At 44.8% G+C, this 1,139,329-nt stretch overlaps 10 protein-coding genes and 1 non-coding gene across 34 annotated transcripts; 3 read left to right on the forward strand and 8 right to left on the reverse strand.

Annotated features, from left to right (window-relative positions):
- The first annotated feature begins 30,242 nt into the window (after positions 1 to 30,242).
- On the forward strand, positions 30,243 to 647,036 carry KALRN (kalirin RhoGEF kinase). Of its 22 annotated transcripts, none has more exons than XM_074364821.1 (60): positions 31,409 to 31,895; positions 206,056 to 206,130; positions 213,749 to 213,863; positions 237,334 to 237,526; positions 240,691 to 241,203; positions 269,528 to 269,650; positions 292,813 to 293,004; positions 296,653 to 296,784; positions 299,833 to 300,063; positions 315,574 to 315,696; positions 345,066 to 345,257; positions 355,891 to 356,099; positions 359,440 to 359,614; positions 372,322 to 372,517; positions 380,752 to 380,918; positions 388,443 to 388,562; positions 394,465 to 394,683; positions 397,875 to 398,024; positions 400,370 to 400,484; positions 403,985 to 404,100; positions 404,603 to 404,725; positions 410,612 to 410,794; positions 412,066 to 412,184; positions 415,026 to 415,092; positions 415,662 to 415,771; positions 429,684 to 429,753; positions 432,143 to 432,232; positions 436,845 to 436,937; positions 441,381 to 441,492; positions 443,291 to 443,481; positions 443,900 to 444,001; positions 445,282 to 445,424; positions 448,450 to 448,552; positions 517,399 to 517,645; positions 569,969 to 570,252; positions 571,462 to 571,566; positions 575,064 to 575,159; positions 585,075 to 585,205; positions 589,593 to 589,659; positions 591,128 to 591,231; positions 591,414 to 591,483; positions 591,812 to 591,898; positions 592,724 to 592,816; positions 593,597 to 593,647; positions 594,515 to 594,592; positions 597,738 to 597,923; positions 598,295 to 598,466; positions 602,034 to 602,272; positions 604,834 to 605,087; positions 608,623 to 608,746; positions 609,849 to 609,908; positions 623,554 to 623,581; positions 624,080 to 624,251; positions 625,425 to 625,546; positions 626,011 to 626,142; positions 628,039 to 628,203; positions 630,604 to 630,682; positions 636,247 to 636,447; positions 639,444 to 639,582; positions 640,157 to 647,036. In XM_074364821.1, the coding sequence occupies exons 1-60, from the start codon at positions 31,823 to 31,825 to the stop codon at positions 640,700 to 640,702; spliced, it is 8,967 nt and encodes a 2,988-aa protein (XP_074220922.1). In that variant the 5' UTR covers positions 31,409 to 31,822; the 3' UTR covers positions 640,703 to 647,036. The 22 variants fall into 22 exon arrangements, with proteins under 22 accessions (XP_074220901.1, XP_074220904.1, XP_074220906.1 ...); XM_074364820.1 differs by having other exon boundaries at positions 571,465 to 571,566; XM_074364789.1 differs by lacking the exons at positions 608,623 to 608,746; positions 609,849 to 609,908; positions 623,554 to 623,581; ... (6 more) ...; positions 639,444 to 639,582; positions 640,157 to 647,036 and adding an exon at positions 605,373 to 605,910 and having other exon boundaries at positions 31,412 to 31,895.
- LOC123613093 (U6 spliceosomal RNA) lies at positions 494,670 to 494,776 on the forward strand. The gene has a single exon (XR_006720444.1). It is a non-coding gene; the product is annotated as a U6 spliceosomal RNA (small nuclear RNA).
- Positions 647,037 to 648,815: 1,779 nt separating the features above from the next.
- Positions 648,816 to 674,493, forward strand: UMPS (uridine monophosphate synthetase). Of its 2 annotated transcripts, XM_074364831.1 has the most exons (7): positions 648,899 to 649,025; positions 659,504 to 659,609; positions 663,691 to 663,844; positions 665,741 to 666,412; positions 667,818 to 667,993; positions 669,544 to 669,658; positions 673,356 to 674,493. In XM_074364831.1, exons 2-7 carry the CDS (start codon positions 659,541 to 659,543, stop codon positions 673,523 to 673,525), a joined length of 1,356 nt encoding a protein of 451 aa, XP_074220932.1. In that variant the 5' UTR covers positions 648,899 to 649,025; positions 659,504 to 659,540; the 3' UTR covers positions 673,526 to 674,493. The 2 variants fall into 2 exon arrangements, with proteins under 2 accessions (XP_010969226.1, XP_074220932.1); XM_010970924.3 differs by lacking the exon at positions 659,504 to 659,609 and having other exon boundaries at positions 648,816 to 649,025.
- A 9,331-nt stretch (positions 674,494 to 683,824) lies between these two features.
- On the reverse strand, positions 683,825 to 789,189 carry ITGB5 (integrin subunit beta 5). The gene is made up of 15 exons (XM_074364825.1): positions 788,690 to 789,189; positions 778,662 to 778,747; positions 769,583 to 769,787; positions 758,819 to 759,068; positions 750,492 to 750,660; positions 731,983 to 732,144; positions 730,419 to 730,514; positions 728,946 to 729,035; positions 722,429 to 722,563; positions 713,564 to 713,993; positions 693,461 to 693,683; positions 689,985 to 690,088; positions 686,594 to 686,713; positions 685,112 to 685,278; positions 683,825 to 684,519 (listed from the first exon to the last, which is right to left on the reverse strand). The coding sequence occupies exons 1-15, from the start codon at positions 788,757 to 788,759 to the stop codon at positions 684,424 to 684,426; spliced, it is 2,403 nt and encodes an 800-aa protein (XP_074220926.1). The 5' UTR covers positions 788,760 to 789,189; the 3' UTR covers positions 683,825 to 684,423.
- Positions 789,190 to 801,609: 12,420 nt separating this feature from the next.
- On the reverse strand, positions 801,610 to 827,603 carry LOC123613398 (uncharacterized). The gene is made up of 11 exons (XM_074364912.1): positions 825,689 to 827,603; positions 821,044 to 821,166; positions 819,750 to 819,856; positions 816,319 to 816,374; positions 813,135 to 813,301; positions 809,450 to 809,575; positions 808,991 to 809,120; positions 808,099 to 808,136; positions 806,433 to 806,517; positions 804,075 to 804,453; positions 801,610 to 802,731 (listed from the first exon to the last, which is right to left on the reverse strand). The coding sequence occupies exons 1-10, from the start codon at positions 826,986 to 826,988 to the stop codon at positions 804,075 to 804,077; spliced, it is 2,511 nt and encodes an 836-aa protein (XP_074221013.1). The 5' UTR covers positions 826,989 to 827,603; the 3' UTR covers positions 801,610 to 802,731.
- A 3,127-nt stretch (positions 827,604 to 830,730) lies between these two features.
- LOC141578686 (uncharacterized) lies at positions 830,731 to 836,144 on the reverse strand. Its single transcript, XM_074370822.1, has 2 exons — positions 830,859 to 836,144; positions 830,731 to 830,808 (listed from the first exon to the last, which is right to left on the reverse strand). Exons 1-2 carry the CDS (start codon positions 836,121 to 836,123, stop codon positions 830,731 to 830,733), a joined length of 5,343 nt encoding a protein of 1,780 aa, XP_074226923.1. The 5' UTR covers positions 836,124 to 836,144.
- Positions 836,145 to 879,860: 43,716 nt separating this feature from the next.
- LOC141577884 (protein HEG homolog 1-like) lies at positions 879,861 to 887,054 on the reverse strand. The gene is made up of 3 exons (XM_074365160.1): positions 886,142 to 887,054; positions 883,048 to 883,222; positions 879,861 to 881,367 (listed from the first exon to the last, which is right to left on the reverse strand). Exons 1-3 carry the CDS (start codon positions 886,402 to 886,404, stop codon positions 881,218 to 881,220), a joined length of 588 nt encoding a protein of 195 aa, XP_074221261.1. The 5' UTR covers positions 886,405 to 887,054; the 3' UTR covers positions 879,861 to 881,217.
- An 8,051-nt stretch (positions 887,055 to 895,105) lies between these two features.
- Positions 895,106 to 927,921, reverse strand: LOC141577875 (mucin-13-like). The gene is made up of 12 exons (XM_074365086.1): positions 927,804 to 927,921; positions 919,260 to 919,958; positions 914,630 to 914,752; positions 913,334 to 913,440; positions 909,766 to 909,821; positions 906,588 to 906,754; positions 902,898 to 903,023; positions 902,439 to 902,568; positions 901,520 to 901,557; positions 899,854 to 899,938; positions 897,639 to 897,843; positions 895,106 to 896,089 (listed from the first exon to the last, which is right to left on the reverse strand). Exons 1-11 carry the CDS (start codon positions 927,853 to 927,855, stop codon positions 897,666 to 897,668), a joined length of 1,761 nt encoding a protein of 586 aa, XP_074221187.1. The 5' UTR covers positions 927,856 to 927,921; the 3' UTR covers positions 895,106 to 896,089; positions 897,639 to 897,665.
- A 35,042-nt stretch (positions 927,922 to 962,963) lies between these two features.
- Positions 962,964 to 970,157, reverse strand: LOC141577882 (protein HEG homolog 1-like). The gene is made up of 3 exons (XM_074365154.1): positions 969,245 to 970,157; positions 966,151 to 966,325; positions 962,964 to 964,470 (listed from the first exon to the last, which is right to left on the reverse strand). Exons 1-3 carry the CDS (start codon positions 969,505 to 969,507, stop codon positions 964,321 to 964,323), a joined length of 588 nt encoding a protein of 195 aa, XP_074221255.1. The 5' UTR covers positions 969,508 to 970,157; the 3' UTR covers positions 962,964 to 964,320.
- An 8,051-nt stretch (positions 970,158 to 978,208) lies between these two features.
- LOC105076114 (mucin-13-like) lies at positions 978,209 to 1,011,024 on the reverse strand. The gene is made up of 12 exons (XM_074365093.1): positions 1,010,907 to 1,011,024; positions 1,002,363 to 1,003,061; positions 997,733 to 997,855; positions 996,437 to 996,543; positions 992,869 to 992,924; positions 989,691 to 989,857; positions 986,001 to 986,126; positions 985,542 to 985,671; positions 984,623 to 984,660; positions 982,957 to 983,041; positions 980,742 to 980,946; positions 978,209 to 979,192 (listed from the first exon to the last, which is right to left on the reverse strand). Exons 1-11 carry the CDS (start codon positions 1,010,956 to 1,010,958, stop codon positions 980,769 to 980,771), a joined length of 1,761 nt encoding a protein of 586 aa, XP_074221194.1. The 5' UTR covers positions 1,010,959 to 1,011,024; the 3' UTR covers positions 978,209 to 979,192; positions 980,742 to 980,768.
- Positions 1,011,025 to 1,036,687: 25,663 nt separating this feature from the next.
- On the reverse strand, positions 1,036,688 to 1,119,457 carry LOC105072417 (protein HEG homolog 1). 2 transcript variants are annotated; one of them, XM_074364859.1, is made up of 18 exons: positions 1,119,080 to 1,119,445; positions 1,093,172 to 1,093,459; positions 1,091,214 to 1,091,513; positions 1,085,456 to 1,085,809; positions 1,084,023 to 1,084,376; positions 1,080,463 to 1,080,951; positions 1,078,422 to 1,079,777; positions 1,076,237 to 1,076,353; positions 1,075,480 to 1,075,599; positions 1,071,534 to 1,071,637; positions 1,068,767 to 1,068,825; positions 1,068,358 to 1,068,518; positions 1,064,196 to 1,064,330; positions 1,059,176 to 1,059,218; positions 1,059,006 to 1,059,043; positions 1,048,565 to 1,048,652; positions 1,044,495 to 1,044,669; positions 1,036,688 to 1,041,833 (listed from the first exon to the last, which is right to left on the reverse strand). In XM_074364859.1, exons 1-18 carry the CDS (start codon positions 1,119,264 to 1,119,266, stop codon positions 1,041,684 to 1,041,686), a joined length of 4,518 nt encoding a protein of 1,505 aa, XP_074220960.1. In that variant the 5' UTR covers positions 1,119,267 to 1,119,445; the 3' UTR covers positions 1,036,688 to 1,041,683. The 2 variants fall into 2 exon arrangements, with proteins under 2 accessions (XP_074220960.1, XP_074220969.1); XM_074364868.1 differs by lacking the exons at positions 1,036,688 to 1,041,833; positions 1,044,495 to 1,044,669 and having other exon boundaries at positions 1,048,565 to 1,056,015; positions 1,119,080 to 1,119,457.
- Positions 1,119,458 to 1,139,329: the final 19,872 nt, after the last annotated feature.

Here is a 1,139,329-nt window from a genome sequence, read left to right on the forward strand (position 1 = left end):
GGACACCTCCCAGAGCTGGGCTGCTTATCTCTTCAGCCTGCCCCACATACCTTCTCTGTATGATACTGCGGGTGTTACAGTCTCCACACTGGGAGGGGCCAGGGCTATTGTCCCACTTTGTAGATGGAGAGCTTAAAGTGTGGTGAGGTGAGCCTGGGTGGCTTGTTCTTCTGCAGCTGATTCAGATTCTAATGCCTTGCTGCTTTCTTGGCAGCACAAAGAAGAAACACTTAAAATAATTTTTTTCTGACTATAAAAGTGATACTGGTTTATTATGAAATTTGGAAAATAAAAGAAGTTGAGAGAAGATTTAAAAAGAACTTTATTCCTAAGTCCTGGAGCCAGCCACTGCCCACTGCCTGATGAAGTCGTGTAAATGGGTGAACCCTACCACCCGTGGGACAGGACTCTTCCAGTTCCCAGGAGCTGACACAGTAGTGCTGGTTGTCGTTGCTGTTTTTGCCTGATGTCACTCTCAACTATAAAATGACTGGACTTAATGAAACCCTCCCACCTTCCAAGGCTTACAAACTACAATGTTAACTGAAAAAGGCAGATTACAAAATTTATGTACAGTATGATCTCAATTGCATAGAAACATGCATAAAAATTGAGGAAGGAAATAGATAATTATGCCAACAGTGATATTAGTCCACGGAAGCTCCAGTGTGAGTGACGGACAGCTTTTTGGGGGGTTGGTAGCTTTTCAGCACCACCTAAACCCTCCCCTACAGAGAGTTTCCTATGCAATTTCCAGGCAGTTTCCTATGAATCATATTGCTGCTGTTTATACTCCTGGGAGAGGTCAAGGGGGGTCGGTGATCCCTCCATGCATAAACCCTACACCTTTGGAAGTAGCTGTCCTCCCTCGTCTCCTTTTCCCTGTGCCCACCCATGAAGCAGCAGTTTCTGCAGACTCCTATTTGTATTCGAGGCTGGCAGTGGGTTTTCCCAGCTCTCCTCTTGGGAACATGATTCTATTCTCTACATAAAAGCAAGGATGCAATTAAAGCTACGCATGAGAGAGCAATCAAGGGAACTAACAACTCCACATTACTGTGAAGAGGATGCCACTGAACGAGGGCAGTTTCTGCAGCAGACTCTTCCTACGGTTACCACAAATGCAGAAGAGCAGCTTCTGGTGGCTCTGAAGGCCCTCATAAGCAGAGCATTCCCTGCAGGTAGGAATCTGGCTCATCCCAGAGAGATGGGGATCTGCAGACAAAATACTTTGCCTTCTTCAGTGGCCTGGTCCAGGATCTTACCATGTTTCCTTTAGCCCTAACCTAAATCCCACCTGCTAAGTTTTCACCCCATATCTGCTTTCCTTGTTGAAGACAGGAAACATTGGCTCATTGTCCCCGTCTAACTCTCTGTAGCTCAATGCTGGGTTTCTTCTAAAGCATCTATGTCAGGCCCAGAAAATTAGAATAATACCAGGTTAAGAAACTAAGTCTAAGTGATACATTCAATAATTTAAGTCAACAAATATTTGTCTGAGTACTTACTATGTGCCAGGCAGGAAAGAAATAGACAAGGGACACAGACTGAACCAGAGGTTATTAGTGCGTGCTACGTTAGATGCTGTATTCAAGGGCCCCAAGTCCTCTGTCAGTTGTTAAAGTGAGCTCTGAAGGCAGATAGACTTGGGTTGAATCTACTTACTCTTTCTGTTACCTAAGCCAAACTGCTCACCTACCTGACTCTCAGTTTTATTACCCTAAAATGGGGATAATAGTATCTATTTCAGAGGTTGTAGAATAAATGAAATCATTTAAGCAAAGTACAACTTGTAATGGTGGACGTTGCTCTGTAAATGCTGCTCTTTCATACAGGTTTTATAATGATTTGGTGATGGGGACATCAGAGATATTGGGTGTAGTAGGAAATTGGTATTTATTTTTAAAAATGTGAATTTTAATATGTATTGTTCACTTTGTGGATCAGCTGTAATTCCAGATTGGCTTCCTGCAGACTCAGTTATGATCTATCTATTATTAATATGCCAACATTCATTCACCCAACAAGTATTTCTTATGTGTCTTTTATGGTATAGTCAATGTATGCTAGGGTAATAAAAACTGCCTTTAATGTAAACTTGGTGCAGACATGATCAGAAAGGGAAATCTGCTAGGAAGAAAATCTTGTATGGAAGGAGTTTCCAGGAAGCGGAAGATGGGCCCAGAGAAGCACAGATGCCGGCAGAGACACTTCTCCAACGCTGGCAGAAGCCCTCCTAACCAATGCTTGCCTGCAGAGGAGTCCTGGGAGCCTGGACTTGCCACTCATTCTTGAATTGCATTTATTCTGGGAACCAAGCAGAGTGCTGTGTCAATCTGCTAAGGAGGAGGCGGAATTATAAATAGGATGTGTGCTGAAAATAGGAAATAAGACGAAAGATGGTATTTGGGGCTTTCACGGCTTTACCCCCCTTAAGCAGAGAGGAAAGCCATCCAGTGTTGGTGGGGGCAAGAAATTCAGGAGTCATCGTTCCAAGAGAAGTGGAAGAAAGTCAGAAGTAAGAAAGTGATGAAAAGTGGAGAGGTGGGAAGAAGTGAGTGAGATGTGAACAGAGGGGTGGGAAGGTAAGCTGTCCTCCACGGGCAGATGAGATAAAATCAAAGAGAAAAACCTTGTGCTAGGACAAGGAGTGAAGATTTACCCAGCTGGAGAGAAACTTGAAATAACAAGATAGTAATCACACATGGCCAGAAAGAAGGATTGGGTAGGAAAAGAATTTAAAAACTTAAGCCATAAAATTAAATGGAAAGGCTGATATGATTATGAGATAAAAGACCAGACTTCATCATAGCATTCCCAGGTAGTACCATTTACCCTTCCCCCCAAAGCCCACCTTGACCCTCAGCCCTCAAGGTGAATGAATATCTTCAGAGGCATTAGTGAATCAATAATGGGATATTCTTTCATCAGGGGTGGGAAAGGGTGTTCTAGCTATGGTTAAGGGAGGCTGTAATGGAAAGAAGTCTTGGAATTGGAGTTGGGTCCCAGCATTGTCATTAACTGGACATATGACCTCAGACAAGTCACCTGACCTCTGTGAGCTGGGTTTGGATATAGACTCTACCATGAACTGCCTGTTTGACCTTAATCTATTCACTTCCCTTTTGTAGACTTCCTTTTCTTTATCCGTACAACGATGGATATTAAACTGTGTCTTAAAAGCTGCTGCCAGGTGTAAAATTCTACATTTTAATACTTGGATGAATGCTTAGGATGAGAGAGAATAATGACCCCCCTATTTTAATTCGATCTATAATAGGAAACCGCTCTCACAGAGACCATCCAGCTTAGATACTGGATGAATGGAGAGTCCTAAGTCCTGGTCTAGACAGAATAGGTCTCCTTTTTGTATTGCATAGATACATGCCTTCTCCCATCTCTCTCTGTAGATGTGCCAAGTGTGGATCTGTGCTGCTTGAGACAGGGGGCCCTGGCAGCGTTAGCCCATACAAGAGAGTTTTTAGCAATTACCCACCCAGGATCAGTTGGGCAGGAGGCTGCTGGAGAACATAGCATGGAGGTTTCTCAAGGAGGCCTTGGAGGAAACCATATAACGGCACTCTGCCAAAGAGATGAGAGAGACCTAGTTATCTTGCAAATAGAAGGTATGGAATGGCAGGTCTGGTTTTGCTTCATTTCCCCAAAATGATCTCTTTCTGAGGCCAAAACAAAGATTTGGGGAAGTTGTAGGTCAGGGGATACCAAAGTGCATCAATGTTGAGAAGTATTCTCTGAAGCAATATTGCCCAAGCTCATGAATCAGGAACAAATTTAGGAACATGGTGCATACTTTTACCTTACAAATCACATTATCAATTCACCTTGATACAATCACTTGTCCTCCCACTGCTCCCTATGCTAAGGTTGTTTCATTGGATACAGGTTCCTATGAAGATTATCTCAGCTGCCTCTAGAGATTCTGTTGCTTCTGCTCTGCCCTCTTGCTCATCTCTCCTCACCTCCCCACCTCCTCATAGGCACTAGTATGCAAAAGCTCACCCCCGTTAGACAGATAACTTTGAATCTTAATCAGCTTTTATTCGCTTGTCTAGGGAGTCCTTAAATAGCTCAAACCTTATAAATTTCTGACAATAGGTATGAATCCAGGTACTGGGTCACTGGGTCACTGTCTGGGATGTTTAAGCCTTGGATATTGGAAGTCCTGGCCTAGGAGACTTATCATATCATTTTATTATATCAAGGATTGTAAATGGGGATCCACATGTGGGGATACATGTAAGTCTTGGTCAGAAACCTTGGTAAGAAACCAAGACCATTACCAATAGGCAGAGTGTCCCCTCTGCTACAGGTGTTTTGTCAGTGCTGAAGTATATGTTTTGATAAACTGATTGACTACTGTAACCTCTTAGATGGTTGTGAACCCTTCTTAAGGGCAGACTGGTGGCCGGGTCAGACTGAGTATTGCTTAGAGTTAGAGCTTTATTTGAGTTTGGGCCTTGCTCTTCCAGCTGCTGTCCTGACAGGCAGCATCAGCATCGTCCGGGAGGGAGCTTGTCAGAAGAACAGAATCTCAGGCTCCATGTCAGACCTACTGGGTTAAAACTGCATCTGACAAGATTCCCAGGTGATTTGTATGCTCCTTAAAGGTTAAGAAGCTCCTTAACCTGGATTAGGGTGCTCCTTTAAGAAAGAATATAAATGTCTCTCCCAGAAGGTTACAACAGGCCAGTTACTTACAATGTAATGAGAACAATTTAAACAAGGTTACTTCTCATTTATCCCTTAGCTAAAATAAACCAGAATGGGAATTTTGTTTGAAAGGGGTGGAAAAAAATCACCAAACACCCAGGCTCTCACCCCTACTGTAACCTCAGCTTTAACCACAGGGATCTGACATATAGCAGGGCTCAACACATTTTTGTTTGTTTTTGTTATTTGGCTGAATAACTGATTTACAATAACAAAGGATATGTGGTTTTGTGGTTATCGCTATTTGCTATATGCTGCGTGTGGTAGGCAGAATAATGGATCCCAAAATGCCCAAGTCCTAATCCCTGGAAGCTGTGGATATGTTAACTTACGTGGCACTGACGATTTTATGATAGGGAGATATTCCTGGATTATCCAGGGGGACCCAATGAAACCATAAGGTTTCTGAAAAGTGGATGAGGGAAGCCAATGGGGAGGTCAGAGTCAGAGAAGGATATGTAAGAAAAATTAGACCTGTTGTTGGCTTTGAAGACGGAGGAAGAGGACCATGAGTCAAGGAATGTGGGTGATCTTTACATGCTGGAAAAGGCAAGGGAACGGTTCTCCTCTAGAGCCTCCAGAAAGGAATGCAGACCTGCAAAATCACATTTTGCCCAGTGATACCTGTGTTGGACTTCTTACCTACAGAACTATACAATAATTTATGTTGTTTTAAGCAAGTCTTTTAAATTTTTTACTATTCTAATGGATGTGTAATGGTATACCATTATGATTTAAATTAGCATGCAAATAATGATGTGGAGCATTTTATATATGCTTATTGGCCATTCATATACCTTCTTCCATGAAATATTGCTTCATATTTTTTGCCCCTTTTAAGATTGCATTGGTTGTATTTTTATTATTGAGTGGTAAGTGTTCTTTATATATTCTAAGTCCTTTGCCAGATACATGCATTAAAAGTTTTGTCTCACATTCTGCGGCATAACTCTTCATTTTTAAATTTGTCTTATTTTCTTATACCTTTCCATTTTTTAGACAGTGTCTTTCGAAGAGCAACATTTAAAAATTTTGATTAGGTCCAATTTATTAACTTTTTGTTTTATCTTTCGTGTATACTAAGAAATCTTTGCCAACTCGAAGGTTGCAAAGCTTTTCTCCTATGTTTTCTTTTAGAAATTGCATAGTTTAAGATTTTATACCACTTGTGTGTAACCTTAACTGCCTCTTTTGATCTCTGAGATCCTTGGGTCCATGGGTCTTCCCAGTAGAATCTCTTTTTATTTGTAATGGGAATAAACCTTAAGACTTAGCTGGAGTCCTTTGATTCCATCATCAGCCATTTGAGGTCAAGGCCACATAAACATATAGAAGAAAATTTAGAAATTTCACCGAGTGATAAAATTTCTCCTCTACTTAGGTACTACAATGTGCAATATGACTAGTTGTCCCATCTTGAGCCTAAATAAGATTGATATTCCTCGGAAAGAAAGTGGGCAGCAATGCCAGGAGCTGATTTGGCTAAAGGAAGAGGGAAGGTGTTTTTGCTCAGGCACCTGGCCTGGAGAGACATGGGGGATCAGGAGAGAGAAAGGTGTCTATTCTGGATATTTACGAGTAGAGTTCATGAGACTCAAGGAGAAACTGAAGGATATGATTTCACAACTGATGCTGGAAGCAGAAGAACACAAACAGAGATGCTACTTTGGCATCTAGGGGAAAAGTGTCTTCTTCTCCACTTCACATACACCCAGCATGGCTTTAACCAGAAAAGACTCTGGGAAGTACAGAGCATCTTTGGCACCATGGAAATTTGCAGTGCTGGGAGCTCCAAGAGCCACCAGCCTTGGCACAGACATTAGTGTGGTCACAGAAAAAAAAAGTGGGGACAGAGTTGAAAAACAAGAGAGAAGTTCTTGAGTGCATGAGAGACTCCCCTGGAGAACTCTCCAAAATGCGGGAGTAGAGGATTATTGCCAGTAACAAGACAGGAAAGGAGGAAAGGAGAGCTGGGTAAGCCTTGGGGACAGTCACAATGGAAATGACTGGCCCAAGGGGGTGCTACGGATTACTTACAGCTCTTAGGAAGGAGGATGGGAGAGGGCAGGCATAGCAAGTTTTCTGTCTGTTGCAGCCATAAACCAGGCTAAAAAGGGCAAGAGTTATCTGAACTGCCCTCCCTAGGAGGGTCATACATTCAGGATCTGACTCATGGATGACTATCCTTAATACTGATCTGTAGATGTTGGTTTCTCTAAGAGGGCTAAGAAAGTTCGACAATATTTTTTTTAAGTATTCTGGTTTAAAAGTATCTTCCCACAAATTATTTGGAAATTGCAAAGGCAAAAATGTACTTTATAATCTAGATATTTGTAAGCTACCCTTTAACCAATCATCACCACTAGTGGAACAACCTAATATTGTATATCTCCTGCTGGGATATATTATGATGTATGTAGCATCATCTATAAAGTATTCTTGCCCAAAGTGAATCTATTCAAGCTTTCAGGCCAGCATTGTCCAACAGAAATATAATATGAGCCACATGTTATTTTAAATTTTCTAGTAGCCACCAACAGACAACAACAACAACAAAAATATAAACTGGACTATGTCCAAATTAAAAACTTGTGTCATTAAAGGATACAATGGACAGAGTGAAAAGGCAGTCAGGGGTTGGACAAAATATTTGCAAGTCATATATCTGATAAGGGATTGATATCAAGAATATATAAAGAACTATAATGTAACAACAACAAAATATAACTAGATTAAAAAATAGGCAAAGGACTTGAAATATTCCTCCAAAGAATATATACAAATGGTCAATAAGCACATGAAACGATGCTCAGCATCACTAATCATTAGGGAAATGCATATCAAAAATGCAATGAGAAAAAAATGCAATGAGATCATACTTATTAGAATGGCTATTAACAAAAAAAAAGGAAATTAACAAATGTTGGTGAGGATGTGGAGAAATTGGAACTATTGCTGATGAGAATGAAAAATGGTGCAGCCTCTGTAGAAAACAAAATTAAACACAGAATTACCATATGATCCAGCAATCCCACTTCTGAGTAAATACCCCAAAAAATTGAAAGCAGGTACTCGAATACATATTTGTACACACAAGGTTCATAGCAGCATTATTCAATGTAGTCAAAAGGTAGAAGCAATTCAAATGGACATCAGTGGGTGAATGGATAAACAAAATGTGGTATATACGTAAAATGGAACATTATTCAGCCTTAAAAGGGAAAGAAATTCTGACACATGCTGCAACATGGATGAATCTTGAAGACATTATGTTAAGTGAAATAAGACAGACACAAAAGGACAAATGGTGTATGACGTCACTTATCTGAGGTGCCTGATGTAGTCAAATTGCATAGAGACAGAAAGCAGAATGGTGGTTGCCAGGGGCTGGGGGAAGGAGGAATGAGGAGTTGTTGTTTAATGGGTAGTTTCAGTTTGGGAAGATGAGAAAGTCCTAGAGATGGGTGGTGGTGATGGTTTCACCAACAAGGTGAACGTATTTGATGCCACTGAACGGTCCACTTAAAGATAGTTAAAATGGTATATGTGATGTTATGTATGTTTTACCACAATAAAAAGGCAACAAATGGCATTCTTGCAGCAATTGAGGATATTTGATGTTATAGAATTACTAATTTTTTAGGTGTAATGATGGTATCATGGTTATAAAGGACAATGTCCTTATTCTCAGGGGATGCATTCTGAAGTGTGTGGAGGATAAAAATGTCATGATATCTATGATTTATTTTCAAATGGTTCAAAATGATAAAAAAAAAAACAAGAAAAACCCCAAACATACACATGCACACATACCGTATATATAGATGAAGCAAATGTGGCAAAATGTTAGCTGTTGATGAAATAGGAGAAGCATATACAGGTATTCATTTTTTGTATTCTTATTATTTTTCCTGTGTGTTTGAAAACATTCAGAATAAACACGGGGGCAGGAGGAAGAAGGTGACTGGAGACCTCGGAAATGCCCAAATCCTATTCTCAAACAAGGAACATGATCTTCTCTCTCTTCCCCATAAAGTTTCTAAGGACAGTATATGCACAGGGAGCAATGACAAAGGAAAGTAGCTCTTCACTGAGCTTGTGTTTGAAAGCTACATGCCTCTCTCTCTATTAGGTGGCCTAGAGCACCTGGCAGAGGCCAGAGTCTTACCTGTGCCTCTTCTTCTGTTACCGAACGCTCACCCAAAGTAAAGCCAAACTACTGACACTGGGTTGTGGTGGTGGTGAGTGCAGCATTTATTGCAGGATTTAAGTGCAGCATTTAAGCCAGGAGTCCAGGTAGCTAGTGCTCAAAAGGCCCAGATTCCCCAGTGACTTTTAGGGAAAGGTTTTCAAAGACAGGGTGAGGGAGGGGGTTTGTGGGGTGTGTGATCAGCTCGTGGACATCCTTCTGACTGGTTAGTGGTAAGGTAATCAGGAGTTAACATTCTCAGCCTTCTGGTTCCAACAGGTCTGGGATCTACATCCTTGTGGGGATATAATTAACTTCTTCCACCTGGTAGGGGTTTCAGTATCTGCAAAACAGCTCAAAGGATATGGCTTAGAATACTATCTATAGCCCTTGAAGAGGAAATAGAGTTCCTTGACTTTGCTTAGTAGCTAAACTATTATTTTGTCTTGCTTGACTCTTTTCCTTTCTTTGTGTATTTTCTCACTTCTTGGACTGAATTTAATCTTTGGAACTTGGGGAAAGCCTAGGAGGCTAACATTTTTCAACACGCAAGAGACAGGCAGAGGACATGGGGTGGGTGAGGGGTCTATGGAACCAGGAAGCTTCCATAGGATCCTGCTCAGTTACACTTCCCCCAAGCACAAACTCAAGTTTGAAGACCTTTATGGGACAAGATCCCAAAGAGATGACTGCACCGCAGCAGGCATAGGAGACGAAAACTGTGAGCCAGACACCCTCTTCAGCAATGCGAAGGGAAGAGGAAGAAAGGAGAGTGGCAGAGAGAGTGCCGTCTTCCTTTACTAAGCCACGCCCACTCAGTGTGCCAAGATCTCTCCATCACATTGGCATGACATCTTCCTGAGGTACCGAGGTGAGGGCATGGGGAGAAGTGAAGACAGCTTGAGTTCCTTCTCTTCCCAGGGGTAAAGGGTTGATGGATGGAGGCTCTTAGTCAATATATTTTTTGTTGTTGTTATTGAAGTATAGTCAGTTCACAGTGTGTCAATTTCTGGTGCACAGCATAATGTTTCAAGCATACATGTACATACATATATTCCTTTTCATATTCTTTTTTCATTATAGGTTACTACAAGATATTGAATATAGTTCCCTGTGCTAAACAGTAGAAACTTGTTGTTTATCTATTTTATATATAATAATTAGTATCTGCAAATCTTGAATTCCCAATTCATCCCTTCCCACCCCCTTTCACCTATGGAAACTATAAGTTTGTTTTCTTTGTCTGTGAGTCTGTTTCTATTTTGTAAATATGTTCATTTGTGTCATTTTAAAATATTTTAGTCAATATCTGAAAGCCAGTCTTCCACCCCCATAAGTATCTCTAGCATCATGAATGGTGTGTAGGCCACTGTCTTTAGAGGAGTTGTGAAAAGGAGAAGTTCCAACTTGGAGAGGTCAGAATCGGGCAAAACAGTATTGTTGCTGCCTTCCCTGAAAGCTGTATCCAGCAACAAAGATGTCAAGCAGGAGAGGAGGCACTTTGAGTTAAAATGCTCAGGAACTTGGAGAGAAAATTAAAAGCACTAATAGTTACTTTTATTAAGGACCAAAGAATTACATGATGTCATGTTAGTAAAAGAGGTACAATTTATGTGGAGGAACCTCTACCCTGGCCCTTCCTAAAATGCTACCTTTTCTTCTCTTTAACTTATTTTTCCATAACCTGACAAAGGTTCAATTCATAGGTATAATTCAGGTTTTATAATTTGGAATACTGCGGAAAGAAAGTAACTGGGTTCTCTTTGGTATAAATTACTGACATTGTTACTCCCACTTTAGCCGCATTGATAAACGTTTTATAATATGGATAAACTCAGGGAAAGAGGAAGGGTAGCAGGTGAGATTTGGGGGAAAGGGAACAGAAAGTAATAATCTCTTGAAACAGAGCAGGGAAATTCTGACTTTCAACTTGACTGGATGTTGAATGATGGTCTTAAGTTGAACCACCATAAGTTGAGTCAGCTACAACTTTTCTTGCAGCTTCTCCCATACTCTGGTCTCTTGCTGCCAACTTCCTGAAACACTCAAACATCCTTGGCTCACAGTGAAAACTTCTTCCCTTGCTACCTCACTGTAAATTTTCTTAAATGTTTAGAAAAAAACCAATGCCTTTACTGAAGTGGTTGCTAGTTTCAGAGGCACATTTGCTTGCTTCGTCTGATCAAGTATTTGTCCACCCTGTGCTCCTATGACAACTATCACAGTGACCTAGCATCACGGGATGTGGCATGGTATGGGAGCGAGGCAGTCTTCAGTAGATATTTTAAGTACAGACTGCCCCCTGGATTCCCAGGCACCACTTCTGGTGGAGTATGGCTTCCCCTCACCTTCAGCTGTTGAGAGTCACTACTTGTAATGAGAAGTATTACTGATGTGGAGCCAGAAAAAAGGTTCTATATTCTCTGTCTCAGGGTGATGAGGAGGGGCGGTTCACCTGTGTCCTTGACTCGGTTATCTTCTTGGCCTGGGACTGTGGACTCAAGGTCCCACTCAGCCCACCTGGCACCTCAAAAATACCTGTTGCTCAGCAAGTAAGGGTACACTTAACTTCCTTCCAATTTGGTTTTCCCATCTGGAAATATGAAGCAAGTATGAGACCCAGTGAGGCAGACCCGTATCTCTCAGGTTTTATCATTTTCACTGTGCTCCAGACGTCTTCCGACTGCCAATACCTGCAAGTTGGTGCTTGAAGACTTTATCTGGAACCCTGGAAGGCCCAAGATGCATGGAAGCTCAGAAGTTCTGGAAAACTAACTGCCTTCCCCCATCCCCACACAGGAGGAGGGAACCAGTGAGTGATGGGAGATGATGTATAAATATCCCAGCAACCCCAGCCCTTGGGCAGGTTAATTCTGAAGTGTGTGTTTTACACTGTTTCCCTGCAGGCTTAAGCTATAGTTGTCCACTGTGTGGTTGGCTTAATAATTCACCTTTTATTGGCTGTCTTCCCCTTCCTGACTCACTTCCTCCCTCTCTTGCTTGTATTTCCTTGGATTAACTCCCAAACAAACTACTTGCTCTCAAATCCTTGTTTCAAAGCCAGCTTCTGGAGGACCCCAAATGAAGATGATTCTCTAGCATAAGTTAGCATCATGAAACACACATTTCTGAAGAGCCGCTGAAGGAGAGAGATGCCCCCTCCTCTTCCTATTCCTCTGTTATTATCTGAGGCAACGGGGCTGTACCCAGAGATCTGTGGGGTGTACTGCATGTGCCCTCCTCTGTGTAGAGCCTCGTCTTGTAATAACATGTTCACAGATGCTGGGGAGGCTCCTTGTTATAATGTAAATGTTCGATAAAGGAACACGTGTCACAGTGGAAAGAGAGTGGATCAAATGCTGCGCTGATGGTGAGTGAGAGGAGTGGTCTTTATTGAGAGTGGCCCCTGGATTCCCCCTACACTGTGTTCCCTGGTGTTCTGAGAGGTGCTTAATAGATGGAAACACAAAAATAAAGTTCCTATGGTCAAACGTTTGGGAATTGCTGAAACAAGCAGAGGCTATTTTATGGTAGGACTTCCCAGGACCTTTAACAAGACAAAGCACATTGTGATTCTCTGAGGGAGGGATCACAGATTTGGTGTTTTCCAGATCTCTCTGGCCATGGACTTTTTGAGGAAACATCTATTAACACCCCATTGAAGACAGTCTGGGAAGTGATATTAGAGAGACATATATTTTCCCTCTCCCACGTCTTTCAATCATGAGTGTTTTGAAATGAGTTCTGGCCTCCATCTGAGTGACTGAAATGTCTTCTCCCTTTTTTCTCATCTGTGAAGCTAGGCTTTAGAGAGGGGCTGTAACTCATTATATTTAAAGTACCATAATCATTATGAGACCCAGCAATTGCCTGGCCTTTGCAGTCTCCAGATTGCTTTTCCACACATTAATCCTCGTAACAACCCCAAAGGTGGAGCTTTTACATTCTTATTTAACAGGTGAGGAAACTAAAGTTCAGACGTTTTCCCAGGATCACTTGGTAGCACATCGTTTCAGGAAAACTGCTATTTGAAGCAAGCAACACAAGCGGTAGACTCATTTTCTCTACGTTGCCTGAATTTTGAGTAAAGATTCAACTAATATAGCAGACTTTTCGGTTTGAAAAGCTCATTGGACCAGGCCAAGAGAGAGAAAGATGAAAACGCATCAACTCTCAGAGCATGACATATGGGATTCTTTCAGATGGTGTGTGGGCTGGGTTTGAATTTTTGTGCTATCATTTACCAACTGTGTGGCTTTGGGTGAATTACTTAAACAATCTGAACCTCAGTTTCCTCATCTATAAAGCGGAGAGAATAATATTTCTCATGGGGGCTACTGTGAAGATGAAATTAGATCATGTACTTAAAGCTCTTCACATGGGAGGTGCCTGGCATGTAGTAGGAATGATAGAGAAAAGTTAACTATTACTAGTAGCGCAGTACCCATAACTTCATTTTTTCTGACATGAATTAATATTTTAACAAAAACCAGACATTATTTCTGTTGCTGCTTTACTAGAAACAGTGCTATTTTCTAATGACTTCTGGCAGTAGGGTTTTTTCTCCTCTTAAATTGTTTGTTTTTGGTTTTATTTTGTATAAAAATAAGACTCAGTGAGATAGGTCTTTGCAATTTTTTTCTCTCCAACTAAATAGCCCGTCAACACTCCTAAACACTCCACCTCAGCCTCTGAAAAAAAGGAAAAAAGGACAAGTTGAGAACATTTGGAACCACAGCTCAGAAACCTGAGTGTTTCCCATTTCAGCTTTTCCTGAAATATTTTGATGAAAAGCCTGTGCTGTGGTTTTAAATGGCATTGGGATACCCATCTTCTGTTCCTCCCCCTAAGCTCCTGAACATGATTTATATTTCCCTATTTTAAGTTAGTGCAGATTTATGAGACTTTAAACACCATAGTTGAAGTTATTGGAGGTTTAAAGGGATTAAGCAAGTCCGGCAGTACCTGGAGGTGTATAGGTTGTTGAAAAGATTTATCAGTATTTCCGTGTTAAAACTCACTTTTAAGGATTCTCATAGCCTGGGTCTGAATCTATTTATTTGGGCAGAGGAGTGAAATTTTGGGATTTCTCTCAGATGGGAAAAAGTCCATCCCTTTATTGCTTCTTGCTTTGTTTTGCGGGCTGTGCCTCTGCCGTTCACCTCCTCATCTCTCACGTCTAGCTTGCTCTTTCTTCTCTGGGGTTTCCCTTTCTTCTCTCTGGTCCTGTCTTCTCTCCAGCTGCTGAACTCTTGGTATTCCTCTGTGTTCGCGTATGCATAAGCTCAGCTCTAACACGTGAACCTAAGAGCAGCTGTGGGGAGCTGACACTCCAGGGTCGGGCTGCGAGGGTTGGGACTGCCTCGTGCCATGGGGGTGACAGATCCCTGTGTTTACAGCAGGGGGTGCAATGGCTCCGCGGCTGAGAGGGGCTGGCTGGAGGCTGGAGTTTCGAAATAAAATGTCCATTCAAGGCAAAGCATGTGAAATTCCCAGGCAGTTAGGTTTTAGAGAAGCCGTATTGAGTGACACTGAAAATAGGTTCAGGGGACAAAGTGGGCACACACTCTTTGTCATATTCTACCAGTGCTGGGAAGAGCCAGCGTTCTTCTCATTGCCAGTAATTATTCTCATCAGCCTCTGCTTCTTACCTCTCAGGTTTCTTCCAAGTCTTAGTTCTGCCTACCCTGTCAAATCAGTGTGGGTGCAGGGAACGTGAACTCATTTTAATATCAGTCTGAACCAGACATCACTGGAAAGGAAATCAGAGAAGCTCTTCCAAAGTCAAAGAAAAATAACTTTTGTTGAGTACATACTCTATGATTTCACTTACATGAAAGCCTAGAAAAGGCAAATCTAATCCATAGCGACAGAAGATTGGTGGTTGCCTGGGGCCAAAGTAAGGGAAGATTGACTGAGATGGGGCAGGCGAGGACTTTTGGGATGCTGGCGATGTGCTTTGTCTCAGTTAGGGTAATGGTATGTAAAATTGTAAAAACTCATTAAAATGTAGAATTTAAATGGGTGTAAATTATACCTTGATTTTTTAAAAATGTATCTGCTGTGCGTCCACACCCTTGTCACCTCTCTCAGCACAGATGATGGAAAGTTGAGTGTAAATCTTAAGAGTGCCCCCCCAGTCTTGGATGGTTGTTGAACCAGCCGAAGCTGTGTATCCATATAGGGCATGCGGATAATCTGAAGTAGTAGTTCAACACCTGATCAGTTATCACTGACTTTGGACTGCTCTCTGTGCCCTTACATTCCCTGAGTACAACCTGACTGACAGGGGCAGGAGGGAGCAGACAGCCAAGAAATGTGGTTGGGGAAGCCAGATTAAACAATTACCAGGGAGAGACAACCAAAGAGTGAATGACCACACGGATGATAAAGAATTGTTGACTCTGTAATGTGAGCCGTGCATTGTATAAAAGTGTAAAGGGATTCATGAGTTGGAGCAGATGCTCATTAGAAATCAAACTAACCACACCGAATGATCTTGGCATCTGGATAACAGGAGGTCTTCACCAACTCCATCTTTTTCACATCTCTAATGAAATTTTTGATATTGCTTAAGTCAGGCACAGTGCCCTATTCATTCTGGCTTCCAAATTTCCATTTTAAAGTTGGCCAGGCTCACCCAGAGGATGATGTAACTTGATCAAGGATGGAGTTAAGATTTAGGACATAATATTTTTGTCCCTGCTGTGTGACCTTCTGAAAAATCACTGTTTATTTGTTCACATATTCACTTATTTAATACAGTTATTGAACACCTGCGACAAATAAGGCTGTTGAAAAGACCCTGGGGATACATGACTCAAGGCTTCGCTTGCCTCATTGGTAAATGCTATTCAGGGATCCCTGCTCCATCCTACCACAGTGCTGATGGATGGCACGGGGAGCAGTGTGTGTGGTCAGGCTTTGAGAGCCGCAATGCTGTGCCTCCCTGATAAAGCTGCCCAGGAGCTACAACAAAAATAGGACTCCCTAACTTCTCTGGTCTCTATCTTTCCAAAGGGTAATTCTCGGGCAGGTAGAGCATCTTTGCCATAAAAAGTTCCATGGAAATAAAATTAAGCATTTTAGCTTGTTTGTTGGAAAAAAAATGCTCTTAAAAACCCTGTAAGGTGGTTTTTAAGTTAATTCCTTATTGCTTCAAAGCACAAATTCACATATAGTTATAAATTAACATTTGATCTAGTGCAGGCAGTAGACCAAGGCTTTTGTTCAGCCTTTCTCCCTGATTTGCAGTGTTCCCTGTCCTACTCACTCCATCCCTAAACAAAATTGGGAGGTCAACAGACACAAAATTGCTTTTCTTCTTGAAGTCCTTCTCACACTCATCTTTAAGTGTACAAGATCTGTTCCCTTTCAGCGCATCAAACCAACTCTCAGAAGAATCTGAGAGCATGGGATTCAAATTCTACTCTGTCCATTTATAATATGTGAACCCGGGGAAGTTCCCTAACCTTTCTGTGCCTTGGTTCCTTCATCTGGAAGTAGGAATAACAATATCTACTTCAAGTTGTTAGGAAATTTAAAAAAGATAATGGTATCTAGCCAATGGTAGAAAACCAACTGGTAGTTATTAAAGTCTAGCAAAAGTGAAGTCTGGAGAGAAGAGAAGAAGTCCATCATAGAGCAAGAAGTATTTCGCTGATTCTTGAAATGGAGGAACCAGGACTTTCAGCTTTTGTTGAGTTGGTAGCTACCATGGGGGTTAGGACCTTCAGATTATTAAACTCAGAAGAGCATATTACAATTGTCCCTTGGTATTTATAGGAGATTGGTTCCAGGACCCCTATGGACACCAAAATAAGGGAATGCTCAAGTCCCTTATATAAAATGGTGTAGTATTGACATTTAACCTATACACATCCCCCTGTATACTTTAAACCACTCTAAATTACTTATAATCCCTAATATAATGTAATTACAATGTAAATAGTTGTAAATACACTATAAATGTGATGTAAATACTTGCCAGCATGTGGCACAATTAAGTTTTGCTTTTTAGAACTTTCTGGATTTTTTTTTCTAAGTATTTTCAATCCGTAGTCAGTTGAATTCACAGATGCAGAACCCACAGATAGAGAGGGCTGACTATAAAGAAATATTTCCCTGCAATTCTTACTTTGTTTAGAATATTCATTCACACCTTGTTATAGGGATGACCCTTACTGTCATTTATGCTCCTCTTTTCTCATGCAGCCTCTTTTTTTTTTACACTTTGAAAATTTTTTTTTAATAACAAACTTAATCCTTGAATTTCCTGAGGATACAGAGGGCCGACTGTATCTATCTGGGACATTCTGAGAGGGGAAATAAGTCATCATAAGCCCTTGACCTAAGAGTGAGTTTTTCTCATTAATCTAATATCCAGCTATAGGAAGAATGCATATGGAACAATGATGGAAAAAAAAGTCATGTCCCCACTAGCTGCGATGGCTACATCAGCAGATGCCGCAGTCAGATTACCTCCACACTCCCCCAGGAAACGTTGACATCTCCTGGCCCTTTCCAAAGAAGGCCCTGTTCCACCCAAGAGGTCAAAATCAGTGTCACAAACTGGGCTGAGAACCTGAAGAGAGTCTGCCTGCTGATCCAAGAACAACAGACGACTTTAATCACGGCTCAGGCTGTGATTAAAGTTGGTTGGAATTCACAGCCGGCAGAACAATGACCACATTCATGAACTGAACTTCTGCTTACTCTCCTATTCCAAAGTTCTTCATCTTCCCTCTGCATGGACAGCCAGCTGTGCTGAGAGATTTGTGGTGTTAGCACCTGGAAGTGTTGGGTGGACTTGATTACTGTGTAATAAAATCTAACTTGAATGACTTGAAAATATAGTTAAAGGATGCAAACCTATTTGTAATTACTAGGAGCCCCCAAATAAAAACCCACTAGATTGTAGAGCTCCATGTGGGCAGTGACCATACTTGGTTTTTCTTTTTACTGCTTTATAACTAGTATCAAGCACAGAGCTTCTTGGGTAACCAACCATCTTCGCTTGCCTGGGACTCTCTGGCTTCAGCCCTAAAACATCCTGCATCTCAGGAAACCCCTCAGTCACAGGCAAACTGGGATTATTGGTCACTCTAGGCTTGGCACATAGTAGGTGCTCAAAAAATTTTCTTAAATGAGCAGCAGAAGTGTAACTGGAATTATAATGCAGTAAGTTGGATTAATTGCTGGGAATAGGAGTCTACCTTCAGCAGACACTGATTTGAGGTTGAGTTTGGTGAAACCACCATACTATTTTGATGGTATATAGGCCTGGTTTTGAGCTCTGAATACTGTCTCATTTCTTTTCCTTAGTTTGACTTAAGTTTATACATCCGGGTCATTCGTCAGCAATAGGCTGCACACTTTCAAATTGTCAAAATATGGTCAAAACATGACTGGGATTTCTAAAGTCTATTTTCCATATTTGGTAACTTTCCTACCCTATATACATAGAGGACAGGTGTTTTAATGTGATCCATTCTATGCAATTGGGAAGGGAGGAGCGATTCTCCAATCAAAGTAATTCAACCACCCTTTACTGAATGACTGCTCTGGGCACGGTGCAAGGTGCTGCAGGGCATTCAAAATGAGTTGAAAGGATCCTTGCCCTTAGCAGCCCTCCATCTGGGAGAGCTCCATATGTAAATATTTATGACAAGAAGCAGGCTTGATAGATGCATGCTACTTTAATGATTTTAATTGTGCCCTCTGTGACTATGGGAAAAGGAGATCAATCTTGAGACATTATGGAATGCCTTCTTAAGGAGGTGGGATTTAAGGTGGGCTTTGAAGAAAGTGCAGGACTTCAAAAACTGGCTAAGGAATGCGGAGAGTGACTCTCCAGGTAGAAGGAAGTGTATTAGTTGGGTTAGGCTACTCATTACCTAAATCTGTCTATAGGGCCTTAACCGAATGGAGGCACGTTATTCTCATTCAGTGAGAAGTCCAAGGCTGATGCAGCAGTTCCAAGGTGCCACCAGGGTCCCAGGCTCTTTTTCTCCTTCCTCTTCCTACCCTTAGCTTTGCTGTCTCATGCTTCCAAGATGGCTGTTCTACCTCAAGCCTCCTGTCCATGGACCAGGCAAGAAAAAGAAGAAAGGAAGGAAGGAAGGGAAGGAGGGTTGAGAAAGGAGAGAAGCATGTGGGAGGGGAAGTCAGGGGCCTGTGTGAGGAGGGCAAATACTTCCCCAAATCCCTAGCAGACTTTCTCTGAGTCATGTTTCATGACAAGCAACAGGTTACATGGTCACCCCTAGCTGCAAAGGAGCTGGGGAAGGTGAACATGCTAGCTGGACAGAGTGTCCTCCTGAATAATATTGCAGTTGTTTTAGTAAGGACAATGGATTTGGGGTAGTTAACCAGCAGTGTTTGTGCCTTTGAGCGGGAGTCTAGGAATGGGGACAGGGCAGGGATTGCTGGATAACTAAGGGGATGAAAAGTAGAATCTTGTGCCTGGAGTGGGGTGTGTGTGGGGTGGGGAGGGGCAGGACAAGATGTAGTGGGATGGCTTCATGGACTATGGGGAGGAATAATCTGAAGAAGATAAGATTGGAAAAATACAAGCCAAATGCAGGAGACGTGTGGCTCTCACAGGGCTCTTTAATTTCTTTGCAGAATCTCCCGAACAGCCTAGATGACTCTGTTTCATGTTTCATGGGGTAGAATTCACCCTTTACTCCCAGCCTTTTTCCTTCTCAGTCTCATGTTTCCAAGCACCTTGGATAGAAATATAAAAAATACCACTTTCAAACTTGTACCTTCATGTTAATATCAAAAGGAGATAATAGAAACATTTAAACCATTTCTTTCCCTAAACTCTCCTGTTATTCATATTTCAATTTCATGTTATTATTATTCATATATTATCTTGATCAATTCTCTTAATTCTGTTGGGCACCATACCATATCAAACTTTTCTCCCATGAAACAACTGATTTCAGTAATGTGCAAAATGCGATTTTAAAATACTAATCAGAAAAAAAAGTATGTAAAGAAATATAATGCTTATCAGAAATATAATACATATTTCCATATATAGATTTCTGATTAGTATTTAGCAATGCTAAAATTTTATCACACACACATATCCATATACATACACATATATATTTTCCATCTATAGGTGTCTTTTTGAGAGTTGGATTTGTTCTTCAGCTTTTCTTTTTTTAAGTCCTAACAGTGAACCTAACCCTAAACTTGCACTTAGCCCTAACCCTGAACCTAGCCCTGATAGTGTATGTAGCCCTGACTCTGAACCTAGCCCTAACCGTGAACATAGCCCTCACCTTGAACCTAGCCCTAAACCTGAAATTAGCCCTAACTCATCACCTAGCCCTAACCCTGCATATTGCCCTAACCCTGAAACTAGCCTTAACCCTGAATCTAGACCTAAATCTGAACCTAGCTCTAACCCTCAACCTAGCCCTAAACCTGAAACTAGCCCTAATCCTGAACATAGTCTTCACCTTGAAACTAACCCTAATCCTGCACCTAGCCTTAACCCTGGACCTAGCCCTAAACCTGAACTTAGCCATAAGCCTTCTCCTAGCCCTAACTCTGAAACTAGCCCTAACCCTTCACCTAGACCTAAACCTGCACCTAGGCCTAACACTGAACTTTGCACTAACCGTGAATGTTTCTTGTCCTAACCCTTAACCTAGCCCTAAACCTGAATCCAGCCCTAACAATGAACCGAGCTCTAACCCTGAAACTAGCCCTAAACCCGAACCCAGACCTAAACCTGAAACTAGGCCTAAAATGGACCTAGCTAGCCCTGCACCTAGCCCTAAACTTCAACCTAGCCTTAACCCTGAACCTAGCCCTCAACCTGAACCTAGCCCTAAGCCTGCATGTAGACATAACCCTACAATGGGACCTAAACATGCATCTAACCCTAAACCTGAACCAAGCCCTAACCTTGTACCTATCCCTGACCCTGAACCTAGCCCTAAACCTGAACCTACCCCTAACTGTGAACCTAGTCCTAAACCTCAACATAGCGGTAAACTAGAAACTAGCCCTAACAATGAACCTTGCCCTATCCTTCTTTTTTTTTTTTTTTTTCTTTTCTCTTTTTGGCATCATTTTATTTATTTATTTATTTTAACATTTTTTATTGATTGTTCGTCAGCTTTGAGATTTTTTTTGTGTCTTGGTGTGATCTTGCTTTGGTCATTCTCTAAGCTGTAGATCTGAATAGTTTTCCCATTGCTTGGCACTAGCCTTGGTTTCTTTCCAGATAATAGTTTCTGAAGATAACTTTAAGTGTAAAGAATAGTTGAAGAACCAGGAAGAGCTTACTAGTATTACAGGAAGTTATGATATTATTACTCTAAGTCAGGAGTCAGCAAACATTTTTTGTTAAGGCCAGGTAGTGATTATTTTTGACTTGCAGGCCATATGTCTCTGTCACAACTACTCAGCTCTGCTGTTGTAGCATAGACATTAAGTGAAAGAATGGGCATGGCTGCATTCCAATAAAGCTTTATTTACAAAATCCCTGCTTTAAGTGAACAGCAGGAACACTATTCTCCCTTTCTCTACCGCTCTCTTTCTCTATTTCATTGCCTTCTTATCAGCATCTTTCTTCCACCTTTGTCTTTATTCCACTCCCATCCTGACCCTTCTGTTTCTCATTCTCTTTTTCACATCTTGATTCCTTTCCTGTCTTGTCCCTTGCTATAAGACATATCCACGAGGGATGCTTGGCAGGTCCTCCTAGCCTCTGAGATGGCATCAGAGAGGAAACTTACTCTTCCTCGAGTCCACTTAGTGACACAGAGAGGCTCCTGGGCTGACTGCATTCTGAGTCTGGTCACTTTTTAAGCACATGTAATTCTTCTTGGGGAGCTTTAGATATACTTTGGTTTATTAGCTGTGGGATTTTTTTCTGGCTTCCTTTGGACCTGAATCTCTGAACTGTCGAAAGGAGGCTTTCTCTTAAAATGTCAGTGGAAAATGACATATGTTTGAATGTTCTTTTGTCTTTCTGAGTTCCCCCCTTCTCTTCAGGATAGGCAAGGCTGACAGAGGCATGGGTGTGGAGTGTATGAGGACAACTTCCTCAGGGTCTGGAGGAAATCCATCTTACTTTACCTGCTGCAGATTTCCTCATGCAGGCAGGTTTTTTGGCCACCACGTGCTTTCCCCAAAGACAGGATGAGAAGGAATGGGCTGCAGCTGCAGCAGGAAAGATTAAAAGTAGAGGTCAGGAAGAACTTTGGTTTTGTCACAACTGTATATTAAACCAGGCAAAGACCGGTGATGTTTTGGCGTTCCCTTGGAATTGTTAAAAGAACAGGACAGATTACTTCCTATGCTCACTCTAAACAGAAAATAGTGTGACAAAGGAAACAGCTTTGTGTTAGAAATTTCCTGTGCAGTATGGACTGAGGGCTGGGAATCAAGATTTGAGGCCCGAATATCTTCCACCAGCTTCCTCTGTGCAGACCAGTCCTCAGGATGCAGGCTGATCCCTGCAACAGGGAAGGCCACTTGCCCTTCCAGTTTCTGCGTGATGCTGATGGTTTTCCAGCTTCAGAGCTTTTTATCCCTCTCTTCTTCTTGTGGCTGTGTCTTTCAATTTTGCATAGCTAGCTCCATTTTGAAAAACAAAGTGAAATAAATATTTGGAAACTTGACTATCCTGTCTAAGCTATTGTCTTATTGTCTTTTTTCACTGCCTGAACTTCATGAACAGATGACTCAGCTCTGCTGCTTCCACTCTCAGTCCACACACTGGCTCCTGTCCTGTCTGCAGTTGGGTTTCGCACTCTGCTTTGCTCCCCCACCACATACTCTCTCCTAATATCGGGTTCCAGTCTCCTCTATCTTCTCAAAGGTGCCTTGAAATCTATCACTTACCCACACATCCTGTCTCCATGCCCCAGGTTTCGTTGGCCCTCACTCATCTGTGGAATCTGCCATTTTTGACTCCTGTCTGCCTCCTGACACCCTCTTGTCTCTCATGTCCATGGCCACCGTGCTCCTGTCACTTGTCGTCTGTTTTTTCTTTCAGGCCTTGACTACTCTTCTCTACCTCGCCTGGCAAAACCAGTTGACAAGCTGTTGCAGAAATTCAAGATTACAGAGCTAGAGCTGGGCTGAGATGGCCCTGGAGGAGAAAGTGGGCAACAGATGACAATTCAAAGGAAAACTTTGGCTTAATGACCATCTAGATGCTGGAAGTAGAAGAGATGAAGGAGCCAATCAAGTGTCTCAGGGTTCTAGTCTGGGTGAATGGAATAATGAAGTTAGGGAAGTCGGGAAGAGGTGCTGGTTCTAAGGCGAATTTGATTTGCGTGGAAAGCAGAACATACAAGTGGATAATATGTCTAAAGAGGATAGTTAATGGAAGTGGATAGAAAACCTTTTATCTCATTTGCTCTAGCTGCTCCAGCCAGCTCCTAGCTCCTTAATCAATATTTCCTGCTCCCACCCCTCCCAGGCTCTGCGCTGACAGTCCTAATTGCCGATTGGACATTTACCACCCAAATGCCCATCATCACTTCAGATCTTCAGGTAAGAAGTAATGTGTTACAGGGAAGCAGCATGGAAAGCTGGCCCAGGAGGCAGGAGTTCTAGGGTCTGCTATGTGACTTTGGGCAAGTCATTTTACTCTGTAGTTTTCTCAATGATGAAATGAGTGGTTAGATTAAGTAATATCCTACTTGATCGCTTTCCCATCTTTCCCTAGATGGATTTCTCCTCTAGATTTCCTTCTTCTGTTAGTCATGCCACTGTTCCCTCAGTTCCCTGGTGCTGGGAGGTATTTTGAACTCCAGTTTCCCACCCTTCCCTCTTTCCTGCCCACACCTGCTTCACTCCACATATAAGCCATCAACACATGCTACTGCTTTTCCTTCTCATTGATTTCTATAGCTTCCCGTTTCCTTCCCACAGCCACACCCTCCTTGAGGTGCCTACCACCACATTCCTTGATTATTTCTGTGAATTCCAAACTCCTCCACAGTCTTCTGGGCGCATCTGCCTTCCTAAACACTTCCATCTACTCTTATGTATCAGGCCTTCCTAAACACTTCCATCTACTCTTATGTATCAGGCCTTCCTAAACACTTCCATCTACTCTTATGTATCAGCCTGTCTCCTTCCTCCTTCCGTCTCCAAAGAGGGGTGGATGGAAGGGGGTGTTTGTCAAGATTATTTGAGAGATTTTTTCCTAAATACTTGTACCTGAACCTCTCTCCTCCTTCCTCCCCACTAAATTCTTATGCACCATGTGAAAACATTTCCCCTGGTCATGATCCTCTCTCTCTCTTCCGTTATTGTCAAGAATCCACATTATGAAAATTAAAATATTTATATATGCACTTTATAGTTCATAAAATTCCCAAATAATTCCCTCAAGATAACTGCTATTTCTTTGTAAGATGTCTAGCGTTACCCTATTCTTTTAAAAATTATTTTAAAAATAGCTTTATTGAGGTATGATTGACATTTGATAAATTGCATGTATTTAAAGAACACAATTTTACCAGTTTGACATAAGCATACACCCATGAAATCATTGTCACAATCAAGAACATGTCCGTCCCTTCCAAAGGCTTCCTTGTTCCTCTCCATAGTCCTAACTGCTTGCCCCTACTCTCCGAGTCTCCTGCTCCAGACATCTCCAGACAACCAGTGATCTGCTTTTCTATCAGTATAGGTTTGTTTTCTATCAGTACAGATTACTTTGCATTTTCTATAATTTTATATAAATAGAACAATTTAGTATGGGCTTTTTTTTGACTGTTATTCAATCAGCATAATTATTTTATCCATGTACTGTGGGTGTATCAATAATTCATTCTTTTTTATTACTGTGTAGTATTCTGTGTTATGAATATATTGTAATTTGTGTATCTCATCACTTGTTGATGAATTTTGGGATTGCTTCCTGTCTTGGGCAATTACAAACAAAGCTGCTTCATAGCATTTGTGTATGAGTCTTTGCACGGATATTTGCTTTTATTTCTCTTGGGAAAATATCCAGACTGGCTGGGCCATATCATAGGGGCATGTTTGACTATTTAAGAAAATACCAAACTGTTTTCTGAAGTGGTTGTACCATTTTACAATCCCACCAGAAGTGGAGGAGAATTCCCGCTAGTCCACATCTTCACTGACACTTGATATGAATAAGTCATTTTATTTTACTCTAATAGACTGTGGTATCTCATTGTAATTTTAATTTGCATTTCTCTAATGCCGAATGATGTTGAGCATCTTCTCCAGTGCTTATTTGCCATCCATACATCTGTAAGGTGAGTTCCTATTCAAATCTTTTGCCCAATTTAAAATAATTGGGTTTTCTTGTTTTGAAAGTTTGAGAGTCCTTCATATATTCTGGATATAGCCCTTCATCAGATATGTGACTCTCAAATATTTTCTCCTGATGACTTGCCTTTTCATTTTCTTACCAATGTCTTTTGAAGAGCAGAGCCTCTTAATTTTGACAAAGCCAAGTTTATCATTTTTTTCCTTTTAAGGATTATGCTTTTGGTGTCATATATGAGAAATCTTTCCCTACCAAGGTCACAAAGATTTTCTTCAATGTCTACTAGAAATTATATAGTTTTAGGTACACTTTTAGGTCTGTGATCCATTTTGAGTTAACTTTTGTATATAGTGTGAAATATTGATTCAAATTATCTCTTTTTTGTATATGGATATTGTGATAGGTACAATAATGCACTTCCCCAAGAATGTCTACATCCCAGTCCCCAGAATCTGCAATTATGTTAGGTTACATAGCAAATTACATGAGAATTAAGGTTTCAGGTGGAATTAAGGTCGCTAATCAGATGACCTTAAAATAGGGAGATTATCCTAGATTAATCTGGGTGGGCCCAGTATAATCACAAGGGCCCATAAAAGTCGGAGAGGGAGGCCAAAGAGAGAACTAGAGAGATGACAATGTGTGATGGACTAGGCCTGTAGGTGGTTTTGAAGATGGAGAAAGGAGGGTAAAAGCCAAAAAACACAGCTGGCTTCTGGAAGCTGGAAAAAGCAATGAAATGGATTCTCTCCTAGAGCCTCCAGAGAGAACATGGTCCTACTATCAGCTTCATTTTAGCACAGTGAGAACCATTTTGGACTTTTGACTTCCAGAACTAAGATAATAAAACTTATGTTGTTTTAAGCCACTAAGTTTGTGGTAATTTGTTATAGCAGCCGTAGAAAACTAATACAGGTTTTTAGTTTTTCAAGCACCAATTGTAAAGACTGTCTTTTTTATACTGAATTCCCTTTGATCTTTGTTGCAAAGCAATTGACAATATTGGGGGGAGGGTCCTGTTTCTGGACTCCATTGATCTATTGATCTGTCTTTATACCAGTACCACACTGTCTTGATAACTGTAACTTTAAAATAAGTCTTGAAATTGGGTAGTGTAAGTCCTCCAACTTTTTCCCTCTTTTTTAATTTGTTTTGGCTTTTCTAGATTCTTTGCATTGAATCAGTTTGTCAATATCTACAAAAAAACCTTCTGGAATCTTAATTGGGACTGCATCGAATCTGCTGATCAATTAGGAGAAAATAGATGTCAAATATTTTGAGTCTTCTGATCATGACACAGTATATCTCTCCATTTACTTAGGTCTTCTTTCATTTCTTTCAGCAATATATTGTAGTTTACAATGCATGGGTCTTGCATATCTTTTATCAGATTTAGTCTTCATATTTCATATTTTTTAAGCTAATATGGTGATGCTTTTTTAAACTTCCATTTACAATCTTAATTGCTAGTGTATAAAAATACAATTTATTTTTTATATTGATCTTACATCCTGAAATCTTGCTAAACACATTATTAGTTGTACTGGCATTTTGATGGATTTTTTAAATAGGCAATCATGTTGTCTATGAATAAAGACAGTTTTACCTCTTCCTCTTCAATTTGGATGCCTTTAATTTCTTTTTCTTACCTTATTGTACTAGCTAGAACATCCAGTACAATGTTGAACAGAAGTGAGAGTGGATATTTTGGCTTTGTTCTGATCTTAGGGAGGAAGCATTTAGTCTTTTGCCATTCAGTATAGTGTTTTTTTGTTGTTGTTGTTGAAGTATAGTCAGTTTACAATATTGTGTCAGTTTCTGGTGTATAGCTAATAGTTCAGTCATACATATAAATACATATATTCATTTTCATAGGTTTTTTGTAGATGCCGTTTATTAAGTTGAGGAAGTTCCTTCAATTCCTAGTTTGCTGAGAGTTTTGATCAGAAATAGACATTGTATTTTGTCAAATGCCTTTCCTGCTTTATTGAAATGATTGTATAGTTTTTCTTTTTAAATACGGTATATGAATTTTCTATGGATACCATAACAAAGCATCACAAATTAGGTGGCTTAAAAGAACAGAAATTTATTCTGTCCCAGTTCTGAGGGCCAGAAGTCTGAAATCAAGGTGTCAGCAGGGCCCTGTTCCCTCTGTGACTCTGGGTGGACTCCTTCCTTGTCCTGTCTTCTGGTGGTAGCCATCAATTCTTGGCCTTCCTTGACTCGCAGCTGCATCATTCTAATCTCTGCCTCCGTTGTCTCATGGTGTTTTCTCTGTGTCTCTGTGTTCACATAGAGTTTTTCTCTTCTTATAAGGACACTCATCACATTGGATTAGGGCTCACCCTAATGACCTTATGCAAACTTGATTTCATCTACAAAGACTTTATTTCCAAATAAGGTCATGTGCACAGGTACCTCAGATTAGGACTTTAACATCTTTCAGGGGGACACAATTTAATCCACAACATATGGTAAATTACATTGATAGATTTTCTTTCTTTTTTTTTCTTTGTACTTAAAAAAAAATTGAAGTATAGTTGATTTACGGTGTCATGTTAGCTTCTGGTGTACAGCATAGTGATTCAGTTTTATATATATGTTCTTTTTCATTATAGACTATTACAAGCTATTGAATATAGTTCTCTGTGCTATACAGTAGGACCTTGTTGTTTATCTATTTTGTATATAGTAGCTTGTTACATTGATAGGTTTTCAAATGTTGAATCAATCTTGCAACATTGGTATAAGACCACCCACTTGGTCATGTTATATTACCTGTTTTATATATTATTGGATTTGATTTGCTAAAATTATATTAAGAATTTTGCATCTATGCTTATGAAGGATGGTGGTCTGTAGTTTTGTTGTTTTCTCTTATATGGTCTTTGTTTAATTTTGGCATCACAGTAATGTTATAGAAATAGTTGGGAAATACTCTCTCTTTATTTTTTCTGGAAGAGAGTGTATGGAATTGGTATTATCTCATCCTTAAATGTTTCACAGAATTCACCATTCAAGCCATGTGGGTCTTGAGTTTTCTTTGTGGGAAGCTCTTAAGCTACAAATTTAATTTATTTAATTGATACATGATTATTTATCTATTTCTTCTTGAGTGAGCACTAGTAGTAGTTTGTGTCTTTCAAGGAATTTGTCCATTTTATGTAAGTTGTCAAATTTGTTGGCATAAAATTGTTCATAATATTCCCTTATTATTCTTTTTACCTATCTATAATGTATAGTGCTGTCACTTCTGACAGATTTCTGACACTAATTTGAGTCTTCTCTCTGTTTCCTTATTTCAGTCTGGCTAGAGGCTTATCAATTTTATTGATCTTATCAAAGAAACCACTTTTAGTTTCATTAGTTTTTCTCCTTTGTTTCTGTTATCTATTTCATTGCTTTCTGCTCAGATCTTTTAAATTTTCTACTCTTCTGCTTTGTATTTCATTTGCTCTTATGGTAGAACAGGAAATTATTGATTTGAGACTTTTTTTTTTCAAAATAGTTTTTTTGTACTATAAATTTCTAAGTACTGTTTTATCTCTAGTCCATATATTTTTATATGCTATGTTTTCATTTTTATTCACTTAAAAATTCTATTATCTCCTTTGGGTTCTTAATTGATCACAGGTAATTTAGAAGCACTTCTTTAGTTTTCAGGTGTTTGGGGGATTTTTCGTATATCTGTTGTTGATTTCTAATTTAATTCCATTGTGCTCAGAGAACACTGTATGATTTAAAAAAAACCTGAGGTATAATTTGCATATCACTTTGCATGATGTTAATCTTCTTATATATATCAAAACTTGTTTTATGGCTTAACATATAGTTTATCTTGTGCACTTGATACTTGTGCACTTGAAAAAATGTATATTTGTTGTTATTGAGTGGAGCATTCTATAAATATCAGTTATGTTGGTTGATAGTATTGTTCAAGTCTTCCCTATCCTTACTGTTGATTTGTTTCCTTGTTAATTATTGAGACAGATGTTAAAATCTCTGACTATAATTATTAATTTGCCTGTTTTTCCTTATTTTGTCCTATTAGTTTTGCTTCAAATATTTTGAAACTCTTAGACACAAAAACTTTTAGGATTGTTAGGTCCAATTGATGAACTGAAATGTCTCTATCTCTCGTAGCAGTCTTTGCTCTGAAATCTTTGATATTAATATAGCTATGTACATTTAAAATCTTAATAGAAATTGACAAATTTCCTCTTAAAGTCTGAGTCATTTCATAAGGTTTCCCCCATTCTGGTCCACACCTGTTGAGAATTTGATATGAACCTTTCTCTAAACTTGCAATATTTCTTCTGAATTTGGGATGAGCTAATGCTCTTGCCAGGCCTCTTGTTCTTTATGTGCACAATAGTGGCGGTTAATAGCGACTCTGTCTTCATGTGCACGTGTGGGAGTGCAGGGCAGGGTTTAGGCGTAGGGTTAAGGAGAAGGCAAAATTTAGAAAGGACAAATGAAAAATACTTTCATTGTCAGAGGAGGTGGTAAATAAGGGGCATCTGGCTGCTTTAAGGCAGTTGAAGCTATCAGACCAGATGAATTAGATCTCATGGCAGTGAACTTTGGATGTCAGAGTCTCTATTCATAATTTTTAAGAAATGAGGTCTGATAGATGTACCCAAGACTGAGGACAGACAACTGTACTTATTTTTCCATTGGTTAAAAAAAAATTGTGACATTCAGTAAAGAAAGTAAGGAGTACAGGGAACCAGAAAGGGTTCACTAAAAACTTATTTACTTCATCATATTTGCTGTTAGATCTGGAAAGGTCCCAGTTGCTTTGACTGGAAACAGGTGGAACCAAGTAGGTTACCAGAGACAAATAGATCCAGGAGATTCTAGCTGGTGGGTACCCATGTCATCAACTTTACACTAAGACCTGGTTTTCCTATTAGCCATGTTTTAACACATTAGGTGAGGCCACAGCCTCTCCATCTGTCTGGATGAGGCAGCAGCAACAGTCCTCAACACACCACGTTAAGTGCTCATGTCTAAAGAGCCTCTGTTTTGTAGGCTCGCAGTCACTGGGACTATAAACAGAATACTGGCTAATTATTGTTTAATTATTGCTTAAAAACCAATTGGCACAATACAATCACTGCATTAATTACCCCATACAGCATCTGCTTTCTTTTTAGAGGTCTTCCCCATTCCTCCCCATCCCCTCTCCCCACTTTAATTGAAATTCAGCTTGCTGTAACACCTCCTTTCTCCTGGCCAACTGGATCTCTCCATTCACACGAGGGAGAAGAACAAAACAGAGCAGCCCCTGGAGATTAGGGAGTTTTGACAGCTGTCCAAGAGGAGCGCTGAGATACGGGCCAAGTACCGAGGCAGGGCAGAGACAAATGAAAGACAGAAGAGAGTGAGGGAGGGAGGGAAAGATAGGCAGGGACACACCGCAAGAGGAATGACCTGGCGGTGTCACAGAGACAGGCAGAAATGTTTAAAGGGGCGCTGAAAAGGGTAAAAAGAAAAAAGCTTAAGAAAGAGAGAAACTAAGGTGAGTTGGTGAGGAAAATGCGAATGGCTCCGGAGAGGCCGGAGACAGGACAGACCTTGTCGCGAAGGAGGGGGAAAAAGTCCAGCCTCTAGGGACAGATCAGTCCAGCTCGGGGACAGGCAATTTGGGGGGGCGGGGGCGCACACACCTGGGAGTAGGGTGGGTGGAGGAGACGGCCACCAGGCCGCGAGCACCGGCAGCGCGAGGGGCGAGGCTGAGCGCGCGGGGCTGGGGCGTAGAGCCCTCTCGGCGAGCCCGGCGTGCGCCCAGCAGCCCGGGACTCGCCCGGCGGCCCCGCCCCCTCCCCGGCCGCCTCCTTCGCCGGGGCTTTTCCTGCGGGGTTCAGGAAGCCGGCCTAGCGTAACCGCGAACAATAGCTCGGGGCCCGAGCTTGGCTCCCGGAGAGACCGGCGCGGGGCGGCGCGGGAGAGAGGCGTCCGCGCCGCCGGGGGCTCTCGGCGAGCCCCCGGCCCGGGCCGGAGCTTCTGTTGAGCTCAGCGCTGCCCGGGTCATTGTTGGCCGGGACTGAGGAGCGGGAGCCGTGGGAGGAGCTGCGAGGCGGCGGCGCTGGCGGAGCCAGAGGGGGAGCTAGAGAGCGAGCGAGGGAGGGAGGCAGGGAGCGAGCGGGCGAGCGAGCGAGGGAGGGAGGAGGTAGAGAGACAGGGAGGGTGGGAGGGAGGAGGAAAAATAAAGAGGAGAGCCGAGCAGGGCTGAACAATAGAGACAGGCAGACGGGCGAGGAGGAGAGCCAGCTGCTTCTTCTAGGGGAGAGCGGGCGCCCAGGCAGCCCAGACCCCGGCCCCGGCCAGACCGCAGGCGGCCAGCGCCCCGGGGGAAGGGGGACCATGGGGGAGCCAGCGGCAGGCGCCCCCAGCCCGTCTCGCGCCTCCGCCTGAGGTAGCCTCGGCGTCCTCTGCCCCAGCCCCGCCGCCCCGGCCGCCCGCCCTCGAAGCCCGGTGTCCGCCGGGTTTGCGGCCGCGGCCGCGGCCGCTGCGTCCCGCGCCCTCCGCCCACCAGGCGCCAAGCAGCCCTTGGCCCCAGGCTTCGCCAGCCCCCGGCTGCCCGCGGACGCCCTCCCCCAGTCATGAACCCCCCGGAGGGGGCAGCGGAGGAAGGAGGAGCCGCCGACTCGGACGTGGACGCCTTTTTCCGGACAGGTAAGCTGGGCAGGGCGCGGGGGCCGGGGAGGGGGGCTGCTGCCCTGGACGCGGCGTCTTGGACAAGTTTGGGGAAGGAGGGCTGTTGCTGGGGTGTGCGTGTTGGGGGGCAGTCCCCCTCGTCGTCGGGGCTGGAGTTGCCGAGATTCTTGTTGTTATGGCAATACTGGTCGCGTTTGGGGGAGGAGTGGGGGCTGGGAGCTCGGCGCCCCTCGGCGTTCACCCCACTTGCAGGAGTCTGTGTTGGGGAGGCGGGAGGCGGTCCCCTCGGGCTGCCTTCTCCCGGAGCGCGGGGATGGGGCGATGTTGGATCACTTTGCAGCGTGCGGCTACCGGCGTCCCCCGCCCCTCCCTCGGCTCCCCCCTTCCCCCAGCCCCTGTCAGCCGGGCTCCGGCCGCCCTGCGCTGGCACCCTTTCTCGGGCCGGCGGCCCCGGGCTCTGCTGTGCAGAGGGGCAGCGGGGACCGGGAGTCGTGTAGGCTGCAGACTGACAGTCAGGAGCGGAGCGGACCGAGGACGGTCGTGCTTGGTGTGTGTGGGGAGCCAGCGCCTCAGACTTGAGAGGCAGACCTGGCTGGGAGGGCGGTGGGCGCCTGGGACCTCCTCCTTGTCCTCCTCTCCTCCAGTTTTGGGAACGGATGAGCTTTTTTTTTTTTTAAATAAGAATCACTCATTCCTGGAAGTGTGAGTTAGCGTCCCCCTCATACACACCCACTGAATCTTTGCTTGCCTGTGGTATGTGGAGCACCCCCCATATCTGTCTTTCCAGCTGTTCTCGGCTCCTGCCTCCTCCCAGACCCAGGTTCTAGAACTCCTCATGTTCCTTGGCTACACAGTCCCTTTCCCAGAGCGGACACCGACCACCCTCATCTCCCACCACCTGTGGCCCTGTTTCACTGATGACCAGGGATTCTCTATCTCCCCTTTACCTGTGGCTTTCACCAACTCGGTAGATAGAGCTCCCCATCTTCCATGTCTGGAACCATTTTGTCTGGAATTTTTGTCCCAAGGAATCCAGTAAGTTATGGGGACCCTGGGCATCTGCCCTCTTTCTGTGAGTTGGATCAGAGGACATGAACTGGTAGGGGTCGAGGACCAGGTTAGCTCTGAAGACTCCCAGCGCACCCATCTGCTTCCTAGCCTCATTGCCTTGTCCTGGAGGTCATCTAACGGAAGGGGTGGGGTGCTTTGTTGGGGAGACTTGTGGCTTTAGAAGTGACGTCTTGGTTGGCCATATGTTCATTTTCTAATTGGTCTGAAGAGAAAAGAGCAGGAGGACAGAAAAGAAGCTGAAGCCAGGGCCTGGAGAAAGCAAAGGGAGCCCTTGTTATCCTATCCTGCTTCCCAGGGCTCAGCCTTGCTTCTCCCTCTTCCTTTTTCCCAGACGTGTGGTCCAATATACACCCTGCGCCCCCCACCCCCAAACACACACACACACACACTCTCTCTCTCTCTCTCTCACACACACACACACACACTCTCTCTCTCTCTCTCTCTCTCTCTCTCTCTCTCTCTCTCTCTCTTTCTCTCTCTCTCTCTGCCTAGGAACCAAAGCATGGATTCTAAAGAGGTGCCTGCCCTGAGTTTATCACCTTAGTTTATAATCAAGGGGAGAGGTTCTGGGGGCTAAGAGATACCTGGAAACACTCACCAGCATGTCTTCCCTGACTTCCGCCCCCCCCCCCCCCCCACCTTGGCTCCCGTCTGGCACAAAAGTCTCCCTTTTCTTAGCTCTGGGGAAAACTCTTGAAGTGTGAGCTTTCCCACCTTCCCTTTCTGGACCCACTTTCATCTTTTGGCCTCCACTCCTCCTCTCTCTTTCCTACCATCCGAACACTGATTCCTGTGCATTCTCTGTCCCAGGCCCTTGGAGCAGATCTCACTTTCTGGAGGCTTGCTAATTTCTGATAAATGAATTCACACAGTGTTAATGGTGTTAATAGCCTCTAATGGTCCAATGTGTTACTTTTCCCAGGGCCTTTCAAAACACATCGTGGGGCTTACATTGTCTAGCTCTGGCTCAAATCACAGAGTAAATAGCAGACTGGGTCTGTCTCCTGTGGAATCCTGTTGGGGATATTCTCCTTCCTCCTCAGGCAGCCTTGTTGGTGAGGGGGAGGCTAGGTCTGATGTGCACTTAAAATCAGAGAAGGGTGAAATCTTCAGTACATAAGGCTGGAAATGACTGATGACCTGTAATAAGTTGTAAGAGGGGGTGCAGGCTGCCTGTGGTAGGGTCTGGGACCACCACCCACCCTGAATGGCCTTCTGTGCTCTACTTCCTGAACTTACCCCCTTCTAGTCTCTAGCTTGGGCTCTTGCTGGGGATTCTTAAGCCTGGAAAAGCCCGTATTTCCTAACTGTCTCCCTTCGGATTCCCCATCTTTATGGAACACAACACTACACCTGGTAGGCTGGACAAATGATAAATTGATGTAGTTGAACAACTGAGAAAGCTTTGAACACATTTTCAAAGATGCTAGTGCCAGGATTACCCCCTACTATCTGGTGGAAAATTTTACACACACAAAGACCAGATTGGCAATTGCATTGTCAAAACCCTGGCATACTCTGCCTCTAATTAGGCATGTTTCGAATAATTCTGTCATTTTGGTTCCTTACTTATCCTCTTCTGATTATTTTGGTATTTCAGATCTTTTGACCACTGATTAAGCTGGATTCCCTAAATCTTGCTTCCCCTGCATGCACATGGACAGACAGACAGACAGACAGACACACACACACACACACACACACACCCCAGACCATTATTTTTATAGATGTATCGTCTTGGAATTTTCTGGTCCAAGCCTGAGGAAGTGTGTCACAATAATTTTATTGATTATGGTTATGAGGCAGAGAAGGGGAAATATGGGAACCCAGAACTGGGACTAGAAATCAGTTGGAGTAGAAAACCAACCAGGACTTTTCAGTTCCTACTAGGAGCCTTCTGCTGTCCAGGGTGCTGTGGGATACAAAAGAAATATTCAAAGTCGTCTCTACCCGTGAAGAACTTTTAAAAGAGGATTTACAATTACTGCTCAATTATAGATTAATTAATTGCTGAACATTACGGTGCTATAAGATAAAAAGTTGGCAGAACTACAGAGGGTAGAACTGACAATAGCCCTTGAAGGGGAGATGGAGGTTGGGAGGAGAAGCGTAGGCAAAAGCCCAGGGAGGTAGAGGCATTGACTTTGAGTATCCCCAGGGGATGGAGGGTGAGGTGTAGGGTAGGGAGGAATGGGAAACTGGGTTGGGAGAGTAGGGCAAGGCCAGATAGGGAGAATCTTGGAAGCCTAAGAGATGAGTTTAGATTTGATTCAGGATTGGTAGGGAGTCATTTTAGGTTCTTGAGCAAGGGCACATCCTGAAGAAAGTGGTAGTTGGAAAGGTTAATCTGGGGGTCATATGACAGGTGAAGTGGAGAAGAGAGAAAGAATCCAGGGAGATGCAAAAGTGATCCAGAACTGATGGCAAGGGGCTTGGTCTGGGTTGATGGCAGAAAGAGGAAGTCAGGGACCACTCTGGGAGACTTTTCAAAGGCAGAAGTGTGGGAGTTTGTTGACAAACTAGTTGTAGGAGGGAAAGAAAATTATGCTCGGAAGGACACGGGAATAGCTGGGTTGAAAGCATAGATGACCAAGTGTCCTGAATGACGCACTCTGGTTTAAGACAGGAGCTGGTTTTGCAGCGCAGATAATGCTGTTAGCTTTGGACATGGAAAATTAGAAGTGATTGAGGAGCATCCAGGTGGAAGTGTTTTGCAGGTGATGTGGGACTTAGGAACACAGGCAGGGGGTGAGGGCTTGTGGTGAGGGCTTGGAAACCATCTGTAGCAAGGCTGGCTACAGCTGAAGTTTTGTGAACGCTTCAGTTCTCAGAGGGAGGGGGTGAAGGAAAGAGGAAAGGGCTAAAGTTAGACATTGGGGGAGAACCCTTATCTAGGAAGTGGCAGCAAAGGAGACTTGATCTCGGAGACCCCGGGGAGTTGGTGTGGGTTCTGATGTGATGACAGGCTGCAGACAGGTTGAACAGGAGGAGACTGGCTAAGTGTCACTGAATGTGATAAAAAGAAGGCCACCTGTGAGGTCTTGGAGCACATTATTTGAAGATGCATTCAGAGTAGGAACTTGGGGTGGTGGGTAGACACTGTTTACTTGCAGAATTTACCAGTGAAAGGAAAAAGAGATAGGGAGCTAGTCAGAAGGGATGTTAGTATCAAGAAAAGGAGTTTTTATTTTTTTGTCAAAGAGTCAGAGCAGGTTTGGAAGTGGAAGGGACAGAGCCTGTGGGCAGGGAGGACTAAGATGCAAGATTGATGGTTGAGTTAGATAGTTGCAGAGGTGGGACAAGAGCAGGTTCACTAAAAGAAGTAAATGCGTGGCTTTGATGAGTGGAGGAGAAGCCTCTTTCTTTAAAACTCAAAGGAAAAAAATGAAGGCGAAGTTTAATGAGACTGTTGTGGAAGTATCTTCTACCTCTGTCTTTCTGTTGAGCATTCAGAGTAGGAACTTGGGGTGGTCCTGTGAGTCTATAGACATCTCTAACTGGAGTGTTGGCTGTTACCTGAATTTTGGTCCTCCTCAAACTCAATTCTGCCTTTTCAAGTCCCTAAACCAGCCTCTCCTCTTGCCTTCCTTAATTCTGTAAGTGGCATCTTCCCTCTCCTAGTCGTGATATTTAAAACCTTGGTATTGTCTCCGAGGAATCTCTCTCTTCTAACAAACCTGACTGAATTATCTTTCATAGTTAGCTCATGGTATTCATCCACAGGGCCTCTGGCCTTGGCCAGGAGACCCAGCATGTGGCCCATGGACCCCTTTAGTGGCCTTCATTCTTGGTCCTGGGATCCTGCTCTCTCATGCCCACTCCAAATTGGCATTTGCAGACAGATCGCACTTTGTAGATTGTACTAATTTAATTGCACCTGGTTTATGAACCTACAGTGACTCCCTCCTTCAGGGTCAAGTCTGTACTTCACACAGACTCCAGCCAGGCTGCTCTTCTCACCAGCCAAGGGTGCTTTGACTCATGTTCTACTCCTGCACCCCCACTCTACGAATGCAACTCATTCTCCAAGGTGTGAGCCCCACATTCTTCTGGAAGCTTTCATAGCTCACCAGACCAGCTCTCTCCTCTGAATTGCTGAAACACTCACTTGTCTACACTCATTTTCTCACTTCAGCAGAGGTATTGTTTTTAGCCCTTTCATACAATGAAGTTATTTGTTCTTTAAGAGATCTTTTAAAAAGCTTGTGATTCGTCAAAGCCAAACCAAAACAAACCATCTCCCCCCAGTATAGATAAAGCAAACATGGCAAAATATAAGCAGTTGCTGAATCTAGGTGGTGATATATCGGTATTCACTGTACAGTTCTTTAAACTTTTCTCTCAGATGACAACCCCATTCCACCCATACAGGGACCTGGACATTATCAGGTCTAGACCATAGAGAAGGGAGATTTTGAGGTGACAACCTATGTTGGTGTACAGTTCTTTGGGTAACAATCCCCACTCTGTCTGTGCATTGCCAGGCACCTAAAAAGAGAAGGGTCTCTTGCCTCCTGAGCTCTCTTTTGCAGCAAAGGAAAACACCACTTTTTGATGTTGTGCTTAATGCTCCAGGATGTAAACATGGTGCTTAAGTCAGTGTTTACCTTTCTTTCTTGATTCTCCTCTACTTCCCCCATTATGATTTGGGCTTTTGGTCACATCATCTTCCAGGAACTTCTTGGGGAGTATTGAGAGGACTTTGTTGTTCTGAAGAGGGAATGCTGTTAATATTTCTAATATTGCATTTATTTGGCTATTTCTACCTTAAGTACTTTAGAACATATCAGTGACATCCAGGTGCACCTTCATAAGATTTGGGAGGCTTTCCTTTATCCTTGGGTCACCAGTCATCAATAACTCAATTACTAGCACATTCTGTCCAACTATATTTGATAATCCTTTGGGGAATGGAAGCGGTATTGGAATAAACTGAAGCTACGGAAAGAAATTAAGTGAGATGTAAAAAAAATATATTCCTGACTGTCGATATCAATAAAACCTGAGAACGGATGGACTAGAGGTCCTTTTTAGATGTTGGAGAATGAACGCTTTTACTTCTCCAAGTTCTTTCTGGTTTAGAACTTGGTAATTTATTTCTGACGGTAGGCAGTATGGTATAGTCTAGTGGTCTTAACTGGAGGCAGTTTTGTCCTCCAGGAAATATTTGGCAATGTCTGGAGAATTTTTTTGGTTGTCACAGCTCAGGGAAGGGGGTTGGTGCTGGCATCTAGTGCACAGAGGTCTAGGGTGCTTCTAAGCATCTTATAATGCACAAGACAGTAAAGAATTATCCAGCCCCCAAATGTTGGTGGTCTGAGGCTAAGAAATCCTGGTATAGCCAGAAGATCATGGGCTTTGGGTCAGACAGGCTCAGTAATAATCAGGGGCAGAATCTTGGGTAAATTATTTAATCTCTGTCATCCTCAGTCTTCTGCAAAGTGGGACCAAGAATGCTTGTTTCACAGGTTGAGAGGATTAAATAGGAAGAAAAAGGTGTAAAAAATATCTAGTGGTTTCTGACACACATTAGGAGCACAAGAAATCTTGGCTGTTCCTGTTGTGTTCATTTTTACCTGAATGCGATGGCACAGAGGCTGAGGGAATCTCCGAAGGGTAGTGCAGGGCTTTTGACGAGGAGTGGGAGAGGGCGCTGGAGAGGCATCACGTCGGAGTGCAGGAGCCTGGGTGGAATCAGAAGGCGAGGGTTTGGGCCTCAGCTCTTTTCCATTCTTTCATTTAATCATTTGTTTGACAAATATTTATTGAGTGCCTAGTGCAGCCGTGTACTCTGCTATGGGAGTGTATAAAATCATTGCAAGAAAGACTACAGAGCAGGAATATAATTACTATACCCCCCTCAGGGAGCACTTGGATTTAAGCGGGGAAGGAAGGGAGAAAAAGCCTGTGAAAGAGGCAGAGAAGATCACGCAAGGGAGCAAGAGGTGAACCCCCACCTTTGCTCTCTACTTATCTGAACGACTTGGGCAAATGAGTAACATCTGTGTAAGATGAGGATAACCTCCCCCGCTCCAAACACACACACTCCCCAGTTCCCTTACCAGGCTGTTGAGAGACTCAAATAAGATACTGAATGTGAAAGGTCTTTGTAAGTTGTACCATTCTATCCAAATATGTATAGATAGTTCCTTCCATATTGAACATTCTATTACTCTAAGTACCTCTTCTGACAAATATTATCTTGTTTAATCTGACCTCCATGGGACCTTTTCCAATCCTTCTCAATTTGGTTTCCCAAGGGGACTGGATGAGGCACCCTCCTTACAATAGATCAGGGCACTCTTGTTCTCTCCTCTTCCACAAAGGTGTAAAAATGCCAGCCCCCCAGGCCCTGGGCCACGTGTCCCCATGCCATCTGGAGGAGACCAGTGAGGATGGAGTTCTTGCTTCCGCTGAGCCTCAGGTGGGTACAGAGAACCAGTCCCTTCCTTCCTCTCTGCCTGCGTGCAGTTTAGACTTCTTCTGCCTCTCCTTTGAGTGTGAATGACTGGCAGCAGAATAACTAGGAAATGATTGGCAGCCATAGAGTTGTTGGATCAATAGAGCTGCTTGAAATCGTGTCTGCCGAAGAGTGAAGGAACAGAAAGAATTAGCTGAGAGGACAGAGGAATTAATTCAGGGAGGTAAAGAAGAAACTGTTGGAGAATTAGCATCATCTCCTCCCCTTCTGTCCCATAGTATTATTAGAAGGGAGCTAGAAGTTAGCTAGAAAACAGATAACGAGACATAGACAAGTAGGAGAGTGAAAAGTGACAAATGAATTGTTCTCAAGGAAGCCGTTCCTTCTTGAGCTGAGACTTGAAGGGTGGGTAAGATTTGGATGGGGAAGACAGAAAGTGTTGGAACAGTGTTAGAAAAATGTGCGACCATCCATGGCATATATAGAGCAGTAAGTGGTCCAGTTTATGTGGCTTAGAGGATGCAGGTGGAGGATCAATGGGAGATAAAACTCAGAAGGGGATGGGGACCAAGTTGATTGCTTCATTTATCAAACATTTATTGGACTTCTCGATAATATAGGGCTTTAAATGGCAGGCCAAAGAGTTTGGCCTTTCTGCAGTTTGCTTTCAGGAGCCACTAAACATTTCTGAATGGGGTGGTGACACGATCAGGAAGATAAATCTGGCAGCCCTGCAGAGGGTGGATTGCAAGGGGGGAGGAACTGCTGGCCAGGGCTGGACTGGAAGACGACTTGATAGGTTAGGAGCGTCTGAACTTGGGATGCCACAGTGGAAATAGGGAGGAGGGGGTGGATGTGAGGGAGTGTGTGGAATGTAGAGTCTGTAGGACTTTGTAAGTTGGATGGAGAGGTGTTAAGGAAGAGGCAGGACTCAAAGATTGCTCCAAAGCTTAGAGCCTGGGTGAGGATGGAAGTACCATAAATGAAAATCGGGAGTTAAGGAAGAGGAGGAGAGGCTGTGGGGAGGCAGGAGGAAAGAAAGGATTTGGGAATTTACTTTGGGGACATGTTGCTTTTCAGGTGTCAGTGAAATAGCTTAAGGAGGTGTTGATTCAGTAGGTGGATAATGAAGGGAGTCTGGTGCTTTGGAGGGAGGCCAGAGACGAAAATATAGATTTGGGAGATATCCATAAGAAGTTGTGGCTGGAGCTATCAGAATAGATGAGATAATAAATGAAATGCATACACAGACTTAAGGGCAGAGGGCCAAGGACAGAGCTGTAGACTCCAGTGAAGGGCTGGAGGGGAACCAGGAGAGAGCAGGGCTGGGAAGCGGTCGGATCATCAGCAGAGACTGTGCTGCAGAGAGACTGAGGGAGAAGGGGGCTGAGCACACCTCTGGGTTCTGGAAATTGGGAGATCACTGGTAACCTTTGAAATAACAGTTTGAATTGTGTATGGGAGGTGGAATTCGAATTTCAAGGGGAATAGGGAGTGAGTGGATGGGGAGGAAGTGGTGGGAGTGCATATAGATGACTCTTTGGAAAGGTTTGGCTGTGAAGGAAAGGTTAAAAATAGTAAGGTAGTTGGAGATGGGTAGCAGAGTTGAGGGGAGGCTTTTTTTAGGTAGAGAAGATATGTGAATACCTAGGGGTGGGTAGGAGGGAGAAGGCAGGCAAGGGGAAGGGAATGAATATTTAGAAAAGAGAGGAGCAATTGGAGGAGGAAGATCCTGGATAAGCCTGTAGGGGTGGATCTCAAGGTTAGCTTAGGGGTGAGCCTTGGGCTAGAGGAGGAGACTGGGGGAAGGCAGACTTCAGTAAAGTTTGGCTGAGGGCATAATGTGCTGATCAACAGCCCCAGCAGAGAGAGCGTCACCTGGCTTGAAGACTCAGGGGCTTGTGGTACCATGCTTGGGGAGGGTAGTGCAAGCTGAGGCCAGCTGTGAAATGGGTGAGCTGGGTTGGTGTGGCTCTGAAAGGCTTCTTTGGCAGAGAAGCTAGAAAGCAAGGCTGGGAGGTCCCAAAATAGCAATCTTTTTATAAGTGCTGGTGGCTTCTTTTTGCAGGCTGAGGTGGGATTTGCTCCAGGCTATAGTGGGGTCTACAGAATCACTTCCTACAGAGTGTGAGTCAGAAAAGCAAGTTGAGGGGTAGGTGGAGGGTGAGTGAGGATAGGACAGAAGGAGGACTCAGGCAGGAAGGTGTCAGGGCAGCCTCCTGAGAAGGGGTCCATGCCTGGCCACTGGGTGCTGTCTCCTGTCAGGGATGGACCTGCTCTTGAATTTCCAGTTTCTTTAATGCCTCTAGAAGTTCTAAAAGAAAGAGGAAGCGGAGTAGGGGTCTTGGAAGAACCTCTTGCCCATTTTTCTCCATGAAGAGGAACCCTTCATACCAGAGGGAAGATGCCAATGAGTACACTCATTCCTTTGTCCCCAAAGGGGCAAACCCAAGGACTGTCGTCAAGTGAGGAGTCTTACGTGGCCCTCTAGGGGGATGGGGAGTAGGAATCTAGGGGCTACTATTACCACAAGGTGGGCTTTAGGGGACTGGGTTTATATTTCCTGGAGTAGGAGGAGGTGGGAGTTTCCTGAGGTATGGCTCAGTTCCAGAATCATGGAGTCTTAGAACAGGAACTTACTGGCCATGTGACCTTGTGCAAGGTACAGCCTCTTTGAGCTTCAGTTTTCTCATGTCTAAAATGGGTAAAAAAAAAATCCTTACTTATCAGGATTGCTTGATGTTTGTAGATACATATTGTGATAGTTACATTCACGTTATAAATAGTAATAGAAATGGGATTATATTACTAGTAATAGAATAGTCATATTCTATTACTAGTATAACTGTATTACATATATAATCATATTACTAGTTGCATTTTACAAATTATGAAAATTATGCTTCAGTAGTTTCCTTCTTCCTCTCCCCTCCTCTGTGATGCCCTCCCCATCTTCCCTTCCTTCCTTCCTCCCTCCCTCCCCTCCTCTCCATCTTCTCTCCCTCCCTCCCTTCCTCCCTCCCTTCCTTCTGCATAGATAGGTAGGGGTATTATTTCTAAGCTTTCAGTTACAGTTATTCCAGAGCATGGCAGGCAGAGACTGGGAATGTGTCTAAACCCCCTGCCTTTTACACTCTTACCCTGCAGCCCAGGGACAATGGCCATCTATGGGGAATGGGGGTGGGGAACACAGGATTCAGTTGGCAGCTGGACAGTGGGCCTAGAGGGAGACCCAGGAGACTGGCAGATGGTTAATTGGATGTGACAAAAGGGGGCAGGGAGGAGGGGTCTGGGGCTCCTGGGGGATTCCTGTCTCTGACTTCTTACTGTCCTGGAAAGGAGATTGTGGGGAAAGGGAGGAGTATCTCTGGGAGCAGTTGGGGAAGAAGATTGGCAGGATTCCATGCTGGGTATGTGGCCTTGGAAGGACAGAATGCCATTAAGAATGATGCCTCAGCTTTAATTTGTGGGGGAGGTGCAAGATATTGTCTCTTCTCTGTACCCCAGTCCATTGGCACATAACAGGCTCAAATTCTTGGATATAAAAAGAATGCTTAACCAACTATTGGAACAGTGTAATTTTCTAGTCATTCTTCATGATCCTAACCACTGAATTTGACAGCTAAATATTGTGATTACTTTTGATGAGAACTGGACAAAGTCTGATCAGTTTCAGTAGGGCACTAGATTTCAGTGAGTGGATCTCTTCATTTATTCTTGCATTCATTCATTCGAGTGTCAAACACCAGCTGTGCACCTAATAAGTGCCAGGCACTGGGGCTACAAAAACAAGTTAGAAATCAAATCATCTTTCCCACATGGAGGGTAATGGTCTAGTGGGGTTGTCTGACACATAAACAAATGATTGCAAGGTAGTACAAGTGCCATAAAGAGGACTGCAGGCTGAACATTGAGAACATAGGGGAAGCATCAACAACCTCCCCGGATGGGTGTGGGGAGGATTCACTGAAGAGGGGATGCTTATGCCGAGCTAGATCAGGAGGTAGTGAAAATCAAGATGGACCACTGTTCAAGAAGCTTGGCAGTAAAAGTAAGGAGAATAATAAAATGACAATTGAAGAGGTATTTTTCTAAGTAATCTTCTGTTCTTTGATCATAGGTGTGATCTGTTTGTGAGCTTTCAGTGAGCTGTAGGCTTACGTGCAATTTTATACATGCAAATGATACTTCAATAAAAATTTTTAAAGGTTATCAAGTCCAGTGAAGTTTTTTTTTTTTTTCAAGAGAGAAAAATCTTTGAATGTTTGAAAAAATCATGAGAGGAGACAGTGATAGCTGCTGAAAGTGATAGAAAGTGGTACATATGTCGGTAGGGTACTAGGGTGGGCACTAGATTCCTCAAAAGTCAGAAAAGGATGAGATTCCCAGGCAAAGAGGTTACCTCTGGGATGGAGAGACACTTTTCCTCTATGGCTATGGGAAAAGACCAGGTGGTTTTCAGGTCAAGTGTACAGGTCAGATGTTAGAGCTCTTATTAAGCTTATTAAGAAGACTGACCTCAGTTTTCTCTGTGAATGGGAGCCACGGTCATCTGAAGAACTGAGAAGGTGCTGAGAGCCTGTGAAGAAAGGGGATGGATTGGATCCATTCTCTGAAGAGTGAGTGAGAATTGCATTAAAGAATGACCTGTCCATTTGAGTTCAGAATGGGCCAGGTGTGCAGACTTCTGCATTTTGCTCAGCCCTGGAGTCTCTGGAGTAGAGGTGAAAACAGGACTCTTGAGTCCTTGGGTAGTGACTTGGACAAGAGATGTCCAAGGTGGTGGACAGACTTGTTTGGACACTAGTCTCTTTCCAGAACCTTACTGAACATTGATGACTCCAAAGACTTTTGGAAGCCCTACCTTAGAAAATGGTCATGTCTGGTTTTCCCAAGTAGGCTGTACTCATCTTTTGTTTTGGACTTGTCTGTCTTCTTCCCAATATCCAATTCAATGCCTTGCAGATAATACTTGCTTGATTAGAATTTGTTGACTTAATTTTTTTTAAAAGAGCTGTTTATTGGTATGTAGGTCATTTGGGAGTTTTATAATGAATTGTTGTGCTACGGAAATGAATCTTTTTTGTGGACAAGCAATTCTACCTTAAACAAAAAGACCTATGAGATCAATATTTACTGTGGAATATAATGAACAATTCTTGTTGACTCTGGATTAATTAGAGGGGACCTTTTATTGCTTGCTTACAAATGTTCGTATATTTCATAGGCACTGGAAAACTAAAGAAGCATATAGGGAAGTTCAAACATACAGATGGACCAACTGATCGATACTGACTGAGTGTCTGCCGTGTGCCCAGTATTATGCCGGGTCCAGATACTAAGGGGGCTGCTAAAGATTGGTAACAAATGGTCCTTGTCCCTGAAGAGTTTATGGTCTTGTTTGGTTGTGGGGAGACTGATACAGGAAAAAATGGCTAACTGGAGGTCATTCAGAAAGGGAATTTCACTCATTCTTTGATTCATTTAATATGTATGTATTGTCTATAAGGTAAAAGATAATTTAAGTAGTAAATAAGGTTTCATTTAGAGAAATTTGATTTTCAGTATACTTTCATAAAACATTTATTTTTTTGTCCTAAAGTTATTTTTTATTATAAAAATAACGCTGGCTCACTATAGAGCATTTGGAAAATGAGATGAAGTATAAAGGATAGAAACACCACTGTAATCCCATCATCCAGAGAGAACCCCTGTTTGTTAATTTGAGAGCTTCTGGTCTTGTTTCCTGTGTGTGTACTCTTTCCCTTGATCCAGGTTTGCTTTTTGATCACTGAATTAAATTAAAAAACAAATGGGAGGCCAGACATTTTCCTAAATGAAGTCATTTTTCCCTAATTAGTTGAAATGTATGAAGGGGAGAGTATAGCTCAGTGGTAGAGCATATGCTTGCTACCACTAGTATGGTAGCATGTACAAGGTCCTGAGTTCAATCCCCAGTACCTCCATTAAAAATAAACAGATAATAAACCTAATTACACCCCCCAAAATAAAAAAAATTAAATATGTGATATATCAGTATATGCCTATCTATTGAACAAAGCCAATTCCACCTTTACGTGGGGATGATATAAGACAGAAGATCCGTTGGATGTTTGGAGGAGTAAAGGCATTGACACTTGCTGTTGTCAAAAATAGTCACACAGAAGTACAGGATCTGTGGTTAAAAGTAAATGCTCTCTCTCCCTCCACCTCCATAAAGTTGATAAACTCAACAGACGTATGTACCTGTTAAATATACAAGTGTGTGTTTATACAAATGCATGGCTTTCTTTCATATTTTAACGAAAAGAGAATTATGCTATATCTGTTATTCTGCAGTTTGCTTTTATCACTTTCTAACCATGGACGTTTTTCCATGTTAGGACATATGTTCCATCTCATTTGTTTTAAGAGTCGTGTTACATTCTGTCGTGTGAATGTGCCATTTTGTATTTAACCATACTCCTAATGATGGACATTTATAACCCACCTTTTCTGTGGACCAGTGTTTGTTCTGGGACATTATTTAGTCCAAAGTGTAGCATGAAAGGTTACCCATTACTGGATCATTTTCAAAGGTGACTGTGGGACAACTGCAGGATCAGGATATTTCTTCTGCTTTTATCCTCCAGAGAGAGGGAGAGAAGCCAGTCCTGGCTAACTTTCTGTATAATGTTTACGGACACTTTTTAAAATGACATTTAAATAAATGGTAGAGACCATTCTTGGCTTCTTTTGCTGTGTGCCTTTAAGTGACTTAGGAGGCAGATTTACAGTCACAATTAGCCAAAAAAAGCCACATGTGTTTTGTGGGCTTGAGTGAAAGTTAATTCCAATACCACAGGTATGGAAGTGCTTTAGGTTGTGTGCAAAAGCCATAGTCTGTGTTTGGCTAGAAGAATCCAAGGATGTGATTCGGGAGACCCTGGTTTCCAATTCTACCCACCACTGATTATCTCTGTGACTTGGCCAAGCCAGTTAAAAATGTCTGTTTTTACAGATGGGACCTGTCTTTCTTCATCTGAAGAGAGAGGTAAACACACTTGCCCTGCCATACCTTATAGGAATAGTAGACGATAAAGTCAGATAATAGAAGGAGAATGCTTTGGACAAATAAAATTGCTGACTCAATAAAAAGAGTTTTTGTCTGCCGGCTTTCTCCGGGGTCTCCCTCGGTTTTGAGTGTGGTTGAAAGCTGAGCTAGGGGACTCAGAGGGGAGTGACAGCCACACCACGTTTGAGGACTGTACATTTTTTCATGTCTGGTAAGAAATTGGCAGTACTAGAGATAGAGTGAAACGTTTCATGATACGTTCCATTTGCTTTTGGAAAAGAGACAAGTGTGTGAGTGTGGAAGAGTGGCTCATCTAACTGCCCAGGGCGGCTGAGGATTTCTCTCCGATGGGTGACACCGAAGCTTGGTTGCACATTACTTATCATCCAGACATGCAAAGACAATGTCGCTTTAAAATTTTTCTAATGTGGAGCTAATCTTCCTCCACCCCAACTTGGCTAGTTTATAGTATGCCACTTTCCCCCTACTCCCCGGATCAGCTTTTTTGGATGACTGTTTCTTTCAGGTAAATTTCTCAGTAGCTCGGATTTTCTCCTGTTCTCCCACTTCTCTGGGTCTGGGTGTGTAGAGGTGTACCTGTGAGCTTGTGGGGATAGCGGTGGGGGCAGGGGAGACGGGTGCCATGGCATAATGGTTGAATTCCCCCCTGGTCTTTGCTTCATAGGGGCTAGTCTGGTCTGATCTGATCCCTGTACTGGTGTCTGCAAAGGTGTGGCTAGATGTGTCTTGCTTTTGCGGGGTCTTGTGCTGATATCCAACACTAACATTCATGTCCTGACTATTTGCCTACGGGGTCAAGGTCCCTGTACTTGGCAGCCTCCTCATCCTAACCCCAGGCCTCTGCCTGGTCCCTGGCTCTCTGAGCATCTCTCAGTACCATCATCAGGGAATGAAGAAATATGTGGATCCCTAGCTCACTCAGTGCCAACTGTGAAAAGACAGAACCTCTACACCAGGCTCACCTAACTAATACCCACTGGGCAAGTGCTGTGTTTTCATACGGTCACCTCCGCAGGTGGTGTAAAGGAGGATGCTGAGACCCTGCTATCTGATCTCCTAGACTGAATTTTTGCCACATTCCCCTGATGCTTGAGGGTGACAGCTTCCCCTCCCTCCCTCCCTTCTGTGGCATCCTGAGTACTTTTTACCGCTGGTTTAAAGTGATCTCAACAGTCAACTCCACCCAGTTTGGATCTTGATATGTTCATGGGAACTTGAGAATTCAAGCTGTTTACTAAGAACAATCCTCTCCAGGATGTCAATAGTTGAACATGGGTGCTTTCTCTTTGTTTGCTACTGTAACTATCTTAAACTTCCCTGAGGCAAACGGTTGTTTCTGATAGAGGAAGGGGCAGGTTAATATGTATAAGGACATGCAAAAGAGAAAAATACATTATATTTAATTTAATTTATTTCTTTAACTAGCTATCCTAAATGTTACTTTTTTTAAGATCTTTTTTTTTTAAATTGAAATAGTTCACAATATTGTGTCAGTTTCTGATGTACAGCATAGTGATTCAGTTATACATGTACATATATATATTCCTTTTCATATTCTTTTTCATTATAGGTTACTATGAGATATTGAATATAGTTCCCTGTGCTATATAGTAGAAACTTGTTTGTCTATTTTATATATGGTAGTTAGTATTTGCAAATCTCAAACTCCCAATTTATCCCTTCCCACCTCCTTTCCCCCCGGGAAAGTGTAAGTTTGTTTTCTATGTCTATGAGTCTGTTTCTGTTTTGTAAATAAGTTCATTTGTGTCTTTCTTCTTCTTCTTCTTCTTCTTTTTTTTTTTTTACATTATGTTTTAAAAAGTGTTACCTTTGTTAAAACAATAATTTTGGGGAAAAAGAGTTTAGAAGTGGGGCTTCTAAGACTGCCTTCATTGGAATTCTATCTACATACTTGTATGTGTTTATGTGCATGTAAGCATGCCAGAGTGCAGTGTTGTTGATTCTCCCAGCAAGCATTTAGCAAGTATGCCTTACATCCCATGCATCGTGGTACAGAGGTAAGTATGGCACAGTCTCTGTCTTCAAGGAGCTCCCAGTTTTAGGAGGGTGATGGATTACTTACAGAGCTGCACTGTTGACTCCTGCATTTCTATCTGGTGAGTCTGACTGACGTTTGTGTTGGGGACCTCTAATGGCTCTGGTTTCCCTCTTACCTTGATAGGATCTGCTTTCTGAGTCTCTTCAGCCTTCTAAAATGACCAGTGCCAGTCAGTTTTGCTTTTTCCAAATAAAGCTGATTCCTTTACCACTAGCCTCGGTTTTCATGAACATGTACTCTATAGACAGGATACGTTAAATAAGATCAATTTAAATAGAAAATAAATAGAAAAAGGAAGTCCAGCTTGGGGCTGTCGCTCTGCTTCTTCTTTGGTGGAGTTGTTTGTTTGCTGTTGTTTTTAACCACAATTCTTCCACTTCTTTTAACACAGGGAGACATCTATGTTTTACATGCTGTTCTTACTCCAGGGCTCTGGGGCTCAAGTATCCTTAGTGCAGTGTTTCTCATTTGACCATGGAAAGTGGGAACTCTGTTCCCTGTGAAGGTGACAGAAACTGGGAGACTGGTAAACTGGACAGGCAAGGAAAGTACAGGGCAAAAATACAAAAGCAGGCAAATGATGGTGCCAGATAGTTGGGTTCAAGTGGAAAGAGCAGTGGGCTGGGTGTCAGGAGCCCAGCGTTGTGATCGGTAAAGTTGGTAAACCCCTTGCCCTCTCTGAGACAATGAGGGAGATGAGCTAGGTGGTCTTGAGTTCATCTCCCATCTCCAACATTCTGAGCTAACTGGACAGCAGTAAAGTCAGCAGGGAAGGAAACCAGGTGGGACGTGGTCTCAGGTTCTCTGAAGACTTTCTGTCCTTTCGAGGCCTTTGGTCTCAGCAGCTCTAGACTGCTTGGTCAGACCCCTGATGCCACAGCTTACAGGTGACCCCACATCCTTGCTTGGTGAGCACGGGCTCTAATTCTCTCGGGGAGAATCATCCTGATGGTCAGCAGTGGCTTCAAACTGTTCTGGCCCTTAGAATCTTTTGAAAGAAGGGACAGGTTTCTGGGATTTCTGGGCCTGTGTTGAAAAGGCTACACTTCTCAGCCTGTTCTTTTGGACCCCAAGTCTGTCATTAGGGATATGCTGAAACATCGTAGAGAACACCTTCACCAGGGCTCTGTCAGAGCTGCCCTGCTGGCTCTCAAGGCATGGGAAGACTAACTTGTTGATCTTCCTGCCAGCTTACGTCCTTGAACTCTTCTTTTGAGTCACAGAGAAAAGGTGGTGAAAGCAAACCAAAGTCTTCATTTCCTAGGGCATGTGCAAACCCAGTCCAACCACATCATCTTGAAAGGAGGTCACTGAACTGTTATCTTGGCTTTCTTCTACATTTTCTTCTACCCAGAATGCTGTCTCCTTTCCCTCACATTCTTTAGACCTTCAGAGGACTCATGTTTTGAGAGAGGGAAACATTAGTTTTTTAAAAAGTACATTAAAACATTCCAAGTATATGAATGACTACATTAGTGGAATTCAGGCACATAAACTGGGGAATGGAGAAGCGTATTTTGGCAGATGTGTTGGTGGTCATAGAGTAGGAAATGCTTGAATGGCATTTGGAAGATGCTCTCATTATCCAAAGTGACAGGGTACAGAGGGAATTCCTGCAGAGGGAGAAGAGTAGGCAAAGGCAGAGGGTTGTGCACATTCCTGGAGAATTAGAAGTTGTGGGCACTTTCACCAAGCCTAGCACCACAGAAATCACATTGGACTCATAGGAACATTTCACATGCTATTGTAGCATTCTACTTTAAAGGGGTTTAGCACTGCTGTATTCTTCAACCTCTTAAAATATTTTGAATACAGAACATCAACAGATTGACGACAGCCTAGACAATTAAATACCCAGAAGTCTTTTCCCATGAGGATAGTGACTGGGCACACCTGTGTGCAAATGTATGCCGCATGCACGTGTGTGACAGTGCTCATGCTTTGGATGCAAATGTGTGCTTCTTCCATCATACTGGGTTCTTGACACAGTATCATTTTTCAGCATTAAAATTCCCATTGCCTCCCAGAAGTGGTCCCTTTAGGATCCATTTCTGCTTGGCTCGGTGTGCACAAACATTCCAGTGGGATTGATTGCTTGTGTCAAATTAATTTTTTTCCTTCCCAGGGAGAGTGTTTGACATGTGCAAAGTGGGGAAATCCCAAGGCCTCTAGCCAAAGGCAAGCTCAGATAGACGAGTAAAGTCAGGCATGGGTCAAGAAGTGGTGTAGAGGACCCACAGAGCCTGCACCTGGATACTTAAGCCACCTTTCCCAGCATGCTTTGTGGCTGTTCCTAGGCAACAGGAAAACTCTAGGTTGGGTAGAGATGGCTGCTGGGAGAGGCTTGGGTCTTTTCAGCATTAGCTGTGGTACCATTTCCTCTTCTATGCCCCATCTTCCTGTTACTGCATTATTTAAAAGGTTGTAGAAGCCCCTAAAGGCAAATGGAGAACATGCTGTCATTCTCCACTCAACTGTGTGCAAGCTTCAGAGAGCTCTGGGGCAGCTTTCCTTTCTGCTGGAGTCCTGATGCTTCCCTGCACCTTTGGTGGACCCTAAGAATGTACCTCTCAGACCTTTCCTCGTAGGTAGCCCTTCGCCTCATAGTAGCAGCCAGACAGCCAGCTGTACCATGCTGTGCCTGATTCTATAAGCAGGCAGCGGGCCTGCAGACTGTCTTTCCCACGTTTGGAGCTGTTGACCTACTGACCTGTGTACAGTAGTGGGTTAGACTGTGCTGCTCACTGATGAACTAGTCTGTATCTTGGCAGGAGGAGCTATGTGACATGTATGGTAAAGTCTCCCTGAGAATGGTTATGTATTCTTTTCCTATAACCTGGCATTTTGATGTCCTGATGAGCATTTATTAAGTTAAACTTTGTGGGTTATGAATATCAGCTTTGTGGGTTATGAATATCAGCAGTTCAAGCCAAAGTTGCTCTAGTTTGTTGTCTATAGTCTAGTTGAATGTGGCTCTTTAATTAGTGGGGTTATGGCAAATATCTTAGCTCAACTCATTAACCTCAGGACCTTTGGAACTTTAAGAAGGCTGGTGAATTCCTCATCCCAAAGGGTAAAAAATGCTTAATTTCCATATTATTTGGTGTTAGAATTACCTTTAGAGGAGGGAGGTGGGATTTGAATTCTATTTGCCAAAAACTTTCACATAAGTTGGTAACAAATGATTTTTAGCATTTCCCAACAGACTCCATAAGGCATCAGTTCTAGAAGAGGCACACTTCTGGCTCGGTTATAAAATCTAATGCTCTGTTAATTCTCATAGTGTCTGATTGTGATGTCTGATTTTTGAGCCAGGACAGCCAGGCTGCTGGAGGGGTGCAGGGTTGACAGAAGTCTGCTGGTTGTTAGCCAGAATGTTTCCTCTGCCCTGCTGCTGCTGCCACCTGACATGTCTCTTGAATTTAAAAGGAGATTGCCTAATTTCTTCTCTCTACTCTGGCCCAGTTTCTTTCAGCCTTTCAATCTGTTCTACCTAGTTTGTTTAGAAGTATTTATTTGATTTGTTATGCACAGAGGTAGTTCTCTGAGACTTTTTTCAGACCACTCTTATTATTCCATCTAGTATTACACTAGGTGTTGAATAAGCATGTTTGTGATTTCCCCCTTAGGTTTCAGTTTTCCCCATGACAAAGACCAAAGCAGATCCCTAGATAAGGTCCTCTCTGACAGACCCATGGCCAAATGCGCTATCACACGCTGCCTCAGGTTTCCCAGGCCCTAGGGCCATGGACCTCCAGATTTGGCAAGACCTGATGGCAGAGGTGACACCATCAAATCCAACTCTAAGTCTCTTTAAAGTATAGCAGAAGGCCAGTCCTTTTAGGACTTGTTCAGCCACTCTGGTGGGTATCATTTTCTTTTTTTCCATGACAAGACTTTTCAAGTCTTATGCATTTAAATGGGCTGCCTCAGGTACACACTTTATTCATTCCTTCCAGGACCCTCAATATGTGCAATACTGAGGCTTTGTTCTTTGGGGCTTTTCCAGTTCTGGGCTGTTGGATTCAATTTGGTCACCCCATACATCAGCTTGGATGGAAGAGCCTTGTGAATTCCTGGAGAGCCTTTGTGGAGGTTAAGAACAAAGAAGGCAATTTATCTCTTCAAGTGTCAGGACTTTTAACCCTATGTTTTTCATTCTCTCCTTCAAGGCTGTTTGACCTTTCACAGCCCCCTGCCTTGCCTATAATGTGTATGCTGTGGTTGGAACTGCACATTCCAGGCACTGCTCAGCGCTTGAAATAAAATTTATATATGATTATCTTTTTTCAAGGGGGGAGAGTGGGAGGACTCCCCAAAAGTGTAATCAGTGGAATCTGGCCCTACTTTAGATGTCAGAAGAGACCTTCACAAGTCTTCTGGCTGCTGCAGTGTGATGCAAAGGCGTATGCCGCTGTCTGGAGTTGGGAGAGCTGCGTGCTGCCCTCAGCACTGTGCTGCACTCTTCTGTGACCTTAGGCAGGGCACTGCACCTAGCTAAGCCTGAATTTCTTCACTGGAAAGTGAAAGCGCCAAAAGGGGTGATTGCTGAGATTCTATCTCTAGGTCATTTGAAAAGTCTAAAAGATCTCCTTGAGAATATTCTTTGGTGCGGGCCCTCCTCTGCTTATCTCACCTCTGAGAAAATGCCAGTCCTATAAAGATTGCCTCAGGGGAGGAGCAGAGTACCTGTTTTCACACGTGACACATAAAATTCAGAATAAACTATCATTGGCTGATATGTGTCCCCAGCCATTAGAAATCCAGCAATGACAAACTCCCAGGCTTGCCAGTCTCTGGGGGAGACGTACAGGATAAATTCTGAGCCAGTTATAGTATCCTTAGTTCATAGATTTATAGGCGCCACCAAGCATTTATAGGCTTCCCAAGAAAGTGCAGTCGATAATTTTGGAGTGGCTATCATCTATATATAACAACTACTCTTAAAAGTGATTTGTTTCCTCTCCTGGTCTGTAAAGAGGATTTTTGAAGGGAGAAAAGTTTTGTTTGAATTTTCTTAGAGCCTCCAACTTCTTTAAATTGGATATTTGGCAAATCTTATTCCCCAGAGAGATCTGTCTTGGCTGGCCCTGCCAGATCTTTTCCCTCCCTAGTAGGGGGTTTTAACTTCCACTGATTTATCCTTTACCACCCTTGGCTTGGTGAAGAGCTGGACTGGAGGGCCATCCTCAGAGTGCCTCTCCCTCTGGAGAGTAAACCTCTAGGACCATATCCTATTCTTTTTCTTACAGCTGCCCCTTTTGTACCCCCTTTCTGCCACTCTGTCTTCAGATGTGAGTATTATTCTGGGAGCTGGGCTGAGGATGAGACACTGGGACAGAAGAAACACAAGTAAGGTTTAAAGGTCAAGAAGTTCTCAAAGTTTGTAGAATGACCAAGAGTCAGAACCAGAGAGGGTGGCCAGATTCAGGACAGCAAGGGGCCAGGGACAAGGAAGGTAGCTAAAGGCCAAGAAGCTGAAATGTGGAAGAGCAGCCATGGAAGGTAGTAAAAGATCCACTCAGCATCCAGGACACCTGCAGAAGCTGAAGGGGCAGCAGGAGAGAGGGAAACGGGTGTGAGTTCTCGCTACAGGAGGCCTCACTGAGGCCTTGCTTTGGCCCCGTGCCTGCATATGCAGGCGCCAGCTCCCAAGCAGGAGGAGCCCAGTGAGAGTGCCCAGCAGGGGCTAGTTCTTGATGTCCTCAGCTGCTGTCCCCATACCTCTCTCTCCGCCATGCCTGCTGCTCACGGATGTCCTCTTCGCTCAGTGAGCCTGCCAGCGTCCAGGCTCATTCTCTAACCCTGGGGTTACAAGGGGTTCAGATTCTCTGACAATGTTAAGGAAGTGAGACACTGGGCATCCAAGTTCCCCACAGAACATTATCCTTGAGCCCTAGAGGGTCTTCATATGTGTAAATTCCTCTTTCAGTTCATGGTAACAGAGCTACCAGTATGTCTTCCTCTGTCTCTTTGGCTGATGCCACATCTTTATGTTTCTGAGGCCTTGGTGGGGTTAACTCACTTTGAAAGGTGGGCCAGATGCTCTTTCTGGCCACAAATAAAACAGGTTGTGACCTGAAGAGGCCCATTTGTCTTCAAGCTTTTATTCTGTCAACATGGAAGGCCCTTACTGTTTTTTGATCCAAACTCTTTCAGTTACTTATTTATTTTTTCTTCCTCTCAAGCTTGAAGGTTTTGAAGTTACCCATCTCCCTATGGTGCCAGAGATCTTCAGCCTTATGGCCTGGCTGTGCACTGCAGGCTTCATAGCCTTGAGCTGCAATTGGGTTTTTCTGTGATTTCTTACTAGAATTGATCCACCCCAATTAAATCAATGAGCTTCCCTCTGGTTTCTGTCTTTGTATCCTTCACCTGTGGATTTAACATCTCCTTCATCCTTTTCCAAATTAGACCATCCATCCTCCAGGCTGAAGATGAAAGGGTCTAGATTTATTTATTTATTTTTTAAATATCTGGGTAAAAGTTTGAAATTTGGGAGTAGCTTCTTAGAATGTAATGTGAGAAATGTCACTCTGTGTCAGTTGTTGGTTCATCCCTGGTTGAATCCAGCTCTGGTTCCACTGGGTATGTGCTCCTCATAATCCACGTCCTTCTCCTCTCCTTCCAGAGATGTTCATTATATGAAAGAAACGGATTGTGTAGAGCAGAGATTCCCACAATTTCTCGGCTCACACTTCTTGAATGTCTCACTAATTTTTCTGTGGCTCCCTTAGGCCAAACAAACACTTCATAGATCTGTTCATTAAGTATTTAGGTCCACAAACTTAATAAGTGCTTATGTCCTAACAGTGCAATAGCCACTTGAAGAAGTAATACACATAAGTTGAAAGAAAAGTATTTTTATTTCATTCTTAAATAACCATGGTTACTTACTGCTGAGACGGATGTCCCTGTTGGGCACTGTGCAACTTCTCAGACCTTGGCATCAGTTTGGATATTACTTTCTTCATTTCCTGTTCTATATTTATTTTTGTGCTATGCTTGCTTTTTTCATAGCAACTGCCCCAAATCTAGTTTTGCAAAGATATGATGTCATCAAAAGGAATGGAGTGTGATTTAATGCTGCAACTGAGAACTGTCTTATGCTAGTAGCTGATGTGGTGTCTGACAGATGTCAAACATTAATGTAGTTCCCTCAGAAATGTAAACATCCCATGGAACCCCTATGAATTTGCTGTGGTGCCCCAGGGTACCTTGGGTGCATAGTTTGGGAACTGTGGGGATAGTGGCATAAATGTTGGGAAATCTTTTCTGGGGCTGATTTTAGTGCTTTTTATCTCCTCAGCCTCGTTGCCATTTCTCTAGGTTGCCAGATATCTTCTCCTGAGAATTCCTTTGCTTCCCGGTGGCCTTGGTTCTCAGGAGACTCTTCTTTTTCACTCTCTGTGAGCTTTACTGACCAATCTTGAGATGGATTGGTGCTTATTAGGGACTCCTTTCATGAGAAAGGGCTAGGCCTTGCTCCCTCAACATGAGATGAGGGGGAGGTGAATGCAGCACCAAGCAGCGGAGTTGGGGTGGGGCTGGAGGCTAGTAGTCAGGACCAGCTACATAATTTGCAGGGCCCAATGCAAAATGAAAATGTGAGGCTTCTTGTCCAAAAAGAGGGGAAAAGTGTTATTAAGGTGTTAGAATATGGAGCCTTTCCCTTTTCCCACAGTCTTTCTCTTAACCTGTCATGGTGTTTTAAATTTGCTGTTTATTGATATTCTCCCTTAGCATGGGATACTCAGGGGGGCCAGTGCAGACCCTTACAGGTGCCTGGCCCCCACCGAGCCTTGTGATTTGGTGCAAGTGGCCTCTGGATTGCTGGGATTAGCCAGCTGCAGGACTGAGCCCTGGCCAGGGGCAGAGAATTTGAGACAGGCATCTCCGCATCCCAAGGGCCCACTGCTTCAACCCAGACTGGACAGGAAACTTCCAAGGATATTGCAAGCACAGGGGCATGCTGGCTACCTGGATTGCTGGTGGGTGAGGTGCTTGCTCCTGCTGAGTTGCCCTCTGAGCGTGCTGTGGTGTGGCCAGCCCAGGGCAGGGATAGCTGCCATTCTGTGCCTTGAGACGTTGTGGGGTGTATATACTTGACCTTGACCCTGCCACCTCACTAGCTATATTTGTGTTGAGGCCTCTGCTAGGGGACAGGGATGGAGAGACTGGACAAGGTCTGGAGCCCCAGAGGGTGGAGGAGTGGGGACCTGAGTGTTCATCCTGGAGTGGCTAGAGGTAGACTGTGTGTAAGCCTCAGCCCCTACCCTCGGGCACATTCTCCATTTCCCCATTAGATTTCACTTACAAAACATATATTCAAAGATTAAATTATTATTATTTTTTTAAAAAATGAAGTATAGTTGATTTACAAAGTGTTATTTTCAGGTGTATAGCAAAGTGATTCAGTTATACATGTATATATTTTCTTTTTCATATTTTTTCTATTATGGTTTATTACAGGATGTTGAATATAGTTTCCTGTGCTATATAGTAGGACCTTGTTTGTCTATTTTATACGTAGTAGTTTGTATATGCTAATTCCAAGCTCCTAATTTATCCCTCCTCACCTTCCCCTTTGGTAACCATAAATTTGTTTTCTGTGTTTGTGAAACTGCTTCTGTTTTGTAAATAAGTTCATTTGTGTCATTTTTTTAGATTCCACATGTAAGTGATAAAATATTTGTCTTTCTCTGTCTGACTTACCTCACTTAGTATGATAATCTCTAGCCCCATCCATGTTGCTGCAAATGGCATTGTTTCATTCTTTTTTATGGCTCAGTAATATTCCATTATACATACATACATACACACACACACACACACACACACACACATATAATGCAGTATTACTAATGGAATATTACTATATTACATAGTCATGGTATATGTACGTGTGTGTGTGTGTGTGTGTGTGTGTGTGTGTGTGTGTATACACACACACACCATGACTTCTTGATCCAGTCATCTGTTGATGGACATTTAGATTGCTTCCATGTCTTGACTATTGTAAGTAGTACTGCTGTGAACATTGGGGAACATGTATCTTTTTAAATTAGAGTTTTCTCTGGATATATGCCCAAGAGTGGGATTGCTGGATCATATAGTAATTCTATTTTAAGCAATCTCCATTCTGTTTTCCATAGTGGCTGCCCCAAGTTACATTCCCACCAACAGTGTAGGAGGGTTCCCTTTTCTGCATGCTCTCTCCAGAATTTATTGTTTGTGGGCTTTTTAATAATGGCCATTCTGACTGGTGTGAGGTGATACCTCATTGTACTTTTGACTTCCCTGATAATTAGCGATATTGAGCATCTCAAAGTTTAAATTACTAAAAATTTTGGGACAGTGACCATAGAGCATTAAATCCCATGCACAGGGCCTTCTCAGTGTGGCATCCTGTGTGACTGCACACCCTGAAGCTGGCCCTGCTGATGGTGGGATTCCTGGGAGGGGTAACAAGTACCCAGCTGGAGCCACTGACCTCACCTGCCCCTGTCACAAACCATGCTGACTGCGCCTGAGATGCTGCAAGATGGATGGAAAAGAATGAGCCAGTAATTTTTGTGAGTGTCTCTTTCTCCAGGGAAGGCCTATAAGGCAGGTACGTACTGATCAAGCTGAATTCCTCAGTGGTTGAGGAATCAACTAATCTGTGGTTCATTGGTTGCACTGACATCTCTGGAAATATTTATAGCCAGTTTGTATCAAATGCCCACCATGTGTCAGGCATCATGCCAAGTGCTTTACCTGGAGGAACTCATTGAATGTTCCTAATAACCCCATTTTACAGATGAGGAAACTGAGGTCAATGACTTATTCAGCATCCCATGGTATGTAAATGATGGAGCCAAGTTATGAAGTCAGACAGTGTGGTGCTGGAGCCCACCTCTGAGCCAGAAGGCCATTCTCCTGGGTGTAATCCAGTTTGTTCATAGTAATGGTGCTTAAGTATATTTTTATTTCTTGATTCCCAATAAAATTTTTTGTTTGGTTCTACTAGTATTTCCAGACAAGGGCATTTATTTTTAATTTGAAAGTTTTCTTTCAAGTGAAATAGTCTGATTTTCTAAATACGCTTTCAAGAAAAGTGCATGGCTACATCTTTTTAAATCCCCCATTTTCGTCATCACATCATACTTTTTCAACATGGATGTTTCAGTAACAGAGCTGAAGCGGGAGGCTTGTTAGTCTCCCTTTGTTCCGAGTGCCATCCCTGCTGGCTGTCAAAAGGTGATTAGTGGCCAGAACCTGGAGGCAGCAGTGGAGCACCACTCACTTCACACGCAGCACCGAGGAAAGCGGAAGCACACTGCTTTCTGTGGGCATGAGTGCTCACTGTAAAGAAAGAGACCTTTTTTTTTTTTTTTTAGAACAACAGAAGGGTGATTATTTTACTTTCTAAGCACTTGCTACTCAGAGGGCATATTGTGAACCAGCGGCAGCAGCATCACCTGGGGCTTGTTAAAAATGCAAGATCTTAGGCCCCCTAGACTTGCTGAATCAGATTCTGCATATTTTAAAAAGCCTCATGTAATTCATTTACATATTAAAATTTGGGAAGTACCGTTTTAAGCTTGTGTGTGTGTGTGTTCGTGTTCGTGCGCGCACGTGTGCACACGCATGGGCATGCTTTTGTTTATTTCTGTGGAAAAAGACATCCTTATGTTAAACTCTGCCTTGGACTTGTATGGCCTTGGGTAGGTAACTGATCTCCTCTGAGCTTCAGTTTTTCTTTGTCAAATGAAGGAGTGAGACCAGGTAATTACTGTGGTCTGTCCTGGTTCTATGATTTTAGTAGGAATCTCTATGCAGCAGAGCTTTGTAGCAGTTTATTGCTTCTATTTGAAGCCGGCTTTGGGCATTTACACATTTTTAGCTCTGTCTGCTTTATCCTGTACTCAACTTCTAAAACCTGATTTTTCCCAGAATGTGACTTAAGACTATTGTATCCGAATCACTTGGGGACATTGTTAAAATGCAGATTTCTGGGCCCCAGCACAGACTTCCTCAAGTGGAGTCTCCGGGGGTGGGTCCTAGAAATACACATCTTTAACCTCTGTGTTCCAGTGTAGGTGTTAGCACTTCCCTGCTACTTTCCAAGTACAGAAGTCTTTACTGGTTCTCTCATTATTTTTCTCTCTCTCTTTTTTTAAACATCATACTCTTCCTTGGTGCCTTAGAAAAATGGAGACACAATGGAGGAAATTAGGATGTGGGGAAAGGGAGCTAATTTGGAGAGGGATGGCACTGACTTGTGGTGCAAGCAGGGGATCAAAATGCAGTTGTCTAGAATACACTGGAGGCTGTGGGGCTGAAAATATATGGAGAGAAGAGGGTTGAGCTGTGCATTTGGGAGCGCCTGATGTAGGGCTGGGACACTGAGGGATGGAAGGAGAAAGACTGCTGTGCATTTACGTGTGAGAAGGTGTTTCTGAACAAGTCAGTGGAGCCCTCCCAGGAGTGGGAGTGCCGGGGTGTGTGAGGAGAGAGCTCAGATGACCTCAGGGTTCGACTTCAAGGACAGCTCAGATGTAGAGGGTAGGAGGGAACGAGGAGTCCATGAGACATTGAAGGAGAGTTGGAGAGGCAGAAGGAGAGGCAGGTCAGTCTGTCTCCAGAAGGACTCATGCATTTGGAATGAGAGTTCAGAGTCTTTAACTGTCAGAGCTGCCAGATTATATGTGGTTTAAGAGGGCAATGGGGAGAGAAGCAGAGGAGGGGAGGGCAGTGGGGCCGGTGTTGGGGTCATGGCACTGCTGACACTTTCATGAGGGGTGAGCCACTGGGACACTCTGATAGTGGGCTTGTCCAGGGTGCAGAGGTGGTGACCTCACCTCCTCAGTTGGGGGTGGATATTTGCCCTTGGTGCCCACAGAGTGCTTACACGGTAGTGCCTATGAAGTTGCCAGCTTGGGAAGGAAGTGATGTGGGTGCAATGCAGGAAGATGGTTGGTAAAGACACAGATATTCTTGGCTAGTTGGCAAACATTGGGAGCAGCAAGCTGGAGGCAAACAGATGTCAGTATTTAGAACAAGATATTTGGACATCTTGGAAGCAAGAAAGCCCTTCTCTCTGCTCACTTCCAGGAGGGATTGGTAATTTTCTTCCTTGCTTGAACTTTGTTGGCTACTTAGCATAATTCAAACACACTGTAGCCGTATTTGGCAGATGGTCAACTTCTCCAGGGAGCTTGGATCATGGACACTATCAGGTCAATTCAACAAGCATTTGTCAATGGTGCACTGTATGTAAAGCACTGACTTTGGTGTAGCAAGAATGGAAAAAGCTTGGGCCAACCCTTCAGGAGTCATGATATAAACAAGATTGACATACAAATCTCTAATAAGGGACAGACTTACTTCTCTACATAGACTCAAGTTTTGGGGTGATGTTTTCCAGTCACTTTGATTGTCAAGGGAGCTACTGAGAAGCAACTGAAGATTTTTTTTTTTAAGTAAAGAAAAATATAGAAAAAACTCTAGTGTCATTAGCAAGACACAGAAGGCAGTTTTGGGCAAAGGGCAAGAGTTCAGTACGTTTTGACCAACACTTGTTAAATGACTGATATATGACGGCTTTGCATTAAGGATTGAGGGTACAGAGATAAATAAGACGTGGTTTTGGCCTTAAGGAGCTTGACATCTAGCGGGGGAGACAGCCAAGGAAACAGATAATTACAGCTCATCCTGACTCACCCTGCAGTTGGGTCATCACTGGATGCTAAAGAGGCACAGATGAGGATGTCAAACTCAAGAGATGATTTTGATTAAGCCTTAAAGAACAAGAAGGAGTTTAAACTGCTGAGAGGTGGTAAGAGCCTTTTAAAAAAATCAGTGAATGGAATGCTGTGATTCCTCTGGCAGCCCTTTAGAGGCGGGACAACAGTTTTGGTATTTAGAGGAATGTTAGGCACTCTAGGTCCTGAAAAGTAGGCAGGGCAGACTCGATGATGCCCTCTTCTCTGTACTCTTCTTCCTCCAATTCTCCCTTCATCATCTTCCTCCTTCATCAAAGAGGTTGGAAGCAGGAGAAGAAGCAACAGTAATGTCCTCCTTGTCACCCCCCACCACACATGCTGCCCACGTGGGGTGGGAGAGATCTTCAGATTTTTATGAGGGTGCCCAAAGGTGACATCTGATTAGGAACTGATTAGCTGGGCCCTGAGGAAGAGAATGTGGCATGGATACTAGGACTGTTTCTGATTTGGGGTCTGGATTCTCAGAAGTGACTTTCTATACCTGGGAATGACCCAGCCTTGCCTTGCCTTCCCACCTGGCACCATTTGAGCTGCATACACATTGTTTTCAGAACAAGAGTGACCAAGGCAAAGACCTGGAGCAAAATTTGCCGATTTCCTCCCTCTTAGCATGAGTACTCACACCAGGGGTGCCCCTGTCCATCTCTTCGGGAGCCTCCCCATCTTGACTCTCTTCCTTGAGTTGCTCACGGTGGACGTGGCAGTCCTGGGTCTTGTGCGTGCTGTGGAGGGTGGCTGCAGTGGGCTGTGGCTAAATTGGGGAGGTTGGTCTTTTCCATCAGGAAAGACTGGTTTGCACTAGATTTACACAGTGAAGGAGAACTTGAGTGAGAGAGATTTTTCATTTAAAAAGACTTTAAGGAGGAAAAGCACAGCAAGGAGCAGATAGCATAGTGCTGACAGGGGTGGTGCAGCATATGAACTCAAATTGGAATAATTCAGATGAGATTGGACTGGCCTTGTGTGAGGACAACATGCAACTCATGAAGAGTTCCATATTTTGTGGGGACACTTGGGGAGATTTGAATATATAGACTGGTTGTTAGATAATATTAAGAAATTATTGTTAATTTTGTTAGGTGTGATTAATAGAACGTGGATAAGAAAATGCCTTCATATTTATTTGTTTTTTTTTGGGGGGGGATTAGGTTTTTATTTATTTATTTATTTTTAACGGAGGTACTGGGGACTGAACCCGGGACCTTGTGCGTGCTAAACACGCACTCTGCCTCTGAGCTATACCCTTCCCCACAAATGCCTTCATAGTTAAAAGATGTTTATTATTCATGGGTGAAATGTCATGATATGTGTAATTCACTTAAAAAAGATTCTGTAAAAATTATGAGGCAATTACGGCAACAAGGTAATAATTGTTAAATTTAGATTGTGAGTATGTGGGGACTAGTCACACTATCCTTTTTAGTCTTTGATGTGATTAAAACATTTCATAACAAAACATTAAGAAAAAGACTGAAGGCCCCAGAGCCAGACTCCGTGCGCCCGAATCCTGGTGCGTGGCCTGAACCCCCTCTCTAAGGCGGGCGGGGTGGTGAAAGCACCTGCTGCATGGGGCTGTGTGAAGACTGGGTTGTGTGACACATAAAACGCTTAGGTTGGTGTCTGGCGCATAAACATTCAGTAACTGCTTTGTTATTATTACTGTTTTATTAAAAAGAAACCATCTCAAGAAATAGAGATGCTAAGCTTAGACTGGGACTGAGAGAGAACAATTTCCACAGAGGCCGAAGGAGATCCTGCCATTTGTGAGGACATCATGCTAAGTGAGGCAAGTCAGCTAGAGAAAGACAAAACTGTGTAGTGTCCCTTATATATGGAATCAAACTCATAGAAACAGAAAGTAGAAAAGTGGTGGCCAGGGGCTGGTGGGTGGGGAAAGTAGGGAGAGGCTGGCCACAGGGTACACGCTTCCTTTATACAGTGAATAAGGTCTGAGGACCTAATGTACATCATGGTGACTACAGGTAACAACACCCTATTGTATGATTGAAATTTGCTAAGAGAGTAGAACTTAAATGTCCTGATCAAAAAAAAAAAAAAAGAAGATAAATATATGAAGTGATGGATGTGCTCACTAGATGGGTCCTTTCACGATGTATATGTACATCAAATCGCCATGATGTACACTTTAAATATCTTACAATTTTACATGTCAATTATACCTCAATAAAGCCGAAATTTAAAAAAAAAATTCTCTAGAGGCCAAACAAAAGCATCCAACTTGGGTCACATTCCAGTTTGTGGTGAGTCCAGAGGGGCAGACGTGGAGTTGGATTCAGTGGGGATCCAGGATCCTGATGGCACCCTTGTCCATGGGAGGGTGGGCTGGATGTTGTCAGGGAGAGACACTGATGCAAGGGGCAATAAGGCCACCTCCAAGGGGAGATGTTGAGTCCCAGGTTGGGTAGAAGAGCTCATTGGACAGTGACATGAATGTTGTGCTGCTCACCCATGCACAGAACTGTGGATTTTTTAGCCTTTGTGATACATTTTTTTTTCTTTTCAAGTGGAACAGGAAATTTTGTAGGTAGGCATGAAGAAGGCTACAGAGAAAAGAGGCAACTCAGCTTCTTGTCTGGGAATTCAGCTGCACTGGAGAAACTCTGGAATGTGAGTTGCACAGTGTAGAGATTTTCAGAGTAAATCAACTGCTCAAAGATGGGACTAGAGAGAAAATGGGTTCATTAGGTAACATGAGTCAGGGCTCCAGCAGGAAACAGATGGCTCAGCCATTTTGGGTCATCTGAGGAAGGTTTAACGAAGGGGCTCTTCACATAGGTGTGGGCAGGGACTAGTAATGAAGAGGTTAGTTTCCCTAGAACCAACGGAATGAGGAAGGAGTGGTTACCAGAACTTGAGGACAGAGAATTCGTGTTGAGGGCTACCTCAGCAGGAGCCATGACTTGAGATCAGGGGACACAGCCAGCCAGCCCACCAAGGCCCCACAGGGAGGTCATGAAGAGGTACAGGATATCCCAGCCTCACTCTCCTTGCTGCTTCTGATCTTCTGCTAGGACTTCCCAATGGCTGAACTCAGCAGGATGCCAGAGGGCAAGAAAGCCCTGACGTAGTCTGCACTGGTCAGCCCCCCAGGGCTCAGAGCAGGCTGGAGAAGGATGGAGGCTGTTCCTAGAACAGGGTGCAGAGTGGTGGAGGGTGGAGGGGCAAACAGGGGACATCTTCATCTGGGCTACTAGGAGAATATGAGGCTTTTAGGGAAAAACTTTGTTTTTTCCAGCCTTGCTTTTAGTAACTTCCCCATTGCTAGTATGTAGAAGAGCCAGGTGATCTTGGCACCCGACTATGTAAGCATCAGTAGCTTTATGCAAACACCAGTTTCTAACGGTGTGCTATGAGCTGTGGTATGCAGGCTGGAAGCAGACTTTAAATCCTCAAATTGGAGACCCAGAAGAGATATTGGAGATAATTTAGCCCAACTGCTTCATTCCTATAGATAAGAAAACAGCATTTCTGAGAGGCAAAATGATTTCTTCATGGCAGAGCCAGAAAGGGGACACTCATATCCTGGCTCTCAGTGAAATGGTCTTCCCTCAAGAATCTATTTCTACTCTGACCTCAGACATGAAATTAGCACCTTTTTTCTCTTTCTACATTCCCTGACCTTGACTACTCAAGTTTACCACCCTCCCCTCCCCTCTCCTCCCCTCTGTGATAGGAAATTACATTGATGCAATGGTGGCCTCTAAGTGAGCTTTACACATAGTGGGTCCCCTGTCCTGAGGTCGGAACTGAAAGCTCACAGCCAGAGAGGGGTGGGTTTAGGGTACGAGTGAGTGGAAGGACCACATCCCTGGCTTCTGAGTCATACGGGGTCAGAGGTCCTTTCTGTCTCTCTGCCAGGTCGGCCTTCCCCTTGGGTGATATGGTTCTGGAAACCAGAAGTGAGGTGAATGGGAGGGCACTGCAGGCAGAAGGTACCTGTGGCTCACACATGCTTTTTTTGGAGAAATGCTGGGGCAGGTCAGCCGGCCAAGCCGTCCTGATGACCAGCGCTGGATCTTGTGTGGGCAAAGAACTCATGAGGCCTGAGTGGAGGGCCGCCAGAGAGCAGTCGGAGTCCGGCATGAATGTTAGGTGCGCACTTGGTCCTCTCCTCCCTTCCCAGCGCCTCCTCAACATGTGCACATGCTGATTGTATCCATGCCAACCATGCCTCGTGGTCCGCCTGCTTACTTGTTGCCTGTGCTGTTTTCTCTCTCTCATTTTGTTGCTTTCTCTTGTTTTCTAGAGAAGAACTGAACATCCTTAAATAACAGAGCAAATACACATTACACCCTCCATTTATTCAGGCTGAATGTTTATATTTTGTATTTCAGTTTCTAGGTTTGGAGATTAAATAAAAGAATCTGATGTTGTTTCTTTAATTTCCAAAGATAAAAAGAGCAAGAGGGCCCTCAAGTGACTTTCTCTCCACTGAAATTACCCCCATTTGCCCAATGTCATGGATCCCGGAACTGGATCATTACATTATCTCCAACTAATTATGACATATGAAGACACAGTCAAGAGGCTCCTCACATGGTCTCCTCCCCACCCACCCGCCTCCTGATGTCCCCATCAGGAGCATGTGTGAGGAAGCAGTGTGATCTGTGGTGTGGAAGGACCTCGGCCTGTGCCATGCCGTGGGGGTCGGACCTCCTGCTCTTGTCCTTCATGGCCTGGAAGCATGAGTGACACCAAGGGCAGCAGTCACCAGTCACCATTCCTGCTGTTTGTGACGCAACTTCCAGTGTTAGGGATGAGGCTGGGCATTTTCACAAATGTCTCATTTGATCTTTAAAACAACCTTTGTGCTTCCCATTTTAAAGATAAGGAAACAGAGACTAAGGGAGGCTAGGAATTTACCTAAAGTCATGCAGCTCCTAAGTGGCAGAGCTCGGATTTGAATTTAGAAATAGTCTGTCAGTCTACATCCGTAGTCTGTGTTCTTTGCTTTGCATTGCTATGTGCTACCAGTCTCATGCACTGCTCTGGGGGAACATAACTTTATGGAGACCTAGGAGGAGGAGGAGAAAGAAATACTGATGGAACAAAGTTAAAATGTCTAAGAGATTGGGGGTCTCCCAGAGCTGAGTCTATGTAGTGTGTGTCTATGTAGTGTGCGGCCCAGGGATGGTGCTGGAGAGTACACAGGATCTGCTGCTCCCCATTTATTTGTAGCAGAGAACAAGGCATAATTGAGAAAAAATGGGCAGTTTGGATTAGCAGGTATGTAGGATGAAGTAGGAAATCAAGCTAGAGGTATACTGGTGTTAAAGTGAGGGATTCCTTCATTGGGCACGGGGAGCCACTGCATATTGTTGGGTGAGGGAATGGCATGGTGGAGCTCCTTTGCTTTAAGAAAATAATAAATCATAATCATAATAATAACTTTACCAATGTTTAGAGTGGATTACAGTGTGGAATAGGGTAAGGGCTATAAAGAGGTAGATGCCACGTGCAGTTGAAGCTCAGAGGGGAGGGGGTGAGCTTTACTAGGGGGACTTAGGGAATGGTTTGTAGGAAGGGGGACATTTGACTTGGGCCTGGAAGGATGGATTTGGAAAGTCTGTAATGGGTCTGCCAAGGTATCAGCAGAGTAGGGACTGGAGGGCCTCTCATGTTAGGCTACTCTGCAAATGGGCTAGAGCAGCAGGCATGCATTTAGATACGACCTTGCTTGAAAAAGCAGTTACAGCGGCTTATTGAAATATATGAACTACAACAAGGTAAAATAAGGAAGTGATAAAGTAGAGGCAGAGGGAAAATTAAGGTAAGAAAAGTGAAAGGAAGGTAACACTGAGATTAGGACAGTTAGCTGGATGTGTCCCCTATTTTCTGGGGACGTGCTCCCCAAAGCTCATGGACAGAAACTGCTGTAAAAGACCGAGTGTGTGTGGAGCAAAGAGACTGTGATGAAGCAGTGGCAGCACACACCTCTCAGCCCTGTGGGCAGCACTGAGGAGAGCTGGACAAGGCTTTGTGTAGAGCAGACATGAAGGCTGCTTCAGGGATGGAGTGGTCAGACCCTGGTGGAGCCCAGAGGAGAAGAATCCCCTGGGGTCGTGGAGCAGGTAGGAAGAGAGAAATACAAGCAGCTGACTCCATCACCATGCTTGTGTTTGTGTGTGTGCGCGAGACCTTAGTGCCACTGTGATTGCTGAGAAACTTGGAGTCCTCAAGGTTTCTGCTCTGAGCACTGCTCCATGTTCTGTTGTAAGAGATCCAGGAAGCAGCCAGGTAATAGTTTCCAGGTTCTTGGAGAGCCTGCTGGAGGCTCTCTCTTTACTTACTTGAGAACATACCATCCTCAGGCTAGCCTCCAAGACTCAGCTCCTGCTGGAATCTTTGCTTGAAGGGCCTTTCCATTCTAGCCACGGTCTACTCATAGTCTCTCCATTTTGTGAGGCTCCAGAATTATTCCACTCCAGGTTGGGGAAGAGGTCTTCTGTGACATCACTGTTCCCATCTCTGATCTCCTTGAATACTTTCCAGGACTTGTCATCACAAACCTCCTTTCATTATTGCTATTGCACACGCCAGGTGTTTTCTCCTCACCTTGATGAATGTTTAGCTCCTGTAGGATGGCTGGGAACTTTTCTGAAGGTATTAGTGCCTATCCCTGTGTTGTTGGTGCAGTAGAAGTTAAGTAAATACAAGCTCGACCTTCCCTTCCTCCAGCATCTTGCCTTGTGTGTCAGCTTCAGGGGGTCTGTGCAGTGCAGGAAAGTGAATAAGTCAGGAGGTCTTGGTTTTAGGATTGATCTATCATTGGCTTGATCTGCCGCTTCTCCTTTCAAGATCTCAGTTTTCCTACCTGTAAAATGAGAGGGCTGCACTGAATTATAGCTAGGGTCCCTTCTACATATATAATTGTGTGAAATTGCCTTAATTAGGGTTATTTTCTGCTTTGTCTTGCTCTCTCTACACTTTGTGTGTGTGTGCTAATGTCTGTCCTTGAAGGGTTTCTATTTATGTTAAAACTCTGGACTCAGGAAGGTAGCATTTCCATGTGAAGGATGACCCAGTAGGGGAGGGAGGCAACCTTATGCTTGGTTGGATGATGTGGTGGGTAGGGTGTTCGCGCCTATTTAGCTGTGCTGGGATGCTTGGTGCTCTGAGCCAGTCAGATGTTACTTGGTGGTGACTTCTCTAATGGTGGTGTCTTTGTGGTTGCCAAGTTAGGCAAAAATCACCCATCATAAGTGTAACCACTGATTAGGCACTTTCCAGATGTCATCTTTAGTCCTCCCCAAACTCTGAAAGGTAGTTGTTACTCCTGTACTCTGAGAGAACAGGTTCAGAGAGGCTGAATGATTTGCCAGAAAAGTCTCAAGACCAGGATCTCTCCCAAGGCTGCTTGGCTCCAAGTGTGGGCTCTGCTCATCAGCGTTGACTTGCAAGTCAATTAAACCCAGAAGAAGAGAGCAGAAGACATCCATACCACAACCACATAGGAAAGCAAGTAACTCCCCTAGCCCACAAGGTGTCTCCTCTGTTAGAATTTCCCTCAGACATCGTCCTTGAGCCAGAGGGATTCCTGAAGGACCTCTTGAAGACCTTCCACAGCGTAAGTGATTTGTGGAATAAGACATATTTCTGTCCCAGACTCCAAGTTTCCTTCTTCTGAAAACGAAAGCTGAATGTTCTGCCACGGGCTGTTAAGACACTGGGGTGGGAAAAGATGTTGGCCAGGATTAATGTGGTGGAAGAAGAGCTATTTCTAAGTAGTGGGTATCAATTTTCTAAATACAACCCGGGGACATGTTACACTTCCTTCTACAAGTCCTTGTAAAGACAGCAGAGACAGCGGCTCAGTGCACCCTCTTCCTGGTCTTGTTCTGCTCCGATCTGCTCCCTGAATCTGTGCGCTCTCTCACCAACGCTTGAAAAGTCATCTCTTCCTGTTAGTGAAAGCAAATGTTTGCAGCTTCACTTAACAAGTCAATCAATGCCATTGATGCATTGACTACTGCTAATGAATTCCTGTTCTACTCATTAAAGAACCATGGAATAAAATAGAAGATGAGGACCCTGGCCTGGGGAAGTTCTGCCCATAGAGATTTCATGGAGGTAACAGTGAGGTTTCCCAGGAACCTGGGAATAATAGAAATGAAGCTGCCTCTGAGGGTTAAATTTAGGTCCATCCATCCATCCTACATGGATGTGATCCATCATCTGCAGCTGTGGACCAGGAGGTGTTCTGCAAATGTGTGAAGGAAAAGAATCCCTCAGTATGAGCTGGGAATAATCTCAGGGATGCTGGGCTGAAATATGACTGTAATCTAGTAATCTAAAGGCTAATTAATTGCACCAAAGTGCAGCTTGGGGAAACTGTGTACAGAAGTTGTTGGTCAGCTGAGACACTTCTGAAAGGCAAGTTAAAGTGGCAGAAGTTGATAGTGCCCATTTAGGCTCTGGCCACAGACAAGGGAACACTGGTTCTCCAGCAAGTCTAGCTTAATCTTGGGGTATATACACCACCCCATTGTGGTCTGCTGCCCTTGAGGCATGAATTATTCTGCAGACTCCTCTAGGCTTGCTTTTACATGCTCAGTAAACAAGTTTTGGATGCTGGTTTGGTTTCCCCAGTCCGACAGCCTACACAGACCATGCTGACCTGAGCACTCCAGGTCCCGTTGACAGTTGCATTTTGTTGTTGTTGGCACCCAATAAATGGAGCTTCTGGCCTATAGCTTTGGGAACTTGGTTAATGGGTCTTCATCAACAATGGATCTGCTCTCAAAGTGCTGACAAAGTCTAGTTTCAGAGTGTATCCCCTTTACCTTGACAGATTCATCAAAAACAGTATCATATATGGACTCTCTTAGAAGCAGTTAGTGACCCGTTACTGATAAAGCTAGGCTTGCTGCCTATTTCCATGCAAACTTTACCCAAGAACAGGCAACAATGACATTGGCACATGGAAGGGACTTCACAGTGTATTAAGTGACAGACAGGTCTAAGCAAACACTGCACAAGAAGATAGTAGAGTGACAGCTGAGCCCTGGGGGGTTGTAGAATAGAGGCAGCTAGAATCAGCCAACTTTTGAAAACGCGGTCTTTTAAAAGCTACATGTAGGTTGGGAGAAAGTCAAGAAAGGAACTGATCTCTTAGAGCTAGAGGGAAGGAAGCCATTGTTAGTGCTAGGTAAATTTTTTTGAGTGCTTAATATGCACAAACTACTGTACCAAGCTTTTTATAAGCATAATCTAAGTTGATCCCTAGAACTTCCCTTTGAAGTAGGTAAACGTTATTGCATCCATTTGACAAATGAGGATGTTGAGCTCTGAATTTACTCAGCTAGTGATTAGTAGAGCCAGGATTTGAACCTATGTGTATAGCCACTATATGACATTATAACAAGTTTTAGCAAGTGACATAACATAGAACTCTTTTGTTTCTGCCATCTGCAACAAAGCACTGACCTCAAGCCCAAAATGATAGTCAGTTTTAAGCTCCCATGATGCTGGAGATGTCTGTGGGGAGAAGTTGTTTTGCCTGTAGTTTTGAAGGAATGAATAGACTTGGATAAGCAGAAATGGGTGCTGAGAAAGTGTTGCACAGTCTCTTACCATGTGGCAGTCACGTTAGAAGCACTAGGACAGGCAGATGACATGGGTCACAGGGAACAGTAGGGCCAGTAGGAGATGCTGAATTCACTCAGGTTTGCATTTCTATGATCAGCTCCCTACTATATGCCCAACGTAGAGATGCAATAACAAAAATTAATTCAAAGGAATAGGTGAATCCAATCATATTCTCTTCTTTGTTTTAGAATTTTTGGTTCATAGCATCCAAATGGCTTTTCTATGGATATGTGCCTTGGGTTTATAAACGTGAAGTTCTGTGTATGGAATGGGCACTGCAGGTAAGTGAAGAAGGACCGGCCCATGGTGAACCTGACTGGTCAGGGTTTAACCAAATGCAGTGGACAATCTCCATGTTAGTCTAGCCATAAGCATTTTCTGTGAGTTGAATCTGAATTTTTCCTATTTTTAGGGATATGTAGGTTCTGGAGCCCACAATCGTAAGGTCCAGAGAATGGGGCTTAGGATTCATCTTATCAGGAGAGAGGAGGCTGAGAGACTGTCAAGAGGCAGATAGATCCCATCACACTGAAACTCAGTCGCCTCTCTTACATCAGCTCTTAGAACCTGAAAAGACCTTCCTATCGTTTCTCTGGATCAGCGGTTCTTTTTCTTGCTGGAAGAGTGTAGACCTGTAGAGTAGCTCGCCACTACTCCCTCCAACAGATCGTGTATAAGAATGTTAGATAAGGCCAGTTCTACTCTTCGTGCCTAGAGAGCTCCACTTTTACTTCTTAATTTGAAGGTGTGTCAGTTTATTTTTTCTCTTTGTTACTGGTCTGTAAGTCAACTCTCTGAAAAAGTGTTTCCCGTGTTGCATTATTCAATTAAAACATTTTTGCTATAATCCCTTGCTAATAATTTCTTGGAAATTTACATAAGTTACAGCCACAGAGTCTCTTTAATTCACATTCATATTTACTCTTTCAAACATTCTTATATGCATGCTTTGCTATTATAAGAAATGTCCTGTCTTTTTCTCTGAAAGGTCATGCTTGCTTATACGCTTAGTAGGCCTGTTCTTCATACGTATTTTGTTGACTTTCCTGGTTTGAAAGCGAGAATTCTCCCTGGATCCTTTCTTATGAATGGAGGCTACATGAGTACTCTGGCAGTTCTAGGACACAAGTGACTTGGTAATAAGAGGTTACACATTTTGGCTAGCAGCTCTACAATTTCACCCTTGAAATCCTTTAGGACTCCAGGTGGATGCCATATGGTCCTCGTGATTTATTTACACCTTATTTGTCAGTCAGGTTCCTGAGCAGTTAACTGCAGTTTCAATCCTAACCACTCTTGTCAATGGAGGAGGGCAAGTTGGGAAGGACTTTCTTTCTCAAGGATGCTTCTTGTACCAGGAGCATCACTGACTGGCCCCCCCTGACTCTCCATCTCATTGTCTCCCTTTGGTGGAACAAAATAACCTCTGATTGACCTTAACATTGATATTCCTGTTTTATCTTGGCTTGATTAAGTTCCTGGGTTGTTTTGTGTTTATATGCCAATTCTTCCTCCATGGCCTCTTTGAAATTTCTCCCTAGTCATGCAGGGATGCTTTCCTCTTCGAGGGTCTACTGTTGTGTTCCCTGTCCTTGCCCTGTCTATCCTGGAAATTCTAACACTGTATTTTAAAATAGCCTCCAGGTTTCTGTAGACTTGTGACTTAATAAACTCTTAAATCTCCCCTTTCCGATGTGTGTGCATCTCTCTGAAATTTGGCATTCGGGGCTTGGGGTACTGCTTGAGAAAGGCCCTGGAGGCAGGAGCAGGACGAGCTGGGCAAGGGAGGTACTGTGCATTCTACCAAGAGGCCCTTTGGCAATGCAGATGGGGAGCTGAGCGTGCCATCCAGGTCAGGGCAAGCCCAGTTCCTGAGACTTGTTCTGTGAGTCAGGATCTGTGCCCAGGATGTGCCAAGGCTGCCAGACTTGTGAATATACCCTCCTCTCTGCAGTGTGTCCTATGTGCAGGCTTCCCTTCCACACCCCAACTCCCAAAGGGCCAGAGGAGTGATTGACTGGAGCATCCCGGCCCAGCATGCTTCCTATTATGAGGGAGCATCTTTCCAGGACAGACAGACAGAATGGGCTAAAGTTGCAGTGGGAGAAACTGATTTTGGACACAGGGGAGAACTTCCAATGAGCTCGAGTGGGAGGCTCAAGGGGCAGGTGGAAGCACTCTGGAGATGTTGAGAATATCTGTGTGAGTGGAGAGGCAGAGACCCAGCTGAGGTGAGGGCAGTGTGGGAAAGGACCTCCTGAAGCTTCTGGGCTGAGGCTGCTGCTGGTCAGGATCACTTCTCTGCTCCAGCAGTAAGTGCCTGACTGGGGTTGTTAAGCTAATTGTTAAATTAGAGAGGCTGGAGAAGCAAATTGCTTCATGATGGGATTTCTCCATCGGTGTCCAAGGCTGATGTCATCCGTGTGTTCCTCCTCGATGGGGTGGGGCTAGGGGGAATGGTGGGCAGTCCCGACACACGTTTTAATAAACCTCCATCAGTGGCAACAAGCCCCTGCTTCTCTGGGAGGCCAGCATCTGCCATTGTGAGGAGTTCCCTGCCAGTTTTCTGTGCTTCTGTTTATTGTCTCCAATTCCTGAGCCTCCCTATGATGATATTTTAGATCTTCTTCTTAGGGATTGTAAGCTCAGGTGCCTAGAAGAGAGAGACTGTTATCCTGGAAGACAGAAATGAGCCAAGTGTAGATGGTGAGTGGAGACTCTCACTCAGGGAGCAGTAAGGAGTGTTGGGGACTGTGGCAAACTGGAGAGTGGTGCCTCCTCTACGGGGCAGCAGCTACTCAGCTCCAGCTGATTGATGCCATGTGGAAATGTGAGCTCCTTGTTGCCACATCTTGTTTCAAAGAGGGTTCAAATATGGTTTTTTTTTTTAATTTGTTTTGTTTTTTTATTAAACAGCCTGATTTTTAAATGTTGAAACTAATTCAATTAAAAGACCTTGCATTGGTAAAACAAAGTTCATTTCCAGGGTAAGTTTGGCTTGTGGCCCTCCAGTGTGCCACTTCTGGTCCAAACTGCTTGTCTTACAGATGAAGAAACTGAGATCCAGAAATGTTAAGCCTTTGGCCCAAGGTTACAGGGAGTCAAGTTTACTGCCTGGGGCTTGTAACTCCCATCTGACACTCTTCTGCTTCTTCGTTCTGTTTTGGGACCAAGCAGTCTCTATGCTGTGGCAGGCTGGCCAGAGGAGAGTAGAGCCGGATGGACATGATTGTGTGGTGCTTCATGCCACATTGTTGTTCTTGTGCTTTTGTGCGTCACTGGGGCTCAGATGCTCCAAGTGGGTTAGGGGAATTCAGGGTGCTTTTGCAGATGTGGGGGGGTGGGGAGGACTTAAGTTGCCCCCTGTTTTGCAGCCCTCACCCATGCCTGCTATCATTCCTACTCTTTCCCACAGGCACTGGCTTCCTTTCCCACAGATGCTGCACACACATGCACACACGGAGGCACTAGGGAAGCATCTGTATGCCACTTCCTGCCCACTGTCACTCAGGTGTACACCTTGGGATCATTTTAGACTGTCCCCGCTCTTCCTCTGGATTCCTCAGCTTGGAACCAGCTTTCCAGTGTTACTGCTTCTCTCCCAGTTCAGGAGTTGCACAACATTGGGACTGACTTTAGATCTGACTGCTCCCAACCCCTTCTCCCCATTACTGTCTGATAAATCTTCCCAAGCACAAACTTTGATTCCTATTCAGAGTGGCTCTACATTGCCCGTTGATAAAGTAACAACTCCTTAACTTGGCATCTCAGGCTTCAAAGCCCTATGATATTGCTGCCATAGTCATCAGTGTGGCCTAGTTGTGGATCCCAGCCACTTACCAGCTGTGCCAACTTGGGCAATTTTCTTGACTTCTCTGAGCATGTTTCCTTCTCTATAACAAGAGGGTTTCACACAGAATTGTTTGAAGAAATAAATGAACTCATGAATGTAAAACACTTAGCCTGACACCTACTGATTATTTAACTAAAGGTATTTATTCATGGACCTCTAGGCTCTGATCGCAGTATGACCTGTCCCATAGCCTTAGCTCCAGCTACTTTGAACTACTTGGTAATCCCAGTGCCTTGGCCCATTTTCTCATTCTCTAATATCCATCCTTTTTTGGTTTTGCTGTGTCTACTCTGTGGCATAGGTATTGTGTACGTGTCTCAGCTTCCTTCCTCCACTGCATGTTCTTTGAGGGCAGGGCCTGAGTATGACGCATCCTGTACCACAACAGCGCAAGAGATGCTCAGGAAATGTTTGTGGAATGGATAAACATTATCCTGGAACAGCTGTCTGGACTTGGGCTCCACATTAATTCATTAATTGATAATGTGTGTATTTATAATAGTTACATGAATATTTATTGAGTCCTACTGTGTTCAGGGATTCTGTTGTAAAAGAAACAGATACAGACTAGGCCTTCATGAATCCTGCAGTGTAACCAGGCAGTGGGCCAGTACAGAGGCCACTGAAGTCAGGGTGGAAGGCTGGGGGAAGGGCCAGTGCAGGGCTGTGTGGCAAGGCAGGTGCTGGATGCTATTGGTGCACACAGTGAGGGCATCCAGCACAGCCCTAGCCCTCCTGAGAGCTTCCTGGAAGAAGAGGTGTTTCACCTGAGACCAGAAGGATGAGTAGGACCTTGAGCCAGGTATATCATTTATTGTGATGAAACTGTCTTAAATCTCAGTTTTAAGAAAATCTTGCTTTGTTTTCATTCACTCACCAGCTCCTACATAAATACTTTTTGAGATCCAGGTTTTCTGAAGTGATCTGTAACCAAGGTGATGTAACAGGTTTAGGTTGCTGGGGACTGGGACAAGAGTTGTTGATTGTATTCAGATTTTAAGCAACACCCAAGCTGACAGCTGTGGCTGGAGAAGGAAAGTTTCTCCTTTCTTTAAGAGCTGGGTGGGAGATTATTCTCTTCTAATTGGGAAAAGATAATCATATACTTTCATGCTGTCAGGATGTGGAGATTCAGCAGCTCGGCCTATTCTGTTTTTGTTTGTTGCTTGCTTGTTTTGTGGCTTCAGCTGTGTGGATCCAGGGACAGGAAAGCTAGAAGCAGGAAATGGCTGAGGTGTTTGTCTGACCCTCCTGTTGGGTCCTCTGCTTGGGTTGGGGAGAAAGGCTATAGTAGCAGACATGGTCTGCAGCTGCGGAGGAAGCAGAGGAGATTTTTGCATGAAGAGGAGACGCAGGGATCTGGAACTGTGTGTAGGTCAGGAAACTTGACACCAGAGAGAGGAGGCCACAGAAGAAGATAAGGTTGTCTTTGTAGACCCAGTACAAAGGAAATGCACAAGAGGAAAGCAAGTGATTAAGAATCATTGTGATGGAATAATCAGAAAAATTATGAATTATACTTACATGTTCCTCTGAAATGGGCTACTTTTGGGCTTAATGCTTGCATCTGTTCTTTTTTAAATTTTATTTTAAAAAGCGTTATAAAACTGTGCTAATTTCTTTTCCACCACAGCTAACATTTAGGACTCAGAGTCCAAAGCATCTACTGCCACCTGGTGGCAGAGTACACCACCTGTGGGATTTGAAGTTGTTGGGGTTACACAGTGATTGAAAATAGATTCTGCTGCCAAAATATGGAATCATAAAATATTAGAGTTGTTGGAAATCTTAAAGATCACATAGTTTTGATTCTAATGAAATCCAATATCTTTTTAAAATAGAGTATTTTACTTGAATGCCTCCAATAACAGGGAGCTCATGATCTTGCCTGATAGACTGTTCTGTTGTCATTCATTCTATCAGAATGTTTCTTCTTTTTAAAAAAAATTTTAATAGGAAGAATTCCTTGAATTTACTTGCCCTACTTTTACCTCTCAAAAAACCCAAAATAAGTTTACTGTGTCATCTTCATTATAAGCCTTCAAATATTTGAAGGATTTTCTCTTGTTTTGAGGTTAAACAGTTGTGGTTCCTTCAATCTGTATTCTGAAGTCACGCTCTTCAGACTCCCCATAGACATTTCTTTTCTCTAGCTGCATTCTACTTTGCCGTTGTCCCTGCCTAATTGTGCTGTCAGGCTTCGATCCAACACAGTGCTGCAGACACGGTCAGCTGAGTGATCCCCGGTACTTGCAGGCTACCTGGACACTAGAATTTGCTTTTGCAGTCTTTCCACAATGCTGACACCTCTTAGGTTTGTGGTAACAGAAAGCTCAAGAATTTGTGTCCGTTCCCATATTTTTGAACTTTTTCTTTTAAAGCTAAAAGCAAGACTTTAAAACCAAAGCTGAATCACATAGCTTAACACAATACGTTCTGAATTTCAGATGTTACAGATAAAGCCAAAACCCTTTTTAACTTCATAGCTTAGTTTCTCCCTGGAGGTAGATCCTGCTAGCAGATGTTAGGGACCCTCCAGACCTTTTCCTCCATTTACATATATGTATGTCTGTATATACATCTCTAGAAATGTGTAAATTTCTCTTTGTGTGTGTGTATATGGCTCAGGTTATCAGGCTTTTCATATCATTTTGCACCTTTTTTTTTTCATGCAGTGACATGTCTTGAAAATCTTCTGTATAGTATTCCTCATTGTAGATATTTCATAACTGTCTTAGCAATTCTTCTGTTATTTCTGTTCTTTTACTTTTTTTTTTTTTTACCATTATAAACAATGCTGTAATGGACATTCATAAACAAGCATGCACATATATAAGTGTTTCTCTCGGGTAGATACAAAGGACTGGAATTGCTAAGTAAGTGATAGGTACATTTTTTATTTTAAAATGTAGATCTCAGGCATAAAGTTTGCCTCTGTTAATTTTGACCGAGTGTTCAAATCTGCTGAGATTAAATTTACATACTGATTTTGGTCATCTCTTATAATATTAAGGCCGCTATACCAGTTTTGTATTATCTATCCACACTATAAGCATATCTTTCATCTTGTCATCTTAGCAACTAGTTTTTTAAAAAAGTCAAACACAACAGACAAGGGAAGAGCTTTGTGGCTACCACCATTGGCCAGTATTCCACCTATAGCTCACTGTATTGTCCTAATAAACACTCTTTGGGTTCTGCAGTTTATCTACCATAATTCCACCCAACTCTACTCTCATCCTGTGCATTTTTAACTATCTTATCTACAAGGATATTTTGGAGGACATTTGCCAAAGGTATAGCAGAAATCCAGACACACTGTGTGGTGTTCTCCTGCTCACCCACCCTTGTGGGCCTGTCACGGAGGGAAATGAAGATGACATACATTGCCCAGGATGAGTGTCGTTTGAAGTAGATCTGGTAACACTTTAATGAGCAATGTTTTTATGTATCCCCATGGAAGAATGCATTCCATCTCCAAGACATTAGGAAAAAATAAACTGTTCTCACATTACTCTTCTTACCTACATGTTCCCAAACCAGTTGGTCTCCCAGCAAGACTCTGTCTGGTGGCGGAGACACAGCAGCCTTAATGATAAGCTCAGTGCCTAGGGTTATAGTTCCACTGTTACTCAAGCTACTTTAGCATATACAGAGATATATTCACATGAACATGCGCATTGACCCACAGCCATGGACATATGTTTTGTCCCTCTAGTTCTCGTGATGAGAGGACATTTTCCAAGTCACAGCTTTTATTAGTTTACTTTGCCTTATCTGGAAGAAGGGTAGAGATGATAGGGCAGATAATTTCCAACTCACTTTTATCTGGCTTTGAAATTCATAATACGATTTGCCACAGATGACCCTCAAAATGAAAGCGATGGTGGGACCAGAGTCCTGGAGTGGATGGGACTCTGAAAATCCTCCTCCTCTAGGATAGATGTGCAGTCACATCACTGCAAATGCATATGGTGGTGGTCCTCCAGAGTCCCCCTGCTCCCCAGGCTGGGATTTGGGAGCTATGTTGCCTTTCTGGAGGTGGCCAGGCTTGGACTTTTCATTGAGGAAAAGACCTCCGTTGCCTCATTTTTAGGGCATCCAGGATGGAAAACATAATCTCAAGTATCTGTGATGTAATCTCCAAGGGAAAAGTTGCGTTGGCTTTTTCTTACTATAAGTAGAAATTCTGTTTCCTTTTTTTCCTTCAGTGAGCCTGAGCTATCAAAGGCTCCTGGCAAAGTTACAGCTAAGTAGATCTCCAAAATCCCACAGCCAGCTTTATTTGCAGATTGGGATGGTGCTGGTGTCATTTCTGCTTCAGAGGAGAAAAATAGAAGGAACAACAAATACGCCTTTAACTCCTGATGTTTCTTTTTTCTTTTCCCTTAAGCAAATAAACAAAACAAACATAAAAAACATAGCGAGAAATGCGGAAGGGAAGAAATGATACAAGATGAGCTAACTGTTCCCAGTTTGCATCCTGCAATGTGTCTTTACCCTGGGATGAAGCACTATGCTAGGCACTCGGTGCCAATGGTAGGCAGATGTGGGGTGGGATACAAAAATGCACCAACTATGGTCTTTGTCCGTAGAAGTTTACAGTGTGATGAAGATTGTGTGCAGACGGCATGGATACAGTGAACTGACCAGTGTTTTTCTGGCAGGAGTTAGATTGATAGTACTTGGGTAAATAAACTACCCTTATAAAGAAGAATCCACCTTTTGTTTTTCGTAGGTCATGCAAAGCCACATTTATACTTTGAATACAGAGATAATGAACAGAATCTTAGGTTCAAGTCTTCTGTTGCTAGTTCAAGTTAAATAGACCCCTACTTGAGGCAAATCTGTATTTCCCTCTAAGAACCACTCCTTTCCTCTGGGACCTGGTGATCTCTTGCCTTGGGCAAGGCTACACCCATCCCCTCTTTTTTTCTTGAGTTACTGCTAGAAGGCAGAAATTACACTCTTCAGACTGTGCGTTCTTGGGGGAGACTCCTGGGTGTTCTGGTCCTTCATGTATTTCCAGGCTTAGTCCAGGATATGACACAGAGTCAGCACCTAATAAGTGCTTGTTGAATAAATGAAAGCTGCCTTCACCTATTCCTCATTCATTCATTCATCATTCACTGAATACATGTTTATCGAGTGCCTTCTCTGCCAGGCACTAGGGATATAGCAATGAATGGGATCCTGTTGAGGAGACAGCCATATAGACGACTGGAGTATAATTTGATATATAATGGATATCATGTGATACTGAGGAAGAACAGGATATGATGGGTACATATGCAGGGATGCCCAGCCCAGCTGGGTGGGGCGGGGAACTCCTTCTAGAGACTGACAGACTCAGCACAGATAGCTTAATGACAATGTTCCAAAGCATGGGAAGAGCATATGTGATGGACCAAAAAGGAAGAGCTAGAGAGCATGGAGAGTGAGGGCCAGACAGTTAATGATGATCATAAACACATATATAGTACTCACTGTGTGCCAGGTACTATTTTAAGCCCTTTTTGTTTGCTAACTTATTTAAATACTATTATTATCATCCTGATTCTGCAGGTAAGGAAACAAAGGCACAGGAGGTTAAGTAGCTTGAGCGAGCTCACACAGCCAGTCAGTGGTAGGAGGGGCATAGGAAGTCATGGTGGTGACACAGCACTTGAACCTATTTGGGGGTGGGGCTGATTTCCAGGGGGAATCCTGGCATCCTGCTGGACATGGATAGGCCCTGGTGGTAGCAGCCCGCTTGGTGGATACGTACTAAAGACTGCCAGGGCTTCTGGTATATCCTGATTGTCACGTCCGCCTTCATCAGGCAGTTGATGACACCTTCCCTTGCTGCTGTAGATGGTTTGTTGTGTCTTGTTGTCTGTGAACAGACTGCAGAGGAGAGTGTCTCCAGCTCCTAGAGAGAACGGACTTGGGACAACAAAGAACAGTTAAACCATAGGTGACCAGATTGCATCTCCACTTCAGTCTCTAAACAGGGAAGAGAAGGAGAAATGGTTTAAAGACATCTGCCCCCCAAACTGGACACCGTCTCCTGGTGCTAGGCCCCTGGATGTGATTGTCAGGACTATGGGTGGTGAGGGACGGGTGAGGAGGGAGAACATTTTGGTTGATTGCCCCTCAGTCTCTGGAGAGTGGGCCTGAAAGGGGCGGGGGTCTTAGTTCTGCTTTCTCTCTTCTGCTTTGGAAATGAGTGATCCACTGCGAGGCGTCAGTGTCCTCACAGGCCTTGCGCATTCCCTCCTCATGGCAAGGCACAACCCTCCCTCTGAACCCCTGCAGGCAGATCCTGCCCGAGGGGTGTCCTTGCAGCCCCCTCACAGCCTGCTGCCACTCGCTCAGGAAGAGCGCAGGAACTGCACATTGGTGTTTGGAAAAATTAATGCTTTCAAGATGAGTTCCACGCAGCCTTAGCATGTCTGTCTGTCTCTCTCTCACCCGCTGAAAGAAAAGAAGCATTCTTAGACAATTACTCCCCAAGGGAGCCCATGGACTGGCTTTGTTTATTGAGTGTTTTTAGTTACAACACGTGAAGTTCTAAGATTTTTTTTGGCTTTGGGTTTTTTTTTTTAAAACCCCTGGTTTTTGTTATGGGGATAGGGAAGATGAGTGAATTCCCAATTAACAGAGCACTTAAATGGTTTAAAATTGTGAAAAGTGTGTTCTTATGTGGGCACAAACTTGAGGCCCCAGGTTCAGGAACTTGGGAAGACCTGACAGATGGAACCCAGGCACAGGGCTTGCCTCAGGCAGCACTGTACCCAGATGTTCAAAGCTTTCCATCTGCAGCTCTTTGGGGCCACATCTCTACTGGTGAGTGGCTCCTTCCCTTCCTTGGACTCTCCATGTCTTCACTTTGTCTTCTGATGGACACAGCACTTATGACACAGCCACAATCAGCTGTCACCTCTCTTCTCCTCAGCCCCCTCCCACCCTCTTCAGTCCTTAGCTACTAAAATAACCAAACTTTCAGTAGAGACTGCAGATTTGAAAGTATCAGTGTTCGAGTCAGAGCCCACCGTTCGAGGGCAGGGATGGCAGACCTGCCAGCCCGTGTGTAACGGCTTTTCCAGCCTTATCTTGGCAGCCGTCACTAATTGACAGTGCTGCTCTTTCCGCATCCTTCCTGCCTGTGGCCTCAGGGCTGCCCCCCAGCCCTGCAGCCCCCCCCCCCCCCCCCCAGCAAAGTCTCAAAGATATTTATTAATACAAAGGGAAAGATAGTAGTTTTATTTAGCAGAAAGCTCTGGACAATCACTGCTCCTGGTTAGAGCTGGAACTTGAGATGAAACATAGTTGCCTTTTCTGACCAAAGCCACACAAGCTGTCTAAGTGGATGACAAGCGAATGGTCTGAGAAGAATTGGGTGGTACTGAGTGCTTGTTGAGTTCACGAAGCGCCCACCTAGTCCTCATGGTAAGCAAGGTGTGGAGCCAAGTGGGGGATGAACTGCCTCTGCCAGCCAGTGGACAGGCACACGAGTCTAGGGAGTTGGTTATGAGGACCTGTGGGTTCTCTGGAGACTCACATTCCAGATCCTGTGAGTGGGAAGTGGACAAGGAACTTGCTTTCCTAGCCCCGAAGGAGTACCTGTTTTCCAGAAAAGATCTGAGCTGCTACTTTAGTCAGGCTGCATAAATGCTTTGAAAATTACCAAAGTAACGAATGCTTATGGTAAAAAAGTGTAACGACAGAAAATTGTATAAAATACAGTTATCTAACTACCTACCCCGATTTCCCTAGGGATAACCACTGTTAACAGTTTGGTGTATATCTTACCAGAATTCCTTTTCTATGCATATTGAAATATATACTCATAGTGTCTATGTGTGTATTTATATTCCATATCTCCTCTCCCTGCCAAAATGGAATACTACAAATTATTTCGAATTATCTTGCAGATTGTATTCTCCCACCCAGTAATGTATCATGGACATCATTTTATGTCACTGTGTATAAAATTGCTTGTCCTTTTTAATGGTTTCAAAGTATAATATAGATTGTACCATATTTGTATCACAATTTATTTAACAGTCTTTTGTCATTGGATTTTTAGGTTATCTCCAGCTTTTTTTTTCTGTTGCAGAATACACTGAAACATTTGTGTAAGTGTGGCAGGTGAGAGTTTTATAAGTAGAATTGCTGGATTAAAGGCTATGCATTTCAGAAATGTTGCTAGGTACTGCCAAATCAGTCTCTAAAAATGTTATCTCAATATACTCTCCTGCCAGATTATATATATTTATTTTCCAATATGATAGGTAAAATATAGCATGCTGTTATGCTTTAATTTGCATTTCCCTGATTAGTGAAAGTTAGCATCTTTTTACCTTTTCTCAGTCTTTTGTGTTTCTTTTGTGAATTACCTGTTCATATTCTTGACTCACTTTTATACTGGGTTGTTTAGCTTTTTCTTAGTGTTTTTAGGAGCTCTTTGTAAATTAGAGGTATTAATTCTTTATGTGATGTTTCGATGCAGTGTAGTAAATATTTGTCTCCTAGATTATCTTTTAACATTTTTCTTGTTTTTGTAATTTTATATATTCTTTTTTCCCCTGAGGACTTAAAAAAATCCACAATTGTTAAAAAATTAATACAATATAAAAAGGTCCTTATATGACTTTATGCCTGTCTACTCAACCCCCTCCCCTATAGATAACTATCAGTGTTATTTTTTGTGAATTCTTCCAATGTGTTCTTTTTGAAAATAGAGGCAAATCTGAATCCACACTTATTTTACCACTTTCTTATCAAAAGCAAGTGAATGCTAACTTTATTGTTCTATGCCTTGCATTTTTAACCCAACAGTATGTCTGGACGGTCTTTTCATATCAATTTGCAGAAAGCCTTATCATTTTTAACAGCTGCAAAGTATTCCATTGTGTGAGCCTACCATACACAGTTCAGCGGGCTTCAGACTGCCTTGCTTATGTATGCCCTAAAAGGATATTGAAAACTATTTACGCCTGTCACAACATTTAAGTTGACATTGAACATTTGTCTTACCATAAGTTTAAGTGATTGCAAATAAAATATTTTCGAGCGTGTTGTATATTATATACAGACTTTAAATATATTCTTTTTATTTTGGGTTGGGGAGGTAATTAGTTTTATTTATTTTTTAATGGAGGTGCTGGGTATTGAACCCAGGACCTTGTGCATGCTAGGCATGGATTCTACCACTGAGCTGTACCCACCCCCCTAAATACATTTTCTTTAAAATCTTGGAGTTTCAAATTTAATGAATTGAAAAAGGCAGCTCTCACTGTCAAAGCAGGCAACCAAATCAGACATACTTACTTACTATCAGAGAAAGTCTGACTTCTTTTTAAAATTTAAGCATGCATGTTAATTAGATACCCGTGTAACAACCTTGTCTTCAGAATTCAAATCCCAAGATAGGTAGATAGGTAGATAAATAGATATGGTTCTGAGACTGGCCACACTTTTGTCTTCTAGGTGAAATAAGGTACAGTCCTTTTCAATACTTTCTTGTGCACTCATCCAATCTTGTGGCTTTAACTCTGTACTCAATGACTCCCTGTTTCATTTATCAGTTACACTGTGGTAAACCATTCCCAGTCTTTGTGGCTTAGAACAACAGTTTACCGTTTCTTGTGATTGCAAGGGTCGAGCACACGGTTCTGTTTCACGTGGTGTCTGCCGGGTTGCTGGGACGGCTGGAAGCTCCAAAGTGGACTCACTCACGTGGATGGCAGTGGGTGTGGGTGGGGCTGGACTAGCTGTGCTTCTCAGCCTGGGTCCTTGGTTCTCCTTCTTGTGGTCTTTCCATGTGGCTTGGGCTTCTCCCTGCATAGCAGCTAGACTCCAAGAATAGTTTTATTTATTCATGACCCCATCATCTTAAAATGTCTTTTAAAAAGTTAGTTGATATAATTCAAGGGTAAAAATTTGAAAGGTGTAAAAAGATACCACATGAAAAGTATTCCTTGCACTGCTATTGTCCCTCCCCTCTTCTCAGGTGATTGATATATCCCCCCCAGAGATTAAAAAAATGCATATATGAGCCAGTATGTTGAGCATTGTGTCTTGCTTAGGAAAACTTTTCCACCCTAAGACTATAAAAGTTTTTCTTCATGAAGTTTTATATATGTAGATATATATGTGTGTTTGTGTGTGTGTGTGTGTGTATGTGTGTGTATATATATATATATATTTTTTTTTTTTTTTAACATGGATGTCTAACTAGGATTTCCTATGTGCACACTGTGAGGCTGGGAGTGGGTGATAGACTTTTAGGGAAGCCAAATCATTGGTGTTTACTACATGGAAACTCCATCAGTGAACTCCTTAAAGTTTTCCATCTTGTCAGTACCCAGGGCCATCCACATGGTTCATGAGGGTGTAGTCAAAGGACTTTTTGTAATTGAATCTCTTTTTGAACTTTGCAACCTGTGTTAAGGCAGAGGGAGGAAGCTAGATGCCTGGGGCAGTTGGGCAAGTGAGATATACACGAGTCTGCCCCTTCCTGCAGGGCAGGTAGAGAGCTGGGGGATTTGGAGTTGTGACTTGTCCCTAACTCTGGACTTGACAAAAGCTGCTTGGCTTACAGTTGTGCTCACTGGCAAAGCTGACATTGTTTTTAACTGGCTTATCTGTCCACTTAGGTCCCATGAATTGAGAATCTCAACCTGGCACGAGCTTGTTTTCTACTGTATGAGAAGGCGCTAACTTTATGAAGCACCTACTGTGTTCGGTACAATGCTTAGTATTTTATATATAGTATTTTGTTTTTTCCTCATGCAGGCTGTTCAGATTTTGTAAGATCAACCTTATCTTCATCAGAAATGGAGATTTAGGGAAGTTAAGTGATTTACTTCAAGTTACTCAGTGAGTCAAAAAAAGATTTGGGATTTGAACCCAGTTGGTCTGATTCAGCTCAGGCCCTTTCCCAAAACCTAGAAGGCTTCAGATTAACAGTATAAACAGATCATAAAGAGATTAGCTGTAGGATTTATGGGAATCTGTTATTTTCAAGAACCATAAGCAGAATTCATTTGCTAAAAAGTAAAGTAATCATGGCAACTGATTCTTTTCTTTTTAAAAATAAGAGTCAAGGAAGAGAGAATTGAAGTTGGCTAGTGTGCAGCTACTCTGGTGTGTGTGTGTGTGTGTGTGTGTGTGTGTGTGTGTGTTGAGGGTGGGTGTCAGGGCATTCAGGTTAGTCAAATATTCTTATGTAATAATGGAACACACACAAATTATATGTTTCCCACACACCACCCCCCTCCGACAGAATACAGAAAAAAATTTTAGTTCTAGATATATGCTAGCCAAAATTTAGTATTTCTTTGATGGGCTCTTTTGGATCCTGTTGAACTTCACACTTATTATTATCAATCCCAGTCACTGTAGCCTGGTGCCTAATTTTCCTGGGCAGATATGCCGAAGGGGGTCTATTTAGAAAAGAAGACGTGGGATGAAGAGAGAAGGGAGAGAATTCTCCACAGCAGGGCTCCCCATGGGCTGAGGGAGGCACGAGGTTTCAGCTGTGGTGACTGACAACCTAAGTTTTCTGATTCTAAGTCAGTGAACTGTGGGAATTGAGAGATGGGAGGAACCGTGAAGGGGAACCAAACCACAAGGGGTGAATGGCTCGCCGACGTGAGGGGCCTTTAGGTCACCGAGTCACACTGCCTCCTTTGACAGGTGAAGAAACTGCTGCTCGTGGAGGAAAGAGGGTCCTCTTACTGGCCGTGAGGGAAGCAGAGGAGGCAATACCGGGCTCTCTGGATGGCTAGGCCTGTTGGGTCAGGTTCTGAGGTGTCCTCTTCCACAATTTATTCGGGTTTTTTTTTTTTTTCCTTCAAAAAGGACTGCTTTACAGTTTAGGTGCTTTGGAGAGGGCAACCAACCTGGTGGTCGTGTGCTGGTTAAGAAATGGGAGGTCAGGAGAGCAAGTGAGGGAGGCAGAGTCCCTTGAGTTGCCTTCAACAGGATGCTGGACAGGCGGACGCCTATGAAACTTACAGGAAGAGAGTCGTGGACCCTCCTTCTTGCCCCCCACGTACCCCCACCACTGCTTACCTAAGGCCTAGACTTCTGCTCCCCTTTTTGTGATTGAATAAATTGTCATTCCAGATCATAATTTGTACAAGTTAAGCTCTTTGACTTAAGAACATATACATATGTATATGTTAACTTAGCATTCCTGGTGGTGGTATTCCATTTCTCTTTTTAAAAAATTGATGTATAGTTGACATACAACATTGGATCAGTTTCAGGTGTACAACATAATGATTTGGCTGTATTGTGAAATGATCACAGCGATAAGTCTAATTAACATCTGTCACCATCTACAGTTAGAGATTGCTTTTTTTCTTAGATGAGAACTTTTAAGATCTGTTCTCCTAGCAACTTTCAAATATGCAATACAGTATTATTAACTATAGTCACCATGCTGTATGTTACATTCCCAGGACTTACCTATTGTATAACTGGAAGTTTGTACCTTTTGACCCACTTTACCTACTCCCTGCTGCCCACCTCCAGCAACCACCAGTTTGCTCTCTGTATCCATGAGCTTGGCTTTGTTTCTGTTCTGTTTTCCTTCCTTTGACTCTGAAGGCCATATCTTTTGCCAAAATGTAGTATTCCCCAAGGGTCTAAATATTAAGCTCTCATCATGAAAACCTTAGAGTGGATGAAATTAGCATACTTTTCATGGGCCCATGGGTGAGCTTTGACAAGGCAGAGCTAGAGGGGAAGGATCTGGCTTTTGGGGCATGGGGCAGGGGTGTTGGGGCACATACTGTTGTTGGAGATTCAGGGCAATGTTGGGGCTCTAGCAACTGGTGGGGAACAAATGAATGCTCAGGGGAGGGGCTGGGGAGGAACTGCATTTCTCCCATTTAACAATTTGGTTTAGAGCACAGTGTGGTGAAGGCTTGTGAGACGTCTTTGTGGGCTGGGGCTCCCCCAGCCAAGGGAGAGTTAAAGATGCCAGTGGAGGTCAGAGGTGAACAAGGACGAAAGTGACACAAAAGCCAGGGCATGGCGGGCTAATTAGCTCCCGCCTTTCCCTCCTGCTGCCCGGCCTGATATTTGAGGTGACATTTAAAGCCATTGTGCAGATGAACGCTTTCTGGAGCCTGTGGAGAGATGAGGCTGATTTTCAGCCTCTTGGTTGGCAGCTCCCAGCCCTCCGTCTGGGGCCCTCTCCTGGGCCCCCCTTTACCTTCCAGGAGACCCTCCTAGTTTTGGACCCAGGGTCCTCCTCCCTCCCGGACTCTGACAGTGTGTGGGGAAATGGGTTACACTCTAGAATTCAACCAAAATAGTTCAGTGAAGTAAGAGAGACGAGCAGGGACAGAAGCAGATGGATCACCGTTTCAGACTCACCTGGGAGCTCGTGAAAAATGCAGGCTCCGGGAGTGAGGCCTAGTGATCTGCATGGAAAACCAACCCTCTAAGGTGATTCTGCCGCCCATTAAATTTTGAGGACCTCTGAGCTAGAGAATGCATGAGGTTAGCTGGGAAAGCCCTCTTGGGAGAAGTGGACTTGAATTTCAGTGTGACAGGTGATACCTGTCCTAGGTGCTGTTCTCCTGGGGACACTGGGCTCTCACAGGACAGACTGGCCACTGTCCATCCCGTCCACGGGTGGTGTTACTGACAATATGTTACCAAAGGCCTCACTTCACCACTTGGGAGCTAACTGCCAAGGGGACAGAAGTGGTGTGGGAGGTGGCTGAGGATGGTGTCTGCCGGAGCGTGTGATAACATGTTGCAACTGAAGCACAGCTTGCGGGCAAAATGGCACCCTGGTGGAGCCCACTTCCTGGGGCGGGTGGCCGGGGTTCGTCTTCACTCTGGTACACAGACTGGCAACTCTGCCGCCTCCGTGTGGCCTCCACTGATCAGATAGCCCGACGTGTCCGAGGAGCCAGCCAGCTCTGCTGCGGGAACAGTGGTCACTGTCCTGGGAGATGAGTGGGAAAGATTTGGGACACGATTACTTCTCTCCTCCCTCCATGCTGCTTGCCTTCTGCTCCATACACTTGTGCTGCCTTTGTCTGATCGGGAACACAGTGTTTCTCCGTTGGGGCGGGCAGAGAGAGGGAGAAAGAACAGTGCCAAATAGGAAGAAGGAACAGCGACGAGAAGGGAACACATCTATGTTGTGCCACCAAGTAACCGGTGATCATCCAGATGGGCATCGGCCCTCTGGAATGGATGGGCTGTTGCTGGTCTGGAGATGCTCCTTGTCCCTGGAGAACAGGTCCCCATAGCCAGCCAGGTGGGTTGGAGGAACCACACCAACGGGAATGGCTGTGCTTGCTTTGACCACTATGAAAGAAGGAGCTGCTGCAGGAGTATTGTGTAAGACAAAACAACAACAACAACAACAAAAACCTAATAAAGCCCCTTCCTGGCCAATACCCCATCCATTCTAATTGCACTGCAGCTAAATGGCAACTCTGACAGTCTCTTGGAACATTTTATTCAACTTCTGAAGGGGCTGCATTGAAACTACGGCTTATGAGGCTCTGTAGGGGTTGGAGAAATGAGCAGTGGTGGGTTGGGGAGCTCCAAGGAGCCCAGCTTGATGGGTTGAAGCCAATCTTTAGTAAAATTGCTGGCTGAGTGGTTTCACTCTGGGCCTGACCCCACAGGTAATGCTTATATTCTTAGGTTCACAGAGTATGGGGGAAGTGCTTGCACCTGTATTATTTGTTAACATCTTTATTCCCTTTCTCTCTTTGAAAACGAGGCTGTGTGAAATGTTTGGCACTTGGTTACTAGAAGGAGGGGGAAAGGGCCAGCTTCCTTCTCCAGGCCCGAGAATGGGCTGTGCAATAGTAGTATTAGCCCCAGCAGAGTACTCGAGTTTACTCAGCATCTACACGGGCCCTGGGACTGTGCTCACAGTCAGATGCTCTTTCCAAAGCCCATCTCTGCCTAGGTCTCCTGCTTGGTGGGAGCCCTGGGTGCATCCCTCCCACCTCAGGTTTCTCCTGGCTTGGGTTAGAGCCATTTTGTCATTGTCATTTGGAGATGCTCTCCCTCGGCAGCCACAAGCCAGGAGCCAAAAATGAAAGGCTGTCGCTCGGTAAGAGACCACAGGCAGCCCTCTACTCACCCTGTGCTCATGGCTCGTCAGCACTGCCCTGGGGGTCCTGCCTTACTGCGAGGGCCCCCATCTCTCTATGAAACACACCACAGTTCCTCAGGAGTTAATCCAGGGCCCCAGAAACTCTTCAGGAGGAGACAGATGGCACATACTTCTCCCTCAGCCCAGCCAGTTACTAGGTACTTGACCATGAGCAACCTGTTGGAACATGGGCTTTCTCTTCTGTAAACTGGGAAAGCAAGTCCCATCCTCCAGACCTTGTAGGGCTGTTAAGAGGCCCAAGGGAGATGATGGATGTGGAAGTGCTTTGTGAGCTAAAAAGGACTGGCCACACCTGAATGATGGATCTTGTTATTCATGAAGGAAGTGGGAGGCTAAGGGTCAGTGCACTTCTCTCCAGACAGGGAGTAGGAGGGGTTTGCATTCTTGTGTTAACTACACACTGGAGTCTTGTCCATTTAAGGTAATAATAAAATAATACTAACAGAGCCTGTGAGGTAGTCTGTGGGCAGTGGTGTCTGCTCAGTCCCAATGCTGGCCTTTAAGAGGGAACCACGATGCAGTGGTGGGCTGGGCTGATGGACACTGTGGCTCTGCTCACTTTCCCTCTCTGAGCTCCTGCTCCTGGACATGCCTCCTCCTCAGCCTGAATTCTGTCAGAATCTGCAGCCTGTGTCATCTTGGAGGCCTAAGACCCCAGGAAGAGCTGACGCTGAGGGAGGCCTGCTCTCGCTGGAAGCCTGGGGTGCCAACATTTCTATTAGGACAGCGGGAAGGCACTGCAGGCATGACCTGGGCTGAAACAAGAGCTGTGATGAATGTGCACATGGCTCCCGGGTAGTTTTTAGGCTTGGAGTCCAAGGTTATTCCAGACCTGGGGTCTCCTTGGATTTCACTTCTGTGAACAGGACTTCTGGTCACCTGGTGGCACAGCCTCACCTCACCATGTCAGTGGCCAGCACCCTGTAAAATGGGTTCCCAGCAGGGCAAGGCCAAGATGCCCTGTCCTCCTTCTACAGGCCTTAGGCGGTGCCACAGGATGGAGGCCCCGGCAGTCCACTGCTCTTCCTGACTTGAAAACGAAACCATGTGGGGTGCCCAGACTCACTTGCCTGCTCACTCATTCAGTTAGTAAACACGCAAGCTCTTGCAAACTTCAAGATACTTCAGGGGATGCAACGATGATCACAGAGCTGATTTTGTCTTCATGGAGTTTATGGTCAAGTGAGGCAGTGGAGTCCTATTCAAAAGAGAAAGCGAAATGCAATATAGAGAGGGAGGCCAGGCAAGGCTGCCCGGTTCTGTGGCATTTGAGCTACACGTTGAAAAAATCAGAAGGATTTGGCCACGATGAAGTCGGGGAGGAAGGTAGACATGCCATGGGCAGGAAGAATGGGGCAAAGGTACTGAAGTGGGAAAGCATGGGATGTCAGGACGAGTGGGAACTGAGAATCTGGCGAGAGGAAGAGGGGTTGGAGGGAGAGGGGGAATGATCTCTTGAGCACTGCCATCCACCAAGTGCTGGACCAGAAATGTTAGGTTCTTCCTTTTCTTAGAGCCTCACAATAGCTCGCTGAGGCAAATGCTATTCTGTCTAGTTTGCAGAGGAAGAAGCTGGGGCTTAGCAGGGAAGTACTTGATCAAGGCAACTATGAAGTGGTAGCAGGATTTGCATCTATGACTATGTGACTCTGGAGCCCATGCTCTCTCCACTATAACCGAGGATCCACTAAGGGAGAAAGGGTCTTTTTCTGAGTTCAGCAGCCTTAGGCAGGGGTGGTTAAGGTCCCTGAAAGCAAAGCAGTGAGGCTCTGGCTCTTCTGGGCTGACCTCAGAGTCCAGGATGGCTGAGCTCCCAGCTTCCCACCCCTGTCCTGTTAGGGGAGCCACTGGTATCTGGTGTGGGAGACAGGGGAAGCCAGGATAGCAGGAGATCCAAAAATGAAATTCAAGACATGGCCTTGAGTGTGGATTTGTGTTCCCAAGACCACCTCTCCCCTTCCCTCTTTGTGAAAGCCCTCCCTGGCTGCCCTCCCCTGCAGCTCTGACCTCCCCTTGGGCCCATGCAGGCTTGGTCTGCACAAGGCGGCGGTGTTCTGCACTTGTTCCTTTGTTGCTGTGAAACAGGCTCCCAGCACAGTCAGCCTCTGTGTGGGAGGACTGGTGGCTGTCTTCACAGGCAGGCATTTGCTTAGAACAGGCTGCGTGCAAGCCCGGCGTCAAGTAATTCCGGCCTTATTGAGTCAGCGGTGGTGGGACGAGGCTCTGCTGAGGGGACTGGCTGTGAAGGATGAGTTCGGGGTGGGATGACGGACCGCTTCTGGGACCAGTGGTATCTTTGGTATCTCCGCTTGCTCCGGCTGCTGGATCGAGGTATTCCTGGGGGAGAGAGAATGAATATGAGAATGTGTGTTGCGTATGTGTGTGTGTGTGAAAGAGAAACAGAGGAGATATGCACACACAGATATATAGAGAGACAGAGATATACACACACACACACACACACACACACACAAAGACATAGCACAGAAGGGAGCAGAGAGCAAGAAGAAAGAGAAGAGGGAATGAAACGGAGGTGAATAGCCAACCTATGGGAAGTTAAAAAAGGCTGTTTTTCTGGGGACATTTGTGACCCAGTTGGGAATCAGGAGCACAGGGCCATTTGGGGATCATCTGTGTATCAGGGTTTCATTTCTTGTGGGGTTGATCACCAAGCTCAGTACTGTAGTCAAAGACAAGTTAAGCCCTGTCTTGCAGGGCTCTCGGTGGAACACTGAGCAGTGTAGCAAGGAGAGTGGTCCCTGTGCAAGAAGCTGGGGGCAAACAGATGCAGGTTCCCATCTCAGTTCTGCCACCACCAGCTCTGTGACCTTAGGCTGATTTATGTGACCTTTCTGAGCTCGTTTTCCCATCTGCTGGGGTTGTTGTGGAATTCTTAATTTAATTCATACCTGTAAAGCACATTAACATACTGTCTGGTGCATAGTAGGTGCTTTGTAAGTGTTCGTTTCCTCCTTACATGCCCCTCAGCATCATGAAGCTACAGCACCCATCCTGAGGACAGCTCCCTTTGTGGGTTATCTGTGGACAGAGCCAGCACAGAATTTGCAGTTAGTCAAAAGGGAAGGGGAAGTCAGTTTTATTCCCCAGGTTAATCTGACCTTAATACATTTCACCATGAAGTATTCATGTGATTTAAATCTCCTGGTAATGTGATACAAATCTAGACATGCCATTGTTAGGAAAAGCCACTGTTAACTTGGTTAATTGATTTTTTTTTCCCCACAATGTTGAGTGGTTTTTGTTTGTTTGTTTTTTAAAAAAGCTTTGGCTCCTTTAAGAGGTTTTGGCAAGAATGAGATCAAATCCCTGATGGAAAATGTGGCCCTGGGGAGGCCCCGCTGCACAGCCCAAGGTGTGCTTATCTTCACCGGGAATGGTTTTAGTTGTGCCAGGAGGTCAGTGCCAGGTGCAAGAGAGAGCTGCACATAGCAGGTGATCCCGGGCTGTTATCGGGGAGAAATCAAAGATGGAGGAAGCCAAACCAGCACATCTGAAAAGCAATCTCTCACTAGCACTGAGAAACAGGCCAGGGGGAGCCCAGACGTGAGATGAGAGTGTCAGGAAGAGAGCCAGAACTTTCTTACTGGTGAAGATCATAGACCAGTGGAGGGAGGAGACCACAGGTGTGAATCCCCCTTATCTGTGTGACCTCAGACAAGTTACTTAACCTCTCTGTGCCTCCTGCACTGTAGAAGGGAATGCTAATGATAATAGTAGCACCAACTCTGAGGGTTGCTGTAGGGGTTAAGTGAAAAGCTACAAGTGAAATACTTATCCCAGTGCCTGGCATAAAGAAAGTGCCCTTTAAATGTTAGTTTTCATTACCAAGGTACTTAATTCTCACTGTCTTACAGACATCTTAGGAAAGACAGAGCAAGTGGTATATAATAACAAGGAGTTGAGAAAAGTCCAATTAAGAGTTATTAGAGGCTTAGAGACAATTTATACTTACGTAAATTAAAACAAGATTCAAATTAACATATGATGCTAATTATAAAAAGAAACTAGATGTTAATGTATAAGTTATTAATAATAATGTGGTTTTATGCTTTAGAAAATGCTTGAATCCATGATTTACAAACTTAGGTTCAAGTTTTGGCGCCATTACTTTCTAAGTGCCCTTGAATAAATGGTTTACCCTCCAACTGACCCTCAGTTTGTTAATCTGAAAAATGGGAGTGTCAATGATAACAATACCTATATTATAGAATTTGAGGGAAATTTATAGTGTTAGTGCATGTAAAAGTGTCAGGCATCCTTAGAAATGTCAGGTTAATGACTTTATGGATTGATGGTTTAAACTTTCCCCCTTGGATAGTAAACGCTGGTTGCCAGAATCGTGTGTTCTTCCGTGCATGTTTTGTCACCACATATGGCTGTAATTGGAAAGTTTATGGTCTTTCATAAACAGTGTCTCTAGGGTTTTCTTTAATGTGAGGCTTTAGACGAGCTGCTTCTGACTGTGTAAGGCAACTTATTTCCAGGCTTTAGGAGGCTGGCTGTTGATTATGTTGCCCAGTTCTGGTTAATGGGTATCCCAGTATTACACAGGTAGCTGTGTGCATACCCACATCCATGTTCAAGCAACTTCTCTCTAGTAACTAATGTTAGCTAACATTGTGTAGACAACAGCATGCTTTAACGTGGCGTGCTAGACTGAGCTCGCTCATGGGAGATGCTCAGTAAATTTTTGTTGAATGAATGGATGAATGATGCACCTGTCCTCTGGGCAGTGAACAGAATTCTCTTGGCTCTCTCTTTAGTGTAGAGGAATTTAGCTCCCATCATCTGTTTTAGGATTTTGTGTCATTTCACCCTTATCATTGTCATGCTGCATGTCATTTTGAAAGTAACAGGCCTCAAGAAATTGAGGAGGGAATAAGCAATGAGAAGAAGTGGGAAATGATGAGGTTAGACCAGGAAATTGAAATAATCGACAAGCTGTGTGCCAGCCTGAGTCATTCTCTTGGCTGTGACTGGGGGATCAATGAATCTGTGACTTGACACACCTAGGAAAAGGGAGGAAACATTAGAGCAGAAATAAACTTTACTAAGCAGTGGCAGTGTATGCTTGGTGATTGCAGATGAGTCTTTTGTCTTCCCCCATCATGATTCATGAAGGGTAAGGATTTAAGAAAATAAAAGGATTGTTTTCTAAGGCTGTACTTAACTATAGTGAGGATTTATAAGAAAATGAACTGCCAGGTTGCTCAGACACAATTATTTTGATGATTTCTTTCATTAATAGCAGATGCTGTTTTTATGGTGTTTGTTACTGGGCGTTTGTCAGCTCTGCTGATTTTGCTCTGTGCTTTCGGATGGTGACTAAGGAGATGGTTCCTCTGGTGGGGACTACCCATTGAGACAGAAGTGCTGGTACAGGTAAGGAACGTGAGTGTGCATAGAAGAGAGGGGACGTAATGTTGTGTTCTGTTGTTGAGTGTTGGTAAGTCCCCGTGGATACGACAGATGAGGTAGGAGTTTACATTTCTTTGTTTAAATCTGATTTTTTTGGTAATGAAAAGGGAAGAGTGAAAAGACTGATGTTCTTTATTCATAGAACGTCAGGCAGTGTTTCCTAGCGTGTGGGGACAACCACTGCTGGTAGCATGTGAAATGATTTCAGGCAGTTACAGGTGTCCCTGGAGGGTTTCTTGCTGGTCGCTGCCTGGCACTGTCTGGAGCACAATCTGTTTTGTCCAGTGTCAGCTTCTACTGTGTTGTCCATTCCCTGCCCCACCACATCCAGTCAGGCCCTGAGCATCTCTCAGAGCTCCCCTTAATCCCACCTCCAGTCTCCCTTTTACCTGTCCACCAGCCCTATCTGGGCATCATCTCTGGCCCAGATATCTGCCTCCTCCAGCCCTACTGGTCCCTCAGTCTACTTTCTCTATCTCTAGAGCTCCTGTCCCATACCTCCTGTCACCCCATTCCCTGGGATTCCTTCCTCCTTCTCTAACCCATAGCCAAGACTTCATCCTTCTCACTGCTATGCCTGGGCTAATTTGGGCCCATGGATCCTGGGTCTCCTGCCCTGGGCCCACCCATCCCTGATTGTTAACTCTGAGTGTTTTCTCCTCTCAGGAGCCATGGTCTTTTCTTCTCTTTTTTCTGCCTTTTTATGTCACCTTGCCATTACCCCAGTTCACTAGTTTCTTTTAAAAACAATTTTAAGTAAAAGATGAAGTCGATTTGAAATGATATCAAGGAAATAACTGTAGGAGGTATGTGGATATGGTGAAATGGTAACAGAAGTACAAAAATGACTGATGTGTGGAAAATGTAAGTGATACGTTGCATTTACATCATAGGCTTTAGGCTACTGATTTCTTCTTGGTGCTTCGTCTGCATTCCTGTAGCTAACCACAAAGTGCTTTGGACTCTGAACCAGAAACCAACTGGTTCTCATTCCTGGGCATATACCAGAATTATCTGGGGCTCTTAGAAAGCATGACATCTGGTTCCTCCCTTCCCACCTCTCTGCCCACCCCCAGCCAAATAAACTGGAGTCTCTGGAAAGGGGGCTGGACATTTTCTAGGAGCTCTGCAGGTGATTCTAATGACAGCCCCAGGTGAGAAGTGCTCATTGTCATGCCTTCATGTGCATGCCAGAGAGTAAAGGCAAACATGACTCTTTAGCAAATAACAAAATAAATGAGAAAATCAGTCACTTCATGAGAGTAGTACATGTAGGAGTAAACAAAAGAATGTACTAAGGAACAAAATTTAAAGGAACACAATCCTTTGGATATAATTCATGTATTTCTCCAGAAACTTAAACTACAACCGTTTTCTATCACTACCTAAGTTGTGACTTTCCTTCGTATTTCTTTCAAATTTTTTCTCAGGAAAAAATTTTACCTGTGCCCCAAGATGTTGTCTGGCTCCAGCCCACCTTGGGTTTCTTGCTCTCCATCCTAGCTGCCCAGGGCTCTGGAGATGGGGTGGTGGTCTGTCACTGCAGATGTCAAAAACCTCTCCTTACTTGATTAGTATAACTCCAGTAGGAGAGCACTACCCATATTTGGCTATAATCAGAGAAAGAAAAGCCCCTTTCTCCCTTTGAGAAAATAGCTGGGCAGGGAGGACAGTGACTTTCCTCAGGCCTTTGTGGTGTTGGGCTCTTTTCTGGGCCAGGAATCTATTTGTTTCTCACTAAATTCACCTCTCCCTGCATGGCCATCCTCTATTGCCTCAGTTTTCAGATCTTCCAAACGTTCTATCCAAGCATTGACTATGCTCAGGTGCAGCGTGGGGTCAGGATGCAGCTGGCCTTCAGGGCCGGGGCTCTCGGGACCCTGATCTTTGGTCTCGGCCTTCTCATGCCTGCAGCCCCTGCTTTCCCATCACGGGCAGATGCCTCGTCTTTGGCTTGCTTGCTGCTCAGTTACCTGCCCAGCTCTGGCCCCTGACTGTGTCTGTCTGATTTGGTGTCTCTACTTAGTCCACTCCTAGCCTGCCACGGACTCTGGATATTCACCTTGGTCCGGCTTGTCCTGTTCTCGTTACCTATTGCGTATAAGTACCCAGCGTGATATGTAGCTTCTTTGTGACAGCTTTTATGACTTGTTCCTTCCTTTCTATGGTTGGCGGGGAGAAAGAAGAGCATAGCATGTGCATGAAAAGCCTGCAGGCTGGTTCTCCTGTGCTGAGAATTTTCTAACTAGAGGAGGTTAGGTTGTAATCACCTTCTGATTTGAGCTGAATATCCATATAATGTGACTTAAAGAAGTCACTTTAAGTTAGCTTTTTAAGCCACAAGTAGATATCTCTTATTCAGTTGGCTTTTGGCACAAGACCACTTTCCTAAAGGGAGCAGGCCTCTTATTCGATAAACAATTTAAACACAGCACCTGTTGAAATGCCATCCCAGGACAATTCCCTGTTGCTCCACACCAGAACCTCCTCAGCAACCTTCATATTTTCCTATGCTTCTGTTTGAGATGCCCTAAGCCTCCCCTTCTTACAGTTAATCCACATCCTTCCCTTTCCAAATCTTGTAATCCCTATGTCCTCCAGAAAAAGCTCCCCCAATTAATCATACCTGATTCTGTTCAGAGACATATGGGCACTTGAGGTGGAATGCCGGTGTTTTGTGATTCACAATGTGCTCCTGTGGGTGGCAGTAGGACGCGCCTTATCAGGAGGTGCGAGCCTTGAGGGAGTTAATATGCGTGACTGGTGCCTGGAGCAAATAAGTGCTCAGTAGGAGCATGCTGCCCTCTCAGATTTCTGTCGCTTTTAGGAGCTTAGTTTCTTCAGGAGGTTCTTCCCGAGAAGCACCTCCAGAAGCAACTAAGAGAGTAGAGCTTCCCTGAGGGCAGGTCCTTGTCCCATCATCCCTTTGTATTCTCACCCAGACCCCTAGTTCAAGTTGTATCCTATTAGGAAACCCAATAAATAGAGCTAACAGAGTATCTGAACTCTCCAGGGAATTCATAGACTGTGCTGACTATCACAGAATTGTTGGTGGCGGGAGAGGGGGAAGGGAAGAAAACTGCAATGATTTGACAGTTCCAATATCTTATCCCCCTTGGTCCTGACCATGTCTCTCTGAGAGAATTTACTTTAGTTCCCATTTCACAGATAGGAAATAGGGTCATAGAGGTTAAAGACTTTGCTAAAGTTGCAGAGCTGCGATAAGAAGAATCAAGATCCAGGACCCCTGACTCCTACCTGGGATGAGTTCTCTCCTCTACCTGCTGCTGTACAGGTGGGAAGATCCCCATCTTTCTCTCTGGCATACATGTTAAATGGGGGTATCTGCCCACCTCCTCTGTTGGCAGAAAGTAGAGTGTCTCGCCAGGATGTTTTGTCTGTGGTGTGAGATCACCAGCCAAGATATATCTAGGCCAAGTCCTGGGGGAAGGACACCGATAGCTGTTCTGTGAGGCCCCAGTGTGGTGTTTCTATCCAGTGGGGTGGAGGTGACTGTCATGTGAGAAAAGTAAAGCAAACACCTCCCTGGTCATGGCACAGCCTCCCAGCACCTGTTCTCCTGTTGTGGCGTTTTCAGTGATTGCTCAGAGCTGGGGGCCATTGGGGCAGCTGTGTCCCCGGATGTCAGAAAGCCAACTATGGATTCCCGGTGTAGGTGGGTTTGCTCTTCACCTTGTGGATGTAGGTGACGTGTTACCAAAGAAATTGTCAAAGCGATAAATAGTACTGTTATTATTAGTGGCAATAGTGACAGTATCTATTAAGGGCCCCAGGAGTAGTAGGGAGTATTTAGGAGTAGGAAGTAGGATTCTGCCCTCAGGGAAATTCAAACTCCTGAAAGATCAAGAACCAGCAATAACTTCTCTGAGTCTCTCTTGGCTCTTCTATCAAATGATGGATGAATTATAAGGAATATCCCTTCTAGGTGTAATATTCATGGTTCTACATGGACAATACCTGCAACACCTGCAAAGTAATACACCCACAACATATCTGTGTGATCCCACAAGGTATTATTTCATGTTGAAATGCTAGATGAGCGCCATGAATGCACAAGGGGGGAGACATAGTTGGGTCTGAAGGAAAGAGGAAATGCTCACTCATTCATCAAACATCTTCTGAGGACCCATTATATGCTGTGCCCTATTCAAGGCTCTAGGAATTCAATGCTGAAGAAGACAGTGTTTGTGTCTTCACAGGCTTTAAAGTTTAGTGGGGGAAATAGACAATAACAAATAACACAGTAAATAACACAGTGGCAGGTAGAATAAACAGAGAGAACTGACTTGAGCTTTAGCAGTGTTTAATGATGAGAATGGAAGGCAGAGAGTACAGACTGCCCGGAGCATCTGTGTCGTAAGAGTTAAGTTTAGAGAGAGAGGTTGGGGTCGCCTTGTGAAGATTCTTGCTTGCATATCAAGTTAAAGGCAAATATTGGCAGAGCAGTAGCATTTAATTTTTAAAAAATGTATTGAACAATTCCCATGTATGAGGCAGTAGGTCAGGTGCTGGGAATACAAAGACGTATAACGTGGTGTAACAAACTTCCCGCTTCCTTCATGCGAGGCATGATTTTGAGTCATCTACCCCAAAGTGATAGTGGAATTGATATTAGCTCAGGAAAGACAGTATAGGGGAAAATATGACTAGTGTAGGTTGGTTTTGGACAGTGTGGACTTGGGGAGACAGTATCCAAGGAAGAGAATTCCTAAGGGTAGGAGGAGGGCCAGGATACAGTAAATCCATGGCAGTAGAGGAGAAGGGCCATTTCCCATCTGCAGGAGACAGAGGAGTTTGGTGACAGAAGGCATTGGTGACTACTCACAGCATTGTTTCAGCAGCCTCGAGGAGGAGAAGACAGATTGTGGTGGGAGGCGGTGGTGAAGATGAGGCAGCAGCCAGCACATATTGTTTGTTTGAGAAATATGTCAGAAAATGCGAGGTAAAAATAGAATGGTGGTTGGTGGGACATTGGGGTCAAGTGGTGGTTTTGTTAAAGAAGGGAAGCCTGAGTGTGTTTGAGGCTGGGGAAGCAGGCTGATGCCAGAAGTTTGAAAATGATGAGCAGAAATGGGTTTATTAATCCATTCAGTAAATATTCACTGAGCACCAACAGTGTTCCAGGGACTGCACTGTTTGCTGGGGGTACAGCATGGATAAAGCATGAAGTCTTCATGGAGTCTGCATTCTGATGAGTGAGGCAGACAACAAGTAAGTCAAGCAACAGCTGAATCCGTAAGAAGAGCTTGTGGTAAGTGCTGTACGTGCAGCAATGACCTGGAGGAGGTAGGGGTGGGTTGACTAAAAAGTGCAGATGGAAGTGGAAGACTGGAGGAGGGAGAAATGCTTCCTCACTGGAAGGAAGGAAGAAGGGGGTGCTTTGAGTGCTATTTTTAAGTAGGAAAAAGGAAAAATGAGGAAATGCAGTTCAGATGGCCTTGATATTCTTAGCAAAAGAGTAGGCAACGTCATGGCTGAGACTGGAGAGGTGGGTAGTTCAAGACTTTGGATAGGTTCTCACCTGCTTCATTCAAGCCTCCAACAGCCCTGTGTGCAGGGCATGTTATTCTCATCATATAAGGGAGATAGCTGAGGGGACTCAACTAGAAAGTGTAGGGGCGAGAATAGGTCTATCACCTGGACACTCAGCCACTGAGTAGCTCAGAGGGGACCGCTGATGAGTGGAGCCTGTTGGTCCCTTCAAGAGATCAGTCCCTGCCCCACCCCCTTGTTCAAAACCCTTGACTGGTCCCTGTGGGAAACCCCTGGAGTGGAGATGACACCTGTGCAGGAACTGTGTTAAATACTGATAAATCAAGCCATCAGCACATGCTTACTGTTAAGCACACTGTCCTTGTGAGTATTTGGATTTTTAAGGATTTAGAGAGAGCAAGGGAAAAGGGCATTCGGGGTGAGAGAAAATGCAGTGCAAACACTCTAGTGATTCAGAGAAAAGGTGTAATCAGAGAAGGATGGGGCTTTATCAGATAAAAAGGACATTTACTGGTTCAAGAGATGGCGTAGAGTCAAATAAGATCAGTGGTGAGTAAGGAGAGGTTCTTTATATTTCATCCTCTTTGCCTCCATAATTGCACCCCCAGCAGAAGAAAAAAGAGACAGAGTTGGAAGAGACCTCTCATTTAAGAGAGGAAGAAACTGAGCCCAAAGAGATGATTTTACTTCCTAAAGTCATATAGTTAGTTGTTGCCTGAGCCTACATTTGAAGCAAGGATGCGAAAACTCCTAGTTGAGGCCTCTTTTCATCATAGTCCCCTGTAGTTTGAATTCAGCTGTGCCCCTTTAACATGCTCAGCAGCCCTGATAGAGTTATTGTATGTAGAAGAATGGACAGACTGGAGAATTCATGGATTTGAGAGGTATCTAGTTTGGATTTGGCTTTTTAAGGCTCTAGGAAAAATTTCTAAGAAGCCCAATAGCTGGGTTGTATTTCTTTCTCTATCCTCCCTTGTTATTATCATGAAAAATAAGCAGAGTGGAGTTGAAAGTGGCACCTCCTGGCTCTGCCTGTCCATTGCAGAATCATGCTCTAAAGAACCCAGCCCAGAGCGAAAGCAGAGGAGTGTCTTCTTTATAAACTCAGGCCAGGAGGAAGGACTGGCATGGGGCTTTTAATCTACATTCATGCCAAATGAAATCTGTTAGATGGGATAATGAGCTCCATATTTTACAGACTATTTTAAGCCTATCTCAAAATAAAGTACAGGGCTAGGGGTGGAGGAAGGACGTAAGTCTTGGAGACAAAATGCCATGGCTTACTCATCAGTGTTTTCATTTTAATGATCCCAACCCCAGTACAAGTCCCTCAGTGACACTGTAATGGAAACCACATTTTTTTTTTCCCTACTGGAAATTTCAGTATGAACACAGCCAAATGCTTCAAGGCATAATTAAGGTTACAAACTCCTATCCCCAGTAATACACAGACCTTTCACCCCAGGGGGCTCAGCTAGAGATGATGTGGTTGGAAAGCAGTTGAAATTATAGAGACATTTCTTCCGCCAATCTCTGGCTCACCACAGCTTCTTTTCTGGGCCTACCTCCCCCTCTCCCTGCCCGGTCCCTCCTCCCTGCCTTCCTCTTAACCGCTGCTTCATCCTTGGGAAGGAATAAACCAACACATAAATAAATAACCCCAGTATTGACTCCTTCCCTGCCACAAGAAGAGAATCTCAGACAGATACTGATGGCTCTGCAGGAGGCGGGACAGGGCTGGTAGAGGTAGCACATACATGGAATGTGGGGCAGCCAAGGGAGCCTGCCAGTAGGTGTGGGGTACTGGGAGGGGAAGGTGTATGTGTCATCAGTAGGTATGGGAGGAGGTGAGGAATGTTCTGCACATTACAGGTTGGAAAATCCACCTCATAGGAGGGTCTTGAGGACCTAAGAGAACAAGGTGGCCCCTTCTTCTGTGTCTGAGCATGATGGGTTGAGAGCTCTCTGTTTGCATCTCCTTTGCCTTGACAAGCTTTCTGAATCTACAAAGATCAAAGTTAAGAAACTTGGCATGGCCAAATGGATTACGTGGGCTTATTTTTTTCCCCCATCGTAACCACATCTGAACACCTGGAATGTATAAGATAGTGGGAGCCCTTAGTGTGTGTATACAATCGTCCCATCTTATCCAGTAGGGGAGGCTCTGGTTAGCACAGGAACAAAGGAAGGACTAGGATATTTTCCCCCTGGCTGCCTTGGTCCCATACTCTGCCCCTGACAATGGATGATTCTGGGAAAGACTATGATGAGACCCAGCTAGGTGCTCTGCTTGGCTCCTTAGAGACCATATCACTGCTCCATTTCTCTTCTTACTATCCCCATCACTAAACGGCAGATAGTCAAGTTCATAACGTCGCCTTCAGGAAGATGTTTTAATGAGTACATTCTCCATTCATCTGTCTAACAAGTATTAAATACCTCTCTGAGCCTCAGCTTCCTCATTTGAAGGATTAGGGTGATATCTGTCTGTGGTATTCATAAGAGCCATCCACTAAATATTTCCAGCTCTGCACCTTCCAGGCACATGGTAAGATTACACTTCCCTACATCTTTGGCCGTGTGACTTGCTTTGGCCAATGAAATGTGAGCAGAGTCAGGTGTTTCATTTCTAAATGGAAGCTTTAAAAGCTTTAAAAGTAAAATACTATTTACTTCATTCTTTCACTGTTTCAGCGATTGCAGGAACTATGTTGGGATAAAGACTCCATCAGCCTGGAACCCTGAGTAACTGTGAGCACAGCCCTCTGCTGAATTATTTTGAAGATGTAGTATGAGCAAGAAATAATTATTTTTTCTGTTAAGCTACTGACATTTTGAGATTCTTTGTATCCATAAGCCTATAAGTCTCTATTGATTGATAAATACTACCTTATATGGCTTTGTGGGGAATTAGACAAGATTGAAATCTATATGTAGTGCCTGCCACAAAGTAGGCATTCAAGAAATGGAGGATACTTTATTCTCACCATGAATATCATTGAGGGTGCTTTTGGCTGCAGGTAACTGAACCCAAACTCAAAATGGCTTAAACAATAAATAATTATCCTTCTCCTTTTTTACTACTTCTTTTCCTGCTTCTTAACAAGAAGTTCAGAAGTTGGGCCATTAAATCAGAGGCTCAATATCATGACCAGATTTTCTCTTATTTAGTCTGCTTGGGTTCATTAGATTTCTTACATCTATAGATTGTTGCATTTCATCAGTTTTGGAAAATTCTCAGCCATTATCTCTTTTCTTTCCTGTCTCTCCTTTCAGGATACCAATTGATTAAAATGGAAATTTCTTGAATTTGAATCCATTTTGAAGTTGATTGAAGGTGAAACTTCTCACTGTATCTTCTATATTTCTTATCATTCTATATTCTTCATATTTTTATCTCTCCATGATGCATCCTAGATAGTTTCTTCTGATTTCTATTCCATTTTATTAATTCTCTATTCAGCTGTGTCTAATCTGCAGTTAAATTTGTTCATTGACTTCTTAATTTCAAGTATATTTTTCAGTGCTAGAATCCCTACTTAATTCCTTTTCAAGTCACTTTAAAGTTTTCAGTTTAATAAAATATCTTTTAAACTTATCTTTTATTTTGAACATAGTAAGTATATTTGCTTTATAGTCTCTATTTGATAATTCCAATATCTGAAGTCCTTGTGGGTCTGTTTCTGTAGTCTGCTGTTTCTGATGGTTCTTGCTCATGCTGTTTTTTTCCTTATGCTATCTTCGATTGTTTTCTGGCTGTTATTTTTGAAAAAAGATTTTATGAGAATAATTTGAAGACTTAAATGCTAACTTTCTCCTGCGGTGATCATTCATTTTCTTTTGCCAGACTCCTAGGGATACTGTTAGTCCATTTCCACCTTAACCCACGTTCAATGCTTGAGGTTCCTTGGACCCAGATTACAGGCAGCTGTTTTACAAGTTTTCATGAGAGCTGGCTTGTTTCTAGATTGCCTTTACCTTGAAGGTGAAGTCCTCTGTCTAGGAGGAAGCCCAGTTTAAAGTGGGGTGTTATTTATCAGAGCTCCTTCCTTGGGCTGGCCCTGAGCTTTGATTTCTGCTCCCCTTGCCCATTCTGGCTGCCAGAAGAAGCACGGCTTAGTTTTGGCGCTATTTCTTGCAGATTGGCAAATGCTCTCAGGGCCAAAGCTGCATTGTGGTTTGAGCTAACTTCTTTGGAGTGTCACCTTCTCCTAGGTTTTGGCTTAATAACTTAGCTCTTTAATGCTTCTAAGAAGGTTTAAAAAACCCACAGACTTTTTTCAGTGGGAGGTTGGTCCTAGGTGCCCAGCCAGCCGTTGCAAGAAATGAAGGTCCCAGGACCCTATTTCTTTACATCCTTCTATTCCTTATAGTCCCAAGATAGCTGCCACAACTCTGCATGTCTCATGGAGAACTGAAAACACCTGAAAGAGCCTGTTTTTCTTGTATTCCTAAACAAGTTACTGGGAAAGGGATGTCATTTCCATGATTAGAGTAACATAATTAAGATTTACTCTATGGGGCTGGAAGTGTCTCTGCTTCCCCTGAAGCACACAGCTACTTGACTCCTGAACACAATCTAGGTACTATAAGCCAGGAAGAAGTAAATGGGTGCTCAGCAGGCAACCAGCAGTATCTGTCATACTCTGTGCTCAGCTTGAGTTAAGGATTAAGAAGTATAGTCATGTTTCTTGTGCCACTTGGGGACCTTTGTGCTCTGAATGATGCCGAAAAATGTAAAGCCAAACCCTAGTGGAAAGAATTCAGAAGTGTTAAGGGCATGTTCCTTGAAAACACCCTTTGTAACCTAAAAACTATAAAAATTTGAGATAGCCTACAATCAAAATGTAATATTTGTTCAAAGATATTAAAAAATAAAATTCTGTAGTAGAAAGAATGCCCTCATTGGAGATTTATTCACAAATTTAATCACACTACAAATTACTTTTATAAATGAATATCACATAACAACTAATGCATCTGATGGAGTCATATGGCTCCACTGGGCAAGTGGGGTCTGTCCAAGTGTTTCTGGCAGAAATGGGATGCAGCTTGTAGAACAGGGATCATATTAAGGTTTAAGAATCCTCACAGACCTTGGGAACATGGACATCACTTCCCCAGGAGGGCTGGAAGGCTGTCCCTGCTCTAATATACCTGCCCTCGTTACCTAGGAGCAGGGTTGGAGGGCATAGAAGTCAGATACAAGGGCACCAAAGACAGCCTTTCCTGCAGGCTGCTTGCTCCCTGCCTTTGAGGAACCAGATGGACTCCAGATCCTCTCTTTGGGACAAGAGGCCCCATAAGGAGGGACATTTACTCTCCTTGCCCTGTCTGGCCCCTCCATAGTTTCCACCTGAGGAGAGGAGGTCCAGTTCCTGAACCAGTGTCTCCCACAGGTTCAGGATCCATGTCCCCCTCCCTCTTTCTATGTCCTGTGTCTATGCCTTGACCTCATTGTAGACGTTTTCCTTACCAGTCCATTACGTACCACAGGTTGCTAGCTCTTGGAAGTCCCTCAAAGAAGATAACCCAAAGAAGGTGTGCCCAGCAGGCTGAAAGTGTGTGTGGGGTGATACTTTTGGTCATGGGCAGATGAATACAGCTGGGTTTCGGGGTGGTGGTTTCAAGAGGGGTGAAACTGAGTTGAAAGTGTACCTACTTGTAGGTTCGTTCCCTTCAATCACCTCCATGCTATTTCATCCTTAAGCGCTACCAGTTAAAGCTATTGATTTGCATGACTAGGCTCCCTTAAAAACCAAAGAAAAATCTAAAGCTTAATAAAGTTTGGAAGTGTTAAGCACCATGGCCAGGCTTACTTTGCTGATGGACTTGCCTTTTAGGCAGTATGCCGAATAGTTCAGTGTGAACAATAAATGATTCAGCTCTGCCACTCACTACTGCATAATGTTGGGCATGTCACTTAACCTCTCTAGGCCTCAGTTTCATCACTTATAAGATGCTGACAATATCAATATTTACCTCATTGGGTTACTGTATGAAGTGATGCTATGTATGTGAAAGCTCAATAAATGTTAGCTATTAATTCTTAACCCATATGGCCTAAAATTTAACTTTGGGATGAGAAGAGGATGGTAGAGTGGTCAAGGAGGGATCTGGGGCCTAACAGCTGAGGTAGGCAGGTTTTGAAGGGGTTGGGGAGACAGAATGTGCTGTGAGGGCTGAGTACTAGGCTCTGAGGGAGGGCAGTGGACAGCTGGGTATCAGGAAGGGAATCGAAGACCAGCCTCCATTTGCCTTGAAGTTTGGCCTGAGGCCCTGGGGGAAAACTTCAGCCCCAGGATGCCCTGTGCACCTTGTGTCTGGGATGTGTTTCCTGCAGGCGTGGAGTCATCCTTCAGTTGCTCCTTTTAAGACCCTGTCTCCTTACCTTGAGGCTACCTGCCAGGCGGCTAAGCTGGGCTGCCTCTGAGGGCCAGTTTCCCTGCTGTGTCCTGCTGGCTCAGCTGACTAGCTCAAGGTGCTTCCTGCCTCGCTGGAGCTCCTTCTCTATTAAGTAGATTAGGGGCTTGGATGTCCCAGCCCAGAATAATGGACACACTAATTGGCAGGCATTAGAAAGCTTCAGCATTGATAAATCTTCAGGCCCTGGGCAGTGTCTGCTGAAATCCAATCTTATCGACGACTTCTGGAGAGAAGGACCTGTGGGCAATGGTGAATGCCTATCTGAAGGAGAGAGGAAGGGACTGAGGCGGTGGGGTCCTCAGAGGTGTAGGAGGGGTAGAGTGGGCCTGGGCAGAAGCATTCAAAGGAGGAGGCAGGCAGAGGAAGGGTTTCCCATCTGTGAATAGAAAGGTGGTTATGGTGGGAGGGTATAGCTCAGTGGTAGAGTACATGCTTAGCATGCATGGGGTCCTGGGTTCTATCTCCAGTACCTCCATTAAAAAAATTATAAATAAACCCAATTACCTCTATCCCCAAACAAACATAATTTAAAAGAAAAAAAAGAAAGATGGCTATAGTCGTCTCTTCTCCTTTAGCACCTCACACAGAAGGATGAGGGACGAGGCCTGAGACAGCAGATTGGGGGAGAGGAGTGTAGCTTCAGTGTACACTGTGGCTACCATGGGCATTTGGGCATGTCCTAGCCGTTTCATCAGAGAGGCAAGCAGCCCAGTGGTCTTTGTTTGTATGATGGGTTTGAATGGGAGGAAGAAGAAGATGGATTCTGGAGAGGCCACATGTTCTTTTCCCCAGATGTTTGTCTTTAGCCAACCCTGTGAACTCATGTATGAGCAAATATTTTTAACATTTTTTTCAGTTGAAGTATTGTCAGTTTATAATGTGTCAGTTTCTGGTGTACAGCATAATAGTTCAGTCATTCATATACATACAGATATTTGTTTTCATGTTCTTTTCCATTATAGGTTACTACAAGATATTGAATATAGTTCCCTGTGCTATACAAAAGAAACTTGTTGTTTATGTTTTATTTATAGTAGTATCTGCAAATCTTGAACTCCCTATCAAATATCTGCAAGGATACTGTTATGAGAGTGAACAAGGCAGGCAGTCTTTGTCTTCATGGAAATTACATTGAAGGGAAAGGGTTATTTATTTGGAAAATGCCATGGGAGTGGAGAAGAGGAGAGAAGAATTCCAGCTGTGGACTTGGTCTTGAAAGGCCTTGAAGGATGGTTAGAAGCTGGACTTGTAGAGATGGAGGAGGGCAAGAGAGGAAAGTTGCAGAGTGGGAAGGTTCAGAGTTTGAGAGATAGTCTTCACGTGGAGGCAGGTATATGTGCTCATTACAAATGTGTGTACAGGGGCGGGGGTTGGGACAATGAGAGAAAGCTGGAAAGGCTGGCTGAGTGGGTTTTATGTTCCACATACTGGAGATTTAGGATTTTATTCAGTAGTTTATGGGCAGCTATTGGGAGATTTTGAGCAAGAAGAGTAACTCGATCAATCCTTTCCGTCCCTGGCTGAGGTCACTTAGTAGCACTGGTGTTAGGCAGGGCTTCAGGCCATGATTGCTTCAATATGTTCTCTTCCTGGCTTTCTCACAGGGGAGCAGTCGTCGTTTTATTTTTACCCACATCTCTGTTTTGGGTGTGCGTCAGATTAGCAGCTCTTTGCCTCCAGTTGGAAGAGAGCTTCTGTTCAAAGTGCTGCGTGGGTGGAGTCCTTCCACCACTGTCCAAGCCTTGCTGCCCCTCCTGAGTGTTGACCTTGGCTGGAGAGGGTGTGTCCCTTGATTTAATGCATTTGCTTCCCCTACTTTTTCAGCTCCTTCCCGGTGGTGCTTCCAAATGACCCAGGTTTCTGCAGGGAAGCTGAGCAGGGGCAGCCTGTGGGTTGGGTGTTAGCGAGGGGCAGCGACTAATAAGTGAATAGTCAGTGATCTGGGGAACTTAGATCTTTGCTTCAGCCAGATTTACTTCCATTTTATCATAAATACAAGCAGCTTCATAAATTTAAATTGGTTTCCAGAAACAGACCCTGGTTCCAGGAACAGTTCTCAGTGTGGAAGACAGGATTGTCAACAAAGATGAGTATGCATTTTTAAAGATAAGGTCTATTTACCAGGACATGGTCTACAAAGAAGCAAATTTGGTGGCTTAAAACTTCTCTTCTGTATCCAAATGAAGGAGGTAGTGCAGATTTATCTTCCAGTGACAGTGATGGTTTTAAATACCCTTTGGTGCAGTTGGTGTAGTTGGCCCAGATACTATATTCATAAGGGGAAGGCTGTGGCTGAATTGTTTGTTGGACAGATAATTTCTCTCTGGTCATGGTTGGAGACCACATCTTCCATTCCAGCTGGTAGTCTCTCAGGAGTTTTTTCTTAGCCATGCAAGACCCAGCAAAAATAGTATAGACAGATAACGAAAATCTAGACCTTCTGCTGGAAAAAGAACCCAGAGAATATGGCCTGTTGATAATGGTTGTGTTGCAATTTAAGTGTTTGGGGATGTTGATTGTTTGCCAAACTGTGTTCCTAGGTGCTAGGAACTGTCCTAGATGCTTATTTCATATCTCACAACAGTATTGTCCCTATTTTACAGATGAAGAAACTGAGGCTCAAAGAAGTTATGTGACTTGACGAAGTCATTCAGCTTATATAATGATGAGTCAGGATTCTAACATGGATTTTCTTATTCTAAACCTCATGTTCTTTCCACCCCTCATCTGGAAACTGTGATGAGAATACCTATACCATAAATGCCTAGAGGCAGAGTTAGATGTTTGACTATTGAGTGATGTCTTGGGGTCTCCTCTGGCCACCAAAGTATATTTGGCTATGACCTTCGGCCTTTTCTTGCTTTGAAGCAGAGCTACATCTCTCCCATTTGGTTAACATCTGCTCATTGCCAAGTGGACCCCTGGAGGCCTCTCTTACTCTATCTTCCAGCCCCTGGCCCCCTGCCGAATTTGGGAAGTGACAGATGGAAGATCAAGTGGCAGATGGAAGATCGTATTTCAGACATTGCAGGCTTCATTCTGATCTGCAGCAGCTCTGAGGGAGAGGAGGGGGCCCTGGCTGGTGTGTGGACAAGTGTGTTCTGTTGACCTGCTGCCCTGAGCTGTAGGTCTCTACTGGAAATTTCTTTTATGGAAAAGAAAAATAGTGGCGTTTTTCTCTTGAGCATTTGGAGGAAAGAGAATCAGAAAATTATTTGCTATTTAAATAACTAAAACATTTATTAAGAGTTATTTCTGGGGAAGGCAGAATTGGTGTCATGTGAAAGGTGCAAGGAAAGTGCTCCCTGCTCAAAAGCTCTTTGACCCTGGCAGTGCCTTGGCACCCAGAATGGTTCATTCATTCTTTGGGGCTAATATCAGTCAGCTAATCCTTTTATGAATGTGAAAATAATGCACCCTGGTGTTAATTTAAGATTCCTTGGCTCCGGAAGAAGTAGAGGAACTTGAAGGCGGTGTGTCTGTGTGTGTCTGTGTGTGTGGAGTGGGGTGGGCGGTGTCTAGAGTGGATGGAATGACTCAGACATGGTGGGAGATATTCTGGGATGGCTTCTTAGAGGAGAAAAGTATTTAACATGATGTGGTGGCAAAGAGGATTGGTCTTTCAGGAGCTGTGGATTGGGGCATTCACTAGGTTACTGAACGTATTTTTAGTTTCTCAGATAATGGAATTAGCTCTAGTAATACAAGGTACAAAGCCATTATTAACTTATAAGCCTGTATAGTTACTTTTCAGAAGTCCTTTTTGCTTTGGCATAGTAAATCTTTCTCACAGTGCCAAGGGTTTAAGAATTTTAGAAATGACATTTAATTAATGCAAAAGGTAAAATCCCTTTGGATTTCAAGCTGCTTTGGGAATCTGCTCTTTCTCCCTCCTCCCCCCAGGCTCATTCTCTCTGGTCCCATCCAGGAAGCCCCCCAGAGGGCGATGGCAGGCCAGGAGGTAGGCAGAGGCAGAGGCAGAGGAGTGTGCCGTCCCTGAGGGTGACTGCTGTACTTTCTGAGCCGAAGAGGAGACACTTCCATCTGTACCAGGGGCCAGATTTTGGGAGGCTGAGTGGTGAGCGCTCAGCTGGGGTCAGTACATAGGGACCACAGATGGCAAATGGCTCTGGCTGCCACTTGATGGAGGCTGTTCTTGGGGCCAAAGGGGTGGGAGTGGCTTAGACCATGTTCCCTGTGATGGAAACGGGGAATGCTTTTCTTGGTATCTAAGGAAGCTTTAGCTGAGCGAAGATTCTACCATCTCTGTGGGAGAGAGAATCTTGAGGAGATTGTGAAGACGTGTATAAATGTGAACAGTTTAAAAGTGCGACGTACACCTACACACAGTAACCCCCTGCCCCTGACATAGGTCCTAGATACTACTAAGTGTTCCTTACCTCTCTATATGGAAGTAATGGAAGCAATCACTTAGGTAGCATGTAAACACGTTAGGCAGTGAGACCGAAATAGACATTGAACTCTGATAAAAGTAAACAAACTTCATTTTTCATATTTGTATAATGATGATGTCTTTATTTCAGTATTTATTATATACCGAATTTGTCCTAGACATAGCAAATATGTCTTCTTATTTAATTGTCACAACAACACTGGGAGGTAGCTGTAATTCTTCACAGTTTATGAAGCACTTCCATCATCTCACTTGATTCTCCCAGTAATATATATTTCCCCACTATACAAGTGGGAAACAGCCAGAAGTAGTGATGTTGGAACTTGAACCTGGAGCTGTTTATTGCAACTGCAGTCTCCTTTTTACCATACCATAATGCCCGGTGCACCCCCACCCCTATTCTATAGAGGTTTCTCAGGATTCTGTGTCTGGGAGAGGTATCCGAGCAGCGTGAGCTTTAAGAATGTATGTAGGGTTGAGAGATTCCAGGTAAGAGGGAGCAGGGAGTGGAGACCAACTGGCAGGGCCCTGGGCCATGTGTCAGCGACACTGTAAATCATGGCACCGGCTCCCCACTAGGAGGGTGCTGGAAAGGAAAATCTCGCACTTTAGAGAAGAAGCATCTGCACATCTGTGAGCGGGCTGATGATATGAAGAGTCACTGACGAATGGGCAGAAGTTTTCAGACCCAAGAAGATATTAAAATAAATATTTAATTGGAACAAACTATGCTGTGAATCATTAAAACAAACATAAATCTCATGAATAAGGTTTCTCTTATTTCTCTGAATCTCAATGAAATATTTATTGAGGAAAATGAAGTCAGCTCCCTGCTTGGTGTGACTAAATGCCATTGCTGGCTTCGAGAGCAGCTTCAGGATCCATGCTGGATCACAAGGATGGGGAAGGAGGCAGGAATGCTTCCAGGCTGACACAGCATGAGAAGGGATCAGACTGCCCAGATCTGAGAACGCTGAAGCAGGTCTAGCCTTGTGTCTGGGAAAGAAAAGGGAATTTAATTTTTGGTCATTTAATGTTGATTTTGAAGTTTCTGGGGGTACTTTCTAATTTGGGGAATGGGGAGGATGAGCTTCCAAGTAAGTGCAGTGAATTTTCAGATGGCAAATCCTGAGATATCCTGTGAGGATGTCTAGAACTTAGAACTCTCTGATTCAGGTTAATGCCCTCGCAGGTGACACAGACGTACTATGCCATTCCGAGGCTGGATGTGCTCTGCCGTGCTAATGGTGTGCTTATTAGTGGTATAGATGGGAGAGCCTCATCAGTTCACCTGATCTCACCTAGGGTAGTCAAGGATGTTGGTCCATCTCCCCACAGAGGTCAGCTCCAACCACTGACTTCATTAGCAGAGGCCTCCCCCAAGGGTTATTAGAGCAGGGCTGGATATTTCAGAAGATGAATTTCAAGAGGCAGAACCAAAAGACCAAAAGGGTGGGTACATACCAAGGGTCTCTGGCCTCCCTGGACTGATTTTGGCTGCAGCTGTACCTCTGACAGGGTAGGTGGCCCTGACTCCTGGGTTCATGGTCTTTGGCAAGTAGACCTTGTGTGGGTCACAAGATAGATGTTTCCATGGGTGGTCTTGTCCAAAGTCAGGCTTGCTGCTCCAATTTCATTCTGGTTTTCTTCTTGCAATGCACAGGTGGCTTATGTCAGTCCTCATGAATGAAGGATGACTTTATTCCTCTCTCACAAACAGTGCTCTGGTTTGGGAGACAGCTTAGCCAGCATGTTGGGGGATTGTAGGTCACTTAGGACTGATTATATTGTTTTCCTTGGCCATAGACTTCCCATTTTCTAAATCTAGGGTGTGATTAACAGGATTGGCATGGAAGAGGAACCCCTATTTCAAGTGGAATTGCTGAATTCAACTAAATGTATATCCAGAATGAGCCACGTACCCAGCCCTGGGTTGGATACTCTAGAAGATACAGAAATGTTAACTGAGAAATTCTTGTCTTTGGAGAAACTTACAAGCTAGATAGGAAAATTAAACATATTTATTTATTTCACATGACTAGCTAACTGTTCATTCAACGTATATTACTTAGCACCTTCTCTTACCAGACCACAAAAGAAATCAGAAATGCTTTTACCCTCATGCTGCTTAAAAAGGCATGTTCATAATTTCATAATTATGCTGTAAAGTGGAGAGTGATACGAGTTTCAGGAAAATGCTCTCTGTGAAAGACTGTATTTGATGCAGGGGGTATAAACTATTCAGATCAGAGGATGCTATTCAGATCAGAGGATGGAGCCACCAGACAGAGGTTTTGACTGTTTACCTTGTTATACCCCTAGAACAGCCTAGCACAGTGCCTGGTACATGTAGATGCTACATACATACATACATACATACATACATACATACATACATACATACATAAATGTTGACTGACTGAATGAATTTTTTCTAGGCTAGAGAGATCAGAGAAAGCTGTATAGAAGAAGTCCAGCTTCAGTTAAATACTTATAACATGATAGAGCTTGGGTAGCATGGGGGAGGGCATTTCAGGTTTTTCAGGGGAAATCACTGCCACCTCCACAGCACTCTGATATTGATTCCTTTCGTGTTTATAAAATATTGTCAATGTCACTCATGAGCACTCAGCTGTTTCTTACTATCTTTATCGGACCATTAGGAAAGTGTTGACTCTGGGGCCTGTGGTACCCGGTTGTACGATAAAGTGTGAGAAAGTGATTTATTTCTACTTGAAGCATTTTTATAGTTTGGGGATGCCTTTGGAGCCCTGTTGAAAGAGGCTGTGGATTGGAATTCTCCATAAGGCCAATAATTATTGAATTTGCTTTGTTGTAAAACAAAGGATCTGCTTATTGGTGTCAGCTGTTGCAGATGCAGAGCGAGTTCTATCACTCTGAGCTCTCCTATCACAGACAGACCTGTTAGCAGACACTCAGGGAAGAAAACAGGACACTGTCAATGCACTGCTGCAGGGAATATGGACAGTTAGTGGCTTCAGATGTCACATAGCATCCTTCTCTCTCTGGTCTCCCAGTACAATCAGACATTTTAGTTATGACTTTAGAAAAGAGTCCCAGTGAAAGAATTCTGGGCTATTAGCTTTCCAAATGGTGAGATGAGTGGTGCCAAGGATTTGGCTGCAGTGGTTGTGATGGTAGTTCTGCAGGTGGTTGTGCTGAAGAGGAGGAAAAGTTCCTGGGTGTCATGGGGATGATTCGTTTCCTGGGCAGTGGGGCTGGGTATACCAACCAGCATGGCCTGCAGGGTGGGAGGACTCTTGGCTCCATCTGCTGCCACCATTGTGTCCTTCAGCAGGCTCTGAGGGTTGGATCTGCTCCTCTCTCTCCTGTCTGGGAGTGCATGAGGCTAGGCTACAGGATCCTTCTCAGGAGGCATCTTTATAACGATGTGCGTGACTTCTGAATGTACATGTTACACCTGAGGAGAGGGTCTGTGTTAGCATTGTAGGGACAAGTGGGGCATTCAGTGACATTTCAGCCAAATCTGTGCTCAGGCTGTTGAGGGGTGAACAACCCTAGTTCAGACTCTGGAATATAAGGAAGAGACATGGTCTCTACCTCACCCCCAACAGAAACAGTCTGCTTTACAGTTTCCAAAAAGCTTTCACATCTTATTTGTGAAATCCATATCACCCTTTTCCAGATGAGGACACTGAAGCTCAGACAAGTGAAGAGATTTGCCTAAGGTCACCTAGCCAGCAAGGAGAAGCCAAGGACCTTGAATCTAGGACCTCAGATGGCATGCCTCTTGCTTTGTTTTGTTATATCATGTTGTCAGTTCCAAATCACGAGGATAGAAAATTTGCATGACCTGACTAAAAATGCTGATATTGTGAAGAGGGAGGCAACAAGGTTAGAGATGGTGTGGTGAGTAAGCAGGAGTTCCAGGAGCAGGTGACCTTGAGCTGTCAGGCAAAGGACAGGAAGATATGGTTACGGTGGGCAGAGGGCTACGTGTGGCGTTCCTGGCAAGTTTGGCAGATATCGCTGTTTAGGTCCACTCTTCATTATTCCTGGACATGCCAGGGAGGCTGGGGGAGTCAAGGGCACTGAAGGCCTGAATAATTGAGATCAGAGGAAATGCAAATGCTCTTTTTAACTTATAACATAATCCCCCTTTCCTAGAAATGCTTTCAACACACTGCCCACAAACAGCAAAATACCTTGGAATGAATTTCTTCCAGTCCTTGTTCTCAATTCCCCTGTGAGCAGGAAAATACTTAAGAGGACAGAAGAGGAGATGTCAAGAATCTGGAGAACTCACACTTAGGCCAGCAGCCTGGTTGATTAGGCCTGGGATGCACTGAGGAGGTGTTTCCGCTTTGAGCAACGGTGGCTCCATGAGTTGGAGGCCCCATCTCGATTTGGACGAAAAGGGGTCGACTCTTGACCAGCTTGTACCACAAATGCCACAGCTCACCTCCTAACACTCCCTTCCTCCTCTAGGATGCCTTTTAGGGGCGTCTCTTCTGCCTTCATGGTTTACCTTGATGTTCACTATAGAAATGTCGAATAAAAGAGGATCATGGTTTTGGGAATTCCTGGCCAAGAATAAGGAGAGACTTCTTTGCTTTCGCCCGACCTCAAATTAATGATTCTGTTCTCTTTTTCATATGTCACAAGTGAAAATTTCTGAACTTGAAAAGACAGACATCAGAAGGATTTTTCAGCTAGTTCTCTTTACTTTTTACTCAAAAATTATGCTTAAAAGTAATCCAGTGTTACCCAAACTATTTTCTTAACCACTAATAGTGAGGTTTCTCTCCTTCAGTGTTTGAACTCTTTCAAAAATCTGAGCAAATATTTGAGAGCACTTTTCTGCTCCCCACCACTGCTCCATCTTAGGAGAGGTGGACAACAGAAGTTTTCAGTCTCAGGACATCACCTGCTCACTCCTCTCCTTTGAGGTGATTTATTTCCCTATTTTAAACTCAAGGCAGTGGACAGAGATGACATCCAGTCACAGCTCTCCCTTTCTCATTCTAGGACACAACACAAAGCTGCATCTTGCAAGAAGTTCTCATGGTGTGACACAGAATGTAAAGGCTATTCCCTTACTGTAACTTAGGTAGATTTTCTTGTGGAGATGGGTTGGCCCAAGCCCCGTTGTACCATGCTCCCCAAGTGATAGTTTCATCAAGTCCATATGTTCACAGATGAAGGAAGTGTGGTCATATGGCAAATAGCCAAGAAAGCTACTGACCCTTTCCACACGGTTGTCCAAGAGTGCCTGGCACATTCCACCCCTCTATTATTCCCATCAATTGTGAACAGATGGGCACGATACTCTTTAAGTCATAGTAAAGTGACTTATATTTGGCCATTATCCAAGTGAAATAAAAGAAGGTACTGTTGTCTGTCTGGCTCAGCTACAACGTAAGACTCATAAAATAATGACCCTGGTTCAATAATGACAGGCATCCAAGATTGCCAGGATAGGCACTTTTGTGGCGGCACTCAGAGACCACCATTCACGAATTTCAAATTGGTTACAGATTTGTGGGCTAGACTTGCCTTGTTGTTGGTGTCCTTTAATTTCTAACTCTGTAGCCTCTCCATATTGCATCAACTTATTAAATATCTGATAAGATTTTCCCATTTCAGTTTGATCTAGGTTGAGGTTATCTACCAATTCAGGAAGGTATCAGTTTACTTTAAATAGATGGTTCTAAGAATAATACATACGGACCCTAAAGGTTCCCTGACACACTTTTACACGCTGATTTTTCTGATTCTTCCTGCTTTAGTAAGGTTTCTGGGTCCTGTACGCCAGTACTCACTGTAGCAACTAGACTAATTTGCTCTTTCACATCATCGCCTTCGCGGTCTAACTGCAAACTCTCCTCTTCCAGGAAGTCTACTTTGCTTGACTCTATCCCCTTTTGACCACAGAGTTGTAGATTAGTAGACTCTTAGTTATGGATGACACCTTAGAGTCCATTGAGTCTAAGTTCCACTTGAGGCAGAAATTGCCTCTGGACGATCACTGAGTATTGATCCATCAGTGACAAGGCACTCACGACTCCACACTACAACTCACTGCAGTGTCGGGCAGATCTGTTAGCAAATCAATTTATGTAACTGAAATCTGCCTTTGTCTAATTTAGGCAAAATGATCTTAGATCAACCCTCTAGAGTCATACGGAGCTATATAATTTCATTTTTACTTGAAATCCTTCGGATAATTGAGGACAACAGTGATTATTGCCAGTCTATTTGGCAATGCTTTAGACTGGTTGATCCTTGTGGCTCCTTAATGTTACTTTTTTTCTTATGCTTCATTTACTTTATTACCCTTATTCCACAATCTTACAGGCTAAACCTCTCTATAATTTTGTGTCCCTTCAGGATTTATGCCTTTAAGGTGTACAATATGTTTTAGATTACTCAATTGTTTCTTTCATTCCTGTGTTCCCTCAAATTACTGGTTATTCAGTACCTTTGTGCAGGTCTGTGGTAAGTGCTAGGAAGACAGAAATGAGTAAGGCCAACTCTCTGCCCTCAAGAAGCACTTATGGATGTGTGTGCTCTGACTTTTCTCAAGTTGTTCATTGCACCTGTAGTCAGACTTATCAGTGGAATCAGACCAATGATCAGAGGAAGTTGGAAGGCTGGAATGTTAAGACAGATGCTACCAACTAATGCTATGTTTGTGTAACTGATGGCAGCTTCCCCACCCTCTCTCCATTTGTCACTTTCTGTACATTAAGGGATGTTTGTCCCTGAAAAAGAAGTGTTTCCTACAGAGATTATTTAGATAACAAACACTGACCAGGACAGAAGCCTGAGGTGAAACAAACTTTGGGACTGAGAATGGAAGTCCTGATTCTCATACCCTCTTTGCTGATTGGCCATTCAAAAATGGTAGTTTTACTTTTGCCTCCTTCAGAATGGAGATGTTCCCTCTGAGTTGACAGTACAGGGAAGCAGGAAAATCAAATGAAAATTTAAACCAAATGACAAGAAGTAGATGGTCCCTCAAAGAAGTGAGCTTGATGGAGGGGAGCATAGTGATCTAAGAACCATGTCTTTGTGTGGGTGGCTCTGGTATGGTGGAAGGTGTTCCCACATACCCCATTCAGATGCAGTTTCTGCCCTCTTCAACTGGTCCTGAAAGGCTCCAGGATCTAGAGTTACCTTGTGGATCTGACCCACCTGTGCCTGTTCCCTGTCCCCTCCCCAGCTCCCCAGTGCTAGCTGCCTTGTCAACTTGGTTACACCTCTGCACAGGGACAGAAGCAGCTTTTCAGTCCAGAAAAGCCATGGAGTTGTTCTTAGTGATTTGCATTTGTCATCTAGAGAGCCAGGTCAGAAACTATGTAAATTGAGAAATTGAGGGCTGTAGAATGCTGATAAGCAAGATTGTATACAGCTTCGTCCACCTGCTTATATGAGGATGTTTCTAAAAAAGTTCCTAAAATTCTCAGTCACTGTATTCAGGCAGCTTTTGTCTGAGTGAAGAAGTCAAGCTATAGTAGCTGAATTATATCTCAGCATCATTGTGGTGTGGAAAGCTTGTCCTGCCTATTAACAGACCCTAAAGGTCTCCTGTTTCTTCCTACTCTTGTCCTTTGCTCTGTAGAGGGTGGAGGACTTCCCACCATTGCTTCACTGCTCTGCCTTAAGTTTTCCATGCTTTAAGGGCCAGCTCAAGACCCTTCCACTCTTTGTTTGCACTTGCCATTTCACAGTGACTCCTCCTTAGACTTAATCCTGCATTTGGTGATCACCATAGATATGTTCTTTAAGGTTGGTATGTTCTGTAGGGTCAGGGAATATGTCTTGTCTTGGGCACATTTTCCCTGGTGGTGAAATGTGGGCAATGGCACCGAGAGAGTAGCTGGGGAGAAGGAAAGTGGTGATGGGCGGAGACCAGGGGAGGAAGGGATGAGGTGGAATTAGAGCTTGTTCTAAGAGAGGAATACAGATTGCAGTCATCACCTTCTATTATCCGTTTACTCTATCACCCACTGCAGGACATTTGGTCCTGTCCAAAACATTCATAAGACATTTGGTCCATGCTAAAAGATCCTTGACATTTGGTTCTATCCAAAACCATTTGACATGGACCGAATATGCTTATAGATGTTTTAGATAGGACCAAATTTCAAGGACCTTTTGGCATGGACCAAATGTCCTATGGACCAGGTGTCTTATAAACATTTTGGATAGGATCAAATGTCTGCTAATCCTATCACTGTGACCCTATGGGCAGGTCTCTTCTGTTTTTATCCCTTTAATACTAGCTTTCCCCTCCAAGGCCAAGGCCAAGGTCATCACTGTTGTTTGTTTTAATCTCATTTCATCTGTGAAAAAGTTTGAGTGGGTAAAGTGGGAAGAGGAAGGCAAATGACAACATTCCACATGATTTACCCTAGGCTCTGCCCCATCAAGGGAAAGCTTGTTAATTTTCTTTGTGACTTCCAGAATGTCTAGCTCAGTAACATAAAATATGTGGGTTTTTTTAAAACATTTTTTATTGATTTATAATCATTTTACAATGTTGTGTCAAATTCCAGTGTTCAGCACAATTTTTCAGTCGTTCATGGACATATACACACTCATTGTCACATTTTTTTCTCTGTGAGTTATCATAACATTTTGTGTATATTTCCCTGTGCTATACAGTGTAATCTTGTTTATCTATTCTACAATTTTGAAATCCCAGTCTATCTCTTCCCCCCCCCCCGCCCCCTTGGCAAACACAAGTTTATATTCTATGTCTGTGAGTCTATTTCTGTTTTGTATTTATGCTTTGTTTGTTTGTTTGTTTTAGATTCCACATATGAGCGATCTCATATGGTATTTTTCTTTCTCTTTCTGGCTTACTTTACTTAGAATGACATTCTCCAGGAGCATCCATGTTGCTGCAAATGGTGTTATGTTGTCGGTTTTTATGGCTGAGTAGTATTCCGTTGTATAAATATACCACTTCTTCTTTATCCAGTTATCTGTTGATGGACATTTAGGCTGTTTCCATGTTTTGGCTATTGTAAATAGTGCTGCTATGAACATTGGGGTGCAGGTGTCATCCTGAAGTAGGGTTCGTTCTGGATATATGCCCAAGAGCGGGATTCCTGGGTCATATGGTAAGTCTGTTCCTAGTCTTTTGAGGAATCTCCATACTGTTTTCCACAGTGGCTGCACCAAACTGCATTCCCACCAGCAGTGTAGGAGGGTTCCCTTTTCTCCACAGCCTCTCCAGCATTTGTCATTTGTGGATTTTTGAATGACGGCCATTCTGACTGGTGTGAGGTGATTCCTCATTGTAGTTTTGATTTGCATTTCTCTGATAATTAGTGATATTGAGCATTTTTTCATATGCCTATTGATCATTTGTATGTCTTCCTTGGAGAATTGCTTGTTTAGGTCTTCTGCCCATTTTTGGATTGGGTTGTTTATTTTTTTCTTATTGAGTCGTATGAGCTGCTTATATATTCTGGAGATCAAGCCTTTGTCGGTTTCATTTGCAAAAATTTTTTCCCATTCGGTAGGTTGTCTTTTTGTTTTACTTACGGTTTCCTTTGCTGTGCAGAAGCTTGTAAGTTTCATTAGGTCCCATTTGTTTATTCTTGCTTTTATTTCTTCTAGGAGAAAATTTTTGAGATGTATGTCAGATAATGTTTTGCCTATATTTTCCTCTAGGAGGTTTATTGTATCTTGTCTTATGTTTAAGTCTTTGATCCATTTTGAGTTTATTTTTGTATATGGTGTAAGGGAGTGTTCTAGCTTCATTGTTTTACATGCTGCTGTCCAGTTTTCCCAACACCATTTGCTGAAGAGACTGTCTTTATTCCATTGTATATTCTTGCCTCCTTTGTCAAAGATGAGTTGACCAAAAGTTTGTGGGTTCATTTCTGGGCTCTGTATTCTGTTCCATTGGTCTATATGTCTGTTTTTGTACCAATACCATGCTGTCTTGATGACTGTAACTCTATAGTGGTGTCTGAAGTCTGGGAGAGTTTTTATTCCTCCAGCCTCTTTCTTTCTCTTCAGTAATGCTTTGGCAATTCTGGGTCTTTGATGGTTCCATATAAATTTGATTATGATTTTTTCTAGTTCTGTGAAATATGTCCTGGGTAATTTGATAGGGATTGCATTAAATCTGTAGATTGCCTTGGGCAGTGTGACCATTTTAACAATATTGATTCTTCCAATCCAAGAGCATGGGATATCTTTCCATTTTTTAAAGTCTTCTATAATTTCCTTCATCAATGGTTTATAGTTTTCTGTGTATAATTCTTTCACCTCCTTGGTTAGATTTATTCCTAGATATTTTATTACTTTGGGTGCTATTTTAAAGGGTAAAATATGTGTTTTATAAATGTGTGTTGTTTGTTTGATAACTGGTTAATATTTGCCAAACCACAAACAAACAAATGAAATGAGTAATAACTCACTTATCTATTTATGGGGCAACCTTCACTGTTCCAGAAATAGAAATAACTTTATAGCAACAGTGTGACGAGAACTTATTGATTTATGATTGTGTGTAAATCATAGTTCCTGATTGGGTCATCTTCAATATTTCCTAGACGAGTGAGTAGAGAGAGGTGCAATGGCCTGCTGATACTTTAGTGATGTCCACCCATAAAGGAGGAAATAGTAAAATTCCTAGATATTTAATGTAGGGCAGACAACTCTCTGTATATCTCACTATGGACTGCAAGGGTTAGGTTGTTAACTCTGTTCAAGAAGTAAAATTGTTAGAATTTTTTTAAAAAATTGCTCAAAGACTGAAATAAAAATCAAATATCTGGAAACCTAGCTGGGGTACCTTATTTCCCAGTGATACTTTTAAAAATATTCTTTACCAGTGACACCAAGTGTTGATGAGGATATGGAACTCTTGGAACTTTCTTTGCTGATGGGAACGTATATTGGTGTAATCACTTTGAAAAAATTTTGTTTGTGTCTATTATGTATACCCCCATGATGCTACAGTTCTGCACCTGGATATACCCAACAGACATGAAGGTTTATCTTCATCAAGACATGTACAAGAATATTCATATCAGCTTTATTCATAGTAGCCCCAAACTGGAAACAATCAAAGCGTTTCTATCAACAGTAGAATGGATAAGTACATTGTTTCATATTGATTCAACAGAGTGTTATACAGCAATGAGAAGAAGCACACTGTTGGCTTATGAACAGCATAGAGGAATCTTACAAACAGAATGTTGAGGAAAAGAAGCCAGGTATAAAAGCATACATGTTATATTCTTTCATTTATATGTAGCTCAAAAACAAGCAAACCTTTTGTATGGGTAGAGGTTAGAATAATGGTTATTCTTGTTTGGAAGGGGAATGAGGGAACCTTCTGGGGGAGCTGTAAATGTTCTAAGTCTTGGTTTGGATGGTGGTTACATCAGTGTATAAATATGCAAAAATTTATCTAGTTCTTCCCTTAAGATTTGTACCCTTTACTGTATGCAAGTTATACTTTAAGGGAAAAAAAGAAAGAAAAAGAAAAATGAAGTATGATTGAAATATGATTCTCAGTAGTTTTCCCCCAGACTCCGATATCTTCTGTTTGCCTGCAGGTTAGCAAACAATGTTTTTCTGGCTCTTGCCCCTTAAGTTTCTTGTAAATTTTTACTTCTTACTCCTATTCTCAACTTGCTCTGGAAAGAGCTTGGCTCTGGGAGTCCAGAGGCCTTGGCTAGTCTCTCAATCCCACTTGCCAGCTGTTTACTTATGGGTAATCATCAGGGAAGTCTATGAAACAGGTGTCTCAGTCCCTTCTCCACCTTTAACCCATGGGGTTTGGTGAACAGAATGTTAGGTACAAGATGTCAAAAGACTCTGGGAAAAAATCAAATACCAAAGAGTAGTATTGTACTTGAGCTTGAGGAAACTGATAGCACCTACTGATTTGAATCGTATAAGGTACTGCTATCAAAGACCATGCTGTGATGTCAAACCATTGGGCAGTGATTTTTGAATCATTCTGGGGCTCAACCTAGCGCAGTCAGTAGCACATGAAGGTGCCTTGGGTATAGGAAAACATGGTGATCACAGAGCAGCCACTGTTGGCAGGCCTGCAGGGTCCTGGCGACATATTCGTATCAGAGGTTTAGGCTGATGGTTCTTTTCAAAGGGGAAGCCCTTGAACCCGTGTGGCCAACTGAACAGGGCTCTGCTTAGACAATCCAGCTCTAGTTCTGGCTCTTCTACAAGCAGCTGTGTAATACGAGGCAGTCACTTCACTTCCCCGGGACTTAGTTTTCTCATCTGTAAAGTGAGGGCCAGGTGATGTCTCAGGTCCCTCACGGCGCTCACTTCCTATGTGTCTTCCCCACATAGCCAGCTCTTACTTATTTCTGGATGTCTATTATGTGGTCATTTTTAAATCCTGAACTGGCTTCCTCTTTTCATGTGGTTGTTCTCTATTCTTCCTAGTCTTTGTGTTCAGGAAATGCAAATTCAGTTTTGAACAAGCAGGTTCTTCACAACTCTGCTGTGAAAAATCATATTGTCTCCCAACAAACAATGCCCATGATTCTGGATTATTAGCTTTTGATCAGTTTGGTTGTCCCGTGTCTCTTTCCACCATCAGTACGGATGACCACGTGCTGCCCAATGACACACCCTTCCCGTGTCCCTCCAGCCGCCCTCTACCTGTTGGAGCCTGGCCTAAGCGTGCCTGGGCAGATGGAACCGTGCATTGCTAATGCTCTGTTTTTGGCCACACATTCCTAAGGGTTGTGGTGGCAGCTCAATTAGTGCTTCCAGGGCCCAGGGTCTGGCACCCTAGCCAGTGAGAATGCTGGTGCGAGGAGGAGAAATGCAGGGAAATGCAGCCAGCCCTGGGGAGGTGAGCTCTGAGGCACAACACAACACCCTTGTGGGCTTCTTTCCCGGCCTGAGCTTTTTAAAGGCTGAATGAAAATGCAGAGCCAAGGAGGAAATATCTCATTCTTGTCTGGCCAGCCTGGGCAGAGGTCTTATTTTGCACGTGGCAGGACTTGGGGAAGGAGGAGGAGGGCTGATGGGGCCAGGAGAGGGTGACTTTGTGGTGTCTGGGAAGGAATCGCGCCCTGGTATTACTGCTCAGAGAACTGGGGAAAAGCCACGTGGCTCCTTTATTTTTCCTGTTTCCCCAGGACTGTTTCTGCAGGGATTTTTTTTTCCTGTCTCATGTTCCAAATTCTTTTGTTGGGGGTTCTGTGGGTCAGGGGCAGGAAACTAGGCCAGGATTTGGCTTCTGAAGACAATGTTTTTCTCTGGCAGCCCCCGCCTCTTCGGAGGACAGGCCTGGTTCCTGCTTCTGGGTATCTATAAACCCTTTCCTCTGAAGCCAGATCCCTCCTTGTCTCTGTGTCCTCCTCCCACTCTCTTATTTGGGCTAGGGGTTTGGTTTCTGAGGCCCCTTGAAGATTGTGGCATGACAGACACTACACTGACCACTGCCAGCTGAGGGGCTGCTCCCTTCCAAGCAGGCCCCCGAGGGGAACCGATGGCTGGGGCACCACCTGTGTTCAAACTCTGTAGGGTCCGCATTCTGGGAACTGTTTCCCAGTCCAGTGGGGCAGGGTCGTGTTGTTGTTTGTTTATTTAAACTATCCTTAATGGTGACAAAACTTTGTTCTTTGAATGCTAATTTGATTTTGGGAAACAGCCCAGCTTCATTTAAGGAAACTAGGGAAGAGGAAACCAAATCTGGGCAAGCTTGAGTGATCATGTTTTTATTTTAAACAAAAAAAGCAAGTTTGCTTATGAAGTAATGACGCAATTTGCTTTTTTTTTTTTTTTTTAAATGACAGTAAAGGCTGTTCTCAAGAGAAGACAAAAATGTTTGTAGCATCTGCTGGGTTAAGCTGAGAGCTCAAGGGGGCAGCTCCAAGGACAGCCCGCATTTCTCTGCTCTATTGGGGAGGCCATAGGGGTTGCCTGTGGGTCTGTGGGTCTGCCGAGTTGTAGGCTGTCTGCTCTGGGACAGCAGATCCGCTCCTGTGCCTTGTGGGGAGGAAGGTGTAAATGAGTTTTGGGCTTTTATTAAGTCCCCCTATAGGCTGAATTCAGATGTTGCTGAGGAGGGAGACACAATAAGGAAAGGTTCTGCATCAGGGAGTCTACCTGATGCGGAGAGCTCCCCTTGAGCCAGTGGCTCTGCCTGGAGCCAAAAGTTTGGGAGGGGGCAGGCATAGGTCCATGTGTTCCTAGTGTTACTCAAGAGTCCTTTGTCAAGGTGTTTTAGAGAGCTGTTCTTTCAAAGAGTTGGGGGTGTCAGAGCTGTAGTCAGGCTGTGAGCAGCCCTCTGGGAGCAGTCTGGTTCCCAAGGACTCAGGCTGTTTTTCAAGACAGTGACAGAAGATTCTGGGAGTGTTGAGATGGCTGCTGAAGAGAACTCTTGCCCAAGGCTGTGAATAGCCAGGAGGTCTCTCCTTGGTGGTGGGGCGGGGTCATTGATGATAAATGATGTCAGGGGCATACTAGACACATCAGTCCAGCTGCTGAGCTCAGAGTCAGCAAAGGGCCTGGTCTGGGGAAGGGAGGGAATTGATGATGACTTAGCAACTACTGTGTTCTAGGCATTTACATACATCATCACATGTAGGGTGGATATTGCAACCCCCATTTTACAGATGGGAAAACAGAGGCATAGATAGTGAAGTCACTTGCCTTGGCAGTGAGTGTCTCACTGCCTTCTTCCTTCTCAGTTGCCTGCACACTTATTCAATCTTTGCACTTAGCACATTGCACTATGATTATTTACCCATTCCTAGAGATTCTAATGGCATTGGTCTGGGACCAGGCTTTGGAGTTATTTAAAAGCTCCGCAGCTGATTTTAATGTGTGGCCAGGGCTGAGAACTACTGTTCTAGATTGTAGGTGTTTCATTTTTGTGTATCCCTGGGGCCTAAATCAGTGGTCCTCAAATTTGAATGTGCATCAGAATCACCTGAGGAGTTTGTTAAAACACAGGTTGCTGGGCCCATCCTCAGAATTTCTGATCCAGGAGGTATAGGGTGGGCCCAAGACTCTGCATTTCTAACAAGTTCCCAGGTGCTGCTGATGCTGCTGGTGTGAGGACCACACTCAGAGAGCCCCCGATCCCTTAGAACAAGAGCAGGCTGTCAGGAGATGCTGACTGATTTGGGCAAATCCCCAAATCACCCAAGAGTTTCAACCCTGGACTGCCTGGTCCATGTCATGCCTAGTCGTGACACTGGACTGACTCTCGGAGAGCGTGGGAGGACGCGTCAGGTGGGCCTGACATCTGCTTACCCTGGGAGGAGGGTAGAATTCATTAGTCTCCTCACAGTGAGAGACAATACCAGTTTCCCACCAGGAAACCCAGTGGCTGTTGGAGGCCCAGAAATTCTAGGTAGAGGTTTAAGGCAGTTAAGAGATCCTGGAATTCCAACCCAGGACACGGACTCCTGGTACAGGGTGTGACCTGGGAAAAGATGGTCACTGATGTGCATGTCCCAGAGTGTTTGTGACAATGGTGGTGACGTTGCTTTAAAGTTACACCTCGTTTGTGCTCCACAGGAAACCAGGGGCCTCTAGTGAGGAAAACATGGTTTAGTGAGGTCAGAGAGGGGGAGTGAGGTCCTGAGCCATCCTGGATGAGTAGGGGGTGGGCTTCATGGGGTGGAGCAGCTATGAGAGTTTGGGCAACTGGAAAGGATGTTTCAGGCCAAGCAGGAGTGGTGTGTTTAGAAGGGAGGAAGAGAGCTGTGCTGGGAAGGACAGCAGAGGACAGGGTGTGAGGAATCTCCATTCTCCTGGAGGACGTTCTTGAACACTTGGAGACTCGAGTCACCTGGTTTTGCTGAACAATGGGTAATTTTTTAAAAATCTACCCTAAAACAAATACTCACTTTAGCGCCTACAATGTGCACAACACTGTTTTAGATGCTGTGTGAAGCCTTCAGGACGATACTGACCAAATACAGGGTGTGATCTGTCAAATGATTAGTGCAGGCAGCAGGTCTTGAGGGGAGAAGAGTCCTGTGGGCAGTGTGCCCGGGGTGGCTGGGGGGAGGGTACGGCTGTTGGTCCTGGCAGGATGAGTGAGGGTGAGGTGTGCAGTGAGGATGGTGTGCGCAAGGTGGGGATGTAGCTCCCAGCATGTGAATAGCCCAGTCTGGGTGCAGTGGGTGCATGTGGGGAGCAGTGGTCAGGATGTGGATGAAGAGGGGAGATGAATGTAAGACACCTTGTCCTGGATTGTTGTGCCATCTCTTCTTCAAAGCATGAGGGCTGGGATCTCTGGGGACCGCCCCGAGGACCCCTGCCTTCTGGCAGTGGGGCCGCTGCTACTGACTACTTCTTTAAAGAGTTTCTCCAAGGAGTCCTCACAGGCAAAATTTTATATTGTTTTTACCTTTTCCAGAAGTATTAGTGTCTGGAAGGAGGAGAGGAAAACCCCTCCCCTTTTAGAGGTGGTAAAACTGAGATCCAGGGAAGGAAAAGGATAAAAATAGTTCTCTGGGGGTGGGCTGGTTGCAGGAGATGGCTGAGCTAGCCCTATGAATGGAATGATATCTGCTGAGGCAGGAAAGAAGACTTTCCCTGAATAGCACTGGGACATGGATGCTTGATCCTAAGTGTCTTCAGTGAAGTCTGTATCTTTGTGAGTCTGGAGAGGGAGTATAAGGAACAAAGGAGGTCAAAATAGCCCTGGCCAGAACGTAAGGCCCCGGACATCTCCCAGTGGTCCCAGTAGGCTGGTATCTCAAGCACCTGTCCTGGGTGCTCTGTCCTGGTGCTATGGTTTTGGGAGTCCCCTCCCATAATTCGTGCCACTTCCATCCTCCAGCAGCCTTCTCTCTGCCCTGATCCCACCTCTGGGCCCAGTGGGAGCTAAGCATTTAACCAGAGCTGCAAAATCCTGTGTCCTCACTGGATAGCCCATTAAACTCCAACTTAGCTGGTCTTTGGAGGCACCTACTCTTTTCCATTCCCCCAACAAAGCCATTCATGGCTCCACTCTAAAATCAGCAGACCAAAGGAGGGGTTGGGGAGGACATTGGTGCTCTACTCCACCAGCAGTATCACCCTTAAGTATTCATACTGAAGAGGAGTGTTCTGTTGCCTTGGTAACTTTCTTGCATAGGTTTTGGCACTGAGAATATCTAACAGATTTCAATGTTTCACACTCAATGGGCAGAGATGGAGGAGCAGGTCAAAGGGTAAATCTCAGTGATCAGGGCCAGGACCAACGATGAAAAGGGTGACTAAGACAGGATGTAAGAAACTGCTGAGCTCACAAAGGATTCAGTCCAGTCCTTCCCTCTCCTGTCTCCTCCCTTTCCACCTTTCCTTGTGTACCATCCTCATCTCCCCCATCTATGAAGTTCTGGGGACCTCTTGGTTTTCTTTGGGTGTCTCTCAGGCACCAGCATCAGCTGCAGGTGCCTGTCTGGGCAGAGTTCTGCTGGGAGCTGAAGGGCAGCAGTGAGTACAGAGGGAGGAACAGGCAAGGATGACATGTGACTCTACATCATGGCTTTGGTCCTCAGAGAGCTCTGCACTTGTAAGGGAGAGAGTGGTCTTCCCCTCCGTGGCACTTCTGGGAGGAAAGACCTTGGTGTGAGGGAGCCCAAGGTTGGGTATGGTGTTCTTGGATATTGTTCATCTACGTGTTTATCACGGTACATATAATACAGATGTGAAGCAACAGAAAGACTGCATCGCAAAGAAAATTGCTACAGCTTGGGCAAGGGTGAGGGGATCCAGGGAGGATGCTGGAGGCCCGCAGCAGGGGGAGTGGGGACGATGGCCTAGAGGAGAAAAGTCCTCTTGTGGCTGAGAAGAGCTCTCCTCTCACGTTCCATCCTTGGAACTGTTTCCTATGGAGATGCAGTCCCCTGTGTGAACGTCTCCTTGGATACCAGAGACCAGAATAACGAGGAGGCAGTGGGCCCTGGGGTTGACGGCACTCCTTTTAAGTCGTTCTCCGGAGAAAACATGCTGAATGGGTGCTTGCGTGTCAAAGTCAGGGTGTGTATGTCGACTAAGTGCTGCCTTCTGTGGCTGACTTCCCAGGGCATCATCCTTTGAGCCACACTTTGGCCAGCGCTTTTGGCTTCCTTTGTTACATCTGCAATTTGTTATGCACTGGCTGTGCGCTTGGCCCTGTGCAGAAAAGACTTTTCAGAACCATTCATTCCTGCTCTTCTGAGAACTTCAGGAAGTGGTCCCTCTGCCTTGTTGGGGACGGAGTAGTACAGAGGAGAAAGGAGAGCCTTGGGGCACAGTGATAAGGAATGTGAGAGTGGTCACACTAGGGTGCCTGGGGTGCCCTCACACGGGGCTTTCAAGGAAGGCGTGGGCCTAGCCTTCAATCTGCTGAGGACTGAGGTAGAACCCTGGGTTTTGGATGTTAGGAGATCATGGGTCATATTTGAAGGAACAGTTTCAGGTGAGTGGTGGGGGCACAAAGGAAGCCTTTCTGGGCGAAAAGGGAGAATTTCTACATCATCTGGAAGTGCTTCCTGGCTCTGACCCCAGTCTCTCCTGGTGCACCTTGATCCCTTTGATTTTACCTCCACAGGAGGTGGCGATAGCTTTTCTATGGTGCTTTGTGATGCGCTTTGGAGAGCTACAGCTGTCTCCTCCTCCACCCCAGTTCTCATATTGTACCCTCAAGGTCCCACACTTTCACGTGGTAATTCCACTTAGCAAGGGTATCTCTACTGTGACCTCTGTCATTTAGTGATCTGCGCTGATCCCTGGTGAAGCTGTGAAACTTGCTCTTCTAGGTCCTTTTGCCCTGTGGTCTCTAACTCACTTCAGTGGCCTCCCCAGCCTCCCCAAATAGGACCAGTGATCTCAACTCCAAAATGCCCCCCTCCTTTTCTCTAAAGCATCAAAACCCTTGCCACACACCTCATCCCTGAAGCTGATAAATTAATGCATATTTTGTTATTTATGGCGGGTAACAGCTCAATGGGTAATTCCTCATGGGAGAATTTGTTATTTAAAAGAAGCATGTTAAGCTAAAGAAATAAATCTCTAACGGTAGAATTTCATATGCTACTAACAGTCAGGTGGAGGTGATATTTTGAAGGCCCTGGGCTGCATTTATAGGAGAGCAGTCCATAGCCCCTCTGTGCTCTGTATCTGTCAGATCTTATCATAAGGATGGCACTCAGTTCAGGGTGCCCCAAATCCAGCTTCAGGGGAAACATGATCAACATTTGACAGGTAGAAGGGGAAACTGACTTATATTTTGTGCTATCCCAGAGAGTGTAAGTAGGCCTTCTGAGTAGATATTAATGAAAAAGCTGTTTCAGTGAGAACTGAGCAGTAACAGAAAGGCCTGCTCTAGGGTGGATGTGGAGGGAACTAACATTTAACTGATAACATCTATATGCCCTGCCCTGTGCCAGGCACTTGACGCTTGTCCTTTTTACTCTTCAAAGAGATTGCATAACTTTCCCATGTTCCCTGTGATGGTGCAACTGTGATTCTTACCCAGATTTTTCTGACTCCAAAATCTTATCCCTTGTCTCCATACCAAGATGCTGGATGAGGTCTCCTGTGATTCTCTGTCCCTGGCAGAGGTGGGAGATCCCTCACTAGAGCACAGAAGGGATTATTGCTTGGGGAGGGAAATGGATTCCATTCTTTTAGGATTGACTGTGATTGAGAGCCTCACTTGCTCTATTGACGGGAATAATTGAGTTGGCTCAGGGACTTTGTTTCCATTCTCCTGTGATTTCTCTTATCAGGACATACAGTTCCTAACTCACAGAGCAGTTGTCCTGTCTTCCCTGGGGGCTTAAGGAGCAGAGGAGGGCTCCCCTCACCCCACCCCCCAACCCCACCATGGTGGGTGGCCCCACTTACCCTCCCCCAACCTAAGGTTTCCTTTTCCTGAGTTTGTGATTCATGATTTTTTTCATTTGAATATCCTAGAGGTACCTTAGACAGAATGTCTAAAATGGAACCAATCAACTTCATCACCATCCTCCCCCAGTTTTATTTTTTTCTGGGCTTCTCTCATTATGAACATGGCACCATCATTCTGTTGGTCTGAAGTTTGGGTTAACTTTGTTCCATCTTCTCCCTCTTCCCATTCATCAAGACTTTTCTGTTCATCTTGAAACACTCAGGAATTAGTCCTTCCTTGTCATCTCCAGGGCCACCCCCTCGTTCAGACCCTCCTCATCTCATCCTGGCCCTCTAAGTGCTGCTGGTTGCCTTCACCTGACCTCCTCGTTAGCCTGTCTTTCCTGCTCAGGCCTAGTCAGAGGTTTCTCACCGCCTTCTTTCTGGTTAAGGATCAGCCAAGGCTCTCTAGGTTTGCCCAGCCCAGCTCTTTCCCAGCAGCTCTTTTCTAAGCACAGGAGCATATCTCCTGCTTTTTTCTCCCACATATGAGATTTTTTTCCTGTCGAATGTTCTCACCCCTTTCTCCTTCCCACCGTTCTCCTCCCTGGAATCCTCTAAGGCTCACATCCACACTCCTTCCTCCACGGAGCTCCTATGGCCACCAGCATCAGAAGCAGCAGGTCCCCCACTTAAACTGTACTGTGATTTACTTTTGTATGCCTTCTTTGGCACTTTCTGTAGCATTTCACTAATTGTCAGTTTTCACATTTTGTTTCCTTGGTTGCACATTAATTCAGGGTGAGGACTGTGTTATGTACCGTTTTCTTTTCAGTAGCATTTACAATGCAGAGTGTTGCTGGGGGTCTGCTTGGTTCTCATTCCTTCTGCTCACCACAGCCTCCTTTCCCTCACAGCCCCCAGGAATGTCCCCTTGTTAATCCTGGGGGTTTTCAAGCTGTCAGTCTCTGCCCGTGCTGCCTCCCCAGGTCTCCTCATGCCCCCCGTTCCTACCCCTGTACTAGCATTTTAGAGAGGCAATGTGAGCCAGGGGCAAGTGCACAGGCTGTGGAGCCAGGCGGATCTGGGTGTGAATCTTGAATCTGCTGCTTACTAGCTTTGTGGCTTTGAGCAAGTTACTCAACCTCCTGGAGGCTTGGCTTTTTCAATTCTGAAAACCCTTTATCATTAGGTGAAGGTATATAACAGGCCCTCAATAAACATCAGTCTCCCTCACTCCATCTTCAAATCTTTCCTCTTCCACACGGCCCTTCCTGAGTATTCCACCTCATACTCAGCTTTACCTCCACTGAAACCCTGTAGTATTTATAACAGCAAAGACTCAGGCATGTCAGAACTGGAAGGATTGCTTAGTTTAAGTCTCATTTTAAAGTTCAGGAGACTGAGGCTCAAAGACCTCAAGGGACTTGCTGCAGGCTGCCTGGAGCCCGTGGGGACCCAACCAGGTGCAGCTCTCAGACCCGGGACCCAGCAAGTGTCTGTTAGCGTGGTGTGGCCTCTGCATAGCCAGCATGATCCATGCCCTCCCTCAGCCCTGGGGCTGTCTCCGCCCCCACAGCATCCTGCACCATGCATCCTGAGCATGGAGGAGATGTTTAGCAAATACCTGTTGATGGACTGTTTTTGTGCATGTGTATCTCACTGCCCTGGTGGACTGTATGTTCCCCCTGCCCCGGCAGGAAACATGCCAGCCTTGATGCTGTTCTTTGTCCCTTTTTGGTATTCAGTACAGACCTGGTTTTAATAACTGAAGGTTAATTTCAGGCCCAAGAACAAGGGTTTTTGCAGCTGGGCAGGAGGTCCTCTCCGTGGTTCCTGGGGCTGTCTCCATAATATTCTGATGACCTCTGGCGAGTGTGATTCTGTGCAGTGTCCATTTGTGAGCGGCTCCCCGGCTGGAGCTTGTGTGTGTGCACCACTTGGCCTCCCACTCCCACTCCTCTGGTGTCCCCACCCTCCGCTGCTCCTGTCTCCTCCCCGCAACCACTCCCTGTGTGCTACTGCTGCTCTGCCTGCTCTGGCTAAGAATAAATCATCATGGTTGCATAGCAACACATTTGGTTTCCTTAACTCCTCCTTCTCCTCCCCTCCCTCAAAAGTGCCTCAGCTCTAAATTTAAGGTAGTGTGTCAGGAGACACCATTAACCCACAGATGCCTCTGAACTCCGGCGTTGTTCCCCAGATAGCTGCCAGCTTTATGAGGACGGAAGCTGACTGTTTTGCTAGCCTCTCTCCCCAGCACCTAGTAGGAGTGCTTGGCACTTAGTAGGAGCTAAGTAAATATCTACTGGATAGTGAATGAATGAATCATTTTCTCAGAATCCCTACAGTTGAGAGGTGCTTCTGGGACTCAGAAATTTTTTTATGGATTCTGGGATAGTCAGTGATTCACCTCTCTTGGCTGGATGCCCTCCTCCCTCTCTCCAGCCACCTAAGGAGCTGGTGTAGCAAGAGAAGGCACATATCTCCTCATATCTCACTGGCGTATAGATGGAGAATATGTTTTCCTCTCTTTCTTTTCTGGAAGCTGATGTTTCAGTCAATCCACATGGTTTATTGAGCCCAGTGGTGGGTTACCACAATATGCAGGTGGGCAGGGGAAGGGAGACCCAAGGAATGTCTGCTTTTGGGGGCCAAAGGGAGGGCTGTCCCTGGACCTAATGTGTTTATTTTTTCCTTCCTGGTTTAAAAAATGAATTGGATTTCACAACTGACTTTGAGGCCACCCTGTGTTCATCTCCTTCCAGACAGCCCCATGTAACATCCTGAACTGACTCCATGTCAGCGTCAAAAAGGGGTGGGAGGTTCAGGGTCCAGAGGGAGAATGAAAGTTCAGTCAGTGGCTCCTCTGGGGTCGTGGAAACAGGTTTGAAGAGGAGGTGGGGGAAGGGCTGCTGTTCAGCTAAAAATAGTAGCAGCAGCAGAAGCTAAGGGAGGGGCCAGAGGTTAGAAGCCAGGGCAGCTGCAGGTACACATTCTCATCAGAGATCTTGGAGCCCAGTGAAGGTCTTCCCTGCCCCTTGGGAGAGGGTTGCAGATGTTGCGTAATCTGTTTGTCCCCTGTGCCTGCTCGCAGTGGGCCGCCAGCGTCTCATCTCCTCTCCCTCCTCATCCTCCTGTTCACCGCACACACCGCCCATGCGTGCCTTCCTGCCCTCCCTCAGCAGCCCAACCGCATCTGCTCAGTAGACTTTCACAAACCAGTCCCTTGGTACTAAGTGTTCTCAGGCCTCTGTCCTCAGGGGTCTGTAGTCTGAGATGGCATTGTGGTCCCAGGGACCACCAGAAAAACAATCAGGAAACAACTATTAAATAAACAGAAAATAGATGAGATAACATGTTCCCATCCTGTGTGAGTTGAGGCCAGTGCTATTTGGGGGGGCCTTCTGGGTGCGTATTCTAGAAAGTCCTGGAGTTTCCTGCTTGAAAAAGGTGAGGATGAGCTAAGCTAGTGCCTTCCTAGGGCCAGGGCTCCACGGGAGAAACAAGCCCTCTTCCCACCAGCAAGAAGATGGAAGGGGGATGTTTCTGGCAGGAGTTTAAAGCTGGACCTTGGAGGAAATGTGCACTGGAGGTCAGGGGTCTGAGGAGACGAGTCAAGGCCATCTTCACATTTGCCACAGGCTCATTCTCATCTACTGAGTGAGTCGTTCATCCAGTGAACAAACATTTAAGGAACATCTGCTGAGTACTAAGTGTGGATGGGAGGGTATGCCACATCAGTGATATTTTCATCTTAGATGCACATTGAAATTATCTATGAGCCTGAAAAATACTGATGTTCAGGTTTTACCCCAGAACAATTACATTAAAAAAAAAAAATCTCTGGATCTAGGAGGCAGGCATGAGTATGTTTTTTTTGAGATTTCCCCAGGTGATCTGGCTGTGCAACCAGGATAGAAAAGCATCTAAGTGGCCTGAGGCTCCTTCCTGTAACAGCAGTCATTGCCACTTTTTGCCTTCTGAGTGACATGATGAAGATGGGACTTGCAGTGACTGAGGTACAGCCAGCCCTCCACGGCCAGTTCACACACACATTTACAGAGCAGCCATCATGGACCCAGCGATAGAGAGATGCAGTCAGGAACAACAGTACCTGCTGGAAATGTATTAATATAAGCACTCCATTTCCTTGAGTGTTTATCTGGTGAGCCACAGCCAGCTTTTCTTATGAATGGGATTTTCTGATGAATGGGATTTTCTGTGATTTGTCTTGTCTTATCCCTCCGTGGAAGAGAAACAGTGACTATATGTGGTGCATTTCATTTACGTGGAGATGAAACAGGTGGTGAAAAAGACACACACAAATAGGTGGAAGGCAGGCAAACAGGGAGGGATGCTAAGCGTACAAAATGTGCCTGTCAGGCAGGTCTTCACAAATGCACTATCAAGTTATCTAAATCATGATGAAGGAAAAGTACACAATATGCCTGTTTAATATTTGAATTACCAGTAGGATTTGAGCCCCTAGGAGGCACCTGTCCTGTGCTACACACAGTGAATGTGGCACTCAAAGAACATGCAATCTTGGGAATTAAAATTAGTATCAAAAATAGAGATTTTTAATTACTTAGTAATGTTTTATGACTGTAAGGTTATTGGAAACTTGGAGGAAAAGCTACAAAAGAGGCGCTACTCAAAGTGCAATCCATGGCCCAGCTCTGCCAACTGTTGGTCATCAGTCAGTAATAAGAAGTATGGAAATTGAAAGGAAGCATTTAGAAACTTTTATAGCAATTTGCCAGAGTAATTTTGTCTGTTGAATCTAAAAATTGAAAACACTAAACTGGGCCTTATATTTTGTTATTGTAATTACGTTTCTCAAGTAATTCATTTTTACTGTATTTTACCAAAGTACCAGTCTATGACATGTTGGGAAAAAAATGAAAAAATCAAACAAACCAAGCTAGTCCTTCAGTGCAGACAGTTTGAGAAGCACTGATTGGAGTGGCTGGAAATCTGAGATGTCATGGCAAGCTGAGAGGTGCCAGCAAGTGGGGAAGGACAGATTGTTCTGTCTGATGTTGAAAGGGGAGTAAGAGTGTGTCCTGAAGACCTAGACTTGCCTCACGCAGGAGACTCTAACACCACGAACATTTACTGAGTTTTTGGTAGATACTGGAGCTTTATATGCTCTTTGTCTGAATTAGTTTATTGACTCCTTTCGCAACCCAATGTGATAACAGTGCTTGTCTCCATCTCTGTTTTGCAGAGTCTTGAAGAGGGCAAATAATGTGCTCAGGCTGCCACAGCTGGTGAGTGGCAGACCTGCATTTTGAAGCCAGGTGTGTCAGACTCTGGAGCCTGATGGTTCACAACCCCCAGCCCAACTCCACATAGTTCCTCCAGGTGACAGGGAGTATGGGTCACAGACTCTGCCCATCCAGTTGTTCCACGATAGGAATGAGGAGAAGGCCCCACAGATTTAGATCACAGAGCTCAAGGTTATCCTTCCAGGAAAGTGCCCTACCTCCTAGGGAGGAGCAGGGTGTGGATGCTGATCTGACAGTTCTCTTCTCCTCAGTGCTCATTTCCAGAAGTTATTTCATTCAGTAGATAGATCCACCCTGGTTTGGACCTTTTATTAGTCTCTGAACTGTCCTGTCAGCAGCTTTTGCCACTTGTCATCTCATCTGTCCATTTATTTTTAAACTGTTAATTTTGAAATAATTTTAGATTCATAGGAAGTTGCAAAGAAGCATACAGGGAGGTCCTGTGCACCCTTCACCCAGCCTCCCCCACTGTTAACATCTTGTACAACTATAGTACAATATTAAAAGAAGGAAATCAACATTGGTATACTTCACAGACCCATCCATCTATTTTTTTGTCTATTAATTTTTAAAAAAGACTTATTGTTTAGAACAGTTTTAGGTTCACAGGAAAATTGAGAGGAAAGTACAGAGATTTCCCATTTACACTCTGCCCCCACCTATACCCGCCCTCTTCCACTATCAGCATCCCCGCCAGAGTGGTACCTTTGTGATAACTGATGAACCCACACTGACACATCATAATCACCCAAAGTCCAGAGTTTACATTAAGGTTGTTAACCTTAATGCAAATTAACTCTTAGTGGTGTACATTCTATGGGTTTAGACAAAAGTATAAAAAGTTATACCATTATACCATTATGTATCACACATAGTAGTTTCATTACCCTTAAAATCCCCTGTGCTCTGCCTGTTCTTCCCTCCCTCTCCCTAACCCCTGGCAACCCCTAATCTTTTTACTATCTCCATGATTTTGCCTTTTCCATAATGTCTTATAGCTGGAATCATACAATATGTAGCCTTTTCAGATTGGCTTCTTTCACTTAGTAATAGGCATTTAAAGTTCCTGCTTGTCTTTTCTTGGTTTGATAGCTCATTTCTTTTTAGCACTATATAATATTCCATTGTCTGGATGTACCACATTTTCTTTATCCATTCACCTACTGAAAGATACTTTGGCTGCTTCCAAGTTTTGGCAATGAAGAATAAAGCTGCTATAAACATCCATGTGCTGGTTTTTGTGTGGACATAAGTTTTCAGCTCCCTGGGGCAAACGCCCCAAAATATCATGCTTTAAGAGAGGCATCAACAAGCCACAGTGTACATGGAGGAGGGAGAAGGTGGATGGTTAGAAGCCGGGTCACATCCAGATTGTTCTTAGGGGCTAGTGTAAGCTTCTTGTGTGTAGATTCCATGTGTTATTTAGCTCTCCTGTCTTAGCACCTAAAGCAGTATGAGGCACGTAGTTGACTCTCAACAAGTGTTTTTGAATTGAGTGTTTAATTCAGAGCAGAAAATCTGTGTACAGATGGCTGTCTGTAATGTAATGGCTGTCTGTAATGTAATGGCTGTCTTCCATATTGGTGGGCCTCCAATGTGGAGGAAGAGGTAAATTTATCTGTGCCTCCCATTGCTCTTTAGGGCAGAGCTAGGATTAGTGAATGGGGGAAAAACATAAGGGGAGACATCTCAACTGGATTTATGGAAGAACTTGACCAAGAATGGGAGCAGTGCAGCAGGGAAGTAGGTAGTCGACTCCCCCACACTGGAAGAGTTTAGCAAGTAGCAGATCATCAGGGATGCAGTGGAAATGATTCCTGCATTTTTTTGATATTGGGCCAAGCGGCTTTAATGGAAATCTTTTCCGTTCCTTGTTTGTAAAATTCTAAGAACATGCAGGCACAGACAGAAATAGGACAGCTGGGTTGGGAAGGCAGACCAGTTTATGGGTAGAGGGTATTCATGGGATTTGAGGTGACAGCAAAACATTTTTATGGAAGAACACTTGTAGATTTTGAATTTTTTTTTTCTTTTTAAAAGGAAAGTCTCCCTCACCTTCTTTGGGTAACCTGTGGAATTTGCCCAAGACAACATCTGGAATTAACTGGGCAGATACTTGTCTTTTTTTAAAGCAGCATATGACAACACCAGTTCTAGAGAAAATTATGCAAGCTGTTTTTGTCATGTTAATCATTTATTGAAATTAAGGAGAAAATTATTGCAATTTCTATTCCAGGAAATGAAGCAGGCACTGAGTTAATCAGATTATTTCCAGGTGAAAAAGGAAATAAAGGTCAAGGTTCTTAAATTAGGCCATCTGAGAAGGTTATTATATATTCATATGTGATTATCCTGTAAGATATGAATTTAAATGATTTATGTTTTTATTTCATTTTAGCATCCAAGGAAGACACATAATCATCATGTCATGTTTTTAAAAACTCACAAAAAGAAAATTAATCTTATTATTATCTACTTTTTAAAGTAGGGAGTAGGGAAAGGAACTTTACATATTATCTCATCAGTTTTTCACAATGATTCTGACGAGTAGGCACTGTTGCTGTTTTACGGCTAAGGAAACTGAAGCTCAGAGCAAAGTAACTTGTTCTGGGACCCACATTTAGTGCAAAGTAGATTTGGGATTCAAAGCTGGGTCTGTTGGACTCCAAAGCCAGTGCTCTTTATGCTGTTTAGTGTCAGGGTCATATCATCTCTAGCAGAATCCACCCTGACCATGTTTATGAGTAGACTGCATAACTATGTGGTATATATTTCAGAGCCATAAGTGTCTGTTCCATCTGCAGGAAAGCCTGCCTAGACAGCACATTTCCATCATTGCTGATGACCCTTCTGCAATGGAGTTGGACAGAGGCATTCAGGCCATTGCTACACTTAACAGCTAATTGCCACAGTCCTGGCTCCTACCCATGTCCCCTCCCTGTTCCTCCCAATGCCTCCAGGATGCATGATCCTGAAGGTGTGAACACTGTTCTTGGGCTGGGGCACAGTTTCCAGCTTGCCTGCTGCCCAGTGTCTAAATCTTCATCTAATTTTTTTTTCAAGTCTTGGGATTATGTTCTCATTCTTATAAGCAGGCCTAGAGAACAGCCAGGAGACCTCATGGTACAGGAGACAAGCACTGTTGCTGAATGTGCCTGTGTGACTTGCTGGTCTTGTGGCTCTAAGGAGTCCCTTAGCTGGCAGAGCCTCAATTCTTTCACTAGCAAAAACGGGGTAGTAATAACCCTTTTTTTTTTTTTTTAAGGGTGAGACTAAGACTCAGGTGATAGTAGTATCTGGGAAAATGTAAACCATAGGTCTTGTACAAATGTAAGCCCAGCGGATGTAAGAGAATGATCGCATTCCCTGGAAAATCTTTCCTCCAGAAGGGGCGGAAGTCAGCGCACAGGAAAACATGAGCTCTTTCTGGCCAGCCAGGCTGTTTCACTAGAGCAGCTTGGTCTCTGTGCCCCCCTCTTTCTCCTGAATAGCATGACTGTGTTTCTTGGCTTGGATTATTGAGATAATTGCTCCCAATCTTCCCTTTCTGATGAGCATGAGCTGTTAGATGTGAGCGGCAGTCTCTGGCTGACACCTTCCAAAGATTCTGATTGGGCAGATTGTGTTCTGCTCAGCTTAATTTGCTTGCTGGCTATGTAAATACTAGGGTTGTTAATTTTCATTAGAGGATGTTAGCCAAGAAACATTGTATTTTTAAAAACCCATATATTAACATGGGGAAAAAAGTAAAAGTAAACCAAGCAAAATTTAACAATTTTGATGTCCTGAAAGCTTCCAATGAAGACTAAAAAGCCTCTAGTGTATGTTTTTTCAATAAATAAGACTGTTGTTTTCAGTTCTTTTTGAAAGTGGGACCTAGATCTTAAATGAATAAAAAATAAAATTTTCATTTGAGAACAGAATAATCTGAACAATTAGAAGTTGTCAATGTTGCTGTCATTTAATAGGTTTGGATTTATTTGCAAGACAGATTTATTTTCCTCCCACATAGACTTTATGCCTTAAATTTATTTTGTGTTTATATTTTCTCACTGTAAACTTTCTTTAACCAAAATATACATATGGTAAGTGCACAAATCATAAGCGTACAGCCCAATAAATTTTTACCCAGTGAGCACACCTGAGAAATCAGCATACAGGTCAAGAACCAGAACATCACCAGTACCCAGAACGCTGGCCCCAGGTGTCCTCTTCCATTCACTAGTCTCTCCTCTCAAGGGCAATCTCTAGGGTGACTTACAATACCATAGCTTAGTTGACCTCTCTTAAAACTTTATGTAACTGGAATCTTAAAGTATGTACTATTTTGTATCTGTCATCTTTTGTTCAACATGATATGTCAGAGATTAATCCACATTATGTGTAGCAACTGTCTGTCACTTTCATTTCGATGTAATATTCACCACATACCACGATTTGCTTACATGTTTTACTACATAAGGAATATGAGTTGTTTCCAGTTTGGGGCTATTTTGAATAAAGCTGCCATGAACACTTTTTTTTTAACATTTTTTATTGATTTATAATCATTTTACAATGTTGTGTCAAATTCCAGTGTTCAGCACAATTTTTCAGTCGTTCATGGACATATACACACTCATTGTCACATTTTTTTCTCTGTGAGTTATCATAACATTTTGTGTATATTTCCCTGTGTTGTACAGTGTAATCTTGCTTATCTATTCTACAATTTTGAAATCCCAGTCTTTCCCTTCCCACCCTCCACCCCCCTGGTAACCACAAGTCTGTATTCTCTGTCTGTGAGTCTATTTCTGTCCTGTATTTACGCTTTGTTTTTGTTTGTTTGTTTGTTTTTGTTTTTGTTTTTTGGATTCCACATATGAGCGATCTCATATGGTATTTTTCTTTCTCTTTCTGGCTTACTTTACTTAGAATGACATTCTCCAGGAGCATCCATGTTGCTGCAAATGGCATTATGTTGTCGGTTTTTATGGCTGAATAGTATTCCATTGTATAAATATACCACATCTTCTTTATCCAGTCACCTGTTGATGGACATTTAGGCTGTTTCCATGTTTTGGCTATTGTAAATAGTGCTGCTATGAACATTGGGGTGCAGGTGTCATCCTGAAGTGGATTTCCTTCTGGATACAAGCCCAGGAGTGGGATTCCTGGGTCATATGGTAAGTCTATCCCTAGTCTTTTGAGGAATCTCCACACTGTTTTCCATAGTGGCTGCACCAAACTGCATTCCCACCAGCAGTGTAGGAGGGTTCCCCTTTCTCCACAGCCTCTCCAGCATTTGTCATTTGTGGATTTTTGAATGACGGCCATTCTGACTGGTGTGAGGTGATTCCTCATTGTAGTTTTGATTTGCATTTCTCTGATAATTAGTGATATTGAGCATTTTTTCATGTGCTTTTTGATCATTTGTATGTCTTCCTTGGAGAATTGCTTGTTTAGGTCTTCTGCCCATTTTTGGATTGGGTTGTTTATTTTTTTCATGAACACTTTTGTAAAGGTCTGTTGATGAATGTATGTTCCCAGTATGGTGGAGTATATAACTAGGAGAGTAATTACTAAACTATAGAGGATGGGTATGTTTTGCTTTACTAAGTGCTACCAAATAATTTCCTAAAGCAGTTATAGCAATTCACATCTCCACCAGCAGGTAGGAGACTTCCAGTCACACCACATCTTAGCTAATGCTTGGTGTTATTTGTCTTTCCCATTTTAGCTCCTCTGGTAGGGATGTGGTAGTGCCACATTGTGGGTTTGTTTGTTTTTGTATTTCCTAGGTGATGAATGAAGTCAAGAACCTTTTCGTATGTTTATTGGCCATTTGGATGCTCTCTTTTATAAAGTGAATCTTCAGTTGTTTTTCCTAGTCTTTGCTATTGAATGATCTGCTTTTTTCTTACTGAGTTGTAGAAATTCTTTATATATTCTGGACATGATTTTTTTGTTGAATGTATGCATTATGAATATCTTCTTCCAGCTTCATGTTCTTTATGGTATATTTTGATGAAATACGTTATTCATTTTAATGTAGTCCAAGTGTTAATCTACCAATTTTTTTCTTTTACAGTTAGCACTTTTTGTGTCCTGTATAAAAAATTGTTGTCTATCCTAATTTTTTTTTTCTGGAAGCTTTATTGTTTTACTTTCCACATTTAGATTAGTAATCCATTTGGAAGTACTTTTTGTGTATAGTGAGGGGAAGATTCTTTTTTTCTTCTTCCTGTTTTGCCATCCAATTCACTTACAGTCTTTTGTTGAAAGACTGTTCTTTTCCTATAGCTCTGTAGTGTCACCTTTGTCATAAATCAAGTGACACACATATATATGTGGGTCTGTTTCCACGCATTAAAATTTGGAGGTTCCACCAAGTAATTGGTACTACTTTGAGTCTGATTTTATAGAATAAGTGGCTAGTGAGACTCTTGGCACAGGTATGGATGACTAAGGGAGGCTCAGGCAAGATGGGATGTCCAGAAAGTTCCCAGATATAAAACCAACCAACTCACAGACTGTATTTAGGTATACTTCTCCAAATTAAATAACTCTAATGGAATCATAGTATATGTTGGTTAATGCTCCTCTCTATTAGAAGATAGATATACCATCTTGGAAAGAAGAAAAAATGGAATTTATAGGAACGAAATACGTAGTTTCAAGTTAAATACAATTTCTCACAAGATTCAACTGACAATGATCATTACTTTATCTAATGCCAGTTGTCCTCATAATAAGGGAATGCTTTCTCTCAAAATAGGCTTAGCTGGTGCTTACTCTTGGGGTTCATCACATCTGCCTGATTGTTGTGCTCAGGAATTAGATACCCAGAGCCTCTAATTGCTTGCTTATTTTAATGACTCTGTGCAAGACCTTTTGTTTGTGTTCAGCTACTTCCAGTAAACTGAAAGCATTTAGATCCAAAGGCGGCTGGGTCTGGGTTGCTGCTGAGGAGGGTTTCCTCAGGTGGATGAGCAGCCCTTTCCAAGGGTCCAGCCCCACTCTCCGTCACTGGCAGATCCCCAGCCCATCCAGATAACACATCTCCTTTCCATCAGGGATACCCAGGGAGGTCGATGAAGTGAAATTCTCCTTCCTAGGGGACTTGAACCTGGTCCAACCACCTCTAATCTTAGAGAGTTACACCATACTGGTCTTCCCCTCTCCTGGGCGACTTAGAAGTCTGAGCTGCCATGAATGAGAAACATTGTTCTGCAAACAATGGAACAATAGCTTCTTTGTAAGCTTCCATTTGGTCAAGGAATACAGTTGAGCATCTTCTATGTACCAGCACTCAAAATTCATTCCCAGACCTTGAGGGCTTAGATTACTTCTGACTGTGTTAAATGATAGTTTCTGCTTAAACTTGGGGCCCAAGAAAAACCTTACTAATGCTTGACTGCCTGACCATAATTCTTATCCGTCGCTATTCCCTGCCAAGGCCAGACTTAGCTGAGTATTTGGTGATATGTCTCACCTGTGTATCCCTCTGTTGTACCCCTTTTGTACTTCCATTGTGACTTGAGCTCATCGGTGGCCTGTTAACCAGGATGATTCCAACCCAGATATCAGGTTTTCATACTAAGATCTAAACTGAGCACCTTCTGAAGCCCAGATTGTCCTACCCAAGTTGTTAGGTATCGTGAGATGCTGCTCTGCTGCCCCAAGATCTGCCATCCAGCTGGGGACAGAACAGTGCCCTTGCCAAGAGAGAATTAAACTTTTTCACATAATGCCGTCCACCTGTTGGGAACCTGGGTTCCCCCATGCCTGATGGCAAAAGGTGTACAACAGTGACGTGGAGTTAGGACTGTGGTTTATAATGTCTTCATAATTGTCATGTCTTACTTCAGTTAGCAGAGTCCAATCACCACAAGTCTTTATCATTCCAGATGTTGTATAGCTTTTCCCTCATCCATGCTCATTTTCTCTCTGTGTACACAGAATGGCTAGAGATTTTATTTTAGGCTCTTTAACTTCTGTTCCTTTAACATGGGCATTTAAAAAAGATTCTTCTGTTTTATTTTATTTATTTATTTATTTTACTGATCTTTGCACATTTTAAAAACCATTGTGAACCTGGAGATATTAGATATCATTAATCCAATCTTCTCATGACTAAATGATATTGTGAGATTTCTCTCCCTGGAGATATTTTTAAATGTCTTTTACAATCACAGGAAGTCAGAGCTGGAAAAGAACTGAGAACAGTGTGAGGCCAGCAGATGAGGAACTTGAGATTCTGGAGAGGTGATGGCTGGATCACACGAAGAGAGTGATAAGATCCCAGGTCTCTGGACTCCCCAGACTGGGGGTCTTTGTTTATGTAGACAAGGCCACTTCCAATTTTGCTTCATAATTGTTACCCAAAGACAGCTAGGAATTTCTCAGAGAATCTGTGAACGTGCTTGTCATGAAACATTAATCCATGCCAGGACTTAAAGTAACATAGATCTAGCCAAAATGTACCTTGGGCAAGAGCCATGAATCCCAGTGGGAGTGGGCTGGGGTAAGTAGTTATATTAATAAAACCTTTCCGCATGAACCGTATGAGTCAGATTCAATATATGCATACCGTCAAGAAGTTACACACAGAGGGAGTTTAATTTTAGTTCAAACAGATCACCCATTTGCATCTCCCTTCAGAAATAAAGGGGGTGGAAGTTGTTACGTCTTTCAAATTAGATTGATGGCTTTAAAAGGGAAAACAATCTGGAGGAGGGTCCTTTTCCTTGTGGACTGCTGCCTTGGGTGCCATCTACTTCCAGCGGGGCTTGGACTTCCTGGCCAGTAGAGGTGGACGTGGAGAGTGTGCCTTTTCTCCATGTTGCCTTAGCTGTGCTCAGGAAGCTCCACATCTGCCCCTTTCCTCTGTGAGTACTGCCCCAGGCTCTTTCCTGAGGCCTGTTGCTTCGGGCTGGTTGACAGCCAGGCAAAGGTGGCTGTGGCTGTGGGCCTATGGGAGCTTCCTGTGCTGGTTGGTGTACAGAATTTTCCTTAAGGAGAAGGGGAACCAAAGGAGTCAGCCATCGTCCTGCTCCTTTGAGCTCCCTTCTGCTCACATCTCTCCAGTAAGGCCTGCAGCAAGAAAAGAAGCTCAGGGATGGGCCTTGACGACTTCAGAAATAATTCTGCCGCCCACACTCTGGGCTTGTTCCTGCTCCATCCATGTTATCTCCACACCACCCTCTGCTTCTTGAGGTCCCAAGCATGGGAATCTGTGGGCAAATGAGGAGGATAGAGAAGGTGGGGGTGTATTACAGCCTCCCCTGGGCTTTGTGTCTGCTGACTGTGGGGACCCTAATGGAGCCTTCTGGGAGAAACAGCCCACCATTCCTGGGACATTCCCAGTCTAATGGGGAGATGATAATCACCTGTGTGGTGGCCGCCTGTGCAAAGCAGTGCCTGAGCTGGGGTCACTTTGTTACCTCCTGGGTGCCAGTGCCAGTCCTAGGGAAATGCAGCAGTGAGATGAAGCTGGATCTGAGCTGAGACAGGGATTCTGTCCTCTCTGGACAGGCTATTGTCCATGAGTGGCATTCATGTGTTGATTTGCAAAGTGCTCCTGAGCTCCTCTTTGGGGATTTTTGCCCGGAGGGTATCTCCATTCCTGGAATTCACTGAAAGCTCTCCCTGACTTGCCCTCTGCAACTCATCATGTTAATGGGAAGGGAGGGCTGGGGTTCAGCCAGGATGCCCCACCCCAGGCGCGTCAGGATGGCTGTATTGATTGCAGAGTCTGATGGAAGGTTATGGCCATGGATGGGGGTTCACTGATAGTGGAGGAATAAAGCTCTGGCCCCAGAGTCTGTCTTCTTAACTGGGCTCCCAGCCAGGGTTTCCTTGTCAATTTCCTACTCCCCTGAGGCCATCATGCACACCCAACTAGATCTGGCTTTCCTAACACCACTTAATCAACTACCCCCCCCCCCCCAGCTGCTTAGAAACCCTTAATGGGGGTCCTCTTGGCCTGGACGCAAGGCCCTATAGGATCAGGTGCACATCCACAAACAATTGCCTTTACAACCTTATCAATGAAGAAGCCTCGCCTTTGCAGCAAAGCCATTGTTTAGTCAGATGGAGCCCACTCACAGTCCTCTGAAAATTCCACCTTTGTTTGTATCTCTCTGCCTTTTCCCAGGTTGTCCCCGTGTCTTCTGCTTCTTCACCCGCTCATGTCCATTTCCTCCTTCAGTACCTGGCTCTTTGGCCTCCTCTGTTCATCTAAGCGTACAATTGCCCATTTCACTATTGTGTTCTAAGTCCCCAGAGGCCAGGAACCCCAGTAACCTGCAGTGTGAGGCTGGGTGTGATTTGAACACAGACTACTTCCTGGGTGAATAGGGAGAGATGGAGACTTGAAATAATGAACCCTCCATGGGCCACTTGGTATTATTTCCTTCTTGACCTAGTGTCCATACATCCATTTGCAGTGAGGTCTGGAATTGTTTAATGGGGCAGAGGAGATGGAGGCAGATGCCTCAGAAGTTCTTCAACAAAGCAGTGGTCAAGAGTAGGGTTGAAACGGAGAAGGTGCTAGAGGCAAAAACAAACAAACAAAAACAAAGAAAACAAGAAACTGGATTTAACACGCCTTGTTGATGGAAGGTGGGTGTACTGGGTTGAATTAAGTGTCTGCTGAAATTTGATGTCTACCCCAAACCTCAGAATATGAGCTTTTTTGGAAATAGGGCCTTTGCAGATGTAATTAGTTAGGGAGAGATGGGGTTGTACTAAAGCCAACAACTGGTGTTCTTGTAAGATGAGAGAGGGAGTTGTAGAGAGGAAGGCTGTATGAAGAAGCGGGCAGAGATGAGTGATGGAGCTACAGGCCCAGGGGTATCAAGGATTCCTGGGATACATCAGAAGCTGGGAAGAGCCAAGGATGGAATCTTCTATAGAGCCTTCAGACATTGATTCTGGACTTTTGGGCTGAACTGTGAAAGAATACATTTCTGTTGTTTTAAGCCATCCAGTTTGTGCTGATTTGCCTTGGCAGCCCTAGGAAAGGAATACAGTGGGGTTCAACATACATCTGGGGCGTATGTATCAGAAATTCAAGGGATCACATGCTTGGATGACAGATTATCTGTGTGTGTGTGCAGCACTGGGACCAACATTGTGATTCCATTTATGGTAAGAAGTTTGCACTTGTCATTTGTGATGCAGTTTTGCCAAGAACTACACAGTAACAAAGTCACTCTTGGAAGCCCTTAGTCACCTGAATGGAGGTGGTCTGTGAAGCATTTGGACATCTTGAGTGTGATGGGGAGCCATGGGCAGAGCCATCTCTATGAGGTACAGGAAGGAGAAGTCACACCAGGCAGGATCCCATGGTCTCATTTTCATGCAGAAGAAATCTGGTTAAAATGGTCATCAGGAATAGGGATGTCCTCTCTTCCTGTGTGCTGGGAAGAGGGCAGAGAGAAGGGTGATGGAGAGTGTGAAGAAGTGGATGGGATGTGGGTTTGCTTTGATGCAAGTGAAAAAAATAAAAAGAGGAAAAAAAGTGCTAGGCAACCCAAGTTGGCTTTTGCAATGAGTACCATGTAAAAGAACTGCCTTCTTTTTCTGGGCTACCAGGCAGCTCTGGCTGTCTGTCCCCAAAGCAGCGAGAATCCCACAAAGCAGAAGGCAGAAGGTGGGACAAGAGACAGCTCTGCTCTTGGAGGATGTCCTTAGGCATCATTGCAGAGCCTTCTCACATCCCCTTCTCAGTGTTAGAGGTGGTGAGGTGTCATGGGATGCATGCTGGAAGCCTGGCCTGGTTCTACTCATTGTCACTGTTCTCTCTGAGCAAGTCTGTCTCCCTCTTGGAGTCTTGGTCTTCCTCCTTTAATAGGATGCATATGACGTTGGTGTGAACATTGAGGAAGAACTTTGTGAACCTTAAGATACTAGGTAATATTGTGTCTTTGAGTCCTCCCCAGAACTGAGCAGGATGATATGGTGGATTCCTCATCCTATGGGGTTCTGGGGTCACTCACAGACTGTATGAAAGGTAATGCAGGTGGGGATTATGAAAAAGTTCTGGAGATGGTCATGTTGGTTGTACAACAATGTGAATGTACTTAATGCCACCAAACTGTATATTTTAAAACGGTTAAAATGCTAAACTTTACGTTATATTTATATTTTACCACAAACAAAAAATCACAAGCACCTTCCCCCCCAAAACAAAGTAATGCAGATATTAGACAAAGCTGATATTCAAGTAAATTTCACACTCTGGGTGTCATGGGTGATTATTGCAATTTGTGTTAAACACTCACTATTTACAATGATTGCGAGGAATTAGCCCTGTTTACTAGGACTCAATTAACACAATATATTATCCTTTCTTTGGGATGGCTTTAGAAGTTCCCTTGGGGGAGAGTAAGTTAGATCACAACGATTACATTGAAATGGACCGCAAACCGTGCTTACTAGCCTATGATCTGAGATCAGCTCGTTGGCTCTATCTCTGTCCCCAAGGTTCTGCTCCCTCCTCAGCACTACTCCTTCCTCTTTCTTCCTTCCCTTTGGCTCACTATTTACTTTTTATCCCATGGATGGGATAAAGGATGGACCTGGGTTTGCATCTGTGGCACAGATACATGCGAGTGTCATGTGGCCTCATGCACTTCACTAAAAATGTCCCGTGCTATCACAGACCCTGGTCCTCTGGCCCAGACTTTGCTCCTAGAAGTGAGAGCTATTGGCACACTTCCAAGAGCATTTCATTCTCCAGGCCTGTGGGCATTTACATCAAAGCCTCACAGCGTCACCTCCCAGTTTTCTCCTTTCTCAAGCCCTGAGTTGCTTCTGAAGGTCAGAACCACAGGCACCTCCTGATGGCCTCTCTGCTTCTCAGGAGGCCCCCACAGGCTGAAGGCCCAGAAAATCACTCAGAAAGGGGCTGAAAGATGGATATCATTTGGATTGAGAAATTGTTTCTTTTAGGCATCAAATAAAATGTTTAAAGTTTTGTGTTCAGATATTAGGACCAGTCCTGTGCCTCCTACAGTTCATCTCTGACAGTGACGAGAGCTCTGTTGAATGCAGGACTGCCTGTGGCGCTGGGCGATGTGCGTCGTGCACAGATGTCAGATGTCCTGGCTGCACATGTGTCTGTATTCAGGGCAGGTAGCCCATCTGCAAAGAGAGAGTGGGGTGAGAAAACTCAGTGCCTTCCTTTTGGGCTGCTTCTTGTTGAATTTTGCTCCACAGGTTGGAGGACAAGATCCAGTCCTCTTAACTAGGCCTTTAGAGTCTGGGTGGCCTGGATGCTCGCTGGAGCCTCGGAGGCTCCAAAACAAGGAGCTCACTGCCTCATGCAGTCACAGAGGCAGAAGTAAGAGCCAGTGTGAAGGTGTAGCAGTTGGAAGGAAATTGGAAATCAGCTCCTTGTGGTCCTTCACATTGAGATTCGCAAAGGAAAATGAGATGTCTCCTCATTGAAAGGTAAGAGTTTAAATTTATCTAAACTGAATATTATAGTCTGTTTTAGCTGTAGCAGCATATTTCCATAATGTATGTAAATTATATTTGAATTCTTGTGAATCCATGCTCTGAGGCAAAGCCAGACACCTAATCTTACTCCTGAGGCAGGGCCTTCAGAGCTGGAATACTGTTTAGTGCCCTCTGAGGGGACTATTATCAAAGTTTGTATGATGGCTAAAATTGTCTGTTAACTAGAGACACTGACTACAGTTTCATCCTTTTGCTCCTTAGCAGGATGGAGCCTCCTTCGTGCCCAAGATGCCCTTCCTCACTGCAGGTGATTCCAAAGGAGAGGAAGAAGCATGCCCTCCAAATACTACCAAAGGAGATAAGCGTGCCTAAGGATGAGCGCACCTTCGTGTGTGGGACGTGTCTGCTGCATAAACAATTCTTCATGAGTAAGAGAAGGTGCCTGACGGAGTGAACACCGGTGCCTCCTTCTCACACTCCAAACCCCCAGTCCCTGCTGCAGCTGTGTGCAAAATCACAGCATCCTCACCAGGACTGTACAGGGAACAAAGGCAAACCACCCACAGTCCCCTCCACTGTATTCAAAACACGTCATAAATAAGATGACATTTGAAGATGAGAAGGGTTTAAAAAAAAAAAAAAGCACTGGCATGACTGTATGAGTGCCTAAAAGTGGGTGTTGGCTAGAGATTTCATGTGCTCACCAGCCTGGGGTTTGGAAGCACTCTTAGCACACCTCTTTAGAGAGAAGATGTAAAGACATGAGCAATGGACGCATCCGTGAAGAGCAAGCAGCTCCTGCATGACTTGCCGATAGAGGGTTGACCACTGCCACAGAGGGGAGGGACCATGGATTCCATCATAGGACACTTGAACCATCTTTTGTGTTTCCAGAATCATTAAAAATAGAAAGGAACCACCATGTATGGAGTAGATGAAGTCTTCCAGAGAAGAGTGGCAAAGTATGTTTTGACAAATCACCTAGCAAGCGATGTGAAAGCAGTCTGGAGAACAATGCCCTCATCTAATGCTGCATCAGTGTGTGCCTCCTGTAGCCTAAATATGTTGATGACATTAAAATAGATTTTTGTTAGTGTTCTTTATAGATAGAAATAGAGAAAAATAGGTTCTTAGACACAGTGAAAAATAGGTTTGAGAATTGGTGCTGCATAAGGAGTAAAAAGAAATGATATAAAGGTAGAAGAAGAAATGTATAAATACTACCACAGGGCACTGAATTTTAGGGCCTTTACTCAGGGATTGGGAAAAATTGGGTAAGTTTATAAAAGACATTGAGAGGCCGTAGAAAGAAACTAGATAATGTAGAGGAATAATGTCCTTTTGGGAGTTTAAGACAAAACAAGTAAGTTTTCAAGAAAGGAGTATCTCAGGATCTTAAAGAACTATAAAGTGTAGTTCCATAGCTTAGAAAGATAACCCATTTCTGGGAACCCTTATCTCTATTCCAGACAGTGGGCATGTTCTGGGTCTGATCAGGAAGATCCTGAGACAATTTCAGAGGATTTCTGGCTGAAGAAAACATACTGATGACCATCCTGATGAGCTTGGGCCATTTAACATCAGAAGTCCCCACCCCTGGGCTGGGTGGCCCTTGGCCATGGTCCTCATATTTTAACCTCCAGGCTAGCTCTGGGCCAGCCTCCAATTCTGTGCCCCTCCTTCTGAGCTTCCCTGCACGCAGTCTTGCTCCTGGGTCACCTGACTGAATTGTAATACCTGAGGACTCGCTCCCATCTCTGCATGACCAAGCCTTGGCCACACCACTATTTCTGTTGATTTAGTTGCAACATCTGCCCCCTGCTGGGGTGGTCATAGCTTTTGTAGCTTACACATATCCAGCCTGAACCCAGTCTCTTCTGTTCTGAGGAGCAAGAAGCACTGTCTTTTGGATTCACGGCAGAACTCACACACTTACATGAGCAAAGTCAGTTTCCATATCTGTCACTGCATCCATATTGGAAGTGGCCTTGGTCCAGCTATTCCTTACCTCTGTTTCAGATAAACTCAGCTGGCAAGTAAAATCTTGGTGCTCTTCCTTCAACTTGTCAAGATGAAAATGAAGCGAAAAGACTTTATCGAGAAATGGAGAACCACATGGCTGGTCCTTGCTGCTGCATGAACCTTGGATCTTGAGCTCAAAGATGATAGTGTACATGGAGGTGGCACTGCTGCTACATTTGCCTGGCACACCTGTAAAATAGGCAGCATATTTCAGCCTTCAGTGTTAGGTTAGTTTTCCCAAATATAGACTGAAAAGATCCTCAGGTGTTTGATTCTAACATAGAACGAGGATTCTGTCCTGCAAATGCATCCTGCAGCATTGGGAAAGGGCCCAGTCTTCTGTGTCTCCTGCTTCAAATCTTCCATCTTCTAGAGGGTAGAGAAAGATGTGGGGTTTCCATCTTGAAATATGTGCCTTGAACAAGAATTGCTAACATGTAGAAAACTTGTCTTATTTTGAACAAGTTCTCAGTTTACGGAAGCCTATGGAAGTATCAAAATAAAGCATCAGAGGAAGCAATAATCTTAGAGGTCATTAACTAAGGGGATAACCTGCAAAATAAAGTTCTTTGTACCCCAAACTGCCTTTGATTAGTTTGGACTTTTATTTTCCATTCTTTCCCTCTTTTATATTTCTCTTCTAAAATTACGTGCTCTTTCATGATCTACTTAATATTGTGAAAAATGCTCAGTCCAGAAATTAAGATGGCTTTTCTTATTTGCACAATAAACAAGCAACAGTGGTGTGGTGAAGAGACCTTGGGTTCCCGTTCTGTCTTTGCTGCTAACCTGGCTAACCTTGGCCTTGTCAAGGCCTCTCTCTGGACCTCTCTTTTTATATATGTAAAATAAGAGTGCTCTCAAGAGTACCCTTCTGGCTCTAAAGTCCATCAACAGTGTATTGCTAAAGGTTGCTTCTGTTTAGGGATGTTTCTAGATTTCTCATAAACTGTCAGAAGAGCCAGAGTTCAGGAGGAATGGAAATTTGTGACTCCATTTGCAACAATTCTCAAAACTTGAAAATGTAAATGTAGGTAATTAATCTGTCATCATTGTCTGAATATATTATACTTAAAAATACTGTATTCTAAAATATAATCTTTAGAAAAACAAACCTGTTATGGGAGATAAATAATTGTTACTGCTTGTCTCACCCCATCATCACTGGCAGTGGTGATTCTCAACCCTGGCCATGCGTTTGCATCACCCAGAGACCCTTTACACATTCCAGTGCCTGCCCTCCCACCTCAGAAGTTCTGATCTCATAGGTTTGGTGTGGGCAGGTGCCAGTATTTTTAAGATCCAAGTTAAGAACCAGTGGCCTGCAAAATAAATTCAGTTCCTGAGGCTGGTGTATAAGGCCTCCCATGTGTGTAGCTACTTGCCTTCATGCTGACTCCCTGTGTCCTCTCCAGCATGCCATCACGTTTCACACGTGTCACTTCGCACTTCCACACCTTTGCATCTTTCATTATGGCCTGGAATGCCATCACCCTAAGAGGCCTAGTGTTTTTGATCCTTTCCCTGCAGTGTAGGTTTCCTTACTAGCATAGTTCCTATAAAACTTTGTAATGGCCTGCTTTACAGTCATCTTCCTGTATTGTGAATATTTTATCCATAATGTAAGTATTTATATTCATAAGTCTGATCGTCTTTCTCTCATGCCTAAAACCCCTCAGTGCCTTCCCGTGCTCTAGGAATACCTGCCCACCCCTCTTACTGTCGCCTGTAATACTCGACATAATCTGAACCGGCCTCTTTCTCAGACCCCATTTCCTCCCACTTCCCACCATTCACAGCCCTGCAGCCTTGCCAGTCTTCTGTTCTGAAAACACACCAAGCTTGTGCTCATCTCAGGGCCTTTGCATGTGTTCTTCCCTCTGCCTGAGCCATCTTCCCTCACCCTCTCATTTGCCACCTTCCCAACAATCAGGCCTTTGCTCAGATGTCACTTCCTTAAAGCAGCCTTTCTTGAGGACCAGAGCTAAAGTAGCATGCTCATGCTCTCATCCTACTGCTTTAATGGTCTTTTAGGACATGCGCTATCTGACATGATATTTGTATTTTGTACATAGATTTATTGAAAGCCTTCCATTATGGGAATGTAAGTTCTATGAAGATAAGAACTTCCCTGTCTAGTAAGGTCTCAGTAAACATTGATGGTTGGATGTTACTTGTTCCACCTTGGATAGTGCTGTGGCCGGCAAAGTAACTGGAAAGAAGGTGTTGGATACGTGGTTGATGAATGAACAGTTATAGGTCACAGTTGTTTCTCCCTAACAACCAGTGTGACCAGAGATCTCTAAATAACACTAATAAAAATTAGACTGACATACATATTCATGCTTTTTAATTTCTAGTTTAAAAAACAGGGGAAACAAATATTTTTCTTATTACAAGAAAATTAGGTTCCATCTCTCCATAACTTCAAGATCTTCATTTCTAGAACCTACACCAGTGGGCACTCCCTCTCTCCAGGGATCCAATCAGCCAGTAACAAAGGGAAAGAGGTTCCTCTGGGAATTAATTTCCCTCAAAGCCCCAAATTTAAACCGTGACTGCTGCTCTGAGCTAATAGGGGAGGAGAACATTTTTTTGAACATCTAAATTTGGTGGTTTCCAAATAGGTGATTGACGAGTAGAGACAGAGCTGGGCAGCAACAAGAGAGAACTGCAGGGACCTGTTCTGAGAATTTGGGTCCAGCACTCCCATGGCTCTTTCCCTGCAGTTTGCTCCTGACCTCTGGGCTCCTGTGAGGTCCTAGAGGAGGAGACTCTCGTTGCTGATGGTGGTGGTGACAGATGTCATTTCTTTTCCCCAGCCTGGCTCTTGCCATGGGATACCTAGAGGTGAAGAATAATTGGGAAGGTTGTCAGAAACTTTGAGAGCAAGTGTGGAAAAGCACTGGACTCCCTACAGAACACGAATCGGTCAGGTGTAATCTGAGGAGAAAGGGGTAGTAAGTCTGTTTTCCCACCTGTGAAATGAAGAGGTCAGGCTAGATGGTCTTTTGTGGCACCTCTGTTTTCACCTGCTCAGTCTATAAGAATTTGTGAGCATTTTGCTGTTGAAGTGATCAGCATCCAAACTAGGCAAAGGGTAATCCGGTTAGCCTTTTTGTCTGCACATATGCCAGGTCTTCTCTGTGTGAAATTCCATGACACCCTTTGTTCTGTGGAACAATAGCAAATTGAAGCAGTAAATCACCATTGTGTTGAGGTCTGATTGGGGTGATTTTGTCTTATGTAGTAGCCACTAGCACATGTGGCTATTAAAATGAAAATTATTTACAATTAAAATGAATTCAGCTTTTCAGTTACTTTAGCTACACCTCAAATTGTCAATAGCCACGTGTAGCCAGTGGGGACTGTCTTGCACAGATTATATATGTGGGTGTCCATCATCACAGAAAGTTCTATTGGATGATGGTGGTTTCAAGGGGACCCCTGCTAAGTTGTTAAAGTTGGAGAGCTGCTAAGACTCAACCATCTCTAAGGCTGAGTGATCCTGTGCCTTTGTTGGGAAGATCAGATTTCTGCCCTACCTCTGCTGTAAGTCTCCACCTTTGGAGGCTGAGGCTGGTGAAGAAGGACAAAAAACAACTGCAGGGAGTTCCTGTCTGTCTGAGGACACTCATTCATCTCAAGAAGTGCAGCAAGATTAAAAGGTGATAAGATGATACTGGAAAGCCCTTAGAAAAATTGAAGAGTTGCATGAGTATCAGGCATGATGATTGTTAAGGGAACACATTAGATACAAGTCAACTTGGTCCCATCCCCTCCTTGATTTCTATCCCTCCAAACCAATCGAAGTGAAGTTGGAGTTGAAGCAGTGGGGTTTAGTTGGAGTTGAAGCAGTGGGGTTTGGTTGCCGTTGACAACTGACTCTCTCTACCTTGTCTAAGCTTGGGAACCAGGTTAGAGAGAATGAGGGAGAGTTCAAGGAAAAGCATGGAGAGTTGGCTTCTGCTAAGGAGTGTTGTTTGCCTTGACTTTAAGGAAGCCGCCAGAGTGGTGGTGGGGGTTATGAAGGTGTGCCTAGATTAGAGTCTCAGGTTGGAAACCTAGAGGACACTCCCTAGGGAGAGGCTTAGAGGTACCGCCTTCTTTCCCAGGTGAAGAGTGAGCTTGTAGAAAAGGTGACTGTCTACCATCTCTGCATGTCTTTCTGCTTCTTCTCATGTCTTTTTATCAAGGTCTAAACTGTCACGACAACATAGTATGTTATATATTGTAGAAAAGGCACCGCTCTTGATGAATGTGGTAACTATGTTCACATGCCCTCAGGTTTGGGTTAGGTCTCAGTGGGCCGCTGATGGAAGAGGACTCTGGAAGTGATTTGGAGGGCAACCCTATCTGTCACCAATATCAACCCTGCCTCCAAACATGACACTGTGCTGGGAGCTATAGGAAACCAGTGACTGAGGCACAAACTCTGTCCTGGGTGGACAAACACCCAAACATAGGCACCTATATTCAGAATACATACTTAGAGACTACAGCTCTGCACGTTGACTCTTGAATGGAAAGTCATGGACTTGTATCCTATCTATTGACCGCATTATCTTGGGCTCTATTAGCCTCAGTTTACTCATGTGTAAAGTGGAAATGATAATGTCTTACCCAGAGATATGTTGTAGGAATGAATGATGAACATCTGTGTAAAGGACCAAGCAGAAGGCCTAGCACATTAAGTCACTGAACAAATTATTTCCATTCTCTCATGAGGGGTCAATGCTGTGATTTGGATGGGAGAGATGGAGCAATCATGGAGAGTCCATGCTTGGAGACTGAGAACCACTCCATTTCACTAAACATGTGGGCTCTCCGGGGTGTTTAAATGATAGAGTAGGCATAAGGGTGTGTGGGGTTACTGAGTCAGAGAGTCCCTTCCACAGGATAAGGGCTCATAGGTATGAAGGAGTCTATTTCTCTTCAATCTGGAGCCAGTGGTTGATGTTTTAGCAGCTGGAGCTTCTGCCCAGCTGTAGGCTCTAGTTGGGCAGGGGCTGATACTTGTGGACACTCTACAACTACCTGTGCAGTGGGATCCTGGGGATAGAGGGTCAGTACGGGTACTTTTTGGGGGGAGGAGAGGAGGATCGCCATGGCTCCCTGATGCCTCATGTTCAGTGAAAAGCTGCTCCAGTCAGTGGTATTGACTGGTCTTTGTTGGAGGTTTAATTCTCTTAGTTCAGTTTCCCATTTTACTGTGGAATGCCAGTGTATATTTGTGTGAGAGAGATGGGGGAGGAATTCTGACCAACAGTGGACTGACTTTCTTGTCAATAGGGGAGCAGGTAGGGGAGGAGTTGGGGGTGAGTCTCTCTGGATGCTCAGTTGGCCTGGATGTGTGTGTGGGGGTGCTTTGCTGGAGTGGGACTAAGGAAATTAGGATTAGAGTTTTTTCTACTTAAGGAACTAGATACAGAGGTGAGAACAGTCCTAATGTCGGACCAGTGTTCTGAGCACAAGAGGTGAATGCCTATCGTTGGGTATGAAGTGTAAGACGAGAGGAGGCTGGCTTGGATAAAATGCAACCAAAAAGCATTTCAGAGTTCCCTTCTCAGAAAACACTGTGACAAGCCTTGGTTAGCTGCCTAATTGCTATATAGATGTACTTGGGATGTGCAGTAAAAAACAAAAACGAACTATGACACAGAGACCTAGTCCATTACTCTTACCAGCCACATCAAGCTTCAGGATGTGCCTTTATCCCAGCCTCCATTCTGGCATCTCACAAACTGTTCTCTGTGATGGAAGATGTTGAACTCTCGGGAAGGAACTGTCCGTTTAGTAAACATCCATTGTTTGCCAGGGACAATACTGGGCACTTTGTTATGTCATTTTACTTTTCATAACATCCCCCTGATCTATGCATGTAAAATCCCAATTTTACAGATTAAGAAACTGAGACTCAAAAGTGTAAAGTGGCCTGTCCAGGGCCACACAGCTGGTGAAGAAGTCTTAATGCTTGGATTAGATTTCCAGATCTGACTTCAGCACCAGATCATGGAGAACCCCTAGATGTCAGGTTAAGAAGTTCGGAGTTCTTTAGAAGGCACTAGGGAGTTGTTGACTATAACCAACAGCTTGATATGTGAGAGAAGACATTTTCTTCCTGAGTACACACAGAGAAGTTGTACATTAGTAAAAGCAGTCTCTAAACCACTCCCATTTTATGAGCCCTTGTGAAACCCTTGGGCTCAGGTGTTTGTTATGTGGTCACAACTGTATTTGCTGTCTGGCTCCAGACTTGGGGTTTCCTGGAGCCTACAGAGTCTCAGGCCACGAGCCACATCGGCTGCTTTCCTGAAATACACTTTACAGTCTTCCTCAGTTCCCACATTCTTTATGCCCTCAAAGTGATGGATTTGTGGAGTATTCCTCTGTAAGGTGATTTGGGAAATTGGACCCCATACCACTTTATTCCGTGTTGCCCATTTGTTCACACTTCTGCCCACCATGGACACATGCTGTGGTGCCAGCTGTGCATCTCACATCTCCCTTTGTGTTGCTGCTGTTTTGGGGCTCAGGTTATGACACCTGTAATACTGTGAGTTCATTGAGGGAAGAGTCCTCACCTCACACACTTATTAATACCCTGTACCCTATCCTACAAGTGCCACACTTGTAGGATACACTGTGTAAATATATACTGAATGAAAGTGGTTTTGGGAAGAACCTTCTGAAAGAAGTCCTATGTAGAGGTGGCTTAGAACTGAAGGATTGCTTGCTGGATAGGTGAGTACTGCCGAGAAGAGGTGAGGGAAGTGTTCCCAGAGGCAAAGGGATGGAGTATCAGTTACTAATGCTGTGTAACAAAATACCCAAACCTTAGTGGCTTAAAACAACTGTTGATTTGCTTACAGTTTTATGGGTCAGCCATTTGGGTTGGGATCAGCAGGGCAATTCTGCTGGTCTCACCTGGGATCACTGATGTAGCTCTAGCTATTTGACAGCTTGCCTGGGGCTGAGTGGTCTAAGATGGCTTCACTCACAGGTCTGGCAGTTGGTGCTGCCTGTCAGCTGGGTGTCTCTCTCTGTTCATCTTGTGGCATCTCATTCACCAGAATAAAGGACTGTTTTCTTACATGATGGCAGGAGTGTTCTGAGAAGATGAGAGTGGAAGCTGTAAGACCTCTTGAAGTGACACAGTGTCTCTTCTGCTATGTTCTGGTTAAACCAGGTCTTGACTAGCCTATATCTGGGGAGTATGGAGGTAGAGCCACCTCTTAAGGGACAGAGAGACAGTCACGTTGCAAAGGAGCATGCACACATGGATGGGAGAACTTGATGTGACCAGCTTTGTAAACAATGTACCATAGAAGGACCTTTGTTTTTCTGACCCTCCTTGAAGTTTGAACTACATGTTCCCTGAGGAATTCCTGCATGTGGCAGAAATTAGAATTTGGATTCTCAGGCAGATGGTTTAATAGCTGCAAGCAGTTGCCGTCAGGGCCCCTGAATAAAATCATCTTTGTGGGGGTTCTGGGAAAGGTCCTAAGCATCCTCCCTGCAAACTTTGCACTACCTGATATGTTTTTGGACACTTAGTAAGGAGGACAGCTTGCTGGGGTAAGCAAAGCATGGGTTTGGGAATTGGACAGACCTCAGTTCAGCCAGCTCAGCTTTAGCACTTGCTGGCTGTGTGACTTTGAGTAGATTACTTGACTTCTCTGAATCTTATTTTCCTTATCCCTCATATGACTGTATCCATTTTGTGTGATTAATGTAAAATGTCATTCATTCAACAGTGGGTGATGATGTTCCAGGAATCATTAGACTCCATTCCAAGGGCAGAATGAGCTCAGGTTTCTCATTTAGAGCTCCTCAAGCTGGTCCCATCCCCACCCCGACACCCCTTCACCTTACCTGGACATACTGGGCAAAAGGTCAGGAGTTTCCACAGGTTGTCCTGTTCTTTCCGTCATAATTGCTGTGAGCAGAGAAGGTCAGAATGGGTCCACCTAGCTAATCCTGGTCCCCTGCAGAAAGGCCAGAGGAGGAAGTTTAAGAAAAACAGCCAGAAAGTCTGCTCTAGACAACAAGACATTCTGCTTGAGTACTGAATGGAACAGCCAGAAATAATGCACAGAGAATCAGTTCAGGTCACTGCCTAGGACAACAGAGTGGGATTTGGATGCAGAAGACCTGAACTCTGGGCCTTCTAGAGCAGAGGTTTGGGGTAAGCCTCTTAGCCTAGCTTTCCTTATCTGTAGAATCAGGAGATCAGATTTTGTTTTGCAAGTTTGTTGAGAATAGGAGAAGAAAAAGTTTGCCAAGAGCCTAGCAAGAGTTCCTAGAACATGGTAGGTACACAGTAAGTGATAGCATTGTGATATTCTTGACTCTCAACACTGTGCATTGGTGTTCTCTGCGTGCTGGGGCTGTGCCATCCACAGGAAGTGATGATTCCACACTTTGAATGACCTACCTCCTGGGATATGCTAGCAGCATTTCAAAAAAGTTGTATGTCACGTGAATTTTTAGAAGTTGAATTCTATTTCTTTATTGATGGATCTGATCACTGATTTCAGTTAGATGGAGTTTATTGGAAAGCAGATATCACAGGAATGAGTAGAGCTGCCACAATCAACTTCCACCCCCATTGTCATTCAAGCCAGGAAATTGGGTTTCATGAGGTTAAGGAGATAACTCGCCCAAGGTCACACAACAAGTGATAGAGCTGGGGAATCAGGCTGTCTGATCCAGATGGAAAAAAATAAAGGAAAAATGCATAGCAAGTAGACCATAAGGAAATGTAATTTAAAAAATAATGTTAATAAATGGCGGTGGGGAGAGGGTTGAGACTTTGGGTCATTTTATTTCCTATGTCTACCTTCTTTTTCAAGTTTCCTATGTACTACCTTTATAATGGCCAAAATAAATTTGATAAATAAAAGAAGTAAATTGGGAAAGAGAAAGACTGAGAGGGTGGAGCCCAAATGGTGGCCCATGTTTGATTATGGACGTGGGTGTCCCAGACTGGATGGAAGGGCATGTGGGAGATGAAAGGAAAACACAGTTAGGAGTGGACGCGAGCCCCTCTGTTAGGCTCTGAGGATGGGACTACCTTGAGTAAGCGGTGCTTTGGTTGATTTGAAGATTGTTGGGGGATGAGGGGAATGTAGGATCAACAAACCATTGAACTGAAGCTTCCTCTACCTTCTTTGTCTTTGCTGTGGCCTCCTGGCCCAGTGATAACTAGGGTAAGGTGGAGTAGGAGGGAAAGGGCCAAGGTTTCCTGTTGGTTTGGAGTGGCCACGTTTCAGGGCCAATGGGAGAGACCAGGGCAGGGCCTCAGAAGTCCCCAGCCGGGCAGAGATGAAGGTTCTGCAGGAACTTTGGAGAAACTACATAAAGCTCATTATTGATACTGTGAATGCCCACCATTCATCAGTGCCAAGGAGTCCCTGCCATTCCAGCAGACTTTCTGCATGGAAGTCTGGAGGTAGGACCTTCACAGCATTTGTCCCTTTTAGGGACAAGGCTTCCTTGCTTATCAGTTGCTGCCATTCCTGCCTCAGGTTTGTGTTGTCTCTCCTGAGCCCCTCAACCAGTAACTCCTCTGTCAGGCTCTTTCTTGGAGCCAGCTAGGCTCCTCCTCCACCCCCAGGATGTCAGGCCACTGGGCAAAGTGCCCAGAAGTCCAAAATCACAGGTGTCTCCCTTGGGAAGGTCACGAGCACAGGGTTCCCTTGGGGCCCCCTTACATGTGCTCTGTGCTGGGTCTCTGCCAGCTCCCCTCTCCCTGCAGAGCAGACCTGACCTGAGCAGGCCCCAGGCAGCAAAGTATATCTAGAGGGGGGCTTTCTCGCAAGAGAGAGGGAGGGGCAGCCTGCAGGTATGCTGGAGGTCTCCAGAGATGTGCTCTGGGGACAGAGTCTCGAGTGTGAATGCAGGACGTTGTTGAAGTCTGGTCCAGAGTTCAGGCTCTTGGCTTTTGCTCTCTGATCACATGAAGGACGGGTGGGGTGAACCACACCAGGACCCCCGTCTCACCTGATGACGTGGAGCTTTCTGGTGCCCTCTAGAGAATGGAGGCCTGTGCATTCCTTAGGCATTCTCCACCCCAGTCATCTTTACTATCTTCTGCCTCAGATCAAAGGGAGATAGACCTTACCTTAAATCTATTTCTAAGTGACAGTAACTCTCTAGAGGTTGGATGCACCTGTTTGAGGAATTTATCAGCATCTAGCTGTCAGCTTGTCTGCTTAGCCCTTACCAGGGGCCCTGAAAGAGAGCTACGAGCCCTGCTGTTCTTATTGCAGGGTAGGTATGGAGTGGCAGATCGTGGGACTTTCCACCAGGGTCCAGGGAAGGGTAGGAAGGCTCTGTGGTCCAGAACCAGAGGTGGGCATTGGCCCAGGAGGGTCCTGTGTGTGTGTGGCCTTGGCTGCAGGTGGAAGAGTTTGTGGTAAGGGTCTCACCCACAAGGCCTGGAGCCTGGAGAGTCTTGGCTTCCCTTGTCAGTCAGGGCTCTTCTTCCTTTATTGATTTAAGCTCTTAAAATCTTAGCAGGGAAGGTGTTGGGATGATGGCTCAGGTCCTGTGAACTGGTCACTATCTTGAGAAAACAGTGGAAGGATTTAACCCACAAAGGGGCTTTCTTTTCTGCCTGGTGAATCTGTGTGGGGACCTTGCATTGTCCTCCCAAGAGAAGAGGGCAGCTGGCAGGACCGATGCCCATGACCATTGGCCAGGCTGACTTCTGTTGCCATGAAAGTTGAGGGTGAGACAGGCTTCAGCTCTGTGCCTCCATGTGCCTTGTGCTGGTTACTGCGAGGCACGTGGAAGTTGTCTGCCCTCAAGATGCTTACAGGATATTTGGGATGTAAGACACGCAAACCTGGAGGCACTGAGCGCCCAGCACAGTCTGCACCCTGCTGAGTATCCAGGCCTGTTCTCTAGACCACCGTGGATGTGGCCACCTTGCTTATGTCTTTTAGATTTCAGGCTCTCTTCTTTAACTCTCTGCTCTGTATACACTCTTTGTGAATATCCTGTCAGTGTGTCAAAAGTTAAACTGAGCCCCTCTTCCCGAGATCCAGTGTCCCTCTTTCTCAAGACTTAAAACCTTGAATTTCTTCATGATTTTCTCTCTCCCATGGCTGCCTCATCTTAGTCTGCAGATCCAGTAGCTGTTATAACCTCTGGCCTGCAACCTTTCCTTTCCACTCATCCTCACCTTTTTACCTCATGCCTAGGTGCTTCACAAGCCTCCTGACTAGCCTTTCTGGTCCTGTTTTCTCCTTTCGAGGTTGCCTAGACCAATCTTCCTAAAATAGCAAATATCTTCAGTTGCTCTGAAGCAACTGACTTAACCCAGTGACTTAACCCAGGATCGTATCAAGATCATCTGGGGGAAGATCGTCGGATGATTGGGTAACCAGGGAACCCATCCTGAGGGAGGCCCTTGATAGTAGCAGTGAAGTGATTGTTTTTGTTATGCAGCCATCTCTATATAAATTACCCACACTGTGATACATTTATGGTGACTTGTAAAGTCTGGGGCTGGCTTCTCTCTGCCACTCAGCTGTGGCTGTGGCGCCTTTCCTCATTATCTGACTAGTGTATGCTCAGGATTTTGACTCTTGGGGTATTAGCTGGAGCCAAATACCCCTAAGAGGGTAAAGCAGCTGCTGGTGCCCAGAGTCAGGGCACTGCTCAGCCAAATGTGGTGGATCTGAACAGTGCAGGGGGACAAGCACGAGATGCCAGGGGTCCTGGGTGACCCAAGTTCAACCATCAGCTATATCACCTTGTCTTTAAGTTACTCCTGCAGTCTGGCCGCAGTTTCTTCTGATGTAAAACAAAGTCGAGTTCTGGATACCGCTGCTGTCCTGTCTTGTCAAGGGGATTTGGAAGGTGATTGCATTTTCTAACTTTATGTCAGTTTTCTCCTTGCCTCAAGCCAAAAAGGCATACTTGCGCCTTGGCTGAAAGGAATTATAGAGTGCTGGCATTAGGCAGGACCTGGAGATCATCTGATTCAAATTCCTACCTGATAGGCATGCATAATATTCAGAAAGCAGAGGAGACAGCAGATTGATTTCCTGTCAGACTCCCGGGGCAGAGAGGCCCATTGGGTCCCAAGGGCTCAGAGCACTTAGTAAAGATCACCTGACCTTCCTGAGAAGAGGCGGAGGCAGAGTCTGCTGTTAGAGGTGGACAGAATGCCCGGGTGGGCACCCTTGCAGGGGGCAGATGCACTACTTGGCTTCCTTTGTTCTCTCCCTCTGCCTTTCCATGGGACATGGGAGTCTGGGGGCCCTGCTCTGTACACATGGAGACCTTCCCTTGGGAAAGGCCAGCTGCCTCCTGTGCACTCAGGACGAGGACACTGCTTGGCAAGCATGGACTCGGGCAAAGCCCCCTGTTGCCTCCTGAAGCATTTTAGCCACAATGAAAATCCAGGCAACCTTGACCACAACCTGTGGTCTAGTAAAAATGTCAGGAATGACAGTTGGTTGCGAACAATGTTAGTGGGGGAGGGTCACAAGGAGTCAGTGAGAAGGTGCTTTGCAGTGCCGATGAGGAGCGGGTATGAAGTAAGTGGGAGGTAAATGTATTTTATGTATGTTTCTTCTTATCCTCTAGTTTCCCCTCAGTTTCCTAAGCCCTGTGTGTTGGAGAGCAGTCCCAATCTAATCAGGGTATCTGTGTCACAGGAGGACTTTTCCATAGCCACTTGGTCCAAGCCAGTTTGGACCACTGACATCTGCACCCGCTGGGGGGCTCTTTCCGAAGGCAGATCCTGGTCTCCACCTGGATGTGCAGGTCCCAGCAGTGGCGTCCAAGTGTTTACTTGAGATAAAAGCTGAGCTCAGTTTTTATATCCTTCTTGTCGGGTTCACAACCTATCTCTTTATTAAAAGTGTGATGTTTAAACAACACCAAGCAAGCAAGTAAAAGGGAGATAATTCTTTCAGAGCAAACATTTTAAAGAAACGAATGCCCAGGGTACATAGCTGTGTCCTCCTCATTAAGCCATCACTTCCTCTCCCTCAGTTTTCCCCCAGCTATAATTGTATATACACATTTTGATCAGGATGATGCTGGGTTTCTGCCTGGGGTCACTGACGTTCAGCCTTTCTTGGTTGCCTAGCTGTGTCTCTTCTCAGCTGCTGCCCTTGCTGTGGCCCTGCTCCACTAGGGCTGCTGTTTCTTACCTGCCCAGGGAGGCCACAGTGGCTTTGGGAAGGAGGGCCCTGGCTTCCCCCTTCCAGTATTCTTGAGCAGGTTGAGGCCCAGCCCTCCAGCTCCTACCTTAAAGGCCACACAGCCTTCCGTGATTTGGGAAACATCAACTCTCTGGTTCCCAGACTTTCTCTGCAGTTTACTCTTGTGCTTTAGCATTCCCATGCCCCAGCTTTCATCAGGAAAAGTGGGACAATCCATCCCTACCTTTTTATTCACCTAGAAAAGGAAGGAAGTGGGGCACAGGGAAGTGACCAGAAGGTCCTTGCTGGCTGTTCACCAAGACCCAAGTTGGAATCTTGGCCCCACTACTTAGGAGCTGTGTGACCTTCAGCAGGTCATAGAAACTCTCTAAGGACCAGCCTCCTCATCTGAAAATGGCAGGAGGAGATGCCCTACCTCAAAGGACTGATGTGAGGATTGAGTGCAGCAGCAGGAGAAAGCTCCAGCACGTTAGTTACTCAGTAAGTGCCACGGACCTTCCACTCCCTCCCCTGGTTCTCTTCCCCACGTGGCTCACTTCACTCCCTGGTCTCCTTGCTCTCAGCTCTGCTCCTCCCCCTCGACTGTATTTACACATTCCTCCGTCTCTCATCTCACTTCCTGCAATCAACAACACCGTTCACACTCTACATACATGTATCAATGACCCCAACTTACAAGTGGGCTATGTCTAAAAATTCATTCATAGGTCAGGTGTAAGGACCAATCTTGTGCTTTTATTAAAACAGCAGCAACAACAAAAGACATTTATGCGTAATGGTTAAACATTCCCAGGTTAAACCCAAAATAACTCACCACATATCATGCATTTGCAATGAAAAAAAAAAAGCAGAGGATAACATTGTTTTATAATGGAGGTACTGGGGGTTGAACCCAGGACCTCACGCATGCTAAACATGTGCTCTACCACTAAGCTATATCCTCCCCCTATGGCTTTAATAGTAAGCATAGCAAAAACCTCAGCAAAGGGGAGTCCTATATTTTTTTTTTTTCCTGGGAAGCTGCTTATGATCAAAAGCAGGTTAAGTTAAATTAGACGAAGAAGAGGTGGGCGGATGAAGCTTTTGTAGAGGCTCTGACATTGATTTTGGGGTGCTTTCATGGGCTTTAGAGTTGCTGGCTTTGGTTATTAGCTCTAATTTCTTTCAAACTGCATGTTTCTGCCTTTTTCCTGATACAGGTGTAAATCCCTGGCACTGATCTTGCTCTCATCGGCTGTGATTAGGATGATTTTTGGCTCAAAATGGAACAGAACAGGGAGGAAAAAGTAGAAGGCAGGGAGAAAGAAATCTTTCCCTGAGGTAGTTTGGAAAGAATTGGAAATAAAGAAGGGAGACAGTCCAGGATTTTACATACGTGCTGTGAAAATACAGTTTAGAGTGGAAAGTGATTCCTCCGACAGATATAGGAGAACAGCATCTTTTCTTTAATGTGGAAGAAAGGACCCTGTAGAGAAGAGAAACCAAGTCAGGAGGGAACATTCAGGAACAGGGTACAGTGACCTCGTGGCAGATCAGGGATGAGAATCTTGTTACCAACCTAAGTTTGGATGTTTCTGCACTGGCTGTTAGGAGCCCAGGAGTGCCTGTCTAGTGACTGTATCCTTTTGCAATAGGAAAAAATCAATCTGATGGAAATTATTTACAAGATAAAATTATCCTACAGGAATTAAACACAAATGTGGTTATTAGAAGATATTTATTGGTCAGAATTCAAAACAATAGGGTGGCAAATGTTGGGGGCTAGAGAGAGGGTGGTGTATTAGTTATCTATTTCTGGATAGTGGCTTAAAACAACACACAATTATCATCTTACAGTTTCTGTGGTCAGGAGTCCAGACATGACTCACTGGGTCCTCTGCCTCACAGTCTCTCATGAGGCTGTGATCGAGGTGTCATCAAGGTACCCATTAAACACTAACTCCCCATTCTCTCCTCCCCTAGTTCCTGGAAACCACCGTTCCACTTTCTTTCACTCTGAGTTTGACTGCTCTAGATATCGTATATAAGTAAAATCATACACTGTTTTTTATCCTTTTGTGACTGGCTTATTTTGCTTAGCATAATGTCCTCAAGATGCATCCGTGTTGTAGCATGTGTCAGAATTTCTTTTCTTTTTAGGGCAAAATAATATTCTAGCATGTATGTGCCACATTTTGTTTAGTTATTCATCTGTCGACGGACAGGGGTTGCTTCCATGTTTTAGCTATTGTGAATAAAGCTGCTATGAGCCTGCGTGTACCAATAGCTCTTTGAGACCTTGCTTTCAGTTCTTTTGGGTACATACCAAGGAGTGAAATTGCTGGACCATATGGTAATTCTATTTTTAATTTTTTGAGGAGCTGCCATACTGTTTACCACGGCAGCTACATCATTTTACATTCTCACCACCAGTGCACAAGGGTTTCAGTTTCTCCACAACCTTGCCAGCATGTTATTTTCTGTTTTTGTGGGATTTTTTTCCCTATTGTAGTCATCCTAATGAGTATGAGGTATTGATTTGTGTTTTGATTAGTGCTATAGTTTTGATTAGTGTTTCCCTAATGATACAGTGATATTGAGCATCTTTTCATGTCTTATTGGCCATTCGTATATCTTCTAAAAGTCTTCTTCATGTGTGATTACCTTTTATGGTAGGCTCTGGAGGGAGAGGACACGTCTCATCCATCACTGAATTGCACAGTGCCCCGCCAGAGCCTATTGCAAGTAGGTGCCCAGTTATTTACTGAATGAAATGCTGAGATCTCTAACTGCCTGCAGCTTCTGTCTTCATTAGGCAGGCGCTGAGGCTAAAAAACTTGTTTTTTTTCCCTAGGTATAAAAACCCTCTCACTGTCCCTTTAGAGAATCTCTCTCTCCCTCCAGACCACATTTCAACCATTTTAATGACTCATTCCTTTGACATAGATGTTTCTCTGGCCCTGCCTTATCCATGCTCCAGGCCTGAGAGTGCCAGATTCCTCCTCAGCGGGAGTTGTGAAAGAGGTGTCTGTGGTGAGAGTGTGGGAATAGTTGTTCTTCTGGGAGGGGGCTTGGCAGAAGAGGGGAAGGATGCCGGCAGAAACGGCTAGTGATTTGTTATATCGGTGGTTAGGATGTCTTCCTAAGAGGCACAGCAGCTGGAACATGCAGGACCATGTGCATTGTGCTGTCTTTAAGGACAAATTCATGTGGAACGGAGGCTCTGTATTACTCTCATCTCTCCTACCCTTAAGGAAATAAATATCTTATGTTTAGAGGTACCCAAGTAATCCTCCTATTAAGCGATACCCTCAAGAACATAGTGACAGGGAGACAGGCCTTCCACATCAGACCTGCTGAATTTAGTATCTAAATAGAGGCTTCTGTGGCACCCTGGTCACCCATCCATGCGTGGGATGTGGGCGAGAGGAGAGGCAGGGATCTTCAGTAGCTGTTCAGGCTCCACTTTATTAGCAAATGTTCCCAGTCCTCTGGTATGAAAGGGTATCTTCTTCCAGCTTCTGTTGCCCTGAAGATTTGGGTGCTGAGGGACGGGGGCAGAGGGAGGCAAGCATGGAAACCTGGCCATGAATGGAAGAGTAACAGGCCAGGAGAAACCCGGGGGTTTCTGAAGATACCTTTAGCGAGGCACATAGGGATTGATGGATAGATGAACTATAAATGGATCAATTGGAGCTCCGAGGTAGAGTGAAAAAAAAAAAGGGAATGGGCCAATTAACTCTTCATTGTGGGGGTAGATTTCTGTTGTAAGTGAGTTATTAGAGAATTACAAGTGGGAGGAATTCTTAAGATTTATATTTGAAGGGAGAAGAACCAAATGAGTTTGTTGAAGGGCAGTTGGGATGTTGGAGCAGAGGAATACTGGCGAAAACCCCGCAGTAGACACAGTTTCACCTGATTCCTGTTCCCAGTAGGGTAAGTAGCCTGGGGGTTTTAAACCCTGACTGCAAATGAAATTTTCCTAGGAAAGCATTAAAAAACAACAACAACAAAACCCATGTCCCCAGGCCCCACTCCAGAGAAATGAATGAGAATCTAGGGCCTGGAGCCCTGACATCATACTTTCATGTGCAGTCAGGGTTGAGCCCTCAGTGTTTAAAACAAATTTTAGGATACTTAAGAATCACCTGGGCACTTGTTTCAAATGTGGAATCCAGGACCCCACCCCAAAGACTCTGATTCAGTAGGTCTGGGGTGGAGCAAGAATCTGCCTCTTTTACTGGATCCCTAGATAAATTCATTCTGCAGTACGGATATGGGACTGGAGGATGTGGACCTTCAGGACAGTGAGCAAACAGTTCTGATGGGTCAGGGGTGGTGGAGGAGAAAAGCTCTGTAGGGAAAAAGACAGTTCTGAAAAGATTTCCCTTCAGAGTAAAAGCTGTTTTAGTTAGTATCATTATCCCTTCAGCATGGCTGATTCTGACAGAAATTGGTGTCTAGCGCTCAAATTAGTCACTTAATTACATTTACCTCCTGCTTCTCTTGTCTTGTGCCGGCACAGGCAGTGGGTTTGTCATCGAGGGTTTGGCAGAAGGAAGTACTTTGGGCAGGAAAGATGGCAGAGGCTGGAGCAGGGGTTTCAGAGGGGAGAGGTGTGTGCTCTATTACCTAGGGTCCAAAAATTCCGAAGGGCCTGAGCTGTACATGTTTGCAAGCTAACAAGTTAGTCTGAGTCAGAGACAAAGGACTTAATTACTCGTGGCAAACCGGTAGCATGAGCTTCAGCACATTTATGTTGGTGCCCCTTACCCCCACATCCCACAGGGACCCCGATGCCTGCTTCCCACACACAGCTCGGGAACCCTGACCCAGTCTTCTAAAGGGGCTGCAAGCAGATCTGCCCAGCCTTTGTACCAGAGGGAGACATTATCTTTGTTATACTGGTCAGCAAATAAATCTGCTCTCTGCCTCAGAGGAAAAAGGTAGCAAAAGTTATCAGGGCCTCTGCTCATAAAATGCAAAGAAATGCAGGACACATGGAGAGTCGTCCAACACCTGACACCTTGGCTCTTCTCAGGCTCCGTAAGATCTGGCTTGTAGCTGACTTTGGTCAGTGGAAGGCACTGGCAGGATACTGAATGGTGGGGGGAAAAAGAGGAGGCAGGAGTATCCCTCCCCTCCGCCCCCCTCTGATCACTGCATGTTCTGGGCAGAGGAAAGGAGGCTCACCTCTCCTGATTCCCCTTTCCATGGATGACTCTGGCTTCTGGTAATATCTGGGTATCCCCTCCATCCTGTTTGACTTCTTAGCTCTTCTATCATTTGGGTAACCAATTTCCTGCATTGAAGTCCCTCCATTTTTTTTTTTTTTTTTTGGTATATAGAGTTTATTCCAGAATTTCAAGAAGGTTTAATATAAAAGGTTTCAGCTAAAATTTAAGTTTACATATAATTTTAAAAAGTTAAACTTCAGTAAGCTATGAACACAAGAAAAATACTTCACTCTGCTAAAAGGCAGAATGAAAAAATGCATGCAGCTATATATGTGATGGTCAAAATAGAAGTATTCTCACCAGGGTCTGCAAGAATGAGACAAGGGTGCCCATTGTCATTGCTATTAGTGACTATGACTGTATGAAGAGAAATTTTTTTTAAAAAGCCTGTAAATATTTGAAGTGGAAGTTGCTCTATTTTTAATTCCTTGAGTGATTTTTGTTTATGTGTTTGGACCCTGAATGAAAGATTCTTTTAATATATTTTTTCTAATTTTTCTAAACATGTACCTCTCTTCACCCCCAAGCTCACTCCCACTGACTCTTCTACAAATAGAATCCAGTTTAACATTCATTCTGGAGTTGCTCTAAAGTGCAATTTCTGGCATTTCCAAAAGAAAGACCGAAAACTAAATGGAAAAATAGTAATCTTTAATAGTTACACCAGCCAGAGACAACCCCTCTTTAACCTTTGGTATATTTCCTTCCAGTCTTTATTTTTCCTTTTTTCTTTAACATATTTTCTCCATTTTTTTTAATGTGTTTTTCACATAGTTGAGCTCTCACAGTGTATCTATTTTTGCATCCTGTCTCTTTTAGCTTGACATTTTATCATAAGCATTTTCCCATTTCTTTTGAATTCTTCACAAGCACCACTTTTAACTTGTGACAGGAGCCAGAAAGGTAGAATTAGGGAGAATTCTGACATCTGAAATTCTGTCCTCCAAAAAGAGGATGCTGACTAGGGTTTGCATCTGCCTCTCCCAAACTAACTGTTTACTAGTGCCTCTGGTGCTAGTGGGAGAAGTGAGAGAAGAGATGATCTAGGAGCAGGGAGTGGGTGCGAAGCCAAGAGGTCACACATGAGGCAATTAGAAATAGGAGTGTGAAAAAAAATACCAGATGCTAGGTGGACTACTTTAAATTGTGAGTATAGTAAAAGAGCAGAGGAAGGAGAGGTCAGTATGAGCTGGACTGGTCCCCTAAAGTCTCTTCCTCTGATGCTATCAGAACAGTGAGTCAACATGGGCCAGGGTTCAGGTAGGGCTGGCGAAGAGGGAAGGAGCTCCGGGGGATGGAGGGTACAGATCAGGGACTATGGAGTCAGGCAGTCCAGTCCTGGCTCCATCATCTCTACTAGCTGTGTGATGATAGGCAATTTAGGAGCCTCCCTGGGCTCCAGTTTCTTGGTGGTGATGATAGTACTACCTACTTCTTGGGTTGAAAGGTATTATTCAAGAGTTATAACCTTATTTCTTCCCAGCAGGATTAACACTTTCCTCCAGGTGGGCATGGAAGTGAATAATCTCCATGTAAGCACATGCTGTTGGTTTTTACCTGTGATTAAAACTGCATCTTCATGTTACTGAAAGCGTAAATGGCCTGCTCTATAAGAAAGGGGGGAGGTTAATGAGTTGAGTTAGGAGATGTGTCTCCTGGTACAGCTGAACCCAGGGGACACTGAGCCTTCCCCCAGGGCCCCTTGTACACGGGGTACCACAGAGCCTGTGGGTTAGTGTTGCTTCTCAGATTTCAGCCCGGCCCTCTTCCCTTTGTGGGTGGGCCCTTATCATCTGTAGCTTCATGGGAAAAGAGTTATACACTGGGGGAAGTATATTTTCTCAAGATACATGTTTGAGGACCCTGAGCTGGTAAAACCTGCATGTCTGGAAGAGAAGAAGGTAGTGATGGTAGTGGGTAGGGGTGGAAGGTTGGGGAAGTGAGTGGCATGAGAAAATATGTATGTGGTTATTGCAAATTCTGCAAACTGCTGTAAATGGCTGTGGACCCCAAATACCTTTAGATTCTGTTTGCAAAGTTGGCTTGTTATTACTGCTAGAAGAGATGTGGGGAGAAGAATTAGTGAGAAGGTTAAGACTTAGGGAGAAACCGTTATCCGCACACTTGGAAGCTGTGAAAGAACTTTTACTGTCGCCCCACATTAATTACCGTCTCTCCTGGAGCTTAGCCAGACTGGTGAGGGGTTGCTTTCCAGACTTCCCAGGGCCTCATTCTCCCCCACACAGAGTCCCTCACCTTCCTCAAGAACCTCCTATGTGACATGGTCCTTGGGATGTTATAAACCAATAGGCTGCCCACTCCCCTGTTGTAAGGGTCAAACTGAAGGTGCATGTCCAAGTGCTTTGTCAGTGGTGGAGAGGGGGTTCCTGGGGAGTGAGCCTTGAACTTCTTAAAGCCCGAATAAAGTATGTTGCCATTTCCAGAACTTCTTCCTGAGGTCCCTGTGTAGGCAGGGTTGGAGGATGCAAGAAGTTTTTCCTTCTCCTCCCCAAAGGCCTTATAGAACTGCCCATCTTATCCAACCTGCTCTGAAAGGAGAAGGTCTTAAGATATGGAGCCTCAATGAATCACTGCCCTTGGGTGCTTATTCCTGGGCATGGAATTGGCTCCACAAGAGCCCCTCTCTTTGCTTCCACTCTCATCTACTGCTTGACTCCTTTGTTTGGATAACAATGAGGAGCCGAGTTTAGCAACGTGCGCGGGGTGCTTTGTCCATGCTTCTGCACAAAAGGACACCTGCTGAAGCCTGCAGAGTCCTACCTACCTGCCAGAAATCTAATTTCAGATACTTGCATCAAACTCACCTGCACTCAGTGCACTCCTGTGGTTGTTTTGGTTCTCATCAAATGTGCTCTTTTGCCTTGGGAGGAGGCAGATGTCCCCAGAGCCCAGAGGAAGGGAACTGGGGACCTTCCTTTCACTGCCAGCTTTGTCCTCAGGGCCTGGAACTCTCTCCCCAGCTGTCCACTCTGAATACTAGGAATACAAGGGAAAGGGGTAGAGGGTTTTCCCTGACTCCACTGGTCTTAGCCGAGAACTCCCAGAAGTGTCCCTCAGAGATACCTGCACAATGAACATGGTCCTTTCCCTTTCTGTGTGGTCTGAGTGGGCATCCTTGATTTCCTCATTTAATTCCTGGCCCAGGGGAGGTTGTGCACCTCAGGCTGAGGCAAGCTGCAGGTGGGGTCCTGCTCAGGGTCAATGGTCCAGTAAAGGTTTTAAAGGTTGTACATGAAGTGCTCTGAGAAAGGTGAGGTGCTCCTCCCACAGGGGTATTGCTGCTGTTATTGTTGATCAAACTGATAATAGTAATAATAATAAAACAGGCTGCTGTTGCCTGTTTCTGAGACCAGAGAGGTCCCAATCCCAGTTCATGGACTGAAGACAAGAGAGAAGGGCAGGGTGAGGGTGGGGGCAGCGGTGACAGCCAGGAATTTTCTATAAGCTCACATCAAAGAAATGCCTCAGCTGCTCACTCCCGTAGAGCTTTTTCTGGCTGTATTGAAGTTGACATTTATTTTTTTCACTTCTGAGGGCAGAAATACTTTCCTGTTCTCCTTGCCTGTTCATTTCTGAATCTTCATCTCATTTTCTTAATCATCTAAATCCATACACATATAAAACATATACATGTAAACATAACTATATAAATGTATGAAAAACTAAAATCATGCATGCTTTGTGATCTGCTTCTCAAAACCTAAAACAAGTTGTTTGTAAATATCTTTCAATTTCGTATTTCTACCAATTGTTTTTAATGGTTCAGTAGTATTCTATCATATGAACGCATCTTGATAATGACAACAAAACTACTATCTAACATTTATGGAATGATTTCTTGCTATATAGTTATATAGGAATATATCCAGTATTGTGCTAAATAATAATACCAGGAGGCAGTTACTATAATTATGCCCATTTACAGGTGAGGAAATGGAAGCTTAAGAAATTTAAGCAGTTTTCATAAGATCACGTGGTTGTCGAGTAGCAAAGCCAGGATTTACTCTAAGCATTCTGATTTCAGATCCTACGCACCTAGCAATTTTACTATGATACCATGATTTATTTAACTACCCTTTTATTGTTGGACATTTGGGATTATTTTAACTTAAAGTATAAACCCTTGTTCACTTATTTATTTTTTAAATTTTATTTTTATTGAAGTATGGTTGATTTACAGTGTTAGTTTTAGGTGTTCAACAAAGCCATTCAGTTACACATACACATATATATATATATTTTCAGATTCTTTTCCATTATAAATTATTAAAAGAAATTGAATGTAATTCTCTGTGCTATACAGTAGGTCCTTGCTGTTAATCTATTTTATATATAGCAATGTGTGTCTGTTAATCCCATACTCCTAATTTATTCCTCCCCTCAACCCCTTTGGTAACCATAATTTGTTTTCTATGTCCATTAGTCTATTCTGGATATAAACTCTTGTTTAATCTTCGCATACATCCATACTGATATTGCTGATTAGATTTGCCTTATATCATCCTAGTATCTTTGAAGAAAACAGTATCCTGCAAACTTGTAACACATTAAGCTTTTGACTTATATTCTGTTGTTATTTTTCATTTGGTTTCCTGAACATCCATGATGCTGGGGGAAGGGTCCCACCTTCTTCAGGTACTTTAATCAAGACCGGCCCTCTTGCTTACCCAGCCCTTGCCTCTGGCCTTGAAAAGCAAGCCTCGGGGGCTGGTTGTGAACAGACACCCAGGGTGACTTCTTCTTCTGTCCCCTCATTCGCTCGCAGCTTTCTTTCACTCAGTCTTGTCTCCTGGATTCCAGACTCTCTCAAACCATATCTCGACTTAGTCTCCACCCCCTGGCCCTCCCAGCTGTGGCGCTCTTCCAGCTATGGGTGATACCTCTCCTGACTGTTCTCTGCCGGGCTCCCTCTCTCCCCCAAGCCTGAGCATCTAGCAAGACCAGCGTGTGACGGCAGTCCACTCTAAATGCCATTTCCAGCCCCCAGCCCTCCAGCAGGTACCTGACAGTGTCCGGCTTATCCTCTGTTCTGACCCCATGCCCCTGCAATATTGTTCATAGGAAGAAATTTATCAGGAGTTGTCTTATCTTTTGTTCTTGCTATACAGTTTTTCTGGGACTGTTCCATCCATCTGCCAGCTAATTTTTTTCATTACCTCTCCAAAGATGCTCCCCTGCATGTCCCTCCAGCCCCCTGCAGCTACTTACCACTGTTTCCTACTGGAGTGCTCCCTACACCTGTCTTCTGGTTCATACACTGACTCAGTTTCATAAACTGTCCACAAAAAAAGACTACATTTATATAGAACCAGAGAAATGGACACATAACCATGAGGCATTATGTCTCTTTTTAGCTAGATTTCTTATTGTGGAATTAAAGGCTTTGTGCAACATGGAGGGAGCCGGTAGATTTTGGATGGCTGGGAGAGCTTTCCTTTGCTCAATCCTGAAGATAACCGAGCCTCAGGAACCGTCTCGAGTGTGGTACAGGTGAGAGCAGGCATGGATCCCGGACAAGCCTGGGTCTGATTCCACACTCCATGACCCGCTACGCATCTGTGCAACCACAGCTGATTCCGTAACTCCTTTAAGCCTGATTTCCTCATCTGAAAGGGGTTAATACATCCTTCACAAGTTTATTGTGAAGATTAGATTTCCAGAAAATGTATGTCAAGTCTTCTGGCTTCCCACAGCTTGCTACGCAGTAAGTGCTCAGTGTTTACTACATTAAAGGCTTCTGAGATGGGAGTGATCAAAGAAACAATTTGTGTTCTCTCTGTTCCAAAAGCTTCCCTGTGGGAAGGACAAGCCAAGAGTGGCCTGGGCTGGGCTACTAAGGGCTTCTCCTGGGGAGAGCCACAGCCCTAAAACAAAAGTTGTGCATGACCTTGGACCAGAAGTCCTTATTCTGGGTCCATGAGTGGGCTTTCCCATGGTCTATCCAGCTCCTATAATTGCATGGAAATGCTATGGTTGTTGTAAGTGACTGGGACAAAAGCTGTGGCTTTCATCAGATTCTCTAAGGGGTCATTGACTCCACAGAGACTAGGAATTGCTGCTTTTGAGGCACCTCTGGCTTCTGCATCCTCTTCCTCCATCAACAGTGGCTGTGGGCTACAGTGGGCAGGGCCTGGGAATGGGTCTCGGGGCCTCAGCTAGACTCTGGAAATCCATGGATCAGTGCTAGGAGAGAGTGAGGGACAAAGTGCCAGGGGTCAAGGCAAGGCAATGGGGCAGACTAAAGCCAGGAAAAGGCTTGAGAGGCCAGAGGCAGGGGGACTTGGAAGCCAAGTTCAGGCTGCCTGTGTGGTTGTGACCCTGATTCCCTGAATGGGGACCCAGGTAGTGTCTGGTGTTCACTCTCGCTGCTCCCGGGCTGGGCTTCTTCCCATTGCCCTTCTCTGCTTCCCTTGCACCAAGAGTCCTGCCTGGTAGCTGTTCAGAGCCCATTTCCCTTTCTCACACACCAGGCCCACCCTAGAAATGCAGACACATCAGTCCCAGTGCCATAGACCTCAGCCTCCTGGGGTCTTGCATCTAAGAGTTTTCTGGATTTGTGCTGAATGGCTCAAAGTCTGCCCTCCCTGGGATCTGTGGAGACCTGATGGGGCACCCACAGGAGTGACCAGCTGCTTTCTGTTTCCACTCTGGAGAGGGCAAAAAGAAACGTACAGATACTGTAATAAGAAGAATTGGTGTTTTGCATTTATTTATTTGAATATTTTTTATTAAGAACATACCATAGGCCAGGCATCATGCTAGATGCTGGGGAGACAATACTGAATGAGACACAGCCCTTTTTTCTTAAGGAGTGAAGGGTCTTGTGTGGCAGTCAGAACAGTGGCCAGGCAATTACCGTGCAGGGATAAAAGTGCTCTGCTGGAGGAGTACGCAGCCAGCCTGAGCAATGCCGAGCCTGTGTGGCAGCCTGCGGCGGGAGGTAATCGCAGACGTGCCAGAGAACTCCAAGATCTGCCCCTGCTGTTAGAGGGGTGAGGAGTGAGGGATATAGAGGGGATGACCCCTGAAAAGCATCCTCTAGTCTTGGATTTGGTTTTTTAGAACCTCTTTTGGGTGAACTTTGGGAGAGGGCGATGTGGGTTCTGTTGGTAAGAAGAGGTTCCTGATCTTTTTCAACCTTTTGTGATGCTTGCCAGTTTCCCCATGACCTCCCTTCTCCTTTGGCATTAATCTAAATTTTACAAGGGGAAAGGCTCATCATAAACAGGAAGGGTGGGGAGTTGCAGCAGTAGCAGCCACAGTCGGGCACACAGTGTGAGAAGAATGATCAATGGTATAATGAAAAAATACTGATTTGGGACTAGAAATCTGGATTCTGAATCTGATCCTGCCACTTAGAAGCTCTGGGACATTTGGCAAGCAACCTCTTTGAGAGTCCTATTCTTTTTCTACAAAAGTGGGACAGGTAACCATGCCTTTGAGAATTGCTGTGAGGAGTACATGAGAAAATGCATGTAAAAGTGACTCAGCATGTTCAAAGGAAGGGGACATATCTGTGAGCCTGAGAGGATTTTCTGAGCTTGGGGTAAATTTTTTTCACAGCCCTTCACACTTGAGAGAGCGGACAATCAAGAGGCCCCCTCACATTATTCCTCTTGGAAGGCTGTGAGTGTCTTTTTGATTTGGGAATCTGTATGTGTGGCACAGATACTGCAGGTTGGTGTACTTAACATTCATTCCAAAGACTTTCTTCCTTTTCTTCCTTTATTATAAATGGTGGAATACTTAAATTTCCAGTTTCCCTTGTCATTAGGAAAGACTATGTGACATGATTCTATGTATCTATTGATACATAGGCACAAGTCAGTGCTTATCTTCTTAAGCAAAGATAAAAACATCCAAAGGGAAAGCTGTTTGCTTTTCACCCTTCTCCCTTCCTGGAATGGGGACCTGATGCTAGGAGGTAATGCAGCCATCTTGTGACCAAGAGAAAAAAGCCATGTGCTAAGATGGTGGATCAAGAAGATAGACATCATTAAGGCAGCTCCAGATTGCCAGCTTCAGACTTCTTGTTGCTTGAGATATATAAGCACCTTACTTGTTTAAGCCATCATAGCAGGGCTTTTTGTTATTCTCAGCCAAACACACTTCTAACCAATGCAGAACTTTGAGGTCTGGGAAGTCCAGCGGAACTGGGGCTCAGAGGGTGGTGGAGACACTGTATGGTGCAGGCCATCCTTCATAGCAGGGAGAACAATGGCTTTCCTTGACTTCAGCTGGCTGAGCTCTGGGTCACTCCAGTGTCTTGGCAGTCCCCATGTACGACTGGAGCCTTGGATCTTTTCTCTTTTAACAGATATTGCTAGTTTTCAGAACTTTTCTCTTCCTGGAGAAGAATCCTTGGGGAATAACAGGAATTTAAAATGCCATCCTCATCAAAAAACACTTAGCGTCCTGGTGTATGGAGGCTCTGCTGGGTCTGCACAGGTTGATGCATGTGATTTCTGTTCTCCGGAAGCTCCTGGTGGGAGGGGAGAAGGGTTGAGCTGCCCTTAGGAACTCCAGATGTGAGGGAGAGTATCTCACATAAGCAGGTGATAGACTTGGGAATGTTTACTTTTTGAGAATATTTAAATTTTAGGGACATGTGAATTAGTTTAGCATACATTAAATCCATAAACACAGCCAAAGGAGAAGTCCAGTGATGTGGCTCCCATCTCAGGAAGAAGTGGCTTTGATTTGGGCTGGCTTGTCTTCTCTAGTTAGACTTGGGCTTTGGAGCTGTGACTAGGAGCTGCTGGAAATGAGGATCATCCACTCAGCAGGCTCGGGCCACGCAGGCATCTTCTGCCACACTTCCGCTCTCACTCCCTCCCCACTGCCTCCCTCCCTTCACCGGCAGGGGAAAAAGAAAACACGGTGTCTTCAGAGCTGGCTCAAGTTGAAGTGTGAAATCCCATGTGCTCAGTGTACTTCATTTACATGGAAGTTATTTAGAAAATTTAAATTAGAAAGAAGCCAGCATGAAGATCTAGAATTTTCTCTGTGTAGCAGCCACTCCATCCTATTCCATTAATGAGAGTTTGGGTAACCTAATTTTCTTTGAACCCTCCCACCGTCTCCTGGTCTCTCTACTTTTTTTCAGACCACGTTCTCACAGACCCATCCACCCTTCCCCTCTTCCCAAGCCTGCCCCCTCCACTTGTGCTATTTGTTTGTCTCTCCTGTGATTCTCTGAAAACAGATACATTTTGCTTTATCATTGTCTCTTCAAGACACGCCTGTCTTCCTCTCTGGTAAGAGAGTGAAGTGCACCACCCTTAATTCCTGAGACTCTTCTGGAGTCCTGGAACTCCCTGTGCTGCTGCGGTCCTGGGTGGCTGTCCTGCAGCTCCTGGCTGGCCCCGGCTCGTTCCTAGTGTGCCGTGCCAGCTGGCAGGCTGGGTCAGCAGCACTCTCCACTCTTAGCTTTTCTTGTTTCCTATACTCCCTGACATGTTCTGGTGGCAGCTCGAGTTGCATTAATGTTTTATATATGGTGGCCCCAGGAACCTTGGTTGCATTACTCAGGGGAAGTTTCCCATCCTCCCTTCTCCTCACTGCAGGCTCTGGGGCTGGAAAGATCATTTTATTTCCCAGAAACTTGGTGTTATCTGTCATCAAGTCTCCAATTAGCAGAAGCTCAGTGCAGCAGTTTGGGGGTGCCAGCCATCTCCCTGACCTGGGAGGGAGGGACAGCTCCCGGGGACAGCAACAGGCTGGCTCGTTATCCCTGAGCTGTCTGAAGCTTCAGATTAATCCATTCTCCTGGACTCTTCATTAGAGCCCTCTGGCCAAGACAGGTTCCTTTTGATTGTGCCCATTTGTCAGGACTAGAAATGAAGACCAAGGGAAGTCTTGTAGTGAGTTGAGGGCAGAGTCAAGTAAAGCTGCTTTCTTGGTTTTTGACCAAGTGCAGTGATGAGCCTCCTCTGTCATCCTCAGAAGATACTGGGAGCCCGCGATAGGCTGCTGCAGAAGGAGGTTGGAGGCACCCAGGCAGCAGCTCCTGCAGCTTTATATGCTGTGGCATGGGACAGTGTTCCCAAAGCAGGGTGAAAAAGAGAACGTAATAATAGAGTAATAACTAACAATGACCTCCTCTGTGCCAGGAACTACGAGAGGTGCTTTCCAGTCTCCAGCTGCCTAGCAATTTCGGCGTGAATCTCCCTATTTCACAGATGAGATTCTGAAGCTCAGTGACACTGTCACCCTCCAGACATAGCAAACAAGTGGCAGTTAGTCTTCCTCCCTTATATTCAGCATCCTGCTAGATCTGGGTATAACCTCTTCAAAAACTGGAATCTCCTTCAGACCCTCTGTCTTCAGTGTTTTTCTCTTCCTGGCTGTACCTGGGTTAGTTGGTCAACCTTACTGAGGTTTCTACTTAGGATTCTTTAATCCTTTAATAATAATTATTGTTTTGATGTTAAGCTTTTATGAGTCTTTCAATTCAGTTCTGGCAAACACACAGTTTCTTACACTCACTGAATATAAATCTAAATATAGACACGAGAGTCTGTATTAAAAAAATTTTTTTTTCAACCAAATCTGATAAGAAGCCAGGTTTGGGAACAACTGCTCTAGGCCACAAATAAAAGCACCGATTTCCTTATTTTTCACATGGGGATTATTTTCCACATGGGGAGTGTTTGTTTAAAAAGAAAAAAGTGATGCAGGGTGACTGCCCTTAACCACTCTGCAAGCGTCTAGCCTCCTTTCCCCAGATGTCAGATGGGCGCATGCTTGTCTAATTAAGATGCACTTTGATTACAGAAGGTAAACCGTGTGCAGTTGATCAAAGAAAATATTCCAGTCATTTCTCTTTGGCTTTGGAAAGCATCATGTGATTTTATCTTCTGCTTTGGATTATCTGTGCTACTGCATTAATGTGCTAACTGCAGGTTTGGGGGGAGTTTTTAAATTATTTTTTTAAATAATCCTTGTTTCAGAAGTTACCTCAAAGGGGTTTATGATGCCTCCCTAATCCCTTAGTTCAAAACTAAATCTCTAAGACCTTTCTTTCCACAGCTGTTCTCTCCATTGCCCCAGAGTTTAACTGCCACCTCTCCTAAAATAGTGTCGTGCTTTCTAACTGTTTCCTACCAGTTTATAAGGAGAGCTCTTTATGGAATTGTCAGAAAGCCTGAGCCATGTTGAGAGACCCATACATCTTCCTTCATTCCTTTGTGTCTTTCTAACATTTGCCTTTGCTTTTGTTAACTTTTTGTTTGCGAAGTCTGCCATCAGGTGCTTTTTCCTTCTAATTCTTATTCCTGAAATTTTAATAGGGCAACGGTGTTGTCTTGCCATACTGGTCCAAATAGAAAGGTGTAGTTAGTGATGGGAAATGCTTCCAAGGGGGAGTGAAAGCCCTGATTGTAGCATTTGTAGCATTTGCTGATTTCCATTGTGTAAATACTCCATCTATCTGTGGCAGATTTCACGCTACCAACCTGTTTAACAACCAGCTGGCAAAAACTGACGATTACTCTTGGCTCTTGGGAACCAGAACAGCAGGCTTCAGCACACCGCCAGGTGTATTTAGCTGGTGAAGGAAGCATCCTCGTCAGCATAGGTCTTAAATAAATGAAAATCGTTCTTACAGTCCAGGTTACCAGTTATGTGACCTTGGCTAAACCGTTCGATTTCTGTGAGTCTCAGTTTCCACATCTGTGAAATGACATAATGAGATCTATCTCAGGAAAGAATATGAGAGGATTTAATGAGGTGATTACTATAATTATAATTATACATATATAATGTTATATATTGGGTCTGGCATATGTTAGGTGTGAAGCTAATGATTATTCCCCCCTCTGGCAGGATGGAGACATGACGTTGGGAACAGAGGAAGATTTGAACTTTGCATCTAAGTGGAAACACTTGCTGGTGGTTGGCAATGCAGCTGGAGCTAGGCTGGGTGAAACAAGCCCAAGAATTTAGATTTGGGAGTCAGAACAATAATTTATGTTAAGATTGATCTCAGAAATTTACCTGGTACTGTCACCTGTGTTTGTCAGAGGCACAGGAATGGATAATCTTTCAGAAAGGAGAATGGAGAGCCTGGCTAACTACTAAGTCCTAAATAGTTCTCAGTCCTCCCAGGTTTCCCTTTTTCTGTGTTTATTGTTCTCCTCTTTGAAGTTCTCCCACAGTTTTTGTACCCACATCCCTGACATATCCTTATTGTTTTTGAAGGAGACCTGTCCACCCTTAACACATTACCACTAGACTTAAGATTCTGGAATAGAGATAGAAAGTAATTTCTTCAGTCTGCACAGTTTACCATCATGATATTTCACTCAAAATTATGTCAACAACGTCGGTGCTCTCTGCTAACTGATCAGCATAGATTGACTACAGTAATAACCTGCAAATATCGGGGGTAATGTAATAGAAACTTATTTCTTGCTCACATCACAGTCCATTCCAGATGTTCCACTTCTGCTGAGTGATTGCCATACCTTGGAGTCCTCTAATAGACTCTCTGCTTCCAGCCTTCAGAAGAGGGAAAGAGAGAGTGGAGGACACACATGGGGGACGATTTTGTGGGCCGGTCTTTGACATGGCATATAACACTTCTGCCCGCATTTCATTGCCTAGAGCTCAGTCACGTGACTGCTCTGAACTGCAAGGGAGGCAGGGAAATTTAAGGATTGTGTCATTCAGAGAAGAGCGGCTTGGTGAGCATCCAGCCAGTCTCTAGACCATCCTTAATGTGGCTTGATGGAAACAATTTTCACCATGGATATAGGACAACCTAGGGTACCATAGAGGACTTCTGGGGTTTTCTGGGTGGTGTGGCACACTGAGAAGTACAGCTCCATCTCCACAGTCAGAGATTTCATCTAAGTTGGATTTATAGTTGCTGGATTTACTGTATTACATGAGTTCCCGAACTTTCTAGGACTGAAGTGTTTTGCTGACTGTACCAGCTGGTTTCAAGTCAACACTTGAAGCTGATAATAATATTTGCTGTTGTGTTTATAATTACCATGTCATTAACAGTCAGTGGGGTGGAGAGTTTCTTGGGACTCGTCATTTTAATTTAGCCAGTTGTTATTGTTGACTGAAATGCTTCAGACAGTCTTTTATGGGTTGTTTTACTCTCTTGCTTACATGAAGAAAACTGACTTCCCACTTCAAATCAAGATTGGCATTGGCAATTCTGAAAGGATTGGTAGTGTCTGGCTGAGAGCTCAGGGACTGTGAGGCTAGCCTGGAAGAGGCAAACAGTCAGCAGTGAAATAGGTGGGATCCAGTGGAGCATCACAAAAGAAAGTTTTCTCCAGGCTAGCATCACCATCCACCATCCAAGATGCGGGAGGGAGACACTTGGGGAGTCCTGGAAGAGAATGTCACCAGAGTCCACAAGTGGTGAGAGGCCTTCGGGGTCCAGGGAGCCTGTGGTCCTACACTGGGGCCATCAGTCCATTCCTGGCAGGCCCCCAGACTGTGACTTGGGAGCACAGGGATTAAGACAGGATTAAGACACTTCCTTCCAGCCTGCACCAGGAGGGGGGGCCCGGCAAGGGATGAGCAAGGCCCTAATCACTCAGGTGGAGTGTCAGAGCATGATGCTAGCTGCAGGGTACTAACTACCCCACATGCGAGGGAAGTGAGGCACAAGCTCAGCAGTCTGGCTGTCCTCTGACTCCACAGAAACTTGGGCCCTGGAGGCCCATCCCAGACACATCAAACTGTGTGTCTGGGGCTGCACCAAAAATGATGGCTAGATCCCAACCCTAGAGGGACTGATGCTCCCAATGTGCCTTGATCCTGGGTACTCGGGCACTAGAGGAGAGATCCATATGGTATGAGACTTTGTGTACAGGCTTTGGAATGGAATAGACCTGAGTTCACATCCTGCTTTCATCCTTTCCTAACCCTATAACTTTGGATAAATTATTTGATTTTTCTAATCTTTAGTTTTCATCCATCAAATGTGGAAATAATATATAGCCCATAGGGTAGTTATGAGACTTTAACAACATCAGGTATGAAAGGCACTAAGGGAGTCAGCCCCTAGGTAGTAACCTTTAATCAGTGGTAGCAAACATTTACTGCAAAGTCCCACAAAAGCGGCAGAAACAAAATAACAGCTGGGCAGGGCTTGCAAAGTCAGGAGCTGAAATTTGGGCTCTTGTGCTGCTTGGTTTACAAAAGCCATGTTTTGTGAGGTACACTATGACCAAGCAGGGCGGAGGTGCCTTGGTGATGCTTGCTGATTTCACTAGCTGGGCTTCCACAGGGTGGCAACTGTGGGGTTGTGCACGTGCCTTCCCCCTCTGTTAGGTGTCTTTAAAATGGAAAATAGGACTGTTAAGTCAGCCCACACCCAAGCCACTCAAGCTCCTTTGGCATTTTCTTCTTCCCAGCTTGAGGGCCCACTGTAGCTCCTGGCCGCCTGCGGCATAATTATCACCCATTGTCTTCTAACACAGATCTAACTAGGAGCACAGAGATCCCCAAGAAGGTAGGAAGGGGCTTTTCTTTTACTGGCACTCAGCTCCCAATGGTTGGAAGTTTGAATGTAAATTGCTTTGACCTTGAGCTTCAAGTGGCTGTGAAGCCTTGAGGGCTGCCCACGCCTTGGAAAAGGCTGGCCTTCACTTTAAGACAAGCAGTGTGAATTAGGAAAGGTAAAGGACTTCTTCAGGGAGCTTGATGTTTAAAGTACTTATACAGAAATTTAAAGGGAGGGCAGTTTACTATATTAAAGCCAGCAGGAAGCGAGCTTGGGAACAGTAAAGATACAGAAAGGTTTTGGTTTTCTGCTTGGAAAAGCCTGTTTATCGTAAATGGAGATGGAGAAGGGAAGAAGGGTCAAACTGTCATCCTGCTTCCACTGTCTCCAGTCAAGAGGGTGTACTTCAGATTGGAAAAAGCAAAACAGATTATCCATTTAAGAACTGATGGCCAAGAAAGGTGAGGGCATAGTGGAAGTACCAAGATACTGCAGCAGTCATAGCCAAAATAACCACCATCAGTTGTCCGCCGACTCTGTGCCAGTGGGACTTTGGAGACATTGCCTCTGTATGAGGTTGGTGTAGGAGTCTCATCTTGCATATGAATCCACAAAGCACAGAGAAATTAAGCGTGCTGGGTTCCTAGAGCTAGGAGGCCCCAGACCCCACTGCTCTGTCCCCCTTCCCCACACTGCTTTGAGAATGCTCAGTATCTCAGTCCTGAAAGAATTGCATTAAATGCTAAAGGAACTTGCCTGTGTCATCACCAAGAAATCAATGTGTAAAGAGAGGAAATGCCTAGAACTTGAAAAAATGCAAATTAGCAGATTCAGGAAACCATAGACTTGAGAAGCTGATCTTATTACCTGGCAAAATTCTAGAATCCTAACTTTTGCACTAACTGGCTGTATAAGCTTGTGCAAATGACATAACTCCCCTGGGCTTTAGTTTCTTTGTCTGTAAAGTATGTGTTTATGTAACATTATCTTTAAGGTTCCTCGTAGTTCAAAGTGTTTTACCCTAGTAAGTTCCTTTAATATATTCTGACAATTTTAGTGTTTCAGCTCTAACTCCATCCAAAAGTGCATTTCCCCTTTTCATCAAATGCTCCAGCCTTTCTTCAAAGGGTAAAAGGTTAAGAGGATGGAGTTTGGAATGAAATAGTTACAGGCTCAAATCTTACTTCTACCAACTAGTTAGATGACCTCAAGCAAATCATGTAAAGCCTCTGTGCCTCAGTTTCCTTTCTGTAAAATGCTGCTCTTTTACACATCTCTATTTCTATTTCACTGAGTTGTTTGAGTTTTAAGTGAAATAATACATGTAAAACACTTAGTTTAATGCCTAGAATATAACGAGTACCCAGTAAATGCTAGTTCCCATATTTCATTGATTCTGAGATTCCCTTTTCCCCTCACATTCTGCCATCTCTGAAATGAGGATGCATCTTACAGTTTATATGTATGTAGTAGTTTAACTGCAACAGTTTTTTCTTGATGGTACATAAACTAATATTATAATTAATTAAATATGGTGTTTTCCCAGCATGATTCTTGAGGTTCTCACTTCCCCTCTGGGATGCCCCCTTCTCTAGCTTCTTGCCAGCCATTATCTCTCTACAGCAAACTAGAATTAGGCAGTGGAACAGCCGGGTAGGGGACAGCCTCAGGCATCATCTTGCCTGGCTTGTTCATTTTACTAGTGTTGAAATGAAGGCCAGAAAGGGGAAGAGATTTTGAAAAAGCCACAAGGTGAACTCAGGTCTTCAGATTCCTAGTCCAGTGTTCTTTCCCACGTCAGGAACATTATTAGCATGAAACAGTAGCACAATTGTGACTCAGTTGCTCTTTACATACCTGGGCCCAAGTTAGATCGGGGACACTTCCAAATCCACATTTGGATTTTGATGGAAAGATTTTAATCCTAGAAACCCCAAAGCTGAACAATGATTAGATTGTTGACTACTATTCCCATTTGCACAAACACAAAATCATAAAATTTTAGAGTGGAAGGCAAGATTTTTTTCCATGGGAGCTATAATGTCCTCACCTTTGCCTCAATTTGCAAGGCATGCTTTCTGTAGGCAGCTTATTTCCTCCTGGTTATTTTGTCTACAATTTCAGGAGCTGATAGCATGTGGGTGATTGTGTCTTAAATTGTGATTTGTTTCTGCAGTTTGGCTGCTTCCAGGTTTGTATAGCTAAACCCAGTGACAAATCAGTCACATAGTCCAGGCACTTCATTAATTCATTCATTCACTCCATCACCTAGCACTTACTGGACTCCTGTTACCTGCCAGTCACAGGATACACACATAATCTCAGTTAATTCTCACAACAGCCTTATGAGGTTGGTGTTACATGTTGCAGATGGGAAAACTAAGGCACAGTGATGCTAAGTAACATTTTGGGGAGTTGGACTTTGATGAATCCTCCATGTGAAAATGGGGCTAGGGTACTCCAAAGCAAAAGAGAACTCTGTTGTTGTAAGAAAAATGTCTTAAAATTGAAACTGCAAAATGAATTACTATACACTATAAGATGTAAACTAATTAAAAAATACACTCATAACCTATAGAAAAGAAATGGAATGTTCACTGAGTATCTTATTTGCTCTAAATATTAATTGCATCAATCACCTTAACTGAGCCAGCAGAACTCAGGGTAGCTCTATTTCTCACCTCATGTATAGTTAGAACTTCAGGTGTTGAAAATATCCAGGGAGGCCTGACTTTTTCCTGGCCTCTATAAGCAGCTAATCTCTCTCCCCTTTGGTCTCATTTTAATGAATGAAACTTTACATTAAAAAGAATGTCTTCATTGGAGGTTGTCATCCAGAAATTTCTAAAAATTCACTTTTTTTAAATTGGCAAAATGTTCTTAATCAGGCTTTTACTCAAAATTTTGAATAGAGCAGAACAAGTCAATCTTGTTTGCAAAGGGGCTTTTTCCTTGATAGAATGTTAACCCAGTCTTTTGAGGGACTCCTCACCTTGTGTGTTGGACTGTGGGCTTCCACAGCATTGGGCAGGCTGGCTTCTCATTGTAGAAGGCAGCCTGATTTCAGGTATGACCAGTCAGCATTTCATTGGCTTGATGGAGGGTGACTGGACGCTACAAAGTGAGCACAGATGCAGGTTCAAATTGCATCCTGAAAATGAGAGGTGAGCGAAGATTTTTTTTTCTCGCTAGAGAACCTGAGGACTTCCCTTCTCATTTAGACTACTTGGCCTTCTGCACAGCTACCTCCCAAAGTGACCAAGGCTCAAAGGCATCTGTGTGAAGCTTGGCAATTAGTAACTGAAGACTTGGTACCCACTGGAAAATTTGATCAAGTTTCAAAAATTAATAATCATACTTTTTGAAAAAAGAGGTAAGGAAATGGAAACTATGTGTTTCTTCCCTAGACTCATGTGCTTAGATCATTGAAGGCCATCTCTGTGGCTCTCCTGGATGGCTGATTTATGCTTCATGGACTCTGGGTCCTTGCTGGCTGAGCCCCTCACTGGTTGTATCTTGGGCTGTTCTTTCACTCATTCAGTCATTTGTTGTGGGTTATGGAGAACATTCTAAGTACATTCCAAGGGAGCTTTTGATACAGACTCTGCCCATAGGGAACTTAACCATTTGTAGGATAGCTATCCACCTAAATGATTAGCACTGTCAATAGAACTTTTCTGCAATGATGGGAAAGTTTTCTGTGTTTTCCAATACGATAGCTGTTAGCTACTTCAAATGTGACTGAGGAGCTGAATTTTTTATTTTGTTTAATTAATTGAAATTTAAGTAACCTCATGTAACTGGTAGTTACTGTGTTGGATAGCAAAGCTATAATTATCATCTTCTCATCCTTGCATTTTCATATGAATGTGTCTGTAATGGCGGTATTCTTCAAGCCATGTGATACGGAGCAGAGAATGCTTGAATTGGGTTTCTAGTCTCATCATGGGACCTTGGGTACCTTCCTCTCACTGGGTTCAGTTTCCCTCCCTGTAATTGAAGGACTAGCAGTCTGTAAGGACTTTCTAACTCTGGCATTCTACTTGGTTCTTCTTGGTTCTGGCCCCTGATGGGCTCTCTGGGAAAGAGGCTTCCTTTGTCACAGACCAGTGCTCTAAGGAAAAGGAAGATTGTTGCCTCTGTTCAACTCACCAGCATGGGCTGTTTGCAGAGCCACTGGGCACACTCAAGAGTTCTTTCTGAATGAGGGTCATGGGAGAGGGAGGTGAGAGGAAGTGATGCTTGATGCTTTACTCTGGGAGGCTGGGGAATATGTGAAGGGTGGAGGCCCTGGCCCCGTTCCTGGGATGGTGACCTACCTCTTTATGCATTCTCGAGGCTTAAAGGATAATATTCAGTTGTCAGAAGGGAAGGAGGTTGGAAGAGGTGATGAGACTCTCCTGGGGCTGGCATTTCATGAAGAACTGAGAGTGTCTCCCAGGTTTTGGTCTCAATGGGTATGCTGAGACAATTGCACATGTAGGAATTCAGGGATGTGCCTTTGGTTATTTTGACACAGTCCTCGTCCCACGTTGGGAATCATGTTCCCTGTGTTCCCCGAATGGGAATGGGAACATAGCCACACAGTCACCCCGCATCTAGTCCCATACTTGCCCTGCATACTAATGTCTGCCTGGAGTTCAGGGTTACAATTAGCACATTAATGTGCTGTACACCAGAGAAGTACAGGTAGACAGGGGATGAGCCAGGCTTTCTCTGATCATGGTTACCAAACCAGGGGGCTGCCTCTCTTCTGAGGCTGATGGTGATGGTTGCAGTGATGGGAGGGCTTTAGCTAGTGCCTAAAAGCATAGCCATGCTTCAAGACCAGAAAGGCTTAAAATCTGTAATTTCTTCCACACAAAGGCTGCAATACAGGCATGATAGCTAATACTTTACTTTTGTATGGGGCTTTGCAGTTTGGCAACTGCTTTATCTTGAATTTATTTAATCCTTACTAGGGTAATATTGAAATGTCCTTTTGAGGAAATTGAGTACAGAGAGGATGAGGAACCTCCTCAAAGTTGCTAAGTTGATGTTATGAGTTGAACCCAGATCATCTGACAACAAACCTGGTTTTCTTTCTGCCACCTCGTGGGGCCTAGGAGCTCTGTGAATGGCACAGTCAAGGAGTGCTGGGAGAGGACGTGTCATTAGGAGGTCCTTGTCATGTAGTGAATGAGGATTCCTGCAGACATCTGGCAAGAATATAGAGCACAATAAGATGTCAGGCTGGGGGTGATGGATTCAATCTCACCAACGTGCTGTTGGAGGGAAGCTGCTGGTTGCCTTCTCCCAAGCCTGTGGGCCTTTACTTCTTATGTGTGAGCCTACAATGGGACAGGGGCAGGAACCTCAGTCCCAGCTCTAGGAAGTGGCAGTGACACGAGTGGGGAGGATTCCCAATGAGGATGCTGCCTGCTTTCCTCTTCTGTGGCACTTCTCACTGAACAGCATGGGGCCACTGCTGGGTGTTAGAAATCTCATGGCTCTCATGCCTGGTCTGGGGAGGCTTCCTGGAGGAAGGGGGCCTGACAGCACAGGTCAGATCCTTTTGGGGCTTTGCTTCCTTTTCTGGGGGTTAATTCCAAGGAGCAAATTACAGAACATGCAAATAAAATGAAGGAGAGACATTGATCTCTCAGTCTCCATGCTCTTTATCTAAGAGGCAGAGGACTGTAAAATCCAGGCAAGAGGAAACAGAGGTGGTTTATTCCATATTTGAGTTTTGTTTGTTTCTTCGTATGGTCTTCATGTAACTATACAACTTGGAAACTTTAATACCTGTTCATTGAAGAAATTTTGAAAACTATGGAATAGTATAAAGAAGAAAATGAAATATCTTCGTAATACTCACAACCCGGAAATATATTGTATCCATATTTGGGATCATAACAAATTTGTATTTCTGAAGGTAAAAAAAAAACAATAGCTTAGCCTCAGCAATTTCATGTGATTCAACCTAACATATGTATAGCGCATGTATCATTAGTATCCTATTTCTTACTTTACATATTGTGAGCATTTTTCCATGAAATTATAAATTATTCAAAAATTAAAATTTTAATGGCTGTTTGGTATTCCGTTTAGAGCTATCTTAATTTTATCTAACTAGTCCCCTTCTGTTGGATATTTAGGCTGTTTGTAGTTTGGGACTACAATAAAAAGTGCTGCTTTGAAACTCCCTGTCCTCAAATATTTGCCCTCATTTTTCCTTGGTTCCTTAGGTGGACATCCAGAAGGGAAATTGAATTCCTAGATCATCGCTTTATGTGTAGCATCATTGACGTTCATATTACAGAACTGCCTTCTGGAGCGGGTGCGGCAATTTCACTTGCACTAGCAGGGATATGGGCAGAGAGGGCTAGCACTGAACTCTCGCCAACAGTAACCATTATAGCCTTTTCAAAGTCTTAGCAAATTTAATAGATTTTAAAACGTCTCATTGTTTAATTTGTATTTCCTTGATTACTAATTAGGTTGACCCCTTTTTCTTGTTTATTGCCATTTCTCCTTTTTTTGAAATGTATGTTTATATTCGTTGCCTGTTTTTCAGATAGGGAGTAGTAGTAATCCTTTGTCAGATTTGTTGTAAATATGTTTCCCACCTTGTCATTTACATTCTAAATTTTGTTTATACTCTGATGTATAGTTTAAAATTTTCCATAGACAAAACCGTAAATATTTTCCTTTCTTATTTCTTTCAATGCTTTCATGTCTAGAGAGTGCTTTCTCATTCAGGGATCTGTTAAATTCACCCATATTTTCTCTTAAGGTGCTTTTTTTGTATGTCATTTTTAAGATTTGTTTTTCTAATCTGTCTAAAATTTATTTTGGTGTATAGTATGAAGTTATGAGGGTTAACTTGATTTTTCTTTGCCAACTGGTTCATTTTCCAGTGCAATTTATTGAATAATTTGTCTTTTCCCCATTTCTTTAGATTTTTCCTTTATCTTATATTAGGTTCTTAAATATGTCAGATCTTTATTAGGTCTATGAATCAGGCTCCATTCATTTGTATGTTAATTCTTGTGTCTGTGCCACCTTTTAATAACTGCAGTTTAAAAATATATATTTTAATATCTAGTAGGGCAAGCCCAACCTATTATTCATCTTTTTTCCGAAACATGTTTAATTACTTTCATTCATTTATTCCTCCAAATGGAAGTCTAGTTGAAAATCCCTTTGGCACGTAATAGGTACTTAGAGATTCACTCAACAGATATCTGTTATACTATTTAGTTTTTTAATCCAAAACCATGTTGATTTTATTTTACTTGAAACTTCTGTAATATCTTGCCTTCCTGAGATAAAGCCTATTTGCATACATGGCAAATCTTTAAATGGCATTTAATGAAAAATTAATTTTCTTTTTACAGCTTATTTGGACTTCAGTTCTTTCAGTCATAAGACAACTTTATCTGTGATGAATGGTAGCCATTTTTTATTCACCATGGAATCACATCATAGAGTGGACAGCTGCTTAACGCAGTTGTCCTAAACTTTAAATAAGTTTGCTTTTACAATGCTTTTTGTAGATAGTGTCATAACCACAACCTAATTATTAAATGTTTAAAGTGCATGAATATTACATAAAGATCCTCTATATAAAAGATTAATATACAAAGGAGAGAATTTACTCTTAAAATAATAAGAAAAATTGGATAGTGAAAAACATTAAAGAAGTGTTAACCACATCAGTCATAATACCATTTTCTAGAGATAACCACCATGTACATCTGTGTATGTGGTTTTTAAACTCACATACAAACACCAGTATATATACGATTGGGATAAGGTTGTACATACTGTTTTACAATCTGGTTTTCCCGCTTAACCACACACCGTAACATTTCCCATGGCCTTAATTATTCTTGTACAGTGTCATATTTAATGGCTACATAGAGTGGGTAGACCATGGATAATTTTACCAATCACCTGTGGTTTAACATTTAGGTTTTGTGTGATTTTTCAATAATATAAAGCTGTAGTGAATATCATTACTCCCTACTTTAACATTATTCAAGTCCTCAAGCATATAAGCTGTGTTCTGAGTACATGTGCACATTCATCCATGGCCAAGGCAACCTCATGGCTCCCTGGTCACGGCCAGGACTCCTCTTCTTTAAGTAGCTGGAGAAGAGCAAAAAGAGCCATGTTTCCCTACCTCCTAGAGGTATTCTGCTCAGATTATTGGAGAAAATTATCAGTATTGGGGAATTAATGAGAAAAGAATGTCAGGGATCCTGGAATAGAAAACCTTAGCAATTTGGAGCCATCTATTCTATACGTAGGTGGATTGGGGGTCCGACCCACTGGGATTTGTATTCACCATTCTCCTGGCCTCCACATCTAGCTCTGCAACCTCTCTGGTCTTTCTTCCTCTGTGAACTTTCCATTCACAATGGCCTGACAGCTCAAGGCCAACTAAAGAAAAAGACCCACAGGGCACGGGCTCCCCTCTGGCCTCCTGTTTCTCCCTGCGGGCTTCTGGGGCTCTGAAGATTCTGCCCATGGGTAGATGTTAGGGCTACCTCATCACAGATGGTGGCCCTGCTGTTGGGATGTGTCTTCAGTAAGAGTGCTTCTCAGAAATGCCACCTGGCCACGTATATCTTTGTCTGGAACCCAGAGCAGTTGGGGAGAGGAGCCAGGAAAGAAGGGATGAGGCTAGCCAGCTACAGGCTGAACACATGGAGATTAGTATGGGAGGGGTGCCCAGGACCATAGTCCTCTGGACACAGGAGGAAGGGGCAAGCACTCAATCACAGCTGCTCCCTTTGGGGACAGCAGGCTTTCTTTTGCATCTGGGGAATGTGGCTTTGGGAGCAGGAGCATTTGAAGTGCTCGCCAAACAGCTCAGATTGGATAAGGGAGAGAAATAATACAAATTCAGAGCAACTACACACTTTACTACACAGTGAGTGTGAGCAGCATAGCTCACAGGTGTGTAGTGAGAAGGTGAAGAGGTGGTTATTAGCTGCCATTTTCTGAATTTTCTCCATTTACTTACTTGTTCTCTTATTCATTCATCTGTTCACATAATCAACACTCATTGAGCATCTACGATGTACTAGGCCCCATGCGAGGCTGCCAAGGTGAACAGGGAGGAAGGAAGGAGTGTTACATTGACTTAGCATCAGGTATGTGTCTGGTACCTTTAAATGGATTTTCTCCTTTAATCATCACCATAGCCTGTGAAGTAGGTATTTTTATCTCTGATGAGGAAACAGACCTAGAGAGGTTAAGTACTTTGTCTAAGGGCACACAGCTGATAAGTGCTAGAGCTGGGAGTCAGACTTAGTTCTGTCTGAATCCAGAGCCTGTGCTTTCCTCAGGGCTGTGAACCTCCTCTCAGGATGTGCCTGCGCTGGGAGAGCCACCATCTTCTGCAAGATGGCTTGTTGTGCAAATAGTGGCCAGGTTTGCCCCACTGTGGCTTCCTGACTAGGAACAGCTGAGAGTCTCCTTATCCTGCCACAATCCAGCCTCCAAGGGCTCTTAAGTAAGCTTGCAGACCCCCTGTGCTGGCTCTAATCCTGACCATAACCCCTCATGGATCTAGGGATGGTCTTGGGTCAAGTTGTCATCCCTCTGCCAGCTGGGGTCAGAGGCCAGGGGGAGTCTTCAATTAGTATGGTTTCCAGGAAAGACACTGTCTAGGCATTTGTAAAACTCACTTCGTGCTTAACCTCATCCCTTCTGGCCCTCAGTAACTCCGTTACAAGACAAAACCATCTCCAAGGCTTATCCTTAGAGTGTGGGATTCAGTGCACAGCCTTCACCTCCCACCATCTGCCTCAGGTTCCTTTTATCCAGGCTAAGGAATCTAAGTCATTTTTTCTTCTCTAGCTACTTTCCCTTACAGCCCAGCCACAGTACTGGGCTGTGAGTGAGGCAGATGCTGCGTGATAGGATCTAGTGGTTAGAACTCAGATTATAGTGTCTCATTCTGACTTTGCTTTAGACCAGAGGTTCTCTACCATTTAGGAAGCCTTTGACCCTTTCTATGAAAAAAAAAATCTCATGAAGACTAGAATTACACAATTCTCTTCTCATAAAAGTGGGCACATGTGGACATACACACAGTAACTTGCATGCAGCTTCATGAGGTTCAAGGCCTTTCCTACCACGCACATTTCTGAGGCAAGATTAGGAAGCCTGCTTTGGTTTAGCAGGTGCTCCTGGAATGTGCAGCTTAGTGTGTCCTCTGGTGAGCAGAGTTGAGTTTACCTGGGCAAGCCTTTGCAGACACCCCACCAGCTCCTTGTTTTCCATGTTCAGGGGAAGAATTCTAGCTTCATGAGATATTCAGGTTATCTTGTTTTCCTGTTTAGCACTTGACATGGTGATGCTTCTTTCTTAAGAAACAGCGGGCATCACGAATCAGACTCTTTCCTCGTCCTGGTCATTTCCTAGCTTATGCTGCCTCTTCATTATGCTAGGTCTGCAAGGGAAGCTTTGTTGCTTATCTCTGGCAAACATTAACTCATGTCTCTGTTACTGTGGCAAGGTCTGAGTAATGGGTGGGGGGAACTTAGCCACTCTTCTCTGTTCCCTGACCCCCACCAGAGAGACCTCAGTACGCACTGCTATCCTGTCCAGTCCAGGACCTTGCTGATGTTCCCATTACCCATTGCCTCTTTGCTAGTTACTGCTCCTTCACTTTTCAGACACTTTCTTAGACCTTGATTTTATCATCTCTTTGGGATTTTCTGAATATTTGTCCCTTGTATATACATCTATCACTGTGTTTCTTACCTGATATTAAAATTACATGTTGATATGTCTGATTCTCCCTCTAAACCAAAAGTCCTTTAAGGTCAGGAACTCTACATTTTTTATCATTGTACCCATAGCGACTGGGACTTGACTTGGCACATATAGGTGCTCAATATTTATTGAACTGAATTGTTTAGATACCCAAGGTAATAAGTTAAGAAGAGGTTTAAAAATTCCTTAAAACTCTAGGAATCTTTCCATGGCCAACTCATCCACTTCAGTTTATCCAAAAATCTAAACATAGTATTGGGGGACATAAGGAGTTCATGCTGTCTCACTTCCACGGGAGGGGTGTGTGTGTGCGTGCGTATGCGCATTCACACACGCACAGACCTTTCTTCCTTGGTTACTTCAATTATTTTAAAACAATACCAAAACAAGTCTCTTAAGTCTCTGTAGTAATCTCTCTCTGTCTCTGTCCTTCAACACTTTTTCATATTTATCTCCTTGATATATCTTAACATCTCTTTTGCCTCTGACTCTTTCTCATTTGATTCATATATCCTAAGTCTGAACAGCAGCCACTCTGAGTAGCAACTACACAACTAGCTCAGGACCAAGGACAGCAGCATGCATGGCCTTCAAGTGGGAGAAGGTGCTTTAGTTTGCTAAAGTTCACTCAGTAATATGACTTTTGGGTGTGGCCCTTCTCACCTGTCACGCTGGACTTGCGATTCTGCAAACCTGGTTATTACTTTGATCCTAGTTTTTCCATGCCTGTGGTGGACCTGTGTCCAATCTGTACCCAGTATTTCCCTGTGGCCTTGTTTCCACTGATGGGCATGGTATCTGAGACTAAGGCAGGAATGGCACAACTGTGGAATCAGAAAGCCTGAAGGTGGGAGCAGGGAGAAGCTCTGGGCTGGGGTGAGAGAGACTGCTCCAGGAGCTGCCCCAAGGATCTGCTCTGAGCTCTGCAATCAGCCATTGCTAGTTCACTGCAGCAACCCACACCTGAATTTCAGGCCATGGGATGGGGTAGGGGGGAGAGGTCTTGGGAAGGTGCTGGGTCATTTCATGTTTGGATGCCTGCCAGAGTGCCTTCCATAGTGACAGATGCCAAAGCTGGCTTTTCGAAGCAACAGTTTCATCTTTAACTAAAGTCATAATGTCCTGATTAAATTAAAATTAATTAAAATTAAAATACTACTGAGAAGCAGACTGGGGAAGAGGGAGAGAAATTGAGAGTGAGGGTCTCAAGGAGTGAAATTTTCGTATGTCTGAACTTCCATAGAACACACCTTCTGCCTCTGAGTACCTCTATAACCCTTTCAAAATAATAAAAGTATATACTGCTAATGTTTAGCAGTTGATTCATATTTATCATTGACTGATTCCACACTGGCTAATGTTCTCTGTTACTTTGTGGACCCATCCAAGAGTAATACTCAATGTAACGAAAAGAGGATAAATCTACTACTATCACCACCATCCATGAGGTATGAGTACTTGGACCTGATCAGTTGGCAAAGACTGTTAAAAAAAAGTGATCAGCAGATGTAGTCACTTTTGAAGTGTTCATTTCCTTCTGCCCAGAGCGCATTGAAGGATGTCAGCCTTTCTGGGAAGGACGGGAAGGAGGGAGTGTGTCTTGCAGCTGAGCTCACAGTTCAAGCTAATGTTAAAGCTTGTGAAGAATAAACAGAAATGGTTTGCTCATTAGCTGGGCTTAGAGAGGTGCTACTCACATGTTTAAAGTGCTAATTATTAGTGAGCTTTAATGGAGCTGATCTAGCAATGGTAAGTGTCACAAACTTCTGCCCTTCGAGAGTAGCCCATTAGCCAAGACCTTATATCTAATATTGAAACTGGCCACAGTTAAAGTTTGTGTGGAAGCGTGAGTGAGAGAAAGATGGAGATGGGGTAGAGATAGGCACAGAGAGGGACCAGGAGAGAGAGGCACAGCCATTATTAAGCAGATTTTGTATGGAAAGCACCATGGCACTGTGGATGAGTGAGATTTGGTTGCTCATTAAGTGCCAGCTCTGTGCCAGGCACTAGAGATACGGAGATAAGCATTCAGTCCCTGCCCTCAAGAGCTTAGAATCTAGAGAGCTTAGAATCCAGGTGCAGGGGTGGAGATGGCATGGCATTGAGGTACCTGCCATGTGACATACAGAGAAGGGAAACCAGGCTAGCCTGGGGTCAGGGAGGAGTTAGGAAGACACCCTGGGGAAGGGACACAGCTCACTATGGAGAAGGGCAGAAATGGTTATTATGACGAGTGAAGTTCAAATGCATGTCAGAGTTCAGAGAAGGTAGACACTGCATCCTTGTGAAAAGACGGCTCCATCTGGCTATCATCTCAAGCCCCTGGCTACTGCCTCACGCTGCATAAGGCCTCATCAGTTTGCTTGGAAAAGCTTGGTATTGAGCACTTGCCAGAAGAGGATCCCTTGTGTTTTTTTCCTCTCCCCCTTAGCATTGAAATCAGGTGAGCTGAAGTTTGTGAATGTCCTTCTCTCAGAAGTTACATGGCGTGGTGCCAGGAGGAGGAGGAGAGCCTGCCATGTTGTTGCTCCACTGTGGCTGCTGTCCAAGGGGAGAGAGGATGCTGCCTGCTGGTCTGACATTTGCAGGTGTCAGTGATGGAGGACGCTGCAGGGAGTTGGCCTCACTGGGGGCGATGGATCCCCAGGCTGGGGAGAGCCAGTGGATCCCCACTGGGCTGTGTGTCTGCTGCTGACCCAAAGCTGTCCAGTTTCTTTCTCTGCCAGGTTTATTCCTTCCATTCAGCATGTACTTGCTGCCTCAGTGGCAGTTATTTTAAGGAGATCTCCAAGGAATATATTTATAGTCCCTGGAGGAGTTTTCCAACAGGCAGTTTCCTTAATAGCTCATTAGCGTCTGTAAAGAGGAGACAAAATATTCACCTCCATTTCTGCCTGTGTGTGTGTATATGTGTCTTTCTCTCCAACTTTTTCTCTCTCACTCTTTACCCTTTTCCCTCTCAGCCTTGCCACCTCTCTCTCCTCTTGTGTTAATATAGAAAGGAGGGGAAGGAGAGAAGGGACAGATCACCGCCTCTTCACACTGATAGGTTCCCTCTCATCCTAGCTGCACTGTGTCTTTTCCCAAGGGCTCTGCCCTTCTAGTCCCCACACAGAAGGGGTCATGTCCTTAAGTCTCTTCCCTTTATGAGTCAGTTCCACACTGCATCTTCATGGGGACTTACACAAACTCTCAGCCTCCTTACTGGCCTGGCGGGCTCCCAGGAGGTACCTAGCAGATGAACATTCTTCCTGCCTTTCTTGGAACCTAGGGAGAAGATAAAAAGAGACCAAGTTCCAGTACCCCCTGCCCCCCTATTCCACCATCTACCATACAGGGGCCATGTGTCCCATCCCTTCCCACCCCCCCACCCCCCCGCAACCTGCTGTCTCTTTGAAGATAAAACAGAATGTGATATGGAGGTTGGGGTCAGCACCTGCTGGGTCCAGCTTTGTTTTAGAAGCACAGCTTTCCTTTGGGACCAGCCAGACTCTACCCAGCCCTGGCCCTGGCTGCAGCACAGCCCAGCTCTCTGAGCTTTGCAGGCACTTGCAGCCACAGCTTTACTGGTGCCTTCTCGGGAATCAACCCTGTTGAGATTGATCATGTTCAAAGTGAGATCACAGAGCCCAACCACCACCTCCAGGCCTCTCTTTCCATCACTCCCTAAGCCTGCTTTTCTGTTCTGTCAGTAAGCCCTCTCCGTCTCTAGCACACAGCTTGCTTGCCCCTCTCTCTCTGCCTTGGCACATGTTGCTTCCCACCAGAGCACCATCCTGTGGCCCTCCCCTAATTCAAAACCTGGTTCAAAGATCACCTCTTCGAGGAGCTGCCCTGATGAATTGCCACCAACTCACCACTCTTACTCTTTGTCTTCTTAGGACCTGTGCCTCCTCAGTTTCATTCAGTATTTCTGTAGTCTCTTGCATGACAGGCACTGTGCTAGGTGCTGGGGTAGAACAATGAGTAAGACATGGTCCCCACCTGCAGGGTGTCAGATCAATTAATGGGAAGCAGAATGAAAACACAGAAATGCCTTTCAGGAGTGAAAGAGTGCAGGTACAGTCAGGGGCAGCTCAGCTTGACGGGGAGGTCAGGGAACTGCACAGAGGAAATGATGGATTAGAGAAAGATTTAAGAGGTAGAACCAACGGAACAAAGTGACTGAATCAATATTTGCAATGTAGGAGAGGGACGACTAGGCTATGCCTCCTTTGCCTCCCAGGCTTCTATGTGGGTAACTCAGTGGATGATGGTACCAGTAATCAGGAGGGAAGGGATGCGGGGCAACCATGTTGGAGGCAGGTTCAGAACCTCAGAATCTTAAGTTGTTTTTGTATACAGTGTCTGGTAGCTTCCTGATGTCAAGGGAAGTGGGCACAAGGTATTAGGCTGGACATTCTCACAGGGCAAAAATTAAGTCTCCCCTCCCAGGGAGGGAATTACCTGAGATGAGCACTGTGCTCTCTTTAGAAATGGTGCTCCCTAGGGTGGGGGCACCTCTCCTTCCTCTGTTTCTCATCCAGCATTGCCCAGTGTTCAGGGCTTTGTACCTGTTGGTGGGAGTGCAGGTGCGAAAAAGAGGCATAAACCACCTGGCTGCTCTGTCCTCCAGGGCCATCTCAGAGATGGCATCTTGGCCTATAAATAAGATCAGTGATGGTATTTGTGGTACTGAGAGCAATTAGAGGAGGCAGAGGGCTCTGAAGGTTGGGACAGTGAGGAAGATTTGTGTAAAATTAAAATACTTGATCCATAAGAGAGTGATTTAAGTTACCAAAATTCTGACCAGTTTGGACAAGTGTTATTCATAAACGTCAAAAGATAAGACACGGCCCAGCCTCAGTGCCCTGAAGGCAGGTAGCCCTCCTGGATAGCCTTTTCATTCCAGAGCTGTGTTTGAGTTCTGGGTCACAGAGTAATGGCTGAATCTCTAGAATCCTGGACAGTGGTGAGGGGTCTTCCCGTGGCCGAGATGGGAGGGGTTGTGAGTGGCAGCACTGGACCAGATTTTAGAGGTTTCTGCTTAGACGAGGCTAAAGTTTGCTTTTATCTGTCTCTGCCTCTGAGGCAGCTCTGGGATAGAAAGACATGCTTTGGAGTGTAGCACTTCCCTAAACATAGTGTATATCATCACCTGGGCTTCTTGTTAAGGCACAGGCTCTGATTCCGTAGGTCTGGGGTGGCGCCTGGGATTCTGCATTTCTAGCAAGGTTCTAGCTGGTAGGTGATGCTTGTCACTTTAAGTAGCAAGGATTTAGAACTCACCTTTAGGAAGCCTTTCCTTTGAGCTCCCTTGCATTCTGTACAGGTGATGTCCTATCTCTGATAACAGTTCATCATCCTATCTGCACATCTGTTTCTGCCTGGAAGCCTCCTGGAAAGCAGGGTCCATTCCTTAGTTGTCAAAGTATCGCCAAAGCCCAACGTTAGGCCTAGCACATAATAGGTGTTCAATAAAGAATTGATGAACGAAAGAATCTGGAAATAGGAAACTGTCCAAATTACTCCCAAACCAAGGTTGGGCCTAATGAATTCTTGAAACTCTCAATTCTAAGCCAAATCTCTTTTGTCCAGCAGATCAGTCAGTGTTTCAGTGCCACCTTCATCAAGGCTCCCGTGCTGGACACCATAGGAGTGGAGTGGACAGAGGAGACAGAGACCTGAGCATTGAGAAATTTGCTGTCTCAGTGGTGAACCAGGGTTCAGGCCCATTTGATGCAACATTAGAATACTTACACAATAACTTCTAAATAAGTGCAAGTTGAGGGGGTGTGACTGAGAACCAAAAGGCGATAAAGAGCAATCCATGGGTACTGTGGCAGCTCGCACCTCCGAGTGCTCAACACTTACTTGTTTGTTTCTTTGCTTGTTGAAGTCAGGATTGCTTTCGGAAGGACATTAGCATGGATGAAGCACCCAGCTGCCCTGGGAGACTCACTGTCATCCCAGAGCCATAAAACCACGGACAGGGCCTGGGACACAGGGCTGGTCCTGCTCTTGCCATGTGGGGCCACAGAGGCTGGGATCCAGAGTGAGGATGATTGGCATTTTCCAGCATAGGAATGGTGACTAGAAAAATGTGAAGAGGAACAGGCAGCAGCCATATGAGCATAAGCCATTTGGAGCGAGGAGGAGGCAGGAGTAGGGCTTGGAGAAGACCCCTGCTGGAGATCCTGGGGAGACGCGGGGGTAATTTTTACCTCCCTAACAGAGTCAGAACATTTCAACTTTGCTAATTAACAGAACAGCAGGCTTGTAATTCAGACAGCAGCAGGACACGAATGAGGTGGGACTGGCACTGAATGCCAGCGAAGTATGCCTTGTCCTTAAGATAAAGCACAGCGTTCCTGTTGGGTGAGGTCCATGAGGGAGCCTTCTGGTTCTTTCCTACAGTAACCTCAAGGGCACAGGGGCTTTTATTTCTTCTCAGGGTTTCTTTAGAGACAGCAAGAGGCCTGGGGTTCACAGTCTAATAGTGCTATCAAATATACCTTGTATCAGAGAGAGTAGTTGCAGTTCAAGTCTGCCTCCTTCAAGGTATATATATCCCATAGGAGTTCTTCCATCACTAGTCTCCCATTTAGGTAAGTTGGGCTGTCTGCAGAATGGGCTGATGTGCCCTGAGCATTCCAATCCCTAAACTGATTCCTGGGAAAGAATGGTCTGGGAGGCCAGGGAAGAGTTGTTTTATCTTCCCAAAGTGCACTGAATTGTTTTAGGGAATTGGTTCTCAATACTTTCTTTCAAGGCATATTGATCTGATAATCTGAGGATCTTAAAGCCAATAAACATGAAGGAAAGGTTTAAAAAGTCTCAGAATATTAGAGCTGAGTGGTACTCTGGAGATCATCCACCCAGATCACCAGCACTTGGTGTGACAGATGAGGCCACTGACCTTGTGCAAGTCACTTTAGGAAGAGTTAGCATTTCATTCATTCATTTATTCTTTTATCAGATATTTATTGAACATTTACCTTGAGTCTGCCCAGACATGTACCTAATAGTGAAAACATGTTGCTATTTCATTGGTCCTGTTTGAGGTAGTATTCAATGAAGTTCCCCTTTATTATAGATTCAGACAGCTGGTTTCACAAGGGCCCTGGGGGAATTGATACATAGAATTTTTAGCCAGTGCAAATAGGTTTTCTATGCAAGGTCACCAACTTCTGAGCTGCTGGGCTAATTAGTTTAGCTCTGCTTGGCTTTACAGAATACATATATTGTTGAAAATTTATTTGTAATTCAATTTTTTGGCAAGTGAAAAACTAATTCAAACCACTAAGGCAGCTTTTATTTAAAGAGACCCTGGAGCAAATCCTTTTAGAACATGAAAAATAATGTTGCTGCTGTTGGAAATGATTATCCCCTGGTTAAAGATTTTGTAAATCTGGACACTTTAGGTTTTCTTCTGGTAGGCACACAACGTGGGAGATAGCTCAGCTGCTGTCTGAACTGGCTGGGGGAGGACTCTGGCCTGGGAAGAGGAAGCCCTGTGAATCTTAGTCCAGCCCACCCCAAGGTATTGATGTGTACTCTGGCAGATGATTGCGAGTGACTCGAACAAGCTGTTTCCCTTCTCTCAGATCTTGGAGTCTGGAGGGGAAGATAAAGAGGTGGAGCATGATGAGTGGAGTGTGCAGGATGAAAATCCAAGCTCTCTCTCTCTCTCTCCACAGGTAGGGGATGGAAGGGGGCAGGATGGGGAACCTTGTGCTTCTGATTTTGCAAATTCCAACCTCTTCCTTAATGTCTGGGGACTGTGTGGAATTAGAACCATCTCACAGACTTTAACATGGTAGGGGAGGAGAGAAAGAACAGTGGAAAAAAATTGGGCAGGAGTTTAGGAGAGAAGAGGGTTATGTGGATTCTTATTATACAGTAAAATCTCAATATAGGTCTTGCTATTTTTGAACTTGTAAATAATCTACAAAGACAGGACTGAAGTTTAACTTTTCTTATTAAACCTTTTTTTGTACAGAAATTAATACTGTATGTAGTGACATCAAGGAGGGTATTTTAACACTGATATATATTTCACATATGAAATTAAGCTATTTTGATGCAGAAGCATCATTCTACATGAGAAATTCAGTGTTAGAGATGGTCCTTGTCTAGTTGGTAAAGCCTGAGAAGACTCTTCCTTGCTAAGGAAGCTGAAACTTCTTATTGCATCATGATGAAAAAAATACCTGTGTATCTAGTTGTAATTTCTATAATAATTTATATTCATCCTAATTGGTTTCTACTAGTGAGGTTTAATAGCTTTTCTGTGTTGGAAGAGAAAGTCAGAGCAGAAAGATATGTAGAAACAAAGATAGAAAGTGCAACACAGTACTTATAGGCGGAGGGTATAGCTCAGTGGTAGAGTCTGTGCTTAGCGTGCCCAAGGTCCTGAGTTCAATCCCTGGTGCTTCCACTAAAAAATATATATGTAAATAAATAAACCTAATTACCACCCCCCAAAACAAACAGAAATAAATAAATAAAATGCAGGTGACAATGTGAAAAAAATTAAGAATTTGAAAAACAGTGCTTGTAGTTAGAACTCTCTTTCCTATAGTGTTTTTTTTTCTTCTGTTGCTCACTGTCTTCTTGGAGTGAACCTTGTGGCTGGTTACTTCAGCATCAGGGACTCTGAGCCAGCTTCTAAGGAGAAGCAACTGTGAATAAAAAGGCTCACTGTCTTCATTTAGTGAAAAATGAAAAAAGAGAAACAGATGAAGTGGTCAGAGGCACTTTCGAAATGTGTTTTGGGTTATGGTATGACCTCTGACCAAGGAAATGGGCATTCTGGGGACATTCCTCTTCTCCTCTTTGGTTGAGTGTGCAGCTTGCTTATTTCCCTTCCCTAGGCCAGTGATCTTAGTCCTGGGTTGTTGCCAAAATTCCCAATGATTTTCGATCCTTGAAATAGTCAATGTTTAGGGATTGAGATGGCCCAAGTGGGACCACCCTGCCCAGCACGTTTCTCCCCCTGTGGATGATCAGGCTAGGACCACAATGGAGTAAGCCAAGTGGAGAAAGGGGTGTCCATGGTCTCTGGTTCTGTCTCACTGAGCTGACACAGAACCGCCTCTCTTCCAGGGTCCCTCTGTGCCATGTCCCTATTGGTAGAACACAGCAGAGATTCCAGTGACAGCTCACAGGGCTCATAGAGTGGGCTGGATCTCCCTGAGAGTCCTTGTTGGGTACTCAGGGTAAATGACAGGGGTGCTGTGGGCTGGCCTGGGTTTTTTTTTCTGTGTGTGTGTGTGTGTGTGTGTGTGTGTGTGTGTGTGTACACTGAGTCCTCCCTACCCACACATCTCACAATGGGCTGGGTTGTCCTTTGCCTCCTGTGGCTACTGTTTCTCCAGTCATATTGTTATATTCCACTCTGTGTGAGCCCCAGGCTTCCACCTCCAACCCCCTAACAGAACTCAGTTGGACCCCAGAAAGGACTTTCCAACTGAGAAGTAAAATTTGGCAATGAGTTGCTGAAGAAGGGAGTATGTTCCTTCCCATGGGATAAGTGTAACTCACCCACTGTCCATTGTGGGCTGATGATGGTGACACTGGAGGGGAAGGAGATGGAGAAGGGTATGGTACTCAGCTTTGCTTCTCACCTGGCGATTTTTGCTTTTCCCATTTATAGAATGAAGACGAACAGTTGTTGTGCCACAAAGAAGAAAGGCAAAAAGAATTATTTAGGACATTGTGGCCCACCTTGATATTAACTAACCTATTCAACAGATATTTACTGAATGTCTACTGGGTGCCAGACACTGTGCTAGCACTAGAAGTGCAAAAAATAATTTTTTAAAAGCCCCTGTCTTCAGGTTCACAGCAGCAGGGATAATTGTTGCCTCTAAGGCATGGAGCTTTGTGTACATGGTGGGGGATGGCTTGGACTGTCCTCTCCTTGAAAGGGATCCGGAAGGCCACACCCCTGGTCACCCCTGTGGCGTGGCGTCACGTGGAGGTGTCTTTCTGTTGTGGAGCCTCTCCTGTTCTTGGGCTGGGCTGGAGGACCTGAACAAGGCATGACTTTCTGGCCCCGATGCAGTTGGAAAGCTGAGGGTGGGACCCAGGGCTTCAGCCATTGGGCCCTTTTCACCCTGACTCTTTCTGTTTTGTTCTCCAACAGGGTCTTTTCGGAATGATGGTTTGAAAGCTTCTGATGTCCTTCCCATCCTGAAGGAAAAAGTGGCCTTCGTGTCTGGTGAGTGTCTATTGAAGTTTCCTTTGTAATGGACCTAGAGAAGTTGTGTGTGTTTATGTATGTGTGCGTGCGTACGTGCATGTGTGCGGGCACTCACATCTCTGTGTGTTAGTGAGAGAGAGAGGGGTGGGGTGGCAGCGATGCTCAGGGCAGCTGCTTCCTCTCTCCAAAGGCAGGCAGAAAGGGAAGGGAGTGCTCTGGTCCCGGCTGGGTGTCGTGGAGGATGTTCATAACCACAAATGGAGGCCCCCCCAGAACCCCTTTCACACTCCGCACACAAATCCACCTCACCCCACCCCATTCTCCCAGGCCTGTCAGGCTCATAGGAGCTGCTGAGGCCCCTCTGAAAGATACTCCAGCTGGAGAGATCTGTCCTCTGCACACATTCCCAGAGGTTTTATTTGAGTTTGTCTCTGAGTGGGTTGTGGACAGGAGATTTAAATTTTTTCTGGCTCCTCCTTATCTCCCCTTCCAGCAAAGGGAACTCAGCTGAGTGTCTATTTATTTTTCTGAATAATATTCATTTCTTACTTCTCTCTCCAACTCATCCTGTGCACATGGTCCTTTTCATATCTAATTCAGAGGTCATCAAACTATAGCCTGTCTTTTGCTGCAGGTGAGCCACCTGTGTTTGTAAATAAAGTTTTATTGGAACATAGCCAAGTGCATTCATTTAATAGTACATTAGCTTCCTACTGCTGCTGTAATAAATTGCCACAACCTTGGTGGCTTACAACAACAGAAATACATTCTCTCACAGTCATGGAGGCTGGAAGTCCACTGTCAGTTTACTGGACTGAAATCAAGGTGTCAACAGGGCTGTGTTCCCTCCGGAGGCTCTAGGGGAGAATTTGTTTCTTTCCACTTCCAGCTTCTGGGAGCGGCCAGCATCCCTTGGCTTGTAGCTGCATCAATCCCATCTCTGCTTTCATGGTGGTATTGCCTTCTCCTCTCTGTCTGTGTTAAATCTCCTTCTGCCTCACCGTGGGGATACCTGTGACTACATTTAGGTCCCCCTTAGATATTCCAGGATATTCGTCCCAGTACAAGAGCCTTAACATAATCACTATCTGCAAAGACTCTTTTTCCAAAAAAGGGTAAAATTTACAGGTTCCAGGGATTAGGACTCGATATGTTTGGGGGCCATTATTCCACCCACTTCAAGTATTGTCAATGGCCACTTTGTTACTATAACAACAGAGTTGAGTAGTTTCAGCAGAGACCAGATGGCCGCAAGCCTAAATATTTACTGTCTGGCCTTTAAGAAAGAGTTTGGTGACCCCTGATGTAATTGAAGCCAAACTATAAGGTGCACAGCATCACTCTGCATGCTGGTTCTAGGGCATCATTATAGGCTTCCTGGATCAGAGTCTCTGTCAGGGGCTGGGGAATGACAATGTGAGTAGCGAAGGATCGCATTTTAAGAAACACACCCAAGTGCTTAACTTCTGTGGACCATGGACTGAGCCTTTGTTTCTGAATGATTCTGGGCATCTACAAGGAGTGGTGATGGAATCACAAGGAAAGAGCCTACACAGTCCCACAGTGCAGGGGTTCACTTTATAGGTACTACTGGCCTTGCTGATGGGCAACAGCTGAAACAGAGAGAAGGGAGAGAGAGGAGGGGGGTCTGGGGAAGGAGAAACCAAGCAGCAGTGTCTCCTACCTGACCAGAGGGAAGAGGCAAGACCACTGATTCAGGGTATAGGGGTAGGAGGTGTGGGCAGAGTATGTGATAAGAGTATGTAAGTCTTTGTAAGGTACTAAGTGCATTTCATAGCAACAGCAGCAGCAGCAGCAGCAGCAGTAACAGTAACAACATAGAGTTTTATTCTTTTTGTTGATGTTGGAGAGAGGAACTGGGAAGCTGCCTTTCTCCGTTAGTGTTACGTGCTTGTGTATCTTATGAGGTACTGAGCCCCTGTCACTGAATATGAAGAAGCACAGGCTGCTCCCTTGGCAGCAATCTCATTATGGGCAGAGGTGTAAGGCAGCCTCCAAAGCCTTTGTAAACATAGATCTGAGTGCTTGCTGAGTGTGTGGGAAGACCCTTTGTAGAAGTTCTGGGGCTGCTGAGCAGCACCAGACCTCTGACTTCTGCTGCTGCCCATGATCTGGGCTCCCAGGACATGGCCCACAGGTCTCCAGGAGCCCAATCAGATCTTTTCCTCTCCTTCTTTAATGCCTTAAGCCTTCTTAACCTGGTGACCTCCCTCTTCTCTGGGTGTCCTGCTAATTCTTCCATTTCTCTTATGTCTGTTGCTTCTTCTATCTATAGTGCCTTCCCCACACCTTCTGCCAGTTTGAGCCTTTCCTTTCCTTCCCACATCAGTTCCTACATTGCCTCCTCCAGGAGGCCTTCCTGGCTTTAATGCAGACCTTCTGAGCACCATCCTGTTCCACATCAGTTCAGGGCATATGAGTGCAGACACAGTATACTCTGACATGAGGACCCTTGCTTGATTATTCATGGTTTATTTTCTCTCACGTGAATGCCCTCAGAGCCCTGGGGCAGGGCCCAGCCAGCCCTAGAAAAGGGCTTCTCAAGTGGAGGGAGCTGTCCTAATGGAGCACAGAGCAGCGTTGTGCCAGGAAGGCAGTCAGGCATGAGGCAGGTAGACGCTTCCCAGAATAGAAGTAAGGAGATTGGGGGTAGCAGCTACACCCGTGTGCCGATGGGGGCCGAGTGGCTTGGGGTAGGTCTTATTCATCTGCACATGATGCTGGGAGCTTTGGGGCTTAGGGAACATTGTCCTTCTGTGCCTGGGAAGGACCCTGAGGGCGCCAGGGAGATGACTAGCTATGTCTAAAAAAACAAAAACAAAAGCAAAAAACAAACCATAAAAGGCTCTTGTGTCCTAAGCTTTTAGAAGACAGAACACAAAAATAAAACAAAATAAAGAAACCCAGAATTAAGTAATTCAGTCTTGCAGTTAACACTTCTTTCTGGGAGGAGGCACTGTGGGAAGTGGTGGGCAGAGAAACACAGTGCTGGCTGAGCCCCCTCCCTTGCTGGTGCCCCAGCGTGGCCAGGGTAGTGGGAATAGACATTTGGAATAATCCAGCCCAGCCCAGCCCAGCAGCCTCTGCGTGTAGGCGTGTGCACGTATGCAGGACAGGATCTGTGGCTGTGCTGGGGAGGGGGAGCCTCCATCATTCCCGCCCTGCCCCATCCTGCTCTCCCTTTCTTTGCCCTCTCCCCAGCTTCCTTCATGTGCTGTGCCTACCAGTTACAGCACCCATTGCCCCTTTTCACCCCTGTTGTCTCTGTGTGCGCTCACACCCTCCTTGTGGCCACCCCCTGCCGTCCCCTCTGCCACCTTATCTCCTATCAACAGCATGCCCTTTGTTCCCAGGGAAACTCCAGGCGGCTGTGGCACAATCTTTTATACTCTGGACCCGAGTCTCAGAGAGTGTTCCATAGAACAACAGTGGCATGAAATGATTTTCAAAAAATAAAAAGGGGTTGAGGGGGCATGTATAGCTCAGTAGCAGAGCGCATGCTTAGCATGCATGAGGTCCTGGCTTTAAACCCCAGTACTTCCATCAAGAAAACAAAAAGAAAAAGAGGTTCTACTCTCAAATAAGTTTGGAAAGTGCTGCCTATTATAGCCCCTTCTTGGAGATTTGCCATGTTTATTAAAGCGCATGCCCGTCAAGCACATGAAAGCATTTCCCAAATAACAGAACAACTCATTTCCTTAAAAATATGTGTATCCATTAACAACTTGCAGAGCTATAGTTACTTGGGCCAAATTGTGGGTGTGATTCTCTAGATGTGTTTTCTTGTCCTCCCAGACTACCCCAATCTGCTTGCCCTAACTGGAGCCTGACTCCCCCTGAAAAATGAAGCACTGTCCCCCTCCACCTCCATCAGGGAAGCCTTAACTTCTCCTGCTTTCGGGTTGCCTCCTCCCCAGCCCCGTCCTATCCTGTAGCTCCCAGCACCAAGCTTTGACTGAGTAGGCAAACTGCAGGTGCTAGATGAGCAAGGAGACAGCGCTTTTGAAGATCCTACCACCATCTCTATTGCCTTTTAAAAACTTGGCTCCTTTTGTCTCCCTGCATCTGGGTCCACTTCTATAACTGAGGGCTCTCATTCTTCACTTCTGCTTATCACCCTCTGGAACATCAGCACTCATGTCAATTATCAGTTAAATCCTACAGTTTCATTGCTCCTCAGCCTCTTTGGCACCAAAGTCTTCCATCTCCCGACTATGGTCATGCACATCTATGAACTTGACCCCTAGTATGTCTGTCTGTGGCCTCAGCCTCTTACCTTTGACCATTTCTCATGTTTCCCTACCAGTTGGGAGAGGATAGATATGAGATGAACCAAACAAATGCTGTTCCCTCTTCTCTGGAAACTCATAATCCAGCAGGCCATGTCCCACCCTCCCTGGGTCCTCCCCAGCTGTGTATCAGCTTTATTCTGCCTTTGCTCAAGGTAGAGCCTAGCATGGACACCATGGCCAGACCTTTCAATAGAGCTCTCACTCTGCCCCAATTCCTGCCCCGTACCCTTAAACCCACATCATACATAGTCCTGCTGTCCATTCTTGAGGGATGCTCTGCAACATTGGTCCACTCCTCCTTTCTCCCAGGACCTCAAGCTCACCCTGACCCACAACACTATTTCACCTAAAGAAATAATGTCCTGCAGGCAGGCTGAACTCTTCTCTTTCCATAATTTATCTTTGTTTCCTCCTCGCTCTGTGAGGTCTATCAGTCTGCTGCAGAGAAAGGGGCAGGACCCTCCCCTTGTACCTTCTCTGAAGCCTTGATCTGCCCATTGTCCCCACTCTTTCCAGCCTAATGATTCTCTTCTTCCATGCTCGTTCCTCCTCTTCTTCCTACAACTTGCAAGGTCACCTCCTTTCTGCAAAATACCTGGCTTGATCCTGCTGCGCCTCTGGACTCCTTATCCATACTTCCTGGAGGGAAGGGATTACACTTCCCCAGGCCTTGTCCCCTTACCTCCTCTCCCCTGCACTCTGGGATCTTCCACAGCCAAAACTTATGAAACTCCTGTCTCCCAGGGCAGAACTGGCTGCTGGGAAGGAGGGACAGTGCCAACAGCCCTTTCAACCTCTTAGTTGGCCTTTACCATCAGACCAGCCTTGGCTCCCCGTGTTTCCATAGTTCTACTCTTAAACTGTCCACAGAAGGTCAGGAGAAAGGCGACAGCTGCAGGTAAAATACCCAAGAGTGACAATCCTTCCGGTGAGGTCAAGGCTGGAGGGGAAGTTTGAGAGTGTGGGAGAAACTCCCAGCTTTGGAGAAACTCTCCACTTGATCCCTTCACTTCCCTTTCCTCGTGTGGAAGTCATCTGGGAGACAGGAACCACTTCCAAGATAGATGAGATGGGGCTGGTTATCTGTACATATAACCAGGGCTTGTGCTATGGAAGGTTTGGAGTTGGGGGCCGGGGCCCAACTCTGTGGTATATTTACACAAATCTGCCCTGGTTGGGGGCTGTAGGGAGGGGACAGTGGTGCTTCTTTTTCAGGGCCAAGTCTCTCAGTGGCCCTGATCTTTTTTGATCCTTTTCTCCTTGCAGTCTCCTTCTTTCTTCCTCAGGAGTAGGAATCCCTGGAATGGATTGGATTTTGTTTGTTAGGCCTCTGTTCTGTCTTGTGGTTTCTGGACCCCACAATTAGAAGGAAACATTATTTGTGAACTTATACTTGGGTGGGGGCCCTGGGAGGCACTGCTTTTCCTTGGGAAACGTCCTTCTTCAGAGGGCCAAGCTTTAAGTTTCTTTTCCAGTATTGGTGGTGGCCATGCCAACCCCTCCTCCCTCTTGCATTAGATCCCCTTGTGGTCCCTGCTCTGGGGGATGTTGGGCTGCAGCCTGAGGTGCATGCAGGATGGGGCATCTCTGATCTTGACATAGAGGTTTTCTTTGTGTTATAGCCAGTGCCCATAAGGAGACGTTTACTAACCTTAGCTTCGTCCTGGTCTAACCCTCCTGAGAAACTTGATCCTGCTTTCTAATCACAGCACCCATTAGTGAGTAATTTTTAAAATCTTAGAATAAATAGTGAATAGAAAATTTGAAAAATAGAGGAAAGAAAAAGCAACCACGTAAAATTTCAGCCTTCTGATAGCAAACAATGATCGTCATCTCAATATACTCCTTCTGGCTTGTTTTTTAACGTGATATTTAGAAAACATTTATAATTATAGTGTGTACACATGCATTTGCAGCGATTAAGACCTTGAGCATCCTTATTTCCAATAAAGATTCATTTGTTCCTTCAGCAGGAGTGACAGGTGGCACCTCAAGCAGGCAGGCAGGGTGGATCCTTGGCTGTGTAGAAAACACTTAGTGTCTTTTCTGTGAATCTAAAAACCTCCGAGTGAGGCTGTGGAGAAAACGGAACCCTCCTTCACTGCTGGTGGGACTGCAGTTTGGTGCAGCCACTGTGGAAAACAGTATGGAGATTCCTCAAAAGACTAGGAACAGACTTACCATATGACCCAGGAATCCTGCTCCTGGGCATATATCCAGAAGGAACCCTACTTCAGGATGACACCTGCACCCCAATGTTCATAGCAGCATTATTTACAATAGCCAAGACATGGAAACAGCCTAAATGTCCATCAACAGATGACTGGATAAAGAAGAAGTGGTATATTTATACAATGGAATACTACTCAGCCATAAAAACTGACAACATAATGCCATTTGCAGCAACATGGATGCTCCTGGAGAATGTCATTCTAAGTAAAGTAAGCCAAAAGAGAAAGAAAAATACCATATGAGATCGCTCATATGTGGAATCTAAAAAACAAAACAAAACAATACAAAACAAACAAAGCATAAATACAAAACAGAAATAGACTCACAGACATAGAATACAAACTTGTGGTTGCCAAGGGGGCGGGGGATGGGAAGAGATAGATTGGGATTTCAAAACTGTAAAATAGATAAACAAGATTATACCGTATAGCACAGGGAAATATATACAAGATCTTATGGTAGCTCACAGAGAAAAAAATGTGACAATGAATATATATATGTTCATGGATAACTGAAAAATTGTGCTCTACACTGGAATTTGACACAGCATTGTAAACTGATTATAAATCAATAAAAAATGTTTAAATAAATAAATAAATAAAAACCTCCGAGCAGTGACGTCCCGGGTGGTTGCTCGCAGGGCTTCTCACCATGGTAGTCAGTTAATCCTGAGCACTCCCCCTCACAGAGGTCTGCCAAGAGAAGTGAGCTGGAGATTGAATTTCCAAAGACCACAGCACTTTCAATGGCTTGTTTTCTCAATAAGAGCAGTTATCATCTCACATTTGTAGATAGTACTTTTCAAAGTGCTTCCTCATGTGCCATCTTAGGTCTTGCAGCAACCCTGTCATGTAGTCATCATTATGTTCATCTACACTTTGCAGATGAGGCATCAGAGAAGTCAAACGACTTGCTCAAGGTCACTCATGTTCCCCACATCCAAACCCCATACCCTGGCCTTAAGTGGTTACCAGAATTTCTCTAGGTACCTGATTTCTGCCTGTTTCATCCAGCAATCAGGTGAATTCTTTTTCCTCGGTGGCACACTTTCTGGCTGGTTTTCTTAAACTCCCTTCTCTTCCTCACTGTAGGGGGCCGTGATAAACGAGGTGGGCCCATCCTAACCTTCCCTGCTCGCAGCAATCATGACAGAATAAGACAGGAAGACCTGCGGAAACTTGTAACCTATCTGGCCAGCGTGCCAAGGTAAGGCGAAGGGGACGTCCTTCAGGGAGGGAGGGGGAAGCTGGACTGATGCAAGTGAGTTGGAATGAGCCTGCATCCCTGCCAGGGGCCCTGCTGTTTCTGCCCTTGGACTTGATTCTGATTATTCCTGGAACGTCATCACCCATTGTTCGCCTCATTCCCACCATTCCCATTGTTTCTGCTGGGATCATAGGAGTGGAGTGGGAGCTGAATGTGAGAACCATAGGCAGAGGTGAAGGTCCCAGGCTAAGAGGACCCAGGCAGGCCCTGGAAGAGGAGACAGTGTGGCCTGGGGAGGAGGGATGGGAAGCTGCTCTTTACCTCGGGGAAATGGAAATTCTGGCTGATTCCACTCTGGCTTGTGTAATGGATTTTTTCTAAAACCTCTGGCCTGTGAATATGTTTGTGGCTTTTGGAGTTTAGGGCAAATAACTCCACTTATATCATGCAAGAGGCAGCCTTCAGCTTAATCCAGGTCATGCATTTTCAACAGGGGTAATATTGCCTCCAAGGGAGATGAAATTTGATTCTTGGGGATAGCAAAAAAACCTTACTCTTCTATGTATTAAGCACAGCTATATACATAATACATAAACAGATATACAGTATATTCATGGTATTAAAATTTCATTGGGTGGGTGAATAAGGAAAAAAGTACAAAAAGTCCTTTTTGGGGTGAGAGGTGATGACTAAACAAATTTTGAGAAACACTGGTTTCTAAGTGTTTCCAGGTGGTGCTGGCCTCAGAGGGTAATGAGGGAGACATGCCAAGGACATGGTCTGTATCTTTTAAGGAGGACAAGGAGGAGAGGCCTTTGCCTAGTAGGGGAATCATAGAACGTGAGAGCCAGAAGATCCCTAAGAAGTCATATAGACAAATACACGTCATGTTCTGCTTAGGCAACAGGGTCTGTGGGAGTTAGAGTTGCTTATGGGGGTAGTGGTGGTCAGTGGCAGAGCCTGGCGCAGAACTCAACCCTCCTGACTCCAGCACTCTCCCCATCCTCACTGGCAACCAGTGAGATCTCTGTTCTCTGTCTCTTAGGGGGGTTGGAGCCTGTTAAGTGTTTGTTGTGGCAAAGGAGAAGTGGCTTTCAGAACCTTCATCATTCTCTGTGCACTTTACAAGAGAATTAGTAAATGGCAGAAAGGAGCTCTGCCTTTGCTGGGAGACCTTGGATAACTGTTGAACATGCCCATTAAGTTCTTGGAGCAGGTGTCAAGTGAGGCAAACACTGCATTTGGAAGAGCTTCGGGGGGAGACGATTGTTCAGGGGTTGGTGGGTGGTGATGGGCAGGTGGCAAAGAGGATTTAAGAGCAGTCGTCACATGCTTGGAAGGGTGTTGAAAAGAACAGGGAGACCTCAAGAGCTCCAAGCAGAAGGCTGTGAACAAATAGACATCGAATAGGGTTTTTTTTTTTTTCTTTATGGTATCCACAGGGAACCAGAAAAGATCTTAAGCTTCAATGAAAGTGATTTAGGTTATAGCCAAAGAAGAACTTCCAAACTGAATGCATGAGACATGGATGAAGAATAGAATAGAAGATTTTTTTTTCCCTTAGAGGTCTTTATATAGAAGAAATATTCCCATCTGTCTTGGAGGCAAGGAGATGGGTTAAATAACCCATGATTGATGTACTAATTTAGCAATTTAGTTATCTAAGGGTTAAGCAGTTTTAAAAGCAACTTCCCTAAGTATACTAGTAACAGGCATAAAACCAGACATTTTCTTAAGAAATTTACAGGAAAAGTTTTCATGGGGACCCATGACAGACTCTGAGTTCAGTTAGAGCCAGAAGAAATTTGAGATGCTGAGATATGAAGGGTATGTTTTTCTTTCTGGTAGGTTTATCACATCCCTGCAGCTAATGCACACTGATTTTTTTCTTTAGAAAAGAAGGTGAGAGAATTGGAAGAACACTTTTCTTAATTCTGACTTGTTAAGGAAAGATGGGACAAAACAGATTGGAAGCAATTAAAAAGGAAAGGGTTTCTGCTGGGTGAAGGGGAACAAAACTCAAGAGGGGTTGAAAGGAAGGTCATGAAAAAAGAGAAACAATATGTTATCATTGAAGGAGCGTACTAGATGCAGGCTCTCTGCTTCTCAGAGGGTGGTCACAAGCATTGCTTCCTGGGCTCTTGAGAACATAAAACGTTCTTCACAGTTTCTGGCAGGTGGGAGGCAACTTGTAGTGTCCTGGTGTGCCTACTGCCTCCCTCCCAAGGGGCCTGTGTTCACCAGGATTGTGTGTACCTGGCAGACTGAGGAGTTTACCAACTAGTCATGCCTACCCATCACTTCCTAATTCTGTTGGCCCCAAGATCACACATAATGACTGTTGAAAACAAAACCTGGAACGGAACTATCTAAAGACAGTGAAGTCTGGGGAGGAAGCTGAAGGACTCAGTGCATCAGTGTTTACCACTCTTCTGCTTAGCCATGGCTTTGGGAAAGAAGGGAAACTGTACAAATGAATAGCTAGACCAGGCAGGTGATATTGATGAGAAGAAATTATCTATTCAGGGTCATGGTCAAGTTGGCTGGAAAGACAGGAGCCTGTGGGCGTAGGTGGGCTCTCCAGTCTGGTGTAATCATTTGTGGGTGACATTTGACATTCATTTATTCAAGCATTTATTCATCATTTATTTATTTAACATGTATTTAAAGCCTCTATATGCAGGCAGATTTGGAATTCATGGTAAGCAAGAATAGACATTTTGAGAAAGTTAAGGAAAACCTGGGTATTACCCAGTGCCAAACCAGTGACTATAAAGAACAGCACAGTATATGACTGTGCTGGTAGCACAGGGGATGAACCAGCCAGCAGAAGACAAGGAAATAAGACCAGTAAGTGATGAAAGAAGATCCCAGAATCTAAAGAACCAGTCAGTTTGATGCCATTTTGGGCACTATTCTAGAACAGGTGATTAAACAGACAGTTGTGATAATTTATGAATTACCATACTGTACCCTTTATGAATATGAATGATAACGTTTTCTTTTCTGATAGGTTTGTCACATCCCTGTAGCTAAAGCACACTCATCTTTCCTTTAGAATAAAGGGATTGGAAGAACACTTTTCTTAATTCTGACTTATTAAGCGAAGATGGAACAAAAAACAGATGGGAAGCAATTTGAAAGGAAGGATGGGTGCTGCTGGGTGAAGGGGGACAAAATCCAAGAGGGGCTGGGAGGAAGGCTGGTTGTGTGAAATGAATGGGAGGAAATAGCCCCACTGTCCTGTGTGAAGGCCCGGCCACATCTGGACCACTACATTCAACCCTGCAACATTGAACCCTGCCAACCCCATTTAAGAGCTACATGGACCAGTTAGAGTATTGTAGGGGGAACAGCATATTGGGGGATCCACAAACTGTCTCTGCAGTTGAAGGACTGAAGGGTGTTTTCTGGCAGGAGTGAAAATGGAAGAAAAGTGATTCCTGACTTCAAGTATCAGGAGAGCCGCCCCAAAGAGGAGGGGACAAGCATGGCCTCTGTTGCATCAATGGGTAGAAGTTAGGGACTCAGGTGGGGAAAGAATCTGCCCAGGTGGGAGCTGTCCAGCAGTAATGCTGCTGCCTCTGGAGAAAGTGAGCTGTTGCTGAAGACTGTAGGAAGGATTCCTCCAGTGGGTTGGAGGCTGGATTAGATCATTTCTAAGAAGCTTCCCTGCCCTGAATTCTGTGTTTCTATGATATTGGGGGAAAATACATCATAAAATCTAGGACCTCAAAACAGTATTACCACCTGCACCAACATACACTCTCCTCAGGTTCCCTAAATAAGTTAAGGTATAGAATTTCGCTTCAGATCTTGTCTACATCTTAAAATCCTCAGAGAACTGCTTCCCAGTCCCTTTAGACTCTGAGTGGGAATTTTGAGGCATCACCTGGGCCAAATGTCATCCTGAGGTGTGACAGTTTGGAACACTACTAGTCACTCTTTTGGGATCCATCTCAGCCTGAGATGAGTCCTTTCCAGTTTCCCTTTTTTGCTCCTGATGAGTTTGAGTATCTATCTCCTGGGACTTCTCTAATGTTTCTGTTATCTTATTCTGAGGAATCATAGAATACTAGGGTAGGAAGATCTGCCTTAACGGTCTTCTAGTTCAACTTCCTAACAACTCCATTCATTCAATTCAATGAATATTTATTGAGTGCCTACTATGAGCCAGGACATGAATAGGGATCTTGGTGAATTCTTGTATTATCTTTTCTGTCATCAATCCTACACTTATCTAGATTTTTGGCCTCCTGCCCTGCTGTGTGCTTGCAATTACTTGTACGTGAAAGGAGTGGAAACGAAATACTCAGAATCAGTTGATGAATATCCCTAGAAATTGAGACACACATCGAAAATCTAGCCTGAGAGTAAACAATTGCCCAGGCATGGCTCACAGTGTGGATAATCTACCGACTGTGATTATTGGAAGTTGACCATATGCTTGGAATAGGAATTTCTAAGTATCTAGTAAAGAAACCCGTTATTTTTATTGCATTGAACTCTTCCTCTTCTTCATCATTGTTTTCTGCTTTGTCATGATCATCTTTCTACTGCTCCTAAGGGCACCAGTTGTTAACCCTTTGATATGCCTGCCACTTAACTCTGTTCTTAGCAGTGCCACTGAGGTGCTGAGTGTGCCAGAAAAGAAAGCAGGTGTCATACTGATGAGGGAAGATGACAAGAAATTAAGATGGGACATTCTGTAATGCTGATCAAACTAAGGTGCCAATATTCAAAGCTTATTGTTTAATAACATTTGCCCGTGTTCTACTGATTTCAGCAAGAGATAAATTGGGCTTATAGCCAGCACTGTCTATGTCAGCATCACCAGAAAATAGAATCAGAGAGAGCCAGAAAGACAGTAAAAGATGAGGTCAAAACTGCAAGGGTTTCCTCCCACTGTATTCAGCATGAGAGAACTCAAGCTATATAAACTGTCGTCACTGAATGTGTCTGTTGTAAGGACCTGCTGAGAGGTGTTGTTGGCATCTTGCCCTTTGCTCTAGGATCATCAATTAAAGGGAGATGTGGGGAGTAGTGATGGAAGGTCCGGAAGACAGGGCCAATGATGACATTTGCCTAAAGCTTATAGCTTTTCAGATCCGTTTTGTTGTTGTTGTTGCTTATGTTTAGAGGGCTTGTAATTTCTGTTATGGTTCCCACATTCTGTACAAATTTCTCAGCAATATCAGTTAATTGTCCTTATTGTTAGGTATATGCAGCACAAGCTCTGAATAGCAAATAGTGTCTTCTCTGCTGCTAAGGAACATAAAATCTAAATGTGAAGATTGTTGCAGGTGGGAAATGACTAAAACTCAGGTTTCCTCTGGCCAAGGCCGATGGTGTCTGTGGATGGGCAGGGCAGTGAAGGTGGGGGCAAGGGATACCTCAGACTTCCTCCCCTAGATTTTGTGTTCAGTTTTAAATGCCACTCATTTATGTTCATCTGTGGACTATTGTCAACTATTTTTCAGTCACTAAACTACACTAAAAGATGGAGTGAAAAAACAAAAGCACTTAAAACCATGGAAACTATTCAAAGAGATGAGTGAAAGACTGTCTGTAGTGGGAACCCTGAACATAAAGCCTAGAATGCTGGGGGTGGGCTCCGTTGTATTCTACAGTAGGTCATCCTGTTCCATTTCCTTGGGGCTGAGATGTTTCTTTCACTTAGTCACCTACCTGGTTCAATCTTGCATTGCTGTGGTGTCAGAAGCATGGTTCTGGTGGTAGGTAGCAGTCAGCTGATACACACTTTGAAGCTGTTCACTTCCCTGACCATGCCACTGCTGGACTTGGCATTTCTGTGTATGTGCTGGCAGAGTCCTTAATGGGGCAGAGGAGCCAAAGGGGCTTGTGGAAACCCTGTGAAAAGCAACTCTGTGTGTGTGTGTGTGTGTGTGTGTGTGTGTGTGTGTGTGTGTGTGTGTGTGTGTGTGTAGGGGTGAGAGCCAGCTGTGAGGCTTCAAATGCAGAGACAAGCGTATTTGATTCCCTGGAGAACAATAACCTGAACAATCAGAGGTGGAAACCATGTGCTCATGAAGTAACTATGAGAAGCAGCCCTGAGTATTCCAGGAATGCTTCCAGCAAATGCCCTTAGGTGATAAATCAAGGACCCAGCATCCGACAGAAGGATTCCTGATGGAGAAGGGGGTGTTGTTTTTTCTTCATGATCTTCAATATGACCCTCAGAGGGAGGTTTGCACATCGCCCCTGACTTGATGGGAGTGGAACTGTGGACTACTAGAGGAGAAAGAGTGGGCTCAATGACGAATACCGACCCTAGAAATTATGCATGGGGTTCCAACCCAGGAAGAATGGACGTCTGAACCCTCTCCTCTAGGAGGAGAAGTGTGTGTGCTAGCTGACAAATTTCCTTGCCTGTGGAACAGGCATAGAGACATGACCAGACACAACAGTAGTGAGGATTGCCTGAGAGCATGTGCGAGGTACCTAGCCTAGAACTTGGCACACAGCAGGGGCAGGCGGCAAGTGGCAGTTTCTTCCCCTTTCCTTGCTTAGAAGAGGGGACCTTGTTTTGTCACTTGTCCATTGTCTCTAGGACAGCTTTGTCAAAGGCGGGGTTGGGGTGTTGGTTAAGGTTAGAATTAGAGCTAGTAGGAATAGGAGTGATAGTAGTAAGATCAGTATCCCCTAACAGGCTTATAGTAAATACTGAAAAAAATTTTTTTAAATACTAAGTGAATGAATATATATGCCTAGTAGTGTGATAAAGTCTTGGCCTCTTTTTCAAATTATAAAACTCTTTCCTTATTATGGAAAATAAATGCAGAAAGTAGAAATAATTTTTTTAAAAAATAGAAATAATTTTAAAAAGCCACTTGTAACTCTACCCACTAGAAATAGAAACAATTAATATATTGACATTTTTCCTTCCTGTCTTTTTTCTTTGGAGATTTTTTAAAACATAGTTGAATCATATTATTTATTTAATTTTGCTTCTGTTTTATTCCACTCAACATTATACCCTAAGAATATTTACATAATGGTAAAAACTTTTTTTTGCATAATAGTGTGTCTTGGGATGCACCATATTTCAACCAACCTCTTTAATTAGACATCTGAGTCATTTCCAAAACTTCATTGCTGTAAATAACTCTCAGTAAACATCTTTGTGTCTAAACTTTTGTCTACATTTTAACGGTTTCTTTGGGATAGATTTGGGGCAATCATGGATTTTTTTTTTAAGGCTAGTGATATACATTGCTGCATTTCTTTCCAAATTTCCCAGTTTGTACTTCCAATATGCCTTGCCATAAACTTCCAAGCCTTTATATTTCTCCAAATTTATGTTTATATTCTCATCATTGCCCAAACCCCACTGTGCAAACAGTCTTAACACCATCATCAGGGACCCTAATTTAGGGTCATGTATTATGCACCTAACTAACCCTGATTCTGGATATGAAAAGTGGAAAGGAATTGGCCACAGGGACTGCCCCTTGGGGTCTCCCAGGTTAGGATTCCTTTTACTTTCCTAAGCTAATAGGCATCTTAACGGGGACCATTCATTACAGTTCGGATCTGATAAAAAAGTCTATAAAGACTTAATTGTTCTTTGCTCTTGGTGAATCTTTAGTTTTGCCTCTGGGTCTATTTCAGCTGCTTGGCTAGTTGCTCAGTTAGTTCCTGGCTTGGCCCAAAGTGATTGTTAACCTCTGCTCACCTGAACTGAGATCCTTATCTGCCTTCCACTGAGAAACTTGGGTCTTCCTGGAGTTTGTCTCTGGGCAGCAATGCTGAATGGGCCTCTAAAGCTTAGGTGGGGTCATTTATTTTCTTTTTAGGCTTCTGAAGTTTGTGGCTTACCAACAGCAGGCTGATTAGGAAGCTGATGTTTCTGGTCCCTCTCACATTAGGTAAACTTCAGCGTTTCAGGTGAAATAAGCCCCAGCGCATACAGAATTTCAAGAATTCATGCTGGGAAATCAAGATGATTTAAATTTAGTTCAGATTCATTTGGCTGGAATGTTGGAAATGGGAGCACTCCCTGAATATAGATGCTGGAGGGACAGTGTGGTGTTGAGGGAAAGGATTTATTTTTTCCTCGGCAGTTTCCAGATTTGGGGTGGTTTCTTTCTTCCCCGTTACATAATTGTTTGCAGCATGTTTTGTATTTCTCTCTTCACCTGTCATTGGTTAGGTTCTTTCATGTGCCCCTCACTAGTGTTTGGTGTATTTTTGAGCATGTATTGGATCCTTACACTTCATGTTACAATATTTCAGTTTTGTAGAGAGACTGCTTTTAGTACATACGTGTACTTCTGGCAGATTATGTATGCTGCCACCAAGTGGCGGAGTACCTCAGCTCAGCGGCCTGGAAGATACAGATGGGTTTGGTCAGAGGCTCCAAATGGTAATAGTCTACTCTCTCCTCATTAGACCTTAGATTTTTCCAGGCTTTACTTTTTAATTTTGTATTGAAACTTATGTAACCACTAAACAACAATTATTTTTCCTCAACCACAAAATGAGTTTAATATTATCTTTCTTAAGACAATTTTAGTAAATATTAAATAATGTTTGTGAAAATATTTAGCTGGAGTATGTAGTAATTGCCAGTTGAAATTTTATTGCCAGTGGAATTTTATAATGATGCTATTTTGGGGGAAAATGCTTAAATAATGCAGAATCTCTATACCAGTTCTTAACTTCCTTTTTTAAGATAAAATCCTTTAAAAAATTCTTTCCTATTGGTTTGTCTTTAGTGTTAGGTAGATCTGAAGTCACAGCACCCCAAACATACTTATCTCTTGGAATTTCTACTGTCTTCCTCACTGTTTGCATCAGTCACACACATTGAAGATAAAAGTCTTCATTTGTCTTTTCAAACCTTCCCTTTCAGATTCTGTTTTCTTTCTCTGAACGTGGAAAATGAGAACAAGAGAAACATTACTACCTAGGGCTTCTGGGGGCTGAGAGTATAACCCTGGTGAATACACTTACTTGTTGCCGAAAATTTCTGTACCAGTTTGCCACTGTAGCTTTTACTAAAAGAAGAAGGCTTTCCTCTCACCTGTTTCTCTCCATCTCATCTCTTCTTGGATTGCTTTAGATAAAAAGACTTATAAAGAATTTCTTTATGAAAAGAACAGCATCACCTGTGCAGAACAAAATAACTTGAAAAAAATTTGAAAAAGACTTTGAATCCAGAAAACTCATCATGTAGTGGTGATGGGTCCCATCTCTTCCACGAATTCCAGTTGTTCACAAGGTTTTCTCCCTGAGAGGTGACAAATCTCCTGAAGGCAAGGACAAGGAGTCTGGTTTGGCAGGAAGTTTGCAGAGCAGCACCTGCAAGTTGTCTGAATCTCCTTAGACTGGGATCTCCCTGAAGGGAAAGGGCAGTGTCTCACCTCCAGGGTCCTCGGAGCCAACGCCAGGCTCTCTCTTCAAGACACGAAGTCACTGAAGCCAGACCTAGGTCTCCTTGGGATGTTCACTTTCCTTTGTGAGGGGCTGTACCCATAGGGAATGCCCAGGCTGGATGGGTGGACTGGCTCTATGACAGAGGATGGAGCATGGAGGAGCATTGTGCGGGAGCTGGGAGTGGATGCTGTCTCACCAAGGAGAAGTGTTCCTGTTTCTAAATTGAGCAAGTATGACAGCCAGCCCGTTTCTCCTGGAACCTAGACAGAAGCACTTTGTGAGAGCCACCATGACTCAGCTAGGGCAGATGTTCTTCCGAATCATTTACTGACATCATCCAAGTGTGCATCCTGATTGTCCTCCTTCTTCCCCTTTCTGTCAGAGCCTCCCTCCTCCCCCTCCCCCTTACCTCATTCTGGATCAAGCAAGGACCAGCCTTGGTTTTGAGAGCTACTCAAAAACCTTAAAACCAGTCAATTTTCCCCCTTTTGTCTCAAACTATTTTGTGCAGTCCTGAGCTGGAATTTTATCTGTTACATTGACAGCAATTTTTGTGCCAGGTCTTGCACAGAAACTCTTTTTGGCCTGGTGCTCAAGGCAAGGTCTGACCCTAGTGCCAGGTCATGCTCCACCCTGATTCTCTGTCCTGAAAGAGAACGTCCTCTTATCCCTAGACTGGAGGCTGTTTTCCTTTGCAGGATACTCAGGCTTCAGAACTTATTTGCTGAAGATAAATTCCCTGTTTTGGACCTGGAGGAAGACAAGAACCATTCCCCCGACCGCAGCCCCGACTGGGATGGAATCCTCCATTAGGACACCTGCAAATTGGTCCAGATTGAATTCTGTGCATAGATGGGACAGTTGTTTAGTTCTTACATACCCACCAACTTAGAGAGAGGTCAAATAATCCTCTGGTTTTTTTCAGGCTACACTTGCAGACTATTGAGGGCAGTTCTTGCCCTCGGGAAAGCTTCAATCCAGTAGAAATTCCAGGACCCACTAGAGAAAACAAACTAAATGTTTTCCAAGCAGTTGTTAAATAAGTAAACCAATTCAATGGATGTCATCAGAGACAGTTAATTGAATGTATAACCTGAAGTGGATTTTAAAAGAACTAGCTGGATTAGCATCTGAGAGCTTGAGGCAGGAAGGGCTTATAGAAGTCAGCCAGGCCAACCCCTTCCCTTTAAAAAGGTGGAATTCTGTCCAGGGAGTGTAGTGAGCTGCCCAGGGCCATCCAGCTGGCCAGTAGTGTTGCTGGGGCCAGTCACTGCAACCAGACAAGGACAGGACCTGTGGGCCAGCAGGTGGCTCCCAGAGTAGCACACATTGGGGGCGGGGCCTCCCTGGGGTCTCCCGCAGGTAATTATCCCACTGACACACAGCTTTCAGAGCCTCTGAGCTGGCTGTGGGTGAGGGCGAGGACCTTTTTGAGCCCTTCCTGTTTAGTTTGAAGTTCCAAACCTGTCCCCCTTCCTTAGGTTTCTCTGCTGGCTTTCCATGACCTCCCTTGGCGCATTCAGGTTTATACCTGTGACTGAGCCCTCAGAGGGTTTTCCTCCATGGAAATCACTGGGACCCAGGCTGGTGGCAGAAGGAAGGAAGGCTGGCTTCTGAGTGAGGGCCACCTGCTCTAAGGGAGGCGGAGCCCCTGTGCTGGCAGAGCCCAGCAGGCTTGGCCCTGAGGGTAGCTGAGGACGTCTGTGGATGGGTTTATTTGGGCACCTGTGTGTGTGTGTGCGCGCGCGCGCGCGCGCGCGCGCGCTTGTGCGCACAGGCACATGGCCTCAGGCTTTCACGTAAGTGATTGTTACTTAAGGAGGAGGAGGAGGAGGAGGAGGAGGAGGAGGAGGGGAGGAGTGGAGGTGTGTGTGGCAGTTTGGACCAAAGATTGTTTCCTAGAGGAAATGTGTGGTTTATTAATGAGGATTCCACCTGCCCAGCCAGGAAACCGGAGCCCAGCTGGAGAGTGGGGGCATCCCCGGGAGAGAGCAAGGAGAGGTGAGGGTGTGGTGAGAGAAAGAGAAAGGTGGTGAGGACAACAGGGATGCAGCCAACAAAGAGGAGGCACTGCTCTGAGGGCGGAGCCAGCACACGCCACACCATTGCAGCCTCTCTTGGGTCAGCTGCCTTCCCTCTTCTCTGCCTCCCCATTTTGGAAAAGTGGCTTAAATGTTCCTGTGGCTTACAGTTGGGGTGACTGAGACACTGTGGTTAGACAGGTTATAGTCTTTGGAATGTGGATTCAATTTTTGGTCCGCTACTCACACATGTATGAGCAGTGATTATAATGACATATTTTTAAGTTAAAAAAGATGACTTAGTTTTTCACTCAGCCTGGGGAAGGGCTGTGTGGAGAGGTTGTGGTTTTTGGTTTCCGTTCGTTCTTTCTTTCCCTCGCTGCTTTGGTTTCCATTTCATTTCTGCTTCATGTTCTGAATACGCTAGAAGGAAGGAACCTACAGCTCTGTGAAGGAGGGTGGGAAATAGGAAAGGAGGCTGCGAAATAAGACAGGAGGTTGCTGTTGGGAAATGGATGTGTCAGTTTCCATCCCACGCCTCTGAACACACCCCTCTGCCACCTGCCCTCCGGCAGCCAGCCCCAGATTTCCAGAAGCAATGGTTCTGTCCTCCTCCTGAGTTTCCAAGCTCTTTTTCTCCTGAGATTAGCTCCTTCCAAGCACTCTGGCCCAGACCAGTCTGGCCTAGAAAGTGGTCGCCTCTTTTGGTGAATGGACGTTGTGTTTCAGAGGCCACGAGACTGTAAGGTAATGACCTGGTGGATTAACACACACCAGGGTTTATATGCAGCTGCCCAAGCTGGCCTCAGTGGGAAAATTCCTTTGGAAGGATGCATCCTTTTGCCTTGGTCCTGCTGTCACCCGGCCCATTTCTGGAACTCTCTTTGGGAGCTCCCTCCAACCTGTGGCATGCTCCTTTGACTCTCTGCAGGATGGCAGATCTTTGTGCTTCTCAGCTTTTTTGGTTCTTGGTTTTTAGAAAGTGTTTTGTTAAAAGATGGCATTGAGGACACGTCAGTATGTGGATGCAGAGGTCCTCCTGTGTTTTTTAGGCCACTGGACCTGTCACTTTGCGGCCACACTTCGGGATACAGGGAGTAAACTTGGGGTCTGAGTCTTCACCTCACCCTATCCAGGGATGAAAAAGAGAGTCAGCCACATCCCTGCCCCCGGCACAGTTGCAATCAGAGTCTTTTGTTTGTTTGTTTTTTCAAATAGCTTCATTTGGGTGGAATTAGTTAGCTGATTTCAAAGAGGTGGAAAACATAAACCTTTTTCATTTGAACTCCATTGCGAGGTCTCCCTGGGACTCTGTCTGGGCAGGAGTTGGTTTTGCTTCTGGTAAAGTTGAGGGTGGGGCATGAGCAACGGGGAGTTCCTAGACCTGGTACCTAGTAGCACTGGTAGTACCTCACCACGGCTGTGCAGCCAAATCACGGGGAACTTCTGAATACTACTGAGCCCAAACCCCAGACCCATTAGTCAGAGTCTCCTCACTTTACAGAGAGGGGATTGAGGCTTCAATTTAGGATAAATGATCACCTTTGGCCTTTGTCCCCCCAAGTCCTGGCATCACAGATCAGAGGTGCAGAGGCAAAAGATGAGTTGTTAAATGGGTAGAAAAGACACAAATTCTTTGGAATAATCATGACCTGGAAAAATGGACAGAACAAAGCAAAACAAAACAAAACAAAAAAACAAAAACAGAACCTCTGGATGGATTAACATAGATCCTGAAGTGGCCTTCATGGCAGCTGAATCACATCATGACAGGAAACCTGCTGATGGTGGACAGCTACCTGTGAGCCTGCCAAGAGAGGTACATGGGAGGCAGGGGGGGCTCCCCTCTCCTCCTTTCAGACATTTGGCCATTCAGGAGCCTGCCACATTGTGCAGGAAGAGCTTGAGGACTGTCTGGGTGACAGAACACTCAGACACAACATTCCTTGAGAATGGCTCATTTCTCGAGGAGGCACAGCCTCCTCCAGTGTTTTTACTGCTTCTGATTATACCAATGAGAAAGCTTAAAGCAGGTGCTAATGTGTCTTTAACACTTTTCTTTACACCTGCTGATTTCTGGTTGTTGAAGAAAGTGGGTGTAGTGTGGTTTGGGGCAGTCAGCATAGAGCCGCTATGACAGCAGCACTAAGGAGCAGAAAGCAGGTTAAGCCACATAGGTGTGGGGGACTGAAACAAAATCTGGGACTCTGCAGCCTGAGAATGGCAGGAGAACTCGGGCACAAACGGGCCAGGGGAACCGTTCTTTCATCGGAACTCCAAGGGCCTTTCTTGTTCCTCAAATTCTGAGTGGAGAATTCAGCTCATAAAGTGATTTCAGGGAGGCGTGGGTACAGCACAGTCCTGGGGAGAGTGTGAATTAGGTGACATCTTGGGGCTACTCTTCCTTCTGCCGTTTGCTGGTTTCTGTCTACTCGTGGTGAGCTGTCTGTGCACCGTGGTAGGACTGACCATCCAGGTCATCCTGCATTGCAGGTCCCACTTGCTCCTGTGGGGCCAGAGCTGTGTGTGGCAGGGAAGTCCTGTCTCAGCCTTCCCGTCCCCTGCCTACTCCTCAGTGGCCAGTCCAGCCCTCTACCCCAGTATTTAATTTGTCTCTTTCCCTGGACTACTTAGTGACTCAGTCTGCTTTGAAAGCTACTTCTGCTCCATCACAGTCCAAGTGCTGGGCCTTCTTGGGCTCCCACACTAGGATTCTGACACCCCACACTGCTGACACCCTGTTCCCTGCAACTAGCACCAACGAAACAGCCCCCAGCAGCACCCACTAAGCAGGATCCTTTGCTGCCCCCTCGCCTGATCTGCTGGCATGGTGCTCATTGCCAGTCTCTGCTCCCCCACCTGCCACCAGGAAGAATCAATGTTACATTTATTCTGACAGGTGTTTTGAGTGAGAATCTGCCAGATGTTCAGAGATATGGGGTGAACCTCAGGGGGGATCACAGAAGCTGGGGCAATGGAGTCAGGCTGTCTCTCTGCTGCCACAGCACAGTGCAACCATGAGTGAGATGGTCCTCACTCATTGGGAAGGGGCTTTGGTCCTCGACACAGGATACCCTGGGCCTTCAAACCAGATTACTTAACATCTGGAAGGACTTTTCTTCCTCCCAGTTTCAGAGTTCGCATGGCTTAATAGAAGACCTGAAGCGGGGAGATTGACACCTGGATGTCTGGCCCAAATGGCCAAAACACCTACCCAACTGTGAGGGAGGTCACTTCCCTGCTCTGGAACTTGTTGCCCTTGGCTCTGAAATGAAGGATTAGCATGAGTAAGCATTTAAGTTCCTTCAGGTTCAAGTGTCTCTCTGAGGCAAAGTAGCACAACAGATCCAGGAATCAAACAGACCGGATTCAAATATGATTTTACCTCTTTCTGGTGACTTGAGCAAGTTACTTAACCTCCCTGGGCTTCAGTTTCCTTAACTGTAGGGCAGGGTAAAAATAGCAGCTGCTTGTGAGTTTCATGTGAGGAATAAATAAGAAAATGCTTATAAAACCCTTAGCAGACATAGATTCTCATGTGCTCAATAAAATTAGCTTTTGTCATTAATATGTGTGTATGTCCTATTTTTATCAAAAACAGCTGCTCCAAGTTTCAGGAGTTTGGCTCTCATTTTCTATTTGTCTTCAGCTTAAGGTTTTGAGCTCCTCCAGATTTAGAGCCCAGATCTGACTGCTGGTCTCCTGCTTCCTTCCTGTCAGCCCCCACACAGCTTCTTCTCCACCTCAGGGCCTTTGCACAGACTGTTCCCTCTGCCTGCATTATTCTTTCTACAGTGTTCCCTTAACTAGCTCCTTCCCATAGTTTTGGTCTCTGCTTAAATGTCAGCTACTCACAGTGGCCTATTCTGACCACCTGATAAGTTGTTAAGACTTAGCGTGGTTTGCATTTATACTATTTATCTAGCTAATATCTTGTGTCCATCTCTCCCCCTAGAATGTAACCATGTTTCTGTCTTATCCACATCTGTATCCCTAGTGCCTAGCATCAGGCCAGCCACAAAGTAAGTGCTCAATAAATATTTGCTAGTTCAATAAATTAATGAATTAATAGGTAATATGGTATATTTATATGATACCATATTATTTATGAAGCCCCTTCATAACTAGGTTCCCATTTTGAAGCCATATAAATCTCTGTAAGGGATACAGAAGTTGATCAGACAGAGCCTGGCTGTAGTTACCCCACATATGACCTCTGTCACGTAGAGTAAGCACACGGTTATGGCAATGCATGGGAAGAGCGCTTATCCCAGAGGGGATGGAGTGGGATGGGGAGGGGTCTAACAGTAAGAGAGGACTTCCTGGAGGAAGAGGCATGTGAGTTGAGCATTGAAATATGAGTAGATGTTGTCTAGGCAAAGATGGAGTTGGGGTGGGCAAGCACAATGGCATAGGGGGATGAGAGGCTAAAGTCTAACACAAAACTGAAACTAGTAAAGAAGTTAATAGAGATGTGTATAAAATGTTGTTTGAGTGAGTAGGGAAGATCAGGGAAGACCCCAGGGAGAAGGTGGCATTTGAATCTGACCCCTTAGCCAGATGGTAATGGGAGTGGTTCACTGATGTGGCCAGGATGGAATCCAGAGGGGTGGTCTGGGCTTCAGTGAGCCAGGGACCTGGGGAGGAGCTGAGGGAGCAGGGATTGGGAGGAAGTGACACTTGGCTCCCTGAAGCCACACCCTGGTCTGAGGTTGTCATCTGTAGGCACGCTGCCCTGCTGCCCAGATCCCAGAGCAAGCCTTGGCTTGAGACACTGGTACCTTACCCCCTGCTCCCCAAGCTAAGGTCTTTGAGTCTTCTCATGTGACAGAAGAGGCAGATCCACAGGCCAGTGAGCAGACAGGTCACGTGAGTATGGGAATGAACTGGGAGTGGTTTAAAGAATGAAGAGTTTAAGCTTCCCCTGAAGGCACTTGAAAGCATTATAAACAATAGTAACAACTGTGCCTAATAAAACACTTTGGGGGCCTGGGTTCAATGGTGGGCTGCTAAACTGTAATCTCTGTTAGCATGGGGTACCACCAGGACAGCAGAGGGCCAGGAGTGACATGCTGATTCATTGGTTCCTCACCGCCCACCATAGAGGCCTTCTGCACCTGACCAATCAGACCCAGGACCATCGTCATAGAGTTCACAGCTCCGTGGGTCAGAGGATGACTCTGGGGCATCAGATGTGAGCAGGACCCACCAGGACCCAGAGAGACACCCAGAACTTGCCCAGAAGTTTAAATAAGGCTACCAGGTCAGGTGTATGATAAGAAGCAGGAACTCCATTAGTGATTTCATGGCAATTTAGAAGTACAGAGGGAGGCCGGGGAAGACAGCTCTCCAGTGGGCATCTGGTTAAGCACAGACAGCTACAATGGGGAGGGCAGCGGCCAGGCCCTTAAGGGAGAGTCTCCCTAGGCCAGCAGAGGAGGAGCTTGGTCTTTGCAAAAAGAACCAGAGAAATGCACTGCAAGGACAGAACTCCTCCCAAGCCAGGGCTTACAATAAATGACGCCACTCGAGGGAGCATGAGGCTATGGAGAGAGAAACCTGCTAACATTTTTGACCGACTTTTGTATAGCATAGCTGTTGGTTCACCTTGCAAACGTTGTTCTGACTGTATAGTTGTGTGTTACCTACTGTTTATTAATGCCTGTCCTCATCTGATTTAGACAAAGTGCGTTTCACTGAACTCTCACAAACCATACCTAAGAGAGTCAACGTGTTATTCGTAGATCACCTGGGGAGACTCCTGGGCCTCATCCCGGACTGATTTTTATCAGAATATCTAAAAGCTGCCCCCTAAATCATGACTCTAAAACAAGTGTCCTAGGTGATAATGAAAGTCAGTGAAGTCTGAGAAGCATCATCATAAAGAGGTGCAAATGCTGTTTTGAGGCAGCATGGGCTCGCTGAGTGAACCTCCCCCCCCCCCACCAAAGACATGTAATGCACAAAAGAGTAAACGCTGTAGAACTGTCTGATCAGTCATCTGGCCGCTCACTATACACTTATGTCCTGGGCCCGAGAGCTCCTGAGCGTCTATGAATCAGTTCACAGCTCAGTTGGAAGGGACTCTAATTTATCACAAAGGGTGAGAAGCTGGCTAAAGGGATCCAGGTCTCCAGCCCCTGTCTGGAAACGGGTGGGGCAGTGGCTGCGTTCTCCCTCTAAAGCAGGGAGCTTGGGGGAGGGCAAGGGTTGCTCACTCTCCTCTCCCTTCTTTAGTGGATTTGAAGGCCTGCTGCTTCAAATTTCACTTTTCTGTGTTCCCATCCTCACCATACACCATGCAAATTCTGCCCCTGAAAATTGAATTTGGGTTAAGAAATACCTTTCAAAGATAAATAACCTAAAGGGAAAAGGACAGCTGCCTGTTATAGTCTGGTGTAAGTTGGTTTGCTGTGGCTGCTCCCCATCTGATCACATGGAGTGAGAGGGAGAGAGGTCTGGGGGTCTGGAGGCTTGGGGAAGAGGTGGGCTGGGGAGCCTCTGTGAAGCTCCGGGTAGCCGAAGAGCAGTGTACAGACCCTTCTTGTTTGGGAGACAGGGCCAGGGGAGGGGGTGCACCAAATGCCACCTGTGATGATTTTGACACATCCTCCAGTCGTCTCAGAGACCAACTAGGAAGACTCTTTCCCTGCTCCACCCAATTCCTACCCCAGTCCCCACTGACACTGCCCTGACCAGTGGGTCCAAGGCCTCTTAGCTGCTAAATGCAATTGTTCTGACCTAAGTTAATGACCTCTCTGCAGCATTTGACACTGTAGTTCCTCCTTGAAATTCTCTCCTCCCTGATTTCTTTGACTTCACTCCTCTCCTGGTTCTATCTAACGTCTCTGCGTTTGTTCCTCAGGCTCATTTACTTTCTTCTCCCATCTCTTAAAATTGATATTCCCATCAGTTCTATCCCGGACTGAGAAGACTGTTCTTTTCATCGTACTTGTTCTCATTGGGCGATCTCATCCACTTCTGTGCATATCTGCTGCCACCATTCATACATTTATTCATTCAGAAAATGTTATTGAACACACCTACTATGTGCCAAGCATGATGATTCCCAAGTCAGAATTTGCAGCCCAAATTTCTCTTTTAATCTCCAAGCTGTATTTCAAATTGCCTTCAGAATTTCATATATATGTGAAATTTATGTATGTATGACTGTGGCTGTGTGTCTTGAGACAGGGATTCAGGTACAAATGATTCATGAAGGGCATTTTCTGTATGGAAAACTTAGAAGGGAGTTAGAGAAGCTGAGTAGGATGGGGTAGAACCGAGCAAGGATGTGGTCTCAGATAAAGTCTTGCTGGAGGCTGACTCGGGGAATGAGAAAGATCTGGAGCACAAGTCACACTTCAGAGTTAATCCACCTTGAGGTAGAGTGTCTGAGCTTTGGCACCCCTGGGTAGGGATATAGCTGCCCAAGCGTCTTCTGGAGAAGTGCACCCATCTGCCACGGGCTAGTCTCCAGAGACGATCTCAGGCATAAGCTGATTGCTGCAGCACTTATGGAACTGGGGACTGGGCCCAGTGGTCAATACAGGGGCCCTGCAAGGGACACCAGCAGCGCCCCCTACAGTGGCTAAGACTCACATAGTACAGATTACGCATCTGGCACCGTTACAAGTGCTTTATGTGTATTAACAAACTGAACCTTTAAAATAACCCTGGAATGTAGTTACTATTATTCACATAGTGAAAAAATTGAGGCGTAGAGGTGAAAAGTAACTTGCCTACGGTTCCTCAATAGGTAGATGATGGAGCCAGGATTCAGACCAAGGAATGCTGGTTCTGGATTCCATACCCTTAACTGCCTCCTCTCCTTCCTTGGTGTATCGAGGCTTAGCCCACACCCGGCACTGTAGGTGCTGGGAATCCAGCAGTGAAGTCAGTGCAAGCATCCCTGCCCTCATTAAGGTTACTTTCCTGTGATGGAAAATGGACAATAAATGAATAAGTTAAACGTATGATCCAAATAGTAATAAGTGCTCAGGAGACAAATCATTCAGGGAAGGGAGGGAGGGAGTACTAGGTGACAGCTGCAGGCTTGATGAGGAAGACTTCACTTGGGAGGCATCTTAGCAAAGATCCAAAGGAGGTGATTTCTCTGCTTCTGCTCTTGCTTCTCTGTCTGGCTGACCCCAATTTATTCTCTCTCTGCACAGCAGCAGGGTAATCTCTCCAAATCACCTGCCCGTGTTTTTCCCTAAATGGCACCCTTTAGTGATTCCTGATTGCCCTTAGGATCAATGCAGCACTCCTGCCGTGGTAAAAGGAAGGCGTGTTCTGATTGGAGGCCTGCTCCACTCCTGACTGTTATCTGCAAGGCTTGCTTCTAACATTGAGATGCCTGGGGCAGAAGTACAAACGGAAACCCATATACCCTGTGTCTAAATATTGAAAATTAATTTAGCGAGCTAACAAACTGTTAAATAAAACGTGTTCTACCCTTCTACCTTGACAGATATATCTTCAGAGCTACCTCAGAGGCCAATTGTGAATTCAGATTTGTTGGGCTCCTCTGAGTTCATGCTGGAACTTGGCAGGACAGGGAGACCTGTCTTCAGCCCTATGCGCTGCATCCTTTCTCTGCCCACCGTCCAGCTCTGTCGTCCACTACAGGGGCATCATGCCTGCTCATGGACACCCCAGTTCCCAAGTCCACATTTTAGCCGCATCTTTGTAAACAGCAGCTCTTTGCCACCCCGTAGGCTGAGGTGCTCACACTGGTGGTATTGCTTACCCGTGGGGGAATGGACTGGAGAGAGAGGCCCACATGGGTCTAGGAAGTAGGCTAAGGACTCTTTGAGCCAAGAATTTTAGGGTTTCAGCTACAAGGAGCTTGGTGTAGAAAGGGGGTGGGGGAAGCATGGACTCTGTGTGGCAAGTCTTCCAATTCCCTGGGGGGAGAGTATGTAAGAGGAAGGTCCAAGCCCAGAATAGGGCTCTCTAAGGCACTCAGACAGCACCCTCTCATCCCTCTCTGCCTCCTACCCACCTGCCTAAGCCAAAGTGAATTACTTGAACTTTCTGAATATGCCATGCCCTTTTGTTTCTGTGATTTTGTGATTTGGCAGACTGTAGAATGGAGGTCATACACTTGGATTCCCTGCCCTAATTTTCCCCATCTCCTATGAGCTCCCTAAACAAGTGCCCTCCTCACTGACCCTCACCCCCACACCCAGTCATGGACACACCGCACGTAGTGGCAACATGGTGAGGTGTAATGTGATACAATCCCCTGAGCGTGGGCTTTGGAGTCAGTGGTCCTGGTTTTGACTCTGTGCTAGGTACTTACTTACTGGTCATGTGACCTTGGGCAAATTCTGCACCTCAATTTTATCATCTCTTATATGGTGATAACCATGCCAAGTCATTGTGAGAATAAGTCATTGTGAGAATAACATGAAATAACATGTGTCGAGTGCCCAGTTCCTGGCACAGAATAAGCATGTGGTAAAAAGTTCTTTGCCCTCCCCTCGGTATGCTCCTTGCTTCAAGCCAAACCCAGAGAGCGCCTTGGGAGATTAGGCTGTTTTCGCAGAAAGATGCCAATCAGGGTATCTCTCAACATTCAGCCTCTGGGCCTGTTTCCCATCTCCTGGGTTAGTGAGATCGTCCTAGACAGTCTTAGTGCCTGATTTCTCTTTTAGTTGTCAGAAATCATTCATTAACAGTATGCAAGCTGTTACTGACCACATTCAGATGTTGGGAGAGTCAAACTCCAGCTCCTGGTCGCGACCCTGACTTTTTGTTGTTAGAGGCCAGGATTTCTCAGGTCAGCACAATTATGGTAACAGCGAGGGAGCCTGAGGAGCAGGTAAACAAGGAAGTCGGTCCTCTCTAAGGAAAAGCAAGACCCACAATAACTGTGCAGTGCCTGGCATAAGTGGCATGCAGCACATGTGAGTCAAGCTAAACAAAACTAAGCTCAGTGAGAAAAGTCACTAAATCCCAATAGAAAAACAGATAAAAGAAATGATCAGGTAAGTCACAGAAGAAATTCTTATGGGCCAATAAGCAATGGAGAGTAATCAAGGGAATGCAAATTTAAATGTAATGCAATATTTTCCTTAGAAAATTGGCAAAGATTTAAAAATTTGGTGACCAGTAGTGATGAGGATACAGTAAGAGGCAGGGTCCTCTCATGCATTGCTGATGGTCAAATAAGTTGATGTGCCCTTCTGTAAAGCAATCATGAAAATGATTAAATAAGCTATGGTATAGGTATAAGATGGACTGTGTGGCATTAACTATAACAGTTTCAAAGAAATTTTAGATAGGAGAAAACACTGTTAGAGTGAAAGGTAGAATGCTATACAGTATGAAAATTATATGCACAAAAAAGACTGGAAGGAAATAGGCCCGAGTATTATAAATCCCTACCATTTGTGCACCTTATATAGATTTTTGAATATTTTAACTTTTCTATAATTAGCAGGTATTTTCTTATAATGGGAAAGAAATTCTGCAATTTAAGAAGCAGTCACATTGCTTTCAGACACTAAGGTAGGAAGAATTATTTATGGGAGACGCTGGCCACTTGCTGACTCAGTAAGTGTCAGAGAAGAGGAGGTAACTCCTCTCCTTTGGGAGGCAGGATTTAAGGAGAAAGAAAAGGCTCAACCTTCCCTCTTGCAGAGTCTAATCCTTTGTATCAACAAGAAGAAATGGAAAGAGTGTCCTTACCTGGGGAGTTTGCTGTGTGACTGGGAGGCCTAACTAGGCTGCCTTATGCTTGAGATAGTCACACAGTCGTAGGAGAAAGTCTGTGACATCTCATCACTGGCTGAGATTTGAGAATGAAGCCTGAAATGGGATTTTGTTTCCTTTTGTAGCCTAAATCCCCCCACTGTGGTCTTAACCTCCAGTAGCTCCAAGCAATTGATAGGTGGTGGTGCAAGACTGTGGGGCATGCAACACGCACAGTGGTTTGGTTTAAGTGAGTACCATATGGGGAATAGGAAATTAATCCTAACACTCTAAGGAAATGCTATGACAGTATTTATATAAACATATGAATTAACTGAAGTCTATTTTGAGTTATAAAATAAACACATAGGTTATAACTGAGCTGTTATAACTGTTTTGACCTTCATTTTTTTCTTTTGATTCTTAGGAGTTATAAAGTCCAAGTGTTTAAATAAACTTTGCTACTTAGTAAGTTATATAGCAACACCTTGATTCACTTAGTCTGATTATTTTTTGGTTTTCAAATGGGTCACTGTCACTTCAGCTGGCCTTGATTTCGAGAGTGGTTTCCCCTCTCTTAACTTCCTGGAATGTGCCTCTTTATACCCTGACTCTTATCATGGAAGTACGTGGGACACCTGGATCCCATCACTGTTCTAATCAGTCCCACACTTAGTCATCTAAGTGTAAGAAGCATGACTCAGCAACCTGATGTTTTCAAAGTTGGCATACATTTTGAACTATAAGTAATACATCTTAAATACAGTGATGTTATCAATGCCTTGTGTACCATCTCTAATTAATTGATAGAATCAGCCTAGAGCCCTTTGTTGAAAAAGAGTCTTCGGCCCAGGTTGGGTTCCGTGGTAAAGTGTTCCAGTGGCTGCCATGGATGTGGGCCCAGGGAAGGACAGCAGTGATGCCAAGGACTTTCTGTCTCAGATCTGAGGGCAGCAGCATCCATGTCTTTAGAGAGCTTGCATTCAAATGGAGAAAAACAGAATTCATCCTAGGAACAAAAGAGGGAAACAAGAATGACAAGAAAATCAAACACGATGATGAATACCACCGCAGTAAATGTCTCAACAAATACATCGACTGCAGGGAAGGCTGAGTTATTTGCTAAGTGCTGGGAGATGGCAGATGCCCGTGGTCAGATGGGGTTCATCTAGAAAGGTTTTCTGAGGCAGTACATTCCAAATCAGATTGGAAGGCGGCCAGGGGACCTGGTGTGAAGTTGGGAGGCTGGTCCAGTTTAGAAGGAATGCAGGTTTCCAGATGCTTTGTGACTGCGCGCTCCACAGTCTCAGCTGCCCCATGGCGGTGCCTGACCTCTGACCTCCCCACAGTGAGGACGTGTGCAAACGTGGCTTCACCGTCATCATCGACATGCGGGGCTCCAAGTGGGACCTCATCAAGCCCCTCCTCAAGACGCTGCAGGAAGCCTTTCCAGCCGAGATCCATGTGGCCCTCATCATCAAGCCTGACAACTTCTGGCAGAAGCAGAAGACCAACTTTGGCAGCTCCAAGTTCATCTTTGAGGTGAGCCCGCCTTCTCTCTCAGCTCCCCTCCCTGCTCCCCTTCTGCCTCACTGCCACTTCTCTCCTGCGCTTCTCCATCTGCACCACCGGCCACAGCTGTCAGGGTCTGATGTTTCACTATTCCTTGGCCACTGTGGCCTTGCCAGTGAGAGTCTCAGAAGGAGATTGTCCCAAGGCAATCCTGTTACTATTGGTGAATGTAAATCAGAGCAATTGTTTTCAGAGAAGACTTGATAATTTGGGTCAAGTGCCTTAAAAAGAGTTTATAGCCTCTGATCTAGTGGTCCTCCTTCTAGGAAACTTTTTAGTATAAAAATTAAACAAAACAAAAAGCTGAAGAGCAAATTATAATTACAGCAAATGTCTACAAAGATGTCCATCACAGCGTTTTTTGCAATAATATACACACATATATCTACATATATTTACATATAGACATATATACACATATGTATAATTTGTATCCTAAGTATCCATTAATTTTGGTGACATTAATACGCAAATACTGTGAACCCATTAAAAGTCATATGAAGTCATATAATCATATAAATATGATTTTATAACCTGCCTTTTTAAAAACAATAATCATGCTAATTTTTCAATGACACCATGTGTCAATGACCATTCAATGACCACGTGTCACTGAAAAGCAAACATGATTATTGTTTTAAAAAAGGTAGGTTGTAAAACAGTATCAACAATATAATCTAAAATTTGTTCTTAAGTGTATAGTGTATGGAAAAGAAGGCTGATAAATACATGAAAATGTTAACAGTGCTTTGTCTGAGTTGGCTGGATTATGGGTGATTTTTGTTTTCTTCATATTTCTCTGTTTTCTTTTGAGAATTTGTATTCCTTTTACACTCAGAAAACATGTTGTTTTTTAACTAGATTTTTCTAGAGGCTATATATGTCCCCTGAGAGTTTTTAAAGACAACACATCAGATTAAATCAATGCTTTAGGAACCTTTGTTCCAGCCAAATTCGAGCTGTTCCCCTTTCTCGGAATTCTCGCCTCATCTCCGAGGGGACGGACCTCGTGTGCACGTGTGCACATTAGAAAGGCAGAGCTGCTCTTCATCTTGTGTCAACGTCCCATTCCAGATGCTTGTCCCCGGGGGCCGGGAGTGTCTGTGTGAGTGATGGTGGCTCCTATAGGCTGTGATTTGAGCTCAACACCCTGACCACCTCCTGACCACAGCAGTCCTCTGTGTAAATAACACCAGAAATTTGACTTGCTATAGAAAGAGTTAACTCTCATGCTCTCCCAGTACCCCTTCCCAACTCTAGGAATCCTGTAGGGAAGTAAATGCTTTGTATATTTTTGGTTTGTTTATACAGAAGCAGTGACAACAGGCCTTTAAATTTATTAGCTGAAGTGACTGGAAACAGTCTTTCCAGCAAGTCCTGAAACTGGCTTCAGCGTAGCTGCTCAGTACTTCCCATCTCCCTGCACCCCTTCACCGTAAGCTGAGCAAGCTTGTCTGCCTCCCAAGCAAGAAGAACAGGGGGTTTAGCTGGGCTTCTAACTTGGAAGAGTATTTATAAAGTAGTGTTTTACAAGTAACAGATGAAGTCCTTAGTGCAGACAGAGGCAGTTAGTGCTACAGAGATGAGAGTCTAGGCTTATTCAAGAGCAGATACTTAATAATTGGTGAACAGAATCACGGGAGACTTCCTGGAGGTGGTGAACTTTGAGCTGAATTGAAAGGAGAAGGGGCTCTAGAACAGTGCTCAGAGTTTAATGTATAGAGTCCCCTGGGGATCTTGTTAAATGCAGATCCTGACTCAGTAGGTGTAGATGGGACCTGAGATTCTGCATTTCTAATAAGCTCCCAGGTGGTACCAGTGCTGCTGGCTTGAGGACAGCAGTTTGACTAGCAGAGATGTAGATTAGCAGAGGTTTGTGTCAATGGCTGCACATTTTGGAGCTTTTTAAAACTACCATGCCCAAGCTGTAGCAGGGCTGGAGCACCAGTGTTTTTGTAAGCTTCCCCAGGAACCTTGATGAGCAGTCCAGTTTGAGAACCCTTGTTCCAAACACAGACAGCTCCTTCCTGTGTCTTTGGAATAAGATGGACGGGATAGGGAGACAAGGAGGAGATGCTCAGGCATCAGCAAGACAGAGGGAGACAAACTGCTTTTAAAGGTTCCAGGAAGGATGCAGCCTTCAGAGCATCCCGATGAGCGCTAACAGGGACTGAGCACGTGCTCCATGCCAGGGCCCCAGGTGCTTTACACATTGTCACATTTAATTCCAGCACAGCCCTAGGAGAAAAGCATTATTCTCTCCATTACACAGAGGAGGAGACTGAGGCTCTGAGAACTTAAGTAGCTCACCCAGTTCACATGACGAGTGACTGTAGGGCTGGACCCTGGGACCCGATATTTCTCTAGTAGCCTCTCTTTCTCCAGGGAGAGAATTGGCATATCCTATAGGAAGGAAAAGATGTTTCTTGGTAAATTGGGATGGTTGCCTGTGCTGTCATTTGCTGCTCTGTGTCCTGGAGACAGACATTCTCCACTCTGCTCTCCAAGAGCTTGTAGGGGGCTCAGGGAAAGCTGAGGGCCCAGACTCCCTGCCTCCAGCCCTGTCTGTTTCCCAGTCTCGCACCAGAGGACATCTGCTCATGGGGAGAGTCTCAGGGCAGGGCAAGGCCTGCCCAACCTGAGGCAGAAAGATCCACTCTGAGACCCACGCAGCCCAAGGACTGACGCACACGAATCCAACTGTGTTGACACCTTGGGTTTTAAAGCTGTTGAGAACTAGACCCCCAGGTACTCGGTCTATTCTTCCAGTGTCTCCTGCTTGTAGCATCTCAAGCCCTGTTGTGCTAGACTTGGAGGTGAGGAGGAGGAAGATGAGGACAGCAGGGACATAAAAGCAGTCTTCCTTTGAGTGGCAAATGGAGGGCAGGTGGAAAGGCTTTTTGACACAGTCAGCCAGTCAATTGAAACTGCTGACCTTGGCTAATTGTGGCTCCTGACCAGGGGGCTGCATGCTCTCCCACTCACTCTTTCCCAGGCAGGCTGTGGTCATTATATGTAGACTTAGCTTGGCCTTTCCCCTTGACTTTCTCTCTTCTACCTACGGCTGCCCTGGGGTCTTCCCCTGATTTGCCCCCACATCACTGAGTCTCCCTCTCTGTGTCTCTCCATCCCAGACGAGCATGGTGTCCGTGGAGGGCCTCACGAAGCTGGTGGACCCCTCCCAGCTGACGGAGGAGTTCGATGGCTCCCTGGACTACAACCACGAGGAATGGATCGAGCTACGGCTCTCCCTGGAGGAGTTCTTCAACAGCGCCGTGCACCTGCTCTCGCGCCTTGAGGATCTACAGGAGATGCTGGCCCGAAAGGAGTTCCCTGTGGACGTGGAGGGCTCGCGACGGCTCATCGACGAGCACACGCAGCTCAAGAAGAAGGTGCTGAAGGCCCCCGTGGAGGAGCTAGACCGCGAGGGGCAGCGGTTGCTGCAGTGCATACGCTGCAGCGACGGCTTTTCAGGGCGCAACTGCATCCCGGGCAGCGCTGACTTCCAGAGCCTGGTGCCCAAGATCACCAGCCTTCTGGACAAGCTGCACTCCACCCGGCAGCACCTGCACCAGATGTGGCACGTGCGCAAGCTCAAGCTGGACCAGTGCTTCCAGCTGCGGCTCTTCGAGCAGGATGCCGAGAAGGTAGGGGGGCATTGGCCAAACCCGAGTGGGAAACTGACAGAGGCTGCTAGTCCAACTTTCTGGTCAATGATAGTATGTTTGTGGAAAGCCTTTAAAAATGTGCCTACTGGTTTTGACTGGTATGCATTAACTCCAGTCTTATATTTGGCCAATGATCACTGACTTCTTAAAGCTCCCTTGTATAGTGTTTATTGGCGTATACACTTTTTTTTTTAATTGAAGGATAGTTGGCTTACAATGTTGTGTTAATTTCCAGTGTACAGCATAGTGATTCATATATATATATATATATATATATATATATATATATAGTCCTTTTCATGTTCTTTTCATTATAGGCTATTACAAGATATTGAATATAGTTCCCTGTACTATACAGTAGGACCTTGCTGTTTATCTATTTTATAGATAGTAGTTAGTATCTGCAAATCCCAAATTCCCAATTTATCCCTTCACGCCCCTTCTACCCTTATAACCACAAGTTTGTTTTCTATGTCTGTGAGTCTGTTTCTGTTTTGTAAATAAGTCCATTTGTGTCATTTTTTTTAAGATTCCACATATAAGTAATATCATATGGTATTTTTCTTTCTCTTTCTGGCTTACTTCACTTAATATGGTAATATTGCTAACTATTAGAGAAATGTCGCCTCACATCAATCAGAATGGCCATCGTTAAAAAGTCCACAAACAATAAATGCTGGAGGGGTGTGGAGAAAAGGGAACCTTCCTACACTGTTGGTGGGAATGTTGTTTGCTGCAGCCATTATGGAAAATAGTATGGAGATTCCTTAAAAAACTAAAAATAGACTTACCCTATGATCCAGCAGTTCCACTCCTGGGCAAATATCCGGAGAAAACTCTAATTCGAAAAATAGAGTGCCCCAATATTCATAGCAGCACTATTTACAGTAACCTAAACATAGAAGCAACCTAAATGTTCATCAACAGATAACTGGACTTGGAGATTGTGTAGGGTTTATTATGTGCCAGGTACTTTTCTCCGTGTACCATGTGTAGATTAACTCATTTCAATCTCTCAAGAGTCCTGTGAGGTGGGTGGATTATGATTATTCCATTTTACAGATGAAGAAACTGAGAGGCTAATTAACTTGGCCCATCTAGGAAGTGCAGCGTGGCTGCAGAGTCCATGCTTTTACACTGTTGGACACTGCCCCTCTCAGGGCAGGCCGTGAGTGGTTCAAGCCTTCGAGCTGGCTGAGCAATAGAAGTCACAGCACTGTGACCAGCCACAACAACATGACTTAGCGATTATTGTCCCGCAGTGCACTTGACTGTTGACGAAGCACTTTTACGTACAGAGTCTCATTTAATCTACACAGCCCTTTGGTCTTTTGAGGTGGGTGGTGGTGTCTCTGCTGATGTGGCAAAACCAGTGCTCTTTGATTTTGGGGGCTTCAGTGGCAGACTTGACCTAGCAGTCCAGCTCTCTTCTGTTTGAAGTCCAGGGCTCTTCCTGCCACACCACTTCTTTCTGGAGGTTTTTTCTCAGCTGCTGTGCACTTTCTCAAGCAAGACACCATTTTTCCTGCAGTGAATTTTCAAAGCTTTCCCCGTATCAGGGGGGATATGAGAAACTGAAAAAGGAAAATACCATACAGTGCCTCTTTGCTGAGGATGCAGAAGTATCTTCTCTAGTTTCTCTCCAAGCTAAAGAAGGGAGTTTACTGTTATTGCACTTCTGGAAGAGTGAAACGGGCTCTCCTAATAGTTTTCTGGGAATAACTTGTATTTGAATGCACAATACTATTTGTAGGAATACCATGACATCTCATGGTATCCTGTGAGTTTTATAGATGGTGTCTGATTTAATGGTTTTGTGTCTTTCAAGGGCCCATATTGAAAATGTCTCTAGCTATTTAAGTGATGAAATCAGGATATAAAACTATATAATTATGATCCCCTTTACATTAAGTGTGCCAACGTAGGCATAACTGGAAGAAAATTCACCACGGTGTTAATGGTTTTGATTTCTAGGGGCCAGGCTTTTGGTTGATTTTAATCTCTCTATATAAATTTTCTGTGCTTTCTAATCTTTTATAATTTGTAATCAGTTGAAAATCAATATGTATAATTTTAAAAGAGTGCATAGCCCGTTTCTACAACAGAACTATTGAACATCATTTAAGCCAGCATTTGAAAGAGACAAGTAAAGAAGTTTTTCTGTACAACCTTAGGAGTCGCAAGGTTTCCACTGGCCTTCTTGAGGGCTCTTTGCCCAGTTGCCAGACAGCCTGGGTCTGACCTGGCCTGGCCTGGATTTGGGGTTGTGGGCACTTGGACCACAGAAGCCTTATTTATTATATCCAAGTGAAGGGAGACACCAGATCAGCAGCCAGCTGCTCTGTAAAGTTAGAGGCAGGGACTTTGATTCCTGTGACCGATGTTGGAAAGGTCTGGAACATCTCCTTTTGACTTGAGGCTATTCTGCTTTGGGGCAGCAGGGGATCTGCTTTGCAGCCTGGACTGCATGCCAGTTTCAGTGAGCCAGGACAGAAGGGGTGGTAGGAGACTTAGGTCTGCCTAGATGTGTTTAGTGTTTGAGACACTTCACTGCATCCCTGAAGCTGAAGAATAAGGGAAGCCTGCAGGGGGCACAGACAGTGCCCATCTCCAAAACAAAACAGTATAACACACCTTAGTCCCAGCAGAGTCCAGGCAGGGAAGGCTGACCTTCTAGAGTCAGCCAAGTGCTAGTCCACCAAGCCGTAATCGCTGTCACACATATATGTTCTCAATTGCTGCTCACAGAATTGTATTGTATATTATTATTCCTATTCTATAGTTGAGGAAACGGAAGCTCAGAAGGATGAAGTGGCTTGACCAATCACACTGCTGGCTGGACAGAGCTAATATTTTGTCTGTCACCAAAGCCCACCCAGGCTCCTACCCAATAGCCCTGTTATCCCTCTGCTGCTAGGATCCAACTCATGCCACCACTGGCCACTGTCTGTTAGCCTGGGTCCCCTGGCCCATGATGACTACAGGGAAAACTCTCAAATCCCACCTTCTAATGCTTAGTCGACAGCAGGGGCTCATAACCTTTCTGTGCTCTGGACCCGTTTAGTCTGGTGAAGCCTATGGACAGCTTCTCAAAATAATATTTATAAACATACAAAAAATATATGGGCTTGGAAAATAATTATTGAAATACAGTTAATAAATTTTCAAAGTATAGCAACATATGTACTTCTTTAGGAACATGTTAAATAACAAGATGGACTTTAAGTCATGTAACTACTGTAATTTTGAAGTAGTCATGACCATGATATTTCAGGGCAACAACCCAGGTGTGCTTTGAAAATGTGTGAGTTTCTATTGATGTCAGAGGCCAAAGTATTGGTTAACATTAATGAAGTTTGTTGACTGTGTTCATAAGTGAAGAGAAAGCTGTATTTTAGTTAGAGGTTAGTGAAAATAAAGGCATTTTTTTTTCCCATCCAAATACAGCATCCCTGAATTCTGTGCACAGACTCTAAGTTAGGATCTGTGCTCATATCTTAAAAAGAAGTGTGTGTGTGTGTGTGTGTGTGTGTGTGTGTGTGTGTGTGTGTGTGTGTGTGTGTGTGTAGGAGAGACTATCAAAAACAAAACCGGGAGTGAAAGGACAACGGAGGAGGGCAGCCCAGGAATATTTCGATTTTGAGTCAGTGGTGAAAATGCCACTCAGGCCTGACCCATCTGCCACAGAAATGTGCTGGGTGAGGGGCAGGGGAGTAAAACAGTCCTTTTAAGATTAATTTAAAATATCTGTGCAGAACAGAGTGCCTCAGCCCTTGACTTATTTGGTGTTTTGGAAAGGGGGTGAGGAGGGTGGCGGTTTGGGTAAGAGTCGTGTGTGCAGATCCACATCTAAACAAGGGCCTGAGGAAATAGTTCCTGCATGAGCCATGTCTTAGCCTCCTTCTGGTGGGAGGCTTGTCGGAGGCCTCTAATTCCAGATCTGGGAAGCTCTTGGCAATTGGAGGAGTCTGGTGATCACCCAGCGTCTATTTTTGTATTTTATAAAGAAGTGGGCTCAGAAGCCTCCCCTCTGGCCCTGTGGGTGACAGCTTCTTTCCCAGGCCTTGAATAATGGGTGGTACTCCCCGTTCACCAGCTGGTCTTGGGAAGTGAAGTCACCCCTCACCACCTTCCCCGACCTCTAGGATGACCCCATGCACTCCCAGTCTTGGTGGTGGTGGGGAAGGAGCCACTCTCTCTCCCAATTAAACATTTTGGGAGGAGGGACTCTTTTCCAGAGATGATCCATAAAGCAGGCCACGCGTTCATTTAATAAACTGCTGTTGAGCAGCTGTCATGCGCCCAGAACAAGGCAGTTGGATAAAGATGAGTGAGCCAGAAGTTCTGTCTTGGAGCAGCAAGTTGTCATCACGTCCTGTTTTATATTACTTATGTCTGCTGTGTGCACCCCACCAACCTAGGCCCAGCCTCTGCGATTAGGGAGTTCTCAGAGATGGGGGCACTGCAGCTCAGGAATGACAGGAAAGCCTTAATGAGCAATTTGTGGGAGGGCTGGGTAATTCAGAGGTGATTTGAGTAACACACAGTGCATCTTGTTGGAAGATGAGCACCGCTGCCTGGGCCCTGTGCCCTCTGGTCTGTAACTAATGGGCCTGTCCTCCACTGTGTTCACAGAGCACCGGCCGGTCGCTCTCATTAGCGGGCGCAGACTGCGGCTCTCTTTGCAGCTGTGTCTTACAGCCGGTTGCCCCTTTCGCCACCCCCGCCCCAGCTGCAGTGGACCCTGTGTGATGAAGCTGTCTGCCCTGCAATCACATCCCATTACTGGAGAGAAGGGAGGCCTCTTCCCCATTAGGGAGCAGTTTGTGGTGTTAAGGGTCATTAAGTACTCGTTGTCAGTGTCCCCTTGGGAATGGGAAGGGTGGGTGCTGTTCACTGCCTATCCCCTTCCCCTTTCCTGGGTGCCTAGGGTACATCTGAGAATGGTAGAACTGGAAGAGACCTTGAGATCAAAAAGTTTACCTCCCACGCACTGTAGGAAACCCAGCCTTGTCATCCTGATGACAGCCACTGTGACCTCCTGATGCCCATCTATGTGCTGACGCCAGTCACAAGCATCAGAAAATACCAAAGCTGACGCACCATCTGCCTTCTGATCTGGGGAAGACCCACAACCTTCCAGTCTTTGTAGATAAGGGGAAGTTCTTAGAAGGGCTCTGGTGCATAACTAGTCTTAACTGATGGAGGAAACTTGGTCTACTTCGCTTCTGAATAAAGGAGGCTCTACTGCTGTCTACCTGGGAGGTCCATACTCTAATCTTGCCCAAAGCCATTCTGGAAAGGAGCATATTCCCACTTCTTGTGAGAGAATCCCCCAAAGAGAACACAGCTACCCAGTGGGGCTTCCAGTGCTGGAACTGGGTTTATTACTGGTTTATACAGCTTGTTGTGTCCTGTGTAAACCTGTGCTTGGGACACACCCAAGACAAGATCTTTATCCTCACACTCAGGAGGATATTTAGGTGCCCATCTCCTCTGTGACCATGGCATTTGCCCAAATGAGAACCCTTCATTTGCTTAGAGGAGACTGGCCTCAGTGGCTGCCCTCACCATGCCACCTGTGGGAAAGCTCCCTCTGGAGAACCTAATTTTAAATGCTTTCCTGCATATTCATCCTTGCATGGTGAAGTTCTGTTCACCCCCATGGGTGCCATGTCCATGCTGAGGCGGAGCTGCGTGAGTGGGGTTCAGATTGGTCCTGGAGTGCCACTTGCCACTTGGGATATAGGCCACATCTTTAACCTTTGACCCCCAATTATGTTCCCCCAAAAAACAAAGATGAATAATTTGTGCTAACTCAGCATCTTTTGATTTCTTTTCTGCTTCCACATGGCACTGTTCTCACATACAATATTTTCTCTTTGTGGAAATGTCTTTCAGTGGGAGTAGTAGGGTGGCAGGGCATGTGTGTGGTCATGGTGGTGGGGGAGGTGGTGGTGAAGAATAGGCTTGTAAGGGGACATTTCAGTGTCTCCAGGGTAGTTTGATGAAGGACCCCCCCTGCCCCCACCCAATGTGCCGGCCGTTCCTCCTCCTTTGAGACTTGCCGCACTACATTATGTCGAAGCCCCTTTAGAGCTCAACAATTCTGTAATAATCTTTGCCTTTTTGGTCTTCATTCTCCCCTGTATATCTACAGTTAGCTCGTCTCTCTTCAGGGTTGTCACCTTGGGTGATGATGGAAAATAAGAAATTTTTCTTAGCAGATAGGACCATAATCTGTTGAGTTCTTTTCCCTAAAAAAAATGCCCAAGCTGCTGCCCAGAGTTGTTAGAAGGCTTGAATGGGATGGTGTGTGTGGAGGTGCCGGCCCCATGCCTGGCCCAGCATCGCTGCTCCCTAGTCCTCGGCTTCCCTTCCTTCTCCCTGTGCTGTGTCAGCCATGATTCACTCCTCAGTCATCAGGCACCTGCAGAGACCTCGCAGAGTGTCATCGATGCTGTCTTCAAAATGAACTTGATCCAAATAATTTTCAGTGATCCCTAATGGAACAGAATCAATAATTGAGTTTTGAAAGAAGTTGGCAATTATGCTGTAGGTTCATGACCCTCCCCCACCGCCAAGATCACTAGATTGAGTGGTCCCCTTGAGTGAGGAGGACCCCAGGTCAAATTGCGGTCATATCTGATGGGTCAGGTTTGGGGGAGCTGCCACAGGGAAAGATCTCTGGAAAAACAGCGTCTGTCCTTGAAGCAGCCTCAGAGGAAAGCGGTTCTCCCCAGTGGGCTGTGATTGCCCCTCCCGATGCACCTTCTACATCTGAGACACTTATTACCTCCTGCCATGCATTATAGCTAAGAGCATAGTTGTCTAATTCTCTTACAAGCTTGCGGCCAGAAGCACTTCCTACTGTCCACCCAAGAAATATGTCTATGCATTTCAATATTCTTGGAGGTCTGTGCAAACAAAACAATGTTGCTTTCATCTTGATCACCCTGAGAAAATATTTATGGGGCCCTTTGGGTGAAGAGCATCATGATAGGCAGCAGGTCACTGCACTAAGGGTTTTGTGCTTATTGTGTTTTGCTGTTTGTATGTCCTGTTAATTCTATTAGCAATTCAGGACATCCCCAGGATGCCCTGTCACTGGGCAAGGTATCCATTGCTGTTTCCTGCCCTCTCCCTCTGAGATACAAACAGTTCTGATCACTCCCCAGGGCCCAGAGCAGGACCCAGAGTCTCACTCTGCCTGGGCTGACAAGAACTGGTGAGGCCCCTCCTCCCTGCCCCACACTTGGCCCACTGCCTCTTCTCTTCACCAGCTCTCCAAGCCCCACGCCCCTTGAGCCAGCAGTGTCATTTGTCAAACTGAAGTGCCATTGTAGTCATTATAATACGAAATATTTTTTTTGAGTGTCGGTTTTCAAAGTGTTCTCACACTCCTGACCTTAGAGATTTTCTGGCCTAGCCCTTCCTTTTACATAGAAAACTTTGACCCAGAGCAGAGACCCACCCAGAGTAACCCAGTCGGGAGTTCCTCATTTGGTCTGCCGTCTCCTTTTTGTGGCAGGCCTGGGGCATGCATGTGAGCATCATTTTAGGGATAGAAAGCTGAGATTTGGTGAGGTTGGGAGGTGTGCCTGGGATGGAGCCAGGTAGGTGGGCCCTCTGCTCTAAGTCTGCAGCTCCTGGCTGCCCCAACACACACACGCACGCACGCGTGCACACACACACACACCCCTTACTCTTACCCTGCAGGAGAAAGTGTGCAGATGCCAGCAACCTGGGAGGTGGCTAGAGGAGCTGGGGTGGAGTGGAGAGCAGTGGTCACCTGACTTGTGTCCTTACAGCTGCTGTGATAAAAGGGCAAACACTGGTCCGGCCTCTAGGGGGCGTGCCGACAAGTCTCTGATTCAATTGCCTGAGCCCTTGGTGTTGGGAGGGAGGCTTTCCAGAGCTGTGACCCTTCACGGAAAGGTCTTTACTGGGCAGTTTGTAATTTCTTGCTTTTTTCCAAGAAGGTCTCTGGTGCCCCCTTGCTCCTGCCCTCCCTCCTCCTCTTGGGGCCTAAACCATCTCCCCGCCACCGCCTGTTGACTGGGCTTAGGGCAAGGAAGTGTGTCGTGTCCCGCCCAACACAGGACACAGTGTCCTGTGTTATTTCCAGCCTGCTGGTCCTGGGAATCTCTACTTACTTTTTCTCATTTCCTCCCCTTGAACATTAGAAACATTAGATTCCAAAAATAATCCAAGTCACAATGTTCTGCAGGCTGCATGTGTGTTTTCTGCTGAAGCTGCTTTCTCCTCTGTACAGTCTTTCACCCTCTCCTTCCTTCCCTCTGCTGCGTGTCAGCCCAGTGTACGCTGAGGTCGCCAGGCCTGCAGGAGGAGTGTGGGTATAGGGAGCAGGGTGGGGGAACACTGGGCAAGGAGGCTGGGCACCTTCCCAGGTCTCTTATGAGGGCCAGAAAGGGCCGAGACCTGAATTATCATATGGATCAGTGGTGGCCTCTACTTGTGTGTGGACCCCATAGTGACCCCTTGGAACTGAGAACATGAACACTGTGTTAAGGGCACTTTCCAGAATTGAGGTTGTCATACTGACTCTGTCCACAGCAATTTAGGTGAGCTAGGAAAGGAAGATCCTGCTCAGAGACAGAAGTTGTATGAGGCACAGGGAAGTGACTGAGAACCATTCACTGACATTGAGTGTCCACAAACGTTGAGTGTCTGCTGTTTGTCAGGTCTTCTGCTAGGTGCTGAGGACCTGTCCCCATCCCAAGCACAGGATGGGAAAATAATGTGGGTAAGTGTAGGGAAAATCAGGTTTGGCATTGACGTGATTCCCCATCCTTGTAAGAAAAAGATGGCTAAGAAATAGAACCACTCTAGTGGTTAGAACCCAGTTAGGTACCAAGGTCTCTGTGACTTACAGGCAGGGGTTAGGGTTGGCGGTCTAGTGTGTGCGAGGGAGAGAGGGGGGAGGTGGTCAAAGAAAGAAAACATGTCAGCTCTACCCCAGTAGGGGAAGTGGTGGAAATGTCTAAAGTACCCTTTGTGAAGAATAAAAGACATACAAGTACAATTTATAAAGTGAAAAAACAAGGTGCATCTCTATTTAGGGTGGGGAAATTTTTCAAGATTTCTTTCCAGGCATCTTACTTCGAAGAACTCACTTTCCTTCCTTCCTTTCACCTTCCATCCTCCCCGCTGCTCCCCTTCTACTTCCTCGCCCGCCCGTTTGAGACCCCTCTTCTCCTCGCCCCCGCCCCTCCTCCAGCCCGCATCACCCCACCCTTCTGGAGCTTCCATTCTTTCAGGACTTGTTGCTTTGCTTCCCTTTTGTGGTCCCGCTTCCTTCCTTGGGTGGTTCCCCATTGTGGCTCAGGCCTCCCATGGAGGTCAGAGAGAGCACAGGCCCGAAGACCCAGCCTAAGGCTTCTAGAAAGGACACCAGCTTTGCAGTCATAGAGACGTGGGTTTGAATCCCAGCTTAGCTACTTGCTAGCTAACTAACTATCTGGGGTCAGTTTACCCTCCCTGAGCAGCTTCTTTATCTGTAAAACATAGATTTTAATACATGCCTTAGGATTGTTGAATGGATATAGAAAATGTCTAGAAAAAGCATCTAATGTGCTGGGAGCCCAATAAGTGCTCAACAGCTGGAAGTTTTGTGGAGACAGGCTTGAGCTGGACTATGTAGTCAGATGGGATTAGGAGTGGAAGGGAAGCACTGGGAGATTTTCCTGGGGAGGTGGGGTGAGAGTAGACAGTCATCTACAACAAGGGTGCTGGAGCAGACGGTGGGCAGCCTGTGCCAGCCGAGCATGGAGGTGAGGTAGGGACCTGGTGCCTGGAGAAACCAGTAGTCGGAAAGGGAAGGAGGGAGGGGTAAATTGGGAATTTGGGATTGGCAGATACAAACTACTATATACAGAATAGATAAACAACAGAGTCCTACTGTATAGCATAGGGAACTGTACTCAATAGCTTGTAATAACCTATAATGAAAAAAGAATATATATATGTATAACTGAATCACTATGCTATACACCTGAAATTAACACAACATTGTAAATCAATTATACTTCAATTCTAAAAAAAGAGAGAAAGGGAAATTAGAAGCATGTACCCAGGCTGGCAAGATATTAGAACACTGTTGCTGAAGACAAGCCAATTAAATAAGTGCTGGGTACCGTGCTGGGGACAGACAATTAGGAGGTGAGCTGGAGTCAGGCCTTCCCACCTTGGGGCAAAGGACACTAGCAAACAAATAGCTGCTGTATGGGGAAGGTTGACTGAAGTATCTGTCACTGCTGTGGGAGCAACAGAGGGGAAACATTTAGCCCAAGCTGGGGTGCAGGACAGGGAAGAACATGAGCAAAGGCATGGCAGCCCCAAAGGTACAGGGTGGGTTCTGGGAACATCCACTGTCAGGTGTGGCTGGCACTGTCTGGTGTGGCTGGAGCTCCCGCTGCATGGGGAGGAGCGGAGGAGGGTGGGATCCATGGCATGTGGATTACCAGGAGTCACAAGAGGGTGTCAGAAATCACGGCACTCCCTGAGCTACCAGGGACCATGAAGAAAGCTGGATTCTTGCCCTTTCTTGGTATAGAGAAAAAAAGGACGTTGGTTTCCTCCATGCAAATCAGGTGGACTGACTGGTCCTGCCTCAGAGTGGGCATTTGTTCTGTCCCAAAAGATTTCCCAGGGAGACCCCTTGTTATCAAGTGTCACAGGGAAGTGCAAACCAGAAGAGCCTAGAATGGAGAGTGAGACTGGTCTTGGGCATTCAGCCCCCATCATGACATCCTTCTCTGTGCTTTGCACAGTCTTGCCTTCTCACACCTTTGTTTACACCAACCTGCCTCCCAGTCTGCCTACTGAAACCCTCCTCTAGCTGAAGGTCCAGCTCAAATGCTGCTCTCCTCACTCTTCCCTGCTGGAGGTGGTCTTTCTTTCTCCTCTTTCCAGTCTTTATCCATCCCCCTCAAATTGGCCCTGTTCCAACCCAGTTATATTGCAAATTACTGGAGGTCAGGGTCAGTGTGGTAGATAACTTTGTGTTCCCCAGAGGCACACAGTGAGTGCCAAATGAAGAGTGGACCATGGCGCAGTCTGTACTCACTAGGCTGCCTGATGGAATAAAATTTTTGTACACGCTCTGAGCTGGCACAAGAGCACCACCTACTGCTGAGTGGTTTCAGGGGATGTCACTCCAATACTTTTCCTTAAAAACTGAGGTTTTAGTAAGTTTCATCTGGCAGTGGAGAGGGAGATTTGGAGGCAGGGAAACCGGTTCTGGTCCTTTTATACTAATCCAAATGTGAGCAGATAAGGTGATAGGTGGGGGTGGAAAGGAGAGGGGCAAACCCTAGAGATACTCTAAAGGAAAGAAAGTGGGACCTGGTGACTGATTGGATGTCAGAGAGGAAGGAGAGCTAAGGTCTTCATGTTAGGATGATGACAATAGAGCGGTGGTGGAAAGAAAGCCCAAAAACACTTTGGAAGGAAGATGAATAACTAAATTCAAAAGTTAATTTCTCTTAAGGCCCAGAAAAGTCAGAGAAGTGGTGGTAAAGGTTACTGAAAACATTACCAAGAGTTATCTGGTTATTGCATTTCTGCCTATTCTTAGGAACATTGGCACTGTCTAAACACAGGAATTTACTGTAGTCCTCTGAATAAGATTATTAAAGAAGTGGAGGGTGTTGAAGACTGGGCTCTTCATTCCATAAGCCTTTCCCGAGCTCCTGTGGGAAATGCTGTCCCAGGTGGGGTCTGGAAGCATCTAAGCATCTCCTGCTCCATGTTCCTGAGCCTGGCTCCCATGTGGTCCCCCACCTGCCTAGGCCCCATTGTTGAAGTTGCCGCTGGAACAGGGGAGAAAGGAAAAGGGAAGTGCTAGCTCTCTCAGCTCAAGGTCAACCCCACCTAGCATAGACCCCTCCTAGCACAGCACTGGCTCGCTGGTCAGTCAGAGAGGGACTCCTGAAGGGAGGGCCACCTCCTCCCTAGCCCACATGGAATTTTTTCCCCAGATGTGCAAGTAATTGCCACAGCTGACTTTAGGATGCGTGGGAAGACTCGATGAGACCATCCAACAGACACTTCATTTTTGTAGTAACAATAATGGCTACCATTTACTGAGTGCGTCTTGTATGCCAGGAACAAGCATTAGCTCATCTAGATTAACTTGCAAAGGGCCAGAGCTCAGTTTGTGCATAAATCTAGCTCTTGGATAAAGTTGGGCACTATTTTCTCAGCTTAAATTAAATAGGGTTTGACTTCTTCATTTCTACATTTTGGAAAGTGAGTGAACATTCCCTCACTCTGTTCCTGAAAATATTTTACCAGCATCTGTGGTTCAGATGGAAGGAATTTGGCTGCTCAGAGTCAATATCCCGGGGCCGCCCGGGCTGATTCCTGGCTTGGTTGGTCCTGTTTCTTGTCTGCTTGACTTGCTGGCTCCTGGAGGACCATTCCTTCCCCACAGTGGGGTAGTGTGTATATTGCCAGGGCTGCAGGAAATTCATTCCATCCAGGCAAGCAGACTGGAAATAAAATGCAAAAAATACCACATTATTCAAAGTCTGAAAATATTTATATTAATAATAGACTTGGTGAGACTTTTCATTACATCACTTCGATGAGGAGGGCAAGCCCGAGGAGAGTAGCCTTTAAAGGCCTAACAGGAGTGTGCTGATTTTCAAGGACAGTGTATGATTTTAGCATGAAGGGTTGCAGCCAAATTAGAAGGCAACTACTTTTGTGACTGCCAGCTTATTCTGTCAGAACCCAGGGGAAGTGGAAAAGAACCAGCCTGCATTCAGCATCTACCACATGTCATGCACTGTGCCTGGCACCTTTCATATGTTATCTTTATCTCCGCCTTTGTGTTTATCTTCTTCAATCCAGGCATTGAAGGGTTTGTAAGAAACAGGAGGGGAGGGGCAGAGAGGGAGGAGGAGGATGGGGAGGCAAGAGCCCCAGTTGGTGAGAAGTCTGTAATGTTCGTGTTGATTTTGTTTGGAGAGATCAGGGCTGGCTTGGACTCTTCTTTGCAATGACATAGATGACAGTGTATCTGTCAGTGCAGGCACCCAGTTCAGGGTGAAAAGAAAATTTGACCTTATTACTCTTCTTCCGTAGTTTCACTGCCACTGAATAAAGGCCCAGTTCTTCTGCTTTACGACCTGGGCCCCTCCCTCCCTTCTATCCCCCCTCCTCACTACCTCTCACTTCCTGCTCCAGAGCTCCTTGTACCCGCTCTCATTCCATGCTGCTTCAGGCCTCCCGGCCTTTGCTCAAGATGTTTCCTCTCATTCAGATACCCTTCCCATCTTTACCTTCCTCACGTGGCTAAATCCTGTTGTCTTTCCTGTATCATTCGGCTGTTGCCACCTTCTGGGAGCCCTCCATGCTTTTCCCTATCTCTACCTCTGACAAGCTGGACCAAGTAGTAGTCCTCTGCTATCAGCTCATTGTATACACTTTTCATAGTGCCTTTCACACTTAAAATTGACAGACTTTTGAATACACTTGTCTTCCTCACTGGACTCTGACCTCAGTCTTTCATCAGCAGTCCCTAATCCAATGTCTGGAGTACAGTGGGCACCCAGTAACTGAATAGAGCATCGTACTAAGCATCATGGGCATCTGACTGTTTATATCAGAAGGCTTTTGACTAGAAGAAACAGAAAACTGGACTCTGTTGCAGGGTTCCATCTTTTAATCCTTTTTGTCCCTTTCCCTTCTATTTTTTAAAGATGTTTATTATGGTTATGTTGAAAGTCTTGTCTGCTAACTCATAGCCTGATCATTTCTCGATTTGTTTCTATTGACTGCTTATTTATTTATTTTATTATTAGTCACTTTTTCCTGCGGCATATGTCTGGTCATTTACTAGTTATTATAGATGGTGTATTTTACAGACCCTTGATTAGGTTATCCTTCTCCAAATATTGTGAAGCTTTGTTCTGGGAAGCAGTTAAACTATAGATCTTGATCCCGTTGAGCCTTGGTTTAGGCTTTGCTGTGGCCAGTCTCCTTCCATCTTCTCATTAATCCTCAAGTGCAGCCCTGATTCTTAGGACGCTGTTCTTACTCTTACAGCCTGGTCTTCCTAGGGTCCCAACTGAGTGTCCAGAGTGTACAGCAAAGTCTCATCATACTGTTGGATTTAGAACCCCTAACATTCCCCCAGCACTGTGTGTCCCCTAACATTTTTCTGTTCAGCTCTCCACCTCCCAGACCTGTTCTCTTCTAGAGCTTCTGGAGTCTTACCTGGCCTATGCATAGCTTAGGATTTGGCCAAGGACCTGATGGAAGTTTTAGTGAAGACTTTTAGGGCTCCTTTCATAGCTCCCTCCTCTCTAACTTCCAGTCACCCTAATTGCAGCCACCTTACTAGCCCTGAGCACGAATCTCTTGTTTTTACACCATTAAAACTGCTGCTTTCAGGGGGAGGCGGGGATAGCTCAGTGGTAGAGAACATACCTAGCATGCATGAGATTCTGGGTTCCATCCCCAGTACCTCCATCATAAATAAATAAACCCACTTACCTCCCCTGCAAACAAACAAACAAACAAAAAGACTACTACTGTCTGCTCGGCTCCTGTTTCTCTGCTCCACAGTGTGGAAAACACCCTCAGGGAAGAAGCCAAGGTGACAATGGGGCTTACATTGTATGTTTCCCTTTTTTCAAGGATCATTGGCCTTTAACTAGTTTACATGTGGCAAAGTCTGATACCAGCTACCCCATCAAGAACAGACTGTAAGTCTCCACGTGAACTGTTTAAATAAAAATGCAAGAATATGAGAATCACCTGCAGGGCTCTGCTGAATCACATAGTGCCTGGGAAGAAAACATTTTAGATAGTTCTGAATGAAGGCTAGGTTTGTGAACTACTATAGTAGATACTTGAGCAGTGAGTTTGGAGGAAAGAGAAATCGGTATGAGCTCAGTTGGTCAAAGAAGGCATCGAGAGGAGGTGAGACTTCAGTTGCATTTTGAAGAATGAAAATAATTTGGATATTTGGATGTGGAGTATTTCAGGGAAGGAAAGATATGAGCTCACATATGAGTGTGGCAATGAGCATGTTATGATGTATTTACATGACAGTGAATAGAATACAGCAGGAAAGGATACTTGGTGTAGGACGGTGGTGTGAAATAATTGGGGAAAGGCAGATTAGAGTCAACTCGGGGTAGGGAGGAGGTAGGTGCCTTGAATGCCAGAGTATGGAGATTGGATTTTGCATTGTAGACAACAGTGGTAACAATAATTTTGTGGGGCTTTCTGGTTCGAGGGAATGACAGGGTGAAAGGGTGTATTAGAGCAGTGAGCCTGGCGGGGGCTGATGGCTTTGTAGAAGGAAGGAAACAGAGTCATGGAGACCAGTAAAAGGGAGCAGTTTGGCAGGAGGGGCTGAGTGGTGAGTAGCAGTAGCAGTGGAAAGTGGAGGGTATATTTCAGAGTGATTTGAGGGAAGAAAGAACAAATGGGCTCTGGGGGTTGGGGTGAAGACGTGGGAAGTCAAGGGAAGGTAACGGTTTTCATAGAGAAGACAGAGTAGTTTAAGATGCTGGTTGAACATTAAAGAGACACTCATATTGAATCTACAGGCACCACGTTACTAGGAATAACCTGAAATTCAGGTGTGCATTTGGGAGACAATTTGATGATGATTTAAAAGTGTGGACTTTGGAGTCATACAAATTTAGATTTGAGTTGTTAATATGCCATCCTGACTGTGTGACCTTGGCCAAGTTATTGAATCTCTCTGAATCGGTTTTTTCAACTAGAGGAAGGTGGTGATGATGGTATCTACTACCTTGTAGGGCTGTTATGAGGCATGAGATAATGTGTATAAAGCTCATTGTGCAGAGCCGGGCACATATTTATTCTTGTCAGTTATCAGGGAAGTTAAAGTCAGAGAGCACCCTGGAACAGAGGAAATTGGGTTCAGATGGACACTAGATTCTAAATTTATCTCTATCACTTACAAGCTGTGTGATCTTAGGCAATTTACTTCAGCTCTTTGTGCTGAGTTTTCACTATGTCTAAAGTGGAATTAACAATACCTTCTTTTTGCATGATTATAAGGAGCATGTGAGATAACCAGTGGAGACACTTGGCACAGGAAATACTATTTGTGTGGCTGAAATTGTGAGCCTGGATGGATTTTCAAATGAACAGAGCTGATGCATAAAAGGCAGAGGGCTGAGGGCTAAGACTGAGACTATCCCAGTAAAGGTGTGCGGGACAAGGAAGAAAGCCATGAAGGGGCAGCTAGAGCAGTGGGGGGCAAGTTTGGATGAATCAGTGTAGAATTGAAGGATTGGCGAACTTTTGAAATTGTAGTGTTCCTCTTGTTTTTGTCACACTGAGACTAGACATGGTGTGTCAAGGCAGAGAGCGTGAGTGTGTGGGAGCACTGCTTCTCCTGGGAGAATTAGTGTTGGGCAGGGACTTGTCAAAGCAGAAAGGGGATGCTGACCACGTCTGCAGCTGGATGGCCTGCCCCTGAAAATGACCTGGTGCACAAAGCCAGAGTGGGTAGAGTTTCTGAAAGGACTGCATTGGATTCTGATGCAATATCAAAGGAAGGATCAAGAACTCAGAAGGGAGGAGGCAGTTAGTTTTCATGGTGGGTGCAGACTTAGGAAAACAGTAAAGGTAGAACATGTCACAAGAGGTAATAGATGGAGGGAAAACAAAGGCATCAGGGGCAGAATATACTTCTGAAGGTTTGGGGATGATGGGAAGGGTAGACAGAATGAAGCTCTGAGCATTTTAGAAGGTGGAGCAACAGGGTTAAGAGCATCAACACTGAAACTAGGCCTCCTGGGTTTGAATCTCAGCTCTGCCACTTATTAGCTTTGTGGCTTTGGGCAAGTTAATTAACCTCTCTGTGCCTTGGTTTCCCCGTATGTAAAATGGAGGTGATAATATTGGGGGTTAATATGGGGGACATAATTATGAGAATATTAAGAGGATTAAATGAGTTAACATAAGTAAAGTGCTTAGAAAAGGGCCTGGAACATTGTGAGATTTCAGCAAATGTCAGTTGGTATTACTATTGTTACCATTATCTCTATGGCTGTCATTGAGAAAAGTTGAAAAGAGAAAGGAGAATGGAGAAAGGGAAGACAAGGAGAGAGACTGTGCACACAGAGTTTGGCTCTGCAGTACAGATGCCATACCTACCAAGAAGTCTTCTTCAACCCCACTAAGCATTCAGATGTAAAGACTGCTATGGGCCACCTTTGGTGCTATCTACTCAGGACGCTATAAGATGGGAGCTGTGGTTTCCCAGCAGGACAGTCCCTGCAGCAGTCCAACTCAGGTGCAGGGAGACAAGATCCATGGCCTTGTAGAAGCTGCCAGGCCTCAAAACCCATGCCCCACAGGAGCCAGTGTCTTTTGTAACAACTCTACTGCTGCAGCTTCCAGGATCCCTGCAATGCACACACCGGACACAAGAGTCACCTCCCTCAGGGAAGACCAAGGAATAGTGTCCCCATCAGGGATTTATAGTTCATTGATAGTCCTTCCAATCCAGAGATAGTTTACCAATCGAGAGTGTTTTTACCATTGGCAGCATAATTTAGTACCATGTTGGCACATACTCTCTGTATCTGTTTCCAGGGAAACAGGATTGGGGTGTGAACTGAAGGTTGGATTAGCATGCAGAAGGGGAAAGGGTTTTGTTAAGGGCTTGCTCACTGTGGGGCATTTGCCTGTTTAATAGAGAAACTGGGGCAGTTCTAGATGTGAGTAACGTTAGGATGTTAGATCTGAGATCTGGGAATTAAGGATTTAAGCAACATGCTAAGGAAACAAACAATAGCATGTCTCCAGGTCAGAGACACAGCTGGGCCAGTGAGACTGGTGTCCTGGCTGATTCCTGAGGCTACAGTGCTGAGGTCTCCCAGGGAACCAGGCTGAGCCATCCTCCCAGAGCAGCTGGATTTATAGTGAAAGATAAAAATGGCTTCCCTGTTACACAATATATAGAAGTATGCCAGCTGACTTCCAGAAGCCTAAAGGAAAACAGGCAGAGCCCCAAACACCTTCTCTCCCCCAGTAGAAATTTATTGACGATCTCTCATGCACAAGTCCCAACTACCTCTCCTGTCTCTAGACACCAGTGTAAAGATGGTCTTCCCCAACCTTGGACTCCCTATGGCCTGCAAGCCTTGCAGGGTATAGAAGAGGCGAGATGTCCAACTCCTTTCAGTGAGGAATTCTAGGAACCTAGAAACTTGGTCCAAATTTGAGGCTCCTTTATTTTTTCTCTCTTTACCCTGCTTTGGAAAAACATAAAAGCTCCATCCTGGTGGAGTGAAGAATTGAAAACAAGGGTTGAAGGGTCTTAAGAATCCTGAACCAGAACACACACATGGGGTCTATGTGTTGCCCTGTTTGCATGAGGACACGTGCCCAGGGTCAGTCAGAGTTCCTGTGAACTTTACAATTCTGCAATTGTAAAGTGGGAAATTTGCCCCTGGTTCCCACCCACTTCTCATTTTAGGGCCTCTTCCCTTACGTCTAGGAATCTCCGCCACTGCATTTTAAGATCTCATCCCTGGAACATGCTCACAAAAGGCCTTGCTTTCTTACTGAGCTGTTTCTGTATCTAGGATAAACTAACTCCAGGAGGAGTTGCAGGAATAATGCATTTTAATGGGAGTCTCTCCTGAGTGAAAAACTGTTAAGAGCCAAAAGGATTGAATCCCTAATAATGAAAGGGTTAGGGTGTAGCAGAGAGGATGGGGAAGGAGGGTTTGGCAGCAAGGCAGGATGGAGTGAGACCCATGGTCTGGCTACATTAGGAGGCCTGGAGGGCACCAGTGCCCTTGGGCATAATCCTGAGAGAGTGTGCGGGTCTCTGAGTCCTGTGTGGGCAAAGGCACCACAGGGCTCTGAGTGTGTGGAGGGTGGGGGCAGTGGGAGGATGCAGGGTGTCCCTGGTCTGTGCAGTGCCCTGTGGTCACCCTGGGGGAGTATCTCCAGGACGGGTGGGCTGTGAGTGTTTGTGTCCAAGCTGCAGGTGTGATTCCCATTAGCCCATGGTGATTTTGCAGTAAGGTGAACATAGTGCAATTTTAGATCCATACCTTTCATCTGTTTTGTGCTCTAAAACAGAACATTAGGGAAATATGTGTAGTAGAATATGCTCACTATATAAATCTTAAAATCTATCAAGGGTGTAGTACTTACCAAAGCATAAAGTCACTATCTTATTTGAATCTCACTTTTCTAAGGCTGAAATAGTGTAAATTGTTATCCCCATTTAGGTTTAGACCATTAACCTAACATGTTAAAGTTTATGCAGCAAAATCTGCACTAGGACCCAAGTCTCCTGATTTGAAGCCTCTGCCGTTTGCGCTATAACTGACATATAATGCTTTATTGTGGAATTGACTGCACACCAAGTTTCCAGATGTAGCAAGGCTCACTGGTGAGGAGGTTGTTAGTATTCTTTAGGGCACAGGCTTTTATGGATGGGTCACTGTAGTGTCCAGGCAGGGTACAGGGGACATAGGTGATATTGGAATGTGCATATTTAGTAACAAAAATCCATTGGTTGTCTTCTGTCCTCTCAATCAACTCATCATACCTGAATATGAGCAACTTTAAAACCAATATAATCTAAATTGCAGACAGTATAAAATAGTAACACTAGGTGGTAAGGTGGTTTCAAAGTTAAAACTCTAAATCAGATGCTGTTGCTAAATTTGGCAAATGAAGGAAAATAAGCCCAAGATCCTTATTTAATATCTTTGTTCTATAAAATAGTTTATGCTTCATTAAAAACAGAACAGAATGATAATAACCTTTTAGCTATCCCCGTCTTTAAAAGAAAAAGGGAAAAGATTTCTGTTTATTTTCCTAATTTTCATTTAAATAGATTCTTTTTATCATTTATTATATATTAAGAACCAGATTTTTATATTTTTACTGATTTTTAGCCAGGATAAAAAAAATTACTTAGCAAAAGATGAAAAAAAAAAAAAAAACAACAACCAAGTAGCTTCTATGGAACATCCATCTTCTTAATGAGACAAAACTATGTTGGTTTCCAAACAAAGAGATAAATTTTCATTATTTAGACATGAACTTTCCTCCTGAAGGAATTTTGTTGTTATATTGCATTTTGTTGAGCCTACCATTTGTAGCTTCTCAAAAGAAAAAAAAAAAAAGAGAGTTCAAAATGTTTGAAAACACTGTGGAGATATATTCTTTAGTTTTTCTGTTTTTATTTCAGATTTTTTGGGTCAGCCTAGTTCAAGTGTCTTGTGTCTTCCAGATACCCCAGCTCAAATAGATCAAATCATAAGATGTCCTAGCTGGAAGGGAGCTTAGAAAGGGTCAGCTTGTCTGGAGATTAGCAACTCCAGAGCCTGTGGCAAACTCGCTCATGCATTTCTTTCATTCACTAAGTATTTACTGAGAGAAGCAGAGTTGTTTGAATCAGCTGTCCCGGGCACTTGTGGGGCAGGCTGAGGAGGGCAGGAGGGGCTGGGTATTGGAGAATGAATGGCCCCATGTGAGGGACAGCATCTTACCACAGCTGGAGCCCCACAGTGCCCTGGTGGCTGCCTTCTAGGGGCCATCTGCTCTGTGGAGCCCAGGCAGAGGAGGTCCTACAGTCAAATGCAGGAGGTGGGCAGTGTCCCAAGAGCCTGGATCAATAGACACTTGGTGAATGTGCATTGGGCAGAATGAATGAAACCCATCCGGTGGGCTTCCCTTATCTCAACCTGTTTCCTGTCTGTAAATTGGGCCTGATGGAGGCAGTGAGATGACGCATGCCAAGGGACATTTTGAACTCTGAAGCAGCAGACAGATGTCAGGGCTGAGACTAAGAAGATGCCTTTCTCTGGCTATTGAAAACAATGCCAGTTTTCTCCCTGATATTCATTTTATTCAAAAGTTAGAAATGTGAGTTGTAGCAATGAATATGCATTCTGATCCAGGAGACTCAATAAAACTGTTTTTTATTTTGAATGAAAAAATACATTCCATAAGTTTCCAAATTGAGCGTAAACCAAGATGCTTACCTCCATTCTGGAAACTGCTGTCTCTTACAAATGAGGAGAAGCTCAGAAATGAAAAGACAGGCTCATGGGTAGTTAGTGACAGAGCCAGGTCCAGACCTAGCCTAGTCCTCATCCCACTTAACTGCACACACACACAGAGGCACACACATGCACGCACACACACACAAACACACACACATTCTTTCTCTGCAGCCATTTCCACCGCGTGCAACAGAAATGCTGGTGACCCTCGCAGACAGCTGGCTCACAATGGTGAGGGTCATATACAATTAGGCAGCAGATTCAAACCCAGAGAAGACTTGAGACGGTCCCTAGAAAACAGCCATGTTGGAGAGACCCTAGTTCCTGATATCACGTAGACTGTCTGGCCCTTAGCTCAGGTCTTTGTCTCTCTGCCCGAGATGAGTATCACCTCTTTGGAGCACAGCCTCCAGTCTCCAGCATAGCTGAACTTTCCCAGGAGGTGCGGCCACTGGAGACATACCATGTGCGTGCTCCAATGTGGAAGGCAGATCTGTCTGAATGGCCTGGGCACGGACCTCATCGTGTGAGAAGTGCATTCAAGGAGGCGTCAAGTTCCCCCAGTACTCTCCACTCTTGCCTGCCTGTTAACTCACTGTTGTCGTCCCTTTCCTCCCTAATTGGCCTGTGTTCAGCTCTCCTTGCTCTGTAGTCCAGCAGGGACCTGGCGCCGGGCAATCTAATCATTCTGGTGCTAGCACATAACTCTCTGCTTATTAGCATTTCTAAATAGTCATTTAACAGAAAATAGAGGGAAGGTCACTTCTAGGCCACTGGGATTGCCAAGAAAGTATAAAGAGTGAGCCACTCTTCATCACAAGTTCCAAGGACTTCAGGCATTTCAGATTTTCATTAACTTTATTGATTCTTTTGTCCACAAAGAAAAGAGATGAGAAATTATTTTAAAATGGAATTGAGAGGCAGAATTTTATAGAAGAAAAATTAGACGATAAGCTTCCTTTAGACTCCTGAGACACTAGTCTTCTTCCCTCCTTGTCTTTAATAATAAAAATTTTTAAAAGCCCTGACTGAATGCCTGTGGTGTGGGGTTGACTGTGACTGGAGGACCCAGGGTGGTGACCCAGCCTCCACAGGAGCCCCCAGCCTGGAACATCCTGTTACTCGAAAGTGAAGAGTGATCCTTTCCTCCTCTGTGTGTGTGTGTAGGTAGCCAGAGGTGATCTGGGTCATTCAAAAGGGAAAACCATCTCCAAATCACGCACATTTGCCTTGGGAAGGTGATGCGTTTATACTTAAGTGTGAGTTGTCATAGGCTCGATGTCTCTCTTGGGAAACCAGACATATAATTCTGCCCACAGCACACCTCTGCTTCCTAAGCTCTCCTAAGCCTCTCAAACTCAGCATCTAAAACGGAACCCGCTGTCTCCCCTCTTCCATCCCCTTTCTTACCTTCCTCTTGAGGAAGCATCCATAGGGTCACCTTCTCTTACAAGGACCCAGGGTGCTGTGCCAGACACCTGGCTGTTTTCCCTTTCTCTTTCTTGCCCTCTCTCCCTAACAGTTGTGAGTCCTCAGTCCCATTCCTAGTAGCTCTCATTCTGCCCCCTTGTCAGACTCCACAGCCACTCCCTACGTCCAGGTTTCCAGGTTCTCATCGTCGTTCCCCAAGGTTACTGTAATAGCCTCCTAATCATTTTCACTGCTCCATCTCATCTTTCCAGTCCATATACCACGCTATTCTCAAAGCTCATGTTATACTTCACTGCTCAGCTTACAAACCTCCACTGACATCTTGCTGCCCACAGTATATGGTCCAGGTTTCCTAAAGCTTGTGTCCAGGCCTCTCCATGCCCCCATCTCTTTCCTCAGCCTCACATCAGGTCCAGAAGCACAGCAGTGGTGCTTTCAGATCTTCGACACACTGGGCTGCCCCACAATTCTGCCCCTTTAATCTCCCGTTTGCCTGGAGCTCACATCCCACGCATCGCCACCTGGCTAATTACTTCCTGAGTCTAGGCTCAACTCAGGTGTCCCTTCCTCTGGGAAGCCCTGTCTGCTCTTCCCTGTCCCCACACCATCAAAAATGGGTGCTACCTTGGCCACATTGACCTTTATCTTGATAGATTTTGTCAGGTTGTGATTTTAACCAAGCCATATGTCAAGTAGTACTAACATTGTATCTGAGTCCATATTTGCTTTCCACACTGGTTTTAAGCCACTTAAACTCAAGAGCCACATATTAGTCATTTCTGGGACAATGCCTAGTATATACTGAGTTTCTGATAAAATTTGGTTAAATGTAATTGAAAAAGTAAATTCACTTTTCTGTTTAAAGGGGAAAAAAATGGAATGAGTCTGCAGTTCTGCCTCTAGGACAGCTGGCGTGATCTTTGCAGCTTCTCAGACTACACCTGTGCTCCGTTCCTCCCTACTCTGCAGCAGCTGCAGCCTTTACCCCATGCCAAACTATGGAGCATGAGTTCCACGCAGAGCAGTCCTCTTCTCCAAAGGTTTCACATCTTTCCTTGCTATATCTCTTGACTGCTCTGGGCAGAAAATTACAGAAGGTCCAACTTAAACAAGCTTGAATAATTAAGAGGATTTCTTGGCTCAGGTACTAAGAAGTCCAGAGATAAGGTGGAGATCAGGCAAGACATAATCAGGCCACTGCCTGTTTCCTGTTATTGTTTTAATTACACCTTTTCTCTGCCCATTGGCTTTACTCAAGCTGCCAGTGGAATGGCTGCAGCAATTTGAGGCTCAGGGGCACAATGACAGTATCTGAGGAAGAGAAGTCGAATCTAAAGATTACAGTTCTGTTTTCCCAGAAGCTTCCAGCAAACTTCCCTTCATTTTTTGTATATATTTGTGTGTGTGTGTAATATATATATTATTGAAGTATAGTCAGTTTACAGTGTTGTGTCAATTTCTGGTGTACAGCATAATGCTTCAGTCATACATGAACATACATGTATTCATTTTTATATTCTTTTTTACCATGTTACTACAAGATATTGAATATAGCTCCCTGTGCTATACAATATAAACCTGTTGTTTATCTTTTTTATATGTATTAGTTAGTATCTGCAAATCTCAAACTCTCAGTTTATCCCTTCTCACCCCCTTCCCCCTCGGTAACCATAAGTTTGTTTTCTATGTCTGAGTGTCTATTTCTGTTTTGTAAATAAGTTCATTTGTCTTTTTTTTTTCAGATTCCACAAGTGATATCATATGGTATTTTTCTTTTTCTTTCTGACTTACTTCACTTAGAGTGACATTCTCCAGGTTCATCCATGTTGCTGCAAATGGCATTATTTTATTCTTTTTTATGGATGAGTAGTATTCCATTGTATAAATATACCACAGCTTCTTTATCTAGTGATCTGTCAGTGGACATTTATGTTGGTTCCATGTCTTAGCTATTGTCAATAGTGCTGCTATGAACATTGGGTGCATGTATCTTTTTGAATTAAAGTTTCCTCTGGATATATGCCCAGGTGTGGGACTGCTGGATCATAGGATATGTTCATTTTTAGGCTTTTAAGGAATCTCCATACTGTTTTCCATAATGGCTGCACCAAACTACATTCCCACCAATAGTGTAGGAGGCTTCCCTTTTCTCCACAACCTCTCCAGAATTTATCATTTATGAACTTTTGAATGATGGCCATTCTGACTGGTGTGAGGCAATAATTCACTGCAGCTTTGATTTGCATTTCTCTGGTAATTAGCGATAGTGAGTATTTTTTCGTGTGCCTATTGGCCATTGTATGCTTTCATTGGAGAATTGCTTATTTAGGTCTTCTGCCCATTTTTGTATTGGGTTGTTTGGTTTTGTTTTTGTTTTTTTATCTTATTAAGTTGTATGAGCTGTTTATATATTCTGGAAATTAATCCCTTGTCAGTCTCATTACAGTTAGCTCATTTCCAATTATGATTTTCTTGTTTCTATAGCTTCCTGCTTCTTTTCTGTTTAGAGTAGACCTTTCAATATTTCTTTTAGTATTGCTGAATTCTTTTAGTTTTTGCTTGTCTGTGAAATTCTTTATCTCTCCTTCTATTCTAAAGGATAGCCTTGCTGGATAGAGTATCCTAGGTTGCAGCTTTTTCTCATTCAGGACTTTGAATATATCTTGCCATTCCCTTCTGGCCAGCAGTGTTTGTGTAGAGAAATCAGCTGAAAACCTTATGAGGGTTCCTTTTTAACTAACTCTTTGTTTTTCTCTTGCTGCCCTTAGAATCATTTCTTTATCTTTAACCTTGGCCATCTTAATGATAATATGTCTTGGTGTAGGTCTATTTGGGTTCTTCTTGTTGGGGACCCTCTGTGCTTCCTGTACTTGACTTGGATATCTGTTTGCTTCTTTAGGTTTGGAAAGTTTTCAGTCATGATTTCTTCAAATACTTTTTCAATCCCCTTTTTTCTTTCTTCTCCTTCTGGGACCCCTATTATGCATAGGTTAACACACTTTATATTACACTGTAGGTCCCTTATATTGCTTTCATTGGTTTTTACTTGCTTTTCTGTCTGTTGTTCTGATTGGGTGACTTCTGTTATCCTGTCTTCTAAGTCACTTATTCATTCCTCTGCATTATCTAGTCTGCTTTTGACTGCCTTTAGCTCAGCTTTTATTTCAGCCATTGAGTTTTCTGTTTTTATTTGACCCCTTTTTATAATTTCTATTTCCTTTTGATAGTATTCTCTGTCTCTATTCATAGTTTTTCTTATTTCCTTCTGTCCTTTTATCACCCCCTTTCTGAAGTCATGATCTAGTAGACTGTTGAGGTCTATCTCATTGTTCATGCTTTCAGGGGACTTTTCTTGTTCTTTTAATTGGGGTGGTTTCTCTGCTTCATAATTTTACTTATATTTCTCTGGCTCTTTGTATTTAGGAGTATCAGTTATCTACTGTGGTCTTGAAGGGCTGTTTTTATTTAAAGTGGGAGTGTTCCTGCGAAGACTCTGTGTATCTAATAGTTTTGTTGCAAGAGCTGTTCTTAGTATGGATGGTTGCCACATCTTTCTTCTGTGTGTGTTGGCTGTTATGCCTTTGATTCAGGGTGTGTTTGGTGCTGTGGGGATCAGAGCCTGCCCTGGCTGTTAAGCAGGGCCTCCTTTTTTGTTCTGTGGTTGTCACAGCCTTGACAGGGGCGAGGTCTGCTCCCCTGTTGCTGGAATAGAGGCTTCTAGACCCATTTCTGAGCTGTGGTGTATGGTAGCCATGGTTGGAGTGCTTCAGCTGTAAAGGAGGGTCACTGTGTATACCTCCGCAGGAGATGTCCACTGGAAAGTGCCCTCTGTGGTGTTGTCTGTCACTTGTTCTGCGGGCTTACAAAGTACTCTTTGATGATGCCAGCTTTGTCCCTGCCTTAGCTGCAGGAATGTCTCCCACAACCTCTGGTGTCTCTCAGGTTCTGGGACTCATGAACAACTGGTGCAGATCTGCCAATGTCAGGTGCTAGGATCCACCTTAGTGAATGTGCAGTCATACACCTGAATGCTTGGTGCACCACAGGTCATTGCAGGCCCCAGCACCGCCTCTGCATACAGTACACTTGTTGTAAATACCCATACTGGCCCCTGCCATGCACCAGAACTCTGCCCACTGCCTGTTTGTCTCAGACGCATGGGTCCACAAAGGATCCAGAGAGAGCAAAGCCACCCTCTCTGCCTGGGGCTGTAAACAAATCTCAGTTCTGCCTTTGAAGTTACAGGGCCATTGGGCATGGATTCAGCTCTTAGCCCCGCCTCCATGTAGCAGCAATGGCTATGACTGAGCCCCACCTCTGTTCTCTCGAAAACACACCAACAGTGGAGCCAAGCGTAGGCAGCAGATATGGTGTGGTTGCTTTGTGCCCCTCCCCACCATGCACATCAGCAGTGGTGCTTTTTTATAGGCGTCCCAGACAGTTCTGTTCCACATACACTCCTAGCCAGAGCTCACACTGCCCTCCAGTCCCCTGAGGTTGTCTCTGTGCATTGGGCCCTAGCCCTCTGCCCAGGCTCCACACTGATCTCCAGTAGCAAATCCCAGCTCGTCCCTGCCGGGGACCGCAGGGACTCTCCATGTCAGTTTCCCTTAGTTCTGTCTCCCAAATGGTTGCCACTTTCTCCTTGGAGTCTCAGAAGCTCTGCTTCTGTCCCTGCTGACCTCCAGGCTGGAGAGGTGGCATCCCAGCATGAGGGTGCCTTTCTTCCTGTGCCGCTCCCTCCCTGCAGGACTCCCTGCAGCAATTTTGTCTTTTTCTTTTTTCTTCTTTTTTTCTCTTACTGGATTTTGGGAGACTCTTCCTGTATTCTGAAGCAAGAGACACTCTACTGGAGTTCAGTAGGTGTTCTTTGTGATTCAGCGGGTTTGTAGATGTAATTCTTGGTGTCTTTGTGGGAGAAGGTGAGCTGTGAGTCTCTCTACTCCATCTTGGCAACCCCCCACCATGTTTTATTGTACTGAATTGGATAACATTCCTGTTTCTGAGATAGTCGCATTGGTCAGGAAATGCCATACACTTATTGGCTTAGATTTGATGTCCTGAGGAGGGATAACCCTTAAAGTGACCAGGCTCTCTTTTGGCAGAGGGGTACTGGTCAGCACCCCTTAAAGTGTGCGGGCCGCCTGGGAGAGAGGTAGATACCTGAAGGAGAACCAGGTGCAGAGCCAGGGGAGGAAAATGGCTCGGTGTCCACTGTGCCAGGAAGTATTTACCCTATCCTTAAAAGCCTCCTCTTCTGGTTCCTAATGCGTTACAGCAGAAACTTGGGAATTGTGAAGCTGTGGAATCACAAGAAAAGTTGATTCAGTTCAGAGTCAATTCAACAATGTGTGTAGTTGCGCAGCGTGAGTGGAGTAGGGGCATGTTAGGATACTCTGTTGCTTCTGACAAGGGTTTCTCTCTCCTGCTGGTGCACTAAAGAATAGATTAAGCCACCCCTCATCACCTATCCCTAAAGCACACATGGGGCCCTTTGATGCTTTATAGGAGATTTTAAAAGGAGAAGTAACTAGGGAGAGTGAACAGCTTGCTCCCCACTGCCCTTGGTTCTCTCACTCACCTTCTCTTTTCCCTTAGGCTCTGTAGAGAAACACAGAGGCTGACAGTGGGTCCTTATGCTAAGAAGGAGGGCTCTTCTGGGAAGTCAGGCTGTGGGCCACCCCCACCCTGGGCAGGATGACTGGCTCTCGCTGGGCATCAGCAATGGGGCTGTTTTTCTTCCAGTAGCTCTGAAAGATTCGCACTGTTGGACCCATAACCCTTCTGATTACTCTGTGCCTTCTTTCCCCCTCCAGATGTTCGACTGGATAAGCCACAACAAGGAGTTATTCCTCCAGAGCCATACGGAGATTGGAGTCAGCTACCAGCATGCCCTAGACCTCCAGACACAGCACAATCACTTCGCCATGAACTCCATGGTGAGTGGAGGGTCTGTTCTCTGGGGGCAGGGGAATGCTGAGGGAAACAGGCTTGGGGTGGGGAGGGCAGAAACAGACTTCCAACCGGACTTAAGAATGAGAAACTCTGAACACACAACCGGTTTGGCATCCCATTCTTCCGAATGGGACTGTGTGCAGGATGCGTGGCCAGCTGGCTGTCTCTACAGCAGTTTGTGGCCCCATTTCTGCCTCCACACCCCGCTTTGCCTGGGAAAGGAGTGTTCTGGGGTTGTAGAAGCCATTAGCTCCGTGCAAGACTAGAAGAAAGAGCACCAATTCCACTCCACTGACTTACCCAACTAGCATGTGTGAGTCACTGAGCTGGGACAGAGAGGGTCCTCAGTCTGTGGCACATTGGAAACAGTTCTGTGAACTGGGCTTCTTCACTAGAGAAGAGGAGCCTTACAGGACACACGGTTGCTGCCTTCCGCAATGCAAAGGGCTGCCTCAGAGAGAAGAGGGTAGTGTTGCTTGTGTTGGTCTGGGAGGCATAAATGTCCAGGGGATGGCTTGGGAGGTGGGCCGTACTGGAAGCCAGTGAGCTCCTGTGATGGGGAGGGTCCAGGCAGGTGCTGAGTTAAGAGAGGGCTATCTGCTATCTGGGTGGCCATGGGAAACTTACTTCTCTGTGCTCCAATTTCTTTATCTGTAAAGTGGAAATAATAATAGCTACTCTATAGGGTTGTTGTGAGATTCAATGTGTTAATTGTAAGGCTGTTGGAGATGTGCATGGTCCATTGTCCATTATCAGTAAATATTGGTGTTGTGATAGTGATGATGGTGGTGATACAGGAGTGTACTCCAGGTAACACCTTGATCCCTCATAAAACTATCACTTTGGGATACTGTTTTTCCCTTGTGGGCACCCCAGGACTTAGCAATCTTGTCAGGCCCTGGATCCCATTATATTTGAAATGCCTGCAGCCAAAGTATGCCTTGACGTCTCTCTCCCCTCTGCCAGCTCTTCCTGCTTGTACTACTGGTCCAAAAGAATATTTCCACCACTCCCCACATATCTGAACACCAAAGACCTCTTATCATTTCAGCTGGTGATGTTGGGAGGGGGCTGGTGTTAAGAAAACATAAACACAGAGGATCACAGAGGCCAGGAAGGAAGACAATTTCATTTTCTACCAAGTTGTTTTAACTGTGTTAATACACTGGACTTAATGTACTGAAGAAGAAATAATTTTGGCCTTCAGTTTTTAGTGTGTAGTTGGGGAGATAACTCAGACCATGATGGTGCAGCTTGATATGTGCAGTGACAGAGAATTGGTGCGTGAACTAAGAACCTTACAATCTCAGTAGTTTTAAACAATAGGGGTTTATTTCTTGCTCCTACCACGTGCCCATCACTGGCTGGTGGTGGGCTCTGCTCATCCCAGTCACTCAGGGACCCAGATGCTGCAGTGCGTCACTAGACAAGCATTTAGCCAAGCTCACGCCAGCTCTGAAACCTTCCACTTAGAAGTGACACATTTCATTACCCAACACCAGTCACACAGTCACATCTAACTTCATGGGTGGAGGTATATGGTCCTACCTCCACATACCGGAGAGGAGAGAGTGGATATTTGTGAGCAGCCCTAGTGATGAGCACAGGGAGCCACTGCAGGATATGAGGTAGAGATGAACGTCATGAGATTTGCATGGAAAGGTACCTCTAGCTGCAGAGTAGAGGGTTATGGGACAGGCAGAGAAAACATCAATGTTGGCTGTGTTATCAATTTTGGCTGCGACTCACAGCCTGTGTCTTCATCTGAATGTAAAGACTCATTCCCTTCCAACCAGTCTTCTATAATTAGCTCTCATCCTGGCTCCCTTTAGTCACAGAGGAGCAAAGCAATTGATCACAGGTGATTAAGAACGTGAAGTCAAATCTAGTCAGGTTTGATTAGCTGTGTGCCTTGTGGATTTCCCCTAGTGAATTTTACAAATTCTGTGCCAGAACCTTCATGTCACCCAACTGCCTAGCCCTAAGTCAGACAAACTCATTTTGTTAAGAAGCAAAGACAAACATAATTAGGGAGGTAAGTCTGCCACCAAGCCCCTCAAAACAATGAACTACAAAGTTAAATCGAAAGAGCCTTTGGCTTTGAATTAACTGCACCACTGCTCTTCTCTGTTAATATGGATAACTGAGAGTTAATGACACATCAAAAACCTTTCCTCTGACACATTTACTTTTGAAGTCTCCATTTTCAGGACAAAAAAAGAAAATGAGCGAAGAAATTTATTGAAGGGAAGCATCTTCTGGAGCTGGGAGAGAGGGAGGAAGAGATTTAACATCCAACAGCCAATTAGCATGTTCCAGCCCATCTTGTAGTCTCCCACTGCTCTGAGTGCCTGCAGCACTCGGAGGCCTGTTGAGCCTGATTAGGCTGGATCTCCTCTCTGGCTGCAGGCAGGGGAAGGGAAATCCCTGGGTTGTTCAGTCACATTGTCCAAACTGGTGCTTTATAAAGGTGGCCCGTGCCTTTGTTAACTGGGAGGTTTGCAAGTTTGTTATTAAAAGGAACTTCCACAAAGAGAGATGTCAGCATCCCAAACAGATGAAAGGAGGGAATTATAGACTCCTGTTCTCTGGCCTGAGTGATGGATGTTGCTGCCAAGAAACAGATGAATGAAGCAGCTACTGCTGGAGCCCAGTGACTGTAGGATGATCAGTTACTCAGGGGAAGTGAGAATGCGGATTGTTCTGTGAATTCACTGAGGCATTTCCTTTTGGGTTCTTGGAAATTACACACACCCATACATACGCCCACACGTGTGTCCACGAAAAGGTACATTTAGCATCTTTTGTTTCAGGCTACAGGTGAGTTCTTTGCTATTGAATCGTGTTTTACTGAAATAGGCCAGTGATTCCTTATCTTTCAGGGAGGTCACAGACGCCTTTGAAATCTAATTAAAGTTTTGGGTCCTTTCTCCAGAGAAATGTACATGGACAACTTTTTAAAGATAATTTCAGGGAATTCAAGAGAATCCTAAAGCCTATCAATCAACCTCCCCAATTTAAGAGACCAATAACCTCATGACTTCTTTATTCAGTCATTCCACAAATAATTAAGGATCAGACCATTGTGTTGGATGTTGGACCTAGTAGTGAACAAGAGAGCCAGTGTCCCACGGAGGTTGCAGTGGAGAGACAGATGTTAGTATATATGGCTATAAACCAACGAGTCTTATGTTGGGAGAATAAGGGATGCTCTGATAGATTATAATGAAAAGGGATCAATTTAAATGAGGGGAAGTCAGGTGCATTTTCCAGTCAATAATCACTATTGACTTAATGTTCATTGTTCATTCATTGTTAGTAATTAATGGTCTGTGAATTAAATTCTGTAATATACCAAACAAATTATAATTTAAAGAAGCCCTAGGTACATTGTTTTGTAAACGAAAAGCTTCTAGGTATAATTTATCTGGTTTTCAAGTTTTATTTTTGTGTTGCTAGTTTAATATGCCTGTAAAGACCTGGCTCCAACTGAGGTTACCATTACTGAGAAGTCATTGCATATCATTAAGTCCTGGAAGAAAAATCAGAAATTTTCTATATGTTATCTATGATTTGTACCAATAAAGGCTATCAGTTATTAACATGCCATGGGTGTGGGAGGAATGCCCCACTGAGTATGGTACATGAACAACTCTGAAAGAAAAAGGTTAAAATTGGTTGATCTTTAGCTTTTTGTCGTAACATGTTTTTTATACTTCTCACTGGAGAATCCTATTCTTTTGATCCTCAAAATAGTAATAGTAGTAATGATGATGATAATAATAATAATCATATCCACCTACTAAACACAGTAGTAAAATATTATCTGGCGGCTTATAGTGTCTCAGAAAGCTGTCCTTCCCAAGCAGTCGGGAGCTCTCTTGTTTCTTAACTCTGCCTTCTGTTGTGGAAGCCTTTTTCAAATTCTCCTTCCCCTGAGTGCGGCCTTCTCCTCTGTTGGGAGTGTGGGCAGATGGAAGGAGAGTCAGGCTGTAATCTGCAACAGAACAATCATGCAGCCACCTATGCTCTAGTCCTTCAAGAAAAAGACACTCACAGGAGTGCATACACATACAATGCAGCTTTATTTGCAGTTTTAATTAACTGCTTCTTTGGGGAAAAAAATAGACCGCTAATGGTTTCTGTCTAGAGTTTTAAAATATGAAATGATATTCGTTTTCTATTATTACAACTCTGAGGACTCACATTAGTGATAGCCATGTGCAGCTGGGCAGCAGGAAGCCCTTCAGCCATGGCGTGTTGCTAGCTGCCTTAATCCTGTTCATTTGCTCCCCAGAGGCACATACTGCCACTTGATGGTGTGCAAATCAGACCAATTGCAGCAAAGCCTGTGGTGCTCTCTCTTTGTTTTGAGGGAAAGTTACAAATAGTAGCACCAAGGAAAAAAATTACATCTGGTGCAAGAGAAATAGAGATTCTGAGCAGGTTTCCTGATCCCAGTTTGAGAAACCTTACTCTGGGGTGCTCTGTCATCTTGGCAGCCCTAAACTATGATTCTGCAAGCACTGCCCCATGCCCAAACAGGCAGCATTTCCTATAATACAGTGTTTCTAGATTTTGGTGAGAACACATGCTATTGTGATCTTTAATAGCCAGGATTTGACCCTGCCATAGCTGCAAAGCTTCTTAGTAGACATAGAAGCTGTGGGAAAAGAGAAGTGATCAGTTTGAGCTGGTATGTGTTAGTCTTTTTAGTACAATTCTTTTTCCAAAGAATCATGTAGTGGACTTACTAAGAATGCAGATTTCTTTTTGGCTTTCTCCCCAGTCCTAGCAAATCATAATCTCTGGGGGATGGCACCCCAGGAACCTCTATTTTTAACAAGATTCACGGGTGATTTACATGCATATTAAAGTTAGAGAACTGCTGTTCTATAGAGATGTATATGTATAAAATAGTCATGCCCGAAAATAAAGCATTGCAAGTTCTGAAAGATAGTCCACTTCCAGCATGACAGCATGAGGAGCTATGCAGACCCACTCTCCAGAGAAACTGGTGAATGTTATTTTAAAACAACAACCATTTAAATTCTCTAGAAATGGTCTTAAGTGCATACAGCAAATGATGAAACATTTATTCAAGAAAATTTACTAAAATTTGATTAGAACAATGATTCTGTGGTATTTGAGCCAAGACCCACTTTCTACCTCTCTCCTCCCCACTACCAGCTCGATGAGATGGAAACTCTACTCCAGACTGGTGCAACCAAGAACACAGGGTCCTCTTCCCCCTCAGCTCCCAGTTGAAGGACCACCTTCCCAGATAGGGCAGTTCCTATCCTGTTACAAACTACTTGTTACTGAAGTTAAGTTCTAGGTGAGTGTGGCCAAGGGGTGAGGATTCCTTCTTCTGCCTCGTCCCCACTCATGGAGCAGAGGCTATACAATGGGTGCAGCATTGCAGAGAATTCCCAGGTCCCAAATGCTGTTGCTCCAGCTTATAAGGCAGAGGTTTTATGCCAAGAAGACTTGAGACTACTCACCCACCTCCACTGAGTCTTTGGCTTCTCAACTGGAGGTGTCACTCAGGGGAGCCCCAGCTCCAGAGTCATGGCTCAGAGATTTTGTCTGGGAGTGGAATCAAACTATAAAACAGAGAGCTGCAAATCTTTTCCCAAAGCAACTGACTTTATTTGTAACACAGAGTAGAGAATTTCAAGCTAATAGCACTCTCAAAAATTCCCTTACGGAGGTTCTGGTGAGAGGTAACTGGGAGAAGATTGGTAAAGTTATTGAAGATATAGGATAAATGGTAGGTGGGCTAATTTGCCAGAGAGAACTGGAGAAAGAGACCTTCTGAGGCCAGAACAAATCTCAAGTACTGACCTTAGGATTATTCCTTCAAAGGAGCTTGGATTTATTGATTAGGTCTGTGGAGCAATTTATGCCCCAAGGCATTGCTGAAAGCAAAAGAATAATGAGCTGGCAATCAGTGAAATTTAACAGCAGGGTATGGTCAAGGAAGGAAGTTATCTAGTGAGGACTGTGGAGACCACTGCCATCCCAGAGTGAATGTGGGCATACCCAAGGCTGCACCCTCTAAGGAGCAACATCAGAGGTTTTCCATTGTGGGGACTGAAGTAGAAATAGACTTTACTAAAATAGTCCAGTTAGTCACTAGACAAATAAGCAGGCAAATAACAATAACAAGCCTCAGAAATAGGGGACCAGTACCCAGAGTTGCTACAATATATTATCTAAAATGTCCAGGTTCCATCAAGAAATTACAAGCTATGCAAAGAAACAAAAATGTATGATCTGGGTGAAAAACAAATGGATAAAAAGCACACACTGGAAAAAGCAAGCAGCATAAAATCCCTGTAAGAGCAACCAATGTCAGATTTAACAAAGATTTCAAAATATCCATTATAAATATGTTTTAACAAAACACAAAAGCTAAGGGAAACCACAATTGAAGAAGTAAAGGAAGGTATGATGACAGTGTCTCATCCAATGGAGAATATCAATAAAGGAATAGAAATTATTAAAAAAAAGTTGAAATTCTGGAGTTGGAAAACACTGTCACTGAAATGAAAACTTTACTAGAGGAGGTCAATAGTAAGTGAATTGGCAGAGGAAAGAATTAGCAACCTTGAAGACAGAGCAGTAGAAGTTACACAATCTGAAGAACAGAAAAAAACAAATAATGAGAAAAGATGAACAGAGCCTCAGAAAAATGTGGGGCATCATTAAATGTACCATCATCTGCATAATGGGAGTACTAGAAGGAGAGAATAGAAAGGAACAGAAAACATATTTTTTAAATTGTGATTGAAATCTTCCTAAATATGTTGAAAAATATTCATTTACACAGCCAGGAAGCTCAAGGAACTCAAAGTTGGATAAAGGAAAGAGATCTACAAACAGATTCATTGTAGTGAAAATACCAAAAGCTTAAAACAGGGAGAAAATCTTGAAAGCAAGGGAAAAATGATTTGTCACAAAGGAATTTTAATAAGAATAATAGCTGATTTCTTATCAGATACAGTGGAGTTCAGAAGGAAATGAAATAACATATTCAATGTGCTCAAAGGGAAAAACTGTCAACCAAGAAGCCTATATCCAGCAAAGCTATCCTTCAAGAATGAAAGTGAAATAAAGATATTTCCAGATAAACAAATACTGAGGAAGTGTGTTGCTAGCACACACACCTTATGAGAAATAATAAAGGAAGTTCTTTAGGATGAAAGCAAGTGACCCCAGACATCACTCTGAATTCATAAAAAGAGGCAAAGAGCACCATTAAAGGTAATTATGTTATTATAAAGGAAAATATAAGTGCAAATTTCCTCTTATTTAAACATCCATTTTATAAAATAATATGTATATAATGTATTATTGAGCCTATAACATATAGAAATTTAACATATTTTTCAGCAGCAGCACAAAAGAAGTGGGTCAGAGCAAAAGTGTGTTGGGCTAAGGAAATTACTCTGGGTGATAACTTGAACGCACAGGAACAAAAGAAAAGATCCAGAAATGATAAATAAGGAGGTTAATATAACAAGAGCTATAAACTTATGCTTTGCTTTCTTGTCTCAGCTTCTTTAAAATACACAAAATTATAAAAAGTGATCATCATAACAATCTAATGTTGGGTTTATAGATTTATAGATGTAATATATATAACAATAAATCACAAAAAGTGGGGTAAGATAATGAAGGTATACAGGAGTAACATTTTTTCATCTCACTGGAATTCAATTGGTATACATCTGAAGGTGATTCTGATAAGTTAAAATGTTCATGATAAGCCCTAGAGCAGCAGCTAAGAAAATAACTAAAAAATACATAGTGAAAAAATTAGTAAAGATATAAAAATGCTACATTATATTCACTTAATACCAAAGAAAACAGTATAAAAGGAATAGAAGTGTAAGGAAATACATATGACAGAAAAAAGTAAAATGGCAGACATAAATCCGATTATATCAATAATAACATTAAATATGAAAGGATTAAACAATCTAATCAAAGGTAGAGATTGTCAGACTAGATTTAAAAAAAAAAACAAGCTCCAACTATATATTGTCTACAGGAGCAACACTTTAGATTCAAAGCTTATAGTAGATTAGAAATAAAAGGATGGAAAATTTTGAAAATAGTGATCATAAACAAGCCCAGAGTGGTTATACTAATAATAGACTTTTAAATAGACTTTAAAACAAAAACATTTTATTGGAGAAAAAAGGGGAACATTTTGTAATGATAAAAGAATTATTCCATCAGGAAGATATGACAATTATAAACATATATGTACCTAACAACAGAGCACCAAAATTCATGAAGTAAAAACTGACAGAAATGATGGGAGAAATACCATTCAACAATAATAGTTAGAGGCTTCAATGCCCCACTTTAAATAATGGATAAAACAGCTAAGCAGAAGGTCAATAAGAAAACAGAAGACTTATATTAGGAAATAGAAGATTATAAACCAAATCAACCCAACAGACATCTATAGAACACTCCACCCAGCAACAGAAAACCAGACATTCTTCTCAAGGGCACATATAACATTGTCCAGAATAGATCATATATTAGCCATAAAACAAACCTCAGTAAATAAAAAGGCTAAAAATAATATAAAGAAAGTATGTTCTCTGACCACAATGTAATGAAATAAGAAATCAACAGGAGGAAATTTGGGAAGTTTACAAATATAGGAAAATTAAATAACACTCCTAAATATACAGTAGAGGAAAGAAGAAATAAAAAGAGAAATTAGAATATACTTTGAGATGAATGAAAATGAAGACATAGCATATCAAAACTTTTGGGCTGCAGCTAAAGCAATACTTAGAAATTTTTAGCTGTAAATACCTGTATTAAAAAAAGAAAAAAATCCCCCAAGTTAATAACTTAATCTTCTACCTTAAAGCACTGAAAAAATAAGAGCAAACTAAACTTAAAACAAGCACACGGAAGGAAATAATAAAGATCAGAATGGAAATTAACGAAATAAAGTACAGAAAAACAGTAGAGAAAAATTAGTGGAACCAAAAGCTGATTCTTTGAAAAGACTGACAAACTTTTAGCTAGAATGATTAAGAAAAAAAATTACTAGAATCAGAAATGGAAGAGAGGCCATTACTACCTACCTTACAGAAATAAAAAAGATTATAATGAATACTATAGATAATTGTATACCAATAAATTAGATAACTTAGGTGAAATGGACAAAAGCCCAGCCCAGATGGCTTCACCAGTGAATTCTATAAAGTGTTTAAGGAATTAATACTAGTTTTTCAGAAGCTTTTCCAAAAAAACAGAAAAGGAGAGAACACTCCCAACTCATTCTATGAGGCGAATATTACTCTGATAAGAAAATCTGAACAGAAACATCACACAAGTAAATAAAGCTACTGATCACTATTGCTTATGATATGGATGCAAAAATTTCCAACAAAATGCTAGCAACAAACCAAATCTAGCAACGTATAGAAAGGGTTATATATCACATCCAATTAGGAATTATCCTAGAATTGTGAGGTTGCTTGGTAAAATAAAAAACAAAAACCACATGATTATCACAAAAGATCCAGAAAACTATCTGACAAAATCCAATATCCTTTTATAATAAAAGCATTCAACAAATTAGAAACAGTAGAGAACTTTCTCAATCTGATTAAAGGCACCTATCAGAAGGGCACCTGTCAGCCGTGGGGAAAAACCCACAGCTAACACCATGCTTCACTGTGAAAGACAAGATACTTTCTTCTTAAGATCAGGAACAAGACAAGGATGTTTACTCTTGCCACTTCTAATTAATGTTGAAGGTTCTAGCCAGGGCAGTTTTTCAGGAAAAAGAAAAGGCACTCAGATTAGAAAGGAAGAAGTAAAACTACCTCTATTCTCAGATGTCATGGAATTGTCTATGGAAAATCCTAAGGCATTTACTATGAAACTATTAGAGCTAATAAATGAGTTCAGCTATTAGAGATAATAAATGAGTTCAGCAAGGTTCAGGATAAATAATCAATATATAAAAATCAATTGTATTTCTACACACTTACTATGAACTATCTGAAAATGAAATTAAGAAAACCACTCCATTTATAATAACGTCATAAAGAATAAAATACTTGAGAAAAATTTAACAAAAGAAGTGTAAAACTTGTACTCTGAAAATGTTGTTGAAAGAAATTAAAGATCTAAATAAAGGGGAAAACATCTCATATTCATGGAGTAGAAGACTTAAATATTGTTAAGATGGCAGTGCTCCCCCAAATCGATTTACAGATTCAGCACATGTCTCTCAGAATCCTGCCTGGCTTCTTTGTATAAGCTGGCAAGCAGAATTCTAAAATTCATTTGGAATTGCAAGGGACCCAGAATAACCAAAATAATCTTTAAAAAGAACAGAGTTGGAGGACTCATATTTCCTGACCTCAAAACTTACCGCAAAGCAACAGTGAGTAAGACAGTGTGGTACTGGCATAAGTATAGACATAAAGATCAATGGAAGAGAATTGATAGTCCATAAATAAACCCATATGTCTGTGGTCAACTGATTTTTGACAAGGACACCATGACCATTCAATGTGGAAAGAACTGTCTTTTCAACAAATAGCACTGGGGCAACTGGATATCCACATGCAAAAGAATGAAGTTGGATCCTAACCTCATACTGAAATTAAAATAAAAAATGAATAAATTAGACTTCATCAAAATTTTAAAAATTTGTGCTTTAAAATGTATAATCTAGAAAGTGAAAAGGCAACCCAAAGAATGGGAGAAAATACTGGCAAATCATTTATCTGATAGGAGACTTGTATCTAGGACCAAGAATATGTAAAGGAGAATAAAGAACGCTCAGAGCTCAATAACAAAAATACAAATAACCCAACTGAAAAATAGACAAAAAATCTGAATAGACATTTCTCCAAAGAAGATAATATAAATGGTCAATAAGTGCATGGAAAGATGCTTGGAAGTACATGAAAAGATGTTAGTCGTGAGGGACATTCAAATCAAAGCCACAATTAGCTACCTTTTCACATCCATTAGAATGGCTGTAATCAAAAAGTCAGATAATAACAAATCTTGGTGAGGATCTCGAGAAATCAGAACCCTCATACACTGCTTGAGGCAGTGTAACATGGCGTGGCCACTTTGGAATACAGTCTGGCAGTTCCTCAGACGGTTAAACATTGAGTTACCCTGTGACCCAGTTATTCAACTCCTATGTATATACTCAAGAGAAATGAAAACATATGTCCATACAGAATGTGTATACATTGTACACAAATGTTTATAGAAACATTAATAATAGCCAAAAGATGGAAATAACCCAAACGTCCATCAACTGATGAACAGCTGAACAGAATGTGGTATATACATGCAATAGGATATTATTTGGCCACAAAAAAGGAATGAAGTGCTGATACATGCTAGAACATGGACAAACCTTGAAAACCACTTTACAAAGTGAAAGAATCCAGTCATCAAAGACTACATGTTTATATGATTCCATTTATATGAAAAGTCTAGAATAGGCAAACTTACAGAGCCAGAAAGTGGTAGGCCTGGGATGGCTGGGAGATAGAGGAATAATAGGAAAGGAAAGGGAACAGGATTTCTTTGGATGATAAAATGTAAAAATGTGATGTTGGTTGTACATATCTGTATACTAAATACTATTATGCCTAAAATCATTGAGTTGTATATATTAAATTTAAATGTGAATTATATCTCAATAAAACTGTTAAGAAGAAGAGGGGGAGGAGGAGGAGAAGGAGAAAGAGGAGAAAAAGACAACTGGAGAGTGAATGTTTTGTAAATGGGTTCCCACTACCTTTAAGATATAATCTTCTTAAAGTCAAAGGGAACGACCATGGCAGAGCATGGACAGTCACCATGGTGGCGTTACCAAAGCTGAGTTGGGAGGATTTGGGTGTACTGCTTGACACTCTCTTGTTGGTGTATTCAACAAACTTTTGCTGTTGCATTCTCTTTGCCCTTTGCTAGACACTGAGAACAGCAAGATTCACAAGACACAAAGCTGTATTCAAGGAGCTTGTAGTTTAGCCATCCTTAAATTCATGTACCTAATGTGAAGAAAATTTTACCTACTAGGATATAAGCTCCTCAGGGTAGAGCTTTGTCTGTTTCATTCACATCCGTATCTCCAGGGCCTATAAAAATGCCTGGCACCTAATTGGTGTCTAATAAATGTTTGTTGAATGAATAAAGATGTTAAGTTTGCCACAGCATCTGTCACCAACCTGGAGCAGAGAGTGGGAGCAAGGACACAAAACTGGTAAGGCATGGCCTTTAGTTTTGAGGGAGGCCTGCAGGACGTCACTCCAACAGAAGCTGAACAGCCATTGGAAGGAAGGTGAAAGAGAGCAATGGTTTCCATCAGGGATGGGCCCGGGAACCAGGTTGCTTACAGGGTCCCCAGGTGATGCACAGTAAAGTCCAGGAACTACTGGACTGGATGATCTTTTAAGTTCCACCTGACCCTAAGCATCTTTGTTTCTGAAGTTCTTATCTTAAAGATGGAAGGACAGCCATTAAAAGGTGTCCTTCCTTGAACAGGATGAGTGTGATCCAGTGTTTGCTGTTAACACTGAGATTCCCTGAGGCAGGCCTTCTGAGGAAACCAGCACTTATAAAATACTGCGTGTATCACCAACCAGACCTATTCTTGCTAATCAAGTTGAACAGGATGCAGTGTTTATATCTCTACAAACAGCCTGGTGGGTGGAATTTCCCTTTTCTTCCAACTCAGTAGGAGGATTAGATTTATTTTCTGATCTGCTCAGGACCCATTTATTTTTCCTTGCTCTTGGCACCGTTGTCAGGATTAGACTTGTCCTAAGGAGAAAGGAGTGTGCTTTGAATTAAGCGCGGTGAAGCAGGTGCACGTGTGTAGGCAGCAGCCCTTCGTCCTGACTGCCCGCTAGAGTTACCTGAGGGGCTTTGGAAAACACCACATCTGGGCCGCACTGCCCTCAACTCTGATTTAGCTGTGCTGGGATGTAGCCCAGGAAACCTGGGTGAGATGGAGAGTCAGACTGAGAATCACTGGACCAGGCGAAGAAAATAAGCCAGCTGACATGAACCCTGGGGTCAAACTATGTAGCTATTGAATAATTAGCCTGTGGAGTTGGAGGACTTCCCTTCAAGTCAGGAGTATCCAGAGAGAAAGAGTGTCTGTCTTTACTCCCTGTTCCTTACTCCCTGCTCCAGCCTCTCTAGGTACCCTATTTACCTTTACTCACCAGTCTCTCATCAGCCACGTTTTGGGGGCTGGCTTCTATTCAAACCAGAAACCCAGGGAAGCTCCTTGGCACGGGCAAAAGATCACTCTGCATCACTCAGTATCACTCTCATATACAATGCTGGCTCCACTCACCTGCTGCCCAGTCCCCTGGCCAGGGTCCCTTCAGAAGGGCTTTTCTGAGATGACCTGCAGGGCTTGGCTGACCACTCAGATTTCTGACACTGGCCTGGTTCAGCTTTCTCTCCTGATCATTCACTTGCTCCAGGCCCCAGATTTCCCTCCTCTGCCCCACTGCTGGTTCTCTGCCCAACACCCCTGGCACTTCTTTTCTTGGGGCCATCTGTCAGCATGTCCCATGCCCTCAAGGTATTTGCTGTGCCCTCTGAGTGTTTACCCCCTGAGCCTGTAGCTCAGTTTACCTGCACACTTTAGCATACTCACATGCAGCCAGTGCCTGCTCCTTACCAGGTCTGCAGCTGCCAAGGAGTTAATTTGTCTGAAATTCTGCCAAAGCTGACTCGTGCTTCTTCTCTGTGATCTCCTGCAGCCAAATAAAAAGCATGAAATGGTCTGTGAAACCTAGCACGTCAGATGAGATAATGCACACGAAAGGGCTTAAGCTGTAAAGCACGACACAGTATGAAATGTGGATGGTAACAAGTAGCAGCAACGTTGCATGTGCCATTCTGGGGCATGGCTGGTAGCCAACCAGGAGCACCAGACGAGGGACAGAGACTGATCACAGGCAAGACGTTTACAAATCAGAAGATTCAAGAACTGAGAGGTCAGGACCAGATAGACAGATGAGAAGGGAGCAGTGCAACCACACAGGTCAGAGTTCATGACACAACTAGAGGCCCAGAAATGAGGAAGAGCTAAAGGATTTCCATCAGCAAGTACTTTCAGTTCCCTTCAAAGTATGCCCAGAATCTGGCCACTTGTTACCACCTCTGCTGCCACCGCCCTGATCCAAGCTGCCTCTGCTCCTGCTTGCACTGTTGTAGTGGCTCCTATCTGGTCCCCCTGCTTCCACCTTTGTTCCTTTACAGTCCATCCTCAACACAACAGCCCCAGCAATGCTGCCAAAAGTAAGGTACATCACATCATGTCACTTCTCTGCTCAAAATGCTTTAATGTCTTCTTTTCATTCTCAGCTGACGTCCCTTGCCATGGCTTACAAGACTCTACGTGGTCTGGACCCCAGTTACCCCTCCAATGTCATCCTCCACCACCTACTCATATGCTCCAGTCTCCCTGGGCTTCTTGCTATTTTTTGAATGCTCCAAGGTCATTCCTCATGGTCTTTGACCCTGCTGTTTCCTCTACCTGGAATCTCTCTCTGTTAGTTCTCTTACTTCATTCAGGGCTAAACTCAGGTGTCACCTTTGATTTTAGGGATCAGCCTGCCGTGACTTCTCTACCTTAATTTGCACTTCCCCAACCCTATCATGCTCTATCCTTTTCCAGCTATATTTTATATAGCACTGAAATAAGAAATATATAGTAGATAGTACTTTATTTTCTGTCTCTTCTACTAAAATGTAAGCTCCATGAGCATAGGAATTTGGTCTGTCTTGTTCCCAGCTTGCACAGTGCCTTACATTGCTGAATGAATGGTTGAATAAACAAATAAAATGGCAGATTGAAGTCTCCAACAATAAAGCAAGACATGAATTAGAGGGGCAAAGAGTTGCCTTAATCCTGAGCTTTTCTATGGTTCTTTGGAGACAGAGGCCTTCTCAGGGTGACTGGCCTTGGGTTTATAGGTTTATTCCTCCAAGAAGGGAAAAGACAAGAAAAGTCCACCTGCCAGGCCCTGCCCATTCCAATCTAAGCTGTTCTGGGAATTCCAAGGGCAAGTCAAGGTCCCCAGTGGGAAGGCTTCAGGATGAAGAAATTCTTATTGAATTCTCTCTCCAAGAGCCCTATTTCTCCGGGATATGAGTTTTTGAATCTTTGGGAGAAATTCCTCTCCGTCATCTCCCCTCTCTCTTGAGGGACTTCCTTGGCCAGCCCAACTGCTTTCACATCTATGGCAAAATAAAACATCATAGTGGGAAAAAGCATGAGCACTCGATGCTAACCCTGGCTCTGTGTTTCCTTCCTAGTTGTGAGATCATGGGCAAGTTATTTCAATTTTGTAGAGCTTTACCACCTCTTCTGTAGATGGAGGCTAGTGATAGTACCTATGCCAGGGATGTTGTGAGGATGAAATGTGATCATGGGTTTTAAACATAACATTTGGCATGATGCTATGCTTGGCAAATATTCAGCTCTTATCATTGTCAGGGTCCAGAGTGCTAGAAGAAGTAGTTCTCCTTGTTCGGGACAGCCTCTCACAGTTCCCATCTTCAGAGCTCTAAGCAGTTCGCAGGTTGTGCTGATGTCATGCACCAAGCTCTGAATAGCCAAGAGAACAGAGAAAGATGTGGGGGATAAACTACCAGTGAACATGTTTCCATGAAGTTTTATAGCCTCTGATTCCAACCTTTAAGGCAGCCTGAAATTACTGCAGCCTAACCCAGAAGAGCTGCATTGTTTCCACCTCTTTCCCTGCTGATGTCCCTGAATCTGATTCCAGCTGTACCCATCCCTCGCTGCCCTTTCAATCCCACAATAATGCCTCACACAAAGACGCTCACCCTTTTAAGGAAGTTTCACTCAGGGCTGAGAAAGGAAAGAGTAGGTTTCCTCTTTTACTTAAATCTGCTTCTGGGTCTCCTTGGCCCTCAGACATATGGCCAGGCGCTTGTTTTCATGGCTGCTTAATGGTTTGTGAAGCAATTACTGGAGGAAACATTGCTATAGCAAGCCAGGCGAGAGACAGAGGGATTCACGGGCCAATGTTATCTTTGTTGATCACCAGGGCTATTCCAACTCTTTTGCTCTCTCCTCCCGACAGTGACAGATGGCTTCCACATGGTTTGACCTACTGTTTTGCCAGCCCTGACCAGATAGTCATCCATCAGCTGCCCTATTTGGCCCCCTAGAGGGCACCCTGTGGTTTGAGGGAGACAGAAGTTCGAGGTTTCGTTGAGAGCTCACCACCTCTCATAGGTGTTGTAGTAGAGTTTCAAGCATGGACAGTTCTTATTCCAGATGTTACCATCCCAGTGTCCATATGTTTCGAGGTGGGATCAGCAGGTTTACATGGTAATGTTCAACTAATTAATCATAGGCTGATGTGTTAACAGCTTCAGGACCCAAAGTGGGTTTGATACTAGCAAAGATGTAAACAATACATATGGTATTATTAATCTGGAAAAAAAGAGATGAGGTTCAGCTTTTTCCATTGCTTTGGCATGAAGCCTCTGAAAGCTGTGCGGGAAAATATCCAAATACTTCTCCTCATGGCTATCTTTAAGTGTTACAAAACAAAACCTGAAATTAATATTACCTCTAGGACATGAGTAAAAGGTAGTTCAAGCAGAGGGGTCATGTAGATTAGGCTTCAGGAGACCTGGGTCTAGTCTCAGTTTGCCTTTTTGTTACTTTGAACATAATACTTGATTGATTTAATAGATTTTTTTTAAGCACCTACTAGGTGGATTCAAGAAATATCTGTGTTTTATTACTTTTTTTCTAACTATAAAATGAAATTGTTACATGGACTTGGCTTCTAGAAAACATTAAATAAAATGTGTTTATATTTCTCCCCTTATTGAAGCCTAATTTGCTCACTAAAACTTGCCTATTTTGCTTGTACCTAAATTGTGAAAAAAAGTGCTTTACCAAAGTAAAGAGATAAGGGGACATTTGAGTAATTACAACTTTCGTGGAATGTAACCTTACCAAATCTGTTAAAACTAAAGATACATCAAAATAATTCTTAAAACTAAAAAATATTTTAAATGCCAAATCTATTAAAATTAAAAATACCCTGCACCCCCTAGCATTACTTATAGAGAAAAACAAACAAACAAACAAAAACTAGAAACAACATTTGTGTCTCAATAAAGAGAAAGAATTTGACAGAAGTAGAAGTTTGAACATAAATTCCCCCTTTGCTCCATTACCCATAGCATTTGATGTTTTGATGTGTTAATTTCAGGGGGAGGGAAGGGGCTGGGGGATAAAATACTATATATTTCCTCTGTACAGTTTTAAGAGCATTTTCCCTTAATAGTAATATATATATAAATTATTTTTTAAAAAGCTTCTCTGTGCACAGGAGAACTGAGCTGAGAAAAAGACCCTAGTGAAAACTCCCCCGCACCAGGCAGATCTCATACAGAACAGCATGGAGTAATCTTTGGTGGGCTGCGCTAGTATGCATAATGGTTTTCTCAGCTAAAGCTATACTGTTTATATATTTTGTATTTCACATTTTGATTGAACATTCAGTTTTCATTTGACCCAAATGATTTTGCTGAGAACTTGGCCCTCGGTCAGTTATCTGCCCGACCTCCCTCCCTGGACTTCCGGATTTGGAGAGTCAAGCTCTCCAGGGCTTGTCTAGAGCACTGAGCCCCTTTCAGGAAAGTGGCCCATGTGTGGGGGTTGGACTCACTTTCTGTGATGCTCTGACAGATCACAACTTCCATCTTCATGATGAGAATTTAAAAGCTGCAGCCCTGTTGGGCAGAATGGAATTGAGAACCCTGTGCCCAGGACTCATTCCTTGTAGAGATGAGACAGCTCTTCAGGGACTCCCCTCTGCCTCTCTGGAGGTGAAGATGAAAAAGCCATCCCTGTCCGACAAAGTGATGGGTCTCCTCGCCTGGCCTGGGGAGGACGCTTCTGCCACCTTTGCAGTATGATCAGTGAAAAGGAGATGGGTCTGTCCCTTTATATGAGGATAGGACATTCCCACTTCTGAGTGCTCTGGGTGTGGCTAACACAAGTCAAGGTAGTGGAAATTCCTTAATAAGAATATCCCAAGAGACAAAGGCCTCTGTTTTCCGACTTAAGGTTGAAGGGGCATGGCTCCCAGAGCAAGTCGGCTGATTCGGAATCCTCTGATCTTTCCGGGTCAAGGAAAGACCTGTGGACAATTCAGAGCCCCAGACCCTTGAATCCTAGGGGAAGGGCATCTGCCAATAGAGAGGGTGCAGTTTGCAGGGCAGTGGCCTGACGGGCAGCTCGGACCACTTGGCCCGCTATGGGGCTGGGCCCACGGGGCAGGCTCCTGTGGAAGGGACTCTTCCTCAGGAATGGTAGGGGACCTTGTGGCATGCTCTCTGGGATGTATAATGAGACTCTGGACTCTGAAATATTTGCCTCTAAATGGAATAGTCGATAGATTTTTCTTTTGTTCTACTTTTTACTAATACTTTGACTGGGTTTGCCCTTAATTTGGAGAGTTAACACCTGTCTGCTGGAATTGGATGTGGGAAAACATAAGACATTCTTTGAGTTATCAGTTATATGCCAGACAACTGACTGGTTGCTTTATGTTATCTCATGTAACATACAGGAGGGAGTTTCTAATTTAGGGTGGGGACCTCTAACCAGAGGAATGTACAATCACCCCTGATTTTAGGAGTGAAATGAATGGGACTCAATACACATACTCAGAAACAATCTACTCTTCCAATCAGCCCCTGACACAGACCCTACGATTACAAAAATGATAGCTTGCATCAAATGACTATTTCTAGAAGAACCAGTATCTCTTTCAGAGTATACCACATAAGAAACTACACTTAAAGAGAAAATTTAGCTGAGATTTTGAGTGGAAGGTTATCATTATCTTGCAAGCAACTTTGTATGTTTTTGTAGCCAGTCAGGGCAGCGAGGAGCCAGGTTCAAAGTGAGAGCCTTTGGCAGGGCTGAAAACTTTCAAGATTCTGCCAAGCAGTTCTTTCAGCAGAATTACTCTATTCCATCGATTTTAGTTAATCACAGCAGGAGACAAGACCTCAAGAGAAGGGGCCGGCTGTCTCTCCTGTGATCTCCAATTAATGACTGCAGGAATGAAATGAGAAAATAGAAAATTTTGTGGGCACCAAAAGTGGGGGCAGATTGTAAGTATAAAAGGTTTTCAGTTAGCAAGATTTTGCTGGAATTTAGCTATTTTTCCCATTTATGACCAAAATGAGTGGAGGAGAGCCTTTGTGGGGAGATAGGATGGGAGATGCAACAGACCAGGCTGCAGGCACATGGCATACTGCAGGGTAGGTCGTGTTCATACCTTGGACTATGTGCTACTTTGTATAATGCCTAGTAACTGGCAGCACTGCTATAGTGCGGGCTTTAAATTAATAAAGCAGTTTTGAGATAAGGGTTTAAGAAGATACTCACTAAGCCAGAACTATTAGTCATGTTGTCAACTTCTGGCCTGGGAAGCTGGTTAGTCTAGGCAGCTGGGCTCAGGGGGAGGGGTTGCAGAGAAGAAGGGGAGGAGCGCAGCCGTCCCTTGGTCCCCCAGCTCCAGCTGTGGCCTTCACACGACAGGACGGAGAGCAGAGCCAGACTGAGGGCTGAGGCTTGGACAGCCGAGGCTGGGCTACCTGAACCCCCAGGGTGGGCCACACTACCCTCCCCAGACTTGCGCCTTGCAGCCTTCCCCTGCCAGCCCTTTAGCCAACAGAGCAGTTTTTTGAACGCATCAACCAGATCATGTTACTCTTCTGTATAAAGCCCTCCCATGGAATATGGGTACTTGAAAGCTTTATAGCCTCAGTTTATGCCCCACCTCCTCCATAGGAAAGAGTCTATGGAGGGGAGTAGATTTAGTTAGTATTCCCCAAGGCACTGAAGAGAAGACAGAATAAGCACCCTGTTTATTCAGACTCGCAACCTTTCTCTGTCCTTTGAAGTCATATGGGACCTTCTCTGCCATCCTCTCCTGTCGTTTGGTTTGTGACTCCAGTTTAAAATCTGTCTGCTTATTTGTCTCAAGTTCTAGGCTGGAGGAAAATGAAGACAATGATGATGAACTTGGGCAATGTGGCTTGCCTGCAGAGTTTTGTTGCTCTGCAAAGGGGCTGTAGAGAAAAATAATGAGCAGATTCATGAGTCAACATTATATTTATCCCTCTGTTGTGAGGAATACTGCCTCTACTTCTTGTGTGAAGCATAATCACTTGTTAGCTTTAGTAAGACATTTCTCTGCCCACTGATAAGCGAACACAAAGGCACTTATTGTGCTCGTCTCAATGTGAAATGTAAGCTGTGGTCTTTGTTTGTTTGTTTTTAGCTTAAGGGTTGAAGGGGGCCTTGGAGGACTGCCAATCTCACTACCCCATTCTGTGTAGGAAGCCCCTTCCCAGCATCGTTGCCCGTGGTTTCAGATCCCTTTCCTCTGCATCTTTATACACGAGTTGCCTCTGCCTCTATTGAAGCACTTACTTCATTGTGCTTTCAATTACAGTGATTTGAGGGCTTCTCTTAAGTCTCAGCTGTGAGTCCTTCAGCCAGGATTCCTGTCTCGTCTCTCTTTGATCTCCCACAGCCCCCAACACAGAGCCTGGCCCACTCTCCATAAATATTTGAATGAGTGACAAGGTGTTAACAGCCTCCAGAGGCAGCCACAGTTCGACGTCTCTAATAACTAGAAAGTTCTTCCTGTAAGTGAGCAGAAATTTGCCTCCCCAAGTTCCCTGTGGGAGAAAATTTAAACAGGCAGTGATGACAAAGGGTCAGGCGTCCGTAAGATGTACACGAGAGACCCTGGGGACAGGCCATGCCCTGCTCTTATTGCTGTTCTTGCTTCCTGTCTGGCCAAGGGACACAAGGAAGCCCTGCAACCCTAGAGAGATCTGGATAAATGTGTTTGGTGGGGAGAGGGGAGAGTTTCCAGGATTGAGTCCTGTCTGGAGGGATAGCTCTATCAGCTCTCTCATTGTCCCACCCGTATCCCCTTAGTCTGCCCTGAGGGTCATCTGCAGATAGTTCCCAAACACAACAACACTCCCTGCGTTTCTCTGCCTGTGGTCACTCTCTGACCTTGGGAGTGTGGTTGGCTTGTGTGGAGGTCAGGCTGGAAATGCCAGGGAGTAACTCCAGGAGGGACCTTCAACCATGAGCGATGGGACTTGGCACGTAAATACCCCACGTTCCTCATCTCCCAGTGGGATGGCTCGGAAGTGTGTTCTACATAGTCTCTCCAAAGGTTTCAGGAGGGGTGACCCCAAATGCTCACGGCAGTCACTCACTCGTGAACACATTCTTCCTTCATTTGCCCCCCTGCCCTTTCTGAGGTGCACACTCCCTCACTGTGCTTCCTGGTATCACCCAGATAAACAGGCTGCCCCAAATCCTTGTCTCAAGGTCTGCTCTGGGGGGAGCCCAAGAAGGAAATTTAGGAGAAATCCGAACGTTGGTCCCTTAGAAGACAGAACTATTTAAATTAGTATATGCCTCCCCCACCACGTTTTCTTTCCTTCTATTTCTAATTCAGAGTGGGTTTTTCTGTCAGTTCTATAAATAGAGTTTAATTTTAAGAAAAATCTGTGTTCTAACACAGAAAACCGGGCTGATAATGATTCCTAAATCTTTGAATGAGAGTTATTTCAAATAATAAGAGTTAGTAATATTCTAGTTCTATCAAGGAATGGTGCTACGTCAGAAAGATCTCAGGCCAGACTAAAGAAAGAGATTACGCGTGGGGGTCATTAGACAGCAGGGTGGATTTGTGTGTTCGAGCACTTCACTCAACCTTTTCAACTTCCACAGAGACCTTTTCAATGATGAGAGGCCTTATCAACCTGTTTCAGGTTTGGGATGAGGGGCTTGAGGTCAGGGACAGCAAAGATGAATGGGGAGCATGAAAGGAGAAGGAAAGGAAAATAAAGAGCCTTCATTAAGCTTACCCATTATTAATGAACTACCACTGAGCTAATAGAGCCAAGAGAAAACGCTGTTGCCGAAGAGTATTTATTATCACATGAGAAGATTTGTAACAAAGAACAAAGGTGTGCAAGCCACCTGCCGCCCTGGTCCTTCTTCAGACAGACATTGTGTGAGTCAGAAAAGTTCCCTGTTGGTGCCACGATATTACCTGATTGTTTTGACACCTCAGACAATTACTAGGAGGTAGCAGTTAAAAATAGCCATGCTCCCCATTGTCTGTGTTTGTGGGAGTTCTCTTTTATCTTGTTTCTTCCTGGGGAGTTTTCTGCCAGCCTAGTAGGGAGCAACACACATGGTCATGAATTTTTAATTGGCAATCAGAGATGGGAATGAATATATACAAAATACATGGTGAGAGGAGTCAGCAGGGCCAGGAGACCCCCACAGGTGCCTTTTTGGGGTCAGGTGAGGAAATATTCCCAAGTCAAGTAGGGATAAGGAAAGACCACAGACCTTATTTTTCGCATGCGTGTTGTGGCTTCACAAGCTCTCTTTATTTAAGCCCTGGCTGATGGCCAATGCCCGAGCTCTCTCGTTAGGGCAGATGGGGGCAGTGAGTGCCTGGCTTGGTGGTAGGAAGGTGGGTAGTTATAGGTGACATATATCCTTTGCCCTCTTTGATGAGCACTGTTGCCTTGTTGTGGTTGACAGTGCTGCCCTGGGTCCAGCTCACTCCTGACAGAGGTGCTTTTGCCTCCTCCCACTCTTGCTCCAGTCTGAGCCATTGCTTCCAGAGAGAAACTCTTGGAAGTACCATGCTGTCCCCTTGGCTTGACTTCATAAGATGATGGTGAGGGTTATTAAGGTAGTCCGTGTAAAGTGACTGCATTCATGGGCATTAAGAGTTGGCACAAAAACTGAGTTGGTCCCCAGAATGAAAGTTCTCAGTTACTGTACCTGCCATCCACTGTAACTTTACATTGCAGGCAAAGACCTCCTTTGGGCCCAAAATGGATGCGTTAGTGTGACCGATGCTAGCCTCTCTCAAACTTTTTGTTTTCGGTAGCCTCATCCCCCAAAGACTCCCCCCTGTCAAAGTGCTCCGGGGATGCCTTTTCAGCCCACCCCACTAAGCACTTGCTCTCCCTTGCTCCCCAGAACGCCTATGTCAACATCAACCGCATCATGTCCGTGGCATCCCGCCTCTCAGAGGCCGGCCACTACGCATCACAGCAAATCAAGCAGATTTCCACGCAGCTAGACCAGGAGTGGAAGAGCTTCGCGGCTGCTCTGGACGAGCGTAGCACCATCCTCGCCATGTCTGCAGTGTTCCATCAGAAGGCCGAGCAGGTGAGGCCAAGGGAGCAGCTGCGGCTGCTGGTGGTGGCAGGCGGAGGGACAGGGGAAGGGCGGGGTGAGAGTTCACACACTGAGGTTGAGTGCCCCTCTTCTCGTTCTGAAACACCGAAGACCCTGCTGAGTAGTTGTGACAGTAACCCGTGTTCTACCACTTCCATGCCCCTTTTGTATAAAAGAGACGTTGGTAACTCTGGGCGGCCTTATCTAACGTCCCAACAGGAAGGAACCCAGAGCTTGTGTACATTCTGCTTAGTAGTTTATTGGTGTGTGTGTGTGTGTGTGTGTGTGTGTGTGTGTTGACTGCTTAGTTTGCATCCTATGAGCATAGACCAAAGGGGTGAAAGTAAACTGATCATTGAGTGCTAAGAGCAGGGGGAAGCTAATTTTACATGAAGTACTTGCTGTGGATAATAATGATGTAATAATAATACAAGGGACAGAAATAATAATTATCTGTTGCCATATGCTTACTGACATTGGGCAGTGACATTACTAACTCGTTTTATAGAGAGGAGCAAGGAAGCTCAGAGAGATTAAGTGACCTACCTAAGATCCAGTGGCGTGTTGGAGCTGACTAACCAGCTTAAGGAGAGCCAGTTGTTAAATTTTCAAGAATTTTACAAGCTGGTTGTTAAACATAGATATTACTTTATATAAGTTTATAGTAAATATATCATATTAAAAATAAAGATAATAAATACTCAGAACATCATTTTCAATTATTTTGCTACATTTTATTATTTTCTGTGTTCTTGAGATTATTTCCATCTATTTGTGTCTATGGTGGAAATACACACTTGTGTGATACTGATCACCTCTTCCCGACTCCACATTTGGTGTTGTCGCATTGATAGCTTGAAATAGACCAAGGTAGAAGTTTTTACACCATGGAAATCATTAAGTTTTACAGACTAGGGCTTGATCTGATGTTTTATTGTTTGGTTGTCTAGAGTCTTGAGAAAATATTTTAAAATGCAGATTAAACTTTAAAATGTGTCCCTCCTATAGCTGTTACATCAAGAATAGCACACAAAATTAAGGAAATATTCTTTTGATATTCAAAAACTATCATTCCATTCAGCAAAGAAGTCACTTACAATCGCTGATGAATGAATAACGTTCTGACATAAGTCTCCAGGTACTTTTTCACTTTTGTGTTACACCTTAACGGAGTGAAAATGTCAGCAGCTTTTGTGTTGGAACTATATGTTTGTCATTTGGAAACAAAAGCATCTGTGAGAATCGGTTACATGGAGTTTATCATAAGAAGCATTCTATATGTTATTATTCTTTGTAAATTATGTGCTACGCACCTTTTATGTCAGTAAAATTTATAACACGTGTGTATATACATACACACATACACACATATATTCGTATATATGCTGCTTATTAAACATTTATTAATACACCGCTGAGAAAGTCACATATTCATCTATGGGCAGCTGGATTTCAACCCAGATGTGTCTAACATTAAAGCCTGTGGTCTTAACGTCTACATTTCTTTCTTTGTATGACATTTGGGTAGCTCACAGATAATACAGAGTCAGACACAAGGTCATACCTTTAATCTCTTCCTCTGTTACCAACCTAATGTGGAAGGCAGCCTGGGGTAATTGAAAGAGTCTAGGCTTTGATACTAGACACAGGTAAGTTCTAATTACTAACTCTTCGGCAAGTCACCTCACCATTCTGAGCTTGTTTCCTCATCTCTAACATGAGGATAACCATAAATCTTGCAGCACTGTTATAAGAATTAGAGATGGAGCACATAAGGTGCCGAGAATGTTTTTTAAATGGTTGACAGTACTACCGTAGGCATTTGTTCAACATACCTGTCCTGGTATCTTTGTATTTCCTTCACCTGTGTCTGTTTCCATCTGAGACCTTCCAGAGACTGAAATACTTGTGTCATAAGTCAAGAGCAGCCCTGCACATTGAGAGGGAGCTAGCCTTTCTTTTTCTTTTAAGATGATGATGGTCATGACTGATAGCAACTGACAGTGAGTGCATTCTTAGGACCACGACAATATTCACGTCAGATCTGCTGTTCTCTCTTCAATCCTATCACCTGCACACTTTGTTCAAGATTTCTCCAGATTGGCAAGGGAGACTCAGTGCTTCCCTCTGTGTCTCTCTGTCTGTCTCTCCTTGAGATGACCATTTTGTGGCATCTGCTATAGGACTCTTGTTGGAATACTACAGGGAAACCCCAAGGGCCTTGAAGAGGTGCTTCCTCCATGACTGACATAAATGTCAAGTTACTTTCCAGTTCCTTTGTAAAATGATTACTGATGGACCAAAGCAGCTTCTGAGATATTAGCAAGTACATGCAATCTAATACTGAGTGTCACCCAGCACTCTTCCAGAATTGTTAGGAGATGGCTTAATGGGATAAAAATCATACAGAATGAAAAATCGACTGTAACAGCTGACTGGCTAAGGACTGAAAGCAGACAATGATACCAAGACTAGAACTCAAGCAGTTGCAGAAATGCGGTACCCGAATTGGGAGTAACTGAAGGAGTCAACTTCTATTTGCTATTTCCTGACTTGGATTAGTTTGGATTAGAAGCAATTTTATTTGTATCTATTTTTTAATGCAATTATCAGGTATTACCAGTGCTTCAGGGAAACTCATAAACCACGCTTCTTTTTAGCTGGCAACAACACACACACACACACACCAAAGGATGGATTCAAGGCTATTTTTTCAGTGCATTTATTTAGGCAGCTCTTTATTGTCCTCAGATGGGCTGTTCTAGGCAATGAGATAAAAAGGTATTTAGGCAATTAATTTAAGTGGAGCTGTGCATCCAGGCAAGAGGAATCGCAGACAGCACCATTCCAGACTGTTGGGTGAAAGATTATTTGCATTTTAGAGGTGTATTTTCCACTCAGTAAATCTGAGTGATTTCAGTTAGCTCACCCTTTGTGCATGGAGACCCATCATCTTCCATAGTTGTTAATTTTAATTTTTAAATAATTTAATGTCTGTCAAGATCTATATCTATATATCATGTCCCAGGAGCCACTACAGGAATAGTACAGTCTGTCCCCCAAAGTTGCCCCTCCCCACCTCCACCGCTAGGGACTGAGCCAGCAGCAGGGATCCTGTTGAGGGTTAATCTTCATTCCCTGAGGGAATGGTCTCTGTGAGTTCCCTGGGGTGTCTGATGGGCCTGTATGAGGTGTTCTTTGCTCCTCTTCACAGCTTGATGTACACACTATAAAGTGCACGTGTGGAAACATCCCATTTCATTGCATCCTGTGAGTGTGCACAGGCCAAGAAGCTCTCATGTACACATGTAATGCAGTGAACTATTTGCATACCTATAGTTTATAGTCAGTGTGTGGATGTAACCTGTTGAACATACGCACACTCCCACCCCCAGCAGTTTCGTAATAGTCATCTTTGTTTGTGGAAACTACACTTCTTAAACAGGCATTGGGTCTGATTTCTTAATGGGGTTGGTGTTCTTAGAATTAAAGCAAAAGCTCCACCCTCTGCATTGGTCTCTAAGGCTCCCTGAGGTTCCAGTGCTTCTTCCGAGGGCATCTGACCATCTCCATGTAATCCGCCCATCGCCCTACCCTGGTGCTCCCACACTGACCCAGCTGACTGGCTTTTCCTTCCAGTTCCTGTCGGGAGTGGACGCCTGGTGTAAGATGTGCAGTGAAGGTGGCCTGCCGTCCGAGATGCAGGACCTGGAGCTGGCGATCCACCACCACCAGTCCTTGTATGAGCAGGTGACCCAGGCCTACACAGAGGTGAGAACCAAGGGGGTCCTGGCTGTGCATGGGTGGATGGGCGGCAGAACCGCTGGCCTGTGTGCTGTGAAATAGCCTGGGTCAGCCTAAAAAGAAGAGAGGCCGTTTCCTTTTGGAGACAGCACTAAGATCTTTCATCTGTGAATGATGGTGTCTCCAGCCAGGAAGCAAAAAGATGCGGCCATCAGCAGGTACTGCCTTGGTGAGCATGCATACACCTGCATCCCTACCCCCACAACATGCGAAGGTGGGACTCTCTCCTCTGAGGGAGGACTGTGAGGAAACAAGGTCGTGCTGCTCTGGAGTTGCTTTCTGGCTGGTGTACGGGCATGCACACACCAGTCCAACCACCCCTTTTATGAAGCAGCTCCTCAAAAAATACTAATTTTCTCAGAGGACAGCTCACTATGGGGTAGAGATAAGTGTTTGCAAGAGCGAGAAGCTGCTGTGAAAGTGAAGGACAGACTAAAAGGCTCTTCTGCTGAAAATTCAGCGGCAGGAAGCATGGCACAAGTTAAGAGGGGGGAAAACTTCCTTTCAAAGTAAAAGGAAAGGGGCATATAGCTGCATCTGTGTGGATAGACACAGGTAAGCAAGCTCGTTGAGTGGCGTGAACTCTGAGGGAGGGGCTGAGGGATGTGAGGAAGCTGGATGGGGGCGCGGCCACGATGGCGGAGTAGAAGGACGCTCGTAGCTCACCCTCTCCCACAAATACACCGAGAGACATCCACAGACCTACCCGCTCACTCAGAACACCTGCTCTAGAATCTACATTTTAATAAATATTGCCCCACTTGAGTCTGGTCGCATGTTGAAGTCGAAGAACCAATGCTTCTGGGTGAGAGAAAGAGTTTTTGCCAAGTCAAAACCCAAGTTTGAGTCCTAGCTCCGCACTTTCCTGCGTGACCTCGGGCAGGTCACTCAACCGCTGAAAGCCTCAATTTCTTCATCTGTAAAATGAAGGTGATAACACCTGCCTGTAGTTTTAAGGGCTGTAAAGATAATTCATATAATGCTCTTGGCCCAGTGCCTGAAGATAATAAGTACTAAAAAATGGTAATAGGTTTTGTCATTATAGGAAGCAGAGAGGAGGGTTTGTGAGCCAAATCTGATCTCATCAGCTCTGATGCACATGGCCCAAGGCTTTCTGAGGCCCCTTGCCTCTACCTGGGGGTCAAGACTCTCTAAATCTACTCTTTGTAAATACAAAAATAGAGCATACAAATGAGATTAATATTATACTTACATATTTCACACTTATGGAGTGTGAGTGTAATTATATAGAGAGACACAGTTTTTCTCCCACTTAATTCTCAGGCTCTAGCACTGCAGGACATTGACACTCCCTCCAAGCCCCCTTCAGAGGTCAGTGGGCTGTTCCTGCCTCCCCCACATGTAGACTGAGGCAGAGGAATGAAACTCGGGGTGACTTGGATTTGAAGACTTGGCCTTCCATCTCGAACCACCCTGCCCTGGACATAGCACAGTGCCCAAAGGCAGCATCTGCTCAGAATTCCCTGAAGAGAGCTCTCTCGGTTATGGCCACGGGATGTGCGTCTTCTTCACATCTCTGGAGGGCATTACTTCTGTGTTATTTGTGAGGTACTTCCTCTCCCCTTCCTTGGCAGGACAGCATGGGCAGCAGGCAGGGTGAGATGGGGTGGACAGAGGTAGTCACCTACACTGACTGTATTCCTCCAGCCAGGTTTCCTTTCCTGTTTCAGCTGTGTTCTCCACTGGTGCTCTTCTTACTCATACCCCAGCCCAACTCACACTTCTGTGGCTCTGTCAAGGGGGGAGTAACAGCTGCCTCTGTATTCCTGAACACCCACCCCCCAGCCAAGCTATTATCAAGATGTGCAGCTGGGGTGAAGGCAGGGTGTGAGCCCAGCAAATAGCTCCCCATTCATCATCACAAGGCTGGAGGTGGAAGCACACCTCCTTTCCTACTTGCTGGAAAGGAGACCATTCCAACTCCGAACCAACTTTTATTTCATTATTCACCAAATTAATTTGGGGTCTAAGTTTCCTATCAGTTCCCTAGACACCCCTGTTTTAAATTAGAAAGACACATGCTCTGCTGGATACTCTGCCAAGGACTAGAGAGCCACAGGTGTCAATCAAATGATGCCATTTTCTAGAGATATTGCCAGGATTCCAGTGAGGAATGACAGGGAATGTCACCCCCACCGGTTTCAGCACTGACGGTGAGTGTTGGGAAACCCAGGAGCATGGATGTTATGTTTATAATCTAAGGGTCCGTCCCTTACCCTGCATGTTCCGGAAAGACAGGGATGTTAACAATTTCAGGAGAAAAAAAAAAAAAGGTGGTTCTATTAAAGGAGAGCAAAACAAAGATAAATAGAAAAGAAAATGACAATGAAATGAAGAAGACAGGATAGAGACATGATGATGATGATAAGGGTTGAATTGGTACTCTGGTACCAATACTACATGCTGGGCCCTATCCTAAGAGCTCTGCATGTGTTAACTCGTTCAATCCTCACCACGACTCTGAGGTACGGACCATTACTGTCCCTATTTCACAGACAAGGAAACTGAGGCCTGAAGAGGTCAAGTAATATAACTCTTGCCTCTGGTCACATACCTAGAAGTTTAGAGGTAGGTCAAGGAAGGTAAAGAAGGAAGAGGGAGAGAGGTTTATGGTATCAATTTTATTTCTGAAATGAAATTCTGCTGCTGAGCTAGTCAGTGAGCCAGTCAGAATATTTATCAAGTATCAAATGTCAGGTACAGTCCTAGGTGTTGGGGAGAGATAAGGCAGGGTCAAGAGGCACTGATTTGAGGTCTCGTAGACCACTGGCTGCTGCTCCCGCAACTCCTCTCCCATAGGATCCAGGACTCTCCGCCCTCCCTAGGTGCAGGCTGGGGACCTGGCAGCTCTCGCTAGCACAGTCCTTGGTTGTCATGGGTCTAGATAGCACTGAGGTTCTCAGTCCTGATCAGGGACCCTCCACAGCCTCTCATGCCCTCTCTGTGCCCCTCACCCCTCTGCTCCCTTGACTTGACCTTCTTTCCCTCTTGCAGGTCAGCCAGGATGGCAAAGCGCTGCTGGATGTGCTGCAGCGTCCCCTAAGTCCTGGGAACTCCGAGTCCCTCACGGCCACAGCCAACTACTCCAAGGCAGTGCACCAGGTGCTGGACGTGGTGCACGAGGTGCTGCACCACCAGCGGCGGCTCGAGAGCATCTGGCAGCACCGCAAGGTGCGGCTCCACCAGCGGCTGCAGCTCTGCGTCTTCCAGCAAGATGTCCAGCAGGTGAGAGACCGCTTCCCTGCACCTGGCATCCGTCACAGGCAGGCAGACAGCTGGAGTCCCTGACCTAGGTGATGAGGCCTGGGAACGCCTGCATTGTGGAGGGAAGAGGGCAATTCAGTCCCACCTGCTCCCTCCCACCCCGCACCACCTGGACTTGTTTATGGATGCTTCTCACCTAAGCAGCTGTACAGACCAGGCTTTCTCACTCTCTGCTGTTGGGAAGGGGGACTCAATCTAAGAAATAGCAATTCCTTGTAATCACATGACATTGTTTTCTTTGGAAGAAGCTTGACCCTCCCTCAGTCATGAGCTTTCTGGACGACTCCAGTATCCGGGGAAGGGGGGATATCTTAGTGCTGCCAGGGCTGGACCACACATAGAGTGAGCTCACTTCTCAATCAGAGATACAGATGGCCTGTTAGAGTTGGGGTGTGATGGGGTACAGGGCCTGTGGGGAATTCTTTGGTGAGACAGGACTTGGGAAACCAGATTTAAAACATGGACTGTAGATAACTGTATATTCCATGATTAGGGATTATTTCTAGCCTAATCTGTTTTTGCATTGTTAGTACAGTCAGAGCTTTTTCCTTTACCACAAATCATAAAGAAATGGTTATGTTTCTAACTGTAAAAGGACAGCCTTGCCACAGTTGCCCTTTTGGATGAAATGACCCATTCTTTTCTCCTCATACTTCCTTTGTTTCCCTGGGGACCCTGGGAGCTTTTCTCTGAGGACTGATGAGCTAAGAGGGGAAGCTGGTTGGGAGCTGGAGACTGAACTTAAGATTGAGCATCACCTCCCTGCTAGTTCTCTGTGAGAGGCAGGGGTGGGGGCACTCGTGTTATCAGACTTTTCTGGCCACCACATAATTTCAAGATCATACATGTAAAATAACTCCAGATAAGAACATGGGCTCTGGAATCAGACAGCCTGAGTTTAAATACTGCTCTGTCAAGTCTTGGCCTGTGACCTTGGGCAAGTGACTTCACTCCTTGTGCTTCAGTTTCCTTACCCCTAAAATAGGACCCATCATGTACCTGTCTCATTGGACTAATGAGGTGTAAGCACAGCACCTGCCTACTGTGTAGGAGATCCTCCAGCAGTGTTATCTGGGTTTAGTCACATCCTCTTGAGTGGTACTCGGGTGTCCCCTGGTGCTTGTGCTGTTGGGAACCCAGCATGATTTTCCTGTCTCCACAACAGCAATTACTTCGTGGATCTGCTGAGTTCCATTTCATTCAGTGATAAAATCTCAGCACTGCCAGGGACGTGGAAGAGCATCCAGTCTAACCTACTATAGGGTCGTGGAAATTGAGGCCCAGAGATGTAAAGTAACATGGCCATAACCATGCAGCTAGTTAGTGGTAGTGCCGGGCCCAGAAGCTACATCTTCTGACTCCCAGTCCGGGTGTCCTACAGAAAAGCCACATGAGAGAGGAGCAGGCAGACAGAGGAGGAGAACGGAGAGACAGGGAGCACACATGCACACTTACATAGAGAGGGGACAGACAGACAGACACACACACACCCCAAAACAGACAGAGAGAGGGAGAGACAGAGACAGACAATGGGGGAAGGGAAAGAGAAGAGAGATTTAAGGACAGAATGCAGAGAAACAGACACACACCAGCTGGAAGGAGAAAGGGAAAGAGGAGGGTACGGGGATAGACAGAAGAGAAAGAGACAGGGCCTCCTGCTAACAGAGGGAGAGGGCAGAGTGAGCCTGCCTCTCCCCACCTGACTCCTTGTTTGCTGCCATTTCTGGGCATGGCCTTTGCCCAAATAGGAATACCTTGACCCAAAGCACAGTAGAGAAGTTGAAACCAAAGATAGACACTAGTGAAAAAAGATTCCATTTAAACATCTGCAGCTAAAATTGGCCTGACACATCATCTCTGTGTAGATGTCCCTTGGGTGCCAACAGGTGTACACTTAGCATTCTCTTCCCCCCTGGGCTTGAGGACAGTGGAAATAAGTCACCCTAAGGATCAAACTGGGACTTGGGTTCATTAAGCTGCAGAAGGACATAGACGGGCCCACCTGCCATTGATTGCTGGTGGAATAATTTTCGGTGCTATTGTTTTTCCAGTTTGGAGTGGGACAGTACTGACCAACAGCCAAAAGAGCTGTTGCCAACCTTTAACTTTCCGTTATTCTCTCCTAACTCCTGCGGCTTCCCAGGGGAGTAAAGGACTCCTTCCAAGACCAGGTAGAGCTGACTTTGTCGTGAGAAGAACAGGGAGTAGCTAGAGTCTTGATCTTTCTGGTATATGCAAACTCCATTCCATTTTTTCATAGCCAGAGTAAGTGTTTTGAGCACTCTACAGGCCCTCTTGTTCTGCCTCCCTTTCCTCTTCTTCCTCCTCTGTGTTGTGCAAGAATACATTGATAAAGTGTTTTTGAACAACTACTGTGTGCGAGGCCCTGTGCTAAGAACTTGAGATTGCTGGCCAGAGAGAAGACATCTACACTTGAGGATGTCTGGATGGCACATGGCTATCTGGGCTCAGGGACAAAGAGCGAGACAACAATGGGCTGGCGGAGTCAGAGCAGAGAAAGTTCCCTGCAGTTGGGGTGGGATTTGGACTGGTCCTTGGATTCAGGCAGAAGAGATGGGGATGGTGTTCCTGGGGAAGGCCAGGAAGCAAAGAATAAGTTATAGTAGCCAGAGGAAAGGGAGGAGGAGGAAGAGGAAATAAAACTGGGTGCTTGCTCTTGGCAGGAGTAATGGGAGGTCAGGCTGGAAGGGTTAGGAGTGGTCTTGGTGGTATGGGTGGGACGTGACCCATTGGAGGCTCCAATACTCTCTCTTAAAAGCAATGTGTTTTGCTTTGAAGTGATCCAAAGGTGAGCTAGGGAGGGGCAGTGATGACAGAATTTATCTGGCTCAGTGACTTAGCATTCTGAATGAACATATTAATATTAAAGTCCATAGTTCTTGTACTACAAATGAATCTCACCTGTTTCTATCAGGTTTTTCTAGAGCCTCATGGGGGAAAGTTATAGCTTTTACTGTCAGCTCTTGCCTGCCAAAGGATGTGTAAAAAGGATTCAAGAGTAATTTTTAAAACTCCAGATATTCAGTCCTTTACTAGCTATAGTGACTACAGCCCCTTAATTGTATTAAACCAGTTTGGGCATCATATACTCCAGTGGACAGCTTTGCATAGTAAAAGGTGAGCACTTTGGGTTACAAACAGCATGCTTAGAAAAAGGTGACTGGAATGATGATGGGTTGGGAAATGAACTCTTCCTGTAAGAAGGAAAGATTAAAGCATCCGAGAAGGAAAATGCTCAGGGTATAGTCTCAGATAGATGGGGGAACACACACAAAGGGGAGCCATCCTCAAAATCTGAAATGCTGACTAGTTAGTTCCTTGGTGGGTATGTTGGGGCGGAGATTCAAACATCAGAGGGATGGTTGGATTCCAACCCTGAGGTTTGGTTACTGGGATTAAATGTGTCTATAAAAGTTTTATTGTTCATAGCTCAGGATTCATCATCTTTGTGAGTAATTGAGCTTCTAATTCCTTTACTTATCTTTTCTTGTTTAATCATCCAACACTATGAAGCATGTGATAGTCTGGTGCCCACCTTACTGGTGAGGAAACTGAGTTTTAGAAAGGTTAAGTAAACTTGTGCAAGGTCACACAGCTAGTGGCAGAGGAAGGATTCCAACCCACGTTTGCCTCATCTCGAGGTCTATGCTCTTAGCCTTTCAGCTCTGCCCGGAGCACTATGCCAGGTGATGGGAATGCACAGAGACACAGCTCCTGCCCTTGAGGGGCTTATAAGTTAGTGCTGGAATGTCATTGCTCAAAGGGCCCCGAGAGAGAACGCGATCCCAAAGGATGAGACTTGCCCAAGATCATATAGCTGCTGACAGCTGAGATTCATCCCCAGCCTGCCTGTCCAGTAAGACCCACCCAGGCAGTCATACTCAGATCTGAACATTATTTTTCACCTGTTCCATCTTTATAAAGTTTGCCCTCTATGGTTATTTATCTCTAACACAGATTTCCCTAAAACAGGCACCACCCATTCTCATTTGTTTTTCACAACCGTGATTTTGTTAACTCAGCATTGCTGATGCCTTTCTTTGTAGGATATATCTTGAATAATATCCATTTGCCCAAGGTAATATTTAGTATTAAAGTTCTCAAGTAAGTTTTGCTGGTGATGATCTAATCATTAATAGACAAGTAGATAATAGATAATTCTTTGGGCAGGATGAGTGTCCAGAAAGAGAGAAGGGTTGAGGTGCAACTGAACTGGGGGAGGTAGAAAGGGGAGAAAGGGAGGGCTCTGCTTGTCAGGGTTGCTTCCTGGCTGGAGTGAAGATAGGGGAACTTTCCCATCTGCCGAACTGGGGGCACTCTATCCCTCTCCCTGTAGTAGGAAGCTGCTACTGAAGGGTCTGTTCCAGTCTTCTACAAGCACTCCCCAGCTAGAATTGGCAGGGCTGGGGAGTGAGCTTTAGAGGCTTGCCCCCAATGTGCTCAGACCCTCCTGCCTGGAAATTTCACAGACCCTTGGTACCCCTTTGTGCTCTCCACCTCACCTCCATTCCTCTCTGCCCTACTTTCTGCTTTCTCTTCCCTTCCCCATCATGGCCTTCTCCCTTGGTGCTTACTTTGAATTTATGAATGCAAACTCTGTTCTGACTGAGCATTGATCCTTCTGTGATGAGCACCTTCCCAGGAAGGACTTGAGTGCCTCCATCTGGCAGAGCTCGGAGGCTGATGGGTCCTGGAAGGCGCTGAAAGTCCCTCAGGAGTTACTGAGCCACAGGGCTTTGTTGATCCATAGTAATTTTAAACATCTTTAATACCCTCAATTCCTTTTTAATTATTATGTTAACAAGTGACAAGAGAGTCACCACCCAGGGTCACTGCTTTCTGATAACACCTGTGCTCAGCATGTCCTTGACCTCAACATGCTACTTCTGGAACCTTGAATACCAGGCTAAAGGATAAAAGGCTCACCCTTTATAACTAGTGGGGAGCTCCTGAAAGATTTTGAGCAGAGGAAACAGGTGATCAGAGTGGAGGTCTGCAGTAATTTCATGCCACTTGGTGGACTGGGTTGGAGTGGGCGGATCCTGAGGCCACAGTCACGGTGCAGCCATACAGCATGAACTCAGGTGATGAGGCAAGGGTAGACTGGAGAATATTTATGAAAAAAATCACTGGAAATTGCTTTACATTTTGTTTATAGGAAACAAGGGAGGTGTCATGTATGACTATGAAACCATATTTTTCAAATGTGGTCCTTGGACCTGTTAATGAACTGAACTCAGGTCTGCTTGTCCAACTCACAGCAAAGACAATCTACTGACATCAGGTTGTGGTGAAGGAAAGTACAGCATTTATTGCAGGGGGCAGCAAACAAGGAGAGCAGGAAGCTCATGCTCAAAAGACTCAAACTCCCTGATGCTTCCAAGAAAGGGTTTTTAAAGGCAACATTAGGGGTAGGGATAGCAGGATATGTGATCAGCTCATAGCCATTTTTCTGATTGGTGGGGAGATAACAGGGTGATGTTTGGTGGATCTCAGTCATCAACCTTCTGGTTCCAGCCAGTCTGGAGTCTACTTGCTTGTGGTCAGCATGTAGTCACCGTCCTGTGCTAGGTTGGTGAGGTTGGCAGTGGGGGTCTTAGTTTCTTCAGAGCAACTCAAAGATGCGTCAGATTGTTATCTGTATCCTTTCGGGAAGAACTAAGAGTCCTCTGACTCCATTGTTCTAATCATTAACTGCTTGAATCTGCTTTTTGGAATTCAGGGAAGGCCAAACAAGAACAGGGGACATGGAGGGGCCCTGGAAGGCCATGCAGGGGCCTGCTCATTGTCAGGCCCCTCTTTTCTTTGAAGCTCTTCAGTCCTGATGGGAACAGGGGCAGGACAAGAACAGGAATACAGTTTTGGATAGAGAGGTTAATCATAAACTTGGCGGGGAACTCGGTTTTAGGGAGACTCCATTTCAGGCCCCTGGCATTAAAATCATCTGGTCAGAGTAGGGGCTTGTTAAAAACAGATTGTCTGGCCTTATTCCACACTTTTCGATTCAGAATCTGTGGGTAAGATGGTGCTTATATTTTAAAAAGAACCCCAGGTGATTATTCTGAAGCATTCTGAAGTTTGAGAAGCACTGACTTGAGAGGTTCAGTCCTTAGTGATGAGAAGTGTGGTGACACCACAACAAGAATCAAAGGCACCAGGGTTAGGAGATTCTCTCAGGGAGGTGCCAAGGACAAGGACGTGTTCTACTCAGCTTAGCCTGTTGGGAAGGGACAGGTGTGGACTAACTGGGAGTGGGGGTGCGGTCTCTTAGCTGGCTTCCACTCAGCATCACATCCGTCAGGAGGAAGGACCATGGTTCTCAGGGGAGGAGGGTCTGTACACCTGCAAATGACTTTCAGCTGAGCCCTCTCAGAAGACTGATGGCTTTTCCTGCCATAGCAAGACATTTATTTTGATCATGCTTGTTTCAAAGAGTGGATAGAAAATGAATTGTGGGTAATTGGGCCTTTCAAGTGGCGCCTGCAGGCTTTCTGGTCACAGCCAATGGGGAGCAGAGGATGAGATTTCCCCCTTCAGAACTAATGCTCAGCGTGCTGAGCAAGGAGACAGAAATACTGATGTGATGGACTGTCCTGGGTGCTCTCACACATTGTGTGTACTTGAGCCTTTAACAGAACACAGTGTGTTGTTGACACCTGATGGCATGTAAACTCCCCTTCAGGGACCTGAAAATAACGGCTTTCTCCAGAGTAGGGAGGCCAGGGCTGGGGCGGGGGTGAGGGGGAGCACTCCTTTAGCTTACTTCAAATAATAAAGCGTCTCGCCTGTTTTATCATGGATCAAATTATGACACAGACTTAATAACATATTTCAAATAAGACAACTGATCAAAGAGAGCCAGAGGAGGGGATCAGAGAGTTGGGATTCTGATTTCACAACTACTTATAAAATATCTCCATTTCTTTGAACGGTTTTTGCCCTTAAGGAAGTTCTCAAATCAGATTGGTTGAGTTCATTGACTCGTTTATTCAGCAGGTGCTCTTTGAGACACAGCGACATACCAAACAAAGCCCCTGCCCACTGGGAGCTTACATTCAGGAGGTAGAGAGAAAACACTGCCACAAACAAACCAACATGTCGAGGCCCTAGAGTGAGAGCCAGTGACATCCGAGCAGAGAGCTGAATGAATAGGCCATGGGGTGTGTTTAAGTAGAGGTTCCAAGCATGTGAAATGAGGCCTACAAAGTCCTTGGGACCAGGGCAAGCTAGGTGCATTCATGAAAGCAGGAGAATGGCCCGAGTACCAGGTGAATAGAGAGGAGGGAAAGAGGGTAAGAAGTTTGAAGGAATGGACTGGGTCCAGATCAAATCAGGCCTTAAAAGCTATGGAGAGAATTTGAATTTTTTAAGTGTGGTGGGAAACAATTGCAGAGTTTTGATAAGAGGAGTGTCATGATTTGATCTATGTTTAAAGAAATGTTATGTTTAAAGATCTGGCTACCATGTGGATGGGTGTCAAGACTAAAAGGAGAAAGACCACTTGGAGGGCTGGTGGGCTGAGTAGGGACAGATGGTGGCTTGGACTAGGTGGTTGTGGCGGAAATCAGTGCACAGGAAAGAGCAAATAATGCAGACTCTCAGGCTTGCGGCTGAGCAGTTGGGTGAACTGTGGTGTCTTTGAGACAAGGAAGACCAGGAAAGGCGGGGAGTAGGGGCAGAAGGGAATAAAGAGTTCGTTTTAGGTATGTTTGAGATGCCCATTATATACCAAGTTGGAGAGGAAGAGTAGGCAGTTGGGTACAGGAGTCTCTATCTCAGGAGAGAAATGAAGGCTGGAACTGTGAATATGGAAATTACCAGCACATAGATGATATTTTAAGCCATGGAACGGGGTGAGATCGTGCACGGAGTAAGAGAAGAGTGAGAAGAGGTCCAGAACTGAGCCCTCAGACATTGCAAAATTTGGAGGCTGGGAAGATAAGGATTCAGAAAAGAAGATGACGGTGGAGATCAGTGAGCTGGGGGAATTCCCAGGGAGGATGGTGTCCGAGGACATCTGTTTGCAAAACATCTCCATTTTGTTTAATGAAAAAATGTTTCCAGAAAGGGAAGGCTCTCCCTCTTAAGTGGGGCTGAGCGAGGTAGGTATCTCTACAGGGTAGGAGGGCTGCAGTGGCCCAGGGAGGTCAGAGCCCAAGTGGGCTGAGGATGGCTTTGGTGGGAGGGCAGCCCAGCACTGGGGGTCCTCAAGGAAGGATGGTCCCGAGTGGAGTGAAGTGAGAGTCCTTATGCAGGGGAAGTCTGGTGTCAAAGGCTTATGCAAGTCCTTATGCAGGGTGTCGAAGCCCAAGCAAGGTGAATAGAACACCTATAGAGGATGGTGGCCCCGCATAGGTGCAGACACTGAGCAGGTCAAGGAGGCCATCTGTGAGGAGTGGGGGCTGTGGTGTGCAGTGTCACAGCCTGGGCAGAGGTAGGAGGGCATCCATGCACAGAGGGAAGCCCAGCCTAGAGGATCGGAGTCCAAGCAGGGTGAGGGGGTGTCCACATAGGGTAAGGTAAACTTACCCAGAGGAAGTTTATTAGAAGATGGTCTTGGAATCAACCCCTGAGGAAGGGAAGGGAAGAAGCAAGATTAGACAGAGGGTGACATTGAGCTACAATGTCATCTCAAGGGAATCCTTAGTCAGCCCTACTGGGTGTTCTGAAGAAGGTCCCAGGTTGTGGAATGAGGTCTGGGCCTTGGTATGCTGGGGTCCATCACTGGTCAATGTAAGAAGGGGCCTTGGGCAAAGCTACTTTCTTCAGTCAAGGGTAATAATCCCCAAAGGGGACTGACACCCGAGGGTTGTCTGCTTGCTGGTGGCACTATCAGCAGCGTGGTACAAAGTCCTTCATGGCACATCAGGCATCTACCACCTCCATGGTCTCAGACTGCCACCTCCATATACTTATTCATTACAAAGGAATAAGAGTGACTTTTCTAGAAAAAAATCTGGAAGACACTACCTTGACCAAGTGATCAATGTTAACATCACCAGTAATGGAACAAATTGAAACTATATCCCACCAGATAGAATGCAGTGGAAAGAACAAGAATCATTTCTGTATTTCTGATTCTAATCATGAAAAAATATCAGACAAACCCAAACTGAGGGACATTTTACAAAGTAATATGTCTGTAACTGTTAAAAGTGTCAAAGGCAGGAAAGACAAGGGAAGCCTGAAGAACTCTTCCAGAATAAAGGGACAGCTGAACATGACATGTGCCTCTGGACTGCATCCTTTTGCTCTAAAAGTCAGTGTCGGGACAGATGGCAAAACTCGAATAGGGTCTGGGAATCAGACAGTAGCACTGTTGCCAGAACTACTTGGGATTGAATACTAACTCCACTATTTGGTAGCTGTGTGAGCTCAGGCAAGTTAATTAACCTCTCTGAGACTCATTTTCTTCATCCAGACATGGGGATAATGACTCTCACCATCCCAGGGCTATGGTGAGGTAGCATAAATGAGATGATGGGTGGGTTCCCTGACCTAGTGCAAGACAAAGTGCAGACCCTCCACAGACAGTAGCCTCTTCTGAGGAGGGGAGCTGAGCTGCCTTACCCTCAATGTAATAAAATCATGAAATATTTTCTTTGGAAGGGGGTGTACGGAGATGGTCTTATCTGACATTATCATTTGGCAGTGAGGTCCAGAGGAGAAAGCACAGGCCTAGCTGGGCCACAACTGGTTAGGGGCAGAGCTGGGATGAGAACCCACTTCCTCTGTAAGTTATGGTGTCTTTAACTTAGAATGATCACAGTGGTGCCACATTTCAATGATGCTTTAAGAGCCTAAAACACTTTTATATGTAAATAGAGCTTAGACACCAACTTAAAACTTTGTTCTAAAGGTGGTTGCCTCTAAGTGCAGGGGCCTCCTGCACTGGGCTGGGTGATCCTTGAGGTCTTGCCCAATACTGAGATTCTATCATGTTAGAAGAATCCAAAAAAATCAGAGTCCCAGGACAGAAATCAGCTAGGCCTTTGATTTTCTCCCATTAACTTGTTTGCATTCATGGCCGCTGTTCAGAAAATATCAGTAGTTCTCTTCAAAAAATCTTTTCTCCCCAGCAGCTAGAAAGGACTGTCTCCTCCCTTGAAAAGTGCTCTGTCTTGATTGTATGCTGGTTGGAATAAACACAATTAGATGAGGAAGAAAGGGGGTGATTAGGGAATTATGCATAATGGCTGTTAGATTGGCTCCCAAATCCGGTTCAGGATGTGAGTGTCTCTCTTGGAAAAGGCTGCTCTGGGAAAGGACTAATTCTGGTTGAAAAGTTGGGGCATGAGAAAGGAGGAAGTGCTTTACAAGTTGTTTACAAGACTGCCTGCCTGCTATAGTGGCGAGGAGTCCCAGGCTGACCAGGGCTGCTGTTCCCAGTGACAGAGCAAAGAGTAGGCCTCTTGCTGGTAGAGCAAGACAGTAGGCCAGCCATATTTGCACTTGACAATTGACGGCTATATACGTTCATTGAGTAACTCGTGTGTGTTCAGTGCTGATGGTGATGCTGGGGGCAATGAGGGGTGAAAGGGTGGAATACAATAGTGGAAACCCCATACTTCTTCAGGAGCTAATCTCCTGCCAAGTGAGGCAGCGGAGAGGGTGGACACACAGAAAAAGAAGTAATGAGAAAGAGTTACAGTGGGCGTACAGAGCTGAAGACCTTCACCCCAAAGTCGTGTATTGGGGGATGAGTTTGAGTTGAGTTCAGTCCACTCTGTGCTGAAGACCAGGCTGTGTCCAGGAATCACAAGGAGGTCAGAGTCTCGTGAGAGATCAGCCTGTGGGCACTAATTGTGGTTTGAACAGAACCGAGAAGAGTGACACCCCTCTAGCTTGAGTGGGTTGTTAAAGAGAAAAGGCTTTCCAAAACTAGAGATTTTGAGATGGTGCTTAAAGGCTGAGTAAGAAGGAGCCTAGGAAGTTATTTAGAGGGAAGAAAGATAAGGACATTTCAAGTAAAGTTAAAAATAGCAAGAGCAAACTTCAGGAGGTGAGAAACAGCTTTTGGGGTGTCTAGGTGTGGGCCAGGAACTCATGGGGTGGGAGGTGGGGTTGGGGGGATGAGGCTAGTCACAGAGGACTTTGTGTTTCAGGTTAAGGGGTCCCTCGAAAACATCCCAGTGAAATGCCCCTTCAAGAATGCGTGGATTAATTCCATGTAAGCCTAAATTTGTGTTTTTGGGGTAGATTTCTTGTCCCTAATTTCTTTTTATTGTAGAACCCAGCTCTATGAACAATTTCTACTTTACTTTTAAACCTTAGTGTATAAAATTATTTCTTTGAAATTAAAGGTACATCTTGCCAGAATCAGATTGACAACTATCATTGGGTGCTACTTCCTACTCAGGTTCAGAGGCACACCTGTCATTTATTAAAACCAGAGTGTGAGTATGAAAATGGAAAGAAAACTTAAGAAAAAGTCTTAATTTTTGTGCTGTCCCTTGTAACTCACTTGCCTCTGCACCAGTGACAAGTTCCTCTTCCACGCAGTTATTCAAGCCTAACCCCTAGGGGGTCAGTCTTCTCCCTGCCTCTTCCTCACCCCATGCCCAGTCACCAAATCCTGCCCATTCTGTCTGCTAATCTCTCCGCAGACACTGCCACTGGCCTCACCTGAGCCACCATCGCCTCTTGTCAGGATTTCTGCCAGAACCTCCTGTTCCCCACCTCCGTGCTTGCCTTCCTCCAACTGATTCTCTGCAAAGCAGTCAGAGCAATAATTTTTAAATGCAGATCTAGTGATGTCCTTCTCCTTTCAGCCCTTCAGTGGCTTGGAGGCTGAACGCTGGAATCGGACTCCGCACACCAGGCTTGAGCGCCACCTGGTGCCTGCCCTCTCTGGGCGCGTTTCCTACTTAAGCCTACCCAAGCCAGGCTGGTCTTTTTAATTCCAAGCTTAGTTAAGTTCTCGTCTCTCTCAGACCTCGGCTAAACCTCACTTCTTCATAGTGAAATTCTCTTCTGTTGGCACTTGTCACCCTTGCAGTTATTGATGAACTGTGTGATTTCGTGTCTAGTGCTCATTACCCACCGAGCCTGCGCTCCTGGAGTCAGGACTGCACCTGCCTTGTTCAGTCTTGCACCTCGGGCTGTCCTAGTGCCTGGCGCTAGGCTGCAGTGAGACTAACACCTGCTTGAATATGTGGATAGTCATATCCCACATGTGCTCCTCTGCATCCTGAAGACCCCTCAGACAAAAAAAAAGGAAAACACCTCCTATTGTTGGAAACTTGAATACTAATTCAGAGCCATAAATAGGTATGAGTAACCATCATCCTGGACTATCCTGACTATAACTGATAACTGAGTATTTTTAATAAGATCTTGTGGATGAGATCAATTAAGTAGGAGGCAGCTAATAAGGGGTACCTCGATGGGTGCTTAGACTTTGGTAGGGTCCAGGGTAAGGCAGGAAACTCAATTTATTCTTCAACCAGTGATGTTCAGATTCTGAGACTCACTAGACTTAAATGCTGCACATTAATTTACGGTGTGTCATGTAATTGTCAGGCACTGATGGTGTCATTTCTCTGCCATGCAGTCCATGTAGGAAGCTAATCTCCCAGGATTGTACTCCCAGGGTTCAGAGACATCAAGGGTCAAGAGAGCTATGCTGGCTCTGAATGAACTATGTGAAACAAGATTGCCAGAAGTCATCATACATTGATTATGTTTATCTGTCCTCAGGTACTTTTTCAGTCTCAATGTATTGCTAAAGTAATTTTGTCACCAAGATCCAGGTCTAATAGCAGAAGATGGACTAAATGGAGGCCATATAACATCACAGGGCAGTCAAAGTAATGTTTAAACTAAGTAAAATTCTCTTAAATATGAAATAAATCAATTTTTAAGTTGTAAAGGTAGAGCTAATTAAGTAAACTAAGTGTCACTAACTGAAAACAAATGGACATTTTGAAGAAAGCAAAATGACTTTAAAAAGAAATAAACTGCTTTTTAAAAAAAAGTTTAAAAGTTGTGAATCACCCTCAGGGAGTATAAAAGCTAACCATTTGTGAGCTAGTGGATGAGAAACGTTTCTCTTTAACCAATTTGCTTTAGAATATTATTTAGAATATTTATTAAAGCTAGAGATAAAAATGAAATGGAATAAAATAAAATTCATGAATAAAGTGCCAGACAAGCAAGTCACATTTAACTGCTCAAAACAAAATAAAAAAAAAAAACAATCATAATCTGAAAATATTGCATAAATTTCAAAGCACTCATGAAAGGATCCAAGACAGCTCTTTTGTTTTAAAAATTATCTCCAAGCTTCAGTTCATTCTCAAAAAAGGAATTAATAAAAGTTAAAGTATGCATGAAAATGATAAAACGACACTATCCACAGTACACAATGCATGGGAAAGTTTGTGACTAGTTTTACCTTTGACCTTGCACCCTGACACTTGCCATCCCCTTTATAGTACAGAATTGTGGGGTCACAATGTGGCAAATTAAGTACAAATGCATTCTCCTGATTTTTTTGTTATTGAAATTTCACCATAAGTAATTCAAGAGAAAAGTTGGCTCTTCTTCCTTCAAAGAAAGCAATATTTAAAGTTCCTTTCAGTGTTGCCTTTCATTGTTTGCAAAAGGTAAAAATTCATTTCATTTTCTACTGCAATTTCTTTTTACAGATGTACCTCCAGAATATTTTTTAAATGGCCAGAATTTGTTATATAAAGTGTCTCAAATCTTTTTTAAATTGAAATATAGTTGATTTACAATATTGTGTTAGTTTTGGGTGTATAGCAAAATGATTCAGCTATATATATGTATTTTTCAGATTATTTTCCATTATAGATTATTAGAAGATATTGAATATAGTTCCCTGTGTTATATAGTAAATCCCTGTTAATAAAGTATTTGAAATCTTTACACTAATGTTTATATAAAGTAATTTTTTACAAAAGCCTTTTTTTCCCTTCACTTTAATAGACAATTACCTGACCTGGCTTTGTACTGTGCATGTTTGTTAAACCTCGTTTTGTATATATGTGTATACACACACACACACACACACACACATATGTATTTCTCTAATTAATACCATCTTGGTATGACTTTATGATACTGCCACTGAAGACTTTGAGAGCGTCCATACTTTGCACAGTTGCAGGCATTAATTTATTTCAAATGTCAGAGGAAGTGAAGCCAAAGGCTAGATTCTGTAGAACCAGAACTCCTGTGCCTACCGTCCATGGAATGATTTGATCTGTCTGCTTGCCACAGGGCAATCCATAGAAGAAACAAAGGAATGGATTAAAGCATTCTTTGAAACAGGGCTAGTTCATCTAAATTATTTTCCCAAAGGTCCTTCCAAAATCTGAGCAAACTAGTACCTCATTCATCAAATGTTTCGTTGAAGTTTAGTACAGTAGGAGCAGAGTGGGCTTAGTTGAGTTTTGGCAGGATCTGCAACAGGTGTGTCTGTACTGTAATTCTGATTTAATTGTGGCCATCTGATTTATTGAGTGCCAGCTCCTCAGAGCCCAGATGAACCGCTTCCCTTCTGCCCGGGAGGCATACATTTTGTTAGGTTGTGTGGGCAAATGCACAATGGACTAAATACTTTGATCCTCCCTACAGTTCAAGGCTTTTACCCTAGGGTTTCCAATTCCCCTGTCAAGTGCCCTCCAGGACCACATATTTTCTCCCCTCTTCAACATCTCCTCACTCATCTCTCCACTGCTCCAGTGACCAATTTGACAGCTTCTCTCAACTCCAAATGTCAAAATGTCTTATGACCAGATCACTAGATTTTAAGTCTGGAGAACAAAGAGAACTCTACTGCTACCCAGGAAAATCATAGCTACTAAAGACCTTACTTATCTGGTTGGTTGATGTTGATAGGAAGGAGGTGGAAAGGAGACAGAGAGGGCAGTTGTCTTGAGGATCAACTGTCTTGAGCATAGCTCCAGGGGAGACTGACTACTCTGGACTTTCTTTCCAAGATTAGGAAGAGTGTCCCAGGAGCACAAGGAGGCAGGACCCCCAGTACTGGTTTCCCCCTGCTATGAGCATTTTTATGGTGGAAGGAGGGCCAAGGAACTGCCCTGACCTGATACTGCCTAATTTCCTGGAAATGTGTCTGACCTTACATGGTTGGAACAAAGGTAGTGAGGGGGTTGAACTGTGCCTGATGGTCTGTGTAGCTTGTTTAAAATAATGGGCTAATTAAGGCTGAGAAAACTGAAAAAGTAATTAGGGGAGATTCTGGACATCAAAGAAGATAAGCTGAATGTTGTTAAGGGTGAGATTGTTATATTGCCAGTGACAGTAATGAAATCCCCTGTATCTGCTGTGGATTGGGCATTTCCACCTGACTGCTGCTTTCTGACTGTGTTGGGGACTTGAGGAGCCTAGCGGTCACACATATTGTCACTTGTCTTTCCTTCTGCCAAGAAGTCATTGTTTCTGTCTTCCCTCTCTGGCCAGGTGTTAGACTGGATTGAAAACCATGGCGAAGCCTTTCTCAGCAAACACACAGGGGTCGGGAAGTCTCTGCATCGAGCCCGGGCCCTGCAGAAGAGGCATGATGACTTTGAAGAGGTGGCTCAGGTGAGATGCTGTAGATGGCTGTGTGCTGTGCGCACGTGTGTGTGGAGCCGGGTATGGGAGACCAGGGTTATGGCTTTGGTGTTTGGTGGACGTGTTGGTTGGATAGCCCATGGCTATTGGACTGCCTTCCTACCTGATGCAAGGAGACTCTTGTCTGCTCTTGGATCGCCAGGTGAGTGTTAAGTAAACCCTCAGTTTATGGTCTTCAAAGAAAATCTTCCTGCCAGCATGCTTTGTCAATACCTTGCCCACAAGGTGGTGATGGCAGGAGAGATGCTGTTATTAGAACCATCAACAGGCCAAAGTTACTGCTTATGGTTATCGCTGCAGGCAAGTGGGAACTGAAAATTAACATGAGCTCCACTTGCAAAGCTGTGTACCTTCCAGGACCTGGAGGAAAATGGAACCTGTTCACCAAGCAATGCACCCACAAGGCTGAATGTGCCCAGAGAGTGTGCCTTTATGTCACTGGCAAAATATGTGGTCTGTCATTTGCACAATGTTTACCTTTTAGCTGAGCTGCATACCTGATCTAAAAAGGGCACCGTTTTCTAATTTTCACAAAGATGCTGTGTGAGAACTTAACCATTTGTCTTAATGATGGAGTGTTACAGGAGGGTTTCTGTCCTAAGCCTCTACCCTCCAAATTTTATCCGAACTCCCTTATATTCCTCTCAAGGAGTTTTCCAAATGGATCCTGCAAATCTTCATTTTCAAGATGAAATACTGCTGTCCAGTTATTTTGTCAGGTGTGATCAGTTGTAGTAGGAAATCAAACTCTTAAGAAGGCAGAGGAGGGGAACCTGGAAGGGCATCAGTGTGGAACAGAGAGGTGGCTGCTGCTGAAGTAGGGAGTCTGACAGAGCTTAGGTTTGCCACATCACAGCATTAGCCAGGGCTGGCTCTGGTCCCATTACATGGGCAGTCCTCAGTGTGGTGTCATGCTGGGCGCTGTCCAGAGCCCCAAACCTCACCCAGGAAGGTGACCAGCGCCAGACGGATGTGAGCTGTGGGTGTGAAAGGAGAGGGCCTGCCAAGGAAGGAACCTGCTGGAGGACGGGGTGTAGTGGGAACACATCCCATCTCCAGGGGAGCCACAAGTGATGCTGACAAGAGCCAGAAGGGCTGTGTCAGCAGTGACCTGAACCTGGGGAGGCGGGTGGATTAGACCCAACTTACAGAATAAAGAAAGCCTCACAGGGAACCTTTGTGTGCTGTTGGTGGGAATGTAAGATGGTGCAGCCACTGTGAAAAACAGGATGGCAGCTCCTCAAAAAGGTAAACATAGAATTACCACATGATTCAGTACATACCCAAAAGAATTAACAGAATGTGCAGAGGTATTTGTATACCCTTGATCAGGCAGCATTTTTCACAATAGCCAAAAGGTGGAAGCAACCGAAGTATTCATCAACAGATGAATAGATAAACCAAAAATGGTGTATGCAGATAGTGGGATATTATTCAGTCTTTAAAAGAAAGGAAATATGACATGATACAACATGGATGAACCTTGAAGATAATGCTATGTGAAATGTCAGTCACTAAAGGACAAATATCATATGAGTCCACTTATATAAAGTGCCTGAAATAGTCAAGTTCATGGAGACAGAAAGTAGAATGGTGGTTGCCAGGTGCTTGGTGGAAGGGGAGGAAGGAATGGGGAGTTATTATTTAATGGGTGCAGTTTCATTTTTGCAAGATAGAGAGTTCTGGAGATGGATGGGAGCAATGGTTGCACAACAGCGTGAATCTTAATAACACCACTGAACTTAAAAAGTTTTCTTTTAAATATATTTCACGACTACCACCATAAGAGCAAAAGGCCAAGCTTATAACCACACAAGGGCCTTCTGCAGAATGAGCTGGACTTTGCCAACATAATGCAGACCCAGGCTCAGTGTGCCTTTGGTGGACAGGATGTAGCACAGACCCAAAATATCTGGGTGACCAGGCATTCTGGTGCCTGTCCAGTCTGTTAGAGGACAAGGGGTGGGAGAGGGCCATCCGGACTCCCTGCCTGCTGAGACTGGACACTGTGGTACCTGGGATAACCTGTTGTTATAGAGCCATCCCGTATCTTTGGCTCCCCTGCCTTTTGGCTGTCCCGTGGCTCAGCTCTCTTCACTTGGGAAGGACATCCCCAGAGCCACCCACAGCCCTGATCCAGCCCACTCCTTGCTCTCTTCCTGTTGTAGCCTCATAGGCAATGCCAACCTTGGCTGAAGGCCCATGAGGGGGCTGCCATTTTTGTGTATTGTTACAACTGAGCAAGTGTCATGGCCACCCCAACTTCAACCCCGTTGCTCCCAGTTACTCCTCCACCTTCTAACTGGTGCCTGATATGCCCTTCATGTGGGACAATGCCTTTCATTTAGCACTGGAGACACATTAACTTAAATTCACATTGAAGAAAGGACGGACGCATTTTTGAGAGCTTATGGGTCTGTTATGTGTTTTGTCTCCCACCAATCCTGAGTGATAGACAGTATTACCCTCATTTTGTAGAAGAGAACACGAAGGCTCGGAAAGTTCTTCAGCACCCACGTCACCTGGTGGCTCTGCTAGGGTTTCGACCCAGGTCTGTCTCCAGACTCATGTTCTCAGCCTGACTCCATGCTGTCCCTCCTTACTGAGGTGTAGGAATGGGGTGTAAAGTTCATTTCTGAGTGCCAGTTTCCTCATGGAAAGTGGGAGCAAAGAGCAAGAACGGGGCAGGGGGTGGTGCTGTGGCCATCCCATTTCACACGCATTCCTTTTCCCTGGTCCCGCCAGTGAGTAATCTCTTGATAAAATCCGCTTCCCCCGCCTCTGCTTTCTGACAAGACTGTGTCTTTATGAGAGAGGAGAGAGGGTTCTACCTTCCAAAAGGCTCATGCTTTTAGGATTGGGTTTCCTCTGAAAAGGGCAGCAGCAGATGCAGGCCACAAATGTAGCACCTGAGTGAGGGGCTATGTGGTCACTGCATTGCCCTGGACATAGGCCTCTAGAGATGGGGCTTGTAGTTGGGAAATTAATCCTGTCTTGTTCCCTTGTCCCCAGGCTAGGGAAGGGAGTGGGCAGTGGAGCTGCCTAGCATCCTAGAACTGGGAGTCCACATAGGAAAACCAACTCTGACTGTGAGTAGCCACCTGCCTCAGCCCTGCTTTGCTCTGTGCAAGGTGACCATCACGCTCAGGTGGTGAGAGAGGGGGCGATCGGGCAGGAAAGGGTGCTCTCTCTCTTGCTTCTGTTCTCAGTTAGGTGAGAACCATGGGGAGGAGAGCAGTGAGTTTCATCAGGAAGTGGATCATTCTTGAGTTGGGCAGAGATCAGTGGCACAAAGTGAAAGTATTGGAACTTGTTCCTGGTTGTTGTGGGCTGCTAGGTATGAGATATGGTCAGGAAGGGCATCACACACAGTGAGAAGTAGGAGGCTGGGTGGGGGTCGCCTGTCAGCAGCGCGACAGAGGGTCATGATTCAGTGAAGGAGCCTCTGCCAGCTTCATGATTTTATGATTCTTTGACCTGAGACTGATGAGACAAGGGAATTCTAAGCTCCCATTCTGTGCTTTCAGATTTAAAAAATTGTTATGAATCAAAGCACGAAGAGAGCTGTTTCATTGGTAGCAGCTCCTGGAAATTTGCCCTTCTGCAGGGAAAAACAGAGAAATGCCTGCCCCTGGGGAGAGGTCAAGGGGCAGCATAAAGCCCCTGGACAAGCGCTTCTCTGTTCTAGGGACAGTGGGACACCTGTGATTCTCACCATTGGTTACCCTTTGGGGTAAAGACATTTAAGGCAGTCATGAAAATAAATACAAATGATATCTGTGAAAGCTGAATGTAGCAGTTCATCACCTGTTATTAAACTTTAACATCAGTTTTGTGTTGATTAGTTCTTGAACACGTTTTAAAAAAATTCTTCAACTACCATTTGAAGGGAATGAATTTAGTATTTATGAGTACTCCCTTCATCCTGCAGATGGCACTCTTTGAATAGTCTGCATAGAAGCGGAGCAGAGTGAGGAAAGGAGCCTCACTCATGAGAGCCTGACGGGCAGATGGTGAGGGGCCAGGGCCAGGGGATGCACCAAGGGTCTGTCTCTACAGGGCTTTCTAGTCTAAGCCGCTGAGATTGTCCCTGCTCAAATAGAAGAGCTGGGGGCCAGTGGGAACTCTTCCTGGTCTGGAGAGATACTTGACTCAAGTTACCTATAAACTGATCAATGACTCAGGCCATAGAGTAAATTCAATTAAAAAAAAAAAACTCACTTATTACATATATATATTTAAATATTCATACATGTGCTTTATTTTTTTGTTTGTTTGTTTTTATTTACTTTTTATTGAAGTATAGTCAGTTTATAATGTGTTAGTTTCTGGTGTGTAGCATAGTGATTCAGTTATACATATGTATGCCTTTTCATATTCTTTTTCATTATGAGCTATTACAAGGTATTGAATATAGTTCCCTGTGCTGTACAGTAGGACCTCGTGGTCTATTTTATATATAGTATTTAGTGTCTGTAACTCCTGAATTCCTAATTTATCACTTCTTACCCCCTACCTTTTTTCCTTCTGGTAACCATCAGCTTGTTCCCTTTGTTTGTGAGTCTGTTTCTGTTTTATAAATAAGATCATTTGTGTTTTTTTTTTTTAGATTCCACATACAAGTGATATCATGTGGTATTTTTCTTTCTCTTTCTGGCTTACTTCACTTAGTATGACAATCTCCATGTCCATCTATGTTACTGCAAATGGCATTATTTTATTCTTTTTTATGGCTAAGTAATATTCCATTACACACACACACACACACACACACACACACACACACACACACACACACACACACACCCCTTCTTTATCTAGTCATCTGTCCATCTGTCATTGGACATTTAGGTTGCTTCCATTGTCTTGGCTATTATAAATAGTACTGCTATGAGCACTGGGATGCACGTGTCTTTTCGAATTAGAGACTCCTCTGGATATATGCCCAAGAGTGGGATTGCTGGATCATATGGTAAGTCTATTTTTAGTTTTTTTTTTTTTAAGTTTCTTAAGAAATCTCCATACTGTCCACTATAATGGCTGCACCAGTTTACATCCCCACCAACAGTGTAGGAGGGTTCCTTTGTCTCGACACCCTCTCCAGCATTTATCGTTTGTGAACTTTTTAGTGATGGCCATTCTGACTGGTGTGAGGCGATACCTCATTGTAGTTTCGATTTGCATGTCTCTGATAATTAGCGATATTGAGCATTTTGTGTGTGTGCCTATTGACCATTTGTATATATACATGTATTTTGTATGTGTGTGTTGCATGTTAGGTATCACTGGGAGTATAAACAAGTTTAGGGATGGAGTTGCTGCCCATAAGAGTGTAGCTGTCAGGGCATGGATGTGTCCATATCTGCCCGGGAGGTAGACTGGGCAGTGGTACTGCCCTTTTGTCCTGAGATCCTTGCCACGACTCAGCAGGAAAGTAATCAGGGGCCTGCGGTTTAGATAGCAGCTGTGCCTGCTGTGTTAGCGGTCTGCTTTATAACCTCATTATCTGAAACGCCAGACTCTCTGTAAGCTAGTTTAGTCAAAAATTAGCAAGCATTTACATTCAAATATATATTATTTAAAATCTCAAAGCACCAAGTCACATTTAAGCAGCTAAGCATTAGTGTAACATTTTTGAAAGAACAGACCATTTAAAAAAAGATTTAAAGAAATACAAAAATACAGGCATCATTAAGTAGTCCATTCAATAATCTCTGGTTAGTTATTTCTCTATCTGACCCTCGCTTTTTTCTCAAACTTGAATAGAATACATTTTTTTTTTAAATCATCCTGAGTCTTGGAGTCAAAATAGGCAAGAATGGAAGGAAAACATTTCAGTGGACCTATCGGTGACCTTGCCCTGCAAAGATGCTCAAGGTGTAATCCACTAACCTACCAGAGTACTAAAGGAAGGTGGAACGGGATAATCCCTGGAGATGGGGAGGGTGTGCCCACAGAGTGACAGTTGCACTCAGTTTCCATGGCCTGTCAAGTCTTCGGTGGGCACCATGGAAAATTAAAGAGATGCACAGTTCTGTCTTGAGGAACTCACAATCCAGTGGAAAAACATACAGCAAACATATTCAAACTCTCTAAGTCCACAGTAAGAGAGGAGGCATAGTCTTTACTCTTTTCGTTTTCAAGGAGCACATCTAGTGAAACCAAGGTAAACCCTTAGTTCATTTAGTGATCCAGGAAACATGCCTGCCTGGCGGTGGTGTAGTGACCTTTGGAGTAAGTCCTGTCTTTCTTTTCACACCTGAGATGGTGACCAGTTATAGCAGCTGCAAATGCAAGCAGAAGGAGAAGGTGGGAGACCTTAAATAGATACTTTTTTGCACTCTAGTTTCTTAGAGAAGATGAGAGGTTCTTAGGCAGGATGGAAAAAAAGGAGTGAGGAAGAAAGCCAGGAAAATGCAGATAAATTAATGTCATGAAGCGGGCAAGTGGAAGAATGTGAAATGGCAGAGAAATGAGGGACAATTACCCTTTGGATCTTGCCTGGCACTCTTCCTGTTGGGGTGGACTCAGGACATTCCTTCCACAGAGCTCTGGAGAGAAGTTGCTGGCGTGAGCTCTTGGGACCACTGTCAGGAAGAAGAAAGATGTTTTATATGGTGGATAATTCCCAAACAAGGGTTTTGAAGGTCACTTTGTGTACACTTGATGTGGAAAATTGAGAGGGGATCAGAGCCAATATCCAAGATACAGAGAGCCTGCCAAAAACTTCTTATCAAGACTCTGAATGGTTCCCCCACTTTTGCTGCTTCCTGAGTGGAACAAATGGCATGCTCAGAAGAAACTGTGACTGCATTCCTAATGACTTTCAAGTTCTGGGTAGCAAACTGAAAGATTCAAAAGCACAGGTGGTGTTTTTTATCTCTTGTTCCGTGTGATGGGAGTGACTATGGAAGAGAAGGGAGGCTGAGAAACAAGTGGCTGCCTGTGTAGATGGTGTTTTTAAAAGTTTTCTGGACTATATCCTACGAAGCCAGGATGATGGGCTTCTGGCAAGGGGTAGAGTGCATCTTGTAAAGGTTGGGAAGGATGTGCTTTGGCAGAAAACCTTGTTGGTCTGTCTAGAAGGATTTAAGTGAATTTTAAAGTCAAAGGAGAAAATTATCCCAGTAAAGCCAAAACCAGATGTGTGAGGCACCACACAGGTGACACAGAAAGAAGCATCTTCTGAAGGAAATGCCCTGAGGTCAACTTAGGTTAAAAAAAAAATCAAGAATACAGATTGCAAGCAATATTTATAGCCTCCCTTATCTATATATCAACCAAAGGCATGTGTAACAAGTAAGGTCCTTAAACTTTAACACAAGAAGATAAAGATAATAAATATTCCTGAGACTTTAGGGTAGTGAGCTCATAAATAAAAAATGACAATCGAAGATTTTCTGTTTAAAGGACTCGTTTAATAGGAGAGTTGAGGGTATATCAGAAAGGCTCTCATCTATATGAGATCTACAAAACTGGGAGTAGTAAACAATATGGAGAAATATTAGAGATTAAAGGAGAGCAAAAAGAAGCCATGATGGTTACTGGAGAGGACTGTAGTCTGCTCCATCAGATAGAGGATATGGGAAATGCTATTCTGATATGATTTCAATTCTGGCTCAAGGAAAACTGCAGTGGTTATGAGAGTCCTCAGATTTCCTGGCATCTCTTAAAAATTGTGACGCTGTAAATAAAACATCAATAAGTTGATGAGAGCAAAGGGTTCTACAATGTAGAGAGTGAAGCCTTATAGGAAAGCTCAAAAGAGTATGGGTTATATCCAGACTCTCAAGAACCTTAACCTTTACATGGAAGGATTTAGACATTGCTCTTAGAGCAAAGAAGAGTTTTAAAGGCTTTTGAGTAATGATACAAATTAAAATATAACCTCTAAGCTGGAGAAATAAGAATTTCTTTGTATGCTGACTGTTTAGATTGCATATGGAATATTGTGCCTAATTCCTGAAAATACATTTTCTTCTTTTTCTTTTGAATTGTATACATTTATTTAGGAAAGCAGAGAAAAGCCTAAATTTAAATTAGGAATTGAAACAATTAAACATTTAGTATGGCTTAGTCTGTTCAGCTATGGCTATGATAAAATGCCCTAGAATGTGTGGCTTGTAAACAACAGAAATTTATTTCTCATAGTTCTAGAGGCTGGAAAGTCCAAGATCAATGTGCTGACAGTCTGCAGCAAAGAGAATTGAGCAGATCTGCAAGAAACTCTGTAGCCCCTGAAGAAAGAGACTTAGAGATTTCAGCTCATTTAGTTTCCATGGGGCTCAGCTATGCTCTGAAAATACATTTTCAAAAGGATATTGACAAACTAGGCTGTGATTGTTGGAATGCTGCCAGGAGAGTGAAGTTAAAGTAACTGGCTATGACCAGTTTTGAGTAAATAATTTTTTATGGAAGGCAGGGGTTGAGTTTGGTAGTTGAAGGCTTCCTGTAAAAGAGATAGGGTAGAAGGTACAGTGAAGCTAATTTTGGCTTAATTCAGGTATCATTTCTAACCCACAGTTGCTTTTTTATGAGCTGTCCAAAACCAGAATGAAATGTCTCCTGATGTAGTGTGCTTATCACTGGAGGTTTTCGAGTAGAGGCAATACTTTTGTCCTTAGGATATAAACATTCTCAGATTTTTCCCATCTTAGAAACAAACAAGCAAGCAAACAAAAAGAAACCAAGAGTACCTTTTCTGGACCCTACTTTCCTCTGTTCTTCCTTCCCTTGACAGCCCAGGTGTTTGAGAGAACATTTTATACATGCATCTCCACTTCCTCACCTCCTAGATGCCCTTCGACTTGAGCTTCTGTTGAGTTTCTGTTCTCTCTGACCAGCTGAGGTTAATCTTACCAAAGTCTCTTTTTGTTTGTTAAATCCAAAGGACATTTTTCAGATATTCATTGGTCTTTCTGAAGCATCTGACCTTTTGTCAGCCTTCTATGACACTTTGCTCTCTTGGTTTCCTTAATGTATTTCTGACTGGTCCTTCTTAGAGTTGTCTCCCTTTTCCCCAGGATTTTTTTCCTCAGACCTTCTCTTCTCACTTTATGCTGCCTGCATGATTTTATACTCTTTCATGACCTCAACTGCCACTGCCTACTCTGATGGCTCCCAAATCCATGTCTCATCTCTGATCTCACCCCTGTGCTTCCCATTCGAAAACCCACTGGCTTTCTAGACTCTTCCACTTTGATTTTTCAGAGGGTTTTCAAACCCAATGTGTCCAAAATTTATTTGACCATCTCCTACCCCTTTCAGGTGTCCTTTTCCTCCTGTATTGTGTAAGTGAAGGGTACCAACCACCCAGCTGCTCAAGCCAGCAACTTGGGAGTCATTCTTGATTCCTCCCTTGCTCTCACCTTTCATGAGTCTTTTGCAAAGATTACTGTTTCTATGTATTTAATAAGTCCCTCTCCTTCCATTTTCATTGCCTCTGCCCTAGATAGGAGTCTCATTATCTCTTGCTTTCAATATCCTCCTGTTTTCCTTGACTCTAGTCATGGTCTCCTTTACTCTGTGCCCACACTGCTACCAGAGTGGTTTTCCTAAAATGCACATCTCATCCTGCTACTCTGTTTGTTATAGAACTCATAGGTGTCTTCCCATTGGAATAAAGTTCAAATTCTTGATATTATGAACCTTTTATGAGCTGGCTATTGCCTTCTCTGGTTTTCCTTTTCAGCCCCACTCTGTATTCCTCCTGTCCCAGATTTTACCTAAATATGTCATGATCTCAAGTGTCAATGCTGTCTCCTTTTTAATCCTTCCTACATCTTTAACTTTGACTACTCCTGACCAACTTCTGTTCCTCTTTGAACACTCATCTCAAATATTACCACTTTTTCTGGTCACATCCCTGTCATGGAAGTTATCACACAGTGTCATAATCAATTTTATGCTGACCTCACTCCCCAGCTGTGACCTTCCTTAGAGCAGAAATTTTATCTTATTAGCCTTTTTATCCCAATGCCTGGTACAGTGAGCCTAACATGTAATTGGCACTTGAAAAATAAAGGAATGAATGGTATAGAGGGGATTCCTTTGTTGGGTGGATATCAAGCCAGGTGATGTCTGAGGTCCTTTGCAACTCTAAGAATGATAAATGGAAGAGAGGTGGATTGAATGAATATTCATTAAAAAATACAGGCCTCAGAAACATAAAACCCAGGACCTAATTGGTAGCCATCCTGATAGAACTAGTAGGATTACACTGAGCAAGAGTCAGCGTGGACAGCCCCAGTCCAGAATCCCACACTTGGCAAGAAGCATCTTTGGAGTCAAATTTTGAGTGAGTTATTTGGACTATTCTGTATTCTTTTAATTGAAGAAAAAAAAAAGCCTAACAGATTATTTCAGATGAAATTATTTCCTATAAATTGGTTCCATGGGAAACCAATTTTGACAAGAGGGCATGGTAATCCTTAGTACTCTGTCCATGTCACCAGCCCTGCTAAGTTTCCATGATTTTCTGACTGGGATAGTTAGCATCACACTATGCCTGACTGCTCAGGAGGCTCTAACTCTCTCCCTCTTTTGGCTGAAATGTGGTGAAGTTCTTTTTACCTTTCAAAAGTTCTCCCTTAGAGAGGTGAATAAGATTAGAGGTGAATAAAACTGGCCCTTTTCAAAGGGACCTTAAAGGCAACAACAAAACAAAAGGTAAATCAGACCAAATAAGTATACTGATTTTATGTTCAGTATATTGATTTTGTGTCCAAGACAACTCACCTAGTCATATTTTTTGTTCAGTCTGTCATGTTTGTTGATAGACATTTTTTCCTTCTCCCTGTTGAGGAGACCCTAACAACAGCAGTAATGATAAGAACAGTAACACTTACTGAGTACTTTCTATGTACCAGACACTCTTCACTTCATTCTCATAACATCCCATGAGTTAGGTACTGATATTCCCATTTACAGATAAGGAATCTAAGGCAAAGAGGTGAAATAATTAGCTCAGGTTGGCAGAGCTAGTAAATGGTGGAACTGGGATTCAAACCCCAGGAGTCTAGCTCCAGCGCCCAGGCTGTCAACCACCTTCCATGTTGTAGAGTCTCTTGATTCACAGAAACTTTGGATGTCTCTGGGATCAGGCCTGGCAGGGGCCTCAGTTCTACCCCAGAACCAGTTCCTAATTCTCTTCTATGCATGGCTCTGGGTGGTCCTTCAGACAGCCATGTGTTAGCACTGTGATCATACGACCGCTGAGTGGCACTCTTTCCCTCCTGTGTCTAAGATTTCCCTTGGACTCCAGGGTCACCTTCATGACCCTCTAAGACATCTTCATCTAAAATTTCTTTGTGACGTCAGGACTCTGGGAATCCTGTGACTGCCTGTCACCTTTCTTTACCTGTCCTTTGCCTTATCTGAAACATATGTACCCAGCTGGCTCTGCTGACTGTTAGAGCTTGGCCAGTTCAGCAGTTAACTTGACAGTTAATCGGTCTGGCCTGGAGCTTCGTTTCCATTTTCTAGCTCAAGGTGGTGGGCTACACTTGAACCAGCCCAGGAGATTATTTTGTCTCTTTCTTTTTACCTTTTGCTAAGGTCAGGCTATCATTAATGAAGCCTCCTTGTCTCCAAAACACATCCCCCTTGATAGCTCTACAAGCCTGTTTGAGCCATCCCTCTCAGTTCTAATTTCCCATCTATTTGGACATACGATATAGTGAAGAAAAATGTAGCATTTGCAGTCAGTCTGTTCTTTTATTGGCTTTGTGGCAATCACTTAATTGCCCTGAGCCTCAGTGTCCTCTCTAAAATGGGGGTGGTGACACCTCCCCTGAAGAGTGATGTAGGGGTTAGAAATAACACTTGGAATGTGCCTAATAGAGAAATTGGTTCATAAGAGATGCTTGATAAATGGTAGCCTCTGTGGCAGCAGTGGGGACCGTGGTCGTGGTGGTAGTGGATATATCTAAGCCTCACTCCCTTTCAGGATAAGTTATCAAGTACCATGCTGTCATCTCTCAAGACTCAGCTGGGTATGGTCTGCCTAACTAGGTTGGAAAGAGTAGGCTTGTCCTTCGAGATGGGCCAGGTGCCAAGGGGAAAGATCAGCTACAAGTACAGATAAGCTTGGCCCTTGGGTTAAGCATATGGAAGAGATGGCCATCCAATTTGACCAGTCGGAACCAAGGAAAGGCAATAGAGTAATGGCACATCCTGCCTCGGGGTGGTAGGTAGTGGGTACCCAACACTGGTCATCCAGGAGCCAATGTACTCAGAGACCCAAGGAGGAGGATGGGCAGTTTGCATTGGGAAGGCTGTTAACAGATAGCAGGCTCCAGTCACTGGGCTACAAATCAGGTAAAGTGAAGAAGAGTGTAGCATTTGCAGTCAATTGCTGGGGCACCAGGTAAGGAAGAGCTGGCTCTTAGGAACAAGACAAAAGTCTAATTATCAAATGTGGGCACCAGAGCAGGGCTGGATTAGCTGCCACTGGGACCTGATATGGAGAACCAGTCTATTGGTAGGATGTGTGATTCCATTTGATTTCTTTAATGGGATTGGAGATGAGCCTGCCATAGGATCTCAGAAAAGAAGGAAGGAGAGAGAGTCTGGGCACCAACTGAGAGTACTCTTCCTTCCAAAGCTTGCTCTGACACATGGTGCCTCTTTAGAGAGGTACCAAGTGTGTGACAACTAGTTTCACAAGGTAACAACATATTAACCTTGCACAGTGACAAAACACACCAATGGGAAGAATACAAAATTGCTGAATCTTAGAGAGCACTGACATGTTTTAGAAAGGGAACAAGGAAAGCTGTTCCAGAAGAAAGCTTTCTCGTCTGCCCGGTATTGATTCAGAAAGAAAACCATGTATTACCATGCCTTTCAATAATTAATTTCGACACAGGTCAACCTGCCCAAATTGACTTCCTTTCTCTTGCCTCCTTTCATTTCTGACACTGTGGGCTTTTGGAAGCTAGCACTGTCTAAGCTAAAACTAAGAGGGGGCACGTGAAAGATGTGTGCAAATTCCACAGTGAAAACATTTCTCCTGGATAAATATATTTTGAAAAGTATTTGTGAAGTTTTAAGCCTATGCAATAAAAATATATGAATAAGTAATAATAATAACTGCCATTTATTGAATATATACCTTTAGAAGAAATATCTCATTTAATCCTGGAGACATCTCTGTGGAGTATGTTTTAATATTACCCTCAATTTCCAGATGAAAAATCAGGCCTAGAGAGGAACATTCAAGTGCAGGAAATAGGCTTTGAAGCCAGGCAGTCTGACCCCAAAGCTCATGCCTCTAGCACATATGTACACAGAGTAACAGGAAAAACTGAACTTATTAAATTCTCATTTTGATTTTTTTCCAAACGAAGTGTCTATTTTATTATTTTTTAAATTTCTAAATACAAAACTACACATTTTTGATATAGAAGTGCAGATGAGCAAAAAGGAACAAAAATAATCCACCCAACTCGGTTGTCCAGCTGTCTTAACAGTTGCTAATACTTTGGTGTTTCTTCTTCCAGATGTTTCTCTATTTATATGTGTATGTATGTTGGTCACCAGCTTTTCTCACTTAATGGTATAGTCATAGTAATAGATACACATGTACAGTGGTTTTGGGTTTTGCTTTGTTTTATGTTTTTGCTGGTGAAGTCTTTAATGTTAAGACTTCTTACTCTTTCCCAGATTCTGGTAATTTATAATTATAGACTATTAAAAGCAGGTGGAGTTAGAAATGGATAAGGAGATGGAGATTAAGTATTGAAAACAGAGGACTGGATTTCAGCCAGGCATTCGAATCTTTTCCCAAGAGAAAGCTTCAGAGAATGGCAATTTACAAGCACCCTCCCAAGCCGCTCACTTCTTGTTGTAGGTGCATGTATATTAGAGGGCTGTGAGGGCCTTCTGAGCCCCTAAAACTGGCTGAAGTAGGGTGCATAGATGGTGATGGATGTGGTGGTGGTGGTGGGTGGATGGGAGTGCTTCAAAAAAGTCCCTTTGTACCCTCTTTCCTCCCCTTCTTCCTTCTCTCCTTCCTCTTCTTTTTCCTTCATGTCTGTCCCATCTTCTCTTGGGACATCCCTTCCTGAAATAGGGGCTCTAGTCAGGGTCCAAGGTGCAGCAGTTGGCTCTGATCCAAGTGTGATTTTGGGTGGGCATTGCTTTCCAGGACCCCTAAGAGCTCCATGAGGCAAGCACTCGCTTGATGTGGCATTCATGGTGATGGGAAGATCAACAATGTCTGGGTTGAAGGGTAAGGGGATTTTGAGGACTTGTGGGTGGAGGTGCCTCTGGGATAGGTGGTGAAAGTCAGCAACCAGCACCTAAGAGTGAAAGGGCTTCAGTGTATATACTATGAAAACCAAAAATCAGACATCCATCACCAACATGAACAGCCCACCAAGCAGTTATGTGTGTTTTTTCTCTGCCAATGAGCAACTGGAGGCATTTTTATGAACCAATTTTGTTTGGAATAAATTTTGAACAGGAGAAAAGCCCACTGCCAAGTTCTGACAGGAACAAAGCCTTACCTCTGAGTTACTCCACCTGGAAAGGCAGCCAAGTTTGGGGCACAGAGAGCTGAGCTCTTGTGGCCTCCTGTGATGCCAGGTGACATCCAAGCCTCATCAAGAGAGGTGCCTTCATTGGTTTGGGGATACATAAGGCAAATGCCCAGCCAGCCCAGCACACTGCCCTCTGGGTCTCAGTAGAGACTAGTACAGCTGTCCTAGTACATTCTAGGAGCCGACAGCATTAAATATTGGCAACGTCAGCTGTAATTACATAGCTCCATGGTGTTTCACACTGTGGGCTATTTTGTACAATATATCTGAGCTCCAGCAGTGCCAATTATGGACTGAAATAACTCTGGTGGACTTTAGTCCATCACATGCCTAGAATTTGAAAATAATTTTGAGAGAAGGGGGCAGTGAGTAAGGCTAGAAAGGGAGTGCCAAATCCATGTGATAGACATCTTTCAGTTTTCTTCTTCATGAGGCTTGGACTCTGCCTAATATTATGGACTTTTTAGTGTCTTGAGAGTTCACAAGATCAGTCTCATTTACTTAAAAAAATACAGATAAAGAAGAGAGGGTTATTTGGATGCAAAGCTTGGGTCTGACCCACCTGCTGTAGCTGTCACACCAATTAAAGTTTTACGAATTTATAGTGTTAGAAAAGTTTGAGGTTTTAGATTTACCGCCACCCCCCCCCCCACACACACACACAAGGAATTGCAGTCCACCATGGCTTCAGGTGGCCAGATGGTTTGGTACCAGATGACCTTGACGTGGTAATTTCCTAGATTCTCTCCTTCCTTACCCTATGCCTCACATGAAGACCATTTCAATAGTTAGAGCTATAGTCTCATCATCAACAAAATGAGAGTTATAAATTCTTCCTCCTTTTTTTCTTGTGAGAAGCAACAAGGTCCAGTGAGAAGGAAGGATAAGGGATTGGAACACCTGGGTAGGAGGCCCAGAGCTATTCCAGCTGTATGTGCAGATCACCTAACCTCACCAAACCTCCTTTCTACATCTACAAAACAAGAAACTGTTTATTCCATCATAGTTGAAGTAGGCATTAAATGAGATAATGTACTTAAAAGCACTTTAAGTCAAGAGCGCAGAGCAGATGTAAATTATCATCATTATTTTTGGAGGGATATAGTGACAGTGGATGAGATCATGTCTGGAACATGCTCAGAAAAGAGGAGCTAAAGATACAGAAAAGACTGATGATATTGCCCCATACCGGGTGTTTCCCACGAGAGAGAATGTGCTGACCAGTCTTTGAGTTTAACTGAACTCTTCACACCACAAACTGCTGACACTGTTTGAGGGCCAGATTCCCATGTGCAGCAGGATTAGCTGAGGAAACTTTCCACATTCTAAAGCTAAAGCTAGTGATTTAATGAGCCTCATTCTGATGTTTATATAAGTGTAGATCAGTGAGACTTTGGGGTCAAAAGTCAATTTTGGAAATGGAAATGGAAACAGCATGATGCTTTGTACAAACAGTGCTCTGACCACTTATCTTACACACCCTTCTACCCAGAGGGAACAGGAAACCCCTGCTGCCAGCAAACAGTGTTGCCCCAGTTCATGCCAAGCCCTTCCAGAGAGCCCTCGGGGTCTACGGTGACTTTGGGATCTACCTTTTTTGGGATTCTGTGAAGGTTTTCATGGCCTGCCAGACCCCGCCTCCTGGCCAGCTCACTCCTATTTATTGTGTTTCCATTCACATAACTCCATTGCTTAATTTCTCCTTTGTCGTGTTGAGGGTGGTTTTGTACTGAATTGCTTATGATTCTTGCCGAGGTTTTCGTGGCTGTGAGGATTCTGGGTAGAGTCTGTGGTCATGGAAGACACTTCTTGGCCTGCGAATATTAGGAACATTCAAGAACTCCAAATAGCGAGGTGAATGATGGGATGTGAGCCTGAACCTCATGACCTTTCCCTGCCTCATGGTCCAATCTCGAGCTGTTCGTTTTCTGCCCTTTCCCTTGGAGGCCGTATGCAGGGAGACTTTGATCTCCCATAGCATCTCTGCTCCAAGGAAATGCTCCAATGGGTGAGTCAATCTTCTAAGGAAAGGAAATACAAAGAACATGTTGTTCCCTCGTTGAAAGAGGGGTCCTGAGGTCTCAGAGGGCCCTGGGTCTTGGTCGACAGTCTGTGGTGAACAGTTCTTGGTGGATATATGGTGTCCCCTCTGTCTTAGACCAAATCTCTGAATGTGGCCCTGTTTGAGGAAAGTGTGCAGGTGGCCCCATTCTTCATTGAGCTCTCCTTTCTGTGTCTCTCCTGTCTCCCTCACACCTCTTACTGCCACTTCCATACTGTCTGGGGCTTGGCCCACAGTGCAGGCTAGAGCTGGGCTCTCTGCTCCTGAACTGTGCTTCTCTGAGGGCAGGTGGGCTGTTCTTCCTGAAGAGCCAATAACCACTTCTGCTCTACACCCTCAGTAAGCTTTCCATCTCCATTCCTGACTTGAAGGAGGAAACCCCAGGACCATCCCTCTCTCAGTTCCTCACCAAGATGCCTCACATCTTCCTGACTTGCCAATCTGGACCCTTGCCCAAGCCGCTCTTTTGCCTGACAGATTCCTCCTCTTTGTCTTCACATTTTAGACTTTGTAAAGTTGACTCAAAAATGTCCCTCCTTCTGAGAACTTCTCCAGGCCTATACATCTTAACTTGATCATTCATTACCTACTGTGCCCTCAGCATCATGTCATCACTTTGTATTACTGTTACACATCATTTTTTTCTCGTCCTTGGAGAATGAACTGTTCTACATCATTTAATTTCACAGAGAACCAAGACTGAACTCTAAGCTCTTCATGCTGAAACTTTTCAGATTTCATTTTTATTTATGTAAACTTTCTCAAATACAGTTTAAACTTTCCATGCCTTGTATACAGATCATTCTGAACATAATTCACCCTTTTTTGGATGCTCAGGGTACATGGCAATGCTCAGTAATTCCAGTCTGGAGTAGAGACACCTCCAGGGCCACTGCAGAGGCCAAGGTTTTCCTTTTCCTTGGTTGAGGGTCCCTCCCAGTACTGCAGTACCCTTCCAGGGCTGGCTTGCATTCAGAGGGGTCTAATCAGGGAGTACAGCCCTGTGGCTAAAAGCTGTGTTTCTCTTGGATGATGATGATGATGAGCTTAATGGCACACCTGGGGAAGGTGAGCTGTTTGTGACCTAGGCCTTCTAAAGCCACTGACACCCCAGTCGCGGAGCGCACCAGCAAGATTAGAAGAGGGAGGATGATTCTTCTAGATGTAGATGTCTCCTTTTATTCCTGTGATCTTTGCATCACTCCATCTTTATTTTGCTCATTTTCATTTAAAGGGTCCTAAGCATTTCAATCCACATCAGCTTGTCAGTTTTATACACGTAGGTACCCAAGGACTGGCCGCTACCTGTCACTCTGTGCTGCTGTCAGCTCCATGCCATGGACATTAGGGTTTAGATTTTTATATGATGCTGATAAAGAAGGCTTTCAACCAAACCACATGGCCCCATTCCAGACACAGGCTCTTGGGGTGTTGTCTGAGAGTCTGCCTCATTTTGAAGTGTTTTCAAATTTGACATGTCTCTTATTTTTGACTGCTGAGGGAGACAACTCAGGGTCCTGGGTAGTTGATGTTAGCATTGTGCCCAGAGGAAATAATTTCCAGGACTTCATAGGTGATTATTTTTAACTGGATCTTTTTTGCATATATGTGTCATATCAAAATCATGTTTCTTCTAAGCTATAATGAGCAGAGTCATAAAGTCCAAACTGAGAAAGCTGAAATCTCTGACTGGGGCTGCAGGGAGATTTTGCGTTTTTGTGTGATTGTATATTTCACAGTGGTTGGTCAGGCATTAGTGTCTTCAGGATCCCAGAACTAGGAAATGCATCCATCTCTAAGGTAAATACATTTATAATGAAATTTATTTGTATTTCGAAGTGTACTCAACTGACAGAAGTATATTAGATCTTTATCTTTTCCTTTAAAATTTCTTTTAAATCATATTTTTCAAATTCTGAAAGAGATTCCTGTTTGTTGTAATAACAAGTGAAACATTGCAAAGATATGTGTAAATAAAAATGCTAATTACTCCTCCACTCCCACTTCCCAATCCCTCCCTCCCAAGGCAATCACAGTTAGCTTGCCCATTTTCCTTCTTACACATACAAAAAAGAAGCAAACATATATAAATAGACAATTTTGTTTACTTTTTTGGAATCATTTCTAAAGAATGCCCTGCATATAATTTTTATACTTTGAGTGATTCTTCAACTTTTTCTGATTATAAAATTAATTCATGTTCACCATAGAACATTTGGAAACAAGGAAATAGTGGAAAAGAAAAATCATCCCTAGTATAACTTAGAGATAATTATACATAAACTATTAATATTTATTGGAAATTTTCCATTCAGCACAGCAGAATGCAAAGAATGTTTTGCTTGGAGTCAAATAAATGTGAATTCCACGTCAGCATCCACTATTCACCAGCTTTGTGAGCTTGCTTGAGTTATTTTACCTTTCCAAGCCTCAGTTTACTTACCTGTAACATAATGTAATAGCATAATCTACCACATGTAATAGTGTTTTTAAGTGGATCCAACACTGGCAGCCACCATTATCAGTAGCAGTTTTATTCCGATAGACAGATGGAAGGAAGGAAGGAAAGAAAGAAAGAGAAAGAAAGAGAGAAAGAAAGAAGGAAGGAAGAAAGGAAGGAAGGAAGGAAGGAAGGAAAGAAAGAAAGAAAACCATACTTCGATTTATCCTGACTTCCTCATTTAATTCTTGCATCGGGAACACTCCCTCAGATCCCTGCACAGTCTTCAGGACACACTGTAATGACCGCGTCATGTGGTTGGACCACAGTGTATGAACCGTTCCCCTATTATTGAACAACTTGGGTATGTCTAGTTTTCACTTTCATAAACCACAGTTCCTGTATTTTAATTACTAAGTGAAGTGTTAAGTGCATTACAGTCCTTAATTCTCCAAATTTTTCTGTTCTTCAGGAGCATTATTATTCATTCAAAGCCTGTAGGTAATTTAGGGCAAAAAACTAGACTTCTCTCACCTTAGGATTTCAGCCCAGGCTGTGAGCCCTGCCCTTAGATGAGTGGTTTCAACCTTAGATAGTGGCTGCAGTTATAGTTCCTTGGGGAGCTTTTAAAAAAAATATGCTGCCAGGGGAGAGGGTATAGCTCAGTGGTAAAGCACGTGCTTAGCATGGACGAGGTCCTAGGTTCAATCCCCAGTATCTTCATTTAAAAAATAAATGAGTAAACCTAATTACCCCTTTCCACTGCCCTGCAAAAACAAAAAACATGCTTCCAGATACTCCCCTTTCCCGCCCTTGGCCCATTCTGATTTTAGTAATCTTGGGTAGGGCCTGAGCACTGCTTTTCTCCCCTAAGCTCCTTTATCTGCCCCTCAATCCTGTACTATGAGAACCATATGATTAGTGATTTCTTAAGGCTTTCTCCATTTGAAGGATTATCAGGAAAGCACTGTAAGCTGAGAGAGTTGCATGGTCTCCTTCACTGGGGCTTATGGTCTCAAATAGTGTTTGTCAACTGGAAGCCAGTACACAGAACCGCCCCTGTATTGGTTTCCTGGGGCTGCAGTAGCAAAGTGCCACAAGCTGAGTGGCTTAAAACAACAGAAGTGTGTTGTCTTACATTTCTGGAGACTAGACGTCTGAGATCCAGTATTGGTAGGGTTAGTTCCTCCTGTGAGAGAGAATCTGTTTGCAGCCTCTCTCTCTGGGCTTCTGGGGTTTGCTGGCAGTCTTTGGTGCTCTTTTGTCTCACTCCAATCTTGACCTTCACGTCACATGGCACTCTCTGTGTGTCTGTATCTTCATGTGGCATCTTTTTATATGGCCACAAGTCATGCTGAATTATAGACCACCCAATTCCAGTATGACCTGATCTTAATTAAGTACACCTACATTGACACTATTTCCATAAAACATCACATTCTCAGGTTCTGGGGGCTAAGACTTCAGCATATCTTTTTGGAGGGACAGAACTCAACCCATAACAGCCCCCCACGTATAGAATTGTCCAGCCCAGAATGGTAATAGTGCTTCTGTTAAGAAGCCCTTTTCCATAGGATCCCAGCGAGGTTAGCTAAGGTAAGAATGGGGCCAGTAGGAGGGGTCCAGGGTCTGCGAAGGTGGAAAGTGAGCAGGAACAACATCTGTAAAGAGGGTCCAAGGCTGTGAGCTCCTGCAGATCCATGTTGATGTGGACAGGCAGCCCTGGACACTCAGGGCTGTATGTGACCACAAGAGGGGAAAGGACTCAGGAGCACTGTGCTAACTGGGGTGGAGGCAGAAGTGTGGACCAGCCCCTCTGCTCATTCACCCCATCACCCAGCCCCACTTCCCTGGATCAGGCGCACCTTTCTTGATCTGTCCTTTTCTGGATGGAACAGAAAAGAAAATTAAATCCACAAGCCTCAATATTTTCAACAGTGTTTTCAAGCCAACTGTCTTGTCTCTCTAAAGTCCTGTCTTTTCCCTCTCACACCCACTGCCTCCCACTGACAGCCAAACATAGAATATGGAAAACAGGAAAAGGAGCAACATTGCAGTTACTCTTTTGAGAGGACATCACTTTGGGTATATTCCCCCCACCCCACAACGGCTCTTGAATTGCCATCCCTGCAGCAGGTGGCCCTAATCGCCTTTGTTCCAGGAGACGCTGTCTCACCAACTGCTGTTTCTTTGGCTTTTAGAATTCCACGTGAGAATGAACTTCTACAGGGCCAGGCGACTGGGCAAATCCACATATCCACATCTGAAGGCTTAGGTCTGCCTTCTTCACTCCTAAAATACTTTTGTCCGCATTCTTCTGTCGTGGTTACATGTTCCCCATCATTATTTTTCCAGTGTGGGCTGAGTGAGGAGATGGAGGAAGGGGGAAGGGTGGCAGGGTAGAGACCGTGTTATCAAGTTCTGAGCGTGGCGGGTTGCTTCCCAGCAGCGATGTGGACGCCAGCTGGCTGCATCTGGGACTTGCTCAGTGGGAAGAGGATTAAATGCTTCCCTCTGCGGTCTTCAGAGCTTTGTGTTTGCATGGCAGTCTCCTGGTTTTGATCTCCTAATTGCTCAGCTCCCTAGGATCCTCCTCTCAGCCCCAGCTTGTAGGTCTGGGCCAACCTCTGGCTTCTAGGCCTCTTCCTATCTACACTGTCTTCTTTTTGTCCAGTTTAAGCATTAGGCCTGGCTTACACACAGCCCAGTCTCTGCCTTCAACTGCTCTCCATGCCCTGGAAGCATCAACAGGGAGGGTCAAGGAGAAAGTTCTTCTTTGCTTTGTGTCTCAGTCCCTTAGGGGTGGCCACATTTTCTGGAGCCTGGCTGGTCCTTTCTTACAAGCTGGACCTGGTATTTTCTGTCAAATCATATTTTGTCATCGGTATTGGCAACCTCTAGGATTGACAGTACACTTTTGTCCAAAAGAAGGTGTTGCATTTTATCATTATATTAAGTAGATAATATGCCAATAGTTAATTCTCATTATGTCTTTTGCTATCTTGCCTGAGAGTGCCTAGATATTCGGCTTCCAGCTTGCAGCTGAGGGGAAATACATCAAAGTTCCTTTGAGCATAACATGGAAATGAAGAGGGTTAGTGAAGATTAGAAGGAAAGAAAAGGAGTCAGTAAAGGAGAACACCCCAGCAAAGGACACCTGCTTTTCTTCTCTCAGAACTCTTCACTTAGGTACATTCTTAAACACATAAAAGTTAGACTGTAGGAAACAGAACTTTACTTAAAAAGTGTGGAGTTCTGAAATTGCACCATTTATCATTAATAGGAAAAGGTGTTGAAGCATTTTAGATGCAGAGAGGAAAATACTTTCCAGCAAGTAATGATGTGTATGAGAATGGGATGGGGTGATGATTGTATATGTAAATGTGATAAAGCCAGTGTTTAGGTTCCCAGAGATCAGCTCAGCACCCAGACTGTTTGTATTGGGGGGCTATCGGCATCTGCTACAGTTATTTTTTGTATCAGTCCCAATTAGTGGACTCCTGGCAGATTGGTACAATCTCTGATTTAACGAGTATCTGATTAGAACTAGTCATTAGTTACTCCTTGTTTGTACATACAACTTGCCCTATTAGAGGCAACTATTATTGTTTGTTCCCTTGCTCAGGACACCTAGGAAGATATATCCTTCCAGCAGATGTAATGTGGTGGGTTAACATGTCACTGATACCAACGAGTTTCTTCCTTTCCATCCTACTGCTTCCCACAAAGACCACTTTGCCATTGTCAGAGTCCAGCACTTCCTTCCCTGCAAGAGCCAGCAGACGGTGGGGGAATGTGTGCTTGATTCTGCAGGGTGAAAACTGAAAAAGCATTTTCTTGTATCACCCGAGTTAAAAATTTTGGTTGATTGTACATGACATGCTAGATCAGTACTGTATTTAAACATGCTCTGTGCTCAAAGTAAATTTCTTTATTTTGTCATGGGACTCTAACTCCCATTTACATGGAAAACACTAGGAGATAAGGTAAACATCTATTTCCAAGCCTTACTGCTGACAAGATGCTGGGCTGCAGAGTTTTTGGGTTGAGTACCTACTGAGAGCTGAGCACTGTACTGGCTAGGTACATTGGTAAAAAGTAGATATAAAAAAGATAAGTAAAGATAGGACTTCTTCCTTCTGGGAGAATTCAGTTCTCTCTGGAAGTCAATATGTACACATTGGAAGTGTGTTGCAAGCAAAAGGATAGCAGTTGCAAGTGAACAATTACAATGTCGTATTGAAAATCAGAGGCGTAAGAGTGAGTAAAGTAACAGAGAAGCAGAGGAGATGGAGATTTTACACTGAGTCTTAGAGAGGTAAATGGTTCAATGAAAAGAGCCTTGAGATTACAGTTAGAAATAGGGCTTTCCATTTTCTAGCTCTGTAACATTCCTCAAACAAGTTACTTAACCCCTCCTAAACTGTTTTCTCTTTTGTAAAATGAAATTAATAATGTCTATCTTATGACTGATCCCAAAGCTTAGAGGTAATATATATAAAGAGCCTAACACAGTGCCTAGCATACTGTACATACTTGGTAAACCGATACTGCCTTCTTTGACCCTTGGATTATTTAGAAGTGTGTTATTTAATTTCTAACTCATTGAGGATTTTTCAGAAGTATTTTTGTTATTGATTTGTAATTTAATTGCATTATGATCAGAGAAAATATTTATGTTCCAAAATATTTTTATCTTGAAAAATGTTCTGTGAGCACTTGAAAAGAATGTGCCTTCTGCTGTTGTTGGGTGGAGTGTTCTATAAATGTCAATTGGATTAAGTCAGTTGAGAGTGTTCAAATCTCCTATATCCTTAGTAATTTCTTGCCTACTTTTCTATTAATTATTGAGAGGAGGCATTATAGCTCTGACTCTAATTGTGGATTTGTCTATTTTTCCTTGCAGGTTTATCAGTTTTTGCTTCACATATTTTGAAGTTTTGTTATTAGGTACATAAATGTTTAGGATTATCATAACCTCTTGATGAATTGACCCCTTTATCATTATGAAATCACCTTATTTTTCCCTGGTAATACTATTTGCTCTAAAATCTCCTATGTCTGATATTAATATAGCTACTTCAGCTACTGTTGATTAGCGTTATCATACTATGTTTTTTCTATTCTTTTACTTTTAACCTATTTGTGTCTTTACATTTGCAGTGCATTCTTTATAGACAGCATATATTTGGGACCTGCCTTTTTAACCAATCTGACAGTCTCTGCCTTTTGATTGTGGTATTTAGACAATTTACATTTAATGTGATTATTGATGTATTTAGGTTTAAGTCTATCATCTTCCTTTTTTTTTTTTCTGATGGTTTCACCTATTCTTAATTACTTTTTCCTTTTTTGGATTGATCATTTTTTATGATTCTGTTTTATCTCCTTTGTTGAGTTATTAGTTATAACTATTTAGTTACTTTAATGGTTTCTTCAGGGTTTATAGTATTTGTCTTTAATTTATCAGTTTAATTCAAGTGATATTATCCACTTTACATACAGTACAAGAACTTTACAATTGTATATAATTGTCTCACTTCAGATTTGAACTTCTTGAGTCCTCTTATACACAGATATTTTTCAACAGTAAATACCACAGTACTACATGGTCTATGGTTGGTTGAATCTGTAGATGCAGAGGAACCTTAGGTATGGAGGGCTGAATATAAGTTATATGCAAATTAACTATCATGTTGTTCAAAGGTCAACTGTATTTCTGTTTTTTCCTTCCTGGCCTTTGTGCTGTTGTTGTCAAATGTTTTATTTATGTATCTGCTATAAACCCTACACTACATTGTTACCATTTTTGTTTAACCATTCAATCATCTTTTAAAGAGATTCAAATAATAAGAAAAGAAATATTATATATTTAACCATATAAGAGCACTTCAGTGTTCTTTATTCCTGTGTATGGATCTATATTTCCATCTGTTACCATTTTTCTGCTTCCTGAAGGACTTCTTTGAACATTTCTTGTCATGCAAATCTACTGGTGAAGAATTCTTTCAGCTTTTGTACACCTTAAAGTGTCTTTATTTCACCTTTGTTTTTGAAAAATATTTGTGCTGGGCGTAGAATTCTGGGTTGACAGGTTGGTTTGTTTGTTTGTTTTGGCTGAGGTTTTTGTTTGTTTTTTACTTGAAAGATGTTGCTACACTGTTTTCTCAGTAGCCTTATTTCTGATGAAAAGTCTGCTGTGATCCTTACCTTATTCCTTTGTGTATAATGTATCTTTTTCCCTTGGTCACTTTTAAGAATTCCTTTTCTTTTTTTCCACTGAATTTGATTTTTATGTGCCTTGATGTAGTTTTCCTCATGTTTCTTGTGTTGAGGACTTGTTGAGTTTCTTGGATCTGTGGCTTTATAGTTTTCACTTAGTTTGGAACTGTTTGGTCATTATTTCTTCAAATGTTTTTCCACCTCCCTCCCTCTCTTGGAGATTTCAATTACATGTATATTAGGCTTTTTAAAGTTGTCCCACAGTTCACTGATCTTTTTTTAATTCCTTTTTTCTGAGCATTTAATTAATTAACTTAAATTATAGTTGATTTACAATATTGTATTAATTTCAGGTATATAGCATAGTGATTCAGTTCTCAGCATTTTTTTTTTAGTAGTTTCTATTGCTGTGTTCTCAAGTTCAGTAATCTTCTGCAATATCTAACCTGCTATTTACCATCTAGCATATTTTTCATCTCTAGAAGTGCAAGGTCTTTTTTTTAATGTCTTCTATTTCTCTACTTAACTCTTTGAATATATTAAATAGTTAGAATAACTTTTTAATTCCTTGTCTGTTAATTTTAACACTGTATCAGTCATGGGTCAGTTATGATTGATTTTTGTTCAGATTGTAGGTTATGCTTTTTTGCTTCTTTGTATGCCTGATAATTTTTCACTTAGACACAAGACATTCTGAATTCTACCTTGTCAGTTGCTGGATATTTCTGTATTCCTACAAATATTTTGTATTCCTACAAATATCTTTAAGCTCTGTTCTGGGTCACTGTTACTTGAAAAGTTTGGTTCTTTCAGGTCTTTTAAGATTTGTTAGGTGAGACCAGAGAAGTGCCCAGTCTAGGGCTAATTATTTACCTCTGTTGAGGCAAGACTCAACTGAGTATTCTACCCAATATCCTGTGAATCATGAGGTTTTCCAGTCTGACTGGTAGAAAAAGGCATTGTTCCTTGCTCTGTGTGAGTACTGCATGCTGTTACATCTAATACTTTCAAGAGTTTCTTTTCCCAGTCTTGGGTAGTTTTCCTCAAACACAGATGGATCCTTTGAAGTTCTGCCCCAGATTGGGTAAGAAAGGAAGATGAGAGAGATTTATTTGTCAACTGTAAAGTACTTTTCAAATGGCAGGACCTTGATTTGCCTGCCATTCACTAATGTCAAGATCCAGAGATCAGTTTGTGCCTCCCTAATGCCTATGCTTCTGTGTCTTCTCTCTCTCTCTCTCTCTCTCTCTCTCTCTCTCTCTCTCTCTCTCTCTCTCTCTCTCTCTCTCTCTCCCTCTCTCCCCCCCTCCCTCCCTCTCCCTCCTTAATGCTTCTGTCCTTTTGCTGCTTTCCTCTCACTGCTTATTGGTTCCAACCATGACATCCTGGAAAAATAATCATCAGGAGGCGAGTTCTGTACTGGTCCTCTGGTAGTCATGTTCTCCCGTCCAAAGTGCCTCTTTTGAATTATAAAAGTGACTTTTGACCTCATCCTTCCTCATCCCCAGAGCGTAGTGCCAAGGGTGCTAACTTCATGTTGCCAAGGAAGTAAACTCTTGACACCAGAAGTGTTTTTATTCACTGTCTCTTCCACACTTTGCCTTTAAAAAGCCTGCCTCCTGTCCCTCTGCTTCAGACTGAAACCATAGCTGTATTGCTGAGATGCCAGTGTTATGGGACAAGTTGCCCTAGAGTGCTCTGTTTCTTCCCTGAAGAGAAGGCAGAAAGATAATGGGCCAAGGCTGCAGCCAGGAGAGTGGGAGGTATCCAGGGAGACCTCAGAGATATTGTGGATTTGGTTCCAGACCACTGTAATAAAGTAAATATTGCAAGAAAGCAAGTCACATGAATTTTTTATTTCCCAGTGCATATAAGTTATGTTTATACTATACTGTAGTCTGTTGAGTGTGCCATAGTATTATGCCTAGAAAAGCAATGTACAAACCTTAATTTAAAACACTTTATTGCTAAAATATGCAAACAATCATCTGAGCCTTCAGCAAGTCATAGTAGTAGCATCAAAGATCACTGACCACAGATCACCATAACAAAGATAATAATAATGAAAGAATTTAAAATATTGCAAGAATTACCAAAATTTGACACAGAGACACTTGAAATGAGCAAACGCTGTTGGAAAAACAGTATCAATAGACTTGCTCAAAGCAGGGTTGCCACAAACCTTCAATTTGTAACGAACACAATATCTGCAGAGAGCAGTAAAGTGAAGATGAGATTTTATGCTTGTTGACATAAAGGCTGAATTAACCAGGGCATTTTACCTGGTTGACGCATCTCTGGCTCAGGGCTCTGGCTACCACCAGCCCTGCTCAAAAGCCCCAGGGGCCAAGGGCTTGATGTCCCAGCGCTCATAACCTGTTTTGGGTTACATCAATTAGGAAATGTCAATAAGGCATCAAACCCAAGGTGGGCTCAACAGCCTCTTAGGTGTTCCACCCCAATGTGTTAGTGTTTGAGGGGTAACAAATACCACACGCTGGGTGACTTAAGCAGCAGAAATGTCTTATCTCACAGCTCTGGAGGCTGGAAGTCCAAGATCATGGTGTCAGCAGGGTTGGTTTTTTTCTGAGGGATATGAGGGAGAATCTATTCCATGCCACACTCCTAACTTCCAGTAGTTTGCTGGCAATCTTTGGCATTCCTTGGCTTGCAGATTCATCCCTCATCACCACCTTCGGTGTCACATGACATTCTCGCTGAGTGTGTCTGTCTCTTCACGTGGTGTTCTTTTTGTCAGGACAGCAGTCATACTGAATTATGGGCCCACCCTACTTCACTATGACTTGATCTTAACTAATTATATCTGCAATAACTGTTTGCAAATAAGGGTCCCATTGTAAGGTACTGGGGGTTAGGGCTTCAGCATGTGAATTTAGTGGGGGACACAATTCAACCTTTAACACCCAGGTCTTCAGGTCTGAAGAACTCCATGCAGACTGGAGGACACTTTAGACATAGGCCAAGTAAAGCACCATACAGTCATTGCTCCACAATTCCATTCCATTTCCCCTCACTGTGCTTTTGTTCTTGACTGCTCCTGCTGCCAGATTCACATCTTCACCAGTAACCACCTGCTCACCATTCTATAGGACATTGGGCCACTGTAGGGATATTAAGAAATATAATGTACACCTGAGTCACCAATTCTAACTCAAGGTCTATCAGGAGATCTTTTTAAAGGGAAACCTGCGTAGGAAAAGACGTATGCATGGCATGTATGTAATAACTGGCATATTTGTATTATAAAGGCAGTGACTGTCCTGATCAGCAATAATTATGAGTTGATTGCCTTTTTAAATGCTCTGGAGAATACAGACAGGGACAGGAAGAGAGTGTGTGTGAGAGTGAGTGTGTGCATGTGTGAATGTGCATGCGTGCAGTAGCTTAAGATAAACAAAATCACCAGACTCCTCCCCAACCTTCCTGCAAGCTTTAAGCCTTTGCTTGGCACCCAGAGAATAGCCTGCATCTCCTCACCCTGGCTGTGCCTGCTTCCTTCTGTCAGCTCCCTGAGTTGCTGACCCCCTTCCCCTCCAAAGAGATAGCTTTGTTCCAAAAGATAAACACCAGTAGTTACAAGGGACTGGAGGGGAAAGTCGAGCAATCTCCCAGTTAGCATTTCCCGGGTGTTCTCACATAGAAACCCAGCCCATCCCTGTGGATGAGGTATTTCTAGCTCTGGCAGATACAGCCTGAGATGTGAGGGCAATGATGGATTTTCCTAAGGGTGTGGGGCCGGGGCAGCTGGGGAGTGGGGATTCTCGTGTGTCTCCTCCCTTCTTTCCAGGGATGCCCCACCTCAGAGAAATCCCAGGGATGGAGGAGGCACCTAGCTAGTGCCCACTTGTGCTGAGCTGCCAGGCAGGCTGCTGGCTTGCTGAGAGGTGGCGGGTGAGCCGGGTGCTCAGCTCCTCTGTGCCAGCTCAGGGAGCTCTCGGCTCAGCGCCCACACCCTGCGCTCCAGCTCTGGACAGCCCTGGTGGGCTGGGGGAAGGCGTGAAGCTCGGTTCGTGACTGCAAGTTGACTCTCCCTCACTGTTGTTGCTGGCAGAATACATACACCAATGCAGACAAGCTCCTAGAAGCAGCAGAGCAGCTGGCTCAGACGGGGGAATGTGACCCGGAGGAGATCTACAAGGCAGCTCGACACCTGGAGGTGCGCATCCAAGACTTCGTGCGCAGGGTGGAGCAGCGGAAGCTTCTCCTGGACATGTCTGTCTCCTTCCACACACACACCAAAGAGGTAAGGGCATGTGGTGGAGGAGGGGCATTGGCTGGGCTGCTTCCTTCTTGCAAGGGTCAGGTCAGTTTTCTAGCCCCCAAGGTATGCCCGGGGTCCTGGATGGTCTGGGGGTTACCAGCCTCCTAAGGTTGATGATATTAACAGCTTGTTCCTGTATTTAGGTCTCGACCAATGTGAGGCAAAACTCCCTCCTCATCTCTAGTGAGGAGAGGGCTGATGAGGCAGGTGTTTGGGGAGTCTGCTAGGGCATTCAGTCTGCAGCTGGAGAAATTTGGGAATCCTTGGTATAGAAATAGTTGCCATAAGAGAAATCAATAGAGGATCAGAGACTCCCTTCCTACCCCACACTCAGTTTCTCTTGGTTGCTGTCTCCTGTCAGAAATCAGAGTCCAGCAGAACTTTGATCATCTTTGCTACCCGCAGGGAACATGCAGAGTTTCCCAATGTTTTCTGTATTTTTATTTATTTATTTTTAAAAGAAGATTAAATCTTCTTAATGCAGTCTGCCCCAGGGTGATATTGAAATGAGATGGTCCTCACCTTTTTCACTGTGGAGTGACAGCCAGTGAAGAAAGGGGGACTGGGGTGTCTTCCACGCAGGAGGAAGCTAGATGGGCTTAAATCTGGCCCCTGAATCATTCACAAAGTGGAGATCAGAGCCAGAGGATGAATCGCGTTACAATATTGACAGGGCAGAAGGGCCCAGAGAGAGGAGGAGGGTTGCAAACCTGGGGTTGCTTTTCATTTCTGATTAACACGGGCACTCTGAAACTGAGTAAGTGGCCAGTAAGGAGGCACGTTTAGCATCTTCTGTAATAACACCCTTGGCAGATGAACTCATTAGGTGTGTGCATGCTTGTGTTCCTCCAGGAATTCATTTTAATGGAGTATTAATTAAAGTTTGATTGCTGCTCACGAAGAAACATTAACCCTACTTAATTAAGTTGATTTTTGATATTTGAAATGCATTAGGAAGCCTGGTTGTTACTACTTCACAGGTTTTTCTGACACTTTGTGGGAATGAATGCAAATCGTTGCAGTGCCTATCAGAGAAAAGCATGAAAAGATAATGTTTTCTAAACAGATTCCCCAGGCAGATGAAGGGCTGGCAAGCCCCGTGAAGCTGGCTCTGCCTCCTCTCTGTGGGACCTATAACCACTCTCTGATGAGTGTCTGTAAAGCAAGGGGATTATCTTTAATCCACGTTTTCCTGCCTGGTTGTCTGCTTGCTTGTGGCTTACCTGATTCTTAATAATGGTCTCAGAAACCAAAGGCATGTGTATTCTCTTTTAATTATGAGCCTGTGGGTGAGAGAATGGAGCATGAATGAACAGGAGTCACGTTCCTTGTGAGGGCTATGGGGGTGTCAGTTGCCAAGGGAGGGGGTGGATGAGGTCAGTTTCCATGGAAGTCCCACTCCTGAGAGGGTGACTGTGGCTTCCAGGAACCCCCTCTAGCTACATATCCCCCCTTCTGTACTTGGAACTGGGAGGCTGGGATTCCAGTTCAGATCCTGCTGCTGGAGAACCATGGGAGCTTGTGCGAATCCTTGTGTCTCTGGCCCCGGGTTGCCTCATCTACAAAATTATGTGATTGGACTCAGTGGCTCTGAGGCCCCTTATGGTTCCAATGTGAATTCAAGTTCCCTTTCTTTCTCTTCTCCTCTTCTTCTGTATTTGATGTTGATAATAATTATTATTAATAATAATAGTAATTAAGCTTGAAGTAATTAAGCATTATTACTTAATTACAACTAACTAATCACCTACAGGTGATTTACCTAGCCTAAGATTTGGTTCATTGCAAGTATTCAGTGTATATTAAGTAGTACTTTTTTCTGAGTACTTAGTACTTGCTACACATGTATGTCATCTCATGTAATCCTCATGAGACTCTTATGATGTAGACTTTATTAAACGTGTTTTCAAATGGGGAAGGGAAGGCCCAGAAAAGAACTTGTCTAGGGTTCAGAGCCGCTCAGTGCTGCAGGGACTTGACCTGTCTTCCTGAATTCTGCTCTTGTGCTCTCATTTGCTACCCCACACTCTGTTCTCCTTTTCCCCTTTGTGTCTCCTCCTCTCCTCCACTCTCCTTCCTTCTGCTTACTCTTCTTTTTCCTCTTTACATTTTCAAACCCCAAAGCAGAGGCTTGATGGGGAGGGTAGCTTCAGCTGAGAAGAGTAAAGCATTGCCAGGGTTGGGGCTGTGGCAGATAGGAACAGTCAGGGATGCAGTTATCAACCATTCTTGTCCCAGATCTCTCCCAAACCTTGCTAAGCTTGGTCCAATTTAAATCTGACTCTTGTTTTCCCGCTGCGGCTCATATAACCATGTTTGCCTGAAATAGTACTGCAGGGAGCAGCATGATATTGAGGGCAGGTGAAGAAAGGGAGAGGGAACTGAAATGGATTTGGCCTCTGTTGTGTGCTGGACTATTTATCTATCTAATCAATAGCCATGAGAATAATTTGCCCAGTGTCTTGTAGCAAAGATGCAGTAAATGTAGGAATTGATCCCAAGTCTTTCTGACTCCAAAGCCCATGCCTTTTCTCATTTGCCTTTCATGTAAAGACTTTATATAAAGGCCAGGAAACAGAGACTTGGAAGAGTTTTCTCCACCAGGGAATTTATTCCAACTGGAGTTTGTCAGGAAGTAGCAAAATATCTTCTTTGGGACCCCCAAATATGAGAGAAATTAGGAGCCGTCCTGCCTTGATGCAGAGAGGTGTGTGATAGTGAGGCTTTTTCTTTCAAGAGATCTGCAACCCTCAGGTCTTTTTTTTCCAGGATGGAAAGAAAAGCATCATTCTGAGTGGCTGTCATGGAGAGGCTGTTCATGGGAGCCATCTAGCAGGACTTTATATCTGCACATTTTCTCTCAGTTACCTTCCCATCCCCAAACTAGTCTGTCTGAGGCCCCTTTTAGGCAGAGTAGAGAATAAGGCATGTGCACATATGTACACACTTATGCATTATGTACACATATACATGTATATGCATATGTATATTGCACATACACACAGATACATGTTTACCCACACGGTAAGTACAGCAAGCTCTTAGATGCCAGGGAGATCTGATTTCCAGATCTAGATCACTGGTCATGCTGTGTGCCTTTGAGAAAATTACTTAGTCTCTGTTACTTTGTGATAATTATGATGATGGTTATTACAAAATTGAGTAGTACAATACTAATACCTACTTTTTTTCCTAGTAGAAAACTCCCTCCCAAATTTTTCCTTAATGCTTCTCTAATATAGGCTTAATAAGGAACTTGAGGACTTAACTCAGGCATCACGTTCCCTTGAAATTCTTCCCTGGGGCTTCCAACTGCCCACCCAGATGAGACAGGAGCACAGTGTGCGTACCTCATCGAGGGATCCCACTGAGCCAAGTGGCACCTCCTCATCAAGCTGAAAGTGCTCATATGTAGAGAACACATGTAGATGTATGAATATAGATTCTACTGTATGTTTCTACTGCTGTGTCTGATACACAGTGATGGTGAGTAAATATTGAACAGGTTTACCTGACTGTGAGAGGCTGGTCATTTCTCCTTAAAAAAGAAAATTTAAAAAACCGAGGGGAGGGAAAAGCCCTTTCAATCACATCTTTTATCTACTCCAGTTCTTTGACTTTAGCTCTGCAGACAATATAAAGAAAGGAGGACAGGCGGGGAATCTGGATTGCCTGTGGGAGCTTTCCTCTAGAGCCTGTGTAGCGGGCAGAGACGGATTATCAGGTGGGCAGAAGTGAGCATCCTTGGATGGTCTAATAAAGAAGGAACTCCGTATCATTTAATACCTCTTAAGACGCACCACCTCTCAGACCTTGCTAAATGTGGGTCCTGTTTGATCCCATGTCTATTAACTCTTGACTCCTTCCTCTTGAGTCTATAGGCAAACTTCTGGCTTTTTACTCAAAGCAAGCTTAGTGGCCAAGTCTACAAGCCTGTGCGGGAACTGGAGTTGCTATGGACGTTTTCTCCTTTTACAGTAAATAGGGTGAATGGAAGGATGACCTTCTGCTCAGTTTCGCTCAAGTGGCCTTGGGTGGGGCTAGGGCTGATGGTAAACATTGTCACAGATCTTGTGGTAGCTCCCGTGCTTGTCGTGGCTCCTTCCTTCATTCATTCTCCCCTCCTTCTTTTTCTTTCTCCTTCCTACCTACCTACAGTTGCTTGCTGAGTTTTTGCATTTGTACCAAAGTGTAATAGTGTCATTGTATGATGTAATTTTGAAGGAATTAAAGTCCCCTTTATAGGAGATTTCTGAGTGGGAACTGAATATCCATCTTCATAAATGATATAAACTATACTTCCTATGACTCCCCAGGGTGAAGTTCATCATTTTACTTTTGCCCACTTCCTACATCAAAAGATTTACTCTAATTAGGATCAGAGAGGAAACAGAGGGAAGATAGGAAGAAGGTATCCTCCAGGCTCATTTTTTCAGCAGATTGAAAATTCTGCTTGATCCTGTTGGCCCTGCTTTGTGAATTTGTGGCGACTAAAGGAGCCTGGAGAGTTAAAACTTTCTAACCATTTTGTTACAGTGTTATTCATAACCTTGAATAATTAGCAACCATCTAAATATTCCATGTTAGGTGACTCATTAAACAAATCACAATCTATATAGTGAAATATTATGCAGTTGTTATAAATTGCATTGTCAGAGATCCTTAATGGCATGAGAAAGGGCTTGTGATATAATATATAAAAGATTGTATGTCCAGTAGGACCACACTTTGAATCACACGTATGGAATAAAGACTAGAAAGAAATATACAAAGAAGTTAAGAATGTTATGGGTGATTTAATTTTCCTTTGCATATAGTTTTGTTTTATAATTTTTTCTCAATGATACTTTCAGTAGAAAATCAGGAACAGTCCCAATAAATGTTATTTTATAGCAACAAAACTTTCATCCCTACTTAGAGAGAAGGGCCACATAATGAAGAGAAGTGACAAACATGCATTTGGGACCCTCTTATGCCTCCAGAACCTCAGCTATGAGTACAAATTGGCTGAACTTTCAAATACCTTCTTTTTTGCCTGGGGACAAGAGGACAGCTGGCTGTTTGCTAGTCTGGAGAGCCTGGGGAGGATGCAGGGGGAAGCATTTACCCAAATCCTCATTTTCTTTGTCCAAGGAAAAGGCATTTGTAGCAAGTGTCATCTGCTATGCAGAGATTGTCCAGATAGAATTCTCTCTCTATGCTGTGTTTCCATGGAAATGCTGCAATTGCTGGGTTTTCAAAATATCCATTTTTAGATATTTTTATAGTAATAATATGAGAGTCAAATTAACTAAGGAATGTGGCCAAGATAATCAACCTCAGCTCTTTATTAGGTAGTTTAGTTAAATGCCCATTTCCGTTTGTTTATAACCCTGCAAAATCATTCTTGCCTGCTATACCCTGCTCAAATAGGTACATACACATACACACACACACGCCCCACAAATGCCAGACACTCACATGTACACATGTTCCCCTGGCCACCCACTGTAGAACCAAAACTAAAGCAATCTTCCCAAGAGATGTTGGCCTTGAGAACAAAACTGCTTCATCCTCTATGTCAGTTGCCAAACTGTTATGGTGTTTATTTAAGAAATAAAAGCTAGTAGTAGGTGCTAAAGAAAAACAATCTCTTCAAAATGAGGGGGAAGTCGCTCACCCTGTGGAACTGGTGTTTCTTTCCACATCTCTAGGGGTCAGTCAACTGTGTCAGCACAGTAGCTGCCAGAACTGAATAAATGGCACAGCCAATCAGAAGGAGAAGGTGATGGAGTAAATTACCACTTTCCTTAACCACTCATCCCTAAGCCTCATTAGTTCTACAGACCCCCTAGTTCCTCCCTTCCTTGTCGTTCTCTTTCTGCCCTTTTCAATTGCCCTTTTCTCAGGTTGCCCCACTATGCAAGCAGGATGAGGTCTGGGCCCCCTGGACTCATTAGTTCAGTCTTAGAGCTAGCTTTATGGAGGGCATTCAAAGGACTGCTTTAACTCTACCCCTGCCAAGGTTCTAGAAATTCTCAAAATTGGCTCATTCTTTTGAATGTAGGCGTTTTTGGACACATTTCCGAGAGAAGGAATACATAAAGCCATCTCAGTGTATATATTAGCATGGACCAAGTAGTCATTGCCAAGCAGAGAGCAGAACCCTGAAAGAATGATCATGGTACAGGGGTGTTTGATCAAGAGGAGGGGTCTGGAAATGGCTGAAGCATGAGATTCTTTCTGGGGAGCAGGTGAGTTTGTGGCAAAGGTGCAGTGCTGTCCTGTTAGACTTTAGATAAGCAGAGGTAAAGAGGATTATCCTAGGTGAGAGAAATGGAAGTGGAGGACAGTGAGAGAAACCATGTGGTGGCTGCAGCCAAGCTGCCTGACTCACTCCATGATTCCACTTCATTCTGGTAACCGTTGGCTCATGGTAATTTGAAGTGCGAGGTGATTCTGACTCAGTCTCATCGGCTTCCTGATAATTAGTAAATTAATCATAGAAGCAGCTCTCCGATTTGGATTCCTTTCAAAGCAATCTAGGCATGCTCTTCAGGGATAAGTCAGATGGACACATACGTAGGAGACCTACAGGAAATTCTGGTAGTAGGAAAATTATAGCCTAAGGAATGGAATATGAGTCCTCAGAGTTTAGTGACACTGCTGTTTATGTCTGTTCACTTTTATGCTTCAGAGGTGCTTATTCAAAATTATGAACCTGCAGTTTAAGTTTGCTGCCACCAAGGGGCAACTGTGCGTGTGTGTATGTGTGCGTGCGTGCGGTTTGGGATTTCAAGGTTGTAAATGGTCTCTTAACTTGGTATCATAATTATCCTCAATCTGCTACAAAAGTCTCTGGACTTTGGGTGTCTTGGTATCAAAGCTGTGACTGCAGGTTTGCAGTTCGGAGAGTATCTCTGTTACTACCTCTTCTTTAGCTCAGCTTCTGAAGGGAAACCATGGCATGTTAGAGTTGGAGGGGATTTTAGAGACACGCTAGAGAAACCACGAACACACACATATGCATTCATGAACACAGACACACATGTGTGCACATACACTTTAAGTATGAAGTAATTGAAATAAGTAGTTTTCTCATGATCATAGAACTAGCCAGACAAAGACTGAGTCAAGAATTACTCCCAGTAAGTATCAATTCCATTCAAGAACTCTTTTCCCTCTGGGTTGTTTTGTTTTTGTTTTTACAGAAGGAAAAATAGAGAAAGATGTAGCTAACTCTTTGTCTCTGGTACTATAATCCCCTTCCGTATCTGAGTCCAGTTTCCTAGCAGTTTTACTTGGCATCTTATCCTCTTGAAGGTAGATGGGCCGCTTCCTTTGCTTACCAGGCTGCTGACCACTGAGCTGAGTGGCATCTAATGTCATATTTGATTGTTTATCTCTTAGCTGACTTTCTTCAACAGTAGGTTTTAACTCTACCTTAGACAAGAGTTTATTTAATAATAATATAGTAAATATATGACCAGAAATCTGAGAAATCAATTTCAACTCATTAATCAGAGAATATTTGGAGGGGAGGATGTATTTTTAAATGATACTGATTTCTGAGGTTAGTGTGTATCCTCAAAATATCCCTAATCTTTCTCTAGTCTTTTTGTTTGTAATGCTGACACATCATCTCGGGCAATGTTTGGTCTTTGACTGTCCCTGCAATTTAGCTGTGTGACCACCAGGCAGAGGGACTGTCCTGAGTTGTGGTGGATTTCCTCAAAAAGAAATGATGCTGACTTTCTTCCCTAGACCTACACCAGAGGTGTTCAAGTTCTTATTAAGGAGGGAAAAAAGGACCTCCAAGCTATGAAGCCGTTAAAATAGCTTAAGGATGGTACTGAGAATAAAATTGCCTTCAATAAAATCAAATCCTCAAGATCTCTCTAAGCCCCTTTCCTGTCTCTTATTCCTGTAGCACAAGTGCAGCCTCATCCTAATCAGGTGCCTGTCCTCCACTGACGCACTGAGTTTGTTTTTCTTCTCTTAAATGTCCTGCTCTCTGTCCACAATGTTCATCTCTCTCTCTCTTCATGTCTTCTTTTCTTTTATTTTTTTTAAAAGAAATATCTGAACTTTTCAATCTCTAGGCTTTCCTTAGATATTCCAGGACAAAGCTGCAGAAACAGAACACAGAGGCCCAGCTCATCATCCCATACTGAAGGACCAAACCCAGTATTGATCTTTTACCAATTTCAAAATGAAGGAGCACTTCAAACCTTCCCTCTGTCTTCTAGTGGGAACTGGAGATGGCTCGTATCAAAAATATCTTAAATATCATAATACTTAGCACTTTATGTAGCACTTATTAAATACCAGGCACTGTTTCTAAGTGATATACATATATCTGTGTGAGCATGTATGTGTGTGTACAGATAACCATATGCATATGTGTATATATATATATGTTTTTATAATTTACATAAATACTGAGTATATATACATATACACAAATACACACTTATATCTCACTTATTTGTGTGTGTATACACACAGACATAACACACACATATATATCAACTTATTAGTGATCTTTACAACTCTGGGGGGGTAAAAACTATTATTATTCCCACTTTACTGATAAGGAAAACTGAGGTGCAAAGACTGTAGGTTACTGACTCAAGGTTATATAGGTAACGTGGTAAAACTGCAGTTTGAAACTCTTAACCACTATGCTATATTGCTTCTCCATACGGTAATTTTTCAGGGAATTCATTATCTCATACCCAAGGGTTAAATACATTTGGAAAATGTCTTTGCTCTTTAGGCAAAATGACAGCCGGAAAGAATGAAGTAGCTTTAAGTTATAGTGACCAATATCCTGAACTTCCTAATTTCATACTGATTTGAAATAAATACATTCATACCTTTAAGAATATGAATCCCAGCTTATATGGTCTAGAAAACTTGTGTTTTACAACAAAAGGTTTATTTGTAAAGAAAGGAAACTGAACTAATTACAACCAGAAGCAAGCTGCTACATGACAGGGACACTGAATAATAACAATTTGTATTCCTCATAGCTATAATGACAATACTACAGTCTTATTAATAATCATGTATATTTATGTAAAGCATTGATAACGTAAATAATTTATTTCTCATAATTTTTGGAGTGAGCAGGGCAAATATTATTCTTCCCATTTTGTAGATTAGGAGACACAGGCTTAGAGAGGTTCTCATCTATCCAAAAAGAACATTTGTTAAAGCCCTTTATTTACTATCTCCAGGGCTTTTTAATCTTGTTAACCCAACCTCTTCTGCCGCATTTATGGCCTTTCCTGTCTAAAGAACAAAGAATGACTTGTCCAAAATCTGAAGACTATTTTTTGTCTCTCTTTATTGTCTCTTTTCTTACCTCTTTTTACAAAGGCTATACCATGATTTACTGTACTGAGAATCAGCAAGATGAAATAATATTCTTAAGGTGGATATTTATCCATGTTTGTAACATGGAGGACTTACAGAACGCTAGATCCAGAAGGTCACTAACCATTTTATGCTGTGCTTTCCCCAGCCTATGTTACATACGAAGTCTTGGTGAGCAAAGGGTATAGTGATTTACTCAGAGGCGCCACAGGTTATAGGAAGAGCACAATCCACATCTCCTGGCTTCTTCTACCAGATTTTTCCCCCTGGTGGAGCCATGAGCTTATCTTTCCTGCTGTCCAGGTGAAGATTCCTTGTTTCTAAGATAATGTCAGACTCATCTTTGCCTCCATCATTCATGAAAATGCCCACTGAGAGCAGTTAGAAGAGGAGCACTGTGGTAGGCCACTGGAGACCTATGTTCAATATGAGGAAGAGGTATCAATAAATGGATTTTTAGGAATTCAGCTCAATTCCTCATCATTTCCAGTGCTTGTTCCATTCAAAACACTATAATTAGCTCCTTTCAAGTTGTCTGACCAGTAATATCATCCTGACTACATTTCATCATCTTGAATATCGTGAGGGAAATGTTTCATATTTATATTGAAATTAAGCTATGTCTCTAGCATTCAACTTTCTAACCAACTGAGCAATCCTGAAAAGAATAAAATAATTTAGCCTAGCACATATTTACTTAATCTTCATTTGGTTCTTTTTGAGCATCACATTCTTTTTTGCATATTTGTAAAATCATGATAGGTTTCTAGGAACCAGCATGAGTGGTGCTTTCCAGTGGGAAATGCCTTGGACAGTATCTTGGATTAGATGCAAGCTAAGTCATAATATCCTGGTCTTGGGTCAGCTGCCTGAAGGAAGTGTGCAGAGCCCTACTTTATGAAAGATGAAATAAGATTTGTCCATCACCAGTTTCCTATTCTTCCCAGTCCCTCAAAGATGAGGCAGCTCCCAGCTCTAAGACCACAGTTTCCCTAAGCCACAGGGAAGTAAAGGTGAGGGTGGTTCTGTCCTTAGGGAATGCCAGCACTAAGGGAGTAGACTTAGCAGAGATGGATAATGAATCAAAATACAGAAATGCAAACTGACCCATCAGTGTGCTGATGAGCAAGACAGTCTGCTATCTCATTGACTGGTTGAGGGTCGGTTAGGTGACCTCAGTTCAGCACTCCTGCCCTTACCTCAGCCCTGGCCTCTCCCATCTGCCCTGAGTGACTCTCTGCTCTCTCCTCTGCAGTTGTGGACATGGATGGAAGACCTTCAGAAGGAGATGCTGGAGGATGTCTGTGCAGACTCTGTGGATGCGGTCCAGGAACTGATCAAGCAGTTCCAGCAGCAGCAGACCGCCACTCTGGATGCCACGCTCAACGTCATCAAGGAGGGCGAAGACCTTATCCAGCAGCTCAGGTCAGCGCCTCCCTCCCTGGGGGAGCCCAGCGAGGCCAGGTCAGCATGGGCGGTGCTTTCCAGAGGGAAATGCCTCGGACTAGACGCGAGATAAGTCATCATGTCCTGGTCTTGACTCAGCCACAGCCAGCTTTGTGGTCTTGTGTGAGCTTCAGTTTCTCCATCTGTCAGATATACAAATGCTTGCACCCAACTTGCATTTAGAATGAAATAGTAAATGGAAAAGCGCTAATGTTTCAAAGCATTATGTATGATTGAAGATGCTATTCAGCATCCAACAAGCAATACGAATACAACAAAAATTTAACAACATTCAATAGAAAATAAGCAGCATCTTCATTAAGAATTATGGCATATTTGGTCATGTGGAGAAATAGCCATTATGGAATGTCATGTTATTTGGCATCTGTTCTCAGGCTACTCTGAATTCCAGTGCTCCAGTCAGAAAAATGTAACCCCAAATGGTGCCTGTGGCCCCATGAAAATGTAGAGAGTGTGTGATGTTTTCTCCCTCTACTTTCCACCACCGACATACAACCTTTCCACCATTTCCTGCTGCCCAGAAAATAAAACTCTTTCTATATCATTCTAAACAAATACAGCTTAGAAGGACTCTTAGAAAACCCTGTCTGATGCCTTACATTCATTTAGAATCATCCACACCATTGCCTCCTTTCTCTTGGCATCAATGTCTGGTTTCCTGTCCCTGTCAAGGGCATCGGCTCCTCAGATAAAGTGTCATGAGGCCTTGAGCAAGCCCTCAGCAAGCAGCCCTGTGCCCAGGTGCTGTGTAAATAGGATTTGATGGGGCTAATGATGTCTGCCTGTGGGAGCTTGTTCCTATCCCCAGATCACTGAGCACCAGAACCTCTGCCAGCTCCGGACAGAAATAATCTCATCAACACGTCCCAGGACAGTCCTGAGGCTGGAGGGAATTACTTCAATTGGAGAGGGCTTTCCCCCACCCATACTAGTTGTCCAATTAAAAAGCAATGAGAACTTACCTTGGGATGGCCCTGGCATGTTTTCCTGTTAGATTAATCATTTCTATTCTGAACATGCAGTTGAGATTTTCTGAGTCCTCTTATTGCTTACTAACGAGACAGCCTCTTTCCCTTCTTCCCCCAATTCATCCTCATGAATATATAATACATGACAGTTGTGTCTGCCTATCTAGGAAACCCCACTGTTACTTGCTTCTGAAGAAAACTCCAAATGGTGGGCAGTCTAACCTTTCTGGGCCTCAGCTGCTTCGTCTGTGTCATTAAGGGGTTCACTCTAGGAGCCTGTCAGCTCGAGAATTTTGTGATGGCTTTGCCTTTCCCCTCCAGATAATTTACACAAACTTGTCTGGCCTCCCTGTGGGGCAGGGTCTGTGGAGATGCCACATGCTCTTACCCACTGCCGACCTTGCGCCACGCCTGAGGGCTGCAGGCTGCTCAGTGATAGTGAAGGCAATGAGATGGCTGATGCCTGTCCTGCAAGTTTAAGTTTCATGGATTTCACAGGGGACTATAGGCAAGTGACAAGAACCACTGCTGACTGTTCATTCTTCCCCAAGCCTGATGCTAGCCTCCCTGATATCAAGACCAGTCAAAGAAAAAGAGTGGATGATGCCTGGTGGACGTTGGCCGGATGCCTCACACACACCGGCGCACACATCTTCCTAGGCCTCCACGTCTCTTCCGCTACTCATCACCGAAGTACCTAAAGTCATTTTACATCATCTCTGCGATTCCTAGCCAGTGTGCCACTGACATAGGTGCTGTACAAAATGGCCAGAAATCCTCCTCTTTCTTCTGGAAGCTGTGATAGAGAAAGACAGAGGGGAGCCGTCAGAAAGAACAGTCATATCCTCCCAGCAGCAATATTCTCAACAGATGCAGAAGGCATAGTGTTGAGTGCAGCTCTCGTGTTCTTCTCGTGGTTGGGTGATTCTGCGCCATGGTGGGCTTTTGTGCCCGAATAGGCCAGGGTGAGGAGGTTGGGGTTGGAAGCTCCCTGGATGACAGAAGGAGAGATTGTGGACAACTGACCTTATGCTCCCTTCAGAATCAGTATGAGCTCAGATCCCATTGCTTCTGGATAAAGACCAGCTTCAAGGCCCTGGTTTTCAGAAAGGCTGCTGAGGAAAGCATTCAAAACTAAAGATTTTCCCCTGACCTCTGACTTCTTAAGTTATATAAGAAACCAAGACATCACAAGATAATGAATATGCCTGTTTATTTCAAGTTTCAGGGCTCTAGCTTACTCACTGAAGGCCCTGTGGAATCTAAACTTCTTCAACTCCACAGTTGTCCCATGATAATGGTCTCTTTGGAGGTGTCATCACCACCTCACTTGTCTGAGCAGATCACAGTGTTTATCTCTTGGTTGTCTCTATGACATGTCGCCTCCCCTTGCTAGTTTTGTTTAGATGCTCTCTGCTCAGAAAGCCCGCCCCTCCCGTCTACTTGGCTGGGTTCCTCTTTTTCTTCTAACTCCCAAATTAGAGCTCATCCTCTTTGAAACCTCTGTTGGTTGTCCAGCCTCTTGTGCCCTAGCTTCTACTCTCCCCAGTGGGACCTGTGCCCTAGTCAGCACTTGACATTTCGGTGTCCTTTCAGGATTAACATTCATTGGTACAGCATGTTCCTGGTCACAAAACATGTTCACAGACACTGTCTTATTGAACAGCAAACCGTGATGGGAGCAGGCTGGGGATTATTAAGTGCACTTTACAAGAGGCACCTGGGCCTCAGGGAGGTGACTTCCCAAGGTCACCAGCCCATATATGTCAGAGCAGGGACTTAATCCAGACTTACAGCCCCAGACCCCATGCTTTCCGAGCTACAGCTTAAAGGTAGTAACACAAGCCCAGAACTTTGGCATAGCATTATAAAGTGGATGAATAATTTTGGTAGCCATGATCTCATTTTATTTAAACAATAATCCTGTGAGGTAAAACTAGGAAGAGCTCCCCCCTCATATGCCTTTAATTTGTCTACTCTTATGTATTGTATTTGTGTTTGTGTGCATGTGTGTATTGAAACTGTACACATTAGACTACATATATGTGTGGAACCATCCCATTCCTCTAACATTTGTGGAATCCTTTCGCATGTATTCATTTGATATCTGTCACAATTCTGTCTGAAGAACAGGATAGCAGCTAGTCTTGGAGCTACTGTGCTGTGAACTCAAAGAGGATACGTGTATCTTTGGTTCACCTACTAAGCAGATGGTGCCAGGCTCACACTAGGAGTTTGATTAAGATCTGTCAATTATGAGTGACTTAACTAATTCACATCCCCCTTGCTCAGATGAGGAAGGCCCCCTGTTCCTCCATCACTTTTAACATGGCAAGGCCCCCTGCCTTCTTTCTCCTGCTCTGCCACAGGGACTCGGCTGTGTCCAACAACAAGACGCCCCACAGTAGCTCCATCAGCCACATCGAATCAGTCCTGCAGCAGCTCGATGATGCTCAGGTGCAGATGGAGGAGCTGTTCCACGAGCGGAAGATCAAACTGGACATCTTCCTGCAGCTGCGCATCTTTGAGCAGTATACCATTGAGGTAGAGGTGGGGCAGCATGTGGTGGGAAGACAGAGGGCAGGCTGCTTCCTGGCCGTGGGCGCTGCCCCAGGGACCTGGAAGGGACTATTGGGCGGGAGCCTAGGGGGGTGACAGGGGACTGTGCATCACAGATACATTTTTAGGAATCAGCAAATTCACATTCCACCATATTGTATTCCTTCCAGTCCCTCTCACCCCCACCGCCAAGCAGAGCCCCTCTGCTCGCTTCCTGTGTGGGATTACTCCATTGAGAAGGGTTTTGTTGGTATGCATTGGACTCTTCCTTGGTACTTTGGTTCCTGAAAGACCATGGAGCTGGCTGTTGGGTGGTTGTGGTAGAGTCGTTGGATTCTATAGCCTCGTGAGGAGGTAGGTGTTAAACTTAGGTGGTCTCCGCTGGTGACTGTAGATCAGGGATTAGACAAACTCACACAGCAGCCAGGAACTCAGGAGCCACAGGAAGGAAGACGTGTATCCTCAGTTTGCTTTCTGCTCGTTAAGAAAGTGAGCCACTTGAACGCCGTTTGCTGGTTCATCTCATTGACTCCTCAGTTCATTCTGGAAAGGTCAGAATCAGGTGTTCTGGTTATTTATGCTCCCTTTGTGATTGATACCTGTTAATATTGTCCACCCTGCATAATATCCACCTTTTATTATTTTCTGCTCTGACACAGGAACTAAAGCCAGACCAGTAGGGTTTCTGGGGTATGGAGAATATTTAATACCTATAGCGCATTGTCCTTTTCAGGGATAGCAAAGAGTTAAATTAAAAGCTCTGTCTTCTCTTTGCTCCTGACTAGTGTGGTATGAAGGAAAACCAATTCTCCATCTACCATTTGTTAAAACTTTACTTTGTGTTCCAACCATCTCCTCTGAGTTGGGACTTCTAGGGGCCTGGGATTGATTTCCCAGAAGTATCTGTTTTAAACTTCTGTGGAACTAGTTTGAAAGGAAAATTATTATTTTTTCAAATATTGAAAGCTCCAATATCCCCGTCCCAGTCCCATCCCCAGCCCCACGCAGGACCAGAAAATGGTCCTGGCAGGAGGTGCCCTCTCCTTCAGTCCTGAGACCAAAAATATTTATAATGAGAATCAGAAATATACAAGAAAAGCAGTGCTCAAGCAGTCCTTCCTACCCCTTACTCTCGTGTGAGCTTTCTCTTCCCCTCTACCCTGACTTCCCGGAAGCCACGGCAGTTTCTTGCTTAAAGATATCATGTTCTCAAAGGTGCTTTCTAGACAGTTTCTGAAACAAAGGAAAAGATATGCCTTTAAATCTTGATATTGATTATCCCTCCAACTCATTCCATAACTTTAAGTGAATTTATTTATACTGTTTATTTATAATTTACTTCGAATCTATACTCAAAAGCATTTCAGGTGGCAAACAGTATTAAAACATATATTGAAAGAACAATGGAAATGCCAGTGGAAAAGTAGAGATATTGGCATGTGGTGAGGAGTGACTGTGGGAAATTTCATAAAGGTGAGGTGACAAAGGTAATAAAGAAAGGAAAGAGGGGGTGGGAGTTATTATTCTTTGGTAATGGGGAGTGAGACGCAGAAATAAGCAGAGGTTAACGTTTGGTTGCAGCAGCAGTGGCCCCAGGCACTCCCACAGCCGTCCCTCGGCTCCATTTCACCCACCGAGAGTGACTACATCCCCGGGGGAAGTTACATTAGCAGGTGTGGGAATTCAGCTGTTGTATTCTTTATTGACTCTCCTGTCATTCCAGATCCACATCAAAAAATGCTTAAGGAGGAGGAAGTAACCTGAGGGTTTGGATGCTTAAGATGTATTCAATTAGATGGATGGAGTTTTGAGGTCAGGGTTGCTGGTTTAGTTCTGGAATAGATCAGTCAGCTTTACTTTGCCACTCGGACTGGACACCTGACATCAGCTGGGGCATCACTGTTTGCTTGCAGTGTGATTCTGGGAAAATCCATTTCCAGTCCAAAGCATACACACACACACATACACACACACACACACACACAAAGTCCTTTTTTTTTTTTTTTACAAAGGAAGTTGACTGTAAATCAAATAATTTAAAATTAGATCCTATTTAAACGTTGTGATGCGCTTGATATGTAAATTGTAGGATTTGCATTCTTCGGAGATTGTACTGTATAAAAATTCCCCTTCCCACCCTGAATACTAGACAAGTTGGACAGCTTGGTGTGCAGCAGAACAGAAGTAGGGAAGTACAATGAGGGTCTAACAAAATGAGGGAGATAAAAATAGTAAGTAGATCAAATGAGAGAGATAAAAACTTGGCTCTGCCCCCTCTGGTTTAGGCAGTGACACCCAGGTTTTAGAAGGAGTCTTGTTCCCCATTTCAAGTGTGGCCCAAAACTTGAGGAAATGCTGTAATTCATCTTAGATAGAAATGGAAATCCTGCCAGACCTATGGAAAGTTTCTCTTTCAAGTCAGACTGTCAGAAGTTATTTTTGAGGGTGAGGAGATTATTTCAAATACCAGCAAGTGTTTCACTGTGGAGATGAAGGGCAAACTTCTAGAGAAGATTCAGAGTGTGAAACTGAGGGTGGTTTCTGTAATGAGAGATGTGTCAGAGCTGACATAAGCCAGGGCAGAGGCTGTTACTGATCTACAGCAATGGTTTCCTTCCCCAAAGGAAGGCATTTGATGGACATACTCAGAATTCCTAGGGATTACTGAAACCCAGAGCAGGCCTGCTCCCCTGACGTCTGGGGAATCTGAGTGTGACTCCTTAACCATATCACTGATGGCTGGCATGGATGAATTAATTTTAAAATTAGGGTAACACATGAATTGCTGCACCAGTCTCCTTTTACTCAAGAATATGGCTCCCACAGTATACCTGGGGTAGGGTCAGGGGTACTTCCACTGAGGGTGAAACTTATCCCAAATGTATGAGGCAGATGTTCAGAAACCAGGACTACAGCTGCATTCCTGACATGCCTGAGGCTCCCTGGAGACTAGGCAAAGTGACCCATAGCAGAACATGATGTTCTCTAAAGTTTTTTTCCTGTAAGTTCAGCCTCCTTCTATGAAAAATATGTTACAGGAAACAGTTACGATAGAAGGGACACTTCACCAAATGCAAACAATGTTTATTTTGTGGTGTTAAGCATATAAGTAACTTTTTCTTGTTTTTGATGCCTCTGTGCATTTCACCTTTCCTACCATTAATCAGAATGATCAGAAAGAAATAAAAAATATTTTTAGAAGCAAGAACAAGATAGTGGTCTCTAAACTCTTGGTTGTATACTCTCAATAAAATATTTTTGAACTTGCAACCCCCTCTACCTGCGTCTATATTAGTTTATAAATTATACATATGTTCTGCTATCACTAATAATCTCAAAACTCACTGAGCCCTTAGGGTAAAGTTTCGCTTTTTCATTAGACGTTGTGGTTCCATATTTCAAATAGTCTCCTTGATAATTTTCAGTTATTTTTTGCTTCTGGTTTCCTGACAGATCTGACTGGATTGTCACTGTTTCTTTACCCCATAATGTGGTTGCCAAAGAGTTCAAAGTTCCCTTGTGCTTTCATGATTAGAATTATCTTCAAACTGCAGTTTCTTTGAGGAACCTTGTTAAGCCACATGTCCTTTTGTGAAGGTTAATTTAGTTAAAACTAGATAATAGGTAAGTTCATTTAGCTAGGCACATGAACAGAGCAATAATTTGAAGTATGCTGAAAGCAACTGGATGAATGAACCCCTCTGCATTGTGGTCTTTCCAGCGTCCCTGAGGAGCCCTCCCCTGCCACACCATTTGACATGTGGTCCGAGTGAGACTCCAGCATCAGTATACTAGTGAAAGTCCAGGGAAATATCATACCTTTTCTATTGTTTTGATCAGATATGTGTACAGGTCATATGTATATGTACACATACATATGCATATTTAAATACAGATAATTTTCCTCTCTGTTTTCAACAGTTAATCTTGGGCATCCCCTGAGGTGAGCATACAAAGGTTGGAGAGTACTAGAAATGACACCAAGAAAGCCACTCTGTGCAAGGGGCATTATGAAAAATGGGCTGCAGTTATGGTCTTTCTTTTAAATCTCTGACTCCATAATTACAATGAAAGTTTGCTTAATGCACCTGAAAATTAATCTGCATAATTAACCCAAGTAAGGAATGGAAGAGCCAACTATAAACCCATGGGGTTCATTTTAGGACCAGCTGGGGCCAGGCTGAGGCTTGGGGAAAATGGCCCTCAAGGAGGAAAATTCTGCCTGGATGAGAGAAGGCTGATTGTAGTTTACTGTGGTCTCAATTCTACAATTGGTTGTATGCAGAGACCCTTAGCATTTTATACATGAAAGAGATCCTTCAGGCAGCCTTTCACCTGATAGAAGTTCATCTCGTAAACATTTAACGAGCACCTACTATGTACCAAAAACTGTGTTGGGCATTGAGGATAAAACAATCCCTGCCATTAGGGGTCTAGTTGGGGAGAACCACAGCAACAAAATCATCCCATAATGTGATAATTCTATGGTAGAGAGAGACTCACAGTTTGATGAGAACACTGAGGCAGGAATGCTTAGCTTTGTCAGGCTGCCCACAGAAGGTTTCCCGATGAGACAACCCAGGGAAGAGGGGTCAAAGTTGGTGGCCAGGATTTGGCATTTCTGAAGGATGCCATATAGCCTCTCCCAGATTATCTCCAGAGCCCAGAAGCAGGGATAGGGTAGGGGTGGGATGTGGGGAGAGATGAGAAGTCAGGATCTCATTGTATTGAACCAAAATCTCCATCCTTCTACCCTTTGGTCCTAGTTCTGCTCTCTGGAAAAATGGAACAAATCTGCTCTTTCTTATTTGGCAGCTTTAAAAATATTTGAAAATGGTCATCATAGCCCTCTTTCCTTTATCTGAAAAATGTTGTGACGTGTAAGTTATTTCTACAGTCCCCTCTGACTCTAAAACTCCGGTAACTATTTCTCTTCATTGTCAGCCTTCTCTGTAGTACAAGTCTCCAATATATTCACCGCTTTCTGGGTGTGTTTTGACCTCTCCTGGTTGCCCCCTGCTGGCAGAACTCTAGTTAGCCACGCCCGGCTTCCACACACGCCCCTGGGAGCTGTGCATCCAGGATGCTGGTACTCTCCCAGCACAGCCCAAGGAGACAGGACCCTTTATGGTGACTCCATCACTTGCCCTGCTGAGGCTTGTGCTTCCTTAAAAGCCCCTGGGTTTCTTTGGTTTTTTTTTTCTTTCAAGGTAAGTGCTTCCAATACATTGACCTTTTTTTTTTTTAACTTAAATGCAAAATTTTTATATATTTTTCCTCTCAAATTTTACTTTGTTTTTGGACCCAGTTCTTCAGCCCATCAAAATGCATTTATTATTGCTATAAATATTTCAACAATTTGAAATATCGGCCAGGTCAGGCAGCGCCCTGTGGTGCTTCACTGAAAGTTCTCATTCAGTGACACAAAGCCATCAGCCTGCACAGGCATTCCTGCCAAGGGCCACATCATCTTGTGCAATTTCATAACCTTTTCCTCCGCAGATACAGTGTGAGGCTCTGCAGAGCCTTGCTGTTCTCCATGTTTGTAACATGCCTCCAATCCACCAACATAGTAACTCTACCAAGAAAGAAAATGAGACCTGTTTGAGATCAATCTTCATGAGTTTGTCCTGGGGTCCCTGTAGCTTTTTCTAAATGTACCCCCAGATCTTTTGTGAAGGAAATGCAGGATAAATACAAGTAAACCAAAATTCTCACAAAATATTTATTTGATAGTTTCTTCTAGACTTTTGTCTGATTGATTTCAGGATCATTGGGGGTTTCCTCTACCATATTCCTTTAAAAAATAAAAATAAAAGGGATTATTCACACAGCTTTAGTATTCCAACAAGTCACTTGTTTTTGGTAGGTCATCAAAGATCCCTGATGGAACTTTTCAGATCATCCTGTAATAGGGTGGGTAAGGAGCTGTGAGCCTGAAGTCAGGTTATGTTATCAAAGTTCAAATGCTATCTGCTTCTTGTTTCTGGTAAAGATGCAGGGAACTCGGTAGAAGGAAATGATGTAAGGTCCAGCACTGGGTGTTTAGCCTTCACAGGAGAAAACCCATTCTGAGCCTAAAGCATTGATAAGTTCTGGAATGGGTAAACAGTATATGTCATAGGAGCTCTTCAACAGAGGGGAGATCTTTTGAAAAGAATAGATTCCTACATGTCTCAAACTGATTAAGAGGCAAAAATACAGACAAGATAAACAGCCAAGATCCCCTCAAGATCAGTCATAATTATATCAAAGATCTCAGTTTTCATCATGATGATAATGAAAAAAAATAACATGAACTTGGTCATAAAAGTTGTGTTCAATTATCCAAATTATCTAATTGGAATAGAAATTCAGTAACTGAACAATTAGAACTCATCAGTTACAGTGTCGCAATATGTTCTTACATTTTTTTTTTGCCAGAAATCAAAAAACTAAGTGGATTTCTTTAGTGTTAAGTCCTTCTTTTCTAGAAAACTCTTGCAATATCCTCAAAGGTCTTCATATAGCTACGTAAATAAACAGTTTAACTCTTTAGAAGGTTATATACATTTCCAAAACAGATGAAATTCTATTATATACTTTTAAAATAATCTGTATTAGAATTCACTAAATCTCATCATTTAATAAGTTATGATTAACAGAAAAGAACACTTGACTAGACAAGAAAAACAAATGACTATGGTAATTTCTTTTAGTTTCACAGTGGTGACTTACACCAATATACATACTCACTATAGATAAAATGGCTCTTCCCATGCAATGGGACTGTCTCTTTAGCTGCCGTATGTCTTTCCCTATCAGCCAGCACTTGTAGATCAGTGAGAAAATTTAGCTTTCACTTTTCTCATCTTAATACAAATAATGACATTATGAAAGGGAAAGGTGTTCATTTGCAACTGACAGCTCATGTATTTCAGAGCATCTTACCACAATGAAATGCCTTGGATCCTTCCTCCTCACTGTTAATTGGAATGGAATTGGACCTTAATATACATAACATATGTAGTGTTTATACACACGCACATGTACACACAGTCACACACACCCTTTGCTGAGAAGCAGTATAGTACAGTTATTGAGTGTGCAGTATTTTGAGTTAGACTGTCTGGGTTTGAAACCTGTTTCACTGGCTATACTAATTGTGTGATTGTAAGCAAATTACTCCCTTAGTTTCCTCATCAGAGAAATAGGTATGAAAATAATAATTCCTAGTGCATAGGATTATTAAGGATTTAGCGAGTTAACACATAGAGCATTTTTAGCAAAGCTCCTAGCAATAAACACTTTAATACATTGTAGTCAGCATTATTATTATTAATGAAATACCTAAATATCTAAATAATATGTATGAATATACTATATATACATACACGTGTATATATAGATATGTATATATATTTGCTTCCAGATTTTAAGCAAACTTCCCATCTTACTCTCCCCCATTGTTTCTCTCTGAATTTGTTACCTAATCATCATTAGACGATCCCTGAGTGTTCATGTAACCGCTGTGAGAGCCATGGCATTTGCTCTTGTCATTCAGAAAACATGCCCACACAGAGGGCACTTACACTTCTCTTTGCTACAGCTTTTGTCCCAGTGTTTACACCCCAATGCCAGATTGCACATATGTCTCTTGTTCATGCCAAAGGCCCCTGGGGGACCAGAGAATTCTAGATAGGTTAACGTGGCCCTTTATACTGAGGATAAATACTCAATTTTTTAAAATTACTGAAGTCTTAAACAAAAATATCCTATTGGAGGAGAGCTGTGTTTTTTCGAAAGGCATTATATAAGGCTACAAACACAATTTATTGATCTGTTCAGGGAACATATGGTTAATTTAAAAGGGTCACATGAGATGAAGAAAATGGAGTTATCATATGTTTATGGGGGTTTTTTAGAGAAGAAAACAGGGGAAAGGTTAATCGGGCACTTCCTCAAGTGAGAAAAAAAGAAAGAAAGCTGTCCCCTGAAGTTTGTTCTTGGACCAGCTCTATGCATATGACACTGTGGTTGAGAGCACTGGACTTTGTAGTTGAATGCTCAGCTCTGCCACCACCAGCTCTGAGACCATGGGGTAAATGATCTGACCTCTCTGTGCCTTCATTTCCTCCTAGAGTTGCTATGAGGGTTAAATAAAAGGAAATCAAATGCTCAACACTGTTCCACGATAAATGCATGAAACAGGGTAAAATACCTTCTTTTAACCATGATCCTCATCTTTATCATGATCACCAGCACCTAAAAATGGTCTGAAGAGAAGGACCACACAGTGAGATTTCCAACTTTGCAGCTGATAATAAAGAGCTAAGTTGATGGGGGTAGACCATTAGAAGTGAGAAGAGAAGGGGCAGGTGAGTTTTGTTTCAGGCAGGTACACTTGGGGGTGAGGGGCAAAAGTGTTCTTTATAAAAACTACTGGGAAGGACCCAGAAAATGGGAGGAGACAGTGAAGAGGGCTCTTGAGAACCGAGCCCAAGGCGGCTGCTAAACTCTGTCCCTAGGGTCAGTTTTTGGCAGCAGAATACTGGACTGAATGAGTCTCATCTGGCAGCAAAGTCTTGGGCTTCTTTTTGAAGTGCTCCTCATTTCCCCCTGCCTCTTATCCTTTCTGAATTCCTGTTTAGCTCCTTCTCCGATTTCCCTTATGGCTGTGGCTCTAGAGTGGATAGTTGCTAGAATAGAAATACTGCCAGTGTATCTCTCAGAGAGGTCATGGTATCCTAACACTCCAATTAATTCAGAAGAGTGAGGCAGAGAGAGGCCACCTGAGCCAAGAGAGGAACTGAGTGAGCCCCGAGCTGAGATGGAGCTAACTGAGTGGAGGGAGAAAGCAAAATAGGTTGATTGAAGGCTAATGCCCTGTGGGTACTTTGTGTTCCATCTTTCGCTCATTTGGTTCAGGCCCTGGTTTCTGCCCAGAACAGATTCTTCCAGGTTTCTTTTCCAAATGGAGTTAGATCACCAGATTAATCCCCTAGGCAGGTTTTTCTTTTCATGGCCTTGTCTCTGTTTGCAAACTAGCCCATGTCACCTGTTATGAGATAAGCCAGAGAAAACGTCAGGGTCTGGGGGTTGTCATGAAGTTCTTCAAGCCAGAAGGTTGACTCTGAAGGACGGTGAGGACTTGAGCAGATCGGAAGGATGGATAAGGGTGTTTCCGGGCTGCTGGACTCGGGAAGGTGGCTGGAGAGGGCAGAGCTAACTCTCAGGGTCAGGGAGTAAAGGAGATGACTGATTCATGGAACAAAAGAGTGTGAGATGAAGTTGGAAAGCTAGGTTTGTTCATTAGCAGTAAAGTAAGCTTCAGGTTTGAAGACAAATTTTTTTCTTTAAAGAAAGAAAAAGAGCCCCCTCTATGTATGTGCCAGCCTTGTGCTCTGGAAAGAAGGTGGAGAGGAGGCTCCCAATGACAGAATATTCCTTTAGAAAACAGAAAATATTCAGGAAAGAAAATACTCAGGAAAGAAAATAATTCAAACTCTAGAAAAACATAAATCAGACTATTTCAAGACTCCAGGCATCAGTGCTTGAAGGAATTGGGAGGAGAGAGTCAGACATAGAGGAAGTAAAGAGCGTATAGGCTGAGGGAGGGCAGACTTGGAAGTCAGGCTGTTGCACTGAGTAGCTCCTTGAAATTCTCTTCAGGCTTCATGACAGGCTTGGACCCTTCAGCTTAACGGTATTGGGTGCTGCAGGTGGAGAAGCGGGCAGGAAGGAATAGGGAAACATTGGATGTAGAATCCTGGGCATATTTCACATTTGGTTTAGATCCAGATTCCCAAGACACCAGACCTCCAAGCCTCACTCCCCCAACTCAAGCACCTCCCCTTTGCTCTGCCCTAACCAGGACCCTGCACACTTGCTTTTCCATTCCACAGATTCAGGCCTGGGACCCCTGTGAGACCTTCCTGCAGCAAACAGCTTCTTCATAGACTCAGTTTCATGGAAGCAAAACAAAAACTCAAATTTAAAGGCAGACTGTTCCTTTCATACATGTTATCTTAGTTTTAGTCTTATTTCCCTCAGTTTGTACACATGGAAATGGACTAAAAATTTTGTTTGGTCTCTTTTCAACATATTATCTGATAAATGACTTATAGCCAACATATATTAAGAACTCTTATAAATCTATATCAAAAGATAACCTGATTTTTGAAAAATGAGGAAAAAAACACGACACTTTCTAAAAGTAGATACCAGTGGCCAGTAAGCATATGAAAATGTGCTCACCATCGTGAGTCATTAGGGAACTACAACCTAAAACCATACTAAGATAACACTTCACACCCACTAGCATGGCTAAAATTAAATAGACCAATAATACCAAATGATGGTGAGTAGCTGGAACTGTCATATGTTCCTGATGGGAATGTGAAATTCCTCTTGGGAACGTTAAATGTACACCTACCCTATGACCCTACAATTGCACTCCTAGGTGACTCTCAAGTGAAAACCTATGTCCGCAGAAAGACCTGTGTGAGAACTGTCACATCAGCCTTACTCATAATAGCCAAATCCTGGAAACAACCCAGGAGTTCATGAGCTGGAGAATGGATAAACAAGTCACTGTGCATCTGCTCAAGGGAACCGCACTTAGCAGTAGCAAGGAATGAACTGATACAATAAGAATGAATCTTAAATATAGTGTGTGGAACACAGAAAGCCAGACATGTAAGCGTCCATACTGTATGACTTCATTCGTATGGAATCCAAGAATCTGTGAGGATAGAAATCAGAAAGTGGTACCTGAGGTGGGAGGCAGGGGTGGGTGCAGGGGGCAGGACCTGACTGAAAAGGGGCGCAAGTAGACTGTCTAGGGTGATGGAAAGGCTCTGTATTTTGTTTTTGGTGATGGCTACCCTGGTATCTAAAATTGTCAAAACTTAATAGAACTGAATGCTTAAAATTTGTGTGTCTTATTGTATGTAAATTATACTTTAATGCAGGAAGGGAAAACACATTTATAAGCTCTGTCTACAAAAGCCTATTCATCCTATAAAGTGATCTCTTATAAATTATAAATTATCTCTCTTATTTTTCTCAGTTTAACTCCCTTCTCTAGTTAAAGAATGAAGTGCTTTTCAAAGCTGAGATACAACAAAAACCTGTTTGCCTGCCAATGCACAGGTCCCCAAGGACTCCCCACAATAAATGGATAGTAGGTTTTTGGGCAGAGCTCAGTGGATCCCTTTGTTGACCTGCAGAGAGGTGGGGGCATAAGGTGAGAACCCACAGCAGTGAAGGCAGATTTTTTCAGTTCCCCCATTTCTGCTTCAAAGAGAGCAACTATGCTTGCAATGGAGAAAAGTCTTACTGTTAGACAAAAAATGGAATCCCTTGACCCAGACGGCAGCCGCTCATGAGGGACCGCTTTCCCATCCCACCCCAGGACATATGGCCCCAGCACAGGATGGAACAGCGCCATCTCCTGGCTGCATCAAGCTGGTCTTTCCATCCCTTTGTCCCCTGCTACTACTCCCCTGGGGCCAGCAGTGTTTGGTAACTGGGAAGGTTATGCCACAGTTCAGCTGGAATGAGACCCAACATGGTGAAAATCACCAAGCTGGGGCCCTAGACCATGTGCTTAGGCTGCCTGGGCCATGCTGCCACTGCGCGATCTGGGCTGAGGCTTCCGTTGGGGTAGCGTGAATAACACCTGAAAACCACTTTAGAAAAGGTTTTATCTGATTCATGAATCAGGTGGAATTATTATCCAGTTCAGTACTTCTGAGTTCCTACTCTGTGGGTGATTGCAGCGACTGTAAAGGAAGTGTAGGATTCAGTCTCTGTTTGCAGGCACATATTTGAGAGCAAACAAGGTCAAGTCATGTGAGTGAGGGTGTAGAGCAGTAACCAATTAGCAAGCTCATATGAAGGCAAAGTTTCCCTTCATTACATGCTTCAGTCTTCATTAGGATCATTCATGCCTTTCAATAGAGTATAATCTGCTTGTATTTCTAGAAGCTACACATTTACACCTTGTTTAGTCACCACTTCCAGGTATTGGCCTTTGTAGTAGAGAGAATCCTGTATAACAGAATACGGGAACCAGATTGGAACCCCTGGGTTTGGTGTGTACCGGCTCTAACTGATTGTGTAACCTCAGGCCCTTCACCAGGCTTCTCCAGCCCTCTGTTTCTGTCTCTTGAAGAGCTAGACTCAGCGTTTAATTTCTAAGGACCTCTCCAATTATGAGACTTTTAGAACAATGGTTACAGTATGTATGGTGGACAAAGTCTTTGCAGTCTGGAGAAGAACCAAATTATGTTCTCAGGTCACGCCCCTTGTGAGCACAGTGAACTCTGGCCAAACCATTCCATCTGTGTGAGTGAGCGTCAGCTTCCTCTTGTGTGAGATGGACCTGGAGATCTCCACCCTGCCTGCCTCTCTAGGTTATTGTAGGGGTGGGATGAGATGGAGTGTGCAAAAACTTTCTAAACCATAATTCATCATATAAGTGTTTACTGCTGCTGTAGACATTGATGCACAGGGAGAACACTTTTAAAGGCATGCATACCTGGGTGCATGGTACCATTGCTTAAATGTGCTCTGGGGGTCAAAAAGGAGATGCAAAGCAGAGACAGATCTGAAAGTTGGATTAGTTAGTAAGGTTTGGAATCAGTGAGCTTCAACCTAGCAGCCTCTTGTGGACCAGCGAGCCTACACTGATGGTGGTTCTCTCACAGGTGACAGCAGAACTAGATGCCTGGAACGAGGACTTGCTTCGGCAGATGAATGACTTTAACACGGAGGATCTGACCCTGGCGGAGCAACGGCTGCAGCGCCACACGGAGCGGAAGCTGGCCATGAATAACATGACCTTTGAGGTCATCCAGCAGGGCCAGGATCTGCATCAGTACATCATGGAGGTTCAGGCCTCAGGTAGGCAACCTGTCCCAGGCTCATTCTTCCAATGGGGAGATGATGAAAACAAGAATACGACCCTGGCTCCAAAGAGCACTTCTGTTCCACTCATTTATTCTGTTCTCACAGGTACTGGAACAGAGGGTTTTGCCTCCATTTTAAAGAAAAACTGAAGCCTGGGAGCTAAAATTACTTGTCCAAGGTTGCCTGGTTAGGCTGTGGTAAAGATAGGAATAGGACCAGGATCTCCTGGTACTGTGGGATGTGGGGGAAAAACCAATGATGGAAATCAGCACAGATTCAAAAACATGGTGGTTGAAGAAACAAAGCCCAAGTGGGCTCCAAAAGCAGTCAGCCATCCTTGTGAACTGTATTCAAATGTGTAGATGTCGCTATTCCACCCTGCCCTGCCCCACCGCCCACACACACACACACATTTTCCTGCCTTGTCCTCCACCCTCAGGGCTAGCTCCTCATCTCCAGTTCATGCTTCTGAGTCTTCATTTTTCTTATCACTGGTCTGTGCGTGCATGTAAGAAAAGTGCTGATAAAATTTATGGCAAGGTCATATAATTTTATAACTTCTCAAAAAACACTGGCTGAGCTACCCAGACTTGACTTCTTTTCCTGCTCAGGATTTATTCACTATTTATCTAACAGAAGCCCTTACTGTTACACCTGCCACTTTCCAAAACAGCCTTTGATGTTAGAACTGGAGAGAGCCATAGCGGTCCACTTGTCCAGCTAGTCCAGAAAAAAGAAGTTGCCGGTCTGGGCACACACCAGTAGAGTTCTAGAAGTCAGATCTCCACATCCCCACCCACCCTGGGTCCTCCAGGAGGAGGCAGACAGGGGCTCAGGCCATCAACTCGTTAAAACATGATTGGTCCATGTCCCTGTAGATCATGAAGGACATTTAGAATCCTGAGATCGTCAGGCAGACCTTAGCAATCAAACTTGACTTTAGGGTACTATGTTTCTTTTAATGACCTGAGAGAATATATACCAGCATTCAGAGGAACTTCACTTCTCACCAGAGGAGAGACCATCTAGTAAATTCTATTTACTTTGGTCAGCATTATCTTTCCTTGAATTTTTATTTATGTTGTGAACAGACTGCAGCTGCCTGTGAGACCCAGGCCTGTTTACTGGGTATAGACCAGGCTCCACACAGCTCCTGGAAGGACCCTCCATTTACATCATAGTCTGTCTGGGGACTGTTTTCAAAACGACAATGCCCAGATATTCTGATTGAACACCTCTCAGTAGGACTTGGGTATCAGCAAAAGCTCCGCAGGTGATGCCCCCATGCAGCTAGGGCTGAGAACCACTGTTTTTCATTGCGATGGTTAAATCACAGCAGCTGATATCTATGAAATGCCCTCGGGCAGTGACTTCCAACCGCAGTGCCCAGATCAGCAACATCAGCATTACCTAAGAACTTGTTAGAAATGCAAGTTCAAGGGCCCATCCCTAGAACCTGCCACATCAGGATCTCCTGGGGGTGAGGCCCAAAAATCTGTAGTTCAGTAAGCCCTCCAGGTGATTCTGATGCACCTCCAATCTACCGACCCTGATCTAGGACCTACTCAAAGTGTGGGCCCTGGACCAGCAATGCCAGCATCACTTGAGAGCTGATTAGAAAGGCAGAATCCCAGACTTAGTGAGTCTGAATCTGCATTTTAACAAAATCTCCAGGTAAATCTTGTGCATGTTAAAGTTTGAGAAGTAGTGTTCTTGGCCATGGCTTGTACCTTTTCAAGGCCTTATTGGGGAAGGGAGAAACTGTGACTGAGAACCTTGTCTGGACTCAGGGTTTTACCCTACAGCTTGTCCTCATGATGCTCACGTTAGCTGGCTATCCAGCTAAGACTGGAAACCATGAGAGTGCAGACATGGTACCCAAAAAAGATGCTGTGCAGAGAAACCCTGCAGGGATGCTGATCCCTCATCCTTTCACATACTGATGTGTCTGGCAGGTGGAGAACCTCATCTGCCTGAAAACCTGCGGCACTTAGGACCAGGATGCCGGCAAGACCTTCGGCAAGCACATCTCTGTTTAAGTGCCAAGTACCCTTGGTAACAGAGCTGGCAGTCCTTGAAGACTGGCTGTGCTTGGCGGCCACCTTAACTGTGAGGGCTGAGTGGGTGAAAATACCCCAGGCAGATGGGCTGCTCACCCCCACAATATCCTGTTCTAGGAATGAGCTTTGTTAAAAGAGCCTTGATTGGCCTCTTCAGCCCTCTCTGCTAGGACTGGCTGTTCCCCTGCTCCTGCCTCAGCCAGCTGCTCAGGCTGACATAGCCCAGGAAGCCTCAAGGGACATGATTCCAGGGCCTCAGGGAAGCTCATTCTGCTGCCATATACCTTGGGCATCTATCTCATCTCTGGCTTGGAGGAAGGGACAGGGCAGTCACACCAGAGCTGGGGTTAGGGATTGGGGTTGGAGGTGGACCTAGAACGGGCCTTGCCCAGGACTTGAATGGCCAAGGAATACAGGACTTCAGAGACACAGGACTGAGGGAACAAATGTGCTGGGCATTTACTTTGTATGTCTAATGAACTATATTTGAACTAAAGGTAAAGTAACTGTTGTCTCAGAAAAAGGACAATTAACACAATCAAAAAGTTGGTTGGTATTTAGCCCTCCAAGCCAAATTAATTAAGGGCTCACGCTTTGATTTTTACAAACGTAGATGGAAGTAGGGAATTTCCTTATCTTTATTTTCAGGTATGAAGTTTTAGCATTCAGCCAGGTTCTCCTAAATCCATCTAATGTGCCAACAACCCTCACCAAAAGCAAAAGCCTTCACTTAAATCAACATCAGCCTTAGGAATAGTTGGCAAAATAGGAACAATTTCTTCACTTGCTCGTTGTTTAGTGTTACCTATTTGGGCCTCAAGTTGGGAAGTGGTAGGGTTTGCTGGAAAGAGTCAAATTGGGGAAAACATGCTGGCTGAATCCAAGGTCCAGTTGCATCACCAACAAGCAGACTGACTTTGGAAGTCCCTGTTCTTTCTCTTTAGACCTTAGTTTCTTCTGTCTAGTGTGGCCGATGGGCCTCCATTCCCCACGTCCCCTCCAATTCTCACCTTCCGTGATGCAGCCTCATTGCCCCCATTGGTTATGCCCCAGATCTTCTCCCTGCTGTGACTTGACCATATGACTGTTACACGTGACCTCAGGAAGAAGACAGAATCTGCGTTTCCTGTAGATATGTCACTTTTGTTGTTTCATCAAAGCATCAAGTTCTCTCTCTAAACAAGGTTTTTAAGTGAAAACTCTTTGGAGTCTGTGCCAATGATGTTTAAATTTTACTGTGCCTGGGGAGAACCCTGCCCCAGCATTTAAATAAATTCTTAAATTAGGTTGTGAGGCTCACTCTTCTCCTTAAACGTAGAGGTTAAGAGTACTGGTAGGAGAGCGAGAGACTTCCTGGGTTGGCATCATGGCCACACGTCTCACTACCTGGGTGTCCTTGAGCATGTTACCTCATGTCTCCAAGCCTCACCTTCCTCTGGAAAACAGCCATCATAGGAATTCTAACCATATGGAGTCATTGTGAGGGTGCAGTGGGGTAAAACCTGCGTGTGGTGAGAGTTCAGTAAAGCTTGTTACCTGCTGCACATTATCCTCGTGTTCTAGCTCATGCTGAGTTCTGCTGGGGTTATTTGTGTTCCCGTAGTTTCTCCAGCAGCGTGAGGGCAGGGTCCCTCCTTCCTTCTCTTTACATTCCCGGCATCCAGCAGAGTGGTTACGTCTTGATATTGATGTTTGCTGAATTAATCAAGGAGGAACATCAGTCCAGGGGGTACAGATATAGGGAAAAATAATGGGCCATAAATAATTGTACTGTGTCATAAAAGGAAAGAAAAGGCCCATATTTTTCCAAAGTGGAAGCTTCTCGGGAGTGAAGGAATATGGATCTGAGGGGAAGGTAAGAGGCGCTGATTAAAAATAAAAAAAACAAGACAAAAAACAAAGGTTCTCAGCCTGGCTGCATATTTGGAATCACCTGGAGAGCTTCTTAAACATACCAGTATCTGGGCCCCACCCCTCAGGGGTTCTTACTTAATTGGTCTGGAGTGGGCCCAGATTTTTTAAACTTCCCAAATGATTCTGATGTACCAGGGTTGAGGATACTGATCTAAAAACCTGATTAAAGGACTTTGTCATTTCTGAACTGGGTGTTATATTGAGGGAGTGACACAGAAAGAGGAGTGGGAAGCGGAGGAGAAAAGAGAAAAGAAGATGTTCTCTGTCTGAAGCAGACAGATTTTTGAAGAACACACAAACTGTTCAAAGACACGTTATAAGTACAAGCAGCAGAGGCAGGAGTACCTCACTGCTACCCTAGACCACAGCCACCTCTGTCCTTGAGGAAATTAAAGTGGTACCCTTGACCTGGCAGCAAAGGAAAGCAAAGTAACATTTTATTATTAACTGTGGACTTGAGCCCTAAGTAATGGCATTGCCGGGCATTCTGATACCAGAGTGTAGCATAAAGAATAACTCTGTCCCTGCATCGCTGACCATTGTACCCCCTACCCAGTGGGTTCCAGTCTTGGTTGCATGTTGGAATCACCCTGGGAGCTTTAAGACTTCCTGATGCCTGGATCCTACCCACAGAGATTCTGATGTTATTGGTCTGGGGTATGGCTAAGACATGGCAACTTTTTAAAGTTCTCTGGATGAATCTAATTTGAGCCAAGGTTGAGAGCACTGGTCTAACAGCATCCAAATCAGCATAACTTCTAATGATACACTTTGAGCAAGTTCATAAACACCTGATGGTAAGATTTTATATTTCCATTTTATATAAGCCATTCAACAGTCCCATCAGTAATCAACAAAGGATGTGTTATAATTTCCCCCAGGGAAAGGAAAAAGTGGGGACATGGATGTTTTACTAACTAGGCACTGTATATACCTTATCTCTTAGTCCTCACAACACTCATGAGGAGTCACTGTTGGGATTCCCATCTTACTCAGTCTCAGAGGGGATTCGGAGCCCAGAGACCCCCATTAACAGGCTGCAGAGCATGGACTCACACCCACATCTGTCCCTAAAGCTCTCAGGTGACCTGAGCTTTTCCTTAAAGAGACCCATGTGTTCACTAAACAGGTATTTTTAGGGGTGAGTCAAGCACTGTGTTAGGTCCTAAAGATGCAGAGATGCATAAAATACACCTGGCCCTGGCCCCAGGGAACCTGCATTCCTGTGAGAACATGGACTAGTTAGTAAGGAACCAACCTCAGTGGGGCTGTTCTGACACAGGACTGTGTATAGGACTTGTGGGGGCACATCAGAAAGAAACCTCAGTGCAGCTTTTTTAGAGAGATTGATGAACTATTTCATTATGAATCTATTTCACTCCTTGATGGTAAGAACACATCTTGCATCTCTGGAGACCCTGTAAGGAAGACAGTTAGGCCTCTGATTAGATTGAGGGCAGTAATGTCAACATAAGAAAACACTATTTGCTATTGATTGATGGCACTTACCAGGTGATGGGTATTAGCTGGGACTCATGCCAATGTGTTTGGGGGCACCAGAAGAGAGAGGTGAGTTTCTATTCTTCTTGGTGTGGCTGGAGTCACTCTTCATGTTTCTCCCACTCCATCCACAACATGATGAGTGGTGAAGGAGAGTTGTAGGCATCATCTTCATCCATTTTATTTCCTGTGTTCATCTCACATAAAAAATATCTATATATCAAGCAAGATAGCTGAAAATGAAGGGCTCAAGTCTCAGGGCTGGCAGGCAGCCCGCTCTGGATGATGTTCTAAGCAGGTGGCTGGCCCCTTTGATGAGTACCAGGCTTAGAGAGCCCATTTGCATGTCATGTGGCAGAGGTGAGCCCATGAGCTTCTCCTAGAAAGACACTTTGCCCAAGCCCATCATACCAAACACCAGAGATGCATGCAGAATGAAAATGAGCTGGGAAAAATCCACATTGTGGCAGGAAGCAGGGAAGAGCCTCTACTTCTGCAGGTGGATCTTAAATTACATTTTTAAAAAGTAAACATGGAGGTCTAGTGTCATTCCACGAAACCTAGCAATACAGAGGTAGAAATTTTTGTATTTTTTCTTATTTTTTTATTTCAGTCAAGGAGATGCTCTACCTCATCTCCTTGTTAATTAAAAACAGTAACTGGAGGAAGCTGACTGCCAAAAGAACAAGCCATTCTTTCCTGTGTCTTACAGATATTTCAGGAGCTGATCTTGGAATTATGAAACTGACAGAAAAAAATAAATGTGAAAAGATACTGAAATTATTACCATGTAACACCAGAAAAAAAATTTTACACTCTCCCATATTGTCCTTATGTAAAACACTATTTTTGCCTTGAGAAGTGAATTTCCCTTATCATGTACAGACTTTCCTTATTCGCCCCCACTGTATCAGGCAGGTGTGGTGGTGGGGGGTGATAAATTTCTGATGTTGTGAGTCACAGGGAGGAGGAAGTGTCCCAAAGGGGACTGATTTTTTATGTGGCCATACGTTGAGATTGTTGGTCTCCTCTGAGAGTGATCCCCATGGAAGTACACTACCCTTTGGTGCCCTTTGGAAGTATTTATCTTCTGGGCTTTTGAGTCTGAGCCCCATTGTTGGTTGAGACTCTATTCATCCGTATCCATAACTGCATTGGGCCATAGATTCCAGGATGTGGACCCAGGGAAAGGATCTGGACAGAACTAAGAATCAGCAGACCCAGGTGGAGTCAGGGATCAGAAGGAGGCAAGCAATCCAGAGTGAGGATTTTCCCGAAGCCAAGGCTGAAACAGAAATAGCTGGACAATAAGAATCAAGAAACAGTACGGGTTACAACTTGCATGAAGTTGGAGATAAATAGGAACCAAGAGGGCATGAATGTCAGAAGGCAAAAAGTTGAAAGTTTGGGTCAGAAAGCGGGCCAGCCCTGGAACTAAGGAGCAAAGCGTGTTTATTGTGATCTGTGACAGACGCCTCAGATGCATCATCTCATTTAATCCTCCCAACCAGCTCCTGAAGTAGGTAGCCTTTGAGGTAGAGAGAGACTTAAAGTCCTCTTGTACATATAAGGAAAGCGAAGTTGCTGGGGATTTAGGTAACTTGCCCAAGATCATGATTCTGACTCAGGGCCGGCTCCCCACTTTCCGTGTGGTCTATCACAGCTAAGTAAGGGATCACATTCAAGTCACTAGAGGACAGGCTAGAGGACCTAGATAACTACGCAGCACCTTCACTCTGTCTCAGAGTTTGTTAACAACCCTTCCTGAAGCAGAAATCTGTTGGAGGAAGGCTACTACAGGTGTGCTGGTGATAATGTGCGAATCGGAGCACTGGCTTGGAGCAGAGAGCGAATGTGTTTGCTGGGAGAGGTACACACAGGAAAAATAAGACAAGGAGGTGGGGAGGGGGTGAGCAAGGAATGGAGCCACAGCTTCTGCCTGGTGGGTATTGATTCGAGGCTCCCATCACAGGTCAGATGGTTGGCAGTTTATTAATCACACTGGCAGCCCTTGTCAGCGACTGGCTGGGCTTACTATGCTTTGAATCAGTAGAAGGATAAGCAAACTCTCCAGGTGAGGGCACAATTTCGTGTGATGGTTTTTCCAAATGGATAAGCACTCAGTACCCCTGTGACACTGCTGGGGTGTGGTTATCAGGTGTGTTTGCCTGTGTCTGAGAAACAATATAGAGAGCTAGCATGTATTTCTTAGAGTTGCTCTTTTAGGGGACCTAAACAGTTGGCTAATAAAATCACCACTGCCCAACTATTCTCTTGAGAGTTTACTTAACATCTAATGGTAAATTGCATCTGACCAGCTAAAAGAGAGGTGCCTTGGGCAGAAGTTCCTGAGACAGGGTCTTTTGGACTTTGTATTTCCCAATATGATGAAGAGGCTTGGTTGTGAATATTCTGGTATTGGCAGTCCCCTTGTGGGGACTGCCGTGTGCCGCCTTGTCTGGGGATGGACTCCAGAAAACCACCTCTTTGACCCCAGTTGATAATTAGGTAAGCAATCATCTGTTGAAGAGTTATTCCCTGGCAAAAGATGAGTTAATCCAAAAGAGATGGCATGGTTTGAGCATCCCAAACAAAGGCTTGTTATGGTGATTTGTCCGATTTCACAGAGGGATATGCAGAGGTTGAGAGCGTGCTGTCAGTGGCTATTTCTGGATTCCAGCTTTCATATGCATATTGGAAGAAATATAGTCTTTACTACCGGGTTTTTAATTGTTTACATTTTGTTTAAATCAGGAATTGAGTTAATCTGTGAAAAAGACATTGATCTGGCGGCCCAGGTGCAAGAGCTATTGGAGTTTCTCCACGAGAAGCAGCATGAATTGGAGCTTAACGCGGAGCAGACCCACAAGCGGCTGGAGCAGTGCCTTCAGCTACGGCACCTCCAGGCCGAAGTCAAACAGGTGAGCCTGGCCATCTAGCCCTCTGCCTTCAGCCTGGGCTTCCCAGCAGCTGAGTCTGACCTGAGCCTGTTCCTGGTACGGGGTAAGGCATACAGAGCCACAGGTATACCCGGAACTTAGGAAATAGGTAAGGTAAGGTGTGGTTGCATTTGTTTCTGAAAACTAGGCTGCTATCTATTGGCTCCGACAAACAGATCTAATGGTACAACGGCTCAGACTACACATGCATCATTTCTCTGCCTTATAACAATCTAAGGAGAGCATTCCAGTACTTTTCCAAGTTGTTCTTAGCCACTGAGTCCATTCTCTTCCTTTCTATCCTCAATCCTGCGCAGAGTTCATGGGAAATACAAAGCCCTTATCAATAAGCGTATGCAGGCTTTAGAGCCAGGCTGATTAATGTGGGGCACCTGTGTGCCTAGTACCGCACTTGAGATATAGACAGTATGTGGTAGCCATCGTTCAGTTCCCATCATTCTTTCAATGTGTGTATAGTTCTCATAAGAAAATGTTCTAGACTCATTAAAGCCACTTTTAAAAAGAGAAGAGTTCTTACCTGTATGAGACATGATACTATTTTACTAAAGAATATACCCTTACGGTTCCTAGGACTCTTTAGGAACATACATACAATGACCAATGGCACATTTTAAAAATACTACATATTTATATTTTGAACAGACTAAGTGGGAATCATTAGCATAATGAATGGGGATTTCCTATTTAGACAAAGTGGGATTGAAGAAATACAAATGTAATCATAATTCCATTTACTGAGTACCTGCCTTTTGTACCTATCTCTTAATCAGTCCTCACAACCATTCTCTGAAGCAGATATTACTGTCCTTACAGAGGAGGTCTCTGAAGCTTAGAGAAGTCACCAGACAAAGGTCACACTGAACTCAACATCACCCTCCATGGGTCCAGGACGGCTTCCTGGCAGGGCAGACTCCACAGCACTTCAGTGTTTACTCCTTCCGCTCCACACTTTCCCAAGCAACCCCATCCACCTGCTTCCTCTAAGCAGAGCCCCACCCAAAGTATCCTAAGCAGAGATACATCTTCCTCTTTTAAATGTTTTTTTCCTTATGTACAGTGACTGCTAGAGTTTTTACATTTGTCTATTAATTTAGCACAAGAAAAAAAGACATCATATTTTATTTATTTATTGCTCAGGCCCTTTTATTCAGGGTATTCCTTGCTGATGCTTCTCTTTTAGTTATTCTATATTATTTATTATAATATGCAAAATGATCTTCCCTACCCTCCTTCTTCTCCAATCAGTGCTCAGCCAGGGCCCGCCCTCTCTGTGCTGATGATCCGTCTTGAGCTCAGGTGAAATCACTGAGCCCCGGGCAAAGCCAGACCACTGCTGCTTTTCTGTTTAATTGCCCTGGGGTCACACCTGAGTCCCTGGAGAGACCTGTTATTCATGGGGACATGGGAGGAATCCTAGCTAGCCCAGTGCAGTGATGAGTATACAAATTCTGAACCTCTTGGCAGTAATGATAGTCTTTATTTTCATAGGAGAAGTACTTTCTTACGTGGGATCTCACTTAAGGAGAACAGGCCCATGGGGGACTGTGATATACATTTACTTTACAAATGAGGAAACTGAGGACCAGAGGATTAGTGCTCCCAGGGCCTCTTGACTAGTTAGCTCAAAGTTGAGCCCAGGCCTCATGAATCCAAGGTCCTACAGTTTGCCTCTGCTGGGCCCCTCTCCCACCCTGGAGTCCCGGGAGAAATAGAAAGAAGCCCTCCAGCAGAGTGCAGTCTGCTGCAGCACCGTGGCAGAGGGCCGGCGCCTGCCTGGTGAGTCAGTGGCTCCAGCAGGCCATGGGAGTTCTCCTCCATTCTCCTTTTTCACAGTCATCTGAATAAAATATCCAGATAACAGGGAAATTATTCCTAATTGACTTTGAAATGAAATATATGCCATTGCTTTTGTTCCTGGTGTTTTATTTTATTTATTTTTCGCTACAGCACTAATAATAGGGCCAGCTTCCTAATTATGTTTTTCTTGACTGAGATGAAAATGGAAATGAAATGAATTTTCATCCTCCAAGTATACATTTTGCACAGGATGGGGAGCTGGGACGATGAAAGGTAGTTTGTCAAGTGGGGAAGTGGATCATCCGTCCATGGATAACCCAGGCTTGACTAATATCTGTATACATTCCCATTAAGTGTTTCATGAACTGGAGGACAAAAAAAAAGTATTCGTCTGTGGGAGTGAGAACATTCCTTCTTCTCTCCATCATGGCAGGAATGATGCAAAGGGAGTTGTAGTTCAAATTGGGACTGGATGGCTCGGGTCAGCCTTTAGGAAACCCGTGAAGGCCTTTGCAAAGGACGGCGGCCCCTGGAGGCGCCGAGGTACTGCCTGCACGGTTAAGCCACCATGCCTCATTGGACAGACTTGTTTTCCTTGTCGACATGGGCTCTTTCTTTTGGGAGTCGTCTGATGCAGTTTCAGAGAAGGTGTTTGTGTTTGATGGACGTTGGTGGAGTGGGAAATATTGATTTGGAAGCTGTTGACACTTGGAAACAGGGAGTTAATTTAGATGTCAGTATTGATCAGTGGGGCTAAATTTAGACACTAGCTCCAGAGTTTCTCTTTTGAAGTTACTCTCAAAAAAAAAAAGGGAAGAAAGAAAGAATGAAAAGACCTTATTGAAATGCCATCAGTGGGGACAGGAAGGGAGAGGACAGCAATGTGTCATCATACAGCTCTGTCATTAGAGCTCATCACTTAAAGGTTTAGATTTGGCCTTCATACCCGTAAGTGTAGTTACGCCACTTCAGTTATATAAACTGAAGCTTTGAGGAATGATGATGTCACAGAAATTGGACTGAAAATTATTTTTAAGCATTTAGAGCAAATGAAACTGATTAATGCAAGTGGTTTTCTTTCTGAAGGGATTATACAGGACTTTGTATCTAAAATAAATGGCCTAACCCCTCCAGAGAAACACTGAGCCTTGAAGGGAAGCTGCTCTCCTGATTCCAGCTCATGGTATAGGGCCCTGGACCACCCAGGTGCTCCCTTTCTTCTAGAAAAATAGCTTAGACCATTCTCCAGACCCCACAGAATGCTCTGATTGCTTTCCAGGAAAATTGCTACTCTGGTAAGGATGACCTCACATTTATTAGATAATTCAGGAAGGTTTGAAAAACCTATTTAATGGGCATAAAACTAACTGAATTTCCATATGTATTCCTACAGAGCAATGCATTTAGCAGAAAATAGGCCGAAATGGATTTATAAGATGTTGGAGCTCTAAGCTATGGAGAAAGAAATCATGCTTATTTGTCTACTAAAGACATTGCCTTAAATTACCCCCATGGACCAAATACTGGCCAAAATTTGCATGTGATCAAGATGGGAATTTAAAACAAAGAAGAACATATTACCTTCTCATGTTCCTCTAGAGAATATGGTGTTTTGTTCTGTTCACTGTGCATAAAAGTTAGAAAGGAGCTGGAGTAGATCCAAAAGAGAGGCAGCCAAAGGGACAAGTACTATCCATTTGTTAACAAGACACACAGTCACAGCCTGTAAAACCATGAAGGATGAACATGTATAATCTCATAAACCGTGAATTTTTCAAACTAAGAAGCACTAGAAATGTGGCAGGCTCCCAGTTACTGTCTGAGGGGCTGATGGTTTTCCTGTGGCTGGAGTTTCAGAAACGACTGTGCCTTGTGATAAGTCATCTGCAGTAGCAGGAGTTAGAATCAGTGTCCCTCATAGCCTTATTGTCAGCATTACCTAGAGAACACAGCCTATGTGAGCAGCTGCCCTACCCTGCGAAGTCACAGGATCCAGCTTGCCCAGCTTCGATGGCATCATCATTGTGGACATTCACGTCCAGTTAATCACATCCATTCTTCTCCTAACACGGGATCATCTGAGCTTCCTTGGCCTGAGGATGCAATATATCTCCATCACTCAGTTCCCCCTCTCAGCTCTGACCAAGCTGAATTTGTAGCCTAGCTCCTAAGTCCCCAAGCAGCAAGGGTCTTCCAGACCCTCATTTCTACAGAGCCAAGTTTCTCTGTTATCCTGTGGTCACAGGACAGTCTCTGAATTTTGAAAGAAGTAAGGAATGTTAGGGCTCAACGTGACCTTCAAAGACCATGTAACCTATAGGTAAACTGGTGTCTAAGGTGGATGACCAACATAAAATGTTCGTTCTAAGGGTCACGTTTTGTGGTTTGCAAAATACTTTTATGTTAGTTATTTCATTTCATCTATACCCTGTGACTTACCATATGACAGATGAGAAAACTGAGCCTCAGAGAGATTAAATGACATTTCCAAAGTCACACAGCTCAAGATCAGTAGGACCAACATTTTCTCATTCTTGTTACAAAATTTCTTCTGCTGCCTTTCACTCACTTGGATGCTCACAGAAGAATAAATCACCAATTTTATGAACCAGGAAGATAAAGGATTACAGTAATAGAGTATTTTTTAGTAAAAAGAAAACTTATTGTTATTATGCAAAGCATAATTATTTAAAGAATGCTCAAGTAATCTTTTTTCTTATTTAATCTTTTTTAATTGAAGTGTAGTTAATTTACAATGTTGTGTTAATTTCTGGTATACAGCATAGTGATTCAGTTATGTTTTTATATATATAGATACAGGTATAGATATAAATACAGATTTCTTTTCATATTCTTTTTCCTTATAGGCCATTACAAGGTACTGAATATAGTTCCCTGTGCTATACAGTAGGACCTTGTTTATCTATTTTATATATAGTAGTTAGTATCTACAAATCTCAAACTCCCCATTTATCCCTTCCAACCCCCTTTCCTCCCTGGTAAACGTAAGTTTGTTTTCTATGTCTGTGAGTCTATTTCTGTTTTGTAAAAGCAGTAATAGAAAATTATACCAACAAGAGTTGTCATTGATCAGAGTACAAAGAAGGATGATAACAAAACAGCTAAAGTGTCTACATCACATCAGAATAAACCAATAAGGCTCTACAAATACTAGAATAAAAATCAATATTCTTAAACTTTCTCTTCTCATTGTGAGAGGTATAAGTGAAGAATCATAGCATTACCTACCTAGCTTTGCCTCAAAACTAAAACTCACCAGCACCACCGTCATCAGTCAGGCTTTGCATTTCACAGTATGTTGCATCAACCCTGGTACAGAAGGGAAGGCACTGTTACCCTACCTTTGCAAATGAAAAAGTTGCGGTTCAGAGGGGTTAAGTGTTTTTACCAGGTTGTAACAAAGCCACGTGTTCTGCCTTTCGATTTTGTGCTCTTTCTACACTGCCTCAGTTCAGCTTCTAGGACTGAGTCCAGGACTTCAACATGGGAGATTTGATTTTGGGAAGATGAAAATGCATGGGACTTTAATCATCAGCATCTGTCCCACCCCTGAAGCCAAGCCATTGATTAAATAAACTACCATACGTTTTTATCTTTCTAAAATCAAATCTCCCATGCTGAAGGCCTGGAATGCCTTTATAAACAGCATCTAGGAAATAAAAATGAACAAGAATATCAAGGTTATGGTATGATTTAATGAAAGATGGAGAGACTGAAACCTATAATATTTCTAAATGAACAACCTGTTAGATGGGGATCCCACAACCATAGCTCTAACTGATGTTTTCAGTTGGCTGAGACCAGAAAGGAAATATTCCAGCAAGACTCAGGAGGCCCAGAGGGAGTCAAATTGCCCCTCAAGCATTGATTTGTGATGCACATTGAGAAAATGTTTCTTTGACACCTTTAAATGAATCTTGAACCAAGCAAAATGCAGTGAATCATGGCAGAAGGACTTCCATAGTTCAAAACTATAAATTGTAAGCTCCATTTTCCAAAGATGAGAAGCGTTTAGGCATGCAATTCGTGTGTGCATGTCCCCAAACTTCCAGCCAGCTTTCAGAAATCAGTAGCAGCTCTAGTCAGCCAGCCACAGAACACCAGTGGCATCAGAGATTTCACACATACACTCTGAGCAGTTATTTCCTGCAACTAATTGCTTTACAGATTGGCATCTTATCCACAATCTGCCAGGCGGCCCATGAATTAACATCTCAATCCAAATAGCCCTGCTTCAGTGGGATTTATGTCCCGATGTTATCCGTGCACAATAGGGCATCAGTCATTTTCTGCCCAAGGAGGGAATTTGAGAAATACCTGTGAGGTTTATGAAATAGGAGACCAGGCTTAGTATTTTTCTAACTGTTTAAATGAAGAAGTTGAGAGAAGGAAAAAAATCTGAAACTATTTGAAACAGATTGTGGTGTCTTCTGCTTTGCCTTGAAGTAACAGATGGATGGTATTTACTGATCTCAAAATTTCAGAAGAATTTTTATTTCCTCTCCAAGCAAACTCTCAGATGCCTTAATAAAGCAAATATTTGGCAATTTTCTGATGATCAGACACAAGGTAGATTTTCAAGGTTTAATACTTCTGGTTGGATTATTTGCACTTGACTCTATTAGCTGGATAATTGCCACGTCTCCATTTCAGCCGAGACTGTCTAGACAGTGTCAGCTGTTTCTCCTTCTATTCTAATATTCCCTAGCTGAGTTTTCTTTCCCCTAGTACTAATTAAGGTCACCTAGAAATTTTACTCAGCCTAGCCATAGCCTCTAAATAATTTAAGTCAATTAGAACATACTCCCTCTTTCTAATGGTCCAGTGTGTAGACAATTCATACTATTTTGCTTGTTTTCCTTCTTCTCCCTTTGCGTTATTTAACCAATCAAAGCTCAAACCTGCCTACTCTTGACTATTTTGCAAGATGTAGGAGATTGGACCCACTGCTCAGTGTATTTTCCATAGGTAGTCGTTCACTCTTTTAAAAACATTACTACATACCTGTCGCACATGAGGTACTATGCTAGGAACTGGGTCAGATTAAAATATGACTAATATATCACTCTAGTCTTCTGGGAGTTTATGTTCTAAGGAGGTGGGAGGGAGGGAGAGAATGGTCAAAACAGAAGTCAAAATAACAGAATAAGGCAGGCTGTGGTGAGTGCCACAGAGGTGGTACATACAAAATGGTCTGGTTTTAGTGGATGATGAAGAGATTGTTTCTAATGGGAGTGGTTAGGTATGGGAGATTTCAAAAAGTTGTTGATATTTGACATGGGCCTTAAAAAAAAGAAAACGATACCAACAGATGGAATTTATTCATTTATACCTTACTATGTCCCAGAAGGAACTTCAGAAACATACATACAATGCAATCAGATAAAGTAATGTTTAAACTAAGTGGGTGAGGAAATGGACTGAGGAGTTATAAAGGTTGAAAAGAAAACATGATGCTGGGAATGAGGTTGGTACTTAAAATAAGTCTCTTGTGGCACAGGATGCAGGCATAATTAGGGAGATTTTAATTATCTAGACCCGTCCTGTCCTCTCTTCAACTGTGGGTAGAAGATAATGAGCTCTCTGGCTGAAGGATCCATCACAGAAGGTAGCAGCTCTGTGGAAGCTCCATTCACCTATGTTCTTGTCCTGACACCTGTGTTCTAGGTCCTGGGATGGATCCGCAATGGGGAGTCAATGCTCAACGCCAGCCTGGTGAACGCCAGCTCTTTGTCTGAAGCAGAGCAACTGCAGCGGGAGCATGAGCAGTTCCAACTGGCCATCGAGGTAACACCCAAATCCGGCTATACTGGCCTCCCTTCCCCTTTCTGCTCTGCACCTTAGGCAGGATGATTCCTCAAGATGTGGGCACTTCTTTATCTATTGAAGTCATCACTCTTTCTAGTGAAATGGGCCAGGTAGCCTCCCTGTCACCCAAGAATTGATGGAGAAGTAAATGCAGTGGTTCAGCACCCCAAGGAAGCCTGGTATTAGAAGACAAGTATTCACACTACTAATGTGGATCTTTCTTATTTATTTGTAACTTTAACCTTCAAGGCTTGCAGTGCATTGAGTTTTTATATGTTAACGGACTACTCACCATGTGAGAAATGGGAAACTAAAAGTTCAGAAGTCACTTCTACTTGAAGATCACTCAGAATTGAGGATAAACCACTGCAGAAGTTACTAGCAAATTAGGATTCCATTTTTAAACATTTAGTTTACATGTAATATTTAGGTTCTACTGTCAGATTCTGCCTTTTAACAAGAGCAGCGCGCATGGGAGCAGACGGCTCTAGGTAGTATGCATCACTGAACTCAGTTATTCAGTTGTGCTAATGAAAGTCATATTTAAGGATTAAACTGAAACCAGAAATTCACCAACCAAGACTTGTTTTAAAGGCTATTTTAAAATAAAACTCCACTTAATGATAGTCTGATATAAACTTTGTCTTGCTTTAAATAATACCTTTAATTATCCTTCCTGCTAGAATATTTCCTTCCCAAAGAGACTTGAGCTGATTGCTTTAGAGTGACATGGGGAAAAGAGTAGGAAATGGGACATGGGCACTATGTTAAAAATAAAATAAGTTCAGCACCAATGGGAAAAGAGATAAATTACTTGTTCATTACTTGTGGTTTAGTATGAAACTCAGCCTACTTCTGAGTGTGTAAGAAATGCAAAAGTATTGTTTTCTACCAGAAAAAATACAACAATGATTAAAGATTTAACTGTGTATACCAGTAAGTATATCTTTAATACAGTAATCCAACAGATTTCTAGCCATTTTAAACTAGTATTGATTGATTTCTACTAATCTTCCAAGAACTATCTCGTATGTGAAAACATTTAAACATTGTCACGAATGACATATTTCTATAAGATGCCTGATATATTCTTAGGAACCATTGCTAGAATTAGAGTCCTGTCTGAGATTTGAGATTTAAAAATAAACTATATACCACACACGCAGCATGGGCAAATCATTTTCTAAGGAAGAACTAACAGGAGGAGAGAAGTTTTATCATCGTCAGCTGTCTCTGCTGCATTTTATTGGCATGCCCAAATATGAGAGCGTTAAGATCTATTCCTCGTAAAGGAGAAATCAGGACTGGGGTTATACTCAAGAATCAGGCACACAGTGGCACGGCCCCATAGAGAGGCAGCACTGAAGAGAATGATGAAGGTTGGGCAGTCATACTAGAGGCAGGGCATGGAGCTGTGAGGGATGCTAGGCGGAGAGAACACAGCCCTTGGCTATACCGCCTCCTTGTTTATCTTGAATGTGAAGGTTTACCTGCTTTGTTCAGGTAATTAAATTTTCAGTCCCTTAATCAAACGTTGGGCAAGTAAAACCATGACATCCTTGAGCATCTCAATGAGCAAGTAGAAAATAGTGGGTAAATGCATTAGCAGTGCTGTTGAAATGACTGAGTTCCACGTGACTTGTATACAAGTGCAGTGTTTGTATTAATTTGCATTAGATGCTGTTGCATCCTTACAGAATGGAGGCTCACTAAGCATATACATGTCTGTTTAATTTCATGGGTGCAACTTGATCAAATATCCTTGAAATCGATGTTGAGATATAGACCCCTGTAGAATTTATGTCTGTGGGCTCAAGAGGACAGAACAGGTGGGATTTCTGGAAGATCTTGGGAGTGGAAGGTAGGCAGGGTCTGCAGCATGGCTAGAATATTGAAGAGAACAGAACCAGAATTTCAACATGTGTTCCTTCTCCAGGTGGCCTTGGCCTTCTCTCTAAATGTGTCAGTTTAGACCAGGTTCTACACTGGGGGGAAATAGGCCAGGGAGGATTTAAGCAAGTTGAAAGGACATCTAACTAGTCTGGTTTGATTTAACCCATTTTGGTGATGTTCCTGGAGGCCTTTACAGTGATCACTGATAAGGAACATAATTCGACATTTTGGGCCCTAAGAAAGAACCTTGGGCTCCAGAAGGGAAAATAAAAAGCTATGGGTAAGATGATCAGATAATTTATTGTTAAAACTGAGACACTTTTAAGAATGAAGGAGGGATTTATTAATAACTAAGCCAGAAAAATCAGCAAATGCTAGAACTGTCATGGGCAGACCAAGATGTTTGCTCACCCTTGCTTGGGTGACATCATGAGTCTGAAGGTTTTGGTTTCCCCAGAGAAGGTCAGAATGTTTATCTGAAGGAGCCTTGGTTTCAGAAAAACTTCTCCAGGGCCATTCAGAGTGGAGAGTAGTACCCAGCACTCAGAGACATGGCTTTTTCAGCAAACCCAGGTTATTACTTGTTAGTATCCGAGATGTTGTGGCTGATGTGTCTTCAAGGACTGTGAACATCATAAAGACAGGCTTGATTTTAAAATCCATTTTTATTTGAAATCCTCTTATGCATTTTAAGCATAAGCATTATGGCAGAAATAGTAGTTAAAACTGGATAATAAATTCAGTTGATTTGGTTCAGTTTTCTTCCATGTACTCCTACTAAATATGAACATCCTCAATAATCCGTGTCTCCAAGGTACAGCACTCAGTAGGATTAGATAATGGTAGAAATAAATGCAAAATAATGACTCAAGCTTAGTAAAGCAAAGATTATGTCATATGAAGAAGAGTCTACAGTTTAGGAAAGTAAAGGGAAGAAGGGGCTCCCAGGACTATTAGATAATAATGAGCTTCAGAATAAGGAAAAGGATTTATTATATAGCATGAATTGTAGGAAAACTAAAGTTACTCCTCCAGTCTCAGAGAAAAAGACATGGTAACGAGTTTAGGATGACAATTATATGCTGGTTTCATATACTGAGGAGAGGCCAGATAATTATCATAATGACTAATGTTCATTTGGCGAACCTTCCTCTTCATGAGAAATTGTAGATACCTTTCTAATTGCTAGAGGTAAAATGATGTGGTGTGAAAGAGTGGAAAGGACATAGATTTGGGAATAGGTCACACCTGGTTTTATCACCTCCTTGGTTGTACATTTTTGGGCAAGTCACTTAACCAGCCTGAACCTCAGTTTCTTAATCTGTGAAGTGGGAATAATAATATCCACCTTGTAGTAGTGTCATGAGAACTAGAAAAAAATATGCATAAGTACAGTGCTTTGCACGGAGTATACACCTGCTGGTTAAATGACAGCTGTTAAAGTGATTTTTTTTTAAACAGTCCTTGCCTTGAGAGTTTCACCATCTAAGTATAGAAAATCAGCCAACTGTTAGATGAGTGATATAGGCATTTAGAAGAGGGTCGTTTTTAGTGAGTCTCAGTCTGTCCAGAAGGGCTCTTTGAAGAAGGTTGGAACTGAGCTTTGTCTCCAAGGAAGACTGGAACACAGACAAGGAGAGACTATGGGGTGTTCCTTAAAGGCAGGGAGAATGAAGATGGCAAAGACAAGAAAGTGGTTCAATTGGTTTTGTAAGGAAGTTGTAGGTAATGATGTTATAGAAGTAATTGGGACCACAATGTGAGGGGCTTTTAATGAAATCCTCTAAAGTTTGGGCTTGATTTCATAGCAATGTGGGATCACTGAAAGCATCTAAATTGAGAGAGGGGAGTGATACTTGGAGCATAAAATTATAGTTTTAGCTATTGGAAAGGATGCTAGAAGTCACTTAATCTAAACACTTCCTGTTGCAGAGAATTAATCTGTCAGAAGTGTAAGGGATGAGTTTGGCGGGTTAGTAATAGAAAGTAAGAAGACTAGTTGGGTGACCACCACAGCAGTCTAGGTATGAAGTGAGAGCAGGACTGGGATTCGGGGTGAGGACAGCAGGCAAGGATGATGACATGATTGTAATCCTAGGTGGCAGTGAGGAGGGCACCATCAACAGAAGGCGGACTGCAGTGGGAAGACTTTTAGGGGGAAGAGGAGTTTAGTTTTATATGTGGAGCTTGAGCAGGGCTGTGGGAGAAAGGTGGAGGCTTTGGTTGGGCAGTAAAGCCACTTGCATTCATTGGTGACGTTTCCTCCTCTCTCTTGGAAGATCTTTCATTTGTACTAACAATGCATCTTTGTAAGTGACTGACATGGGGCAGACAGCTAGATCATCCAAATCAGTGCTACTGACCTGGGTGAGAGGTGTGGCAGGCAGCTCACCGTCACATCCAAAGGCAGTTAAAGATGAGGGTCAGTTGTTGGGCGAGAGATAGAGACTGGAGGGTCATTTACAAAGAGGAGATGATAGAAGCCAAGGGAATGGATGAGAACTCTGCAGTAGTGGACAGAAACCAAGAAAGGACCTTGGGGTACCTCTGCATTTAGGAGACAGTAAAAGAAATTGGTCCCAATATGTAAAACAGAAAGAAGCCAGAGACTTGTACTGGGTCATTTCTGCCTGTTAGTTTACCTTTTCTAGCTTCATCCAGAAATTAGGAACCCAGATGCTAATGTGGTCAATCAGGACTGAAGGCTGACTCAGGGGCAAAGCAAGGGAATGAGGGAGTCTAGGTTACTATAGGAGATCGTGTTAACATAGCGAATACTGAGGACAGATTCAGGAGCAGGGGAAGGGAAGCCAGGAGGTGGCTGATAGACTGGGAAGAAGGCATAGGACTGTGTAGACTGCCGACTTGGATAAGGGTGAAGGGGGAGGTAGGGGTGAAAAGAGGAAGGGTCGTACTCCCATACGGGGAGTGCTGAATGGAGTGGCCTGGAGAATGGCCCCAGTGCTGCTGCCCACGAGGGCAGAAATCATTCAGGAGTAATTTACTGGGCTGCTAGCTGCCCTTTTCCACTGCCGGCTAAGCTATACTCTCCTCCAAGTGCAAAAGCCAAATTAGCACTGGGCCATGGGGTTGAAATGATCCCAGCAGCTGAGGTGAGGATCATATTACCTCTTTAAAAAAAAAAGTCATATGGCTCATCCACATCAGTCCTTTATTTTAATAAATTTTAAGCCCATTTGGCTCTCTCCCTGCCACCCAGTTTTCCAGCCTGTTCTCTTCACCTTAATGTGAACTGAGAATGCAAACCACATTTAGCCTGAATCAAAAAATAAACTTTCTACAATATATATTATCATAAAGGCAAACTTAAATAATGTAATAATGCAGGGTTATGTGTTGAGCTGAATTATCTACTGTGCTGTTCTGCTCCCTTGGTGAGGTAACTAAGAGATGGTGTGAGATGCTACTCTTCTGCTTATTAACCTGCCAAATTTCTTCCTTCTACTGGAATCCTTTTAAAACTGATCATTCATGTTAAAATGATTGCATTATTGGCTGAGATTTGTTACATGGGGATGTTTTTTATGCTCTATGTTTATTTGCTCTGTAAAATGGGACTACAGCAGTAATCTCCTTTGAAAACGCACAACGAGTTAATTTATAATTAGATTTGCAAAGGAAATTTAACTAATGTATGAATCAATCGTGGAGCATATTTATACATAACTGCATTTCACTAGCACAGCAACTGAAATGTCTTTAAAACGCAGAGTGATGCAAGTAGGAGAGAAGGAGTGGGGGCAGAAATTAAGGACCTGAGCAATTAGTTAATGAAAATGCATGATATACTTTTTCTAAATATGCTTTTAAAACAATGATATATTGAATCATCATGACAGCATGTTTGAATCAGTCATTTAAAGCTTTTTAACTTTTCTGCATCTTTCCACTCACGCCTCACTCCACCCCCTCCCATACCACGCCTGGGTCATTCCCACGGACCTCTCTCTCCTCCCCTTGTGCCCAGTCCCTCTTTCATGCCACTTCCTTGCAGAAGACACACCAGAGCGCCCTGCAGGTGCAGCAGAAAGCTGAGGCACTGCTCCAGGCTGGCCACTACGATGCCGACGCCATCCGGGAATGCGCTGAGAAGGTGGCCCTCCACTGGCAGCAGCTCATGCTGAAGATGGAAGACCGGCTAAAACTGGTCAATGCCTCAGTGGCCTTTTACAAAACTTCTGAACAGGTGAGAGAGAGGGTTGTGGACTGTGTGGGGCTGAGACTGATGGAGGGCTATTTTCTGCCTCACACTGCAAATCTGCTGAATCTTCCTGGCAAGAAGCCAGTCCTCTGAGCCTTTGAGAGTAGAAGAATGATTTGTGGAGACACTGCAGTTTGCTTCCTTATAATCCTTTCCATTAGAGGAGTGGACCTTGTGATTTGTTTCTTATAAATTTCTCAAATTCATCATATTTAGGCATTGAAGTGGAAACTGGGTAGGTTTACACCGAATGCTAAATTTGAGTGGTGTACCAGTTAGCTGTTGCCACAATGGTGGTGTGTAACAAATCACCCCCCCCAAAACCAGTGGTATAAAACAATGAGAATTTATTTTTTGCTTAAGTATTTGGAGTTCAGCTGATCTTGGCTGAGTTTGGTAGAGCTAGGCTCCAAGCTGTAGACTGGGTCTAGATCTGTTTCCATGTCTGTTATCCTTCTTGATCAGCAGCTACTAAAGGCACATTTATAGTGAAAGGCAGGAGTGCAAGCATCCAAAATCTGCTGTGCAAGCACATTTCAAGTCTGCTTGTGTCACACGCTCTAGCCTCCTTTTGACGACAACTCACATGGCCAAGCCAGTATCAGTGAAACAGGGCAGCCTATGACTCCTATGAAGGTTGAGAGAGGAGAATGACAATTTGCTGAACATAATCTAATCTACCACAGTCAGGCGGTATGTACTGCTTGAAAAACACACAGCTCTTTTGCTCATGGGGTTCCCAGTTTGATGGAGGAAACAGCTCTCTGTCATTGGAGAACTATGAGCCTAAATGGTAGGATGGTGCAGCTGGGGGAGAAAAGGCAAAAGATACATACAGCAGGGCCATAAATATGCAACCCCATTACTAGTATTTCTGTACAGCAGTATGCACAAGGGCTAAGAGGATTTTTAAATGATTTGGGTGCTGTTAGGGAATTATCTTTATGAGATAGAGGTTTAAGATAGGAGTAATTTTATTCAGCATAAAATACTTTCCTCATTCAAATCAGTCCTTGATAGAAATTGATCAGAGAAACATTCTCCTCTGGGTGACTTACAGGGACCATGGGAAAGTCTATTTCGGAGCAAAGGTAACATGCCTGTTAGAGGGCCCTGCAGCCAGTGTTCATCTTACACCTTCTCTCAGACCTCCTTCCAGTAATTCAGAGAGATGATGCCTTTGATTCCACGGGAGAGGGAGCAGCAGACTAACATGACAGAGAGCTTCCCCAGTTGATGTATAAATTCAACACATCCCAGTCACATCCCAGCAAGCTTCTTTTTTATTTTAGAAATTGATATGCTGATTCTAAGATTTACATGGAAAAGCAAAGAACCTAGAATGACCAAAATAATCTTGAAAAGGAAGAACAAAGTTGGAGGAATTACACTACTTGATTTTAAGACTTATTCTAAAGCCGCGGTGATCAAGACAGAATGGTATTTGTGTAAGAATAGACACAGTGGAACAGGATAGAGGTTCCAGAAGTAGATCCACATATATATAGTCAGTTGATTTTTGACAAAGCAATCCAATAAGTGAAGTCGTTTCAACAAGTGGTGCTAAAGAAGTGAATATCCATATGAAAAAAAATGAGGCTCAATCCCTGCCTAACATCACATGTGGATTTTAATTTGAGATAGTTGAAGATGCTGAAGGGGACAAGGCACTAGATTAAGAGTCAGGAGGGGGAGGATATAACACAGTGATAGAGCACGTGCTTAGCATGCACGGGGTCCTGGGTTTGATCACCAGTACCTCTGTTAAGAAATACATAAATAAACCTAATTAGTTAGCACCCCCTGAAAAAAAAAGTAAAACAAAAATTTTTTTTTGAAAAGTCAAGAAATTTGACCTTGAACTGACCTTGCCAAAGGTCACTTTATCCCTCTAGATTTTTTATTCTTCACCTATTAAATTAGAGGACTAACACTGGATAATTTTTCCATTTCTTCTAGCTCCCAAACTGATTGGTTTTAAGTCCGATACTATCATGGGACAGATGTTAAGTACTCATTTTCTTAAAGTTTTTGTGTGTACATAATCTGTTTTTTCTGAAGATATCAGCCTCCTGCGTGTTTTCATGCCTTGCCACAAGAGCAGTGTGCGGTGCTAAAGAAACCAGCTAGAGTTCAGGGACAAGCCTTCTCACGACATAGGAAGCATGTTGGCTATGAGGGTGTTCTTCTTGGGACATCTTGCAGCTTATTTTTCAGCTCAGTTCATAACTCAGTAAGCATCCTAGCCAATGCCACCAAAAGGGATGACTTTCTCAGACAGAGGAGGCCAAGGATAGTTAGAGCTGCTCTCCTCTGCTGTCATGGCCAGGTATGTAATTACAGCCTATTAAAGGAAGGTATAGAGATTAGTTCCTATTTTCTGCATCCTTCCCTCGACTCTGACCCTAGGCTGCCCTGGGTATCCTACTGCCACACCTAACCTGACTTACCTTCCAAGCCTCCATTTGAAATGCTTTTAGCCTTTTGAGTATGTTTAGAGCTGAAAGACTTCTTAACCATCTTTTAGGTTAACCCAAATTTGTTATCCCTCTGAAGGAAATGTACATTTTGCAACAGCAGGCCTGGAGACATCATTGGCTTACAGCAGTACCTTGAAACACTTTGGCTGGGATATTTTTCTCCAGGGAGGGGAAAGTTAGCATTCTTTTGTAGCCTTTAAGTCATACAACATAGGCAACTTCCTTCTTTACCTCTGCTTAAAGCTACTTCCTTCAAATACTGATGGTTGAACAATCCAAGGGTCTTCTCCAAACCTCCTTTTCCTGTTCTACCTATCATAGAGGTTATAGCAATATCATATATATAAACACTTTGAACCCCCCCCAAATTACTAGTCTCTCTTCCTTTCTACCTCTGTATCCCATCCCTAGGTGATGTCATTAACCCCCATAGCTTCAGCCTTCAACCATCAACTGTCAGAAGATGATTCCAAAATCTGTATCTCAGTAGTAATTTGTCTCCCAAGCTCCAGACGCTGGATTCTTACCACCTCCTGGACTTCTCTTAGATGTCTCAGGGGCACTGCGTACCTAAGTTTACAAATTGAATTTCCAATGGAAAAACATCACTTGTGCAAGAACCTCTTGGCTAAAGGTCCTCATAAAATACTTCTTAAATGATTAATTTACTGAGTCTTTTCCTCTATGATTCATTAGGTCTGTAGTGTCCTGGAGAGCTTAGAACAAGAATACCGGAGAGATGAGGACTGGTGCGGTGGACGAGATAAACTGGGGCCAGCGGCAGAGATCGACCACGTCATTCCACTCATTAGTAAACATCTGGAGCAAAAGGAGGCCTTTCTTAAGGTCAGAGCACATTGTCATCCAAGGTCTGGGATTTTAGCCTTGTTTTTCATCTACTGTCTCCCTCTCTCCCCTCTCTTCACCTCCACCACCGCCACCACTACCACCATCACCTCCACATCCTCCTCCTTTCTGACTCTGTCTCTTTCTCTCTCTCTCCCTGCTTCATGTGGGCTTCCCATACCCCTGCTTTTTCTAGCTTATCTAAAAGGAGGCATTTGTAGAACAGATATTGGCTGGTTAATTTGAAAGGTTGAAAGGTTACACTTGAAACATTCTTTATTCCTCTCAGCACTTTTTGTATAATTAGGCAATTCAGATGCACCATTTCTGCTGGTGCTGTGTACAAATATCCTGATATCCCATTGATGTTAAATGAGAAAAATACACAATTTTACTCAGTTATGTTTTGACTATAAAAATATTTCTAATTGAAATAAATAAGCCTAGATAGAAAAGTATTAAAATACAACTTTTATAAATGGATGATGCAAAATTTAGGGCAGGAACTGAAGAAATAAATTTAGACATCTTACTTATCAATCTAGCAGTTATCGGTTACCAGTCAATATAACACTGTTTATTCTACTGGGTAGAGAGAGAAATACCTTATCTTGTTTGTTCTGTTTTTAAAGGACCCCTGGCTCCCCAGGGAGGAAGCACAGGCCTGCTCTGAACAGCTTTCAGCTGGTGTGGGACGGCCTCCTAAGCCTCTTTCCTCCTGCTTTGATCTTCTGTCTGACAGAGCCTTCTATGTTAAAATGTATTTAAAGGCTCCATTTACTCTCAGATTCCTTGCTTTCATGTTCTGCGTCCTCTCAGGTTACTGAAAGTACAAAAGAGAATTTTTGTACCCTGACATGTTGCCACTGATTTTCTACAATTCTGTAATTAACTAACTGCCTTTCTTTTATTAGGGATTTTCTCTACTTGACCACCTCTTTAAGTTTTATTTTCATTCTTTTTTTTAAGACAGCCTCCCCCTGCCCTTCTGCCATCTCTCTGGTATCTGCACCTGCATTTGATCAGAACCCTTAGTAATCAGCTCTTACTCATAAGATTAAATAGAAATTCTTCCATACAGGGCTTAAGATGATTTTAAAAGGCTTCCCTATTATAAAACAAAGTTTAAAATCAAAACAATTTAAGTAGAGCATATCAAAGATTTTCAATAGAGGTATAAAGGTGTTTCTTCTTAAAATTAAATATTTTTTGAAAGAAGGGGAAAAGAAAATGTTCTGGTCTGGTGTTTTCTGTATGTACCTTAAACCATAGCTGAGAAACTCCCTACTGTGGGAATGACGTGCCCAGTGGACAGAAGATCATCTCCATTTGTATACATTAGTTCCTCTATTTTGGATTCCTTAGCTTTGGACCACTTTCCAGCTGTTAAATTCTCTTCAGAGTGGATGGACCCACCAGCAGTCTTTTACTAGAGCATCCGGAAGCCATTATTGCTAATGCAACATTGAAAAGAATTTTTTACCATATAATTTGTATTATCAGATGCTAAGTGTAAAAAGGTTTAAAATTTAACAGTTTTCTTTAGAGATAATTCAGTTCTGAAAACTGTGGGTTAAAAATTAATGGACTAGCACGTATTACTTCTCCAATGGAGAAAAATTCTGCTTTTTAAAGAAATTCAGAAAAATGTATGGTCTTGAGGAAAAACTAGAAGTACTTTGTCAGTGGATCTAGGTTCTAGCCCTGACTTGCTTCGTGACTCCTGCCTTTGCTGGGCCTCGGCCTCCTCCCTGGGTCCAAGAACAAGGGACAGACCTACCCTTTTTGCCACCCGCTGCTGTTGTGAGTCTTAAGCGGTGGTCCAAGGGCTCTTACTCCTTTCCATGATAGATATTTCCCAGCAATAGGATGTTTATTAGCGTTTTGATGGACAGATAAGTTTTTAAAATGTGGATACCTTCCATTTAGATTTGGGACATATGGTTAACAGGTTTGTTTACTAAATTTGCTTTAAGTCTAAATTAAGCTAATGTTGAAGTGGCTTCCACCAGTGTTCATACATGAGACATTGTGGTGGCCGAGGGAAACCAGCCTGAGAGTGAACGTTAGTCAGACTGAATCAGCACGCAGTAGTCAAGGGGGCGCTGATCTGATTTTTGTCTGTGATGGAAAGGGGAGAGGCACAGGGCAAAGTTCTTCTTTACTCAGTACGAGAGTGAGTGAGCGTCCTGCATTGGAACTGGTCCGTGAACCAGAAGTGGGCCCCGGGCTCACCCACAGCTCCTGAAGCCTCATCACAGGCACCCCTTCTCCAGGGTCTTAGATCATATGCACCTGCTGGGCTGGGACTTAACGTGTGGCGCTTCACACCCTGTCTCTGTCAGGCCTGCACCCTGGCGCGGCGGAACGCTGAGGTGTTTCTCAAGTACATCCACAGGAACAACGTCAGCATGCCCAGCGCCGCCAGCCACACCAGAGGACCTGAGCAGCAAGTGAAAGGTCAGTCTGAGCCCCGCTGGCCTCGAGCCGCGTCGGCCGCCCAGACCAGCGGCTGTGTACCTGGTCTCCACGCCACCTCAGATTTCCCGGTCCTTCTGCCTGGAGAAGAGAAAGTGTGGTGTGGGATGTATGGGCAGTGGCGAGTCATGGGCAACTTTTTAACATGCATCAAGATTTGGAATGGAAACATGACGATAAAAATTTCCCCAAAGCTTTTCCATTTATCTTAGCATCTAGAGCAGCGCTAACAGAATTAATAGGACAAATATTAATAGAATAAATGGTCTACACAGCTTTACATGCCAGTATCATAGCCACTAGTCACATGTGGCTGTTGAGCATTTGGGATGTGCCTAGTGCAACTAAGGGACTATGACATAATAGCCAAATGTGGCTGACACTGAATAGCACAAGACTGAGGTATCTCACAGCCTGGGAATAAGGCAGGGACTGAGAATCATAAAACCACATTCTAATCCTGGGTTTATTACCTTCTGCCTAAGTTTTTAAAACTTCAGTTTTCTTTTTTAATTATTCTTAAATAATGAATTTATTTTTCACTATAACTTAATAACAGTTGCAAAATAGAGGGAAAGGTTTTCTTATTTAAAAATGAAAGACGATGTCTAGACTCTTGATGCTCAAAATGTGGTCCCCAGACCAGCAGCACTGGCATCACTTGGGAGCTTGCAAGAAACATAATCTCAGGCCCCACTTAAACCTACTGAATCAGAACCTGCATTTTGGCAGGAACTACCCCATCCAACCCCAACCAGGTGATTTTTGTGCACATAAAATTTAATTAAGTGCTGGCCTAGATAATCTCTAATATCTCTCTGAAGTCTATAAAGTCTATAATTGTATGGGGAAAAAGTCAGTAACCTTTAAAATTGCTCATTAGCTGACCACGTTAAGCTTAAATTATTATTGGTGGACTCACATACTCGAGACCTTGCAGAAATTAGCCTTTGAGTGGGTGAAGAATTTAACAAATGTCATCTTGACACAGCAGAGAAATGCAACCCCGGAGACAGAGGCTAGGGAGGGAAGTGACACTGACTTGGAGTGAGGAGTTCGGACAGTCTTGGAGAGCTGCGAGTGGACAATGGGAGGCTCTGATCTTGTTTAGGAAGGGCCTCTCTCCTGCTCAGAGAGCCCAGGAGGTGGGAAGATCAGAGGCCACTGGGAAGAATTAAACTTAGGAATCAAAGTTCCTTGCATAGGAGAGGGAAGCAGAATTCCTTTTCCAGATGTGCTGCCTTATTTATGGCTAAGAGGCTGGTATTATGTCACCTTCCCCTTCCTACATATTTTCAAAGCGTATGTTCTGATGTCCAAATGCAGGTGGCAGCTTGGGTGAGGCCAGCTGCCTGCTGAGAGTGCACGCCCCAGCTCCTCCCTGGTGTGCCAAGAGAGGTGACCACCCAGAGAGAGCAGGGTGTGCTACAGCTTCGTGGGGCCTGGACAGGGTTTACCCACAGGAAGCCTTTCAAGAAGGGGCAAAAGTAAAACCTGAGACTCATTAGGATTTTCACCTGAGCTGGGTTGATTCAGCCACCATAGAGGGACCTCAATAAACAAAGCTTGGACTAGGAGGAAAAAAGACTAGAGGAAACATAGGTTCCCACTGTCTGTGCCCAGTTGAAGCCTCCACCTGAGCAGGGACCTATAATCTCTCCTATATCCCTTTCCTTTTGCCTGTTGCCTGGGCCCAAAACCAATGCCACTTATTTTAAGTTTTTGTTACACGGGCAATTATTGCTATATAACGACCACAAAAATTCAGAGGCCAACAACTGTAAGCATTTGTTGTTCAGGTGACTGTGCATTGGCTGGGGACCAGCAGTCTTGGCTGGGCTTAGCAATGTGGTTCTGCTTGAGGCTACAGGTATGGCTGGCTTGGCTCCTTCACTGCAGGTTGGGTTCTTGTCTGCTCTGTGGAATTAATTCTGGGACCTTGCTTGAAGGGACAGCAGTTACCCAGGAGAACTTCTTATAGTGGTGATGGCAGAAGTACAAAGGGCAAGGTCACAAGCACAAGCACACTTCAAACCCCACCTGGGTCCTATCTATTAACAACCCGTGTGACAGAGCAAGTCACATGATGGGGTCCAAGGTCAGGGGTTAATGAGTACCCTTTGTCCCTTTGGGGAGAAATTAAAAAGTTACATGATAAGGGTGAATAATTGGGACCCATAAAAGCTCTCAGCCTAAGAGAGGAGAGACAGATTCTATCCTTAGAGAGTCAGACTTCCATGGGGCATGAAAGGTACACAAAATCAACAAAAAACTTCTAAGTACAAGCACTGCAGTTTGGGTTGGGTCCTATTCATAGAGCACAGTAACTTGTGCTTTCGAGCTCCGGTGACCTAGGAGACCAAAGTGGCTAAGAACTCGGGCTCTGAAGTCAAGCAGCTCCACCCTTTTCTGTCTGAATGACCCTGGGCAAGGTAACCATCTTCTCTAAGCCTCAGTTTCTTCGTCTGTAAAATGGAGATAACAGTAGTACATGCATCATGAGGTGCTGTGAAAATATGCACCTGCCACATAGTGAGCACTTAATAGACATTATTTTTCATAGCATCATTATTGTGTATTTTATTAGTATATAATGCACTTAACAGGAAGCAGAAGAAGACAAACAATACAAAGTAAATTTGATTGCTTCAAGCTTCGAACATACTGTTAAACCCTTAGGAAATCTGTCCATGCAGCTCCTAGAACAACAGGAGAAGTAGTGGGGATGATGACGCGCATAGCGCCTCCCATGGCCCACCGTGGGGCTACCGGCCGACATGCACATCCTCACACTCACTGTCATTAGAGGTAACATGAGGGACAGATTTTAGCTTGTTTTATGATCAGTTCTAAAACAACATGGAAATTTGGGCCTAGAGACATGACTCCGTGGTGACATGATTCTAACACAGCTTCCCTCTGCCCACAATTCGGAAGTGTTAAGATTGAGGTTCTGATGTTAGAGTGCTGAGCGCACGGCCTCTCGTACAGGGCAGAGAGTGTGGTCTGTGATGTGGGTCATCCATGCAGTCATCCCAGTCCTCAGCCCTCTGCTCCCTCCCTCCCTCTCTGAGAACCCCTCAGGAATGCCTGGGATCCCTGTCAGGTCCTTTCGCTCTCCGAGGCTACAGTTGAATTAGTTATTATTTTGGGAACCTACACTTCCCGAGGTCTCTTACCATCAAGGACTAGCTTTGGTGTGAAGAGAATCAGGGTCACTTTTAAGTCACCCTGGGGACATCCTCTTCCCCCTTTATTGATGGAACCTCATCACCAGGTCCTCTTCCCAGACCTCCTGATCGTCTCTCCCCTGGGAAATTCTCTCTGGACTGAGCGATTGCTCCCTTGCTTCTGGTGCCTGGATTAGTCCTGTGGGGAGGCTTGAAGGTCACAGTTATCTGGCACCTGGGATGTGGGGCTGAAGCGGTTGGTCAGATTTGTTCAGGGCCTTCCTGTGACCAGTGCCCGTCTCTGCCCTGCAGCCATCTTGAGTGAGCTCTTACAGAGGGAGAATCGTGTCCTGCACTTCTGGACCTTGAAGAAGCGGCGGTTAGACCAGTGCCAGCAATACGTGGTGTTTGAGAGAAGCGCTAAGCAGGTATGTTCAGAGCTTTCCCTACTTCGCCTCAGTTCTGGGGGCCATGCAGAGGCCCAGGTGACCAAGACTGGGGCAGTCCAGAAGAGGGTCAGAGCAGAGGCGGAGTAGAGATGGGAGGTGGGGATGAGGAGAGGGAAAAACAGGCTGTCACTGACCAGGCATTCAGCCTTCACCAAGCACTCTCTTCAGAGTTTGGTACCAGGAGTTGGGAGAAGATGCTGGGGGCAGATTGTTACTAACTCATGGGTGATACTGGGCCTGGCCTCGAAGATTCCCCATTAATGAACAAGACACTCTCTTTGCTGGTGGGATGTTCCAGGTCTAACAAGGGAGGGCTCATTCATAACATCAACTTCCAGACTAAGTACTGATGGAATCATGCCAGCATTTCCCAGATCCATCATGTTGTCCCAAATCACAAACCTTCACATCAGACCATTAGCATGTTTTCCTGCTAACAGCTGGCTTTCAGGGGCACTGAGTGGATTGTTTCCTCCCACAGGCGCTAGACTGGATCCAAGAAACAGGTGAATATTACCTCTCAACACATACCTCCACCGGAGAGACCACAGAGGAAACTCAGGAACTGCTGAAAGAATATGGGGAATTCAGGGTGCCTGCCAAGGTAGGAAGCATCCCAGAGCCTTCCCCACATCCACACAGCACTGCCCGGGCTGGTCAGTCTCACATTGTGGAAGGGAGAACAGCCTCTATATGCAGAAGGGCTTGACCACAGAGGCATGGGGGGAAGCACAGGTAGGATCATCTCCTTGGAAACCTCAACATCCAAAGAGCTGCAGCTGCTGGGCAGAGGCTCTGCAGGCAGGAAATCAGCTCCTGCATGCTGTGCTTCCAAACAGTGCTCATCTTCGTGCTTCACACTCTGGAATCTGCTGTGTTCTCTCAGACCAAATATGGCGAGGGAACGCATTTGTGTGAAATGCACATTGCTTGTGGGAAGATCTGCACCCAGCCGTGGATTCTTGGCATTTGAATGGCTTAGGACGTCCACCTTACGGGAAGGGCCAGTGGCCATGGGTGGGTTCACAAGGCAGGTGAGTTTAGTTCTGGAGCTGATGACTTCCATCTGGCCTCAGCCCTGCAGATGAGCCAGGCTGGGGTCTCTGGGGAGCAAAACACGCACTGGTGCACATACCACACACCCTCATGCCCCTGTTCACACTGAGGGGGACAATGCTGTCATGGGAGGAAATCTCCTTTTCATCTGTTCTCACAGCCAGGATTTGATCTGAGGATGCTTGGATTTGAATGAAATCTGATCTGTCTCAGTTCCCTCTTTGTAGCATCCTTGTCCCTCATGCTGGGCTCCCAGCCACAGAGGACCTTTCTTGGCATCACTGCCACGCATGACAGATGCTCTTCCCAGGGGGAGATCTGCTTTTGTGGGAATACCTGTCTTACCCAGAGATCCTCAGACACTACAGCAATAGTCCCTCTAGTTTGCTGCAACAAAATTAGGCCTTTAGCCTCATTCCAGAGCTAGTATTTCAGAAGTGCTTATCCACTTTGTGACTCCTACACTGTGAAGTTCTGGTAGTGGGGAACCTTCCCTGCATGCTCGCGAGCTTTTGGACCTCTTCACGCAATGTGAGAAGCTGTCAGTGCAGATAAGAGACCCATCTCACTACCAGCTAGAGCAAACAGCACTAGGAAGGTGGCAGATGCACAGAACCCTTTCCAAATCCAAGTGAAAATGGTTTTGAATCACCCACTTTGCATCTCTCTTTCCCTCTCCAATTAATGTCAACAATGACCCATGCATAGGCTGAATGGAATCAGGCCCACTGGTGTTCCTACTCACAAAGGATGGATCACAGCAGATACCCAGAGCTTCCTAGGATCAGACTCTGCCCTAACCAAAGAGGAAATGTGGAGAATCATTTAGTCAGTTTAACTTATCCTTCCTTTGCAATTCATCCATCCTCTTCCTGTCTTTCTCTTTTCTACTCACATTCTTACCACCATAATTGGGTTCCATGCTTTTCCCTTTCCTTCCTTCCAATCCTTCCTGCCCTTCACTGGTGTTCATCTTTAAGACACTCCTTTGGGCTATGACCACCTAGCTCAAGAACTTTAATGATTCTCCGGTGCCTTCAGGCTGACACTCAACAACTTCTACAACTGTGCCACCTTCCTGCCCCAGCTGTGTCTTCAGTTATTTGTTTGTGCAAATTTTATGCCCTCTGAGGGATCCAACATTTCCTTTCTTGTCTCTGTACCATTTCTTTTTCTCTGCCTAGAATACCCATCCCTTCCCTCTAGTTTTTACCTTTTAAAAAGATCCCACCTTTCTACCTCAGTGGCTCCTCCTGTGTGATCCTGCATACCTGCCAGGGTACCATCTGGCCTGGCTCTGTGCTGCAGCTGTGGTCGGTATAACCCTCAAGGCACCAGGCATGGACTGTCCTGTTCTCCCAGTGATCTCTGTGCAGTGTTGTCCCACAAGGACAAGAACTATGCTTTATTCACTTACCTAACAGTATCTTTTGCATTGAAGGGAGATTACAGATATTTGGGAACATAGGGGAAATAAGTTGTGGTAGGTTTCAACAACACTTCCTCCCCAAATCTCTTCTTAGTATGATTCTTTTCCTTTGGCTCTCTGTCTGTTCTCTCTCCCTCTTAACTATTTCCGTTAATGGGATGTCTGTCATCCTCCCAGCTATCATTTCCAAGTCTCAAGGCTATTTGTTATGAGAATATCTACAAGATAACAAACCCAGCTGGAGAGTTTCTGATGAAAAGCAATAACCTCGTGCCCCACCCAGTCCCACTTCCTCGAAGCAAATCTTTCTTAGCCAGCCATCTTTGGTTTTAGTCTTATGACCAATAAAGTGAATTTGAAATGAAAACCAAATTGACCTTAAACCATAAGACAGTAAGTATGGTGGACCTTATGAATGAGCAAGGCAATAAAGTATACTGAGTATATTAAAGTATTATACTCTGCTCCAAAGAAGTAGATCAAGTAGAAGAAACACTGAATATAAAAAGGTACTTTCTATATAGCAATGCACAAATGTAAGAATAAAAATGATAATACCTGAGGGTGGAATGGTTGGGTCATGTGCTGACTCTGTATTAACTTTCTGAGGAAATGCCAAACGGTTTCCCAAGGTGTGTACCCCATTTTACATTCCCCCTGCAGTGTATCAGAGTTCTGACTTCTCCACATCCTCTCCAGCGCGGGCTATCAGCTGTCTTTTTATATAGCCATGCTAGAGGGTGTTAAGTCGTATCTCACCGTGGTTTTTATTTACATTTCTCAGTGAGAGATGATGTTGAGAAAACACTTTTTTAAACTGATTATTTTCTCTCTGAAATTGAAAGAAGCTCTGATATAAATGGACTAAATACTTCTTAACAAAAGAGAATTAGGTGGTAATGAAAGTGACTGGAGCCTTAGCTGAACTAAATTATGTCTTGGAATTCAGATAGCCAGCAAAAGGGAACCCTGGGCTTGTCAGAGACACACTTTCTATGAGAAAAGTAGAGTCTAAGCAGTTCAGATAAAAGATGGACGTGTTTCTGTTTCTGTAGCTCCTGTGTGGTGGACATTTTTGAAAAGTTTACTTTTTCATGCTTGTATATTGACAAACTCTCTCCTGTGTGGAATGTATATGAAGATACATCTCAAGAAACTGTTCACTCACACAGGGAGCTCAATAAGTTATACCTAAAAAGAATGTGTCAGTACATACAAGGGTCATATCGGCAATGCAAGGCCAATTGGAAGATTATAATGAGATTATAAGAATAATATCAAAAAGGCTAAATTTTAAAGACTTAATGAGATATCCTGAAGACACCAGAAGGGCTTTTTACAAATTGCATTCAGAGTAAGGTTCTCTGATTAGGGGAAGATGGTGTCATATTTACTGATTGAAGGAAGGAGGAGAAAGAAAAAGAAAAACAGAACTACTGAACTCGTATTTATCACCTCTGTCTTTCCCAGCAGATACCATAGAATTCAAAATGAAAGGGCAAAATACACATTAGGGGACACAAGAAGCCCAAGATAAGTGAGATGTCAGCTCCAAATTTCCAGGCCCAAATGAATTATACCCTCCCTTTGCCCACAAGTTTGTGTCCATACTTCTGAATCTAACACACAAGCACGTCTGACCCCCCTTTATCTGTCTATATAAGTCACTCTTCCTGGTGGCAAGACTTGAGTTTCAAACTGGCTTAGGTTACGAAGGGGAAAAGCTATTGTATGGCTGTATGTGGGAATAAAGAAGACAGAAGGTATGCGGTAGGACCTCTCAGGAGCCCAGAAAAAGCTGAGTGACTCAGCCTCACGGGAAGAACAAGACACGTGGCATGGTCTCACCTCTGGAGTTGAGAACTGGGATGTCGCCCGGGACCAAGGGCAGTTCCAGCAGCCGCGTCACCTGGTCAGCTCATCGGAGGGGATCAGGGATACACGACCACCACCCATGACTTAGCTTCCCTTCTTCCCTAGCTTTGATGTTTCAGGATATAGTTTCCTCTGATAGGGCTGCTCTGGTAGGACTGCTGCCACCAATTGGCTTTTATAAAACTCCATCTCCTGTTCAAGTCTCCTTACCAAGAGCAGAGAATAAATATGTATTTCCAAGTCTTTTCTATAAAGCTGGATTTCTTGATTATAGCTACAAAGGTTTACCTCTGTTTTAAGTAAATAACAAACCTAAGAAAAATTGTTTTCAGAGAGGGAAAAAAGCCCTAAATGTGCTAAGATCGAAGTCCTTGGAACACCAGATATCTTTTATTAACCAATTCCCAATGCTATTATTCTTTGCCTTTTTGTGGTTAGGGAGGTGTTTCTCCTGTCCTCACACCCACCTTCTTTCCTTCACACCAAAGCTCCTTGCCTCCCAGCCCTGGGTACCAGCCCACTGTCCTGAGAGAGGAGAGGCTGAGATGTGTTGAGTGAGTTGCTGGAGAGCTAGAGCCCTGGCCGTGTGTCAGGTCAAGTCCTCTCCGCTTGCCTCCCGTCAGAAAGCACTCACATTCTTTGAGAGGATTAATCTCTCATGAGAGGGGCTGTAGATGAGCCTGGAAAGGTGAGGCATAAAGAAAGAGAGGCTCTTCTGTCTTTTCTACTGTTGCTCCGGTGATTTTTCTGCCTCAGATTCCCTCACTTATGCAGATTGTAGCATGATCCAAACCTTGGACCTACCTTCCCCTCATTCCAAAAGATAAAAGATTACTTCTTGGAATATTATTTAAATATTCTTTCCTTTCTCTTAAATTAAATCTATCAGGCTTTCTTGATAGGTTTTAGAGTTTCAAAACCCAAACTTAAGATGAAAGATGAGCAAGTGTTTGCTTGTTGGGACAACCTCTCCAGTTTAATATCTCACCCAGCGTGCGTCCTGCCTCCCCCCTGAGACCTTTCCTGCCCCTGTCAGCCCACCTTCGTTTTTTTCCGGTTTTAAAATTCTTGCGATGTTAACTATACATACTTCTCATTCCAATATTCAGTTACACAATGCCCTGAGTTATTTAACCACTCTGTGTGAAAATCTTGTCTCTATAGAGGTATAGACTGTCTGCAGAAAATGAAGACCTCTTTTTCTTCTTTTGTTTACCCCCCAAGGCTGTCCCCACATCTCTCTGCACAGTGCTGTAGACAGAGTAGGTGTTAAAGACACTCTTGTTAGAAATTAAACTAACCCAATAAATGTCAGGGCTCCACTCCATTAGCCCTGTAATGGATGCTAACTTCGTTAAGTCTCTCTCTCCCACTCTCCCTCTCCCTCCTCCCCACCTCTCTTTCTCTCTCTCTCATAGTAACTAAAGACAATATCTTGGTGGTGAAAGGAACAGACTTTACCCTTAAATCTGGTAGTTGGGTTTTTTTAGATCCTGGCATGCTAACTCACTGATGTCTAGAAAACCTGCTTCAGACCAGGACAGTGCAGGGAGAGAACGAGGAACTGTGGACCACAGGCAGACAGGCGCTATCACTTACAGGTTGTATGAAGTTGGACAAGCCCTAAGTCTCTAAGCCTCAGCGTTTTTCATCTGTGGTTCAGAGAGACCCCTCACCACCTCCCTCCACCTGCCTCCTAGGGATGCTTTAAGATTCAAATGGGGCTCGGATGTGACATGAACATACTCTGTAAACTGATAAAGTATTATATTAGTGTAAGAGGTTCTTACATCAATAGTCATACTGGCTAATACTTATTGCTTACTGAGTTCTTACTGTAAGCACCGTGTTCCAGACACACTCTACGTTGTCTGCTCTGGTAATGCTCATATCAACCCTACAATGTAGGTACTATTATGATCCCTATTTTTCAGATAAAGGAACTGGGGCACAGAGGGCTTAAGTAGTTTGCTCAGGATGTCCCAGCCAGTTAGTGACAGCACTGGGATATAAACCCAGGCAGTCTGGCTCTGAGGTATCTCTGGCTGCTGTGAGGAAGGAAAGAGGGGTGGGGTGAAGGGCCATGAGAGTAAATGTAATCTAGTAACTTACAACTATCTTTTGGGGCAGCAAACAAAGGAGAAGGTGAAGCTTCTGATTCAGCTGGCCGATAGCTTTGTGGAAAAGGGCCACATTCACGCTACAGAGATCAGGAAATGGGTGACCACGGTGGACAAGCATTACAGAGACTTCTCCTTGCGGATGGGGAAGTACCGGTACTCCCTGGAGAAAGCCCTAGGAGTCAACACAGAGGTAGGTGTGGGGGTTGCCCAGCTGGGACATCCTCCCTTCCCACTTCCCTCAGTACTGCTGCTCATCGCCATGGAGAGAAGCTGGGTTTGCAGAGGAATCTTCCCAGCTGTTGACCCCTAGAGCACTTGCCTTGTGTGGTTTTTCCCGTGGAGGGGCTGGATCTTACTGAGTCATTGGCCTCCGGCTCTCCATGACTGGTGCTATATATGTATATTGCAAAATTGGCTGGCCAGGGATGGGGCTATGGCTACAGAACTGAGTTTTTCTTTATGTAGAGTTAACTGTTGACTTTGAGGATTAAACCCTTTATCTTGGCTTCATCAGAACAGTCTTGCATCCAATTATGTTAATCAGCAAGTGATTAGAGTCCCCAGTATGTATAATGGTGCTCTTTCAAGAATAAGGGATGTAATTTGTGTAAAGTCTATTTGACATTTCAACTGAAAAGAAGTACTATTTGCCAGGAAGCAAGGGAAGACTGACTTTTAATCTCTTCTTTATAATAGGGGTCAGTAACCCATGAATTTAAGAACTAAATATAGGCTGGAAATTTAATCCTAGGATTTCTAATTCTTTAATTTAAATAGGCTCATACTCTGAAGCAGGGCAGACTAGAGAGTAGAGTGGTCAAACCACTACAATTGGGGGAATTAACGTTTCCCCAAGGCTTTAGCCTGTGAGACTTTTTTCCTAGAGGTTTTTATCCTATATAAATACCAAACAGTGTTGAAATAAGTAGGGAAGGGTAATTAGAAAATTCAGTAATTGTTCTATCATTTAGCTTTCTATTTCCAAAAGAAGTTGCTTGTTTTAATAAAAATATTTACTTTTATTTTTTCCCTTGGCAAATGAAAGTTTTCTTGTCTTTATATATCTGTTTCATAGCTGTTTTAACTGTTACTAAGCAATCTTGGACTAATTTAGATGTGTGTGTGTGTGTTTGTGTGTGTGTGTGTGTGTGTGTGTGTTTGTAGATACAATCAAGATCGAAATCCTTTGGGAAATATGACACTAATTATCAAATATGTTTGTATTTTTTTTCTTTGTTGTGGGTATTAGCCCTAAGCATTTGACCTGAGCATTTCATACTTTTCTTATTTGAAAAAAAAATTATCCCCTGAAGAAGAGTGGGTGGCAGTTAGTGGGATTCCCTGTTTTCTCATACTTCTCCATTATATCTTTCTGTTTTTCCCCTCCACCACCTCCCCCAACTCTGGTGAGTTGCTTCCCCTGAGCATCTCCAAGGTGACCTCTGCAATCTCTCTGTGTAGGATAACAAGGACCTGGAGCTGGACATCATCCCAGCAAGCCTTTCAGATCGTGAGGTCAAGCTCCGGGACGCCAACCACGAGGTCAATGAAGAGAAGCGGAAGTCAGCCCGGAAGAAAGAGTATGTCTTGGGGGCGGGGAGGGCATCTTCTCCCAACTGGCAGGCTCTTCTGACTGTGCTTGGCTTTCAGTGCCTCCCATCCCTTTAGTCAGCTTGCTGTGTCCTCGTGACCACCTACAGAGGTTGGAATGGACAGACGTGATGCTCCCACCCACATTTCACACTAGCCAAGGACTGTTAGGGCAAATGATGAACCATGTCAATGTCACAAACCATGTCTTGATCACTCTGCTTTCTTTATATTGGTGTTGCAAACTCACACATATCTAAGGATATGCAAGGGCTTTATGAAGAATATTTTGATAGATTCCTTTTGAATACTGCTGGGAAAAAAATAGTGTATCCTAAGATTAAGAAGTCCTCTGTAGTTGACTTTATCAAAACGAAGTAGGACCACAGGTCCCTTGAAGCTGAAGAAATTGAAGTTGGTCTGTGAAGTCAGAGCTAGTGTTTCATCTGGGAGGTGTATTAGTTTGTTAGCGCTGATACAACAGACTCTGACAAGCTGGGTGGCTTAAACGACAGAAATGTATTATCTCACAGACCTGGAGGCTGGAAGTCTGAAATCAAGGTGATGGCAGGGTTGGTTCCCTCTGAGGGCTGGGGGGGCAGGCTCTGTTCCAGGCCTTTCTCCTTGCCTTACAGATGGCTGTCTTCTTGTTCACATGTCTTTCTCCCTGAATATATGCCTGTGTCCAGATTCCACCCCCTACCCTTTAAGGACACCAGTCATTTTGGAATGGGGGCCCGCCCTCCTCCAGAATGACCTCCTCTTAACTGACTGCATCTGTAATGACTCTATTTCTAAATAAGGTCATATCTGAGGTACTGAGGGTTGGGATACAACATATGCATTTTAGGGGAGACACAGTTCAACTCATGACAGGGAGGGGAATGAGGAGATGACACTAGGCTGGATCTCCCTTCCAGGCTCTCTCCGCGACACCAAATAGCCAGAAGATGGTAAGGGGTAGGTAGAAAATAAAACAAAATGGGGTCGAGGGTACTAGAGCTAAATTATGAAGAAAAACAGGCAAAATTGCAGAAAGCAGATGAAGAAAAGGGAGAAGAAGGTAGAAGCATGCCACAACCCTAGGCAGTAAAATCAAAGACGACTTTGCAAAGCGTGTGGGATTACGTTCCTTCTGATCTTCCTTCTCTCCTTGTTTACCAAGCACTTACAGTGTCCTGGAAACTTTGCTTACAGGATCTTGTTTAATCCTTGCAGCAGCCCTGTGTGATCAGCTGTTTTATAAGTAAGGAGTCTGGGGCTTGGAGAAGCAAGTCCTACTTCTAGTAAACAGCAGTCGTAATTCAATTCCTATTTGTCTGACTTCAAAGCTCTTGCATTTTCCTCTCTGCCAATGGAGTAAGAATAGTAAGAGAGTGGCTCATTAACTCCTGCAAAAGGGATTTTTTTTAATTAATACTTTAATTTTAATAGAAAGGCCCCTGCTAAAACCAGGTATTGCTTTAAGGAAAATCCCACCAAGATAAAGGTTCAGGAAAAGATGCTGCTCGTTTTAATTTTTCTTATGAAATTTCTAACAGGACACCCTTTGGGGACAATCTTTCTCAAAAATGTTCATGTAATGAAGCGCCTTGGAAATAGGAATTCTCGTTATGAAGTACAATGAAAACTTGACATAGAAAGCCTAAGATAAATGTATAAATATATACTTTGTGCTAAATTAGAGATTATTGCATATCACATGCCAGCTAGGAAGCACCTTTTCTAATACAAATTTGTGAAAAAAAGAAAACAGAAATGAAAATGTAGGTACACTGTGATGAAGCCACGCGTCATTAGTTTAACACCCTCTAAGTACCTTGTGTTGTTTAGGGGCCCAAGGAGGAGGGAGCCCTCTTCTTGCACATGCACAGCACAGGCTCCTCTTTATGGGAGGCTGAAGAGCAGTCACTTGGCCTTGTTAGCATGTGCTGACACACACTCAATTTCATGCACAGCAGTTTGTGCAGTTTGTGATAAAAAATAGCCCCATTCAAAGCCAGAGGTCGGTGCACTATGGCCTACAGGCCAGATCTGGCCCACTACCTGTTTTATGTAGTCTTTAAGCTAAAAATTATTTTTTAAATATTTTTAAGGAGTTGAAAAATATCAAAAGAAGAAGATTTTGTGACATGAAAATTATCTAAAGTTATTTTCTATCCATAAACAGTTCTATTGGCCACACTGTTTTTTTAAACATATTGTCCGTGGCTCCCTCCACACACAACAGCAAAGCTGGGTGGTCGTGACAGAGAATGAATGGCCCACAAGTGTCTACTGTCTGACTCTTTACAGAAAAAACTTTGCTAATCCCCCGTCTCGGTGGTGGTGTCTTGCTTGGCCATCTGTTTCTGGCTTTGAAACCTGGTTTACCCTACAGTACCGTGAACTGTTTTGGTTTAATAAGTCAGCAGTTCTGCTGAACAGGAATGATCATTCTGGGAGCTGTAAGAGAAATGTGGGGACCTGAGATTCAAGCTGTCTAGTTGGTGGAAATGAGTGTGAGCAATGCTGCAAACTTGTGCCCCCATGCACACAAGCACACATGTGCCAGCAGAGAGTCACAACATGGTGGAACCGGGGTGGAGAAGGGGGAGAGCATGGAACCACTGAGCACAGACATGCTGAAGGGATACAGAGCAAATGATCAGAGACAGGGACTTGGAGGATAATACTCAGCAAGGAGTTGTGAGAAAGGAAGAAAGGTATATTGGTAAAGTAGAAAGATAGAGCGTCCAGGATGTCATGAATACTGGGAGCAGGGGGCTGTGAAGTTTGAAGGAAGGGAGATAGTACCTCTCTAACCGAAAAAGCCCATTGGTTCCTTCTAGATTCATCATGGCGGAGCTGCTCCAGACAGAGAAGGCTTACGTGAGGGACTTACACGAGTGCTTAGAGGTAAGTTTTACAGTAATCAGTCCTCAGCTGTGTTAGAAAACGATGTGCTTGCCACATCAAGTCCTGGAGAGGAGCTCAGTCCTCTCTGTCTTCTCCCAGAGCTTGGAGAATAAAAAGCCAACCAGAGGACATCTTTTTCCTAGAGTCAGTAATAATTGCATGGGAGTTTAAAGTGCTTTGGAAAAGAAAACTTTTCTCAGACTGGAACTAGACTCAGCAAAGAAAAGCATGTAAGACACTTGAATTCAAAATAAAAACCATGACACAGTCAGTGAACTTAAGTGGAGTCTGAAAGTCTGCATCCTCCCCCGACACACACATTTAATAGATGAAAAGGGTGTGGAGTTGTGCTCTTGCTGAAGTCCAGGATGGGAGTTTCCCCAGCAGCAGTTCAAGATGATGGGGCATTCAGGTTTTCCCCTTCCCCTTCTGCTCACTTACCATCGCACTTTTTACTCTCTGTATGTGTCCCCAGTCCGAGCCTTACCCCACAGGGTTGAAGCCCTGTTTGCTTCATGTGTGTTTCTGGGGCAGTGCTTGCCAGTGATGGGACTGTCGCTGTCTTACAGACCTACCTGTGGGAAATGACCAGTGGTGTGGAGGAGATCCCCGCTGGGATCCTTAATAAGGAGCATATCATCTTTGGCAACATCCAGGAGATCTACGATTTTCATAACAAGTAGGTTGGTGGAGGGTTTCAGTGGAGCACTCTTAGGGCCAAAAGTACCCAACAACACAGCTGCCCCACTAGTGGACCAAAGCTGGTTGGGAAGGCTCTCCCGGTCAAGTGTTGCTGGTTACATTTTCTAAGTCACTTGCTGTCAGACTTCTTTCTCACTCACCCTTCTTTCTCCACAGTAGTCCTAAATTCCTAGCGAAGGGTGAAGTCATGTATTCAGCAGTGTCCCTACCCTGATCTCCTAAGGGACCTAACATCTTTATACCCAATCAGAATGATAGCCAGGCTTTGAGGAAATAAAAGTAGCTTTTCCTCGTTGGAACTGTGGGGAATTCTGACAATAGAATTCATCCGAGGCTAACCGTTCCACCCTGTGGGCCTTAGGTTTCAAATTCCATTGAAGTTTTCTTTCAACCTATTTCCTCCATCCCCAACTACCTGATCATCCTCACCCTCAAGCAAAACAGCTACAGAGAGAGAGAGAGAGAATCAAAATACCTCATGGAACATATTTTTTGACAGCTTATAGGCTAGAGCATCCATCGACCCTGTATGTTTTGTTGAAATAAGTAGAATCATAAAGCCCTAAAACCTCACAACTCATTTCTTTCCAGCCCCTAACTTGATTTAAGTATCTTTCTACAGCATGTTAAACAACATATTCCGTCGTTAACAAAGGGTCAGCCAGAACATTGGTTGGTTAGTTATATAACCAGCTAATGGTACTCAGTTTCCAAAGTACAAAGAGAGGGAACCTCAAGACACAAGACATAACGTTGACATACAGCAGTCACCCCGCACTGTGCAGTGGCGCTTTCTGCAGGGAGGGAAATGGTCCACATCTGTGCTGTGCTCTACAGGAGCTGCTGGTCATGTGCGGCTGTTGGACACTTGAAGTGTGACTAGTGCTACTGAGAACTGAATTTTTGACTTTATTTAATGTAGATGGCAAGTGGCTGCCATGTCGGACAGCCCAGCTCTAGAAAATGAGACGTCAGCGTGGCCCTTTGCTAAGAATGACCAAGAGGCAAGTAAGAGTGGGTATAAAAGTATCTTGAGTTCTGAAAGGTCTGAATAAGGGGTGGAGAGTCACTCCTTTCTTATCAACTCCTGATAATTAATCCCCTGGAATGTCATCAGATGGCATTAGTGTAAAGGGAACATAGAATACATAGTTCCCATGACATATTAACCTTGTCAGATTATGAAGGCCTAGGGTGAAAATACCTTCTGACTCTCTGGAGTACTTAATCAAAGTTCCCAGTATTTCTTTTTTTAATCCAAATTTTAACACTTTCCATATGGTGTGTCTAGAAATCTCCAGACATAGAAATATTCTTTCCTCTTGCCTATATAGTAAGATCCCGTAAAGCCATTCTTGACCTTTGATCCCAAATTCTGTCAGCTGAGCCCAGCTTAGCATTATCCTGTCTCCTGCAGGGTATCTGGGAAGACGTGGGCCTGGAAAGCAGTAAATTACACTACTTTTCTTTTCTGATTTATGATCTCTAGGATTTAGTCAACAAGTCTCACTTTCCTCATATCCTTACCAAACTGACAAGGTATAAAAATAGAGATCGCTATGTGCACCTCCTCTGAGACCTGTTTTTGCCAGGTCGGTGTATAAGGGGAAAGACTGTTCATCTCAAAACTGACCAATTGTAACAAAATATCTAGCATAACCATGCTGTGTTCTGGTTTCATGATGTAATTCCAGTAAGCTACAGCAAGCAGTTTGGTAGTCTTTTAAATAGCTGAAAGTCTACCTACCAGCTACAAAATATATTTCTAAGAAACTCATAAAGTGAAAAAGTCAAGTTAAACCATGTGGAATGTTGCATTCTGTACAGGAGTAAATTCAGTGATGGAGAACACAGCTACTCAGCAAATGTTACCTATTTATAACATTATAAAGAAACAAGAAGAAAATAAAAACCAGCTTCTGAGCAACCAAAAGAGGTATCACAAAGATAAAGTTCTTATCTTTCCATAGAAATACCTTTCTATTCTTCCTAAAAGCCACTTTACCTGTTGGTTAGATCGTTTCCAAACCCATAGCAATTTAGAAACAGCAAATAAGAATCAAGACCTTGAGCAAGTAGTTTGATACCAGCAGCATAAAGTAAAATCTGGCAGGAAAGAAAACAGATAAACTGGGGGGAAAAAAAGAGGCAAAAGAATCCCCCAAATCGTAGTGGTCAAGGGCTATCCTGTGTTAGTGCAAACAATCCTTTGCCCCAGTATAGAGCCCAACACAGCCACCATATTACAGTAGAGCATAATCATATGTTAGTAATAACCCAGAATCATGGGCATATTCTGCATTAAAAAGCAAGGAACTCTGTAGTGCATTTAGAAAGCTATCCACCAAAAAACCCGTTTTAAATTATCCACAATTTAAGGGAACATCCAAGAAAATCAAGCTGCGTATTAACCATACAGGTTTTGGAGGACTAAGACTTTCCTCTTCTCATAACACATGTTTCTACTTATGCCACACACATTTTGATTAATGTAGAAAGCATAATACTTCTAAAATTTTTAATGAGGAAGAAATAAAATGGCAATTAAGCCAACTTTGAAAATGCAGAAACTGTCAATTCCATAAGAATCCACATCTTTCACTGCCTGGCAGTGAAAGTAAATAGACTTTAAGTAAATATTTGTTTGGTGGACAAATGGATAAATGGACTAAAAATAGAATTGCAACTTGCAGACTATGGCTAATGCCATTCAAGTTATAATTCAGTCTTTTGTTTATGAAAGTCTCAAGACATGAAAACCCATTAGGTAGTTTTTTTTCCCCATCATTACCAGAACCTTCTAGACCAGTAAAATAATTGAATGTCTAAATGAAGGAGTTTTCTGGGCACTTCTTAATGGGAAGACCAGACAGTGGTCCAAACACCTGTTTGCTCTTCAGGAATACTTTTCTGAAATAGTCACTTTTTTGCCTGAAAGGGTTCTTTTCGACCCCAGTTGTTTGCATCTTTTCAAAATTATGATCAAATGCTATCTAGCAGAGAAGCATACACCTCTCATTTCCAGTGCATCGCAAGAGGGAGGGAGGGAGGGGGTTCGGAGGCAGAGGGACTGACACTGACACTGCCTGTATAACCACACTAGCTGAGTCACTGGGAAATTAGTACCTAGACCAAGGGTGAATATGTTAAATATTTCCACTAGTTAGTATTGATCCTTTTAAATGGTGTCACTTTGAAAAATGACAATCAGTATTAGTTGTGTGTGTGTGATCTTTCTCTAGGCCCTTCATCTATATAGATTTTGAATGGAGAATTCCCAAGTACCATAATTTTTATAAAGAACAATTCAAAATGTAGAACTTACTACCTGTGAGTGGTGGTTTTAACACAGATTGGAGGTTTAAGTGGAATGATGCTTAGTTTAACCCTTCACTCTCCCCGTTTTCGTATTACATCTCTTCTCTGTAGAACTAAATGTAAAGATCATGAAACTTCTCTACTCAGAAACTACTTCCATTTCTATTACATCTTGCTACGCATTCCAGGATCACTCAGATGAGGCAGTATATTCCAGAAATAGATTCCCCCAAATGGTAATGGTTTCGTTAATTCTGTCTCCACACTTTGACTAACCTACAACTTGTAATTGGGAAAAATAATTGTTTTCAGTTTGCCTTGATTGTTAGATTGTAAGCACAGCTGTTCATTTTAAATGCTCATCACCTTCAGTTAAACCTGAACTTTACGTCTTCCTTTTCAGTTATTGGAGATACAGCCATGTGTGAGTCTGGGCAATAGCATTTTTATAAAATCTCTGCTGTCAGCGTTCAGGGTCTGCGGGACCATCAAGTATAAGCAGAGAGGCCAGCGATTTGCCCAACATGTGACATCCCCCCACCTAAAGATTAGGTGTAGATTCCAGGGGCTGGGCCTCCCCTCCCCCACTCTATAGACCGCCAGCTGCACTGCCAAATCTGGTTTGTCTGATTCATATCTAACCAGCTTCCATGTGGATACCCAAATTTGAGGCACACTTCACCCCATTTCTTCCATAGGTATGTCATCCAGGTCACACACCCTTGCAGTCACCTAAAGTGAGTCAGTTTTCAGCAAAGGTTGGAGAGGCAGGTGGGTGACCAACAGCCAGGGCTGGATATCCCTTCTGCATACTCCCTCCTCCAGGCCTGGCCAGAAGCTATTCAATTTGGCCTCAGCCACCACCCACGGCCCTCCCAGCCTTGTGTTCCCCAGGCCCGAGGCTCACAGATCAGGGCTTGAGTTATGTGAGGCTGAGCCTGGAGCACTGGTCAGGCCAGGGCAGCCCACCAGGGCACCAGGTGGCCGGGGTCAGCCAGAAGCAGAGGGTAGTGTGCAGCAGAGGGTGAAGACAAGTTGGGGGAAAGTGGTGGAAAATGTTGGGGAACAACTGAACAAGGCCCACACTTCCACAATCTTCCCAGAATTCCATCCTGGAGTCAGCCCTCTGCTGGTTTAGAGACAGAGCTGGTACCCAGTGAGGAATCTAACCCAGGCTCTGCCCTCTGAGTTCTGGGAATTAGTGAGGTACCTGTGGTAAGGGTGGAGGTGAGCACAAATGCAGTTCAAAGGAGCAAAGAAAATAGCCTCAGTTGACTTAACGGGAAGGCTTCCCAGAGGAGGGGGCATTTGAGATGGAATTTAAATAACAGAGCTGTCTCCATTGATGATGGAGGAGAGTTTGAACACAGGCATTCCCAGGGAGGGGTGTGGTGAAGTCTAGCCGGTAAGCTCAGAGACTACGAGAGGACTTTGTGAGTCTCAATCCTGGAGCAAGGGTTGGGGAGATCTGGCTGTCACACTCCCAGTTAGACTGTGTCTTCTCACATCTGTGTCTGTGATACTGAGGCACAGGAAGGCAGAGGTGGGGGGTGGAGATAGTCAGAATGGTAATGGAGGGGAGCGCGAAGGAAGGGAGGAGACAGACAGAGTGAGTGGGCAAGTGGGATAAAATACCTGGAGAGAGAGGTGAGAACAATGAGGTGGTGGAGGGGGAGGAAGAGATGGGGGAGAGAGGAAAGGAGATGGGAGAGGGGGCAGTACTGGAGGGAGGTTCTAGGTAGATAGAAGGGGGTCGGGAGACTAGAAAGAGAGAAAGGAGGAGGGACGGTTGAGGATAAGAGGGAAGGGGAGAAATGGATGAAGAACTAGACCTCCCTGGGTCTACCATCCTAATGCAGACAGGGGGATCAACAATGTGCTTTTCAAACATTTTTTTACCATGAACAGAAGAAAAAGGTTATACATTATGTCCTGATACGCACATGCTTGCATATTATATATAATAGGAAAATTAAGTTCTTCAAAATAAGACCCGCACTCTGTGTGGTGCACTCTGATAGTTTGAATTAGGCTCCATTTCTCCTTTTTTAATGCTGGTGTCCTCCCACTGAATTGATTTTACAACCCCTTGAAACGCAGTGGGTGGATCTGTTGCTGCCAGGTGAGGAGCTGGCTCCACCAAGTGGTGAGAACAGGATGTGCAGGCCACCGCCCCTCTGCGGGGCCACACTGCCAGGTGGTCGGTGGCTGCCTTCTCTGTCTCTGCTACTCCTTCCCACACACACACCTGGCTTTAAAATATGCATATTCTGTGCCTTCTATGCTTCATCCCCCTCTCCAAATGCCTTTGGTATTAGTTTTATCCCATTTACGGAAAAATTAGAGAATTACAATTTAAGTTTGGAAGAAAACCTTTAAAGAAAATCTCGTTCTAGTCTACTCCCTTGTTTCACAGAAACTGGAGCTTACAAAGGTTTGTGACCTGCCCAAACTGATTCACAGCGCAGCCGAAGAAGCCAAGTCTTCACAACTCCCTCTTAAATCACACTGTCATTTTCTTCATATTCAAGTGCCAAGCAACGAGGAGGGGGAAGACCTGTTGTGATTTTTCTTGGGCCCTAAAGCCACACGCTGAGGGATGACCCCTGTTGCAGGCCTTCCACAACCCACCAGAAGGGCCCTAGAAAATGCAGCTGTGATTTTGTTGCTGTTTGCTTTCTCAGGAAGCTGTCAACACTGTTGCTGGTTATAGATGTAGCAGGATAGAGTCTAAATGTGTCAAAGTCCTGTTCATTTTAGCTGTGTACACTGACTGCTTAGCATTCATGCCTACTTGCTAAACAGCACATCAATGGCTATGAATAACATTAAATGTGAGATTAATTATCTTTTACTTTAACATTGCACTTACATTTGTGCAATTCTTTTTGATTCATCTGCTAAACAAAATTAGAAAATATAAGCAAAATATATTCATCAGATAGCAGTGCCTCGAGGTGAGCTGCTGCTTGAGGTCGGGGGCTGAGGGTGGGGCATACGCTGAGTAGGAGGCCAGCCCTGCACACCTTTCCCCTTCATCTCTAGCCTAGGCTGAAGTTTCTGCCGTGAAATGAAGAGACAGACCCCAGTGATGGGCATGGCTCAGCCCAGGTGATCAAACTGTGCTGATTAAACACTTTTGTGAGCAATCTGGCACCCTCCCTGAGTGCGTATGCCTCTCTATTAGTTTAATAACTGCTCGGTGTGCTAACCAGCTGTCCTGGCCTGCAAGACAGAGCCTCTTCCCTGCTAGGCTCTGAAGCTGTCTGGTTACTAATGGGTCCCTTGGAAACGATCTCTTGCTCCACTAGTATGAAAGCATTGATGAAGGCAGTGACTTAGGCCTCCTGCAAATAGTGAGCCTGACATCTTTCTCCCCACTTAATTGATTTATGTCTCCTCACTGTTCTTCTTTCCCCCTTACCACAGCCCAGCCCGCTTCATTCCCCCTCTCACCAACAAGTATGCATGCACAAGAGCACAAGCACACAAGACCATCACCCTTATTCCCCTTTAAGTGCAAGCTGCACCCTTGACATAAAGGTCTGTCTTCTGGACCACATTGTGAGTTCCTCGGGGAAGGATACGCTTTTCCAGAAGCAGTAAGACTACAGGTCAAATTTACCTTTGGCAAGAGTAACAAAATCAAAATGACTCAGGGTGCCTTTGGAATGGAATGCTGTTTCCATAGTACTTAATGGCAAAGCTCACAAAGCTTTTCTAACAATAAATGCTAGAGGTTTCATTTCCTAGGATTCTATACAAAGCCAGAGGGAAGCATTTTCCTCATAAAGTAGCTGCATAACGTATTACATCACAATAATTTGATAGAGTAATGACATTGCTTAGATCTTGACATTTCTTTTTTTATTAAAGTGTAGTTGCTGTACAATGTTACATAAGCTACAGGTGTACAACATAATGATTCACAATTTTTAAAGGTTATGCTCCGCTTATAGTTAGTATAAAATATTGGTCGTATTTCCCGTGCTGTACAATATGTCCTTGTGGCTTATTTTATACCTGGTAGTTTGTACCTCTTAATCCCCTGCCCGATACTGCCCCTCCACCTTCCTTCTCCCTACTGGTGACCACTAGTTAGTGCTCTGTATCTGTGCGTCTTTCTTTTTGTTACACTTACCAGTTTGTTGTGTTTTTTAGACTCCACGTATAAGTGATGACATACAGGATTTGAATCCTGACATTTCTTTAAAAGCTTTATTCATTTCTGGAAGAGCCCCAGACATTCACACAAACACTTAAACTCCTTGCTGTGCTTGTTCTCCCGTGATACAATAATCACCGCAATGGTGGGGACTGAGGTGTTGCTACAGAACAGTGGAGGTGGAATATTCCATCATTTGTGGAGAGTGTTGGGCCCTCTTGTGCTTTAATTTAAACTCATCATGTCTATTTGAAGTAGGCAGAATGATACTGTCATCCTCATAAGCTTCAAATATAAAAGCAAAATAGAGTTTGATATCGCCACTTGCCTTCAACAAATACATCGAGATGATAGAGCACATCTTACTCAAAATTATGAATTGAGATGCCCAGCACAAGACAAGTAGCTTTTCTACTCCTTCGCTTTTTTTATAAAATGAAGTCATACGGAGTTGATATCGGGTCTGCCAACTGGGAGCACACTGGAATGGGGCATTTGCCTTCAAAAGCCGATCTGTGGGCTGGATGCATTAAAATTACCCAGGGAGCTTCGCTAAGCAGTACAGATGCTCAGATCTAAACCCCAGAGGGCAGTGCACAGCCAGGTCGTGGGCCCACTAACTAATGTTTTCCAAGAATTTTCCTTGAGGCAAAGTCTGATACTTCCCCCAAAAGTGTTCTCCTTGCAAAGAAGTTTGGGAAGCCCTGCACACTGTCTCTACCTCAGAGATTTATAGTGTGCCTCATCATATTACAGAATTTCAAAAGTCCTGCAGTACAGAAACCAGTTTAGCCCGGCATTTCCCAGACTTAAATGATAGGTGACCTTGAAATCCAATTTGTGTGTAATACCCAATCAAGATTTTCCCAGGATGTGGTTTAGGAAAAGGTAATCTATTACATATTTTCCACCAGGGGCTTGGTGGGGAGAGCTCCCTGGGAATAAGTCTCCAGGAGTGGAGTGGAGGAAGATTGGGAAGCACCAATTGGAAGAGCTAATGTTTACTAGTGCCTGCTGTATGCCAGGCACTGGGTTGTGTTCTTCACCTTCATGGATTTATTAAGTCCTCACAACAACCCCATGAGGTTATTTTAAAATGAGAAAAATGGGACTTTGGAGGAGCCCCTCACAGCTGTGACTAGGTGCTAATTCTGATTCTTTAACCTGTGCTTGGTTGTGGGAGGAAAGGAAAGTGAGTCCTGGGACCATAGTAGGGGGGCTAGTGGCATTTGCTCTTAAAACCTTCATTTTTTGGAAAGGCAGTAATTGTAGAAATGATATTCTATGGACTTAATTCATTTTAAAGTGCTTTCATTTCTTGAGAATTTCCAAAGAGAGCATCTTTCCATTGGTTTTTGATAGCTGCTGTCACGAAAAGTCAGGGTATTGCTCTATTTAAATCACCAAGATTTTAAATGAAATTGCTAGCACCATCTTCAGCATCAAGATCAATTATCAGCTTTGTGGGTATAATTACCACTGTCTGCTTAAAATTAACCTTAAGTGACCAGGCCACTGACCTTGGGTCATAAGTCAAGGAAAGAGAGAAGCTCTCTCTGAGTCATCACGGAGTCATTGCAACTTCAACAGCAAGAATACAGGCTTTTTTCCTCTCATTTATTTGAAAGACTCTTTACTTACATGTAATCTCAGCAACATAAATGTAAAAGATCCTGAAATTCTAACAACAATGCTTTTTCTTTTTGGCCCAGATTTCCTTTCTGTTTTTGAAAGTTAGGCTCTTTGATATTAAGATATATGTTATTACCTTTTTTTAAATTGAAGTATAGTCAGCTAGAATGTGTCAATTTCTAGTGTACAGCATAATGTTTCAGTCATATATATATATATTTGTCTTCATAAAGAATACAGTTTTATATCCTGTATGGAATGTCATGATTTAGGTTGTATCATTTATTTAATCGCCTTTAAAGGACTTTGAAGAGCATGTGTACTATGGGAGTCAGAGTGAGGGGATTGGAGTGCGAGGCTGAGAGTGGGGAAGTGGAGGTTTCTTACGAGCTGAGAGCATTTATCCTACATGCCCTGGACTCCAAATTCTCCTCTTTCTCTCTGCTTCCAAGTACTCTCTTCCTCCTGGTTCTCCTTTCTTTAAAGCAGTTCTTTTTCTTTCACAAGTCCTTGTCCTAGAAGAGCCCATCAGGTTTTCTTTCCCCACTTGCCAAGCCATTCCAGCCCCAACCCCAGGCCTGTTCAGTCCATCCTGGCTCAGAGCTGGAGTTCACCCATTGTCTTCATTGAGACTCACACTGAAGGGTAAGAAATGACCACATGAAGAGTACCTCAACACCTGAAAAACTACCTCTGAAGATTTTGTACATTATAGTATTTAGTGTTCCCATGGAAAAGAACCACATAATAAATGACTTCTAGAATTCAGTTCCAGAAATAAAAATTATAACATATCACAAATATATTAATATATCTATAGTAACATATTATATTTCATTATGTATATATGGTAATAAACCAGGTTGCTTCTCTTTACAACAACAGCAAAAAAAAAAGATGTTTTCTTTTTGGCTGTGAAAAAAGTTTGATCCTCAGTGATGGTATTAAATAAATTTTTTTTCTGTTTCTAATTTAGAAGTCATATTAAATACATGTGTGTCACCTGCAGTTCTTCTTAAAGTAGCAACAAATATGATACTTTATTGATTTTTGAGTGCTACATATTTGCTTTTCAAAAGCCCAAATAGCATTATAATCACTCCTTCCGTGATTCAGATCAGGATACTCTAAAATTCAGGGGAAAGATGATTATCATCAAATGGGTACCACTAGGAGTCTTCAAAATTTTTAGGTGACTTTTTCTTATTACTAAAGTCATACCCATTTATTGCAGAAAATTTAAGTGGTAGGTGGACAAAAATATGTATCCTCTGTGACCCCACCAGTCATTATTAGCATTTTGGCCTTCCAGATATGACTTGCCAAATACTTTTTAATTGCACATATGTATTTCTTTAAACCAAAACCAACATCTTTCTATGTCATTGAAGGGGGAACACAAGTAACACATACATACAGCCCATAACCGCTTGTAATTATAAGATACTGCCAGAATGCTTGGGCAACAGGAACCAGGGAGTGTACGTCAAATCAATAAAATGTATTTGTTCTAATGGTAGAGGTAAGTATTGGAATAATTCAGACCTGCTTCATATCCTTTAATTTTTGAATTAGTTTTTAAAATAAAAATTAAATAGAAAAGTGTAGGTTGATATCTGGCTCTCAAACGGAGTTCTAGTAACCTGAGGGCAGTCTTTCAAAAAAGAGACAAGGAGACACAGATACTGACGCCTGGAAGTTAAAGCACACAGCTGCCTGATGCGTATAAACATGGTAAAGGAGTCCGAGTTTAAACAGGCAGAACATTAACAGTGTCTGCGCACCGTCAAAGCTGATCTAGAAGACTGCAGCCAGGAACTGAGGCTTTGTGCTGGTCCCAGAGTGAGCTGTGGCAAAGCCACTCTGTGTATCCTGTCCCCAAACTTCCTGGGAGAGCCCTGCCCCCATGCAGTCTCTGGTTACATCCCACGGTCAGTAAACACTCCTATATCCTCCTCCCTACTGACCCACAGGTAGCATGAGCCAGAAATAAACTTGTTGTTTTATGCTTTAAAAAAAAAACAGGTATAGACTGAGAAAAGTCACTCATCACTATCGTCATCCACCCTGTTCCTTCACCTGGTTTCCTATGGTAATGACTTTTTTAAAAAAGTATATTTGAGTCATTTCCAACCCTCTTTTATTTCATGCAGTACTGCAGTGAATGCTTTTCTTTACATGTCATTTTGCACATGTGGAAGTCTATTTGCTCAACTCTTTTTTTATTGAGGTATAGTTGATGGACAGTGTTGTAAGTTTCAGGTCATAGTGATTCACAATTTTAAAGGTTATAATCCATTTATAGTTATGATAAAATACTGGCTATATTCCCTGTGTTGTACAATATATCCTTGTTGCTTACTTATTTTATACGTAGTAATTTGTACCTCTTAATCTCCTACTCTGATCTTGCCCCTCCCTCTCCCCACTGGTAACCACTAGTTTGTTCTCTATATCTGTGAGTCTGTTTCTTTTTTGTCATATTTACTACTTTGTTGTGTTTTTTAGACCCCACATACAGTAACATCATACAGTATTTGTCTTTCTCTGTCTTACTTATTTCACTTAGCATAATACCCTCGGAGTCAATCCACGTTGCAAATGGCAAAATTTTATTCTTTATGGCTGGGTAGTATATATATTATATATAAATAACACATCTTCTTTATCTTTTCACCTCTTGGACACTTAGGTTGCTTCCATATTTTGGCAATTGTAAATAATGCTGCTATGAACATTTGGGTGTATGTATCTTTTCAAATTAGTGTTTTCATTTTTTTTTTTTTTTGGATATATACTCAGGAGTGAAATTTCTGGATCATATGGTAGTTCTATTTTTAGTTTTTTGAGAAACTTCCATATTGTTTTCTACAGTAACTGCACCAATTTACATCCTCACCAACAGTGTACAAGGCCTCCCTTTTCTCCACATCCTTGCCAACATTAGTTATTTGTGTTCCTTTTGATGACGGCCATTCTGACTAATATGAGGTGATGACTCATTGTGATTTTAATTTGTATTTCTCTGATGATGATATTGAACATCTTTTCGTATGCCTGTTTGCCATCTGTATGTCTTCTTTGGAAAAATGCCTATTCAGGTCTTATGCCCATTTTTAAATTGGGTTGTGTGCTTTTTTGATGTCGAGTTGTGTAAGCTGTTTATATATGTTGAATAGTAAGCCCTTATCAATTACATCATTTGCAGATATTTTCTCCCATTCAGTAGGTTGTCTTTTCATTTTGGGTAATGACTTTTTTAAACACTTTATTCAAGTGTGATTGATGATTAAAAACCTACTTAATCTAATATCTACAACCTGATGAGTTTGGGCATAAGTATACACCCATGAAACCATCATCACCATCAAGACCATAGATGTATTTACCACCTCCCAAAGTGTTCTCCCCTATTATTGTTATATAAGAACACTTAACAGAAGATCTACCATCTTAGCAAATTTTAAGTATCCAATGCAGTAAGGTGTGTTATAGATATTAAGCTGTATAACAGATCTCCAGAACTCATCTTGCATTACTGAAGTTGTACACTTTGACCATTAGTTTCTCAGGCTGAAAATAAGAGTATATATTCCCGACTTAGACAAAAGGCAGAATGTTAGATACATTCTTCCACACCTTGCTTTTTTCACTTAACAGCCTGCCTGGAGATCTTCCATATGAAAACATAAAAAGTTTTGCCATTTTTACAGCTACATAACATATAGTTCTGTAGATGTGGCACATTTTTGTCATCTACAGACCATCTTTTGCTGTTATAAACAGTGCCACAATGAATCCACATGTGTATACTTCATCTTACACATGTGTGACTGCAAGTATAGGACATTATCCAAAATTAAAATTGCAGAGACAAAGATAAGTACATTTTTAATTTTGATAGATACTGTCAAATAGCCCTTTGCAAAGAGTATACTGTCTTCCGTCTCCATCAGAATGTTTCCCCACAGCCTCATTTTCTATTTGAAAAACTTTGTGTGATTTTTAAAAAGCAAATTCTATTCCAATGATTCTGGCTAATTTGGACTTATATTCTCTGAGCTCAGATCAGTTGCTTAATATATTAATTTGAAGTAGGTGTAGTCAACCCTTTCTTCTTTATTAACATAGAAAGGAGCCAGGATTCAGATAGCCACCCTGGCAGATAATTCAGTAGTAATTTAATTCAGCTTTGAAATGTATCATGACTTTTTCCCCATTAAATTTTCTTTCCTGACAATGTCTGCATTAGGAAACAGTAACTCATAGTTTTTACAAAGATTGGGTACTAGTGGAAGAAAGAAGCCAAGAATTGGAAAGAAGTCAGTGTAGGATTCAAATTTTTTACACTCACCTCTGGGATCATAGATGACATTTATTTTGTTCTTTTTGATACCTATATCCATATTTTTTTTAAATGTTACAATGTTCTCAAGATTACTTGTATAAAAAAAATTAGAGTCGTAGTTACCGTTAAAAGGAAATGCCCCTGCACGAGTATATCATTTCATTATTTTCATCCTGAGAAGTGTAAACCCTTGAGGAAAACATTATTAGTTTAAGTAGCACCAATTAATCAATTAATACAAATTTTAATGAAATGAGTTCCAACATATTTTAAAACTGCTCCTTACCACATATCACTTAGAGGGTGGAGAAGCCATGTGTAAATAATGGTGTTTGTAAGGTTAGGTTGGCCTCAGTGTAAGCCTCTGGCAGGGAGGGGTGTCAGCAGTACAGAGATGTCTGATTCGGCCTTTCTCTCCCGTTGCAGCATCTTCCTCAAAGAGCTGGAGAAGTACGAGCAGCTGCCTGAGGATGTGGGACACTGCTTTGTTACCTGGGTAACCAACCTGAACTTATTCTCCTCCCCCTGCCCCATGCTTTCCAGGAGTGCAGTTGGCACCAGATGACAGCACTATTTGGTGCCTGAGCTGGGGGTTGGGGTCCCTGACATGCTAACATAGGACCAGGGACTGGAGAGAGGGGCCATGTAGATCTGAAAGAAGCAGTCTGTACCCCTGAGGAGCAGAGCCCTCCTTGGGAAAGGTCCTTACATGTCATGTCCAAGCTCCACCTAAGCTCTCTAAGAACTTTCTAAAGTTGAGGTATCAGGAAACTGGAACAAGACCGCCACCCTTGGTAGAAGAACTACTCCAGCTCCATCCACGAGTTACTTTGTTTTGTTTTTAACAGGATGAGGATTAAGGAATTCAAACTTTAGAAATCCACCAAACCATTGGTCACATTTTCTTCCTTAATAGAGCCTCCTTGGGTATCTATCCTGTGACCTACAGGATATGTGTCTAGTCATTCTTTTTCTTGGTGCTGTTGTCATGGGCCAAGTAAATGGGCTGAATGTATCAGGTTCTAATTGTGCAAATGAAAACATTAGTCTCCATTAGCGTCTCCACACCACGTTTTTCTGAGTCCGTGTTCATGGTAGGAGGACCAACATCTCCAGATTGGTTCACCTAGTACAGTAAGTACAAGTAAACGTGGAAATCCTCCCCTAGGGTCAGGAGTTCCAATGTTCAATAATTATCTACTTAAAACTCCCACTCGTAATGGGCTAATTACTTTTTCAAATTCTTCCTGATTCAGAGAGTTTATGCTCTTAGCCCTATGGAATAGGCAGGACTATGATTATGTTTTAAATATTATAGATGGAAACATTTCAGATGAGCTAGGATGTTGGCTAGTCCATTGACGTGTAATAAATATCATAGTTTGTCCCACAACTCAAGACCTTTTCATGAAACCGTAAAATGTGCTTCCTGGCGTACTCTCATTTCTTAAGGAAGTCTCAGACTGCCGTCGTATTTTGTGTTAATACATTTCCTACCTCTAAATACATGAGCCCATGCATAGTTCACATAAATGCTGATAAATAAGTTATGATCCCTCGCACAGCCAACGTGGAGAAAAACTGAGATGGACTGTCAAATGAAGGGATTTTTTTTTTTTTGGTATCTTGTTTCATGCATTATGTGAATTTGCCTTACCATCAACCATAAGTATGATTTATCAGCATCTCTTAGGGATGATAAATGCCTCCCAGATAGTGTATAAACCCTAAGATTGATTTCATAAAACCTTTAGTGATTACATAAAATCTGCGCATTTTGCCAAGAATTATCCCAAAGTGACTTTCTTGAGTCTCATAATCTTAATGTATGAGTGTAGTGCAGGAGTAAAAGGTAGCAATAGAGTTGTTGGTAATGTATTGAACGGTAATGGTTATGACCAAGAAGCCTGAAGTCAGCTTGCCTGGGCTGTACCTCTTTCTAACTGTGGGACTTTAAAGTTCCTTAACTAGCTGATGCCACCACTTCACATCTGTAAAATGGGGATGATTATAATAGAACTTCACCTCATAAAATCCTCTAGGGATCAAATGAGTTAATATACATAAAGCACTTGGGAAAGTGCTGGCTAGATGAAACCTGCTATAATTAACACATATCTAGGCTGCCCTCAGAAGAGGATATCCCCAATGTTCTATACGCACCAAGATGGGCAGCATTTCACAAATGGGAAAAATACTTGATGGCCAAGATACACACAATGTTTCCAGTGGAAGGGGTGTGTGGCACTAACAAAGAGGATCTCAAGAGTAATAAGAAATGAATTTTCACCAAGTCAAGGTTCTTAACTTGAAGTAGCAGTCTGGTTAGGACTCATCGTTCAGACCCTGCCCCTGAGCTCCTTCCCCACCCCCACCCCCACCCTTCGTTGCTTCTGGGAAAGGGGGGATGGTGGCATAGTCGCTTGGCAGGACCTGCATACTGCCCGCAATGGAGACATTTGGAGCATGAGCAGATCTCCGTCTGAGATCCCGCTTCATTTTCATTCTTTGATTTTTGTTTGTAGAGCCAATGCTGTCATTTTTCAAGATAGGAAGCGTAATTGTAGGTAATCTAAAAAGGGGGAGAATCTCTCAATTTCTGTCTAGCTTCAGAATACGTTATGATATGTGGATTGGTTTGTCTAATTCTACCTTGCACAGACTAATATTACAATGAGCTCGCTTTCAGCCAGCTTCCCCACCCTCCCTGCCCCACTGATAGGAGGAAAGTATCCCAAAGTTTGTTGGGGGAGCATAGACTCGATGAGCCCAGAACATTTGCCACAGATAATCCTGCAGCACACAACATCTGGGGCTCAACTGCACAGTCAACGGGAGGGAGCAACTGATGGATACTTATCTATAATTGTCTTTGTTCTTTTTAGGCAGACAAATTTCAGATGTACGTCACCTACTGTAAAAACAAGCCTGATTCCAACCAGCTGATCCTGGAGCACGCAGGCACCTTCTTTGATGTAAGATGTGAAATTCCATTCTTGAGCCACTGATGAGCAGGTGGAAATGCTTCTCTACTTTGAGATAATGGGTCTTTAACTGTCCTTTGTCCCTCATTTTTCTTTACTGGCCACCCCAAGTCTCTCTCTCATAGATAAATACAACTTTTTTGTTTTTCTCCATGTTTTATCTTTTGTTTTACTCCATCCTATGCCAAGTGCTTTGGTTTCAAATAAGGCACATTGGACTCCATGTCTCCAGCCCAAGCCGAGCGAGCCATGCATGTCACGTGTAGAGGAGGCGTGCTGTGATACAGGTTCTGATTAAGGTGTTGCACTTCAACTACATATACAGCATCCTTAAATGCAAGGCTTCTCAGTGTGGGCTCAGCCCAGCCTCACCAGAATCACCGAGAACTTGTTAGAAATGCATATTTTGGACCCCACTCCAGATCTGTTGAATCAGAATCCCCAGGGCTGGAACCCAACCACCTGAGTTTTAAGAAGCCCTCCAGGTGATGCTGACACCCACTCAAGTTTGAGAATCCCTGCTCTAATGCAGTTGTTTCAAGCTTGGCTACGCATTGGAATCACCTGCGGAGCTTTGAAAAATACTGGTTCCTGGGCCCCATCCCTGATTCTGGTAAGATCAGCCTGGGCTTAGCCTGGGCGTTGAGGGTTTCACACATTTCTGGGTGAGAGGAACATGCAGCCAGGGTTGAGCACTTGTGCTGTAATGGAAGCCAAGAGAAGACTCAGAGCTGAGGTACCTCTTTTAATGTCTATCAGTCTGTCTTTCTGCCTACCTCATTCCTTCCTTACACATTTGACTGTCTACTGTGTGCAAGATAGTGTGCCAGGCCCCCTGGGGAATCGGACATTCGAACATGGCTCCCATACTCACGTTCACAAAATAAAGCTTCTCTGAGCATCTTTCTAGCCTGACACTGCTGTGGTAGAAATGATTCTACGAGTATCCTGTTGGCTAAGTGACAGAATGACACTTGACTGGGTGAAAGCCAGACAAAAAAAAGCAGACATGATTTTTTTTAATGGAGTATTATTATGGAAATGGTCCCAAACTGGAATTTGATAGAACAGAAAACCCAAGAAAAGTACTTCTCTCACGTGTTGGCCATCCTATTAGATGCCCTGTACCTTATTACCTTTGCTAAACAATGTATTTCTCTTATGATGCTTCTGGTTGATTATTTATCAACAGCATCCAGAAGGGTCTTTTTGAGGTTTTAAAGCACTGTGTGTGTCCTGTCTTCAACTTTGAATTTGTTTTGAGTGCATATGACCTGTGTTCTGAGTGTGCCTCTGACTCTTCTGCTTCCTTATCTTTGCTCACACAGCTCTCGCTGCCTAGAAAGGATTTGACCCCTCTGCCCGCACGTGTGCACACACGCACAGTCGCTCTTAGAATTCTTCCTATCCTTTAAAGGTCACACGTTGCTTCCTGCCTGAATCCTTGCATTTCTCTATGCTTGCAGTACGGTTTGTGCCTCTCCACAGCATCTGTAACAATTGCCTTTTGGCAGGTTAACAATGTACCTTTCTATGACCACACCTCCCCTGGCCCGTGGGCCCCTGGAGGTTGACTGGTGGTTTGCCTAGTTCATTTTGTCCATGTTACAGTGTCTGGTGTTAAACTGTATTTTCCTTTAGTCCTGCATTCCTCATATCCCTGTTTCTAGCCAATTTCTCAACTTTGACTTGTAAGTCAAATATGCCCCAGATTTCACACCCTACCCCCCATTTCCTGCATGCTGCCTGAGGAGCCTGTGTATTAGTTGGAAAGGCCAATGGAAGCCAGAAAACCGGCCCAATAGGAGTCCCTGGGGCGTGGCTGGGGGCTGAGGAGAGCAGCACACTCTCCGGATTGTTCCCGAAGCTTTCCAGAAAGCAGAGTCTGTGCGGCTTTTTCCCACTCCATCAGGTGGGTTTCCCTAAGCCCTGCCCTCAGAAACCATCTGCTCTAGGCCCACATCTATAAAAAATTAACCCTCAATAAAGAAAATCCCTTATTATCCATTATTGTAAAGAGAGCACAGAAAACTCAAGTCGCAGAAAGGCCCGCACATTCCCAGGACCCAGAATTTTCTACTCCGGATGTGGGAGCTGTGAGGCTGTGTGATTTGTAACTTGGCTGGGGGGACCCAGGCACGGGAGGCAGCCCCTCCCTGCTCTACACAGGAAGCGCACCCAGAGCTGGGCATCTGGTCAGAGAGAGAAGCTGACCAGAGGCGTGTGACTGCCTGTCCTCTCCTGCCAAAGGCCCCCCGATAAACTCACAATGCTCACTTGCCCGAAGAGGGTCCAGCCACCAGCTGTTTTGCCCATTTTCCTTGAACAAGTCCTGCTGTAACGACACACCTCTGGGGAAGAGGCACGTGAGTGAGAAAATTGCTACTTTCTGGGATGGTTGGCGGGAAGTGGAATTTTTTGTTTTATTTCCGGTTGTTTGGCTTCCTTCACAACCACGTAGCAAGTCCTATCTTGTCTAGCTTTAAAATGTTTCCTGTAATCCTTCCAATGTTTTGTTCTCACTAATCTCAGTTTATGGCAAGCCCCCACATTACACACCTGGAGATATAGATATGTATTATACACAAATGTAAAGGGTACATTTTATTTTAGTATATTCACAGACACGTGCGGCCGTCCCCACAGTCAACTTTAGAACATTTTCATCACTTCCAAAAGCAACCCCACACCCTTTAGCTATCACCCCTCCACCGAGCCCTCTGACCTACTCCCCGAGCCCTAAGCAACCGACAGTCTATTTTCTATCTCTGTAGATTTTCCTATTCTGGGTATTTCATTAAAAAATGGTATGATGTAATGTGTGTTCTTTTGTGACCTTTTTTGTGGTGTCTTTCACTCAACGTAAAGTATTCAAGGTGTGTCTGTGTTATAGCATGTCTCGGTACTTTGTTCATTTTTATGGTCAAGTAATATTTCATTGTATGAATATAATGCATTTTGTTTTTTCATTCATCAATTGATGAACATTTGAATTGTGTCTGTCTTTTCATTGTTATTAATAATACTGCTATGATCATTTTATACAAGTTTTTATGTGGACATGTGTGTTGGTTTCTCTCAGGTATGTACGTGGGAGTGGAATCCCTGGATCGCGTGGGGACTCTGTGTTTACACACTCGGGCTTTTGCAGCGATCTCCTAACTGGTCTTTCTGTGTCTGTTCCCCAGTCTCCACCCTCTGTGTTGCTATTAGGCCTGCATTCATCTATCTGAAGCATTGCTTTCACCATGGTTTTTCTTCTTTTTAAGATCTGCAGTACTTTATCATTGAGAAGCTCACCATCAAATCCTAATTCATTCCTCTAGCTCGATTCCATCGGTGGCCTACATACATCTTGCTTGTCTAACTGTAGTTTCACTTTTTCTAGAATCTCAATGTGCGTTCTCTTTAAATGATAATGAGGTCTTTGGAGGATAAGGAGGACCATGTGCTCAGGCATAGTCCTCATTGTCCTCTGAAGACACAGTGATTATTTCCCATGTATTTTGGTTTATACGTCTTCCCTTTATAGAGTGCCACTCCTCCGACTTTCACTTCACCAACCTCTACCTGTCCTTTAAACCCTAGCTGAAGGCTTTGTCTTGGCTAAAACTTCAGTGACCACTCCCAGGCCCAGTGATTTCTCCCTGTTCTCGCTGGCTGTAACCAGTGAGGATACCTTCTCTTGTCTCTCATTGCTCTCTATTTTGTGTGTGTTGAGGGTGGTTGAAAGTCTCAGCCAGCTAGAATATAAGGTTCTTGAGGGAAGGAACTAAAATGTACCCTTCACTAACCTTCACAACACCCAGACCTTGGGGCATGGAAGGTCATTTTGGAGGACGACAGAGAGTGGACTGGGGTGAGGGCCTAGAGGCACAAACAACGGTTGGAGGCCAAGATCTTAGCCTGGGAATGAATGATGTGAGTATTGTTGGTGAAACTGGAAAGGAAGGACTTACACCAGGGAAAACAACTGGACATGACTCCATGGTTTCCAGCTCAAGAGACCTGAAGGATGAGAGAGGTCATTGCAGGGAGAAAGTGATAAGGAATAAAGTGGAGACTCCAAGTTGGGAATGTGTGGAATTTGAAGCGAGGAGGGTTGGTACAAGAGATTTGCTCTTGTGCAGCTTTAAGAAGGAGGCTGTGGACACATACAGAGGTGGCAGCCATCGGAATAGACACCCGTGCCTCCCTCCCCCTCCCTGCATTCCCTTCTCTTTTGTCCCCCTCTTATTCCCTCCGTTCTGGGCTTATTTCCCTTCATCCCCACTTCTTCACCTCTCTTCCACCCTTCTGCCTGTATTTACAGTTTCACTTCCTTTTTCTACTTTTATCTTCCTCCATTTCTTTTTGATTCCATTTTTCTTTCACAAATCTACTTTCTTTCCCTAACGTTTCTCCCTTTTTCCCACCTCTCCTTTTTTTTCTATTTCTGTATGCATCTTTATATCTCTTGTTCCTCTTTTACCCTCCTTTCCCCATCAAAGAACAGTCTGCCCTTTTTCTTTTCTCTTCTCTCCTTACCCCACCCACCTCCTCCCAGAGCACAGTTGTACACATGTCCCTCTGTGTCTAACGGGGCCTGTTTTCATCCCTGTAGGAGATACAGCAGCGGCATGGTCTGGCCAACTCCATCTCTTCCTACCTGATTAAGCCTGTCCAGAGGATAACCAAGTACCAGCTGCTACTGAAGGTACCTCCCCTCCCCTCCCCTCCCCTCCTTGTCACCCCGACCACGCTGCTGACCAGGCCCAGGGATGGGAAAGCTTCACCTCAAGACCTTTCCTCTACCAGGAGCAGAACTTCAGAGATGAGCCCACTCTGGCTCTCCTGGCTCCAGACTGCATGTTCTATTCTGTGACATTCCAGATGCTTTTGGGGGGGAGGAGGGGGTGTGGGAGAAGAGGAGAAATGAGAGCAGGAGTGATTGTAACTATTTTTACATGCACTCATCACTGCACAGCTTTTAGTGAATGCCACCCCAGGCACTGGCTGGTCCCTCCCTGAAGCCTCTCCTGTCCTTCTGTTTTGGGCACATCCTCCTGATGGTCCCTACTACTGACAGGATCCAGGGTTGAGGTCTTAGAGGCAGTGCCAGGCCACACGGGCAGTGGGGGCCCAGGGCAACACCTACCATTGCCTTGATCTCTGTGTTTGTCAAGACTATGGGGTTTTTGAGAAGATATAGTTGAAAGTCCAATTAAAACACAGTGACACTTTTATATCTGTTGGATCCCATATGTTAGGGTTTCTTCTGGTGCCAACTAAGAGATGTGGATTTTCTCCAAAATCTTTTCTTTAAAAGTCAAATAATCAAATTATGCAAAACACTAAGTAATTTGGGCTGATTCTTCTCACAGGAGGATACAGTGACACTCTGAAAATGACATTTTCCCACAGAAAGCCTGGGAAATTGATCAGAGGCAGTTGTATAACCCTTTTCTATATTCATTCTTAACTTATAAGGGTGGAGTTTTCCCTCCGTTTGAATAGTGTGCAGGTCACTCCTCAAATGCAAAGAATAAAAGGAAGGTGAGAGGCATGTCACAGGAAGTATATAGTTCCAGGGAAATCTGATGAAATGCAGCTCATGTTTAGAGATGCTTGCTCAACCTCACGTATTCTAGCTGCTTCACTAAACCTGAAACCAGTCTAGTTTCAAATCTAGGTTCTAGTCATGCTGGAGTGCGCCCACCTTTCCTGTCTTTGGGGTCTTCCTGGCTCAGCACTTCTGGTTGCATGATGAGGAGAGTAGGGGCAGCAGTGAGCCTGTGCCCTGGCCTCTCTTCTCCTCCTAGGTCAGGGCTGGGCTGTGCACCATCCTTCCCCTCCCTCCTCCTCCAAACCATCTCCTTCCTTGTCTCCAGGAAGAGAGCTGGGTTTCATGTGCAGGCATTCCAGTCTCCCAACCCTGCAGAAATGACTTAGAGAATCAGCACACGGCATGGCCTTTATTGAGGACTAGTGTTAGAGATAATGACGTGTAGAACATCACGGCCATTTGGACAGAACCATTTTGGAAGATGCCATCATGTTTGTTTTTGAAGTTTCTTACATGAAGACTCCTAGAAATTCTCCTAAGATCTCAGAGCTGGGCATGGGGAGTTCTCTCCTGAAAAACCAGTGTGTTTCCTGCCTTTAAATGACAAGAGCTTGAGGTCCTCCTTTGCCTTTGACTGTTAGATGGCTAGCACCCAGTTCTGTGGTTGCTTACAGGAGCTCCTCCTTAGCCCAGATTTCCCTGTGTAACATCCCCTCCTTCCCTAACCCACTTAATGCATGACACTTCTAAATCATTTTTCTTGTATCAGATTTTTTTTTGTAGTTTTCAAATTTAAGCATCCCAAAGCCTTTTTAGAAATTGGTGGGGTTGTGAATTAAAAAAAAACAAAACTAACCTGACTCATCCATCCATACTTCCAGTGTCTTAAACCAATCAAGATGCAGTTCTAATGGGGGGGGGAGGGGGCGCTATAGCTCAGTGACTGAGGGCCTGCCTAGCATGCACAAGGTCCTGAGCTCAATCCCCAGTACTTCCATCAATCAATCAATAAACCTAATTACCTGCCCCCTCCAAAAGGGAAAAAAAGATGCAGTTCTAAGAGAAATACAGCTTTTCCCCTCTCCCTATTAATTCCATAACACTGAGGTTCCTAGGATTAATTCTGTGGCATGGACAAGGAAGGGAAGTGGAGGCTGGATAGGCTGCCCTGTTTTGCTGTAGGCAGATGGAGGGGTGGGCTCTGGGTCTTCATTTGTAACTTCTTGTTTTAGGATGAGAGGACCATGCAGGTCACTGAAAAGGGAAAAAATTAAGTAGTAGGAATTTATTGTAGAGAGGTTATAAAATTATTGGGGATAAAAGCCTTAATAAGATACTTTTGACCCCTTTTAAGTGTGCTTGTAGCAGAACGGCTGCTGAGTAAAAGAAAAATGTTTTGCTGAGCTTTTACTATACATAAATAATATACGATTTATTTTCTCATTAAAGTCAGTTTTATTCCAAGTAAATTGATATTTAATTATCAGTATTCTCTGGAGTTCCTCCCTTTAGGTGTTGCAGGAACATAAAAACTTTAGGAGTGTTCAATATTCTCTGTGTAAATCTGCTTTGGCGGTCCTTGTGGAGTCTAAATTAAATGTGGAGCCGCCTTCTTATCATAAACCATAGCAGGAATCCAAGGAGACCTCATTGGTTTTGGTGGTTGATTGGTGGACTTGCCAAATTTCTTTGGGAGGTTAAACTAGTTGGTGTTTTCTATTGCACACTGAAGCATATTTCTTATTTCTGTCTTATTTTTATGCCTAGAAGTTCCTTTGATGATGTATGAGAACAGATTGGGAGGGCTAAAATTAGGAAAGAGGTGGGGAGAATCAGAGAACTTCAGATTAGCAAAAGTAAATGCAACTTTCTGAACAGTGATGCTATTATACTAACCAGAACCAAGGACAGGGCTGAGGACTGATCATGTCTTCCTCCCAAACATGAGCTCTGGGCAGTTCACCTCTTCTTTGATCACTCAAAGCTCCCTTCTTCATACAGGAATGTCTCCAAGATAATACAAAGGATTGAATTTTCTTATCAGATGCGCACTAATTAGGTATCTTACAAAGTATAAAGCTTTAGTAATAGTTTCAAAGATACAAATAATCTTAAGCAGGGGTAAAACAGAGAGAAATCCAGAACTGCCAATTGTTCCAAGTCCTTTCTTACAGCATCAGGATGTGCTATGGCCCAGATTCACGTACATGCTTCTAAATGATATATATTGCGTCCTGTCACTTACCCTGAAGAGAGTAATATTGGTCATGAAATGTAATCAGTTTTTACCTAGGGAGTTACATAGCTTATGTGATACTTTCCCAAGGAGCCATGGATTCCAGGTTTGTCTACCATAAGAAGTCCTAGTCAGGCCACATATATCCTGCTAAAAGCATTCCTTAAATACTCTTCTGCCTGCAAGTGCCATCAGTTTGTCAGGAGGTCTATCATGAATATGTTTATAAGGTTTGATCTTGTCAACATCTTTCTTTCCTGGAAGTGCGTCCCCACCCATCCACCCAATTCCTGCCTTCCCTCCCTTCCCCCTGAGAAGAAGAGAGTATGGATTGTAGATCTGTGACTTAACTATTTCCTTCCCAGTGTCAAAGTGAGCAAGATACAATAACTCTGATAGGAAGAGATGAAAGCTAGCATTCCGCTGGTTTGGGCAAAATCATTCCAGGGTAGTCTATGGTTACTGAAATAGTTGGAAACAATTTTACTTTACTCCATCAACCAGACATTACGTATCTCTTATGGAGATGGTAATGACCTAGTCTCTAATGAGGAAGTAAGAGAGGGCATGCTCCAGGAAGTCTCAACATGGTGGAGGACATGAGGGAGACAGGTTGGCATGGTGGATGGATTTGGACTCAAGAGACCTAGATTCAAGCCCCTATATGGCCTCCAATGAATTCTATAGCCTGGGGGAAATCTCTATCCTTGATCAGTGTCCTCGTCTGACAATAGTAAGACTAGTCCATAATCCCATCTATTGGCCCCAGGTTAAGAATTCCTGGTCCATATGATCTAAAAATCTTTTATAACTCTGAAAGGCTATAAACCTATAATGTCTGTAACCCCTGGTTGCTCCCAGTGTGGTGGAAGTCAGCATTCAGGCAGAAGAAGTGTGTAAATAAAAGTGGTGCTGGCAGTAGGTGAGCGATATGTGAGAGCTGTGTGTCCTTTGCACACTCATTGTCTCTTCTTTATGATCATACAGTACTGCATCTCTGTTCATGTGTTTTGCCAGGAGTATTCCCTTCTCTAGGAGGTCAGGGGAATGACAGAGAAGGCCTGGTGGCTGACTTCTAGTGCCAGCTATTTGGAAGTTAGGTTGAATTGAGTTAGTTTGGATTAGATTGAGTTGAGGAAGCTTAGTGTGGGGAAAAAAATTGTGGTTGAATTCTTTGGATATAACCCCTCAACCCCACCCTACTTTCCTTATAGCTCAGAGGGGACATTTCAGAGAATGAAGATGGTGTCTTAACTCCTTGAGGAATCGGTATATAATTGCCTTGAGGGTTTAGTTGGTGGGAGGGTGGGGACACTGAGGGAAGTGGTTCTAATGGTGTCTGGACTTTTTTTTCTCAGGAACTTTTAACCTGCTGTGAAGAAGGGAAAGGGGAGCTCAAGGATGGCCTGGAGGTGATGCTCAGTGTCCCCAAGAAAGCCAATGATGCCATGCACGTCAGCATGCTGGAAGGTAGCTGTCCTCCCAGTCTCCCGGGGGAGCCTCCTTCTTTCCTAAGACCACGGAGCTTGTGTCGCGGGAGGGAAGTGGCGTAAAGGCAGGCCAGGGGCAAAGCTGGAAGAGAGGAGAAATGGCAAGTTGTTATGTAGGTCTTTGGGAGGTGAGAATTGATCCACAGGGGTCAGCTGGGCTAACACCTGCCTCCAGGTAGGACCCGGCCTAAGCCGTGTAGGTGTGTGGACAACTTGCTGCCTGGGAGGCAGAGTAGGACAGGCCATCGTCGTTGCTATAGGGGTGCTAGAGCCCTGACCCACAGCGGTCCCGTTCCTCTGAATCACATTTGCATGGCATTTGTCATCAGAATAAGTAGAAATCCTGTGCACACACACAGACCCACTGTCTTCAGCCTTATGGCCTTCTCTTTTTTTATAGTAATGAAATATACATGACATAAGGTTTACCATTCTAAGCGTTTTTAAGTGTACAGTTCAGTGACATTAAGTACATTCATGTTGGTGTGCGACTGCCCTCATGCCCTTCCTCGCAGGTGAGAAAAGTCCAGCCAGATAAACGTGATAGGACTTTGCCAAAGCACTTTCAGTCGCTGGTACCATGTTCTTGGGACCCAGAAACCTATTGGAGCGAGACTCCAATAAAGTACTCTTAACACCACAAAACAGAGCAGATACGGGCAGAGCCGGCATCCTGGGGTAGAAGCTGTTAGATGAGTTACTCCTCAACATCCCAGTCTGGGCTGGCAAACAGGTGTTAGGGATGCAAGTCTACTCTGTTGTACTTAGTAAACTGGTGGGGGATTTTCTCTTTTCTGGGTTCCACATCCCCCATCACCCTCCCTACCCACCCCCACGCCATCTGAAAGACTTGGTCTGATCCCAGTACTTCCTGGGCCACCCTTAGCACAGGAAGCCCCACTTCTCCACACACAGGAGCCCTGATTACCTTCCCCAGACTGAGCACTGATCCACTGAACGTGTTCCTGGGGTCACAGTTTCTCTACCTTCTTCTTTTCTGTTTGCACCTGCTCCCCACCCCGACTGCTGCGTGGCTGCCTGCATAAATACCCTCCTCCTCCAGCCTGTCCCTGACCTGTATATCCAATCTAGCTACTCCAAGTATGATCTGTGGACCAGCAGCAGCAGCACCTGGGAGCCTGTCAGAAGTGTGAATTCATTGGCTCCATCCCACCCCTACTGAATCCTGATCTCTTACGGGTTGAGAAATGGATAGGAATCTGTGTTTTTGTAGGCGATCCAGGTGGTTCTTATGCACGCTGAAGTTTTAGAACCTCTGTTAAAGGTTTAAAATGGTATAAATATAAACTGTTGAGACTTGTGCACCCCACTGTACAGAGGCAATCAAAGGGAAGATCTTAGGAGTGGGGTATAAGAAATGAAGCGACGACAAAGAGAGTGGAGTCAAGGGCACTCAGGCAGTGTTTGTCCTCAGCCTCACTTTGAGCTCCAAGTCAGGGACAGTGGGAGCTGTGGAGGAAAAAGAGATGGGGTTTATACCATTATAGGAGGTCCCTGGCTAATAGCGGGGCTGGGGGAAGGCTGCCTAGGAGTTTTGCAGGAGATCCCACTGATACTGTTCTGTAGAGGAGACCTGGTTCAGGAAGGTGGGTCTGACCCCAGTTCTGCAGAGCCGTGTCCTCAGGTGTTCAGAAGTTGCAGGAATCAGCCCAAGAGAAAAGTGCTGTGGGGGCGGAGGTTCTCACAGTCGGGGCGTGGAGCGTGGCACCCACACATGGCTCGAGAAACTCCACAGGCTGGGAATGCGTGTTTTTCAGGGTTCGACGAGAACCTGGACGTGCAGGGGGAGCTGATTCTGCAGGATGCCTTTCAAGTGTGGGACCCGAAGTCGCTGATCCGGAAGGGGCGGGAGCGACACCTGTTCCTCTTTGAGATCTCCTTGGTTTTTAGCAAGGAGATCAAAGACTCTTCAGGACACACGAAATATGTTTACAAGAACAAGCTACTGGTAGGTGGGGCAGGTGGGGTCAGATGAGTCTCCCCATTTGCATAGCGCCCTTGGGCAGGAAGGGATCTCGGACACTCAGCTCATCTCTCCCCTGGTGCCACACCAAAACCATCCTGGACAAGTGCAAATGCATCCTAGCTGGAAAGCCCCCACTTCTGCATCTTAGAGGTCACTGTTCTTCCTGCTGGCTTTTGGCGCCTCCCTCTTCACCTTCCCTCCCTGCTGCCTGCTCATCAGGCGTGCCTGTAGGTCCTTTCATCCCGGGTAGAGGAACAGAATATGCGGTCTGTTTAAGTTTGATTGACAGAGCCCCTCCCTCGGTCCTCTCCTCTCTGTTGCCTTTCCCTCCCCACCCCAGCCCTAAGTCTCCCCACCGCCCTCCCCTCCCCCGCCTCTCACAGGCATTTCCTGTCTACAGACCTCAGAACTGGGTGTGACCGAACACGTCGAGGGCGATCCCTGCAAGTTCGCCTTGTGGTCTGGGCGCACCCCCTCCTCAGACAATAAAACAGTGCTGAAAGTAAGTACTGCTCTCTGCTGGGCACCAGGTCGGGTTTGGGGTAGCCTGAAGGGGGCAGAGGGATGTGGGCGTGTTACACCTACAAGCTGGGGCCTGGATACTCCACTAAGCCCCTGCGCCTCTCTCGGGAAGGGCAGCCTCATTGAGAAGCAAATTCTATCATGAAAGTAGACTGAAATCTCAAAGACGAATGGTCCCCTAAGTCCAGGCCTCTTTGGAGCATGGAGGGAAGAAGGCGGGGAGTGGCCTCAATAGACCCACTTCAATATGTTCTGCCCATGTGTCCCCTTCAAATGGCAAGGACAACGGTTGACCCTTTAGCAAAAGGCACCTTGATTTGCTCCACATTCAACATTTTTTTCCTGCACATCTTATCTACATATAAGATATCCTGCTCAGTGCCGTGAGGAATGACCGTGAATCAGATATGGACCCAGTCCTCTGGGAACGTACATTCTGTAAGCTCTAGTATATCGTACTAGCATGGGAACTAGGCTGTGAGAGGAGTGTTGAGAAAGGGTCTTAGGGAGTCGCCTCAGCTTTCCAGGGTGCATGTAGCCTGGGAACTGAGTCCGCACGGCTGGTACTGTTAGTGTTGCTCAGGAGAGACGCTGCAAACGGAGCACCCACCGGTCGTTTGCTTATCAGGGAAGAGCCCGTCTCCAAGAAGAAGATGGGCCAGCCCTGACCAGGCTTCACGCTTGATCACTCTGAGTTGCCGGCATAGCTGCTACCTGACATGAGGTAGAATTACCTGGCAAAAATCCCATGAAGACAAATGAAATATTCATGGAAAGGTAGCAATCCCTTCAGTTCACAGGTTTACCAGGCTGAAAACCGAGGACTGGCTGAATCAGTACAAGCCTGGGCAGCCTTATAGGTGTTGAACATCCTGACGTATATTCAGTTATACTAGTTGGTAAATGGCTGCTGCCTTCAAATGCCCCCTTGCTGCCCCTCCTGTACTTCCCAGGCCTCCCGCAAATCTAGTAACTGAAGTGTTAATCCTCGGCCCAGTGAGGGCAGATACTGACTGGTTATTAAATACTTTGAAGATCACCCTTATAAGTCTGCATTGAGTATTGAGGTCATAGCCCTCTTCTAGGAGTTGGAGAAGCATGTCCCTGGATTGAAGAGTCAGAAGTATAAGAGAAATAAACTCCTCAAACATTTGGTGTCCTTGACGATGATGGCTTAAGCCTGCAAGTGGAGGGTTGAGAACTGTTTGTGTGGATTGGAGCAGAGTGGGGTTCTCATGCCTTCTCCCTGTGGCACTCCAGGCCTCCAACATAGAAACCAAGCAGGAATGGATCAAGAACATACGAGAGGTGATTCAAGAGAGGATCATTCACCTGAAAGGAGCTTTAAAGGAGCCAATTCAGCTCCCCAAAACACCAGCCAAACAGAGGAACAATAGTAAGAGGTAACCAGCGTCTCTGCCCCCAGCACGGCCTCTCGTGCTTCCGGGAGCGGGAATGAAGTGGGAGTGGGGGGAACCTTTGCTTTGCTTCCATGGGGCACTGTGCTATGCAGTGGCACTCAGCTCCGTGACACCCCACTCAGTTCCACCTAGAAGAGTTACCTTCTCTTTAAGCATCTCACCCGTTGCTGTCAGTTAAATTCAGCAGGGTTTCACTGAGCACCTCTTTTCCAGTAGATGCTCTGTTAGGTGCTACAGGAAGATAAAAGGAAGTGTAAGATGAGTCCATTCCCTTGAGAACCATCTGACTGTCAGGTCCCACACATGGAATAGTTAGGCAGGACGAACCAGTAAATGCTGCAAGAATCAAGGAGAGTGGACTTTGGATGAGCACTAGAGTGAGGTGTCTGGGGAAGGCTTTGGGAAGGAGGTGGGCAGTGAGTGGAGAGCCAAAGGACTGCAGTGTAGGAGGTGGGGGGTATGGTGGGGCTATCCCTGCAGCTCTTACTATACCCCCCACCCCCCTGCAGATTCCTCACCTTCATTCATCTGACATAGGCAATGTGATTGGGCAGAAGAGGACTTATTTTTTATATCTTCATCTCTCTGGGCCCTGCTGAATCCCAGTTTTCCTTAGACCAGTGGATGACTGCTTAAGTATTTCTCAAGTCTTCATGTGACAGTCACTTACAATGACTCTTTTGGAGGTCGCTTCAAAATAAAGCATACAAAACTTCAAGAAAAAAACTAAAGAAAAACAGTTCTGAGGTGATGGATGTTGGTGATAGCAGGCTGTCCTCTCATCTCCTATTCATGAATGGAATAAATGCAGAAGATGTAGTTGACATTCAGGACACAGGCTTGAGAACCACCAAGGGAGGTGGAGGCCAAAAGAAGGGTGTGGCTAAAAGAGAGATTCCTCCATGGGGAGAAGCCCCAAGACCAGTATGGCCAGGGTAAGGTCCCCTCTCAGTGCTGGAAGCAAAAATGATGACTGTATTGGGGAGGAGTTATTTTGATTTCAGTTACCTATGTCCAGAGTCCAGGTAAGGGGCAGATTTAGTTCAGCACTAGAGACAGACCCTGCTGTAGGAAGCCCCTACTTCAGTAAAGAAGACAGAATGGAAGCAGTTTTAAGGAACTAAAGGCCCGGGACCCTGCTGGGAAGATATTCAGGTGAGGGTGGCTAGGGTTACCCTCTGAAAGAGCCCCTCTCTCCTACAGTAGGGGAGTTTGAGCATCTCTAGATCATGGGATGGGCATACCTTGGAAATGCTCGCACCTTTTCTTGGTCATTGTCCTGTGATGAGAGGGTGAGAAACCTTGGCAGACTCTGCAGAGAACAGCCAGGCATTGTGTTGTTTCATTGGTTTGGCTCCCTGCATATGGGGACAGAGTTTACGGAGGAGTGGATTGGCTTAGGGAATACTACCTACACTCCTGGATGGGCTCCCCAGATCCCCCAGAACTGGCTTCATCTGGAGTGGACCAGAAGGGCCTGCAATGGGCCAGAATAGTGGGAAGCAGAAAGTACAGCCAACTCTCAACTATCTACAAATGGGGGAGGAGGGGGAGGAGCAGTGGTCCAGATATCTAAAACAACAGATGATCTAAAAGTCCTTTATTTTTGGTTTTGAAATGCATCACATAATTTCTTTTTACAGCAGATTTTCCTTCCTACGAATGTGTGGCTTATATTATTAAAATAAGCTGACATTTCCCAAGCCCACATATGGTGATGAGAGAGCAGTTGACTTAAAAGTGTTTTAAGTGGAGAAAACACTTTTTAGGACTAGTAGACCCTGTGTACATACATACACATCGTATGTGTGCCCACATGCACGCACGTGTCCGCATACACTCACACGCCAGATTGTGATTGTTTAGACTCTGAGGCGGCTTCAGTGTATGGATATACTGCCCATGTGGTAGTACTCTCAGGCAGCCAGTCCCCATTTCCCTACTGCCGTACGTCTCCACAGGCAGTATCGGGGTGTGACTTTCACAAAGACCTCCATAGGAAGAGCTGCCATTTCCTGTGCTGACTTATGCAACCCCAGGCCCCCATCTCCAGTTTTCTCTGACACAGACTGTTCAGCCTTCACCAGTTCCCAGGCATCTAATCCCCCTTGGCCCGGGCTTTGAGTTCAGTGTAGGATTGGGACCCAGATCTAAAGCTGGGGAGTTAAGAGAGCATGAGCATGGGACAGCTATATGGCCCAGGGGCCCAGGAAGGGGTCCAAATGCCAGGAGTGTCCTTGGGAGACTGTCTTCTCAGAAGCACAGGAACACAGCTGGCTCACGAGCTGCTGTAGAATCTGTGACTGTCTCCCTGTCTTTAAGAAGATGCCTTGGCCTTCTGTGTTAATAAGTTGTCATTGTAAATCATCACGAGCTCAACAGGACCCACCAAAGTGAAGGCAACAAACTCCTCCTCCATACCCAGGAGTTGAGGGTCCAGCATGAGGACAATCCCAAAGGATAATCTCCTCTAAAGAAAGTAGCCCACCCCATTTTCTTGAGCAAAAGAAACACAAGTCAGACAAGTGTATTATCAGTTCTGTTTTTTTAATCAGCCAGCTATAAGCCACCCGCCATCCTGTTTCAGCATGCAGAAAAACTATTTGAATACTCTGAACTCCGGGATTATTGGAGAGGACCCAGGCAGCAGGATAGAAGCCTAGGTTCTAAGCAGGACATACTTCTTCCTGCTGCCAATTACAGACCCATTCCTAGTAAAAATAAATAAAGAATTGTTCCACCTGCACCGTGGGCCAGAGGAGTTATGGACAAGGAGTCATTTTGTGTCCAGTTATCAACATAGTGATTATGTATTTGCTAAGTGCAGGAGGTGACGTCACTGAAAATCACATGGGGCTGCTTCCTTTAGTGGGATAATTTTAGACAAATCCCTGCTAGAAAGTGCTAAGGCTCTGCTCTGCCAGCCCAGCTGGAAATGCTTGTGTGCTCTAAACCCACAGTGGTTCCCCCCACCCCCACCCCTGTTGTTTTTCTCTTCTTCCTGCAGGGATGGAGTGGAGGATGTTGACAGCCAGGGGGATGGAAGCAGCCAGCCAGACACCATCTCCATTGCCTCTAGGACCTCTCAGAACACAGTGGACAGTGACAAGGTAGGACAGTGCCCCAACCTTCCTCCCCGCAAGACTTCTTGTTGGCTTAACCGCCCCTGGAGAGTTACCCCCCGAGGAGTTTCTCTCACGGTGGAGCCTGACCTCAGGAGCCAGGGGTCTCTCTGTGCTGGCCAAAGGGAAAGAGCAGGGCTGGAGGAGGTATATCATGGTATGGAGATCTTGTCTGAGGGGACAGAAGACTGAGGCAGCCGGCCAGACCTCTCACGTTGTGACAGTTGAGCAGAATCGGTGCAGGTGAAGAGTGAGTCTGGGTCTCCTCTCTCCTGAGATGCCGCACCGGGGCTGCTCTGTCTTCTGGGAGGCTAGAACTCAGGGAGCGAAGTCTGAGATAGTTTCCTGAGACTTTAGTGGCTGTGATTGGCTCATCTCAAAGTTAGACCAAAAGCAGTGATGTGGGAAATGGCCGCAGAGATGCTGATTGGAAGGGGCTGCCTATCTGAAGGGGTCCCGTGGAAATGATGCCTCCCTCTGGCCGGAGAATTGTGGCTCCATTTCCAAGGGGGAAAGGACCTGGAAGTGGTGTTTGAAGCAGTGTAGAGGGGTGTAGTAGTCTCGTGAGAAAACCTGGTCACTTGCTCTCTTACATTTTGGAGCAAGTAAGCAAAAGTTAGGAGCTCTGATGGGTCGAAAGAAAGGAAACTAGCCAAGACTCAGTGTATTTGCTCAAGCAAGGGGAGGGCTCCAGCGGTCTGAATGTGCAGCAGGGGCAGCGGAAGATTCTGTCTCCGACCCTAATCTCATTTGCTTCCCTCAGGGTTGGAAGAGTATGAGGTGACCTTTGGCTGCATCCTAATGATTTCATTAATAAAAGTGGATTTTCAAAGACGATTTAGCCCTAGTTTATCTAGACCTAGTATTTGGGCATTAGTCCTTCAGCCCCAGGCAACAGGCTGTATCCTTGCTTCATTTTAGTTTTCTAAATTATGGGCATTATTAAAAAATAAACTGTATTCATTAGGATTTTTCCTCATTTTTTTTTCTTACTGGGGAAAAAAAAAGACCTTGTCCCCAAACCTCCTAAGATCACGGTGCTAAATCACATTCTAGACTAGGATGCTCAAGGTAATTCATTCTGTCTGACCTGCTGCCTTCAAGTTTCTAAGCCATTTTCGACTGACTATCCAAGTGGATGGAAAATTAGTTTTTTTCCACTTGTAAAAACATACAAGGAAAACTATTTCTGTACTTTCCTTCTTTTTGGATCTGTTGTTTAGAAAAATAACCTAGAGTACCCTATGAACGGAAGTGTTTCTTTTTAAACGGTCGGTGGTTAGTGAAGTGCAGTGTCTCCCATGTTCAGACATAGCCTGTTAGTTCTGTGCTCGGGGGGTTCATCCCTTCCAGCTGCTTCTCCGTCTTTGCCACCGCCCTGACTTAGACAGACAGCTCTGCGAGGGACAGTTGTCTTAGGAAGCCCTCAGCTCCAGCCATTCCTCGTCTTCTGACAAGGGGAGGGAGGCCAGGGTAGAACGCCTCTAACAGCAGGCATTTCATTGTTAAGGAGGAACCCTGGTCCTTATGCATTATTCTACAAGTAAGGAAACTGACGCCCAGAAAGACTGAGTGACTTGCCCAAGAAAATTCTAATAGTGGAAAAAACAGGAGCTAGAACCCAGGTCTTCCTGATTCACTGTCATGTTTTTCCCTCGCTCTAAAAGTCAGAGTGTGGAGCTCCCGATGCTAAGACGGACTCAGCTGGCCAGTCCTTCTGCAGGGTCCACACAAACATCGGTTACGTATTCGTGAAAAAGCACCCACCATGTGGTGAGCTCTGTGCTGGGTACTGTAGAGAGATGTGGGCTCTCTGTTGAGTGTAAATCCTCATTTGTGTGATTTTCGTTTCATGTGTGTCTCCATAGCCAGACTCTTAACGCCCTGATGAGGGCACAGGTTGTGTCTGTCTGTTTCATTGGTGTACCTTTGGCACATAGCACACACAGGTGCTCTGGAATACTGTGGAATGAGTGAACTGACCTCAGGGAACTCCAGCATTAAGAGGAAGTGGTCTGAAAGCAGCCAAACATACAAACATGGTATTTTTAAACATGCTAAAAAAGCCTGGAAATTCCCTTTCCCCTATGCAGAAAGCTTCGGTCAGCTGGAGAGCCTGGCCTGCTGGGAACATTGACCCCCAACTATCTTCTCAGGACTTGGGAAACATGGGCAGCAGGTTGGGAGATGAGGAGAGATTCTGTGTTCCGACACGAAAGCTGGAAAATCGCTTAGAAATCGTCAGATAAAGGGAGGGCCTGTCTATGACCCTGCGCTGTAATGAGATCAGGACAGCCGTGTGTGCCCCTGACCTGCACGCTCCTTCATCAGAGAAACCATTCATTGGTATCTTTGAATCCATAGATGTTACCAACAGTGTTAGATTTCCCTCTAACTACACTGGAAGACCAGGAAACTGGGTCTCTGTTGGTTTCCAAGTGGTCAGGTGAACAGACTCTGAAGAAGAGAAAAAGAAAGTGGATGGATTCAGGTAGGCTGAACCATATTCAACAGAAGGGCAGACAGGGTGGCTGTGGGGAGGGGATGGGGCAGGGACATCTCACAGGGGTCTGGGGCATTTTAACAGTGAGTTTCTAGAAAGGGCCTCAGTCTTCTTCTAATCCAGAGGAGTGAGAAGAGTGGCCCTGCTGGGCTGGGTAGATGAGGAAACTGTAACCATTAAAGGGCCATGACAATGGCCTTGAGGAGCTGTGGGGCCCCAAGGCACCTCTGCAATCACCTGGGATGTTCTTTGTGTGCTGTGGTGGGATGGAAGGAGGTGGGTCTAAATTCCAGCTCTGGTATTCACTGTCTGTGTCATGTGGCATGAGTTCCTGCACCTTAACTTCCCTCTCTGTACAATGAAGGTCATATCCATCTCACTGAGTCACTGGGAAGATCAAGTAAAATGTATTTACCTGGTACCTGTTAGACATTAACTAAAGGTTAATTCCCACCCTTATTAGAGGGGAAATGGAAATTTAGATAGTATAAATAAGAGTGCACAACTATTTAGAAGACTGGGGATCTTTGGAAGTTCTTGAGTAGAGTTCTGCCCTCTAGGTTCAGGGTTCATTAATTTTCAGTGGATTTTTCTATGTTAGACCTAAGGGGATGTGGCTTCCATTTATTGGTCTGTAGATTGAACAACGTTACTTCTCTTTCCATTTGTTAGCCCTTCAACTCTAAGGAATGGGTATTTGTTGTTAGCATTGGCTCATGGCTTATTTTATTATCTAATGGGGTTATGATCCACTCCTGTCAGCTTTCATTCTGGTCCTCAAATTGTATCACCTTTGGCCCGTGGTAAGTAACCTCTAAGGCTTTAGATAATTGAAGACGGCGGTCTTGTCTTTTAATTTTCTTTGTTTAGAAGTCCTCAGTTTCTCCAGCTATTCTGTGTATTAGTATATTTTCATATCCTGGTTGCTGTCCTCTGGTTTACTCTAGTGTGTAATGATCTATATGAAATGGGGCATCCAGAATGTCGTATGGTACTGCAGGAGTGACCCAACCAATGCAAATTCAGGTCCTTGTTCTAGAGCTACCGTGCCTGCTCCCCTCCCTAAGATGGTACACCTTATGTAGTAGTGCACAGTGCTGGCTCGTAACAGCTCCTTGCCTGTTTTCATGGACGATCCTTAGCTGGGTAGGTGTTTTAGTAACCTGGCTGTCAGACTACTTTTTATCTATTAGATTTTCTCTTGTTTAGGTCCAGCCTAATATTCCACCATGTTTTGAATATAAATTATTATTCTGTCCAGTATGTAAGCTCCAATTCCCAGGATTATTAGCTAAATATACCTTCTGTGGCTTCATCCAAATTCTTCTTGCTAAAAAGACAAGATTGAGGACAGAAGACCAATGCTTGGCCCCTTCTCACTTCTCATCCAGGTTTTGAAACTTGGAACCCTCCTCGTCTGACTCTTCTTTCTAGGAAAGGGAAGTCCGCCACTTTTCTCTATAACAGAGGAGCTAAGGTTGCTTGTTTTAAATTTTTCCGTGATGAAGAATCAGACTAATATTCTTAATTCTGCACTAAACATTGATGAAGCCAACATGGGTGCCTCAGCAAATGGCATGAGTGGTTTTCCCCAGAGTTGCTTTTGTTCACCTCTCAAATGGGTCTGCATAATTAGGTTCTACCTTACACCTGTCCCATGTAAAGGTGTCACTTCCCTGAGGGCAAATGGACATGCTTACTTTGTTCCATAGAGATCTGGGTCTGAGCCCCTTCCTACTCTGTCCCGAATATGCTCATGCTACTCTGGGCATTCCTCTCTTTTGCTCCTCCATGTATTAAGTGATGGAGCTTTGCAACCACACTTCAAAGAAATCCAGAATTATAGAATTCTAGTCAAGCAAGGCTGAGTAACGAGGTGGCAGTAAAGAAGTGTCTTGTTGTTGAACATGAATTATTCTGCTGAATAATTACCAGCTAGTGGTACAGGAGCAGCCATCTGGGCATTGACAGTCCCTACGCATGGATTTGCCATTGAGTCTAGGCATGCTAGAGACACTCAATAAACGCTTACTGAATTGAACATTACAAACCCCTCCAGCAGGGTGCTCTCCATTCAAAATACACTATGACTTTCTAGACATGTCCAGGCAGGCTGGAGGCAGGGGACTGAAGTGAAATTGAGTTGCGAGTGCTATTCTATGCAAAAACTGTAAGGGAAAGCACACTGTGGAAACATCCCAGGGCTGATTTGAATGCGGGGTTTCAAAAACAAGCAGATCTGATCTAAGATACAAGCTAGGCTGATAATGGCAATGTGCTGATTGTAACAGGGAAATGCCTGGAGAAGCCTGGAGATTCAGGATCTAACTGTATAGTTTTTAAACTCTGAACTATCAAGTCAATATAATGGGTCATGACCAAAATTTTGTTTTACCATTTGGGAAGAAACGCTTGGTTTAGAGATGGTGAAGACCCACCTAAAGGGAAGGTCAAAAGGTTCGTACAAGGTCACTCACTGCAGTAACATGATGCCTATAACAAGGGGCAAGGCAGCCTGGCTGCAGAAGCCTTCTGGGAATAGATTGCCATTGAGCCTCACCTGGTTTCTCAGAACCTAGTAATCCTGACACATGCACTCTGGGAGCACAAAGCAGGTCACCGGCTGCAAGGGCTATAGTCAGAGCGGGTCCAGCTGCTGCACAATGCATTGGTGAGGGCACAGCCCACACACTGCTACTTTGGTGGGGATCCAGCCCCTGCACTAGTATGTTAGTGAGGGCATAGCCCCTGCATTGGCCTATTCCATCTCTCTTCACTCATATTCTGTGTTAAGGGCCAGCTTACTCCACAGCAGGTGCTGCTCTCTGTGCTGAGAGTACAGGAATGAATGAAGCAAGGCCCTGCCATTCTGTGGCTTACTTTCTTATAGAGATTAAAGGTAAATAAAAAGAAAGAGAAAGGATGGCATCCCTGGTCTTCTGCTAATAGCACCAGAAATAAAAGACGACTCCTAGGTTTTTCTTGTAAGAAAAAGTAGGCTAATCCTGCAACTGGAAGAACGTGAATTAGATGTAAGAAATTAATTCCCTTGTCGGGATTAGGGTTAATAGGGGGGCAGAGGACCAGTGGGGAAAAGTAGAATCTCTTCATTTAAATGGGCTCATAAATAGAAAAACCCTCCAGAGAGTAGGGTTGGAGATAGGGCTTCTTTTGGGAGGAAGGAGAGCATCCTGGGTCCAATCCCCTAAAAGCAGAATCTGTGACTGAGGTTCCTGTGTGTGTGATTTATTGGGGGTGTGCCTGCAGGAAAAGGGGCAGGGCCCGGTGTAGAAGGAGCTAAGGCAAATACACACGTGGTTTCAGCTGGAGTCTCAGTCTGATCCCTCCTGGGGCTGGCGCAGGCGTTGCACCCAGCATTTGCCCCGCCTTGAGGCGAGGGGGCTAGCCTTTTCTGTCATCTGTGAGCTGTTAGCAGCCACCATGCACAAGAGCCCTGGTGGGAAAGAGGATCTGAGGGGTGCAAAGGCGTCCCCTGTAGGGAGGGAGGAGGTGGGTTTGGGAATCAGGCATGGATTCAGTCCCTGGTTGTTTACCAGCTGCAGGACCTTGAGTAGGTCATTTAATTATTTCATGCCTCAGCCTCCTAGTCTGTCCAGTGAAGGCAATGATTTCTGCTCCCCGGGTTTTGAAGGATTAGGCAAGATCCTGTATGAAAGAGTATGTGGAGTAGAGGAGACAGGCGGTGGGTAGGTTGCTGTCCAGGTGACTGCAGGCCATTCCCATGCGAGAAAATGGACAACATGCTCCCTGGAGTTTTAAGGGCCCACAGATCACTGGGTACTGTCACTGAGGATAAAACCAAACATCTGGAAATGTGGAGTCTTAACAGTGTCAGGACTAATAAAAATCCTCACCCAGGGTATTTTTCACTCAACAAATTCTTAAAAACCATCAAGGTGGTCCACCCACAGTTGAGTCTCCAGAACAAGGTGACCGCGTGTTGCATTCAGCTGGGGTGCCTGAGCAGGTGAACCTCCCGCTGGAGATCCAGCCCATTAAAGGCACTGTGTTAAAAGCTGGGTGGAAGTGTGACAGGTCTCCAGGAGGGAGTCCTGAGCACTTGTGTCACTCTGCCCGTTGTCTCAGGGCCCTAAAATACTTCTTTAGAGGAAGAGGTTTATGTTGCCGCCCATCTAGTAACAGGATACTTTCTAACCCTTAATAAATACCTATAAAGAGCGTATAATTGTACTCCTTGTTCCCGGGGTTTGGAGCGGATATATCTGATACCTCAACTTGGACTTCATAAACTGTTATCCCGAGACTCAGTCTCACCTTACCCACACCTGGTGGTAGAGTGGGTTAGATTTGTTGTCTGAACCCTAGGTAGAGGCATTATGATTTTGTCAAGGACTTGGTAGTCACCCCAAAGTAGGGAAAATGGCACTTTAAGTTTTAAGTTCAAATTGTGATTTTTTTTTTCATTTTCTGAATAATCCAAGTCCAGGACCGGGTCTGAAAATAACCATTTTTCCTAGTGTTACTTTGTTACACTGATCTGTGGTGGGCGGGGTGGAGGGAGTGGTGGCAGCAGTGAGCAGTGAAAAGCAGAGGATTCCCGGATCCTTGGGACACAAAGCTCCTGTCGAGGCTGCTCTGTCACCTCCCCAGAAGCCCAACTCCATCCTCTCCTGAGCAGCGTTCCGCACAGGACAAACATGTTGGCTTTTCAGAACAAATCTTTAAAGTGCAAGAAGTTGAGGTCGCAGGTTTTCCTCTAAATGAAAAGTTGCTCAAATAAATGACTGGCTTCCAGCCTTGCATACAACCCAACAGTAGGAAAGACACTTTGCTGAAAAATATGACTGAGGTTCACAGGGCAAAATCTCTCACAACAGCATTGTTTTACTTAATACTTGACTTATACTCACTCCAGAGCTTGAAATCCTCCCTCCGGAGACCCACCTTTAAAGTTACCAATCATCTGAAAAAGCAAATAAGCTTCATAAAGCATAGCAGCTGGTGAGCAGCTTGCTGCACGCAGGCAGAGCGCGGGACACTGCGCCTGCACAAAATCTCTTTGTTTCTGGTGGCAGCGTTGTGCAAGTATCTGTTCCAGAGATAAGGAATTTGCAAAAGGTGACTTGCCAGGAGATTAGATCTCTGTGTGATAACTGCAGGGTGGCCGGAGGCCAGATTTAACTCGGGGTGAGTTTGGAATTTGGAAACACAGAAGCTCAGGGAAGAACAGAACCTGAGAGATCCTCTAGCCCTCTGCCTTCTTCCTGTTTAAAGGAAACAGGGACTGTGTTCGGCATCACAGAGCCAGTTCATGGCAGACCTAAGGCTCAAACCCAAGTCACTCTCCTGCCTGTTAAATTGGATTTAAAACAAAATACTTTTGTAGTAACCCCAATAGTTCAACTTCTAGAACTTTGTAGCAAAAAGCAAACACTCTTGTTCCTGGCTTCTTCTCCAGCTGCCTCTACACCACCCTGCACCGGCCCCAGCAAATCCCAACAACCCAAAGTAAGTCACAGAGTGGTTCTGTAGGCCAGTCCGCTGTCTCTGGGGCTGGCGTGTGGCAAAAGGGAAAGAGAACTTCTTGACTGTTAATGCCTATCACAGACTCTTTGATACCAAGTACTTGTGACTCATCTGGTGGCCTTGGCGGGAGTGTGATTCTGTCCCAGACAGTCTTCAACCCTTTCAAGGCAAATTCCCGGTTGGGTTCTGAAAGCTTGGCAGTGAGCACCGGTAGCAAGGCTGATCCCTGCCTCCAAGCTGCCTGGGAACAGTGAGTCTCCAGAATCAGCTCAGCCCTGCCACAACCCAGCACAAATTTCAGTTCTACTTTTAAAAATTTGGGTGGAAGGAGAAAGCAAATTTGAGATTAAACCAAGATGTTAAAGTGGATTAGCTGGCGACAGTCCAAGGCAAACAAGACCCAAGTGAGTACACTGCCTGCTGGGGAGAAGGGGCACGAGACAAGACGGACGGACGGACAGCTGGGGAGATGGCATGGGGGGGGGGCAAGCATGGAGACTGTAGGCAGAGAAGCGGCAGCTCTCAGGGCGAGGGTTTTACTTGGTATTCTGCACAGACCTCTTGGCATATCACTTACTCTTTTCTCCTTCTGTGTAAACTGAAAAGTTATTTTAGTGCAGAACAGGCTGACTGAGTCTGCCTTATTAAAGCTAATGGTAAGGGGAAATGGGCTGTGGGAACTATTATTTAAAAGTTGTGCTCCTCAGTGACTAGAAGTGCCACCAGGAGTTAGGGTATCTGGAGGTAAGCTTTGCTGGCGGAGGTGAAAATTAACTCTTAGAAGTTTCAAGCAGAAGTGTTACTGGAAATGAACGTCTAGCACCCAAGCAGTAAGACCAGAGCCGGTGGGGCTGGTGAAGGTGAATTTGAAGTGGTGGCCCTGCTTTCCCTGGGACTGCCTTCACCCATGCAGCTGTGCTGTAAAATGTGACGTATATTTTCTGTGGCCATAACAGGAGTCTTGGGAAAAGCCTGTCTGACAGACAAGTGGATAAATATTACCCTATTTCTTGATCTTGACCTTAGATTGAAAATGCTCGTTTGGGCTTTACCTGCCAGGAAGCTTAGTGTCACGTCCTCACTGCCAATGGCCGCTGCCCACCTGTCTGCTGTGACCAGTGTAGTTGGTAGCCACGTGACGGGGATGGGTAGACCTAAGGATTTGTGGCATTGGGGTGAGACGATGTGATCCTGTTGCCAGAAAGCAGGACCTTGTCAAGAGAAATGAGTTTGCATGTCCTCCGGGGCCGCCTCCCACTAGAAGCAACAGTGAGGATGTGATTTTTGGCTGAGAGTCTCTCCCCAGGGCACCAAGTAGCAAACGTCCACCAAGTAGAGCAGCCTGCCTCTCCCCTGATAGTTTTTCCTATCCACTCCCTAGTTTTAACCAGACCCTTCCCTCTGCTAATCAGTCTTTCCATTCATCTGCCACCATGCAGGTCTGGTCCTAGCTGTGTTTCAGAGCTGTCAGTCAGTTTCCAGCCTCCCCAGGTGTGAGGGCTTAGGGCTGAGTCTTCCAAGTTCAGAATGTTCATCTACTGTCATTATTATTATTATTATTATTATTAGTAGTAGTAGTAGTAGTAGTAGTAGTAGTAGTAGTAGTAGTAATAGTAGTAGTAGTAGTAGTGCTGTAATTGGTTCTGTTTGAAATTGCTGATTGCAGAGAGATGTATATACACTAATTAGAAGTTCAGGAGTTACCGCTCTAATCTGCGTGGCCCCTGCGACGCTGGCTCTGGGATGCTCACTGGATGCTCCCATATGCATTGCTCTCTGCACTATCTGCAAGGGCTTATACTCCTCTCGAACTTTATGATGTACTGAAGAGAAAAAACAAACAGGCTGTATCTTTCTGTTCATCTTCTGTCTCCTGCTAGCTGGTCCTGTCTCCCTTCAGCTGCAGGAACGGGGTTTAAAAATTGTTTCACTTACTCTTTGCTGTTACTCACTTACACATGGACAATAGTCTGACTTAGTGAGCACTAGAGGATATTAAAAATTCATTATCTTTTCTTTTCCTTGTGATTTTGATGTATGTTACCTTTTATCTCGTTGATTAATCTATCAGCCCTTCATTGAGCCCCTATGTGTGGCAGACACTATTTAAACACAGAGGATATGGCAGTGAGCAAATAGACAAAGTGCCTCTGTGACCTGCTTAGACCTTTCTCTTTTGTGCTGATGTGAACCTAAATATGCTCAATTTTGAGGGCTTTAGAATGCACTGGAACTTGCTTCTGGTGGTTTTTTTTTTTTTTTTTTTTTTCGGATGTCTCTACTTGCAGTTACAGAAATGTCCAAAAAAACAGAAGTAAGTTTTTATTTTAAAAGAACACAGCAATTCTTTTAAAAAAGATCATTTGAGATATCTTGAAGGTAGTCCCCCAGTTTTTAATTTCCTGATTCATGACCACTTCAAACCAGAAGTTTGATTTCCCACCGCTGTCACCTTTGGGCTATAGTTGCAGTCAGCAGATTTCCTGATTAGGGAAAGTTACCTTCATTGCAGGTAGACATTCTAGACAAAGAGAAAGATTAGGAAGTATCTACATAGCCCCCAAGTATTTTAAAATTATTTCTGTCTCATAAAACAGGAATATCAAAAGAAAATTGTTCTTTTTTTAAAAAGGGAAAACTGTTATAATAATAAAAGGGATGAGGAGTGGAGAATAGTTTGTTAGAAGGGGTTCCTTCAAATTGTAGAACCTGAAATCTGTAATACAGAGTCTAACTCTTCTCAGCTGCCCCACAACCTCCCAAAACAGGAATGGTCACAATTTTTATGCCTGTTTACACACAGGCTATTAAGAATCTTTATTGTGATCATGAGAAATTTATTGAAAACTCCTCAAAGAGATGATTTTTAGGATATGTTCTCTAACATTAAATTTAAGACAGTACTTCTAAGAGGGGCATATAAAATCCCAACCACTAGATTGGTTGTGTTATTTAGAGGGTAACTAAGGAGGCCCTACCACTAACACCTGATCAAGCAGAAAACTCTGTTAATGGAGAAGAATGAAATTAGCTAGAGGCAAAATGGAAAATTATTTCAAATATATCAGTACACTGAATTCATTCTTTTATTTGACAGAATTATATTGAGTGTCCACTGATGACAAGATACCATGGAGATTCAAGACACATAAGAACAACCTCTGTCTTTGTCCCAGAGTCTTCTGAGTTCACACCCCCAACTATCTTATATGTGATACCAAATAGGGCGGCTATAGACATATTACATGTGTTTATAGAAGGAGACAGTTGTACTTAGCACTTCCTTTATGCCAGTTGCTGTGCTAGGCATCAGAAAAACAACAAAGATCAATGGTTTAGATACATACACAATAAGCTACATTTTATAACAGAAGTATGCCCGCTTTGAACAACAAACTTAGCCTGGGAACCAGAGAAGACATTTACACCAGAAGTGAAACTTGAGCTTGGCCTTGAAATTCATCTTCCTATTTCTCCTCCTTTGTATCAGTGTTGATCCCAAAATAATTATTCTAATCATGGACAGTCTGTAAAAGAGCAGTGCTACTGATACATCTGTATCCTACTGATATATCTGTATCAAAAGAATTATTTTGTTTTGATGGAGAATTAGACTTTTTTTTCAATGGACTGTTAGCTCTGACGGGAACTAGTCAAAAGTTCCCTTAGAATTTTTACCTAAACTTTCCTATGCTTTCTCATAATAATCTAATTAAACATGTTTTCCCTTAAGCACATGCATTTAAGATTTTTTAAATGAACTTTTGAAGCAATAATACATACACATGGTTCAAAATGTAGGTATTCTTCTAGAGATATTATTTAATATAAAAACTCATACTTATTCTTTTTTAAAATGTTTGAACAATTGGTAGCAAAAATATTATTTTATGCTGTTTTCCATGTAACAAACCTGGGTGATTTCATAGCAGGACGTGTAGAGCTACATCATCCTTTTGATGGCTGCACAGTATTCCATTACTCATAGTACCATAATTTATTTAACTAGTCCTCTATTGATGGGTGTATGGGTGTTTCTAGTCTTTTACCATGACAAACAACACTGTCATCCTTGTGTCTCACAGTTATGAGTTGTGAGTATATTAACAGGATAACATCCTAGAAGTAGAATTACTGCATGAAAGGGAATATGCATTTAAAATTTTTGATAGACGTTGTCAGAGCACCACCTATAGAAATTGGACCAATCTATACTCCTCCAGCTGAGTATGAGTGTCACTTTCCCCAATCTTGCAATCTAGTACATCATCAATATTTTTTATCTTTTCCAATCAGATACTTTAAAAATAACCCTTATTCATTATTGTTTTTGTATATTTCATTTAACTGATATTATCACAGCTGTATAATTGTCGATTATTTTAATGCAAATGTTTGGTATTTAATTTATACTGTTACCTAAGGAGAGTTATGGGTTTGTCTGATTAACTAATTGTTGTTTATGCTCTTATTTCTATGGATAAAATGCATTCCTAATCATATACATCTGGCTTACATTAAACTTTTTAAAAATGTGTTAGTGTGAAATGTATATGCTGAAAACACATAAAGACCACTAAACATTTGAATGGATAGTTATAAAGTGAACATACATGTAGTAACCATGCAGGTCAAGAAAGCAAGACATTGTCAGCTTTCCAGAAACCCCCTGTGTGCCCCTCTCTGGTCACAACCCTGTCCTCTTGCCTGGAGGTAACCATTCTCCTAACATTTATAATAATAATGTCCTTACTCCTCTTTATTATTTTACCTCCTGTATTTGTGTCCCTAAACAATATAGTTTCAATATGGCTGTTTTTAAATTTTATATGGCTAGAATCATACTGTATGCTTGTGTGTGTGTGTTTGTGTGTGTGTATGTGTCTTTTCTCACTCAACACTTACTTTTGTGGAATTCATCCATGCTGATGTATATAGTTGTTCATTTATTTTCATTGTTGTATAGTATTCCATTGTATGAATATACCACAATTTATTTATCCTTTCTGTACATGGGATGTTTGGGGCTATTGTGAACAATGCTTCTGTGAATATTCTTGTATATGTATCCTTGTACACATGTACTTGAGTTTCTCTAGGAAGTAGAGCTAGGAGTGAAATTGCAAGGTGAAAAAAAAGCAAGAAGTTGCTAGGTGGTAGATGATGTAATCTGTTTTTCAAAATGTTGGTACCAGGTTGACACCTCTACCAGTATCCATGAGATACTGTTGCTCCACGTCCTCATGTATATTCGATAAAGTCAGACTTCAGAAAATTTTGCGTATCTGATGGGTATGTAGTAATATCTGTTTATGGTTTTAATATGCTTTCCCCTGGCCGAACATCTTTTCATATCTTATTGGGCCTTTGGATGTTGTCCTTTATGATGACCCTGTTCAAGCCTTTGCCTAGTTATCTAGTGAGTTGTCTGGTTTTTTTCTTAAGCATGTTAGGACTTCTTCGTATATTCTAGATATTAGTCCTGTGTTGGTTGTACATGTGTTAAATATCTGCTTTCACTCTGTGGCTTGTCTTTTCACTCTCTATATTGTGTCTTAATAAACACCTTATTTGACGTTTTGAAGGTAATGCATTTGTAAGTTAGAGGCTCGTGTGATGTGACATAATGAGAAATTTCGTACATTTAGTACTTTAAATTCAGTTCATCACTTGTTTCTCCACAGAATAGTGTGCCAACATGGAAACTTTATATATAATGTGGGTTTCTGCCAATCCCTAAGTTTACCTTTGTTTTAGTAGAAGAATAAGAACTAGTTGACTTTTTAAAATATATCTGTCTGTGCAATTTACTCTACACATTATGTGACAGGTACTACAGTTAAAGCAATGAAGCGTATTAGAAAAAAAGATGACAAGTCCATTGCATTTGGAACTCAGTTGTCTGACAGATTCAAGACCCAGAAAAGAAATCTTTGCATAGCAAAACTAAGTATCTATGCTCACAGGAAAGCCTCTCAAATCCTAGTTTTATATGTAATTGTTACTATCTTTGGCATCTAGTTACTGAGCCCATAAGAGAACTGGAAAAGGAGAAAGTTACTTCTATGTACACACACTAATAGCCACAAAGGCTGAGCTACTGACAGCAAGAGAGGGAGCAGAAAAGCTATGAAAGCAAAAGCTGATGGAGGAAATAAAACTCCAACAGTTGGGTTCTATTTAGTGAAGGGACCAGCAGTGCTGTGTGACCCAGCAGGCCTTAGGACTCCCTTGTGTCTTGTACTACACCATAATTATTACTCACATTGGTGTTTGTAATTGTCAACAAAAGGGGAAATTATGTTCAGTGTCTGTTGCTTTTTAAGGAGTCAGAGATGTAAACGTATTCATTAAGAAGATTTAAATGGGGAGAAAAAGTTGGTGTTGGTGTTTACCTTTAGTCCAGAACACTTGATTTTCCTGACAGGCACATTTCCTAAGGGTTCTGGAGAGCTGAGGTGATGTTGACTGTGGTTTACATTAGTGGACAGATATGTAAAGGTGAAAGTCAACTCTTCTCAGGCCTAGTGACTGACTCTCACTCCTAGTGATTGAGCCTGCACACCTTTGGTATTTGTTGAGGGTCTGTATAATCCACTGTAGTGCAATCCACTGTCCTATCACACAAGGCCTGTGAAAAAAAAGCTTCCTAATTTGTCCTCAGACATTTACCGTACCTCCCTCTAATCCTTCCTCTACTCTGCTGCCAATGTGATCTTCACATCTGTGGCGTCAAGCCCTTGATAGCATCCCTTTGCTCTTTGAATGAATACCAAAATCCTCAGTGTGACCCATGCGGGCTGCATGATCTGGACGTTGGTCCACTTCTCATCACTGGAGCCACTCTTCCTCTTGTTTCCTGCCTCACCACCTTCCTGGCCTTCCTTGAATATGTCAGGTTTCTTGCCATCTCAGGATCTTTGTTTCCTCTGCCTGGAAAATTCTTTCTCCTCTCATGCCACAGTCCACCCCATCTGCTCTCTCTTCTTTCAGGTCTTAGCCTGTCCTGACTAACTTAGCCTCTGACTAACTCTGCTCCCCAAGTCATATCTCTCACAACATCCTATACTGTTATTTCTTGGAACCTGTCACCATTATTAACTATAGAAGCATTTGTTTGTCCACACAGTTGCCTCCTCCAGATGTTAAGTCCGTGAGGGCAAAGACATACCTGTTTTATTCCCCAACTGCATCACCAAATCTAAAAGAATACTGATTCATAGAAGGTACTCAGTAAATATTTGTTAAATGAACAAATGAAGACCAAATAAACCCAAGGTAATGTGTTTGGCATTGTGGGTAAGAAAGAAATCTAGAAATTGGGGACAAATATAAGTAAGAAAATAAAACTTACAGTTTGGGAAGATTAGTTTGGGAAGATTCAGTGTTAAACTTTACCAAGTGGGTAGAGGGTAGAGTTTATCCAGGCAGCATTAGTGTTGGGAGTGGGGAGCAAAGTCACCCTAAATGCATCAAACAGCAAGAGCAGGGAAAGGGAGAAGGAAAGTGTATCCTCTGGGGCATGTGGAGTGAATATGTCTGATGAAGCATGCAGTTTGGGAGGTGAGCTTTGGGAAACAAAACTGGAATTATTGGTTGGGTCAGATCATGGCAGACGCCGGACACCGTTCAAAGGGATTTAGACTTTATTGAGTAGCATCCAAGAAACACTAAGTGGCTTTTTTTTTTTTTTTTCAGCATGATGGTTACAGAGTTACTCTTATCTCACCTGGTTGTGTAACTGTCCTTTTATTCTCTCATTCTTTCTCTTGACTCAGAAAGAGTCTAAGGTTAATCCATCCACATGCTCTGGCTCTCATCCCTTATTCCACCTCCATCCAGCACACCCATTCAACACCTCTGCTCTCTCACATTGTCAAACATAGCCTTTTCTTCTGCCATTTGACACACATTTGTTACCTCCTGCTCCCCACAGTGGAACTTCTCCTGATTCTTCTTTTTCTAGCTCCTCCCCAACCTTCAACAAGGTTTTTGTTGCTTCCATTCTGATGTCCATGATAAAAATTCCAAGAGTATGTCTCTGAGGTAATGTTATTCCTAATGACAGGTTTGTATTCATTATTTAGTCACTCAGAACTTTTTTTTTTTTTGCGTACCTACTATGCTCCAGGCTGGAGATGCAGCAGTGAAACAAAACAAGCCAGTCCCCACCCTTATGAATGCTTTCTTCCAAGAAACCAGGAAACCAACAAGCAAATACAAGACCAAATGGTGACATAGTGAACACTCTCACTGCAGGTTTTTCCAGTTTGATGTCAGCTTCCCTCAGTCTCAGCACCAGAAAGTTTTCTTTTTCTCTCAAACCAGCAACCTGGCTTGATGTCCCTATTTGGGCAGAAGCAAGAATTTCCAGATCCTAGATTTGTATCTGTGGATCCATTTGGAGCATATCCTCTGATAGCCAGCCAGTCTGTTGCCAAGACCTGAAGGTGATTCCCTCAAAATGTCTGTCTCAACACCCTGGTCAGGCGTTGGCCACCCTTTGCTTAAATTCTTTAAATAGCCTCGTAGATGCCCCCCACTGCTTTCTGGGATTTTATCTTTTCTACTGACACCAGATTCATCTGCCTGAAACATTTCTTCCAATATCTCACATGTCTGTTAAAAGCCCTTCAGCAGCACTTTTACTTAGAAGAAGGTACAGGCCCATCTCCAGAGATGTGTATATAGTTTTCCCTCCTACACATGATCCTTTAGAGACCCTCATCTGTTGTACACATTGCAATGCACTTACGTTAGACTGAATCACATGAAACTGTCATTTCTGTGGATCCAAAATGGTTGATTGAATTTTGGCAGTTTATAGGTTGCAACCTCACTGGCCTACCAAATAATTGGTTGCCTCTGTGTCTTTCTCCCCTGTTACATTGTGAGCAACTTGACAATCACGTCTTGGTCTTAATGATGCTTGTATCTTTACTGTGTACTGCAGCATCTGGTACCTAGTAAACAATGGCAGTCAAGTGCCCCCACTCATGTCATGATCTGCTCCTGCTGCTTCCATTTTCCAGAACGCCTCGTAACTGTACCTAATCATGTCCCAACCACCCCTCACTGCCAGCCTGACTCATGCCTCCTTCAGGACATGCTCACTGCTTCTCCATATTAATCCCCTACCACCACCTCTGAGTCACCAATATTGCCTCCCCCCAAAATTGAATATCATTCTTTAACATCCAAAGCATATGTTATATGATTTACTTTGTATTTGCCACATTTCTTAGCATAAGGTTGCTCTTGTAATGATGAGTTGAAAGATCTCTGTTCCTAGCCCTTACTTTTCGCTGTAGGATCCAGTACCACATTTGCAACTGTCTGTGACATAACTGCACTTGGTGACTCTTCATTCTACTCAACAGAACTGAAACTAAATTCATATATCCTCTCCCAGATCTGCTTCTGGTCTAGACAGCCCCCCCCCCCAAGTTGGACCTCTAAGGCATCTTAGCTCTCTTTCATTCTCTGTCCTCTTCCTGAAATAACACTCCACTGGACCATCACAGTGATGGCAATTCCTCAGCCTGACTTTAGATTTTAATATAATGTATAAAGTCTGTCCCTGGGAGTTTTGAGAGGAGATGCATGTCTCCCAAACCACAGCAACATTCTCTAGGACCTAGAGCCTCCTGATGAGAAAACCCCTTCCTCCTGGTCCTGCCCCTCCCCTGGGTCCCTTGCTGTCTGCAAACCTCTCCTCTAGTAAATATGTGTGATTATCTTCAAGTATAATGATCTTTCAAATCATAATCACCTTTGTCTACCAAACTATACTGCATCACTGTGTCTCCAGAATTCTCTCTCTGTCCTGATAGATGTGTTTCTGACCTCAGGAAGAATGCTGTAACACATCTTCCTCACTATTAGCATGATCTCTGGAGTGCCTTCCATCAGTACTTTGTGAGAAAGCATCTTCTTCCAGTTTGCTGTGGTTTCCCATGGGTTTATGTTTGTCTCAGCAACTGAATCCTGAGACCCACAGAGACAAGTCTCATATGTGGTACCCTGTGTTGTCTGCAACACACTGAGGTAGAGTTGGGCGTTCACAGAGAGTGCTCAGAAAATAGTTGTTTTATGGATACGTTTTATGTGTATAACTTCTGTTTGTGTATATTTATGAATTATTGTGTGTCTCTGGATGTGTTTCCCATATTATTCTCAGAGAAGTATTCATCTCTGTGGTTTGGGAGGCAGGAATAGCTTGCGTATTTTTCCCTGACCATCAGGCCCATGGCATTCTAAACCAGTAAGTCATGTGCTCCAAAGGTTTGTGACCACACCTGGCACAGGTGAAGAGCCTACCTGAGCTGCAGCCTGGGGTTATTTTTATCTCCCACCTGCTTGGGGTCTCCCTTTTCCCTCTAAATATGAAAGACTAATTTTTCTGTTAAACATTAGAAGGAATGTGGATGTGTATATATGTGTACAAGTCTGTGCTTCTGTATGCATGTATACATATATCTGTATCTACATATATGCATTCACGTGTGTATATATGAAGGAAATACACCAAAATTTAAATAGTGGTTATTTCTGGATGGTGGCTTTTTCCAAATTCTCTATGACAAGTCAAATTACTTTTATTAACAAAAAACCCCACTAATAAATGTTATTTTTTAAGGATAGGCAGGGACAGGATTATTAGATGATTGCTGAGATCCACCCTCTGAGTGAACCAGGGACGAGGGGACAAGCAGGTGCCTAGTGGGGAACAGAGAGATGGACTTCTCAGTATCTCAAGATGAGAGAAAGTGACCAGGGAGTGAATTTGGGCTGACTTGCAAAATGGGCCAAGGTTATTGAAGGCTGTGAGCTGAGGAACTGGCAACTTTGTTTGGTTTGAAGGTCAGGACCTTGGACAGTGAAAGGAAAGCGAAGGAAAATTTAGGGGGTGGGGAGTGGCAAACAATGAGTTCATCAGGGTTTCCCCCCAAACTCAACTGTTTAGAGAAGTGTGGAAAAGATGAAGAAAAGCTTGAAATATACTTTCAAGTTCATGAAGAATTTTTACGAAGAGCTATGCAGTGGGCGAGGAAGAAAGCAGACATGTTTCAAGATAGGTTTAGCCCACTGTGATTCCAGAGGGAGGGGTTTCCAGAGCAATCAGTGTCAGGGCACTGGCACCAGGGGTAGGAGGGCACAGGGAGCCTCCATTAAGGGAACGGGTTACCCCCGTGCGGGCGGCAAGCTTCCAAACAGCAGGTTCACCATTAGGTCAAGACATAGCTCCCCCACCCCTCGCCTCCCTCCTCCTCCCTCATCTCCATCGTCTAAGGGCAGAGGGAAAGTTTGTGATAAGAATTTTTAATAAAGAGACAGTTCCTAACCTTTCTGAACTTGAAACAAAAAAATTACATGAAGCAAGCATTGTCAAGGGTGTTTCTCCCACACGGCCTGGTCCCATAGTTCTCTCCATGAGCTCCCTGAGCAGGAGGAGAAATGGAAAGATGAAAAACAGAGAGATGGACTCTTCCTCGCTGTGGCTTATTTCTTTTCTCTGTTCTGGAAGTGGGGAGCCCCTGGCCTGTCACTCAGGAGGAGCACACCCCAGCATGGCTCTGCACCACCTCCAAGGCCTCCCTGCTCTCACTGAGCTGCTTGGCCAACCGGTCCTTATCAGTAACTTCCTCACTTTGGGATGAGGAGCCTGGGGTCAGTATGAGCAGCGAACAGATGCCTAGAAGGAGAGCCAAAGGGAGACCCTTTAGGCAGAGTAGGAAGCATGAAGGAGCAGAGAAAGCCATACAAATCAATTCTTGAAAAAGAGCTAAACTGAAATATATTTCATGATGTTTATGTCTTTTCTCCCTGCACGATGCAACATTTTAACTTCTCTATATCTCAATTTTTCATTCTGATGGTTCCATCAAGGAACATTTCCAGTCTGGGCTCTAGTTTGAAATGTGAGGTGAAGAAAGTCTCTTTTAAGCCAGTCAGTTTAGTATTTGCCATTCCCTGGGTGTAAAGGAGGAACATACACAGAGCAGTGAAGTCCCCGCCAAGGACAAATCCCCCCATCTACTGAGAACCATGCAGTCCTTCCCCTTGGAAGTTCCTGCTGTAACTGGGCAGGCCAAGGAAGCTTCCAGAGCAGAAACACCCAACAGTGACCACAGTATTTCTTCCTGAGCTCCTACTATAAGCCTGGTCATTTACGTATAGTCTCTCATTCGATCCTCACAACACTTTTTCAAGGTAAGTATCGTTATCCTCATTTTGCAGATGAGGAAAATGTAGAAGTTAAATAACCTGCCCAAGGTCACACCTCCAGGAAGTGGCAGAGCTGAGATTTGAACCCAAGTCTTTCTCACGTCCACTGTGCACACTGCCTTCTGCCCACCGAGTCCATTAACAAAAACAGTTGGATGATTCAGGCAGAAACACACAAAGCCACATTTTGGCCCCAGTGCTGTAAGTCCTATTAACCCTCCCTTCTGACCAACTGAATGAAACTCACCTGAATTAAAAACCAAGCCCATACCATGTTCTGTGTCCACTGCTCCCTGTCTGCTGTGCCTAGCGGAGCATCACATAAGTCAGGAATTTAGAGGAAGCTGTTTATTGTGTCTTGGCCACAGGAGTAGTAATTCAGGCACATCATTGCCTCCATGGCTTCCAAACTCATCAGACAGAAACATCTAGAACATATAGTCCACTGAAGATGCATTTAAAAATATTTTTCAAGATAACTGCCTCATATTCTTTAGGGAACAAGAAAGGATGTAGATCTATGATATAATAAATATATTCCCCCACTTGTGGCTATTTTTATACCACTGGATTTCTCATGATGTCTCTTGTGCACCTGGGGACTGTAGAACATCTCTTTATAGCTCAGAAAACTCGTATTATGAGTGTCTAGTAGAATCAGACCTCCAGTATGTTAAATAAATAAGTAAAGTGTTTATATACGAAGGGGTCTGTACCAGAATAGAGGTAGATGGGAGAAATCTCAACCTAAGCACCCCCCCCCGAAAAAATAATTCTGGGGAGATCTGGTTCATAGAAGCCACTGGCCTATTCAAAGCAGGTCTCACTGATTCTTGCTTCTCATGGAAAGTACCAAAGACAGGAGCTTCTGGAACTGCATATGCTGGTAGATGTGAAAATGCAGATGAAAGGCTGCAAAACTCAGGGTTTCCAAGAATGGAGTGGCTGGGGCCTAGAAAAGTTCTCTCTCTGCCTTAAACCTTCTAAACCACATGACCCTTGGAATTCCCAGGGAAACATTTCAAAAAGCTAATCCCAGGCTCCTCACTGGCCTACTGAAGCAGAATCAGAATGCCAGAGGTAGAGGGTGATTGAATTTGGGATATATGTGAATTCCAAACTGACAGTTATTTTCTAAATAATAGAGATCATTAGCATTTCAAGAAAGAATTAATGGCCATTTTTTTAAGCACACTTCTATTTAAACTTTTCCCACTAGTCTGCCCTCGGCCAGATTTTTTAAAAATCACCTCAGTGAGATCATGAATGGCCATTGTTTTTAAAGTTAAGAACAGGGCACTGGTGTTAAGTACCCTTTCCATGTACCAACTGAGCCATATAAAATAATGGCTTCTTATGTAAACATGTGTGTGTTTTCTCAGAGTTCTAGAGAACGAGTGTTCAGTTTGCCTACATGCTTTTAATTCTTAGCTGTCTCACGTATTGAACCATCATCAGACAGATTTGTGGGTGCACAGAGACCATCACAACATGAGGTTTAAAAGAGGATAAACGTTTCTGTGTAAAATCTAATGAATGTGCATTAATGAAGTGACCCAAACCACTTCTAGTCAAGTCCTCGAAGATAAAATCAATCCTCAAAATATGGGAGGGGTGTTTTCCAAGACCTTTGGAATCCACAAACATACACACGTACAAATATCATTTAGCAAATGGAGTCTCCTTTACAAAAGGCAACCTCGCACAGTGGCTAGGACAGCTTTGGAGTCAAGCCAGCCTCAGTCCAGATCTCAGCCCTCCACTTGCCAGTTAGTTGTGTGCTCCTGGGCAGGACCTCTCGGTGCTTCAGTCTGCAAAATGGGGGTAATGGTATTACCCACTGCATAAGGTTGTGGTGCAAATTACATGAAATTGTGCATGCCAGACACTCAGCACTTTGCCTGGCACGTGGTAAACACACAATAAATATTAGCAACTGGTAGTAGTGATGATAAAAATGACAAATTAGCTATTAATAATAATGACACTAAAAGTAGTTTTAAAACTCTTCTCCCCCTTCAGAATTTTAACCACTGTATAAAGAGCAAAATGTCAAATTCAGCACTTATAAAATTATTACTGCAACTAAAATTAATTCTACAGACACATCTATAGCACATCTATAAACTACATTGATACTGAGAGTGAGTTGTGATGTGGGGGACTAGCTAATCAGAACAGCTGATGCCACCTCCCATTAATGTAACATCATGCAAAGGAAAATGCGATTTAAGATTATTGAGTCCCTTTTGCCCTGGGAAAAGTAAGCTCAGTGGTCACCAGCACTTTGCTCTAAGGTACTTCAGTGCATGCACACTGCTCCTGGCATTCTTCAGAATCTCATCTCCTTCCTGAATCCTTAGCATCCCCTCCCGTCCCCAAGGCTCAGGGTAACTGCCATTGGAGCTTGATGCTGAAATGTTCTCTCTCCCTTAATGAGCAGTTTTCGCCTGGCTAAAGTTCTTACTAACAGAGTTTCTTATTTCTATAAGGCAGCCTTTGGCACCATGAGCTGAACCACAGTCAAATGAGAGGTCATATTCTTTAATTCATCTTGAATGTTTCTCTTGGCTGAGAGCCATTGCTTTTTAAAATGTTTCGCTCTTCCAATAGCACTAGAAGTTGGTTCTCTTTGAGGGGCCATCATTCTTAAAGACACAGTGATTCCATTGCTTCTGATGGACCGGTAGAAATGGTGTCACCATACTGGAGTTGGGGTCTCTTCCACTCTCTCCCTCGCTCAGTCAGTAATCCATTCCCTCAGCCTTGCAGCCTGCATGGACCACATGCCTTAGAAAAATTCCAAATTACCACTTGATGGACCCCAGAAACACTTGAAATAGGAATTTTAAGTCAGTTACTACTAAAGAGCTGCTACATAAATGCAAAAATTTTTCTCAGTCTCTTTTCTCCAGTTGAATGACTTGTTGGTAAGGCAGAGGGACCCTAAAAGAGCTGAAGCAAGAAAACAAAACAAAACGAAAATGGTATGAAATTAACACTAATGATCACTGCCACGGGACCTCATATTTAATGCATCTCTATTTATATTATTCCTGATTCTGCTCTTCCTTATCTGTCTGGAAGTTGGGAAGCCACAGCAGGAGTGCTCTACAGGGAACTAATGTGAGGAAAAGTGTATGGATTTGAGCTCTGACAGTTAACAAAAGTGGCCAGTCAGTGATCCTTATCTGGATCCTGGACCTAGTTGGCTTCTTCTGAGTCTTCAGACCAAGCAGTGTCCAACACACACTCTGCTTCCTCCATTTCCTCTAAAACAAATGACTGTGTATTTGCCAGGCTGCACTGTGCATTGGGTTGCTAGAAATACACCAGGTTGCACTGATGGTTTAACTCTGTTTTCTATAAAGGGCTGCGGGATCTCATGGAAATTTTTGCAAAGTCATATGCAAATCACAGAGCCCCGGCCCTTTTCTTAACAGGATGGCAACCTTGCTCCTCGGTGGTACCTGGGACCTGGAGATCCTTTCTCCACTTACGTTTAGCGCGCAGCCTGGGACTTGTCCCTGCAGCTCACCGGGTTAGCCGTGCCGCCGTTGGGACCTCCCACCTGGACTCCCATCACCCACCTTTCTTGAGACTGCTCTGGCAGGGCTGTTGTGGGGTGCAGCCTTTGCTCAGAGGGCAACATGTTCCAAGCAAAATCTGCCCACCTGGGCCATGGGCTCACCTCTCGGGGCTCCTTGCTTCTCTACTGGGTGCGATTTGGGGTTGCCAAGCTTCTCTCCAAAGTCTAAAGTGGTGGGACAGTAGGGACCTGTGAGAGGCCCCATGGCCTGATGCACTCCCCCAGCTCCCCAGTCTGAACCCCAGGTACCCCCACCCCAGGCCCTCGCTGCCTGAAAGGTCTGCCGTGGGACTGAGCAGGTTCATTGGAGGGATGTACCTGTCTCTAGAGTTTTTCTCTAGGTTGAATGTTTCTATTGTCAGTGGTTCCAATCTGGAAAAAACTCACCCTTCTAATCTAGCCTGCCTCCCCCACATCATGAGAAAAAGGGAGGAGGAAGGAGGGACAGTTTATGTTTATGATTTATGGAAGATTAGGGTTAACTCCAGTTGTTCCCAAATATTGGCAGGAACCACTTCTCCCAATGAATATTTTATCCGCTTCTACCTACCCAGATTTTGTCACGAGTTTCTAGCTCCTCCCTAAAATTATTCACTCCTGAGGTGTCTGGTTCAAAGATGACCCTCCCAGCCTTCATTTGCTTCCAGATTCTCCTGTTGGGGGTGGGTGGGAAGTGGGAGAAGAAATAAATGAAACAAACTGGCCACATGTTGATAATTGCTGAGACTAGATGGTGGGGATGTGGGTGTTCGTTATACCTTTCTCTCCACTTTTATATATGTTTGCAATTTTTCATAATAAAAAGTTTTAAAAATTTTTTAAAAGTCATCCAGCTTCCAAAACACTCAAGAGAACCCAAAGCCCAACACAGAGCTTCATGGAAACCCCACACCAAGGCAAGAGGCAAAGATGATTCCATTACATATATATATAATATATATATACATATATATATTCATTTTCTAATTTTTTAAGGCCCACTGCTTTATTTTCAATAGACTATACCTTATTTCTAAGAGGTCCCAAAGTTGGGCTTACTTCCTCCAACTGGGTTAGTGGGGAGGGCTGGGGTAAAGGGTTCCTTAAAATCCTGAAAGTTTACACGTCCATGTAGCTCACAGTCTTACTGTGAGGGTGGGAGTTGTTCAGTGTTCTGAACTTTGCAGAGGAAATGTGCTCTCAATTCAAAGTGTCATTCTCTGGAATTGCACCTGGCTCAGGAAAGGACTGTCTTTGTACTTGAATTTAAATCCAGTGGAGAACCTTAACATGGGCATTTGCATGATGGAGAATTGCTGCTGTCTTTTTTCCATATGTCACTTTCTTGAATGTGTTCTAATAAAATGATTCTAAAGCAGGCTGTTGATATACAGTGATTTATAAATACTTTCTGTTGAGTGCTGAGGCCCTTAATTTTCTACCAAGAATTCACCCCATCCCACTTTCTGGAAAGCTCTATCTGTTGGGGACAGATGCAGTGAGTGTGCATCTGGCATGGTGGCGGCACCACTGCAATTGCAGTCACTGATCAACCACACTGATGTTGTCTTCTGGTTGCCTAGCGGCAGAATTTGTCTTCCAGAATGAAGATGGCTATATGAAGTAGATGAGTGTGGTGGGGAAGGTGGAGGGGGGCGGGCAGGAACAGGAGGGCAACTCCCTCCACCAGAGAAAGAGCAAGGCAGGAGACAAAAGCAGCCAAGAAGAGAGGTCAAGTTCTAACCCATTCTGTTCAGTGATAAGAGTCAGCACGTTCAAGTTATAATCAATTGTTAAATTTTATTTACAAAATCGCACCTTTGGATAGCAAGTTATAGCAAGTTACAAATCTCAAAATCTCATTAAGCAAACTGGAAGCCAATGGAGAAAATATGTATTTCCAAAGGTAGATATTTTAAGAAGCACTTTTTATTCCAATCTGTATCCCCCTTGTGTAAAGACTGACTGGGGCACTCCCATGAGCTAGTAACAAACTTAGGCCAGTTCTTGGGGAGAGGAGGCTGTGTTAAAAAGCCTTACAAGGGGCAGGGAAGGCAGGACCAGACCAGCAGGCTTCCACATACTGAGCACCTTTCCCACACCAGATGCTAGGAAGGCACTTGATGGTGCACGTTATCTCCTCTAATCTTCACAGACATCCTGGGAGGCAGGCAGTACTGTCTTCATTTTTCAGATGCACAGGCTGACGCTGAGAGCAGTGGATAACTGGTACAAAATCATAAAGCTAGAAAACAGCAGATCTGTGATTCAAATTCAGGTCTCTGATCCCCAGACCCATGCTTCTTCAAACCACAGAGCTGATGGCCCAGTACCCAGCCTGGGCTCTCCCTTGTACCTTGCTATGGTCTTCACGTTAATGAACTGTGCAACTTACGTGTGCCCTGGGGGCTGGTAGGGGCAGGCAGAGCCAGTGCCCTGCTCTTCCTGTGTGATTGGAGATCCCTTCCAGGGCAGGGCCTTCACAACTCACAGCCACGTCCCTGGGACTTAGTTGTGTAGAGCACAGGTTGATGAGGCTGAGGTCCCCATTTGGTTTTCACAGAGATGCTCACTCAGCAAATATTTGAGTGCCTACAGATGCTGGGCATCATGAACTAGGTGGGCAAATATAGACACAGGCCCTGTCCTCATAGAGTTTACCAGAAGAGGAGACAGGCATTAACCAAGTACCACTTGAATGGATGTATAATTACACCTAGAAGGGACCGTGGAAACCACTGAGATCCACAGATGAAACTGAGACACTGAAATGCTGAGAAGTTTGCTTAAGACTATATAGCAAGTTAGGGGCAGCATGAGAACCAGCACTCAGTAGATTTCTATTCTTAGACTACCTTCATCCCTGCTGTGTCTCACTCTCATCTGTTGCACACCCACAGACTGCCCCCTAAGCATAGCCAGCCATATGAACATATTGATCAGTCAGTACACTATCCCCTGCCTAGGAGAAACCAGAGAGCACACTTTGTAGTGATAATCAAGCAGGATAGTGAACCAAACCCCTGAGGGTGGCATTTGCCCAAGCCTTGTCTGCAGACTTATTTCAGAGCCCAGAGCAGGAACAGAGGCAAGGCTCCTGTGCTGTAATAAGGGTGCTTACAGGTGTTTCAGTGTTTTGGTCTGACCCAGTATTTTCTCATCTCTCGGGTTCAGCAGTCATTCATTCACTCATTTAATTCAACAAATATCTATTGAGTGCCTGCTAGGGACCATGCAGAGTTCTCAGAGCTGGGGATACAGCAGGGAACAAAACAGACTGCCCTCGTGGGGTGAACATCCCAGCTCGGGGAGACAGATGATACACAAAATAAATAAGTAAATAAGAGCATATTAGAAAGTGATAAATACTACGAAGAAAGGTAAATCAGGAAAGGGAGATAGGAGGTGCCTGGGGAGGGGAGGATGCAGTTTTAGGTACGGTGGTTGGGAGAAAGACCTCCCTGAGAAAATTATGTTCTCGGACATCATTTTACACACACACACACACACACACACACACACACACACACACACACGTACGTACACACAACTGTGCCGTATGATTTGAAAAGTCCCATAAGCCTTCCCCTGCCTCCTTCAGAGAAATAAAGAATTTCTCAGTACCATGTCCCAGAGCCCAATTCCTAGCTTTCCCATTTTTCCCTTGAGCTAAATCTGTGGTTCTCAAACTTGAGTATACATCAGAATCATCTGGAATGCTTGTTAAAACACAGATTGCTGGGCTCCACCCTCAGAGTTTGTGATAAAGTAGGTCTGGGGTAGATCCAAGAATTTTCAGGTGCTGCTGCTGGTCCAGGGACCTCACCTTGAGGCCACTAGGTTATATATAACCCAGGTATTATAGCTGGAAGATCTCTGTTAAAATCCTGAGAAAGGATATATCTGTTCATTAGGATCCGTGGACATTATCAAAGTGGCTATCTTGGAAGAGCAGGATCCTTAAGAAGTGTGAGTTTTTTTTAAACTGGAATAAGTTTCAGAAGCCACAGCCCAAGACCCCTAGCATTGGGGAGTTAGGGCGAAGGAAAGATCCTAAAAAGCTGGTGACAGTATTTCATTGTTTGTCTATCAGTGCTTTGCATTTTCATAGCATTTAATACTGCTATAAGCCCTTGTACTCACTGCTGTCTTTGGCAGTTTAACCTGTTAGGTAGACAGTTACAGATGTCATTATTACATTTGTAGATTAAAGAAAACTAAGACACAAAGAGGTAAATGTCCTCCCTTGGGCACCAAGGAGGAGAACCCCAGTTCCCTTACTCCTAGTCCAGTGTTCTTTTCCCACTACCACTCTTCATAGCACGAGCTGTAGCTTCCCCCTGGGGCGTCTATCTGGGGCCATTCAAATCCAGGACACGTCATTGCTCTTTGCATTTTGCTCCGTTCAAAATCCCACTTGCTGTAAGTAGATTGTCCATATGGGTGATTAACTGTGACAAATACTAAGCTCTGCATGAGTTTCCTCTGCCATAAAACACATATCTCTTCTTCTGCTACCAGGTATCGTACACAGAAAATGCTAACTCATTTTACTATTAGCCCACGCTAGAACTAAGGATGAAAGCAGACCTGCTGGGGAAGAAGCACACATAATACTCCCGAAAGGCAAACAGAAATGGCATTTTGATGATGTGTACCTTTGCCTCCATTCCATTAGCAGAGATAATTGAAAGTTCCTGTATCATTAGAACACATAGCAAAATGAGAGAGATTTTGTTAAATCTGATGGCTGATGAATCACATTCTCAGATACTTAAATATTACCAAAAAAAATGGGCATGAAAGGTAAAATCCTGTTTTCCAGTACTTGCCCATCTGTTGTTTTCTCCAGTCCTGCACCGATGCCTCGTAGTGAGAGAGTGAGGTCTCCCATTGAATCTCACAAAATAGTTCATGCCCACTGCAATGCAGGATCGAGCTTATGAGAAAACAGGTTGGGTTGGAGGGGATGGAATGACACGGAGCTGTTTCCCTTCAGCTTCCATTCATTTCTTGACCATCCAAGAGTCCATGGTTTTAGAAGTTTCTTTTCTAAAATTGCCCTCGAATATCTCTCAACCCATTGATATTCTGACATCTTCCTCCCGTACAGCCATTGGGACCACTCATTTATTCCATAAGCACATATTCAGTACTTACTGTGTACCAGCCACTGTGAAAGCCACTGAGCAGGCTCTGAAAGTGAGTTAGAACTAATCCTGTCCTCAAAGAACATGGCATATATTAGAATCACTTTGTAAATTATATAGAATAATCAACATTGAAGTATATTCTAGATGTAGATAAGCCCTTGTGAGCTTCTCCCCATTTTCATTCTCTGTACTCACTGTATGATCAAAGAAAGCCAATTTATGGGTTATTTTAGCTTCAACATAAAAGAGGCATCATTAGGAAAGAAAAGACACCTGGGGAGGAGAAGAGGGGTAAGGAAGAAGCTCTGAGGACACACTGAGATGGCATCAGCAGCCCTAAAGCATGGTAACAAGGGGGTGGTGTAGGGTCTAATATCTGCTGTAGATAGTCCACCTGTGGACCATGACAAATTAAATATATAAGAATCATAAAACTTGGGTGATTAGAAATTCCATATTGATGAAAGATCCAGTGTGAATGTGTTTTTTCTGAGATTTCGACTCCAGTTGTGCTATAAAAGTGACTGTTCCTTAAGAAAAAAATAGTTCATGCCCACTGCAACGCAGGATTGAGTTTATGAGAAAATAGGTTGGGTTGGAGGGCATGGAGTGGCAGGCACAGCATTCAGTTAGTTGGGTCAGTGTTAGAGAAACCATGAGAAGAAGAGAGACAGACCATAGTTCCACAGTGTGTGCAGGGGCGTGTGTGTCCACATGTGTGCACAAATACACATGCACGGGAAAGGTGTTGAAGCCCAGGAAAAAGGATTTTGTGTACCCTTTAGGTACATTCTAAATTCATAATCCAAAAAGGAAGACAAGTTTAGAAAACCAAAAGTGCAGTCAGAAGACAAGGATAAGATTGCAGTTCTGGTGACCAAGTGGCTCATGGAACACCACTTACACGCCTTCCTCCGGTTTGTACTGGGTCACCTGATGGTACAGCAGCTCTCACACCCTCAGCTGCTTAAAGGAGCTGCTCAGGCTCTGACTCCACTCTGCTGCAGGCTGGGCTTGGTGAATAGTGGGATCCCAAAACGGGGGCTCAGAACAGATATGCAGCTGGATCTCAGATCTGTCCTATTTCGCCAGTCCTGCAAGCCTGTCCTGGCCTGGAGGGAGCCTTCACAGCATAGGTGCTGTATCCAGCCTTACCAGTGACCATCTAGGGTGCTAGTGGGGCGATAATAGAGCCAGGCCTGCTATGGATGGGCCTATCATGGGTAGCAGTAGCCACAGGGCCAAACAGCAGTGATGGGGGGAGGGGGTCTCTATGCATCTGCCTTTGAGTTTCTGGGATGGTGGATTAAGGAGTGTTATTCTATTTGTTAGGCTGTCCAGGGATTCTGTTGCCTGGCAACGGTGACCTTTTAGTGCGCCCTACACCCAGGCATACTGTGGAGTTTTTAGATTTGGCTGTGCTGAGTTCTGTAGGGTGGTTGCTATAGCACCAATCAGGGTAAGAGGATCCCAAAGTGAGAGTGGGGACTGGAGCAGAAGTGACATAGATTTCCCTAGTGTGGCCCTCTGACTCTGAGAGTGACCCACAAGTATGGCCCTCCAGCTGTTGCTCTGGTATCTCATAGATTCTTGAGGACTTGCATGGGCATCCTGGCCCTAAGAGGAGCAGGTGTTTAGATTGATTTACACAGTTAAGTTCCTCCAAGGCTGCTGGAAGTTAGCAATGGAAATACGAGGCTTTGTACTTCCAAGACTCTTCCTTCATTCTCATTTGGTGTTAAAGATATTGACATATTGCTCTATTTTCTTTTGGTATTTCTGGGACTAACCAACCAACAGACTTGTTGGAGAGCCATAGATATGGCCTCAAAACCAGGCCATCACAAATAATCTGAGGACTCTCTATCCACACTGCAAGGACACACAAGCAAGCTTGCAGATGGAATAGATCATTAAAGAGGGAGGCCCTTGCAGGGCTTGGTTGGTATTGCAGGATATAAATAGTGACATTCCAGTTTAATGGCACAGCACAACATTGCTGATAGGGCCAGGCAGGTGCATAGTCTTCTAGGACAGGCAATCAACCCAGCATTTCTAGCTTCTGAGGAATGAATGATTCAGAAATTAAACTGAGAAGGCAGTTAGCCCATTGAGCCCGATGAGCGTTTCAAAAATGACTGCTTAGACCACTGCCACATGACAGTTTCCCATCAGACCTCATCTGGCTTAAATAGTCAGAAATCTGGCTATTTTCTCCTGGATTAGACATCTTACAAAAGAAGCACATGCAAGCAGGGATGGTGGTGGGCATCCAGAAGGTTGACATGGAATAGCACCAATGTTTACATTGGGCACATGGGTCTCTTTGGCAAGCATGTGACATGGGGGAGAGATATCAAAGATTATGCCCAAAGTAATGTGATGATTTGGGTTCTGGAGGGTCCCACTAACTATCAGGGACTATGGGAAAGGCTAATACATCCTTGCAGGTCAATAAAGGGTCATTTATCCAAAAAACAAAAGAAGTAATATTGTTAATAATTAGTGACCTTTGATAAATACTAGCTATCCATTGTATCATTTGTTCACTGAACAAATATTTGTTGAATACCTACCATGCTCCAAGCACTATCCTAGGCAACAACAACAAAACAGACAAGAACTCCTGCCCTCGTGGAGCTTATATTCTGATAGGAATACAGGCAAATAAATAAGTAAAATATATAAAATACCAGATGATGACTCATGCTACAGTGGAAACTATAGCTTCAAAGTGCTCTAAGTAGCGCAGGGGATGAGGGAAGAAGTGAGGAGAGGATCTGAGTTCTGGTGACTGACCTAATTGGAAATACAGATTGTAATGTAATTATCCCAGATGGTCTCAAGGCAGATAGTGGTACTGAGGCTGGGAGTGTTGGAGGAGAGGGAGGATTGAGGGTTCTGCTAGGAGCACACACAAGGTCTTAGAAATCTTTCTTCATTACTCCCCAGAAAAGCACAAAAACTTGGGGAAGAGTGGTCTTACCTAGGGAACAGGTGGGAGCTCTCAGGGAAGATGGCCCCTCCCCCAGTCTTTATGCCTCCTTTGGAGCCAAGAGGATGCCCCAGGAGTCATGTGGGACCCCAGACTACTCCCCCAGCCTCCACCAGGAGTCCAAGGGAGCCTTTCTGATATGGCCTAGGTTAGAGTTGCTGAGATTCCATTCAGTCTGATGAGGACTTCACCTATGGTGTGACCAGACATCCCTCAAAGTTCATATGGTAAGATTCTTGAAAAATAAATCCACATATGATCCAAGTATAAATAGTCTATAAAATGAAGATCCAAGAGTTCATGGACTACACTTTTCATAAATCCCTGGAAGCTCAAAGGAGCATTGCAGATTCTGAGAAGTGTGGGGTGATATTTGTTTTGTACTTTATAGGCTTAAGATATGAATTCCCTTTGGTTGCCTCCCCTGACTCCCAGCAGACTGCAGAGCCTCTCAGGTCTAGCTTGATGAAGTTTCAGCAACAGGAATAATAGTTTCCAGTCATGCCTGTTTGGAGACAGACGCCATTCACAGTACAAAGGTAGAAAAAGTCCTGGTTCTCTTTATCAAAAAATTGCACAGGGCCCCAAGAGACCCAGCGAAGAGGTACAGGAATTCATCCTAGATTATTGATATGTTAAGTCATATAGAATCTGTTCCTTGGGCCCAAGTTAACAGATATGTTCAACCTAGATCTGAGTCCCCAGTGGCAGGAAGATGGCTCAATCACAATTGTGGGGTAAATATAGGTTCCCCATTTTCCCTCTGCAAACCCCATTTCAGACTCATTAAACTTAGGCAGCAGGCTGGGGAGTTAAGGAGAAGCTGGCTTTCTCCTCCCAGCTGCATCAGTTTGCCCTCAAGAGACAAGCTTTTGAGGTTGAAGCCAAATAAAAGAGGAGCTCAGGGTACTAGTGTGCATACACACATGTACACACACACACACACACACACACACACACACCCTCCCATTCATCATGTAATAGCCTCCCACCCAATGCAAAGCCTTATCTCTGGAGAGATACATTATAGGACTAAGTCCAGAGAGTCATCTTCCGTAGCTATATAGAAAAATTAGTTTCAAATGGCATTGGCTAGCCCTCTAGAAAAGGGCTGCATGGGACAAGTTCATTGCAGCTCAGGTTTTAATCCAAGGACCAGTTGACATCATGGCAAACAAAGTCATGTTCTCCGTGTGGCTCTGAGAGATCAAATGTGGCATTTGATTATTTTCTATTTTCTTGGATCAACACATGTGCTCAGGAGGGGAGCTTCTGACCATATCTAGTATGGGTCAACAATCTTTTGGCCTATCCTGATAAAAATTTAATCTTGAACTAAAATTAAAAGTATAGGATGCAAAAACATTAGAACTTACATGTAAGTGTAGTTCATTATCTAGATAAAAAACCAGCAATTTTATAGGATCCATGTCAAATCATACTAGTAATTGGATTTGTCATTGCTACAGAATGAGTTCTGTGAAAGTAAAGATTCTTGTCTGCTTTTTTCGCAGCTGTACCCCCCCCCTACTTGTCCTAGGGCCAATCACATAGTAGGTACTACAAGTACAACTGCATAGTATAGAACAAGTGCAATTTTTGTGTGTGTGTGTGTAGAAATACAGAGAGAAATATTTTCCATCTTTATTGCAACCAGACTTGTTACACCACTGGGGAGTAGGAAATTCTGCAGAATAATGTCATACTTGGCAGAAACAGGGAGCATGCTGCTTGAGTTCCAGATAATGCAAGAGTGGAAGACAGGTTTGGTGCGTGATCTGATAGGCAAAGTTAGAATCTGAGATCGAGGGCCAGGACTGATAAACAAGGAGAGCAACTGAAAGACTTAGCAAAGAAGCTCCAAGGCCATAATGAAAGGAGCAAGCAGAAGCTCAGGTGCACAGCCAGGTATGGGAAACTACCCTATGGCTTGGTACCTGACAACTCAAATGATTCTGATAAATACCGACTCCTCTCTCAACACAGTTCTTATTGTATTCCCCCCATGAGTTTTTAAATGTATCACTTGACTTTTGGAGTCTGTAGATCATTTCTAATTAAGAATGGCAAATGGGAAGCTTGAAAAAGGAAAAGCACTGAGGGCCAGGAGCAATAAAAAGGAAGAAGAAACATAACAAAGCACATGTCCAAAAAAGGAAACAATTGATATGAGAAGTCAAATTTGAAAATGTCTCTCATTTGCTTTGCTTCACTAAGTTGGTCACCAGTGAAAAGGACTAAGGATCCAAAGACAATATTGATTGAAAATGCACTTCCCCTCTCTGCCCTGACCCGCCCCCATGCTCAGGATTCTCATTAAGCATTCCTGACGCTCCAGGAAATGAAAATGTGCAAATTGATGCATCTGTCGTGAGTCAGCCCATGGATGGTCAACAGTGGGATCTGATGCCAATTCCCTAATAGCAAGTGAAGCTGGCCTTCAGCTTGATTTTATTGAGCTTCAGGACGGTTCCCAGAGTGCACACAAGGGAAATAAAATATGATCCTTAACTGCAAGAATTGTATAGTACAACTGGGAGAGAAAAAATGTAAATATTCAAAAAACAAAATTCATGCTATGTATGATGAATAGCCATTGCATTAGCCTAAGAGATCCCAAAGCTAGAATTATCTCTCCTCCCTCTGTTTCTCTATCCAACACCAAGGATGAGTCATAGCATGTAATGGCAGTAATCTTCAGGTTATTTTTTAAAAACTAGTAATAAAACTAATAATAATAATCATGGTAGTAGTGGTAACAACAACAATAATAAAATCTACTAGGTCTTCCCAAATTGCATGTAATTTGTATATGTGTATATTTGTCTTGGAATGGCCCCATTACATCTCCCTCCCTTTCTTAACTTTATCTTTCCTACCACCCTCTTAATGTCCCTGGGCTCCTACCACTATCTATCCCTAAGACAATATCTTCTCAATCCAGAGAAGAGAATGAAGACAGATGTATCTGTCAGCACAGGCTAGGTTATGCTGTGATAACAAACAATTCTAAAAATATTGGTGGCTTAAAACAATGAAGATTTATTTTTTTCTTATACTTCATATTCATAATGGATTAACTGGGGGCTCTGTCCATCATAGGGAATCAGGGACCCTGGCTGATGAATTAGCTTCTAAAGTTACCAATTACTGTCTTAGACAGAAAGAGAATTCTGAAGAATCTGAACCCAAAATTAAATGATTGAGCCTGAAAATGACTCAACGTCAATGGCCAGAACTAGTCATATAGCCCTACAAAACCAGTTGGGGCCAGAAAAACATTTATGTGTCCAGGAGGCAAAGAGCTGAAATATTGGTGCACATCAGAATGACTATATTAGCAGTAACATCAAGTCATATTTGCAAATAATTTGCATTTTGGCTCTAACTCAATATTTACATTTTGGCTCTAACTCAGATTTTCAAATCTGGGGTTTACTCAACAGATGTGTGTGTGTATGTGTGTGTGTGAATTTCAAACCTATACATTGAAAGACTGTTATTCATATTTAAGTCATTCTTTGCTTTCTGTAACTCCCACTGCCTAATTTTCACTATGTCCTGTCCCTGACTATTAGGCCCTATATGTATTGGGTCAGTACATCAATGTCTAGTCAGAGTATAAAGATTAGAAGGCTTCTTATTCTTTTGAAACGTTTTCCAGACTTAGGGGACCAGTTTTTGAGGGTACAACGTCTAGAGGACCATAATCCCTTTTGTATCTTAGGGCATAATTTATTACATTATTGTAATAAATTATATATACATAATAAATTATGTTGGTATCTGGCATCAGACTCTACACAGTAGAGTTACAGAGTAGGGATATGAATTTATTGAATCCTGTATGGCAGAGTCACTGACTAATGTTTGAAAGTATGCTTTACCTAAGTGTAAGAATATGACCCGTGTGCCACATTGCTCCTATTATAAATAATGCTATAAGATTGCATGACCTTGTTCTATAAATCACATGGTTACTCCATCATTAAGCACCTAATGGTTTCACTGGGAAGCAAGGGCAAACTCTACTGTAAACCACATTCAAATTGTCTGCAAACACAGGGTGTTGGATACAAGCAGACCTGAGCAAGAAAAAATAGCACTGCAATGGATGGAAGGATCCCTGGGTTGGAATCAGGAAAGTTGGTTTTGCTCCTAATTCTGCTATTGACCAGCTGTATGAGCTTTGAAGAACATTTTAGGCAAATCATCTATCTTCTCAAAACCTTGGTTTCTTCATCTGTAAAATTAGAAGGTAATAGGAACTTACCTCTAAATTTCATTCATACCTGCACTTTCTGTTTTTCTATTACTGGCTTAGTTATAATCTAGAAGCCTATGACTTTTAGTGGGAAAAATCAAAAGCATCCATCCTAAGTAACATAGAACTGGGAAAATGATATTTACATGTAAGGGGTAACCTAATTTTATACCTAATTATTATATATATTAATAAAAGATACATAGTACTAAAAAGCATTAATTTTTAAATGTTTAGCTTTGAAATATAGGCAGAGAGATTGTCAGAAATCATCATACATACTCCATTTTCTCATTTATTTATTTATCCAATTATTTAAAACTTATTGAACCTCTTCCATGTAATCAGCTGTGTTAAATGAGCAGAGAGGGGCAAAGGAATTGAGAACGCTGGCAAGAGCATTACTGAAACAATGGATCATGGACTACAGGCTGCACAGGAAGGAAAGTGATGAGGGGAGAGTACTGACAGATTGGGACGCAGTAGAGGGCATCATGAACTAGAGGTCCCAACGGGGTTAAAGAAGGTCATAGTAAGAGTAATTAAATAAGCAAGTTGGAAGGAGAATAAGTTGTGGTCAGGAAGGAAGATGTGAGACTTCTGACCAAGAAGATAGAAAGCAAGGACCAGATAGATCCCCCTGCCTGAGACAACTAAAAACCAAGCAAAATATAAGAAACGATTTTCAAGACACTGGACATCAAACAACAGAGAACAGTGTGATTTCTGAGAGACAGGAAACAAGCAAAGTGAGCCCTATGAGTACCCTAGCTTACTGCCCTAAGTTTCCAGGCCTCAGTGCATGGAAGGGTACCCTAGTAGTCTCCCTGAGTTAAGAAGATGGAGCTGAAAGTCCAATGAGACCAGGGCTTCTAGATTTCACAGGACAGAGTAGTAGGGAAAAGAAAGCTTCACAAAAAGAGAACTCTGGAGCTCTTTAGAGGGTCTCCCTCAAGTACTCATCAAAGTATCGATCAGCACATGCTTAAAAGGAAACTACCCCAGGATGGGAAAGAATTACCTGAAATAATTAGAGGGAAGAGTACCCAGTGCCCACAAAGAGTCTGCAGTAGTGCCTGTTCCCACCAGCCAGAGTAGGAAACATTAAATTCTCACGACATCAGTCTGAGTCCTCAGAAGGATCTTACCTTCGTAGTGGGGACTAACAAGCCCTAGAAGAACGAGGCTCTGGTTCTGCCTAATGAGTCTTAAAAGGAGCCAGGCTGTTTTGAAGTAACTTAGCTGCACACCAGGATAAAGCTCAAGAGTAGCTATAAGAATATATAAATATTGGATACCCATTAAGGTAAAATCCACAATGTCTGGCATCCAATCAAAAATTACTGGGCATGCAAAGAAGCAGGAAAATATGACCTATAATAAGGGGAAAAAATCAATTGAAACTTACCCAGAATTGACACACATGTTAGAATTAGTAAACATGGGCATAAAAACAATTATTATTAAGTGTTCCAAACTTTCAAAATGTTAAGTAGAGGCATGGAAATCAAAGAAAAATCCATGTTGAACTTCTAGAGGTGAAAAATACTTGGGTAGGTTTAGGAGTAGATTAGACATTGCAGGAGAAAACTTAAGTGTACTTAAAAGCATAGTGATAGAAATTATGCAAAATGAAACTCAGAAAAATAATATTTTTAAAAAGAAGATAGCATTAGTGAGTTGTGGAAATATTAAAGCAGCCTAATATTTATGTAACTGAAATTCCCAAAAGGGAAAGGGGGACAGAAAAAATTTAAAACAATAATGGATGAAAATTTTTCAAAGTTGATAGACTTTAAACACACAGATCCAAGAATCCAAATAAACCCCATGCACAAGAACTATGAAGCAAACTACACCAAAATGTATCATAATCAAATTGCTCAAAGCCTGTGATAAAAGAGAAAATTCCAAAAGCAGTCAAAGAAGAACAGACGTGCTAGATATAGAGAAACAAAGGTAAGGATGAAAGCAAACTTCTCATTGAAAACAAGGCAAGTAAGAAGTCAGTGGAGCCTCAGAGTGGAGCAATGAAGATAAAAAAACAAAACTGTCAACTTTGAATTCTACACCCAGTGAAAATATCTCTCAAAAATGAAGGCAAATAGATTTTTTTTCTGACATACCCAAAAGCTGAAAAAAAATTCTTTGCCAGTGGAGAAATGTTAAAAAGAGAGAGAGAGAGAGAGCCCTTTAGGTAGAAGGAAATGTTAGCACAGGGAAATGTGGCTCTACACAAAAATGAAAAGCACCAGAGTTGGCAAATCCATGGGTAATATGCGAGATTTACAGATAAAGAGCAGTATGAAAGAGCCTTTAAACAAGGATGTTTAAAATCCTCGAAGAAGTAAAGGATGAATGCCATATATGAAACAGAAACAAGTAACTGTAACACAAGAATGCACACCCTGAAGAGAGAATTCCTGACTTAGGAAACAGAAGTGAAGAAATCTCTTAGAGCACAACCAGAGGGATGGGGATGAAAAGTAATTTTAGTAAGAACTCTGGGATAAAGTGGGGAGGATGGCAAAAAGACATTTTTCAAACAGATAATAACAAAGGGTTTTCCAGAAATGAGGAAATATAGAAACATTGTAGTAAAACTAGAGAACATCACAAAAAAGAAAAAAATGTTAAAGTCAAGAGGGAGAAAGAAGTGGTCATCTGAAAAGGAATGTCAGTCAGCTTGATAACAGACCTCTCACCCACTGCCACAGAGAACAAAAGGGTGAGGTAGGTGCCTCGGTGTTCTAGTGGAAAACCTTCGCAGCCTAGAATTCTATGCCCAGCAAAATTATAATTTAAGAGTAAGGATTTTCAACATACAAGAACTCAGAAATTTTACTAACCATAAATCCCCACTCTTTTGCAAAAATAAAAATGAACCCAGGAGGGAGGAATTAGATGCAAAAAGATATTGTAAGTGAAACAAACACCAAAATACTGTGGTGAATATAACATACTATTGAGCACAAGTAACAAGAATAAAAAGAATAATAACCATTTGAAACAAAATGGAGTATTCTGAGGGAGGGCAAAGCAAACTCAGATCCTTGCTTGACTTAAGAACAGGATAGAAGTAGGAATTAACTTAGACTTTGTTAGAAAAATATACTTTTTTAAGGGTAATGTAAGGATAGCCACTGGGAGAAAAGAAATAGAATATGTAATTTCAATACTAGTAGAGGAAAGTAAGGAGAATAAAACAATATTAATCAATCCGAGAAAGGGGAAAAAAAAAAGAAGCAAAGAGAATTCATGTTTCTGGCAAATTCAGTTTCCGATAAAGACTGTCTTCGTGGCTTCTCCCTGTGTCCTCAAATGGCCTTTCCTCTGAGTTCGCACGGCGAGGGCTCTGGCGTCCCTTCTAGTTCTATTAAGGACAGTAGTTCTACTGGATGATGGGCTTCAGCCTTATGACCCCATTTAACCCTAATTACCTCCATAGAAGTCTTGTCTCTAAATACAATCACGTTGGAGGCTGGAGCTTCAACATGAATTTGGGATTCAGTCTATAACATAAGTTAAAATGGAGTCATAAAACAATCTCAGGTAATCCAAAAGAAGGCAGAAAAGGAGGGAGAGGGGAACAAGGAACAGAAGAGGAAAATAGAAAACTAATAGCAAGAAAATAGACTCAAACCTCATCATATTCATAATCACAGTAAATTTAAATGCTTTAAACATTCCAATAAAAGACAGAGATTGTCAGATTGTATTTTTCAAAAAGACCAAACTGTATGCTGCCTTTAAGAAATTCACTTAAAATATGAATATACAAATAGATTTTTTAAAAAGATTTATATCCTAACACTATTCCAAATATATATATATATATAGAGAGAGAGAGAGAGAGAGAATGGCTACACTAATATCAGCCAAAGTAGATTTCAGAACAAAGAATATTACCAAAGATAAAGATGGATATTTCATAATGATAATCAAGAAGACCTAACAACCCTAGGCTTTTTTGTGTATAAGAGCAGAACTTCAAAATACATGAAGCAAAAACTGATAAAACTGCAAGAAGAAATAGATCAACAATTACAATTGGAAATTTTAATATCCCTCTTTCAATAATTGATAGGATAAACAGAAAGTCAGTAAGGATGTAGAAGACTTGGAAAACAATCAACCAACTTGACCATATTGACATTTGTAGGACATTCCACCCAGTAACAGCAGAATACGTATCCTTTTTAAGTGCCCATAGAGTATTTACCAAGAGACCATATTGTGAGTCATAAAATAAGTCTCAGTACATTTAAAGGGATTCCAGTCATACAAAATATGTTCTCAGACCTCAGTGTAATTAAATTAGAAATAAATAGCGGAAAGACCTCTGGAAATTTCCCAGGTGTTTGGGCACTGAATAACACACATCTAAATAACCCACAGGTCAAAGTGGAAACCAAAACGGAAATGAGTTGAACTGAATGAAACTGAAAATACAACTTAACAAAATTTATAGAATACCACTAAAGAAAGGAAGATGTCTACTTTAGTGCTGTGGGAGTCAGAGAAGTCAAACACAGTGACCATGAGATCCACTACCTGACCTTGGGAGGGGGCTGCTGATGTGGGGTGAAGGAGGAGCTCAGCGGAGATGAGGAGGTCAGAGAACCGAGGCCAGGGTGCTGGGGGGCTGCCCACAGGGAGAGAAGTCGCTCAAGATGCTGATGGAACTTGGAGCAGAAAGGAAAATCATCAATGTGGAACCATAGTCACCAGTGAAGCAAGGGCTTCTAGTCCCAATTATCTTAACAAATTACTTCATCTCTCTGAGCCTCTACTTCTTTATGTATCAATAAGGGAGTTATGAGTTCCCCCTCTCTGTATAGCTTTTGATAGTCTCTTGGTATTTTCAGTGTTTTAATGTATATACATTTTACATAAGCCTCTTCAGATCCTTTTTGGGAAACAGCAAAGTATTAAATGATAAATGAACATGTAAACACATAATCTCTAAGGTCCATTCAAACCCTAGCACTCTGTAATTTATGCCTGCCGGCCACGTCTTCTCTAAAATGCCACTCACAGCCAGGCAGCAGCAGGGAAGGTATCCTCCAATTACTGTGGACAGTCTAGAGAGGATGGACTTGGACAGAGCAAATGAGGGAAAGGAAAGTATTTTTCATGCCTCCAGCCTGGCCTGAGCTGAGGTTCAGATGCAGGAACAGCAGAGCCCAAAAAATAAATGGTGAAAAGACTCCCAAGGTTGGAAGTTGTCGGAATGGAACCGTGGGGCAAGTAAGATGAAATCAGACTGGGAGAGGTGTTGAGACCTCCACTTACCATGCAGGGAGTCTCTGAGGACAGGGACATCCACAGGAGGGGCGGGTTCCAGGGCTGCATTCACACAGAAGGGCTGGGGATTACAGGCTGCAGGACTACAGTGCATCAAGGAACAACAGAGAATAACCAGAATTTGCTGGTAAAAACAGAGAGAGAAAAAGTGCATGCAAGTGACCCTGAGTGCAGGAATTTAACGCTAACTATGTGAGCTTCCAGAGGACAGAAATCTTCTAGAAGTTTTGGGATTGGGGAAACGTGGAAAAAAGTGATTTTACTCAAGACAAGCGAAGGCTGGTGTAGAAGTACTGGACTGCCTTTTGGGGGTTAAAACTGAGCTGATAGATGTTACTATTTAATAGGTTTAGAAATTCAAGTCTAGTCCTATAGAAGCTAATTATCCCATCACCGGCAGTTTTCCTGCAGTTTTTGTAGCTCCTGCCAGGGGATTATTTGGGTCTTTTAACAAGTGAAAAGGCCTCAAAAAGAATCTCCCTAGGAATGTAAATTTTTTTTAAAAAATCAGTACATGATTATAAAGTCAACTAGGCAAGTAGTATTTCGTATAAAGTTTTTTTAACACTATAAACGTATAAATATTAAACTTGTGAACATTAAAATATATAAAATGAAGCCAATTTGAAAAGAATGGTTATTCTATACAGGTATTTCCACAAAACCCCATCATTGTCAGCCACTCTAGGTTGCCCTGTATTTACTTCTCACACTGATTTACAGCTTGTTTTTCATATTTGAGGCAGAGACTTTCTGGGCTCTACTTATACCAACAACACGAGTTTTCCAAGAACGCTGTAGCATGACCTGTGTGAAAACTTGCCCCTTCAGTCTGTTTTCAGTCTGTTTTGGTGACTCAGGTTCAGAGCATCCGTGTCACAGGCATTACTGTCAGCTGAGCTTTCCTAATTAGTCCTGTGGCATTCCCCTCCCTCTGTCTTCTTTTGTCAAAGAGATATGGTTCTTTTTTTTCCCTTTAAATTGAAGTATAGTCAGTTACAATGTGTCGATTTCTGGTGTACAGCACAATGTCGCAGTCATGCATATACACACATTATTCGTTTTCATATTCTTTTTCATTACAGGTTATTACAAGATATTGACTATAGTCCCCTGTGCTATACAGAAGAAATTTGCGTTTTGTTTGAGATATGGTTCTTTGATCCAAGCTGCTTTTGAATTTTTCTCTCCTAATCAGAATAGAAAAACATGGGGACAAAACAAAAAACAAAAAAAAAATGTCCAAACTTCCCCTTTCTACCTTTATGAGATTCTATCATCCATATCAGTTAGGATTAGAAGGTTTAGCTACACAGAAAAGCTCCCAGTGACTGGGTTAGATAAGGTAGAAGTTTACTCTCACGTGATGGACATGGGATGTAAGCAGTCTAGGACTGATGGAGAAGATCCACAGACTCATCAGGTTCCCAGCCTCCTTCTAGCTTATTCATCCACCATTTGTAGGGTTTGGTCTCACTCATCATCCATGGAGCATTTTGGGCACAAGAGGAGAAGAGGCATCCTGCTCACATTAAGGACACTCATGCTTACGTCTCACTCTCCAAAGCTTGACAACAGGCTACTTTAGCTGCAAGGGAACGCAGGGAATGTAGTCTTTTACTGGGCAGCAGTGTAAACCCTCCCTCAAAAAATGAGTCTTTATTACTAAGAAACTAGGGCAGAATGGACTTCGGGACGTACACAGAAGTCTTTGCCATACTCTCTCTTATTATCAGAAAAATGAGTGGCAGTCCATTGTACATCATGTTGATTCCCTCCTCCACATTTTGTGCATATCTTGTGCAGAATATTACTGTATAGCAAAAGTATCCTCGAGACTCACGGCTCCTAAGTCCTTCCATATCTCATAAAGGATGGTTGTGTTTTCCCCCCTCTTAATATTTAAAATATATTTTGAGGCAGATTAATTTTTAAAGAGTTATGAGCTGTTTCCTCAGAATCAGTGATGGCCCAGTGAAAAGTCCAAAATTATAAGCCAGCAGAAGGCATTTAAAATATACACTCTCCCTATTTCCAAAAAGACTTGAGAGAGTTTAATTAAAACACTGAAAAGGATGTGAAATTTTAAAATTAAACACAAGAGAGTTCGTATGAAGGAAACAGAGATGTAGAAGTTTCAAAAATGTGATGAAGCAGATTACAGCACTTTCTACTTCAGCAAATTTAAATCAACAGTAATTGAAAGTCCTTTCTGTAGAATACAGTTTTTAAAACCACACAGGCTCCACTGTTGGGGCACTTTGAATCCAAAGACCCAAGGCAAAAGATGCACTGTGATACAGGGAGACAGAGTGCTCTGCTGGGGAGGTGGGGGAGGAAGATTCAGGATTGCTGGTGGCGCTGGCATGGATGGTAGCTGCGTGCGGAAGGCTTCATGGATGAGGCTGCCTTGGAGCTGGGCTTGAAGGTGAGAAAGGACTTCCAGAAGATGAGAAGAGTGCCGTTTGGGAGGGGAAGGTAGAACCTATTCCAGACTAAGAAAACATCGTAAATAAAAGTCAAGGAGAAGGGAAAATGTTGGGTGCGTTTGGGAATCAGCAGTGTAGGTGTGACTTGGAGCACAGGGTCCGTCTTGGTAGCACATGAGTTGGAAAGATTGAGGGGTTGAATCTGAGAGATCTTAAATTACACGCTCAAGGATTTAGACCTGGTTCTCTAGGCAGTAGAGGAATCAGAGGAGGAAGTTGAGCATGTTCACATTTTAGAAACTTTACTTTCTCAGAATGTAGTGAGCAAGACTCTACTGTTGATGAGAAGTTTGTTAGCTTAAAAAGAATATAAAGGGTTTTAAGGAGGATAATATGATGAGGAATCAAAAAGGCATCAACAAGGGGTTGTGAGCAGTTTCAAAGTCGCCAGCGAGGTGATGGAAGTGAATTTGTCTTCAGACTGTGACAGCCAGAGCAAAAAGGCAAACATGTTAGGTTAAATAACATGTAGTTTTCTGACAAGTACAAGTATACTGTGGTGCGGTTTTCTTAAACTGCATGGACTGACATTTCAAGTTGTGCCTTCTCTCAACACTGCCTTCTTTTAGCACAGCAGGGTGACTGTGAGTGCCCTTGCTGTAGGAGCCAAGGAAGATGACACTGAGTAGCTGGAGAGAGAGAGAGAGTGTGTGTGTGTGTGTGTGTGTGTGTGTGTGTGTCACAGAGAGCAAGAGAGAGACAGAGGCAGGAGTCGTACTTGTTACTCTTAGTAAAGTCAGTAAGGGTTGTCGTTTGTGGTCAGAGGAATGAGATATGCGTGCATGTTGCAGAGAAGCTGGCTGACATTTGCAGTAAATTCTTAAAGCAATGCTGGCTATTCTGGGGCACGGTGACACTGAAAAATGAGGAGAGAATTTTCCATAAAAGAACTTTTAACAAGAGAAATTTAAATGGGAACGAAGAGATGTTATCTCTGGAGTGGGAGGGAGACAGACTTTTCCCTCGGTTCTTTCAGAAGGGCTCTGTAAAGACAAAATGTCAAAGATAAATCTGGAGAGGTAGGCAGAGCAAATGGTGGGGCCCCAAAATGCCAAGAGCTCAGAGAGGCTGGAGCCACTCACCAGCTGCACGTGCGCTCTGAGTCCTCAGCGTCTCCACCTCGTGATTCAGTGAAGGGCAGCTGCGAACGGGAACACAAAGTTAGAGCGCAGGGATGCTTGGATATTTTTCAGGTACCCAGTGCTCTCATTTAGAGATGAGTAAATGGACCCAGAAAGATCCAGTGGCTTGCCCTAGATCACCATCCACCTAGGGGCAGATCAGGATGGCTGCCCAGACCCTTGTCTCTTGGCCCAGGGCTCCCCTACCATCTCTACTATGTTGTCACATGGTGTCCTGAGAACCGGGCGTGTCACTCCCGGAGAAAGAGGCCACGTGGGGGAGTGATCGGTGGCCTGCGGATGAAGAGGAGCTAGTGGAAGATGTCAGGTGGGGATTTCAGGAAATATCCTAAAATGGTTTTAGAGGGTTTTAGGAAAAAATCTACTTACCACCATGATTTGGGGATATTAAAATACAGTGCAAACTGCCCTCCTGCATTGAGGCTGTCTGTGCCTTTTGGGGACTGATAGATCTTCTTTCTAAATTGCGTTGATCCTCTGAGGGAAACTGCCTACAGTCTAGGTTCCAAATCCTCTCCCAGTTGAGAGGTGCAAGACTGGAAGCTTTAAAACACTGAACATTGTTCCGTTAAATGATGAGCCTGACAACGGTTACATGAACCACTTTCCCACGAGCTCACGGTCGATCTCATCGAGGCTGGGGACCACTGCACCCCTGTGGTGGGCAGCATGCTTTAGGGCTTGGTGCAAAGCAAAATTGGAGGGGATGTAAATATTCTGCGCAAGGGGTTTGATGAGGTGCTGAATTAGAAAGGGGATGTGACCACTGGTGTTTGGTAAGAAAACCTGAAAGAAAGAAGCTAGATAAGCCTTAGGTGTTCCAGGTTCTTTTTAAAGGAGGTAAGAGAGAAAGGGCAAGAGGTCAAAGATGTGTAAATTTTTGTAGATTTGACCTTAAATTATTTTAAGTATGAGATAAGAAATGAGCCATACAGAAAAGTCTCTTTTGTGCTCGCTTCAGCAGCACATACACTAAAATCAGAACGATACAGAGAAGATTAGCATGGCCTCTGCGCAAGAATGACATGCAAATTTGTGAAGCGTTCCATATTTAAAAAAACAAAACAAAACAAAACAAAACAAAGAAGTCTCTTTTATTTTCAGCCACCCATTCAAGCCCTACTAGGAGGACAATACAGGCCACCTGGGGAGCCATCGGCCCAGGTCTATCTATAAAGTAGTTTATGGAGCAATTCTGATTTCAAAGACTCTGTCCTATGGCCAGAGCAGGTGTCCTGGTTTCTTCTTTGTTTGGAGTTTATAGACACACTATGGTTGCACTCGCTGTGCGTGGGTGGTTGAGAATCACGCTGACACAGTTTGAGAGCAGGGATGGACCTCGATGATCTTTTATTCAGTCCACACTTGTGGTGGCATAGATGGAGTAACTGTGGCTGGGAAAGTTGAAGCTGCTTGTCTAAGCCACGTGGCTGCTAAGTGAAGAGCCAGGATCTTTCATTCTCAGTCCAGAACTCTTTCTACTGTGTCCAGATGCTGTGAAAGCCAACTTTCTGGTAGGTCAAGAGCTGCTCAGTGGGCACCATTTAACGACGTGCAGCCTTTTATGAAGCAGCGGTTTACGGCCGGCCCCTGTGGCATTGAGACATTCGCAAGGCTCTTCTCTTATTGTTTGCCAGTCAAACCCCCACAGCAGAGCTCAGGACCCACAGGTGTCTTAGTTGGTCTTCACATTGCTGTGAACTAATTTTCACCTTTTTTGCACAGTTAGGAGCAGTTTCTTAAAAACTGAAAAGCGGTTGGTTAATTCCTAGTCACAGCTTGTGCTGTGAGGGAGTCGGGTTCTTTCCCTGTGTCTCAGGGCCACGAAACGCAGCAGTTTTTGGTGTCACAAGTGTTTCTGTTGTTTAATTGTCAGTATCTATGCAGGTCTTTGTGTACGTGTATGTTTAGAAAACTCTTACGATTCTTTGAATTTTACAATCACAGTTTCTTTTCTTTTCTTTTCTTTTTAATTTCACATCCGCCATGCCAGCTCTAGTTAAATTTATTTAGTGTCAGGGTCAAGAGCTCTCTCAAGAGAGCTCAAGAAAGTGGTGAGTAGTACTAGGAACTGATGAGGAAGGTGGAATTTCACAGGATTGGATCCCTGTGGCCACAGTAGGTCTGGACCTTGTGGAGCCCGGGTCTGTAGGATGGTCCTAGATCCAAGATGGCTGTAGGGACCCCAGTTGTGGACCCAGTTTAAGTTCTTCTCCCTAAGTCTGCTTTTTTCTGCCCCATCTCTCTTAGATAGATAGATAGATAGATAGATAGATAGATAGATAGATAGATAGATAGATACACATCTTTTCTTCACCTTATCACCTCTGCTTACTCTGAGGTCCTTTTCCCACATGACCATCTTACCTGTGGCCCATTGTGTCCCCTCTGACCTTTCTCCCCCTCGTTAACACCTTTACTGTCCTCAGGTAAGTGTGTCATTCTCCTGCAGTTTCCTACTTCACATTTTTTGAAAGATGGAGTCTAGTTGGCCCCACTTATCTTTTTGTCTCAGGCTGTGTCATTTGTCACTGGTCAGCCTTTAGGGTAGCTTTCCATGGGCAGATGCCCACTCTGGTCCAGTTGCCTGGGGGAGGGCAGAGTGGAGTTATGTGATGGACGGTGCTGCTGTCTGAGGCCTGCCCCATCAGCAGCTATAAGCAGGGCAGCTTCTTGTAGAAGGGACTGTGCCATGGCAGGCAGTGGCCTTCACCTGCTGGATATAATAAATCCGTGGTCAAATCATCAGGGAAGCAGCTGAGAATAATGGAAAGTAAATTCAGCAACAAAGAGTTTGTGGTGAAGTTCTCAACTCTGGAACTTAGTAACTGCATGATGTTGAGCAAGTTACCAGAACTCTCTGAGCCTCAACCCCCTACCTGTAAAATGAGATGTGTGAGGACTAAATGAAAGCACGCGTGAGAACAGATTGTCCGCTGCGAAGCACCACACCCAGGTAAAGGATGGTGCCTCTCTAGGACCCTCCTAAGCATAAAGCCTTCTGTCTGTGGGATTTTTGTGTATCCCTTTCTAAGCTGAATGTCACCTCCTAGAACTCAGCTTGCACCTCTGGGTTCAGATGATGCCCCCCACCTTGCTATCGGAACCTTCAGAAATAGCCCAGAGGGATCAAGGTGGTGGCTTTTTACATATAGCTGACCCAAACCACGTTACTCCTGGAGTGCTTTATTCAGAGAACATAGGGTTTGAGAGCTGCGGCTCCTAAGTCTTCTGACCCAAATCTCCTTTACTCACAGCTGAAGAGCGAAGGCTTGGAGAGGTTCATTGACTTGCTCAATGTCAGTGCTAGAACCAGAACAGAACTCACTCCATTTCTACTGCTGTATTAAAGCTTAGCTGCTTAAAACAACAAACACTGATTATCTAAGAGTTTCTGCAGCTCGGGAATCCAAGAGTGACTTAGATGGGTGGTTCTGAGTTGCTGTAAAGAGATCAGCCAGAACTGTGGGCTCTGAAGGTCTGACCAGGGCTGGAAGACGTGCTTCCAAGGGAGCTCCCTCGCATGGCTGTTGGCAGGAGGCCGCAGCTCCTCACCAGGTGGACCTCCTCTTAGGGTCCTCGTGACATGTATCTGGCTTCCCCCTCTTCCACCACATTCTACGCATTAGAAGCAAGGCACTAAGTCCAGGCAACACTCAGGTGGAGGAAAATTAAACTCCACCAACCACTGAAGGGTGGAGTATCAAAGACTTCGTGGGCACATTTTTAAAACACCACAGGTTTCCTTTAATATGTTCTTTCCTCTGCACATGAGTTTCCCTAAGAGATCAGCTGCACCACCCCCCTGCCATCGCCCTCCCTCCTCCACCCCCAACACATACAGCTCCTTGATGAAAGGTTATTCCCATTCAGAAGCAGTTAGTGGAGGAGAAATTAGTTTACAAGGGTATCTTCTCAGGAAAGTATTAAGAAAACCTCTGCTGCAAACAGGAAAGGAAAACAAGGAAAGGAATGAACAGGAAAAAGAGCACTGAAGGGGAGAAAACAGAAACCAGGGTGCACTAGAGTCTGACTGCTGCAAGCAGAGCTCTCTCTCAGTTCAGGAAGTACTGTGTGAACAGAGGCTGTGTAAAGCATGTCTAAGGGCTGGAGTTTGAGGATACAAAGTCCCCAGAGACCTGTATCCATATATATATATATATATATATATACACATATACATATATACATATAGAGAGAGAGAGAGAGAGAGAGACAGATAGTATGTGTGTGTGTGTGTGTGTGTGTGTGTGTGTGTATATATATATATACACACATACATATATACATAAATAGCCCCGTAGACATACGAGGAAGCACAAGGAAGTGTAGGTTAAACTCTGTCATCGAGGAACCTGTGTTGTGCATTGACAAGAGAAAGAAGCACTTCTGATTAGTGGGGTTGTGGAAATCCTTGCAGAAGAAATGCAAACCAGTAGATACTCCCCCACCCCACACATACCAGACTTCCTAACCCTTTCCTTTCCGTGCAAGGACCCAGCATTCTAATGCGCCACTGATTTTGCCTAGTGATCTTGTTCCCTGCCTGCCTCTCTGATGAGAATGCGAACTCTGTGGGGGCAAAGGTGTTTCTTCTGTTCAGGGCTGCTCCCCAGCACCTAAAGGAGTGCCTGGCACATAGTAAGCCCTCGGTCTTTGCTGAATGAATCAATTAGATAATGAATCAGGACCTGAGGACTCTGAGCTCAACCATGAAGGGGCGGGGGAACTTGGCAGGCGGCCCTGGAGGGCGGGGGTTCCAGGCAGATGGGACTCCGACCAGAGGCTCTCGGGTGTCAGGGCCTGTGGACTGTAGGCTGCTGCGGCAGAAGGTAAGGCTGGGGAGGCAGGTGCTGGAGGATGTTGTGAATAAATAATAAATAAAATTATAATAATAATTAGATATAATTATAATAATAAGCACAAAGGGGATTCGCTTAGGTTTTAAGGCCAAGGTGACATCCATGCTCTTCCTCCCTGTCTGGCTGTACTTACACGTACACAACACTGGAGAGGCCCCGACAAGCCCTGTGTTGCCCGGCATTTGACTCGCTGCACGTTGCCGAGAATTCTGACTCCTCTGCAAGCATCTCATTCTTCACGTCCTCTGTCTGGTGCAGGAACAGTAGAACTCCGTACGTCTTGGAATCTTTTATGTTCTCCTTGCTTTGCCAGTGAGCCTGAGATCAACATTAGGCCTGGGAAGTTGGGTGGCTTTTATGGCACGTGTGACACAGTGGCTTTATGCCTAGGGAATGAGTCATGAATTTTGTACTCTAATTTTCAGCTTCCCTGATGTGGAGGATTCCTTTCTTTTCTCAAACTTCCTGTGCTCGGATTAAAAACAAAAAACAAAAAACGCACCTTGCAGCTGCTAGCGGCAGCTGTGTGGAATTGCAGGGCCCTCACACAGAGGCAGAGCTGTTCCTGGAAGCCGAGCGGGGGAGGGACCTCTGCTGCTGTCCTTTACCAGAAGAGATGCAGTCCACCGGCCTCCAGGCGGGGTCCCCAGCGTCCTCTGCCCAGGGGCCGGCGCGGGAGGCTGAGCGCCCCCTGCCGGGAGAAGACTGTGCCATCCTGGTCGTGGACGTGGCATTTCGTCTCCGTTCAGCCTTCGCTGTTAAGGCCACTGTCGGGGTCTGGACCGAGACTCTGGGCCCCGGCCCACCCTGATGGAGCTTCTCTGAGGCCCAGAGATTCCAGACCTCTCTAAGGAAACACAACTTTAGAGGGCAACTCTATGAAATCTCCTCTCAACTGAAGGTCAGCTCACAGCCCCACCCACACCTGACTTGCTGGTTGAGAAGCCAGGGACTGAGCACAGCAGAGTTTTTGTCCTAAATTGTCTCCTTGGTCTCATATTTCTCTCTTGCAAGCAGGAGAGGCAACCAGAAAGACTGGAGAGTGTACTTAATCATGGGAAAGGGTACGCAGCCCAGGAGAGCTCTCATCAGCCACTGATGTAACTCCATTTAAAAAAAAAAGGTCCTTCAGTATTTAAGATTTAATGACATTTTCAAAAGAATAAAATACCACCCTGTTGTCCTTTTCACTGACCGCTCAGTGTTACCTTGTCAAAGTGCCTAGTGGTTGCCAGGCAGGGCTGATTGTAAGCAGTGACTTCAGCTGAACCCCAAAATAAAAGAGGACTGTTATAGAGGGGAGTGTGGAAGGTGAGTGCCTCTGGGGCAGTGCAAAATCAGAACATCACCTTCACAAAGGAAACCTTGCACCCTCGTGATACTGGGATTGGTCCTAGAACCAAAAGCCCCCGGTCTGGGTCCATGTTAGACACAGCAGACAGAAGGGAGGGAGTGTCTGGAACAATCCTTTGGAGGTCTCGGAGCCTAATGAAGCCTTTCTCAGGGAGATAGGAAGCAGGTAGAGGAGAGTGGTGGAATGCAGTGCAGGCAAGTTTTAGCAGTGTGATGGAGCTATGAGAAAGTGGAGTCCCTCCTTACCTGCATATGCTGGGGAGATGTGTTTGTGGCACTAGGGCAGGCATCTGGGGATTGCATTCTATCCTGGCTCTAAATCCAGAGACAGGGGTACTTAATACATATTTGTTGAGTGAATGAATGAATGAATGAATGAATGAATGAATGACTTGAGGTCAGCCTTAAAGGAGAAGAATTTCTACCTTCAAGTTTACCTTTGACTACCTAAGCAGTTTCTTCCTTCAGAAATTAAGTTCGTTTGAAGTTGACCAAGACTTTCCAGAAGTCAGAGCACTGAGAGAGGGGTACCTCTGTGTACATGGGGGAGAGGTGATGGTTTCTCAATTGGAATCTGGTGGCTTGCCTAGAGATGGAGACCCAGGAAAGTGGGGAGGGGCGCATACAGATGTCCATGGGGGCTCCCCTGTTGTGATGCTGAGTATCTGTGTGCTCTCCCATTTGTCTCCCAAAGTTTTTAGCTCAAGAAGGGGACTCTTTTTTTTTTTTTTTTTTTACCAAATACATGTACCAAATACATCCTGAGGTTGGCACTACTAACCACTGCTATATTAAGAGCTCATTATTCTCCCTGTGTGCTAAATTTTGGGTCCTGGGAGTCCTTCCACAGGTGCAATTGCCAAGTCTTCTATAACTTGTCCAAGTACTACCCAATTTTCCATCTTTTCCTAAGGCCATATATCTGCTCTCCACCTGAGTGCTACCACTAGGAACTCTTAGCTGGGGTGGCGCCTGCCCTGGGGGCCATCTGCTTCCTTCACCAAGTCCTCCCCTCACTTGCTTTGTTAAATTGTCCAGGATGTATTTCAAGTCAAGTTCGCCCTTTCTAGCTGCTAAACTTCTAATCACAGGAAAAGGGGCCCAGGGAAGAAAGGATCATAAAATTTTTAAAGATATCTAAATTGGTTTTTGCCTCTGCTTTCTCTGAAACTATATGGTTGGCTGCTCTCAACCCATATTTGGCATAGCTGATTTATATTCAAAGGAAAATAAAATTCCCATCTCTTCCCAGTTCGTGGATGGTCTGTGATCTTGACTTTGTATCCTGCCATAGCTGTTAAATCTTTGTCTAGCCCAAATGTTCTAACTGGACTTACAGTTGAAGATTCTTCCTTAATATTTGGCCCCAGCTCCTGCAGCTATCAGGAGGAAGTGAAAATTGTCCAGTTCTGCTGAATCCTCACTGCTCAGGGCCACTGAGCCCCTCAGCAAGACCACAGGACAAGAGGGCATAGGAGGGCATGTTCCATGTTCTGGAGATCCGCTGTCCAGCACTGTGCCTGTACTGAGCAGTACTGCACTGTGCCCTTGAAAATGACTTAAAGGACAGATTTCAAGTTCGGTGTTCTTACCACACACACACAAAAGTGATGAATAATGGGTTAGTGGGGAGGGGTTCATGCCTGGAAGTGAATGTGAGTGAGGCTCGCGGGAGCTCTTGTGTTCTTTCCTGGAGTCTGGGTGCTGATTACATAAATGTGTTCAGTTTTAGAAAATTCACTGAGCCGATAGATGCACTTCTCTGGATGTATATTTTTTGAAGTTTTAAAATAAAATGAGTGATTTCTCTAAAGAAAAGGGACCCTTCCAGGTGTACTCGGTGACTCAACCAATCACATCAAATAATACTGACAACAGTAATAATACCAGAACAACAGCCTTTAACTGGGTAGCAAGTGCTTTACATGCACTGTCATCTTTAATCAAAGTGGCAACTCTACGTTAACTTTAGTACCTCAGTATTTACTATGCGGAACTGAAGCCTGAACAGAACTTGTATCTTCAACACGTCCAAGGTGACATAGCTACGCAGTGCTGGAACCTGGGTTCCAGCTCAGGCTGCTGAATTCAAACTCCAGCCTGCAGATCACCACATTGTCCTCCAGTGAACTCCTGGCCTTCCCAGTTCCCTCACCCTCTCCTAGCCCTTTGCCACCACTACCAACTGAAACACATATTCTCGGTTAGAAATATTGACATATTTTTGTAGGAAAAAACCCAAAAAAAACCCAAAAAACCTAAAAATTATGAAGAAAAATGCTATGACATGGCACACACTCACAGTCATTTTGGCTGGTACCCAGCACAGAGCTCTGGGCTGCCCCATTGCTGAAACAATGCCACAGAGTGGGAGAAAACTGATAAAACTAAGGCACTCTAAAAATGACTATTCAGTAACTAAGCCAAATAGCCAAGAAATACAGTAAGTTTCATAATATACACATATACACACACCACCTAAAGTGGGGTGTGTGTCCTTCTGACTGTTGTGTATCGAACACATCGGACAGGCAAGCTTAGTCCCAGGAAGAGGAAAGCCCATTGTGCAGACGACTGTCAAAGAAGGTGGGAGACGTGCAAAGTGGTCAAGTTGTGCTTGACCTTCAGCGGCAGGGAGGACGGGGCCTGCAGAGGAAAAGGGAGACTTCTAGCTGGAGTGTCACCCATCAACAGCGGCCCAGAGGCCAACGGGACCGGGCCCTACCTGGGCACTGTCAAGAGACTGAGCAGAGAAAAAGCTCCGGACACATAGTGGAAGTTGGGTTGACAGTGCATGGGAGGATTATGAGGGGCTGTGAGGCCATGATGAAGCTGGTGGAGTCTGAAGAGGCAGATGTCAGAGTGGATGTGAATCTGAAACAACAGAGTGTCATGATGAGGGAGAGCATGGAGGGGAGCAGACGTGAGACATTTGTAGAACCGCAAAGGTAGGGGATGAGGGCCTGAATTAGCAAGGAGCTGCCCAAAAGACAGATTTCTAATAACCTGACAGGGCCAGGTGACAAATTAGATCTAAGGGATGGAGAGAAGCGTCACAAGTGACTACAGCTTGTCCAAAAATGTTTTGGAATTTGGATAGGCAGGTAGTTGATCTGGTTGGAAGAAAGAGGAGGGAGTAGTGAGGGAGGGGAAGGAGGGGGACCTGTGTACTGTGTGATGGAAAGGCACGCTGGCCTAAGAACTGGGAAGCCTGCGCCCTGGCACTAATTTTGTGATCATGTCACATAACTTCTCCTGGTCTCTGCTTTCTTATATGTAAAATTGGGGGTTTCATCCAGAAAGCATGTACTGAGCACATACTGTGTGCTGGGCGCTATGCAACTGTCCATCTTGTATTTCCTACATGGGCTAGTGTTGTGTCCCAGCCAGGGTCGGGTCCAGCTGTCTGTTCCAGCAACCTAAGTGCAGCTGCTCCCTTTAGTAAATCCTAGCTTTTGCTGCCCTCTAGTGGCCACTTCACGCCATTAGAACTGCACCTTTGCCCTTTTATTCCTAGACAGCTGATCCAAATTGAATGTTAGAGCTGGATCATAGATCACGCACAGGTGGTAGGAACAGGTAGGAAGTGGTGTCCAGAGGGCACATCCTGATAGTTGGTGACCAGGCAGGGAGGCAGTGGTGAGGAAGATGCAGTGTCATGAACCAGACCCAAGACATGGGGTCAGTCACAGAGCAAAACCAGCCAAAGGCAGCAGATAGAAGGAGAAAATCCCATTCAGATTCACCCACTAGTAGGTGAACCTGGGCAGGGTCACAGGTAAAGGCCCATCTTCACACTGAAGTAGGGGGGATAGGAGCAGGGAGGAGAGGAAATCCTCATGGAGATCACTGATGGCAAACTTGACAACCTTTAGGGAAGCCACTGTAAGACTCTGGGAACCCTTTCCATTGCTGCTGCTCTTCTCCTTGCTGAGCACAAGTTCTGGGTCATTCGTCACAGAGCTGGCATCTCCTGCTCCCACCACCAGAGTGGTGCCAAGCGCTGTTGGAGATGGCCTGGTGGTGATGGAGCCCAGCTGGCTGGCAGAGGAAAGAGGCAGCCCCTCTGGGATCCCCCTGGCTGGTGGGTGAGTGGGAATGAAGTTGTTATCCCCTGTCCCAGCCCAGGGAGGGGCTGAAGCCAATAATAGAAGCAGCTTGGAGCAGACACAACCATGACAGTATCCATGGGGCAGTGACGGGAGTGCAGGTCACTTCTGAGGGACCCCATTCCTCATCCCTGGACCAGGACCTCTGTTGTCGTCACACTCAGATGCTCACTGATGTTCCCCAGTAGACAGCCAGCTTGATGAGGACAGGTCATCAGGACCATCTGCCTCGCTGCTCTGTGCCCTGCGCCCAGCACAGTGGCTGGCGGCAGAGTAAACGAATAAACCTGGAGGAGATAGCTGCTTTCCTAAGACTAGGAGTCCTGCCTCTGCGATTTGCCATCGTGTGACCCTGAGCCAGTCATTTCCCTTCACTGAGCCTGTTTCCTCACCTGTAAAATCAGGGATCTATGAGGATTAGATAATGTCTGTGAAAGAGTCTAGTACCCTGGAAAGGGTCATACAAATGTAAATTATTATCTTATTCAGCTTGATAATGAGAAATTAACAAGATACCCCCTGGCATCTCTTTGGGCCAAGGAGACAGTCACCATGGGCGTCTGCTTTCTGAATCAAAGCATTTAGAATGTGCTGCTTCTGAACATGAATTTGTAGTTAACCCCCTAGGCTTCCAGCAGCTGGCCAGCCCCCTCTCTCAGAGGGTACACAGCACACCCCTGAACTCCACCCACGCCCTCCTCCCAATTCTGTCCTGGCCGACTTGCTGCCTGTGCTCAGATTACCCAAAAATAATCAGCCTGACTGGTGTCCCCTGGTCAGCCAGGGGCAAGTGTGGCCTCTTCTTTCCAGGGATCATTTTGCCAAGTTTCTATGTGTGAATGGACGCCTCCACCCTATCACCGCATTGTGAACGTGTTACCCACCCTGGTTTGGCAAACAGTTCTAAGAAATCCCTTCCTGGCTTGATGTCAGTCTGTTGTTTATCTGGGAGGCCTGGTGTATGACGAGGAGGGAGGTTCACATCCATGGCCTCACAAAGGAAAATAGCCTAAATCACACCCTAAATCTTTTAGCCTGGGCTTGAGAATGTATGGTGTTTTTTTTTTTTTTTTAATGGAGGTACTGGGGATTGAACCCAGGACCGTGAGCATGCTAAGCATGCGCTCTACTGCTGAGCTATATACCCACATCCCCAATATATGGTTGCTTTTAATTTTTTTCCCAGTCCACTAGTTTCCTTCAATATATGACATTAAGGGTGCTTTAGAAATGGATTTCTATTCCCTAAATACAAGGTATCAGTGCAGAAAACATGTCAAGTTATGATTACTGGTTAAACAGCAGGTAACATTTGTTGAGCATGTAGTGCGTGTCAGTGTTATCTGTGGTAACTCATGTAATCCTTGCAATAACTCTCTGTGGTAGGAATTAGTAATACCCCTGTTTTACAGATAAGGGAAATGAACCAATGCCAGGCTAATTAACTTGCTCAAGATTATACAGATAGTAACAGTGGAGACAGATTCAAACCTAGCAGTATGACTCTAGGCCGAGTAACCCACCAAGTGGGAAATGGGTGACTCACATCTGACTAACTTAGGAGTGATAGCGTTTTGCATTTTTGTGAAGTCCTCTCTGGTCTTTGGTAGGATTTCCCCTGAAGTTCCACTTTTCGGTGTGGCACAACTGTGGCATACAGTGGACAGTTTGCAGGAATGCCTAGGGCAGCCCACAATTCCTTATCTATCTGGAGAGTCGCTCATGGTAATCCTGTTTCTCCCAGCCACCTCTCCTCCCTCTGCTGCAAATAACCTCAGGGTTTTCAGAGCCATTCCCTTGGGCCCTTTCCCACGTGCTGTGGCATGTGTTTGCAGGGAAATGCCTTCCTGCTCAAGTACAATGAGATCCGCAGTGTAGACAGCCTCTAGACAGCCTCGGGCAAGCACAAAGAGCGGGACATGCCTCCCTCTTGGCAGGGCAATTATCTCCAGACTAAGTGTCAGAGGCCCAAGTTCATTGCCAGGCTGTTAATCTTCCCAGCCCCATCTCTACTGACAGCTTGTGCCTACTCTAGATGGTTCTGAAGCCTGGTAGGAGGGACAGAGATAAAGAGCAGACACCAAATTCTGTATCTGTTTGCGTTTCCCTCTCCCTTGCTGGAGAGCTCTAACGGGCATTTGATAAAGTCATGTTGAATGAACAAATGAATAAATGTTAAATTGAGCCAAATCTGAACTGAACCTGTAACTTCCACCCTTGGTGACAACTGTGCCCAGGAGCAAGTTTAGTTCCTCCTCTGGGTGGATCTGCCCTTCTGTTAGGAGCCTACAGTGTCGGGTCTCTGAGCTCTGTCCTTGGTCCTACCTTTTTCTCCATGTTTATCTCTCACTTGAGTGAACACATTGAAGCATAAATTTCAGGTCTTCAGATAACACAAAACTGGAAGAATCACCACTCTGATAGATGAGAGAGTCAAGATTACCATGCCTTAGCTAGAAAATGTAATTTAATGAAGATAAATAGAAAATTCTCTGAGTTAAATGCCTGAGAGCCCCAAGTAGAGAAGGGGGAGGAGCAGGGCTGAGAAGACCCCGCCAATCAGATTGGGGTTTTCAGTAGGCCCTGCATCATAGATGCCCACAGCTGGACTTAGCTAAGAGACTCTTGGACCCACCGATAGAAGTGATAGTGTCTGCTTAGGGGAAGTGAGCGCGGGACTTAGTCTGGGCTGAAAGACTCCATCTGAAAGACTGAGTTTCCCCCAGTTAGAAGGGACAGTGACATACTGAAGTTTATCCAGAAGAATATAAAGAAAATATTGGAAACCACACATTCTAGAGCCATTCGAAGGAATATTTGGGAAAGGGAAGGCTTAAGAAATTTTTGACCAAGTTGTCACATATGTGAAGCTCTGTTGAAGAAAGATTTCTTCTGGACTGCTCTGGAGGTCAGACTGAGAACTGTGGATGGAAATTACAAAAACAAATTAAATGTTCTTAAAATCACAGCTCTCCACCAGGAAGGAACGGTGTCATAAAACAGAGAGCTGGGTATCTTTAAAAGGGTCCTGCCATGAGTAGGGGGTCAGAGAAGCCCACTAAGGCCCTGGGCTTCTGTGATCTGTAATCCCGGCTGCCTCTTCTGGCTTTGTGTTCTCTGCAGCAGGGTTCAACAGTCCTCCTCCCTCACTGATGCCGCTCCATATATCGACGCATTTGGTGGAAGCCTTGTGTTACTCTCCTAGAACAATGCACTTATCTAGCAAGGTTTAGTGAAATGTGTTCTGAGCCTAAATTTGAAAACCTGAATCTGGTCTTGGCCCTGCTACCAACAAGCTTGGGGTCTTCAGTTTTTCCACGAATGAGATAAGAGGGTTGGATAATCTCTGACTTAACTCATTTACTTACTAACCCACACATTCATGCAACAAATATTTATTGCGTATCTGTCATCCTCCAGACACTTATCTCCCTTAGATAAATCCCTTTCTCTTCCAGGGATTTATTTTCGTCATCTGTAAAATAGGAGGATTGGATCAGATGAACCCTAAAATTCCTCTCACTTCTCATAGGCCACGGACTCACGTGACAGGTCCGTTACCATCTCAGCACTCACGTCATTGTTTTGGCTGAAAGGTTATCCCTTAAGTCTTGGATGAATGCTTTGCTAAAATCAAAAACCATTTTGTGCTTCAGGCATTTCTCAAATCGGTCTACCTATTCATTCATTTTAAAAAGAGAGAATGAAGGGATTATTTTGTATATATCAAAGGCCTATCACATTAAGAGAAACCAAAAAAAGAGAATAAAAGGAAAATTGGGAAAACAACAAATGCTAATCATAACAGTTAATACTCATTGAATGCTTAATGAGGCAAGTTTTTGAGTCTTTAAAAGTCTGGAAATGCTTTTAATGTACCCTCATCTTGATGGTGGCTTGTCTGGGCATAGAATTCTAGGTTGGAAATCATTGTCACTTCAGATTTGGAAGAAACTGCTCCATTTTCTTTTGTGTTTAATGTTGTTGAAATCTGTTGTCATTATGATTCTTGATTTGTTGGCCTTTACCTGATGTTGGTCCCTCCTCTATCAAAGCTTTTAGGATGTCCTTTTCTTTGCCAGTATGTTCTGATGCTGTGTGTGCTTGGGTCTTTTTAAAAATGAATTACACCGGGCACTTGGAACATTAGATCAAGTTGGCAATTCACACCCTCAGTCCTGGGAATTTTCCTTTACGATTTATTCCTTTCCATTCTGTCTAAAACGTGTTAGATTGATTCTCTGATTTTCTTATACTTTCTCCCCTGTTTTCCTCTCTTGGTGATCTTGTTCTGCTTCCTGGAAAATTTGACTTTATCTCTAACCCATGTGTGAAATGTTTCTTTTCAACCACATTTTTGGTTTCTAGGAGCCTCTCATTCTGTAATGTTTCCTCTTTCAGTGGGAGCTTGCTCTTTTTTCGTGGATAAACCATCCTCTCTTACCTCTCTGAGGATAGTATAGTGTGGTTGAAGTTTTATTGTCCTGCCTGCATTTGTTTCCTCTGAGTTCCTGGTCCTCTTTGCCCAGTTTGGTCTCTGTCTGAGAGGCTTTTCTGAAAAATCTGGTGATCTCTAGCTGAATTGTATTCATATTTAGGAATGCGGCACCGAGAAAGCTGACTGGATATTCTGTATAATGGAAGGAGCCTATTGACTGGAGGGCTTCACGGTGTTGTGATCGGGCAGGGCACTGGAGCTTTGGGGGACGGGTCTCCAAATGTCAGTATTTGAGTATCTGTACATTTTTTTTTTTATTTCTCCAACCAAAGAGCCTCAAATCTGACTAATATGTTTCTATTTGTCTGCCAGTGTCCTGGGAGCCAAGAGGGACAAGGATGTGGCCATCTCTTAGTTTGTACGTAGACATCCAGTGAATTTCAACCTTCTTGTGGATTTATAACTTCTCCCCCTTGTGTAGTTTTTGTTGGGGTTAGGAATTAGTGGTGATATAGCCAAATGGCAAGATAATTTTTTCAAAAAAGGTCTCAGAACATAAACCATGGGATCCAGAAGACACTGACGAGAATAGGCGGGCAGCCAACGAGAGCCTTCTCAGGCGCTGGAAGGAGATAGTTACATATCAGGCAGTGTCTCGTGGAATGTTACTTATGGATCGCCTGCCATTTGCTAGGCATCCCTCTAGACTCGGGAGATCCAGGAGCAAGACAGGGAGAGCTGGATCTCACATCCCTTCCTGGATCTGACATTCAGGTTTGCGATGCGATAGCCAGTAAGTTAACAAATAAACACAATAATGAGAGGTGCTCAAGAAAATTAAGCAGGGTTGTGTGTTACAGAGTAAATATAGAAACTTCTCCACTCATAGAACAGAATTAACACTGAGAAGGGCCCCGAAGTCCAATTTCCTCATCTTAAGAACGAGGAAACGCAGGTAAGGAGAGGGGAAGGGATTTTCCCAGAGTCACTCACGGGGAAAACCTGCACCAGCACCAGGGCCTCCCTAGTCCCGCTCTCGCACACATCCCGCCCGCTTCCCGCCCACTGTTAATTACTGGCCAGTTCCCGAGAGAGACACTGACGACAGGCCACCCCCTGCCCTCCGTCTCAGCAACGTGGGGACAACTAAACCACACAGCAACTCGGCTGTGTCAGCAGCAGCCCCAGCGAACAGAGATAAAGCAAAGTGTCAGCTTCAGGCTCCTCTGGACCTGACGGCCCCGTGGGCTACCAAGGTACAACCTGCAGACGGCCCAGCGCTCACAGCAGCACGCCCCAGTGCCCAGACATGGCGTCACACCTCCGCCTCAGAAGTCCACTTCCAGAGAAAGCCGGAGCCCTGAACTCCAGTGGAGAAGCCTGGTGTCGGGAGAGCTCTTCTGGGTTTCACAGGAGCGCAGGGACAGAGGTTTATAGGGACGGGTTTTGAAGCCTCCACTCAGACATCAGCAGTGACTCTCACTTTTCCCGAGGCGCGTGTGGTGGTCCTGGGGCAACGCTGGGAACTGTCCAGCCATCTACCAGCCCTTCTTTCCCTGAAAGTATGATGCCTCCTGGGAATGTTCGCATTTTCCCCCTTTACGTTGTTGACCTGTCTTACAGGTGGTTAGTGTGGATGGTTTTGTTCCTTTCATTATAAAATAAACTAACTCCTGGGTAGGGAATATTGGGCAACACTGGAAATTGGAAAGGAGGGGGGAGATCACCCAGAGTCCTCCACCCAACAAGGCCAATCTTAACATTCTGATGACATTCCTTCCTGTTAGTTTCCTGTGAACAGAGTTGTCAAGTTGTTCATGTTCTTCTCATAGTTACATAAGCAACCTTACATCCTGCCCTGTTTTTTTCTTTTTCACATTGTATGTGAAAGCAATGTGTAAGCTATTACAAAGCTTTATAAATACCTAAGGGCTGCTTAATTAAACATTCACTTAGCAGAGGTATCACAATTACTTAACCCTTCCCTTCCTGTTAGATTTTTATATTCTCGTTTTAGGGCTTTTCAATGTTGTGGCTATTAAGTTTTTCTCATTAAAAAATGCTCTTGTGAACATCTTCTTGCTTAAAGCCATGTGTGCACAGCTGCACATCACCTGTAGGCTGCTTTTCATCTTTTTGCCTAGAAAGGAGTCATAAACATACTCCACTTGGAGGGGGTTTGTGGTCAGGGGATTAGTAAATAAAATGAAAATAATCTCTGATGGTGGGGTTCCAGGCTCTGGCAGCAGATGCAGGGGTTGCTGAGGGAGAGAAGGACAGCTGTGCACAGGAGTTGGCAGTGACCTTTGAACTGTGCCACACAGACTCCCTCCAACTGCACATTCTGCTGAGCCGGCTCTGGCCTTGCGTGCTGCCGTTCACAGGTGATGTTCACAGAACTCTCTCTGGGCCTCGCACTGCCTAAGCGTCACGGAAGAATTAGGCAGAGGGAGCTGGAGAGCAGCAGCTGGGAGAGGAGGAGGTCTGACTTATCTGATGGGCGCCTCCCAGCACAAGTCCCTGTGTGTCAGCATCAGATCCAAGCGCTTGGCAAAGCAGCGTCAGAAACTGAAGTTCACAGTTATCAGTGGGGTTGGATGGCAGACACTGTGGGCAGTTAGACTCATGGAAAGGAGAGCATCTTCAGATGCAAGGTCCATGGAAAGCAATGCAGAATGAAAAGGCAGGAGTAAATCCTCTTTTTCCATTAAGGGATCTGGGGTCCCACCATCCCCTTGTGTTTAACAGGAGAAGCATGTGCTGACTTGGGGAACCTTTAAAGGCATCTGTGCCACCTTTCCTAAGACAGCTAGGGACAGTTCTTCTAGTTGGCCAGGGTAAGGGCAAGACTCCATTAAGATTTTTTAAAGGAAAAAATTAATTTACATAATAATTCATTAATAATTACATAATTCATTACATAATTATTACATAATAATTTACATGCCTATACACATCTGGTACAATCTATTCCCAGACAAATGTACCATCCAAATTGATTTCTTTTTTCCATTTCTTCTCTACTCCTAACTTTCCCCTCAAATTTAAGTCATAATAATTAATCAATACCTCTGGAATTTATTTCTAAGCAAACATTTAGAGAGCTAACTCTGCTCAAGGCAGTGTCCTAACTGCTTTAAAAGTATTTAAAAGTATTATCTCACTTAACACTTTTAAAGTATAATCTCATTTAATCTTCATAGCAACTTATGACATAGTGATTATACCCATTCAACAGATGAGCAAACTGAGACCAAGAGGTAAATAACTTGCCCCTGGTCGCACAGCTGGTGAGGGGCTCCTGAGCCCCTGCCCTTACCGCTAGGCTGGGCTGCCTCTGGAGACTCAGGTTAACAGAGCACATAGAAGGTGAGGCCCTGAAATGATAGCAGGGGAACACTGGGTAGGTTTAGTCCTACCTTTCTGATTGTCACTGGAAACCCTGCAGAGAATTTAATCATGTTCTTTTTCTGTAACATGGAGGGCTGCTCACAGGGGTAAATAGCTCACACTGTTTATTCAAGAAAGAGGTTCAGTTAATCTCCAAATAGGAACCAAACAAAAATGGACGTAAATGAAAGCAATAGTTTCTGGCAAATATGAGCAGAGCCAAGGCTGGTTATGAAGCCTCCTCTGGTGAATAGCGGCGCACGCTGGAAAGAAGGCCACTCAGCTGCCGCCGAGAGGCAGCAGGAAAGTGAGGGTGTGAGGCACTCCATGTGCCTTCTGGGAAGCATCGCAGGGGGTGGAGGATGAAGTCCACCCTGGATTGGGCAAGAGGGGAACCGGCGCCACCAAGAAAGGCCAGCCCCAGAAAGGAGACTGGGAAAGGAAGGGAAAGAGTCTGATCTGACTCAGCAGCGGGCGATGGGAGGAGATCCAGGTGGCCGTTAGCATCACAGAGGTGTAGCTGGCCTTGGGCTGAGTCAGAGACTCACACAGCGGCCAGACTGGCAGAGTAGGGGTCACTGCAAAGGGAGAAAGGTGAAAGGTCACAGAAACTGGGGTACAAGGTCAGAGAAGACTCAGCACACCTGACTTTAGGCTGAGTCTCTGCTGTCGGCTCAAGGCTCCCAACATTTCTCTAGTAGGAATAAGTTTGGTCTTAGAATCCGGAGGAGGATCGAACTGATAGTTTGGAAGTTAAGCATCTATCACAGATAGTTTAAAAATACACAGTTAAACTATGATGTGACCTCAGAGTTTTGAACGGGGCGTGATAGCTCTTCCTGGTGCCTGTCAAATCACCTCTGACCTCTGTGGTGGTGAGAGATGGGCAGAAGGGCACCCAGCAAGGGGGAACATCAAGAGAGTAACCAACGGGCTAATAGAAGAGACCCAAACATACATCATGAAAAGGCCAAAAAATAGCTCAGGGGAGGAGGTTGTCTTAGAGAAATCAGGGACCCTGCTAAGAGAGAGAAAAGTCAAGCTTTCACATTTCTGTCAGTAAAAAGGATCTGCATGGCACGGCCTGCGTGTCCCTTGAGAAGAAGTTAGATCATAGCTTTGACTTCTTTGAGAACTAGCATAACTCAGCTCAGTGGAGAGCAGGACATCTGAAATGCCTGCTGGGAAAGTCAGCCAGCTGCCCGACGTCCCATCTGTGTGGGGTGACTTCAGAGGGAAGCCTGCAGTGAAAGAGGGTGGGGCCGAGACAACACGGTATTGAGGGGCCGACAGCAGGCAGCTGGCGGCAGGGGAAGAGCAGGCACTCGCAGGAGGCAGAGGGACCAGGGTACCAAGGAAATGCTGAAAGCAAGCAAAGTTGGGGGGAAGGTGTAGCTCAAGCCGTAGAGCACATGCTTAGCAGGCATGAGGTCCTGGATTCAATCCCCAGTACCTCCTCAAAAAATAACTAAACCTGATTACTTCCCCCACCCCCTGCCAAAATAATTAAATAATATGATAATAAATAAAGTATTTTAAAAAAAGGAAGTAAGCAAGGTTTAGAACCATGAAATGGGAAGATGGTCTGGGGGAGGGGAGGAGTACTCAGGAGGAAGCAGCTCTTCAAGGACAATTAAAAATTGACAATGAAGAATAAAGTCATCTTTACAGTAAGTCAGTATGTGGGAGATGTAGCCATTGAGAGACAGTGAGAGAGTGTAAGACAGAGGGGCCGTGACTGGCCCTAGCCGGGGAGGGGTCAGGTGGCCAAAGACAAGCCCAGTAGGGAGGCAAGGACGGCAAATGGGCAGTGGTTTTCCAGCTCAGTCGGTGTCTCCATGGTTAATTAGTCAAGCAGGGGACCGCTGAGAGACAGCGTTGTGTGTGTGGCTTTGTGTTGGGAAAGCACACAGGGGTCAGCTCTGACGAGGAAGTGCTGAAAATGAAGCCAGACGTGAAACATGACCTGCAGGCCCAAAGGGAAAATTAGACAATGACTATGCCAAGAAATACAAAATAAAAATCTAAAGATTTGCAAAGGAGGATATTCAAACTTCTTAATGTTTTTAAATGGCTGTGGAGGAGGAAAGAATTAGGTGAAAACGAGAGATGTTGTCTCCAGCGTTTTCTACAGCAGGCTGTCGGGTGAACCCATTTAAGTTCCCGGGACCTAGGATTTAGCTCAGGGAGAGAAGTGGCAAAGGATCGGAGTGTGGCGGTGAGAAGCCGTGGGCGTGCGGAAGCACCTGCGGTTCCTTTGGAAATGGGAGGAGAAGAGAAAATCACAGCCCTGGGGCTCAGGGACACACACCCCAGAACCGGTCAGAAAGAAGGACACACGCGTACTTTTCTATGAAACTGATAATTTAGTATTTGTGAGGGTATGTGGGTTTTACTGGTTCATGAGGGTCACACTCTAATTAACGTTCAGCAGGTGTGTGGCTCATCCCAGTCCTGCACGAAGCGCGAAGCGTGAATGAATGCTTGTAAGGACTGCAGGTAAAAGCCTGAAGTGCGCTAAGCCTCCTCAGAGGTCTGTTGGCCCCTCTACCCTCAACCCCTCCCCCTGCTGGCAGGGGCTCTTAGAACGTCCCAGTACTGATTCCATGTGTGTTCTCTGAAGCAGTTTCTCAAGTGCGAACCCCAAGTCCCCGTGTGCCCTGAAACTTCCCTGTTGCTCTGGGGAGAGGATGAGGAGGGACTGTTTCAGGGGCAGCCATCCTGACCACTGACTCATGCGTTTCTCCTCACCCCCTCAACGGGCACCCTTTGGAGTTCCCTCATGACCATGGGGTGGGCACCCCAGGCGGTACATCTCTTGGACCACGCCATTGAGGTGCAGGGAGCCAGGATATGCATCCTGGGTTTGACTTATAATCGGTTTTGGCTGGATCTAGAGCTTGAGCACTGCAGAAGTGCCTGTCCATCATCTCCCTCCCACTTCCTCTTGGGCCCTGGACCCAGCAGCCTGCAGGAGGCAAACAGCACCACCTAGTGGTGTTTCCAGGCTTCTCTCCAGGAACTGGATCTTGAATTGTAGAAACACACTGCCTGGTTCTTTATCCTCTCCTGCCCCCACCTCAGCCCACCATGGAAGAATCTGAGGACCTGAGGTTGGCACCGAGGAGAACTCCACAGAGGCATAGAAGCCCAGTGACAGAACTTCTCAGACTTAAGGAAATTTCGTGGTCATGTAGCCCAGCATTCTCAGATGGTCCATTAGTGAAAAGTGGAATCGATTTAGTAGGATGCCACCAGCCATTGAGAAAAAAATATATAGTGTCAGAGTGAAATCTGTGTTTCAGTGATACAGCTGTTCATATGTGGTGTAGACTGGTCATGATGTAAATTGCAATCCACAAAGTCTAAGAGACTGGATGTAGGGCAAGCAAACCCTTAGAGGTCCAGGAGCTCAGGCCACTGATGTCTTCTTCTCCCCACCTGCCTCCCATCCCCTCCAACCATAAACACTCCTGAAAATATGCCTATAATTTGCCCCATGGGTGTGATTTATGGTGTGGTTTGTGGGATTTGTAGTTGAGGTCTGGGTTCAAGTCCAGCTGGGTGACTGTGGGAAACCAGCCAGCTAGCATTTCTCCTGCAGTATCCCAGAGACCCCCCTTCTCAGAATTGTGAGTTTCAGGGGGAAGGGACACTCCTTATTTAAAGTATGCATGTCTGGACCCTAACCCCAGCCTTCTGACTCATAATCTGTGATGGGGGGTTGGAGCAAGGAGGGGACCAGCTAGGGAATCTGCATTTTCAGTAACCTCCCTAGGTGATTTTTATGCACACTCAAGGTTCCAACCCCTGATCTTCACATTTCTGAGACTTTTATTTCTTGACCTATGAGATGGAGACGTGAATAACGCCTGGTTATTATGATGATGGAATGGATAATTTATGTGAAGGTGTTTTACGCACTGTAAAACCACTCTTCAGACCTGAGGCATTACCACCCCACAGCATCCTTCTCTAAATGACACTTTAGGGAAGATAGCACCAGGAGAGTCGGAGAGTGGGGTCTGCGCATTTAAAGGAACCAACAACATTAAGTGGAAAAAATGAACCAAAAACATGTTGATTTCTTCTGTCTCCTCCCATCTCCCACCTTCTGTCCTACAGTTTCTCTCCTTGATCTAACCCTGACGGCAGTACCACGCCCATCCATGGAAATGTGTTTAGAGGGGGCTTCCTGCTCTGTGGTTGGAGATTATGCACTCTGCAACCATCAGTCTGGCGCATCATGTTAACCTTTTGAAGCCCACTGTGACATTCAATTTCCTTTAATAGAAAATTGTCACAGTCCTGAATGCGGAGCTCTTGGTCCTGGTGGGACCGTTGATCCCCTCCTCACTGTGATGTTCGCTGTGTTTAGACGCCTCCCAGAATGTGTGTGGAATAGCTAACAGTGTATCTGAACTATTGCATTAGCCTGAAGGCTTAAATCAGAGATGTGCAGATTGGAGGCGAGTTTCCTGGAGGTGGGAGGGGGCTTTCCCCTTGAACCTTAGAGAACAGGCTGCTTGGGGGGCCCCCTTTCCTTCCCTTCCCTCCTTCTCATGCTCTCCCTAAGGGCAGCAGCTCTTCCAAGAGGGAGGCTTTGTGCTCAGTTCTAGAAGGCAAATGAATACTTAATGGTTTCTCACGGTGAGGGTGAGAGTCTCAGTGTTCAGCTCGTAGAGGGTGTTTCTATCCTGGGGTCTCTCTGCCCAGTTTTATTGGTTCTGCCCCAGGCTCGGCGCCAGGCCCTGAGGGAGGACAGGGTGGAGCACTGAGGACAGCGCCTAAGAAGGATGTGCCCCTTCTCCCCTTCCCAGTTTCCCATCCTCTCTCCTGGTCCCCAGTGGCTGAGCTGGCATAAAACAGTTCTATTCCCCTTCCAGATAAGCCGTGTTCTGCTTCTGCCTTTGAGTTGAGGGCTCATTCTTTTGTATGTCACTGGTGCCTCCGTTTTATGCTAATGGTCCAGCTAGTGGTGGGGATGGGGAAGGTGGCAGGGGTGAAAGGGAAAGGATGCCGTCTCTTCCATTATTCCCAACACCAGCTAGAATCCAGTGAGGGTGAGTAGAAATGAGGCCAAGAAGGGGTGGAAGTGCAGGTCGGCAGGGGGCACGGGGCGGAGCCCTTGTAAGAAATCAAGGGACACACTGGGGAAGGGGTTGGAGGACACAATTAGCTGGAAGCTTGGTAAAGGAAAAAGGGAAAAAACTCCAACCGAATAAAAAGGAATTAGAAGCAAAGACTGGTTCTGGGCAGGCTCCAGACTGTTGCTGCAGCTGGAACAGCTGAATGATTGAATGGTGCTATGTTAATTTCTGTTGGTTTTTTTTTTTTTTCTTATTCTCTTTCCAATTCCCAACCCCCTTTTCCATCTTCTGCCTTGTTGGCACCCTGAACCCCACCTTTTCTCTTTTCCTTCCTTGTCTCCTCTGCTCTCATGCACTCTCCCTCCTTCCCCTCTTGCCCACCTGCATCCTTCCTCTCTGCCCCCATGTCTTACTCTCCCCCACCCCACCCCCAAGCTCTCAGGTGGCTGTGAGTTGACCGTGGTCCTCCAGGACTTCAACGCGGGCCACAGCAGCGAGCTGAGCATCCAGGTGGGACAGACGGTTGAGCTGCTGGAGCGGCCGAGTGAGCGGCCGGGCTGGTGTCTCGTCCGCACCACGGAACGGAGCCCCCCCCAGGAGGGCCTGGTCCCCAGCAGCGCCCTGTGCATCTCCCACTCCCGAAGCAGCGTGGAGATGGATTGCTTCTTCCCCTTGGTGAAAGGTAGGGAGAGTGGAGGGAGAGGGGTGTGGCCCGGAGGCTGCGGCGGGTGCTGGCCCTTGCTAACTGAAGAGCATCATGATTCTCAGCTGTCTCAGGAACCTTTTTGACCTTGTGGGATCTCTGGGACCTACCCGTGAGGAGCGTGGTTGGGAGCTGAAAGGGAAAGAGCTGTGGAATCGCCGTGTGACTTTGGAAAAGTCAGTTCACCTTTCTGAGTCAGTTTCATCTTAAAAATGAAGGTTGACTTAGATGACCCCTAAGAACTCTTCTGAGTCTCCCACTGTATCGCCCAACCTCCAGAAGAGTCCTCTTCCACCCGTGGCCAAAAGCCGCGACTCCTCCTTTCTCACTGACCCCACCCCCTCCACAGCTACTGCAGGCTCCCTGGCCCCCTCACCCCACCTGGATGCTCACACTTCACAGAGGACTGAGCAAACCCCAGGGGAACACAGAGCACAACCAAGTCAGGTGTGACCGTCCCCTCAGCCCTGCAGGGGTCTGAGACACTCATTTGTGTATCTTTGTGGACAAATTATTGGAGCCTTGGCTTCTGTTTTATATAAGCTCTGTGTTCCCTCCACATGGCTGTTTATTCACTTTTCTCACACCGGGAGACTGAACCACAGAAAACAGTGATTCTCCAGGGTGAGGGGGGTGGTTTTGGACTGACAGCATCCCCAGGAAACTTTGAGGAATGCAAATTCTCAGACCACACTCCTGACCTACCAGGCCAGAAACACTGGGGTGGGGCCAGCAGTTTGCATCTTAACAAGCCTCCAGGGGACTCCAGTGCACACTGAAGTATGACAGCCACTGACTCAGAAGTCCAGGCTGGCTGGAGCCTTGAAGTCACTCATTTTACACTGAGGAAACTGAGGCCCAGAGAGCGGCAGACACAGAGTTCTCTTAGTTCTGAGCTTCTTTTGGTAACTACATCAGAGTTTCCATGCAGACCTGTGCCAGGTATTTATGGAATGGCAAGAGGGAGGGACCTGATTCCGTCGGGAGGCAGGGATAAGAGTTGCCATGGAGACCTGTTGCTACTAGGGACTAATTGTGAAATGTTTTCGTTTCTGGAATTCCATGTTTCATCTCCAAAGCCTAACTTCCTCCTTCCCTCCACGAGGTGGCGCTAGCAGGCTGCATTATTGGTGCTGCCCTGCTCTTCCATGGGCCTTGGGGCTTTTTTCACCTGGAGAATAGCAACTAAAACCTGATTCTCCATCCTCCACACACACAGCCACACTCTGTGCTCCCCCTCACCCAGCCCCCTTTTCTCTGAAGACTACGGAAGAATTGTGTCAGGAAGTTGTGTGGAATTTGAAATTGCAGGTGCAGCCCCTCGGCCCTTTGAAGTAGCCACCAGAGAAGCTCGTGGTGCCAGGGAAGGGAAAAGCAGAGGAACTGGGGTGTATGGTTGTCTGAAGTCTCACCAAGGGGGAAACTGGGGCACAGAGAGGTTAGACTTGTGTGGGTGAAATGAGATAAAATATACAAAACACTTAGAACATTGCCTGGCAGGGGGAAGGTACAGCTCAATGGTAGAGCACATGCTTAGCATGCACGAGGCCCTGGGTTCAATCCGTAGTACCTCCTCTAAAAATAAATAAACCTAATTAGAACAAAAAAACAACAACAGCTCCTGGCACTCAGCACATCTTAAAAAAAAAAAAAAAAAAAAAAAAAAAAGCTCCTGGCACTCAGCACATCTTAGTTGTCATAAGTTACAGTTATTGTATCACTTATCATAGATTATTCAGTGACATAACTATAGACTCCCACGAGTCCAGTCTAGAGACAAAACCCCATCTCCAGAGACAAAACCAAGGACAGCAATTTATTTTCTGGGAAAGGCTAACTGGTCATACACCTCCAAGTGTGGGGAAGTCCATCAGTAAGGACTTTTGCATCAAGGGAAGACCTGAAATTTCTTGCCCCAGGCTTGGCCTCCCTAATCTCTGGCTGGGTGCATCCCCTCCCTGTCCTGGCTCAGCCACCCCTATGTGTACATAATATGTGTGGCAGTAGCAAACCCACAACCAAGATGCAGAGTCAGAGTGGTCTGTGATCCAGAGGTGGGAGATGGAGGCACTCAGGGTAAGAACTCCAGTGGGAGGGAGCTGAGGACGATGGATGCAAAATAGAGGCAGGAGAGAAAGCAGGGAGGGTGTCACAGAACTTTCCAGCTAACCTTGCCGCCATCGTGGCTTCTTACAGGCACCACCTCCAGTCCCCCCCGCCCCCCGTTTCCTTGGCTCTTCCTGTTTGCAGGCTGTTTGCTCTCTCCAAGCCTAGGCTGATTAAGCTGGGCCTTATAATGGCAACCTCCGAGCTCTTTCTGCCCTCTCATCTCTTTGGGCTCAGGACATACAGGTGCCCGACTCCCAGCAGTCAGGCTTAAGTCTCTGTTCTCCGTGGAGCATCCTTACGGCCCCAACAAGGCCTCATCTGGAAGAATGTGCCCCAACTTGGAAAATCCCCTCCCTCTCTCTGTCTGGAGTGCTGGCCTCTTAGCAGAAATTCCTTAAGCTGTTCCCCCTCCCATCCAGCTGGCAGCCGCTGGCCACCTGGCCTGCTCTTCTGTCAGGGTGATTTGTCTCTGGCGGGAGCTCCACCTTCTAAGTTATTCCCAACGGGACTGAGAATTCCTAAACGTTCTTCTGGGGGTTGTGGGAGAGGATAAGTCTTACTGGAAGTCAGAATCCAGTTCTTTTTCCATCCTTAGAAGGCAGCTGGTCCTCTTAACCTTCGAGAGACCATCAGGCCAGTGCTCCTCCGGGCTGTGAGAAGCAGGGAAGTTTCTGTATGATGTGCTGAATTCCATGTGAGTGCTCAGGCCACGACTGCCACCCCCAGAAACAGAGGCCCAGAACCCCAAATGTCAGCACCGAAGGGGGAGGGTAGAGAACCACTCTACCAGGGTTCTCAACCCCACTGCCTAGAATCATCTGGAAGTGTTACCAAATGACAAGGCCCAGACCCCACCTGGAATGTGAGGAATCGGAATTTCCCGAGTGGGCCCGAGGGCCCAGGTGTTTTAAATGCTCCTCAGGTGAATCCCAGGGACGGCAGAGCTGAGAACCACTGCACTAGGCAGTTTCCTCTCTTACAGGGGCCCCTTTGGGCCCAGGAAAGCAAGGTGACTTCCCCAGAGCCCTGGGGAGAGTTGGTGGCAGAGCTGGAGAGGACTTGGGGCTCCCGCCTCCTCGACCCACAGCTCTGCAGGCCGCCTGCTCCTGGGCTTCCGGGAGGCGTGGGACCGGTCTCCGGGCTCTCCCTCCTGGGCCTTTCATCCTGTGGGTGCTTTACTCACTAGAAAGAGCCTGGTGTCCCTGGCTGGAGCAGAATGGCTCTGAGCAGCATGCTGGATAGCAGGCTGAATGGGGTCCAGCTCTGATAGGGGCCAGCCAACCCTGGGAGCTGGTCCAGCCGGTCCCACAGATTTGCTGAAGGATGGGAACTCCCTGCACTTTCTGCTTCCAGGAGCCAAAATGTGCCTTTCCTATCTCCTCTGCTATCAAATCCAGACACTTAAAGTCTCCTCCTGCCTACTGACTCCAGAGAGTTCACTACAGGTCTCTCTCTCTTTTTAGTAATTCTGCATTAGGAGTAACCAATCAGCAATGAAACCCTCAGGTTTTTAGTTTACTCCGTGGCATCAAACATGAGGCTTTACCATGGGAAGCTGGAAAAAAAAAATAGTTGAAGGATGAATATTCCCAAAACATAGGCTTTCAGGTATGAAGTGACATGTTAAAACTACAGCTTGCTGGTCTCCACTCCTACTCCATCTGTGGTGGACCACATCTGTAATTGGCCAGCTGTGAGGTAGCCACTTTGAAATGCAGAACTCACTCCCTCGAAGAACAAAATTATACATGGAAGTGTAATGAATGAGTTAGGAATAGGTTTCCACGCCAGCCTACAAAATTTTATTTAAGAGTAATGTAACTGAATGGTATGTTTGCAATGAAGAATAGTGGCAAGGTTGTTCTTTAAAATCACTGTTGGATAAGGATAACTAAAACCAAAAAATAATGCATTTGAATGAGAACTGTAATTAAGTTGAGTGCTAATACTTCTTGAAGAAAAATGCGTTTTAAGATAGATGAAGATGTATTTGTAGAGACTCTGAAAGTAGTTCCTAGTCATTTTTCAAAATTATCAAAGGTTAGAATTAAAACTTTCTCTTTTTATAACCGAATAAAATTGGTCCTTGATTAGATTCATTTCACTTCATAACATTGAATTTTATGGGTTCTTGGAATCTTAGAATTGAAAAGCATCTCGAAAGTCTTGTGGTTCACTCTCTCCCCTAATATAAGGACCCTCTTCTAAAATGTCTCTTTTGGGTGACCAGCCAAGCAACACTTGAGCACTCCCAGGGATGGGGAGCTATTACTTTTAGAGGATGCCTGTTGCATTTTAGTACAATTCTGATGGTTAGAAAATTCCTCTTATTTAGTCCTGAAATTCCAATACTTCCTGCTCATCCCTCCTCCTGTTCTCCCCTCCTCAGTCCCCCACTTGAAACCCACCAGTCCTGATTCTCATTCTCCATCTCCTTCTGATCTTTATCAAGAGCAAAGTAACTCGATTTGCATCTGAAATGATAGATCCTTCTTTCCTAAAGGACAATTTAATAAGAGCCCAGCAATTCCTCCATACAGCTTCATTAAATCCTTAGAGCAGAACAAAACATTTTGGATTGAATTCAACAATCCTGCCTTGTTTCAGGTGATTGTTCAGATGTGTGGTTTTAAAGTCGTCCTTGAATTTAGGAAGTTCCAGGCTTAACCCTGTACATTGGTGCCTGGCCTCTCACGCACACACCTCTGATCTTGTCCCCTTTTCTCTGGGCTCAGGGCATAGTGGTAACTGCCTTCCACTCTGAGGCTCTCCACAGGCCGCTCTCTTTCCCTGGTTATTCCCTATAGTTTTTCATTATGTTGCTTGTTCTAAAATAGCACCTTTATTACCTTTCATCCGTATCTTCCTGATTTACCTCTAGGATCCCTCCCAGTTCTAAAAATGTGTGCTTTTTTTTTCTCTCTATCCAAATCAGGCAAGTACCCTTAGTAACCTAAAGTGATAAACCTGAGTGTCTGATGTTTAATCCATCCAAGCATAGCATAAACATCTTCACTTTGAAGTCCAATTTATTAGGTTGAACCACATGAATTACCATTTTTGTAGTCAAAAATGGCTGAATACCAGCAATTTTAAATGATTCAACCTAAGGAGTTACAATCAGTCTATCTTTTCCTTGGAAGTGTACTTGCTAATCTTTGAGAAACCAGGGGAGGGTTTGGTACTCAGGAAGTCATATGGGCCGGGAAGAGGATGGGGTTTGGCACAAGTAGAAAAATCACTTTGTCTTAAGTTTCTGCATCTCTGAGGGAAGCTGATAAAAATCTCTCTCTCTCAGAGTTACTGGGAGGCTCAGAGGCAACACTGTTAAGTGAAAGTGTTTTTAAACTGTGAAGTTGGTCTTTTTGTTATGTGCACAGGCTAATGGTTGAGAATAAGACAAAAGTGACCCTGCTATGCATGAGGCCACACGATGAGATGGTGAGAGGCGTGGAGTAACTAAGAGTCTTGGGGTGGAAGGCCTGGGTGTGAATCCCAGCCCAACCACTGACTAGTTGATAACCTTGGACAAGATGCTTAAAATCTATAAAATGAGCAATAGTGCTGACGTCCCTTGGGTTTGACTTCTGGTCTGCGTGTACCGCACTAGAGACAGTCAGTTACTGTTAATTTCCCCGCCTGCCCTTTGTCCCAGCTCTGATACCTCTATAGGGATGAGCCTGAATCCTCTCCAGTGCTGCTCAAGGGGTCAAGGTTCTGTTTCTAGTTTCATCCATAGATTTTGCAAAGGCCTGACATTGTCCCTAGTCTGCGCTCTCCCCATTCCCTCAGCTCCTGTTCCTGGCCTACCCCAGGTCCTCTCTGCAGTCTTCCAGGAGTAGGTCCATCTGGCTCTGTGACTTCCCAAGATATGATGGTTTCCTCCTCTCTTCTTTCTTTTGCCTTCTACCCAGAGGGTGGAAATAATATATGATTTATTTGAGCTGAAAATTCAAGTTTTTCCCTGGCTTGTACCTCTCAGTGCCCTTTCAGTGATTAACTCTGCTCATGGAAGGTGGGTAACATTCGGACCCCACCACAGAGATGGGCTGACCTATGTGATGGAGGACTGTGCTGAGATATTGAGTGCTTAGGTGGGCATAAATGTGTCCTTCCTCAATTCAAAGAAGAGAAGGACAAAGGGGAATTTTGTGAAAATGGCCTTATTTTATTCTTAACTGAAATTTTTCCACTTACCTGTCTGTGTTAGGATCGGCCAGAAATGGCTCAATAGTTACTAAGTTACTGACCAACAAACAGTCTGGGAGTCCTCCCAGGATACAGTTTCAGGAAGAGGGAGATGTAGATGCCATCCAGTCCACACTCTTCCCTTTTATTTATTTATTTTTTCCTTTTAAGACCAAGGGAGCAGTAAAGACAGTTAGAAATTGCCCCAAGCCTGCTTTGTTCTGGGTGTGATCTCCTGCCTGTGACTGGCTCCTATCCATCTGATATTACTTAGGATATCAAAGGGCTCAGAAGTGAAACCTCAAATAGGAACATGTCAGGCCAGTGTGGTGCTGCCTCCAAGGAGAACTGAAGCAGGAAGAAACGAGCTGTCAAGAGAAAGAACTGATCTCTCTGGGACCCTCCCCAGAGAGCCTGCCCTCCTTTTTGTAGCCAGCCTGCTGACACCTGGCTTATGCCAGATGCCTGTTTCAGCAGCATGTTCTTGTGCATCCTGGTGTAACTCTGTGACTCCCACATGAGGATGGTGCCTCTTATCATCCAGAGGGGAGAGAGGGTGAAGCTTGAAGAGCGTCTTTGCTCCTCAGAGCCTATGAGCCAGCTCAGAGCTGATGGAGCTGAGCTCAAATTTGAGCCTCGGATTCAGTCCCAGAGAGGACAGGCTGCCCTGATTGTGCTTGCTGAGGAGAAGCTGGAGATGGATGATGGAGAGGGGGTCATCCCAGAAAACAGAGCGTTCCCTACAGAGAAGATGATGTGAGTCTCTTAGTCGAGCTAGCTAAGCCGAAACCACTTTTCCCCCCCAAAATCTGGGGACCTAGAAATGACATGCATTGAATGTGCTTGGGAAGCAGAGGTGGAGCAGTAGTGGTCCAAGGGCTGGGGATGCGCCCACCCTGTCTGCTCAGGGAGGGTCAGAGGTGAAAGTATCTTAAAGGTGTTGAGGAGCAGCCGTTGCTTCGGCCCAAGGTGCTTTAAGCAACGGGGTTGTGATGCTACTTGGCCAAACACAGTGGTCAGGAACCCCCTCGCCTCAGTGCCCTCCTCTGTGTCCCTTGAACCTTGAAAACAACTCCCCCTCCTCCAGGACCCCTGTAGGATTGAAACTGCAGTCAGAAGCCCTGTGTTCCTTCTGGAGGCTTTAGGGAAGAGGCTGCTCCCTCACCTTTTCCATCTTCCCAAGGCCACCTGCATTCTTTGGCTTGCAGTGCCTTCCTCCATCTTCAAAGCCAGCAATGTGGTACCTCTCTGATCCCTCTTCCAAAGTCACATCTCCCTCTGACCACAGCAGGAAAGGTTCTCTGCTCCTAAGGACTCATGGGATTACATTGTGCTCACCTGGATGATCCAGGATACCCTCCCCATTGCAGGGTCCTTAACTTAATCACATCTGCAAAGTCCCTTCTGCCGTGTAAGGTAACATATTTGCAGTTTCTGGGGATTAGGGTGTGGACATCTGTGGGGAGGGCTCATACTTCCTACCACATGCTGCCACCTCCTGGCCATCCTGCCTCACGGAGCTCTTCCCCAGTTGAGCCACGCACTCTCCCACCTAGCACTCAAACCTTGTGTTCCCTCTGCTGGAACATTCTGGATACCCCAGGTCCTCTTATACCTGGACAGCGTGCCACCACACTTCCTCCATGTCTCTGCTTGAATGTTATCTAACTAGAGAGGTCTCCCCTCACTCCCACCCTCTACCATCACACTGTAAACCCACGTCCCTGTTTTACTCTCCCTCATTGCAATTATGTCACTACCTGACATATTTATCAATGTTTATTGTCTCTTCCTCCCACTGCCCCCGAGATTCCCCCTACAAGTGCAGGGATTTTGTCTATTTTGTTCATTACTCTATCCCTGGTGTCTAGAGCAGCGACTGGCATGTAAGAAGTTCTCAGTAAATATTTACAGGAAGGGAGGGAGGGAGGGAGCAGGGGGAGGGAAGAAGGACCAAGTATCAAGGACCCCTAAGAGAGTTTATGTGTGAAGGACCAGGCTCCGTGTGTCCTCCATTCCTGAAGAATCGTAGAGGAAACTGGTGAAAGCTTTAGCAGGAGGGAATGGGAACGAGAAACAATGTTCCAATGCTAGGAGTTCTGACTGAGAGAGTCTTTGAAATCCTGCTTCCTGGGAAGTCTTCTCTGGGGACACAAGGGCTAAGCACCCCTCATTTATTTGGAATGGTTGAAAATACAGAAATACAAGGATGGGCAGCATCTTCTACATCCCTCCTAGTATTGAAATCTTCTATAAACTGACCTGAGTTACATCAAGGCAAAATCCACTTTGCATTTAAGGTATCAGAAACTGCTTCATCGCACCCCATGAATCTACATGCTGTGAGACAGCTGCTACTTCTGCCTGTGGGAGGGAAGGTGGCATTGACCGTTAGGATGAAAATACCATCCCTTGTAGTGGACACTTAGAAGTGGAAAGACTTCCCAAATTGGAACTCAGTCAGAGTGATAGACTAGCACTTCTCACTGCCCTACTTTGGGAACGCTTTGACCTACTTAGAAGTGAACGTTTCTGGAAGTAGATAAAACCTGGAGTGGTTTGTTTGTAGCAACTTCAGCTGCAGCTATTTATTGATAAATAGCTTGTCTCCTCCTGAGCTTGGATCTCCAGGAACCCGTCCTGGCTGCCTGCAGCTCCACCTCACTGTCCCCCAGAAATGCATGTGCACACTGGCTGTTCGGGGGAGACCCCTGGGTCCTTTGTGAAACCCCATGGTCTTCTCACCATCGCCTGGACCACCCTCACCTGGGGCTTGGTTCAGACCAGAGGGTGATCGGTGATATTTCCTTCCTGAAAAACAGAGGGTGACTGGCAGGGTGAACTCGGGCTTAACTTTGAGCCTAAGTGAGACAGCCATAAGGAGGCAGACAGGTGTCAGGTGGGCAGGCACAGAGGGACAGAGGGACACGCTTACAGGGCATAGTTGAAAATGGATCGGACGAGCTCAGTGGAGGTTTAGTCCTTGGAGTCTGGGAGCTGTCACTAGGTGGATGGAGGCACCCACAGGGCCAGCACTGGTACAGTGGTTAGCCCACACTAGACAGGAAAGATGAGAAGAGATTACTGTGCATAATGCTGGCAACCATGCTTTTTCTGTAGACATAACTATAAAATAAAGCAAATTACCCGGGAATGGTTGTTGGACATGGACATGACACAATTTTGAAAGACATATTTGGAGTTCAAATTAAATACAGAAGCAATCTACAATATACCTCCTTTCTTTTTAATTTTAAGTGTTTCTAGTCACTGATAATTGTTATCTCAATTCCTCATCTTCACATAAAGATGTAACTTCTACTTTATGTCCAGTCCTATTCTGTCCCCAGTTTCTTTTTTCTGCCAAAAAAAAAAAAAAATTGAACTAGCTGCTTTTCCAGAACTCACCCTGCTTTCCTTTGTCTTTGCTCAGGGAACACGTTTTATTTGATTTATATTTCTCGTATCAGTTTCCCATATAAATTCCCATATACAGGTTAACTTAGTGACTTGCAGGTACTAGATATTCAAAAAACCAATTCTTTTTTTTTTAATTGAGCAATAGTCATTTTACAATGTTGTGTCAAATTCCAGTGTAGAGCACAATTTTTCAGTCATACATGAACATACATACATTCATTGTTGCATACTTTTTCACCGTGAGCTACCACAAGATCTTGTATATAGTTCCCTGTGCTATACAGTATAAACTTGTTTATCTATTCTATGTATACCTGTCAGTATCTACAAATTTCGAACTCCCAGTCTGATCCTTCCCACCCTTCTCCCCCCAAAAAACCAATTCTTTGTTGAATAAATGATCAGTACCTGGCAAGAACCTTAGAGTTTTAAGCCACAGTCACACGTGGAGGCCAGGACTGGAGAATTGGGGGAAAATTATCAACCACTCTGTATCAGCCATCAGGCAGTTCACAGGTCAGAAACCTACACAAGGAAGATGAGCTCAGGAGTGTGTGGTTAGTAACTGGAGAGCATAGCAGGCAGTGGGAGAATGAGTCAAGGGACCGCTGTCAGAGTTGGAGTGAGTGAAAACATCTGTGTCTGTATCTACCACGCGGGAAGTAATCCCCGAGGCTCAAGGCCAGCGGTCCTTGGCCCTGACTTTACACCTGGGTCACGTACAGAACTTTGTGAAAACTCTAGATAGGACTCTGGATCCGAATCTGAGAGTGGCTGCTGAAGCCAGATTCTCTGCTGGAAGGAAAGGCAGGTAAGTGACTGGTTGGGGTGGGGCTGAGAAGGGCAGGCCTGTCCCCCACACTCACCAGAAACCACGCCCACAGCCCTCACGGAGCCTCTCTGGACATGTTCTGTAGGAGGTGTGCGCTGTACCTGTCACTGGAAGAAGGTTCTCACAGGAATCTCTAGGCCTGCCCTGGGGCTCAGATGCCATTTCTTCTGTCTCTGGGCTGAGCTCTCCCTAAGAAATGTGGATAAACACTGTGATTTTTTAAAACTCTGTTCCTGTAAATCTGAAGAGAATAAGTCTAAAGGAAAAAATCGGACATATATCTGTCCATGAAAAGGGCAGATGCCTGAGGTTACAGCCTAGTGTTCTTGACGCCCGTGACTAGCTTGGGAGAGGGCACTAGCCGTGGTACCAAGCCCAGCATTGCGGTGTACCTGGCCCAGCATGTCTGGAGGCTGAGACCAGCCCGAATTCTTTGGGGTTCACTGTTGTGGAAATGGAGATGAGATCAAATGGACACAGGGGTAGGTAGAGAGCTTAATTCATGTAAGACAGACTGACGGGAGGCATCAGTGAAGACAGACTCTGTCAAAAAAAAGAATCAGACTTAACTGTCTGGAAGTCAGGAACACTCTAAAGGTATTGCTCAGTGGCTCTTAGCCTGAACTTTGGGAGTGGGTGGGATGGAGTTGGAAAATCCTGAAACTATAGATATTCAACTGTCTTATGCAAAAAGATGTTTCTTTGGCATGGGGTGGGGGCTCAGATAAGGTCCAGAGATAGATAAAGCTTTGAGGGGAAAGCATATCTAGTTATTCAGGTGCTATCATCAAACCTCTCTCTCACCCACACACAGTATACATCTTTCTCTCATCTCATCTCTCCTCGTGTTGGCTTTATTCTTAGGCAGTGCCTGCCTATATGGTTGTTGCAAAGTGGCCTCCAGCTGCTTTAGGTTAACATTCTACCAACTGAAAGTTTGGGAAGGGGTTGCTGCTTTCCCAGTAGTTGTAGCTAAGGGCTCACGGTTTATGACCACTGGCTGAAACGGAGTCACGTGTCAAATCTGTACACAGTCCCTGTAGCTGACTGGCCAAACCCAGGTCACAGGCCCATCCTTGGAGTGGAAGGTGAACGGAGGGAGGATGTCAACCAAAAACATAGTCTGAGAATGCAGAAGGCCTGGGTCCTCAAAGAAAAATCAAGGTTCTATTACAGAAAAGGGGGCACAGATTGCAAACTGATGGGAAGAAATTCACTACACTAGTGGTTCTCAAAGTGTGGCTCCTGTACCAATGACATCAACATCACCTGGGAACTTGCAGAAATGCAAATCCTCAGGCCCCACCCCAGACCTACTGAATCAAAGTCTGGGAGCGGGGCCCAGTAACCCGAGGTTTAACTCACTGTCCAGGTGACTCTGATACACACTCAAGTTGGAGAACCGCCGCACTGCACCGATGGTTCTCAAACTATGCTGCATGTTACAAACATCAGGGGAGCTTTAAAGCACACTGATGCCCAGCCTCACCCAAAGTAAATTAATCTGAATCTTGAGAAGGATTAGGGGGTTGGGGGAGACCCAGGCATCAATGGTTCTTAAACTTGGTTCCAACCTGGGAACACCCAGAGAACCTTAAAAAAATATTAATGTCTAAAATTAGAAGAGCTTCCTTGATAATTCTAATAAGCATCAGTGTTTAAAAATCATTGCCCTACCCTTCCCTCTCAATTGTCCAGAGGACGTTACCTTAAAACGCTGAGTTGTAGGTTAGAGGACTGAAGCACTTATTTTCTTAAATCCCTTCACTCAAAACTTGGTCAGATTTCTAACACTGATTCCCTTTCCTTTCATGTGCACCTTCATGTTGGGTCTGTTCTAGTGGCTAGCTCCACAAGGGCTGCGATTGTTTGTTTGCAAATGTGGACCCAGTGTCTAGAACAGAGCCTGTCACATAGGAGACAAGAAGTGTTCGCTGAGTGAATGAATCTGCCTGTAATCAGTCAGTGTCCTAGTAGTGTTCAAGACCTCCTTGCCAGGTTGTAGACATCCCTGGTCTCGTTCTGGAAGGCACATGAGGATGGCAGTGGGACTCTTGGGCTATTGATGCCTAGCCAGTTTCCTAGATGGCCAAAAATGTGCTGACCATATCAACTTAAGATGGGCAGGTTTTCCTAATGGCTTTATGCCTGTAAGTTGAGAGTAGGATGGATTCCTGGATTATAAGGACCAATGGAAACATGCCTAATGGATCCTCTTCATAGAGACTAAGACTACTTTAGGGTCTACTGGTACTCTGGTTTCTTTTTTTTAATTGAAGTATAGTTGTACAATATTATATAAGTTACAGGTGTACAATATAGTGATTCACAATTTTTAAAGGTTATATTCCATTTATAGTATCAAATATTTGCTATATTCCCCATGTTGTACAATATATCCTTATAGCTTATTTTATACCTAATAATTTCTGCTTCTCTGATTTCTGAAGTAAGGGCTGGATCTTCATCAGACATCTAATTCAAGCCCATTTCTGCAAGATGATGTCATCAGCCTCTTGCAAAGGATTATGATGGAAAGATGATCCAGTGTCACCTGAACACAAAGGCCCAGAGGAAGGTTTAAGTAAAAAGGGAATTGGTTACTCAATTCAAGCAGTTTTGAAGCATCTTTGAATTCCTACCTGAATACCCCCAAAGTATTCAAAGAGGTGGACTGGGTGGGTAGACCCAGTGTTGACTCTTGTATCACAGCACCCATGCAGTAGATCACAAGCAAACCAAGTTCACTTTTAGAAGGGCTGAAGGTCCTGGCCATTTTCTGCTCTGGGCTTACAAGAACTGCAAACAGGGTGTTGTCTTTAGGGATGTGGAAGAGAGAACTAGACAATAGTACTGGTTGCCATGGGTCAGAGCTAGAACCCAGGATAAATGTGATCCTCCAATAAGTCCAGCTGGCAAGATGAGACTGAACAATAGTCAGGATGATCAGTGAATTCAGGAATCTGGGGTGTGGGCTGCATGAGCAATTTGAACTTCTGTTTCTCTGTTTCGTATGTGGAGCACCAGGGGCACATTTCCTGCTCGACAGTGAGATTCTTAGAGAATTCTTGCCAAGAGAGGCCATGGGTTGCAGTGGTAGACCTAGAAGTTAGATTTTGACTTTAGGTTCTGCTGTTCCTATGGGAGGAACTTTCTTAGAGTTTCTCTTTAGAGTTGAACCATCAAAGCCTCATCATAATTCATTCATTCAGTTTCTTATAAGGCTTTTTGGTGTGGATAAATGAGCTAATGTATAGGAGGCAATTAGGAAACTGCTTGGCACAAATAAATGCATAATGAATGCTATGTATTGTTACTTGTGAAGTTGTACTACTGTATTTACTGAGCACCTACTGTGTCCCAACCATGTGGCAGGTGCTGCAATGCAGATAAATAAGGCACAAAACCTAACCATGGGTCAGACTGAGAAAGGAAGCCCCAAACCTTGGTAACTTCCAAACATCTTGTCCTGTGGCTGTCTTTCTTCCAGGTGGGAATTGAGTGATCAAACTTCTGTTTTTTATTCCTCTCACAAACTTCCCTTTTCTTCTGATGAATAGGCTCTCTCTACTTTATAAGTGCTGTATATTTCCAGCAATACTTTCTCCTAAATCTGGACACAAAGGAATGGGAGAGATGCTTTGTGAGTGATAAACACAGTGGTTCATGGAAAGGTCCAGCTGAATGTGGTCCAGGTGGGCTTCTTGGGGGACAGGTGGGGATATGAGCTTGGCCTTGAAATATGGAAAAGACTTGAAAAGGAAACAGGGATTTAAGTAAAGGGATGATAGACCGCATGGGCATAGTAGTGGAGGTGAGGGGTGAATGGAAATCTTCCACTACGAGTAAGGTGTCTGTAGTTTCACTCACTCAACTGGAACGTCTCTCTAAAACAGCTCCTTCCATGGACATGTCTTTGAAAATTCTCTTAGAAACCATATAATACAGGAATTCATTTTCCTTTATTTATATGTTTTTTTAAATGAGGAAACTGAAGATCGGAAAAGTGAAATGACTTGCCCAAGTTCAAACAACTAGTAGGGGACAAAACAGCTTTGAATTTCAGTTTGGTGGTTTCCAATGTGGAGTGCTTTTGCACATCACTCCATCCTGGAGCTGATAAAAGGGGGAGGCACTATTACCATTATTAGCATCAAATATTAAAAAGAAGGAAAGAAAAGGGTAGGTGAAGGTGTTTTCAGCACAGAGGGACTGTCTATGTTCGGAGGCTGAGGAGAAGGAGAGGGTGAACCTGTTAGGGAAAAAGCGTCATGAACCTTCTAAATCTGTTCCTCTCCCACCTCTTTGGCCTCATGGGGTTGTGTGTTTAAGCCAGAGCTGACTGTGGTAGCCTTTGAGGAGAGGAGGCTGCACTAAAGGAGAAGCACCTGTTTCGTGCCGGGGTTGGGGGCTGTGTGCGACCGTCCTCCCTTCGCTCCCCCTGCGCGCAGAGCCACAGCCGCGTTGCATAAGGCTCTGGGCCACGCTGCCGGCGGGCCTCGGGCGAACAGCTGGACTTTGGAACTCCGCCCCAGTCCCGCCCTCCCCGCCGGGCCCTTCCCCGCCTCCTCCCCAAGGTGGCTCCGGCTCCCAGAAAGTCTGAGCGGCGGCCGCCGTGCTGGAGAGGACGGCGGGGAGGGAGGGACGAGGTGGCAGCTGGCTTCGGGGCCGCGGCGCCGAGGTGGCCTGCCCGCCGCGCTCCCACCGCTGCTGGCGGCCCGGGCCATGCGGGAGCGCTGGGGCCGCGCGGCAGCATGAAGGGCGGCGACCGCGCCTACACCAGGGGTCCCTCTTTGGGGTGGCTCTTTGCGAAGTGCTGCTGCTGTTTCCCGTGCGGAGGTGAGTGGCTGTCGGCGTAGGCGCCTTCTTTTCAGCCGAAGCCTGGGACGGCCAAGTACGAGGGAGGGATGCGGGGAGAGCGTGGGGTGGGGGAAACGGGGGTGGGGCGAGGAGCGCGGCGAGAGCGAGGAGTTTGCCGGCAAGTCGGCTCATCTCAGTTTTCTCCGCGCGACGCGGGTTCGCTCGCTCTCGGGGAGCTTCTGACTTGGATGCAGAGCGGCAGTTTGGGAACTCGGTTACTTATCAGCGACTTTGGTTGTCTGGGCTCCAGCCTGCAGGGGGGTGGGGCGCGGATGCGGGGGATGGGGAGAGGGCATTCAGCTGTGCGCGTCCCTGTAGTGACAGAGTCACACTTTCCTGCCCTCATTTACATATGAACCTCAGCCGCGGGGGTAACAGATGACTCCTAGCTACAGGAATGTGTTTGACACTTGTGTCTACACCAGGAACTGTTTTTGCCAAGTGACAGTTTTCTTTTGGGACTGGAGCAGGCTTTTCTCCGCCTGGGCTTTGGCAGGCCAGCGTGGGTTTTCAGCTCTGGGCCGGAGCTTGGCTCATTAATTAACCAAGAACTCTCTATGTACCCAAATAGGACTGTATTTAATTATTCTGCTAATTTTAATGTCGTTGAGGAGACTTGCAGGAAGTAACTAATTTCCCCTAAATCAGCCTGCAAAAGAAGGTGCTGAGAAGGTGGTGAGAAGGCAGAAAGAAGGTTATCAATGTGTATGTAGCCTCTCCTGAAAAGGAAACTGGAACCTTCCTAGACAGAGTTAGCAGATGTTTCTAACGCAGTTCATGTCACTTTAACACCTCAGCTTGGAGGAAGATTGTTTCTGTGTTGTTAGAAGTGAAAATACAGGCTCTCACTTGACATTTGCCCTTTTAAAATTTAACCTATTAAGTCTCTCGCCTCCAACCCCATTTATAATGCCCCAGTCTCGGTACCCATCCTTGCCTAATAAAGTCCTGATGGCATTTTCTCTTGGACTTCCTGGTGAATGAACTTCATTCAAGTGATCGCCATCCTCTGTGCGCCCCCCTACACACACACACACACATAGCCCTGACAAATTCTCCATCCTGAGCAGATGTAAGGCTGCAAAAACTAAATCTAAAGAACCTTTCCTCAAGTCATTAAGGTTCATAATCCCAGCATTAGATTCCTTCAACCTCTGCATTTAACTAGAACAGCCTGGAGCTGTAGTAATTCTGGTTTTAATTCTAAAAGCCAGAACTCAGGGGAGAAAGAATTTTAGGAGGCCAGGGACCCTCACAAAAACCCAGACCTAGTTCAGAAACATTCAAAGCCAAGGCTGGGAACTAAAGGAAAGGGGTATTAAAAGGGAGAGGAAGCAGGAAATGGCCAAAGGGACTCTGAGTGGGTGGGTTTGCCCCGAAGGCTGGCTGCTTTCATGGTGAAGGGTTTCCAAGTAGGATTTCTTGGGAGTCGTTTCCTGTCCAAAGGCAGAATGCAAGGACTTGGGCGGTGCTTATCTAAGGGCCAAGCAGCTGCCTCCTTGAGTCCAGATGTGTGGCAGCTCCAGCTTCCTTACAGAATTTAATTCTCCAGGGGTCTCTCAGCCTTTGCTTTGTTTGTGACTTGCCCTGGCCATCCCTTCCCTCTATGCTGCCGAGCGCCTGCTGGGCCGCCTCCTGCCTGCAAGACTAGAAAAGCTGTGGCTGTAGGCTCTGTGGCTTGGAGAGGGGGTGTTCTGGAGCCAAAGTTGGAGAAGACCACCGACCCTCAGCTGAAAATTGAGGGAGGTAATCAGCCCAGGCAATTGAAAGCAGCTTAAAAGAGAAAAGGAGAGTAACAAAGGTGGGTGCCACTCCCCTTCTCCCGCTTTACTCCTTACTCTTTCCTAGATTTAAAACATGCAAAGATGGAAAACTTGGGCTCAAAGCTGAGGAAGATGGTATGGGAGATGAATTAGCTACCCTGGGCAGGGTGATAGTCTCTGAGGTGTTGGGCACTGCTGAGGCTCCTTGAGCCTGCTCTAACAGAGGAATTAGGGAGTTCTGAGGGAGTTCTGAGTCCCCACCCAGCCTGAAGACATCTATTTGGAAGCAGACTGAGAAGATAAGGTCTTGTACTGAGCTTGAGTGCACTGTCCAGAGCCCCAAAACTCCATAGGAGGAAGCTTGCCCAGTTGCAACACAGAGAACTTAGGGAGGAGGCTGAGAGGCTGATGGGAGTGGAGGGCATCTGTACCAGGGACGGTCGGCCTCCCTTTTCAGTTAAACCAGTTTCTCTGGTTGTACAGACGACTCTGAAGCTCATGGGTCAGAACCCACTACTATGGTTCCCAAGTCAAGGGGCCTTGACTCACAACTGGCTTCCAATCACTCAGCATTTAAAGGACACCTCCCTTAAAAGTCTGAGGAAAAGGAACGAAGAGGCAGTGGAATGTTCTGGTTATTTTACCCTCAAAGCTAAGTAATCCTGGACTTGCTCTGGTGAATCCCAAGCAGTTGTAATTGTTAACACTAGAGGGAGAGTCAAGGATTTAGGGATGTACCTGTATGGCCTTTAAAGATCACATTTGAGAAAAATGTGGACAAAGTTAGTAGAGAGCTTGTCTTTTGATTTGGAAAGGTAAGGAAGGAAACTCTAATGTGTTCTTCTGATCTAGTTTTTGATTCTGTTGTGTATGGGTGTGGCAAAGGGGTTTTAATAAAAATGATCTTCCTTCCCTACCTTGAAATTAGTCTTGAAAGGCAGAAAAACTGAAAAACAGGGGTAGAATGGAAATAGAGATAGGTGAGAAGGAAGGAAGACAGCAAATACATTTATAACTGGCTTTTTGGAAGTAAAAAATAGCCAAATGTGAGATCACGGCATGTGTGTGTCTGAAGAGTGATGAATTATTGATGTCACGCTCTGGGGGACGTTTCAGGATGGCTCTGGCTACTTAGACTTCCTCTCCACCTGAAGAAGTGGGTCCATTCTGGATTCTTCTTTAGTGGTCTTAAAATTTTTCAAGGCACCTTGTTTCCGAGTGATGAAAAGGATTTCAAGTCACCTGGAGGTTGCTAAGTTCTGTTTTGCAGGCTGGAGTTGGTGACTTCTTAGATCCCGGAGCCTGGACTGTTTTCTGACGTTGGTAGGTGGAAGCCAGTTTTAGAGCCTTTCATTTTCAACTTGTAATTAAGTTTGGGTATGTGGACAAAAGTCACTTCTTGGAATCCTTCCCTGACCACTGCTCTCCTCTGCTTCTCCACAGTGCGCATGGGATTTATTTATACTTGTTTGCTATTGTACCATTGTCCTTGCATCTCGAGTCCACGTGCCATGGTATCTCCCCATTTAGACTGTGAGGCAGTACCTGGTTCAGGAGGCTGCGTATCTCAGAGGTAAAGGAAGGGTTGGTGCCTTGCCCAGGCTGAGTCCGCCAGCAGGAGAGGTGCTGGGATCACATACCCGTGGCTCTTCCCACTGCAGGGGAAGTTGGGTTCCAGCGTGAGTCAGACATCACAGGGTGTGGGTAAGGGTTGTGGGGATTCACAGGGCATCCTAAGTCCTTCTCATCTATAATTTCTTTTTTTTCCCCTACCTTTTCTCAGAGTCACTAAGCAGGAACCTTATGACTTAAAGTGAATGGCCTATGAATTAATACAGCTCATTTTATAAACTGAATTTAATGTGTGAAACCATGACACCAAGTTCCTTTAGAAAGGTATTGGTAACCTCAAGGAGGAACCCTTGTGACATTCACTTTTGTTGACCTTAGTTCACCACCCAAGGGACAAAAGCCTTGGGACCTTGATGCATACATACCCTTTTATTTCTTTATCTTCCAGGAAGTACCTTTACCACTATGAAAATTGAATTGACCATTTTGCATGCATGCTTTTCCAATGTATCTCTTAGTCTTCTCTGCCTCCCAGGGATGTGCCCTTATCTGGGGAAAATTTCCACACGTGCATACTGTTCCCAACCTAGATCCCATGCTTTTCTCCCCATACCTGATTCCCCATAGTAACAGGGATTTCAGTTATGACCTGGACAACGGTACTGCCTGCCAGTCATAATGCAGCCTAGTGGAAACAGGAGTATATGGATTCGGTTGGGGTGGGGGAGATTGGAAACTGAAGCCAAATATCCCTCCTCTGGTACAGCTGTGGGTCCGACAATCGTTGATCACACTGTAGGCATGTCACCCCAGTGGTTCCGTGTGTTACAGGTTGATAAGTCCTAACCTGAGATAAAAAGATAAGAATTCCAACTCCATATCTGTGTTTTTATGCAAAATGAAAGTGTGTGTTGGGGGTGAACATGGGGAATTCGGTTCCGAGCCCAGACAGCGTCGCAGGCTGCCCTCCCGGGGGCATAGTGTTTGTGGTGTTCCACTTCACGTGCTCCCCGTGAATCTTGATGCTGCGCTCTTCTGCCTCACAAATGCTCCCCAGGCTGCGGAAGGGCCACTCCTTTTCAGTGACTGTGAGTGGCTGCACGGCCTGCCCTCTCCTTCAGACCAAACCCCAGGCTTTTCCAGGCCCTAGAGAGAGCATGGGCTTGAGAATGGAGGGCGCTTCTCAAGCAGAAGGGGCTATATCCTGGGAAGTTAGAGCTGGGTGCAACCTTGAAGATGACTTAATAGATCTTATTTTCTACAGGAGGATACAGATTTGGCCACTTAGTAGCAGGGTCAGAAGTAGAGCCCTTTTGCTAGTGTTCTTTCTTCAGCTCCATGATTGTCTTCCTGGGTCTGGGGTTTCTCTTACTTTGGACAAAGGCAAGGCTGACCCAACTGAGAAGGGTAGAGGCTGACCCAAGCCAGAACTTGGGCATTGACTGTGGAATGACTGACCTGTGGTTCTGGGGGTGACTGCATTGCCTGGAGCCATCTGGACCTGGAGCTGCCTGGTGTGATCTGAGCACCTGTTCTGTCCCAGGACCACAGAAGGCAGAGACCGCAGCCACATCCCTGTCTTTCCCAGGGTAGCTTCTACACGTTGTTCTTAGTAAATATCTGCTCATGGTCGCCCCTCTGGTTAAATTTAATTCCAAAGGTCCCTTTTCCCCCTTTCTCTCTTGTCTCTTTTCATGAAGTGTACCCTTTCAGGTAGAAATGAATCAATGTAATACATTCCTGCCATTCCATTTTTGAACGTCACTGGTTTTTATGTAACACACAGTGTTTTAATTCATTTGACAAATGTTTATGTGCTGACTGCCCGCCAGCCCTGCGCTGGATACAGGGGAGAATGGATGGGGGTCATAATGGCACTGACCTCATTGGGCTCTTGTGAAGATTAGTTAAAATAACATATATAAAGGGCTTAGCATAGCCCCAGGCGTATAAAGTGCTTTAAAAGGGTTAGCTCCTAATGTTACTGTAATACTAGACACTGAACCATCTTCAGGGGACTCCCAGCTAAATATCTGTGGGCCTTCTAGGTTGTCATATTGTAAATCACTTTCCTAAGCAATGTAATGGTCTTGGTTCAAACCATTGTCAGCTGTGCCTCAATTGTGTAGAGTTGTCAGTGTGGGGAAAGAAAGCTTGTGATCGAGAAGTATGATAGGGATTTCCTTCCGTTTTTATTAAGCCAATTAAACATAAAAAAGCCTGTAACACTTCTAGTATTAGAATCACTATGGTTATGTAGAAGATCATTTGAAAGAAGGTGCTGGCAAGATACCCTAAGTGTCTTCGAGTTAGTCTTCTTGGAGGGGAAACACAAGGTACGACGACTGGAACATGGCTGCGTTAATATTGAAGTTCAGCTCCTGAGAACCTCATGTAAAAGAGGGTATGTAAAAAGATATCACTTCTTGGCCTGCCTCTTGACTTTGTCTAAGAGTCTAATGAGAGACATTTTTTCTGATCACATCAGCCCACTTTTATTGCACATTCATGTGCAAAGCTTTGCAGGCCTTCTTCAGGCTGTTTTTGCCTAGATAAAAATCATGACCTGCTGTCCGCAGCAGCCCCCAAGGTTCCAGACATTTCTCTGAGGTTTGGCCAGTATCTTGTTTATTCCTTGTAGATGGGAGATGTGGGTAGCTTGGCTCCCCCGCTTGGGCTATTCAGTGACTAATGGAGTTCCTCCTTTGAGGTTGACAGAACCTTCTGTGTTACAGTTCCTGGAAGGAGGGGAGCCCTGGTTACACCTGCAAGGCAGCCAAGAGGTAAAAGATCAGAGTGACAGAACAGGTCGTTTCACATTCTTGCTTTTCTGGAGCCCACAGTGAGGAAACTGGCAAATTAAAAGGAAGGGAAACCCCTTCTGCTGCTAGGTTGAAACAGTACCTCATAAAACATCTCTGTTCCCATATATCTGCTCTCCTTGGGGCAGGATTAGTTGTAGGCATGTGTTTGTTTTCTTCCAGTGCCTGGAAGTGTAACAGATTCTGAGGACATTGCCAATTTCTGCCCTCCAGCCAGTAGCATCTCCATTGTTGCCCCCAGGGAGGAAGGGATATGACCTTTCCCCATCCAAAGGGGAACCAAGCCTCACTGTTAAGAAGAACTGCGAACATCTCACTTCTGCACAGATTTTGGATCTCATTCTCTCACCCGTGTGGTGCCTCCTTCTCTTCCTCTCTACGTAGAGCTGAATTTTTCCAAGTGTGGTTTCTCCAGAGAATGTGTTCGAAATGCAGGTTCTTGGCCCCATTGACTCAGAAACTTTAGGGTGGGACCCAGCAGTCTGTGTTTTAACAAGCCCCCCCCCATATATTTGGCTTCTTTCCTCTCCACCGTCCCCACGCCTTCCTCCTCCCTTCCCCTAGCTCCAGCAAAAGTGGCTGTAACCTAAAGCTGCCTGCTTCTCAGGGATTCTGCTTTGAGAAGTGGTGGAGGACCGTCCTGTTCATTTTCACTTGCCAGGCAGGGGCAGAAATTAGGAATCACCTACATCCTTCCTGAGCCCTGCAGCCCCCCGAGGTGAGGAAGGGTGGTTGTGGCATCTTCCTTCCCAGTTAAGACTCCTTCACTTTTATGTTTGTTTTCCTCAGACTCTTAAAGCTAACTATGCTCACTTCAGGAAAAATCAAAAGTTCTGCAAACAAAAAGACCATAAAAACATAAATTTAGTAGCATCCTAACCACCTAGGAACAACTACTTAACAACTTGATATATTCTTTTTTATATGTTTACCCCTGCATTTCCAGGATATTTTTAATGGCTGCAGAGTGTTTCTTTGTAGATAAGACTTGAACTTGACCGTTGTTGGTATTGATTTAATGTAATGGCTACAAGTTTGGTGGGAAGGGATGAGGAAGAGCCCTGGGTTAAGATACAGATCTTTCCAGAATCAGACTGTACAGACAGATTCTTGTCCTGGAGTTCACGTGTCTCTGCTCTCTACATCTCAGCTTTCTGGGAGGTATGATTTAGGTAGGGGAGGGGTACAGCTGACCCCTCTCCCTTGTGAGACCAGTGTGCACGGTGCTGCAGCTGCTGGCTCCACCCCCTCAGCCTTTTCTTGCTTGTGTGGTACTAGGAGTTTCCTCACTCCTAAGGCTTCTAATTGTGCCCTTGTCTCACAAGCAGATCCAGGATTCTTCTTTTTCTGTTTTTGAGACATGCCTCTGAAGATAGGTCATTTTAAAATTACTGTTATTGGGTAAGACAGCCTTGATTATTTTTTTTCTGCCTAGCTAAATCATACATAAACATTGGGAAAACATTGGGAAATGCAGATAAATGAACATAAAATCCCATTACCTAGAGAGAGCCGTATTAATATTTTGAATATATCCTTTTAATTTTTCCCATGTGTATTTTTTTTCTCGAAATATGATACAGTAGTGTTATAAACTTTTTTCACATACTAAACAACTTCCATGACGTTTTCATGGATCCATTCAGTGATATGTTGGGGCCAGCCCGGCTTATGTTGGGATTGTTAAATATTAAGGATTCTGAGAGCAGACGATGTGGTAGCTTGAGATCAGCCAATCAGAGGTAGGAGTATTGATACCGGGGGAGTCACCCGACACCACCAATCAAGGTTTCATGCTTTCTGCGAAGAGCTGGTTTATCAGCATACCACTAGGTTCTCATTTCATCATGTGTAAATATGGCTTGTTTTCATTCTCACCCTCCCTATTTTGGGTTGTTTCTAATTTTGCTAGCAATATTATAATAACCATTCTTACAGTTAAGTCTTGGCACACACCCTTAACTTTTTCCTTAGGATAAATTCCTTGAAGTTTCTGAATTAAAAGACATCCCAAATCTCAAGACTTCGTTGTTACCAGTTACCCTCAGTTTTACACCTTTGAGAGGAAGAGTGAACTGTTCTTTATTTAAAGGAGATTTATGAGAAACCTCCTCTGGGACCAGGAATTTCATGTCTCTCCTATTGTTTACTTCTGTTTACATTTTCTGAATTAACTTAATTCTTTTTATGTAAGGAAATACCCTGGCTGAAAGCAATTAGAGTCTTAGGCTCCATACTGATCTCTGGGGTGTAAAAAATTTATTCTGTAGTTGTTCTGGACTGAGAGGCAATATATCGTGATGATTAAGTGCTTGGACTCTGGAGCCAGAGCAAGTTTGAATCCCAGTTCTGCTACTTACCTGTGTGACTTTGTGCAAGTTACGTAAACTCTTTGCCTCTGTTTCTTCATCTGGAAGAGGGAGATGATGATAGAATCTAGTTGCGAGGTTTTTACAAGTCTCAGATTGGTTGACGTATGTAAATCCCTTAGAACTGGCACATGGTGAGTGCTATGTAAGTGTCGGATTATTATTAGCATTAATGAGTATATAGAAGTCTCTGTGGAACTGTGCCGACTGTCACACTCAAATGATTTCAGCAGTTCCTTATAGCATGAGAAATTGAGCTGAACTTTTTTTTTGTATCAATCCCCAAATATTTGAGTACCATGTGGCAGGTGTTAGACTAGCAAACATGGAGAATTTAAGATGTTTCCATGCCCCCAAGGATCTTGCAATCTAACTTGGGAGCTACCCCGTAAGTGTGAAATGGTAAATAATGACACCCCCCCCCCCACAAAGGAATATAGTTGCTGAAGACAATAAAGGAAAAATGCTTGAAGGTCCTACCTGATTTCTAACTAAAATAATTATGCAGAAGCTGACAGGATCACAGTGACCTGGGGTGATCTAGGAGGACATCTCAGGAGATGTGGGGTTCTCTCTGGGTCCTAAAGGGGTTTTTAAAGGGCTGAGTATATAGTATGAGCAAAGCAGGGACATGCAGGGCACCACAGAGGAAAGGTTAGACCTTGCCTTCTCCATCTGTGCTAATTCTGCAGCCACTAGCCATGTGTGGCTATTGAGGACTTGAAATGAGCCTAGTCCAAATGGATATGTACTGTAAATATAAATTACGTACCAGATTTCAAAGATTTAGTACAAAAAATGTAAAGTAGATCAATAATCTTTATATTGATTACATACTGAAATTACCGTATTTTGGATATATTAGGTGAAATACAATGTAATAAAATTCATTGCACCCATTTTTACTTTATTGTGACCACTAAAAGATTTTAAATGATATAACATTATATTAAATTATATAATTTTATTTTTTATATAATATACGTGGCTCACATTTGTGTCTTGCATTATATATCCTTTGGATGAAGCTGTTTTGGAACTTACAGTCCATGATACATTGATGTGCCAGAGTAGAAAGTTTGTAACTCTGTATCCTTTCACCCCATTCCAGGGCCAATCTGAAGGCCGTCCTCGCAGCCCCCTCCATAATTCCAGGAGGATGGCAGTTGTCTGATGCTTAAAGATGCCCACAGCCTTCTCAGCTGAAACTTTCAAGAAAAGCAGTTATACATTTTCCTTTCTGAGCAGTATATAGGAAACAAATGGGGCTGAAATCACAAGTTCTGCTCACAGAGCTCAGACTAGCCAGCTTTTAGGAACATAATGAGGGGAAGCCCCGAAAAGAACAGAGAACAGGAAGAGAGTAACAACGCACTCCCAACTCTAACCCTCAGCTCACTGGCTTCACTCCAGCACTGCCTCTTCACATGACATAAGAAGCGTGGCTGGCCTGCATGTCCCCAGGGTCTGAGGGATAAAACAGGGCTGTGTGGCTGGGCAGGGGGAGACTGCTGCTCTGACTGGGGACTGAGGTCCAGAGGAGACACAACTAAGTGGATACATTCAGCTCCTGCTTGAACTTGGGCAAGTTTCATTTGGTCCTTTAGCTGAATGCCATTTGAGTGATTGTTTCATTCTGAGCAGCAGTTTTCATCCCATCTTTGTCCTCCTGAAGCATCACTGAGTGACTGGCTGAGGGCAGCCCTTTACAGGCCATTGGAACCATCTCCCTATTTGTCTCGAGAAGGCTTTGTATGCACGTATTTGTATGGTTTCATAGAACACTAGAATTTTACAGCATCTCAGAACATAAAGATCTCAGTTTTATCCATGTGAAGAGTACTTGGGAAAAGAGGAAAGACTTGCTTATACCTTTAGAGAGAAAACAGAGAAATGTAGAACAATCCTGCCCTTATGTTTGGGCAGATGGGGAGGGTAGAAGAATTGGATCAAGTCTTCCGAGAGATCCAGCTCTTTGGAAGGAATCTAGGGGCCAGGGATCCCAGGGAATCAGAAATCACTCTCGGGTTCCTGAAACTATGTCCTAGCCCCCTGCTCTAGATTTGCTCCCATGTAAATCTGCCCTACAGTGGCCACCTGCATCCAGTGTTTCTAAAAGTCTAGAGGGATGCTGGGGGAACTTTACCACTCTGAAATCATAGCTGGATTCCCAGAACTAGAGCTGAGGACTAGGTGCTACTGATCCTGATGAAATCAGGGTCGACCCCACTGGCCCAAAGTCTCCAAGCAAGGCCAGGCAATACAGGGACCTTCCTCTGACCTTCCAGACCTGATGTGAAGCCAGGCCTGGATAGCCAGTGTGCTCCAGTCTAATCAGGTTCCCAGGAAGCCTTCCCAGACAACCCAGGGAGGTCTGTGGCTGCCGCAGTAGTCTGGGGCCTTACCCAAGGTCTCCTGGACTGGTCATCTCTGACTCCTCTGGGACTGGGGGATGATTGGAAATCACAGCCCGTGAACAAAATGATGGACATGGCATTGCCCTCATAAATTTACAGTTTAGAGGAGGTAGCAGCACATCTCTCTCTCTCTCTCTCTCTCTCACACACACACACACACACATATGCAGATCTTTATAAGTGTCCTCAAAGGATGCTATGAGACTATCTCTTGGAGGGGGTGGGGAAGAGGTAGAATTTACACTGGGGCAATAGGGACCTTGTCTGAGGAGCTGATTAAGTACCAAAAGTCTTGTTCCTGCCATTCTCCTGGTCCCCAAATGGGTATCGTTTGCATTCCAGACCACATTTAAAGAGTCTTTCCAAAAGGTTTTGCTTACACATCATGGAAGAACACAAGAAAGTAGAGTAAAAGAAGCATAAAGCCAGACAGCTTTATGAAGTTCACGTTTCTGGTACCTTGCCTGAAGCTGGCTTGCTTCCAGTGCTCCTGGGCCTCCATTCTTTGGTCCACAAGCACCTGAGGAAGTTCTGCTGTGTCCACAAAGGCTCATGGCTGAGGCCCTCTCTTCCTAATGCATGACCTGAGTCCCAGAGAGCTGTCATATTCCTACATATTTTTACACTGGAATCCAGGTGAAAGGGCCACATTCCCATCCACTATTACTCATTTTTGTCTCCCCGCCACGTTCTAGTTTCTGCTCTGAGGCGCTGCCGCCCACAGCTGCTGCCTCCTGCAGGGATACGCCCCCAATCATAGGTGGTGACTGGCTTCAGCTGAGTCTGGGTGACTCGGCAACGTTGTAACCTTGACTCTACAACATGAGGGCTATTGTACTCAGTGGCCTCTGAGACTTTTCCCAGTTCCCACTCCACAAAGGGATTTAAAAAACAGAGATTTGCTTGGATTCTGTGTGAAAGCAGAAGACCTCAGTAACCTTCTGAGGTTTTTTTCAGCCTTTCTAATTTTTAAGTCCCTGTTTCTTTGTGCTTTGGTTTGGAAATTATACCCCACTTCCCAATTTAACTTATGTCCTGACCACCAAATAGTGCTTCCATTTGGAGTGTAGTCAGCCAGCTCTCCCAGAGTGTCTGTGGATCTCCTCAAACAGCCAGTTTCCCGGCTCCTGCCCAGTGAGGGGGTCAGGTCTAAATTTAACTGTGACCTTCTGGTAGCACACGCCAGCGAGGGCTGCAAGAGCATAATCAGAGCTGGCCTGTTCTTGGGTTCTCAGGCACACACCTGTGTGTGTAGGAGTTAGAAGAGTAGGTAGGCAAGGCTCCCCAAAGGCCAGGTCAGCCCTTGGGGAACTTCAGGGTGGGGAGAAGTATAGTGATCCCAAGTGACTATTGGCGTTTATCCTAGCCTGGCTGGGTCCCCGGGAGAAAAAGTCAGCCAAATTCTCCACCCTCTCGGTTTCCTCCCACTATAAATTATCAGTGACGTAACTCACCTGGATTTGTAATTACTATGACTTCCTGCCAAGGTAAGTGCCACAATTATGTGTTCACTCTTGCCTCTTATTCAAAAGTCACCAATCCCACATTTATGGGATACAAGCTGCACACTGTATTGTATAGATTTAAGCCGTTGTTTGGATGTCTGGGATTCAGCTTTTTCTGTATCAGTGTGTATGTATCCCTGAGACAGGCCAGAGGCAGTGTCTGTAATTCTGTTGGTGGAATAGCCTTGCCAATTTGTTTATACTAAACATGTGTAAATGTAAAGCATTGAAATAGGTTTAGTTTGTAAAATATCACTCATTATAATTTAAGCATACCGCCAGTGTGTATTTATAGTCATGATTAGCATACTGCCCCATAAAATTCGTACATACATTTGTGACATTTTTAGAGTGATATCGGATTATGACTCAGATCGGACAGCCTTATTTTTCTGCTTGATCTCTAACAAACAGAGACAGATTTGGAGAGGCACGTTGAGTGCATGTGTCTTTCCGCAATGCCCTAGTTGCAGTTGAGAGGAGAACCAGATCACAGAGCTGCCGGAGCTGGGGTTCCAGCACAGTCTGACAGTGCCCAGGTTAGTCTCACAACGGGGACTTGGCTACAAAGGAAACATGGGCCATTTTGCTCTCTTGTGCTCATCTGTCATTTTCTGTAAGTAGACGAGAAGGTTTTGAGGGCAATTCTGTAGCTCAGATCTCTAAGGGAAAAACATGGATTAGCGAGGTTCAGAGTGAGTCCCCGCCCTGGCATTAGCGTTTACTAAGTTACGTTAGTCTAGTTACTTAGCTTTTTTATGCTAAGGTCTCCATCCGCACACCTGAGAAAACCCAGGTGTTTATGGGAATGTGTGTGTATCACCTAGTATAGTCTTGGCGTGCTGGCACATCGAATGCACTCAGTAAATGCTAGCTTATGAACAATACTATTTTTTCTCATTATCAGATACTTCTCTGTCGTGTAGGGCAGTAGTTTTAGGTGGACCATTCAGTTAGATGGAGGATTATTGGTTATTTTTCAGTTTTCCAGGAAAACAAACTTGTAACTGATTAGGCCTCTAATTGCTGGCCTTTTGCCCAATTTTTGATCCCTGTTCAAAACAGGTTGCCAGGACTAGGGCTAATTTAGGGGGACACTTTTTCTTAAAGAGATGAAAGGTCTCTTCCCTGCACCCAGAGGCCAGTGTGTTGGGTTCCTGAGCAGTTCCTCGGCAGGTCACTACTGAAGACCTTTATATCTCTTTATTAGTTTAGTTTGTGCCGTTACCCTGTATTCATGTCCGAAGTTGATCATCTTGGATGTTTTCCTTTAATGACTATAATTATCTGCTGTGCTCTGGTAAATATCTGATCTTCCATTTAAGGCTCAGAAATTTCTATTCTCTCATCAGCCACCAGTCAGAGCTTCTTGTATTCAGGAACCATGTTTATCACTTTTAGACAAAAACAAAGAGGCTTAACATTTTGGATAAATGTATTATTGGTTAGGGTTAATGACTTTTTCCCATAGTGAAACTCTCATGCCTTCATTTTTGGTGAGAAGGAGGAAGTCAAAAGTCTCCAAAATTGACTCTCTTTGGGCCTCTCTGTGTCAGGCCATGTGACCATCCTTGACTTTCGATCCCAATGGCCCAAGGAATAAAACATTCCGGCTATTTTAGGACCCACCCCTGGGGTGGAGGTGGGGCTGGAGATTGAGCTGGGACAGAGTTTCACTCCGCAAAGCTGGGAATCCTGGGGTGCTCTTATGAAGGGGAAGGAAAGAATTGGGTGCTGGGGAGGCAGCCAGCAGGCATCCTTTCTGTTGACTGTAGGCCTCCTGATCTAATGAGAAATCGTGGTGAGTTTAAGGACAACTGAAGTCCCTCTGCCTCTTCTGTTGTATGTGCTCAGAGGACGCATGGCCTGCTCGGCTAGAGGAGTGAGGAAGTTGTGTGCAGGGGAGGCCTGACTTGAAGGGTCACTAGGCATATTCATCTAAGAAGCTGGGCAAGGGAAAGAGCAGGGGGAAGGGCGTAGGGTCCTGGATGGAAATGATTTACCCGGTGGTACTTCAGAATCCCCTTTGTTCTTTCCTGGGGAGTCAGTCGACACATTTCACATCTGAGAAGACTGAGGCTCAGACAGATTAAGGGATTTTCTCAAGAGCAGCTGGTTAATGAGTTGAGTTCTGGTTTCTTCTCAGTATTCTGCTCTCTCTCCACTTACCCTGCTGCCCAGCGAGGGTCCGATCCCTGTGTCAGGTTCTGTATTTTTTATTACTATAATGGAATTTGGAACAGTTCCATTTTGTGTCTCTGAAAAGATGGGGTAGATTAGCAGTTCCAGAAGCAGCTTTTTCTTGAGGGGCTATTACTTTTATTTGCATATATAAACCCTGTGCCGCCAAAGCTCTTAGCATAAGCATCGCCTGGCAAACACACACACAGACTTTTATACCCTAAATAGCAGGGGCCTAGAAATGTTTGTCTACTTTTGCCAACATCTGACTGATTATCTTTAACCACAGTCACACTTGTTTGTCTCTTAAAATAGAATTGACTCTCCCGGGGAGGCTGTTTCTGGTCGTCACAGCCCTCACGGAGCCGTGAGTTCCACCTGCCTGCTCCTGGTAGCTGGGCAGCCCGTGATTGACCGTGATTCATGTCCCTGCACCCTTGTGCTGAAACTCCTGAGCTCTTCCTTAGGATTCACGGACCTCTCCTAGTGAGAGTGTTAGAGTCACCTCAGGGGCCCACCTGTTGGCTCAAGGAACAGCAAGTTTAACTCTCCTTGCGATGGCCATCAGCCCTTCCTCCTTCCTGTCCCTGCCTCTGCCCATAGGCCATGCCACTGTGCCGGGATCCACTTCCCCAGAGGAGAGCCACCTCCAGGCCCAGCTGTGTCTGACCTGTGGGATGGACCCAGCCAGTTTTGGAAATGTAGTATCCCTTCTCTTTGTTCCTCAACATGAATATTAAAAATGTACGTCCTGGCTTTGGGAATCTGTCTCAGAGAAAGTCAGTGTTCCCTTCTGCAAGTCTGTCGGGTTCTTTCATTTTAAAGTTGCCTCATTTTGACTTTGAACTTGATGAGAGTAAAAGGAGGAGAATGAAGGTGTTTTTAATCTGTTTCCATCTACAAATCGCCCCCAGCCCACTCTCCCCCACCTCCTGGAATAATACATCATACCAAGCTAGGGACACCTGCTCTCAGATGGAGCCTGGTGGTCCTCTTTGAGCAGGTCTTTCTCAGAACCATCACCAGGATAAACGAAATGGACAGCATTGGCTCACACGTGTGATTCTGGGTGGTGTGCTCTGGACTGGGATCCAGGTGGCATGTGGGTGGCAAACACAAAAAAAATGAAGGAAAAAAAATTGTCAAAATTGCTTTCCCATTTGTCAGGCTTGCTCTCTGATTTGAACAGTGTGTTCTCCACAGAGTCGAGGCATGGGGTCACTAACCAGGCTCTGACAAGAGCCGCTCCTGGTGCCTCTGTTGGACTGTATTGCTCATCCCGAACCACAGAAGTTGTTTCTGCATAACCTTGTGATTGTAGAATGGAAAGGTGAGGCGCTTAATGGTAGAAAATAGGTTTGGGAGATGAAGGCTGCAGATGAGCTCATGAAAGCCCTATAAATATTTTTATGATCCTTAAATTATCCCACTAAATAAAGAGAATGAGTACTGTGCAGTTTCCATTCTATTGGGTTAAAAATAGTTCAGATTTTCCTAACTTGAAATTTGAACTAGAAATTTTTAAATTCATCTTTGTGTGGATAATAGGTGCATTAAGATTCTTTCACCCCATCTCTACGGTGGTCCTCTGTCCTAATAAGGCTGAAAACTGTATAGATAGATTTTAGAGTCATGCATACCTGCCTGAACACTGGCTCTGTCATTTACCAGCTCTGCAACCTGCCACATTCTCCTCATCGGTAAAATGGGCATCACAACAGCACCACACACATGCAGTGTTGCAAACGTCACACGAGAATGGAAGTAAAATGATGAGCACATTGTACGTTCTCAGTAAGGAACAGCGTATAAGATGTAAATGTAGTGGTGTGATAGTAGCACATTGTTGTACACTCAAGTGTTTAAAATGGTACATTTTAGGATATATATATTTTAGCACAATAAAAAATTTTTAATTATACCCCTCAAAAGGTAAATATATGTGTGAAAGAGAGTGATTTATTAACTTGTAAAAGGCTGGAAGGTAGTTTACCAGAAACTGCTACATGGAAGGATTCTGGATGATTTTTTTTTTTTATTCTCATCTGACATTGGAATGAGGTAAATTATGTCCTCAAATACCATTATACATAAAAATTCCAGATGGATTTCAGGCAAATGTAATAGGCACTATAAAAGAAGTTAAGACAAATGATAGAGTGGGAGAAAATACTTGCAACCTACCTAACAGACAAAAGATGGATACCCAGAATGCATAAAGGATTTTTATAAATCAGTGAGAAAAAAGGCAACAATGCAATAGGAAAGTGGGCACAAGTTAAAACAAAGTAGGACTTTCAAAAACAAACCAATAAACTTTTGAAAAGATAATATCAGTAGTAATCAGAGAAATACAAATAAAAATAAGATAATTTTTAACCCTTCAGATGAGCAGAATTATTGGTAAGGGGATGGAGAAACAGTCACACACTGGTGGAAATATAAATTGATACAGTCTTTCTGGAGGGCCATTCTGCAGAATCTTATAAAAACTGAACATGTGTGTGTCTTTTGACATACTTCTGGAAGTACACCCTGAAAAGTTCTCTATTTGTCCCAGGCAGTTTTTGTCAAGTGGCAGTTTTTGTTAATAGCTAACAAGAAGATGGACAGTAGCATGATTTCCTGTAGGGGATTGGTTGTGGTACAGTTTTAGTGTGGAATTCTAGGCAATCGTCTAAAACAAACAAAAATGAAAACACAGAGCTGGGGAGATCTCCCACTTATTAAATTAAAAAAATTAAAACAGTCAAATCTATAGCGTGAACTGCTTTGGGTAAGAACAAACTGTATACACGTGTGTGTATCTGAGAGTTAACATGTGAAACAGCTACGGTTACCTCCAGGCAGGAGATGGAGTTGGGTTTGGGAGGAATAGCTGGGAAGGACTTAGGGCTGGAGGACGTTTTACCCTATAGTCCTCTAAGGTATTATTTGACATTTCAGAAGCATGTGTTTATGTGTGATGGACTTTTAAAATAGTATGTATTTATAACATAATTTGGAGAACATAGGAAAAATTAAGGAAAACATCTCCTGTAATCCTAGACACACTTTGGATTCTTACCTTTTTTTTTTTCTATAGGTACTATATATAGATCAGAGCTGGTTCAGTTTTTAAACTCAACATTGTATTCTGCTTCTTTCACTAAATATTGACTAAGCATTTCCCCAGTTTTACAAATTCATAATCTCTCATGCTACTTTTAAATGTTATAAATTCACACAGTTTAAGGCCCAAGAATAGATGGCAGGATTTTCAAGGGCCATGATGAGCAGGAACCTGGAGGCTGAGCCCCGGCCCTGTATGCCCAGTGCGAGTGGCAAGTGGAAGGCAGCTGATTCGGGTCCAAGGGCTTGTTCGCGGGAGTCTGCAGAAGCCCTGCAGCATCCTGCCTGGCCTCTCACCTTCTCTCGTGGTGATTAACAACCTTACGGTCTTGCTTTTCCTCAGCTCTGGTTCCCACTCTGACTTCTGGGAACTGCCTTCTCTGCTGTGGGCCTGCCTGAGAATCACGATCAAAGTGCAGAACATGAAATGTTGCCCCCCCCGAAATCATGGCACCTGAAAGTCAGCTTAGAACGCAGACTTCAGTCTTCTGTATCCCTGAGTTTTAAAGGTGAAAGGGCTGGTAAAGAGGATGTAGAGTTGTTCTCCCATTTGACAGATTGGTAAGATGGGGATTTGTCTGAGACCGTGAAGCAAGTTAGCAGTAAAGCTAGGACCCTCCCCCTGGGATTCTTGGCGTGGCCAAGGGCTCTTTTCACTGTACTGCACTTTCCCTCTCTGAGGGAGTGGGGGGCCTGGGGCCTGGCCTAGGACCGTAGGGTGCCGTGAAAGGGGCCCAAGCAGCATTCAGGCTGCCTGGAATCCTGAGACTTACCCAGAGGGACTGTGAGCTGAAGAAGGGTCATCTGGGCTCAAGTTTCGGTTCATTCATTCAGCAAATACCCTGGTCTAACACATGCACAAAGAGGGGGGGTAAACTTTCTAAAGTGAAAGGTGGCGTTATGGTGGGTAGATTACAGAAACGTTTCATTTTTCTTCTATTTTTTCCTACAATGACTAAAAGTTACTTTTGAAAGCTTGACTTTTTAAGTCTTCTTGTTCATCTAAGCATTTTTATTTGTTGAAGTCACGATATAGTTCATAACTTTGAAGAGAGAAACGGGTGGAAAATTTATAAACCAGATAAGTCCTCTCGTGATGTGAGTCTGGTTGTTCTGGGGTCTCCACCTTGAGTTCGTGGAAGGCCTACGTGTGCCGTGCCCCTCACGCATGCACACTTGTCATGTGTGTCTGTGAGTGTGTGTGGGCCTGCACCTGCCGGGATCCGCTCCTGCATCTGCGACTGGTGAGGAGCAGCAGGTTTTATAGAAGGCAATGAGGGGACTGGAGCTGCTCAGAAGGAAGTGTGTTCTCCCTTTGCTGCTGTCCTGTGAGAGAAAGCGAGAGAGCTCATACACCAGCTGACTCACAGCACCGCAGTCTGACGGCTCAGGATCTCAGGATGGGGCTGGCCTGTCTCCCAGGCCTTAGGCCCCTGGGGCATTGCTGTATGACAACACAATGCTGTTGATTGTCATTTAACAATCATATAACAAGTTACTGTTACATAATAACCTTTCACTATTTAAGTATTATGTTCTCAGAGGTAGGTATTGGTTGTCCCCATTTTACAGACAGGAAACCAAGGCTCAGAAAGGTTAAGAGGTAGAGCCCAAGGTCAGGTCCCAAGGTCAGATCCCGAGGTCATCTCACTCCACCACTTGACTCCTGTATTTAACTGTGCTTACACAGACAGGCACCTTGGCTTCCTTTTCATTCATTTACTATTTAGAACATATTTATTGAGCACTTCCTGTGAAATCTTTTTTCAACGAATGAGAGTTTATTGAGGGTTGTAATTCTCTGTGTCAGCCACTCTTCTAGATGGTGGAAGCACAACGGTGAACAAAAGCGGAGAAAAATTCCCTGCTGTCATGGAGCTGATAGTCGAGTGAGGGGAGTAAGAGAGACAGATAATTAGTTCTATAGTAGGTGTTTTTTAATGCAGTGTATTCATAGAAAATTTTGAGGTTCAGTGAGGCCAACAGGTCAGGAGTGATTACCACTGAAAAGATCTTCTATTACTCATAGTTCCCATGAGGAAGGAAGCGCATCCCACAGGGCCACAGGTGGAAACACTGAGGGTGGTTGCAGGGAGGGTGAAGGAACTCGGGGCCTAAAGCCTTTAAGAGGTGAGTCAGGGTAATCACGTTTAGGATGAACTAGTTTGGATAATTTCAGCAGGCTCTGGAGCTCAGGGGCCATCCCCAGTGGGCTGGTTTCCTGACCCTGGGATGATTAGGGCAAGTAGATAGTGGCCCGAAATGAGAGCCTGATAAAGAAGTTGGTTGGCAGTATAGACTCTGGCTTGATAGGTTTGCATATGAAAGGCACAAGCGGAAGCAAGTTGTTTGCCACCTCTAGGAATCAGCTGGCCCTGAGAGGGGCTTTTTCTCCAGGGTCAGCAGGACTCCAGATACCACAGCATCAGAATACAGAACACTAAGAGACATGGTTAGATGGCAGTAAGTGCTGCAGGGAAAGTAAAAGAGAAAGGGAATAGAGAGTGTCCGTGTGGAAGGGTGGGATGCTGCACTTTTAAATAGAGTGCAGGAAAAACTGGGAAAGTAGCATTTCAGTAAGACCTGAAGGCAGAGAGGGAATGAACCATGTGGGATCTGGGGAAGAACTTTCTAGGCAGGGAGATCAGTAACTTTAGAGGTAGGAGCCATTGATAACATCACCTAAGTGTGCATCAACATGCCCTAGACCATGGCAGGAAGAATAGAACAGAGATCAGTTAGGCGTCACAAGCTGATAGCAGGAAGGGGTGGGGTGCCTTAGGTGTGTGAGCTGAATATGGAGTGTTTTGTCCAGAAACCAGATTTGAATATCTTGATATTCCCCATTTATCCATATTTGGTAAGATACTTCTCCCCAAATCTTTTTGAAGAAAAGTTGATTCTTAGTGGAAAGGTGATTCTAATCCATAATAAATTTATCCGACAATACAACATGGACCAATCAGAAGTGAAAGATTATCAATTAAAGTAAATCATGTCTTATCATCAATCCCTCCAGTGATTTCCCATTTGGATTTAGGATAAAGTTCCAACTCTCTGCCATGGCCTGCAAGCCTCGGAATCTAGCCACTGCCCACCTTTCCAACTTCATTTTGCATCTGTCCACCCACCAACCATGCTCCAACCTCAGGAACTTCCCCCAGATAACCTGAGCATCCCAAACTCCTTTCTGCCTTAGGAGTTCTGCACAGGCTGTGCCCTTGGCATGAGGCCTTCCTCCTATCTTCCCACAGCTGGTTCCCTCTTATCATTCAGGTCTCGGCTTACTTCTCAGAGACTATCACCAGCTGCTCACTCTGAAGAAGTTATACAGACCATCTCTAGCTCAGTAGCCAGTTTAATTCTCTACATGCTGATCAACTGCTTTGGAAATTTTTCTAACTCATTTATTAGTTTATTATCTGACCCCACTTCCACCTCAACTAGAATGTCAACTTCCTGATGTCAGGGACTTTGTCTCCCTCACTGCTGGAGCCCAGCATCGGGAATAGCACTGAGCATGTGGACAGCATTCAGTAGACATTTGTTGAGTGAATGAATAATAATACAGTATCTTCAGATATAAATGGATCCTACAGGACCCAGCACTTAAGGAATAAAAGAGCCGTCTAATGTGGCAGGGTCTAGGCAGTCTTCTAGGAAAGAGGTGTTCTTGTGGAAATAGTGATTCCAATATACACAATACTAATTGTGTGTTTTTCTTGCAAAGGATGTCTCCAGGGTTTCTGTGGCGCTGGGTGATATCTCACCCCAGTCTTTGCCGATCATGTCACGGAGGGCTCTGCTTTAGTAATGAGGAGATGGCCTTGTCACTGTTGGGCAGGCATGGCAGACTAGCAGCCCTCGGGCCTCTGGTCCCAGGTGTATAGCATTTGGCAGCAGAGTGTTTGGATTCTGTCTTAAAACATGAATATGAATGTCTTTAGCAGACCTGCACTCTCCATTTGGCCATTCCATGCCACTCCTGATTGTCCAGTATCCAGACTCTTCTCATGTTTACTTCCTTGTTAATCCCTGAGGACACCTGAGCTTCGACCCCCTGCCCTGTGTGACTTAGTGCACAGTTCTCTAGCAGCCCAGTGGGCACTTTGGATGTTTTTCTTGGCTGAAGAGAAGTTGGAATACTACTGGTAAGTCTCTAGAACCAGCTCATGGCTGGAGGACAAGGAGTCAGCTTGTCTCACCTGTCCCAAAGGCAGGGAATGCTTGCTAACGGGAGTGTCTGGTTGCAATTATGCAAGTAACTTACACAGTGTTTTTAGAAAGGGACCCTTCCAGGGTCCCCTCAGTATCATCCCAACCCAGTCTCTCTACCCAGCCCTTCCTGTGTTCTAGGGGCCAGCTGAGGTTCTCACTAATTATTCTCTCATCACCTACTTGCCATTTCTCCCACATTTAACTCTCTTAAATCAGACTTGTGAGACAGGAAATGCCTCACTGTCTACCAGTATCTTAGAATCATGTTTCCATTTTTTCATCTGGCCTTTTCAGCTGGTCAGCTTTCATACTCAAGACTAAAGCAAGCATCATTCTTTGTCATGATGATATTTCTGTATTTATTAGTAAAATATTGTGAGTAATTAACAGAGCTGGTCAGAATTTTATGCCTCCCCCAAAACCTCCAATACCATTTTCAGTGACAATTTCAAAATCTATAGGAGGACGTCCTGAATTGTATACAAGCCTGACCCCGGGTTAGCTTTCAGAATCCCCATTTAGCAACTTTTACACAGAAACTTCAACTTTACTGATTTTGGAAACCCACAGGCTAAAATCAATTTTATTCTTTTTTTTTTTAATTGAAGTACAGTCAGTTACAATGTATCAGTTTCTGGTGTACAGCGTAATGTCCCAGTCATGCATATACATACATACATTCGTTTTCATATTGTTTTTCATTAAAGGTTATTATAAGTTATTGAATATAGTTCCCTGTGCTATACAGAAGAAATTTGTTGGGTTTTTAAATCTATTTTTATATATAATGGCTAATATTTATAAATCTCAAACTTCCAAATTTACTCCTTCCCAGCCCTTTCCCCTGGTAACCATGAGGTTGTTCACTATGTCTGTGAGTCTGTTTCTGTTTTGTAGGTGAGTTCATTAGTGTCCTCCTTTTTTTTTTTTTTTTTTCTTTTTTTAGGTTCCACATGTGAGTGATATAATATAGTACTTTTCTTTCTCTTTCTGGCTTACTTCACTTAGAATGACGATTTCCAGTATAGCACAGGGAAATATACACAAAATGTTATGATAACTCACAGAGAAAAAATGTGACAATGAGTGTGTATATGTCCATGAATGACTGAAAAATTGTGCTGAACACTGGAATTTGACACAACATTGTAAAATGATTATAAATCAATAAAAAATGTTAAAAAAAAAAAAAAGGATGATTTCCAGGTCAATCCATGTTGCTGCAAATGTCATTATTTTATTCTTTTAATGGCTGAGTAGTATTCCATTGTATAAATAAACCACAACTTCTTCATCCAGTCATCTGTTGATGGAGACAATCAACTTTAAATAGCAAGTCAAATAAAGCACAACCTACCAAAATTTGACAAAATCTAATTCTAGCCTTTAGCATAATCACTGTTTTCACTATACATTGTTCAATCTGTTTTCAAGGTAATGGAAAATTATTCTATCATATTTATGATCAGGAAATCATTTCATGAGTGGAATTGGGTGTTTTACACATGATTAGGTTCAAACATCATTTACAGTTGATTTGTAGCAGAATTTTAAAACACCAGGACTAAGCATATATGCAGTTTAACTTGATGGATCAGAAAATTTGCCCATAACAGATACCACCATGACCAGGGGATCAACGTTAACATCACTAAAACTGGATCAAATTGTTATTATGTGCCTCCTGATACAGCACATCATGTTCAGGGGTATTCTTGCCAAAAATGCACATTCTTAATCTAATATTAAGGAAACATCCAGCAAACCCAAACTGAGGAAATATTCTACAAAATAACTGTCTTGTATTTATACTGTACTGATAAAAGATGTCCAAGTCATGAAAGACGTGGCCTTTTTCTATAAAGGATATTACAGGAGTGATTGGCAATTAAATTCCTGATTTTGCTAGTTATGCTGTGGTTATGTAAGAGAACACCTTTGTTTTTAGGGAACATACACCGAACTATTTAGGGGTAAAGGGGTATCTTCTTTTTAACTTATTCTCAGTTTAGAAAGAGACAGAGAAAAGGAAAAGCAAGTGGTAAAATGTTCATATTTGGGAAATCTGGGTGAAGGAGATGTAAGAATTCTTTGTACAAATCTTGCAGCTTTTCTCTAGATCTGAAATTATGTCGAAATAAAAAATTATTAAGAATTTATGCCAGTGGCATCATACTCATGAATGTATCGCCAGGTTGATGGGGATGGGAAAAACCCAGACGGTGGATTTTCCCGGCCACGTGTGCCCTCAGTGTCAATCTGTGCTCTGCGTCCAAAGAGGCCAGGGAGGACCACAAGGCCACCGCTGCAGGAAGAACACAGAGCGGGGAAAGCAGAAGGAGAGAGCCTGGGCTTGGTTGGGAGGCCCAGACCGAATGCAGTCTTGTTTCTCTGCTGCTTTTTTCCAAGCCAGGTAGCAAGGACCTAGAGGAAAACTCACTCAGCACAGGTCCTCGGGAGAAACAGGGCCAGGCTAAGACTGTAGGGTCTCAAACTACATTAAGTCCTGGAGACACTAAATCTTACACTTTCTTTCCTACCTCACACACCAAAAAATGTAGATTCCTTAAAAAAAAAAAAAGGCCGAAAACAGAAGTCATTGACCACCAGTCACCTGTTTCTTCCTCCAGATAAGCAGTTTCCTCCCTTTCTTCTTCCCTTGTGTTCCCTTCCCTCGGAGAGTTTCCATTGTGACATTTTCAGTTAAGTAGCACTTAATCACAGTCTTAAATGTTCCAGTGGCACCCAGCTTAACTCTTTCCCTCTGCCTCTGTAATCAAGGCTGGCATGGTTACCTCTGGTTAAGATTACTACTGAACGGCACATTATGAGTTAAATCCAGGTCAGGCTCCCTACTGGCTCCCCGGTACTCTAATGTGATAGCACATAGCCAAAAATAACTGACCTGGACAGCAACTTACCTCCTACTTTGGTGTTCATAAAAAGTTTTGAGTTTGACTGTCAACCCTGTGTCAGGATACCATCCTCAGGAGTCTGATTCACCTTTTGTGTTCCAGACTGAGATGGAGTAATAGCCAAGATCGATGTTAACCATACTGCTTTCTGCAGCATATTAATAGAATTTGGTAAATACTCACTTTGGAGAGTCGTCATCTACCAGAGCATGTTAATTAGCATATTAAAGGTTCCTAGAAGTCCTGCAGAAAAGAAACAGGTCACTTCCTTTAACCCATCTTAATTGACTGGGCAACACTTAGAACATCTTAAGGGACAGGAAGCCCTAGCCTATACTGATAGTCACTTTGCTGAGTTTAAGAGATGACAGCCTCAACGACATTGACTTTTTCTTAGAGGTCTCTGGACCTAAAAATAGATGCCAGTGATTTCTCTTGATTTGTGCTTAGCTATTCATCACCAGCCATTTAATGAGCTCCTCTATGACTGAAGAGCTTGTGCTGGGATACAAAGATGGGGGACGTCTCTGTCCTCAAGGACTTCCCTTAGAGTTAGGGAAGTAAAGTACATAAACAAGCATTTATCAGTGCCAAATGAATGGCACAAGATGTGCTCCCAGAGAAATAGGAGAAGATGATGGGCTTAGTCTTCTTAGAAGCCCTAGGCAGGCTTTAGATAAGCAGAGAGGCTGCAGAATGGTTTGAGTGATGGGAATCACAATATGGGTGGTGCAGTCAACTGAATAATTAGACTAAAGTGGATGGTTCATATAGAATAGTGGTTTCCAAACTTTAGCATACATCTCCAATTACTTGGAGGGCTTGTTAGAACAGAGTGCTGGGCCACCCCCATAGTTTCTCATCTGGTAGCCCTGGAGCAGGACCTAAGACTCTGCATCTCTCACAAGTGCCCAGACGATGCTTACATTGCTGGTGTGGGAACCACAGCTTGAGAACTTTGGGTTATCAAAGAATGGACGCTCATGCGGCTGGAAAGGTGAGCTCCGGCTTGATCATGGAGCAGTTTAAATGGCAAGCTGACAAGTTAGATTTTGTTGATCAAGTTTTAAACAGTGACTTGCACATAGCAATAGGATTGTTCTGGTAACAGAGATATAGCAAATGGGGAAGAGAAAAGGACTAGCTGCAAAGAGACCAATTTGGAGGTTGTTACGTAGTTAGAGCAAGTGGATTTAAAAGCTCCGAATTAGGGCAGTGACAGCAGGAATGGAAAGAAAAATATCCTTTCAGAAATCTTTGTGAACGAAGACTCTGCCTACAGGAGAGAAAAACTGCAAGAGAGCCTTGGTCATTCTCTGAGGGAGAATGCAGTTATATGCAGTAATGTGTATAATGTTATTTTGAGGCTTTGTGTGTATTACTGGAGCTGAACTGGTTTATGTTCACACAGTGCGAAAAGCGGAGAATGTTACCATGTAAGGTAATAGAGTAAACTGTCTTAGAGAGCTTACATTTAACCTACCTGAGGGCTTATTTGAAGGCCTATGAGAAAACTCTGATGTGGATAGATCTTGGACTCAGGCGTGGCCCTATTTTACCAGGAAAATTTGGCTTCCCGGCCAGGCATGGAGCTTGGGAGGGTGGCCTGCAGGGAGATGAAGCCAGAAGAAGACGCCCTCCCCAGCCTTGAAACTTCAGGTGCCGTGAGTCGTGATTAAGACCTCCCTGTGTTCATGATATCTTTTTTTTTTTTAATTTTAATCTTTATTTTTTGAGGGGTGGATAATTAGATTGATTGATTGATTGATCTTAATGGAGGTACTGGGGATATCACCCAGGACCTCATGCATGCTAAGCACGTGCTCTACTACTGAGCTGTGCCCTCCCCGTCAGAAGCCTTTTAGGAGAGTTCCCTACTCCACAGTTGAGAAGAAACGTGCATTTCCTCTGCAGAGGCTGTGGACAAGTCTGAGAGCATGAAATGGGTGTATACAGAGGGAAAAAGTATCGGGACTGTTTACTCTGGGAAGAGCAGCAGAGCTGCTTTCACTGCCTTTTGCCTGATCTGATAGGTCAAGTTTCAGATTCTACCCCTGGAATAGAGAGAGAGACTTTTTAGCTCTTAACTTCCAAAGCCAGCTAGAGGGAATAGTGAATCAGTGACATCAGTGTGACAACATCAGCGTCACAGCAATGGCCTTGCAAGTTTAGAACGTGCTTCTCTGGGGTGACGGGGCAGACTGACTCAGTGCCCTTTGAGGTGTCTCCTCTCTCCGTCTCTGACTCAGAGAGAGGATTACACAGGGGAAACTGAGGCTAAGGAGACCTGAGGACAAGCAGTGGGAAACTTTATCATTTTAACCCTCTGCATCCAATGGCATCCTTACCGAAGTCAAAGCAGGGAGGGTGAGGACAGGACCCTGAAGGAGCCAGCAGTAGTTGATGGAGATCTGGACTGAGTTAGAACAGAATTCCAAAGGGTTCATCTAGATTAAAGCCAGAGGTGCTGACTTTTCACCCCTATGGAGATTGTTTTGTCTTTTGAAGAAGATCCTGATAGAAAGAGCTCATGTCCCAAAAGGCTCTGAAGATGAAAAGGATTCCTGCCCTGTGTGGCTCCCACCAGATTTAGAATCATCCCTGTGGTTCAGACCTCTGTGCACATGCTACCAAACAGGAACAGGAGTATAGGGAAGAGAAGGGGACCAATGAGTAGAAATGAAGTAAGATATATCCCAGTGCAATGTGCCTTTAAGGCTCAGAGTGGCCCTTCATTTTGTACTCTTAGTTTAATGGGAAAAACCAGACACAGATATTATAAATCAGAGATTTACATGTTCAGAAGTGTATTGAAAAACACATGAAGCCTGAGTAGAGTGGTGAGGTAAGGAATGGTGGGTTGGCAGAGGACTCACTGGAGAAGAAATTCCTGAACTAAGTGTGTAAAAGCTATGGCTTAGTGAGCAGGAGGCAGAGGCTTGCGTTCTGCCTTTGAGAATTGAAACTCAAATTCATTCTCCCATAAGAGATGGAGGAAGGAACATCCTGAGTTAAGATGTTTGCCAGGTTTAGTCTAACATTATGGTACGAGCAATTGCAAGGGCAAGTTTCCTAGTGATAAGAAACAGTGTTTCTGGACCAGGCTGATTCTCTGCCTCCCCCATATCCTGCTGCTGTCACCACAGCAACTTTCTTCCAGCACCAAGTGGCCCAGACATCGAGAAGGCCAACCAAAGGGGTTTCCGGGATGCCAGCCAAGCCAGGAACTGGTGTTGTGTAGCCTGAGGACCTCAGCTGAATGTGCAACTAGGAGACTGGCTTTGCTAAGCATTCCGCTAAAAGACCTGCCAGAGCCATTAGTACATCACACAAGACGTACTGATACTTGCTGGAGGTTTGGTGCTCTGTAGTTGAATTTGTGGATTTATTACCCAGAGGATTTTCACCGTTGACCTTGCCATGATACACCCTTCTCCATATAAGCAATTTCCAGTGTGAAGAAAATGTATATATGATAATTCTATGATTTTGTATTAAGTAAGTTAGTTATAGAAAGCCAAAGGAAACAGGAATGTTTGAGTATATAAACTCTGCAGACAGATGTATTGAAATGCATTTGCCTTATGTAGCTCAAGCCTTGGGAAGCAATAAGGATGAGTTTACAATTATTCCTGTATCATAGGAGCTAAAGCAAGACAGAAGAACAGGAGGTTAAAAGACTCTTCCTTAAATATCTAGTGGGTTTTAGGAACCTATGATTTCTTCTGATTTCAGCTCTTGGAGTCAATGCTTCCAATTCAATATTACAGTGAATACCAGGGAGACTTTTATAGCCCTATTATATCCATCTGGATGATGGGTAGTGAAGTATGATTAATACAGAACAACTAGACCCCGTATCTTTTAGCAATTACATAATACAGTATGTGAAAGACATGCCTTTGGCATGCGATTGAATAGCATCACTGAACTCCAGAAAAGTGGATTAAAATGAGTTTCCCTTCTTGAGTTGTGCCCCTGAAGCCAGTAAGGAAAATGATGGGCGAACCCAGTGAGCTACGCGTCTGGGGCACTCTTAATCCACCCAGTGCCGTCCGCACCTGTGTGTACTCTCTGGGCTATGAGTCTAGCCCTTATAAGGACACTGTTCCTGGTCTTTGGGGATATTAAACCCACAAAACTAATAGAATTGTCTTCCCATTTTGTCTAGGAGATGTGGTCCTTCTTTACTTTCAACTCACTTTGAGATCAGTGGACAGAAAGCTGAACTAGTATTTTGTGATTAGAAAAATAGTAGATGACAGCCCTGTGGATGCAGCTGTAAGGCATTTGCCACATGCTAAATTTGCATTCCTTGATGGCTTGTACACAATGTATTCTGCTTTCCGAATTGTTTTGCAAATTTTACACTAAACTAAAAAGAGTAGAAGCCTTTTTTTTTAGGTGTAACGTAAAAGTGAAATAAATAGGAGCTGAACCTTTTTAAAAAAAGGGATTGAATTATAAATAAGCAAAAGTTCTAGTATATTCATCTGCTACCCATGTTGTACATAAATATCTTGTATTCTGATTGCTAATGAAAGGCTACCCAGGTAAAAGAATGTTCGACATGGACAGTGGGCTTATTAGGAGGTGTTCGGTGTGTAAACGCTCATGAGCTTTATTCCAGTTTTCATCTTCATGTCAGGCAGACAACTCTTATCTCCTGTGCTGCTTAGAAACATGCTGCTGTAATTAAAACACCTGAAATCATGGAGCCTTTGTCTCAAGGCTTAGGCTAATAGTATTGACATGTTTATTCTAACCCCATGATGGTATCTGAGACCCTAATATCAACAGCTGTTCAATTGCCTCATCACCAGGCCCATCAGAAGCTCCCATTCTGAGGGATACCCTGTAGATAAAGAGGCAACTGTCATCTCCGGGAAATAATGTGTGCTGCCTAAACTTCCAAATGGTGGGAGAGGTGGACACCAATGACCTGGTAGCCCAAGGATGTGACTGCCTTATTCTGGGATGAGATTTCAGGCATTGTGTGTAGGAGTGGTTACTGGAAGTGGGGATGGAAATGACACAGAACGGCAACTTGTAGCATTAAGTTTTTCCTTGTTTTCATGAGGCATGGAACTTTGAAGCTAAAAAATGGCCTTAAATTATCTAGTCTAACCTTTAGAAGAACACAGAGACAGAGTGAAGGAACATACAGAATAAATTTCAGAGTCGTGAAATTAGGGGAGATAGCTATGGTTTTATTTTTATTTAACTTAGATGGTACTTCCAGTGGAACTAGACACTTATAAGCACTTCACAAATATTAACTTCTTAATCCTAATAACCCTGTAGGGTAGATACTAATATTCATTCAATGATGAGAAAACCAAGATATACAGAGATCAGGTAACTGGCTGAGAGTCACAGAGCTAGCCAGTGGTAGAGCGAGACTTTGAATGCATTCTGTCTAATCTGTCCATTTTGTAGATGAAGAAACAGGAGACCTGAGTGTCTGTCCACTGCTGCCGCCTCTGTCATAATCCACTGAGTCAGCACCAGTGGATTATTCTTGGATCATATAATCAAGGCAGGAAAATTATACCACCAAAGTTTCTCTTTTAGTCAACATGAACAAAAATATCATTAAGAGATGAATGTTGGCACCAAGAATTCTCTAGTCATTGGCAAAGCTTTGGAACGTGTTCTATGACCATGCATCATGTCGTCTTTTCTCAAATATTAAGAAAGTGGGCATTTCAGAGAGGTGGCTTGGGAATTGGAGGAAGTAGGGATGAAAAATAGTATGGTAGTCTGCTGGTGGATGAGAGTTTATCGTTTGTTGGCTATTTAGATTTTCTTGATTTCATTAGTATCTTCATATTCCCATGACCAATCAAGTAAGCTTATCCCTCTCAGTCTTTGAAGTAGGACCTTCACCCTCATAGGTTACCTGTCATGTTTCCTATTTTTCCAGTTTGTGGCTGAGAACTGAACTGTAGGATGCATTTCCTATTGATCTAGAGGCACTGGTTTTTACCTTTTTATTTCTTCTTGAAACATTCTGCTTCATCCCAATTTCCTCCTTTGAAGTAGGTGTTTTTGGTTAGGAAGGGCACATTTAATTTTTTCCAGAGGAAAGTTATATACTAATGTGCATAATGAAGCACCTAGGAGAATTCAGGAGGACGAGAACTTTTGTACACGATTGGTGGGAGTAAATCAGAGAGCAGTTGGCAGTACCTAGTGAGGTTGGTGGTGTGTATATGCTAAAACCCAGTGGTTCCACCTTGAAACAGATGCTTTAGAGTTGAGAGCAGGACTACTCAATATGCTATCTGCAGATGGTGAAGGTTTGTGAGTTGTGCTTCTAGTCCACAGTGAGGCAAGTACAGAAAAAGAGAGCAAGCTTTTAGAGGCTTTTACAGCAATTTGATGTTCCATAACATCCGCCAGTGTGACTTTGTATTTTATAAAGGCATTGGCCCAAAACAGATTGGAAATAAGAAAAATGGGTCCTTTACCACAGGGAGTTTGGGAAGTATTGCCCTAGAGGAATTCTCACACATATGCAAAGAGACCTATACAGGGTTACGTATACTGCCTCTGTGTGTGTGTGTGTGTGTGTGTTTAACAACCTAAATGTCCCTTGTTTCCTTGTTAGGAAAATGTGTTATAAATATCACAATATGTCCTATGAGAGAATATTATTCAACACTTAAAATGAATGAACTATATCAGCATGTGTGAACATGAACAATTCTAAGTCATTTTGAATAAAAGAGCAAGTGCAAAATGATACCTACATTATAATTATATATATAAATATAAAATACAAAGTAATACTATATTTGCATGTGAAGTAAATGTCTAACAACATGGACAGGAAAGCTGCACACCAAGTTCAGAAGAGAATTTAACTCTGGGAAGGAAAAATGGGGGATGAGATTGAGAATGAGTGAAAAAAAATTAAAAGGCTTTAACTACAGCTATAATCTTTTATTTCTTTTTTAAAAAGCTAAGCAAATGTGGCAGAAATGTTGCATTTATCTTATCTAGGTGGTGGGTACCTGGATGTTACACTTTTTCTATATTTCTATCTCAAAAATATCCCGTAGTAAAGTTAGCCTCAGAATATGATTTTTTTCTGATCAAGAAGCAAGTTGAACATGCCAGAACATCCAAAGAACTTTATTCCCTGAAGGATCCAGGGACACATTTATCTTCCCAGTGACTTAAAACCAGATATCAGCCTTATGGGCAGTTTTTATGCCTCAGGGTTACAGAGTAAGCCTTGGTTCAGAACCCTGGAGAGATGTAACAATGCCTGGATTCTGGTCCTAGCTTCATGACTGACTAATTTGTGACCATGGATTTCCCATATACAAGCTTTCTTCGCCTTATCTGTAAAAATTAGTGAGACTGAGATTATTTTCAGCATGGAGATTTTATAACATGTAAATTATATATAAATGTATATTTGAAATGTTACATAGACTAGCGACTTGATGTTCCTTTTTATAATAATTACAGAGGCTAAAAGAATATATGAAAATTGCATCCAGAAAATAAAATACTTAGAAATAAATCTGACCAAGGAAGTGAGACTTTTATGTGGAAAACTACAAAACACTGTCTAAGGAAATTAAATGTGATTTAAAGAAATGGAAAGATATCCCATGCTCTTGGATTGGAAGAATTAATATTGTTAAATGGCCATACTACCCAAAGCAATCTACAGATTTAATGTGATGCTTATCAAATTACCCAGGACATTTTTCACTGAACTAGAACAAATAATCCTAAAGTGTATATGGAATCACAAAAGACCCAGAATTGGCAAAGCAATACTGAAGAAAAAGAATGAAGCTGGAGGAATAACCCTCCCAGACTTAAGACAATACTACAGAGCTACAGTAATCAAAACAGCATGGTATTGGCACAAAAACAGACATAGTATCAGTGGAACAGAATAGAGAGCCTAGAAGTAAATCCATGAACTTTGGGTCAATTAATCTTTGACAAAGGAGGCAAGAACATGCAATGGAGTAAAGACAGTTTGTTCAGCAAATGGTGTTGGGAAAACTGGACAGCTGCATGTAAATCAATGAAGTTAGAATACTCCCTCACACCATACACAAAAATAAACTCAAAATGGCTTAAAGACTTAAACATAAGACAAGACACTGTAAACCTCTTAGAAGAAAACATAGGCAAAACATTCTCTGACATAAATCTCAGCAATGTTCTCCTAGGGCAGTCTACCCAGGCAATAGAAATAAAAGCAAAAATTAATAAATGAGACCTAATTAAACTTACAAGCTTTTGCACAGCAAAGGAAACCATAAACAAAACAAAAAGACAACTGGAATGGGGGAAAATATTTACAAAAGATGAGACTGACAAGGGCTTGACTTCCAGAATATATAAACAACTCATACAACTTAGTAAGAAACAAACAACTAAATCCAAAAATGGGCAGAAGACCTAAACAAGCAATTCTCCAGTGAAGAACTACAAATGGCCAATAGGCACATGAAAAAATGCTCAATATCGCTAACTATCAGAGAAATGCAAATCAAAACTACAGTGAGGTATCACCTCACACCAGTCAGAATGGCCATCATTCAAAAGTCCACAAATGATAAATGCTGGAGAGGGTGTGGAGAAAAGGGAACACTCCTGCACTGTTGGTGGGAATGTAGTTTGGTGCAGACATTATGGAAAACAGCATGGAGATTCCTTAAAAGATTAAAAATAGACTTACCATATGATCCAGCAATCCCACTCCTGAGCATGTATCCAGAGGGAACCTTAATTCAAAAAGATGCATGTACCCCAATGTTCATAGCAGCACTATTTACAATAGCCAAGATATAGAAACAACCTAAATGTCCATCAACAGATGACTGGATAAAGAAGTTGTGGTATATTTATACAATGGAATACTACTCAGCCATAAAAAAGAATAAAATAATACCATTTGCAGCAACATGAATGGACTTGGAGATTGCCATTCTAAGTGAAGTAAGCCAGAAAGAGAAAGAAAAATATCATATGATATCACCTATATGTAGAATCTTAAAAAAAGGAAAAAAGACAAACTTATTTACAAAACAGAAACAGACTCACAGACATAGAAAACAAACTTACGGTCACCAGGAGCGGAAGGGGTGGGAAGGGATAAATTGGGAGTTTGAGATTTGCAGATACTAATATATATAAAATAGATAAACAACAAGTTTATACTGTATAGCATAGGGAACTATATTTAATATCTTGTAACTTAAGGTAAAAAAGAATATGAAAACAAATATATGTATGTTCATGTATGACTGAAGCTGTACACCAGAAACTGACCCAACATTGTAAACTGACTATACTTCAATAAATATATATGTATATATATATATATACACACACACACACACAAAAGAGAATACATGGAATAAACAGATGTAGGAATAGATTAAATATATGTGCAGTGGAGTCAGATCTGGGTTTTAATCTTGCCTCTCTGCCACTTACCAACGATGACCCTTGGTTTCCTGGAGGACTATTTCCTAAGATAATAATCTTACTACATAGTACCTATCCCAGCTTGGGAAGATTTAATAAGATAACAGTATTACTGTTGTTGTTGTTACAAATTAGTCAATTAACTGTTGTGCCTGGAAAGGTACTAGAATAAATTCTCAAACAGCTCATTGCAGCCGTCTTCCAAAAATGGGATGAACCTAACATGCCAGTTACTCTTTAGAGTCGCAATGAACTAAGCACACATTTTCTGGACTAAATGATGGCACGTTCTTTTGTAACCGTGCATCCAAAATAATTTAGAAATGGCCCTGTCTCAGTACAGGACCCTAACGAGATGATGCATTACAGCTTGCTTCCAGCTCTTGAATGCTCTTTCGCGTGGGCTGTGGGTGGATGGCCCTAATTGTTTACACAGAATAAACCTGAAACAACAAAACTAAGATTGTAACTCTTGATTTTCAATTGTACTTTATGATATGTACGCTTGCCATTAATTTGTACCGAATGTACCAAAGCAGGACCAGATGACCGAAAAGAAGAATGATCAGTCAAAATTTGCACTGGTAAATCTCAAAACCAGGCTATGGAACAGAAAATTTGGGCAGTCATCCTTCTTGCTTAGTAACACAAGGCACAGTTAATGTGGCTGGGCCTCTAGCTCTGCTGTCACGACACATGCTGATAAAGCTACATTTTGAAGGCTTGGATTTAAGAGAGCCTTGTGATACCACAGGGGCCTGGTGACTGAAATCTTCTGCAGCTTATCAGCAGAAAGATAAGAGAAGCCCTGGTTCCACCACCAGTGCGGTGGAGATGTTTATCACTCAGTCTTCTGAGAACAGGAGTCTGACCCATGCCAAACACTTCAGAAATAATGTCAACATACTCAAGACATAGCCAGCACAGAGTTCTCCGAGATAAGATTACCACTTTGTCCTTAAAGGGATACCAGCCAAGTCAGTCGATCCCCAAATATTCCCTTAGCAGAGCAACCCTGTGAGTTATCCTTCATCCCAGGGGACTTGGGGAGCTCAATTTTTATAACACTACATGCAAATATTCTGCTGTTGTTTTCCAAAGTATGCACAAGACTCTAGCCATATCTAAGAGAGTTTCCACAGGGGCAAGAGCCTGAGCTTGGTTCCTCCAAAATCAGCCAGTTGTAGAAGCTGGAGGCAGCTCTCTGATGGCAAAAGCATTTATCCATCTTATTTCAAGATTTTGTTTCTAGTGTATTGGCTATGTCTAGCCCTAGGGCTTCCAAGGCCGGGTTAGACCTCTAGTTGGGGTCTAGGATGAAGTCATTTTAGAAAAAGATGATTTAATCTTAGATGAGTAGGTGTAAAAAGCCTCTGTGATAATTTGTTCAAATACCTCGTCATACGGTTTAACTATCAATATGCAAACTGGCACCGGGGCGACAGGGCCCATCACGGGTTGAGCTGAAGCTGGTCAGGTCTTCTCCCAAGACCTTTTTGGCAATGAGAAGAAATAGCATAAGAGAGACAACCCATGTTTGATATGTCATCCAGACACTAACCATATCTCTTCCTGCTCTGAAACGCTTCACATTGATTGCTTTGTCCTCCCAGTGCACAGTCCTAGTGTGGCCTTCAGGATTCCAGTCCCTTGTGCCCAGGGCTGTGCTGTATGTAGTTACCGGATTAATTAAAAACCTACAGACAAAAGCCCTTTCTCTTGTGGCTTTTTTCAGTAGAATCTCACACTGAAGTTCATACTCCTCCAGTTCACTATTAAATGTTTTCACTATTCTTTCTATCCAGTGTCTCCTCCTCTGTTCATCTTTATTTCATTCAAAGGATCTACTTAAGGGCTGTGTTAACTTGTTCTTCCATTTTTCCTGCCTCTGTGCTTTTGTTCCCACTGTCTCCACTTTTGGAATTCCTTCTCCCTTCTCTTCTACTTGGACACATCTCTTCCATTAAACCTTTTCAGACCAGCCCTGCCGACACTGATCTGACCCTCCTCTGAACTCTGCTTCCTTATCTTCTAGGTCTGTGCCAGGCCTTTGGCAATTAATCACATACCGCTCTGGGGGCTTATCTTTATTTTGCATGTTCTGTCTTACTCTTTTGCTGTTCTCTTTCTTTCCCTGCCCCTCTCTCTGTCTCTGTCTCTGTCTCTGTCTCTCTCTCTCTCTGTGTGTGTGTGTGTGTGTGTGTGTGTATGTGTGTGTTTCTGTAGCTAGATAAGGGGCCTATGAAAATAAAGCCTGCGTCTTACACATCTTCAGAATATTCATAGGTGCTCCATGACGTTGCTTTTGGTTGATGGTTCTTGCTTGGGATGATGGGATTTAGTCCATGAAGGATGAAGTCTTTGTCTTCTGCCCACTGAGTGACTGTCAGTTGTTACCTCCCAGAGAGGGTTTCCTTGACCGGGATCTGCAGTTGGCCCCGCCATCCTGCCCTGTGTCCTGGCTTCCTGAGGATGGAGCTGCCTTACTCGCAGGCTGGCAACCTGCCTTAACTGCCCCTGACACGGCTATGTCTTCTGTTCTTTTCCCTCAGATGCATATTCTCATTCCTCAAGTGAAAACGGAGGCAAGTCCGAGTCTGTGGCCAACCTGCAGTCCCAGCCCTCCCTGAACTCCATCCACAGTTCCCCTGGTCCCAAGCGCTCTACCAACACCCTGAAGAAGTGGCTGACGAGTCCCGTGCGTCGGCTCAACAGCGGGAAAGCCGATGGAAACATCAAGAAGCAGAAGAAAGTACGAGATGGTCGGAAGAGCTTTGACCTGGGATCGCCCAAGCCTGGGGATGAGACGACCCCTCAGGGAGACAGCGCTGACGAGGTACTCACCCGAGGCCCTGGTGCCTGCCGTCAGGGAGGGGCTCCGACATACCTCCTCCTGGAGCCCTGGCAGGAACCCTCCCCTGGGTTTGTAACTAGCCAGTCTCTCGTTCCCAGGAGTTGGTCTTCTTGGGCCTGGGTGATCTTTGCATTCTCAAGACCTTGCCAGTCTGCTTTGTGACCCACTTAGAGACTAACCAGCACCAGGATATCCAGCGGATAGGCACCATTTTGCCACATTTGGAGACAGGGGCTTGGGCCCATGGGGTGCCAGCTGGCCACCAAGTCCCCAGACTCTGTTAGAGACTACACAAACCCTGCTGGGCCTGTTTAGAATAAGAATAAAAGGATGGAGATCGTTTCACTTGGAAAACAGATGGCTGTATTGGGAGATTAGGGCTGTTTTTGAGTATCTTGAGCAGTACCATATATAAAAGGGGGTAGATAATTCCTGGTTGCTCCAGAAGGGAGAATTATGATTAATAGGTGAAGGTTTGCAGTAGGCAAGGTTTCAGCTGAGAGAGGGAAGTTTACCAGGTGAACGGTGGGGCGGTTCATCAAGTGATGAAACAGGCCTTCCTGAGAACAAATGAACACCCATCCTGGAAGGGTGTCAGGCCGTCCTCACACGATGGTCTGAGAGACCTGTGTTAGCCGAGAGGCCACACTGAACAACAGCCTCTTACATCCCTTCCAAAGCTGAGGTTCTGTGATCAAAATATAGTGGCTATGTTTTGGTTGGGGAATGAGATAACTGTTTTATCTGGCAAACTAACCTACTCTAGTCACCGACGCGGCCAAGAAATTCTTCCTAATGTGTAACCAGAGTCTCTTTGTAAATTTACTCTGTCTGCCTTTTGTAACTCTGAAAGTAGGCAGGAGAGCCTGGTGATATCTAAACTGTGGTTTAATAGTCCTTCGAAAACTAAAAAAGTTAGTTTCTCTCTGACCGCTCTTTCAGCTTTCTCTTTTCCTGCCTAATCAGTAAGGTTTCCTGTGTGTGTGTGGTTTCCCCCGTCTGGTCCTCACTGTCCTTTGAGATGAGCAGGTGAGCCCATTCCACAGAGGAGCACACTGAAGCCGAGAAAATAGGAGTGTGTTAAGAGAGGAGGGTAGCTTATAATGTTACTTCTTAAAACACCCCAAGTCCTGAACCAACTGGCATCTTTAACTGTAGGAAACAGTGACTAATGCTGCTCTTTTGTTCTAGAAGAGCAAGAAGGGGTGGGGTGAAGATGAGCCAGATGAAGAGTCACACACCCCCCTCCCTCCGCCTATGAAGATCTTTGACAACGACCCCACGCAGGACGAGATGGTAGGACTTTTTCGCTTTCTCACTTGGAAAAGCAGTGTGTAAATCACGGGATTTCGTTGTGGGTGTGTGGTGGGGGTAGTGACACTCTCTCTCCCGTGTTACCTCTTACACCACGTGGGCCCGAAGCAATGCACATTCCGTCTGTATTTGGTAGGGGTCCCCCATCCCTGGAGGTCTGACTTCAGTCCGCACAGTGGAGGGGTGTGTGTAGAATTCGCAAAGTGGAAATCTGCCTAGTATCTCGCCCTGTTGATGGAGGGTAATGGCTCTGTCTTTGGAAGCAGCAGATCCAAAAAAAAAAAAAAAAAAAAACCTGTTTATCTCAAAAAGGAATCTGAGGTGCTTCAAGGTCATGATCATTTTGGTGTACCTGACTGTTCAACCTATGTTTCAGTAATTCTTTTCCTTACACACAACTCTGAGATCCAAATCACAGCAACCTCCAGCCAAGCCCAGTGCTGTTAAAATTCTGCAACCACAGCGTGAGGGATGGAGATGCTGCTAAGGGGCAGCTGTTGTCAAAGACTGCCAACCTGATATACCAGGTTGCCCCAGTTGTTTGATTTGCAAAATCCCTTGCTCACTGGTGTCTGAGACGCGAACATCCACCAAGCCTCTAAGCGCAGGGTGATCATCTCGATTGTTCTGGAACAGAGACTCAGGTTGGATGTGCTTCAGGTACTGGCTGAGGCTCGGTCAGGTCCCTGCTTTCATTGTGTGCCCCGTCACCGGCCTTCCTCACCAAGCACGCTCCCACTTCATCGTGCTTCTCCTGCCTCCTCTCAGTGTTGCTGTCCCAGTGGACACTGGAGGCTGAAGTGGTGATTTCAGTTTTTGATGGTCCTTTGCATTTGCTTTCCAGAGTGCTGTTTTATTGGGTTGGTGGTGGTGATTAGCCATCCCTCCAGGGTCTCCTGATGCTCTCCAGTGCTCTGCCCTGCAGTCGGCAGCCCCTTCAGGGCAGGGAGCAAACCTTTACACCACCACCCGGATACAATTCGGAAAGTATTGTGTGCAGATGCTTCGGTGTTCCTGGTGATATCCCAGGCCTTGCTTTAATTCTCCCTGCTTCGCGTTTGGATCGGTAGTGCCCAGACATTGGTTAAGGCCTTGCAATGTGCTAAGCTAGTGGGACATTGTCTAGGGACAGGCCCATGACTAAGAATGGTCACCGCCCTGCTCTGTGACTCACCCAGGAGAAACACACAGGTGTGGCCCTTTGTAAGATGATGTTGGTGGCCCTGGTCTCCAGGGCCAGCTCTGACTCTGGACTGATGGGAAGCAAAGTAGCAGGCAGCATGGCATGGTGCCCATCCAGGATTCCCAGGGGTGGAAATGCCTGTGCTTCGCCTTGAGATGGGAACCAGAACCTACTTACTGTGTTCCCAGAGGCCTCCTGTGAGATGTTTTAGAAACAGTGTTAGTGTGTGGGGGGAGCAGGGCGCTCAGGTCGCATTATCTGCCACCCCACACAGCCCTCCACGTGGCAGTGCCAGCTTGCACGAGATAAGTAGAGGTCACGAACCCTTCCCCTCGAATTCCCTCAAACACAATTTGTTTTGGGGAAAGGATGTTATGTTGTTTCTGGATAATTTTTAACAGAATGTGGACTTACCCTCGGACGTTTGTGTAACCCTGGAAAAGGGTTAGAGCAGGTGGCATTAGCCCCATTTTAGACACCTTAGCCTCCACGGTCCTGCTGTTTAATTTCTGGATGTTTCTTTTTCTGGAATATTTGGGAGTGGGATGAGCTTCAGAGATTCTAGCAAACGGAGTTGGATTTATTAAAATAATTTTTACCACTATGTTAAAAGAGTTTTTAAAAGATCGCCCATTCTCACGTACGATAGATTCCCCTCATTTGCTTCCATTTGTTCATATGCGTGTATGTTTTATTTTTATAATTATAATATGCATATGCTGTGTTCAAAATCCTATAGTTTTAATGTTTATAAAGTTAAATATTAGTAATGTTTAGTATTTCCTAAAATCTTATTAGTTTTACCTTCAGAACTATAATTTCAATAGCCAAGGTATTAAAATTATTTCACTTACTTGATGTATTTGATGTAATCTGCTTGACCAGCCTGTCTGGGGATATCCAAGGTTGTTGACTCTAGGTAATTCGGCTACAAATCACTCGGTGTATACAGCATTTGTTCTTTTGACTTCTGTCCTTGGAATAAGTTCCCGGGGTAAGATTACTAGATCAAAGTGTAGATAACCTGCATTTCCCAACAGACTTCAGCTCTTTTCCTGTGTTCCCCAGGAGAGAGTGTTGCTCTCGCTCTCTGTTAATTACATTTATTTGATTTTTTTGGCCCATCTCAGAAGCAAAGACCTAAAGTGAGTCTTAGATTAGACAACAAGAAGCTTCCTTTTTGAAGTTCTTCCCCTTAAGGGACAAATCTGAAGCCTGAGCCCAGCCAGGCCAGTCAGCTCACCACTCCCACAGTCACTAGCCCATGCGGCCTGGGCTCCGGGAACACCATTGCCCTCCGCCTTGAAGTGCAGGGCAGGGAGAAGCTCACACGTGCATGTAGGGTTAACCATTTCTCCCCCGAGTTTCTTCTCAGGTATGAGAAGGAAGGAAAAAAAATACCATCCCTCAGTGAGCTGGAATCCCCAGACCACTGAATGGACAGGCACCTGGGCCAGTCCTTAACTGCTGGTGTTGGGGGTGGGGGGAAGGAAGGCCCTGGGCTGGAGCCCTGTTTCACTGTGAATGGGATGGTCCCCGGTTGCTCCAGCGTGAGACACACAAGTCCTGCTAAAGCCCTTTATTACTTCCAAGTGTTTCAGTTTGGGGGCCTTACCAGGAAGAGCTGTGTTTGTGGAGGAGCGTGTGGAGTGTGTGTGTGTGTGTGTGTGTGTGTGTCTGTGTGTGTGTGTCTGTGTTTGTGTCTGTGCGTGTCTGTGTGTGTCTGTGTGTGTTGGGGGGGCAGTTTCTCGTCTACAAGTGCCCTGCCCCTAGAATTTCTACTTGACACACGATGACAATCTATATTTACCATCTTCATCTAAGTAGAGCAAGGACAATTTCTCTTCTTTGGACACAGCCGAGGAGGCTAGGCCTGTTGACCGCCCGTTTCCTGGAATGCCAGTGGGCAGCCCTGTAGTGGCCAGTCCTGTCACACACCGCCCCCCCCCCAGCCCCTGTTGCTGTCAGTGGGTGCAGCCCTTCCCTGTTGGCCTCCTGGGAACTCAGTGACCCCTCCCTCAGCTCCTCTGGAGGCCTGGCTAGGGAGAGCCTCGACCCACCCCTGCTCCGCTCCTGGCCAGAACTCCTGACAAGGGGTCAGACAGACTAGCCCCACACCCTCACTACCCCCCACCTTCTTCAATCATCTCTTCCCTCTAATCATAGAGCTTTGCTTCCCTTGCCTGCCTTGAGCTTTGGACTTGCGCCTTGAGCTTTGGACTTGCGTGTGGCTTCCTAATTGCTATTCTGCATTCCTCGCTAATCTGCTTTTCCTTTGCTGCTCAATGTCTTGCAGTCCTCCTCTTTGCTAGCAGCCCGGCAGGCTTCCACCGAAGTACCGACTGCTGCAGACCTTGTCAGTGCAATAGAACAGTTGGTCAAAAGCAAGCTGGTAAGTGGGGTCCTGGAGGCAGTTCTGTGTGTCTCACCTCCATGCGGCTCCCGGGGCCTTACATCTCTCTGCCATGGTCTCCTTTGCACCTTTCCTCATTTCTCCTATAGGATTGTTTCCAGCTAACGATGGTTTCTAAAAAGCTGCACCCCAAAGTCCTTTTTGGCTTTGTTTGAGAATGGGCGTGGGCAATTAACAGGTCCTTTTGGGATTGTGACATTGATGAAAGGTGAAAAGTATCCAAGACAAAACAGCCTCCCTGTAAGCCTGGTCCCCTGGCCAACAGGGAAATGGACTGATGTGTGTCTGGTTAGCCCTGGAGCTAACTATGCTGCTGAGACACAGAACATGGATTGGATCTTTGAAAACACTGGATTATTTGGATAGTTTTATTGGGGGACCTCAGATAGTTTTCTAGCTCGCAAAGTCTTGCAAAAGTAGATTGCTGATTATAAAGGGGAATGGGCTAAAGTATGCAGACACCTCGTCACAAGAAATTAATGGAGATGGTGCATGTCCCCATCATGAGAGTATGCCACTGAAAACCGGTCTAGCTTGTGACGGTCTCATGGACCAGTCAGACCGTTGGAGAGAAGTTATGGGTCTGAGCTCATTTAGGGTTTCGGCATAATGCTGGTGAAAGAGCTCCTTTCTGGTGTTTTCTTTTTTAACATTTTTTTAACTTTATGAATTTATTTTACAATATCATATTTTTAAATTGAAGTATAGTTGATGTATAATATTACATGTTCCAGGTATACAATATAGTGATTCACGATTTTTAAAGGTTATACTCCATTTATAGTTATTATAAAATGTTGGCTGTATTCCCCATGCTGTGCAGTACATCCTTGTAGCTTATTTTATACCTGATAGTTTGTCCCTCTGAATCCTCCACCTCCATCTTGCCCCTTCCCCTCCCCTCTCCCCACTGGTGACCACTAGTTCCATCTGTGAGTCTGTTTCTTTTCTGTTATATTCACTAGTTTGTTGCATTTTTTCAGATTCCACATGTAAGTGACATCTTACAGTATTTGTCTTTCTTTGTCTGAATTATTTCACTTAGCATAATGCCCTCCAAGACCATCCATGCTGTACACCAGAAACTAATACAATATTTTAAATCAACTGTACAGCAATTAAAAAGCAAAGCAAACAGACAACCCATTTAAAATATGGGTAGAAGAACTGAAGAGACATTTTTCCAAGAGGAAATGCAGATGGCCAACAGGAACGTGAAAAATTTCTCAACATCACTAATATCAGGGAAATGAAAACCAAAATCACAATGAGACACCATCTCACACCTGTCAGAATGGCCATTATCAAAAAGAATATAAATAACAAATGTTGGCAAGGATGTGGGGAAAAGGGAAACCTTGTACACTGTTGGTGGGAATGTAAATTGGTGCAACCACTATGGAAAACAGTATGGAGGTTTCTCAAAGACCTAAAAATAGAACCACCATATGGCTCAGCAATTCCACTCCTGGGCATATATCCAAGAAAAAAAAAAAATTAATTCAAAAGGAGCTCATTTTTTGGATAGCTTGTTTGAGTAGGACTGTTCTTCTACTCCCATATTTTCACTCCCATATTTTAAGTGTATCACTACAGGATGACAATTTGAAGCATTTTCCTTTCCTTTGCTATCATCCATGTTACTCATTTGGTTTTTCCTGCAACTCTCATTAGGATAAATGTGCTTCCGCCAGACTTCTGTTGGGCAGTCCTGTTAATCAGCACCATTTAAACCCTTCTCCACTTGGTCCAAGAATTAAAGGAAAGTGGTGGATGCTCTCTGGGGAAGGCTGCCTGATAATAATTTTGATTACAGTAACTCCCTTTTCAAATATCCCAACTTACAGAGTACCAATGAAATTTAACACATACGGCTTTCTTCTTCTCTTTCTAATTTTCCTTCCTAATTAAAAAAAAATTAGCTGATATTTTAGTGCTAGTGTCAAACTCCTGAAGGTTGGTTTTCCCACCATCTCTGCCTGTCTCAAGGGTGGGAGTTGAGTGCTCTTGTGGGCACTACCTTGACTTTTCAAAGCCCATCTCCCTGATCACTCTTCACTTACTTGCCTTTTCTCTCCACCCTGATCCATACGTCCTCTTCATTCTCCAGATAACCATTCAAATTTTTTTCCTTAAAAAATCATCTGTTTATTTGCATTTTCTCTTTCACCACCTGGGCAAGGGCCCTGACCTCATGCCCAGAGTAGCTGTTGCTTAATCCTTCTCCACCCTCATCTGCCTCCCAGCCTCACTCCATCATTGCCTCCCTCCTCAGTGAGGGCTCCCTGCCTCCTTCTTGCCGGTATAAGCAGTGGTCTCCAGTGTGGGGGCACCTTGAGGTATGCAAGATGGGTTTTTGAGGTGCTGAAGGAAAACATTAGAATCTCTTTAACTCATCATTTTTAAGTGGTTTTGTATATCTTTTATTATGTGCATAATGATAACACAGGAGTACAGAAATTAATTTATAAATAAGTTGCATGTTTTGGGAGTGCATGATCAAAATTGGGTTTACTAATTAAAGTATATAATCAGAGTTTGGAGAGCCCTGTCCCATGGGAAAAGTCCACAGTTACCCAGGAGTCTCATGTTTTGAAGTCTATTCTCCAAACTACATTTGCAACACCCACGTATGATTCTGGCAGAGGGACTCTGCTCCAACCAAATTGGTTTCTTCACTATCCCCCAACATGCGTTTGGCTTTCCTTCACCCTTATGTCTGTTCATACCACCCTACTTGCCTGGAATGTTCTTCCTCTTATTTTGGCTTATCTAAAACACAATAGCCCTTCAGGGTCCCACTCAGATCCCATTTCTGCACAGGGCTTTCCCTGACCAGCCCAGACGAGATCTCTTCTGCAGTCCCACAGCAGTTTCTGTGTAAGCCACCAACTGCCCGGGACAGCTCTTAGACAGTCCCGTTGTGTTATTTGTTAAAATATCTTCATCTTTTCATTTGCAGCTTACCTCTGCAGCTAAACGATGAGTCATTTAGGACTTCATTTTCTCCTCCTTGTATTAGTGTGCACAAATCTTTGACATTTACATCAGTGAACACTTGTTTCCAAAAATCTGTATTTTTTCATGTTTTGGGTTACCTTTTTCCTACTACTGCTGTTTACGTTAGCCTGTCAGGAGCCTCTACAGGCCTCGAGTTTGTGTGATCAGTGTTAAACATGTGAGTGAAGATGCTCAGAAGCCCCATAAGAGCAAGGGTCCCAGAGGAGAGGGAGTGTAGGGGGGTGTTGGAATTGATCGGCCCTGTAACAGGCTCTCAGCAAATAGCTTTTGGATGAATGGTCTTCCTGTGGTGATCTTACCGTAATAAGGGCTTTAACATCTTCCACCAAGAGCTGCTTTTTGAGGACTTGCAGTGAGCCCAGAATTACAGAGATTTCTTTGGCCAAACACATAAAACCAAGCCTATGCCACGGAAAGAAATGAGAGGGCAGTGGTTTGGTTTCTCAGAAGCTTCTAACCAAAATTTGATCCTTTCTCCTTTCCTCTACTTTCTCTTTCTCCTCATCCCAGTCCGTAGCCACTGTGGGGTAGCGAGGGAGCACCAGGAGGTGGTTGTTACCTCAGCCGTATTTGAGAATTCTGAGTTGCATCTTCACCCCACAAGACTGATATGCCCATCCCTCGTGAGCTTGTTAACTTAGGAGAAGAAAAAATCTAGGGCCCATAAAAGTTCTGGCGTTTTTATTTGACTGTAAGTACAATAGTGTGCCAGCTGCCAAAACAGCCAGTGCGGCCATCATAGGCTGGGCTGATGACAGTGCAACGTACGGGTTGAGGGGAGTAACGGCCCCATTGTACTCAGAGCTCTTCAGACCACACCTGTCGTGAGTTGTGTGTGAGTCATGTGTTAGGTTCTGAATGCAGCATTCTAAAATGTTCTTGAACTCAACAGAAGGGCCCTGGAGGAGGTAACCAATATCATGTGGTCCATGTTATTTAAAGGAAAGTTGAAGACACCAAACTGAAGTATGGGGAGGAGTTAGGAGAGAGAAGACACACAAGAGCTGTCTTCCAAAAACTGAGCATTACTAGGGGAAGGAAGGGCTGGTCTCATTCTTGGTGGCTCCACAGGACAGAACCTGTGCGTGGAAGTTAGTTCAATATAAGAAGAACTAATAAGGTCATTCCCAATTTACAGAGTCTGGAAATGTTACAGGAGCATCTGGTATACTTGGACTTCTGTATCTAAGGCTTAGATTCTTTGTGCTTTCTTTTTTGGTTGCTCAAGAGATGGCACCAAATTCTGTAGTTAGAATTCATTTGGCGCCCCCCCCCCCCCCCCGCCCTAAAGCCATGAGATCCTTTGTGTCCCTGAGTCCCAAAGCTGCCCTTGGTGCTTTATGGTCACATGATCATACCAATACTATGGCCTCGAGGAGCTGTGACCTCTGCTGCTGGAGAGCTGCTGTTAGGGAACCAGAGCAGGTGCTCCCCACTCACCTGCAGTGCAGATAAAACCCCAAGACTCCCCCAGAAACTCTTGGCGAGTCCCTCTAGACATGAATGGACACTTCTGAGTTTTCACCTGCCAACCCTGGTCTTTAATCAATGTTTTATTTACCAAGAGAGCAGCTCCACCCACCTCCCCCCAAATAGAGCTAAAATACTTCTTCTAGTTTTGTATTAAGGGATTGTCTTCAAGCCAGGAATAAGGACTCCCCCTGCTTTTCCTGTGTGCTTTTTAATAAAGCTTTTCCTGGACATACGGGGTGCTGGTGGTGCTGATGGTATTGAGTGTGTAAGGACTCAGAAGACCTAGGTGTTGGTCCTGCCTCTACTATTTACTGTGTAGCCCTGGGCAAGTTTCTTAGTCAGCTTGAGTCTCTCACTTATCAACAGTGATGTTTTGTCCACCTGGGTCTAATCTCAAGAGAGTTACGGTGATGACCGAGTAAGGTGTGAATGTGCTTTGTTAGCTTGATAAGTGAGCATCCCACACATGTTAGCTCTTAGCCGCCTCATTTGCATTGTGAAGGGCAGGGAAAGGCAACCTTGTCATTCTTTATCTTCCGTAATCACACCTGGGGCACAGGGACACAGTATTTGTCAGTCAATAGATCAGTGAATGGGTGACTGTTGTAGGGTAATAGCTTAACAATCTATATGATTTGGTTTTATTCCTCAAGCTTGAGGAGCAAGAGCTTCCTGGTCATGTGAGAGCCTACAGTGCCTCTGAAAAGCCCAGGATTCCACCTGCTTGAGATGAAAGACTGAGCTCCTAGAAAGAAAGCCTCCTGCCGGAGCTCTTGTCTTCAGGTGGCACATTGCAGTAGTTCATTGGGCTCAGGATGACACTGATAGACCCTTGGCTGATAATCTTCTGTTTTCAGGAAAGCGACCGATCAAGGCTGAGCTCTTGGTTGGTCTACCTGGTAGCCTGGCATCCTGAGAATTAGTCCTGCCTGCTTCAAGCAAAGCTTCCTGCCCTCTGGTTCCTGCCCTACTTTGATAGCATTTCCCTCCCTAGGTCCCCCTGGTGGGCCACAGAACATGGCGAGGGCCAGGCTGCGCTTGTGTGTGCGCTTTGCTCTCCTCTAGATGAATCAGCTTGCTTCATCAGACATGAGACAGCGTTAGCAGAGGTTCACAGTCCAGATAGGGGGTAATGACGGCCCCATCATATCCGTTGTGGAGGTGTGTGCTTTCAGGAACTGGTTCCTCTGGCATCCCTCTGTGGAAGACATTCCTGAGCTAGTTGAAAGAGAATAGTTTGGATTTCCACCACAAAGGTTTAACCCCAAGTCACAAACCTGAAATGTCATTTGCCTGGAAAATCCAGACTTCAGTTTTTCTACTGTAAAATGTCTTTTCCTACTCCTATCCCCAATTTGCCTGGGAATGACTGAGCTCTAATACTTTTTGTTGGAGGATTTTATACTAATTTTTATAAAAGGGTGGGGCAGCTTGGAGGCTGGTGTGGTAGGTGGTGCTGGACCAGCTCCCTTACCTGTTATTTTATCAGATGAACTTTGACCTCTCCCCAAGAATTTCATTTAGAATTCTGTTGAGTTTCATTCACTAAATTCTTGGATTCCTGCTATGTGCTAGTCCTACCAGCACAGAACCTTCCTTAATGGAGCTCACAGTGTAGGGTTAATGCTCACAATCCTTTCCTGCCTGGACTGTTGCAACCATTTCCTCCCTCATTTCAGTCTCACATCTCTTTATGTGACTACCAGAGGGATCTTGCTTTTCTTTCATTTTTTTCCTTTTTTTAAAAAAAAAACTTTAATAGTTCTTTTCTGACTAATAAAAGCATTAGATGCTCATTCAAGAAAAATTGGAACAATAAGAGTTTAAACACAAATAATCTCCTAACATCATCTAGATACATTCAGTGTTAAAATTTAGATGTATTTTCTCCTAGACCCTTTTTAAAATAATGTAGTTAATCACAGAGTATATAAAATTTAAGTCCTATTTTCCTTTACTGTCATATCTGAGCTATTTTCCCAAGTCATGAAAAGCTCTTAGGAGCATTCAGACTGATCTTTCTAAAACTTAAATTCAATCATGTTAACTTCCTTGCTTAAAATTCTCCCACCATTGGTCTTAGAAAGTAAAGTCTCTACTTCTCTTTTTTTTTCTTTAATTGAAGTATGTTTGATTTACAATCTTGTGTTTAGGTGTAGAGCATAGTGATTCAGGGAATTTTGCAGATTATGTATGCTACACACAGGGCTCCTTGTGATCTGATCCCTGTGTACTTCTTCAGGGTTATCTGTTTCACTCCCTACCTCTTCTCTCCCTAGTACCCACTCCCTGCAACTGATATAACACAGTTACTTGCCAGTCCCTCACTCCTCCCACTTCACAGGCTATACCCTACCTACACCAGGCAGCTTTCAGCTTCCCCAGGCTGCCCTATGCAGTTTCACAACTTGATCCTTTACTCTCAGTGCTGCTTCTGCCTGGAACATCCTCCCACTGGTGTATCCAGTGAAATCCTTTCCACTTCTCAATCCTCAGTTCAAGCACTGCCCCTTCCATTAAGCCTTTCCCTTCCTGCCCCACCCCACCATAAAGCTGCGTGCCCCTTTTATTCATCCCCCACAGTACCCTCCTGTCTAGAAGAATGCCCATTGTAACTTGGATTATGGTGGGCAGGGAACCATATCTTATCCATCTTCATTTCTCCAGCAGTTTGCAAATATTCAGCATGTTGTAGAAGCACAATAAATGTTTGCTTGAGTACAAACAAATGATCGGTCAAATGAATGCTGTTCACAGGGTGTGTAAAGGGCGCTTCTGGGAGCCCAGAGGAAGGGCATTTTATGGGTACGTGATCCAAGATCGAGCTGACAGGCAACGTGTTCTTTTTTTTATTGTGGGGACAGCCTTCCTCCATACTTAATATGGTTTTTTGAATTCTGTTTGCATTTCTGTTCCCTGACCTCGCATCGGCTGTAGGAGCACCCATTGGCAACATTTACTGCTTCCTCCTTTGTACACCTATTCCTTTGTCTTCTGAGACTGCTGTGGCCCTGAATCCCAGACAGGGCAGAAGTCCTCCCTGTGGCTGCCCAGCTCACCACTCATCCACCAGCCACCTTGTACCCCCCACCAGGAGCAGCACAGACAGTTGCAGGTCAACCCTACTTAACTTGGCTGGAACCCCGTGTCCCAACTCTAGCCCAGGCAGCGAGGTCCTCAGAGGGAATCACTTTTGAATTATTGTAAGTATTTATAGCCAGTGCCACTATTTGAGACAGATCACCCAGCATACAGCTTAATCAAACCCTGTATTTCCCTCTTCTTCTCTCACTGCCTTGCCTTCCTCAGCTCCATCCCAGAGACTCTTTCCCCAGATATAACTTGGGCTCCTTTGCCCATAACAGGTCAGGCAGGAGAAGATGGAACATATTTCCTCGTGTGACACCTTGGACTTTCCAGGTGTCCTTCATTCTGTAGAAGAGACGAGAGCAGAGCAGCCAAGCGGGATGGTCCCCAGGAGGGCCTTGCAGCAGACATGTGAGCCTGTTTCCCAGGCCTTGCAGCCAGCACCCTGCCAGCCAACAGGCTGCAGAACAAAGGCTGGAACAGGACAGTGGGGACAGGGGGAGGGGAAGTAAAAGGCATGTAATCAGATCAGTCACCAGCTGAGTCCATCTGGGTCCATCTGGGGAGCCTGTCCCTGGTGATGGCACTAGGGGACATGGCACATGTCGTTGGAAAGCCCATCTGTCCGGTGGCTTGTCAAGCCTCAGCACCAGACACTCATTTCCTTAATCACTGGCTACAGATCCTGAATCTGTAAATTTAGCTAAACTCTTCTTGACCTTTCTGTATTTTTAGCCTGTGCTCCTTCTCTGGAGGACAACTTCCATGGTTGATTACTTGTTCTGTGAAATACCTTTATGTCAAGTTTAAAGAAAGCTCTCAAGCTTGAAGACCCTGTCCTCTTAATTCTAGTGTCTAGTGTTGATACCACATTCATGTTTGGTTCTCGGAACATTCTGTTGATTTGGGGGTGGAGTTGGGGAAAAGAAAGTTGACATCTCTTCACGGCTTTAAGTTTTTCAGCCTCCAGTTCTAATACTCTCCACCTGTTTCATGTAATGGCCACTGGTCACCTCATGCACTTTATGTATCCTGGACTTTTCCTGCCTCTATTCAGCCCATGTTGAAATACAGCAGCTAAGCGAGTGACAGGTACTCCAAATATGGGCTTTTTAAGACCATGCCCAAGCCATTTGTTCCTGCTGCCTTTGGGGGCACTTCTTGATCTTTGTGACTTTAACCTTAGGACTGATCAGAGTCTTCAAAGACTATTGACGTAAAGCCTTTCCTTTTCCTGCAGCAGCTGCAGTAGACAAGTATCTTGTATAGATGGTTTGGATTACTCTTCCATATTTTATTTACAGTTGCCCACCTTGACCTTGATCTCTGGTCTTACTGTTTGCCCACATTGCTTCTGCCAATTTGCGTAATGAAATGCTAAGCATCGCTGTGTGATCTTTCTTCCACGGCACTTGTAAAAATGTTAAGATTGACCCCATTTTTGAGCATCCTTATTGTTAACAGTTTCATCCGTGGGAACGGTGGGGGAAACTCAGCATTGTAGAGCATTTCTTATTTTTCAAAGGGTTTTACAACTGTTGTCTCTGTCTATTCCTTCACAGTCTATAGAAAGGAGAGACCCAGTTTGCAAATTAAGAAAAATTGAAACAGAACAATTTTAGCTGTCTCACTTAAGATGATCCAGGGGTTAGCAGCTGCAGATGCTAGTCCCTGGATTAGAATCCTTTACCCTTAGCTCTTTCTAGAGTAACATATTAATCCCTTTAACTTGCTTCTCAGTCCTGCAACACCTTAATTAAATGATGAAAGAAATTAATGAATGAAAGAAGGCCCTTGGTAGATAACCTTAGCAAAGATGTTTTTAGAAAAGGGTAAATAAATCTCTTCACCTTTTCTTATCCACATCTCATTGGCCTCTTCACAGAAAATTGTAGCTGATTTTACCAAACAAATTCTCCTATCACTACCCTCCCTTTATCAATTTGCATTTGCTGGTCCTACAACTAATTTTCTTTTCTAACTGCTTGTTTGGTGTAGAATTGCGATGATTAGCTTTACCTCTGGAGCTCTTACCCAGAGATCAATCACTTTGATAATGTTCGTTATGTCTGGGAAATTAGCAGCCCATTAGGCCAAGTACATCCTGACTGCCTGAGAAGGCGGCGGCTCTGGGCTCCCTGCCGCAGGAAGATGGGCGTCTCTGGTCTCCTGGTGCCTCACTGAGGTTCGGTGAGAACAGCCTTGATTACTGATCTACCATATTGGCTGTGGCTAGGCTGGGGAGGGCACGAGGGCTTCCAGATGACTTTCTAGCGTACACTTCTGTAAGGCTATTTATTCTTCTCTTTTCAGAGTCTAGAAGGAGGCTCATACCGGGGAAGTTTGAAAGACCCCACAGGCTGCCTGAACGAGGGTACGACCCCGTCCACACCTCCTAGAAACCTGGAAGAAGAACAGAAAGCCAAGGCCCTGAGAGGCAGGATGTGAGTGGCTTCCCCAGACTCCAGCCTGGTGCGCGTCGTGCGAGCGGTGGACAAGGGGCAAGGGTCCTGGCAAGTCTGGGGAGAATGAGAGATTCCCCACACTGTGTTTCCATTGATACCATTCATTCTAAGTAAAGGTGACCTAGGCCTGTACAGTGTGGCGTTGATCAACAAGGAGCTCCTGTGGCACTGACTTTAAGAAATTTCATCTGAAATATTTTCTGTGAAATAGGGGCTATTACTCACAAAGTGTGGTTGTAACCAAGGTCTGTTAGAAATGTCAAACCTACTGATAAAAAGAAAACAACAAGGCTCAAGGGACTCTGGGACCATTACTGTGGCCCCATATCGAAGAATCCGTGGTAGAAGGTTGGATGGAGTTTCATCCAACAGGATGCGTTTCCCCACATACAGGAAAGTAATGTATGGAGCTGTTGTGCTACCAGGCCGGGTTCTACCTCCAGCCCTTCTCCAGAGGTTTTATTTATTGGGGAAAAAAAAAAAACCTTTTTATGTGGTGACCCTTTTTTTTTGCAGCCCAAGTTTTTAAAATTGAGATACAGTTGATGTACAATATTAGTTATAGGTGTACAACATAGTAATTCACAATTTTTAAAGGTCATACTCCATTTATAGCTATTATAAAAGAGTAGCTATAATTCCCGCATGTTGTACGATATGTCCTTGTAGCTTATTTCTTTTATACATAATAGTTTGTACTTCTTAATCCCCTCCCCCTATCTTGCCCCTCCTCCCTTCCCACTCCCCTCTGGTAACCACTGGTTTATTCTCTATATCTGTGAGTCTGTTTTCTTTTTGTTATATTCAGTAGTTTGTTGTATTTTTTTTAGAGTCCACATGTAAGTGATAATCATACAGTTTTTGTCTTTCTCTGTCCGACTTATTTCACTGTGGGCTGAGTTCCAGGAAAACCTCTTTACTCTTTGAATGGTTAGGGGTGGATACCTTTGACGCTGCAGTCCGTTTCACAAAAACCCATATGTTATGCAAGGTTTGAGTCATCTACCCTGATGTGAAGTCAATCGTCTATCAATTGGTTTGACCAAGAAGATAGCAGATACCATTCATGCATAACCACAATCCTTCTGAAACTTCAGTTTTCTTGTTTAGGGTTTGACTCTGTTGGAAGCAGAGCTGCTGATGAGTCTTGAACATAGTTGGATGTGTGAGAGGTTATAGACGCAGTGAGAACAGCATAGGCAGGCATAAAATTTTCCTCCCGGTTGCTAATTAGCCTCCCCTTCTCCCTTTAGCCTGGTCGTAGACATGAAGATTAGCACAAATAAATGAGATCAGGTCCTTCTGTTGCCTAGAGATGAGTTACCATTTATGACTGTTTCCTAGGAAACATCATAGCCAGGGCCTGGCCCCCGAGCAGGGCTGCCATCTCTTAGTGGAGATGAGCAAGTGCATGTAAGCTCTCCGATTCCATATTTACCCCCTTAACTTTATGAGTGCTCAGGGGAACCCCAAGAATAGAATAGAGGCAAGGAAATATCTTCTCCAAAGGGAAATTTCTCAGGACTTGTACAAAGCTGGTTCTCCTTAGCTTTTCAGGTTGTTTTTACACAGATGAGGAAGAGTTGGAGCTGATGCTCCAGTCTTGTCAAGCCAAAGCAAAACTTAGATCAGGAAGGTGAAAGCTGATAGTCACAGGGGTGACCTCTGAGGCAACAGGATGGTCCTTGGCAAAGCCCATCACTAATCTTGTAAATGGGGCTAGGAATAGTCATTGAAGCCATTGTTTTACTTCCAGACGTAATACTGTCCACTTTTGCTCCAACAGGCAGAAGTTTGTTGCCTCTTTTATCCACTTGACTCTCTTCCTTCTTCTCATTCTCTCCCCCAACCTCACATCTCTGCACATCCCGAGCTGTCCTGAAAATCCAGCCCTTAGGATGACTCATGCCTCTTACTGTATACTGCCCTTATTCTCCCCTGCTGTATTTTATGGCCATGATGAAAGAGAAAATGTGCCAGTGTTTAACTGTAAATCCTATGTGGGACTGGAGGCTAGAGAACAGAGACTCAGTCCAGTAAGATGTCAAAGGGTTAAATGGGAGATCCATGGAGAAAAGATGAAAACAGGGTTATTTGTCCAGGAGAAGAAAGAAGCTGAGAATGGACTCAATTGTCCTCAAATTTTAGTCACTCATTTATTTAACAGATATTTGTTGAATACCTATTATGTACCAAGAGCTTGGAATACATCAGTGAATGAAACAAACAATACCAACAAAAGAAAAGTCCGTGTTCTCATGGCCAGTTCACATTCTAATGGGAGAGGTCATCCAGTAAACAAAATATAAAATAGATCATGTAGTATGTTAGAAGCTGGAAAAAAGAAAAAAATAGTAAAGGAGGTCAGGAGTATGGATGAGGCTAGTTGTAGTTTTAAATGGTTCTGACATTCGCACAAAGAACAAGAGGAGGTTAGGAACTGGCCTTTAGCCATGGAGGAAAAGTACTCTCAGCACAGGGAACAGCCAATACAAAGGCTCTAAGAGATTTTCTGTGTAAGACCAGCCATTCCCTACCATTGTGAGGGGATAGGGGTCAGAAGTAGGTCTGACCTGTAGTTGGACCAAAGAATAATATTTACTTTGTCAATAATTTTTATTAATAAGAAATGAATATGAAAAAAATGCCTGATTATCAGCTCAGTTGATTTGGCAGTTAATTGTGCACTGCCTTGAGATGCATGTAGTTTAAATCTTCTGTGTGCCTTTTCAGAGTATCTTTTAATGTGTCATTATCTTCCCAAGTATTTCATCCGCTTTTCAAGGGAGGAGATGCTTGGTCCACTGGCAGCACCTAGTCCAGTCCCCTTCCCTGGAGGCTGGAAAGCCTAGGACAGCCTTCAGTGTCAGCAGGTACCTTAGGATAAAAATAACGTCTGGAGGCAGAGAGCTGGATTCATCTCCAGAAGGCCCTTCTAGCCCCAAATTCCCACTCTAACTTTCCTGTGGGTTTTCTTTTACCACTTTCTCCCAAGCGGTAATTGGACCATGCTAAAGATATATTTAAATGCTTTTATTTGGCCTTGCCAGTTCCTTCCTGTGGCCTAAAACACATAATTGTGTGTGTTAGAGAGAGGGAACTGGTTGGAAGTGCTGGACTTGCTGATAAAGAGGCATGTGTTCCCCTTGCCTCCTCCCCATCGCCCGAGGCCCCAGACGCAGGGAGTTGGTGGCTTCTCTGTGCTGTATGCAACAAGAATTTCAGATGAATTGCTTCTTGGGTTCAGAATGGCTACCACCCTTATTCTGGGGCCCCTCTTTGGCATCCCAGAACTTGATCCCTTCTGCCACTTGGGCCAAAAATGCAGTTGTGTGGCTGCAGGCAAAACTCTTTTAAACTTAGGTAGTACAAGGCAGACTCTAGGAAGCCGGCTACAGCTACCCTGCCCCTGTGCACAGTCACATGTGTTTTCTGTCCAGCTTTTTACGGGGTTTGATACTCCAGAGAGCCAGTCTGAGTGGCTCAACCAGGCAGCGGGCGACAGTGAGAGCAGAGACTTGGGACTCTGGTACAAGTGGGTTCCGATCCCAGCCCTGCTTCTCACGTAGTCACCTTGGGAAGCACTGCCTCAGTGTCTGCATCGGACAGGGCTGATGATCCTCACCTCCTCCGCAGCTTGAGGAAGCCCGGACAGGGTAACTGGCACAAAGAGGAGGAAATCATTAACAAGAAAGTAAATGTCCTTGTAGTGGTTAAATCGCACAACTGGTGGGGTGGGGAGGTGGCCGTGTTGAAAGTGCTGATTAGGGAATGTCTGTGGTCAGTCTTTCCGGCCTTGACTGGGGATTTTGCAGGCCAGTTACCATGGACACCTATCTGAATAATTGTAGCTTCTATATCTTAAATGCCTGACTTGATGTCAGTGTCTCTGAGACCCAAAGGTTGCTTGTCAAATAAATGTCTTTCTCTTCTTGTTAAGCAAAGAATGGAGCTGACTTGGAGGAGGAAAAGCCTCCTGCTGACCCCTTGGCCTCGAAGCTTTCATAGCTCAGTCTTGCCAAAGCGGCTGTTATTCCTTCTGCCTTGTGTCTGTGCAACTGTTCAGTTATAGGTGAGGGAGGAGGCAGCATAAAGAGTAGAAAGATGAATGCTGGGCTGTAAGCATCGTTCTTCGTCTGGCTCTTGGGTGCTGTCTGGGAAAGCCCTCTCGGTCTCAGTGCCCCCAGCTCCTCACCGGGGGCCCCTCATGCAGGGACCACCGGCCAGCACCTCCCCTGGGGTGCCTGGTGTGGGGTTTGGGTGGTCTTGTCAGAGAGGCACCAAACTAACTTCCCCGTGAACTTTAGTGTGAAGACCTAACTTCACAACGAAAAGGAACCCTCATTGTTCTTGATCTCCTGCTCAGGTTCGTCCTGAATGAGTTGGTACAGACAGAGAAAGACTACGTCAAGGATCTGGGGATTGTGGTGGAGGTGAGTGGATGGCTCAGGGTGGGTCCATGGTCACCCAACCAGGGGCATATTGGGCCATACCTGGGCCCTGAGGGGTTTTAACGTGATGGGATGTATTTCACTCTCCCTGGGTATTTGCAGAAATGAAACTAAAAATGGTAATAGATCAAATAAAATATGTAGGTAAGTTTTTTTTCTTTTCCCCTTAAACTATTAGAAGAGGTTTAGAGACAGGTAGGGCCCAAAATGTTTCAGCTTCTTGGTTAGACCTGAATCCATTTCACCTTATTTTAGGTGACCAAGTTATTGTCTCCAAAACTGTTCAATGGTATTTAACATATATACACACATATATATATACATATAACCATATATGTAAGAGTATATATGTATATATGTATATATATTCTTCACAGCTATGAGCCACCATGGACACTAAGCAGATCAAGCAGATCACTCTTAGTAAAACCTTGGGGCTTATATGTTTCCTTAGATTTTAAGGAGAGCATTATTGATAGCAAGGGGACAGACAAAGAAGAAACCACCAATAAGGCAAGATTAGCAGGTCCACAGGTAAGAGTCCACTTGGAAGTAAATAAAACAGCTCTCTCCATAGGGGTTTACTTTAGGGGGACTTAGACACTTGGATGAGAAAGTCTAAGAAAGTAAATGGATAATTTAGATGGCTTAGCTCTGCTGTTAATCACCTTAAATGAAAGGATGTGAAGTCTGAAAAGTGAATGCCGGATAGCTAAATCACCTGCTGGTTCCTTACATTTGGTCGACAAGTCCCCATCTTATGAAACCTGCTGATTTAGGGGTTTGTATTTGCCTATCCTGAGCCTTGGATAAACAGGCTAACCTGGCATAGAGAGGACTTGAATTTTAACTTATGGAATCCTCTTCTCCAAGGTAGGATGGGGGCGGCTAGAGGTGCAGCAGCCTCCACATGCAGTCCAACCTAGGAAGGGAGGGCTTGGGAATCTGGAGACCGAGATCCAGGGAAGTCAGACATCACTGGTGTGACATAAGACCAATTATGTAATTCCCCATGCACTGGCTCTCTTATCTGTCAGATGGGGGTAAATGCTGTCTGTACAACCTCACAACTTGATTTTAAAGGTGAAATGAAATTATATATGATAGCATTTTACAGAATCTCAAGTAGTCACATATTGAGACTTATTTCTAAGTCAGACATACCTAGTTTTGAGCCTTTAAAGACGTAATTCAGTAGGATTGGGAGACTGGAGAGGAACAGACAACTGTTTCTTCTTTGTCCTGCTTTCTGAAGGGGACTGGAGACAGAGGGACCCAGAACTTCGTAAAAGTTTTGTCTGTCACTCTGCACAAGGGTGAAGTCCTGGTTGAGTGGTGAGAAACTGCAGAAGCCCTGGCCCTCGTGCTCACACAGAGGGTGGGCTTCCACGGGGCTGCAGGGCATTTTCCTCCTGAAAATGCTATACTCACCATTGTCTCTGCCCTGCAGGGCTTCATGAAGAGAATAGAAGAGAAGGGTGTCCCTGAGGACATGCGAGGAAAGGATAAAATCGTGTTTGGAAATATTCACCAGATTTACGACTGGCATAAGGAGTAAGTGCTGTGTTGCCCTGAGGACCAGGCTGTCCTGGGGATCCAGGACTCCACCGCCCTCCTCAGGCTTCTGACCTTAGGGGTGGGATTTGGGGAGAGACTTCCATCATTTACCTCTTCATTGAGAAATAATAGGATTCTGAAGGATGCGGTTTCCTTCTCTTACCTCCATCCTCTTTTAGTGTTTTCCTGGCTGAACTGGAAAAATGTATCCAGGAGCAAGACAGATTGGCACAGCTCTTTATTAAATATGTGAGTGTTTCCTTGCAGCCCCTCCCGTCCCCTTCCCCCCGGGCTCATTTACATGCATTTTACAGTTCCTTCTCCCCTCTGCTCTTCCTTCTCCTCCCTCTCTGAGTTACTAGGTGGGGGAGGGGGTTCTTTTTTACTTTCCTGGCAGTCTGGGAGACAGGCTCTTGCCCACTGTTTTTACTCTTCCATCCTTGATATTTAACCACCTGGGTGCGTCCCTGCAGCGTGGGCCATATCTTTGTGCTTGCCTCAGTGTGTAGACCAGCACAGCATTCTGACTGAGTGCTGGGCAGGAGATGCCTGAGCGCCTGTCCCTCTGCCTTTGCAGGAGCGGAAGCTTCACATCTATGTGTGGTACTGCCAGAATAAGCCGCGCTCCGAGTACATCGTTGCCGAGTATGACTCTTACTTCGAAGTAAGCTGCTCAGGCTTGGCTGAACCAGGGCGGGGTTGGGAAACTCCGGCCAAGATCGCCACATTCAGAAACTCCAGCCTGTCATCCATCCACAGATGCCCCCGCTCAGCACTGTCCACCCCTTCTGGACAGGGACGGTGGCCTCAACAGAGCCATTAGCTTCTTACCAAGTTCTCATGAGCACCTTGGTGGAGAGGAGCGGAGCTGGCCGGCGCGGGGACTGCTTGTCGCGCCTGCTCGTGCATGAGGCCTCTGTAACACGGGGGCTGCTTCAGAAGCTGCGGGCCTCCTTCCGGGTCCCAGGAGCTGGCTGTGCCCACACTCTTCCTCACCGGTCCCTGGAGACTTGCTAAGGACCCTCACTTCGTAGCCTCTGCTCCCGGTCCCAGAGGTCTGGCAAGCACCTCAGAGTATTTCCTTTGCTGGAGGAGAGGCAACATCGTTACTTGGAGAGAGCCCTCGACTGAGCATTTGCAGATCTGAGTTGAGGGCCCAGCCCGTGGGATTGTTTGTGTCTTAGGGGAGGGAAGCCCTTCTTTCCTGACTTGGCCCTGGAGTGGGATGGAGAACAGAAAACCCATTCCAGCTTGTCCCTGGGACTGGGGTGAGGACACAGGGTGTGACATCTCGACATGTAAGGAGGAGATGGTGAGGGGTGCTCTGTGTTGGTAATAACAAATGAGCAGTTGGGTAGGCCATTCCACACAAGATTCTAAAACTTTACTGGCAATCACAGAGACCTGCCTTCCTTGCCTTTGAACCCTGATCCAGAGCATCCCACTTCTTTGGTCCCTTTTTTCCTCACGTAGCTCCCTTGTGTTCCAGGAGGTGAAACAGGAGATAAATCAGAGGCTGACACTTAGCGACTTCCTTATCAAGCCCATTCAGAGAATAACAAAATATCAGCTGCTCCTCAAGGTAAGAGGGCTGTGAGCCTGGCTCAGGGCCAGAGAAGGGGCTTCGTCAGGCCTGAGTTAGGGAGCAGGTCAGCGTGGGGATCTGTCTCCACACTTTTCCTGTGAACTAGTTGGGGGCGTGTGTAGGTTTTTGCCTTACCTGCTGGTTATTTTGTGTCAGCTTTGCCCCCAAATAAATTGCATGGCTCTTATTCTTGCCTTGAAGGTTGGTTGTCACCTGATTTTCTTTTTTCCAATTCACATTCTTATTTTGTTGCCATCACTGACTTGGCACCTTTAAAAAATAAAAAGTAAAAATAATAAGAGCATAAAATCAGAGTGGACTACGAGGAGAAGGGAAAGGAAAGGCAAGGCCCTAGAAACCGTAGATGAGTAATACCTACAATGTGATCGTATTTTACTTCCTAAAATCGTTTAATTTGACTTGTCTTCGAGAAATCTGAGGCAAGTGGGCGAGGGATTTAACTGTCCTTTCTCCCATTCCTTCTTGTCATCGTCCCCCTTTCGACCCTATTCACACACTTTCTCTCCCCTTCGCCCCTCCCCCCCTTCCCATAGCTTTGAATCTTTGACTGTTCTGGGGGGTTTTCTCTGTGTTACGATGTTCGCTGTGACCCATAACGTCGTATCTCAGCCACTACAAAGCATTGCCATCTCTGTTAGGAGGGAAAGTCTTCTGGGTGTTGTCTTGGTTTTCATGACGTTAGGTTTTTAATAGTGCTCTCTTTTCCTAACTGATTTCTCCCTCCCCTCACCCTTGCCTGCTTCCCCCACTCACTAGGACTTCCTGAGATACAGCGAGAAGGCTGGTCTGGAGTGTTCAGATATCGAGGTGAGTTTTCTGCTTGGAATGCCGGCGGTTCTTAGAGACATTATTGGATGTCTGCCTCTAAAAGGGAAAGATACTGTCAGGGTGACCGAGGGTCCAGGCTGACTTCTCTCAGACAGCAAGAGCCCCTTGCAAATAGCTGCTTAGCAGGATGAGGACTGGTGAGTAATAAAGAACACATTGAGTGTTTTTCTAGAACTCGAGGATTCGATCCTGAGCCAGACCAGAGCAAGCCCTGCCGGTGTTCTCCATGGCTCTCAGTGACTTGTGGTGGGAAAGGGTGGTATTTGAGCCCTCTAATATCCTTAAGGATTGGGTGCTTCACTGTGCAGTTTTATCCATGAATCCAGGTACAATTTGGGTCGAACATATAAATTATTCCATTTTCACTCCCTCCTCTGCCCCTGAGGATTACTCCCTAAGTGAAGTCCTTTAAGACAATGTCACCAGGGGGATTATTTTAAGCCAGAGAGGTCCCAGACCATTCTGGCGGGTTATCTTAGGTTAAAACCTGTTATGTTTCACAAGTGAGGCTAAGCTGTTGCCTGAGCAGCCAGGAAGCAACAAAGAAAGAAAATGCAAGAAGGAAAGGAAATTGATAATCAAGAGTGGAAAGGTAGGGAAAAGATGGTCTGGATAGCATCCTCCCCACATGTGGTCACTGATTCACGAGGAGCCCCTGTAGATAACCAACGTCTCCCCAACCTAGAACAGAAAACCCCTCCCTCCTCTGAAGTGGGCAGCAGGGACCGGTGTCCTTTCCTAGGATCGACGAGCCACTGGGAGGCCCCTGTCTACTGGCATGGAGCTGCCCTGAGCCCCTGCCCGAGGGCTGCTCCCTGTCCTGACCGCTGTTGTTCTTTCCCACAGAAAGCAGTGGAGTTAATGTGCCTTGTTCCAAAACGCTGCAATGATATGATGAACCTGGGACGCCTGCAGGGCTTCGAGGTGAGCCCTTAAGAAGGCTTCTTAGCCCTCTGTCTTCGGGGCCACAGGAGCCCAGGTGGTGGGGCAGCTTCCCTTTGAAGCCCCATGCCCGCCCTCCCGGCCTCCTTCACTCACCACCTACGCCTTTGTGCCCGGGCCCCTCTGGTTCACATCCTATTTAGGATGTCCAGTGATAGGGCAGTCATGGGAAGTCAACCAAGCTGGAGTCAGAATTCCAGTGGGACTGGAAAGACTCTGAATTCTTTCTAACCGTGAACCTGCCGATGACCTCTTCCCTTTTCTTTCTTGCTTGAAAAATGCTGGGAATGTGAGGGAGAGCAGGACACTGATGGAAGCAGAACCAAAGGGAAATTGTAAAACCACCCCCCTTTTTTCTGAGAGGGTGGTTCTAGTAAGCAGATCTGTATAGTGGCTGGCTATTTAGTTAAACGAATATTTAAAGCTCTAAAACATCACAGTGCACATTTCTCTTCTCTGAAGAGGAGAACCAAGTTTTGCGGGAGACAGCTAGGTGTACCCAGGATTTCGGATTCAGTGAATATGCTAGTGTGCTTGGGCCGCCATAACCATGTACCACAGACTGGGTGGCTTGAACAACAGAAATTTATCATCTCAAGTTTCCAGAAGCTCGAAGTCCAAAATCAAGGTGTGGGCAAGGGTGGTTCTTTCTGAGTGCTGTGAGGAAAGGGTGGATTCAGGCCTCTCTCCTCAGCTTGTCTTCATGTTCGCCTGGTGTTCTTCCTGCATCTTCACATCGTCTTCCCTCTGTACACATCTCTGTGTCCAAGTTTCCCTCTTTTCTAAGGACACCGGTCATATTTGATAAGGGCACACCATAGTGACCTCACTGGAACTTGATTCCCTTTGTAAAGACTCTACCTTTCAATAAGGTCACATTCTGAGGTACTAGGGGTTAAAACTTCAACATATGAATTGGAGAAGGGATACACTTCAACTCATAACAGTGAACCTTTGAAGGGCACGTTGACTTTCCTAATTTAAACTTAATAAGTGCCTATTATTAGTTTATATCCAAACTCCATTTATTAACTAATCATAATCTATTTCAAATATTAATATGATATAATAGGAACTGACACAGTTATTGGTTGGTGCTTAATTGTTGTCGAACCCCTTAGAGAAAGATGTGGCTCTTCTGATCCTGTTTCCCAGTAATCCTGCAACCTAAGATGTCATTCCTTTCTGGAGAAGAGGGATTTGGTGGGGTGGAGGTGGGGGGCTAAGCTAGAATAGAGAGAATAGACTAGACTTAAGGCAGACTAGTGCGTAAGTAATTTGAGGGAAAGCTATATTCAGGATTGGGTTAATGGGTTGGTTTCATGATCTTGAGCCAAATTCTTTGGTCCTTTTTGCCCTTCCAGCCCTTTGTGGTGTCCCTGTCAGACTTCCCTTGCTCTCTTGTGACCAGGAACTATATGGAGGGTCTTTTTCGCTATTCATTCTTTCACAGGTTCCTGTTCTCCACAGTAGACTGCAGCATTTAAGAGCAGGGTCACACTGCAGAAATACACCCCGAGTTCTCACTTGGTGTCTCTTTAGTCACACTAGATGAAGTTTTTACCCTTGTTCTCTTGGAATTACACTAGATCTGAGGCTATTCTGCACAGGCCAAGTAATTCCTTTTGCTCTTAGTCCTTGATGTCCAATGTTTCTCTGAGTTGGAGTCTCACTTGCCTTTCTCTTGGTCTCTGGAGGAGCTGACCGCTGACAGGAGGAACAGCGTCTGATGTGCTGTCTGACCCAAGTCAGACTTCACAGGAGCTGTGTGCGTGCATCCATGGAAGGCCACCACAGGAGTGTGGAATGATTTTATCTTTTAAATCAAGCCCCACCATCTCCTTTTTTCATCAAACCCCAGAGAATCTGCTTTGTATTCCTTCAGCTCATTGGGAAAAACCGTGAACATACTTCAATTCCTTCTGAGGTCCATGGTTTTGAGCCTGGGAGAAGTTAGCCCCTTCACTCACATTCTCTCCTTTTAAATCCTCTAGCTTTCCCTTTAGCATTGGCAGGGCTTTAACTCATGGGTCAGGCTCTTACGTAAAATTAGTAGAGCTTTTAGAGCTGGTCACTGGCTTAATATTAACCAAGGTAGAGATAAGCCTGTTTGGCTGCTGACCTTGACCCAGAGGGCAGGTGTTTCTCAGGAACAAAAAAGGAAACTGACTTATGTGTTGGGTGATGTTTGCAGTAAGGTGCAGAGAACAGTCCACATTTGCACTAAAGGGCAAGAGTTATCACCTGAGAGTACAGCTCAGAGGAGGCCCTCTGGCCACTGTCTCAGACATAAGCATCTTCTTGTTGTGGACAGTAGGAAAAGCAAGGCTCTCCAGTAGCATCTGTGAAGACTTGCTGGGTTAGGCTATATTCCCTCTGAAGATGTGAAGGTGTCTCTGAGAATCTGTTTAGAACTGGCAAACCAAATAGGCTCCACCTCCTAGGCTGGGTGTCCAGTGGTCTGGTAACTGGAGGCATTTTAAGGAGGATTACAGGACCCAGAAAAATATCCATCAGCTTATAAAATATGGGCACCTGTCTGTGGTACCTCAATTGGACCCATTGCTCTGCAGCAGGAAACTAAGACTGCAGAATTTCCCTATCCTGAAATAATAGAAAAGCGGGGCCCAACTCATCTGATTTTTCGTGGTCCTGCCTCCATCACCTCCCCTTGGCCACAGGTTGGTCTAGGTTCATGGCTGTGGGAGCCTCCCGGGTCCAGCCCGTGCTGCAAGGGCCAGACAGCCACACTTCTCAGAGCTCCGAGGACGGAGAGGCCACTTCAGCCCCAGGGCTCCTTTTAATAAAAAACAAGAAGGGCCAGGATAATTCCTGAGCGTCTTTTCGGCTAAGAATTTTACCTTCCTCCTGGCGTCTTCCTGGAGTTGCTTCTTAGTGGTTCCATCGCCTTCTTTCCCTTCCCTCCAGGGCCCTGTGTGAACAGGAAGGTGGCCACAGTCTGCCCTAGATGACTGGGTGGGTCCTGATTCAATCTTTTACTAGAACTTGAGGCTTTCGCTGTGAGGTCTGTTGTCCATGTCCCCAGAGGGGGAGGTTTTGCAACCCAGAGGGCTGTAGTGGTCTCCCCATTTTGCACTTAATTCACCCTGGCCCTCCTTTCCATCAGGGCACCTTGACCGCTCAGGGCAAGCTGCTCCAGCAGGACACCTTCTACGTGATTGAGCTGGATGCGGGCATGCCGTCCCGGACCAAGGAGAGGCGTGTGTTCCTCTTTGAGCAAATTGTCATCTTCAGTGAACTGCTCAGGAAGGGATCCCTCACCCCGGGTTACATGTTCAAAAGGAGCATCAAGGTGAGGATCCCAGTGGGGGTGAGCGGGGACATGGAGGAGCCACACTGGGGGAGCCACTTCCCCAGGACAGAGGCACTGGCATCATGAGTGAGGATCCAGAACATTGAAGATCTTTCTGCCTAGTGACCTCTGGGCTTGGAGGTCGAATATCTGTGAGAAGGGTCAGGCTGAGTGCCAGCCTCTAACGTGATCCTACAGGTTCTCCAAGAGCGTATCATTCACTCAAAGAAACCGAAGTGTTTAAGCTATTAGATCCAGAGCGAATTTTTGGAAACATGTCCTGAAATAAAAACTTGGAGGAATTGTAATATGTTGTTGATTTTTTTTTGAATCACTTAGATATAAAAAAGAGGCAACTTGGTTTCTTCCAGATGAATTACTTGGTCCTGGAAGAGAACGTGGACAATGACCCCTGCAAGTTTGCACTCATGAACCGGGAGACTTCGGAGAGGGTCATTCTGCAAGCCGCCAATGCTGACATCCAGCAGGCCTGGGTGCAGGACATCAACCAAGTCTTAGAAACACAGCGAGACTTCTTAAATGGTGGGTACTGGGCCTGGCTTCTAGCCAAGCCATTTCAGGGCACCCCACACCTCTGAGCCTCCTTGGGTCTGGGCTCGCAGTAAGTTCTGAGCCCCGATCACACTTATGTGATCTGAAAGCTCGGTAGCTTTCAGAAACACTTTTGTTTAGAAATTTTCTGAACCTGAATATGCAAGTGGACAGACGGGGCATGATAAAGAAATCCATCTTTTCAGAAGAAAGGGTGATCTCTCGTAGCCTCGACACAGGGGATGTGCCTTGTGGCCTCCACTATCGGCAGGTAATAATTGGGGCAAAAGTCTGAAATGGGCACACCCTCTTTGTCTCAGGGGCCAGCTATCAATGACGTATATTTTTCCATTTGGTAACTAATGGCTGGTAATCTCCTAGGTTGTCTAGTGTTATCTAGAGATAACTAGGGGTTTGGCAGATCAGCTCAAATCCCTTTTTCTCCCAACAGATAGGATTGCTAACTCTCAATTTCACTAATACCTTGAAACTTCCCAGAACAAACTGACCCGGTTACAGAGACAGGGATGAACTCTGTGGACCTGCAGGAGCACTGTGTGGCCATATGTGCTCACACGTTGGCACGCACGTGTCCAGCCGTGGGTGGGTCACTTCTTGTTATCTAGAATCTGGATTCTCTCAAATGATGCAGATAGAGCACTTGCTGGGTGTCTGGCACAAAACTGAATGCTGTGGGGAAAGATTAAAGGTGACACACTCATTGGGGACGTTGGGCAGGTAGCGGAGTTTCTCTGGGCTTCAGTTGGCTCTTTTGTGAAAAGGAGAAACGATCTACTCTGCCCCCGGCGGGCAGGTGCCATGGAGTTGCAGCAGCTCTGGAAACAGGAAAACAGGGCACACATCCCATAGAGAGCGTCAGTCTCTGTGTAATTGTCAGTTTGTTCCGGAAACTTTTAAGGTTATTACCGAAATTGAGAGTTCGCAATCACCTCTGTTGGGAGCAAAAGGGGATTTGAGCTGATCTGCCAAACCCCCAGTTATCTCCAGATAACACTAGACAACCTGGAAGATGACCAGGTATCAGTGTGGGCCACGGTGAGGGACCTAACACATTGTGTTTATTTTAAAGCAAATAAAAAGAGATTGTGTAGCAGGATGCTTTGACTTTTTAAAATAGAACATGAGACTTCAAAGCCATTACACACTTAATGGAGAGTATTTTGGGACCATGCCCCTGATCGCCCAACTGTAAAACAGTTTGGTGAAAAAAAATAAACCAAGTAATCTCTAGGGTTCTTTCTCATTCTAAACTGTCTAAAATTAACCACAAGCCAGGCCCTGAGGGATTGTAATGAAAGTTGTATATAGTTTACACTTTCTGAGTATACGACTTTTGAATTAACGCTTGTGTGGATAAAGTAATTTTAAGCAAAAATATGTGCATATAAAATATATTCAGCAAAATGCATCCTATTGGTTAGGAATTTCTGATAGATTCTAAGCTGGAATGAGGTTTTTAAAAGTTCATTAATTCAGAACAAAGGAAAAATAAGGTAGGACAATAAACCGAAACCGGAAACAATTAATGGCTAATGTAAGTGAGTAAAATAATGGCTCCCATGTACTGAGTCCTTTCTCTGGGGGAGGCACGATGCTAATCATTTCACAGTATTATCACACTTAGTCCTCTCATCAACCTGGGAAGCTAAATACTATCATCCTGTATTTTTCAAATGAGGAAAAGGAGTATCAGGGAAGTTAATAAACTTGTCCAAAGTTGCAAAAATAGTGGTTGATAGAACAAGAGCTTGAACCCAGAACTGGATGACTTGAAATTAGACTCTTACCCACAAAACTGTAGTGGTCAGGCCACTTTTGTCAATGAGACAAAGTGCGAAACAGGATCAGATGTAAGACAGTGTGTCCATCAGCCAGATACAGACCCTGTCAGAAGATGCACGGCTTTCCTGATCCTAAGACCTAAGTTATGAAGATTGAGGCGGGTAGAAGAGTGGAGGCTCCCTATAGTGCTTATTTTAGAAGACATGCTATTTTCAAGCACGTTAGCCCAGCCATTGCATGTAATCAGGTAATGCCCCAGTTCTATACGATGGGCATTGGTTCATCAGATCCGCTCGCTACGGCCTGCGTCACAACCCTCTGCCGTCTACTTAATACTTGGAACTGCGCTTCTTGGGCATAGTCAGTGATTCAGACTTTTTATGGTTCCAAGAGACCTTTCACCTAATAACAGTGAATTATGGAGCTATTACTGAGCTAGCATATCAGAACCTAAATATTGAATGCTCTCCAAGGAGAAAAGCTGAGGTCTGGCTGGAGCCTATCCCGTACCTTGACACACTCAAAAGAAGGATGTGATGATGGACTGGGGCCAGGCTTTTACTTATAGACACATGTGCAGCCCACTCAGAGCCAACCTTTTCCTCCTGAGGCCTCAAATAGAAAGGAAATGTTGACCGTATCTTGAGTCCTATTGAAGTACATACCTGTTACTATAGAGATAGCCTTATAATTGAAAACTGTCTGGGTCCCAGCCATTAAACCAATTAAATATTTGCTACAGCGAACACCAGTAGAAACAGCATAATCAGGCCAGCCCTGAAGTCACTGTTGGAGAATTTGACCTGTGTGGCTTTTGCCTGGCTGTACCTCTTTAGTACTCAGACCTTGGAACTTTATCTTAAACTCAGTAAAACAAAGCTCACATCTTTCCCTTCAAAGCAGCTTTTCTTCTGTCTCCTGAGTTCCATTGACCACTGTTCTCTCAGTCTCCAAACCCGAGCAGCCCTCGATCCTCGCCAGCTTTCCCGTCTAGGCTGTGTCAGTCTTATCTCCCGCTGGAGCCCTGGCCACACCACACCCGCTCCGCATTCCCACGGCTCTGCTCTGGGTCACCCAGGGCCTCTCCTCTGTTACTATCTCATGCCTCCTAATGACCCTCGCCGGTCCCTCCTCCCACCTGCTACAAGGTTAATGTCCTTCAGGCGCACCCTGGTGAGATCTGGTGAGAGCGCCTGGATTTCAAACATTCAGGTTCACTTAATTCAGTCACTTGTCATGATCTTCAGAATTAAATCAGACTCATTAGCCTGGCTTTCTAAATCTTTTAACCATGGCACCTCCAACCTCCTTTACCTGTCTCATCTTCCCTCCCTCTGCAGAGACCCATAGCCCTGTGCTCCAGGGAATCTGACTCCATCCTGTTCCCCAGACCTGCTTCACACTTGCTTCCTTCCTGCGAGCCTGCATGTCAGGGCCTGAGGGCTGGCGGTTTCTGAAGCTCTTAATTACCACCACCGCCTTTCCCTGTGTCCACCACACACACACATCCCACAGAGCCCTCTCTCCCTTCTTTTGTACAACACTTGCCCCTCACACATGGCACCATTTTGTTTGTGCATTTTCATCACTTAGACAAAACTAAGAAGAGTTCTCAGTAGAATATACATCCCTTAAAAACAAGGGCAGTATCTTCCTCACACATCCTCACTCTTGCACAAAACCTGTACCTCATAAACGTCCAAGTCCTTGGGGGATTTCCAGAGCTTGGAGTAACAGTCTGCTCTTACCCTGCAGCACTGCAGTCACCCATTGAGTACCAGCGGAAAGAAAGGAGCACAGCCGTGATGCGGTCCCAGCCTGCCAGGGCTCCCCAAGCCAGCCCCAGGCCCTACTCCTCTGCCCCCGTGGGCTCCGAGAAGCCCCCAAAGGGCTCCAGCTATAACCCTCCTCTGCCACCCCTGAAGATATCTACCTCCAATGGCAGTCCGGGGTTTGACTACCACCAGGCTGGGGACAAGTTTGAGGCCAGCAAGGTAAGTGACAGCCCAATACTGCCACTCTCACCACCTTAAGGGCGCAGCCTCTGCCTACTTTAGGAAGTAGTATTTTGTTTTTAATTTATTTTTAATTGAAGTATAGTCAGTTTACAGTGTGGTGTCAATTTCTGGTGTGCAGCGTAATGTCCCAATCATACATACACGTACATATATTCGTTTTCATATGGTTTTTCATTATATGTTACTACAAGGTATTGAATATAGTTCCCTGTACTATATAGTATAAACTTGTTGTTTATTTTATATATAGTAGTTAGTATCTGCAAATCATCTCCCAGTTTATCCTTTCCCACCCTCTTCACTCCTGGTAACCATAAGTTTGTTTTCTATGTCTGTTGAGTCTGTTTCTGTTTTGTAAATAAGTTCATTGATGTATTTTTTTTTTTTATGATTCCATATATAAGTGATATCATATGGTATTTTTCTTTCTCTTTCTGGCTTACTTCACTTAGAATGACAATCTCCAGGTCCATCCATGTTGCTGCAAATGGCATTATTTTATTCTTTTTTATGGCTGACTAGTATCCCATTGTATAAATATACCAACTTCTTTATCCAGTCATCTATCAATAGACATTTAGGTTGTTTCCATGTCTTGTGCTATTGTATATAGTGCTGCTGTGAACATTGTGGTGCGTGTATCTTTTCAAATTAGAGTTTCCCCTGGATATACAGGAAGTAGCATCTTTTTATGCTGATCATTTTAGCAGGAATAGCCCACTAAATTCAGACTAGTCTCGATAATTTCTCTTCCTTCTCCTGCAAATTGAGCTAGTTTGACCAGTTCCCCCTGCTTCAGACACTCCGTGTTAAAGGGCTGTTGTCATCTGCAGAAATGCCATGCAAATAGAAGGTAATATTGTAGTGGCAGTTATAATATATAGCACATCACAGCACATCCATGTGGTGTGGATCATCTAAAAGTCACAACTCCAAGGTTTGACGTCTTGAAGAGATTGCCCTTTCTAAGAACAAGCTGCTCAAGTGAGCTCACAGTTACTCACCACCTGTGAGCTGTTGCGTCCAGGGGCAGTTGTTCATCGATGTGTGAATGGGAGAAGCTAGCCTTAGATTAAACATTTATCACAGATCAGCCGCAGTTCAAGCATAACCATGAGGATAGTCATCAGTGTGACTGTAGGTCCAGTCTACACAGCTGTTTTAACCCCTCAAGATAGTTAGGAATGACAACAAATGGGAAAAGTGCTAGATCAGGAATCAGGCAATCTGGTTTCCATTCCAATTTCTGCAGCTCAGAACTCTGCACCTTGCCCTAGAAACTCAGCAAGTTACTTAATCTCATCAGTCCTGTTTCCTCTAGAACTCAGTGAGTCTGTAAATAGGAACATCTACATTTCTGACCTACATTTTCTCACTTTTATAGTTTTATAATACTATTATAATAATAATCAGTTATTATAATAATTAGTATTATTAGATGATACTAATTTTTAAAAATTAAGGATTAATGTCTAAGTTCAATTCTGTGTTAGAGTAACTATACTGACCTGGAAATGATTTTTCATCTTAAAAATTTCCTGCTTGGCAAGTAGGGGGTTAACAGATGCATGCTACCATATATAAAACAGAAAAATAACAAGGATTTACTGTATCACACAGGGAACTATATTCAATATCTTATAATAAACCAAAATGGAATTGAATTGAAAAAATATATATATGTATATATATATATGTAACTGAATCACATTGCTGTACACCTGAAACTAACTCAATATTGCTAATCAACTATACTTCAATTTGAAAAAAAAAATTCCCTAACCTCATGAATAGGTTGAAGTCACATTAACTTACTGAAGACTTTCTGGCTCTCACCATGCTCTGTGAGGCAGCCTGGCCTCCTTGGGAGTTATAAGTCTGTCTAGGGGCAGCTTCCCTGGTGCAGAGTCGCATGAAAAGGCCATGGAGGCAGGACCCCTCATATTAATGAATACAGGGGGGCTGGAGGAGTTCTGTTCCCACAGCCATTGGGTCAGGATGGGTGATGGCCTGGTCTTTGAATTGGGCAAATGTCTCAACATTACTCCTGTCTCAAGGAGGGTCAGAATTTAGAGTAAGGCCAATGCCTTTTCAAAAGGAAGAAAAAAAAAATGTGTCAAAGAGTCTGTGTTCTTTTCATTGGCGGATTGTGACCCCTGACCTGACCTTTGCCTGGACCTCATTCCGCCCCAGTGCTTACATATCCCCGTGCCTGTGCCGCAGTCTTCCTTCCACCAGCTGGAGGGTGCGGCCGGGAAGGTGCATGCTCAGGAGGACTTCTAGCTTCCTGCCTTCACCCCAGGCTGGGCAGTATCTCCACCTTTTCATCCTTAGTTACAATATTATATGAGACACTGCTATCCAACATGTTTTCAGAGCCCGTCTATGAATATGATTTCGTTACTCAAGACAATCTTCTGCCCACTGTTCACCATGCTAGTGGGAGGGCTGGCTTTCAGCCCCACAGTAGATTGCAAAGCAAGCCCTTGTGAACCAGCCTTCTTGTGTGTGTCCCTCGTGCCCTTGTCTGCTGGCAGAGCGATCTAGGAGGCTGCAATGGGGCCTCATCCATGGCTGTGATCAAAGACTACTATGCACTGAAGGAGAATGAAATCTGTGTGAGCCAAGGTGAGGTGGTCCAAGTCCTTGCCGTCAACCAGCAGAACATGTGCCTGGTGTTCCAGCCTGCCAGCGACCATTCCCCCGCGGCCGAGGGCTGGGTCCCGGGCAGTATTCTGGCGCCCCTCACCAAAGCCACAGCAGCCGTGGAAAATAGTGACGGGAGCATCAAGTAAGTGCCTCGTTGGCTTCCCCGGGAGAGGAGTGAATGTGGATTTAAAAAAATTTAAAACAAAGAACACAAAAATGCAAACACACGGTAGGGAATTACTGCTGCTTACTCTTGACAGCGCCTCGGGGACCGCTGTCTGAGCGCTGGAACCGCGCGCAGCATGGGGCCTCCAGCCGGGACGGTTCCGAGTGTTCTTGGTGGTGGTGGTAGTGGCGGTGGTTTTTCTTTCCTTTTCATTTGTAATTTTCTGTTTATTTTTTTTCTTTTCTCCCCACCCTCATTAAGAAAAGAACCCTACTGAAACCCTAGGTGACAAAAGGCATGCCTCCTGTTCTTCATTTGACTCACCACAGGATTCACTGGACTGGACTTCTATTTATATTGTATTAAGTAACTGATATATATATTTTTTTTTTGATTGACACCAAAAAATGACCTTAGCACAAATGCCAGACCTGTACAGGTCAGAGGCCTGCTGCTTCTCCCAGAAGAGAGGGACTTTTTGGTTGTCTGTGGCAATTCCTCTGTACAGATTGTAACTTTTTTTTTTTTAATTTTCCCCCTCCCCTGTCACTTTAATATATGTTCATGGTAATTTGTAAGATATTTCTTTTCCTTATTTTGGTTGCGAAGACCCTTCCATACACATTCCTGTATAAAGTATTTTGCACTATTTAAAGAGACCCATATGGATGAAGTCAGGCTGTGCAATATAGTGAGAGTCACAATGGTCAACATTGTACCTGTAATGTACCTAAGAATTTTAAATGTACTATTTTAAATATGTAAAATAAATTTTCACCATGAGCATGTTTTAATGAGGTTCAAGACTAGTGGACCCTTTTTCCCCATTTCACTATTCTGGGGCTTTTCATTCTGTACAAATGATTCTTCTTCTTCTTTTTTTTTTTTTCCTTCTTTGTGTTTTAGGAGTTGGTTGAATGCATTAGCAGTTTTTTCCTTCACAAAAAGTGCCTTTATCGCTAAAGCTCCCACCCTAGCCCTCCCTTGTAAACAGCCCCCATGGATTCTATCTAACCTCTGAGAGGAGGGAGGATGCAGAGCAGATGCCGTCCAACTGGGTGACCCAGAGGTTGATGTACATTAATGATGGGGGTAGGAGGTGGGGTTTTGGCTCTCAGCCCACACTGCTCTCCCTGAGCGTGGTCCCCGTGGCTGGGGTGAAGGAGATCCCGTAGACACCTGGGCAGCAGCACCAATACCCCTGCACTTCCTCGGCGCTATCTCCGGCTCGGGCAGGGGGCTGCTGACCTCACCCTGGCCTCTCTAGGTCACCACAGGCCCAGTTGGAAATCAGTAGTGGCCGCGACAGGGCAATAGGCCCCAATCACTTTATCCTAAAGACCCTTGGTTTCAGTACCTTTCACAAAGCCTTGCGAACTAAGGCCCTTAAAGCATTGAGGTTCTTATTAATCAATGTCTTCCAGAGCTAACTCTTGTAATACATTGTGATCTGATTACCCGAGCACTCAGCACTTCTCCCTCCTCACCTTTGCATCTTCTGGTCCCTTTTTCACACCTACCATAGGAGGGGCCGTAGAAGGGGTGTCAGGCTGGGTGAGAGGGAGCAGCTTTAGATACCAGTTCCTTGGCTCCTTGTTAGCTGCTCTTGCATGAGGTGGGGGTGGAGCAGAGCGACGGGCTACAAGTGGCTGTCACTGTTTATCAGTGAAGGACACTCACCACACCCCAGGGCCTGCTGTGACCACCAGGGTCGAGTTGGTTGTGATGCCTACGGGATAAATGTCACTGCAAGCCTGTTTCCACATCAGTCCCTGGGCTTGTGGCCAAGAGATGGAAGCTCCCCAAACCATGATGAAATGTTCTTCTGGGAAGAAGAATATGAAATTGAGTGGGTCCTGCCGCTTGTACTACTGAGTCTCCCTTTGGAATGTTACTTGTAACATTTCTGGTTTCTCACCAAGCATACTGAATGACCCCCAGGGCTGCGATAAGCACAGGAACCTATCTCCACACTCACATACACACACACTGTGCTGGCAGCCCTGGGAGTCTTTTCAGCAGGGACCTCCCTGACTCAAGATGTTCTCAGAATGAGCCAGGGACATGGCTTTGGGGGTCAAGACATGGGATGAAGTCTGAAGTTAACAGTGATGTTGTCGGAAGTTAGTTTCCATGACTGGCTCTCACTCAGAAACAATGCTTGAAGCAAGGAGCTGGTAGGCAGGGGACCCTAGGGAACCTGCCTGTTTAGGAACTACAAGAGAAGGTCTGGCCAACAGACTCTTTCTTGCCTCTTGAAGGAGCCCACTTTCCAAAAAAATTTGAGGACATGACTACTATTGCTTTTTCCTACTCAGAAGAAGTTGACTGTGAAACATGTCTTAGTGATAAATATTTTGAGAACACTTCCCACAGGGCATCCTAAAATCCTGACATTTGTGGAGTTCCGTGGAGGAGATGCTACACATTTTGGAGCATCGTCCTTCCTCCTCAATCTCATAGGCCTCCTTCTCCCCTCTCTCCCTTAATGAAGGCTCTTTTCATTGAGCCATGTCTGCATAGGCCTAAATTTGACAAGGAGACACTGCAGGAAAGCCAACCTCACTTATTCTAGACATGGTAGAACTTCATCCAGACTCTGTGACCTGAAGTTGATGATGCCTGCCCATGGTCCCTGATGCTGTCTGTGACTTGGCTTTTGGTGTCTTTGTCTTTGAGCCCTGCTCTGAGCCTCTCTTTATGGTTCTGTGAGGAAATAGCTCCCAATCCCCTCATGAGAAGAAAGAAGTTAGGTTAGTGTGAAAGGGCATTGCTGCCCTCACATCCCTGAGAGCACGTGTTGGGTCTTCTCCCAACAGGAAAATTCTAGGACCTCTTAGGGGTTGACAGAGCCCTGTACTCACAAACATGGAGTGATGTGGAGAACATAGGCCGAGAAACCCTTCGTCCTAAAATATGCGGATAGATGAGTAGTGCTCACCTGTTTGTCAAGCAAAAGGCCCTAAAATCTCCTGTCTGTACTGTGGTGTTTGGGAGTGGCCACAGCCCAAATACAAACAGTGAGATGGAAACTTCAGCATCACCCTTTGGGGTCTTTCTATCTGATCCTGGGAAAGTACTGTAGAATATACTTCCCTTATCTTTCCTGTTTTATCCTCCACTCCACCCCTACCCCACCCCCTGAATCCTCTCCCATCCACCACACCCTTCAGGAAGGGAATTCCCAAGTCCTATAATAAGGCCTCATCAGTATGATATAAAAACTTCCCCGGTAGAGTTTAATAAGTCAGTACTCATACTTTCCTGAAATGCTACAACCAACCTTGCACATCTATCAGGAGGGGTCAAAGTTCATCCTCACTCACTTCCTGTTGGAGGTGATACCTGCTGCCAGCCACCGCAGGAGCTGGTGTGCAGGTCTGGGGCCTCTGAAGCCGGGGCTTGACCGGAGCACCTCACCTACTGACTCACCCAAAGGGTGGCCAGCCCACCCACCGCCTCAGTCTGCCCTGACCTGCCATTTTGATTGGTGCATTTTTTGGTACAACAGGAAGTCATGTTCATGGCATACTCTACGCATGAGAAAGCGGGCGGAAGTGGAGAACACGGGTAAAAATGAAGCCACAGGGCCTCGTAAACCCAAGGATATTCTGGGCAACAAAGTCTCTGTTAAAGTGAGTAAGGTATTCCGGAGCTGTGTCCCACCTCTCATCCACTCCCACCCTGCAGCATCCTCCCGAGGCAGTGCGGGTGGATGGGGACCAGAGGGGAAGTAGTTTAGTAGGATTTTGCATGCGAGATCAATTTATTTTTTATTTTTTATTTCTCCTGGCAACTTCGATTCAAATAAGTAAGTATTACTTTTTTTCTTTTATACCTTTCTCTGTGTACTATGCAGATGTTTTATAGCAAAATTATCTGCAGTATTATTCTGTTAGAAATGCAAGATGCTTGATTCATACTAAAGTTCCCCAGGCCGCCCATTCAGTATCCTAGGTTTGAAAATACATGCAGGGTAAAGAGATTAGGATGCTTTCCAAACCTCCAACCCTTTGAAGTCTGAGGTTTGGAATTTAAGGGCTACTGTGTCCTTGGTAAAGTTTCATTTCTTTTCCCCAGTATTCAGACGCCATCACCTTCAGGCCTCTGCATGAGCAGAGAAGAGAGGCACATTGATGAAGCCCAAGTCAGTGCTTTGTAATAATCCAACAATTACCATGAACTCACTGATTCTAAGTTTGGGCAGACCCTGGAAGTCCCTGTAGAGACGACATGCTCTGTTTTCTCTACATTGGGCCCTCAGAAAAGATCTGCCTCTGGACAGTGGAAATCGGACTGCTGCTGTTTAATATTATTACACTGTGTGATTATCTCCCTGAGTCTTATTTCCCTTCCTCGGCAAATTAAGAACAATCGAAACCCATTCTAATGTCCTTCTTGGGGAAAAGAAATTGTACTCTCTTCTTTACCCTCATCTGGGAAGTCCAGCCTCAAGGAAGGCAAGTTTAAATTTGACAGCACTCAGGCTTCATTTGGTTGCTTCCATTGCTATTTCCTGTGAGATGAGCGGCTGTCCACACAGTCCCAGCCTCCTCTCCCCGAAAAGAGCATGCTGCCGCCCTCGGTGATTCGCACCCCACCTTAACAGCACCGGTATTTCTCCACCTGATTTCCCATTGTCCATGCTTCTCTCCAGTTCTCCTCACTCTCCAGCCAAAGCTGCCTGTGTTCTAACTGTGTTCTCTTTCTTCCCCCTTCCTCATGCTGCCCATCAAGGAGACGAACAGTTCCGAGGAGTCAGAGTGTGATGATCTTGACCCTAATACTAGCATGGAGGTAGAAGCAGCTATTGTCCTCTTTCCTACAATGATTGTCTTTTCTCGTGTGTTCTGTAACAGTGGCCTTGCTAAAGTGACCAGCCAGTCAAGGATAAATTGTGACGTGAGGGCACCTCTGGGTGTCCCATCCCACTTAAAAACCAAGACAAAACAAAACGAAATAATTCAGTTTGATTTTGATAGAAAACTCTACCTAGATATCTTTTTCCAAGCTTCTGGTTCTCTCGAGTGCTCGCATAATATTTTCTTCTTTGGCGAATTTGACTTCATGTAGAAAATCTCCAGCTTCATAACTGGAAACACATTTCTGCATGGAGAACAGCTTGCTAAAGAGTGGTTGGTTCCCAGCTAAAGATAAGAACCCATTCGTTTTAGTTTCTCTCTCCTCCCTTTTCATCTTTTTTCTTTCTCCTTTATGTTCTGCTGGGACCTAGTCCTCCCTCAAGGCTCCAGCAAAGTCATTGCTTCCGTCCATTTGTTGGATGACCTGGCCCCTGGGCGCTGTGTGTAGCTGGCCAATAGTAAATGAGGAGCTATTGCAGCAACTCCAGAACCCGCCTTTGCCCAGCCCCCGGGGCTCCTGGGCCCGGCTGTGCCTGCCGTGAAGGGAAAGAGCCCTGGGAACAGCGTCCCTCGTGGAGGCCTGGCAAAGACCTCAAGAGAGTCCTGGAGGCTGAGACGCTGCCCAGGGGCCTTTCTCATACTCTAGGGTTACAGGGATGTGGGAGCAGAACCAACACCTCCAACAACAAGAACATCGAATTAACTTCCAACTCCTTCTAGGCTGGGGACTGTTGGGAGGTGTAGAAACAGGACTCTTACATGGCTTGCCACTGAGTGACAAGCATCATCAATTTACAAGCCCTAGAGAATTGGAGCAAACGTGGAGCTGGCTTTCCCTGTCATTTTGTCCTTCAGACTAAATTGAAATGTCTTTCTCCAAATCTGTGCCCACATCCCTAATAATGGATAGAAGTTTAGAGATTTCCTCTATGCACAAAATGGAGATTTTTTTAAAACCTGTTCATTTTTATAGCTCTATGCTTTCCACTTAACTAGATGGACCTTTATTATTATTATTCTAACTTGACCTAATCCCAAAAAAACCTACCACCATATTATGACAACCACCACAAAACCCAAGGAAGACCATGTGGCTCAAGAAGGGGTAAGTCGCTATGGAAGACAACAGTTGAGTTGAATCAGGCCAGAGACAAGTGGTTGCAAGTAGGAGTTCTGCCAAGATAGATCAGTTCCCTGGGGATGTGGGTATTGCCACAGAGCTAAATCTGGCAGGTGTAGGTCAGTGCAGTGCTCCCCTGTGGGAAGAAGCGGATATGGCGTTTGTAGCCTAAATGTATCTTAGAGAATGAGGAAGGTGGGGGACATTTCTGGCTCTGCTTTCCTTGCTTTTCATAGGATAGGCACCAGCTGTCATGGAGCCCACACCTGACAGCTTGTAGATGCCTCATGGCACCTGTATCTCCAGACCTAAGTGTTGCAGGCATGTATTGAAAATGTCATCTGCAAATACATAGAGGAAGGCCAGGCAGAGGGAGGGGCAAAGCCGGGTATCTGTGTTCCAGAAGGCAATTTGGGACATTTTTTCAGCTCTGGTGGACTAGGGAGACTTTCCCACTCTGCTCTTTAAAGGAAAAATTGGTCACAGGGGAATGTGGGGCCAGGTGAGAGCAACAGACACTGAGAGGGTTAACTGATGTAATCCAGTGTTCCATTCTATTCTTAGATAAGCAAAAGCTTCTGCATGGGCGTGCGCACGCGTCTTAGCCCTGATTTGTGAATTGCACGCATTTCTGGTATTCTCATTCCTCCAAGGCTTGCAGCCCTCTGCATGGGCTGAGTCACATGGGTCCAGAGAGATGCTATGGGTGCATAAGGAAAGGTATTAAGATGGCAACGCTGAATAGAGTGAAGTCAAAAATGATGTTGATGCGTTTCAAAAGGTTTTCAAATACAGTCTTTGAGGCAGAACTGGAACTCTTGAGGAGGCATATGGTTGGAAGCTGCAGATATTCTAGTTAAGCCAAGGTCCCTGCAGCAGGCATGCCTGCAGCCCTTGTATATTCCATACGGATCCTTCTAAGGATCCGTGAGCTCTTCTGAACTGTGTTGCCATGCTGAAATTAACTTGGAGCACATATGCAGGTGCTGAGGGAAAGCAGGCATCTTGGCCCTGCTGGCTTAGTATTTTCAGACACAGATAACAGATAAGATAACCCGTTCAATGTGATTTGAGAACTTTCTCAAGGGATAGGTAGGTAGAACTTTCTTGCAGTGTCCACCGCAGAAGAAAATGGCTGGGAATGCCTACTGAAAAGAGCTATTCCTTAAAGACCCAGTTTGAGAAATAGGTGGCCAGCCACCTCATAAAGGATGCTTGCTGCTAAATTGATAGCTTTGGGCATCTTTACGAGGCCCAGCCTGGCCCCCTAGCCCCACTCCTGTCTTTGAGCCTGATGACTGGGATAGGTGGTGTCTCATTGGGAGCATGTCTCTGTGCACTGCTGAGCTGAACAGCAACTCCCCTGGCCTGTGCTAAAAGCCACTGGGGCTGGGATCCCAGCGGACATCCCGGCCACGCACCCCAAGCACTGTCAGTGTTAGATCTCTGAATGCTGAGTCCTGCCCTGCCAAATGCCTGCCCTTGACCTGATGCCAGTATGTTGGCTCCCAGCCTACAGGTGTATGGGCTCTTATCTCTGGCCTCTACACGAGCATCACTGCCAAAGCACTCTTTACTTATTCTCAATTGGTAGATTAAAGGGTTCCTTTAAGAAGCAGTTTCCCCAGGGTCTTTGCTCACACACCAGCTGCTTGATACTCTCAGGGCTGGCATATTCCTAACGTATTGCTTTAGGTACATCTGTAGGCACATCCTTCAAAGCTAATTAAGAGGAAAATAAAGCACCTTGGATCCTTGGAATCCAATTTACACAGCTTTCCGAGAACACCTAGTTATGTAAAGGGAGGCCATTCTGCTCTAATGTGAACATCCTTTTTCTGCCCCTGTAGAGACACGCTTGTGAATACTCTCAAATACAAACCCACCTCCCACTCCCAGCACCGCAAGCCACGCCAGCAGCCCCGCAAGACTGTCTCCGGGTCTATGCGATCCCATCGTGGCCTGCCACCCCCCTTCCCTCCTGCTGATCCGTAAGCATACCTCGAGGGAACTGTTCTAAAAATGACGAGAATCTGCCCCTAGTTGAGCTTCCTTCTTAACCTTGCACTGATGACACTTCGAGGGGCAGAGTGGAGGGGGTAGTGTGTATAAGAGAAGTGTCTATACATGGAAGAAGAGTCAAATCAGGCTGAAAAGCAAACACTAGGCTCTCTTGGGAACAAGTGACTATTCATTTTTTCCCATAGAGCTTAGACTGCTGATTGCCTTCTAGGACAAGGTGGGCAGGCGTGATGATAGGCTGGCACCACATACCCACCTACCAGCTTCTCACCCTGCCCCTGCCCAGTGTCTGCACTGACACCAGGCTGGAGCCAGGGTCCAGGCTCGAGGCCCAGCATCTGCCTGCTTAGCTAACTCCCGCATCTGAAAAGTCTGGGTTTCTCCTGGGACCCAGGACACACAGGTTCCCACATCTGTGCCACCTCTGAAAAGTTGTCTGAAGACTGTCAGTGCTTGGGTTTGGGCACCTACCCTCCAACCCCAGCACTGACACTTGGCTGCATCATACGCTGGCGTCGGAAGGCCTGAACCACCCTCCCAGACTCGGGCCTCTGTCTTCAGGGACAAAGACTGTCTCAACCCAGCTTTCATGTCAAGGCCAATGAATTAAAGCATCTTAATTTTTTTTCCTGAATACTTGTAGCAGAGATGGTCAATCCATCAGAGTAAGAGGTTGTCATGATTCCAAAAAGACTACGTCTCTGCCTCAGCCATTTAACTCGGGGCCAGCCTTATCCATGACACAGACTAAGTGCGATCATAATGCCGGCCACCAGATATTTAGCTCAGGGGGTTGCTTTCTGTGGTAAAAACGGGGTTAGGATCCTGTGGGAGAAAAAATATTTGAAACAGTGAAGCTAATTTGGAAGGAAGTTTCCAATTAGTGTAAGAATCATTGACAAACTTAGAAATTGTTAGTTAACCCTATCCCCCTTCATTTATTTATTTTTTTATTGTGAAATATACATGACATAAAATTTGCCATTGAACCTTTTTTAAGTGGCTTTAAGTACTTTCACCATGCTGCACAACCATCCCCATCGCTCACTTCCAGGACTGCTTCATCATCCCAAACTGAAACTGTACCCACTACGCAACAGCTCTCCTTTGTTCTCCATCCCTCTCACCTCTTTGGAGACTAGGAGGAGAAACTGAGGCAGAGGAAGTTGTACTGTTCTGTTTGAAAATGAGCAGGTGCCCTGCAGGCAGTGTCTGGTTTTCCCTGGCCCTTGTCCCCCCACCTATACCATATTCTGCTCCCCTCTTGGAGCCCCCATTTCCAGGTTATTTTTCATCTAAAACACAGATCCTGGCAGACAAGAAGGCCTGCCTTCTGGTACCACTTTTTCTGCTTGAATTTGTTATTCAATTTTCCAGCTCAACAAAGAGGAATATCTTTCCTGCCCCTCCCAGCTCTCCAAGGCTAAAGTATGACTTAAAAATCACACAAAGGCAGTATCACATGGAAAGAACCCTGGAACGGGAGCTAGAAAACCTGGACTCCAGTCTGGAGACAGTCAGCTGTGAGGCCTCAGGCCAGTCAGGCTTTCTGAGCCTCGGTTTTCTGTGGGAGGCGGCACAGCTCTGAGGGCGAGGGCACAGGCGTTTATGTAATTGGTGTGAACCCTATGAGCCCCATGCAGAGCTAAAGTGTGATATCCAAAGACTTCCCTCTCCCGAACTGCTGACTCTGAAAACAGACCCCAACAGAAGGGGAGGTGCTTTTGCTCCTGAAACTTGCTTTGCCGGGGGTATGGCAGGAATGGCCTGGGTGCATTTCCCCCTGAGACCCAGCTGCAGTGCCCACTCCTGGCTCTGGAAAGGGTTTGAGTGTCCAGAGCTGACCCTTCCTTCCCTCCCCAAACCCATAGTTCCCTAGCCACAGCTTCCATATCTTCAAAGAGCAAGCCTGCTGCTCCCTCCTCAGCCGCCTTGGCTCCTTGTCCCAGATTCAGAGCTTCAAAATAACCTGGCCAGACAGATTGAAGGAAATTTTTATGCCCCTAGTCAGGTGACTGACCTCCTGGCATCAGCAGTGTGTTTCCATCAGTGCCTGTTTCTGCATTTTATAAAAAGAATTTTTTTTTATGAAAAGAACTCTGGAGAAAAGAAAGTGGAGCCTCACATTCCTCCCGTTTTATTTTTACAAAATATTTTCCTTGTAATAGATCTGATAGGTTTGGCCCAAAGACTCACCTTTTTTCCTAGCTTTGTTCTAACTCTCCATGCAGATTGATTTATATTCTGCCACTGGGAGGAGGGCATTTAGCTAGATGGAGCTGGGGTTTCTCTCTCCCAGGAGAATTAATTACAAGGTCTTCTACTGCGTGGTCACATCTGTTATGGTTTCTATTTCTTCCAACCACTTGGGGAAGATGAGGTTTTCTTACCCTCCTGGAGGGAAGAGGTTCAGAGAGGTCATGGTCATGCAACAAATAAAAAGAGCAGGTCTTGGTTATGGTGCAGAGCTAAGGTGTGATGGCCAAAGATTTTGCTCTCCTGGGTAGAGAGCCGAACTTGGCACATGATAGGAAGTCTGCTCCCCACGTGAGGCCCAGGTACTTTCTTAAGGACGGTCAGGTTCAGGCCCTTCCTTGTTGCACATCTGCTTGTTGGAGGAGAATTTCTTCCTCAACAACTTTTTTAATCTCTTGACAGTTGGGGTGATTATCTGGCCTCACCCACACCCTTTCCCAGTGACTCAGGAGTCCAGCCACAGAAGCCAAGAAAGAGGTCCAGTTTCAAGGGCTGGAAATGTCTGCACTGGTTTCTCAGGCCAGCACAGTCACCTAGCCATGCGTGTCCAATGGCACCCTCACCCTCTGGAGGCCTAGCCCATTTCATGTGTGTCACTCACTAATAAGATTACAAGGTGCCACTGACCTGGGAGAAGTTGCTCTGAGAACCAGCTCTGAGAGGAGCAAAGGCTACCGCCTCCCTTTCCCACACCCCACGGCATCAGGGTTCACCTACAGACTCACTCAACGTGATTTCCTAGTAAATTCAAGTTAACAAAAGTTGGTTAACACAGTATCACAGTGAATACTATAAAGGGCCAACAGATTATGTGAGATCACGTCCCTCCATGTGACTGTAAGCAGTTTTGATTAAATGCCTATGTTATATAGCGGATTTCAAAACGTGCTCTAATAGAGGCAGGAGCATTCATGTATTTGTTCAGTGGGTATTTAAACACCCACTCAGGCACTGGGGTAATAGTAGTAGCTACTCTCTCAGTCTCTCCTGTGTACCTGGCTCCGTACTGAATTCTTTCCTCCCAACAGCATCATGACATAGGTACTGTTATGATTATTTTTGTCTGACAGGTGAGAGAGCACAAAGCGGTTAAGGAACTTCCCAAGGTTGTGCATTCACAACCTGTCTCCCAGGATGCCTGTGAGCATGGTCACTGGCTTCACACGATGGCAGGGTTAGGGTTGGATGGACTAATAGGATGTAAACCATCTTGGAGAAGGGTAAGGGTGAGGAAGGGGCTTGAGCAAAGGCCCTGGGGTATGAAAATGCCTGGCACATCTTGAGAAGAGAATTCGGTCTGGGGACCTGGGTGTATGTGGGAAGAGTTGTAGGAGACAGAGCCTGGCAGGTGAGTTGGAACCAGACTCTGAAGGCCTCAGGGGACTTGCTAGGAAGCCTGGACTTGACCCAGTGGACAGTGAGGAGCAGTGGAAGGTTGTTAGGCAGAGTCCGGGGGATTCATTCTGTACTTTAGGAAGATAACTGGCACCTAACTAAGAACAGTGGGGACGGGCAGGCCTGTTGGAGCGCGGTTGCAGAGGACCTAGTGAAAGGTGGAAAATGCCTGATGGCCTGGCCAGGGAGAGGAATGAGTGCTAGTGAGAGGCCGAGAAGGAACAGGAAGAAGCAGCAGTGAAAGCGGCTGAGTGCTGCCCGGGATGTCAGGGGAGCACCGTCGGGTGTGGGAGTTCCCCGGAATCAGCCTTCCCCTCTCCCATGTCCTCGGGGCAAAGTTTGACCTGTTGTGGGTCCACAGACTCTGGGAGGCTGGTTCACTCAGTAAGAGAAGTTTGGGGAATAGGGATATGATCAAGGTCAATCATTAAGGGATGAGACCCCAGCATATTCATTCCCTAAAGTCTTTATCCAAAGTCAAGATCTTGGCTTCCAAGTTGGAAAGGGGAGTTGCAGAAGGGAAGGCAGAACACCACCACCACACCGTCCCACCCTGCAACCCCAGCCCCTCTCCTGACAGGCTTCTCGTGGGCTGAGCTCCCCCACCGTGAGGCCAATGCGTGCACAGCAGCAAACCACCTTTCAGTTCCTTTCCTCTCAACTATTTGTGGGAGAGGTGGTAGATTTTTTTCATTATTCTGTTGAAAGTCATATTTTTGTCCTTTTATTTTTGAGGACATTCTTAATGTTGTCTAAGCAAAATACCAAGGAGAGATAGGAGAGAGATTTGGACTAGAAATCCCCATAAAACAATGTGCTTGACACACAGGCATTCATAGAGAACTATACCCAACAACTGGTGTCTCTGCGTTCTTCTCAGGGACACACGGGACTTTTTACAAAAATTGACCGTGTTTTACTCTTTAAGCCAGAGCCAACAAAAATCAAGGAATCAGTGTCTTATAGACCAAGTTCTCCAACCACAATGAGGTTAAGTTGGAAATCAATAGTAAGAAGATAATTTTTTTTAATTTCATACATTTGTAAATTTTAAAACATTTCTATTACAGTTGGGTCAAAGAAAAAATTATGGTTGAAGAAAAAATACTTAGAGCTTAATGATAAAGAAAATACTTGGGAGGTAAGGAACTGGTTCAAAAAGAGCATTCTATTGCTTTTTGGGATTGTTGCGTTTGTGTGGGGTTTTTTTTGTTTTTTGGGGTTTTTTTGTTTGTTTATTTGCAGCTTGTTTTATGTCCTCTTAGAGATGAGCAGAGGTTGGAATATTTTCCAAATTTTTAGAGAAATGTTTTCTAAAAAGTTAGAAAATCATATCTGGTTTGGCCAGATTGAAAACACGAAGGGTTAAACCTCCAAACCAGAAATCATACCTCAGTTTTTAGAAATTGTTTGTCTGGTATCTGTTCATTTTATTACCAAATCTCATCACCTAAAATCATCTAAAATCCCTTTCCTTCCTCCTCTGAACATGGATTCACATGAAACAAGCACAAAGAGACTAGGAAGAGGAGGCAGAGTATAGAAATTTTGCTTCATTCAAGACAGCTCTGAGTCAAGTTTAGGACTTTTGATTGGAGTTTTGTTTGACCATTTTTATTCCTTCAGCATCCTCGGTATGTAGTTTTGAACTGTGTTTTGTGACTGGTGATGCGGGATTTAGAAAAAAGCAGGTATTTTCCTTCTGGAGTGAGTTCTGGCGCCTGGTTTTCTAGGCAGATGAGGATTTCATCCTCACTCTCAGGTCGTGGAGTCAGAATCTTGGACCCTGACTGGCAAGAAAAATAGACTCAAGATTTCCTCAGAGCTCAGCATGTTGTTCATTGCTGGTTGATTTTACCTGTAATTCTTTCCTGTTATGGCACTGCCCTCCTATTTTAAAGAAAAATCAAGAAAATGGCTGGAACTCTCTCGAGAAGGAAGAACCAAGTTGCTGCTGGACTGTGTTGTGCCGGCTCTGGGAGGATGCTCTACCACCTGCCGCCCTCTGCTGTTCAAATAAAACCAGATTCCTAAGCAGCTCTTTCCCACACTGTGTATACCAGCCTCCTCCTCCCTGTACGCGGGTCTCCCAGAGAGAGAACGACGTTATCTTTCTTCCTCAGCCGCTTCCATTTCGGATTCCAGATCTCTCCTTTTTCCCGCCCAGGCCTCTACACGGGCCCCCAAACTGGTTCTAAGGAAGGAAAACATTGGGTTTCAAGAAATATGTACAGCTTATGATTAACCCTTCAGGGCCCAGGCTGATACCCCAGGTCCCCGCACACACCAGACAAGGTGGTCAGACCTAAATTCTAGTCGACTCATGGAGTGACCTCGGTTAATTTGACTTAACAAATACTATCTGATCTTCTGCTATGTGCAAGGTGCTATGTTAAGCAATATGGCAGGCGGTACATAGACCCCATAAACAGGTTACTATCTTCAAAGGGTTCACAAGTCCAGTAGGGCAGTCAACATGCAGGGACGATGTTGTGATAGCTGGCAGCACTGACCAGAGCCACGGGTACCAGCCTCTGAAAGAGCAGAGAGGAGGTGAGGATCACTCTTGGCTAAATCTCAGACCCTGACGGACCAGTGAGAGTCCAGAACAAGTCGCATTCCAGATTAATGGAAATAGGAGAACACTGCAAGTCCACGGCAAGGCATTTTCTCAACTCTTCTCTCCCAAATTAGAACCTCCACCATTTTACATTTTCATTGATTGACAAGTATCAGTGGAGCACATATGTGCCAAGTACTGTGCTAGGCTCTGCAGCAATGACAGTGAACGAAACGTGGCCCTTGCCCGCATGGGCCTTCGAGTCCATAGGGAGCCATAGACAAATATAAAGACACCGTGTGAGAAGGTCGTCATGACCCTCCTCCACGTCATACTCTGATTTGCTTCAAAGGAGAAAGAGAAAAAAATGAGGGCGGAATCTCCTATGGGCATAATTCAGAGTCACAGTTAGAGAAACATTAGTGTGGATATTCCCAGGCTCTTGGTCCTTGCTGGAGGAAAGAGGAGGACTCCCGTGATGGGGAGCAAGGCTGGGGAGCACAGGTCAGCAGGCAGAACTTTGACATTGATGACAGTTTCACGATGCTTTTCCCAAGATCTGGCCTCAGCACTGAATGCTGAGGTGGAAGGAGGGCTCAGAGCCAGTCCTCTGTCACTGTCCCCGTGATCTTACACTTACTTCCCTGTTGCCTCTGGAAGTAGGAATAAATAACACCTGCTCGGCACTTCCTCCAGAGTTCTGAAGGAGCAAATGAAGGAATTTATGAGTAGTTTGTGCCAACTATATAACGTAAACAAATCAGAGATGGTATTACTCTTATCAGCAACACCTGGGCCGGCCGAGCCGCAGAGGTGTGAAGATGGGTGCTTCCCACTAGCCTCTTCTAGATGGAGAACCTGCAGTTAAGCCATATGGACAGCCTTTCTCTCCAAGGTCCCCACTAAGGTCTACACCCAAACTAGGAAGATTTTCTTTTTAAATGGTGCCTGTGTTCAATAACAGACATCACCAGTGGAGTTGTGATGAGAAAGAAAAATAAGGCAAGAATTCTCTAAGCAGCAGCTGGGGGCATTTATAAAAGTACTGCCACAGTGCAGGTTTATGACAGCCCACTACATGTTTATAATGTAGGAGACTGCTATTTGTCTCTTCCATTTGTCATCCATCTCCTCACTGAGACTCCTGGTGTGGACTCAGTGCTCCCTTCTGGAGTCCCATCAAGATGGGAAATACAGAGCTGGCCACATCCCCAACTCTTTTTAACCCTGGAGTCCCTCTGATTGAGCAGGAGTAGGACGAGGGAGAGGGCAGTCCTTCATGTTTGCTGAAGCTGGTTATTAACATCAGCCGGGCACCGTCCTGGGCACGGAGATGTCACTGAATTCCATCTTCCCCACTGGACTGCTGGCCCACTGAGGACAGTCAGCATTCTGCCTCACTCCCGGCTGGACGCCAGCCACCACCTAGCAGGGTCGGCTCAAAAAATCATCAAATAGATTAATTCCTTCTGTCAAACAGCTTTCCGGGTGGGCATTACTGTCCCCACTTTACAGATAAAACCAGGGCCTAAGCTGCTTGGGAATGTTGTTCAAGGCAAGAGATCACGTCTGGCTTAGGGTCTGGATACTATGTGCTCTGCTGCTCCCAGAGTTTACCATCCCTCCAGCGCCACACCCCACTAGGAACCTCCTCCCTCAGAGGCTATGTATTTTATGGTTTTTAAATCATTTTCCAAAAAGTTTGCATTCCACTGTGTTTGCAAACAGTCTTTAGTCAAATATGATTAGTAATATACCCAGAAGTAATTATTTTATAGATCTTTTCCGGATTCTGTGTATGAATCTGAAATGAGGACATAGGTCAAATATTCATTCAACCAACACGAATTAAATGCCCGTTACGAGGCAGACCAGGGGCTAGAGACCTGAGGTACAAAGCTGAATAACAAACAGATCCTGTCCTTGAGGAAGCTACAGTCTAATAGCTCTAACTGCACCTTTTTTCTATTAAAAAAAATAATTACAAAAGTGAAACATACTGACTGCAGAATATTTGGAAAACTCAGGTAAGAAGAAAAAGGAAAAAAAAATCACGCAGCATTCAGTTGTTTTATAAATCCTGAGGTCAGGACCTTTGTCTTAGCATCTCTGTATCTAGAAAACCTTACACCAGCCTAGAGAAGACAATGCTTTTTGAATGAGGGGGACAGTCACCCTTCATCCCATCACCCTGAGAAAACCACTATTAACGTCTGGGAAATATTCCTGGTTTCCTTTTCTTTGCATATGAAACGACTAGTTCAATGTCATTCTCCTGACTCACCTAAACCAGGTGGATCAATTCCTGGCTTCCCCAGCTTCCCCTGCAAGGGAGGCCGTGCTGCCTGCCATGCCCGCCTTGCGTGCTGGTGGTTTATTTAATTGTTCAACTGGAACCACTCCTTCTCCCTCTGCCACTGCCCAGGGGCTCCTCACAGAGAGGGAGTCTGTAAGATGTGGACAAAGCAGTGGCTTTTACCAAATGCCCCAGGCTTCCCCTGCTCCATTCCAGAGAAGCCTCAGGGGCAGGAAGTGGGTTTATCTAAGATCAGTTCCATTGGATAGAGGGGCATTTTCAGCAGCTTTCCTCAAACTAGGCTGTGTGTTGATTCACCTGAGGCGGCTTTCAAACTTCCTGATTTCAACCTCACTTCACACCAATTAAAACAATTTCTAGGCATGAGGCCCAGGCATTGGCTTGTTACTGTGTTTTTTAAGCCACCTGGGTCAAGGATTGAGAACCACTGATTTAAAAGTAAGCGGGGGCAGAGGTGTGAGTGACCTTTTGAAACTAGCAGAGGGCTCTGCGGTGGTCAGTCTTGAGACACTCAGCCCCAGGACTTGGCGTTGCAAGAGTTTTCTGCAGTTCGCTCTGTGAAAAACCTTGGTGGTAGATGTGGGCGGTCGGTTTGCAGAGGGGAACTCAAAAGAAGAAATAATATCTTTTTTCCAAAGTGCTCATATGGTTGCCTGTAGAAGGGAAAACCCACACAGAAACCAAGTTTGCATGGGTAAATCAGAGAGAAACGTGAGTGCCCCAACAGGGAAGGCACAGGAGACCTTCTGGCTTCATTATGAAGAAAAGAAGGCTTTTGCAAGATAAACTATTGAGATAAACCACTGCCACAGTGGGCCTCTTAGCAAAAGGGAGATTAGAAGTAGGTCATCTTTATTTAACTAGTCGTGGAAGACTCATTCTTTGCCAAGCACTGTTTAACATACATTATTGCATTTAATCTTTGTGATAACACTTTGCACTAGGGATTATTTATCCCCATTTTATCGTGAAGGAGAATGCCGATAGTAGTTTTTAACTAATTAGGAGAAAACCACATTGAACAAAAGAGATAATAAGCCTCAGCCTCTCCTCCTCCTGAGCCCAGGTTTTGTTCACCCCGCTCAGATTTACGACCCAGACTGTAGAATTAGAGGTCAGGCCAAAATGGGAAGAAAATCAAGGTGACCATCCTCTCAAGAAGAGGTAACGGGTTGTCGCCTGGAAGATCCGTGGTATCCCAAGGCAGGCAGCTCTGTGTGTGCAAAGAGCTCCCGCGGTCCCCGCCAACCAGTCACATGACCAGACAAGTCACACGGTTGGCCCAAGTCTCCGTCGTTTCACCCATGCGGCCAATAGGGCCAGAACCATCAGGGCAGTGGTTTTTAAGTTGCCTTCTGGAGGCCTGGGCAAGGGAGGAGTGCTAGGGACCAGATGGACCGGGGTGGGTCAGGTGGGACACTTCTCTCTTTCCCCTTCAACCAGACAAGCTCTGAAACGAAACCCCTGGGTTTGTTCATGTCCATGACCCTTCCAGTTTGATAGATGCCAGTTCCTCTGTTTTGAAAATTCCTGATGCTGGGAAGAATCAATGCCCTCAAGGTTCTTGAGGGCATATTGAGGTGGGGCACAGGGGGCGGGGAGGGGATGGTGGGGAATGGGTTTTTGTGCCTGTGGTAGGGAGGAAGAGCAGGTGAGGTGATGGAGGCCAGAAAGACACAGTAAACCTGCCTGGGACCTCGGCTGCCCAGAGTTCAATGTGAATAGTCAGCAGACAAGAAAGTAAACCAGGTGCCCTTGTTACTGCAATAGCGATACAATCTCAAACGACAGAGCCTGGGCTCCAGGCTTCTCTCCCCAAATTGTGCTTTTTTTACTCAATAGGGTATGTCTCTTGTTCTCTTGTAGTAGTTTAGGCTTTAAGCAATTTTCTGTTTCTTTGTGTTTTTCAGATCTTAAATCCAAATTTCATCCAAGAAGGTGAGTTAAAAATGATAGAATTGAGAATACAGAGATTGGCTAAATAAATTATGGCAAATCCAGCCCTGAGGTAGCGCCTTTAAACAACGATGATGTACTTCTGTATTTATGGACGAGAAAAGTGTTTACAATAAACTGTTAGGGTGAAAAAGACCACAACTTGCATTATGCACAGTGGGATCCACTTTTTGTAAGAAAAAATGTGTTTCTATGAAGTCTGAAAGGATATATTCCAGACTCTTCACGGTAACTGCTGCATGATGGCATCATGGAGCCTTTCCCCCTCTTTTTAAATCTGTATTTCCTAATTTTTCTAAAATAAACATTTATTACTTTAAAAATACTTTTTCACGGGACACAGATGACTACACTGTTAAGCTCAAGTTTATGTGAATTGTTCCACAACACAGGTGGGAAATGGGAGGGTTGTGTTATAAAATAACTGTTTTATTCTAAGTTTGTTCTGAATGATGCAAATTTATGTCTATTTGACCACAGTGGCCCCAGAATTCCTTGTGCCCTTAGTGGATGTGACCTGCTTGCTTGGGGACACAGTGACACTGCAGTGCAAAGTCTGTGGCCGCCCGAAGCCCACCATCACCTGGAAGGGTCCAGATCAGAATATCCTTGACACTGACAACAGCTCAGCTACATACACCGTCTCCTCCTGGTAAGCCGATGGCCCCACGTCAGCAGCCCCAGCACCTCAGCACGGTACCTGGAGGCTGAGTCTGGGATGCAGCTCCTACTCTGGTTACTCAGTCTCTCAAGAGAATAGCTGCCCCAGAGCCTATTCTAACACAAACCATTTGTACCCCTCGGGATCTCGTGAAATGATGGTATGCTCAATTCCCCTGTTAGCTTAAGAACAATTTTCTTAGAAGAATAAAAAATGACTGACTCCAAAGTGTGCATCCAGGCACAAGCGTGCTTCTATGCAAAGACTTTAACAAAACTTAGCTGACTGCCTTCTAATTATTCTGTTAATATTTATTGCCACTAATTGAGAGCTTTATTGCACGGTACCACTTCCAGTGGACAAGCAGTAACAAGCCCTAGATACTTAAGAAACATTTATGAAAGGAACACCTAGGATCAAGACACTTCATCCTTTAACCTAATGTATGTGCCTGTGAGATGGTGTTCCCAGCAGAGACTCCCTGGCCAGGTGCTAAAATGTCAGTGGACCCAGGGAGCTTGGTGGGAGTGTCAGCGCCTGGTGAGGATCAGGAAGATCACTAGGTTATGTCACAACCAGTAGGGAGCAAGTGGGCTGACTGTGACTTCTGCATTTAACCCTTTCAGAGCAGTTCTTCCCTTGTGATGTCCTGGACCCCTGGCTGGGACCACTGGGAAAGTTATTTAGTAGAAAAATTTGCCTTTACTTAATTCACTTAATTATTTTGAGGGTCCCACATGGAGAATGCGAAGTACTTGAATCTTTTCATTTTTTCAGTCTTTCAATTTTCTTATACCATTCAGTATTGATCGTGAGACTGAAGATATTTTCGGACAAAGTGGCTAGGTGGCTTATTACCGGTAATATTGGGGACCAGTACTTGAATAGGACTTTACATATTTCATGTTCTAATTCTTATCTCACTTACTCCTTTACCATCCCTCATTTACAACCAGCTTGAGATATGGACATGCAAGAATTTTCTTCCTCTATTGGCATTGGGGAGATAGACAAGTAGTGTGATCACCCAAGGTGTGTAAGAAGGGAACAGAACAGAGATTAGACCTTGGGCCAAATGATTCAGCTCAGCACTCCATGCACCAATCCTTTACTATCAGCTGTCTCATGACTGGACTTTAAAGGGCATCCTTTTGGTGTCCCTAGTGATTCCGGGGAAATCACCCTGAAGATCTGCAATCTGATGCCCCAAGACAGCGGGATTTATACCTGCATAGCAGCCAATGACCACGGCACCGCATCAACGTCTGCTACCGTTAAAGTGCAAGGTACAGTCTCTTTTATTAGTTGAATATTTTTATGCTGTTTTTAATATTCAGTTTTAATTTGTGATAAAATACACATAACAAAATTTATCATCTTAACCAGCTTCAAGTGTCCAGTTCAGTACTGTTAAGTGTATTTGCATGGTTTTGCAGCCAGTCTCCAGTACTTTTCGTCTTGCAAAACTGCAGCTCTGCACCCATTAAACAACGACTCTCCATTCCTCATAGTCCTCTGACCAAACTGTCTCGCCAGTGTGCAGTAATTAGCCCGAGGAAGAACTTCAGACAGCAAGGTGTATCTCCCAGGTCTCCCAAGGGCCAAGAGAAAGGTGTGCCACTGGGTGGAGAAGGTCATAGGAAACATTTGAGACCTGGGTTAGGTAACATTCCCTAGGGAACTTCCAGCCTTGGTGTAAGATGCCAAGTTCTGCAGAAACAGCATTTGACCCTAGTTTCTGTCCTGGTAGGTGTTCCAGCGGCCCCTAACCGCCCCATTGCCCAGGAGAGAAGCTGCACCTCCGTGATTCTCCGCTGGCTGCCCCCATCCAGCACGGGAAACTGCACGATTTCTGGTTACACCGTGGAGTACAGAGAGGAAGGTAAGCCATCTCCCCTGCCCTCCTCTGTCTAGCTTCGTTTCCTCGTAAGGAGGTCCTTCAGGGTCATGAAACTATTTGATCAGCTGTTCCTTCTTGTGCCTTCCAACTCAGCACAAAGGCCTCAGTGCCAAAGGACAGGCGGCTTTGATCTCAAATACCAAAATGATAATGACTCCGGGCAGGTTTCAAAGTACCTTCACATGCATTTCCCTACTTCCAAGCCCAATCACCCAGACAGGGCTAGTCAGGTCTGTTTTATAGGTGAGGAGGCTAAGGCTTAAAGAAAGTTAAGAAACATAAGGCTGGGGTTCATAAGATGCAGAGCTGGCGTGAGCGGCCCGGTCTCTAGTTTGCTAACCTGTGATCTTTCTCCTAGAGTAGTAACTGGGGTGGGAAAAGCAGAGCTCTACACCACCCCCGACCCCCAGACAAAATTCAGAGATCTCTATCTAAAATTATTCAACTTTTAAATGTGTTACACTTACATGCTGAGTGCATACAGCTCCTTAGTGGTTAGAAATAGCTGAGCCTGAAACCTATTAGCAGGAAGAATGAGTTAAAATGAGATGCCGCCAGGAATTGTTAATAATACATCTCTGAACCACATAATAACTCACACTGAATTGAAAGCAACTGCTTTCACCTGGAACCTGTTGACTGCGATAAACGCACAGCCTAAAAGTTGAGAGTTATGTTTTATTTAGTGGACATTTCTGAGGACTCGTACCCCTTCAAGCCTGGGGTGACAGCCTCCCAGATCCTCTGAGGGACTGCTCCGAAGACGTAGGGGAGGAGCCGGGATATACAGGAGTTTTTTTACAACAAAGGCCAGGTAGTCGGAATGTTAAAAGATTACTTGTTAACTAAAAGAAAACCGGGCATCTCAAGTTAAAGAATTTAGCGCTTTTCTATGTATGGGAGGGAGCAAACATTTGGGCTCATTGAATTCATTCTTTTGACAACCAACTAGCTGTCTAGGGCCAGTATCCTGTCCTTTCTTATTCTGAGTCCCCTGAGGCTGCAGAGGCCGGGCTGCAGACTCGTCTTCACTGTGGGGGGTGGTGCAGCGGCTGATGACTTGACGGCTTCAGCATTCTTTGTTTACTGATACTGTTGGCGGAATTTTTCACTCACTAACTGGAAGCCTTTATTTCACACCACTCTCCATTACTCTTCTTATTCTAACCCTTCTTTTTTCTATTAAACAGGCCCTGTGCAGTTAAAAAGCTATTTATGTTTGCCTCTTTCGTTAGCTGTTCACGGTGTCTCCCAACTCAGCACAAAGCTATCAACGCAGAGCTGAAACTGTATTTGCCGTGGCTTTATTCAGGTCATAGTTCATCTTATAAACTGACATCTCTTGGGAAAAAGTATTTAACCTTTTCTGAGCCTCAGTTTCTTCTTCTGTAAAGTGAGACCAATGCTCCCGACCTCCTAGGAATTCTGTGGATTTAAGTGAGAAGGTTACGTGAGAGAATTACAGGACTCCTCCGCAGTATTTTACATGTACGCAGTGCTCAGTGAGTGTTCATTTCCCTTCTGTTTCTATTTCCAAATGCATATTTCCTCCCATTTTGTTATTCATTCACAATGTATTTTCTTGGCCTCGTTACACATTTGCCACATGTCTGTCCATTCTGCGTGCTCTGTGTCTTTTCTCTCTCTCGGGTGCACATTCGAAAATGAGCAGACGCTACAGGCCTGCTGCTTTCACAGCTTCATATGTATTCGGTCTTTTAGGAAATGGAAACCCGCAGGCTTTCAAGGCCCGAAGCAGTGACCACAACTGTCCCTTGAACGGGATATGTCAATTTTCCTTTCTTTGTTTGCTGAAGGTCTTTGAAACAATGTCCCCCTGGCCTTTTCTTTCCCTCTCCTCGAAAATCTGCACCCTAGGTTCCCAGGCCTGGCAGCAGTCGGTAGCATCGACCTTGGACACATACCTTGTCATCGAAGACCTCAGTCCTGGGAGTCCTTATCAGTTCAGAGTCAGTGCCAGTAACCCCTGGGGCATCAGCCTTCCCAGTGAGCCCTCGGAGTTCGTGCGACTTCCAGAATATGGTGAGTCCCATCTGTGCCCGGCACCCCAGGTGGTGGAGACAAGACACCTGACCTACTGTCACGGACCCACTGGCATGTCAGGCCACAGGGCTAGAGGCGACCTGGATTTGCTTGTCGGCTTCTGTCAAGTAGCATTTCAGAGGCCTGACAAGGAAGGTTTCCAAAAAGTATGATTTCAAGTGTCTTGGAGCAAAAGTTCTATCTGCCACCCACGTCACCCCTGGGCCTGCCAGGTTCCCGGGCACCTATGTGTCACCTGTGTTCCTAAGCATCCTTGAGTGACATGGATGCTGTCTAGCCCTCTTCTGAGACAGGAACACCAAGCCTCCTCTTCCCTGGGAACACTACCAGGCCTATTTGTATTTTATAGCATTATGGGCAGCCCCACTCAGCAATTTAAAATGGGGAGAGGAAAGCAACCTGGTGGAAAGATTTGAATCAAAATGAGTATTTGATAGTTTCTCCACCCCTAACCCTCCCAGAAAGTCTTCTTTTTTTTTTTAACCACATTTTTATGTAGCTGTGTTGAATAATTAACTAAGATATCCATTTAACTAGCTATCCATGAGTATTTTACAAATGTGGTCCTCATTTTGCTCCCCTATTCACTATCTCATCAAGCCACCTTGGTCCCAGGGACATTTTGTAAGAGGAAACATGTTAACCTAAAGAAATCTCCAAGTATTGAGGTTTTGGGCGGGGCCAGACAGTAGACGGTGTATGTGGGGGCAGGGAGAGGGGGTCACTGTACTTAAAAGACAATGAACCTGTCTCGGCTTAGGGGAGCCCGGAATCTCCAGAGGAGCTGTGCAAGCCTCTCTAGGGCCTCAGGCTGCAGCCCCGCCCTTGCAGTTAACTCCGGAAATGCACCCAGGCCCCTCTCCACAGCCAGCCCAGCTCAGCTCTGCTCTGCTCCTATGGGCCTGTGACTCCCTGGGAAACCTTGGCCCTGCTTCTCTAGTTCCTCAGAATTCAATATGGATAAGCCATGTCCAACCTCAGCCCGGCTATGCTCTGGGCAGCCTGAGGTGACTGGGGTCAGGAGAGACGTACTGCAGCTTGACTGTTCAGCTCCCAAGCCGTGGCCTAAGTCCCACCCGGGATGACGACTGCTCACGTTGTGCTTCTTGTGAGCCTTGGTCCCCAGCAGACAGCACAGATAGGTAGTGTGTGCGCGCGAGTGTGTGTGTGCACGCACGCGCATGCACACATGTGTGTGTATGTGTATAAATCATTGCCTGGAAATTAACACATCAGACAAGGTACTGCTGCCAAAGATTCTGCTCAGGCGTATATTTTGAATTAAGCTAAACATTCAGTATACAGGATAAACTCATTAATGCTGAGAACAAAGCGGTGGGAAAGAGCAGTGCTTAGAATGTTTTGAGCGCATAGCTTTCCTTTTCTCCTTGGCCTTGTAACTCTTCCCCTTTCCTCTCTGCCGCGGCCTCTGCAGCCCTGCTTCTCACTGGCTTTTCTAGGCCTTCAAAGTGCTTTTTTCCTCCCTTTTAATTTTCTCTATTAAATTTCTATTTGAAAATATCCAGAAGTTACATTTCTGATTGTCTGAATGTTAATGGATAGAGGGACCCCCTAGTTGGAAAGCCCACCAAACAGGTGGGTAAGCCCCCCTCCCCCCAGATGTGTGGGTCCTTGTCCACCAACGGACAAAGAATTCTCAATAGAGGCAGAGGGACAAAGTAAAAAAAAAAAAAAAAAAAAACGAGCTGCTTTTATTGCTCAGAGAGGAAAAGAAAGTGCTCCAGTGGGAAGCCATCAGCCTGGCAGCCGGTGGAGACATCTCCAGCCTCCCTCCACACCCCCTCCCCACCAGGGCCACGGGGTCTCTGATAGGAAGACTCTGCCATCGCGATCTTCCCTCTGGTGGGGCTAGTCATCTTCCACTATGGGCTCTTTCCTCCTGTGGAGCTCAGCCCTAAAACTGAAACTTCAGGGGGAGAAGGAGAAGAAAGAGATACTGGGATATGTCCTTGGGATTAAAGCAGCAGTTGTGGAACATAAATTGTCCTGTTGTAGGACTATGTCGTTGGAATTAAGGAGCCACCTGTGGCATAAGACAAGTGTCCTGCCTTTCCTCAGCCTGGCACTTTCCTTCCCTCGTTAATCAGCCAGGGTCAGTAAGCCTGCCGAGTCACCTCTCTCATGGACTTTTCCCTTCGTATATGTAGATGGGACAGGGAATCTGACTCCGTCATGTCCGTTTCCCCTTGGATACTGTTTTTTAAAATAACATTTCAGAGAACCGTGGCATTTTCCCACTGAGTTAGACTCCATATTTAGTCACAAGAATTGCTCTGGGGATGATGCCAGAGCTTTTCTGTTAACCTTTTTGTTACATGACTTCCGCAGTAGAGTAAATGGCTTCTCTCTCTTCCAAAGATGCTGCTGCTGATGGCGCCACCATTTCTTGGAAGGAAAATTTTGATTCTGCTTATACTGAGCTGAATGAAATTGGAAGGTAATAACCCAGTTTTCTGTTTTCATTCATGAACACTTAACATCCCATCAGAATAATGACTTGCTTTTCTTATTTTTTGTTTCTTTCACTAAGTGCATTCTGTCTAGATTAAGAAAAAAATAGAATATTTTTGTGTATTTCTATGTCTCTTTTTTTTAACTTTTTAAGTTGAAGCCTTTATTTGTCAACTCTCAGCCTTTCTACTTTTAACATAAGAATTTAAGGCTCAACCTTTCCTTCAGAGTACAATTTTAGCTACATCCTGAGTTCTGACATGTGGCATTTTCATTATCCTTAAGTTCTAAGTATTTTTCCTTCAAGTATGATTTTTTTTGATCCAATTGTAATAGAAATGTTTTTAAATTTCCAAATATATGAGCTTTTTAAAAATTATCTCTAACTTAACTACATTGTGGTTGAAGAACTTGTTCATTATAATACTGATTCCTTGATTTCTTTTGGGATTTGCTTTATGAGTAAAACATGGTCAACTTTCCTAAAAAGTTCCATGTGTTCCTGGGAAGAATGTGTAATCACTAACTGTTGAGTACAGGTCTCTATATATGTCCATGTGCCAATCACATTGTTTATGGGGATTTCTATTCCAACCCCCCACTTCCTCTCTCTCTATTAGAAAACTATGTCCTCAAAAATAAGAAGGACAAAAATGTAACTTTTCACAGAATATAGAAAAAAAATCTATCACCTGTCTCACAAAATAGTTGTTGAGAAGGAACAAAACGAGGTTCGTGCCCATGATGCGCTGGTCTCCGGGTGGTCTACGTGAGAGAACATGGGTGGACCTTGCAGGTCGCCCAGCCTCCTGTAATGCATAAATAAGAACAGCCACTAGCTACTGGCCATTAGCATCTTCTCCATCGGTGATTGACGTCTCTCAGTGAAAAATAAAAATTCCCTAAGTGCCTGTGACAGAGGTTGTGGAGAGAGCCAAAATGCTTGTTATTGCTGTTTCTTAGGCAGGAGTCACAGTGTAACTCGCTGTCCTTTGTTATAGCTCCTTTCATCAAAAGCTGACTTTAGCTCTACTTTCCTATCTTCTTTGTGCAGCCAAACAGAGAAAAAAAGGCCAGTGGAAATTTAAGTGGTGGTGGTGATGGTGATGTGTATTGAGTACTATCATGTTGCAGATGCTTTGCGGATATTATACAAAAATTATTTAATCTAATCGTTACAAAACCTTGAGGTAGTGTTTGAGTAGATGTCCCATAAAGGAAACTCATGGAGGTTAAGTAACTTTCTCCAGGTCCCACAACTAGTAGGTGTAGAACCAGGATTCAAACCCTGGGCTACCAGACTTTAAGCCTGTGCTTGTATTGCTAACATACGTTGTTTCTTGTTATAGCAATTGTTGTTAAAAATAAGCTCTAGGAATTGAAATCTAGTTTGCTCCATGATGTTAAAGTTTGTGAAGCTATATATGACCCCAATAATAAGCAAGTCAAATCCCCATCTGGTTCTAAATGACATTGGTTCCATCCCCTTGATATACCAGTTAATTCTCCCTGAGGCCTGGATTTGCTGTTGATTGCCATAGGCGAAGGCATGTTTTACCTTAAAGAGAGGGATGTTTTGATATTTCTCAAGGGGAGATCAATTTTCCGATCTGTTCAAAGCAATCAATTTTTTTTTAATTTCATCTCCAACAGCCTGACACTTTTCCTCTCTCCCAACTATAGTCATCATATGTTTAGAAGATCCTCTAAAAATGCTGTATGGCTAGCAGAATGGAAATAAAACGTATAGATACTTTATGAGATACATGAAGGATATCTGTGCCAGGGCCATAGAGGTGAGTCAGCTTTCCCCACCACACCGAAACCAAGAATGCTTGGTCTGTGTGACTCTCTCATTAAAAATAGCTCTCCAGAAATTAAGTACTATAAAAACCAAAAAGAAATATGTTGACTCCTATAACCCATCCATAGAAGCAAAGAGCACATGAGTGTGGCATATTTAGCCAGAAGTAAACTATAGGCCCCCTTCCATCTTAAAGAAGCCCAAAAGTTATCCCTTGGGAATGCTGACTGGTTACCTATACAGGATCTGAAAAGGTAGCGGTACCAGGCCTCCAGGTAAGGGCGACAGGTTGAACGCAGGCATCCATTTTCATTCCCTTCTGAGACTTCACTGAATCCACAGTAAAGGAAATTTTGAAGCAGGCACATGAAGATGAGGACATTGGTATTAGAAGCAGAAAAATAGGTGAAAGTGACGAACGACTAAGGGACCTGAGAAACTCAGTCCAAGACAGTTGGTGGGGTAAGGTGAGCGCCAGTATCACTTTTTTTTTTAATTGAAGTATAGTCAGTTTACAATGTAGTGTCAATGTCTAGTGTGCAGCACAATACTTCAGGGGTATAGGAACATACATGTATTTGTTATATTCTTTTTCACCATAGGATATTACAAGATATTGAATATAGTTGCCTGTGCTGTACAGTATGAACTTGTTGTTTATCTATTTTATGTATATTAGTTAGTATCTGCAAAGCCAGTATAACTTTTGCAGCAGAAAATTCCCTGAAGGCTTGGGTCCTGGCAGCATCCAGTACCTCTGGAAATGTGTCTTAGGAAGATGCTAAAATTGGAAAGACTGTCTGAACCTTGTTTGAGAAGAAGCTGTGGCTCCAGATCTCCACCCCAGCTTCGGGTAGTTATATGATTGTCCTTCCAAGTCCAGGAAAACCATCCTCCGGGAAGGGTAAGGCAGAATGCCTCTGTTCTCAGGGACACAAGCACAGCTGCGAGCAAATGGAACTCCACTCCCAACAGGACATTAATGAGGACATATAAATGCTAGATGCTGAAGACCACTGCTCTCTTACCCACCAGGCCTCCAGAGGTGGACAGCCAAGGCTTCATCTTCTAGGCAGAAAAGTAAGAGAGTCTTTCTCTGGGGAACCTGACCAGCTCAAGAGGAAAGATTTAAAGATACTGACTTTGGATTTTCCCCCAACTAAATAGTCCCTTCAGATCACCCTGTAGTGAAGGTCAACTTGACAGGCTCCACCCCCACACTCAGAACTTCCAAACAGCTTTGTAGTCCCCAACTTTTAAAAGGAGACAACTTTTGATGCTGGCCAAGAAGGAATAAGCCCATTGTAGCCTTTCCCTCTCACTGATTAGAACTAGAATCCTTGGGCAAAATGCAAATATTAACTACCCGAGGATTCTGAAAAGTAAGTAACAGGGAGATTGGGGAGGGAAGTTAACACCTGCAAAATACAAAGACAGTGGAAGTGAATTTTCTGGTTTTTTTGAGGTTTTCGGGTTTTTCTTTTTTCTCCTTGATCTCTTGGCTTTGACCAAAGGTGGGCCAAAATCAAGGAACTATGCAGCATGCACAGAGAGCAAAATCTCCAAGAGAAACCCATCCTTATGCCAAAAGACAGGAAGAGAGCAGGGAGATTCCTATTTTTCCCTTCTTCTTTCTCTTACTGCTTTACCAAGGGCATTCATGAAGAAGTGTATGGTGATGCAAGAGGCTAAAACTCTGATGCAATTCCATCTTTCTGGCCAGAGGAACTACAAAAAGGGTCCATTTGAGCTAAAGAATATGCGGGAAATCTCGGTGAGGAGAGAGCTAAATATTTTTATATGGGTCCTATGCAAAGGATTCATAATGCTTTGGACATTAACAGTTAACATCATCAATCATCCTAGAAGTTAGAAAGCAATAGAATAATTCCTTCAAAAGTTTTTACCAGAATTATGTGCAGCCAAACATACAATCAAGTCTAAATGTATAAAAGAACATTTTAGATATGCAAATCTCAAATGACTTACTTCCCGTGCACTTTTTGCTAGAAATGATTGAAGAATGCATTTTATCAAAAAAGGGAAAAATAGTCATAATTTACTAGAGGTTCAGCTGTGAGCAGCACTGACATAGCTGCAGTAATGGGAACAATGAATACTGATTACAAAATAGTTCTCTTGGGAGGACAGAGGATGAGAAAAGTGCTTATGTGGTGGGGACAAAGGAAGGAAAGAGACTAAAATCTCATCTTCCATAATGAGATGTCAACAGATAATAATTAAAACTGAAAAATCAAGATGTAGCCACACAAAACATACTGTATTTAGTGTCATAGAAATAAATACCTAAATAATCAGCAAAATATATTAAACTGTTATATTAAACTACCTCAAGGGGAAGTTAAAGTGGGGACAGGTGAAGGATGAGGTACTGTTGCTTTTAATAACAAAGCTTATTAAAGTTAATTGACTTTTTAAACCATGGGGATGTATAACTTTGATAACACAAAATGTTTTTTAAAAATTAAGGTAGCAGTACTTTGACATAGCCACTAATTCAGGTGCCCTCTCCTCAGCCATCAGTTGTTTCCCTGTATCCAAAGTCCTCCGGAAGGAGTCACCTATAATAAACAAACAAGAGAGAGTGCTGTCCAAAACCCAGAATGGCAATTTATTAATTGATGATATAAAATAGAATCCCCCATTTGACCAAATACTTGTTTACTATGCCAAGAATGATGTCTGGCATATAATAGGCTTTCAATTAATATTTGTCAAATATTTGCTTCATTGATTAGGGCATTCTCTTCTTTGGGGAAAATCTATAGCAGAAAAAAAAAATTATCATTATCAGAAGTTGCTTGATGAACACAGAGCCAGGCCAAGGAGTCAGTTGGACAACCTTAGTGGCGGCCGTGGTGTCTGATGCATCCATTTCTGCTAGAAGGGTGGCGTGCCCTTCAGACCCTGGGTGAGGGCACCTCTGGGACAGGCCTTGGATGGTGCTGCTGTGCCACCTCTTCGAGCTTCCATCTCTCAACTTCTTCCTTCCATTTCACTCTCTTACCACCTTCCAAAGGCCTGCAGGTGAGTCTAGGAACCATTCTACTTCAGGCATAACTAATTTTGCTAGAAGTGAAAATGACACAGTGGTTATGTATTTTTAAATGTCCTTGTCAGCTAGAGATGCAAACTAAGTATTTATGCGAGAAATAAGATACACTTAAAACACCCCAGAAAAAAAAGGCAGGAGGTAGGAAGAGGATAGATGAAGGCTGGTAAAATGTTGATAGTTATTGAAACTGACTGCTGGGTGTATAGATCTGTTACACTATTCTCTACTTCTGTGTGTACTGGAAATTTTCCATAATAAAAGGATCATAAATACAAAATAAAATGAAAAAATACTACCTCTTTAAAAATGTTTTGAAATTATAGAGCAGAATTCCTCCTACTTTAATATTGTTACTGTTGTATTTTACAGAAATATAGAAATATACTCTTAGAAAAGAAAACTGAACCTGTGCTTAATGATCAAAATGACAGAGAAATACATTGACTAAAAATGTTATTTAGTTTTTCGCATCTCAAAGAACCCTACAATGCTAAGGACGGAAACAAGGTTTTTGTAAATGATAATATAATTAAAAATACAGGAAAACAGGATTCCTAATGAAATGTCACTGTCTGACTGCTTCAAATAAAACTTTACACATCCTTGAATAAAATGATACCGAGCTAATTGAGGAATCTTAGCAAAACACTTTTTCCCTTTTGTTTTCCAGAGGCCGTTTCTCCATAGTAAAGAAGTGCATTCACAAAGCTACTCGCAAAGATGTCGCTGTGAAATTTGTTAGCAAAAAAATGAAGAAAAAAGAGCAGGCTGCCCATGAGGCCGCCCTACTTCAGCACCTGCAGCACCCCCAGTACATCACTCTCCATGACACCTACGAGTCCCCCACTTCCTACATCCTGATTTTAGAACTGTAAGTACAGGTGTCATCTCTTCAGAGTGGTCCCCAGCTGTTTGGGTTATTTATTGCCCACAATTAATGGAAAAGGCAGTTACATTTTATACAGTGTCTTCTCGTTTACAAAGTGTTGCATGTAACAGGCACTCTCCCCTCCATTGTATAAAAATGTTATTCCCGTTTTATACATTAGATAATTAAGGAGAAGGAAGGGCATTAGAACTAGTTCCTTAGAACTAGGAAATGGAGAAGCTGGGACTTGAACCCATATCTCTCTCACTTCATTTTTCATTTTCTTTCTCTTGTGGGCTCTTGGGCTGGGCAGGGATTTAGGAAAAGCTTATTGACAATGCGCTTATTGACAGGGGTGGTTGAAATGAAAGAGAAGAGCTTGTGCATCCATCCACTGCCCAACATCCCCAATCTACCACCCAAGAAATTCCTTTAAGGATAGAATCTTATCTCTCATTCCAGAATTTCTAAGAACTCAGGCAACCGTATACTTGGGGCCACGTACTGGGCCCCAGCACAGAGCAATAAAATCAAAGCGGGAAGAGAAATCTTACAGAGGCTAAAGAGAACAGCCTTTTCAGGAGTACTGAGCCCTCATGGAAATGTTACTTGATTAGAACTGAGGAGGCCCTGGCCCTGGAGACATTTACACCAAAGATCAGTGCCGTATATGGCGCCACGTGAACCTACGTTCAATAGAGAAGCCCTCTATTTACTGCTTTTCAACTCTCATTTTCGTCTTGCTTTTGGGTGTTTATTAATCTAGGTGTGTGTGTGTGGGGGGGGGGGCTTTGAAGCAGTAACTTACCATAAATTTATGATGAAAAAAAGCCAAAATGAAGACATCTTAGACCACATTTTTTAATTAGTTGAAAAGAAACAAGAGGAAACAAAACTATCACTGTTAGTATTTGTAATCCTTTTGTGATACTTGACTTTCTATAGCTGTGTAGTAGCTGGTAAGATTGTCATTTTGGACTTCATAAATACACTTACAGAAAGCCTTTCAGAGCCTAACCTGTTTGTTGAGCGCTTTCTAACTCACAAGGCACATTCTGTCAACAGGGAACTATCCTTGTGTACAAGTGACAATGTGTTGTACTTGAGTCCCAGTAAAAGGTATTGTCACCTGTGTGCCAAAGTGGTACAGCAGACCCAGAACCTCTGCCCCTTCAGACTTGCCAATTACCATCCCAAGGGAAGGTGTTGATTACCAGGCCACCACAGAATATTGGAGAGAAGCTGTTCTTGGCATGGAGAACCTGGGTTCTAATCCCCGCTCTGTGATTTGGGGCAATGGACTTATTTTCCTGGGCCTCATCTGGGAAGTCTGAAGAAGTATTTCCACTTCTCGGAGATGTTGCAGGGATTAAATTAGATGAATATTGCACTGAACTAGTTTATCAAACACTTACTGAGCACTCACTGTGTAGACCTGGGCCTGGGTAGCAGAAACAAAGATGAGAAGTTCTAGTTCTTGACCTTGAGGAGTTATGTCTAATGAGGAAGTCTATAGATAAATGAGTGATTTCAACATAGCATGGTAAATGCATATTTTGGAGAGGTTTGTGGTGAGAACATAGAGAGGAACTTGGCCTGATTTGAGGTTCAGGGGTGACTAGAGGAGAGGCAGTGCTGGAGCTAGCCCCTGGGCTAACTCTTGGTTATGCCATGACTGTGGGTACCCCTTTGGTGGCCATCCAATGGCTGGTAGAGCTTTTCTCCATCAGGCAACTGAGGTTATGATCCCTTAGTCTCAGGTGGGGCTTGGGTGTCTGCATTACCCAAGAGCTCTAAGGGTGAACTTGGTGGCTGAGACTTTCTGGTCTCCAAGCAGTTCCACACTTAACTTCTCTCAGATCACTCCAAGAAGGTCAGAGAGATGCATCTAACAAGCCCAGTCCTACTCTCCTCCATGCTCACCACTCCCACCCCAGCCTGGCAGGGTCAGAGGAAGGCAAAGAAGGCTTCCCTTGGTCCTAGCCTGTGCTCCTGTCAAGGAAAGCAGGAGGTGAGACCAGTGGGAAGGAACAAGCGAGGGAAGAGAATGGAAACTTGGCAGGGGGTTGTCAGCTGTGCTCAAAAGTAGTTTCTGGCTCAAGTTCCTCTGCCTGGGCCTCTCCTGGGAATCGGCCTCTATCAGCCCAGTGCATGTTAGAGAACAGCTGCCTGACAACTGGTCACTCCCCGCTCAAGAGGGCACAGGGCCCCTGAAGATAGTTGCCATTTGTTGAGCACATACTGTTGCTACCAATTATGCTTAAATGCCTCACTGTCTCACTTGATCCTTGCACAATCCTCATAATGAAATAGACATTGTTGTTGTTGTTGTTACTACTCCTACTTAAAAGATGAAGAAACCAAAACACAGAGAGCTTAAGTGACTTGCTCCAAGCCCCCTGCCTGTAAGTGGCAGAACCAGGATTCAAATCTAGGTCTGGTTGGCTCCTGGTACCAGCTTCTCAGTCACAGTTTTAAGGTTGGAAAGTTGCCCAAGAGGGAAACAATTCAAAAAGGGGTCAGGAATGCCAAGGTCAAACTTTGCCTACTTTCTGTTTTTCCCTAACTAAACGTTGACAAGTAAAAGCAATTTGCAAAACATACGCGGGATGCCTTGCAGTCTCCAGATTCCAGTTACTCAGACGATTGCAAGAGTGCACTGGCTCTCTCCCTCCTTTCTCTGTTATGCAATCTAACCTGTCTTAAAGGAGTGTCAGACCTTTTTCCCTGTAAGCAATTTCAGAAGTTCACAAAACAGAATGTGTCTTAAATTTATACAGATTTCTTCCCTGAAGCACACATTCATTTATTTTCTTAATATAAGTTCTGAACATTGTGCTAACTGTGGGCTGTAACTAAAATATGCACGTGTTGCAATGTGGATCTTCATTTATAAGAGAGAGTGCGAGAAATCTTAGACACCTTACAGATTTGTATGTGTACTATTTTTCTGTTTCTTTGCAAGCATATTTCCTTTGCCTTTTCCTCCCTATTTTCAGGATGGATGACGGCCGGCTCTTAGACTACCTTATGAATCATGATGAGCTGATGGAAGAAAAAGTAGCTTTCTACATCCGAGACATCATGGAAGCCCTACAGTACCTTCACAACTGCAGGGTTGCACATTTGGACATAAAGGTAATAAGAAATAGCGACCCTAGCAGGGGAATGGTTAAGTCCAACCTGCCAGTCATTACCCTTGAGAGATGTAAATTCTTATTTTATTTTTTTAACTGACATTAAAATCTCTGTGAATATTGGGTTGTCACACAATTTGTGTGTTATTTGTGAGTGAATAAGAACACACCAGAGTCACATGACCTCTGGGGTAAGAGAAGGTAGGGAAGCTTTAGCCACTTTGTCTGACTCTATAGAAGGAATCCAATAAATGTCACCTTCCTTATCATGGTGCTCAAAAAAGAAACTCCTGTTTTCCAAAATAAAGAATTTACCTTTTCTTAATTCAGTGCAGAAGTAAGGGCTAGTTAAGAAGACGTGATTTTCAATGTCCAACTTTTCTGAAGTCCCATCCAAACTCAGAATTTAGTTCAGTTTGAAGCCTCCTGGGCACTCTGCATAGGAAATGTCCCATACACGACAGGCTTGATCAAAGAATAGCAGAACCATGTTTGAACGGATGGAGTCCTCCTGGTAGTCAGAACAGAGAGCTGAACTTGCCTTCTCTTCTCCCCACCTCCTTGGATCTCCACAGCCTGAAAACCTGCTCATTGACCTACGGATTCCAGTGCCTCGAGTGAAGCTCATTGACTTGGAGGATGCTGTCCAGATCTCAGGTCACTTCCACATCCACCACCTTCTGGGGAACCCTGAGTTTGCTGCCCCGGAAGTGATCCAAGGCATCCCTGTGTCCCTGGGCACCGACATCTGGAGCATCGGAGTCTTGACATATGTCATGCTGAGCGGGGTCTCCCCCTTCTTGGATGAGAGCAAGGAGGAGACATGTATCAATGTATGCAGGGTGGACTTCAGCTTCCCCCATGAATACTTCTGCGGTGTGAGCAATGCCGCCAGAGATTTCATCAATGTGATCTTACAGGAAGACTTTCGCAGGCGTCCCACAGCAGCCACCTGCCTGCAGCACCCGTGGCTGCAGCCCCACAACGGCAGCTACTCCAAGATCCCCCTGGACACCTCCCGCCTGGCGTGCTTCATAGAGCGCCGCAAGCATCAGAACGATGTGCGGCCTGTTCCCAACGTCAAGAGCTACATTGTCAACCGGGTGAACCAAGGGACATAGCCATCTCGCAGGCCCCGAGGTTTCACATGGAAGTGCAGTGTGAGCCAAAGCAAGACTGAATGTGTCTGTAAATAATTCTGTTCATTATTTCACTCTACATGGTTCTCTGGATTGAGAGGTGTACCTCTTATACCTTGTCAGTGGTTATTCAGGGTCTGAGAGGCACTAAGATCGCCCCAAATCTAGGGACTTTCCAGAAGGTCATTCAGATGGGATACAGATGCTGAGTCACAGAAAGTATTCAAAAGCAAGGCAAAGGTAACAGGAACAGTAGCTGTTATGAAATTCTAATTGTGAGTTCCAAAATGAGAGGTTAACTGGACAAAACTTAAACTGACTGTCATGAGTATAAAAGATTTCTGCCTTTGCTGAAATTTTAAGAAAAAATTCTATTTAACAGAGATGTCATGTATGTCAATTATTCTGGTGTAGATTACTTAGATATAGTTTCTTAATAGGATACATATACACATACGGTAAAATATATTCCATTCCGTTTTCAGAGTTTTATAATATAGAGATATATATGAAATCAATCATAAGTAACTTTGAGTGCTCCAGTTAAGACAATAACTTATTTACCGAAGCATTATATTGTTTTGACGAAGCACAATTAGATGACAGGTTTTTTAGAGCATTTTTTAAATCTTGTATAGAATTCTTTTACTAGAACCTGTGCATTAAGAGAAAGCAATGTTACCCTTTTGCAATCTGTGAACGAGAAGATTTTTCTCTCAGTCACAGGTATTTGACTCACATAGGTTCTGTTTATGAAATGCTACCCCCAGATTCACTGGCAGCTCAGAGTTCATCTGGCAGGAAAGCCTGCTAAGAAATGAGTCCAAATACAGTAAGAGTTGTGGGGCTATTTTTATGTCTACTCTTGGTTTGAAATAGATAATGAATAAAACAGGTTCATACAAAAGTGCAAATAGAAACCTTTCCTATAATGCCTGTGAACAACGTAAAAAACCACACTTTCTGATGTCTTCTGCAGCTGCACAGCGCAGTCCTCAGAAAGCTGGCCTGCTTTATTTCTAACCCTTTGTGGAAGCAAAGGGGTGCTTACCAAAAGGAGGCAGCCATATAGGTCTTCTAAAGGCCTGGTCCCAAGTCCTTTTTGAAGCCATGGAATAATATCTGATACATCACCCTATCAGAGCATTGCGTTTTAATTGCAATCGCAAATCCTATCACCGTTCAGCCGCCAGTGTTTCCCTGGACTAAAAGGACTACTTGCACTTTGAGGCCAACGCTGCTTTCCGGTGTATATTCTCCGTACAAGATGATTATGAATTGCCCATTTTTTCCACTGGTGGAAAAAAAATTTACACCTGGGCATTCCATGGTTTCTTTCTTTTTGCTTTTTGGGAAGGAGTTTTTGTTTTTGTGTTTGTACATGATCCACCATTTGTTTCCTAGGATGTGTTTTAAAAATTGTTGTTATGCAAATGATATTTAAAAAATATAACTCAAGTGTTCGTCCCAATCAGGTTTAATGGCATTGCCTCTCTCCTATACTAGGACTGAGAAAATTAAAATCACGCAGCACAGAAGTGCAAGGAGAGAGTTTACGAAGGATAAATAGAACTACAAACCTATCTAAATGAGAAAGAATGATGGAAACGAAGCCTGAACCTTAAAAACACTCCCGCAGTGGAAATGTAGAACTAAAAATATTCATCATTCTTTTCCATTGGTTTCAAAGTCAACTTCCTCATCTACCCTCCACCTCATCCCATCCAAGATTATAGATTAATAAAATAGTAGAAAGTACAAGCAATAAGACTAGATAGCACTTATGTATTTTCAGGATTAACCAAATACGTGGAAACTGACTCCGACTGTATTTGTTTCCTCGCTTTCGAATGGTCCTGGGTCACCAACTCTCCCTTCCTCAGACCTTTCTCTTGACTAACCTTCACAGTCTTCATGTATATACAAATACTATGTGATACGGTATTTTGAAATTTAAAATTATTTACTGAAAAGTCTTTTAGTAAACATGTCTTCATGATAAGATGGAACATAAAAGAAGAAAGGCTGGTCCCTGGAGCTCATCATAGGATAGATCACAGGCACTGAGGATTCCAAGTATCTATGCAGGATGGCTTGGCAAGATCTGCTCTGTCCACTGTGGACAATGACTAAAGGGCCCCCCGCTGAGTCACTGTGAGTTTTTATGACCCTGGAGGAGACAAGCTGAGTTTCTACTGGAGAAGGACAGTGGTGTACAGACTGCACAGGAGAGCACTGACGAAATCATGCTGTGGGGAGGGCAGTTAGGAGAATGTTAGAGCCAAAGCTTTTATAACAGCTTTTACATCAGAGTGGGAATGGTCCAGATGGGAGGCTGTGTGGAATCCTCCTCCCCAAGTACACATGCTGGGGAAGTGCGGAGACAGGAGAGGAGGGACAGAGGGATGAAAAGTAGTAGGATTTTGTTCACTGGCGCCAACATACAATCATTAGAGTAGAATGAATTTAATAGAGGTCCCAAGAGAAAGGGTGTATATTTTATATAGCATGATAACTGAAGAAAACTAGTAGGGCGGCTCCCTGTCTGCAAAGCTCCTGGTCCCTCCCAGCAGGGATAGGATAGTGTTCCTGATTCGAGAATTCTCCATAGCAAGTTGGAAATCACAAGGAATCCCAGAAGATGAGGAAAACATACTTTAGGTTGCTCTGTGGTCAACTGTGGAGAGGGCTGAAGGGTTAGGAACCACTTTCTTGTATCTATTTTGGCAGAGGTATTTATGACTTTGTGGTAGAGAAGAGGGGAGAGGCAAGAAAATAGTCCACTTCTACCTAATTATCGTAGTTCTTGAAATCCAAATGTAACAAGGAATTAGTAAGAGTGAATTTCTAGTTAAAACGGGAAAAATAAATTTTAATTAAAGTTGCAAGCTTCTTACTTGGCTTATATTCGTTGCATCTGATTTGGGGTTTTTTGTTTTGTTTTGTTTTGCGGGATGCAGAAAGAAGCAAAAGATCAGGGACCACAATAATTTTTTAAAGGTATAATAATTTATGGCATCTTTTACCATTGTTTCCAATTAGATTTATATCCACTTACAGCTGAATGTGAGAAAATTTTGAAGAAAAAAATTGTAATGTTGGAGGTGCCCTTCAGGTCTCTCACAGCCATAAACACTCTTGGGGGAGTAGAGAAAACAGAGGAGAAGCTGGCTTCACTGCTTTGTGGTTCACAAAGTCTTTATAAACAGTAGTGCCTTTCAGAGGGGAAGATGGGAGATAAAGAAGTTCATTGTATTTAGACTGACTGATATTACAGCATTTTTCCTTTATTTTAAAATATCTTTTAAATGAAACCATCTGAACATAGGGTGAGCCCAGGAATTCTTGAGTTTCAACCTCAGCTATTCCTGATTCGTCCTTTCTTACAGAAAGTCTTTGTTTTTTTCTGCCCCAAATGTGCCCATTGTTAAAATGGGAGTTGGGGGGAAGGAGAGAGGAATTAATCTCATATGAATGTTGGGAAAATACCTTAGTTGGGATGTCTAGAAAATACTTTAATTTTTTTTAAGTGCTATACACTGCCAGTGCTAAGGATTTTGTCAATAGTAACTTGGAACATTGCAGGATTTCAATATTCACATCTTTAGATACCATTGGCAAACTCATGAGATTAAATTCTGTAAATTGATTTTCATTGGAAGTACTAGGTGCTCTTTGTCTGAATGTTATTTGGTCTTAGGCTGTAATTTTGATCACTTAAAAGCTTGTCTACAGAAAAAGGCTAGGAGGGGTGGTGAGGTCTTTGTCAGTAAACTGTTTTCTCCGGTATGTCTTATGGCAGAAGCGAAGAGCGAGATGCCCTCCAAAGCAACCATGGCTCTCTTCTCAAGTGCTGGCCTCTGGAAAAACTAACAGAGAAGAACCCAAACAGCCACTTTCCTTATGGGAGGGCAGATGTGAGAATAAAATAATTTCTGATATCACAACTCATATCTTCAGAGTCTCACAGGTATCAATTATAAGAGGCAAATGGAATGCGCAGGTGTAGAAATGAATTGGACTGTTGGGTTTTGGAGGGAAAACCTTAGATCTTTTTTTTTTTTTTTTTTTGATAATTAAGTGTTTCAGGAGCAGCATATTTGCTTCCCCATATTCTCCGTGATTTAGTGCCCGTGAGTCAGTCATTCTTTTTTCTTGCCTATGTGGAAGAGCATGGAAATTTAGATTTGTGAGAATATGAGGGAGCAAATATGTTATAAACTGGATGGTGGTTATTTCCGAGTATTCACCAAAACTTTGTCCCATGAATTTGATAGAGGAGGAATTTGATAGTAGGGCAAAAGTGGAACTCACCACTTCCTTTGGGGAACGCAGGCCTTATTTCTTTCTCTCCTGGGTGGCATGTCTGTGGAGTCTGGGTTAGGCAAACATAGTATGTGAGCTTTTACTGGATTTATTTACATTACAGTTTTTCTTAACTATTTAAAATCTAGGGATCACTTGGAAATGAATGATTAAACCCAGGGCAGGGTTAGGAAAGATAAGGTTTACACATACTCCACTAATAAAAGAGGAGCTACCATGTTAATATCTGTTTTCTAAAAACTATAAGACTTTTAGTTGTCTCATTAATTCTAGGAGGTCAAAGGGGCTGAAATTTTCCATAGCATTAGATATTTTTCACAGAGAATATTATTCATGTGAGAAATCTATACCAAAACAGTAGAACACAGAAAGAATTTCCATGAAAGGCATTTCTTCCTCGTTTTCAATATATGTAGAAGTTATAGAGGAAAGGGAAAAGCAATTATTCTAAGACAAATTTTCATCTTTAAGGGACATTTCTGGAAAGCCTGAAATGAATACTCATAGGCTATTGTGTTTCCTGTCAGCCTGTTTGCTGGGAGATTCTAAAATGTGGTCAGATTCAAATGATCGAGATTAATTGTTTATTCAGACAACTGTTATTTTGGATGGTGAGGATAGCTGAGAAAAGGGAAGGTGGTAGAAAAGAGTGCAAAGAACAATTCTCAGAGCACCAATCCTGAGGCTTAACTTAAGCAAGCAAATTTGCTAGCCCAGGAATACGTAGTATAAGAGTTCCATCAGTGCCTGACTTCTATCAGGAAATGAATCCACATCCTGGAGTATTTATGGGGACTGTTACTGGGATCTCAAAGACTGTGGTTATGAATTTGACGTTAACAGAACATACATCTTCTCTTACTAACTTAAGCCATATCTGTCATCTCTGTGTTTGATTTTTTGACCCTGGTGCTTTTACTTCTGTTTCTGCCAAACTTCAGCCTACTCTATGGGGAAGGTGAGTAAAACGAGTAGTTAGGACAAATGTGAAGACTGTGAAAAAGCTAAACATATTCTTCAGAATGAGATCCTAGTCAGAGAACAGTAGTGATCAAAGTGCAAACTGTTGGAAAATATGGATATATGTACGTCTGTACATGTATATAGTGTATAATATGTATGTATATGTTATTGCTCATATGCAGAAATCTATCCATTTGAAGACAGCCCAGAGGGTCAATTTTTCTATTAGAAAACCATTTAAGGCCATTCAAAACCATTAGGGCTGATGGGCAGAGTTAGAGTCTACTCATTTGGGAATTATTTGCTATCTATTGACATCTGCAAAGCTAAATGAACAAAGCTTGAAACATAATGGGACCGTTATTAAGGTTATTCTGTCTATCTGGAGTCAGGAGAATCTTTATGTTTGAACTATTAATGGTTGGTTTGAAAACTTCATTGGCACCTCTTGGTTTTGAGTGACTCCTCCCCACCAAGTATTTTGAGAGTTAGGGATGGGTTTCTCTGGCCATTCAGATAAAGGGCCTTATCCAAAAGTGGACAGGTTTCCCCATAGGGACCATTACACATATACATATAAGTACATACTTCCATCAGGCTTGTAACAATTGATTTAAAATCACTCCACAGTATTGATAAATAGCTCTATATTTTCAAGGTGCAGAAGAATTCCACAGCCTTAATTATTTCAGTGTCTTGCTGGTCTGCCTTAAGTGTATCTTCTGGGTTTTTGGTTGTCTCATTCTTTTTAAATTTTTCTGCAGTTGTTCATTTTGTATGCACACAATGTCGTTTTGTAAAGGTAGGTTGTAAATATTTTATTTGTAAGTCAAAATCACTCATGTGTAATGTTGTAAAGTGATGACCTGCTGTCTTGTTATTATTACTACAGTAAATGTTGTAAGTTATGGATGAAACTTCAAAATGTACATCTCACAAGTTATGCATTCCTATAAATATACTATACTAAAGATATTCTTGCTGGTGATCTTTTGTTTTCTCATTAAAACTTCTGTTATAAAGAAAAGAGTATTTTTTTTTTTGCTCTTTCTCCAAATATATGAAAGCCTTTGACAAGGTGAAAATATTGCATTATTATTACAACACATTTTGCCCAGCACTTTGGAAAGAAAGCAAAAATTTGGAGCCTGGAGAAGTATTCTAGGCCATTTCTCTATGCAAAGATGCCAAATAAGTCTCAATGTGAGTTGTTAACTTCATTCTGTTGCTTTATTTGGCAGTTTTGTTAGAAAATTGGCAGGTCATTTGGGATGGATCCAGCATGTTTATGCATCATAGTGTGGACTCCAGGAATCTGGATTAGCCTATTCAAACATGATCAGGCTCTGAAAGAGTGTGTGTGCCACTCAAGGGCAAATGAAACTGATTCATAGAACACTGTCAATTAGCTACTGTGTGAAAATTATTAAATGAAAACTTCATTTAAATTGGAGTGAGAAAGCCTTGAAGGAGGAGCTCTCAGGTACACACCAGCACATACCACCCTATGCTATTTATTTTACATTCCTGGGAAGGATAGAGGCTTATTTTACTACCCCAACATGAGGAGGGAAGATTTTCTCCTTGCCCACCAATGCTTCCAGTGAAAAGTGACCAAGACTCAGCCAATAAGAAACTGTTACCTCGAACTTTTCATTTACTCCAATAGACTTTCCTTCAAAGCAGTCGCTCCCAAATTCCCCTGTTTCTCTATCAAGTAACATTCCTCTCCTTTGTTTTCCAGGCTTGTCTATGTTCACCGTAGTTTGCATGTCCCAAATGCAATTCCTCTGCCATTCCCAAATAAAATTCATTTTGCTGGTAAAATAACTGGCCATTTTATTTTTAAAGTTGACAAGTGTTAGGGATTGAACTATTCTGATTAGCTTATTTTGCAAATAAGAACATAAATGTTTTAATATTTGGTTTCTATTTCATCAAGATTTTATGCATTTATTTGAAATGAGAACTGTCAAAAGCATGGGTTCCTTCACACTGACTGGTCATCATAGTGTCTTCAGAGAAAATACAGACATACATAAAGAACACAGAAACATAGAAATGAAATCAGAATCAATTATTACCCTTAAAATATTGCCTTCTACACATAATGGGAACTTCCACTACTTTAAGGGATTTATTTGTAAATACCAAATACGATTAGATTTTCAGATTGACTGGGAAGATTATCCTCCTAGATAACCTTGATACAAATCAATTTATCTTCCTCTACTCTCTTCCCTCTCTTCCTCATCTGCTGTATACTTATTATGAGCCAAGCACTTGAGCTACTCTAATGGGAATAAATACGTTCTCCTCTAGAGGCACAGGGCAGACAGAAGTAAGAAACAACTACCTGCTAAGTGCTTTATAGTCGCATGTGCAAACTGCTATGACACTGACGTTTGCCAAATAAAAGAATTGAGCAAAGGCCCCGTCTTCCAGAACTTACACTCTATTTGGAAAAAGGGGAGGGCAGGGGGAGTCGTGTCTAATAAGAGGCAAATAACATGCTCGCCCAAGAAGAGCATCAAAAGAACACCGAACTATAAAAAGTGCAGGATTTATAACAACTCCCTTGAGAGTCTTGATTTTATGATCCCGGAGCCAATCTAATTATACGGGGCTTCAAAATCCAGCGATCTCCCCTAAATGCAGCACCGAGGTGAGGTTCGCTACCGCCACCCGGGACCCAACCTGAAACCCTCCACCCTCGCTGCTTGGGACCCGGAGCGGCGCGAATTGCGCCGGCGCAGCTGTCAGAAAACGGGCGGAAGAGGCGGGACTTTTGATGTGACGTCATCGGACGGCGCAGGCCAGCCGCACTTTGGAGTTTGGAGAGAACCGTGAGCGTCGGAGCATGGCGGCCGCTGAAGCAGCTTTAACGTCGTTGGTAACGGGCCTTTACGATGTGCAGGCTTTCAAGTTTGGGAACTTCGTGCTGAAGAGCGGGCTCTCTTCCCCGGTCTACATCGACCTGCGGGGAATTGTGTCTCGACCGCGTCTTCTTAGTCAGGTGCCAGCCCGGGAAAGGGAAGAAGAGGTTGGGTGGCCGGAATGGGGAGCGGGAGTTGGAGGTGCCAGGAGTTGGGCTGTGGGTGAGAGCAAAAGAGCAAAGGAGGCGGGTGGGCCTGGGGTACTCGGTTTGCGAAGCCCGGAGACCGGGAACTGTTAGGCTCTTGAGGACCTAGAGGGCAGCCTGCCCTTTGACTTGCCTCCTTTGACACGTGCCTTGCAAAAGCTGAGAAACCGGGCTCGGGGCTTTGGCTTGCACGGAAGTGGTTGAAGGAGTTCCGCATATTTAACCTCGAGAAAATTAGACCTGGGGAAGAAAGAGAAAGGTGGGTGAGGTGAGATTTAGAAGCTGCTCAAATACGCGAAAGGGCTATTGCTTGGAAAGGGGGATTTGATTTTGTGCTGTGTGGCCGGGAGCAAAAATTAAGGCCAGAAGGTGAGTATTTCATGGAGACTTCTTCCGATAAATAAAAGAAAAAAACTACAAATTGGAGGTTTTTGGCATAGTGCTTCTCAGACTTTATGAAAGCCAGATGGTGGGCATTTCTTGGCGACTTTTTGGTGAATAAAAGAAAGAACTTTTCTACAAATTAGAGGTTTCTAGCATAGTGCTTCTCAGACTGAGTATGTATGAATTACCTGGAGTTTTGTTAAAATGCGTAATCTGAGTAGATGTGAGGCAGGGTCTTTTTAACAAGCTGCCAGCCAAAACTGCAGAGACCACACAGTAAGTCGGAGGGTCTAAATGTGCTGTCTTGTAATAGAGTTGCTACTAGCCGCATGTGAATATTGAGCATTATGAGTTTTTAAATTTAAAGTCATATGTAACTATGGCTACCTTATTGGACAGTGCAGATATAGAGCATTTCCATTATCACAGAAGTTCTATCTAGAAGACATATGTAAATTTTCTCCACCACTAAAGGTTTTTGTTTCGTTCACCTTTTGCGAACCCCACTGTGTGAGGTTATTAAGAAAAGGACTGAAGCACTAGTTGAAGGGGATTAAGCTATTCTCACCATCCAAAATCTTGCTTTGGTGCACCTCATCAGTGCTGAGAAAGTGAATGACTAGGGAATCTTCCACTGAAAAATTGGTTTATTTTTTGAAGAAGTGATGAGTTGACAGATGACTAAAAATTATTATTTTATTTTTATTTTTTGATTTAAAAAAATTTAGGGGAGTAATTAGGTTTATTTATTTATTTAATGGAGGTACTGGGGGTTGAACCCAGGACCTCGGGCATACTAAGCGTGCACTTTACCACTGAGCTATACCTTACCCTCTAAAAATTATTTTGTGATTCTAGATCTTAGGGTGTGTGTGTGTGTGTGTGTGTGTGTGTGTGTGTGTGTGTGTGTGTGTCTGTGTGTGATTTTTGGTAGTTAATTTGGAAGGAGTTAAAAACACCAAGAGACCTGGCTATAACAGAACTCCTTCCATATCTTCTTACTTCAGCAAATAGGGTTTCTTAATACTTGCACCCCCAAAAAAGCAACAGAATTTATACCAAACTCTTAACCTCCTAGCAGTAATAGTCGTTGCAGTAGATACATAAATTAATTGCTAGGGTGAGGTACCATTCATCTCTCTAAGAAGTACATTTCCAAAAGAATCTGATTTTTGATTCTGTCAAAATTTGTAGATTATGTTTTAATTAATTTTATACTCATAACAATTATAATGGTAACAGAATTTTTAACACTTAGAGACTTAGATCATGGAAAACTTTTTAATTTACAATTTTAAAGTTCAGTTTACATGCCTTTTTGTTGTGGAGAAGTATCAGAATGATCCGTAAAAGTTTTTCCAGCATTAAATATATATTATATTAGGATAAAATTCTGTGGAAACAATGGGATGAAAATATGAGTTCCAAAAAATGTAAATTTTTACAACTTTGATAGTACAACATTTTTGTGTGTTTTTTTTTTTTATTTTAATGGAGACGTTGAGTATCAATCAAATCAGTATAGCATTTGGATTCCATTGTATTCACTTAAAAGAGTCAAGTAGCAGTTTTAGGATAATATGTTAATTTTTTCACTAGTCTAGAAATTACATCTTTTGTAGCTTAAAAATACTCATAAGTTTTTCAACTCTTTAGAAGTACAGGAGCAAAATATTTTAAAGACCTCTGATTTAGTTCACTAAGCAACTCTTTGCTTTTCTTTCATTTTGAAATAAGATGGTGTTGGGTGGGAGTATCCATTATAGAATTAAAATGTGATGGTTTATGTGGAAATGATATTATAAACCAGTACTTCCTACAATAGGCTCTGCATGAGAACTTAATGAAAAACACTTTGGTGTATATTCTTCCTTTTTAAAAACTGACATACAGCATTATATTAGTTTCAGGTGTACAACAAAATGACTCAATATTTGTATATACTGTGTAATGATCAGCATAGTAGATCTAGTTAACATACCTCTGTTCATAGTACAAATTTTTACTTGTGATGAGAACTTTCAAGATCTCTCTGCAACTTTCAAATACACAAAACAGTATTATTAACTATAGTCACCTTGCTGTGTATTCCATACCCATGACTTTTTAATTTTATCACTGGAAGTTTGTACCTTTTGACTGTCTTCACCCATTTTGTCCACCTGTATTTGTTCTCTTTCTCTGTGTGCTTCTTTTTGTTTGTATGTTAGTTTGTTTTTATGAGATTCCACATATAAGTGAGATTATGCAGTATTTATCTCCATCTGACTTATTTCAGTTAGTGTAATGCTCTCAAAGTCCATCTGTGTTGCACAAAAGGCAAGGTTTCATTCTTTATCATGGCTGAATAATACTCCATTTGTGTATATGTGTGTGTGTGTACTGAATTTTTTTTTTAATCCATTTGTTCTTCAGTGGACACAGGTTGTTTCCATATCTTAGCTATTGTAAATAATGCTGCAGTGAACATGGGAGTGCAGATATCCTTTCAAGATAGTTTTTGTTTTCTTTGGATAAATATCCAGAAGTGAAATTGCTATATCATGTGGGAGTTCTGTTTTTAATTGAGTAACCGCCATACTATTAAGATTCCTGCCGAGGGGAAGGTATAGCTCAAGTGGTAGAGTGCATGCTTAGCATGCACAAGGTCCTGAGTTCAATCCCCAGTACCTCTTCCAAAAAATAAATAACTAAACCTAATTACCTTCCCTCCAAAAAAAAAGATTCCTACCACCACTGTACAAGGATTCCCTTTTCTTCACATCCTCACCAACACTTCTTATTTCTTATTCTTTTGATAATAGTCATTCCAACAGGTGTGAGGTGATACCTCATTGTGGTTTTGATTTTCATTTCCCTGAAGACCTGGTGATACTGAGCATCTTTTCATATACTTTTCAGTCATTTGTACAAATTCTGAGGAAAAACGTCTGTTCAGATCCTCTACCCATTTTTCAATCAGATTGCTTTTTGTTATTGAGCTGTATGAATTCTTTATGTATTTTTGGATACTAGCCCCTTATCAGATGTATGATTTGCAAGTATCTTCTGCAGTTCAGAAGATTGCCTTTTTTGTTGATGGTTTTCTTTGCTGTGTGGGAACTTCTAAGTTTCATGTAGTCCCATTTGTTTAGTTTTGCTTTTGTTGCCATTGCCTTTGAAGTCAGATCCAAAGAAATATCACCCAAGAGTGATGTCAAGGAGCTTACTACCTATGTTTTATTCTAGGAGTTTTATTTCATTTTTGTGTGTATGTGGTGTAAGATAGTGGTCCAGTTTTACCAACACTATAGAAGAGACTGTCCTTTCCCATTATCTATTCTTGGCTCCTTTGTCATAAACTAATTGAACATATGTACTTGGGCTTATTTTTAGACTCTATTCTGTTCCAGTGATCTGTTTGTCTATTTTTTTATGTCAGAGTCATACTGTTTTGATTATTGTGGCTTTGTAATATAGTTTGAAATCAGTGTGGTGCCTCTAGCTTAAAAAATTTATTTTTATTTTTATTTTTAATTTTTTGGGGTGGAGAGTTAATTAGGCTTATTCATTTATTTATTTTAATGGAGGGAGTTGGGATTGAACCCAAGGCCTTGTGGATGCTAAGCGTGCATTCTGCCACTGAGCTATACCCTCCCCACCTCCAGCTTTACTCTTTCTCAAAATTGCTTTGGCTATTTGGGATCTTTTGTGGTTCCATACAAATTTTAGGATTGTTTGTTCTATTTCTGTGAAAAATGCCATTGGAATTTTGATAGGGATTGCATTGAATCTGCAGATTGCTTTAGGTAGTATGATCATTTTAATAGTATTCTTTAGAAACCTGAGTATGGAATGTCTTTCATTTATTTGTGATCATCTTCAGTTTTTTTCATTGTGTCCTATAGTTTTTAGTGTACAGGTGTTTCACCTTCTTGGTTAAATTTATTCTTAGGTATTTTGTTCTTTTTGTTGCAGTTATATTTGGCATTGTTTTCTTAATTTCTCTTTCTGATAGTTTGTTAGTATATAACAATACAATTTTGGGGGTATATTTTTGTATATTGATTTTGTATTTTGCAATTTTACTGAAGTTGTTTGTTACTTCTAACAATTTTTAGTGGAGTCTTTATGGTTTTCTAAATATAAAATCATGTCATCCACTTGTTACTTCTTCCTTTCTAATTTGCATGCCTTTTATTTCTTTTTCCTGCCTAATTGCTTTGACTAGGGCTTCCAATACTGTGTTGAGTAAAAATGACAAGAGTAGGCATCTTTGTCTTGTTTCTGATCTCAAGAGAAAAGTTGTCAGCTTTCACCACTCGATATGATGGTTAGCTGTGGGCCTGTCATATATGACCTTTATTATGTTGAGATACGCTCCATCTCTACCCACTCTGTTGAGAGTCTTTATCATAAATGGACGTTGTGTTTAATGCTTTTTCTGCATCTGTTGAGATGATCATATGATTTTTATCCTTTGTTTTGTTAATGTGGTGTATCAACTTCATTGATTTGTGAATGTTGAACCATCCTTGCATCCCTGGGATAAATCCCACTTGATCATGGCTTATTGTCCTTTTAATGTATTGTTGAATTTGTTTTGCTAATATTTTATTGAGGATTTGTGCATCTCAATTCATTAGGAATGTTGGCCTCCACTTTTTGTTGTTGTTGTTGTGTCCTTATCTGGTTTTTGTATCAGTGTAATGCTGGCCTTGTAAAATGAGTTTGGGAAGATTCCTTCCTCTTCAGTTTTTTGGAACAGTTTGGGAATAATAGGCATTAAAATCTTTTTTGAATGTTTAGTAGAATTTACCAGTAAAGCCATCTGGTCCTGGACTTTTGTTTGTTGCAGGCTTTTAAAAATTATTATTACTGATTCATTCTTTTTACTAGTAATTGGTTTATTCAGATTTTCTATTTTTTCATGATCAGACTTGGAAGACTGTATATTTCTAGGAATTTATGCATTTCTTACAGATTATCCAGTTTGTTGATGTGTAATTCTTTATAGTAATCTCTTATGATCCTTTGTTATTTCTTTGGTTTCAGTGTAAATTTCCTTTTTCATTTCAGATTTTGTTTGAGCCCTCTCTTTTTTTCTTGGTGAGTCTAGTAAAGGATTGTCAATTTTGTTTGTCTTTTCAGAGAATCAGCTCTTAGTTTCATTATTTTTTTAAATCATTTTTGGTCTCTTTTCACTTATTTCCACTCTGATCCTTATTATCTCCTTCTTTCTACTAACTTGGGCTTCATTTGTTCTTTCTCTAATTCCTTTAGGTATAAAGTTGGGTTGTTTATTTGAGATTTTTCTTGTTTCTTTAGGTAGGCTTATATCACTATAGACTTTTAGAACTACTTTGCTGCATCCTATAGATTTTGGTATGCTTTCTTTCCATTTTTATTTGTCTCAAGATATTTTTAAAAATTTCTCCTTTAATTTCTTCATTGATTCATTGGTTGTTCAAGAGCATATTTAATATTCACATATTTGTGATTTTTCCCATTCTGTGTGTGTGTGTAAAATTGATTTCTAGTATCATGCCATTGTGGTCAGAAATGATATTTGATATGATTTCAGTCTTAAATTTGTTGACTTGTTTTGTGGTCTAGAATGTGATCTATCCTGGAGAATGTTCCATGTACAGTTGAGAAGAATGTGTATTCTGCTGCTTTTGGATGGAATGTTCTGTATATATTAAGTCCTTCTGGTCTAGAGTATTCTTGGTTGGAAGTGCTTTCCTTTGAGCACTTTGAATATATGATGCCACTTCCTTCTGGCCTGCAAAGTTTCTGCTGAGAAATCTGTTGCAAGTCTTACGGGGGAGTGTGGGGAGGGCAGATTCTCATGTTCATAACAAGTTGTTTTTCTCATGCTGCTTTTAAGATTCTCTCCATGTCTTTAATTTTTGACATGTTAAATTATAATGTGTCTTGGTTGAGGTCTCTTTGAATTTATTTTGTTTGGAACACTGAACTTCCTGGATCTGGATGTCCACATCCATCCCCTAGTTAGGGAAGTTTTCAATCATTATTTCTTAAAACAAGTTTTCTCCCCACCCCAACTTTTTTTCTCTCTTCTTCTGGGACCCCCTATACTTTATAATGTGAATGTTATTCTGCTCGATATTATCTGCTAGGTTCCCTAGGCTATTTTCACTTTTTAAAATTCTGGTGTTTTGTTTTGTTTATTGCTACTCTGGATGAATTCCACTGCCCTATTTTCCAGATCACCAGTCTTTTCTTCTGCTTCATCTAGTCTGCTATCAAACCTCTCTAGTGTATTTTTCAGTTTAGTTATTGTATTTTTCAGCTCTGTGATTTCTCTTTGGTATATTCTTATATTTCTATCTCTTTGTTGAAGTTCTGTGTTCATCTATGTTTTTCCCAAGTTTTATGACCATTGCTTCGAATTATTTGTCAGGTTAATTACTTATCTCTGTTTCATTAAGGTTTTTTCACTGGAATTTTATTTTTTACCTTTGTTTGGAACACATGTCTGTTTCCTCCTTTTGCTTGACTCTGTGTTTGTTTCTATGTGTTAAGTGTTACAGTTATCTCTTCCTGTCTTGAAAGGGTGGTCCTGTGTAGAAAATGAACCTTACTGTTTAATGTTGCCCTGGTTCATGTATTGTATCTCAAACTGTCTCTTTGATTGTTTCAAACCTATGGGACCCAAAAATATAAACCCCCAGGCCACCAGAACACAGTACCTGAGTGTTGTCCCCTTTTTGAGCTGTGTGCCCACTGGCTCTGGCATGTGTCCACATCTCTGGTGTGGCTGCAGGAGCAGTGCTGGGGACCAGGCTGTAGCAGCAGCATGTGGAGGTGGTCACCTGCCCCCTCTGGTCGGGCTGGGACAGTGGCTCTCAGAGAGGAGCAGGTGCTAGCAGGTTAAAATAAAAGTGTGAAAATGGTACCTGCCAGTGCCTACATACCTGGAGAGAGGCCTAACAAGCTTTTGTGTCTCTAGTAGACACTTTAAGGTTAGCAAGTGATTCTACTTCATGTATGGTCTAGACTTTTTTCAAACTGCTTCTTTTAAAAGCTGGGTCCCAGGGTGAGTGAGTCTGCACACAAGCCATTTAAGAGTAAGTCTCCATTCCCTACATGCATATGGTTTTCCTGGGTGTAGACCTTTTGGTTTTCAAAGCCAGGTGTTTTGAGTGTTCATCTCTCTGGTGCAGGTCCCAAATCTTAGGGTGACTGATATGGAGCACAAACCCCTCGCTCCTCATGGAGAAATTCCATATTTGTGAGGGCCTGCCTGGTTATGGGTTGCTGCAGCAGGATGGGGTTTTTGGCAAGACTGCAACTCTAAGTCTCCCACCCATCTCTATGTGCCCTTGTATCTGTTGTTGTCGAGTAGCTGTTCAGCTAGTTCTCAAGTTCTTTTCAGAGGGGATTGTTCTATAAGTAGTTGTAGATTTATTGTGTCCACAAGAGAAGGTGAGTTCAGGATCTTCTTACATCCCCATTTTTGTTGTCTTTCCTTTTGGTGTCAAATCCAAAAACTCATTGCTAAGACTGATGTCAAGGAGCCTACCACCTGTTTTCTTCTAGGAGTTTTATGGTTTCAGGTTTTATATTCACGTCTTTAGTCCATTTTTGAGTTAATTTTTGTGTGTGGTGTAAGACAGAGGTCTAGTTTTCCCAAAACCACTTTGTTGAAGAGACTGTCCTTTCCCCTTGGTATATCCCTGGCTCCTTTGTTGTAAATTAATGGAACAATAATGCTTCGGTTTATTTCTGTGCTTTCTGTTTTGTTCTGTTGACCTATGAGTCTATTTTTAATGCTAATACCATACTGATTTTTTTGTAATAGCCTTTATTCTTTTAGAGCAGTTTCAGGTTCACAACAGAATTGAGCAGAAAATAGCCCTCCCCACCCACACATACATACTCCCCTACCCTCAACATCCCTCATCAGTGTGGCGTATTTGGTACAATCGATGAACCAACGTGGGCATATTATTATCGACCAAAGTCCATAGTTTACATTAGGGTTCACTCTTGATGTTGTACGTTCTACAGGTTTTGACAAACGCATAATGACATGCAGCCACCATCAGTATACTATCATATAGAATAACTTTATTGCTCTAAAAATCCCTTGTGCTCCATCTATTCATTCCTCCCTCCCTCCCTTTCCCCAGACCCCTGGAAGCCACAATATTTTATTGTTTCTGTAGCTGTGTCTTTTCCAGAATGTCATATGGTTGGAATCGTACAGTTTGTAGCCTTCTTAAACTGGCTTCTTTCATTTAGTAATATGAAAAACTTTTAAGTTTCTTCTATGTCTTTCATGGCTTGACAGATTTTTTTTTTATTGCACATATATTTTTAAATTTACATATATGTACTGTTCATTGTCTCTAAGAACGTTTAGAGCTTTAGGTTTTTAAACTTACATAGTTATCAAAGGAATAATGCCAACCACAAGATAAGAATTAATTCAAGAAGATACATACACCCTACTATTAACAGCAACATGATTTATAATTGCCAAGATATGGGAGCATCCTAAGTGCACATGAAGATACAGCATGTACACACACACACACACACACACACACACACACACACACACACACACACACATATACATGTATTGAAATACAGCTCACCTATAAGAAAGAAGGATATTTTTGTCATTTGCAGCCCTTCATTCACCTTTTTGTTACTTCAAAAACCAAAACTTTATAACTGGCAGAGGCATTTCCATTACATCAGAAACAACAAAATACCTAGAAATAAACTTAACCAAGGAGGTTACCTATACTCTGAAAACCGAAATGACACAAAGAAATGGAAAGATTTCTTGTGCTCTTGGATTGGAAGAACCTATACTATCAAAATGGCCAAACTACCCAAAGCAATCCACAGATCCAACGCAACCCTCGTCAAAATACTCACGACATTCCTCACAGAAGTAGAGCAAACAATTCCAAAATTTATAAGAAACACAAAAGACCTTGAACAGCCAAAGCAATTTTTTGTAGGTCTCTCTCTCTCTTGTTTTTTCTCTCTCTCTCTCTCTCTTTTTTTTTTTTCCTCTTTCTTCTTTTTGTTCTCTTTTCTTCTGGTTTGATAACTAGAGAAGTTCCTTTAACATTTGTTGTAAAGCTGGTTTGGTGGTGCTGAAATCTTTTAGCTTTTGTTTATCTGTGAAGCCTTTTTCTGCATCAAGTCTGAACAAGAGCCTTGCTGGATAGAGTATTCTTGGTTGTAAGTTTCCTCTTTGCATCACTTTAAATATATTGTGCCACTCCCTTCTGGCCTGTATAGCTTCTGCTGAAAAGTCAGCTGATAACCTTATGGGAGTTCCCTTGTATGTTATTCATTGCTTTTCTCTTGCTAATTTTAATATTTTCTCCTTATCCTTAGTTTTTGTCAGTTTGATGACTGTGTGCCTTGGTGTGTTCCTTTTTGAGTTGATCCTGTGTGGAACTCTCTGTGCTTCCTGGACTTGGGTGGCTGTTTCCTTTCCCAAGTTGGGGAAGTTTTCAGTGATTAGCTCTCCAAAAATTTTTTCAGGTTCTTTCTCTCTCCTCTTTCTGGGACCCCTATAATGCAAATATTAGAACACTTCATGTTGTCCCAGAGTTCTCTTAAACTATCCTCATTCCTTTTTATTCTTTTTTCTGTTCTGAAGTAATCTGTCTTCCACTAATCTGTCTTCTAGCTCACTGATCCATTCTTCTGCCTCATTTATTCTATTCTTGGTTCCTTCTAGTGTAGTGTTCATTTCAGTGATTTTATTCTTCAACTCTGTTTGGGTATTCTTTATATTTTCCAACTCTTTGCTAAAAACTTCACTCTGTGCATCTATACTCCTCTTGAGTTCTCTGAACATCTTGGCCATCATTACTTTAAACTCCTTCTCAGATAAATTGCCTATCTCCTCATCACTTATTTCTTCTTCTGGGATTTTATCTTGTGCTTTGGCCTGGGAAATATTCCTTTGCTGCCTCATATTGTCTATCTTTCTATGTGTTTGTGGATTCCTTCCACAGACTTTGGGATTATTGTTTTCTTATTTCTAGTATCTGCCCCTGGTGGATGAGGCTGAACTAGAGGCTTATGCAGATTTCCTGGCAAGAGGAGCCAGTGCCTGTCCACTGCTGGGTGAAGCTTGGTCCTGGACCTCTGGTGGGTAGAGCTGTGTCTAGAGGCCTTTTGTGGCTTAGGGAGTCTGCTGATGAGTGGGGCCTTGTTCCTACCCTGTATGTTGTTTGGCCTGAAGCTTCCCTACAGGCTGTTGGGTGGGGCTAGGTCTTGGTACTAATGATCCAATCAAGATGTCACCCTCCAAGAAAGCTCATGTAGGTTAACACTCTGCCACAAACTTTTATGTCCCCTGAGTGAGCCACAGCCATCCCCCACATCCCCAGGAGACCCTCCAAATCCAGCAGGCAGGTCTGGCCCATGTTCCTATGAAATCACTGCCTCTGCCCTTGGACCTGGTGCACGTGAGTTTCCATGTACGCTTCTCAAGCAAATGGAGTCTCTGTTTCCCCCAGTCCTGTGAGGCTCCCAGAGCCAAGCCCCGCTGGCCTTCAAAACCAGATGTCCTGGGGTCTCCTTCTCTTCCCAATGCTGGGACCCAAGCTGGGGAGCCTGACGTGGAGCTTAGAGCTCTCACTCCTGTGGGAGGGCCTCTGCGACTTAACAAATCTTCAGCTTGTGGTTCGCCCACCTGGAGGTTATGGGGCCCAGTTATATCATGAACACGCCCCTCCTACCATCCTGTTGTGGTTCTCTCTTTATATTTCCAGTTGCAGAAGATCTTTTTTGCTAGGTTCCAGTCATTTTTCGCTGGTTGTTTAGCATTCAGTTGTGGTTTTGTTGTAGTCGCTAGGAGAGGCAAGCTTGTGGTCCTCCACTCTGCCATCTTGACTGGAACCAATACCATACTGTTTTGATACTATAACTTTGTGATATAGTTTATAATAATGGAGTTTGATGTCACCAGCTTGATACTTCTTCCTCAAGATTGTTTTGGCTATCCACGGTCTTTTGAGGTTCCCTACAAATTTTAGGATTGTTTGCTATAACAATTAATTCTTCCAATACATGAGCAGGGAATATCCTTCCATTTACTTATGTCATCTTTTTTTTCTTTTAATCAGTGTCTTAATAGTTTTTAGTTTACAGGTCTTTCACTTCCTTGGTTAAATTTATTTGTAGGTATTTTATTTTTTTTGATGCAATTGTAAATGCAATTGTTTTCTTAATTTCTCTTGGAAACTTTTTTAAATTGAAGTATAGTTAATTTACAATGTTGTGTTAGTTTTAGGTGTACAGCAGAGATTCAGCTTTATATATATGTATGTATATATTCCTTTTCATATACTTTTCCATTATAGGTTATTATAAGATACTGAGTATAGTTCCCTGTGTTGTATATAGTAGGTCCTTGGTATCTGTTTTATATATGGTAATGTGTATATGTTAATCCCAAACTCCTAATTTATCACTCCCTGATCACTGCTTTCCCCTTTGGTAACCGTAAGTTTGTTTTCTATGTCTGTGAGTCTGTTTTTGTTTTGTAAGTTCATGTGTATCATTTTTTTAGATTCCACATATAAGTGATATCACATGATATTTGTCTTTGTCTGACTTACTTCACTTAATAATGATAATCTCTATGCCCATTCATATTGCTGCAGATGGCATTATTTCATTCTTTTTAATGGCTGAGTAATATTCCACTGTGTCTATAAATACCATATCTTTATCTGTTCAACTGTTGATTGATACTTAGGTTGCTTCTATGTCTTGGCTATTGTAAGTAATGCTGCTTTGAACATTGGGGTGCATGAATTGTTTTGAATTAGAGTCTTCTCTGAATATATGGCAAAGAGCAGGAGTGCAGGGTCATATGGTAACTCTATTTTTAGTATTTTAAGAAGCCTCCATACTGTTCGCCATAGTGGCTACACCAATTTACATCCCCACCAGTGTATGGGAGGGTTCCTTTTTCTCCACACCCTCTCCAGCATTTATTATTTATATACTTTTTAATGATGGCCATTCTGACTGGTGTGAGGTGTACTTCATTGTAGTTTTAATTTTCATTTCCCTGATGATTAGTGATGTTGAGCATTGTTACATGTGCCTGTTGGCCATCTGTATGTCTTCTTTGGAAAAATGTCTGTTTACTCTCGCCCATTTTTTGATTGGGTTGTTTTTTTCATACTAAGCTGTATGAGCTGTTTGTTTATTTTAGAAATTAATCCCTTGTCAGTAGTATTGTTTGCAGATAATTTTTCCAGTCCGTAGTTTGTCTTTTTGTTTTGTCAGTGATTTCCTTTGCTGTGGAAGTGCTTTTAAGTTTAATTAAGTCCCATTTGTTTATTTTTGTTTTTATTTCCATTAATCTAGGAGAAGGATCCAAAAACGTATTGTTGCAGTTTATGTCAAAATGTATTCTGCCTATGTTTTCCTCTAGAAGTTCTATAGTATCTGGTCTTATATTCAGGTCTTTAATCCATTTTGAGTTTATTTTTGTATATGGTGTTAGAGAATGTTCTAATTTCATTCTTTTACATGGAGCTGTCCAGTTTTCCCAGCATCACTACTGAGGAGACTGTCTTTTCTCCATTGTATATTCTTGCCTTCCTTGTTGTAGATTAATTGACCATAAGTGCATGGGTTTATTTCTGGGCTGTCTGTCTTGTCCCATTGATCTGTGTGTCTGTTTTTGTGCCAGTACCATAGTGTTTTGATTGCTGTAGCTTTGTAGTGTATAGTCTGAAATCAGGGATCATGATTCTTCCTGATTCTTCCAACTCTGTTTTTTCTCCAGGCTGGGTTTTTTTGTGTGTGTTTCCAAACAAATTTTAAAATTATTTGTTCTAATTTTGTGGAAAATGCCACTGGTATTTTGATAGGGATGGCATTGAATCTGTAGATTGCCTTGAGTAGTATTGTCATTTTAGCAGTATAGATTCTTATGATCTAAGAACACGGTATCATCTTCAATTTCTTTCATCAGCATCTTTTAGTTTTCAGTGTACAGGTCTCTTGCCTCCTTAGGTAGGTTTATTCCTAGGTACTTTATTCTTTTTGATACATGCAGTGGTAACTGGGATTGTTTCCTTAATTTCTCTTTCTGATATCTCATTGTTGGTGTATAAAAATGATGTATATTAATTTTGTATCCTGCAACTTTACCAAATTCATTAATGAGTTTTAGTAGTTTTCTGGTGACATCTTTAGGGTTTTCTACGTATAGTATCCTATCATCTGTGAACAGTGACAGGTTTGCTTCTTTCTAATTTGGATTCTTTTTATTTCTTTTTCTTGTCTGATTGTTGTGGCTAGGGCTTCCAAAATTATGTTGAATAAAAGTGGTGAGAGTGTGGGCATCCTTTTGTTCCTGATCTTAGAGAGAATGCTTTCAGCTTTTCACAACGTTAACTGTGGGTTTGTCATATGTGGCTTTTATTATGTTGAGTTATGGTCCTTCTATGCCCACTTTCTGGAGAGTTTTTATCATAAATGGGTGTTGAATTTTTATCGAAAGCTTTTTGTGAATCTACTGAGATGATCATATGGTTTTTATTCTTTAATGTGGTGTATCACAATGAATGACTTGTGGATATTGAAAAATCCTTGCATCCCTGGAATAAATCCCACTTGATCATGGTGTACGATCCTTTTAATGTATTGTTGGAGTCGGTTTGCTAGTATTTTGTTAAGGATTTTTGCATCTGTGGTCATCAGTGAATTGACCTCTAATTTTCTTTTCTTGTGATATCTTTGTCTGGTTTTGGTATCAAGGTGATGGTGGCCTTGTAGAATGAGTTCAGAAATGTTCCTTCTGAAACTTCTTAATTGAAGACTTGTTCAAGAAAGTAAAACTAGCAAGGTGATACAAAGATTTAGACACTCAAAGCATAATGAATTAGTAAGGGAGACTGTGAAGCCTGGGGGTCATACTTAGTCTTTCAGGGTCAACATCATAGCCTTTTCTAACACATTCCATGTTGCCCTCAGAGCAGCCCTGAGTCTAGAGAATAGGTTTATTCTTCTGCTTTTATATTTAAATTTGTAAACTGGGATTTGCAGAGAGGGTAATTTAACCAAAAGCTTTTATATCTTTCTGATCAGGTTTGAGGCTGTACCCTGCTGGGTTATTATTGTATTTATGTTAAGTTATTTATATATCAATTAAAATAATAATAATAGTAGATCCTGTATGTGTTCTTTTTTTCTCCCCCCACAGGTTGCAGAAATTTTATTCCAAACTGCCCAAAATGCAGGGATCAATTTTGATACTGTGTGTGGAGTACCTTATACAGCTTTACCATTGGCTACCGTTATTTGTTCAACCAATCAAATTCCAATGCTTATTAGAAGGAAAGAAACAAAGGATTATGGTAAAGTAAATAATTCTAGAATCTTTTCTTCTTCTAGGCACTCATGTTCATAGACTTGAATATTCTTCACAGGGCCTTTAAGTTATTATGGCTTGTGGAATTTGTTAACTGTTATAAATTACACCTTCCTTTCCTTTAGAGTCTGGGGTGAAATTGCTTCATATTAATTAAGTAATGAAAAAAGTGCTTTTTTGTGCACCAAATTTATGAAACCCAGCATTTTCACCAGCACTTCCCTGATCAGCAGAATGTTCTAAGAGCACTTGCTTTCCTAGTGTATTTATATTTAAACTGCATGAATAGAAATGCATGAAGAAAAATCATTTTCTTAAAGCAGTATAAATGTCACATGAAATTACAAATGGAGATTTTTTTTTTCATGGGTCTGTGGCAAAAGGTTACCAGATAGTTGTTTTAAACATGTAGGCTGCTTTAAAACTAAAATACTCCAACCTAAAAATACTGGAAATGATTTCCTATTTGATGATGTTAGGGAATTACTGGGGTTTTATGTGTTGTTTTATGTTGGTGTGATACTATTTTGTTACTTTTTTTTTTTGAAAAGAGTTCTTTTTACAGTTGTATTCTAAAATTTTTTATGATGAAATCATATGTCTGGAATTTGCTTCTAAAAATAACAGGGGCAGGGAGGAGGGTATAGCTCAGTGGTAGAGTGCGTACTTAGCATGCGTAAGGTCCTGGGTTCAATCCCTGGTGTGGTACATCCACTAAAAGTAATAATTAAATAATCCTAGTTACATTACCTCTGCCCCCAAAATAAAAATAAATGAATAAATAAAAATTACTGGAGCATGGTGGGAGTGGAGTTATAGCAGAAACAAGATTGCCCATGAGTTGTTAACTGGCAAGGTGTTGTATTTGTGGGGGTTTGTTATTCTGTTTTGTCCATTTTTGTTTGGTATTATCTATTATAAAAAATTAGAAAAATATTTTTGCTGCTTAGTGGCACAGTGTTTATATGAATCCCTGCCATAAGGAAACTTATTTCTATTTCTGTATTGTATGTCTTCAAAAATGTTAAGATCTTAGAATAAGATCATTAATTGTTAAATATACCTATAAATACAGTTCTAAGTTCTGGTCTAAGCTGATTCAGTTAAACTTGCCAGTTCTTCCAGGGAAGGAAAGGATTTAAAGGGAAAGGGATGGGACAGGGCAAAGGTGGTACCTGTGAAAAGGCTCCAAGAGTGGGCAAAATGCCCACTAATTCTATTTCTGTTTAAAAAAGCAAATTTGGTAGTAGAAGATATAAAACTGAGTCTCTGAAAACAGGAGTCCACATCCTGAGTTATTTAGTTTGTAGATCATCTGAAAATGGTCTGTAGTAGGGGGTTGGAGTGGGAAAGTGTATCTAGTCACACTACATTATATAATTCATAAAGTTACAGTGACTGATCTGAGTGGTTTTTAAACATTTTCACTCCTGAATTTATGTTCTCACAAGGCCAGTAGTTTGATCTTGAATAATGAAATTGCTTGTTAATGGAAAGAAGCATGCTTTCATTGGTGATAGTGGGCTATGCTTTATTTCATAACTTGCGTTGATCTAGGTGGTCTTCCCTTAAGAAACCCCATATTTGATATTTTGATCATAAACACATTAAGTGGTATTTATTTACACTGTTAAATAATTTGCTAGTTTTACTTTAAATTTGCTGTATTGTAGCTTTGACAGTTTTGAAATGGAGACACTGAACAAGACAGTAATCATAGCACAACGAAGATTTATCAGAAATCAAAGTAGAGTATCAGAAAATATGATTAGATCATCCACCTCTTCATTAATACATGCCAAACTTATACTGCAAGATACATCTTGAATTGGCTGAAAGATATAATTTTAAAATGGAATCAGTGTAATTTTTTCTTTTCTAGGTACTAAGCGTCTTGTAGAAGGGTGTATTAATCCTGGAGAAACCTGTCTAATCATTGAAGATGTTGTTACCAGCGGATCTAGTGTTTTGGAAACTGTTGAGGTTCTTCAGAAGGAGGGCTTGAAGGTCACTGATGCCGTAGTGCTGCTGGACAGAGAGCAAGGAGGCAGGGACAAACTGCAGGCGCATGGGATTCGTCTCCACTCAGTGTGTACACTGTCCAAAGTGCTGGAGATTCTTGAGCAACAGGAAAAAGTTGATGCTGAGATGGTCGAGAGAGTGAAGAGATTTATTCAGGAGAATGTTTTTGTGGTAACTAATCATAATGGTTCTCTCCATTCTGTAAAGAAAGCACCCAAGGAACTAAGCTTTGGTGCACGTGCAGAGCTGCCCGGGATCCACCCAGTTGCATCGAAGCTTCTGAGGCTTATGCAGAAGAAGGAGACCAATCTGTGTCTGTCTGCTGATACTGCAGAGTCCAGTGAGCTGTTGCAGCTAGCAGATGCTTTAGGACCCAGCATCTGCATGCTCAAGACTCACGTAGATATTCTGAATGATTTTACTCTGGATGTGATGAAGGAGTTAACCACTCTGGCAAAATGCCATGAGTTCTTAATATTTGAAGACCGGAAATTTGCAGATATAGGAAGCACAGTGAAAAAGCAGTATGAAGGTAAGTATTATTCAGGAACCTGCAAGAATAAGAAATCCAGCTTAAAGTTGCTGAAGAATAAAAGAAAATGTATTGGCTCACATCACTGATAGCCCAGCCATAGAGCAGCCTGTCAAGCATGGTTGGATCTGGGAGCTCAAGTGATGTCTTTTGGTCTTGCTTTCTCGCCAAGTCTCAGCTCTGCCTTCTTCTCTCTTGACTTCTTTCTCAGGTAGGCATTCTCCTCAAGCCTTCCCCAATCCACTCACTCTGCTCTGTGGTATAGAATACCTTTATTAGCTCACCTGGGCAACAAGCCTCACCCCGGATAATGTGAGGCTATTAAGTTTATGTAAGCTTCTTGAACCAAGATTTAGTCAAGGGTAGTTCCCTTAAAGAAAATGGGTATGCTGATGCCAGGAGAAAGGGACATGGGTTCTAGGAAGGAAGAAATGACAGATGTTGGCCCTGGCAGAACACAATGAGTTCTGAATATTTGAAGAATGAGAATTGTAGATACAGGAAGCAATTAAAAAGTAGTATAAAGTTGTAAGATTATTTTTAGCAGAAAGAGATCTGTTGATATACATCCTTTTTTAAAAATGTTATGTTAAATAGGAACTCCAGGTAGAGCATATGTTAGTTGAAAAAACTGCTTAATTAATTCTTTACCTAATCTTTTATGCAAATTTCTGTATTATTGTTTGTGTCCTGTGCTTTTTCACTTAACCTTACATCAGACATTTTATGTAATTTAACTGTTACAAGCGTCTTTTCAGATGACAGTTTTTCTTTAATGTGTATGTATTCTTAAACTATTTCTTTAGGGTAGATTTTTCTGTAATTGACTTTCTTCATGTGCTTATGATATTGACTGTTGAGTGAGTTATACAGAATTTCTATAGGTATGCATATAGATTTTTTCAAACATCTAAGGTTATTGTTGTCTGCTTTTAAAATGAGTGCAATTGCCTGTTGAAACGTGAAGAACTAAAGAGACCTGAGGAACAAGTAGAAGATGTGAGATGGTAAAGTTGCTGAGAGATTCCTACAGAAAGAAAGTTTGTCATCTTCAGAGGAATTTCAGAATGTTGATATCTTTGACCTCAGCAAACCCCTGTCTTCAGTGGCATACCTTTCCAGTTTCATAGATTTTATTGGTGGTCACAAATGTCAGCCTGCAAGGAAAAACAGTCCTAATCAGTTTTCTTCTCCTTATGATCTCTCAGCTAGCTAACCAGGTAGATAGATAAATTTTCACACATAGGTCCACTGAGAATCACTAAAATTCTTGAACTGTTGCACTCTTTCATTAGCATGTTACTAGGAGATTATTTCCATATTGTAGTTGGTTAATTAGTTGGATAAAAAGTTAAAGGTTTTTATTTGCAAATTGACAAGTATCTTTTCCCCTCCTTTTTCTTAGGTGGTATCTTTAAAATAGTTTCCTGGGCAGATCTAGTAAATGCTCACGTGGTGCCAGGCTCAGGAGTTGTGAAAGGCCTGCAAGGAGTTGGCTTGCCCCTGCATCGGGCATGCTTGCTCATTGCAGAAATGAGCTCTGCTGGCTCCTTGGCCACTGGGGACTACACTAAAGAAGCAGTAAGTGAAAGAGGAGGGGTACTGGGGTGGAGAGGGCTGGGGCGGTGATGCTACATGTTACAGGGGAGGAAAGTATCTTAATTTGGGGTCTGTGGAATCGCTACCAAAAATAAAAAAATCAGTTGCTATTAGTGTATTAGTTTATTAATACTAGTTGCCTAGAGTGCCCTGTTAATAGCATTATATATCTTGTAGTGGACACTGAAAAGATTTGAATTGTACTCTAAGAGAGAGACATTGAAACACAAATATTGGGTCAAATATCTGTCAATACTTATCTGGCCTTTAGGATAGGTGAGTTTTGTCCGTCTCACCATAAGCGGAAATTGAAGCTCTTATTCCCGGATATGCGCTTTCTTAGACTCTCTGGAATCCCATAGAGACGCACAGTCTCCTAACAGCAGTCCACGTGAAGTGGCTTAAAGTCTTTGGTATTGATTGGCATTGTATGGGAGAGTTCTTAACTAGAGTCCAGACACATTGTTTCCTCCAGTAATTCCCCATTATTAAAAGTTCTTATAACACCATACATGTTAGTACTCAGCTCCCACCCCTGCACACCAGAACAAATGAGAGATGGATAATCACCTAGTTCAAAAGCTCCTTTTCACATTCTTCTCAGGTTGAGTTTCATTGTTGGATAGTCACCTAGAAAGATGAATGGATTACTTTTACAGATATTTTAAAGACTATTAATTTTGAAAGTAATAGGACTTTTTATTTTAATCGAATTTTACATTTTACATGGGAATTTACTTTTTCATATTATTTCAAAGGCTGTCTGTGGAACTGTGAAGAACTTAACATGTCCTAGGGCCAGGTTTTAACCCCCTCCTGAATTGACCGTGTCTGTGGTTCCCCAGCTCTCACAGCAGAAGGTCCATGAGTCAGTGCTGGTATTTGGCATTCTGGATCTGGCTCAAGGACAATATATCGCTTGTTGGTAGGTGGTAGTACTTAGTGGCAAGAGTGGAACAGCATGAGCCTCAGAGAAGAGTAATTTAGAAAATCAGACAATCTAGGGAAACTTGTATCGTAATGGTAGAGAAATAAATTGTGGACACAAGTTACTGACAAATGTTAAAGAAGAGAGAAAGGAGTAGAGGTCAGATCTCTTTAGCTTGCTGGTAACAACAGAGCTGTTTTTTATATGGTGGCTGTCCTTAGATATATGTGTAGATAGATGAGCAGTAAGTCTTCAGTGTGGTTTTATACCATTATAAATGTATTCTAGAGTATTACTCATATCCTTTTTGGAAATGGTCGGTCCCCAAGCATTTTTACAAAAAAGTAACTGCAACATTTAGAATTAAGATGTACATAGTAAAGGATTTTTAATTTTTTTAGTGTGTAATTATGAGGGAAAGGAACAGGAGGAGTTACTTTAGGGCTTTAATGGACCAAGTACGTAAATTCATATCTAAGGTTACCTGTCTTAAATATAATAAGTTTAATATGAAATGAGAAAGGGCATCTATAAAATAGTAAATTCTCTTACATTCTGTGTGATTAACTGCTTTTTTATTATCTGTTTATGATGTTCCCTTTAGGTGAGAATGGCCGAAGAGCATTCTGAATTTGTGATTGGCTTTATTTCTGGCTCCCGAGTAAGCATGAAACCTGAGTTTCTTCACTTGACTCCAGGAGTTCAGTTAGAAGCAGGAGGTAAGAGCGCGCGCGCGTAAGGGAGTGCGGGAGGAAGAAGGAAGGCAGGCAGGCAGGAAGGCTTTATTGCCTGCGTTTCTGCAAATCACACGTCCCATTGCCTGGCACTGTATGTATTACCGGCACTTGCCACTTGGAGGAGCTCTTTGAGATTCCTCTCAAGTATGTTTCTCTAGATTGCTTTATTGGCTACATTTGCCATGTTGTCACTACATTTCCTGCTTCTACACTTTTACATAGTTTCTCTATATCTTTGAGTCTGCTGCTTTTATGTTATATTCACTAGTTTGTTACATTTTTAGAGTCCATGTACAAGCAATGTCATATTTTCTGTATAGTTTCACTTGGCATAATGCCCTCCAAATCTGTAATGCCCCAGTTTTTGTGGCTGCTGCCCCAGGGGAATCCCCTTGATCACCAGGCCACCAGGTGGCCATCGGGAGGCTTGCCTTTGCCGGTCCCATGGGACTGTAACAATGAGACACAATTCTTGGCAGGTTACCACTCCTACTCTTTCTGTCAGAGGGGCCCATTTGCTTGTCCTGGAGCTTTGGCCTGAGGCTTCAGTTTTGGCACACACCAGGGTTTACAGAGCTGTTCTCTGGGAACGTCAGGTGATTGATAGACACCGTCTTTATGCTCTTTGTCTCACTAGAACTTGCTGTTTTATCTCCTAGAAAAAAAGCTTCTTATGCATTCATCTGTAACCCTGAATTTTTTGACTGCCACTCAGGGGACACCTTCAGGTAGGGCACTCGTGGCCAGTAAGGCTTACACTTACAGTCCCACAGGCCTGTATGTGTTTGCATACTTCAAAAGCTGTTGCCTGAGTGTCTGAACTAATCAGGGTGAATCTAGGTGCTGACTGAGACCCTCTCCTTTGGGACACTGACGGGCCTTGGCATACCCTCAACTACTGGGAGCTATTACTGGGAGCAAAGGCTGCATGGGCAGTCAAAAGTTTTGAGAAATGACCAGGAGCCAGGAAAAGGTTGAACACGGTTCAAGTCTTACATCTTTCCTTCAAGACCAGGAGAAATGCATAGAAACCAACACAGAGTCAAGCAAAATGAAGGAAAAAGGAACAAGGTGAAACTTCAGGAAAAACCTATAGTGAAATGGAGATAAGTAATTTACCCAATAGAGTTCAAAGTAATGGTCTTAAAGATGCTCCCTTAACTCAACTTCAACAGAGACAGAAAATATACGTACTAAGTAGAAGTCAACGATGAGGAATACAATAACTGAAAAATACACTAGAGGGGGTATCAGAGCAGCAAAAAAGAGAATGAAAAAAGTGAAGATCTTAAGGTACACATCAAACAGGAATGACATTCTCACTATAGGAGTCGCAAAAGGAGAAGAGAGAGAGAAAGGGGCAGAAAACTTATTTCCTGAAATAATGGCTGAAAACTTCCCTACCCTGGGGGGAAGGAAGTGGACACCCACATGCAGGAAGCCCAGAATGTTCCATATGAGATGAACCCAAAGAGCCCTATATCAAGGCACATTATAAATGTCAAAAGTTAAAGATAATGTTAAAAGCAGCAAGAGAAAAACAGCTTGTTACATAAAAGGGAACCCCCACGAGACTATCAGCAGGTATTTCAGCAAAAACTTGGCAGGCCGGGAGGTAGCGGCATGATAGAGCCAAAGTGTTGAAAGGAGAAAGTCTGGAACAAAGAACTTTGCCCAGCATCAGAATTAAAGGAGAGAATTAGTTTTCCAGATCAGCAAAAGCTAAAGAAGTCCATCATCACTAAAGTGGCTTCGCAAGAAATGTTAAAGGGACTTTAAGCTGAAAAGAAAGGGTGCTATTTAGCAACAAGAAAACAAAAGAAAGAATAAATCTCACTGGAAAGCTAAATATATGGTAAAGGTAGCAAATCAACCACTTAAAAGGTTAAAAGATAAAAGTAGTAAAAATATAACTACAATAATTAGCTAAGGGATATACAAGATTAAAAGATGTAAAATATGACATCAGAAACCTGAAGCCTTTTGGAGGGAGTAAAAATGTAGAGCTTTAGAAAGTAATCAAACTTCAGTTGTTGTCACTTTAAAACAGACTGTTACGGATACAAGTAAGCCACATGGTAACCACACAGCAAAATCCTGTAGTAGATACACAGAATATAAAGGAACCTAAGCATGCCACTAAAGACAGTCATCAAAACACAGTGGAAGGGAACAAGAAGGAACAGAGAGACTCAGCAGATGCAGAAAAAGCATTTGGCAAAACTCAACCTCCCTTTATGATTAAGACTGTCAACAAAGTAGTTATAGAGGGAACTTACCTCAATGTAATAAAGGCCATATATGACAGGACCATAGCTTGCATCATCCCGAAAAGGCCAAAAGCTTTTCCTCTAAGATCAGAAACAAAAGAAGGATGCCCACTATCAGAAAGATAAGAAATAGCAAGTTTGGGTGAGGTTATGGAGAAAAGGGAAGCCTTGTGCTTTGCTGGTGAGAATGTAAATTGGTGCAGTCAGTGTGGAAATGGTATGGAGGTTCCTCAAAAAATTAAAGCTAACATGATCCAGCAATTCTACTTCTGGATATTTATCCAAAGAAAAAGAAAACACCAACTTGAAAAGATACCTGCACCCCCACGTTCACTGCAGCATTATTTACAATAGCCAAGATATGGAAACAACCTAAGTGTTCATTGATGGATGAATGAATAGAGGTGTTATGTATATATACAGTGGAATATTATTCAGACATTAAGAAAATGATACCCTGCCATTTGCAGCAATGGCTGCCCATGAGGCTGTTATGCTAAGTGAAATAAGTCAGACAGAGGAAGACAAATACTATATAATCTCATTTATCTGTGCACATCTAAAAATAAAAAAGTAAACTCATAGGTACAGAAAACAGATTGGTTGTTGCCAAGTCATAGGATAGGACTGGCTGGAATAGGTAAGGGAGTCAAAGGGCACGAACTTCCAGTTGTAAATAAAGTAAGTCATGGGGACATAGTGTACCGCACGCTGGCTTTGTTAATACTGCTGTATTGCGTATTTGAAAGATGCTAAGAGTAAATTTTAAAAGTTCACATCATAGAAAAAAATAATTTCCTGTGATTAAGCCAGGTAACGTATGCTAACTAGACTTACTGTGGTAATCAGTTCACATTGTCTACCAGTATTGAATCACAATCTTGTATACCTGAAACATACCGATTATACATCAAAATTTTTTTTTAAAAGAACAGAAGAGCGGAAATTAAGGATTAGGATTTGTACATAACCTAAGCACCTGATAGGGTTGTGGCAGAAAGATTCACATGTGTCGTCATGGTCAGGTTAGCTGCCTTGTGAAGACTTTTCCAACAGCATGTCACAGTGATTACGATGTATACTGAAATTGTCTTCAATTATGAGACAAACTTTTATTGCATTTCATTTGGTGGTGAGCCTTTTTTGGCAACAGATTTGTTTTTTGATACTGTTGAACTATACATGCTCTAAAATTAGACACTGAAAAGCTGTTGATTAGCATGTCTCCACGGTGGACATCTATGGCCAATCCAAGGAGTCTTCTGCTTTTATTCACTTGCTGTGTTTGCAGAAGGGGCATGGTGAGCAAGAGCATATTTCTCTTTAAAGCAGGTGAGATCCTTTTCAGAAAAGTCATGCGACAGGTTTTCTGATTCTCTGTATTTTGTTAAACATTTTTGTTTTTGTAGGTGATAATCTCGGCCAGCAGTACAGAAGCCCACGGGAAGTTATTGGCAAACAAGGTTCTGATATCATCATTGTGGGCCGGGGCATAATAACATCACCAAATCGTCTGGAAGCAGCTGAGATGTACAGAAAAGCTGCTTGGGAAGCTTATTTGAGTAGACTTGCTGTTTGAGTGTCTCCGACATATTTTTGTGAAGGCCTTGAAGATACATTGTCTCCTGAGATGCTGCTGGCTTGAAATAATAAGCAACCTTTAATACTGCTTGGAGTCTTCCACTGGTCCTGTCGGAATGACTTCCGGAATTACCACGGGCTATGGGGATATAGTGACCTGTAATCACTGCACTGTCGCTATGCTCAGTTCGTTTTCAGGCTGGCTTTTATTGAGACTGATGTTGGTGAGGCAATCCATATTTGAAGATCCACTCATCTCTGTATCAGACTTTTTGATTCTTTTAATTTCTATGGGACAAAAATTTGAGGACATCAAGAGGCTAAAACCAGTACAGCATTTCTTGTGTCCTTTATTTGGTGTCTCTGATGCCCTAATAATGTTTAGATATTTCCTGTTCTCCTCCTCTTCTGCTTAAAAGTGATGGTCGAAGTGTCCAAAAGGTGCTGGGTCCCAGCACTGCCTTTGCTCACTCACCCAAGGGAGCTGGGGGAGGGGAGGGGAGGGGCAGGTGATGACGGTAGCTGAGCCCCTGAAGCCAGTGCCCGGCCTTCATTTCAACAGGCAGGGCTGTTGACTCATCTCTTCCCCGAGGCAGGTGTTGTCGGCCCCAGTCATTGCTTTCTTTTGCCTTTTTTCTATTACCAGTGGACCAGCTGCCCCTTCATTTATTTAGAAGGGAACAGTGGTAAGAGGTTCATTTGGAGATTTGCTTGAAGATCCTACATGATTCTCCCAGCCATCGTTGATAGGGATATCAGCCTCACATTTAGAAGTAAAGAGAAAGCAGACCAGCGACAAGAGGTAGCAACCACTTTGGGCTGGGCGCATCTGCCTTCCCTCACAGGCCCCGCCTTCGTGCACATGGCAGTTGGGCAGCCCTCATTCTGGGCCCCGGTGCAATTTCTCTTAGAAATTCCTGAGTTTCTGGATGATCCCTGTACAAATAAAGCTGTTCCCCATTTTCATATTTCTTTGATCTGCTGAGGAAGTATCTTAGAGGGAGGGGAGGGTGTGGGCTCAGAGGATCATTTTGAAATGGCCCCACTGCACATTCAAGGCCCTGAGGGTCTTGCGCAGGGCTAGGGTGGCAGTTGCATTTGAAGGAAGGCTCTCAGTTCAGACTCCACCAGCACACTCATAATCTGCCTTTCCTTCTCAGCTCCATCACGCCTGCAGGCAGTGGCAGGTATCCGAGGATGACACTTGCCACTTCCTCATGACAGCTGTTCCCACCCTGCTTGCCCTACTCTTCAGCTTTCATGACTCAGATAGAAACCTCTTACTTCAACTAGGTGCTTATCTTGGAGTCCACACTTACTAGCTTCTGCTCTAAAGTCCAGTTTGACCTTCGGGTCCCAGTGCTGCAACTCCAGAGCAGTTCCCTCTGGCAAAGACATATTATCAAGGAAAAGGCAGGAAGGCAATGGAAGAGCTGTGGGCTTGGGGCTACTCTGAAGGAGCTGAAAGAGGAAGAGGTGCAGATTTTTCTAACAAGAACCTACGAGGATCCCTTGGATACCTTCAAAGTATTGGTGACCTCAAGGCTGAGAGACCGTCGGAGTGGTGTGCTGAGGACTCAGGTGCCCACTTACCGACTTACTCACTGGTTCTCACGCTTCAGCATGCGTCAGATCACCTGGAGTCTTGTTAAATCAGACGCTGGCCTGGCTCCAGCATTTCTGACTCTGGATAGTTCCAGGATCGGACATGAAAGTGCATTTCTCACAAGTACCCAGGCAGGGCTGAGGCTGGTGTGGGGACTGCACTGAGAGCCGCGGCCCTGGTTAGTCAGTTTTCTTCTGCAGTAACATAGTCTTTGGGGTCTCCCTGCATCTCCTACTGAGAAACCTACTCCAGTCATACCCAGTTCTGTTACTGAAGCTCCCCAAGGGCCCCTTCTGGGTAACTTGAAGGGAAATCAGAGGAATGCCGAAGGGTCGCCTGGCCCCTGCCCTGTATTTAAAACGCAGATCCCTGGGCTCCATTATCAGAGATTGCTTCGGCAGATTTGAGGTGAGGCCTGGGAATCTGCATTTATAACAGGTGCCTCAGGTGATTTTGATGCTTTTGGAGAATAAGCTCCGTGCAGTCTGGAGACATAAAACTTTGTAGCACAAACTGGTTGAGACAAGACAAAGAACTTGGCTCTCTAGGGCCTGTGAGGGGCTGCTAAGCATAGAAGTATTGTAGAGGCATCAGATGTTTTTAGCCCTTCCTCAGTCAAGAAATATGTGTAGAGCATGAGCTCCAAACCCAGTAACACATGGTCCTGATGAAGAAAACGGGAACAGCCCTCACAGGGCACCCAGAATGTGTAAGGCTAAGAGAGGTGGAGAGTCCCACCAGGACCGGCCTCTTCCCGGACTCCAGGCGTAAACCATTCGGTCTGTGACGCCCCAGGAACCCGAGAAACCTGGTCTGCTGTCCTCACTTAAGGGCTGCACGAGTGTAGACCCTGAAAGGCAAAGAGCCTTGCACACAACCAGCTTGTGGCCAGCAGAGGCCTGGGGTCTCTCAGACCCCGCTCAGCCTCCTGCTGTTGTGGACTGTCTCTGGTCTCTGGGAAAGGGCACTGGAGGGTGAAGGGCAGCCTGAGGACAACCTTCTCCCATGCACCCACCTTTCCTGAACAGAATAGCTGGCGAGGCCCAGAAGCACGGCCACAGGCTCTGCCAGGATCTTTACAGGAGAGGACAGACAGGGCGTCGTCTGTCCTTTGAGGTAGGTGGGCACAGGAAACAGTGGGGCGGCTCAGGTCTAGGACGCACGTGCATGTGTGTGCACGCACATCAGAGGACCAACTGGATGATCCTGGCTTCAGAGGAGCTGAGGTTCCTGACCGCCTGTCCTGGTTAGTGCAGTGCTGGCCCATGGATGCAGCCTGTGCGCCTCCTACCAGTTGCGGGTTTGCTGCTACATGAGGGTCAAAGTGTACAGAGCCGAGGGTAGGCCAGAGAAGCACCTGAGGAAATCCAGCCACCCGGGGAGAAAAGCAAAGAAAACCACCTGTAACAGCTGTGAGCGCCAAGAGAGCAGGGATTTCCCATCAGTGCGGTATTCTCGGCACCTGGATCAGACCCAGCGAATGTTTCTGAATGAAAGCGAGCACAAGTGCCCTCTGCTGAAACTGAGCTCCACAGGACACAGACCACACTTCAAGGACCAAAATAGCAAAGACAAGATGACACAATTTGTGGAAAGGGACTCAACTTAAAAATGTAGTTGTTAATTTGGAAATTTGATGGGAAATTTAAAGATGGTATGATAATATTGAGAACTACATCTGTGGGCAGGAAGATCAAGTGGAAGAAATATAAAAATTCAAAACAAAAGGACAAAGATGGAACTGATGAGAGGCTTAGAGGACAGATCCATGAATGTGAGAAGACAATGGGAGCAGAGTAAATAATGATCGAAATTAACAATGAGGAAATTTTCCAGTTTGAAAAAATACTTGAGTCTGCAGATTAAAAGGGCTCACTAAATTCCAGGCAGGTGTTACGGACAAAGGCATATCCTGTAAAAATTAGGGCACTTCAAGGAAGAATTTTACAAGCATCTAGAGGAATAAACTACTTGGAAAAGGAATCCAACTAGTAGTGGACTGTCCCTGGAACACTGGAAGCTTGGAGACAGGTAGTGACATCCACAGACTCTGAGGAAGGACTGTCACAACCAGGAGTCCTGAGCCCAGCTGTGTGATCTGCTCTTGGGTTGTAGCGGCCTGGCTGTGAGTGTTCTTAGGCTCCCAGCAGCCCGATCATGGGGCACTTCAGTGCTCGGACTGTATCCACACTAGTGAGGGAGGTGCCCTGAGCTTGTGCCTCTGAAAGGCTCATCAGGGGAGGCTGGGAGTGTGCAGTAGAGTAGGCGTGTCTGCCCAATAGGAACGGGCCTGTCAGCAGCTGAAGTGGTGACTCTACCCTAGGATCTTCAGAAACTGATACTGGAAGCTCCTTAGAGATCATCTGATCTGATCACCCCATTTCACAGATGAAATGGAGGCCAGTTGGGAAATGGTTCGCCTAAGGTTACAGAAGAGCTAATGACAGGCAGAGTAAGGACTAGAATCCCTGTCCTTACCCTCCAGCTTGGTATTTCGTTGTTACTCTTTTTACCCTCTTGCTGTAAGGCAGATAGATTCAACTTTCCCCCTCTTATGTCCACATGCAGCTACATACTATACGTATAATAGTCTTTCACCATGTAATCAAGTATTTCCTGAGCATGGAGTGACCCCGACATACACTGTTCGAGTCATTATGGAACTTAGTTTCTAAACTAAACTTTTATTAGGACCTCCATGCCACCCTAAGAGACAGCAGCCAGGCTTCCTATCAGTCACCGTTCAAGAGACACGTGCTTCTATTGCCACCAGGATTCAATACAAAGTGCCCAAACCATCCATGTCCCCATGCTTCCTTCCCCCTCCCGAGTCCATGCACTTCACTGTATGGCCCAGCAGCCCCTCCCATTTCAGGTGGAGTATTTCCACGCCCCGCTGCTGCTGGGCTTAGCTGTTACCTTTCTCTGACCAATGGACTGTGGGTGGAGGGAACAGGGACCCAGTTCTGAGCCTAGACTCGTGTTTCTACTCACTCATCTTTCACTGCCACCACGATCAGGCCCTGATTAGCCCACACATCCCAGAAGAATAAGAAAAAATTAAGAGTGGAGCCCACACCAGCCTTCCACAGCCTGAGGTGCCGAGGCCCCACCTGGTGTGCAGGCCCCTGAGCAGGATGATAAGTGCTCAGTATCGTGGCCGTGGGATTTGGGGGAGGCTTGTTGTGCAGCAATAGCCGGCTGACACGTTTACAGTGCACCACGCCAGTTGTAGCCCTGGTTATGAGGGAGACAAAACTTTATTCCACCAAGACCCAGGCTCCCTGTCTGCCTTCCCCTTTGACTGCTTCCAGTGATCTCTCCAGAAGCAGCAGCTGCCGGGCTCCTGCAGGGATACTGTGCTTCGTCGCCATGAGCCCATGTCAGCCAGCCGGTGACCCACGGACTCCGCAGTGTGCGGCCTCCACCCCTCCGCGGACGGGGCGAGTCGTGTCGTCAGTGCTGGGGCGTGCGACTGGCTGACTGAGCGCGGGCCGAGGGGACCAGTGGAGCAAGGATACCAAAACATGCCTTTTGAAGGAATCTGGTACTCCAAAAGAGGGGTGGGGGGCCAGGACTCTTGGGGTGCTGTATGTTTATTTTATGGTTAATGCTGTTTTGTTAATTTTTAATTTTGGATTATAGGGTGTGGGATGCCACATTTTTTAGATCCTCAGGCCTTCAAAGTTCGTAATCAGGCCTCGTCTGAACTATCAAGCTTTTTCCCCTCCCTCCTTTTTTGCCCTGCAGTCTGCTTTCTCCAGTTTCTGTACTTGGCCTTTGGCCTCAGGAAAGGGATGCCACAATGGAAACACAAAGAGAAACAAAGCAATTAGAATGCTTTTTAACTTTTAAAGTTCAAGGTTCTGGCGTATGTATTGGTTTGGAAGAACATTTGCCTCTCCTTCCCACCAAGGGAGCAGGGGAGAGGAACAGAAGGCAGAGGGGTGGTCACAGTCACCCAGGGGTGGGCTGTGGTACAGGCTCCCTGACCCCAGACTGAACTCCAGGGCAGGAGGGAGGGAAGAGAGGAGGAAAAAAGGCGTGCAGGCCACAGAGGAGCTCTGGGCCTCGCTCTTCTAGGAGGGGCCCAGGAGATCGGGGACTGTGCAGAGACCCAGCACGGGCCGTGGCAGTGGACTTGGAGGCCATGCGTGGCTGGGGCAGAGCCTGAGGTGGCCTGAGCCTCCTGTCCCTCCAGATAACATGAGGGAGAAGCCACGAAGTCTTTTCATTTCTCTGAAAGGGTGTGGGAGTTAACTGAGAAACAGAGCTGGTGGACTGGAAGGCTCTCCACGAGTGTGCAGGGACACTTCAACGGAAAGTGGTTCTGATGAGGACAGTGACGTCTTAGCAGGTGTCGGGTGCACAGACGGTTCCGTGGGCCACCTCCAGGGTCATGACACTGTACCTAGCAACCAGCAGGGTGGGGCGTGGGGGTCCTGAGACAACTGTGTTTAACAAGACACTGTCCCTCTTTACCTAGTAACTGTTTTCTGCCATCACTTGAATACTTGAAGTAGAGGTGATATGGAGTTAAAAAATAATGTTTTTTTGCATACCTGAGTGATGGCCCAGAGATTCTTATTCGCCTCAGAATTTGCTCAGGGGAAAACAGCCTGGTCAGATCTCCTTCCCTGCCTTATGCTCCCCCCTCCCCTGCCCACGCCATCCTGCTGCCCTTGGACTTCCCTGAATCCCACAGTCTGTCTCCTTTTGGGCTGCAGCATCCCCTGTTCCTCCCTTTTAGACTCCGGGTCCCTCCGATACGGGATGTCTCCCAGCTCAAGTCAAGCCTACATTCCCTGCAGGGACAGCTGGGCAGGCGGGAGAGGCAGGCAGCCCTGGCCTTCCCGTCTCTCCTGGGGCCTCTGCCCCCACCTCCCACCCACGTGGAGACCCTCACTCAGGATGTGGCCACACAACCCTCAGCTGACGGTGTATTCTGTTCAGTGTAGGTTTTTTAAAATAGTTTTATGGTCACAGGCTAGGATGTGAATGCCAACCAGTACCCACGTCTGCTCATGCAAGTACTCCAGCTGGACTGGCAGGGAGATGCGCCACGAACCAGTGCCTACACAAACCATGGCCACATCCATGGAAAGGACTCTTTACAGTGTTGAACTTTTGTGCCAGGAATCATGAAGTGTGTGTCAGCTGTCATCTTCCCTCATTTTTTAGATAGACAAGTTCCTTGAGCTGTGCGTGGATTCGTGGTTACCACCCATGTACCAGACTGCTCCTAAGCTGGGGACAAGAGAGAGATGCAAGGAAGAGGTGGGGGAGAGATACTTTGTAACCTGTCTGTACGTGGAGGTACATTTTATTTCAGTAAAGATGTGTGCCTCGAAGTGGGAAACTCAGATGACTCCCTAGTCATATGAGGGAGCTCTAGGATCAGGAAAGACAGTCTTGCTTTTCCTGAGAGAAGGTGCGACGCAGAGGAAAGAGCAGCAGACCAGAGAAGGGATCCCTGAGCTGGGGTGTCACGTGCCCACCCTCACTCCACAGGTGACCAATCTCAATCTCCTCCTTAGAAAGAGAAGGCATTACCTTCCCTGAATACCACGTGGGCCTATTGTGAGGGTCAAATGAGGAGAGGCTGCTTTTAGTCTCAGGTGTTTGACAGTCTGTGGAATAGGACCAATGAAGCTACAATTGGCGAGCCTTCCAGGGTGTTTCTGAAGTCAGACTACGATGGTAAGTGGTAACCAGTTGCCTGATAGATAGACCCAGGCTTTTCAGGATGTTCCTTATTTACACATTCATGAGCATTATTCTGACCAGGGGTCTGTAGCGGTCACTAGAACACCAAAAGGGTCCCCAACCCAAAATGGTTAAGAACTATCCTAGAAGGTTGCTGGGGCTCATAACCCTATGGTTATTTGCAGTTTAGAGCCTGCCTTTTTGCAACAAGAATTTGAGGCCATTTAAAGTGAAGACACTATGCAAGACACCTCTCAGAAAGATGGGAGAGCAAGGGTGGAGGTGGGGGCGGGGGGGATGGGGGCAGCAGAGGGAGAAGGGTTCGGTGGAGAGGATGAGGAGCCTGGTAAGAACCCGAGGTAGGTTACGCTTAGTGGCATTTATTTCCCAGCCTCCTGACTATCAAGACTCAATTATACAGGTGCCATTGTGTGACAAAATGAAGCCTCAGAATGTCCCAGCACTGAACTCCAGAGAAACAAATTGGCTGTGAAGACCATCTCACTGTGACATGTCATCAACCCGCCTCGGCAGCCCTGTCAGTTGGGGCTGGCTGGGCAGTGACCGTCCCTCCCAAAGCCGCAAGCTCGGCAGGAGGATCCACGCGGACCGAGAAGGATGAATCTCCCAGCACAGCTCTCCCTTCCCAGCACCACCGCCTGCTCAGCTGTCTCGCTCCACTTACATCTTCCCCCGGGGGCCTGGGGGCAAAATGGAGCCGTGTCCTGCCTGCCTGAGAAGCCTGGAGCTCCTGAGCTGGGGCAGGACAGAAGCCAGGTGGGGAGAGACCTGTCCCAGCCTCCTGAGCCCGCTGAGCCGGAGGAGAGGGACGGGAGCACCGCCGTCACGGACACGTCCAGCAGGGCCCTGGCTGTACTTCCAGGGCTGGCTCCACGGTCCACAAGGGCTGCCTCAGACACACTTACCTCCTCCTGAGTCTCCTCTATGCGGCTGTGCTGTCTCCGCTGCTCCTCCGGGTCAGTCACAGAGCCTGCTGGAAGCTGCACTCCAGGCAGCAGGAGCCCCGCACAGAGGGAGGAGCTGTTCAGGTAAGAGATGGCACTGGGGCAGAGAAAAGGACCTTCTCTCCACCCCTCTGATCTCCCCATCTGTTTGCTGTTACCTGAAATTCATCCCAAGAGTTCCATGATCATCAACCTCCAGCTCTGAGTCTAATTAAGCAAATTAAAAACACATGTCTTCCCAGAAGAAGCAGCTGTTAGTTATTTTAGTTTGACTAAGGCCTAGTCAACCAAGTGGAATGAGAATCCCCATCCTTTTTAAGAGTGATACTATAATCCTAATTTGCTTAAAGTTACACATATATCCATAGAAAAAGAAAGACAGGCATCATCCACAAAAAGAGCAAGAGTGGTTACCTCTGTGTGGTGTGATTATAAAAGACGTTTACTTTATGATCTCTTCATTTTCCATCTTTTCAATGTACTACTTTTACAATTAAAAAAAATTGTTAAAAATCAATAAAAATAAGTAGCATTTGGAAATACTATTAAATCAACAAATTGATTACAAAAGAAAGGAAAGAAAGGAAGGAAGGAAAAAGGAGGAAAGAATGAAGGAAAGGGCCTGTCAGCCTTCGGTTTGAGAAAGTTTTGCAGCCCACCTTCAGCTCCTGCTCCATCATTTGTGTTAACCCAGGCGAGATGCAGGGCGGGGGAACGGGAAGTGTGGCCGAATCACCTCAAGAAAGAAGGGAATCACGTAGTGAGGATCTCAGGAGTCGTCTCTGAACTGCTGTCCCCAGGGTGTCCAGCAGGGGGCAGCAGACCACTGTGAGCAGCTGCTCTGACAACAGCCATCTGGTGGCACCAAGGGGATACCCCTAACTTCCACATCAGGTGGAAACCATCCTCTATGTTGGCGGCTCAAGAACACTGTGCCCTTACAGAGCTGCCCAGATAGAAAATGACTTTGAACAAGTTAATGATGTGTCTCCAAGAAACCCACAGTCAAGCAAAAAAGAAACCCAAAGTTTCTTCCAAAGTCGTATTTTTCTGTTTAGAAAGGTTTCAAAGCCACCATTTATCTGTTTTGTATATATACCTATATTTGGCTTTATTCCAAAAGGGATTTAAGGCAGCTTCGCCTTCACGAGATCTGTTTCATCCTAATTACATAGGACAAAGGAAACTCAGAATCTGTTCCTATCTCCCCCAGGTAATGGGGCTGTTTTCTGATAGACATCTGTCTTAGTGTTTGCTAAAATTAAGTAAAGGGAATTTGGTCCAAGGCTGAGAGCAGATGAATTTGGAATGAAAACCCAATAGCCTTGAAGTGATGCCAACAGGGGAAAAAAAGTGAGATTTTAGGACGGTAGCAGGAGGCCGGCACTCCAGTTGCCAGACCTGGCTCTTCCTACCAGTTTGTCATTAGGCTCCTGACACCTGGGAAAGCCGCATCCCCTCTCCAGCAATTAGCTTCATCTTCTTTAAAGAGGATAGAATCAGGTAACGTGTGGGGGCCCTCTTGCCTCAGATACGGGAAAGATGGGAACAGATGGGGACTTACGGGCTCTGCAGGGAAGGGAAGGTGAAATGGGTTTTGTGCTTTGGGGCATGGAAGTTTGGCTGGGGAAGGCACTGGAAAGAAATTGTTCTTGATAATATTGTGCAAGAAGTTTGGAAATCACATCTTGACCCTTCATCTGTACAGTCTAGTTCCAGCCTCAGCACCTGTGGACAGGGGTGGGAGGCCGAGGGGATGGTCGGCACAGTTTCTAGCCTAAACTCTTTAAGCAAACGTTGGGAGGGTCCAAAGGCACCTGCCCAGGCCTCCCTGGAGCACCCCCACCGGCTGCCCCCGAGCCCCACATGGAGCTGTGTGAAGAGCCCTGATCTGGAGTATCAGACGGGCTGGTGTGGAGTCCCCTGAGGGAGGGCACAGCCATTTCAGTCCCCACTGGGTCACCATTCACGACCACTTAAAGAACGTGCACGTCATAAAGAGTGTCAGGCAAACACGGAATCTTTTGGTTTTAGTCTTTACTTTCATTACCAAACAATCTTTCCTTTTCATTACAAAAGTACTAAACAAACATGGACAGAAGAAAGCTGACATTTGCAAACTATGTGCCTTCAACCGGCGTCTCAATAATCCCATCACCAACGCCCATGTGCGAGGCAGACACCAGGCAGGTAATTCTCAGGAATCAGGACTATACCATAAATGCACGATCTTTTTATTTCATATAAAAATGATCAACACGAGAAAAGCTAAGACTGTGTCTGTCGGTGTTTTACACTGACGCTCCCAAGAGCCTTCCCCTCTGGCCAGGCTGGAGGGAGAGGCAGCCCAGTGTCTCAGCAGTTCACTGAGACCACGAGCCAGATGTGGTGAGGAAAGTCAAGAGCGCCAAAGTCCCTGGCCGGCGCCGGGCTCGGAGGGGTGGCCAGGTGGCGCGGCCGGGCGCCTTGCTGTGCAGCCGCGGGCTCCTCGGCCAGGCCCACTGGAAGGTCACCGTGCTTGGCCGTGCAGGGAGCCGTGAGCAGGCTGAGCAGCTGTCCCAGCGTGTCCGCCTCTAACCTGAGCACGTGCCCCTCCGGCCCTTTGAGGAGGAGGCACCGTCAGTCCACTGTGCCGTTGTAGGATTTGTTGAACTTGTTGAAGGTGAAGTCCACGGTGTGTGTGGAGATGGGCTTTCTGTACAGAGGGTTCGAGGCCTGCAGAACAGGGGAGGCCAGAGGACGTGCGTTAGTTCGTTTGTTCAAACATGCAGAGTCAGGGCTGGGGGCCCTTCTCGGGTCAGTGCTGTTGTGCTGCAGGCCTGGCTGCCTCGAACCTGCCGGCCTGGGAAGGGCCCTCCCTTCCCAGAGCTTTCTGTCTGTCTCTGCAAGGAGGGGCTGCATCAGATGGTCTCTACAGTCCCTTCCAGCTTTAACAGAAACTAACTGGGGATTCAGGGGCACTGACTCAGTGCTCCATCCTTCGGGAGCAAGCAGTTTGCTTGGGGACCCGAGACTCACACACACAGATCTGTGACAGACTGAGCACTTGGGGTCCTCTCCGGGACTGTGTCCAGACCATCCAGACTTCCTGCTGATGCTGCACTGAGCGCCTGCCTGTGAGCCTCCTAACCCGGGTCTGGCACAGGGCTCTGTGCAGGGCATCCAGGATTGGGCAAATACTGCCTGCGATCACATTTTGCCTTTGTTTTCAATTCCAAACATGTCAGTGGGCTTTTGTCGGCTGTTTGAACACAACTGGACCCCGAAGCCTGATCATTTTTCTATTTCCAACTTCCCACTGGCTTACCATTTCGTAGCGGGCCCGGGATCGCTCGCTCTGGAACTTTGCAAACTCTCTCCGGTCGTGGATGGTGACGAGCAGCTTCCAGATGGCCAGGAGCGCAATCCCAACCAGGAGGATGCTGCCAACCACAACCAGGAGGATGGTCATGGCATTGGGGGCGGTTCCACACTCTGGAGGGGACCAAGGCATGGTGAGGAAAGCCACCAGCACCACCATTTCCCCAGCCTCACACCCAGACCTCAGGCACATCTGTGATGAAGGGGATGCCTCTCCCCAAAGGCCTCCCCTCAATGCTCTGCGACCCCCACATTGCTTCTGGGAGACCTGGGGGGCAGGCAGGTTTCTCCAATGCACAAAAAGTGAAAGATTCAAAGAGGGCTGGTGACTGTTCTAAGGCCCACAGCAATCGATGGCAAAGCCCAGGAGAAGCCTGGTGGCCACTCCACTTTACTCGGGCTGTGTGTGCACGGCTGCATCTCCCCAACTTGAAGCTCCCACACCCCAGCCTGGCCCCGCCTTCCGTACAGGACGCTGGACCACATCTCAGCTTTCATGTAAACAGTTTCAGGAGCAGACTGGACAGGCAGGAGGTATCATGAAGCCGCTTCCACAAGGGCTGGGCAAGGGGCCAGCCAACATTTGTAAGCCCTTAGTGTGGAGCTCTTTGGAGCAAATGTGCTTATTTTCAAAGAACCACAAAGACAGCCCTTGGAAACAAAGCCTCATTCTTACAGGCGTGCATCCTGGGCCGGGACCACAACACTTCCCTCTGCCTCTGGCCTAGGGAAGGCACATTATGTGGTCTGGCCCCATATGGAAAAACAGTTTGCAATGCTGTGAATTGAAGAGAGCAGATCTTTTTCTGCCCCCCACACCCCCGACTCCTCCAGAGAAAAGTAAAAGAGGTCATACCAGAAACCCTAATTACCTCAAGGAAGGGGACCAGAGCATGAGGCAGAATTGTCTGTGTTGGATTACTGTGCCGTCCTCAGTGACCCAGGGAGCTAGACACAGCAGCACTCCATCTGCCCTTCTTAGACTCCACGCCAGCAAGTGCGCAGCCCAGCGAGGGCTGCGTGTGCACCCGGATGCTCCCTGATGCAAGACTGGCCAGCCCAGCCCTGATGGTCCAGACCCGCCCTGCACACTCGCACCACCACCAGCCGTGTAGGTTAAGTGTGTTCTGTGCTTACTGTCACCGCTGTGACCACCTCCTTCAAGATGAAACACTCCCCCAGGGCAGGGCCCTAGCCTCCTGTAACTCCCAGTACCCCAAGCTGTGCCCCCCAAGCTCCACGCCAGCAGTGGGCCCCCAGATGTACAGCCATCCTTCCAAACTCTAGCAGTAGGGGAGGGGTGACCTTAGACCTTGATCTTTGTAAGGAATGTATCTCTCCTCTTTCTCAAGTATGGAAAGGACGGTGAGAACAAGTGATATGTCAGAAACTGAGCCCCCAGCGGAGGAGAGAGCTGGCCCCCACCCACCTGGCTCCCTGAGGACCGTCAGGTTGGACTTCCCACTGGGGAGCTCTGTGTAGGTGAACATCATCACACAATCCTTGGCAGTTTTGTAGAAACAGAGCACAGCCTCCTGGTCATCTTTCACTGGAAGAAAACCAAGCAGAAACATCCTGAGTATGTCTCTGAGCAACTCAGAGCCGCTGATGGACAGGGTGAGGATTCAGACCCCTCAGAGAAGGAAGTGGGTGCAGAGAGGCTTAAAGGGGAGGCTGGGCCTGAAAGACGAGGCCAGCTTTCTCACATCAAGAGTGCAGGCCCAGGTGCTGAGTTAGCTTCTCTGGGGACATGAATTTCCTTCCAAGCAAGGGAGGCCCCTCAGTCCTCTGCAGCGCTTGCTGGGGCGACATGGAAGGAGAGGGGGCAGGACCCCGGGCGGGACTGAGCAGCAGAACTGGACAAAGCGAAGAAGGGCCACACTGGTGCTCCTGGAGGCCGAGTGAGAGCTCACACGTGAGTCCACTGGGCCGGGAGCTGGCTGAGAAGCCAAGAGCCGGCAGCTCTTTCCTGGGATATAAAACCAGAAAGACCCACAAGGAGACGAGGATGTCTGGACGAGAGGCTGGCAGCCCCCGTGGGGCCTGCGCCGATGCACAGCGAGTCAGCGCCGGAGGCCAGGGCCAGGCCGGACACCGCTGGCCTCGCCTTGCCCTCAAGGAAGCCCCCTTCCGTGAGCTGCTTCCACACCACCCTGTCCCCACACAGCTGTTACCCAAGGCAGAGGTGTCACAATCCCCCCCCCCCCCAGGTGTTAACCCCTGGGACGGGGTTAGACTGAATTCTAGGAGGGAAAGGACGCAGGGAAGAGTGTTAAGTAAGAGGGAGGCGGGCGGCGCGGGAATGGCCTCGGCCCTGAATGACGGCTGCGGGCCAGGCTGAGACGCCAGGTGCTTTCCAGCCCTGGCCTACATGAGCCTGTTGCTCAGAGGTGCTTCCACCTGGACCCAGACACTTTGCTGTGGGTATCATACAGGGAGGCCGGGGCTTTCTCAGCTCCCAGTCCTAAGTCCAGTCTGGGTGAGAGGGCGTGTGGGTGCATGAAAAGGCCTAGGCGAAGGAAGGAAGGAGGTAACTGGGGAATTCGAACAGAAGCCCTCTGTGAGCAGCTGATCCATCTCAGAGGCACAGACTGCGAGGCAGCTGTGCACAAATGGCTGCATTCCCTCCAGAGTGAGGGAACTGCTACTGGGCTGCGGGCAGGCATTGCCCTGTCTTTCCTGCGTGTGCCTGGTTAGGGGCAACGGTCCCAGGGCTGCAGGCGGAACTGGCTGGGAGCCAGGCCTCAAGTCACTAGACAGAAGCAGGGCAGGCAAACGGGCTCCCGGCTGGCTCCCAGGTCCAGCACAAGCCCTGGCACAGCGATTATGGGTTGGCTGAATACAAGACTCGGCATCCTCAGGAGCTGGTACCTGGCCAGACAGAGCAGTCAGTCAAGACCAGGGAGGCAGGAACGCGGAAGTCTACACAGGGGTCAGGTCGGGGCCAAGACAGATGAGTGGCCAGGGCGAGGAGGCTGCAGCAGCTGAGGGCGTGGAAGAGGGTCGGGCTGCCTGAAAGGGAACCTCAGAGGCAGAGTCCCTTTGAGGGCACACACTCTTTCTTCCTCACCATTGTAACCACTGTGAAGTTTATCATCCCATAGTTTTAGTACATTCGCCACATTGTGTAATTGTTCCCACTAATTCCAGAACATTTCCATCACCCCAGAAAGAAACCCCACACCTCTTACCACTCAGTCCCAATTCCCTTCTCTCCCCAGGCCCTGGCGACCTCTAGTGCAGTGTCTGTCTCTGTGCTTTCATCTATTCTGGACATTTTGTAAAAATGGAGTCATACATGTCCTTTTCTGTCTGGCTTCCTTCACTTAGCATAATGTTTGCAGGGTTCATCAATGCTGTGGCATGTCTTAGCACCTCATTCCTTTTTAAGGCCAAATAATATCCTATTGCATGGATGTACCACCACAGTTTACTTTTGCATTTATCAGTTGATTTACATTTGGGTTGTTTCCAATTTGGACTGTTACGAATAATGTCACTATGAACACTCATGTACAAGTTTTTGTGTTAACGTATGCCTTCAATTCCTGGGGGTATACACCTGGGGGTGTTAACTGCCGGATCATGTGGTAACTCTATGTTTAATCTGTGGGGAGCTGCCAAACCGTTTTCCAAAGTGGCTGCATCATTTCACATTCCCCAGCAGTGCATGGGGGTTCAGGCTCACTTGGACTGGATGTAACTAGAGTTTTCCAGACCCGTACTAAACCCCGTGACGTGTCTGTAGGGCTAAGGTGTGTGATCTGCAGCCTTACCCTTAGAAACTCCTCAGCCTGGACAGCAATGGCTGTACCAGGAAAGAATGGACGCAGCCCAGAGATGGTGAAAACAAACATGTCTGCACCTCTGTCGGAGCCTCCTTGTGGGCTCCTGGTCAGAACTGGACCTGTGGTAAAGGCATGGCTGGAAGGATGAATGGATGGGGTCAAACTGCAGCGGCTGGAACGAGAAGAGCCTGTGATGTAAGCTGCCGGGCAGGACAATGGAACAGGGAGTGGGCGACCCGTCACCAGGAGAAGGGCCGGGGCGGCACTGGACCCCGGGTTCATCCAGACTGAATGTGAGCTCTGCCTTGTCCGATGCCAGCAGCATCGGGACGGCTGTGCTAGGCCGAGGTCAAATGGGGCAGAGACTGGCTAGCTGGTCACCAAACATGGTTTCCTGGCTTCCTGGACGTTTCTCACCATCCTCGCAGTTAAATGTGGCCGGACAACTGGGCTCTGGGTGCAGGTTATGGGCACCACTTCCAGGTCTGGCCCATGAAAGCCCCCCGCCTGATCCCTCCCTGTCTTCCCCACTTGCTGACTCAATGGAGGGGATTCCAAGGACCTGGAGGAGGGTGGAACCACCATCTAGAGGGTACCTGAGTTCTGCAGGACCACATGGAGTCCTTGTCAGCATCTTCACTGGACTTTCAGTAGTGACAGACTGACTTACATTTTGTTAAGTCTCTGAGGTCTGGGGTTGGTTTGTTGTGGCAGCTAACAGCACCGATTCTAACATGCCAACTTCAAAGGAAGCCTGGGAGATGAGGCTAGGAAGGGACTGGGCTCCAGGAACCGGACAGAGGAGGTCTTATACCTGGAGAGCCTGGAACCACTGCCCCAGCCCAGGCGCCCCAAGTCCTACGGGGGAGCCAGCAAGGACTGGCCAAGGCGCTGAGGCTGCTTCCTAACTCAAGACTAAAACTACCCCGCCTGCCAGGCAGTCCTGACGGTCATCCTCGTCAGGGAGAAGGTCTCTGTGTGTCTGCCAAGATCCTAAAGGGGCAGCTGCCCGGGGCCACTCAGCACACTCACCGATGGTGTCCACCCGCGTGATCACCTCATCCTTGCACAGGTTTTGGCAAGTCTGGTTGTCAGCTGAGCTCCCTGAGTGAAGCAGCAAGCATTCCACACAATCTCTTTGGAAAAGAGGCAACAAATGTGGGTGTTAGACGCGGTGTAGCAGCTGCACGTGGGTAACTGGGTGCGTGTCCCACGAGTCCCAGCCCTCCTGCCTGCCCCTGAAGGCTTCAGCCTCTCCCATCTTCAAATGTTTGGCCTCAGGGACTGTTTCTGCCTTGCCCTTCTTGTTGCCATCACACGGGGAAGCCCGAGGGCTCTTGGAGGAGCGTATGTGAGTGTATGTGCATGTCTAGTCCACAGGTCAAGCTGCAGGTTGGAGATTTCAAGTTCTGATATCAGGAGCCAAATCCCAACAAGAAGTTCCTGATGATGAAAGTGTGCCCAGCCTCGAAGAGGGGTCCTCACACCCCTATAGCCCCAATTCCCAGGATCCTCACCAGGGTACCTGGCTGGGACAAAACAGCCAGCTGACGGCAAACCTGCAGGGAATCTGTGAGGTGATGGTGCTTGGTGGCCTGCAAGGAGGGTGAGAGCCCCTGAAACAGGGGCTTCCCTGGGAAACGGGGTGAGGAATGCAGAGCCAAGCGTGCTGGGAGGGCCACTGCCTCCTCCGAGCTGTGCCCCGGCACCAGAGTGCAGGCGGTGGCCTCACAGCACCTCGGCCGCACGGGGGACAGCAGTCCTACCTACCCCACAGGCCTGTGGGGACCAAAGGGGCTGTGTGTCTGGAAAACTCCCCAGCAGAAATATGGAAGGATGTCCAGTCACAGTGCATCACCTTTATTATTATCATTTTTAAATTCCTCGGGGTGAAGAGACCAGTTATGACACTTCCAGTGCAGAAACTGTGGATGGAACGCCAGGCCTGGAAGGGAGCTGGGGGCCGTTTAAGTCGCCCACATTTTACAGGAGAGGGGAATGAGGCCAAAAAGCAGTCAGTGGCCGCAGGGTCCAGCACCCAGGCACCTGCCTCTCCGATAAGTCCCTCCCGAGTCCCTACTCTCTTTCTGAACACTGAGGAGGAACGGGTGAGGGAGTGGATCGTGGAGAGAAAGCAGGTAAGACTTCTTACCAGGGTTCTAGTATAATATGCTTAAAAATTCACAGAACTGGCCACAAAATCCTACTCTCCTGGGAATGACTTCCTGGAAACATTTTAGAGTTAACAAACAAGTTGGTAATTTTTGCATTTGAGCCCCAGTGGGCAGGCAACTGAGACTCAGCTGGGGACCCGGGAGGGGTGGCTCCAGCTCTGGTCCTCCAGCCCCTGGATGAACACAGTGCAAGGAAAGGGGGCTGCTTCGGTCTCTGCTAGGACTCACCGGGCCCTCCATCCGCAGCCCCTGTTGTCATGAAAGCACAGGGCCACTTCCAGGAAACATTCCCTAATTATCCATGTGGACGTATCAGTTCAACCTGTGAACTCCACGTACTGGGCTGAAGCTTGTGATGTACTGTAGTCGTATATTAAAATAAGTCTGGCCTTTAAGCAAACAAAGTTGCTGAGACAGACTTTACTCAGAGAGCCTGTTAATTGAAATCAGCTGAGGCTGAATGTGAACTCACCCAAGGTGAAGGGTGTGTTTGGTTAGCTCTAGAAAGTAGAGACGGGCTGTCCTGAAACCCTAGGGGAACAAAAGCACATAAGGCATTCGAAACCTGGTGGCTCTCAGCAAAGCATTAAGTAGAAAAACAGCCTGATATAGGGAACTATCAAAGGGATAAAAAAAAAAAGCTACAACTAGGGTGTGAAAGAGACAGAGGGTCAGCGTGGCCCAGAGACAAGTGAGCGGGAATAGTGAGCTACTCTGACGGCATCTTTGCTCCCCTCGCTCCTGTGGTATTGCTTAGTGGTTAACAAATCGAGTCTCTGTCTTCTTGGAAATGAATGCTTTAAACAGTTAAAGTTTAGGTTGTCTTCCCAAGGGCCTTTTAACTGATTTAAGCTAACCCTTGCTGCTCCAGAGGAAGGGAAGAAACGGGCCTTATCTGCTTTCATTAGTTCCATGTGTATCTCCTAGCTTGGCCCCGCCCCCCCATTAGCCTCCTGTGCCCCAAGGGCTGGGAGCATGTACTCGAAAGGGTTCCACTGGTGGGAGCTGACGGGAGGGCACCTCCCTCAGGCCTTAAATGTTGATAATGGCCCCAGTTCCAGGCTCAACCGGCCACAGCTATTTGGGCTCTAGGTCCAGGAGCCTAACCTCCTCCCCTGGGATGTTACTATTTGGATTTCTCCTGTTTCTCAGCTCTCAGTGGGTCTAAAGTGGATCTGTGTTTCTTCTTCCTTACTCTGCTGGCTCCCCTCTAATTACGCAAAATAAAATCCGGCCCTGTCTATCTCTTCTATCCATCTGCAGCCAGCTTTCAATTACCCTGAATTATTTGTGGCAAACATCCAACCTGGGGTCCCGCCACCCACCACATTTCTGAGCACGGCCTGACCGGCAGCCACGGCAGCTCAGGGAGCATGAACTCCTCTCATTAGGAGCCTGAGCCAGGCGTTTGGAAGGGAAACCTGCCAAGAAAATTGCACAGTTGCGTTTCCCAGCCAGAGAGAAACAACGTCGGCATTATTATTTGTTTCTGATGATCTGTGCCCTGCTTCCCTTTCTCCTGGCCCCTGAGCACGGGTGGTGATGGCACCGCTGTTTCTCTAGCAAAATGCAAGGGAAAGTGTCATCGTGCGTTCCTGATGGCATAACTCCCCGATTTCATTCATTCCCTCTCATTCCCACTCCGGTGGGGTGTGAAGGGCAGCGCCGTGGGGAGGTCAGCCGGGGAACGCGACCCCATGGCTGAGTCAGTGAAGGCCTGGAGCCCGCGTCCAGTCTCTGCACTCAGCAGCCGTACAGAGACCTGCCCCATTATCTGTGCAAATGGAGCAGAAAATTCAAAAGCCACTGCGTTTTGTTCCTGGCATGCCTTATCTAGGTCGGTGTCCTCCTATTCAATTTACCTTCTGATTATGTGTTGTTTAAAGCAGCATTTCCCATGGAGGTCCGTGAAGCATTGTTTGGGAGATGTTCATGTGACGGAGTGGGAAGCAAATTCATTTGGAAAAAAGATGCATGCTGGCTGAATCCCCTTTTGAAATACTCAGTAGCCCTCTAAAGACTCAAGAAGATGTTATTTTGGTACCAAAATCAGTTTAATTTCATTTAACTCAGTAATCTGGTAATTTCTAAACATGGTTAGGAAGAGCAATCTTTTTGTTGTTGTTGTTCTGTTTTTCTATTTTTTAACAAAATCCCCATGGAACCAGTGTTTCAAAGATACTAGTCTAGTTAATGATAGTAAGAGTTTTGCTCCTCAGGAAGGCCAGGTGGGGCAGGTGCAGGAGACGGGGAGTGAGAGGCTGGCCGGCCCTGACGGCTCACTGGGTGGGTGACAGTCCTAGTCTGAGGGAGAAGCTGGAGAGGGGCCATTACCTCTTGGTGCTGCAAGCATCGGGGCAGGTCGGGCACTTCTCACACGTCTCCCCGAAGGCTCCTGGCTCAGTGCACTGGCACTGCCCGCAGACGCAGTGCCCGCGGTCGCTGCAGATCTGGCCATCCCTGGCCTGGCACGTGCTGATGTCTGTCGAGCAGTTACAGTTGTCCCCGATGTAGCCTGCGTGGCACTTGCATTCTCCGCAGTGACACTCGCCGTGGCCTAAAGGGACACACGTAGCACATCAGCACCTGCCTGCCCGCACAAACATGCAACCAACCACCCCGTGCCTGGGTCCAACAGGACGAGACATTGGTGGTGCAGTCCCCTGGAGTCCGTCCGGGCAGAGAGGGCCTGGCGCTGACCTGGCGTGGCAGCAGGGGGCCCGGGCAGCGCATGTGTCTAAGTTGGTCTAGAAGTTGGCCAAGTTGTGCCACAGGCTCAGGACCCAGAGCTTCTCCCTGTGTCCGTTGTTTTGTAAATAATGGCCCCAGAACCTGTGAATGATATCCCGTACAGCAAAGGAGACTTTGCAGTGTGATTGAGTGAAGGATTTTGAGGTGGGAGAGTCTCCCAGATTCCCCAGCTGGGCCCTTAATGCCACCCCAAGGGTCCACACAAGAGGAAGGCAGAGGGACAGCTGACCACAGAAGGTAGGGGTAACGAAGAGAAGCAAGATGCTGTGCTGCCCCTTTGAAGGTGGAGGAAGGAAGAGGCCTCGAGGAGCCAAGGAATGCAAGGAATGCAGCGCTGGGAGATAGAAAGGCAAGGGACCGGACTCCCCCAGTTTCCAGAGGGAGCGGCGCCCTGCGGACACCTTGACTTTAGCCAGTGAAAACCGTTTCACACTCTGACCTCCAGGACTGTAAGAGAACACAGCTGAGGTGTTTTCAGTCACTAAATTGGTGGTAACTTGTTACAGCCATGAAGGAAAGCAACACAGTCACTGCCCTCAGTCTCAGTGAGACGCTTGCTGGTTCCTGCTCTGGCCTCGCAGCCGTGGCCCAGAGCAGGATGACTCGGGGCAGGTGCGGGGGCAGGTGCGGGGGCAGCAGCGGTCAGGGCTAACACTGAACTCACTGCGTCTGTGTCAAGCTTTACAGCACGAACTTGAGGAAATCTTACAACCACCCATGTGGAAGGGACTGTCACCATCCTTGCTTCACAAGTGACAAACCTGAGACACAGGATGAAGCGGCTCGCTGGGGTCAGATAGCCAGTGGCACAAGGACTCGAACCAGGGAGTGTGGCTGCAGGGCCCACGGTCTGAACTCCAAGATCCACTGCCTCTCAGGAGAGGTCAGAGCAGCCCTAACTGAGATGAGGACCGGCTGAAGATCCCCTGCTCCCCCTGCAGGAGGAACCTCTTCCACAGCCTGCAAGGGATGTGGGGCTGGGCATCCCCTCCTGGTTCTGCGGCACCAAGGGCAGAGGAACTGCTGGGCTCAGAGGCCTGAGTGAGTGAGTGTGTGCACCAGGCACGTGTGTGTGAGTGGGTGCGCGTACGCACGCTGGACAGTGAAAAGCTCGGAGAGTGCCAGCTTCCAAGGGACACAAGAGCCCAGCAGTCAGTGGTTCTCCATTCTCTGCACTAACAGGGGCAGGAAGCTACGAATGGCACTTAAGTTTTAAAAATCTTCCTGAGACTGTTATTGCAGCATACTTTCCTTCCTGATGCCGTTCTGCTAAAGCTAGTATTAATAGGGTCAAGAATTTGTATTTACTGAGCCCCCACTGACATACCAGCAGAAGAGCAGACAGGCAGGAGGGAGCGTGGGACAGATTAGGCTCCCACCCTGAGTCAGTTATCCTGCTACTTGGAGCTCAGCACCTGCTGTGAGACCCCTAGTGAGTGTGACCCACAATTTAGGTCAGGACCTAACTCCAGAGAGCCTCTTCACTCCCACTTCCGTCCTGTCCCGCCCTGTGCCACGACTGCTCTGTAGTGCCCAGAATCTGCAGGAGGCAGGAAGGCCATCTGGAGCCACCGAGCCTCCCCAACCTCCCTGAGCCTCCCCAACCTCCCTTACGTGTGGGACAGCCTCTCCACTGCCCAGGAACTGGGAGCCCAGCAGACACTGTGCGAGGACAGAGCGCCCTCCCACGTCACGGCCAGTGTGGAGGCATGTGGCAGCCCTCTGGGAGAGCTGAGGAAAGCCAGGTCCAAGCCAGGAGGAGGCTGTGCAGGGCCTGGAAGCTGGCGCGTGATGTGTGGGCCACAGGCAAGAGCAGCACCCCTGCTCAAGGGTTACAGGGCGCGGGTGGGGGCGTGCAGCAGAGCTCCTGGCTGGGGGAGGGGAGGCCTGCACGCCTCTCCTCTCCACCAATCCCGGAACTGTCCTGGCAGACAGGAAACCACCCTCCACAGGAAGTCTTCCCAAATGGATCCAATCCGCACAACTTCCTCACTCTCCAGCCTCAGGACCACATTGGTCAAGAGCCTGTTTTAAATTAAAATGGTTCACTGTCAGGTTAATTTCACCCCAACATTTTATTTTGAAAATTTCCAAACCTGCAGCCAACTTGAAATGACCGTGCAGTGAACAGCCATCTACTTACCACCCCACTCCACCATTAGCATGTTGCCTGCTGCTTTATCCCATACCTGTCCATCCCTCTATCCCTCCATCCATCCATCAATCCACATTTTTTTAAATGCATTTCAAAGTGAGTTGCAGCTATCAGTGCACTTCAGGGGTAGGTTTTTAACAGAGCTCTGGCCGCTCCAGTGGTTTGTACCGCACACCACCCCATAAAATAAAAATACAAGAAGTAAAAGGTATGGTTGGTGCCATATTTACAAGCAGCAAAGACACTACTCGGGCCAGGGGGACTGCTTTGTTGGAGATGATGCGTATTGTTTTCCTTCCTCCTCCAAATGTTTCTGGCAGCAATGTGATAAAATGAACCCAATAGAGCCTAACCCAATATTCCAAAGTGTCAGAGGTTTGGAGAAGAGGTAGTATATGATTTTGCTCTGGGTGAAGGGTCAGGGTGTGTGCTAAAGGGAGAAGTTGCTCCCCTGCTGGGCAGCTACTGTGAAAATGCCAAAGCTGCCAGCTGCCCCATCCTTTCCCCATGACACTTAACTGGCAAGTAAACCCAGCTGCCCTGGGTACATCTGACACCATGCCAGCTCCAAAACCCAGTCCAAGGTCAAAGCAGTTGAGTGTGGCCCCAGATCTTGGGTTCAAGGAGAGAGAGAGAGAGTTGGGGATCCAGGGCAGGAGACAGAAGGAGCTGGTGATGCACCGAAGGTCACCGCCATTTCCTGGAGAAGGACAGGACTCACTGCCGGAGACACAGCCTTTCCTGAAAGCCTCCCGCCACGCCCAAGGCAGCGGCGTACAAAGACCTGGGCGCGGGCAGGGCCGGCTGGGTGGGCAGCGGGCAGGCGCTGCTGAGGACTACAGGGCATGCGAACGTCCCTCGTGTGGCTTTCAAGCCCCAAACATGCGCCAACTCCAAAGCAAGTCCCGGCAGCCACACTAGGAAAGAAGGCACGTGTGGTGAAGTGGCTGAAGCCACCTGAGTGCTTGCCCTCAGGGACCCCCTGGATGGCCCCAGTTTAGTCCGTCAGGTAGTTCATTGCCTTTCAGAGACGAGAGTAAAGCAGCTGTGGCAGAGGTGCGGCGCGGGCCGCCACATCCTCCCTCCCTCCCCCGGCAGCGTGCTGGTGCACCAGGGGCCTCTCTCCCAGGCAGCCCGGGCTTGGCCTCAGAACCCTCAACACTGCACTCCCAGGGGGTTCTACCAGCTGAGGGGGGCAGGCACGCAAGATACACCCACTTGTTATCTCGGTTTAAAGCTTCCAAGTCTCCTCTGAAAGTGTGATCCACGTAGAGTGTCAAAAACAATGTAAGTCCGGTCTCATTTTATCCTAATCCAAGTGTCTGGGCCTCAACCTGCCTTTCCCTTGACCTGCATGCGGGGAGATTTCCACATCTTCTGGTCAGCCCTTGGCCTCTCCTGATGCCCTAGTAGTAACACATGTTATTAAAATGACAAGGGTCATTTGGCCCCGTCCCCAAGCTCAATAATCCATCAATCACCAGGAGAACGGAATGGGGAAGAGGGAACACGATCCTGGCTAATGGCACCCAGAGGACCGAAGCAGGGGCTCTTCATCAAAACACAGCTTATTTATAATGCCCCCCCAACACCTGGGCAAACTGGGCTGAACTTAATGATGCCTGTTTAATACCGTGCAGACGTAAAAAATATTTTCGTTACACACAGACAGGGATGTTGAAGGGCATGTGAAGGCGCTCTGTAAGCTGTGAACTGCTGCATGTGCAAGTTATTAGTACCTTTGTTAGAATGAGTGATAGCTAAATGGACAGGAAGTTGTAAATGTGTCTATTTATACAGAATTTCAGCTTGACAGAATTCAACAGCTTTCCATCAGCAAAGCAGTGCTTGTGTGGGCCGTGGGCCAAGAGCAGGCCCCTGCTATTTAGAGGCAGGGGTACCCTTGAAGCAGGCGAGGAAGGAGCTGCCGGAGAGGAGGGAGGGGACGCGTGAGGAAACCCCAGCATCAATGCTCCACAGGGGTCAGGAAGGGCAAAGGCGATATCCACTGACAGAGCAGGGAGGAAGTGGCCTCAGTGAGCAGAGCAACTCCCCCAGGGAATCTGGTTGTGCAGGGAAAGGAGGAGATGCGGGGAAGGAGGCTGGGGATTTTGAAGAGGGGATGTAGTTGAGCATTCTTCTGATTAAAGAGAAAGATTCAGAAGAGACAAAGTTCTAGGGGAAGTGGAGGGAGGGAAGAGCAAACTCCAGAGATTACAATAGGAGAGACAGTGGAGGGAGAGGGCAGCTGGGGGGTAAGGGCTGTGGCGGGAGGAGCTCAGGGTAACAGCTGCGTGAAAGGCCGGGTGGCTGTACTGGAGACAAGTTCAAGTCTGTCTCCACCATCAGCTAAGTCACCTTGGGCAAGTCCCTAAACCTGACTGATGATCATTTCCTCATCGTCAGTGAGAACAAGGCCTTCCTGGTGGGAGGGTCGTCAGAAATATTGGTGCCAATGTTGGGGGAGAATAGGTCCTTGCCTCACGCAGGAAAGAATTCAAAAGCAAGGCATGGTAAAGTGAACGCAAGTTTATTTAGAGAGATACCTCCATAGACAGAGTGCAGTCTGTCTCCCTCAGAAGGGAGAATGGCTCAGGAGATACACACTCCATAGGCAGAGTGTGGCCCATCTCAGAAAGGTGAGAGGGAGAGAAGCCAAGGTGTGGGGTATTTAAAGTAAAAGCTGATACGCACTCCACAGAGTGTGGGCCACCTCAGAAGGCGAGTGTGACAGAGCTGGGGCAACAGAGCCAGAGCGAGAGCGACCGTGAGGTGGGGTGGTTAGTTTTTATGGGCTCAGCAATTTCACATGCTAATGAGTAGGATTATTCCAACTACTCTGAGGAAGGGGCAAGGATTTCACACTTTTTGAGCTTTTATGGTCAGCCTGGGAAATGCCATGGCGCCTGTGGGTGTGCCATGAGGCTCAAGGTCTACTGGAAGTCGAATATTCCGCCATCTTGGTTCTAACCGGTCTACCTGTCCTCAGTTGCTGTGTCGCTCCTTCAGTGGTTGTGCCCTGCCCCCTCCCCCTGACTCCACCACTGCACATAAAGCCCCTGCTGCGGCACACAACCACCCCTGGAGCTGAGCGAGCAACGGGCTTGGAGGCCAGTGTGTTGGACTGAGTCACAGCGCCTCCGTGCAGGGGTGACAGGGACAGGCAGGGAGGAGGAAAAGTCAGGGATCACACAGTGGGAGGGCACAACCTCAGAGAGCGGGTGGAAAGCAAGGGTCTGCTAACTGAGAAGAATGCCATCTCTGTGTGGGAGGAGGCCAGTCCTGAAGCTCTCAGGAAAAGGAGGGGGTGGGCATTCCTGCATAAGGCAGAGGCTGAAGGGGAGCTTGTTTACTGTGGAGCATGGGTGGCAGACAACAGAGGGGGGATACAAGGAAATATTCGGAAAATGAGGCAGCAGAGTGTGGTGGTTGACACGTGGCTTCTGCAATCAGAGCCTGGGTTGGCCTCCTGAATCTGCAATTTACCAGCAGTGACTGATGGTTACCCTCTCTGCATCTTGGTTTCTTCATTTTAAAATGAGGCCAATAAAGATGCCTCCCTCAGTGGGTTTTTGTGTGAGTTCAATCACTTAAGCTGCATAAAGCACTTAGTGTTTGGCATATAGTAAGTGCTCAGTTAATGCAGGCTGGCTTCATCATGTTGTTATGGGGAGGGTGATCGCAGGGAGGCATGGGGTAGATCTTCTCAGAGAATGGGAGAAGGAAACATTTTCTGGGAGCTTGGATCAAAAACTTCCAAGGTTAAAAGCTCCCATAAGATTACCTAATCCACATCCAGCCAAAAGTGAGAACCCCCAGGGCCTGGTGGAGTTGCTCACTGGCCCCTCAGAGCCTGAGCCCTGCTGGGGAGCTCTCTGGCCCTCAGCAGGAGGGGGACAGCTGGATGTCCAGGGCAGGACATCCGTGGCCCTGAGCCCCAAGCTGAACTCTGGGTCTGCAGAGGCCCGAAGTGGCCCTGGGGTGACCTCAGAGGATGTGCCTGAGGGCCCTGGGGCTGGAGGAAGGAAGGAGGCAGCCTGGGACAGGGCAGAAACAAGAAGTGGGTCTCTTCTCCCTGTCCTGGCTGGGCTCAAGAGCAAGGGTCACAACCAAGCAGACGTCAGATCATCTCTCCATAGCTGGTCCAAAAATAGTTCCCATCCAGCTCCGGAATGTAGCTTCCGCCTCCGCCACCCACCCTCCACCTCGAGGCTCCACCCCCCCCCCAACCTCGAGGCTCTGGCAGAGGGAGGGCTGGGCTGAGCTCCCCAGGAGGGAAGGGTGCTTCCCTTGCTCTTCTCCCAGTCTCCCTCCCTCTGCCTCTCCCCACAGTCAGTGTCCCTGGCACACAAGTGTGCACCCTCTGTTTCTGCCTCTCCCAGAGCACCCCATGGGCATCTCCCTCTCGCAGCCCCCAGCATCCCTCCTCTCACAGCCCTCTGTCTGCCCATCTCCCCATCTCTCCCCTCTTCTCAGGATAGGTGGCGTGTAAACAGGAAGTGGTAAGAGAGAAAAGAGACAGGAGGGGTGTGGGCTGGAAAGCCTCTGCTCACTTGGGTGACCTCCCTGTCACAGAAGGCAGTCTGGTCTGCAGTGTGGACACCTCTGGGTGAGACCCTGGGCCTGACTTCTGGAACTCTTCAAAGCCACCACCTGAGAAGAGTAGGAAAACCCGCACAGAGCCTCTGTTCCACCGCTGTCTGTGTGACTCGGGGCCCCAGACACAGCTGAGCAGAGAGGCACATGGACCTGCCCTCCTCAGCACGAGGTGGGAGTCCGGAGCAGCTCTCTGAGCCCATGGACGCAAAGCAGAGGGGCCGGAGTCACAGACATCCCAGGCACTCACTCAAGTCTCCGTGGAGAACCACAGCCAGACGCGGGCTGACCTCTCTGTGGCCAAACGCACACACGGGCTTCCAGAGGGAAGGGGAAATCCCTCCTAGTGGGGCGCGCTGCCTGGCGCTTTGTGGACCAGCAGGTTAGGTTACACAACGGCCCGCTGGGCTGCCTGTGCGGCAGGGAGGGTGTTCTCTGTGTCTCCCAGCCTGGTCCCCCCGGGGACGCGCCCCTCCCACCATCTCCGCGTTTCCTTCCACGCGCTGGCTTTGGTGCCGCCAAAGTGGAGAACAGAGATTTTTGAAATGCACAGGACAGCCACCCAGTTCCCTCATGAGGGATCAGCCTGGCTCCGGGCACCTCAGCAGAAACTAAATGAACCTCCAGGGGCCAGAGAGAAGTCGCTCTGGAACGGCTGTGTCCTTCTCACCACGGGCTTCCTAAGCCTGTAAACACAGCCTTCTCTTGGCAAGGAGGAGTTACTGACTGGAGAACCCTCCAGCTAAGGGAAGGGCTGCTCCTCCCCAAGAAAGCACAGCACTGCCCCGGCTCGGCACCGACCCCGGAGCTCAGCTCTCGGGAAAGCCTCACACCAGCCCAGTCCCACTCCTGCCACTCTCCTTGGAACACCTGGCAAGGCTCGGCAGGGGGCGCCGGGGCACCTTTTTTAGGCGGGAGCTATGGTGCAACCTCAGCCACCCGCTGGCCAGACCGGTCAGTGGTCCAGGTTCTCCATCAGTAAAAGGCAGAGAGTGCCTGTCGGTCTCAGGACTGGGTCAATTCTTTGTAAATGTGTGATAAAGAAATGTATGGTTTACTGCCTTCAAGAAACTTCTAATTTCACTGAAGTATCAAGCCATTAAAATCTCTTAACAGAGAAACTTCATGGAATACTTACAGTAGGACAGGCATTATTCTAAGCACTTTACTTGGATTATCTCATTAGTCCTTCCAATCACTCTGCATAGTAGTACCATTATTACCCTAATTTTTGCAAATATGGAAAATGAGGCCCAGAGAGGCCAAGTAATTTATCCAAAGTCACACAGCAGGTGGGTGTCAGGGCTAGGATTTAAACCACATTTATTTGACTCTGGAGCGCATATTCCTAACTACATGTACTACCTCTCCAATATAGTCCAGTCATGACTAAGTAATGAAAACTAAAACAACACATAAGATAAATGTTAAAGGTGACCCAGGCTGTGTTATAGTTTAAAAACGTACAACAGATCCATCTACAGGGCTGGCTCTTTTAGTCACTGATCATTAAATCACCCTTGGCCTCCATGTTCCTATCTGTAAAGTAACAGAGGTAACTTGGTGAGCTCTACCATTCCTCCACCACTGACGTTTACTGTTCTAGGTCAGAGCAGGGAGAAATCCAGAGAGCCTGGGACAAGCTCTGGGTTAAGCTACAGGTTTTGGAAGAGTAGAGAAGAGAAAGCATTTTGGATGCAAAAAATAGAGTGGGTTCACTTGTGAGGATGGATTGAGAGAGTGGGCAGCCTGGAAGGGAAGTACTTGAAAAGTAGACACGAGAATGGGTAACAAGGGGCTAGAGACGGACTTGCTGTTTGTGTTTGTGTGTGTGTGTGTGTGTGTGTGTGTGTGTGTGTGTGCGCGTGCGCACGCGCGCGCATGTGCAAGCACGCATATGTATAAATAGATGGAAGAAAGGGAGGGGAGAAAGGGAAAGAGGAAGAGAGGATGATTGAGGAGGAAGGAGGGCCTGAGGGCTGATCGAGCCTCAGACGCAGCAGGACACAGCCATCTGGGACCCAGAGGACCTGCTGTGGTGGAACCATGGGGCTGAATCCAAACTGGACTGAGGTGAGGGCTGACTGGGAGGTGACACATGAAGCCAGTGGGTGTAGACAAATGTTCTGTGAAACATGGCTGTGAACATGGAGGAAAGAGGAGCTTGCAGGGAGCAGGCCGGGAGGCTGAGAGTTTCTCTTTTCCTATTCTTTTTTTTTTTGTTTGTTTTTGGTGGCAGGAGGTAATCAGGTTTTATTCATTGTTTTAATGGATGTACTAGGGATTGAACCCAGGACCTTGTGCATGCTAAGCACGCAGTCTACCACCGAGCTATACCCCATCTTTTTATTTTTTAAAGATTAAAAAGTCTTGAGCACTTTCTAAAGCTGACCAGAAGACTTAGTTAACAGGGAGAGTGTAGACACACAACCACTCATCACACAGATATATGTGTTTACTCATTTTCCTCATCTCACTCGCCCACAAACCCATACAAAATCAAAGTCCGTGTTTTATTTTTGTTTGCCCGATGTCTAGCATGGTGTCTGGCACACAACAGGTGCTCAGAACCTGTTGGTTGTTGGAGGCTGTGAACGCCATCAGGACAAGCTTGAAGCCCTGGGGGAAGATATCCGATGCTGGAAAAGAGAAAAGAAACAAGTACTATTGATGCTATAAACTTAAATGTGATTCTTGAAATGCTTCTAAGTTTTAGCAAATGTCCAAGAGACCCAGAGACTTCAGGATGACATGAGAAAAAAAAGATGAGGAATTCTCTTTCCTGTGGCAGCAAAAGGGTCATGGTCAAGCAGAAGCCATAGGCTTTGCACCCAATATGCACTGTTCTTGCATATTGGTCAGATTTCTCCAGCAAAAGGCTCTTCAGAGATGTGAGCAATGATGCATCCTCAGCCTCAGGGCCAGCTGCTCCTCTGTCTTTGGCTTAGTGTCAATGAACCAGCCCTGACAAGTTCAACTGGTGGTGCTTCCCAAGAGGCAACGCCCTGACAAGCCCCTCATCCTTTGCCTTTATTGGCTGGACCGCATACAGCATTCTGTATCTGAGCAGCAAAATCTGACCACTACTAAGCAAACAGTGTGATGCTTCTTTAAGCTAACCTTTTCTAAACCTCAAGTTCACTTTGAGATGACAGATCGGGCTAGAAAGCCAAGACTCCACTGTCAAAGGCAACAGAGCCCCCTCAAAGGCCACCTTTGCCTCTCTGGTCTTAGCACCTGATTTCTCAGTGCTGATGGCCAGCTGCCAAACTCTTCTAGTGACTACTGCATCCCACAAGAGAGCACCAAGGAAAGGACTTGGTCTCTGGCCCAACTCTATTAATCACAGGGAGATTAAGGCAATGGAAGGAAGATGGAAAAAGCCCAAGTTCCTTAATGAACTCACCTTTCCAGTTTCAAAGAAGTCTATAATCAGCTGAGTGCAATGAACTATAGTCCTCACAGGACCCTAAGAATGCTGACTCAGAAAGAAAAACAGAAGGCCGGTGACCAAAAGAAACAGAGGTGCCTCAGATCAACATCTTGAATTTAGCTTAACCTGCCGGATCTGCCCAGCAGGCACTTCAGGGGAAATGCCAGCGGTATCTGGGGAGACATGAATTCACCACCGTCTCTCCTGGTCACTGCAACAGGATGAGAAGGTTACTATTTCCAACCTGGCAAGCTGTCATGTTGTTGTGGTTGGTTAACAGTTGCCATATTCCATCCTCAGCTGGCTACCGTTCAGAGCCTAGAGCTGCACTCTCAATGGACAGAGCTGGTTTGGAATGTCACATGAGTGGGCCATGCTGAAGCCTGGCTGCCAGGAGCCCAGCCAAGCCGCGAGGTGGCAGGAAGCAGCCACCCAGAGCAGAGCATCCCCTGAGGGTTAGGGGAAGCGGGCTTTTCTTAGGTCAAGGCTTTGGGCCAACCACCTGTGGGGAGTGTGGCCAACATGCCAATCTTCTCAGCCACGGCCTCCCCCGCAGGGCTGATCAGTAACAGCCACATCAGTCTCCTGGTAGAAGAACAACAGCTAAATGAAATCATTCATGCCAAGAGCGTTTTACGAATTAGAATGGGCTAACAAAGGTTCATTTAAGGAAAGCAGGTCCAGCCTCATCAGTAAGAACAGCCAGACGCCCACTGAGCACCAAGAGGAACACGCTGAGCCTTCACCAATAACGGATGGGGCACTTCAGCCGGACTCTCGGTCCATGTGTGTCCTCCAGCCTGGTCTGCCGGGTCTGGTATATGCTTACGTAACCCAGAGAAACTCACTTAAGCAAAACACAGACTAAATGTTTCCTAAATTTTTGACCAAAATAAAGAGCATTTATTAGGTAAGACTTGGAAAATGTGGGCTCAATGCTTGGGTGGTGGCAGGAAGGGCTGTGGTGGTAATAAGATTTGGGAAGGGCCTCAAGCTAATCAAAATGAGTGAAATTTGGTGGAGGTTAACTATTTACTTCCAAGTCTGAATCTATAATCAAGAATTACAAGGTGCGTTAGTCCAGGTTCTGGGCCTCAGTTTCCCACAATGTAAACAGTCAAAGCAGGTAACAGGCAGCTGGCCCACTGTGTGTCACTGGTGGTGCTAGGCAAGGCACCAGATGCAGATAATACCACTCTTTAGTGCTTGCTTATGATGGGCACCAAACACTAACAAATTAGCCTCAGTGTGGTTCCAAGGAAACACATTTCAACATAGTAAACTAAAGGGTCTTCAAATAGATTCTCCTTGCATTATTGCAACATCTGCCTAAAGGCCAACGTTATGATGTCAAATCACATACCAACCTGGGAAGTATAGTCCTTTAGCTTAAGGATGGTGGGGCCACCTGATCAAGACTTTTGGGGGTGGTGGTTGTGGGCTGGGGTGATAGGAGGCCACCTCCTTTGGGTCAGAGGGCAGCAGGCAGGGCTCGGGAAGGTGTCCAGTGACAGAAAAGTGTTAGCTTTCTAGGCCTTCCCCCAGTGTTAAAAAGCAAATTTTATCAGAGAAGTGAGAAAATGCAGAAACAAAGGAAAGCAGTCAAGCAAGACAAAGTAATAATAGTTTAGTCATAAAACAAAGTCAAGAGCCTTTAGCATCTCCTCAAGGGCTACAGATAACATCCTGAGCTATATCCTTGAGTTGTTTTGCAGAAACTAAAACCCCCACCAAGTGGAGGAAGTTGAATGCTTGCTGACCCACCGGTAGTCCCCAGACCTTAGACCCCAGGCAGCTGGAGGCAGAAAATTGATAATTGAGATTTCCCCAAATACCACCCTGTTACCTCACCACCAGCCAATCAGAAGAATGTCCATGAGCTGATCAGATTATGCAGCCCTCACCCCAGTGTTGCCTGTGAAAACCCTTCCCCGAAGGCCATTGGAGAGTTCGAGTCTTTTGAGCACAAGCTGCCTATTCTCCTTGCTTGGCCTGCAATAAATGCTGTACTTTCCTTCACCACAACCCAGTGTCAGTAGACTGATTTTGATGCATGTTGGACAAGCAGAACCCAGTTCCTTTCATTAACAAGAAGCAAAACTTCTGGCAGGTTGAACTCATTCAGAGCAAATTCCAGACACCAGGGAGCATTTGGATCTGGGTGGAGCTCTTAGGTCAGTGTTCTGACAGTCAGGAACACTTATCCCAAAGGAAAACAGGGCTCCATCCAATCCTGCCCCACCCCACCAAGGCACTGAGCAGCGGAGTCCTATAATCAGTTATGTCACAGTTTCCAAAACTAAGTGACAGCTCAACGCCCAAGAAGTGGAACCAAAGGAGCCTTAAGGACAACTATTTCAGTCACCAGAGGTCCTCATGGCTTCTTGTTAACTAAGAACGGACAACATTCTATCGGGTTGTCCTGTAACATGGAAAAGTTAATACCACCCAACTCTATACAGGACTGAGATCTCGTCTTTGGCATGCTCACGGTCTTCCTAGGATTTTCCTTTGCTTTTTAAGTTCCATTATTTCCTTCACAAGCCAAACTTCATGACCTTAAGGACCAGGCCTCAAGAGGCCTGGGCGTGGGCAGAGGCCTCATCACCGGGTCTCCTGTCGGCACACTTCCCCTTCTAAGGAGAGAGACAAGAGTGGGGACACGAGATCCAACACTCAGATTATTCCATTTTTCACAGTCACTGTGACCTGCTGCTTAAGCTGCTTCTGGAATCAGAATGTGAGCAGGGAGCAAGAGCAGTAAGAAAACTGCATTCCCAGAGCTGAGTTCAGAGCATGGAACCAGGCAGGCTCTCAAAATGGCTCCCCAACACTCCCTCCCATCTTTCAAGATCTCACTAAGTCTGGATGATGAAGGTAGAAGCTTACATGGGTCATTATCCTTATTCCTCAGTCCCAGAAAGTTTCTAAGGAATGGAAAATTCTAGGGACAACAAACATTTAGAAATTCAATGCTGTGAGCAACTCCAACTCTGCACCCCTGGCACCCCATACAGCACACGGCACATGAGGAATGCTCAGCGAGCTCTTGAATGAGGTGAACACAGCACCCTACCTAAAACAAAATGAATCCCAGTGAGAGATCGCTGTTTCGGTATCTATAGCAGCACGAAGATCAGATACTTACTATGCTACAGTTTTTCCAAAGACCTTTCTCCAACCACAGGCTGCAAGAGGCTGGATGATGCCAGACCGAGCGGCCCAGCTCACCTGGTTCATGCAGCCAATCTAAAAGGTGCCCTGTCTTATTATATGACTAAGCCCTAAATTTTGGGACCTTGTTGCCTTTCAAATGAATTTGAGCAATACCTGGATACAGATGGAATTCTTAGAGGATTCCTGACCGTGAGATGGATGCCTGTTGAGAACTTCTGAAACCAGCCTCTTTTGATGCCATGAATGTCTCTGATGCTTATCTTCGGGAAAGAAAATGTTCCTCTGGGAAAGCAGGGAGGGGGCAGCCAGCTAGTTACATTTACTCAACAGGCCGGGTGGGGAGGCAGCATCTAAGGAGCTTTACAGCTGGTGTCCTGTTTGCTGCTCACTAAAACCCTCTGGGTATCTGACAGATTAGAACATCCATCAGAGAGGGTGAGTGAAGGGTCCAAGGTCACAGAGGTAGAAAGGGGGCAGTGCCAGTTCTAGAATCTAGATTTGAACATGCACTGGCCTCGCATCCTGGTAAATGGTCCTCTGTGGAAGTATCTTTACTAATTACAGTATATCATTCCTTATAATCATAGTTACTGAAGAATACTGTAACAAGTTCTATTCTCATAGCCACCATATTCTGGGTACTCCAAAATGAAATATGCCTCTCTTGGCCTTCGCTGTCATGTGCATAATTAAGATTTATGTAGTAACCGATAAAGAAAACTGCTGTGCAGGCTATTCCTTTGAGGGAGAGGAGCCCTTGCTCTAGAAGATATATATTTTTTGCATCCTTGTTTTTGCAAATAGCATCCAGGGAAACATCAAGAAACTGAGCAGAGGTTAATATACATGAAATGAGTTAATATGCATGAAGAGTTTTCCAGGCTCTCCCACCTGAGGCACACAGTGGTAACAATCCCACCAAGAGGGCTCTTTTTCCTTGGGAAATTACATGTCAAATCTTGGCTCATTCAAAAGGTATTTTGGGAGGCCTCTGTCATGCAGCCACATTCAAGATGGTCCTAAAACAAGTCATTTATGAAATATGCAAACTGTGATGCAGTGATGGGAGGTAGCGTATGAGCATGGCCCCAGAAGGGGCCACCACAATACATATTCTGAGAGTGAAAACTACATTTCTGAAGAAAACAGTACAAATAGGCTGAGAAGTACTTTTACAAACATATCTAGGTAACTGTTGCATGGGAGGGGGTTCATTTGGCAAGAATCCAGAAGTCTAGAATTAGGCCCTAATGTCAGAGGCACTTTTAACAGGAGAAGTTTAACGTAACCTTGGGAAGCCTTCTGGAAGCCATCAGCCCAGTCCAGGAACCTGTATTTGGATGCTGGCTCTGGCCACCAGGAATGATGGCACTAGTGTCACTCTCCATTTTTTTACATCTGGGAGGACACTGCAGATGCCCTTTGATCTCTAATTGCCTGCCATGTTTTAAAGGAGACGCATATATATATATGGATAAATATATACATATGGATATATATATATATATATATATATATATATATATATATATATATATATATATATATATATATATATGGATTAAACTGGCCAAATAACTTATTAGATGAAGTAAAATATATGATACCTTACTTAGATGTACCTTTGGGATCTCAAAATCACAAGACCAAAGTGTTCTGTTCAAAATTCTATATCCTATTTGATACAAATTTTCTCAATATATGCAGCCCAAGAAGGAGGCTGACTACTAGCAAATTATTCCATGTACCCCAGACATTTTAAGTATAGAGACTGCTGAAAGCATCAGGGTTGGGACTGATTTCAACAGTTTACCATAATGGAGTAACTCAAATCCCAGGAAATGCACTGTTTGTGTGCAGAAACCAACAAAGAACAACAAAGTCTGAGCACTAATTTTTAGTTACATTGAAAACAACTACACAGACCATGTCCTACTTCTCGTGTTCTATTAGCAGAGGGATTCCGAAAGGTCAACACTTCATGAGACTCAAAAGAACAGAAACTCTCCCAACAGCCCCACACCTCCTTCTGCACACACGGGGAGAGTCTGTGGACAGAACCATCCTCTAAGTTACGCTGCCTCTAGAAACCAGAGGGGGACCCAGCAGTCCTGGCTGCCCACCCATTCCCGTGACAGTGTGTCACAAAAGCCATCACCAAGTTACTCAGTTGCTTCCAGATCTTAGTCTGATTTGCTTCACTACTAACTTTTACGACCTATCACATAACAAACCTGTCCTGTCTCGGTGGGGGTAAGGACAAGAAGCCTTGAGCAGGCAGAGAGACCAGAGAGAAGTGGCAGGAGCTTCTCTAGAACATCCCCACCGGCTCTGGCCCTGGCTCCACCTCAGCCCCTGTCTAAAGATGGACCCCAACCGCACAGTCTGCATGGGCCAGGCCGCAGGAGAACGGCCCGAGAAAGACTGAGAGAATGCTGAAGTCAGCTGCCTGTGAGCCTCTGAGTCAGCAGCTTCAAGACCAGAGCGGTTGTTGAGAAATAAGACTTTTCTCCCACAAAAACCCCAAATGTAACAGCAATCCGAGAGCTCGAAATCAGTGGGCACAATTCCGGAGGGGGAGCCCGAGCTCACCGCGGGTGCAAGGAACCGGGGGCGAGCCCCTCACCCACCCGCTCATGCCGCCTCCCTCCTGAACAAGCTGGAGTGTTTGCGAGACGACGAACTGAGGCTGGGAGCTGCACCGGCGGGCGACGGTCCTGCCTGGAGCTGGGCTCGGCTGTATGTCCCTCCTGGATGAGCACACACAAGCACGAGCTCATTCCAGAAACTACTGTACCCAGGAGGACTTGAACGGCGCCACATTTCAACTAGTCATTGCTTTCAAAGTAAAGGGGTGGACAAGGCTAATCGGGGATGCGGTGGAAAGAAAGACAGTCAAATGTTCCAATCCGTGATGTATTCAAGTAATTCAACTTCTTGAATTATAGCCTAAGTGCTTCTTAGGAGATAATATTACGTGAAAAAAGATACAAAATTGTGTATGGACACACACATACTCTTAGGAAAAAACCGAAAAGGAAAGATACTAACCTCTAAAAGTATGAGTGATGGAATGATGAACAATTTCTCTCTCTTCAGAGCTTTCTAGACCTAAGAGTAACCGGCCAGCTAGCTGGAGTCGTCCTCTTGACTGAGGACACAGCTTTGGAAGGGATGTATGTGAACCAGTGAGAGGAAAGGAGTTCCTTGTCTGGTTTTCCAGATGGTCCAAATTAATCCTGGTCGCCAAGAAGGAGGCAGACAGCACAGACTGACCACACATCCACCGACTCCCCTGTATTTTTCAAATTTTCCAATGGGGGAACAAAAGACACCCCAGCTCAGCAATCCCTAGGAGTTAGTGACTCGAAGCACCGCACATGGAGGGGCCTCAAAGGCTTCTCGAACCTCCTGTTTCTCCACCCTGGGACACATGATAGTCTCCCAATACCACAGGGCTGGACAGAGTACAGGGAGGAGAGAGGGCAGTGGGGTCAGGCAGAAGTCTGAAATGCAAGCCTAACTCAGGAGAACTGTGGGTTCTGGGGGTTGAACAAACAGCTGTGTATTCACTCAGCTACAGAATACTCTGGTTTCCAAATGACCAGTTTTCCCCACTAAGGCTGCTCGCACCTCAAGTACCACCCTTCGGGCCCCGCACTTCCAGGCTCCCTGCCGTATCCAGAGGAACGTAGCATCTGAGGTGGGGGTGGAGGCACCTACCACATGCTGGGTCTTGCTTCCTGCCAAATACCATGCCAGATCCTCTGTCTACATCTTCAATTCTCAAAATTTTGCAGAAACAAGGAGTGTTGGGCCATTTTTAGAGACAGGAAACCCCAAAGTCCAAGACAACCCAGGCAGTAGGCTGATATTTAAACCGTGGGGACAGGATCTGCACGTTGCCCGACCTAGCAGCCCCAGTCCTTAGGCAACATGGACTCAGGTAGCCTTCCGGATGAAGACACGTCAGAGGATTATTTTTGGTTCCTGACGGGAAAGGAGGGAGTTCTGTGATATTTGCCAATCTGTTTTGTTTTGTTTTTTAAATCCACCACTGAAAGCTAATTACAGACACAGCCAGGCTTCTTGGAGCATTTATGGAGGCTGCTAATGGGATTGGGAAGTCCATCCATCCCGCCATGCTGGAAGTCCTCAGCAAAGCCGGGCGATTCACAGGGAAGGTGGCCCCGCCTGCACGCTGGGCAGCAGCTGCAGCTCCCACAGGTGCACAGTACTGACTCGTAAAGGCAACCAGCGGTCAGAGAGGCAATGTGCTCGTTGCCCTAGACACATTCTCTTACTGCTCACAGCAGCTCTGTGCCCGGAGTGACACAAGCAGCACGTGGTGGTGTTGGCTTTAGACCCAGGCCCGCCTGATCCTAAGCACTTTCTCTGTGAATCCAGACAAAACCATCCAACCCATCAGATAGGGCGGATCCCTGTTGCCTGTTCAGCACGTCAAATCTTAACTCCACCCCCAGCTGACTCTTCTATGGCATTCCCATGTCCTGCACGTTCCGGAGCAATTCCAATTTTGAACGTGCCGCTGCCGCTGCACCCGTGGGTGTACTCGAACTTGTCTCAAGGTGCAGTCGGCCCCAGGAGGCCCCACTCGCTCACCCTCGTCTGTGCAGCCCTGGGCACTTATATGTCCCGTGGAGGGATGGTACTCCTCCCACAATGGCAGACTGTTTATATGCTCTGATTTACTTCACATGTTTGTGCTTTTTCTTCCCTGCTATATTCTAAGTTCCTTTTAAATCAACACTTTACAACTGGAAGACAACTTTCAAGGAAGGAATTCTGGAAACAACAGAATACACACAGAATACACAATGGACTACACGGCAGTAGAAGACACTACAATCCTGCCTAAAATTGTTCTGCATGACCCATGTGCAGGTGGCATGGTGTTGGAGAGAATGACCCTTTTGAGACACAATTTCACAGTATCTCATCGGAATGCAACTTCCAGAATGGGGACTGCCAAAATGTAATTTAACTGGAATCCATGTCAAGTCCTGTGCTTCGATTCAAAGATTTACGTGCTCAAACATGACACAATAGCTAAAGTTTGTTCAAAATATTAAAAATCTTCAACATTTGGTAGTCAAGTTAAAACCAAGCTCAGTAGTACGACATGACTGTTTAACAGAAAAGAAAAAGAAAAGTGAGCTTTGTTAGGATGTGCTAATGGAAGTGGAATGTCCAGGGTACAGGAAACAAATGTTTAGCCAACGTCTGGGCTGAGTCCTCGTTATCCAGACGGCACATAAGTGCCTGGACCTAAGAAGCACACTTAACAAGGTAGAGCCTCAGGGAAGGAAGAGACCCAGTGTGCAACCTGAATGAGAACACAGAAGAGAGAAACAAAAAGATCTTTTCGGACATTTGACAGGTTGTCATGTGTAAGAGGGGGCCTAAAATGTGAACCCTGAGCGGGAAGTGACTGAGAAACAATTTTCTGTACAACATAAAAGGAAACTTTCAAATCATGTTGTGGGAGGCAGAATGACGGTCCTCAAAGATGTCCATGGGCTCCTTCCTGGAACCTGTATCAGGGTTACTTTACACAGTAAAAAGGACTCTGCAGATGCAATTAAGGATTCTGAGATGGGGAGACTCGCCTGGATCATCCTTGTGGATCCAACACAAACACAAGGCTCTTTATAAGGGGGAGGCAGGAGCATCAGAGAAAGATATGTGACAACAGAGCAGAGGTTTGTTGAAAGGTCAGAAAAAGAAATGAGGATGCTACACTGCTGGCTTTGAAAACAGAGGAAGGTTCTGCAAGCCAAGGAAAGTAGATGGCTTCTAGAAGCTGGGAAGGGCCACGGAACAGATTCTCCCCGCTTAGAGCTTCTAGAAGGAATGCAGCCTGCCAATACCTAGGTTTTAGCCAAATAACATCCCTTTCAGACTTCTGACTTCCAGAACTGTAACAGAATAAATCTGTTGTTTTAAGCCACTAAGTTTGTGGTAACTTGTCAGAGCAGCAGTAGGAGATGAATGGGATGTCAATCAAGGGAACAGCCATCCCTGTCCCCAGAGGCAATCAAGAGGCTGATGGTCTACCTGTCAGGAGTGCTGTGCGGCAAGTCCTGGATGACCCGCAGCAGACTCCTCCAACTCTGAGAGTGCAGTCACGTGGCAGTGCCCTCTCCTGCTTTTGTACTCACCGTGCTGGCCCCACCCCCAAGGAGTGTCCTCGTCTTCTCCCAAGAGGACCGTGGCAATAAGCAAAAGGCATGCTTTGGGGATGTCCTAAGGGCACCCAGGCCTGTGCCTGACTCAGAGAATAAGGGCTTGTGGGGGCGCCTACCTGAGCAGAGGACGCCTTTGTTCCTGGCACAGGAGAAGTTGTCGCACTCACAGAAGGGCCCGTAGATCTTGCCGAACTCGCTCTCAAAGCAGGAGCACTGGTTGCAGCTGCACTGCCCGCGCCCGCTGCACAGGGGCTTGCCCTCCGCTTCGCGGCACAGGTTCTGGTACCCGCTCTGGCTCTCCCCTTCCTGGCACTCGCACCTGGTGCCCAAGTAGCTGGGGTTGCACTCACACAGGCCGCAGACGTAAGTCCCGTTCCCGCTGCACCTGGCGCTGTCGGGCTCCAGCACCTCGCTGCAGCTGCACCTGCAGTTGTAGGTGACCCCCACCTCCAGGCTGTCCCGGAATCCCACGGGCCGCAAGGTGAACGTGTGCTGCGTGTGTTTGCCTGGGCAGCTCCGGGCCTCCACTGACACCTCAAAGGACGCCTGGGCACGAGAAAGAGAGGGGACATTGTGACCATGGTGTGTCTCCAGCCACTCAGGGATTTACCCCAAGCACAGTTCCTCCAAGGTCCTCAGTGAAGAGCTGGGGCCAAATCCAGCCCCTCCCCACCCTCAGGGAGGAGTGTCCGGGCAGCCCGAGCAGGAAGGGGCCCCGGAGTCAGCAAGTGCTTCACTTTACCCGGGAAGGGTGTCTTCAGGACACCAGTGTTTGACAGGCATCATGCCTGGTTCTTCCGATCATTTTTTAGTCATTATCTCTTTTAATCTTCACACCTCCAAAAGGGCTTCCTTCCACAGAAAGGTAGACGGATTCACTCAAGTTTACATGGTTCTTTTCCTCTGCTTTTTTCTTTCCCCCCCACTTCTATCCTATCCTCTCCCCTCTCCATTTTGAACGTCAACAAAATACACAACAAGTATTTACCGGGCACCTCCTCTGTGCCAGGCTAGACGTGCTCTCTGAACTTATGGGGCGCCGGGGCCGAGGGCCCTGGCAGCTGCCTGCCCCTGTCGAGGTGTTTCCTCCCCTGCTGGAAAGGGACAAAATGACTCCTAGGTCCCTCCCAGCATGACTGTTCCCGCACAGACACACCTGAGCTTCCCTCTGCCCCAGTTCCTCTCTGAGTGGTCCTCCCAGCTGCATCTTTCACCATCAGCCCACGGGCCTGAGGCTGTCAAAGAAGAGTCATTACCACAGAAGTGGACAGACTTTTTCCTATTAAACAGAGCAAGTAAAGAAGTGTTGCTAACTCCTGAGCAGCTCATGGGTTGTCATGGAAACAGACAGCAAGTGGACCTTGCTGGCAGATGGCGATGTAGGAAAGATGCCTGTTAGCTGCCCACGTGGCTGGGATGCGAGGAAAGCAAGAACATTGCTTACAGCGATTCTCCCAGGAAGCGGAGCACAGCTCCTCCAGCTCTCCTCCTCCCTTTGTGCAGTAAGGATCACCCAGCACTGCCCTCCGAGCAGGGCACTGTGCAAATCCACACACAGGTGGCTAGCACGCCCTGGCCAAATGCCATCCTGAAGTGCTTCCTTCCCTGAATGGACAGAGACCTGGGCCCACTCCAGAAACCAAATCATCGCCTCTGGTCCAGATGCCTTTTTCAAAAGGCTCCTCAGAATATTCTAAAGTGCAAAGCAAGTTAGGACCCACTTTTAGCGATTTTTACTGTCAGTTCTACTACTTGGGTTGGAAGAAAGCTGATTTTTCAAAAGTCATAAATAACCTGCTTTACTGGGTGCCCTTTAGGTAACAATGTATATTTTTGGAAAATATCCAAAATTTGTTTTTCTAAATGTTCTACAGATTTTTATCACTGTACTAATTCTAAAAGGCTTCTCCTCAGATCTGTGACATCTAGGGATCCCTCGGGGGAGAGCAGGAGTGTGTGAGACTGTGCAGGACAGCCCCAGCTCTCTAGGTCCTGGAGAGAGTACTGCTTGGCAGTAAGCCACGGCTCTGGGGACTCAACAAGACAGCCAGGAGTCAGCACTAGCAGGGGAGCATCCCAGGAGATGCTGTTGGACAGGTGAGCTGAGGACGATGACCAGGAGCCAGGGTCAGAGGACACTGGGAGAACCAAGCCAGTGCAGACACTTGGGACTGGCCCACCCCTTATGTCCATGTGGTGAGTGGGAGGAAGCAAAGGGAGAGATTGACGAAAGCAAGTTCAAGACCAAGTTCCGAGCCCTGAGGTACAGGTGAGCTCTCAAGGGAAGGAAACAAGATGAGGACCCATTTGGGGCACTAAAATCTGCCTAAGGACAACAAACACTAATGGTTACCAGGTGCCAGGTACTACACACACCAGACGCTGTGCTGGGCATTTCTACGAGCATCTCATTTATCCGCCCTAGAGGAAACATCCTCTTTTACTAGAGAGAAAATGGGGTTGGTGGCTCGGGGATCTTAGTGCTGGTCACAGAGCTGGGGGTGGGGGGACTGGGTCTGTGTTCTCCTTTGGCATGCCACCTCCTAGAAACAGGGGACGAGGCAGATGCCCAGTGTCCGGATCTGGGTACAGAGGGAGAGGCCCGGCTCACTGCATGGACTACTAGATGGAGCCCCCCAGGCAGTGACCAGAAGCTCCCTAAAATCTTCCTGTCTCGGGCTGGGGATGATCTGAGCCTGCAGATGGGAAGGATGTGGGGGTGGGGGGCTGCACCTGACCGGGGCCACCCATTCATGGGGCCATCAAGAATGTGGAGGTGAACATCCCTCCCTTGGAGGCTCAGAGAGAAGCCATGACTTGCTCAAGGCTACTACTTCCCACGGGAACAAGTTTGCTGGACTTGTTAAATGGGAAGTCCTGCCCAGCAAAGGCATATGGGGGTCAGAAGTGGGATAAATTGCAAATAACCTAGACCACGAGGCAAAAGCATTTAATTATTGCAAGACTGTGGGGACTGTCCATCTGTGAGCATAACCTTGCCCCGGGAAAACTTGCCTTATAAGGGATCGAGGAGCAAGAGATAATTAAATCTCCTGGGTCTTGCCCACGTGTCTGGGTTTGCTCAGGAGTAAGTGGAGATGCTGGGGCTGCCCAGAACCAGTGCTGGAGCCTATCACTGAGGATTCAGAGAGGCTCACTCACTGTCTGCCTAGCTGAGGGAGTGAGGAGGACCCAGCTTTCAAGCAGGTCCCAGCGGCCTTCCTCAGCCAAAGCTTTGGTCTAACCGAGGTCCTAGCTCTCGGGCCCCACACAGCCTAGCACGCAGCAGGCCACCTGATAACCAGAGAACGGCTCCATTTCAGCCACTGGGTCTCAGGTCCTGCCAGGCACAGGAATGCTATAAAAAGCACTTCGGGAACAGCCAGTAAATCTGTTCTGCTACCCCTCCCTTCAGAGTCCATCTCCCTAAGGGATCAGGAAAGAATCCAGAGAGACTGTCAGGCGGCTGGAATGAGGCTTCTCTTCCCTGACGACTGTGGACTTTTTAGTTCCCAGAGACTTTCCATTCTCCCACTCGGAGATTCCAGAGCAAGGTCACAGACAAAGCAGCCCTCCCTCCCGCTCAGCCCTGTTATTCCAGCCTCATTGGGATGCTCCTGGTTCCCCCGCAGGGCTGCTGGACTGACCCACCCTTTCAAAGGGGCTGCCCAGCCCCCACCATACCCACCAAACCCAGGGCTGCGCAGATGCCAAGTCCCCTAGGAGAGCACTGAAACAAAGCGCTGGACATGGGCATGGGGTAGAGAGCCCCAGGGAGGGGACAGGAGAGGGGGACGCTGTGGGAAGCCCATGACAGGGCTCAGGGGGTCCTTTGTACTGGCCGCGTAGCCGGCCACTTGTGTACTGATTCGTCAAAGCCGGTTCATGAGAAGACTGGCTCGCACTGGCCAGGCCCGCTCAGTCAGCGCCTGGTTGGTGTTGGGAGGGAAATTAAGAGAAAAAAATGGAAATCATTGGATTTGGGACTTCAAGGTTTCATTTAAGGACTATTTGTCTGAGGACAACCTTGTCCCTCACCTCCTACCACCTCTCCAGCTTCTTGTCTGGACAGATCTCTTAATCCAGAGAACACAGGACAGTCACAGAACCACTGGTTAGAAGTGACCAGGGAGCCCCAGCCTGCCCACCCCCACCCCTGCAGGAAGCTCTGGTTACACAGAAGTGAGACCTGCTCGGATGCAACTTGAGCCCAGCTGTCCCACGGCTCCCCCACCCTGTGGGCCATGTCCTTCTCCAGAGGCCAGACCCTGAGACACCCCTGGCGACACCCCTGACGACAGTTACACCCTGCCTGCCTAATCCTCTTCTCCAGGTGATGCCCCCGGAGCCCCTGGCCCTTCTGCTGTGCTCTCGACTCCTGCCTGCCCTCCTCGCCATTCCTGGACTCGCCCCACCCTTCTCACTTGTGGTACTAAAGAATGGACCCGCCTGCCAAACAGCAGCCGGACACGTAGCCTGGCAAGTACATCCTACCATGTGGCCCAATCCTGCCTCTGCAGCCCAGCCCCACCCCCTCTCCCCTCAATCCCCAAACTACCCCGCAGCTGCATTCCCCCTGCAGCAGGGCAATGCTTTCACCCTCTCCTGGACTCAGCCGCTGCTCTGCACATGCCATGTGCTCTAATGGGGCCTCCCCACCCTATTTCTGTGTCTGGAAAGCTGAGCCTCAGCTCGACAGCACCCCTCTGTGATGCAGGGCCCTTCTTCCCTGGGGCTCCTGCAGCACCAGGCCCGGCTGCTATCACTGCACCCCACTCCCTGGGGTTGACTCCTCTGCACGTATATTTTCTCCACCAGATTTGTCCCTGGGACAAATGTCAAGACAGAAATGCCTGCACACTCAGTAACAAACCTGACTGCCGAGGTCCAACTGTCAACTCTTTGGAGAGAGTTCAGCCTGAGAGAAAGGACAGAAGTACATCTCCCCTTCAGCACAAAGGGGGCTGAAGGACAGCCCCCCAAGAGCCCCTCCGGGGCCAGCTCAGCAGGCAAGTGCCTGGGCACACAGTGCCCATACTCAGAAAGAAGGGCCTGTGCTTAGTTTAATGCTCTGCTATTGTCATCTTGAAATTCTTTATTTTTGAACAAGAACACCACAGTTTCATTTTGCCCTGGGTTCTACCCCACCCCATTGCCTCCAGGGCCCTCAAAGAGCTCACCTCTTGTGGCCTGGTGAGCAGCACCATGTGGTTGTGACAGGCAAACAGCCACAGCTCTTTGCCGACCTGTCTCCATCGGCCCTGGCGGGGGAGCCAGGGGTCATGTGACAGTGGCCCCGTGGACAGAGCAAGGAAACCAGGAGCCAGCATGGGAGGCCTGCCTTTAGGCCACTCTGTCTCAACAGGGTCACAGCCCCTCAGAGCCCAAGGGAGGCTCCTGCCTGCCCACCCGTGTGGAAGTGTGTCAAAGGCATGAGAGAAGCACCGTTCTTCCTTCTCTTTTAAAATCTATACATCATCCAAATACATCTGCGATTTTTCACTTTCGCGAAGCAATGCCACTTAAAATTTTTTCCTGTATTTTGGATGTTGTCCCTATTTTTCCGAGGTCTCCTAGCAAAAAATAAAATCTTACGCACTGGAGTATCCCTCCACAAGTGGCAACGATACCACTCTGCACTTCTCTGAAGTCTTTACTGCCAAAGTGCATGAGGTAAAAGGAAAAAACATGGACTCTGGCATCAGTGGTTGTGGATCTGACTCCTGGAGCGTGTGGCTCACCAGCAGCCAGACTTCCGGCAAGTCTCTCAGGCTCCCCTTGGAGCCTCGGTCTTCCTCACAGAAAATGGGGATGTCTACCTGACATGGATGCTGAGGGCAGCAGAGGACCTGGCAGCAAAACCCTGGTGCAGTATGGGGCACATTATCAATTCCCATGAAATGGCCTGTGTCATTCCCTCCATGGTCAGGAGGCAAGGAGAGGACTCGGTTTGGGCTGAGTTGAGTCCACCACCCGCCGTGGGTGATCTTAAGACAGGTCAGCACATCCCCAAATCTCAGGATGCTGGGCAGCACTGAGCCACAGGGGTGTGCATCAAATGTGGGGAGGCGCACAACGGCACCCGATACTCTGTGCTCCCCGCTGGAGGCCTGCTCCTTGTTACTGTACTTTGCTCTGAGGTGAGCCCTCTGAAACAGGTATGATGAACAGAACCGTGGGCAGCAGGAGGCCAGGGAGAGGGGGCATGCGGTGCTGGTGTCACAGCCAGAAAGCCCTGACTTTCAACTTTCACTTTGCTACTTACTGGCTGTGGCACCTTGGGCAATTAATTAAATTCTCTGTGCCTCAGTTTTTCTCATCTGTCAACATGCATAACTATTTCCTTGCAAAGAACTAGGTGAGGAACATGGAGCTAACTCATTGTCCAGTTACTTCCCAGGTTTTCCCAAGACTAAGTGCATTTCCCTCTTTGGTCCACAAGGGACCCAACGTTCTTATACCAATTTCCCTTTTGCTTACGGTAGCATAAATGGGCTTCCGTTTCTTGCATCCAGAAAGAATTGACTTTATGCTGTTATTATCAACAAACACCAGTTCCCTTGATCTTCCTAGTTTCTAGACAACTCATCCTGATGGTTGCTTGTGGCTGGCCTTTAAAAAAAAAAAGAACTGAACCGAGAACTGAAGATGCAGTCTGACCCACATGAAGAAGAGTGAAGCCATCATCTCTGGGGTTTCAAAATACTAAAAAATACTTCCATTAATGCAGCCTCAATTGGCATATTTTTTTTTAAGCAACATTGCTTATTCACATTGAGCCTCTGAGAATTAGAATCTGCCAGATCTTTTTCCTAAAAGCTACTATCAAACCAGGTTCCCTCCATACTATAAATGCAAGATACTAATCCTGATTACTTCAACTCAGCTCAGTTTTGAAAAACGTTCTTAAATCTTGGGTTTCCTATTTTATAGGATAACCTCTTTTCCTCAGCTTTATGACCTTCCCATCTTTGATGAGCAGGTCTTCCGCGCGAGTTCAGCTCAAGTTAGTAGTAAAGAGGAACAGGAGACATTTGGAACCTCAGTCAAATCTTCCCCCAGCTGATGTTATCAACGCTCTTAGAAAGCAAGTTTTCTCAGCTACGCGTCTGCCTAGCTGTGCTGTCCTCAATCCACACTACTTGCCTTCGCATAAGGATGTCATTAGAAATTGTCAAGGGACTTCCTGAAACCCAGGCACCTGGTGTGCGTGCTGCGTATCCTCCTCTCTTCCGGTGCACCCACTTCTCCAAGTAAAGGGCTCCTTGTTTGGGTGTTTTTCACACATCACTTTAGGTTTCCTGACCCACTGCACCAAACATTCCATCCACAGACCTACAGAATCTGCTTCTGCCTCCCTCCATTTTTCACAGCTGTCTCTTCAAACCGAGTTTATGCTTTTTAAAAAAGTCATCTGGATTGATTAATCACTGCAATTCATCAAAACGACATAAATATATCACAAAATTTGACAAGCATTAAAAAAAAAAGTTTATTGGAAGTGCATTTTAATGAGATGGGGCTTTCCCCACCCAAAGAGTCCATGTATACTGAAAATTTTACTTTTTGCTAAGACAGGGATCAGCATCAATTCTATTCCTATTTTTTATTTGTATAGATTAAAGCACACCCTCCAAAAATTATTCACATAAACAGGAAGATGCAAATAGGAGTTTCATTATAGCCATGTCATCTTATTCTGTGAGTGCCTTCTGAGCTAAAAGCCATAAACAATCAATCATTTTGAATTTTTAATCATCTGTCATCTATCAACTTGATTAGGCCATCTTTCTTTTTTTTTTTTCTTTTAAGCAAAAAGAAACTTGTAAAAAAAAAAAAATCTGTGTTAGGAAAAGATTTGTTACCTAGTCATTAGAGTCCCTCATTTTCTGAACCTTGATACTGCACATTTTGAGTGGTCCCTTTGCTTGGACAAGGCACTACTGTAAGATTTAGAATGGGTGCCTGTGGCTCATAAAAGGGGCAGAGGGTAGTTGGGCTGAGCAAGGAGGAAGAGAATCAATTACAGAATGTGAGGAAATCACAGAAGACCAGGCTGCAGTGTAAGCGGTCATGCGGCCACACCTACAGCTTTCTGAGCTGTTTCCGGGGAGTCCAGGGTATGTTTGCTTATAGCCACCCTGGCCATCATTAGTGCTTAGGAAAGCTTAGAAGCCCAGGTCTTGTATTTTTAAGGTCCTTATGGTTCTTTTGGTTCCAACCAGATTGTTTTAATTGCAGAAGAGAACTTTTCCTCACTGCCTTCCTATTTTCTGAGCAATGGAAGAGTCAACAAAGTAAGGAGTGGAGCTCACAGTCTCTTCTGGCAGCAGGAACCTCTAGGAGATGTGCAGGTGACTCTCCATCCCCACTCTGCCTGCCCCTGAGCCAGTGTTTCACCTTTGTTCTCATCACCCATGTACCCTCCTCCCTCCCACAAGTCCTTGGTTTGGTACACAGGTACACAACTTTACACACAATGTTTCTTCCCCACCATTTCATTATATCCACTTAATCCAGACAAGGGGCCTGTGGCTTCCACTGCTACAAAGCTACCCATTCCAAATCAGAAGACGTGGATAGCTTGCTTCATGTTTTACAGAAGGGAAAGGTGAAAGTCAGATTATCCAAGGCACAGAGCAAGCTGTAGAAAACTAGGAAGGAAGGTTGAGTCTTTCAGATTCCCACTGACACTCTCCTACCCTATCTCATCCCTGCCAAAGACAATAACAAAGGCACAGTGCTGACCTGAAGACGCCTTACGTGGCAACTCAGAGGGCTGTGTATTGACCAGAGCTTTCTTAACAAGTCCACCTACATCCTGAAGACACAGCACAGAGCAGGTTTAGGAGAGTCCCCGGCACGCTGAGTGGGAAGATAGATTCAAACCCCCAAAGGACTCTAATAAGTCACAAAAGTTTTCAGAAGCTGAAGAATGATGACCAATGTTAAGTATAAATGAGCAGAGGGTGAGAACTTACCGTGTCCCCAATCTTTAGGCCTTCACACTTCCTCTGACCAGGGTAGGAGACGCCATCCTGGCAGGTAGCAGTGAAGAAGAGATTAAGATCCTCAGGCTGATCCCACACGGACAGTTCCACTTTAGACCGGATGCTCTGAACAGAGAGAAGCAGCCAGAACCAGTTAGTAAAGGCTGCAGCGAGATGCTCTCCATACTGGTTCTCCAATGCCCATGTGGCTTCCTCTAACTCAGGACTCAAGCCAAGGCAGGAGCCAGCAGGCTAGGTTCACTGCCCGTCCCTCATCCCTTTCCTTCTCTCCACACCCACGTGCCGTCTTGCTAGCCCTGGCCTGAGGTCTCCCTCCGTGAGCTCAGAGAATTTCTAATGGTCCATGTATCATACGATAATCTCCTCTGCTTCCAGGGGTGATGCTCTATCCCTGCTTGTCTCTGCAGTCACCTCTCATCCCCACCCTCAGCTTCAGACAGGCAGTTCCTCAAATCTTGCCATGTGCTCTCCAGGCGTTGGGCCTTTGCATGTGCCTTGGATAACGTTCCTTTGCTCAATTGCTCCTCTCTCATCTCTCCCCTGCCGCTAGCTCTTTATCACCCTACCACGTCAGCTCAGCAGGCACTTTCTCCAGGAACCCACCCTTTCATTCTTCACACTTACCCCCATCAGATGAGGTCCACATTCGTAAGTTCTGACCTACATTCTGAAATCCACCTTATGTGTGGATTATGTTCTCAAGATGATGGATGAAATAAAAATCAAGCCACAATTACCCATCAGAATAGAAAAAAATGAAAGACTTCAACATATCAAGTGTTGGAAAGGAGCTGGGACCACTGGGGCCCTCATTCCATGCAGGTGGGAATGTGACCTGGTACAACCCTTGAGGAAAACAATAGGCAGTGTCTACTAATGCTCAGGTCAACCTCAGACAAGCAATTCATGCTGGAATTATATCCAACAGAGATATGTACTGACCAGAACACATGTATAAGAATGTTTACAGCAACACTGTCTGTAACAGCTAGAAACTGGAATTATCCAACACCTATCAACATTTTTTTTTCAATTATGGTGTGTTCACATAGAATATCATACAGTACAAGAATGAATGAAATATGACTACATGTCATGACATAGATGAATCTCCTATCACATGGCCTGAAAGAAGCCAGACGCAAAAGGCATATATACTGTTTGATTCTATTTATATGAAATTCAAAAACATGAAAAAACTAACGGTTACCCTTGGAGGACAGTAATAGAAGAGGACATAATAGGGGTTCCAGATGCTAGTGATACTCTGTTTTTTGACCTGGGTGGCCCAATACTTAGGTGTATTTAGTTGTGAAAAGTCTGTACAATTTTCTGTATGCCTGTTAGTTTAAAAAATTGCCATTGAAAATCTCTAAGGAGGTACTTTGGAGACTGAGACCAAATGAAGGACATATCTTACAAAAAGAATTTTTTTCCACCAAATGCACTCAGTATAGCAGGATGCACACGCTCCGAGAGACACACGGACCCCCAGATCAACGGACAGCCCATCACACTCCCATCTCCCCTCTCAGCTGCATTCCAGGGAACAGGGCATTGGACACAACAGCAGGCAGAAGTGCCTCCTGCTCTTGTAGGGTTTCTCTTCTTTCTTTTTGCTGAGCACATCACGTTAAACTTAAATTAAATATGCAGTTTCCCCAACACATTAACAGCCTGTTGAAAACACTCTGCAAAAAATAGTCTCTCCCTTTGCAACAAATTGTCTAAGCTCTTCTACAGCTCTAAAAATACTCTCTCTCTTAAATCCACTTCCTCTTGTTAGTGCCAGCCTCCACTGGCAGCCGGCTGCCAGCACCACTCCACACACACAGCTCTCCTGCAGGATGTGATTAGTTATTTACAGATCTGTTTTCCCCACTGAGCTGTGAGTTCTGAGGACCCTATCATATTTCTCTCCAGGACTGAACATAAGCTTTTGTTGAATAGATGGATGGAGGGATGGAAGAGTGGATGTTTTCACAGCGGCTCAGATCTAGTGGAAGAAACTTAAATTATTTTTGAAAGACAAAATAAATTAGAAATTATATAGTTTAATTGTGAATAAGTATATGAGGATGAGGCAAAACAGTGCATCATAAAAGGGTTAGGCAGACTGGAGCTATTTAAAAATTACTGGGGACCAGTCTCCTGAAATATGAGGGCCGCGTGGCTCCCAGACAAGGCTTTGGGAGGAAGCATCAGCACTTCCCATCAAGATCTGCTGAGGCCACCTCCTGGAAGCGTTAATGGGGAACCCGGTCGTGGGAGAAAGAGCACTGGGGACTGGGACTCCGATTAAATGAACCGGTGACTGTAACAGATGGAAACTGAATCTGATGTTCTATTCTGGTCATAGGACCCTAAAGTTTTGTGTTCCGATCTGATATCTGTATTATTTCTGATCTCCACATAGTCTCTAGAATCAGAAATTCTTAAGATGTTAGCAGTGGTAGGAACTGTGGAGACTCAGTTCAAATTTCTCATCTTACGGAAGCGGGAACTGAGGCCAAAGAAAAGGCCACATCTGGGCCTACTCAGGGGCAGGCAGGACCAGAATCAGGCCTTCTGGGTCCCCTTGCAGGACGCGCTGTCATCACCAGATCTGACACTTTATTTGGAAACTGGCTCTGACCTTAGAAAGTGTGGTCAGGTCATATCCCAGTTGAGACTCAGACTCCCCTCAAAGATCGTGAGCTCCTTCCTGGAGGGTAGAACTGTGTTCTGTTCACTGCTTTATTATTTATTGTAGCATGGTGCCTGCCACACCAGGAGTGTATATTTGTTGGACAAATAAATGAATGAATAAATGGATAAAGTACAAGACACAGTAGAGGATCAAAGCCACAGCCAACGCAGTTCTGATGCACGAAGACTTATGTGTGACTCCTGAAATTCAGTGAACTCCTATCAGACCGGCCCATGAAGATGACTCCTTCCTTCTCATCCTAGGACAAGGAGATAATGTCAAAAATGTCATTAGTTTATAAAGACTATTGAATACTCAGTCAGGCTGGGTCACATCTGCAATCGCTTTAAGCCAGGCCAGCTGTGGAGCGGGTGGGAGCAGACTTTATGGCAACAACAAAAAGAGAAACGTGCTCCGCTAGAAGCAGCACACACCACGGCCTCTAACGTCACCCTCCACATGCAGCTCTATGGTTTCCAGCTCATTCTGCTCTTTCTCCCTTTGAAAAGGGACCCTCGTGATTCCTCTCCGAGTCCTGCCCCCTTTTTCTCAATGTGACACAAGGCCGGTGTCGTGTGTGTGCACCCAGCGCCCCACCTCTGAGCTCACCGGCACCCTCGGCGCGGCGAAGCTCCGCACCGGCGAGTTCCCACAGTGAAGAATTCGGCGCAGCAGGAAACAGCGTAAGTCAAGATTTTACCCCGTGAAAGTCGAGTACGACAGACTCGATTCTGCCAGGCGTTCCATTAAACGTGCCCTTTCCGTCTTGCTCCCTCCCCAGCCGACAGCCACGCCAAGGCCATTTCCTCTGTTCCGTGGCTCCACTGCGATCCTTTCAGGATGTCCCCAGTCGGCCTGCCAGCTCCAGGGGAGGCCGAAGTCAGCACCACACTTAGTCACGCGTTGCATGACTCATGTGAAATCCACCGCAAACTGCGGAGGCGGCGAGGTGAGGCGGGGAAACGCACTGTCCGGTCAGTGCTCCGACCCGGCTGGGGGAAGAGCAGGGCCCCTCTGCCGGCCAAAGCGCGCACGCACGTCCACACCGCACCCCAGGCGCCGGCGGGCCCCGATCCAGGAGACGCGAGGGGCCCAAGGCCCAGGCCGGGCCTTCCCATTTGCCAGAAAGGACGGCAGCCAGTGACTCGAGTACTAACCAACGTCGAGCACCAGCGTATCCGCAACACGGCTGCCACCAGCTAGGCTCTGCTCCGAATACCTTGCCTTTTCACATTTCTGTATGTAATACCTGTCTTTAAAATATCCGCTGAAGGGAAGGGCAGAAGTAGGGAATTACCAAGGGTCCCAGCGTTTCAGAGCAAAGGACACATTCAAGGTCTTGGTGGTGGTAATGGTTTCACAAGTGTATAGAAGTATAAAAACTTATCAAACTATACACTTCAAATCTGTACAGTGAATTGTATGTTAATTACCTCTAAATCAAGCTGTTTCAGTTTTCCACTGATTTTGAACAGTCATTGTGCATAGTATTCCGGACACGCCCATTTTAAGAACTGAGTTTCAAGCGTTCACTCCTAAGTCATATGTCTGGTTTCCTAATATGCTCTCTTACAGTTTAACTCAGAGTCAAGCTGTGGTGCTAGATTCCCAGAGCTCCTGGGGGGCTCAACCCGGGTTCCAAATGTAGCTCCTGACTTCCTCTACTTCCTCTACTCATCTGGGTCCCACCGCTTCAGTCCCAGAGTGGGGTTCCCTGCTCCTCTCCTGACCTCTGCCCACCCCAGGCCCCTGGATTTCCATTAAGAAAACGAATTTACCTTGCATGAGTCCTGCGCAGGGCCAAGGCAACAGTGAGAGCAGCACTGAGCACCTGAGACCCTGCCCAGGGAACCACAACCGTCTCATGCATCCTGGTTTTCAGTGGACCCGCACACAAGTATGGACGTGCAGACCACTTGGCCACATGCAACGCTGACTAAGCGAGTGCCTTCCCCATTTCTGGGGAACACCACCCTGCCAGTCCTTTAGAACTGAGTATCACGATGCCCTCTTTTATCAAAGCCACAAGGATCGGGGACCTGGGCCTTTGGCAGAAAGCACTCCTGGGGGAGCCCCAGAGGTCCGCCAGCCAGCCGCCCAGCTTGAGGCCCAAGGCAGCACAGTGAGGAGTGACCCTCGGGATGGGGGCCACATTCAGCAGGCCCAGCCCCTCCCTCACACACACTCTCTTCTCAGACTTTCAGTATGTCACACTTCCACCCGCTGTAGAAATCTGAAAGCCACAAAGTGTAGCTAACCTGGAAACCTAGTCTCACCAGGTTCAGAGGTGGCCCCTGGATCTGGTGAAGATTTCAAGGTCAGAGATCAGAAAAGAGGATGTTAGTATGTGGGGAATTAAGTAGAAAAGGAGAAGGAAGTCTTGAGCTTCTCTCAATAGGAAGTTCCAGGAGTGAGGAGGAATTGGAGCACTTGTGAGAGGAAGAGGGCCCTGAGCTGCAGCAGAAAGCGGGGGTGGGGAGAAGGACGCAAAACGAGCCAGAAATTCTCACTGTTGCCCCCTCACTGCCTTTAAGACACTGAGGCTCCAGGAGACCAGGTGAGGGCTGACCACGTCCCAACCTCCAGGTCCCCCGTGGTCTAGCTGAGCAGTATTTTGCAGCTCAGAACAAGGCTGCACCAGTAGGGTGACAAAGTCAACTAGCAAGGCAGAGTTCCAAATACACATGTGTACATCAGTCACTGGAAAGCACATGGTTTTTCTAACACCCAGGGGATGCTGTAGTGGTTAATCAGGTCCCCAGGTTAGCCCACAAGTCTATTCTATATAAGTTTACAACCACTAGTGTTACTCAAACTATATATACTCTATGTAGAACTTTGTTTTAACAGGAAGATGCACGCTGAATTCCAATTTGGGAACTGCCTGGCCCTGTGAAGGGCTACGTGGGGACTGGAGGCTACGGCCACACTGGGACGTCACAGGGAGGGGACAGCTGAGGGTACATACTTGCCAGCACAAGAAACTGCTTGCCATCGTCTGGAGAAAAAGTAGGTCTGAGTTGAGTACTTCTTGGGTATCAGGATTGAGGGAAAGGAGGGTAGGAATGAGACACATTTGGCAATCAGGGACAACTGGCTTGGGAAGTGACAGTGCCACCTGACCACTTATGTGCTGTACTTCCTAAAGCAGAGCCAAGTTAACGTGATGCGTTACAACAGCACAGAATTTAACAGCCCCGCTCAGCCTCCCTCTGAAAGGACCTGATTACAGTCAGATCCTAAGTGTGCAGGCAGAAGACCTGGTGTTGATTCTTCTCAGGTTCTTCTGTTCTGTTTCAGTCTGCAGCTCTGTGTGGAGCTCCAAAAGCCCGGGGAATTTCAGCCCTGCCCACTGGGAGGCGAGGTCAGTGTGCACGCTTCTCCCTTCTCAACACAGCAAGCACAGTGGCAGCATCGTCCCAGCAACTGGATAGGTGAAGAGCATCTGTACCCACCCGAGCCTAGAGCTCCGACGGGGCCTGGGGTTATCACCGGGTCAGAACCCAAGCACTTCCAGGGCCGCCAGCCTGAGCCTGACTGAGCCACGTGCTGCTTCACTGGGATAAGCTTATGATGAGAGTCAAGGAGGCGGAGATGAGGGGAGAGGGATGCACCAAGCAGGATGCCCTCTCCACCCTGAACCTGAGTGAAGGAGGAAGGCGCCAAACTCAAGAGGCAGGAGGCGAGAAACAGAACCAAGTACACCAGCACGGTGGTGCACGATGGTCCACACCAGCTCAAGGAGCCTCAGTGGGAGGCGGGGTGGGGGGTGTCGCAGGGAAGAAACCGGTGACTTACATTGTATGCATTGATGATCAGTTGAATAATATTTTTGGAGTCTCCATGTAAAATCTCCACTGTTGTTCCAGGTATCAGGGCTGTAAAATTCTTGGAGAAAAAAAGAAAGAAAACAAATAAGCCCATTTTGCCTTCCCATACTGTCAGAGTGAACACTGGCCTACCGAGCTAGAACACTCAGGGCCCCGGAGTGAAGGGGAAACTTTTCCAAGCGTCTCAAATACAGTGTCTTTTCTCAAAAGGGGACTGAGACATGAATGGTGCCTTCCAAGGAGGTCTGGAATCGCTGGGTGACGTCCTGTGGCTAAGCAGGCAGCCCTGAAGTGGCTGTCTTTCCTCTTTCACTTGTACTAATGCCTAAGTATGTCACTCACTAAAGTGACAAAAATGTCTAGAAACACCCACAGCCCTCAGCCTGCCTTGGACTGGATGAGCCTCCTCCCTGAGGAAGATGTTCTTGGTTCTAAGCAAGGATAGCTTAGCCAAGGTGGGGCTGTCTCTTTCCCCTTGAAGCATCCAGAGGCATTCTCAGTACAGTCTGTGCAACTGATCCCTCTAAAAATGGTCCTTATAAATGGGTATGTTCTATCCTGCTGTTTTCCACTAAACAAACCAACAAAAGACAAACAATCCTCTTTCCTTGTTTTCATATTCTAAAATTGATTCAGACTAAAACAAGATGAAGAACTCAAGAAGATTTAAGTGGCATTTTATCAGTGATAATCTCGAGTAGGAGCACTAGAAACACATTATCAGCAAAGGTTGTTTTGTGGACATTCAAGAGTAAGGAGAGGGGACCAGGGCTGGCAGTCCCAGAGGTGTGGGTTCAGTTCTCACAGCCTCTCAGCGCGAAGGGTGTCAGAGCTGAGCTGGGCCTCGCACCTCCACAAGCCTCCTCAGGTAGTTAGGTGGAGAGTCCTAGTAAAAGGTGACTTGCCTGTGACTCTGTGGTCCTTGGGATGACCCAGAAAAATTCTCTTTTAGACAGAATAGCCTTATAAACAGACTGCTCTGTTCACTCAAGACATTTACTCTTTGCTTCGGAAATTCCTGTCCCAGATTAACCCACGGGTCTCCTGTCCTCTGCGGGAAGGCATAGAACTCTGGACTACGCAATCAGTGATGGAGCCTGCTGAGATGCCTAGTTCTTTCTCTGTACACTTTCATTTCATATTGTCCTTCCCTATTCCCTGATGTTTCCATTTCATCATCTGGAAGATAGGAATCGGTACTATTCCCAAAGTTTTTCTCATTATCAAATTAGACACCATATGTTTAACGTCCTTGGTATGCACTGTTCCTTAAAACTACTACTTTCCCCTGGATGAAGACAGGGCTATATTCCACTCTCCTCTGGATCTCACTCCGCCTCCCTACACTTCACCTGAGCCCACATTCCTGTCTCCCACTCATCTTAGGGTCAGCATGGCCCCCAGGTTCATGCCACCAGGCTCCCACTCCCTCCAGGTATACCTTGTAGAGCATATAATGGTTTTTTGTCACTGCAAAGATGAGGTTGATGTTGTTCTCTGCCAGTTTCTCTCCAAGCAAGGCAAGCGATGGATAGTCCTAGGGCCAAGGCAAAAATCAAGGCTGTAACATTTCTAGCAGGCTGAGACACTAGCATCTGGCTCCAGCATGCACTCAGTAGCTCATCTTGCCATGATAAGCGTCTTTCCCTGGCAGTCCCTTAATAACCAAGCCCCGGCAGCTCCTAACTGAGGAACTATGTCGGGGAGACCCTCCAGGATAGGACCCTCTGGCACCTACCAAACTAGACTCACTCCTCCCACCCCTCCCAACCCAGAATGGAGAAGTGATGATGGAGGTTTCCCACACCTGGCCCATGTCTCCATCCCTTCAGCAGAGATGGGGCAGAGTGGGGAGGCCCCCAAAAGAACGGCCATCACATCCTACCATCTACCAGCAGCACCCTTCCTCTCTTCCCTAAGACCCATCTCCTTGCTCAATTTTCCTTTTCCTATGCCCAGTGTTGGGCCTGCCAATGTCCCCCACAGGTTCTGCTCAGTCCTGCTCATGGCTCAGAATGGGCAGAAGAGGCTGCTGACATTATACTAAAAGCCGGGCTGTGGCAGGGGAGGGGAGGGGATGCAGAGCAGAGAGGGAGGAAAGGAGTTTGTAGGGGAGTGAGGAAGAGGGGGCGGATGCTGCAAGCAGCTCAACAATGTCCTGAAGGATTTCAAGGGCTGATCACGGGTCCAGGGTCCTCATCAGGGAGGTTCTATAGTTATCAGGTCCTTTTTCCAGACTCTGTTACTCTTGGGTAATATGGAAGTCTTGAGCACTGACCACCTTTTGAAACTAGAGAAAATGGGCTAGTCCAGCAAGAATTAGAGTTTCTCTCTAGCCAGACACTAGAATGGATTTGGGAAGGAAGAGGGTGTAGATTTGGGGGAAAAAATTGTACAGCAAATGTGGAAAAATCTTAATTGTTGGTTCTGGGGATGGGTAGGTGGAAGTTCATTTCACTGGTCAGTTATTATATGTTTGAAATTTTGCACAAGTTCTGTTTCACTGCGTGGTCATAGTGACAGTAGTGGGAGTGGAAGGTCCTCGGGGCTTCCCCATGTGGGTCACCTGCCACCCTACCCCCGACACTGACGGAACTCAGGGCCTCAGGGAACCCGTTTCTAGAAGTCAGACAGTTTTGTCTTCACTGCCCTTGCCCTAGAACATCTATCCCAGTTTGGGCTCTGTTGAACACAGTCCTCTCCCTCCTGTACCATCACCTCTCCCACTCTCTCTCCTGCCTCCCTGGGTCACCTCTTCCCTGACTCAGCAGTCCCCAGGTTGGAAAGATGAACCAGCTACAGAGACCCCTGGGAAATGTTCTAAGTAAATGAGGAGGAGGAATTCTGGAAGCCCACCCCCAGGTGGAGAAAATGGAATAGAAACCCGGTCCCAGGATGGATGGGAAGGTCAGTGAGCAGGGGTCCAAAGGAAGGTGGCACAGGCCAGGTGAGGCCTCAGACCACAAGGAGGAGGCAGGAGCAGTGCCGGGGTCCCAGGCCCTCACCATCTGGTTGGACGCAGTGTACTCGTTGGCCTCATTCAGGTGGCACTGGCCATCGTGTGGCTGAACAAGGCCCCCCAGTTTTCCATCCAGCGCAATGTGGGGCACGTCATCCGTTGTGAACACCAGCAAGTGCAGCGCATCCTTTCGCCAGCCGATCTTCTCCTGGGGGCAGAGTGTGATGGTGAAAAGCCTTTCTGGCTGCTGCTGCCCAAGCCTGCGGGCGGGGCGCTGGTCCATCTCCAGGGGTCACAGACTGAATCAGAGGCATTCCTCTGTGCACATGGCAGGGGAGCCTCATACAACCACTGGGAGAGGGGATCCCACAGAGCTCAGAAGAGACCCAGCTTGACCGGCTGGGGAAGCCCAGCTGCGGAGACCAGTCTCCACGGTGTGGCCCACACAGGCTGCGAGCCTGGACCCCTCCCTCCAGACCGTCCCACTCTTCACCGCTCCTACTGCTCTTCACCTGATGGCTACTCCTCCAGGATGCCTGCTATTCCTTCCCCAGAACAGCCTTGAGCCCACTCCAGCCTCCCTACAACATGCTCGGCTGGCTGCCCTTGTCAAAGATGACCGGTAAGTGACCAGTTCAGTCCCCCCAGGTAGGCACAACTCACTCAGAACAGAGTGCGCCAATGACCAACAGACAGATCTGTCTTTGGAGGATCCGGTAAAACCTGCCATCCTTCCTGTAGATGCAGACCGCTCCAGTCATTCCTTGAACTACCCTGGTGCTTAAGGCCAATCAGGTCAACTCTCTTCTCCCTTCACTGCTTCACGTGTGGAACGTAGCCACCCTTCAGATGGAGGCACAGCTGAATACAGGCTGTACTGCGAAGAAAGGTCTCTGTCTTTCATATGTAGTCACTGTGGCCCCAACACTGCACAAAAACACTCCCAGTCACTATTGTTAGGAGCAACTAGACCCTGATACAGGCCAACAAAAACTGGGATAGGGTTGCCTCCCTACCAGTAGTGAAAGGGCATCCCAAAATATGTGGGTAGCAGGGTGAATGCAGGAAGGGTTTACGCATTGCTGAGTTATCTACACATGCACACTTGACCCTGGAATAGGAGACTGGATTCACAGACTTTAAAAGTTAAAAGCTATCACCTAATGGCAGATGAGGGGTTGAGGGTATCATCCTCTCTTTCTTATCACCACAATGATGGATAAAGCAGCCTTCAAGAGCTATGACGTTTCCTCACTTGCTCCAAGAGTGGCATGGAAATAATTAAGTCACAAGAAGTCAGAGTAACACGAGGAAGAAAAGGGGGTTTGAAAAGAAGCCAGTGAAACTGAAAGCCAGGAGGCCAGCTGTGAGCAAGGAATTCACTTTTGGGGAATCAGTTTCCCAGACTCTCAACAGTCATCCTACAGACAATTACTGACCGCCTACTGTGTGCAGGCACCACAGAAGGCACTGGGTCTACGAGACAGCTTGTTCCAGACCTCAAAAAGCTCGCAGTCAAATGGAAACACAACTTTAACACATCACGGTAAGCATGCCGATGAAGGTAAACAGACTGCCAGTGGAGCCCGGGGAGGAGGAGGGGGGAGCTTCCTACGGTAGAGGAAACGTAAGCTGAGCTGAAAGTGAGGAGGATCCTTCACGGAAGCTGGAAGAAGAAATGACGGGGAAGGAAGGAGGGGGAGAGGGGTTCTAGGCGCTAGTAAAGGCACGGTGAGGAGGTGGGGGTGGAGTCGGGGGCTAATAACTGGAAGAGGTCACAAGAGTGGCTGGTAATGTTCTGTTTCTTTACCTGGTAGCTTCACCTTGAGAAAATTTACCAAAATGCATTCTTACACTTCTCCGTATGTATATTATACTTTGAGAAAGAGCTTAAAACTTTTAAATAAATAAAGCAATCATTATAAGCCATGGAGTGTGGAAGGGAGGGGAGTGGGATCCTTAGAAGTTAAAGCATAATCAAGAAAGGATTTTTTTCTGGCGTGGTGGGGGAGGGCAGGAGAAACGTGGATCTGTTATCCAGAAGGGCAGAGCAATGTGCTAAACACCCTAACAGGAAAGCAGAGGACCAACCTTTATTTTAACAACGTGTATCAAGAACCTTAAAGAAAATGAAACCATTAAAGAAAAACAAAGATCATTTTCATGGATTGGAAGAGTCCATGTTGTCGATGTCATTTTTCCCCAAATTGATCTACAGATTTGACACAATCGCAATCAGAAGCCCAGAAGGCCTTTTTGAGAAAGTGACAAGCTGATTCTAAAATGTATATGGAAAGGCAAATAATGAAAACTAGACAACGAATTCTGAAAAAGAGCAACAAAGTTGGGGGATTCATTATCTAAGGTCAGGACTTACTGTAAAGCTACAGTAATTGAGACAGTGTGATACTGAAAAAAGGATGGACGTATAAACCAGTGGAACAGGACAGAGACTAGAAACAGATCCACACATATAGGGTCAATTTTAAGGTAATGGAATAATTAGACATCCATATGGGGAAAAAAAAAATGAAGCTCAACCCATACCTCTCACTATGTACAGAAATTAACTCAAAGTGATCACAGACCTAAAACTATAAAAAGTCTGAAGGAAACAAAGGAGAAAAGCCTTGTGACCTTGGTATAGGCAAAGATTTTTTACATGATTCAAGAGATAAAAATTTGATGAATTGGACTTTGTCAAAATTAAAAACATCTGCTCTTTGAAAGATACCACCAAGAAAACAACAAGACACAGATTGGGAGAAAACATTCGCAAAAAATAAAAATCTGATAAAGGACTTATGTCCATAATATATAAAGAACTCTCATAGATCAGTAACAACACAAATATCTGAATTTTAAAAGATGGAGAAGACGGAGCCTTGAGCAGACATTTCACCAAGAGATGTGGATGTTAAGCCCATGAAATGATCGTCAACCTCATTAGTCATTACGGAAGTGCACATTACACTCACTACGAGGTTGCCGTTAGATGGCTACTCCCAACAGCAGACAAAACCAGCCCTGAGAATACCAAGCGCTGGGAAGGGCATAGAATAATTAGAAAGCTCATAAATTGCTAATGAGAATACAAATTGTTTCAGCAACTCTGGAAAACAGTTTGGCATATTCTTAGGAAGTTAAATATACACTGACCTTCAATTCAGCAATCTTACTCTCTGGTATTTACCCAGGAGAAATGAAAACTTACGCTCACATAAAAACTTCTATGCAGACATTTATAGCAGCTACTCATAATCACCAAATCTAGAAACAACCCAAATGCCATCAAGTGGTGAATACACAGACACTGTAGTACATCTCTACAATGGAACAGTAGTCAGCAAAAAAGGGAACAAACTACTGGTACATACAACTTGGATGAGTCTCCAAAGCATTATGTTCAGTGAAAAAAGCCTGACTCAAAAGGCGATTTACTGTGTAACTCCATAAGATATTCAGGGAAAGACAAAAATACAGGAACAGAAAACAGACTGAGAGCAAAGGGTGGCTGAGAGCAAAGGGACGAGTCAACAAGAGATGGGCACTAGGAAACTTCCTGGGGTGACAGAAATCATCTATATCTTAATTGTGGGGGTAGTTACAAGACATTATGGCTAAAACGAGTGAATTTTACTCTGCATCAATTACTGCCGAATAACCTTGACTTTAAAAAAAACCCTAAAGAAGTATGTATCTTTTGACTCAATGATTCTACTTCAGGAGTCTCCATCTGCAAGAACCTTTCTGAAGTACATACAGCAGTATTTTTACTATTAGTGACAGAATAGGAAAGATGTGAACACCCTACTATTCGGGAACAGTTAATTAGACTGAGATCCGTCCTCTTCAGCCATTAGAAACTATGTTCACAAAAAGTATGAAATTATGTATAAACATGTACATAAAGTGAAAAACAAAGAATATAGTACTGCAATTGCAGTGTGATTGCAAACTGTGAGAAACAAGCACCACTCTCTACTAAAAAGAGAAGAGATGAAAACAAAAAAACACCATAATGTGGTTGGGGGTGAGATTATAGGTGGTATCTTTTCCTTTTTTTCCATTTTTTCCCAAACTGTCTTTAATAAGCAAGTGCTAGTTTTACGAGACTAGGCTTTGAATGCTGGCTCTGTCGTATAACTTTTTCAGCCTCCTTTTCTTCCATGCCAGCTTCTCAAGGGACAGGTAGGGACCCAAAGGAGGGTGGAAGTGAACAGACAGAATGACATGGAACTCAGAAGCTTGAAGATGGGCATGTGAATTTTTTGCCACTACCAGTTACCTGTGTACCTTTGACCAAATTATTTAATACCTCAAAGTTTTTTCTTGTTAGGAAGACAGGCATACTACTACTTAACGTTTACTGATCACCTCCACTACTCCATTACATCTTCACAGTCCTTGTGAAGGAGGTAACATATTGCCATCTTGGAGATGTGGACACTGGTGTTTAGGGGCATTAAGTTACTAGACAATAGGTACTGAATTAGTAAGGACCAGAGAAGTCAGATTCAGATGATCCACCTCTCTTACCCACAAAGCTAAACTACCCCATCACACAGGGAGAGGGGAGGGTGTGTAACAACTGGGATAATTCATGAAAGTACACGGCAGGTTCTCAGTGATGACGGCTGGATCCAAGAGAAAAGGTTGTTGAATTGCAAGACTGCACCTGAGACAGAAGCAGCTCCACAAAGGAGAAGTGGCACGGTGTTGTAGTAATAATGCTGCCTTCTCTGAAGTGGACTCTTCTTATGTAAGTGAAGTTAATAAACATGGCCCAGAGGCCGGGCTGCAGAGAATGACATGCTTATTCGTTACCCAGGCTTTTGGGCTTGGAGATTTTATAAAGAGTGACTCCACAGAGAATTTACACTAGAAATAATTTTCCCACTATGTGTCTGGACTATCCTGAAGGCTTAAGTTCTGTATCCCACATTTGGGGCAGAGAGCAGTAGTAGGAAAGCGGATTCTTTTTTTCTTTTTTTTTTTTAGGAATAACTACAAAACAGAGTATGGCATGGGGGCCAGCATATGAGAGCTTTAGAACAGACAAGGCTGAGTTCAAGTCTTTGCTTTGTTTTGTGAGACCCTAAGTCAGTCACTTCACCTGTCTCAGCCTCAGTTTCTTCATCTGTCAAACAGAGATAATCCTACTTCGCAGGGTTGATGCTGGTTTAATGAGTATTTAGCACGTAAGGGGAACTAAAACAAGGATCTACAGTTATTACTCAAATACTAGTAATACCTTTTGCTTTTCTTTTCTTCTCCTTTTGTTGTTTGATGTCTGAGGCTCCACAGTTGTTACAGGGACTATGAAGAACTCCATACCAAAAAGTTTAAAAGCACTGTATTAACTAGAACCACAGTGAGCTTCTACTGCACACCTAACAGAATGACTAAAAATTAAAAAGACTGACCACATCAAAAGCTGATGGAGATGTGGAGAAAATGGAACGAGCATACACTGCCCATAGGAATGTAAAATGATACGTGCACTTTGGAAAACAGTTTGGCAATTTCTTAAAAAGTTAAAACACTGACCATGTGACCCAGCCATCCCACTCCTAGGGGTTGACCCATGAGAAATAAAAGCATCCATTCACACAAAGACTTGAACACATTTATAGCAGCTCTATTTGTAACAGGCAGAAACTACCAAATATCCATCAACAGGTGGATAAACTGTGGTGTATCCATACAATGGGATACTACTTGGTAACAAAAGGAATGAATGGAGACACTCAACAGCACAGATGAAGCTCAAAACTATTGTGCTGAGTAAAATTAACCAGGCTCAAGAGTATACACTGGATTTTTAAAATTTTAACGAATTCAGACTAATACATAGTAACATGACAGAAAGCAAATTAGTGGCTATTGGGGTAAAGGGGCAGGAGGCGCAGGGGGGAATACTCTTTGGGAGGAGAAGGGTCTATGTTCATCATCTTGATTGTGATGAAGATACAACTCATGGGTGTGTATATATATGGGTGTGTATACATACGTCAAAGTTTGTCAAACTGTACGCTTTCAGTATGTGTAGTTTATTGTACATTGATTATATCTCAATAAAGCTTTTTTTTTTTTTTAAGAAGTCTTGGTTTGCTCAAAAAGTCATTTAAATATAGTTAATAAGTTGACTAGACTGAATATCAGGACTGTGCTGGGAATACCACGTATGCATATTCCTTTGTTTTTTGTGGTACCCACACAGCAGCTGGGAGTGGGGGCCCCACGTCTTCCCTTGGCTTGTCTTTGTGACCTTGGGCAAGTTACTTAATCTTTCCCAGTCCCAGCTTCTCAGCTGTAAGATGGAGATAATAAGAGTACCTAGAATAGGGCTGTTGAGAGGATTAAACAAAATTATATACACGGAGCACCCAGCTCAGTACCTGCATGGAGTAAACAGTCAAGGACGGATAGTGGCTGTCCTCGGTATTTCGATGGAGATGAAAACCTGTGACTTAAATTTGTAATCCAGAGACACACAATCTTATTTTTGGATTGTAGGGTTATGGGTGATGTTTATCTCCTTTCTGCTTATCTGCATTTCCTACATTTTTAGATTGAATATATTCTCTTTTTATACAAAATTATTTTACGAGGAAAAAAAAAACCCAGAAATTTGTTTAACTAAACTTTTCTCCAAGTCTCTGGGTAAAGACAAGATTTTTAAAAGCCAGTCTCATCAAACATGATGGCGGTCAGCCTTCAGATGAAAATGTCAGGAGTGGGCGGACGGAAACGCACTGGACTCAGGAGCCAGAAATCCGGCGTCTGGCCAAGATGGGAGTTCACTTGCCTTCTCTTTACTTGCTGGTTGAATCTGCATCAAATCCACCACAGCATCTGTTTCAGCCTTCCAACTTCCAGTTCCCACGTGCACTCAGGAGGCAGCCCGCAGACACAGGTAACAGGACTTGTCTCCATTTATTCTAGTCACTCAGTGCCCCAGCTCCACAGCCCTAGGATGCCTTTCTGTCATAAACAAGTGGGACGTCCTCCTGGCCTGTCCTCTGTCTCACCGCCCCAAAGGAAGGCGTGTTCTCCCTCCCCAAGGAAATGCAGCCCCCAAATCCCACCCTCTCGGAGAATCTGTTCTATAAACCAGTGTCCCCTCTGTTTCTGTTCCTTGTGCCTGAAAATATGCTTATGACTTATGATAAATAGCCCTGCTTGGGACCCAGCATCTCTTATCACATGTCTCAAACACTAGCAGACTGGTCCTCAATCCCACATAAACAACCTCTCCACACACCCCACTCTCTCTCCCAGGCGGTTCTCAGTCGCCATCTCCCTCCCTCACACGCACAGTCGTTCTCTGTCCTGCCTGCACTTGAGGGTCCTCAAGGGAGCTTTGAGGATGCTGATGCCCAGTAGTTCTCATGTGACCTGCAGCCTGGCCACCAAGGTTTGTAAAGCTCCCAGGTGACTCTACTGTACAGCCAAGGTTGACAGCCTCACGCCAACCCCACAGCCATCCTCTGGTCTTGCTCTCTGGCCTCTTTGTTGCTGATCAGGGCCTTCCTCTAGCCCTCCTGCCCTTGGCTTCCTAGACACTGCACCATCAACTCCCCCCTCCTCTCTGGCTGCTCAGATTCCACCTCCTCTCCTGTAGTTGGATGAGGTCAAAGGTGACATTCTCCCCCTGTGGAGATTTACCCAAGTTCCCTGCATCTGCTTGGACAACTCACAACTACCTCCCCTACCTGATCTGTCTCCTGAGTTTTGGTCCCAGGTCCCGACCAAAAGCCAGATGTGTCTGCCATCACCCCGAAACTCAACTTCTCCAAAGCTGATACACCATCTTCCCCTCCAGATTTCCCCATTTCTTACAATGGGACCATTAAATGCCTTGTCTGGAAACCTTGGAATTATATTTTTTTCATCTTACTTCCCTGGTCCCCCAGTAGCACCCATCCAGTCCCAAAATATCAGTTGTCTCTTACAGTCCATTCCCAGGACCTGTGTTGAGCCAGAGCCTCCGAGCAATGTTACACATTAACCTCCCCTTCCTAAGCCCTCTCCAGGTGAGCAGGGCACCCCTCTCCCGGCCACGGCCTGCCTTCTGCCACCCCAGGGTGCTGTGTTCTGTGACGTTTACTCCAGCTGTTCCAGGTGAGCCACATACGTGAACAGGTGACCACGCTACGTGAAGAGCAGCCATCCAGAGACTCTGGATATACGTGTCAGGAGCAATGGGGAAGGGAGCTGTCACCAAGCCCAAAAGCTCTGACTCTGTCCAGGTCCCAGGAGGCAAGCCTTCTGGTTTTTGTGGGGACTGACCACTCCAATCAGGGCTGGGGCTGGGGATGACTTTGTCGGGGTGGGAGCTCGGTGGAGAACTTACCAAAGCTGCTCTTCTCTCAGAAAGCAGCAGAGATCTGAAGCTGAGAGAAGAGAGGAGGGGGGCAGTGCCCAGAGTAACCAGAGCTCTGCACCTGGCACATACTCGGCTCTCTGTGAGGAACGAGCGAGTAGAGACACGAACAAAATCAGGGCTGGGTACCAAGAAACCTCCCTCACAACGTCTCATCTTCAATCACATCACTCCCAACTCCACCGACTGTTTAATATGCTTTGGAATCTAACAAGCATCTTCTTTTAATCTTACAACTATGGGAAGCATTAAGGGGCTAGCTTAAGTGAACACATTTAATTAAATCACCTGCCATGTGCTGAGATCTGAGGACACTAATGGGAACGGCAGGGAGGGTGGCAGCAGGGCCAGGGGTCGTCTGACAAGTGGCAGGAGGGCGGAGGAGGGGAGAGAGGCAGGGGCGGTCAGTGGGATGGTTACTGGAGGACCTGGGCAGCCAGGCCTGGAAGTCAGTTCGGGAGACCTGGGACTTGGAAATGGCAAATAAAGAGTAGTAGTCCAAGAAAAGGGGAAGCGGAATGGAGATGGAAGACCAGATTCCACAGCCTTTGAGAAAATAATTAAAAACTGGCTTTTCCTAAGAGTGAAGACAGATGTGCTGACTTGTTCGCCTCCAATGTCTGGCCCCAGATAGCCTGGGGCTGGGGGAGAAACAGGAGTCACGGAGTAAGGATATTGTTTCTCTGTTTAAGGACATGAGCCTCCAGCCTGTGGGGCAATTTGGTTTCTGGGGTTGGGTGGAGTCACACCCCGGGGCTACCAGGTCTGACAAAAGAGGAAGGTCACTCAAAGGACCAAAACCAGCTTCCACCCTTCCCAACCACCTCCAGAGTGCCCCTGGGTCCCCTTGAACAGCTGTCCCACCCCACCTGGACTTTTATGTACTTGCTAAGGTGGCTCCATAGGGAAGCCATTGGGAGCCAGGGAGAGCTTTTCTAGGCGCCAGCTCCAAGCAAGGTGAGCCTGGCACACAAAACGAGCGTGGATGGTAGAGTTCACGGTCATGGTGGCCAAATACAAATCCAGCTTAGAGGGTGCACTGCTGAGAAGAGAAGACAGATGAGAAGGGGCCACTACAGAATAAAAGCACCAACACATTACTGGACAGAAAAGATGACTGGGAGGAAATACATAGCACCTGGACTTTGGAAGGAACCCCAGAGGCTGGCTTATCCAAGCTCCATCCAGTGCAGGGATCTTTCATCTGGCACCCCCACAACGTGGGCTTGGGACCCCCACACAGACTCCCTGCCACACCTGACAGCCTGCTCACTGCTGAGCAGAGATCCTTGTTAGAAAACTCTTCCTTGCGTTGAACTCAAACCTGCTTCCTTGTGGCTACCAAGAACATGCCCTGGAACAGCCAGAGGCGTCCACTCTCCTTTCAGTAATGATGTCTGAGGTCAGGTAACACGCTTCTGCCTGCGGTGCTGCTCCTCCTGGTTAACCTTTAACCACTCTGAGGGGATGTGGTTTTCACACTTGGCACCATCCACTCACCCGTCTCTGCTCTCTTGCTAACACCGTCTGTCTTAAACACGGCCCAGGAGGAAGATGCATTCCCTGAACGTGGTCTGGCTGCAGAGGACGGCGGGGCTGGGACTGCGGCCTGCAGGCCCTGGAGTGCAGTCCTGTTTGGCAGCTGAATCTCCCAACAGGCTTGTGTTAAGCCTCTGGGTCCCCACATCCATTTCACAGTGACTGGGTTACACACAGGGGCCAAGGCAGAGCATCACAAGGGTGAGAGGGAGGCTCAGGGATGCCCTATGGGAGGGGGCAGGAAGGGCCTGGAACACAGCGTCCTAGGAATCTGAGAAAAGCCGACGTCCCACCCAGCTGCCTTAGAGAACACGGGTGGGGGCCTGCCTGAATGCGGGCTGGCCCGTTCACCTTGGCTTCCCCGTTTGGAGGCAAGGCTCACAATACTCTCTCTGGTAAAAAGTGTTCAAACACAGGGGAGGCCTAGACAAGATGTTCTCCAAAGAGCAGTTTCACTGAAGACAGAAACACTAGTTTTAGATGACATGATTTTCTGACCTTGACGTCAGTCTAAGTAAGATCGACGGTCCCCCAAATACCTGGGTCCTCTAGCTGGGTGTCGACACAGTCCACGGGCCTTCGTTGTCACTGAAGAATCACCAGCCACATGCCCCCTCACTGCAGAAAAGGATGTACTGTCTGAAAAAGTGTCTCCCCAGCACTTTCTGCGAGAGCTGAACACCAGAACCCATGGCTCCGAGGCGCCCTGATTTATGAATGACAAGGCAGGTACGGAGTTCCCATCTCACAGACAGAGAAGCCGAGGGCAAAGACAAGCATGCTCACTCAAAGGGCCGGGATCCAGCAGCACACTGACTGAGCGACGGTACCCGTCGTCCCCCTAGAGAACCCGAAGGCTGCCAGAGCCATGTCATAACTGTGTCTGATAAACAGGAAACTCTTAGCTCCAGAGAACAGCACAGCTGCCTCCCCCGGGACTGATTCAGTTCTGGCTCTACTACTGGCAAACTGGGTCACGTGGGAAACTGAAATGGTCCTTAGACCAGGACTTTGCCCGCTTTGGAAGCACATTCCTCCCACTTCTCTGCTCCTGTGTGGCCACAAAAGATGGCAGGCACTTTAATGTCAAGGTTAAAAACTCTATCTTTGGAGCCAGGAGACGGGTACAGTTCCATCTTTGGCTCTGTCATTTTTAGGTGTAAGACCTTCAGGGAGTGACTCAACCTTTCTAGACTTATTTCCTGATCAAAAGAGGACAGTAAAGCCACCTTCAAAGGATTAAGTAAAATAAGCCCAGTGAAGTGCTTGGCATAGAGCCTAGCTCTCACGGAGCGTTCAGCCAACAGCGATCAATAACATCAGTGGCCGCAGAGCCTCAGGGCAGACGTGGGGAGGCAGAGACCAAGGTGACCCCTCGAAGAGGAAGCACGCTGGGATTCAACCATGGGTCCTACAGGGCCAGACCTTTCACAGAGTTTGCGCGCTCCCGCTGGTACCTTACATTGCTGTGCAGGCATCTGCCGTCCGACGGCAGTGCTGCTTAGGACAGGAGCTGGGGCTCAGTCATCTGTGCATCCCACAGCAGCTAATGAGGCATCCTACACACAGCAGGTGCCCAACAAACTCCCCAAAATCCTAACTAAAATACCCTGCACACTGACCTTTCAGGCAAGCACAGTGAGGAAACAGTTCGGGGAAGGAAATGAGGAAGGAAAGGGGGCTGGCCTGACCAGCCAAGGGGCAGACCCTACCGTGGACCTGAGCTTGGGGACCGAGGAGTCTCAGTTCCAAAAAGGCACATAAGGAAAAACAAGGTGGGATGTTCTCTCTGTGATGTGCTTCGCCATCATGCTGACATTCAAGCCTATTTCTGTAACTCTGTAACAATATACACGTTCTCATTAGTAGTTTATTGATTATGCTTCCATCCGGGCTTTGCAATGAAAGATCTTTTTAAAAAAAACTGTCTATGGTTCAACGTAAGGAAAGCAAAAATACTGTATTTCTCCCCTTGGGGGAAAAGAAGTCTTGGCCTGTGACTCAGGATTTAGACGTTCATCTGGAGCCCAAGCCCCAGCAACGTGCGGCGGAACACGTCCGATGCAGACTCCATGGAGAGGCCAGTCCAAACTGAAGAAAAACGTTTGTAGTACATGAGGCTCAACCAAATGAGTTTTCTACTTTTATAGGAGAAACAATCAATAGTCAAATACCAAACTTAATTGATAGTCATAATTTCACATGGTTCCATCTAACGTTTACAAACAGGTTGTTCTATTTGTCTTCTAGCGGATCAACAAGCTCAAATCAAATCCCTGAGGATGGGGACTTTTTCTTATCTTTCCTTAATTTTCTCCATCATACCTGTCACTGAGCCCTAACCAGGCATGCTGTAAACATTCCCACATTGGAAAGTATTGCCAAGTAATAGCCCTTCTGGTTCCACTGTAGTGGACATGTGAAGCACTGTGAATGACGTGGAACCTGGTATAGCGGAAGGGTGGCGGAGCCAGGCAGACCCTGGGGTCCTGAACTTCAGAAGCATAAAGGAATCAGCGAGAACAAAGCATCTGTTTGGTCACCAAATGTTCAAGGAGAGTATGTTGTGTGCAGGCAGTGAGCTCGGTGCTGGGGATACATGGTTGTGACGAAGCAAACAGACGTGGTTCCCTGCCTTCGAGGAGCTTCCTGTCTCAAAGGGGAGGCAGACATTGCTCAAGGAGTAGCTCAAATAAAAATAAAATGTAACTGGTGTTGATGTGACCAAGGGCCTGCTGCACAGGACTCTGACCTCTTTGGGAAGATCAATAAAGGAAGGCTTCCCTGACACACAGACAAGCAAGCAGAGGTCCAAAACATAAGCAGGCAGAGATTAAACATCAAAAAGAAAACCATGCTCAGGGGAGAAGGAGGGATGCATGGGCAGTGAAAATGCTCTGTATGTTGCCACAGGGAGACATGTCATTAGGTATCTGTCCAAACCCATGCAAAGTGCACCACCAAGAATGAACCCAAAGTCAACTATGGACTTTGCCTGATAATGCTGTGTCAACAGTGGTTCATCGATTATGACAAATGCTCCATCCTGGTGAGGGATGTTGGTAGTGGGGGAGGCTGTGTATGGGGGAGGGGCACATGGGAACTCCGGTGTATTTTATGTTAAACAATTTTATTTTTTAAGAGCAGTTCTACAGCCACAGTAAAGTCTATTAATTGGAAAAAAAAAGAAAAAGAAAAAGAAATGCAGGAATACAGGGGAGGAGTATTCCAAGCAGAGGAAACAGCGTGTGCAAAGGGCCTCACATGAGTCAGAGTAACAGATTCAAGGTCACTGTGGCTGAAATGCAGAGGCCAGGGTGGAGGCTGGGACACTCAAGAATCAATCCTTCTCATTCCTCTTTGCCAAGTGGGCATTTAAAGCAAAAAGGAGGCCATAACTTGAACTGACATTCTTGCCAGGTATGGAAATCCAGCCTCAGTCTTCGCAGGGGCCTCCTAACCTTCCCAGCATCAGCCTTCCCTGCTATCATCAGCCAAGGGCGCCAGGGTGTGCAGACACCTTCCAAGCAGGGGACGGAGGTTTACATTAGAGGATGAAAAGCCACAAACTCTCACTTGTACCCTGTTGACAATTCTGAGTTGTGACTCCGTCTGTGCCCACCCTCGTGTGGAACAGGCAGCTGTGAGCAGGGCAGTGAAGCCTAAGTACAGCACAGTCCACGGGCAGAAGGCCAACCAGGGAAATGCCACTCCAGGGGCCAAAACAGCTGAGTGATTCACAAGCACACATTAAACCACAACCATCTGTGAAATAGAAAGCCCAGGAGAACATTTACCACCTTCGACAAAAACACTGAGCAGGCCTGGGTGGGGGGGCCTGCGTACCTGCCACACAGCCCCCAGCTCCATGGGCCGCAGGGACATCTGACACTTTCACAGGCTTCAGAGACAGTGAACCAGAGGAAGGGCAAGCAGGTGAGGTGTGTGAAGCGCAGAAACCGTGGTGCGTTCGGCCAGTAGAAATAGTTCACACTGGCCAAGACAGATCACCCGGACTGCGTGCGCACAGGACTCATGGGGGCGCCCCATCGCGGGACATAAAGGCGTCAGGGCGGCTGCCTTCCTTGAGGAAAGAAAAGCAATTTCCTGTATTTTTCAACCCATGCTTGGAAAAATGACAAGTCTGAGGTCTAAAAGAAATCCGGCAACAAGTGGAAAGAAGCCAGATCAACTTCGAAGGAGGCTGGGCAGAGTGAGAACCTCTAAGAGCTGAGCCTGCCTCCAGGGACCAGGAACTCTCCACCCGCTACTGGTATCTGGGCAGCCCCTGCCCAGCCTGAAGCTCAAGCCTGAACCACGAGAGACAAAAAGCAAAGTCAAAGGCTCTGGGCACAGGGGCACAGGGCTGGGACAAGCTCTTTGTGAAATGGAGCAGCCTGGAGAGCCTCCCCTCCATCCCCAGAGAGGTCAGCGGGAGGTCAGAAGAGGCACAGCTTGAATCAGGACAACAGGGCTCTAAATCGAGTTCCCCCACTCTGCACGGTACCAGGTGATACACAGGGCTTGGACTTTAGAATCAGCTGGACCTGGTTCAAATCCTGGCTCCAACCCTAACCAACAGTAAGTATAATGCACCCTGTAAACTGGGGACAAGCACCACGAATACGCTGAAGGACTGTCATGAGAATCAGAGACAATGGATACAAGACATCTGGAGCACGGATGACTGTCGAGCACGGTGGTCATCATTCTGCTTCCAGAGGCCCGCAGAATCCGTATTCCTGCAGAACGTCTTGCTGGAGGAAGCTGTCCCTCCAGCCCCTCCGGGGCTGTGGTCTCCATTTCAGATTAGGATGCTCTCACCAGCAGAGGAATAAAGGACCCAATCTTTATGCCAAGACTTTTTACTTCATTTGCTTTGAGACTTACTCATCCACCTATTTCTGAGAGGACATACCACGCTTTAAAAATTTAGTAAACAGTACAAAATTAGGTAATCAAGATTAAAACAGAAAGTCTGTCTGAGGGATACAGAGGATAAATGTTGGGGTGCTAGAAGCTGATGCCAAAAGGGAAACAGGCTGGGGGAAAGAGATCTGACTTTCTGTCCAACGGGAGAAAGGACCAGTAGAATCTGTGCGGCCAGGAGGTACCCAGCCAGGCTCAACTTCGCAGGGAACTCCTTTAACCTGAGAGCCAGCAAAGTGGTGACTGGCCACTTGGAACAGAGTTCCTGGCCCATTCCACCCTCTGTCTCCCCAGGCCACAGGCGCTCCCTGTTTTGGAGGAGACCAGCCACGGGTCCAGTCTGAACCACTCATCACACTCCTGCCTACACAATTCCAGAGTAAACAACTTAAAGTTAACCTCTAGAAAATCTCAGGAGAGCGATAAAAGTGGTAAGGGGAGAAACTGTCACTCTGACCAAGAAAAAGTATGAACAGCTTTAAAAATAGGTTTCTAGGTAAAGGTAAAAAGTTAAGGGCAGGCATCCCCTCATTCCAGCCCAGCCCAGCGCAGCACTGGGAAAACGGCCGCAATGAGGACAGGGGAGTTCATTCCTTAGCTGTGGACACCGCTCGGTGGCCTCTCCTAACAATGGGGTTTTCTAAGGGGAAAGATGGCAGCTCAAACCTTCCACTCGTAGGGCTCTATTTATCCTAAATAGAGTCCTAAATAGAAACAAACTGTTTCCTTCTCTTCACACACACACACACACACACACACACACACACACACACAAAACAAAAATCAAAACAAACAACAGCTTCCCAAGAAGCGTTAAGTCCACCACAGGAGTGGGATTTAAGGCCAGTCACGTGCACATGCCAGTCCCCCAAGCCCCTCAAGTCCGGAACTAGCAGTCCACCCCAGGGACACCAGAGTGAGAGTGAAGTCAGAACAAAGGGCCCCCTGTGGCTGTGAGATAGGCCTGTTCCGAGCTCCGAGCTCTGTCTCCAGGGCCTGGGGTCAGAGGAAGCCCAGAGGGCATGGGGCTGCCCAGCCAGCTCCAGCCTGCAGGAGCCGCCTCTCCCACCGCAGATTACATGTCTGCTGGCTCTGTCACATTCAGTTTGCAGGATTAAGAGGAAGGGCCTTTAATCCAGCCAAATCAGGAGGAGGCAGAAAAATCAGTCAACAGAGAAAGGCATGCTTAGGGCTTTGAAGAAATCTTTAAAAATCTAATTATCAGGGAAATCTAATTAATATTAAAAATCTAAATATCATGGAAACAAACAAGAGCTGGGATGTGCTTCAAATAATGGGGGATAAAGTGGTTAGGAACGCAAATAAAACAAGATTGGCTACAAACTGGTAACTGTTCAAGATGGACCCTGGGTACACGGGGTTTTATTTCACTGTTCTCCCTACTGTGATATGTTGGAAATATTCCAACACAAATTTTAAAAATCACACATCTTTATTGTGGAAATTTAAGTAAATATAATAAAAAACAGAAGAAAATAAAAACCACACATAATCCTATCACCAGAGACAACTGCTGTTAACACTTCCATGTATTTATTTCCAATCTTTTCCATATTTTTTCTTTTGTTTGCAAAATAGAATCGTATGTCTATACTGTTTTATCACTTGCTTTCCGTTCCTCTCTTCATTTATCTTCAGTATTTTTCAAGTCCTCAAATACTCTTTAAGGGGACAACTGCTACAGTCTTTCATCCATAGGCAACTGTAACCTATTCCCAATATTTGGCTACTATAAATAAGGCTGTGGTGAACCAGGAAGAGGATATTTGTTACAAATAGGTGGTTTCAAGTGAGGAAGAAATTGCCTGCTATGTACCCAAACACAGACTGACAGCACAAAGGAACAGCAATGGCGAAGAGAAAAGCTGGGGTCTCAAAGACTGCTGAATTCCAAGCCATTAGTAACTTCCTGGGGACCAAAAGATTAAAACTGAAATCTGCTCTGAAGTGCCTCCTGGCCAACAGTAATCCACAACTGGGTGCAGGCATGGGGGTTAAGAAATCTGCCAGCATCTCCTCTGAAATGCTCAAGTCTTGAAATACTGAGTTTACCAAGGGAAGGGTATTTTCATGGGTCTGGGCTGGCCCAGGAAGGTTCTGTGGGCAAAAGAGTGAATCAAATGGCTTCTCACAGACCGTGGTGCCTCAAACATCCCATCTTGACTCATTTAATTCAACAGAATTAACTTAACTGGACATTGTGTAGGCCTGTCACTGGGCTCTGTCCTCCAAGCCTTAAAGATGATTTCCTTCCCACAAAAGAAAATCCACAAAATTCCTGAGACAGGAGATGAGAGAGCACCGACGTCCTCCCTGACTATGTGTTCCTGCCAAGAAGCGGATTTGGCGGAACATCTGGGAAGACAACACCTCATACAATCAGTCTGAATGCCAGTCAAAAATGCAATTTTATTTTCTGAAACAAATCCATTTTGGGATGCACCCAAAAGATTCAGAGCTGAACACATCCTAGCTGTGTCCCACCTGGCTTTCTTGGGCTGCTACGAAGTGTCAGGGGCCCCTGAATCAAACCATTTGACTCCAGCCAGCGGCTGGGCAGGGGCCGCTCTGTAGCCATCCTGGGTAGGGGGCCACTGTGAGACCTTCCTCCTCCCGGGAGGCCCCAAAGACACAGGGACGGGCAGGATGACACTGGGACCAAGAAGAGGACTGCAGGAGGCTGTGATGTTTTCCTCATAATTTTCTTTCCCCTTACCCGCCTCTGTCTACCATTCTGGTGTTTTATTTCAAACAGGACAATCGTGGCTCTCATTCTGTGGAGGACAGAGGGGAAGAGGGGAAGTGGATCTGTGACACACTAAGTATAGGCTCTCTGAGGTCAAACATGCAGCCTCTCCTAACAGTTATAACCTCCTTACCCCGCCCTCCCCCGATATGAGTCCCAACCACCGCCCTGGTGCTGAGCCCACCTAGATTTTCAAGAAAGCAAGCACCACCAATGACGCATCGCCTATGATGACCACTGTGGGAAAAATTTTTAAAGTATGTGTTGGGATAGTAAATTCAAGAGTGATATTTATTTTTATCTTCTGTTGTTATTGGGTTGTTTTGACAGAAGAAAATTATTTTAAGAATAAGTTATTACCAACATTCCATTTACATATTTCGCTGAGATTGGAACCTCTCAAAGCATGAGTTCATTTCTGACCTAAGTCTGTGTCCTCCCTCTGGATTCATACATCACAGAGAAGCAGGATAAAAACAAACAGAAATGCAAACAAAGATGACGTGCGATTCTCTTTCAGCTGGAGTCCCCATAAGAGCAATCTTTAACATTTACCAAAATTGAGCCATAAAGCTCTATAAGATTCTATGCATATGGCTTGACCTTTCCTTTTTTCCCTCGAAAAGAAGCAAAAAAGCCAAATGTAGAAACACAGAACAGCTGTCTTCTGGCAAAGACAACAACCCATTGTACACAGCCACACCCCGACACAGACACACACCAGCTCTGAGCCATCCCTGCACTCCGGCTGGTTTGACTGTTGTAAATTTCCCCAAGGGTCCACTGAGCTCACCCTCTGATGTAAGAGTGGACAGGAGCCACAGGCTGGGGTGGCTCAGAATCTGCCGTCTCCTGTAGGCTGTGCCAATACCCGCATTGACGCCTCTTCCGTGACCTGCCATGCAGGGACAGGGCCAGAGGGGAAGGTTACCTTGCAGACAGCCGCCTGGAGCACCGCGTCAAAGCCACCCTCCGGGGCATCGCGGTTCCGGGACACCCTCTGTTTCCGAACTTCCTCATTGAAACTGTCGACTCTGTCTGTGAGAGGCAGCAGATGGCGGAACCCAAAGGAGGGGACACAGTTGGGGAATAACTTGTAACTAGAGAGAAAGAGAAGAAGAGTCACTTTTCCATCACTGTCTCTAAATCTTAAACAACCAAGTACCCTGTGCATTTACTGAATGCCCTGAGCGACACAAACGAGTATCTACTCAACACCTATCATATGCCCCTGGGACAAGGACAGTGGGGACAACAGAGGACAGTGGGGACAACAGAGAACAGTCCCTACTCTCCAAATACAAGCCTTAAACTGTAGGCAAGACGGCATATACCAGGTTGTAAGTAAATGCAATGGACAAACGGGTCAAAGGAAGTAGAGATAACAGTGGGCTGCTGTAGTCAGAGGAAGACGTCGTGGAGGAGCCCTGAGGTGGGCCTTGGAAGAGGCAGGGGACTGGTGTCCAGGCACCGCAGCCTAGGCAGCGCCGAGGGAAGGCTCTTTCAGGCTGAGGAAGGTGGGAGATGCTGAGAGAGGGCAGTGTGAGCAGAGTGACTCTGGGAATCCAGCTTCCTACATCAATTCTGCTGCTGCACATGACAGAGGATCACAGAACCCCTCAGGTCAACCCACTCAGAGCCCACAGGACGTGCTGGCACATGGACACAAGCTGAATGCAACTGGAATGAAAGAAAATGTTCTTTCTGCTTCTTCACTCATTTTATCAACATTGGAATGACAAACCATCAGCTCTCCTAGATGCAAAGAAAAATCGTTTAGCTACAAACCATCTTCAAATGGAAAACTCTACCTGGGAATTTGGAAAAAGGGAAGTACTGCGTCTCTAGTGGAGGTTGATGCCATGTCTTTCTCCTGAAATATTGGATGCTCTCATCTTTAGCCTGCAGTAGAGACCCCAAGTGGCGCCATTCCTGGAGGAGGTTAGATCCTAGCCACAGTTCTAGATTTGGTTGGATATACAGCCAGTGAAGTAGGAAGAGGGGCCTGGCATTGTTTCACAGATGGGTTCACTAAGTAAAAGGGGAGTAAAAGCAGAGACAGGGAAGAGCGTCCTGGCCAGAGCACATGCAAAGGCCCTGTGGCAGAAGGAGCACCAAGAGCCCCAGGGCAGAAGCAGGCCAGTGAGACTGCAGTGCAGGGAGTAAGGGCAAAGATGGGCTGTGGGAAGGCTGGGGAGGCCAGCGGGACCAGACTGTGCAGGTCTGTGGCCATGTTAAAGAAGCCTCTCTTTCTGAACAAAAGATGAAAAACAAACACTAACAGAGAGGCATAAGGGGAAGACTTCATAATCCAACTCAGGCTGTGTGCGTGGGAAGGGAAACACGCTTAGCAACTGCTAGGGGCTCCCGCCTACCTGTCCAAGAAGGGTGGCCAGGGCAGGACTGAAAGGTTCCCCTACTCCATGAAAGAAGCAACCTCAGGCTTCCTAAGAGGCCATCTCATCCCCCGTCCGGGCCTCTAGTACCTGTTTCATCAGTCACTCTCAACAAGCCAGCCTGGCCAGTCAGCCCCCCTGTCATCATGGCCACAGTGCCCTCCAGACAGGGAGCAGCAGCCAGAGGCTGTCCCCGCTTGCCTTTCCTTTGCTTCGCTCCCTATTCCTTCTCCCCAAACCTTCTCTGCCCCTTGTGCCTGGACAGCTCAGACTCTTCCATAACCTGTGCCACCCAAACTGTCCGTCCCTGTCTCACTTCGCCACAAAGAGAGCAGGAACTGAGCTGAGGTCCCAGCCTAGCTGTCCGACAGAGGGGTGGCCCAGGAGGAAAGAAATAGACACACACGATCACTCCCCTGGCTCTCCCTCCACAACTTCACCCTCCATGCGGGTCCCGTCCATGGTGGAGGACTTCAGGTGTCTGAGTGCTGTCATGGTTGGTCGGGTTGGATGAGGAAAAAGGGAGGAGGGGAACAGAACAGTAACTGCTGTTCAATGAGAAAACCAGAAAAGCTGTGAAAAGCTCGGCTAAGTTAGCTCAGCATTTTCTACCGCTTCCCTTCCCTTCCTGCAAACAGTAGTGAGTAGATCCATCTTTACTGTGGAGAACTACTGTTAATAATCAGGAACTACAAAATGTGTTTGCCAGAGAGATGCTTTCATTGCAGAGAATTTAGAATAACCAAACCAGAGTCACCTCTTGGTGAGAGGAAAACAGCTTTGTCACACAGGGTCTGCTGAATGTCCGCACAGTCCTGTGTGACTAGTTAATTAATTTAACCCCTGGGAGCACTGTCGGAGTGACCTCAAGATCTGGGTGTTTGAGGGTCTCGTGCCAGGAAGCCCTCCCACCCCTACCCTGTGTCTGTGCCATAGGGCCCCAGGTTAGGCCGTGGACTGGGAGTTACTAGATTAAGGATTATGAACCAAGAAGATAAATAAAATATATATGCTTAAAGAGCCTGAGGGATTGCTTGTGTGTGTAAAAATGAATCCAATTTGAAGACGCTAGATCTAGGGATCCAGAAAACAATCTAATGCTGCAAGATAACCCTGTGAGTCATCGAGCTGACAAGGAAGGAGCTTCCCTCTTTCTCTAAACGTAGAGAACTGGTGGGTAGAGTATAGTCTTTAAAAATGTTAATATGTAGCCAAGATTGGAAGCTTAGCAGGGAAATCCCGGGTGCCAGGAACCAAGAGGAAACCATTCCACAAATGGACTCAAGAGACCAGGTGGGAAGGGAGCAGGAGCTCCCGCTGAAGGGCCCCCTGGTGTGTTGGGACCTGACAGGGCCTTGGGGCTGGTTCTAACAGGGATGGAGGAGAGATCGGAACAGGGCTCTGCGTAAAGCTGACTCCTACAAAGAGCTGCCCTGTCATTAAAATCAAAAACAGAAAGATTCCAGCCACTGGCCTGGGAAAGAAGTAAGGAAGATGCACTTCAGGCCCAGGGCAAGATGAATCACCCATGAAGATTGTAACTCCAGACCTGAACAAGTCAGAATTCATTACTTTTACAGGGAACGAACCCCCAGCTGAGAAATAAAGAGGAAAACTAGTCCCACAGTGAAACGGAGGATCCTGGCAACAGGGGACATAAAGCCACCCTGCAGGGGAGTCAGCACACCTGAGGCGCGTGATCCCCAGATGGAAAACCATCTGATGAAGAGAAGCTAATGAAAAAGCCAGAGGCCCCACGAGAAATAAGCCACCATGTTGGAATGTCAGCAAATTCAACCAACTGAAGGAAGCAGATAACAAAGTGTTCTAAAGTACTTTCAAACAAAGATATCTCAAACACTGAAGGAGAGGAAGGAATAAAATATGCCAGACCAGAATGGGATATTATTAGAAAGGAAAAAAGTCAGAAGTCTATGAAAAGATAGTATGAAAAACAGAAGTCTGAAAAAGAACCAAATAAAAAAGAAGTCACTGGAATTCAAAAACGAAACTTCAGTGTATGGATTAGAAAACTGAAGAACAAAATGGTAAACTGGAAAAAAATTTCCTACTCTGCAGCCAAGGGCAAGAGAGAGGTAGAAAATGGGAGAAAAATTAAGAAGCATGAAGTTTAGAAAGAGAAGCCTGAACGCACACCTAGTAGTGCTAGAAAGAAAAATGGAGAGAATCAGAGAAAGGAATCAGATGATGTCTGAGAATTTTCCAGAATAAAGCTGTATTTTCAGAGTAAACAAGCAGAGCAAGTTCTGAGCAATGTAAATAAAAGTACTAAATCCAACCCAGCCACCCTGGAGTGCTCAGCATTATAGAACACGGAAAGCACAGGCAAATATTAAAAGCTACCAGAGAGAAGGAAACCCATTAGATGGACAGCAGACTTCTCATCAGCTATAAGACACGCCAGAAGACAGTGAAATCTTCAAGGCGGTGAAGGAGTACATGACCTCTTGGAAGAAATATGAAGGGTAAGAAGAAATATAAATGAGGAAGGATGAAATGTATTATCTCACTTGCAAAGATTTTTACATGTGACATCCATTGTGTGTGTGTGTGTGTATATGGTGAGAACATTTAAGCTCTACTCCTATAACAACTTTCAAGTATACAATTATATACCATTTCAAGTATAGTATTGTGAACTGTCACCATCATGCTGTACATTAGGTCTCCAGGGCGTATTCATCTTATAACTGGAAGTCTGTACCCTTTGACCAACATCTCCCCATTTCCCCCACCCCCACTTCCCAGCCCCTGGGAACCACCACTCTGCTCTGTTTCTGTGAGTTTGGCCTTTTTAGATCCCACATGGAAATAAGACAAGGCACGTATTTCAACAACAGCCCAATACTTCTAACAAAAGAAAAGGTGTTCAGAACCAGAAATAACATCCTGGATTAATCTGTCAAATCCTGTTATCAGTGAACATCATGTGACTCTTCCCAGTGACACTATTCCTATTACTCAGAATAGCAATTAAACAGTTCTTTGATGATTAAATTCCTTTACTTATTAATTATTTTTCTTTCCATGGCAGCCCCAGTACTACTCACTTCAGTTCTGGCATTTCTGGTGCATTCTAAGACGGGAGGGGATGAGTCTAAGTGTTTTATCCTTTGGCAGAAACTTACGGAGCAGAAGGAGGTGGGACAAACCGCAGGAAAGCCCCAAGAAAAACTGGCTCTCTTCTCTGAGCTGCCCTGCACAGGTGGTTAGATCACCCCTCCTGACTCCTCGTCTCCCCGAAACTCCCACCACAGGGGAGAACCACCTAACAGAGGTACCACTGAGAGAGAACCCTGTGGTTTTCTCTCCACTTGGGAGGAAGGAAAAGAATAAGCAAGGTTCACAGACAGCATCTACGGAGCCATGCATGGAACACAAACTGAGACAGGAAGACAAGGGTACAGCCATTTCGGAAAAGGACCAAGGGCCCAGCCTTGAGCATGGGGGCTTGACAGGTCCAGTCAAACAAAGTGCCTACAACCTTGCGATTCTGAGACAATAACCAAACACCCACAGGAGTAAAAGATTAGCTCCATCTCTGTTCCACTGATACACATACATGGTTTCCAAGGACAAAAGCAGGACTATAAATCCACCACCCAGCAGAATCACCGAAGTCCCAGTTCCCTGAAAGACACAGATAAAGGCCTGACACACACCGCTAGGTCGTTTGGGCCGGAAGCGGGCCCCCACCAGAGGCAAACGGCTGACTACAAGCACAGGGACCCCAGACTGGTTGAAACCAGAAGGCTGGTGATGCTCAAAACTTCACCATGAAGCCAACCAATCCAAAAACTGAGCACAAGCTCATCAGGCTCCTGGGGCCCCCTCCCTCATATGGCCTTTAAAACCCCTTCCCGGAAAGTCCTCGGGAAGCTGGCACTCTTTTTCACCTTCTCGCTTGTACACAAGCTATCCTTTCAATTAAAAGCTTTGCTCGCCTAAGAGTCTTGTGGGAGCGATATGAGTATCTATGGTACTGCTGTCCAAGAATCTGGAGAGGGCCTGGTAACAAAACTAGGGAAGCCTGCCAGCTGGGAGACAGGAGGGAGTGGTAGGGACTGTGGCAGCCAAACAACATATGGCACAAACCAGCCTTTTCCAGATCTCCTTGTTTTTTTAGAAATCCTAGAAATCCTGGCTATTTCTGGTTAAATCTTCTATTTTTAACTGTTGGTAACTAATTCACAGTGCTGCAGAAACTTAGGAAGGCAAACAAAGCACATATATAGCCTGGATCAGGAACAGGAACAGCCAGATTACATCCCCCAGCTTGCTCTGCCCCACCCCACCAGGAGCAGTAGGGCATCTCTGAGGACACCCAGGGGACCGCACACGGTCCACTGCATGGATGGGGGCGATAACCTCAGCCTGCTCACCGAGCCATGGAGGCACTCCCCAGTGTGCTGTCCAGCTTCAGGAAGAGAGATCTGCATAACACAGACCTGATACTTCCTTCAAAATTCTTATTCTTCACCGGATTTCCTGTCTCCCAAGCAGCTTGTCAGTGAGACTTACTGTCTGCAGTTGGTTCTGCCTTCTCTGGCTGGGAGAAGGAGCTCTGAATAAGTAGAATGTAGTAACTTTGACTATTCAAACGCTGAGGGCCCCAAGCCAGTCCTTCATCCTCTGCCAGCTTCCAATCTAGCCTGTGATGATTTGCTGATGGTCCCCAGAAGATGGAAGCGGGGACACACCCTGTCTGTCCGGAGACAGGGCCCAAGCAGATGGCAGAGGTGAAAAGCAGCAGAAAGAATCACTATTTCAGAGGAACTGAAAACAGTTTTGACTAAGATGCCATTGCTCTTGCTAAGTAGCAGAACTCCAACAAAAGGACATGTGGCACTGGGACACAGCTGAAAAGGGCCTTGGAGACAGGACCAAAGCAACAATAATGCCAGCAGCCACCTGTGGCCAGGAGGAACCTAACCCAGCAAATGACTACTCCTAGGAGCTCTTCATGGTTAAGGAGCTTAGAATCTCATTTGTATCTAAAACACTTTCTTATCTTACTGTTTTTTCCACCAGCTGTGTTGTTCCCCGGGGGAAGATCTATGGTAGCTTCTAGGAGAGTGCACAGAAGGATCAGAAGGACACCCACCTCTAGTAAAAACCACCTCGCCTCACCCACCCACCTCAACCCAGAGCTGGGAGCCGCTGAGGCTACCAAAGGCGAGCTGGCAGGTCAGGCAGGCTTAGGGGCTTACAAACAGCATTTCCCCCCAGGGGCGGCCAAGGAGACCAAGAATTGAAAATGACATCACAAGATACCTGAATCCCAGAGTCACCATTTGAAGAAGAGCTGCCACAGAAAGTGGCTCCCATCAGATTCTGTACATTTTTTATCTTTGAAGAAATAAACGTTCATTGTGTTGAGCTGCTGAGATCTGGGGACTGTTTATCACTGTAGCAAAGCCTAACATTACCCTCAGGCAAGTGCCCAGAGGTGGGTGGTTTTGGAACAGGAACTATTACTCAAACTCAGGTACAGCATCTGTGTGGCGGTGTGATTTGGATGGAGGAAAAATAAACATTATATTAATGGAAACATAGAGCTGGAAGTAGTTCATCTTGATTTATATTCCAAATCTACCCCTTACTATTTGTGTAATCTTGGGTACGTTGTTTATTCTCTCTAAACCTTGGTTTCCTCACCTTTAAGATACAGCTCACTTCTACCTTAGAGACCTCAGAAGACTGCTATGAGATTTAAGTGAGATATTCCATATAAGATATTTAGTACAATGGATGCCTAATGCTTAGTAAGAACTTAAGTCTTAGCTATTCCTTATCTAGTGACTATTTTGGGACCTTACATGCCAAAGCCTAACTAAAGTTAAACGTGGAGATGAGGCAAGAAAAATTAGGAAGTTATCACTTGTTGTCACACTGCATAATCTCACCATTTAAAAGAATATTTAAAAGACTAGGAAGGAAACCAACCAACCTCACAGAGGTTGTGTTAGGGGAGGTGAAGGAAGTGACATAAACGCACCATGGCAGAGACTATGCACCAATCCCTTTTTCCTGTTCTGCCTGGACACAGCCAGTCTGGCTCCCAAGCCTCCCTGCTGGAACCCAGTTCTGCAGAACAGAATGTAGGCGCAAAGGCCACTCTGTCCTGTCCAGTCCTTCTCCAGGGAGCCGACCTTACAAGCCACACGTGGACACACGGAGCCTGGATCCCTGAGTCACTGCTTGGAGGACAGGCGTCCACTGATCAGGAGACCCACGTGCACTTAGGTGAGCAGGAAATAAACTTCCATCAAGTCTGAGCCGCTACATGCTTTTGGATTTGTTCATTGCGGCAGTTAGAACTCCTGTTCTCTCCTAATTTGTCAAATATTTTCTAATTCAAGTATTTATATTGGGGAAAAAACATACCTATAAAATGCAGGGTTTTCATTTTGTTTTGTCCAGGTAAGTTATAGTTATTTATATAAACACCAACAACAGACTGTGCATTCACTTATCCCAAACATCTCAGGTAACCCAAACGAGGGGAAAGTTTACGTTGTTCTGCCAGCTCCCTCCTTGATCACCTGGGGTCCATCACTTCCTGAGAACATTCTCAAAATCTATTCACGTAGCAAACAGTGCTGTGTCAGGCAGGCAGGAAAACAAAGCAGCTATGATCATTACCTCTTTATGAAATCTTGTAACAGTTCATTTCTTCACACTCAGAGACAACGGGAGAACTGGACCAGCGTCAATCAGATTTAACACCTAAGCCAGGTTCCCTCCCCCTACCCAGATATGCCCTCCTGAGTCCTGTCCTCAGGTTAAGCCTTCCTGCTGATCCATTCCCCACCCAACAGAAGGGCGGCTGGTCACTTACCCAATGCAGGGGTTGGTCTGGTACCTCGGTGCTGTGTAGGAGAAAGGAGAGATGTTCTTGTCTACAAAAGACCCGAACCCCAGTCGGAAGTTGCTGGTGAGCTTCCTCATCTCCTCGGCCAGCTTGGTGCCCAGGCTGCGGATGTTGTCCAAGTCATCCTTCATGGACAGAGAGAGGTCCATCAGGTAGTACAGGTCCACAGGATAATCCTCCACCTGACGAACCTGCAGCTGGAAGGTCGTCTGCTCACCTGTGCCAACAGAGAGACCGTGTGTGTGAGAGGTCATCCAGCTTGCTGGGGCTGAGTTCAGGGATGGGTTTTGTTTTCAAAGCCGGTCCACCTCTGAGTTTTCTTTAGTGACTGTGTGCCTCTCAGAAGGAATCTTTTTCTTGGAGGCAGAGTGACTGAAGGGGATGTGAGTGCTGAAGAAGCCGCTCTAAACACGAGACAGCATTTTTAAAGAAACTCTTTGAGAACCAGTCTCCTTTTAGGGTTTTCTATATATAGTAACATGTCGTCAGCATATAGTGACACTTTTACCTCTTCTTTTCCAATTTGGATCCATTTTATTTCTCTCTCTTGCCTGATTGCTGTGGCTAGGACTTCTAAGACTGTGTTGAATAGGAGTGGTGATAGTGGGCAGCCTTGTCTTGTCCCAGATTTTAGTGGGAAGCTTTTGAGTTTTTCACCATTGAGTACTATGCTGGCTGTAGATCTGTCATACATAGCTTTTATTACGTTGAGATACGTTCCCTCTATACCCACTTTGGTGAGAGTTTTCATCATAAATGGGTGTTGAATTTTATCAAAAGGTTTTTTTGCATCTATTGAGATGATCATGTGGTTTTTGTCCTTTCTCTTGTTGATGTGATGTATTACATTGATTGATTTGCGTATGTTGAACCACCCTTGTGTCCCTGGGGTGAACCCCACTTGGTCATGATATATAATCTTGTAAGCCAGAAAGAGAAAGAAAAATACCATACGAAAGCGCTCATATGTGGAATCTAAAATTAAAAACAAACAAACAAAACATAAATACAAAACAGAAATAGACTCTAGACGTAGAATACAAACTTGTGGTTGCCAAGGGGGCGGGGGGTGGGAAGGGATAGACTGGGATTTCAAAATGTAGAATAGATAAACAAGATTATACTGTATAGCACAGGGAAATACACACAAGATCTTATGGTAGCTCACAGAGAAAAAAATGTGACAATGAATATAAATATGTTCATGTATAACTGAGAAATTGTGCTCTACACTGGAATTTGACACAACATTGTAAAATGATTATAAATCAATAAAAAATGTTAAAAAAAAAAAAAAAAAGAACCAGTCTCCTTCGTAGTGTTCTGTTTTCTCAGCAAAAAAAAGTTTGTTATTAGGTAATTGGTGGACAGTGAGCCAGACAATTTCATGGACACAAACTGAGAGGGAGGAGCCCACCAACCACACAACTTCAGAGAAAGGACTGGCCAAGATGGCGATGTGGCCAGGAGACATAAAGGTGGGTGTGAAACAGAAAACAGGGAGGCAATTAACAAAAGAAAGGTACAGACATGAGTAAGAACTGAGGTGGGGAAGGGAGAGATGGACAAGGCAAAGGAGAGTGGGGACACAAAGACGGTTACTTAAAATACCCTCAAAGGGCAAAAATGTTTATGCTCATGCCATATCACCTATTTCTAGCTCCCCAGTCATTTATCAAACAACGGTATTTAGTTCTTGGGCATATTTGACACCACCGACACAAATCATTATTATCAGAAAGTATACATGTAAATACAGGAAGACATACTCCAAATTTTGGCACCATCAAAAAGAAGAGAAAAGGGGGAAATCATAGCTCAGTGGTAGAGTGTGTGCTTAGCATGCACGAGGTCCTGGGTTCAATCCCCAGTACCTCCATTAAAATAAATACATATATACCTAACTACCTCCCCCCCCAAAAAAAAACAAAAAATAACTTTACAAAACAAACAAACAAGAAACCTTCTTAAAAAAAGAAGAGAAAGAAGAAAAGGAAAAGAAATACTACTAGATTTGTCTACCAGCTATAAGAGAAAATAATTTTTGGTTCTACAATAAGATAGCCAACAGACAAAGGGAAAAAGAATTGATTCAGAGGAAAAGAACAAAGAGAAAAAGCCAGTGTCTGAGAGGCGTGGCCTGTGCAAGCTCACCCCGCAGGGTGTGCAGAAAAGCCCAAGTCAGCACAGGAGGACTCACGCCAGGACAATGATCCCACATCATTTCATAATCTCTAAAAACACATCGTTCAGAAAGAGCATCAAGAAGTGAAGCATACCGAGTAATTCCACCTGCCCTCAGTCTCATCAGCTCTCAGAGGCACCAAGAGATGTCCCTGAAGTCTTCGAGTGGAACTGTCCACACGCACTTGAAGTCCAGACACTTGAAGTCCAGACGTACTCTGCGGGCTCAGAGGAAAGGTGGTCTGGCTCCCGCACAAGGGTCCACGCCTGATCTGCCAGCACTCACACCTCAGAGGAACCAATCTTCCACCTCAAGCTGACAACCAGCAAGCTGAAGCCTTCGAGAACTTGCAGGATAGGGAACCCTGTGCTCTGGGACCCCTCCCCTCATCCCACCCCAGACGAGGCATACTTCATTAACTAGACCGTGAAGAATCACGGGGCCAAAAATTCAAGTTCCAGCTCTGCCCCTCGACTAGGGGTGCAGCCCAGCCCTCAGTTTCCTTAACTGTAAAATGGCAGGAACACCACCACCACAGCATTAAGGCTGAAGCACTGAGGGGGGAGAGAAGTGTTCTGTAGCCATGAAGACCTGCCCAAATGAAGTATTTTAATTACAACTGTAGCCTGAGTGACAGCGCCAAGCCCGCTTTCCCAACTTGTCTTTGCATGTGCTGTTCTAGCCGCCCCAGGATTGATGTAGTTTGGGCTGCCTGTTGGTAGGAGCCTATTTTTAAAAACCATGGGAGTCTGACTCAAACAGAGGAATGTTCGAGATTTTTTTCCAGAATGAATTCCGGGCTGCTGCAATGTCTGTCTCTGGTTCCCGTCAAGCAGACAGAGCAGGTCCCTGCACAGGGCCCCTCCCATCCTTGGGTGCCACATCTCAGTGGGGGAGGGGCGGCAGGGCCTGCAATCATGCCCCGCCCCCCGCCCCATCCCATGACCTCTCTGTGAGGTCTTCTGCTTTTTGTCACCTGTGTCCTTCCCCCAAGTTCCCAGCTACACTTTCTTCAATCCAGAATCCACTTCCACCTTCTCTGTGGATTATGAGTAATTAACTGATGAGCACTTTAGGACCAGAAAACAGGGAACTAGCCTGGATTCAGGGAGGCTGGGAGGCACCCACGGGAGGGAAGTGGACACCAGCCTTGGAGAGTAAGAGCTGGGTTGGAATCCAGACCTTGTCACCAAGGATTTGAGATCTCAGGGGCCATTAAACTTCCTGCTCAGTTTCTGGATCAGTGAAACCGGGAGGATGTTAATTCCTGCAGGTACTGAGGAGACCACGTATATAAACACCATACATCTGCTCCTCCACAAGAAAAACTTCAGCCTCAGTTCCCCTGAAAGTCAGTTTTTAAAGCAATTTCCTGTAGGAATAAAAAGAGAGACAGAACATTCTGCCAAAAACTTGAGTGTAAATAGCTAATAGCCATTCAACTCCAAATTTTCCAGACATGAAGGCAAGAGGGAAACAAGATGTGATGTACCGGTCTCTTTCTCTGCTAAGAGAGTATCCATTCTGAAGTGAGAAATCTCTTGCCATCAAATTCTAAGAGGAATTAAGCACTGAAACACACACAGACACACAGACACACGTGTCTCCCTACAGGGAGGCTGCAAATATTAAAAAGAAATATTTCTCTCCCAGTTTTCCAGAAAGGAAGGGGTGTAAGATAAAGGGTAAAACCATTAATCTTCAGACTGAGGGTTTATTGCTACCTCAACTATGCCGATTTTAAATGCTACAAACTTCTCAATGGGCCTTGGCAATGATGGAATGTTCTATCAGTGTAACAGGGAAGAACCTCTGCATTCCATGACAGGTTAATCACTAAAGGGATGTTGCCTATGAGCTTACATTGTACATAATGGCCCACCGCCGGGAACCTGCCTCCAAGCTAATGAGCGAGCTCTAAGCTAAAATACCTCTGTTTAGCTCATAGGAACCATCCTGAATAGCCCACCTGTGAATGGCTCCAGGAAGGAAGAAATTAACACATCCCCTCGAGAGTCTGGTGGGAACCAGGACTTCCCCTCCTCTCTTTTTAGTATAAAAGAAGCCTGAATTCTCAGGGAAGATGGTTCTTTGGGACACTAGGCCACCATCTTCTCAGTCTGCTGGCTTTCCAAATAAAGTCACTGTTGCTTGCCTCAACAACTCATCTCTCAATTTACTGACCTGTCGTGCGGTTTGCAGTACAAGCTTTGCCTCGGGAACATCAGCAGGTTTTGGAGGGACTGACATTTCTGGACCAGTTCTCAGTGTGGCCCTGCGAGTGGGAGTTAAGCTACGGTGCCCCAACTCCCCAGAGAGGGAGGCTCCGTGGTTAGCTGACTGAAGGTGCAGCCGCTGCTGCAGGCTGGGGGCACCTCTGCCAGGAGAGGGTCTGGGTACATTTTCCACCTTTGGGTACACTTCCAGAACCACACACACTTGGAAGCACTCGACAATACATCCAGCCACCCAGTTCTGCACCACCTATAGTGTCACCACCTCCCATGTGGCCAGCAGAGTGAGAGCCAGGCTCACCTTCCCTGTGGGTGCCTGTCTCTGGTGACATCAGCTCAGCCCACATGTCCCCTTCCTCCCTCTCCACGTAAGACCCCTATAAGCTCATCTCCCCGTGCGGCTGCACCCCTCCTCTCTGCAGCCATTCCACGTAATCCCCACCTCAGGGCCAGCAGAAGATTAGAGAAGCAGGATAAAGCAAGCCCCAAAGACAAGCTGATCACCTGGCACCTGTGAGAAGGAAGCTACTCCTGTAGGCAGCCCCTCCCATAGCCTTCTGGTTTTTCCTGTTTCCAAAGCACCCAGCTCCAACTGTATTTTGCACAGAATTCCTGCCACTGCTTGGCTCATAAGCATAGGTTTCCCACCATAATCAAGTATCAACTAGCATTCCCTCTGAAATGTATTTTTAAAGCTTTCACCTCTCTGTCTTGCCTTCAATAAAAAGCGAAAATTAGCTTTTGTCCTTAGGGACATATATCACATGACAAACATTCCTGGAGAACGAAGGTAGAGAATTCCAGCAAAAACTTTTGGTTTTTTTAAGACTGATTTTTGTTCAACCATTAAGATAAAGTAATACCTCAACAGATAAAAGACTCTGACTATCCCCAATCTAAGTAATTTTTGATTCTCTAGAATTACATTTCTGAGCTAGAAATTAAAAGAATGGAAACATTAAAATCAGCGGTATTATAAATGGACAACAGCTGAACAGGGAATTAGGGTCCTAGTACACACCTCCTAAGACTATCATCCAGTTCTTCTGTTCACTGCAGCAGAAGGTAATCAGTACTCAGAATTAAATCCAGACCCAGAACCAAAGAATAGCCTCACTGGGCCAGAACAAGGCGGCTGTGCTGCACCCCACCCCACCCCCACCTCGGAACTCTGACCCTGGACAGACAGAGCCATCTGAAGACGTGGTTGGCCTTTACAGGGCTCGGCATTCCTAGTTTCCCTGCAAATAATCTCATTTTAGTCAGTTCGGGCCCCTGTAACAAGTACTGTGGACTAAGCGGCTTATAAACAACAGAAATTTCGCTGTAAACCAGAAATTGACACAACATTGTAAACTGACTATAATTCAATAAAAAAAAAAAAAAAAGGAAAGAAAGAAATGTCTTTCCATAAATGCTGGAAGTCCAAGATCAGGCCAGTGGGGTGGGGTTCTGGAGAGAGCCCTCTTCCATGTTGCAGACAGCTGACTTCTTGCTCTGTCCTCATAAGACTGAAGGGGGAAGGGCTCTCAGGATCTTGTGAGGATTTTGGTTTTGGTTTGTTATTTTTTTTTTCCTAGCACAAATTCCATTCACGAGGGATCCATCCCTTGTCCTAATCAGCGCTTAAAGGCCCAACTTCACTTCCTAATACCATCACACTGAGGGTTAGGATTTCAACATATGAATGTTAGAGAGATACAAACATTCAGTCCACAGCAAAACACTTATCCACCCATCATCAAGTCTTCTGAAGCGTGTGCAATGTCAGTCTGGGGAGCAGAAGCGATACCAAAGTCAGGCACCTGGCACCTCCACAAAGCAGAACATGGGAGAAGGGGAAACAGCAGCATAGACAGGGGCTGGCAGGAAACCTGTATCAAAAGCAACCAATCCCCCATAGTTTAGTTAACAGTATGGTACCCTGGTCAGTTTCCCGGCTTTGGTAACACACTCTGGTTATATAACATGTTATCATTGGGAAAAGCTGAGAAGGGTACACAGGAACTCTCTGTTATTTTTGCAACTTCTTGTGACTCGAAAATTATTTCAAAATAAAAAGTTAAAAAAATTTTAAAGCTACTAATCAAAGGTCATTTTTTAAGAAGCTAAGGGATTAAGGCAAATAAAGACTTAAGTAAACCCTTCCTAATTGCTCCACCTCCAGCTTTTCACCATTTCAACATGCTTTATTCTAAAGTTTATGCCCTTTCTTAAGAATTTTATGTCCTTTGTTAAAGTTTTTTTAAGATTGTTATCCTGACATACAGTTTCCAGGATTGGAAACAAAATGGAAAACATGAGCCTGTGTTTATACAAAAGCCTGCTTAAAATCTGGCAGTTCCTCAAAAAGCTAAACATGGAATTACCACATGACCCAACAATTCCACTCCTAGCTATCTACTCATGATTACTGAAAACATATGTCCACACAGAAACGTGGACAGAAACCTTCCCAGCAACATTATTCATAACTGTTCCAAGGTGGAAACAGCCAAATATTCATCAGCTAAAATGTGGTATATCTATACCTACACCACGGAATAGTATCTGGCCATAAAGAGGAAGTCCTGATACATGCTGCAACATCAATGCACCTGGAAAATATTTTGCTAAGTGAAAGAAGCCAGACGTAAAAGACCACATATTATATGATTTAAATGAAATGTCCAGAATAAGCAAAACCACAGTGACATAAAATAGATTAGTGGCTGAATGTGCTGGGGAGGGAGAGGATAAGGACTTATAATGAATGAGCAGAGGATGTCTTTATGGGGTGATGAAAATGTTCTGGAATTAGACAGTGGTGATGCTGTACAACCTTGCAAATAGACTACAGTCCACTGAATTGTATACATTAAAATGGTGAATTTTATGGTATGTGAATTATATCTCAATTTTTAAAAAACAAAACAAAAAATCCTGCTTAAAGTAGAGGAAACTTTTTCTTTCTGTTTTCTTTTCCTCCAGGCTTGTTCTGGAACAATAACCTTGCCTTGGTGAAGTACTTCACATATTATTCTGAGACTTGTCCTTGACTTGTCCCGTATAAGGCTGGTAAAGTTCTACATTTCACTCAGCAAATATCTATTACGAGGTGTGGGATGGAGGGGGGGCAGGGAGCAGGGCAAAGGAGGAAACACAAAAGCATTTCTAAAAATATGTAATGGAGAAACCAACCATTACATACCTGACCGCCTTCCCCAGAGTCAGGGGGGCATCCACCTGAGGTAAGTATGCACTTGGTGAACTGGAAATGTTGCTGGCTGTGACACACCATTCCTCCCTCCCCTAAATAAATAAATATCTGGGCTTTGCCTGTAGTTATCTTTATAAATAATGAAATTTTCAAAAGTTTAAGAGCACCATTGGCTTCAAGGGTTTTCATATTTGAGAAATATGTTCAGAAGGTTCCAGAGCTCTAGGAATTCGTATTTTTCATATCTTCTCCTAGTCTTCATCTTTACAGACTGAAACATCCTCACAGCTTGGCTGTGTCTTCACAGGGCAGCCAGCCCCTCCAACACCTTGACCTCCACAATGGGCTCTCCACCACTACACCTTCCACAGGACCAGAGCTACACACAGCGCCGTGACTTTGTACAAACAAAGGATCATATTTCCCATGTTATTTCCAATACTGGATACTGAATCATAATGCTTAGCAAGAGATGTGACTATACCAAATAAGACTTCCTTTTTCTTTAATTGAGCACACTCTGAGCTTTATATATAAACAGGCATTGTGCATAAATTTAATGCCAGGAGAACTTTGCCCAAGGAGGCTGCCCTCACTCAAATCACTTCCTGAAATACTTTCTGGGGTCTGTTTCAAAACCCAGTTGGTAAGTCAAACCAAACAATAGTCTCTCTGCCTCAGAGTCACACCTTAAGTCTGATTTTAAAAACCAGAATTAAAACTGTGACATCTCTGGCTTTGTGTGACTGCCAACTCTTCCCTAAATGAAATCCATCATAAAGAATGAGGATTTGCCACAATCAAGGTTATTTCTTGGAGGAAGCACCACAGGCTCTGAGAGCAACTCTAGATGAGGAATTTCAAAATAAAAGTTAAAAACCTCCCGTGATGACAACCCGCAAACTATGAACTTTCGGAGGTGTGGATTTCAGTCCTTGTTTTCAAAAGTTATTGAGTGAAAACAGTACACAATAATAAATACATTATAAGTATACGAAAAATATGAACACATGAATAAAGACAGAAGATCTAGTGAAAACGAAAGATAATACTGTGTTAAAGTGGATGATTTTTCAAGAATTCTCTTGAAGTCACCATTATAGTGTTACTATGATAAAAAGGAAAATACACCATTTCTCTTAGTCAGTAACCACTTCTATCCTACACTGTGTTCTGGTACCTTAATAGTGTACAACTCCTACATCCCCTTCCAGGTCAGAGCCCTTGACCCTGAGCCTGACTCCTCATGATGAGAATTCATCTTTCCCCAGAGGACACCACCGAACATCTGCCCCCAGAGACTCAGCCACCTCTTTTCTACCCACGCGCACAGCTCTGTAAGGGCTCCCTTCTCGCTCTCAACACCGTATGTCACTCAGCGAAAGGCTAAGCATGCCTTCCAGTGAGATGACTTGTGGAAACAGTAACTTCAACTCATCCCAGCACTGGTCCCTGAGACGTCCAGCAGTTCATGCTGCTCTACGCAGCCGGGCCACTTACGCCCTCTTTTGTTTCTCATTTCCAGGATAATTCAACAGGCAAGATAAAACAGTTCTCAAACACACAGTAACTCAGAGTTCTGCCTAACAACAACAACAAGAAGCATTACTGAGTGCTCACGATGGACAGGGCTGAGCTGGACCCATTTCTGAGACAGCAGACTCTCTGTCCAAATCTAGATGTGGCTGACTCCAAATCGGCATCTTTGGCCATTACTCTTTGAAAACAGTAACTAAACATTCTTAAAGTGCATTTTTACAAGAAGTATCGCTTAAGCCTCTGAGCATGGCCTGAGGACTGAGGGTGACGAAGACTCTCAGGTGCTAAAGGGAGGAGCAGCTTGCCCCGGGCCCCCAAGCTAGGGCCACAGCCAGAACTAGAACCCAGGATGGCCAACCAGATCCCTCATCTTTCCACTGGCCCAGTCGCCCTGAAGTCTGAATAAACCACCTGGAAATCGTTATTGCCAGGGGTTTCCTAGACAGTGAGAAAGACAAGGCTAAAAATCAACGGGCTTTGAGGGGAAAAGCTGTCTTCTCTCAACAATGTGATGCTTTCCAATTTGGCCACATTCACATCCTCCTTGACATCGCAAGGAGCCTAACATGTAGATGTGAGATGACAAAAGTGGTGCACACGAAACAACCATGAGCTGCACTGTCACAAAGACCTATGACTGAGTCAGGTTCCCGCTAACTGGGAGACCTTGGGCACGTGGCTCCTCAGGTGTAAACTCTATCAGCTGTCTTTGGGTAGGTCAAGTATTTAGCACATAGTAGGCACGCAGAAACTGTTCCCTTATATCACAATCAACTCCAGGGCTGGCTGAGGCCCCAGGGTCATAAAAAAAAATCTCTACTCTGAAGAGTAGAACACCACCCATTAAAATGGGATTTGCTAACAGGGAAAAAAATACTTTCTCCTGGAAGCAGCATGTTTCCTGAGAAACTTGTATTAGCTAGGGAGTAAACTTATACCAGCATTCTCCCCTAAAAAACAAGAACATTATTCACAATAGTTGAAAGGTGGAAACAACTCGAGTCCCTCAGTGGATGATGAATGGATAAACAAAATGTACCCTTACACACAACGGAGCACTATGCAGCTTGAAAAGGAAGGGAATTGTGACTCCCACCACAACATGGAGGAACCTGGAGGACACTATGCTCAGTGAAACAAGCCAGTCACAAAAGGACAAATACATGTGTGAGTGCACTTATCTGACGCAGGTACCTCGAGTAATCAAGCTCACAGAGACAGAAGGTGGAAAGGTGGTTGCCAGGGCTGCGGGTGGAGAGGGAGTGAGGAGTTAGTGTTCAGTGGGTCCAGAGTTTCACTCTGGGATAATAAATTTCTGCAAACGGATAGTGGTGATAGTTATACAACATTGTGAGTATACTTAATGCCAATGAACTACACACTTAAAAATGGTTACAGTGGATAATTGTATGTTGCATATATTTCAACACAATTTTAAAAAATAGCAGAGATATTCCATCCGTCTACAAAGGCCTTGGAGCCTGCATCCTGGGGTCTGGGGACACTGTGCCATGGCGCTCTCCCCTCCCGGCTCATCCTCCCAGCAGGAGCGGGTACACCCCGAGGGCACTCACCAGGCCGCAGGTTCACCGTGACCTCCTGCGGCGTCATCTGGATGACATCGGACCCCGCGGGGCTGGAGCCCTTGCTGCTGAGAGGCTGGCTCCGCAGGACCTGGGTGCTGCTGACTGGGCTCTCGAACTCGCCACCACAGCTGTTCCTGACCAGGTTGGCCCTCAGATCACAGCGGGAGGTGACCGACCGCAGGCTGCCGAAGTCCTGGAGGCACAGAGACGGGGAAGAGGGTGGGAGGCGGCCAGGGCATCTCAGAACACCTCAGGCTGTGGACTCCTCAACATCCCTCGACCTTAAACCCTCCACATTCCACCTCCTAAAAAGGGACAAAACAATATTCCCCACCCCAAATGCCTCACCACGCAGCACGAGGACTGAGTGGCTAGACTGAAAGTACTTCGTCAAGTTGTAAACGCATAATAAAAATGTTTAGTTTCGTTGTTATTTTAATGGTCAAAATGCTCCCTTTAAAAATGTCCCTGTCTACATGATTAGCAGAAGAAAGTAACTGAGCTGCAAAAGCTGCAAAACTAAAAGTCTGTGAAAGATGCCATATAAGTGGCTGAGCAGTCGTCACTCAATGAAGAATTAACTTCTGTGCTGCTCCCTCATCCACCAAGCAGCCACAACTATTCTGGAGAGTAATGTGGTGACATACATTGTACCCCTGACTCCACAGTCTCCTCTTAGGAATTTATCACAAGAAAATTATCAAAAGGAATGCAAAACTTTGTAAGAAGATATATACTGCATGTTCCTTAGAACAGCACAATCATACACTTGTAAGCCAAATCCCTAAATCCTTTAAAAAAAAAAAAAGGATATCACCTCAGTAGATGATACAGCCATTATACATAATTATGAAGACTAAGCAGAAATTTCTAAACATTTATACTAGAGGAAAAAAATCAGAAAATAGAATTGTATCTGCAGGTTCAAAAGAAAAATTTTAAATGAAGATGGATGAGGTATTAGGGAAGAGGGAATAAAATGATATTTTTCTTTTTAATCTTTACTGTTGTTTAAACAATAAAGCTACATTGATAAGAAGAACCTGTCTTAAATTGGATTTAGGAGAAGGCTGGGCTTCAGGACGACCCACCCTAATTTGGTACACAAGGAGTTTGGGCCATTTACTTGAAAATGAAATTATATACTTTGTTATATCAAGTATGATACCTGTAAGCATTGATCATTTTCCAGGAAGGGAGTTTTCAATGGCAAAGCAAACCCTCTCAGTGCTGGATGGAGAAAACAAATTACCTTTCTAGCTGGCTAGATGCTAGTGCCAGACCGGAGTGCTGGCTGGAGGAGTCAGATGCTCTCTTCCTCCCCCTCCTCCTGCCCCCCTACCCAAAACACTTTGCCAAAAAGCCTCAAGCGTCCCCTGACCGCAGAGGCACAAACACGCAGAAGGACCCCCCTTCATTGTGTCTAGTTTGCCCCAAGACTAGCCAGTGCCCATTAGGGCCTTTGCAAGATTCAAGAGCAGGAAGTCAAGAAGACTTCGCAGTATTTTTAAATAAGTAAAAACAGATGTATTGCTCTGGGCTCCTGTGATTTTGTTTGTTTGCTTATTTATAACTGAAACTCTTTTTTAAAATTTTATTTTATGTGTTGAACCCTTGACATGGCAGGAGATCTTGCCTGTCAACAACCTCTAGCAGGGCACTGTAGGCGGAAGAAGTGGCTCCACAGACATGTGGAGCAAGGTGGGAAAAGTGATTACGCCAGCTTAAAATAATTATTCTTGAAACTACAAGATTTCAAGGCCAGGGTTTCTAAACTGGGTTCCAAATGACCAAGGTTGGCTCTGATATAATAATTCTAATAAAGCAGTAAAAAAAAAAAAAAAAAAAGACAACACAGAGATGTGGGAAAGGAGAGTTAACTTCCTAAGGGCCCTACAGATATCAGTCTGCCGTCCTAAACTCTGAAGCAGAGGCTAAATTAGCTGTTGGGAGCTGAAAGGGCTCAGGGGCTCATCTGCTCAGAGCTTACTTGGCTAGAGGATTTCTGAACTTCTTGCCGGCACACCAGGCCTTGCTGCCAGCTCCTCCAGTTCTGAGGAGCTGGCTGTCCTCCACCCAGTTCTGATTGTCAAAGTGCACCTGTTTTGACCAGACCAGTGCATATCCCCACCACCAGGCTGTCAAGGAAAGAATCTTTAGTCTCCCCAGAGCAGTGGGAACCCCCAGCACCCTACCCGATGGTTTGGAGCAACTTGCATTCCAGAATAGACCAGGTCACAGAGCCAATCTGCTTCACCTAAATCGGGAGGCAGCTGCATGATTCCTCATCCAAGGCATCAGCCATTCGCTTCCTCAAGATCATCCCCTAATGCCTGGATACCTGCACCAGCAATGAACTTCATCCAAGCTTCCCAGTCATCCTGCTCAAAGGCTGTTTTTGATAGACGCTCCCAGTCCCTGAGGGAGGACTTCAGGGCCTCCTCCTGGTCCGGGAAGATGTACCCGCCAGGCTCATCAGGAGACTTCAAGTCCAGGTCATACTTCCCAAACCTGAAGAACTCAGAGGCAGCCAAACAGTGCCAGTGACAACCTTGTTGGCATAGCTGGCTTTCCTGACAGTACTCTGGGGCTTCTTTGCTCCCAAGGATGTTAGGGGCAAAGCCCTCTGCATTCTTCTCGTTGGTAGCAGCTTTCCCTTATTTGTCCTTAGTAACATTCTTCAAGGTTATGGCAAACCTCCACTCCAATGCACGTGGCTTCCTTGACATTTGAAGGACCAGCACGGAAGATCATGAACTCCTGTCACCTGGTTGCCAGCATGAGAACTACCTCTGACCACATTAAAACTGCACCTTGCAGGATGACTTCAGAAGTGCCAACCACGTCAGCAAGGTGACAGCACAGGGAGCCCCCTTCTCCGCAGCTCCAGCTTCACTGGCAGTAAGGGACAGCCTATGACAGCACTCGTACCAAATTCAGACTTAGGCTCAGAGCCATCCTTCTCTATCCTGTTTGTCAACCTTCTTACTCCTCCGGGCAGCCCCAGTGGTTTCACTGACATGCTCGACAGCCTGTGAGATACCTTTACCTACATACTGAGTCCTGTCATTGTCCCAGAGCTTTAGGGCCTCAAAGACACCAGCTGAGGCACCTCTGGGTATGGCAGGTCTGAAGAACCTTTTGAGAGTAAGGCAGCTACCTCGACATCTATGAAGGATCCCCTCAAGGGTTGAAGGTCTCTCATGAAGGAGTCTGAAAACAGCCATGACTGATTTCTGGTACGAGCTCTGGTTGCCCAAGGAAAGGACAGAGAGCGCTGCCGACCCAGCAGGGAGGGTTGACCCCACAAGCCCAAGAGCTTCTCCTCTATTCCCCTGGGTTCCTCTCTAGATATTTTAATTCTGAATAAGAACAGATACATATTTAAAGAGAGGAAACCAAAACCACAAAGACCAGGGGCATGTACTGTGGTGGTTATGACCTTCCAAGTACACAAACACTATAAATAAAGACAATGCCTCAATACCTCCATTTCCAAGCTCCAAATTCAATGAATACAGACACTCCAAATGATAAACCTTTGGAGGAAAGGAAGACTTGTGATTAAGAAAATCCTCCTCACATGAGTGACGTCTTGAAATCTCATGTGCTAAGAGCCTTCAGCTCCCAGAGACCGGACACCTGAGCCTCTGCCAGTGTCAGAATACAGCAAGTTCCAGGGGGAAGGGATCCTGGATGCATCCCTGGCACCAGCCCATCATGTCTACAGATGAGGAACCAGAGGCCCACATGCCTAGGTCCATGCATATGTTCACCTGAGAAGTTTAAGTTCCTCTGGCCTCAGCTTTCTGGACCCAAGTTCAGTGTTCTTTGCCTCATCTGCTCCTCTTCTCACCCAGGGTCATCGCTGAATCTCACCGCAGGAAACTAACTCGGCCCAGACTCCAACCCACTGAATTTCGTTACTTCCTTGCTGCCTTAGATGCTGAGCTCTTCCTGCCACCTATCAAACTTGGAGGATAAACATCCACCTGATGCAGAAAAACAGGTATGAGATTTCATCTCAACATGGAAAAATGGAAACTCGTTTCACGGTGGGCGTCTCATGGGGCAGCTCAAATGTTCACAGGTGCTCACAGCGCTCTACACTGGAAGAGAGTTGATGATGGAGGTGTCTGTCCATGGTCTCCAGAAACACTGTCATCAGCGGACTCACAAAGGGTAACTGCACTGCAGGCAAATTACCAAGAGAAGCAACAGAACAGGAACTTGAAACATCTTTCATAGCTTTTAGTCACTAAGTGGTAATAAAAAAAGAAAAGAGAGGCCTTCCAAATTTTGATGACTCTTTCTTACAACACCAGCATTTGGAGTTGTTACAACCTGGCCCTCTCTGCTCCCTCAGTCACCTATTACAGAGAGGATATAATGAGGTCTACTGTTTGCTGTAACAATGTAACACTTAACTCCCCTACATTTTTGTCAATCAGACCTCCCTCTTGCAGCCAAGGCCAGCGCTCGGCAGGCTCTCAGCTGTCCGGCACCGCAGCCAGCGCGCTCAGGCTTGTCGTCTGCACCACACCAGTCAGCACGTCCTCCGTGTGCCACGCTGCCCGCTGTGGAAGGCCAAAACTCAAAAGAGATGTGGGTGGTATTTGGGAGAAAGGATGGGGTTTTGTTTGTTTCTGAAACAGCAGGGTGGAAGAGTTGAGAAACTGCAGGCCTTGGGGAAAGAGGAATGAACCCAAGCAGGAAAGGGAGCAGCGGCTGATCCCTGGACTGAAGGAGCAGAGAAGCGGGCAGGGGCAGGGAGCTGGCTGCCCTGTGAGGCTACAGCCCTGGCTCAGCAGAGCCCTTGGGGATTTGGGGGTGGGGGGGAGGGGAGAAGGTAAGTGATGACAAACTGAAATCTGTGCACCATCAACACCACCACATGTGCTGCCTGCCCCGGGGATAGAGAAATCCCTGTCAGCTTCCACTTGGCTCCCTTAATGCACCGGACAAATAAATGCTTACAAAGCACCAGCAACAGGCCGAGATGTTTCCTCTCATGACCACAAAGAGATGTTCTCTCAGAGATCCGTGTTTCATTGTGAGCTGGAGTGGATGCTCATGGTTTTACTTTCTGCCCAGCTCAAAGGAGAATGTACATAATTTGTCCTCCACTTTCCCTGCCACCATAATTCCCCAGGAGGTCCAGTCGGGTTGGTCTTGCTTCCCAGCCCCTGATCTGTTCCCTTCCTCCTGTTCCTGCTTCCAGCCCTCCCATTCCTGCCTCCAGCCCTCTCGATCCCTTCATTCCTTTCCCACGTCCACTCCGAGGCAAAGACCCTCCACTGCAGCCCAGGCTCCCCTAGTCTCCCATGCCACATCCTACATCCACGATCCAAGTGCCACAGGCCTCCTGTTCTCATCCCTGCGGGACTCCAGCTTCCACAGGGCAGCCTTGCCTGCCTGGTCCTTCTGGTTTCATAGAAGCCTGGACTGTCCAAGGCCAGATCACCTCAAGGTGTCCCCCTTTCACACCAACAGGCTCCCCTCTCCCCCAGCCCTGAGAGCAATCGCCCTGCCTGCCTGTCTCCTCTGGCTCCAGGCTCCCAGCTCTCACAACCCTGCTTTCTGTCCTGGGGGAATACCGGTCCCTCAGCCCCACCCACTCCTCCCAAAACACTGTCCTGCATCACACCCGCTGCCCTCTTGGCCTATAGCAAGAAGCCCCTGCCCCTTTCCCCCTGGGCACACAGCTAAATGAAGTCTCCCAGCTCCTGCTGCACTTAGGCACAGCGAAGCGCCAGTTTCAGAGAGAAAATGTAAGTGGAAATAACGCGGGCTGCCCCCAGGCTTTGCCATACAAGCATCCACACATTCTCCCCACACACACCTCTTCACAGCTCGCTGGGCTGTGAAACCCACTCTCTCAGAGTAGAGGCAAACTTCTACTTTAAAAAGTGAGGGGCAAAATAGATACTAACCCATCAGATCTTGTCATCCGTTTTATGCTGTGTGGTACAAACAGGACCGGGAGTGTTCAAGCCGGCCCGGAACAGCACAGGGCCATGACCAAGGACGAGGGACAGGGGCTGAGCTGTGTGGTGCAGACAGGCAGCCCTCACCCCACACATCCTCGATTCGGGGTAGGGGAGAGTCTGGCAACTCTGGTCTTGGAGCCAGAGGGTCAGGTCTGAAGCCAAGGAAACCAGTTAGGAAATGAGGACAGGTGAGCCAGGTTAACAGGCCATGCAGCAGGACGAGGTAGACAGAACCAGCGTGAAGTGCTGTGCAGGGGGCGGTGAGGGCACCGGCGGACTCAAACTCCACTCCTGTGGGAGCACACGGTAACAGGAGGGGGACTGGAGAGAGGGGGTGGAATTGGGTCACAAGTGGTGTTTAATTCAGAGTAAGGAGTTCCCACCCCCACCTCAAGTAAATAAGGTAGCCATTGTGGGATCTGGAACAGGGGAGCCCCAGTGGAATGTGTTCTGGGGTTAATCCGGGGTGGTATGCAGCCACAGGGTGGGCAGGCATATCAGAATCCCCAAGAACCCACTGGTTAGGGACTCGGCCCTCCCTGGCTGTCCACTCAGTACCAGCCCTCTGTGCACACACGTCATGTGCTCTTGGCACATACCTTACTTCTCTGATGGCATCCCAGGAAGTATGGTTAAGGCACTCAGCCACACTCACCCTGTCCTGCTAGGGGTAGAGGTTGATCAAAACCATTCCTGAACTCCCCTAACTCAGCTCCCTGGAACACACTCAGGCCCTGGGGGCAGCTCACTCCAAAGAGGATGGGAAGCCTCATTCCCAAGCAGGCAGCACAGGAGGTCCTACAGCCAAGACTGAGGCTCTTCCTAAGCACGGGGGGAGCCCAGTGGGCAGCAGGGCGGCCCAGCTGTGGGCGAGGACAGTGGTCAGCTCCTTGGGATGAGGTCAGTCACCACCAGTATCAGGCCGTCAGACCTGTGAAGTGCCAGCACAGGAAAGGAAGGAACCTCAAGTGGACAGTTCAGACGGCTTCCAGCTCCCCTGCCCACATTTCACTAGAAAATACCTACCGATGACAAGGTTCAGGAGGCCTGGCTAATCAGCAGCCCCAAGCACAAGCCCTCTCATGAACTGACCTCATTTTGTGCCCCCAGTAATGCTGGAGGGTGGGGACTGCCACCTTCATTTGACCTATCAAGAAACTGGGAGTAAGTCATGGTAAAACTGAGACAAACTTTGGTTGTCTAACTCCATGTCTTTTTAGCAGACCTTACCAAATAGGAATTCATGCCAGATTCTTGGCTAGATCTGAAGATGAATAAGACATAGTTTAGAGACTCAAGAAGATGATGTTTTAATTGGTAACAAGCGTGAAAACAAATGCATAGAATAAGAAGTTGCAGGTGCTATGGAAGGAGGACAGACTATGGGGAGACAGAGAGGTGGTCATGGTGTGTTCAAGCAGACACGTAATGAACAGCCGCCCAACAAAGGCCTTCCATGAATATTACTAAGCAACAACTATCTGCCAGGCATCATTCTGAGTGTGGGGGTGTCCAGCAGTGAAGAAAACAGATAAAACCCCTGCCCTGACCTTCTGGTGAAAGGGGCTTACATTCTCATTTGAGATGGATGGATAGATGGACGGACGGATAGGTGGTTGGGCAGACAGACAGATGAGTCTGGGGGGAACCACAAAAGTCTTCATAGAGTACATGAGTCTTGAACTGATTCTTGAAAACTGGAAGGCAAGGTGTTGGTCAGGGGAAGGAGGGGGAAGGCCCCCAGGAGAAGCAGCATCACAGGGAAAACCACAAGGGTGCTCATCAGTCTGGGCTCTCTGGGGACCTTCAGGTCATTCCCTGGGGCTGAAGCGCTGGAGGCAAGCAAAGGATGAAGGTGGGGAGGCAGGGGCCATGGAACCTGGATTTGTCATGCAGGTCAGGAAGGAACCACTGGCAGGTTTAGAGAAAGTTCATAACAAAGACTACAATTAAGCACAAATACAACCAAGAGTTCATGTATTGGGAAGAATTCTCTCTCAAAGCGGCTTGGTTAGGAATCTCACTCTACTAGAAAACATTCTAGAACAGTCACATGTAACAGGCAGTGCAGCCTAGAGGAAAGGGCCTGTGCTCAGAAGTCCCAGAAGCCAGACTCAAACCCTAGCCTTGGAACACAGTGTGGCCTTGAAACAGTCACTTAATCTCTCTGAGACTCAGACTTGCATCAATAAAACAGGTGTATTACCACCCACCACACAGAGCTGTTGTGAGGATTAGAGACAAGATGTACAAAGAGTGTGGCATCAAGTAGGGGTCCCCACAGGATCATTTTTAGCCACCACAGGCAAAAGGAACCCCTAGACCTCTGGGGCAGCATCACGGCGAAGAGGCCCGGCCCGCCAGGAGCCATCCCTTGGGCCTCCTGCACAGCACACACTGTAAGCAGCGGCTGAGCCAGTCTAAAACAGCAAGTCCTGGGTTCTTTTAAAAATAGCCTTAATGGTGCACCAGTGCAAAGAGGGTTTGTGCCCCATGGTTCTAACAACAGTTTAGAAAAGTGACCCAGAAATCTCCCCCAAGACGAGAGCTTTAGAAGTTACCATGTCCCGACTAGCCCGCCAAGCACTGCTGATCGTACTGCTTTATGACAGCAATATGCCTGTCACCACCCCAAACTTACAGCCCCTCCTATAGGACTTGATGAAACAGCAGCCATTCTTTTCAAATAAAATCATTTCATAAAGGCCAATTCCTAACATCCGTCCTCAGATAAGCCACTCTAAGATGACTGGTGTCTACCAACGGCCACCCACCCAGGCATGTTTTAAATTGTTATGCGACAGAGTCACTTCACAAGCTCAGGTCTTTTACCAAATAGCAGAAAACTATACAAGAGTTGTGACTGGTTCCCCTACAAAAGGGAAGGAAGGCCTTGCTTCCCTAAAACAGGATTGAAACATTCAGCACTACCTGAGACCCAATTCATGTTATAAAAAAGCAGCTTCTCTTTCACCACTGTCCTGGCAGGAAGAGGTAGTCTGCAGCATCTGAACACACTTTCTCTGCAGAGTCAACGTGTGTGTGGTAGTGCAGCCCACCCACCCTCGCCCACATACCTCTTTGGAGCACCAGGCACATTTTGGGTGGATCAGCAGACATTCTTCACACGAGGTGGCACTTCCACTAGTGCATATGTTCAGACCTTCAAAAAAAAGATACAGACGCACCAATTAGTTTCTGGCCATAAACCCTACTGATGAGGCTTTTGAGTGGGGTGGGAGGAGAAGTCACTTCCTTTTGTGACAGGGGGCCTCCGTGAGGCCGAAGGGTGCAGCCCCTGTGCTAACTGCAGTTTCTCACTGACGGTTTCTGAAGCCCCCATCAACCGTGCACCCTTGTGTTAGCAGCTCCCGTTTCTTCTGCTGCGCCCACTTGGATTTCCACTGCCTTCTCCCGTAACACAGCAGGCCCTCCCTCACTGAGGGGGCACAAGGCCCTGTACACTTAGTCCAGCTGAAAAGACAAAAATACAAAGGACAAAAAAAAGAAAGAAAAAAGAACAGATAGGTCTTCTTCAGACATCAGAAAAACCTAAATCGGGTCCTGTCGTCCCAAATCCACAGTGTACCGAAAGAAGCCAGCACAGCCCACAGAGGAGAATGTACCCTGGGAAGACAATGCTAGATTAAGATAATGCAACTCCATTAACTCAATACATGTATTAGTAGGGGGGAGGGTATAGCTTAATGGTAGAGTGCAGGCCAAGCATGCACTAGGTCCTGGGTTCAATCCCCAGCACCTCCACTAGAAAAATAAATAAATAAACAAATCCCCCCCCCAAATTTCTTTTTTAATTTTTTTAAATTAAAAAAATAAATAAATAAAAATTAAAAAGGGGGGAGGATATAGCTCAAGTGGTAAAGCGCATGCTTAGCATGCACAAGGTCCTGGGTTCAATCCCCAGTACCTCTTCATAAAATAGTAAATAAATCTAATCGCCTCCCCACCACAAAAAAATTAAAAAACAAACAAACAATACATGTATTAGTAGGTCAAGTAAGAAACGATATACCACCTCAGAAGGTGATACAAAGGCATCTGATCAAATTCAAAACCCATCCCTGATTTTTAAAAAAATCAGAAACTTAAGAGTAGAGGAAAACTTCTTTTTATAAAAGTCACTTATTTCAAACCCAGGCCAGCCCTCCCACCCCCTGTCCCTGTCCCATTAATGTGGGGAGGGGTCTCTGGAGGCAGGAGCAACTGTGGTATTGAGGTTAAATCCACTGTCCCCCACTCCTTTCCCTCCCCCACCCCTCTACCCAACCCCATTTCCTCCTCCAAATCCCACCCCGCAACTGCACAAGCATCTTTGGTGAAATTTATCAGCCTTCTTTTCCTTCCTCTCTCAAACATCCAGGATAGATTTCTTTTGAACAAGAGCAGAACTAGTTGGTTTTCCTTGAATAGAAATAACTTTATTTGGTCCTCACAGCCCTAAAAGACCCACTGGTCTCTTCTGATCGTTGCCTAGGGGCACACTGGATAAATGAAAAAAAAGGAAAACCCAGGGCCACCAGCCCTAGAAGAAGGGCTTAGACCACAAAGGGGAGAAAAAGAGTCAAGGAGATTAACAAGGGAGAGTGGAGAAAACACAGGGATGTGGAGACTGTTCCCTAGCTCTGCTAAACACCATAACAACACTGGTTGTGAGACATCTTAAACCTGTAATATTTCCCTCACTTGCTAATTTGAACTCCCTGCTTCTTCTCTGTCACTGGCAGTAAAAACCCACAGAAATCGAGTGACTCGGAGCTGCACTGTGTCATTCTGAGAGGCACTAGCAGGAACAAATACCATTTGGGATAAGAATGGCAACTGGGATAGACGGGTGAGAAATTGGCAAGACCTGAGGTGCAGGGAAGAAAGGAAAGGCAGCTTTGGGGACCCATGGGGGTGAGAAAGATGGTTTTCCCCACCAGAGACCCCACCTGGAACCCTGGGCCCCTCACCTCCACCAGTGGTCGCCCTGTTGGGACTCCTGCCTTACACCCCCAGAGCTGGGGGACCCCAATCTCACTGCCAGGCCTGCAGCAGGACCTCCAGGGTGCAACGCTGGACTCAGAACCCATTTTCCAGGAGGAACAAGCTGAGACCAACCACGGTGCATGCCTCCTTTCAGCAGGAAGAGCCCTTCCTGGGGCCAAACACTGACCAAGGTCTTACAATCCAGCCCACCGGGAAGTTGAGCCTGCCTGCCTCCTGCTTGTATCGACAAACTCCTTGCTCATTTTAATATGAATCCATTCACTTGGTGACTTTCAAATAGGCACTTGAGACTTTTAAAAAAACAATGAGTGCAAGAAAACACGGTTGATGGGGGCTTCAGAAACCGTCAGCAAGATGCCAGATCCATTTTTTGGTCAAATATCCTTAGTGGTCAGAAACCACTACCTGGAGGGTGGGGATCAAATCTAGAATGAAAATGACTCTCCTGCTCTCCTCAACCTTATCAGAGAGAAGTGCAGGCCCTGTGGCATGTCATTTGCTTTGATGTATAAAACTATTTCCATGAAATTTTGGAATTGCTGAACCTTGGAGCTGGAAGTGCTTTAGGATGAGCTAATCAAGTCACCTCATTTTATAGATGAAAACGTGAGAAAACAAAAGAGTGACCCAAAACAAGGAGCTCAGCCTACAAGTGAGTTCAGAAGGAGCAGTGGCCAGTCAGTGCCTGTCTGGAGTACCTACCTGGGGGTCCCTGCCCCACCCTAGACTCAGGGCCATGTGACCAGAAAGCTCTGGAGTCCTCTGGAGGAGATGTCCAACAGACCCTAGTCAGGAAGGAATCTGAGGTTGGATGTCTCATGTATGTCTCTGTCCCAGCCCACATAAATTCACCAACACCACTTTCCAATTACCAGGGCCTCATCACTGAGCCCTGGGACCTTGGGCCGGGGTCTCCGGCTCACGGCACTAAGGGCTCCTCCATTCTGACCCACATCAGACTGGGCTCTGGTCTTCCTCTGTGTCAGCCTAAAAGACCTTGGACATAATCCTGAAGAGCCTCCAAGGATGTGGCAGGCATCTGGCATGAAAACCTATTAAACAACTGCAAAATATCTGTCACACTGCATTCTTAATTGTTTCTGTAACTATTACATATTCACAAGCAATAGTAAAGGAGTTTCACTGTACTCAAGATAATTCCTCTAAAATTAGGTTGCTGTTGGGACAAATTCAAATTCAAGAAACCCTGCTCTAAGCATGTCCTAAACGCCAAGCACTGGGCCCGGGGACGCTGGAGATACAGAGAGGATTGACCCAGGCCTTGCTCCCTGGGAGCACATGGTCGGTGGGTACCAGGCAGCAGCCAGGCACTCCGGAACCAAGAGCACAGGCCGCGCTGACCGGTGCCCCTGTGCCAGCGTTACTCCCTTTGGCATCTCTCCTCTCTCCCCCTATTAACACTTCAGAGAGGCTGGATTTGGCTGGATGAGTCACTCGGCACCAATAGCATTTTGAAAGGAAGGAAGCAATGAACAGAAAAGCTAAACAGCCGGAGTTCACAAATGTCAGAGTATTGTGTCTAGGTCATGGAAATAGGCACGAGCAGCCCAGCCGGTGGCCACAACTTTTCTTGGTTGCTGTTTGCACCATGACTATTCCCAGCTCGACGTCAGTGGCCTGCAGCCCTTAATGTCTCTGAAGCCAGGGGTTTACTGCAAACCATCATCTGAAAATATGGTCTCCTTCTGAAACTCATTGACTCATCCCTCCCTTTATCAGTCATAGTCAGGCAGCCTCCACGTCCGGCCGATCCTTCCTGCAAGACATATGAAATGTTTCTCCTAAATCCAACCTTTCCTGCCTGCCACCTCCAGCCCTACACAGCCCCAGCCAGGTCTCGGCAGACTTCTGCAGTAGCCCTCCCCTCCCGCTGGCCTCCCTCCACTCAGCCTCTCCCCACTTCTGTCATCCCATGTGGCCAAGGTCACACAGCACCGACTGACACACACCTTCAACTGCTGGAATTTTCTGACCCAAAACATGCAATGGGATGACAGAGGCGAGTACCAAGCAGGAACGGCCCTGCTGGCAGGGGGAGAGGAGACACGGCACTCCTCAGTCGGGACAGTGGGAAACGCTTAATGAGTATATAGGATATGCACCCACCCTAGAAAGCACACGAACAAGAACAGACCACGATACTTGGAACAGTTGATGTCTGTGCGTCCACCTTCATACGAGTGAGAAGCCAGGCAAGAGAAACAGAATCCTGAATCATATTTTAGTCACTGTTTTCACAACAGAAAATAAAAACATTTCATTATTCTTGTTTGGAGAAACAAGGTGGTAAGTGCTTCTGCCGATGCCCTGAACCCTGAACCACATCCTGCACATGTGTCACACAACAAAGTATTTCCACTACTGAATCTAGCAATTAAATAGTCATCGGTCTAAAGATGTTACCATGAAGTGTAAACACGAGCTCTAGGAAGGATCTGTCTCAGTTCCAATCTTAGACTGCCTTTCTGAACACCAGACATCAGATCACCCGACAATGCCAGCTTTACAGATATGACTTGTTTTTTTTTAAACACCAATTCATCCATTAGAATACTATGCAGCTTTAAAAAAGAATGTGCACGTTCCCTATTCCCCATGTACGAAAGAAATGAAGCTCACCCTGACAGATTTACCACAGAGTTAACATAAAAGGCATGATGCAGAACAGTGCGTTTAGTGCTGCCTTTCAATAAAAACAGGGGAGGGAAATTTATAACGTGTACAGAAAATACTCCAGATACATAAAAACCTGACAGGCATGATCTGAGCAGGGGAGGGGGTCAGGGCAAACATCCTGGACTGATGGGCAAAAAGAACAGAAAAGAAGAGAAATCTCTCATCCTACATTTGTTATGCTTAAAAAAACTAGGTGAATAGATTACCTATTTTTAAAAGGTGACTGATTACCTCTACGGTCTTCCTCCAAAAATCCATAACTCCAATCTAATCACAAGGAAAAACATCAGACAAATTCCAGTAGAGGGTCAGTCTACAAAATATCTCCTCAAAACCGTCAAGGTCATCAAAAGCAAAAAAGACTGAAAAACTGTCACAGCCAAGAGGAGCCTACAGAGGCAGGACAGCTCAACGTAACGTGGTATCCGGTACAGGATCCTAAGACAGAAAAGGGACATCAGGGAAGAACTAAAGAAATCTGCAGAAAGCATGGACTTTAGTTAATAATAACATGTTGATGTGGTTCAGTAATTGTAACAAAATACCATAAGAATATAAGATGTAAGTAATACGCAAAACTGGAAGTGGGCGTATGGGAACTCTCTGTACTCTCGTCTCAAAATTTCTGTAAATCTAGAATAGTTTTACCTGTTTAAAAAGTTGAGGGTTTTCTTTTAAAGGTCATTGAAACCATGGTGGGGGTGGGGGTGAGAAATCAACTGAGTACCAATCATCAGTCTGTATCAGGGACCAGAAGGTAAACAAGACCGGGGCAATTCACCATGCAGCGGGTGAGGCAGATCCCTCCCAGCCCCAGACAGAAGATGCTATGAGAACAAGGGAAGGAAAGGCCAATTCTGCTCCATCTGAGGGATGCAGACAAGACTTCACAGAGGACAGGACATCTGGGCTGGAGCCATGGGATGAGGGGATATCCTGGCACAACAGATTCAAGGACTTGTTCTGTCACTTATTGGTGACATGACCTTGGGCAAGTCACTTAACCTTTCCTGGCCTCAGCATCCTCATGCAAACAATTCAGGGGGGTAGACTAAATGGCCTCTATCAGAGATTCCAGCTCAAAAAAAAAATCTCAACACATTCAAAAGGATTCTCTCCCCAGCCCGACCCAGAATGTTTCTTCCTCATAAACTACATGCAGTCACTGACCTCAAAGCTAGTTGGAGAAGGTGGCAAGGAGGTGGGTGGGACACTCCCCTTCCAATACACACACACACACACACACAAAGACCCACAACCAAGACTTGTGTTCATCCATTCATTCAGCAACTATGAGTCAGGCACTGTTCTAGGCACAGAGGATACAGTGATAAATAAAAACAACAAAACTCCCTGCCTTCAGGGAGCTTACATCCTGGTTGTGGGGGTGGAATCCTCGTAGGGGGAGATGGACAATAAACCAGATGATGGTACATTAGATGGTGATAAATGCTAAGAAAGGAGAGGAGGTAGGAAGAACATGGGCCGGGAGGCTGCAGCGTGGGTGGGGAGAGAAAAGGCTGCAGGGTGGAGGAAGCTCTCCATGCAGAGACCTGGAGCAGGAGAGTGGAGGGCTGCAGCCGGAGCTGGAAGAACAGTGTGGCCAGCGGTGCCGGTGCTGGAGTGAAGTGGGCAAGGGGAAGTGGTGAGAAAGTCAGGGGGCAGTGGGATTTCATGGAGAGCCTAGCAGGGCACAGTCAGGACTTCTGGAAGCCACTGGAGGGTTTCAAGCAGATTGACAGCCTCTAACTTGAGTTTTAACAGATCACTCTGAGTGAGAGTTGAGACCCTACAAGGGACAAGCAACCACCTCTGAAAATCTCTCGTGGGGTAGGGGAGGGACTCCAGTACGGAGTGCGGGCCACGCCACAGCCCCCTCCAAGCGCGGGCCATAGGGGAGGTGTCAGGGCCTGCCTGGGAGCAAACTTGGCACCACGTGGCCCCGGAATCAAGCTCTGCCTTCAGTAGAAACAAGAAGAGGCCTCACAAACAGGCCTGTGAAGAGTTCCTTTACGTTTATAAAGGCCATTAATCCCATTCCAACTAGAAAGAAAACAAAGCCCTCCTACCTCCCCCCTCAAAAAATAAAGTAAAAAAAAATTTTTTTAACTTTAAAAAAAGGAAACAAAGCCCTCAGCCACAGCCAGTGGAAAACACCTGCGAAGAGCCCCCCCGCAATTAACCGGGCTGCACACCACACGTGAAAGGGGCACTCGCTGTCCATGACGTTCTGTGTCATCATCGCACATTACTGATGTCGTTAGAACTTCTCAGAACACTTCCCTGAGCTGGCTGAAGTAGCAGTTACCAGGGTAGGCAGGCACAAAGGGCCTTTGCCAACCACTCAGATACTTTAATTCTCCGTTGCCTCAGTAGCTAAATAAGCATGGAGAACAAGCAGGAGAGGAATACTAATTAGAGCTAATTAGACCCTGCCCTCTTCTGCCTCAATCTCCTTTATTAAAAGCCCCCCTAATTCAAGGATGGTGGCGCTAAAGTGTAAACACCTCGGGTAAACAGCGGCCGACACACCAAGCCCCTGTTTGCGTTTCATTGTCCCGTCCTTTGTAAACCTTTGCCTGGTTACCTGAGAGCTGCAAAGCTAAGGCCACTTTCCAGCAGTCCCCTCACAGACCGAAAACGTGGTGGCGGGAAGTGCTGCCAACAGGAGTACAGTAAATAGGATAAAGGGTTCTCTTAGGATTTAGAGCATTGTAACGTGCAGGGCATTTGCTAAGAGAACATTTGAATTTTTTCTTTTTAATAAACTATGATAGCAAACATGACTCCAGTCCTGCAGCCAAATCAATGCCACATTCCTCCCTCCTACTGTGTAGAGACAAACGGCCTCACCCCAGAGAAACCCTTCGCTGGTTTCCTGGGAATACCACGCCCTTGGGTCCTGTCTAGAGGCCCTTGGCCAGGGGATAATAAGGAAAGCAGGAGATAACCCTGGGATGGGGGGGGGGGGTGGCAGGGGTGATCAGCCTGCCAGGGACTTGTTTGAAGTGAGTCCCCTTAAATTAAGTCTATTTCCTGCTGGATTAAGCATACAGATGAAAGTGTGGTGTAAGCAACAGACGAGTGACTTGGCCACTGATCTAGGGACCCCCAGGCAGGCATGACCCTGCAGATCACCTTTTCCTTTTACTAGGTAATGAAGAGTTTTCTTTCAAATCATGTTCCTAGTAGCAAGACAAACTCTGGATAAAGTACCTCAGTGCATCATGAAAAAAAAGAAGAAAAGGGAAGGAAAAGAAAAACTGTTTCAAACTATGCTTGCAGTTTGCTCAGCTACATAGGGAAACTAGGAAAAATTACACAGATGTGTGTCACCCCTTCTAACCTTAAGACGCTCCAGAGCACTAAGAGGCAAGTGGCCAGGACTGGAGGCCAGAGATGGGTTTGCTCTACCACTGCTCTGCTCATCCATGGAGGGCTGGCTGAGCTCTAAAGCAATGGCAGGAGAAAAGAGAGCATCGCAGGAGTCGGAAATAAACCACTGCGGCTCAATGCTTTTTTTCCCTCCCTAAGCTGCTTCAGGTCGGACAGAGGATACTGGACCAAAAACCTATGGGGTCGATGGACAAGGAGGATGGGCAAATAATCCTTTTGGGCCCACCCGAAAAATGGAGATCGTTGTGAGGATGCATGTGAGCTCTGAAAAACAGAAATCACAATGTAAGCGGAAAATGATGTATTGAAAGAATTACTTGCAACTGGAAGTATTTAAGTTTTTATTAGAATCACAGAACATCAAGCTGTAAGGGAACTAAGAAGTCACCTCCTTCAGTAGCTCCCAAATTTTTGGATTTCGCACATCATTAAAATTTAAAAAGAAAAAACACAGAAAAAGAGAAGGTGAAATTTACATAGGACTGCCCGATTTTTTAATGTTGCCCAAAATGAAAATCTACCCTCTATTATCACTACAAATTATTAAAAGAAGTTTTCCTACCAAAAAATAAAAAAAGACATAATTTCAAATTAAAGGATAGTCTTGTGAAGCAGGGGACTGTCGGCAATGTCACACACTTCTATGTGTGACACAGGCTACACCTTTCTCTTTGTATTTCCCTGGGGACCCATGAAAACATCAGCGATGAGCACTGGTTGCCAGATGGGTGTTTGGAAACCTCTGATCTACTCCAAGCTCTGGAGTGATAAAAGAAGTCTTGCTACAGTAATAAGTATGAATTAGGGCTTGAAGGAAGTTTTTGTTTGCCCAGACTTCTCTCAGACGGAAACCTCTACTGCCTTCATGCAAATGAGACACAGTAAGGGGACACTCCTTCCCTCTGTCGGCAGCCAGACTCTTGGTTCACAAGAGCAATCAAGTATCTCGGGCTTGAAAGTTGAATGGAGCAAGCACTCCAACACAACTGTCCCCTACGGGAAAGGAGAAAGTTTGGAGCCTCCTGCTTTTGGGGGGCAGGGTGGGGGTAGCTCATGTGCCTGGCAGCCCTAACGCCCAATAGAACATCCTCTCTCTGGGGCCTCCCAACTGCCACAACTAGCCCTCTCCTAATGACAAAAACTTAAAGCAGGTAAGCGAGGGCTCCTCACACAGCCGGCAGCCCAAGGCAGTGTCGCGCGAGTGCAGTCGCATAATCCCTGCCCTTTGCTCCGGAATCGTCCACAGTTAAGAGGAGTGTGCGGGACGGAGCGTTTGTAAACCGCGGGATAAAACCAGGCAGAAAGGAATCAGATCCGGATGTCCCAGGTGGGGCTGTGGTTTGGGATGCGGGTCTCCCCTCGAGTTTGCGGGGCTCGGGAGAGGAAGCTGGAAGAAGGCAGCTGGCCTCGGCGCGGTCAAATTCTAGGGATTAGCCACTGGGCCCTGAGCACCCATACTCCCAGGAGACGAGCCCTGAGGAGTAGCGGTGGCCCCCACACTTTGGCTCCAGCGAAGATTCCGTGTCACGCGCTTCCAGCGGCCCTTCGCCTCCCCGAGGCCAGGGCACCGGCTGCATCACTCAGCGCCTGCCAGCAGCTCGACAGCCCCAGGCCGGCCACAAGGGCCGCTTTGTGCCGGGGAATGCAGAGACCCGTCCCCAACGCGGTGCTGGCGGCGGCCCTCCCCGCGCACAGGGCGCGGGTGCTCGCGGGCTGGGTCAGCAGACGGGCAGGGCTGTTTACACAGGAAGGCTCCTCCTCGCCCGGGAGGCGACCGGAGGCGGACGACAGCCGGGCGGGAATGCAGCGGGCCGCGCGCGGGGTGGCGCACGCAGTTCGGAAGCCCTTACCCGGCAGTTCCCCGCGGCTCGCCCACCTGGGAGTCCCCGGGGGACGCCTTCCACCTTCAGATAACATCCCCTGCCCCAGCCCCTCCGAGATGCCTGCGGGCCGCTGGGTGCTCCACAAAGTTTCTTTCCGCACGGCGGGTGGCGCGGCTTACCTGAGAGCCGGGGCACGAGCGCGCAGAGCCCGAGGAGGCAGGCGTACAGGGGAGCGGGGGCCCGCGGCATGGTGGGGCGCCCAGCTCAGCGGCGGCGCGAGCGGCGGACGGCGCGGGGGCGGAGGGCCGGGGACCGCGGCCGGGCGGGAGGCGGGGGCAGCTGCGCTGGCCCGCGCCCCGCCGCCACCATCCCTCCCGCAGCGCTCGCCGCCGAGTCCCCGGGCCGCCGCTGCGCCGACTCGCCGGCCAGGACGCTCGGGGTGTCGCCGCTAGGGACAGCCCCGGCGGGCGGCTCCGGGCAGAGGGGACGGCTGGCTTCTGAGCAGCGGCCGCGACTTCGGCTCCGGGACGCTGTCCGCGCTGAGGCTCCCCAACACGCCGCCACACACTGCAGTCGCCTCCGCCCCTTCCCTTCCTCCCTCCGGCCCGCCAGACTCTACTTTCCTCCTCTCCTTACTCCTCCCCTTCTTTCCCCTTCCCGGCCCCCGCCCGGCTGCCACACGGTCAGTTTACGGCGAGGCGGGGCGGGGCGATCTCCGCCCCGCGCGGCGGCGGGCCCGGGACCGGAGGCCGAGGGCGTCCAGGTGGAAGTCGCTTCCGGCGCACCTAGGGGCGGGGACGGTGATCAAAATCTCGGGGTAGGGCCTGGCTGGGCTTTCCTAGCAGCTGGGCCATACTGGAAGGGGGCGGGGCACGCTCCACAGGCAAGACGAGCTTACTTGGGGTTTCTAGACTTCAGGAGTGGGGTTCGGGGAGGGGGAATCATGCGGTGGCCATCTCGTCCTCCTAAAGCCGCGCTCGCCCAAGGGGTGGAGGCCCCTCTCATGTCACTGCGAGGCGACGCGCTCCGTGGGGAAGAGAGGGCACGTGGGGCGTGGAGGCACACAGAAAACCCACGTTAACCTCAGTAAAGTTTGCTCCTTTCGCGGATTCGAGACTAGCCAGTATGTCGCTATTCTGCGTTTTCCTTATCTCGATACACTGGCGGTTTCCGTGAAGTCAAACTGATAAACTAAAAAAACAGATGTTCAGGCTTTCACCTTATCCTTTACATCTGAGCCGGTTCTGAAGTTGCCAGTTAAGAGTGGGTGTGGGGAGCTTCCCGTGACAGCACGTGCAAAGGACCAGGTGGGATTAGGCTGGGCCAGGTTGAATGGGTTAAGACTGAAATAGTTTATAGGCAAGAAGAGAGGAGGCGGCTTCCATGTAGAAGGAAATAATAATAGGATGCCCAACATGAACAAAAAGCATACTGCTAGCCAGGCACTGTAATGTAAAAATACTGCCTTAACTCCCGTAATCCTCCCCACAACTCTCCTGTTATCCAGATAAGAAAACTGAGGCACAAAAGGCTTAACTTGCAGAAATGCAGGAGCTGGATGCATTGTCCAGAAGTCTAGAGTGCCTTTACTGAAAGCAGAAGCAATAAGGAGTAAAGAGCAAAGTGATCTGACTTTTGTAAATCAGGAAGCAGTTGGATAGATGGCTCCCAGGAGGCAGGCAGGGGAAAGTTCTAACCACTGAGATTAGGGAATTTGGAGTTTAATCTTTAATTGTACACCTCCACTCGTGACTCTACCAAGGCAGTGCCTGATGCCAGAGGAAGTAAACATACTCTTGTGGTATAGTGTACACAGAGGCCAAGCTCCAAATTTCACTTGAAGGCCAGTGTTTCATCCTTAGACTACATGCAAATATCATCATACTCTAAATACTCCCATGTTTGTTCTAATGTAAGAGTCATTCTTGTCCCTAAACATTTTCCAGTAAAATTGGTGCTGCAGAGGCTGCCCCAGGTTTATCTTGGGTCTTTCTGCCTCACTGGAGTGACCTTGGGGCTACTCTTATCCATGCTTGAGAGGCAATGATTATAAATAATGGGCAGCCAGTGAAAGAGTTTGAACTGGGAGCTGTTATGTGCTGAGTGGTGATTTTAAAAGATTTGTCTGGTAGGGATGTGAAGGATGGATTAGATGGAAGGAAAGTTAAGTTGCAGAAACTAGGTAAATATTGCATTGACATGTACAATAGAAGCTTGCATTTATCAAGCATCCTTTAAGTTTAGGCCCTGTGGCGTCTGATCTGTGCATCACCTTCCCCACTCCAGCATTGTGCTTCACTATTCAGACCCAACACAGACCCCTGTTTACCTGGACTGCACCTGGAAAGTACACTGCAGTCAAATCTGCCTTCCTCCTGTCCCACCTCGTGGTTCCCAACCTGCCCAGACCTGCCGTAAACCGCTGAATCCCAAGTGATGACAACATTCTTTTATGCTCCATTATCTCAGAACTGGTTTGGAGATGCCTCTTCTAATTCCTCCCAAGCCTTTGCTTTCTGGTTTGTAGCTTTTTCTTACCCAAGCATCCTCCCTTCCTTTTATTAAGCTGGAGGGTGGAAGTGCCCTTTAAATGCTTTGCCTTCCTCTGATAAGCAAATTTGGGGGGTCCCCCTCAGGAGAGAGACAAGGCAGTACTTCCTGAAACAACCTTTGTGGCTGCCTCAGGAACGCCTTATTTCTGATCCTTTCTGAGCTTCTGGGCCCAAAGGAGGCTGCTGGTTGGATTGAGTTTGAGTCTCAAGGCTTGAGCATGAATAACCCAGAGAAATTTTATGTTTCTTATTACTTTAAAAATAAGATTAGTTCCTCAAAAAGTTAAATATAGAATTAACATTTGATCCAGCAACTCGAACTCTCAAGTCCCAAAAAAATTGAAAGCAGGGCCTTAGACAGATACTTGTACGCCCATGTTCATAATGGCATTATTCACAATCGCTGAAAGGTGGAAACAACTCAAACATCCATCAACAGATGAATGGATAAATAAAATGTAGTATCGACATACAATGGATTATTCGCCTTAAAAAGGAATTAAATACTGATATGTGTTACAACACAGATGCACCTTGAAAACATTAAGCTAGGTAAATTAGTGAGACACAAAAGAAAAAGTACTGTATGATTCTACTTATATGTGGGACCTAGAATAAGCAAATTCATAGAGTCAAAGAGTATAACAGAGGTTTCCAGGGGCTAGAGAGAGGTCATGGGGAGTTATTAATTAATGGGCACAGAGTTTCAGTTTGGGATAATGGAAAAGTTCTGGAAATGGATCATGGTGATGGTTGCACAACATTGTAAATATACTTAAGGCCAGTGAATGTACACTTAAAAATGACTAAAATGATCAATTTTATGTTATGTATATTTTACCATAATTTTTTTTAAACTGCCTGAAATCAGATTAGTTAAGTTTCCTATTTCACAATTCAGATTTACATGCTAACTCTCCCACAGAGTTGTCATATTGTGCAATTCAATTTATAATCCAGGTCAAAAATATTTTACTGATAAACAGTTGCCATTTAATATGCAGGGAAGAAAGTTGGAGCAGCAAAAGACAACAACCCTACAGTAGTCACCTGAGTTTGGGTAATATGCTTCATTTACTTTACTTTTTGTTTTTTAAAATATTTTATTTATTATTTTATTTTGGCAGGTGGGGGGAGGGGAGGTAATTAGGCTTATTTCTTTTTAGAGGAGGTATTAGGGATTGAACCCAGGACCTCATGCATGTTAAGCATGTGCTCTTCCACTTGAGCTATACCCTCCCCCTTCATTTACTTTACTTTTAATAGTAATTTCTGGTATTGTCACAGTGGAAAAAATGAATGATTCCAGTGACAGAATATTACAAAAAATTTTTGCAGCAATTGATGGGGCAATGAAACATGTATAAACTTTTCTTTAAGGTTAATATTAAGTTGTCATTTTAAAAATACCAAATTATATTCCTTTTTATAGGAAAATGTTCTATATAGGTTTTTGTCTCCCTACAGTACTCGGTCCCGGTTAGGAAACCATAATCCCCATGCCAGCCCTCAGAGGTTTGCTGCCCATCTGGGACTGCCAAGGACAGATCTAAAGGCATGGTGCAGATAAAGGACAAACAAGGAGAGAGGCAGATGACAGGCCAGAGTGAGCATACCAGGTTCCATTTTGGTGAAAATAGCCTACTAGGTGAACTGGCATATAGTAGATCCTTCAGTAAGTTTTGGTGGTTTATTTGGAGTTAAGCATGCACACTGCGGTTATGCCAAGACTGAGATGGGTAGAATTTCATATTGAGAAATGGAATACAGAAAACATCTTGATGGAAATTTTCAACAAGGAAAGGTGTTTCTGTTCATTGTTGCTTTTGATATACCAATGTAGTTGTAAATCACAGAAATGCCACATTCCTCTGAAGCTGTTGAGAAGCACATTCAAACTTATTTACAGAGCAGCTAGCACATCCTTGATAAAGAAGTCATGTGTCTTCAACCTCTCTGTTCATAGAATTATCAATTCTGAAAGGGCTCATTCATTACTATATCTTTCTGATAGCAATTTTTCAAAGATTAGTTTTGAACATATTTTTAAAATTACATATTCCAGAGAGAATGTATGTTTTCCAGCCTTCATGAACTGAAATATTTTAAAACAATATCCATTAATAAAATTACAGTAAAAGTTGTGATAGTTTTCAATTAATTTTGGCGTGTCTGTTTCCTTTTTTAGAACACTTTTCTTTAAAATTGTCTGCAGAGCTTAGACCCAGAGGAGACTGCTGGAGTCTTTCTCTAAATGCCCCTTTTCCAATTTAGCAAAGCCATCACAATTTGTTTCTTTTTCTAGAAGTTATCTCATACCACCTAAAGAACACAAACTCTTTTCTAGTTATTTAAATGAAAACTACAATGAATGAGGACAAGTACACACACACACACATACACACACACATCCCCCTTTTAAATTAAACATGTCTAGAGACTTCTGGAGTAAATGTCAGGGAAAAAGGAGTGAGAAGGGAATGGGGAAGGGGCACAGGACTGATATGGTCCATGCAGATGTGGCCTGGGGAGAAATGCCAGAATGGGGGGATGGACAGAGGGCAGTGAACACCACAAACACGGGCAAGGAGGAGATAGCTGAAGACTGGAAGGAATGAGCAGGTACCTTGGGAATGTGCTGGAAAGCTGAGCCAGCATTCTGCCTCGGCCACTTGAGTACCATTTTTTTAATCCTCCTTTTCACCCACACTTTTGTCCTTGCCACCCCCGACTTCTTTCTTGCCTTTCTCTTCTGCCTTGTCTTCTTGCTATCAGTGGTCCTGAAGATAATGCTTAGCTAGGCACTCAGCAGCTTTTCAAAAGGTATGACAAGCCTCGACCCCCTACCCCTTTCTAGGGGCCAGGTTTGGGGCTGCAGTGGGGGTGGAGTCTGTGCAGCTGCTCAAGGACCAGGTCTGCAGAAGTCAAGGGCCAACAGCCCTGCAAGAAGGCATCAAGCCTCTAGCTTGGGACCCAACTTTGGCCTGTGGACAGGGGCTACTGCCCCTTTCATAGAATATAGCTCTTCATATTTAATTGCTAACGGACGAAAACTATAAATCTGGGCTCGGAATCAGAAGAATTCAGTCCCGTTCCTCAGTGCCATCAACTAGCTGAGCAACCATGCAATTGCCTGCCCCTTTCTCAGTCTCAGCTTGCTCACTTGGAAAGCAAAAGATCCAGTCCATGCCAGAGCTGGCTCTGTAATTATTACCTGTGAAGTCAGATGTGTTTGGCACTTGGCAGTAGGCTCTGGTTTACATAACCTGTTCTACCAACTAAAAACTGTCCTTCAGAAAACCACTGCCTTTTAACAGGTTGCAGGACCTGGTCGAACACGTTCTCTTCATGGGAAGATCGTGAGGGCCTGAGAACGGACTCTGAAAATGAGCACTTCACTTCTTTGAGGGATGTTCCAAGGAGCCTCCATCAGCTCCCCGGCTAATCTGCTCTGATTATTTAATCATCAGTCACAGTAGGTTCTTCATTCTGTGTAACCCAAGTTCCTTCTTTGGTAGCTTCCTCTTCCTCAGCCTCCGTGGAGATAGGTCATTGTCTGCTCTAACATTTCAGAGGCCATAAAATGAAACATGATGCCTGCAGTGCCCACCAGTGGTTCCTCCTAAGTTCAACTAAATATTCAGACTCATGAGCCTTCCAGAGGCCACACTTGGCTTTAGTCAGAAAGATGTAGGGAGGAACCACAATTGACCAGCATGGCAGCATCAAGAGTTCGTCTCATGGGTGCCCTAGTCCAGTCTCGCATAGCAGTCATCTCAGGTGCAAGGAGATAAGGTCTCTGTTGCACAGGCATAGGTGCCTCCCTGTCTTAGAAGCCATTATATTTTGTAATAACTCCAGGGGTATAGTCTCCAGGTTCCTCACAAAGACAAGCCCGTTCAAAAAGCCACGACACTTAGAATGGCCCAAAGAATGGTGCCCAGCAGGTATTTGTAGTTCGATCAGGTAGTTACAGTATCAATCATTGCTATAAAACATACCCCACTCTTCCCATTTGGACTCTGACGCTTAGAGAAGTAATAACAAGCTTAGAGTCAACATCTCCTGACTCCAAGGTCCACTGTCCTTTCTGTTCTACCACAGCTGCCTCATTTCGAATGGAAATTTTGATCTTCACTGTGACTATGACATAGTCTTAATATAATTTGTACTTAAAAGAAATACAGCTTCAAATTTTCTGAAGTGCAATCCCACCTAACAGTGGGTCTTATCTGTGATTATTTCAGAACATATTTATATGCAGGAAATATTTACATAAATCAGCAAATACATCTGGAAATACCTGTCACACAGGCATTCATTGAATGTTCATTGCATAGTCATGTGCTTCCTGAATTGGGAGGTGGACCCACATGATTTCTCAGGGAGAGAGTTTTGACCCACTAGTCTTCCAAGTCATATTACACAGGGGGGCCATCCGGGGTCACAGCGGGCCTTTCATTACAAGGAGCTCCATGCTTTATAGCTATCCTCATCCCCAGACCACAATTAACAGCAAACACAGGGCCTTTTACCCTCAGGTCAATAAGCTGAAGTGTAGTTAGCTGTGGAGATTTGCAAGCCATGCAAATCACTGTTTTCCAAATGCAGCCGAAGGACAAAGCCCAGCCAGGCCCAAGGCAGGATGCCCACAAGTTATAACTTGAGCCAGCTGGGCTCCCTCCCTCCAAAGAGACCAGGGAGGGCACTGCAAGTTTCTCCATGCAAGAAGACAGGACTTGAGTAAATGCCTTACCAAGTTTAGTTGTTCAGCCTTCTCATCAGAAAAAGCAGGCGGGCACACACTTGGTGTAATTGAAAGGTCAGTAGACCAGGAAATCAGATGATTATGCAACACACGAGGCCCATCACAGACTGGCCCCGACCCCCACCCTCACAAACACATTCTCACCTTTGCACACCGTGTTTCTTCTCCTTAGAAGGTCCTATCCCTGATCTTTCCAGTTGGTAAACTGACTCATCTTTCCATACCCAGCTCAAGCCTTCCAGAGCTGATGTTCACAGACTCTTTTCCTCCTTGTTCTCAAAGGGCTTGGTCCTTGCTCCATCACATGAGCTGAATTCGAAATTACTTACTTACGTTGTGACTGACTCTCTGACTTAACTGAGAATTAAGAGAATAGGCACTTAAAGAGTATTTGTGGCATGACTCATTTATTTAACAAATATTTACGGAGTGTATACTCTGTGCCAGATACTGTTCTAGGTTAGGGATGGAATAGTGGTATTTATGCAGAATCTTGAATGATGAGAAAATGCTGTAAGGTAAAGGAAGGGAGAGAGAGAGACGGGATAGCTGTTCACAGAGCACCCATTTCTTCATCTTCCTGGACATATAGCTCTGCTTTATTCCTCTGCCTCCCCTGGTGTGTTGGGTGTGGCTATATGACTGAGCTCTAAGCCAATGTGATGTGGGGAGAAAGGAGATGTATTAACACCAGACGTGACCCCCCCAAAAATCTCTCTTGCATGGTCCTCCGCACTCTTTCCTCTTCCACTAGATTGATGCAGATGAGTGCAGTGTGACCTTGAGAAACATGTTCCTTGTGAGGAAATCATAGCAAGAGGGAGCCTGGATCGCCACTTAGAGGAGAGCAGAGGGCTCATCAGGAACGCCCAGGAGCAAGAATAGACGTCTCTGGATTATAAGGGGGTCCACTGTCCAAAAGTTTATTTGTATTGACACTTTTGAGGTGTGTGTGTGTTTTCTGAAAGTTTGAGACTTAGAATAATAATGGAAACATTTAAAAGATTAGTTAAAATATAGATGTTCTATTACAGAATGAGAATTATGTACCATTTTGAAGATATTATATAAGTTAACTCTTTTCAAGAAAATGGTAAAGACGCTTAGTCAGGGCTGGGTAAGAGAGTCTTTCTGTTGTGGCCTAAGCCTTTTTAAAAAACATACTTAAAAAGTGTCAATGCAAATAGACATTTGGACAATCGACTCCATTATAATCCAGAGACTTCTCTTGTTTTGCCCTAATTCTATTGATTTGCTTCCATAATCCAGATTATTTTTTGCTCTAGGATGTTACTTCATTGAAATAGGGCCTTCTTTCTATCATTCAGTGAATTTTTTTGAGGACCTTCTACATACCAGAGAAATGAGACAGAGGGCTTTTCTCCGGAAGCTCAGGAGCAGAGAAGGGCTGGCTGATAAAGGTAGTATTAAGGGGGAATGAGGATGTCAGCCCAACGGGGGGGGGGTCACTTCCAGCTTGGACTCTGTCAGGAGGTTATTGTTTCCAGCAAATGGAAAGAAGCCTCAAAGATTCGAGAATGGAGCGACTTCTCACTAGAGAGAGAGAAGCTGGAACCGTGCCCTGACCCCAAACAGAGGAAGCCAGAGCTGCAGGTGGCAGTCATACACAGCAGGCATTTTGCAGATGATTTTAGCTGATTTACTTCAATGGAGAGAATACTTTCTGAAATTTGAACAATTGCATAAAGACAAAATGTTTCACTTTTGGTAATAAAGACCCGTAAACCTACAAGCTCCAGGAAGCTCTGTTTGTGTCCGGCACCAGGCCTAGTCAATATAGGACACTCTCAGTTTCAAATGTATGTCTCACTGTCTCTACTGACCACTGAAATATCCTACATATGTCAATATTTTGGCATTAAATGCCAGAGACGTAGGCTCTGGGGTCAGACTGCATGGGTTTGAATCCCAGCTGTATTGCTTACTACCTATGGGACTTTGAGCAAATTTCTTACCTCTGTTTCCCCAACTGTTGAACAAGGATAATAATAGCATCTACTTCATGACTGTGAGAACGGAAAAGGGTTAATATATGTAAATATATGTAAAGCATATGCAACACATTAAAGCATATGCAATAATATGTAAAGCACTAGAAATTGTACCTGGCATGCATTAAATATTCCATGCTATATTACTGTGATTATTATTGTTGTTTGTCAAACTGGTGCTCTCATCTAGGAGCAGGAGAGAAACCTTTTATTAGAGCACATGTCATGATTGTGGGCTCAACAAAATATTATTGAGCCTATAGGAATTATGAAGCCTTTGATGGTCTCCTCCAAGGTTCTGTCTTTGAATAAAAGAACACACGTCACAACCTGGAGGTTGAAGAGAAGATCCCCACACTGTGCCCCAGGGTTCTTCTTGACCTCATTCTCTAAAAGCCCAGCTACACCTTGCTCACCTCATAAAAACTGATGAAAGACAGAAACCTCTCACTGGTGGCATTTTTTTTTTTAATTTAAAATGAAGAATTGTTCCATGAAAACGGGTATATCTCCTTTTTTATTTTGGAAAACCATTAAATAAAATGTTACCTGAATAATTCTACCAAACTATACACACCATTAAGATGACATTAACATGACTTCAATACTAATCTTTATTGGACCACTAAAAAGAAACGTACTATCTCTAGCGATCCAGTAACAATTATGCAAATAGTGCAACAACAGTGAACTGATAACATTCATATTTCCCTGACACAACAGTGAGGACAGAAGAGACCAAGAAAAATCAAAGGGGAATTATTTAGAATTGTTGCCTTAAAAGTGAAAGATTTCAAACAAACCTTTTAAAAGAGCTGTCCCCCAGAAGCCCGGTGTTGGCAAGCCATAGGAGACAGCGCCACCTACTGGCCATGGAATTTCCCCACCTGCTAGGAAGGGGCAAGAGGGTGGTGGGTAGTTAGGTGGGGCAAAACTGCCCCCAGAGATGTAAGTTTCAAGCTCTTCTGGTGCTGGTGTCACCTGGATGCCTGACCTCCTCCACAAGGAGGCTCGGAGCCCTCTGAAGCTTCTTGTGTGTAATGGACTCTTGGTTTCTAGAATCTCTGGGGAAGGGATGAGATATGTGATCTGGGGCTTGACTGCCAGGAGCAAGTGGTTCTCAAACTCCCCTGCACATTCGAGTCACCTGCGGAGCTTAACAAGCCTGCCCTAGACCAATGAAGCGCTGCGCTCTGGGATGGGACCCAGGCATCAGTGATTATTAAATCTTCTCAGGTGACTTGAATGTAAGCTGAGACCTGCTGCTGTCGGGGCAGCAGCCCATCATCCCCGGCCGGCTTCACCCAAGGCTGACCTCAGAGAGCCTTCAGGCGGAAGTGGACATCAGCAGAATGACACGTATGTGCTCCTGCCCTGTCTTAGGGCTGTGATCAGAGGATGCCTCCCTCAAGGTCAGAGAGGCCCCTGCATGAGCGGCCACCCCTACTTGAAAAAAAAAAAAGCTTTGTTGTGGTACACTTGATGTACAATAAACTGCACTTACACGAAGCATACGATTTCAGTTTTGGTAGACCTGGGAACCTTCACCACCATCAAGATAATCAACATACCCCTTGGAGACCAAGCTGGAAGAGTCCCGTTTTCTACTGTCTCACAAACTGTTTAATATTCTGCACCAGGCACTGTGCTGGGTAAGAAGGAAACAGACTCACCGTGTGGAACCTCTTTCCTGGGGGAGTGAGTTCCAGGAGCCCGTTGGGATCTGAAGGACTAGATACTTCTACTCGGGAGTGCCGGGTGGAGAAGAGGAGAATTAGGAAAAGCTGGTCAGAGGAGGCAGAGGTGCTCACTAGGCAGCTGAAGGAAAGGGGCATTTCAAGTGTAGGGCACAGCACAGGCAAAGACACGGAGGTATGAGGAGGTGGACGTTCAGGGAGCAGCAGGTGTGCCAGTGTTAGTGCCCTGCAGGGGAGGGGAGGGGAGGGGAGGCGAGGCCAAGCTGGAGCAGCTGGTGGCAGCAGCTGCAGGACTGAGGAGCCACAAGCAGCCTGGCTTGATTCTCTCAATAGAGAACCGCTGAAAACCTTAAGCAAGGGAGTGTCCTGATCAGATTCACATCTTCGAAAGTTCATTCTGACAGCCCTCCAAGGTTGCAGGACAATCAGAAAACCTTTGCAAAGGTCCCAATGAGCAGAAGCAAATGAATTACAGGCCATATTATGCAAGAATCAAAAGCAACTTTGGAGGCTAAAGCCATCTACATAAACATTACACATACACATACTTAGAGCATGATTTTTATTCAAACAATAGCAATGAAAGTCTCCCAAGAATGGATGTACTCTGGTCCATGAAGCCCAGAGTTCTGCAGGCCCAGGGCCTTTGAGAAGTGATGGAAACTGGCATGGTCTGGTGCAGAGGGGCACAAGAGAAGTGGGACTTTTTAGTAAAGAGGTAGAAATAGCCTACGTTTAGCACTAAATCCAGAATCATCTTCAGATGTAAAGCAGGTAGCACACAGGTCAGAAATAGAATCTGTGATGACGTTACAGTGGCCAGCCAATTTAAAGTTATGTCTGCATTGATTCTGCTGGTGTTAACCTATTGATGGATGGCCAGTGTCTTTACAGTGGGCATTAATAGCTCATAAAAGTGTTTCTTTTATTCCTTTTGTTACCGAGTCCAAATTTGTTCTGCTCGCCGCATGACAGGCCTATAAATCGGGAGACAAGGTGTTGGGGCAACAAATAGCAACTTTATTCAGAAAGCCAGCAGACCGAGAGGATGGCAGACTAATGTCTTGGAGAACCATCCTATCCAGTCAGGATACAGGCTTCTTTTACACACAAAAAAAAAAAACCAGGGGAGGGGGTGTGGCTGGTTGTTGCAAACTTCCTGCTGTAGGAATTCTGTGTTCTTGCAGACGTCCACTTGGGTCAGGCCACGGTGTCCCTGTAAACCTCCAACTAAACAAACGTTATTCTCTATTTTGCAACTTGCCATCTCTACGTAAGCGCACGAGTGCTAACATCCTTAAAGGTCAGAGCCCGGAGAATAGGCTCTCCTGTATATTCCAGGCCAAAGGCAACACTGTTTCACAAAGGGTGCAGAGCTAGCAAGACTAAGCCTAGGAAACAGAGCACAGTGGTTAAAACTAAAGGAACAGATCCAATGTAGAGTCAGATTTGTTCTCCTCTATTACACCTTCACTAGCTAGCCTTGAGAACACAAGAGATGTGTCAGTGAGGATGCTTTCACCTGCAAAAACAGAAACAATTGCTCAAACTGGCCTAACAGTGAAGTGTAGAGACTTCAGGTATAGTCTGATCAGCTTTGCCCTCATCTCTGTGTCAGCGCAGCAATACTGAAGGAGTTCAAGGCCTTACATCCTCAACCCAACCCTCCAGGAGAGTCTCTCTTCCTCCAAGCCTCCTACCAACATTTGAGCTTTACTCCAATTGCATCCACTTATGCCACGTGCTTATTAAGTCAATCACTGTGGCAAGGAGGGTGGATACAGTCAACTTGGGCCAATCAGGGCCTACATTTGGAGCTGGGGATGGGATCAGTCCCACCCAAAATGCTTGATTGCTTCATAACGGAAGAGCTGTGAGGTATGCTTGGGGAAGCAGCCAAAAATATCTACTCCATGATAAAATAAATTACCGTGGGTATTCCAACAGGCCCTCATGAGGACAGCAGACGTCAATCACCTTGGTTTGCCATGTATCGTGTTTGCCATTGAAAGTGACACATAACTGCTATGTGCGTCATCCAAAGTCCCAAATACAAGGATGGACACCAGCTACTAAAGACACTTTATTTGTTAACAGTCAAGAACAAATAATAACAATAACAAATAAAAATGACTTGCCCAAGGAGACCAGACATTAGACATAAACAAGGATACTATTATCATTAAAGAAAGACTGTGCTGGATGTAGCTTCCCCCTTTCTTGGCTGTATGTGTGTTGGTAGCCCCTGCTAAGCCTCTGTCCCCAGGGAAGGCCTCTGTTCTTTAGTGAGGCTCCAGAATCTGCATCACGAGGGAGGGTATGTGTTTAGCATGCACGAGGTCCTGGGTTCAATCCCCAGTACTTCCATTTAAAAATAAATAAACCTAATTACCTCCCCCTCAAAAAAAAAAAAAAAAAAAAAAAAGACCCGGAATCTGCATCACAAGACTGAACATCTGGATCCAGAGCACAGCTGCCTCTCACCATCAGCCAGACAGAAGGCCTACAAGTTTGAAGTGACTTTAACCTCTTGCTCCGGGAGTTTTATCTTCACACCCTTTCCTAGCTTCTGAGTCTTGGGTGGGACACGAAGTAGAGGAAGTGCCCATTCGCTCATCGAGGCGGGGACTCTGAGGGTGAAGGTGGGTCCTGGGTATCTTCTCCCTGACTCAGCCTCCCCGTCCAGCTTCCTTACAGTCACTTGCCCGAGAATGAACCCAAGAACCTTAAAGGATGGTGTCTCTTCCCATCCCCTGGGACCTCCACAGCTGATGTGTAAGAGTCTCCCAGAATTAGGTCACTTATGCACAGGCTGTCAACTCAAAGTGACACTCTTGTAGACTCTTCCAGGAGTGAACGATCTGGGGCACTTCCGTCTAGATTGGAAATGGTTACTGTTGCTCCACCGTGTAAAAGAAACCCCAACCCCTGTACTGACTGGAGCAAATCAACTATCTTAACAAGTGCTGGTCCCATCTGTGTGCATTTAATTTCACAGGTACTTAGCAAACAAACTGTATTCACTGCAAATTGTCACAACTTCCATTCAGAGAGGCTAGGTGTTGGTTGGAAGAGAAATCCCAAACGTCAGAGCTTCTCAGCTGCTCACGTCTCCTTCAGTCTTCCAAACACTTGAAGTAAAAGCTCATATGCTGGGTTCAGGGCCATGAATGGTCCCAAACTTTTACCATCCTAGACAAAAAGAGAGGTGGGGGGGAATTCTTAGAAAAGTATTCCAACAGAAACGTATGAGACAATTTAGATTCATAAAGGATTACTATAATTTTAATTAACATTATTTAATACTACTGTTCCAATTAGAACCCATCATTGTGCTGAGTTCTTTATGCATATTAGCTTATTTGATCTTTATCCTTTGAAGGAGGCATCCTTCTGTCCATTTCACAGATGAGAAAACAAACCCAGAGAAGTCAGGGAACTAGCCCGAGACCACAGACTTAGTAGCAGGAAGGGCAAGGCTGGGAAGCCAGGTGTCTGATTTAAATCCCACACCGACTCAGCCACCAAAGGGCTTTCTTCAGAGGTTATACTTGAGGTAAGGGCTCCAGCGATGTGGAGAAAAGGTTTGAAATGAGTTCGATGGTTAAGGTTCACCTCAGGTAGGACCAACAGGGGCGCCCACGGGACGTTCACCTGGGCCGCCCGCAGAAGTGATCGCACTCGGGGGTGGGGATGGGAGTGGGGGGTCCGGTGCTGTGCTCCCTCCCAAGCCCCTCCCCCACCTCCCATGTCTCCTCCTCTCTCAGCCTATTTTCTACTCTCCTGGGGATGCCTCACCCCACCTCTCCCTCCATCCCTTTCTCCTCACTCTTCCTTTTGAAAACAAATCCTTTCTCTCCTCTCCTGTCTTCTCTCCTCTCTGGCTCCCTCCTCTTCCTGGGCCATCCCTCCTTCCTTCTGTCCTGTCCCTCTTCCCCGCAGGAGTCCCCTGAAGGCTTTCTCCTCTCAGCATTTCACTGGGTTGCACTAAGCAGTGCCAGCTGCGCTTATCTAATGCACATCTGAGGACGAGCTAGTCGCATCGCAAGCCCTCCCATGGGAAATAAAGCATTACCAGCCTCAGAAATTGATCTGGCTGCCTTGAGGTCTGCGGGGAGGAGAGGGGAGCTTTGCCCTTCTGTGGGCTGGATGGGAAGGGTCCACGTAAACAGGACCGTGCTTACATCCAGCAGTGCTGCCCAGGCCTGAGCCAGGTCCTAGTTCCTGCAACAGTCTGGGAGCTGTCATCACAACCACTGGAGTCATATCCGTAGAAACGGATTTAAAGAGACCATAGAGGCATCTAAATTAAAGCTTCTCTTTTTACAGCTGAGGAAATAGACAGCCAGAGAAATTAAGCGATGTGTTTAAAGTCACATAGATGGTCAGTGTTAGGGACCAGGTGGTGGCTATTTACAATAGCTTTGGATTGAAAAAAAAAGCCTACAGGACAGCCAAGGCTGGTGATGATACAACAGCCAGGTCCCTGGGGCATCTCACTCAGCAAAGGAAACAGAAAGCACGTCAAGACTCACCTAATAGTTGGGCGGTGGTGTACTAGCCTGGTCTGTATAGAGACTCTGTGGCTGACTGTCTTCGGAGAGGTTCAGCTTGACTCTAGGGAAGATGCTCCCATGTGCTCCGAGATTGAGGTTTCCATAGGGACCCTGTGGCTGACTGTCTTCAGAGAGGTTCAGCCTGACTCTGGGGAAGATGCTCCCATGTGCTCCGAGATTGAGGTTTGCATAGGGACCCTGTGGCTGACTGTCTTCAGAGAGGTTCAGACTGACTTTAGGGAAGATGCTCCCATCTGCTCCGAGATTGCTAAAGCTGGTCATCTCCTGTAGTCTCAGATTTTGAAATTCATTCTCAACCAAGTTCTGTTCTTCCATATTCTTGCCTTTGATCTTTAATCTGTAATCAGTAACAGGAATTAGAATCTGACAATGGTGGCAAGTTCCTTGAAGCGAATATTAATATTTTATTTAAAAAAGATTTAACATTTTGAGTAATTTCAAATTTACGTATAAGTTACAAAAAACAGTATTACACGAAGCTCCCATACATCTATCACCCAGATTCCCCGTTGTTAATATTTCTGAGCTATTTAAGAACAAGCTGCAGACCTGATGTCCACCACCCATAGTGTCTCATTACTTCATTCCATGCAGATTCCCTCAGTCCATTCATAAGTTCCAGGAAACCATCAAAACCAGAACGTTAATCCTGATCTAGCATTACTGTCTCATTCTACTGATCCCATTTACTATTTGCTAATAATGTTAGTATTGTTAAGTGTGTCTTTGAATTCTTTATGGAAATGATAATAAAGGTCAAAGAAAAAAGATGATTTGTGACAAAACTTTCATTCAGGCAGAGTCACTATCCACAGAAGCACCTCAGTGAATAAAGTGAGTCCCAGGTATAAAGGTCTCAGGAGGAGGAACCGAAGTTTCCCAGGTTCTGCTGCAGGCCCTCAGGGATCTCAAAGGGTCAAAGCCAAATGGAAGTATTTGCAGGTGAAGGAGGCATCTGCCCCAAGTGAACCTCAAACCCCATCCATGGTCCTGCCCTTCAGAGTGGGTCGTGGGGCCAGAGGCACCTATGATGGCCACAGGGCAGTCCCACGGTGAGCCTCAGACACTGGGAATGTCGTAAAGGAAGACCCAGCCCCCTGGTGACCGTGATGGCCAGCCCAGCCCACAGTACAGCTCCTGCCCTGTGACAGCCCTCCTGTCTAAGGTGACGGAGGAGAGGTTTCCTTCCCTTGAAATGGACAAGAAATGATAACTCCTGGCTTGCTCCCAAGAGTCACGAGACTGAGGCTGAGCTAAGAGCAAGCCAGGCTCTGCACTAGGAGGGAGAACCGAGAACCAGGGCTGTCCCAGGGGCGAGCGTCCCCCCACGGCCCCGCAGGGCAGGAGCCAGTCCCGAGAGAGACAGCCTGGCTCCAGAACCCTGGGTCCTGGCCCTCTCCCTGCAAAAGGAGTCATTCTCAGTTCCCAGCTTGGCATCCTGGCAAGCAAGTCTCTGGGGAAGAGTTAATATCAAAATGGAATAGAAGAGAAATAAAATTTTAGAAAAGTAAACTCTATTTGTCCTCTCTTGTTACAGTGCAAAAATACCTATTTTGCCAAAATTTGATAGCAGATAAATGTTATTTTTAAGTAGCTTGGTTTTACCACAGTGGCTCCTCACTTGGCACATTTAGAATGGACTGGATAACAGCTTTCCACCCTGCTCATGGAGGGAACTCAAGATATCTAACTATTCGTTCAGGAAATGAATGGACCCCACTCAAGTTTTAAGAAGAGCACTTAAGACACCGCGCTGAGGAGCAGCCATGAGGAGATCATGTTTCTAAAGCCCAGGGGCTCACTTGAGGTTGTCTGGCTATTTGTGTGAAGACCTGGGCAGGGGAGTGATTGATGAAAATTAGATCTGACAACATCAGTGGAGTCAAATACGCTAACAGCCGAGTCTCAGTGCCATCAGAGAGCGGCTGCTCTGTCACAGTACAGTATTAAGCAAAAACAAACCTCAGGAAAAAAATTTTAAAACACAAAGAATACAAAATTATCTATGTCATTGTAAAAGGTAGAAACAACCTGGAAGAATGTATTTCAAAATGTTGGTGACTGCAGGGTGTCAGGTTTTGTGGGTGAGTGTTTATTCTGCTCCTGTACACATTTCTCTCTTTTCTTCAATGATCATGTGTAGCTTATAGAATCAGAAGAAAATTCAGGTAAGAAAAAAAGGTCATTGGTGTGAGAGAGGCCTCGCCGTATTTTTCAGCTCTTGCCCAGGGAAGTCTGGGCACGTCTGGAAGTTTGGAAACCAGAGTGTAATGATGGTATCACTGTGTCCCCCAAAAGGGACACTTCATCCTATACCTTATCGAGAAGATGAATGCAGTCACTACACCGAGGATGAGGATGCCAGCAATGGTACCCACGATGGTGAGGATCAGCTGAAAATCTGAAAGAGAAAAGAGCTGAGTAGGAGAGGCTCCCCCGAGCACACCTCCACTGCCTACTGCACAGGTGCATGCGTTCCCAGTGGGTCCTGGCCCTGAGGACAATCAGGCTGTGGTCTCTGATGCCTCCAGGGCCAGGATGGAGGGTGGCCCACCTCCTTTAACCCTCTGTCCACCCACCCCCATCTGTGTCTTCAGAACTCAATCAGAAGAGACAGCCTTGCCAGATAAACCAAGACCATAAACACAAAGGAGGCCATGGTGACAGGACCCTCCTGGGCTTCGTGGTGGGTGGGATCTCATCTGAGGTCCACACACCTCCGTGCCTCTGCTGCCTGTGCCTGCCCATCGCTGACCTTGCTGATAAACTAGGGGAACCAGGTGGGGGTTAACTGTGCCAGTAACAGAGGATCCAGGAAATGGCCTGATGGAACCGGTGAGGGAAGAGCCTGGGGGTTCATTACCACCCATCCTCCTCTAGATCTGCTCTGTCTGGCACTACTGAGCCCTTGAAAAGTGGCCTTGGGCTGGCCTTTAAGTGTAACATGTGCAGCGGATTCTAAACACACAGTATGAAAAAAATGTAATCCATCTCATTAATAATTCCTAGATTAATAACCTGTTGAAATGATAATGTGTTCAATATCAAGCAAAATAAAATAATTAAAATCATTTTCACCTATTTCTTTTTACTTTTTACATTTTACTTAACACTTTGAAAATCTGAAATTAATTCTGCAGCTCATGTGCTGTGTCTGTTGGACGCTGCTGCTCTAACCACTTGGATTTTTTCTTCTGCATGACTGCCCTGCGTATCACCTCCAACCTCACTCACGGGGCCATCAACCATTAAGTCTAGGAAAAAACCCTCAAAGGTGATCTGGTCCGAAACTCTCATTTTATAGGTGTGGACACAGAAACCCCAGAAAGGAGAAATGATTTAGCAAACCCAGCCTCACAGCAAAAGATAGTAGGAATTGAAAGCATTTCTCATCACTAACTTTGTGGCTGGCTGAGAGACTGACAGGGGTATTTCATTCATCACTGATCTTTTAATTCATTACATACAATTTCAAATATAAAATCATTTAACATATAAAGTTAGTATTGACCCCAACTGGTGGGAAAGAACTAAGCAACTGAATTTGCAACAACACATGCAAACTAAGAAATCACTCTCAGGCAGAAAAGATTTGAATATTTAACGTCTGTTTTCTAGTTCTGCTCTCCCATGACCACACATTTTTGGAAAACACTGGCCTTGGATCCTTTCTAGCAGCAGACAAGGTGTATTTAAGCTACTGTAGGAAGGAAACATAAGGTTGGGACTCCCTTCTTGGCCTGGGGCAAGTCCAGAGGCAGCAGCCCACGTGCTGGACTGACTTCTCTGATTTCTCACAGCAGAGGGGCCCTGCCCGAGACTAAGGGTGGGCATGGGATGGCCTGACCCAGAAGACAAACACAGGCAGGTTTTCTGTGTCTTTGAGAAACAGGCCCGAGACTTGGGGCACTGGACAGATTCTGAATGTGGTCAAGGTTTGTATCTCAGTTATTGAATAACAGAGCAAGACTTTTCTACTCACTGTCTTTACAGCCAACTCCGCTGTAGCCAAATGCACACCTGAAACACAAGGAGCAGGAAACCGTGGTAAAGAGCCTTGTGGGAGCAGGCCAGACCTCCCACCCAACCTCCGTATGGTCCTTGCATCTCTTTCTTTATCCTCCCTGTTCCATCTTCTTTTCGTCATTTCTTTCTTACCCTCCCCATCTTCCTGGCTAAACCTGGAAGGTTGAGGGGGGCACACAATCCCACATGCTTCCATTTGCTACCATGAATGCTCATGCTGTGAGCACCAGGAGGATTCAGCAATTCAGGGGAGGCTGAGCCTGAGAGGCACGGAGCATAGCAGGACCCCCTCGGGCTGTGGGCCTACCTGGCCCTGCTGAATATTTGCTGCCCGGTGAGGTGGGGCACGTTATTTATATTCTTTGAGCTTCGGGTTCCTCACCTGAAAATGGGGACAGTGCTGTTGTGTGAGAAGAATTACCTAGTGTGGTTCCTAGCACACAGAGGATGTTCAAAAGCTGCTGCTGCTGCTGCTGATGGTGATGATGGTGGTAGTGGTGATGATGGTGATGATGGTGATGATGGTGGTGTAGCGGTGATTGTGATGGTGATGGTGGTGATGGTGGTGATGGTGGTGATGATGGTGGTGTAATGGTGGTGATGATGGTGGTGGTGGTGATAGTGGTGGCAGGGATAGAGGTGGTGTTGGGTGGTTGGTGGTGGTGGTGGTAACGACGATGGTTATGATGACGATAGTGATGATGACAGTCATGGTCATGATGCTCTGTACCTACCAGCTTTTGGCAGGAGCCAACACCCTGACCCTAAACTCATACATCTGTTACAAGCTCTATCCTTTTCGCTCAGCCTCAGCTACGGCAAGATGAAAAAGCAGTGTCTTCTCTTACGGTTGACAGGCCCCGTGACTGTCCTCCCGGTAGCCCGGCAGGCACACGCAGTCCGCGCTCGTGCTGCTCCTCACTAAACATTGCCGCTTGTTCTCTGCGTTGCAGGTGTCATCGCAGGTTGGACCGAAGGCTGCAAAACAGAGTGATTTCTGGGTAATTTTCAGACACAACCTCCTCCTATCCAAAGTGACATGTCACAGAATACAGTGTTTTTCACATTGCTCTTTCTAGGTAAAAGGAAGTGCTCAGTGGTCTGCACGTAATGTGCCCCCTGTGAAGCTGCACAAGGCTCTCCTCACTGGCTCTCAGCCAAGGCCCCACCCAGGTCCGTAGGTCTGCAGCCAACATTCCCACCCCTTAGACTCTGAAAAGCACATGGGAACTTGAGCAGGACAGTCTGTATTTTGAAAATGTATAAGGAGAGAGGAGAGGGACATTTAGAACCAAGGGAGCCCTTACCGACACACATGGGGATCTGCGGGTTGGGCCTCACCAGCCCCTGTTTGCACTGACACAGTAAACCACTGGAGCAGTTGTCCTGGTCATTCTTCTTCTCACAACCATAGTAGTCACACCGGTCTTGCTCTGAGAGGCACACAGAATTCAAAGATGAATTAGGAAGACAGTATGGATAAGGTGACTTGTAAAGCACTCACTCAATTGTTGTGGTAATTGCTTTTTAATAGGTTTGGAATTTAACAAATAAAGACCTGAGACTCTAAAATTCAAGTCCCCAATCATTTCTTCTATATCTATATCCTATATTACTCAATTCAAATTAATTCAATCCAATGCAGTACAGTTATGTTCAATTTCAAGACCTCTTTTGCACCTGGCTCTTTGCTGGATTCCACAGGGGACACAGTAGCTGTGTAAGTTTCAGGCCCCATCTTTGTAGAGTTACATGACTGTCACATCCAGCAGCAGCCTTAGGAACAGTGGGAACTCAGGGGCTCGGGTAGCTAAAGGTCACATTGTGGAGGAGGTGGGTACTGGGCCAAGTGCTGAAAGATGGGGAAGATATGAACAGTCAAAGGAGAGACAAAATCTGTCGAAGTGCAGTAAGTGAGGCATGAAAAGAAGTGAAGGATTGTTGTCCGGGAGTGACGGAGTTGTACGTGGGCAGAAGAGAGGCAGAGAGGTGAGGAGGGAACGTCAGGATTTCTCAGCACTGCCGTTGATTGGCTGTGGGCTTCCTGTTCAATTATTTCATTGGTGGTGGGTCCACGTTCCCTCCATCTATGAACTAAGGCTAATGATTCTTGTTTCGTGTGATTGTTGCGAGAATTGAATGAGATCATGGAAATGCAAGTGTCCACTCAGCAAATAATCGTTGTTTTGTTCATTCACAGGTAGAGCAGGGTTTGAACACAAGGCTAAGGACATTGATGTTTATCATATAAGCCTGAAAATCATTGGTCGATTTTGACCAGAAGCATGGCAGGAGGAAGCAATCTGGTAAGTACGTTAGTCTAGAAGCAGAGCGGAAGGCATTAGGGATAAATGGGGGAATGTGAGGATGGATGATGGGGAGGGGATAGGAGCAGGTAGAGCAGATACGTGCTCACTCTCTTCTAAACACCCCAAATCCATACCTGACCTTCCTTCATCACCTGCCCTTTCAAAATGCCTCCAATTAAAAGCTTAGAGAAAGAGATTCTATAGCTTTTGACACAGAAGAATCTGTCTTTGCAGCAGGAGCAAGAGAGCAGGAGAAGCTGTTTTTCTCCAGAAGTTTGGCACTCTCACGTCCATTTGCTGGGCGGTTCATGCTCCTGTGGCCACCTCGAGCTGGCAGCATGTGGTATTTGCTAATGTATCTCAGAGTACGTGACTGGTCTCAGAGTGGGGAGATGCTGAGAGCAGCTGGTAAAGAAGAGCATTTCTCAGTCTGAGGCTGAACGGTTTCAATTTGGCCAGAGCTCAGAGCCAAGTAGAACCAAATGAGAGCACGGCAAAGGGTACTCAACTATGTCCTGAAGGGTACAATGGTTATTTTCATCTAGTACCCACTCTGAGCGGTCAGTCCCCATGCTGATGGGAACCCTCAACTTCCTCGCACTTGCTGGAGATCTCATCTAGCCCAAAGCAGAGCGTAGGATAAGGTTCTGTCTTGCCCTGCTGACAATTTCACCTTCCGGGGGAGAGGTTCTGACTGCATGAATTGCTACCCTCAGCCAAATTCTGACCCCAAGGAGAAATTTATCGGCAGGCAGAAGTGATGGGTCTCCCGGAAGACAAGGATCACGTGACAGCCAGAAAGAGGAGTGTGACTTAGAGTAAATGTTGACATGTTCAGAAAGGACAAGGTGTAGGTCCACGGCACGAGACTCTGGAAGATGAATGTAGAAGAGAAGGTAAGAAGCTCTGAAAATGTGATTATAACTGTGCAGCTGCAAATGATCCCAATAGATGTATAAAAAAAATACAGTGGGAGAGTGTCTGTAACTTAAGAAACTGGCATGGTTTGCACAGAAGCTCTCAGATGAGAGACAGAAACAAAATATGAAAAGAAGGTCCTGGAACCAAAGATGGAATATTAAACATGTGACACAGTCTAGAGTCCCAAATGAGTTCAAGTTTGCCACAAGCAAAACCCAAAACAGCAGCAAGAGTCCAATGACACAGAGCAAAGGGTTAAACATGAAAAATGGGTAAATCAGTGAAGGGGTGTGTGTCTCTTCCACCAGGAAGTAATACTTGGATGGAAAAGAGTTGAATGGACATGGCTAAGGGAACTGAAGTCCCCGGAAAGAACACAGAGCAGAGCAGCCCCCATCATTCCTGACAAAAGTTTAAGTATTTTATTCCAGAGCATTTATATTCCAGGTCCTGAGAGAATAGTGAGAATCTTTGTGGAATCTTGAAAAAAAGATAAAAGAGAGAGAGAGAAGGTGCCGGAAAACGATCGATGACCAGGATTTCTTTATATTTTCAAAAAGAGAAATAAATTTTGCAAACTAGGCCATGGAAGTTCCAAACATCAAAAAGCAAACATTCAAGAGACAAAAAGAGGAGTCTTGGAAGGATCAAAAATGAGGATGAGGGAGTCGGGCAGGGGTCAAGGGAAGGTGGGGGGAGGCCCAGAGAGAAGACGACTTCAGGACGGGGAGGGCACCAGTGTCAGAGGCTACAGAGAAGTCAGAGAAATTGTTCCTCAGCAGAAGCCTTTGGATTTGGTTGCCACGGGAAGAACCAGTTATAAAGAACTTCCCGCAGGCCAGCCGGCCCTAACAGCTCCCTCTGAGGGGAGGACCTCCTGAGGACGGCTGTGCTGGTTGCAGTCATAGTACCAGTTTACTCCTGCCTTCCTATCTACGCCCCTAGCAGCACCGGGCACACTGTGTTTGGTCATGTGAACTGAGGACAGTTGTAAATCTAACATAAGCAGAAAGTGAGAAACACCTGTGTATTGAAACTTGCCCTCTTGCTGCTCTTGAAACTCTTTGGGACTAACCTGCTGGGGGATGAGAGACCACGTGGAGCAGGGACTAACCGTCCCGCTGAATCATCTGAGATCAACTGGTCCCCAGGAGGCCCACCCAGCAGCTAACGGCAGATGCCTAAGTGAGCCCAGCAGAGAGCAGCCAAGCTCCACCTAGGTCAGCAGAAGTGCCCAGCTGAGCTCAGCCCACATTCTGACCCAGAGAATCACGGTGCGGTAATAAATAAATGGTGGTTGTTTTAGGCCACTAAGTTTGGGGTGTTTGTAACACAGCAGAAATGAACAGTCACAGCTCTGCTGTGGGCTTGTGTGTCTGCCTAGAGGAGAGCCAGTATAAGTAAAACTTTCTGTGAGCATTTGGAAAGCTCTAACTTGGTAGAGAGCCCTCTTTTTTCTCCTTCTTCATCTTTCCATGTCCAGAGGCTATTTGTCCAAGACTACCTTCCAAGCAGAGGGACAAACTAGTCCATTTTTTGACTTAGGAGACAGTTAGGAAGGAGCAGAAGCCACGTGAGAGAGGAAAGGGAGGGAGGAAGAAAGGACGGTGCAAAGGAAACTCGTCTGTGGACGTCAAAGGACAGATGTCTGTGGATTCAATTACCCAGTTCTTCTGGCCCCCTTCACACAAATAATAGCAAAGTTTATGAAAACCTAGATAGGTCTTCAGGTAAATGTGGAATAAAATTATTTGATACTTACCAGTATATCCTGTAAAGACATCTGCATTGTCTTCAATTGCTTTTGTAATTGCATTAGATACTGTAGTCTCATTTAGTTCTGTAGTTTCCTTAAAGATGTTTACTACTTCTATGTCAACATCCTTGTCACCAGCACGCAATTCAGATCTTGCTGCAGATGTCCTAAGACTGAAATGAAATCATTACTTGATGAATTGAACTTAAGCTTCAACAAATAGGTCTTCAGACCTCCCAGACTCTCAAATCTCCCAGCACTAGTCCCAACCCACTGTTCTAAATCCACAGTTGAGGCCCACATAGGGAGACCTGGGGTTGCAGTAAGATGGCAGTTCATAGCCCAGAGATCTCTATTCGATGTGCATTCAGAGGAAATCTATGGCTACAATAAGGTCCTGCTGGAAGGTACGTAAAAACATTGTGGACAAACTTGTTTAGCATCTAGGAGCCCGGAGTGAACCAGAAGTAGAAGTTGCATCTGAAATAGGAAAGTGTCACTTTCTGCAGAAAATCAGGAGTACATTTCTTAACAACATGTAAAATCTCAGACTTGTGCTTTGAGAGAGACAGATGGGTGTGTGTTCCTCCCTGTGCACAGAGAGAGCAGTAATCCACCACACAGAGTCTGGGTCATTCCCAGAAAAGGCCCAGGAAGCCAGCAGGCAGTTCAAAGTGCATGCAGATTGGGCCTGGGCACATAGGACCCAGAGAAGAACTGATCCCAAGGAGGGTGGGGCTGGGGGAAGCATCAGCATACAGCCCGACATCACATCCCCAGACACTAAGTCCTCCTACGACCAGGACATCGTAAGGGCCTCTCTCTCGAATCAGCGCTGCAATTTGGGGCCCTAAGAACAGCTGTGCCAAGTTCTGTTTCATTATCCAAAAGGAATCAAGTCACACAACCACTGAGAGAGAGAGAGAGAGAAAAACGACTGTTAAAACCTGCTTCCCTCTCTGATTAGTGTCCGTGTTTTTTTTTAAGACTCAGGATCTATTTTTCCCGTCTAATTATTTTCCTGTATTCTCTTTTGACATCTGAATAAACACAGAAGCTTGAAAACATAGCCAGCCTGCTTGGGAAATGTTCACCGCCATGTGGGTTCTGCAGAACAATCAAGAAAAACCGAACATGAACCAAATTCTGCTTTTTAGGAATCATCCCATAAAAAGGGATTCCAAAACGAAAAATGGGCTTCTAATTCTAATTAAAAGTTTCCTACAGTAATTTGCTCATAGTAGGATTTGAAGGCGGGAGTGGAAGGAACAGGGCAGTGAGAAAGGGGTACTTGACACAAGCAATTCTTTATCGGTTGAAAGATGCCCAGAGATCCACGGTGTAACTCTGCAGTGGGGCTAGGGAAGAAATGCCGTCCATTATTCATTGATTCAGAGAACCTACTAGCACACACCCCAAGTCAGGAGGCAAGACGTCCCACTCACAGAACATTTACAGGAAACACTGGAGCAGCCGCGCACTTACGCGACAAGAGGTGCAGAATGCAGGACTACAGCGCGGCTTGCAGTTAAGCACCCAGGGATCGAGACCCAGGATGGACAGGACACCGTCTTCTGTGGCCCAAGACCAGTCCCAGCTTCCCTGAACCTGAGTGTCCTCCTCTGTCCAAACAGAGCTTCGAGTGTTTGAGAAACTCTGAGGATCCTTCTCATTCCAACATTTAGGCAGGAAATAAAAAGATCTTGGGGAATCAGAGGCAAGGGCACTGGTCTGGAGTCTAAGAAATCCCTTTGAAAGTGAAACCAAGGTCCACGTGCCGGGCAGGGCCCCTGAGCTGAAGGGAGTCACTCCTCCCCAGGACACTGAGCTCACAGGTGAGGGGTTGCCTCCAAACACCGCTGGCTCCCTTTCAGTAACTTCTTAGGAATGACGGGAGTGCCAGAGCAACAGGGAACCCCCAGATGACCTTGTGGGGCCAGCTCTCCCTCACACTTGCAGGGTCTGTTATTCTGGACGGGAAACAGACAGGAACTAACATGTTTTGAAACTGACTCTGTTCCAGGCACTTTGCACAGGGAATCTTCCCAAGGGTATCTCATTTGCTCCTCCCGGGGTTTCAAAAGTTGATTGGATTATCCCAGTTGTACAGATGAAGTAATAAAAATTTAGAGAGGTTAAATCACCTGCCTAGTCACACAGCAAGTGGTGCCAAGGCCAGGATTCGAGTGTGGATTTAGCTGACCCCACCACACTGCACTGATCCTGTTTTTATCCAGTCATCCCGATGCACGAACTCCTTGTTTTCCCTTAAGCCAAACCTAATGCCCTGACAGTTGGTGGCTGTACCTCCAGCTTTGAGCCTCCACATCGGGGCTCAGCTCCCTGCCTGCCGCTTGCCCTGGGCCTCCTATTGGCTGCCTGCTGTCCTGGCCACCAATCATATGGGACCCTTGTTTACCGCCAAGATCAAAACGCACCAGCTTTAGGAGGTCTTCTCTGAATTTATATATATGAATGTATATATTGTACATTTTTCCAGTATGGATTTGACAAAGCTTATAAAGATAGATGAGGTAGTAAAACCATAAAATACAAATACATTAGGGCTGCTTTTTCTGCATGACTCCGTTCACCTTAGAGCTGCCTTTCCCCGGCCTGCTGCACTTGTGTGTCAGCATGCTTCAGAGAAGGCCGAGATGGAATCACTGACTTTTTGAGGCTCCTCTGCCTTTTTGGGTTCCTTAGTAGCACGTAACCCTGGTCATTGGATATTCATATGCTCACTGAATGCCTGTTCTTCCTGAAGAAAGAGCTCAGGACGGGCCCTTCAGTGGCCAGGTGTGTGCCTGGGGAACTCCTCTCTGCTCATTTCCCCCATGAGGGAAGAGACAGCCATGAGTCACTCATTGTGCTCCTGGCCCCCTGGAAGGAACATGGTTTGTAGCCAAGGGATCAAACCAAACAAACTGATGACTGGTGATGTCACGTGTGCACACTGCTGCGTTGCCAATCACAGGCAGCATCTTGCTGTTCCCAGGCTGCACCCTGCGCACCCATGCATGGCTCAGTGTGACATCAGAGGCTGGGCCCTCTGCAATGAGTGCTCTTCCTGACATGTGACTCGCCACCCTATGGCCTCACTGCCTCACGGGGAATGCCAGAGAAGATGGGAAGATAGGCATACACACACCTGCTTCCAAAGTTCCCCTTCAGTCCACAGCAAACTTACCTTATTTTAACAATTACAGTCTGTCCGTAATCAGAATTGTTAAATGCCTTTTTAAACTGTGGAGGAAAAGAACAGATTTAATAACTACAAAGAGGGGGGAAATGTGATACTGTATCTATGTTTTAGCATAAGTCCATTTCTAAACTCATTTATACAAATAATACAGCAAATTATTTATTCTTTACATACGCTCTAACACCTTTCAGTAAGTTTTGCTTTGAAATAGTAAGATTCTGATATAATTCAGAGCTACCCAGGAAAAAGCAGGAAACCTAAAGCACTCAGTCTAATCAATGATCACACTCTTAAAAATCAGCTGACTAACTTCAGTTTTGTCTTATCAAAGCCACGGTGAAGTTCTGCAAGTCTGTTACACTTACCTGTATGCAAACTTCATACACTCATCATTTATCCAGGAACACATAATTGCCTGCCTTCCCAGGGCGTCAGGCCAGGAACACGGAGATGACCAAGGTGGGCAGAACCAGCCTGAGAGCCAATGGGGGCTACACCATGAACTTGAGTGAGGGGAGCACCACAGAGAGTATGATCTACCCTGGGCGTTCAGAGAAACTCCCTCCAGGCTGCAGAGAAGCAGAGCGAGCGGCACAAAGGAGAGCAGCCTTCCAGCACTTCAGCGGGTGGTGCGGGGCCAGGGCGCGGAGCGAGCGGCAGCCCGGGCCGGCCTTCAGAGGTGGCCGGGCTCAGAGCGGAGCGGGCTCAAGTGCCACCTTTCTCCCCCTGTCAGCTTTCTTTGAACCTCGCTGTCTGACTGGGAAGTGTGAGATAGCAGTAATTTCCACCACCCAAGGCCGCAGGTGTAGACGAGGAGGGGGAGTAAAGGATCGTGGCTTTGTGCGCTGGAAGGGGCTCCAGCACAGGTAGATCTTGCTAGGCTCGAGTTGTGTCCCAGGAGCAGAGACAACTCTAGAAATTTATACAGACGTGGCCAGAGGTAAAGCTGGGACTCTGGCAGGGGTGAGGGGATGGGTGTCCCAATTAGAACATAAGTTCTTTGATGACACAAATGAGATTCATTTTCTGTTTCTTAGGACACAACCCCCCTCCCGCCTGCTCACCCCTATCCTCGTCCCACAGCGCCCAGCACCAGGCAGCCCCCAGGAAACACCCACACCAGCTGACTGATGACTGAGGGAATTAAATGTGAAAGTCATGACCTTGGACGTGTCTTCTCCTTTTTGGGCCCCAGTCTCCATGTTTATTACATGAGTGTTGAACTGGGTTGGTGCAACTGTTTTAGAATCCAAGAATTTTATTATTTTTCTCCCACGGGGGCCCTACATTTTAAAAGATCTTGGCAACCAATGTCACTTAGAAAGATGTTAGAACATTTCTCTTTCATTCTAGTCAAATCCAAATAAATTTGATGCTCTCCTTATTCTGGGCAGCCTTATATCTGGAATATGTCAGATTCCTTTTCAATTCTTTTAAATATTAGGAAGGGCTGGTATTTCTGTAAACCATCAGGGCCCCAGGTATCTACTTGAAAAAAGTTCACTGAATGACCTCCAAGTTTCCATCATCTCCCCTACTGACCACTGCCCATTTAATTTCCTTAATCTCAAAGAAGAGATTGCAAAATTAGCATCTGCCATTGGAAAAGGGTTTCCATTTTTCCCTCTTCCAGGCCACCCTTTGAGGATTTGGGGATATGCACCTCTTCAGCGGAAGGGCTGCAAGGCTGGGCAGGAGGGCAGGAGTTATCCAAACAGGCCTGCCGGCTTCCACTGCACAGCAGAGCCAGCAGGGAAGGAGAAGCAGCTCCGTGGTCAGGCAGGTCTGGGTTCACATCCCCCCACCCCGTCCTCACTCATCAGCTGGGCGACCTTCGGCCAGTTACTCAGCCTTCCTGATCCTTGACTACCCACCTCACCTGCAGAACAGTTCCACAGCACCGTCTCCCCCATGTGGCGATTTTGAGAACTAGAAATATTATGCATAAAATGCCAGGTACAGCAGCAGTAGGGAAACTTCAAAACCCTGTGCAGACTGTCCCTTTGAATCTATCTGGGGACAAAAAGGACCCTGGGAGACGTCTCAGGGCCTGAGCTGGCACTGCCCTGGCTATAGAGTCTGCTAAGTGGACCTGGAAGAAAGTAAATGTCTCTCTTTCCCCACCTCTAGTTGTTGCAAAGGAGTTTTGGTGCTTCCCTTTCAGATTGATAGCCTCTTAGAAATTACAAGAGTGCTCTAGCCCTTCCTGCTTCCCCAGGATCATTGAGACCTGCCTGAGATCAAGTCACTGAACTAGACTCTGAAGCCCGGGGCCTAGGCCTGTAGCCAGAGGGGGTTTTGGACACTCGTACTCAGAGCAAGTTGGGAAGTGCAGTGGCCACAGTGGCCAGAGATTGGTAAAGCCACACAAGACCATCAGGGGTTCCCTGGAAGCAGGAACACACTGGTGTTACTGTCCTCAATGTAGCACGTATCATGCAAGCGGGGATTTGGAATGTAGACCCAGGGTGAGAGGCTAAGTCCGTCCAGCTGGCCCCTGGTGCACAGGTGGTGCAGCAAAGGGGCAGGGCAAGCCCGGGGCACCCGGGCATTGCTCACAGTGCCTGGCACCGGCTGTTTGCTTGTAAGCACTCACTCTGTCTGTACCATCTGTAAATCATTTGGATAATAATTTTTCACGTTTAACAAATTCTAATAACAAAATTCTTTTGTAATGTTATAATTTCAAATTGAAAGACATTGACATAGAGTAAGATTTTAATTTTTAACATCTTACTAGAATTCTAAGATGTATTTACAAGCTAACATTTTCTTCTTCAAAACCAAACTTTGAGAAATACTGGCTGGAGGCCCTAAGACCTTCCAGATCTGACAGCAGTTGGTCCAGAATGAAGATCTCCATCTCTCCATGTTGACATTCTTACTCACAGTAATCAAAATGAAACGAAGCTATTGTTCATTTTGACATTTTTGAACATGGGAAAATGAAATAACGGATGTTAAGTCAGATGGAGTTCCTCTTCCAGATGTTAAAAAAGCCAGACAAGCACAGGAAAATGTGCAAATTTGATTGTAAAAAGAAAAATATCTTTAAATTTTTTTCCCTTCAAGACTATGAAAATAATTTATTTTAAAGCATCATTACATTTATCTGTCCATTTAAAAATATTTTAATAGCCTCTGTAAGAATGAGTATGGCATGGCCGCCAGGTGTAGGGGCAGGGGTGCGGGGACCAGGGCCCCAGAGGAGGAGCCGGGCAACCAGGAAGCAGTGACACCCAGGAGCTGGGGACAGTTACTGTTTACCAGCCAATAAGGGTGCATTTCTCTGTTTGAACCACTGGTACAGCCACACCCATGTGAACCACCTGAATGTCATTCTCTAGTTAGAGAGAGAATAGTCAGTGTTAGAATAAAGAATATCTGTATGGAAAAGATAGTTAGAAAATACTTACAAATTCAGTAATTTCAAAATGTAATTTTTGATAGGCCACAGAATTTTCATCTTTCAAGTCCTCTATATTTGATGTTTTGAATGTAATTGTACCAGGGAATATCTTTCCTGAAATTCAAGCAGAATATTTCTGTGATACTTAATGTAAAAAGGGCCATTTCCATTTTGTTTAAAACATAGATTATTGTAAAAAAATTCTAAACTTATGAAGATACTACTGGAAGTATGGGAATACGAAAAACATTACCCCCTATTTCTCCCAGCTCTGTTTTTTTTCTGTGCCTGGTTTACATCGTTATAGCTCCAATATATATCACGAGTCTTCTTTACTTATTATTACATAATAAACATTTTTCCAGATTATTACTTAGGCTTTGCAACTATCATTCTAAATGCTATATAGTATTCTATGAAATACATGTTCCCTCCATTGATTTTTTTTAGTGCTTTTAATTATTTAAAAGGGAAAAAAAGCTTGCAGTGAACGTCTTCATACACAGAGCTTTCTATTTTGGAGGTCATTTACTTAGAGTGCACCCTCAGAAATGAGATTATTAGTGCTTAAGATAGGACATCCTTCTGCGTTTTGGTATATCTCTAATCCCTGTGGCCAGTACAGTTCATTCATGTCCTATAGAGTTGGTCTGCTCTGGGAAGGAAGGGTATTTCTCATTCAGAAAACAGATCCACATTTATAAATCAGTAAACAGCCTTGGACTTTCATAGCAGTCAGCTGGTCTAACCAAAAAAGTGTAGTGCTGATTTGCTCCTAAAGTCCGTTTCCAGAGCTGAGAAGCTCTTAAGTCTCCAAAAATAGGGTTTGGTGTTTGGAAGAAGCAAATCCTATGACAACACAGAACAGGACCAAGGTCAGAGCCGAAGTAGCCCGGCTTGTCTGGCTGAGTGGTTTTAGGCATACGGCCTTATTCTGTATCAGAGGAGCCACGGAGCAGCACCACCCTGTGTTTATGCAGCCTTTGTACTTTGTCAGGGACTTCAGCACCTCTCATTCTCATTTTGACCCCATGGCACCGTTCCTTGAACGTGAGGTGAAGGGACACATGCACTCCTGTACCTTCAGGACTAGCTCCCAGGTCTGACTCGGTCCATTTCCTCTCCCACTAGGTCCCAGTGAGATAAAGACAGGTGCCTCTTCTCTACTTGGTGGGGCTTTGTGGCCTCCAAATTTGCCTCTACCTTTAGAATTCTGGAGGCTCTTTTCACCATCATCTTAAGTTTTCTATTCCATTTAGGTCTGAGGTGCAGGTCTACATGGTTCATCCCTTGTCACTCACCTTTACTGCATGTGGAAGAGTTATAGTATTGCCCTTCTGGACACAGGCAGAAAAATGTATCATTCAGACTCACACACGAAGAACCACCCTTACAGGAATCCTCTTGGCAAGGGTTGGTGGGACCTGCAATGGAGTAGAAAGAGATTAAAAATCCATAGATTGACAACAAATAACACTCAGAAACATACTTTTAAACCTTCATGCCTCCCTCCCAGGCACTTTCTGTTCGTTAGCTGTGTTATTCCATGGTACCCTCTTAGAACAGCTAGAAACAAATACATATTTTCTTACGTCTCTAGGAAGTTTGTTGCTAAAATTCTGGAGCCAAGCGCTTGTCAACAGTAAAGGTCAGAGTCTGGTGGGTAAGAGTCTGCTCAGAGAGGGGTAGCAGCCTTCTAACTGCAAGGAGTACGGAAATATGTTGGACCTCAAGGATCCTCCAGAACCTTGACGTCTGGTCCTCCAGCACTAGGTAGGGCTCCCACAACCATTTTAGAGAAAGCATCGTATTTTTTCAGGAAGATGTGAATAGCTCAATTACAGGGAAGACCAGGCAGGACGCTCCAAAAAGAAGCTATTCTATTCTGGTTAGCATCATGGCATACAGACCCAGGAAGAAAGGAAAGGGATAGTAAGGGAACAATGTGGATTAACTCAGTGAACATTCCAAGAGCAAGCAATGCGGGGACACTCCACCCTCTGGCTTTCTGAGTGGATGACCTGAATAAATGGTGAGAAGAATGTTACAGTGGTCTCTGCACCACTGGCCAGGACTCCAAGACAAGGCCAGGTGCAGCATCCTTCCTATCTCTGTAGAACTGATGGGACCCGAGAAGGGAAGATAGGTCACTGGCCAAACGGTGGTCTTGGCTAGCCACTTTCTTCATCTCTGTCCACTGAAATGATTCTGAGCTTTGATTTCAGAATAGATCATGTGACTGACAACCTCCAGAGCTGTCTTAAGATTCACATGATCCTATAGGTGAAAATCACTGCTCTTAAGAAAAAGCTGTGTATAAGCTACAATGTGTACAACATGGTCTCTTTTCTTATTGAAGTACAGTTGATTTACAATATTATAATTTCAAATGTACACTACAGTGATTCAGTATTTTTGTAGATTATACTGCATTATAAGTTATTATAAGATAATGGCTATAATTCCCTATGCTATATAATATATCCTAGTTGCTTATCTATTTTATAGATAGTAGTTTGCATCTGATAATCCCATACCCCTAATTTGTCCGTCTCCCTTTTGTTAACCACAAGTTTGTTTTCTATATCTGTGAGTTTGTTTTTGTTTTGTATATGCATCATTTGCATTATTTTTTAGATTCCACATATAAGTGATATCATACAGCAGTTGTCTTTCTCTGTCTGACTTATTTCACTTAATATAATGCCCTCCAAGTCCATCGACATTGCTGCAAATGGCAGAACTTCATTCTTTTTATGGCTGAGTAATATTCCATTGTGTATGTGTGTATATATATAAAAATATATAATGTATATGTATAATATATAATGTATGTATATCATGCATTTTATAAATATATATATGTGTGTATGTGCGTGTATATATCTCTCTCTCACATCTTTATCCAATCAGCTGTTGATGGGCACTTGGGTTGCTTCCATGTCTTGGCTGTTGTAAATAATGCAGCTATGAATATTGGGGTCCTTGCATCTTTTTGAATAAGTGTTTTTGTTTTTTCCAGCTATATACCCAGGAGGGGAATTGCTGGATCATATGGTAAAACTAAAAACAGAACAACTATATGATTCAGCAATTCCACTCCTGGGCATGTATCTAGAAATAACATGCTTTGTTTTATGATAAAGGAGGGGACTACATACAAACATACAAGTGTATATGTTTGTATTTGCCCAAACACAAGCAGCTGGCCACAGAAGCTGCCTCTGGGGAAAGAAACTGGGGTCCTGTATCCTAGGGGTTTAAGATGGGAAGGAGATTTAATTTTTACTGCATATACTTTTATTCTTTTACTTTAATTAAATTTAAGCTTCTTTTCCCATAACTCTGGACCTAATGTAGTTTTATTTTAAAATGAAAAATAAAATAGTGCTGGTGAGGAACTCTTATATTGGCAGGAATGTTAAATGGTACAGCCACTTTGGAAGATAGGTTGGCAGTTTCTTACCAAACTAGATGTACTCTTACCATGTGACCCAGCAAGTGCCGACCTTAGTACTCACCCAAGGTAAATACTAAATATTAACTTTGTATTTACCACAACTCACATCCGCTCATAAACCTGTACACTGATAGCAGTTTTATTCAAAATCACCACAACTTGGAAGCAACCAAGATGTCCATTAGTAGGTGAGTGGATAAACAAACTGTGGTACAGCCACACAATGGAAAATTATTCAGTGTTCAGTCTCGAAAAGACATAGCGAAATGTTAAATGCATATTATTCAGTGAAAGAAGCCAATCTGAAAAGGCCACATACTGTGTGAATCCAACTACATGACACTCTGAAAAAGGAAAAACTATGGCAACAGTAAAAAAGGCCAGTGATTGCCAGGGGTTAGCTGGAAGGGAGCGGTGAATAGGCAGAGCACAGGGGATTGTTAGGAAAGTCTTTATGAACATAGCCTTTATGAAACCATAATGATGGATACACATCTTCTACATTCATCCAAACCTATAGAATATACAACACCAGCAGTAAACCCTCATGTGAACTGGACTTGGGGCAACTATGATTTGTCAGTGCAGATTCATCAGTTGTCACAACTGTACCCTCTGGTGAGGGATGTTAATAATGAGGGAGGCTATGCAGGCATAGGAGCAAGGAATACAGGAAATCTCTGTACCTTCCTCTCAATTCGGCTGTGAGTCTAAAACTGCTCTAAAAAGTAAAGTCTATCTAAAAAGAATTTTTTTAAGAGTGAAGAAAAATCAGGCTCCATGCAACACAGGAGGCATAATGCAGTGTCTCATAAACAATGTAAGGCTCTCCCCTCCAACCAGGTGTAAATCAATATTCTAAGGAAAGTAAATAGCTTTTTAAATAAGCCTCAGCTACGCTGCAAGGATAATTTGGAAAATCCTAGGGAAGAAACTGAGTGCAGCACCCTTCTGGACACACTGGACAGACAACTCCCTGCATGCTTTCTTCCTGGCAATAAAGGACAGACTTGTTAGCTCTTCTGTGTCTGGGAATAAAGTCACATGATGTTACAGTGTGAAAGGGATTTGGGAGGCTATTTAGTTCAATCACACCTGATTACAGATGAGCAAGTAGAGGCCAAGAGAGAAATGATTCGCCCTGCACCCCACAGTAGTGAGTGTAGGGCCAGAACACAGATTGCCTTACTCAGGGGGGTGGGGGCATAAATGGCGTAGAAAAGCTGCTTTTCCTGATCACGGGATTTGTGTAGCTGCCTTCAGAGTGGCTCCTCCTGTCATGAAAGAAGACTGGGAATCCGGTTGTGACACATGCTCTGCCTCCATTTGCTTAATCATCCATATCTTAGATCTATCCAAGAACATTAGGGAAGCCAAAGAAGTAAGCGTAGGGAGACATCAATTGTTTTTTGACTTTGGGCAACTTGCCGCCCTCACTGGGCCTCAGTTTCCCTTTCTGAGAATAACAGTTTATCTAGACCCTTTTCGCAAAGGTTTGAGGATTCTTTTAGACCAGGGGCTGGCAAACTCTCACTCAGGAGCCAATAGTGGCCAGTCTTCTGTTTTTCTTCTAAAGTTTTATTGGTACACAGTCAGGCACATTCATTTATATATTGTCTACAGCTGCTTTGATATTAAAATGGTAGAGCTTAGTGGCTGTAACAGAGACCTCATTGTGGCCCACAAAACCTAAAATATTTACTAGTTTGCCTTCACTGATAAAACTTGCTGACCCTTGCTCTAGACCAAGTTTTGGGAAATGAGGCAAGTGGTTTCTGTTTCAGTAACTTTGGCTTGAGGTCAATTGTCCTCTCTTAGTACCCCCAAACACCCATCCTCTGGACCATGGCTCTGCTCACGTCTAGGACGAGGACTGAGCACTGCTGTGGTTTGGCTTTTTATCCCTCAAATTCCAAATTGCGATCAGCTACTTTTGCAATGTCATATTTCTCAATAGCACTTGGTCAGGAACCGGGGTAGCACTGACTCCTTCCTTCAGGAGACCAGGGATCTAGACCAGTGGGGCTGGAGAGTCAGTGCTTATTAGGACCTGACCTTCTCAGAGAAGCTGAAACTATTTCCAAAAATCTCCTAGGAAGACAGAATCTGGAAAAGCAGCTTTTCTGAAGTCCAAGTTCATAAAAATATTCCCCATCTGGCAAATTGCTGGAGGAAAGGAAAACAGAATAGACCTACAGGCAACCTTGTAGCATCTCTGTCATCGCTCTTAGTCTTTGTGACTGCAGACTTTTTAACTCTAGAGTTTCGTATCCAAGGAAACCTTGAGTCACTTCACAAGCACTTCCCAAGCACTTCCCTACTACATGAGAACACACTTACCTACCATCCATCACAGTGCTGTGACTCCTCACTGAGGAGTCTTTCCTGGAATTGCTCTTAACCTGTGGGACCAGGGTTTGGGCTGTTGGTCTCTGATGAAGTGCTGCTGCCCCAAGTCACTGAAGGAACAGTCCCTATGAAATTACCTTTCGTGACAGTGGTGCCCGCAGCTACCGTGGTGGGAGGAGGAGGGCTCGATGCCGTGATGCCTGCAGCCGCCGTGGTGCTCTGAGCCCCTGTGGAGGAAGGAGGAGGGCTCGATGCCGTGGTGCCTTCAGCCGCTGTGGTGCTATGAGTCCATGTGGAGGAAGGAGGAGGGGGGGATGGCGTGGTGCTTGCAGCCGGCGTGGTGCTTGTAGCCGCCGTGGTGCTGTGAGCACCCGTGGAGGAAGGAGGAAGGCTCGATGCCGGGGTGCCTACAGCCGCCGTGGTGCTCTGAACCACTGTGGAGGGAGAAGCAGGGCTCGATGCCGTGTTGCCTGCAGCCGCTGAGGTGCTCTGAGCCCCCGTGGAGGAAGGAGGAGGGCTCGATGCTGTGGTGCCTACAGCTGCCGTGCTGCTCTGAGCCACTGTGGAGGGAGTAGCAGGGCTTGTTGCCGTGGTAGCTGCAGCTGCCGTGGTGCTCTGAGCCACCGTGGAGGGAGTAGGAGAGCTTGATGAACTGGTGCCTGCAGCCGCCGAGGTGCTCTGAGCCCCCGTGGAGGGAGAAGGAGGGCTCGAAGCCGTGGTAGATGCAGCTGCCGTAGTGCTCTCAGCCCCCGTAGAGGAAGGAGGAGGGCTTGATGCAGTGGTGCTCTGAGTACCCGTGAAGGGTGTAGGTGGGCTCGAAGCCGTGGTGACTGCAGCCGCCGTGGTGTTAGGAGCCCCCGTGGAGGAAGGAGGAGGGCTCGATGCTGTGGTGCCTACAGCCGCCGTGCTGCTCTGAGCCCCCGTGGAGGAAGGAGGAGGGCTCGATGCTGTGGTGCCTACAGCCGCCGTGCTGCTCTGAGCCACTGTGGAGGGAGTAGGAGGGCTCGATGCCGTGGTGCCTGCAGCCGCCGTGGTGCTCTGAGACCCCGTGGAGGAAGGAGGAGGGCTCGATGCCATGGTGCCTGCAGCCGCCGTGGTGCTCTGAGCCACTGTGGAGGGAGTAGCAGGGCTTGATGCCGTGGTAGCTGCAGCTGCCGTGGTGCTCTGAGCCACCGTGGAGGGAGTAGGAGAGCTTGATGCCGTGGTGCCAGCAGCCGCCGAGGTGCTCTGAGCCCCCGTGGAGGGAGAAGGAGGGCTCGATGCCGTGGTGGCTGCAGCCGCCGTGGTGCTCTGAGCCCCGGTAGAGGAAGGAGGAGGGCTTGATGCAGTGGTGCTCTGAGTACCCGTGGAGGGTGTAGGTGGGCTCGAAACCGTGGTGACTGCAGCCGCCGTGGTGCTCTGAGCCCCCGTGGAGGAAGGAGGAGGGCTTGATGCCATGGTGCCTGCAGCCGCCGTGGTGTTCTGAGCCCCCGTGGAGGAAGGAGGAGGGCTCGATGCCGTGGTGCCTACAGCCGCCGTGGTGCTCTGAGCCACTGTGGAGGGAGTAGCAGGGCTTGATTCCGTGGTAGCTGCAGCTGCCGTGGTGCTCTGAGCCACCGTGGAGGGAGTAGGAGAGCTTGATGCCGTGGTGCCTGCAGCCGCCGTGGTGCTCTGAGCCACTGTGGAGGGAGTAGCAGGGCTTGATGCCGTGGTGCCTGCAGGCACCGTGGTGCTCTGAGCCCCCGTAGAGGTAGGAGGAGGGCTAGATGCAGTGGTGCTCTGAGTACCCGTGGAGGGTGTAGGTGGGCTCGAAGTCGTGGTGACTGCAGCCGCCGTGGTGCTATGAGTCCCTGTGGAGGAAGGAGGAGGGCTGGATGGCGTGGTGCTTGCAGCCGCCGTGGTGCTGTGAGCACCCGTGGAGGAAGGAGGAAGGCTCGATGCCGTGGTGCCTTCAGCCGCCGTGGTGCTCTGAGCCACCGTGGAGGGAGTAGCAGGGCTCGATGCCGTGGTGCCTGCAGCCACCGTGGTGCTCTGAGCCACTGTGGAGGGAGTAGCAGGGCTTGATTCCGTGGTAGCTGCAGCTGCCGTGGTGCTCTGAGCCACCGTGGAGGGAGTAGCAGGGCTTGATGCCGTGGTGCCTGCAGGCACCGTGGTGCTCTGAGCCCCCGTAGAGGAAGGAGGAGGGCTCGATGCCGTGGTGCCTGCAGCCGCCGTGGTGCTCTGAGCCACCGTGGAGGGAGTAGCAGGGCTCGATGCCGTGGTGCCTGCAGCCACCGTGGTGCTCTGAGCCACTGTGGAGGGAGTAGCACGGCTTGATTCCGTGGTAGCTGCAGCTGCCGTGGTGCTCTGAGCCACCGTGGAGGGAGTAGGAGAGCTTGATGCCGTGGTGCCTGCAGCCGCCGTGGTGCTCTGAGCCACTGTGGAGGGAGTAGCAGGGCTTGATGCCGTGGTGCCTGCAGGCACCGTGGTGCTCTGAGCCCCCGTAGAGGTAGGAGGAGGGCTAGATGCAGTAGTGCTCTGAGTACCCGTGGAGGGTGTAGGTGGGCTCGAAGTCGTGGTGACTGCAGCCGCCGTGGTGCTATGAGTCCCTGTGGAGGAAGGAGGAGGGCTGGATGGCGTGGTGCTTGCAGCCGCCGTGGTGCTGTGAGCACCCGTGGAGGAAGGAGGAAGGCTCGATGCCGTGGTGCCTTCAGCCGCCGTGGTGCTCTGAGCCACCGTGGAGGGAGTAGCAGGGCTCGATGCCGTGGTGCCTGCAGCCACCGTGGTGCTCTGAGCCCCCGTGGAGGAAGGAGGAGGGCTTGATGCCGTGGTGCCTACAGCCGCCGTGGTGCTGTGAACCCCCGTGTAGGAAGGAGGAAGGCTCGATGCTGTGGTGCCTACAGCCGACGTGCTGCTCTGAGCCACTGTGGAGGGAGTAGGAGTGCTCGATGCCGTGGTGCCTGCAGCCGCCGTGGTGCTCTCAGCCCCCGTAGAGGAAGGAGGAGGGCTTGATGCAGTGGTGCTCTGAGTACCCGTGGAGGGTGTAGGTGGGCTCGAAGCCGTGGTGCCTACAGCCGCCGTGGTGCTCTGAGCCACCGTGGAGGGAGTAGAGGAGCTTGATGCCGTGGTGTCTGCAGCCGCCGAGGTGCTCTGAGCCCCCGTGGAGGGAGTAGCAGGGCTCGATGCCGTGGTGGCTGCAGCCGCCGTGGTGCTCTGAGCCCCCGTGGAGGGAGTAGCAGGGCTCGATGCCGTGGTACCTGCAGCTGTGGTGGTGCTCTGAGCCGCTGTGGAGGGAGTAGGTGGGCTCGATGCCGTGGTGCCTGCAGCCGACGTGGTGCTCTGAGCCACTGTGGAGGGAGTAGCAGGGCTTGATGCCGTGGTGCCTGCAGCCGCCGTGGTGCTCTGAGCCACTGTGGAGGGAGTAGCAGGGCTTGATGCCGTGGTGCCTGTAGGCGCCGTGGTGCTCTGAGCCCCCGTAGAGGTAGGAGGAGGGCTTGATGAAGTGGTGCTCTGAGTACCCGTGTAGGGTGTAGGTGGGCTCGAAACCGTGGTGACTGTAGCCGCCGTGGTGCTCTGAGCACCCGTGGAGGAAGGAGGAGGGCTCGATGCTGTGGTGCCTGCAGCCGCCGTGGTGTTCTGAGCCCCCGTGGAGGAAGGAGGAGGGCTCGATGCCGTGGTGCCTACAGCCGCCGTGGTGCTCTGAGCCACCGTGGAGGGAGTAGCAGGGCTTGATGCCGTGGTGCCTGCAGCCGCCGTGGTGCTCTGAGCCCCCGTGGAGGAATGAGGAGGGCTCGATGCCGTGGTGCCTGCAGCCGCCGTGGTGCCCTGAACCCCCGTGGAGGAAGGAGGAGTGCTCGATGCCGTGGTGCCTGCAGCCGCCGTGGTGCTCTGAGCCCCCGTGGAGGAATGAGGAGGGCTCGATGCCGTGGTGCCTGCAGCCGCCGTGGTGCTCTGAGCCACTGTGGAGGGAGTAGCATGGCTTGATGCCGTGGTGCCTGCAGCCGCCGTGGTGCTCTGAGCCCCCGTAGAGGAAGGAGGAGGGCTTGATGCAGTGGTGCTCTGAGTACCCGTGGAGGGTGTACGTGGGCTCGAAGCCGTGGTGACTGCAGCTGGCGTGGTGCTAGGAGCCCCCGTTGAGGAATGAGGAAGGCTCGATGCCGTGGTGCCTACAGCCTCCGTGGTGCTCTGAACCACTGTGGAGGGAGTAGCAGAGCTCGATGCCGTGTTGCCTGCAGCCGCCGTGGTGCTCTGAGCCACTGTGAAGGGAGTAGCAGGGCTTGATGTCATGGTGCCTGCAGCCGCTGTGGTGCTCTGAGCCCCCGTGGAGGAAGGAGAAGGGCTCGATGCCGTGGTGCCTGTAGCCGCCGTGGTGCTCTGAAAGCCCGTGGAGGAAGGAGGATGGCTCGATGCCGTGGTGCCTGCAGCCGCCGTGGTGCTCTGAGCCCCCGTGGAGGAAGGAGGAGGGCTCGATGCCGTGGTGCCTGTAGCCGCCGTGGTGCCCTGAACCCCCGTGGAGGAAGGAGGAGGGCTCGATGCTGAGGTGCCTACAGCCGCAGTGGTGCTGTGAGCCCCCGTGAAGGGAGTAGCAGGGCTCGATGCCGTGGTACCTGCCGCCGCAGTGGTGCTCTGAGCCACTGTGGAGGGAGTAGCACGGCTTGATGCCGTTGTAGCTGCAGCTGCCGTGGTGCTCTGAGCCACTGTGGAGGGAGTAGCAGGGCTTGATGCCGTGGTGCCTGCAGCCGCCGTGGTGCTCTGAGCCCCCGTAGAGGACGGAGGAGGGCTTGATGCAGTGGTGCTCTGAGTACCCGTGGAGGGTGTACGTGGGCTCGAAGCCGTGGTGACTGCAGCTGGCGTGGTGCTAGGAGCCCCCATGGAGGAATGAGGAAGGCTCGATGCCGTGGTGCCTACAGCCTCCGTGGTGCTCTGAACCACTGTGGAGGGAGTAGCAGAGCTCGATGCCGTGTTGCCTGCAGCCGCCGTGGTGCTCTGAGCCACTGTGGAGGGAGTAGGAGACCTTGATGCCGTGGTGCCTGCAGCCGCCGAAGTGCTCTGAGCCGCCGTGTTGCTCTCAGCCGCCGTGGAGGGAGTAGGAGAGCTTGATACCATGGTGCCTGCAGCCGCCGTGGTGCTCTGAGCCACTGTGGAGGGAGTAGCAGGGCTTGATGCCGTGGTGCCTGCAGCCGCCGTGGTGCTCTGAGCCCCCGTAGAGGTAGGAGGAGGGCTAGATGCAGTGGTGCTCTGAGTACCAGTGGAGGGTGTAGGTGGGCTCGAAACCGTAGTGACTGCAGACGCCGTGGTGCTAGGAGCCCCCATGGAGGAATGAGGAAGGCTCGATGCCGTGGTGCCTACAGCTGCCGTGGTGCTCTGAACCACTGCGGAGTGAGTAGCAGGGCTCGATGCCGTGTTGCCTGCAGCCACCGTGGTGCTCTGAGCCACTGTGGAGGGAGTAGCAGGGCTTGATGCCGAGGTGCCTGCAGCCGCCGTGGTGCTCTGAACCCCCGTGGAGGAAGGAGGAAGGTTCGATGCTGTGGTGCCTGCAGCCGCCGTGGTGCTCTGAGCCCCCGTGGAGGAAGGAGGAGGGCTCGATGCTGTGGTGCCTACAGCCGCCGTGCTGCTCTGAGCCACTGTGGAGGGAGTAGGAGTGCTCGTTGCCGCGGTGCCTGCAGCCGCCGTGGTGCTCTGAGCCCCCGTGGAGGAAGGAGGAGGGCTCGATGCCGTGGTGCCTGCAGCCGCCGAGGTGCTCTGAGCCGCCGTGTTGCTCTGAACCGCCGTGGAGGGAGTAGGAGAGCTTGATGCCGTTGTGCCTGCAGCCGCCGTGGTGCTCTGAGCCACTGTGTAGGGAGTAGCAGGGCTTGATGCCGTGGTGCCTGCAGCCGCCGTGGTGCTCTGAGCCCCCGTAGAGGTAGGAGGAGGGCTTGATGCAGTGGTGCTCTGAGTACCCGTGGAGGGTGTAGGTGGGCTCGAAACCGTGGTGACTGCAGCCGCCGTGGTGCTAGGAGCCCCCGTGGAGGAAGGAGGAGAGCTCGATGCCGAGGTGCCAGCAGCCGCCGTGGTGCTCTGAGCCCCCGTGGAGGGAGTAGCAGGGCTCGATGCCGTGGTACCTGCAGCCGCCGTGGTGCTCTGAGCCCCCGTGGAGGAATGAGGAGAGCTCGATGCCGAGGTGCCAGCAGCCGCCGAGGTGCTCTGAGCGCCCGTAGAGGATGGAGGAGAGGTTGATGCAGTGGTGCTCTGAGTCCCCGTTGAGGAAAGAGGAGGGCTCGATACCGTGGTGCCTGCAATCACCGTGGTGCTGTGCACACCCGTGGAGGAAGGAGGAACGCTCGATGCCGTGGTGTCTGCAGCGGCCGTGGTGCTCTGAGCCACAGTGGAGGGAGTAGCAGGGCTCGATGCCGTGTTGCCTGGAGCCGCCGTGGTGCTCTGAGCTCCCGTGGTGGAAGGAGGAGGTCTCGATGCCGTGGTGGCTGCAGCCGCCGTGGTGCTCTTTGCCACAGTGGAGGAAGGAGGAGGGCTCGATGCCGTGGTGACTGTAGTCGCCGTGGTCCTCTGAGCTTCCGTGGAGGAAGGAGGAGGGCTCGATGCCGTGGTGCCTACAGACTTCGTGGTGCTCTGAGCCACTGTGGAGGGAGTAGCAGGGCTCGATGCAGTGGTAGCTGCAGCTGCGGTGGTGCTCTGATCCGCCGTGGAGGGAGTAGGAGAGCTTGATGCCGTGGTGCCTGTAGCCACCGTGGTGCTGTGAGCACCCGTGGAGGAAGGAGGAACGCTCGATGCCGTGGTGTTTGCAGCGGCCGTGGTCCTCTGAGCCCCCGTGGAGGAATGAGGAGAGCTCGATGCCGAGGTGCCTGCAGCTGCCGTGGTGCTCTGAACCACTGCGGAGGGAGTAGCAGGGCTCGATGCCGTGTTGCCTGCAGCCGCCGTGGTGCTGTGAGCCTCCGTGGAGGGAGTAGCAGGGCTCGATGCCGTGGTGCCTGCAGCCGCCGAGGTGCTCTGAGCGCCCGTAGAGGATGGAGGAGAGGTTGATGCAGTGGTGCTCTGAGTCCCCGTTGAGGAAAGAGGAGGGCTCGATACCGTGGTGCCTGCAATCACCGTGGTGCTGTGCGCACCCGTGGAGGAAGGAGGAACGCTCGATGCCGTGGTGTCTGCAGCGGCCGTGGTGCTCTGAGCCACAGTGGAGGGAGTAGCAGGGCTCGATGCCGTGTTGCCTGGAGCCGCCGTGGTGCTCTGAGCTCCCGTGGTGGAAGGAGGAGGTCTCGATGCCGTGGTGCCTGCAGCCGCCGTGGTGCTCTTTGCCACAGTGGAGGAAGGAGGAGGGCTCGATGCCGTGGTGACTGTAGTCGCCGTGGTCCTCTGAGCTTCCGTGGAGGAAGGAGGAGGGCTCGATGCCGTGGTGCCTACAGACTTCGTGGTGCTCTGAGCCACTGTGGAGGGAGTAGCAGGGCTCGATGCAGTGGTAGCTGCAGCTGCGGTGGTGCTCTGATCCGCCGTGGAGGGAGTAGGAGAGCTTGATGCCATGGTGCCTGCAGCCACTGTGGTGCTCTTAGCCCCCGTAGAGGATGGAGAAGGGGTTGATGTAGTGGTGCTCTGAGTACCCGTGGAGGGAGTAGCAGGGCTCGATGCCGTGGTGCCTGCAGCCGCCGTGGTGCTCTGAGCCCCCGTAGAGGAAGGAGGAGGGCTCGATGCCGTGGTGCCTGTAGCCACCGTGGTGCTGTGAGCACCCGTGGAGGAAGGAGGAACGCTCGATGCCGTGGTGTTTGCAGCGGCCGTGGTGCTCTGAGCCACCGTGGAGGGAGTAGCAGGGCTCGATGCCGTGGTACCTGCAGCCGCCGTGGTGCTCTGAGCCCCCGTGGAGGAATGAGGAGAGCTCGATGCCGAGGTGCCTGCAGCTGCCGTGGTGCTCTGAACCACTGCGGAGGGAGTAGCAGGGCTCGATGCCGTGTTGCCTGCAGCCGCCGTGGTGCTGTGAGCCTCCGTGGAGGGAGTAGCAGGGCTCGATGCCGTGGTGCCTGCAGCCGCCGAGGTGCTCTGAGCGCCCGTAGAGGATGGAGGAGAGGTTGATGCAGTGGTGCTCTGAGTCCCCGTTGAGGAAAGAGGAGGGCTCGATACCGTGGTGTCTGCAATCACCGTGGTGCTGTGCGCACCCGTGGAGGAAGGAGGAACGCTCGATGCCGTGGTGTCTGCAGCGGCCGTGGTGCTCTGAGCCACAGTGGAGGGAGTAGCAGGGCTCGATGCCGTGTTGCCTGGAGCCGCCGTGGTGCTCTGAGCTCCCGTGGTGGAAGGAGGAGGTCTCGATGCCGTGGTGCCTGCAGCCGCCGTGGTGCTCTTTGCCACAGTGGAGGAAGGAGGAGGGCTCGATGCCGTGGTGACTGTAGTCGCCGTGGTCCTCTGAGCTTCCGTGGAGGAAGGAGGAGGGCTCGATGCCGTGGTGCCTACAGACTTCGTGGTGCTCTGAGCCACTGTGGAGGGAGTAGCAGGGCTCGATGCAGTGGTAGCTGCAGCTGCGGTGGTGCTCTGATCCGCCGTGGAGGGAGTAGGAGAGCTTGATGCCATGGTGCCTGCAGCCACTGTGGTGCTCTTAGCCCCCGTAGAGGATGGAGAAGGGGTTGATGTAGTGGTGCTCTGAGTACCCGTGGAGGGAGTAGCAGGGCTCGATGCCGTGGTGCCTGCAGCCGCCGTGGTGCTCTGAGCCCCCGTAGAGGAAGGAGGAGGGCTCGATGCCGTGGTGCCTGTAGCCACCGTGGTGCTGTGAGCACCCGTGGAGGAAGGAGGAACGCTCGATGCCGTGGTGTTTGCAGCGGCCGTGGTGCTCTGAGCCACCGTGGAGGGAGTAGCAGGGCTCGATGCCGTGGTACCTGCAGCCGCCGTGGTGCTCTGAGCCCCCGTGGAGGAATGAGGAGAGCTCGATGCCGAGGTGCCTGCAGCTGCCGTGGTGCTCTGAACCACTGCGGAGGGAGTAGCAGGGCTCGATGCCGTGTTGCCTGCAGCCGCCGTGGTGCTGTGAGCCTCCGTGGAGGGAGTAGCAGGGCTCGATGCCGTGGTGCCTGCAGCCGCCGAGGTGCTCTGAGCGCCCGTAGAGGATGGAGGAGAGGTTGATGCAGTGGTGCTCTGAGTCCCCATTGAGGAAAGAGGAGGGCTCGATACCGTGGTGCCTGCAATCACCGTGGTGCTGTGCGCACCCGTGGAGGAAGGAGGAACGCTCGATGCCGTGGTGTCTGCAGCGGCCGTGGTGCTCTGAGCCACAGTGGAGGGAGTAGCAGGGCTCGATGCCGTGTTGCCTGGAGCCGCCGTGGTGCTCTGAGCTCCCGTGGTGGAAGGAGGAGGTCTCGATGCCGTGGTGCCTGCAGCCGCCGTGGTGCTCTTTGCCACAGTGGAGGAAGGAGGAGGGCTCGATGCCGTGGTGACTGTAGTCGCCGTGGTCCTCTGAGCTTCCGTGGAGGAAGGAGGAGGGCTCGATGCCGTGGTGCCTACAGACTTCGTGGTGCTCTGAGCCACTGTGGAGGGAGTAGCAGGGCTCGATGCAGTGGTAGCTGCAGCTGCGGTGGTGCTCTGATCCGCCGTGGAGGGAGTAGGAGAGCTTGATGCCATGGTGCCTGCAGCCACTGTGGTGCTCTTAGCCCCCGTAGAGGATGGAGAAGGGGTTGATGTAGTGGTGCTCTGAGTACCCGTGGAGGGAGTAGCAGGGCTCGATGCCGTGGTGCCTGCAGCCGCCGTGGTGCTCTGAGCCCCCGTAGAGGAAGGAGGAGGGCTCGATGCCGTGGTGCCTGTAGCCACCGTGGTGCTGTGAGCACCCGTGGAGGAAGGAGGAACGCTCGATGCCGTGGTGTTTGCAGCGGCCGTGGTGCTCTGAGCCACCGTGGAGGGAGTAGCAGGGCTCGATGCCGTGGTACCTGCAGCCGCCATGGTGCTCTGAGCCCCCGTGGCGGAATGAGGAGAGCTCGATGCCGAGGTGCCTGCAGCTGCCGTGGTGCTCTGAACCACTGCGGAGGGAGTAGCAGGGCTCGATGCCGTGTTGCCTGCAGCCGCCGTGGTGCTGTGAGCCTCCGTGGAGGGAGTAGCAGGGCTCGATGCCGTGGTGCCTGCAGCCGCCGAGGTGCTCTGAGCGCCCGTAGAGGATGGAGGAGAGGTTGATGCAGTGGTGCTCTGAGTCCCCGTTGAGGAAAGAGGAGGGCTCGATACCGTGGTGCCTGCAATCACCGTGGTGCTGTGCGCACCCGTGGAGGAAGGAGGAACGCTCGATGCCGTGGTGTCTGCAGCGGCCGTGGTGCTCTGAGCCACAGTGGAGGGAGTAGCAGGGCTCGATGCCGTGTTGCCTGGAGCCGCCGTGGTGCTCTGAGCTCCCGTGGTGGAAGGAGGAGGTCTCGATGCCGTGGTGGCTGCAGCCGCCGTGGTGCTCTTTGCCACAGTGGAGGAAGGAGGAGGGCTCGATGCCGTGGTGACTGTAGTCGCCGTGGTCCTCTGAGCTTCCGTGGAGGAAGGAGGAGGGCTCGATGCCGTGGTGCCTACAGACTTCGTGGTGCTCTGAGCCACTGTGGAGGGAGTAGCAGGGCTCGATGCAGTGGTAGCTGCAGCTGCGGTGGTGCTCTGATCCGCCGTGGAGGGAGTAGGAGAGCTTGATGCCATGGTGCCTGCAGCCACTGTGGTGCTCTTAGCCCCCGTAGAGGATGGAGAAGGGGTTGATGTGGTGCTCTGAGTACCCGTGGAGGGAGTAGCAGGGCTCGATGCCGTGGTGCCTGCAGCCGCCGTGGTGCTCTGAGCCCCCGTAGAGGAAGGAGGAGGGCTCGATGCCGTGGTGCCTGTAGCCACCGTGGTGCTGTGAGCACCCGTGGAGGAAGGAGGAACGCTCGATGCCGTGGTGTTTGCAGCGGCCGTGGTGCTCTGAGCCACCGTGGAGGGAGTAGCAGGGCTCGATGCCGTGTTGCCTGCAGCCGCCGTGGTGCTCTTTGCCACCGTGGAGGGAGGAGGAGGGCTCCATGCCGTGGTGCCCGCAGCCCCCGTGGTGGGAGGAGGAGGGCTCGATGCCGTGGTGCCCGCAGCCCCCGTGGTGGGAGGAGGAGGGCTTGATGCTGTGGTGCCCGCAGCCCCCGTGGAGGGAGGAGGGCTCGATGCTGTGGTGCCGGCACCCCCTTTGGAGGGAGGAGGAGGGCTTGATGCCGTGGTGCCGGCAGCCCCCGTGGTGGGAGGAGGCGGGCTCGATGACGTGGTGCTGGCAGCCCCCGTGGAAGAAGGAGGAGTGTTTGATGTTGAATTGCCTGCAGCCCCTGTGGAAGAAGGAGGGATTGATGTGGTGAGGCTTGTAGCAATTATGGTGGGAGGTCTATTCGCTGGAGGAACAAAGATATCAAGTTTTAGAAGACAAAACATTGAATATATAATAGCAGCTGCTATTATTTAAAACGAATTAGTACCTAATGTATTCTTTTCTGAAAAATAAGTATCGTGTACTACATTAAAAATAAAAAATATATGGAGGTTAGAGGTCAAGGTGGTGGAGTAGTAGGACCCGGAGCTCACCTCTCCTCCTGACTACAACAAAACCACAACTGTCTGCTAAACAACCATCAAAAAAATAAACCAACAAAACAAAATGAAACAAAACAAAAAAACTGGGACCTAGCAAAAAAGATATTTCAACTGGAAACATAAAGATGGAACCACAGTGGAACGGCATGAAGGGTGTGATCACAATGTAATCGGGCCAAAGCCCCACTGGGGTGGGCGACCTACAAGCTGAAGAACAATTAAGTTGCAGGGCCCCTCCCACAGGAGTGAGAGTTCTGAGCCCCATGTCAGGCTCCCCAGCCTGAGGTCCTGGCATTGGGAGGAGGAGACCTAAGGACATCTGGTTTTGAAGACTAGCAGGACTTAGCTCCAGGAGCCCCACAGGACGGGGTGAAACAGAGGCAGTGATTTCATACAAACCTGGGCCAGACCTGCCTACTGGTTTGGAGGGTCTCCTGGGGACATAGGGGATGGCTGTGGCTCACCCTGGGGCCATGAAATCTGGTGGCAGACATTCTGGGAGTGTTCATCTACGTGAGCTTTCCCAGAGGCTGACATCTTGCTTGGGACATTAGCACCAAGACCTAGCCCCGGCAAACAGCCTAAAGGCTTAAGTGCTGGGAAGCCTCAGGCCAAACAGCATACTGGGTGGGAACACAGCCCAACCCATCAGCAGACTTCCTGAGCCTTGAACCCCCCTCTAGACACGACCCTAGAGATGGCCCTACCCACAGAGGACCAGGACCAAGCCTCACCCAGCATTGGACAGGCACTAACTCCTCCTGCCAGGAAACCTGCATAAGGCTCTAGTCCAGCCTCACCCACCAGGGGGAAGAAGATATCAGAAATAAGAAAACAACAATCCCAAAGCCTGTGGAAGGAATCCACAAACACAGGCCAGATTCTACCCTGGGACTGGCTGGACCCTGGCCCTTGGGTGACAAGAGAAGAGTGTACTGCTGGGATGCATAGGACATTTCCCACAGAAAGCCAATTCTCCAAGGTCAAAAAATATAACTAAACTACCAAAAAATACAAATAGAAAGATAGTATGAGGCAGCAGAGAAATATCTTTGAGGCTAAAACACAAGATAATAAAATTCCAGAAGAAGATATTAGTGATGACGAGATAGACAATCTATCCAAGAAAGAGTTTAGAGTAATGATGGTGAAGATGTTTAGAGAACTTAGAAGGAGTATAGATGCACAGGGGGAAGTTTTTAGCAAAGAGTTAGAAAATATAAAGAATGCCCAAAGAGAGTGGAAGAATAAAATCACTGAAATGAATAACACACTAGAAGGAACCAAGAATAGACTAAATGAGACAGAAGAACAAATCAGTGAGCTAGAAGACAGATTAGTGGAATTCACTACTGTAGAACAGAAAAAAGAAAAAAAGAATGAAAAGAAATGATAGTTTAAGAGAAGTCTAGGACAACATGAAGAGCACTAATATTCACATTATGGGGGGTCCCAAAAAGATGAGAGAGAGATAAAGAATCTGAGAATATATTCCAAGAGATAATAGGCCCAAACTTCCCTGACTTGGGAAAGGAAACTGTTAGCCAAGTCCAGGAAGCACAGAGAGTTCCATACAGAATTAATCCAAAGAGGAGCACACCAAGGCACATAGCAATCAAACTGACAAAATTAAAATCAGCAAGAGAAAAGCAACAAATAACATACAAGGGAACTCCTATAAGGTTATCAGCTGATTTTTCAGCAGAAATGCTACAGGCCAGAAGGGAGTGGCACAATATATTTAAAGTGATGAAAGGGGAAAACTTACAACCAAGAACACTCTATCTAGCAGGGCTCTCATTCAGATTTTATGGAGAAATCAAAACCTTCTCAGATAAACAAAAGCTAAAAGAATTCAGCACCACCAAACCAGCTTTACAACAAATGTTAAAGGAATTTCTCTAGTTATCAACCCACAAGGAAAAAGAAGAAAAAGAAGAAAGAAAGAAAGAAACTAAGAAAAAGGACCTACAAAAACAAACCCAGAACAATTAACAAAATGGCAATAAGAACATACGTATCAATAACTACCTTAACTGTAAATGGATTAAACACACCAACCAAAATACATAGACTGGCTGAGTGGATACAAAACAAGACCCATATATATGCTGTCTACAAGAGACCCACTTCAGAGCTAGGACACATGCAGGCTGAAAGGCAATGGAAAAAGAGATTCCATGCAAATGGAAACCAAAAGAAAGCTCAAGTAGCAATACATCTATCAGACAAAATAGATTTTAAAATAAAGACTGTTACAAGAGACAAACAAGGGTACTACATAATGCTCAAGGGATCAATCCAAGAAAAAGATATAACAATTGTAAATACATATGCACCCAACATAGGAGCACCTCAGTATCTAAGGCAACTATTAACAGATATAAAAGGAGAAATTGGCAATAAAACAATAGTGGGGGACCTTACCACCTCACTTACATCAGTGGACAGATCATCCAGATAGAAAATCAGTAAGGAAATATGGGCCTTAAATGACACATTAGACCAGAGGGACTTAATTGTTATCTGTAGAGGATTCCATCCAAAAGCGACAGGATATACATTCTTCTCAAGCACACATGAAACATTCTCCAGAACTGACCACATGCTGGCCCACAAAGCAAGCCTCGGTAAATTTTAGAGAACTGAAATCATACCAAGCATCTTTTCCGACCACCATGCTATGAGGTTAGAGATCAACTATAAGAAAAAAAAAAAAAAAAAAAAAAAAAAAAAACCCAAAACCTGCAAAAACTGCAAACACGTGGAGGCTGAAAACAATATGCTACTAAACAACCAATGGATCACTGAAGAAATTAAAGGAGAAAACAAAAAATACCTTGAGACAAATGAAAATGAAAACACAATGATCCAAAACCTCTGGGATGCAGCAAAAGTAGTTCTAAGAAGGAAGTTTATAGCGATAAAAGCTTACCTCAGGAAACAAGAAAAATCTCAAGTAAACAACCTAACCTTACACGTAAAGCAGGTAGAGAAAGAAGAACAAACAAAATTCAAAGTTAGTAGAAGGAAAAAAGATTAGAGCAGAAATAAATGAAATAGAGACTAAAAAAACAATAGACAAGATCAATAAAACTAAAACATGGTTCTTTGAAAAAATAAATGAAGTTGATAAACCTTTGGTCAAACTCATCAAGAAAAAAAGGGAAAGGGCCCAAATTAACAAAATCAGAAATGAAAAAGGAGAAGTTACAATTGACACCACAGAAATATAAGGGATCAAAAGAGGCTACTATGAGCAACTATATGCCAACAAAAAAGGACAACCTAGAAGAAATGGATAATTTCCTAGAAAGGTACAATTTGCTAAGACTGAACCAAGTAGAAATGAGAAATATAACTAGACCAATTATCAGTTCTGAAATTGAATCAGCAATTTAAAAAAGTCCCAACAAACAGAAGTTTGGGAGCAGATGGCTTCACAGGTGAATTCTACCAAACATTTAGAGAAGAGTTAACACCTATCCTTCTGAAACTATTCCAAAAAATTGCAGAGGAAGGAACACTTCCAAACTCATTCTATGAGGCCATCATCGCCCTGTTACCAAAACCAAAGATATCACACAAAAAGAAAATTATAGGCTAATATCATTTATGAAGATAGATGCAAAAACCCTGAACAAAATACTAGCAAATCATCTCCAATGATGCATTGAAAGGATCATACACCATGATCAAATGGGATTTATTCCAAGGATGCAAGGATTTTTCAATATCCGTGAATCAATCAGTATGATACACCACATTAACAAATACAAGAATCAAAACCATATGATCATCACAATAGATGCAGAAAAAGTTTTTAATAAAATTCCACATCCATTTATAATGAAAACTTTCCAGAAAGTGGGCATAGATGAAGCATACCTCAACATAATAAAGGTCATATATGACAAGCCCACAGCTAACATCATACTTAATGGGAAAAGCTCAAAGCATTTCCTCTAGGATCAGGAACAAGACAAGGATGCCCCCTCTCACCACTTTGATTCAACATAGTTTTGGAAGTCCTAGCACTTACAATCAGAGAAGAAAAAGAAATAAAAGGAATCCAAATTGGAAATGAAGATGTAAAACTGTCACTGTTTGCAGATGACATGATACGATACATAGAAAACTCTAAAGAAGTGACCAGAAAACTACTAGAACTCCTCAATGAATTTGGTAAAGTTGCAGGATAAAAAATTAATATACAGAAATAAGTTGCATTTCTATACACTAATAACAAAATAGCAGAAAAAGGAATTAAGGAAACACTATCATTTGCCATCATACCCAAAAGAATAAAATACCTAGGAATAAACCTACTCAGGGAGGTAAAAGATCTGGGCTCAGAAAAATATGACACTGATGAAAGAAACTGAAGATGACATAAACAAATGGAAAGATATACCATGTTCTTGGATTGGAAGAATCAACATTGTTAAAATGGCCATACTACCCAAGGCAATACACAGATTCAATGCAATCCCTATCAAATTACCAATGATATTTTTCACAGAGCTGGGACCAAAAAATGTTAAAATTTGTATGGAAACACAAAAGACCCCAAATAGCCAAAACAATCTTGAAAAGGAAGAATGGAGCTGAGGGAATCACATCCCTGACTTCAGGCTATACTACAAAGCTACAGTAATCAAAGCAGTATGGTACTGGCACAAAAACAGACACATAGATCAATTGAACATGATAGATAGTCCAGAAATAAACCCACGCACTTATGGTCAATTAATCTACAACAAGGGAGACAAGAATACACAATGGAGAAAAGATAGTCTCTTCAACAAGTGGTGCTGGGAAAACTGGACAACTACCTGTAAAAGATTGAAATTAGTTCTCTAATGCCATATACAAAAATAAACTCAGAATGGATTAAAGATCTAAATATAAGACCAGATACTACAAAACTCCTAGAGGAAAACACAGGCAGAACACTCTTGGACATAAATTACAGCAATATATTTTTTGAACCAGCTCCTAGAGTAATGGAAATAAAAGCAAAAATAAACATATGTGATCTAATTAAACTTAAAAGCTTTTGCACAGCCAAGGATACCATCAACAAAATGAAAAGATAACCTACAGAATGGGAGGAAATATTTGTAAATGATGTGACCAAGAAGGGACTAATTTCCAAAATACACAAACAGCTCATACAGCTTAATATCAAAAAAACAAGCAACCCAATTAAAAAAAAAATAGGCAGAAGACCTAACGGACATCTCTCCAAGAAGACATCCAAATGGCCAACAAACACATGAAAAGATGCTCAACATCACCAATTGTTAGAGAAATGCAAATCAAAACTACAGTGTGATATCACCTCACACAGGTCAGAATGGCCATCAAGAAGTCTACAAATGAACACAACATTGTAAAATGATTATAAATCAATAAAAAATGTTAAAAAAAAAGAAGAAGTCTACAAATGATAAATGCTGGAGAAGGTGTGGAGAAAAGGAACCCTCCTACACTGTTGGTGGGAATGTAAATTGGTTTAGCCACTATGGGGGGTAGTATGGAAATTCCTTAAAAACTAAAAATAGACTTACCATATGATCCAGCAATCCTGCTCCTGGGCAAATATCCAGAGAAAACTCTAATTCAAAAAGACACATGCACCCCAATGTTCACAGCAGCACTATTTACAATAGCCAAGACATGGAAACAACCCAAATGTCCATCAACAGATGGCTGGATAAAGAAGCGGTGGTATATTTATACAATGGAATACTACTTGGCAGTAAAAAAGAATGAAATAATGCTATTTGCAGCAATATGGATGAAACTGGAGAATGTCCTTTTAAGTGAAATAAGTAAGAAAGAGAAAGAAAAATACCATATGATGTCACTTATATGTGGAATCTAAAAAAAAAAAGAAACAAACTTATTTACAAAACAGAAACAGACTCACAGACATAGAAAACAAACTTATGGTTGCTGGGGCGGGAAGAGGGTGGGAAGGTGTAAATTGGGAGTTTGAGATTTGCCGTCACTAATATATATAAAATAGATAAACAACAAGTTTATACTGTATAACACAGGGAACCATATTCGATATCTTGTAACCTATGGTGAAAAAGAATATGAGAACAAAACTATGTATGTTCCTATGTGACTGAAGAATTGTGCTGTTTGCCAGAAACTGACACGATATTGTAAACTGACTGTACTTCAATGAAAATACATTACAAAAAAAATTCAATAAACAACAAAAAAATTTAACAGACAAAACTGCAAAAGTTAATATGTATCTTATTCAGTTATATATTAATTCTATTATGGTAATGTGACATATAATTAATATGGAATCCATCATTTATGCCTGCGGTTGCAGAACTATCAGTGTGAGTTTAATACTCCTCAGAGCAGTTCTCTCTGACCACTGGAAATGCCACCAGGTGGCGCTGTCATGACCTGGAAGTGGCCTCCTAGATCTCTTTACAGCTTAAGTCATTTGCCCCAATTTTCCAATACAGGGCATTTTAGCTGAAGGGTGGTAGGAAAGGGGAAGTGTTTAAAGAATGAGGAAATAAAACTATATAATTAACTGTGTATTATACTTGCTTAAATTTTTTCTAGCGATGTTTACTCATTCATAATTCTAGACACAAAACCCTTTAAAGAGTAAGATGAATAGAGATGATATTTGCCCTAATGGCTAGGGGATCATCAAAGTTGCCTTTTTTCAAGTCTTAGGAACCCCTGGACACAGAGGGCAGTAAACTCTCAGTGATCCAGTCATCACTTTTCTAGAACACTGCACTGTCTCTAAGAACTCTGACAGTGATGGTAGGTTAAAAAAACTTATTAAAAGAAAATGTTTTAGTGAGGAAGCTATTCCTAAACCTTCAGACATAGAAAATTGCTGAAGATGCTACCTGACTCCCCCTTGGGTCTGGAAGCTTTGGTGCAGAATCTGGCTCCTCACCTGGAACAGGGCGTGCCTGAAGCAGTCCTTCATAGGCACCCGCTTTTCAGGGGCAAGAAAGTAGTTCCCCAGCTGGCCATCAGGGCTGCTGCTACCCCTGCTCTGGCTACTACTCTCCTTTGTCAGGGGCTGACCCTGCGCCCAACAGGGCCTATGGAATAGATGTGAGCGTCCACATTTGACAGAAATGCCACCAACACTCAGAGGTTTTAAGGAATTGGCCAGAGGTAAGTTTCGATTCCCATGCGTAAGGGGCAATAAGCTCTGGATGCCAGAATCAGGGATTAAACCAGGTCCCTGCTCTGCAGTAGGACTCAGATGACATCTGGGGGTTAAAGAGAAGGGGGCATAGTGCACTGGGCCCTTGAACTACGAAGTTGTTCTTGTCTGGCCCCAGGACTCTCAAGGACAAACTGCTGGCTTGCCGAGCCCCAAATCTCAGTCCAGAGCCCTCTTTCTCTGCGGCTCAATCTGCCTTCATCACAGACTGAACCGCCTTGTGTGTTCAAGCCCAGTTGGAGGGGAAACTCCATCCACAATGTAGTGCACCTGATGGGGCTGTGGCAGCACAAGCCTGTGGAGTCTCCCTCAAAGACAACAAACAGGATTGAAAGAATCAAAAAGTTTAAATGTTCCTTACCTGAGATTAGAAAAAGGAGGGCAGGCAGAGTGAGGTGACTGAAGGCTTTCATTCTCTATGTTCTTGCTGGGTAATCCGGGGAGAAAATGACTTCCCTCTTACTGTCTTTCCTTTTAACTCTCTCTCAGGTTCAAAGTCCAGTCATTAACTGATGTCAATCCAGTCAAAGGCAATTACCAGTTAGGGTTTGGTCATACAGCGTAGGTCTCTCCTGAACTTTTGAGATTGAACAAGGAGGTGAACAAGGCCTTACAGATTATTTTTCTGTCTCATGGTCCAGGATAACTCAGGACAGTCCAAACATCCTTGGGAGTTTAGAAGGTGGTAGGTAGAGGGAAGTAAATATCTTTATATTCCAAATTTCCCCAAACTACCATCTTTTAGGAGGTGACCATTCCTTTAAACACCCAGTTATGTAGTTTCACTCACTCCATTTGAGTGTGGAGAATCCAGTTTCCTCCAGCTGTAGATCTGAGAACCCCTGAGGGGTGCTTCGTGTTTCCCCAACTGCTTGTTGCTTAGCTTTTGTCACCTTTCGCTGTGGACACCACTGGGCCTCTCTGATGGTCACTTCCAGCGACTCTGTCATCATGCCTCCAAGTGTCCACGGTTCTCCACATATCTCTGTACCTGGACTCGGTCCCCATTAATGCCCTCAAAAGCAGTTAATATCAAATTGTAGCATTTACCCTAAGTGGCCTGAAAGCTGGTGGGTGACAGGTCAAGGAAGGGAAAATACAGTGCAGACAAGGAAAGACTTAAAACAGATGACTGATCTCCTCATTCCTGGTCATTCACTGGAATGTCCCCCTCCCAGGTCCTCTGCTCACCTCTCAATCCCCAGCCCCTGGCCTCTCACCATGTTTCAGGAAGCAGCTTTAACACCTAGAGGAGGGTCTTCTCTATCCAGTCCTCCCTCTTTAACACCCAGGTCTCCAACCCCCTGCATTTAGCCCCAGGTAGAGGATGCAGCCAATAACACCTTGTGAGTGTTAGGCAGAGCTTTAAGTCTGACCTTAGCAAAAATGAAAAATTTTATGTTATTTCACAGCAGAGGAGTTCCCTGTTGTACCAAAAGTCTCTATTCAGGAATAGGTTTGGGGGTTTGCTCGTATACAGCTGAGAAGCGACTTAAATCTTTGTCTCGAGCAAAGACACCTCTCAGGCCCATGTGTCTTGCTCTTATTCTCAGCCTGAACGATTCCTGGCACCAGGAGTTAAACAAAGCCTTAAAGTCCTTTTCTCTTTTCTTTTTAAACTCACTTTATTAAGGTAGATGTAATTTACTTCAATAAATGAATTTATAGAAAGTGTAAAATTCAGTGAGTTATGATGGATGTATATACATGTGAAATCACCATTACAGTCAAGATATAGAACATTTCTATCACATCCAAAAGTTTCCTCTTGTCTATTTGCAGTCCATTCTTTCCTCCTTGTCCAACCCCAGGCAACCACTGATCTGCTTTCTGTCACTGGAGGTTAGTTTGCTTTTTTCAGAATTGTGTATAAATGGAGTCATGCAGTATGCACTATTTTATGTCTGGCTGCTCTCCCTCAGCACGATGACTGTGAAATTTGTCCACATTGCTTTGTACTAGTTCTTACTCTTTCCTGCTTCCTTCCTTCCTTTCTTTCTTTTATAAGTTCATGGTTGTATAATTTATGTACACTGCACATATTTAAAGCTTCAACGTGTGCTCACCCAAGAAACCATTAACATAATCGAGATCTGAAACATTTTCATAATTCCCAAAAGTGCTCTGGTGTTCTTCCTTCCCACACCTCCAGTCAGAGGTAACCACTGATCTGCTTTCTGTCACTATAGATTCACTTGCACTTCCCAGAATTTTATATTAATGGAGTCATCCAGATAGGGGTTTGGGGGGTTATTTTTTGGTCAGGGTTCTTTGACTTAGCATCATTATTTTGAGTCATCTATGTTGTTGTGCATATTAATAGTTTGTTTTTTCTTATTTATGAACAGTATTCCACTGTATAGATGTTCTAGACATACCATGGCTTGTTTATTCATCTGTTGATAAATATTTGGATCATTTCCAGATTTTAATTTTTACAAATAAAAGTGCCGTGAATATTCCCATACAAGTCTTTGTGTGGACATACACTTTTATTTCTCTTGGGTAAACAGTTACCTGTGGAATGGCTGCATTATATGGTATGAATATGTTTCACTTTTAACAGACTCTCAAACTGTCTTCCAAAGTTGGACTATTTTATATTCCCATCAGTGATATATGAGTTCCAGTTGCTACCATTCCATGCCACACCTGGCTATTATCAGTCTGTATGATATAAACCATTTTATGGAATGTACTTTGGTGCAGCCATTATGGAAAACAGTATGGTGATTTCTCAAAAAACTAAAAACAGACTTACCATATGATCCAGCAATCCCACTCCTGGGCATATAACCCGAGGGAACTCTAATGTGAAAAGATGTGTGTTCGTAGCAGCACCCCCAGTGTTCACAGCAGCACTATATACAATAGGCAAGACATGGAAACAATCTAATTGTCCATTGACAGATGACTGGATAAAGAAGTTGTGAGCATGGGAGAAGCAAGATGGCGGAGTAGAAGGACACTTGTAGCTCACCCTTTCCCACAAAAACACCAAAACGCACATCTATGGACCCACTCAGACAACCAGAGCCAACCAACCTGCTGAACTCTGACAGAACATTGCCCTCTTTGAAAGACAAAGATGCCAAAAATCTGGTAGGAGAAAAGGAAAAAAGAAAGAAGAAAAAGCAAAGCAGTGCAGGACTGGTCCTGCGGGGAGGGAGTGGCAAAGGAGGACTAGCGCTTGTTCTCTGGGTCTCCCCCTCTCAAAGGAGAGGCCAGCAGGATAGAGGGGGAGCCTCTGAGGCTCAGATCTGCCCGGAGCACCCCTTGACCGACAGAACTAAGTTAAAGGGGCACAAAGGGTCCCAGTGACATCCAGCCCGAGACGCAAGCCAGCAGCTGGGGCCAGGCCAGGCTGCCTGAGCTGGGCGGAGGACTGGGGCGGCTGCACTAGGTAGCCCCAGGGGACTGCAGGGGGCTGCGCACCCTGGCTGGGAGGGGATATGGAGCAGAACAACCTCGGTCTCCCATAAACTGCGAAAAAAGCAAAGCAACACAGCTGGTGTGCCCTGGGGGCAGGGGTGCATAGCCTTTGTCTCCTCAGACCCACAGCGCCATTATTGGAGTTTCTCACGAGAAGAGAGGCAGGGTGCAGCCACAGCCACCACATCCTCCTGTGCGCAGTGCCCGGGCAGGGGCAGGGCCGAGACCTGAATCCGCACCTGGGGGGCTCTGCAACCTCCTAGGCAGGACTGAGACTTGTTTACAGCCCATGGCAGATAGGCTCTTTCTGCCCTGGCACCTCAGAGAACTCGCGGCACCAAGACAAACAAGAAGCTGAGATTTGGCATGGAGCAGGGGCAGGGTGGTTCCATGGTCTTCCCTGAGCCCACCTTCAGAGTGCTGACCCAAGGTGGAGTGGGCAGCTGCTCAGAGCAGTGGAGCAATTGAAGCTGGGAGAGGGCAGGTGGCCACCTGCCTTCCTGGCAGTAATGCAGAACCTGACCATGGTGCTGGGAGGGGGCACAATCCACCCACCTGCCTCACCTGAGTTCAGCATCTGACTGCAACATCGGGATGGGGAGTGACCTGCCTGCCCACCCACTGGTGCCAGAGAGATATGAGCAATATGAAGAAGGAGAGGAACCAGTCCCAATTAAAAGATCAAGAGAAATCCCCTGAAAGCACGATCAAGGAAATAGATATCGATGGCCTACTAGATCAAGATTTCAAAAAAGGACTGATCAAAGTACTGAAGGAACTAAAAGAAATAGTGTTTAGATATAAAATATGTCAAAAATGAAATAGAAGCTATAAAGAAGAACCAAGTAGAATTAGTAAACTCATTTGCTGAGATGAGAGCTGACCTAAAGGCTGTACAAAGCAGGCTAGATAATGCAGAGGAAGGAATAAGTGACCTAGAAGACAGGACAACAGAAAGCACCCAATCAGAACAGCTGAGAGAAAAACAAATAAAAAACAATGAAAACAATATAAAGAACCTATGGGATAATATAAAGCATGCTAATCTACACATAATAGGGGTTCCAGAAGGGGAAGAAAGAACAAAGGGGATTGAAAAGGTATTTGAAGAAATCATGACTGAAAACTTCCCAAACCTAAAGAAGGAATCAGATATCCAAGTACAGGAGGCTCAGAGGGTCCCAAACAGGAAGAACCCAAACAGACCCACACCAAGACATATCATCATCAAGATGGCCAGAGTCAAGGATAAAGAAATGATCCTCAAGGCAGCAAGAGAAAAACAAAGAGTGAGTTACAGGGGAACCCCCATAAGGCTCTCAGCTGATTTCTCTACACAAACACTATAGGCCAGAAGGGAGTGGCAAGATATATTCAAAGTTCTGCATGAAAAAAAGATGCAGCCTAGGATGCTCAATCCAGCAAGGCTATCCTTTAGAACAGAAGGAGAGATAAAGAACTTCACAGACAAGCAAAAACTAAAAGAGTTTAGCAACACTAAACCTAAAAGAAATATTGACAGGTCTACTCTAAATAGGAAAGAAGCAGGATGCTACAAAAATGAGAAACTCATAACTAGAAAGGTGATAACTACCATGAATTCCAAATAGAATAAACACAAAATTGTAAAAGAAGACATCTAAATCATTAAGAATGGGAGAGAGAAGCAAGGAAAGCCACTGTGGAAAACAGTATGGAGATTCCTCAAAAGACTAGGAATAGACTTACCATATGACCCAGGAATCCCACTCCTGGGCATATATCCAGAAGGAACCCTACTTCAAAATGACACCTGCACCTGAATGTTCATAGCAGCACTATTTACAATAGCCAAGACATGGAAACAGCCTAAATGTCCATCAACAGATGAGTGTATAAAGAAGTGGTATATTTATATGATGGAATACTATTCAGCTGTAAAAACCGACAACATAATGCCATTTGCAGCAACATGGATGTTCCTGGAGAATGTCATTCTAAGTGAAGTTAGCCAGAAAGAGAAAGAAAAATACCATATGAGATCACTCATATGTGGAATCTAAAAAAAAAAAGAACATAAATACAAAACAGAAACAGACTCACAGACATAGAATACAAACTTGTGGTTGCCAAGGGGGCAGAGGATGGGAAGGGACAGAGTGGGATTTTAAAATGTAGAATAGATAAACAAGATCATACTGTATAGCACAGGGAAATATATACAAGATCTTGTGGTAGCTCACAGTGAAAAAAAAATGTGACAATGAATATACGTATTTTCATGTATGACTGAAGAATTGTGCTCTACACTGGAATTTGACACAACATTGTAAAATGACTATTACTCAATTAAAAAATGTTTAAAAAAGTTGTGGTATATTTATACAATGGAATACTGCTCAATGATAAAAACAAATAAAATAATACCATTTGCAGCAACATGGATGGACCTGGAGATCGTCATTCCAAGTGAAGTAAACCGGAAAGAGAAAGAAAAATACCATAGTATATCATTCATATGTGGAATTTAAAAAAAAAAGAAACAGAAAAAAGAGGACCCTAATGACCTCATCTATAAAACAGAAACAAACTCACAGACATAGTAAATAATGTTATTATGGTTACTGGGGGAAAAGGGGTGGGAAGGGATAAATTTGGGAGTTTGAGATTCACAAATGTTAACTACAATATATAAAAATAGATAAAAACAAATTTCTTCTGTATAGCACAGAGAACTATATTCAATACCTTGTAATAACCTTTAATGAAAAAGAATATGAAAACGAATATATGTATGTACATGCGTGACTGGGACATTATGCTGTACAACAGAAATTGACACATTGTAACTAACTATACTTCAATTAAAAAAATAATATCAATCATTCTAAAGGGTAGGTAGTGGCATCTCACTTTGGTTTTAATGTGTATCTCCCAATAACAAATGATGTTGAGCATCTTTTCAAGTGCTTATTAGCCATTCATATCTCTTCTTTTCAAAAATATTTTGTTCTATCATTTGCCCATTTCAAATGGAATTGTTTGTCTTCTTATTTTTGAGTTGTCAGGGGTCTTTATGCATGTGTTGCAATATGTTCTCCCTTTCTGGATTTTTCCATGACATTTCTACCTACTACATCCACTTTATAAAAGGCTAACCAGGAATTTAGGAAAATGGAGAGAGTGGCCAGAGGTCATATAATTGGCTGCAGAGTCTCAAATGCAGGGACTCAAATCCTGTCTCCTGAATCAGGAGGAGCCCACCGCTCTATCCTCTTCTGGCTTCAAGACAGCAGGAGAGTAATATCCACAGAGCTCTACTGCCAGTGTCTGCTAATGCCATCCTATTGTAGCAGGGTTGATGCTACCATGGTTTGTCCCACTTCTCTGCTGAGGACACAGGAAGAGTGACCAGGGAGGGACACAGGTATGCTAGCACCTGCCTTCCTGACGCTTCCCTGGCCTTCCCTGGGAAATACGGGCAACAAGGTCAGGCAGTCAGTCCTGAGAGTGTGACTCCACAGCCATCCTTCTTAGGTCTCCTTCATCCCAGTCCACCACTTCCCAGGCTCAGAGAGACGATGTATGCAGAGTCTCTCAGCAGGGACGTGCTCTCCCAGCTGCCCACGTCTCCTTCCACGTGGAGGCAGCTCGGTGAGCATCGTGCTCCTGGCCTCTCCGCGTGCCTTTATTCACTGGCCCTACGTGAGGTGTAGTGAGTTGTTTCAGAAGAATAAACTGGGAAAACTCACCTCTGATGTGCCTTTTCCCTTCTGGGGGGCGAACCTGTGTATTCAGGCTGGTTGTAGCTGGGAGGGTAAGGATGCAGGACTAGGAAGCCCTAAATCACATTCTCCAAAGTAAACTCCTGTTGAAAGTGATAGTTCCTCTCCGTCTACCATATTCTTTGTCCTATTTCTCACATCATTCAAAACCTGGGCAAAGAAAAGGGGCGATAATAACTAGCACCTCACTGGCTATATCCTAGATATTTAACTGTAAGTTGAGGACACAGTCTGCATCTTCCTGTAGAAACATTATATGTAGGTGACTTTGTCACAGAATCAGCTAAAAAGAGCTAAATTTACCCATAATTACCTGGTCACCGCAGAACTGTTTGTCAGCAGGGATTTTATCAATGGCCTATTGACTATAGAGAAGGACAGGACATGCCCATTAATCTAAAATTATAACTGACTACTCAAACATAGGGTAAACAGAAGGGAGTTGTGTCAAAGCGATTTAGGACTGGAATTTGATCTGTCAAGGACCCCTCTTCAGCTACTCTCGTTCTGTAATATGGTGGTACGATCATAAGGTTCTAAGGCTTTGGAAGGATCATTAGATACCTAAAAATCGCTATCAAGATTAAATAACAAGACTTACCAAATTTTTTTCTGTCTACAGAATCAAGTGTTGCAAGAAATTTTAACTGCCCTTCACTGCTTCTCACTAATTCTAGTCCCTTGGTAAGTATTTTCCATGCTATAGTCTTTCCAGATTCACTAATACTAATTATCAATATCATATTTTGATAATAATGAAGTTGATCATTTATTTTCCTCTCTAATTCAGTAAACCATTCCCACAGAAATGGCTTGTGGGAAAGCAATCTTCCCAACTCAGGTGTTTAACTGGTTCCACTTTGACAGAACCATGTCCAATCCTGGCATTCACATCTACTGAAATTAACTTTCACCAAATGGATACTCTACAGGAATAACATTCAGGCAGCTCTTCAGATATCGGATACTTGAGGCACCTCTGTACATCTCTCAGCCTCTGAATATGAAGCAGTGGACAAGACAATGGAGGTCTCTACTCTCTTGGGGTTTATAGGGGCGGAGGGGTAGACAGAAAATAATTAAATAGAGAGTGAGCAGAAGAATGACAGGAGTGTTCTCCTTGGTGGTCTCCTGTAAAAGAGCCACCTGACTATCGATCCCCAGTTCATTTCCTCTGTGGCCTCATTACAGGATGAAACTATTTTTCTTTTTGCTGGTTCAGTTGTCTGCTGCCCGTAAGAGCCCTGTCTCGTGCCTTGTCTCCCAGGAGAGCTTCCCTGTCATGTTCATGCCTCTGCCCCCAGCACCCAGAACACCCGGCACAAGCAGGTGCTCAGTAAATATTTATGGAATAAAGGAAAGAATGGACGAGTATCATCCAGTTTGTTGCAGGTGTGGGGAGCAGGGATGCCAAGTAAATAGATATTGTCCTGGGTCTTCAGACTCAACGTGCATTTGGATAATTTATTTTCCCAAAGTTGGTTGTCATAATCAAATAATTCACAAACAGAAAATAAATTAGTAAAGAAATGTGGGGAACATACTTGACTTTTCATTCATTTTAAAGACATGCTACTACAAAAACAAGAGTAAAATAACATTTTACAGCTGTTAGAAATGTTCACATTGACAATGTTCAGTTCTGGGGGGTGCAGATAATTTAACATGCTTACAAATGCTATGTCTGCTTCAAAAGGCGATTCAGAAACAGACATTAAGAACCATAAAAAATATTCTTACCTTTTGACCGAGAAACACCTCTAGGACTCTAGCCGAAGGAAACATTTTCAAATGAAGGGAAAATTATACATACAAGTTCATGTGCTGCACTATTATGTGTATTATAAAATTAGAAACAACTATTAATTCCCAAGAGCAGAGGAATAAATGCGGTGACTGTCCTTGATGAAACGTATGCCAGCGTCGCACAGGGTGAAGATGAAAGCAGCAGTAGGGGAGGGTGCTTATTCTACTCAGGCATGAGAAAAAGGCAGGGTTCCGACTATACAGCCAAGTGCGTGAAAAGTGTGCCTCTGTAAAGATGGGCCCTGGAAGCAAACATGGACAAATTAATGTGCTTTGACTTGTTGGGAGGCAGGACTGTGGGTGAGCTCTCCTCTTGAGATTTTCTCTCTCACACACAAAGACGTCAAGGGCTCTGAGGTGCTTCAAACTTGGGCACCCATTCGTAAGCTATTTCCTGGGAGGCAGCAAAGCACCAGGAATCAATTACATACTCTGACTGTGGGCCTATTTTGCTGACAAAGATGAAAAGAATGATACTGCTTGCTGTGGACCACGGTGTGTGGGAAACAGGCCTCGTACACAGCCTTTGGGGGAAAGGAAATCTGGCAATATGTATCCCAGAACTTTAACATGGACTTAACGCTTGATCCAGCAATTCCAGGAATGTATCCCAAGGAAGCAGCCAGACATGTGCTCAAAGACAGTGCTACAAGGATGTATCACTATTATGTTTCATAGGAAAATATTTGAAACTATGCAAATATCCAAAAGCTGGAGCTCGGTTAAGACAAATGTAGTCATTATGACAAAGGAAATTTTCAACAATGCTGCGTTTACTAAGTATGAATAATTACAAAACAGTATATACAATGAGGAGCTATGCTGGGGTTCCACCAGCCCGTGTCGGGTTCTGATGTTTTCCTTTATTCACTAAATACTCTTGAGCATCTACAAGTGCCAGACGCTGTCCCAGGCTCTGGGGATGGAGTGGTAATCTGAAACGAGCGTCTCTGAGGTAACTCTGCAAAGGGCTGTGAAGGACATGCTGAAGGTGTGGTGGGAGCAGCAGTGGGAAGTCCTCACTCTGGAACACTCTCTGCAAAATGCACCCAGGAATCACCACCAGCAGAGGCCAGCAAACGGGGGCCCACGATACAGAGCCCTCGACTGACTGACTTTCTTTGAGGGCCAATATCCCCATCTCTGCTCCAGCCTGGACAGCAGCTGCCACACAGGGCAGGGCCAGAAACCACCCTCCCCTCTGACCTCCTCCCATGATGCGGGGTCTGCCTCCCTTCCTTTATGGAAACGCTCTCCCACCTGCCCTGGGCCTCTCCCCAGAAGGTTCCTGGTGTCTCTGTAAATCACAGGGATGGGGAGTGGGTGGTGGGAGGTGGGGCTGGGAGGGAATGTCTGCAGAACTTCTCTCTGGAAGCCATCTTGTCCTGGCTCCTGCTGAGTCAAGATGCCCTGTAATAATCTGCCCTGTAACTATGTGGAGTTCCTTGAAAAATATTTCCAGATCTCTCAATAATGCCTACCCAGAGGGTGGCATAAATGTGTGGGTTTTATGAATGGAAAAACTAGGTACCTCCGAGGCACAATCTCTGAGAATCTTTTCTTCTCTGAGAAAAACTTAAATTTTAGTGGAAATACTCCAGTGCTCTTGCAGGGCTGGGTTCCCAGGGTGTTGTCCGCAACGGGTCCCAGTGTGGAGAGGTGAGGAGAGTGGTTTTCCCCAGTACCCACTCCCAGAGAATTAAAAGTGAGCTGGGTATCACATTTTCGTCACCAGGATGGCTGTGATCAAAAAGACAGTAACTGCAAGTGTTGGTGAGAATGTGGAGAACTGGAATCCTCACACAGTGCTGGTAGGGAGTAAAACGGTGCAGCCACTTTGGACAACAGTCTGGCAGTTCCTCAAAAAGTTAGACATAGAGTTACCACGTCACCCAGCAATTCCACTTCTTCCTAAGAGAAAGGAAAAAATGTCCACACAAAATTTTGTACATGAGTTTGTTATTCATGATGTCCAAAAGACGGAAAGAACCCAGTCTTCATCACTGATGAATGGATGAACAAAATGTAGTACATTTAGTCAATGGAACACTGTTCCACCATGAAAAGGAATGAAGGACTGATACATGCTACCGTGTGGATAAAGCTTGAGAATAATATGCTCGGTGAGATAAACCGGTCCCAAAAGACCACATATTGTGTGATTCCATTTATAGCAAATGTCCAGAATAGGCAAATCTATAGAGAGAGAAAATGGATTATATGTTCCCTAGGGCTAGGGGGTAGGTGGGAGGATGAGGGGATGATGGCTAAGAAGTATGGGTTTCTTTCTGGGATGACGGAAATGTTCTAAAATTGGTTGTGGTGCTGCATTGAACTTAAATGGGTGTATTGCATGATATATGAATCGTATCTTAATAAACCTGCTACCTCAAAACTAAAATTTAAAAAAGCAAGCTGGGATGGATTAGGTGGAAACCCCTCCAGGGCAATTTTAAAGAGGACTGGCTTAAAGGAAAATTTTCTTCACCAGTGGCCTCCCTCTGCCTACAGACAAGCTTGGTAATGATCACAACTCTGTATAGCTCAGAAGAGTTATAGAAATAGAGTTTATTAATGTTCATAAGAACTTAAAAAGCACCTACCACATGTCACCATTGTACATACTTTACACTTCTTAGCTCAAAACCATGAAGGTGACTTACTATTATAACACACATATTTTAGCTAGGAATCAGGAGCACAGGTGAGACTTTAACTTAGATCTGGGTTAGTAACCTTTTCCAATAAAGGGCTGGATAGTATTTTAGGCTTTGTGGGCCAAGAGGCAAAACTGAGATTATTATGTAGACATTTATATAACAAGAGAGAAAACAAATTTCAAAAAAATATATTGATGAAATTTAAAATAGAATAATAACTGAGCACAACTTTTGTTAATACTGGTTTACTAATAGAGAATAGAATCATTTTGGTAGGGGGGGTTAGTTTGCTTAACTGACGTTCAGAATTAGGTTCCCTATGTCATTAAAACTGATCACAAATGTTCAACTGTTAATGCTGATTTATAATGAAATTCATGTATTTCATCTTCAAAAATGTCTTTTCATACTCAGAGGCTATAGTGCCAAATGCTGATATTTGCCCACCAGCATGTAATTTTCATTAAGTATATCCACTGCTCAGAAGGCAGCTATAGGAATCTATTAGATTCTTCTATTGGTAGTTGCCCTTTAGCAGCCATTACATTGCAAATTAATCATTTCCAATTGAATGTTAGGTAGATGCTCCTCAATTGCATAGTAAAACAGATTTTGAAATACAGAAAGTTTCTTTGCACTTGCATTGAAATCAAAAAGCAGAGCTGGAACTGTGGTTTAAATTCAGAATATATGTCTGCTGCAAACATGTGTGGGAAGGAATATCTTGCTTCTCATTTTAATTTTAGACTACATGTGAAGTATAGAAATTAGCTTGATATTACTTGTGAATTACATAAAATTATTAGATTGCTATAAAAATGACTTTTCCACAGTATAAAATTTGCATGTATTGCTTTTTTGGGTTTTAACTATAAGTTGAATTCATTAAGAAGCATGATCAAGTCTTTAGCAGAAGATACCTTCAAAAGTCATTCTTGTTTGATGATAGTGGTTGAGAGTGGTTCTTCTCATTCAGATTCAAATTTTTGCCCTTTGCTCAAAAACTTGCAATAAAAGTTTGCTAATATTAAGCCATCCAACTGCTTTATAGTAGATTAAATCAGGATATTATCTTCTGTACTGGATTAAAAATTCACGGAAACAGTGATGGTTAAGTCCACTGATAGTGAATGAAGTTACACTACCAGCTTACAATATATGATGTATACAAATATTTTCCACAAAATACTTATTTATAACTAATACAATGAATAACCATAGGCTTTAAATGCCTAACATTTTCACAAACTTTATAAATGAGCCCAACTATAGCTTTTTCTGCTTTACACATATTTCTACCACCTTTAGTTGTTATATATCTTAGCAGATTCTACTTCAGTTTATACTGAAAATAGAGTTTTCTCAAATTTTTGAAAATATCCTCTTTCAAACAAGAGCTTTATTGAGATTAAATTCACATATCATGCAACTCACTCAATGTGTGTAATTCCGTTTTGAAAATATTGTTTCCTATAGTTGTTCCACAGAGGCTGCCCATAGAATCTAATTCTTCAGTTACTTCAAACTTGTCACTGACTCCTTGAATAAACAACAACTGAGTAGTCCTGGTGACATCTGTCAGCTCATCAAGAGCCTAGGAAAACCACTCAGAATTATTTTCCTTGTTTATTAATTGGCCATTGACACTGTTCCCAATGTTCTCAACTTTCTGAGCAACTGTTCTGGCTGAAAGAGTCTTAAGCACATTTCTTTATTTCTAGACATATCTCCTTGGCTGCTGTAAACAAATACAATTTAACTCATCCCTACATGGCTTCCTTTGCTTGGCTAATAAATGAGCCACATGGAAACTTTCTTTGATTATAGGCTTATTTTCATTATTTAATTTTATGATGGAATTCTTCTGTAATGAGATATTCCATTTAAAAATTTCTGTTTTTCCTGATGGCTGCTTTCCTGTGAGTTGGGAATATTGTGATAAATCCTTGGTATGGAAATGTTAACATAATCTATTATTTTAGCCCTACCTATAGTGTCACTGCCTAATAAATAATGCTTTGCCATCAAATTTGGTAACTAATCCATGTTGGATTCAAAAGCATGATACTTGAAAGTCCATTTTTGTCTTCTTATTTTGATATGATGTGTTGCATTGGTATTTTAAAAATAAAGTGATGAAGAATTGGCATTTCCTAAGAGACTAGAGACAGGACACAAAACTCCTTCCTATTGCTAATATAAAGTCTGCTATTGGGTGCGGCCAAATGATGGAGTGGGAAAGTCTTGAGCTTACCTCCTCCCATGGACACACCAAAATCACAACCATTTACAAAGTAACTGTCAGTTAGAACAATCTGAAGACCAGCAGAAATGATTTTCCATCACTAAAGATATAAAGAAGGAACCACAGCGAGATGGGTAGGTGGGACCAGGATGCAGTATATTTTAACACCCACACCCTCAGGGAGGAGACCCACGAATTGGAGGGTAATCACAATTGCAGAGGTTCTTCCCAAGAAGCGAGGGTTCTGAGACTCACATTGGACTCCCCAGCCCAGGGGTTCTACACTGGGAGAGATGAGTCCTCAGAATGTCTGGATTTTTAGGCCAGCAGGGCTTGCATTCAGGAGAGCCAGAAGGCTGTAGGAAACAGAGAATCCACTCCTATAGAGCTCAGGCAAAATCTCATAGGTCTGAGTCCCAACTGAGAGACAGTAAATTGAAAGGAACCTGAGTCAGACCCACTTGTTGATCTTGAAGCACCTCCCAAAGAGGAGGATGCAATTGGGAAATCCCCCTAGGGTCACAGACATTGGCAGAAGCTATTTTGGGGAGCCCCTGCTACTATAAGGGAACTGGTGTTGGAAAGTGCCATTTTGGAGTCCTCCCCTTAGCTTATTAGCACTAGGGATTTATCTGCTTACCAGTGGACTAACACATGCCATGAGACCCAGCCTTGCCCATCAGCAGGCCAGGACTAGCTCTGGGGATCCCTGGACCTTGCAGCCAGCTTCCCTAGGACTCAGCCCCAACTACCAGTGGGCTAGTAATCACTGCATGAGGCAAGACGTGGCAGCCTGCCTGGCTGGGGACTGGGCCTGCCTACCATGTGTCCATAGCAGTTGGCCCTGCCAGAACAGAAGGGCTCATGCAGCCCATATAGGGGGCATCATATGAGCATATAGTTCTGGTGACCAGAGGAGAGTATGCTGCTGGGCCCCATAGGATGTCTCCTACATAAAGTCACTTCTCCAAGATCAGGAAACATAATTGACCTACATAATACATACAAATACATGCAGAGAATTAGGTAAAATGATGAGACAGGGGTATTAACAAATGAAGAAACAAGATAAAACCTCAGAAAAAGAACTAAACAAGGAGAAGATAACCAATCTATCTGATAAAGAGTTCAAGCTAATGATCATAAAGATGCTCAATAAACTCAGAATAAGAATGGATGAATATAATGAGATTTCAACAAAGAGAAGACATAAGTAAGAAACAGAGCTGGAGAATACAACAACTGAAATAAAAAATACCCTAGAAGGAATCAACAGTAGATTAGATGATACAGAGGAACAGGTCAGCAAACTGAAAAACAGAGTAGTGGAAATCACCAAAGCTAAACAGAAGAAAGAAAAAAGAATTTTAAAAAATGAGGAAAGTTTAAGAGATCTCTGGGACAACATAAAGCATACTATATTTGGATTATAGGGGCCCCAGAAGGAGAAGAGAGAGAGAAAGGGGCAGATGATTTATTTGAAGAAATAATAGCTGAAAACTTCCCTAACCTGGGAAAGGAAAAAAAAAATCCAGGTTCAGGAAACAGAGAGTTCCAAGCAAGATGAACCCAAAGGGTCCACACCAACACACATTAATTAAAATGACAAAAATTAAAGAAAAAGAGAAACTCTTAAAACTTGCAAGAGAAAAGCAACTAGTTACGTATATGGGAACTCCCATAAGACAATAGGGTGACTTTTCAGCAGAAATTTTGTAGGCCAGAAGGAAGTGGCACAATATATTCAATGTGGTAAAAGAAAGAAAACCTATAATCAAGAATATTCTACATGGCATGGCTATCATTTAGATTTGAAGGAGAAATAGAGAGTTTTACAGTTAAGCAAAAGGTAAAAGAGTTCAGCACCACTAAGCTGACTTTGCAGGAAATGTTGAAGGGACTTCTCTAAGCAGAAAAGCAAAGGCCACAACTGGAAATATGAAAATTATGAAAGGAAAAATCTAATTGGTAAAGGCAAACAGACAGTAAAGGAAGTAAATCAACTACATGTAAAGCTAATAAGAGGGTTAAAAGTACTAAAATCATCTATATCCACACTAATTAGTTAAGGGATACACAAAACAAGAAGATGTAAAATATGATGCCAAAAAATTACACATTGTGGTAGCAGGGTAAGAACACAGGGTTGTTAGAATGTATCTGAACCTAAGAGATCATCAACTTAATACTAGTAGTAGTAGTAGTAGTAGTAGTAGTAGTAGTAGTAATAATAGTAATAATAATAATAATAATAATAATAATAATAATAATAATAATAATAAACCTCATGGTAATCACAAACTAAAACTCTATAATGGATAATTTACACAAAAAAAAAGATAGGAATTCACACATAACACTAAAGATAGTCTCACATCACAAGGGGGAAGAGCAAAAGAAGAAACAAACAAACAAAAAACCTCTACAAAACAACAAGAAAACAATGAACAAAATGGCAATAAGTACATACCTATCAATGATTACTTTAAATGTAAATAGACTAAGTGCTCCAATCAAAAGACAAAGAGTGGCTAACTGGATGAAAAAAAAATCTGTGTATATGCTGCCTACAAGTGACTCTCTTCAGATTCAAAGACACACACAAATTAAGGGGATGGAAAAGGTATTCCATACAAATGGAACCAAAAAGAAATCTGGGGTAGCGATACTTATAGACTTCAAAAAAATATATATAACAAGAGGCAAAGAAGAACATTACATAATGATAAAGTGACCAACCTAACAAGAAGATACAACAATTGTAAATATATGTGCACCCAACCTAGGAGTACCTAAATATATAAAGCAATCATTAAAAAACTCAAAGAGAGAAATTTACAGTAACACAGTAGTAGTGGGGGAACTTTAACAACACATTTACATCAATGGACAAATGATCTAGACAGAAAATCAATAAAAAAACACTAGCTTTAAATGACACATTAGACCAGATGGACTTTATATATACACTAGGCCACAAAACAAATGCCAATTAACTGAGGATTAAAATCATATTAAGCATATTTTTAACCACAAGAGTATTAGACTAGAAATCAACTGTAAGAAAAAGACTGCAAAACTCATAAACACATGGAGCCTAAACAATGTGCTACTAAATAACCATTGGGTAACTGAAGAAATCAAAGAGGAAATAAAAAATACCTGGAGACAAATGAAAATGGAAACACAATGATCCAAAATCTATGGAAATAGGAAAAGCAGTTCTAAGGGGGAAATTAATAGTGATACAAGCCCACCTCAGAAAAAAGATCTCAAACAATCTAACCTTACACCTAAAGCAACAGAAAAAGAAGAACAAACAAAACTCAAGTTTAATACAAGGAAAGAAATAATAAAGATCAGAGTGGAAATAAATGATATGGAGACATAAAAGACAGTAGAAAAGGTCAATGAAACTAATAGCTGGTTCTCTGTAAAGATTAACAAAATTGATTAAATTTTAGTAGGACTCATCAAAAAAGGAGAGGGCCCAAATCAATAAAATCAGAAATGAAAAAGGAGAAGTTACAACTGACACTTCAGAAATGCAAAGGATCATTAGAGATTACTGTGGAAAACTATATGCCAATAAAATGAAAACTTAGAGGAAATGGACAAGTTCCTAGAAATGTACAATCTCCTAAGGAAGAAATAGGAACAATGAACAGATCAATTCCAGTAATGGTATTGCATCTACAATTTAAAAAAAAGAAAACTCCCAATAAGCAAAAGTCCAGGGCCAGATGGCTTCCCAGGTGAATCCTACCAAACATTTAAAGACTTGGCACCTATCCTTCTCAAACTATTCCAAAAAACTGCAGTGGAAGGAACACTTCTGAACTCATTCTATGAGGTCAGTATCACCCTACTGCTAAAATCAGACAAAGATATCACAAAAAAGGAAAATTACAGACGAATATCACTGCTGAATATAGATGCAAAAGTCCTCAACAAAATATTAGCAAACTGACTCTGACAATACTTTAAAAGGATCATACACCATGATCAAGTGGGATTTATCAAGGAATGCAAGGACGGTTCAATATCCACAAATCAATGTGATACACTACATTAACAAATTGAAGAATACAAAACATATGATCATCTCAATAGATGCAGAAAAAACTTTTTATAAAATTCAACATCCATTCATGATAAAAGCTCCCAACCAAGTAGTTTTAGAGGGATCATGACTCAACATGATAAAAGCTGTATTTTTCGAAACTAAAATCAACATCGTACTCAATGGTGAAAAGCTGAAAGCATCTCCTCTAAATTCAGGAGTAAGACAAAGATGCTTACTCTCTCCACTTTTATTCAACACTGGCAATCTTAGCCACAGCAATCAGACAAGAAAAAGAAATAAAATGAACCCAAATTGGAAAGGAAGAAGTAAAATTGTCACTTTGCAGATGACATGATAATATACAAGAAAATCCTATCATCACCAGTAAAAAATGATTAGAACTAGTAAAAATAATTCAGTAAAGTTTCAGGATACAAAATTAGTATACAGAAATTTGTTGGTTTTCTTCCTTTTATTTGCTAAGTGGTATTTCATTGTATAATGGTCCCATAATTCACCAGGTGAAAGGCTTTCTGGGCATCTTTAAAGTGTTTAGTCCACAAATGCCTGCTGGAGCTTTGCTACAAGAGATCTTTGCTAAGGGTCCCTGTTCGGGTACATGTCATAACTACCTATTTATCCACCCCCAGCTGGTCCTCAGCCTTCAGCTACTGGATGGGGTAGATCTCCAGGAACTTTAACTTCAATCATTTCTTCTGTTGGGTGATTTGTCCACCCACTTACTCACCTATTCTTTGTTTTAGTGATGCCTGCTAGTTGCCAGGCACTGAGCGTATCAGGTTGAACAGGACAGTCTTGGTTCCTAGCTATAAAGAGCGTACAATTTTGAGCTCATTAACTCCTTCATGATATGGGGTGCAGGCTGGAGAAGGATGGGAGGGGAAATGACAGGAACACTTTAAGGGCAAGTCCAAGATCTTCAGGACCAGTCACTAGTGAGTCAGCATTGAAATGACACATTAATCCTGTAATTGTTTGTCTTTGTTTTGGTGACAACAGGGCCCTATTGAAGAGAACTGATTTGTGTTGTTCCTTTGTAGTTTCAGAGTGTCTTCATTTGAATTCCCCCTTTTAGTCCTCACAACTCTGGGAGGCGATACTTATTATCCCCATTTCCCTGATCAGGACACTGAGGCTCAGAGAGCTGAGCGGACTCTTAGGCCTGACGACATGATCTGAGAAAACAGCCATGAAACTGTCAGGGAGTGTCTTGTACCAGCTGTTAGAGCCCAGGCCTACTGTGAGTTTTTATGTGGTCATTAAAAATCACCTACATTTCTGTTTCCTGGCATCTCTCTAGTATCTTTCTGATGTGACGTTCATGCTGCATCACATGGCTTCACGTCCACACAGCCCAGCTCTGGGGGTTTATAGCTGTCCTGACATTCAATATCCCAGACAGAAGGACTCTGGCCTGTGTAATCTATATATTGTGCCCCTGACTTTCATTACCCCTCAAGCAACTGGAATATGAGTGTGCATTGCTGAAGCCCTTTAAGTCCAAGGGCCTAAAAGTACTGTTTAGATCTTGACTTACTGGCAAATCAAACCCTAAGGTGGAGGCTCAAAACTGCTGGGTCGGAGACACAGGCAGGACAAGCATCAGGCCAGCGTGTGTGTGGACAGCAGAAGGGCCTCCCATTTTCAGTCCTGAACAGTTCCCAGGGGAGCCGAGTACAGAAATGCTGTGATGTTTACAATGTCTGGCTAAATTGGGTAGGAACAAGAAAATTTCATTGCAGCATTATACAATAGCCAAGATATAGAAGCAAACTAAGTGTCCAGTTGATAGATGAATAGACAAAGAAGATATGATATATTTACACAATAGAATATTACTCAGCCATAAAAAAGAAATGTTGCCATTTGTGACAACATGGATGGGTCTGGAGGGTATTATGCTAAGTGAAAAATCCAGATAGAGAAAGACAAATCCTGCATGGAATCTAGAAAGCAAAGCATTCAAAAAATAAAATGAAAACAGACTCATAGATACAGAGAATAAACTGGTGGTTTCTAAAAGGGAGTGGGATGGGGCTGAAGGAAATAGATAAAGGGATTAAGAGGTACAAAACTCCAGTTCTTTAAGATGTCACAAGACTGTAACATACAGCATAAGGAATACAGCCAATAACACTGTAATAACACTGTATGAGGACAGATGATTGCTAGACCTATCATGGTGATCATTTTCTAATGTATATAAATGTTAAATCATTATGCGGTACACCCGAAACTAACAGAATGCTGTACATTAACTATATTTCACAAAACGTCATGGGATAACTACACATGGCATTTGAAACACTGTTGAGTTACAAGTGTATCACTGTGGTGTGAGGTGTGCTGAGCAGCAGTGTGAAGTGATGAGAGAGTCATGTCATGTCACCTCTAATCCGTTATGACACTCGACCCTGCCACTGTAGCATGGAAGCAGCTGTAGACAACGTGCAATCAAATGGGGTGGCTGTGCCCCAATAAGACGTCATTTGTGACACTGAAATTTGGATTCCACAGGATTTACACATTTCACAAAATACGATTCTTCTATTGATTTTTTTCTAGGTTTTTTTAAATGTAAAAATCACTCTTAGCTTGTGGGTCCTACAAAAACTGGCAGCTGACTGACTGTGGCCCTGGGATGTAGTTGGCCAGCAATTGGTCATGAGTGCAGTCAGCCCAGTGGGGACAGGTCCTCTCTCACCAAGGTAGGAGCTTGTCTGTGTCCAAAAGAATTCTCAAGACAGACAGAGGGATGGGTGCTCACTTTGAATCTCCTAGAAGGACCACAAGACTTGACCTCCATGAGGATGTCACCAACCATCATCTTTCAGAGTTATCTCCTGGTGCTGAGCTGAAATTACAACACATCCATTGTCTCCTTTAACTCAATTCTGAAAGTCAGTGCTGTGGGCAAGCTTTTACAGATGAAAAACTTGGATCTTAGAGAAGTTAAGTAACAAGGGGATTTGTGGCAGCCCAGGGACTGAATTCCAAGTTCCAAAGACCATGTTTGACTCACCACATCACTCTGTTTTTATTTCATCCAGACACCTCTCCAGGCCTGCCCCACATCCCCGCCCCTGCTCTCCTCCAGGCCTTCCCACAGAATCCCTGGTGACTCCGGCCTCCGTAAGGGAGCTCTGCCTCTCAGTCACCACGGCTGGGCTGCTGGCCTCGCCGTCTCACGTACCTTCTGTACCTCACATGCTCTTATGACACATATTTTGATGACAACATGTGCCCTGGGACTCATAAGACCTGGACCCCTAGCCCAACCCTTTCATGAACCAGCTACATCACCTTGGAAAAACGTCCTCTCTCCGGGCCTCAGTTTCCTTATTTATAAAATCAGAGTGGGGGTGGAGGGATACCCCCCTTTCCTGAGCTCCTCTCCAGTTTTAAATTTCTATGAGTCAACTCATTCCCCACCATGTTTTATTACCCACAAACTACCACCTCCCTCTGTTAGTAATAGTTATGGAAAGATACTGCTGATAGGCCCAGAGTGGCATGGACTCTGAACTTTGCTTTAAGGGACATGACACAAGAGTCCTTTAATAAGTATAGCACCCCTGAAATGCCAACTAGTTGGCACAGACTCGGGGACATTTAAGAATAAATCAGGTAAACAAAGAGGCCAATTTCACAAATGCACAGACTAAACAAGGTAGAGAATGAGGCTTAGGGAGTGGGGAGCAGCCTAAATGACAGCCAAATATCCGTGACACATCCCCTATGTGAATGTTTGTCACAGGGAGTAGAGATGGACACAGAGCAAAGATAAGACTGTGGTCCCACCCTTGCGGAGTTCACAGTCTAGTGGGTGATAACCAAGGTGCTAATAATAAAAACTTAGGAATAATAGAAATGCAGGAAGCAGTAGCAGTGAAATTAGGAGGATTTGACCTACCTGCCTCTGTAGAGAAGTAGGCTGACTAAGCTTGCTTTATTGTACATCCCTCAATCAGGGGACAGAGAGCTTCAGAGGACATTAATAGCCTCAAAATTCCATTATCCTGAAGGTTAACTGACTTAGTTCCTTAGATATAAGCCTAGTGCTGGGGGGCAGGGGAGGGAGAAGGCTGTGCCTCTCTTGTTTTTTGGTTTTGTTTTGTATTCTTTCCTTAGTATAAATTCAGGGAAGTAAAATTACTAATTCAAAGGGTAAACATTTTAAGGCTTCTAGAAATTGTTGCTAAGTTATCTTCTTAAAGATTCATATTAATTTACTCCTCTGTGGTTTTCCTTTCATCCATTGGCATAAAGTATTTTCGTTTTTAAAAAGTAGAGCTTTTTTGCCACAATGATAGGTGAGAAATGATAGCCCAGGATTTAAATTCTCATTTCTTTGACTACTAATGAGATAGAGCATTCTCGATATATTTGTTCGGTTATGTGTAATTCCTGTTCATGATTCTTATCTACTGTTTCAAGGGAAAGTTTATTCATCATGTTCTAATGAAAGTGTATGAGTTATTCATCTATCTTATGGATTAAAGATATTAATATTTGTCGACCTTTCATCGTCACCCAGCCCTTCCTTCTTCTCAGTCCAAACCCACAGGCATCACTCTGAGTAAAGTCCTCCAGCCAGTATCCTCCCACCTGGTGCACCTGCCAAAACCTCAAGTCTGGCCCCCTTCTCTGCTCTAATACCTACTACTGAGTCCTGCTGGAAGACAATTATCTTATGTCGGGGTTGCTGCTACCACAAGCCCACCGTTCTCAGCCTCTGTCCAACATACTCCATGTCCTGAATCAGCTTCTTCCCACGTTCCCAAACAGCTAATTCCCGGTTTTTTTTCTCCTCCCTGCTGTTCAACCCCACCACACTCTTTCTTTCTCTTTCAGGAGAAGAACTTGTGTTTTCTCTTTCCAATTGAGACATAATTGACATGTAACATTGTTTTAGTTTTTGGTATACAACATAATGATTTGATATATTTTTATATTGTCAGATGATTATTACAATAAATTTAGTTAATATCTGTCACCACATATAGCTCCAAAAGAATATTTTTTTTCTCGGGATGAGAACTTTGAAGATTTACCCTCTTAACATCTTTATATTAGAATGCCTCTCTCATTATGTGACTCTCAACTTCTTTCATAATTTAAGAGATTATCAGGAATATTTTTAAAAAGTAACAAGGAAGTCAGCTATATAAATTGTGAAATCCAAATCATGGTTTCACAGAAATTTTCAGTTTCAATTCCAAAATGTCTTACGTTTCACAAACACTTACACTGAAGTTACTCTGTGTAAATTACTAGTGTGTTTTATAGATACTGACCCATTTAATTCTCAAGACAACTCTAAGAGGTAGAGTGTTATTATTCTACCTGAGGAAACTAAAGCATAGAGCAATTAAAAATAATTGTCCAGGACTTGAAACTAACACAACATTGTAAATCTACTTCAATTAAAAAAAAATAACTTGGTCACAGAGCTAGTAAGTGGGGATGTGAACCCAGGAAGTCTGCATGAGTGGCCAGGGTCATCTCCCCTGTCCCACTATCTCGTCAGCCTCTGCCCTCCCCTCACCACTCCTGCAAGGATGGCTGCAGAGAAGGCTGCAGAGGTGAGCAGGAGCCTCTTCCTCCTCACACATTTCCCAGGTCTTCCCGGGTGTTGGCTATGACTCAGGCAGAGCAGAAGAGCCTGTGTCCCCTGGTGTCTCTGCACCTGGAGCCCACCCTGCCTTCAGACTCCCCCCACCAGCCTCACCTCTCTCCTCTCTGCTGCTCAGCTTTGCTCAAATCTGTCCCCATACAGCCCTAACCTAAATCCAGTTCCTCCACCCTTCCAAGCCCCTTGCCACTCCCAAGAGGTCTCTCTCATCCAAGAAGAGGGAAGTAAATGGGGTGAAAGTCAGGAGGAACTTTCTAACAATTGGAGTTATTGAGATATGCAGAGGGCTTCCTCAAACACATGTGCTCCCTGTTCCTGGTACATCTACTCAGATGAGAGGGAATTTAACTGGAATTCACAATGGCTAAAATCTCTTCCAAACCTGAGATTCTGGGATTCTATATTTTGCATTTCCTAGCACTGTTTTAATTCATATTTAATATTTTTTAAAGCAAAAGATCTCCTCTCTGATGTCCTGAAACATCTCTGTTATCCAGCTGTATTTGTTCTACTTTTAGTGCTGATAATTACCACAAAGAAGGACGCCACTGGACACATCCGCTTCATTTGGAGAAGTTCCCCTAGATCTTCCTTCTTCTATGATAACCACCTGCTTCAAAAATCCTGAATACCCTACTTCCTCTCATTTCTGACATATTATTTTTCTTTCATGTCCAGGTCAATACCAATTTTGATAATTCTTCCTCCATCACCCCATGTCATCTATTTCCAGGAAGCTGAATTATAGGTCTTCATCACTCAAGGGCTTCCTTCAGGTCCAGAGCTCCACTGATGTGGGCCCTGAGTGCAGACTGAAAGCACACAAAGGTAGGAGTCAGACAGATCAAGGCTTAATTCAAGGCTCAACTCTGAGTGGCTGGCAAATTACTCAGCCTCCTGGAGGTTCAGTTTATTCACGTGTGATAGAGAGACAATGACCTCCTTCCAGAGACAATAAATGGCAAGTATGGTTATTTTTCTTGCTGGAATCATGTTTTAATTTCAGAATGATATATTTTTCTAATATAAAACTATAGCATTAGTAATATATTAAAAAGAAAGTTTGAAAATAAAATAAGGAGGGAAAACCTCCATTGTCCTTCTACCCTACTATTGTTGATATTTTGGTATATTTATTTTAAAATTTTTATCCTATATACTTTTCCTCATTTTTTTAAATTATAAAATATTTGAAAAAATTTCCAAGAATACAGAAATATAAAAAGTGAAACCTCCTTCATTTTTCCACTTCTTATCCTGATATCAAGGGGGATCAGGTTTATTTTAAAAACTGTATGAAATAATTTTTCCCGTTTTACTTCCTAATATTTATAACAAATATTTATATTAGCTATGTAATGTTCTATTAATTGGAAAATAAACATTTATCAAGTAGACAATTTCTGGACATTTAGTTTGTTTCCAATTGTTTACTCATAAATCCTTGACAAAATCTTTTTGCCAATAACTCTTTCCATATACTGAATTATTCCCTAAGACAAGATTCCCTCAATGTGGAATGACTGGATCAATGGAAATCAGCATTTTTATGGCTCTTAGTTAAGTCTTGACAGATTTTAAAGGGTTTTATTTATTTACTCACCCACCCATAACCTCTCATGAGCTGGACTCTTCCACTACACTTTCATCAGCACTGGGTCTTGATAACTTAATAGGCAAAAAATCACACCAATCACTAGAGAGGCAGCTTGAGGAGTGGAACGACACTGGTCCTTGAAGACTGACAATCGTGGGTTCAGCTTCAGCTTTGCCAGTTGACATTGATCAACAAGCTATCCCACCCTTCAGAACCTCAAGTTTCCTCATTTATAACATGGAAATTATGGTACCTAATGTGACCGTGGTTGTGAGGATGAAATAAAAATGCATGTGGGATGCTTGCCGCCCCCTCCCCCACCCCGGCAGTGGTAGTCTCCCTTCCTCTCCAGCCATGAGTGAGCATTAGTATCTTTCATCCCATGTGTCTTTTTGTACCTTCTCCCTTGTCAATCATCTGTGCATGTTCTCTGCCCATGTATCTCTTGGGTTCTCAGTGGGATTATTTTTTAAATTAATTTGTATGAGTTTTGGAACATCAAGATATATTAACTTTCCTTCTGTCATATCTGCTGTAAATTCTTAGTTTATTGTTTGCTTTTTAATATTTTCTTTATACACAGCTTATATTTTTATAACAAATCTATCAATTTTTCACCTAAGAATTGAGAGGTCTCTGATAACACCATTTACATTGGATAAGGGGTCCCTTCTCTGAGTTTTTAGAATTTTATAGTGGTCCCCTGGTATCTGGGGGGGGGGGAGTGTGTGAGACTCCCCCCCATCCCCCACAGGTACCAAAGTCCTAGAATGCACAAGTTCCTTATATAAAAGAAAGTAGTATTTGCATAACCTCCCATATACTTTAAATCACCTCTAGATTACTTATAATACCTAATACAATGTAAACACTATGAAAATAGCTGTAAATACAATGTAAGTGCCACGCAAATAGTTGTTAGTGAGTGGCAAATTCAAGTTTTACTCTTTGGAACTTTCTGGAAATTTTTCTTTTTTAACATATTTGATCCACAGTGGGTTGAATTCCCAGATATGGAATCCATGGATACAAAGGGCCTCTTGTACATAAATATATTTCAATGAATTGGGAAAACTTTTGAATGAGTAAGGAGCCAATTTACAATAACTTTCAAGTGCTCTTGAAATCTTTTGGCCTTTGGATCACCATGCTTTGTAAGGGATACTCAGATGGTGCAGTTGACAGTGATGCCCTGTGTGAGGCGGCTCAGCTTCTTGGACCACCCTTCCTGCACCAGGGATCTCCCCGCGAGCCCTGCCTCTCCAAGGGAGAAGCCAAGACCTTGCTTTCGCAGCCTCTCTTGTCTCTGGGGTGTAGGTCTGTGACTCTGCACCATAAACCACAGTTACCTATACAGACCTGGTATTTAGAAGAGGAAATTAATGGAGGCAGCACCAGGTGAAGTCTACTTTCCTGGCTGTCACGGGCAGAAACAAGGTGCCAGCATCGTGCTGGGGCCAGCGGTGGGAGCTGTGGGGTCCGTGCGGAGCAGTGTGGCAGAGGGGCTGTCTTTCCGGATGCTCACTCCTGCAGTGTGATTAGGCCATTGCTCCCCCCTGGGAGATTCTGTGAGTCACCTGATATCATTTAATAAACCAAACCGAAGGGATGCTCATCTCTGCAGCTAAGAACCTCAGCTAATACAGGAGAATATTACAGTCGAGATTTAAGGCTCTTCATCTCTCCCCAAGAAAGCAGTAACAACAGCACCTAGCATCTACTGAGTGCCACCAACATGCCAGGAACTGTGCGCGGCGTAACTTCCTCACACACACATACACCACTACACACACACACACACACACACACACTTTCTTTCAACAATCTGAAAGTTACACATTGATGTCCTCATTTTATTTTTTAAATTAATAATTTTATTGTTTTTATTAAATGAGTCATGCTTGTTAAAATAAATTTAAGCAACATGGAAAAGCATGAAGAAGAAAGGAAAAGTACCCACAGTCCAGTAACCAGTGTTATCATTTAGAGGACACCCCGTGAGACATTGCTCTCCGTGTGTGTAGACTGACAGTGGGAGAGAGAGAATAGATGGAGGGAGACAGTGGGTAGGTGTGATTTTACAAGTGTGAGGTCATAATATAGACACCTTTTCAATTGCATATGACATTTAGTTTTTAATTTGACTTAAGGAAAAAATCAATTGAAGTGAAAACGAAATGATTGCTGAACTTTGAGAAAATGTGTTTTTATACAAGAGATAATAGTTCCAAGGACACTTCTCCAAGATGAAGAAAAAAATGTGAAAACTATAATAAGCTATGCTGTTTTAAAAGACTTACTAACTTTAAACTATGGATTGATCTAGCCATTATGAAAACAAGAGAAAGAGCATCTTATTCTCCCACTCCTCCTGTTTTTCTTATTTCTAGTTTGTCAGGGTTTTGTAACATTTATATTCTATTTCCAGGTCTTAATTCTTTCATTTTCTTAATTCTATATCTTAATTCTCTGTCTAATCAGATCCAATACATATCGTTCATGGCTTCTCCATTTCCAAATTCAGTGTTTTGATTCCTCCTCTTGGTTGGCAGGACCTCACCATGGAGTGGTTTTTCTTGGGTGCTGGGTTCCTTGAAATCTTTTCTTTTGAACAATCTCTGCCTATTGCTTTCATGATTAAGAGAATAACCTTATAAATATTGCTTCACTGCCTCCAAGCTTTGCATGTTGCTATGAGGGGCAGTCTGAGACCAGCCAGATTCAACCACTTGAAGGGGCCTTCCTTTTTATACTTGACACAAACCTCGTCTTCAAAATGGGAAAAAAACCAACGACTAACAAGATTTAGGGATGGCATAATTTGTCAAGGCTCTATCCTAGTGAGCAATTCATTGGGGCCCTGGACTTGTATCCAAATCTGTCTCTAAAACCTGCCCTCTTTTATCCCACTGCACGACAATGCTTCTGTCTGGCAAAGTACAACCAGTGACACTGGGAAATTTTGGGAAAAGTAACAGCCTTCATCCTCCGTGGGCCTCAGTTTTCTCTTTTGTAAGATACAGGACTGGACCATGCTAGTGGTTCCCAGACTTACAGATTTTACAAAGCTAGTGATGTGTCCCAAACTAATGATGTGGAAGGGCCTGACCCAGAGGTGCTTGCTGACAAAACATCATTGGTATTAAAAAAATAAAGAAAACTGCCACCTGCTATTACTATTGTTTTGTAAAATAAGGGACATTTTTATAACTAAAAAGAGTAGAAAGCACATTATCTCATAATAATGAGATTGTATTTAAATGGACTCAATTTAGTTTTTTGAAAAACTCTCCACATACTTCATACATTTGGCCTCAGCCCAGTAATGGCCTCTTCTGGACCAGTCACTCTCCAAGGGCAAGATTTGTAAACTGTTGCCTAGATGACCTCACTGAAAATCTTTCCTGGTCCCACATTTTCTATGATACTGAGTAATGGTGAAACCTGTCCTGATTTTCCCAGGTTAGGATGACTATTCCAGTCCCTTGGTCTTTAGAAAGGAATTAGCGTCAATCTGAAATGTGAACCAATTAATAAGGAAGTGAGGGACAAGATATTCCACAGTGAAGCTGATGGGTGTGGAGAGACAGGAAAGATGGACCTTGTTCTCAATTAATCTAGTTATCACTGAGCTAAATACAGATCAAGTTTTACGTGGATTATAAAATCACAGCATATTTCCCCAGACAACCTTCATCTTATTGATGGTACTAGAATCATTGTGATAACGCCTTACAATAAAATTTGACAACAACAATGAACTAAGCAGGAAGGAACGGCAGAGGAATTAAAATTGTAGCTTTATATCAACAACAAAAAAGCTGCTTTAAGCGTGCCCACCATGGGGCCTAACACACATATATTCAGTGCCTGCTTTGTCCAAGGCCCAGAGCTAAATGATGTATCCCACCACTGAGATACACTTTAGAGACATCCTATCATTTAATCTCTCAACACACCTCTGAACTAGGAATGATCATTATTGCTATTTTATAGAGGAGAAAACTCATGATCAGACTGATTAAGAAATTTATCAAGGTCACATAGCTAATAAATCTAGGTTTCAAATCTAGGACATTCTAGTTCAAAAGCTCATTTACATCACAAATCCTCACACCTCAGGCTTGGAAAATATTCGCCATCAATAAATGTTTCTGATTTGAGTTCTTATAAAACAAACAAACTTAAAACAGCTTAGTTGAAGAATTTTAATGATAAAAATGCTCTATGGCATTGAACTAGGAATCAAGTAATTCACATGAAGTGTAGTAACCAGTGTCACTTTTTGTCCAATTCACGTCCAAGCCCAGTCAGCAAGGGGCTATGTTCCTCTTAGTCACTGGGTGTCCCAGGCCAACAGTGCCTCCATCTCAACACATATTTCCACGATTGCTGAGCAGGAGACATGAAGGCCACACACAGCTCTTAAAGGGTCTCCCAGAAGTGACACACTTCACTTCTATTCACATTTCTTTGGCCAAAGGAAGGCACATGGCCATATGTCAAAGTGGGTAGGGAAGTCCCAGCTACCATGCGCCTGGAAGGAAGAAAGCCCTTCCTGACCTCCAGGGAAAGCACTCCCCTGCTTTCTGTCCCTATATATAATCTTCTCTTTTCCAGAATGAAATACAATTGGAATGACACAGTCTGCAGCGTTTGGGGCTGGCTCTTTACACACAGCACAGCACTTCTGAGACACGTCCGTGTTGCTGTCTGTTGAGGTCGTTTGGGCCTCCTGTTTGCTGAGTGGTGTTTCATGGCATAGTTGCTCCACAGTTCATCAGGTGAGGAGCTTTCTGCTGCATCTTCAAGTGTTTAGTCCACAAGTGCCTGCTGGAGCTTTGCTACAAGAGATCTTTGCTAAGGGCCCTGCTCAGGTACGTGTCGCAGCTACCTATTTGCCCGCCCCCAGCTAGTCCTCAGCCTGCAGCTTCTGGACGGGGTAGATCTCCAGGAACTCTAACTTCAATCTGTTTCTTCTGTTGGGTGATTTGTCCACCCACTTACTCACCTATTTGTTTTAGTGATGCCTGCGAGGTGCCAGGCACTGAGCGTATCAGGTTGAACAGGACAGTCTTGGTCCCTAGCTGTACAGAGCGTACAATTTTGAGCTCATTAACTCCTTCATGGTACAGGGAGCAGGTGGGAGAAGGATGGGAGGGGAAATGACAGGAACAACTTGAGGGCAAGTCCAAGGTCTTCAGGACCAGTCACTAGTGAGTCAGCATTGAATGACACATTAATCCTGTAATTGTTTGTTTTGGTGACAACAGGGCCCTATTGAAGAGAACTGATTTGTGTTGTTCCTTTGTAGTTTCAGAGTGTCTTCATTTGAATCCCCCCTTTTAGTCCTCACAACTCTGGGAGGCGATACTTATTATCCCCATTTCCCTGATCAGGACACTGAGGCTCAGAGAGCTGAGCGGACTCTTAGGCCTGACGACATGATCTGAGAAAACAGCCATGAAACTGTCAGGGAGTGTCTTGTACCAGCTGTTAGAGCCCAGGCCTACTGTGAGTTTTTATGTGGTCATTAAAAATCACCTACATTTCTGTTTCCTGGCATCTCTCTAGTATCTTTCTGATGTGACGTTCATGCTGCATCACGTGGCTTCACGTCCACACAGCCCAGCTCTGGGGGTTTATAGCTGTCCTGACATTCAATATCCCAGACAGAAGGACTCTGGCCTGTGTAATCTATATATTGTGCCCCTGACTTTCATTACCCCTCAAGCAACTGGAATATGAGTGTGCATTGCTGAAGCCCTTTAAGTCCAAGGGCCTAAAAGTACTGTTTAGATCTTGACTTACTGGCAAATCAAACCCTAAGGTGGAGGCTCAAAACTGCTGGGTCGGAGACACAGGCAGGACAAGCATCAGGCCAGCGTGTGTGTGGACAGCAGAAGGGCCTCCCATTCTCAGTCCTAAACAGTTCCCAGGGTAGTGTGGGTATGGAAATGCTGTGATGTTTACCATGTCTGGCTGAGCTAGGCAGGATGGTGAACGGGGTCAGTACTGGGTTATGCTAAGTAAGGTCTCAGCTGGGGGCTAACTGGTGGCGGGGAGAGGGGAGTGGGAGGGACCTGGTCAGGAGAGGAGAGCACTGTTGCTCATCTCCATTCAGAGATGTCTGATGGGCTGCAACTGTGATCTCATGTGTCAAAAGGTCAAGTTCCTGGCCCAAGCTGCCATTACCAACCCCTCCTAGGGCCAAGGTCACTGTCATAAAGCATATGAGAGGCTCATTGATCCCTGTCACGAAAGGCACTCAAGGAAGCAATTCATCAACGAACATATATCAACCAGGAGGCCACATTCATTGGCCACGGTTAAGTGTAAGGCCCACGGCCACCATCTTCAAGTTCAAGATTCTCCCCACCACAGAGCCTGGGCACGCTTACTATCCCTCCTCCTCCAAGACATGAAGATGGGAAATGGAGAGGTGGTGGGAGGCATTCAGGAGGAAGCTTTCAGTGTCTGAAAATTGGTTATTGACTCTCCAGTTCTCAGAAAGAAAAATAAACAAAAGCCAGTGTTATACTGAATCAAGCTTTTCATCATTTAGGTTGACCTATCTGCGCATCCATCTGTCATCAAAAGCATATTTCCTCATGGTGTCGAGCACTGAGGACACAGTGATAACTCGGTCCCTACATGTGCCATGTAAGAGGTCAATGTACAGCCCCATTGCTTAAGCGATGCCCTCATGAGAAAGACCTTGCTGAACTCTGGTCTGGATTGTTTGTTACTAGGAGAAAAACACAGTGACAATGATATTTATTTTATTGCATCATTTTACTGACTAGAACGCCAGACTTACAGTGGATAGAGTATAAAAATAATCAAATTCTTACAAATAATACTTTCCTGCCACTGTACGGAATAATTAGTGGAGGTAGCAATTATAATACAAATTTAAATAACATTCTCATAATGGGTTTAACACTAAGGTTTAAAGTTTTGCAACAAGAAATCTGGGACCCTGTGAGAACTCAGAAAGTTCATTTGCCAGCTACATGCTTCATTTAACCATAAATCCAGCAACACAAACAGTAACAAGACTCACAGCCACCCATGATGAGAGGTCATTTTTTCCCTAAGAAACAGGCCGAGGTAACACAGAAACCTGGGGTAGCTTCCCGGGTAGACTGGTTCCATCTCATTCCTATCCAGTCCCATCCTTCCTACCCAAGGACTCTGCACCTGAGGTGTATTTCTGTGTTTCCCCTAGAAAAAGACAAAGCCAGAATCCAATGGGCAAACACTTTAGAACGTCCTCATTAAAATGCCAAGAGGACAGAGTCAAAGATCTGTCTCTTTTTAGACCTCAATTGTCCCCTTTGTTTTCACAGCCTTTCTGTGAGCAGTTTACACCAAATGGGACAGATTAAAACACTCTTAAAAATATACTTTAGCACAACAAGTTAAGTGACACTTAGTACTTTAATTTTTCTAGTATATTAACCAGGTTCGTCCTCTGGGGATTTGAGAAAGGAAAAAAGAACACACTTAACAGCCAATTCTACAGAACATATGTTTTCAAAAATGCACACGAGAACCTCAGAATGACGCTTTGTCAACAAGAAGAAAATGAAACGTCCCTTCTAATTCCCACAAAAGTTTTCACAGAAAAAAAATCTGTGAAATTCTGATATTAATATTAACGGTATTTTCCAATGAGATGCAAAATCCTGAAACACTAAACTTTGCATTTTTCCTCTCTCCAAAGAAGTGTTCTAGTTTCCATATGAGTAAGTATCTTAGAGCCCGGGCCCAAATCCCTGGTGTGGGGTGTGCTAAGCTAAACTCATCCAGGAGCAAGGAGAGAAACACTCTGGCTTCGTCAGCCGCCTTCACACAGTTACAGGCACACCTCCCACCCCCCGTGGGCAAGGGGGCTTAACAGAGGCCCCAACAGCCACGTGAGACACGTGACCCTGGCGTGTCTGCTCTGGGACGTCCACATCTGAATAAATAGCATCCTTCAAAGACACTTCCTTGGGCAGCCATCCGGCCTCGTACTGCAAAGATGCTGCCCTCCCATTTGGACCAACTTTAAGAACGACCTCTTCAAGAGCTTAACTGTTACATCTTCGTTTTGGACCTCAAATGCCATCAGCCAGCTTGAAAACACAATCCATTTAGTAATGTTGGTTCTTAATGACATAGCTGCTTCTGAAATTAAACTTCTGTCAAAGGAGGGGAATTTGTCAGCATTTAAGACATTCAACTGAATAAGTTCCAGACTCTGATAACATTCACAAAGATCTGCTTCCAATATGTGGGAAATCCGGCCTTACCACGGAACCAGGTGAGGCAGCCTTCAGATGGATGTCTAAGTCTAGCTGTGTCTGTCAAAACCCAGAGCATCACCGTACACTCCTACATCCAAAGCCATGTACCACTGTGCTTCTTGCTAAGCACAAGCTGACCACAGCTTTCTTAATGACCATCACAGGTGTCCAAAAAATACATGTAACAACATACCTGAAAGGACTTTTTCAACATTTTGTTTTTGTACTTCATGTCATCAGTTTAGTTCCAGTTTAATAATATCAAAGTTCTAAAAACCCAAACCAAAACAAACCCAAACTTATTCTCAGCCCACTCTCTCATGCTCTCTTTAATACTGGATGGTGAGGCATCAGCCAGGAGGAGCAAGCCACGTAAAGGGTTTGGATCCTGACTCTCCAAGGCAGGGGCTTGTCCTCTCTGAAGGTTCCCACATCCGAGAATGAGTGCTCTCATGTCCACCTCACCAGGGTGTGGTGAGGGCAAGGATCCTGCACAGATCCTGGCCCTGCTGGAAACACAAGAGATGCTCTTGGGACTATTAAGACTTCCTAAATTGTCTCCAGTGCCCTGGGCTGGCTTGTGGGGCAAAGAGGAAGAGATACAATAGGACCTCTGGAGCTACAACCAAACCCACAGATGTGGGAGGCTCCAGGTGAGCGCTGCCCTGCTCTGCGTCCCCAGGCTCAGGTACGCTGCAGGATGCGGGGGTTCTGTTCAGCCCACTCTTCCCTACTCTCTCAGCATCTCCCGGGCTGCTAGGGGCCACTTTTCCTTTCCTCCCTTTGTCCTCTAGTCCCGGGACCCCATGTAGGACTGGGACATTTCTGTGCACAGGAAACGCACACCCCAGGTGGGAGGACTAACACTGAGGGCTTCTGCTCCCCCAGGGTGCATCCAGCTTGTCCCTTCAGTCCAGGGCTGCTGCCCCACAAACAATTTCTTGGCTCAGGGGGGACCCTTCTGGAGGCATATTCACCCCAAGCAGGAGTGAAGCTGGCCTCTCCCTTCCTCACCCAGGCAGGCAGCCGGCCCTGAGGAACAGTCAGGCTGCTTTCATGCCTTCTTAGACCCTGACACCCTGGAGATGCACTTTTCCACTCTCAGAAGCCTCCTAGAAACTGCACAGAACTGTGAACTTAACCTTCGGGGGTGTGCTACAGTACTCACGATAAAAGAAAAAGACAACACTCTTAATCCATTTCACATGCACAAAACCCACTCACAGGAAAGCATTCTTGGAACTCACAGCACACTCTTTTCTGGACGTTGGGATCCTGCTCCAGGATGCTTTGGGGACAGACCACTCCATGTGGGGGAGCATACAGCTTCCGGCCCTGGTATCGGAGATGATTTGCCAGTGGAGGCAGCAGGCGTGTATGCCTGGGAACAGCCCCCACTGTGCTCTGGGCCCTGGAGGTGAGCAGGGCTCTGCGTCTAGAGCAGGAAGCAGCTGCCTCAGGAGGGACCCAGCCTGTTGGCTCAGGTGAGCTGAGTGCAGGAGCTCCGAGCTCTCCAGTTAGATGTGAGGCCGTGAGACTCAGAGGGCTGTTTGGTTCCACGGGGAGAGGCAAGACCCAAGATTTCTCAAAGGGGATGCTCTGAGATTTTAAGTTGGCACCCACTGACAAAAAACAGGACTCTTTGTATCTATCTCATGAGATGAGTGCAATTGAACTGCAAAAGTGGCATCGCATCTGAGCAGCCTTCCTGCTCGTGGAGACCATGGGACACAGGAGTTTGCACTTAAAGCTGTTAGGATGAGAATTCCATAAGATTAAGGATTAGATACATTCTGAAGACAGTAGAGAATCTTGAAGAAACCACCATGCCCAGGACAGAACTGTCTCCAAAGGCCGCACCATTTCCAGAAACGAGTGTGCCATTGGGCTCCAAGCTTCAGGGTGGGAACAATTTTTTTTACCTCTGTGTTCTCTTTACCCCAAACCAGGATGTTCAAAAGTAGATGATGAGAATGATCACAATTCCACAAGGAGTAAAGACACCACACTGGATATGCACCCCCCCCCAACCCTCCTCCGCACACAGGATCCAGGTCACGGGCATAATAAGTAAGACACAGGGTGTTTCTTTCCCCAAGGCAAACGCTCAACTCCCTAACTGGCCAGGAGACTTAGTTCTCCAAAGCCGACTTGAATTATACCCATGCTTCTGGAGGGAACTATGTGATACTATGAAGAGTTACAAATTACTGTCTGAGAGAAAATAAGTTATTTCTTCAATGAATAAATAGCATTGAGTGGTTGGTGGAACCACTCAAGCTACACTGGGTGTGGACAAGACCAGAAATTCTAGGACAGGTGCTGCACTAGGTAAGCAGACTCACGTGTGGCTCCCCTCAGCTCCCTCTCCTTCCCCAGCAATATGCAGGGCTTCCCAAAGGGCTGGCGTTCCAGATAATCGAACTCGCCTATCCATCCCGCTCCTCTAACCACATCCAGCTGCTTTTGTATTAGTGGTGAAATAGCAGCTCAGACCCAACCTGCAGTCAGCTTTTCACTTCTGCTCCCTACGTGGCAGCCTGGGCCTCAAAGCAGGCGCTCAGAGCCCCCACACCACACGGTGCCCTCGGGGGTCGACCTTCCACCAGGAACTTCACCCCGTGCCCGCTGCTGCCTGCTGGGCTCACTGTGGGGCAGCTGGAGCCTCTAATTAGAACCAAGTGCAAGTTGTTTGCCCTGATGCAGGCGTGTATGGAAAAGCGAGCTGTGACAGCAAAGGGAAAAAACCTTAAATAAACGTGTCACCTGGACTAAAGAAAGCACACTGGAGTTGTGTGCTGTGCCTCACACATTTCAGCTCCTCGTTTGGAGGCGGGTGGGGGGGTCTGTCTGGCCAACGTAGCACAAGAAGACTTAGAAGCATGTGGAAACCCTGTGCCTTAACCTGCGGCATCTCCAGACACTAGTGGTAGGCCCGTCGGCACCTGTGCTTCAGCACGGAGCTACTGGGCAGGAAAACAACTGAGGAGGCAGTATTTCGCTGTCAAAGCATCACCAAATTGAGGCCTCTGGAAGTGTCTGAGGAAGAGGCCTTCTTTCCGGAGCAGTCTTGAAAAACACCTGAAAGGAGACCTCCCTCCCTGCTTTTGCATCTACCGAGGTGCAAGCTAAGGAAAACCTGGGTCCTTGCAATGATGCCTAGTGATCAGCCCTAAGGAACGTCATCCCCCAGCCGTGGCCCTGCTGCAGGCACGCGGGGACCCCATGGTACTGGCCCGTGTTCACATTCACAGTAACAATGCAGGTGCCGATGAGCAGCCGGCAGTTCCAGGTCCACGGGCTCCCGCTGTCGCCTCCCCTGTGGTCACGGCGCTTCCGCCCGGCCCCTTCCGCTGGTGTGGCTCCTCTAGCCCCGGGAGCGGCCCCGGGCGCTGCTCCCCGTCCGGTCCTCTGAGCGATGGAGGCCCCTGCGCCGTCTGCACTTAGAAGTAGTCCCTCCTCCTGCTCTCATCGCTGGTGAAAGCTGGGTTATACTGTCCGGGGAAAACGCAAGAATGCCGCGATCCTGGCAATCCAGTGTAGGCCGGGTAGAGGCCTTTCCGTTCAAGTTCAGGATTCCTTATACTGGTGAGCTGGTGGCCAAAGAGAGAAGAAGAGAAGTCGGTTTATGATTCTTGGGTTTCAATTAGATAGTTAAAAACAACGACGACGACAATGACGAATGCTCCATTTCGATGAATTTATGCGGAGGCAGCTATTCCCGCAGAGCAAGGCTTGACTTGGAAGTCACACCTGCCAGGTCGTCTCTGTGGAACCTGAGGCACCTTTGCCCATATGTCAAAAGGGGATTTTTAGAAGTATTACATCGTCAAGAGCAGCCCACAGGCCAACAGAGGAAAAGCCTAAGTTGATTATTATCTTGATTATTATCGAAATTAATTATTATCTGATTATTATTTTGACTTAAAAAAAGAGTATCTTTCTCTGTGGAGCACAATGGCTTTAAATCCTCTCTGGCATTTACCAGAACACTAGTATCCCTGCCGCGAATGGGGGACTGACCTTGGCAATATCATCTGAGCACCTGTCACACTGCTCAGCCTACCATGTCTGAAATGAAGATGGGGTTCATCTAAGTTTGTAATTCTATCTATTAAAGGCAACTTTTCAGCTAGTGGCCAGAAACACGCAGCTATACCTCAAACAGCTCCACAGGGCATGAGAAGTCACCTGATGGCTGTTTATTTTTCAGCTCAGGTATCTCCACTCGTGTTTGCTTTATGGTTGATATCGTGTAACCTGAGATGAACTGACAGGGCACCGGAATATGACATGCGCTATTCAATGTGGGACAGAAGAAGCAGGGTTCAGGGTGGTCTCTCATTTGTCCAACTGATGCAGTCCACGGCCAGATACAGAAAATTATTATTTTTTTACATTAAAAAAATCTTTTTTATTGAAGTGTAGTTGATTTACAATATTAGTTTCAGGTATACAGCAAAAAGATTCAGTTATGCACATATACGTGTACATACATGTATTTTCAGATTCTTTTCCATTATTGCTTATTACAAGAAATTGAATCTACTTCCCTGTGCTATACAGTAGGTTCTTGTTTGTCTATTTTATAAATAGTAGTGTGTATCTGTTTATCCCAAACTCCTAATTTGTCCCTCCCCTCCCCTTTTTCCTTTGGTGACCATAGTTTGTTTTCTATGTCTGTGAGTCTATTTCTGGTTTGTAAATAAAATTTCTATCTTTTTTTAGATTCTACATGTAAGTGATATAATATTTGTCTTTCTCTTGGACATAGCAAATTACTAAAGATCTACTGACTATTAAAGACCTATTGAATCTGCGAAACCTCTGTCATGGGCTGGTTGAGGACAGCATGTTCTCTCTACACCTTTTCCCCGTCCCTCAGTTTCAATTTCCCAACCTTATGACGTAAAGCATGGCCAACAAGATAAAAATGGATGGGCCAAAGGCTAAATATCATTAAATTCTTTCTGTATCTTTTAGCTTCCAATCCTGTAACTTAAAGGCAATTTCAACGACAAGAGGTTTATTGCTACAACCCCATAAATTATGGACTGTGTTCCATGGAAATATTATCTCAACGTCAAAACTAATAAATACCAAGCAAAGAGATAGTAAGTAAACTGAATATTAAATTATGTGAATAATGGGCGTAGGCCACCATTCTCTTTAACCCTTAACTAGCTGGAGTGCTCTGACTACCACAAAACGGAAGCCCTTGAATTCTCAGAGGAAAGTGGAGCCCAGAGACCCCCGGGGGTGGACATACACACCGAGTGATACACGTCCGTCATCTGGAGGAGGTTCTTGGTACTTCCGTTCTCGTGCATCTCGACAGCTTCCCGGCCCCATTCTTGGGACCGAGGGTTCTTGGGGTACTCAGCATATGGGGACATTTGGAAATCGCCACTTTTGAAGATGAGTTTGCTTATGTCATTTTTATTCTTTCTGTGGGAAAAAAAATTTAACATTTAAATGAATAAGTTCTGTAAAGAAACGGTATCTGTGAAAGTGCCATCTCGTCACTTACAAGGTAAATTAGACTAAAGCTACCACTATTTTTTGTAGCTGCCCACTGAGGAATGTTATTGTTAATTTTAGTATTTGCCTAAAACAAGTAAAAATGCAATTAGGTGCAAAAAAAAAAAAAAGCCAAAAATCTTTGAACCCAAAGGGCCAGGTTTTTGGGGGCAGAGAGGACACAGCCCCAGTGGAGCGGATTTAGACTCTTCTAGGGGACAGAGATCTCTAAATCATGGGGGAAACAGGTGCAAATAAGGCTCAAATTCACAAGCTGTTGGAGTCAGAAGGGCCTTTAGAGTTCTTTAGCCCAGCTGTTCCCCACCTGCTTGAGGAGTTGCGGGGCTGGGGCAACTCTGGCTTTGTGAAGGATGTGATTTGTCCTGGGGTCACAGTTTGCTACTAGCAAGGCTGGGCTAGAATTCAGGCTTTCGAACTCTCTAGTCAGTCTTCTTTTACTGCGTGAAGCTACTTCACGAACTGTAAAAATATGATGTATTGTTTGCAGAAATGTCCAGCTGTCTTTATACCCATACAGATTCTCATTTCAGGGGGCAGGAAACCCTAGGACAAGTTCCCTACCTGTGAGAGTTCTCTGACTGGAAAGGGTTGGAGGATATGTCAGTCACCTTGTGCACCCAGCCTAGGGTCAGACATGTTTAGTTATACTTGCCCTGGGTAAGAGAATCTGGAGTTTCCTCCCTTTACGTAGCTTTCCTGTAAATAAACTTTCTGGGGAAAGCACCAAATCACTCGGGATCATAAAACCAAACGTCCAGCATGGGGCTTAGGCGTTGTCCCTCCTGACAAGTTCAGAACAGACTTGCAATTCTATTGCTCCCTGGGGGTGGAGCATCCGGTCTCAAACGATGACTTAATTATTCACAAAGACCTTCTCCTCCCAGGGGCCAGCAGAGACAGGCTCTCCTTCCACACTACCTGGTTGCTCCGGGACACTTAGCAGACCCCTGAAGCATTCGAGGTTCATCTCTCTAGCTCCTAGTCTCATTCCCAGTGTTTTATTTCCACTCACATAGTTTATCTCTGATGCTTTGCTAGCAACATTGTAAATTATAGGCCATGGCTGAACCGTGAGGCCTGAATCCCTGGATGGGAAGTTGGAGCAGCTTGCTCTCTGCAGCCTCCCTGGAGGAAGAGGATATCTTAAACTGTCCTGCATATCAATGGTCCAAAAGATAATTTGCTATTGTGTAAGTTCCCTTCATCTGTGATGTCAGGATAATTCCTGCTGTTTATTACCATCCAAACCAAAGGTCTGAGTTTTCTCTTATCTGAATAATCTAGGAGAAGGGGACCAGCTCTGTTCTTTCTCTTCCTTTTCCAGTAGAAACCCATCCCGCTGGTGTCCAGCAGCCCAGAGCCAAGTTTACTACTGTCTGCTCCTCGCCACTGCTAACGACTTCAGTGAACCCCTTTCATCTCTTTTTGTTTCTTCATTTTCCCACTTAAAATGTACAAGTCAACGGTTTGTAGTATATTCAGAGCTGTGTAACCATCATCACAATCAATTCCAGCACAATTTCATCACCCTGGAAAGAAACCCATACTCCTTAGCTGTTACCCGTCATTCTGCCCCTGCCTACCCAGCCCTAGGTAACCGCTAATCTACATTCTGTCTCTCTTTGACTTGCCTATTTTAGACATTTCCAATAAATGCAGTCATACATATGTGGTCTTCTGTGACTGGCTTAATTCATGCAGCATACTGTTTTCAAGGTTTATGCACATTACAGCATGTATCAGTAGTTGGTTCCTTTTCATGGCTGAATAATATTCCATTGTATGGATATGGCATTTTGTTCATCCATCAGTTGATGGATATTGGGGTTATTTTCACCTTTTGGTGACTATGAACTGGTCCTCTATGAAAATTTATGTCCATATTTCTGTGTGGACATATGTTATCATTTCTCATGGTTTGTACCTAAGAGTGGAAATGCTGGGTCAAATGGCAACTCTGCTTAACTTTCTGAGGAACGGCCAGTTTTTTTTCAAAGTGGCTACACCATTTTACGTTTCCAGCAGCAGTGTATGAGCATCCTAATTCTCCCACATTCTCACCGACATTTGCTATTTTCTATTTTTTGTTTGTTTTCAATAGTCATCTTTGGGTGTGAAGTGGTATCCAATTTCGGTTTTTTGGGTTCCCCCCTACCCCCGATGTTGGTTTTGAATTGCATTTTCTGATAGCTAATGACTTTGAGCATCTTTTCATATGTTACTGGCAATTTCATATCTTCTTTGGAGAAATGTCTATTCAAATTCTTTGCCCACTTTTAAATTGGGTTGCATTTTTATTACTGAGTTGTAAGAATTCTTTATATGTTCTAGACACATGTCCCTTGTTAGACAGATGATTTACAAATATTTTCTCCCCTCCTGTGGGTTGTCTTCTCACTTTTTTGGGAGGAGGGGTAACTAGGCTTATTTATTTGTTTAATGGAGGTCCTGGGAGACTGAACCCAGGACCTCCTGCTAAGCACGTGCTCTACCACTGAGCTATACCCTCCCCTCATCTTTTCAGTTTCTTGACAGTGTTCTTTGAAGCCGAGTTTTTCATGTTGATGAAGACCAATCTATCTTTTTTCTTTTGTTGCTTGTGCTTTTGAATATTCTTTTTTTTCCACTAAAATCCCATTTGCTCTCCTTTTCTTTCCCTGATGGCAGTGCCTGTCAGAAATTTGCCTTTCTTTTTCTCTAATGGTTCAGTCATAGATTATCATTAATACTGTACACCACCCCAGACATTCTTTATGAGGATAAAAATGGACCCTTGTTTAGCACAGGCAAAGGGACAGAATTGGGATGTGGACGCCCGGCACTCACCGGCAACAGGTAACAATCAGTGCGATGCCCAGGATGAGGAGAAGCCCACCTCCCGCTGCCGCAATCACCACGGTGATAAGCTGATAGGCTAAACACGGTTCAGGAGAAAAGGAAAACGTGGATCGGTAAGAGGTAATGAATGAATGAAGGAATGCCCCAAAATGGTCCCCCTCCCCACCCCAAGGCCACCCCAGTACCTCAGCTGGGGACCACCTTTCATTCCCTGGGCCCCCAGCAAGGGCGGCTAAAGGCTGGCTCTGCATTTTCTCTACTGAAGGGGAGCAGAACGTGTCACCCCAAAATATGCCTCTTTACCTATTTATTATTTAGAGCTGATATTTCTGCAGGCACAGAAGACGCTCTGAAAACTGAGTCCTAGTTACCCCTTGGTAAGGGAAATTTACATTAGAAGGAGGCTTGTACCAGGAAGAGAGCTAACACCAGAGATGACCTGTTCACCTGAGAGACTTATCTGCTGGCAGGAATCTTTGCTTCCCAAACATTTCCTCTTCGCACTTTTCCCCTGTGAATTGCCTTTTCCCATTTGCAGCCCCAGGCCCCCGGCCCTTTCCTCAGCTCAGGAGGGTATATGAGCCTCAATCATCTGGCTGCCTGAGTCTCATATCTTTGTGGGGGCTCCCATGTGTATGCACATAATTAAAATTGTGTTTTTCTCCTCTTAGTCTGGCTTCTGCAGAGGGTGGGGGGATGTGTCTCAGCCAAGAACCTAGGAAAGAGAAGAAAAATGATTTTTCTTTCCCTACACTTTTTGAGAAGAGCTTCCCTTTCTTATCCATGCCTAGAGTGGGGGTCCCAAGTTCTACCTGCAGACCAGCCTGATGACACTGCCACCAATCCACCAACAGAAGAGAAAAATAAAGGAGATGCATGTATTTTTCCAAAACTACGCTTGTTTTTTCCTTAGTTTTAATACTGCCTAAGAGTTGGTCCTTCCTTCTTTGTCTCCTTACTTACTCTAGATGCACTTTATTATGTGTAAATTATGCCTCCAATAAGGCTAGTTTTTAAAAAGTAATTGAGAAAAAAGAGAATCTTTTTTGGCTACTTTTAAAATTAATTGTTCTAATTTTTTTTAATTGATGGTGAAGATAGATACAAATTTTTAAAATTTGGTTTTAGGTTTTTACTTCATAAAATAAAAAGGGGATGCTCTGAAATTTTACTTCAGATTCCCCAATTTTATAAGACATATTACCCAGAGCCTGGGAATCACTGCATAATCCAGGCTGGCACTGGGTAGTCTCAACACATACAGATTGAGTTTAATGTCCAGAAGTTAGCAGTCATACAAGTCATATATAAGTCATTTATAATAAACAATATTAAAATTTTAATTAATTGGTTTATGCCTGTGTATTTCTGGAAAAATCATATTTTCAACAAATTCCATTAGATATTCAGATTGATTTTGTACTGTGGCAATATAATTAAAATTGTGTTCTCAGGTTGTAAAGTCCAAGATGGAAAAAGGGCCAATAAACCAGGTAAATCTGGCTGGAACCACACTCTGTAGGTATTCAGGTAAAGTCAAAGGGTAATACACAGAGCTGACTATGAACAGATTGTAAGATAAGAGCAAACACAAGTCATGCAACCATTTACCTGTCCTTTCTTGAAATAAGCAGCACGGATACCAGATTTTATGAGAAACCATCAGTATGTAGATACACAAGAAACAAAGCAAACCAACGAATGAGAGAATTCTCTCCCTCACCTCCTGACACATGTATTCAAGCTTCACTTTCAAAAAAAAAGTAACGACAAAAGACAAATCCTTAAATTTGTGGACTGCTCTTTACCGCCCTAACACCACCCCAAGCCCCCATCGAGTCCTGACCAGACAACTGTAATCACCTCCCAACTCATCCTCTTGCCCACGTCTTGCCCACTCATTTCTTTCTTTCTTCTTTTTTTAAATTGAAGTATAGTCAGTTTATCATGTTATGTCCATTCTGGTGTACAGCATGAAGTTTTTGCCCATTAATTTCAAAAAGCAGCTGTGATGGTGCCATTTCCCTGCTTTAAAAACCCCACAGTGGCTCCCTTTGTTCCCAGCCAGAGAGCAAAGTCTGGCTCCTGCTTATCCCTCCACACCAAGGTCACGTCTCCTCCCTTCAGCAAAACAAACGAGCACTGGTTGTAGAAGCGATCCTTGCAGTGGCAGGTTCCTCTATGAAACCAGCATTGAAAGAGACAAAGACAGTAGACCAGTGCTTCCCGAACGGCCTGTGGTGGAGGATGAGCTTTTCTCTGCCTGTGCTTTTGGATGTTCTTTTTAAATGAAGAAAATAAAGTCTCACTTGCTCCCCTCATCTCTCCCCACAGGTACCAGCTCTCCTTCTTTCCTTTTTTTTAAGGGGTCTCCTGTGGACCGAAACTTCCGTAAAATACAATAGAGATTTTTTTTTCACACCCTGCCCCATGCTTGGGTGTCATGGCCATGTCACTGTAAAGGAGGTCACAGCCCCCAAACTTTGAGGTGCTCTGTGTTGTGAGCTGGTTTGATATGAATTCAAATCCCCTTGTTTGTGACAAAAATGAAGTTGTTTTTAAGGATGAAGTTACTGTTTTGATATAAAAGTGAACTTGTGTGTCAGGATGTCGTCATCCACATCTGTGGTTGCGACATCACCCAGCTCAGCTGCAGGGTGCGGCTAGGGGTTTATCTCTAAGAACCTAAGAAGAAGTAAGTTGGCTGAGGGAGTGTTTAGGCTCTAAATACTTAGTTTGTGAGGCCCATCCGAGAGTGTTCCACTGGGACAAGGCTACCCTTTACTGACCTAAATAGCTCTCTGAAGACCAAGGGGAATTAGCTCCTGCCACGGGAAAGGGGACTCTGTTACCGGCAGTGGGAAAGCCGTGCAGCGGCTCCAACACGGGCATCTTGGTCCCCTAGCAACGGGCTCTAGGAACAAGGACTTTGGTTTTCGCGCTGGCAGCTGGAGATCAGCTAAACCGTCTTTTCTGAGAGCCAACTCGAAAGGTGCGCCTCAGTTAAGTTTGAACTTTATTCCTTTCATGACCCCTTGCTGGGAACAAGAGTGTGATTAATCTGTCATTGGTCTGGACTCTGTTATTTCTTTATTGACTTATTAAGAGACATTACCCTATGTGCTCTTGGCTTGTGAAATTATAGCTCCCGCAGTCAACCTGTGTTAAATAAAATATTGACAAAGACCATCGCAGTCTCTGAGAATAATTTGCCCCCTGGAAACAAAGCACAGTGGGATAGACTAGTGCTTCTCACACTTTTCCTGCACATCTCAGTCACCCAGGGGGCTTGTGAAAACTCAGATGCCTGGTCCCCAGCCCAAGAGACTTAATTCAGTAAGCCTGGGCTAGACCTGAGAAGCTGTATCTCCAGCAGGTTCCAGGGGATGGAGATGCTGCCAGCCTGCAGACCACACCTAAGTGACACTGGCTTCGATTATATAGGAGAGGCATGAACACTGGACCAAAAGCCAGAAGACCTCTGGGCACAGGAGCACAGAGAAAGCACTGGGGAGGGAATTCACAAAAATACAGATGTTAGCGCTGCCTTGAGTGATAAGGGTCTTGTGCTTTCTTCTCCGAGCTTCTCTCTATTTCCCACATTTTATTCATGTGTTTACATACACACAACCTCCTCTAAATCTAGACATTATATGTGTATTGTGGACAAAGAGTGTTGCCTGTCATATCAGTAAATAAAAGATGTTGTGACCATCAAGCCAGCAGCCACTGCAGCCGCCCTGACTGTGCACCCTGCGGGGACCCAGGGTGGAGAAAAGCAGGATCCGGGTCCTAGATCACTAAGGTGCACATCAAGGGAATGATTTCCATGAGCCCAGACTCTTGCATCTTCCCATACACAATAAAGAGCTAAATTCATTAAGTGGAGATGTCTGCTTTTCTTTAATTAACAATAATTCTTTGATGTTCCCACTACCTGGTTTTTGTTACAAAAACTCCTGTGTATCCTGGTTCCTCCCCTAGTCTTCGGCGCAGTCCCTGAGAGTGATCTGAGAGGTGACTGTCTTTCAGGCATAAGTCCTCAGAAAGTCAGCCGAATAAAACATAATTCTCAACTTTTAGGCTGTGCTTTTTTTTTTTTTCAGTTGACATTAAGATGAGAGTGAAGGCAACGCTTGCTGTCTTGGGTTTATCTGTCCTATCCTCCCTAATTTGAAGAGATCTTCCAGAATGATGAGCCTGGAATTCTTAGTCTTACTTTGTCTTTGACATTTGTTGACATTTCACAGTCTTTCCCAAGCAGTGGCTCTGTCTTTATTCTTCCTGTGGTAAGAATTAAATGATTAAAGGGATCAACACACGTGAAGCACCAAGAAATTATGCCTGGCATAAATTAAGTACTCCAGAATATATGGACTATTATTATTCTTGATGTTTTTCAGACTGGCTCCCTCATCTGAATGCAGGAAGGAATTCTTCAATTGGACCACATGTCATGGCTGTGGGCTCAGAGAACGTTACTTAGCCTGCAGGAGTTAGGAAGCTGTTGATGATCTGCTCCAGCTTCCATCTTTGAGTAAAAGACCACACAGGTCACATGTCAGAGCCTGGAGGCTAAAGAGAAGATCCCCACATGGTGCCCAGAGTTCTTCTCAACCTCATTCTCTAAAAAATTCAGCCAGAACTTGCTCACCTCATAAAAGCTGATGAAAGACAGAAACCTTCTACTAATGGTATTCTCTTTTTTTCTAAAATGAATGATTTTTCAGTGAAAATGGATTTATCTCCTTTTGTATTTGGGAAAACCATCAAAGAAAACATTGATTATCTGAATAATTGTGCCAAACATTATGCACCATTAAGATAACAATGACATCACTTCAATACTTAAGCTTTTATAGGGCCACTGAAGAGAAACAATGTATGATCTCTAATGTTCCAGTAAAAATTATGCAAATAATGCAAGAGTGAACTGATAACATTCATGTTCCCCTGGCACAAGAACAAGGAATGAAGAGATCAAGGAAAAATCAAGGGGGAATTATTAAGATTGTTGAATTAAAAGTGAAGTATTTCAACCCACAGATCTACGGTCAATTAATCTTTGACAAAGGAGGCAAGAACATACAATGCAGAAAAGACAGCCTCTTCAGCAAGTGGTGTTAGGAAAACTGGACAGCAGCATGTAAATCAATGAAGTTAGAACACTCCCTCACACCTTATACAAAAATAAACTCAAAATGGCTTAAAGATTTAAATATAAGACAAGACACAATTAACCTCCTCGAAGAGAACATAGGCAAAACATTCTCTGACATAAATCTTAGCAGTGTTCTCCTAGGGCAGTCTACCTAGGCAATAGAAATAAAAGCAAGAATTAACAAATGGGGCCTAATTAAACTGATAAGCTTTCATACAGCAAAGGAAACCATAAGCAAAACAAAATGACAACCTACGAAATAGGAGAAAATATTTGCAAATAATGCGACTGACAAAGGTTTAATTTCCATAATATACAAACAGCTCATACAAAAAAACCAAACAACCCATTCCAAAAATGGGAAGAAAACCTAAACAAGCAATTCTCCAATGAAGACATACGAAGGGCCAATAGATACATGAAAAAATGCTCAATATTGCTAACTATTAGAGAAATGCAAATCAAAACTACAATGAGGTATCACCTCACATCAGTCAGAATGGCCATCATTCAAAAGTTCACAAATGATAAATGCTGGAGTGAGAACTCTCCTACACTTTTGGTAGGACTCTAGTTTGGTACAGCCGCTATGGAAAACACTATGGAGAGTCCTCAAAAAACTGAAAATAGACTTATCATATGATCCAACAATCCCACTCCTGGGTATATATCCGGAGGGAACTTCAATTCAAAAAGACACATGCACCCCAATGTTCATAGCAGCACTATATACAATAGCCAAGAAGTGAAAACAACCTAAATGTCCATCGACAGATTACCGGATAAAGAAATTGTGGTATATTTATACAATGGAATACTACTCAGCCATAAAAAATAATAAAATAATGCCACTTGCAGCAACTTGGATGGACCTAGAGATTGTCATTCTAAGTGAAGTAAGCCAGAAGGAGAAAGAAGAATACAATATGATATCACTCATATGTGGAATCTAAGAAAAAGAAAAAAAGAGGATACTATTGAACTCATCTACAAGACAGAAACAGACTCACAGACATAGTAAACAATCTTATGGTTACCAGAGGGAAAGGGGTGAGAAGCAATAAATTTGGGAGTTTAAGATTTCCAAATGTTAGCCACAATGTATAAAAATAGATTTTAAAAAACCCAAACAAACAAGTTTCTGCTGTATAGCACAGGGAACTATATTCAGTATCTTGTAATAACCTTTAATGAAAAAAAAAGAAAATGAATATATATATATGTACGTACATGCATGATTGTGACAATGTGCTGTAAACCAGAAATTGATCCATTATAACTGACTATACTTCAATTCAAAAAAAAGTGAAAGATTTCAAACAAGCCTTTTAAGAGCTGTCCCCCAGAAGTCAGATGTTTACAAGCCATAGGAGACAGCGCCACCTACTGGCCATGGAATTTCCCCACCTGCTAGGAAGGGGCAAGAGGGTGGTGGGTAGTTAGGTGGGGCAAAACTGCCCCCAGAGATGTAAGTTTCAAGCTCTTCTGGTGCTGGTGTCACCTGGATGCCTGACCTCCTCCTCCACAAGGAGGCTCGGAGCCCTCTGAAGCTTCTTGTGTGTAATGGACTCTTGGTTTCTAGAATCTCTGGGGAAGGGATGAGATATGTGATCTGGGGCTTGACTGCCAGGAGCAAGTGGTTCTCAAACTCCCCTGCACATTCGAGTCACCTGCGGAGCTTAACAAGCCTGCCCTAGACCAATGAAGCGCTGCGCTCTGGGATGGGACCCAGGCATCAGTGATTATTAAATCTTCTCAGGTGACTTGAATGTAAGCTGAGACCTGCTGCTGTCGGGGCAGCAGCCCATCATCCCCGGCCGGCTTCACCCAAGGCTGACCTCAGAGAGCCTTCAGGCGGAAGTGGACATCAGCAGAATGACACGTATGTGCTCCTGCCCTGTCTTAGGGCTGTGATCAGAGGATGCCTCCCTCAAGGTCAGAGAGGCCCCTGCATGAGCGGCCACCCCTACTTGAAAAAAAAAAAAGCTTTGTTGTGGTACACTTGATGTACAATAAACTGCACTTACACGAAGCATACGATTTCAGTTTTGGTAGACCTGGGAACCTTCACCACCATCAAGATAATCAACATACCCCTTGGAGACCAAGCTGGAAGAGTCCCGTTTTCTACTGTCTCACAAACTGTTTAATATTCTGCACCAGGCACTGTGCTGGGTAAGAAGGAAACAGACTCACCGTGTGGAACCTCTTTCCTGGGGGAGTGAGTTCCAGGAGCCCGTTGGGATCTGAAGGACTAGATACTTCTACTCGGGAGTGCCGGGTGGAGAAGAGGAGAATTAGGAAAAGCTGGTCAGAGGAGGCAGAGGTGCTCACTAGGCAGCTGAAGGAAAGGGGCATTTCAAGTGTAGGGCACAGCACAGGCAAAGACACGGAGGTATGAGGAGGTGGACATTCAGGGAGCAGCAGGTGTGCCAGTGTTAGTGCCCTGCAGGGGAGGGGAGGGGAGGGGAGGCGAGGCCAAGCTGGAGCAGCTGGTGGCAGCAGCTGCAGGACTGAGGAGCCACAAGCAGCCTGGCTTGATTCTCTCAATAGAGAACCGCTGAAAGCCTTAAGCAAGGGAGTGTCCTGATCAGATTCACATCTTCGAAAGTTCATTCTGACAGCCCTCCAAGGTTGCAGGACAATCAGAAAACCTTTGCAAAGGTCCCAATGAGCAGAAGCAAATGAATTACAGGCCATATTACTCAAGAATCAAAAACAACTTTGGAGGCTAAAGCCATTTACATAAACATTACACATATACATACTTAGAGCATGATTTTTATTCAAACAATAGCAATGAAAGTCTCCCAAGAATGGATGTACTCTGGTCCATGAAGCCCAGAGTTCTGCAGGCCCAGGGCCTTTGAGAAGTGATGGAAACTGGCATGGTCTGGTGCAGAGGGGCACAAGAGAAGTGGGACTTTTTAGTAAAGAGGTAGAAATAGCCTACGTTCAGCACTAAATCCAGAATCATCTTCAGATGTAAAGCAGGTAGCACACAGGTCAGAAATAGAATCTGTGATGACAAGTTACAGTGGTCAGCCAATTTAAAGTTATGTCTGCATTGATTCTGCTGGTGTTAACCTATTGATGGATGGCCAGTGTCTTTACAGTGGGCATTAATAGCTCATAAGAATGTTTCTTTTATTCCCTTCACTAACTAGCCTTGAGAACAAAAGAGTAAACACAAGCTATATCAGTGAGGATGCTTTCACCTGCAAAATCAGAAACAACTGCTCAAACTGGCCTAACAGTATATTCCAGGGACTTCAGGTACAGTCTGATCAGAGCACCAGCTCCAGGTTTGCATGGTTCTTTCAGCTGTCCCCTCCTTTTTGTGTCAGCTTAGCAAAACTGAAGCAGTTTAAGGCCTCACATTCCATTCTCCAGAACAAAGAGTTTCTCTTCCTCCAAGCCTTCTACCAACAATTGAGCTTTGTCCTATTTGCATCCATTTATGCCATGTGCTAAGTCAATGACTGTGGCAAGGAGGGTGGACAGGATTCCACTGAATGACTTGGGCTCCTGCATTTGAGCTGACGGGCAGATAGTCCCATCCAAAATATTTGGTTGCTTCATAATGGAAGAGTAGTGGGGTATGCATGGAGAAGCAGCCGAAAATATCTACTCCATGAAAAAATAAATTACCGTGGGTATTCCAACAGGCCCTCATGAGGACAGCAGACGTCAGTCACCTTGGTTTGCCATGTATCGTGTTTGCCATTGAAAGTGACACGTAACTGCTATGTGTGTCATCCAAAGTCCCAAACACAAGGAAGGACACCAGCTACTAAATATACTTTATTTGTTAACAGTCAAGAACAAATACTAACAATAAAAGCAAATTAAAATGACTTGCAAGGAGACTAGACATAAACAAGGATACAATTGACATTAAAGAAACTGGATATGACTGGATGTGACTGCCACCATTCTTGGCTGTGTGTGTGTTGGTGGCCCTGTTAAGCCTCTGTCCCCAGGGAAGGCTGGAGCTTCAGTGAGGTACCTCTGGAATCTGCATCACAAGGCTGAACATCTGGATCCAGAGCACAGCTGCCTCTCACCATCAGCTGGACAGAAGGCCTACAAGTTTGAAGTGACTTTAACTTCTTGCGCTGGGAGTTTTGTCTTTACACCCTTTCCTAGGTTCTGAGTCTTGGGTGGGACACGAAGTAGAGGAAGTGCCCATTCGCTCATCGAGGCGGGGACTCTGAGGGTGAAGGTGGGTCCTGGGTATCTTCTCCCTGACTCAGCCTCCCCGTCCAGCTTCCTTACAGTCACTTGCCCGAGAATGAACCCAAGAACCTTAAAGGATGGTGTCTCTTCCCATCCCCTGGGACCTCCACAGCTGATGTGTAAGAGTCTCCCAGAATTAGGTCATTTATGCACAGGCTGTCAACTCAAAGTGACACTCTTGTAGACTCTTCCAGGAGTGAACGATCTGGGGCACTTCCGTCTAGATTGGAAATGGTTACTGTTGCTCCACCGTGTAAAAGAAACCCCAACCCCTGTACTGACTGGAGCAAATCAACTATCTTAACAAGTGCTGGTCCCATCTGTGTGCATTTAATTTCACAGGTACTTAGCAAACAAGCTTTATTCACTGCAAACTGTCACAACTTCCATTCAGAGAGGCTAGGTGTTGGTTGGAAGAGAAATCCCAACCGTCAGAGCTTCCCAGCTGCTCACGTCTCCTTCAGTCTTCCAAACACTCGAAGTAAAAGCTCATATGCTGGGTTCAGGGCCATGAATGGTCCCAAACTTTTACCATCCTAGACAAAAAGAGAGGTGGGGGGGAATTCTTAGAAAAGTATTGCAACAGAAACGTATGAGACAATTTAGATTCATAAAGGATTACTATAATTTTAATTAACATTATTTAATACTACTGTTCCAATTAGAACCCATCATTGTGCTGAGTTCTTTATGCATATTAGCTTATTTGATCTTTATCCTTTGAGGGAGGCATCCTTTTGTCCATTTCACAGATGAGAAAACAAACCCAGAGAAGTCAGGGAACTAGCCCGAGACCACAGACTTAGTAGCAGGAAGGGCAAGGCTGGGAAGCCAGGTGTCTGATTTAAATCCCACACCGACTCAGCCACCAAAGGGCTTTCTTCAGAGGTTATACTTGAGGTAAGGGCTCCAGCGATGTGGAGAAAAGGCTTGAAATGAATTCGAGAGTTAAGGTTCACCTCAGGTAGGACCAACAGGGGCGCCCATGGGACGTTCGTCCCCGGCTCTTGCTGACTAGACCTGTGTCTGACCCCAAGTGGCGCACTTTGTGGAGTCGTCCCGTGGTGCACACACGAGACATCCGGACTTCCATGATTAAAAGGAACTTGATGTGTGAAATCAGCCATAGGATTTCATAATAAAAATAAGTCAGGTTTTCCCAGAATGTTCAAAGTGCATTAAGGTCCTCAAAGGATGACTCTCTCACCAGGGCTGCCAGCAGAAGTGATCGCCCTCGGCGGGGGGGGGGGGGGGAGGTCCGGTGCTGTGCTCCCTCCCCAGCGCCTCCCCCACCTCCCGTGTCGTCTCCTCTCTCAGCCTATTTTCTACTCTCCTGGGGATGCCTCACCCCACTTCTCCCTCCTTCCCTTTCTCCCCACTCTTCCTTTTGAAAACAAATCCTTTCTCTCCTCCCCTCTCTTCTCTCCTCTCTGGCTCCCTCCTCTTCCTGGGCCATCCCTCCTTCCTTCTGTCCTGTCCCTCTTCCCCGCAGGAGTCCCCTGAAGGCTTTCTCCTCTCAGCATTTCACTGGGTCGCACTAAGCAGTGCCAGCTGTGCTTATCCAATGCACATCTGAGGACAAGCTAGTCTCCTCGCAAGCCCTCCCATGGGAAATAAAGCATTACCAGCCTCAGAAATTGATCTGGCTGCCTTGAGGTCTGCGGGGAGGAGAGGGGAGCTTTGCCCTTCTGTGGGCTGGATGGGAAGGGTCCATGTAAACAGGACCGTGCTTACATCCAGCAGTGCTGCCCAGGCCTGAGCCAGGTCCTAGTTCCTCCAACAGTCTGGGAGCTGTCATCACAACCACTGGAGTCATATCCGTAGAAACGGATTTAAAGAGACCATAGAGGCATCTAAATTAAAGCTTCTCTTTTTACAGCTGAGGAAATAGACAGCCAGAGAAATTAAGCGATGTGTTTAAAGTCACATAGATGGTCAGTGTTAGGGACCAGGTGGTGGCTATTTACAATAGCTTTGGATTAAAAAAAAAAGCCTACAGGACAGCCAGGGCTGGTGATGATACAACAGCCAGGTCCCTGGGGCATCTCACTCAGCAAAGGAAACAGAAAGCACGTCAAGGCTCACCTAATAGTCGGGGTTGGGTATACAACCCTAGTTCGAATAGGGATTCCGAGCACTACCGTCTTTTGGGAGGTTCACCCTGACTTTAGGGAAGACGTTCCCATCTGCTCCTAGGTTGCTAAAGCCAGTAGTCTCATACAGTCTCAGACTGTGAAAGTCGTTCTCAATCAGGTTCTGTTCTTCCACATTCTTCTTTTTGCTCTTTGAACTGTAATTGGTAACAGGAATTAGAATATGACAATGGTAGCAAGTTCTGTGAAGCAAATGTTAATATTCTTTTTAAAAAATGTTTAAAAATTCTGACATAATTTCATATGTACATGTAAGTTACGAAAAGAGTATTACACGAAGCTCCCATACATCTATCACCCATATTCCCCCATTGTTAATATTTCTGAGCCATTTAAGAACAAGCTGCAGACCTGATGTCCGTCACCCGTAGTGTCTCATTACTTCATTCCATGCAGATCCCCTCAGTCCACTCATAAGCTCCAGGAAACCATCAAAACCAGAACGTTGATCCTGGTCCAGCATTACTGTCTTATTCTACTGATCCCATTTACTATTTGCTAATAATGTTAGTATTGTTAAGTGTGTCTTTGAATTCTTTATGGAAATGATAATAACAGTCAAAGAAAAAAGATGATTTGTGACTAAACTTTCATTCAGGCAAAGTCACTATCCACGGAAGCACCTCAGTGAATAAAGTGAGTCCCAGGTATAAAGGTCTCAGGAGGAGGAACCGAAGTTTCCCAGGTTCTGCTGCAGGCCCTCAAGGACCTCAAGGGGTCAAAGATAAGTGGAAGTACTTTCAGGTGAGGGAGGCATCTGCTCCCAGTGAACCTGGCTCATGACCTTCTTTCTTCTGGCCCCCAGACACAGTCCTGCCCTTCAGAGTGGGTCGTGGGGCCAGAGGCACCTATGATGGCCACAGGGCCATCCCAGGGTGAGCCTCAGACACTGGGAATGTCGTAAAGGAAGACCCAGCCCCCTGGTGACCGTGATGGCCAGCCCAGCCCACAGTACAGCTCCTGCCCTGTGACAGCCCTCCTGTCTAAGGTGACTCGTGGAGGAGAGGTTTCCTTCCCTTGAGATGGACAAGAAATGATAACTCCTGGCTTGCTCCCAAGAGTCACGAGACTGAGGCTGAGCTAAGAGCAAGCCAGGCTCTGCACTAGGAGGGAGAACCGAGAACCAGGACTGTCCCAGGGGCGAGCGTCCCCCCATGGCCCCGCAGGGCAGGAGCCAGTCCCGAGAGAGACAGCCTGGCTCCAGAACCCTGGGTCCTGGCCCTCTCCCTGCAAAAGGAGTTATTCTCAGTTCCCAGCTTGGCATCCTGTTAAGCAAGTCTCTGGGGAAGAGTTAGTATCAAAATGGAATAGAAGAAAAAAAAATATTTTAGGAACATAAACTCTATTTGTCCTCTCTTATTATAGTGCAAAAGTACCTATTTTGCCAAAATATGATACGAGATAATGTCATTTTAAAAAAGCAGCTTGTTTTTTTTTTTACCACAGTGGCTCCTCACTTGGCACATTTAGAATGGACTGGATAACAGCTTTCCACCCTGCTCATGGAGGGAACTCGAGCTCTCTACTCATTCTGGAAATGAATGGACCCCACTCAAATTTTAAGAAGAGCACTTAAGACACCGCGCTGAGGAGCAGCCATGAGGAGATCATGTTTCTAAAGCCCAGGGGCTCACTTGAGGTTGTCTGGCTTTTGTGCGAAGACCTGGGCAGGGGAGTGATTGATGAAAATTAGATCTGACAACATCAGTGGAGTCAAATATGCTAACAAACGAGTCTCAGTGCCATCAGAGAGCGGCTGCTCTGTCACAGTACAGTATTAAGCAAAAACAAACCTCAGGAAAAAAATTTTAAAACACAAAGAATACAAAATTATGTATGTCATTTTAAAAGGTAGAAACAACCTGGAAGAATGTATGTCAAAATGTTGGTGGCTGCAGGGTGTCAGGTTTTGTGGGTGAGTGTTTATTCTGCTCCTGTACACATTTCTCTCTTTTCTTCAATGATCATGTATAGCTTATAGAATCAGAAGAAAATTCAGGTAAGAAAAAAAGGTCATTGGTGTGAGAGAGGCCTCGCCGTATTTTTCTGCTCTTGCCCAGGGAAGTCTGGGCATGTTTGGAAGTTTGGAAACCAGAGTGTAATGACGGTGTCGCTGTGTCCCAGAAAAGGGACACTTCATTTTGTACCTCATTGAGATGACCAATGCTATCAGCAAACCGAGGATGAGGATGCCAGCAATGATGCCCACAATGGTGATGATCAGATAAATATCTGAAAGGGAAAAGAGCCGAGTATGAGAGGCTCCCCCGAGCACACCTCCACTGCCTACTGCACAGGTGCATGCGTTCCCAGTGGGTTCTGGCCCTGAGGACAATCAGGCTGTGGTCTCTGATGCCTCCAGGGCCAGGATGGAGGGTGGCCCACCTCCTTTAACCCTCTGTCCACCCACCCCCATCTGTGTCTTCAGAACTCAATCAGAAGAGACAGCCTTGCGAGATAAACCAAGACCATAAACACAAAGGAGGCCATGGTGACAGGACCCTCCTGGGCTTCGTGGTGGGTGGGATCTCATCTGAGGTCCACACACCTCCGTGCCTCTGCTGCCTGTGCCTGCCCATCGCTGACCTTGCTGATAAACTAGGGGAACCAGGTGGGGGTTAACTGTGCCAGTAACAGAGGATCCAGGAAATAGCCTGATGGAACCGGTGAGGGAAGAGCCTGGGGGTTCATTACCACCCATTCTCCTCTAGATCTGCTCTGTCTGGCACTACTGAGTCCTTGAAAAGTGGCCTTGGGCTGGCCTTTAAGTGTAACATGTGCAGCGGATTCCAAACACACAGTATGAAAAAAATGTAATCCATCTCATTAATAATTCCTAGATTAATAACCTGTTGAAATGATAATGTGTTCAATATCAAGTGAAATAAAATTATTAAAATCATTTTCACCTATTTCTCTTTACTTTTTACATTTTACTTAACACTTTTAAAATCTGAAATTAATTCTGCAGCTCACGTACTGTTTCTGTTGGACGCTGCTGCTCTAACCACTTGGATTCTTCTGCATGACTGCCCTGCGTATCACCTCCAACCTCACTCACGGGGCCATCAACCATTAAGTCTAGGAAAAAAACCCTCAAAGATGATCTGGTCCGAAACTCTCATTTTATAGGTGTGGACACAGAAACCCCAGAAAGGAGAAATGATTTAGCAAACCCAGCCTCACAGCAAAAGATAGTAGGAATTGAAAGCATTTCTCATCACTAACTTTGTGGCTGGCTGAGAGATTGACAGGAGTATTTCATTCATCACTGATCTTTTAATTCATTACATACAATTTCAAATATAAAATTATTTAACATATAAAGTTAGTATTGACCCCAACTGGTGGGAAAGAACTAAGCAACTGAATTTGCAACAACACATGCAAACTAGGAAATCACTCTCAGACAGAAAAGATTTGAATATTTAATTTCTATTTTCTAGTTCTGCTCTCCCATGAGCACACATTTTTGGAAAACACTGGCCTTGGATCCTTTCTAGCAGCAGACAAGGCATATTTAAGCTACTGTAGGAAGGAAACATAAGGCTGGGACTCCCTTCTTGGCCTGGGGCAAGTCCAGAAGCAGCAGTCCACGTGCTGGACTGACTTCTCTGATTTGCCACAGCAGAGAGGCCCTGCCCGAGACTAATAAGGGTGGGAATGGGACGGCCTGACCCAGAAGACAAACACAGGCAGGTTTTCTGTGTCTTTGAGAAACAGGCCCGAGACTTGGGGCACTGGACAGATTCTGAATGTGGTCAAGGTTTGTATCTCAGTTATTGAATAACAGAGCAAGACTTTTCTACTCACTGTCTTTACAGCCGACTCCGCTGTAGCCAAATGCACACCTGAAACACAAGGAGCAGGAAACCGTGGTAAAGAGCCTTGTGGGAGCAGGCCAGACCTCCCACCCAACCTCCGTATGGTCCTTGCATCTCTTTCTTTATCCTCCCTGTTCCATCTTCTTTTCGTCATTTCTTTCTTACCCTCCCCATCTTCCTGGCTAAACCTGGAAGGTTGAGGGGGGCACACAATCCCACATGCTTCCATTTGCTACCATGAATGCTCATGCTGTGAGCACCAGGAGGATTCAGCAATTCAGGGGAGGCTGAGCCTGAGAGGCACGGAGCAAAGCAGGACCCCCTCGGGCTGTGGGCCTACCTGGCCCTGCTGAATATTTGCTGCCCGGTGAGGTGGGGCACGTTATTTATATTCTTTGAGCTTCGGGTTCCTCACCTGAAAATGGGCACAGTGCTGTTGTGTGAGAAGTATTACCTAGTGTGGTTCCTAGCACACAGAGGATGTTCAAAAGCTGCTGCTGCTGCTGCTGATGGTGATGATGGTGGTAGTGGTGATGGTGGTGATGATGGTGATGATGGTGGTGTAGCGGTGATTGTGATGGTGATGGTGATGATGGTGGTGATGCTGGTGATGATAATGGTGTAATGGTGGTGGTGATGGTGGTCGTGGTGATGGTGATATTGGTGGTGGTGGTGTTCATAGTGGTCGCAGTGAGAGGGGTGGTGTTGGGTGGTTGGTGGTGGTGGTGGTAATGATGATGGTTATGATGACGATAGTGATGATGACAGTCATGGTTGTGATGCTCTGTACCTACCAGCTTTTGGCAGGAGCCAACATCCTGACCCTAAACTCATACATCTGTTACAAGCTCTATCCTTTTCGCTCAGCCTCAGCTACGGCAAGATGAAAAAGCAGTGTCTTCTCTTACGGTTGACAGGCCCCGTGACTGTCCTCCCGGTAGCCCGGCAGGCACACGCAGTCCGCGCTCGTACTGCTCCTCACTAAACATTGCCGCTTGTTCTCTGCGTTGCAGGTGTCATCGCAGGTTGGACCGAAGGCTGCAAAACAGAGTGATTTCTGGGTAATTTTCAGACACAACCTCCTCCTATCCAAAGTGACATGTCACAGAATACAGTGTTTTTCACATTGCTCTTTCTAGGTAAAAGGAAGTGCTCAGTGGTCTGCACGAGACGTGCCCCCTGTGAAGCTGCACAAGGCTCTCCTCACCGGCTCTCAGCCAAGGCCTCACCCAGGTCCGTAGGTCTGCAGCCAACATTCCCACCCCTTAGACTCTGAAATGCACATGGGAACTTGAGCAGGACAGTCTGTATTTTGAAAATGTATAAGGAGAGAGGAGAGGGACATTTAGAACCAAGGGAGCCCTTACCGACACACATGGGGATCTGCGGGTTGGGCCTCACCAGCCCCTGTTTGCACTGACACAGTAAACCACTGGAGCAGTTGTCCTGGTCATTCTTCTTCTCACAACCATAGTAGTCACACTGGTCTTGCTCTGAGAGGCACACAGAATTCAAAGACGAATTAGGAAGACAGTATGGATAAGGTGACTTGTAAGGCACTCGCTCAATTGTTGTGGTAATTGCTTTTTAATAGGTTTGGGATTTAACAAATAAAGACCTGAGATTCTGAAATTCAAATCCCCAATCATTTCTTCTATATCTATATCCTATATTACTCAATTCAAATTAATTCAATCCAATGCAGTACAGTTATGTTCAATTTCAAGACCTCTTTTGCACCTGGCTCTTTGCTGGATTCCACAGGGGACACAGTAGCTGTGTAAGTTTCAGGCCCCATCTTTGTAGAGTTACATGACTGTCACATCCAGCAGCAGCCTTAGGAACAGTGGGATCTCAGGGGCTCGGGTAGCTAAAGGTCACATTGCGGAGGAGGTGGGTACTGGGCCAAGTGCTGAAAGATGGGGAAGATATGAACAGTCAAAGGAGAGACAAAATCTGTCGAAGTGCAGTAAGTGAGGCATGAAAAGAAGTGAAGGATTGTTGTCCGGGAGTGACGGAGTTGTACGTGGGCAGAAGAGAGGCAGAGAGGTGAGGAGGGAACATCAGGATTTCTCAGCTCTGCCGTTGATTGGCTGTGGGCTTCCTGTTCAATTATTTCATTGGTGGTGGGTCCACGTTCCCTCCATCTATGAACTAAGGCTAATGATTCTTGTTTCGTGTGATTGTTGCGAGAATTGAATGAGATCATGGAAATGCAAGTGTCCACTCAGCAAATAATCGTTGTTTTGTTCATTCACAGGTAGAGCAGGGTTTGAACACAAGGCTAAGGACATTGATGTTTATCATATAAGCCTGAAAATCATTGGTCGATTTTGACCAGAAGCATGGCAGGAGGAAGCAATCTGGTAAGTAAGTTAGTCTAGAAGCAGAGCGGAAGGCATTAGGGATAAATGGGGGAATGTGAGGATGGATGATGGGGAGGGGATAGGAGCAGGTAGAGCAGATACGTGCTCACTCTCTTCTAAACACCCCAAATCCATACCTGACCTTCCTTCATCACCTGCGCCCTTTCAAAATGCCTCCAATTAAAAGCTTAGAGAAAGAGATTCTATAGCTTTTGACACAGAAGAATCTGTCCTTGCAGCAGGAGCAAGAGAGCATGAGAAGCTGTTTTTCTCCAGAAGTTTGGCACTCTCACGTCCATTTGCTGGGCGGTTCATGCTCCTGTGGCCACCTCGAGCTGGCAGCATGTGGTATTTGTTAATGTATCTCAGAGTACATGCCTGGTCTCAGAGTGGGGAGATGCTGAGAGCAGCTGGTAAAGAAGAGCATTTCTCAGTCTGAGGCTGAACGGTTTCAAGTTGGCCAGAGCTCAGAGCCAAGTAGAACCAAATGAGAGCACGGCAAAGGGTACTCAACTATGTCCTGAAGGGTACAATGGTTATTTTCATCTAGTACCCACTCTGAGCGGTCAGTCCCCATGCTGATGGGAACCCTCAACTTCCTCGCACTTGCTGGAGATCTCATCTAGCCCAAAGCAGAGCGTAGGATAAGGTTCTGTCTTGCCCTGCTGACAATTTCACCTTCCGGGGGAGAGGTTCTGACTGCATGAATTGCTACCCTCAGCCAAATTCTGACCCCAAGGAGAAATTTATCGGCAGGCAGAAGTGATGGGTCTCCCAGAAGACAAGGATCACGTGACAGCCAGAAAGAGGAGTGTGACTTAGAGTAAATGTTGACATGTTCAGAAAGGACAAGGTGTAGGTCCACGGCATGAGACTCTGGAAGATGAAAGTAGAAGAGAAGGTAAGAAGCTCTGAAAATGTGATTGTAATTGTGCAGCTGCAAGTGATCCCAATAGATGTAGAAAAAAAATACAGTGGGAGAGTGTCTGTAACTTAAGAAACTGGCATGGTTCGCACAGAAGCTCTCAGATGAGAGACAGAAACAAAATATGAAAAGAAGGTCCTGGAACCAAAGATGGAATATTAAACATGTGACACAGTCTAGAGTCCCAAATGAGTTCAAGTTTGCCACAAGCAAAACCCAAAACAACAGCAAGAGTCCAATGACACAGAGCAAAGGGTTAAACATGAAAAATGGGTAAATCAGTGAAGGGGTGTGTGTCTCTTCCACCAGGAAGTAATACTTGGATGGAAAAGAGTTGAATGGACATGGCTAAGGGAACTGAAGTCCCCGGAAAGAACACAGAGCAGAGCAGCCCCCATCATTCCTGACAAAAGTTTAAGTATTTTATTCCAGAGCATTTATATTCCAGGTCCTGAGAGAACAGTGAGAATCTTTGTGGAATCTTGAAAAAAAGATAAAAGAGAGAGAGAGAGAGAAGGTGCCGGAAAACGATCAATGACCAGGATTTCTTTATATTTTCAAAAAGAGAAATAAATTTTGCAAACTAGGCCATGGAGGTTCCAAACATCAAAAAGCAAACATTCAAGAGACGAAAAGAGGAGTCTTGGAAGGATCAAAAATGAAGATGAGGGAGGCGGGCAGGGGTCAAGGGAAGGTGGGGGGAGGCCCAGAGAGAAAAGGACTTCAGGACGGGGAGGGAGCAGTGTCAGAGGCTACAGAGAAGTCAGAGAAATTGTTCCTCAGCAGAAGCCTTTGGATTTGGTTGCCACAGGGAGAACCAGTTATAAAGAACTTCCCGCAGGCCAGCCGGCCCTAACAGCTCCCTCTGAGGGGAGGACCTCCTGAGGACGGCTGTGCTGGTTGCAGTCATAGTACCAGTTTACTCCTGCCTTCCTATCTACTCCCCTAGCAGCACCGGGCACACTGTGTTTGGTCATGTGAACTGAGGACAGTTGTAAATCTAACATAAGCAGAAAGTGAGAAACACCTGTGTATTGAAACTTGCCCTCTTGCTGCTCTTGAAACTCTTTGGGACTAACCTGCTGGGGGATGAGAGACCACGTGGAGCAGGGACTAACCGTCCCGCTGAATCATCTGAGATCAACTGGTCCCCAGGAGGCCCACCCAGCAGCTAACGGCAGATGCCTAAGTGAGCCCAGCAGAGAGCAGCCAAGCTCCACCTAGGTCAGCAGAAGTGCCCAGCTGAGCTCAGCCCACATTCTGACCCAGAGAATCACGGTGCGGTAATAAATAAATGGTGGTTGTTTTAGGCCACTAAGTTTGGGGTGTTTGTAACACAGCAGAAATGAACAGTCACAGCTCTGCTGTGGGCTTGTGTGTCTGCCTAGAGGAGAGCCAGTATAAGTAAAACTTTCTGTGAGCATTTGGAAAGCTCTAACTTGGTAGAGAGCCCTCTTTTTTCTCCTTCTTCATCTTTCCATGTCCAGAGGCTATTTGTCCAAGACTACCTTCCAAGCAGAGGGACAAACTAGTCCATTTTTTGACTTAGGAGACGGTTAGGAAGGAGCAGAAGCCACGTGAGAGAGGAAAGGGAGGGAGGAAGAAAGGACGGTGCAAAGGAAACTCGTCTGTGGACGTCAAAGGACAGATGTCTGTGGATTCAATTACCCAGTTCTTCTGGCCCCCTTCACACAAATAATAGCAAAGTTTATGAAAACCTAGATAGGTCTTCAGGTAAATGTGGAATAAAATTATTTGATACTTACCAGTATATCCTGTAAAGACATCTGCATTGTCTTCAATTGCTTTTGTAATTGCATTAGATACTGTAGTCTCATTTAGTTCTGTAGTTTCCTTAAAGATGTTTACTACTTCTACGTCAACATCCTTGTCACCAGCACGCAATTCAGATCTTGCTGCAGATGTCCTAAGACTGAAATGAAATCATTACTTGATGAATTGAACTTAAGCTTCAACAAATAGGTCTTCAGACCTCCCAGACTCTCAAATCTCCCAGCACTAGTCCCGACCCACTGTTCTAAATCCACAGTTGAGGCCCACATAGGGAGACCTGGGGTTGCAGTAAGATGGCAGTTCATAGCCCAGAGATCTCTATTCGATGTGCATTCAGAGGAAATCTATGGCTACAATAAGGTCCTGCTGGAAGGTACGTAAAAACATTGTGGACAAACTTGTTTAGCATCTAGGAGCCCGGAGTGAACCAGAAGTAGAAGTTGCATCTGAAATAGGAAAGTGTCACTTTCTGCAGAAAATCAGGAGTACATTTCTTAACAACCTGTAAAATCTCAGACTTGTGCTTTGAGAGAGACAGATGGGTGTGTGTTCCTCCCTGCGCACAGAGAGAGCAGTAATCCACCACACAGAGTCTGGGTCATTCCCAGAAAAGGCCCAGGAAGCCAGCAGGCAGTTCAAAGTGCATGCAGATTGGGCCTGGGCACATAGGACCCAGAGAAGAACTGATCCCAAGGAGGGTGGGGCTGGGGGAAGCATCAGCATACAGCCCCACATCACATCCCCAGACACTAAGTCCTCCTACGACCAGGACATCGTAAGGGCCTCTCTCTCGAATCAGCGCTGCAATTTGGGGCCCTAAGAACAGCTGTGCCAAGTTCTGTTTCATTATCCAAAAGGAATCAAGTCACACAACCACTGAGAGAGAGAGAGAGAAACGACTGTTAAAACCTGCTTCCCTCTCTGATTAGTGTCCGTGTTTGTTTTTAAGACTCAGGATCTATTTTTCCTGTCTAATTATTTTCCTGTATTCTCTTTTGACATCTGAATAAACACAGAAGCTTGAAAACATAGCCAGCCTGCTTGGGAAATGTTCACCGCCATGTGGGTTCTGCAGAACAATCAAGAAAAACCGAACATGAACCAAATTCTGCTTTTTAGGAATCATCCCATAAAAAGGGATTCCAAAACGAAAAATGGGCTTCCAATTCTAATTAAAAGTTTCCTACAGTAATTTGCTCATAGTAGGATTTGAAGGCGGGAGTGGAAGGAACAGGGCAGTGAGAAAGGGGTACTTGACACAAGCAATTCTTTATCGGTTGAAAGATGCCCAGAGATCCACGGTGTAACTCTGCAGTGGGGCTAGGGAAGAAGTGCCGTCCATTATTCATTGATTCAGAGAACCTACTAGCACACACCCCAAGTCAGGAGGCAAGACGTCACACTCACAGAACATTTACAGGAAACACTGGAGCAGCCGCGCACTTAAGCGACAAGAGGTGCAGAATGCAGGACTACAGCGCGGCTTGCAGTTAAGCACCCAGGGATCGAGACCCAGGATGGACAGGACACCGTCTTCTGTGGCCCAAGACCAGTCCCAGCTTCCCTGAACCTGAGTGTCCTCCTCTGTCCAAACAGAGCTTCGAGTGTTTGAGAAACTCTGAGGATCCTTCTCATTCCAACATTTAGGCAGGAAATAAAAAGATCTTGGGGAATCAGAGGCAAGGGCACTGGTCTGGAGTCTAAGAAATGCCTTTGAAAGTGAAACCAAGGTCCACGTGCCGGGCAGGGCCCCTGAGCTGAAGGGAGTCACTCCTCCCCAGGACACTGAGCTCACAGGTGAGGGGTTGCCTCCAAACACCGCTGGCTCCCTTTCAGTAACTTCTTAGGAATGACGGGAGTGCCAGAGTGTCAGGGAACCCCCAGATGACCTTGTGGGGCCAGCTCTCCCTCACACTTGCAGGGTCTGTTATTCTGGACAGGAAACAGACGGGAACTAACGTGTTGAAACTGACTCTGTTCCAGGCACTTTGCACAGGGAATCTTCCCAAGGGTATCTCATTTGCTCCTCCCGGGGTTTCAAAAGTTGATTGGATTATCCCAGTTGTACAGATGAAGTAATAAAAATTTAGAGAGGTTAAATCACCTGCCTAGTCACACAGCAAGTGGTGCCAAGGCCAGGATTCGAGTGTGGATTTAGCTGACCCCACCACACTGCACTGATCCTGTTTTTATCCAGTCATCCCGATGCACGAACTCCTTGTTTTCCCTTAAGCCAAACCTAATGCCCTGACAGTTGGTGGCTGTACCTCCAGCTTTGAGCCTCCACATCGGGGCTCAGCTCCCTGCCTGCTGCTTGCCCTGGGCCTCCTATTGGCTGCCTGCTGTCCTGGCCACCAATCATATGGGACCCTTGTTTACCGCCAAGATCAAAACGCACCAGCTTTAGGAGGTCTTCTCTGAATTTATATATATGAATGTATATATTGTACATTTTTCCAGTATGGATTTGACAAAGCTTATAAAGATAGATGAGGTAGTAAAACCATAAAATACAAATACATTAGGGCTGCTTTTTCTGCATGACTCCGTTCACCTTAGAGCTGCCTTTCCCCGGCCTGCTGCACTTGTGTGTCAGCAGGCTTCAGAGAAGGCCGAGATGGAATCACTGACTTTTTGAGGCTCCTCTGCCTCTTTGGGTTCCTTAGTAGCACGTAACCCTGGTCATTGAATATTCATATGCTCACTGAATGCCTGTTCTTCCTGAAGAAAGAGCTCAGGACGGGCCCTTCAGTGGCCAGGTGTGTGCCTGGGGAACTCCTCTCTGCTCATTCCCCCCATGAGGGAAGAGACAGCCGTGAGCCACTCATTCTGCTCCTGGCCCCCTGGAAGGAACATGGTTTGTAGCCAAGGGATCAAACCAAACAAACTGATGACTGGTGATGTCATGTGTGCACACTGCTGTGTCGCCAATCACAGGCAGCATCTTGCTGTCCCCAGGCTACACCCTGCGCACCCAGGCATGGCTCAGTATGACATCAGAGGCTGGTCCCTCTGCAGTGAGTGCTCTTCCTGACATGTGACTCGCCACCCTAGGGCCTCAGTGCCTCACGGGGAATGCCAGAGAAGATGGGAAGATAGGCATACACACACCTGCTTCCAAAGTTCCCCTTCAGTCCACAGCAAACTTACCTTATTTTAACAATTACAGTCTGTCCGTAATCAGAATTGTTAAATGCCTTTTTAAACTGTGGAGGAAAAGAACAGATTTAATAACTACAAAGAGGGGGGAAATGTGATACTGTATCTATGTTTTAGCATAAGTCCATTTCTAAACTCATTTATACAAATAATACAGCAAATTATTTATTCTTTACATACGCTCTAACACCTTTCAGTAAGTTTTGCTTTGAAATAGTAAGATTCTGATATAATTCAGAGCTACCCAGGAAAAAGCAGGAAATCTAAAGCACTCAGTCAAATCAATGATCACTCTCTTAAAAATCAGCTGACTAACTTCAGTTTTGTCTTATCAAAGCCACGGTGAAGTTCTGCAAGTCTGTTACACTTACCTGTATGCAAACTTCATACACTCATCATTTATCCAGGAACACATAATTGCCTGCCTTCCCAGGGCGTCAGGCCAGGAACACGGAGATGACCAAGGTGGGCAGAACCAGCCTGAGAGCCAATGGGGGCTACACCATGAACTTGAGTGAGGGGAGCACCACAGAGAGTATGATCTACCCTGGGCGTTCAGAGAAACTCCCTCCAGGCTGCAGAGAAGCAGAGCGAGCGGCACAAAGGAGAGCAGCCTTCCAGCACTTCAGCGGGTGGTGCGGGGCCAGGGCGCGGAGGGAGCGGCAGCGCGGAGGGAGCGGCAGCGCGGAGGGAGCGGCAGCGCGGAGGGAGCGGCAGCGCGGAGGGAGCGGCAGCGCGGAGGGAGCGGCAGCGCGGAGGGAGCGGCAGCGCGGAGCGAGCGGCAGCGCGGAGGGAGCGGCAGCCCGGGCCGGCCTTCAGAGGTGGCGGGGCTCAGAGCGGAGCGGGCTCAAGTGCCACCTTTCTCCCCCTGTCAGCTTTCTTTGAACCTCGCTGTCTGACTGGGAAGTGTGAGATAGCAGTAATTTCCACCACCCAAGGCCGCAGGTGTAGACGAGGAGGGGGAGTAAAGGATCGTGGCTTTGTGCGCTGGAAGGGGCTCCAGCACAGGTAGATCTTGCTAGGCTCGAGTTGTGTCCCAGGAACAGAGACAACTCTAGAAATTTATACAGACGTGGCCAGAGGTAAAGCTGGGACTCTGGCAGGGGTGAGGGGATGGGGGGTCCCAATTAGAACGTAAGTTCTTTGATGACACAAATGAGATTCATTTTCTGTTTCCTATGACACAACCCCCCTCCCGCCTGCTCACCCCTATCCTCGTCCCACAGCGCCCAGCACCAGGCAGCCCCCAGGAAATACCCACACCAGCTGACTGATGACTGAGGGAATTAAATGTGAAAGTCATGACCTTGGACGTGTCTTCTCCTTTTTGGGCCCCAGTCTCCATGTTTATTACATGAGTGTTGAACTGGGTTGGTGCAACTGTTTTAGAATCCAAGAATTTTATTATTTTTCTCCCACGGGGGCCCTACATTTTAAAAGATCTTGGCAACCAATGTCACTTAGAAAGATGTTAGAACATTTCTCTTTCATTCTAGTCAAATCCAAATAAATTTGATGCTCTCCTTATTCTGGGCAGCCTTATATCTGGAATATGTCAGATTCCTTTTCAATTCTTTTAAATATTAGGAAGGGCTGGTATTTCTGTAAACCATCAGGGCCCCAGGTATCTACTTGAAAAAAGTTCACTGAATGACCTCCAAGTTTCCATCATCTCCCCTACTGACCACTGCCCATTTAATTTCCTTAATCTCAAAGAAGAGATTGCAAAATTAGCATCTGCCATTGGAAAAGGGTTTCCATTTTTCCCTCTTCCAGGCCACCCTTTGAGGATTTGGGGATATGCACCTCTTCAGCGGAAGGGCTGCAAGGCTGGGCAGGAGGGCAGGAGTTATCCAAACAGGCCTGCCGGCTTCCACTGCACAGCAGAGCCAGCAGGGAAGGAGAAGCAGCTCCGTGGTCAGGCAGGTCTGGGTTCACATCCCCCCACCCCGTCCTCACTCATCAGCTGGGCGACCTTCGGCCAGTTACTCAGCCTTCCTGATCCTTGACTGCCCACCTCACCTGCAGAACAGTTCCACAGCACCGTCTCCCCCATGTGGCGATTTTGAGAACTAGAAATATTATGCATAAAATGCCAGGTACAGCAGCAGTAGGGAAACTTCAAAACCCTGTGCAGACTGTCCCTTTGAATCTATCTGGGGACAAAAAGGACCCTGGGAGACGTCTCAGGGCCTGAGCTGGCACTGCCCTGGCCATAGAGTCTGCTAAGTGGACCTGGAAGAAAGTAAATGTCTCTCTTTCCCCACCTCTAGTTGTTGCAAAGGAGTTTTGGTGCTTCCCTTTCAGATTGATAGCCTCTTAGAAATTACAAGAGTGCTCTAGCCCTTCCTGCTTCCCCAGGATCATTGAGACCTGCCTGAGATCAAGTCACTGAACTAGACTCTGAAGCCCGGGGCCTAGGCCTGTAGCCAGAGGGGGTTTTGGACACTCGTACTCAGAGCAAGTTGGGAAGTGCAGTGGCCACAGTGGCCAGAGATTGGTAAAGCCACACAAGACCATCAGGTGTTCCCTGGAAGCAGGAACACACTGGTGTTACTGTCCTCAATGTAGCACGTATCATGCAAGCGGGGATTTGGAATGTAGACCCAGGGTGAGAGGCTAAGTCCGGCCAGCTGGCCCCTGGTGCACAGGTGGTGCAGCAAAGGGGCAGGGCAAGCCCGGGGCACCCGGGCATTGCTCACAGTGCCTGGCACCGGCTGTTTGCTTGTAAGCACTCACTCTGTCTGTACCATCTGTAAATCATTTGGATAATAATTTTTCATGTTTAACAAATTCTAATAACAAAACTCTTTTGTAATGATATAATTTCAAATTGAAAGACATTGACATAGAGTAAGATTTTAATTTTTAACATCTTACTAGAATTCTAAGATGTATTTACAAGCTAACATTTTCTTCTTCAAAACCAAACTTTGAGAAATACTGGCTGGAGGCCCTAAGACCTTCCAGATCTGACAGCAGTTGGTCCAGAATGAAGATCTCCATCTCTCCATGTTGACATTCTTACTCACAGTAATCAAAATGAAACGAAGCTATTGTTCATTTTGACATTTTTGAACATGGGAAAATGAAATAACGGATGTTAAGTCAGATGGAGTTCCTCTTCCAGATGTTAAAAAAGCCAGACAAGCACAGGAAAATGTGCAAATTTGATTGTAAAAAGAAAAATATCTTTAATTTTTTTTCTCTTCAAGACTATGAAAATAATTTATTTTAAAGCATCATTACATTTATCTGTCCATTTAAAAATATTTTAATAGCCTCTGTAAGAATGAGTATGGCATGGCCGCCAGGTGTAGGGGCAGGGGTGCGGGGACCAGGGCCCCAGAGGAGGAGCCGGGCAACCAGGAAGCAGTGACACCCAGGAGCTGGGGACAGTTACTGTTTACCAGCCAATAAGGGTGCATTTCTCTGTTTGAACCACTGGTACAGCCACACCCATGTGAACCACCTGAATGTCATTCTCTAGTTAGAGAGAGAATAGTCAGTGTTAGAATAAAGAATATCTGTATGGAAAAGACAGTTGGAAAATACTTACAAATTCAGTAATTTCAAAATGTAATTTTTGATAGGCCACAGAATTTTCATCTTTCAAGTCCTCTATATTTGATGTTTTGAATGTAATCGTACCAGGGAATATCTTTCCTGAAATTCAAGCAGAATATTTCTGTGATACTTAATGTAAAAAGGGCCATTTCCATTTTGTTTAAAACATAGATTATTGTAAAAAAATTCTAAACTTATGAAGATACTACTGGAAGTATGGGAATACGAAAAACATTACCCCCTATTTCTCCCAGCTCTGTTTTTTTTCTGTGCCTGGTTTACATCGTTATAGCTCCAATATATATCATGAGTCTTCTTTACTTATTATTACATAATAAACATTTTTCCAAATTATTACTTAGGCTTTGTAACTATCATTCTAAATGCTATATAGTATTCTATGAAATACATGTTCCCTCCATTGATTTTTTTTAGTGCTTTTAATTATTTAAAAGGGAAAAAAAGCTTGCAGTGAACGTCTTCATACACAGAGCTTTCTATTTTGGAGGTCATTTACTTAGAGTGCACCCTCAGAAATGAGATTATTAGTGCTTAAGATAGGACATCCTTCTGCGTTTTGGTATATCTCTAATCCCTGTGGCCAGTACAGTTCATTCATGTCCTATAGAGTTGGTCTGCTCTGGGAAGGAAGGGTATTTCTCATTCAGAAAACAGATCCACATTTATAAATCAGTAAACAGCCTTGGACTTTCATAGCAGTCAGCTGGTCTAACCAAAAAAGTGTAGTGCTGATTTGCTCCTAAAGTCCGTTTCCAGAGCTGAGAAGCTCTTAAGTCTCCAAAAATAGGGTTTGGTGTTTGGAAGAAGCAAATCCTATGACAACACAGAACAGGACCAAGGTCAGAGCCGAAGTAGCCCGGCTTGTCTGGCTGAGTGGTTTTAGGCATACGGCCTTATTCTGTATCAGAGCAGCCACGGAGCAGCACCACCCTGTGTTTATGCAGCCTTTGTACTTTGTCAGGGACTTCAGCACCTCTCATTCTCATTTTGACCCCATGGCACCTTTCCTTGAACTGGTGAGGTGAAGGGACACATGCACTCCTGTACCTTCAGGACTAGCTCCCAGGTCTGACTCGGTCCATTTCCTCTCCCACTAGGTCCCAGTGAGATAAAGACAGGTGCCTCTTCTCTACTTGGTGGGGCTTTGTGGCCTCCAAATTTGCCTCTACCTTTAGAATTCTGGAGGCTCTTTTCACCATCATCTTAAGTTTTCTATTCCATTTAGGTCTGAGGTGCAGGTCTACATGGTTCATCCCTTGTCACTCACCTTTACTGCATGTGGAAGAGTTATAGTATTGCCCTTCTGGACACAGGCAGAAAAATGTATCATTCAGACTCACACACGAAGAACCACCCTTACAGGAATCCTCTTGGCAAGGGTTGGTGGGACCTGCAATGGAGTAGAAAGAGATTAAAAATCCATAGATTGACAACAAATAACACCCAGAAACATACTTTTAAACCTTCATGCCTCCCTCCCAGGCACTTTCTGTTCCTTAGCTGTGTTATTCCATGGTACCCTCTTAGAACAGCTAGAAACAAATACATATTTTCTTACGTCTCTAGGAAGTTTGTTGCTAAAATTCTGGAGCCAAGCGCTTGTCAACAGTAAAGGTCAGAGTTTGGTGGGTAAGAGTCTGCTCAGAGAGGGATAGCAGTCTTCTAACTGCAAGGAGTACGGAAATATGTTGGACCTCAAGGATCCTCCAGAACCTTGACGTCTGGTCCTCCAACACTAGGTAGGGCTCCCACAACCATTTTAGAGAAAGCATCATATTTTTCAGGAAGATGTGAATATCTCAATTACAGGGAAGACCAGGCAGGACGCTCCAAAAAGAAGCTATTCTATTCTGGTTAGCATCATGGCATACAAACCCAGGAAGAAAGGAAAGGGATAGTAAGGGAACAATGTGGATTAACTCAGTGAACATTCCAAGAGCAAGCAATGCGGGGACACTCCACCCTCTCGCTTTCTGAGTGGATGACCTGAATAAATGGTGAGAAGAATGTTACAGTGGTCTCTGCACCACTGGCCAGGACTCCAAGACGAGGCCAGGTGCAGCATCCTTCCTATCTCTGTAGAACTGATGGGACCCGAGAAGGGAAGATAGGTCACTGGCCAAACGGTGGTCTTGGCTAGCCACTTTCTTCATCTCTGTCCACTGAAATGATTCTGAGCTTTGATTTCAGAATAGATCATGTGACTGACAACCTTCAGAGCTGTCTTAAGATTCACATGATCCTATAGGTGAAAATCACTGCTCTTAAGAAAAAGCTGTGTATAAGCTACAATGTGTACAACATGCTCTCTTTTCTTATTGAAGTACAGTTGATTTACAATATTATAATTTCAAATGTACACTACAGTGATTCAGGATTTTTGTAGATTATACTACATTATAAGTTATTATAAGATAATGGCTATAATTCCCTATGCTATATAATATATCCTAGTTGCTTATCTATTTTATAGATAGTAGTTTGCATCTGATAATCCCATACCCCTAATTTGTCCGTCTCCCTTTTGTTAACCACAAGTTTGTTTTCTATATCTGTGAGTTTGTTTTTGTTTTGTATATGCATCATTTGCATTATTTTTTAGATTCCACATATAAGTGATATCATACAGCAGTTGTCTTTCTGTGTCTGACTTATTTCACTTAATATAATGCCCTCCAAGTCCATCGACATTGCTGCAAATGGCAGAATTTCATTCTTTTTATGGCTGAGTAATATTCCATTGTGTATGTGTATATATATAAAATATATAATGTATATGTATAATACATAATGTATCTATATCATGCATTTTATAAATATATATATGTGTGTATGTGTGTGTATATATCTCTCTCTCACATCTTTATCCAATCAGCTGTTGATGGGCACTTGGGTTGCTTCCATGTCTTGGCTGTTGTAAATAATGCAGCTATGAATATTGGGGTCCTTGCATCTTTTTGAATAAGTGTTTTTGTTTTTTCCAGCTATATACCCAGGAGGGGAATTGCTGGATCATATGGTAAAACTAAAAACAGAACAACTATATGATTCAGCAATTCCACTCCTGGGCATGTATCTAGAAATAACATGCTTTGTTTTATGATAAAGGAGGGGACTACATACAAACATACAAGTGTATATGTTTGTATTTGCCCAAACACAAGCAGCTGGCCACAGAAGCTGCCTCTGGGGAAAGAAACTGGGGTCCTGTATCCTAGGGGTTTAAGATGGGAAGGAGATTTAATTTTTACTGCATATACTTTTATTCTTTTACTTTAATTAAATTTAAGCTTCTTTTTCCATAACTCTGGACCTAATGTAGTTTTATTTTAAAATGAAAAATAAAATAGTGCTGGTGAGGAACTCTTATATTGGCAGGAATGTTAAATGGTACAGCCACTTTGGAAGATAGGTTGGCAGTTTCTTACCAAACTACATGTACTCTTACCATGTGACCCAGCAAGTGCCGACCTTAGTACTCACCCAAGGTAAATACTAAATATTAACTTTGTATTTACCACAACTCACATCCGCTCATAAACCTGTACACTGATAGCAGTTTTATTCAAAATCACCACAACTTGGAAGCAACCAAGATGTCCATTAGTAGGTGAGTGGATAAACAAACTGTGGTACAGCCACACAATGGAAAATTATTCAGTGTTCAGTCTCGAAAAGACATAGCGAAATGTTAAATGCATATTATTCAGTGAAAGAAGCCAATCTGAAAAGGCCACATACTGTGTGAATCCAACTACATGACACTCTGAAAAAGGAAAAACTATGGCAACAGTAAAAAAGGCCAGTGATTGCCAGGGGTTAGCTGGAAGGGAGCGGTGAATAGGCAGAGCACAGGGGATTGTTAGGAAAGTCTTTATGAACATAGCCTTTATGAAACCATAATGATGGATACACATCTTCTACATTCATCAAAACCTATAGAATATACAACACCAGCAGTAAACCCTCATGTGAACTGGACTTGGGGCAACTATGATTTGTCAGTGCAGATTCATCAGTTGTCACAACTGTACCCTCTGGTGAGGGATGTTAATAATGAGGGAGGCTATGCAGGCATAGGAGCAAGGAATACAGGAAATCTCTGTACCTTCCTCTCAATTCAGCTGTGAGTCTAAAACTGCTCTAAAAAGTAAAGTCTATCTAAAAAGAATTTTTTTAAGAGTGAAGAAAAATCAGGCTCTATGCAACACAGGAGGCATAATGCAGTGTCTCATAAACAATGTAAGGCTCTCCCCTCCAACCAGGTGTAAATCAATATTCTAAGGAAAGTAAATAGCTTTTTAAATAAGCCTCAGCTACGCTGCAAGGATAATTTGGAAAATCCTAGGGAAGAAACTGAGTGCAGCACCCTTCTGGACACACTGGACAGACAACTCCCTGCATGCTTTCTTCCTGGCAATAAAGGACAGACTTGTTAGCTCTTCTGTGTCTGGGAATAAAGTCACATGATGTTACAGTGTGAAAGGGATTTGGGAGGCTATTTAGTTCAATCACACCTGATTACAGATGAGCAAGTAGAGGCCAAGAGAGAAATGATTCGCCCTGCACCCCACAATAGTGAGTGTAGGGCCAGAACACAGATTGCCTTACTCGGGGGGGTGGGGGCATAAATGGCGTAGAAAAGCTGCTTTTCCTGATCACGGGATTTGTGTAGCTGCCTTCAGAGTGGCTCCTCCTGTCATGAAAGAAGACTGGGAATCCGGTTGTGACACATGCTCTGCCTCCATTTGCTTAATCATCCATATCTTAGATCTATCCAAGAACATTAGGGAAGCCAAAGAAGTAAGCGTAGGGAGACATCAATTGTTTTTTGACTTTGGGCAACTTGCCGCCCTCACTGGGCCTCAGTTTCCCTTTCTGAGAATAACAGTTTATCTAGACCCTTTACGCAAAGGTTTGAGGATTCTTTTAGACCAGGGGCTGGCAAACTCTCACTCAGGAGCCAATAGTGGCCAGTCTTCTGTTTTTCTTCTAAAGTTTTATTGGTACACAGTCAGGCACGTTCATTTATATATTGTCTACAGCTGCTTTGATATTAAAATGGTAGAGCTTAGTGGCTGTAACAGAGACCTCATTGTGGCCCACAAAACCTAAAATATTTACTAGTTTGCCTTCACTGATAAAACTTGCTGACCCTTGCTCTAGACCAAGTTTTGGGAAATGAGGCAAGTGGTTTCTGTTTCAGTAACTTTGGCTTGAGGTCAATTGTCCTCTCTTAGTACCCCCAAACACCCATCCTCTGGACCATGGCTCTGCTCACGTCTAGGACGAGGACTGAGCACTGCTGTGGTTTGGCTTTTTATCCCTCAAATTCCAAATTGCGATCAGCTACTTTTGCAATGTCATATTTCTCAATAGCACTTGGTCAGGAACCGGGGTAGCACTGACTCCTTCCTTCAGGAGACCAGGGATCTAGACCAGTGGGGCTGGAGAGTCAGTGCTTATTAGGACCTGACCTTCTCAGAGAAGCTGAAACTATTTCCAAAAATCTCCTAGGAAGACAGAAGCTGGAAAAGCAGCTTTTCTGAAGTCCAAGTTCATAAAAATATTCCCCATCTGGCAAATTGCTGGAGGAAAGGAAAACAGAATAGACCTTCAGGCAACCTTGTAGCATCTCTGCCATCGCTCTTAGTCTTTGTGACTGCAGACTTTTTAACTCTAGAGTTTCGTATCCAAGGAAACCTTGAGTCACTTCACAAGCACTTCCCTACTACATGAGAACACACTTACCTACCATCCATCACAGTGCTGTGACTCCTCACTGAGGAGTCTTTCCTGGAATTGCTCTTAACCTGTGGGACCAGGGTTTGGGCTGTTGGTCTCTGATGAAGTGCTGCTGCCCCAAGTCACTGAAGGAACAGTCCCTATGAAATTACCTTTCGTGACAGTGGTGCCCGCAGCCCCCGTGGTGGGAGGAGGAGGGCTCGATGCCGTGGAGCCCGCAGCCCCCGTGGAGGGAGGAGGGCTCGATGCCGTGGTGCCCGCAGCCCCCGTGGAGGGAGGAGGAGGGCTCGATGCCGTGGTGCCCGCAGCCCCCGTGGTGGGAGGAGGAGGGCTCGATGCCGTGGTGCCCGCAGCCGCCGTGGTGGGAGGAGGAGGGCTCGATGCCGTGGTGCCCGCAGCCCCCGTGGTGGGAGGAGGAGGGCTCGATGCCGTGGTGCCCGCAGCCGCCGTGGTGGGAGGAGGAGGGCTCGATGCCGTGGTGCCCGCAGCCCCCGTGGTGGGAGGAGGAGGGCTCGATGCCGTGGTGCCCGCAGCCCCCGTGGTGGGAGGAGGAGGGCTCGATGCCGTGGTGCCGGCAGCCCCCGTGGAGGGAGGAGGAGGGCTCGATGCCGTGGTGCCCGCAGCCCCCGTGGTGGGAGGAGGAGGGCTGGATGCCGTGGTGCCCGCAGCCGCCGTGGTGGGAGGAGGAGGGCTCGATGCCGTGGTGCCCGCAGCCCCCGTGGTGGGAGGAGGAGGGCTCGATGCCGTGGTGCCCGCAGCCCCCGTGGTGGGAGGAGGAGGGCTCGATGCCGTGGTGCCGGCAGCCCCCGTGGAAGAAGAAGTAGTGTTTGATATTGAATTGCCTGCAGCCCCTGTGGAAGAAGGAGGGATTGATGTGGTGAGGCTTGTAGCAATTATGGTGGGAGGTCTATTCGCTGGAGGAACAAAGATATCAAGTTTTAGAAGAGAAAATATTGAATATATAATAGCAGCTGCTATTATTTAAAACGAATTAGTACCTAATGTATTCTTTTCTGAAAAATAAGTACCGTGTACTACATTAAAAATAAAAAATATATGGAGGTTAGAGGTCAAGGTGGTGGAGTAGTAGGACCCGGAGCTCACCTCTCCTCGTGACTACAACAAAACCACAACTGTCTGCTAAACAACCATCAAAAAAATAAACCAACAAAACAAAATAAAACAAAACAAAAAAACTGGGACCTAGCAAAAAAGATATTTCAACTGGAAACATAAAGATGGAACCACAGTGGAACGGCATGAAGGGTGTGATCACAATGTAATCGGGCCAAAGCCCCACTGGGGTGGGCGACCTACAAGCTGAAGAACAATTAAGTTGCAGGGCCCCTCCCACAGGAGTGAGAGTTCTGAGCCCCATGTCAGGCTCCCCAGCCTGAGGTCCTGGCATTGGGAGGAGGAGACCTAAGGACATCTGGTTTTGAAGACTAGCAGGACTTAGCTCCAGGAGCCCCACAGGACGGGGGGAAACAGAGGCAGTGATTTCATACAAACCTGGGCCAGACCTGCCTACTGGTTTGGAGGGTCTCCTGGGGACATAGGGGATGGCTGTGGCTCACCCTGGGGCCATGAAATCTGGTGGCAGACATTCTGGGAGTGTTCATCTACGTGAGCTTTCCCAGAGGCTGACATCTTGCTTGGGACATTAGCACCAAGACCTAGCCCCGGCAAACAGCCTAAAGGCTTAAGTGCTGGGAAGCCTCAGGCCAAACAGCATACTGGGTGGGAACACAGCCCAACCCATCAGCAGACTTCCTGAGCCTTGAACCCCCTCTAGACACGACCCTAGAGATGGCCCTACCCACAGAGGACCAGGACCAAGCCTCACCCAGCATTGGACAGGCACTAACTCCTCCTGCCAGGAAACCTGCATAAGGCTCTAGTCCAGCTTCACCCACCAGGGGGAAGATATCAGAAATAAGAAAACAACAATCCCAAAGCCTGTGGAAGGAATCCACAAACACAGGCCAGATTCTACCCTGGGACTGGCTGGACCCTGGCCCTTGGGTGACAAGAGAAGAGTGTACTGCTGGGATGCATAGGACATTTCCCACAGAAAGCCAATTCTCCAAGGTCAAAAAATATAACTAAACTACCAAAAAATACAAATAGAAAGACAGTATGAGGCAGCAGAGAAATATCTTTGAGGCTAAAACACAAGATAATAAAATTCCAGAAGAAGATATTAGTGATGATGAGATAGACAATCTATCCAAGAAAGAGTTTAGAGTAATGATGGTGAAGATGTTTAGAGAACTTAGAAGGAGTATAGATGCACAGGGGGAAGTTTTTAGCAAAGAGTTAGAAAATATAAAGAATGCCCAAAGAGAGTGGAAGAATAAAATCACTGAAATGAATAACACACTAGAAGGAACCAAGAATAGACTAAATGAGACAGAAGAACAAATCAGTGAGCTAGAAGACAGATTAGTGGAATTCACTACTGTAGAACAGAAAAAAGAAAAAAAGAATGAAAAGAAATGATAGTTTAAGAGAAGTCTAGGACAACATGAAGAGCACTAATATTCACATTATGGGGGGTCCCAAAAAGATGAGAGAGAGATAAAGAATCTGAGAATATATTCCAAGAGATAATAGGCCCAAACTTCCCTGACTTGGGAAAGGAAACTGTTAGCCAAGTCCAGGAAGCACAGAGAGTTCCATACAGAATTAATCCAAAGAGGAGCACACCAAGGCACATAGCAATCAAACTGACAAAATTAAAATCAGCAAGAGAAAAGCAACAAATAACATACAAGGGAACTCCTATAAGGTTATCAGCTGATTTTTCAGCAGAAATGCTACAGGCCAGAAGGGAGTGGCACAATATATTTAAAGTGATGAAAGGGGAAAACTTACAACCAAGAACACTCTATCTAGCAGGGCTCTCATTCAGATTTTATGGAGAAATCAAAACCTTCTCAGATAAACAAAAGCTAAAAGAATTCAGCACCACCAAACCAGCTTTACAACAAATGTTAAAGGAATTTCTCTAGTTATCAACCCACAAGGAAAAAGAAGAAAAAGAAGAAAGAAAGAAAGAAACTAAGAAAAAGGACCTACAAAAACAAACCCAGAACAATTAACAAAATGGCAATAAGAACATACGTATCAATAACTACCTTAACTGTAAATGGATTAAACACACCAACCAAAATACATAGACTGGCTGAGTGGATACAAAACAAGACCCATATATATGCTGTCTACAAGAGACCCACTTCAGAGCTAGGACACATGCAGGCTGAAAGGCAATGGAAAAAGAGATTCCATGCAAATGGAAACCAAAAGAAAGCTCAAGTAGCAATACATCTATCAGACAAAATAGATTTTAAAATAAAGACTGTTACAAGAGACAAACAAGGGTACTACATAATGCTCAAGGGATCAATCCAAGAAAAAGATATAACAATTGTAAATACATATGCACCCAACATAGGAGCACCTCAGTATCTAAGGCAACTATTAACAGATATAAAAGGAGAAATTGGCAATAAAACAATAGTGGGGGACCTTACCACCTCACTTACATCAGTGGACAGATCATCCAGATAGAAAATCAATAAGGAAATATGGGCCTTAAATGACACATTAGACCAGAGGGACTTAATTGTTATCTGTAGAGGATTCCATCCAAAAGCGACAGGATATACATTCTTCTCAAGCACACATGAAACATTCTCCAGAACTGACCACATGCTGGCCCACAAAGCAAGCCTCGGTAAATTTTAGAGAACTGAAATCATACCAAGCATCTTTTCCGACCACCATGCTATGAGGTTAGAGATCAACTATAAGAAAAAAAAAAAAAAAAAAAAAAAAAACCCAAAACCTGCAAAAACTGCAAACACGTGGAGGCTGAAAACAATATGCTACTAAACAACCAATGGATCACTGAAGAAATTAAAGGAGAAAACAAAAAATACCTTGAGACAAATGAAAATGAAAACACAATGATCCAAAACCTCTGGGATGCAGCAAAAGTAGTTCTAAGAAGGAAGTTTATAGCGATAAAAGCTTACCTCAGGAAACAAGAAAAATCTCAAGTAAACAACCTAACCTTACACGTAAAGCAGGTAGAGAAAGAAGAACAAACAAAATTCAAAGTTAGTAGAAGGAAAAAAGATTAGAGCAGAAATAAATGAAATAGAGACTAAAAAAACAATAGACAAGATCAATAAAACTAAAACATGGTTCTTTGAAAAAATAAATGAAATTGATAAACCTTTGGTCAAACTCATCAAGAAAAAAAGGGAAAGGGCCCAAATTAACAAAATCAGAAATGAAAAAGGAGAAGTTACAATTGACACCACAGAAATATAAGGGATCAAAAGAGGCTACTATGAGCAACTATATGCCAACAAAAAAGGACAACCTAGAAGAAATGGATAATTTCCTAGAAAGGTACAATTTGCTAAGACTGAACCAAGTAGAAATGAGAAATATAACTAGACCAATTATCAGTTCTGAAATTGAATCAGCAATTTAAAAAAGTCCCAACAAACAGAAGTTTGGGAGCAGATGGCTTCACAGGTGAATTCTACCAAACATTTAGAGAAGAGTTAACACCTATCCTTCTGAAACTATTCCAAAAAATTGCAGAGGAAGGAACACTTCCAAACTCATTCTATGAGGCCATCATCACCCTGATACCAAAACCAAAGATATCACACAAAAAGAAAATTATAGGCCAATATCATTTATGAAGATAGATGCAAAAACCCTGAACAAAATACTAGCAAATTGACTCCAATAATGCATTGAAAGGATCATACACCATGATCAAATGGGATTTATTCCAAGGATGCAAGGATTTTTCAATATCCGTGAATCAATCAGTATGATACACCACATTAACAAATTCAAGAATCAAAACCATATGATCATCTCAATAGATGCAGAAAAAGTTTTTAATAAAATTCCACATCCATTTATAATGAAAACTTTCCAGAAAGTGGGCATAGATGAAGCATACCTCAACATAATAAAGGCCATATATGACAAGCCCACAGCTAACATCATACTTAATGGGAAAAGCTCAAAGCATTTCCTCTAGGATCAGGAACAAGACAAGGATGCCCCCTCTCACCACTTTGATTCAACATAGTTTTGGAAGTCCTAGCACTTACAATCAGAGAAGAAAAAGAAATAAAAGGAATCCAAATTGGAAATGAAGATGTAAAACTGTCACTGTTTGCAGATGACATGATACGATACATAGAAAACTCTAAAGAAGTGACCAGAAAACTACTAGAACTCCTCAATGAATTTGGTAAAGTTGCAGGATAAAAAATTAATATACAGAAATAAGTTGCATTTCTATACACTAATAACAAAATAGCAGAAAAAGGAATTAAGGAAACACTATCATTTGCCATCATACCCAAAAGTATAAAATACCTAGGAATAAACCTACTCAGGGAGGTAAAAGATCTGGGCTCAGAAAAATATGACACTGATGAAAGAAACTGAAGATGACATAAACAAATGGAAAGATATACCATGTTCTTGGATTGGAAGAATCAACATTGTTAAAATGGCCATACTACCCAAGGCAATACACAGATTCAATGCAATCCCTATCAAATTACCAATGATATTTTTCACAGAGCTGGGACCAAAAAATGTTAAAATTTGTATGGAAACACAAAAGACCCCAAATAGCCAAAACAATCTTGAAAAGGAAGAATGGAGCTGAGGGAATCACATCCCTGACTTCAGGCTATACTACAAAGCTACAGTAATCAAAGCAGTATGATACTGGCACAAAAACAGACACATAGATCAATTGAACATGATAGATAGTCCAGAAATAAACCCACGCACTTATGGTCAATTAATCTACAACAAGGGAGACAAGAATACACAATGGAGAAAAGATAGTCTCTTCAACAAGTGGTGCTGGGAAAACTGGACAACTACCTGTAAAAGATTGAAATTAGTTCTCTAATGCCATATACAAAAATAAACTCAGAATGGATTAAAGATCTAAATATAAGACCAGATACTACAAAACTCCTAGAGGAAAACACAGGCAGAACACTCTTGGACATAAATTACAGCAATATATTTTTTGAACCAGCTCCTAGAGTAATGGAAATAAAAGCAAAAATAAACATATGTGATCTAATTAAACTTAAAAGCTTTTGCACAGCCAAGGATACCATCAACAAAATGAAAAGATAACCTACAGAATGGGAGGAAATATTTGTAAATGATGTGACCAAGAAGGGACTAATTTCCAAAATACACAAACAGCTCATACAGCTTAATATCAAAAAAACAAGCAACCCAATTAAAAAAAAAATAGGCAGAAGACCTAACGGACATCTCTCCAAGAAGACATCCAAATGGCCAACAAACACATGAAAAGATGCTCAACATCACCAATTGTTAGAGAAATGCAAATCAAAACTACAGTGTGATATCACCTCACACAGGTCAGAATGGCCATCAAGAAGTCTACAAATGAACACAACATTGTAAAATGATTATAAATCAATAAAAAATGTTAAAAAAAAAAAAAGAAGTCTACAAATGATAAATGCTGGAGAAGGTGTGGAGAAAAGGAACTCTCCTACACTGTTGGTGGGAATGTAAATTGGTTTAGCCACTATGGGGGGCAGTATGGAAATTCCTTAAAAACTAAAAATAGACTTACCATATGATCCAGCAATCCTGCTCCTGGGCAAATATCCAGAGAAAACTCTAATTCAAAAAGACACATGCACCCCAATGTTCACAGCAGCACTATTTACAATAGCCAAGACATGGAAACAACCCAAATGTCCATCAACAGATGGCTGGATAAAGAAGCGGTGGTATATTTATACAATGGAATACTACTCGGCAGTAAAAAAGAATGAAATAATGCTATTTGCAGCAATATGGATGAAACTGGAGAATGTCCTTTTAAGTGAAATAAGTAAGAAAGAGAAAGAAATATACCATATGATGTCACTTATATGTGGAATCTAAAAAAAAAAAAGAAACAAACTTATTTACAAAACAGAAACAGACTCACAGACATAGAAAACAAACTTATGGTTGCTGGGGCGGGAAGAGGGTGGGAAGATGTAAATTGGGAGTTTGAGATTTGCCGACACTAATATATATAAAATAGATAAACAACAAGTTTATACTGTATAACACAGGGAACCATATTCGATATCTTGTAACCTATGGTGAAAAAGAATATGAGAACAAAACTATGTATGTTCCTATGTGACTGAAGAATTGTGCTGTTTGCCAGAAACTGACACGATATTGTAAACTGTACTTCAATGAAAATACATTACAAAAAAAATTCAATAAACAACAAAAAAATTTAACAGACAAAACTGCAAAAGTTAATATGTATCTTATTCAGTTATATATTAATTCTATTATGGTAATGTGACATATAATTAATATGGAATCCATCATTTATGCCTGCGGTTGCAGAACTATCAGTGTGAGTTTAATACTCCTCAGAGCAGTTCTCTCTGACCACTGGAAATGCCACCAGGTGGCGCTGTCATGACCTGGAAGTGGCCTCCTTGATCTCTTTACAGCTTAAGTCATTTGCCCCAATTTTCCAATACGGGGCATTTTAGCTGAAGGGTGGTAGGAAAGGGGAAGTGTTTAAAGAATGAGGAAATAAAACTATATAATTAACTGTGTATTATACTTGCTTCAAATTTTTTCTAGTGATGTTTACTCATTCATAATTCTAGACACAAAACCCTTTAAAGAGTAAGATGAATAGAGATGATATTTGCCCTAATGGCTAGGGGATCATCAAAGTTGCCTTTTTTCAAGTCTTAGGAACCCCTGGACACAGAGGGCAGTAAACTCTCAGTGATCCAGTCATCACTTTTCTAGAACACTGCACTGTCTCTAAGAACTCTGACAGTGATGTTAGGTTAAAAAAACTTATTAAAAGAAAAGGTTTTAGTGAGGAAGCTATTCCTAAACCTTCAGACATAGAAAATTGCTGAAGATGCTACCTGACTCCCCCTTGGGTCTGGAAGCTTTGGTGCAGAATCTGGCTCCTCACCTGGAACAGGGCCTGCCTGAAGCAGTCCTTCATAGGCACCCGCTTTTCAGGGGCAAGAAAGTAGTTCCCCAGCTGGCCATCGGGGCTGCTGCTACGCCTGCTCTGGCTACTACTCTCCTTTGTCAGGGGCTGACCCTGCGCCCAACAGGGCCTATGGAATAGATGTGAGCGTCCACATTTGACAGAAATGCCACCAACACTCAGAGGTTTTAAGGAATTGGCCAGAGGTAAGTTTCGATTCCCATGCGTAAGGGGCAATAAGCTCTGGATGCCAGAATCAGGGATTAAACCAGGTCCCTGCTCTGCAGTAGGACTCAGATGACATCTGGGGGTTAAAGAGAAGGGGGCATAGTGCACTGGGCCCTTGAACTACGAAGTTGTTCTTGTCTGGCCCCAGGACTCTCAAGGACAAACTGCTGGCTTGCCGAACCCCACATCTCAGTCCAGAGCCCTCTTTCTCTGCGGCTCAATCTGCCTTCATCACAGACTGAAACGCCTTGTGTCTTCGAGCCCAGCTGAAAAGGAAACTCCATCCACAATACAGCCCGCTTGGTGGGGCTGTGGCAGCACAAGCCCACGGATTTTCCCTCAAAGACAACAAACAGGATTGAAAGAATCAAAAAGTTTAAATGTTCTTTACCTGAGATTAGAAAAAGGAGGGCAGGCAGAATGAGGTGACTGAAGGCTTTCATTCTCTATGTCCTTGCTGGGTAATCCGGGGAGAAAATGACTTCCCTCCCACTGTCTTTCCTTTTAACTCTCTCTCAGGTTCAAAGTCCAATCATTAACTGACGTCAAATCAGACAAAGGCAATTACTAGTTAGGGTTTGGTCACACAGCGTAAGTCTCTCCTGAGCTTTTGAGATCAAGGTGAACTGGGCCTTACAGATTATTTTTCTGTTTCATAGTCCAGGATAACTCAGGACAGTCCAAACATCCTTAAAGATTGGGGGGCAAATGGGGGTGTTAGTTAATATCCTTATATTCCAAAGTCCCCAAACTACCATCTTTTAGGAGGTGACTGTTCCTTTAAACACCCAGTTATGTAGTTTCACTCACTCCATTTGAGTGTGGGGAATCCAGTTTCCTCCAGCTGTAGATCTGAGAACCCCTGAGGGGTGCTTAGTGTTTCCCCAACTGCTTGTTGCTTAGCTTTTGTCACCTTTCGCTGTGGACACAAATGGGCCTCTCTGATGGTCACTTCCAGCAACTCTGTCATCATGCCTCCAAGCATCCACGGCTCTCCACATATCTCTGTACCTGGACTCGGTCCCCATTAATGCCCTCAAAAGCAGTTAATATCAAATTGTAGCATTTACCCTAAGTGGCCTGAAAGCTGGTGGGTGACAGGTCAAGGAAGGGAAAATACAGTGCAGACAAGGAAAGACTTAAAACAGATGACTAATCTCCTCATTACTGGTCATTCACTGGAATGTCCCCCTCTCAGCTCCTCCCCTCACCTCTCACTCCTCAGCCCCTGACCTCTCACAATGTTTCAGGAAGCAGCTTTATCACCTGGAGGAGGGTCTTCTCTATCCAGTCCTCCTTCTTTAAAACCCAGGTCCCCAACCCTCTGCCCTTAGCACTAGGCAAAGGAATGCAGCCAATAACACCTTGTGAATATTAGCCAGAGCTTTAACTCTGACCTTAGCAAAAATGAAAAATTTTATGCTATTACATAGCAGAGGAGTTCCCCATTGTCCCAGAAGTCTCCATTCAGGAATAAGTTGTGGGATTTGCTGTGGGGTTTGCTCGTATACAGCTGAAGAGCCACTTAAATCTTTGTCCCGAGCAAAGACACCTCCCAGGCCCACGTGTCTTGCTCTTATTCTCAGCCTGAACGATTCCTGGCACCAGGAGTTAAACAAAGCCTTAAAGTTCTTTTCTCTTTTCTTTTTAAACTCACTTTATTAAGGTAGATGTAATTTACTTCAATAAATGAATTCATAGAAAGTGTAAAATTCAATGAGTTACGATGGATGTATATACATGTGAAATCACCATTACAGTCAAGATATAGAACATTTCCATCACATCCAAAAGTTTCCTCTTGCCTATTTGCAGTCCATTCTTTCCTCCTTGTCCAACCCCAGGCAACCACTGATCTGCGTTCTGTCACTGGAGGTTAGTTTGCTTTTTCCAGAATTGTGTATAAACGGAGTCGTGCAGTATGCACTATTTTATGTCCAGCTGCTCTCCCTCAGCACGATGACTGTGAAATTCATCCACATTTCTGTGTACCACTTCTTCCTCTTTCCCGCTTCCTTCCTTCCTTCCTTTCTTTTACAAGTTCGTGGAGGTACAATTTATGTACACTGCACATATTTAAAGCTTCGATGTGTGCTCACACCCAAGAAACCACCACCATAATCAAGAGGTCAAACATTCTCATAATTCCTAGAAGTGCTCTGGTGTTCATCCTTCCCACACCTCCAGTCGGAGCTGACCACTGATCTGCTTTCTGTCACTATAGATTCGCTTGCACTTCCCAGAATTTTATATAAATGGAGTCATCCAGATGGGGGCTGGGGGGGGTTATTTTTTGGTCAGGCTTCTTAGACTTAGCATCATTATTTTGAGAGTCATTCATGTTGTTGTGCATATTAGTAGTTTGTTTCTTATTTCTGAACAGTTTTCCATTGTATAGATTGTGCCAGACATACCATGGTTTGTTTATTCATCTGTTGATAAACATTTGGGTCATTTCTAGGTTTTGACTTTCACAAATAAAACTGCCATGAATATTCCTGTACAAGTCTTTGTGTGGATATATGCATTCATTTCTCTTGGGTAAATACTTGTATGTGGAATGGCTGCATCATATGGTACATTATACATTTCACTTTTAACAGACTCTCAAAGTGTCTTCCAAAGTTGGACCATTTTTCATTCCCATCAGTGGTATATGAGTTCCTGTTTCTACACATCCCTGTCAACACTCGGCTACTATCAGTCTGTATAATACAAACCATTCTAAAGGGTATGTAGTGGCATCTCACTTTGGTTTTAATGTGTATTTCCAGATGGGAAATGATGTTGAACATCTTTTCATGTGCTTATTAGCCACTCATATCTCTTCTTTCAAAAATATTTGTTTCAATCATTTGCCCGTTTCAAGCAGAATTGTTTGTCTTCTTATTTTTGAGTTCAGGGGTCTTTATGTATGTGTTGCAATATGTTCTCCCTTTCTGGATTTTTCCATGACACTTCTACCTACTACATCCACTTTATAAAAGGAATAACCAGGAATTGAGGAAAATGGAGAAACTGGCCAGAGGTCATATAATTGGCTGCAGAGTCTCAAATGCAGGGACTCAAATCCTGTCTCCTGAACCAGGAGGAGACCACCACTCTATCCTCTTCTGGCTTCAAGACAGCAAGAGAGTAATATCCACAGAGCTCTACTGCCAGTGTCTACTAATGCCATACTATTGTAGCAGGGTCAATGCTACCATGGTTTGTCCCACTTCTGTGCTGAGGACACAGGAAGAGTGACCAGGGAGGGATGCAGGTCTGCTAGCACCTGCCTTCCTGACGCTTCCCTGGCCTTCCCTGGGAAATACGGGCAATAAGGTCAGGCAGTCAGTCCTGAGAGTGTGACTCCACAGCCATCCTTCTTAGGTCTCCTTCATCCCAGTCCACCACTTCCCAGGCTCAGAGAGACGATGTATGCAGAATCTCTCAGCAGGGACGTGCTCTCCCAGCTGCCCACGTCTCCTTCCACGTGGAGGCAGCTCGGTGAGCATCGTGCTCCTGGCCTCTCCGCGTGCCTTTATTCACTGGCCCTACGTGAGGTGTAGTGAGTTGTTTCAGAAGAATAAACTGGGAAAACTCACCTCTGATGTGCCTTTTCCCTTCTGGGGGGCGAACCTGTGTATTCAGGCTGGTTGTAGCTGGGAGGGTAAGGATGCAGGACTAGGAAGCCCTAAATCACATTCTCCAAAGTAAACTCCTGTTGAAAGTGATAGTTCCTCTCCGTCTACCATATTCTTTGTCCTATTTCTCACATCATTCAAAACCTGGGCAAAGAAAAGGGGCGATAATAACTAGCACCTCACCAGCTATATCCTAGATATTTATCTGTAAGTTGAGGACACAGACTCCATTTTCCTGTAGAAACATTATACGTAGGTGACTTTGTCACAGAATCAGCTAAAAAGAGCTAAATTTACTCATAATTACCTGGTAACCACAGAACTGTTCGTCAGCAGGGACTTTATCAATGGCCTATTGACTATAGAGAAGGACAGGACATGCCCATTAATCTAAAATTATATCTGACTACTCAAACATAGGGTAAACAGAAGGGAGCTGTGTCAAAGCCATTTAGGACTGGAATTTGACCTGTTAAGAGCCCCTCTTTAGCTACTCTGATTCTGTAATATGGTGGTACTATCATAAGGTTCCAAGGCTTTGGAAGGATCATTAGATACCTAAAAATCGCTATCAAGATTAAACAACAAGACTCACCAAATTTTTTCTGTCTACAGAATCAAGTGTTGCAAGAAATTTTAACTGCCCTTCACTGCTTCTCACTAATTCTAGTCCCTTGGTAAGTATTTTCCATGCTATAGTCTTTCCAGATTCACTAATACTAATTATCAATATCATATTTTGATAATAATGAAGTTGATCATTTATTTTCCTCTCTAATGCAGTAAACCATTCTCAGACAAATGGCTTGTGGGAAAGCAATCTTCCCAACTCAGGTGTTTAACTGGTGCCACTTTGACAGAACCATGTCCAATCCTGGCATTCACATCTACTGAAATTAACTTTTCACCAAATGGTTACGCTATAGGAATAACATTCAGGCAGCTCTTCAGATATCGGATACTTGAGGCACCTCTGTACATCTCTCAGCCTCTGAATATGAAGCAGTGGACAAGATAATGGAAGTTTCTACTCTTCTGGGGCTTATGGGGGTTGAGGGATGGGTTGCAAACAAATAAAATTTCAGAGAGTGATAAATGCTATGAAGAAAATAAAACACAATGGCACAGAGATTCGTGAGGTAGAAGGTGCTTCTTTATATGGGATGGTAAGCAGAATATTCTCACGGGAGCTGATATCTGACCTGAGACCTGATATTAAGTAGGAGACTGACTGCCACTATGGAGGACAGTATGCAGGTGGCTTAAAAAAACTAAAAACAGACATACCATATGATCCAGTGATCCTACTCCTGGGCATATATCCAGGGAAAACTCTAATTCAAAAAGACTCATGCACACCAACATACATAGCAGCACTATTTACAATAGCCAAAACATGAAAACAACCCAAGTGTCCATCAACAGATGAATGGATAAAAAAGTTGTGATATATATATAACGGAATATTACTTGGCCATAAAAAAGAATGAAATAATGCTATTTGCAGCTTCCCTGTCTTATTCACACCTCTGCCCCCAGCACCCAGAACACCCGGCACAAGCAGGTGCTCAGTAAATATTTATGGAATAAAGGAACGAATGGACGAGTATCATCCAGTTTGTTGCAGGTGTGGGGAGCAGGGATGCCAAGTAAATAGATATTGTCCTGGGCCTTCAGACTCAACGTGCATTTGGATAATTTATTTTCCCAAAGTTGGTTGTCATAATCAAATAATTCACAAACAGAAAATAAATTAGTAAAGAAATGTGGGGAACATACTTGACTTTTCATTCATTTTAAAGACATGCTACTACAAAAACAAGAGTAAAATAACATTTTACAGCTGTTAGAAATGTTCACATTGACAATGTTCAGTTCTGGGGGGTGCAGATAATTTAACATGCTTACAAATGCTATGTCTGCTTCAAAAGGCGATTCAGAAACAGACATTAAGAACCATAAAAAATATTCTTACCTTTTGACCGAGAAACACCTCTAGGACTCTAGCCGAAGGAAACATTTTCAAACGAAGGGAACATTATACATACAAGTACATTTGCTGCACTATTATGTGTATTATAAAATTAAAAACAACTATTAATTCCCAAGAGCAGAGGAATAAATGCGGTGACTGTCCTTGATGAAACGTATGCCAGCGTCGCACAGGGTGAAGATGAAAGCAGCAGTAGGGGAGGGTGCTTATTCTACTCAGGCATGTGAAAAAGGCAGGGTTCCGACTATACAGCCAAGTGCGTGAACACTGTGCCTCTGTAAAGATGGGCCCTGGAAGCAAACATGGACAAATTAATGTGCTTTGACTTGTTGGGAGGCAGGACTGTGGGTGAGCTCTCCTCTTGAGATTTTCTCTCTCACACACAAAGACGTCAAGGGCTCTGAGGTGCTTCAAACCCTGACATGTGCACTTTCCATCACAGGAGCAGCATTCCAACCACCTCGGCCTTCAGAAGGGGAGGCACTGGCTTTTGGATTCTTGGCTTGTAAAACTCCACAGTTGCTTATCCACGCACCTCACTGAGTTTACGCAGTTCTCAAAAAAAAAAAAAAAAAATTCTCATCATAGGAAGTTTTATGGACTTAAGTCCAACTGATGACCTCTCTTCTGGAAATTCAGCTCTAGGAGAAGTTGTATGGAGGGGTTTGCCCAAGGAAGTAGTTTGACTTCTCACCTACTTCCTCCTCTGCTTGCAGATGATAAAGAACGTTTACTAAGGGCAGAAAGCTGTCTCTTGGCCACACACTGCAATCCAGGTTCCCTCCTGGAGGAAGAGAGCGGTTCCAGAGATTATAGCGCTGCTCTCATGGCTGCCAGCGCTGGGCCTGGGCTTGTGCCCGTTGAGAGGAAGATGGTCCACAACGGACGGGAGAAGTTTTGCAGCTGTTGGGGGTTGCAGTTGTTTCTGGTTTGCACCTGCCAGCCTTCCCCAGCCAGCTCTCCCTGAAGTGAGAGGCCATGCAGTGAGGGCGTGCCTTCGGAGTGTGTGCCCTGGGCCAGCAGCACCAGCGGGGCTTGGGAACTTCTGAGAGGTGCACGTTTCAAGCCCAGCCCAGACTTACGGAATCAGTCATCTGTGTTTTAACAAGACTCCAGAAAACGCTGCTGCACGCTCGGGCGTGAGAGCCACTGCGCTCGTGGCACAAAAGAAAAAGTGATCCGTGCAAACAGCGTTAGAGAACATTGGTTCACTTAGACAGGGAAGGTATTTGCATTTTCACATTTAAGTCAGTCATTCTGATTATACAATCTTATTTACTTCAAGTATATGTTTAATTGTCCTCTAACACTTGCATATCTCCCATTATAAGGAAGGGAACTGCTCAAAGAGCCTTTGGCAAACAAAGATATCCACCTATAATCCAATCACATTTTATTTTTATTGTATTTATTTTATGGTTACTATTCTATTCATGGAAAAGGAAACTCATTTTTTATTTGAGGTGATGATGTAAAATTTACTTTAAAAGTCAATTCATTTAGGCCTTAAAAAAAATAAGTTGATTTCAAGAAAAAGATTATGGAAGAAAGAGTAGAGACCTTAAACGGTTGTTCAAGAATCCTGCGTGGAAACACGATGCTAAGACACATCACTGGATGGGTGTTGAAGAAGAGGGCCTTTAAAAGTAGGTGGTTGGGAAAAGCAAACAGGAAAATTAACTAAAAAAGAAATACGAAAAACATGAAAAATATCACATCACACTAGTTAAAGAGAACATTGACCCAAGCCTGCACTGGAGCTGAACTCTGAGTTATTTTCTAATAATTTGGTTATTTTCAGATAAGCACCTATTCCTGGGAAGTCGCCCCCTACCTTTGCCGAAAGATCGGCTTCTGTCCCTGACTAGGCAAAGAATTGAGAGACCAGGTCTTGGAGCCTAGAAGAAAAGAGGCAGCTTTATTATTTTGCAGGGCAAAGGGGACTCCCAGCAGGCTGGTGCCTTCAAAACTGTGACCCCGTCTTAGGGTTGGGGCTTAGTGATTATATAGTGAACAAATTGGAGAGTAAAAGGGGAGTCTCTGCAAGAGTCTCCTGTGAAGCTTCTTCCTAAATCTTGGCGAGTCTGTCCGGCATCAGGGGACTGTCCAGGGGTCTGGAGGGTCATCAGCCCATGACCTTCATTATCTGATCAGACTCATTAGGCACCAGGAGGGACTTCAGAGGGTCTGGTTACACTCCTGAGGTTGTTGTCCAGGGACTCCCTTTCTAGGGGAATGACTCAGAATCCAAACATGATTGTAAATTTCAATTGCCAGAGTGAGGTAAAACAACAGGGAAATTAATAACTGTAAGTCTAACTCTAATTGTGACAATGGGCCTGGGGCTGGGGCAGTGTCTGGTCAGTCAGATTTGCCGACTGTTTTAAAAGCAAAAGGCAAGTATAAGGCCAGGAATTAGCTTAAGAGCGGCCATTTTATTATTTCTCTTTCACACTCCTGCTGACTGTGAGTCTGGGGAGAGTGCAATGACATTTAACTTGACACTGAAGGCTCGATGTCGACTTGCAATTAGCCCAATAATCTTTAACCAGACATTCTTTTTGGTTGTCGCCGTTTCTCGTCACCTATACAATGTCTCTTCCAAGAAGGAATCTTTGGTGTGGCTTTCTCAGGAACTGTTTTCTTTACAGCAAATTTGAAATACAACTTGGTCATGCATTCGTAAGTGATTTCCTGGGAGGCGGCAAAGCACCAGGAATCAATTACATACTCTGACTGTGGGCCTATTTTGCTGACAAAGATGAAAAGAATGATACTGCTTGCTGTGGACCACGGTGTGTGGGAAACAGGCCTCGTACACAGCCTTTGGGGGAAGGGAAATCTGGCAATATGTATCCCAGAACTTTAACATGGACTTAACGCTTGATCCAGCAATTCCAGGAATGTATCCCAAGGAAGCAGCCAGACATGTGCTCAAAGACAGTGCTACAAGGATGTATCACTATTATGTTTCATAGGAAAATATTTGAAACTATGCAAATATCCAAAAGCTGGAGCTCGGTTAAGACAAATGTAGTCATTATGACAAAGGAAATTTTCAACAATGCTGCGTTTACTAAGTATGAATAATTACAAAACAGTATATACAATGAGGAGCTATGCTGGGGTTCCACCAGCCCGTGTCGGGTTCTGATGTTTTCCTTTATTCACTAAATACTCTTGAGCATCTACAAGTGCCAGACGCTGTCCCAGGCTCTGGGGATGGAGTGGTAATCTGAAACGAGCGTCTCTGCGGTAACTCTGCAAAGGGCTGTGAAGGACATGCTGAAGGTGTGGTGGGAGCAGCAGTGGGAAGTCCTCACTCTGGAACACTCTCTGCAAAATGCACCCAGGAATCACCACCAGCAGAGGCCAGCAAACGGGGGCCCACGATACAGAGCCCTCGACTGACTGACTTTCTTTGAGGGCCAATATCCCCATCTCTGCTCCAGCCTGGACAGCAGCTGCCACACAGGGCAGGGCCAGAAACCACCCTCCCCTCTGACCTCCTCCCATGATGCGGGGTCTGCCTCCCTTCCTTTATGGAAACGCTCTCCCACCTGCCCTGGGCCTCTCCCCAGAAGGTTCCTGGTGTCTCTGTAAATCACAGGGATGGGGAGTGGGTGGTGGGAGGTGGGGCTGGGAGGGAATGTCTGCAGAACTTCTCTCTGGAAGCCATCTTGTCCTGGCTCCTGCTGAGTCAAGATGCCCTGTAATAATCTGCCCTGTAACTATGTGGAGTTCCTTGAAAAATATTTCCAGATCTCTCAATAATGCCTACCCAGAGGGTGGCGTAAATGTGTGGGTTTTATGAATGGAAAAACTAGGTACCTCCGAGGCACAATCTCTGAGAGTCTTTTCTTCTCTGAGAAAAACTTAAATTTTAGTGGAAATACTCCAGTGCTCTTGCAGGGCTGGGTTCCCAGGGTGTTGTCCGCAACGGGTCCCAGTGTGGAGAGGTGAGGAGAGTGGTTTTCCCCAGTACCCACTCCCAGAGAATTAAAAGTGAGCTGGGTATCACATTTTCGTCACCAGGATGGCTGTGATCAAAAAGACAGTAACTGCAAGTGTTGGTGAGAATGTGGAGAACTGGAATCCTCACACAGTGCTGGTAGGGAGTAAAACGGTGCAGCCACTTTGGACAACAGTCTGGCAGTTCCTCAAAAAGTTAGACATAGAGTTACCACGTCACCCAGCAATTCCACTTCTTCCTAAGAGAAAGGAAAAAATGTCCACACAAAATTTTGTACATGAGTTTGTTATTCATGATGTCCAAAAGACGGAAAGAACCCAGTCTTCATCACTGATGAATGGATGAACAAAATGTAGTACATTTAGTCAATGGAACACTGTTCCACCATGAAAAGGAATGAAGGACTGATACATGCTACCGTGTGGATAAAGCTTGAGAATAATATGCTCGGTGAGATAAACCAGTCCCAAAAGACCACATATTGTGTGATTCCATTTATAGCAAATGTCCAGAATAGGCAAATCTATAGAGAGAGAAAATGGATTATATGTTCCCTAGGGCTAGGGGGGAGGTGGGAGGATGAGGGGATGATGGCTAAGAAGTATGGGTTTCTTTCTGGGATGACGGAAATGTTCTAAAATTGGTTGTGGTGCTGCATTGAATTTAAATGGGTGTATTGCATGATATATGAATCGTATCTTAATAAACCTGCTACCTCAAAACTAAAATTTAAAAAAGCAAGCTGGGATGGATTAGGTGGAAACCCCTCCAGGGCAATTTTAAAGAGGACTGGCTTAAAGGAAAATTTTCTTCACCAGTGGCCTCCCTCTGCCTACAGACAAGCTTGGTAATGATCACAACTCTGCATAGCTCAGAAGAGCTATAGAAATAGAGTTATTATGTTCCTAACAACCTACACTTAAAAAGCACCTACCATGTGCCACCATTCTACATACTTTACAGTTCTTAGCTCAAAGGCATGAAGGTGATTTACTATTATATCACACATGCTTTAGCCATGGTGACTCAAATATATGCATAGCCTAAATATTGAGAGTTATGTCTTATTTGGTGGATATTTCTGAGGGTTCAAACTCCTTCAGTCACGGGATGACAGCCTCCCAGGTAGCTCTGAATGACTGCTCTGAAGAGGTAGGGGAGGAGCCAGGATATACAGGAGTTTTACAACAACGACCAGGTAGTTGGAACATTAAAAGATTACTTGTTAACTGAAGAAAACAAGACATCTCAAGTTAAACAATTTAGCGCTTTTCTATGTATGGGAGGGAGCAAACATTTGGGCTCATTGAAATCATTCCTTTGACAAGTACCTAGCTGTCTAGGGCCAGAATCCTATCCTTTCTTATTCTGAGTCCCATGAGGCTGCAGAGGCCAGGCTGCCTGCCTGTCTTCACTGTGGGGGGTGGTGCAGTGGCTGATGATTTGATGGCTTCAGCATTCTTTGTTTACTGATTTTATTTGCAGTATTTTTTATTTACAGCTAAGAATCAGAAACACAGGGAAGACTGTGACAGATCTGGGTAGCAAATTTTTTCAGTAAAGGGCTGGATAGTAAATATTTCAGGCTTTGTGATCCAAGAGACAAAACTGAGGATATTATGTAGACATTTATATAACAAGAGAGAAAACAAATTTCCAAAAAAAAATGTATTGATGAAATGTAAAATAGATTAATTGAGCATAACTTTTGGTAATACTGGTTTACTAATAAAGAATAGAATTACTGAGGTAGGGGGTTAATATTTCGCTTAATTGAAGTTCAGGAAGTTAGGTTCACTATGTCATCAAAACTGATCACAAATTTTCTGTTGCAGAAAAATGTGTTACAGCTCAGTGTTACAGCTCAGTTGTGACAGCAACCTGGATCCCGGCGAGAGACCAAGCAGCACTCAGAGAGTTGGAGAACTCGGGTTTATTATGCCAGCGGCCCCAGAGGAGTTAACACTCCAAATTCTGGACCCTGCTGTAGGTTTACACAGGCTTTTATAGGCTGCCAGTTTACATTTTGCAACATCATATGCAAATAAGGTATAACAAAAGTTGACTAATTAGGAACAAGCTTTGTAGAAATGGACCAATCAGGAGGGAGAGAAATAACCAGTCATGAATGAGGGAAATGGACCAATCAGGAGTAAAAGAAATAACCAATCAAGAGTGAGAGAAATAACCAATCAGGAGTGAGCTCAGGGAATCAATAGCATTTTATGGGTAAATTCCACTTTCCTAGAAGTAAGCCATTTCAGAGGCAAAAAGTGAGATAGAGCCTCTGGGCCAGGGAACTGGATGGTGCTGGCAGGAGAGTAGTGGCCCTGCCTGGGGGTCCTACCGGTCTTTTTTTGTGGGGCTTCCCACCTCAGTTCAACTGTTAATGCTGATTTATAATGAAATTTATGTATTTCATCTTTGAAAATGTCTTTTCACACTCAGAGGCTATAATGCCAAATGCTGATATCAGCCCACAAGCATGTAACTTTCATTAAGTATATCCACTGCTCGGAAGGCAGCTATAGGAATCTACTAGATTCTTCTATTGGTAGTTGCCCTTTAGCAGCCATTACACTGCAGATTAATCATTTCCAATTGAATGTTAGGTAGTTGTTCCTCAATTGCATAGTAAAACAGATTTTGAAATACAGAAAGTTTCTTTGCACTTGCATTGAACTCAAAAAACAGAGCCAGAACTGTGGTTTAAGTTCAGAAAATACGTCTGCTGCAAATTTGTGTGGGAAAGATTTTCTTCTTTTAACTTTTGACCACATGAGAAGCATAGATAGTAGCTTGATATTTCTTGTGAATTACACATTATTAGATTGTTGTTAAAATGACGTTTCCATCGTACAAAATTTGCATGTAGTCCTGCTTTGCCTTGTAAATGTAAGTTGAGTTCTTTAAGAAGCATTATCAAGTCTTTAGCAAAAGATACTTTCAAACCCCAGTCTTGTTTGACTGTAGTGGTTATGAGAGATTCTTCTCACTCAGAAAGAGTTTAATCTTAGCCCTGTGCTCAAAAACTTGCAATAAACCTTTAGTACTGCTAAGCCATCAAACTGCTTTATAGTAGGGTAAGACAAGATACTAGCTTTTATACTGGATTAAAATTCACAAAACCAGTGACGGTGAAGTCCACTGATAGTGAATGAAATTACAGTACCAGCTCACAACATATGATGTATACAAATATCTTCCACAAAATATTTACTCATAAATAATACAATGAACAATAATAGGCTTTAAAAAAAATAGGTTTGTGTGTGGTGTATGTTTCTAAAATAAGACAGAATTAGATTTAGCCTGGGTCAGAATTTAAGTAAAATATAAAATATTCAAATGATGAATATAGAGGATTATTTAAAATTTTTAACATGTGAAAAGATTCCCCAAGGGGTCCTTCAGGAAGCACATATTTCAAATGCTCTTAAATATTTAATTTAGAAATACTTGACTTTATTATTGGCCAATAATACATGTGGCAAAATTGTACCCTGTGAACTTTGGAAAACTGTATCTGCAAATAAAATTGACATCATGTGTCATCTGTACATACTATATGTTACATTTATTTACTTTTAATAAAGTTTGTAGTTAAAAAAAAGAAATAATTGTCTTTAAAATATTTTGAAAGACATACGTACTAGGCAAATCATAATGCATTCATTCTGATGTAAAGTAGTAAAATTATCCTGTAAACTTTCATGGCCATTTTTCTACACAGTAAAAGAAATATCTTAACTTTTTTCCTGACATTTCTTATTGATTTACAATAACTTTACAATGTTGTGTCAAATTCCAGTGTAGAGCACAATTTGTCAGTTATACATGAACATATATATATTCATTGTCACTTTTTTTTCTCTGTCAGCTACCATAACATCTTGTATATATTTCCCTGTGCTATACAGTATAATCTTGTTTATCTATTCTACATTTTGAAATCCCAGTCTATCCCGTCCCACCCCCTGCCCCTTGGCAACCACAAGTTTGTATTCTATGTCTATGAGTCTGTTTCTGTTTTGTATTTATGTGTTTGTGTGTGTGTGTGTGTGTGGTTTTTTTGTTTGTTTGTTTGTTTTTAAGATTCCTCATGTGAGCAATCTCACATGGCATTTTTCTCTCCTCTCTGGCTCACTTCACTCAGAATGACATTCTCCAGGAATATCCATGTTGTTGCAAATGGCGTCATGTTGTCGGTTTTTGTGGCTGAATAGTATTCCATAGTATAAATATACCACTTCTTCTTTATTCAGTCATCTGTTGATGGACATTTAGGCTGTTTCCATGTCTTGGCTATTGTAAATAGTGCTGCTATGAACATTGGGGTGCAGGTGTCTTCCTGAAGTAGGGTTCCTTCTGGATTTATGCCCAGGAGCAGGATTCCTGGGTCATATGGTAAGTCTATTCCTAGTCTTTTGAGGAATCTCCACACTGTTTTCCACAGTGGCTGCACCAAAGTACATTCCCACCAGCAGTGCACAGGAGGGTTCCCTTTTCTCCACAGCCTCTATAACATTTGTCATTTGTGGACTTTGAAATGATGGCCATTCTGACTGGTGTGAGGCGATACCTCATTGTAGTTTTGATCTGCATTTCTCTGATAATTAGTGATATTGAGCATTTTTTCATGTGCCTATTGATCAGTTGTATGTCTTCCTTGGAGAATTGCTTGTTTAGGTCTTCCACCCATTTTTGGATTGGGTTGTTTGTTTTTTTCTTATTAAGTCATATATGCTGCATATATATTCTGGAGATCAAGCCTTTGTCGGTTTCATTTGCAAAAATTTTCTCCCATTCCATAGATTGTCGTTTTGTTTTACTTATGGTTTCCTTTGCTGTGCAGAAGCTTGTAAGTTTAATTAGGTCCCATTTGTTTATTCTTGCTTTTATTTCTATTGCTTGAGTAGACTTGAGTAGACTGTTCTAGGAGAACATTTTTGAGATGTATGTCGGATAATGTTTTGCCTATATTTTCTTCTAGGAGGTTTATTGTATCTTGTCTTATGTTTAAGTCTTTGATCCATTTTGAGTTTATTTTTATGTATGGTGTAAGGGAGTGTTCTAGCTTCATTGCTTTACATGCTTCTCTCCAGTTTTCCCAACACCATTTGCTGAATAGACTGTAATATCTTAACATTTGTTAGTTTTAAATACTAAATATTCATTGGAGTATTTTTAAATTATTTAGAAAGTTGATTAGTGAAGAACATTTTCCTTTTAAACACAAGTAAAATCTCCTACTTGTGTAATATTCCTGATCAAATTTTTGTTTGTGCTTCTCTTTTTGAATTTTTAAAAATTGAAGTATAGTTGATTTACAATGTTGTGTTAATTTCTAGTGTACAGTATAGTGATTCATTTATACATATATATATTCCTTTTCCTATTCTTTTACATTATAGGCTTTTAAAAGTTATTGAATGTAGTTCCCTGTGCTATAACTTACTGTTTAGTTGTTTTATATATAGTGGTTAGCATCTATAAATCCCAACCTCCCAGTTTATCCCTCCCCACCCCTTTCTCCCTCTGGTAACCATAAGTTTGTTTCTTATGTCTATGAGTCTGTTTCTGTTTTGTAAATAAGTTCATTTGTGTCATTTTTCATATTCCACATATAAGTGATATATGGTATTTTTCTATCTCCTTCTGGCTTACTTCACTTAGTATGATGAGCTCCAGGTCCATCCATGTTGCTGCAAAATGTTACTATTTTATTCTTTTCACGGCTAAGTAGTATTCCATTTTGTGTGTGTGTGTGTGTGTGTATCTCACAACTTCTTTATCCTAAAGAATCCATGGAAAAACTACTAGAGTTGATAAATGAATTTAGCAGGGTGTCAGGACACAAGACTAACATACAGAAATCTTGCATTGCTTTACATTAACAATGAAATATCAGAAAAGGAAAGTTTTAAAAAAATTCTCTTTTAAAATCATATCCAAAAAAAAAAAAAAAAAAAAACCTCAGGAATAAATTTGACCAAGGAGGTGAAAGGCTTATATGCAGAGAACTATAAAACATTGATTAAGGAAATTAAATATGATTTAAAGAAATGGAAAGCTATCCCATGCTCTTGGATTGGAAGAATTAATATTGTTAAAATGGCCAACTACCCAAAGCAATCTACAGATTTAATGCCATCCCTATCAAATTACCCAGGACATTTTTCACAGAACTAGAACAAATAATCCTAAAATATATATAGAATCACAAAATACCCAAAATTTCCAAAGTAATACTGAAGGAAAAAAAAAACCCCAAAGCTGGAAGAATAACCTCCCAGACTTCAGACAATACTAGAGTAATCAAAACAGCATGATATTGGCATAAAAACAGACATATGGATCAATGGATCAGAGCAGAGACACCATAAATAAATCTATACACCTACAGTCAATTAATCTTTGGCAAAGGAGGCAAAATATACGATGGAGAAAAGATAGTCTCTTTGACAAGTGGTGTTGGGAAAACTGGATAGCAGCATGTAAATCAATGAAATTAAAACACTCCCTCACACTATACACAAAAATAAACTCAAAATGGCTTAAAGACTTAAATATAAGACAAGACATCATAAAACTCCTCAAAGAGAACATAGGCAAAACATTGTTTGATATAAATCATAGCAATGTTCTCCTAGGGCAGTCTACTAAGGCAATAGAAATAAAAGCAAAAATTAACAAATGGGACCTAAGATTAAACTTATAAGCTTTTGCACAGCAAAGGGAAACATAAATAAAATGAAAATACAACTTATAAAAAGAGAGAAAATATTTACAACTAATGCAACTGACAAGGGCTTAATTTCCAGAATATACAAACAGCTCATACAACTCAATAACAAACAAACAAACCACCCCTCTCAAAAAAAAAAAACCCGAATCCAAAAATGGGCAGAAGACCTAAACAAACAGTTCTCCATTAAAGACACACATGGCCAATAGGCATATGAAAAAATGCTAGATATCTCTAGCTATTAGAGAAATGCAAATAAAAACTACAATGAGTTATCATCTCACACCGGTCAGAATGGCCATCATTTAAAAGTCCACAAACGATAAATGCTGAGAGGGTTTGGAGAAAAGGGAACCCTCCTACACTGTTGGTGGGAATGTAGTTGGATGCAGCCATTATGGAATACATTGGAGAGATCCTTCAAAAACTGAAAATAGACTTGCCTATGATCCAGTAATTCCATGCCTGGGCATATATCCAGAGGAAACTCTAATTCAAAAATATACATGCACCCCAATGTTCACAGCAGCACTATTTACAATGGCCAAGACATGGAAGCAACCATAGCCTTTAAATGTCTAACATTTTTACAACTTTATAAATGAATCCAACTATAGTTTTTTTCTGCACCACACATATTTCTACAACATTCAGTTGTAACATATTTTAATAGATTCCACTTCAGTTTATAACGGAAATACTGTTTTTTCAACTTCTTTGAAAATAGCCTTTTTCAAAAAACAGCTTTCTTGAGACTTAATTCACCTATCATGCAACTCACCCATTTAAAGTGTATAATTATATTTTGAAAATATTCTTTCCTATAGTTGTTCCACAGAGGCTATTCATCGAGGCTAATTCTTCAGTCACTTCGAACATGTCACTGACTCCTTGAAAAAAGAACAACTGAGTAGTCCTGGTGACATCTATCAAATCATCAAGAGCCAAGGAAAATCACTCAAAATTATTTGCCTTGTTTATTAGTTGACCAAAGACACTCTTCCCTGTAGTCTCAACTCTCGGAGCAACTGATTTTGCTGACACAGTTTTAAACAAGTTTCTTTCCTCTGGATACATTTCTTTGGCTGCTGGAAACACAATTTAATTAATTCATGCCTACATGGCTTTTTTGCTTGACTAACAAATGAGCCACTTGGAAACTTGCTTTGATTGTAGCCTGATTTTCATTATTTAATTTTATGATGAAATTCTTCTGTAATGAGATATTCCATTTAAAATTTTCTATTTTTCCTGATGGTTGCTTTCCTGTGAGTTCGGAATATTGCGGTATATCCTTAATCTGAAAATGTAAACATAATCTATTATTTTAATCCACCTATAATGTCACTGCCTAATAAATAATGCTTTTCCGTCAAATCTGATAACAAAATAACCCATACTGGGATTTAAAACATAATCTTTGAAGTCCATTTTGTCTTCTTGTTTTGAAATGATTGATATGAATTGCTGATTTAAAAAAGAAAATACTGAAGCATTGGCATTTCCTAAGAGGCTAGAGATGGGACACAAAATTCATTTCCCATTGCTAATACAAAATCTGCTGAGTGTGGCCAAGATGGTGGAGTAGGAAAGCCTTGAGCTCACCTTCTCCAACTACACACCATCTACAAACATTTCAAAGCAACTATCAATTAGAACAACCTGAACAACAGCAGAAATGATTTCCACCACTTAAAGATATAAGAAGGAGCCATAATGAGATGAAGAAAAGGGGCTAGGATGGAGTATACTCAAGATCTACACCCTCAGGGACACAACCCACAAACAGGAGGATAAACACAGCCGCAGAGGTTCTTTCCAATGTGTGAGGGGTAATGGCCCCACCTGGCCCAGGGGATCTGCATTGGGAAGACAAGCTCCCAGAATGTCTGGCTTTGAAAACCAGCGGGGCTTGCATTCAGGATAGCCAGAAGGCTGTAGGAAACAGAGACTCCACTCCTAAAGGGCTCACAGAAAATCTCATGCTCTGAGTCCCAGTTTAGAGGCAGTAATTGAAAGAAGCCTGGATCAGACCCATTGGCTAAACTTAGAGTGCCTCCTCAAGAGGCAGGAAGCAAAGGGAAACCCCTGGGGACATAGATTCTGGAAGAAGCCATTTTGGGGTACTCCTTCTACCATGAGGACACTGGTGCTGGCACGTGTCATTTTGGAGTCCTCCCCCTAGCTTATTAGCACCACAGGTTTATCCGTTCACTAATGGTTGGGCACCAGATCCAGGACCTGGCCCTGCCCGTCAGTGGGCCAGCCGCCACTACACGAGGCAAGGCCTAGCAGCCAACCAGGCTGGGGCCAGGCCTGCCTATCATGTGCCTGTGGCAGCTGGCTGCACAAGAGAAGGGCTCATCCAGCCCACATAGGGGGCAACATATGAGCATATAGCTCTGGAGACCAGAGGGGAGTGTGCTGCTGGACCTCATGGAATGTCTCCTATATAAAGTCACTTCTCCAAGATCAGGAAATAACTGGCCTATGTAATACATGAAAATAAACACAGAGAATTAGGCAAAATGAGGAGACATGGGAATATGTTCTGAATGAAGAAACAAGACAAAACTTTAGTAAAAGAACTAAGCAAAGAGGAGATATGTAATCTACCTGTTGAAGAGTTCAAGCTAATGATCACAAAGATGCTCAACAAACTTGGGAGATGAATGGATGAACACAGTGCGATTTCAACAGATAGAAGATGTAAAGAAGAAAAACAAAGCTGAAGAATACGATAACTGAAATGAAAAAACACACAAGAAGGAATCAACAGTAGATCAGATGGTGAGAGGAACAGATCAGCGAACTGGAAACAGTAGTAGAAAACACCCCAGCTGAACAGAAAAAAGAATTTTTAAAAATGAGGAAAGTTTGAGATCTCTGGGACATCATAAAGCCTACTAACATTTGCATTATAGGGATCTAAGAAGGAGAAGGGAGAGTGAAAGGGGCAGAGAACTTATCTGAATAAATACTAGGTGAAAATTTCCCTAACCTGGGAAAGGGGAAAAAAATCCAGGTTCAGGAGCACAGAGAGTCTCAAACAAGATGAACTCAAACGGGTCCACATCAACACACATTATGATCAAAATGGAAAAATTAAAGAGAAAATCTTAAAATTATCAAGAGAAAGCAACTAGTTATGTACAAGGGAACTCCTATAAGACAGTAGGCTGACACTTCAGCGGAAATTTTGTAGGCCAGAAGGAAGTATATTCAAAGTGATGAAAGGAAAAAAACCTATAACCAAGAATATTCTACATGGCATGGCTATCATTCAGATTTGAAGAAGAGATAGAGAGTTTTACAGTCAAGTAAAAGCTAAGAGTTTAGCACCACAAGGCTGGCTCTGCAGAAAATGTTAACAGGATTTCTCTAAGCAGAAATGGCCACAATGGAAATATGAAAATTACAAAAGGAAAAATCTTATTGGTAAAGGCCTACATATAGTAAAGGAAGTAGATCAACTACTTATAAAGCTAGTAGGAGGGTTAAAGGTAGTAAAATCATCTATATCCACACTAAGTAGATGAGGGATATACAAAACAAAAAGATGCAAAATATGATGTCAAAAAATTAAGCATTGTGGCAGGGAGAAAAATGCAGAGATGTTAGAATGCATTTGAACCTAAGAGATCATCAACTTAGAAACAATATGCTGTTATACATGAACCTCATGGTCACTGCAAATCAAAAATCTACAATAGCTAGACACACAAAAAAGAAAGAGGAATCCAAACATAACACTGAAGATAGTCATCAAATCACAAGGGAAAAGAGCAAAAGAAGAACAACAATAAAAAAAAAAAGGTACCAAAAACCCCCAAGAAAACAATGAACAAATTGGTAATATGTACATAACTACCAATGATTACTTCAAGTATAAATAGACTAAATTGTCCAATCAAAAGACACTGTTGAATTACAAGAGTATCACTGTGGTGTGAGGTGTGTTGAGTGATGAGAGAGTCATGTCATGTCACCTCTAATCCATTATGATACTCGACCCTGCCACTGTAGCATGGAAGCAGCCGTAGACAACATGCAATCAAATGCGGTGGCTGTGCCCCAATAAGACATCATTTGTGACACTGAAATTTGGATTCCACAGGATTTACACATTTCACAAAGTATGATTCTTTTATTGATTTTTTCTAGGTTTTTTAAAATGTAAAAATCACTCTTAGCTTGTGGGTCCTACAAAAACTGGCAGCTGACTGACTGTGGCCCCAGGAAGTAGCTGGCCAGCACTTGGTCACGAGTGCAGTCAGCCCAGTGGGGACAGGTCCTCTCTCACCAAGGTAGGAGCTTGTCTGTGTCCAAAAGAATTCTCAAGACAGACAGAGGGATGGGTGCTCACTTTGAATCTCCTAGAAGGACCACAAGACTTGACCTCCATGAGGATGTCACCAACCATCATCTTTCAGAGTTATCTCCTGGTGCTGAGCTGAAATTACAACACATCCATTGTCTCCTTTAACTCAATTCTGAAAGTCAGTGCTGTGGGCAAGCTTTTACAGATGAAAAACTTGGATCTTAGAGAAGTTAAGTAACAAGGGGATTTGTGGCAGCCCAGGGACTGAATTCCAAGTTCCAAAGACCATGTTTGACTCACCACATCACTCTGTTTTTATTTCATCCAGACACCTCTCCAGGCCTGCCCCACATCCCCGCCCCTGCTCTCCTCCAGGCCTTCCCACAGAATCCCTGGTGACTCCGGCCTCCGTAAGGGAGCTCTGCCTCTCAGTCACCACGGCTGGGCTGCTGGCCTCGCCGTCTCACGTACCTTCTGTACCTCACATGCTCTTATGACACATATTTTGATGACAACATGTGCCCTGGGACTCATAAGACCTGGACCCCTAGCCCAACCCTTTCATGAACCAGCTACATCACCTTGGAAAAACGTCCTCTCTCCGGGCCTCAGTCTCCTTATTTATAAAATCAGAGTGGGGGTGGAGGGATACCCCCCTTTCCTGAGCTCCTCTCCAGTTTTAAATTTCTATGAGTCAACTCATTCCCCACCATGTTTTATTACCCACAAACTACCACCTCCCTCTGTTAGTAATAGTTATGGAAAGATACTGCTGATAGGCCCAGAGTGGCATGGACTCTGAACTTTGCTTTAAGGGACATGACACAAGAGTCCTTTAATAAGTATAGCACCCCTGAAATGCCAACTCGTTGGCACAGACACGGGGACATTTAAGAATGAATCAGGTAAACAAAGAGGCCAATTTCACAAATGCACAGACTAAACAAGGTAGAGAACGAGGCTTAGGGAGTGGGGAGCAGCCTAAATGACAGCCAAATATCCGTGACACATCCCCTATGTGAATGTTTGTCACAGGGAGTAGAGATGGACACAGAGCAAAGATAAGACTGTGGTCCCACCCTTGCGGAGTTCACAGTCTAGTGGGTGATAACCAAGGTGCTAATAATAAAAACTTAGGAATAATAGAAATGCAGGAAGCAGTAGCAGTGAAATTAGGAGGATTTGACCTACCTGCCTCTGTAGAGAAGTAGGCTGACTAAGCTTGCTTTATTGTACATCCCTCAATCAGGGGACAGAGAGCTTCAGAGGACATTAATAGCCTCAAAATTCCATTATCCTGAAGGTTAACTGACTTAGTTCCTTAGATATAAGCCTAGTGCTGGGGGGCAGGGGAGGGAGAAGGCTGTGCCTCTCTTGTTTTTTGGTTTTGTTTTGTATTCTTTCCTTAGTATAAATTCAGGGAAGTAAAATTACTAATTCAAAGGGTAAACATTTTAAGGCTTCTAGAAATTGTTGCTAAGTTATCTTCTTAAAGATTCATATTAATTTACTCCTCTGTGGTTTTCCTTTCATCCATTGGCATAAAGTATTTTCGTTTTTAAAAAGTAGAGCTTTTTTGCCACAATGATAGGTGAGAAATGATAGCCCAGGATTTAAATTCTCATTTCTTTGACTACTAATGAGATAGAGCATTCTCGATATATTTGTTCGGTTATGTGTAATTCCTGTTCATGATTCTTATCTACTGTTTCAAGGGAAAGTTTATTCATCATGTTCTAATGAAAGTGTATGAGTTATTCATCTATCTTATGGATTAAAGATATTAATATTTGTCGACCTTTCATCGTCACCCAGCCCTTCCTTCTTCTCAGTCCAAACCCACAGGCATCACTCTGAGTAAAGTCCTCCAGCCAGTATCCTCCCACCTGGTGCACCTGCCAAAACCTCAAGTCTGGCCCCCTTCTCTGCTCTAATACCTACTACTGAGTCCTGCTGGAAGACAATTATCTTATGTCGGGGTTGCTGCTACCACAAGCCCACCGTTCTCAGCCTCTGTCCAACATACTCCATGTCCTGAATCAGCTTCTTCCCACGTTCCCAAACAGCTAATTCCCGGTTTTTTTTCTCCTCCCTGCTGTTCAACCCCACCACACTCTTTCTTTCTCTTTCAGGAGAAGAACTTGTGTTTTCTCTTTCCAATTGAGACATAATTGACATGTAACATTGTTTTAGTTTTTGGTATACAACATAATGATTTGATATATTTTTATATTGTCAGATGATTATTACAATAAATTTAGTTAATATCTGTCACCACATATAGCTCCAAAAGAATATTTTTTTTCTCGGGATGAGAACTTTGAAGATTTACCCTCTTAACATCTTTATATTAGAATGCCTCTCTCATTATGTGACTCTCAACTTCTTTCATAATTTAAGAGATTATCAGGAATATTTTTAAAAAGTAACAAGGAAGTCAGCTATATAAATTGTGAAATCCAAATCATGGTTTCACAGAAATTTTCAGTTTCAATTCCAAAATGTCTTACGTTTCACAAACACTTACACTGAAGTTACTCTGTGTAAATTACTAGTGTGTTTTATAGATACTGACCCATTTAATTCTCAAGACAACTCTAAGAGGTAGAGTGTTATTATTCTACCTGAGGAAACTAAAGCATAGAGCAATTAAAAATAATTGTCCAGGACTTGAAACTAACACAACATTGTAAATCTACTTCAATTAAAAAAAAATAACTTGGTCACAGAGCTAGTAAGTGGGGATGTGAACCCAGGAAGTCTGCATGAGTGGCCAGGGTCATCTCCCCTGTCCCACTATCTCGTCAGCCTCTGCCCTCCCCTCACCACTCCTGCAAGGATGGCTGCAGAGAAGGCTGCAGAGGTGAGCAGGAGCCTCTTCCTCCTCACACATTTCCCAGGTCTTCCCGGGTGTTGGCTATGACTCAGGCAGAGCAGAAGAGCCTGTGTCCCCTGGTGTCTCTGCACCTGGAGCCCACCCTGCCTTCAGACTCCCCCCACCAGCCTCACCTCTCTCCTCTCTGCTGCTCAGCTTTGCTCAAATCTGTCCCCATACAGCCCTAACCTAAATCCAGTTCCTCCACCCTTCCAAGCCCCTTGCCACTCCCAAGAGGTCTCTCTCATCCAAGAAGAGGGAAGTAAATGGGGTGAAAGTCAGGAGGAACTTTCTAACAATTGGAGTTATTGAGATATGCAGAGGGCTTCCTCAAACACATGTGCTCCCTGTTCCTGGTACATCTACTCAGATGAGAGGGAATTTAACTGGAATTCACAATGGCTAAAATCTCTTCCAAACCTGAGATTCTGGGATTCTATATTTTGCATTTCCTAGCACTGTTTTAATTCATATTTAATATTTTTTAAAGCAAAAGATCTCCTCTCTGATGTCCTGAAACATCTCTGTTATCCAGCTGTATTTGTTCTACTTTTAGTGCTGATAATTACCACAAAGAAGGACGCCACTGGACACATCCGCTTCATTTGGAGAAGTTCCCCTAGATCTTCCTTCTTCTATGATAACCACCTGCTTCAAAAATCCTGAATACCCTACTTCCTCTCATTTCTGACATATTATTTTTCTTTCATGTCCAGGTCAATACCAATTTTGATAATTCTTCCTCCATCACCCCATGTCATCTATTTCCAGGAAGCTGAATTATAGGTCTTCATCACTCAAGGGCTTCCTTCAGGTCCAGAGCTCCACTGATGTGGGCCCTGAGTGCAGACTGAAAGCACACAAAGGTAGGAGTCAGACAGATCAAGGCTTAATTCAAGGCTCAACTCTGAGTGGCTGGCAAATTACTCAGCCTCCTGGAGGTTCAGTTTATTCACGTGTGATAGAGAGACAATGACCTCCTTCCAGAGACAATAAATGGCAAGTATGGTTATTTTTCTTGCTGGAATCATGTTTTAATTTCAGAATGATATATTTTTCTAATATAAAACTATAGCATTAGTAATATATTAAAAAGAAAGTTTGAAAATAAAATAAGGAGGGAAAACCTCCATTGTCCTTCTACCCTACTATTGTTGATATTTTGGTATATTTATTTTAAAATTTTTATCCTATATACTTTTCCTCATTTTTTTAAATTATAAAATATTTGAAAAAATTTCCAAGAATACAGAAATATAAAAAGTGAAACCTCCTTCATTTTTCCACTTCTTATCCTGATATCAAGGGGGATCAGGTTTATTTTAAAAACTGTATGAAATAATTTTTCCCGTTTTACTTCCTAATATTTATAACAAATATTTATATTAGCTATGTAATGTTCTATTAATTGGAAAATAAACATTTATCAAGTAGACAATTTCTGGACATTTAGTTTGTTTCCAATTGTTTACTCATAAATCCTTGACAAAATCTTTTTGCCAATAACTCTTTCCATATACTGAATTATTCCCTAAGACAAGATTCCCTCAATGTGGAATGACTGGATCAATGGAAATCAGCATTTTTATGGCTCTTAGTTAAGTCTTGACAGATTTTAAAGGGTTTTATTTATTTACTCACCCACCCATAACCTCTCATGAGCTGGACTCTTCCACTACACTTTCATCAGCACTGGGTCTTGATAACTTAATAGGCAAAAAATCACACCAATCACTAGAGAGGCAGCTTGAGGAGTGGAACGACACTGGTCCTTGAAGACTGACAATCGTGGGTTCAGCTTCAGCTTTGCCAGTTGACATTGATCAACAAGCTATCCCACCCTTCAGAACCTCAAGTTTCCTCATTTATAACATGGAAATTATGGTACCTAATGTGACCGTGGTTGTGAGGATGAAATAAAAATGCATGTGGGATGCTTGCCGCCCCCTCCCCCACCCCGGCAGTGGTAGTCTCCCTTCCTCTCCAGCCATGAGTGAGCATTAGTATCTTTCATCCCATGTGTCTTTTTGTACCTTCTCCCTTGTCAATCATCTGTGCATGTTCTCTGCCCATGTATCTCTTGGGTTCTCAGTGGGATTATTTTTTAAATTAATTTGTATGAGTTTTGGAACATCAAGATATATTAACTTTCCTTCTGTCATATCTGCTGTAAATTCTTAGTTTATTGTTTGCTTTTTAATATTTTCTTTATACACAGCTTATATTTTTATAACAAATCTATCAATTTTTCACCTAAGAATTGAGAGGTCTCTGATAACACCATTTACATTGGATAAGGGGTCCCTTCTCTGAGTTTTTAGAATTTTATAGTGGTCCCCTGGTATCTGGGGGGGGGGGAGTGTGTGAGACTCCCCCCCATCCCCCACAGGTACCAAAGTCCTAGAATGCACAAGTTCCTTATATAAAAGAAAGTAGTATTTGCATAACCTCCCATATACTTTAAATCACCTCTAGATTACTTATAATACCTAATACAATGTAAACACTATGAAAATAGCTGTAAATACAATGTAAGTGCCACGCAAATAGTTGTTAGTGAGTGGCAAATTCAAGTTTTACTCTTTGGAACTTTCTGGAAATTTTTCTTTTTTAACATATTTGATCCACAGTGGGTTGAATTCCCAGATATGGAATCCATGGATACAAAGGGCCTCTTGTACATAAATATATTTCAATGAATTGGGAAAACTTTTGAATGAGTAAGGAGCCAATTTACAATAACTTTCAAGTGCTCTTGAAATCTTTTGGCCTTTGGATCACCATGCTTTGTAAGGGATACTCAGATGGTGCAGTTGACAGTGATGCCCTGTGTGAGGCGGCTCAGCTTCTTGGACCACCCTTCCTGCACCAGGGATCTCCCCGCGAGCCCTGCCTCTCCAAGGGAGAAGCCAAGACCTTGCTTTCGCAGCCTCTCTTGTCTCTGGGGTGTAGGTCTGTGACTCTGCACCATAAACCACAGTTACCTATACAGACCTGGTATTTAGAAGAGGAAATTAATGGAGGCAGCACCAGGTGAAGTCTACTTTCCTGGCTGTCACGGGCAGAAACAAGGTGCCAGCATCGTGCTGGGGCCAGCGGTGGGAGCTGTGGGGTCCGTGCGGAGCAGTGTGGCAGAGGGGCTGTCTTTCCGGATGCTCACTCCTGCAGTGTGATTAGGCCATTGCTCCCCCCTGGGAGATTCTGTGAGTCACCTGATATCATTTAATAAACCAAACCGAAGGGATGCTCATCTCTGCAGCTAAGAACCTCAGCTAATACAGGAGAATATTACAGTCGAGATTTAAGGCTCTTCATCTCTCCCCAAGAAAGCAGTAACAACAGCACCTAGCATCTACTGAGTGCCACCAACATGCCAGGAACTGTGCGCGGCGTAACTTCCTCACACACACATACACCACTACACACACACACACACACACACACACTTTCTTTCAACAATCTGAAAGTTACACATTGATGTCCTCATTTTATTTTTTAAATTAATAATTTTATTGTTTTTATTAAATGAGTCATGCTTGTTAAAATAAATTTAAGCAACATGGAAAAGCATGAAGAAGAAAGGAAAAGTACCCACAGTCCAGTAACCAGTGTTATCATTTAGAGGACACCCCGTGAGACATTGCTCTCCGTGTGTGTAGACTGACAGTGGGAGAGAGAGAATAGATGGAGGGAGACAGTGGGTAGGTGTGATTTTACAAGTGTGAGGTCATAATATAGACACCTTTTCAATTGCATATGACATTTAGTTTTTAATTTGACTTAAGGAAAAAATCAATTGAAGTGAAAACGAAATGATTGCTGAACTTTGAGAAAATGTGTTTTTATACAAGAGATAATAGTTCCAAGGACACTTCTCCAAGATGAAGAAAAAAATGTGAAAACTATAATAAGCTATGCTGTTTTAAAAGACTTACTAACTTTAAACTATGGATTGATCTAGCCATTATGAAAACAAGAGAAAGAGCATCTTATTCTCCCACTCCTCCTGTTTTTCTTATTTCTAGTTTGTCAGGGTTTTGTAACATTTATATTCTATTTCCAGGTCTTAATTCTTTCATTTTCTTAATTCTATATCTTAATTCTCTGTCTAATCAGATCCAATACATATCGTTCATGGCTTCTCCATTTCCAAATTCAGTGTTTTGATTCCTCCTCTTGGTTGGCAGGACCTCACCATGGAGTGGTTTTTCTTGGGTGCTGGGTTCCTTGAAATCTTTTCTTTTGAACAATCTCTGCCTATTGCTTTCATGATTAAGAGAATAACCTTATAAATATTGCTTCACTGCCTCCAAGCTTTGCATGTTGCTATGAGGGGCAGTCTGAGACCAGCCAGATTCAACCACTTGAAGGGGCCTTCCTTTTTATACTTGACACAAACCTCGTCTTCAAAATGGGAAAAAAACCAACGACTAACAAGATTTAGGGATGGCATAATTTGTCAAGGCTCTATCCTAGTGAGCAATTCATTGGGGCCCTGGACTTGTATCCAAATCTGTCTCTAAAACCTGCCCTCTTTTATCCCACTGCACGACAATGCTTCTGTCTGGCAAAGTACAACCAGTGACACTGGGAAATTTTGGGAAAAGTAACAGCCTTCATCCTCCGTGGGCCTCAGTTTTCTCTTTTGTAAGATACAGGACTGGACCATGCTAGTGGTTCCCAGACTTACAGATTTTACAAAGCTAGTGATGTGTCCCAAACTAATGATGTGGAAGGGCCTGACCCAGAGGTGCTTGCTGACAAAACATCATTGGTATTAAAAAAATAAAGAAAACTGCCACCTGCTATTACTATTGTTTTGTAAAATAAGGGACATTTTTATAACTAAAAAGAGTAGAAAGCACATTATCTCATAATAATGAGATTGTATTTAAATGGACTCAATTTAGTTTTTTGAAAAACTCTCCACATACTTCATACATTTGGCCTCAGCCCAGTAATGGCCTCTTCTGGACCAGTCACTCTCCAAGGGCAAGATTTGTAAACTGTTGCCTAGATGACCTCACTGAAAATCTTTCCTGGTCCCACATTTTCTATGATACTGAGTAATGGTGAAACCTGTCCTGATTTTCCCAGGTTAGGATGACTATTCCAGTCCCTTGGTCTTTAGAAAGGAATTAGCGTCAATCTGAAATGTGAACCAATTAATAAGGAAGTGAGGGACAAGATATTCCACAGTGAAGCTGATGGGTGTGGAGAGACAGGAAAGATGGACCTTGTTCTCAATTAATCTAGTTATCACTGAGCTAAATACAGATCAAGTTTTACGTGGATTATAAAATCACAGCATATTTCCCCAGACAACCTTCATCTTATTGATGGTACTAGAATCATTGTGATAACGCCTTACAATAAAATTTGACAACAACAATGAACTAAGCAGGAAGGAACGGCAGAGGAATTAAAATTGTAGCTTTATATCAACAACAAAAAAGCTGCTTTAAGCGTGCCCACCATGGGGCCTAACACACATATATTCAGTGCCTGCTTTGTCCAAGGCCCAGAGCTAAATGATGTATCCCACCACTGAGATACACTTTAGAGACATCCTATCATTTAATCTCTCAACACACCTCTGAACTAGGAATGATCATTATTGCTATTTTATAGAGGAGAAAACTCATGATCAGACTGATTAAGAAATTTATCAAGGTCACATAGCTAATAAATCTAGGTTTCAAATCTAGGACATTCTAGTTCAAAAGCTCATTTACATCACAAATCCTCACACCTCAGGCTTGGAAAATATTCGCCATCAATAAATGTTTCTGATTTGAGTTCTTATAAAACAAACAAACTTAAAACAGCTTAGTTGAAGAATTTTAATGATAAAAATGCTCTATGGCATTGAACTAGGAATCAAGTAATTCACATGAAGTGTAGTAACCAGTGTCACTTTTTGTCCAATTCACGTCCAAGCCCAGTCAGCAAGGGGCTATGTTCCTCTTAGTCACTGGGTGTCCCAGGCCAACAGTGCCTCCATCTCAACACATATTTCCACGATTGCTGAGCAGGAGACATGAAGGCCACACACAGCTCTTAAAGGGTCTCCCAGAAGTGACACACTTCACTTCTATTCACATTTCTTTGGCCAAAGGAAGGCACATGGCCATATGTCAAAGTGGGTAGGGAAGTCCCAGCTACCATGCGCCTGGAAGGAAGAAAGCCCTTCCTGACCTCCAGGGAAAGCACTCCCCTGCTTTCTGTCCCTATATATAATCTTCTCTTTTCCAGAATGAAATACAATTGGAATGACACAGTCTGCAGCGTTTGGGGCTGGCTCTTTACACACAGCACAGCACTTCTGAGACACGTCCGTGTTGCTGTCTGTTGAGGTCGTTTGGGCCTCCTGTTTGCTGAGTGGTGTTTCATGGCATAGTTGCTCCACAGTTCATCAGGTGAGGAGCTTTCTGCTGCATCTTCAAGTGTTTAGTCCACAAGTGCCTGCTGGAGCTTTGCTACAAGAGATCTTTGCTAAGGGCCCTGCTCAGGTACGTGTCGCAGCTACCTATTTGCCCGCCCCCAGCTAGTCCTCAGCCTGCAGCTTCTGGACGGGGTAGATCTCCAGGAACTCTAACTTCAATCTGTTTCTTCTGTTGGGTGATTTGTCCACCCACTTACTCACCTATTTGTTTTAGTGATGCCTGCGAGGTGCCAGGCACTGAGCGTATCAGGTTGAACAGGACAGTCTTGGTCCCTAGCTGTACAGAGCGTACAATTTTGAGCTCATTAACTCCTTCATGGTACAGGGAGCAGGTGGGAGAAGGATGGGAGGGGAAATGACAGGAACAACTTGAGGGCAAGTCCAAGGTCTTCAGGACCAGTCACTAGTGAGTCAGCATTGAATGACACATTAATCCTGTAATTGTTTGTTTTGGTGACAACAGGGCCCTATTGAAGAGAACTGATTTGTGTTGTTCCTTTGTAGTTTCAGAGTGTCTTCATTTGAATCCCCCCTTTTAGTCCTCACAACTCTGGGAGGCGATACTTATTATCCCCATTTCCCTGATCAGGACACTGAGGCTCAGAGAGCTGAGCGGACTCTTAGGCCTGACGACATGATCTGAGAAAACAGCCATGAAACTGTCAGGGAGTGTCTTGTACCAGCTGTTAGAGCCCAGGCCTACTGTGAGTTTTTATGTGGTCATTAAAAATCACCTACATTTCTGTTTCCTGGCATCTCTCTAGTATCTTTCTGATGTGACGTTCATGCTGCATCACGTGGCTTCACGTCCACACAGCCCAGCTCTGGGGGTTTATAGCTGTCCTGACATTCAATATCCCAGACAGAAGGACTCTGGCCTGTGTAATCTATATATTGTGCCCCTGACTTTCATTACCCCTCAAGCAACTGGAATATGAGTGTGCATTGCTGAAGCCCTTTAAGTCCAAGGGCCTAAAAGTACTGTTTAGATCTTGACTTACTGGCAAATCAAACCCTAAGGTGGAGGCTCAAAACTGCTGGGTCGGAGACACAGGCAGGACAAGCATCAGGCCAGCGTGTGTGTGGACAGCAGAAGGGCCTCCCATTCTCAGTCCTAAACAGTTCCCAGGGTAGTGTGGGTATGGAAATGCTGTGATGTTTACCATGTCTGGCTGAGCTAGGCAGGATGGTGAACGGGGTCAGTACTGGGTTATGCTAAGTAAGGTCTCAGCTGGGGGCTAACTGGTGGCGGGGAGAGGGGAGTGGGAGGGACCTGGTCAGGAGAGGAGAGCACTGTTGCTCATCTCCATTCAGAGATGTCTGATGGGCTGCAACTGTGATCTCATGTGTCAAAAGGTCAAGTTCCTGGCCCAAGCTGCCATTACCAACCCCTCCTAGGGCCAAGGTCACTGTCATAAAGCATATGAGAGGCTCATTGATCCCTGTCACGAAAGGCACTCAAGGAAGCAATTCATCAACGAACATATATCAACCAGGAGGCCACATTCATTGGCCACGGTTAAGTGTAAGGCCCACGGCCACCATCTTCAAGTTCAAGATTCTCCCCACCACAGAGCCTGGGCACGCTTACTATCCCTCCTCCTCCAAGACATGAAGATGGGAAATGGAGAGGTGGTGGGAGGCATTCAGGAGGAAGCTTTCAGTGTCTGAAAATTGGTTATTGACTCTCCAGTTCTCAGAAAGAAAAATAAACAAAAGCCAGTGTTATACTGAATCAAGCTTTTCATCATTTAGGTTGACCTATCTGCGCATCCATCTGTCATCAAAAGCATATTTCCTCATGGTGTCGAGCACTGAGGACACAGTGATAACTCGGTCCCTACATGTGCCATGTAAGAGGTCAATGTACAGCCCCATTGCTTAAGCGATGCCCTCATGAGAAAGACCTTGCTGAACTCTGGTCTGGATTGTTTGTTACTAGGAGAAAAACACAGTGACAATGATATTTATTTTATTGCATCATTTTACTGACTAGAACGCCAGACTTACAGTGGATAGAGTATAAAAATAATCAAATTCTTACAAATAATACTTTCCTGCCACTGTACGGAATAATTAGTGGAGGTAGCAATTATAATACAAATTTAAATAACATTCTCATAATGGGTTTAACACTAAGGTTTAAAGTTTTGCAACAAGAAATCTGGGACCCTGTGAGAACTCAGAAAGTTCATTTGCCAGCTACATGCTTCATTTAACCATAAATCCAGCAACACAAACAGTAACAAGACTCACAGCCACCCATGATGAGAGGTCATTTTTTCCCTAAGAAACAGGCCGAGGTAACACAGAAACCTGGGGTAGCTTCCCGGGTAGACTGGTTCCATCTCATTCCTATCCAGTCCCATCCTTCCTACCCAAGGACTCTGCACCTGAGGTGTATTTCTGTGTTTCCCCTAGAAAAAGACAAAGCCAGAATCCAATGGGCAAACACTTTAGAACGTCCTCATTAAAATGCCAAGAGGACAGAGTCAAAGATCTGTCTCTTTTTAGACCTCAATTGTCCCCTTTGTTTTCACAGCCTTTCTGTGAGCAGTTTACACCAAATGGGACAGATTAAAACACTCTTAAAAATATACTTTAGCACAACAAGTTAAGTGACACTTAGTACTTTAATTTTTCTAGTATATTAACCAGGTTCGTCCTCTGGGGATTTGAGAAAGGAAAAAAGAACACACTTAACAGCCAATTCTACAGAACATATGTTTTCAAAAATGCACACGAGAACCTCAGAATGACGCTTTGTCAACAAGAAGAAAATGAAACGTCCCTTCTAATTCCCACAAAAGTTTTCACAGAAAAAAAATCTGTGAAATTCTGATATTAATATTAACGGTATTTTCCAATGAGATGCAAAATCCTGAAACACTAAACTTTGCATTTTTCCTCTCTCCAAAGAAGTGTTCTAGTTTCCATATGAGTAAGTATCTTAGAGCCCGGGCCCAAATCCCTGGTGTGGGGTGTGCTAAGCTAAACTCATCCAGGAGCAAGGAGAGAAACACTCTGGCTTCGTCAGCCGCCTTCACACAGTTACAGGCACACCTCCCACCCCCCGTGGGCAAGGGGGCTTAACAGAGGCCCCAACAGCCACGTGAGACACGTGACCCTGGCGTGTCTGCTCTGGGACGTCCACATCTGAATAAATAGCATCCTTCAAAGACACTTCCTTGGGCAGCCATCCGGCCTCGTACTGCAAAGATGCTGCCCTCCCATTTGGACCAACTTTAAGAACGACCTCTTCAAGAGCTTAACTGTTACATCTTCGTTTTGGACCTCAAATGCCATCAGCCAGCTTGAAAACACAATCCATTTAGTAATGTTGGTTCTTAATGACATAGCTGCTTCTGAAATTAAACTTCTGTCAAAGGAGGGGAATTTGTCAGCATTTAAGACATTCAACTGAATAAGTTCCAGACTCTGATAACATTCACAAAGATCTGCTTCCAATATGTGGGAAATCCGGCCTTACCACGGAACCAGGTGAGGCAGCCTTCAGATGGATGTCTAAGTCTAGCTGTGTCTGTCAAAACCCAGAGCATCACCGTACACTCCTACATCCAAAGCCATGTACCACTGTGCTTCTTGCTAAGCACAAGCTGACCACAGCTTTCTTAATGACCATCACAGGTGTCCAAAAAATACATGTAACAACATACCTGAAAGGACTTTTTCAACATTTTGTTTTTGTACTTCATGTCATCAGTTTAGTTCCAGTTTAATAATATCAAAGTTCTAAAAACCCAAACCAAAACAAACCCAAACTTATTCTCAGCCCACTCTCTCATGCTCTCTTTAATACTGGATGGTGAGGCATCAGCCAGGAGGAGCAAGCCACGTAAAGGGTTTGGATCCTGACTCTCCAAGGCAGGGGCTTGTCCTCTCTGAAGGTTCCCACATCCGAGAATGAGTGCTCTCATGTCCACCTCACCAGGGTGTGGTGAGGGCAAGGATCCTGCACAGATCCTGGCCCTGCTGGAAACACAAGAGATGCTCTTGGGACTATTAAGACTTCCTAAATTGTCTCCAGTGCCCTGGGCTGGCTTGTGGGGCAAAGAGGAAGAGATACAATAGGACCTCTGGAGCTACAACCAAACCCACAGATGTGGGAGGCTCCAGGTGAGCGCTGCCCTGCTCTGCGTCCCCAGGCTCAGGTACGCTGCAGGATGCGGGGGTTCTGTTCAGCCCACTCTTCCCTACTCTCTCAGCATCTCCCGGGCTGCTAGGGGCCACTTTTCCTTTCCTCCCTTTGTCCTCTAGTCCCGGGACCCCATGTAGGACTGGGACATTTCTGTGCACAGGAAACGCACACCCCAGGTGGGAGGACTAACACTGAGGGCTTCTGCTCCCCCAGGGTGCATCCAGCTTGTCCCTTCAGTCCAGGGCTGCTGCCCCACAAACAATTTCTTGGCTCAGGGGGGACCCTTCTGGAGGCATATTCACCCCAAGCAGGAGTGAAGCTGGCCTCTCCCTTCCTCACCCAGGCAGGCAGCCGGCCCTGAGGAACAGTCAGGCTGCTTTCATGCCTTCTTAGACCCTGACACCCTGGAGATGCACTTTTCCACTCTCAGAAGCCTCCTAGAAACTGCACAGAACTGTGAACTTAACCTTCGGGGGTGTGCTACAGTACTCACGATAAAAGAAAAAGACAACACTCTTAATCCATTTCACATGCACAAAACCCACTCACAGGAAAGCATTCTTGGAACTCACAGCACACTCTTTTCTGGACGTTGGGATCCTGCTCCAGGATGCTTTGGGGACAGACCACTCCATGTGGGGGAGCATACAGCTTCCGGCCCTGGTATCGGAGATGATTTGCCAGTGGAGGCAGCAGGCGTGTATGCCTGGGAACAGCCCCCACTGTGCTCTGGGCCCTGGAGGTGAGCAGGGCTCTGCGTCTAGAGCAGGAAGCAGCTGCCTCAGGAGGGACCCAGCCTGTTGGCTCAGGTGAGCTGAGTGCAGGAGCTCCGAGCTCTCCAGTTAGATGTGAGGCCGTGAGACTCAGAGGGCTGTTTGGTTCCACGGGGAGAGGCAAGACCCAAGATTTCTCAAAGGGGATGCTCTGAGATTTTAAGTTGGCACCCACTGACAAAAAACAGGACTCTTTGTATCTATCTCATGAGATGAGTGCAATTGAACTGCAAAAGTGGCATCGCATCTGAGCAGCCTTCCTGCTCGTGGAGACCATGGGACACAGGAGTTTGCACTTAAAGCTGTTAGGATGAGAATTCCATAAGATTAAGGATTAGATACATTCTGAAGACAGTAGAGAATCTTGAAGAAACCACCATGCCCAGGACAGAACTGTCTCCAAAGGCCGCACCATTTCCAGAAACGAGTGTGCCATTGGGCTCCAAGCTTCAGGGTGGGAACAATTTTTTTTACCTCTGTGTTCTCTTTACCCCAAACCAGGATGTTCAAAAGTAGATGATGAGAATGATCACAATTCCACAAGGAGTAAAGACACCACACTGGATATGCACCCCCCCCCAACCCTCCTCCGCACACAGGATCCAGGTCACGGGCATAATAAGTAAGACACAGGGTGTTTCTTTCCCCAAGGCAAACGCTCAACTCCCTAACTGGCCAGGAGACTTAGTTCTCCAAAGCCGACTTGAATTATACCCATGCTTCTGGAGGGAACTATGTGATACTATGAAGAGTTACAAATTACTGTCTGAGAGAAAATAAGTTATTTCTTCAATGAATAAATAGCATTGAGTGGTTGGTGGAACCACTCAAGCTACACTGGGTGTGGACAAGACCAGAAATTCTAGGACAGGTGCTGCACTAGGTAAGCAGACTCACGTGTGGCTCCCCTCAGCTCCCTCTCCTTCCCCAGCAATATGCAGGGCTTCCCAAAGGGCTGGCGTTCCAGATAATCGAACTCGCCTATCCATCCCGCTCCTCTAACCACATCCAGCTGCTTTTGTATTAGTGGTGAAATAGCAGCTCAGACCCAACCTGCAGTCAGCTTTTCACTTCTGCTCCCTACGTGGCAGCCTGGGCCTCAAAGCAGGCGCTCAGAGCCCCCACACCACACGGTGCCCTCGGGGGTCGACCTTCCACCAGGAACTTCACCCCGTGCCCGCTGCTGCCTGCTGGGCTCACTGTGGGGCAGCTGGAGCCTCTAATTAGAACCAAGTGCAAGTTGTTTGCCCTGATGCAGGCGTGTATGGAAAAGCGAGCTGTGACAGCAAAGGGAAAAAACCTTAAATAAACGTGTCACCTGGACTAAAGAAAGCACACTGGAGTTGTGTGCTGTGCCTCACACATTTCAGCTCCTCGTTTGGAGGCGGGTGGGGGGGTCTGTCTGGCCAACGTAGCACAAGAAGACTTAGAAGCATGTGGAAACCCTGTGCCTTAACCTGCGGCATCTCCAGACACTAGTGGTAGGCCCGTCGGCACCTGTGCTTCAGCACGGAGCTACTGGGCAGGAAAACAACTGAGGAGGCAGTATTTCGCTGTCAAAGCATCACCAAATTGAGGCCTCTGGAAGTGTCTGAGGAAGAGGCCTTCTTTCCGGAGCAGTCTTGAAAAACACCTGAAAGGAGACCTCCCTCCCTGCTTTTGCATCTACCGAGGTGCAAGCTAAGGAAAACCTGGGTCCTTGCAATGATGCCTAGTGATCAGCCCTAAGGAACGTCATCCCCCAGCCGTGGCCCTGCTGCAGGCACGCGGGGACCCCATGGTACTGGCCCGTGTTCACATTCACAGTAACAATGCAGGTGCCGATGAGCAGCCGGCAGTTCCAGGTCCACGGGCTCCCGCTGTCGCCTCCCCTGTGGTCACGGCGCTTCCGCCCGGCCCCTTCCGCTGGTGTGGCTCCTCTAGCCCCGGGAGCGGCCCCGGGCGCTGCTCCCCGTCCGGTCCTCTGAGCGATGGAGGCCCCTGCGCCGTCTGCACTTAGAAGTAGTCCCTCCTCCTGCTCTCATCGCTGGTGAAAGCTGGGTTATACTGTCCGGGGAAAACGCAAGAATGCCGCGATCCTGGCAATCCAGTGTAGGCCGGGTAGAGGCCTTTCCGTTCAAGTTCAGGATTCCTTATACTGGTGAGCTGGTGGCCAAAGAGAGAAGAAGAGAAGTCGGTTTATGATTCTTGGGTTTCAATTAGATAGTTAAAAACAACGACGACGACAATGACGAATGCTCCATTTCGATGAATTTATGCGGAGGCAGCTATTCCCGCAGAGCAAGGCTTGACTTGGAAGTCACACCTGCCAGGTCGTCTCTGTGGAACCTGAGGCACCTTTGCCCATATGTCAAAAGGGGATTTTTAGAAGTATTACATCGTCAAGAGCAGCCCACAGGCCAACAGAGGAAAAGCCTAAGTTGATTATTATCTTGATTATTATCGAAATTAATTATTATCTGATTATTATTTTGACTTAAAAAAAGAGTATCTTTCTCTGTGGAGCACAATGGCTTTAAATCCTCTCTGGCATTTACCAGAACACTAGTATCCCTGCCGCGAATGGGGGACTGACCTTGGCAATATCATCTGAGCACCTGTCACACTGCTCAGCCTACCATGTCTGAAATGAAGATGGGGTTCATCTAAGTTTGTAATTCTATCTATTAAAGGCAACTTTTCAGCTAGTGGCCAGAAACACGCAGCTATACCTCAAACAGCTCCACAGGGCATGAGAAGTCACCTGATGGCTGTTTATTTTTCAGCTCAGGTATCTCCACTCGTGTTTGCTTTATGGTTGATATCGTGTAACCTGAGATGAACTGACAGGGCACCGGAATATGACATGCGCTATTCAATGTGGGACAGAAGAAGCAGGGTTCAGGGTGGTCTCTCATTTGTCCAACTGATGCAGTCCACGGCCAGATACAGAAAATTATTATTTTTTTACATTAAAAAAATCTTTTTTATTGAAGTGTAGTTGATTTACAATATTAGTTTCAGGTATACAGCAAAAAGATTCAGTTATGCACATATACGTGTACATACATGTATTTTCAGATTCTTTTCCATTATTGCTTATTACAAGAAATTGAATCTACTTCCCTGTGCTATACAGTAGGTTCTTGTTTGTCTATTTTATAAATAGTAGTGTGTATCTGTTTATCCCAAACTCCTAATTTGTCCCTCCCCTCCCCTTTTTCCTTTGGTGACCATAGTTTGTTTTCTATGTCTGTGAGTCTATTTCTGGTTTGTAAATAAAATTTCTATCTTTTTTTAGATTCTACATGTAAGTGATATAATATTTGTCTTTCTCTTGGACATAGCAAATTACTAAAGATCTACTGACTATTAAAGACCTATTGAATCTGCGAAACCTCTGTCATGGGCTGGTTGAGGACAGCATGTTCTCTCTACACCTTTTCCCCGTCCCTCAGTTTCAATTTCCCAACCTTATGACGTAAAGCATGGCCAACAAGATAAAAATGGATGGGCCAAAGGCTAAATATCATTAAATTCTTTCTGTATCTTTTAGCTTCCAATCCTGTAACTTAAAGGCAATTTCAACGACAAGAGGTTTATTGCTACAACCCCATAAATTATGGACTGTGTTCCATGGAAATATTATCTCAACGTCAAAACTAATAAATACCAAGCAAAGAGATAGTAAGTAAACTGAATATTAAATTATGTGAATAATGGGCGTAGGCCACCATTCTCTTTAACCCTTAACTAGCTGGAGTGCTCTGACTACCACAAAACGGAAGCCCTTGAATTCTCAGAGGAAAGTGGAGCCCAGAGACCCCCGGGGGTGGACATACACACCGAGTGATACACGTCCGTCATCTGGAGGAGGTTCTTGGTACTTCCGTTCTCGTGCATCTCGACAGCTTCCCGGCCCCATTCTTGGGACCGAGGGTTCTTGGGGTACTCAGCATATGGGGACATTTGGAAATCGCCACTTTTGAAGATGAGTTTGCTTATGTCATTTTTATTCTTTCTGTGGGAAAAAAAATTTAACATTTAAATGAATAAGTTCTGTAAAGAAACGGTATCTGTGAAAGTGCCATCTCGTCACTTACAAGGTAAATTAGACTAAAGCTACCACTATTTTTTGTAGCTGCCCACTGAGGAATGTTATTGTTAATTTTAGTATTTGCCTAAAACAAGTAAAAATGCAATTAGGTGCAAAAAAAAAAAAAAGCCAAAAATCTTTGAACCCAAAGGGCCAGGTTTTTGGGGGCAGAGAGGACACAGCCCCAGTGGAGCGGATTTAGACTCTTCTAGGGGACAGAGATCTCTAAATCATGGGGGAAACAGGTGCAAATAAGGCTCAAATTCACAAGCTGTTGGAGTCAGAAGGGCCTTTAGAGTTCTTTAGCCCAGCTGTTCCCCACCTGCTTGAGGAGTTGCGGGGCTGGGGCAACTCTGGCTTTGTGAAGGATGTGATTTGTCCTGGGGTCACAGTTTGCTACTAGCAAGGCTGGGCTAGAATTCAGGCTTTCGAACTCTCTAGTCAGTCTTCTTTTACTGCGTGAAGCTACTTCACGAACTGTAAAAATATGATGTATTGTTTGCAGAAATGTCCAGCTGTCTTTATACCCATACAGATTCTCATTTCAGGGGGCAGGAAACCCTAGGACAAGTTCCCTACCTGTGAGAGTTCTCTGACTGGAAAGGGTTGGAGGATATGTCAGTCACCTTGTGCACCCAGCCTAGGGTCAGACATGTTTAGTTATACTTGCCCTGGGTAAGAGAATCTGGAGTTTCCTCCCTTTACGTAGCTTTCCTGTAAATAAACTTTCTGGGGAAAGCACCAAATCACTCGGGATCATAAAACCAAACGTCCAGCATGGGGCTTAGGCGTTGTCCCTCCTGACAAGTTCAGAACAGACTTGCAATTCTATTGCTCCCTGGGGGTGGAGCATCCGGTCTCAAACGATGACTTAATTATTCACAAAGACCTTCTCCTCCCAGGGGCCAGCAGAGACAGGCTCTCCTTCCACACTACCTGGTTGCTCCGGGACACTTAGCAGACCCCTGAAGCATTCGAGGTTCATCTCTCTAGCTCCTAGTCTCATTCCCAGTGTTTTATTTCCACTCACATAGTTTATCTCTGATGCTTTGCTAGCAACATTGTAAATTATAGGCCATGGCTGAACCGTGAGGCCTGAATCCCTGGATGGGAAGTTGGAGCAGCTTGCTCTCTGCAGCCTCCCTGGAGGAAGAGGATATCTTAAACTGTCCTGCATATCAATGGTCCAAAAGATAATTTGCTATTGTGTAAGTTCCCTTCATCTGTGATGTCAGGATAATTCCTGCTGTTTATTACCATCCAAACCAAAGGTCTGAGTTTTCTCTTATCTGAATAATCTAGGAGAAGGGGACCAGCTCTGTTCTTTCTCTTCCTTTTCCAGTAGAAACCCATCCCGCTGGTGTCCAGCAGCCCAGAGCCAAGTTTACTACTGTCTGCTCCTCGCCACTGCTAACGACTTCAGTGAACCCCTTTCATCTCTTTTTGTTTCTTCATTTTCCCACTTAAAATGTACAAGTCAACGGTTTGTAGTATATTCAGAGCTGTGTAACCATCATCACAATCAATTCCAGCACAATTTCATCACCCTGGAAAGAAACCCATACTCCTTAGCTGTTACCCGTCATTCTGCCCCTGCCTACCCAGCCCTAGGTAACCGCTAATCTACATTCTGTCTCTCTTTGACTTGCCTATTTTAGACATTTCCAATAAATGCAGTCATACATATGTGGTCTTCTGTGACTGGCTTAATTCATGCAGCATACTGTTTTCAAGGTTTATGCACATTACAGCATGTATCAGTAGTTGGTTCCTTTTCATGGCTGAATAATATTCCATTGTATGGATATGGCATTTTGTTCATCCATCAGTTGATGGATATTGGGGTTATTTTCACCTTTTGGTGACTATGAACTGGTCCTCTATGAAAATTTATGTCCATATTTCTGTGTGGACATATGTTATCATTTCTCATGGTTTGTACCTAAGAGTGGAAATGCTGGGTCAAATGGCAACTCTGCTTAACTTTCTGAGGAACGGCCAGTTTTTTTTCAAAGTGGCTACACCATTTTACGTTTCCAGCAGCAGTGTATGAGCATCCTAATTCTCCCACATTCTCACCGACATTTGCTATTTTCTATTTTTTGTTTGTTTTCAATAGTCATCTTTGGGTGTGAAGTGGTATCCAATTTCGGTTTTTTGGGTTCCCCCCTACCCCCGATGTTGGTTTTGAATTGCATTTTCTGATAGCTAATGACTTTGAGCATCTTTTCATATGTTACTGGCAATTTCATATCTTCTTTGGAGAAATGTCTATTCAAATTCTTTGCCCACTTTTAAATTGGGTTGCATTTTTATTACTGAGTTGTAAGAATTCTTTATATGTTCTAGACACATGTCCCTTGTTAGACAGATGATTTACAAATATTTTCTCCCCTCCTGTGGGTTGTCTTCTCACTTTTTTGGGAGGAGGGGTAACTAGGCTTATTTATTTGTTTAATGGAGGTCCTGGGAGACTGAACCCAGGACCTCCTGCTAAGCACGTGCTCTACCACTGAGCTATACCCTCCCCTCATCTTTTCAGTTTCTTGACAGTGTTCTTTGAAGCCGAGTTTTTCATGTTGATGAAGACCAATCTATCTTTTTTCTTTTGTTGCTTGTGCTTTTGAATATTCTTTTTTTTCCACTAAAATCCCATTTGCTCTCCTTTTCTTTCCCTGATGGCAGTGCCTGTCAGAAATTTGCCTTTCTTTTTCTCTAATGGTTCAGTCATAGATTATCATTAATACTGTACACCACCCCAGACATTCTTTATGAGGATAAAAATGGACCCTTGTTTAGCACAGGCAAAGGGACAGAATTGGGATGTGGACGCCCGGCACTCACCGGCAACAGGTAACAATCAGTGCGATGCCCAGGATGAGGAGAAGCCCACCTCCCGCTGCCGCAATCACCACGGTGATAAGCTGATAGGCTAAACACGGTTCAGGAGAAAAGGAAAACGTGGATCGGTAAGAGGTAATGAATGAATGAAGGAATGCCCCAAAATGGTCCCCCTCCCCACCCCAAGGCCACCCCAGTACCTCAGCTGGGGACCACCTTTCATTCCCTGGGCCCCCAGCAAGGGCGGCTAAAGGCTGGCTCTGCATTTTCTCTACTGAAGGGGAGCAGAACGTGTCACCCCAAAATATGCCTCTTTACCTATTTATTATTTAGAGCTGATATTTCTGCAGGCACAGAAGACGCTCTGAAAACTGAGTCCTAGTTACCCCTTGGTAAGGGAAATTTACATTAGAAGGAGGCTTGTACCAGGAAGAGAGCTAACACCAGAGATGACCTGTTCACCTGAGAGACTTATCTGCTGGCAGGAATCTTTGCTTCCCAAACATTTCCTCTTCGCACTTTTCCCCTGTGAATTGCCTTTTCCCATTTGCAGCCCCAGGCCCCCGGCCCTTTCCTCAGCTCAGGAGGGTATATGAGCCTCAATCATCTGGCTGCCTGAGTCTCATATCTTTGTGGGGGCTCCCATGTGTATGCACATAATTAAAATTGTGTTTTTCTCCTCTTAGTCTGGCTTCTGCAGAGGGTGGGGGGATGTGTCTCAGCCAAGAACCTAGGAAAGAGAAGAAAAATGATTTTTCTTTCCCTACACTTTTTGAGAAGAGCTTCCCTTTCTTATCCATGCCTAGAGTGGGGGTCCCAAGTTCTACCTGCAGACCAGCCTGATGACACTGCCACCAATCCACCAACAGAAGAGAAAAATAAAGGAGATGCATGTATTTTTCCAAAACTACGCTTGTTTTTTCCTTAGTTTTAATACTGCCTAAGAGTTGGTCCTTCCTTCTTTGTCTCCTTACTTACTCTAGATGCACTTTATTATGTGTAAATTATGCCTCCAATAAGGCTAGTTTTTAAAAAGTAATTGAGAAAAAAGAGAATCTTTTTTGGCTACTTTTAAAATTAATTGTTCTAATTTTTTTTAATTGATGGTGAAGATAGATACAAATTTTTAAAATTTGGTTTTAGGTTTTTACTTCATAAAATAAAAAGGGGATGCTCTGAAATTTTACTTCAGATTCCCCAATTTTATAAGACATATTACCCAGAGCCTGGGAATCACTGCATAATCCAGGCTGGCACTGGGTAGTCTCAACACATACAGATTGAGTTTAATGTCCAGAAGTTAGCAGTCATACAAGTCATATATAAGTCATTTATAATAAACAATATTAAAATTTTAATTAATTGGTTTATGCCTGTGTATTTCTGGAAAAATCATATTTTCAACAAATTCCATTAGATATTCAGATTGATTTTGTACTGTGGCAATATAATTAAAATTGTGTTCTCAGGTTGTAAAGTCCAAGATGGAAAAAGGGCCAATAAACCAGGTAAATCTGGCTGGAACCACACTCTGTAGGTATTCAGGTAAAGTCAAAGGGTAATACACAGAGCTGACTATGAACAGATTGTAAGATAAGAGCAAACACAAGTCATGCAACCATTTACCTGTCCTTTCTTGAAATAAGCAGCACGGATACCAGATTTTATGAGAAACCATCAGTATGTAGATACACAAGAAACAAAGCAAACCAACGAATGAGAGAATTCTCTCCCTCACCTCCTGACACATGTATTCAAGCTTCACTTTCAAAAAAAAAGTAACGACAAAAGACAAATCCTTAAATTTGTGGACTGCTCTTTACCGCCCTAACACCACCCCAAGCCCCCATCGAGTCCTGACCAGACAACTGTAATCACCTCCCAACTCATCCTCTTGCCCACGTCTTGCCCACTCATTTCTTTCTTTCTTCTTTTTTTAAATTGAAGTATAGTCAGTTTATCATGTTATGTCCATTCTGGTGTACAGCATGAAGTTTTTGCCCATTAATTTCAAAAAGCAGCTGTGATGGTGCCATTTCCCTGCTTTAAAAACCCCACAGTGGCTCCCTTTGTTCCCAGCCAGAGAGCAAAGTCTGGCTCCTGCTTATCCCTCCACACCAAGGTCACGTCTCCTCCCTTCAGCAAAACAAACGAGCACTGGTTGTAGAAGCGATCCTTGCAGTGGCAGGTTCCTCTATGAAACCAGCATTGAAAGAGACAAAGACAGTAGACCAGTGCTTCCCGAACGGCCTGTGGTGGAGGATGAGCTTTTCTCTGCCTGTGCTTTTGGATGTTCTTTTTAAATGAAGAAAATAAAGTCTCACTTGCTCCCCTCATCTCTCCCCACAGGTACCAGCTCTCCTTCTTTCCTTTTTTTTAAGGGGTCTCCTGTGGACCGAAACTTCCGTAAAATACAATAGAGATTTTTTTTTCACACCCTGCCCCATGCTTGGGTGTCATGGCCATGTCACTGTAAAGGAGGTCACAGCCCCCAAACTTTGAGGTGCTCTGTGTTGTGAGCTGGTTTGATATGAATTCAAATCCCCTTGTTTGTGACAAAAATGAAGTTGTTTTTAAGGATGAAGTTACTGTTTTGATATAAAAGTGAACTTGTGTGTCAGGATGTCGTCATCCACATCTGTGGTTGCGACATCACCCAGCTCAGCTGCAGGGTGCGGCTAGGGGTTTATCTCTAAGAACCTAAGAAGAAGTAAGTTGGCTGAGGGAGTGTTTAGGCTCTAAATACTTAGTTTGTGAGGCCCATCCGAGAGTGTTCCACTGGGACAAGGCTACCCTTTACTGACCTAAATAGCTCTCTGAAGACCAAGGGGAATTAGCTCCTGCCACGGGAAAGGGGACTCTGTTACCGGCAGTGGGAAAGCCGTGCAGCGGCTCCAACACGGGCATCTTGGTCCCCTAGCAACGGGCTCTAGGAACAAGGACTTTGGTTTTCGCGCTGGCAGCTGGAGATCAGCTAAACCGTCTTTTCTGAGAGCCAACTCGAAAGGTGCGCCTCAGTTAAGTTTGAACTTTATTCCTTTCATGACCCCTTGCTGGGAACAAGAGTGTGATTAATCTGTCATTGGTCTGGACTCTGTTATTTCTTTATTGACTTATTAAGAGACATTACCCTATGTGCTCTTGGCTTGTGAAATTATAGCTCCCGCAGTCAACCTGTGTTAAATAAAATATTGACAAAGACCATCGCAGTCTCTGAGAATAATTTGCCCCCTGGAAACAAAGCACAGTGGGATAGACTAGTGCTTCTCACACTTTTCCTGCACATCTCAGTCACCCAGGGGGCTTGTGAAAACTCAGATGCCTGGTCCCCAGCCCAAGAGACTTAATTCAGTAAGCCTGGGCTAGACCTGAGAAGCTGTATCTCCAGCAGGTTCCAGGGGATGGAGATGCTGCCAGCCTGCAGACCACACCTAAGTGACACTGGCTTCGATTATATAGGAGAGGCATGAACACTGGACCAAAAGCCAGAAGACCTCTGGGCACAGGAGCACAGAGAAAGCACTGGGGAGGGAATTCACAAAAATACAGATGTTAGCGCTGCCTTGAGTGATAAGGGTCTTGTGCTTTCTTCTCCGAGCTTCTCTCTATTTCCCACATTTTATTCATGTGTTTACATACACACAACCTCCTCTAAATCTAGACATTATATGTGTATTGTGGACAAAGAGTGTTGCCTGTCATATCAGTAAATAAAAGATGTTGTGACCATCAAGCCAGCAGCCACTGCAGCCGCCCTGACTGTGCACCCTGCGGGGACCCAGGGTGGAGAAAAGCAGGATCCGGGTCCTAGATCACTAAGGTGCACATCAAGGGAATGATTTCCATGAGCCCAGACTCTTGCATCTTCCCATACACAATAAAGAGCTAAATTCATTAAGTGGAGATGTCTGCTTTTCTTTAATTAACAATAATTCTTTGATGTTCCCACTACCTGGTTTTTGTTACAAAAACTCCTGTGTATCCTGGTTCCTCCCCTAGTCTTCGGCGCAGTCCCTGAGAGTGATCTGAGAGGTGACTGTCTTTCAGGCATAAGTCCTCAGAAAGTCAGCCGAATAAAACATAATTCTCAACTTTTAGGCTGTGCTTTTTTTTTTTTTCAGTTGACATTAAGATGAGAGTGAAGGCAACGCTTGCTGTCTTGGGTTTATCTGTCCTATCCTCCCTAATTTGAAGAGATCTTCCAGAATGATGAGCCTGGAATTCTTAGTCTTACTTTGTCTTTGACATTTGTTGACATTTCACAGTCTTTCCCAAGCAGTGGCTCTGTCTTTATTCTTCCTGTGGTAAGAATTAAATGATTAAAGGGATCAACACACGTGAAGCACCAAGAAATTATGCCTGGCATAAATTAAGTACTCCAGAATATATGGACTATTATTATTCTTGATGTTTTTCAGACTGGCTCCCTCATCTGAATGCAGGAAGGAATTCTTCAATTGGACCACATGTCATGGCTGTGGGCTCAGAGAACGTTACTTAGCCTGCAGGAGTTAGGAAGCTGTTGATGATCTGCTCCAGCTTCCATCTTTGAGTAAAAGACCACACAGGTCACATGTCAGAGCCTGGAGGCTAAAGAGAAGATCCCCACATGGTGCCCAGAGTTCTTCTCAACCTCATTCTCTAAAAAATTCAGCCAGAACTTGCTCACCTCATAAAAGCTGATGAAAGACAGAAACCTTCTACTAATGGTATTCTCTTTTTTTCTAAAATGAATGATTTTTCAGTGAAAATGGATTTATCTCCTTTTGTATTTGGGAAAACCATCAAAGAAAACATTGATTATCTGAATAATTGTGCCAAACATTATGCACCATTAAGATAACAATGACATCACTTCAATACTTAAGCTTTTATAGGGCCACTGAAGAGAAACAATGTATGATCTCTAATGTTCCAGTAAAAATTATGCAAATAATGCAAGAGTGAACTGATAACATTCATGTTCCCCTGGCACAAGAACAAGGAATGAAGAGATCAAGGAAAAATCAAGGGGGAATTATTAAGATTGTTGAATTAAAAGTGAAGTATTTCAACCCACAGATCTACGGTCAATTAATCTTTGACAAAGGAGGCAAGAACATACAATGCAGAAAAGACAGCCTCTTCAGCAAGTGGTGTTAGGAAAACTGGACAGCAGCATGTAAATCAATGAAGTTAGAACACTCCCTCACACCTTATACAAAAATAAACTCAAAATGGCTTAAAGATTTAAATATAAGACAAGACACAATTAACCTCCTCGAAGAGAACATAGGCAAAACATTCTCTGACATAAATCTTAGCAGTGTTCTCCTAGGGCAGTCTACCTAGGCAATAGAAATAAAAGCAAGAATTAACAAATGGGGCCTAATTAAACTGATAAGCTTTCATACAGCAAAGGAAACCATAAGCAAAACAAAATGACAACCTACGAAATAGGAGAAAATATTTGCAAATAATGCGACTGACAAAGGTTTAATTTCCATAATATACAAACAGCTCATACAAAAAAACCAAACAACCCATTCCAAAAATGGGAAGAAAACCTAAACAAGCAATTCTCCAATGAAGACATACGAAGGGCCAATAGATACATGAAAAAATGCTCAATATTGCTAACTATTAGAGAAATGCAAATCAAAACTACAATGAGGTATCACCTCACATCAGTCAGAATGGCCATCATTCAAAAGTTCACAAATGATAAATGCTGGAGTGAGAACTCTCCTACACTTTTGGTAGGACTCTAGTTTGGTACAGCCGCTATGGAAAACACTATGGAGAGTCCTCAAAAAACTGAAAATAGACTTATCATATGATCCAACAATCCCACTCCTGGGTATATATCCGGAGGGAACTTCAATTCAAAAAGACACATGCACCCCAATGTTCATAGCAGCACTATATACAATAGCCAAGAAGTGAAAACAACCTAAATGTCCATCGACAGATTACCGGATAAAGAAATTGTGGTATATTTATACAATGGAATACTACTCAGCCATAAAAAATAATAAAATAATGCCACTTGCAGCAACTTGGATGGACCTAGAGATTGTCATTCTAAGTGAAGTAAGCCAGAAGGAGAAAGAAGAATACAATATGATATCACTCATATGTGGAATCTAAGAAAAAGAAAAAAAGAGGATACTATTGAACTCATCTACAAGACAGAAACAGACTCACAGACATAGTAAACAATCTTATGGTTACCAGAGGGAAAGGGGTGAGAAGCAATAAATTTGGGAGTTTAAGATTTCCAAATGTTAGCCACAATGTATAAAAATAGATTTTAAAAAACCCAAACAAACAAGTTTCTGCTGTATAGCACAGGGAACTATATTCAGTATCTTGTAATAACCTTTAATGAAAAAAAAAGAAAATGAATATATATATATGTACGTACATGCATGATTGTGACAATGTGCTGTAAACCAGAAATTGATCCATTATAACTGACTATACTTCAATTCAAAAAAAAGTGAAAGATTTCAAACAAGCCTTTTAAGAGCTGTCCCCCAGAAGTCAGATGTTTACAAGCCATAGGAGACAGCGCCACCTACTGGCCATGGAATTTCCCCACCTGCTAGGAAGGGGCAAGAGGGTGGTGGGTAGTTAGGTGGGGCAAAACTGCCCCCAGAGATGTAAGTTTCAAGCTCTTCTGGTGCTGGTGTCACCTGGATGCCTGACCTCCTCCTCCACAAGGAGGCTCGGAGCCCTCTGAAGCTTCTTGTGTGTAATGGACTCTTGGTTTCTAGAATCTCTGGGGAAGGGATGAGATATGTGATCTGGGGCTTGACTGCCAGGAGCAAGTGGTTCTCAAACTCCCCTGCACATTCGAGTCACCTGCGGAGCTTAACAAGCCTGCCCTAGACCAATGAAGCGCTGCGCTCTGGGATGGGACCCAGGCATCAGTGATTATTAAATCTTCTCAGGTGACTTGAATGTAAGCTGAGACCTGCTGCTGTCGGGGCAGCAGCCCATCATCCCCGGCCGGCTTCACCCAAGGCTGACCTCAGAGAGCCTTCAGGCGGAAGTGGACATCAGCAGAATGACACGTATGTGCTCCTGCCCTGTCTTAGGGCTGTGATCAGAGGATGCCTCCCTCAAGGTCAGAGAGGCCCCTGCATGAGCGGCCACCCCTACTTGAAAAAAAAAAAAGCTTTGTTGTGGTACACTTGATGTACAATAAACTGCACTTACACGAAGCATACGATTTCAGTTTTGGTAGACCTGGGAACCTTCACCACCATCAAGATAATCAACATACCCCTTGGAGACCAAGCTGGAAGAGTCCCGTTTTCTACTGTCTCACAAACTGTTTAATATTCTGCACCAGGCACTGTGCTGGGTAAGAAGGAAACAGACTCACCGTGTGGAACCTCTTTCCTGGGGGAGTGAGTTCCAGGAGCCCGTTGGGATCTGAAGGACTAGATACTTCTACTCGGGAGTGCCGGGTGGAGAAGAGGAGAATTAGGAAAAGCTGGTCAGAGGAGGCAGAGGTGCTCACTAGGCAGCTGAAGGAAAGGGGCATTTCAAGTGTAGGGCACAGCACAGGCAAAGACACGGAGGTATGAGGAGGTGGACATTCAGGGAGCAGCAGGTGTGCCAGTGTTAGTGCCCTGCAGGGGAGGGGAGGGGAGGGGAGGCGAGGCCAAGCTGGAGCAGCTGGTGGCAGCAGCTGCAGGACTGAGGAGCCACAAGCAGCCTGGCTTGATTCTCTCAATAGAGAACCGCTGAAAGCCTTAAGCAAGGGAGTGTCCTGATCAGATTCACATCTTCGAAAGTTCATTCTGACAGCCCTCCAAGGTTGCAGGACAATCAGAAAACCTTTGCAAAGGTCCCAATGAGCAGAAGCAAATGAATTACAGGCCATATTACTCAAGAATCAAAAACAACTTTGGAGGCTAAAGCCATTTACATAAACATTACACATATACATACTTAGAGCATGATTTTTATTCAAACAATAGCAATGAAAGTCTCCCAAGAATGGATGTACTCTGGTCCATGAAGCCCAGAGTTCTGCAGGCCCAGGGCCTTTGAGAAGTGATGGAAACTGGCATGGTCTGGTGCAGAGGGGCACAAGAGAAGTGGGACTTTTTAGTAAAGAGGTAGAAATAGCCTACGTTCAGCACTAAATCCAGAATCATCTTCAGATGTAAAGCAGGTAGCACACAGGTCAGAAATAGAATCTGTGATGACAAGTTACAGTGGTCAGCCAATTTAAAGTTATGTCTGCATTGATTCTGCTGGTGTTAACCTATTGATGGATGGCCAGTGTCTTTACAGTGGGCATTAATAGCTCATAAGAATGTTTCTTTTATTCCCTTCACTAACTAGCCTTGAGAACAAAAGAGTAAACACAAGCTATATCAGTGAGGATGCTTTCACCTGCAAAATCAGAAACAACTGCTCAAACTGGCCTAACAGTATATTCCAGGGACTTCAGGTACAGTCTGATCAGAGCACCAGCTCCAGGTTTGCATGGTTCTTTCAGCTGTCCCCTCCTTTTTGTGTCAGCTTAGCAAAACTGAAGCAGTTTAAGGCCTCACATTCCATTCTCCAGAACAAAGAGTTTCTCTTCCTCCAAGCCTTCTACCAACAATTGAGCTTTGTCCTATTTGCATCCATTTATGCCATGTGCTAAGTCAATGACTGTGGCAAGGAGGGTGGACAGGATTCCACTGAATGACTTGGGCTCCTGCATTTGAGCTGACGGGCAGATAGTCCCATCCAAAATATTTGGTTGCTTCATAATGGAAGAGTAGTGGGGTATGCATGGAGAAGCAGCCGAAAATATCTACTCCATGAAAAAATAAATTACCGTGGGTATTCCAACAGGCCCTCATGAGGACAGCAGACGTCAGTCACCTTGGTTTGCCATGTATCGTGTTTGCCATTGAAAGTGACACGTAACTGCTATGTGTGTCATCCAAAGTCCCAAACACAAGGAAGGACACCAGCTACTAAATATACTTTATTTGTTAACAGTCAAGAACAAATACTAACAATAAAAGCAAATTAAAATGACTTGCAAGGAGACTAGACATAAACAAGGATACAATTGACATTAAAGAAACTGGATATGACTGGATGTGACTGCCACCATTCTTGGCTGTGTGTGTGTTGGTGGCCCTGTTAAGCCTCTGTCCCCAGGGAAGGCTGGAGCTTCAGTGAGGTACCTCTGGAATCTGCATCACAAGGCTGAACATCTGGATCCAGAGCACAGCTGCCTCTCACCATCAGCTGGACAGAAGGCCTACAAGTTTGAAGTGACTTTAACTTCTTGCGCTGGGAGTTTTGTCTTTACACCCTTTCCTAGGTTCTGAGTCTTGGGTGGGACACGAAGTAGAGGAAGTGCCCATTCGCTCATCGAGGCGGGGACTCTGAGGGTGAAGGTGGGTCCTGGGTATCTTCTCCCTGACTCAGCCTCCCCGTCCAGCTTCCTTACAGTCACTTGCCCGAGAATGAACCCAAGAACCTTAAAGGATGGTGTCTCTTCCCATCCCCTGGGACCTCCACAGCTGATGTGTAAGAGTCTCCCAGAATTAGGTCATTTATGCACAGGCTGTCAACTCAAAGTGACACTCTTGTAGACTCTTCCAGGAGTGAACGATCTGGGGCACTTCCGTCTAGATTGGAAATGGTTACTGTTGCTCCACCGTGTAAAAGAAACCCCAACCCCTGTACTGACTGGAGCAAATCAACTATCTTAACAAGTGCTGGTCCCATCTGTGTGCATTTAATTTCACAGGTACTTAGCAAACAAGCTTTATTCACTGCAAACTGTCACAACTTCCATTCAGAGAGGCTAGGTGTTGGTTGGAAGAGAAATCCCAACCGTCAGAGCTTCCCAGCTGCTCACGTCTCCTTCAGTCTTCCAAACACTCGAAGTAAAAGCTCATATGCTGGGTTCAGGGCCATGAATGGTCCCAAACTTTTACCATCCTAGACAAAAAGAGAGGTGGGGGGGAATTCTTAGAAAAGTATTGCAACAGAAACGTATGAGACAATTTAGATTCATAAAGGATTACTATAATTTTAATTAACATTATTTAATACTACTGTTCCAATTAGAACCCATCATTGTGCTGAGTTCTTTATGCATATTAGCTTATTTGATCTTTATCCTTTGAGGGAGGCATCCTTTTGTCCATTTCACAGATGAGAAAACAAACCCAGAGAAGTCAGGGAACTAGCCCGAGACCACAGACTTAGTAGCAGGAAGGGCAAGGCTGGGAAGCCAGGTGTCTGATTTAAATCCCACACCGACTCAGCCACCAAAGGGCTTTCTTCAGAGGTTATACTTGAGGTAAGGGCTCCAGCGATGTGGAGAAAAGGCTTGAAATGAATTCGAGAGTTAAGGTTCACCTCAGGTAGGACCAACAGGGGCGCCCATGGGACGTTCGTCCCCGGCTCTTGCTGACTAGACCTGTGTCTGACCCCAAGTGGCGCACTTTGTGGAGTCGTCCCGTGGTGCACACACGAGACATCCGGACTTCCATGATTAAAAGGAACTTGATGTGTGAAATCAGCCATAGGATTTCATAATAAAAATAAGTCAGGTTTTCCCAGAATGTTCAAAGTGCATTAAGGTCCTCAAAGGATGACTCTCTCACCAGGGCTGCCAGCAGAAGTGATCGCCCTCGGCGGGGGGGGGGGGGGGAGGTCCGGTGCTGTGCTCCCTCCCCAGCGCCTCCCCCACCTCCCGTGTCGTCTCCTCTCTCAGCCTATTTTCTACTCTCCTGGGGATGCCTCACCCCACTTCTCCCTCCTTCCCTTTCTCCCCACTCTTCCTTTTGAAAACAAATCCTTTCTCTCCTCCCCTCTCTTCTCTCCTCTCTGGCTCCCTCCTCTTCCTGGGCCATCCCTCCTTCCTTCTGTCCTGTCCCTCTTCCCCGCAGGAGTCCCCTGAAGGCTTTCTCCTCTCAGCATTTCACTGGGTCGCACTAAGCAGTGCCAGCTGTGCTTATCCAATGCACATCTGAGGACAAGCTAGTCTCCTCGCAAGCCCTCCCATGGGAAATAAAGCATTACCAGCCTCAGAAATTGATCTGGCTGCCTTGAGGTCTGCGGGGAGGAGAGGGGAGCTTTGCCCTTCTGTGGGCTGGATGGGAAGGGTCCATGTAAACAGGACCGTGCTTACATCCAGCAGTGCTGCCCAGGCCTGAGCCAGGTCCTAGTTCCTCCAACAGTCTGGGAGCTGTCATCACAACCACTGGAGTCATATCCGTAGAAACGGATTTAAAGAGACCATAGAGGCATCTAAATTAAAGCTTCTCTTTTTACAGCTGAGGAAATAGACAGCCAGAGAAATTAAGCGATGTGTTTAAAGTCACATAGATGGTCAGTGTTAGGGACCAGGTGGTGGCTATTTACAATAGCTTTGGATTAAAAAAAAAAGCCTACAGGACAGCCAGGGCTGGTGATGATACAACAGCCAGGTCCCTGGGGCATCTCACTCAGCAAAGGAAACAGAAAGCACGTCAAGGCTCACCTAATAGTCGGGGTTGGGTATACAACCCTAGTTCGAATAGGGATTCCGAGCACTACCGTCTTTTGGGAGGTTCACCCTGACTTTAGGGAAGACGTTCCCATCTGCTCCTAGGTTGCTAAAGCCAGTAGTCTCATACAGTCTCAGACTGTGAAAGTCGTTCTCAATCAGGTTCTGTTCTTCCACATTCTTCTTTTTGCTCTTTGAACTGTAATTGGTAACAGGAATTAGAATATGACAATGGTAGCAAGTTCTGTGAAGCAAATGTTAATATTCTTTTTAAAAAATGTTTAAAAATTCTGACATAATTTCATATGTACATGTAAGTTACGAAAAGAGTATTACACGAAGCTCCCATACATCTATCACCCATATTCCCCCATTGTTAATATTTCTGAGCCATTTAAGAACAAGCTGCAGACCTGATGTCCGTCACCCGTAGTGTCTCATTACTTCATTCCATGCAGATCCCCTCAGTCCACTCATAAGCTCCAGGAAACCATCAAAACCAGAACGTTGATCCTGGTCCAGCATTACTGTCTTATTCTACTGATCCCATTTACTATTTGCTAATAATGTTAGTATTGTTAAGTGTGTCTTTGAATTCTTTATGGAAATGATAATAACAGTCAAAGAAAAAAGATGATTTGTGACTAAACTTTCATTCAGGCAAAGTCACTATCCACGGAAGCACCTCAGTGAATAAAGTGAGTCCCAGGTATAAAGGTCTCAGGAGGAGGAACCGAAGTTTCCCAGGTTCTGCTGCAGGCCCTCAAGGACCTCAAGGGGTCAAAGATAAGTGGAAGTACTTTCAGGTGAGGGAGGCATCTGCTCCCAGTGAACCTGGCTCATGACCTTCTTTCTTCTGGCCCCCAGACACAGTCCTGCCCTTCAGAGTGGGTCGTGGGGCCAGAGGCACCTATGATGGCCACAGGGCCATCCCAGGGTGAGCCTCAGACACTGGGAATGTCGTAAAGGAAGACCCAGCCCCCTGGTGACCGTGATGGCCAGCCCAGCCCACAGTACAGCTCCTGCCCTGTGACAGCCCTCCTGTCTAAGGTGACTCGTGGAGGAGAGGTTTCCTTCCCTTGAGATGGACAAGAAATGATAACTCCTGGCTTGCTCCCAAGAGTCACGAGACTGAGGCTGAGCTAAGAGCAAGCCAGGCTCTGCACTAGGAGGGAGAACCGAGAACCAGGACTGTCCCAGGGGCGAGCGTCCCCCCATGGCCCCGCAGGGCAGGAGCCAGTCCCGAGAGAGACAGCCTGGCTCCAGAACCCTGGGTCCTGGCCCTCTCCCTGCAAAAGGAGTTATTCTCAGTTCCCAGCTTGGCATCCTGTTAAGCAAGTCTCTGGGGAAGAGTTAGTATCAAAATGGAATAGAAGAAAAAAAAATATTTTAGGAACATAAACTCTATTTGTCCTCTCTTATTATAGTGCAAAAGTACCTATTTTGCCAAAATATGATACGAGATAATGTCATTTTAAAAAAGCAGCTTGTTTTTTTTTTTACCACAGTGGCTCCTCACTTGGCACATTTAGAATGGACTGGATAACAGCTTTCCACCCTGCTCATGGAGGGAACTCGAGCTCTCTACTCATTCTGGAAATGAATGGACCCCACTCAAATTTTAAGAAGAGCACTTAAGACACCGCGCTGAGGAGCAGCCATGAGGAGATCATGTTTCTAAAGCCCAGGGGCTCACTTGAGGTTGTCTGGCTTTTGTGCGAAGACCTGGGCAGGGGAGTGATTGATGAAAATTAGATCTGACAACATCAGTGGAGTCAAATATGCTAACAAACGAGTCTCAGTGCCATCAGAGAGCGGCTGCTCTGTCACAGTACAGTATTAAGCAAAAACAAACCTCAGGAAAAAAATTTTAAAACACAAAGAATACAAAATTATGTATGTCATTTTAAAAGGTAGAAACAACCTGGAAGAATGTATGTCAAAATGTTGGTGGCTGCAGGGTGTCAGGTTTTGTGGGTGAGTGTTTATTCTGCTCCTGTACACATTTCTCTCTTTTCTTCAATGATCATGTATAGCTTATAGAATCAGAAGAAAATTCAGGTAAGAAAAAAAGGTCATTGGTGTGAGAGAGGCCTCGCCGTATTTTTCTGCTCTTGCCCAGGGAAGTCTGGGCATGTTTGGAAGTTTGGAAACCAGAGTGTAATGACGGTGTCGCTGTGTCCCAGAAAAGGGACACTTCATTTTGTACCTCATTGAGATGACCAATGCTATCAGCAAACCGAGGATGAGGATGCCAGCAATGATGCCCACAATGGTGATGATCAGATAAATATCTGAAAGGGAAAAGAGCCGAGTATGAGAGGCTCCCCCGAGCACACCTCCACTGCCTACTGCACAGGTGCATGCGTTCCCAGTGGGTTCTGGCCCTGAGGACAATCAGGCTGTGGTCTCTGATGCCTCCAGGGCCAGGATGGAGGGTGGCCCACCTCCTTTAACCCTCTGTCCACCCACCCCCATCTGTGTCTTCAGAACTCAATCAGAAGAGACAGCCTTGCGAGATAAACCAAGACCATAAACACAAAGGAGGCCATGGTGACAGGACCCTCCTGGGCTTCGTGGTGGGTGGGATCTCATCTGAGGTCCACACACCTCCGTGCCTCTGCTGCCTGTGCCTGCCCATCGCTGACCTTGCTGATAAACTAGGGGAACCAGGTGGGGGTTAACTGTGCCAGTAACAGAGGATCCAGGAAATAGCCTGATGGAACCGGTGAGGGAAGAGCCTGGGGGTTCATTACCACCCATTCTCCTCTAGATCTGCTCTGTCTGGCACTACTGAGTCCTTGAAAAGTGGCCTTGGGCTGGCCTTTAAGTGTAACATGTGCAGCGGATTCCAAACACACAGTATGAAAAAAATGTAATCCATCTCATTAATAATTCCTAGATTAATAACCTGTTGAAATGATAATGTGTTCAATATCAAGTGAAATAAAATTATTAAAATCATTTTCACCTATTTCTCTTTACTTTTTACATTTTACTTAACACTTTTAAAATCTGAAATTAATTCTGCAGCTCACGTACTGTTTCTGTTGGACGCTGCTGCTCTAACCACTTGGATTCTTCTGCATGACTGCCCTGCGTATCACCTCCAACCTCACTCACGGGGCCATCAACCATTAAGTCTAGGAAAAAAACCCTCAAAGATGATCTGGTCCGAAACTCTCATTTTATAGGTGTGGACACAGAAACCCCAGAAAGGAGAAATGATTTAGCAAACCCAGCCTCACAGCAAAAGATAGTAGGAATTGAAAGCATTTCTCATCACTAACTTTGTGGCTGGCTGAGAGATTGACAGGAGTATTTCATTCATCACTGATCTTTTAATTCATTACATACAATTTCAAATATAAAATTATTTAACATATAAAGTTAGTATTGACCCCAACTGGTGGGAAAGAACTAAGCAACTGAATTTGCAACAACACATGCAAACTAGGAAATCACTCTCAGACAGAAAAGATTTGAATATTTAATTTCTATTTTCTAGTTCTGCTCTCCCATGAGCACACATTTTTGGAAAACACTGGCCTTGGATCCTTTCTAGCAGCAGACAAGGCATATTTAAGCTACTGTAGGAAGGAAACATAAGGCTGGGACTCCCTTCTTGGCCTGGGGCAAGTCCAGAAGCAGCAGTCCACGTGCTGGACTGACTTCTCTGATTTGCCACAGCAGAGAGGCCCTGCCCGAGACTAATAAGGGTGGGAATGGGACGGCCTGACCCAGAAGACAAACACAGGCAGGTTTTCTGTGTCTTTGAGAAACAGGCCCGAGACTTGGGGCACTGGACAGATTCTGAATGTGGTCAAGGTTTGTATCTCAGTTATTGAATAACAGAGCAAGACTTTTCTACTCACTGTCTTTACAGCCGACTCCGCTGTAGCCAAATGCACACCTGAAACACAAGGAGCAGGAAACCGTGGTAAAGAGCCTTGTGGGAGCAGGCCAGACCTCCCACCCAACCTCCGTATGGTCCTTGCATCTCTTTCTTTATCCTCCCTGTTCCATCTTCTTTTCGTCATTTCTTTCTTACCCTCCCCATCTTCCTGGCTAAACCTGGAAGGTTGAGGGGGGCACACAATCCCACATGCTTCCATTTGCTACCATGAATGCTCATGCTGTGAGCACCAGGAGGATTCAGCAATTCAGGGGAGGCTGAGCCTGAGAGGCACGGAGCAAAGCAGGACCCCCTCGGGCTGTGGGCCTACCTGGCCCTGCTGAATATTTGCTGCCCGGTGAGGTGGGGCACGTTATTTATATTCTTTGAGCTTCGGGTTCCTCACCTGAAAATGGGCACAGTGCTGTTGTGTGAGAAGTATTACCTAGTGTGGTTCCTAGCACACAGAGGATGTTCAAAAGCTGCTGCTGCTGCTGCTGATGGTGATGATGGTGGTAGTGGTGATGGTGGTGATGATGGTGATGATGGTGGTGTAGCGGTGATTGTGATGGTGATGGTGATGATGGTGGTGATGCTGGTGATGATAATGGTGTAATGGTGGTGGTGATGGTGGTCGTGGTGATGGTGATATTGGTGGTGGTGGTGTTCATAGTGGTCGCAGTGAGAGGGGTGGTGTTGGGTGGTTGGTGGTGGTGGTGGTAATGATGATGGTTATGATGACGATAGTGATGATGACAGTCATGGTTGTGATGCTCTGTACCTACCAGCTTTTGGCAGGAGCCAACATCCTGACCCTAAACTCATACATCTGTTACAAGCTCTATCCTTTTCGCTCAGCCTCAGCTACGGCAAGATGAAAAAGCAGTGTCTTCTCTTACGGTTGACAGGCCCCGTGACTGTCCTCCCGGTAGCCCGGCAGGCACACGCAGTCCGCGCTCGTACTGCTCCTCACTAAACATTGCCGCTTGTTCTCTGCGTTGCAGGTGTCATCGCAGGTTGGACCGAAGGCTGCAAAACAGAGTGATTTCTGGGTAATTTTCAGACACAACCTCCTCCTATCCAAAGTGACATGTCACAGAATACAGTGTTTTTCACATTGCTCTTTCTAGGTAAAAGGAAGTGCTCAGTGGTCTGCACGAGACGTGCCCCCTGTGAAGCTGCACAAGGCTCTCCTCACCGGCTCTCAGCCAAGGCCTCACCCAGGTCCGTAGGTCTGCAGCCAACATTCCCACCCCTTAGACTCTGAAATGCACATGGGAACTTGAGCAGGACAGTCTGTATTTTGAAAATGTATAAGGAGAGAGGAGAGGGACATTTAGAACCAAGGGAGCCCTTACCGACACACATGGGGATCTGCGGGTTGGGCCTCACCAGCCCCTGTTTGCACTGACACAGTAAACCACTGGAGCAGTTGTCCTGGTCATTCTTCTTCTCACAACCATAGTAGTCACACTGGTCTTGCTCTGAGAGGCACACAGAATTCAAAGACGAATTAGGAAGACAGTATGGATAAGGTGACTTGTAAGGCACTCGCTCAATTGTTGTGGTAATTGCTTTTTAATAGGTTTGGGATTTAACAAATAAAGACCTGAGATTCTGAAATTCAAATCCCCAATCATTTCTTCTATATCTATATCCTATATTACTCAATTCAAATTAATTCAATCCAATGCAGTACAGTTATGTTCAATTTCAAGACCTCTTTTGCACCTGGCTCTTTGCTGGATTCCACAGGGGACACAGTAGCTGTGTAAGTTTCAGGCCCCATCTTTGTAGAGTTACATGACTGTCACATCCAGCAGCAGCCTTAGGAACAGTGGGATCTCAGGGGCTCGGGTAGCTAAAGGTCACATTGCGGAGGAGGTGGGTACTGGGCCAAGTGCTGAAAGATGGGGAAGATATGAACAGTCAAAGGAGAGACAAAATCTGTCGAAGTGCAGTAAGTGAGGCATGAAAAGAAGTGAAGGATTGTTGTCCGGGAGTGACGGAGTTGTACGTGGGCAGAAGAGAGGCAGAGAGGTGAGGAGGGAACATCAGGATTTCTCAGCTCTGCCGTTGATTGGCTGTGGGCTTCCTGTTCAATTATTTCATTGGTGGTGGGTCCACGTTCCCTCCATCTATGAACTAAGGCTAATGATTCTTGTTTCGTGTGATTGTTGCGAGAATTGAATGAGATCATGGAAATGCAAGTGTCCACTCAGCAAATAATCGTTGTTTTGTTCATTCACAGGTAGAGCAGGGTTTGAACACAAGGCTAAGGACATTGATGTTTATCATATAAGCCTGAAAATCATTGGTCGATTTTGACCAGAAGCATGGCAGGAGGAAGCAATCTGGTAAGTAAGTTAGTCTAGAAGCAGAGCGGAAGGCATTAGGGATAAATGGGGGAATGTGAGGATGGATGATGGGGAGGGGATAGGAGCAGGTAGAGCAGATACGTGCTCACTCTCTTCTAAACACCCCAAATCCATACCTGACCTTCCTTCATCACCTGCGCCCTTTCAAAATGCCTCCAATTAAAAGCTTAGAGAAAGAGATTCTATAGCTTTTGACACAGAAGAATCTGTCCTTGCAGCAGGAGCAAGAGAGCATGAGAAGCTGTTTTTCTCCAGAAGTTTGGCACTCTCACGTCCATTTGCTGGGCGGTTCATGCTCCTGTGGCCACCTCGAGCTGGCAGCATGTGGTATTTGTTAATGTATCTCAGAGTACATGCCTGGTCTCAGAGTGGGGAGATGCTGAGAGCAGCTGGTAAAGAAGAGCATTTCTCAGTCTGAGGCTGAACGGTTTCAAGTTGGCCAGAGCTCAGAGCCAAGTAGAACCAAATGAGAGCACGGCAAAGGGTACTCAACTATGTCCTGAAGGGTACAATGGTTATTTTCATCTAGTACCCACTCTGAGCGGTCAGTCCCCATGCTGATGGGAACCCTCAACTTCCTCGCACTTGCTGGAGATCTCATCTAGCCCAAAGCAGAGCGTAGGATAAGGTTCTGTCTTGCCCTGCTGACAATTTCACCTTCCGGGGGAGAGGTTCTGACTGCATGAATTGCTACCCTCAGCCAAATTCTGACCCCAAGGAGAAATTTATCGGCAGGCAGAAGTGATGGGTCTCCCAGAAGACAAGGATCACGTGACAGCCAGAAAGAGGAGTGTGACTTAGAGTAAATGTTGACATGTTCAGAAAGGACAAGGTGTAGGTCCACGGCATGAGACTCTGGAAGATGAAAGTAGAAGAGAAGGTAAGAAGCTCTGAAAATGTGATTGTAATTGTGCAGCTGCAAGTGATCCCAATAGATGTAGAAAAAAAATACAGTGGGAGAGTGTCTGTAACTTAAGAAACTGGCATGGTTCGCACAGAAGCTCTCAGATGAGAGACAGAAACAAAATATGAAAAGAAGGTCCTGGAACCAAAGATGGAATATTAAACATGTGACACAGTCTAGAGTCCCAAATGAGTTCAAGTTTGCCACAAGCAAAACCCAAAACAACAGCAAGAGTCCAATGACACAGAGCAAAGGGTTAAACATGAAAAATGGGTAAATCAGTGAAGGGGTGTGTGTCTCTTCCACCAGGAAGTAATACTTGGATGGAAAAGAGTTGAATGGACATGGCTAAGGGAACTGAAGTCCCCGGAAAGAACACAGAGCAGAGCAGCCCCCATCATTCCTGACAAAAGTTTAAGTATTTTATTCCAGAGCATTTATATTCCAGGTCCTGAGAGAACAGTGAGAATCTTTGTGGAATCTTGAAAAAAAGATAAAAGAGAGAGAGAGAGAGAAGGTGCCGGAAAACGATCAATGACCAGGATTTCTTTATATTTTCAAAAAGAGAAATAAATTTTGCAAACTAGGCCATGGAGGTTCCAAACATCAAAAAGCAAACATTCAAGAGACGAAAAGAGGAGTCTTGGAAGGATCAAAAATGAAGATGAGGGAGGCGGGCAGGGGTCAAGGGAAGGTGGGGGGAGGCCCAGAGAGAAAAGGACTTCAGGACGGGGAGGGAGCAGTGTCAGAGGCTACAGAGAAGTCAGAGAAATTGTTCCTCAGCAGAAGCCTTTGGATTTGGTTGCCACAGGGAGAACCAGTTATAAAGAACTTCCCGCAGGCCAGCCGGCCCTAACAGCTCCCTCTGAGGGGAGGACCTCCTGAGGACGGCTGTGCTGGTTGCAGTCATAGTACCAGTTTACTCCTGCCTTCCTATCTACTCCCCTAGCAGCACCGGGCACACTGTGTTTGGTCATGTGAACTGAGGACAGTTGTAAATCTAACATAAGCAGAAAGTGAGAAACACCTGTGTATTGAAACTTGCCCTCTTGCTGCTCTTGAAACTCTTTGGGACTAACCTGCTGGGGGATGAGAGACCACGTGGAGCAGGGACTAACCGTCCCGCTGAATCATCTGAGATCAACTGGTCCCCAGGAGGCCCACCCAGCAGCTAACGGCAGATGCCTAAGTGAGCCCAGCAGAGAGCAGCCAAGCTCCACCTAGGTCAGCAGAAGTGCCCAGCTGAGCTCAGCCCACATTCTGACCCAGAGAATCACGGTGCGGTAATAAATAAATGGTGGTTGTTTTAGGCCACTAAGTTTGGGGTGTTTGTAACACAGCAGAAATGAACAGTCACAGCTCTGCTGTGGGCTTGTGTGTCTGCCTAGAGGAGAGCCAGTATAAGTAAAACTTTCTGTGAGCATTTGGAAAGCTCTAACTTGGTAGAGAGCCCTCTTTTTTCTCCTTCTTCATCTTTCCATGTCCAGAGGCTATTTGTCCAAGACTACCTTCCAAGCAGAGGGACAAACTAGTCCATTTTTTGACTTAGGAGACGGTTAGGAAGGAGCAGAAGCCACGTGAGAGAGGAAAGGGAGGGAGGAAGAAAGGACGGTGCAAAGGAAACTCGTCTGTGGACGTCAAAGGACAGATGTCTGTGGATTCAATTACCCAGTTCTTCTGGCCCCCTTCACACAAATAATAGCAAAGTTTATGAAAACCTAGATAGGTCTTCAGGTAAATGTGGAATAAAATTATTTGATACTTACCAGTATATCCTGTAAAGACATCTGCATTGTCTTCAATTGCTTTTGTAATTGCATTAGATACTGTAGTCTCATTTAGTTCTGTAGTTTCCTTAAAGATGTTTACTACTTCTACGTCAACATCCTTGTCACCAGCACGCAATTCAGATCTTGCTGCAGATGTCCTAAGACTGAAATGAAATCATTACTTGATGAATTGAACTTAAGCTTCAACAAATAGGTCTTCAGACCTCCCAGACTCTCAAATCTCCCAGCACTAGTCCCGACCCACTGTTCTAAATCCACAGTTGAGGCCCACATAGGGAGACCTGGGGTTGCAGTAAGATGGCAGTTCATAGCCCAGAGATCTCTATTCGATGTGCATTCAGAGGAAATCTATGGCTACAATAAGGTCCTGCTGGAAGGTACGTAAAAACATTGTGGACAAACTTGTTTAGCATCTAGGAGCCCGGAGTGAACCAGAAGTAGAAGTTGCATCTGAAATAGGAAAGTGTCACTTTCTGCAGAAAATCAGGAGTACATTTCTTAACAACCTGTAAAATCTCAGACTTGTGCTTTGAGAGAGACAGATGGGTGTGTGTTCCTCCCTGCGCACAGAGAGAGCAGTAATCCACCACACAGAGTCTGGGTCATTCCCAGAAAAGGCCCAGGAAGCCAGCAGGCAGTTCAAAGTGCATGCAGATTGGGCCTGGGCACATAGGACCCAGAGAAGAACTGATCCCAAGGAGGGTGGGGCTGGGGGAAGCATCAGCATACAGCCCCACATCACATCCCCAGACACTAAGTCCTCCTACGACCAGGACATCGTAAGGGCCTCTCTCTCGAATCAGCGCTGCAATTTGGGGCCCTAAGAACAGCTGTGCCAAGTTCTGTTTCATTATCCAAAAGGAATCAAGTCACACAACCACTGAGAGAGAGAGAGAGAAACGACTGTTAAAACCTGCTTCCCTCTCTGATTAGTGTCCGTGTTTGTTTTTAAGACTCAGGATCTATTTTTCCTGTCTAATTATTTTCCTGTATTCTCTTTTGACATCTGAATAAACACAGAAGCTTGAAAACATAGCCAGCCTGCTTGGGAAATGTTCACCGCCATGTGGGTTCTGCAGAACAATCAAGAAAAACCGAACATGAACCAAATTCTGCTTTTTAGGAATCATCCCATAAAAAGGGATTCCAAAACGAAAAATGGGCTTCCAATTCTAATTAAAAGTTTCCTACAGTAATTTGCTCATAGTAGGATTTGAAGGCGGGAGTGGAAGGAACAGGGCAGTGAGAAAGGGGTACTTGACACAAGCAATTCTTTATCGGTTGAAAGATGCCCAGAGATCCACGGTGTAACTCTGCAGTGGGGCTAGGGAAGAAGTGCCGTCCATTATTCATTGATTCAGAGAACCTACTAGCACACACCCCAAGTCAGGAGGCAAGACGTCACACTCACAGAACATTTACAGGAAACACTGGAGCAGCCGCGCACTTAAGCGACAAGAGGTGCAGAATGCAGGACTACAGCGCGGCTTGCAGTTAAGCACCCAGGGATCGAGACCCAGGATGGACAGGACACCGTCTTCTGTGGCCCAAGACCAGTCCCAGCTTCCCTGAACCTGAGTGTCCTCCTCTGTCCAAACAGAGCTTCGAGTGTTTGAGAAACTCTGAGGATCCTTCTCATTCCAACATTTAGGCAGGAAATAAAAAGATCTTGGGGAATCAGAGGCAAGGGCACTGGTCTGGAGTCTAAGAAATGCCTTTGAAAGTGAAACCAAGGTCCACGTGCCGGGCAGGGCCCCTGAGCTGAAGGGAGTCACTCCTCCCCAGGACACTGAGCTCACAGGTGAGGGGTTGCCTCCAAACACCGCTGGCTCCCTTTCAGTAACTTCTTAGGAATGACGGGAGTGCCAGAGTGTCAGGGAACCCCCAGATGACCTTGTGGGGCCAGCTCTCCCTCACACTTGCAGGGTCTGTTATTCTGGACAGGAAACAGACGGGAACTAACGTGTTGAAACTGACTCTGTTCCAGGCACTTTGCACAGGGAATCTTCCCAAGGGTATCTCATTTGCTCCTCCCGGGGTTTCAAAAGTTGATTGGATTATCCCAGTTGTACAGATGAAGTAATAAAAATTTAGAGAGGTTAAATCACCTGCCTAGTCACACAGCAAGTGGTGCCAAGGCCAGGATTCGAGTGTGGATTTAGCTGACCCCACCACACTGCACTGATCCTGTTTTTATCCAGTCATCCCGATGCACGAACTCCTTGTTTTCCCTTAAGCCAAACCTAATGCCCTGACAGTTGGTGGCTGTACCTCCAGCTTTGAGCCTCCACATCGGGGCTCAGCTCCCTGCCTGCTGCTTGCCCTGGGCCTCCTATTGGCTGCCTGCTGTCCTGGCCACCAATCATATGGGACCCTTGTTTACCGCCAAGATCAAAACGCACCAGCTTTAGGAGGTCTTCTCTGAATTTATATATATGAATGTATATATTGTACATTTTTCCAGTATGGATTTGACAAAGCTTATAAAGATAGATGAGGTAGTAAAACCATAAAATACAAATACATTAGGGCTGCTTTTTCTGCATGACTCCGTTCACCTTAGAGCTGCCTTTCCCCGGCCTGCTGCACTTGTGTGTCAGCAGGCTTCAGAGAAGGCCGAGATGGAATCACTGACTTTTTGAGGCTCCTCTGCCTCTTTGGGTTCCTTAGTAGCACGTAACCCTGGTCATTGAATATTCATATGCTCACTGAATGCCTGTTCTTCCTGAAGAAAGAGCTCAGGACGGGCCCTTCAGTGGCCAGGTGTGTGCCTGGGGAACTCCTCTCTGCTCATTCCCCCCATGAGGGAAGAGACAGCCGTGAGCCACTCATTCTGCTCCTGGCCCCCTGGAAGGAACATGGTTTGTAGCCAAGGGATCAAACCAAACAAACTGATGACTGGTGATGTCATGTGTGCACACTGCTGTGTCGCCAATCACAGGCAGCATCTTGCTGTCCCCAGGCTACACCCTGCGCACCCAGGCATGGCTCAGTATGACATCAGAGGCTGGTCCCTCTGCAGTGAGTGCTCTTCCTGACATGTGACTCGCCACCCTAGGGCCTCAGTGCCTCACGGGGAATGCCAGAGAAGATGGGAAGATAGGCATACACACACCTGCTTCCAAAGTTCCCCTTCAGTCCACAGCAAACTTACCTTATTTTAACAATTACAGTCTGTCCGTAATCAGAATTGTTAAATGCCTTTTTAAACTGTGGAGGAAAAGAACAGATTTAATAACTACAAAGAGGGGGGAAATGTGATACTGTATCTATGTTTTAGCATAAGTCCATTTCTAAACTCATTTATACAAATAATACAGCAAATTATTTATTCTTTACATACGCTCTAACACCTTTCAGTAAGTTTTGCTTTGAAATAGTAAGATTCTGATATAATTCAGAGCTACCCAGGAAAAAGCAGGAAATCTAAAGCACTCAGTCAAATCAATGATCACTCTCTTAAAAATCAGCTGACTAACTTCAGTTTTGTCTTATCAAAGCCACGGTGAAGTTCTGCAAGTCTGTTACACTTACCTGTATGCAAACTTCATACACTCATCATTTATCCAGGAACACATAATTGCCTGCCTTCCCAGGGCGTCAGGCCAGGAACACGGAGATGACCAAGGTGGGCAGAACCAGCCTGAGAGCCAATGGGGGCTACACCATGAACTTGAGTGAGGGGAGCACCACAGAGAGTATGATCTACCCTGGGCGTTCAGAGAAACTCCCTCCAGGCTGCAGAGAAGCAGAGCGAGCGGCACAAAGGAGAGCAGCCTTCCAGCACTTCAGCGGGTGGTGCGGGGCCAGGGCGCGGAGGGAGCGGCAGCGCGGAGGGAGCGGCAGCGCGGAGGGAGCGGCAGCGCGGAGGGAGCGGCAGCGCGGAGGGAGCGGCAGCGCGGAGGGAGCGGCAGCGCGGAGGGAGCGGCAGCGCGGAGCGAGCGGCAGCGCGGAGGGAGCGGCAGCCCGGGCCGGCCTTCAGAGGTGGCGGGGCTCAGAGCGGAGCGGGCTCAAGTGCCACCTTTCTCCCCCTGTCAGCTTTCTTTGAACCTCGCTGTCTGACTGGGAAGTGTGAGATAGCAGTAATTTCCACCACCCAAGGCCGCAGGTGTAGACGAGGAGGGGGAGTAAAGGATCGTGGCTTTGTGCGCTGGAAGGGGCTCCAGCACAGGTAGATCTTGCTAGGCTCGAGTTGTGTCCCAGGAACAGAGACAACTCTAGAAATTTATACAGACGTGGCCAGAGGTAAAGCTGGGACTCTGGCAGGGGTGAGGGGATGGGGGGTCCCAATTAGAACGTAAGTTCTTTGATGACACAAATGAGATTCATTTTCTGTTTCCTATGACACAACCCCCCTCCCGCCTGCTCACCCCTATCCTCGTCCCACAGCGCCCAGCACCAGGCAGCCCCCAGGAAATACCCACACCAGCTGACTGATGACTGAGGGAATTAAATGTGAAAGTCATGACCTTGGACGTGTCTTCTCCTTTTTGGGCCCCAGTCTCCATGTTTATTACATGAGTGTTGAACTGGGTTGGTGCAACTGTTTTAGAATCCAAGAATTTTATTATTTTTCTCCCACGGGGGCCCTACATTTTAAAAGATCTTGGCAACCAATGTCACTTAGAAAGATGTTAGAACATTTCTCTTTCATTCTAGTCAAATCCAAATAAATTTGATGCTCTCCTTATTCTGGGCAGCCTTATATCTGGAATATGTCAGATTCCTTTTCAATTCTTTTAAATATTAGGAAGGGCTGGTATTTCTGTAAACCATCAGGGCCCCAGGTATCTACTTGAAAAAAGTTCACTGAATGACCTCCAAGTTTCCATCATCTCCCCTACTGACCACTGCCCATTTAATTTCCTTAATCTCAAAGAAGAGATTGCAAAATTAGCATCTGCCATTGGAAAAGGGTTTCCATTTTTCCCTCTTCCAGGCCACCCTTTGAGGATTTGGGGATATGCACCTCTTCAGCGGAAGGGCTGCAAGGCTGGGCAGGAGGGCAGGAGTTATCCAAACAGGCCTGCCGGCTTCCACTGCACAGCAGAGCCAGCAGGGAAGGAGAAGCAGCTCCGTGGTCAGGCAGGTCTGGGTTCACATCCCCCCACCCCGTCCTCACTCATCAGCTGGGCGACCTTCGGCCAGTTACTCAGCCTTCCTGATCCTTGACTGCCCACCTCACCTGCAGAACAGTTCCACAGCACCGTCTCCCCCATGTGGCGATTTTGAGAACTAGAAATATTATGCATAAAATGCCAGGTACAGCAGCAGTAGGGAAACTTCAAAACCCTGTGCAGACTGTCCCTTTGAATCTATCTGGGGACAAAAAGGACCCTGGGAGACGTCTCAGGGCCTGAGCTGGCACTGCCCTGGCCATAGAGTCTGCTAAGTGGACCTGGAAGAAAGTAAATGTCTCTCTTTCCCCACCTCTAGTTGTTGCAAAGGAGTTTTGGTGCTTCCCTTTCAGATTGATAGCCTCTTAGAAATTACAAGAGTGCTCTAGCCCTTCCTGCTTCCCCAGGATCATTGAGACCTGCCTGAGATCAAGTCACTGAACTAGACTCTGAAGCCCGGGGCCTAGGCCTGTAGCCAGAGGGGGTTTTGGACACTCGTACTCAGAGCAAGTTGGGAAGTGCAGTGGCCACAGTGGCCAGAGATTGGTAAAGCCACACAAGACCATCAGGTGTTCCCTGGAAGCAGGAACACACTGGTGTTACTGTCCTCAATGTAGCACGTATCATGCAAGCGGGGATTTGGAATGTAGACCCAGGGTGAGAGGCTAAGTCCGGCCAGCTGGCCCCTGGTGCACAGGTGGTGCAGCAAAGGGGCAGGGCAAGCCCGGGGCACCCGGGCATTGCTCACAGTGCCTGGCACCGGCTGTTTGCTTGTAAGCACTCACTCTGTCTGTACCATCTGTAAATCATTTGGATAATAATTTTTCATGTTTAACAAATTCTAATAACAAAACTCTTTTGTAATGATATAATTTCAAATTGAAAGACATTGACATAGAGTAAGATTTTAATTTTTAACATCTTACTAGAATTCTAAGATGTATTTACAAGCTAACATTTTCTTCTTCAAAACCAAACTTTGAGAAATACTGGCTGGAGGCCCTAAGACCTTCCAGATCTGACAGCAGTTGGTCCAGAATGAAGATCTCCATCTCTCCATGTTGACATTCTTACTCACAGTAATCAAAATGAAACGAAGCTATTGTTCATTTTGACATTTTTGAACATGGGAAAATGAAATAACGGATGTTAAGTCAGATGGAGTTCCTCTTCCAGATGTTAAAAAAGCCAGACAAGCACAGGAAAATGTGCAAATTTGATTGTAAAAAGAAAAATATCTTTAATTTTTTTTCTCTTCAAGACTATGAAAATAATTTATTTTAAAGCATCATTACATTTATCTGTCCATTTAAAAATATTTTAATAGCCTCTGTAAGAATGAGTATGGCATGGCCGCCAGGTGTAGGGGCAGGGGTGCGGGGACCAGGGCCCCAGAGGAGGAGCCGGGCAACCAGGAAGCAGTGACACCCAGGAGCTGGGGACAGTTACTGTTTACCAGCCAATAAGGGTGCATTTCTCTGTTTGAACCACTGGTACAGCCACACCCATGTGAACCACCTGAATGTCATTCTCTAGTTAGAGAGAGAATAGTCAGTGTTAGAATAAAGAATATCTGTATGGAAAAGACAGTTGGAAAATACTTACAAATTCAGTAATTTCAAAATGTAATTTTTGATAGGCCACAGAATTTTCATCTTTCAAGTCCTCTATATTTGATGTTTTGAATGTAATCGTACCAGGGAATATCTTTCCTGAAATTCAAGCAGAATATTTCTGTGATACTTAATGTAAAAAGGGCCATTTCCATTTTGTTTAAAACATAGATTATTGTAAAAAAATTCTAAACTTATGAAGATACTACTGGAAGTATGGGAATACGAAAAACATTACCCCCTATTTCTCCCAGCTCTGTTTTTTTTCTGTGCCTGGTTTACATCGTTATAGCTCCAATATATATCATGAGTCTTCTTTACTTATTATTACATAATAAACATTTTTCCAAATTATTACTTAGGCTTTGTAACTATCATTCTAAATGCTATATAGTATTCTATGAAATACATGTTCCCTCCATTGATTTTTTTTAGTGCTTTTAATTATTTAAAAGGGAAAAAAAGCTTGCAGTGAACGTCTTCATACACAGAGCTTTCTATTTTGGAGGTCATTTACTTAGAGTGCACCCTCAGAAATGAGATTATTAGTGCTTAAGATAGGACATCCTTCTGCGTTTTGGTATATCTCTAATCCCTGTGGCCAGTACAGTTCATTCATGTCCTATAGAGTTGGTCTGCTCTGGGAAGGAAGGGTATTTCTCATTCAGAAAACAGATCCACATTTATAAATCAGTAAACAGCCTTGGACTTTCATAGCAGTCAGCTGGTCTAACCAAAAAAGTGTAGTGCTGATTTGCTCCTAAAGTCCGTTTCCAGAGCTGAGAAGCTCTTAAGTCTCCAAAAATAGGGTTTGGTGTTTGGAAGAAGCAAATCCTATGACAACACAGAACAGGACCAAGGTCAGAGCCGAAGTAGCCCGGCTTGTCTGGCTGAGTGGTTTTAGGCATACGGCCTTATTCTGTATCAGAGCAGCCACGGAGCAGCACCACCCTGTGTTTATGCAGCCTTTGTACTTTGTCAGGGACTTCAGCACCTCTCATTCTCATTTTGACCCCATGGCACCTTTCCTTGAACTGGTGAGGTGAAGGGACACATGCACTCCTGTACCTTCAGGACTAGCTCCCAGGTCTGACTCGGTCCATTTCCTCTCCCACTAGGTCCCAGTGAGATAAAGACAGGTGCCTCTTCTCTACTTGGTGGGGCTTTGTGGCCTCCAAATTTGCCTCTACCTTTAGAATTCTGGAGGCTCTTTTCACCATCATCTTAAGTTTTCTATTCCATTTAGGTCTGAGGTGCAGGTCTACATGGTTCATCCCTTGTCACTCACCTTTACTGCATGTGGAAGAGTTATAGTATTGCCCTTCTGGACACAGGCAGAAAAATGTATCATTCAGACTCACACACGAAGAACCACCCTTACAGGAATCCTCTTGGCAAGGGTTGGTGGGACCTGCAATGGAGTAGAAAGAGATTAAAAATCCATAGATTGACAACAAATAACACCCAGAAACATACTTTTAAACCTTCATGCCTCCCTCCCAGGCACTTTCTGTTCCTTAGCTGTGTTATTCCATGGTACCCTCTTAGAACAGCTAGAAACAAATACATATTTTCTTACGTCTCTAGGAAGTTTGTTGCTAAAATTCTGGAGCCAAGCGCTTGTCAACAGTAAAGGTCAGAGTTTGGTGGGTAAGAGTCTGCTCAGAGAGGGATAGCAGTCTTCTAACTGCAAGGAGTACGGAAATATGTTGGACCTCAAGGATCCTCCAGAACCTTGACGTCTGGTCCTCCAACACTAGGTAGGGCTCCCACAACCATTTTAGAGAAAGCATCATATTTTTCAGGAAGATGTGAATATCTCAATTACAGGGAAGACCAGGCAGGACGCTCCAAAAAGAAGCTATTCTATTCTGGTTAGCATCATGGCATACAAACCCAGGAAGAAAGGAAAGGGATAGTAAGGGAACAATGTGGATTAACTCAGTGAACATTCCAAGAGCAAGCAATGCGGGGACACTCCACCCTCTCGCTTTCTGAGTGGATGACCTGAATAAATGGTGAGAAGAATGTTACAGTGGTCTCTGCACCACTGGCCAGGACTCCAAGACGAGGCCAGGTGCAGCATCCTTCCTATCTCTGTAGAACTGATGGGACCCGAGAAGGGAAGATAGGTCACTGGCCAAACGGTGGTCTTGGCTAGCCACTTTCTTCATCTCTGTCCACTGAAATGATTCTGAGCTTTGATTTCAGAATAGATCATGTGACTGACAACCTTCAGAGCTGTCTTAAGATTCACATGATCCTATAGGTGAAAATCACTGCTCTTAAGAAAAAGCTGTGTATAAGCTACAATGTGTACAACATGCTCTCTTTTCTTATTGAAGTACAGTTGATTTACAATATTATAATTTCAAATGTACACTACAGTGATTCAGGATTTTTGTAGATTATACTACATTATAAGTTATTATAAGATAATGGCTATAATTCCCTATGCTATATAATATATCCTAGTTGCTTATCTATTTTATAGATAGTAGTTTGCATCTGATAATCCCATACCCCTAATTTGTCCGTCTCCCTTTTGTTAACCACAAGTTTGTTTTCTATATCTGTGAGTTTGTTTTTGTTTTGTATATGCATCATTTGCATTATTTTTTAGATTCCACATATAAGTGATATCATACAGCAGTTGTCTTTCTGTGTCTGACTTATTTCACTTAATATAATGCCCTCCAAGTCCATCGACATTGCTGCAAATGGCAGAATTTCATTCTTTTTATGGCTGAGTAATATTCCATTGTGTATGTGTATATATATAAAATATATAATGTATATGTATAATACATAATGTATCTATATCATGCATTTTATAAATATATATATGTGTGTATGTGTGTGTATATATCTCTCTCTCACATCTTTATCCAATCAGCTGTTGATGGGCACTTGGGTTGCTTCCATGTCTTGGCTGTTGTAAATAATGCAGCTATGAATATTGGGGTCCTTGCATCTTTTTGAATAAGTGTTTTTGTTTTTTCCAGCTATATACCCAGGAGGGGAATTGCTGGATCATATGGTAAAACTAAAAACAGAACAACTATATGATTCAGCAATTCCACTCCTGGGCATGTATCTAGAAATAACATGCTTTGTTTTATGATAAAGGAGGGGACTACATACAAACATACAAGTGTATATGTTTGTATTTGCCCAAACACAAGCAGCTGGCCACAGAAGCTGCCTCTGGGGAAAGAAACTGGGGTCCTGTATCCTAGGGGTTTAAGATGGGAAGGAGATTTAATTTTTACTGCATATACTTTTATTCTTTTACTTTAATTAAATTTAAGCTTCTTTTTCCATAACTCTGGACCTAATGTAGTTTTATTTTAAAATGAAAAATAAAATAGTGCTGGTGAGGAACTCTTATATTGGCAGGAATGTTAAATGGTACAGCCACTTTGGAAGATAGGTTGGCAGTTTCTTACCAAACTACATGTACTCTTACCATGTGACCCAGCAAGTGCCGACCTTAGTACTCACCCAAGGTAAATACTAAATATTAACTTTGTATTTACCACAACTCACATCCGCTCATAAACCTGTACACTGATAGCAGTTTTATTCAAAATCACCACAACTTGGAAGCAACCAAGATGTCCATTAGTAGGTGAGTGGATAAACAAACTGTGGTACAGCCACACAATGGAAAATTATTCAGTGTTCAGTCTCGAAAAGACATAGCGAAATGTTAAATGCATATTATTCAGTGAAAGAAGCCAATCTGAAAAGGCCACATACTGTGTGAATCCAACTACATGACACTCTGAAAAAGGAAAAACTATGGCAACAGTAAAAAAGGCCAGTGATTGCCAGGGGTTAGCTGGAAGGGAGCGGTGAATAGGCAGAGCACAGGGGATTGTTAGGAAAGTCTTTATGAACATAGCCTTTATGAAACCATAATGATGGATACACATCTTCTACATTCATCAAAACCTATAGAATATACAACACCAGCAGTAAACCCTCATGTGAACTGGACTTGGGGCAACTATGATTTGTCAGTGCAGATTCATCAGTTGTCACAACTGTACCCTCTGGTGAGGGATGTTAATAATGAGGGAGGCTATGCAGGCATAGGAGCAAGGAATACAGGAAATCTCTGTACCTTCCTCTCAATTCAGCTGTGAGTCTAAAACTGCTCTAAAAAGTAAAGTCTATCTAAAAAGAATTTTTTTAAGAGTGAAGAAAAATCAGGCTCTATGCAACACAGGAGGCATAATGCAGTGTCTCATAAACAATGTAAGGCTCTCCCCTCCAACCAGGTGTAAATCAATATTCTAAGGAAAGTAAATAGCTTTTTAAATAAGCCTCAGCTACGCTGCAAGGATAATTTGGAAAATCCTAGGGAAGAAACTGAGTGCAGCACCCTTCTGGACACACTGGACAGACAACTCCCTGCATGCTTTCTTCCTGGCAATAAAGGACAGACTTGTTAGCTCTTCTGTGTCTGGGAATAAAGTCACATGATGTTACAGTGTGAAAGGGATTTGGGAGGCTATTTAGTTCAATCACACCTGATTACAGATGAGCAAGTAGAGGCCAAGAGAGAAATGATTCGCCCTGCACCCCACAATAGTGAGTGTAGGGCCAGAACACAGATTGCCTTACTCGGGGGGGTGGGGGCATAAATGGCGTAGAAAAGCTGCTTTTCCTGATCACGGGATTTGTGTAGCTGCCTTCAGAGTGGCTCCTCCTGTCATGAAAGAAGACTGGGAATCCGGTTGTGACACATGCTCTGCCTCCATTTGCTTAATCATCCATATCTTAGATCTATCCAAGAACATTAGGGAAGCCAAAGAAGTAAGCGTAGGGAGACATCAATTGTTTTTTGACTTTGGGCAACTTGCCGCCCTCACTGGGCCTCAGTTTCCCTTTCTGAGAATAACAGTTTATCTAGACCCTTTACGCAAAGGTTTGAGGATTCTTTTAGACCAGGGGCTGGCAAACTCTCACTCAGGAGCCAATAGTGGCCAGTCTTCTGTTTTTCTTCTAAAGTTTTATTGGTACACAGTCAGGCACGTTCATTTATATATTGTCTACAGCTGCTTTGATATTAAAATGGTAGAGCTTAGTGGCTGTAACAGAGACCTCATTGTGGCCCACAAAACCTAAAATATTTACTAGTTTGCCTTCACTGATAAAACTTGCTGACCCTTGCTCTAGACCAAGTTTTGGGAAATGAGGCAAGTGGTTTCTGTTTCAGTAACTTTGGCTTGAGGTCAATTGTCCTCTCTTAGTACCCCCAAACACCCATCCTCTGGACCATGGCTCTGCTCACGTCTAGGACGAGGACTGAGCACTGCTGTGGTTTGGCTTTTTATCCCTCAAATTCCAAATTGCGATCAGCTACTTTTGCAATGTCATATTTCTCAATAGCACTTGGTCAGGAACCGGGGTAGCACTGACTCCTTCCTTCAGGAGACCAGGGATCTAGACCAGTGGGGCTGGAGAGTCAGTGCTTATTAGGACCTGACCTTCTCAGAGAAGCTGAAACTATTTCCAAAAATCTCCTAGGAAGACAGAAGCTGGAAAAGCAGCTTTTCTGAAGTCCAAGTTCATAAAAATATTCCCCATCTGGCAAATTGCTGGAGGAAAGGAAAACAGAATAGACCTTCAGGCAACCTTGTAGCATCTCTGCCATCGCTCTTAGTCTTTGTGACTGCAGACTTTTTAACTCTAGAGTTTCGTATCCAAGGAAACCTTGAGTCACTTCACAAGCACTTCCCTACTACATGAGAACACACTTACCTACCATCCATCACAGTGCTGTGACTCCTCACTGAGGAGTCTTTCCTGGAATTGCTCTTAACCTGTGGGACCAGGGTTTGGGCTGTTGGTCTCTGATGAAGTGCTGCTGCCCCAAGTCACTGAAGGAACAGTCCCTATGAAATTACCTTTCGTGACAGTGGTGCCCGCAGCCCCCGTGGTGGGAGGAGGAGGGCTCGATGCCGTGGAGCCCGCAGCCCCCGTGGAGGGAGGAGGGCTCGATGCCGTGGTGCCCGCAGCCCCCGTGGAGGGAGGAGGAGGGCTCGATGCCGTGGTGCCCGCAGCCCCCGTGGTGGGAGGAGGAGGGCTCGATGCCGTGGTGCCCGCAGCCGCCGTGGTGGGAGGAGGAGGGCTCGATGCCGTGGTGCCCGCAGCCCCCGTGGTGGGAGGAGGAGGGCTCGATGCCGTGGTGCCCGCAGCCGCCGTGGTGGGAGGAGGAGGGCTCGATGCCGTGGTGCCCGCAGCCCCCGTGGTGGGAGGAGGAGGGCTCGATGCCGTGGTGCCCGCAGCCCCCGTGGTGGGAGGAGGAGGGCTCGATGCCGTGGTGCCGGCAGCCCCCGTGGAGGGAGGAGGAGGGCTCGATGCCGTGGTGCCCGCAGCCCCCGTGGTGGGAGGAGGAGGGCTGGATGCCGTGGTGCCCGCAGCCGCCGTGGTGGGAGGAGGAGGGCTCGATGCCGTGGTGCCCGCAGCCCCCGTGGTGGGAGGAGGAGGGCTCGATGCCGTGGTGCCCGCAGCCCCCGTGGTGGGAGGAGGAGGGCTCGATGCCGTGGTGCCGGCAGCCCCCGTGGAAGAAGAAGTAGTGTTTGATATTGAATTGCCTGCAGCCCCTGTGGAAGAAGGAGGGATTGATGTGGTGAGGCTTGTAGCAATTATGGTGGGAGGTCTATTCGCTGGAGGAACAAAGATATCAAGTTTTAGAAGAGAAAATATTGAATATATAATAGCAGCTGCTATTATTTAAAACGAATTAGTACCTAATGTATTCTTTTCTGAAAAATAAGTACCGTGTACTACATTAAAAATAAAAAATATATGGAGGTTAGAGGTCAAGGTGGTGGAGTAGTAGGACCCGGAGCTCACCTCTCCTCGTGACTACAACAAAACCACAACTGTCTGCTAAACAACCATCAAAAAAATAAACCAACAAAACAAAATAAAACAAAACAAAAAAACTGGGACCTAGCAAAAAAGATATTTCAACTGGAAACATAAAGATGGAACCACAGTGGAACGGCATGAAGGGTGTGATCACAATGTAATCGGGCCAAAGCCCCACTGGGGTGGGCGACCTACAAGCTGAAGAACAATTAAGTTGCAGGGCCCCTCCCACAGGAGTGAGAGTTCTGAGCCCCATGTCAGGCTCCCCAGCCTGAGGTCCTGGCATTGGGAGGAGGAGACCTAAGGACATCTGGTTTTGAAGACTAGCAGGACTTAGCTCCAGGAGCCCCACAGGACGGGGGGAAACAGAGGCAGTGATTTCATACAAACCTGGGCCAGACCTGCCTACTGGTTTGGAGGGTCTCCTGGGGACATAGGGGATGGCTGTGGCTCACCCTGGGGCCATGAAATCTGGTGGCAGACATTCTGGGAGTGTTCATCTACGTGAGCTTTCCCAGAGGCTGACATCTTGCTTGGGACATTAGCACCAAGACCTAGCCCCGGCAAACAGCCTAAAGGCTTAAGTGCTGGGAAGCCTCAGGCCAAACAGCATACTGGGTGGGAACACAGCCCAACCCATCAGCAGACTTCCTGAGCCTTGAACCCCCTCTAGACACGACCCTAGAGATGGCCCTACCCACAGAGGACCAGGACCAAGCCTCACCCAGCATTGGACAGGCACTAACTCCTCCTGCCAGGAAACCTGCATAAGGCTCTAGTCCAGCTTCACCCACCAGGGGGAAGATATCAGAAATAAGAAAACAACAATCCCAAAGCCTGTGGAAGGAATCCACAAACACAGGCCAGATTCTACCCTGGGACTGGCTGGACCCTGGCCCTTGGGTGACAAGAGAAGAGTGTACTGCTGGGATGCATAGGACATTTCCCACAGAAAGCCAATTCTCCAAGGTCAAAAAATATAACTAAACTACCAAAAAATACAAATAGAAAGACAGTATGAGGCAGCAGAGAAATATCTTTGAGGCTAAAACACAAGATAATAAAATTCCAGAAGAAGATATTAGTGATGATGAGATAGACAATCTATCCAAGAAAGAGTTTAGAGTAATGATGGTGAAGATGTTTAGAGAACTTAGAAGGAGTATAGATGCACAGGGGGAAGTTTTTAGCAAAGAGTTAGAAAATATAAAGAATGCCCAAAGAGAGTGGAAGAATAAAATCACTGAAATGAATAACACACTAGAAGGAACCAAGAATAGACTAAATGAGACAGAAGAACAAATCAGTGAGCTAGAAGACAGATTAGTGGAATTCACTACTGTAGAACAGAAAAAAGAAAAAAAGAATGAAAAGAAATGATAGTTTAAGAGAAGTCTAGGACAACATGAAGAGCACTAATATTCACATTATGGGGGGTCCCAAAAAGATGAGAGAGAGATAAAGAATCTGAGAATATATTCCAAGAGATAATAGGCCCAAACTTCCCTGACTTGGGAAAGGAAACTGTTAGCCAAGTCCAGGAAGCACAGAGAGTTCCATACAGAATTAATCCAAAGAGGAGCACACCAAGGCACATAGCAATCAAACTGACAAAATTAAAATCAGCAAGAGAAAAGCAACAAATAACATACAAGGGAACTCCTATAAGGTTATCAGCTGATTTTTCAGCAGAAATGCTACAGGCCAGAAGGGAGTGGCACAATATATTTAAAGTGATGAAAGGGGAAAACTTACAACCAAGAACACTCTATCTAGCAGGGCTCTCATTCAGATTTTATGGAGAAATCAAAACCTTCTCAGATAAACAAAAGCTAAAAGAATTCAGCACCACCAAACCAGCTTTACAACAAATGTTAAAGGAATTTCTCTAGTTATCAACCCACAAGGAAAAAGAAGAAAAAGAAGAAAGAAAGAAAGAAACTAAGAAAAAGGACCTACAAAAACAAACCCAGAACAATTAACAAAATGGCAATAAGAACATACGTATCAATAACTACCTTAACTGTAAATGGATTAAACACACCAACCAAAATACATAGACTGGCTGAGTGGATACAAAACAAGACCCATATATATGCTGTCTACAAGAGACCCACTTCAGAGCTAGGACACATGCAGGCTGAAAGGCAATGGAAAAAGAGATTCCATGCAAATGGAAACCAAAAGAAAGCTCAAGTAGCAATACATCTATCAGACAAAATAGATTTTAAAATAAAGACTGTTACAAGAGACAAACAAGGGTACTACATAATGCTCAAGGGATCAATCCAAGAAAAAGATATAACAATTGTAAATACATATGCACCCAACATAGGAGCACCTCAGTATCTAAGGCAACTATTAACAGATATAAAAGGAGAAATTGGCAATAAAACAATAGTGGGGGACCTTACCACCTCACTTACATCAGTGGACAGATCATCCAGATAGAAAATCAATAAGGAAATATGGGCCTTAAATGACACATTAGACCAGAGGGACTTAATTGTTATCTGTAGAGGATTCCATCCAAAAGCGACAGGATATACATTCTTCTCAAGCACACATGAAACATTCTCCAGAACTGACCACATGCTGGCCCACAAAGCAAGCCTCGGTAAATTTTAGAGAACTGAAATCATACCAAGCATCTTTTCCGACCACCATGCTATGAGGTTAGAGATCAACTATAAGAAAAAAAAAAAAAAAAAAAAAAAAAACCCAAAACCTGCAAAAACTGCAAACACGTGGAGGCTGAAAACAATATGCTACTAAACAACCAATGGATCACTGAAGAAATTAAAGGAGAAAACAAAAAATACCTTGAGACAAATGAAAATGAAAACACAATGATCCAAAACCTCTGGGATGCAGCAAAAGTAGTTCTAAGAAGGAAGTTTATAGCGATAAAAGCTTACCTCAGGAAACAAGAAAAATCTCAAGTAAACAACCTAACCTTACACGTAAAGCAGGTAGAGAAAGAAGAACAAACAAAATTCAAAGTTAGTAGAAGGAAAAAAGATTAGAGCAGAAATAAATGAAATAGAGACTAAAAAAACAATAGACAAGATCAATAAAACTAAAACATGGTTCTTTGAAAAAATAAATGAAATTGATAAACCTTTGGTCAAACTCATCAAGAAAAAAAGGGAAAGGGCCCAAATTAACAAAATCAGAAATGAAAAAGGAGAAGTTACAATTGACACCACAGAAATATAAGGGATCAAAAGAGGCTACTATGAGCAACTATATGCCAACAAAAAAGGACAACCTAGAAGAAATGGATAATTTCCTAGAAAGGTACAATTTGCTAAGACTGAACCAAGTAGAAATGAGAAATATAACTAGACCAATTATCAGTTCTGAAATTGAATCAGCAATTTAAAAAAGTCCCAACAAACAGAAGTTTGGGAGCAGATGGCTTCACAGGTGAATTCTACCAAACATTTAGAGAAGAGTTAACACCTATCCTTCTGAAACTATTCCAAAAAATTGCAGAGGAAGGAACACTTCCAAACTCATTCTATGAGGCCATCATCACCCTGATACCAAAACCAAAGATATCACACAAAAAGAAAATTATAGGCCAATATCATTTATGAAGATAGATGCAAAAACCCTGAACAAAATACTAGCAAATTGACTCCAATAATGCATTGAAAGGATCATACACCATGATCAAATGGGATTTATTCCAAGGATGCAAGGATTTTTCAATATCCGTGAATCAATCAGTATGATACACCACATTAACAAATTCAAGAATCAAAACCATATGATCATCTCAATAGATGCAGAAAAAGTTTTTAATAAAATTCCACATCCATTTATAATGAAAACTTTCCAGAAAGTGGGCATAGATGAAGCATACCTCAACATAATAAAGGCCATATATGACAAGCCCACAGCTAACATCATACTTAATGGGAAAAGCTCAAAGCATTTCCTCTAGGATCAGGAACAAGACAAGGATGCCCCCTCTCACCACTTTGATTCAACATAGTTTTGGAAGTCCTAGCACTTACAATCAGAGAAGAAAAAGAAATAAAAGGAATCCAAATTGGAAATGAAGATGTAAAACTGTCACTGTTTGCAGATGACATGATACGATACATAGAAAACTCTAAAGAAGTGACCAGAAAACTACTAGAACTCCTCAATGAATTTGGTAAAGTTGCAGGATAAAAAATTAATATACAGAAATAAGTTGCATTTCTATACACTAATAACAAAATAGCAGAAAAAGGAATTAAGGAAACACTATCATTTGCCATCATACCCAAAAGTATAAAATACCTAGGAATAAACCTACTCAGGGAGGTAAAAGATCTGGGCTCAGAAAAATATGACACTGATGAAAGAAACTGAAGATGACATAAACAAATGGAAAGATATACCATGTTCTTGGATTGGAAGAATCAACATTGTTAAAATGGCCATACTACCCAAGGCAATACACAGATTCAATGCAATCCCTATCAAATTACCAATGATATTTTTCACAGAGCTGGGACCAAAAAATGTTAAAATTTGTATGGAAACACAAAAGACCCCAAATAGCCAAAACAATCTTGAAAAGGAAGAATGGAGCTGAGGGAATCACATCCCTGACTTCAGGCTATACTACAAAGCTACAGTAATCAAAGCAGTATGATACTGGCACAAAAACAGACACATAGATCAATTGAACATGATAGATAGTCCAGAAATAAACCCACGCACTTATGGTCAATTAATCTACAACAAGGGAGACAAGAATACACAATGGAGAAAAGATAGTCTCTTCAACAAGTGGTGCTGGGAAAACTGGACAACTACCTGTAAAAGATTGAAATTAGTTCTCTAATGCCATATACAAAAATAAACTCAGAATGGATTAAAGATCTAAATATAAGACCAGATACTACAAAACTCCTAGAGGAAAACACAGGCAGAACACTCTTGGACATAAATTACAGCAATATATTTTTTGAACCAGCTCCTAGAGTAATGGAAATAAAAGCAAAAATAAACATATGTGATCTAATTAAACTTAAAAGCTTTTGCACAGCCAAGGATACCATCAACAAAATGAAAAGATAACCTACAGAATGGGAGGAAATATTTGTAAATGATGTGACCAAGAAGGGACTAATTTCCAAAATACACAAACAGCTCATACAGCTTAATATCAAAAAAACAAGCAACCCAATTAAAAAAAAAATAGGCAGAAGACCTAACGGACATCTCTCCAAGAAGACATCCAAATGGCCAACAAACACATGAAAAGATGCTCAACATCACCAATTGTTAGAGAAATGCAAATCAAAACTACAGTGTGATATCACCTCACACAGGTCAGAATGGCCATCAAGAAGTCTACAAATGAACACAACATTGTAAAATGATTATAAATCAATAAAAAATGTTAAAAAAAAAAAAAGAAGTCTACAAATGATAAATGCTGGAGAAGGTGTGGAGAAAAGGAACTCTCCTACACTGTTGGTGGGAATGTAAATTGGTTTAGCCACTATGGGGGGCAGTATGGAAATTCCTTAAAAACTAAAAATAGACTTACCATATGATCCAGCAATCCTGCTCCTGGGCAAATATCCAGAGAAAACTCTAATTCAAAAAGACACATGCACCCCAATGTTCACAGCAGCACTATTTACAATAGCCAAGACATGGAAACAACCCAAATGTCCATCAACAGATGGCTGGATAAAGAAGCGGTGGTATATTTATACAATGGAATACTACTCGGCAGTAAAAAAGAATGAAATAATGCTATTTGCAGCAATATGGATGAAACTGGAGAATGTCCTTTTAAGTGAAATAAGTAAGAAAGAGAAAGAAATATACCATATGATGTCACTTATATGTGGAATCTAAAAAAAAAAAAGAAACAAACTTATTTACAAAACAGAAACAGACTCACAGACATAGAAAACAAACTTATGGTTGCTGGGGCGGGAAGAGGGTGGGAAGATGTAAATTGGGAGTTTGAGATTTGCCGACACTAATATATATAAAATAGATAAACAACAAGTTTATACTGTATAACACAGGGAACCATATTCGATATCTTGTAACCTATGGTGAAAAAGAATATGAGAACAAAACTATGTATGTTCCTATGTGACTGAAGAATTGTGCTGTTTGCCAGAAACTGACACGATATTGTAAACTGTACTTCAATGAAAATACATTACAAAAAAAATTCAATAAACAACAAAAAAATTTAACAGACAAAACTGCAAAAGTTAATATGTATCTTATTCAGTTATATATTAATTCTATTATGGTAATGTGACATATAATTAATATGGAATCCATCATTTATGCCTGCGGTTGCAGAACTATCAGTGTGAGTTTAATACTCCTCAGAGCAGTTCTCTCTGACCACTGGAAATGCCACCAGGTGGCGCTGTCATGACCTGGAAGTGGCCTCCTTGATCTCTTTACAGCTTAAGTCATTTGCCCCAATTTTCCAATACGGGGCATTTTAGCTGAAGGGTGGTAGGAAAGGGGAAGTGTTTAAAGAATGAGGAAATAAAACTATATAATTAACTGTGTATTATACTTGCTTCAAATTTTTTCTAGTGATGTTTACTCATTCATAATTCTAGACACAAAACCCTTTAAAGAGTAAGATGAATAGAGATGATATTTGCCCTAATGGCTAGGGGATCATCAAAGTTGCCTTTTTTCAAGTCTTAGGAACCCCTGGACACAGAGGGCAGTAAACTCTCAGTGATCCAGTCATCACTTTTCTAGAACACTGCACTGTCTCTAAGAACTCTGACAGTGATGTTAGGTTAAAAAAACTTATTAAAAGAAAAGGTTTTAGTGAGGAAGCTATTCCTAAACCTTCAGACATAGAAAATTGCTGAAGATGCTACCTGACTCCCCCTTGGGTCTGGAAGCTTTGGTGCAGAATCTGGCTCCTCACCTGGAACAGGGCCTGCCTGAAGCAGTCCTTCATAGGCACCCGCTTTTCAGGGGCAAGAAAGTAGTTCCCCAGCTGGCCATCGGGGCTGCTGCTACGCCTGCTCTGGCTACTACTCTCCTTTGTCAGGGGCTGACCCTGCGCCCAACAGGGCCTATGGAATAGATGTGAGCGTCCACATTTGACAGAAATGCCACCAACACTCAGAGGTTTTAAGGAATTGGCCAGAGGTAAGTTTCGATTCCCATGCGTAAGGGGCAATAAGCTCTGGATGCCAGAATCAGGGATTAAACCAGGTCCCTGCTCTGCAGTAGGACTCAGATGACATCTGGGGGTTAAAGAGAAGGGGGCATAGTGCACTGGGCCCTTGAACTACGAAGTTGTTCTTGTCTGGCCCCAGGACTCTCAAGGACAAACTGCTGGCTTGCCGAACCCCACATCTCAGTCCAGAGCCCTCTTTCTCTGCGGCTCAATCTGCCTTCATCACAGACTGAAACGCCTTGTGTCTTCGAGCCCAGCTGAAAAGGAAACTCCATCCACAATACAGCCCGCTTGGTGGGGCTGTGGCAGCACAAGCCCACGGATTTTCCCTCAAAGACAACAAACAGGATTGAAAGAATCAAAAAGTTTAAATGTTCTTTACCTGAGATTAGAAAAAGGAGGGCAGGCAGAATGAGGTGACTGAAGGCTTTCATTCTCTATGTCCTTGCTGGGTAATCCGGGGAGAAAATGACTTCCCTCCCACTGTCTTTCCTTTTAACTCTCTCTCAGGTTCAAAGTCCAATCATTAACTGACGTCAAATCAGACAAAGGCAATTACTAGTTAGGGTTTGGTCACACAGCGTAAGTCTCTCCTGAGCTTTTGAGATCAAGGTGAACTGGGCCTTACAGATTATTTTTCTGTTTCATAGTCCAGGATAACTCAGGACAGTCCAAACATCCTTAAAGATTGGGGGGCAAATGGGGGTGTTAGTTAATATCCTTATATTCCAAAGTCCCCAAACTACCATCTTTTAGGAGGTGACTGTTCCTTTAAACACCCAGTTATGTAGTTTCACTCACTCCATTTGAGTGTGGGGAATCCAGTTTCCTCCAGCTGTAGATCTGAGAACCCCTGAGGGGTGCTTAGTGTTTCCCCAACTGCTTGTTGCTTAGCTTTTGTCACCTTTCGCTGTGGACACAAATGGGCCTCTCTGATGGTCACTTCCAGCAACTCTGTCATCATGCCTCCAAGCATCCACGGCTCTCCACATATCTCTGTACCTGGACTCGGTCCCCATTAATGCCCTCAAAAGCAGTTAATATCAAATTGTAGCATTTACCCTAAGTGGCCTGAAAGCTGGTGGGTGACAGGTCAAGGAAGGGAAAATACAGTGCAGACAAGGAAAGACTTAAAACAGATGACTAATCTCCTCATTACTGGTCATTCACTGGAATGTCCCCCTCTCAGCTCCTCCCCTCACCTCTCACTCCTCAGCCCCTGACCTCTCACAATGTTTCAGGAAGCAGCTTTATCACCTGGAGGAGGGTCTTCTCTATCCAGTCCTCCTTCTTTAAAACCCAGGTCCCCAACCCTCTGCCCTTAGCACTAGGCAAAGGAATGCAGCCAATAACACCTTGTGAATATTAGCCAGAGCTTTAACTCTGACCTTAGCAAAAATGAAAAATTTTATGCTATTACATAGCAGAGGAGTTCCCCATTGTCCCAGAAGTCTCCATTCAGGAATAAGTTGTGGGATTTGCTGTGGGGTTTGCTCGTATACAGCTGAAGAGCCACTTAAATCTTTGTCCCGAGCAAAGACACCTCCCAGGCCCACGTGTCTTGCTCTTATTCTCAGCCTGAACGATTCCTGGCACCAGGAGTTAAACAAAGCCTTAAAGTTCTTTTCTCTTTTCTTTTTAAACTCACTTTATTAAGGTAGATGTAATTTACTTCAATAAATGAATTCATAGAAAGTGTAAAATTCAATGAGTTACGATGGATGTATATACATGTGAAATCACCATTACAGTCAAGATATAGAACATTTCCATCACATCCAAAAGTTTCCTCTTGCCTATTTGCAGTCCATTCTTTCCTCCTTGTCCAACCCCAGGCAACCACTGATCTGCGTTCTGTCACTGGAGGTTAGTTTGCTTTTTCCAGAATTGTGTATAAACGGAGTCGTGCAGTATGCACTATTTTATGTCCAGCTGCTCTCCCTCAGCACGATGACTGTGAAATTCATCCACATTTCTGTGTACCACTTCTTCCTCTTTCCCGCTTCCTTCCTTCCTTCCTTTCTTTTACAAGTTCGTGGAGGTACAATTTATGTACACTGCACATATTTAAAGCTTCGATGTGTGCTCACACCCAAGAAACCACCACCATAATCAAGAGGTCAAACATTCTCATAATTCCTAGAAGTGCTCTGGTGTTCATCCTTCCCACACCTCCAGTCGGAGCTGACCACTGATCTGCTTTCTGTCACTATAGATTCGCTTGCACTTCCCAGAATTTTATATAAATGGAGTCATCCAGATGGGGGCTGGGGGGGGTTATTTTTTGGTCAGGCTTCTTAGACTTAGCATCATTATTTTGAGAGTCATTCATGTTGTTGTGCATATTAGTAGTTTGTTTCTTATTTCTGAACAGTTTTCCATTGTATAGATTGTGCCAGACATACCATGGTTTGTTTATTCATCTGTTGATAAACATTTGGGTCATTTCTAGGTTTTGACTTTCACAAATAAAACTGCCATGAATATTCCTGTACAAGTCTTTGTGTGGATATATGCATTCATTTCTCTTGGGTAAATACTTGTATGTGGAATGGCTGCATCATATGGTACATTATACATTTCACTTTTAACAGACTCTCAAAGTGTCTTCCAAAGTTGGACCATTTTTCATTCCCATCAGTGGTATATGAGTTCCTGTTTCTACACATCCCTGTCAACACTCGGCTACTATCAGTCTGTATAATACAAACCATTCTAAAGGGTATGTAGTGGCATCTCACTTTGGTTTTAATGTGTATTTCCAGATGGGAAATGATGTTGAACATCTTTTCATGTGCTTATTAGCCACTCATATCTCTTCTTTCAAAAATATTTGTTTCAATCATTTGCCCGTTTCAAGCAGAATTGTTTGTCTTCTTATTTTTGAGTTCAGGGGTCTTTATGTATGTGTTGCAATATGTTCTCCCTTTCTGGATTTTTCCATGACACTTCTACCTACTACATCCACTTTATAAAAGGAATAACCAGGAATTGAGGAAAATGGAGAAACTGGCCAGAGGTCATATAATTGGCTGCAGAGTCTCAAATGCAGGGACTCAAATCCTGTCTCCTGAACCAGGAGGAGACCACCACTCTATCCTCTTCTGGCTTCAAGACAGCAAGAGAGTAATATCCACAGAGCTCTACTGCCAGTGTCTACTAATGCCATACTATTGTAGCAGGGTCAATGCTACCATGGTTTGTCCCACTTCTGTGCTGAGGACACAGGAAGAGTGACCAGGGAGGGATGCAGGTCTGCTAGCACCTGCCTTCCTGACGCTTCCCTGGCCTTCCCTGGGAAATACGGGCAATAAGGTCAGGCAGTCAGTCCTGAGAGTGTGACTCCACAGCCATCCTTCTTAGGTCTCCTTCATCCCAGTCCACCACTTCCCAGGCTCAGAGAGACGATGTATGCAGAATCTCTCAGCAGGGACGTGCTCTCCCAGCTGCCCACGTCTCCTTCCACGTGGAGGCAGCTCGGTGAGCATCGTGCTCCTGGCCTCTCCGCGTGCCTTTATTCACTGGCCCTACGTGAGGTGTAGTGAGTTGTTTCAGAAGAATAAACTGGGAAAACTCACCTCTGATGTGCCTTTTCCCTTCTGGGGGGCGAACCTGTGTATTCAGGCTGGTTGTAGCTGGGAGGGTAAGGATGCAGGACTAGGAAGCCCTAAATCACATTCTCCAAAGTAAACTCCTGTTGAAAGTGATAGTTCCTCTCCGTCTACCATATTCTTTGTCCTATTTCTCACATCATTCAAAACCTGGGCAAAGAAAAGGGGCGATAATAACTAGCACCTCACCAGCTATATCCTAGATATTTATCTGTAAGTTGAGGACACAGACTCCATTTTCCTGTAGAAACATTATACGTAGGTGACTTTGTCACAGAATCAGCTAAAAAGAGCTAAATTTACTCATAATTACCTGGTAACCACAGAACTGTTCGTCAGCAGGGACTTTATCAATGGCCTATTGACTATAGAGAAGGACAGGACATGCCCATTAATCTAAAATTATATCTGACTACTCAAACATAGGGTAAACAGAAGGGAGCTGTGTCAAAGCCATTTAGGACTGGAATTTGACCTGTTAAGAGCCCCTCTTTAGCTACTCTGATTCTGTAATATGGTGGTACTATCATAAGGTTCCAAGGCTTTGGAAGGATCATTAGATACCTAAAAATCGCTATCAAGATTAAACAACAAGACTCACCAAATTTTTTCTGTCTACAGAATCAAGTGTTGCAAGAAATTTTAACTGCCCTTCACTGCTTCTCACTAATTCTAGTCCCTTGGTAAGTATTTTCCATGCTATAGTCTTTCCAGATTCACTAATACTAATTATCAATATCATATTTTGATAATAATGAAGTTGATCATTTATTTTCCTCTCTAATGCAGTAAACCATTCTCAGACAAATGGCTTGTGGGAAAGCAATCTTCCCAACTCAGGTGTTTAACTGGTGCCACTTTGACAGAACCATGTCCAATCCTGGCATTCACATCTACTGAAATTAACTTTTCACCAAATGGTTACGCTATAGGAATAACATTCAGGCAGCTCTTCAGATATCGGATACTTGAGGCACCTCTGTACATCTCTCAGCCTCTGAATATGAAGCAGTGGACAAGATAATGGAAGTTTCTACTCTTCTGGGGCTTATGGGGGTTGAGGGATGGGTTGCAAACAAATAAAATTTCAGAGAGTGATAAATGCTATGAAGAAAATAAAACACAATGGCACAGAGATTCGTGAGGTAGAAGGTGCTTCTTTATATGGGATGGTAAGCAGAATATTCTCACGGGAGCTGATATCTGACCTGAGACCTGATATTAAGTAGGAGACTGACTGCCACTATGGAGGACAGTATGCAGGTGGCTTAAAAAAACTAAAAACAGACATACCATATGATCCAGTGATCCTACTCCTGGGCATATATCCAGGGAAAACTCTAATTCAAAAAGACTCATGCACACCAACATACATAGCAGCACTATTTACAATAGCCAAAACATGAAAACAACCCAAGTGTCCATCAACAGATGAATGGATAAAAAAGTTGTGATATATATATAACGGAATATTACTTGGCCATAAAAAAGAATGAAATAATGCTATTTGCAGCTTCCCTGTCTTATTCACACCTCTGCCCCCAGCACCCAGAACACCCGGCACAAGCAGGTGCTCAGTAAATATTTATGGAATAAAGGAACGAATGGACGAGTATCATCCAGTTTGTTGCAGGTGTGGGGAGCAGGGATGCCAAGTAAATAGATATTGTCCTGGGCCTTCAGACTCAACGTGCATTTGGATAATTTATTTTCCCAAAGTTGGTTGTCATAATCAAATAATTCACAAACAGAAAATAAATTAGTAAAGAAATGTGGGGAACATACTTGACTTTTCATTCATTTTAAAGACATGCTACTACAAAAACAAGAGTAAAATAACATTTTACAGCTGTTAGAAATGTTCACATTGACAATGTTCAGTTCTGGGGGGTGCAGATAATTTAACATGCTTACAAATGCTATGTCTGCTTCAAAAGGCGATTCAGAAACAGACATTAAGAACCATAAAAAATATTCTTACCTTTTGACCGAGAAACACCTCTAGGACTCTAGCCGAAGGAAACATTTTCAAACGAAGGGAACATTATACATACAAGTACATTTGCTGCACTATTATGTGTATTATAAAATTAAAAACAACTATTAATTCCCAAGAGCAGAGGAATAAATGCGGTGACTGTCCTTGATGAAACGTATGCCAGCGTCGCACAGGGTGAAGATGAAAGCAGCAGTAGGGGAGGGTGCTTATTCTACTCAGGCATGTGAAAAAGGCAGGGTTCCGACTATACAGCCAAGTGCGTGAACACTGTGCCTCTGTAAAGATGGGCCCTGGAAGCAAACATGGACAAATTAATGTGCTTTGACTTGTTGGGAGGCAGGACTGTGGGTGAGCTCTCCTCTTGAGATTTTCTCTCTCACACACAAAGACGTCAAGGGCTCTGAGGTGCTTCAAACCCTGACATGTGCACTTTCCATCACAGGAGCAGCATTCCAACCACCTCGGCCTTCAGAAGGGGAGGCACTGGCTTTTGGATTCTTGGCTTGTAAAACTCCACAGTTGCTTATCCACGCACCTCACTGAGTTTACGCAGTTCTCAAAAAAAAAAAAAAAAAATTCTCATCATAGGAAGTTTTATGGACTTAAGTCCAACTGATGACCTCTCTTCTGGAAATTCAGCTCTAGGAGAAGTTGTATGGAGGGGTTTGCCCAAGGAAGTAGTTTGACTTCTCACCTACTTCCTCCTCTGCTTGCAGATGATAAAGAACGTTTACTAAGGGCAGAAAGCTGTCTCTTGGCCACACACTGCAATCCAGGTTCCCTCCTGGAGGAAGAGAGCGGTTCCAGAGATTATAGCGCTGCTCTCATGGCTGCCAGCGCTGGGCCTGGGCTTGTGCCCGTTGAGAGGAAGATGGTCCACAACGGACGGGAGAAGTTTTGCAGCTGTTGGGGGTTGCAGTTGTTTCTGGTTTGCACCTGCCAGCCTTCCCCAGCCAGCTCTCCCTGAAGTGAGAGGCCATGCAGTGAGGGCGTGCCTTCGGAGTGTGTGCCCTGGGCCAGCAGCACCAGCGGGGCTTGGGAACTTCTGAGAGGTGCACGTTTCAAGCCCAGCCCAGACTTACGGAATCAGTCATCTGTGTTTTAACAAGACTCCAGAAAACGCTGCTGCACGCTCGGGCGTGAGAGCCACTGCGCTCGTGGCACAAAAGAAAAAGTGATCCGTGCAAACAGCGTTAGAGAACATTGGTTCACTTAGACAGGGAAGGTATTTGCATTTTCACATTTAAGTCAGTCATTCTGATTATACAATCTTATTTACTTCAAGTATATGTTTAATTGTCCTCTAACACTTGCATATCTCCCATTATAAGGAAGGGAACTGCTCAAAGAGCCTTTGGCAAACAAAGATATCCACCTATAATCCAATCACATTTTATTTTTATTGTATTTATTTTATGGTTACTATTCTATTCATGGAAAAGGAAACTCATTTTTTATTTGAGGTGATGATGTAAAATTTACTTTAAAAGTCAATTCATTTAGGCCTTAAAAAAAATAAGTTGATTTCAAGAAAAAGATTATGGAAGAAAGAGTAGAGACCTTAAACGGTTGTTCAAGAATCCTGCGTGGAAACACGATGCTAAGACACATCACTGGATGGGTGTTGAAGAAGAGGGCCTTTAAAAGTAGGTGGTTGGGAAAAGCAAACAGGAAAATTAACTAAAAAAGAAATACGAAAAACATGAAAAATATCACATCACACTAGTTAAAGAGAACATTGACCCAAGCCTGCACTGGAGCTGAACTCTGAGTTATTTTCTAATAATTTGGTTATTTTCAGATAAGCACCTATTCCTGGGAAGTCGCCCCCTACCTTTGCCGAAAGATCGGCTTCTGTCCCTGACTAGGCAAAGAATTGAGAGACCAGGTCTTGGAGCCTAGAAGAAAAGAGGCAGCTTTATTATTTTGCAGGGCAAAGGGGACTCCCAGCAGGCTGGTGCCTTCAAAACTGTGACCCCGTCTTAGGGTTGGGGCTTAGTGATTATATAGTGAACAAATTGGAGAGTAAAAGGGGAGTCTCTGCAAGAGTCTCCTGTGAAGCTTCTTCCTAAATCTTGGCGAGTCTGTCCGGCATCAGGGGACTGTCCAGGGGTCTGGAGGGTCATCAGCCCATGACCTTCATTATCTGATCAGACTCATTAGGCACCAGGAGGGACTTCAGAGGGTCTGGTTACACTCCTGAGGTTGTTGTCCAGGGACTCCCTTTCTAGGGGAATGACTCAGAATCCAAACATGATTGTAAATTTCAATTGCCAGAGTGAGGTAAAACAACAGGGAAATTAATAACTGTAAGTCTAACTCTAATTGTGACAATGGGCCTGGGGCTGGGGCAGTGTCTGGTCAGTCAGATTTGCCGACTGTTTTAAAAGCAAAAGGCAAGTATAAGGCCAGGAATTAGCTTAAGAGCGGCCATTTTATTATTTCTCTTTCACACTCCTGCTGACTGTGAGTCTGGGGAGAGTGCAATGACATTTAACTTGACACTGAAGGCTCGATGTCGACTTGCAATTAGCCCAATAATCTTTAACCAGACATTCTTTTTGGTTGTCGCCGTTTCTCGTCACCTATACAATGTCTCTTCCAAGAAGGAATCTTTGGTGTGGCTTTCTCAGGAACTGTTTTCTTTACAGCAAATTTGAAATACAACTTGGTCATGCATTCGTAAGTGATTTCCTGGGAGGCGGCAAAGCACCAGGAATCAATTACATACTCTGACTGTGGGCCTATTTTGCTGACAAAGATGAAAAGAATGATACTGCTTGCTGTGGACCACGGTGTGTGGGAAACAGGCCTCGTACACAGCCTTTGGGGGAAGGGAAATCTGGCAATATGTATCCCAGAACTTTAACATGGACTTAACGCTTGATCCAGCAATTCCAGGAATGTATCCCAAGGAAGCAGCCAGACATGTGCTCAAAGACAGTGCTACAAGGATGTATCACTATTATGTTTCATAGGAAAATATTTGAAACTATGCAAATATCCAAAAGCTGGAGCTCGGTTAAGACAAATGTAGTCATTATGACAAAGGAAATTTTCAACAATGCTGCGTTTACTAAGTATGAATAATTACAAAACAGTATATACAATGAGGAGCTATGCTGGGGTTCCACCAGCCCGTGTCGGGTTCTGATGTTTTCCTTTATTCACTAAATACTCTTGAGCATCTACAAGTGCCAGACGCTGTCCCAGGCTCTGGGGATGGAGTGGTAATCTGAAACGAGCGTCTCTGCGGTAACTCTGCAAAGGGCTGTGAAGGACATGCTGAAGGTGTGGTGGGAGCAGCAGTGGGAAGTCCTCACTCTGGAACACTCTCTGCAAAATGCACCCAGGAATCACCACCAGCAGAGGCCAGCAAACGGGGGCCCACGATACAGAGCCCTCGACTGACTGACTTTCTTTGAGGGCCAATATCCCCATCTCTGCTCCAGCCTGGACAGCAGCTGCCACACAGGGCAGGGCCAGAAACCACCCTCCCCTCTGACCTCCTCCCATGATGCGGGGTCTGCCTCCCTTCCTTTATGGAAACGCTCTCCCACCTGCCCTGGGCCTCTCCCCAGAAGGTTCCTGGTGTCTCTGTAAATCACAGGGATGGGGAGTGGGTGGTGGGAGGTGGGGCTGGGAGGGAATGTCTGCAGAACTTCTCTCTGGAAGCCATCTTGTCCTGGCTCCTGCTGAGTCAAGATGCCCTGTAATAATCTGCCCTGTAACTATGTGGAGTTCCTTGAAAAATATTTCCAGATCTCTCAATAATGCCTACCCAGAGGGTGGCGTAAATGTGTGGGTTTTATGAATGGAAAAACTAGGTACCTCCGAGGCACAATCTCTGAGAGTCTTTTCTTCTCTGAGAAAAACTTAAATTTTAGTGGAAATACTCCAGTGCTCTTGCAGGGCTGGGTTCCCAGGGTGTTGTCCGCAACGGGTCCCAGTGTGGAGAGGTGAGGAGAGTGGTTTTCCCCAGTACCCACTCCCAGAGAATTAAAAGTGAGCTGGGTATCACATTTTCGTCACCAGGATGGCTGTGATCAAAAAGACAGTAACTGCAAGTGTTGGTGAGAATGTGGAGAACTGGAATCCTCACACAGTGCTGGTAGGGAGTAAAACGGTGCAGCCACTTTGGACAACAGTCTGGCAGTTCCTCAAAAAGTTAGACATAGAGTTACCACGTCACCCAGCAATTCCACTTCTTCCTAAGAGAAAGGAAAAAATGTCCACACAAAATTTTGTACATGAGTTTGTTATTCATGATGTCCAAAAGACGGAAAGAACCCAGTCTTCATCACTGATGAATGGATGAACAAAATGTAGTACATTTAGTCAATGGAACACTGTTCCACCATGAAAAGGAATGAAGGACTGATACATGCTACCGTGTGGATAAAGCTTGAGAATAATATGCTCGGTGAGATAAACCAGTCCCAAAAGACCACATATTGTGTGATTCCATTTATAGCAAATGTCCAGAATAGGCAAATCTATAGAGAGAGAAAATGGATTATATGTTCCCTAGGGCTAGGGGGGAGGTGGGAGGATGAGGGGATGATGGCTAAGAAGTATGGGTTTCTTTCTGGGATGACGGAAATGTTCTAAAATTGGTTGTGGTGCTGCATTGAATTTAAATGGGTGTATTGCATGATATATGAATCGTATCTTAATAAACCTGCTACCTCAAAACTAAAATTTAAAAAAGCAAGCTGGGATGGATTAGGTGGAAACCCCTCCAGGGCAATTTTAAAGAGGACTGGCTTAAAGGAAAATTTTCTTCACCAGTGGCCTCCCTCTGCCTACAGACAAGCTTGGTAATGATCACAACTCTGCATAGCTCAGAAGAGCTATAGAAATAGAGTTATTATGTTCCTAACAACCTACACTTAAAAAGCACCTACCATGTGCCACCATTCTACATACTTTACAGTTCTTAGCTCAAAGGCATGAAGGTGATTTACTATTATATCACACATGCTTTAGCCATGGTGACTCAAATATATGCATAGCCTAAATATTGAGAGTTATGTCTTATTTGGTGGATATTTCTGAGGGTTCAAACTCCTTCAGTCACGGGATGACAGCCTCCCAGGTAGCTCTGAATGACTGCTCTGAAGAGGTAGGGGAGGAGCCAGGATATACAGGAGTTTTACAACAACGACCAGGTAGTTGGAACATTAAAAGATTACTTGTTAACTGAAGAAAACAAGACATCTCAAGTTAAACAATTTAGCGCTTTTCTATGTATGGGAGGGAGCAAACATTTGGGCTCATTGAAATCATTCCTTTGACAAGTACCTAGCTGTCTAGGGCCAGAATCCTATCCTTTCTTATTCTGAGTCCCATGAGGCTGCAGAGGCCAGGCTGCCTGCCTGTCTTCACTGTGGGGGGTGGTGCAGTGGCTGATGATTTGATGGCTTCAGCATTCTTTGTTTACTGATTTTATTTGCAGTATTTTTTATTTACAGCTAAGAATCAGAAACACAGGGAAGACTGTGACAGATCTGGGTAGCAAATTTTTTCAGTAAAGGGCTGGATAGTAAATATTTCAGGCTTTGTGATCCAAGAGACAAAACTGAGGATATTATGTAGACATTTATATAACAAGAGAGAAAACAAATTTCCAAAAAAAAATGTATTGATGAAATGTAAAATAGATTAATTGAGCATAACTTTTGGTAATACTGGTTTACTAATAAAGAATAGAATTACTGAGGTAGGGGGTTAATATTTCGCTTAATTGAAGTTCAGGAAGTTAGGTTCACTATGTCATCAAAACTGATCACAAATTTTCTGTTGCAGAAAAATGTGTTACAGCTCAGTGTTACAGCTCAGTTGTGACAGCAACCTGGATCCCGGCGAGAGACCAAGCAGCACTCAGAGAGTTGGAGAACTCGGGTTTATTATGCCAGCGGCCCCAGAGGAGTTAACACTCCAAATTCTGGACCCTGCTGTAGGTTTACACAGGCTTTTATAGGCTGCCAGTTTACATTTTGCAACATCATATGCAAATAAGGTATAACAAAAGTTGACTAATTAGGAACAAGCTTTGTAGAAATGGACCAATCAGGAGGGAGAGAAATAACCAGTCATGAATGAGGGAAATGGACCAATCAGGAGTAAAAGAAATAACCAATCAAGAGTGAGAGAAATAACCAATCAGGAGTGAGCTCAGGGAATCAATAGCATTTTATGGGTAAATTCCACTTTCCTAGAAGTAAGCCATTTCAGAGGCAAAAAGTGAGATAGAGCCTCTGGGCCAGGGAACTGGATGGTGCTGGCAGGAGAGTAGTGGCCCTGCCTGGGGGTCCTACCGGTCTTTTTTTGTGGGGCTTCCCACCTCAGTTCAACTGTTAATGCTGATTTATAATGAAATTTATGTATTTCATCTTTGAAAATGTCTTTTCACACTCAGAGGCTATAATGCCAAATGCTGATATCAGCCCACAAGCATGTAACTTTCATTAAGTATATCCACTGCTCGGAAGGCAGCTATAGGAATCTACTAGATTCTTCTATTGGTAGTTGCCCTTTAGCAGCCATTACACTGCAGATTAATCATTTCCAATTGAATGTTAGGTAGTTGTTCCTCAATTGCATAGTAAAACAGATTTTGAAATACAGAAAGTTTCTTTGCACTTGCATTGAACTCAAAAAACAGAGCCAGAACTGTGGTTTAAGTTCAGAAAATACGTCTGCTGCAAATTTGTGTGGGAAAGATTTTCTTCTTTTAACTTTTGACCACATGAGAAGCATAGATAGTAGCTTGATATTTCTTGTGAATTACACATTATTAGATTGTTGTTAAAATGACGTTTCCATCGTACAAAATTTGCATGTAGTCCTGCTTTGCCTTGTAAATGTAAGTTGAGTTCTTTAAGAAGCATTATCAAGTCTTTAGCAAAAGATACTTTCAAACCCCAGTCTTGTTTGACTGTAGTGGTTATGAGAGATTCTTCTCACTCAGAAAGAGTTTAATCTTAGCCCTGTGCTCAAAAACTTGCAATAAACCTTTAGTACTGCTAAGCCATCAAACTGCTTTATAGTAGGGTAAGACAAGATACTAGCTTTTATACTGGATTAAAATTCACAAAACCAGTGACGGTGAAGTCCACTGATAGTGAATGAAATTACAGTACCAGCTCACAACATATGATGTATACAAATATCTTCCACAAAATATTTACTCATAAATAATACAATGAACAATAATAGGCTTTAAAAAAAATAGGTTTGTGTGTGGTGTATGTTTCTAAAATAAGACAGAATTAGATTTAGCCTGGGTCAGAATTTAAGTAAAATATAAAATATTCAAATGATGAATATAGAGGATTATTTAAAATTTTTAACATGTGAAAAGATTCCCCAAGGGGTCCTTCAGGAAGCACATATTTCAAATGCTCTTAAATATTTAATTTAGAAATACTTGACTTTATTATTGGCCAATAATACATGTGGCAAAATTGTACCCTGTGAACTTTGGAAAACTGTATCTGCAAATAAAATTGACATCATGTGTCATCTGTACATACTATATGTTACATTTATTTACTTTTAATAAAGTTTGTAGTTAAAAAAAAGAAATAATTGTCTTTAAAATATTTTGAAAGACATACGTACTAGGCAAATCATAATGCATTCATTCTGATGTAAAGTAGTAAAATTATCCTGTAAACTTTCATGGCCATTTTTCTACACAGTAAAAGAAATATCTTAACTTTTTTCCTGACATTTCTTATTGATTTACAATAACTTTACAATGTTGTGTCAAATTCCAGTGTAGAGCACAATTTGTCAGTTATACATGAACATATATATATTCATTGTCACTTTTTTTTCTCTGTCAGCTACCATAACATCTTGTATATATTTCCCTGTGCTATACAGTATAATCTTGTTTATCTATTCTACATTTTGAAATCCCAGTCTATCCCGTCCCACCCCCTGCCCCTTGGCAACCACAAGTTTGTATTCTATGTCTATGAGTCTGTTTCTGTTTTGTATTTATGTGTTTGTGTGTGTGTGTGTGTGTGGTTTTTTTGTTTGTTTGTTTGTTTTTAAGATTCCTCATGTGAGCAATCTCACATGGCATTTTTCTCTCCTCTCTGGCTCACTTCACTCAGAATGACATTCTCCAGGAATATCCATGTTGTTGCAAATGGCGTCATGTTGTCGGTTTTTGTGGCTGAATAGTATTCCATAGTATAAATATACCACTTCTTCTTTATTCAGTCATCTGTTGATGGACATTTAGGCTGTTTCCATGTCTTGGCTATTGTAAATAGTGCTGCTATGAACATTGGGGTGCAGGTGTCTTCCTGAAGTAGGGTTCCTTCTGGATTTATGCCCAGGAGCAGGATTCCTGGGTCATATGGTAAGTCTATTCCTAGTCTTTTGAGGAATCTCCACACTGTTTTCCACAGTGGCTGCACCAAAGTACATTCCCACCAGCAGTGCACAGGAGGGTTCCCTTTTCTCCACAGCCTCTATAACATTTGTCATTTGTGGACTTTGAAATGATGGCCATTCTGACTGGTGTGAGGCGATACCTCATTGTAGTTTTGATCTGCATTTCTCTGATAATTAGTGATATTGAGCATTTTTTCATGTGCCTATTGATCAGTTGTATGTCTTCCTTGGAGAATTGCTTGTTTAGGTCTTCCACCCATTTTTGGATTGGGTTGTTTGTTTTTTTCTTATTAAGTCATATATGCTGCATATATATTCTGGAGATCAAGCCTTTGTCGGTTTCATTTGCAAAAATTTTCTCCCATTCCATAGATTGTCGTTTTGTTTTACTTATGGTTTCCTTTGCTGTGCAGAAGCTTGTAAGTTTAATTAGGTCCCATTTGTTTATTCTTGCTTTTATTTCTATTGCTTGAGTAGACTTGAGTAGACTGTTCTAGGAGAACATTTTTGAGATGTATGTCGGATAATGTTTTGCCTATATTTTCTTCTAGGAGGTTTATTGTATCTTGTCTTATGTTTAAGTCTTTGATCCATTTTGAGTTTATTTTTATGTATGGTGTAAGGGAGTGTTCTAGCTTCATTGCTTTACATGCTTCTCTCCAGTTTTCCCAACACCATTTGCTGAATAGACTGTAATATCTTAACATTTGTTAGTTTTAAATACTAAATATTCATTGGAGTATTTTTAAATTATTTAGAAAGTTGATTAGTGAAGAACATTTTCCTTTTAAACACAAGTAAAATCTCCTACTTGTGTAATATTCCTGATCAAATTTTTGTTTGTGCTTCTCTTTTTGAATTTTTAAAAATTGAAGTATAGTTGATTTACAATGTTGTGTTAATTTCTAGTGTACAGTATAGTGATTCATTTATACATATATATATTCCTTTTCCTATTCTTTTACATTATAGGCTTTTAAAAGTTATTGAATGTAGTTCCCTGTGCTATAACTTACTGTTTAGTTGTTTTATATATAGTGGTTAGCATCTATAAATCCCAACCTCCCAGTTTATCCCTCCCCACCCCTTTCTCCCTCTGGTAACCATAAGTTTGTTTCTTATGTCTATGAGTCTGTTTCTGTTTTGTAAATAAGTTCATTTGTGTCATTTTTCATATTCCACATATAAGTGATATATGGTATTTTTCTATCTCCTTCTGGCTTACTTCACTTAGTATGATGAGCTCCAGGTCCATCCATGTTGCTGCAAAATGTTACTATTTTATTCTTTTCACGGCTAAGTAGTATTCCATTTTGTGTGTGTGTGTGTGTGTGTATCTCACAACTTCTTTATCCTAAAGAATCCATGGAAAAACTACTAGAGTTGATAAATGAATTTAGCAGGGTGTCAGGACACAAGACTAACATACAGAAATCTTGCATTGCTTTACATTAACAATGAAATATCAGAAAAGGAAAGTTTTAAAAAAATTCTCTTTTAAAATCATATCCAAAAAAAAAAAAAAAAAAAAACCTCAGGAATAAATTTGACCAAGGAGGTGAAAGGCTTATATGCAGAGAACTATAAAACATTGATTAAGGAAATTAAATATGATTTAAAGAAATGGAAAGCTATCCCATGCTCTTGGATTGGAAGAATTAATATTGTTAAAATGGCCAACTACCCAAAGCAATCTACAGATTTAATGCCATCCCTATCAAATTACCCAGGACATTTTTCACAGAACTAGAACAAATAATCCTAAAATATATATAGAATCACAAAATACCCAAAATTTCCAAAGTAATACTGAAGGAAAAAAAAAACCCCAAAGCTGGAAGAATAACCTCCCAGACTTCAGACAATACTAGAGTAATCAAAACAGCATGATATTGGCATAAAAACAGACATATGGATCAATGGATCAGAGCAGAGACACCATAAATAAATCTATACACCTACAGTCAATTAATCTTTGGCAAAGGAGGCAAAATATACGATGGAGAAAAGATAGTCTCTTTGACAAGTGGTGTTGGGAAAACTGGATAGCAGCATGTAAATCAATGAAATTAAAACACTCCCTCACACTATACACAAAAATAAACTCAAAATGGCTTAAAGACTTAAATATAAGACAAGACATCATAAAACTCCTCAAAGAGAACATAGGCAAAACATTGTTTGATATAAATCATAGCAATGTTCTCCTAGGGCAGTCTACTAAGGCAATAGAAATAAAAGCAAAAATTAACAAATGGGACCTAAGATTAAACTTATAAGCTTTTGCACAGCAAAGGGAAACATAAATAAAATGAAAATACAACTTATAAAAAGAGAGAAAATATTTACAACTAATGCAACTGACAAGGGCTTAATTTCCAGAATATACAAACAGCTCATACAACTCAATAACAAACAAACAAACCACCCCTCTCAAAAAAAAAAAACCCGAATCCAAAAATGGGCAGAAGACCTAAACAAACAGTTCTCCATTAAAGACACACATGGCCAATAGGCATATGAAAAAATGCTAGATATCTCTAGCTATTAGAGAAATGCAAATAAAAACTACAATGAGTTATCATCTCACACCGGTCAGAATGGCCATCATTTAAAAGTCCACAAACGATAAATGCTGAGAGGGTTTGGAGAAAAGGGAACCCTCCTACACTGTTGGTGGGAATGTAGTTGGATGCAGCCATTATGGAATACATTGGAGAGATCCTTCAAAAACTGAAAATAGACTTGCCTATGATCCAGTAATTCCATGCCTGGGCATATATCCAGAGGAAACTCTAATTCAAAAATATACATGCACCCCAATGTTCACAGCAGCACTATTTACAATGGCCAAGACATGGAAGCAACCATAGCCTTTAAATGTCTAACATTTTTACAACTTTATAAATGAATCCAACTATAGTTTTTTTCTGCACCACACATATTTCTACAACATTCAGTTGTAACATATTTTAATAGATTCCACTTCAGTTTATAACGGAAATACTGTTTTTTCAACTTCTTTGAAAATAGCCTTTTTCAAAAAACAGCTTTCTTGAGACTTAATTCACCTATCATGCAACTCACCCATTTAAAGTGTATAATTATATTTTGAAAATATTCTTTCCTATAGTTGTTCCACAGAGGCTATTCATCGAGGCTAATTCTTCAGTCACTTCGAACATGTCACTGACTCCTTGAAAAAAGAACAACTGAGTAGTCCTGGTGACATCTATCAAATCATCAAGAGCCAAGGAAAATCACTCAAAATTATTTGCCTTGTTTATTAGTTGACCAAAGACACTCTTCCCTGTAGTCTCAACTCTCGGAGCAACTGATTTTGCTGACACAGTTTTAAACAAGTTTCTTTCCTCTGGATACATTTCTTTGGCTGCTGGAAACACAATTTAATTAATTCATGCCTACATGGCTTTTTTGCTTGACTAACAAATGAGCCACTTGGAAACTTGCTTTGATTGTAGCCTGATTTTCATTATTTAATTTTATGATGAAATTCTTCTGTAATGAGATATTCCATTTAAAATTTTCTATTTTTCCTGATGGTTGCTTTCCTGTGAGTTCGGAATATTGCGGTATATCCTTAATCTGAAAATGTAAACATAATCTATTATTTTAATCCACCTATAATGTCACTGCCTAATAAATAATGCTTTTCCGTCAAATCTGATAACAAAATAACCCATACTGGGATTTAAAACATAATCTTTGAAGTCCATTTTGTCTTCTTGTTTTGAAATGATTGATATGAATTGCTGATTTAAAAAAGAAAATACTGAAGCATTGGCATTTCCTAAGAGGCTAGAGATGGGACACAAAATTCATTTCCCATTGCTAATACAAAATCTGCTGAGTGTGGCCAAGATGGTGGAGTAGGAAAGCCTTGAGCTCACCTTCTCCAACTACACACCATCTACAAACATTTCAAAGCAACTATCAATTAGAACAACCTGAACAACAGCAGAAATGATTTCCACCACTTAAAGATATAAGAAGGAGCCATAATGAGATGAAGAAAAGGGGCTAGGATGGAGTATACTCAAGATCTACACCCTCAGGGACACAACCCACAAACAGGAGGATAAACACAGCCGCAGAGGTTCTTTCCAATGTGTGAGGGGTAATGGCCCCACCTGGCCCAGGGGATCTGCATTGGGAAGACAAGCTCCCAGAATGTCTGGCTTTGAAAACCAGCGGGGCTTGCATTCAGGATAGCCAGAAGGCTGTAGGAAACAGAGACTCCACTCCTAAAGGGCTCACAGAAAATCTCATGCTCTGAGTCCCAGTTTAGAGGCAGTAATTGAAAGAAGCCTGGATCAGACCCATTGGCTAAACTTAGAGTGCCTCCTCAAGAGGCAGGAAGCAAAGGGAAACCCCTGGGGACATAGATTCTGGAAGAAGCCATTTTGGGGTACTCCTTCTACCATGAGGACACTGGTGCTGGCACGTGTCATTTTGGAGTCCTCCCCCTAGCTTATTAGCACCACAGGTTTATCCGTTCACTAATGGTTGGGCACCAGATCCAGGACCTGGCCCTGCCCGTCAGTGGGCCAGCCGCCACTACACGAGGCAAGGCCTAGCAGCCAACCAGGCTGGGGCCAGGCCTGCCTATCATGTGCCTGTGGCAGCTGGCTGCACAAGAGAAGGGCTCATCCAGCCCACATAGGGGGCAACATATGAGCATATAGCTCTGGAGACCAGAGGGGAGTGTGCTGCTGGACCTCATGGAATGTCTCCTATATAAAGTCACTTCTCCAAGATCAGGAAATAACTGGCCTATGTAATACATGAAAATAAACACAGAGAATTAGGCAAAATGAGGAGACATGGGAATATGTTCTGAATGAAGAAACAAGACAAAACTTTAGTAAAAGAACTAAGCAAAGAGGAGATATGTAATCTACCTGTTGAAGAGTTCAAGCTAATGATCACAAAGATGCTCAACAAACTTGGGAGATGAATGGATGAACACAGTGCGATTTCAACAGATAGAAGATGTAAAGAAGAAAAACAAAGCTGAAGAATACGATAACTGAAATGAAAAAACACACAAGAAGGAATCAACAGTAGATCAGATGGTGAGAGGAACAGATCAGCGAACTGGAAACAGTAGTAGAAAACACCCCAGCTGAACAGAAAAAAGAATTTTTAAAAATGAGGAAAGTTTGAGATCTCTGGGACATCATAAAGCCTACTAACATTTGCATTATAGGGATCTAAGAAGGAGAAGGGAGAGTGAAAGGGGCAGAGAACTTATCTGAATAAATACTAGGTGAAAATTTCCCTAACCTGGGAAAGGGGAAAAAAATCCAGGTTCAGGAGCACAGAGAGTCTCAAACAAGATGAACTCAAACGGGTCCACATCAACACACATTATGATCAAAATGGAAAAATTAAAGAGAAAATCTTAAAATTATCAAGAGAAAGCAACTAGTTATGTACAAGGGAACTCCTATAAGACAGTAGGCTGACACTTCAGCGGAAATTTTGTAGGCCAGAAGGAAGTATATTCAAAGTGATGAAAGGAAAAAAACCTATAACCAAGAATATTCTACATGGCATGGCTATCATTCAGATTTGAAGAAGAGATAGAGAGTTTTACAGTCAAGTAAAAGCTAAGAGTTTAGCACCACAAGGCTGGCTCTGCAGAAAATGTTAACAGGATTTCTCTAAGCAGAAATGGCCACAATGGAAATATGAAAATTACAAAAGGAAAAATCTTATTGGTAAAGGCCTACATATAGTAAAGGAAGTAGATCAACTACTTATAAAGCTAGTAGGAGGGTTAAAGGTAGTAAAATCATCTATATCCACACTAAGTAGATGAGGGATATACAAAACAAAAAGATGCAAAATATGATGTCAAAAAATTAAGCATTGTGGCAGGGAGAAAAATGCAGAGATGTTAGAATGCATTTGAACCTAAGAGATCATCAACTTAGAAACAATATGCTGTTATACATGAACCTCATGGTCACTGCAAATCAAAAATCTACAATAGCTAGACACACAAAAAAGAAAGAGGAATCCAAACATAACACTGAAGATAGTCATCAAATCACAAGGGAAAAGAGCAAAAGAAGAACAACAATAAAAAAAAAAAGGTACCAAAAACCCCCAAGAAAACAATGAACAAATTGGTAATATGTACATAACTACCAATGATTACTTCAAGTATAAATAGACTAAATTGTCCAATCAAAAGACACTGTTGAATTACAAGAGTATCACTGTGGTGTGAGGTGTGTTGAGTGATGAGAGAGTCATGTCATGTCACCTCTAATCCATTATGATACTCGACCCTGCCACTGTAGCATGGAAGCAGCCGTAGACAACATGCAATCAAATGCGGTGGCTGTGCCCCAATAAGACATCATTTGTGACACTGAAATTTGGATTCCACAGGATTTACACATTTCACAAAGTATGATTCTTTTATTGATTTTTTCTAGGTTTTTTAAAATGTAAAAATCACTCTTAGCTTGTGGGTCCTACAAAAACTGGCAGCTGACTGACTGTGGCCCCAGGAAGTAGCTGGCCAGCACTTGGTCACGAGTGCAGTCAGCCCAGTGGGGACAGGTCCTCTCTCACCAAGGTAGGAGCTTGTCTGTGTCCAAAAGAATTCTCAAGACAGACAGAGGGATGGGTGCTCACTTTGAATCTCCTAGAAGGACCACAAGACTTGACCTCCATGAGGATGTCACCAACCATCATCTTTCAGAGTTATCTCCTGGTGCTGAGCTGAAATTACAACACATCCATTGTCTCCTTTAACTCAATTCTGAAAGTCAGTGCTGTGGGCAAGCTTTTACAGATGAAAAACTTGGATCTTAGAGAAGTTAAGTAACAAGGGGATTTGTGGCAGCCCAGGGACTGAATTCCAAGTTCCAAAGACCATGTTTGACTCACCACATCACTCTGTTTTTATTTCATCCAGACACCTCTCCAGGCCTGCCCCACATCCCCGCCCCTGCTCTCCTCCAGGCCTTCCCACAGAATCCCTGGTGACTCCGGCCTCCGTAAGGGAGCTCTGCCTCTCAGTCACCACGGCTGGGCTGCTGGCCTCGCCGTCTCACGTACCTTCTGTACCTCACATGCTCTTATGACACATATTTTGATGACAACATGTGCCCTGGGACTCATAAGACCTGGACCCCTAGCCCAACCCTTTCATGAACCAGCTACATCACCTTGGAAAAACGTCCTCTCTCCGGGCCTCAGTCTCCTTATTTATAAAATCAGAGTGGGGGTGGAGGGATACCCCCCTTTCCTGAGCTCCTCTCCAGTTTTAAATTTCTATGAGTCAACTCATTCCCCACCATGTTTTATTACCCACAAACTACCACCTCCCTCTGTTAGTAATAGTTATGGAAAGATACTGCTGATAGGCCCAGAGTGGCATGGACTCTGAACTTTGCTTTAAGGGACATGACACAAGAGTCCTTTAATAAGTATAGCACCCCTGAAATGCCAACTCGTTGGCACAGACACGGGGACATTTAAGAATGAATCAGGTAAACAAAGAGGCCAATTTCACAAATGCACAGACTAAACAAGGTAGAGAACGAGGCTTAGGGAGTGGGGAGCAGCCTAAATGACAGCCAAATATCCGTGACACATCCCCTATGTGAATGTTTGTCACAGGGAGTAGAGATGGACACAGAGCAAAGATAAGACTGCGGTCCCTGCCTTTGAGGAGTTCACTGTCTAGTGGGTGATAACCAAGGTGCTAATAATAGAAACTTAGGAATAATAGAAATGCAGGAAGCAGTAGCAGTGAAGTTAGGGGGCCTTTGACCTGGTATTTAGAAGAAGCAGCACCAGATGTAGTCTACTTTCCTGGCTATCACAGGCAGAAACGAGGTGCCAGCATCGTGCTGGGGCCAGCGGTGGGAGCTGTGGGGTCCGTGCGGAGCAGTGCGGCAGAGGGGCTGTCTTTCCGGGTGCTCACTCCCGCAGCGTGATTAGGCCATTGCTCCCCTCTGGGAGATTCTGTCACCCACCTGATATCCTTTAATAAACCAAACCGAGGGGATGCTCATCTCTGCAGCTAAGAACCTCAGTTAATACAGGAGAATATTACAGTCGAGATTTAAGGCTCTTCATCTCTCCCCAAGAAAGCAGTAACAACAGCACCTAGCATCTACTGAGCGCCGCCAACATGCCAGGAACTGTGCGCGGTGTAACTTCCTCACACACACACACATCACTAGGCACACACACATTCTTTCAACAATCTGAAAGTTACATATTGTTGTCCTCATTTTATTTTTTAAATTAATAATTTTACTGTTTTTCTTAAATTGGGTCATACTTGATAAAGTAAATTCAAAGAACATAGAAAGGCTAGAAAAAGAAAGGAAAAGTACCCACAATCCACCACAATCCGGTAATCAGTGTTAACATTGAGAGCATAGCCCATGAGACATCGCTCTCCGTGTGTGTAGCCTGACAATGGGAGAGGGAGAATAGATGGAGGGAGACAGTGGGTAGGTGTGATTTTACAAGTGTGAGATCATAACATAGACACTATTTTTCAAACACAAAAGACATTTAGTTTTTAATTTGACTTAACAGAAGAGAAATCAATTGAAGTGAAAATAAAACAATTCCTAAGCTTCAAAAAAAAAAAAGTGTCTTTGCCATAAGAGATAATAGTTCCAAGGACATGCCTCCAAGTTAAAGAAAAATATTGTGAAAACCCATAATAAGCTATGCTATTTTAAAAAGTTTATTATTTAACTTTAAACAGTATACATTAACTACCCCACTATAAAAAATACAGGAAAGAGCATCTTATTCTCCCATTCCTCCTGTTTCTGTTACGTATTCTAACTTTGTTAAGTACTGTAACATTTGTAACATTTTCAAGTCTTAATTCTTTCATTTCTTAATTCCATATCTTAATCCACATCTTAGTGAACCAGATCCAATACGTATCATTCATGGCTTCTCCATTTTCAAATTCAGTGTTTTGACTCCTCCTCTCTTGTTTGGCAGGACTTCACGATGGAGTGGTTTTTGTTGGGTGCTGGGTTCCCTGAAATCTTTTCTTTTGGACAATCTCTGCCTATTGCTTTCATGATTAAGAGAATAACCTTATAAATATTGCTTCACTGCCTCCAAGCTTTGCATGTTGCTATGAGGGGCAGTCTGAGACCAGCCAGATTCAACCACTTGAAGGGGCCTTCCTTTTTATACTTGACACTAACCTGGTCTTCAAAATGGAAAAACCAATGACTGCTAAGATTGGGAAAGACATGTCCCATCACTGAGATACACTTTAGAGACATCCTGTCACTTAGTCTCCCAAAACACCTCTGAATTCAGAATGATTATTATTGCTATTTTATAGAGGAGGAAACATTTGATCAGATCGGTTAAGAAATTTATCAAGGTCACACAGCTATTACACAATAGAGATAAATTTCAAATCTAGATTATTCTAGTTCAGGGGTTCATTCGTATCACAAAGCCTCAGAACACAGGCTTGGAAAATATTAGCCACTCAGTAAGTGTTTCTGATTTGAATTCTTCTAAAACAAACAAACTTAGCTTAGTTGAAGAATTATAACGATATAAATGTTGTGTGGCGTTGAACTAGGAATCAAGTAATTCACATGAAGTGTAGTAACCAGTGTCACTTTTTGTCCAATTCACGTCCAAGCCCAGTCAGCAAAGGGCTATGTTCCTCGTAGTCACTGGGTGTCCCAGGGCAACAGTGGCTCCATCTCAACACATATTTCCACGATTGCTGAGCAGGAGACATGAAGGCCACACACAGCTCTTAAAGGGTCTCCCAGAAGTGACACACTTCACTTCTATTCACATTTCTTTGGCCAAAGGAAGGCACATGGCCATATGTCAAAGTGGGTAGGGAAGTCCCAGCTACCATGCGCCTGGAAGGAAGAAAGCCCTTCCTGACCTCCAGGGAAAGCACTCCCCTGCTTTCTGTCCCTATATATAATCTTCTCTTTTCCAGAATGAAATACAATTGGAATGACACAGTCTGCAGCGTTTGGGGCTGGCTCTTTACACACAGCACAGCACTTCTGAGACACGTCCGTGTTGCTGTCTGTTGAGGTCGTTTGGGCCTCCTGTTTGCTGAGTGGTGTCTCATGGCATAGTTGCTCCACAGTTCATCAGGTGAGGAGCTTTCTGCTGCATCTTCAAGTGTTTAGTCCACAAGTGCCTGCTGGAGCTTTGCTACAAGAGATCTTTGCTAAGGGCCCTGCTCAGGTACGTGTCGCAGCTACCTATTTGCCCGCCCCCAGCTAGTCCTCAGCCTGCAGCTTCTGGACGGGGTAGATCTCCAGGAACTCTAACTTCAATCTGTTTCTTCTGTTGGGTGATTTGTCCACCCACTTACTCACCTATTTGTTTTAGTGATGCCTGCGAGGTGCCAGGCACTGAGCGTATCAGGTTGAACAGGACAGTCTTGGTCCCTAGCTGTACAGAGCGTACGATTTTGAGCTCATTAACTCCTTCATGGTACAGGGAGCAGGTGGGAGAAGGAGGCGGGGGAAATGACAGGAACAACTTGAGGGCAAGTCTGAGGTCTTCAGGACCAGTCACTATGAGACAGCATTGAAATGGCATATTAATCCTGTTAACTGTTTGTCTTTCTTTTGGTGACAGGAAGGCTCTATTGAAGAGAATCAATCTGCATTGTTTGTTTGTAGTTTCAGAGTGTCTTCATTTGAATCCCCCCTTTTAGTCCTCACAACTCTGGAAGGCGATACTTATTATCTCCATTTCCCTGATCAGGACACTGAGGCTCAGAGAGCTGAGTGGACTCTTAGGCCTGATGACATGATCTGAGAAAACAGCCATGAAACTGTCAGGGAGTGTCTTCTACCAGCTGTTAGAGCCCAGGCCTACTGTAAGTTTTTATGTGGTCAATAAAAATCACCTAAATTTCTGTTTCCTGGCATCTCTCTAGTATCTTTCTGATGTGACGTTCATGCTGCATCACGTGGCTTCATGTCCACACGGCCCAGCTCTGGGGGTTTATAGCTGTCCTGACATTCAGTATCCCAGACAGAAGGACTCTGGCCTGTGTAATCTATATATTGTGCCCCTGACCTTCATTACCCCTCAAGCAACTGGAATATGAGTGTGCATTGCTGAAGCCCTTTAAGTCCAAGGGCCTGAAAGTACTGTTTAGATCTTGACTTACTGGCAAATCAAACCCTAAGGTGGAGGCTCAAAACTGCTGGGTTGGAGACACAGGCAGGACAAGCATCAGGCCAGCGTGTGGGTGGACAGCAGAAGGGCCTCCCATTCTCAGTCCTGAACAGTTCCCAGGGTAGTGTGGGTACGGAAATGCTGTGATGTTTACTGTGTCTGGTTGAGCTGGGCAGGATGGTGAACGGGGTCAGTACTGGGTTATGCTAAGTAAGGTCTCAGCTGGGGGCTAACTGGTGGCGGGGAGAGGGGAGTGGGAGGGACCCGGTAAGAAGAGGAGAGCACTGCTGCTCATCTCCATTCAGAGATGTCTGATGGGCTGCAACTGTGATCTCATGTGTCAAAAGGTCACCTTCCTGGCCCAAGCTGCCATTACCGACCCCTTCTAGGGCCAAGGTCACTGTCATAAAGCATATGAGAGGCTCATTGATCCCTGTCACAAAAGGCACTCAAGGAAGCAATTCATCAATGAACATTTATCGACCAGGAGGCCACGGTTAAGTGTAAGGCCCACGGCCACCATCTTCAAGTTCAAGATTCTCCCCACCACAGAGCCTGGGCATGCTTACTATCCCTCCTCCTCCAAGACATGAAGATGGGAAATGGAGAGGTGGTGGGAGGCATTCAGGAGAAAGCTTTCAGTGTCTGAAAATTATTTATTGACTCTCCAATTCTCAGAAAGAAAAATAAACAAAAGCCAGTGTTATACTGAATCAAGCTTTTAGTCATTTAGGTTGATCTATCTGCCCATCCATCAGTCATCAAAAGCATATTTCCTCATGGTGCCAAGCACTGAGGACACAGTGATAACTCGGTCCCTACATGTGCCATGTAAGAGGTCAATGTACAGCCCCATTGCTTAAGCGATGCCCTCATGAGAAAGACCTTGCTGAACTCTGGTCTGGATTGTTTGTTATTAGGAGAAAAACACAGTGACAATGATATTTATTTTATTGCATCATTTTACTGACTAGAACGCCAGACTTATAGTGGATATAGTATAAAAATAATCAAATTCTTACAAATAATACATTGCTGCTACAGTACAGAATAATTAGTGGAGGTTGCAATTATAATACAAATTTAAATAACATTCTCATAATGGGTTTAACACAATCAACCAGGGGCTAAGGTTTAAAGTTTTGCAACAAGAAATCTGGGACCCTGTGAGAACTCAGAAAGTTCATTTGCCAGCTACATGCTTCATTTAACCATAAATCCAGCAACACAAACAGTAACAAGACTCACAGCCACCCATGATGAGAGGTTGTTTTTTTTCCCTAAGAAACAGGCCGAGGTAACACAGAAACCTGGGGTAGCTTCCCGGGTAGACTGGTTCCATCTCATTCCTGTCCAGTCCCATCCTTCCTACCCAAGGACTCTGCACCTGAAGTGTACTACTCTGTTTCCCCTAGAAAAAGACAAAGCCAGAATCCAATGGGCAAACCCTTTAGAACGTCCTCATTAAAATGCCAAGAGGACAGAGTCAAAGATCTGTCTCTTTTTAGACCTCAATTGTCCCCTTTGTTTTCACAGGCTTTTCTGTGAGCAGTTTATACCAAATGGGACAGATTAAAACACTCTTAAAAATATACTTTAGCACAACAAGTTAAGTGACACTTAGTACTTTAATTTTTCTAGTATATTAACCAGGTTCGTCCTCTGGGGATTTGAGAAAGGAAAAAAGAACACACTTAACAGCCAATTCTACAGAACATATGTTTTCAAAAATGCACACGAGAACCTCAGAATGACGCTTTGTCAACAAGAAGAAAATGAAACGTCCCTTCTAATTCCCACAAAAGTTTTCACAGAAAAAAAATCTGTGAAATTCTGATATTAATATTAACGGTATTTTCCAATGAGATGCAAAATCCTGAAACACTAAACTTTGCATTTTTCCTCTCTCCAAAGAAGTGTTCTAGTTTCCATATGAGTAAGTATCTTAGAGCCCGGGCCCAAATCCCTGGTGTGGGGTGTGCTAAGCTAAACTCATCCAGGAGCAAGGAGAGAAACACTCTGGCTTCGTCAGCCGCCTTCACACAGTTACAGGCACACCTCCCACCCCCCGTGGGCAAGGGGGCTTAACAGAGGCCCCAACAGCCACGTGAGACACGTGACCCTGGCGTGTCTGCTCTGGGACGTCCACATCTGAATAAATAGCATCCTTCAAAGACACTTCCTTGGGCAGCCATCCGGCCTCGTACTGCAAAGATGCTGCCCTCCCATTTGGACCAACTTTAAGAACGACCTCTTCAAGAGCTTAACTGTTACATCTTCGTTTTGGACCTCAAATGCCATCAGCCAGCTTGAAAACACAATCCATTTAGTAATGTTGGTTCTTAATGACATAGCTGCTTCTGAAATTAAACTTCTGTCAAAGGAGGGGAATTTGTCAGCATTTAAGACATTCAACTGAATAAGTTCCAGACTCTGATAACATTCACAAAGATCTGCTTCCAATATGTGGGAAATCCGGCCTTACCACGGAACCAGGTGAGGCAGCCTTCAGATGGATGTCTAAGTCTAGCTGTGTCTGTCAAAACCCAGAGCATCACCGTACACTCCCACATCCAAAGCCATGTACCACTGTGCTTCTTGCTAAGCACAAGCTGACCACAGCTTTCTTAATGACCATCACAGGTGTCCAAAAAATACATGTAACAACAGACCTGAAAGGACTTTTTCAACATTTTGTTTTTGTACTTCATGTCATCAGTTTAGTTCCAGTTTAATAATATCAAAGTTCTAAAAACCCAAACCAAAACAAACCCAAACTTATTCTCAGCCCACTCTCTCATGCTCTCTTTAATACTGGATGGTGAGGCATCAGCCAGGAGGAGCAAGCCACGTAAAGGGTTTGGATCCTGACTCTCCAAGGCAGGGGCTTGTCCTCTCTGAAGGTTCCCACATCCGAGAATGAGTGCTCTCATGTCCACCTCACCAGGGTGTGGTGAGGGCAAGGATCCTGCACAGATCCTGGCCCTGCTGGAAACACAAGAGATGCTCTTGGGACTATTAAGACTTCCTAAATTGTCTCCAGTGCCCTGGGCTGGCTCGTGGGGCAAAGAGGAAGAGATACAAGAAATAGGACCTCTGGAGCTACAACCAAACCCACAGATGTGGGAGGCTCCAGGTGAGCGCTGCCCTGCTCTGCGTCCCCAGGCTCAGGTACGCTGCAGGATGCGGGGGTTCTGTTCAGCCCACTCTTCCCTACCCTCTCAGCATCTCCCGGGCTGCTAGGGGCCACTTTTCCTTTCCTCCCTTTGTCCTCTAGTCCCGGGACCCATGTAGGACTGGGACATTTCTGTGCACAGGAAACGCACACCCCAGGTGGGAGGACTAACACTGAGGGCTTCTGCTCCCCCAGGGTGCATCCAGCCTGTCCCTTCAGTCCAGGGCTGCTGCCCCACAAACAATTTCTTGGCTCAGGGGGGACCCTTCTGGAGGCATATTCACCCCAAGCAGGAGTGAAGCTGGCCTCTCCCTTCCTCACCCAGGCGGGCAGCCGGCCCTGAGGAACAGTCAGGCTGCTTTCATGCCTTCTTAGACCCTGACGCCCTGGAGATGCACTTTTCCACTCTCAGAAGCCTCCTAGAAACTGCACAGAACTGTGAACTCAACCTTCGGGGGTGTGCTACAGTACTCACGATAAAAGAAAAAGACAACACTCTTAATCCATTTCACATGCACAAAACCCACTCACAGGAAAGCATTCTTGGAACTCACAGCACACTCTTTTCTGGACGTTGGGATCCTGCTCCAGGATGCTTTGGGGACAGACCACTCCATGTGGGGGAGCATACAGCTTCCGGCCCTGGTATCGGAGATGATTTGCCAGTGGAGGCAGCAGGCGTGTATGCCTGGGAACAGCCCCCACTGTGCTCTGGGCCCTGGAGGTGAGCAGGGCTCTGCGTCTAGAGCAGGAAGCAGCTGCCTCAGGAGGGACCCAGCCTGTTGGCTCAGGTGAGCTGAGTGCAGGAGCTCCGAGCTCTCCAGTTAGATGCGAGGCCGTGAGACTCAGAGGGCTGTTTGGTTCCACGGGGAGAGGCAAGACCCAAGATTTCTCAAAGGGGATGCTCTGAGATTTTAAGTTGGCACCCACTGACAAAAAACAGGACTCTTTGTATCTATCTCATGAGATGAGTGCAATTGAACTGCAAAAGTGGCATCGCATCTGAGCAGCCTTCCTGCTCGTGGAGACCATGGGACACAGGAGTTTGCACTTAAAGCTGTTAGGATGAGAATTCCATAAGATTAAGGATTAGATACATTCTGAAGACAGTAGAGAATCTTGAAGAAACCACCATGCCCAGGACAGAACTGTCTCCAAAGGCCGCACCATTTCCAGAAACGAGTGTGCCATTGGGCTCCAAGCTTCAGGGTGGGAACAATTTTTTTTACCTCTGTGTTCTCTTTACCCCAAACCAGGATGTTCAAAAGTAGATGATGAGAATGATCACAATTCCACAAGGAGTAAAGACACCGCAGTGGATATGCACCCCCCCCCCGACCCTCCTCCACACGCAGGACCCAGGTCACGGGCATAATAAATAAGACACAGGGTTGTTTCTTTCCCCAAGGCAAACGCTCAACTCCCTAACTGGCCAGGAGACTTAGTTCTCCAAAGCCGACTTGAATTATACCCATGCTTCTGGAGGGAACTATGTGATACTATGAAGAGTTACAAATTACTGTCTGAGAGAAAATAAGTTATTTCTTCAATGAATAAATAGCATTGAGTGGTTGGTGGAACCACTCAAGCTACACTGGGTGTGGACGAGACCAGAAATTCTAGGACAGGTGCTGCACTAGGTAAGCAGACTCACGTGTGGCTCCCCTCAGCTCCCTCTCCTTCCCCAGCAATATGCAGGGCTTCCCAAAGGGCTGGCGTTCCAGATAATCGAACTCACCTATCCATCCCGCTCCTCTAACCACATCCAGCTGCTTTTGCATTAGTGGTGAAATAGCAGCTCAGGCCCAACCTGCAGTCAGCTTTTCACTTCTGCTCCCTACGTGGCAGCCTGGGCCTCAAAGCAGGCGCTCAGAGCTCCCACACCACACGGTGCCCTCGGGGGTCGACCTTCCACCAGGAACTTCACCCCGTGCCCGCTGCTGCCTGCTGGGCTCACTGTGGGGCAGCTGGAGCCTCTAATTAGAACCAAGTGCAAGTTGTTTGCCCTGATGCAGGCGTGTATGGAAAAGCGAGCTGTGACAGCAAAGGGAAAAAACCTTAAATAAACGTGTCACCTGGACTAAAGAAAGCACACTGGAGTTGTGTGCTGTGCCTCACACATTTCAGCTCCTCGTTTGGAGGCGGGGGGGGGGGGGTCTGTCTGGCCAACGTAGCACAAGAAGACTTAGAAGCACGTGGAAACCCTGTGCCTTAACCTGCGGCATCTCCAGACACTAGTGGTAGGCCCGTCGGCACCTGTGCTTCAGCACGGAGCTACTGGGCAGGAAAACAACTGAGGAGGCAGTATTTCGCTGTCAAAGCATCACCAAATTGAGGCCTCTGGAAGTGTCTGAGGAAGAGGCCTTCTTTCCGGAGCAGTCTTGAAAAACACCTGAAAGGAGACCTCCCTCCCTGCTTTTGCATCTACCGAGGTGCAAGCTAAGGAAAACCTGGGTCCTTGCAATGATGCCTAGTGATCAGCCCTAAGGAACGTCATCCCCCAGCCGTGGCCCTGCTGCAGGCACGCGGGGACCCCGTGGTACTGGCCCGTGTTCACATTCACAGTAACAATGCAGGTGCTGAAGAGCAGCCGGCAGTTCCAGTTCCACGGGCTCCCGCTGTCGCCTCCCCTGTCGTCACGGCGCTTCCGCCCGGCCCCTTCCGCTGGTGTGGCTCCTCTAGCCCCGGGAGCGGCCCCGGGCGCTGCTCCCCGTCCGGTCCTCTGAGCGATGGAGGCCCCTGTGCCGTCTGCACTTAGAAGTAGTCCCTCCTCCTGCTCTCATCACTGATGAAAGATGGGTTATACTGTCCGGGGAAAATGCAAGAATGCCGCGATCCTGGCAATCCAGTGTAGGCCGGGTAGAGGCCGTTCCGTTCAAGTTCAGGATTCCTTACACTGGTGGGCTGGTGGCCAAAGAGAGAACAAGAAAAGTCAATTTATGATTCTTGGGTTTAAATTAAATTGTTGAAAACAACGACGACGACGATGAATGCTCCGTTTCGATGAGTTTAATGCGGATGCAGCTGTTCCCGCAGAACAAGGCCTGACCTGGAAATCACACCTGCCAGGTCATCTCTCTGTGGAACCTGGGGCACCTTTGCCCATATTTCAAAAGGGGATTTTTAGAAACATTATATCATCAAGAGCAGCCCACAGGCCAACAGAGGAAAAGCCTGAGTTGAATATTATCTTGATTATTATCGAGATTAATTATTATCTGATTATTATTTTGACTTAAAAAAAGAGTATCTTTCTCTGTGGCACACAATGGCTTTAAATCCTCTCTGGCATTTACCAGAACGCTAGTGTCCCTGCTGCGAATGGGGGACTGACTTTGACAACATCATGGCAGACCTGGCTGGAGGTGGAGTTAGGACCCCAAAGCAGGAGGCTGGCTGATTCTCAGGTATCTCTGACCAAATCCCAGCTTAGCAGTCATGACTACCTATCTAAGGAGCAAAGGAGCCCCTTGGGGAAGCCCTGGCTACTTTGAGGAGCAGCACGGGGCAGAGAGGGTGATGCTGGCTTGGTAGAAATAAAACACTAGATTCTGCTTATTCTAATGTGGATCCCAGGAGAGCCCAGTGTGCAACTGAGAACACTGTGAGGGGCAGCTCCCTCCCTCGAGTGACAGCTTCCCACCCTAGGCTTAGGCTCTGCGTCTACAGACTGCTCAGCCCACCTTGTATGAAATGAAGATGGGGTTCCTTTACATCGTAATTCTATCTAAGGCAACTCTTCAGCTAAGGGCTGGGAACTGGCGGCGAAGGTGTGTCCTGTTGTTAGAGCAGGCAGATAGCTAAATATAAGCAGAGAAAGGGGAACACAAACCTAATGGCAGGAATTGGGCAGAAAGGAAGGGTACAAGCCAAATGCAGGAAACCACACATCATGTAAGCACTAGGGGTCCCTAGGCAGAGAAAGAAAAGCAGGAACCTTTGGGCTGATAAGGGATCACACCTTTTGGGGTGATGAGTTGCCTGGAGATGAGCAAAGAAAGGTGAGAAAAGGCACGAATTTCCAGTGTCTGGATGTAACCTTTTGCTCATTATGCCCTCATTTCAATAAAACTAGCCTTGCAGATCAGAAGTACCTATCATGCACCAACGCCATGACACTTCCGATCCAGACTAAATAAGGACAAAAATCCCTCCTCCCTTTGGGAAGGTGGAGTTGGGATGATAATCAGGGAATACGACCCCAAACCCTTCCCTCCCCAGTGAATATTCTGCCTAAACATTTTTACACCCTATGTAATTAACTTGCCAAAGAAACACAGGGCAGCCACTCACCTGAGCCTGCCAGCTCTCCCCTTGAGAGTGTACTAACCATCCTTTAATAAATCCTCACTTTACTTTTTTTAACCTCTATGTCTTGTCTCTGAATTCTTTCTGGGACGGGACAAGAACCTGGAACGTCGGTTGCATCTACCGGCAACACTGTGAGGCCACTGTCCTGTCGTTGCTTTGTCCTGGTGCTACCCGTCGGCTGAGGAGCCCCTAGTGATGGGTGAGAGCTGGCACCCCTGGGAGAGATCCTGTTCAGTTACGGCTGCACTTATCAGAGGAAAAGGACTTCCCTGACAAATAGAGGAAAAAGCAAAGCCCTTATGCAGAAATATCAACAGGAACATTCGAACTAGACCCAGCTTTGTATCTGCATTTGTCTTTCCCCTTATTTCATCCTGTTCTTCCTCCAGGCCATGTTCACATTTTTCAGTCCATTGAAACTATAGCTTCCTTAGCATGAATGCCCCTCCCATCCAAAGTCTGAACCGTCAGGTTAATCCCCATAGCAACCAGAGGGGCTGTGGCTTAAAGCTATTAAGTCCCCATTGGGCGAGGTTTCATATTTATTGCTATACCTAGAACAGCTCCACAGGGCAGGAGAAGTCACCTGATGGCTGTTTATTTTTCAGCTCAGGTATCTCCACTTGTGTTTGCTTTATGGCTGATACTGTGTAACCTGAGATGAACTGACAGGGCACTGGAATATGACATGGGCTATTCAATGTGGGACAGAAGAAGCAGGGATAAAAGTGGTCTCTCATCTGTCCAAACGATGCAGTCCAGGGCTGGGCACAGAAAATTACTAAAGACCTACTGAATCTGCAAAACCTCTGACAAGGGCTGGTTGAGGATGGCATGTTGTCTCTACACCTTTTCCCCGTCCCTCAGTTTCAATTACCCAACCTCATGATGTAAAGCATGGCTGATGAGATAAAAATGGATGGGCCAAAGGCTAAATGTCATTAAATTCTTTATCTATTAGTTTCCAATCCTGTAACTTAAAAGCAATTTCAGTGACAAGAGGGTTATTGCTACAACCCCATAAAGTACAGGCTGCGCTCTGTGGAAAAATTCTTCTCTCAGTGTCGAAACTGATAAATACCATGCAAAGAGATAGTAAGTAAACTGAATATTAAATTATGTGAATAATGGGCGTAGGCCACCATTCTCTTTAACCCTTAACTAGCTGGAGTGCTCTGACTACCACAAAACGGAAGCCCTTGAATTCTCAGAGGAAAGTGGAGCCCAGAGACCCCCGGGGGCGGACATACACACCGAGTGATACACGTCCGTCATCTGGAGGAGGTTCTTGGTACTTCCGTTCTCGTGCATCTCGATAGCTTCCCGGCCCCATTCTTGGGACCGAGGGTTCTTGGGGTACTCAGCATATGGGGACATTTGGAAATCGCCACTTTTGAAGATGAGTTTGCTTATGTCATTTTTATTCTTTCTGTGGGTAAAAAAAAATTTAACATTTAAATGAGTAAGTTCTGTAAAGAAACGGTATCTATGAAAGCGCCGTCTAGTGTCTTACAAATTAGACCTAAAGCTACTGTGAAGGAAAAACCGGGCTGGTCTAACAAGACAACTCACAAGTCTAGGAATGTGAAGGAGAGGCTGGGCTAACAAGATAACTCACAAATCTAGGTATTGGAATACTGATCTGAGTTCTGCTAGACTAACTTGTAAATCTAGGTTAATCAGTGTTGTTTTGTTGTTCATGTTTTTTGCTAGCCAGCTGGGTTTTCAAAGATACATATCTGGCTTTGGAATGTTGGTTTGCTGCCTCCCCGCCTCCACTTTTGTGATGATAATGCTGCTAAAGCTGTTCCATGCCTATTGGCTGAATACCCCAAGCCTGTACTTTACCCTATAAAACCTCATGCTCACGTCTTGGAGGTGCTCAGAGCTTCGGAGCAGAAGCCCCTCTGAGCTCTCCGGCGTAATACATCTGAGTACTCCAACCCTCCGAGTGGTGCTAATTTCCTGACTGGCCTGTCGTTTCTGTAACACTACCACTCTATGTTTTTGTAGCTGCCCACTGAGAAGTGTTACTGTTGTTATTTTTAGTATTTGCCTAAAACAAGTAAAAATGCAATTAGGTGCAAGAAAAAAAAAAAAAGCCAAAAATCTTTGAACCCAAAGGGCCAGGTTTTCCGGGGCAGAGAGGACACAGCCCCAATGGAGCAGATTTAGACTCTTCTGGGGGACAGAGATCTCTGCACCATGGGGGAAACAGGTGCAAACAAGGGTCAAATTCACAGGATGTTGAAGCCGGAAGGGCCTTTACTGTTTGATAAAAGAAATTTTCACATATTGAGATATAGGGAAGTCACTCTGGCTCATACATGAATTAACTTGAATTTTATGCTAACTAAAATAGCCTGTTTATGACCTATCAAACATACATTGTTTATCTGCTGTAATTATTAAAGAAAAAGGCACGTTGACCAGAAGTAAAGAATGTCCATGTTAAAAACAAAGATTAAAGGCCCCTCTTCCCAGGACGCCAATGCTGGTCCTCCCTTGTTGATAAGACTCCCTTCCCAGGAGCCAAGGCCACACTGACTCACTGTGTACGTGCTGGTTTGTTCTTTTCTTTTCTTTCTTTCTTTCTTTTTTTTTTTGAAACCTTGAAGAAATGTATCCCTGACTTGTTCTGCTTCTTCGTTCTGATAAGATATAAAACCGGGCTGGAAGCCAAGCTTCTCTGAAGCAGCACCTCAGAGTAATCTGGGATGTGGGCTCCCAGGCCAGTCTGCAGTCTGGCTTAGAAAAAATTCATTCCTATTCTTATTACTGATTGTTTATTGATTATTTATGTCAACAGGTTCTTTAGTCCAGCCGTTTCCCACCTGCTTGAGGAGTTGCGGGGCTGGGGCAACTCTGGCTTTGTGAAGGATGTGATTTGTCCTGGGGTCACAGTTTGCTACTAGCAAGGCTGGGACTAAAATTCAGGCTTTCGAACTCTCTAGTCAGTCTTCTTTTACTGTGTGAAGCTACTTCACGAACCATAAAAATATGATGTTTTGTTTGCAGAAATGCCCAGCTGTCTTTATACCCATACAGATTCTCATTTCAGGGGGCAGGAAACCCTAGGACAAGTTCCCTACCTGTGAGAGTTCTCTGACTGGAAAGGGTTGGAGGATATGTCAGTCACCTTGTGCACCCAGCCTAGGGTCAGACATGTTTAGTTATACTTGCCCTGGGTAAGAGAATCTGGAGTTTCCTCCCTTTACGTAGCTTTCCTGTAAATAAACTTTCTGGGGAAAGCATCAAATCACTCGGGATCATAAAACCAAATGTCCAGCATGGGGCTTAGGCGTTGTCCCTCCTGACAAGTTCAGAACAGACTTGCAATTCTATTGCTCCCTGGGGGTGGAGCATCCGGTCTCAAACAATGACTTAATTATTCACAAAGACCTTCTCCTCCCAGGGGCCAGCAGAGACAGGCTCTCCTTCCACACTACCTGGTTGCTCCGGGACACTTAGCCGACCCCTGGAGCATTCGAGGTTCGTCTCTCTAGCTCCTAGTCTCATTCCCAGAATTTTATTTCCACTCACATAGTTTATCTCTGATGCTTTGCTAGCAACATTGTAAATTATAGGCAATGGCTGAACCGTGAGGCCTGAATCCCTGGATGGGAAGTTGGAGCAGCTTGCTCTCTGCAGCCTTCCTGGAGGAAGAGGATATCTTAAACTGTCCTGCATATCAATGGTCCAAAAGATAATTTGCTATTGTGTAAGTTCCCTCCATCTGTGATGTCAGGATAATTCCTGCTGTTTATTACCATCCAAACCAAAGGTCTGAGTTTTCCCTTATCTGAATAATCTCAGAGAAGGGGACCAGCTCCCTTCTTTCCTTCTTTGTCCAGTAGAAACCCATCCCACTGGTGTCCAGCAGCCCAGAGCCAAGTCTGCTCCTCGCCACTGCTAACGACTTCAGTGAACCCCTTTCATCTCTTTTTGTTTCTTCATTTTCCCACTTAAAGTGTACAAGTCAATGGTTTGTAGTATAGTGAGAGCTGTGTAACCATCATCACAATCAATTCCAGCACAATTTCATCACCTTGGAAAGAAACCCATACTACTTAGCTGTTACCCCCAATTCTGCCCCTGCCCACCCAGCCCTAGGCAACCACTAATCTACATTCTGTCTCTCTTTAATTTGCCTATTTTGGACATTTCCAATAAATGCAATCATACATATGTGGTCTTTTGTGACTGGCTTAATTCATGCAGCATACTGTTTTCAAGGTTTATGCACATTACAGCGTGTATCTTTAGTTGGTTCCTTTTTATGGCTGAATAATATTCCATTGTATGGATATGGCATTTTTTTATCCATCAGTTGATGGATATTGGGGTTATTTTCACCTTTTGGTGACTATGAACTGGTCCTCTATGAAAATTTATGTCCATATTTCTGTGTGGACATATGTTATCATTTCTCATGGTTTATACCTAAGAGTGGAAATGCTGGGTCAAATGGCAACTCTGCTTAACTTTCTGAGGAATGGCCAGTTTTTTCAAAGTGGCTACACCATTTTACGTTTCCAGCAGCAGTGTATGAGCATCCTAATTCTCCCACATTCTCACCGACATTTGCTATTTTCTGTTTTTTGTTTGTTTGTTTCAAGTGGTATCCAATGTTGGGTTACTGGGGTTTTTTTACCCTGATGTCGGTTTTGATTGCATTTCTCTGATGGTTAATGGCTTTGAGCATCTTTTCATATGTTACTGGCCATTTTACATCTTCTTTGGAGAAATGTCTATTTAAGTTCTTTGCCCACTTTTAAATGGGGTTGCCTTTTTATTACTGAGTTGTAAGAATTCTTTATATGTTCTAGACACAAGTCCTTTATTAGAATGTTGATTTGCAAATATTTTCTCCCCTCCTGTGGGTTGTCTTCTCACTTATTTGGGAGGAGGGGTAATTAGGCTTATTTATTTATTTAATGGAGGTCCTGGGAGACTGAACCCAGGACCTCCTGCTAAGCACGTGCTCTACCACTGAGCTATACCCTCCCCTCATCTTTTCAGTTTCTTGACAGTGTTCTTTGAAGCCGAGTTTTTCATGTTGATGAAGTCCAATCTATCTTTTTTCTTTTGTTGCTTGTGCTTTTGAATATTCTTTTTTTTCCACTAAAATCCCATTTGCTCTCCTTTTCTTTCCCTGATGGCAGTGCCTGTCAGAAATTTGCCTTTCTTTTTCTCTAATGGTTCAGTCATAGATTATCATTAATACTGTACACCACCCCAGACATTCTTTATGAGGATAAAAATGGACCCTTGTTTAGCACAGGCAAAGGGACAGAATTGGGATGTGGACGCCCGGCACTCACCGGCAACAGGTAACAATCAGTGCGATGCCCAGGATGAGGAGAAGCCCACCTCCCGCTGCCGCAATCACCACGGTGATAAGCTGATAGGCTAAACACGGTTCAGGAGAAAAGGAAAACGTGGATCGGTAAGAGGTAATGAATGAATGAAGGAATGCCCCAAAATGGTCCCCCTCCCCACCCCAAGGCCACCCCAGTACCTCAGCTGGGGACCACCTTTCATTCCCTGGGCCCCCAGCAAGGGCGGCTAAAGGCTGGCTCTGCATTTTCTCTACTGAAGGGGAGCAGAACGTGTCACCCCAAAATATGCCTCTTTACCTATTTATTATTTAGAGCTGATATTTCTGCAGGTACAGAAGAAGCTCTGAAAACTGAGTCCTAGTTACCCCTTGGTAAGGGAAATTTACATTAGAAGGAGGCTTGTACCAGGAAGAGAGCTAACACCAGAGATGACCTGTTCACCTGAGAGACTTATCTGCTGGCAGGAATCTTTGCTTCCCAAACATTTCCTCTTCGCACTTTTCCCCTGTGAACTGCCTTTTCCCATTTGCAGCCCCAGGCCCCCGGCCCTTTCCTCAGCTCAGGAGGGTATATGAGCCTCAATCATCTGGCTGCCTGAGTCTCATATCTTTGTGGGGCTCCCATGTGTATGCACATAATTAAAATTGTGTTTTTCTCCTCTTAGTCTGGCTTCTGCAGAGGGTGGGGGGATGTGCCTCAGCCAAGAACCTAGGAAGGAGAGGAAAAATGATTTTTCTTTCCCTACACTTTTTGAGAAGAGCTTCCCTTTCTTATCCATGCCTAGAGTTGGGGGTCCCAAGTTCTACTTGCAGACCAGCCTGATGACACTGCCACCAATCCACCAACAGAAGAGAAAAATAAAGGAGATGCATGTATTTTTCCAAAACTACGCTTGTTTTTTTCCCTAGTTTTAATACCGCCTAAGAGTTGGTCCTTCCTTCTTTGTCTCCTTACTTACTCTAGATGCACTTTATTATGTGTAAATTACGCCTCCAATAAGGCTAGTTTTTAAAAAGTAATTGAGAAAAAAGAGAATCTTTTTTGGGCTACTTTTGAAAATAATTGTTTAAAATTTTTTTGGAATTGATGGTGAGGATAGATATGAATTTTTAAAATTTGGTTTTATGTTTTTACTTAATAAAATAAAAAGGAGGCAACCCTAGGCTAGATTCCCCAATTTTATAAGACATATTACCCAGAGCCTGGGAATCACTGCATAATCCAGGCTGGCACTGGGTAGCCTCAATGCATACAAATCAAATTTAATTACCAGAAATTGGCAGTCATATAAGTGAGCACGTATCATGTATAATAAACAATATTAAAATTTTAATTAATTGGTTTTATGCCTGTGTATTTCTGGAAAAATCATATTTTTCACCAAGTTCTATTAGATATTCAGATTGATTTTGTGTTGTGGAAATATAATTAAAATTGTGTTCTCAGTTGTAAAGTCCAAGATGGAAAAAGGGCCAATAACCAGGTAAATCTGGCTGGAACCAAGCTCTGTAGGTATTCAGATAAAGTCAAAGGGTAATACACAGAGCTGACTATGAACAGATTGTAAGATAAGAGCAAACACAAGTCATGCAACCATTTACCTGTCCTTTCTTGAAATAAGCAGCACAGATACCAGATTTTATGAGAAACCATCAGTATGTAGATACACAAGAAACAAAGCAAACCAACGAATGAGTTAATTCTCTCCCTCACCTCCTGACACATGTATTCAAGCTTCACTTTCAAAAAAAAAAGTAACGACAAAAGACATCCTTAAATTTGTGGACTGCTCTTTACCGCCCTAACACCACCAAAGGCCCCCATCGAGTCCTGACCAGACAACTGTAATCACCTCCCAACTCATCCTCCTGCCCACGTCTTGCCCACTCATTTCTTTCTTTCTTCTTTTTTTAAATTGAAGTATAGTCAGTTTATCATGTTATGTCCATTTCTGGTGTACAGCATGAAGTTTTTGCCCATTAATTTCAAAAAGCAGCTGTGATGGTACCATTTCCCTGCTTTAAAAACCCCACAGTGGCTCCCTTTGTTCCCAGCCAGAGAGCAAAGTCTGGCTCCTGCTTATCCCTCCACACCAAGGTCACGTCTCCTCCCTTCAGCAAAACAAACGAGCGCTGGTTGTAGAAGTGATCCTTGCAGTGGCAGGTTCCTCTCTGAAACAAAGACAGTAGACCAGTGCTTCCCGAATGGCCTGTGGTCAGGGATGAGCTTTTCTCTGCTTGTGCTTTTGGATGTTCTTCTAATTTAATTGCTTTTGTGGGTTTTTTTTTTTTTGATTAAAGTCAAATTTAATATTTTTATTTTCTTATAAATGAAAGTTTGTGAATTTCAGTTTCAATATACTTGATATTTTGGGGGATTCCACATGGCCACAAATCTTTTTTTTTTTAATTACCCAAGTACAGTCAGTTTACAATGTTGCATTAATTTCTGGTGTATAGCACAGTTATTCAATTATACATATACAATTCCTTTTCATATTCTTTTTCATAATAGGCTATTACAAGATACTGAATATACAGTAGGACCCTGTTTATCAATTTTATATATAGCAGTTAGTACCTGCAAATCCCAAACTCCCAATTTATCCCTTCAGCCTCCCCTTTTCCTCCTGGTAACCATACATTTGTTTTCTATGTCTGAGTCTGTTTCTGTTTGCAAATAAATTCATTTGTGTCATTTTTTAGATTCCACATATGAGTGATATCATATGATTTTTTTTTCTCTTTCTGGCTTACTTCACTTAGAATGACAATTTCCAGGTCCATCCATGTTGCTGCAAATGATATTATTTTATTCTTTTTTACGGCTGAGTAGTATTCCATTGTACAAAGATACCACAATATCTTTATCCAGTCATCTGTCTGGATTTTTAGCTTGTTTCCATGTCTTTGCTATTGTAAATGTTGCTGCTATGAACATTGAGGTGCATGTATTTGTTTGAATTAGAGTTTCCTCTGGATATATGCCCAGGAGTGGGATTGCTGAATCATAGGGTAAGTGTATTTTCAGTTTTTTAAGGAGTCTCCATACTGTTTTCCATAATGGTTTCAGCAATTTATCTTCCCATCAACAGTGTAGGAGGGTTCCCTTTTTTCCACAGCCTCTCCAGCATTTATTGTTCATGGACTTTTTAATGATGGCCATTCTGACTGGTGTGAGGTGACACCTCATAAAGAAAATAAAGTCTCACTTGCTCCTCTCATCTCTCCCCCAGGCACCAGCTATCTTGAATTTCCTTCTCTCCTTTTTTTTAAGGAGTCTACTGTGGACCGATAAGTTTGTAAAATACAGTAGAGAGGAGCACAGAGAAAGCGCCCAGGAGGGAATTCACAAAAATACTCAGATGTTAGTGCTGCCTCGGGTGATGACAGCTTTGTGCTTTCTTCTCCAAGCTTCTCTCTGTTTCCCACATTTTATTCATGTGTTTATATACACACAACCTCCTCTAAATATCTAGACATTGTATGTGTATTGTGGACAAAGAGTATTGCCTGCTGTATCAGTAAATAAAGGAAGTTGTGACCACCAAGCCAGAAGTCACTGCAGCTGCCCCAACTGTGCACCCTGAGGGGACCCAGGGTGGAGAAAAGCAGGATCCAGGCCCTAGATCACTCAGGGGCACATCAAGGGAATGAGATGTCTGGTTTTCTTTAATTAACAGTAATCTTTTTATGTTCCTACTAACTGGCTTTTGTTGCAAAATTCCTATATATCCTGGTTCCTCCCCTACCTCTAGAGGGCAGTCCCTCAGAGCGATCTGAGAGGTGGCGGTCTTTCAGGCTTAAGTCCTCAGAAAGTCTGCCAAATAAAATGTATGTCTCAACTTTTAGGTTCTACATTTTTTTTCAGTCAACAGTATACATACATATCATTTATTTTATACACATATATTGCTCAAAGAGTTGTTTGATGTTCTTTGGAAGCCATGTCAGTGGGTATTTGTAACAAGCTTATGGACAATATAACCCACAGGACTTTTTTCTCATACCTGTGGTCAAGTCAGCTCATGAACTACAACCGATCGTTTGCACTTAAAGACTGACTTTAGATTTGCGATGAGGTCACATGACTATGCACAATGCCTGGGATTTAAATCAACACCTACTGTAACGCTCACTAGGCCCACAGGTTCCCTGAATGTTTGCTAATTAAGATGAGAGTGAAGGCAATGCGTGTTGTCCTGGGTTTGTCTGTCCTATCCTCCCTACTTGAAGAGATCTTCCAGAATGATGAGCCTGGAATTCTCAGTCTTACTTTGTCTTAGACATTTGTTTACATTTCGCAGTCTTTCCCAAGCAAGGGCTCTGTCCTCCCTTATTCTTCTTGTGCTTTAATCACAGGTTGATGTTGCTGTCACTGCTGCTGGCATTTTTCGTTAAACCAACCCAGTCTGGGCCTTCACCTTTCCTATACGCTGTAGTTGTCTTTGCTTATATGCTTATTTGGCTGGAATCTACAGGACTGTCTGCTTAGCCAACTCCCTTCTGGGACCTCCACATGCCGGGTACAGCGCGGGTGCTTGTCCACGACACACCAGCCACAGTGGATCAGTCTGGGAGTAAACACATGATCCAAACTGGATCAATGAGTTTCTTCCCAGGAATCTCAGTGTGGGAAAGAGAGAGAATCTTCTCTTTCAAAAGGACTGAACCAATGACTTACACTCAAAGCTGTTAGGCGAGCCTATCTGCCATTGTGTTGTCTTGTGAGGAAGAAAGCATGTGCACAGACACACTGCAAGAGCGGAGGCGAGAGAGGACGACGGAGCCGTGGTACCATGTGCTCTGAGAAGAGGGCCCCAACCTCCAGCTGCTGTGCTTCCCCACAGTTCCCTGATGCTTGCCACTCCTGATGCTGAATTCCATGACTCACCCCAGGATCCTGCCAATAAACTGTCTTGGTTGTTTAAGCTAGCTAGGTGTATTTACTCCAGAAGAACCTTGGCCATCTGTGACACTGATCTGCAAGATATATCTGTCTCTGTCCTTGTTCCTGGTACAGCTCCTAAAACTGGGATTTCCTAAGGCTTGAGAGGAGTAAAGGTGTCTTTTGTTAAGTCAATCAGGTGACTTCTGGAAAGCCGTTAGGTAACCTATAGATGGAGGCTGGTTGCCAGGGAGACCAACCAATGAGCAGAGGGTTAGAACTTTCAGTCCCATCACCTTGAACTTCTGGAAGGGGAGAGGGGCTCAAGATTGAGTTCAATCACCAATGGCCAATGATTTAATCAATCCTGCCTGTGTACTGAAGCCCCTACAAAAACCCAAAGGATGATGTCCAGAGAGCATCCAGGTTGGTGAACATGTGGAGATGAGGGGAGAGTGCCGGGCTGGGAGACAGCATGGTAGTCCTGGGCCCTTTCCCCAAACCTTGCCCTGGGCATCTCTCCCATCTGGCTGTTTCTGAGTTAAATCCTTTCATAATAAACTGGTAACCTAGGAAGTAAAACGTTCCTGAGTTCTGTGACCCAGTATAGCAAATTACTTGAATCCAAGGAGGTGGGGTCACTGGAACCTCCAATCTGGAGCCGGCTGGTCAAACGCACAGGTAACACCTGGCCTTGGGACTGGTATCTGATGGGGGAGCAGGAAAGGGAAGTCTTGTGGACTGAGCCCCCAACCTGTGGGATCTACCCGGAGATCGAGTCAGAATTGAGTTAATTGGCCTAGTGATGTGGAAAAAACACACATCGGAATTGGTGTCAGAATTGTACCAATCCATATGTCTTCCTTTAAAACTCTTACACTCATTACAGACCTTTTTAGGTCGCCACATTGATTTTATTTTGAAGTTCATTTGTTCTCCCTATCTCCCCCTCACTGAGCTCATTAGCTACATGTGGTTAGAATTCTGCCTTTTAAATTTTTCCACTCCCCTTGCACCATCTTTCCCTCAGAAAGCATTCTTTTTTCTTTTCCTCTGTAGCTTTCAAAATTTGTCTACAGGCTGAGATGTGGCCATAGCACTCACGAGCAGATACAGGGCAGCATGCGCCTCTCCCGGGCCACTTCCTTTCAGTTCTGACATGAGGTGAGGCCCGTCAAGACTGAGTGAGGTATCTGCTTTCAGCTGTATGAGGCTTCCAGCGGACTTCTGGATAACTAATGAACTCTCCTTGCTCCTAAGTTTAGCACTATCTTTCTGAGTGTTTATTATGAGTTACTCCTGCTAACACATGGCATTGCCTCTGGAATGAGTTCTTTTTAAGATCAATGTAACGACAAGGTGAAGACCATTAGAGGATGCTTTATATACCTGCCACCTGACTGTGGGTTGGGATGATGGGGACAATGCAGAGAGATCTTTAGGTTGAATGTTCCAGTTTCACTGGAAGAGGAGGAAGAGATCCAGACATGGGGAAAAACAGGCTCTACATCCTCGCTGGGCATGCTGGGAGCCTGGCGGGGAAGAAGTATCCACTGGAGAGACGCGGGGCACACGTAGGGCATGTGAATGGAAAAGATGACCTACAAAAGGACCTGTTGTGGATAAGAAAGAGGGGTGGATAAAAATGTCTGCAGCCAGAGAGAGGTAATCTAGGAATTATGTGAGTTCTACAATCACAAAGTGACATTAACCACAAACAGAAGAATGGCGTAGAGGATGAGAATATAAAAGAAGATCTTAAATTGATAATAAGAGGGGAATGGTTAAGTAAATTATGGTATCTCCAGAGAGGAGAATTCCACAGAACTGTCAAGAGTGACATTATAAGATCATGTAAATGAAAACAGTGCACAGTTTACTAGGTTTAAAAGCAGGTTACAAAACACTATATTCTGTGAGTATTTTTTGGGGGGTAAAAAATGAACTATTTATTTGCTAATGAAAGTAGAAATAGACAAAAGGTATGAACAGACATTTTACTAAGAATATACACAGATGGCAAATAAACACATGAAAAAAATGCTCAACGTCATGAATCCTTAGGGGGATGCAATTAAAACTACTGCTTCCTTAAATTAAAACTTTAAGGAAATTCAGAAGACTGACCCTATTAAGTATTGGCAACACTGTGGAAGCATTTTACATACCCCTGGTGGGTATATAAACGCAAACAACCATTTTAGGTCACAGCTTGGCAGTTTCATAAGTCAAACATTCACCTATCTATGACTTGGGCATTGTACATTGAGTTACTAATATAAGACAAGTGAAAATACATACATACGTATAGAACTACACACAAATGTTCTAACACCTTTATTTACAACGGTGTAGTGCTTCTTCAACTCTGGTATGTATACAAATCTGTATATTCACTAAGTCTAGGGGTCTGCTTAAAATTCAGATTCTGACGCAACAGGTCTGGAGTGGAGAGGCCCGGAATTCTGCACGTGCAGCCAGCTCCTGGGAGATGCTGCTCCGGCAGGTCAGAGGGACCACACGCAGGGGCGAGGACACACACCAGGCTGTGAACAGCGACGTTTAATGGGTCATAAGACCGTTTATTTTAGTTTTCTTCTTCTCTTAAGTATATTTTCTAATTAATTTGGGTTAAAAAAAAGGAAAATTAATGGGCATGTGTTGTTTTTATGTAATGAAAAGACAAAATCCACTTATTTTAAAAAGAGAAAAAAGGTGAAGCAAGCCGTGATGTCATGAGAGATATAATAAAACCATGAGGAGGAGCCTCGATAAAATTCAAATGAAGGAGGAAATGCACACGCCTAAGAAAAGGGTGGAGGGGCCGGGAGAAAGTGAGGGACATTTTGACAACAAGTCTTGAAGAGAATTCTGGGGCCACTGGACAAGTGGTAACAGAAGATGGAATTGTTGGAATCTGAGGTAGAAACTGGAATATTTTACACGCAAAGAAAACGAAAAGGCGAGCAGTGGTAAGACAGGAGCAGACCTGGGCGGCCTTGCCGGGTGTACATGGGAGCTCGGCTGGCCCGCACTACCTCAGGGACGCAGGGACTTGAGAGAAGGGCTTGTCCTGCCCTCTCCAGTTTGAAGGATATTCTCTGTGAGGAGCCACGAGTAGAATCTGGGCACAACTAGGAAGTCAATAGGGCCTTTTAGAGAGGCAGCCCAGAGGTTATGCCTACAGCCAGAAAGCTTCAGAGCTGGACGACTCCCAGGAATGTAGGTGTGAGGGAGTCGCAAGACCACATGCTGGGCTGGGCAAAGCTGGGCCCCCTTCTCGTGGGGCTTGGGCAGAGTGTGAGCCCCAAGAAGTCTGCAGAGAGCAGCGTTTCTAGCCTACGAGAGACCCAGCCTGAGCCAGAGCCCCAAGAAGGCACTTACTGTCTCTGCTGGGGGCAGCAGAAGTGACAGTGATGGGCAGTCAGAACTATTTGACGCAAAACACCAAGTGACAAGCCACAGGCTTCACAGGGCGTTACCAGCACAGATGGGGATGAGACTCAGGTGTTCCCGATTCCTTAACCCACTCCAGGGCTGGTCTGAGGCCACAGAGAAAAGGGCAGGGGTCAGGTGCTACTTATCATCACCAACTGCTAACTGCTTTGCAGCACTCAAACCAATGCAGATATCAAAGTCGTAAAGTGATATTTGCACCATCGGAGTTAACCGGTCAGCAATAGAAGGTGGCCGGGAGCTAGCCATCCGAGGGGAAGTCTGCCCTCTGCTGGACGTGATGCTGGTGACTCGAATAAAAGGGGAGGAAAAGAAGTCTCCGGATCCCTGAGAAATCCTGCTACTTCCAAGACCCCACCCACAAAACTCAGAGACATAGGCGCCCAAAGAACAGTCAAAGGATGTAGGGGTATTTTATCTCCATACAAATACAGTACTCAGTGATCTCTGGAAAACACATCGCTAACTGCCTCTTAGAACAATGCCCTGCAGCTCACTCCCCTTCAACCCTTTTTAGGGCTTTTCCCTATATCAGTTTGCCTTCTTCCATTCACTGAGAAATACGCAGCATTTTCTAGTAAAACCTATTCAGGGAGCTGTTTTTTTTTTTAATGTATATATATATTTTTACTGAAGTGTAGTCAGTTTACTATGTGTCAGTTTCTGGTGTACAGCATAATGCTTCAATCATATGTGAACATATATATATATATTTGTTTTCATATTCTTTTTCACCATAAGTTACTACGAGATATTGAATATAGTTCCCTGTGCTATACAGTATGAACTTGCTGTTTATCAGGGAGCTGTCTGAGTAAAGCAGGTTAGAGGTACTGGCTCATTCTGTAAGTGGACTTGCTGATAGGATCTCTCACCTCCTGCTCCCCGGCTCACCCCCGCACTGACCACTTCTCCACGCTCATCACCTGGGCTCACTCATGCTCCTAATAAACCGAGGACACCTGTGATATTGTGTCATAATGAGAAATATCTATCTAGCCTTCTCCCCCAGTTTCTGGCATAAGAGCATGTAAAACCCTTGGGATTTCTGAGTAGTGGGGTGAGAGGAGCATCTCCTGTTAAATAAAATCATGCCTACTCGTGGTCTAGTAAACTAAGAATATGGGCTGTTGGCACATTCGTCTACAGAATGAGTGACAAAGCTATCCTAAAATAAAGTATCGAGTGTTATTATTCCTGTTATGTCCTTTATCCCAGAATTTCTTTCAGCAATTTTGAGGGCGACTTCAATTCCTTAGGTCTCAATATAAGAGAATGTCAGTGAAAGTGATCTTAAGTGAATCCCAACTACTTTTCTTAAAGAACTGAATCAAGTGTGAAATGTGGCCTGTGCACAGTCACCGCCACTCTGTACTTCAGGAGCGTAAACGTCAGCTAGGAGCAGCGGACCCCCGTCTATGTCCAGCCCAGACCCCGCTGTAGCGATGCTCGTCTAAAGGGCCCCAGGTTCTCCTGCATCCAGTCTGTCCTCACTGCAGCTTGACCTGATTTTCTTGATCAAACTGCTCTCCCGCTCTAAGGAAGGACTTGCTAGTTCCACGGTGGCTACTGATTAGAGTCTAAACTCTCAGGTTGACATCAAAACCCCAACAGTTTGGCCCCCACAACCTCTGCCGACTTGATCCCCTACTCTCCGCCAGCCTCTTTCTGTCCTCAGCCACGCTCACTTATACACTGTCCCTGGTAACCTCAGGCCCAGGCTGCCCAAGACCTTTGTTGAGGTGGTTCCCTCTGCCTGGATTCCTCCTCCCTCCTCACCTGCCAGTCAAAGTCTCCCCAGGAAGCACTCAGGAGGTTCTTCTCTTCTCCTCGGGCGTGGTCCCCCCCCCCGCCCCCACGCCTAATGTACTGATTAACACTCCACCGTCAGGCTACTGCGGAACGGGTTTATCTCCCCCAGGACCTCCAGCCCCTGGAGAGAGCTCTTGGCTTTCCTCCTGGCACGGGAGCGGAGAAGACGGCGGACTGAAGCTGAGGGCAAGGGGAGGGGACAGCCACCCTGCATGCCCACAGCTGTGCCCGCCCTGCCCACACGGAGCTTGAGACTCTGCACACTTACGGTTCCCACAGTTGAGACCACCAAGGCCGAACGGGCAACTGCAAGTCGACAGAGAAAAAGAACAAGAATTAGTTTCGATTATCAAAAGAAATAGCTGAGGCAATTTCCCTAAGTAATGTCTAAATAAGGTTTGGAACAAATTCATCGGAAGAAATGAGCACAGAGCCTACCTCATACAGGTTTCATTTTCAAGCCTGTATCCATCTTCACACGCTGAAAGAGAAAAGGAAAAGCTATGAGTGTGTCTGACTTCCCTAGGCCCAAACTGACAGTCAATAAACACCAACCACCCTAACATCCTCAAGAAGATTCTAGTCAGAAGGCTGCAACTAGCTCTAGAATCATCTCCCACCTGGCCCAAATACTGCTGCCAGCTCAAAGCTTAGCTTTATCCAAAACATTTCTTAACCTCCTAGTGGCTCTCAGTTTCCCATCTATAAAAAAAGGATGATGATGATGGTGGAGGTGATGATAATAATATCTACTTCATAGTTCCCTGGAGAGGATTAAGGAATAAGGCCTATGACTTAGCACAGCACCTGGCACACAGCAACCACTGACGAAATGTCTGCAGTTGTAACTATTATCCAACAAGTACAATTCTTTGTGGAAGCTCTGTGGCCCCTGTGTAACATCCTTCCGTCAACACAAGATAAATGCTCCACCTTCTCTAACATAAGTCAAATCTTTAACTGCTTTTGGCTCCACCAGCCCCCTTCCTTGAGGAAGTGAGAGCTGTAACATCTTCAGAGCCATGGTCCTAGGGTGGGGGGGTGCCCAGTTTTCATACGAGAACGCTCACCCTGCAGTCTGTGCAGGTGACTGTGGACTTGCCTAGATGAGCCCTAATCTTATGTCACTCAAGACTACAGCTCGGAGCCCTCTGGCAGTGCTGCTCATGGACCACTGCTTCCCTAAAGGCCTGTGGGCCAGCCATTCCCCTGCATCAGCAGTTCCTGAGTTTATCTGATCATGGACGGTTTTCAACACTACAATAAGCTGACAGCACACCATGAGCTGTAACGCACGCTTGGATGAGAGCGGACAACACAAAATGGCCTCACAGACAAATTCACTGCTGCAAGGAATGATAGAAATTTGATTCATGACTAATGTATGATATAGGATGCATACACGATCACAGGTGAGAAACGGCACCTAGCATAGAACAGCGATCCCTGGACAGACACCACACATGCTGACAGCGCCACGAGAGGCCAGCAGCACACGTGGCCCAGGGGCTGCACGCCCTGCGGGCTAGAGTGGGAGATGGCTCCCAGCCTGCCCGCATCCTCCGTTAAGGGTTGGTGCGTTATAATATTAACTACATAGATGTGCTTAACATTGTTCTTCCTTCTATTTTTTTTTTTTTTGGTTTAAAAAAAATTTAGTTTTTATACAATTTTTAAAGGTAACACTTCATTTACAGTTACTACAAATACTGGCTATATTCCCGTGTTGTACAATACATATCTTCCTTCTATTTTTTAAGGTTAGACACCAGGTGTCTCTAGCATCTATTTTGTTGTCACAGACTATCAACATATTGCTGGAGTTTTGTGGAATGGTTTGGAAAATTCTGTTCTAAATAATCTGTAAGTCTCTCACGGCAGATCATTAGAGCTGTGAACCGGGACTGCACAGTGCTGGCTCCACGGAGTCACTTTTCCTGAGCTACGTTCTCTTCATTAAGGGCATCTATTATTAGCGGCAGCCCTGGGGAGTCCCTGTGGTATTTCTGGCGGGCCATCACAGACCACACTGCCACAGTGCCACCAGGACCTTTGTGATGAGGCCGCACCAGAGAAACTGTTCCCGGGTCCCAGGCCCTGCAAGGATGGGGATGGTCCTGAACAACTCTAGTTTATGGTCCCCACTTGATTTCAAAATCACGATTCTCTCTGCTTCAGTGGCTGGGAAGCTCAGAACTTGAGCAAGAGGTCTATCTTTAGCAAACACATGGGAACTTACGGTCTATTTTTCTGCATATTCACTTTCCTTCCAGCCTCAATAAAGCAGTCGTTTTATTCCTCCTTCAACCTGATTTACCTTTCAAATCAAATCTCATTTTGTTACAGTGAATTTTCATTAGGTGCTTTGAATCTTTTTTGCAACAAGGTAGAGTATAATCACATTCCATTTCGGGAAGGAGGAAGGTGGCCCCTCTCCCAAATCTTTTGAGACCTGTGAGTTCTCTGCTGGCCTCACTCAGGTGGGGCCTTGTCTGAGGAACCAGCTGAGCACTGCTGCCTCCCTGGCAGGGAAAGCACCGAGCCCCACCAGTCCCGGTGCTATGGCCAGGTCGTGGGAGAGGGAGGAGCCGACCCTGGTTGACCCAGAGCCCTGCCTGCAAGGCGGCTACCCCGGGACTGCTGGCATCCCGGGGACTCACCCCCACCCATCTCAGCACTGAGGCAGGCTGACATCACATCGGTCTGTTCTATTCTGAACACTTCTTCCTGGAAATGTTTTTACATCAGCTCTACCCACCCATCCCTCATCTGCTGGGTGGAAGCTTTCCACCCCGGGGCTGTCATCCAGCCAGATGTAAGGTCCATCTGTTGTCCTGCCTGCGAGCTGATGTGTGGGGCTGTTTGCACGTAGCTTCAGAAGTGGCCTGACTTCCTGGTATAATGCTATTTCTTCATCTCAGATGAGCTTGGTCAGTCATTCATCAAAGACTGAGGTGGGCCTGGCACTGCTCCAGGGGCTCTTGGAGGGAAAACTTGCCACAGGGCACCCCAGTGCGCCTTAGGACCAGATCCTCATCTCCACACCCTAGAGGGATCCTGACCCATGGAGCACTGAAGATGAAATGAGGTGGCAACGGCCAGCATACACGCGAACAGTGGGCTTCCCCTAATGATATGGAATACAGGCAAATCCAAGCCTTTGGGCCTTTTAAATAAAATCAGTAGGTGGTGGAGTCTTCCGAGGCTCTTTTCTTCTCTTGCAGGAAACCAAATCAAGACCTGCCAATCTTGTCCTGTCATATTTGCTGGCCATCATCCATTTGTTCCTCCCACAGATGTCTGTGGCACCCCACAACGCACAAACATACTCTAGAGACAAGCCTTCAAGGCGTATGCAGTGCACTCAGAGAGGAAGACCGGCAAACAGATGGCTGGGCTTCATCAGAATGCCTGCACGATGGAGGGGAGCTAAGGTGCCTATGGGAGGGACTCCTATTTTAACTTTATATGACGCTTTGAAAGTCTGGTAAAGACACTTTATATGAGACACAAAGAAGTGTCTGTGTGTGTGTGCACAACAAAGAGTAATACGCACTTGCTACTGGATAGCTGTGAATTGCAGAGATTTAAAAAACATACCCACAGGCCCCTCTCCTCTGTTTCTCCATTTATACGGGGAACTGACACCAGGATTTGAAGTGTCCTTTTAACTACCCTTGTGCTCGAGCACCAATGGCCATAAGATGTCACTGTAACCCCCCAGAACCCAGCCGACAGGGCTGTGGCCCAAGCAGCTAGGGGATCCATTCATCAGAGCTCTAGGCCAGAGAGGAAAATCTAACCAACAGGATGCTGCAGAAACAGGGCTGAGGAGGGCCACAGCCACAAGCCCAAAAGGCAACCATGGTTTCCTTATGCTGCTTCTCAGGTCATTGCTTAACTAAGGCTGCCGGCGCCTGTGTCACTCACTGCACCTGGTAATCTGTGCTAGTGCTAATCTGTAAGCGGCGGTTATGAAATCGCTAACTTGGAAAGAGAGGGAAGCGGCTCAGGCCAGCTGGCTGCAGAGGGGCAAGGCCGCTAGTGAGGCCACCCGAGAGTGCGGAGGCCCCCAGCACACACGGATGGCCCATGTGCAGGGGATCAACGCCCCAGATTCTAAGATGGGCGAGGAACACTTTGCATCAAACCAGAAGAGAAGAAACTCAGAAGTATCGTCTCTGCATCAAAGCGACAGAAGGACCGGGTGCTGAGGAGCGCTGTGAGCCTCACGCAGCAGGGCCGCTGCCCCAGCGAGTCGCCCTCCGCTTCACACCCGTCCCAGGCCTGCGGGCTTTCAAAGCTCAGGAGGAGAGTACTGCCCTGAGATGTATTTTTATCCTCTCCTAACAGAACAAGTCCTCCTCTAACAGGAAGTCCTGACAAATATGTGGCGTGTCACCTCTCCCCAGGACGTGGTTTTTACTCAGATTCCAGGACATCTGTCACCAGCAGGCGTTGACTGAGCAGGAAAACTGGGCCATACAGGTTCTCAAGTGATGTGAGGCTTAAAGCTGCATGATGCCTTTATGTTGCTAGTTTTCCTGTGATCCCAGATTGCAGCAGTGTTTCGTAAGTCAGGGTACCCAGTGCCCTGGGCTTGAATTCACTTTATTTTAAAGCAGTATTCTTGCAGTGCACTCACTGAGCAGCCTTCATCTCAAACTGAATAAATTTAATCCTCATTTAAGAGGTTAGCAGAGTTAGGATTCTTTAAAACCAGAAGTCGTTGCTTTAACAGCAACCTGAGTAAAACACAAGAGCAAGTGTCAATGGCTTAGGAAGTACCTGCGTAACCACTGCCCTCTCGGGTTCTTAGAATGTCCAATGACATATCACCGCACCCATTTCACAGAAGAGGAAACTCAGGCTCAGGGAGGCGAAGTGACTTGCCCGAGATGAGACAGGACGAGGCAGAGAAGGGCTCTGACTCAGGTGTCCGAGCGGCCAGCTGCTGCTAGACGGTTCAGCCCTGACTCCATGCTGGTATTTTCATTTTAGAAGATTAGTGGACAAAAGAATAAAACTTTGGGAATTAAAACAATAATTTTTCTAACTTCCTGTAAGTAGAAAGAAAAAAGATGGGAGAAAGAAAGAAAGAAAGAAGGAAAGAAAGAAGGAAGGAAAGAAAGAAAGAAAGAAAGAAAGAAAGAAAGAAAGAAAGAAAGAAAGAAAGAAAGAAAGAAAGAAAGAAAGAAAGAGGACAAGGACTTGCCATCCCAAGCATTCCATTCTCTGTTCTTTCCCTTTGAATCTGGTTGGCCAGGCCAGTGTGCACCAGTCAGAGATAATGCTATTATTCCAAGGAAATAATGTATTCAATCCTGCTGGGAGCAAAATAACCAGACCCGGTTAGCCCCAGACTAGAACAGTCACACCTAGAGCAGAGAAAGCGCCCCGGGCAGAGAAAAGCACCTCCGCGTCCCCCGGGCCACAGGACCCCAGACCCTGCAGGTACCTCGGCAGGAGTGATCCATCTTGTTGAACTGGAAGTAGCCAGACTTGCACTGGCACAGGGCAACCCCGTCCAGATCGGTGCAGATGGAGGTCTCTTTGTCACATTCTGGAGTCTTTCGCTTGCACAAGCTGCCCGCTAGAATGGAAAAACAAGACAGTGAAACAAAACAAAATCTCCTCCACTTCAAACATTAAGACGCGCAAACTTCCTATATCAAGAGGCTCGGAGAGCAGCTTTCCTGCATGGTGCGACGGTCCTCTCTGAGGTCCCCTCTGCACGGCCCTCTGCTATTCCTCCCCGGAGTCGGCCCCCCGGCCTGTTACTGGAAGTTCACACAGCATGCCACACGTCAGAAACCAAACCCAGAAGAAATGGGGTGCTGTCCCCAACTCCACTGTCCCTTGCAAACATGAACCTCGATGGGCAGCGTCCTCTGTGCCTTCACACTCAAGTACCGCAGGGGAGAATCGGCACAAACCCAGAAAGCGTGACCATGCTCCGTTACGAAGACCTGGCTCAGCTGAGGTGTGTCCTGGCTTGGGTTCTGCCTGGCCAAAAGGGATGCAGCACCCCTCCATGGAAGGTAGCTCGCTGCCTAACAGACTTATTCCAAGGAGAGGTGTAGAGTGGCATGTAACGTTACTGTATGCCCCCCACAACACTGATGGCATCCTGGGGCTTGTCCGTCTCTGGGTGTTTAGTACCTTGTGGAGACTGGTCCACACACAGGGGCTGAAGGTGGCGTTGGACCATTGGTCATCGGGCCACCACTGAGAGGCAGAGGTGGCAGAGAGGAAGCTCAATCTTTCAGGCTCTGCCTCCTTCACTTTAGAGCCTTCGTTCTTACGGTACAGATATCCACCTGGCTTTGTCTGGCCCTGGGCATGGGGGCCATGATCATTCCATGAGTGACAAAGAAGCCTTTGGCATTAACAAAAAGCGTTCATTGTTGCGCACGTGGCCCTCTCTGAGGTTGTATATAGTGGACACAATGAGGGTGCATTTTAGCATCTAAGGTAGGTCTGGACAAAAAACGCACGCCATTTGGGTACACAGACAACAGAACAAAAGTATGAAGCCAACTGGACAGTGGGCAGTAACTCATTCACACCATGCACAGGGCAAAGTGAGACCTCTGCCGTCCTCTAATGTGCCACCAGCACCTGGATCAGTGTCTGTCATACAAGAAGGTGCTCAACAAAAATGTGTTCAAAGGCTGTCTTAAAAAAAACCCCAAAAAACTGTGCCATTGTTTTCGGCAGGCACGAGCGAGTCCAAGAGGAGAGAGCCATGTACCCTGGGCAGTGAGCTGTGGGCTCCTTCTCCCCACCTTAAGGAAAACACCAGTCTATTCAGAAACCAGGGGCCAGTTTTTAACAGCAAAACTACCCCCACCCTGGCAGGTTCTCACCCACCCAGGGGCCCCAGCCTCCACACCTCCTTTTCTGTGTCCCGAGAGCATGGGGCTTATGGGTGGCTTGGTCACAGGGAGGTTAGTTTAGGACACACTTTAGCTTTCAGTGCTGAATTTCCTGTCTTTATCAGTGGAAGTTGGCATGCTAAATCAGAACCCTATTTGTGTCTGTGATAGAATTTCCTTTGTTTATTGTGAAAGGTTTGTATTTAAGGGAGAAAAATGAAAAATGGAAACTCTCACCAGGCAAACACTGTGAAGCTGGCACAGAGAGGTACTCAGTGGCTACAGTCCCCCGTCTCAACTTTTTGAAGCATTAATATAAAGAAATACCTCCAGCACAAAAGGCTGCCCAGACCCGTGCTAGCTTGTCCGGCAGCCAGCCTGAGTTGCCTGGCCTGATTAGATATTTTCTGGAAGCCAGTCTCATGTTTCCCTCCACCGGGCCCACGGTCCCTGCCTGCTAGCTAGCACATACTGCTAGCCTCGCCGGGCTGAAGCAACCCTTCCCTGCACAGAAGAAGATCCACATGAAGGAAGGAAAGCTGGCCCTGCATCTGCGACAGAGGGGTGGCCGTCCTAGAAATTTTTAAAGAGCATTCTGTCATCAGTCCATCAAACAGAGCCACGTAAATGCCCTTTTAATTTGAAACCCAGTGATGTGATTTTTCTGCATCCACCGTTCCCATGGTCTTTCCTGGGCAAAACATCCGCCCAGCAGACAATGAGAATTTATGTAAATCTAAAGCTGGGACACTCCCTGGGGGATTTCCAAGGGCTCTAAACCTCTGGAGAGATGAGAGCTGCTGTTCTCTGAAAGGTGAGAAAGTAGATATTTTGTGAATTGAAGGGGAAAAGCCCTCCCTTCCAATGGCTGTGTGCAGAGTAGCCCAGGGCATCCCTGATGTTGGCAACACCCAGATGTCAGCACCTGACACCCAGCTCGGCCAGCACGCCTCTTCAGCACTCAAAAAGGAGAGTGAGAGACCAAGTGGGGTGTGTTGGCAAACCTGGAGAAGCCCTGGTAGGGAAAACAGAGAAGTGAGGCTGTTTTCAGCCAAGATGCCTGGCTGTCTTTTGTTCTCAGGGGCTCAGAAAGAAGACGCAAAGAATGCAGACCAGCACGTGTCGGGGCAGGGGATATGTGGGAAATCTCTGTACCTTCCTCTTAATTTTGGTGTGAACCTAACACTGCCCTAGAAAAAAGTCTTCTAAACAAACAAACAAACAAACAAAAAACCAAAAAACAAGAATGGGACCTCAGCAAGGAAGCAAGGAAGACAAGAGCTTTTCCACAAGCTGCATCGAGGCAGTCAGAAGAATGGGGGTCAGAGAGTGGGCAGGGCTGCCTGGGCAGGCTCTTACACATCCAAATACCTGGCCATTTGATTTGCAAGACATGAAATGTGTTTACTGGGGACAAAAAAGTAACTTGATAGAATGCTGATCACACAGGATGCACTCCATACGTGTTTAGTGAATTGAAAGGTCCCCTTCCTACTTTCTGGAGAGGAAAAACTGGGACCCTTGAATCACTGGCAAGAGAAGGAAAGTAAAACCAAAGATCTCCTGTCTCAAAGGTTAGCACACAGTATAAAGGGGCATGGAACTATTTAGCTAATTCCCCAAAGAAACTGAATGATGGCAACTTCAACTCCAGAAAGTTTAGTTTGTTGTTTATTTCCCAAGTGAACAACTAGCCCTTAAATAAGCCAAAGTGCTAGCATTTATCCCAGTGTGAAAGGCTAACTCCCAGCTGCAAGCTCTGTCATGCACAGCGCACAAGGAGCGTTCTTGGGACCAGCTCTTACAAAGCCCGGGCCCGGAAATGACCTGGAAGTCCAGCAGACAGAGGACCAAGCCTGCTACCTACAACTTAGGTGCAGCATCTGGGCACCAGATGGGGAGGTTCCCGCAGATTCCACATCCTTCCCGAGTCCTGAGTGTAGTAAAATGAGCCAAGCAGAGCCAGCTCTGACCACTTATGAGCCGCAGCAGGGGCCAGCCCCCCTGCATGAGGAAGCACTTCTGATTCCAGCAGAGTTTTCCCATCCCAGAGGCAAAACCTCCCTTCCAAGACCCAAATTTGCTTTCCAAAATTGTCTCAACTCCCTTTCTTCCTCTGCTTCCCACTAGATGCACTGTAGCAGCTTTCAATAAAACAGGGCAAGAACCAGAAAAGAGAAATCACGAAAGGCACTGTGAGCCATCTGGCCTATAATCTTTGAGTCTTGTTTCTGTGCATTTAGGATTTGCAAATAAACATGCAAAAGGATGGATGATACTGCACATGCTTTTTTCCTTTTTTTTTTTTTTTAACCTAATGGTATATCATGATGAAGGTTTGGGGTCACTGACAAGCATGTACATTCTCTGTGTGAACTGTCTCCCCAGAGAGAGCAGGAAACTTTCAAGGGAAAGAAGAGTGATTTCCACTTCCGATACTGATGCTTTCATAGAAGAAACAGAAACAGCATGCCAAGGACCGGTGGACCTCAAGGCTATGTGTGCAGGACTGTGTGTGTGTGTGTGTGTGTGTGTGTGTGTGTGTGTGTGTGTGTGTGTCCGTCCGTGCATGAGCATACAAAGGTGCACACACACAAAGGCCAATTCTTAACGCCCATTTCAAAGACAGGCTGTCTCTGTGATGTGCTTTCCTGGGCCTGAGCCCGGAATGCCTTACATTTCTACATCCTAGGTCTGTGCCTAACTGTATGGGTGGGTCCTCCCAGAGGGCCTCTCTCTTACCTCTGAAGAGCCGCCTCTGAGACCCCAAGAGCTGGCAGAGCTCAGCAGAGGACCTGCAGGAGTTGACACATCTCTGCATCCCGTCGACCAGGTCAAACAGCGTCACATTGGAGGCCAGGGAAAAGGTGGCTTGCAGTGACATCACCACCACACTGAACTCCCTACAGGCAAAGTATGCAGGTTTTAATTGTCCTAAAATGATGTGTGGGCCCCAGAGCTTTTGGAAAATGAACATCCTCTGCATTCTCCAGTGAGGGTCTGGGGAGAGCATGAAGGTCCAGGGAACTTGGCCCTGGATTACTCTATGGCTCAGCCCAAACAGGGCCCAGTTTGGCTGCTATCACCCGTGCTAGAATATCCTCCCCTTTCTATGGACTGATTCACAAACAAATGTAACCCTGTTACTTACCTAGAAGCATGAGCTGTGGATCGGGTGTAACCAGGCAATGTTGAAAAACACATATTTAACTGAAAGGAAGAATAGGTTTGTCGTTAACTGGGAGTCAGACAAAAGCCTTGAACCTAGAACCAATTTCCTATTTTCAGGATAAAATAGGCATTTTCCAGCCATCAAGTTATCAGCAGGCAGCTTTACACAGGATTGGTATCCCTTTTTTCGTTCCTTTCTGAAATGACTTTCTGCTCTTACTCTGTTGTTCCATGAGTACAAAGGGAGGGAGGCAGATAGTAAATCAGTGGGGGAAATCTTGGCAGGAAAAGATGTTCAGAATAGCACCCTTGGATGCAAAACATCTTCAAAGGAGCAGATCTCTTCTAAGACCTAGGGTTTCAAAAACCTCAGAGGCAACTGTTTATTTGGACTTTGCATAGTGAACAAGCCTCACTGAAAAGGCTGGGTTCCTTTCAGCCACCCCAGGTCTGGCAGGCCCTACACAGACCCCTCATAATCTACAATGAGTTGACCTAACTCAAAGATAGGTCCTCTTCAAAAAGGCTCTCCATGGGAAATTACATTACATGGGTCAAGATCCCTTTTGTTGAGAGCAAATTAAGAGCAACTCTCCCTGTGTTTGCCTTGTGCCCTTGGAAAGAGCAGAAAATCCCTCTGTGGCATGAAGTCCCATGCCTGCTTCCCCCTCCCCTATCCCGCCACACACACACACACACACACACACACACACACACACACACATACAGTAGGGGCTGTGGATTCCTTTTATGCAGCAGAGGGTCTCAATACCTTGACCAATGCAACCCACCTGTCTTCAAAGCAAGTGTGTCAGACACATCTCACCCTTCAAACATGGGATGCTGTCATGCCGTTTTGGCTTTGTATGACATTGCTTTACATTTATAAGGCAATGATTTATTATTATTATTAAACATTTTTCCAAAAATGATACATTACACAACAGAATGGCATCTCAGGAAAGGCCACTTGAGTCACAGCCTAAATCTTCAGAACTTCTTGAGGGTGGAGGTATCACATCACTAATAAATTACATGTTGCTACTGGGCAAAAATGAACCAATAAGTCACTGGCACCGTGTAACAGGGAGGACTGTACTTCTGCAGGAGGGTCTCAGCCCCTTTACTATCTTAGAAGGAAATACTGACCTACAGGACGACTAAGAGGCAGTTGTGATGGAGTGCCAAGAACACCAGATGTAGACATAAAACCCTGCCATATAGTAAAGAATCCGACCTTGCACAAAGAGAGGTCTGGCCCTTGGCTCCTGGGAGGCGTCTCTAAGCCTTTGGAATGTCCTGCCTTTGTTTACCTGGAGGCCCTGGGCCACTCCAGATAGTCTAACAGTGTGACTGATGGTGGGGGTTTTGGGTTACAGCCAGAGGAGCTGGAGACTGAGGTCAACCATATGGGCAGTTGACTATGTCTACATTTTGGCTCTAGACACCACGGCTCAGATGACCTCTCTGGTTAACAATACTCCATCATACACATCGTAGCTGAGAGGAGTTAACACTGCCTGTGACCCCATGGGGAGTGGACTACGGGAAGCACTGAATTTGCCGCCCTCCTGGACTCTGCCTGATACATCTCGTTCCTTGGCTGATTGTAACCTGGATCTTTTCACTGTAATAAACCCTAACCACGAGAATAACAGCTCTCAGTGAGATCTGCGAGTCCTTCTAGTGCATTATCAAAACTGAGGGTTTCTTGGGGATCCCCAAACTCGCAATGTGTGTCAGAAGTGAGGGTGGTCTAGTGCACTGTTCCCTAACTTTGCACCTGCTCTGTGTGAACTCAGGCAATGTCACCACTTCCAGAGAGCTCCCAGTTTTCCATCTGTAAAGATGTTGGCCCTACCTCTTACAGGAGTGAGGCATCTGGCAAAGTGCCTATCACAGAGTAGATGCTCAGCAGATACAGAAACAGAATTGGAATCTAAGTTTTACACAAATAAAATCCATGTTCCTATAAAATCCCATAGGTTTTGGCTAATATACTAATTCTTGCCCATAAAGAACAAGTAAAATTAAAATCACAAACCAATTAATCTCTAACACTTATTTTAATGACAAATTTCAATTTTCTGAGTACCAAATCTTAGACCCAGGTAGCAGCTGGGAGGCAAAGTTTACTCTCTAAGCTTCATTTCCACTGCTTCTTTCTTCCTCTCCATTCTTTTTCTTTCTTTCTTTCTTTTTACCCACTGACAAAAAGTAGACAAGGAGGCAAAGAAGAAGAATCAAAGGCCCCTAGATTATCTATTCAGTGAATTCTCAACCCTGGATAATAGGATTAACTGTTACACCTCTGGCATTCCCTTAAGAAGAAAGCATCCTTCTCTCCAAGTTCCAAAACACAGACAGAAAAATTACACAGTATGTCAACAGCCGATGGGACAGTAGGATTTTCTGGGTCTTTCCTCTTTACCAGCAGCTCTTACTGGTGCCTGTCATCTAAATGGCTGTGACTGTGAGTCCGTACATGGAAAAGGAATGCCAGGGCACTGATAAGGCTGCACAGGAGGACACATTTGAAGAAACGCTTCTACCAGGACCACTAGTTCTCAGCACCTCCCTTCTACTTCTGAGAGTCCTTTAATTTTACCATAAAGCTCACCTTCCAAATATAATAGAAATGAACAGCCCAGGAGATACAGCTGATTCCCAGGAAAGGTTCCCAGTTCTGAATAATCTTTTCTAGAAAACAAAGGACTAGCAGGAAGATGCGTTTCAGGAAAACCTACCGTTTTGGTGATCTCATTTTCAACTTCACGGAGGTCTGAATGTTTTTCCACGGTGGTATTAAGAAACGTTCTCTTTATTTTAAACTCTGTCACGAAGGTCCTAACTGAAAACAAAAACAACCTGTTAGACCTCACAAGGTCGACCTACGCAAGGCTGAGTGTAAATCTCTGGGGCACTCAGCTTTCCTCCCCCTCCTGGCACTTCCTTCTTCTTGAGGGTGGAGACCACCTCCGGGCTCCTCCAGCAAAGTGAGCACCCAGTGAGCTGAGCTGAAGGCTCCGATCAAGCACCCTTTGCGGGAGAGGCTCCAAGGAGCCTTCTGTGTATGTGCAAGGGCTCTGGGAGAGTGCCTGACCTCTCTCCCATGGCCTCCCACGCCTCAGATGTCCAGTGAAGCTGTGACAGAAAAGAGAGCTGAGCTGGCCTAAAGAATGTACTCCCAGGAGAAGGAGAGGGAAATGTGGGGCTAGAAAGACAAATGCTCATTGGCCCCTAGAAAGCTTCAGATGGAGGACAGCGCTTGCTGTCTAGTTCTTTTACCAAGAGAGCGAGTCCTCACTTTCAAGGGCGTGCTCTGGGTTCCCCTTCTCATTAAGGCTGCGTCCCATCTAACCTCCATTCTTCTTGCTCAGAGGAAATGCCTGCTCTGTCATTGACAAAGGAGGCTTCTAGAAGCCAGGTTCCTCCACAAATCATCCAGCTCCCAAGGGTCAAGATTAACATTTAACATCACGTGTGTCCATCTTCTAAGTTCTTCCTTCCCCCCTATACCCTCAGCCCCCCGAGGAATCTGATATTCTAAGGACCACCAAGGGGCTACAGAGAAAGGTGCCAAACATCTGTAGGGGGCCCCCACTCCAGGGGGCTGCCAGACTCCACAATAACAAGCCATATGATGAAGACAACCCATATTCAAGATACTGTTGGGTTCAGACATGAAAGAAAGTAGCCCCATTTTTGAGGCCCATTTCAATCATAAAATAAAATTCTAGTTAATATCAGTTTATGCTGATTGGGCCTGAGGGGAATGGAACTTACAAATGGGCAGGAAATCAAAAATTAGGAAAGCCTGCTTTATATCTGGGTCTTATCTTCCTTTAGGTTAAATTCTTATCTTTCCCTCTAGACAAGGAAAAAAAAAAACAACCCAAACACAGAAACCAATGAAGCTGCTCTTTCATAGAAAGCCCGGCTGAATTAAGAAAAAGGCCCACAAATGAGCCAGGGAAAACATTTAACATCTTATACTTACTGTCTAAAGCCCTTAATCCTTATTTAACATCTTTTTGCTTGTTCTACAGTTCAGTGAAGCCAGCTGCTCAGGACTCTTTCTGAGCAGCAGGGAGCTCTTTGAAAATATTCTTGGCCAAATGAAAGCATTTCAGCATGCTCTAATTTGCATGTTCCTCTGATGTTTATGAACAATGAAGCTAAATGACTTGCAAAGGGAAAGATGATTGTTAACACAATAAACGGCTCTCCTCCTGATCCATGGTGCCTGTGGGACACTCCACACACAGGCTTCCAGAACAGCCCCCTACGTGTTTGGCCTCACATCTCACAGGTCCAGGTATGTACCCAGACTCCCTGTGCAGAACATACATGTTGTAAACGTCAAGTACACACATCTCTTCTGAATCAGGACAGTGAATGTGGCCCCTGCACTCAGTGTGAATATAAATAAGACACCACGGTGCCCTCCCAGCCCTGCCCTCTCCCACGCATAGTCACATCCTCATGCTGCAGTTACATCATCAGGCTTTAAGGCAATTTTAAACTGCTGAATTACACAGGTTATCTAAATGATTTTTTTTGAAGATCCATAATTATTACTTTGCAATCAGAGTAGTTTATCGTTTTCACTGCTTTCAGTTCTGGTCCTAGAGGTGAGAACCCTACCATTTCCCAAGCTTGCCCAAATCCAGGATTTTATTTGATCTTCACAATAATCCTGAGTGGGAAGCAGAGAAGGTGGTAATCTGATTTCACACAGGAGGAAACCGAGGCTTGGGGGCCCAGGTGCTGTAGGCGCTGGCCCTGGAGCTGGAAGCCTGGCACTTGGGTTCCTGGGCAAGTGTACTTTTCACATTGCTTCCAAATAAAATCATTTCCATTGTCTCCATTCTTAAACGGAAAACTCCTGGCTTATTCCTTACAGGGTGTAACTAAATGCAATTAACTATTAGAGTATGAAGACTTCTTGACTTTGACTGATGTATATATTCCCAAATCTTCCTCTCTTAAATTTGATCCTTGTATTTGAAACAATTTTCAAAATTCTACCACTACTTTGCTAGGGTACCAACCGTAGAAATACATCTCTAGGCCCCAGATGGCACCGTCCTGCCTGGGGTGTCCTGAAAGCCAACTGAACCCTCACGGTCCTGTAGATGCTCCACTTGGTCAGCCAATCCCCAGCAGCAAAGCCAGCTCTGGGCTTTATACCTCTCTCCTGTTCCTCCATCTTTCTAAACAAGGTCCGAGATGCAACCCCAGCTAATCATGCCCTGTTCCTGCGTTGCTGCCTCTCCGCTCTATAAAACTTGCTCTTGCCCAAAGGTGCTCAGGGAGAGGGCTCCACTGGTTGTGAGAGCTGTACTCCCCTGGCCCATGGAGTGTTTTCCCTTGAATAAAGGACATCAGACTCATTACCAAATTGCTTTAGTTAGTTTTGTCATTTGACACCAGCTTCTTAAAAATTCTGATGATTCCCCTCAGCCTATGGGCAATAGGGAGTCATGCAAATAACACTTGCAAAGGACACAGACACTAGTTCTTTCAAAAAAATATTCACCAAGCACTTTTTCTGTGTTAAGTATCACACTGGGCAATTTTAGGTGATTCCAAATTGAGTTACTGTACCCACCAGCTCCCTTAACCAGCTTAGATAACTCTGCGTTCCTCATTTCTAATTTCTTCCTCAAGTTCTGCATTGAACTCAGCACCCTGACACACCAGGCACAGGGAATATACCCTGTGTGCAAGAAAGCTCCTCTGAAGAACACGTCACTATGTGATGGAGAAACGGCGGGCCGCAAACCTGGCCTCTCGCCAAGCAGCTGTATAAGCTGGGCCATTGAGCACCCTGTCAAAGCCTTGGTTTTCATTTGGTTTGCTTTTTTGCTTTTCAACCTGTAAAATGGAGATTATATCTAAAACCAACCAGCTTCATGAATCTATTAAATCAGGGAACAAAACATAACAAACTGCACGGTACAATGATGGCAAGAGCTTTGTAAAAATGTATCAGCCTGTGGACAAGAACATGAAGACTGTTTTTCCTTCTGGTTTTATTGAAGATCATTTTTAAAAATAAAAACAGTGTGTGAATGTGATAGGATAATCAGGGTTTTTATTTTCTTTTTTCTCTCTCTAAAATGTTTTTTTTTAACTCATTGGTTAGAACATCCTTTTGAAGGGGGAAGGTACAGCTCAAGCGGCAGAGCGCATGCTTAGCTGCATGTGTCCTGGGTTCAATCTCCAGTACCTCCTCTAAAAAATAAATAAATAAGCAAACCTAACTACCTCCTCAAAAAATAATATAATTAAATAAAAAGAAAATAATATCCTTTTAATATTTTTTCTTCCTAACTGTGGGATGGGATGGTTGAACAAATAATGTTATGCGTAAATGATGGTATATTTATGCAGTCACTACACAGTTTGTATAGTATTTTTAATAACCTGACAAAATGTTTAAGATATAGAGTTTGTACAAATACCACATGACTTCCACTATATGAAAAATACACTAAAAAAGATTGCAAATAAGGTGCTATATCTCTGAGTGGTAGAATAATAGGCAGCGTCTTTTACTCCTTCTGTATTCCTTAAATTTACACCTTGGACAAATATTGATTTTGATTAAAGAGAAAACCAGTAAATGTTATTTTGCAAAATACATTGTGACACAGACAAAATTCCAAGATAGATGAATTCTCTTACCCAAATTGCATATCCCTTTTTCCAGCTGATACCCCACTGGGCATCTGCAGGTGAAGGATCCCTGAGTATTGTTGCACACGGCCAGGGGTGGGCAGGGGTTCGAGAGGCACTCATTCACGTCTGCAAGGAGAGAACACAAGGCCACGCTGAATCGGCAGCAGATGGCAAAGCCATAATTTAGTAAAAGGGGCACTTGCTAAGGGCCAAATGGCACCAGGGTTGGTAGGGCCCCGAGACTAGTGGACATGACCCTTGTTCTCAAGAAACTACCAGTCTACTGAGGATGGGGGCAGGCAAGGATACAGGTAACTACAAATACAGGGCAAGATTTGAAAGCACAGAGAAAGCAGCGATTTGGATGGAAGGGAGAATTAAGTACTGTTTCAAATAACATCTGGACTAAGACCGGAGGGATTTTAATAGCAGATGTGGGTGGGGAAGATTCTAGGCTGAGGCACCAGCACAGTGAAGGCCAGGAGCAGGAAAGGGGGTGGGTAAGGAGGCGGTGGGTTTTGGGGATGGCCAAGTGGTCTCGTGTGGCCAGAGTGTAGGGGACCCACAGAAGGGAGCCAGGTCTTGAAGGCCTGTCAATGTCACAGTCTGACATTACTCTGCAGACAGCATGTACGCATTCTAACTTCCAAGTGAGCAGGGTATTAAAGATCTTACTCCCTACATTTTGGAGGAAGAAGGAGTTTACCGCCCATCTCAATGTGATACTGTACTGTAGACCATGGCAGGTTACGTTTCCTCTTACCCACACTGCAGTCATCCCCTTGCCAGGAAGGTGAGCACAGACATCGGTACCCACGGCTGGTGGAGTCCATGATGCATTTCCCATCGTGAAGACAAGGGTTAGTGGCACAGCTGTTAACTGAAAACACATTTCAGGAATAAAGCAGTTAATTATACAGGAAAGGGAAAGGCAGCTCTAGGCAAATATTTAATCCTTCCAGCTAATATTTGATTCTTGCTTATTTCTGTTTACTTGCCCTGAAAGGCCACACTACTAAAATAGAATAGGTCTCTAGAGGTGCAGAAGAAATGCACTGGGACTGGATACGGCACTGGCTTGTGTACACACACACACGTGTTAGACGGTTGGATCTCCGAACACAAGAACTGGTTCAAATCCAGATGCTTATAGGTCCCTCAGCTCGGGAATGAGGATTACATTGCCTTGTGATATGTAACAAATTCTACTTGAATCAGTATGAATTTAAGACACACATTAAGGGGGAAGTGGTTCGTGATCAACTATCCTCCCTGCTCCAAGTTTTCTTCTTTCCAAATCTCAAAATGTAACTGGACCTCCATATACCGTGCAGTCATTCAGAACAATGACTGGAGGTAGCACTTCGAAGCCCCCTCTTTAGCGGTGTGACAATGAGCCCATCTGATCATCCTGGCCCTAACTATGCACAGGCTCCACTGTCACCCTGGACTCCTGGCTCCCAGGGGCAGTGACTGCAACTCCCTGTTTTGGTCTGTATAACCGGCATTATCATGCTGTGGTTATTATAATACCTGCCTAATAAAGGTTTCTGACTCACACTTAGAAAAGCCAAAACCCACAACATTAAAAAAAATCATCTCCAAGGAGAAAAATCAGTGGCAGAATGAGAAAAAGAAGGTGTAAGTCAAGAGTCCTAACTCCAAAAGAGGAACCCTGAAGACAAATGGGCTAAATTTGAATGGTGTCCCTGTCCTTCATCACTACTTAAATATACCTAAGGTCACCTGTGTAAGCATAGCACCTATATATCCCAATGCTGCACCCACAGACAGTCACAAAAGACTTAACACCTCCAGTAAGGATGCTCCTAATACTCGCCTATAGCTACCACTGCAATGGCTATAATCGGCTTTAATGGAGACTTGTGAATTATATTCCACCAGGTATTGGAATGTATTTGCCTTCTGGATATCTGTGAGTCCTGAAGCTGGGACCCCAAATTTGCCAGAAGTTGCCTCCCATTTCCCGGCAGTGCTCAGACCACTCGCACCCAGAGGGCACTGATGCATCAGGGCTCTGCAGGGATGCTGTGGGCCTGGTCTATGGCTCTCCAGCCCCCAGACGGGTGATGGCTGCCTAATTGGAACTCTGCCTCCAACTGAGCTCCCCGCTCCAGCCACTACAAAGTATCTCTTTTTCCCTCTTTCCTTCAGTCTCCCTGTCACCCCTTTGCCAATACCAGTTTTCCTTTCCTGGGTCTGGACAAGCCAAATGTACAGTTTTGACCATGACATCAAAGAAGACAACATACTATTTCCTTCTCCCTTTTCTTAAGTGATAAAGAAGCATGTGGAGGGCTTTATTTCCCTTGTCCCAGCAACTTCAACATGCATATAAAGATGTGTAACCTCATGTGCAAGGTCAAGAGCCCTGGTCACATGGTCACTATGGGAAAAGGTCAGTTCATCGTTCTCTCATGGAACACCTTCCCTTACCTGCATTTATCAGCCAGCATCATAATCTTAGGGAGGCCAAGGAGCCTGGGCTTCCCTGGATCAAGGTAAGTTTCCCTGGTGCCCGGGGAGCTGGCTGACTAACTCAGCGGCTCCGGGCTCTGACCTGGGAGCAGGCACCTACTCTCTCTCTGTCTCAGGCCACCTTGAGATTCTTGACTCCAGTTTTTCCACCCTTCAATCCCACATCACTACCCCACTTGGCCTTGTTAGCGATAAAGGCATGCCCGAAAAGTTCTTGCAGTGACGGGGACATCACAAGCTACAGTACACATGGCAGGCGGCATTTTTTCCTCTTCCTTCAGGAAGCATTATGTTACTTAGGGGTGAGAAAACTGCCACTATGAGATTCTTTTCTGTTTTAAGTGCTTCAACCGAAAGCATTTAAGCTCACAAAACAGATACAAGCCACCACCACACGTCAGTGTGAACCCAAGCCCAGAGCAACTGTGTGCTTGTGTGACCTGTTCTACCTGAGGCTGGAGATGGCGGTCCTGCGGGTGACTGGGTGTGGCTCTGAGTGGCGGAGGTGGTCAACTTAGGAGTCACCACTTCTACCGTAGAAACGTGTGTGGTCTGAGGAGATGTTCTCAGGAAATATGAAGCTGGGCTATACTCTTCTGTAAGGCCAAGCTCTGTGGTCAATTCTTCTGCTGATGTGGGGGCGATGGTTACGGGGACTGATCTGGTGGTAGCATCTATGAGCACCTGGCTCCTCTCTGTGGTGACAGCACCTTCAGTTGAGACTTGTACCACAAGAATTTCGGGACTGGTTGGTAGGAACTGTTTTCCAACCACCGTCTGTACTGCTGTGTGGCCACCCATCTGAGCTGCTGTGCTTGATGTGGGGCTGGGGCTGGGCACTGGGGGATGAGAGGCCTGGAGAGTGGTGGCTGCCACAGCTGGAGACATTTGGGCTAAACTGGTGCTTGTGGCTGGAAGGGTTTGTTCATTGGAGGCCTCTGTTAAGGCCGGGGCCAAGGGGAGCCCCAGAGTAGACCTCACTGTGACAGCTTCCGTAGCCTCCATGGGCAGAGCCTCCAGGTGTGGTGGCTTTGATTCCGTAATGATTTTCTCGAGGTATGGGCTGCTCTGGTTCTTAGGCTCTGCTGTTTGACTACTGGGGAGCACTTCCATGGACGATGCCACTGTCGACATCTGAACCGAAGTCACAGGAGCATCCCTGGCCCTAGGCAGGACCAGGGTAGAAGATGTAGGTGGAAGGACTGTTTGTGAGACAGACGGCGAAGAAGGGGTGGATGCTGTCAGGGATACTGGTGAAGAGGCTGGTAAGGAAGACACACGTGTGGGCGCATCAGGTGTGGACTGCTGTGGATGAGAGGAGGCCCTGGCTGCTGTCAAGGCTGATGGGAATGCGTGGTAGGACTGTGACACGGAGGGCTGGAGTCCAGGCAGCCCTGACGAAGAGGGTGATGGGTCAGGTTTAGCATAAGCGTCCAGAGGAACCAGCGTGTTCCGTGGTTCACTAACAGTGGCTGTGTAGGACAGAAGGTTGGTTGTGCGCAGAACCAGTGACTCAGTGGAAGGCTGAGCAGATTCCCCTTCGTGGGATGAGACGTGACTTCTTTCAGTCTGAGCCTGAGAAGAGGAAGAAGAATCTAAATGTGAAGAGTTTGAGATCTTAACAGCAAAGGTCGAACTCTCCCTCAGGTCAGAGGATGAGCTGTTGTCTGCAATGGACAATAGCGTCCGTTCTCCTTTGGTGAATGTAGCTGAAACATAGGTGTGGTCGGTGTGGTCAGTGTGGTCGCTGGAAGTCCTGTGTTCAACATCTGTGCCTCCCACCTGATCGTAGCCAATTCCAGTGACTGCAAAGGGAAAACCTAAAGTTAGATCAACTAAACAAATACCTGCCAAACCTGCACTATGAGACAGACTTTTAGTCTCCTATCCATGAACGCTTGGGGGTGAAATGCTTTCTTTGGAGAGGTGGCTTTCAAAAGTGAGCACGCTTAATAGAGACAGTATTGGAAGACAGGAAGGGTCTGGGTCTACAGTGAGTAGACCTGCCCTCCTGTGAGAAGCACAGAGGCAGCAATGCAAACGGTAATAAAAGCAAAGTGGGGCCAGGGGCTGAAAAATAAGGAACAGGACCAAATTCCTTTCACATGCCTTTTCTGATAAAAGCAAATTAGTATCTGAAAAGCTCTTAAGACCTCAAATAGAACAATTGTTATGCCTAAATGGAAAAAGGAAAACCCTCCCAACTTTCCATTCTGGATAATGAGATATTTCTTTCCCAGGAGATTGGCCTTAGCCACAACGTGGCTGGGCCCCTTCACTGCCAGCATCCTGGCAGACAACACCGCAAACGCCTGGGGCAAGTGTGTGGGAGGATGTGCGGGGGCGGTGGGGGAGCCCAGAAAGCTCTCCTCACAGACAGCTTGGAAGGCTTACGACTTTCTGGGCTGAGGGAGAACGCAAATCATTCTGGGGCTGCAAGCAAACAGACACATGAGCTGAGGGAATGCAGACAGAGATCCTGCCCGTCACCTCCGAGGGCACGCGAGGCCGCCAGAGACCCAGAGGCTAGGTGGCCGTCACCGGTCGCGGTCACGTTTCCGGGCTGAGTGGCGCTCTCCGTCTCCCTGGGCGAGGTCGTCTCCCTGGGCGTGGTCTCCATGGGCGTGGTCTCCCTGGGCGAGATCGTCTCCCTGGGCGTGGTCTCCCTGGGCGAGGTCTCCCTGGGCGAGGTCGTCTCCCTGGGCGTGGTCTGTCTGGGTGAGGTCTCCCTGGGCGAGGTCGTCTCCCTGGGCGTGGTCTCCCTGGGCGTGGTCGTCTCCCTGGGCGTGGTCTCCGCCGCCCAGCGCCACACATGCCCAGAAGCCGTGCTCCGGTTGGTGACAGATCGCAGCGTGCGCTCTCCGACTCCAGTGAGAGTGGCCCAAGTGTGCGGGCTGTGAGCGTGGGCTTCGGACGCCCCCTTCGAAGTCCAATCCTCTGCTTCGGGCCTGACTGCCAGCTCGGGACTGTCCTCAGTGGCTGCAAGAGGATTGAGAAGGGGAAGGCCGGTCAGTGCAGGGGTGGAGTTGGGCTGGGTTAGCCAGAAAGTGTCCCCACTCTTGCTCAGGGTCTATCTGAAACTGACAAGGTGAAAAACCAAAATGTGTGCCGCCCCTGCAGATGCATCAGTGACTGAAAGCTCGGGAGGCACTGCGGGATCAGCATATCTGCCCAGGTGGCCTGGATTTATGCAAAGGCTTCTAACTTCAGAGAACGGGATCAATACTGTATTTCTGCTCTGTGATACATAATAAATAGAGTTTATGTCAGGGAAACGAGGTGGCAGCGGGGGAGGTGAACAGTGGGCAATAGACTGACAACCCTGCTGGGTGGGGCTTTAGACCTGACAAGTCCCTGGGAGGGAGGCCGGTATCCCCCCGTAGGCTTTACCTCCTGGTGGGACCAGCGAACCAGGACCTGACACAGGGCCTGTCATTCTACCGTGGAGGCCTTTGCCTGAGCATAGCAGTGAAAAATGGCATTGTGTTCGGAGGTTACAGGTGGGCTTGGCTTTTGTTTCATTTTGTTTTTTTAATGTATTTGTTTTATTTCCTTGGTGGGGATGGAACAGGTGACACATGAATAAATACCCTTCTCCTCCTTCCTTGGGTATGTTTTATGCTATAAACTTAAAGAATCTTAGGTTAGTCTATTAAATTATCAAACAAACCATCCTTTTCAGAAATGATGGAAATGCAGTACAATTATCCTTGGCCTAAATACTTCATAATCTGGCTCTAATGAGAAAAACAGGCTCTTTCCTAATTCTTATTCCTATTCCCAGACCAGACTAGTCCTTGATACCCCATGGACCTATGTTTCTGGAAAATGGATGTAAAGCTGAGTGAGAGGTAAGTTCACTTCATGGTAGGTTTGCACTGATGGACAGGCAGGAATGAGCATGGGGACAGGGACACAGTGACCTGGGCAGCACTGAGAGAGCCAGCACCCAGTCAGGATGTGATCTGACCCAGGCTGAAAACCCATGGAAAGTCCGCCAGGAGAGGCTGGAGAGTCAAGCACCCCTGAGCACAACTTCCCTGGCAGAGAGGACAGGCTCCGTTACACAAAACTTAGGCCAATAACCCTGTTAGGCTGACAGACTTCGCAGAGTCATGACCTGAAACAGAGAGGCTGCACCTGAACCCGGAAAAACGAATGAACCAAGAACTCTGAAAAGCTGGATGGCAGAGTCAGTCAGCTTAGAGAGATTCCAAGGAGAAGTGAGAAAACATTATGTTAACCCAGAGTGAGATGGTTTCAGGAATGAGGCTATTCCTTATTTAGTGCTTCATAACTGAACTCCAAGGTCCACTCACACTGAGACCACATTTTCCACACAACCCCACTGCACACTGACTGCAGAGTGAAGAGTACTGAAGAGACAGAAGGAGAGCCTTCGAACCTATGCTTCTGATCTGAGAAGGTAAAAATTCTGAACCCCAAAGTGGTAGGGTGGAAGAGGGTTCCTTTTGTCTAGAAGACAGCTAACGTGCTTTCCAGGCATAAACACCCTCCACCCATATGTGTGGTATTCTTTCATGACGCAGCATATGCTTTTCCACGTCACATCAGTAGTAATAAGTGCTGATTTTCCTCATCAGTCAGGATGCTCCTATGGGGGAGACAGAGCTTCTGACATTAGTGGTGGAGAGATAAGAATTTAAACCTATTATATGCTTAAATGATAAGTTACTGCATTTTTGCTTCGGTCAGCATACAATTTACATTGCTAAGGCTGCTGAGAATTATTTTTTAAAACTACCCAAAAACATTATTAAAAAGGAACATCGAAGGAAAATCTTTCTCAAATTGATAAATTGGACTTCATCAAAATTAGAAAATTTTGTGATGCAGATGGTAACATCAAGAAAGTGAAAAGACCACCTACTGAATGGGAGAAAAGTTCTCCGCAAATGGTGTATCTGCTACAGGACTCGTATCCAGAATATACACTACCTCTTACAATTCAGTGAAAGAAAGCTAAATAACCCAATTTAAAATAGTGGTCAAAAGATCTAAATAGACTTTTCCAAAGAAGATATACAGATGGTGAGTGAGCACATGAAAAGATGCTCAACATCATTAGTAAGCCTGGGAAAACTGCAAATCAAAGCCACTTGCCATACCACTTTGCACCCACTAGGATGGCTAGAATCCGAAAAGCTGGACAAGCGGTGGTAAAAATGCTGAGAAACTAGAACCCTTGTATTTGCTAATGGGAATAAAAAATGGTGCAGCCACTTCGGAAAACAGTTCAAATCTCTCTGCAAGAGATTTGAAGACATACGGGCATACAAAAACTTGTAGCTGAATGTTCACAACAGTACTGTTCATAAGAGCCAAAAGGTGGGGCCAACCCACACATCCAGCGATCCACAAAAGCATAAACCAAATGTGCTGCATCCAGACAATGGAGCGTTACTTGGCCATACAAAGGGATGAAGCACTGCCACGTGCCACAACACAGATGAACCTTGGAAACACTACACTTAGTGGAAAAAAAAGAAGGCCACATACTGTATGATTCCATTTATAAGACTTGTCTAGAAGAGCAGGTCCATAGAGACAAAAAGTAAATTCATGGTTGTCAGAGGCTGGGAAGAGGAGAGAATGGAAAGAGACCAGCACAGGGTTTCTTTTTGGTGTTTCAGGAAATGTTCTGGAATTAGATAGCAGTGACGGTTGCACAACTTTGTGAATATACTAAGAACCACCGAACTGTACACTTCAGTAGGTGATATTTTCACCTTCCAGAAGCTGTGTGATTGAGGCAGGTGTGGGCGTGCGGGGTGGGCTGTAGGGAGCAGAAGGACACAGACAGAGAAGTCCCTGAGCTGTGCGTGGGAGGGGCAGGCGGCCACAGCAGCATCTTGGAGACATAAAAGAAACAATGGGGATATACTGCTATATGTGTATCAACAGCTGGAAGGAAGGCCTGGGAATAATGAGGGGCCTGCAGGAGCTGTTTCATTAATGCTGCAGAAGGCCCTGGCCTGGTAGGCCCCCCTCCCTTCAGTGGGGTGCGGCTCTGTGAAGTGGAGACTCACTCCAGCGTTCCCCACGTGGTGCCCAGGAGTCCAGGCTTTCTGAGGAAGATGAAGATGAAGACAAGGACTCGGTGGCCGGCTCAGAGGAACTCCTGTCACCCAGCGCTGTGTCACTTCCTCTAGACTGTGGGGCAGAGGCCGAGAACTGGCTCCAAACTGAAGAGTTCACAACTTGAGGATGGGAAGTAACACTTCTGGTCACATCTGTGAACGTCCCTCGGTTGGTGGAGGACCAGTGGGCCGTGCTCTGTCCCCCTCTGACCGACGGGGCTGGCCGAGGCGCAGTCTCAGTCTGAGACACAGGGCTTCTACTCCCTGCCTCAGAGCGGCTGGCAAGCTGGTGTCCTCTTGAGGCTGAAAAGTGTCAGAGAGAAAAGGCCATGATGTGGACATCAGGGAGATCCCTCCACAACCGAGGCGCGAGTCTTCCCTAAGAGAAGGTTCCCTTTGCAAGGACCTTATGTAGTATTTCCTAAATGTGTAACCTGACATGCACTTTCATGTTCTAAGTTATTATTTCAAAACTCTTCAGTGTCAGGAAGAGAACAATGCCAAAAATAAAAGATGGTGAATACGGAAGCTTTTAAACACCATGTGCAGGGGGAGGGAATAGCTCAGTAGAAGAGTGCATGCCTAGCATGCACTAGGTCCTGGGTTCAACCCCCAGCACCTCCATTAAAGTAGATAAGTAAATAAATAAACCTAATTACCTCCTCCCTCTCAAAATAAAATAAACTGCATGTGCAAAGTAGCAGAGCAACTTATAGGCTTGAGGGGTTTATTCTCTTTCCCCCAAAACATGGGTGAGTATGTGGGAATGAGTATGTTGCTGTGTCCGTCAAACACAACGTGCCCAAATAGAGTCCTTCTAGCATTTTTCTAGGATGGTTGTACTATTAATAAAGATTATTCAAATTTTCAAGTAGAGCAAACAAAAAACTGTAAGGGTACACTAAAACCCTCAATTTGGGGAATAGATGTATATGTTTTATATATTTGTAAATATATTTATAGTTTATGTATGGTGATCTGCACATGAGATAGCTGAAGCTAGCGTTAAAGAGCGGGCCAGCTCTCAGTGTGAAGGTGACACTGCAGGTGACGAGATCCATCAGCAGCGGAAGCTCCGAGCCTGGGTCTCAGTGCTGCGTGAAGGAGCTGGTGAGCGCGCACCCACTGCTCAAACTCGCTGAGCCTGTTTCCTCTCTACAAGAAAGCAGGAGGAATGATGTCTGCTTGACTAATTTCACAGTGTTGTCATAAGGAAAATCAAGTGAGATAATGGGGTATACCAGATAAAGGAGACGGTGTTACCCAAGAACACAGGCTTTTTTTTTTTCCTAGAGACTGCAAATGGTCTTGAAGTGATTACTTGAGAAAATTCAACAATTTAAAAATGTTCATAATAAATCAAAAAAAGATCGAAGACTTACTTAGGGAATCATTTTGCAAAAGCACCACTGAGACCTCAGAAGATGTGAGGCCAAATCCATTTTCTGTGGATGGCTCAATGAGTTTCTTCTCCCCCAGGCTCCCGATTACTCCACCGTTTCTTCTTAAGTCTGCCCCAGAGGGTGAAGAATGAACTGATGCTGAAGTTGCAGCAGTTTCAGAGTCCTCAGAGAAATGCTCTGTCTCGGGTAGAGGTCCCAGACTGACGCTTAAAGACTGGAGCATCCTTGGGGCACCATTGGGGAACATGGTGGCAACTTGCACACTCCCTGTCCCACTGACCGAGATGCTTGGGAGAGCAGTGGAGTTGTTTAAATCCTCTGTGCTTTCAGAAGCTGAAACAGAAGAAAATAAGCTTCAAGACTCGTCAGGGGTGTATCTGGATACAGATAATGTTAATTACATTTTGAAAGATGGATGTAGATAAACGTGGACCTACTAGAGAAACCCATGTGATATGTGCATTCGCCCTCTCCTCACTAGCGCTAGTCCTCACAGAGCTAAGTGGAGAAGCCTGAGGTCCTTCATCGAGTACAAGAAGCTTCAGATCAGGCTAGAAGGAAGACAGGAGAAAGCCTCTAGACATGATCTGCATTGATTTTTACAGAAGAAACAAACCTTCTGCTTTTGAATTCCATCTTACAGCTTATATAGGACAGATCATTGTGATACGGTACGGGTTTTTGCTTTGTTTTGTTTTGTTTTGTTTTGTTTTGTTTTAGCAGGGTAACCCTTTTGTTCAAATGCTGTTACAGATTAAAACCTATACATAAAACTGAATAAAAGTGGGTCCATTGTAGGGTGCCTGGTCCCCAGGTCACCAGCATGGAGGCCTATGGCTCTCAGACCCCAGCCGGAAAAATGCTGGCCTAGAACAGTAATTCCAGCTCTGCCACCATCAAGGCTTCTTTATTATTGCCCAGCGCAAGGCCATCATAAACCTTATGTTTTGAAAGACTGTTACCGAGCTCCATTTATTGTGGAAGAGAGCTTCTAATCAACAGGAGACACTCATTATTACTCCACTGATTTGATTTCATTCCACCCAAAAGCAACAGGCTCCATTATTGCAGTCACCTCATTAGGCTTTGGAGACTGGCCCCCGAGCCCACATACTATGACAGTGGTCCCCTAGGAGGTCAAGGACTCCAGGTTGGGAGCAGTTTTTCTGATGAAATGCGTGGCAGACACTGGGTTAACTGTCGCGAACCTCAGGAACTGAATTCTACACCATTGGTCAAAACGCACAGTGTGCTCTGCAGAAGTACAATGGCTTGCCCACAAAGTCTTCCCAACAAAGAACTTTCCAAAGGACACCCTGAGAAGTGACCTCCAGAAGGGCACTTGACATCCTCATTCCAAACAGGAATAGACTGCACAAAAGCTTGGTGAGTGAGCAAGATCCAAAAGCAAGAAGAAAGAGTGCTGTTTTTTTCAAAGCCAAAAAAAAGTAAGTACTTTCCATACCTATAAAATGAAAGGCTTCAAACTGTTAATTATGACCCAGAAAAGGGAAGAAGAAAGTTCTCATTATAAATGGTTTCTTGAAGACCAGTCCAATATGCAGTCATAACCAAAAGCACAAATAAATATTAAATATATATATAGAGGGAGAAAGTACCGGAAACAAAAAGGTCCCTCTTACTTTTGTGCAAAACCATAGAACCAGCTGTACCTAGAACACAGCCCACAGCTCTGGTCACTGGACCTTCCTGGAGACATGGAAGATACAGGAAATCCATAGAGCTAGTAATTAAAATAAAGGAATAGAAAAACCTGGACACAAAAATGGTTTAAGCCTACCTAAACCCACCTCTACTTAAACACAAGAACAAAAAAATCTTCAGGACTTAAAAAAAAGGAAAGCATAACACAGACATGCCCAAACCCTCCCTCAGCCACTTAGCATCAGGCCTAAATTCATTAGAGTCATCATCTATATCCACCAACACTGGATATAGGCACTGCTGACTGCTGGGCACTCTTTTAAAACACTTGTTCCCAGCAAATTGTATTATTTCATCGATTCAATGCACAGTGGTGGCTCTATTGGACTCAGCCTGAATGCCTGTCGAGCAAAGCAATGGCCACAGAAATACAATCAGAAAAGTCACAATTGCTGAAGGTCACAAAAGGAAGATGGCCAGGTTTTCCCTGACCTGAGAGGGCTCCGTGGAACACTGCTTCACCATCTCATTATCATCATTAGTAAAAGCTGCCATTTACTGACCAGTTACGATGTGCCACTACTTTACACACACCTCCATATATTGTGCTAAGTCCTTTACATGCTTAATCTGACTCAGTCCTCACAGTAAAGCTACAGAGCAGTGTGAACACTTCTGTAGAACTGGTGCCCCTTAATAAAAGGAGAAAATGCTTGGTCAAACTAATCTACAATCACCACTTATGTTACTAAATGAGCACCTGCTAAATATACCTGGGGGGAAATATACCATGTTTCTAATCAGCAGATCGGCACTATTGATTATTTAATAATTGCCCTTCCTTGCTCATTTCTACCCTTGAAGCAGCCATTCAAAAATGGGAAGACCATCTTTTTGTGAGCAGAAACAAGCCAATTTCTCTAATCTTTATAATAGGAGGTGAAAAGAACGCCTGTTCCTCTGGTAAAATTATGTGGGTCACGCTCCAATCACAACACAACATACTGGAACCTCAGGCAGGCATCACACTGCTCAGCCTTGGCTTGGCTGCTGTCCAGAACTTGCCAAAAATCTGGCTGAAGCAGCTGATATTTGGGAAAGATATGCTAAATCTACAGTCTTCTGAGTTATTTATACTCATGTCCTTTACAAAGCGAAGTCACCATAAAGCAATTTACCTGGACCACATTAGCTAGCTACCCACAGAAATATTTTCTGAGTTGAGATCCATTATCACACCCCCAGCTCCTATTGAGAATCGACATAAAATATCATCTTTCAAAGAACATTAGCACAATTTCCACAAAACAGCAACTGAAGGCATTTTCTGTTATGATCATTAACATTTCTTACATGAGTATTCCTCTTAGAAGTACTGCCCCCCAAACACTGAGGCCTATGGATGAAGCTGTGCGCTCACTTTATCTGACAATATCATGCCCTACCCGGTTTCCCTTTGTGCCCTGGTTTCCAGGAAACTCGGCACTAAATTTAGTGCTCAATTGTAGCCACTCTCACATAATTCAATGTACACATATCTCTCTTCATCTTCAAAAGAGAGCTTTTTTCCCTGTTAGCTGCTTTACTTACTTTCCCCTTAATGGTCTAATAGTATATGGTCATTATAGAAAGTATTAATAGAGTAGAAGGCTGTGGAGCAGCAAAGATGTAAAACAGCAAGCAAACAGTTCCCAGTGGCTTCTGACCTCTTTTTAAAAATCTGATTTAGCTCTCTGGGCCTGTACCTGCCTTAACACATACACTTATTGGCATGTGATTTATTTGTGGAAGCAGGTGACACCTAACTACCTGAGCCTCAAAAGACATTGCACTGCTTGTATGTTTCTGTGCATCAGAGTGAAGAGTGAATGGAGGCACGGGATACGCAGGCTGACATGTTCAAACAGCAGATGCTAGAACTAGAAAGGATCTTTAGGATCAGCTGGTTTAATCCCTTCATGTTTCAAATAAGGACCCCCTTCCTCCCCAGGCAGGGCTCCTGGCTGACCATCCTAGTGCTCACCCAGTGAGGACCATCACTCATCTGACTGGTCTCAGTGCCAGGACTTCCACTGGGCCACATTTGCTAGTGGATGCAGTGGCCAGTGACCACACGGCCTGCTAGACTCCCTCCTGGCTTTGGTTCTACGGAGAATCCAGCTGGGCTGGGTGCCTCTGGGTCTGCCTCTGGCAAGTCCTGCCAGTGCTCTTAGCCTGCGTGCCTAGTGCTCCTGGATCCTGTGGATCTTGAGACTTAGATTTCAGGGGCAGTAGGAGGCACACCAGAGCTCTGGTCAGCAGGTTAGCAGAGGCTAGCCCAGCCTTACAAATAAAGCAAAGCTTCATTTCCCATGTGGCTTCAGGTCCTCGTGCGCATCCCCTTTACCACCCCACAGGGAAGAGGGGAGGCTGGCAGGCTAGATCCAGGTGTTCCTGGATGCCTGGCTATCCCCTCATTCACCAGCACCCAAAGCCCCCTCCAGTATCTAACAGGGAGGGTGGGACTCTACCCAGCACGGAACACCCAGTTCACTAAGAAGGGAGAGAAATGCTCAGTGAAAGACTCGAGGAAGAGGAATAATATGGGAGAACTCTTCAAAAAGTAAAAGGTACAAGAAGGATGAAGGCTCAAAAATTTGAGGGCCAATTACTTTTTTAATGTTAAAAAATATAAGTGACTAGAGTCAGGGCCACCAGCTGGAAACACAGAACAATTCTCAGATGCACCACAGTATACACACCACAGCAGTGGGCCGGGTTCAAAGTGTAAATATTAAATGACCCCGACCAGAATCAAGGGTAGCTTCCTAGAAGATGCTTCCTTTCCACCATTTAGTAAAGTTGGTTGTAAACCACTGAACCACAGACTTTGAAGCTGGAAAGGATGGTAGCTCTGACCCAATCTAACCAATGTTTAAGAATAATCTTAAAAAGCCATCTCCTAAAAATACGAATCATAAATTATATACATCCGTGTTGGCAGGAAACCATATACAGAGTATACGGAAGGGGAACTGGCTGCTTTAAACAGGCATTACCGAAAGGACCTCTGGGTTCGGTTTTTGCTTTGATGACATAAACCTGAACCCCTAATCTTGCAAAGTACTTCTAAAACCCTCTGATCTATGAAAATTTTGAAATGGCAGTTTCTGAAGCCACCTAACCACTGTTTCCCTGGAATATTTCCAGCCCTCGCTGTCCTGCTCCCCGCAGCACGGGGGTGAGAACACAGGCAGCGCACAGACGCGGAGTACAAGCTGGGAGAAGAGACAGGGTGGGCAGAGCTTCCAGGACTGGTCCGTGGCTGGAAGAGCCTGTGATGCGTGGGCACATGCTTATCCCCTTACTCATCAACTGCACCTTGTCGTGGGACGAGAGAGTAGCAGACACAACCCACGTCCTCAAGATGATGACAGTTTGTCTGGGTAGGAGCTTAGATAATGTAGTGTGACAGGGTGTATGGTACGGAGGATCAGAGGCTGACAATAAGCTTGGTGGAGATGGAACATCTGTAGGGACACTGGACTGATGAGCAAGGGCTGGAATGTGCTCCATTGCTGTGACCTTGTAAATACCTGCATCTATGGTTTTTTTGAAATTATGCCCAGAAAAATGTACATCTATGTCATCTTTGCCATTGAAAGAAACATTTTTGCAGTAACGAAGAAATATAAATATAACTCCTCATCAAAGGACACAATGATCATCATTTCAGTCACCCCAGAACATGGCCTCTTGTGCAAGAACACACACCTACCACACTCAGACTTGTGTGTAGGAGGGTGGGGGACGAGGGGGGAAGCAGGGCTCGGTGGACAGAAAGGCCTAGAGCAGCCACCAAACCAACTGTCACTTTCTTCCTTATACAGTTAAAGGAAGCATGCTTTAAAGATGAACTTCAACACTGAGATCAGTTGTGTGGGTTGCATTTTTACCTCCAACATTTTGCACTGGGGCTTAATGACTTTTCCCCTTAGCCCCTGTGACAAGTGTGTAACTAGCTGGCTATCCAGGGCGATGTACTTCTATTCTGAGTGACTTCAGCGTGTTGAGCTGGGACAGGAGCACTTACGTGTGGGACTGCTGGAGGGAGGGGAGTAAACCGGTGTCCTGGAGAAAGGCAGCCAGGATTGCTCTGGTCCTGAGGAATTTCTCTGCCTGGGGAGCGTGGTCTCTTCTCCCACATCCACAGCAGGAAGAGAGGACTGGCTCACAACCGAAGTGGCCACCACTTGGGTGTGCAGAGTCATTGCTTCTGGGAGCCCCTGCCCCCTCGCCGGGGAGCCCCAGGACGTGCTGCTCTCCGTGTGAGAAGGGGCAGTTCTGCCTTCTGACCCTGCGCTGCTGGATGGCAGGGGACGCCCTCCCAAGGCTGAAAGCAGACAGCAACAATTAAAATTCCACCAGCAGACTTCCCAATGTCTGAATAATCTTGGAGCGAGCTCACCTCTGACCTCTCTAAGATAGACAGACACGAGAAGAAAGTGGAAGCAATTGTTCATTCTATAAAAAATGGCCTCCTGAATGAGAGACCACAAGCCAAAACAAGGACTGTTTTCAGATCTCACAAAGACTCTGCATTTTGTGGTAAAATTATCAGGAAAGGGGCACGATGAAGCTAAGTATGAGCCGATATAGAATCGGAGGTCAGCGTCTGACCGGCGTGACTCATCAGTCATAGTCCACAAAGCGGTCCCAGAATTCACTTGATTTTAACACAAAGTTTCCAATGTCTGGATGACCAACAAACCCAGGCAGCACTATATGCAGTTTCTAAGCTCTGTATCCATCATTCGTGAATGGAACTTAACATACTTAAAATACTCTTTACAGAACTGAGTCCCCCAACCAGACCTCCTGCCCCTAGGGCATGCAACCATGCGGACATCTTTTATGGCTTCATCCTCTACTTTGAGGCCATTACCAAGTTGTATCAATTATCCTTTGTGAAGAGTCTTTACCAACCCCTTCCTCTCCATCCCTGAGGCCACTAGGCCGTATTTTAGCACCTGGATTTCTGTGTCTGCCTGGGTGGTCCCCCTGACTCTAGGTTCCCTCCACCCCAGACATCTTATACATACCTGCCAGGTGAACCCTCCCCAAATTCACTTTAATGCAGTCACTGCCTTGTTCAAAAACCTTCAGGGACTCTTCCCACCACAGCAAATCTAAACTGCCTGGTTTTCAAAGTCCTCCACTATTGTGCCTAAGCCCACCCCCATGACTGTTCCACCGGCTGCTACTCTCCTGTGTGTGTGACTTACATCTTCCCCACAAAGAGGCCACGCTTTTCTCCTTTCCTCTGTATCTTTGTTCACATGGTCTGGACATCCCACTCCTCAGCCACCCCTCCCACCTCGATCAGACACACAGACTTAGGCTCAAATCCCAGCTCTGATACCTGTTAGCTGTTTGCCCTGCACACGTTGGATTGATTAATTTCTCTAGCTTCAGTCTCCAAATTCCAAAAATAAGAGTAATGTTAACTCATGGCCTTGCCGTGAGAATTGAGAGATGAGACATGTTGGTATGGAGACCTAGTTGGTGCTGGCTTTCTTTGTCTTCCCTTCCTCAATCAAATCTTGCTCAACCAGCTCCAGCTCCACTGTGCAATCCTTTGCTAAAAATGGCAAACCACCGAGCTGTGCAGACTGGGGCAAGAACAGCCATCTGAGCCACACAGCCACGCAGTCCGCCAAACCCAGTGCCTATGAGGCTGCAGCGCGTGGCAGGACTGCCGAAGCTGTGCGGATTCAGCCCGGCCATGCAACATAGATTCCCCGGCCACGGAACATAGACTGGTCAGGCCCCTCAGCAAATCTGCACCCCCATCTGTGCATCTATAGTTACAACTCAATTAACCACAGTGAGCCACAGGTGGAACCCAAGGCACAGGTCTGGTCCACCCCAGCCCAAGATGATTGGCTGGGCACTGTGACTTGGGATGGGGGAAGGCAAACACTGGCCGAAGTTTTGTCCTCTGGGACTGAACTTACATGCGTGAAATGAGCACCATCAGCACACACTCACCTAAGGTGATGCTCTGGGAAGTCAGAGCTGTGGGTCTCTCAGCCCCAACAGGGGAAATGGTGAAATTTGTTGTCCTCGAAGAGTCATTTCTTCCTCTAGCAGCTGCTGTTTCAGTTTGTGGAGTGAAGTTTTCTGGAGCATCTGAAGAAGCGTGCCTCTTTCTGGGGGTCTGAACCATCACACCCTCTTTGGAGACCACTGTTGAAAAGTCCACTTGATTCTGATCAAAGGTTATGTTTTCTATGTGGGGTTCAGTGTTGCCTTCTGGCCAGTGGTTCCCTGCAGCAGCTGAAATGGTAGGAGAATGGATCAGTGAGGCCTTGCTGGCTTTGGAAAAGAAGCAAACCTTCAGGAGAAGGTACGTGAGCAGATTTATCAGTAGAGAAGTGGATTCAAATAGAATAATTTCACCTTTCTTTTTCTCCAGCAGTAATTAATCTTGCAATCCAGTGGAAGAAATTATGAAGCACCAGTATTATATAGAATTAAATTTTACTACAAGTAGAAGAAGTGATGAAATTGATAGAAAGAGATCAGTGTGGAGCTCAGGGAAGGTCACTTGAACAGAGGAACGTGGGCAGGTTCAGAGAGGGTGTGTGGGACAGAGCCCAGGTGTGAGCAGAAGGAAGGAACCACTTCGTAAGCACCAGGGTTGTGAACTGTGCTTTCTGGGTGGTAGGAGAACACAGCTGGCAGCTCTTAATCCTGACACCTACTCTTGCAGGCAGGAGGTGGGGCATGCACAATTCTGCAAAAACATGGGAAGGATTTCGCAGTGTTGCTAAACCTTAGTAATGTAAATAGTTTTGATGAAGTAATTTCATTTTCTTTGAATTTATCCTAAGGAAATAAGAATGGGAACAAAGATTTAGCTGCCTAGATGGTCACTGCACCATTGTTTACAACAGTAGAGAAGGAAGGAAGGAAGGGAAAAAGGAAGGAAGGAAGGGAGGAAAAAAGAAAGAGAAAGAAAGGAAGGAAGGAAAGGGAAAAGAAAAGGAAAAGAAAAGAGAAGAGAAGAGAAAAGGAAGTTAAAAATCCTATAGCAGGAGATCAATTAAACCAGTTGTAGTATATCCATATGAAATGATTCTCTGAGGTCATTAAAGGGATGTTATAAAATAAAATAAAGATATTCTACAGGTATTATTGAGTTAAAACAACAGGCTTCAAAATAGAATATAGAGCATGATCTCATTTTATTAAAATAATAATAGCAATCGTAGACGTGTGCGTGCAAGCACTGATCTAATGCTCGACGTGCACGCATTCATTTTGTCCTTGCACGATTCAGAGGCAGGTGCTCTTGTTCGTCCCGCTTTGCATGGGAGGTCCTGTTCCCTGCCCAAGCGTCAGCTCTCAGTTCTGCTCCCCTGGAGGATGAAGTACCGGAGAGGAGTGTTGGAGCAAATCCTCCTGTTCTCCCTCACTTCTAGTCCAGGGGTGTGGAGGAAATGTTGCCTATTAGTATGGACTGTTACTTGAAGTTTATAAATTAGGAAGGTATTTCTGTTAGTTAGAAAATCTATTTAATTGGCATGACATTGTAAACTGACTATACTTCAACTAAAAAAAAAAGAAAGAAAGAAAGAAAAGAAAATCTATTTAAGTGATCATTTACTTCCGCCCAAGATGGTGACAAAGAGGGCGTTAGCAAAAATGTGGTGAGGATGAAGTTGAAGCTGGGGCTGAAAGCGGGCACCGAGGAAACCGTCTGTGGTATTGCCATCTCTCAAGGCAGGGTAGGTGGGTGGGACGCCCAGGGCCAACCAGAGAAGGCTGCCCTGTTACTCTGGAGAAGTCTGCACATGGCCTGGCCAAAGCTTGGAAGCCAGAGCCAGGCCATCACTGGGGGTGCCAGCCCCTGAAAGATAATGCCAAAAAAAACCAGCATTTGCAGAGCTGTTACCCTGCATATCCAAACTAATATGGGAGAGAATGTGGCATACATGTACTAATTGTGGGGCACTGTGTTTAATGAGTTTCTAGAAAAAGCAATGATGAGGACAAGGACCACTTGAAGTTATTGCTGATTACATGGCTCCTTGAAAAACCCAATTCATTTTCCCCATTTGAGAATGATATTTTTCTTTCTGCTTAGGATTGGGGGCTGCATTGAGAAAGCGCTGTGGGGATGAATGAAGTCACCCCTACCTATGTGAGTCAGGCAAAAATGGCCAACAATTGGACCAGTAGGGGCTGCAGGCAGAACCTACAGTTCAACCCAAAATATCACGCACACACACAGACACACACGCACAATCTCAAAAGGAACAAGTTATCTTCTAGATCAGCCCTATCCAAGAGATGTATAAAGTAAGCCACAAATGCAAGCCACATATGTAACTTCAAATTTTTTAATGGAGGTACTGGGGACTAAACCCAGGACCTCATTCATGCTAAGCACGTGCTCTACCACTGAGCTATATCCTCAGCCTCTGTAACTTCAAATTTTGTAGTAGCCACATTTTAGAAAGTTAAAAAAACAACAACAAAAAAACCCCAAACCGGGTAAAGTTAATTTTAATAAACATTTAAATAAATATTTTATTTACCCCAATATATTCAAAATAGTAACACTTCAATATATAATCGATAGAAAAATTATTCATATATTTGGCATTCTTTTTTTGGTATTAAATCTTTAAAAATCCAGTGAGTATTTTGCTGGCCACACTTCAAGAGCACAAGAGCCACATGTGGCTAGTGGCTGCCACATTGGACAGTGCAGATCTAGAGCAATGGTTCTCAACACTGTCCCCACTCTGGTCCACTTCCACCTGAAGCAGTGGCTCACTTACTGGAGTTAGAGGGGAGGTGATTACAAATTCTTCCGTAAAGAGATTCTGACAAACTTTCCTAAGGGCCTCACTTCCTCCCCCAAATCCCTTGAGAACTACTGTTTTCAGGCTTCCTATTCTGTTTCCTATAAGTGATAATTAACAGAAGCTTCCTAAAAGAGGAGGGAGTGGCCCAGGCATCGGGCTCCTCTGGGGCCCAGCCCCAGACAGGCAAGGCCCACACTTGGCTAGAAATGGGAATGTGGAGGGGTGTTCCCGGGGCAGCCACCAAGTCCACAAGCTCAACCCGGGACTCTGCGGTGGTGGACAGCAGTGAGTGACCCACATGTCAGGTTCCCTTTGTTCTTCCTATCTGAGCTACAAAGGCAAGTTCACCTCCCAAGAGGAGTGGGGGGGGGGCAGATTTGAGGATGCCCTCTCTACCCTCTTAGTCAACTTGGCACAATGAGAGAAGTTATTCTCAGAAGAAACCAGATAAAAGTGATTGTGGGAGGCAGAAGGGACTCAAAGCCCATGCTCCAAAGCTGGTAAGCCATGAGCAAAGGAAGGAAATGAATTTAGCTCTGTTACAGCCTTAAGATGAGTATGAGATTTGGCCGTTGGTAAGCATGGCTGGGCCTCTGGAAGCATCCACGACCCCTTCTTCAGGGAACAAAGGGTGGATGTCCCAAACCCCAGTCAGCTCAAAGAATTCCACTGCAGTCTTGAAAAGGAAAAGAATGGCCACAGGAAGACAGGACATGGCTAGCACTGAACCATGCTCTCTCCCTGGAGGGTTGACTAAAAATGGAAAAAAGAAAAAATGCATACTATAAACAAAACTCAAAGGCAGACAATAGTCCTGCAGTATACTGAATAACCCTGCCACCAGCAACAACTAAAAATGCTGAATAAAATGTTTTTTAAAAAAATATTTCTTAAATGCATTGCTAAGTTGACAAGCAAATCTTGTGAGGTCAAAAATGAACCAGGAGCTGGAATTCAGAGAGATGAACTAACTCCAAAGCTGCCAGCTGCCCTGGGGCACCTGCTCAGTGACCTTGAACTTCTGTTCTGATGACCACAGGGATGCAGGAGATAGGAGACAAAACTCTTAAGGAAGGAGTCTGAGAGGAAACTCTTGTATGAAGTTGGGACTAGGGCTATACCTTGGGTATAAGGCAAATAGAAACAAAACTGCCTTGCAGAAGAAGACAGCAAGAAATCTGGCCCTTCAACCATGGTTTTAGGTGAAAGAAAAATAACTCCCCCTCAAGGATTTGTAACCATAAAGCTGGCCCTCGTGTGGGTGTGCAGCACAAATTCACAGCACATGTGTGGTCTAAACCTCAAGCCAAGGATGTATTTAAAAGTTGTAGTGAACCTTATGAATATACTAAAACCCCCCACTAAATTATATACAAGCATACCTTGTTTCATTGTGCCTCACTTTATAGTGCTTCACAGATACCGCACTTTTTACAAATTCAAGGTTTGTGGCAACCCTGTGTCAAGCAAGTCTATTGGCACCATTTTCCCAACAGCATTATTTTAAACTCAGGTATGTACACTGTTTTGTTTTGTTTTTAATATAATGCTATTGCACACTTAAAACACTACAGTTTAAACATAACTTTTATATGCACTGGGAAACCAAAAAACTTATGTGCTTTATGGTGATATTTGTTTTATTGCAGTGGTCTGGAATTATACCCACAATATTTCCAAAGTATGACTGACTGTACTTTAAAAGGGTAAATTTTATGGCATGTAAAATACATCTCATACCACACATACATGCACAAACGCGCGCGCGCGCGCACACACACACACCTCCTGTAAAAGCGGAAGAAAAAGTGGTCCTGGTATACAGTGCCTCTGGGTACTTGGCAGAAATAAATGTGAATCCTCTCTAGACGAACATACCTTCAATCCAATTTTATTATTTACTGATAAAATCCTAAAGAATAAGAGATCACAGTCAAAAAATCACAAAATAAAGAAAATAAGGCATCTGTGGACAAAAGTCAGTAAACTAGATGAGTAAAGACTTCAACTACGAGAATTATCAGACAAAGAATGTAAGTATATAAAATTCCACGAAAATAAATATGAAGAAATTGAAAATGAGAGAAAAAGAGGCTATAAATAATGGCCAAAATTTTTGAAAGAAATTTAAATGGAGATTCTAGAAATGAAAAAAAAAATTAAAATTAGGAAACTCAACAGCCAATCAGATACGGCTAAAGAGAATTAAAAATTACAAGACAGATGACAAGAGACTGCAGAAATGATATGAAAAGATAGCAAATATGAAAACAGGGTGAAGAGACAAGGAAGTCAGCGAGAAAGTCCAACATATATATCTAACTGGATTTCTAGAAGATGCAAGAAAAAGAAGAAATGGCAATATTCAAAAAGATAATGGCTAAGAATTTTTCAGAAGTGATAAAAAGTATGACTCTTCAGACTAAGGATGCCCCAAAAATCCTTAGGAGGCTAAATCAAAAAAACATATAAACTCATATCATAGTGAAAGTGCAGAAAATTACAAACACTAGGTCTTAAAAACGAGAGGAAATAAATGAAAAATCACCTACAGAAGGTGACAGACTAACAGTTGACTTCTCAATAGCAACAATGGAAGCCAAAAGACAGTATGTAAGTATTTTCAAGTGCTGACAGAAAAGATTAGGATTGTATACACGGCAAAACTATCTTGAGACTCTTTCAAAATAGAAACATTTTCAGTCAAATTTGAGTTAATTATCTCCAGTAAAGGAAATTATGGAGAATTTATTTCAAGTAGGGGAAAAGCAATCCTAGATGAAAGCTGTAAGATGCAAAATGAAACACTGAACAAGAAGAATAATAAATATGTGCATAAATCTAAAGAATCACTGAATTTATAAAATAGTAATTTCTCATTTGTGGGATTAACAAAAGGAGGCAAAGGAAATCCTGGATAACAATAGCACATAAATCCGGGGCGGGGAGGGGGTGATCAGAATCTTGTGTAGGAGAAGGGTAACTTTCAGTTGTGTCAAAAACGCCTTTTGAAGTCCCTCAAAAGAGTAAAACTGGTAGAGCTTGGAATGATATAAAATTTCCATTGAGAGAAATCAATGAAAATTGACTAAAACCAAACCAAAACAAAAAAATCAATAAATGGCAACAGAAGCATGTTATTTAGAGATATGGACATAATTACTAAAAGAATCTGTTAAAAGCCCTGAAAGTGGGAGGCAGAAAATGATGATGGTAGGAGTGGTCAGGGTCTTAATAACAGCCTTATAAAACATATTCAATCTTTAAACCATGTGTAAGTTTGATAAAAATAAAAATTAAATTTTAAAAAAGTTGAATAACAAACCAGGATAAATGTCTGCAGTGCATGACAAAAGTTTAGCATTCTTAATACACAAAGAACACTTTCAAATCCTAGGATGCACATAGACAGAAAACATGAATGTGCCATTCACAAAAGAAAATGTGTAAGTGGAGAATAAATACACGAAAGTATTGTTGGGAAGAAATGAAATACAAATCTAAACTAGAAAAGACTTTTTAAAATCATATATATTTTTGCCTATCAAATTGGCAAAGATTTAAAAAAATGATAATATCTAATGTCACTGCAGGTATAGAAAACACTTTCTTACAATGTGGGCAAGAATGTAACTGGCATATTCTTCCTGGTGAGAAATTCAGCAATCTATTGCAAAAGCCTTAAAAATAGATGTATGTTTTGACCTGGGAATTCCACTTCTGAACATTAATTCCAAGGAAACTAAGGAAGTATGCAATTTCAGGCATAAGGAAATTTATCAAAGCATGTTTATAATGAAAATTGGAAACAACCTAAATTTCTGCAGTAAGGAGTTGGTTAACTTAATTATGAGACAAAATTTTTAAAGAACTGATCAGAATATATCATTGACACAGTTTTATATACATGTATCACTCATCCTGTATTGTTACATGAAAACATAAATTACGATACATATGTACCACATGATCTTATATTATGAAAAATATATTCTACTAAGAAAAAGGAAAAAAAGGTTGGTATCTTGGTAAAAGGACTCCAGGCCTGGAAGCCACCTTGTAATATGCTTTCTTTGGTCCCCAGACCTGCCCCTTAAGGTAGGTGAAGGCTGTAGACTTTAAATACAAAGTTGGCTCATGCAACTTGCTAACAAGCCAGTGTGTGGGTTTGGACTCCAGTGCTGTTTCTGAAACACAAGCATGGGAGTGGCTTTGACACCCAGCTGAAGGACTGATGAGTTTACTTGTGTCTGCACCACTCGGCCTCTGGACGCCTAGCCAGTCTCAGCACGGGTCACAGCCACCGCCGGCATCCTGATCAAGGAGAAGTGCTGGTGACTGCCTCTCCAGAGCAGCTCGGGCTGGACACACCCTGGTCACTGCTGCCACCGCCGGGCCCTGCTGACCTCGGAGACCTGCTGGCTTGTGGTGCCACCTCCACCCTCTTCCCCTTAGTCACGGGTGCCACAGCTGCCTGGATTGGTGAGAAACTGTTTCCTTTAGGGCCCCTCTTTATTTAGGGATCTTCCCCTCTCTTTCCCCAAGAACACAGGAGGCCATATTAAAAAGCTGCTTGCTTTACCTGTAGCCGTGAATCTGTGTTCTCTCTGTAAAGGTCCTTTCGTCTAGAAGGAACAGGGTCTGCCTCCAGTTTCATGCCTGGATCTAGAAACTTAGTTCTTAAAAAGAGAGGCCGTGGGTAACACACAGGCTGTGGTTAAAGTCAGGCTGTCCGGGTTAGACTTCTGGCTCTACCACTTACATGCCCGATGAAGTGAGATACATAATTTCTCTGTGCGTCTTCATCTGTAGAATGGGGACAATAGCAGTCCCTACCTCGCTGGACTGCACAGAGTACACACATGTGAGAGCGTCAACCAGTATCAGGCACATAGTGAGTGCTGTATACGTCAGAGCTGGTAAATGGATTTAGGCCTCTCAACTTTTAACAAATAGGTCTGGGGATGACCTTGGCGGGCACTGCTTAAGCAATCATGGCTCAGTCCCCCAACACTTCTCCGAGTAGCAGATAGGAGCTGGTAGCAGAAGGGAGCCACCCCCTCAGGCCTCCAGGCCCTCCTGGCAGCTAGGAGTGCCCCCTGATGAAAGGACTGAGGCTGGCTGAGTGGCTGCTGGGGCAGCTCCTGCCTCGGCTAGCCCGGCTCCATGACACTCTCCCAGGAGGCACAGGGAGAACTGGGAGGGGGCACAGGGTGAGACTTGGGACCACCTCCAGCATGAAAGCCCCTGATGTCACTGGCCTGGTATTCCACAACAGCATCCCACCGCCACCTGTTTCACTCTGGATGTGCCTCTACTCTTATTGCCCATTCCTCAGAAAAAGGATTAACCAACCACGCAGGCTGGGGCAGGCAGCATCCCAGCCCACCCCCTCTGCCGTTCAAGGTCTCGTTTGATTGTGAACATCTCGGTGCCTTGCACCATTCCAGGTCGTACCTCAGGGAGAACAATGGGTCAAATGCTAAAATAGTTACTGCAGTCCAGGGGCGAATCCTTGCAGAAGCCCTGAGTTGTTCAGGTCAATTGTGGTTGAATTTGGCTTGTGGTGTGGCCCCCCATTCAGCACAGAGAGTAATTCAGGGGTAAGTGGACAAGACTCAACAGGGACCTACCACATGTAGGGGGAGGTATTGGGGCTCCTCCTCTTAGTGGAGAAGAGAAATTGGCTCTGGAGAAGCAGAAAGGGAGAAGGTATGCCTCAGGCCTCAGTGCCTGGGCCAGCCAGGAGTGAGGAGGAGAGGCTGTGCCCCACTAGACACTTAGCAGCAGCCTCTGGGGCAGGAAGGGGGTGCCCCAAGGCTCAGGGGAGGCTGGCACCCTTCACCTCTCCCATCCCTCTCCCCAGAGGGTCAGAGGCAATTGCTTAAACCCTACTCACATCCATGGCAACTGAGCCACACCAACCAGCCTCAGTTGTTTAGATGTCCCAATTCCCCAAGTATCTCTCCAGCTGGAAATGCCATCCTTCCCTTTGTGTCAGGCCATCCGCCATTGTACCATGAATAGAGATGAAGTGAACAAGAGAGTTTTATTGCTTTGCCTGTTTTTCATTTTTTTCAAGTTGACAACTTCCACTTCTGTAATGTCTTCACGTTCCAAAACATCTGTTTGTGCACCAGCATCATCAGGGATGCTAGCACAGCCCGGGAGTAGGATTTCCTAATTAGCAGCTGCTACAGAGTCAACTCCTCGCCACCCACCCCATGATTTGGGGGTTTTTGACTCCATTGTTCCCGAGCAGTGGCGTGGGTGTGTGCAGAGAGTGTGCCGTGTCATCCAAAGAAGCAATTTCCTCCCGGCGGCCCGGCCGCCCCCACACTGCACCAGCTACCCCTGCAGCGGCCCCATGTCAAGTGCCGCCGGCTACACTCTCGCTTCTGGGGCATGGAGTTGAAGCACAAGCCCTTTATTGTCATTTCCCTCCATTTAGATCCAGATCTCACTACCCAGTGCCAAGTGATTTCCCAGGTGTTATCTCGTTTAATGCACGTGACAGCCAGTCGAGTGGGTGTCGTGGCATATGGGGAGACTGAGGGGCAGAAAGATTAGGTGATTGCTCAAGGTCACGGGCCCAACAGCAGAGACACACAATCTGAGGCCAGGTCTCCATCCATCACACCCCAGCTTATTCAGTGACATGGGGCCTTCAAGGCATTGACCAGTAAGCAGGGCCAAAGAAAGTCTCACCAGCCTTCAAACTTCAGCCTTAAACCCAACTGTCTCCCTAAGAGGGATGAGATGGTGCTTATCACGTAGGCTTTGGAATCAGACAGACTTGGCTTGACAGCAGCTGCACATCATTAGCTAGAAGACTGAGCAGAGGACATCTAAATCAGCTTCTAAGTCAGAGATGAATTTCATGGGTAACGAAAAGAATGAGAACAAAGGAGTAGAGGCAGAACAGAGAACAAGTCTGTGGGACGAGAAAAGTCTGTTTTCAAAATATGACGTTTGGGGTGATGTTGTAACTTCCAGGTGGAAATGTCTGACAGGCACTAAGATGCGGGACTACAGATTAGGAGGAAGGACAAGGGGGTGGCAGAGGAAGGGGAAAGGGAGGGTCGAGGACTGAATTGAGGGAAAGCTTGAATTTAGAAGGAGAAGAGTCAGTGAACAAGACACAGATGACAAGGGAAGGACAGGATGAGGTTGAAAGTGGGACCAGGAAGGCAGTGAGTGCCCAGATACAGCACAGAGAGGCCATGGACACCAAGCCTGCCAAGAGGTCAGAGATGAGTCAACCAGAGTCCCCAGGACTTTCCCGAGTGTCGCTTGGCAGATGGCAGACAAAGGTCAGATGGCCAAGGGCTAAGGTTCACAAGGGAGCGGTTCTGGAACGGTATGACACTGACCCTCCGCTGCAGAATTCCCCATTCCCGCCTGCCCCTGGGAGCCTTCCTGGGATCCTCAACTTGGGCAATGCTCTTCAGAGATCCTTGGAGCTGCGTCCCTTGAATCTACATGGTTGTATGTGCCAGCATGGATTCTTAGACCTATGATAGTAGGTTTCTTTGCAATTTTAAAAGATTTTCCTAAAATTCAATTGCTTACACAGGGAGGGAGAAAAGAGACTTTAAAAAAAAGAGAGAGAGAGAGACAGTGAGCCCCTTTTCTTTTTCACAATAGCCAGAAGGTGGAACCAACTCAAGTGCCCATCAGCAGGCAGATGGATACACAAAATGTGATATATGCATACAATAGAATATTATTCAGCCTTAAAAGGGAAGGAAATTGTGACACATGTTACAACATGGGTGAACCTTGAAAACATTATAGTAAGTGAAATAAGCCAAAAGAACAAATACCACATAATTCCACTAATTTGAAGTACTTAGAATAGGTAAAGTCATAGAGACAGAAAGTAGAACAGAAGTTAGCAGGAGCTGAGGGGAGGGAGGAATGGGGAGTTATTACTTAGTGAGTTTCTATTCGCAAAATGAAAAAGTCCTGGAAATGGATGGTGGTGATGGTTGTACAACACTGGGAATGTACTCAGTGCCAATGAACTGTACACTTAAAATGGTAAATTTTATGTTACATACATTTTACCACAATAAAATATATATATATACACACACACATACACATCAACCACACACAAGGCACTGAGGCATCTACCTCAAAGAGCTTACTGCTTCGAGGGAGCTGAACTGTGTGCACAAATCCCCACGACGCTGCTGCGGTGTGGGAAGTGGCCCAGCGAGGCAGAGGGGGTGCCCTGGGAATTTGGAAGGTGCAGGACTAAGACCAGAATCCCACCCTCCTTCCCCAGCTGCTGCTGCCTCCTCAGGATCCTGGGCCTTCCACAGCAGGGCCCTTGCAGCTCACTGCCTGCACCCCAGGAATCTTCCAAATGAGGGGGATTTCAGGCTAGATGGCCAGCTGCGGGATATTTTGGGGCAGGCAGGAACCTTGGGGGTGTGGGGGAAAGTGGCTGCAATCTCACAGAAAGGCAGCCGCCTACTCAGCTCGGCCCCTCTGGGCCGTGTTTTGAAACGCGGCTGCTGCGGATGTAATGATTCTGGGTGGAGGACGTTTAGGAGCCAAATGAGTTTGTGTGAACAAAAGACTCAGCTCTCGATCTGGACTGTCCAGGGCTCTCGGGGAGTTTCGTTTCCTTCCTTGTTCTTACCCTGAAAGGAACAGCCCCAAGAAAAACCATACACATTCAGAAGTGTTTGGACTTGAGATCCAATGATTTGATTTTTAAAAAGATTCCCCTGGAATAGCCTCTCGTAATGAGAAGTATGAAGTTTACAAGGCGTAGTGTCCTCCCCTCCCTCTGACAGAGTCAGCTTCTGTCCAGCTGACCATCCTCTGGGGACAAAGGCTGCCTGCAGGACGTGACCCGGAGTTGGCCGACCCGGAGCCCCTGGGTCTGGGGTCAGGCTTCCAGAAATGGAATCACCCCTGAGGTGGCCTCGGGGGTGCTAAGGAGGGAGGCTCTCTATCCAGGCAACAATGAAAGATGAAGGGCCTTGGTGTGACCTCATGCTCCTTGCTTTAAAAATAATTCTATAGGTTAAAAAAAAAAAACAGACCTTGAGAAAAAGGCCTAGGGTCAAAGTTCAGAAGGTTCTCATTCAATTAAATAAGTAAACAAAAAGGCTTTCTGCAGGGGGCCTATCTTCTTTCTGGGGGGGGGGGTTGCATATCTTGTCCCTCGGTTTTCTTTGCCCCCCTCACCCTTTGAAAAATAAACACCCATGTAGGGGCTGAAGAGGAAGCTCCTCAGCAAAGAGGCAGTTTTGAGAAAGAGGCTGAGCATCGCCTAGAGGTGAAGGTTGGGGGTGCGCGGGGAGCTGGCCTCCCGGCATCCCGCACAGTCACCCTAATGTTCGCTCACACCCAGAGAGGAAGCCCGGTGGCAGGACTCCACCAAAGGAGGCCTGCCAGGTTAGCGAAACAATAAAAAGGCAAGGAAAACATCCTGGTTCCGAGGAGGAAGAGGGGAGAGGTGTGGGGGAGGGGGCAGGAAGTGCAGGGCGCTACCGGGGCGGCGGGCGGGCGGACTTCACCAGACGCCAGGCTTTAAAGGCTCTCTCTTGCTCGGAGTGGCCTGCTGCCTTTTACGCATTCTGAGGTCCATTTACAACACAGACCTGGGAGAAGTGGCCCAGGACGCTAAGGAAATCACAGAGCATCATTTGTCCGGCAAGTTTACAATGTTAGGAAATGTACACAGTGGACCGATGGGGGCAGTGGGGTGCTCAGCGATGGCCCACCAGGAGCCCGCAGGGGTTCGTCAGTAAAATCCAGTTCAAGAGACAAATTAACTTTACCACCAGGTTTTTAAAATTAAGATTGGGAAACCTGACACTAGACTCAAATATAACCAATATTTAAAAAATCAGTCGTATACCATAGCCAGTTAAGAAAGATAAAACAAGAGGGAGAAGAAAGGAAGGGGGCTGAAAAGAGAAATATAACAAAAGGGAGAAACTTACAGAGGGAGGGAAAAATAAACCTAAGGAGAATTTTTTTTAAAGACGCCCACCAGAGTAGGGTAACTATTAGTTATTATTGTGGCCAGTGTGGGAGCCACTTGCTCCCTGCAGGCGCCGGCTACGCATTTCACACGGACTGTCCCAGTTAATCCTCCAGGCAGCCCCGGGAGGTCAGCACCATTATTACCACTGTTTTCTGATGAGGACACTGAGAAGCAGTGAGATAAGTAAACTGGCCAAGGGTACACAGCAAACAGTAGAACTGGACATCAGCCCAGGTCGGTTTGACTCCAAAGAAAGTCCAATCTAAAAACACGGAAATCGAGAAAGAATGAAGGACCAGAAAGGAAGGAGCAATCAGAAGACAGCACCTCCTGAGAGGGAATGCGGACAGGGCTGAGGCGGCCCTCCTGGTGTGCTTCCAGGACGCCGCCAAGGGACACGGAGTCCTCACCGCAGCTGCAGGGCCCAAGTCGGGTGAGACGCCCACTGTCCGGATGGATTACGTGTACTTCATTCCTCCCGATTAGTAAGTGATGGGACTTACGAGGAGGAAGGAAGAAAGGAAGGAAAGAAGGGAGGGAAGAATCCACATTGATTACCTGAGTGAGAAAAGGTGGCAGGATGATGGAGGTTTTGAATGTGGGACGGAGAGATTAAGGGGACCATTAACAAGCAAAGGGATGTTGTGTCTGGGGAGGAAAGGGCGATATGTCTGCATTTATAACCGTTGTGTTGAAAGTGAAGCAGGACAAAGGAGGGAATGAATGTGTGAATGTCTGGCAGCTGGTTGAAGGCCTGGAGTTGGGTTTCTGCAGAGAAGAAGTGTGGGAACCACAGCCTCACAGAAAATATGTGAAGCCCTGCTCTGTCTTCCCTCCATGCCTTCCTGCCTGCTGTCCTCCTACCTAGAATACCCTGCTCCCTTCCTCCTGGCCTTCTTGCAAAATCGCACTCATTTCTCACACCCAGCTAAGAGGCCACCACCTCCAAGAAGCCTTCCGCAGCAGGACAACTCTCTCCCTCTCCACTACTCTTCTACTTTGTTATACAGTTATAACTTATGTGACCCCATGTCTACGTCCCTTACAAGAGACTGTGGCTCAAGGAGATGCTCGATAAATGTTCACTGCCCTGAGCTGGAGGGAGAAGGCCAAGGGCAGATGAGAAGCACATCCCACTTGCTGGGAGGGGCACAGATGGGAAGGAGCTATTCAACCAGCGCCAGCTGCCAGGACAAAGAGACGAGGCTTGAAAAAGACCACTGAGATTTCCTGGAAGGCTTTCCCTCCCTCTGCCTCCTCTCCTGCTTTCTACTCATCCTCCCGCACCTAGCTTCCCCATGGAGCCCCGCCTCACTCAGAGCAGTAATACTGCCCAACGTGTTCCCGGGAAGCATGGCTGACTAACCCCAACACGGCACACGCATGTTTACAAAGCTTGTCCACGTGGATTGATTCATTTCGCCCCTACAGCAGCAGGGCGAGGCAGATGGATCTGGTATTAGCAACTCCATTTTACAGATATGGAAATGGGCTCAGAGATGAAACACCTTGCCCAAGGTCACAGTCAGTTCACTGTGTTATGACTCAAATTACTTGCTATGTCTACATTTAAATGTGCTTTCACAGTCATAATTATATTTGCTCCTCCTCAAAAGCCCTGTAACTAAGCAGGATAGACATTGTTATCCCCATTTCTAACATAAGGAAAGTAAGTCCCAGGGGTGTTAGGCAGCTGCCCAGTGCCACATCACTAGAAAGCAAAGGGCTTAAGAGCAAAAGCCCTTTGACCCCAGTCAGAGCTCTCAAGCTGCCACTGGCATCTGTCTGCCCGCGGCCAGAGGCAGCAGCACTCGTTACCACAAGGCATGACAACACTATAAATATTCCTAGCAAACCACAAGAATTCACCTACCCAGTGAGTCGGATCCATTTCAAGGAGGTCCCGTTAAGACTATACTGATTCCAGCAATGCTGTCATTGCTTGTACTGTTTTCTAAAATTCTCTAATTTTCAATAGAACCAGCAGAATATTCTCTTGAGTTTCCTGGATAAGACAATTTTTCATCCCTTGATAAGGGGTTTAGATTATTTTAAAAACAGGCACAAATTCAAAACCCAATCTAGTGACTGATGCAGGAGATTGAGCTGCATGAACCCATTTTGGATCCAGGAGAAGGTTTAACTGCAAAAAATAAAAAAAGCAGCAGTGAGTTGCCTGTGGCCTGCACATTGGCGAGGACTATGGCACTGAGTTTTTCTGACTTCAGATCTTCAAACTTGCTCTTTCCTCTCTGCATATGAAGCCAAGGGTGGAGAGAAAGAGTTCTAGGAAGACCACAGGTGAGGCTGGTACTGGTCCCAGGTGAGGGAGGACCAGGTAACTGAGGCCCTTGGAAGGTGTCCTTGAGCCCTTTACATTCAGAACTTGTCTCCTGCTCAGTGAGTCTGCAGGTGAAGGGGGCAACATCATCAGTACAGTGGTCAGTGTTAACAGGCACTGGTTTCAGGAGCACCATCCCGCCCAGTATCTACGGAGCTCTCCTGCCCAGGCACCTTGCCGTCTGCTTCACAGGGAATACGTGACACTATATTCCCTGAGCAGGGTCCCACTTGACAGATGAGGAACTAAAGGACAGAGAGACTAATAACCTACAAGTCCCCCAGCTGGCAAGTGGCACTACTGGGGTTTGGACTGAGTCTGTCTGACCCTAAGCCAGGACCTCCCCAGGTCTGTGACTACAAAGCCAGCAGGGCTCTCATCCACACCCTGGCATAAGATGATCCCAGAAAAAGTCTCATCCCGTGGCAGCAACAAACGTCCTGGTGGCCACAGAGGCTACAGGAGTGAAACTCATCCCCATGTTGAAGCTGCTTCCACCTCCTCCTACCACTCAGGGAAGGAAAGTGGAGTGGTTTTCAATACTCATTTAATACATGGTAATCACTAGCCACACCTGGCCCAAAGAACGACAACCCACCAGATTACATCTCAGTGTCTCTCTCCTATATTCTCGCTACTCCTCCCTCCAATGTCACTGCCTCAGTTCAGAAGCCCAGGATGGTGCAGGGCTGGCTGGAGAGCTTGACCTTGGCCTCTGCCTGCTTCTCGTCACCCATCTTCCTCCCTGGTCTTCATCTCCCAACTTATCAAAGACACTGAGCAGAAACCTGTCGAACTTATCGAATCCATCTCCTTGCCTCTGGCAGCCCAGCTCCCCCCGCCCCAGCCCAGACAGGTGGGGCCTGCCCTTATTCAGAGTCTTCAGCAACCCCCAGGAACTGGGAACAGCAGTTCCTTGCCTGCCTCCCACATCATCTGACCTGCAAGCTTTCCCCAAACACTCTTACATGACAGGAAAGCCAGAATAGTACCATGAAGTTCAAGTACCCAAACCAAAATGTAGCTCAAAAGGAATGCGTCCATTTTGAACAGCCTTTGTAGACTTGCCAGCTCCGTAAGAGATCTTATAACAGGGGCCCTAGACCAGATGGTGGTGCGGGTGCTACCACCGTCCCACCAGGGCAGTGGGCGGCCACAGGCCGGACAGATGCTCCCTGGGCCAAGGCCTGCGCTGGGCGCCAGAGAACAAAGATGGATAAAATCTCCTGCTTCCACTCAAGGAGCTGCAGGTCTCACAGGCTCACAAGTGTACATTCAAATCCACCGGAAGGCCCTTTTCCTTGTCCTTCACACAGGCTCCTGAAGCTCCCAGATCCCAAGCTAAGCAGCCCGGTGTTGAGCCTCCTCACATTATACCAGCATCAGGGATGTTGGGAGATGTCCACAGGATAAAGATGGGCCATCTTGGAAAGGGAGCTTTTAGCACAGGATAGACCAACCCATCATTTCATAAAGAAATGGAAACCCAGTGGGGAAGCGATACACCCAAAGTCACATGGTGCCTAAGAGCCAAAACTTGACCCCGGACCTCCTGGACCAGCTTTCACCTCTAGCCACTCCAGCTGCCGAAGCACCATTTCCACCCCAACTACAGCTCTGACTGTCGCTAGGGTAGTGTGAAACTGCTTCACTGGCTCCCAGAACCTTTCTAGGAACACCTATACCTGTGAGCTGCAGCTGTCACATCACTTGGTGGAAGCATGTGGATTTGTCAGATAACCTCCCAAACCAAGGTGACCTCACATCTCACATCGTGTCCTGAACAAAGAGAGTAGATGTTTCTGAGCACAAAGTGAAATTTGCTGACCTTGGCTGGAAATCAGCCAGGGCAGATGAGGCAAAAGAGTGAGAGCCCTCGAAATGGAGTCTTCTTTTTTCTCCTTACTTTGGAAAGAAGCCTTTCTATCACTGAATGAATAAAGATAAATAAAGATCTTTTAAGGTCTTTTCTAATACTGAGAATCTAGGATTCTCTGAACATAGAGAGAATTTCTGCCAAATACTCCACAATTTAAAGGATCAATTATTGCTAATGAAATGACTCTAACTTAGAAAGGTGCAAGGTCCCTGTGGCATTCTCTTGCCCCATCTCAAATTCTGTATTCCAGTTTTTTGTAAAATACTGTACTTCCCTAAAATTTAAAAAAAAAAAAAAACTCTATATATAATATATAACCAAGAAGGACCTACTGTATAGCACAGGACTATACTCAATACTTATAATGACTTATAATGGGAAAGAACCTGAAAAAGAATCCTGTATATAACTGAATCACTTTGTTGTACACCTAAAACTAACACATTGTGAATCAACTATACTTCAATTTTAAAAATAATAATAAAATAAAATACTGTAGTTCCCTTCTGCCTGGTCACTTTGCCAAAGCACTTTGCTAGGCTGCCTCCTGCCCAGATGTAGTCACTCTGAACACACTCATGGTGGAGAGTCTGCCTGCCTGCTCCGGAGGAACCCACTTCCCCCAGCAGCATCCACCAAGCTTCCTGCTCGTCAGACACCCTGCAGAGTCAAGCATCCAATGAAACATCTTCTCCTCATCTTGCTGGTTAAAGTATGATCTGGTATAATTCGAAGGGACCATCTGGTAGGACTGCCAAGAATCTTAAAATTTTCCAAAAAAAAAAAAAAATTCCATATCCAGGAATTAACATTAAGCAAATAATCAGACATAAATATAAAAACTGATGCACAAAGATGTTTATCGCAGCATTATTTATGATAGTGAGAAACTGAAAACAGTCTATAAATCCAAAAAAGAAATAGCCAGAAAAAAGCTATGGTATAATGGAACAATATCTATTCTGGACATTCATATGGCTATACACATGGATAGACAGACAGAGAGATAAAGATAGACGATTATTCCATGTAAATGAGAAATAATAGCAATTACTAATACTGTAATACACTTCTAGTAGTTGGAGTATGGGTGATATTTTATTTGTTGCTTTTACTTCTCTTTAATTTCCAAATTATATATGACAAACATAGACAACTTTTATAATCAGAAAGAAATAAATGTTTTAAAAGGATTTTAAAAAATTTTTTAAAGGAAAGATGATCATGCAGCTTAGAAATACGAAAATGCTGGCACTTTATCCTGAGCCTAAGTCAAAAACATCACCTCGCGGCTTTATTGCTGATTGACGGTAAGCTCGGCCTCTCTGCGCTGAGGGTCCCTGGTCTGGCAGGGGAAACAAATGCCAGGGAGCAGGGGCCCGTCCCTGAAGAGGGAGAAGCATCCTCACCTTCTAACAGCTCCTGGGCCAACAGGGAAGCAGGAACACAATAAGCCAAAGGTGGACACTCCAAGGACATACATCCAAACCTGACTCCAGAGATCCTCCTGCGCAGCCGCACCCCAGTCCAGGAACCCTAGTCCATACCCCACCCACAGCAAGGATGTAGGCTTCCCTGCTCCAATGGCAGCCTCTCTGCCCTCTCCCTCATCTGCAGAAGACAGTCCAGTGTCCAGTCTACTGTCCTACTGTCCTGGGGGGTGAAGCAGGAGGGAGGTATTGGCTTGCCTACCCTGTGTTTTGCTGATTGAGGAACGTGAGGACAGCTCAGTCAGAGACGGTACTGCAGGCATGCATTCCTCTTCCCATCTCTGACTCTCACATCTCGAGCAATCATTTATTCCACCAGCCGTGAGTGCTCACCACGTGTCAGGCACCAAACTAGCCTGGCTTCCCACGGTCCACTCTTCACATCATTCCTCTGTTTAACACCCCTCCTGGCACCTGGAAGACAGCCTGACCCCCTCATCGCCCCATGTGACCCGGCCAGCGTGGCTTTCCTTCTCTCCGATCCTGAAACAGGCAAGCTCCTTCCAATCCTAAGGCATCTGCACTGGCGGCTCCCTCTGCCTGGAAGGCTGGTTCCACTACAACCAGGGGACACCCTGTACATGGTCTCCAGGACAGGAAGGAGTTGGGCACATAGAGACAATGGTCTGGGTTAGGATGGGGACTGGAGCAAGAAGAAGCCAGAGAGCTGGCAGGGTCAGAACTGCTGAGCTGGTATTCCAGCAGGGGGGCTGGATTTTATTCTAAGCACCACGGCAAAGCCATCGGAAGGTGTCCAGCCTGAGACTGAGGTTACCTGAATTACATTTTAAGAAGATCACTCTGGCTTCTGTGAGCATGGAGTAGACGGAGAGCATGAGTAGACGCGGTGCGGGGAAGACAGAGAAGAGAGGGGAGATGAAGAGGGCAGATTTGGGACATCACCCAGAAATAGAACTGATGAGGAGGGTGAGGAAAAAAGAGGATGCAGGATGACTTCCAGGCTTCTTGTTAAGTAACTAGGTGGTTGGTGTTGCCAACCCCTGACATGGAAGGATCTGGTCAGCAATGAGTTTAGGGGTGGGAATCAAGGGTTCTGGACCTCCCTGATTTTCCTCTTTCACGTTACTCTCCAACTTTGCCCAGGGAGGCCAACACCTGCCATCTGATCACACGGCAAACAGGCTTCTTCCTGCTCTCCCACAGGCTCCCCAAATTTTCAGAATCAAAGCCAATGGCCTTTCCTCAAGTCTCGTTCTCCCCGTCTCCCTCTTCCTTTCTACTGGGATAGCACCTGGATGAGAGAAGACCTAGCAGATACAAGGTAGCTTCCATGTCCCTTCACAGACGGCGCCCTCAGGCGGGTGCCACCTCCTCCCCACCAGCCACATTGGATTCCTCCACTGGGTCAGAGCCGGTGCCCTCGTCTCCCGTGGCATCTGCTGCTGCTAAGGCTCACTCCGAGTTCAGTTCTGCATCCTCAACTGTCCGTGGAAGATTTCCACTGGGACAGGCTGCAGTCTTTACAGTGAAGACATCTAAACTGATGCAAACCAGCTCCTCACCATCCCCCTTGCCCCCATCATCCCCACTGCCAGGCAATCACCAGGTCTCCTACCTTACTCCTTCTTTTTTTTTTTTTTTTTTTTTTTTTGCAGGGGGTAGGTAATTAGGTTTATTTATTGATTTGATTATTCAGTGGAGGTACTGGGGATCGAACCAGGACCTCAGACACGCTAGGCATGCGCTCTACCACTTGAGCTATACCCTCCCCCTTTACTCTTTCTTTTAAAGGGCCTTTGCATTGCTCCCTTTCAATTTTCGCTCCCACGTGCTAGTCCGTGCTATGTTTTCAGTCTTTCCCTCCCAGCATATGGATACGCTGCCTGCCAGCATTCCCATCTCTCTACAGTAACTACTGGGCTGTTGTAAAGGCAGATCTGTATGAGGCCCCAGCACTAAGCACAAGGGAACAAGCAAACGATACTGCTCCTTCCTTTAAAGCCTTCAGGGGCTCCTCAATGATGAGACAAACCCGGATGCCTTAAACAAGCCTCTTAAGCCCTCCACAATCTGCCTAGCCCTCCTTTTGAGTCCCTTCAATGACTCCAGTTGTGCTAGAGCCTAGTCTCCCCAATCCACCCCTTAACCTGCCGCCTTCCTGGCTGTGGATCCCCTGCATTTAAGAAATCTTAAGCATTTCAATATTTGGGACTGTGCTGATGCAACAGCCTCCCTGCCTCTCCGTCTATCCATATCCAAGAAACTTTTTTTCCTTCTCCTGGATGTCTCCCTGGACTTCCCACCCCAGCAGTCTCTCCACCTCTACCTGTGGCAGCCCATCCCTATCCACGCCACTTCTAAGGTCAGTAGGATCTTTTTGTGACACTTCTTCAGCCATGAATCACTCATGCATCATTATTTCACTTTTTTTGACATTTAGTGTTTGGGCTCCCAACAGGGTACAGCAGTCTTGGACTGTGACACCCCATCACCTGGCGTGGTTCCTCACACAGAGAAAGGGCTCTGTCTGTAAATATCCTCTAATGTACAAATCAGTCAAATGTGATGCAGACTGAGTCATGTACCACAGTCCAACAAAAGAAGGGGGAGAAGTCAGGACAGAAACATCTTTGTTTCTGTGTATGCAAGATGCATGAAGAGTGGGTAGGAGAGGGCATAGATGTTAAAAGGAAAACAATTTTGCAGCCTCTGAATAGGTTACCATTTACGTCTCCTCCTACTGAATAGGTATTCATAACACTGCCTCAGAATATCAGCCATGTTCCCAGGAAACAGCCCATTAAGGACATCACCAATTCATTTCAGCTTGGTTGCTAATTAATGTAGCGACCTCTGGCATCAATAATCTATGGCTTGACATATAAATAGGGCATAATTCACAACCTCCATAGAAAATGCCATTTTACACATGTGCAAAGACTTGTGGCCTCGTCTTTTTTTTAGGCCTCTACTCTGCAGGTTGTTCCCATTACCACCAGCATCTCCTCATCCCATCTCTCATCCCAGTCCTAGTCCCTACTCTCTAACCGAGGGCAAGAGCAAGGGATCGAGGAAGAGAGGAAGAAGAACAATGCGCTGGAAAGGATCTTAGAGATCCAGAATGACTCTTGCCCCATTTTACAGACAAGAAAACAGGCTGCATGATATTGTGGAAATAGCAAATGGATTCGGTCAAATCGATTTAAATTCTGCCTCCTCCGTTCACTCTGTGGTCTGACATGACCAGGCTTCAGTTTCCACCACTGTAAAAGGGCAATACTGTGCCTCACAGGGTTGTTGTGAGGGTTGAATGGGGTGAGGACTGCAAAAATTTTGACCACACAGGTGCTCAAAGGCTACAAGTCAAAGAGGGACCAAATGAATCTCCTTCCCTGTTGCTTCCTTCCCCGGGATTCTTCGAAGGGAGGGATGTTTATTGCAGCTGAAGCCTCCAGTTCACACAACAGGGGGTGGGAGCACAGGGCAGCCACCGATGAAGGCATTAAGGGGCTCACAGAACCACAACTGCCATCGGGGCTTTGCTTTCTCTCTGAGCGGCTTTGGGACAACACGCCAGCTCTAAGAACACTGCTCTCAGCCAGCTGGGCAGGGCTGCTGGAAGGCGGAGGAGATCACTGGGAGGGCACAGGCTCCAGGACTAGGGATGCAGTAACTGCCTGGCTGGGCATCAAACACCTTCCATTCTTACCCTACCCACACCGTTCAGCTCTTGAGCAGGAAATAGCAGTTTAGCATTTGCACGCATGAGGTTAAAAGGATGTGGCTTTTAAACACATGGGCCAGGGTGAGTCCCTTTCTCCACACTCCTCCTTCTATTTGGGGTACCCTCCATCAAAGCAGGAGGGCTTCTCAGGAATCCCCACCACTACCAACCACCGCCCCACTCCTCCCCTGCAACCTTGGCCCAGACATTTCTGGAGGGAAGCCCCTCTCCACTCCCTGGGGGCTGCCTCCTGCCCAGCCCTGGTCTTCACTGCACTGTGTGATGGCTCCCCCCGCAGCTAAAGCTAAATGACAAGTTGGCCCACAACGTTACAGCGATTCAGGCGACAGCTCTGGAACAGCCCAGAAGGGGCTGGGCTCGCAGAGCTTCCTTTACTCTAGGGGGCTGCATTTTTCTAAGATTATTATTCCTTGGGCAGGCTGCTCAGCTCATCAGCGTCATTTCCCCTTTGGGTGGGAAAGTTCTTTCCTTCTGCAATGATTTTCATTATGACTTAAGCCTCCCCCCACCACCCCCACACCCCGCCACTCATCTGCAGATCTCACAATTAATGCATGGCCCACGCAAAAATCAGTGTATAAACTTAAGCACTCAGCTTAGAACCGTGGCTCGGAAGCCCTGAGTTGCTTAAAAAAACAAACCACAACGAGAAAACGAAAACCTCTAGGACTTGGCATCCTCTCTATCTCTACTGGCTGGAACACCAGCAACAAGTTCAGCTGAACAGCCTGCGGGTGACAGGTGGGCACAAAAGCTTAACAAAGGCTACGCAAGCAAGAAGTGGGTGGGCAGTGCTGCCGTACAGGGACTTGCGGTCTAAGGCAGGCAAACAACCCACAGAATGTTAGCACGGTTACTCAACAGTGAGAATCTTGAACTCTGCCAAGAGGAAAAAGGCTAGAAATGGCCCCAGGGAAGAAAAGGACATCTCTGGTCCTTGCTTTTGACATGGTATTTGGAAGCCCGGGCCATGAGGGCCAAGCACTGACCACCAGCATCTCCGCAGCAGAAGGGGCTGCAGGCAGTTTCCCCAACAATCGTATGAAGCACCTTATTTGTAAGACTCAGGGCTCATTACCAGCAGGAGTGAGCACCTCCCCAAACACAAAAACACTAGTGCCGAGCCTGGCTGGCCATCTGGCAGGGGTGTTGAGAGGGCAGACAGCCACGTGGGAGGCTGTGTGGACCAGAGGGCTTCTGGAGCCCTTGCAGTGTTGAGACTTCGCTGCCTTGGGAAGTATCTGATTGTACCTTGTGGTGCATGGTAGCCAATCAAAAAGGGCCCATAGGAAATCCTTGGAGGTTATTAGGAAACTCGGGACTCACCAAAATCATTTCATGCTGGCCTTCTTGTTCATTGTTTCCGTTTCCCTCTAAGTGACATTGTTTGCGCCACCATCAGAAAAGACGCACAGGTCATGCCTGAATCCTGGGCCGTGTTAGTAGCTTCTAGAAACTTCTAGAAGTTTTCAACATATAACCGAGTTCCTCTCTTGTAGCCTCACCTTCCTGACATCCCACCTGAGATCCAGCCTTAGATGAGCTGAAGCGCAGGCACTCCTTGGGTGGTCTTTGTAGGGGCACCAAAGGAGAACCTCTTAGGTAAAGGAAGTTTTTCCACGACCCTGGCTCCTGCCTACCTGTTCTCTGGGACTCTCACAAGCCTTCCTCTAGAGCCTCACGCACCTGAAGTCTCCATCGCTCTCACCTCCCAAAATGAATCTTTGCAACCGGGAATGTTGCAAAGCCAAGATGAGCAGAGTTACCTGTCACACCTGCCAGGAAGTGTGTGTCACTTACGGTCGGGGTGGGGATCACTGACCAGCAAGGGAGATCAGCTCCAGTTCTTACCTGCAGAGTCCCTTAAGCCCGCTGCCGCCACTGTCCCTCTCCCTGTAACACCTAGCTCTCTGTGATGTGTCGAGGAGTCTCAGCCACAAGAGAAGGAAGGAGACTCCTGTGCCAGCCTCATCCAGCCAGGGCCCCAAACCAGAATCCCTCCCACCTATCCCCCTAACAAGATCAGGCCCTGCAGCTAAGAAAGCCTGACTACCAGCCAGAGAAGGCTGCCTTCAGTGCCTGGCTGTCTCCTCTGAGATGGTCTCAATCCTCTGCGCTCCACCTTCCATTCAGAAGACTCAAATTTCTGCAGTGTTCCTTGGTTACTTTCCTAGTGTGAGAAAGCCATGAAATGTTCTCTTTTATGTCCTTGATTCCTTCCCATGGAACTTAAAACCGTGTATGCTGTAAGTCACCCAGAGTTGGGGGTCACTGCAGGTGTGTCTCCTGTAGATCTTTGGAAGCTCCTTTCCCCTACAGTTCCTCAATTCCTCAATGTGCCAGTGATGGAGAAGTTCACAAGGATGAGGCACTTGCTGTGATGAGAGTACTACTGAATACAGAGTTGAGTTTTCCTGGAGGATCTGATTTTTTTTAAAACGTTTTTCTTATTTAATTAGAGGAAGCATCCTCAGCGCAATGAAGCAAGCTAATTCCTAAATCAGAAAGTCTGTGTGAAATGAGAGACTTAAATGAGGTGTCCACTAGGAAGATGAAACCTTGTGAGCCTTCACCTAAACTCCAGAACAAAACCTAGTGTTGCAAGCGACCAGGCTTCTCCAGATAACCGGACAAACTATGCCTTGAGTCACTCACAGGAAGGCAGTGTCTAAACACCACGACATTGCTGACTTTGTTCAAAGCATTTTCCACTTATTTTTACTTTCATTTTGTCACATCATCACTAAAAGGCTGGGAAGAGCGGGGATTATTACTTCCATTTCACAGATGGAGAGACTGAAATCAAAAGAGGTGACATCCTCAAGGTCACAATTGTATTACGGCTGGAATTCCACTCTGTCCTTAGCACTTCTTCCAGACCTAAAGAAGGAACTGGATAAAAAGGTCTGGAGGAGAGAGAGCAGGTCCCTTCTGAGAGGACAGGCGGAGGCTGCGTGTGGAGCAGCAGCTCCTCGGGAAAGGAAAGGGGAGGAGAGGCTCCGGCACAGTCCTGTGTCAGCGTCTGCCTTGCAGGGCTTCATCTTGGAACCCTGACCCATTCCCCGTACCCCCAGTCCTTCTGCTTTAGAGTGAGCCGGTAGAGTGTTCGGTTTCCAACTACATCTTTTGTCCTTTACAAATATCCTCAGGGCTAGAACCCTTAAAAAATCAGTTATTTATATTTGAAAGTCAGGCTCTGTACCAGGAGAGGCCATTTCTGTATCTATAGGAAAAAGAATGGAATTAGGGAATGAACTGGCCGGATGTTATCACCTCCGAGGTGGGAGAGACGCTTTAGAAGGTTTAGGGGTATTTTTCTTTTCTTTCTTTCTTTTTTTTTAAAGGCAGGTGTGTGTGCGGTGGAGGGGGGTCCCGGGGTACACCCTGGGAGAGAAGTTTTCTTCCAAGAGGTGGTGGGGAGAACAGGATGGTCACACCCCCCAGCAGCGAAAGCGTCTAAGGAGCACTCTCCGGGCTCGCTGCCCTGCCCCCCGCCGCCGGCCCACCCGCAAGGGCCCACTGCGCCCGAGGAAGCGGAGCCCCCACCCGGGTCGAGTGGCGCAGAGGGGCCTAGGGCGGGGGACGCGGCCCCGGTTGCGCCCACGCCCCCAGCCCGGGGCTCGCCCGGCGCCCGTCCCCGGCTCTCACTCACCCGCGCTCCCGCCTCGGGGGGCCCGGCCCGAGGGTCCCGGCCGCGTCGGGTCTGCCGGGGGCGCCCCTCTCGGCGCGCGACGGGCCGGGGAGGGCGGCTGGCCCCGCGTCCCGGGGGCGGCCGGCGGCGGCAGCAGCAGCAGCGGCAGCAGCAGCAGCAGGAGCGGCGGCGGCGGCGGCGAGGCCATGGTGGCGGCGTCAGCCCGGGGCTCACATGCCCGGCGCGCGGGGCGGGCGCGGGGCGGCCGCGGGTGCGAGGGAAGCGGGCGGCGGGTGCCGCGCGGGGCCGGGGAAGTCAGCGAAGTGAGGCTGCGAGCGCAGTCCCCGCCTCAAAAGTTGTGGGGAGCCACGGGAGGGAGGCCGGGGGCCGGGCAGGCGCGGCGGAGGCGGCCCCGGCGCCGCTACATGCTGATTAGCCCGGGCGGGTCGCGGGGCGGGCGGCTCCTCCTCGGGTTGACATCACCGGCCGAGCGCGGCCCGGCCGGCCCGGGGCGGGGAGAGGGCAGGAAGGGGGCGGGGGCCGGGTCCGCGAGCGGCCGGCCGGGGACCGCGGGGGGAGGTCCTCGGAGCCGGCAACCCTGGACACACACACACAGACGCACACACAGACACACACGCACGCACGCACATACACACGCTCCCCTCATCCCCAATTAGTATTGCCTTGCCATTTGCAGAACACTTAGAAAACCCGAGTCTTCCGAATTGGGAACCAGAATTTCCCAACTCCTTAAATTCTCAATCGGTGAAAAGCAGGTACTGGGTAATGTATTTAGCACTAACTGGATTATACAAAGTGTTTCGATATGCAAAAGCAGTGGAACCTGTGCCCCTGCTCTCCATCCTTACTAATCTGACATGCCACCCTCCACTTCCACCACTCCTCCAGGCCCCAGTACTAGGGCTGAGTCGGCTGTGGCCAAGCCTGACACCTCACCCTGCAACCAACGCGGGAGTCCCCCCCTCCCACCACCACGCACCCTCTCAAGCCTAGATTCCATCACCATCCCACCACTGCCTTTGGCTCACACCAGAGTTCTGCAGAAATGTCACCACCAGGACACCCAAACAGGTTGCAGAGAAAACTGAATTCAGGCAGAGCTAGGGTGAACTCATATCCAGAAAAGGGCTGCAGATCGCAAATTAAACAGAAGGATGTACAGTGATCTCTGAATTTTAAATGGAAAACTTCAGAGGACAGAGTCAAAGATTTAGTGTAAACAGATTTTCCTGGTAAATAAAATTCCATTTGTTTCCATACTCACTCCCTTCCCAGTAAATAAAGGCTAAAATGTCTAAAATCTTAAGGCTGTAAGCCTCTCCATTTCTAGGTGAAGGAAGATGGCCTCATAATGGGAGAATAACTTGCTCAAGATTCTGAAGCCAAATCCAAAGATTAAGGGATTTATTTCTGAATGACCATGTGGCATCATTAATTCTGGCACCACAATTCCAAATGTGCAATAATCCAATCAATGTCTCAACTGAAATGAATACTACAACTCCTTGGGGATCTTGTCAGTTCCACTGGGAACCCTGTATGACCACCAGATGATCAGGAAGCTATGAGTGTGGACTTCTCTTTCAGACCTGTCTCCACCCCATTTCTCTGCTCCTCTCTGTTGCTGTCTCTGAGTCCCATGACCTCCCACTTCAGGGGAATGAGCAGACCATGGTGTCCAGGGCAGCTGCATATAGACCTAGGCCCACTCTTCGGTGATTCAGTCCAAGTGAGTCACTTGGCAGAAAGCATAAAGGATGATCTGTATGTACGAGCTCACCTTAAATTGGGGAGTGAGGAATAATGATTTGGTTTTGTTTGGTTTTGTTTTTAAAGAGCCACAAAACAAACCCAACTTTCCAGGGCTCTCATATGGCATTTTCAGGTCTTTTCAAGAAAGTACCATACAATGACACCCCTGTAAGTAACCTGGTTTGCTCTCATGGCCCCAGTTCAGCTTCTCAGGATCCTGCTTTCTTACTAACAGCTTCCCAGAGGCAGCCAGACAAACCCCAACAAGCCAAGACACTGTGCTCAGAGGTTCTGGTTGCTGCTGCTTCCTCCCTTCCTCAGAAAACATTTCCCATAGCCTGGGTTGCCCACCCAGACAACCAGTAACGTTTGAGGATTTAATGGCCCTTACAGGCTTCTGGTGTGGATTCACGGATGTCTTCACTACCAAGGTCCAAGGAGCAAACATGCACCTGTCACAAGCCCTCCCCTTTAGGCACCACAGAGTCACCTCTCTAATCCCTCTATCTTTTAAGGCAAGGACCTATTTCAGGTCAGCCAGGTAGGGCTTAACCTGTGGGTGAGGGTGTGGGGTAGGGGAAAACACAAGAGAACCTGCAAAGATTGATCACAGTAAAGATGGACCCCAGTACATTTTCATCTCCTCCTAGACAGAAAAAGAGAAAACAGCAAGAGATCGTTGGGGACAAACAGAGCCTTGGAGAGAGTAGTCCAGTTGGTCTTAGGGCCCTTGCTTGCTTCTTGTCCTGGTTTTACTACTGCTTGTGTGGTCTGAGCTTCAGTTTCCTCATCTGTAAAACAAAGATTGTCCTACATGATTGCTAAGGAATCCTCCAGCTCTGCTATCTTAGGGTTCAGTAAAGAATCTTCCGACACAGTAGTCAGGAAGTATAAAACTGGTGTCTAAGGAATTCGGAGTGTTTCCTTCCCAGGGACATAAAAATCCAGACAAGATTTTTGGTCATCTGAGACGGCTTAGAAGAGGCCCTGTTTGGAGCCAAGGGGATAAATCAGATGACATCGCAGATCCATTCCAGCCCTGGGAGTCTGTCGGTCTAGATGAAACAGGTAGGAAGCCAGCTCAGACCAAATTCCTGGCCTGAGTAAGTGAGGAATCAGGCATTCCTAACCTCTCCAAAGTGGCTGACGGTGAAATCAGCAGTGAGCCCAGGGGCTCCACCACCCAACACCATATATCCTCAGAGCTTTTGCAGGGAATTTCCTGTCTCTGTTTGTCTGAGTTAGATGAGGGTTAGGCTAGGCTGCAGTAACAAACAGGCTCCCCAAATGCAGCAGATGCACGTGGTAGATACTTCATCCTCCTGGTTCACTTAACAGCCTCAGGCACTGATGTTCAGGTCAGGGGGTGGCTCTCCTTCACACAGTCTTTCAGGGATCCACCCTACAGCAGCTCTGCCTCTCTCTGCTGTCTGGCTTCCAGAGTTGCCATTGGAACTGACATCCCAATCAGCCAGAGGGGAAAAGGAACAAGGAGATGTGCAGATGGGAGGTTTTGATGGGCCAGGCCTGAAGGCGGTATGCTTCACTCCCTCTTATATCCCACTGAAAAAGAACACGGTCACGTGGCTCACCAAACCACAAAGGAGTCTGGGAAATAGTGTCTAGCCATATAGGCTACCAGGGGAGAAGGGATTTGGGTAGAGAGCCAGCAGTCTCTGCGCAACCACTCAATATCAGAAGGACAGGGAAAGGAAGGGGAGGGGGATGGGAGATTTATCTTTCTGGCCTCAGTTTCCTCCTTCATAAAACATGGGTGTTGAATCAGATTATCTCTCAGGGCCCATCTGTTTTGAGATTCTGCGGTTCCAAGAGGTGATGAAATGTCCTTCTGCACCAAAGTAAACAAGCCTGCAGGCTCCTGCTGCAGCACGTCCTCGGCCCGGGCGTCCTCCCCTGCCGACTGGGCGGACGGGTGGACCCTGACGAGAGGGCCTTGGGTTCTCTCCAGGTTCTGTTCCTGAGCTGTTCTCACTCCTTGGCCAAGTCAGGTCATCTCAATTGACCTCAGTCCCTGCAACTGTACAGTGGGGACAAAGATCATTACCATCTGCTGCCTCCCGGGGTTGTTCTGAGGCTATGATGAATCACTGTCCAGAAGGCATCAGGAGCTCGTCGGACTAAATTGCTGCACATGACGCTCAGATTGCAACCAGAGCCTTTAATAAAGCTGTATTCTGAACAGGCCCGAAGTGTGCCCGTTCCTGAGGACAGTGTCCCTGTAGGGTTTGTGGCAGTGGACACAGCTGTTGACTACATATCAGTAACACCACAGGACTAGGGTCTCCAAGGGCTGAGGAACCAGTCGATAGACACCTGGACTGGGCTTCATTTGGGGGCGGCACACTGGGCCCAGGCGTCCCTGTCTCCCCTGGCCTGTTACTCTGCTATGTGCTCATCACATTTTCACATCCCAGGTCTGTTTACTCACCCTCTCCTCTGCTTGTCCCTTCCCACCTCTGGTCTATGAGCTGCTTTCTGGGAAGTTCTGTGCCTTATTCATCTTTGTATCCCCGGAACCCAACATAGTGCCTTCTTTCTTTTATTTAGTCATTCAACAAATATTTACTAAGTGACTACTCTGTGCCTGGCACTGTGCTGGATGTTGAGTGAGTCTGAGATCTCACAGAGCTTAAAGGCTTGGAGGAGACAGATGGTAATCAAAAGAACGTAAATGTAAACTTGTCACTGTGAAAAGTGCCCTGAAGGAGAGAGAGAGTTGGGTTTCACTGTAAACATGAGATTGAGCCACTATCTGAAAGCTGTGTAAGCCATTAATATGTAGGCTGGTAATCAGGCAAAGGAGAGTGGGGAGTGCATGTGCAAAGGCCCTGAGGCAGGAGGGATTGAGATAAATGGAAAGGACCAAAGAAAGCCAAAGTGGCTGGAGCACAGAGAGCGAGAAAGAGTGAAGGGAGGCTGGAGACTTTGAGAGCAAGCAGATCTGGCAGACCCTAACAGCACATTTAACAGATTTTTGCTTTATCTCAAGAATTTAGAAAAATCATTAAAGGCTTTAAGTTAGGGAGGTGGCATGAGGTGGGAGTGGAAGAGAGAAAGGGGTATGGTATGACACAATCTGCAATTAGAAGTATCATTTTGGCTATGATAAGGGAGTGATTTAAAAAGAAATAAGAGCTGATGCCTCAACTCTTAAAGTCCGTGTGAGAAATAATTCTTGGACAAGGGTGATAGAACTGAATTCAGAGAATAATACGGATTTGGGATTTCAGGAGGTAAAACCCACAAGATACATGGATGGATAGGGAGGGTGAGGGAAAAAGGTCAAAGATTTCCTGAATTTCTGGCTCTCATGATTGGATGGATGGTGGTACCATTCGCAAGGAAAGGGAACAATGGATGAGAACTAGATCTTTGAGGTGAAGATCATTAACTTTGTCTCAGACTTGGGACGTCTTTGAGACGTCCAAGTGGCCATGTCAAGTGTGCATTCAGATCTGCAGACTTGGAGCTGAGAGGAGAGGTCTAAGTTCGAGCTCTAGATCTGCTTAACAGGGAAAGAGGTCATCTAGGGCATAGAATATTGTAGGAAGTGAAGAAAGCCTAAAAATGAGCCCAGAGGACACACCATGAAATGACTGGGGAGAGGGATTCTGCCAGAAGGAGACTGGGAAGGAGCTGTCGAGATGTGGGAGGAAATCCAGGAGAAAGTTATGTCACTGGAGCAAACGGAAGAAGATCGTGGTTAACAGAGAAAGGTCAAGTAAGGTGAAGACCAGAAATACCCATTGGTTTCAGCAACATGGAAGCCACCAGAGACCATAACAAGAAAGGTTTCAGTGGAGGAGAAGGGACAATGGAGTGAATTGGGAGGAATGGGAAGTGACAAAACCAAGCTAGTCAACATAACTTCAAGAGACTTTGGCTTTGAAGGGGAAGAGTGAGTTGGGACAGTAACTACAGGCGAATGTAGGAAGAAGGGCATTTGTCTTGTTTTTAGTGGGAGAATTTGAACATAGAAAGGGTCTACTCGGGAGAGGGAAAAATCAAAGTTCTAAGAAAGAGAAAAGATGACTGACAGGATGGGGCTTCTGAGAAGCAGGAGGGATGAAATCCATAGCACAGGTGGTGGGACCGGCCTTGGGAGGAGGGGAAGTGGAGAGGGCGGCACAGCGAAGGGGCCTGGATTTCTGCCTAAGGACTTTTTTTTTTTTTTTTTTTTTTGGTAAAATAGCAATCACAAGGCTATTTGTTAAGAGTGAAGGGTCTAAAGGGTGGAGCCTCAGGATTTGAAGTTTTCAGGAACATAAATATATTAGTTTCCCAGGCCTACTGTAATCAAAGTACCTACAAACTTGGTGGCTTAAAAACAACAGAAGATTATCCTTGTACAGATCTGGAGGCTGGAAGTCCAAAACCAAGGTGTCAGCAGGGCCCTCGTTCCTCTGAAGATTCTAGGAGAGAATTCTCCCTCACCTCTTCCTGATTTCTGGGGGCTGCCAGCCCTCCTTGGTGCTCCTTGGCTTGTGGACACATCCTTCCAGTTTCTGCCTCCATCACCAAGTGGCCTTCTTCCTTCTGTGTGTGTCTGTGTCTTCACCTGGCCTTCTTCTAAGGACACCAGTCATTGGATTCAGAGCCCAGCCTCATTATTCAGAGCCCAGCCTCATTAGGTCTGATCTCATTTTAACTTGGCTGCATCTGCAAAGATTTTTTTTTTTTTTTTGCAAAGATCTTTTCAAATAAAGTCACATTCATGGAGACAAAAAGTTAAGGTTTGAACCTATCTTTCTGGGGACACAATTCTACCCGCCAGAATGAAGACGTTTAGAAAGAGCTGTAGAGGGTGAGACCAATGTGCTAGCATGCCTGCCTTGTCCAGAGCTCCCAGAGATTCGAGGACAGCGTCCAGAAGCTCCAGCTCTTTCCTGCGTGTTCCTCTCTGCTGACGGACACCCAGCATCCTTGGCCTGAGCCAGGGCACATCAGCCCTCTCCCATTTTAGGGCGGGTTTCCTCCCACCAGGAACAAAGATTTCTGCCCTCTCCTGACCCCTCCTCCTTTCCCGTCTCAGTCTCCTGTCTGCATCCCCCTCAGTCCTTTTCCCTGAGCAGTGATACATCAAGAACCCCTGCAGACGGAAGCGGCCGAGGCAGGCCTGACAGCATCAGGGTTGTAACAGAAGAGAGAGGATGCAGACCCTCTAGGGAACACTTGCTACACCTGCACTGTTTTGTTCCGAGTTCCAGGGAGCAGAGTACCTTGGGATTCTGACAACAGCACTGAAGGAATCAGCCCATCTCCCTATTTTTGACCTCCTGGGAGAAGCCTTCTGTCCCTTTCTGGTATGTCAGGAATGGTTTTGTTTTGTCCAGCCCTAGCTGGGCTGCCTGCTGGGCCAAGCCTAGGGAGCCCTTGCTGCTCCTCTGCCCGCTGGTGCAGGGCTCCAGAGGCATTTGCCTTGGAGGGCCAAGGTGAGAATGCAAACATGCAAGGCAAGCCCGCTGCAGTCGGGCTGGGACCTCCTCTGGGAAGGAAGGCTTGCTCACAGCTTGGCCAGGCTCCCAAGCATCATGTACAGCAACCCTGAGTTTCAACTCAGACAGCTTGGGGTGGGTCCTCGAATGACCTTCCGCTTCTTGTCTGCCCATCGGAGAGGACTGTTCCTTTCCAAACAACATTCCTCCAATAAAATCGGTTACACACTGTAAACGTCAGGAGCCAGGAACATTCTCCAGTGCAACAGGATTCTGATAAAGTGGGCTGATTTTGCAAAATCTTCCAGCGTGAAAAATCCTCCCCAGAACAGGCAGGGAAATTCCTGGGATGCCAGGACACCAGGCAGAGTGGCCAGGGCCCTGAGGAAGGAGCAGAACCCCCAAAGTGACGTTCCCACTACAGTCAGAGGGGCCTAGGTTTGCAGGCATCATTTCATTCAATCCATCAGTCAACACGTATTTCATGAGGACTTTCCAAGTGCGGGGGCCCTGACCCAGAGTCACTGGGAAAGCCACGCCTTCCTGCAACTGCTAAGCTCCTCTGCCTTTCAAAAAGCCCTCACTCGCCTCACACAGCCTAGGGGAGCCATCAGGGGCAAGTCCATGGCTTCACCTCCATGTGGACTCTCCCCCACTCCCCGTAGCCGCCCTCTCTGCCTCACCCTGTGAGGCTGGGGGTCGCCATCTTCTTCTGTACCCCGGTGGGACCCCCATTCTTCTGGTTTTGATGATGTCACTTTCTGCTCACAGGTGTCTCCTCCGTGGGCTGTTTCTGGGCATCACAGTCTCCACTTCTCTTCACATTTCACTTTGCATCACTGCGTGCCTCCCGGCTCGCCCATTTCTGTGACTCCATCAGACTCTCTTTTCCTACCTTTCCTCCAATCAACTCATCCCCTTTTCTTCTTCTCTTTTCTGTTTCTTCTCTCTAACAAACTGTTACACAGAACTAAATACATTTTTTAAATATTTGTGGAATAAATCTCTATATTCTCTGGGTTTTATTTTTAAAACTTGTGGAAGAATGTGTGTCCTTCTCTGTGGTGTCTGCATCTCTTACAAGAGCATGAGCAACTATTTACAACTTTCCATTAAAACACGATGCACACAGACTAACGTGCACGTGTGGTGGCGGTAGGCACGATGCATTTCACTGCCAGGGTCTGGGTGGAGCCAACACTCACAGAAAGATGGCATGTTCCCATCCACTCATCTCCCCAACACAGCCACCACTATCCTGACCTCTTTCAGCATAGATTAGTACTTTTTTGATAAAATACAAAAGACTGGCTTTTGTATTTTCTATCAGCAGAGTGTTGCGAGATGTACCCTTTTGTGTCTGGCTTCTGTTGCTCAGAGTCCCTCGTGATCCCACCATTCGTTTTTCCCTCTATTGTTAATGGCATTTGAGTAGTTTCCATGTGCAGCTATTACAAATCATGCTGCTATTAACATTCATCTATGTGTCTTTTGATGGCATGTATTACTTTTATAATTAGGGGGAAAAAAAGGGAACTGTTTCCATTTAAAAAGATGGAGGTGACCAAGTGGGATGTTTTATAAAAGGGCTCTGGAGTAAGAAGCAGAACACAGGGGTCCTTGTTCTGGCACCTCTATTCTCTGTTTCTACAACTTTGAGCCATTCAGGTAACCTCAGTGAGTCTCAGTTTCCTCATCAGCAAAAGACGGACTGTAAAATCTACTACCATCAGTAGGCATGAATACTTCACAGGGTAACTGTGATCAAGTAAGATGATGGAGATGAGGGAAAAGTGTCATGCAAAAATAAAGTACATTACTTTTCTTATTAAAGAAAAAATTAAACAACAGTTACCTTATGAAGCTCTTGATTTATTTGTTTTTAAAATTTGAGAAGACAAATTTGAACCTGGGGCTTTAGACAAAAATCTCCCCAATCCCTCACCCACTGTGGCAAGAAAAGATAAATGCATGTCTCAAAGATAATAAATAATAAATAAAAGACAATAAATGTCTCAAAATGCCCTTTCTCCAAAGGTCTTTGTTTCACATGAGCAACTGGGAACGGGTGGCCTGTGACATCTTTTGTTACTTCCAAGTGGCCTCGGCTCAGAACAGCTGGGACTCCTGGTCTATGTAAGCCACACAAAAAAAAAACTCCACTGATTGAGTTGTAGGGACCTGAGGGAGGGATGTGCCCACAGAGGACACATAGAAGGCCAGGACTGGACTTGTCTTCAGGTACCAACCCAGTGCCCCATCCTCTACCCTGCACTGTCCCCAAGCAAGGAGAGAATCAGGTAACAGTGTGGGACAGGAAACAGGGCTACAAGTCTGCTGACCAGCAAAGCACATCTAAGGCTCTGTGCTCTCAGCCAACATGGAGTCATTTGTTGGTGTAGGGAAGCTGGTGCTGTCCACACACTGGTGGGGAGGCGGGCTAGGCACCGCCACCAGCTCCCACCCAGTTCTTCCTCCCCACCCAACCCAAACAAACCCTGTGCTGTGCGCTCACGCCCTTCAGGGAGCCCCCACAGCACTGGCAGTCCTGTGCTTGCTGCCCTCGTCTGGGTGGGGAGGGAAGGGTGGCTTGAATGAGAGAGAGTGATTCAGGAAGGAGGCCACTTGTGCACGAGGAGTTCTGAGCAGGAACTCCTGGGGAGATGGGGGAATGAACAAGAGCTTTGAAAACTAGGCATCAGACTAGTGATTCTCCACTCTGGCTGGAGATTAGAACTGCAGAGGGAGTTTTTACAAAACAGTGCCTGGAACCCACCTACCTAATCAGAACCTCTGGCCATCGGGCCAGGGCATCAGGATTCTTTAAAAGCTCCCCAGGGGATCTGAATTTGCAGCCAGGGTGGAAAACCACTGCCCTAACCTTAGTGCAGCAGGAATAGTCCATGTAAGGGTTTAGAAGCAGAGGGACATGATCAAAGTCGTGGCTCAAGAAGCAGTTACTGTGTACCAGCTGGCACTGTGCTGAGCTCGCAGAGATAAGGAAGATGTACATGGTTCCTGCCCTTGACTAGCCAGCAAATTAGGAGAAAAGACAGATCCATAAATAAGTAAAATATAAAGGAAGGTGTTTGACGTAAGTATGAATCCAGTGCTCCGAGAGCATTGAGGATTTTCTGGAGAAAGCTTTCTTAGGGGGGTGACGTTAGAATTCTTTCCTGAAGGATGTCTAGGAGTTTACCAAGCAAGGAAAACATTCTGAGTGGAAGAAAGCGTATTATACAGGTGCTGAGTCCTACAAAGACCTGCTGTGTTCAGCACAATACGGGGCGTGTGCGGAGAGGAGGCTGGATAGAATGAGGAAGGCAACCACCAAGGGCCTGACGCTATCCGAGCTCTCTGTATTTGAAAACTGAGTTAGAGAGAGCAGATTAGAGACAGGGAGGGAGGAGGAGCACTCAGCCACACTAGTGATCTTGACATGAAGTGATGAAGGATTGGACCAAGGAATTGATGGTGGGAATGAGGAAGAGAGCTACCCAAGAGATGTTTCAAAAAAATGCAAAAGAATTTGGTAACAACAGATGAAAGGAAAGGAGAGACCAACGTGAGTTCCCAGTAACTGACCTGAGACAGCAAGATAACAGGAGAGTGTGGCCTTTGCAAAGATAAGATGCCGGGTAGATTACTTGAATTTTGTGTAACTTCAAGACCGTTTCATAGAGATGTGTGCAAAAGGTTAGCTGAAGGGCACAAGCTGGGTTTAGAGGGAAGGAGGGAAAATATAAGAAAGTAGAATATCCAGGTATGACCATATATACCAGGCATTTGGCAGGGGAAGAAAGAAAAATGGGGTGGCACCTGGCAGATCAGGCTCAAGGTGTGTGTTTGCCAGGACTGAGCCGTGTTTGGGTAAAAACAGAAGGACGAGTCAGAGGCAGCCGAGGTGCTAGGTCCATGAGGTGCAAAGCATGGCGTCCAACAAAGGAGGAGAGTTCATCTTCAGGAATAGCAGGCGTTTCTTATTGGAGATACAGATGTCTGAGGAAACTCACTCCCAAGGATGTAGATCCCTATCAAAACTCGCTAAAGCAGGGGCCAGGAAATTTTTTCCATAAGGGGCCAGAGAGTCAGTACTTTCGGTTTTGTGGACCATATGGTCTCAATTCTGCCGCTGGAGAGGGAAGGCACCCATAGACAGTCTGTGAATGAATGGGTGTGGCTGTGCGCCAATAAAACTTTATTTTCAAAAACAGGCAGTGAGTAAAATGGTTATTTTTATTTTATATGAATTTCACCTCAATTTCAAAAACAATAGACTCTGGGCTTGATCTGGCCCACAGGGCTATAGTTTGCCAACACCTGCTCTGCAGGTGGAGGAGGAGCAGGGTAGGGGGTGGTGGACTGAGGAGTGGGAGGGGGAACTGAGGAGCTGGGTGGGGACTGAGGAGTGGAGGGGGACTGAGGAGCAGGTGCGGACTTAGGGTCTGGGCTGGCCTCCATGGGGACCATGAACAATGAATGATATGAATTCAAATCCAGCATGACCACTTACTAGCTAATGACAACTTTCCTGAGCCTCAGTTTCTTCATCTGTAAAATGGGGGAAATAGCAGTACCTACCCCACTGAGCTACTGTGACGATCAAAAGAGACAATGAATATGGGTGTCCAGCATAACACCTGGCTTACTAAGGATTTTCTTACTTATGAGGAATGACCATGAATTGCAGGACCCTAGCTGCAGATGGGTGCTGTGACCGTGGAGCCCAGGCAGGCAGGGAGCTCTAGCATCCTGAGACGTGGGACTGGAAGGAAAGGAGGAGTTGGGAGCTGGAGTGAGAGGTGCGGGGTGGGGCTGTACCAGCTGGTGGCAGCTGGTGAGTACCCAGGTCTCCAAAGAGACCCACAGCTGCAAACACACACACCTGTGCACACACTTTCACACCAAGGTGGTGCCACCCAACTTCACTGTTCTCAGCAGAACAAGATTCTGTAGTGCTTTTTCTCTGGCTAATCGTCCATGGGGAAGTGCCCCCCCTGCAGTCTGGTCTATCAGAGCCCAGCATGGACCAGCACATACACATGGAGCTCTGGCTGGGGACTGCTGCTGCCCATCACAGAGCCTGCAGCTGATGGAAACAATAGGACCCAGACTCAGGTCAGCCCAAAGCCTTTCTACCTGTGCTTCTCAAACTTCAGAGAATCACCTGGGGGAGGAGTTACTTTAAAATGTATGTCATAGCAGTATAGAGGTTTCTTAAAAAACTAAAAATAGACTTACCATATGATCCAGAAATCCTACTCCTGGGAATGTATCCAGAGAAAACTATAATTTGAAAAGACACATGCACCCAAATATTCATAGCAGCACTATTTACAGTAGCCAAGACATGGGAACAACCTAAATGTCCATTGACAGATGATTGGATAAAGAAGATGTGGCATATATATATATATATACACATATATATTTTTTCACACACACATGCATTCATATATATAATGGAATAGTACTTAGCCATAAAAAAGAATGAAATAATGCCATTTGCAGCAACACAGATGGACCTAGAAATTATCATATTAAGTGAAGTAAGTCAGACAGAGAAAGACAAATATCACATATCACTTATACGTGGAATCTAAAAAAAGATACAAATCTTATTTACAAACCAAAAATAAACTCATGGACATAGAAAACAAACTGTGGTTACCAAAGAGGAAAGGGCAGGAGAGGGATAAATAAGGAGTTCAAGATTAACAGATACATGCTATGTAAAACAGATAAACAACAAGGTCCTACTATATAGCACCAGGAACTATATTCAATTTCTTGTAATAACATATAATGGAAAAGAATCTGAATATATATATACATATATCTGAATCACCTTGCCATACACCTGAAACTAACATTGTAAATCAACTATACTTCAATAAAAAATAAAAATTTAAAAAATGTATGTACTAGGCCCCACCCAAGAAATTCTGGTTTAGTAGGTCTGGGAAGGGCCCAGGAAACTGCATTTTAGCAGGAATCCCAGTTCATTTTTTGTATCAGTGAGCTGGGAACCACTCTTTCAGGAAGAAGTCTTTATACGCTTACCTCGGAACGTAGATGTAGGATGGAGTAATGGGATCCCCAAATTTGTCCCTGGGGCTGCAGCCATAGAACAGGGCTGACCCCTATCTCTTATGCCTCCTCCTACTGCTCATGAGGAAAAGATAAGCTCAGGTTAGGTGTCTTAGGATAACATAACTAATTCTAAAACAGATGGGAAGATATTCCAGGGCACTGTATTTACCCAGGAAGGTAAAACACCAGTCCAGAGAAGAGGTGATCCAGTGCCCTCAGTCTATAAGAAAATGGGATAGATAATTCTTCCTCTCGGAACACTTTGGTTGAACCATCCAAGTGCAGTCTATTGCAAGCCCTGTTTCCTCCCCTCCTGGCCATCCAAGAAGTCTATGCCCAGTTCCTGCTTCTTCATCCCCAGAACACAAACTGAGCTGCAGACTACTGGGGCAGCAATCGCTGTCATCTGGTTTCACAGATTCTGAATTTAAAAAAAATGGCTTTACACATATAAGACATTCAATAAATACTTGCTAAGTAAATGATTGAATGAATCTATGATGAGTTGCATGAGTTGACAGGGCACATTAAAAAGTACTTCAAACCATGAATTGGGATGATTTAAAACTGAAGATATGCCTCTACTACTGAAGGTCTTTTGATCTGGTTGGGCAAAAAAAAAAAAAAAAACCAACACAAATTAAAAGATGCAAAACTACAGAGTTGCTCAGTACACCTACACACATGCACATACACACACATGCACATGCACACACACGTACAGTTTATCTAAATAAATTCTGTTCCTTCAAATCAGCACCTTGACAGGACTTACAGAATTATTCCAGTGACTGTCAGTCCTCAGAACGTGTTGTGTTGGGATCTCACCTTTGGAAGTTGTCTCAGGAGTCAGTTTGCTTTATGGTCACACCTCATTTTTGACCCAAAGAAGATGATCTAGCTTGAGCAGTATCCTTATTCCTAGATTTGGTTCTAAGTCATTCTTGGTGCTTCCAGAAATCAAACCCTCAAAAGATAAAAATTCATCATTCATGAGAATATTGAAAGGGCCTGAAGAGAATACTGAAAATGGAATTCCAAGCATGATTTAAAGAATGGGAGAATTGTTGGCTCAAACGTGTAATTTCCTACAGAGGGCAGAGCTCTGAAGGGGTTAGCCTACTCAGGGCAGATCAGGAGACTAACTCATCTGCCACCAATGAAGAGCCCAGTCCAGACATTCTCATCCTGAGCACAGTGGCAGAGACTGGCCAGATGCCAGCCAAACCTGGTCCTCCTCTCCCTGAGCACACAGCTGGCCAGCATTTCCCAGCCAGTCTCCTAATGGCACGTGGGAGGAAGTGATATGAGCCCTCTTAGCCCTTGAAATCACCACCGCCTCCTCCCTTTCTTCTCTCACCTGCCACTTGGATGCTGAGAATTCAGGGGAAGACCGAGGGCCTTGAAGATGTTCAGCTACAAAACAGACTGTCAGAGCATGACACTGTGGAGCAGAATGACAGTGGTCCCTAAATGACAGTGTGGAGCAGAGCTCCTCAACCTCTTCTGACTTAGACTGAAACAGGAGCCAGAGATAAATGTATAAAGTGTCAAGTCACTGAATTTGAGGGCTGTTTGTTGCAGCAGCAAGCCCACCCTGACCAATACAGACATATAGAGTTACACAGAGTTTCCCATCTGCCAAGCAGTTCAGTTAAAAAGTTGCCAGCATCTATCCTCATGACTTACAGTTTGAGGACAAGATTTGAAAGCCCTGTTATTTCCTCATCTTCAGCCTCTTAACACATATGGTGTATGTCACACTGCACCGATCAGCATTCATCGAGCCCCTTTGCTGGCTGCTGGGGGATGACTGCTAATCCTTTGAAACGCCACTCACCCTCAGGGCTGCCCAAAGTGAAGCTGATGTAGACCACATGGCCCATATTTTAAGCCAGTCTTCACATGTGGTGAGCCCAGCTTCTTTTTATAGAGAACCATCCCTAACAGACACAAACAGGAAAGTGCACGTGTGTGTGCACACGTGTGTTTTTAAAGAAACAGTTAAAAAGTGAGAAAAGCCCAGGCTCTCCACTATTTTAGACACTCCCATTCAGAGAACCACTCTGCCTCTTTTAGAAGGAGGCTGTGGTCACCCTCACCTCAATGAATGGTGGTGGGTAGTCAACTGCTATCCACCCTCCACTCACCCCAGCCCATCAGACCAGGGAACAGGGAAAGGGAACCAGCCTTGCTGTGAGATGGGCTGCATGCCCAGGAGCACAGCCAACTGGGGACCTCCTGATGCTGGTGGGCCTTTCTTGCCATCTGCTTCGACTTCTACTTGAATGTGACCTTCCCCACTGCCCCAAGAAGAGTACCTGGTCCAGAGTCAGAGGCTTACACCACTACTTGCTGCCTGAAACTGACAGTCATCTATTTCTGCTTGTGAATCCCCTCAAAGGAGCCCAGGTACATCTCTCAGATGCAGGCTGCTGAGCAGTGTGTGGTGAGTACAAACTTATGCATTTCTCTGTCTGCAGAGATATGCAAACAGTATGGTGTAACCGCCAGCCCGTGCAACCACCACATCTGATCCTCTCCTCTTGGGCATCCACGTGGACACAGAGGGGATAAGACATAGCAAGAAGTGGGTTATTTGCTCAAAAGTAAGCCATCGTTCAAAAGAACTGGAAACAGGGTAGGTTTTTGTTTGTTTGTTTGTTTGTTTGTTTGTTTGATGTTTAAGGAAATTCCCCAAGGCTCTGGGAAGGGAAGGAGAAGCCTGAAAGTGGTTTAGGGGCACGGCCAAATGAGTTTGATAAGCCAAGAGGGTGAGCGAGGAGGCAGAATTGAAATGGTGATCAGGTGCGGACCGTTGGGTCGCTGCGCTCTGACTGAGCATGCGCAGATTCCCTGCTGTCGGCTGGATAGTGTCCCACTTTGCGGATTCTGATGCGGATACAGCATGGCCCGCTGAAGCAGGAGGGCTCCGCTCTGCTCTGCAACCTCAGGCCAGCAGATGCCAAGAACCACTGCAGTTCCCATAGACTCTTTCTTCTTTCTGTATTGCCCACAGTAAGTGACACGGAATTAGCAGGGGTGATGGGAGAACACTTTTCTGACACCTCCGCCATCTTGCGTTCCTCCAAAAAATTGTGTCTTGTTTGGCTTAGTACTCACAACTCCACTTGGAGGCAGGCAGGAATTATAATTCCCATTTTACAGAGAAGGAAATCAAGGTGCAGAGAGGTTAAGAAGCCTACCCCATGTGGTGGAGACAGGGTTCAAACAGATTTTCTTCCCCCATTCCCATGAATTTGCAACTATACCACCCCCTCCCCCTCAGATGAGCCCACTTAAAGATCAAAGGTAGGAAGCAGTTAAGATCTACATTCTCTTGCTTTGATCCTTCTGTGTTGTCTTTGTTCACCTTATTCCCTAGGTTCACAAGACTTCCCATATCCTCTGACCAACCTGGTTCGAAACTCACTTCCTCCAAGAAGTCCTCTGGATTTCTTCCTCACTTGGTGTCTCCCCAGTACTGGTGAACTCAACTTGCAGCATATCGTTTGGCTGGATGCTGTGCTACTGTGTAGCTCTGCTCCAGCCCTTTCCCTGTGCACCTCCAGTGTCTCCCCTGCTTCCCACCCCACAAAGATGGTCAAGTCCTAATCCTCAGAAACTGGGAAATAGTTACGTATATGGGAACTTTGGTGGTGTGATTAAATTAAGGATCTTGAGATGGGGAGATTATGCTGGATTATCCAGGGGGGCCCAACCCAATCACATGGGTCCTTAAAAGCAGAGAGGGAGGCAGGAGAGTTAGAGAAGATGTGATGACAGAAGCAGAGATCAGAGTAAGTGGGATTGCGGACCACTGGCTTCGAAGATGGAAGGGGCAACCACCAAGAAACACAGGCAGGCGCTAGAAGCTGGAATAAGCTAGGAAATGGATTCTCCCCTAGACCTTCCAGAAGGAACCCAGCCCTGCCAATGCCTTTTTTGTCCTGTGAGACCCATTTCAGACTTCTGACCTCTAGAACTTTGAGAGAGTACATTTATGTTGTTGTAAGCCACTAAACTGGGGGTAATTTGCTACAGCAGCAATAGGAATGTAATCCATCAGGACTGCATGTTCTAATTGTTTTATTCCTATCTCCACCTCACCCCCTACCACCCGACAAACCAAACCCACCAGGCACTGGGACAGTTAGTTCTCAGCATGCCATGGGGGCTCTATGAACCTCCGGTGACCGGTGCCTGCCCCTGCCAAGTTCAAGGATGCTTCCTCAGCCTTTCCTCCCACGTGCTCTGACCTCAGGAGGGCCACCCCCCACACCGGACCTCTCTCCCCTCCCCAGTGTAGGAGAGCAGAAACAGCAACACAGTGTCAGGGAAAGAGCAGATCTGAAGCTGGACTGTTCCTGAGCCTAGATGATGCACACACGGTGTGGTACAAGCCCTTTCCGGACCTGGCCTTTGCCTGCCTTTCCAGGACTTCTCTTGCCTGGCACTGCCTCACGCCAACACCCCTGAAACCCTGAATCACCCTTCAGCCCCCATACATGTTTGATCATGCTGTCCCCTCTGGTGGGAATGCCCTGCCTCTCCCCTCTCCCCCTCTAAGTACGTGAACGCAGGTCAGATATCTCCTCCTCCAGGGAGCCCTCCACCTCCCTGCCTACTGTCAGAATGGCTTAGAGCTTCTCTAGAGCAGACCCCATGTCTGTTCTCACTGCTACTTGGGTCCTTTAGCTCTCCTCACCTTCCTTCTCCATGAAGAGGGTGGAGCCACCACCCAAGCTCCCTCCCACCACAGCAGAGGAGAGGGAACACAGCTATTCCCACCACCAGCCCATCAGTCAGTATTAGCTCCTCCCCATGGGAGCAGGGAGGCTGGTCTGACTGGTCAGAGCTGGCGCCACAGTTCACTGGCGGGCAGGCCCAGGAGCTGAAAGGTAATGGGTGATCACTGTACCATCTATGCCCATGTGTTAATGGGTGATGAGGCCAGCTGGTCATTCTCTCGATTCCAGACCCTCATCCAAGGGTCTTTGAGAGAAGTGGACTCTCAGATTCAAGAGGAAGAAAGTTAGACACTACAGGCCTTGTTTCAACCTTCTGACCTCAGCTGCATCCTCCGCTACTGTTCTTGTACCCTTGTGAAGGTATTAATACATAAACTGGCACTGTGTTTCCCATCCTTAAATTTACACCTTCCATCAGAAACCTAGAGGGGAGGAAGGAAGGCAAAATCCTAAACCTCAAATGTCCACACTGACTTATAACTGTACGTGCAGGATGCACCCTGTGGTGTAGGTCAGAGGACTTAAGAGAAGGACTCCCAGAGGCATCTGAGAGAATGACTCCTGTTCTGGATCCCAGTCCTGAGTTCAAGACTGGTCTAGAACTGGGCAGGACTCACCCTGAAAGTTTGAGGGTGGTGACTGAGGAGTTAGTTCATCTCTGCCTGAATGGCCTATGATCCTATTTTTACATTATAAAGCTCTGAGATTGGTGAGGTGTGCTTGACTCAGGTGAGGTGGTCTCAGGCATGTGTACAGTTGCTTGAGCCATGGATGGGTGGGTGGATGGGTAGACCAATGGGTGGGTCAGTGGCTGGGTGGATGGGTGGGTGAATGATGGGTCAATGGATGAGTGGGTGGATGGTTAGATGGATGGATCATCAGATGGATAAACTGGCAGAGTGTGGCCTGAAGGGAGACATTCACAGTCCCAGAAGATCTGATATGACCCTCACTCATTCAGACCTTCTTACTACAACTGTGCATTCTTCGGTGAAACCTTTAGTCTAGGAATCTGCCCCTTTGTCTGTTTAAGAGAATGTTGCTACTCTCACTGCCATATATCCTGACTGTGCTGACATTTTTAGCATTCTTTAGATAAGTCAACGCTGTCTGGAAGATCTAGTGTCATCTGTGTCTCACCCTTCTGGCAACCTGAACTTACTGCAGACCTCTGTCATACACGGACTGGATACAACACCTCCTATGTGCCACCTCAGATCCTCTCTGCCCCACCTGATTCTGGGGCTGAGGCGGGTCCATCTCAGCCATCACTGCAGCAGTCAGTTCTGTGGGGCTCCCAGCAATTTCATGCACACAAACCCAATAGCACCTCATGCCCACAAGGCAGCTGCTTGCTGCAGAACTTGCTAGGTACTCACACAAGTTCACATCACAAGTGCAGGGAGGCTTAACGCCCCTCATGGCTAGCCTTTGACTCTGAGGAACCAGTGGATGAATTCTCACCCTTTCCTCCCTCTGCAAGGGGGTCACGAGACACAGATGTTCCTATGGTCTCCCAGAAGTGTCCTCTGAGACTAAGAGCGCAGTTGTACACAATACTAAAGGGTCACTAACCCAGTGCCATGCCTCCTTCCCTTTCCACTCTTTTCTCTCACTCCTCCTGGCTGTGCCCCCCAGTAAAGCAAAAGCACATCTGCCTCTGCTTTCTGGGGGCCCAGGCTAAGACTCGATTCCTGCTTTTCTGATTACTATTACTACTTATATAGTAGAGGATTGGTCAAACACAAGATATTTGGATCTAATTAGAGGTTCAGTGTGTTTAGCATCTGCCTCCCACACTAGACTGTGAGCTATTCGTGTTGGTATCCCCAGCAGCGAGTAGAATGCAGGAATTCTTTATCATACCCATTCTTCTCTTATTCTTTTCCATAAAATTCATCGTATTGGGAAAGTTCTCATCTTGGATACTTGAATCTTCAGCGGTATGTGGTTTTCAAACCCAGGACCACCTCTTTTAGAGATACTCTTTCAGCTTGTTATGCAGAATTCAAAAAAGTAAAAAGCAGAATCAGTAAAGGCTTCCGTGGCAGGCTGAAAAATGGTGCCCCCAGAGATACTCACATCAATCCTTGTTACCTGTGAATGTTTCCTCATTTGCCAAGGCCTTTGCAGGTGTGATTAAGGTAAGGCTCCTGAGCTGAGAAGATTATCCTTGATTATCTAGGTGGACCCTAAAT

Source organism: Camelus bactrianus, chromosome 1 (genome assembly GCF_048773025.1).
Source record: "Camelus bactrianus isolate YW-2024 breed Bactrian camel chromosome 1, ASM4877302v1, whole genome shotgun sequence".
In the NCBI taxonomy this organism is placed as follows: Eukaryota; Metazoa; Chordata; class Mammalia; order Artiodactyla; family Camelidae; genus Camelus; species Camelus bactrianus.

Excerpts from the sequence above, each read along its gene's own strand:
- LOC123613398 (XM_074364912.1), bottom strand. The coding sequence starts at position 826,988 with ATGGCATCAAGCCCTCCTCCTTCCTCCACGGGGGCTCAGAGCACCACG. Across the intron at positions 821,167-825,688 it reads GGGCACCACTGTCACGAAAG|GTCCCACCAACCCTTGCCAA; the intron begins GTAATTTCATAG and ends ACTCCATTGCAG. Across the intron at positions 809,576-813,134 it reads TGTCTTTACAGGATATACTG|AGCAAGACCGGTGTGACTAC; the intron begins GTAAGTATCAAA and ends TGTGCCTCTCAG.
- LOC141577882 (XM_074365154.1), bottom strand. The coding sequence starts at position 969,507 with ATGCAGAGCCAGCCTTTAGCCGCCCTTGCTGGGGGCCCAGGGAATGAA. Across the intron at positions 966,326-969,244 it reads CTGATTGTTACCTGTTGCCG|AAAGAATAAAAATGACATAA; the intron begins GTGAGTGCCGGG and ends TTTTTCCCACAG. Across the intron at positions 964,471-966,150 it reads TGACGGACGTGTATCACTCG|CTCACCAGTATAAGGAATCC; the intron begins GTGTGTATGTCC and ends TTTGGCCACCAG.
- KALRN (XM_074364821.1), top strand. The coding sequence starts at position 31,823 with ATGAACCCCCCGGAGGGGGCAGCGGAGGAAGGAGGAGCCGCCGACTCG. Across the intron at positions 429,754-432,142 it reads GACACTGCTTTGTTACCTGG|GCAGACAAATTTCAGATGTA; the intron begins GTAACCAACCTG and ends TGTTCTTTTTAG. Across the intron at positions 628,204-630,603 it reads CGTGCGACTTCCAGAATATG|ATGCTGCTGCTGATGGCGCC; the intron begins GTGAGTCCCATC and ends TCTCTTCCAAAG.
- LOC141577875 (XM_074365086.1), bottom strand. The coding sequence starts at position 927,855 with ATGAAAGCCTTCAGTCACCTCATTCTGCCTGCCCTCCTTTTTCTAATC. Across the intron at positions 914,753-919,259 it reads GGGCACCACTGTCACGAAAG|GTCCCACCAACCCTTGCCAA; the intron begins GTAATTTCATAG and ends ACTCCATTGCAG. Across the intron at positions 899,939-901,519 it reads CGGAGTCGGCTGTAAAGACA|ATATTTATCTGATCATCACC; the intron begins GTGAGTAGAAAA and ends TTTCCCTTTCAG.
- LOC141577884 (XM_074365160.1), bottom strand. The coding sequence starts at position 886,404 with ATGCAGAGCCAGCCTTTAGCCGCCCTTGCTGGGGGCCCAGGGAATGAA. Across the intron at positions 883,223-886,141 it reads CTGATTGTTACCTGTTGCCG|AAAGAATAAAAATGACATAA; the intron begins GTGAGTGCCGGG and ends TTTTTCCCACAG. Across the intron at positions 881,368-883,047 it reads TGACGGACGTGTATCACTCG|CTCACCAGTATAAGGAATCC; the intron begins GTGTGTATGTCC and ends TTTGGCCACCAG.
- ITGB5 (XM_074364825.1), bottom strand. The coding sequence starts at position 788,759 with ATGCCGCGGGCCCCCGCTCCCCTGTACGCCTGCCTCCTCGGGCTCTGC. Across the intron at positions 732,145-750,491 it reads TCCAGGCGGCTGTCTGCAAG|GAGAAGATCGGCTGGCGAAA; the intron begins GTAACCTTCCCC and ends CTCTGCCCCCAG. Across the intron at positions 729,036-730,418 it reads ACCATTATATGCTCTACAAG|AATTTTACAGCCCTGATACC; the intron begins GTATACCTGGAG and ends TTTTTCTCCAAG.
- LOC105072417 (XM_074364859.1), bottom strand. The coding sequence starts at position 1,119,266 with ATGGCCTCGCCGCCGCCGCCGCCGCTCCTGCTGCTGCTGCTGCCGCTG. Across the intron at positions 1,080,952-1,084,022 it reads ACCACGTGGGGAACGCTGGA|CCACTGAGGACAGTCCCGAG; the intron begins GTGAGTCTCCAC and ends ATCCTCTTGCAG. Across the intron at positions 1,048,653-1,059,005 it reads TGGTCTCAACTGTGGGAACC|CCTATCAGCTTATCACCGTG; the intron begins GTAAGTGTGCAG and ends AACCGTGTTTAG.
- LOC141578686 (XM_074370822.1), bottom strand. The coding sequence starts at position 836,123 with ATGGCATCAAGCTCTCCTACTCCCTCCACGGCGGATCAGAGCACCACC. Across the intron at positions 830,809-830,858 it reads TTCAGAGCACCACGGCAGCT|CACCACGGCGTCTGCAGTCA; the intron begins GTAGGCACCACG and ends GGGGGCTCCTAG.
- LOC105076114 (XM_074365093.1), bottom strand. The coding sequence starts at position 1,010,958 with ATGAAAGCCTTCAGTCACCTCATTCTGCCTGCCCTCCTTTTTCTAATC. Across the intron at positions 989,858-992,868 it reads ACTGTAATTGTTAAAATAAG|TCTTAGGACATCTGCAGCAA; the intron begins GTAAGTTTGCTG and ends ATTTCATTTCAG. Across the intron at positions 986,127-989,690 it reads TGTCTTTACAGGATATACTG|AGCAAGACCAGTGTGACTAC; the intron begins GTAAGTATCAAA and ends TGTGCCTCTCAG.
- UMPS (XM_010970924.3), top strand. The coding sequence starts at position 648,870 with ATGGCGGCCGCTGAAGCAGCTTTAACGTCGTTGGTAACGGGCCTTTAC. Across the intron at positions 649,026-663,690 it reads GACCGCGTCTTCTTAGTCAG|GTTGCAGAAATTTTATTCCA; the intron begins GTGCCAGCCCGG and ends CTCCCCCCACAG. Across the intron at positions 663,845-665,740 it reads GAAAGAAACAAAGGATTATG|GTACTAAGCGTCTTGTAGAA; the intron begins GTAAAGTAAATA and ends TTTCTTTTCTAG.